We start from the raw sequence: 1,153,433 nt of genomic DNA, 5'->3' as shown, positions 1-1,153,433 counted from the left end.
ACAATTTTCACATCTATTTTGTAAAGCTAAAGTGGCTACTTGAAACCAAGATCTTTTGTAATGAATGAAAAATCAACCTAGTGAGGTTCTTCAAATCAATTAGCACAGTATGATCTATAATAGAGAACAAGTTACTGCCGATGAGAAATATAAGTGATTACTGACCACCTAGAAGAGAAATCAACACCACTCGCTCAGGTTACATCCATTTCTTTGCAGTTATCATATTATGAGGATGTCTGAAAAACTGCATATACCATTCAGCTGAAAGAATTTCAAGCTGCCTAAGCTTCTCTGATTGGAGAATCTCTCAACAGTGTTTTCCATACAGTGCCTTTCACTTGAACAACAGGAGACTTAAATTCCCCAGGGAATCATACTATGCTGATGCTTCTCCTTGAATACACATCAAATTTCCATTTCTTATTTGAAAAGCCATTTGAAGAAAAATTACATACATTTTTGAGAAAAGAAGAGCTTGATCAAATTTTTTTCAATGTGTTCTTGAATGAAAACAAAAAACTAAGAGCAATACTTATTGATAAATATATCTATGGCGGAAATAAAGAGAAACCTTCCAATGTCTTAAGAGAAACCTTGCCCTTTCAAAAAGACCCAAGTCAGGCATCAAAGAATCAGACTCAACTGGCTGAAGGGATATTTATTTGTGTTCTGAGACAGCCAGAAACTTATTCTATTCTGGAACAATTTTATAGCTAACTAAAACTTTTTCAACCTGATTCACATTATCTTTGCCCCAGTACTTTAACTTTATTTTTTCCTTGTCACTGGCCAAAGTTCAATCATTTATTGCCTTCAGAAGAACTCAGAACATGCAACTGAGGTCCATTTTGGGAAAGAAATTGCAAGGTAAAAGGGAGTCAGGAGAAAACAGAAAAAAATCTCACCATTTTGGCTTCTTCCTCCTGGAACCTTATGACTTCTAAGTTAGAAACCACAAACCTACATATGGGTATAATTGGCTCTTCTCTAAAGCATTGTTTACCTTACTAAGCATATGACCCAGAAAAATTATTGCCAAAGATTTTAACTCCAGAAAATGGAAAAACTGTTGAAAAGGGAATGAGTTTAACATAAAATATATACAACTTCTCCCCCCAGGAGATACATTTTTATGAAGAAACAGCAAACTGTGCTTATATATAGCAAATCCTTATTTACTCAGCATTAACAGGAAATCTGTCCCGTTTCTCACAACCAAAGCTTTTGGCACTTAAAAATATTACACCTTTTATTTTGAGACCCAGATTTTATTTTGTTTTGTTTTTCTCAAGATCCTTGGTATTACTTGTTCTACGGTGATATACTTACCAGTGAAGAGTGTTTATACCCACAGAATGTAACATTGTTGTTTTAATGACCTTTGTTTCTAATCTTTTTATCATCACCATAACAGCCAAGTTGTCATCTATCCCTCACTATATAGGCGAGCACCTAACAAACTCTGTAAGTATCTAAAGAGTACCACTTTCTAATTTGTTACTGTGATCTGTTGTGTTTCCAGAAACCAAATAAACAAGCTTATTAAAAGTTCCTCAAAGAGGGGATCCCTGGGTGGCGCAGCGGTTTGGCGCCTGCCTTTGGCCCAGGGCGCGATCCTGGAGACCCGGGATCGAATCCCACGTTGGGCTCCCGGTGCATGGAGCCTGCTTCTCCCTCTGCCTGTGTCTCTGCCTCTCTCTCTCTCTCTCTCTCTCTCTCTCTCTGACTATCATAAATAAATAAAAATTTAAAAAAAAAAAGTTCCTCAAAGAGGAACTCAAAGAGTTAAAAGTAGAGCTACCCTACAACCCAGCAGTTTGCACTACTGGGGATTTACCCCAAAGATACAGATACAGTGAAATGGTAGGACACCTGCACCACAATGTTTATAGCAGCAATATCCATAATAGCCAAACTGTGGAAGGAACCTTGGTGTCCACTGAAAGATGAATGGATAAAGAAGATGTGGTATATATATTCAATGGAATATTACTCAGCCATTAGAAATGACAAATACCCACCTTTTGCTTCAATGTGGATGGAACTGGAGGGTATTATGCTGAGTGACATAAGTCAATCAGAGGACAATAATCATATGGTTTCACCCATATGGGGAATATTAAAAATAGTGAAATGGATTATAGGGGAAAGGAGAGAAAATGAGTGGGAAAAATTTGAGAGGGTGACCAAACATGAGAGACTCCCAACTCTGGGAAATGAAGAAGGGGTAGTGGAAGGGGAGATGGGCAGGGGGATGGGGTGACTAGGTGACAGGCACTGAGGGGTGCACTTGCTGGGATGAGCACTGGGTATTATACTATATGTTGGCAAATTGAACTCCAATTACACACACACACACACACACAAATATATAAATTATAAATAAATTATTAAATAAGTAAATAAGTAAGTAAATAAATAAATAAATAAATACTAAGAATAAATAGATGCTAGGTGAGGAATTTTTTGGTTAGCAAAGACCATAATATCTGGCTACTCAGAAGCCTTTCCAAGTCTTACTGTTAGCATATTGACTATTTCCTGAGTGGTAGAATGTGCTGCTGACCTTTCATATAAGTGAGGTGTTGTGTGGTATACGTGTTTGTGGGTTGTGTTGTTACCCAAAACAAATTTCACCATTCTAATAATTTTTAGTCTTAAACAAATTGAGCAGTGGATCTTTCCAATCACAGACTGCACATGTATTTCAGACTTCAATGACCTTCTATCAACAAACTAAATTAACTTAAGACAGAACATATATAACGGGGATGAGGGAATGCTTTCACACATTTGGAAGAAGCCAAGGTCAATGTTTGGCTTCTGGTCATATACTAGATTGATGTGTGTAATCTTGCACAAGTTGAGAGCATAAACACACTCATGCCACATGCATGCACTCACTCATGCACACATTGACCCACAGAGGCCTGTGTGGTTTGTTATTCTAGTAACTAAATCCAGTTCCCTTTCCTAACCTGAGTACACGCAAGGCTGAGTCTCTCTACTTTCCACATTATACACACGATATGTTGTATAGAGAGTGCTTTGTTCTTGGATATTATTATGAAAAGCAAAAGTTTCCTGGGACAAAGAGATGATGCTCTCACAGCATTTGTCAAATGAAGAAAGCAAAAAGAGAGCACTGTTTTAGAAATGACAGATTCTATTTTGAAGAAAATTTGTAATCTCACTCTAACAATCTACTCTTTTTTACTCGACTCCTAGAAATGGCTCCTTTTTTCACATTTCTGCCTCTCCTTCCTCTATTTTTAATTATTATTATTATTATTTTTTATTCTTCAACCATCAGAGCATTCTGCTCTCTCCAGCCAATACTGAAAGTAATTTCAGGCAATGGCATGATTCGAGGCTGCATCATTACTTTAGAGAAAAATGAAAAGCATTACATTGGCCATTACCATCATGCCAAAAAGGGAAAAAGCACACTTAAATAACTGCTGAGTTAAGCCCTAATCTTCATTGCCTGGACAGTTGCTATCCAAGCAAAGATTCTGTCATCGACTTATCTTCAAATATATATTAAAAGCTTAGTTTCATTTTCATTTCCAAAGATTATATCTAATCAGTAACCATCCTGGAGCACAGAGTAAAAATATAAAGCCTCTTATCTTACATGCTACTCATAAGGCTGGGATAGATCTCCACCTATTCCAAACTACTGCTAAGTATCTCTGAGATGAGGAGGAGCCATTAAGTCTACAGTGAGAGTATTAATTGATGAGGAAGCTCTAAAATACTTGGGAACATTTATAACTAACTCAGAGCTGCTTATCCATTTTAATATTGTTGTAGATGTCAATTAGTCCCATGCCCTAAGAGATTTGACATTCACACAGAGACATTTCTCCCCACACTCACATTTCTATCCCTTCACTTATTAGGTAATTTGACTAAGACTTAAGAAACTAAATTTGAGGGCTTAACTTTGAAACCTGAATTTGGAGAATATCAGTTTTCCTTAATGCTTCATTCATTGCCTAAACACTGACTAGTACAAAGCACACAGACTCAAGAAATGATGTTAAAATCTTATTGATTCTGCAGTAGGATGCAGAAATAATCCAAAAATGGGGTTAGCTTTGGGAAAAGTTTTAAAATAGGTGATTTGTTTTTGTAACCTTCTCTTCTCACCTCATTTCCTCATTATGTTTCTTTACATTTACTTACTCTTTCTTCACCAAACATTCTTAGGGAAACCTTGTATTTTACCTAAAGCTTCTATTCAATATTTAATTTCTTTTTTTTTAATTTTATAAATTAATTTTTATTGGTGTTCAATTTACCAACATACAGAATAACACCCAGTGCTCATCCCGTCAAGTGTCCCCCTCAGTGCCCGTCACCCATTCACCCCCACCCCCCGCCCTCCTCCCCCTCCACCACCCCTAGTTCATTTCCCAGAGTTAGAAGTCTTTATGTTCTGTCTCCCTTTCTGATATTTCTCACACATTTCTTCTCCCTTCCCTTATATTCCCTTTCACTATTATTCATATTCCCCAAATGAATGAGAACATACACTGTTTGTCCTTCTTCGGTTACTGTGGCCAAGTTCAAAAAGGGTGTTGCCTGAGTTCTCCTCTGGGATTTTGATGGAATTTTGTCTCACATTTAGATCTTTCATCTATTTTGAGTTTATCTTTGTGTATGGTGCAAGAGAGTGGTCCAGTTTCATTCTTCTGCATGTGGATGTCCAATTTTCCCAGCACCATTTATTGAAGAGACTGTCTTTCTTCCAGTGGATCGTCTTTCCTCCTTTATCGTATATTAGTTGACCATAAAGTTCAGGGTCCACTTCTGGGTTCTCTATTCTGTTCCATTGATCTATATGTCTGTTTTTATTTCTTTAGACCCAAATGTTACATTCTTCATCAACTTAAACAGCAGAAAGAAGTTGGGGCACCCAGGTGCCTCAGTTGGTTAAGTGGCCATCTCTTGATTTCCATGGGTCATGATCTCAGGGTTCTGGGATCAAGTGCTTCACTGGGCTCTATACTCAGGAGGAAATAGGATTGAGGATTTCTTTTGCTCTCCCTCTGCCCTTCCCCACACTCATGTGCACTTGTACTCTCTCCCTCTCTCTCTAAGTAAATAATTTTCTTTAAAGGATCTGTAGAAAGAAGGAAGGAAGGGAGGGAGAGCATGAGGCAGATAATTGCCCAAACTCAATCTGATTTCCCAGCCCAGAATACTTAGAATACTTAGTTCTTCTTAGACCCTTTCTTCCAATTCAGCAGCAAGATATGTAGAGAATAAAAGGAATTGTATATTAAGAAAGTAGAAGTATAGAGAAAATATATTTTGAGATACTCTCTTTCTCTATTCCTTTTGGTTCCAAAGAAATAGAAGAGAGAGTCATGATTTCATGACTGAGTTTATTTTGTAAGCAGAAGTTTATAACTAAAAGGGACCAGCTCACATCTCCTTGGGGCTAATTAGTCCATTTGGTTTCCATTTATATGTGATCATCATTCATAATATTCTTCATTTATTTTAGTTCAGATTCCTCTACTGTGACTGTGTATTTCCTCTTTCTATTTTACAAAGAGCCTTCTTTTTCCATGAGAAAAAACCAGCCATACTCCAGGCCATGCTGAGGCCCTCTTCCAAATTCTGCTCTCTATGGCCAAGCCCCATCAATATCCCCCAGTGAAGGTCCACCTGTACTGCCTTGATCTGACAATGATTGAGTGGCCATTTAAACATCCAAGGCCTATTCATACTATTTTCCCCTTCCCCACTTTCCTTCCTTCCGAGTTGTTTTGAGCCAAGAAAGAAGCTTCTAATATAGCTTATCATCTTAACATACCTTGTGGAACTGAGGAAATCACACAGTATGCTCCAGCACCTCAGAAATAGAAATTATCAAGTTTTGAGATAATACACTTAATAATCACCATAGCTTCAATTAAGGACATCCACTAATAGAGGCATTTCTTTCTGCTTAATCATCTTTTCTTTGCATTAGTAAGTTATTTCTGGCAGGAAACTCAAGATTGTTAAGCTGCTGCATTCCCCTACTTCATTTATAAGTATTTCCACCTGGACTGGATTTGTGAAGATTCAAAAAAAAAAAAAAAAAAAAAACCACACAAAATATCTTGCCTCTCAACAAAATATTTGGACTCTGGAATGAACTGAAGCTCTGAACACAGAGAAAATGACAGCATCAGCTCAATATTTTTAGGGATGTGTTCATTTTAATCTCTAAGTCTAGTTACCAAAAACACCTTGGGAGCCAGTCCACCAGCCTCCATAATAGCAGTGCAACTTAAAACTGTCTTCACTGAATCTCATGTCACTCTGCTTCAACATAATAAGATAAAAGGTTAAACCAACTCATCTCTCAATTCCAAAGAAGAAAAATTATTTTTCAGAGCTATGTTCTTAACTTATCTAAGAAATTACTGCAGCCTTTTGTAATGTTCTCTCCCATAGCTAATAATTCTGTATATTCATTAGTGGTAGTATTGTCGATGATTGCTAATGAAGAAGAGATTTAGTTTCTTACATCTTCTACTTGTGCTGCATTATAAAATATTACTTGAGGGTTTGAAGTGTTTCTTAAATCCTAAAATTAGAAATCAATCTGATTTGAATGAAGAATGCTTCTGTTTAGTTCAACAATAATTCTTTGTATTAAAACATATTTCTATTAGTGTAGTAATAGAAACTTTGATATGAAGATTAATCCTTAATCCTTAAAATAGATTAATCCCAATCCTTAAAATAGAAAGCATATGCAAAAGAGGATGCTATTTACAACCACAATCTTCTATATCTCTGAACAATGCTGAAATAGTACAAGAGAAAAGAAACTAGATTAATATGGCTGCCACTCAAATTTGTTAGGATATATACTTAGCTAGATATTTAAGTAAGTTTATCTTAAATTATATCCATAACATCATTGCTAAACAAGAAATAAGGTCAATAGAGAATTAGAAATTTGGATGAATCTGTGAAAAACAGAAGCCAAGATAAGACTAATAAAGGAAACCACAGATCAAACACACACAGGCATGGACTGCTGCAGAGGTGAGGGTGTCTCTAAGGTTATCCAGACTTGTTTTCAGCAATTCATGAGAGGCCCCAGGGCAATTACTGGAAATGAGAAATTGCATTAGAAGCAAATATGCCCCTTGGCTCCTCTTTCCTTCAATGCTGAGCAAGTGGCTGCAGCAGAACATATCTATGAAGGAAAACAGGAAGGACAGAAGTGTTAACACCTAGTTTTAAACTACAGAAGGCAAGCTATGGGTAAAACCCACCCATTGAAACTCTAACCCTTCCACCCCCTTCCACACAAAATAGTATTCACCATGGACAACCTCTGGTTATCAGAATAGCCTCCAGCGACAGGGGAATAGAGATTCTGAGATACAAAGATGAACAGATGATTGAAAATCACATGTGGTTCAGGAAAAACACCACCATGTAAAACAGGCACAGATAACAAAAGAACACAACCCCAGAAAATCAGAGATACAATAACAAACAGAAGAAACTTTAAAATAACTACAACTGATAACTTCAAAGAAAGTTGAAAAGATAAACAATTAGAGATCATAAATGTTTAAAATATTTCAAAAGTGAAATGAGCAAAAGGACTAATAATAGAAGGTAACAAAACCATGGAACTAGAAAGTAAACTATAAAAGAAAAGCTAGGAAAGATGAGAATAAAATAAGAAATCAGAGAGGCTAGATACAAGTAAACAAGAAATTTCTAAATATATCCGAAAGACCTGGTGAAACAGGTCTTCAGTTTAACATGGACCATGAAGTACCAACCAAGATGCAAACTGCCCCACCCTCCCAAAATATCATCCAGTAATTTCAGAGCACAATAAAAACCAACAAGTCAACTTTTACTAAGGGAAGACTTTACCTTTCTTAGAAATCTATACTATTCTTAGAAATCAACAAATCATGTATATTTTTTAAAGTGAATTATAAAAGATTTAGATTAACGAACAAGCTTAATTCAGGAAAGATATATAGAACACTCTCTTGAATATACTTAAAGGAACATATACTCAAAACTTCAAAAGAAATCAACAAAATTTCACTTACTTCCTGAAATTTTCAATAATTGCTGATGGTCCAATGCTATGCCCCTCAAAACCAGAAAACCCACCTTAAAATACAGAAATAAATAAAACATAAAAAATTTAAAACATAATTAGCATAATCCTAGAGGATATGAAAACATCAACAAAAACCTCTTAAATTCAACATGTGAATAGTTTCTTTAGGGAAAACACACACTGGTTATCTTTTCCAAACATTTCTTACAGAATGCAATGCTCTCTTTGTCATGTTTCTGTTTCCTATACCAAAAGGGAATATTGGCACAAATAAAAATCCCACATAGAAACAAAATATTTTTGATAAAGCAAGCCACTTAAAGAACAACCAGGCTCTCTGGCAAGAACAGAAATACAATAAAGGGTGATGATACCACTGATGAGACAGGTACAATTTATAGCCACAAACTGCCTTGGCACCACTAATCTGCACTCTCTTCCCCTACAGCAGATTTTGAAGTGGTTAGATCTTATCAATATTCCAGTTGTGCAAATTCCTATTGAAGCCAGTTATTAAAGGAGAAATTCACAGAGGCAGTCTGGCAATCAACAAAAGAAAATGTTTTTTTAGCCTTATAGAGCTTCTGCATTGCAGGAGACAGAAACCTTAAAATTTATGCACTACTGGAATGATCTAGCAGCAAGTTCACGGATTTTAGGTCAGTACGAAGGAGAAGGACTAGGATTCACACCTGAGGCAGCCAGAAGCGGTTGTATGCTTTCCAAATGTCCAAGTTCCTTGGTTCCAGTCTACCAGCTCGCCCTGAAGAATTACAGGTGAAGCATTTCTCCCTAAATCCCAGTTTGCAAAACAGTAGCCACACCTATACAGATTGGTCAAGAGAAATGAGTGGCGTGTGGGAAAACCATACTTTGCATGTAGTGAAATCTTTTCTCACAAACACATAGGTTACTTGCTGACAAATTCTCAGGAACTTGAAAACAAGACACCCATGAAAGTGTTTTTTAAAATTCTGAGTAAGGGGCAACTGGGTGGTCAGTGATTGAGTGTTTGCCTTTGGCTCAGGTAGTGATCCCAGGGTTGTGGGATCGAATCCTGCATCAAGCTCCCCGCAGGGAGCCTGCTTCTCCCTCTATGTCTCTGCTTCTCTCTCTGTGTTTCTCATGAATAAATAAATAAAACCTTTTAAAATGAATAAATAATTCTGAATCAATTTTAGTATAGTGAATTGAAGAAGATATATATATTATAATAATAACATATGATTTTTTTAATTGTAATACAGGAATGGCAAACCAGAGCAATCTTATTCACAAAGGTGATTAAAAGTTGGGGGTGCTCATCAAGGTCTTTTGAAATGAGTAGTAAGTTTGGCCACAATAGGATGAATTCAGAAAAGCTGTCTTATTTTTGTAACTATACTAACAATTTTTTTTAAAAACTTGAGAACCTTCACTAATTATAAATATCCCTCAGTTTTTCTAACATAAACCATATAACATAATTCTCAGGATCAATCTGAAGAGAACCACAGAAAAAAAGGGAAAATGTCAGTAAATACTAATGATGACATAACATTAATTAAGCTACGATCCTTAAGTAAAATCACCAAGGTATAGATATGGAGCCCTTAGACTACTGTTTCACAGATAAGAGTGAAATCCATTCACATAATTGATATTTAATAGTGACTATATGATTATATTTGCTTAAATCATACCAGAAAATAATAATTGTTTTTAAGTTAAGGAAGGCATAAAAAGGAATACAAATATACAAATTTAGAGACTGACTAAAAGAGGAGACTAAATAAAGTATAAAAGTATGAAAAAGTATGCAGCTAAGTCCAGGTATAAATTACCAAGACTACACATTCAAGTATTCCAATAAAAGTAAAATCTGTGAAGAAAATAAGACAAATATGGAATGATACACAAAAGGAATGAGACACAAGAGGAATGACACACAAAAGGAATATAACTAGAATTGACAGAAATGACAAAATAATCAAATACAAAATGGAAGAAACAACCAAAGCCCATAATTTGGTTTATTCAAACTCAGCTATAGCCAAAGTCTAGAAAGTCAGTATAAAGAGAGCCCCTGGGTGCTCAGTCGACTTGATTTCAGTTCAGGTCATAATCTCTGGGTCATGGGATAGAACTTCACATCAGGCTCCATGCTGGGCACGGAGTCTACTTAAAACTCTCTCTCTCTCCATCTGCTCCTCCCCCTGCTCATGCACTAAATAAATAAATAATTGTCCTACAAGAAGAGTGATCTCATACTGAAAAGAAGACTCTCACAAGTAGAAATAATTTGACATTTTATGTGTAGAGCAGGGTGCTCTGGAATAAGGAAAGTGTCAAAGTAAGATTCTTTTCTTTTTTTTTTAAGATTTTATTTATTTATACATGAGACACACAAAGAGAGAGAAAGAGGCAGAGACACAGGCAGAGGGAGAAGCAAGCTCCACGCAGGGAGCCCGACATGGGAATCAACCTGGGTCTCCAGGATCCCACCCTGGGCTGAAGGCGGCGCTAAACCGCTGAGCTACCATGGCTGCCCTCAAAGTAAGATTCTAATAACATCGCTCTATTTCCATCTTCTCATAACCATTTAGATTTACTTTAATAATTCAGTGACATATAATGAACATAACAATGGGAGGCTGTTTTCCCAGCAAAAAAAAAAAAAACACCTGTTCAGTCTTGCAATTGGATTCATCACTTGAGTCCACAACAGGGATAGAACAAACAGGGTGGTGTGGCCACATCTCTTCTCCCCATTACATTTTCTTTCTCTCCCTCCTTCGAGAAAAAATTAATTTTTTACATGGAAAGTCACAGATAAGACCTTATCTTAAGCAGTTAGATGCTTCCATCTACTCACTTTCAACCTCCCTCCTCTCCCTGCTCCCAGGATGGTGTGCTCTATGCCCCTCAACATGTTTTACAAATATTCTTTATTCCTCAAACCATGTTCATCCATGTTATAAAGTACAACACTCTTTGTCAAGTCTCAGCTGAGGCTCTAAGCCCAGGGTTGGCATGATAAAATTTCCTTTTAAAAATACGGGAAGCAGGAATGGAATAGAAGGCAATTATTACAGAAAGTTGTCATCCCTGTATGCTCACAGGGACCGAGGACTCATTCCATTCTCTTTACAGAAGGAGCTATGCAGATTGTGCCCATGCATAAGGATGGGGGATTTCAGAAACCATACAACTGGCCAGCTAATTGCTAAGGGGGCTTTTGTTTATTTGGCTGAGTCAGAGGCTTTTCCTATCTTTTGAAAAGAATAAATTATAATCGTGTCTGGCATCTTACTCGACTACAGGGGTAAAGACTGGAAGTTAAGATAGGTATGAGTAAATGTTATGCCAAAGGAAAAAAAGCAGCAAGAAGATAGTGACATACTGCAATCTGTGGGCTCCGCTTACACGTTTCTTCCTGTTTTCACTTAAATCCATTACTGACAGCAATGAGCAGGAGTAACTCAGAAAGAAGAAAAGGATTATTAGTCGAGCAAACCTTATCCAAAGGTTTCCTGGTTTGCTTAGAAAGGTCTAGTTTTCAGGGTGAGCAACTGAGTGTTGAGAATTATGAGGAATATTCTTCCTGTTATCTGCTACATGTATTGCTCTAAACACAACATGGATAAATTTCAGTGTATTTTTCTCTCATTTAGAAAAGACAATCCATTTTGAGCATCTCTTTATGAAAATAACTCAGAACACTCTGTTGTGTACCTTCTTTCTTTTTAAAGGGTTTGAATAAATTTTTAGCAGCATTAAAATATTTGCAAAGCTTTTAAAACAAGCTTTCTTTCCTTTACAGGCAAAAATGCCATTTTAGTATGTGATTCTTTGATATCACTGATGTCTCTGATAAGTGACATCATGGTAGAACCTAGGAATATCATTTAAAATTCTTATTTTCCCGGTAGGATTTCATGGAGAGAGGAATGTAATTAATATTTAATCACCATGAATGTGAACATAGTTCTATAGGAATTGAAGTATTGTCTGTTTTAAATACATTTGCCCCTTATTATAACAGATCAGTGGTCAACACATTTCTATCCTGTAACAAGTGTGCAGAACAATAGAATGCCCTAAGTCAGGCACCTGCGTGTTTCAGTTGGTTAATCATTCAACTCATGGTTATGGCTTAGCTCAGAATTTCGGGTCCTGGGATCGAGTCCCATGTCAGGCTTTGTGCTCAGTGTGAGGTCTACTTGTCTGTCCCTCTCTCTGCCTCTTCCCTTGTTCTCTCTCTCTAATAAAATAAAAATAAAAAATAATAAATAAATAATAAATAAATAAATAAATAAATAAATAAATAAAATAACATCTTGGGTTGCCTGGGTAGCTCAGTGGTTAAGTATCTGCCTTCGGCTTATGGCGTGATCCCGGGATCTGGGATCGAGTCCCACATCAGGCTCCCTGCAGAGCCTGCCTCTCCCTCTGCCTATGTCTCTGCCTCTCTCTATGTGTGTCTCTCATGAATAATAAAATCTTTTTTAACAAATTCTTAAAAAAAAAAAAGAATACCCTAAGTCATGACTATATTAAGGAAAATTGAACAGGTCATAACTTTAATTTCCTCTCTGAAATTGGTTAAAGCTAGGTATTATAAGGTGAAAAGCTGTAGATTATTCTTATTTCTTCAAAAGCCATTTATTTGTAAAGCATACTAACCAACTTAGCCCAATAATTGCGATGCAGCAGGGCAATTATTGGTAGTGAAAGCTTGATCACAGCCTTGAAGCTTCCTGGCCTTTAAACCTGGATCTCTATCAGATTCTGAATGAGGTATTGTTTTAATAGTTATTGGCCCATTTAAACATTATAGGATCAGTAGTGATCATTGCCTGCCAAGATGCCCTACTCCCTCTTCTTTTTGACTTGTAGAGTTTTTTTGATCATTGCTCTGGATCTTTCCTTTTGTTGAGAAAATCACAGCTCTTGACAAGATTTGGATTTCTCTAGAGCCATTCTTTGCTATTTGGATTGCTTATCACAGGAACAAATTTATATGTCAATCTTGCTCTACCCTGGATCATAACACTACTCTGACCTGTACTTGACAAGAGACCAGCAGTTAATTACCACAATCAAGAGAGAAAATACAGAGCCTACACCATCTCTTAGGCTCTGTATTGCAGAGACTGACTAAACATTGGTCCTTGTAATAGGAACTCACTCGTCGTGTGATGAATCTTAACAAATGAGAGCTTTGTCTACTGCAGATAAAATTTCCTAATTTGAGTTACTATGAATAGAAGTATCTCAAGAGCTCTGAAGTCTGAACCTTTTTCATAATGACCCAAGGAACCAATCTTTCATGACTGCAAGTCCTGTAGCAGTCTCAATTCATAGACCATAACCATAGGCGTCACCACAATTACCCTAATGGGACGTTGAAAGTCTGACATTATTACTTTTAGTTGAAGCCACCACTTACACTGCTTTTTGAGCCAATTGTTTCCATATTTGGTAGAGCATAATCATCTAAACCAAATCTAGAGTTCTGTCTTATTAAAATGGAGCCTCAGTATAAAATAGCATGTCATTTTAGATTTTCATAGTATTATAAAATAACAGATATTCATTTTGCTTTTCCTCCCCAAAAGAACCCCCCTTAACACAGACAAACAGAGTATATAAGGCCAAAGAAAAAGGAATTTTATGGATGTAAACAGCTTTGATATTTTTTTTTAAAAACTTTTTATTACAAATTCAACTTTTCCACTACTATTTGTTTAAAATAAATCCCTTGAAATTCAGTTGTCATTGATCCTTGGTTCCTTTCTTAGGGTCAGAAATTTTTAAATTCAATTTAATATGGAAGCTTTCTTCCATTTAGGAAGGAGAAGCACCACATGAGAGCTAAATTTTCAGATGTCTCACTGAATTCACCCACAGCCATTTTAAGAATGTCTGAACACTTGCTGGTTACCTGGTTTGGACATCCTTCAAATGAAACAATGAGGAAAGTTCTCCTCACTGAAAGAGTTATTTTCTCTTCCTTTTGCTTCAAGGAAATAGTGCCTACACTCAGTCCATGGTCCCCTCTATTTTCCTATAACCTCACATCTCATTTTGTAGCTCAGCTTTTTTTAAAGAAAAATGAAATGAGTGAAGAGACTATTATTTCTCATCAATTTCTCTGGAAAAGCAGACATTTAAAACTGTTTCACTGACTGAAAACATTCCTTTATTTCTCCTGTCAGCTTTACTGTCTTTTTTTTTTTTTTTTTTACTTATTTATGATAGGCACACAGTTAGAGAGAGAGAGGCAGAGACACAGGCAGAGGGAGAAGCAGGCTTCATACACTGGGAGCCCGACGTGGGATTCGATCCAGGGTCTCCAGGATCGCGCCCTGGGCCAAAGGCAGGCGCTAAACCTCTGCGCCACCCAGGGATCCCAGCTTTACTGTCTTTATACAAGTTTCCTGAGCACGTTATGAAGCCTTGGAGGCTCGTCTCAGATGAAACCGCAGCTCCTGGCCAAAAGGAGCCTCTTATTCTCCACATTTCTACCACCGCCCCTGGGCAGAGTATCAGTGAGCACATACTTCTGCCTATCTGCAGGGTTAGGGCTTCCTATGTCCAACAGCACATCAGTCTGAAAAAATCCATTCATTCTAAAGCCAAGCACTATTTTTCAACTCCACAATCACCTTCTACCCTTTTTAAGAAAAAATGTTTATTGTACAAATGTTTGAGAAATACAATACAAAAATAAAAGTCACCAATAGCCTCAAATCCAAAGATGACCACTGTGGTTCATAACCTCAGGTTTATCTTTCAGAAATAAAATATGTGTCATCTCTTTGTTTTCAAAATTTATATCACACTATAGCACAGTTTCAGAAATTAACTTTGTCCATTTAATGCATTTTTGTATTTGCCCATGACTTTTTAGTAACCATGCCATGTTTCATTGGACAATGGCCCATAATTCCTTTGAACTGCCCCCTTTTTTTTGGACATTAAGGTTTTCTTTTATTTAAGATTTTATTTATTCATGAGAGACACACAGAGAGAGGCAGAGACATAGGCAGAGGGAGAACCAGGTTCCCTGCAGACAGCCTGATGCAGGACTCTATCCCAGGACCCTGAGATCACAACCTGAGCCAAAGGCAGACACTAAACCACTGAGCCACCCAGGCACCCCAAGGTTTTCTTAAATTGTTTGCTATTATAGAGCAGAGGTAATGTCACAGTCTGGAAGTTCACCAGCAAGGGAGGAAGGTTCCTGTCCCTTTGACAACATTAGGCTTTATGACTGGTGATTAATAGCACTTTTAGTTCTGCTTGCTTGTGCTTAATATTAGGCATGTGGATCTTCGGTGAAAGAGGAAGAGGTAGAAAGAGAAGTTACAGAAAGAAGGAAGAAGGAGAACAGAGAAGAAACAACCATAGAGTGCTTTCCTTGTGTCACATTCCGCTGAAAGCTTTCATCACTAACTCATTTAACCTTTAGAATAAGTCTTGACTTACCACCTTACGTGGTACAATTATTATCTCATCTTAAAGATGATAAATTTGAGAAAAGAGAGGTTATTGGGCCCACAGGCTATACACAGTTTGAGTACCTTTATACCAAAAAGTTGTCTAACCTAGGAAGATTTGCTTAACTTCTCAGAAACTTTATTTTCTCATTTATGAAATTAGGAAGATGTTCAGCTCTCTTAAAATTCAAAGAGTCTATGACTCTAAGTTTAATAGAAAGAAGTGCCAAAAGTACACTGCAGTCAGGCATCTCCACAATCGAATAGGAAAGTGCCAGGCCACTTACAGAGGACTCACAAAAGGGGACAAAAACTTGTTCTACAATCATTAGTCAATACCCACCCCGAGGAAGTAAAAAGATGAAGGTTGCAGAAGGAAGTGTTTCCCTGGAAAAGGTCCTCCGTGTGCTACAGCAATGTCCCTAACATACCCCTTCCGCTCCACCTACACCTTTTCCCACTTTGGAGAGGGGAGTCCTTTCTTCTGACCTTCAGTTACATGAGAGGATTTTCCTGGGGGCAACTCAGAGTTGTCTTTTGGAATTTAAGGAATTACAGTAAAATGGTGCCTCGTTTTTGGCCAACTGCTAGCTGAAACCCTTTGTGGCAATAATGAAAAGGTAGTATTCGGGGAAATGCCTGCATTACCACCCACAGAAGTTCGAGTGTGTGTTTTGTGTTGTCTGTTAAGTCCAAATGTGAAGCCCACTATAAGACATCTGCCTGGGCACTGGCCAGGGTAAGGCTATCTCAGCAGAGAGAGGCCAGAGTAGTAATGGGGGGGGGGGGGGTGTTACAAGCTATTTGCATGGGAGCTTCTTACAACTCAAAGGATTTAGGGGCAGCCCAGGTAGCTCAGTGGTTTAGCGCCGCCTGCAGCCCAGGGCCTGATCCTAGAGACCAGGAATCAAATCCCACGTCAGGCTCTCTGCATGGAGCTTACTTCTCCCTCTGCCTGTGTTTAAAAAATAATAATAATAAAATAAAGGTCTTATTTAAAAAAGCAAAGGATTTAGTCTGAGAACTCAGGAAAGATGATCACAGATGTTCCCATAAGACAATACTTCAGTTTCAAATGCCTTCCAAGGCCAACAGAAACAAATGGCAGTTTTCCTCAGTACCATCTTCACCCCTTACCTCCTCTGCCTACTAGCTTCCAACCCTGGAGGGCCAGGGCAGCCTAGCAAGTAGGGGAGGAACAGACATGAAGCAGGTAAATGAAGAAGTTGTTGGCCACACGGTCATTCTGTGTCAGCTTGCAGCCACAGCTGACACAAGCCGAAAAAACAGAACAAAGTCTAGGATTGGGATTTTACACTGCACTGAACATGTTAATTAGTGAAATGAGGTTATCCTAATATACAATAGTGACTGGCAGACATTCCATTATCTGAAAGTGACAAGAAAAGTCACCAAACCTACTCAATTTCTCATCCAAAGAGAGAAAAAAAAAAAAAAAAACTAGTGCCCCGAGCAGGTTAAAAGAGGCAGTCGGAGGAAAACAAAGTGGCTTTACAGTGGTACCCTACGGAGTTCCATTTTTTTCCACAAACAGGTTGATTTACATGTATCAAAAGAATCAAAAGACCTCCTCGGCTTGAGCATGAATATGCCTACTGCTGGTTTTAAGTGGGCTTCAGCATACTCAATGAACTGGTGGGGTAGGCCTGCTAGGCATCCCTTTGCTGGGACACTCTCAGGAAGATAAACTATCTTAGAAAAAGAGGAAAAATAGGTTGACACAGTGACAAAGCTCTGTTCCTCAGGGTGAAGAGGAGATTCCAATATGGTGTTTGTCAAACAGATTTTTCTGCTGCTCTCTCCGGACTCATGTAGTATATAAGTAGAGAATGAAGGAGAAGAAGGAAAGATTTGGGGCAGCCTGGGTGGCTCAGCGGTTTAGCGCCGCCTTCAGCCCAGGGTGTGATCCTGGAGTCCCGGGATCGAGTCCCACATCGGGCTCCCTGCATGGAGCCTGCTTCTCCCTCTGCCTCTCTCCCTCTGTGGGTGTCTCTCATGAATAAATAAAATTAAAAAAAAAAAAGTGAAAGATCTGTCTTTAAGGATTCCTCTCCTTTTTTGTCCTTGCCATGGCTCACTAGGACTGGAATGTATTAAATTATGGGCTTAATTAATTAATTAATTCTGGGCCATAAATAAGTAAATTCTGGTCAATTAATTAATTAATCCTGGGCCGTCTGACATGCTTCGGCCAATGGGATGTGGCCCGAAGTTACAGTATTTTCTGAAGTCTTAGGGGGCATCATGTCTCCACTCAGTACTCAGTCCACCGTTTCCACAAAACAACATTCCCCAGGTGACTACTACTGGACCCAAAGGAGATGATGTGACGCATGATACCTGGAGTAGCCGCACCTCAACCTGCAAACTGCGCCCAGACAACGCGGCCTGAATCCCGCAGAGCCAGAGCCAACCCACGAACTCGGGAGTAAAGGGGAAATGTTGATCGTTGAGAGCCGCACATATTTTGGCGTTGTTTGCTGGGCAGCACGGCCACAGTGAAACACAAAACTGATCAATACAAGCGATTTGTATAAAAGCGCCGCCAGGCATCGGGGCCTCTAACCGGAGGGTCTGCGTCTTGCTTCAACGCCGTCTGACGGAACAGGCCCGGCTTTCCCTTCCTCCGGCCTCCACACTCTTTTCCAGTCGCAGCCTTTGGAGCCATCTTCTCGGCCATCCTCCGCCTCCGGGACCAGCCGGACCAGCCGGACCAGCCGACGCCGCACTTTGCGCTTAGCTCGTCGCTGCCCATCAGCCTGTCCGCCGAGGCTCCCCGGGTTCCCCACAGCCTTACCGCACTGAGGCGAGGGCTGACAACCGTCTGCTCAACACGCACGTGCGGCCTCCACGCCTACGTCTCCCCGGGCCTCCGGGCCTCTGTGGAGACGTAGTAGCTGCGCTGGCCGGGCAGCGGGTGGGGTGAGGGCCGCTTCTTCACGGGGGGCCGAGCGTCGTTCCAGGACGTGGGGCCAGCGCGGGGCCGCGCCCTCTTTCAGGCGGGGAGGGCGCGGCCCCGAGGCCGCGGGAGCAGAAGCGCCTGAAGCGGGCCCTCGAGGGGCGGCGAGCCCCGGAGTCGACCCCGTAAGCGACAACTACGTCACTTCCGGGAGATGGCGGCCGCCTGAGTGGCGGGCTGCCGGGCGCGGGGGCTGCCGGGCGCGGGGGCTGCCGGGCGCGGGGGCTGCCGGGCGCGGGGGCTGCCGGGCGCGGGGGCTGCCGGGCGCGGGGGCTGCCGGGCGCGGGTCTCCGGGAAACGCCCGCCATCAGGCCCCGCTAGGAGCCGCTCCTGCAGCACGCGGCAGCTTTTATTTTATTTTTTAAGATTTAATTTATTTATCCATGAGACACAGAGGGATGCAGAGAAAGAGGCAGAGGCACAGGCAGAGGGAGAAGCAGGCCCCACGCAGGGAGCCCGACGCGGGACTCGATCCCGGGTCTCCAGGACCACCACCCGGGCCGAAGGCAGGCGCTACACCGCTGAGCCACCCGGGCTGCCCACGAGGCAGCTTTTAAACTACCCCGGGCCCTCGCCCAGGCCGTGGGCCAAATGGGAGCGATGAAGCGCCTGCCACACTGCAGTCAGGAGGTGTTCGCCCCTCGTGTGGTTGCTGAACGCTCAGAGCTGTGGCATCCTGGGTAATCCAGGGCTGTCGCAGGGGCAGGAGGGCCTGGGGGCCAACATAGTGTCCGGGAAAGCGCAAGGCCCCTGCTGCAGCAGCACCCAGTGCCTGCTGCCTGCAAACAGGTGCCAATGACCGACCACGCTTTCATGGGCCTTCAGTGACAAGTAGTGGTGGAAATGTGTGTACTGAGATGCTTAACAGACACATAGAAGGTGGGAAAGGGGGAGGACAACCCCACAGATGCCACACTGTGGCTCACCATGCTTCTGCATGACCTGATGTGGTTACACGCGCTATGATCTCCCCCATAGGCATGTGGTCCTGCAATACCGGGAAGAGCCAGAAGCAAAGAAATACAGGTTGCACGTCCGTCACTGCAATGGATTTTACCAAAAGCACCAAAGTCTCGGATAAAGGCAAAAGACAAATCCATTGCATTTATAAATGCCCATATTTATATATGTGCATTCCAAATCGTAGCCGGAAGCCTGGTATTTCCAACGATGGATTCAAGATCTCAAAAGGGTGAAAAAAAATGGGATGAAATAAACGAAATGAAATTTACGAAAACTTTGCATTTAGGTTCAGGAAATCAGGCGACCAAATTCACATGAAGGAATGTGAGATTATAAGAAAAAAGGTCAGGAGACATTATACTATAAGCCCATGCGATTTATAATAAAGCTAATGCAGTCTTATATTGTATTAATAAAAGTGTAATGTCCAGATGAAAGATGGGAATAGTTTTTTCAGGACTCGGCACTGGATATAGTATGGTTCTCAGTTAAATTAGATTGTCAGCATTTATCCATCTACTTTGTGCAAGTCATTCTGCTAGATGTGGCATTATGAGAGTGTACAGTGGCAAAATGGAATGACTCCAAAGTACTACAATCAGGAAGGTAAGGGGTCTGGAAGCTATGACATAACAGGAATTGTTGAAGGGGAAAAAAGGTGGTTAGCCTGAGAAGGGATGATTTGATGAGGAAATTAATGACAATTATTTTCAAATATATGAACCTCTATTCTTTGAAATATTGGATAAACTTAGGTTTTGAGACTCCAGAGAATAAACCCAAGGCCAATGAGTAGATGTTATAAAGTCAAATTTTCATACCATATAAAGGGAACATTTACAGTTAAGACTATTGAAAAAGTCTGGGCCGCCCAGGTGGCTCAGCGGTTTAGAGCCTGCCTTCAGCCCAGGGTGTGATCCTGGAGACGCAGGATCAAGTCCCTCATAGGGCTCCCTGCATGGAGCCTGCTTCTCCCTCTGCCTGTGTCTCTCTACCTCTCTCTCTCTCTCTCTGCGTCTCTCATGAATAAATAAATAAAATCTTAAAAAAAAAAGACTATTGAAAAAGTCAAATTGGCCCTCTCCCAAAGGAGTAAGTCTTCTATGCCTAGAGGTATGTAAGCAGATGTACAGTGGCCATATTGTAAAGGGATTTCTGTATAGAGTACCCTCTGTATGGCTCTCTCTCTCCAAACTCAAGCAAACCATGAAGATTTCTTTTCATTTACCACTTCCCTGGTGGTAAAACAATCTTCATAGAATCCCTCTGCTTTGTCATCCAGAGGGATATACATGAGAAACAATCCATATAAGAATTTTCCCACGTTTACAAGAGCATTTAACTCGCTTGTGTGATATTTTCTTATGTGCCCCTTGGAGAAGTAAGCTCAGGAACAGCCAGGGTTGTGTCTGACTGTATGTGTGTGTGAGCTTTGTAATTCTGTATACATGGATGGTGGGTTGATAGAGACAGAAGAGCTAGTGGGTGGGGTGGGGGGAAGGGGTTGAGTAAGAGACCAAGACAAAGAGGAGAGGAGAGGAGAGGGAAGGAGAGGAAAGAAGGGAAGACAGAGCATATGTAGCCAAGAGGGTAAAAATTGCCATTTAAATCTGCACAACTAGAGTCCTCATCTCCTAGGAGAATGGAATAATTTCCCCCCATGTGTGTTTAAAAAAAAAAAAAAACGACTTCCTAAATATAAAAAAGTGAAGCATTCAGGCACCATCAGCCAGAGAAGTTGAACAAATAAAACTGAATTATTTAGCAGAATATTTAAGAAGTTCAAGATTCCAGAATAGGGACATGACAAAGGGTCTAGGGAAGAAAAAGGAGAGGAATATGCTCAGTGAGGACACTGGATACCGTGGCCCCCTGTGAGCAAAGCTGGTGGGGTGAGCTGAGGATAGGGATGTCCTAGAGGTAATTATAGCAGGGATGAAATAATTATTCTTTAATTACTCCCAAAACACCAGCACAGGTCAGCTGTTCATGCAATCATGTTAGGAAAGGCCTTTTGGGGGGGGGTGAAACAATATGTTTGGTATTATAGGACAGTCCTAGGCATGATGGTTACAGAATGCCCAAGAGTTGAGAATGTGGCAGACACAGGAAAGTACAGTAAGAGAAGACAATGATAAATTTAGATCCCACAAAGATCTCTGAAGTATTGAGATGTATAGAGCTTCTCATAGGGTTTCCTGGTCTCACGATGGGAGTTAGAGTAATTTATTTAAATCCTAATGGTCAAGGCTATTCCCACAAACTAGAGGATTTGGAACATGCCAACAATGGCAATTGTTTTTAATAGTGAGAGCAAAAAAAACCAAGAGGTACCACTATCTGTAAGCAGGCCGATGCACTATCTGGTTCCCCTAAGCTGAGCAAGTAAGAAAATGAGAAAGAAATCAAATAATCAGGGTCTACTTTGAAATAGTTTGCAGGCCTACATTTATTGTTAATGGATTGTTCACAAGAACTACAAGTAAATAAAAGAAATCCAATAAACGTCATTCATATTTTTGAGAACTTTGTTTTGCTGCGTAGGAGAGTTACAAAAAATATATGAAACTTGGTGCAGACATTATGGAAAACAGCATGAAAGTATCTCAGAAAATTAAAAATGAACTACCATATGATCCAGAAATTCTACTTCTGAGTATTTATCTGGAAGAAATGAAAACACTAATTCAAAAAGATAATCTGCACTTCCATAGTCATTGCAGCATTATTTACAGTAGCCAAGACATGGAAGCAATCTAACTGTCCATTGATAGATGAATGGATAAAGAAAATGTCTGTGTGCTTATGTATATATGTATGAGTGTGTGTATATGTATGTAAATGTAATGTATATATATATATATATACACACACACAATGGAATATGGTTCAAGAATTTTTTTAAAAAAGGAACTCTTGTCATTTGTAACAACATAGAATGGAGCTTGAGGGCATTATGCTAAGTGAAATAAGTCAGAGAAAGACAAATACCTTATGATCTCACCTACATGCAGAATCACAAACAAACAAACAAGAACAACAATAAAAAAATGAGATCACAGGGGATCCCTGGTGGCTCAGTGGTTTAGTGCCTGCCTTGGGCCCAGGGGTGATCCTGGAGTCCTGGCATCGAGTCCCGTGTCGGGCTCCCTGTGAGGGGCCTGCTTTTCCTTCTGCCTGTGTCTCTACCTCTCTCTCTCTCTCTCTCTCTCTCTCTCTCTCTGTCTCTCATGAATAAATAAAATCTTTTAAAAAATGAGATCACAGATACAGAGAACACATTGGTGGTTGTCAGAGGTAGGCAGGTGGGGATGGGCAAAATGGGTGAAGGGGGTCAAAAGTTGCAAACTTCTATTTATAAAACATGTCATGGGATGCAATATACAGCATGGTGACTATAGTTAATAATATTGTTTTTGAAAGTTGCTAAGAGAGACAATATTAAAAGTTCTCATTACAAGAAAAAAATTATAACTATGTGAGATAATAGTTCATTGGACTTATTGTGGTGATAATTTCACAATATATACAAATATGGAATCATGTTGTAACAAAACTAATACAATGCTATATGTCAACAATATCTCAATAAAATAAATAAAATTCTAAAATTAAACAAGTAAATAAATAAATGGGTTATCTTAGAAATAACTCTATTTTTCCCCAGTAGCTGACAGTATGAGCAAATATTCAAAGTTAATTTGATTGCTCCTATTTCCTGGCTATATCTAGTCCCATTTCCTCCTATTGATCTGGCCTACAACATCTTATAAAACTTGATTGGTCTCATGATGCTCACTAGACTGTGGGAACAGATAACATGATGGTCTTTTTCTGTGAAAGGGAAGGGTATTCTGACAGACTTTTTAAAGCCAAAACCTCCTCTCACATTGCAACATTTGGCCATCCTCCTCTGTGTCTGGCTCTCTCTTACTCGTAACCCATACATACCATGATAAGCAATAGGTTTATTATATGGACAAAGCTTGCATACTAATATGACCTTCACCAGGAAGCTGGAGATGTTTTTGTGATCTTTTTATTGTGATAAAAAGCAGATGATTCATTCCCAAAAGTGAGTCTGCAGCTAGATGTCCAGGAATCATTTAGGGAAGTTTGTATTAAATAAATTTCTGTATAGCATCCCCTCAAAATTACAATTTGTAGATTTGAGTTAGGGTCTAACACTGTGATTTGTTTCTCTTTCTTTCATCTTTCTGGGTTATTTTGATCTGCAGACCAACTTGGAGATCATCCATTTATAGAATCCACCAAAATCCTGAAAAGGCTTCTGAGGATCTAGGCTCTCCTGATGTGTTGGAATCAATGGTATTCCTTGGAATTTCTCACAAGATTAAAATCAAAATTAAATTATCTCTATATACTCTAGGAAGAAAATTAAAGCCAAACATTTTGAGACAAAAGGGAACAGGTTATCACTTCTGACTCTGCTTAACAATTAAAAAATGTCTTGTGTTAGAGGGATCCATAAAAGTCTAATCTAGAAGGAAAAAGAAGACCTAATAGACAAGAGAAGCATAATTAGAATCCAATTTCTTAAAAAGGGAACCCGGTCCAATTCCAACCAAATATCCCATTTTAAGTCTTCCTCAACAATAAATTTGAAAATATTTTACAAAATGCAACATATTCTTCCATAAAGCCCATTTATTTCATAAAAAGAACTAAGGATGTGAGAGATGGTTTCATCCTTAAAGTCATCCAAGGAAGAAGTAGCCTGAGAAATTTTTAACTCAATATTCTACAAATGGGTGAATAGAATAACTTCTGGCAATGCAACATGGACTTTGGGTCTTCACAGTGATTACTTCTCCTTCTTTCCTTCTTTCCTTCTTTCCTTGCTTCCTTCCTTCCTTCTTTCCTTTTTTCTTTCTTTCCTTCCCCTCTCATTCTCTTCCTTCCTCTCCTTCTTCAACTACCAAAGTAATGCATACTTAATAATGATTCAAACAAGTATATATGCTGAAAAAGGGAGAATTTCTCCCATTTCCTTAACTCATCTTCCCTTGAAGGTAATCAGGTCATATTTAGAGTCTACTTAGAATCTTTCTATATTATGTTAAGCCAAGCTGCTATAACAAAATACCATAGACCAAATACCTTAAACAATAGATATTTCTCACAGTTCTGAAGTCTGGGAAGTCTGAGATCAGGGTATCACTATGGTTGGGTTCTGGTGAGAGCTCTTTCCCTGTTTTGCAGATGGTTGACTGCTCACTTGTCCTCACATGGCAGAGAGAATGAGCTCTGCTCTCTTTCTCTTCTCATAGGGACATTAATTGATCATGACCACCCTCAGAACATCATCTAAATGTAACTACCTCCCAAAAGCCCGACCTTCAGATACTATCACATTAGAGATTAAGGCTTTAACATATGAATTTTGGGAAAATACCTTCAGTCTATAACATACATCTTCTATTCATTTATACATGTAAATAAGTATAGATTGTTTTTTATTTAAAAATAGGAATATGCTGTACATACTCTTCTAAAGTAGCTTAAAAAATTTAAATATATATTATGGACACCTTTCCATGTCAGTTCTTATAGATTTATGTCACGTTGTTAAATAGCTATGTGATATTCCACAGTATGCCATTTCCAAAATGTGTTTAATCACTTGCCTATTGACTGAATTTAAATGGCTTTCTATTTCTGTCCATTACAAATAATCTTGCAATTAACATATATGACCTTATTAGTATGTGACAATATTTTATAAAATAGAATAGAGTCCTAGAATAGAGATGAAGAGGTGGTGAGCAGTCCTAGGAAGCATGCATTTAAGTTTCAGACGGACACTGCCTAATGGTCCTCAGTGCACCATCCCATTTTCATTCTCACCCACAAGCCCTTCTGTTCATATCCTTGTATCAACAATCTTTTATACTTAAAACATATATCCCATTATATGACATAATTAATGTAAATATTCAAAAATAGTATTTTTATAATAAAATTGAGATAAAGATTTAATCCATAATGCATCATGCTTGTCAATATGTTGCTTTATGATTAACCACAATGGTTTTGTGCTAAATGCCTTTCTGTGCATATGAGTTCTTACAAGACTATCACACGACACCACACAACTACTAAAAACTGTAACTCTCAAAATGCTAGGGCACATTTGGTATAATGAGAAAGTTAAGAAGAGCTGGATGTTACCAGCTGGGTCCCTGCAATTCAGGATCGGCAGCAAAGAACACAAAAACATGAGTACCTTCACCTATACCTCACATCTCGCAGCCAGGGGAGGCAATATACCAAATTTATTCTGACGGCAAAAAGATGTCACTTGGTGGATAAAATTGAGAAAAAATATTAGTCTGAAGGAACATCTGCTGCCATCACAATGAAATACTGGCGCATAGACCATTTTAAGTTGACTCAACACCTACAACAATGAATCTAATATACAGACAGAAGGCCCAGTAACTGCCTCTATGTACCTGTGCTCTTTTTTGCTCCTTGCTAAAATCCTTAGTTCAAATTATTCTTTTCCTAGGTTTTTATTTAAATTCCAGTTAGTTAACATACAACGTAATATTAGTTTCAGGTATACAATATAGTGATTCAACACTTCCTTACATACATTGTCTGGTGCTCATCACATGTGTACTCCTTAATCCCCATACCTATTAAACCAATCCCTCTCAACCACCTCCCCTTTGGTAATCATTAGTTTGTTATCTATTTAAAAAAAAAAGAAAAAAAAACATGAACTAGAGCAAGAAAAAGAAGAATTTTGGGCTTAATAAAATAAAACTAAAGAAAATCATAAAAAAAAAATCCTTAGCACAGACCTGTGAATCACTGGAATTGCTGCAAAAATTGCCAAAATAACCTCTGAGAAGCAGATGGTTACGAAGGCTTCTGTCCAGATGCCAGAACCCCATATGCTTGCCAATCTGTGTTTCCAGCATGCACCATTATACTTAAAATTATATTTTTCCTTTTCCTGCCATGTTCGCTCTACCATAATTAACAAGGTTCTAATACTTTTCCAGGAAACTAGAAACATCACAGCCTGTTCACCTTCCTTTTAGAAATAGAAAGGTGAAAAGCAAGCGTTAGATGCCCCAAGCTTTCAACATAATCTGCGGCTCAACTATTTGGGACTCGTGTTGTCTTCATGAAGACTTTTTATAGTTTTTTATTTCAGCTGTACTATTGTCTCCCCAGGGCCTTCCAAGGATCTCAGTACTGAGAGGGCCACTCTGATTCCTTTCCAAGTTGACTAGCAAGCAAACACATGAAAAACCCCAATAGTTTCTGGAAAGAAACTCTTCACAGGTCTTCTGTTGTCTTTTTTTCCAGAAATATGAGGGAGGATGGTAAGGAAGCAGTTTTTCAGGACAATAGTAGGATTTCTCAAGCCAGCAATACCAATGAATAGACTCCATATACTATGACACCAGAACCTTTGGCACCAACCCAGAAGCTAAACTTCTAGGTACCAACAACATAGCACTTTGATCAGTACCTAAAGTTACACACCACAGGGAAAATTAAAATATTTGCCAAATCCAATATTTGGCCCTTTGGAGAGTTCAGAGAAACACCATTGTTCAAAGGTCAGTCTTTCCAATGAACAGTTTCTCTATTGACTTGTTTATTTGCTCCTGGACTAGACTGCCCACCCCCTCCAGGGTCTGGCACTAATGAACATGGAAAATGTCCAAAATTCCACAAGTTGTCTATTTCTGTAATAGTCAATTTGGCATATTTACATGGTGTTCCAATGTAGGGCTTTGAAGCTACCAATCATTATACACAGCATTCTCTCACATTTTCTATTTTCCCTCTAACCTGTGTACCATAACTGTGATATTGGAAAGGAAATACCCTTAAACATTTGACCTTTTAACCAAAAAGAAACTTAAATTCCTTTTACTGAGTATTTTGGAGTTGTAGAACTGAATATTGATTTCATTAGTAAATCTAAAAAAAGTTTTTCGGTTTTTTTTGGTTTTTTGTCTCCTGTAAGGAGGCATGATGTTCCAGAAAATTTTAGATTACATTGCAATGTGTAACTCTGAATCAGCAATTTTAAAATAAGCATTATGCACTTTAATCACATTTTAATGATTAAACCTTGGAAGTGATGCTGATTTAAGTCAAAATAACTTTTGAAGGTGTTTTTCTTGCCTCCAGCTATCTGGATACCTGACAGGAAGGAAATAAAAAAAAGGGAGAGTAAAAAGAAAATGGTGTTCTAACCATGAAAAAAAGTGGGTTTAGGGGTTCTGTTTACTTATTTGAATTAGAGCTAATAACCACGATGGGAAGATCTAGTTACAAAGAGCAACATTTGGACATGTTTCAGCACGCAGGACACTATGTTTTCATTTGCTTTATGAAAAGCCAACATTAAGGATAAAAAAATTAATGACAATGACAGGAACACATAATTTCTGTACATTTACACCCTTCCTCCCACTGTCCCATGATCTTATGTTTAGTTCTGCTTGGACCACTAAAAAAAAGAAGAAAGATAAGTTTGGAAAGAGTTTCCTCATCAGAAAACTGAAACTAAAATTCAGGGGGATTACGTGCAAACACTAAAATCCTAGAACATTTTGTTCTCAGCATTTCTTCCTTAGGAGAGAGGCAGAAACTGCAGAAATATAAATGATAAAAAATGTTTACTTTTGAAAGGTAACAATATGTGTTAAAGGTAAAGCCTTCTTAAAACACTGCATTTAGGAGTGCTTGGGTGGCTCAATCAGTTAGAAGATGACTCTTGATTTCCGCCTAGATCATGATCGCAGGGTCTTTGAGATCAAGCTCCAAGACAGCCCCAAGTGTGGTTCCACGCTCAGCAGGGCATCTGTTTAAGAATCTCTCTCTCCCTCTCTCTCTGCTCCTCCCCTCACTCGCACTCACTCATTCTCTCTCTCTCAAATAAATATTTTTTTAAAATTGCATTAAACATATTGGCTTTCTATAAAAACTAACAAAGGGCTAAAATGAGTCCAAGCATGAATAATCTAAAACAAATTGGAATGGATAGATAATATGCTTCCTTTGGAGACTGGTGTTTTATTTATGAAAAATTTTTCATTCATTTTGCTATGGACTTCCTAATGATATTTGTAATTTTGGTCATAAACTTAAGGCTACAACTGCTCTAAAATTTTGCATTTTATGAAGCACACTGCCCATGCTTCTGGGCCTTTGTACATGTTAGTTCTTCTGTGGAGAATTTTACTCTTTATAATCCCTGCCAGACAGATTGACTAACAATGACATTTCTCATTCAGATGGAATGGAAGAGAACCCAAATAGTGACGTAGGTATAATTTTTTATATTATAAAGATGGTAATTCAAATCAGTAGATTGTTTAGTCCATAACTGGTATTTTTAAATGTGCTAATTACTTGGAAAATTAATAAATGTAGACCCCTGCCTTAAAACTAGATTCCAGAGGTTCAATGGTACAAATAAAAAACAAAATTATATCATAAAAATATTAGAACATTGTTTAGGGAAATGATTTTTATAATAGGCATGTACATGAGGAAATTCAAGGAAAAAAGCAAATAACTAATAAACATATGAGAAGATGATAAACTCAGTAATAATCAGTTAAATATAAATTGAAATACCTAATCTATACTAGCTTTGTTATTATAATAATCTTACTAATAAATGAGGAAATAAAAAAATCATCTTAAATATTGTGAGATTCTAAACTGGTATAAGGACTTTAAAGGGCAATTAGACAATTGTTATTAGACAATAACTTAAAATTCTGAATATGCATACACATTAACCCAAAGCTTTTAGTTTTGGAGAATCTATCTTATAAAAATACTCCTATATATGTATAAAGGCACACATGCACACACATACATTAATTATAATATCTTTTGTTATGGCAACAAAATGAAGACAATAAAAGTCCACCAACAGGAGGTTGGTTAAATCAATGAAAATTCAAATATACAACAACAACAACAACAACAACAAAAATGGGACCGCTATTAAAATGAATGAAGTACATCTGTACCTAACTAGTTGGAAAAATGTCCCAAAATACACTTTTAAGCCATAGAGAATGTTTCAGAACAATATACACTAAATCTTTATATATACAAACACAAAATGTATGGTTTGAATGTTTTATAGGGACACTTACAGCTGTTATAATTATATATGTATGCTTCAACCTGCATAAGTGCCATGTCCTTTTGTCCTTTCTTGATCCCCCTATGAATATGATCCCCACCTCTTCACTTAATTCCATACCTTATACATACACCTATAATTCCACTACAATCACACCCTATAGTTTCTGATCAAATAACAATCAATTTTTTTTTTTAAAAAAAAAGTGTTTCAGTGGGTATAGGGTGTTGAACTTTCAGAAATGTATGCTAATTTACCACACTATAATATCACAACCATGTTGGAAATTTAAAAAATCAGAGACAATATCCCAACAAATAGTTGGATTCTTGAATGTTTGCCTAAACAGTCTCTAGATGATACAAGAGGTAGGGTAATGGACCACAGCATGCCCATGGTCATGGCACTCCCCACCCCATAGAAAGCAGACAGATTCCTGGGAGGAGAATGGGGAAATCTCCCCTCTAGGAAGCCTGCCCTTTGTAATGGTCCCTGACTTTTAAATATCTAATCAAGGGTGGGAAGGTAAGAGCCAGAGAAGAAGAAAGAGTGTGAACACTTTCCTCACTCCAGCAACCTCAGCAAGGAACAGTGGGCAGTTCAAAGAGATGTTCCACAGCTATTCGCCTAACATCTGCTCCCATCAACTCAGTTGCCAGGAAAGATTTTACAGACATTAGGTTTATGCTAGTGGCTATAAATCTAAAGATCTGCTTGGTTTGAGGAGGACTGACTAGAAAGTATATAGTATGAGGGAAAGAAAAGCAAATATGTTGAGTCAATCCAGAGTAACCATTCACATATACCTTACATTTTTAAAATAGCACCAGTCTCATATATTAGAACATCTCAATGCTGAAACATCTCTGTAAAAGGAAAGAATTAGGCAAGATATATGATGTCTTTAAGATTTCCTACAAATTTTCCTTTCCTATCTCTCTGTAAAAGCCAATGATGAGTCACTCACCTCCACCTAAGAAAACTACTGTAATATTAAAGCCTCAGAGGGGCTCCTGGGTGGCTCAGTTAGGTGCCTTTGGCTTGGGTCATGGTTTCGTGGTCCTGGGATCAAGCCCCATGTGAGACTCCCTGCTAGGTGGGGAGTCTGCTTTTCCCTCTACCTCTTTCCTTCTTCCCCCCTTGTGCTCTCTACTCTTTTTTGTGCTCTCTCAATGAATAAATAAATTTTTTTTAATTAAAAAATTTTTAAAAGCCTTAGTGATTTCCCCCCAACTTCCAATCTGTTTCTAACCATCATTTCCAACTTTAAGTTTAAAATCGCTAATATATTTAGAAGTTTAACAGAATGCAAATCAATACAGCATAAAGTTATATTTTATAGATGATAGATATTATAAAAGCATGTATATTTTGGTTATAAGTGATTCATTTTTTTGTTGGTAAATGAAACCCAATGTGAAAATAATTGCAGAGAGCATCTTACAGTGATGTTACAAAATGTTAAGGTCATTTTTTTTCTGATGAATTACACAGAAAAAATAAAAATTCTAGCCAAAGTGCAAACTGGAATAAAGCAAAGAAATCTTGTCTTAAAGTCAGAGGGATCTTCTAATGTAATGGTTCTCATAACATGACCCCAGAAAGCAGTATCAGCAGTATCGACATCTCCTGGGAACTTCTTAGAAACGCTGAAGGTGGGGCCCAACAATATGGATTTAATGAGCCCTCTAGGTGATTCTGATGCTCACTCAAGTTTGAGAACCACTGTACTCATGGTTATGGTTTTTTAGGCACTGATAAGCTCAGCTTGGGGTAAAATTGACTATTTGTGTTTGGCTGAGTTGTCTAAGAGAGAATCATTGGTCATTATAAATACATATATTTTTAAATGATCAAGTATTTGAATATGAACAACCACAACTGTGGAATATGTAGTCTAACTTTTTTTCTGATTTATAAACGCTTAAATTTGAAGACATAAAACTATGACAATTGAATACATTGATTTCTAGTTAACAAATTATTTCTATTAAAAAATATGTGGTAATTGGGCTTATCCCAGTATATTTCAATAGCCATATCTAAATGAAAAACTAGACAATATCTGTTCTCATTATAAAATAAGACTATAGGTAATATGTCTCTTCCTTGAATTCAACTCTACTTCTACAGCTCTTTCTTGCTATGAGAGTAAATGGATGATTATCTTTCTTGATACCCTCAAATTATTAACAGTCCTTTGTGGAGCGTACATTAAATTTATGACACAGATTAAAACCCAGTACTTTCTTATTACAAGTATGTTGGGGGAATAGTCTTCTTCTTCCTATACAGCTTAGTGTGAGTTTTTCAAGTCTCTAAATGGTCTAAACCTCGGATGGATTTTATATAAAACCATGGTATAAAGTCAATGCTCACATTTCTTTCTCAAGTAGTTCAAAGGTTAATCAATAAGATGAAAGGCATAAAAATGTACATGTAAATTATTAGTATTTGCCATTGAGTCTAACTAAATTTGAAATCACAAATACCCCAGGCAATATTGTAATCTTGATTATGAAAGAAATAAGTTGTATTCTATTAACTCCAAATACTTTGATAGAAACACTAATTATATTGTAACTTAATTGAAATGGTCAGAAGTTCAGATGATTATATAGGGAAGCAAATAAAAGCAATAAATTAACAAATGCTTTATAGAATTACTACAGTGTTTAGGACACGATTAAAGTGATTTTATTCTTCTTTCTGAATTGTCTTACATCCTTGCATTAATATTCCTAAGATGAAGGTTAAGTAATTGGACATTCCCATAGCTCTCTCTATTTTAACTTGCTGTTCATTTTGTCTCTTCAGTTTAGTCTTTTAACATAATATATATAAAATAAGCCATAAATATTACAAGCTATGGGTTAAATTCTCCATTTGATTTCTGTACGTGTTATGTTCCTTTAGATTCAATTAATCTTAATTTTCATATTCAAAATCAAATAACTCAGTGATCCCTGGGTGGCCCAGCAGTTTAGCGCCTGCCTTTAGCCCAGGGCGTGATCCTGGAGTACCGGGATCGAGTCTGGCATTAGGCTCCCTGCTCACAGCCTGCTTCTCCCTCTGCCTGTGTCTCTGCCTCTCTCTCTCTCTGTGTCTCTCATGAATAAATAAATAAAATCTTTTTAAAAAATCAAATAACTCAGCAATTATAATTAAAAATTTCTTTCAGCTGGGGTGCCTAGGTGGCTCAGTCAGTTAAGCAACCAACTCTTGATTTTGGCTAAAGTTATGATCTCAGGATTGTGAGACAGAACCCCACATTGGGCTCTATGCTGGGCATGGAGCCAGCTTATAATTTTCTCTTTCCCTCTGCCCCACCCCCACTCTTTAAAAAGAAAAAATCTTTCACCTAATATCTCAATTTAAAATGCCAAACCCTGGGTGCGTGGGTGGCTCAATCAATTAAGCATTTGCCTTCAGCTCAGGTCATAATCCCAGAGTCCTGGGATCAAGCCTCACATTGGATTTCCTACTTAATGGGGAGTTTGCTTCTCCCTCTCCCCCAAGTGCTCATTTTCTCTCTCTCAAACAAATAAATCTAAAAAAATAAAATAAAATGTCAAACCAAAAGTAATATTTATCTTTAGGGAAACATGACATGTTAAAATGTTTTACATGATGTGGATTACATAGAGACTTGAATTCCACAAGCCCTAAGTGAAAAAAAAAATATCTGCCACCATATGAATATACATCTTAATTTTGAGGCAGGGGGTGATAAATAACTTCAAAATATTATTTAATGTCTTCTAAGCTTTAGTACACCTCTGACTCTTTCTCATTCAGCAAAGCCAGTGCTGAGAATAGGTGGCAGTAAAAAAGAAAGGCTGCCTTTGCAGTTTGTTTCTACTCTTGGCTCCTCCTTGCCCTGAGCCTGACATAAGTTGCAGTTGTCACCAGCAGCTCAGGTAACAGACAGAAACCCCAGCCTGTTCTGAGACCTTGCCAAGAGCAGCAATTGTTTAGCACCGGTGGGTGCAGGAGTACGCCTGGCACCTCCATGGGAGCATTCTGAGCTGAAAGAGAAACCTCTATTAATGGTGCATACTAATGATCTTTACATTTTAATTAGAAATGCTTGAGTTAAGATCACTCGCTGAAACCTTAATGAGCAAAGGAAGGCTTACTACCTCTTGCTCCTCTGCTTTTCAACTGCAAGAAAAAGCAATAAGCTGACCTGAATCAGGTCAGAGCAAATATCAAGAAAACTCATTAGAAATCTGTGATTTAGTCCAAGCTGGAAATACCAGATATTTCCACTTCAAAGCCAGGAAAACATAAGGTTAGCAAAGGGAATAGTCCACAGAGGTCTCTCTCTCTCTGTTTCCATTCACTTGCACACGCATACATTTTTGACTTTGCCATATCCAATCCTTTCAATATGCAGAAACCAAAGCCACATGCTTAAATCAATGTCTAGAGGCTCCATCAAGTTTGAATATTTTCCTAAGCAGTTTGAAGGTTTTTGTTTCCTTTGTCTAAAAGCACCAAGTTTATGCTAAATAAACTCAAATATATTCCTTAGCTATTGAAATAACAAAAAAGGGTAGATTTAATACTTTGGAAAATATTTTTGGAAAATTTCCTTTAAACTGAAGACTAACAGGCCCCTTTTGAAAATGGAGACAAGACATAGGCAGTTTTAAAAGATGATTCTATTGGGGAAGAAAGTTCTATGAGGTTCTGCTTTCCTAATGCCAATGACTTCTAAAGCACCATCATCACCATGGAAGCTATTGAACACTTGGTAAAAAGCTCTCAAATGTGGAGAAGAAAGTATCAGCTCTCGGCTCCATACCAGGAAATGGCTTTGAGCTTCTCCACCAATAGAAATAAATGCATGATGAGCAGCATCTCTTAACTATTCCACTTCTGTACAATTTTAACCCAGTCGTTGCCTCAACTTTATTCCTCAAATTTGTGGAGGAGAGTTTCCTGAAGTGAAGTTTCCAGACATTTAGGGGTCAATCAAGTAGTCTTCAGCTAAACATGAAAGCTTTAGAAGAAAAAGCAAAGGGACAATTATGTTAACAAGCATTTCATAAACTTGTGATGTGAAACAATTTGATTTTCACACAAATCTTATTACATGTAAAATCATCATCTTATGAAAATTTGTCATAGGCACCATAAGTGTGTTTATCAATTCTTCTTGCTTATTCTTCGGTTAACAGAATGCATTTTTGTTTCTGCTGGTGAATCATTCTACTATTTGTGGTATATTTTTTGTAATCGTGAATTTAATATTTTCTATTTTAAATATCATGCTGAGTTAATGCCCTTATTTGAAAATTTGGATCAATGACTCAAAAAGCGTTCAATGATGCATGAAAGTAATGATGACAATAATTTCTATATCTCAGAAGGTCATTCAAATAAAGAGAAAATGGAACTTCATGGCAAATAGAGATTATGAATTTGTATGTATTCGAATCTGCTTTTGTGATGATTTTCTATAAGCAGATGAAAGGAGACGTGAATATCTGAAAATGGATATTTTGGGGAAACAACAAAGGTATTGGATCCTAGTCCAATTCTATTTCCTATTTTGAAACTTTTTCCCAAATAATGACATAAACCCACAGAAGTTTCATTTCTAGAGATAGCAAAGTGATTTCTTATGAAAACAACTTGAGTTAACACAATACAAATATTTAACAATGCTTTTCAACATAAAGTTAATTTTGTCATCTGGCCAAAAGGGACCAAACTAGAGTGGTATCATTCACATGGCCTAGATCTTTTTGTTCTAACAATAGTGTAAGTCTCTTAAACTATTAATAGTCTTAAACACTTGCTCATTAAATTCTTGATTTTCTATTTTAGATTATTGCATCATTTACATATAATGACTTTTGCCTCTGCCTTTCCAATAGTTCTCATTTATACTTTTTTTTTTAAAAGATTTTATTTATTTATTCATAGAGACACACACACACACACACAGAGAGAGAGAGAGAGAGAGAGGCAGAGACACAGGCAGAGGGAGAAGCAGGCTCCACGCAGGGAGCCCGACATGGGACTCGATCCTGGGTCTCCAGGATTACACCCCAGGTTGCAGGTGGCATTAAACCACTGTGCCACTGGGGCTGCCCTACTTTTTTTTTTTTAATTCAAACTTATTGCTTGGGCTTAGTCCTTGAGTACAGTGTTGAAAAGCTGCAGTAATAAGATCTTCATCTTATTCCTCACTAAGAAAGCTTCGAAAGTTACACCATTTTCTGTGATGTTTGCTATTGTTAGCCCATGTTACCTGTTAACACATTAAGAAGCTTCCCTTCTTCAGGGGTGCCTGGGTGGCTCAGGTGCCTACCTTTTGCATGGGTTAAGATCTCAGACACACACACATATATCAATATTCAGTGAGTTTTTAAATACATAACTATATTTATTTTTAGTTATCTATCTTCTTTGATCTATACTGAGAGTCATAAATTCACACCAACAGTGAAAATCCAATCTATAGGGTCCATTCTAGTTTTCTCTCTTGCTATGTTTGTAATGCCTCTTCAACCATGGGGAACTGACTCCCATTATCTTTAATATATGTGTTTATTTAATTATTTCTTCTTTAGTATAGCCAATGTTCCATCTCTGCCACCACCCATTCCCTTTCTAGAGACTCAAACTGAGCCTGGATATTCTCTTCACCCCAACTGGGTCCTCACTTCCCATGCCAGCCACTCCACATCACACACACACACACACACACACACACACACACACACATACCCTCAGCTTGCTTGGACTCTGACACCCTACAAAAGGCTAGCCATCCACATGGATTTTTCAGGTTCTGAATAACCATGAGGGGCCACCCTTATATGTAGAATTTCTTCTTACCCTGTGAGACCCCTGACCCAGCCCACTCTGGACCACCATGGCTCCCCATTACTAATGACACCGACACCTTTATCAATCTCATCTGAATTATTAAGGAAGGAAAGGGAAACAGGAAAAAAACCTTCATTCTATCCTACATTGATCTTTCTTAAATATTATTAAAAACTCAAGAAAACTTTTTACAAGGATAACTATTTATTCATATAGCTCAATCAACAAACATTTATGGAACACCTGTTGTGTGCTCAACTCAGGTAATGAGAAAGAAATATGAAAAGGTTCTTGTCATATAGCTACTTGAAATTAGATTGGAAACTGAATAAGGAACATAATAATAAAGGTTCATTATATTTTCTATAACAACAGGAACACAAAAAGGAAAATATATAACTATTAGATTCTCAAATTGTTATAATACATAATTTGCTTTGAGGTAACCTTTTCACACCTGATGTCTACGCCTTTTCTTCCAATTGCATGGAAGCTCACTTAGCACCAAGCTTTTTATTAATGCTTCAAAATGGATGGTGGTAAGTTTCACTCTGTTAAATTACTGGATCAGACACTATTATTATTTTAGTAGTACTGTCATCAGAACTAAAGCATAATAAAGTCACAATACAATGCAAAAAATCATGACTTAAAAAATAAAAGAAGAAAAGAAATACATTGCAGAGTAATTCTTAAAATGTGCTTGCTGTAGGTTGGTCTGACTCAGAAATGCAATTTATATTTTAATCATTTCCATAAAGGTCTACATTTCATTTTAGAAGTATAAAGCCAAAAAGCATAGCTCCCTTTTCTGGCTGAGAGGATGTAGGTTGTGATTGTGGACACATGCAGTCCTCTACAGGAGGATTAAAAAACAGAACAGGTACCCGCAGGGAGAGGAAAAGATGAGGAGCCAAAGGAAACAAAGGAAAAGAACAGTCTGCTGGGCAGCCCTGAGGAGTGGATGGAAAAAGGAAGTAGCTGCTGCCAATTGCTACTGTCACCACAGCTATCATCATTTTTGATGGTTCAAAGAGAATTGCGGTCACTGTGTCTTAGTCTACATGGATTTTTTTTTTAAGAGTGATTACAGTGGCTAAGCATATAACGTCATAGCTGAAGGCCAAATACTGACTAATGTCCACAGCAAGACATGACAACTGTTATGAAAATCATTAATTGTTGTCCTCAGATACTGCTTCTGTCAAGGTAAGTGTGCAGAAATGATCATAGAAGCAATTATTCATGCTTTTCTATTTTACAAGTATGTTTGAACATTACTCCCTTGCTTTCTACAGGAGTGAGTGAGACTCAGTATTTTTTTTTTTTTTTTGAGAGGGGATAAGGGCAGAGGGAGAGGGTGAAGGCAGGTGCTAAACTGCTGAGCCACCCAGGCGTCCCAAGGGCACAGCTTTAATTAAGGTACAAAATATTTCCCCCAAAATATATCCTTCAAAGAGGAACTGAAAGCTGATTCCTGAATGCTCTGGTTGTCCTTCCTTGTAATGGACAAAAGCTCCCATCTGGCCTTCACTTACTACAAATGTGTTCAGTCTTACATTCATTATATGAGATCTTTATAAATGCTGCCTCTACTAAAAGCCTTTCTCTGAAAGCCTACCTGGTAGTCAACCTCTAGGACTCCATCTCTTTTGCCTAATTTTTTCTGTTAGGTAGATACACACCCAGGCTGGGTTTACGTGATCCTCCCTCCTGTGAGTTTACATTAGGACTCAGGGACTCTCATCACTTACCTGATGACCCTGAATTTTTAGGAATCTCTAACTGTAGGGACTGAGGCAACATGCCTCATGTTTGTATTTGTAGTTTTTACATGAAGAAGCAAAGAAAAGTGATCTAAACGTGATTTGAAGGTGAAGCAGACAGGCATGCAGAAACAGGACCTTTGTCTCTCACGTTTCCATTCTGGACCCTTCCAGGGGGTGAAATTCCACCAATTCCTTGTAAACAACCCCCACCTTCATCCTGCCTTATATTTAATCTGACTAGAACTAGACAGAGTTGAGGAACCTTTTTGTTCCATGCATTTATTTGTCAGTGGTTTACAAGTCTAACCTCTCACTCGTTGACCTATTGTTCTCACTGGTTGCAGCATGTACATGGAACACCAGTGAGATTTGTTTATAGACCTACAGGTGGCTATCAAAGGCTCCCTGAGCACCTGATCACAGCCTCATTGCTCAGGGCCTCCTTTCCACTCAAATTTAATACCATCAGTCCTGGAGGAGGTGATCCAAGTAGTAGCACCCAAGACTGGGAAGTTCTAATCAGCAGCTTAGAGTATCTCTGTTCGAGGTACTTACTGGAGATTTCAATGTTTCTTTCCTACTCAGGTCCTGAAAAGTCCATCTGATTTTATTAAGGCTATGGAACATGCTAGTTAATTATGCTAATCATCAGATTGATTATGTTAATTACCTAGTCCCTCAAAGAAAAGCCTCAACAAACAAGTTTTATTTACGTCAGAAACACTGTGCACCATGTTCCCTTAGAATGAATGTACAGGAGATTGCCTTAATGAAGCTAGCTTTTTAGCTTTCTTTTCCCCAACTCACTTTTATTATTTGGCTCTTATTGTTTCACTTTGCTTTTCATGCTTCTTTGTTGTTTTTTAGTTTGGTTTTTATTGTTTCATTACTGTTTGTTTTTGTTGTTATGTTCAGTTTTATGTTTTATGGTTTTTTTATGGTTGATGTCCTCAAATTACTCTTGAGTAAAATAATAAAAACATAATAGTGAAGTTAACTATGAGAGGAGAATACTATTTTCAGATTCATCCTCTTTGCTGATGAAATGGCCAGAGATGTTGGAGGCACCATGAGATGAAGCATCATGCAGAAAAGAAGCTACTGGATTCTCTTTCCTGCAAGAGTAATGATACCATGTGCTGCCATGTGCTTGGGCCTCTTTCAGGAAATTTTATCCATGTGAATAATTAGTGAATTAGTGAACAATTACTCTCTACACAGGAAACAGAAGTGAAGAAGAAAAATTCCTTGAACTTGAGGAATTAAATCAGTGATAAAGACATGAAGTTAGCTAATAAGAACATAAGAAAGAATGAAATGAGCTCTAGGAGCAAGGCATATTTGCATGATAAGATAGTGAATAAGTAGCTGTGTCATGGAGGGGACAAACAGGGAATGGTATTTAAATCTGGCCAGAAAGGAAGGATATGTTGAGAATTGAGAAAAAAACCCATAAGGAAATCAAGACATCCCAGAACAAAGAGATATTCTGAGCAAAAAGGTACAAATGCCTAAAGATTCATCTTCTGTTTGAGAAAGAGTGAAAAGCCAATCAGGAAAATCTAATTTTTTAGACTTTGTTAAAAGTGTAATCTGTTCAGAAAGCTATGTTAGGATATTTAGACTGAAGACATATCAGATCATGAATCCTTCACTCATAAGGCTAAGTTTTTGTCATTTCAAGGGCTTCTGAAATAAAAAATAATCTAAAGAGAAGGAATAAAATGAGGAAACTCAAGCTGCATTGGTGGGAAGACAGGTGAAGAAAATACACGATAGGCCTCAGGACTGAAACCTGCTGTTGCTGTTTTTGCTTTTGTTGGGATCCCAACATCAGTTCAATCACGACCTGAATAGCTTCATGTTCTACCAACTGGGCGAGTCAGCTGAAACCCACTTTTTAAATACATTCGTATCCATTATAAATCTTGAGATCAAATGTCTCCAAGGTAACTGATCTCCTCCCCTCATATGCCAGATGACCGATGTATAGCTATAGTGGCAACACACTGGGATTCTTAATCTTTCTGGAATCATATACCATCCGAGAGTATAACATAAATTCATAGAACAGTCATCTCCTTTGATAAAGTAAGCATCCCTATTTTCACTAATAAGACAAATTTGTACATAAATACAGGATGGACATTTAATGTAATAAAATCACTCATTTTTATGTTTAAAACACTTCATTTCTTATAAACTAGATATTAAAACTTTTTTATATCACATAGACATGGTTCTTAATTCAACACAAAACAAATTAACTCAAAAATAATTTATAGTTTGTGCCCCAAGAGCTACTTCTGTCTTTTTCCTGGAGGATATATATTTAGCACATCACATCTCTTCTTGTCAGTGTATGGGTGACAATATGCTACAAGGAGACACATAACTAAAACTGTCAAAACTAAGCTACTGACAGCACATTTGTGTGACAGGACAAATCTAGGTTGACATACTGTGATAAGAAAGGCAACCCAGTCAAAGGGCCACGGGGCAGCTATTCTAACACCCAGTGGATGGTATCTGTCCAAAGCACAAGGCAGTTCTCACATGTCGAGATAAACCCGTAATTTTTAAAGGGAATTTATGGCATGGCCTTACATTGCAATTTTTCACAAGTACTCATTTAGGGGATACCTTATAATGTTGGGTAAGGTAAGAAGTGGTGGAAAGGGGAGGAGAGAGAATTCCACTGCCAAACAACTAGGGAGGCTACATAATCAATTCGGTGCAAAGGCAATTGCTCTTCAGTCATCTCACACTGTCCGCCAAGGCCTTCTCTCTCATTGCAGTCACAGAAAGTAGACAAATCTGCAAGGAAAATCTGTACATGCACAAGCAAGCTCAAGGAGTTTCGGTTTAGTTCTTATCATTTATTTTGTTTCTGGAAACTACGGTGAAACAACACATTCGATCTATCTACTGGAAATCAGCCAGACTTTGGCCCCCCCTCTTAGCACCTTCACTTGTACAGCTGCCTTTGATCTATCTTCATACAAAAAAGAAAAAAAAAGTCAACAGGAAACTTCAGAGAAACTGATTACTAAAGGGTTTGAAGGCAGATATAAAGATTTATCAGTTCTTGCAGAGAATTTGCGTAGTGACACATTTATGATGTGTCCTTACAGAGAAGAAACTCCTATCCAGCCAAGCAGAGATTGGAATAGGATTAAAAAACAACCTCATAACAGAGTCCTTTGAGGCCCACTGTTCTCTTGCCAGCTGGGCTGCTCCCTTCTCCTGTTGAGGAAGCAAACAACTGGGTGGCAGAGGTGCTTCTGGACTGGTGTCTAGGGCTGGACTAAAACAGATCAGGGGAGAGTGCTCTGCCCATTGTCAAGTGTATCAGCATCCCCAGGCTGTATGGGAATCCCCCGCCCATCATCCTGCACCTCAGAGACTCTCCAGGCATAAATAAAAAACATTCCACCCACAATCTATTATTTACAGACCTGGGGCTTCTCCAAGTTTATCAGTAGAGGCACCAGATGCTCCATTAACCCCCTTATCTCTGAGTTCTTCCATGGACAGTAAGGGAGCATTGAGTATATGATTACCACAGCAATTATCTGACAGTCAGACTTCCAGCCACTCAACTATTAAAAACAGCTCCTCCCTGTATTAAACAAGGAGAGGTCTCTGAATGACAAGGAAAGACTTATTTCCTTTCCATATGGGAGAGACAGTGGACCTATTATAAATATTCATTTGACCAGAAACTATTGATTTAATATTGTACCTAAAATGAAGGTTATTGATTGAATAAATTAGATTATGTTCATGCTAAGCATTCCCATTCTACCCTAACAGAGGAGCACACATTAGAAATGCCAAAGGTTGATTGAAGCAGAACCAACTGACAAAGGAAGCAATGATACTTGAGAACAAGAAAGGAAAGAGGAAAAACACCCAAGCTTGGTAGATAAGAATGTAGGGCCCAGAACTAGACTTTCTGTGTTCAAATCTGACTTTACCATTGGCTGCTTTATGAATTGAACCAGGTACTAAACTTCTCTGTGCCTCAGTTTCCTCAGTTATCAAGTAGGAATAGAAGTTCACACCTCATCTGGTTGTTTTGAATGAGTTTAAATGAGTTAATTCCTGTGAAGTGCATAGAACTGCATTTGGCCCAGAGTAAGTTCTTGGTAATTATTAGCTATTAGTAAAGGCAGTATCAAGGAGACACAGGGTTAAGAGAATTTGAGTAAGAGCAAAGGATCTTACACATCACAATAAAGCCAGAGGGGATCTCTGTGTTAGAGTCTACAACAGACAGTAGTTGGTATTTATAATACAGCTCCTGAGTACTTCTGTAAAAAAAAAAAAAGGTTCAAAGTGTAATTAATATTTTATAGTCTGATTTTTTTTAATTTAAGGTTTAGAGAACATATTCCTGTGACATTAAGTATAAAATTCATCATATGGTCATGGGCATATCTTGTGCCAGTTTCCTATTATCAAGTTTTTTTCAATTTTTGATATTGATAGATGTAGTGAAAAGAAAAATATCAATTTGAAAAAAAATATATTACACAGGGCTATTTCAATATACCAGCAGAGATGGTTCTTTATTTAGGAAAATATCTGGAAAAGTTTCTTTGGACATGAAAAATAATAATCCATTAATGATCTGAAAGAAGAGGAAATTTCAAGAAGAAAGGTGACTGTCTTGCATAGTAAGGTGAAAGGAATTTTGTTTTTCCTTGGTTGCCAGGGGAGAGTAGATGGGGCTTGGGATTGAAGAGGCTCCACAGGGGAGAAGTGCTCTGGCTCCATGATTAGAATACATGAAGTGTGGTAGGGCTCTATTGAGGACCTACTGGCAAGAAATTTCCCAAGGTGTAGGATGATTTTCTAGTCATGGTAAAATTTGACATTGACATTAAAGCTGTTTCTGGTTAGCATGCTATTACTTCCCACTGTTATCCCTAGACCAGATTACCTCCAAGCAATACCTTCAAATCACTGGTAACAAAGGGAATTGAAGGAAGATCCATGTCTACTGTGGAGAAAAAAAGTTCGTCAAGAAAGGTCAACAGACAACTTTTCTAGCAGTGAGATCTTTAGGAGAGTCACTAAACTGCACTGTGCTTCAGTTTCCATCTTATAAAGTGATGATACTGACACTCATTTCATATAGTTGCAATGTAAAGTTTAAATGTCAGAAAGTGGCTGGCAATAGTTTGTGTTCAATAAACATTAACAATAAAATCTACTCCAGGGATCCCTGGGTGGCACAGCGGTTTAGCGCCTGCCTTTGGCCCAGGGCGTGATCCTGGAGACCCAGGATCGAATCCCACGTCGAGCTCCCGGTGCATGGAGCCTGTTTCTCCCTCGCCTATGTCTCTGCCTCTCTCTCTCTCTCTGTGTGTGACTATCATAAATAAATAAAAATTAAAAAAAAATAAAACTTTAAAAAAAATAAAAATAAAATCTACTCCAATGATTGTACACATCCCTAATTCAATTACTGCCTACAAAGTTCCCAAAAGAATTTCTAATAAAAATTTCAGGTTTTTCTTCTTCAGCAGATAAAAACTGAGAAGGAGTCAAGAATTCAAGCGAATACACAAATGCTAGAACAAATGTGATTAACTACATATAGTATATAATATTTCCAAATACTTTTCTGTAAGAAATATGCACATAAGATAAACATTGTGGAGATAAAGAATAGACTCCTAAAAAAAGAAAGAAAAGAATAGACTCCTATTAAGGACCCTACTTCGTATCAATAGCCTTTGTTTACACGTGATATTTTTCAACCAAGCAAAAATTATACAAAAGAAGACTCCTAAAATATCTAGAACTATGCCTAATTCTAATTATTTCTAAAATATAGTTTTTACTAATAAATATTAAGAGTAATGTTAAATTATACAGTATATATTCAATTTAATAAGGCAGAGAAGTAGAACACCTTTTAATTGTTATTTATTTTTTCTAGACTTTATATATTTTTTAAAGATTTACTTATTTATTTGAGAGAGAGAAAAAAAGAGAGAGTGGAGGAGGGACAGAAGAAGAGAATCTCAAGCAGACTCCCCGCTGAACGTGGAGCCTGACACCGGGCTCAATCTCAGGAACCTGAGATCATAACCTGATCCAAAACCGAGAGTTGGTAACTCAACTGACTGAGCCACTCAAGTGCCCCAGGCCACCTTTTTAAAGAGGGCTTATTCAAAAAGCAAATATATGCTTTGAAGAGTAAGTTTCACTTATTCAGAAAATTTAGTTATCTAGAATAAGTCATCTCCTAAAAGTGCCAACTAACTTAAGTTCTAGTTTACTACTCTTCTGAGCTTTGTGCATTTCATCCCCTTAATCATGAAAAAGCAACTTGCAGAAAGTTTTTCCAGCTATTTATTCTTTCACTGGCTGCAAGTATTCATTTACCCATTCATCATGAGGCCAACAAATACTTATTGTGTAGATACCATATGTCAGGAATTGGGCACTGTGTGGGGATATATTCTGATTTCAGAGTTTGGTTCCACTGAACATTAGTCTACATATATATGCTGTTGTCCTTTGGTTATGCAGAGTACGTACCCTTTTTGCTTGCCAACTGTCATGAAGGATAGCTTGGGAAAATTTCAACAAGGTCATTAGTGCAGACTAAAGAAAGGGCTTCACTGGAGACATGTTCAAGCCAAGCCTGCAAGGCAAAGGCCCCACCTTTTCATCATTCAGCAGACATATGTGCCTGGACACACCATGGGTGAAGTTTCCAGATTTCCTTCTTATAAAGCAAACATGAAAGCAACCTGATTGTCAGTGTGTGTGTGCACACGTGTGTGTGTTTGAAAGAAAAAAAGAGAGAATAGGGATATTGGAGTAAAGAAAAAAAGGAAAAGTGAGGATAAGGTGGCAATCAGAAAACTGGGGAGGCAGGCACACCATATTAAGTTTTAGAGGTTTCTTCAGTAATTTGTGAAAGCCAATCATCCAGCTCTTGGAGCTCACGCAAAGTTAGGTTCAAACATAACCCTCCTGCCAGCAGGAGGAAGCCCCCCATTCCGTGGGATCCTGAGCTTGAGTGCAGGTATTCCTATGGAGAGAAGGAATAATCTGTTCCCCACATTTGACTCCTCCTCCAAGTAAACAAGAAACCCCAAAATAATTTTCAGACAATTTGAGGTCTTCTTGTATGCCAGTTATTATGCTAGGTGTCAAAGACATCAGAATAAATTGAATAAAAGTTTCTGTTGTCATATAACTTGCAGTCTAATGGGAGATACAACTAGTGTAATTAAAGCTATCATATTGTTATGTGAGCACATTATCAGTGTTGTCCAAAATGTGCAAGAGATGATTTTACTTTTGTTTTGATGTATATTTTAAAAATATACAACCAGTGCTTCAAATTTTTGCAAATATTGCTTGGGATGAGGCCAAAGGAGCAATAAATTTTAAAAAGGTGTGTGTGTGGGGGGGGTAGTTGATTGTTAAAATGTGTTAAGGACATAATAAGACAAACAGGAGCCAGATATAACATTAAAATGTTGCTCATATGGTATGTGAATTACAAGTATGGGAAACACCACTCCTGGCCACTGAATCCTAGCAAAATTCTGTGAGGCAGGCATTAACATATATTACTGTCAGAAAATGGACTCGGAGAAATCTAGAACACTCTTGAGTTCCTCAGGACATGAAGGACAGATTTCCTGGCTCCACAGCCCTGCACTGACATCAGGAATGCCAATGATCATCAAATATTCTAATTCATGTAGGATTTTCCCAAATGCTAACCCTGTGTAATTAACTCTCTATCCCACAGAGCAATCTGGAGCCATCATGCTGAGGACCATGAAACGAGTAGCAACTTGCTTCTCCCTGCCAGGAATCAATTGCTCAGTGCTAGTAGCATTTACTGTGTCTGTGCCTGTGCATCCCCCAAAACCTGAGGGCAGTTACTTTAAAATTCGGGAAAACATCTACCAATAATCGGTGGTCCCATGGAGAGGTTTTCCACCATAGGAAAAATCAAGGAGAAGAGGAACTAAATATGGAGTGAGAGAAAACTGCTGAGCTGGCTTCTACCATGAAAGTCATTAACCAAGCTGGATTAGTAAACTCTTCCAAAGCCACATCTGCCCTATTAAAGCTTTAAGGGCCATATGCCAAATGAAAATTAAATAAAGCAACAAAAAGACTGTGCCCAAATGAATTTGGTTTTATTTTTACTACACAGAATGAGGCTCTGCACTATAAAGCAACCACAGAGAGACCTTGCCAAGTTGTGGCGGTTTCCCAGAATGCATTAAAAACTCAGGAGTCTCCACCACCTCCACTAATGATGCTAGCTACTGGATCACAAAATGACTTCTATTCTGGCTGTTAGGGAAAAGCCCATCTAGTGAAAATTTCATCAAGTAGTGTGAAATTTGCACATCAATTTCAGGATAGTCTGTTAGACATGGCTTAGAATCCTGCAACAATAAAGGTTTTAAAATGCCTTGTTATAATCAAAAAGTCTTATTCCTGTCCTAATCATCTCTTTTGCTTCCAAGGTTACTTAGTGGTTCATCCCATAAGAGAAAAAAAATCTTGGCTCTATATTTGATAAAGAACAAAAGATAGATAGCTCTACAGAATTAGATCCTATGCTCAAATGCTGCTATGATCGCAAAGAACCTTCCCTGTGTTGTTCATTGCTGGTGGAACGCAGCATCAGAACAACTGTAGCCCTAGAAAAGTTTTAATATTGCCAAGTATTGAAGCTTAAATTATTTTCAAATTATTTTCATAGTATAACTTTTGTGTATCTTCACCAATTTTGGCAGATGATAAATCTGAACTGTGAAATATTTGTTTTGCCTCGCTTTGCTTCTTTCATCATTTTTTTTTCTTTCAAGTATATGGAGTAACTCAAACCAGACCCCCAAATTTTCCTAACAATCTGTTTCAGTGAATAAGAATAATAAAAATGATTTCTAATTAGTACAATAAATGTTCTTGCTCTCAAGCGCCAAGAATGGTTTGTTCACCAAATTATAAAGACGTTTTTAAACCAAATTATCCTTCCCAATCTTTGTTCTATAATCAGTAGAAAAATCAAATTGGTAGACTATTACATAAAAAAATTTCTAATATAAACATTTGGAAAAGCTGGATGAAATATAACAAGTTCATTTCTCAATACACAGACTAGCTTAATAAAACATAATGGTAGAATCTTAGGTGTTAAAACTCGAGAGAGTCCTGAAAACCAATGCAGTGTGTGTGTGTGTGTGTGTGTGTGTGTGTGTGTGTGTGTGTGAAATAATACTGGAGGTATTCAGGGAGACAGCATCAGTCTTATCAATCTAGGGACTTGGCTTTTTATGTTCAGATAGGGACTAAAAAGTAGTGGCATTGGATTCCCCATGGTCTCAATACTTGAGACCCCAGCAAAAAGTCATAATATTTGAATCACTGGCCACTCCATGAATTGGTGGCTTTAGAGTATAGGGGAAAAATTATTAAATTCCTATGGAGGGACCCACTCACAACTTAAGCCACACAAAACTAGTGGAAAAGCCAACCTTGCTAAAACTTACTTTGCAGCCAAAGGTAACATAATGCATGGAAAAAAATATATCCAAGCAAGACTCAAAAGACATGACAAATAAGATTTGATTCCATAGAATTTTATGTAATAGAACAATAACCCAGTTTCTAGGTAAGCTGGAGTCACTTATGGCAGACCAATATTTTTTACAAGAATAATAGGAAAAGCTGGATAATAACAAGAATGATATGTTTGGAGATAGTATTAGAGGACTACAGATCAAGGAAACCAAGAGGGTCTAGATTTGGGGGAACAGTAGAACCATAGAAAAATGAGCTGACTTTTTGCAGTTGTCTTTTCTCTAGCCTAGTTGCTGATTTGGGGAACCAGATGAAAAGCAAACCATTCAGATTCTTCCCGGGCAGAAAAATTCTTCTAGGAATAGAAAAAACATCAGATTTTAGTGGTCTAAAAAGATGGATAAAAATGGAGACTTGCTGGTTTTCTCCTATAGACATTTGCCAAATTATGAAGCAACACATGGAAGGACAATGAAGGTGTGCCAAAGAGGGAGCTCAGAAAAGCAGAGCAGAATTGTCTGGGAAACCCATGTTTCCAAGGTAGGAAGTAAGCTAAGGTTCAAAAAGTTCCAAGGAGAGGAGTGCCAGGACCTAAAATAGGCTCCCAGATGAATGCTCTGGAGGGCTATGACCTAGAGAGATGAATGAGGGGTAGACTCCACAAAAACTGTAACCCAATTTTGAATCAACTTAACTTTTGACTGATTTAATGTGCTCAGCCCCACTCTATCAGACTTGTGAAGGAAGAAATAAATCCTGATGGAGGAATATAATAAGCTCTGGATCTCTGTAATTTAACTTACGTGGTATCAGGCATTCAGTCAAAAGTAACTAGACTTTCCCAGCTTTTAGCTACTGTCCACATTCCTTGGTTTGTGGCCTCACTGTCTTCAAGACCAGCAACCGCATGTCTCTAACATTGCTTCTATTCTCACATCTCCTTCTCTTACTCTTATGCCTTCCTCATCCATCTTTGAAGGACCTTTGTGATTTTATTGGGCCCACTCAATTAATCCACAGCAATCTCATAAATATATGAGATTATATATATCTCATAAATATATGAAATATATATCTACACACTCATATATTTACGAGATATATATATTCTCATATATATATATGAGAATTTATATATATATATAATTCTGGGATTAGGATACAAACATTGTTAGGGGACCATTTGTGTGTCTACCACAAGAATAAAATTTAAAAAAATAAAACAACAACGAAATCTGTTATACAGTAGGTTAGAAAATATATATTTGCCTATTGACAGCAAATCTTGGTAAAATGTAATGTAAAGGGAACTTTTTACACACTACTGGTGAACATGTAGAATTTCATAGTCACTTTGGAAACTATTTTGACAATATCATTTCTTGGTGTCTACCCTAGAGAAAAGAGTACATGTGCACAAGGAGACAAGCCCAAAATTACTTATTGCAGCTCTGTGAGTAACAGTGAAAAGGGAAATAATCTGTTTTTTAGTGAGAAAAAGGGAAGTAATGGTGGTTTATTTGTGCAATGGAATTCTATACTTTAGATATAATCAATAAGATGTATATTAATACAGTAACATTTTATAAACTATTCTTAATAAATGTTAACATGTATCTAAGTATCAGAAACAAAAAAATAGGGGGAAATTATTGGGTAAATTTATGGAAAATCATGGTAGTGAGGAAGATGGAGCCAGTTCCCAGTACTACATTTACACATTTTTTTTAAGACTTTATTGACTTATTCATGAGAGACAGAGAGAGAGAGGTAGAGACATAGGCAGAGGGAGAAGTAGGCTCCTTGCAGGAAGCCTGATGCAGGACTTGATCCCAGGACCCCGAGATCATGACCTGAGCAGGAAGCAGATGTTCAACCACTGGAGCCACCCAGGTTCCCTAGACTTAACACTTTTAAAAGTACATGTGCAGGGCACCTGGGTGATTCAGTCGGTTAAGTGTCTGACTCTTGGTTTTGGCTCAGGTCACAATCTCAGAGTTGTGAGATCAAGCCCCGCGTAGGCTCTGTGCTCAGTGTAGAGTCAGCTTGAGATTCTCTCTTGCTCTCCCTCTTCCTCTTTCCCATGCTCTCTCTCTAAAATAAACAATCTTTAAAAAACAAAAGTATGTGTTCATTTTCCGGTATATACAATAGTAGTATTTTGCTTATGAATACATATCTGTATAAAATAATACCCCAAAATTTCATATTATAGTTGTTTCAGAAGTGGAAAGTGGCTGAAAAATAATGTAAGAGAATTAGATTTATATATAATATTTAATTTTTTAAAACTATGTAATAGTGAGGGATGCCTCGGTGGCTGAGTGGTTGAGCATCTGCCTTCAGCTCAGGGCATGATTCCATGGTCCTGGGATCGAGTCCCACATCAGGCTCCCTGCATGGAGCCTGCTTTTCCCTCTGTCTCTGCCTTTCTCTCTGTGTCTCTCATGAATAAATAAATAAAATATTTAAAAAATAGATAAATAAAAAATAAAATTCTGTAATAGTGAAAAACTAACTTCTACTTAGTCTACCAGGAAGTGTAAGTATTTTATGTTTCCAATGATTTTTCTTCATTTTGCATTTTTAAAATAATAAGTATATACTAATGGTAACTTTCTTTTTATTCCATTTCCAAATTATACAACCTTGAAATTAAAGGAATCAGTGTAAGTAGGGATTGACATAAACCAAATCATATGCATATTCGTGAATAGGACATAAAATTAAGCATAACAATACAAGTGATTAGAAAACAGTGTTAAGAAAAGGAATTACTAAATCTTACTGTGTGTCACAAGGCTAGATGTTTTTATCCAAAGTATTACTCAAAGTTTATGGAACTTCCACAGAAAATCTATCCAAGAATAAGGGTTCAAAAACTTTAATGTCTAGCAATGTATTTTTATATCTACCATAGATTAGCATTTTCTCTAGAATATATTATATTAAATTCAGAATTTCACCCTGCTATTTCTACTCTTTCCATCATTCATAATGAGCTTTTGTTTTGAGGGGGAAACTGTTGGAGAACCTCCAGCTCTCTGTCTCATACCCTCTCATGGCCCTGCTCCTGAGACTTGATTCATACAATTTTGTTCTTTTTGTGTATGACAAAGAATGTGAAGAAAAATTTATTGACAAACCTAATTCAAGAAAATCCATGCCAAGTAAATTCCTTGTCACAGTCAAATTGGGTCTCATAATATTTGGATCACACATAGGATTATTATACCTTTTGAACCTGCCTCAATTTTCAAACTTTCCCTATTCTAAGATCTGCCTCTAAAGTTGGTTAATTTTCCTCCAAGCTCAAATTGAGAAATAAAAGTCTAGAACTGGGTGCTAGCTCCTTCTGTCTTGCTACAGGAGTTTTAATTTACCCATAGATGAACAATAATAAATGAAATAACACAATTGTAATATACGTTGCTTCCAAATTCCAAGTTACAGCAGCCTGTCCTTTATTTTTGCAGAAACTTCCCTGTAAGACCCAGACTGCTAGGCCTCAGAAATTGTAATAAGGAAGCAAGCCTGTTTTCATGGAATTGAACTCCAGTCTTCTAGCATGCATTTTGCATTTTTTAATCAAAACATCTTGATAAGAAATTTGCTCTTGGTTTTCAATGTTGGTGAAAGAAGAAACATGAGGGCCTTCTATATAGTTCCTTGTATCATAACAACTGTCACTCAAAGATTAAGGAAGCTACCAATGAGAATCTACCATTTCCCAAATATATTTTTAATAATTATTTACACAGAACTTGGAGAATAGCCAGATAAGGATTTTGAGGCACCCATGAGCTATCCATAAAGTTGAAGTGGATCAAAATTCCTTTCATTTGATCCACATAAGCCTCCATTCTGACTGGTGGATGAAAGCAATGCCTGGGACCCAAGGAGTTATATCTGTTCAAGTTCATTTCCAATGATGCCTGAAAGGTCTGATTATTTCTCTTTTCCTAGTACATAATTACTATGGTAAATGGCCACAGAACATTTTGGAAGAGACTTAGGAGGGGTCTGTACATGCTTGTGAGATTTGCACCTGCTCCTTCCTTTTGTCAGGTGTTCTAGTCTGTGAATAGACTAAGATTTGAGATTTGGGTGAAAAGCTATGTCACATAAGTCAGAATTCTGTTCACCAGACTCTTCTTTTTAGGTTATAAAAGTCAAGTAGGGTATTGGTAGACTTCTTAGTTTTGGGGGGGCAGGGATCAATAACCAATTACCCTTTAACATATTTTACTGTGAGTTAAAGCTCTCTAATGATCACATCTATCCCTCTGTCAATTATTGCAGCCATGACTGTACCTCTCACATTTAAGGGCTGCTATGAGGGATCCACCGCTCCAGGACCCCATCTCTGCATTTGAAATGAAGCATTCCATTTCAATAGCAGTGTCTCCTACTAATATCCCAGGCCAACAGGAAATAGTTTTCAGAACACTTATCAAAGATGACAGGGCAGCTCTCACTAATGCATTTTTTAAAATTCTAGAATGTTTAATATACAGCATTATATTAGTTTCAAGTATACAATATAGTGATTCAACAATTCTACACGTTACTCAGTGCTCATCATGATATGTGTACTCTTAATCCCCTTCACCTATTTCACTGGTCTCCCCACCCACCTCTCTCCGGTAACCATTAGATTGTTCTTCATAGTTAAGAATCTGGTTTTGGTTTATCTGTTTTTTTCTTTGTTTTGTTTCTTAAATTCCACATGTGAATGAAATCATATGGTATTTGTCTTTCTATCATTGACTAATTTTGCTAGGCATTATATTTCTAAATCCATCGATGCTGTTACAGATGGCAAGGCTTCATTCATTTTTATGGCTGAGTAATATTCACACATATGAATATTCATATATATAATATTCCTATATATTCATATATATATCACATCTTCTTTAACCATTCATCTATTGATGGTCATTCGGGAGGCTTCCATAACTTGGCTATTGGAAATATTGCTGCAATAAAAATAGAGTGCATCTACCTTGTCTGATCAGTGTTTTTATAGTCTTTGGGTAAATACCTAGTAGTGTGATTATTAGATCATAGGTTAGTTCTATTTTTAATTTTTTGAAGAACTCCATACTGTTTTCCACAGTGGCCATACCAGTATGCATTCTCACCAATAATGCATGAAGATTCTTTCTCTCAATAAACTTCCCAACACTTGTTTCTTATGCTCTTTGATTTTAGCCATTCTGACAGGTATCTCATTGTGGTTTTATTTGCATTTCCCTGATGATGAGTGATATTGAGCAATTTTTCATTTATCTGTTGGCCACCTGGATGTCTTCTTTGGAGAAAGAACTGTTCATGTTTTCTGCCCAGGATTTTTTGGGTTTTTTGGTGTTGAGTCATGTAAGTTCTTTATATATTTTGGATATTAACCCCTGATAAGTTCCATTCAGTAGGTTGTTTTTGGTTTTGTTGATTATTTCCTTTGATGTTTCAAAGGTGCTTATTTTGATGTAGCCCCAATTGTTTATTTTTGCTTTTGTTTCCCTTGACTTAGGAGACATATTTAGAAAAATGTTGTGACAGCCCATGTCAACAAAATTACTGCCTGTGTTCTCTTCTAGGATTTTTATGGTTTCAGGTCTCATATTTAGGTCCTTAATCCATTTTGAGTTCATTTTTGTGTATGGTATAAGAAAGTAGTCTGATTGCATTCCATCCTTTTGCAGGTAGCTATCTAGTTTTCCCAACACTATTTGTTTTTTTCTTCCAACACTATTTGTTGGAGAGACTTTTTCCAATTGCACATTCTTGCCTATTTTGTTGAAGATTGATTCACCATATGATTGTGGATTTATTTCTGGCCTCTCTATTCTGTTCCCTTGATCTATGTGTGTTTTTATGCCAGTACCCACTGTTTTGATTACTATAGCTTTGTAGTATATATTGAAATCTGAGATTGTGATACCTTCAGCTTGGTTCTTTTTCGGTCTTTTTTTTTTTTTTTCAAAGATTGTATTTATTTATTTGAGAAAATAAGGGCATGAGCAGAAGGGGAAGGCAGAGAGAAAAAAGAGGGCACAGACAGAAGGAGAAGGTAGAGAGAAAGGGAGGACAAGCTGGTTCCTCATCGAGCAGGGAGCCAGATGTGGGGCTCAATCTCAGGACCCCAAGATTGTGACATGAGCCAAAGGCAGACACTTAACTGACAGAGCCAATCAGGTGTCCTGTTTGTCTTTTTCAAGATTGCTTTGACTATTTGAAGTTTTTGTGATTCTTCATGAATTTTAGGATTGTTTGTTCCAGTACTATGAAAAATGCTCTTGATATTTTGATAGGGATTGGATTAAACCTGTAGATTTTTGGGGGTAGTATGGACATTTTAACAACATTTTTTTCCAAGCCATGAGCATAAAATATCTTTCAATTTGTTTGTGTTGTCTTCAATTTCTTTCATCAATGTTTTATAGTTTTCAGAGTACAGGTCTTTCACCTCCTTGGTTAAGTTTATTCATAGGTGTTTGGGGGCAGCTAGGTATCTCAGCGTTTGAGCATCTGCCTTCAGCTCAGAGTATGATCCTGGGGTCTGGGATCGAGTTCTACATGAGGCTCCCTGCCTGTGTCTCTGCCTCTCTCTCTGTGTCACTCATGAATAAATAAATAAAATCTTGGGGAAAAAAAGGTTAATTCCTAGATGTTTTATTATTTTTAGTACAGTTTTAAATGAGATTGTTTTCTTAGTTTCTCTTTTTATCAATGCATATGTAAAGAGAGTCTTTTCCAAAGGCCACTTGGGAAACGCAGGGGAGTAAATGAATGTGTTTTATGTGAACAATCCACTTGAAAATTCTGATTTCTCTAAGTCTTTAGATTCCTTCCCAAAGCCCTAACTTTCACACAAGAGACCTGACATGGCTGTGAATTTAGCTGCAAAATAGTGACAAGTGCAAGGTCAAAATATGGTTTTAGGTATTTCAGCCCCATGATAGAATTAATAAAATATTTTTTTACCAGGGAAATTCCATGGCTTTCTTTCTCTCTCTTGAACAATGGATTTTGGATTTTGAGTTTGTAATTCTTTTTAGGTTGTCATGTGCCATTAGAATCAAACACTCACTCTGTATTCCTTGAATTCTTTATGTTCCTGCATATGATTCTCTGGCTGTGGCTCTGGTTCCCTCAAAGACTCGCATTCTGTGACTACTTCATTGCAGGTGTCCACCGATGAAAATTAGAAGGCTGTTGCACACTGCTTGCCAAGAGCCTTTCATATTGGCTGGATTTCAGAACTTTTGGCCTGATTCAGACCAGATAACCAATTCCAGATACCTATTTGCTGAGGTTCTGTTTTCTAATATGACTTCTGGAGTCATAATCTATATAAGTCAGAGTTATTGGTTGCAAACAAAAGAAGCTAATTCTGATAGCTTAAGCAGAAAATGAGTTTATTATAAAGATTTGGACAGCTGACAAATTTTTGAGAGGGATGGAGGAACAGGCTAAAGGTTAAGATTCCAGAAATTATGCCCATAACCATATCACAGAACTGGCCCAAGGAGGGAATAGTCACTGCCACCTTCACTGAGCACTTGATACTTGAATTTATATGACTGCCAGTGATAAGACTTTATTTGCATCTGATACTAAACACACTTCTATGCCAGGAATTCATTCCTGAAGGCAATTCATCCCTAAGAGCCAAATGTTTAAGTACTGAACTAAGGAGTGTGGTAGTAAAATGGATTCTTCACGGAGCTTCCTTTTCCTATGTTGTTCACTTCTGAACCACAGTCTGGCACCAACTAGTTTAATCAGATTTACCTATATCACACTTTTGTGCCTTAAGTGCAAGAGAGGCTGACAATGATTTTTCTGGTTTCTACTTCGAGGATGCAGAACACATAAGTAGGAAATTCTGCAAACATAGGAAGTTTTTAAAAAATGCTAGATAACCAGAAAATATGATAAATATTCACTATTACTTATGTGTACTCTTTTATTTTTAATTTTCCTCTGTGAATAATTTTTGTCTCAAGTTTATTAAGAATTAATAAATTGCATAAAGTCCTGTATTTGGGTTTTATTTTTTTTGTTTCTGGTTTTTCTTGTTTTTTTTTTTTTGTTTTGTTTTGGTTTGGTTTGGTTTTTGGTATTTATTTTTTCTTTCACTCTCTCATTTTATTTTTCTTTTATAATATGTCTATGTTACTCAAGTGTTCTTAACATTTTTTTCTCATGGAGTTTAAATTTTCATTTTCAGTGTTTATCCTTTAAGTTAAATTAACTTTTAGAAGTTGAGCTATTATTTCTCTATTACAATCAAAGAAAGGAAATCTCCTATCAGCAGGATAGAAAATTTAGCCTACATTTACTTCTTTCATTCTATACTCATGGTTTTCAGTAAAATTTTATATCTAAATTATTTTCTCTTACTGTGTCCTTTCTTGATAAAATAAGATCTTGACACATTATTTCATAACTATGGTAATGATTTTTTTGAGACTCAAATTTTCTGTGTAACTTATAGATTTATTTAGCCTCATTTAAGTAGCAAGAGAATGCTTTTTGAACATTTTTTCCAGGGAGGCTATTTGGGTTGTCTACTTTCTAAATCATTGCCTAAAATTCCTTTATAAAGCCTTCACTTAAAAGTATAAATTCATAGGTTATAGAATACTTTGTTCACAATTATCCCCTTAAAACTGAAGAAACTGTGTCACTGCTTCCTTCATTTAATGTTATGGGGAATTTAATGGCAGCGTGTGTGTGTGTGTGTGTGTGTGTGTGTGTGTGTGTGTTTCCTAACTCCTTGTTAGGTAACCTGTTTTAGTTTTAAAAACCTGGGAGGGAGTTTAACTATCTGCAAAACCATGAGTGGATTTTCTTTTTGTTCTGGAAATCCAGTTTTTACCAAGATTTATTCTTAGTGTGTCATTTTTGTTAATTTTACCTGTTTTTAAAATCTGAAAGTTTGATGATATTCTCTGTCACTGAGGCTATAGGGAAACAGTCTCATATATTGCTCTGTTGAATAATAAACATAACTTCTCTGGCAGATAATTTATTAATATCTATTGAAATGATTTATATATTACCTTCTGATCAGAAATTCTAAGAATTTTCACAAAGATACCCTGGCAAAAGTATGAAGTCATTTACGCAAAGTTATTCATTGCAAGATCATTACCTTATAAAAACCTAAGTGTCCTTCAATAGAACTAATTAAATAAAGCATGGGTATATCCACAAAGAGGGCTATGCAACTCTAAAATGGAGTAAGGGATTAGATGCTAGTATGGAGTGACCTCCAAGAAATATAGTATAAAAAAAAATAAAAAAGCAAAGTGGAGAAAATCGCATACAGAATGCTTTCATTTGGGTCAGAAAGGAAGAATATGAACATTATTATGTATCTTCTTATCTTAAAAAGTAAACAATAGAAAAATTAACCATAAACAAAGGCAATGGTTTCCTTCAAAATGAGAGAAAGAGTATAAAGAGTCTACATTTCCTTGGAAGTATCTTATTTTTTAGATTTTTACATAAGTAAAACTATTTTTAAAGCAATCCTTGACAAATGAAAATAAAAGTTGGGAAATAAACAATGTGCATTTAGTTGATGCTCAGAGACTGTTCCAAGAGACTTAAAAGAACAATAATTTGTATATCCCCAGCAGGATATACTTCAGGAAGTAAAAGAAATTAAAAACACACTTTTTAGCAATCATATTGGAGGTGAAATGTTGGTATTGTTAGGTTGAATTCTGCTGTGGGTGTATTTTGGGACAAAAAAAATGTGAATGTGATATTCTTATTCTACAATTTTTCCATATTGAGAAGCAGGATTCTCAGCATGAGAAAAAGGAGGTACAGATGTAATACTGAAATGTTTAAGTAAAATCCCTTATTATTTTGAATTGCAATTAAAAGCATCCATGCAGGGACATCTGGGTGGCTCAGTGGTTGAGCATCTACCTTTGGCTCAGGTCGTGATCTTGGGGTCCTGGGATCAAGTCCCACATCAGGCTCCCCATGGAGCTTGCTTCTCCTTCTGGCTATGTCTCTGCCTCTCTCTATGTGTCTCTCATAAATAAAATAAAATTTAAAAAATACAAGTGCAAATTTGTGATGGGTTTTCCTTTGGAAAAAGCATTTCCTAACTCTGAATAGTAAAAAAGCCAAGAGAGAATGATCAATCCATTTATATAACAAATGCTCTTAGCACCTAGATTATGGTAACTACATACTACTTCCCACTAGAAGTAATCAGGGCTCCTTGGAGAAATGACTGATTCCAGGGCTGCAGCAAAATTTTACAAATTTCCCACTATACTGTGCCATACCATATAGCAAGGAGACTCTAACACTACTATGGTCATATCAGAAGACTTTGAAGTCAACCTAAAGAGACTCACAGAGGTCAAAGATGGAAATTTTAAGGAATAATAAGATAAATAAAGTAGTGTGAAACTCATCATAAATACTTAATCTATAGGTGTCTATGATACAAAAAAAATAAGTTTATAGGATGTTAGCAAAACAACTCATAATTTTAAAAACTAGTAATAAAGGGAAGGAATAACCAATCTCTTCTGCCTTTCCTTTATAACATTGCTTCTGGGTGACCAGATATTAATGAGGGAGATTTTTTTAGAGAACAATTCTAGCTAATAACTAAGGAATAAATGATAAAATTGTAACATCGCTATTTTTCAAACCATAAAGGATCCAGGCATTGATCATCACTGCTTGTAATATCACAAAAAGACAAAAACTCAAACACTATATGCTAAATGATAGAAACACAATGCTACTCATGAAATGGCCTTTTTTTTTTTTTTCAAAATGAAAAGAAATCAACCTTTTTTTTTTTTTTTTTCTGCTCAAACCTCTCCATCCATGTATTAACTTTTAGGAAATTCAGAGGTTAGAAGGTCTTTTTTTTCAACACACCAGGGAAGCAATTTGAAAAATGCAGACTAGAAAACTACAGTATAAAAAAACTTTGCTTCTTCAACAAATAATCATAAAAATAAAGAAAGATATAGACAGGAAACATATTTTTAAAAAGGCACTTAAGATACATATTGGGCAATTCCTCTGTGAGGACCTCCTTTGGAGCTTGATTTGAGGAAGTGACAAAAAATATTTTATAATATTGAGACTAATGCAAATTCAAACAATGGATTTAATATTTAATGATATTAAAGAACTATTAAAAATTAAATATTAAGAATTATAATGGTTATACTTTTAAAATTGTTTTGTTTTAGAAATAAAAACTAAAGTATTTATGGAGGAAATGATATGGTGTCTCTGAGATTTGCTTCCAAATAAACTGGGAGGATGAAATTAGTTTGAGTGTTTCACATGAAACATGATTAGCTAAGGGTTAATAATTGTAGCTGGGTGATGGATAGATGAGAATTCAATAACCTATTCTGTCTACTTTTGTATAGGTTTGTGATTCAACAATAAAAAGTTCAAAAGTACCTGCTACTTAATAAATTCTATGATTCTGAAGATGTGAACATCTGCATTTGAGGGCAACTAATTTAATATCTGTTTGATTTTGCTTTTCTATTTTGCCTTAGTTCTTGACATTTGGGATTCCTGTTGTACACGTTTTGGATCTACTGGCTCTATCTTTATGGGCTTTTGTGTTTTCTCTTATTATAGTCTTCTCTTCATAAAGGCTTTTTCTCTGATTTAGTTTTTGAACTTTTATTTAACCCTAACACAAATTAAATTAGGTTTTTCTTCAGTATCCAAACTTTTATTCACTACTCTTATTGCACCGTTTTATTTGCTATTGCATTTGCCATCTCCAAAGCAATGAATTTCTTTCTCAATCTCATTGAGAATATTATTTTTATTAAATAATGATAGTAAAAAGAGTTTCATTAAATGTGATGTTTCATATAAATTTGCATCCATTATACTTTTACATTATTTATATTTAACAGACAAGAAATCTGGGGTTTATAAAGCTTTACTAACATCATAGAGATGCAAGTTGGACTTGGCTGGGCTCACTCAACAGTTCTGGGACTGATATAGGTTGGATGATCAAGGTGAAATTACCTCGGGTAGTTCAACTTTGCTCCATGTGTGTCTCTCTTCCTCTTGCTGAGACCTATGAGCCACCCTACACACGGTCATTTCATAGTAATGGTAAAGATGCAAGGGGACAAGTAAAAACATGCAAAGTCTCTTAAGGCCTATTCTGGGAAACTGACACATCATCAATTGAAGCAAGGAAATATGTATCCTGCCCCTTAAGTGGGAGGAATCTCAAAGTCACAGAGTAAAGTTCTCTGCAGATGAAATGACAAAGCCAGAACTGTGGACAAAAACCTGTGTCCTTAACCATAATTTGCAAATGAGCTTTTTAAAGTTTTCTGCTGATTTTTGTGGTATCTTTCTTCCAAGGAGAGGCACTCTCATCGATATAAGTGGTTGTTGGGATCTGTTAAATCTATCCACACACTTGTGATCTTTTTTTCTCTTTTCTCAAATAGAAGAGTGAGGGACATTTTTTTTTTGTACAGTATTATGAACTGGGATGGTCTTTTAAGTTTGTGCATGTGTTGCTTTCAATTTTTTTTTACATCAGGTAATTAGAAACATTCCAAAAGATCTCATAGGATTATAAGAATTAAATGCAACATCTGGAAATACCTGGCACATAGTAGTAACTTGATTATCCCCATTATCTCCCAAGAGTTCCTTCTTCTCTTACATGTAAACATGAAGAATGCTTTCTCAATGTTCCTCAAACTTTCATCAACACTACCTTCTATTTATGTTCCCTGCTTTCTCATGTTTTAATTATTTTTCAGTCTAACTTTCCCCAGCCTCCATCTCTTAGCCACCTTGAAAAATTGAGCTCTCAAGTGACACCAGTAATCCAATTTTCTTCAATTCCCATGTATTCCTCAGACAGCTAACACTTCATAAATTGTTTTGGGGGTCACCAACATCCTCCATACTGCAAAGTCAATTATCACATTTCTTTCCTCATAGAATTCAAATCTTTAAAAGTATTTTACACAACTGATCACTTATTCCTTCTGGAAACACTCTCTTCTCTTGCCCCATGACTTCATACTCCTTGAGTTTTCCCCCCTATCTCTCTGGCCATTCAATCTTTCTCTCTTCTACAATTTCTTCTCCTCTACTCAATCTCTAAACACATGAGTTCCCCAAGGCTCACACCTGGAATCATTTCTAATTTTCATAATGTGTTTCATCCTTTCCAATGGCTTTAGACAACTTCCAGATGCTGAAAACTCCCAAATTTATATCTGAACCTAAATCTCTCGTTCAAATATCATGTTCTTCCCTGACATAACAAAGTACTTTAGTATGTCCATAGATAATTCTTGACTTCTACTATTGGCTCCGAACAATTCTGACAGCCATCTCTTGGAGACATTAACCTGAATTAACTATCCCAAAACCCTAATTCGTGTCACTTTTACTGTATCACCGACAAGAAAAAAAAATCTAAAATAATCCTTTTTCCCATTTATTTGCATCTTGATTGTTTCCTATCTGACCATTAGTGTAAGCTTCATGAAAGCAGAAACTTTGCCTGTTTTGCTTGCTGCATTATCTTTAGTAGTGAGAATACCGCCAGCCACATAGTAATAATGTAGTAAATATTTTTGGAATGAAAGATTGAATGTTGTCTTACTTTGGTTGATTTTCTAAAGAACAAGCTGAGATATACTAAAAAGTATATTAATTATTGATAATAATTACTCACTTACATATGCTGTGTTATGTTTTACAAATATTTTCATTTAAAATGTTTCATTTAATGATTATAGCAACCCTGAGAATAGGGATTATTGTCCTCATTATAAAAGTGAAGAATATTGTGACCAAGAGGGCTCATACAGATGTGAAGCTGAGTTTTGATTCTAGGTTTCCTGATTCCAAGCTCACTGATGTTTCTATCATACCATCACATTTGCTATTTTTTCCTATGGTGTCAATAAGCAAAGACAATTTTAAAATGCATTACTTAAAAAAAAATAAAATAAAATGCATTACGTAAAAGAAAAAAATTATAAAAGGCACATAGTAATAGCCAATATTCATTCATATAGATATAAACCATGATATCAATAGAGTTTTTCTGTTGTTGAATTTTTTAAATACCTCCATAATAAAAGATATGTTTAGACTACTATACTCAGTGACTTATAGCATCATTTCTCACCTGCAGTTTTTTTTTAATGGTTCAAAGAAAAAGTTTCATGAATCAATATGACTGGATCTAAATGACAACAACAATCACAGTCTTCATAACCATTATAATGTTAATGCCTTTGTATGATATTTCATATATTTTCACTGTGCTTTTATGATATCTGCCCTTTTGATTTTCACACAGACTATAATATAAGATATTCTGGCTAACCTAAGCAAAAGAGGAGCTATTAGAAGGTTATTGAAATCTTGCAACACAAAGAAATGGAAAAATGTTCCATGTTCATAGATTGGAAGAACAAATATCGTTAAAATGTGTATACTACCCAAAGCAATCTACAAATTCAATGCAATCAATCCCAATCAAAATAACACCAGCGTCTTTCATAGAGCTCGAACAAGCAATTCTAAAATTTGTATGGAACCAGAAAAGATCCCATATAGCTGAAGTGATGTTGAAAAAGGAAAGCAAACTGGGGAAGCATCACAATTCTGGACCTCAAGCTATATTTCAAAGCTATATTCATCAAGACAGTATAGTATTGGCATGAAAACAGACACATAGATCAATGGAAGAGAACAGAGAACCTAGAAATGGAACCACAACTATATGGTCAACTACTCTTCAACAAAGCAAGAAAGAATATTCAATGGAAAAAGTCTCTTCAAGAAATGGTGTTGGGAAAAACTGGACAGCAACATGTAGAAGAATGAAACTGGACCACTTTCTTATACTATACATTAGAAGAAATTAAAAATGGATGAAAGACCTAAATGTGAGACAGGAAACCATCAGAATCCTAGAGAAAAATACAGGCAGTAACCTCCTTGACCTTGGCTATAGCAACTTCTTAGTAGACAGGTCACCAGAAGCAAGAGAAACAAAAGCAAAAATGAACTATTAGGACTTTCTCAAGATAAAAAGCATCTGCACAGTGAAGTAAACAATCACCAAAACTAAAAAGCAACCTATAGAATGGGAAAAAAATATGTGCAAATAACATATCTGATAAAAGGTTTGTATCCAAAATCTATAAAGAACTTATTTAACTCAACATGCATAAAACAAATAATTCAGTTAAGAAATAGGCAGAAGACATGAATAGACATTTTTCCAAAGAAGCCATCCTGATGGCCAACAGATACATGAAAAGATGTCCAACATCACTCGTCATCAAGGAAATAGAAATCCAAACCATGATGAGATACCACCTCACACCTGTCAGAACAGCCAAAAAGTCAACAATCCAGGAAACCATAGATGTTGGGGAGGATTTGGAGAAAGAGGAACTTTTATGTACCAATAGTAGGAATGCAAACTGGGAAGCAGTATGGAGTTTCCTCAAAAAGTTAAAAATAGAACTACCCTACAATCCAGCAATTGCACTATTAGGTATTTACCCAAAGGATACAAAAATACAGATTCAAAGGGGTACATGCACCCTGATGATTACACCAGCATTATCAACAATTGCCAAACTATGGAAAGAGACCAAATGTCCATCAACTGATGAATGGATAAAGAAGATGTGAGACATGTATATGTATCTCACATCATATATATATATATATATATATATGATATTCCCCATACATGTATATATATATGAATGACATGGATGGAAGTAGAAAGTATTATACTAAGTGAAATAAGTCAGTCAGAGAAAGACAAATAACATATGATTTCACTCATATGTGGAATTTAAAAAACAGATGAACATAGGGTAAGGAAAGGAAAAATAAAATGAGGTAAAAACAGAAAGGCAAACCATAAGAGACTCTTAATATAAAGAACAAACAGGGTTGCTGGAGGGAAGGGGGGCGGAATGGGCTAAATGAATGATGGGTGTTAAGGAGGGCATTTATTGTGGTGAGCACTGGGTGTTATATATAAGTGATGAATTACTAAATTCTATTCCTGAAAAAAAAAAAAAACAAGAAGAAGAAAATAAGTCTTGCAATACAGTTTGAAGGTAGGAAGCCTAGTGAAGGAGTTGTGTAGGGAACAAACCAGGCTATATAATGGACAATCAAGCCAATACAACATGACTACCATGATGAAATCTATTTCTAAACATAATCTTATTAATCTAGATTGAAGAGGACATCCAAGTCACCTCTTTTGGGTCATGTGCTGCCTTTTGGCTAAGGGAGGATATTAATGTTAAAAAAGACCCACAAAAAAATAAAAATTAAAATAAAAAAAAATACAACAGACCCACAAGATCATATTTAGTGAAGAGGTAATTATTTGTGAGTGAATAGGAGGCTAGTTTAAAAAAAAATCATGTTTTAATAATGAAAAAAATCTTCTACAGCCCACCTATTTGACTACACAATATTGTATGTCTGAACTGTCACATATACAATGTCAACAATATCCTTGTATGAAAAAATAAATCTGTTCACCCAAAGAGACAATCAAAGTTCATCCAGTCCATGGTTTCTATCATTGTTCTTTTCCTCTTATAGTTCTTTTATGATCCCATCTCACTATTCTACAGTCTAGAAATTAAATGGAAAATATAATCACCACCATAACATCTTTTATAAAATAGAGGGGTAGTGAAAGAAAAAGAGATTTTGATTTAAAATACAGAGATGTGTGCATAACACCCATGGAAGAAAATAATGGTAAAGTTTAATTCCATAATTTCTGCTACTGGTCTTGAAGCTGTTTCTTATTTCTTTCCTCTACAGGTTCTCATGGCCTTAAGCCAGTATCCCAGCTGGTAGAAGTTATTTGTTTTATAATGTAATCCAAACTTCCATTCGGAGAGATCTCTGTGCTTGACAGTACTGTATATATAGGAATGTAATAGTCTTACATTAACTTATTCTTCTAGCCATACTAAAACAAGTTGATACCCTAAATAGTCTCCCAGTTTCCTACCATCCATCTTCCTGTCCTGACCATATTGCAGAAACCCTAGTTCCCCTAGATAAGCAGGGCCAATAACCCTATTAATGCCATAATTTGTTTTTCGCAATTTTCCCAGTTTCATGACAAAGACCAAATTACTACATGGTAGTCCCAATGCAATGAACACATTGCTATGTTTCCTGGTGCAAACAAAAATTGAAACAAAACTAAAACCTGCATGGAAGAGTCACGGTATCAGAAAGTGAATATCAGCCCCGTCCACTTAGTTTTCTTGATTAATAAGTCCATATTTTCTAACACTAGGGAATCACCCATTTTACAAGATAACATTTGCCAAATGGAATCATAACTGAACCTTTAATAGTTTATTAAGCTATTTTATTACACCAGTGAATTCTATGGACATGAGCCTTTGCTTTTTACTTCTTTAGCTTAAACCAAATTCCTTGGTTAAAAGTAATGAAATTAGGGACATCATTACAGGGTATTAGGAATTTCATCAATATGCGGAGTCATGATGTGGAGAGTAAACAAATGCAAATTCAGAACAGATATCTATCCCAGTGAGTATGAACTGCAAGCAGTTCCAAGCATCATTAATCGGCCACCATGGTCATAGAGGAACAAAATTATATTAAGGCCCCAGGTTGTAGCTTTCTTGCAAACTGGACTCCCAGTAATTGTAATCACCACATCACCTTGGTAAGAAGTATATACTTATGGAGTCTATCCTACCAATATGGCTACTTTCTTTATGAGCTCATGAAACATTAGAGTGGCATTAGTTAAATGGCTGACTGAAAATCAAAGTGGACATCCTATCCATCTGATTTTTATGAACTTCTTTTATAATGGAGACTCAGATGAACATTTGTGGACTTAGTCTGAGAGATTCACCTAAATTTTTTCCCAAAACTTTTTGTCACTACTTCTCCAATTATATTGTTTCCAATTTTCCAAACATGTGGCCAAACCATTAGCTATTGCCCATTAATTTATATAAGTCTCCACTTCATGCCATCATTCCTGTAGCACAGGCCACATATAGAACAATTGTACATTATTAGGCTGATTATTTCTTGGAGAAGAAGATTGTCAGGCAGCCACGGGAGTGGAGGATTGTGCTGGGCATCTGATGAGCTTCTTTCTTTTCATTATCCACATTCCTTTCTAACATCATCTCAGAAATCTTGACAAACTATTTCCAATTGAATTATTTTGAATATATTTTAAAACCAGAAAAACAAGACAGATGTGGCAGCCTTGCAACTTCCTGTCTTCTCAGCTTGTCATGGTAAAGGAGTATGTGGGAACCAGATGAAGAAGTTCAAACCAAGAATAAAGAGTACACATTTGACCCAAGCACTTCCTGTAGTTTATGGATAATCCTCAATATAGTAATTGGCAATTGGACCATATCTATTTTACAAAAGCAATCTTAAAAAACAAAAATCAGGAGAATGGAATTCTAAAATCTAAGGAATCCTGACAACCAAATTCCAAAGTAACTGCCTTTTCCACAGTATGATGTGGATTCTTAACAATCCTTGTCCACTATTTTGCATATGTACAATATTTTATTCATCATCATTTTAATTGCTTTCTCTAAGACTTGGGGATGGTTGGATACTTGGGAATATTGGTAGTTGCCTAGTTCTCATAATTTCTTATATTTCTGGAATTTTATTCTTTTTTTACATCAAAATTAATTATATTTCCAATTGTTCTAAGAGCACTACCATGTTTCCATGAATTTTAGTGATAACATCGGTGAACTTTTGAGTTCTAGTTCCAATAGTACTAGAGACAAAAATTTATTTGGGAAAGTATGTGATTGAATCTCTATAAAATATGCATTGCATTATAAATCATGACTACCAGTGGAAGTGTATTATTAAATGTGCATAAAAGATGCAGCAGTTATTAATGCTACTGTGCATTCAGTCGTCTGTTTAAGAATGTAAGCTGAAATTCCTAAATTGTAGGTCCGGTTAATCTTTCAATCTAATGAGCAGACTTTTGTATCTATGATTTTTATATTTATCTTCATCTCTTAAAATGACAAGTTATTAATTTCTCCTGGTATCAAGCCATCAGCCTTAAAGTTAGTTTTAGATTCTAAAAGTCTTTTCAATGACTGTCTTTATTATAGATTGCTGGAACTGCTAGAAAAGAATATATTTTTACCACTTTCCCCTTGAATATGTGACCTGTTCCTAGGAAGGTGAACCATTTTCAAATTCTCAATGATTCAGATCTATTTCCTCATCCTGAAATAGCTACATGCAATGAAAATGAGGAAAAATTTTTATCTACAAAATGGTGACATATCACCCTGAAAAAATTTCAGCATTCATGAACATCTGATTTGTACATGAAAGCTGATAATTGAATTTCAAATAGGTTCGAATTATTAAATGGTTAACTTCACATCTCTCTCACTTTTTTTACTAAGATTTAATTTTCATTCCTACAAAAGTAGTTGAGGTTTACAGTTTAACAAACAAAGAATAGAGGTGCCTGGGTGACTCAGTTGGTTAAGCCTCTGACTCAGTTTTAGCTCAGGTCATGATCTCAGGGTTGTGAGATCATGCCCCACACCAGGCTCTGTATTCAGTGAGGAATCTGCTTGAGATTCTCTCTTTCCCTCTCATTCTACCCCTCCCCTGCCACTCTCTCTCTCTAATAAATAAATCTGTAAAATTAAAAAAATTAAATTAAAAATTAAAAATGACTATGCTAGACAAAATGATAAATTGTCTTCTGTCTCCTCTCGCCCTACTCCTGAGTCTCCTCACCAACAATTGATTTCCACTCATAAGAAGTATCCACTTTCATCATTTTTAGTTTTTTCTTAGGGCATTTGCATTCATGTTCCAAAATAACATGATTATACTGGTATTAATTATTTAATCCTTATATGAAAGAGAAAGATTAGCTGTCTTATGTGCCATTCTCCATACATGGGTGCATGCAAGTGTGCGTGTGCATGCACATGCACACTCACACTCAAACACTCTTCACCCAATATGGTGATGGTTATATCACCTTTTTGGGTTAAATTGGTATTCAATGTTTTCATTATCATGACCAGGTAAATATTGTTTACAATTAATCTGGTAAGTGCACTATTATTTCATTTTCTTTCTTGTACAAACTCTGCTTCTCTGCAGATACATTTGCAATATATTTTGTATTTTCTTTAAAATGTATGTATATTGGGGTGCCTGGGTGGCTCAGTCAGTTGGGCATCTGCCTTCAGCTCAGGTCATGATCCCATCAGGCTCCTTGCTCAGCAGGGAGTGTGCTTCTCTCCCTGTTTATGGTCTCTATCTCTGTCAAATTAATCAAATCTTGAAAAAAATAAGTGAAAATAAACTGCATGTATATCTACAATTTATCTGAATTGCTCCAACTTCTAAATACATTTACCCAAAGTTCTAGCAATATTATCTATTCATTGGAATTTTCTTACTAAATCTTTCGTCCATCTACTTCAAACTGCATTGTTTGATCTACAGATTTTATCCTAAAATTTTGTTTAATCAATTTTCTTGCAAATCCCCTTTATCTCTTTTAGTAGCATTCTGAAAAAGAGTGTTTAGGAAGTAAAATATTCAAGATTTTACATGTCTGACAAACACCATTCTTCTACATCCATGGCTGATTTGTAGTGTGGCTGGGTTGCATTATCAGTTATAAGTCATATTTTCTCATAATTTTGAAAACATTTTAGGTTTCCAGGTGTTGGCAAATTTTCTTCTATAAAGAGCTAAATATTTTTTAGCCTTTGTAGGCTGTGTGATATTTATTGCAACTACTCATCTGTGCTGTGGCAGCTCAAAAGTATCCATAGAAGATTTGTAAACAAATGGGCATGACAATGCTCTCATAAAAATTTAATTAAAAAAACAGGCCAAAATTTGTTAGTCTTTGTTGGGATTCTAGTGTTACTTAATGCCATTGTGATTTCTGATTCATTTGCATGTGACATTTTTTTTTTCCTTTTAGAACCTTTGAGTTTTAAAGTTTATTTAGTCTGAACTTGACATTTTAACTATCCAGATGATATATTTTGTTAGGCACTTTAGATTTCTTGCTGAAAACTTAGTGGATTTTTCAAACTGGAGAGTCTAGAGAAGGTTCGTATATTTTGATAATTTCCATCCATCTCCTTTCTTTGTTCTCTCCTTTTGGAACTCATATATTAGTGGAATGTCAGGCCTCCTGGATTTATCATTTTTAACTTAACTCTATTATTTTAATTTTACTTCTTAGAAGATATTTTAAAATTTATATTCCAAACTTCAGTTTGACTTTTATGTTACCAATTTTTTTTAATTTCTAAGAACACTTTATTATATGACTTCTCTTTATTTTATGGTCCATTGTTCTTATTTCATGTGTACAATCTCTACCAGGATTTTTTTTTAAGAGTGATTTATTCATTCATGAGAGACAGAGAGAGAGAGAGAGAGAGAGAGAGAGAGAGAGAGGCAGAGACACAGGCAGAGGGAGAAGCAGGCTCCATGCAGGGAGCCCAATGCGGGACTGAATCCCAGGACCCCAGGATCACGCCCTGGGCCAAAGGCAGGTGCTAAACTGTGAGCCACCCAGGGATCCCTCTACCAGGGTTTTAATTAAGGTGGAGTTGTGTGTGTCTATGAGAGAGAGAAAAGTCTGTTTAGGCTGCCGTAAAAAAAAATGCCAAAGACTGGGTGGTTTATAAATAGCAAACATTTATTTCTCTTAGTTCTAGAGATTGGGAAGCCTGAGATCAAGGTGCCAGAAGATCCACTGTCTGGTGAGAATCCACTTCCTAGTTTGTAGATGGCTATCCTCTCACTGGGTCCTTACATAATCGAAGAACTTTTGGAGGTCTCTATTAAAAGGGCACTAATCCTATTCATGAGGGATCCACCCTCTTGAGCTAATTGCCTTCCAAAGTCCCACCTCCAAATACCATCCCATTGGAGATTAGGTTTCAACATATGAGCTTGGGAGGGACACATATATTCAGGTTATAGCAGTGTGTGTGTGTGTGTGTGTGTGTGCGCGCTGTGCGTGCGGTGTGCTCATGCATGTGCACATGTGTTGTCTGCCTGTTACCTCTATTTCTTCTGATTTTATTCTCACCTTTTCTTTCCCTTCCCTTACTCTATTTTCTTTCTCTTACAGAGGTTTCCTTGAAAGTTGAGTGAGTTCATTACTCCTCAGTTCAGAACTTGCCTCACTATCCATGGTGAGAAAATTTGACTCTAGTCTTTGTGGGTTGGAGAAAGGTAGTCATGTGTGATCAAGAAGGGAATCTAGAAGTCTGATGCTTTCGAGACTTTCATCAGATCTTTTTTTTTTTTTTTTCGGTTCAATCCTATATCTTGTCCTGAGGTACCTGATACCAGCAGTTCTTTAGTCTTTCCAAGCATCCATAGGACAAATCAGCTTAGTTCTTCTTGATTCTCCCACTAGCAGACTTCGATTTAAGATTACTGTAGTTTGATATGTCAATTACCACTCATCAGCTTCCCAGAATTTACAAATTTTGTTAATGTCTTTAGTCTATCACAGTTTTCTCTTTTATTCTTTTTTTTTCTCTGTGGTTTTTCTTAAAAATCTTTTTATTTATTTGGTGTCATTTTAGTAGGATTTCAGGGAGGACCAGACATAAATTAATATGTTTAATCTAACATGTTTCATGTAATTAATTATATTCCAAATTTTAGGAAACTCATACCTACACCAGCTATTTAAAAATTCCAAAGGGGGGCAGCCCCTGTGGCTCAGTGGTTTAGCGCCACCTTCAGCCCAGGGCTCTCTACATGGAGCCTCCTTCTCCCTCTGCCTATGTCTCTGCGTGTCTCTCACCTCTCTCTCTGTCTCTCATAAATAAATAAATAAAACCTTTAAAAAATAAAAAAATAAAAATTCCAAAGGAAGCTCTGAAGCTGGAATGGACCTGAAGAGTTGCTCTAAATTAAGAAAGGAGGACTGGGCTTTTATATATGAGCATTGCCCAGTCAATGAATGCCAGATACCGTAGGGAGGTGACACATTCTTAAGCAAGGCAACTGAGGGCAATTCCAGGACAGGGCTTGGAGTTGAGGCCTGCTAACTCAGATAATGGGGACCTGGACAGTACAGATATATCTGCTACATGTGTCTTTTAGCGAATTTAGTATATGAATTATCTGTATCAATAAGTAAAGTTGAAAAAAATTAAAAGATCAGTGATTTATTTAGCAAAGAGAACTAATGCTTCTTTTGAGACAGGCAGGGCTACAAATTCTTTAACTGTGGAGATGACATATAATACATCTCTTTGTAGCATATTGCCTTCCACTTGGTTCATAGTTAATCCACACTTAATATTTATTTAATAGTTAAGTGACATTAGTAAATAGGTTTAAGAATTAGCTTCTATTCAAAACTTATCCCTCATGTTGACATGATCTTTTATAAAAATAAAACACTTTTTCCTGAACAAAAAATTCAGTGTGTAGCAATCAATGAGAAGAAGATTGTAATAAATGGAAGAGTTTGATCCATGAGACACATCAAAATCGAAAGGCCACAAAATGTCACCATTGTCACAAGTAAGAGACAGAAGAGATATCTCTGTCTCTGATGCCTACAACCATATCAATTTATTTCTTGACAAAAATTAATTTGGCTTATTTAGGGAAGTAATCTAATGGCCAAGAATGTTGGGGATAATTTCAAGTCGATAAATGGATTATCTTCTCATTTTCAATAAAATCAAGGAATGGAAAGAGTCGGGATTAATGATGCTTAAAAAAAGTGATATTCAGAATGCAGGAATAGATTCCCAAGCCATTACTACATAGAGAAATAACACTGCAGAGGAGATTTCTCTGCTTTCAACTACCTGTCCTCTATTGGCCAGTTTATTACCTCTGGATAATTGAGCAGCACAGATCCCCCTGGGCTTGTCCAGCTCATTTACATAGGCCAGTTGTCCCAGACTCAATGGTCACATGTCAAACTGGCAAATAGCTAGAAGAAAATGAATCCCTTTCAACACATATAGTTCAGAGTCATATTTTTCTCATGTTGATGGCTTGGAGAGAGCGCTGCTTCCCAATTTTGTACTTGATGCTTAATGTTATGCTGCATCAGTCAAATCACATTATATCAGGTTACAGAGCAGGTCAGCACAAATGGTCGTGTTCAAAGAAGTCTCTGTCTTCCTGCCAAGTCGTTTGGCACTGCTCAAGTTGTCATCAATTTGAATTACTTGTAGATCATTTCAGGAGATATTAAGATAATTATTGGCTGTTCTCATAAGAGTAGGAAGCCAGCAAAGCACTCACTGAACCTCTGCATTCATCTATAAATTGAGAAACAGACACTATATCTTAAAACAATATAATTCATGTCATGTTAATGTATGCACCATTTCAGTTTATATTCTATTATCCTACTCTTAAATTATATAATATATTTGGGTAATTTATCCAGTTGATATTAGAATGCATGCAGCCTTGTATTTAAGATACTTTCTCTTAGTGCTTTGCTGAATTTTCTCACAAAATAGGTATTAGAGGGTATACGGCACCTTAGTCAAGTTACATTCAAGAAACAATCGAAAATTGGGTTTCAAAATTTCTCTTTTTAAAAGAAATATGTGCGCAACAACTACAGAAATACTCTCAATTTATAGTGAATTACATTCCAAAAGTCTGTTCAAATGTTGGTTGACTAAAATGACATTTCACACAGAAACAATACAATTATGGTTCCCATAATCTGGTTATGGTTCAATAATGTCTTAATAATGATGTCTTATTTAAAATGTTGATGCTGTGAAGAAAGCCACTCTATCCTAGAGGAAGCTTTAAGACCTCATATCCTGGCATGCAGAATGGAGACTAGCTCCTGGTAAAGGGGATTCATTTCCCTAAGTCAGTAACTTTTTCATGAAGAATGGAACTAGTTACTTCCTCTCTCAATGTCAACATTTATTCCAGTTTCCTTCTCTACTCCTTTAAAGCCTATCTTTCTGTCTCTTCTCTTTGGATTACTTATTCCAATATATCAAAGAAAAGTAGTTAAAAGTGCAAAGTCAGACTGGACTAAAATATGACTCATTGCCACAAGACAATTCTCCATGGGTCTCTCACATTTATGCACATCCCTCCAGCTAAGTAAGGTACTGACAGCCTTTACTTGGGAATTTTTTTCAAAGCTTTTTGTATGGTGAACAACCTTGGAAAACAGAAATAATCCACATGTCTCCAAGCAGAGAGCATATTAATTTGCTGTCCACTACAATAAAGATAACGTCTCCATCCAGGGCAAATGTTGGACAAGTTTGCATGCAACCCATTAAAAGCCCCTGGCTCCACGTCCACATTACTTCCCAGGGATTTGGGGGCAAGGGTAACCAACAGGAACATGATACCCATGCTGCCTGCTCTGACCTTTGTCTTTGACCCATGTGTCGCATGTTATTGCCAGCACCCATGAAAATGAGAGGCTAACATGTTACTTACAAGTAAGGTAAATCTCAGACCTGACACTCTGCTACTTACTAGGCATGTGACCTTGGAAATAAACCTCCAGTTTCACATGGAAAGAATGAAGTTAATGATAGTCTTTACCTCAACAGGATTCTTAAATAAGAAATTGTACAAGAAATATTTAGGACAGTTTCTGGTACTGTAAATGCTCAAAAGTAAGTTAACTGTTATTGATTTTGTGTGTGTGTGTTTAAAACATTTTTGGCTTAAAAAGTATTTTTGTTCCTCTTATATGTGTAATTCATCTTTTTGTGAGTACATATTTATCTTTTCCTTTGTTTTAACCATATGAATATTTGTATGGAAATGGAAGGTAAAAGCATTCAATAAAATACAATAGAACCTAAGATTTGTATACCTAAGCACCATCCAGAGATCTCCAGAGGCGAGAAAAGGAGCTTATTGCTTTTGCTCTCACAACTCACACAGCTTTGGATTTAGCTCCAGATATGAATACAGAGAAAGTGTTGTGCAATAAAGAAAAATCTCAAACAAATTAAATGAGTGCCCCCAGGCACTGACAGTCCCTCCATATTCCTCCAGGTGACCTAATGTTCAGCTGGTTGAAAACTACTGTGCTGGTTGAAAGGATTTGTCTTTCTCGTCTTCAAAGATGGTGGTTCAATCTTGACTGGACATACCTGGAGAGCTTTAAACAATACACATGGATGCCTACCACATTCCAAAAGTTCCAATTTAATTAGGTTAAGTGACTTTGGCATCAGGGTATTAGAAACGTCAGGTGATTTCAATCTATAGCCAATGTTTTAAGCAAAAGAAACGGCCAGAAGCTAGACTTCTCTTTTTGAATATTCCAAGGAGGTATGGCAAGGGATGTAATAGAAGTATGAAAAATTGAAAGGATGAACCCATACTTTCTCATACTTCAGAGTTTTTAATGTCCAAAATTAAGTTGAAGACTTTCCAAATCATCACTCCAAGTCAACTGGCTTTGCTTTCAATGTGGTCAAAGTGGTGCTGCAATTCTTTCCCAACAGAAAAACTAAATTGTGGCACATTGTAAAATAAGCATTGTGTATTTCCATGTTGATGATTCAAACAATTTCTGTAGCCAAGTGTGCTATAGGCAGGCATTAGTCAGACGAATTGTGTAGACAAGTCTGTAGTTGATCCTCATGATTTGGGAAGGTTGTGTTTGTTCTGAATGAACGAGTCTTTGTTTTTTACATCAGCATGTTTCACTCATATGTTTTTAAAATGTAATACTATCCAGGGTAAGAAACTCAAAACAAGATTGTTATTGAATTATCTGCAAAATAAACAGTTTCATCTAAAACACTCGGTTTCAGACCACCCATAGACAAGACTTTACAGGGATCCTTCAAGTTAAACACGAATGTTTAAACCATAAAAATATGGCTTAAAAACAAATGCTGTTTGAAAATGAGGAACTTGTGCAAGCAATGTAGAAAAAAGTATTATTTAAAAATTTGATTGGTGAGGGACATCTGGGTGGCTCAGTAGTTGAGTATCTCCCTGAAGGGATCCAGGGTGTGATCTCAGGATCCAGGATCAAGTCCCACATCGGGCTCCCTGCATGGAGCCTGCTTCTCCCTCTGCCTGAGTCTCTGCCTCTCTATATATATGTCTCTCATGAATAAATAAATAAATCTTAAAAATTTTTTGATTGGTGATCAACCTCATAATTCTTCTCCCCAAAATCAAATATATTGATCAAGACAAGTGAATCAATATTTCATTTTATTCCTTATTGGTAACATTAAAAGTGAATTAACATTTGAACAGTTTATGTATATGCATATATATGTACACATATGTATGTGTACATGTGTATTGTTTAAAGTTCTCCAGACACTTTACCAACATCGTTTCACTTTCATGCAGACAATAGCTCTATTTGGTGTTGTTATTACTGAGGCTCATGGAGCTTAAATTGCCTGGAGTAGTGTAGTGAAGGTAGGAGTGGGACCTCATCAGTCTCACATAAAATTCTCACTCTTTCCCATAACATCACTTGGCATTAACAGTGAACTCAACACATAAAGGTACCTAATAATGGTGTTATGAACTGAATTGTGCCCCCCCCCCCTTCACAGGTTGAAGCCCAAGTTCCAATGTGACTGTATTTGGAGAGGGACCTTAAGGGGGTAATTAAAGTTAAAGTTAGTCATAAGGGTGGAGCCCAAATCTTATAGGACTTGTGTCATTTTAAGAAGAGACACCAGAGATCTCTCTCTCTCTGTCTCTCTCTCTCTCTCTTTGCTGCTGCTGCTGCTGCTCTGTGAGTGGAAAGAGAAGAGGCTATATGAAGACACAATAAGAAGGTAGCCAACTACAAGCCAGAGGCCAATTCTACTGGCACCTTCATATTGCACTACCAGCCTCCAGAAAGTAAATTTCTGTAATTTAAGCTACCCAGTCTATGATATATTATTATGGTTATAAGAGCAGACTAATCAGAGGGAAATGGATCTCTAATTCACTTATAACCCAGCTATGTATGTCTAGAATCATGAACTGCTGAATAGTGAAGAAATCCCTGGACCAGGTGTTGGAAGATCTCATACCTTCTCCTACTAATCATATGAGCCCATATCATGTAAACTTGGACATACCAAAAACTCTTTGAGCCCCAGCCTACTTATTTGTAAATGGACATTCTGCTATCTGCTCAGCCTACCCTTCCAAATTATTGTGAAGATAGAAGTACTAATGCTTTATGAATCGTATGGAACAAAACAAGCATAAGGGCAAAGCATCAGTAAAATCTAAGTACACGTGCTATATGCCCAGAAAATACCAACTTCCTTCAAACAAGCATGGAAAATATTTATAATACCAAGGTACTGACAAGAGTTACACTCAGAATAGATTTCAAATGGCCTGTTCTAACATATAAAATCTAAATTTCTCTGTCAAGTGCTTATTCTCTTAATAGAATGCAGGAAATCGCTTAGGAGTCTCCAGTTGAGCGGCAGTAGGTGTGCAGACTTATAACCCCTCCTTATGCATCACCAGCTTCTTCTTCTTCTTTTTTTTTTTTTGCATCACCAGCTTTTACATTCTCTTATTAGTCTTCCTTTCAAGGGATTTCTCTTCTACCTGCAGCATATTATAGGGTTTATTTCCTAAGTACCCAAGAATCAAAAGAGCTGCATTCTTATCCCAGAAAAACTACATTCTAACTATGGATACTGGCATGTTTAACCTCTCTGAACATAGCTTCTTTATCTAGAAAATGAACATGTTGGGCTATGTCTTGGGTTGCCAGAGAAAATGCAAGAAGCCTAGTTAAATTTGAATTTCAGATTAACAAAAAACAGTTTTTAAGATTTATTTATTTGAGAGAGAAAGACTGGCAGGGAGAGGCTTAGAGGGAGGGAGGCATAGAGGCAGAAGGATAGAGAATCTTAAGGAGACTCCATGCTGAGCATGGAGCGCGACATGGAGCTCAATCTCATGACCCTGAGATCATGACCTGAGCCAAAACCAAGAGTCGAATGTTCAACCAACTGAGCCACTCAGGTGCACCAAAAAGATTTTTTTAGTAGAAGTATATTCTGTATTTTTATTTACTATATTTTACAACCCTGACTGAGTAAATTTTTGGGTCTTGCATTCCCAGAATGGTATTACTTCAGAAGATATAAAATAATAATAACAATAACAATAGATGCTTTATTTAAAGTTTACTCTGTACCAGGCACTATTCTCAGTGCTTTAACATATATAATCTAAGTCAACCTTCAACAAAGCTGTATATGGTGGTATGACATTAGAAACATAATCCACAAGGCTACCCTCATTGCTGACACTAATTCAAAGCTCAGAGGTCCTCAAGACAACTCTTAGTTTCAACTATTTACTAGAGGGACTCACAGAACTTACTGAAAGCTATCATATTCACAGTTTACACTTTATTATAAGCTAAAGAATGCAAATTAAAATCAGTCAAGGGAAGATACACATAGAGCAGAGTCCAGGAGGGTTGCACACATTGAACTTCTAGTTGTCTTCTCCCTATGGAGTCATGGATGATATTAATTAACTTCTCCTGGCAATAATGTCTGATGGTATCCACAGAGCTTTGTCAACCAGTAAAGCTTACCTGAGCTCTAATGCCTTTATTGGGGCTCTATCAACTGGCTGGCATTAGTCTTCAGTCCCTTTATAGATCAAGCTAGTATTGTAGGACTCAAAGTCACTACCATAAATCTCCTTTTAGACTTTTTCACATGGCTCAAAACCCCAGGTAAACAAAGACACTTTTATTAGACAGCATTCCGAGGACCTAGAGATAACTTCAACTAGTCAAGGGCAAAGGCCAGACCTCTCTTTGGACAATTCTAGCCTAGAATTAGGAATTCTTACATATTTAGCTAAAATAACATCACTACTAAAACCCAATAGTTATCACATATATCATGCTACCAAGAGTTGAGAAAACTGAGGACCACAGCAGTTATGAGGAGGCCAGAGTCATATAGCAAGTCAGTGGCTATACCATCTTTTGTATATACTGGAGGGGTAGGGGAGAAGGAAGATGGGAGAGAGGGAGACAGGGAGAGAGAGAGAGAGAGAGAGAGGGAGCAAGAGAGCCAGAGCCAGAGAAAGACTTTGCTCCAGATAACAGAAGATCAACCAAAAGATAACAACAAGAAGCAATCAGCTGACACTCAGTCAAACATGAAGTAACTAAAAGATTAATAGCTTAGGGAAGATTTTCTGAAACCAACAGATTTTTTTTTTTGCTATTGTTGTTTACACTTTACATTTTTCTTAGCAACACGTCGATAAAATGGTCTCTAAAAGGAGTATTTTGTTGTTTGGACTGGGTTTATTTTTTTCCTTTGTTTTTATTGGAAGATATAGTAAAAGGTAAGAGGAGTAGAATTTGAAGTGTTGGAAGTTAGACAATACAAAGGCTTTTTTGTCCTCCTAGTTTTGAAATAGTCTCACAACAACATACTACCACCTTTGTAGTAGTTCAGCCACCAGTATAACCATGGAAACCATCTAATTAGGTTCAGACATCACCAATCAGTCCAGATGCTGGCCATAGGTCATGGGTTTGGAAAAACAAAGATACTGAAACATTAGTGAATGTCAATATTTTACAACTTATGAGTTCTAGTATTTATTGAGCATTATTATGGACTGAATATTTGTCTCTCCCTTCTTCTAAATCCACATGTTGAAATCATAACCCCCAATGTGATGGTGTCAGGAGGTAGAGCCTTTGAGAGGCGATTATGTCATGACAGCGGAGTTTTCATTAATTGGATTTGTGTCGTCATAAAACAGACACCAGAGAATTCCCTTGCCACCTCTGCCATGTAAGGACACATCAAGAATATGGCCCACTATGAACCAGAAAATAGGCTCTTACCAAATGCCAAATTTTTGGGCACTTCGACCTTAGACTTCTTAGCCTCCAGAAATGTGAGAAATAAGTTTGTTAATTTGTTGTTCAAGCCTCCTGGTCTATGGCATTTTTCTTATAGCAGCCCAAACAGACTAATCAAGCATTTATTTTTAATGGGCCACCATTTTACAAACTCCCTATAGAACTTAATATTCCCAACATCCCATTCTATAGATGAAAAAACTGACATCTAAAAAAGTTAAATAACTGCCCTATTGGGGCAGCTAGTAATTGGCAAAGTTTGAATTTGTACCATTTCTGCAACTTCTGAACCCATAACACATAAAATTACCTCATTATATGGTGAAATAATAAGATATATTGGCTATTGATAGGACATTATTGATTGGATGGTTTGGCTTGTTTTTTTTGTTTTGTTTTGTTTTGTTTTGTTTTGTTTGTTTTTTTTTTTTGGTTTGTTTGGACTTAGTTTGGTTTTAAGCTGACAGTCCCAAAAGAAAAATACTGGAATCAATATTTTGGTTTAAACCACTTTGTCTTGCCTCAAAGCAAGACATTTCAGCATATTTAACTTGTCAACCAAAATTCCACATATAACATTTCACATGATAAAGAAGCTAGAAGATTTAAACAAATAATAATAAGCACTTGTAAAGTACTTCTCATCTTCAAAGGGTTTGCCAGTATTCAGCCTATTAATTTTCTCAGACCTCTACATTTATTCTCACAGGTGACTGAGGAGTAAACTCCAGAATGAGGAAGATGGGCATGAGAGAACTATGCTTTGTGGGAGCAACCATCCTCAGATCACAATATAGCTTTGTGCACCTGGCTATTTGCAAAGATTGTATAGCATGGAGATGCCACATTGATCTTCCTTCCTACATTAAGTCCAAGTGGACTCAGACTCATGAGGAGGGAGACAGTTGATTAATGATGCACTTTTCCCACAGATGTTGGGGAGATCCAGTGCTCAGCAAGGTAATCATTCCAACATGTGGATAAATAGGGAGGATAAACTCCACTGAAACAAAAAGTTATTACTGCAAGGCAGGAATTAACATTGAAATTAAATATGGAAACAGTTGTTTAAAGAATGGCTACATTAAAAACAATTCAAGGTTGAAGTTATTTGGTGGAAGACCAAATCAGCATTTCTCTTTTGGTTATACTGACATATACCAATGCCTGGTGTTACTTGACTATACTGCTTCAGCATATTACAGAAAAAAAAAAAAAGAAGTGCTAAGAGTCAGCAACAGATCAAAGAAAATAACATGGAGATGAGGGCACATTATTAATTTCACTGTGGTAACAATCCTGTAAACATGTTGATAAAAATCTAAGCCGAGTGTTGAATGAATCTGAAAGGCTTTCTTCTCCCTGTGTTAGCTTAGATAGTGGTTTACCTGCAATCCAAGGACAAAAAGAGTAGAATATTTCTACATCATCATCTGTGTGGGTCACATACCTGGGTCTCTAAATTGGGCAGTGGAGAATAAAATAAATAGCAACCAAAAGGAAAAGATTGGAAAAAAAAAAAAGGACATATTCAAGAGTCATCAATGACAGTTCATCTAACACCTGTGTTTGGAACTGTGGGTATTAACAAGCCAAGTTTCACTGTATATCCAAACTCCAAAATTGACAAATCATAGACATGTCGGTTCTCACAGACGCATTAAGTTCACACCTAAAATCATCTCATGAGACTGTTCATCATTCCAAAGCCTACGAACCACACCAAAGAGTGACAAGACCAAGTTGCATGATAATATCAAGGTTCATTCCAAAGAACATCTGTTAGCTACGGTATTTCTTTGGCTTCTGAAGGAATCTAGAATATTCCGTTTCAATACAAATGAAGTCAGACTAGCACGTTATGAAACAAGTGCACTACATATGGCTATTTTAAGCAAATGAGCCACTTACAATTTCTTTCCATCATTCCATATCAGCATCCACTCTAGTAATCAGCACAAAATTGGCCCAGATAATAATGATTATGGTGAGGTTTCATCAAATAAATAGCAATGGTTAAAATTCTATGCCAACTTGCTACTAATATTTGCATATGGGAAATAAGTAGATTTATTAGAGATTCAGGGTTGAGGATAAGTGAACCTCTTCATTTGAGGGGCAGAAATCATATCAACCAAATTTGCCAGAGATTGCCCCCAGCTGCGACAGCAGCCCCACACCAATCCAGAAGAAAGTTTAGCTGGGTTTAGTCCCATCTGGACTCCGAGATTGAAGCCAATTAAGAGAATTAAACATCACTGTAGAATGGAGACCCCTAGAGTCTGATTGATTTACTTTGGAAATGGCTGATGGGTTTGGAAAAGGAAACTAAATTGACCATTTGTTTACTTCGTATCAGGACGTTTTGGAGAGACATTTACTGTAAAATGTGTCAACCCCTGTGTTCCCTAAGATTGTGCATGTGTTGTTTTGCTTTGCTTTAAAATTCTGGTTTCACTACGTATGTGGCATGAATCCTACTTAATCAGGAATGGCTTATAGGCTGCAGTAGTGGCTGACATTAAAGCTGTCATTTAGTAAACTAGTACTAAACTCCTGGGAGAGAATGTGGCATTGGAGGAAGCCAGAGCCTTAGCAGTGGGCAAGGGCAGCTGCCTTATTGAGAAAGAGATAGATCAGAGGGGCAGAGGAAAGGAACAGACTACAGATGTTTCAGTGGATCCCAGAAGCCTATATTCAAAATTACCCCAATGATAACAATGTGGAAGTTCCTTAAATTGTAAGAGTTAAATATACAAAAATCAGCGATTTAACTTTAATTTCATAAGTGACATAAAATGTTTTTTTTTAAAAAAAAAAAAAACAATATTATGTCCTAAACTTTAAAGTTTAATTTACACTAAAATTCTGTCCTACATGGCTACGGGGTATATTACTTTCAGAAATTATTTCTTTTGCTAGAATATTTTTGTTTCTTTGTACTCAGGTCACCCTTCCTCATTCCCAGCCCAATCTTTAGGTAATTACTATTAGCAGCCCAGAGTTAATTGTTTCACATCCTCCATTATAAATTCTGCTTATAAATATAAAACAGCAATTTATAGTAATGTAGAGAAAAAATGATTGGAAAAAATTAACATTTAAAATAATTTAGTTTTTCTTGCCATTAAAAAAATCAACTTTTTTTTAAAGCAATTGTGAATATAAAATAGAGAAAGAAAAAGAAAACTTCCACAATGGCATATTCTAAGATGATTATACTAATATTCTTGAAAATATCTTTCTTGAATTATTTCTCTTCATAGATTTAGGTTGTTCTCTATGGCTTATCTATCTATCTATCTATCTATATATATATCTATCATCTATCTAGTTTTATTATATAGTTTTAAAGCCTTATTAAATTTACCCACAGCTTTCAATAAAATTAAGAATTGGTTTTAAAGACACTTGTAAACATCTGCATAATATTCTACTAAATAATGCATTATGCATGTGGCAGGATGAGTCCACTCAGCACCAGTATCCATGTGCTTCACTTCAATCCCAAGAGTCCTTGCAGTTAGACCCACTATATTCTAGCCAGTGGAGCATAGATGAGAGTGGTGTTGGTCACAGCTAAACCTGTCCCCAGCCTCTTCCCCATAATTCCTTGTGTGCTGTCTTCTTTATTCCCTCACCTGGATACAGAAGAGCAAGTTGAAGACTCAAGAATCATAGAAGATGAAAAGAATCTGCATTGTTGAATCACTACACAAAAGGCCATTTACCCAATACCTTATGGGACTGTAACACGAGCAAGAATTAGGACTTTATTATATTATCTCATCCGGGTGGTTGGTTGTTACATCCTCAACCCTACTCTAAGGCAGCTTACCTTAAAACTTTACCTTCTAGACATATTGGTGATATGCTGTCATGGAGGTGTACTGCTCAGATCTCCTCCTGGAGGAAGTGCAGCAGTTAGTATAGTTAACTGACACCCCCAACTGACAGTTCCTTTGGCTCTGCCATAGTGTTCACACCAAGGACAGGTTCTCCAGGGCTGTTCCCAGCCAATGACAGACCATAGAGTGGGCTCTAGAGCCAGAATATTCCATTCAAAGCAGAAATCCCACAGCTTTTGATCAAGGACCCTCATCATTATAGCCAAGACTTTCTAAGACTCTCCACTCCAGTCTGAGGCTCGTCCTATCCAATCCTTTGTTCCTCCTCTCCTTTCACAGGTGTCAGAAAACTGTATCACGGTCTGAAAGCTCTCCCACTCCTGCTTCCCATTATATTTCAAAGGAGTTTCATCCAACACATTTCTGACATGTATAGTCTCATCTACATCTTTGTCCTGTAGGATCCAAGCTAATAGAGATTATCCCAAAACTTTCACTCCTATATATAAAATTGTGATGAAAATAGTTATGCATATTTTCTTGAATTTCAGACACGATTCTCAAAAGAGATTCTTTAGTAGGTAATATGAACATTTTTTAAAACTCTTGGCACATATTGCCAAGTAGTGTCCTAAATTGTTATATTTTACTCTGATACAAATAACAGAAGTATTTGTATCATCACATCCTCAACAAAACTAAATATTACAGTTAATTTTTTTTTAATAATTGAAAGGGCAAAAATCATCATTCATAGTTTTCTTATCATGCACTTCTTCAAACCCAGCAAACTTGAACATAATTCTAGATATTTATATATTAATTGCATTAATTCTTTTGTGAGAATTCTATTTGCATCTATTGCTCATTAACTCTTACAGATCCAGTTATTTTTATAGTTTTAACATTTATTTTTACACACTAAAATCTCTAGTCTTTCTTTAATTTCCTTTAGAAAAAAAATAAAATGAATTTTAAAGATATAGTAACTAAACAGAAAATGTGTCTTTATACATACATCAATGTTACATGTGGCTAATGATAAAATATGAGCTGTTTTTAAATAACACCCTTCCAAAGTGGTATAAGCTCCTCTTTTACCAGAATGTCAACATCTATTTTTTGGCAAATTTTAAATGTTAACGATGAAATATGTTATAGAATTACCTATCATGGAAAAACAGAACCTGTGCTAAAGATACTTAAGAAAAAAAAATGTTTTAAGTAAATTTTGTTTTCCTTTTCCAAATATAGTACTGTTGATTGTTCTTTACCTATCTTCCATTTCTCTAAGGAATAAACTCAGTTGTGATTATTCTTCAACTGTATCTTTAGTTGAAGAGACCATAAAGAAAAAAATCACAAGGAAAAAGGCTTATGGTTTTATACAAAATCTTTGTTAGACCACAGAAGTAACACGTGCTTGCATGCCTATGTACACACACATACACTTTTAAGTCCTAATGTTGATATACAAACATATAGAAAATAATGTTACAAACATCTTTGTACTCACCACAAGTTTAAGAAACAGACACTGCAGGGTACCTGGGTGCCTCAGTAGTTAAGCATCTGCCTTTGGTTCAGGTCATGATCCTGGAGTCCTGGAATCGAGTTCCACATCAGGCTCCCTGTGGGGAGCCTGCTTATCCCTCTGCCTATGTCTCTGCCGCTCTCTCTGTGTCTCTCTTGAATAAATAAATAAAATCTTAAAAAAGAAAAAAAAGAAACAGACACTGTAGATCATATCAAGGCCTCAGATAATTTCTGCATCTTTCCTGTCCACTCCCCCAGATATCCACTATTTGGAATTTAATATTTATCATTATTGTGCTTGTCTTTACTCTTTCGTGCCATATGTCACACATCAGTAAAAAAAATATTTGCACTATTTAAATTTTATGTAAATTGTATCAGATCCTATATATCCTTCTGTAATTTATTTCTTTGCTCAAAGTTCTACTTTTGAAATTTATTTATCTTGGCAGGTATGGCTTTGGCTCATTTAGTTCTCAGTAGAAACTTACTACTCCAGGGGTGTCTGTGGATCATCAGCATTGTGTCACCCAGGAGTCTGTTGGAGATTCAGAATCTTAGGATCCACCCGAGATCTACAGAATCAGAATCTGTATTTTAACAAAATCTCTGTATGGTTTAGATGTACTCTAAAGTTTGAGAAATACTGGCATTCTATTCTATTATGTTAAAACTTTACAATTTATCCATTTTCTGCTAATGGATATATAGGTTTTTCCTATATTTTTAATATGCTGATTTGACATTTTGCTTGTTTTAATGTTTTTAAGAAAACTTTCCCATCCACAAAACAGTAAATGTTTCATGAATGGTCCCCATTCAGACATGTAAATCACTTACTGAAGGAGTAGTTTTTTATCCCAGAATGAAATGGATTAGTAATGTATACAATCTTGCAACTGTTGACCAACATCAACAAAATGCTCAATATCATAGTTTTTTATGGCTTACTCACCCTCACACCCATTATATTAGAACCTAAATCTGCAAAGATAAGTCTACCATGTCGATGGTAAGGATGCTCCCTGACAAGGCCTACAAAACCTGTGGCTCCACCACCCTCAGCATTAAGCACCAACAAGGATGAATTTACTGAGCCTAGTGGCCGTCCACCTATAGGCAGACATTCACATCAAGGTCCTGTCACTTGCAGGGTGCTGTGTCTCAGATCAGATCACCTGCAACCCTTTTATTTCCCTTCTCAGTGTTTGAGGCATCAAACTCTAGGGTAGGGCAATTCCCCACTGAGCAAAGTATCTCTTGCTCTTTGGGTCAACTCTTGCGTGCCTGAAACTCTGTTTTTCATGTAAGTCTGTTAATTCTCCTTTGGAGACAAAGGAGAGCTCAGATCTTGGGAAGAATCCCAAATTAAGTCATCTTGTTTCTTTAGGGAGAACATACAAGATAGAAAAATAATGCGAGGTACCAATTCATTTCTCCTGGCTTACTCTATTACAAGCTTAACATTTGCTAAAGTTAAAGGATCTAATTCAGGGAGAGCCAACCAAGTTCTCTTCAGGACCGACTGCCCTTAGCACTGAGTCACTATTATTTTGGTTTAAACCCATCTTCTCCACCTCAATACCTTCCCTTTAGTAAATTAGGAATTTGGCTGAAAAGAGTTTAAATGGATTAACCAGTGTCCCCAGCCTGCTCTGGAAAAGATGGAGTCCAGAGTGCTTCTGGAAAACATCACTTCAGAAATGGCCTCATTCTTTTCATGTAGCATAAAGTCCAAAAGGACTCCTCTTTCCTTGAACTATATGGGAGTTCACTCAAAATGCTTCTGCACCAATGAAGTTACAATCACACAACCAGCCCCTATTATCAAGGAATTACAAAGCAAATTTTTAAAAATGGAACATTTGATGCCTAAGCAAAGTAGAAATGGATCAGAGAAGTTGTTAAAATTGACAGGTTGTGTGAAGGCAAAATCCCATTAGTCAACAATAATTAAATACTTGTTAATGTGGAGAAGCTAGTTGATGGCAGAGCTAACAAAATTCTCAGCCTTGCTGCCCAGGCAACTAAGTCACTAAACATGTTCACCGCCTACGAGGTGCCAAGTACTCTATACTTTATCGCATTCACTCTATAAAGTCATCCTGTAGGACAGTATAACAATCATCATATTACATATAAGGAAGATAAAAAAGGATTTATATACTTGATAAGAAACATAATTGGGTTTGCTTTAAGGGGGATTTCTGGTTGCAGGTCCAGCTCTCTTTCCTGTATACCTCACTAAATACTCAATAAAAATACCAGGCAGTTATCAGCCCAAAGAAGTCAAATTAACAGTAATCATCCAGATCGCTTCATCTTTGACCCTTTGCTGCTCTGTTTGACTCAATCCACCTGAAAAGAAGCTAGGAGACCCGCTCTGGAAAATATCTGCTCCTACCCCGACACAAATTCTGAAGTATTTCTTCTGATCAGACAGGCACCATTTTTCTCATCAGATATTCACAGGACACTTTCATCTCTGGCCACAGCTGGGACAACAGAGAACTCAAGATTCCAGACTTGCACTTTGTTCTATTGTGTTATAACAAAGGATTTCTCTATCCCTCTCTCTTTCTTCTCAATCTCTCTCTCTTCATTCTTTTATAGAGATACCCAAATACAGCTATTACTATTCTTCACAGAGGCCTTTTTTTAAATTTTTTTAATTTTTTTTTAATTTTTTTAATTTTTTTTTTCCACACAGGCCTTGTATCGAAATTGCTAATCACTTTTACCGAGATCTTTGTCCCTGCTCCCAGTCACTATAGTACTTAGGCACAAGTCAAATTAGGGCTTTGACATATCTAAGGGACTAGCCGTCACTTAAAGTTATTTCCCCTATAGTCTCACCTATATGATAAACAGGTAGTATGTAATAGTCAGGCTTCTTGAATCTAGATTCTTCTTTTATCAAGCATCCCCATATTAAGAGGCTTCTGGACATCCCACACCACCAGTGTTTGGCAGATATGATCCAGTCCCATCTGAGGCCAGCCCCAAGAGAGCCTCACAAGGATAACAGAGACAATATTTATTGGGTTCCTGCCCTGAGTAAGCCCTGGGTCAAGCGTTGTATTTATATTAGTTATTCTTTTCATAAACTTGAAGTAAGTATTACGTACCTTCATTTTTTATAAGGAAACTGAGACTCGGAAACTTTAAACTGCCTGAGCTTGTACAGATCATAAGTAAATCATTATTATTTTACCTCAAATCTTTCTATCTCTGAAACCTAGTCTATGAGTTGTGTCTCCTCAAAATTCTTATGTTGAAGCCCCAATCCTCAATATGACTGAATCTGGAAATTGAGTCTTCAGGAGTTAAGTAAGGTTAAATGAAGTCATAAGGATGGGACCCTAATACAATAGGACTATGGCTTTTTGAGAAAAGGAAGATATTTCTCTCTTCTCTTCTTCTTTCTGTCTCTCTTTTTCTTTCTCACCTTCTCCTCCTCTTCCTCTCTTGTGTAAGGATACAGCAAGAGAAGACCAACTGCAAGCCAAGAAGAAAGGTCTCACCAGGAACCAAATCAACCCAGACTTTGATCTTGGACTTTCCAGCTTTCCGAAATGTGAAAAATAAATGTCTATTGTTAATTCACCTGGTATGTGCATTTTGTCAGAGTAGCCTCAGATGGCTAAGACACTCATTCTCTTACTTCTATGTCTATGTCTGTATAATGTGTGTATGCATGTGTCTCTGAAGTAGCTTCCAGGCCTTTCTATTCTCCCCGCACAAACACTCACTTACCCTTATGTGCCCAGTGCTGTGTGTGGGAAATATAATGATAAGGAAAAAAAGACATGGCCCCTACCATCATGGAGCATACAGTCTAGTGGAAGAAGTAAATAGGAATTAAATTACCAAACACATATATATCATAAGATTATTAATATCAAACTCTCTGGCCCCCAAGTCCATCAGGCATATCTATATGACTCTAAAGGCAATTTGTAAATCCAAGAGTTATTTTTCTAAGAGACTTCTTATTCCCTAGGTTAATTAAAAGATACATAAAAGTTTGATTAAAGAGGGATATGATTCACCCAACCCTACCACTCAGATTCATCCAAGTTCAGTTAGGGTAAATCTAGATGCTGCGACGTAGCAATTAGTCTTAAAATGAAAATTACTCTGGGAAGGTAGTACATGACTGCACTGGTACACTGAGGTATAAATCTAAAAGCAGACATTCCTGAGAAAAATTTTGCCAACAGAGTACGTGCAACTATTTCCTATAGTATCACTTTGCCTTAGGCCTGTCCTGAAGGAGAACTATGACTTCAGAAACTCAATACAAGTTTAAAGTCTTACTAAGGTAATTGTATTGCCATTTTATAAGTCTTGTGTACATTTCAGATAGTTTTAACTGCCTTGGGAAAAAATATTAGGAATGAAGGTTGGAACATTTCCTTTGAAGGAAAACACTCATACTATTAGACTGTTTGGAGAAAGGTTACTTATGGCAGAATGATTAGGAGAATTTTAAGATAATTGCTGCTCAGTGCTCCAGTTTAGAATTTGAGGTTGGAGTTTGAAAGGGCAGAGTTGGCAGAAACTTCATGACATCTTAAATAAATTAGAAGAGAGCACTTTCACCATATTGAAAAGAGCATTATTTTTCAGAACCAGAGAAAGTCTCTCTCAACGGCACATTGTGCCTTTAACTGCTATAGGGTCAGTGAGTAACCTCATCTCCAAGATGCCTGCAATGGAGGGAAATGGTTGCTGGTATAGGGCTCTAGGATCTTTAAGAAAAACAAGTAGAATTTTTTTTTAAGAAAATTTGATTGGGTAAGTCATAGAGGCCTGGCTGAGGCCAGCATCCCATATAATAAAGGGCCTACGGATTGGTCAGGGTGATCCTTCCACAAGCTATATAATTCTGTTTCCCTTGGGAGTTCGGAGATGAAATTGGAAAGGAAGTGGCTCAGAACTCTGCCCCTATCTTTTTCTGACTTGTGATAGCAAAACACCTAGAGATTTGATGGAGAAAAATCTTGTGGCTTCCTTGTACTTGGAGAGGAAATGATGTCATGCCAGAAATAATGCTTACTCTCACAGTGAGTCACCTTATGCTTGACAGTCCTTGAGGACATAGACCCATGTTTAATAGCACATCGGTTGACAGGCTTCAGTAGGGAATAAAGATGCTGCCAGTGAGCAGAGAGCTCATTAAAATAGCTCAATCTACACATCCAATCATGCCACTCTTCTGCTCAAATTTCTTCAATGGCCTCCTGATGCCCACAGAATAAAACCTAAACTCCTCAGTATGGCATATTTCTATCTAAGTGCCTTTTATCTACCTTAGCTCTTTCCCATACCTGGTGATTGAGGATGCCACCATACTCTCCACCATATTGTCCTGGCCTCTGGGTATTGTTCTCACATTTCTTCCCTCCTACCCTGCCCCCAACTTTGGAGTGCTTTTTTTATCCTTTGGGGCTTGACTCCAATATAATGTTGTCTTCTCTGAGAATATTCTTGTTCTAGCAGGCAAGAATACAAAATCACAGCACTCCCCATGCCTCCCTTATAGCTCTTCTTATCTCTTTGTATGGTCATCATTTGCTTTGTTATGAGACTATAAGGTCCCTGAAAATATGGCCCATCCTGTAGGCTTTCTAACTTACTAGTTGGGTGACTTTGGGCAAACTACTTTGTATCTCAGTTTCCTTGCTGGAAGGTGAATATTTATGCCCTATTTCCTTGCACTTTGAAAAAATGTAGAGAAGTGTACAACTTGGTGATGCTGAGTGTAAAGAAGTTGTACATAAAATTCACAACAGAAAAAATTCACAACAGAGGAGGTATAACTGAGAAGTCAGAACTCAAAAACTAATGTATATCCAGAAAACTAATTCCCTGAGATCTCTGGAGATATTGGGAAGGACCACAGGGTTGCAGTTCAAGGAAACCTGATTAAATCTTGAGGAGTAAAGTTGTCCCAAGAGACTGAAAGACTTAAGGTTATCTATCCAAAAAATAGCTATATACACCTGTATTCCCTAATACTATATTATTGGTTTTGTCCTGATAGTTTCTATCTTCAATCTTTGCCCCAGGAGTTAGTTCTAACTTCTCTAAAGCCTTCTATCAGATTATGTTACACACAAAAAAAGACATTGGTAAGGCTTTCATAAAGCTCGTCTGGGTACTGGGTAAATGCACATGACTCAGCACTAATTAATTCAGAAGGCAATCTCTTCGGAGTGCACCTCAAGACTGTAGCCTAGAAATACCCCAGACTAGGAACAGTGAATCTGTAACATCTCTAAATCTTGATCTAGTGATCTTTATACGATAAGTATAACCATTTCGAGATGGTTACACTGGTGTTTTTAAATTCATGAGGTTGATGCACTGATAGCATCCTAAGAAGGATTATCGTCACGTTCATCTATAGTGTCTGAAACATCCTTAGGTTAGTCAGCCAGCAAAATACAAACCCTTGATATATCTGGATGAGAAAGATACTGCTACTGTGACTGTTCCTCCAGCCTCATAAAAATAACATCATAATTGAGGAAGAGCTCATTGTCACCTTCATATTGGGCCTCCATGACCTAAACTATAATGGCAAAACTTCCTTAACCTCCACAAAAATGCAAACCATTTTGGGATGGAATCTAAGAAAAAAAGTTTTCCTCCTGAAACAGTCTTTTAAAATCAGTAATGATTCTTGCTTCTTTTCTTGGTCACCTTGGAAATTTGGTGTTTTCTCCAGGTTTGAATATCACTATCTTTTCCAGATCGTGAGGCATTGTTTCTTGCTAATGTTTTCAGGTAAACAATATCTGAAAATATTATGTATGTATGGTTAACATCTTCTAAAATAATATTTTGCTAGAAATAGAAATATGGTTTCAGGGATCCCTGGGTGGCACAGCAGTTTGGCGCCTGCCTTTGGCCCTGGAGACCCGGGATCGAGTCCCACGTCGGGCTCCCGGTGCATGGAGCCTGCTTCTCCCTCTGCCTGTGTCTCTGCCTCTCTCTCTTTCTCTCTCTGTGACTATCATAAATAATAATAAATAAAAATTAAAAAAAAAGAAATATGGTTTCATGTGTGGATAGTTCACATTGAATGCTTATGACAGTGTGAATCTTGAAGCATGAAGGCAGGTGAGGTCAAAATCTATCACCTGGGAAAAGTGGCAGAGAGGTGGGAGGCTTCAAAGAGGAGAGTTTACTTTCATGAGTCCAGCATGGTCTTAGATTAGTATCTTTAGCTTGCTAGGTTCAAACTTCAATTGCCAGCACACTGAAAGCACCCTCCTATCTAGAGGGGAAATCCACATGAGCTAAACACACACTATTATCAAATAAGACAGAGTATTGTTTCTTTCTTACATATAATAATTCCAGAGGTGAGAACGAGGGCTGTTGTAGTGGTTGCACTATCATCATAGACCTAAACTCCATCTCTACTCCACTATTCTTACAATTGACTTCCACCATCAAGGTTGCCTCATTATGCAAGACGGTCACCGGAGCTCCAATAATTATGTCCACATTACAGAAAAAAATAAGGAAGAACAGGTAGAGAGAGAGTGAAAAAATGACGTGGTAGTTTTTGGTCTGTTCTTTAAGGAACGTTCTGGAAGATTCACCCAACATCATTACCTACATGTCCTGAATAATTGAAAAGGTAGCCTGGATATTTAATATTTTATTAATTCCCCTTGGAATAAAATTGGGGTTCTATTAGTAAGGTAGGAGTGGAGAATGGAGATTATTTGGTAATTAGCATATCTTCCACAAATGTATGAATCAGAATATTAAGTTACTAATTTACACCAATAATTATTACTGCATTATATTTAGGAGTAGGCAAAATTGGGATGGAAAGTCAGATCAAGCCATTAAATAGGACTTGGCTGCAGGTATGTGGAAAGAAGTTGCCAAGAATTGATCCCAATCTAAGCAGGTGGCCACAAAAGAACAAGGGAGAACAGAAGTCAAATAAAAGAGGACAAATAAGGAAAGGAATGTCAGTGCAACAGAATAGCAAGGAAGCAGACACAAGAAAGGCAAACCAGATCAAAACTCAAAAAATGTGTAAAAGAAATACATTTGCAGAACTAAAAATAATTCTGCTATAATAAGGTGTCTCAATCTCAGTGTTTTTGACATTTCAGACTGAATAATTCTTCATTGTAGGGAGTTATCTTGTATTGCAACATCCTTAGCCTCTACCTACTAGATGCCAGTCATGACAATCAAAAATGTTTCCGGATATTGCCCAATGCCTTCTGACCTGGGAACCCTGTTGAATACCATTGTACTGGAAGCTTTGCAGGTTTTGTAGTTCCAACTCTGAAAATGCTTTAAAGGCATCAAGTTACTGCTATTTCATAGATCTTCTCTGAGGAGATATGACTCTCAAAAGCACTGATTGTGGCATCAGGGAGTTGGAAGTGACCTAAGAGAAGTGTCACTAGGGAAGGAGTCATAAATTGGTGTGGGTGCATGCTCTGGAATTCTAGGTAGCTGGTGGAAGCAAAGATCTAGATGGATGTACAGCCACATGGGTTTAGCTTTAAAACATGATGTTGTTTGTTTGTTTGTTTTCATAATTAATGGAGAATCTATCAAGTAAGTGTATAGAAATTTAAAATACAGATACATACAGATTTTACAAGAATATAGATTTCTGAAGTACAGGTATCAACCATATTAGAAGGGATGCCTATGTAGGGATAGGGACTGGGATTGGGAATAATAGAAAACAAAATTAAATTAAGGATGAAGCCTTGTATAGTACAGTGAGTTAGTATGCCATGAACGAAAGAGTATAACTAAATTAACTCTCAGCAGTTGCTGTCCAATAAGAAAAAAAAAAGGAAGAAAAAATGACACTATCTTAAATTCACATTTTCACTAGATGGTTGACATATTGTCATGGCAAAGGTCCTCCTGGCACCAGGCAAGCTCATTATTTGTAGATAAGTTATGCAGCATCATGCTGATACCTTCCTAATTATGATACAGCTCCCAGGCTCTCAGTCATGTGAATAATCAAGACTCATGACAGAATGTGAGCTAAACTTCTACAATATTACCTGGGCTCCATTTTGATCATTTTAATAATCAAGCTATTTTATCATCATTCTTTATGTAGACTCTGCATTCTCCTTCCCTGAACTGGACACAGAGCATTGGCATATCACTTTTTGCCCTGATGAGTAATATTTAGCATGGAACTTGTTATCAAACAATGGGAAGCATCTATGACCCAAACTGTTGACCAGCATTAGCCCCTCTAAAGTAAGTAGGTGGTCATAGAGATGATGTTTCAGCCATGGATGGCTCAGGTGGTGAAGCCATTTCTCTATTCTAGAGTGATGCTGTCCTGACCCCTTCTTGAGCTGTTCATTACAATTGGCCAAAGTGATTGAGTCAGGAGGCATTGTTCAATGGCTTTATCATAAACTCAATATGCAAGAGAAGCCAGTGAGGAAAATCCCCAAAAATGTTAGTGCTAACCTAGAGGTACAATTTTATAAGACTGACATAAACTCCCACAGCTGGCTCTTATGAACCTATGGCAGTTGTTTGTTTGTTTGTTTGTTTTTCCTATGGCAGTTTAAACCTCTGAATGGTAGCTGGCTGTGGCAAACATCAAGACGCACCACTCAAGTTTCTTTAGGAAACGACTCACTGCTTATCTGCAAGGACTATGATTAGTAGATAGCCACCAGCTTATATCTCCTTGGGATTCCCTTTAAGAATTACCCCCAAGGTCTCACTATAGCCCAGAAAAACTTCAGTGATCAATAGAGCAAGGCAGCGGTTTAAGGGCCAAGCCATTCCTGCTCAGTGTGAGACTCCTCCAATAGACAACCTGAGCTGGAAAGTCCCCCACCATTGCATTAGCAGAGTTTTCTCAGTCCTACATAGTTATCTGACTCCTCCTACCTGCCCAACCCTATTTCCTCCCCTTTTATTTCTCCAAGTATTATCCCCCCCAAAATGCTTTAAATCTTCTAACTCCATCTAAGATCTACTTCCTGTGACACTTGTGGTCCTGCTGAAAAATTATCACTGATGCATTTCATATTCCTAGAGAACTTAGTTGGACTCAAGGGGAGATGAAAGTCTTCAAAACCCTAAAATCGTATTAAAATATGTGTGTGCATATGTGAATTTTTCAAAAGGGGTCTTAGCTTTTAAAAAGATTCTTAAAGACATCTGTCCCATGGAATGATGATTGCCAACCTTCCCAATATCCATTCTTCCCTTCATTTTTAGCTGAGACCAGAAATGTCAAAATAATGACTGTATTATTCCGCTTCCCTTGCAGCAAGGCGTAAAGAGGTGGCCATGTTACCAAATAAGAAGAAGGGAGTATCTCCATCCTCCTTCTATCCAAATGATGGGCTGAAGCTTCACCAGACATCCTGGTATGTGAAGTGGAAGTCAAATGTTGAAGATAACAGGAAAATCCATTAGAAGTCTACAGCCTTGGCAATCATGAAGGTGACATTCTAGTTACAGACTGCCCAGTTTTGCAGGAAGTAGAAATAAACTACCACTTAGTTTAAACCATCGAAGTTTGGGATTTTTCTGTCACTTCCAGCTAAATCTAATCCTAGCCAACCCAAGGTCCATGCCCTCCCCCCAAAATTAGAAACTATACAACAGTTCCTCAAATCGTCTAATCTATAAACTTGAGGTCAGAACCATCTCTTATTCATACTGTACAACAGTGTACCCAGCATCTAGTTGAAATTCAGTATGTATTTTGATCTTGAAAAATGTATGGTAAACGTCTAAGCCCCACATATTGTTGGGAGCTACACGTTTCAGCTCAAGACTTTCCATTTAATTTGTTTCTAAATTCAATGAAAGCCTCTCAAGCTATAAATCCCAGGAGGTGGGCTTTTGTCATCAAACTGTTGAATATGTCCCAAGATATCTATTTTAACCTCAGAATCTGATCTGGTTCCAATATTATTTCAGGGTTGATTTAAACTGTATACAATTATCCCGCTTTTTAAAATGGAATTGCCTTTTTATAATGGAAAAGATGCTCCCTTTATTGAATCTCTGTGAAATAACTAAGCAGATGACAAGCAGTTTGTCCCAAGATAGGGCTTCGGCTGGGAAATTACCATACATTAGTGAAGGACCCCTTTCTCTACACTGGCCAAATCACAGCAGCCCAGGAACTCAAAAGAGCTAAAATAAGAATCCTGAAAGTTGATGTTTTATGACAATCACAGCCAAGAACATTTCAAAGTTGTTTTTTTTTTTTTCAACTTTCAGTATTCAGCCATAACTTACTTTCAATCTATTTCCCACTATCCCACTAACTACCAGTTCTGGGTTACATTTGAGGTATAGAATGCCCCCAGTTTTCTACTAGTAAATTCCATGTATCATTAAGATAAAACAAGCTCAGTTTGAACCAAGTGTCTCTGGCCAGTTTTGTATCTGACAGGGAAAATCTGAAATTTGAGTAAAGCAATCATTTCCCTCAAAGGCTTTGGAAATGAGTGCTTTTCCTTTTATGGCAAGTAGCTTCAGTCACTCCTCTGTTCTCTGGCAAGTCTAAACGACAACCTAACCACTTTTGTACTTTGTTCAAATCTTGGATAAGAAAAGTTATTCAAGGACACAGTGCTAACGCTTGAAGTTCCACCGCTTTCGCCAGAATGAATTACAACCTCTGCGAGATGCGGAAAGAAAGTTACAACCCCCAATGTTTTTACTTCCTTCCATGCCACCCTGGCCACCACAGAAGCCTCTAGAGGCTCAGCAGCTGTGTCAGCAAAGCCACACGAGGCCCCGTGTGCTGACTCTGCCCGGGGATTCGATCAGGGCTCCGGTCCCAGGCCCTTGGCTGGTGTGTCATGTTTGACTGCAGTGGATCCTGTGCTGACACAGACTCGAGAATGTGTCCTCTCTGCCAGTGGTGGCTTCTTGGAGCCTCACACTTGTGAGGCTTGTGACCAGGCTGCAGAAATTGCCAGAGGAAGTCTTGCACTCCAGTAACAGTTTTCCGAGAGAGAGAGAGAGAGAGAGAGAGAGAGAGAGAGAGAGAGAATCGCCCAGCACTCCAAACATGGTCCACACCCTTGGAGACACAGCGTGGAGCCAGGCTGACTGGGTTTGAACCTCAGGTCTGTCATTATTCACCATCTGATCCGCAATAAGTTACTTGCCCCTCCACGCCTCACTCTCCTTATCTGCAAATTGAGGATAATAGGACCTATCTCTTAGGCCTCTTATGAAGACCAAAGGAATTAAACTTTGGAAAGCACTTGGAACAAGGCCTGGCACATGGTAAAAATGACCTAAGTGTTGGTTAAATACATTTTTTGTTTAAGGTTCATCCAGTAGAGGATGCATCCAAGGCCTCGTTTCTCACATGGAACAGGCTACTCAAGTATGGCTTCTCACGAGATGTTAGTCTTGCTTCTATTCTCCAAGATAAAATTCATGGCGCATAGTTAAGATTCAATTTAGCTCATTTCAGCTGATTCGTACGGCACCATCAGTGCCGAGGCACTGGGCACCCCCGAGCACGCCCCAGCAGGTGCCACAACGGCGCCCCTCGGGGATGCTATCATCTACTAGGTGGAACAGGAAACTGTGTGATCTTAGGCAAGTCACGTAACCTTTCCCTCTGAGCTTGGCTGCCCAGGTGCTTGATTATAACCCATCTCAGGGGTATCTTCCAGCTTCTCAAAAATCAAATAATTCAAAATAAAAGGCTGACAGCAAAGAACTAAAGGAGAAGTGCAAAGTGCCCGGTGGGCCCAAGGGAGGGAGGATTCTGTGCTACTATTTCTCTAGGTTTAGTTGTAATACGACGCTCGCCGTCTCACCTTGAGTTGTTGCCCCCTCTCTACTAATTGAAATCATCAAAGGCGTGCACGTTAAGGTCAGGGAGCATATTCTTTAGCATCAGTCAGTACAATTTAAATTATGAGATATTTTCTAATTTTAACGACTGAGCTTTAAATGTGGAGCTCAGAGAGAAGTCCCTCCTTGGCAGTATAGGGGAATGTTTTGCCCCTAGCCTAAGTCACGCAGGTCTCTACCTGAAGGGACCTAAGTTGCCCTGAGTCTGGCTCCCATCAGCTTAAGCAAAAGCTCTGGCACACCGGATACTCCCTGTCTGAGGGTTCCCCGTGAGGGGTGTCACAAGTGCTCGCCCACCCGCCTACACACCACCGTCCAAGCTGCTCCCCCAGGCACTGCTGTTAACCTGCTCACTGTGTCTACTTAGAACTTTAGTGCCTTCTCTGGGCACAGCAATCTCTCCCTTAGCTGGGACAGGGGCCCCAAGGTGCCAGTGACAGCTGCATCAAGCACCCAAGCTGCCTTGTGTTGCTTCCCCATGGAGGGTCCTCCTCCCTGGAGGTCCCTCAGACTCCACACAGTCCCATCTAGGAGCCCTCCTCGGTCTGCGAGGTGTCGAACTGCAAGGTCATATTGTGCGACAGGAGGAAGCTGGCTCTCCTATTCATGTTGAAAGCTACTGGAATGGTTCCCCAAAGCAATGTGTCTTGGGTCAAAAATGTTACAGGTTTTGGTAAAAACAGTTCTTTGGGGTGTTACACAATGCTCCTCGTCCCAGTGACCCAAACATGCTATCAGTGGTTAGGTGACAGTCACCACTGTGCTGTAGCTGCACTACCCCCTTCCAAGGCAAAAAGGCCTCTTCTTCAGGCCCTGCTGGCCTTTGCAGCCTTCTTGCCTTTGGATGAGATCTCCCCGGGGAGGTCCTTCCCTCTGCACAGACTCCTGTTGGGACATTCACCAGTTCCCCCACGTGCCTCAAGTTTCTTAAACTTGGCAGTGAACACGAGTTACGTCCTTTCCCCGGAATCTCCTCAATTCTCAAGAAAATGGGCTTCAAATAATACTGCTCAAGCTTTGAAGGAAAAAGAAAAAAAAACTGCTTAATATAAACCAAGTCTTCAGGTGAACCTCTAGAGAGGTGGGTGGCCAAAATTAGGAGGAAAGAAAAATGTAAAGGAAGTGTGGCAGCTTGTGAGTTTTTCCTCCAAAATCCATTCTTCCCTTCTTCCAAATTATGAAAGTTTAGCTGGGCATGAGGCCGCCCAGCCAAGACGGCTTTGCCCAGGGCCCACTTCTCCCAGAAGTCACTATGTGGCTGTGTTCTCACCCACAGGACATGAGTGAAAATCATATGTGTGTTACTTGTGCCATTTGCTTAAAATGAAATCTATGCTGTCCCCCCCAACACTTCCCATTGAGAGTAACCAAGTTTCAGTCACCCAGAAGGGCAACACCCAAGAGAAAATGAAGCAAAGGTATGGAAAAGCCATATACTTGGAAGCTGCTAAGAGAATGGATCTTAAGTGTTCTCACCACACACACACACACACACACACACACACACGTACACGTGCCACACACAAGTAATTATGAGAGGTGATGGAGCTATGAACTAACCTTAGTGTGGTAACCATTTCACAATACATACGTGTATCAAGTCATCACATTGTACACACCAAAATTACCCAATATATCAATTTTATCTAAAAAAAAAAATAGGGGAAGGAAGACAACAGCAGAGTCCCTACTAGGAAGATCAACACTAGCATAAGAATGTCTCTTGGGGGAAGAAAACTTTTCTCTGGAAGTCGAATATATATGCTACTGGTTCTCAGACTTCAGTGTGTGAATGACCTGGGGAGTTTGTTAATATCAATTCAGAGCTCCTGAAAACCTCATTTCAGCCAATCTTTGGTAGAGATCTTAGGACCACATTTTTAAAACTCCACTCTCAGCAGCCACAGCTGTGCCATCAAACACCCAAATATGTCTGCAATGCCTAGAAAACCCCACAGCAAAGCATAATCAAAGAACTGAAGAGATCTTGAGGACAGGAGAAACCTGTAAGAAGCCTCAGGAAATAATAGACTCATTTATTACCTTCCAGCCAACTTTACTTGTAGGATGCTCTTCTGAGCAGGTAATATTGCTTGTATTTTCTCATACAAAATATTTTCTACAGGGTATGTATCATTATTTCGAGCTTTCTATTATTTGCTTGTTTCCAAGTTCTTCTTATGATGAAGATTACAAAGAAATCTCATTGACTCATCTCTCCAAATTATTTTTACCACCCTAATTATGGAAGCCTGAATCAATGACGTTCCCTCCAAATCTTTCTACCTCAATTTCTGTATCATTCATGGAAGATAAAACTGCTTGGTGCTAAAAACCTTTTGATCTTAGTCCATATCAGAATCAGAGATTTAGGGACGCCTGGGTGGCTCAGTGGTTGAGTGTCGTGTGAGCCCCGGATCTGGGATCCAGTCCCACATCAGGCTCCTGAAGGGAGCCTGCTTCTCCCTCTGCCTGTGTCTCTGCCTCTCTCAATTGCATTTCTCATGAATAAATAAATAAGTCTTAATAAAAATAAATCAAATTAAATTTAAAAAAAAGAATCAAAGACTTGACAAATCATGAATTTCCTACCTGATCTCTCATTTTGATACGAGCTGTTTCTAACTTGTTAATCCGATGGCTGCCAATTCAGCAACTTGCCTCGCCTTCCGAAGGAGTAGATTTAAGCCATGGCCCACCGGAGGCAGAGTGGTGCATGTCACCTAGACTGGAGGTCCTTGAAGTGTGGAACCCAGACCAGCAGCAGCAGCTGCAGCATCACCCTGGAATGTGTTAGAAATGCTACTAAGGGGGATCCCTGGGTGGCGCAGCGGTTTAGAGCCTGCCTTTGGCCCAGGGCGCGATCCTGGAGACCCGGGATCGAATCCCACGTCGGGCTGCCGGTGCATGGAGCCTGCTTCTCCCTCTGCCTCTGTCTCTGCCTCTCTCTCTGTCTCTCACTGTGTGCCTATCATAAATAAATAAAAATAAATAATAAATAATAAATAAAAAAAATAAAATTAAAAAAAAAAAAGAAAAAAAAAAGAAATGCTACTAAGCCCCAGGCCAGAACTACGGAGAACTGGGGGGAAAGGGTGCTTTTAGGTACTTCCATTGCTTACTGGAGTTTGAGAACCATCACCCTACACTTCTCTCTCCTGTGTTTTCTAAATAGTAAGTGCACATCATCACTGTATGCCCCTTACTATTTCTATCAGTGTCCTCTTTTCCTATCCCAGTCTAATCCCTTATCATATGTCATCCATGCTATGGAAGACGCCTCTAGGTGGTCTCCCTGACTTTGACCTTGCGCCTTCTGTATCCACCCTCCACAGAGACTCCAGAGTCATCTTCCTAAATGCTAAATTTGCCCGTGAATCTTCCTAACTAAAATCCTTCTGACACCTACAGGATAAAATCCAAATGCCTTACCTTGTCAAAAAAAAGCCCTTTTTAGGGATCCCTGGGTGGCGCAGCGGTTTGGTGCCTGTCTTTGGCCCAGGGCGCGATCCTGGAGACCCGGGATCGAATCCCACGTCGGGCTCCCGGTGCATGGAGCCTGCTTCTCCCTCTGCCTGTGTCTCTGCCTCTCTCTCTCTCTCTCTGTGACTATCATAAGTAAATTAAAAAAAAAAAAGCCCTTTTTAATCTGGCCCCCCTTGAAGGCTTTATGCCTTGAAAAGCAACGCTCCTTCACCCTTTTTAATGTTTCTTGCCTTGGCATATGCTGTTCCCTCTGCCTGGAATGAAATAGCTAAGCCAGAAACTTTAATTTATAAAGTTGTGCACATCTATTCCCTAAAGCAGAATTTCCTCTCCTTAGTGTTCCCTATTCTAACCGCTGCTGTCATCTCATGTACACCCTGCAGCAAAAACAAAATTCTATTTATTTGTATAAGTCAAGTCTCACTTCCTCTGGGCAGCCTCCCGTGATCACTCCCGGAAGATTCAGCTGCTCCATCCTTTGTGCTCTGAGGTACTCTAAAAAGGTCTCTTCTGAGCCTCTTGTGAACTTCTTGCATCAATCACTATGATGTTCTTTCTACTGAGGACAGGGACTGTGTTTTGTTCCACTTGGAGTCTCAATAACGCCAGAACCTAGCATTGTACACTAGGACCAAAGAAACCAAATGAGGCTGTTAATTGGTAAAACCAATGAATGAATGGAGTAAATGAATGGCAAATGAGAGGAAAGGAAATATCCTGGGCTTTGAAGTCATTTACAACCTGGACTTCTATTTCCTGCTACGTTATTTTCCAGGTTGCAAACCAGGAGCCAGCAATCCTATACTCTCCAAGGCCGTGTCTTATTTTATCAGTACCGTGTTTAAATTTTTTTCAAATGCCTTTAGGTGGACCATGTGCCCTTTTTCCAGCATCTAGTCCCCTCCATCCATTTTTGTCTTGTTTCTACCAGACCCACACATTCATGTTACCAGACCCACACATTCATGTCACCAGCTTGGCTCATGAAGGCATGTGAGTCAGCACCAGCCTCATGCATTTTCTGGACCTTTGGTCCTTTGTTCCTGTTTCTGGGCCTTAGCTATTGCACTCTAACTCAGCTTCTGCCCAAGTCCTCCCTTCTGCCACCAACTGGCATGCTTACAGACGCAAGTACACATTCCAGAATTCTCAGCATCTCTTTCTGGCACTCCTGGTGAGCCTGTCTGAGTTTGAGACCTGCTATTTCTCTGGGTTGGTGCCTTCTCGTGGTCCCAGCTCAGGCTTCTCCCATCCCCCAATACATGTGGGGTGAACTTTAAAGCACGCACACCGGCTCTAACACATTCAAATTGTGTGCCCTCGGAATTCTCTATTTCTAAGCTTCAGTTTCCTCATCTGTAAGTGAAAAAATCATATCCTCCCTGTAGATTTGTTGGAAGAATTAAGAAATTCTTATAATTAAGAAATTATAAGTCAAAACATGTTGTATAGTACTGCAAACTAGTAGAGCCTTATATAATTCTATCTGCTTCAAGTTGGCTAAGGCAACACAGCTCCAATAACATAATAAAGAGCATCTACTATGTGTTGCTCTGTTCGAATACATATTTCAATGAATTCTTCCAAAACAACCACAAATGTGAGCTGGTGCTATTATTCCCATTTTATACAACAGGAAATTGAAGCTCAGAGAAGTTAAGATATTTGCCCATCAAAATAAATGTTGTACACCAGTAAGGAATGCTACAAGTAATGAAAGTATTTTTTTCTAACCATCTTACAAGGAATTAGAAACTAATAACCTCAGGGTTGGGTCAATGAATTTAACCAGGTAGGGGCACCAGATCAGGGTCATAGGCATCTTCTAGTTCCCCCTTCTTGGTCAGAAGATAGCTACGACCATTTTATCCACTTACAGATCCAGTTCACAAAGAAGCAGGGGTGGTGACAAACAGAAAAGGACTTTCTTCTCATGTAGTTCTCTCTTGTTTTAGGAAAATATTTTCTAGAAATGCCCTAGGACCTTCCCCTTAGAGCTGAACGGGCATAAGTGGACCACACAGCCTAGTTGGAAGGCAGGCTGGGGAAGATAGAGTCTTACCTCTCAGCCTTTCTGTGGAACATTCGGGGAAGTGGAGAAGTCTGGGAATGAGTTTGGAAGGGCTGAACCAATCTGGTACTGAACCAGATTCCAGTACAATCCTGTTTGATTTCAAAGGTCTCATCTCGGGACGCCTGGGTGGCTCAGTGGTTAAGCATCTGCCTTCTGCTCAGGTCATGATCCCAGAGTCCTGGGATCGAGTCCCACATCGGGGCTCCCTAAAGGGAGCCTGCTTCTCGCTCTGCCTATGTCTCTGCCTCCCTCTCTGTGTCTCTGATGAATAAATAAATAAAATCTTCAAAGGTTTCATCCCTTTCACTATACTCTATGTTGTTATATAAATGTAAATTATTTTACAGAAATTTAATATATTGGTAAAAAATCCAGACTAAGGTTTTGTTTTTGTTTTACCATGCTGAACTCTTTCAAAGAAAGCCTGATTACTCTCTCTAGTGACCTATGATAAAAATGGCATGTTATAAATAAACCATTGTACCTTTATGGAATAGGATATAACCCTCTTGAAATTTGTTTTCCCTTTGATATCAAAAATATAAGTGATGGTATAAAGCAAGAGTCATCAAATTGGCAATAGACTTCAGATATATTTAAATTGGAGAAGGATGGATTACACGTTTTTCAAAGATCCATTTTATATTTTCTATCATAAATTCATGTAACCTAGGTAACATGTTTCCACTACATCTTTCAACCAAATATGTCTTCAACATTTTCAAATTTCAAGCCAGATTCTTTCTCCAAAGGATTTTTGTGTGTATTTGAGGACCCGAGTTGCATTTCAAATTATTTTAGCAATCTACTAATATTCATCAAGATGTGAATATATAGGAACTAGGATATTTCAATTCAATTCCTTAAAGATACATATTTACTTAACTCAATTGCAGTGCTGAAATGCAATTCAGATCCAAGTCTTATTTGAAAGTTAAAATCGCCATTCAGTTTTGCAAGAAATAATTGTATTTGCTTTATTAAAAGCAAAGAAAAGGAAATGTCTGCTTATTTAAAACTTAACAAGAGGTTAGTTAATTTAGGACAGAGGAGAACAATCCCTTCTCTCAGTCTAAAAAAATCATCATAGTTAACTAGACTAGTTGCCAATCATGGAGTAGTTTCTCTGGTTTAATATTTCACATTTTGATTCATGGAATAACCCTCTCTGTGTTTTTGGTAGAGTAGGAAGGGATGGATTATAAATACTGTGCTCAGATTTGTCATCTAAAAGCAAGACATTTATAAAAGAACACGAAAGCAATATCATCTGCAGGGGTGCTACAAACACCCCCATTAAAAGACATTTTTAAAAGACTTCATGTATCTAATGAAAACAAGGTTTATATTGAAGATGATTACAAAATATTTGATGAATGCTAACTATGGTTATTGATCTGACTACCGATGAGCAGCACTAAGTTTAATGCTGCAATCATTAGAAATGCATTCAGCTCTTTGCAACAAAAAACTAAGGGTGGCTTTGCTATATAAGAGTGTTTTGTTTGAGGATGAGGGTGCTGGAAAGAAAAAAAAAAATGCAGTTTTACACAATAAGAAAATGAGAAAAGGCAAGATGGCACCTATGTGATCTCATTAGGGGCCCAGGTCCACAAATCTTAGTGTACAGGCCTTCATCCTCATGATCAGAAAGTAGCAGCTTTCCTGCCAGGTAATGATTCTCGTTCCAGGTGAGATGAAGAGGAAAGGAAGGTGCGAGGTCTGGCCGGCAGTCCAAGAGACACCATTCTGAAATTTTATGACACAATTTTAAAACCATCGATTCTAGTCCCCTCATTTTTCAGTGAAAAAAAAAAAAAAAAACCTAAAATACTATGATATCAAAGGGCTTGCCCTAGGTGGCCCAGATGTTATATCCAGGACAAGAATAAGTCCTTTTAGTTCTTGGGCTGATGTCATCTCTCTTGCACCCACCACTCTCTGGCTGTTACATGGGCTTCCTTTGGAATGCTAGTAATGACGTCGTTGAGGACCTCTCCATATCCTAAAGGGGACAAGTTAGGAAAGGTTGGGTCTCACTGATGCTTTAGAACCTCTACAGTATGGATACCAGGCAAATGGGGCATTCTTCTCTCTCATCCTTCTCTATAATTCCCTGTTTTTCTATTGTCTACAGAGTCAACTCTTGGCTTCTTGGAACCAAAAGGCTGGAGCATAAAGAAACCTCAGTGAAGATAGCAGTGGTCACAGTTACAATGATCCTCACAGTTAAGAGGATCATGAAGGTAAAGATGGTAGGACCTGTGGAGGAAAGAGAATCCAATTTATTTCAAAATGTAGATGTACTTGGTATCCATTTTCCTCAGCTTTGGCTACCACATTGAAGCACAGGGACGAATGCAAAGGTCTTACAGGACATCCTTTTACAACACAAAGAGAGAAGAGAGCTCATAGTTACCATTACAAGTATACAGGCGGCCTAACACCTCAACCACTACCAAGCAGGTTCGGTAGTTCTGGTTTGAGAAGAGGACGGAATCCTGGTTATCAAAAGAACTGGGTCATGTAGTTCGATGGGATGACTGAGAGTGGAGCCACGTTGTTACTCAGAGCTCCATTTGGGGAAGCTGAGACACATCCTGCTCTGTGTAACAGCAGATGGCCTCAGCACGCCTTCATGCTTGGTCAGATGTTATTAATCTGTGACCAGAGAAGCAGGTGGCAACCCAACACCGCGTGATTGCCTTCCGAAGGCACCCGAGCTACAGAAAACTATGCACCGTCTCAACATGTTAAAATCTTCACAGTGCTTATTTTTAATAATTGCACTTTTTAAGCAAATGGAAATGAGGAACTGACATTTTGTCTCCGTTTTCTCGGCATCTATGAAAGACTCCATTGCATATTTAAGTGAGTAATCACTCACTTAAATACTCACTGGACAAAAGTAATTCTAAAATAGAACATTAACTCCACATTTAAAGAAAAATTCATTAAATCTGAGTAGTTCATTACCATGAAATGCATTTGATCCTATTTTATAGCATGAATAGGAGTTTCCCCAGTATAAAGCATTCAGCCAAATGTTTTACAGATTAAGGTGTATTAGGAATGTAAATCATTCTAAACCAAAGACTATTTCCTTTGTGGTTCACTTCTCTGCAGCCCTAGGATATCACCCTAGGATGGGAGAGAGCAACACCTCCAGGAGTATTCCTGGAGGAAGGGTCCTAATAGGCCTCATCAGTCCGCATGGATATATTTCCGTAAAGCAGTTAAAATACCAGCATCACAAATTAAAACCTTAAATTTATTGCCTACAGTTATTAAAATGCCATGGTCAGATGCTGTTCAGCATCCCCCAAATAGCTTTCCTTTCATATTATTATTTGTATTAGTGAAAGCCATTTAAAAAGAAAATCCCATTTCAATTTATCTTTGTGTTTAGATTGTTGTTCTGGCCTAGGAAAAAAAAAAGAAAAAACTAATCCCTTTACAAATGAAAATTGCCTTCTTGTGTTCTCAACTAATTTAATCTAAATTGTTAACTCTGCAGAAGGTGCGCTCAGAAGAGAGAAATCTCATCCCAAGGGCTAGAGAGGTAACAGGTTTATCTTACTTATGCATCTGGTGCCCTAATTCATGAGGACTGTGAAACTCTGGACTTACCACACAGCTCACAGCCAGCAGCAGCCCCCTTCTCTTCAATAAATTCTGCAGTGGCAATGCAATAAGATAATAAGCTCAACCCAGTGGAGTGTCCAAGATAAATATGGAGCTACGACATAAACCTTCAGCAATTGCAAAGGAGCAGCTGTTCAATATCACGGAAAACTGCCTGGGGTTGAAGTCTGGGAGGTAGGAGGAAGGCGACCGGGAAAGACAACAACTTCACTTTGCCCAACTTGCAAAGGGCAAATGCAGCATTCCAAAGCAAACAGCTCTGAACCATAAGTATGAAGTCTGGTTTTCCTATGTGCACGATGGCCAAAATATGTTTATTTGTAGGTCTTAGACTCACTTCTGCAAAAACAAACATATGGCTGGTCAAGTTCTATATTTGGAGCAAAATGCTGAATGCTCTCTTAGATAAATGCACCCGAGGTCTGTTTCTCCATCTTGTATCAACAGAGAGCCCCCTGAGTTGATGGCCTAGGTCGCTTCTTTTCCAACCCCCACGTAGAGCAGCATTATATCTGGGATTCGGAAACCAGACCCTGACAGGAGTTTTAAAGAGCATAAACAAGTCTTCTATCTACAAGGAATTCGTTCCTTGCCACTTTTCCTCTTTAAAGCTCAGCCCCTGACACAAACAATTAGAAAACCCCATTTTACTAGATTGTGGTAAATGATTCCATCGTAATTTGCTTTCTAATTCCAGCTGATTTGAAGGAGGAGACATGGAAGTCATGGCTAAGATTTTCCCCAAGCCGAGCCCTTGAAAGAAGCGTCCCAGGCAAGTCTGTTCCTGCCTGAATATTTGTTTCACAGAACTTGAGAAACTTCTGTCAAAGTAAAGCTGTTCGACAGGTTCATGTTGGAGAGCTCTGGTAAACTCCACTCTTAGCTGCAATTACAGCACCTACTAAAAATATTTTACAGAGACTTGCAAAGCCCGAGTGTGAAGGTGAGTATTTGGAATATTTCTGCCTCCTGTAAGCAAGATAAAACAGCTTATCATTGTGGTTGATGAAGTCCACAAAACTACTGAGTACTCACCTAACTCTGAAGCAGCTTGGATATTAAGTAAGAAGACATTTGATGTGTCAAAGGCCCCAGGTGGGTTCCACCCGCCTCTTTATTTAAGGAAGTCCACATCCATGAATGAATTCAGTATAGGCAGGAATACAGGACATTGTCTGGAGTCATGTCTTCGCTCTGGCTTACAATGAAGGTGCCTTCAGAAAACAAGGAGCATGAACACAGATGGGTCCAGTGCTTCCAGGAGAAAGATCATGTTCACCTGTTCACATCAGCTTGGGGAGATTATAAATACAATGCAATGTGGCTGCTGACAAAACCAGGACTGTTGAAGCATCTGCCACTTGCTAGCGTGGCAATCTTGGACTCGGAAAGCTCTCTTTTACAGTTTCCTCATCTGTGAAATGTGGATGATAACTTCTGAGATTATTGTCAGGAGTAAATAATAGACAAAACGCTCAGCATTGTGTTGATTCAGAGGATGCTTTACAAACCTTACTTTTCCATTCCAATCAGATAACCCTCCCTCTCTGTGGGAGGCTACAAAAGGAACTCTCCAAATGGTATCCATATCCTAATGCGTGGAACCTGTAAATGCAAATTCTTTGCAAAATGGGTCTTTGGAAAGGTTAAGGATTTTGAGAGGAGGAGATTTTCCTAGATTACCTGTATGGGTCTTAAATCCAATCCTAACCATCTTTATAAGACAGAGGCAGAAGGAGAACACGCATGGAGAAGAGGAGACAGCAATAACCACACAAGCAGAGGTGGGAGCGATGCGCCCATAAACCACGGAGAGCCAGCACCACCAGCAGCAGGGAGAGGCAAGGAACGATTCTTCCCTAGAGCCTCTGGAGGGAGCACAGTTCTGTGGACCCCTGAATTTGGGGCTGTGAAACTGATTGCAGATTTTGGCCTCCAGAACTGTGAGAGAATCAATTTCTTTTGTCTTAAATCATGACATTTGTGATTTGTTATAGAAGCTACAGGAGACTGATACTTCCCTAGCCTCATCAGTGTCACACACTGTGCTACCAGACACTGGCCAGCCTCTTTTTAAGGCCTTTTGCAATCCACAGATAAAGCCATCTTGTCTATTATATGAAATGTTGTGCACTTTGGTTGGAACATCCAAATAAAAAGTCTTCATTTTCCCTTTAGTTGCATACTTTTCACCTCAAAATAAAGAGGAAATCCTAGGAGGTTTAGGATACACTATACCATCAATTGTGTTGGTTAGAAGGCATTTTTGCAGCCTACACAATCTAATTCCAGCTGAAAGCCCACCATTTGTTTGCTCCCAAACCCTCCATTGTGAGGGCAGTTCCAGCAGGTACTCCAGAGCATCTGGCTGGCTGTGGCAGGACCAGCTTGTCCTGCACAGAAGAACGTCTATTTTTCTCTTAAATTCCATATTTCCATGGTCGTCAACAAAGTTCATCGAAATGATTGTAAGAAATATAGCAGATGGTTGTTAGTGGTACATGGACACAGAATTAAACAGCATCATTTCAATTCTCTTTCAATCCTATTTACATAAGGAGAAAAATCTAATAGCATGTATGTTGATTATGACCTCCTAATTATGGCAAAGGTTTCTTTTTTAACCATTTTTGATAATCATACAAATATCTGTTTTTAAACAAATGTATTTAGGTAAAACATGGTGAATCAGTTTAAACAAAAGTATTAAAGAAATGACACTACAGGTATCAGAGTAAAGCTAGTCCTCCAATGCTTGACATTTGGGGCACACTACCCTAAAAAGATAGGGACTTCTGTGTGAAGTCCATGAACGACTACATCCAACTCCAAACTTTCCCAGACCATATACCAACTCACAACAAAACCTTACCCCCGCCTTAAGCCCCAAACTGCTCTCAGACAGTTTCAGTAGATTTTGCCTAAGAATCCCAAAGTATACTTGAAGGGCCCTGTTTACCTGGAAAGCACCCTGGGCATTCATTTGATCCTGCTGAGTCAGGCTCTGGCACATCTGAACTGCATTGTCCACCCACTCCCTCGACTGTCTCTATGATTGTCAGGAGAGTCATATATATGACATATATATATACATTTCTTAATATAGAATAATTATAATATAATATAGAATAATATACCAATATATATATTTCTTAAATTAAGCATTTGTCCTATATGATCTTACTATCCCCTATCTTTCCAGAAATAGAAAAGTAATTGGCTTCTACATTTATCATCAGAATAAATTATGTGGCTGAAGAGACTTGTGTTCAAATAGTCATTTTAAAAAATACAGTACAGCAATCTTAAATAATTCAGGAGTCATGTAATTATAGTAATTTTTACGTAGAAAACAAAACAGAAACCACTTAGATAATCTTTGGTTGAGTTACACTTCCACTTTTTACTCTGATTAGTGGAAAAACGATAACAACATACCTAGAATTTATTTTTTCCCCCTACGGATGGTAACAAAACTATACTCCAGAACCTTCAATGCACAGAAAAAGAAAATTACTTCCAGTCTTTTGGGTACTTACATTAACCACATGTGCAGGGAAAATGCTGCTCCCTTAACTTATCTATTAAGAGTTAGCTTCCCTCCTGAGTCCTACCCACAAAGTGGCAGAGAAAATAACCAGTCCAATAATTAGTCCAATAGAGTCATCCCAGGCCAAACCCATCATTGAAACATCAATTTAGGCCACATAGTCTTGCTCCGATAAAGGCTATTCTTTATCTTTACTCCTTCCTTCCTCGAGTTGGCAGTAGGTATGTGACAGAGACTGACATGCTATTAGAGCAGCAGGTGAAGAGGGTGGCATACTTGTATTTGTGTCTCCTTATGCTGAGCCTCCTAACAACTCTTATTAATTAGTAAAGATTAGCCCATCACTTATCTACCTCTTCATCTAACTAGGGTTCCACAGGCTTCTTAAGTTGACTCTTGATGATGGTCTGGGCAACCTGAGGTCTAGCCCAGGCAGTTTGCAGTGTAGGCTTTGGTTAGAAGATCACTTCATTCTTAGCAATGATCATCCTTCAGATTCTAGTCCCAGATTGTGTTTCCAGATCACTGCTTCTTGTCTGAGACCTAGGGTAAAGCTATTGAACATGCTAGTATATGGGTGTCCAAATGTATAAAATGGGGAGGGACTAATGATAATGGCATCTACCCATCAGAGTTGCTATGAGGATGGATTAATAAAGATAAAATTTTTGACCAGTATCTGGCACATTTAAGTGTTATATAACTATGACAAGTGCTGTCATTGTTGAGCTAGGAAGGTATCTAGCCAGAGAGTCAGCTTACTTCTACATCTGCCATGGGAGCATGTGAGAACCTCTAGATTCTATTTTGATCACATACGAGCCAAAGGAAAACCCAGATCGTTGCTATGGTAGGCCATGGTGCATTCTCAGTTGTAACCAGCTCCAGGATAGTAGGAGAGCAAGCTATGAGGCAGTCTTCTCCTAGGATCCCAAAATGAATCAGGGAAAACTTTGCCCCATCATTCCCCATGGCTTGTCTGATCACCATGCCCAGGCCAAAGCCAGAGAAAGGAGCGGGGGCTCAGGCTCACTTTAGCTCTCTGGTCACTCCCCCTCTTCCTCTCCCAACAAGCCTCAAAATGCTATCAGGAACTTGTCCCTCACTTTTCCCTCCTGTCTTCCTTCCCTTGTATCCTATTTTCCTCTTCTAGACTCCAGGTTTGTCGGCTATGGCACCAGGTGAAAAGATGAAGGAGAACTTATTAACAATGAGACCTAAACTAAGAAGCTTTCTAAAATATCATGCATACTGCACTAGTTTATAAACTAAAATATAGCCAGAACCATCTTCAAACACTCAGCAATAAAAGGGGAAAAAGGCAACAACACTCTTTGAGACTGAAGCCTGGAATTCAGAGAAGTTGCAGGAATCCAGGATTTTCAGCCCATGGGAGCAATCTTCTGAAGAGACCTCTCCAGGCCTTCTTCCAGTGACTTTTGTGGAGAAGGAAGGACATTTTCTGCAAGAAATGCCAATTTCTAGAGTTCACAATCAATACTTATTTTTTTAATGATACCAAAAAAAAAAAATAGCTAAAAAAAAAAGGAGAATCACTCAGCTCCTGGTAACCTCCTCCTGTGATCAAATAAGGTAGACCACATGACAGGTTCAAGACCTTCCTGCTCACCATTCTGCAATAGCATGAAGAACCACACTGTTCTGATACAAAGTGCTTTGGGACCTCTCCAAGCTACTCTAACTAAAATATAAAAACAGAGAAGATTCCACAGAATATATAAATCTAGAAATACAGACATCTCCAAGCTTCAGAGCTGTAAATCACCACGAGGACCACCAGTCAACAAACTGCAGTGTCTCCTTATAAGCAGACGTCACTGCTGATGGTTCCAGATGCAAACTACACAGTCTCTTCTAGTAACACTGCAGCCACAAGTATGCTGTATATTTAATTTCCTGAGGCTCTATGTGTGTGTCCATGCACATGATGAAAAAGTTAAACAGGCTCAAAGTCAGAAAGAAAACTTTGGTAGCTCTAATTGTGTTGCCTATTTCTGTCTGCAAGGTCATTCATTAGCTGCAATTTTATGAAAGTGGCAGGCCTTACTCATTAAAGCTATTGGTGTTTTTTAAATGGAAATGGTTCATAACAGTTTAACAGAAGAAAAAAGCCCTGGGGTCATGCAGAAGTTTCTTCATTAAAAGAAAATTAACCCTGAATTTGTAGCACCGTGATTTAATAAGCAATGGTAATGCTTGCCCCAAATTTACAAGATCAAAAAAGTACCATATGGCTTGATTCTATGCAGTAATTAGGATGGAATTGGGAAGTAATAGAATCATAGAATTTTAGGCCCAAAAGAGTTGTAACAGATCATTTCATCCAATCTCTTTAGTTTGTTCCTCCCAACACCATCCCCATCCCTCCCTCCCTACAAACACATTTTACAGACAAAGCAACTGAGTCCCAGAAAAAAAAAACTCCTTTATCTAGGTTGCATATTTAAATATTATAACTAAAAAACAGTATACTCATCAGCACAGAAAAGGACAAAAGAAATTCTAGTGTACACAACAATCTAGAACAAAAGTTTATATTATATAGGATAAAGTGGCTAATAATTTTTAATATATAAAGAATTTTCCACTAATCAATAAAATGTTTAACAGCCCAAAGGAAAAATAGAGAAAGCACATTCATAGAGAATTGAGAAAAGCATCTATACGTATTCTCGATAAATATTCAATCTTAATAGAAAGTAAAGAAATGAAAATTGAAATAAGAAAAGTTCATGTTCACCTATCCATTGATAAAAGATTTTTAAATAGGTTAATAGTATCGCTGAGGGTTATAGAAAGGGGTTCTTGTATAAGGGGCTAGTACCGATGAAATTTGGCACAAACTTTCTGAACTTCGGTTAAGTAATATATCAAAAGACTTAAAAATATTTATGTCCCTTCACCTACTAATTCAATTTCTAAGTATTTATTCTAAGGACTAATTAGAGGTACACATTAATAATTATGTAAAATGCAATGTTATAGAGTGAAGAGATCACTGAAATGTCCAATAATAGGGATTTCATAAATACATTTTTTACATTTATTCAACTGACTACTACACAGTAATAATGTCATATGACAAAATAAATTTCATGCCACAAAAAAAAGCTTATAAAAATATCAGATTATGGAAGAAAGGTACAGTGTGATTTAATAGATTATTCTATCAATAAAATAAAATATATGGAAAATAGCTAAGAAAATGTAAGGTACTAGCATTATAAGTATTTTTCTTCTTTATTTTCCATAATTTTTCAAAATTTTACCAATAAGTATGCATTACATAAAGACTGAACCCAAATGATTTAAATGCCAACAAAGCATTTATTAAGATAAATCTGACTTATTTATCAAAGTGGAAGTAGAATATTATAATCTCTAGGGACCCTTCTAAGGATATCATTCTATAGTTGAAAACTAAGACTTTGGAAAACCACTCTCTCTGTTGATTCTGCCTTAGTGAGAATAAGACAAATGATCACACACACACACACACACACACACACAGAATTATTTTCATACTGCATTTAACCTTTTGACAGTGTTGGGGGTGAGGAGAAGGACCCAGTGTCCTTTTAAATCTTAAGCATCACTTTGTAACTTCCATCACTGAAATAAGGTCACTGGTTTAAATGCCTTTAGCACCTGATTAATTAGTAATCAGGACAGAGTAGATAGTTTTTCTGCTTCAGAGCCAGTAATTATCATTCCTGACACAGAATTCAACTTTTGGTAGGCAGCAGGCACACTGCTGTCACCATTATACTCTGCTCCACACTCCAAATTTATTTTAAGGTTCTGTTTGGAAAAAAAGAAAGAATCCTTGTGAAGATTTTACCCAAAACAGCCTCTTAGTGGAGTCATGTTTGTTTTTTTTTAAATTTCTATCAGATCAGATTATATTATATAGGTGATGTAATTGATTATCTGCCAAAAGCAAAGAAACTGTAGAACACTAGTATATAGCTCGGGGTGATACTAAACATTTTTGAAACTCATATCATGATTATTAAAACAAAAAAGGGAGGAGATGAAATGGCCACTGTATTATAAGAAAGATTCCTAAAGCAGCATGGAAAAATTAGAAAATCTGGCTTTCCCCTTTTTAATTTTGAATGTTGTACCTACAATCAAACATATGTGCAGCTAAGGCCTCTTAATTAAGGAACCTTTTGGGGAAACACCTGTACTGAACGGCTAGCATCAAAAAAACAAGAAATAAGCAGTGTTGGTGAGGATATAAAGAAAAGGGAACCCTGACACCCTGTTTGAGGATTTAAATTGGTGCAGCCACTATGGAAAACAGTATGAAGTTTCCTCAAAAAATTAAAAATAGAAACAACATACAATCCAGTAATTCTACTACCGAGTATTTACCCAAAGAAAATGAAAACACTGATTTGAAAAGATACATATACCCATATATTCATTGCAGTAGTATTTATAATACCCAAGATATGGAAGCAACCTAAGCATATATCAATAAATGGATTAATAAAGAAGATGTGATACACATATACACAAACACACACATACGCACACACACACACACGCACACAATGGGATGTTACTCAGCCATAAAAAAAAAAAGAAGAAAATCTTGCCATTCATGGTAACATGGATGGATCTAGATGGTATGATGCTAAGTGAAATAAGTAAGTCAGAGGAACACAAAAACTGTATAATTTAAATGTGGAATCTAAAAAACAAGACAAATGAACAAACAAACAAACAAAAAAAAAACAAAGGGACTCATACAGATAACAGACTGGTGGTAGCCAGAGGGGAAGAAGTTGGGTGCATAAGTGGAATAGTGAAGGGGCTTAAAAGTACAAATTTTCAGTTATAAGTAAATAAGTCACAAAGATGAAAAGTACAACATGGGAAATGTAGTCAATAATATTGTAATAACTGTATGATGACAGATGGTGACATATTCCTCATGGTGAACATATAGAATTGTCAAATCACTGTGTTGTATTCCTAAAACTAATATAAAAAGTATGTCAACTGTACTTCAAAAATAAACAAACAAGCAGATAAATAAATACACCCATAATAAGTTAACTGCCATCATATATGGAGTGCAAGTAACCAAACTACCAGCTATATGTCCATTTTTCCTCTTTCAATGTTGGGTGCTGAAAAATACAAATGAAGAAACAAAAAATAAAACTAAAATAAACACAGCAAAAAATCTTAAAATCCCTGTCCATGAAAGTGTAGTACCACTGTGCAGAGCCATACAGTCAAACAAGAAAACAGACAAATTCAGTGTACTATATGGCATGAGTGGTCCTTATCTGGAGCAAACCTTCAGAGTCCCATTCTAATTACAATGCCAGACCTTTTGTGCTCCACTGGCATCTGTTGCCTTCCAGTTGGAATCTTGGGATATGCGGAGTCAAGCTTAAGAGGCATTTTTTAAATACTGTAAGTAATGTAGGATTCCATGATCAAAATATCCTTTACAAGAGTCTAAGTTCAGGGGCGCCTGGCTGGTTCAATGTGTAGAGCATGCGACTCTTAATTGTGAGTTGTGAGTTCAAGCCCCACATTGGGTGCAGAGTTTACTCAAAAATAAATAAATAAAATCTTAAAAAAAAAAAAGAGTTCAAATACATAGACCTCAGAAATGATGATCACCCATTTCCTTAAGATGCTGATGTTCTAGAGGGAGAAAAGGAAGTGTGTGTGATGTATAAGTGGTGGCTTGATGCTCAGAAACAGAAAAGTCCTAGGTCAGAGCAGCAATGCAGTATAGCAGTGACTCTGTGGAAGCCAGACAAGGGGAGAAACATGCCAGGAGACTGCACAGTGACTCTGTGCCTTTGTGTTGAGTTTTGGACAAAGACACTGAGGATAAGATAAACAGGTTGTCTTGGAACCTGGCATGGTATTAATAAGGATCACTTAAGAAAATGCTAGGAAGTCTGTTAAAAAAGAACTATTGGAAGATGTGTTATAGTGAGAAGGAAGGTTTCAGAAGTCTGTTCAGGTAGTCCGCATAATCTTCCCCATATGTCCAGTTCTCTGACTTCCAGGAGCTTCCAGGCATCCCTATGGGTATAGTCATGTGACTATTTCTGGTTAATGAGTAATAAACTGCCTATGGGAGACATTCAAGCTCCCCCCCACACACATTTTTGTTGTTGTTGTTGTTCTTCTGGCATGGTAACTGGCCACATTCAAGATGGGCAGCTTTTCTCTCAACCTGAGTTCCTAAGGGGTTTGATGAATCTAACCTCCTGCAGATCCATAATACACATGATTGATTGGATGAGGAATAAAACTTGGTCATTTGAAGCCACAGATATTTGGAGTTGTTTATTACCTCAGCATAACCCAATATCCTAACTGGTATATACAGTTACTTTCAAATGGATATAGCTAGCCTAGATAAAGCTTTTACTAGCCACTCAAGAAATCAGATATAAAAGTTGCAAAAATGCCCAAAGGAGGATGCCTGGGTGGCTCAGTGGTTTAGCGTCTGCCTTCAGCCCAGGGCACGATCCTGGGGTCCAGGGATCGAGTTCCATATCGGGCTCCCTGCATGGAGCCTGCTTCTCCCTCTGCTTGTGTCTCCGCCTCTCTCTGTGTCTCTCATAAATAGATAAATAAAATCTGAAAAAAAAAAAGAAAATGTTTAAAAAAAAAAAAAGGCCCAAAGGCCATAAAAATCCTAGAAGATTTAGAAGTGAAGAATGTAAAAAGGATAGCAAAGCAGCCTTGAACTGATAGATTGGGGGGGGGGGGCAGGAAACTGCCAGAAGAGGAAAGGAGTGAACCAAGAGCTACAGGCATAAATCCAATACATAGAAATTCTCTTATGTTTCCTATAGTTTTTCAAGCAAAGTAAAAATAGCTCATAGAATAATTAATTTTTATAGGTGCTTAGAAATAATCTCCTTACTTTTGATACATAAATGCACCATTCCATCATTCTGACACTACTGTCACTTATTTTCTATGAACTACCAACTGAAAAGCTATAGGATCATGGTTTTATTATACACACAAACACCCTGCCAACTGGTTAATCTTTCATCCTAAACTAACTCATTTCTCAAAAAAAAAAATGTGATTAAAAAATAAAAATATGGAGGATATGGATTTCCATAAAGCATTTAATTCTGTTTTACCTTGTTAATAATGAAAAAAATCTCTATGAATTTTGAGAGATTGAATTTGTGCTACTTAAATCTGGTGGTTTCAGTATAAAAATATATTTGAATGATGATATCTATTATAGTCTCATTTCATAAGTGAAGAAAGAGATGCCCAGAAGCATCATGAAGTCAGCGAAAATGCATTTAAGGATCCATCTTTTAGTATTATTCAAAACTTCTGAAATGCTTGACATTCCTTGGTTAATGAGCCCCTACCATGTACTAGGTGAGCAAGACATACTCTAATGGGTAAGACAAGTATCAGTTAGTAAAAAGACACAATGGTAAGAAAACTGGAAGAGAGAGAGCCACAGAGAGTCATGTAACCCAAGACAAGGGGCCGAGGGAAGGATCCCCAGTAGTGATATCTAAGATGACACCGGACTAAGGGAGCGAAGAGCAAGAATTTCTAGGAAGAGCTTAAAAGGAAAAAAAAAAAAAAAGAGCCTTAAGTAAAAGAGAGTGTGGGATATTGGTCAGTAGCTTGGAGGCCCCATAGGCCAATGGAGACTGCCCAGAGATGCAGCAAAAGAGGTAAATTTGACAAGATTCAGATCTTGAAGCTCCTTTTAGACAACATAAAAGGAATTGTACTTTTGATTAAAAATCAGGAAGCCCTTGAAGGATTTTCAGCAGAGAGCCTGCTGTGCTTGTATTTGAGCTTCAACAAGGTCATGCTGTCTGTGCTCTAGAAAATGGATTGGACAGGGCAAACCTGGCAAAAGAGTGGCTGATTGGGAAGCACCTTAAATAATCCTAGTGAGCTAGAGTCTTCCAAACTAGGATGGTGGTGGTCAAGATAGAGAAAAGTGTATAGTTGGAGAGAAAAAAGAGTCAAGAGAATATCCACAGGCCAGAAGGTAGGAAGAATGGTCAAGGACATCCCCCAGGGACTCTGGGCTTACTTGCCTGGTGTGGGATTCTAGATGCACCGCTTACTATTAGGTGACCTTGAGGGCCTTTCTCAACCTCTTCTGCAAAAATTTCCTCACGTAACAAATAAAGATAACAATCATACTTACCTTATAGATTATTTTGAGTTTAGCAGTTCCATTAAGTATTAACACATAATAAGTCCTCAATAAATATCAGGCCTTAGGTTGCAAAGGAAATGAAATAGGATTAGGACCAAAAATATCCATTAATTCTGTGACTTTGGGGAAAATAACTCCAACATTGAAGGGAGAGAACTGAAGTCACGTTGCAGTGATCTGAGGATAAGAGATAAAGGAAAGATGGACAAATATGGTTAAGTCCCAGGAGAAGGAAGGATAAGAGGCAAAATAGTTCCCAGAAGGAAATATGAGACCAAAGAGGGACTTAAAAAAAAGTTAAAAGGTGATATATGTAAGGATTAAGTGCTGATAAAAAAATAGACAATTCAGAGAGGAACATAGAAGCTTCTGGAGATAAAGGGCATAAGCAATGGCACAAGCTCCTCAAAAAGGAGAGAAAAATGAAGATCCAGAGCACAGCTGGGGGAAATCAGCCACAGAGGAAAGAGAAGAACAGCTTTTTCAGATTCCAAGTCTTCCCTACACCCCTTTTCAGACAAATTGTTTATATTCCAATCAAAATATTTTTGTTCAGTTGGATCCTAAGAAGAGGACACTAAAACAAGTGACACATAGGACTTAACCCAAAAAATCACGTAACTGTGAGCAACAATGAATGAACCTGAGTTGTAGGTTGTTTGCAGCTCACAGCACCAGCTCCACCCTAGTCCTCTGGATGTCAGTGACAGAACCACGGGAAGCCACCGTCCAAAGAGTCCTTATGAGGTCAGGGAGAAGGGGCAATGATGGATTGGTGAGCAATCAGGAGGATTCAGCAGCAGCACAGTAAATTATACCAAGCCAAGAAATATATAGATAACCAGAAATTAAACTCTGAGAGCAAGGATTTATATAATATAAGGAGAACAAAGTTCATTTAGATATATTTAAAGGCTAGGGCAAGAACCAAGGTGGATTCTCGTACAAAATATTTATCTGTATAGAATATTTAGACTTCTGTATTTCCTCAGAAAATAGTCTAGTAGGCTCTGTTACAAAGCAAAGGCCTATGCTCACGATGCCTTCCAGGGTCAACATTCTATCAGGGAAGCTTATAATTGAAACTCAAGTTCACATGGTCATTTGCAAGGCTGTTAGCAATGTAGCGACCACAAATGCCACTGGTACGCAATTGATTTTCTGGACCGCAGTAGACATATGTCAAACTTCATACTCTTATTCATGATTACCTCAGGTTCCTTCAGAAAGCAGCATATTAGAAACCTACTTGAATGAGCTTGGTTTATATTTTTCAGAAATTTGTCTAATGGATCGTGCTGTGAAATATGATGGGAACATGAAACTATCCTTTCAAATTATAATAACAGCACAAAAATAATAAGAGTGCTTGAATTTTAAAAGACCAAAGAGCAACTCTTTCCAAAATGTTAGGTACTTCACTATAAATAAATTTAGAAAGCAAGTTAACGATACGCTTGCTGAACTATTTAAGGAGTGAAGCGTACCAATATCTGCAGCGTCTTTCGAAATGCATCAAAAATTAAGATGCTGTGATGAACAGAGAGAAGGATGGATACATGAGATACATAATAAAGCCAAAACAGGAAATGCAAAATGCTAGTCGTAGAATCTAGGTGATAGATACAGGGTTGCTAACTCCACAATTGTTTGACTTTTCTGCCTATTTTTAAAATCATCACACCAAGATCGCTAACTTCACAATTGTTTGGCTTTTCTGCCTATTTTAAAATCATCGCACCAAAATGTTGTAAAAAACATATTTGTGAGTAATTATTTCACTCAGGTTCTTGGTTTCATCAGCTACCATCCTCTCAAGGGCCTCGTTTCATACATTTGGTCTGTCTCACACCACTTTCTCATTTTCTCTCTACTTGTTCTCTCTACCTTTCAGCACTTTTAATGTGTGTGTGTGTGTTATAAAAATAGAAACGTATTCCAATTAGTCTCATAGAAGAAAGGCTTCCATACTAGCAGTTTTCAAGCTACAGAAACCTAACTCATTCTGACTCAGGCAAAATGGAGAATTCACTTAACTCACAAGTCCCGCTGCAAGAGGTGGGGTATCTGGAAGCTTCAGGCACAATTGGAACCAGGAGCTTAAATTAGGTTGTCAGTTATCTGGCTTTCTCTCTCCCTTCCCTTCATTTTACTATGTTGGTGTCTTTTCAGGCACTGCAAGATTTTTTGAGAAGCAACTGTATAATGGGAAGGATTGTAGGACTGTCTGACAGGTCCATTGTAACAACCTCTCCTATTCTGGAAAACTCTACCTTTGAATCTGTGTCCCCTTGTAATTATCACCTTATCCCTTGCCACATTTTTTGGAAGTTTATCTGTATTCATTTTCATTCTTCCTCAGCCCAAAACTGCTCCTTGGTTCTCTGTGATCTGGATTCTGCTGCTGCAGCTTCACGGAAACTGCTCTTACAAAAGTGACCAATGACATCCCTTTTGAGGAAGCCACAAAAAAAAGTTTGGTTCTTATCTTATTAATCCCTCTGTGCAGCATTTGACTCTACTGGCCACTTGCTTCTTCTCTTACTTTTTATTCTCCCATTTAGCATATCCTGAGACAGGATTTGGGGTCAAGCAGTTTATCTGAAAGATGATCTAAGAAGCATGAGTGAGGAAGCAGAAAGAGTGAGACACAGAAGAAAAAAAATGACACTACAAAGGCAGGCCTTCCTCAGTTTTCCTCTGGACTGCAATAATGGTGTCCTAATGGGCTACCTGGCCTGGGTTTTGCCTGCTTGAAAAAAAAACGGAGGCCTTCCTCAGTTTCCTCTGGACTGCAATAATGATGTCCTAATGGGCTACCTGGCCTGGGTTTTGCCTGCATGAATCCATCCCTCAAAATGCGGTCAGGGAACTCGATGCACCTCTGACACCCCACTCCTTCTCCAAGGCTTTTCTTATTTAAGGTCCTACCAGATAAATCCAAGCCTCTTTGGCATTCAGCACAAGGCCTCCTACCACTTAACCCGCATTTACCTTTCTCATCATCTCTTGCCCTGGTCTCCACCTGTAGTGTTGCACTCCAGTACTCCATGACCATGGGACACCCAATACTCTCACACCTTTTTATCTCTACCAAGGTTCCGTTCCTCTGCCTACAGCAGTCTCCCTACTCTCCATGCCCAAAATGTCTTACACAACCTCCCTGACTAGACCAGACAGGTTTCTTCCGTGTCTCATTGCATCTTGAGCAAACTCTGACATTGGCACCATTAATGCTATCGTATCAACACAATCTGTTCTCTTTTTCCATCTTGCATATTAGACGGTGAGGACCTCAAAGATAAAGGTCATCTATTATTCAGCAGGCACTTAATAAATAACGAGCTGAACTGTAAAAATACTAATAGTACCATTACTGACATCTCTCAGTTCGAGCGTATAAAATTGATTATAATTTCTTTTTGGACAGCTACAAGAGCTATATCCTGAGGGAGTGAGGGAGTGCGCAGCAAAGAGGTCTGTTTCACTCTGCATACTAGTGTGTTGGAACCAGCAAAATGCCTATGGCGTAAAGGCTGGAGCTGATGAAGGGGGAGGCCAATAATCCCACTTTGTGCTCCTTGGCACATGCTGGTGAATTGGCCAGGGTTTCCCGGATGTGGAATTGGCTCTAGCTCCTAGACTGAAGATTTGTTTTTATAGATAAGTAACAAGAATTTAAGCTGCTCTTCATCTTACCTATTTTTAACTGGACATAAACTTCTACCAGAAAAAGTGGGTGACTTGGGGCATCTGGGTGGCTTAGTCCGTTAAGCGTCTGCCTTTGGCTCAGGTCATGATCCCAGGTTCCAGGAATCGAGCCTCATGTCAGGCTCCCTGCTCAGCGAGGGGTCTGTTTCTCTCTCTCTCTCTCTCTCTCTCTCTCTCTCTCTCTCTCCCTCACCCTGCTAGTGCTCTCTCTTGCTTACTCGCTCTCTGTCTCTCAAATAAGTAAATAAAATATTTTTAAATGGGGGGGGGTGACTTGATTGCATTACTTGAGATTCCCAGAATGGGTTGTTAGTAGAAAATTTTTAGTCAACATTCTTCATTCATTCAACCAGTATTTTGTTTTATTTTAATTCATGTTGTGAAAAATAAACATAAATAGTAAATAGTAAAAAAATAAAATAAAAAAGGATATAAATAAAAAAAAGGATATAAATCAGTGCTATCCAAAACATCATTCTTCAATGAGGAAAATATTCTGTATCTGTGCTGTCCAATACAGTAGCCACTAGCCATATGTGGCTATCAAGAAGTGTGGCTAGTACAACTGTGAAACTGAATTTTTTTAATTTCTTAATTTTAGTTAAATTTAAATAGCCACACAGGACTAGTGGCCAATATCTTAGTGCAAGATAGATAATAAAACCTCTCTTGCCCTTTGTTTCCCCTCAACCACCAAGTCGTCCTTCTTCTCAGAGATATCCATTATTATCAGATTCTCAAACATTTTTCCCGTGATTCTCTAAACATTTATAAAACATGTGTGTGCACAAATAGCAGCATACAAGTTATACACACAACCACTTTGAATTCTGGCTTTTCCCTTAAGATATTTCATCAATATTTCTAGAATACATGATTGTCTCATACAGAAGGACTACAGAGTATCCCATTTGGTGTGTGCGCCATCACTAGTCCTCTCTATTCACAGACATTTGGCTTGCTTTACAATTTTTCTATAAAAATGATTTATAATGAGTGTTTCACAGATCCCCAAGACCACCCATATATTTCATGATTCATTAGAACTTTCAGATCTCAGGATATAGTTGTGCTCACAATAAGGTTTATTACAGCAAAGGGGTACATAACAGGGTCAGCAAGTGGAAAAGACACAAGCAGAGCCTGAAGAAATCCAAGCGTAGGCTTCCTACCATCTTTTCCTCCAGTGAGAAGGCACACACTGTACCCCATTCCTCAGCAGCAAGACACGCAATAACATGAATGCGATGTTTCTGTCTGGTGAAACCCAGTAGAGACTCACTGCTAAGGTTTTCCCTGGGTACTGGTCACATAGATACCCCCTGCCTAGCAACTGAAACTCCACATTTCCATCAAAAAAGCAGTTGTTCAGTGCTCCAAGTGGGTAAAACAGTCTTATCACCTTGGCAACATTTCATATCAGGGAACTGTTTACCAGCTAAGTTTCTGGAAGCCAACCAAGAGCCAACAGTGTAAGCAAGCCTCAGACTTGCTATGTGTGTACAAAATGGATATCTTTGCACATACCTGATTTTTCCCATGTGCAAGTATATCCGTAGAACGAACACCTAACATGAATATTTCAAATATTAGATCTTGCTGAACCACACCAATTTACACTTGCAGTTGCAATGTATTGGAGTATTCTCCTAATCACCACAAACACAGTGAAACAAAGATTTAAAAATATTTACTATGTATAAAGCAGCATTCTAGTTACTGGGAATCGAGCATTAAAGAAGGCAGAAGTTCTGGCTTACATTCCCTAGGACAAAAGGCAGAAACAAACAAAGGAGTATGTGAACAGAGTAATTTCATATAACAGTAAATCATATGAAAGGAAAAGTAGAATTAGATCACATAATGTATGGGGGCAAAAAAAAAAAAAAACTACTTTGGATTCAGTAGTAAAGGAACTTCTCTCTGATAAAGTGATCTTTGAGAGATCTCAGTTACTCAAAAAGAGACAACTATCCCAAGACTGGAGGCAGAGGCCTGCAGACAAGCCTGAGGGAATAGTCCATAGGCCACAAGGCAGGAACAGAAGAAAGGTCTCGATGACCACAACACAGTGCTGGACCAAAGGAGAGAATGGTTCAAGTTAAAGTCAGAGAGAACGATAGGGGGTCTCTATCAATGTAAGAACTTTTGGTTTAATTCTGAGTGCTGCTGGGAAAACTAACTCCATGCATGCAATCTTTTGATCCCCTTCTGGCTACATGAGAATGGGACCTGGGCTTTCCTTCCCAAAAGCTAAGTACTCACAGCCTCACAGTCTGTGCTGGGCTTATCACCTTGTGTGGATTTATCTTTCCCTGTTTCAGACTCGACGCATCCTCTCTTGGTCTGCTTAAGTGTGTGGGCCCTATGGCACCTGGTCTATCCCATTATTATACCTGTCCCACACAGTGAGGGGACAGGAAGCCCAAGAAGGGCACAGACAGGCCAACTGCCCAGCATTGGCTGTGATGGAGGGACCCACTGGCCCTCAGATGCCCACGACTGAAGCTGATCTTACTGTTTCTTCCCTTTATGAGTAAAGTGTTGTTCCACCCAGGGCTCGCCAGCATTGCGTTTTCTTGGCAACCCTGATACTAAGGTGCATGGGGCAGAAGTATTCAGACTTCTACCTCTGGTAATAGGTTAACAGAGGCCACTGGCTCATCAAGTACAATGTGACACTTGTGGAAGATTTTAAGTAGAGGACAGTTCAGTAAACAACTGTGTAGAGAATAGATTTTAGAAAAGTAAAAAGAAAAGCAGAAAGAATTTGGAATTTATTACAGCAGTCCAGGTGAGAAACGATGGTGATTAAACTGTAGGAGTAGTGGCGGGGCAGGGTTTGGAGGAAATGAAGCCAACAGGAGTGGCTGAGAGTTTGGGTGTGTGTACATTGGGGACTGAAACGAACATGATTTCTGTCCCTGCGTCAAACAATCATAGGACCAGGCATATTTTCTTTTCCCTATGTTAAACACTAATGAAGACAAGCATAAAACAACTCAGCTAATTGCTTGAGAAAACACTTGCTCCTTAAGCACAGGATTGTGGAACCAACTTGATAATTTACCAAAGGAGACTAACAGTATCAATTACTGCCTTGATGTACCTATTTATCCAAAGCTATTACGTCATAAACTCTGTCTAATCTCAACTAGTTTCTTGCTTTGTAAGATCTACCTTACAAATCACCCAACCAAGGCCCTGAGACCCTGTAAATATCCTCCCTGAAGGTCCAGAAGGGGTTGGGAAAAAAAGAAGAGAAAGAAGCAAAGAGAGTCTTCTGGAAGATTATAATCTTATTGCTATTACTGTCATTTCAGAATCTTAGTGTGAGATCCTGGTAGAGTGAGTCCTCGGTTAACATTCAAAATGCTTGGTCTCTGGCAAACCCATTGACTTAAACATCCCAAGGCCCCAAGCTCCTCTTCTTCTAAGTAATGTACAAATATAAAGTTAAACCCCAGTCCACCTTCAAATAATATGAAATAACGTATGTAAAAATGGAGTAGCTTGAGGGGGAAATTGAACTTTATGAAATCAAGAAACTGTATTATTCTCTGATTGGAGCGCAATGTTTGACTCACATTCAACCATCTATCTCTTGAAGTACAAGATGAGATTTTCTGATTCCTCAGGAAGTGCCTGGAAGCCAACGTAATTATGTTTTACATGAATTTAGATTCTATCAAAATAGGTGACAGAAGTAGCATCTGGGTGCTAATTTTCCTTCACGTACTAAGAAATAGATAATAATCTCAGATCCAGCAGAGCCTTAAAAATAGACATAATCCTAAATCACACAGAATAATGGTATATAAAACAAGGAGTACAAATATTGGCAGGTAACCATATAAGGCTTTATTCAGGTTATGCGAAGTTCAATTTTAAGATATTATGTTTCTCAAAAGAACCCATGCTTATTATCATAGGTATATTAAAGTTTGGGGCTGACTTCGAAATGCATAGAAATCTTTGTTCAAATGGAGAGAAAATAATTATACTTCTCTGTGGCTTGAATTTATTTTTCAGTGAATATTTCGCATCCTTATACATTGCCTGGACCAGATGCTACAACAAACCAGTATAAATCTTTTCAATGAAAACACAATAGTTACTCAGAAAAATGAAGGCCAACAAACAGCGTGTTGTGGTGTACCATCTTGCAAAATCTAAATATAGTGCTGGGTCAACTCCTTTAGGTCACTAAACAGAACTGCTGGCACATCCAGACAATTACTTTTTGTATTTTTTCCCCTGAACATTTTCACCACCTGTCTTCATGTCTGACCTCTCCAGTCATTTCAAGCAGTTCACAAAAGGAAGAAGGAAAAAACCTGGCAAGCCCATATGCCAAACTAAATCATATCCAGGAGACCAAATGCCTGCTGAATCCAAGAAATGGTTATTTATAGACCTGTAATTAGTGATTAAAACCCCAGGGAGTATTTTGTTTTCCTTTTAACCTTAAACTCCTCTCAGCTTCTATGTATTCCCATACTAAATGTGATGCTGTACAGCTCTACCATTTATTAGAAAACAACCTAGTAATTATTGTGGGAAATGTGCACTTCACAGTATGACTCGTTTGCCTCATGTTTTTAGTGGTCAATTATTTTCCAAAATAAGATCAGAGCCTAATTTTTCCTGATTGGCCATCAGAAAACTCAGCAATGTTTCCCCATGCAGAAATTAGGAGATAGGTTAAAAAATAAAAAGCAACTTTTAATTAGTAGTGATATTTCGATATATTTAAGCCAAAATGGTGTTATTTAAGAAATGGGTGTTCAAGCAGGAAAAACAGAACCACACGTACTGTATCATCACAGATTTAATAACTGAGAAGTGAGTAATGTTGGACTAAAAGTATGCCTATCTATTATCAATTGTTCAGAAAATTTAGCAAGTCCAGGAGTATATATTTGCTTGATTAAAATGTGCCCAATAGAAACAGGCATTTCACATTCTAGCAGTGAGAAATCAATACCAGAAACCAGAACAAGAAATGACTAAAGATCCCATGCAAAGAATTTCAAATGATTCACTTTAACCTTTTACCTTAACCTTAACTCCCTCTGCCTTCCAGGAGGGAGAACATAATGCCTCACTGCTTAAGTAAGGGCAGTGCACTGTGACTTTCTTCCAAAGAACCCAGGATGGAAAGGTGGAACAAGAGTGAAGCTTTGCAGTGGAGAAACCTGACAAACACTACCTCAGCCACATGATCAAGGTCAATACCGATAGTGATGACTCATGATGACAGTATGTACCCCTAATATGATATGATGAGAATGGCATTTCACCTCTAGATATTGCTCCCCCAAACCCATAACCCCAGTCTAAACATGAGAAAAACAGCAAATTCCAGTAGAGTTGCAGCCTATGAAATACATGACCAGTACTCCTTAAAACCTTTAAGGTCATCCAAAACATAAGAAACTGTCACAGTCAAGAGGACCCCAAGGTCACATGACAACTAAATGTCATATAGCATCCTGGATGCAATTCTGGAACAGAAAGAGGACATTATGCAAAAACTAAGAATATCTGAAGAAAGTCTGGACTTCAGTTAACGATATATCAATATTGGTTCATTAACTGTAATAAATGCACCACAGTAATACAATACAAACTCTGCAAACTACTTTTCTAATTGTATCCATAAATCTAAAACTCGTGTTGAAAATAAAATGCACTTAAAATGATAGTAATGCATATGAGCACATGAGGGCCTGGATCTTGGTTTCTAGTACTAACGAATGTCAGTTTTGTTACAGGAATGTAACTTGGGGTACCTGGGTAGTTCAGTCAGTTAGGCATCCAATTTCTGATTTTGGCCTAAGTCCCGACCTCAGGGTTGTGAGATCCAGCCCCAAGATGGGCTCTCCACTCAGTGGGGAGTCTGCTTGAGATTCTCTCTACCTCTCCTTTTGCTTCTCCCCCTCTGTGTTTTCCCTCTTTTGTTGTCTCTCAGCTCCTTAGAGAAGTGGCTGATTCTTGGACTAGAGCAAGGAATAAAACCTGGAGCATCTTGTAACATCAGAAAGTAAGAAAATGGTCACATACACAAACAGACACACAACGAATAGCGCTCCTAACAGACAAAGCTGAAAAAATTAATCATTTAGCTTTTACCGCTGATACAAGGAGGAAAGAAATGAATATTGATGGCAGGCTGTTTGTGAACCAGGCACTGTGCTGAGCATTCATGCTGCATTTAATCCAAGGACGACTCTATGAGGTAGACGTGATTACCTTAACTTTACAAATGAGGAAGCTGAAGGTCGACAAGTTTAGTTAACTTGACCAAGGTCACACAGGTCTCAAGGACACAAGCAGGTTTTAAGTTGTAGGGTTGCCTAGCTCCTACATCCAGACTTTTTTCACTACCCAGTGCTGCCTCTAATTCAAAGTCAATCTTCTTCTGGTCATGAAACTCAGTTCTAAATCACCTAAAGTTTTCCGCTAAATACCCCTTAAAGAGTCTTAGAAAATGGATGAGGGAGGGGAATCTTATTTTAGAATTATTATGATTCTGTTAGTGATCATGATGGACAAATTATAAACAAACAAGCTGCAAAGTGGAGGAAATGATAAAGCCAATCAAGGGACTCATGGCTTAACTGTTCTGGGAACTATAATTTGCATCCCAGCAGTGACATCTAACACTTAGTCTGCCCCTTAAAAAGCCGAATGTTTCTGCTTCATTTCTGTTTACATAGCCTCCAGGAGGATTGGTTTGTACTACAAACTGTTCATGAGTAAACAGCTAATAGAACCTTGGTGTGACCTCGTCAGAAGAAAGAACCCAACATACCTCATAAGGCTGCTCCCATCAAGCTGTCACTCTAGAAAAGCCAAGAGGAATCTAGTTAAATAGAGCATCACTAGAGTGTGTTTTACTGTACAAACACAACCCAGCATAGTATATACGCCCAAGTTGGGATTAATTACATACCACACATCTCCATTCCCATCTCTCCTGCCTGTCCCCACCAGCCACATCACATGTTTCTGGCTTACCTTGTCACCCAAAGGCCTCAGTACCCAGATGCTGACCCAGTGACTTGTCACTTTTGCATGTTTTTTTTTTTCACTTTTGTGTTTAATCAATATTCTTCTACATTGCTTTTGTCGAAACTATTTCTACTTTAAAGATAATTAACTCACATTGGTTGGTTTTGGACTGTAGGAGTTTTATTTAAATGTTTCTTCCTTTGACCTCTATACCTAATGGTCCATTTAATCACATTTTCAAGTTCTAACCTAAAAATTGTCTTGGGAATTGTGTAGCCTGGAAAGTTTAAGTCCTAGAGAATGGTCAGGTCTAGAATGTATCCCTTAATATAGATTCCTCACTTTGGGAGTATATCCTTTCAGATCCCCTTTCTTCCTTCCAAATCATGCTCTTCACTGTTACTCAGTTGGTTTTCTATGTAGGTCATTCTCATTATGTCTTTATTAACAAGCACTATATAGTATATGAAAGAACTTTTAAAATCTTCTTAGGGTCATGCTATTTTACAATTTTCTTTTTTTTTTAAGATTTTATTTATTTATTCATGAGAGAGAGGCAGAGACACAGGCAGAAGGAGAAGCAGGCTCCATGCAGGGAGCCTGACGCGGGACTCGATCCCAGGTCTCCAGGATCACTCCCTGGGCTGAAGGCAGGCACTAAACTGATGAGCCACCCAGAGATCCCCTATTTTGCAATTTTCTTTGCAAATAAAACCCTAATCATTGAAGAACAGAATAAGAGGTTGAAAAATACCAGGCCTTATTACACTGAGAAGGCATCTGAGGCCTTCCAAATTGGGTTTACAGACTCTGGGAAACTTTTATGAGGCCACAGACTCATGCCCAAAAGGCTTGATGTACAGTAAATCAATTCGAGTTTCTGTGTCAAAGAAAAAGTCCTGCTATTTGAGATCACTTCTTGGGGTGGGTGAGGGCATTAACCGATAAAGATAACCGATCTTTTTGCAAATAAATTATGAAACAATTTTAAACAATTCATTTTCCTTTCTTAAAAAAATGTGTGGCTAATTTCCAAATAAAATGTATATTTTGCCCACCTTACAGAGATTAGCAACAGCATAGGTGACAAAGTTTTATAATCAGAGTTTGAAAAATATTATTTCTAATATTTTCTCACAGTAACAGTCTGGGGAATATTTGTTCTTATGAGATAACCAAGAAGCTAATTCTGTATAATGTTCTGGCAATTTGCCTCTTTGGACAAGGGTGGGAAAAGCAAGTATTCAAACTCTGGGAAAAGCCATCTCCAAGGTAACCCCCGTGTTTACCCTTCTTTGGGGAAGTTGTATGCTTGCAGGACAGTTGGTGTCTAGGCAGGTGACTGGCAGAAAGAGCTTTCAGAGAAGGGTTCAACAAAGCCCCTTCCCAGCAAATGCCTCAGGCAATCATTAGCTTATTAGACTTCTTTGGTAATTAAATGTCTGTGTAACAGCCCAAGGCCACATGCTAACACGAAAAATGAAAGCTCTGGGAATTTAGCCCCTGAATCTAATGGCTGACAGAGAGAAATGGCCAGAAAGAGACGGGGTTGAGGAAAGGTTGGAACTAGTTAAAAAATAAATGGGGTCAGAGCTCAGAGGCGCTCTCTCTCTCTCTCTCTCTCTCTCACACACACACACACACACAAGCATCCGGTGTTTCTAATTAAATTTGGATTATTTGAGAGTCATTCCCTTTCCTGTCACAAACTATTTAGAAAGGATTAAGCATGATGCTAAAGAAGAGATTTGGGGTTCACAAACCACTAAACAAACAGCACCCTTTTAATATAATAGGTCAAATAAAAGCCTGCCTCCCAGTACAGAAAAACCTGGGAAATGTACATACTGGGTCTTACTATAGTTAATATTAGATTTTGTACAAAAAAGGGTGAAAGAAATAGCCAAATGTACCATAGATATAATTGTATGCTACTTGAATCCCACTCAAGAGAGCTTCTAAATTAGAAAAACAATTAAAAGGATTCTCAAAAAGACTAAGATTCTATCATTGTTCATCAAAGGAGCGTGTTGTCTGGAAGGGTGATGAAGAAAGTGTATTCTAGAGTCATAGCAGTAATGGGGCCCAGGGAATGTAGAACCCATAGGTTTAGAAGAGTAGGATCTTTATGGGCAAAGCATATTTGAAATAAGCTAAAAGGAGAAGAATATACATTGAGTCTTGCTAAGTGGAGACAGGAGAGATAGCATCCAGGGAAGAAGCAACAGTTAAAAATTAATAATAATAAATATTATTTTAGGTACACAGAATTGGTAATTTGTTTAGGGCAGTGATTATTAAAGTATGGTTCCTGGACCAGCAGTACCAGTACTTGTTAGAAATGTAAATTCCTCCAAGGAAGATATTCAAATGACCGGCAGGTACATGAGAAGGAGCCCAACATCACTAATCAGCAGGGAAATACAAAGCAAACCCACGATGAAATATCATTCCACACCTGATTAGACTGGTAATCATCAAAAAGACAAGAGATAACAAGCGTTGGCAAGGACGTAGAGAGAAGGGAACCCATGTACACTCTTAATAGAATTGTAAATTGGTACAGCCATGATGGAAAACAGTATGGAGGTTCCTCATTAATTTAAAAATAGGACTACCATATGATCTAGTAATTCCACTTCTGAGTATTTATTCAAAGAAAACAAAAACACTGTCTCAAAGAGATATCTGCACCGACATATTCATTGCAGCATTATTTAGAAGAGGCAAGACATGGGAACGACCTGTGTCCATTGACAGATGTTTGGATTAAAATGTGACAGATATAACGAAATACTATTCAGCCATAAAAGGGAAGGATATCCTGCCATTTACGACAACAAAGGTGGATCCTGTAGGCATTATGCTAAGCAAAATAAATGAGACCAAGAAAGACCAATACTACTCAATCTCACACATACGTGGAATCTAAAAAAAACCAAGTCATAGATTGGTAGTTGCCAGAGGCTCAGGACAGGAGAGGGGAAGGAGGGAATGACACATGTATTCTCCTCTTGTAATGGTTTCTATTCCTGCATTCTTTTAACTCTCTTATTTCATAAATATGCTATTTTGGGGGCTATTCCAATTCATTTTTTGAGATAGCTAGAAATTAATCATGTACATAAATATTATAAATCTTTCCAGTTCTGGGAAACAATAGATGCAATGCTGATTATTTCATTGCAGACTGTATCATAATGAAGGGATGTCAGTATTCAGACACTAATAACTTTTAGTTATTTTTGAAGTAATTTAATGTATATGCAGAAGGAACATGTAGGAATAAACATTGACATGAGCCAAAAGAATTCATACTCCGATCGATATTCAGTGCCTAAGTGTAGCAATCTACCCAGGTTTTCTGGGCTGATTCAATAAAAGTTCTCAGTGTGAGAAAGCCTCCTTAGCTAACAAGCCAATAAATAGTAGAACTTATATCATTTATGGAGAAAATTTGTTACACTTGGAAAGAAGAGGGAACTATGAAGTAGGGGGTAGGAGTTTTGGCTTAGAGCTTGAAGGGGTTCACATTGATCTCCCCAATTTGAGTCTCCAAGTAAATAATAAATATAGTGGATAATATTTCACTAAATAAAATAGGAATCCAGGAGCCTAAAACTATAATAAATGAGTGAATGAATGCATACAAGGATAAATGAGGGGTACCTGGGTGGCTCAGTCAGTCAAGTATCTGCCTTCTGCTCAGGTCATGATCCCCGGGGTCCTAAAATCAAGCCTCGCATTGTGCTCCCTGCTCAACGTCGGAGTCAGCTTCTCCCTCTCCCTCTGCCCCTACCCCTGCTTGTGCTCACTCTTAAATAAATAAATAAATAAATAAATAAATAAATAAATAAATAAATAAATAAATAAATAAAATTGTTTAAAAAAATTTTAAAGAACAAAAACTTTGATAAGAAAGTTACCTCAAACTGCCTTTGCAAAAATTACTTCTTAACTGCAAGAGGAAAAGAACAATTTTATGGTGGAGAGACCTGTCAGGCACCACCTTGATCAAATGATCAAAATGAAAATCATTAGACATAGAAAATACTGAAATTATGTCCCACCTGATGGGATGCAATGATAAGAGCACACTATCACTTCTGAGATAGGCCTGACAAAGATGCCCGAATCTAATCAGAAAAAAAAAAAATACAAACCCATATGACCATGTAAGTGGCATTTTACAAAATAATTGGCTGGTAATCTTCAAACATCAAAGCCCTGAAACGCAAGGAAAGACTAAGAAACTGTCTCAGACATAAAGATACATGACAATTAAATACAACCTATGATTCTGGACTGGATATTTTTGCTGTCAATCCATTACTGAAGGAAAACTAAAGAAACTAAAGACACTTGAATAAGATCTCAGAATTAAATGTTAACAATATGTCAATGCTAACTTCTTGATTTTTATAGTTGTATTATGACTCTGTGAGAATGTTCTTGCCCGTAAGAATTATATAATTAGATATGCAGAGGTGACAAAGCATCATGTTAGCAATTTACCCTAAAGTGGTTCTGTAAAAAAAAAAAAAAAAAAAGAAAGATAAAAAATCAAAACTATATTGCTATGTAAAGTTTGGGGAAGATTCCATGGAGTTTAAGGAAAGTCTGGCACAGCAGCAACACAGAAGCCCAGCTAGCTAACCAGATCAGATAAAGCACAGCACACAAATGTCATCTTCTGAAGAGGACTAGGAATGGTGAGCGTCTGAGGCCCAGAGCATTCCTTCAGCTCTTCCCCTCTATTCATTGCAGGATTCTTTTTAATAGCAAAAAATACTAGGGAAAAAACTTAGAGGTTCATCAATAGGTGACTGGTTAAATAAGTTGTAATACAGCCATACAACGTAACACTTCACAACTATTTAAAAGATGTGCTTTACCATCCTGTCAGTCCAGGGAGCAGGCAATTTGTCTATACCATCACGTCCTGCTCTATACCTGGTGCCTGAAAAGGGCATGGCATGTAGCACTTGTTCAATAAATACTTGTTGAATACCTTTTTATACATAAAGGAATAAATATTAATTTTTTTAAAAAGTTTGCAAAATAGTATGAGTAGTCCTATCTCATCTAAGTTTTACATGGAGTTCCCAAGTTCTCCAGTTTTTTTTTCTTTTCCTTTATTCAAATTGAACTACTCTAGCCCTAATCACTTTTAACTTTGTTTTGTTTTGTTTTGATGGGGGCACATTTCTAGGGGAGAGAGGACTTACCCTCTCTTAGAGGCTGCCTGTCACCTCTCATTCCAATTCCCTGCTCAGCCCCTTGTCAGCCCTCCCTCTGGCATGCCTGTGTCTTGTTCCCCACCATGTGGCACAAGCATGGACTGTCCCCTTCCTCATTCCCTCTATAGCTACGAAGAAAAGGATGTTTTATACCGTGTATTTTCATTGAAGATCTGTGAACAAGGGATGGTCATTGCAACTTAGTTCAGAGAACAATTTGAAAATGAACATGGGGCATCACTCACTATTCCTAAAAGCACAGAGCAGGCTTTCTGGCACTTGTCAGCTCCCCAATCCCCATAAAACCCCTTCATCAGCTCTTTACTGCTGGGTCTGCATGTCCATCTCCTATTGGCCCATATCCAGGGCTCCCTTCATCACATACACACCATGCCTGTGTTCATGTAGCTCTAAACAGTGAAAACAGCACCTACTTCATAACGCACAGCAGTTTTGGTTTCTTCTGGGTCTTAAGCGCTCTCATTCACCTAATCCTCAAGCCTTTACTTTTCACAGCCACTACACCAACCCACTATTATTTTTCTCCCACCAATATGCAGGGATCTCCCTAAAACAATTTGTGCCTTCCTAGATCAAGCTACTCAAAGCTAAGGCTGTTTTGGAAATAGCAAATGCCCTCACTTCATTATGCACAGATATAATAAAAAAGAATATATATGCCAAACTGTTAGCAGTAGTTGTGTCAGGCAGATAAAGCACCAAGTGTTGAAATCATAAATACCTACAGGACGAAGGAGGCAACAAAACCAAGCGAATCAGGCTGACCTAAGAAATTTCTTCAAGTGAAGCAACAAAGTTTGCAGGAGCACTGCTTTCCCAGATATGTGCCTAATTTACTTTAAAAAGTTACAGATATTAGTATAATGTAGTCAGGCTACCTCAATGCATGTAGGTTTCCCTAAAATTAATGTATAGATACTTGCTTCAGATTTTCATAATTAAAGAATAGTCTACCTAAATACTTAATCAGAGACCAGAAGAACCAGATCTGGAGGTTTTTATCGCAGACATCTGAGATTCAGATAAACTCTTCTGACCTTTAAGGAATATTTCATTAAAAACAAAAAAACAAAACAAAACAAAACAAAAAACCACACATACACACAAAACCAAAACCTAAAATCTGGCTCAGTCAGGGAAGTCTCTGCCTTCAGCTCAGGTCATGATTTCAGGGTCCTGGGATCAAGCACCGGGTTGGGCTCCCTGCTCAGCGGGAAGCTTAACTGTCTCTCTCCCTCTGCCCCTCCCCCTGCTCCTGTGCTTCTCTCTCTCTCTCTCTCTCTCTCTCTCTCTCTCTCTCTCTCTCTCTCTCTCGTGCAAATAAATAAAAAAATCTTTTAAACAATACTAAAATGACAAATCACCCAAATGTTAGGCCAAATTAGCTAAGCAAACATTTCTCCAAGGAGGAAATACGGATGGCTATGAACAACATGAAGAGATACCATTCACCATCAGGGAAAAATAAATTGAAACCACAAACTGAAAGAGGACGCCACTTCATACTCACTAGGATAACTAAATTCAAAAAGGCAAATAACAAGTGTTGGGGAGGATGTAGAGAAGTTGGGACCCTCATAAACTGTTGGCGGGAACGTAAAACAGTGCAGCTGCTTTGGAGAATAGTCTCGCAGTTCCTAAAATGGTTAAACAGAGTTACCCATGACCCAGCAATTCTACTCCTAGCTGTATACCCAAGAAAAAAGAAAACAAACATCCACACCAAAACCTGCACACATATTTTCATAATAGCCAAAAAGTAGAAACCTCCCAGATGTCCACCAACTGACGAATGAAGAAACAAAATGCGGCTACACCTATACACTGGATTTTTTTTAATATTTATTTATTCATAGAGACACAGAAAGAGAGAGAGAGAGGCAGAGAGACAGGCAAAGGGAGAAGCAGGCCCCATGCAGGGAGCCCGACGCAGACTCGATCCCAGGTCTCCAGGATCATACCCCAGGCTGCAGGCGGCGCTAAACCGCTGCACCACGGGGGCTGCCCACACTGGAATATTATTTGGCAATAAAACAGAATGCAGTACTGACACGTGCTACAACATGGGTAAACCTTGAAAACATTATACTAAGTGAAAGAAGTCGGTCTCAAAAGACCACATATTGTATGATTCTACTTTGATTAAATCTCCAGAGTAGACTTCTATAGAGAGAAAGTAGATTAATGGTAGCCAGGCAGTTGGGGGAGGGGGGATAAGGAAAAATGGGAGATAACTGCTCATGGGTACACAGTTTCTTTCTGAAATAATTGAAATTAGTTTTTAAGATGTTATCTATTTTTTTGAGAGTAAGAGAGAGTTTGCACACATGCTTGCATGAGCAGGGAGATGAATAGAATCCCCACTAAGCACAGAGCTCAGTACAGGGCTCTTCCCAGGACCCTGAGATCATGACCTGAGCCAAAACCAGGAGTCCGACTTCCAACCAACTGAGCCACCCAGGTGCCCCTCCTCAAATTTTTTTATTTTAATAAAAATAATGAAATCTCTAGTTCCTACAGTTTGGTTTTATCTTAAAGATTGGAATGTAAGCTTCATGAGGATGGGAATTTCATCACTGGTGAATCCTGGCTATCTGACATAGAGCTGGAACTCAGAAATATCTGAGAAGGAACAGAGAAAAGAAGAGAGGGAGGGAGGGAGGAAGGAATAAGATTCAGGGACCTAGGGCTGAACTTGCAGGTGGGGATTAAGAACACAAAGCTAGGGATCCCCGGGTGGCTCAGCGGTTGAGCACCTGCCTTCAGCCCAGGGCGTGATCCTGGAGTCCTGGAATCGAGTCCTGCATCGGGCCCCCCACAGGGAGCCTGCTTTTCCCTCTGCCTGTGTCTCTGCCTCTCTCTCTCTCTCTCTTTCTCTCTCTGTCTCTCATGAATAAATAAATAAAATCTTAAAAAAAAAAAAAAGAACACAAAGCTATAGCACCTATAGGGCTGCAGAAGCCAGGAGTCACGTACTCTGGGGCCTTCATCCCAAAATTTCACCTCCTTCATTCAGGCGTCAGTGTTTACCTAAGCCTAACCTCAATTTAAAAGACAGGCAGTGAGCTGAGGTACAAGTGATTCACCGCAAGGCAATCCCTGAGCCCTGATTTAAACAATTCCAAATGACACAGATGTAGCAAGGCCACCTACACAGCGACATGGATCAGCACATTGAATCAGAGGTCAAGTGGCAGAGAGTCAGAACAAGCCTCTGTGTGCAAGGAGGTGACAGGGTCCAGTCCTGTGTCTTGGTGGACCCTGACAGCTTGTGCAGCAGCAGACAGTGAGGTCAGGGTGGGAGGCAATACCACAAGCTTCATGGGGTTTTGTCTGCAACTGGGTAGTGCCTATAACCCGTGTCCCTCATCTGTCAAGGACGTCAAGAGTTGCACAGCATCCCTGCGACAGTTGCATTCCCGTAAGCCAAGCTGCTGACCACATCTCAGGGTGCTCCTTCCGTGACTTCACCCTCACCGCGGCTCACATCACGGTCTCACGTCCTCGCCTCCCCTCACACTCCACCTTGTTCCTTGAATGGACTTCCAGAGGCAAGGGCTGACATGTTTTACCTAAGGACAGAGTCACAGCAGCGTCTAAAGTAATATCCAACCGGATTCTGCTTTTCAAGCACACAATCAAAGAACTCAGCAATTGGAGAGAAATTTCCAAGAAGCAGCAAAGAAACCAGAACTGTGTTCAAGTGGCTCTTGGCAAGAAATACCGCATTATATTGGCGTAGTTCTTGACACATAACAAAGCACTTTCACGTATTTAGCCCATCTGATCTTTTTGAATCCTGCAGGCATTATCATCTGGAATCTGAAGCTCAGAGAAGGGAGATGATACAAAAATACTGCGGACTGAATGGAGTGTTTATGCGGTCCAGGCACTGCTCCTGGTGTTTAGATGTGTGAGCCCATTTAATGTTCAGGACAACACTGGTGGGAAGGTGGTTATTACCCAGCGAGGGAATGGGGCTCTCAGAGTGTAGTCAAGATCCCGCCAGCAGACACAAGAGCCAGCAGACAGGCAGGGAGGCAAACTCAGCCTGGCTGGCCCCCGAGGCCCTGGTCGTGGCCTCTGTGCTCAGCTGCCTCTGTCTGTGTGTAGCAGAAGCAGAAGCCAAAACACCATCCTGGCAATTCCAGAACTTTTCTCCCATCCGTTCGTCCAGGTCATTACAGCTGGAAGTGGTAGTGCTGGAGTGGTGGGAGTATTTGATTTGAGTTTTAATAAAGGTAGATGATTTATAATCCTGTCTTGCTGAACTTCCATATCCTAAAACTAAGTGCATATGCACCCGCACACATGTGTGCATGCACATGCGCGCGCGCACACACACACACACACACACACACACACTATACTTGTATGGACTCATGAGCGAGTTTTCTTCTGACTTTGGTCATTGAAATAAGAGGCATGCTAAATAGTCTTTGGAGAAAAGGGTATTATATACCTTCCCAACTCCCCTTCCCGAAGAAGAGGAAGGAGCTGGAGGCTAAACACAGTGGCTGTGCAGGTGTATAGTGAAAGAGTGGAATGGCTGGAAAAATAGGTGCAACAAGACGTGCTTATTTTGCTTCTATTATTATGTGTCGAATTCTGGCAACTATAAAGATATTCTTTTCGAGAACTGTCCCTTAAGAACTTTGCATTGTCAAGGGACAAACCTTGCAAATATAAAATAATTAGAGAACATCACTAACAAAAGTGCTAAACAGTGTGGTGTAGACAAGTGAATCTCATCCTGGGCATGAGGATCTAGGGCCACATATGGTTTACTTTTTTTTTCACATATGGTTTATTATGTAGAAGTGATACAGTTGCATATGGCAGCCCGATAAGGAGCCTTTTGTACATGTGGGGGGGTAGGGCAGAGGAAGGCGCATGATGGTATGATTATGATTATACTTTCAATCTCTACTGATTGAGCAAATACATGTAAGTGTAGATGGATTCACGAACACCTTGGAATAAGAATGCAGATCCCCCTGGAATACAGAACCCTCATGCTTTTTTTTTTTTTTTTACCCTCATGCTTTAAACTAAAAAAAAGCAAAATGAGTCAGAAAAGATAGGAGACCACGAGAATTAGGATAGACAAAGAAAAACTAGTAAAATGTGGACTGAAAAATAAGCCTGAAATCATTCAGCACAGAGTGAAGATGAAGCTAAGGCTTAGATGCAGGCATAAATTTTTGAATTTGGGGATTTTATATGGAGTAATGCCATTTTTGACTGTAACTTTTTTCATGGATTTCTCTGGTCATAATCTAATTTAGTCAAGCAAGTACCTACTTGGAATGAAATTGTCCCACATACTTTCTTGGACAAATAACCATGGAAGTTATTTGTGTAGCTGCTTTTCCCATCACAATGTTTCTACTTAGGTACCTCACAGCTGAAATGTATGGACCAAGCCAGATCATCTTTAGCACATTGTTTATATTCTCATTGGTTGGGAAATTCTAAAGTGAAAACTATAAAATGTCACATACTGATTTTGATAACTACCCAAAGACAAAATTGTGTATATAACTGAGATTCTTTTCAGCAACATCTAGTTAAATGGATCGTGCCACGTCTGGAGTAGTAAGCCCTCTGGAGGGGCACAAAGGCAGTGCTGCATTTACCACCAAGTCACCCACCTATTCATTGCACAATTGTCCTGAGAGGTACCAGTGATTATTTCTGATTTTCCAAAGCAGATGAAACAATAGGGGGATTCTTCTCAGTGCACAGGGCAACCTTTTCAGCTTCATAGATTGACATCTGAGATTACACACAGGCAACTTTCGGTTTCCTATAGCCTCAGGCTCACAATATTTTATATCCCAAAAAAGACTGTTGTTTCCCGGCTTCGAGATAGAAGCCCTAAAGAGGAAAAAAGATGTTAGACTCTTTTTTGTGTGTGTGTCCCATTAATCCAGAGAAATGGTGGCAGAGCCAGAGGTGCAGGAATTGTGCTGTTCCACAAGAGAAAGCAGAATGGAGAAAGAAGGATGATGTATCAGTCAGTTCCTGCTACAATAATGCAGCATAACAAAATATTCCAAAACTCAGGGGATTGCAACACAAGCATCATTTTTTCTTATACACAGGCATCTGGTTTGGCAAACATGACAGCTCCAGGCTGTAAATGGGCTCCAGAATGAACACTGGGACCAGATCTACCCCAGATGTCTTTCATCTTCCCTGGAAAGGTAACTACCTAAAGCAATTTCTTCTTAACACTCAGCAATTCATAATATAAAACCAAGAGTCAAATGTGAGAAAAAGCTGGTGCTTCTTAAGTATCTCTTGACACATAAGAAGAGGAAAAAACATACTATTCATGACTTGGGAATCAAAGTTCTCTCCAAACAGGGTTTCTGACCTCACATACTTGCTCCCACCTTCCACATATATTTTATGATGGGATTCTCAACTTTTTCTACTACTTAAGATCTGCTGATATATGGCAAAATTCATAACTCTAAAAACATTAATGTTAAATAAAAACAAAGAAAGAGAACAGACACCCTTCGATAACAAATAACAGACCTCTCTTTGTAAGTTACTCATTTTCTATGAGCCTCAGTCTCTACAAAATGCAATTTTTTGGTGTAGACAATATTGGCAGCCTAAAAGCAGAAAAGCAACTTAGAAGGGAATGGAATCCAAAGTCTTGAGTGCCTTGCTGAGAGAAATGCTAGAATTACACAAATTTAGCAATATCTTTTCCATAAATAAAAATCACAACTAAGAGAGTTTCTAAAGGCCTAGTCTGAACCCAAAATAAATATGTTAAGAGATACTTATGGGAAGGGGAGAGATACTTATTGGAACAACTGCCCTGAGAAAGAGATTTCACTTTGCAGCTGAATTTATGTTCTCCGAGGGTGGGTGTCAGGGTAGGGAGAGAGAGATGAGGAACAGGAATGAAGAAGGCCAGGAATGATTTATAGGACGCAGGTTTTTTTCTTGCAATAATCACAGGTGCTGCTAGAACGCTATCCCCATCCCCATCGAGCTCTGTCTCTTCCCCACACTCCATGCAAATGAGTGAAGAGGGGGATTAGAGGGGGTGAGCCAGCAGAGCCCATGCAGGGGTGCTGGGTGCACTGGTCTACCTGGGTCGTGGCAAGTGGCCAGGTGCTGCATTTAGCCCTCTACAGAACAAGTTCACAGGTCAAACAGACAAGCTGCTGTGAGTTTCTTCCTACAACCACTTACCTCAGGTGATGAAGAGCAGAGCAAGGCGGTGAAGCCACCTAGTCCTTGCCACTTCTGCTTGTGCTGTTCAGTCTGGGAGGTGTTACTGCCATGGGACTCCAGGCTCAAGACAAACACCTCAACCTGCGGGAACAGCACAGTCTTGTGTTAATCCCCAGAGTCCTGTCAGCTGCTGGAGGAAGCAGAGGCTCCTATTCCTGGGCAGTCAACTTGGTAGGAGGCACCTGGTAGGCAGCAGACCCAGTTCTCTGCTCTGGGAGCAAACGGAGTGGGGAAGGGGTAGCCTCAGGTGATGGAGAAAAGCAAGGTGCCAGCTCTCATGTTGCTGCCCTGAAGCTGGAAACTGATTCCCTGATAAGGTGAGCAAAACTTAGTCCCAGTCCTTTAGGATCACCTTGCAGCATGGGGATGGGGACCAACCCCTAGCCCAGAGAGAAAACAAGCAAGAGTAGGATCATAAGACGGCCAGCTGGATGATTTCTGCGCTCTGGGTGTTTCCTTGGTATCCTTTTCTAGTGTTCTCCCTCAGTATTGACTAAAATAATTGTGAAAAGTCATGTCAGCTTATCTCAGTGGTGAAACTTGCCAGAGGAAACAGGCCTCCCCCAACCCAGGGCTGTGCGTAGTGGCAGTGGTCACTGCATGAGAGCGCCTCGGGTACAACGGGGCTGGAGCTGCCCTGTTCAGGTGCATTCCCCCAGAGCAAAAGTGGTTAAGTTTCCATTTGAAGGGAAGGATCTCCCTCTCACAAGGGACGGTGTGTCATTTGTTGTATAGGGAAGAAGGTCTTTCGGTGGCCAAGAGTGTGGTCTCTGGAATAAGACCTATTACTGAATTTGGTCCCAGCACTTACAGCTGTGTGATCTTGCATAAGCTTCTTAATCATCTAAACCACTTTTGTCACCTATAAAATGGAGATAATTATAACTTATAAGGTTGTTGTAAGGATTAAATAAAGTAATGCATGTAAAGTTTTTGGCATGAGGCCTAGGAGAACTGAATATATATTTATCAGCATTACTATTATTACTCCTTATGCTTTCTGGAAATTTGGAGAACAGAGGTAATATTCTCACTCAAAAAGATGTGGGATGAAAGGAATTGCTAATTCTTTCACTTCCCACTCCTACTTCTTTCTCCCCATCATAGGTGAACTGCTGATTCCAAATAATTTAATAAAGGCCACATTTTCCCAGGTGGGAGAGAGAACAGTCACTTAGCATTAGTGAAGCTCTTTTGTAAGACCGGCCGGCTCCTGAGATGAGCAGGAAAGAAAACGAGTGTTCCTCATGCGTCCTGGTGCAGAACTAGGGCCTGAATGTTGATTAAATTATCAGGAAAAACAAAAATGAAAAACAAATGACCCTTTCACCAACACTAAAATTTGCTTTTGGAGGATAAGCTTCTCTTATTAGGCATACATTTTAAAAGAACTGTCCAGAGGAAAACTTAAACTGGGGAAGCCACAACCCCCACCCATGGAAATGAAACCCCCTCCTCTCCCATAATCAAAGCAGCAAGGTTCGCAAATAAAAAATAAGAGAAATGATCCAAAGGGCCAGATGTTTTACTTTGAGGATGGGTATTTTTAGATCATCTGAAAAGGACAGCAGTGTCTGGGGGATGGGAGTGGAGAATCTGTGCACTGGAGAGTCAGATCAGAAGAAAAAGGAAGTGTCACCAGAGACCTCCCTGCAACATATTTTATACAGTACCTCCGACTTCATCAGGCTTTCCCTGTGAGAACCAGTAGAAAATCTAAAACAACTGCACTAGTCTTCCAGTAGAGAGAACTACTTATATCTCCAGAGGACAGAATGCCAATGGTGGTGAGACTGAAGATACCCGGTGGAAAGACGGAGGAAGGGGTCCTGCTTGGGCCTATCTCCAAGCACACTTGAGAGGCGGCAGCCAACTGTCAGGTGAACAGCATCTTGAAATTCCAGGTGATCAGCGGGTTAACGAGGTCAGCAAACTCCAGAGAAACAGGAAAACTCAACAGGTCAGAGAAACACTGGAGGTGAGGGGCAGGGAGACGTAGACATTACAAAATGAGGAAAACTGAAATCAAACAATAGCTGTTACAGAAACAATAGCGAGCCAAAGCTTGCTCGACCAGAGGAAATCAGGCTAAGAAAATTATGTAGGCAGTTTTATCAGAACTTCAAGTAACTGATATCAATCTTACAGAAATTGTTTCAGTGATCAGAAACAGTAAGAAAGGTACTTAAGTCGTTTCAGAATGCCAGTATAGCCTAGATACCACAACTGGATAGTGACAGCACAATGAAAGAAAAATGATCTGTCTCACTTTAAGCCTAGATTCAAAAATACGAAGTAAATAATAGCACATCAAATTCAGCACATTTTCCCCCCAGCCTGTTTTAAAAAATGAGAAGGGTTACTTCAGTCTTAAAGTTTCAGGGTATTGTCAAAAGGAAACAACCCTAAGTTTTTGAAAATCAGAAAGGGGCACCTGGGTGGCTCAGCGGTTGATCATCTGCTTTCGGCTCAGGGTGTGATCCCAGGGTGCCAGATGGAGTCCCACATCGGGCTCCCCACAGGGAGCCTGCTTCTCCCTCTTCTACCTATGTCTCCGCCTCTCTCTGTGTGTGTCTCTCATGAAATAATAAATAAAATATTAAAAAAGAAAAGAAAGAAAGAAAATAAAGTCAGAGAACTTCCAGTTTTTGCCAACCTGATGAGGAACTCTATTCCATAGTACAAAGCTCCAGGGAATGCATAAAGGGCACCTAAACAGGACCTAAAACCATTTGCCTGATGCTTCAGTCACCACATTCTGACACCAACCAATAAGAAGGGCATGACCCCACCTTTAGGTGCACGTCCTCAAAGCCTCACGGAACATATTCATTTACATACCATTGGCTAGAACTTCGTGAAAGTCCACCCTCAACTTCAAACGCAGATGGGAAATGTCTTTGTTCTAGGCAACCCTATTCCCAGTTAGCTCAGCAGATCCCCTAATAACATAGATAGATGACAGATGATAGATAGATAGATAGATAGATAGATAGATAGATAGATAGATAGAGATAGGCACAAAATGGATAGAAACACAATAGTAAAAATGTGATAAGGGGTGCCTGGGTGGCTCAATCAGTTGAGCAGTCAACTCTTGATTTCACTTCAGGTCATGATCTCAGGGTCATGAGATCAAGCCCCCATGTCTCAGTGCAGAGTCTGCTCATCTCTCTCTCTTCCCATCTGCCTCTCTGCTCATGCACATGCACATATTTATGCACATAAATAAAACCTTTAAAAATTAATGTAAAAAATGTTTCCACTGATAATATGGTACGTAGGAGTAAATCTAAAAATCAGCAACAAAAAAAATATGTGGGCAGGGCCCAGCGGTTTAGCACCACCTTCAGCCCAGGGTGTAATCCTGGAGACCCGGAATTGAGTCCCACGTCGGGCTCCCTGCATGGAGACTGCTTCTCCCTCTGCCTGTGTCTCTGCCTCTCTCTCTCTCTCTCTCTCTCTCTCTCTGTCTCTAACAAATAAATAAAATCTTTAAAAAAATATGTTGGCAAAGATAGTTATTAAAGAATGAAATGGAAAATTTGAATAAGTAGAGAGATATACCATAGCCATGGAAAAAATGATTCAGTAGCACAGTTTATTCTCATAATATTAATCAATAAATTCAAAGCAATTTCAAGAAAATTTGAGCTGGATTTTTAATGAAATCATCAAGTGAGTCATATAATTCACATGGGAGGGACACTGGGTGGCTTGGTAGTTGAGCATCTGCCTTTGGCTCAGAGTGTGATCCCAGGTGTGGTGATTGAGCCCCATATCAGGCTCCCTGCATGGAGCCTGCTTCTCCCTCTGTCTGTGTCTCTGCCTCTCTCTGTGTGTCTCTCATGAATAAATAAATAAAATCTTTAAAAATAAAATTCACATGGAAGAATAAGGGGTCAAGAAAACTTTGAAGAGGCAAGAATTAAATGGCAAGAATCATCCTACCAAATAGTTGATAATAATTAAGTTGTAAAGGAGTAGAAAAAGAGAAAAATGAAACAGAACATAGAGGCAGAAAAAGATCCAAACGTATGCAAAAACTTGATATCTAGCAGAGGGGAAATAAAGAGAAAATCAGTGAGTATGTTAGGTTTCTTCTGAGAAACAGAAGCAGTAGGGTCCACGTGTGCATGTTCATCTGTATATCTATTCATCCATATGTCTGTATCTGTAATTCTATTGAGATAGCGGGAGACTGACTTCAAGGAATTAGCTCACATGGTCTTGGAGGCAGGCAAGACCAAATCTTTGTAGATAGGTAGGCCAGTGGACTGGAGGATCATGGATGAGTTGATGTTGCAGTTTGAGTATGAAGGCAGTCTGCTAAAAGAATTCCCTCTTCTTCTGCGGAGGACAGTCTTTTTCTATTAAGGCTTTCAACTGATTAGATGAGGCCCACCCACCTACATTATGGAGGCTAATCTGCTTTATTCAAATTCTACTGATTTAAATACTAATCTCAGACTAAAAAAACCCCTTCACAAAAACGTCTAGAAAACCATTTGGACAAATTTCTGGGTACTACAGCCTAGCCAAGTTGACATATAAAATTAACCGTCACAGTGAAGTAAGAGAGAGCTATTCTAAATATGATACCAAAGGGCAGCCTGGGTGGCTCAGTGGTTTAATGCCACCTTCAGCCCAGGGCATGATCGGGAGACCCAGGATCAAGTCCTACATTGGGCTCCGTGCATGGAGCCTGCTCTCCCTCTGCCTATGTCTCTGTCTCTCTCTTTCTCTGTGTCTCTCATGAATAAATAAATAAAATCTTAAACTAAATATGATGCCAGGACAAATAATTATCCATATAGGAAAAAAAATCGCCACTCCCTTGACTTGAAAAGTTAATTCTAGATGAATTAAAGACTTTAATGTAAAGCAGAATTTTCAAACATTGAAAAAATTAAAAAATATTTTTATTGCCTCAGGGTAGAAAAGAGTTCATTAAACACAACAAGAGCACTAATTTGTGACACTAGGGAAACCTCTTACCTATGAAGGGGAATGAATTCTTAACATGTGGTATAGTCCATGTTCATAATAGCATATTACATAACAGCTAAAATGAATGACCTCTGGATCATGTACTACATAACAAGTATCAAAACAGATAAATCTCAGAAACACAATGTGTGGTCTGATACTATAAACAAATTTTAAAAACATGCAACATAGTGTTATTTACTACTTATGAGTTAAATGGGTGTGCATATATATGTAAATGGAATAAAGTATCAAAATGTGAATAAGAATGATAAATATGAATCTCAGGACAGAGGTCACCCTTAAAACATGAGGGAAAAGAATGGGACCTGGGAGTGTGACAAGAAATATTTCACCAGTATTTGTAATATTTTGTTTAAGAAACAATATGAAGCAAGAAGGGTATAATCTGATAGAGCAGTGTGATGGAGACAGGTGTTCTTTATGCTATTCACTGTGTTTTACTTTTAAATTTTCAAAATTAGGGATGTCTGGGTAGCTCAGCAGTTGAGCATCTGCCTTCGGCTCAGGGTATCATCCTGGGGTCCAGAATTGAGTCCCGCATTGAGCTCCCTGCAGGGAGCCTGCTTCTCCCTCTGCCTATGTCTCTGCCTTTCTCTCTCTCTGTCTCTCATTAATAAATGAATAAAATCTTTTTAAACATTTTTTCAAAGTTAAAAAAATAAGAATTTATTAGGAATCTATAATTTTTAAACTCTCTCTGTCGCAGAAAGGTCAGTATCTGTTCCCAAAACATAATATTTTGGAAAGATTATTATAAATGTAAAGTGGTTACCTGACTTGGTGAAATTACTTCTATTTAGCTCACTCTGAACACCATAATTTGCATTAAGTACACATTCTGTTTAATACTACACACTTGTGGATTCTTAAGAAATGCTTTTGTTGATACGAATATAGAGACCTGTCATAAGCAGAAATACAGTAAATTGTTAAAGAATGAGATAGAAAAAAAGATATAAATAAATAAATAAATAAATAAATAAATAAGAGATAAATACCCATAGTGTTTAGCCAGTTGGAAAAAAAAATATATAGTTCTTTAAACAAAAATTTGTAATGTGTGTTCATTTTATTTGTGTATGCATAAACTACTATCACTGGCATTATATGTAATATCATAACCTTGCTAATAGTCTCCAGTTAAATTCTATGTGCGATGAATTGAAGAGATTGCCACTTTCAACTTTAAAATATTTGAATTAACATAGTGATATAGTCAAAGAAGACAGTAAAACTTAGCTTCCTCCTTTCCTTATCTCTTGCGTGGACCTTAAGTCTTAACCTGTGTGTATAAGTGTTTGCGTGAAAACCACCAAGCAAGGGATCCTGGCCAGTAGGAAACAAAACAGTCTGAGAAGTGAAAGATACTTGGGTTCCATTCTAAGCTCTGCCACTTTCTAAATGTGTGACCTTACTTGAGAGATTTCCTCATTTTGAGCTTAAGCTTCCTTGTCTATCAAATCCAGATAATAATACTTTCCTTACAGGGTGAAGGATCAATGTGTACGCTCATGTGTAAAGGATAAAGAGCAGTCATACCATTGATGACAGTACATGGAGTGGTTATCACCAGCTTTCACATACAGCTGTGTATTTCCACTCATATTTAAATTTGGCAATAGCTTTAATCCAAGGCAAAATAAGCACTGTCTGAGTGAAAACACATTATTATTATCATTCAGAGTCAATGATTTATAAGCAACCGTAATGCAAATGCAAAACCATAGCCTATGCTATTCTCCAATTTTGAGCAATACCTTTGACAAAACACTTGCTCATCTACAAATGGCCCATAGCATGTGCATTGTTAGAAACACTGAAGAAAACTAAACACAACTTATACAGTCATTTTCTTAAAGTTCTAATTCTCTATAAGTCTACACATTATATCATGTTCAGTGTGGCGCTAAACATTGAGGGAGTCATTGAGCTTTCCCTTCAAGAGAAAATTTGCTCCAAAAAGTTCAGGTAGCTGACAACACCCAGGTGCACCACCTTGTTCATCTACCATAGCATTCAATTCCAGCCAATGACTGAGCATGGGGATGTGAGGGCCCAACCATTTCTGCCCAGCGTGGGCCTTCTGTGTGGTCCATCTTTGCACCAAAGCTTTCTGTTGGTCTGACCAAGACTTTTGCACCCATAGTGCAAAGCTCTTCCTACCACATCCTCCCTCCTTCCTACTCTCAAGTCCCAGTATATTGCTTATACCCCAATCCAAAGGCTTTCCCTGTCTACTTCTGCTCTTTCTCACCTTTATCTTCCTCCCCAATAAATCACCTGTACTTCTTACTGTTTTAGCTTCTGCTTCCTGGAGGAACTAAATTGACGTTAAGAGAAATAAATATTTTTGCCTCAAAGGAACTTATAATCTAGACTATAATATGAATTAGAATATAATATAAAGCTATATAATATATATATATACAACCCATAATATAAATTATATTACTATGGAAACATGTAAAATTTAAAAATACATATGGTCAGTCCACTGAAAAACAATTCTAGCTTAATTCCCACTACCAAAAACTAATAAAATTCAATGACTTAATATAATATATATATATTTCTCAGTCTTTCTTTCTATGATACTCTGAGAGCAACAGGACAAGGTGAGGCAGTAATGCAGAAAAATATCCAACTTTTAATTATTGGATCCTACCATCACTAACAAGAATAGTAGCTATAGTTACTCTAACCAACGCTACCTGACAGTATTGAAATACTTTCCTGTTTGAAGAATTATAGGGTGTAACTGACTTTTACTTTTCAATTCCAAGAGACCATTCTTGAGATTTATTGATGGCTTGTTGAATTGCTACAGTACATACAATAAATAAATCTTTAAAAAATAAAGAATAAAGAATACAAAGCATTAATTTATTTAAAAGCCAAAGATAAAATATTTTGGGAATTCAGAATTGGAGTTGGAGGAAATACTTCCATCCAGGTTGAGGAGAAAAAGATTATCACAGAAAATTTCACAGGGAAGATAGAATTGAAGATGGAAGGGACAGGATTTAGACATCAAACATAGACATAGAGCCATGCCTGCATAGAGGGAAGTAAATATGTGAGGAAAACATAGCAGCAAAGACAAGAGGAGGTTATGGAGGATGGGAGGGGGAGGACATTAATTCAGGTTTTCTGACACAAAGAATAAATCAAGACATATAGTGAGAAGTTGGGTTGGTGAAGTAAACTGAGGTTGGAATTGGCAGGCCTTGATGGGTACCTAGATGGCTTTTATTTTATATCATACATCCCACTGCCAGGAATAGGAGAATGCTGAAACAAATACAAAAGTGTGATTTTTTAAAAAGATTTATTTATTTTTTTATTTTTAGAGAGAAAGAGAGAGAGCAGGTGGAGGGGCAGAGGGAGAGAGAGAATCTCAAGCAGACTCCCCACCGAGCACAGAGCCTGACACAGGGCTTGATCTAACAATCCTGAGATCATGACCTGAGCTGAAATCAAGAGTCAGACATTTAGCTGACTGAGCCACCCAGGTGGCCCTCAAGTGTGATCTTTTATGGTAAGAGAGCACCAAATTAAATACCAGAATTGTCTTGGACTTCAATGTCACAAAGAGGCAAAACTTTTCCAACTATTTGGAAAAATGATTGCAATAAAGAACAAGTGTCCTAGCCTGCCTAAAGAGAAACAATGGTTAAAAAACAAAACAACAACAACAAAAAACTATGCATTTCATTTAGTTAACTTTGTAAATATGTATTTCTATACCTGCTTTTATCCTGGGAAAAAAAGGTTTTCTAATATCTTTCTCCATAAAAATTATAAGATTTCATATCTGAGAAGGTCTGTGTGCAAGAGGACACAGCATATTCAAACCTTCACTTAGCTTTGAGTAGCAGATTTAGGTTCTGGATTGTATCAGTTAGAAAACTTTAAACTCTTAGTGAGGGGGGAAGGGAGAAGGAAGGAAGGAAGGAAGGAAGGAAGGAAGGAAGGAAGGAAGGAAGGAAGGAAGGAAGGAAGGGGCGAGCCCAACTCAAACAATAATGACTGCTTCATATAACTAGGAATTCAGGGCAGAAAGTTTCTGAAACTGGTTAATTCAGCAGCTCAACAACATCATCCAGAACCCCTCAATTTCCAACCTTCTGCTTTGCCATTCTCAGCATGCAGCTCCCTTAGGCTAATGCCCATCATGGTGACAAAATGGTTGCCTCAGTTCTCAGCACTAAATCTCATTCAGCAATGTGCAGCTGAAGAAAGGAGGGTGTGTGTGTCTGCTTTCATGAGCTAGAGAACCTATACAAGAAGCTCCTCAATAGATGTTCCTTCCCATTTCGTTGGGCACTTACCAGAGGGGGACAAGTTGACAAGCCCCCTCTTAAGGCTGAGACCCATTTGGATTAGCTCTGGGTCAGTAATACAAGGGCAGACACTTAAAAAATCAAAATCAGCCACCAAGAATGAAAGGCCTTGGGTTGACAGCCAACAACGCCTGCTGTATCATCTACCACTATGTTCTTGTATGATTGTGTATGACATTTAACATCTCTGAGCCACAATATCTTCATCTGTAAAAGAAGGAATTTCATAAATTCCACATGTTATTTTTTTTCTCTAGTTGACACAATGTTACATTAGTTTTGGGTGTACAACATAGTGATTTGACAAGTCTATACGTTATGCTGTGCTCACCGTAAGTGTAGCTAGCATCTGTCACCACACAATGCCATTATATTCCCTCTGCTGCACCTTTCATCCTCCTGACATAACTGGAAGCCTGTACCTCCTACTCCCCTTCACCTATTTGGCCCTACCCCTCACCCATCTCCTCTCTGAAAACCACCAGTGTATTCTCTGTGTTTTGGGGTCTGTTTCTGCTTTTTGTTTGTTTGTTCTGCTAAGTGAAATAAGCCACATGTTAGTTTAAAATTTACTGTTAATTATCCCACATGAAAATTTATCTTTGTCTTCAAAATTCTTCCCTAGAGTTGTATGTGTCTTGTTTTCCTTTTGACTGAAATTCAGTAATAGATGAGTTAATGTTGCAAAGGATTTTAGATAAAATTATGATGAGCAGAAAAAAAACTGGTAAAACAAAGCATTTGCCATTCACACGCAGAAAATGGGCTGATTTCACATATATGTAATAAAGATAGAAAGAAAGAGAACTTCTTCAAATTGGAAAGAAAAAAAAAAACAATTAAAAAATGGGTAAAGTTCATGAAGAGATAGATCCTGAAAGAAGAAATGCGTGAAAATGACACAAACGTGGTTGTAATGAGAGCAGTGATCATGAAGGCTACACTGTCATGCCATTTTTTAACCTATTGGATTGGCAATGGGCCAAAAGTTTGATAATGCCTTCAGTGGGCAAAACTTCAAAACAGCAAAAGCCACATGTGTTGCCTGCAGGACCGGAGACCAGAGAGACTCCCAGGAGGATAAATTGCCTGTAGCTTTCCAAATCACAAATGATCTCTCTGTCTCTCTTATGAATAAATAAATAAAATCTTGAAAAATAAATAAATAAAACCAAATCACAAATGAACTTGCCCTGACCCAGAAAAGCCAATTTTAGGAAATGATCCTGCATATGTACTTTGATAACAAGATAACTCATTGCAAATTTATTGTTTTTTAATACTGAAAAATCTAAGTGTCCATTAATAGAGGATTGGTTAAAAAATAAACTCTACAGTGTCAAAACAAATAAAAATAAAGTATACTACATACATACAGAAAAATGATATAAGCCTGAGGAAAAGCAAAGAGAAAAAGAAAGACTGAGGTGATAATGTATATACTAAAGTGAAAATATCTCAAAGAAGCACATAAAAGAATGCATGTAGTATTCCACTCACTACAGAAAAGGAGAAGTAGCTTAGAAATGAAGTACATTGATTACCAGTGTGGAAGAAAAATTGACAACTGGGGAATAGAGTTGGGAGAAAGACTTTTTTTTTTTTACTGTAAATTATTTTCTATCTTTTGAGTATATGGACGTACTGCCTATTCAAAGGTGAATAAAACACTTCTAAATTGTTATGAGAGATGCTTATATATTTAAAAAGGTTGTTCCCACCTATCTCACCGAATGTCACAGTATTCATCATAGGTTGAAAAAAAAACAATATATATTTCTATCCAGAAAAGGTCATTTCTTTTAATTTAAGAGAATATACAAATAGACCATCTGACTTAAAAACAGTCTTTTGCTCTCTAATTATAAACTGTTCCTAGGAACACCACATATGGGGTAGCTGATGTTGATTCATAAAACTGTTCATCTAGAAATCGATTATGTACAGAAATCTAAACTTCAGAATTCTGCAATCAGCTGTTGTGGCAGACATATAGTCCACACACAGGAGAACCTTCAGGTCAGGAAAGATACCAGTACCTCTCCCTGTTTCTTGGCTCTTCTGCCACAAACCAGGAGACCATGACTTGGCCATAGATAAAGATCAACCCTAAGCTTCACTTGTATCATTAAGGAGACTGGATTTTTCTTAAAGATGGGAATCAGGATGACAATTTAGGTGAGTACACATAACATTTATTTTGAATGCTGGGAAACAAGAAACTCCCCTCATTTTAGTTATAGCAAGCTATTTGGGGAAACTCTAAAATAGTGGGAGTGTTGTCCAGAACAGTCTAGTCAGCCACTGCCAGAAATGAAACTCCTATTCATACATTTCTTGTTGCATGGCAGCAGTGGAAGTTTCTTTACTTCATATCCTTCATATCCTATTCACAAATGAATTCATTTGCATATTATCTACATGTACTTCTTTAGTGATAAATTACATACATTATGAAACTTGCACAAGAAATAGCAATTTATAAAAGATCAAGAGAAAAACATATATAAAAGTTCTATTTTCTTTTCATACTCCAATATCATGTACTCCCCTTGATGTGAACACCAACATAAGATATCAAAAATTAAGTAATTTAGCTATTTTGTCAAAATTTTCATACTATTAGACATTCTTCTTTGTGAGTATAATTACAATTAATATCTGTATCTAAATAGACATGGTGACTTATTGATCCAAAGAAATCATAATCCTGAATTGCACAGAAAGCTGCATTCCACATGGTTTGAATGAAATGCTTTAAAGTTTAGAGGGCAGACAAAAGATAATTTCAATAGGAATCCACAAAAAAGACTTGACTAAAGAGGCTAGGTTATATCTTGGCTTTGAATCATAAGAAGGTTTTCAACTGATAAAGAAGGATGTAGGCAGAGCTGTCATTCCATGTGAGGAGAACGGCAGGAGCAATATGGTAGAATGATGAGAGGTCTCCAAAGGACAAGGAGAATGAAGCTGGAAATGTGAACTGGGGTTAGGTTGTAAAAGACCTCTAATTGTTGACTAAGCATTTTTTATATTCATGTGACACACACTAAGAAAATTCTAGAGAAGTTGTGAAGGAATTAAAAGAATTTTAGAGTAAGAATTAGGATACCTGATTCGAGTGCCACTTACATTTATTTGACATCAAGACCATTTCTCAATTTCTCTAAACCTCATTTCCCTTCCTAGATGAAAGTTTCCTGTATCACTAATATTCTATAATTCCTCATGGACTTCTGAGCCTGCCTTGGCTTAAGCTGGACTCTGGTTATTAGTATATCATAATAATCCAGAGAAAGGTCATGGTGGCCTACACTGGGGATGGGGCAATGGGAGAAAGTAGCAGTGTCTATAATAAGGTAACACTGCTGTACTACTGGCTTTACTTACAGAATTGTTCAAGCAGGATTGGGAAAGAAGAAAGAATATGAATAACATTGCCAAGATCATGCCACTGGATCTTACTGAGTAACTGGAACAGGGCAATGGGGGAGAGAAAAATGCAAGAGTATTAAAAAATTGTTAGCCTACATTACCAACAGAATTTTAGCAACATTCACAGAGAGATTGGGATATTAAAAAATATGTATTCTCGAAGGAGGAGTTGAAGACAGTTAGGGCTTATTGAGTTTAAGTGGGCAGAAGATTGCTGAGGTCAAAATGTCCAGCAAGAAGTTGGTAACTTGAAACTAAAATGATTGATTTAAGAGTCATTCCCTAAGAAGGGAAAATTGAAAATCAAAATATAATAAGAATAAATGTTTTCAAAGGGTTTATAAATACATAGAAAATGTTCAGAAAATGTTTTCAAGTAAAAAAAACCCCAAGATTATATATACATATATATAATACCTGTAATACATGCATGTATATTACATATTATATATATGGTGACAATGAATGCTAATATATGTTCATAGAAAAAGGTTGAAAGAAAATAATAAAAATATCAGTTATTCAATCCATATTAAGAATATATGAGCAATTTTTATTCTTTATACTATTTTTTGGTATTCTAGTTTTCTATGATGAACTTATAAGCAGAAAAGAGAAACAGTTAAAAGAAAAATGCAAAAATAAAGTGGTGATCAAAAACTGCTGTTAAATCTTGATAAGACATTTTAAACATAAATTTCTCGGAAAAACAAGTCTGTTTCATAAGTGCTCAAACTGACCAAAAAAATCACACTCACCTGAAGTCTAATGGGGCATAATGCAAAAATCAATTATTTCAGGTCTACATAGTTCCAGTTACAAGAATGAGCTGTTTACTCTCACATTCCTGATAGAAGCAAGCAATTTTACCTGTCTTCTTCCATCACAGGTTTCTGGAAACTTAAAGGAGATGGGGACATACATCTGGACACCGAGAAGATCTCTGAGGGAGAAAAGATAACACTAAGTGTCAAGGTAGAAAACATGAGGTTCAACAATATTGCCCCATTAAATTAACTCTATCAGCAAGCATTAAAACTGAAACTTCATATTTAATGTTATGGTTTAATCCGTGTTGGCAGCATGTATCTTGTTCCTTACCCCCTGACAAAAAGCTGTATCAGGTATAGGTGGAGTCTTAAGCTATAAGAGATTCTTTTACTTTATTTGTAAAATATTTTATTTATTTATTTGAGAGAGAAGGAGAGCATGGGTGCGGGGAGAGTAGAAGGGCAGAGGGAAAGGGAGAAGCAGACCCCCCATAGGGAGCCAGATGCCGGGCTCAATCTCAGGACCTTGAGGTCATGCCCTGAGCCAAAGACAGATGCTTAACCAACTGAGCCACCCAGGTGCCCCAAAGAGCCTCTTTTATTAAATCTAGAATTAAGCATCCTAATTCATCAGGTCCAATGTAACCAAAGTAAAAAATAAAATAAGTAAAACTGGTTTTGTCTATTTAGACTCACACTTATGCTGACATTAGGCTAGAGGATAATACAGTAGTCAATAAGATACAAAGTTCCAGGATTCTTCAGAACATGGTATTTTCCCTTCCCAGCTATTTGAAAGGGAGCCATTTGTGTTATACCACGTGGCCTGAGACATTCATTTCTCCTAATGAGAACTCTCCTATGGCCACTTGGATGTAGGTAAAAACATAAGTGACTCATGTGATATCATGAATAAAAAAATAGGGACAGAAACAATAGTCATTCCTTTGTATAATATTCAGGTGGGAGGTAGCTTGGGTGCTAGGTGCTCATCTAGAATTTCTTAGCCCCATGGGAGTGATCACTAGCTCAGCCTAGGCTGCTGGTCCTACATTTGGAGCACCAGAGTGATGTCCAGCTTCATACCGAACCTAGCCTAGAAAAACTCCTCAAAACAACCATTGCATCATTGTTGATTTTCTAATATCCTCTGCTTGTGATTTCTGTTGAATTTTACAACACAACCATAGCACATTAGAAAGTACACAGGTTTGGGAACTAAAGAGACACGGATTTAAATCCCAGTGCCACCATCTGTTATCACCTTACCATATGATCCTATAATAGTCATTTAATCACTGGGAACCTGAGTTTTTGCATCTGTAGAAGAGTTAGGGGGGAATCTACAACAGCAATAATCATGAGAATTAAGTGAGATAGCAACATATAAATGTTGTAAATATATCAAATGTATTGCTAATAAAGCAACTCGCCATGTAGCAAAGAACTACTAGTCGTCCACTTCTCCAGAGAAGCAGAATATACAGACACACAAATGTTGTGGGCATTTAAAAAAAAATATTTCAAGATGAATGCAAATCTGACAAAGCCACTATTACTCCTAGTGAGAGAGGTTTGTGATAAGGAATTGGCTTACACAATAATGGAAACTGAGGAGTCCCAAGATCTGAAGTGAGCAAGCTGGAGACCCAGAAGAGCTGAGAGTATAAATCCCAGTCCAAAAAACTGGCAGACTCCAGCCCCTAAAAGAGCTGACGTGTGATTGAGTTAAAGGCAAGAAGAGACCGACATTCCAGCTCAAGTAGTCCGGCAGGAAGAGATTCCTCTTTCTCACAGGAGGCTTAGCCATTTGATTCAAGCCTTCAACTGAATAAAGCCCACCCCCATTGGAGAGGGCACTCTCCTTTACTCAGATTCACATGTTTGTCTCATCCTAAACCACCCTCACAGATACACCAAAATAATGGGCATCTTGCGGTCCTGTCAGGTCAACACAAAGTTAACCATCACTACAAAAACCTTAGTGATTTACAAGGAACATTCATCCTGCTTAGACCGGTGGCTACCCCATGCATCATCTCACAGCGATAGCAGAGACACGAGAATGTCCACTGCATGCACAAACACAGTTAAGCATCTGTTCACATCATGTCTGTTAACACTTGATTAGCTAAAGCAAGCCTCATGGAAAGCTGAACATTGATGGAGCGTGGAAATATATCCACCTCTGGTAGGAGAAAACAGCAAAGCCATAGAGGAAAGGGCTTGGATACAGAGAATGGCAAAAACTGAGGAAATGATGCAATTTACCATGGTAACCCAGTGCCTGGCACCTGTCAGATATTCAACAAATTGTATGTGTATGCCTCTCCTATCCCTCTACTCCAGTTCTACTTGTTGTTTTCCTAAAAATTTTCCCTTTTCTTTTTGCAATGTTCTACATTGAATGCAAATACTGTCAACCTTGAACGATGCAGGGATTAGGGGTGCTGACCACTCTCACCTCCACATAGACAAAGATCTACATAGAACTTTTGATTCTTCCAAACTTAACTATGATTAGCCTACTATTTACTAGAAGCCTAAAATAACAGTTGATTAACACATTCTGTGTGAGGGGTGCCTGGGTGGCTCAGTGGGTCGAGCATCCAACTCTTGGTTTCGACTTAGGTCATGATCTCATGGATCGTGAGATCTAGCCCCAGGTCAGGCTCCACACTCAGCGAGGATCTGCTTGAAGATTCTCTCCCTCTGCCCCTCCTACCACCTGCATGCACACTCTCACTCTCTATCTCTTTCAAATAGATAAATACATCTTAAAATTAAACATACTTTGTGTGTTGTATATATTATATACTGTATTCTTACAATAAACTACAGAAAAGATGATGTTATTAAAATTAAAAGGAAGAGAAATTACATTTATAGCACTGTACTGTATTTATTGCAAAAAAAAAAAACCTGCATGTAAGTGGAGTCACACAGTTCAAACCCACAGTGTTCAAGGGTCAACTGCATAATATTTTTAAGAATTAAGATAAGGCTATTTTAATAAGAAAATGCTCTTTCACCCAAGGAAGGCTTCAGGTACCAGGCAAGTTGCTTCTTTAACCCACAATGTCTGTTAGTTCATTTCCCTGAGATGTTTTACAATCAATTAGGAATGTACAATGTGTGGAAGTAATTTATATCCTATTCTTCAGTGTGCCCTACTTCACATTTCCTTATGTTGAATTTCACCTGCTCTTATTTTGCTCAATTAACTATGTTTGTTCCACAATTATCTAATCTATTTAGTATGTTCTGGAAGTCTTTAAAGCTCCTTTCTCATCTTTTCCCTGACTAAATAATTTATCATCTGTTAACTGCCTTAACCATTCAGCCCTGCTTGTCAGAGAGGTCTTTGAAAATATGAACATTTCAAATCCCAGTGTAGAAGGCAAGGATGTTGTACAATTAATTTCTTTTCATGCTGTGACTTGCCTTTTTCTCTTCCTTGTTTTACTAATCTCTCAACTCGTTTTTAAATCCATAGTAGAATTTTAAGTCTCACCACAATGCTGCCAGTTTCTTTGTGGACTTCTTTATGGAACAAATATGAAGATCTTATCAAGATGTCAACAGTCACAGTTAATAACTTGAGGCAAAGTGAAAATCACTTATAAAGAACTGAAAGGTTCATATGGAATTTTAATCTTTAGAAGCCGAAGTCTAACATGAATGTGTATTTAGCCCATAAGATCTCTTATTTCAAAGGAAGAACATTAATCTTTATTGCTTCTTCTGGCATCTATCAAGCACCGTATGGGCATGGTCAGATAATTTATTTCAATTTAATTATCACCACAACCTTACCAAATTGTTATTTTTATATCTACTTTACAGATGAAGAACTGAGTTAATCTCAGTTTAAAGGATTTGGCCAGGGCTACCACCAAAGATGTGAATGTCCTAGTGATTGATTTCAAAATCCATCTTTCCTCTTCTAAACCTCACCAAATAGCTCCTTCTCATTCTATGACTCTTGGTGGTAAACAAAAGTTCTCACCACCCCACAGCTATATTGAAAATTAAATATGTCATTTGAAAAATAAATTGAAGCAATAGGACAAAACATCACTTTTTTCAAACGATGTTCTTTCTCTAAAAAAATTTATGATATGCATTACTATGGGAGTTTCTCCCTTTCAATTTGAGAATCAATCCCTTATAACATTAAAACCTATTATGGGGGGCAGAGCGGGTGACTCAGTGGTTTAGCGCTGCCTTGAGCCCATGGCCTGATCCTGGAGACCCGGGATCGAGTCCCATGTCAGGCTCCCTGCACAGAGCCTGCTTCTCCCTCTGCCTCTGTCTCTGCCTCTCTTTCTCTCTCTGTCTCTGCCTCTGTCTCTCTCTCTCTGTCTCTCATGAATGAATAAATAAAATCTTTAAAAATAAAAAAATAAAATAATAAAACCAGTTATGGGGTGCCTAGGTGGTGCAGTCCGTTCCCACATCCGACTCTTGGTTCCACCTCAGGGCTCACCTCAGGTGGAGATCTCAGGGTCTCTCAGGGACGTGAGAACCTGAGAATTCATATTCATTCATAATATGAATTTTTCCTGTGAAATGAACCTGCCTTGCCACCATTACACTCAAATCCCCACTCTGAGATGGGATGGTTCCTAGGAAAGAGCACTGAAGTGAGACTTCCAGATTTGAGTTTCAGCTCCATCACTGGATGACTTCATGACTTGGTACAGGTCCCTCCAACTCTCTGAGCCCCTTTCTTATCATGTATTAGAGAAGCTTGAAATAAATAATTACGAGCAACCCTGCAGGTGTACCAATCATAATAGGAGAATGCTTATGATTTTTCTCTAAAAGTTATACTGTATATACTTAAATATTTATATAAATATCCTGAAAAAATAATTACTTGAACCAGTCTAATAATGAGAAGAAAAGTCCAAAAGTAGTTCTTCCTTCTTGGTAATCCTTAGTAAAGGATGATGTAAGGATGATGAGTAAATCCTAAGCAAATGATGCCTAGAGGTGAGTATGGATGTGACTGGATTTGGAGTTCTGCTAGATCAAAACATATGAAGTGTTTTGATCATCCTTCAGAGACTCCCACATACACCCCGTGTCTGTAAACTCCATGCTCTGTTCCCCTATGAAGCCTACCCGTCTGGTGGACTCTAAGGAGAGATAAACACAATCCAATTAAAACTAATGAATGATGCAATGAGAACCAAGTCATAAATTTTTTTGTGCTGGTCTGTTTCTTTCTGCTCAAGGAATGAATGCAGCTTGATTAAATTACAGGATGCTATTACAGGAAAATACAAATAAAAGAGAGTGGGGGTCAGAGAAGGAGAGGCTCTTTCTTGCAATAGCTGAGAATTTCCATTTCAGAAGGAGTAACATTTATTTATATAATTAAATACATCACGTATAAATCTTTCTGCCAGATATACAATGCATCTAAAAATTGCCTCTTGGAGTTTTATCAGATGAAACATTTTTGATGTTTCAAAAACCACACTAATATGAAACTTTGAAATAAGTTATACTGTATTAATGGAAAATTCTACCATCAAATGGCAATTTTCTATAAGGGATCTCTTGTATTAGATCTAGTTGCCTTTCTGGAAATAAACATTCTTATCAGAGACTGAAGCAATCACAACACAAAGGAGAAAGTTTAAATACTCTAGAGTTTCACAAAGCAGGCCCCTGACTTCCCAGTATTTATTACTTTGACAGAGATTAAAGTCACACGCAGAATAGAGGTAAAATAGAAGATGGCAAATGTTCACGTATATTCAGAAGGGCTACAATAGAATCCTTAACTTTTTCTCCTCCACGTAATGGCTTATTTACGGAACTCTGTAATCAAATGTTCTCTGTGACAAAGGCTGCCCATTGGACAATCTCTCAGAAAACAGCAGATTGGGAAAATTCTTCCTTGTTTAAATGTTGCATTCTTTGCATAAAGGGTTCTGTTGCTTTTTTTCTATTCTACTACAGTGCTTCCTACCACGGAGGTGAAATCCAGAGCAAGGAGTGCCCAAAGCCAACATTTGGGTAACTACTAATAGCCAAGAGCTTTCAGTATGTCACCTAAGCATGGATAAGCCAGTATTTTCCCTTTTTACAGCTAAGGAGAGGCTCAGAAAAGTTCAGTGACGACCAAATCCAAACAGCTAGCAAATGGCCAAGGTCTACTTACCTCAAAGCTCACTATAGCATGCTAGTATGTGGACAAGCTGCTGACACTCTTGATGTTCCACTTTTGTTTTCACCTCAGCAATGGTGGAATAAAATATAATTTCTTCCAAGCATTCCTGTTACCTCATACAAGGTTAATCCTTCAATGTGACTTTATGTTGTGGGTATCTTTTAATATTCCAAGTTGAGCACAATTTTTTCTTCTAAAAACAAATCTAACGAAGCCACAATTCCTTAATTAATCATGTGCTACATAAAGTTTAAATCAGAAAAAGTGGGACGCCTGTGTGGCGCAGTGGCTGAGCATCTGCCTTTGGCTCAGGTCGTGATCCTTGGATCAAGTCCTGCATCAGACTCCCTTCAGGGAGCCTGCTTCTCCCCCTGCCTATGTCTCTGTCTCTCTCTGTGTGTCTCTCATGAATAAATAAATAAAATCTTTTTAAAAATCAGAAAAAGTGTGTTACACGGATGTATAAAGAAGACCACTGTAACATGTAACATTTGTACTATAGTAATAACTTTCTCCTTAAGAACTTACGGTGTATCCATATCTATCATCCCACTCCTTACAACATTTCTCTACAAAATCTAATTACCACATCTCATGATTAGTCATAGTTTCCAAAGACTGCTTTCGCTAAGCTAGCTCATTCAAAGATGTGGGAGGAAAGAAAGATTTATTTCATTGTCTTAGCCTTAGCAAAGGCTTTTCCTAAATAAAAACAGAACTCAAGGATGGAGAGTATATTTTAGTTGAATATAATTCTAACCTACCCATTCCTACAGCTCAGTAGCTTTTCACTAAGGAGTACTTCTTTGCGTTCTGATTCTGCTGCTTCTTTACCTTTTTCCTCAAAGAAAATTAGGACAGAATCTAGAATCATGATCAAGTGAATTTCTCCATCATTTTCACAGCATACACAATGCCCGTGCTCCTTATTTTATTTACTTATTATGTAGAAAAATACAGCTTAGAAAAGCGACAATAATATGCCTTTCCTTACTAAAGCCTGGTGATTACACAAGCCCAGGCAAGAAGAATTTATCATTTTCTCTGGGATTCCATACGCTTTGAATTTCTCACAATTCTCTTTCCTTAAAAACTAGTGAGTAAAGCACCACAATTATACAGATAAAGCAGGGTTGGGGGGAGCCAATATACATGACTTTAAACAAAACTAGACTAGTAATTATACTCTGAATTTGATAATGAAATCAGCCTCAGGAAGTTTCATATGTACTCATCTCATTCAACATGTCCTTAGCCTGCTCAAACATAAATTTTCATGGCATTTAGTAGATATTCACTGCAAAAAGGGCAAAGGATTAGAATATTTTCAGTCTCAAACACAAGTAAAATAACACTAAGATCTACTCAAAATGCACAATATGGCCCTACTGTATGGCTCAGAGTTCCTGGAATAAGAGGCTTCATTGCCCTCCCAAAGCGAGTTAACAGGTCACCATGTGAGTTAATGATGGGGTTTCACTACTCATTGTCTCACTATCATACTGAGTATCACTGATTCAAGTGATATTTGCTCTTACTAGGAAACATATATTTCATCCATTTGCTAAAAAGCTGTCCTTGTGCTTGAAAAAGAGTCTTATAGAAAGGAATGCAATCCAAACTGGAAATAAGAACATAACTTGATCTCCAGCTTTTCTTTTAGATGAGAAAGATATGAGCTTAGAAGTATCTTTATGACTTCACTTCCATACACCTATCAAATAGGATATCACAAAGAAGGAGGCATGCAGACCTCATAAGAGGGCTACCAAACTTCCCTGATTTGTATCTATCATTGTGATAAATACCAATGAGTTTCCTGGCAATACACAACTCTTCTCTATGTGGTACAAATGACACTGGTCAGAGCCATGCCCGTTTCCCTAAGACATGTGTTAGTTTGCTAGGACTAACAAAGTAACAAAGTACTACAAATTGGGTGGCTTAAATAACAAAAATTTATTGTGTCACATTGATAGAAGCTGTAAATCCAAAACTCAAGGTGTCAAGAGGCTTGGTTCTGTCTGAGGGCTTCAAGGAAAGATCGGTTCCAGCCCTCTCTCCTTGGTTTGTAGACAGCTGTATTCTCCGTGTCTCTTCACATCATTTTGCCTCTATGCACACTCTGTGTTTAAAATTTCCCTTTTTATTGAGACACCAGTCATATCTGATCAGGGCTCATCCTAATGACCTCATTTTAACTTGATTACTTCTGTAAAGATTCTAATTTTTTAAAGATTTTATTTGTTTGAGAGAGAGAGAGTACAAGCTGGGGCAGAGGCGGTGGGGGCGGGGGTTGCAGACAGAGAGGAAGAAGCAGACTTCCCATTGAGCAGGGAGCCTGATGACACAGAGCTCAAACCCAGGACCCCAGGATCATGACCTGAACCAAAGGCAGATGCTTAACCGACTTAGCTATCCAGGTGCCCCAAGATTCTATCTTCAAAGAAAATCACATTCTGAGATACAGGACTTAGGACTTCAACACATGAATTTGGAGTAGATGTGATTCCACCCATAACTAGAAATTACTGCTTAAATATCATGTACACTTTAAGAGAAGTGGACCACATTTTATGCAGTAAGTTATTGATATTATCACCAATTTTAAGAAGAGATTGGTGTGTGGGCACCCCGTTGGCTCACACTGGCGGTTTAGGACTGCCTTCAGCCCAGGGTGTGATCCTGGAGACCCAGGATCTAGTCTCATGTCTGGCTCCCTGCGTGGAGCCTGCTTCTCCCTCTGCCTGTGTCTCTGCCTTTCTCTCTCTCTCTCTCATGAATAAATAAATAAATAAAATCTTAAAAAAAAAAAAAAGAAGAAGAAGAGGCTGGTGTGGATACAGGAGATTCAAATAGCATAAGGCCCAAAGTCTGCCCTCAAAAACTAATTAATCTAATTTAGAAATTGGATATATATACACAAGATAAGTAATAATATGATGTGCTCCTGAAGAATAATAAAATAACATTTTATAAGCTAATGATATTTTTCTATATCCTTTTGATTTTTTTAAAGGTTTTATTTATTTATTTGAGAGAGAGTATGAGTGGTGAGGAGAGGCAGAGGGAGGAGAAGACTCCGCACTGAGCAGGGAGCCAGACTAGGGCCTTGTATTTCCTTTTGATTTTAATTATGCATTTACCAGCACAACCAAATCTGACTTGTTTAAGCAACCAGAGCAGCAGCTGCAGCCATGATTTAATCAGAGGGAGTAGAAGCCAAATAGAAATAGAAAAAGTATCTGGAAATTGCCTAAAGGTGTAGTAGGCCACTATCAGAGCTCAGTGCACCATTATACAGCCATAGAACCTTAATGTCTGGTTTACTTGCGCTCAATGCTAGCTGCCATAATTATGCTAGCAGAGAACACAAGTGCCTCCCATTACACAGGTCATTTTAGTTGGTTTCCCAACACTGAGAGATGTGTTGTAAATTTATAAATTAAGACACTGGAATGTAGGATCCTTTAGTTGATCTGGTCAAGGTTATACCAAAACCTGGCAGTAAAGACAAGTGTAGATCTTGAGTTCTTTCTGCTTCTCCACACTCATCTGCTTCTCATTCAGTGAAGGTAGAAGATGCCAATCTTACATGGGTAAGTTTGTTTTGTGCAGTTTTTCAGCTCATATATACCTGATCCAGGCAGCTGTCTCATAAATGTGTTTTGTGAGCTACAAGGCTTATCAGTGAAAGGGTGTGGGGGAGTCAATAAAAACAATTCAAAATTAATGCTCTACCAATTTTGGATCAGAAGCTACCTAGCCATTTTCTTAGATGAAAAATGTACTTATAATTATATTACAGATAACCAATTCAAAAACTGGCATTCTTTAGGGCAACTTCTGTTCCCATAGCCTTGATACAGAGTTTACAAATATGTTGCTATAAATCCATGCATTCCCACAATAAATACCTACTTTTCTGAGTCTTATTCCTCCTGGCTTTAAGGAATAAATGCAGAATCAGGACATTTGCAGAGTGGATGAAAGAGAGAAATACAATAGTCATTAGAACAGTTGAGTTTACACAGTGGTGATTCTCAAACTAAAGGAGTCATGTTCTTAGGGAAACCCCAGAATCACCTGGTATACTAGATTATGCCCCCAAATGATGGCAGTAATCCCCTCAGATCCCCCATGACCTTTCACAAATGTGATTATATCTTCCTCTCATGGAAAGGTTGTGTCTATTTCCCCTCCACTTAAAGTTTGTGCTGGCCTATGACTAAGTTTGACTTCAGTGCTCTTGGAGTTTTGGATGTAAGTCTTACCAGAATTTATAATTTCTGTTTTAACCTTCTTGGAAGTGGTGCACCATGTAATGGAGCAGGGGCTAGCCTGCTGACTGACTAATGGCCATTTTCTCAGCCTTCTAGACATCCTCTTCAATGCCCCAGACATATTAGTGTGGGCGAGGCTATCTTGAACCCTCCACTGACCTGGATGCCAGTTGAATTCAACAACCTGAGTGGCCACAGGGAAGACTAGTAGAAGAACCACTATGCCAACCCACACAATCATAACAAAATCATTGTGTTTGGATTTGTTTTTCTTTTAACTACCCAATCGTCGAGTGCCTGGGTGGCGTAGTCAAGCACCTGACTTGGTTTTGGCTCAGGTCATGATCTCAGGGTCCTGGAATTGAGCCCTGCATTGGGCTCCATGCTCAACGGGGAGTCTGCTTGAGATTTTCTTCTCCTTCTGCCCCTCCCTGCCACTTTCTCTCTCTGTCTCTTTCTATAAAATAAATAAATAAAATCTTTAAAAATAAATAAACTACTCCAGTTGTGGGGTAGTATGTTATACAGAAATAGAAACCTGAAAAATCTGAGTTTTTCAAAAATACTCACACATCCCTAACTCCTTCTTTTGGAATTGATTCACTACCCACCTTCCTAGGAACTTAGGACTTAACATGTGAGAATCAATAACATGACATTTCTTGTCCTCCAGTTGTTCATGTGAGGATAATTAGTCATAGTACAAATCAGCTTATAGTAAGTGCCACTTATAGTAAGTGCCATAATTTAAGACCATAAAAATTCTATACTTTATCAGGTGTGCACCTCACCCTGATTATCAAAATAAAAATTGAGAATGTCTGTTTTAAAGAATCATTAAAATTTATTCTTATTAAACAACAAAAAAGCAAACAACCTGATTTTTAAGATAAAAAGTTTTGGTTAGGATATGTAGAAAAAGAACCCTCATGTACCATTGGTAGGAATGCAAACTGGAAAACAGTATAAGCATTCCTCAGAAAATTAAAAATAAAACTATCATACGATCCAGTAATTCCACTACTGGGTATTTACCCAGAGAAAACAAAAACATTAACTTGAAAAGATATATGCACATCTGTATTTTATTGCACCATTATTTACAGTAGCCAAGATATGGAAGCAACCCAAGTGCTCACTGATAGATGAATGGACAAAGAAGGTGTGTTTTATTTATATATAATGAAATATTATTCTACCGTAAAAAAAAATGAGATCTTGCCATTTCCAACAATACAGATGGACCTACTGGGTATTATGCTAAATGAAATAAATCAGAGAGAAAAAGGGCAAATAACAGATGATAAACTGGTGGTTGGCAGAAGAGAGGTGTATTAGGGGGATTAGGTGAAATAGATAAAGGGTATTAAGAGGTACAAACTTCTAGTTTTAAAATAAACCACAGAGATGAAAAGTACAGCATAGGGAATATAGACAATAATATTACAATATTATTTTTGGTGATAGATGGTGACTATACTTATTAAAAAAAATGGATAGTGGACTTGAATAGACATTTCACCAAACAAGATACACAAATGTCCAACAAGCACAAGAAAAGATGCTTATCAGGGAAATACAAATCAAAACCAGAATGAAATAACACTAGTATGGTTTTCACCCATTTTTATGACTATTATCCAAAAAAACAGAAAATAACAAGTGTTTACAAAGATGTGAAAAAAATGGAGCCCTTGTGTACTGTTGGTAGGAATGTAAAATGGTATAGTCACTGTGGAAATCACTGTAATATGGAAGTTCCTCAAAAAATTAAAGGATTGGGATGCCTGAGTGCTCAGTGGTTGAGTGTCTGCTTTAGACTCAGGGTGTGATCCTGGGGTCCTGGGATCGAGTGCCACATCAGGTTCCTTGCAGGGAGCCTGCTTCTCCTCTGCCTGTGTCTCTGCCTCTGTGTGTCTCTCATAAATAAATAAATAAATAAATAAATAAATAAATACATACATACATACATACATACATACATAAATTCATAAATACATAATTTTTTTAAAAAAATTAAAGGAATACCATATGATCCAGCAATTTCACTCCTAGGTATATAGCCAAAAGAATTGAAAGCAGGAGGGACTCAAATGAAAATTTGTACACACATGTTCACAGCAGCATATTCATAATAGCCGAAAGGTGGAAACAATCCAAATGGCCATTAACAGATGAAAGGTTTTGGTATATACAAGCAATGGAACATTATTCAGCCTTAAAAAGGAAGTAAATTTTGGTAGATTATATGACATGGGTGAATCTTGAAGACACTGTGCTAAGTGAAATGTTGAGAATCACTATGTTCAATACTGGAACTATCATCAGTTAAAATACGGAGAGAATGGAGAGGATCACTGTAACTACAAAATCATATTGTTATTCTTAAAGACCTTTTCAGTTACTAATATAATATTTGATTGAAGCTATATTCAGATGATGCTGAAAACTAAAGCCTACCCATTCATTTTTTCATTCTGCAGCAACTGGAATTGGAATAATGTTAGGAATTGATATAATTTTAGGAATAATAAATACATAAATAGGTATCATCACACAGCCTTTATATTATATATAATTAATGTCATCCTCTCACTTCTTCCTCACATTGCTCCCAGTTTTTTTTATTTTTTTTAATTTTTTATTTTATTTTTTTTATGATAGTCACAGAGAGAGACAGAGACAGAGACACAGGCAGAGGGAGAAGCAGGCTCCATGCACCAGGAGCCCGATGTGGAATTCACTCCTGGGTCTCCAGGATCGCGCCCTGGGCCAAAGGCAGGCGCCAAACCGCTGTGCCACCCAGGGATCCCTGCTCCCAGTTTTTAATTGGCTTCTGCCCCACATGAGGTTTGTCCAAACTTGATCCGGCAAAACTGCCTAAATATATTAGACTCTGGGAAAAGAGGGGTTGATATCATTTTTATCCCTGAGCCATCCACTTGGCCCTTGTTTTTCCTCACCAAGATATTATCTGTATCATTCTCCAACCTGATCTATAGTTTATCACTTTGCTGATGACCTCTAGAGTGCCTGGGTACCAATCCCCCTCAAAGGCATGCACATTCTCTGTGCGGGCATCCATGGTGAGCTGAACCAGGTCCATGCCATGTTTCCCAATATTCTCATGTCCCTCATTGCTCTCCCACACATACACACATCATGTAGAGCTGAATAGGCTTATCACAAATTACTGAAAATTTGGGGAGCTAAATGAAGTAACATTGCAGCACTGAAAACAACCATAAAGAGGATAATAGACATTTCTAGTTTCAAAAAGCCTTCAATGATGTGGAGCAATTAGAAATCTAGTAGGAATGCAAAATGGTACAGCTACTTTAGAAAACAATTTGGTAGCTTCTTATAAAGTTAAACAAACGTTTACAATGAAATACCAAAATCCACACTTATATATTTATCCAAAAGGAATGAAAGTTTATCTTCAAGGAAAAACCTATTCACAACTATTCATAATCGCCAAAAACTCAACTACCCTTCACTGATAAATGGATAAACAAACTATAGTATATTCCTAGCATGGAACACTACTTAGCAATTACAAGGAGCAAACTGTTGCTACGATAACATGGATAAGTCTCAAATGCATTATGCTAGGCAAAAGAAGCCAGGCTAAAAACTCTACATATTCTAATTCCATTTACATGATATTTTGAAAGAGGCAAACTTTAGGGACAGATCGATGGTTTTCAGAGGCTGGGGAAGGAGGAAAAGTAGACTTATAGGGGGGTACTAGGAAATGTCAGGTTGGTCATAGAAGTGTTCTATATCTTGGTTGTAGTGTTGATTATATGACTGCTGCATTTACAAAATTCTGGTAACTGTACACTAAAATGGGTGAATTTTATCTTATATAAATTATACCTGAATCCTTGATTTAAAAAAAAAATTAAAACTCTCCAAACATAGCAGGGACAATGGGCTTTATAACCCCAATACTTATCACCATGACTAAAATACAGTCACGGTTCAAATAATATAAACCGCCTCCTGGTAGTACACTAATATTTCTCACCAGTCACCCATCTCAGCTGGTTCCAGCTGCCTGTCATGTCCTCTGTCTTCTTCTCTCTGCCTGCACTTCCTCTTGCACTCTTTTCTTCCTCTCTACTTCCCCAAATTCCTGTTTGTTTTATAGGCTGAACTGTTTACCTATTTCATTTTTACAATTTAATTATTAGCCCCATGATCTTGAACAGTGCCTAATATAGAAAAAGAGCTAAGGAAAGGAGGTCTTCCAACCTTTGCCCAGGGACCAAAGGTAATAAATTTTGACCTTCAAAAGTTAGAAAAATAAGATACAGGATCTTGAAAGGTAGTAGTAGAATGGCCAACAGATCATCAATATATGCACATCTAAGGGGACACTTTTGTTTTCTAGAAGTAGTAAATAACATAAATAGAATAAGATAATAATTTTATCAGAGAAATGATAGAATAAGATAATGTGGCAAAAGAATGAAGAAGTAGTTCTGGTAAACTGCCTCAATTTCCCCAATGCAAATTGGTTCATAAGAGGAGATTAGGTCTGAGAACACTCAGATAGAAACATATGAAGATCTTAATTTTGTGAGAATGGCTTTCGAACATATATCCCATCATTCATCATGACCAGGAAGCTTCCTGGTAGAACTGAAAAGGGCAGGCCTATGCCATACCAACAATGGGTAACATAAGGGAGGCACTCTATATGGTTTGATATCAGTCTATTCTTAATCACAATGAAGAAATGAGATATAGATAGAAATGAAGAATGAATAAATGACCGATCTCTGTCCTTGGAGCTCAAGTTTAGGAAGGAATTACACACCAAGAAATGCTGACCATCCAATAGTATTTGGCGTAATAGTGGTATGTATGGAGAACCATGAGAATACAAGAAAGGGAGATGATCCAGGCAATCAAAGAAGATCTAGGAGAAGAGATAGGGGTTTTTTGTTTGTTTGTTTGTTTGTTTATCTTCTGTGTGATAATAACTTTTAAAATCTATTCTCTTAGCAACTTTCACATGTGCAACATAGTATTATTAAGAGTTTTATGTTTAACAATCATGTTAAGCCATCAAGGAAATATAACTAACTGAAAGCCACAGGATACCATTTCACACCCACTAGCATGACTAGAATTAAAAAGACAGATAATAACAAGTGTTTGGGAATGTGGAAAAATTGAAACCCTCATATACTGCTGGTGGGAACTTAAAATTTTAAATGCTTTTGAAATAGTTTGGCAGTTCTTCAAAAAGTTAAACATAGAGTTACCATATAACCCAGCAATTTCACATAGGTATATACTAAAGAGAAATGAAAACATACGCCCACACAAGAACTTGTATACAAATGTTAATAAAAGCCAAAAAAGGGATCCCTGGGTGGCGCAGCAGTTTGGCGCCTGCCTTTGGCTCAGGGCGCGATCCTGGAGACCCGGGATCGAATCCCACGTCGGGCTCCCGGTGCATGGAGCCTGCTTCTCCCTCTGCCTGTGTCTCTGCCTCTCTCTCTCTCTCTCTGTGACTATCATAAATAAAAAAAAATTAAAAAAAAAAGAAAAATTATTTTTTTAAATAAATAAATAAATAAATAAATAAAAGCCAAAAAATAAAAACAACCTAAATGCCCATCAATTGAAGAATGGATAAATAAAATACGATATGTCCATGCAATGTAATATTATTTGGCAATAAAATGAAGCATTTATACAATATGGATGAACTTTGAACACATTATGCAAAATGAAAGAAGCCAGGAGCTGGAAGAAGGGAGGAATGGAGAACTTCTAATGGACATAGGATTTCTTTTGAAGTGGTAAAAATACTCTAAAATTTATTAAGAATATGAATAAAAAGCCATTGAATTAAATAGTTTAATGGGTGGATTTTGTGTTTTATGAATTATATGTTAATAAAAATATAAACAATTTCAGAAGAAAATAAGACAAAAATCATTGTTTCTAAATCCTTGGGTTGAGGGAATGGGATGAGGGGAGAGCAGGTTATTAATTTAAGTTATTCAGAGGAAAATATAGGAAGGGAACTCCAGGATAGAGAAGAGCATTATCCAAGGCATGGAGGCATCAAAGACAATGTTGTACCGAGGGATTCATGAAAATCCGTATGGTTCTAGATGAGCACGCAAAGTGTGGAGGATAAGACCCGAGGCTGGGGAGGGCTTTGTATATTTGGTAAGTGAATTTGAAATTTGTCTTGAAGGTAACTGAGAACAATAATATGTTTGTAAGCTAGAAAGTGAGTCATTTTTGAGGAATACTTTTTTGGTGCATGAGGTGAATTATTGAGACAGTGACTGGAGACAGAGAGACCAGTGGAGGATAACTACAATAACCAGCACGACAACAGTCAACGATTTGACACACTGTCATAGCAGTTGAGATGAACAAGGGGAAAAGGATGTGAGAGTTAGTTATGAAAAAGTCAAATAGACTTGAAAAGTCACTTATGATGCTGAAATTTCTAGGTTGAAAAACTAGGCCAACACTGGTATCAGCTTTAATCCCAATAGTAAAAACGAGTAAAGACCAAATTTGGGGTGTAGTGTCCATGAAAACACAGCAGTGAGAGTAATGATTGAGAATTCCAGAGGCTCTGAATCCCCCACTGTGTTAGTACCAAAGCTGTGCTTCCCCCAGGCTCAGCCAATTAATTATGATGTGGTAGGAACACTAAGGCAAATCCTTCCTGCAAATATGACTCCTCTAATGGCAAATTTGACTCAAGAACTTCTTGCTGCAGCTTTCTTAGAACTATGCAGTGATCCGTGGTTCAGCCAGTCCCATCCTTACTCCTTCTGTCTACTACACAGAGGTCAGACCCTGCATTGGTCTAACAGCTCTTTCAGCCTCTTCCAGCTCTCTCCCAGGTTCCTCTTACAAATTGTTAATGATTGAATATGTCCCCCCAAACTCACATGTTGAAATCTGAACCCCCAATGTGATGGTGTTAGGAGGTAGGGCCCTTAGAGGGTCATTAGATCAGAAGATAGAGCCCTCATGTATGAACCTCCTCCCCCTTACGCCTTTTTTCATGTGACAATACAATGAAAAGGTGGCCATCTGTAACCCAGAAGAGGCCCCTTACCAGAATCTAACCTGCTGGCAACCTGATATTGGACTTTCAGCCTTCAGAACTATAAGAAATAAATCTCTGTCATCCATAAGCCACCCCATCATGGTATTCTGTTATAGCAATCCACACTAAGAAAGAAATCAGTACTAAGAAGTGGGGATCCTGCTGTAACAAATACCTAAAAATGTGGAAGTGGCTTTGGAACCGGATAACAAGTAGAGTCTTGAAGAGCTTTGAGGTACATAATTTAAAAAGTCTTCATTGCCAGAAATAGCCTGGTAAGGGTGACAGTAGTGACAGCTCCCAAAAGAGAAGAGGAGAGCTGGGCAGAAAATCTCCATCTTCCTAGGGAGTATCTAACTAATCATGAACAGAAGGTTGGCAGAAATGTGGACAGTAAAGTCCATCCTAATGAGGTCCCGGACAAGAATGAGGAACATGTTATTGGACAATGGATAAAAGGTAATCCTTGTCATAAAGTGGTAAAGACCTTGGCTGAATCGTGTTCATGTTCTAGTGTTTGGGGGAAGGTAGAATTTGTGAGCAATGAAATTGGATATTTAGCTGAAGCAATTTCTAAGCAAAGTGTTGAAGGTGCAGCTTGGCTCCCCCTGACTGCTTATAGTAAAATGTGAGAAAGGAAGAAATGACTTAAAAATGGAATTGATAAGCAAAAAGGAACCAAAGCTTAAAGATTTGGAAAATTCTAGGCCTTTGGATACTACAAAAATAATGAGATAGCATGATAGAAGGAGAACACTAAGGGTGTGGCCAAGTGACCACTTAATAAAGAGGTTAGTCTAAGGACCTAGTCAGGTATCTCAACAGAAGCCATTCTCCAAATGGAAGAATGATCCTGAAGGCAATTCAGAGAGCACCAGAGTTACCACAGCCACCACAAGCCCAGAGTGCAGGGTAGGGGTGAGAGGTGGGAGGATAGGAGGGGCTGAGTAATTTCAAAGTCAACAGACCAGTGCCTATGGGACCTCCATGCATATGAGCTGCCCAGTGCTGCCTCACATTACAGCTTCCAGTCCCTGCATTCCAGTGGCACTCCTTAGCCACCCCAGGCATAGCTCTGGAGGCCTTGGTGCATCACAGGCTACACTGGCTGCCCCTATAAAGGGTGAGGCAGCATCACTTTGGCAGCGTCCATGTGAGCTTGGGATGCATGGCTGACTCCACCGGGATCTCAAGGGGCAAGGCTTCCCAGGAGAGCCTCTGGCTCAGGACTCCAATCCAGGAGAGCCCAGAGGCCCAAGCAGAGAGCTGCTGCAGGGCCATCCCACTGAGCCATGGGAGGTGGCATTGCCTTCTCCATGGGCCTGAAGGAGAGACCAATCCTTCAGTCAAAGAGGATTGTTTGCAAGCTTTCAGATTTCATAGAGTTTGCATGTAATTTGTACCTATTTGGGATCTCTGTTAACTCCTTTCTTCTTTCCTATTTCTCCCTTTTGGAATGGAAATGTCTATTCTGTGCCTATCCTACTGCTGTATCTTAGAAGCACATGATTTGTTTGGTTTCACGGGTTCACAGCTAGAGAAGAGTTTGCCTCGGATGAGTTGTACTTTGAGTCACTCATATCTGATTTAGATAGTATTTAGATGAGACTTTGAACTTTATAATTTTGAGTTGATGTTGCACCAAGTTAAGACTTTCGGGGCTCTTGGAATGGAATGAATATTTTGCATATAAGACGGATATGAACTAGAGGGAGGGCAGTGGTGGAATGCTATCAATTGAATGTTTGTATCTCCCCAAAATTTACATGTTGAAATCTTACCCCTCCCCAGTAGGTTGTATTTGGAAATAGATTCTTTGGACAGTGATGGTCATGAGGATGGAACCCTCATAAATGGGATTAGTGCTCTTATAAGAGAGGTTGCAGAGATCTGCCCTGCTTCTTAGCCCTCTGAGGACACAGCAAAAATATAATTATCTATGAACCATAAAGCAGGTCCCAGAAATTTGAGAATTACATTTTCGTTGTTTATAAACCACCTCATCTATGAGACTCTGTCATAGCATTCCAAATGGACTAAAACACAGGTGTTTTCTCCAAGCAATTTCTTACAATCTAAGTTTATCTGGGTATCTCCTTCTCTGAGCACCCAAAATAATACATGGGGGAAAAGAGATGAAAATAATGCTTCTTATTCCTTTAGCTAATTTTCATTGAAATTCAACATTCATTGAGCATGTATGTTCTGAGCACCTATACATAAAAAGATCCATAGAATAACTGAAAGAATAATACAAAGAATTTCTTGGTGACAGTGTTCTCCAAGGTTCTGTGGTTTTGTTATTACATATTAATGACTTGGCCTTGGTTCAGTACACCTTTTATATTGTAGAGGAATATTTGTTATTATAGAAAAAAAACACTGTATAATACTAAGAAAAAGATAACAAAGTTAAAACCTTAAGGTTGCCCCCAATTTTTTAAATGCATTTTTGTATATATAGAGAGAAGACCAAAAGAACATAACAACAAAAAAGAATGTTGATTTCTGAGTGGTAGAATTTTGGGTTATTTTCTACGTTTACTCTCTTCTTCATTATATTTTTCTAAATTATCCAAAATTTATGCAATAAACATTTTGGTAATGAGCAAGATTTCTATTTTTTGAAGTTACCTAAAGAAAGAACTAAACTTCTGGAAGCATATAAGATTATTTTCTAGTTTCAGAGACCTTGGCTAGACTCATTTAGTGTGTTGCCATGGGAATGAAAATAAAAATAAGAATTGCTATAATTTTTTAAAAAATCTAGAAAGATCCATATATAGTGTTGAATCTCCTAGATTATCTGAATCATTCCCCTGAAGTTCTGTGTAAATGTTTTCTTAGGTCTTGTTATTAAAACCAGGTTTGAGAACTTACCCCTACAAATTGTGCTATGAACTAGGAGAACTAGGAGAAACCACCCTTTTAAATACAAGAATAAATACATGCCCAATGCTCACTAATGCTGAAGGGCTATTTAGATTCAACTCAATTCAATTGAATATTTAAATTCAATTCAAAAGAGAAAGTTTTGGGGTAGTAATATCTGCACCCCACGTGCATTTCAGTTCCCTTTCCACCACACCCCCACTTTTTTTTTTCTTTTTTGATCTTTTTCCTAAGAATTCATCCCTTTGCCTTGGCTCCTTTTTTGCCCACAGCAAGAAAGTAAGATGTGGCACAAGCCTGTACCTAAAAGATAAAAAGTAAAGGACATTATACTTTTATCCTTGGGAGATTTCATTTTGCTTGCTTCATTATGTCCACAGCAAGCTAGTCTTTCAACATTTGTGCCATTCGATTTCTCAACCAGAATCCAGTCAAGAATAAAATATAAATGCTTTATAACTCTTGCCAACACCCTGAACAACCATTCAAATAGAACTCCAGTTTAAAAGATCCACTAGATACAGAAAAATGAAGGTTACCATTCAAGAACTTTAGAGCAAAAAAGCCATTAAAGTAAGAGAAATAATGGCATGATTAGAAATATAGAATCATTTTCCTCTCTTTGAGAAGGCTAATTTAACTGTGTAAAAGACTATATTCAGTTTGAAGTATAGATCTCTGGGCCAAAATCTCCTTTTGGAGATTTTACAGCTTTGACCTCTTGCTAGACTTTCAGCCAGGATCAGTGGGTGCAGGTAGCTCTAGGTGAATGGTGAGAGCGATTTGATTTTGTGATAGCGCTAAGGAGGAACATGAGTTTGGAAAATATTGAGTCTATTCTGGAGGAACCAGAGTAATCTTTTACATATTGCTACAAATTTAACTAGTGTTCTCAATCTCAAATTAGCATCATTTTAAAAAAGTAAATGTTTCCATTACACAAAACCAACAGGACTCATTTCACAGCAACTACAACAGCAAAAATAAAGCAGGTTCTTATTATAAGGTGGACCTTAATCAGTCACAAGTAATATAATAATACTGGATTGAGAATTAAAGAAAGCCAAATTCTAATCTCAGACATACCCTCTACTAGTTGTGCTAATTAAAGCAAACAGACTGAACTTTCTTACCTCTTCATTTACAGAATGGGTTTAGTAATACTTGCTCTACCAAACTCAAGGAATTATTTGAGATTTTAATAAGAAAACAGCATAGGGACACCTGGGTTGCTCAGCAGTTGAGCATCTGCCTTTGGCTAAGGGCATGATCCTGGGGTGCTGGGATCGAGTCCCACATCAGGCTCCCTGGCAGTGGCCTGCTTCTCCTTCTGCCTATGTCTCTGCCTCTCTCTCTGTGTCTCTCATGAATAAATAAGTAAAATAAAGAAAAAAAAGAAAATGGCATAAAAGTGCTGGGACATCATGAAGCATTACTCAAAATAAAGATGATTATTACTTCCAGCTGTAGTAAATTATTAACATACAGTAAATGGGAAAGGTGGCAATGTGAATCCATACTCCATAAGCAATGTCAAATAGATGGCAAGGGACTTAGGACAGAAAGAATTAGATTGAATGCTTTCTCTCTCTCTCTCTCTCTCTCTCACACACACACACACACACACACACAACACACACTCTAATCAAAGTCAGCTATGAACATTGGGTGATGAAAGAGTAGTACTTTAGAGCAAATTAAAGATATTCTTTCATTCATTGAAGAAAAAATTCTTAGTATTTAATATATCAGTTGATAAAATATTTCTTTCTTTTTATATGCATACATGAGAAAAGTAATAAAATTAGAACTCTACTTCATACCATTCACCAAAATGAAATCTACATGACAAGAAGAATGAATTTTTTTCATTTTAACCAACCAGAAAAAAAAAAAAGATGACTAATCATCTCATATGAAAATGAAAACTTTCTGAGCACAAAAGCAAAGGTAAAAATCATAAAATAAATCACTGATAGAATTTAATGAAATTAAAACTTTATGTATATCAGAACAAAATTAACAACAATTAAAAGGCAGATAGATGATGAATTGGGGAAATACTCATAACATATTTACATTGTATTAGTATTCCTTTTTTTAGGATTAGTATTCTTAACATACAAATAACTCAAAATCAATTAATATAAACATTACAATAAAAAAATCTGATGACAATATAGTCAATAAAACATATTTTTAAAAGATCAATTTCATCATAATGAAATGATAAATTAAAATAAAGCATAATCATTTTTCTCCTATCAGCTTGGTGAAGGTTTCAGGAAGCCCAGCATAACCATAAATGACTGATGGGAATTTAAGTTGTTACAGCATCTATAAAATGTCATTTGGCCATATAAAATAAATGATCTCATTTGTTTAAGATATATTTGCTGAGTGTTAATACAAGTCAGATACTCTGCTACAGACTGGGGAGACAATTCATGCAAAATCCCATCAAAAAGCTCATGATCTGGTGGGGGAAACAAGCATTAAATTGTTTTTACAAATAGCTGTAGTAATGTAGCACCAGTAAGAGATGACTGAAAGAAGGAAATGGACTTGAGATCTATTTTGAATATAGATTCCGTAGACCTTAATATGCAGTATTTGCTTCAAGAACAAGTCTCTAACTTGAGCAAGTGACCTGTGAGTCACCTGGGTAGGCAGTGGCTCACTCATTAATAGGGTCAAACCTCAGAGATGGAAAGGTGGGGGAAGAGGAGGAAGACATTGGGTCTGAAGATGTTAGGTGTGTCATGCCTGTGAGACATTGAAAGTGAAGATGTGAAAAAGACAGGTCAGGAAAAAGATATGTATGGCCAATAGAAATTTTGAATTGTCATCATACAGTATATATATATATATATATATATATATATATATATAATATATATTTAAAGGATTTTATTTATTTATTCATGAGACACACAGAGAGAGGCAGAGACATAGGCAGAGGGAGAAGCAGGCTCCATGCAGGGAGCCAGATGTGGGACTTGATCCTGGGACTCCAGGATCACACCCTGGGCTGAAGGCGGTGCTAAACCGCTGAGCCACCCAGGCTGCCCACAGTTTATATTTAAAGCCAAGGGAGTAAATAAGATAGGCTAAAAAGAGAATAGAGAGAGAAAAGGATGTTGCTGGTGAAATTGCTGAATTATGGAGGAAAAAAAGTGTGGGTGCAACATTTCTGAGAAGTCAAAAAAATACAAGAATAAAAAGTGTCCTTGGGATTCTGCAACCTGGAGGTCATTGGTGTTTTAGTGAAAGAGTTTCAATCACTCTATTTCTAGGAATTTATTCAAAGGAAATAATTAAAGGAGCACAGAAAGCATTGGGTACAAAGATGTCACAGAATCATTTCTAATAGGAAACTATTAGAAATTATCTAAATGAATGAAAAGAAGTATTTAATTAAATTATGTTTCATCTATAAATAGAATACTGTTTAGCTATTCAAAATGGTTTTGAAGACTATTAAAGTATACAGGGAAATTTTCATGACAAAATGTTTTACAAATCAGACAAAATATATAGCATGATTTCAAATTTTGTGAAAATGCAAATGCAGAATAACATAAAATATATTTGAAAGAAATATATCAGATTCATCTCTGTATCAAGTTATTGATGATTCTATTTTCTTATTTTTTTAAGGTCTTCTCAATATTTCTATGTGACTATGGGTTACTTTAATAGAGAAGAAACCATAAGTTATATACGTATTTTAATAAGATTCTAAAGATGCTACCCATGTACCTCTGAGCTCCCTAGAGTTTTTAGTGATACTAAAGTCAATTTTTACAATTCAAGCATAAGTTTCAAATGATGTGTCTGACCGGGCACCTGGATGGCTCAGTGCTTGAGCCTCTGCCTATGGTTTAGGTCATGATTCCAGGGTCCTGGGATCAAGTCCTCACTGGGCTCTCTGCAGGAAGCCTGCTTCTCCCTCTGCCTAGGTCTCTGCCTCTCTTTCTGTGTCTCTCAAGAATAAATAAATAAAATCTTTAAAAAAATGATCCATCTGAGCAATCCAAATGGTTTTTTTTATAATAACAAATGCGGCAAGTATTGGTCCAAAATTTTTTCACATGCATAAAAAATCCAAAAATAGCAAAATTAAATCCCTCAAGTCAATAAATAGTATTCAGTAAGAGTTTACTGCACATATAACAGTTCTTGAGCTGCAAGTTTTCAAATTCAAAGACTGATATGAAACTCAGGGACATGAAGTTACTAAATGCCTTACATAGTGAAAATGAGGAAGCTATTAACTCTTTACAATGATGGATTATTACAACTCAAGTTTTTAGATGGCAGGGTATTGGTTAAAAGTGATCATCTCATATAATTTTTAGGAAGATGACTTAAGTTCCTTTTATGATTGTCAGAGACATTTACAAGTTAAGTTTAGCTTATGTTCATGAAATAAGCTAGTTTGCTTAAGGAGGCTAAATGGTTTTGTCTGCTTGAGAGGATTCTCAAGTCTGGTTTCCATTTTGTTTTTATTTTAACACATAAAATAAGCCTATGTTATAGGAAAGAGATGGGAGAGAATGAATGACCCAAGGGACAGTCAAGGAGAAATTCTAATGTTACATAACAAAAATTCAATTGAGTAAATTTGGAGATCAAATTGGCTTTATTCAATAATTCATGAATCAAGCAGCATCTCATCTAGGAATAATAAAGGAACTTTACCAAGCTGTGGAAAAAGGAAGTTTTTTTAAGTTGGAAAGGGTGCAGAAAAAGGAAGTTATTGGCAAATAACAGATTGTTTCAGACCAAGTCCCCTTTCTAAAGGGGAATGGATGGGATCTATGGAATAGATTCTTACTAGTACTGACCAGGTAATTCCATGTTGACTGACTTAAGGTTATATTCCTTGGGATTTGAAACTGCAATTAGATTAGGTAAATCTTGATTTACTGACATGGGATTTAGCACAAGTAACTCTATTTTGGTCCTGCCATCTCTCCATTTAACATTCAAAAAGAAATAATCTCTTAGGTCTCTTACAAATACCAAACCCTAAACTCAGGAAGGCCAGCCCCTTGCATGCAGAAACGGACTGAATGAGCAAGCCTCACATCTCAAGTCAAGACACTTCCATTTCCATTTCTTTAGCTAATTCAGCTACTGAAACTGCTAACCGGTAGAAAAGCCAGAAACTCTCTACCAAGAGTTAAATTTCTATATCTCTCTTTCTAATGTGTTATAAATTAAACTAGCAAACATCAGAAAGAAAAGGACGATAATTGATCTAGGCTTCTGGCTTCAAAACTCAGTGTTCAAATCCACTGCCTATCAAAATGACACTTTAGGGAGGAGGCTAATACATTTAGATAATAGCTTCCAGCTAAAAAACAAAAGAGCAATAGAGTAGGTTTTGAAAGGGTCATTGAGTTTCTGGCCTGGAGCAAGTCACTTTGCTTTTCAAAAAAAAAAAAGAAAAAAAATCAGTTTTCTACAATGTCAACATGCTTTCAAAACAAGAATTGAAAAAAAAAAGAGGAAGTTTGTGATAAAAGACAGTACCTCCTTGCAAAAAAGAAAAAAAAAATGTATGGTAAAACAATTATAGAAAATAGACAAAGTTTTCATTACACAACCCCATCACACACACACACACACACACACACACACACACACACACACACCTGTCAAAGATAGATGCCTGCTTCTTCATTCTGGATTGAAAAAATATTGAAAACCTGGTGGCAAAAATTACTGCCAGTATACCAAGACAAAGTTTGAGATAAGAAAACCTAATATTTTGTTACAAACATCATACTTTGTTATTATTATTATTATTTTAGATTTTATTTATTCTTGAATAAATAAAAGACACAGAAAGAGAGGCAGAGAGACACAGGCAGAGGGAGAAGCAGGCTCCTCGTAGGAAACCCAGTGTGGGACTTGATCCCAAGACCCCAGGACCAGGCCCCAAGTGAAGGCAGACACTCAACCACTGAGCCACCCACGTACCTCCCAACACCTTTCTTTCTGAACACCTCATGTGTTCTTTTCTACCCAACCATATGCCCTCAAAAGTTCTCCAGCACTACTTATTAACATGGAAATCCTTTGGTTCTACTTCAATATAACTTAAACTAAGGTTATCCTTTATTATCTGCTTTACTTGCTTCCAAAGAAATTCTGCATTGAAGCAAAGAACTTAAAAAAAAAAATCAAGTATAAGTTCATCTGTTTTGTAATAACTTCAATCATAAAGGCTAATAAGGAAAATCACTTTTTTAATGGAAAGCATACATTAGCACATTTAAGTTTGTAATGTTAGAATACCTTTCTTGGTAATCTTACCGCCTTTCTTATTAAAAACCTATCATTTTTTAGTTACATTTAACTTTCTGCCTCAATTCTTAAGAGACATTAAATGTCTATCTTTCATTTTGACAGACTTCCAACTTTCCAAAGTTTTCATCAAAGTGGACTGTTAGTAGAAGTTTTAAGATAATTTACTCAGCATTTCCTTCTACTCTTTATCTCCTTATTACTATTGACTCAGTGTCCAGTAGGTCTCTAAAATATATCTGCAAAGTATGATAATCCTCTCAACAGATAGAATTGCTTATTTTCTAAGTAATGGTTAATTTTGACCACAGTAATACAAGGACTTACCCGTGATTTTAAAAGATTTAGCCAACTTATTAAATCTAAAAGATTTTTTTCTGATTATTTAAAAGCTGATTGATACCTGAAACTTTAGTTTGATATCAAAGCAGAATATTTAATTTATTAGTTTTACTTGCTCCCTAAATCTAAGGACAGGTGCATACACAGACCAACTAGACCAGGATTTCCAAACACAAATGCCAGCCAAAAGGTCAAGAATGTGAGAAAAGAAGAACTGCATTTCTCAGGAGGATGACAGGACCCACTAAGGAGGCCGCTACCTCTCAGCACTAGCCAACTTTTGCCAGGAGGGATCATGGACCAGATGAAACCAAGACTTTGGATTTACCAAGAAAAGCTAGGAACTCAAATTTATATATATTAGCTACTAATGATTAAGAAGAAAAATAAAAACTCTGAAGGTTAAACCAAACAAACAAACTAAAAATGTTTGTGGCCCATGTCCAGCCACCATTTTGCTTCTTGTGGTGTAGAAATCCATACTTGAAGTAACTTGGTGAAAATTTTTCTCACACTATGTCTGAAACTCCCACTGTACTTCCTCCTTTAGACTATAAATGATATAAAAGATATAAATGAGGGGAATCTGGGTGGCTCAGTCAGTTAAGCATCTGCCTTCGTCAGGCTCCCTGCTCAGTGGGGAGTCTGCTTCTCCCTCTCCCTCTACTCTTCTGCCCTGCTCTCTTTCTCTCTTGCTCTCAAATAAATAAATAAAATCTTTTTTTAAAAAAAGTCATAAATGATGGTTAAATGTAATTATGCTATCTGACAGGAAAAACATGAATAATAGCATTTATCATACTATCTTAGCTTATAAAATCAGAAAAAAATCAACCTGAAACTAATAGAAATGAAACACAGAATCAATTAATCAACTGATAAATACAGTATAGAGGGAGAGTTGCTCATTTTTATTTTCATTGATCATGTTAAAATTAAACACTATGCAAAGCATTCAAACATTTAAGAATCATATTATTAAACCAACACCAAGTCTTGGCAACCAAGACACAACAAGGAATCAAAGCAAAAGAGGAATTTTAATAGGTCAGCCCCTGGTGTTTTTTGCAAGCCAATTTGTTTATAGGTATTGGGTAGCAAACTAGAAAGTTCTTACAGGACTCAAAAAGGGGCCAAATACTGAGATAAATCTAAATTACATATCCCAAGTACCATGAGGTCAACCCCCCCAGTCTTCACTTCGATTACTTCTAATCTGCTTGCACTCCTTGTTTTTTTCTGATAAAGCACAAAATTCTCCTTTATTATGGCACTTACCATAAGCCGGCCTGTACTATGGTTAATTGTCTTCACTTGAACAACTGGAGGGCAGGAAAAGGTTATGTAATTATCACTAACATACCTAGCAGAGTCCCTGATAGAAGACACTGGCTCGGCTCCATAAACTCTGACATGAATCAGAATAATGGTGGCATTTCCTAATGTTTACTGGTAGCTCCTTCTTCTTTAGCTATTCCCCACTAAACATCTGCTCTAGCTTCTTATCTGGCTCTGCTGCCAGCCTTATCAAGAATGGTCTCACTTCTCCCATCAGAATCTGCCATGAAGAAACTGTTTACAAAGTAGGCTTTTCATAATACTCTTACACTGGCTCTAATGTTGTGCTTTGGTATTGAAAATGGTCTTTTAAAAACTAGCTTATCCTTCACATTTTAGAAGTTATTCCTGATATAAAATTTTCCCAATCTCCTATAAAGCCTAAAAACTATTAAAACCATCCAGGATAGCCAATAATCTTCCTAAGGTTTTATGATGATAAAGACTTGAGCTCTGTCACATTTCACCTCTAAATTTTCTAGTTTTGCAAATTCCTACCTCTTCATAACCATTATTTAACTCTCTCTTAGGACACGATTTGGTCCCTAACAGGTACTGACTCTTCTTTCTGGCAGCTCAAAGACACCTTCATCCATAGCAATAGACAAGTTTTAATTTCTTTTCTCTCTGCTAAAATAGCTGCTAAGAGAGATGACATTGCTGAAAAGTGAAACCAATTCTTCATTTGGCCAATAAATCCCTGTGCTTGAGAGGGCATCCTGAAAGCCTACCAGTGACCTCGGGAGAGCACAGAATCTCATTGTGCTTGAAAAGAACCTTGACAGGAGAAGCACACAAGATTGGTGCTTGTTAAACTTTAGTGTGCATATGTGTATGTGTGTACATATGACTTACTTGGGGATCTGGGTAAATGCCCATCCTGACTCAGCAGATCCAAGTCTTGCATTTCTCACTTGCAACTGGGTGCTTCTGTCTGGACCACACGTACCACATACACCACACTTTGAGTACCAAGCATCCAGACAGTGCTATGAACTCTTCTCTGATGCTTTTTCCACTTTTCTTTCCTCCAAAGCACCCACCAAACACTGCAGTAACCTGTCCAAGCTACTATTCATGAACTACCCTACTTCAGTTCCTTATTATCCTTTTTCCATCCTCTGAATGATTCCTGTAGGGGCCTGCCCTCATTAAGTCACAACATTGCAAGAGAAAGCTAGTCAACTAACTCACATGAAATATTAATAGTTGTTTTTTGACCTATCCTTTATTTTACCAATCTCTAATTGATCCAGAGGCAGTGAGAGAAAGATTCTAGAGCTAGGATAGGGCCTTTTTCTGGACTCCTTAAATAGCAATCCATTGAAGCTACCTAAATTCACCTGTGTCGGCTGATTCACTTTTGCTCTTGTACTACACTGGAAATTTCCATTATTTGGCACCTCTCAAGTTCCTCTGCCTGGAGCAACTCTGATTCTCCTTATTTTCTCCTAACCCACAGGTTGCGATGCCATGACAGCTTACTCAGGAACTGAGACTGTTAGAGAGGTTGAAGAGTTTCTGAAATCCTATCAGACTTGGCAATATTACAGGGATAAATCAGACACAGAAGAATGTTCAACTTTTGGCTGAAATGAGAATGTCTTTATCTAAATTCCATTAAACCTGGCACCTCTCAGAGAGTTCTCCGACAGGAACAAAACTCAAACACAGTGTCTGCAAGCCTGCCAAGTTCCCCTTATCGGAATAACCTTCGATTTAGGGCTGGTCTATATCACTGACTTTAGAAAATTACCTGTCATTCCATTTTTGCTTCTTGTGTAATTTAGGTTTTGTTATTGTCAGGTTCAAGTATCATTTACAGCATAACATTAAAATTCCTTTATGGTCATTATTTTAACCTCCATAAACATACATGTCCATGAATGAGAAGGAGAAGAGATTTTAAAATTGAAAAATCTAAAGACTGCATGATTAACTGTTCTTGTACCAACACAGAAGAAACCCCAATTTTGGTTATATTTGTTCTTGAGAAATGTTTTGAAGCAGAGTTGAAGGTTGGGTCCTCCATGAGGGCACTCCATCCATGGATGAAAGTGTCCTTCCTCTTTCATAGATTAACCATCAATAGACACAGGACACATCAAGTCAACAATAAATGAACCGTTTCACTAGGCAATGAAAAATAAGAGGATTACCAGAATGGGAATCAGAGAAAGTAGGATATTTGTATCAGGTTTCTTCCTTAATCCACTAGTGTGATTCTGATTAAAGCTCCTATATTTGCCTCTTTAAACAAAGATTATCTTAATTATCCTAATGATTTTTTCAACAATTATTTAGAAAAGCATTGCCTCACTTTCCCAATTAAGCAAACAAAAATAGGATGTGATTTTACAACATGGGCAGGATGAACTCAGCCCCATCCCAAGGTCAGCAGAGCAGGGCACTGACAGGCACTTCTCCTGAACTCCTAAAGGCGCACGAACTGTTTCCTACGTTTCCAATTCTGGAACTCCCCAATTCTTTCTCCTTGAGCACAGAAAAGTTGAGACTAAAAACGTCAGTCTAAAATGGCATACGCTGGGCAAGGTAGAGTGATGTGAGGAACCTCCTATACTTCTGAGTACGTCTAAAGCTGACCAGCCTTAAAAGCTGGGATGTTCAATCTCACAAAATCCTGGTTACCTATGTGACTGAATTATCAAGAAAACTCCCAGCTGGCTTCAAGACTCTGGTTGGAAGGAATAAGCAAGAAATCATTAGTTATGGAGCACACACAGCAAGCATGTGCTGGGAAGTTATATAAATCCAACTAGCTCTCTAAATCTCAGATTTAGAGTGAGAATCCTGGGATGACCTCTTAGCTTCCCACCAGCAGCCTCTGTGGGGTATGAAAAAAAGAAGCAGTGAAGCTAAGGCAAGTTAGAAATCCACTGTGATGGATTCCTCAGTGACCTTGGAGGATGAAGAGAGGGCTCTCGGGTGAAAGCCCTGGAAGCCTGCAGCTGTGGTGACTGCCTAGCAGTTGTGAAACATAATCCCAGCGTCAGGAGCAGCATCTAACAAGCACGAGCTGCTTGCAGGTTCCATATGTCATCCTTAATAAATGCATGTTAGGTGTCTATCATGTGCAGGGTTCCGGTCAGACAGAAGGAGAGATAAGTATAGCAAGGTCCTTGCCCTGTTATCCTCTTGTTTACTTTATCTATAAACACCACTCAACCCCTTGGCCCCCAAGAAACTCTTAGTGAGCATCTGTTGAAAAGGCATATAGCCCAGAACTGAGAATGGGAACATTTCAATAGATTAAAGGACAAGAGCCAACAGATCCACTTATAAATTAAAAAAAAAAATTGGAAGAAAGAATTGTAGACAGAAGTTGGCTTAGTGAGTCTGGAAATTAATCAAGTTACCATCAGTATTATCTGGATTTCAAAGACATGGCATTTTCAGAAATTGCCTTCTCTTAATTATAGAATGCCTAAGTTTTCCTTCCTGAAAATTACCAATTCATGGAATAAAATATGTTATATATACAATATATGGAGATGTATTTCTCCTCTATTCTGAACTCACATGAAATCTGGTCTGTTCTGTTTGAAAACACACTTAACAAAACGCAGTTTTACAAATATCACCAAGACTTGATTATTTTATATCACTTCTTCAGGAAGTAGGCCTAAGGTAAAATGACAGAAATACGCTTTACTCTTCACTCAGCAAAGACCATTATATGCCTAAGGCAAGCAATTATTTGCCAGACTAAACTATTAAAATATTTTATGACTCAGAACCGATTGTCAACAGTATAATGCAAATATTTTAGGAAGCTTGATTACATAAGACTAGCTCATGAATGAGAAGTTCAAAGTATATTTATTTAATAAATATAATAAATATGTAAGTTGATCAATAAAATATTAGGGTAGGTTAGGTTTTTTAAGGCATTTCCATTGCAAAACAGAAAAATAGCTATTGCCGTTATAATGCATTTTGCTGTTCAATGTCCTCTACATTAGTAAAGTAGAACATTACCCAAATATATAGAAAGCCATACCCTAGAATAGATAAAGACAAGGGTCAGCAAACATTTCCTGTTAGATGCCAAGTAGTAAATATTTTAGATTTCATAGGCCATATAGTCCCTGTGGCAACTACCCACCTCTGCAGGTGCAACACAAAAGCAGCCACACATAATATATAGAATGAATGTAGCTGTAAGCCAATTAAACTTTATTAAGTAAACAAATGACAGGCCAGATGTGATCAATAGACCATAGTTTTGCTAACTCCTGAGTAAAGCCAAACCCCAGTATAAAAATTGAATCTCATAATGTCAAGATTTACCTAATCATTTTAGCATTTGAAGTTTACTCCAACTGCATTTTCAAATTATACTAAACTTGTATTTTCACAAATAGGTAGGGAACAAAAAATTCTGATTAAGCATTAGGTCAACAGTTTTTTAATTAGTATCCATTAAACAAGAATACATCACATATTACGCTATTAGATTTTGTAGACAACTGCATGAAAAGTGAATAATATTCTGCCAAAATATCATAATCATGACACATTTCAGGATCCTAAAATAGGCTGAAATGTAACATAAACAATTTTCATTATATAATACTGCTAAAATATAATTTCAAAAAGGCAAATCGTGGCTCTCAAGCAAATATAGAATGAACACGTTAGAAGATTTTATTTAACTCATTATTTAATGAGAAAACCAGTAAGATGGCAAAACTAATCCAAAGAGCATTTGAAAAGGTGTATGTAGGTAATTTAATAAGAAAACGTTAGGATAAGATTACTGAGTTAGATTTAAAACTGGTTAATGACCAACAACAGAGGTTATCTATCCCACTGGACAGAAATTATTTGCATATCTACCTGACAAAAATCTGCAAGTTAAACTTTGTCCAACAGAGCTGTGAAAGGCTCAGTCAGTAGAAGCCCATCACTGCATGGAAAGAACACCCCATAATCTCCTTTACCTGTTTGGAAGTTTCACATAATTTTCCTGACAATATTGGAGATTAGCCTATATCTTCTCTGCATCTATGAAACATCCCGAAATGTATTAAATACATTCTAAGTCTTACTTATTGTCCTATATTTTTTCCCCATTAAGAAAACAGAGTTAGAAAATAGGTGACCTTCTCTGCATCATAGCACTATGAAGACTCAAAAAATTAATGACAACAAACAGCCTTCTCCCAAGTTGCTCTGCACACCCATGTCCTTGGGCTTTACTGTTCTGAGAGTCTATTTACACAGCCAACGGTGGACAGCTGAATGGATGATGGGATATTAGCCCCATGGAATAACCGCAGCTGTTGCCGTCATGTTGTAGAAATATTTATTGGCATGAAAATATGTTCACAATACATTCACAGGTGAAAAAAGTAAGCTATTAAATGGTGCAGATAGGCATTTCTTTCTGTATGTACATTTTCTCAGTTTTCTGCATTACTTTTAGTTTAAAAGTTTATAGTTTTTAAAGTTTAAGATTCTCTCCCCACTCCTGTCATGTAAGTTGTGCTTAATAACTTCCTTGCAAAAAGTCCTCTATGGAATGGTGGGAAAAAGGTAACTTTGCAGTGGAGAAACTTGATAAACATGACCTCAGCCAGGTGGTCAAGGTCAGTATCAACAGTGATAACCCATGTTGGTGGTATGTACCCTTGTCAAGATGTGATGAAATGGCACTTAATCTATGTGGTCTTCCCCTCCAAAACCCATAGCCCTGGTCTAATCACGAGAAAAATTTCAGACTAATCCGAATTAAGGGATATTCTAAAAAATGCCTGAATTATACTACTCAAAACTATCATGGTTATCAAAAACAGTAAAAATCTGAGAAACCGTCACATCTGAGAGGAGCCTAAAGGAGATATGATGGCTGAATTTAATATAGTATCCTGGAACAAACAAAAGGACATTAGGGGCATCTGACTGGCTCAGTCAGAGGGGCATATGACTATTGATTTTGGGGTTGTGAGTTCAAGTCCCACATGAGAGGTAGAGATTACTTAAATAAATAAAAAAAATTAAATCTAAAACTTTTAAAATTTGTTTATTTTTTTTTAGATTTAAGAATCTCTATTTTTTGCATCATTATTTTTTCACTCAAATTTCTTTAAAATTTTTCATTCTATTTCATTTCATTTTATTTCCATAAGATATTTTAAGAAAGGGAGGCATATTCTGTAAATTTATGTATTTTCAAAGCTGTCTTCTCAAGTCTCAAATTCTCTTTTCTCAGAAAAAGAATGCTTATATATGTGTCACACCACAATATTTTAAATCTTTACTTAAACATTCCCTTTAAGAGAATTTTCCATGAAAGATTATAATTTTGTTGGTTTCTTTTTTTAAGATTTTATTTATTTCTTTATTCGAGAGGGAGAGTGTGTGTCTGTGTGTGTGTGTATAAGAGAAAGCATGAGCAGGGGCAGAGGTAGATGGAGAGGGAGAAGCAGGCTCTCTACAAAGCAGGGATTACTGGTGTGGGGCTCCATCCCAGGATCCCAGGATCATGACCCGGGAAGAAGGCAGACATTTAACTGACTGAGCTACACATCCCAAGAAGTGTAACTTGGATATAATGAGATTCAAAATTCTTCATAAGGCTCACATGGTTGATTTCTTATCACATCAACTATCTTCTGTAATAATATTTTACTTTATGAATATCACTCTGATAACCTAAGTTTAATCAATGCAGCTTTATTGGTAAGGTAAGAAATGAAAATATGAAATGCAGGTTTTGCTTTATAAACATTCCAGTACAGTTTAATGTGACAGAGGAATCAAAAAGCGAGAAGTCAGATTTGATTTGTGTCTCAAACTTCACTTCCTATTTATTGAGAAGTCAAATTATTTATGTGCTAATTTATTTTAAGCATAAATAATATGATATATGTGTAACTTAATTTTAATCTATATCCCCTCAGTGGCTTATTAGTGTTTGGAAAAACCCTCCATTCAGAAATCTACATAACAGAAGAGTCCAAATGCCATATTTGAAATCAATATCAGAATATCATTAATTAAGTATATCTGGAAAACAATTTTCATGGGTGAAATAAAAGATGTTCAATGGTATTTTACCTGATTATATAAACTGCACCACCTTTGAATGAAGTTGGTATAAAGTCGGGAAGTCCAACACTCTAAGCCTACTGCTCCATTGGGTTCTGGGTCCTCCCCATTCCCCAGGTAACCTTGTCGCCTGACTGCCCCAGAACACTGGTTGGTCCACTAGACCAGAGGATCATTGTTCGTGTCCATGTCAGTAGTATTTAAAATACTATTTTAAAGTAAAAACTAACATTTGTCAATCACCTACTGTATGTCTGACACTGTTCTAAGCCTCATACATCTAGATACTCATTTGGTCTCTCTAAATCCTCTAAAATATGCAAAGCTATATATCGCGAAAAAAGAAACAGAGGCACAGAGAGTTTATTTGACTTGTTGAAGTCTCACTACCAGTAAGTGATGTGAAGGAAAGAAGCTCTCCTAACTCACTGAACTTTATTATGTCCTGTATTCTAAAAATTAGAAAGTCCAATAATAATATCTTTAAAATGTTGACTCCCTTGATTATACCACGGTGATATGAAACCTCCAAGGTCACACTCTCCTCTGTTCTTCTGAAGCAACACTTGAATCCCTTTTATTTCAAATGGTTTGTTTATGGTGATACCCCTTCGTTTTAAAATGTTTGTCTAAATCTCTTTTACAAATGTGTATTTGACCTTTTTTTATTGGATCTCCTAAATTTGCAAAAGGAATACTTTGCTTTTAAAGTGCTATGTTGAAAACGATTGTGTGATAATCCATGGACTCTGGTCAAAATGATTGAGCCATCATTTTAGCCTCTAAAGTGACAAATATCAAATAAATTTCCACATTGCACTTTGGTGTAGTCTTGGCCTGACCTGGCATAATAGATCCTGACAAAGAAGAGATTGGCTACAGGAAAAAAATCTCATGAAAAAAAATCTCACTGAAAAGATCTCGTGAAAAAAAATATCACTTCCAAAAACCTTCCTTGAGCAGTTTTCACTTCAAAAGGCTTTCATCATTTCAAGTAGGAATCATACTGAGCCCATCTTCTGTGTTTGCTTGTTCTATCTTCTATTCCTTCCCACCACTTAACATATTTTCTGTAAATATTTTACAAATCATTTTTTCTAGGTAGCCTATTTTCATAAATAGGCAAGACCTACTTAAAAAAATATTTATTTTAGAGAGAGAGAACATGAGTGGCAGAGGAGATGGGAGGAGGGAGAGGGAGAGACATAATCCCAAGCAGACTTCTTCCCAATGTGGAGTTTGATTGCATGACCTTGAGATCATCACCTGAGCCAAAACCAAGAGTCAGATACTTAACTGACTGACCACGCAATATACCCCAACAAGACCCACTTTTTATGGGCATTCTCTGTCCAACAGTCAGAAAAGTGCAGCCCCAGCCTTGCACAATTATTTTTAACAAAATGGCCAAATGGACTCCATTCTGAATAATTGGTATACTAGAGATGACCCAAAGTATTCCCTTGATGACTTCTAGGACCATCAATGACATGAATCACCTAAGAGAAAACAGTTTTTGTTTTTTTGTTTTTGTTTTTGTTTTTTTTTTGTTGTTTTCCTAATAGAAAAATTTCATCCAAAAAAAGAAAAGAAAAGAAAAGAAAAATTTCATCCTGGCCAGATAAGGTCTGGTATCTATGGGAAGAAGAAGCGTACAAAAGAAAACCAAATTTTAGTTGACTCCTCAGATGCTGGAGTCTGGAAAGCTTAATGAGTACAGAGAGACAAGAGACAGAGTGAGACACAGAGAGACAGAGATAGAGAAGTTGGGGATAACCTTGTAAATCTATTAAAAGCCCCCATTCTCCATCCTTTATGGGGAGGCTCAGGTCCCCCCACCAGACTATGGGAGGAAACACCTAACTGTGAAACACCTGGTATTGATGAAGAGTATCCAATAACCTCAATAACCTTATACTTTGTTCCTAGACTGATGAACCACCCATGCAGTGAGCCCCTACCAGCTTCCAGATTTCCTTCTTCAGAGATGCCAGAAAAGTTTCTATACAATTAGTTCAACATAAGATTAAATATTCAAAACATTATTATTGAAGTTCCTAAGCCCTGAGGAGGTCACATCTTAGAAATAATAGCCAGTAGTGGCTACTCTGCTTCAGAGTGAATGGAACAAAGATCGATCCCTAGGAAAAGTTTATCTTTCAGAAATCAATTCCTTTGCTATCCATTCCTTAACTTTATCTTTTAAATAATAGGAAGTAGATCAAAATAACCATTATCCTAAAGTAAGCCTAAATTACAAAGGACTGTGAGATAAAAAAATTATTAGTCCAGCAGGAAACAGTGAGTACATGTTGATATCCAAACAAGTTTAATTGTAAGCAACTCTGCTTCAGGTTGCAATGTAAGTTCTCTTTTATAGACAGATACAATTAGGTGTTGTCCCTAAAAATACATACATACATACATACATACATACATACATACATGCATACTTGCTTGGATAGTTACAAATATAAATTTACTGAATTACAGATGATGTTAAGAATTTTTTAAAGAATCTTAAGAACTGCCTTTTTGGGAAGCAGTACTCAAATACATTTACCTTACAAGATTTCTATTTTTAAATGTATACGGTTAAAAAGTATAAAATATGTTGAATCTATATTAGAAAATTTTGATGACTTCTGCACAGCAAAAGAAACAATCAACAAAACTAAAAGACAACCTACAGAATGGGAGAAGATATTTGCAAATGACCTATCAGATAAAGAGCTAGCATTCAAGATCTATAAAGAACTTATTAAACTCAACAGCAAAGAAACAAACAATCCAATTATGAAATGGGCAAAAGACATGAACAGAAATTTCACCAAAGACATAGACATGGCCAACATGCACATGAGAAAATGCTCCGTATCACTTGCCATCAGGGAAATACAAATCAAAACCACAATGAGATACCACCTCACACCAGTGAGAATGGGGAAAATCAACAAGGCAGGAAACAACAAATGTTGGAGAGGATGCGGAGAAAGGGGAACCCTCTAGCACTGTTGGTGGGGATGTGAACTGGGGCAGCCTCTCTGGAAAACTGTGTGGAGGTTCCTCAAAGAGTTAAAAATAGACCTGCCCTACGACCCAGCAACTGCACTGCTGGGGATTTACCCCAAAGATACAGATGCACTGAAAAACCGAGACACCTGCACCCCAATGTTTAAAGCAGCAATGTCCACAATAGCCAAACTGTGGAAGGAGCCTGGGTGTCCATCAAAAGATGAATGGATAAAGAAGATGTGGTCTATGTACACAATGGAATATTCCTCAGCCATTAGAAATGACAAATACCCACCATTTGCTTCAACATGGGTGGAACTGGAGGGTATTATGCTGAGTGAAGTAAGTCAGTTGGAGAAGGACAAACATTATATGGTCTCATTCATTTGGGGAATATAAAAAATAGAGGGAATAAAGGGAAAAGGAGAGAAAATGAATGGGAAATATCAGAGAGGGTAATGGAACATGAGAGACTCCTAACTCTGGGAAACGAACAAGGGATAGTGGAAGGGGAGGTGGGCAGGGCGATGGGGTGACTGGGTGAAGGGCACTGAGGGGGGCACTTGACGGGATGAGCACCGGGTGTTTTACTATATGTTGGCAAATCGAACTCCAATAAAAAAAAATATACAAAAAAAAAAATAATAAAGAAATTTTTGATGAAATATAACAGTTGATTTTTTTTAGCCAGAAACACAACTAGTTGATTTTTTAACCAGATGAAATATAACAATTAATTTCTTTTTAAGATTTTATTTATTTATTCATGATAGACATAGAGAGAGAGAGGCAGAGACACAGGCAGAGGGAGAAGCAGGCTCCATGCCGAGAGCCCGACATGGGACTCGATCCGGGGACTCCAGGATCACACCCTGGGCCAAAGGCAGGCGCTGAACCGCTGAGCCACCCAGGGACCCCCAACAATTAATTTTTAAACCAGATTTCATACACATAAAGTGGGTGTATGAAAACTTAAAAAATAAAATAATCTAAAGCGCAGAAAGAAAAAGTTATCTTTGGTTTGGTAAAGACAAGCAACAAGCCAGTAATTGATAACAGGCTTGTGCCTGAGGCTAGCTTCTGAAAGTAAATAAAAAGAGAGGGAGGAAGGGAGAAAAGATGCCAGTTTACAATCTTCAAACAGCAAAGGCTTCAGCCCTCCAGAACTGGAGAAGGGGCTGTGACCTAATTACCTTCCTCTTTATTCATATTTTGTCTCATTTTTATTTCTCAAACATTCATGGTAAGTTTGAGGGTGTTTTCGTTGTTGCTGTTGTTGCTACTGCTCTTTTAAACACCTCTGTTAGGAAAAATTTAGCCAATATAAGGAAAAAAGGCCAAAGGATGGCTCAGTCCTTTCATAGTTGTCCTGGAACATTGGTTAACAAGCCAGCTGCCTATGGGATTATACTTTTTGTTTGCCTTACTATTTACCATTGATTAAAGTTCAGACTCTGTGAAGTTAGGCATTAACTTGTAGAAGATTGATAAGCTGCAAATGTTTTTGATCTGACAGAGATGTAAATAATTTCTACCCCATAGAAAATACACCCCCAAAAGATTAAAGCTCTATTGTCCCATTGGGCACCTAATTAATACTCTTATTTCAGCATTCTTTTTTGAATCCTCCTCGGATCCAACTTTGCCATCCTGCTGGTTCCCTTTTTAAGGAGTTAAACATATCTTTAACTCACTTTACATCTGCATGAGAATTTTGTTTTTAACTATGTATTATATTTTGACATCTTTAAATCTAAAATTCCAATTTTAGAAAATATTGTATAATAAAAATGAAATTCTATTGGTTTACATAAGTTTTAAGAAATACAATTTTATATTGTACTCTATAGTTACAAGTGCAATTACTATAAAGTATGAAATTGGAAATCTTGGGCATGGTATATTTGTTCCATTTTAAGAATTTGAATTTCTGCACTATAACTAAAGAGCTAACATTTTATGTAAAACATGATATTTCTTTCATTTGAAATGAATTGTAACTGAAATGTGCTGCAGTTGTAAACCTGCATGTTTTTTATGAATACCATTCTAACAAGACCCAGATGATCTGAAAATTATGTGAATCCACAGAAAAGTTTCCATTTGAATTTCTTGAGAATAAAATCTGCCACGTTTTCCAATTATTTTTTAAATCGATCGCATTTTATTTTTATATACTCTTGATGTTTTTCTAACATTCTTAGTTGGATTTTAGAAGTCTGAATTCGTAAGTCCTAAGAGAATATCTCTTTGTATTTACCTAAAGGCTTCTGAAAAATAGTTGTGTTTATTAGACCTGTTATTAAACTAAGGACATCAATAATATATATGAAGTGGTTTTGACCCATTATTTTGACCCATCATGACCCATATATAGAAGCCTATATATCCATGTTTTTTGTTCTTTGATAAACATAAGAGTTGTAACATAGGAATTATTGCCTTGATATTCCTGAAGCAAAATTAAAGACTTTGATGGCTGGGGTGCCTGGATGGCTCAGTCAATTGAGGGTAGACCACCTGGCTCTCTGTTTGGGGTCAGGTCATGATCTCTGGGTGGTGGGATGGAGCTCCAAGGCAGGCCCTAAGTTCAGCAGGGAGTCTGATTGAGATAACTTCCCCATCCCCCCAACTCCCCACCCTACTTACTCTAGAGCTCTTTCTGTCTTTCAAATAAAAAAATAAAATCTTAAAAAAAAAAAAAAGACTTTGATGGCACTAGGTTAATATGATCCTAATTGGGAGATTTGGATTCATATACTTTAAACTTGTATAACAATGTAAGTCATGAGATGTTGGATTTTTAAGGGGATGCTGTAATTGTAAAATAAAAAATAACTTGTAGCTCAGAAAAAGAAGCAAAATAAATTTTAAAACTTGAAAGATCAGGAGATGATTTAGCAGAGTTTAAACTATATACAACTAAATACATAAAATATATAGATTCTGATATTTTAGAAATTCAGTAATATTTATATTTATAAATATAGTTTAATTATATGTTTTTATTAGGGATGATGATGTTATAGATGATGTACAAATTTCAAAGATTGAGCTATTTGCATTTTATTTTATCTCAAGTAGAGCAGACTTTTCTCTCTTGAGTTGACAATAGCCACCAAGAAAAAAAACTAGCAGCTAAAAGTTTCCACTGCTTTAAGAATTTGGATTATGAGCTGATAATATACCAAAGTCCTCAAAATGAAGGCTAATGAGAACAAGTGAACCAAACTATCAATTACTTGGTAATTATATAGACGCACACAGACTATACAATTCTAGAACAAAACAATTTACTGCAAATCCTTAGAGTAAATGCAGTTTAAAATTAAAAAGAAATACATAGAAAGTTTAGACTTTGTTCTAGTCATTTTCTTGTTTGTATTAATGTTGTATTTTTATGTTGGAACTATGATATTGTTAGTAAATAACTAATTATGTTGATCGGGTTAGGAATCTAGAATTCTATAAGATATACACAAAAGTATACTATATATTGTATAGTACAAAAGAAAGGAGGCAATATTTTAAAATCAATAATTAAGTTTGGAACACTGTAATGATAGAATGGGATTGGAGATTTCCCATGGGAAATACACCCATGAAGCAAAATTATCTAACGTCTTTATAAAATTTAAAAAACAATACAAAATGAAACTCCCCCAAAACTTTCTTTTCTAGCTCTGCTATGTCACTTCTAAAATGTCACTTCTAAAGCCAGGCACCAGGTTCTATGGCCTCCCATACTATTTTTGCCAGGCTTCTTAGAAAAATAGTTGATGCCTCGTCTAGGACAGGAAGGTACAAGGCAAATGAAGATCACTCTACTGGCCAATGAGCAAGAGAGCTTTCAAAGTCTATGAGATCACGTCAAAATTACACCAGAGCCAAACAAAATGAGGGTCCCCTTGGCCAAAATTATGATAATCTGAGAGTAAAAAGGAGAAAATTGTCTCAAGTTGTCATACTTTAAATCTGAAAAGCCATAAATCCATAATAATACATGAAAAAGGCTAACAAAAAATAACTCAGAGAGAAGAGCAACAAAAAAGGGGGGTTTCTACCCAGTTTTATATTCAACCAAGCAGATATTACTAAATCATTTTTTATATCCATGAAGAATATAGGAACAAATAATTATAAATACATCAGTGAAAAGGCATATTCTGACTCATGGAAAATATCAGTAAAAAGACTCCATAAGGTATGAGGTATAAGGTAATATATGAAGTATTTGGGACTGGGTGGCTCAGTGGTTGAGCCTTTGCCTTCGGCTCAGGGCGTGATCCCGGTGTCCTGGGATCAAGTCCTGCATCGGGCTTCCCCTGCTTCTCCCTCTGTCTATGTCTCTGTCTCTCTGTGTCTCTCATTAATAAAAAAGTAAAATCTTAAAAGAAAAGAATATGAAGTATTTTTAAGAACTGTATGATTTGAAGAATATAAAGGAATACATGATTATATCAGATCCCAAGACTTTGTATTTCCCAGGATACCAACATGAGAAAGAGACTTGGGTGGGAATGGAAGATTCTATGGCTAAGCAGAAGAATTTAGGCAAGAGAAATAACTGGAATTCAGGGATATGGGCTATAGGATCATCATTCTCTTGAAGTTACAAGAATTATTAAAATAACAATCATAAATGGGGCTTAGTATATCGTTGAAAAAACCATATGGTTGATGTTCCGCACATATACTTGTGACAGTTTTATATGTCAACTTGACTGAGCCACAGAGTATCTAGATATTTAGTGAAACATTATTTCTGGATGTGTGTGTGAGGGCATTTCTGAGAGAAAGTAAAGCAGATGGCCCTCCTCAATGTGGGTGAGGACCTGAATAGATCAGAAAGGTAGAGGAAGAGAGGATTCTCTCTCTGCCTGACTGCTTGAGCTGAAACCAATTTTCCCCTGCCCTCAGACTGGACTTACACTCTAGGCCCTCCTGTGCTCAGGCCTTCATACTAGAACCTACACCACCGGTCTTTCTGGTTTCAGGCCTCTGGACTCAACACACCACTGGCTTTCCTGGGTCTCCAGCTTGCAGATGGAAGATTGTGGGACTTTTCAGCTTCCATAATTCCGTCATCCAGTTCCAAATAATTGCCTACTATAACACTAATACAACATGAAAACAAGGAAGTCTGAAGTAAGTGCTCGGAGGCACAGGACAAATAACCTCAGGACCATGTTGTTATTTTAAAAGACATTCTCTAATAGTAGCTATAGGAGTCATTCTGTCTTCACTTCCACGATAGTTGTAGTTTGCTGCTGCGTGCCAAGAGGTCCCTTCTAACCCACGTCTTATCACATTCACCTTCCTCGAGTATTTCTTACCATGAACAGTGATAGTGCTTGGAAAGGTAGAGTTAAGACTAAAATATATATAGGTATAAATGTGCGGATTTTTATACCCAAAAGGGAGATACTATGATGACAAAATCAGTCCCTACATGATCAACAGAAACGTGTATGAAATGTTGTGAAATTTAAAATATCAATTTGTTTTTAAAAAATCCTTTATTTTTACATATTTTCATGGGCCCTTCAATGTCCTACTGTTTTTCGTTCTTCCAAAATAATACCATGATTCCCATTCTTTTCAATGTGCATCTGAACTTTTTTCAGGTCTGTATTTACTTTATTTACTGGGTCTCCCTTTTTTCAAATATATATTTTAATTTTCTCAATTCCCATTTAATTTAGTGTTAATAGTCCCATTTTCAAACCACATACTTGAGTCATTTTTAGTGTCCTAAGAACTGAGGTGTCTGATTTCTGGCTGAGAGATTATCCCTTGTTTTTTCCTGCATGAAAATCTTATACGGGTAATGAAAGATTGATTTTCAAAAGCCTAAGTCTATAATCTTTTTCCATATCTGTGGCAGAACCCGGGCATAAAATCTGATATCTCATTGATTAATTGATGACAGAGGGATAGGGTGTTTAAGGTTCAAGAAGGTTATATGGTACCCCTTCACCAATAAGTAATGGTTTGCTTGATAGAATTTGCCTAAGACTTATTCTCATTCTAATATACCCCTGGCACATGGTGGTGGGAAACAGACATGGCCTACAAGATCTTGAATCACCAGAAGTTCCTATTATTTATTGAAAGAACCTAATGATTGGTGAGCAGCTCTGATCATGGCACAAGACTATTTTACTACATTAAGTATTCTTACTGACTAGATCAAAATAAATCAATAATCAGAATTCACACTGTATTTTGTGCAATAATATTGGGCAAAGTGATTTTTCAGCTACTTTTATAAGCACCTAAAAAATAAACAGGCTGGGCAGCCCAGATGGCTCAGCGGTTTAGTGCCACCTTCAGCCCAGGATGTGATCCTGGGGTCCTGGGATCAAGTCCCACATCGGGCTCCCTGCATGGAGCCTGCTTCTCCCTCTGCCTGTGTCTCTGCCTCTCTCTCTCTCTCTCTATGTCTCTTATGAATAAATAAAATCTTTAATAAATAAATAAACAGGCTAAAGTTTGTCGATTAATCAATAAAATATGTTTAAATTTAACATATATTGATTTCTAGTCATGTAGTCCAATTTTTAAAAAGTCCATATGCCCCTGGAAAGCCAGGAGATCCTAGATCCAACTCTCTTCCTGTATTACTTTGAACAAGTCATTTGGAGCTTAGTACCTTTATTTATCATTCCTGTTTCTTAAACTATTGTGGTGAAAATCAAATAAGACAAGATATGGGAGAGTCCTTCAAATATTTTATTTTTTTCTTCAAATATTTTAAATCAAATAAATAAGGCTACAGCTCTCAACATCATTTTCCTACCAAAGCACACATAGCAGACAACATTAACATACACTATTAACTCCTATGAGAATATTTATGTATTTTACAAACAGTCACACAGTCCTACTATATTCTAGAGAGCATTCTCAGCAATTTGTAAATAACAACTCATTTAATCCATACCCCCAAAAAGTAGATATCCTTATAATTTCTACTTTACAGATGAGGAGGCTTAGGCATAGAGAGTCATGTAACTTGCCCAAGATCATGCAAGCTGATGAGTCACAGAATTAAAATATAAGCCTAACACTGTAACTCCTTAAGTACCATGGGAAATAATCTCTAATAAAGAAGAAGAAGAAGAAGAAGAAGAAGAAGAAGAAGAAGAAGAAGAAGAAGAAGAGGAGGAGGAGGAGAGGAGGAGGAGGAGGAAGGAGGAGGAGGAGGAGAAGAGGAAGAAGTTGTTAATCATGCCACTGTTTCTGTTTGTTGTTTGCTTTTGAGTTTTCAGCAGTTATACAAAGTCACATGAGAGATAAAGTCAACTATTTGAAGAGCCCAAATGGTAATTTTTCATGGAGAAAATAAAAGGCCTGTTTTAAAAATTAAACCTTTTTTTAAAATGTCAATTTTTAAAATAAACTCCTCTCTTCTCACTTCAAGGTAATAATGATACAATCGCTTGGGAGGTACATGGCATTGGAGTAGAGAGGGAAGTTTCCAGAGTTAGACTTCAGAATAACTTAGCATGGGAATCCCTGAAAGATTCTGTAATTGTGAGACTTGAGTATTTCAGGTCAAAGAATAATTTTTGTGATTTTCATCAATCAAGACCTGCTGTTGAATCATTTCCCACAGATTCAGGAACCCCAGGGCCTTTTATCTATTCTACATGGGAAAAAAAGAATCGGACATGATGCTTTTCAGGCTATAATATAAAATTCCTATGGTCTTTGTTGTTTTCTTTCTAATCAGACAGATAATGTTTTAATCATTTAAAAAATAAAACAAAAAGAGATCTTTCTTTTCAAGCAGAAGTTCTAGTGATAGCTGCTTGTAAGGTATTTAGTGCAGTTTAGTAACAATGGATTTCCTCTTCAGCTAGTGTTGTCACTGGTAGACACTCCATTTTATGAATATTTCAGCAAGATAATGTTTCAGAAATGATGCCTTAACAATCCTGCATCCTTAACAGAAACAAAGAGCTGTAAGCACTAGAGCAAGAATAATGTCACAGTTCTTATCATACAATAACCACTCCTGCTCATCAATGCCTATATGTGTCAGGTCCCCCACTCATCTAGGGACAACAAGATAAATCATGGAACATGTCCTAAAAGACACCCCACAGAGGTGGTGGAAACAGTCGTAGGAGTAAATAACAGGATGATATGATTCGTGTTCTGACTCTGGCATATAAAATATTGTAGAAACACTGCAGGTGAATAGCTCCATCATCCTGGGGAATCACTGATGAAATGACCTTTAGTTTTGCCTTGAAGGGCAGTAGAATTTTAATAGGTGCAGAAGGGAGGCAGAAGGTGTCGATATTTCAAGGAGGAGGAACAGCACAAGAAAGGGCACAGAGGAATAATAGGCAATAATTTGTTTGTGGGACTGATGATAATTCCTAGTGGCTGGAGAAGAGTGCCCAGGGAGGAGGCTGGTGGGAAATGAGCCTGGAGAGGGACTATGGGGGTGACTCATGAAGAACCTTGTAGGGCATTTTAAGGAGTTTATATTTTATGCCATAGACAAATAGAGGATTTTTTTTTTTTAAGTTTAAAAGCAAGCCAAATAACACTTTTAAAAAATTGTAGTTTTCAAAGATCGCTCTGGTGATAATGCAGAGGTTAGAGCAAAGGAAGAAATTAAAGATGGGAAGGCTCACTAGAGTGCTGCAGTAATCCTAATGGAAGATAATAAGGGAGTAGCCAAGGAGATTGAAAGGATGATCCAGGTGGACTTCACAAGTAGATCAGTGGTAGCTGGTGACCATTTGGTTAATTGAGATGAAAGGATGACTCACAGGTTCATGGCTTGATCATTGATACCACTAGCTAAGCTGGGAAGAGTACAAAAAGATAAATGTAACCAGAAAGTGAAAACTGAAAACATACCTGGAACTCATGCTCTGCAAGAAAATGACGATGGAGAGTCAATGAATCAGTCTCCGAAAGGAGTATTTGAATTCAAAACACAGAGAAATAGGAGGGGCTAGCAGACTTAGAGGTTGAGACGTGGATGCAGGAGAGAAAAGGATAGTGGAGAGAAGTCAACTCACAGAGGCAAGAGCAATCGAACCAGAGAGGGTGCTCCATCATTGTCAGAGCCCCTCCAGAGTAAGGTTGCTGGCTTTAAGGAGAAGAATAAGTCCCAGAGGTTCCACTGGGCATCCACGAGTGCTGCAGGTCGATTCCTGACCTGTGATTGCTGACCATATGGCTGTTCCAGGTCTTCTACTCTTCCCCCTGCATCCTGACAACAAACACCTAGCACCTGCGTCAGCCTGAGCATGTCCTTGTTTCTTGAAAACAAAGACCAGGAATACAATGTGCAGCACCTTTGAGAGTTTCAGGACAATTAAACTTTTCTTTTTTTTAATTTCCCATTTATTTATTTATTTATTTATTTATTTATTTATTTATTTAAGAGAGAGAGAGAGAGAGAGAGAGAGCAGTGGGGAGCAGGGGTAAGGGCAGAGGGAGAGGAGAGAGAATTCTAAGCAGGCTCCGTGTTCTCAGCTCAGCATGAGCCTCATGCAGAGCTCAATCTCACAACCATGACATCATGACCTGAGCCGAAACCAAGAGTCAGACGCTCAGCCAACTGAACCACCCAGGCACCTCAACAATTATACTTTTCAGATAGTAACTTACTTATTTCTTTTTGGTGTTTTTTGTTTTCATATTGCATATTGTTTTCATATTGTCTGTTCACACAGACACACACAAATACAATAAACTACACTTATTATTGACTTTAAACTCACGCCATTGGACTTTCTTAGCAAGCACCTCTAGAGATTTGATACTATACTGTATGTAATGATATTCAAGGAATAGATCCTTCTTAGAAATTAATTTCTGAAAAAGCTCATGCTTTTGAGTTTAAAATTCATGGTCATATGGATATGATTTTAATTCTGATGCAACTTCAGTACACAAAAGCTATCCTACAGACACTGTACATGGCTTGCTAATTATATCTGCCCATAAATTCTAATTCCTTTGCCTCTCATGTTAGACCAGGGTTAGCTGTAAGCTCTGAAGTTTTATTTGAATCTTAATAAAGAACTTGCTGTAGGAAAGTACAGGATAGATGATGTGGCTGCTTCAACAAATAAATCAGAGGGGAAAAAAAGAAAGAAAGGGTATGAAGCCCATAAATTGAGAGACTTAAAATCATATTTATCATAATGTGGGGGCCTGTTCTAAGTTATTTAAATACACTTAAGTAAAAATGCAAGTAAATATAGAAAAACTATGACATTTATAAGACATTTGGAAATTTGAACACTGGGTTTTGGTGGTGAGGAGGAATATTGTTAGTTATATTTATTTGTAATAGTGCTTTGTAGTTATGCTTAAAAAAACAATCCTTATCTTTCAGAAACATATACTAGTATCTGGGATTTGTTTCAAAATAATACAGGAGGAGGGAAATGAGTGAGGAAATAGATGAAATAAGATCAGTCATGAGATAATTATTGAGGCTAGGGATGGAGATTTATACTATATTTTAATTCCTTTTGTGTATATTGTAAAATTTCTCACCATAAAAACTTAAAAAATCAGTAACAACCTTTAGCATCTGCCCTTTCTGAGCCTTGATACTATATAACATAAGTGAGAGAATTTTGTCTCCCTCCAAATATGTGTTTATATGTATACATAAAAATATGATTAGAAACAAAATACCAAAATATTAATAGTGACTATATGTCAATGTTAGGTACTTTAGACTTAATGTATCCTTCCCACTACCAAAATTCTTATGTTTGAAACTACTCTCCAATGTCATGGTGTTTGGAGGTGGGCCTTTGGAAGGTGACCAAGTCAAGAGGGTCAAGCCCTCATAAATGGGACTTCCAAAGAACTCCCCTGTTTCTTCAGCCATGTGAGGACACAGTGAGAAGATGGCTGTCTATTATGAGGAAGCACATCCTCACCAGACACTGAATCTACTGGCAACTTAACCTTGATCTTTACCTACTTCCTAAATATGTAGACATTCCCAACAATGAGACTCCCAGTGGAAATATATGTATGTGGGAATTAAGACAGAAACACAAGCAACTATAAATATAAGGCAAATATAGTGGGGAAAATAAAGGAGGGACAGATTCCTTCTAGTGAGCTACTTTTGAAATTTTCTTGGAGTTAGTGGCATTTGAGCTGGGTCTTCAAATGTGGGTGGCATATAATAAGCAGAAATGCATAGAAGGATATTTCTCCCATTGTCTAGGAAAAGCACTTTTGTGTTTTCCTTTACTCATACATTTAATACCTCTGACACCAGATGTGTGGGTTTTCCACACATCAGGCAATTCTCTATAACACTAAATAGATGCTCTATAATTCAACTCAATTCTAACACTATCTATTTGAAGTTAGCATCACATCCCCTAAGTTAAATGCTCAGTCCCACAAGACTAGTTCCGTTTCAGACACCAGTCTCAAGTCTCAGATTGTCACCGTATTTCTGACTCATTGTCCATTATTTGAGGTTCCCACTACCACCTCCTTGGGCTCAACACTTTGTTAGAATGGCTCACAGAACTCAGAAAAACACATTTACTGGTTTATTATAAAGGATACTATAGAGGGTATGTATGAACAATCAGATGAAAAGACATATAGATTGAGGTCTGGAAGGGTCTCAAGTACAGGAATTTCTGTCCCTGTGAAAGTAGGATGTGTACCCTCCTGGCAGGTAGATCCAACAGCTTTTCAAACCAGTATTACTGAGATTTTTATGGAGATTTCATCATATAGGAATGACCAATCATTAACTCAATCTCCAGCCCCTCTCCCCTTTCCAGGAATGGGGGAGGTAGGGCAAGTACTGAAAGTTCCAAGCTTCTTAATCACAGCTTGGTCTTTCTGGTGACCAGCCCCCATTCAGCTCACCAAAGGTTACCTTATTAGAACAAAAGACTCTCCTATCACCCAGGAAATTCCAAGGGATTTAGGAGCCTCGAGTCAGCAACCAGGGTCAAAGACCAAATATTAGAACAAAAGATGCTCCTAGTGCTCTTATCACTTGGGAAATTACAAAGGTTTTAGGAGCTCTGTGTCAGGAACCAGTGGAAGTGACAAATATATATTTTCTATTATTTCAGACTCTCTGATCAAGGGAAAGGACTAAAGAAGCAGTTCAGCAGCACACAGCATTCAAGAGTCATGAGAGACAGGCCTGGAGAGATGAATTAGAGTCAAATCACACGCAGCCTTGGATGCCATATTGAAACCTCAATGCAATTTTTTAAAAAATGCAACTAAAAAATTAAATTTTACTCAGATGCAGTTTTTTTGGTGTTATAATGGTCTCTAAATGTAATTGTCTAGTTAATGATCATAATCAATACCATTGAAAATTTTGTTCAAGTGGGCCCCTCAGAACAATAGGACCCAATGCTTTGGCTGGATCAACTTAGTTTTCCACTGACAGGCTCATTCTTGGCAATATCTACATAGTTAAGAAATAAGTAAAATGGGAGGGAAAAGCATACTAATTGAAGGAATATCCCTCAAATTTCTTTGAGGTTTTTGCTTAAAACTCATGTGATACTTCTCCTCCCCATCACGTGTCCTCTTTCTGGTGTCTTATACATGCTTTTCCCTGACCTCCTAGTTCACATTCCTTCAACGGCACTGGGGTCTCTATGGTCACTGGGCACAGAAGACCTAGCCTGACTCTGAACAAGCCATATTCTGGCCTTTGTATCAAAGCTCATATGCAAAGAAATATTGTTCTTCTAAGGACATAGTTTTGATACTACCAGTGCCTGTGACAAATATTAAATTAGTAAAATTCCACCACCATACATCCCAGGTGGACAGAATGGAAAGCATTGTACATGATCCCTTCTTGAATAGAGCTGAAAGAACACAACTCAGGCTGGTCCATGTTCATTGAGCAGACCCAACTTGGGGCAGGACAGAAAAGCCCCAAGTGAGAATTTTATGATCAACAGGTTTCTAAAACAAGCAGTTATACAAAGCAGCCTTAGGCGGCAGTATATACAACTGTGTGTAAACACAATGGCCAGTATTAAAATAAAATCCAAATGTCAGGCATAAAAATGCATTTTCTTACCTTATTCTGAAAGAATGCACCAGGGAGAAATTCAGCAAATAAAACTTGTTGAAAAAATGAGCCTTCCTGCAGGCTTATTTCCAGTGGGACATTAACACAGGCTTGTAGTAATACCTCTATTAATGAAGAGAATGTGTTCCAATGACATACTTTTTCATCAGATATTTCATAAGCAAGACAGAAAAAAAAACTACAAAAGATCGAGATGGTAGCTTCAGAACTTCATGTAGAAGGGTAAAAATATGACATATAATATAAAAATATGACAAAATACTAAAGAAAATAGCATCAAATCTGCTGGAAAACATGAAATAGGACTCCTACAATTTAGTATAGAAGTGAATGCGGAGAAATCATGCTAACAGATTTTAGGAAATAAACCCAACAGCAGCATTGTTGTCAAGGTAGGTGGAAGGCTTGGGGGAAAGGTTGGTGAGCAAAGGTGCCCCAGGTGACCTGCTGAAAGGCAAGGCAGTGTAGGTTTCAGTAGGTCACAGTGATGAAGGACATCATTTCATCTAGATGCAGCCATCTCTGTAGCTGCCACTGGTGACCCAGGGAGTGGAAAGAAGGGAAGAGTTTGGGAGGGGTATTCTAGGGAAAAAGCCAAAGTATCCAATAGAAGTAACTGGACTTCACTTTCATGACCTAAAGACCTCATGCATGACTTGAGTCTCTAACATACTTGTTTCCCAAGATCTGATAGTCTTTTAAGAGGAAACCAAAACTTTCCCTTCACAATCTGAATGAATATGTAGAGAACTTAAGTTCATAGAACGTAAGTGCTATTTAAGATAAAATTGTCATCCAATACAGGAGTCAAAACAAATGCTCATGAGGGCCAGCAGATGAAGCAGCTGAAGAATGGGAAGGAGACCCTTAACTGCAGAGGACGTGCCCTTCAACAGTGGACAGATGTCACTCACCCAGCTTCAATTGAAAGTGGCTAAGGGAAAGTCTGGCTGGTTACAAGGTGGTTCAAGAGAGATGCTGATCTTTATTTTTATGTAAAACGTTTGTGCCTTCAAACATTGGTTCCCAGCTCACAAAAGCCAACAAAATGAAACACTTCAAGGACAAACAAAAGAGTTTTGCCGCCTAACTCAAGTCATAGATTGCCATTTTGCAACGTGCTCATCAAAAAGTATTGAGTCAACTAGTCAAGCTGGTGGAAGTGAGAGTTAAAAGCTTCCTCTTTGGGCAAAACTGAGAGTAAAGAGAACAAGAAGGCACTGGTTTAAGGGGGTAAAGCAAAAAGAAGGTGAAACATATTTTGGAAACCTCACAATTTTGCTCATTCTAGTCCTGTCTGCCTGTATTTAGATGGAACAATTGGAAGCTGTGCAGATCCATTTGTCAAGCCTTACCACATACAAAGCTTCACTTCCCACAGTTTTAATACTGCCAGTTTCATTATAAAGTAGATTAGTTCCCAGAGTTCTCACTAATCAAGGTATCACACTATATGTTTTTTGGCACAAAGCATATTCATGAATCACATTAAGTTCCATCTACAAGGATGATTTTTCCAAGATGCCACAGACTGAGTGTGGTTTTAGATTCTGCAGCCCAAACAAGGTTCTGAGATACTGGCTTTTTTTTTTTTTTTTTTTTAAGGAATTAAATTGTAATCGGCAATGCAGCAATAATTTACTACAGAGCTTTGGGCAAAAAGCCTGCTGCAAATCGTCAGTCTGAAATGTTATTAACACATCAGCTATCAAGGTCAACAAAAGACACTACAGAAGTTTCTTTTACTGTTCTTAGATAGTGAAATATATAAATCACTTAACTGGTGCACAGAAGTTGTTTTAAACAAATAAATTCAACATTTGCTATCAATCGATTTCAAGGAAAGGAGCAAGCTGACAAATAGTTCTTATGATAGTAAGAATCCTAAAGCTTAGGTTAGGTAGTAAGAATCATTCACAATGATATCTAAAGATACACATGCACCTCTGAGTAAAAGGAAAGTATATATGTTTATAGGTATATGCATGAGGTATCTGTAGTATATGTGTGAGTACTTTCCTGGAGAAACTAGAAACATTCATATGGTTTCACTATAAATTTTTTAAAGCTGGTACTGCTTGCTCGCTTCCATGCTTTTTGCACTCTGCTGTAAATTTATTTCTATACAAATAAATATTATCTCATTACCAACCATCTCCATTAGAATCTAGCAGACCATGAAATAGGCTTTGCAAGATCAAGCAATGCACTTAGGCCCAAAAAGACATTGTTTTGGCTTCTAGCTTAAGAACTCATGGAGAAATAAAATTTTACATAACAGTTTGGAGAAACATACACTATATAATCCTTCCCAGTCCAAGGCATTTCTAAAAAGGACAGCAGATTACTCATAACTGTGAAAAATAAATGTTTCTATTTCTACCTACTTCTTCTTTGTCTACCTTTCTAGCATTTCTAACTTTTACATTGTTTTCAACAATCCATATTTAAGAGTGTATTTTTGCTAATGCAAAAATAACTTAAGAACAAAATGTCCTGCGATTTAAATCTACTAAATTAAACAGTAAGTTAAGTGATCAGTTCACTCTTCCATTCATTTTAAGCACATAACTTCCACGATAATGCCACTAAGAATATTATAAAATTCAAGAGCACGTCAGAGGTCACATTGTAGATGCCATTCTGAAATGCTGCTAAAATATCAACAATGATAGAACATATTCCATTAATTAAGAAAATGATGCCTAAGGGCAACCACAGCAAATACACACAGTTGATTATGGCTACAGGCATTCATTTAAATCTTTATTCAAATTGCATAAATTTTAGTACCTTTCGTATAGTACATGTGCCGAGTTCAAGTTCAAAAGGAATATTTAAGTATCCTCCCAAAGAAACAAAGAGTTACGTTTTTGCCCAGAATTTAAAGTGAGTGGGAAATGTAGCAACATAAATTTTTGCAGCATAAGTTCTATTGCCAGGTTTAGGAACTGGCAAAAAACCAGCAACCATGAAAGTGGCTGGCAGAGAGGGAATGGTCAGTTTTGATTGGCAGAAGGCAAGCCTTGAGAGTCACAGGAAAGCACACAAAAAGCACACTTGTGTTCTGTGTCCTGAAAGCCCCAGAAAAGAGGGATTGTGAAGGCCCCTGGACATTTAAACAGCAAAAGCCATCAGTTCTGCAACATGAACAAAACATATCAATATTTCTACTTAGCATAACACACAGGAAAGTTTTAAAGGATTAAATTTATACTTGAAGAAAAATTAATCTGTTAAATCATTTGGTCTAATACCATGTTTCTATTGTTTATTATAGGAGGACATTGATTTGGGATGGCTATATTTCAAAGTCAAAGACATTTTTCACATACTCCAAGAGATTTCCAAAACTAAATGTATTTAAATATGAAGTTATATAGACAACTCTTTTTTAAAAAGTGATCAATCTAAAAGTTCAACTGCATTGTAGTGCTAAAGCATTACCATAGAGACTATAGTTTGGATGGGAGAAATGTGGCTTTGTGGGGAGGAATCCGGCTAGGGCCTCTTACTCAGGGATCAGTCTTGGCATGATGATGGAGAGGCAACCATACATCATGCGCTTTCTAATGTGATGTGTTAGGAGCTAGGTGGCTTCATTCCTAAAATATTTGTGCACAAAATGTTCAACCTGAATCTATCACTCTTAAAGATCAAATTTCTCACTTATAGTAAAACAGGAGCTGGAAGAAGGAACTAAATCAGCACCATCAGGAATCAATTAAATAAATTTAAAAAGTAGGTTGTTCTACAAGTGTCCCAGTCTCATCATAAAGTTAATATCATGGAGAGGTAAGGAAGTAAGGGAAGGAGCGAGGAAAAAGCAGGCGTGGTAGATAAAAAAGGTCAAGAGACATCACAAAAAAATGCACCATGTGTCCCTCTGTTAGGATCCTGGTTTCAACAACTGGCTATAAAAGACATGTTGGGGACAGGACAGGATATTTGAATATGGGCTTAGTACTAGATAGTGTAAAGTAATTATTATTAAATTTGTAGTTGCAATAGTAGAATTGAAGGTGTGTGGGAAACTTCCTTCATTTTCTAAGAAATGCATTCTGAAGTATTTAGGAATAAACTGTCATGATGTCTATATTTTACTTTAATAAAAGAGTTAAGAAAAAATAGACAAAACAAATATGGCAAAAGTTTTAAGAATTAAAAAAATCCAAGCAGTAGGTATATATGTATATACATATACACATATAAGTAATATATACACAGACATATATATGTATGATACATATAGTATTCTCTGTATTTTGGGGTATGTTATAAAATTACAATAAACAAACAAAACAAAATTATTTATTTTTAAGTCACTTCTGTTACAACCTTTCTTAACTTTAGATATTCAAAGCAAGATAGTCTCTGTATTGCCTTTAGCTATCTTCCTGTCCCATAAGTTCTAATAAATATTTTTTTATTTCTATTTATTCATATTCTTTAATGCTTTTCAAAAAAGCAGCAGCTTTCTATGCCTTGATTTGATAACTTGTACGAAACTTGTAGGAATATATCTTATTCCACTACTCTAAAATACAAATTAAATATATTTTTTAAAAGGTAGCAAGTCACTCAATACCATCATCCCAAAATGACTGTTAATTTTAATATTTTAATCTTTTTAAGAGTAGATATATTTCTATATACTCAAAATATTACATATACCTTTTTATTCTGCCTTTTTCATGCATTGTGTAGGACCCAGGCATTACAGTCTTTTTCTAAATATTTGAAATGGTTTTAAAGGACTCTCTAACCACAAGGTAGATTCTACAACTATAGCACACTTAAGCATACAAAATAATTTTTTTTCCTAGCCGCAGCAATCAGACAGCAAAAAGAAATGAAAAGCATCTGGATTGGTAAGGAAGAAGTGAAACTTTCACTCTTTGCAGATGACATGATACTATATAAAGAAAACCCGAAAGACTCCACCAAAAAACTGCTAGAACTGATAAACAGATTCAGTAAAGTCACAAGCTACAAACTTGCATTTCTATACACCAGTAATGAAGTAGCAGAAAGAGAAATTAAGAAAACAATCTCACATATACAATTGCACCAAAAATAATAAGATACCTAAGAATAAACCCAACCAAAGAGGTAAAAGACCTGTGCTCTGAAAACTGTAAAACATTGATGAAAGAAATTGAAGACAACATAAAGAAATGGAAAGACCTTCCATGCTTATGAATTAGAAGAACAAATATTGTTAAAATGTCTATACTCCCCAAACAATCTATACATTTAATGCAATCCTTATCAAAATACGAACAGCATTTTTCACAGAACTAGAAAAAAGAATGCTAAAATTTTTATGGAACCACAAAATACCCTGAATAGCCAAAATAATCTTGAAAAAGAAAAGCAAAGCTGGAGGCATCACAGTTCTGGACTTCAAGCTATATTACAAAGCTGTAGTAATCAAAACAGTATTGTACCATTTTATACAAAATAGACATGTGGAACAATAGGACAGGATAGAAAATCCAGAAATAAACTCACAACTTTATGGTCAATTAATCTTTGACAAAGCAGAAAAGAATATCCAATGTGAAAAAGACAGAAAGACAGTGTCCAACAAATGATGTTGGGAAAACTAGACAGCAATATGCAGAAGGATGAAACTAGACCACTCTCTTACAACACACACAAAAATAAATTCAAAATGGACTAAAGACCTAAATGTGGGATGTGAAATCATAAAAATCCTAGATAAGAGTAGAGGCAGTAATTTCTGACATAGGCTATAGCATTTTTTTTTCTAGATAGGTCCCCTGAGGCAAGGGAAACAAAAGCAAAAATAAACTCTGGGGACTACGTCAAATTAAAAAGCTTCTGCACAGAGTAGGAAGCAATCAATAAAACTAAAAGGCAAACTACAGAATGGGAAAAAATATCTTCAAATTACATCTGATAAAAGGTTAGTGTCTAGAATATATAAAGAACTTATAAAATTCAACACCCCCAAAACAAATAATCCAATTTAAAATGAGAAGACATTAATAGACATTTCTCCAAAGAAGACAGGCAGATGGCCAACAGACACATGAAAAGACGCTCATCATCACTTATCTTCAGGGAAATGCAAATCAAAACTACAATGAGATATCACCTCACACCTATCAGAATGGTTAAAATCAACAACACAAGAACCAACTGGTGTTGGTGAGGATGTGGAGAAAAAGGAACCCTCTTGCGTTATTTGTGGGAATGCAAACTGATGCAACCACTGTGAAAACAGTATGGAGAATCCTCAGAGAGTTAAAAATAGAACTACCCTACAATCTAGTAGTAATCACCCTACTTGGTGTTTACTCAAGATTATAAAAACACTATTTCAAAGGGATACATGCCTGCCTATGTTTACTGCAGCATTATTTATAATAGTCAAACTATGGAAGCAACCTAAGTGTCCACTGATAGATGAATGGATAAAGAAGATGTGGTGTGTGTACACAGTGGAATACAGTGTATTGCTATATATATATACACACACACACACAGTGGAATACACATATATACTATATTCCCCTGTGTGTGTGAGTGTGTGTGTGTGTGATATATATATATATATATATATTGTGAAATATTATTCAGCCATAAAGAAGAATGAAATCTCACCATTTGCAACAACATGGATGGAGTTAGAGTACAATATTAAGTGCTTCTCATTGTTTGCGTCCAGCCCGAGATGCCACCAAAGGTTCATTCCCTTCAAAGCTGCACAATACTGACAACCAGTTTGCTTAGGTTTACACAACTTAAAGCAATTTACCCTCGGGGGATTCTCCTTTAGAAAGGAATAGCTGTGAAGTGAGATAATGAAAATTACATACAGAGATAAGACTTAGCTGAACCCAGAAGAAAGCATGGCATGGATACTTGGATTGAGAGTCAAGGTGAAGGTAAGAAAACAAGGGAAGTGATTGAGTTGGAGAAGAATTTGAAAATGGGTATCTCTGGCAGAGACAATATAAGCAAAGGCGCGGCATTGGGAAATGCACCTAGTACAGCCAGACACCAAGCTATAGCAGAGAGTATAGTCTGAGGAGATCTAAAAGACAATTTTTGTAAGTAATATTAGACCAACGACATAAGATGACCTGGAATGGCAGTCAAGTTCAGTTGGCTTTGAAACTTCAAGCAGGATAGTTACTGAAAGTTCTCCAAGATGAAGAAAGCCCCAATGAAAGCAATGTTTTAGCGAGATAAACCTGGCAAAAATGTGGTGAACTGAGGGTAAATAAAATCTGGTAAAGGAGTGAAATTCTATAACAATAATGAGTCATTTGAGGTTTCATAGCTATGGGACTAAGAAGCAAGAGACTTTTTTTCACTGTAAAGAAAAGTAAACAGGACCCCATGGATAATTAAATAAGGGAGATAATGAAGAGGAAAAAATTGAATAATGCACCCCTTAGTGACCAGAAGAAAGGTATGCCCTAAAAGAAAAGAGAGTGGATGATGGGAGAAAATTCCAGGTGAAAGGGGGCTTGATTTGGGAAATCTGAGTTTGAGCTGGTAGTGGGACACGCATGTGAAAATACTCTGTAGGCATCTGGAAAGATGAACCTGGATCCAGAGTGTTCAGGGAAATCTGACAATAAAGTCAGGTAAAGAGTTTCATGAGTAGTTTGCAGAATCCAGCATCTTAACCGAATAGAACTCCTTATATAGGTCAATAGCTTAGGTGGTCATTAAAATGAAAGTAAGGGACAGCTGGGTGGCTCAGTGGTTGGCTGCCTGCCTTTGGCTCAGGGTGTGATCCGGGATCCAGGATGAGTCAGTCCCACATCGGGCTCCTTATGGGGAGCCTGCTTCTTGTTCTGCCCGTGTCTCTGCCTCTCTCTGTGTGTGTCTCTCATGAATAAATAAAATCTTTTAAAAAAAGAAAGTAAAAATGCATTCATTCATTCATTCATTCATTCAACAAATACACATTTACTTTCATCATCAATTGCATCCTAATCTCATTCTCATTAAGAAGATTGACAAGTAAAATTCAAAGTACCTGAGAGTCAGTTCAGGATATCTAGGGAACACGTGCTGTCCTCTTCTATGTTGTAAATTGCTTGTATGTTGAAAAATCAAGGCAAACTGTTTTCCTATCATGGAAAATATAATGTGAGCCCATCTCCACAGTTTGACAACACATTCCAACCATTTAATAATGTATTAGCAAACCCAGTCTTAAAATGCTATTGCATCTAAATTCAACATTGCATTAAACCCACTTATAAAAAATTCCCTGCAATCATCTTTGTGATAACCGTCAATATTACTCAGCCCCCGTTATCCACAATATGATTAAGTCCCATTGAATCTATTCCGACTGTCTTACATAATTATTCATGGCATTTCTGCTAAGTCTCTAACCCAGGTAAGTAGGAGATCACATAACAATTCACAAAACTGTCAAAAAAAAGTGAATCGAAAAGTCATTAATATAACACCTTAATCATTCAAAAATGAGTGGTAGTAGCTTCAGACAGGTAAGTCAACTGCCTTTTTAGTATTCTTTCCCACGGTATCAAATTATTGATTTTCTTTATCCTGTGCCATGATCTAAAGGTCTTACCATAGCTTTAACTTTTTCATGAACATGTTAATAAAAGCCAAATATCAGAAATAACCATTTTTAGTATTTCATTTATCAGCTGACAATAGCTAGAATGTTTTCAGCTGCAAATAAAAATCTAATTTAAGCTAGTTCATATAAAGATATGTATCATCTCATACACCTAGAATTCCAGGGAAGGCATAGTAGTTTTGAAACAAGTCAATAGTTCCAGTCCTATTTCTCCATAATTCTCTCCACTGAATCCTATGTGAATTAATTTCATCCTAAGATTAGCTTCTGAGTAATGGAAAAAGAGCTAAAGAGCTATGGCAGTTCTGAGCCTTTTATCTGCATCTCCCTGATGACCAGAGAAAGAGAGACTATCCCTTTTGACTGGCTCTTTTTTACCTGCAAAGAAATTTCTTTCCTTGAAACCCTCAGCAAGCCTTTCCTCACATCTTGCTGGCACAAAGGGTCACATCACATACCCATTTCTGAAGTAGTCACTGGCAAAGGAGAGGAATCATTTTGTTCATGACACTAATCCCTAGAACTGGGAAAAAGGGTCTTTTTACCTGAAGCCCATGGTCTGGAAAGGGCAAAAGGGATATGTTAACCAAAAAAAATGGGGGGAACCATGAGAAAGGAAGAAATGGATGCCAAAGCAGAGCTTGTTGGTCTGCCACTGGCCATTAACTTGTTTTTTAAGAGTGGATATTTGGTGTGTGGTAAAAGAGAAAATGAAAAAGAAGCCACTCGACAGTTCTTATGGTTATCCACTCCTTCTAATTACCTTAATTTTTCTCTTTTCACATTTCTCAAGATACTTTGCCTGCCACGGCTCTCCATGTATATGTCTAATTGCAAGTTTAATTTCTCAGTAAGATTAGTGACTAGGATCCCATATACTGGGACTACTTCTTCCAAGTAATTCTTTCATGTATGTATTTTTCTTTCTTCTATTTTTGGAAATATTAGTAAAGTTCCTAATAGTTGGAGGGAAAATTCATCAAGAAATAAAAACTTTCTGAGTGCCATTTCAAATCTTTTCCAGGGATGGCAGTATGTGTGGTATTTTAAAAACAGCATCAGTTTATCTAAGGAAATCTCACATTATCACTGCTACAATAAAAGGTAAAATTCTAAAACACAATATACTTGAGACAAGTTGGATTTAATCTTTCCTCTATCTCCTACATGCTGCTTCTGAAAAGGCTGGAGGTTCATCTATTGCCTTCTAAGGGCCTTCAGCCCTGGGAGCATGGCATCATCGCACATGCCCCATTCTGCAACTGGGATGAAGGATAAATCCCTTGGCCCCAGTAGGAAGGTACCTCAGTTACTCCTCATATCAATCCTGCAACATAAATATTACTTACTTACTTTATTCCTGAGAAAACTGAGGCCCAGAAAAGTTAAATCTCACGAAGTTATCAGACAAATGATTGGTAGAGTCAAGATTCAAATAATGTTTTTCTGATTCAAGGGCCATATCATTTCCAATGTGTCAAATAGCTTCTCAATTCCAAATGCCCTTCAACATTTTTTTAAATGAATAAATTTTATTTTCTTAGAGTAATTTTAGATTCATGGCAAAACTGAGCAGACGCGGAACAAGAAGTACAGAGGTCCCAAGGATCCTCCGCACCCCACATGCATCACCTCCCCCACTATCGGTACCCCCAACCTGAGTGGTATATTTGTTGCAGTTGATTTACTCTTGTACATTCTATGAGTTCAGACATATGTGTGACACAAGTATCCACCATGGCAGTGTCATGTAGAATTAGCTTCACTGCTCCCAAAATCCTCTGTGCTCCACCTATTTATCCCTGCCACTGCCCTACTTCTGGCAACCACTGACTGTTTTACTGTCTCCATAGCTTTGCCTTCTCCAGAATGTCAGATAGCTGCAATCATAGTATGTAACCTTTTCGAATTGTCTTCTTTCACTTCACAATATGCTTTTTAGGTCCCTCAGTGTCTTTTCATTGGTTTATAGCTCATTTCTTAGCACTAAATAATATCCCATTGCTTGAATATATCACAGTTTATTTATCCGTGCACCTATGGAAAGACACCTTGATCACTTATAAGTTTTGGCAAATATGAATAAAGGTGCTATAACATCTATGTGCAGGCTTTTGTATAGATATAAGTTTTCGATTGAAGCAACAATTTCCAATCACTTCCATCCCCAACAAATACCTTAGAAATACAATTGTCACAAAAATATACTGCAGGCTTGTGCTCTGAGTGGGGTTTCCCAGGGACATAAAGAACTCTCTAAATAAAATGAAAATGTTTTAGAAATATAGATTAGCAGTTAATATTTTATGAGATAGTTTATATATCCTGATATTATAAAAATTGAATTTGAAGAATATTAGATTTATGTAGATTAATTTTCACTATTCTTCAGTTAATAGAAATGCGAGTCACAATGCCAAATGAAAATGACAAAGAGGAATTATTTTCCAGGAATTATATATTCATATACCATCCATTCTTCGTACATACTTTAGGGTAAACATATAAGGGAAGGGAAGACATTTGTATAAACAAACACAGGAACCTTATCCTCAGAGGTCTTAGATCCTGTGCTCTCATATGGCAGGTGAAGAGTGTGATATCTGTGGAGAGCAAAATAATTCCATATCATAAATTCTGCTGAGGGCTTAATGCCCAACATGGGCCAAGACGATCATGTTAAAACAAGGACACATAGGATAAATTCCATTCTTCAGTACAATTTTAGGATTTCAAATCAATTTGAGGGAGGGAGGCAAGATGGCAGAGGAGGAGGGATCTTGATTTATCTGGTCCCCCAAACTTACCTAGATAACTTTCAAAGCATCCTGAACCCTATGAATCCAATCTGAGATGTAAAGAGAGAACAGCTGGAATGCTACAGAGAGAAAAGCAATCACTGCTGATAAGGTAGGATAGTGGAGAAGAGGAAAGGCAGGAGAGGGGAGCTGTAGAAAGCTGGGACAGGAAAGTGGAGCTAGGGACAATTGGGAACTTTAGAAATCTGTGCCTGAAAGGGTCTTCCCTGACTGAAAAGCACTCAGTGGGGAAATAGGGCAGAACCGCAGGAGGGGCAGTGAAGTCTCAATATTCCCAGGGCCCAGGAGAAAGCTCACCGCAAACCGTGGCCCGATGGCAGTAAAGGGCTAGAATACTGCAACCCTCCCAGGGCAACTGGGAGAAGCTGGCCAATCACCCTGGCCAGCACCAGAGCTCTCTTTACCCTAGAGCCCGGCAACAGACAGAGCCGGGCTGTCCTCCATTCCCTTCAGAAGTGGATCCCAGGAGCATCAGTCTAGTGGTGCAGGGCCCTCCATCCAATGGTGCCCCAGTGGACAAAGCCAGCTATCTTCCCTACCCTCCAGGACAGGCAGAACCGAGGAGGGCAAGGGACAGCAAGAATTCTCCTGTGCTGGGCGCCCTTCAATTTGTGCAAATCAGCAACCTGGTGCCTGCCCCAGGAGGATGTAGGCCAGTGTGCATGGAAGACTGCAGTTTGGTACACTTGGGGAGCTCTTTGTTCTGGGGCTGGAGATCTGGCTGCCACCATTTTTGTTCTTCTTTTTGCCTTTCACCTGGGAGAGGTGCATCCTCTAGGGAACAAAGGCTTTACAAGATAAACAGCTCACACTGAGCCAGGCCACCTGGTAAGGGGAGGAGCATCTCCACCTAGGCACAGATACCTGAGAATCAACCCAGCAGGCTCATCTCCCAGAAGAACTGCTAGAAGAACAAGGGAAGAGCAAGTTTATTGACCAAGCAGCACTGGAAAGCTCCAAGACTGAGGGAAAACAGTATATAGAACTCATAGTTTTGTTTTCCTTACAATTCGTTTATCTTTCAGGTTAAAAATTTCTAATATTTTTTTCTCTCTTCCTGCCTTAACTACAATATTTTACCAACTCTTGATTTTTAAGCTTTTTCCTTTTTGATGTTCATATTTCTATAATTACATGTCTTAGATATACTCTTCATTTTTGGATTCCTTTCAATGTATTTAATTTAGTTTTGGTAGATATATTAGTTATTGGTTTTTGTTTTTGGTGTTTTTTTTCTGTCTAGTTTTGTTTTATAATGGTGAAAGTTAGTACCTTCTAACATATGGACCAAAATACATCCAGAACCAAGTGGGAAACTGTCTTAGTTCATTCTGTAAGACTATATTCTCCCTTCCCATTCTGCCCCCCTCTTTTATCTTGTTTCTGTTTTTGTAGTAGATGTTGGGCCTCTATATAAGTTTTCCTGGTTTATCTTCTAACATACAAAACAAAATACACCCAGAGCCAAGAGTATCACCTTCTAGGTCTACTTGGTGAGACTATATTCTCTTTCCACCACCACTTCATCTCCACTTTTAAAAAAATTCTTACTATTTTTTTTTAAATTTGTGTTTCACTTTTGTGGTCCTTTTGTTGTATTTTGTTCTGTTTTTTTTTTTTCTTTTATTTTCTGGTCTCTGGCCTCTTCAGAATTGTCAAGTGTCTATTTTCCTTAAGTGGTTGATATTTTTGACTCTGCTCACTCATACAGCCATTCTGAACTGGACAAAATGACTAGAAGTAAGAATTCACCACAAAAGAAAGAACTGGAAGTAATACTCTCTGCCACAGACCTGCTAGATGTGGATTTATGTACCATGTCAGAGATACAATTCAGAAGTACAATTATAGAATTATTGGTGGTTCTGGAAAAAAGCTTAAAGGACCTAGAGATTCTTTTACTGCAGAATTAAGATCTAATCAGGCCAAAATTAAAAATACTTTAACTGAGATGCAGTCTAAACTGGATACTCTAACTGCTAGGGTTAATGAGGTGGAAGAGAGAGTGAGTGACATAAAACACAAGTTGATGGAGAGGAAGGAAGCTGAGGGAAAAAGAGAAAAACAATTAAGAATCCACAAGGAAAGGCTCTGGGAAATAAATGATAGCTTAAGAAGGAATAATATTCATCTTATTGAGATTCCAGAAGAAGTAGAGAGAGAGAGAGAAAGAGAGAGAGAGAGAGAACCACAAAGTATATTTGAATACATCATAGCTAAGAACTTCCCTAATCTGGGGAAAGAGACAGGTATTCATATCCAAGAGACAGAGAGGACCCCCCAAAATCAACAAAAACCAATCAACATCCTAACATATAATAGTGAAGCTTGCAAAATTCAAAGATAAAAAGAAATTTAGTTGTGATCTCTCCTCTTTCATTCATGATTTTTTAATTTGAGTCTTTTTTTCTTTTTAATAAGACTGGCTAGGGATTTATCTATCTTATTAATTTTTTCAAAGAACCAGCTCTTGTTTCTTGATCTGTTCTAAAGTTTTTCTGGTCTCTATTTCATTGAGTTCTGCTCTAATTTTTATTATCTCTCTTCTTCTGCTTGGTTTAGGCTTTGTTTGTTGTTCTTTCTCCAATTCCGTTAGGTGCAAGTTAAACTTGTGTATTTGAGGGATTTTTTTTCCCAATTTTTTGAGGGAGGTTTGTATTGCAATGTATTTCCCTCTTAGGACCACTTCTGCTGTATCCCAAAGATTTTGAACAGTGTACTTTCATTTTTGTTAGTTTCCATGAATCTTCTCTAATATCCTGGTTGATCCATTCATCTTTTAATAGGATTCTCTTTAACCTCCAAGTGTTTGAATTTCTTCCAAATTTCTTCTTGTGATTGAATTCTAGTTTCAAAGCATTGTGGTCTGAAAATATGCAGGGGATAATCCCAATTTTTGGTATCAGTTGAAGCCTGCTTTATGACCCAGTATGTGGTCTATTCTGGAGAAAGTTCCATGTGCACTTGAGAAGAATGTGTATTCAGTTGCATTAGGATGGAACGTTCTGTATATATCTGTGAAATCCACTGGTCTAGTGTATCATTCAAAACTCTTGTTTCTTTGGTGATATTCTGCTTAGAAGATATGTCTTTTCCTGAGAGTGCTGTGCTGAATTTTAATGTATTATTATCTACGTATCTCTTTACTTTTGTTATCATTTGAGTGAAATATTTGGCTGATCCCGTATTAGGGGCATAAATATTCATAATTGTTAGGTCTTTTTGTTGGATAGACCCTTTAAGCATGATATAGTGTCCTTCTTCATCTCTTATTACCATCTTTGGTATAAAATCAAATTTATCTGATATGAGGATTGCTGTCCCAGCTTTCTTTTGAGGACCATTTGAATGGTAACTGGTTCTCCACCCCCTCATTTTCAGTCTGGAGATGTCCTCAGGTCTAAAATGAGTCTCTTGTAGACACTATATAGATGTGTCTTGCTTTTTTATCCAGTCTGATACCCTGAGTCTTTTGACGGGATCATTTATCCCATTCACATTCAAGTAACTATTAAAAGATATGAATTTAGTGTCCCTATACTGTCCCTGTTTCTGCAGATTGTTTCTTTGGGCTCACTCTTTCTCTTACAGGGTTCCCTTTAATATTTCTTGCAAAGCCAGTTTGGTGATCACATATTCTTTCTGTCTTTTCTGGAAGTTCTTTATCTCTCCTTCTATTCTGAATGACAGCCTTACTGGATAAAGTCTTCTTGGCTGCATGTTTTTCTCATTTAATACCCTGAATATATTATGCCAGCCCTTTCTGGCCTACCAGGTTTCTGTGGATAGGTCTGGTGTACTCTGATATTTCTCCCCATATAAATTAAGAATCTCTTGTCTCGAGCTGCTTTTAGAATTTTCTTTTTATCTTTGAATTTTGCAAGCTTCACTATTATATGTTAGGATGTTGATTGGTTTTTGTTGATTTTGGGGGGTCCTCTCTGTCTCTTGGATATGAATACCTGTCTCTTTCCCCAGATTAGGGAAGTTCTTAGCTATGATGTATTCAAATATACTTTGTGGTTCTCTCTCTCTCTCTCTTTCTCTCTCTCTCTCTACTTCTTCTGGAATCTCAATAAGATGAATATTATTCCTTCTTAAGCTATCATTTATTTCCCAGAGCCTTTCCTTGTGGATTCTTAATTGTTTTTCTCTTTTTTCCTCAGCTTCCTTCCTCTCCATCAACTTGTGTTTTAATTCAGTAATACGGCAGGATACAAAAGCAATGCACAGAAATCAGTGGCATTTCTATACACTAACAATGAGACTAAAGAAAGAGAAATTAAGGAGTCAATCCCATTTACAATTGCACCCAAAACCATAAGATACCTAGGAAGAAAATTAACCAAAGAGATAAAGGATCTATACTCTAAAAACTACAGAACACTTATGAAAGAAATCAAGGAAGATGTAAAGAGATGGAAAAACATTCCATGCTCATGGATTGGAAGAATAAATGTGAAAATGATTATACTACCCAGAGCAATTTACACGTTCAATGCAATCCCTATCAAAATACCATGGGCTTTCTTCAGAGAATTGTAACAAATAATTTTAAGATTTGTATGGACCCAGACCCTGATTAGTCAGAGAAATGTTGAAAAAGAAAACCGCAGCCGGGGGTATCAAAATGCCTGACTTCAAGCTATGTTACAAAGCTGTGATCATCAAAACAATATGGTACTGGCACAAAAACAGACATATAGATTAATGGAAGGAGAATAGAGAACCCAGAAATGGACCCTCAACTCTATGGTCAACTCATCTTTTACAAAGCAGGAAAGAAGGACACTGGGAAAAGGACAGTCTCTTCAATAAATAGTGCTGGGAAAATTGGACAGCCACATGCAGAAGAATGAAACTGTACCATTCTCTTACACCATACACAAAGATAAACCCAAAATGGTTGAAAGATCCAAATGTGAGACAAGAATCCATCAAAATTCTAGAGGAGAACACAGGCAACACCCTTTTTGAACTAGGCCACAGCAACTTCCTGCAAGACACATCTATAGAAGGCAAGGGAAACAAAAGTAAATATGAACTATTGGGACTTCAAGATAAAAAAGCTTCTACACAGCGAAGGAAACAATCAACAAAACTAACAGACAACATACAGAATAGGAGAAGGCATTTGCAAATGACATATTAGATAGAGGGCTAGTATCCAAGATCTGTAAAGAACTTATCAAACTCAACACCTAAGAAAAAACAATCCAGTCAGGAGATGGGCAGAAGACATGAACAGACATTTCTCCAAAGAAGGCATAAACATGGCCCAGAAGCACATGAAAAAATGCTCCACAGCACTTGCCATCAGGGAAATACAAATCAAAACCACAATGAGATACCACTTCACACAGTGAGAATGGCTAATTTTTGTTAAATTAAAAATTAAATCTTGTTAACTTTAACAAGACAGGAAACAACAAATATTAGAGAGGATGTGGAGAAAGGGGAACCCTCTTACACTGTTGGTGGGAATGCGAACTGGTGCAGCCACTATGGAAAATAGTGTGGAAGTTCCTCAAGAAGTTAAATATAGAGTGACCCTACCACCCGGCAATTTCACTATTGGGTATTTACCCCAATGACACTGATGTCATGAAATGCTGGGACACCTGCACTCCAATGTTCACAGCAGCAATGTTCACAATAGCCAAATTATGAAAGGAGTCACTATGCCCTTCGACAGATGAATGGATAAAGAGGATGGGGTTGGGACGCGTGGATGGCTCAGTGGTTGAGTGCCTGCCTTTGGCCCAGGGTGTGATCCTGGAGACCTGGGATCGAGTCTCACATCAGGCTCCCTTCATGGAGCCTGCTTCTCTCTCTGCCTGTGTCTCTGCCTCTCTCTGTGTGTGTCTCTCATGAATAAATAAATAAAATCTTTAAAAAAATTAAAAAAACAAATATACACACACACAATGGAGTTTTACTCAGCCATCAGAAAGGGTGAATATGTACCATTTACTTTGACATGAATGGAACTGGAAGGTATTATGCTGAGTGAAATTAGTCAATCAGAGAAGGACAATTATATGGTTTTACTCATATGCAGAATATAAGAAATAGTGAAAGGGACTACAAGGGAAAAGAGGGCAACTGAGTGGTGAAAAAATTAGAGAGGAAGACAAACCATGAGAGGCTCCTAACTCTGGGAAGAAAAGTGTTGCAGAAAGGGAGGGGCATGGGGGGACGGGGAGACTGGGTGACAGGCACTGAGGAGGGCGGGCACTTGATGGGATGAGCACTGTGTGTTGTACTACATGTTGACAAATTGAATTTCAATAAAAATTTAAAAAATCAATTTGAATCTGATGAATTATGTTTAATACAAATTTTTATTTGTAGAGTTCATGTTTATTTTTTTTTATTTTTTTTGAATGTTTTATTTATTTATGATAGTCACACAGAATGAGAGAGAGAGGCAGAGACATAGGCAGAGGGAGAAGCAGGCTCCATGCACCGGGAGCCCGACGTGGGATTCGATCCCGGGTCTCCAGGATCGCGCCCTGGGCCAAAGGCAGGCGCTAAACCGCTGCGCCACCCAGGGATCCCTAGAGTTCATGTTTAAATCATTCTTTTTATTATAACTGTTAGAGTTACAGATAAAAATTGTTTATAGGAAAAGAAGTATTGAATCAAGTCCTTGCAACCAGTAATTTCAGAGTCACTGTGTAGAGATTGTGTAGCTATGCATCAACCAAGAGGGATTGACCCAGTGTGCAAGTTGGGTCTAAGGAAGGATAAGGATGGAAGGAAGAGAGCTGACTCTACTCTAAATCATGTGAAACACAAACTTGACAATGACAGAAGTAGCCTGACAAATGGAAATAACTTTATTTCTCCTTTGAACTCAGAAGAGAAATCAGTCAGGTAACTCACATTCCTGCAAGGACCAGGAAGGTACCAGGTAGGGACTGAAAAAAACTGGAAAATTCATGCCTAATCTAAGGTGGCAACTGCTATTCAGTTCCAGACAACTATCGCCATGTAGGAATGAGGATCCAGTGTGGCTGGATCTTATTACTTGGTGAATTGTCTTTTCAACTCCTTTGCCCATTTTTAAATTGAGTTACTTGTTTTCTTATGAGGTTTGGGAAAGTTTATGTATGCTGGATGTAAGTCCTTTATCAGATGTGTGCCATGCAGATATTTTCCCCAAGCCTATGGCTTGTCTTCTCTTTTTCTTGACAGTGACTTTTGAAGAGTAAAAACTTTTGCATTTGATAAAGTGCAATTTATCAGTCTGCTCTTTTATGGATTGCACTTTTGGGGTTGTACAGTAGTCCTTCCTTATCTGTAGGGGATACGTTCCAAGACCCCCAGTGGATGTGTGAAACCGGGATAGTGTCAAACCCTGTATATACTATGTTTTTTTCCTATGTGTATGTGCCTATGATAAAGAGTAATATGTAAATTAGGCACAGTAAGAGATTAACAACAATAATAAAATAGAACAATTATAACAATATATTGTGACAAAAGCTATGTGAATATAGTCTCTCTCAAAATATCTTATTGTGCTATATTTACCCTTCTTCTTCTGATGAGATGATAAAATACTCAAATTATAAGATGAAGAGAGTGAATGATGCAGATATTATGACCTAGGGTTAGGCTATTATTGACTTCCTGATGATGTATTTTCTGCTTCTGGATCACGGTTGACAGTAACTGAAACCTCAGAAAGCAAAACAACCTTAATCTAAGACCACAAAGATATTTTCCTATGCATTCTTCAAGAAGTTTTATAGTTTTAAGGTTTACACTTAAAACTCCATTTCAAGATACTTTTATTATATTGCATGGCTATAAATCAAGTCCATTTTTTTGCATGTGATTTCTAACTGTTCCACTAACATTTGTTGAAGACTTTTCTTTCTCCACTTTATCACCTTTGCAATTTGTTAACAATCAGTTGTCTAGACTTTTGCTACCAAGAAAATAGAGCTAATGCCCTTTACCCTATTTCCCTTTTGAAGTACAACTAGAGACTCTGAACATTGTATATGAAACAAGGAGAAAGAGACAGACTCTGAGGGATGGAGAGAAAAAGACGATTGACTAGTGAACTTGGGACCCAAGGAATGACAAAGCAATGGGTTCTATGGGCCCTCTTTTTGCCTCATATAGCCCAGGCTTGGAGCTGAAGAAATCAATCATCCAGAAATGGCAATGGATGCAGACAATAAAAAAAAAAAAAAACAACAACAACAAAAAAAAAAAAAAACCCAGCAAAAGCCTACTCCCTCCATCTTAAACGATCAGGAAAAGAAGAATGTAGAAAACAGAATCTTTTATACAATTATCACTACACTCTGGCCAAACACACACACACACACACACACACACACACACACACACAAGCAAGGCCTCCTTCACATCCAAGCCAGCAAAGGATGAGTGGGGAGCCTAGAGGTCTAGCCTGATGAAGATGTAATGGGGTGCTCCAACTCTCTCTGGCCCTACTGTCAAAGAAGGCAAAGTAGGAAGTAAAAATTTCCATACTAGAATAAACATCCTTGTCTTGCATAGTTTCTAACAAATCTGCAGTCAATCTTATCTTTATTCATCTCTAATGTGTTTTTTCCCCTTTTTTCCTCTAGCTGCTTTTAAGATTATCCTTTTATCATTCTTACTAGCTAATTTAATTATTATGTGCCTTTCTGTCATTTTCTTCATGTTTCCTGTGCATGGAGCTTCTTGAATCTGTGGGGTTTAAAATTTCAACAAGTCTGGAAATTTTTTAGTCATTATTTATTCAAACATTTTTCTCTACCCACCACCCCCTCATTCAGAGACTCCAATTACAAACATACTAAGATGCTTGAAGTTGTTCAAAAGCTCACTGATGTTCTCTTCTATTCCTTTCTCTCTCTTGGTGGTTCATTTTGGATAAATTTTACTGGTACATCTTCTGTTGTACTCATCTTTTTTTTTTTCCTTTCAATAGCTTATCTGCTGTTTATCCTATTCAATATATTTTAAGGTCTCAGTCATTCTGGCTCTCATCTCCAAAAGTTTAATTTGGGTCTCTAAAAGATATCCTTTTTAGCTCTTTGAACATATGGAATCAAGTTTAATAACTGTATCAATGTCCTTATTTTAACCCAGTTCTGCATCAGCTTCAATTGTTTGGCTTTTTTCATCGTATGGGTCATATATTCCTGCCTCTTTGAAAACTGGCAAACCTTTTATGCCAGACATTGTGAATTTTATATTATTGAAGGCTGCATATTTTTGTACAAATACTTTTGAGCTTTCTTTTTCAACACAGATAAGTTACCTGGGAAAAATTTAATCTTTTTGTCTCTTGTTTTTCAGATTTGTTATGTAGAACTAGAATAGCATTTAGTTTAGGGCTAAGTATTCTCCACTACTGTGACCATTTCGAGTACTCTGCTCCATGCCCTGTGAATTGTGATGTTGTTCCAGTGTGGCTGATGAAATCAGGTCCTCTTCCTAAGTGTATGAACACCAGGTTCTATGACCTCTAATCTTTTTTTAGATGGTCCTTACCTTGACCTCCGGTGGTTTCCTCACATGTATGTGTTGATTAGTACTCTACTAAACCCTAGAGGGGGACCCGCTGCAGATTTCCAAGGTGTTCTCTTGGTGTAGCTCTCTCTTTTCAACACTCAGCCCTATAAACCCACGCACTAGAATTTTTCTGGACACCCAGAAGCACCTTCTTAACTCAGGTAGTCCACTGCTCTGTGCCTTAGTTTTCCTTCCCAGCACCACAGCCTGGAGACTCTCTTGGACAATGAAACAGGTAATAATAGTAGACCTCATTTCATGTGTTTCTCATCTTCCCATCTTTGAAGTATCACTATATTTCATTGCCTGATGCCCAGAGCCTTAAAACTACTCTTTCATATATTTTTGTCTTGTTTCCTACAAGAGGGTATCTTCAATCTCTGTTATTCTCTCATGGGTGAAAGAAGTCTGGTGATACCTTGAAGAAAACTAGGTTTGGAGATTGTAAGTCAGAAGAGAAAGGGATTCTTTAGTGGAATTTAGCATTCCATTAGCCACCACTAAGCAAGTTTCCTTACCTTCCTAGTCCCTACCTTCACTGACTCCTAGAATGCCTCAGCCCAAGGGAAATGTATGATTAGGAAAAGGGGGATAATTAGATATTGGACCTGGATCATATTCCTCTGTATAGGAATAGACTTCTTCTGGAAAGTCAGTGGAGATTCACTCAGCATGCTTTCAACAGAAGCTTGGAACTAAGGATACAGACTTGAGATTAGGACCTGTGAGATTAGGACCTTCTCCGTGAAGACCTCAATTTTTTTAATGTATTTTCATCCAGATCTGAGAAGTGCACATGATCTGAAGCTACAAACTCTTCTAGGGAGAAATCAGGAGGAACATATACCAAAATCTCCCCTTCCCTAATATATCATACAATAAGCAACTCAATTATTTAATTTTTCCCAGAATAGAGTATAAATAGTAGATTCACAAATACAGGAAGAAGAAACTGTGGTGAAAGCCACAAGTTACTAAAGTTAGACTCATTTGTTTATTCTGAGAGATTGCTGAAACTCGACATTGAGAGTGCAGTGTTTCCTGGCTGTGCAGAAGCAAGTTTGTTCTTAGAAAAAAACAATTAAAGAAATGACCATTGCTGGGGTGCCTGGGTGGCTTAGTCAGTTAAGCATCCAATTCTTGGTTTTGGCTCAGGTCATGATCTCAGGATCCTGAGATGGAGCTCCGCATCAGGCTCCATGCTCAGCACATGTTCTCTCTGTCTCTCTCTGTCTCTCTCTTAAATAAATAAATAAATAAATAAATAAATAAATAAATAAATCTTTTTTTAAAAAAAATGACCATTGCAGAAAAAAATGGGGCATCATACTGCAACTTGCAACACATGTTGCAATGTTACCAAAACCTGCCATTCAAGGTGAAATTCTAGTAAAAAAGTTAATGCTTGTGACTAACCAGCACCTTCTTCCAAACACTACTCAAACTTCTTTTTCAGAGAAATTCATTCTGTTTAAGTAGACATATATCTTATATCCTCATGAAGTCCATTCCTCAGAAGACAGCCAAAAAGGAAGAGAAAAGAAAGAAAACTATACTTGTATTACTTTGTTTGACTCTCATAAAGAGCCAAAGACCTTGATCAACTTTATGAGAAAACCATGAGGTCCTAACACTAACATTCAGTCTTAACTGCAGATATCCTACCTTTTCATAAAATCTAACTCAAGTCTTTCAAATGTATAGAGATGATTTAAAATAAATTCTTGCTTCATTAACCAAATGAAAAAAAAAATCTCAACTAGAAACCCAGTTTAGTAAATAGCTATAGTCACTTCTTTGCTTCTCAAAAATTCTTTGTCTTCACTTGAATCTGGGATATTTGCAATAGCCATGAAATAATAACCTGCAAGTGATGACGAACACTTCCTCACCGAGTGTACAGGTGTCTGGTGTGCTCCAGGCCCCTTTGTAGTCTGAGTACATAATTTCTTGTCCTATACTAAGATTGGACCTCAAACCAACTGGTAAGTCTTGATTTTCCAACTTCACTGAAGCATAGGTATAATAAGTACTTTAAGGCCCCCAATGACATGGGACGGCAAATCCTGCCTCCAATAAGACTAGAAAGAACTTTTCTCTGCTCCAGAACATCGAGGTACCATATAATCTTCTAGCTCCTAGTGCTACATACTGCTCTTAGCTCCAACTCTATAGTAGCAATCTATGCTCCTAGTCATTTATACAACAGATATTTATTGTGTACATTTTATGTGCTAGGTATTGTGCTAGATGATAGGACACAAAGAGAACAAGTCAGAAAAGGCCTATTATGTCACAAAAAGCAGAAGGTGAAAACAGACCATAGATTAGTATAGAAATAAGATAATTTCAGAAAAATAAGTACTTTAAAGGATACAAAACAAGGTAATTGTAAAAGAGTACTTTGAATGCGGTGTGGAGGTTCTTTTAAATAGAGTGGTCAGGGTAGACCTCTCTGGATGGTGACATTTGGGCTAAGATGGAATGCTAGCCACACAAGGATTCCAGATAACAGCATTCTCATAATTAAAAGAGCAAGAAGGGCAAGGTAAGGCTCTATAAGACCCGGGCCAAGCTGCTAGTCCTTTTCTGGTGTTTTCATCTCCTGGACATCAGGTGTTATGAACACTGACTTTCTGATTTGTGCTACTATGACACACTTGTTCCCAAACTCCCAAACTCTCCCCATGTTAAGTGCAAGCCCTAAGGATTCCCATCTCTTTCAGAAGAGTCACGTCGCAGGTCCAGCTGTCTGTCTGATAATGACCAACACTCCATCCGCCACATTAATTTTATCTTTCAAGTCTATGTAGAAATGATCTTTGTGTGTTTTCCCAGCCAGGAGTTAGAGCTGTGCTAAAAGTACACTTACGAAAAGAAGCAGAGACAAGGGCAGCCCTGGTGGCTTAGTGGTTTAGTGCCGCCTTCAGCTCAGGGCCTGATCCTGGAGACCTGGGATCAAGTCCTACGTCAGGCTCCCTGCATGGAGCCTGCTTTTTCCCTCTGCCTGTGTCTCCGACTCTCTCTCTCTCTCTCTCATGAGTAAATAAATAAAATCTTAAAAAAAAAAAAAAAAAAAAGAGAGAAGCAGAGACAAGGAATGGGGAAACACTGATATTTTCCAGTCCCTGAATTCACTGTCTTCCTAAAGCCTGGCCACATTCATGTTTTGGAGTACTTATAATATAATATAATATAATATAATATAATATAATATAATATAATATATTTCACATATGCTAAATTGAGTTACTCTCTGTTACTTACAATCAAAGAATATTAACCATAGCACTCTCTCTACTTTTCCCTCTACCATGCAAGTATTTCTCTTTAATGTCAGTGCTGAGCTATGTACCCAGTGATTTAATATAATGATGAGTGACCACATTTGGTCAGCTTTCTCATGCACTTTCTTCCTGATGGTAGAGAAGTTCCACTACACAGTCTGCTATTTTTTAAGTGCTAGTGGCTTGTGCTCTTTTCCAAATATAATACTGGAAGTATCTAGCCTTCAAATTGCCCAGCTGCTATTTATATCATATTTTTCATCTGATGGCTGTGCCCTTTGATAACATAATGTGCTCATTTTCCTGGTCCTTTCATGTTTGCATGTTTTTCTTAATGTTCACTTTGACATTAGAGTCTTATTTTTCCCCCTATAAATATTTTAACAAGCCTTCTTATAATATTTGCCTTTATATCATTGAAAGTTTCTAGGTGAGTTCTATTGGAGCAAAATACCCATACTCTATTCTTTGATCTGTAATAATGTGTAAAAGAAATGTCACTTTTCCTTCCCACTTATTAATTTAGTTCAGTGTACTTGGTATGTAGTATAGACGATATCAATTTTAATCTCATATACAAATACACAGTGAAAGCAAAGTCAAGACTAGTTGCTAAAATTTTACAGGAAAGGGGGCACTAGAAACTATTTCACAAAAAAATAATTTAGAATCTTTTCCTGGCAAGGACAAGGTTTCCTGAGGACACAAATTCTCTTTTCATGGTAGCCATTATCATTTCTACTTGTAAGGAACAATTTTAATGGAAGAAGTTTGTTGAAAACAAACAATTGTTGCAAAGTTCAGACTTATAAGTCACTTTCCTTCTTACTATCAACGAATGATCCTTGTTACTATTTCTAAGATGATTTCAGCAATCTATCTACATTTGACTTAATTAATTATGGCAATAAATATTCTTAATTCAAAAAATAAACTTCATTTAAACAAGTGATATCTAATGGAAACTCCAATTTCAAGTGTATAAAGAAAGACTTTGAAGATGTGATGTGTTCCTATTTGGTGTTTGAAGTTCAAAATGTAATGGAATAATCTAGGAATCTACTATATGTATCTAAGTGGGATTGCTTATTTTCAAAATACTAGACCAATTCATTAGTCATTTACCCTATTCTCTTTCAAATGCCACCCCCCACCTCCGGCCTCAACACACTGAGCTGAGATCTGGCAGCCATTTCTGCAAGTGGCAATAAAAAAAATGAGCAACTGAAATACATAGTACACAGAGGACAAAAAGTGCCACGGAGAAAAATGAACCAAGGAACAAGCATAGTCATATTCAGTGAATCTTTTCTACAGGAAAACATTCATGTTCTGTTTCAAATGTGAAAATAATTTTATTTCACAAATATTTGAGAGAAATTTGATGAGAATCATGATGAGTTTAGGATCTAATAGAATGAATAACTACTTAGAAACTTAGAATAATGTGCAAAGGAGGGACGATATTATAATGCTTTAAAAATAGTTCCTATAAATACAAAGGATTTACCAAATTCTAGAGAATAACACTGACTTAGCAACATGGTCATCCTCCACATTCATCTACATCAACACCACATTCCCCTCAACAAAGAACACACCACACACATACACAAATATGCATCAAAGCAAATATATTTCGTTCAGATACTAAAAATCCCTCACAGGAAAGTATGGAAAAATAAGCCTAAGAGGAACATTATCCCTTGGTTTTACTGTCTGCATCAACATGTTTCTCATACAAAGTGTGCTATGACCCACCACAGCTTACAGAACATATCCAATCCTCCAGTAAGCTTTTAATATAAGTCATCTTGCTTCACACTATAGTTATAAATGTTCACTTCCCATCATGCTGACAGACTTTCAGTTCCTTAAAGGCTTAGATATTTATTGAAAATATATTTTTAAATATTTAACAACTCTTCAGTAACTTGCTCATTAAGACTTATCCAATGATATAGTATTTGCTATGTTAGAACATATTTATTTAGAATATAAATTTTTGAGAATTCTTAAAATATGGTTTTTTAAGTATATTCTAAAGACCACAATAATTTTACATCAACTTGAAACTATAGGAAATTGCAGCTGAAAATGTCCTCAGGAATAATTTAATCCTTCTTCCTTTAAGAAGAGAAAATTGAGAATCAAATAAACAAAGTGATTTTCCCATGATTATTCAGCTGACTAGTGGTAAAGAGAAGCCTCAATCATGAGTATCCTGGTATCCAAATCATATCTCCTTTCTCTAAAACTTAGTAAATTCTCTCGGTCTTAAAATTTAATACTCTGAATTATTTAGCAAACTGAATCTTTTTAAAGAATTAGATAAAATATCCTTAAAGTGCTTAGATATACTCTGAGAATGCATAGCTCTAAATATATTCATAGGCACCACTAGTTTTAGCATAGCAAAATAGCAGCATTTAAATCTTCTCTGGCAAATCATGTTTAACAGAAGTCAACACAGCCTTTGCCTTGAGGTAGCAGCCATCCTGAACTTGTCACGTCATTGTCTAAGATGAAGACATTTAGGTAGACATTGTAGTAGCTCTCAGCAAAGAGCATCTATTCTGAAATCCAAAGAGCTAATTCAACCTTAAGGATGAGACATTTTCTCATGTTATTCTCTAGGCTCCAACCTCAAAGACAAAGAGAGATTATTTGTGGTGACTCAGCTCTAGAGTGGCAGCAAAGGAGCTGAAAGGTGAGTGCAGATGGACTTTAAATCTGAAACATTATAAGAGAGGAGATTAAAAAGAGTTCTTTTAAGACCTTGGGGTCCATATGGAAATCACATTGAAGATTTGTGAAGGACTGCCTCCCTACATGTTGCAGAGTAAAGCACACAACTGGAATGTTATGTTTCTGAGTAGAGATCAAAGAAATGTCCAAATGCTCTCTTTCCTTCAGCCAACCCATCTACTGACCAAACAGGCACATTTATTTACAAGGCAGCTGCTCAGAGGAATAAGGGGGAAACCCACAATTTCCCCCAAACTTTTAACTTATGGTAAACTGATGGACGAATGATTAACTGTGATAAGACAGCCTAAAGTGATGTAATTTTAACTCTCTTTAAAGTGGTAAAAGTGAACTTGCTTTCCTAAAGACTTGAGATGAAAATAGAAGAAAAAAATTTAATGAATGTGTCTCACTTTTTCAAATTAGGCTTTTCCATCCTTTAAGAATGATTTTCAACAGTCTCTTATTTGGAAACAGTCTAAAAATGGTTGGAGCATTTCTTCTTGGTCTTGTTGGAGACAGGAGGTGAATAGATGAAGAATAAGTTCCTGTGGCCACAACTCTTCTTCTTTATCTAGTATCTCATTTATGTAACTCCAGGTACATTCATCCACAAATAGAAATGCCCTCCAAAGAAAGGACAACCTCTCAAAGTGTGGTAACACGTACGAGCATATATTTTGTTCAGCTCAAGGCCTGGTGCAAACTAACTTTTTAGTGTCAAAAAATAAAATGGTGCAAGGCAAGTATTGAAGATCACATCACAGACATATATTTTTTAAAGCATCAAGTTGTCAGAAACTTGCCAAAAGGAAACAGATATCACACACACTGAAAAATCTTGCCAAAAACTTGAACAAAGTTGAAAGATCTGCAGACCCATAAAATTTTTTGCCAGTAGCATTAAATATAACCTAAGGTGGCATATAAACTCAAAAGCTAATCTCATCCGATGGGTCATTTTCTAACGTGACTTTAGAGTATCTTAAAAGCAAACACAAAACAGATATGAACGTTACTTTTAGCAGTTGTCAATACTCAGATTTAGAATTTTTATTAAAACCATATATAAAGGGTAAATAAAAAGTTCAAGGCTTGAATTCTTGGTTTTAAAAAATCACTTTTTTTTATCCCTATAGAAAGCACACACAAAAAAAAAAAGCAGTAAGTGTTTCTTAGTTAAAACAATTTAATGCTAGTTAAGTAAAAACTCTTGTGAAAAAGAATTGCTGGGAATTTCAATTGGGATCCAAACTACTGACCTGTTTTTTTAAAAGGTTTCTTCATGCAAAAATATGACATAAATAAATGTTACTTCAAGGACCAAATTATCTAGTTATGTTTTTGACAGCCTGGACAGCATGTCAGAATAACAAAAACATTGCTAAAGATCTAGAGAACTTAATATTTTTTTGCCATGAGCACCAAGATTCCTCTAGATTTTAGAAATGGTAACATCATACTTATAATTCAGAATTTAGTTTTATGAGTTCAGTTAAGGGTGAGCAAATCATTTTCTCAAAATCAAAACTGAAAAGCCTCTACTTGAGAAAAGTATGCATTGCAAGAAAAAAATTAGAATCTAGCGAGAAATCCAAAGATACTTCTTATAGATTAGAAATTACCAGAGCCTGGGGGAAAGGGGAAATAGAGAGTTATTACAAAAAGGGTATAGAGTTTTGTTTGGGGTGATGAAACATTTTGGGAATGATAGTGGTTATATTTGTACAATACTATGAATTAGAGATTAACACCACTGAGTTGTACACTTAAAAATAGATGAAAAATAGTGAAATGAGGGTGCCTGGGTGGCTCAGTCGGTTAAGTGTCTGCCTTCAGCTTAGGCCATGATCCTCAGATCCTGAGTTCCAGCCTTGCATCTGGGTCCCTGCTCAGTGAGCAGTCTGCTCCCTCTGCCCTCCCACCCTCCTCGACTCATGCTCTCTCTAGCTTTCTTTCAAATAAGTAAAAATCTTTAAAAAAGGGTGAAATGACAAATTTTGTTGTATATATTTTACCACAAAACATGAAAAGGAAAAAAAAAAGACTCATGACATGCAGGGAAAACAGCACTATAAATCAATTATAACATAAATATTTCTTTGAATTAAAATTCATATCTCAAATTAACATTTGTTGTACAATCAATGGTGTCTTATACTTGCTGTTTGCCAGGCAGTAGTTTTGAAGCAGAGGCATTGCCTGCACATGTTCAAATTTTGTTGCTATTCACATTATTATTGGAAAAATAGAATCGTAACACTTCACTCAACACACTATTTAAGAACCATTTCTGAAGGAAAATGAGTCTGTTTTTTTGTTTTGTCTTGTTTTTATCTGAAACCTTATTACATCTACTGATAAGTTCATGAAAGTGCCAGCATAAAAAATTAGAGAATTGGTGACTATGGCTTGAAAAAAAAATTCTACTGACAGTAATGAAGAAATATGGCTCTGAGAAATATGACTGCACCAAAGTATTTGATGACACAGACGATATATAGTGTGGAAAACCATGTATAGCAAGGGCTCTGGACAGAAAAACTGAGTTAAGAGAGTTGCAAACTCCGAATAAAATGTTTTGTGAAGGGGCACCTGGGTGGTTCAGATGGTTAAAGTGTTTGCCTTGGGCTGGGGTTATGATCTCCAGGTCCTGGGATTGAGCTCCGGGTCTGGGATCCAGTCCCATGTCAAGATCCCAGCTTAGCAAGGAGTCTGCTTCTCTCTCTCCCTCTGCTTCTCCCTGATTGTGTTCTCTCGCTCTGTCTCAAATGAATAATAATTTAAAAATCTTTAAAAAAGTTTTGTGTATACCTTATCTGTTTTGCTTATATTTACCTTTCAGTGTTCATACCAAAAAAAAAAAAATCTGAGCAAGCTATTTCAATTAATATAAATTCTAAGTGATAAGACTCATTGTGAGATAGCTTACTTAACACGGTGTTTTTAACCTCCCCCCATTAGGAGTATATAAAATAATGGTGTCTTATAAGTAATGGCATCTTAATGGGCAAGGGAGGGACACCTGGGGGGCTCAGTGGTTAAGGACCTGCCTTAGGGGGATTGAATCCCACATCAGGCTCCCCAGGAGAGCCTACTACTTCCTCTGACTGCGTCTCTGCCTCTGTGTGTCTCTCATGAATAAATAAAATCTTTTAAGAAATGGGCGAGGGATAAGAATAAGCAGCTCACAAAAAACTAAATGGCCATCAGACTCATTGAAAAGACGGTCAGCCTCACTGAGGCTGGAGCTGGAGTGTTCCGGGAAGACATGGACTTCCTACTCATGTTGGAAGAACAGTCTAAGAGTGGCATTCCTGATGGGTCTTCCTCACTGCCCTAGTGACTCATCTAACTGGTTAAGTATGGGAAAGGGAACTGATTGGGTGTAGTTCAGCCACTTTCTCTCTTTCCTTTTGGGATATGACTGTCTTATGAATCACAAATTCTGTTTCTTCATCTATGTTTTCCAAGGAGACTGCTAATGGCAGGTCTGTTATTTTCCAATATTGTCCGTGATAAAAAGTGAGGAAGATTAATTCTAGGATATAGGATTCAGAAAACTGTTGTTATCACAGATACAGGCCAATCTGTTCAACAGCTTTATCAATAGCATAGGTGATACTCCATGTCCTGATTCCTGCATCCGCCTCTTAATTTGTTCTAAATCAGACAGGAACATAAAGGGGTGTAACAAATCAACAAATTATTAAGGAGTGCAAATAAAAACAAGGACATAATATTTAATTTTGGTAAAAATAAAAAAAATGGTGTTGGCAGGTAGTAAGAGATCCATTCACTTACAGTTTTGGGGAGTATAAACTAGTAAAGGCCTTTGGAGAATTTAGAAGCTATATTTATTTTATTTTATTTTTTTATTTAAATTTTTTTATTTATTTATGAGAGAGAGAGAGAGAGAGAGAGAGGCAGAGGGAGAAGCAGGCTCCATGCACCGGGAGCCCGATGTGGGACTCGATCCCGGGTCTCCAGGATCGCGCCCCGGGCCAAAGGCAGGCGCCAAACCGCTGCGCCACCCAGGGATCCCTAGAAGCTATATTTATAAACATACACATCTGTAAATAAATGAATAAATGAACAAACACATCTTTGACCTGTCAAGTTCACTTCTTACAGAAGTACTCATGCATGTACAGGATTATTTATATAAGGATATTCATAACAGTAATGTTTAATAGTGAAAAACTGGACATGATTACATAGAGAAATAGTTAAAACAAAATATGATGATTTTTATGCAGAAATGCTATGCAATAATTTAGAATAGTTTGGTCAACTGCAACCTATGGGCCAAACTTGGCCTGTTTTAATGGCAGAATTTAGTAATTGTAACTAAGACTACATAGCCTGCCAAGTCTAAAATATTTATTATCTGATCCTTAAAGAAAATCTTTGCTGTCCCGATTTAGTAAAATGAAATAGTCATTTAAACTAATAGGCTGTGAGGCCAATCATGAAAAACAAAACTGAAAACAGCTGAAAGCTCACATGATCCCTATTATATAGTAAGCATGATCTTCATTATATAAATAATCTTTATGTGTGTTTATATCAATCCAATCCAACACAAACAACATTAACAGCAGTTACTTAATTGAGGGAAATAAGGGCTTGGGTAGGGGAAGGGAGCTGATTTTAATGTGCATATATTCATGTATTCCTTTTGGACAGTTTTGTTTAGTGTAGACATCAAAAAGGGCAAAAAAAAAAAAGGGGGGGGGGTGGCACATAAAATGTCTGGATCTATCCAGGAATTTCTCTTTGCCTTCTGTAGGGCATCCAGTCTCTCCACTAAATCCTTGCCTAACACCATGTTTTGTCAAGCCAAGAGGAAAACTCTTTATCTGACTCTACCATTTTTACTGGGACTGTCACTTTCCAATGAGGAGGGTTGAAATGAAGTGGTTTATTATTAGTAGTAGTAAGATTGCATATTTTGCCATGTCTTTCCCCACTGTGTTTCCTCTTTTGAGAATTCTCAGTAACACTTAAGTTATACAAACTGGTTCCATTTAATTTTGATCAGATAAACTAAGAAAAATTCTAAGTGAAACCATGAGCTGAAAACAAGTAGCCATACCTAAAGTATCATGGTAACTTACCTTTTTTTCTTAGTTTTGATATTTCAAAAAAAAAAAAAAGGGTGAAAAAATAAGTTAAAGAATGAGAATTAACTTCACCAAAAGTTTGTGAAGTTTTTGCCTGCTGATTATAAATTATTATTCTATAAAGCAGGAGAAACTGGAATCCCTTAAAGTTATAATTTTGAATCACATCTTTGGCAATTTCACCTAAACTACAAAAAGTTTTCCAAAAATATCTGCTTCTCCCCTTCTGCTAAAAGGATTTAATCTGAGGGATGCCTGGGTGGCTCAGGGGTTGAGCATCTGTCTTTGGCTCAGTGCATGATCCTGGGATCCTGGGATCAAGTCCCATATCAGGGTCCCAAAAAGATCCTCCTCCCCCCTCTGCCTATATTTCTGTCTGTCTCTGTCTCTCATGAATAAATAATCTTAAAAAAAAGCAATTTAATCCGAGTTACAAAGAGATAAAAGTCATGGTGGTCATGCATGGACAGCGAGAATCCAATTTTTAATTCTTAAATGAAGCTCCTTCTCTCTCTGGGCAAACCATCAGTGTTTATTACAATACACTTGTATACTGCTTTGCAGCTACAGCCTTACCATACATTACCCTATCTGTCCAGTAAACTTACAATAGAGTCAAAGAGGAAATTCTGAGTTTCCTTGATGTGAACACTGTCTCATAGATGTTGTCTAGGGTAAAAACTGGTAACTAGTAAGAGATTGAGACTCTCCTTCTCAGAAACATCTAAGTATACATTTTTAATGGTTTCCTCACTTTTTAATTGCCTCTTCTCAAATGACTTAAGAGAAACATATTGTTAAGTGGAGGAGATTCCTATTTATTATGGTTTGAATAACAGCAAGTGACTTTTTTTTTTTTTTAAGAGAGAGAGCACAAGAGGGGCGGGGAATGGGGAAGATCAGAGGGAGAGGGAGAAGTAGACTCCCCACTGAGCATGGAGCCCAACACAGAGCTTGATCCCAGAACTCCCATATCATGATTTGAGCAGAATGCAGACACTTAACCAAATGAACCACCCAGGCGCTTCAAGATAGAATCTTAAGTAGGCTCCACAACAGCATGGAGCCCATTGTGGAGCTTGATCTCATGACCCTGAGAGCATGACCGGAGCTGAAATCAAGTCAGATGCTTAACCAACTGAGCACCCTGCAAATGACTTTTTTTTTTTTTTTAAGATTGTACTTATTTCAGAGGGGAGGAGGGGCAGGGAGGGAGGGAGAGGGACAAGCAGACTCCATGCAGAGCGTGGACCCCAGAGCAGGGCTCAATCCCAGGACTGCAAGATCATGACCTGAGCCAAAATCAAGAGTTGGCCACTCAACCACCTGAAACACCCAGGCACCCTGCAAATGACTTTTTAAAAGAATAATTGATCCTCAAAACTTCATCACATCTAAGAGTGAAACAATTATCATTAACTAGTTCCATTAAGGGCACAATCTGCTTGTAACTCAATTCTTAGCTTATCCTACTTTTCCAAACACTTGAAAATAAATGGTCTGAAAATCATTACATAAAAAGACCACAAAAAATATAGTGTCCCAGTAAAAGTGAGAAAATCAAAGAAACTCAACCCATGGTATTACTATAAAAATATAGGCATTGATTTAAAATAAACTCTAGGGATCCCTGGGTGGCGCAGCGGTTTGGCGCCTGCCTTTGGCCCAGGGCGCGATCCTGGAGACCCGGGCTCGAATCCCACGTCGGGCTCCCGGTGCATGGAGCCTGCTTCTCCCTCTGCCTGTGTCTCTGCCTCTCTCTCCTTCTCTCTCTGTGACTGTCATAAATAAAAAATAAATAAATAATAAATAAATAAATAAATAAAATAAACTCTAAAAGGTTGATTTTTAAAGTTGCTGATGACAGCTAAAAACAGCTTTTAAAGCAAATCTCAGAAAATATATAATTTGGGCTGGGTGTGTTTTTCTCACCACTCCCTCCCCACCAACTCAGTATTACTGATTATTCAAAAAATGGAAAGATAACCTCCATAAACATCCTTGGAATGCTGCAAGTATAATGAAGTAATTTAGGTAACTAAAAAAAAATGGATGAAGACATATTACAGGAAACTAAAATAAGAGTACAAAAATTAGAGACCACTTAATGACACTGGAGGGCCATTAACTTTCAGATTAAAATGAAATACTGAAAGATCATTGCTTTCACTAGTCCTATCTTCATCTAACAGCCTATATAAGACTTCTTTCAAAATTTAAACATGTGATACACATAGAAAACGAAAAGCTAAAATTAACAAAACACCATGTCTGACTAACTGTTGAGCTTAGTTTTTAATGTCCCCTTACAAGGGAGACTTTTTTACGAATATATATTCTTAGAACTTAGAGTACAGGACAAGGCCTACAGTTTCAACAATATCTGGGATTAAAAAAAAAGGTGAAAGTAAAATTTTAAAGGCTGGTAGATTCCCTAGAGAAAAGATATTTGTAAACTCATTATGGGAACACTATTGTGGGAACAGTAATCTTACTATATAGATCTAAGAGAAGCCTAAAGCTTTAAAGTCAAAGGGAAAAAGATCTTACTCCTTTATGAGATTTTGTTTTCAAGCCTTTTTCATGTCTCTTCTGAACCCTGACTTCCACTTCTTGACCTTGTCTGTATCTCACTTGGGATTGCTCTCATTGCCCTCATAAATCTCTTCCAGTAATTTATAACAATTGAGGAAATGCATATGAATGTGTTTTACAATTATATATACATATTCTTTCCTTCAACTATAACTTCTGATTCTCAAGAGCTGCAACATGGTATATAGTAGAAAGAATGTTGAAGTCAATCAGAAAATCACTGTTGAGACCCAGGTCTGCCACTATTTTTGTGATCATGGGCAAGTAACTTTTCAAAAGAAAAAGAACTAAAATAGGGATGTCTAGGTGGCTCAGTGGTTGAGGGCATGATCCCAGGTCCCGTGATTGAGTCCCCTTTTCAGGCTCCCTGTGAGGACCTTTCTTCTCCCTCTATGTCTCTGCCTCTCTATGTCTCTCATGAATAAATACAATTTTTAGAAAAAAAAAAAACTAAAATATTCTTACTCAAAATTTAGACATGTAGTTAACTTTGTATAGAATAAAGTATAACCCAGTATAGAATAGGTACTTTAGTGTGTACTTTGTTTTAATATGTGGAAAAAAACAAAAGTGGATGAAGTTATCTAAGATCTTGTTGTTTAGTTATTCAAATCTGTTTCCAGTTTTAAAGTTAATTTGTTCAAATCAGGATACAAAGGTGACATTTCCATTTATTCTGTATGTTAAGATTCCTTTAATGTGAAATTTGTTTGGAATTTGTTAAACAAAACCAAGTCACTTATCCTGCAGAATTGCCCATGTTCTAGATTTTGTTGACTGTAGGTCCATGCTATCTTTTAACTTTTCCTTGTGTTGTGTATCTCCCATTAATAGATCTAGGGGCTTGATCTGATTTTTTTTTCCTTTTCTTGCGGTGCTGGATACTTTTGAGTCACAATATAAGGCATATCATTAAGATTGACCAGTATGTTCAGGTCTTGTCATCTTCATCTATCCATACAAAGTTCCTCATTAGCTTTTCAATTAAGGGCTTCAGTAGCAACTGATGACCATTGCCTAGCTCTTCTTTTATTAGGAATTATGAAATGGTGATATTCTAACACTCCTTCTGCATTTAACTGTAATAATTCTATATATTTTATGAATTCTGCTCAATTATTTGATTACCCTGGGGTAAGGCAGGATGAATGCTTCTTTGTCTCCAAGTTACCAGTTAGTTTGCACACAAACTCCTTAATATCCTTCCAAAGGTGAATGGATTGGTTTGTCTTTGTTTGCTGTTAGTATTTTGAATGCATAATTTACATATTTACAATGTTTTGGTCCATTTTAGTTATTATCCTTATTGATCATCAAATTAAATCCCTGTATATAGCCAGCTGGATCTTGAGTTTTTGAGAAAAGACAGTGGTGTTTGAGAGCTTTTCTGCTTTGGTGATACTGAGGTATTACTGTTAATTTTTAGATGTAAAATGGTAATGTGATTTTGTTGGAAGAGAAATGTATATCTCTGAATCAAATAACATTTCAGATTTGCTCAAAATAACCTGGGGTCAAGTAAGTTGGGACATAGATGAAAGAAGTTTGGCCACATGTTTGCTAACTTTTGAAGTTAGTATAACCATAGTTAACTATTGTTCCTTACATTATTCTCTTGTATACATTTGAAAAACCCCATGTTTTATTTTATAACTCCCATTTCAGCAGTAAAAGTTATCTATTACAGAAAAGAGTTTACTACAGAAAAACAGAAGAAAACGCACAAACTTTAAGTCCAGCACACTACCAACTGGATAGTTTCTGAAAATGGTATCATAATACATGCAAAAGGAAAAAAACAACTTATCTATACAACCTCACTTTCCATTCAAAAACATTTGGATATTTGAAGTTAAGAGATAGTCTGAAAAGTGTGATTCTTAAAGTATTCTTTATTAAGATCATTAAAAGTTGTAGAAACAACTTTATATTATAAAGGCACAGGGAGACAGTTCTGATAAAATATTCAAATTAAACAGTAACTTACAGTACAAAAGACAATTTTAATGCACATACAAACCCCAAATGTCTGATTCAAAAATATTTTACTGTGTCTATTAATGGGCAATGATTAAAAATATAAATTGCTGCTGTATAATAAATATCTGATAGTGAACATCTTGATAGCAAAGTGAACAAAATATTTATTGCTTTTCATGTACATATTTTTCCCTGTAATTTAAAATTCCTAATTCTTTTACTATCTTCTCAACTTTTTCCAAAGATAAAAGAAATTCCACATAATCTCATGGGGGAAATGGTAGTTTTAAGCACTACCTCCAGTAGCAATCACTGCTGGCAGTATTTTCTCACTTCCTTTTCTGCAATCACAATCACTTTTCCAAAGTAAGATAAAGGTTTGCTAAGCCGCATAAAGACAACCCTCTGTGACTGGCATTCTAAAGTTTGTAATGAACACTTATCAAATATAAAAGGTGCTCTGTTTTGAAAATGTGTATTTTATTTGAAGTTCTGAGTAATGGTGAATGACAAATAATTTTACCTGCTCCCCTCAAAAGTTTCTGAAGTTGTAAAAAGTCAGCTTTAGTAAAATTTCTAGGACTTAAGTGTTTCTTTGAGGGCTAGTTGATACCTGTAATATATGGATGTATAAAAATTAACATAATGCAATCTATTTTATAATGGAGAGACCTTACTCTTCTCCTCCCAGTTTTTATACTGGGGTTAACTATTCATTTCATCATGCTTTTTTGTAGCAACCCAGTTATAGATGGTACAAGTAGAATTTCTATCACAACAGTAAAATAACATGAATGTACCACACTAACTCAATGCTATCTCAACTTAAATACCTACATTAAAGTATTTGATAATCATTGTAAAGTTACTTAACCATATGTCATGTTCAGACAGTGTGTAGCAGCTAGTAACGTGCCTGGCACAGAGTTGATGCTCAATAAATAGTTGCTGAATGAATGAAACAGAAAAGAAAAACTTGGCTTTGGTTGTGCATATTTTAATCACTTTCTGATTTAGAATAAAGTCAGTTAAGAACTAGATACTGCGTACTATACCAAATTTTGCCATAAGTTAAAGCAGTAACTAAAAAAAAAAAGTTATCACCTATGTTAGTGATAGTCAATTTATATACTGTAACTTTTTAAAATAGCCCACAAATTTCACATAGTTGTTAATTTTTATCCAAGTACTTAAATTTGATGTTTTGATGCTTAACAATGGGGTAATGACGACCAAGCTGGGCAGACTGGCTAAACTATGCTTTTGAATAAAAATTACTAGTCCATCAATAAATAAAAAGTTATGATGCCCAAATAAACTCAAATGATGACTATACTGTGTTAATTTCTGTTACTACCAATGAATATAAAGTAGGATATCTTGAAGTCACATATGCTTGGAAGCAGTAGCTTACCTTTGCAACATAAAATAACCAGGAAGATGTGAATGTAATAATGACAAAGTTATAGTATTGGAAGTGTGACAGTAAGAATATGTAGGTGATCAATTTTAAAGTCTAACCGTGACACTAGATCTAACATTTCTTTGGCATATGCATTGGACTATATTGGACTAGTTAGCATTTAAAAAATACTGTTGTTTTTTTCTCAATCAAAATTAACATAAAGGTGTAGATTGCTAGTATACTCTTCTTAAAGCCTTTTAAAGGACAAGATGACATTTTGTAACATATGCCAAACTTCGTGTTTAGTGTACACTTATAGGCATAGAGGGATGTAACTGTTAAATAACCTTGAATGATTTCATGCAATGGTGAAACCACAGAAAGTGGGGAGAAAAGTATTTACATAATAAAATATTCAGCTCTCTGAAAATACAGTAAACCTGGGAATCTTGCCCTACCAGGAAATGTGTACCGCATAGCACTGAACAAAAGCTAGTTCAAATTTAAATAAACACCTAGAATAACCTGAATGTGTGAAATTTAATAAAAAACATAAAAATGGGGGGAAAAATACCTACACATCAGAAGGAAAAAGTGGCCTATAAAACAGGCCAATCTAACTTGACATTCAAAGTAAATGCAAGAGATTCACAAAATCATGATAGTAATGCAAACTAAGTCAAATACCAAGTACCCTTTGATACACAAGCCAATGTAACTATCAGACTCATTTCCAATAGCTTCACAATATTTAATAATCCACTCAGGCATTCAAGGGAGCAAAGCAGTCAATGATAGCTCAAGTCTCCAAAGTGTAAGAACAAACTTATTTGCAGAAGCATCATGTGATTTTTGAAGTAATGTCTTATTTTGATGTTAACATAAGAGATCAGTGCAAGTTTATCATTCTCTGAATGTATTACTTCCAAATTTCATTTTTTTCCAGATAGTTTTTGGTGGTTTAGTTTTAGCCAGTGCTATTTAAATGGAGAAAAGAAAAGTTCACCATAGACTACCTCACATTGTTACTCAATTGTGCTAGGTATTCACGCAGTTCTTTTGCAGCCTGGAATCTGCCATAGCGCTTCTTTGGGTTGGCACACTCGTCCAGCAAGGCCTCTAGACGGCCATCTTTGGCAATTTCACTTGGTGGATCATGAAGAAGTCCTCCAGAAGTGCCACGCCAGGTGGCATGTCTGGATAAGAGGTTCTGACAAACAGCGTAGTAATTGTGGTCCACAGTTGCACGAGCACAAAGAATTTCTTTTGAAAATGATAAGCAAGCCTCCTTATCACAGTCATCAAATTTGCTTTCGTACCACACATCCCAGTTTTCAGGTTTATCTGTAAAAGGGGGAAAAGCAGAAAGAGAAAAATACATTTTAAGAGAGTTTCCATTCCTTCCCAAAATATTTTACTAATTAACAGAGTAGTATTTGTTCCTAAAATTGTATTATAATTTTAAATACTGAAATTTATTGATTTATATATAAACATGGGAATTCATCAATGCCAGAGCAAAAATCAGAAGAGGTCTCTAACTATTGAAGGGTTCAGTCTAGATGGAAACTTTCTATCACATAGAGAAAGTGCCACACAAAGAGAAGCAGGACGCAATGCTTCAAGAGTACAGAGAAGCAGTACTTCTGCCTGGCACTGAAGAAAGCTGTGTAGAAAACATGTGATTTAGGTCTTTAATAAGCAAATGTGAAAATAAATGAGGGAAAACAGTATTTTGGGCCCAGTATAGTTTGTGCAAAGGCATACACTTAAGGATTTGTTCAGCTGATTCAGGAGACAGTAATAAGTTCATGGAGGCTAACCTGTGAGACAGCTACCTGGGGAGATGGTACAGATGAGGCTACGAAGAGATGATTATAACCTGTAGTCCAGGAAAAAAAGCCAAATTGTAGAAACACAGGAGTTTAGTTTTGAGTAAAGTTTAAGGTTCTTATTGGATGGCAAGGTAGATACTATTTACATACTAGTATTAACATTTTATATATAAATAGAGAGTAAATATAAAGTAGCTATGAGGTATTCAGGTGGGTATATCACATATGCAACTAGAAATAGACTTGAAACTTAGAGGACTTAAAAAAAAAAGAAACTTAGAGGACTTTGAAGTCAGAGGTACAGTACACATATTTAGAACACATCAACATACAAGTGCTTAATGGAGCCAAGAGAAGAGCTGTATTATATTGGAAAGCATGTTCAAAGCAAAGGAAAAAAACAAAGACAGGGCAGACCCTTGGAACTTAAGGGGTTGGCAGAGGAGAGATAAGTGAAAAACACTCATTCATTCAGCAAGTAACTATTTGAATGCCTACTCTATAGCAGGCAAGGGTATATACTGGTAAAGAAAATAAATAGATGGTTTCTGCCCTCACCAGCTTACAATCAACTATGTGAAACAGACATTAAATAAATAGATAAACAAATAATGGGAAATGCTACAAAGGAAACAAACCTTTTTATAGTAGAAAGGTTTATGAAAGAAACAACCCTCTAGCATTAGATATACTGGTCAAATGTAACATTTAAGCTAAGGTTCAAAGGACAAGTAGTTAGCTGTATACAGAAGAGAGAGGAAGCATTTTTTAAAAATTTATTTTTATTTTATTTAAATTCAATTAATTAACATATAATGTAATATTGGTTTCAGAGGTAGAGGTCAGTGATTCATCAGTCTTAAGGAATACCCAGTGCTCATTTCATCATGTGCCCTCCTTAATCCCATCACCCAGTAACCCATCCCCCCTACCTCCTCCCCTCCAAGGAACTTCAGTTTGTTTCCTATGGTTAAGAGTCTCTTATAGTTTGTCTCCCTCTGATTTCGCCTTGTTTTATTCTTTCAAAACTCTTTCTCTATGATCATGTTTTATTTCTCAAATTCCACATTTGAGTGAGATCATACGATAATTGTCTTCTCTGATTGATTTATTTTGCTTAGCATAATATCCAATAGCTCCATTCACGTGGTGAGATGAGGCATTTTAGGCAGAGGAAACACTATATAGAAAAGCCCAGAAGCAAAAAGGTTCATTCAAGAAACCAAAAGGCCACTGTAGCTAAAGCATCAAGGGCAGTAGACAGTGGAATATTAAAACTGAAGCAGATTGGGCCCTGATTAAGAATTTTTTTCCTGGGGATCCCTGGGTGGCTCAGAGGTTTAGTGCCCGTCTTCGGCCCAGGGCGTGATCCTGGAGTTCCATGATCGAATCCCACATCAGGCTCCCTGCATGGAGCCTGTTTCTCCCTCTGCCTGTGTCTCTGCCTCTCTCTCTCTCTCTTTCTCTCTCTCTCTGTGTCTCTCATGAATAAATAAATAAAATCTTAAAAAAAATTTTTTTTCCTTTCTTTCTCTTTAAGGTTTCTTTTGAATATTAGAGAGTATTAGTCTACTTTTGTTTGAAACATTCACATTCAAATGTTACAAAACATAAAAAATTCGTTCACCCTAAGCATTTTGTAATTGAAGTATAATTAAGATACAATATTATGTTAGTTTCAGGTGTACAACATATTTATTTGCCAATTCTATACATTATTCAACGCTCACCATGATGCTGTCAACTGTCACCACACGTTACTACATAATTGACTATATTTCCCATGCTGCACTTTTCTTCTTTGAAATTAATTAATTAATTGATTAATTACTGGATCATATGGTATTTCTATTAAATTTTTTGAGGATCTATGTGGCAAGTCAAGAAATAATAGTTTCTTACTTACTTTGTAACTTTAAATTTGTATACCTTTATCGCCTTTATCTATTTTGCCCATCTCCCCTCTGACAACCATCAATTTGTTCTCTGTATTTAAGTGTCTGGGTTTTTTGTTTGTTTTTTCCTTTATTTTTTTATATTCCACGTAAGTGAAATCATAGTATTTGCCTTTCTCTTTGTGACTTATTTCACTTAGTGTAATAATACCTTCTAAGTCAATCCATGTCATTGCAAATGGCAAGATCTCATCCTTTTTTATGGCTAAACTTTCATTTTGTGTATGTATGTGCGTGTATATCATATGTATATCTGTGTGTGTGTGTACCATGTGTGTATACACACACATATACCCACAACTCCCTCTTTATCCATTCACCTTGAGTTCCTTCCGTATCTTGGCTATTGTAAATAATGGTATAGCAAACACAGGGGTGCTTTTATCTTCCCAAATTAATGTTTTTGTTTTCTTTGGATAAATACACAGTAGTGGAATTACTGGATCATATGGTATTTCTATTTAATTTTTTGAGGAACCTCCATACTATCTATTTTCCACAGTGGTTGCACCAATTTATATTCACATCAGCAATGCATGATGGTTCCCTTTTCTCCACATCATTGCCAACAGTTGTTGTCTTTTTGATACTAACCCTTCTGACTAGTGTGAGGTATTATCTCACTGTGGTTTTGATCAGCATTTCCCTGATGATTAGTGATGCTGAACATCTTTTCATGTGTCTGTTGGCCAGCTGTATGTCTTCTTTGGAAAAATGTTTAATTGAATTCTCTGCTCATTTTTTGATAAGATTACTTGTTTTTGTGGTGTTGATAGAATGTAAATAGGAGCTTGATTTTTACTTAAAGAACAATGGGAAGTTAACCCTACCATGAGACACTTGGAAAGAATTGGTGAGAGTTAAAGTAGCACTGGGGCAATGTTCACTGTATGAATACACTGGTGTGGCTGTGTTCATCCAAGATTAGGAATTAGTTGGTATAAAATTGTGACATATTATTCCAAGAATGTCTGCATAGAAAAAGTTACAAGAAATTATTTTTTTCAAAGATTTTTTTTTTTTTAAATTTAGTCAGGAGAGACACAGTGAAAGAGAGAGAGAGAGAGAGAGAGAGAGAGAGAGAGAGAGAGAGAAAGAGAGGCAGAGACACAGGCTGAGGGAGAAGCAGACTCCATGCAAGGAGCCCAATGTGGGACTCAATCCCAGATTCGGGGATCACACCTTGGGCCAAAGGTAGACACTTAAGTGCTGAGCCACCTAGGTATCCCAAGAAATTATTTTTACAAACACATTTCAGTGTTTGTAAATTTGTAAAGTTTTGAAAATTTTAAAAGTTTAGGCAAGTTGCACAACTTTGTAAGTACACTAAAAACCAATGAACTGTACATTTTCAAAAAGAAAAGAATGGTACAGGGCAGCCCCAGTAGCGCAGTGGTTTAGCGCCGCCTACAGCCCGGGGTGTGATCCTGGAGACCTGGGATCGAGTCCCACATCGGGTTCCCTGCATGGAGCCTGCTTCTCCCTCTGCCTGTGTCTCTGCCTCTCTCTCTGTCTCTATGAATAAATAAATAAAAATATTTATAAAAAAAAAAAAGAAAAGAAAAGGATGGTATAAGTTACTGCAACATTCACAAATGTAGGAAGAAGTGGAGAATAAAACACTCCAGCAGGGTGTTTACTCCCTGTGGGAGGATCTATGTGGCAAGTCAAGAAATAATAGTTTCGTGAATATGGAATCAGAACAAGATACTGGGAAAAATCAAGTATTTAACAGGATCAAGATAAGATCATGCCAAATCTAAGTGTCAACATAATAAAATGCTGTTGTTGCTTTCACTACATTCCCCAGGTGCCACACATTTTTGGACTGGGTTCATCAAAAGATCCTCATATGACAGGGGAGAAGATTAAAAATATAAGACCCTCACCATAAAACAACTATCTTTCAGTTTCTTTTATTAAGTAGATTAATTATAGAGTTACAGGCTTTGTCCCTGGCACTTTAAAATTCCTGTGCCATTTAATTTTCAAAAAACTACAGAGAGTCTGCCCACCTATACCTACCATACAAGCTCACAAACCAATGGAGAGCCAAGTTTGGGAAAGATGTAATATCAAAATAAAGTTAGGGGTCTGCAGTGCTAGAAATTATATAAATGGTTAAAAGAAAAAAAAAATCACCACAGGAACCCCAGAAAACAATGCACAGAACATCACTGTAGTGACCCCACAGAAAAATAAGACCTCCATGAGAGCAGAACAGTTTCTCTGGTAGTCTGTAACTAAATAAAAACCTAATTCTTCATTATACTCCTAAACTACAGAATGTAGATTAGATTGTAAGAAAAAGATGTGCACATACACACACATAGACACAACGTATATCTGTGTCTGTTTATATCCAAAGGATATTTTACGAAATATGGAGAAACTGTGATTAGGAGTACAAATATAATAAACTGGTATGCATTTACTGATACTGGTCAAGTAAAACAATGAGGCAAGGCTTCCATCTAAGAAGGAAATTAAAAGTTTGTTTCATATAAACTTTGACATAAAAAATGCATACAAGAAGCAAATATAAGTTATGTACTTACTTTGTCTAATTAACCTTTTGTCAGCAACCAAAACATTTTCAGCATCCACAATGATTACCTTCCCATCTCTAGGACCAACTGCAAAATTGTCAAAGCTGACATCCAGGAGGTAGAGTGCAAATTCAAAGTCATTGTTTGTAAGTTGCTCTGCTATTTCCATTAATTGCCAAGCGAGGTCAACTCGTTTCTCCCATGGTGCATTAAAGTAACTCCACAGTTCTTCTCCAACATAATTTACAGCCACCATTCTTCCACAAGCTCCAAGATATTTTGCAAATGGCCAACCTTCATCAGATGGAAAACTCTACAAAAGAATTACCTTAATATTATAAGCCATTCAGATGAAAATATTTTAGGTCTACCCCAGATCCTCTCAGCAGACATTGTTACTAGGTATATGCTTGGATGTTCTGTTATATTCAGGAGCTGAAAAGAGATAAACTTGATTTCTTTTCTAATTCTACCATTATTAGGAACCTGAAAAAACTTAAATAGGTAACTTTACATTATAAAGCTAAAACAGAATAAATAAATCTTGCTTATCAAAATTGCAGAACCAAACTGATCAACATATAAGGCACCTTCCTTATTACCAAATCTAGAAATATTTACATTTTCTTATATCTTTTTGACTTATTTAAGTACAGTCAACCAACCTTACTTTTGAATGAACAGCACTGCAGGCCTATTAGTCAGCAAGTATTTGCCAGGCACCATGCCCTGTGCTGGGCTGGCAATTAAGAGTGAACAAAACAGAGGGTCTCTAAAATAAAAATTTTTGAAGAGAAGACAGATACTAAGCAAATAATTTTGAGTATAAGCAGTGTTAGTTACTAAGAGTAGTATAGGTCCTAAGAGAGCATTTAATAGAGACCTTACCTAGCCCACAAGCAGGCAGGGGTACAATTTACAGAGAAATTCAAAGAAGTGTTTCTTAATGTACACCCAAAGGTTGGTTAAGAGCAATCTGATATCCTATTGATGCAACCTGCCCTCTACGTACCTTTGGTCCCAAGTCAGTCTCGTTTCCCTTTCTACTGCCACTATATTTTCTGTTCACCTTTAGTTCAATTTCAAAATTATTTATTCGCTTAATCTTAGCAAGGTTTCCTAATGGATTTTATAAACACCGGGAAAATGAATATCCTAAAACAAAAGTCTTTTGTGTTGATGAACAAGTCACTTTAAACTTAAAAGTAAGGCTTTATCTAAGATCTTTCCAGTGCTAAAATGAACACCTACAAAATAAGCACTGTGGTGCAAAAGGATGGGAAGAAATGTTTTAAACTTCTTGGAAAATAACATGACTACATCAAGTATAGAAGAAGCCTAGCACCTTTCCTTAAGTTTGGGAGAAAAAAAATTACAAGATGATATTTACACAAACACTGTAGCAGAAACAAAGCAAGACACTACAGAATATAAATATAGATTACTTCAATTGCTAAAAATTGAACAATCTACATACATTTAAAGAGCTAGCAATGAGGCTCTTTTTATGAAAATAAGTAATATTAACTTTACCTTGAACTTTCATAAAATTGAAAAAAAGTCAGTAATATCCTTAATATTTTTATCAACTGTAAAACAAAACGTTCTTAGAACTAAACTTGATCCATAATTACCTATTTTCATTTGTGCTTCCTTTCAACTATAACTATTAAGGCATAGTAACTATACTTGTTTCTTTAGATGTGTAACTTTCTAAAGATTTTATGTATTTATTCATAAGAGACACACAGAGAGAGAGAGAGAGAGAGAGAGAGAGATAGGCAGAGACACAGGCAAAGGAAGAAGCAGGCTCCCTGCAGGGAGCCCGGTGCAGGACTTGATTCCAGAACTCCAGGACCAAACCCTGAGCCAAAGGCAGACGCTCAACCACTGAGCCACCCAGGCATCCCCGTATATGCAACTTTCTTTTAAATTTTAATATCTGCAGTTTTGTGAAAAAACACTAATTATGTAAATTAAAAATTGAGATATGATAGTATGAATCTTTAAATATAGTAAGTGAATTGAGTCCATCTTAATTCAAAGGCAACATCTGATTCTTTAGCAAGAAGGAAGAGGGAAACACATTTCTCATCTTATACATGAGAATTTTTTTTTTTTTTTTTTTACTTCCTTGGGTACTGGGAAAAGTGAGATTGCTCATGTCCAATGTAAACTGCAAAAAACTGTCTGCTAACCAGGTTATTTTCAACTTTTTCTCTCAATTTTAAAATGCTTCCTTGACCTTGAAAATCTACACAAATTGCAAAAGATTTAACTCTTTCCCATTAGTATTCATGTACAAAGTCCCTGACGTTAAAAAAAGGGGGGGGAGGAAAGACTAAAAATTGGTAATATATGAAATTGTATAGTTTTGTTCCACAAAAAAGTAAAACAAAATTCCTCCATACATTATTGGTATATTATTCACATGCCATACTGTAAAACAGATACAAACATATCTTTGTGAAAATAAAATGGTCTTTGACAACAGGAGAAAAGGGAACCCTGCCAACATCTGCACATGTACAAATGCCTCCTTGTTTTTGGAGCCTTTCCAACTGGCAAATGACAGTCAAATATACACTTCATTACCCAAGTCCCTAATAGGAGAAGATAAAATATATGAACAAATGTCACATTGAGCAATTTTGTATTCATACAGTGATTTCTGACAATATTAACTGAAATCCTGTTATGCCTCATTTTAAGAGCACTACAATTCTTTCATATAGCTTGTTACCTAATCTTTTGGAAGAACTTTAATAAATGAATCCACATTACTAGCTCAGATGACAAGCATTTTTATTGTATAATCAAAATAGATTTCATTAATGATTAAGGAATTGTATTGAATACACTGTAGTACAAAGAAAATGCTCAAAGGAAGCCAAAACATAATTTTTATTTAAAACAATTCTGGCTTAGAACCAAATTATCATGGTCAAGCAGAGTTTGAGAGTTAAAATTTTAAGATGTAACAACATGGATCTGTTAAATATATCAAGCAATGAGAAACCTAAATTCTTACTTTTTGATTATCAAACTCTCAAAGGGAAAAAAAAAAAAAATCCAGTGTAGCTGGAATAAGAAATTTATTGCTGAGATCCAGTTTTTATTTTAAAACAAATCTTAAAATCAGATTTTCAAATTGCCTACTACAGGCACGTGGTCTTAAGTAATCAGACATAAAATGTGTGTATTTTAAGGAGTTATTTATGACTGAGAAAATATGTAAAATACTTTTCATTTGAAGGAAGGAGTCTTTAAACTTGGAATGGTTTAAATTCTAACTGGACTGGAGGCTCTTGAATTATCTGTCCAGGGCTTTAAATCAGGTTGAATGTACATCGAGGTGTAATATGTAAAGTTTTTAAAAGTAAATTATTAGTTTAAAATTGTACGGAGGTATAAAATAGTTATAAAACTATGTATTTCCTTCCATCACTGTATTTTTTTAATTAAATTGGTGAGCACCCAAAGACAACTTCTATGCTTATAACTACCAATGTAAAAATTAAAAATGGAAATTTAAGATTAACACTGTCAACTGGTAAGATCTTATGATCCACTAATTGTCTCTTGTTATGAAATCTAAGATAAATCAGTATGTCCCTTTATCTCTCTCTCTTTTTTTGGTAACAGAAAACTGCAAGCTACCTCTTGGATACCATAAAACTCAATACTAATAACAGTATTACAAGCAGTGACAGTAGCTTAAAGCCAAAGTTCCAGAAATAAGTAAACAAAACCACTAAGGTCATTTTCCATTTTAAAAGAAAATGAAATCAAGGTGACAAAATGCACATACTTGATATTAAAATTACGATTAGGAAATTTAGGTATTTTATATTCTTTATGGTATATAACATTTTATAAAATTTGATATTTAAAAGATAACAGAATATACAGGTAAATAATGAACTTGAAATCACAAAGGGGAGCTTGAAGGTCCACCTTCACTATGCATCTCATAAATGTGACTGTGGCAAAGCCAAACTTCTTAGAGTTTTAGTCTCTTTCTCTGTAAAACTGGAATATTTGTACCACCATATATATTCATCAAGGCAATCCAAGAGCCAAAGGAAAAAAAGAGTATGAAGTGTACTTTGCAGATTTATACTACCTTATAAAGAATTGCTTACCAAAACATATTATTATACTTCCCATTTAAATAAGAAGTCCAGGTATTCATCAGGTTATGCTTATTTTCATATTACATACTAAAAGTCATCTACAAACAATGAATAGCTTCCAAATATAGTCAAGAACCACCAAATTAGAAAAGCATCGCCACTATCCTCTAGCAGTTTCTAATTTACAATGAAATATATAAATTAGCTACCAAACTTTAAGGAGGCTTACTGCTATGAAAAATGTATAGGGCATCCACAAGCACCAAAAATACAAAAAAAAAATTAAACCTTGATACCATGTATACACATAAACTTAGCATTGTAATTTGATTTTCATTTATAATAGTTAAGCACCTCAAAATAAACTCTAAATGCTGAAGTAATCTATCATCTATTTATTGATCAAAACCATCATGTTAGGTTATGTGATTCATAACGGGGATGTGAAATCTAAGAATTCTAGAGTTGGAAGTACATGAGTTGTAAATCAAGTTCAATCTTACAAGCACAGTTTAAATGATTTGCCTAAAGTCATACAGATAAAAGAGGTAAAGTCAGGCAAGTACAACCCCTCAATCCACTATCTTCATGTTTCAGAAGTTTCCAAATTTTGGAAAAGTTAATAGTGCATATGTTGCATACTCATATTATGGAGAGTCTGGGACATATTATGTTGTGAATATAATGTAAGCTTATACATCCTAAGTGGGATAAAGTACATAAAAATCTCATGTGTTTTTATATTTTTTTAATTTGACAACCCCTATTTTTTACAGGTTTTTAAGTTTGGAATTGCAGTTAAGGGATTGTAGGTTAACCCACATTTCACTGACTGCTTACGCAGCTAGAGTAAGAGAGAGTGTCACTGTAGAATGAAGAGAATACAAGTTTTGTATTAAAAAATTCTAGATCTAGCCTAACACCATCATGAAATGCTAAGTAAACAGTTGTAAATAAACAGTCCCTACTCTCAGGAAGCTTTTTTAACTTGAGTTGGGAGAAAGGTTACTAAATACACATAAATTACAAATTACAGAATTTATTACAAATTATAAGTAGAGTATGGTGAAAAAGAAACATAGGGACCTATTTCAGATTGTGTGATAAAGGGCAGCCTAAGAAAGTCCTACTTAGGCTGAGATCAAAAGGATGAGTATAATATTAGACAGACTGGGGAGGGGGCAGTAAGAATGTCCTAGGCATAGTAGAGTCAGAAACAGTATTCTCAGTACTGAAAAAAAGGCCAAAGCAGCTTCAGAAAAATGGATGAGGAAATGGCTTGAGGTAACAGTTGATAAGGGGAGGTAGGGATCAGATCCTGTTGGGACTTAGAGAATGAAACGCAAAACTCCACAACATGGTTGATGTGCTTTGAAAAATAAAAACCCCAAAGCAACCAAAAAAAAAAAAAATCCTTAACATTCAGAAACATTGTACATACTGGAATTTAACAAATATCCTGTGATATATAATGCTGTTCTTAAAACAAGGTTTTTACAATACCACAATACCCTTTGATGAATAACCACACTGTCCTACTAGATGATTCTGTCAGAACACAGTCACTTTAAAGACATACAGCATGTGAGTAAAACCGATAGATTAAAAATAAGGTCAGCTCTAGAACTTGTGATCTATTCTTTTTCCTTCCTTACATGACCAAAAGTGGGGTTTGCATACTAAATTTAAAAGACTGGGGCACCTGGGTGGCACAGTGGGTTGTTTCCAACTCTTGGTTTCAGCTCAGGAGGGGATGGATCTCAGGGTTGGGAGAGCCAGCCCCTTGTTGAGCTTCCTGCCCAGCTTAGGAGTCTGCTTAGGACTCTCTCCCCTTCTGTCCCCCTCCCCCACACTCACTCCTGCCCTCCCAGAGTGTGCTTTCAAGTGCTCTCTCTAAACTAAATAAATCTTTTTAAAAAAAAATCATACTTTCTTTAATACAAGATATGAATATTTTATAAAAATGCCATTTACTTCCTCACAACATTCCATTAAAAGGAACATAACTTTGTAGTTTGCCTAAAGAGATATATTATAAGACATTTTTTAAAGGAGGAAATTCCTAGTAAAAAGAGTCTGACTTGAAAAAAGATCTACTAATAATCAAAACATACAATCTAAAATCTAGTTATAGGTTTTCTACAGAACTAGCATTTCTGCACACACACAGATTTAAACTTGAGAACACTTATAGAAAGCAAATGTTATCAAAAGAATAGAAAATGCTTAAAGGTTCAATTTAAGTTTCAAATTATTTTTAAAAGCCCAAATCTGAACAAAATCCCATTGTAGTAACGCATGTTATAACAGCTGTTCATAGAGATTAGTCAACCATACTGGTGACAGACTAATGTGTTCACAGTTTTGTGAACTGTCTAGAGGGGGAATATAGTAAAACTACTGGAATGATTTAATGGTTACCTAATTTTTACTAAAATTTCTCTAAGACCGTTGCTTCTTAATTTTTACTGCTAAATAGTGCCCAAAATCCATTGTAAATACTGTAGAATCTTAATAATCTCAAGATTTTTCAAGTTACAGGATATGTTCCATTTATTTCATTAAATCATTTCCTGAATGCCATTTTCCACCCACCTAGAATTCCAACAATATTAAGCAATGCCTTGAAAATAGCAAGGTTATGTTATTTCTCTGAATATCATATCCAACAGCTGTTTCTAAAATTGGAAACTAATGTCAAAACGCATCAACAAGAAATCTACGTAAGTTTAATAGAAATTAATAAACTTTAAAACTAAATAGCTTAATAAATGCACCCCCACACACACCAAAAAAATAAATAAATAAACATCTGGCCAAAGAGATACCATTCAATTAGTGACAACTTAATTAATTAATGCCATTTAAATATGCATAAATTTACTAGTCTCAACTGATGCTTTACCTACAGTCACAATCAGCAAGTGTGATCCACATTTCTAAGTTGAAATATCTATCTACAAACACTATACTCAAACATTTACTTCTAGTAAGACAAAACTTCAAAGAAAGAAAAAGTATATAATAAGCTTTTTTGGACCCAATAACCCAAGAATCCTTCCTTGCTTTCTTTAGTCAAGACCTGATTTCTTTAAAATCTGCCAAGTACTAACTTTAAAAAATAAAAAAAAAAAAAAAGATTTTATTTATTCATGAGAGACACAGAGAGATGTAGAGACATAGGCAGAGGGAGAAGTAGGCCCTCTGCAGGGAACCCCATGCGGGTACTCGATCCCCATCCTGGGATCATGCCCAGACCTGAAGGCAGATGCTCAACTGCTGAGCCACCCAGGCGTCCCAGTAAGTACTAACTTACTCCCCTGGTTCCTTTAAAACATAAACTGAATTAACTTCGCCCTTCCAGAAAAAAACAAACTACCCGCTAGTAGCACAGTATCTCTCTCTAGTAAACCTGGTGCCTAGTTTTAAGATTTGTTTTCCTGTTGTTGCCTTAATTCAATATATACAAGACAAAATTCTTGGTTCCCCTACCCCAAAGCCATTCCTTCTCTGGGCTTACACATCATAAAAGGAATTATTCCAGTAGTTGCTCAGACACAAACCTCAGGAGATATCCTTTATTTTTCCCTTTCCATCTTACCTTTCTCATCAGCAAGTCTTGTCAGCTATTTTTCCAAAATATTTTGGTTCTGACCACTTTTTATAACCTCCATCGCAACCATCTTAATCCAAAGCACTATACTTTCCCATAATCTCGCAAAAAAGTTTTTCAGATTTCTATCTTATCCTTTACAACCCATTCTGCCAAACCAAGCCCTACTAAAAACACCTCTATTGTTTCACATTACCCTGAAAATAAAACTCTAAACTCATTAAGTATGGTTACACAGCTGTATTAGGTATGATCCTTGTCTACCTCTATGACCTTATTATACATGCTTCCTACTCTTCTGGATTTGCCATATCTCTTGTCCAAAAACACTCCGCCCTCAGACCTTTGCATCACTGGCTATATCTCTCATCATCTACTACTCAGCTGAAATGTAACTCTTCCTGACCACCCAATCTAGATAGAGTATTCTATCCCCAATCCAATTCTCTATCACAGGAGTCTGTTTTGTTATTTTTATATTACGTAAAATCTGAAATTTCCTTTGTTTTTTGTTTGTTGCCCGCACATAGCATCCCAGAACACATCGGCTGCACGGATTGTACCCTGGCCTGCCATCTTCACTGTATCCTAAGGTATATAGATCAGTTCCTGGAACTGCCACACAATTCTTGCCAGATCTTTTCACTTCAGTTAAAAATCCAAATGTGTTCTAGAAAGGCAAAATATGGAGAAGACCCTGAAGCATCATATCTACTTCAGATAATCTTTTAAGATTCTGTCTCAGAGTCTAAGAAATTAGACCAGACTTAACCTTTTTTTTTAATTATCGCTTGTTACTGTACTAATTAGAATTACTAAACTATAATAACTTAGAGAAAAATTGAATTATTTGCTCTGTATTGCTGAATCTTTATCTAAACCCTATTTCCTACAATATTCTTTCTATTCAAAGTAATTCGTATGGGACAAATCCCTAACCCTCTTTTTAATTACTATTCAAAAAACCTATAGCCTGAAGCAGCAACTACATAGGTATTTATGATGTGTATATATGTAAATAAGTTAACATTTCAAAGATTGTCATAGGAAGAGTAAAACATATATTTCTAAGATAGATGTCAACATAATATACTACAGAAATTTTCAACTCTAGGTATCTAAGAATGAAGTAAGTTGATCTGCAAAGTAGTAACATATTGAAAAAACCTTTCCAATTAAAGATATTACATATATATTATCTGAATAACCCTATCTCCTTTAATCTTTAAAACAATATTCTTATAAGTAACTATTATAATTCCTGTTTTATTTATTAAAAAACTGAAGTTCTAAAACATTAACCATTCAACAACTTTGAGTTAGTATAGAATGCCATTTCAGTACTACCCCCACCACTCTGCCTGTCCCCCCACGCCCCCACCCCTGACCTCATTCATGGACAAAATCTCATTTATCCTTCAAAACTCAATATGCCTATGAAATCTTCCCTGGTATCCACACCTAGAAAGGTACACTCAGATGTCCCTCCCTAAATGAGTCATTTGACAGAATATAGATATCTTTTAATAGGACTTATTATGCTATACTTATTATAATTATTCTTTTATATACCTACCTCCTACATAGTACACTACTTGCTGCCTAGACAGATCCTTTGAATCTCAAGGCCTTCTAAAGGTCTATTTACCAAATGAACAAATAAAGTCCAGTTCTTCCGATTCTAAATCCAGGGCTACAAAGTCCAAAGAGCTTCCAGGTATTTCACAGATAACTCCTCATCAAAAATCTATTTTAGTAAAGACATACAAATTGGACAAAAGATTTGATTACATAATTTAAAACCTTTCAGGGTCTATGCCCAGGATGAATAACTATCCACATCTTACACTAGTAATTTACAATTACTTAGTAAAGTTCATTGTATATGTAGGGAAAATGCAGGGCCTATATTCTAAGGTCACATTAGTTCAATATATGCATAATGAATGAAAAGTGAAGACAGAAATAAATATCAGCCGTTCTGTGAAGTTAGCAGCGATGACTGCAATACAGGAACTAGGCCAGAGATCATAAACCAGAAAAACAGAAAATAAAAACCAGTCTGATGATCCCAAGAAATTGACTACTCATGTCTAGAAAGTAGATACCCAAAAAGTAAGCTTTCTATTCCCAACTAACATGTGTGAGGAATATGTAGTTATCCATATGGTGGAAATATGAAGGAAAACAGTTCGAAGATTAGACGAAAGTATAGAAAGGACCTCAGAATTAATAATGGTGAGAAGCGATGAATAAATCCAGAAAATAGGCCAGTGGAGCAAAATAATTTTGCTCCACTGATCTGGAAGCGGTGCTATCCTAAGGGTGAACGCCTGTTTCTTTAGGCTTTCCAAAATAAAAGTCTCCTTGGATGTGAGGTACAGAGAAATATTTTATTATTTTTGTTTTTTCATGAAGGGTGTTCAAGTGTCAATGTCACTTCTAATTCAAAAAAAAAAAAAAACAGAAAAACACTAAACCTCCAGATTTAAGGTTATGATCACATAAAAAGTGCTCTACTTAGAACTACCTATGCAGAACCACCTCTGAAAACTAAATATGGGAATGCAGTTACCACCGTAGCATCCAGTGGGAAGGTAGGTGGCTCCCTAAGCTGTTGCTTGCAAAGAAACTCCTGATACAAAGTCTGGAACATCTTTTCATAATGCTATTACCCTACATGACACTTGGCTACATTTAGCTCCATATTTTTTTTTTCCTTTAAAGGCAAACTCTGTTTTGTTTTGTTTTTGTTTTTTCGTTTTGTTTTAAAATCTGATTTCGTGTGTGTAAAAATTTGGGAGGAAAACAAGCTCGAAAACAGGGTTATCTACCTTGGCCTCCCTCCCATACCTTCTAGCAGGGACCAAGTACCAAACCCCCAATCCCCTTTTAGAAGTTTAAAGCCACTAGTCAAAATCAAACTCAGAAGAGAAGTAGAAAAACAGTAATTTCTCAAATCAAGGGTTTGAGATTCACAGGATACTGGGACTAAAAAGGAAAGGACCTAATTCATTAGTTTCATTTTATAGGTAAGACCCATAAAGAAGTTTACCAACTAGTCCAAAGTAAGGCAGCTAAATGGCCATAATCTTTTGTTTACTTCAAAACCTGTATCTTAGGCAGTGCACCTTAAAAATATTTTCCTCTTTAGGAAGTATTTTTAAGGACAAAACAACAACATTCACTCAAGGTTTTCTATAAAAACTCATTCTGTAATAAGGGATGAACTAAACCAATGTAACTAAAGGTACGGTTCATAATCTGAATCGTAACTAATTTTAAGATGATCCATATTCCAAACAAGCTTCAAAACAGCTGATTAAGCAGATGGTTAAAGTTACTTTTACCTTATTTAATGTCTAACACTTACTGAGTGCTTGATAGGCATTTAGCACTATACAATGCATTTTGCATGTACTATGTCATTTATAAGAATTGAAATAAAAGATAAAAATCTATGGCATAAGTGACAGCTACATTTGGTAAAAATTAAGGAACTTCTATTAAAACCATGATTCAGGAAATTTAAGACAAAGTCCTATAAATGGAGTGAAACATATTCCTAAATCCTCCATCCTAAACAAACAGCTTTGTTTCTTTAAGTAAGATCATTGTCACTAGGTCTGTAGGTCATCAAGTCAGAGATAGTTTGGGCTTCAGGAAATCCAGACAGTATTTTTCTGTAACAAACACACGACTTCTATAAATTCAAGAATAAGTAACTGCAAATATTGGTAGAAAAATTTACCAACAAAGTAACAGAAAACATCTTGACATCTTGCCAAAACAGTTCAACATCTTGATTTTCCAATATTCCAAGAATGCTATTAGACAATATAAAATCCACAAAGTCCCTCTCTCCATTTGCTTCATAGGATTATGGTACTTATAATCAAAACAAACTTCTTGGTGAAGTAAAACCATGAAGAAGGAAGGAAAGTATCAGTGGAGAAGATAATAGTTCTAGGGTTATCTTGTTGTTTGAGGTTTATAAATTTTTTTAGAAAATGATAATTCTATGGCCATACTACTTTCCTTTGAACTAGATAAGCTGCTGTAAACTAGTAAAACTATCCAATGATGGGAAGAGTTGTACTTTCACACCTTTTCATACTGGTTAAGTCTATATTACAAATCTACACAGCCTTAAGTAGATGAAGTATGTGCGTTAATAGGTCTTACAGACACTTAGTACCTTTCAAAGTCTTCTTTCAAGGCATAATAGAAATTGCAATTTGTTACTGTTTCTTAAAATCCGAAGAGGCAAATTTAAGTGAGCAAAATTTACCTACATTTTCAGTTCTTTCTTTAGTACCTATCAAAGGAAATCTTTAAATATTTATTTTGGAAGCATATTTACCACACTGAAACTTTTAAGAATAGTTTGCTGAAGTCAGTTCAAAAGACTTTTTTTCCCCCCTAAAGTAGTTAATTTTTGGACAATATAAGAAAAATCTGATTTGTCACCAAGTGTCCAAAAATTCAATTAGTAGCTCCCTCTCCTGGAAAAAAAGAAAAATGTGAGTTCCTCTTTAAGCTGTAAAATACATGCTTCTATCTTTAAAATATTTTTTAAGGAACATGAACCAAAATACATAAATAGTCAAATCTGAGTGAGGTTTTCTATCATTGTTAATACCGCATACTACCATAAACAGCAATTAACAGTTTTATAGAAACCTATATAAATACCAAACTTGTATGTCTCGTTAGCAGAAATAACGAACATCATGATTTGACTTAATAATGATCTTTGTACCTGATCACACAATTTTAAGATTCACTTTAGTGGTTTTACTCCATCATCAAACCTCAAGTGCATTGTTTATACTTCTTAACTCACTAATATTTCCCCCGATGAAGTAGTTCTATAAAGAAAGTAGCATCTCTGTGAACATTTATTTGAAAATAAATCCTATTCAACTTGCTTGTTCATCATATAAAAAAATAAACATAGCAATAGGACTACTGGTATTAAAGACCCCAAATTTATATTTCACAGAGCACTTAACAGTTAGTTACAGAACGGGACTGCTTAAATTTCAAATGCAACACACAGAAGTCAAAATAAGCAATGTTAACATGTATTTCCTCACATACTAAAACCAAACTCTTATTCCATAACCCATCTATCCACTCATTTAGAGCAATTGTGTCACCAAGTTTAAATTACAAGACTATAACTGATTTTTTAAAAAAATTGTTTATCACCAAAGATGAAAACAGAGAAAGATTGAGGGAAGAGTTAGTCAGAAAACACGATACAAGCACACTTGACTATCTCAACCAGAAAGTAAACTGAAAATGTCAAGACAGCTTCAAACTTCAAAAATTTATATAAAAGCTTCCCAAATAAAACAGATTTTCCTTAGTGCAAATCAAGCGCGAAGCTATCTTTACAAAGAGCTGGACCTAGAATGTCCTTAAAATATCAGTCCTAGTATTTGTTGTTGCAACACATGCAAATGTCCGCGTTGAATACATCAATATTCAGAGTTACTTGATAAAAATCTTTCGGTAGGCACCCACTATTACAAGTGCAGAAGATGTGTATGTACTACTACTCAGATAGGTCCTTTTAAATTTCTGGGTCCCAGAGAATTTGACAGATTATCTGCAAATACACTGCTAAAGCTTTCTACAGGGATCAATCTTCCTAATATAAGCATCTATTCCTCAAAGAGGAAAAAAATAGTTTAAATAAAAAAAAAAGTTGAGGCAAATGTGTATTACAAATATGATCTTAAGTTTTATAGGGTGACTAGTTGCATTGAAACTACTTAATAATTTCTGAGAGGGAAGTTTAAGCAGTTTTATACCCCATTTACTGACTGTTAAAGTGTTTAACATACAATCTGTACTTGAAATGTGACCCATTATGTACATCCTATCACAGCTTAAAATTTACTAAGATCCACACTAAAGTTTTGAAAAGTAATTATTTTGTGTTGAAATTATTCGGCTGAACTAATCAAATGAAGCTGGTTTCCCTTTCTAAGATGGGCATTAGAGAACTTGAGAAAAGAAAGCAATATAAATGAATACTGTACATTCCTATTGCACTTGACTTTAAAAAAAAAAAAAACCCACCAAGAATCCTGTTACAACCACACCCCCCCCAACAGTAACATTCTCAGCCGCACAAAGAGCATTAAGTATATCAAAGTTAGTCATTACTAATTTTAAGTCATGCCCCCCTCATATTTGATAAACAGCAAAACTGGTATGGAAAAGGGGCAAGGTAACTTTCCTGCAGTTACAGGAAGGATCACAAACCCACAACTGTAACCACTATTCAAGAACCCCCGCACGAAAGCGGGTGGGAATGTGTGGAAACTCGGTAACTACTCCAAAGGTCAACAGGTTTTTTGTTTTTTTTTTTTGAGGGGGGGGTTCTTTTTTTTTTTTTTTTCTGTCACCTGTTAAAAAGATGCCAACCTATTCCCCTAAAAGGTGTGTTTGTTTTCAAAACAAAGTCACGAGAAAGCCAAGAACTCAACTAGACCGGAGATAAGAATCTCTTTCCCCTGTTTCTCACCCTGGCCTAACATTTCGTCTCCTTGCTGCAGCCAAATCACTTAGATGAATAGGGCAGGTCACAGAATCGGGATGCAAATGTCCGTGTTGACCTCAAATCCTCGCAGCCCCAAGTCCGCCGCTGCCTCACTTTCTTCCCTTCCTCTTCCTAACCCCACGCAAAGCACCGCCCAAGGATTAACCTGGCCGCAGCCTCAATCCCCCTGCTTGTCCCCCAACGACCCGACCCGCCAGGTAAACGAGCTAAAGGATAAAACAAAGACTCTGGGGCCGAAGTCAGGCCAGGCAACAAGAGTACTACTACTGGAGGGGAGAGCAAACGCTCTCCAGGGGCTGGAAACACTGGAGAAGAAGAACGAAGGAAGCTCCAAGGGCTCGAGAACAGACTGCGCTGGGGAAGTGCAAACCCCGGCGGATAAAAGCCGGAAGGCGGAGAGAGGGGCCCCCAAGGAAAACTCACGGGAGAGACATTTCGGGAACGTACGAGACGCGCTGCTCCCTCTGGCGTTAAAGGGTCCGCAGTCAAACGCGAGGTGCGCCCGAGTGGAGGTGCCAAGAGCGGACCCTCCAGCAGCCGGGCCGGCCGCCGGCCGCCGTCCGCCTCGGCGCCCCGGGCGGGGGTCTCCCCGCGCCGCCCCCTTCCCGCGCTCGCGGGCCGGGTCCACGGCGGGCAACAACCATCGAGCGCCGGCGGAGCCGCTTCTCCGACTCCAGCCCCCCCCATCCCCCCCATCCCCCCCGCCCCCGGGCTCCGCGCCTACCTACCTGTAGCACCAGCGGCTCGGGGTTGAAGGCCAGGGTCAGCAGCAGCTGCATGCGCTCCGAGTCCTTGAGGTTGCGCAGCAGGAAGCTGCCCGAGTCCTTGGTCTCGGCGTAGCGGCGCACCAGGCGATCGAGCAGCCGCTGCGAGGGGCAGTGCACCAGGTCCGACCAGCCCTCCACCGCCTCGGGCGTGAGCAGCCGCACGTCGCCGTTGAGGCGCGCGAACTCGGTGCGGGGCATGGCCTGGAGCAGGTCGCAGCGGGGGCGGCCGGTGGCCCGCTTGCAGATGCTCTGGTCGAGCTGCGCCAGCTCGCGCTGCGAGCCGAGGCGCTTGAGCACCACTCGGCGGCGGCCGCCCTCGCGGGGCTCGCCGTACTGCGCGAAGTAGACGTTCTTCACGTTGAGGAAGTCCAGCAGGCGCAGGCGGCCCCACGCCTCGAACACCACCTGCCCGTTGAGGAAGCGGCGGCACCAGCTCGTGCCGAAGCACGCCGGGCACTTATTGAGCTGCAGGAAGCGCCGGTCGGCCAGCTCGTTGCGCTGCCAGGAGGCGAGCAGCGACGGCGAGTGCAGCACCATCAGCACCAACAGGCTGCCCAGCGCCGCCAGCTTCAGCGAGCGGGACAGGCGGCCCAGCTTCGGGGGCACCAGGCGCCACATCCCGCCCGCCGCCCGTCCGCACGCACCGGAGGGCGAGGGCACCCCGCGGGCGCCCCCGCCGCGCCGAGACCCGGGGAGCGACCGGCAGGGGCCCCCGGGCGAGAGACGGCGCGGGGGCGCGGGGGCGCGGGCCGGGGCGGCGGGCGGCGGGCGGCGGGCGGCGTGGGCGTGCGAGGCAGAAAGGCGGGGAGCGGGCAGGAGCCGACCCGAGCGGGCTGCCACTAGTCTCCACAACTCTCGAGCTCCCTCCTCCGAGCTCCCCGCCCTCCGACTCCGGCGGCGCCTCCCGCACGCCGACCAAGTTATAGAGGGCCGGGCCGGGCGGGGGAGGGAGCGCGGGGACCCGACGGCCGCGCGCGCGCGCGCACGCGCACTGCTCGCTCGGGGCGCGGGAGCGGCGGCGGCGGCGGCGGCGGCGGCCGCCTGTGGGGCGAGCGGGGTCTCCGAGGGGAGAGAAAGAGGGACTCACGGAAGGGGAAGAGAAGCTGGGATGTCTCACACCGAAAAGTAGCAACAGTGTAGGAAGGTGGGGAGGATGAGGCGCCCGCGCGTCCCTGACGCCTCACGCCCGGATTCGTACGCGCCGGCTCTCCAGAGGGAGGGAGGAGGAGGGAGGAGGGAGCGGGGCGGGGGGGGAGGGGGCGGGGGCGGGGCTCCGGGGCGGAGCCAGCGCGTCGCGCGCCGCCCGGAAAGCGTAAGCGCGAGCCCGCGGGGGTGGCTGGCGGGGCCCGCTCCGCGGGGGGCGGGGCTCGGGCTCCTGGAGGAGGGAGGAGCTGGCGAGGTCGGGCGCTGAAGCGGCTCCGGCTTCGCAGTTCATCTTTTACGAGCGCTGAGGCTTCCTGGGGTGGCCTCTCTCTGGCCGTCCCGGAAACCGTCCTGTGAGGGGGAAGGGGAGAAAGAGACGAGTCGGCGGAGGGCCGCCCGTCCGCCCCGGGACTGCGCGCGCCGGGGGAGGTGGAGGGGGCGGGGCAACGTGCGCCTCGGCCCGAGGGCCGGTGCGGCGCGCGCCGGGGGGGCGGGGCGAGGGGCGGGGCGGGGGCGCGCGCCCGGCGGGACTTGGCAGAGCCCGGGGGCCGCGCGCCTCCTGGCCGGGGGCGGGCCTGCGCTGGGAACGTGGGAAAGGCGTGAGTTGTCGGCGGACTCGTTGGGGGCCGCGTCCTTGGCGTCTGTTATTATCTGCCGAGGCCTCTTAAATTTCCTGAGCGGGTTGCGGGGGGTTGGGGGGGGCGGTTGAAAAGGAAGTTAAGTGGGAAGTGTGGTGAAGCGAGAAGCGGCGCGGCCTGCTGTGGCGGCGGTGAAGAAGCGGGGAGGAGCCACGTGGGCAGGTTCGCCTCGCGCCCCCCCCCCCCCCCCCCGGGCTGGTTGCGCAGCCCGCGCCTGGAGCCGCTTTCCCCGCTCGGAGAAGTGAGTTTCCCGGCGCCGTCCGAGCGCAGCCGGCTGGTGTTTCCAGCCCCGCCCGCGGCGCCCCCGGGGCTGGGGGCTGGGACCTGGACCTGGGACCTGGGAGCGGCCCCGCGGCCGCGGCGCGCTGCTGTGGCGGTAGCCATGGGGACCCGGCTGTCTGGGTTCGCGCCACGGCTGCAAAAATAGCTCGGAAACGCTGAACCGTAGAGCGAGCGCCTTGTTTTGGTATAAGTTTCGGGGCTCTAGCAGCAGGCCGGGAACACGTAACGCGGCTCCTCCGTGTTAGCGCCCCAGGAGTTCAGAGGAGCAGCTGGTCTGAGAAGAAGCGAGTTCCCGAGTTAACTTTAGGGACGGAGCCGTGATTTTTAGAGGACGGCGGTGCCCGGCACGTGTGCAGACCGACTGACTGCGGGGCAGCCCCGCTGGAGGAGCCGATTCGCTTCCCCGTGGTGTTCGCAGCCGCTGTTTGATCGGCCAAGTGAAAGGCGCAGCCATCCCCTCGTGGAGGACTGTGGACTCGAGGAGTCCTTCCTGATACAAGAATTCAAGCTTGAAAAAAAAAGAAAAGAAAAAAAAACCACCCTGTGGACAGTTAAGCATATTCAACACAGAAGTTTTTAGATGATGCTACATTGGATACAGGCACATTGGAAGATGTAGTCTTCAGTTTTGTGTAAAGCGGCTGAGAAGGCTGGCTGCTACAGCTAAGGACTTTTCGCCCCCCTCCGGCAGTAATTTTTACGTAACTTGCCTCCAAGCGTCCCCAAACTCCCGTGCAATGTGAAATTATGAGCGAAATATCAAATGAGGACTTCCCAAAATAAAGCGATTGTTGTGATTAGTCTGGATCTGTCCACTCTGCTGCCGCCGCTCCTACTACTGCTGAATTGTAAACTAGGCAAGTCGTTACTAAACTGCAAGTTTCCTGCCCCTAGTCTCTTTCTTACCTGTCCCGTAGGTGTGTTTGGTTAATACCAGATAATCAATGTGGAAATTCTTTTAAAAAAAATAAAAGCATTACATACATAACATTTTTGTATTTGTAGATAGAATGGATGATCCCATTAGTATTCTTGAGGGTAAACTGATTAAGCTGAGAGAATTGGAGCATAGAGACTATTTAGGTGACTGGTAACAGGATTTAAGAGGTAGTGCTCCTCTGTATGGAAAAGACCTTGAGTTCTGAAACTATTCTCAGCCTCCAAGTCCTTGGATTTTTATTAAGGCATTATCTGAAGAGTGGAAGTAAAAAAGGTTACTAGTTTATACAAGTTGAATTTTGAAAAATATTTGCTTTGTCTCTAAATATTTTGCATCTGTTTAAAAGCTCCGATACTTTCAGTTAAGGTTTCTAGACCTTTATCAGGAACGATCCAAAAATTGAATGACATTTTAAAGTATATTTTAAAAATGGCTTACACCTATAAGAGAGAAACTTAGTGTGTTCCAAGTACTGTATTAGGGTTTGGAGAAAGATCAGTAAGTGAATGTTAAAGTACATTACCCACCTATCCTATGAATTACAGGATGCTTTTGGCTAATGGATTGTAAACTAACATCCAAAGCTTTTCCCCTTAAGTTTAAATAATGGCAAATAATGTAATTTCCAGTGCACCGTAAAATGTTATTTTGCAATAACAGTCACTCTTTTAAATGTGTGCCACGGAGTGAAATACGGTATTTTGAAACCCATCATCCATTTTTAAAAAGCGAACTAACGCTTTGATTATGTAAGTATTGTCTTGCTGTTTTATTCTTTGCAGTAGTGATTTTCAGGAACTATTGCCTCCTTCCCAGGGCACGTTTGACCATATCTGGAGACATTTTTGGTGTCCTAGCCAGAGAGCAGGGGCTACTGGTTATCTAGTGGGAGGAAGCCATGGATATTGCAAAACATACTACATTGCACAAAGCAGCCTTCAACAACAAAAATTCACCAGCCGAAAATGTCAATAGTGCTATGCTACTGAGAAACCCAGACCTACAGAATTCTCTTATGTAGAATGGTTTGGGACATTAAAGTCTTAGTGGTTATCATTATCATTCTTTGTTGCAACAAAAAAAAAAAAGTTGTGTATATTGCCTGCATGTCCTGTGGTCATAATGTTCTAAATGTTAAGTTAATCCAGGGAAATTTTTTTAGCATTATGACTGTTATTAATATACAACTGATCAATATATAAATATTGCAATTTTGAATAGAATAATTATAAAAAATAATACTTTATTGAAATGTATTTCTTGGTAAGATTGGGCTCTATCATTTAGCTTAAGTTTTCATGGATGAATATTATTTATTGCTAGCATCTGACAGAGTTCAACATCAGTTCTTTTTCTCCTTTTCATTTTGTGAGGTGTAAAGGCCTAAACATCTTGTTCTTTTGAGAGGAATAAAAAGAATGGTAATATAGCACTGTTGTTCAATTCCTTTTATTCCTATTGAGTTATCTGCCAAAAATCATGGCACATCATGATTGTGATGGCCCATCATATCAATTAGATTCTTCAGTTAAGTTCGGTTTAGAACGGAAAGTATTAGGATCACAACTTGGAAAATGATACCTGACCTAGTCGTTTATTTTCTCAAAATTGACTTTAGTTGCTGCCCTGGCGGTTATGTCCTGGAACAATGCACCACAGTGAGATTCAGAATAGATAAGAGGTGTTTATTTCTTTGTAAAGGCTAAAAGGGCAATTCTCTATGTACTGAAGTATCTCAAACAGTATCTGATTTAAGTAGTTGTTTATTAGTAGTTATTGGATGGGTGGATGAATAAATAGTTGAACACTTTAGGATTAAATATTACTGTAATAGTCCAAGCTAGAAATGATGGGTGATGCAAGGAAGCTGGTAGGAACACTCTAGATATATTCCGAAGACAGACCTGACATAATTTACTCAAGGTTTGGATGTGAGGGAAGGGGAAGCATCAGCTATCACTGTGTGGTTTTTATCCTAAACTACTGGAAGATCTACTCTGCTGAGATGGGGGATGCTGAGAAGAAAAGAATGAGGCAGTTAGAAATACACTTCCCCCTGTCCATTTTCTTTAGTGCCACATTTGTGCTTCTAAGTGTAAAGTAGCTGTTGAAACTTATAGTTACCTATCAAAATATAAATAATATTATACGTTATTCTCAGTCCAATTAAGACAGCCCACAAAATGATGAGGTCTTTTCCTTTGTTTCTGATTCCATTGCCTAAAATTCAAACACTTGACAATATTAATTGTAACTCTTTGCTAAGCAATGTTAATCATCTGATTTGTATATATTAGATTACCTTGAAGAGAGCTTTTATAGTTGAAAGCTGCTCAGTGTTTTATTTATTTTTTATTTTAGACACATTGTATTTTAAAACAATAACTATACACAGGTACTTTTTTAAAGACAGGTTCAATGTCAAACAGTTGGCTTCATTGGATATAGAAAACAAACACTCATTATGATTTTAATTTGATAATTGAATCATATAGTTTTCTGACTTGTGCAAAACAATGCAACTTATCAGATGCAACTGCAACCTGTAATTTATGATTTATATTAATTCAAATTAACCTTCAATATTATTGGCTAGGCTAACCAAGAGAGGCACATATTTCTCTTAGTAAATTTTTATACTTGCTTTTTTTCCAGTTTGTTTCAGCAAAGAAAATAATTTATACAAAAACACCATTTCAATGACAGGTTACTTTCGTACTCACTTGTTAATGATCTTTTGAAAAGTTAGCCCAAAATGTGTACACTTGAGTAAATTAACATTAATATTACCTATTTTACGGGTTGGCATACATACTGAAAGTGCCCCTTAAGTTTCACCCAAATTCAAGAGTCTGAAGGTATGGGTTCTCAGTCCAGTGGATGAGACCGATACATACATACCAGCTTTATTACATATCTGTGATAAATGTTGAAGTATAAACAAATATTGGAGCATAAGCAAGTTGGAAATTCCTGTAGTTAATGGCATTATATTTGCATTGATAGCTCTCAGGAGAGGGAGTTGTGTGCACTAGGATAATATTGCTTCTTTCTCCTTTGACAGCCTGTTTTCTTCTTAAGCCTCGCATCATCCTATGTCTCTTGCCTCTCTGAATCTACTGACTTGTGTAGATGATTTTCTTGTCACCTCTAGTGGATGATGACAGCTGCAGCCCATTTCTCTAGCCAGCCAAGCATGCCAGAAAGCTTGGAGAACCTCAACTGCCCTTTACAGAGTAAAAGCATCCTCTGAGTAGCTGAAGCTCAGACTTCTAAATAAGGTAGCTTTACCAAGATCCCTTTATGGAAACCACATGTAAAAGACTTGCCCTAGTCTTCAGCCTGCTGGCTGTGCCGGTTGTAAAGATGAGCCACAGGTGAAGAAGGCTATTTATGTTTTGCACTTAGGTATCAAATGTAATATGTATTTAGTGCTCAAAATTATATGGTTCAGATGTTTTTGTTTGTTTTCCTTACAAAAGGGCGTATAAACCCTGTAGTAAATAATTAAGAATTCCCATTTTGGGGAACTTAAAGATCCTGGCCAATTCTAACATGTGGGGTGTGTGTGTGTGTGTGTGTGTGTGTGTATTTATGTATATGTATGTATGTATTTATATGTGTGGAGGGGTGGTTTCCCACGTCAGCAAGCAATTCTCCCAACCCCAGCTGGGTATCCGACAACTTAACTCAATTCTGATACTATCTACCTGGAGATAGCATCAAATTCCACAGGTTAAGGGCTTGGTCCCATAAGACTGCCCTCTATTTTAGACACCAGTTGCAAGTCCAGATAGTTACCTATGCTTCTGAATGACCAGCTAGAAGTCAGAGGTTCCCACGACTACCCCCTTTGGGTTACAGGTTAAGGGTTCAGTCCTATAAGACTTTCTGTTCCCACATCAGATGCCAGTAGCAAGTCCAGGTTATCATCTATGCTTCTCTCACATAACCCCTCCTCAGGTTTGATTAATTTGTTAGAGTGCCTCACAGAACTCAGAGGAAATGTTTTATTCACTAGATTACTTATTATAAAAAGACATAACTCAGGAATAGTCATATATATGGAAGAGATGCATGGGGCAAGGTGTGGGAAAAGGGCTAGGAACTTCCATGCCCTTCCCAAGTGTGCCACTCTCCCCTGACCATATGTTCACCAACCTGGCAATTCTCTGAACATCTTTTGGGAGTTTTATAGAAGCTTCATTACATAGGTATGATTGATTTGGTCTTTGGCCATTGGTACTGATTCAGCCTCCAGCCCCTCTCCCTTCTCTTTCTTTTCGTCAAAGAGTGGGACTAAAAGTTCTAACCCTCTATTCCTGGTTGGTTTCCTTGGCAACCAGCCCCCATCTTTCTATGCTATTCAAGTCATCCATTAACATAAACCTAGTTGTGGTGGAAAGAGTCTTGTTATGAATAAAAAGACACTCATTTACCTTTATGGCTCTGAAGTACTTTCAGGAACTGAGGACAAAAGACAAAATATTATAATAAAAGATGCTTCCATTGTTCTTATGCTCAGATATTCCAAGGTTTGGGGGATCTGTGAGCCAGAAACCATGAATGAAGACCAAATATGTATGTATTATAAATCACAGTATCATAGAAACTAATTGTAGGGATGTCCTGTCATCCAGTGTAATGTAATTACAGAATGTGGCCCATTAAACTATGGGTTTATGGCAGATTTACCATCTTTGAAATGTAACTGATTCACTGGTCTATCACTTTGACAGATCATCTACTACTTTCTATCTATCCTTGTACTACCATGTACTTACTGTAGAGAGTAGACTGATATGCAGGGCTTTTTCCTACCCCCCCCCCCAGGAAATAGTAATGCTTTAGTTATTTTTTAAGAAGCCAGAAATTAAGAATTGAAATCACAGAGTCAATACATGTCTTTATTATAAGTAAGCTTCCTTGAAGATTTGCCTTATTCTTAGAAAGTAGAACTTGAATATTTATAGAGAAAAAATACTGTGTGCTGATCTAATCACAAGATAACACCATTAGAATGTGTTGACAAACTAAAAATAACAACTTAGTAGATTAAACTGGAATTTCATAATAATTTGTATTTTTATAGATGTTATATCATTCTAAGGTAGTGTAACTAATTTAATTTCAGTTTTGAGTTTGCAGACTCAGGAGTAAATATAGTTTTGAAGTTATAGGACTTGTTTTATTTTTTTCTCTTATTTATTTTTTAAGATTTTATTTATTTACTCATGAGAGACACAGAGAGAGGCAGAGAGACACAGGCAGAGGGAGAGGCAGGCTCCATGCGGGGAGCCGGATGGGGGACTGGATCCCAGGACTCCAAGATCATGCCCTGGGCTGAAGGCAGGTGCTAAACTGCTGAGCCACCCAGTGATGCCCAGGACTTGTTTTAAAACAAGCTTTAAACTTTCTGTAAGGGTAGGTTTTAATTTTTTTATTAGGTTTTGATTCCCAAGTCTTTAAGGCACTAATACTTAATTTTGAAGAGTATGTAGTGAAAGACAATTGAAAAAAAAGTTATCTAATCTCCAGTATCAAAAAGAAAAAAATAGTTCCGTGTGTTAAAGTCTCAAATATCAAAGAAATGACCAACAATAAATAGTAAAAACTTTCCTACAAAAATTATTAAACTGTAGCATTTATTTTATTTTTTTTTTTTAGAGCATATATTCCTACCACGATGACTACCAATGAATTACATTTTTTACATTGTTCTTCTCTTGCAACTGGAAATAACTGCAAAGGAAAGTTCAGGGAAAATATTTTTTAGATTTTATTTTAAAATTATTTTCAAATTCCACAGATCTCTTTAAAAGCCATGCAGGGAGCCCAATGTGGGACTCGATCCCGGGACTCCAGGATCACGCCCTGGGCAGAAGGCAGCGCTAAACCACTGAACCACCCAGGCTGCCCTAGCCTGTCTTTTTTAGATTTATTGCTTGTATTTGGAAATAAAGTATTTTTGTTTATTGTGTTCATATTGGCAATAATGTTACATTTCTTATTCTGATTGAAGATTCTTTGGGTTTTTTTTTTACACACACCAATCATAAATTATAGTAGCATCATTTAAAAAAATAATTTTTAGGAGTAAATCTAAAGAAAGAAAAATGGACAACTCAATATTGAAAATTACAAATCATTATTGAGAGACAAGAACTAAATAAATGGAAATAGTGATATACCATGTTCGAGGAATAGTAGACTTAATATTGTAAAGATGTTAGATGTAAAGATGTTATTTTATAATTCAACATAACCCCCATGAAAATCCCAACAGGTTTTTTAGATTAAATTGACAAGCTGAAAACTCATACAGATATGCACAGAGCCAGGAATAGCCAAGTTGTTCTTGAAGAACAAAAAGCAGGAGGGCTGAGTAAATACAAACAGTAAAAAAAACACATAGGTAGTCAGCTGATTATGACAATCTTGACCTGTGTCTTCACATGCCAAATACCAAAATCCAAAATCAGTTCTAAAGGAATTAAAAACTAAATGTGGATGATAAAATACTAAAGTTTTCAAAGGAAACAACATTTGCATGACCTTTGATAGGCTATGATTCAGAAAATCCCTAAGACCACTCCCAGGCTCAGTAATTCACTGGAAGAACAGAATTCAGCAAAGCTAGTAGTATACTCATGGTTTTAGTTTACTATAGTGAAAGAATACAGATTAAAATCAGCAACAGGAAAAGGTGCATAGGGCAGGGTGCAGGACAGACCAGTCACGGAGAGCTTCCAGTTTGTTCTCTCCCAGTGGCATTATGTGAACAGTGCTTGCTTCTCCCAACGGTGATATGTGGCAATGCGCACAGAGTCTTGTCAACCACTAAGCGTTAGTGTCCAGGGTTTGTTTTGTTTTGTTTCTATTTATATTCAGTTTATCAACATATAGTATAATACCCCTTGCTCATCCCATTAAGTGCCCTCCTTAGTGTCCATCACCCAGTCACCCCACCCCCCTGCCCTCCTCAATGTGCAGGGTTTTTAATGGGCATCAGTCCTCATAATCATGGCTCTCTTCCCACATTGCTAATCTTAGTCTCCATTTCCTCCAAAGGTCAGTGTGATACCATATGGGCCAAGGCCCCCACCATAAATCACATTGTTACTATAGACTATTTGGCATAGCTTAAGGCCCCAAGTAAACAAAGACACTCTTATGAGCCAGGACATTCAAGGCTTATGGGTTACCTCCTGGGACTCAGGGATAAGGGCCATACTTTTCTTTGGACAAGATTAATCTTTTGCTACCCGTAGGTAAACAGAGTTCTTAAACAGGAAGTATCAAAAGCTCTAGACATAAATATAAAATGATAAATTGGTCTTTTATTCATTCAAAGAATGATTAACTCAGTTTAGGAGAAAGTATCTCCAATGCACACATTTAACAAAGATGTATCTAGATTATGTAAAGAGCTTGTAGAAATTAATAAGAAAAAAAACTCAATAATGGTGGGGGGGAGGGGCACAACAAGCAGAACACTTAAGAAGTTACTTTAAAAAAGATAAACTTCACCTTTATTAAATCAATAAGAAAAAAACTCAATGATGGTTGAGGGTTAGGGGGACAACAGGCAAAAGACTTAAGGCACTTTAAAAAACATAAATCTCACCTTTATTATCAGCCTAACAAATTAAAGACATAATACTACTATGTACTTAGACAAATGACTAAAAGGAAAAATATAATACTAGACTTGGCAAAAATGTGGAGCAATCCTACCTCTTATACAATGCTGGTGGGAATGTCAATTGGTACTTTGGCAGAATCTACTAAAGGTGAACATAGGTGTACCTTATGACCTGGCAGTTTTATTACTAAGTGTATACCCAAGAGAAAACTCATGCGTTCATTCATCAACAGACATATTCTAGAATGTTCATTGCAACTCTATAATACAAAAAACTGAAGAATAGTCAAATGTCCTTTAACAATAAAAAAAGTGGTTATATTCAAATGGTGGAATATGACAGAGCAATGAGAATTAGCAATCTACAACTGGGTAACACAATATGGATGAATTTCACAAAATGTTGAAGGAAAGCCAGACCGTGGATTCTGCATTATTGTACTTACATAAGTACAAAATCATAAATTAAGAATCAATTTAGCAGTTATTCTTAGGCAATACAAAGGCATATAGTGACTGGGAGGTGCACAAGAAAGGTTCCAAAATGCTTAGCTTCTCTGTCTAAGGTATGTACATTCAAGGTACCTGAAGTTTTCCTAGATGTAAGTAGGTACTTGATTTTCATTTGCTTTATAGGCCATTCTTAAAGAGACAATCTACTTTAAAGGTAATTAACTTCTTAAAAGGTAGACATAACTTATAAATGACTTTTTTATGGTTTGTATTTATGAAGGTTTCAAAAGCAGTGTGCCACCATTTTGCACAAATATGGGATGATAAAATATTTTATCTTTGTCCCTGGTTCCTGACACAAAGCTCCTAAAATTTTGGAATTTCCTCAGTGATAAGGTAGGCCCCTAGTAGTTTCAGGATAGGGGCTGGTCACTGACTGGAAAGACCAAACCATGATTAAAAGCTTGGAACTCCCAACTTCCAGAAAGGGGAGAGGGGCTAGAAACTGAGTTAATCACTAATGACAGAATAATCAGTCATATCTATGTAATTAATATCTCCATTAAAAACCCCTAATTGATGGGGTTCAGAGAGTTTCCCAATTGAACTCATTAAGGTGCTGAGCATGTAGTGCACTCAGGGAGGAGTGGAAGCTCCATACCCCTACAACCACCCCTATATCTTGCCCTATGCATCTCTTCTATTTGACCATTCCTGAGTTATGTCTTTTATATTAAACCAGTAATCACCAGTAAAATGCTTTCCTGAGTTCTGCAAGTTGTTCTAGTGAGTTATTAAACCCAGGGAGGCAGTCAGAGGAACTCATAAATAATTTAGTTTTGCTAAGAAGAAATGCAGGTACCCTTGGCATCTGTTTCCCTAGCTTCTGAAGTGGGTGCAGTCTTGAGGGACTAAGCTCTGAAACTTGAGGAGCCTGATGCAAACTCTTAAGAGTTGCTGCTAGAATTGAACTGAATTGAATTGTTAGATACCTAGTTGGTAGAAGAATTAGTTGATGTGAAATAAAAAACTCAACAAATATCTCTTCTTACAGTGACATTATTTATGATCTGAATTGTGACTCCTCTCATCCCCCAGTTCATGGTGAAATCCTTACCCCTAGCACCTCAGAACGTAACCATATTTGGAGATAAGGTCTTTAAGGAGATGATTAAGTTAAAATGAGGCCACTAAGGTGGATCCTAATCCAATCCAATGTCCTCATAAAAATAGGAAATTTGGACGTATAAGCAGAACCAGAGGTGTGTACACATGGGGAAAAAAAATGTGAAGAGGCAACAATGTACAGCCTCTACAAGCCAAGGAAAGAGGCCTCAGAGGAAACCAACACTGCTGGCACATTAATCTTAGACTTTCAGCCTCCAGAACTTTAAGAAAATTAATTTCTGCTATTTAAGTCATCCAGTTTGTGGTATTTTGTTATGGCACCCTAGCAAACTAACACAACAGTTGTTTATTCTCTGATTTTATATGCTTATTCCAGACCAGATTCATTGCCACTGACTTTATATGCATATTTCAGACCAGAGGTGTTAGCCTGGAAATTTTAGGAGAGCCATTAACTAGTATCCCTATCTCATGCTATCCCAACCTAAGGATTTGAATCATGATTTTCATACTTAAAAACAACACATGAATCATACATCAGTAGTTGTAGCATGAAAGATCAAGTGGAGGAAGAGCTCAAAGCACAGAACAAAAAACACAAACAGATGGAAAGTATGAAAGAAAAGATCAGAGAACTGAAGGACACATACAGAAGACCCAATACTAAATAACACAGGAGTTCCAAAAGGAGGAAGAATAAAGATGAGAGAACATCAATAATTAAACATTTTATGGGGAAAAAACTGCCTTGAACTGGAGAAAGCTGTTTGTCTACAGAATAAAAGAACTCAGGATTGATGAAGAAAAATGCTGTTGTGGAAAATAAGAGCATAGGCTAAAACTTAAAGTAAGACTTTGTTATTTACTAAGAATGACATGGCAGAAAAGGAGGAGAGTTCCCATCAGCTATTGCAGGGTGATCGTAACTGATTTCTTAATATATCAAAATTACTGTGGTTTGCTTCTATACAATAGTGCAATCCAACCCCAATTCCAAGATTTACATTTATAATCAACAGGGAAGACACAACTTCAGTGACAGTTAACAAGAAAGGAAATACCAACAGTCACAAATCAGCAAACAAATGATTACCTGAAAGAAGTGCCAGTATCATACAATTAGTAAGTGTCATGGAATCTATTAATATCTCAAGGACCTATCATTTTCAAAATGTTTTTAAAGATTTAATTATTTGAGAGAGAAAGCATGAACAGTGGAGAGGGGCAGAGAGAGAAGTAGACTCCTCACTGAGCTGGGAGCCCCACAGAGGGCTTGATCCCAGGACCCTGGGATCATGACCTGAGCTGAAGGCAGCTGCTTAACTGACTGAGCCACACGGGTGTCCCATCAAGGACTTATCATTTTGTTGAGATTTCAACTTTTTTCCCACATACTGGCTTAGTACAAATTTTTTTTATGGACATGTTAGAAATAATCTAGTTAAATTTCCAAGTCCAGAGAATAAAGAAAAAGAAACATTAGCTAATGGAGGAAGAATAATTATGAAAGAGAAAGAATCAGACCAGAACCAATTCTTTACTTAGAATATTAGAAGTTAGAAAGTTTAGTATAATTTATATTGAGAAAAAGGACTATATGTATGATTGTAATACAACCAAGATAATATTTAATTATCCGCGTCAAAGAAAGTTGTTTATAAAGATGTGCTAGAATATATCAGAAGCACAACTGAGGAAATAGCACAGGAAAGGAGAGTAACCAAACAGCAAAGAAAATACCTTTAGACATGGGAAGATGAGTAAATGAAAGAATGATGAGCTCTGACACATCTGTGACCTAGGAAGATATCTAAACAGATGTAGAGTGAATGAGTATGTGTAATATAAATACTAACTGGTGCCTCTTGAAATAAAAGTAGCATGCTGCATAGGAACCCTGATAATAGACTCTAACTAAAGGCAATTAAAATATATCAACAAATCCTAGTTTGCGGGTGGGGAGAGGGGAAGTAAAAGTGTTTTAAAGGGCTCATCCAGAGAAGGAAGAGAGCACACAGCAAACAGAAATAGTTGGTATCTTATTTGCTTATAACCTTTACTTTCATATGGATTTCATTTTGAATGTATAAAAATATAATCACCAGTTGCATGAAAAAAGTACAATAGAATTTCATAATTAAAAAGAGGAAAAGATAAATAATGATCAAACAGGAAAACTAAGGGAAATACTTAAAGTAAAATAGGGAAATATTTTTAAAAATGCAAACAAAGTAGGGTGAAAGGAATAAAACATGAATGATTAATCTCTCCAATGTATAAAATAGTTTCTCAGATTGGGTTGAAAAAAATAAAATCTATCAATATACTCCTTAAAAAAGAGAGTTTAAATGAAGTTGAAGAAATGTTGAAAATTTAAAAATCGCATAAAAGAGAAACAACTACATACAAAAAAATGGAGGAAAGACAACAATAATAGATAAAAAGAGTTAAGGTTAAAAGTTCTAAATAAGATAAAGACTGGGCAATGACAAGGCACAGTCTACAAAGAGCATGTGTAGTTATAGCCACTTTTTATTATCGCTCAGGTTCAAATTTACTGTTCTGTATTTTGCTTTTTTTTTTTTTTTAATATTTTATTTATTTATTCATGAGAGACACAGAGAAAGAGAGAGGCAGAGACACAGGCAGAGGGAGAAGCAGGCTCCATGCAGGGAGCCTGAAGTGGGACTTGATCCCAGGATTCCAAGATCACACCTTGGGTGGAAGACAGGTGCTAAACCGCTGAGCCACCCAGGATCCCCTGTATTTTGCTTTGTAATGCTGGAATTAGAACTCTGAAATTTGCATTTCTTATTTGTCAGTTTGCTCTCTGTTAAGCTCTGGCAATAGGGGGCATTAAGGGTTATCACAACACAGAAGATAAAAGAAAGTATTCTTTTTCTTACCATTTGTATCTTGTTCCTATTAGTATCATCCTAATAAGCTTTACTCTGCAGTGACATTTCCTCAGTAGCAGCAGTTGACTCTAGTTTGCAGTTTGCTGAACACTGTGCTTATTGTGCCACTTCAGGTAAACCAACAGCAGTGGTCTTCCAGTTTCTTCTATGGTTGGACCCCAATCCCATGAATCCACTCATCTGAACTCAAATACCAGCATCAGCCAAGCAGTACATACAGCCTTCTTTGGCATCTCAGCTCTAGATATTGTAGTTGCTTCCTACAGTTTCTAGAACTGTGATATTTGAAGGCTCTTGTTATGCCTTTTGGTTCTTTAATATTTAATTAACTTTTTAATATTGTCTCAAGTGAGATTTTGAGAAGATAGTCATGGAGATGGTAGCATAGATTTGAGATTTTTTTGAATTCCCACATAAAAGCAGACATTACAATTATATCATCATATTATAAAGCCAGCAACAAAAATATTTACAAACAAATAAGACAACAGTATATCCTCACAAGCTTCAAAATACAAGCAGGTGGGAAGAAGCCATTAATAGTCACAAGACCTGAATCTTGTGGGTATCTATGCAGGGAAAAGCAGAAAGAAGCAATGGAATATCTGATGGCCTGAGGACAGAAGAGCCCCACATAAACTAAAAAGTATTCACTGGAAGTCATGGCAATTCCATTTGAGGACAGTTAGCTAAAACTGGAAGAGGTTTAGCATATTTCAATGACCAGTAAGTCTTAAGAGCTGAGTAGTTCTCATAAGTTCTCATAACTGACCCAGAAGTTATGGGCTTCCTCCAAGTTCAGGCTTCATACTGAAGAGAAACTGCTCTTATGAAACAAAATTGTTCAGATTAGGAACAACTGAAATGAAGGAAAAAGAAGGTCTAGATAAAAGGGAAAAGGAGGCAGCTAGAAACTGCCCCAAGCAAGCCATTGTAGTTATATGCACTACAATGAAATATATGAAAGCAACATAAAAAGGATCTCATAACTAGTTAGAAAACGTATCTGAACTAAATCTTCTAAGAAGTCATCAAAATTAAATCTACATAAAAATAAGCTTTAGAAAACTAAGTAAAATACTAGACAAGTAACTATAAGAAAACATGACAAAAATAGAATAACCCTGTGGCAAAGAAAACACACTAGAAAGGCATGCTTAACATATATGCACATTGAAACATGCCATTTCAAAATGAGTTAAAAATATTAGGAAAAGATATAAGATTAAAAAACAAAAATCAGAACTAGAAAAACTCAAAATTAGCTGATAAAACTCAAAAAGAATTAAAAAATGATTTCAAAATTAGTGATTAAACTAGAGAAAGCATATACTTCAAACACAGCAAATAATATCTTATTAGGATAGTAGATTAGGGATGCCTGAGTGGCTTGGTGATTGGGCTTCTGCCTTTGGCTCAGGCTCAGGGCGTGACCCCCAGCCTGGGGATTGAGTTATGCATCAGGCTTCCTGCGGGGAACCTGCTTCTCCCTCTGCCTGTGTCTCTGCCTCTCACTATGTGTCTCTCATGAATAAATGGATAAAATCTTTAAAAAAAAAAAAAAGATTAAAAGAAGAGAGTCAAAAACAAAAATAAAATGAAAGTATAAGAGAAATTTGAGGGATCCCTGGGTGGCGCAGCGGTTTGGCGCTTGCCTTTGGCCCAGGGCGCGATCCTGGAGACCCAGGATCGAATCCCACATCGGGCTCCCGGTGCATGGAGCCTGCTTCTCCCTCTGCCTATGTCTCTGCCTCTCTCTCTCTCTCTGTGTGACTATCATAAATAAATAAAAAAAAAAATTAAAAAAAAGAAGAAATTTGAGAGAAAATGACAAATATTGAAGATATAAAAAGATTCAACATACAGAAATGGCAGTTCATAAAAAAAGGAAAGCTAGGTAATAGAACAAATATTTAAAACCTGCTGAAAGTATTATTATAAAATGCATTAAAAGATCACACTGTTACCTGATAATATCAACCCAGAATAACAAAGACCAAGACATATTCTAATAAAATGACTAGACTCAAAAGAGAGTCCAGAGGAAGAAGATGGAGATAGGGCCATGAGTAAAGGAATGTAAGAAATGCAGCTCTAATCTCTAGAAACAAAAAAGATCTCACCTAGAACCTTTGGAATGAGTATGGCCCTGCTGAAACATCTATTTTAGCCCCAAAAGATTCATTTCAGACTTACAAATATAAATTAAAGAAACAAGCATTCGTTTCATCTTTCCTAAATGAATCATACTACTTGGTGAGTAGTAAACAAGGGAGAATCTTGTTATTAACTTATTCCAGCTAATAAATAAAAACATTAGGATATCACTATTTTATAAATATTGATGAATTAGTGAATTTAGACATTGAATACACATGACTACTAACATCAAAACTGAGCAAAAACACACGAGGAAATAGAAAAAAAATAGAACATGTGGAATTATACCATGAGTATGTTATCAAAAAAATCCAGACTGTGAGAAACCAGGAAGGAGAAACATCTTACTCCCTTAACAGATAAATAATAAAAGAAAGGACATCAAGAACACCTGTATATAAAAGGAGACTTTTAAAAGACATTCCTAGTTAAAAATGGGTTAAACTAAGCTATAGTGTCTAAGGATGTCCACTTGGATGATTAAAAGTCATAACAACAAGGACATGGGTATCATAAAAGTTGGGATAGGGGATATAGGTGGAAGGAGACTGTCAGTGGGAAAGGACACACAGAGAAGTTTCTAGGATTGTTAACCTTTTTTTTTTTCTTTGGCAAGGTGGTGGTTATAAGGGTATTGTATTAGACCATTCAGGCAGCTGTAACAAAATACCACAAACTGGGTAGCTTATAAACAATAAAAACTTATTTTTCACAGTTTTGGAGGCTGGAAGTCCAAAATTGTAACATTGGCATGCTTGGGTGAGGGCTTTCTTCCCAAACACAGACTATATTATCAGTAGGCAAAAGGGGACAGGGAGCCCTTTGGAATCTCTTCTAAGAGCACTAATTCAAAGTTCCACCTATATATACCATCACCTTTGAGGGTTAGGATTTCAACATATGAATTTTAGAAGAGGGGGACACAAACATTTAGAATATAGCAGGTATTTAACCTTATAGTAATTCACTAAGCTACATTTTCTTTTGTGTGTTTTTATGTAATTTTATTTTATAATAAAAAGACAAAAATAAATAAGTAAGAAGTACTGCACTAATGCTCCCACAATAAACAACTAAAATTTTGGACAAAATGTAGGAAAGAACTGTTTTGAGACTTTGGAAAACAGTACAATAATGTGATCCTAAAGAGAAGGGAAACAAATAAAATGAGTTATTCAATCATTCTACATTCCTAACTAAAGGCAGTTTACAAACTGGAAAGCAAGAAGGGAGAACCTGAACAGGCCTAGGAAATATTTGAGCCAGAATGGAGGACATTATTGAGCAATCAAGGCATTCAGTCGAGATCCGCAAATGGTCTTACTTTAGTAACAGGGTTAAATTATGGCCATATTAAGAATTCTGTCATCACATGAACAAGCTTTTTAAAAAACTTTGCATAGATGAAATACCCAAGCCACAGGGAAAAATCAGCATTCTTTAAAGAAAGATTAAAAATTCAGAATCAGCAACATAAAAATCATATTCAGCATCGGATCCAAATTTACTACACATGCAGGGAAAAGTGTCTAATAACCAGAAGTGCAATTAGTTAATAGAAATAAACCCATAAATAAAATATATGATGAAATTAGCAGACACATTCTTTAAAATAGTAATTAGATTTTTAAAGATTTAGAGAAAAACATGAAAATGAGAGGAATGGAATTTATGAAAAAAATCAAATGAAACATTTAGATCTAAAAAATATATCCAAATAGAGAAAAACAAAACCCAAAAACTAAATGAGCTAAATAGTTGACTGTACACTAAAATAAAAGATATATGAACTAAAGATATAGCAAACAACAAACTGTTCAAATTAGAGGACAAAGAGCAAAAGTTCTGAAAATAAATGAACACATTAACTCCTGTGACTGTGGGGCAATATCAAGTGATCTAAAATAAATACAGTGTCCCAGAAGGAGGGGGAGCAGAAAATTTTTGGATGAAACAACAGTCAAATATTTTTCAAATTTGAAGAAAATTATTTATGCACAACAGACTAAGATCTAGTGAGTCCCTAGCAGAGTAAACCCCAAGAAAATCATACCAACAGACTTAAATTATTGAAAATTAATGACAAAAAGTTTAAATGAGCCATAGACAAAAAAAAAGACATCTCACTTGTATTTAATAGAATAAGAATTATTTTTTGACTTTTCATTAGAAATAATATAAGCTGGAGGGCAATGGGAAAACCTCTTCAAAGTACTGAAAGTAAGACTCAAAGATCTATAATCAGATTCTATATCTAGTTAAAAAATCCTTCAAAAATGAAGGCAAAGACATTTTCAGACAAAGCTAAGAAAATATATCACACTCCAGCACTATAAGAAATGATGAAGTTATTTTAGGCTTAATAAAAGTAATGCCAGGGATCCCTGGGTGGCGCAGCGGTTTGGCGCCTGCCTTTGGCCTAGGGCGCGATCCTGGAGACCCGGGATCGAATCCCACGTCGGGCTCCCTGTGCATGGAGCCTGCTTCTCCCTCTGCCTTGTGTCTCTGCCTCTCTCTCTCTCTCTCTCACTGTGTGCCTATCATAAATAAATAAAATTAAAAAAATATTTAAAAAAAAATAAAAAAATAAAAGTAATGCCAAATGGAAATTTGGACCTACACAAATGTTCTAACAATCCAATTAAAGGCAGAGATTTTCTGGCTAGATAAAAAAGAAAAGAAAACTTTATGGTGGGCACAATAATCACTTTGAATATAAAGACAATGGTAGGTTTAGCTGTAAAGCTAATATGGCTATATTAATATCAGAAAAATAAACTTTGGGTGAAATGATCTTACCAAAGTAAAGAAGGTCATCTCATAATAATTAAAGGATCAATTCATCAAAAGAGTATAAAAGTCCTGAACATGTATTCACCTAACAACAGAGTTTCCAAATGCATGAAACCAAAACTAAGACAATTGAAAGGAAAATCACATTAATCTATAATTATAGTTGAAGATTTCAACACAGTTCTGAAACTGATAAAAGAAATTGACAGAAAATCACTAAGTTTATAGAAGATATGAATATCATCCTGCTTAGCCTAATTGAAATATAGATAACTACATCCAACAAAAATTACATGCTCCCTTTGAGCACACAGGAAATATTCATCAAGATAGATTGTACATTGAACCACAAAAAATTCCAATAAATGTAAAGTAATCAAAATCATACAGCATTACTCTCTGACTACAATGAAATGAAATTTAAAAATAACAATAAAATTTATCTGTACATAAATACTTAAATATTTGAGAATTAAACTACACAGTTTTAAATAACCCATGATTCAATGAATAAGTAACATGGTAATTTAGAAAAAAATGTTTAATTAAACTGAAATGAAATGATATTATTTTTGAATTATAATGAGAATACACATCAAAACTTGTAGAGTGCAGCTAAAATGATTCCTGGAAAGAAATTTATAGCTTTAAGCTAATATTTAAAAAAAAAAAAGAGGAAACATTTAAAAGTCAATGATCTAAGCTTCTATTTTAAAAAGCTAAAAGAAAAAAAAAATAACTAAGCCCAACATAAGTTGAAAGAATGAAATAAGGAATAGAATTATGAATTAAAATAAACAATAAAAGAAAAAATCAATTGAACAAAGAGCTGGTTCTTTGAAAGATCAATAAAATTGATAAACCTCTTGATAGACTAATCAGAAAAAAAAATGAAGGAAATAAAAATTGCCAAAGATAGGAATGAAAAGGAGAAACCTATGGATCATACATTAAAAGAATGATAAGGACCTATTTTGTGAAAAAAATTTACTACTTAACATTGATAAAATTGAAAATAATCTGAAAGATCAAATTAATAAAACTGGCATAGGAAAAAAATATATATGTGAAAAACTCTCCCATTAAAAATGAAATTTAGTTTTTAAGTACTCCCTACCTCCAAAATAAAAACATTAGTTTTACATGATAGGACTGGTAAATTTAAGAAAATATTAAAAGAAAAGTAACACTAATCTCATATAGACTTGAGAAAATAATGGGAATGAAATACAACTCATTTTAAGAGGCCAACATTATCATAATACCCCAAAACCAGACAGGGAGATTACAAGGAAACAAAATTACAGACAAGTATCCCTTATGAACATAGGCGCAAACATTCTTATCAAAATACTATAAATCCAATCCAGTAATACATAAAAATAATGTAACATTACCAAGTAGTATTTATCCCAGGTATGCAAAATTGATTTAATTTTCAAAAAGCACAGATATTTAACTTGAAATGTATCAGAGATCTGAACATAAAAGCTAAAACATTATGGAACTTCTGGAAGAAAAACGAGGAGAAAATTATTACAGAACTGAGGTAGAATTTTTGAGATAGAACACCAAAAGCTCCTATCATCAAAGCAAAAAAATAATAAATTTACTTATCAAAATAAAAACTTTTTAAATTTTGAATGTCTTTTGTAAACTTTAATACATTATTTAATAAAACAAGGAATTACAGCGACTGTGAAACTGGTCACAAAGTTATTAAGAGAATGGGCAAGTGGGATCTGAGATGTAATTTTTGGATATGTAAATTTCAGGCATCCATGAAGAGATCATCCTGACTCTGTTGACCTCCTGAAGTAATGCTCAATGTCAGGAAATCTCCTTGACCTTTAAAAATCTGTTTGTCAAGGTAAGGCCACACTTCATCCCAAGGTAGAATGCAAAAGCAACCATATGCCTTAGGACTCATTTAAAATCTAACATTCTTTTGTAAACATCATTTATTTTTTGACTCTGACTCTCTTTTTTTCTCCTTTCCAATTCCTTAATTATAAGCTGTTGGTTTACAATGCTCATCCAATTTATCCTTACTGAATTGTTTTTCTTTGCTTGATGCTGTAGAGATGCTGGAAGATCCTGTAGTGATAACTGCCTTTCTTCTTTTCTTCTGTGGCTTCCCACTCAGGATTGTTTTATTATCCATTTCCTAGGTGTAAACTTGTATTATAGTGTATTTTGGTTTTTTTTTCCCCTTTTTAAAAAAAGATGTTATTTATTTATTCATGAGAGACACAGAGAGAGACAGAGAGAGAGAGAGAGAGAAAGAAAGAGAGAGAGAGAGGCAGAGACACAGGCAGAGGGAGAAGCAGGCTCCATGCAGGGAGCCTGGTGCGGGACTCCATCCTGGGACTCCAGGATCACGCCCTGGGCCAAAGGCAGGCACTAAACCACTGAGTCACCCAGGGATCCCCTATAGTGTATTTTGTTATGATGCCATTACACTCTTAGTTCCTTTTGGAGTGGTTTTAATAAATGTTATTATTTTAGGTTTTGCAACAGTATTTTTGTTTTATTTTTTTTCTAGGTTTTTTGAGATATAATTGACATATAGCACTATGTAAGTTTAAGGTTTTTAGCATGATTCAACTCACATATTTGTGAAAGGATTACCACAATAAATTTAGTTACCTTCCATAATCTCATATAGATATAAAAGAATGAAAAAGGAAATGCTTTTTTTCCTTGTGATTAGAACTCTCAGGATTTATTCTCCTAACAACTTTCAAACATATCATACAGCAGTGTTAATTATAGTCATCATGTACATTATATCCATAAGTATTATTTATCTTATAACTGGAACTTTGTACCTTTTGACCACCTTCATCCAATTCCACCCTCCCTGACCCACTATCTCTGGTATCTGCAAATCTGATCTCTTTCTTAATGAGTCTGGAGGGTTTTTTTGGTTTTTGTTTCTTCAGATTCTGCATATAAGTGAAATCATATGGTATTTGTTCTTTCTATTTAACTTATTTCACTTGGTATAATGGCCTCAAGGTCCATCACTATTTTCCCAAATGGCAGGACTTTGTTCCTTTTTATTATATATATATATATATATATATATATATATATATATAAATTAATTTTTATTGGTGTTCAATTTACCAACATACAGAATAACACCCAGTGCTCATCCCGTCAAGTGTCCCCCTCAGTGCCCGTCACCCATTCACCCCCACCCCCCGCCCTCCTCCCCCTCCACCACCCCTAGTTCATTTCCCAGAGTTAGAAGTCTTTATGTTTTGTCCCCCTTTCTGATATTTCTCACACATTTCTTCTCCCTTCCCTTATATTCCCTTTCACTATTATTCATATTCCCCAAATGAATGAGAACATACACTGTTTGTCCTTCTCCGGTTACTGTGGCCAAGTTCAAAAAGGGTGTTGCCTGAGTTCTCCTCTGGGATTTTGATGGAATCTTGTCTCACATTTAGATCTTTCATCTATTTTGAGTTTATCTTTGTGTATGGTGCAAGAGAGTGGTCCAGTTTCATTCTTCAGCATGTGGATGTCTAATTTTCCCAGCACCATTTATTGAGGACTTTGTTCCTTTTTATGGCTGAATATTCCTCTTAATGTATATATGTATATGTATTATACATGTATATGTATATATGTACATATTACATATGTATATGTGTGTATATATATGTATATGTATATGGACACTTAGGTTGTTTCCATGTCTTAGCTATTATAAATAAAGCTACCATGAACATAGGGGTCAAGATATCTTTTTGACATAGTGTTTTCATTTCATTCAGATATATTCCAAGATATAGAATTGCTGGAGCATATGGTAGTTCTAATTTTAGGTTTTAGTGAAACCTCCTTACTGTTTTCCATAGCTGCTGTACCAATTTACATTCCCACCAACAGTGTACGAGTGTTCCCTTTTCTCCACATCCTTATGAGCATTTGTTATCTCTTTACCTCTTTGGTTATGGCGTGAGGTGATAACAGTGATTTTTATTTGTAGTTTCCTGATGTTTAGTGAAGTTGAGTACTTTTCATGTACCCATTAGCCATTTGTATATTTTCTTTGGAAAATGGTCTATTCAGATTCTTTGCCCATTTTTTAATTAGATTATTTGTGGGTTTTTGCTGTTGAGTTGTATGAATTCTTTATATATCTTGGATATTAATGCCTTAATAGATACATAGTTTGCAAATATTTTTTCCATTTTGTAGGCATCTATTCACTTTGATAATTTTTTTTTTTTGCTTTTGGTGCAGAGCTTTTTAGTGCAATGTAGACCCACTTATTTATTTTTTACTTTGTTGCTTGAGCTTTAGGTGTCATATCCAAAAAATCATTGCCAAGACCATTTCAAGGATCTTTTTTCCTGTGTTTTCTTCTAGGAGTATATGGTTTCCAAAATTCTGAGGGGGCCACAGAAGATAACTTGAACTAATTTGCTCTTTTTTAAATATCAATATGTAGTTGCTAGATTATACTTCTCCAGAGAGTATGGCCCTCCACACCAGAAGGTGATATCTTCAGGAGCGATTTCCTCATTTGGGGGCCTATATCTACTTAGATCCCAGCTATCAGATAGCCTTAAGTTTCAGGGGAAAGGTAATGTTGAAATGTTGCTGAGAATAGCAATATAAAAACTGTTTTCATTTATCTACTTTCCATCATATAGAGGTTATGAATCATCAAAGCCTTATACAATTATTAGTAATTCCAGGTCAGTCCAACCATTTAATGAGAATGATCTCATTCCTGTCATATCCCTTTGTCTAGATAATTTCTTTTTCTCTATTGTGTACTAACTGTTGACATAGAGTCATGGTTTGGGGTTCTTCTGGTAGCAGACCTTTTAACTATAAACTAGTTGCTAATTCTTTGTTACCATTTTTATTGCTAAATATATCTTGTTAGTATCTCCTGGAACTGGTTTTCAAATCTCTCCTTTAACCCATATGCAATCCTATGATTTTCTTTCATACAAAGTGGAATTTTCTGTTTTTTTCTCTTTAAGATCTAAAGAATTTCTGGCTATGACATTTGTACATTTTTCTTGCAGATGATCTGGTAGTTGTAACTAGTGATAGAGTGTTGAATTATATCAAGTATTAAAAGGTATTTGAGCAGTAAAATAGCACCACATTTTAGATTTCAAAGTCCTATTGAACTCTAAATCTCAGCCTTAAACAATCACTGTTGACAAAATGATGGATGTTATACTCCTTTAAAAGTTTCCTTATGAGATTATTTAAAATTCCCCCTACTTACCCTCCCCCATCTGTCTGGAGTGTCTGTACTTCCTTGGCCCAAATCAAATATTGCTTTAGGATTTTGGGCAACATAATGGCCTCCTTTGTCTTTTAGACCTTTGGCTAAGGTAAAGTTTAAAAGTACATCATTGAATGTTAAATCATCCTCTGTTACACTTATAAAACTGGATCATATTCCCCAAGTCTATTTGCCAATGTTATTCCATATCTAGAATCACCCTATTGTTCTCTTAAAGTGAGAAAATAAAAGGTGCTTTATTATAAAGAGCATAAACATTTTTTTCACTTAAAGACTTAAAGATTGTACAATCTGATTCAGTTTTCCTTCTTGTTCCTCCTTAAATGCTTCTGAAAAACAAGAGACACAGCCCATTAGCTGATAGTTCCTAGGAAAGAGTAAATCCCTAAACAAGTCCTGGGCATTGTTAAACGCAAAGGACTTATTAAAATAGTAGTTGTATTTTCTAAAGTTGCCATAATAAAGTATCACAAACTAGGTGGCTTTAAAAAAGAAAATCCAGAATGTATTGTCTCACAGTTTTGGAGGCTTGAAGTCTAAAAGCAGGTGTCTAGAGGGTTATGATCCCTCAGAAGTCCATATAGGTATCTTCCCTATCACATCATTCTAACTTTTGGTAGTTTGCCAACAATTTTTGGCATTCTTTAGCTTATAGATGGATTACTCCAGTCCTCCATCTTCATGTGGTGTTCTACCTTTGTCTCCTGCTGGCAGCGCTCTTCCTTTTGAAACTCAGACCTCCGGACCAGTAGAATGTAAGGTTGTGGGTATGGGAAGCAAAAATTTTGCTAGTGGATACTAGGAGTAATAGTGAATGATGCCTCTCCCATATCCTTCAGGAGTCTACTTATGTCTAAATTAGCATCCAGTATATGATGTTGTTTTTACTTTAGCCAGGATTCACAGGTCCAGGAATCAAGGGATAGAAATGGGATTGAATCCATTTACTGTTTAATAAAACTATTTTCCATACTCCAAACGTTGACCAATAATAGTGTTTTGCCGATTACTTAAATTAACTCTTAAAAAAAACTTTCAGCAGTAAATAATTACTAAAATAAATAAATAATTATATATTTCTTATGCTGTACATTTTATAGGAGAGTTAAGTTGTTGCTTATTTGTCTTTTTCTGAATTCTTTATAGTTTTCTTTTTTCTCCATTTGTCAATTATTATTCTTTAGTCTTACCATTTCAAATATCTTATTTTTCCCTATAAAAGAGGGAAAAAGATACACCCAATCACCTTAACAGCTCACAAAAAAATATAAACTAATACCACCAGAGAAACAAGTAAAAAAAAAAAGAGAGACAAGATTTTTAATTTCATATTCTTGAGTTTGCTATATTTTTTCACTAGCTTATTATAGTGAGGTTAGCATCATTATCATTCACTTTGAGTTCTTGAGTACAAGATATTTATTTACCAATAGAAAAATATGTGGAGGGGCATCTTGGTGGCTCAGTGGTTGAGTGTCTACCTTTGGCTCAGGTTGTGATCCCCTGTGTCTAGGATTGCATCCTGCATCAGGCTCTCAATGGGGAGCTTGCTTATCCCTCAGCCTATGTCTCTCCCTTTCCCTCTATGTCTCTCATAAATAAATAAATAAAATCTTTTTTTAAAAAAGTATGTGGACACTATATTGTGGTTTAGTTACCTCTCTTTTATGTGTAATTTTATTTTTTTGAAATATTTTTTACATATATATATATTTTTTTAATATTTTATTTATTTACTCATGAGACACAGAGAGAGAGAGAAAGAGAGAGAGGCAGAGACACAGGGAGAGGGAGAAGCAGGCTCCACACAGGGAGCCTGACATGGGACTCGATTCCGGGTCCCCAGGATCATGCCCTAGGCTGAAGGCAGGTACCAAACCGCCAAGCCACCCAGGGATCCCCAACATATATTATTTAGACAAAAGACCTCTGAAGTAGATTTATTGCCTAAGAAAGCTAGATTCAAGGCAGTTAAACGATTTGTAACTAGTTTATTGGGAAATATGAAGCTCAAAATCCTCTTTTTTTCTTTTCCCTTCTACAACTCAGCTTTGAAACACTTTATAAATGGAATAGCCTAGGAAATATTGTAATAAAGATTATTTAATGTATTAAAATTCTCCTTTTAACTTTTTTAAAACTAATGCTACTTATATGACTCATTCTAAAAAATACAATAGCTTAAAATCTAATTTCCATTCATCATTTATTTCTTTTTTAAAAAGATTTTATTTATTTATTTATTTATTTATTTATTTATTTATTTATTCATTCATTTATTTGAGAGAGTATGAGTGGGGGTAGTAACAGAAGAGGAGGGAGAAGGGAAAGAATCTCAAGCACACTGGCACTGAGCACAAAGCACAAGGCAGGACTTGATCTCACGACCCTGAGGTCATGACCTGAGTCAAAACCAAGATTCAGAGGCATAACTGACTGAGCCACTCAGATATGCCTTTTCATCATTTACTTCTAATAAATACTCTTGCATTATTTGAATGAATATTAAGTATATGATAAAATAACTTTAAGAAAAACAGTTATAGCTGAGAATTATCATTTCTTAATAATGAAAAGTTTTTTTAGTTTTAGTCTAAGAAGACCTCATGTATCATCCAAAATAATTTTCACAATTACTTTCTATATCCATTCTAAGGACATTTAAAAAGTTGTAGGGGCAATATTTCCTTTTATATATGTTTTCTGTAGTAAAGGAGTATAAGTCAGCAGATGCCAGTATTTAGGTCATAGATATAAGTCCCAAAGGAAGTAATATACTGAGAAAGAAAATGACTGCCCCACTTTGTTTGAAAACAAGTCTGGTGTGTTAAGAGAGAAAAAAAGTATACCTTTATGTAGAGATGATGATCTAAATATATATCTGAAGCCTTGATTGCTTCTCTGAGCTCCAGATGTGTGTATCTGCCATAATGATCTTATCCACTGGGATGACCATTAGGCACATCAAAACTTAATCTGGTCCTACCAGAACTCTTGTGTCAGCCCTTTGTCCTTGTTTTCATAGAAGCTAAAATCCAAGAGATTCTTATTTCTTCTTTCCTTCACACTCTATCTCCAACCTATCTGCAACAATTGTTGGATTTTCAAATTATATCCCAACCACTTCTGGAAAACTCTACTGCTACTACCCGAGTTCAAGTTGCCATCATCTCTTAACCTAACTACTGCAGTAGTCTGCCTGCTTTTATGAGACCATCCCCCTACCATCCAGTCTTCTCATGGAAGCCAAGGTGATATTTTATATTTTTATAACGTAAATTAAACCACATCTGTAACTCCACAGCCCAGAATGTGGCCCAATGTCCTGATCTTGATTGAGGACCTAAATAGCCTGCTGTCCAGCCTCATCTTCTACCACTCTCCCCGTACCATTGCTGTCACCACACTATCTTTCCAGCTCTTTGTGTGAACACACCAAGCTTGTTCAGACCTCAGGGCCTTCCCATTTGGTATTCTTTTACCTTTCACTGGGGATATTTATGTAATTCAGTCCTTCACATCATTCACGTGTCTGGCCAAATGTTCCCTGAGGAACTTTTGCTGGTTGCTCTATCTAAAATGCACTCCTTGGGAGATCCCTGGGTGGCTGAGTGGTTTGACGCTTGCCTTCTCCCCAGGGCGTGGTCCGGGGGTCACAGGATCAGGTCCCACATCCGGCTCCCTGCATGGAGCCTGCTTCTCCCTCTGCCTATGTCTCTGCCTCTCTCTCTCTGTCTCTCTCTCTCTCTCTCTCTCTGTCTCTCATGAATAAATAAATAAAATCTTAAAAAATAAATAAATAAAATAAAATGCACTCCTCCACACTACTTAATTGCTTTTGACCCCTTGATTCATTTTCTTCATAGGAAGTGTTTATTTTTTTATTTTCACACTAATTGTTCCCCCGCATGAATAGGTTTGTCTTTTTCACAGCTCCATCCCCAGCGCTTGGTGCAATGCCCAGTGCTTAGACAGAAATAACTATTTCTTAATGAATGGAGGAATGCATTTATTTAAATATTTTATCTAAAATGGAGGCAAAATAATTAATTTAAAAATGTATAATGCTGGCTTAATAAAGAGTTACATTGATTTGGAAAAATCATAGTTAAAATTGTCTGCAATTTGCTTAAGAGTTGATTGGCTGAGTGACTCAGCCATTATTAGGCACACCTGGTGGCAGATGCAGGCATTGGAGAAATAAAGACAAAACAAATAGTCTGTTTTCATCTACTACAGTGGTTCTCAAACATGGTCATACATTAGAATCATCTGGGGAAGTTGTAAGAGTCTAATAACCAGGCCAAATCCCAGAACAAATAATTCAGAATCTTTGGGTTGTATTTAGGATTCTATTAATATTTAAAAAAAAAAATCTCCCATATGATTATAATGGATATCCAAAATTGAGAACTACTGATCCATGAGGCAAGGAGTTTTGCAAAACTATTCCTGTTGCCAACAACAACAGTATAGGAAGTATTCTAATACCTGTTAAATTAATTAGTGAGTTAGTTAATGAATGAATGGGTGAGTATAAAGGGTGTTGATAGCCAGTCGAACTGAATACCACTTGAAAAACATTCAGAGGGCTTGGCCTACCAATAGAGTTACTAGATTTAGTAAATAAAAATATAGGACATCTAGTTACACTTGAAATTTAGATAACATCTTTTTAAAAAGTAATGTATGTCCCAAATATTTCAAGGAACATACATATATTAAAAAGTATATTCATTGTTTGCCTGAAGTTGAAATTTAATTGGGCACCCTGTATTTTATGTGGCAACCCTACCTATTAATGAATGAACAGTTCAGGTTCTCTTGTAAAAGGTTATTAAAATATTTAAAATAATTCACTCTTGAAGTGGCAATTTAATCATCTCTCTTCAACTATACAAAACTTCCATAAAAACAGTCTATTATCTATCCTTAGGAATGAATTTAATTTTGCCTTTTTAAGCTATTAATAGAGTAATCATAAAAATGAGGTGAGTTCTTGCATATTATAGATTTTCCAAATGAACTTAGCATTAAAATCTTCAGTATCTGTTTTTTGAACTATCAAATCTAACACTCTAGAGTAAAAAAAGAAAATTCAAAGTGTTTTTAAGACCTATGCAGTATACTCTCAGCATAACTTCTGAATCAGAAACTATGTCAGGTGCTGTATTTTGAATTCTCTTTGTACCTTTATGAAGTGTGAGAAAGACAGGAATCCTTCAGGCTATAGACCTGTATTTCTACCTAGCTATTCTCAACTTATTATACTGACCAATTAAAACTAAGATTAATGTGAATAAAACTGGACTTTAATGCTGGAAAAATAAAGTGATTGAAGCAAATCAATTGAATACTGGATCATACAAGCAGAAGTCTCAAAGACACTACCTTTTTCTTAAAGGATCGATAAAATTCCCATATTTTGCAAATGGTGGATAACACCTTTCTACCAACAGGTGGCATACTCATGTATTCAGAAACTCATGGGTGGGTGACCCCCAAAAATATCAATTATGGTCCATCATGGGAGTGGAAAGAATGGAATGATGAAAATATAAAAAGGAAAAACTATTCACATTTCTAACATTTTCTTTCTCCATTTGGGTTGCACAGTATGGGGTAGATTCTATGCCCTGCAGAATTTACAGGAAATGACTTGCTGAGAGTTAGTAAAAAAAAAAAAAAAAAAAAAAAAAAAAAAAAAAAAAAAAAAAAATTATTTGCACGGTGTCTTTTATTGATTGAAGACCCCTTCTTCAAAACTTGCCCAAATGTTGTAACAAAAAATAAACTTTTGCAGCAATTTTTCAGGTTACATGCCATTTCTTTGTAGACATTTTAAGCTACCATCCCTAAATCTAATGATGGATAAAAAAACAAAACCAAAAAATCTGAAAAGGATGAAATCTATGCAGACAGAAATTCTAATTCATCCATCCCATAATTCTGAGATGATTTCAACAGGGGTAAAGTCAGGCAAGCTATATATTTTCTGCCTATGGCTCTGGCTGACCATCTGCAGTAAGGATACAAGAACATTAGAACTCAAATTGATTTTTCTGGCATGAAGTGTATCTGGCACCAGGTTCTTTCATAACATTTACTGCACCTTTCTTAGAGCTTGAGATGGGATAATTGCTGGATTTGTACATTTTCAGTAACACACACTATTTAAGATATCTGATCTAGATAGATATTATATAACTTTGAAATATAAAATTTCAAACTGTGTTTTTAGAAAGATTGTCCTGGGGAAGTGGATCCAGGTGGGAGCGCTTAGCTCTATCTTGACTTTTAGTAGTCCTCATATTTACTTTGCTATTCAGTACAAAGGTGAATGTTCTCAATTCAAGATGGGACACTCTTCCTACTCTTGCTGATACTCTACTATATAATAACTGAAAAATATATAATTTGCTCTAAGTTTTTAGGCCTTTAAAAAATCATAATGTTATCTTTTATCATTCAGACAATGGGAATATAGAGATTTCATAACCAAATGGGAATATAGAGATTGCATAACCAAATAAAAAAATAAAGAAACCAATATTCTTTAAACTATCCAAAATGTCTGATAAAATTATAGACTTAATTGTACTTTTGGTGCATTTTAAGTGAGCAAGAAAGCTAGTATTTAAAACTAGAAGTATTTTGAACAACGATATTACATGGAATTATTATTTTTACTTTTAATGTTTAATTTTTACCTCAAGTATTTACAAAATGCACCTCGCTAAATATAAATAAGTCAATCAGTTAGTGTTCCAGATGTCTTGGGAAATATCCAGATGTTTGTGATCTTAAAAAAGGATATTTTCAAAACAACCATTTTATTTTCCCACTTTTCAGCTGCATGTGTTAGCCCAGCTATTACACTGACTTAGCTATAATTTGCTTTTTAGTGTAAAATAACCTGAATCTTTTCAAAGGGAAAATCCAATTCTAAAAAATATAAACTTTAGGTCACTTTGAAAATATTTTAGAAAATCAGAATGGAAAGAAAAAGAAGGACTATCTAAACCAGGGATTGGTGAAATTTTCTGTCAAAAACCAGATAGTGAATACTTTAGTCTTTGTAAGTCACGTGATCACTCTTGAAACTACACAATTCTGTTTTTGTAGAATTGATACGCATGGCTGAGTCTCAAAATTTTACTTACATAAGCAAGCAGCAGTGGGCTACGTTTGGTTGGCCTGGGTCTAACCACACTGAAGATACCAGATATATTCTATTTTGGATAATAAGTAAACATTTGCCAACATAAGTTAGAAGAAATTTCAAAATAGTGGGATCTATCACTATCTATTTGGCCTTGAAGATGTAATAATGATACTTCATTTGCCCCCAACTACTTACTCCTCCTGCTCTGACCTCCTTTGTCCCCAGGTAGCTCACTTTAACAAACTACATCCCCCTTAGACTTTTGGGTAACATCAACCAGATGTGAGAAGTTAGAAGAGAGAAATTCTTACAACTTTGGAGTGATTTACCTAGGTATATCTATACTTAACTGCCTTCCAAATCTGGACTGCTGTGTCCTAAGGGAAATTCACACTGCGCACAAATTTTTCCCCTCTCCTCCGAACTGCTTCTCTATTCTCTGAGGGTAAGCTTCCTGCTGATTCTCACTTAGAAACACGTGATACATCTGCTGAGTGTTAACTACTCCTCAGGGAGGGACTTCTCTTTACTAGAGGATTTCAAGAAATGTCTTAAAAAGTAAATAAGGAATTTATAAAGATGGTACTGAAAGCTACTCTGTGGAATGTGGGGGCAAAAGAGCCATTCTGGCAACTCTTACCTTAGAGAAAATTCATTATCCATAAGGTCAAACCTTGATACTAGTAACACACCAAGATTTGGGGACATTGATGTTTTTGTATCATCTCACCAATTGCCAATCAGGCCTTTTTTAACAAGTGATGTAATGTTTATTCATCTTTGATACTGCCTTAACCAATATTATCTTTCTATTTTTTAATTAATCTAAATTGCCAGCTACTGTGGTACCCATGATGTAATTAAGAGATGATGACATAGGACAAAGTAATAATTTATTTCGTGTTATCTTAATAACAATTAGAAATTGCTAGTTTGACTAAGTATGTGTCTACAAAGAATCTGCTGTTGAAAAAAAATCACTTTAAAAGTCTGTTAATGAACCATTTGTACTTTTATACTTCCTGAAGTGCACTTCTTGGAACACTAATCTTATGAGTCTCTATAAAGGAGTGTGGACATATTATCTATAGCCTGCTCTTAAAGGATGGCAATGCACAAGAGCAGATTGAAGGCTCTGAGAAGTATTATAGTAACTAATGTGTTTAAGTTTCTTCACAAAATATTTCCCAAGCCTACTTAACCATGAAATCTTATTTTGAATATGATTTAGTAACACTTCACAGAACTTACTTTGGGAAATGTGGGTAAAGGGTATTAAAATATCTGATTTTGGGGCACCAAGGTGACTTATTTGGTTAAGCATCCACTCTTGGTTTCAGCTTAGGTCATGATCTCATGGGTCAGGAGATTGAGCCCCCTCCTTCTACCTCACCCCCACCCCAACCCAGCTCCTCACTCAGTAACAAGTCTGCCAATAGATTCTCTCCCTCTACCCATTCACCCATGTGTACCCAAGAGTGTGCTCCCTGTTTCAAATAAATAAATCTTTAAAAATTCTGGTTTTAAATTTTTAAATCACTAGGAAAATTGCCACTATTCCATTTGATTATTTTTGGCATCTATCAGTTGAATATTTGTTGTTTAAAATTCTTGTCTTTGAAAAGATTTAGAAAGAAAATTTTTTTTACATTTTTTTATTTTTTACATTACAAAATTTACATGTAAATTTTACATTTACATCTTTACATTTCTCTTGTTATAACATTTAATGATTGTGTTTATAGTCCATGATTTACTTATCTAATTCCATACCCACTGGATCAGAAAATCCTAAAGGGTAGAGACTACGATTAATCATCTTTGTTCCTATTATATAACACAGTATTTGATTTTAAGTAGATATTTAACAAAGTGAATTCCTATGACAGTTCTACATGATTTGAGGCTCCTATAGAAATAGTTTGCACTCTCACTAGATATTTTGGCAGTTATATGCTGGAATTGACATGTGCCAACTCATGAGAGTAGATTGTCAAGATTTGAGGAACTTTGCAAGTTGGTTAATTTCACAGTGGTACCTTGATATCTGCTAATGGTGAGAGTCTTTTCACCGCAGAAACTATAAATCAAGGCTTTTTGTTTGGTCCCAGAGAGCCAGTTGTTAAATATTTTCCTGCATACCACTATATATGATATGTTTTATTATTTTAAAATAGTAATTTAATAAAGAATAATAACATAAATTTAATGTTTTAAAAATAATTTCTAAATGAGTTTTTCTGTCTCCTCATTTGTATTGCAGATTCTCTGGGGAAAGGGCTATTGCTTTCTTTTCCTCTGATGCCCCAGTGACTAGGAAGAAACATAAGCCCTCAAAAAATAATTGTATGAGGAGGGATTAATGTCCTAAATAAGCTTTGTGTTTTGAGGAGTGGGCAAAGGTGGGGTGGGCATGGCAGCATCTGAAAGGAATGAAAAATACAAGAGAATATTTTGAGTTGATCTTAACACTGAATTTTATGTTCAGAACTTTGACTATATCATATATTTTTTCCTTCTAATTTTATATTTATTCTCAAATTTTAAACATGGTGAAAAAGTTTATTAAAACCAGTGACATAATCCTAGCCACAAATGATAATCTCAGGGATATAGAATTTTGTGGTGGTTGGACTACAGACAAAGACATAGTTTCACTGCCACAAAACTGCAGCAAAATTAGCTGGAGTTGTGGAATTGCATTAGCTTCCCGTTTAAAAAGAAAATATCTTAAAAGGCCATTAATTTCCAGGGATATTATCCAACCTCATGAACTAATTTATTATATGGAATGTGATAAGAATTTCAATACAAGTTTATGACCACACATGAGGAAAATACTGCCTGCATATGTAATATTTATGCTTATGTTATAAATGAGACAATTCCTTGACATCAAAGGCATCTAAATCTAGAATTTTACCTAAGCAAAATATGTATTTTAAAAATATTTTAAATTAAGGGATATTTTACATATAGAAAAATACACAAATGTTAAAAGTAAAGCTTAATAAATTTTTATGTACGTACAAAACTTCCAACACCACTACCAGATCAAGATGTAGACATTTCCACCTTGCTAGGGAGTTCTTTTCTACTATTTTGACAATGTATTTTTTGTTGTTGTTAGCAAATATATAAAAAAGGAAAAATTACTGTTTGGGTCCTAGTTTGGGACAAATGAATATAAAACAGATTAGTGGATATATTTAATAACAATAATAATTAGGTTGGACACTCAGGTACCTAGGAATACTTTATCAAAGTGATTTTTAAAATATCTACCAAGACTTTAGGTGTTGTTGGTAGCTACTGATTTTATTTACTCTTTGCCTATGGTTCAATTAAAGTCATGACAGTTACTGTAAGAAGAAGTTTTTTATATTCTTTGAGTCCATTGTTAGAAGACCAGAAGTAGAGATTAGACATATATACTTTTGTCAAGAATTTTATAATCTGATGTCTGTAGATCTTACATGCCTTTCATCATTCACCATTGTTTGCTTTATTAGGCTTTCTCTCCTAACTGGTATGTTTAAAGTCAGTCTAGTATTGGAATCTGGTTCTCCACAACTTTTACCCTCGGGTTACATCAGCCTAGTAAAAAGAAAACTAAAAGATCTTTCCTTTGACAGTGGGCCACAGAGATGTAGCCACAAAGCCAAATACTCTTGTTCAAGTGGAACATTGTAGGCCCTGAACAGATGGTTTCTGGGAAAAACATAAAGGGCATTATTTTCCACAATGTGTCTGCACAGACAAGATGGACTTCAGAGGCTGGAATGATAATAATTATATTTTGTATGGTCTAGAATTTCCCTGCTTCCCAAAATGTTTTGGAGAAGGGGCAGAATGTGAATGAAATAAGCTCCTCAAGACAGCATTCTTTGGGTGTTGCTTTTCTGGGCTGCTGCCCAACTCTGAACACCACAATTCTGTCTGTAATTGTCAATGGGGGTTCAGGGTAGAGATCAGCTAGACCCTCTGTAACTTTAATCTCTTCATCCAGTATTCTATACTGGCTATTACTGTTGGCAGTCAACATCACACCCCCAACTTATCCCTCTATTCTCCTAATGGAGGGTAACAAAAGCCTTATGAAAGAAAGTATAGTGATTTCTGTATCTTCCCTTTAATCTTGTTTTAATTATTATTTCCTCTAAAAAGTCCTGTTTTTTTCAAAGATATTTGATTCAACCTGGTTCCTTCAATATCTCAAACTTAAAATTCAAGTTAAAAAATGTACACCTGGAATTTTGCCTAGATAATGATTTTATTTCTCTTAGTTCTTTTTATTTCTTTTTATTTTTTTAAAGATTTTATTTATTTATTCATGAGAGACACAGAAAGAGAGAGAGAGAGAGAGAGAGAGAGAGAGAGAGGCAGAGGGAGAAGCAGGCTCCATGCAGGGAGCCTGACGTGGGACTTGATTCTGGGTCTCCAGGATCACACCCTGGGCTGAAGGCAGTGCTAAACTGCTGAGCCACCCAGGCTGCCCTTTTAGTTCTTTTTAAACTTAATTTAAATGAATTCAATTAAATAAATCTTTTTTGGTCTTTGTTATGTGCCTAACACATACCTGAAGTCCTGGGGAAACGACAAAGAAGATCATAGTCTCTAAGGCATAAGTTCTCAGAGGAGCCGAGGTCAGGGAAAAGGAGTAGATCTGGGAACATTTTTCTTTTTAAAAATATTTCCACTGTACTGGGAATTTTGGGAAACAAAATGTGGTAAATATTGTGGTGTGGCTATCTCCCCAGCATCTATTTGTTTCTTCTTAGAAACCTTCCTAAACTTTCATTTTAGTAGCCTTGACTACTTCATACACCTCTGGCTCTTGGGTAGGGCAGGAATCTCAGGTCTAAGGTAGATACCATATTTTCATGTTTTGATCTCAGTGATTGGTTAATAGTTGCACCACTATATGAAAGCCAGCCTCAGCATAGAAGACATAGAAAACAGAGACCTGGAAAGGAATGAGTCTTTAATTGAACCAATCCTAAAGCCCACTGAAGCCCTAGACTTTCCAGTTACGTTAGTCATAAATCTCTTTTGTTTTCAAATTTGTTTCATCTTATAGTAAATATTAAGGTACATTAGCTTAACAATTCTTTTTTTTTTTAAGATTTTATTTATTAATTCATGAGAGACAGAGAGAGAGAGAGAGACAGAGAGAGGCAGAGACATAGGCAGAGGGAGAAGCAGGCTCCATACAGGGAGCCCGATGTGGGACTTGATCCCAGGAATCCCGGATCATGCCCTGAGCTGAAGGCAGGCGCTTAACCTCTGAGCCACCCAGGAGTCCCTAGTTTAACAATTCTTAACAAAGAAATAAAAACCAAAACTGATTGTTAAAATAAGATAGTAGTTTATTTCTTGTGTAATAGTTTGACTTTGTTATTTAAGGATAAAATGCAGCTTTGTTAAATGAGGTCATCCAGGGACTGAGAATCCTTTACATTATTCCTCTGCTATCACTAGGATGACCTCCTTTTGGGGATGGTTGAAGCTGGGTCACTGCCACGTCTATAGCCTAGCCTATAGGAAAAGGAGAAAGAGAGATTGGGGAATATATCCCTAATGTTTTAAGGCCAAAGCCTAGAAATGGCAAACATCACTTCTACCCACATATCATTGGTCCGTTTCATTACCTGGCCATATCAAACTACAAAGCAACCTGGGGAATGTAATCTCTAGCTCCATGCCTACCTAAAATTTGATTACTAAATAAGAAGGAGAAAATGATTCTGGAGATAGCTAGCAATCTGTCACACATGTTTAAGTTTTTTTTCTGTTCGTAATAACATCATAAGTTCGAAGACATAATAGGAAACATTCATGTTAACATTTGCATGTATGAGGTAGATACTATAGAAACATACAATAAAGAGGAATTTTTCCTCCTAGGTCTAGCCTTGATAATAAATACAATTCTAAGGAACTATTTCTTCCAACATTATTAGCAGGGCTGATTTAAGCCATTAGAAATTTCTTGGTGATGTTCAGTAATTTTTCTTTGACTCATTGTCTCACAGTTCTTTCTAACCTGATCTATTATCTGTTTTTCATTCAGTCTCCTGCTTTACTTCAAAGCACAGTCTCCAGAATGGACATTTATTGAATATGTTGAGTCATTGTCTTTCTGAGCACATGCAAAACAAAACAAAAAAAAATGTTTTCCAATGAATCATTACTTTTATTTGTTTAAATGAGAGTACAGAAATAGTCAATGGCATTTATAGAAAAAGTACTTCAACTAAGCAAAACTTGGTTGATATTTATTATACTCTTTGGGCCATCTATGTGTAAACGGCTCATTTTGGTCATATAATTTCACTGTAAAATTACAATAATAGAATGTTTTAGTTAAAACCTAAGGAAAGGATATTATAATTTTATTTGAAAAAATATTTGCTTCCTATTAAAAAATAGTAGCATAGCATAGCTTATAGATTTTTTAATAGACTTTACTTTTTTTAAAGCAGTATTAGATTCATAGCAAAACTGAGAGGAAAGTTCAGAGTTCTCATACACTTCACTGCTCCCACACATGCATAGTCTCCTTCATTATCAACATGTACTGTAAGATTGATACATTTGTTACAATTGATGAACCTGCATTTATACATCATGATTACCTAAAATCCATAGTTTATATTAGGGTTCGCTCTTGGTGTACATTCTATGGGTTTTGACAAATAGATAATGACATGTATCCACCAGTATAGTATCATACAGAATAGTTTCACTGCCTTAAAAATCATCCTATCCTTGGCAACCACTGATCTTTTTACTGTCTACATAGTCTTGCCTTTTCCAGAAAGTAATATAGTTAGAATTATACAATATATAACCTTTTCAGGTAAACTTTTTTCACATAGTTATATGTATTTGTTTTCTTGATCAAGAGATCTCAGATATAGCTATCACCTTTTTATAATAGTCCAGATGATAATTTTCACTTGAATTAATTTTTTCCCATTTAAAATATTCTGATTCCACATTAGATCTAAAGTGAGGTTTTTAAATGCTTTGGGAATCATTACTGAGGTTTCCCAAGAAGCTATTTTCTTCCTTTTAACTACTAATATTTTATTTAACCCTTAATCTCAAAGAATTGCTCCTCTATGAAAGGAATTTCCATTGTAGCATTACTTCCTTCTCTTTTCAAATTCTATATGGTTTATGGATACAAACACAGACACAAATTGATTTATTTATAGATATGTGTATGTTTTTAAATTTTGAGATTTTTTAGTATCTTTAAAAATGATATTTCACTTTACTGAACATATCCTTAGCAACTAGGTCTATTTGCCTTTTTCATTCATCTTCTAAAAAGTTTTTCAAAAAATTATTAGTATAGCAATAAGATTAATTATAACAACACCACTTCCCTTCTTTTTTAAGAAAAATTGAGTAAAGAATCATAACTATTAATCAGTCAATATTTTATCAACTACATAATAGACACTATATAATGACTATTCTGTATATTGTATTGGTACACCGTTAAATTTATTTCATATTGATTAGTACAAAGGTAAAGAAATAGTAAATAGATATTTTATTTTATAGCTCTATATTCTCTGTCAGAATTCTAAGCTGGGATATTTATTTCATGCCATATATCACTTGAGTTGCCAATCTAAAATCGTAAGACAATTTGGTGTCTGGACAATTGTCTAAGTTTGAAGAGAAATATATATCTTCATAAGTTGTTTTCTTACATTGACATGTAATTCTTAAATTCACATTACATTTTAAAAAAGGTGTATTCATCTGCAAAATAGTTCAATGAATACACTTGCACTTTACAAATACACTGTTTAAATATCAACAGGACTGATGCATTAAACATTGAACAACAGGTTCAGTGGTCTTCAAAGTGAGATATGCAAACACCTTAGTTGTCATGCAAATTGATCCGGGGGTGAGGCAAGAATATATTAGAATATGTATTTCTTACTAACTTTTGGAAATCTTATTTACTTAAACTGGCTATTTTTAGGAATTTCCATAACATATAAGATATCAGTATAGGAACACATTTATGTAATTTATAAATAAATATATCTAATGGGTATAGTACCTTTTCTCCTATTAGCATTGCGCTTTAAAAAGTTTGTAGACCCTGACTCTAGATATAAATCTCATTGTTCTCTGTTGTATGGCTCATACCTAATACGGTCCTTGATACAAAGTAGAGATGTTCAGTAAATATTTGTGAATGAATAATTAATCAGAATGGGTAAAGAAGGGCTCCATGCATTATTTAAATCTTGGAATGCCATGGAAATAGGCCCAATATATAAATAGGTCAAACAAACCTTTTCTAGACCTGTTTTTGTTTTTTTTTCCAGGACACTTAGACTTTCAGTGATTGCTGTGAAGCTAGATTATCCCAGAAAGCACAGAACCCTCCAAAATGCATCCCCCCATTGTTTTCTCTTAGCTTTACTGCAGAACAACAACAACAACAAAACAAGTAGTTGATATAGTAGAATCACATTTGGACTTAACAATGAAGAGACAATTATGTAAGAATTTACTATTGAATCTAAAAATGTTGAAAAGGAGCAAAATGAGGTGTTGACAAGGATACTTACAAAGACACATCTTCTATAATATTCAAAGCCTAAACCTTTAAGAACAAATCTGATGTCATTAATTTAATTTATTAATTTTAATTTTAATGTCATTAACAAATTTCTACAAGGCTTTATACCTTTAAGTTTCTATAGTTTTTTTAGGGTCTTTAAAATTAAGTGAAAAGGAGAAATAGAAATTTAGAGAACAATTAATTTTAAAACGGAGTGAGTGACAGCATGGCTTCTTATACAGAAATTATAGCCCTGTTATTTTGGAGAAAGTGGTAGTATTTTCTCAGGAACCTATAGTGTGGGACTCAGCAAGGTGTTGGAAATAAAAGAAATAAGATTGCTTATTGACAGTTAAACTTGAAGGTCAAAGCAGAGAGGATAATTGCATAGGTATGCAAAGTCACTGGAAAGACAGTCTTAGCTGTCCCCAGACTGAATGAATTATTATGTCCAAAGAAAGACTTGCTAATAATATGGGGACTACTCAAAGAGCACAGCTTACCTAGCTGCTAGACTTGAGTGTCTGCCCTCAGATGAGTTCCAGTGTAGTTATGGATGCAGGGGGTGTTGCCAATGGACTTTCAAGGGTGTTTGGGGTTTTTTTGCTTTTTTTTTTTTTTTTTTTCTTAAACAGGATCTTCCCCATCCTGAGGTTCAAAATAGTGTTTCTGCTTGTTCTGATTTTATTCCCCCAAGGGGCCTCCTGAACAAGGGTCCTTCTTCTGATTTGGTTGCTCAGCTGTACTCACCTACAAGAAGAAAAATATACTGATTATATGAATTTGGGCCCCTTTCAATTCCTGTGGTAGTGGTTTCTTAAAGTGAACCAATTAAGTGGTTTATGATGATGTTTGGTGTAAAAGCTGAGAAGGTGACCATGCCAAAGATACAGGCACTCCCATCTATAAAACAGAGTTTTTGTTTGCATGAGCTGGTGTTTTCCTTCAGTTTGGATTCATTTTAGGAACCATGAAAATTTCTCAGGTCTTATTATTCCTGAGAGAACAGAAATAAAGTATTTGGCTTTATTTTTTGTTTAAAGATTTTATTTATTTATTCATGGAGACACAGAGAAAGGGGCAGAAACATAGAGGGAGAAGCAGGCTCCCTGTGAGGAGCCCAATGCAGTGGTGGGGGGAGAGGGGGCTCAATCCCAGGACCCTAGAATCATGAGCTGAGCCGAAGGCAGACACTCAACTGCTGAGCCACCCAGGCATCCTGTATTTGTCATTTTAAAATGTTAAAAGATTGACCTGAATCCAAGATTTGGTATCCAACGAGTTCCACCCAGCTTCTGCTTAAAGAATTTAGTTTGGCTACCTCTTCTCTGTGTTTTCTCACTTACTCCGAAAGGGAATTGTACACAAGCATAAAATACTTTCGTGTCTACCTGAAAGAACAAAAAAACTTGGCCTTTGGTTTTTTTTTTTTTTTTTTAAGGAGTGACACAGTAATTTCACATTGTGCATTTTATTTTAACTTTTTTAAGATTTTATTTATTTATTCATGAGAGAGACACAGAAAGAGAGAGGCAGAAACAGAAGCAGAGGCAGAAGCAGGCTCCATGCAGGGAGCCCGACATGGGACTCGATCCTGTGTCTCCAGGATCACGCCCTGGGCTAAAGGTGACCCTAAACCGCTAAGTGACCAGGGCTGCCCACGTTGTGCATTTTATAGTAAAGCTTCTTCCAAATCTATTAGCTCTCCTCAATGTTTTCACCCTTGGAGCAGCTCTTTAAAAATCAATCTCTCTCCCTACCCCGTTTTCTTTGCAAGTGGTGTTCTTTCTTGTACACACAGTCCTCAGCACAGACCCTACCCCTTTCAAAGTCCCATCTAACATCAGGCCTGCTCTCCCCGTGCGAAGAGCAGTCTTGTCTCTGAGTACTCTCCTACTGCTGAACAGTCCCCCTAAGATTCTGAAGAAAAAAAATTCCATTACCTCAGTACAACAGTGAGAACAAAAACTTCCTTAGAAAGACAATTTGAAATGATGTAACATTTTTGTTTTAAAAATAAGCAAGTGGGGATCCCCAGGTGGCTCAGTGGTTTAGCGCCTGCCTTCGGCGCAGGGCATGATCCTGGAGTCCTGGGATCGAGTCCTGCGTTGCGCTCCCTACATGGAGCCTGCTTCTCCCACTGCCTGTATTTCTGCCTCTCTCTCTCTCTGTGTGTGTGTCTCTCATGAATAAATAAATAAACTCTTTTTAAAAAAATAAAAATAAGCAAGTATCAATTGGGTGATTTCTTACTTTAGCATAGGCACAAATTCTTTAAAAATGTAAAAATTAAAGCAAGAGGAAATAATTATTTAAACCTTTGAATTTGGTAATGAAAGATCATATGTGGGTAAAGCAGGAAGGGCTTCGAAAAGAATTCAAGGGATAGGGATGTTTGAAATTGTTAGATAATGAAAGAATACATAAATAATTATATTTATTTTTTATATTATAAAATCAGTTAATAGAAAGACATTCCTCTTAATCTCAGGCCATTATCCAAGTTATTGCATTATTATTTTTTAAATAATTAATTTGGTGGTCTTTTGTTTTTCTATTATTACATACTATGAGGTCTTTATACATATTTCCTCCCCTAGATTTATTGATATGTAATTGACATACAACATTGTATAAGTTAAGGTGTACAACATGTTGATTTTATGCACTTATATATTGCAAAATGCAATTAGAGCTAATGTTCCAGAGCATTAGCTAAGACTGCCATCACACTCTTTTTTTTTGTGGTGATAACATTTAAGATTTACTCTCTTAACAACTTTGAAAGGTTATTATATTTTGTTTTCATTTTATTCTAAGGAAAATCACTTGTCTAGTCTTCACCCAATGTCAAGCAATATGATACTAGGCAAGTCATTACATTTCATTGAACTTTAGTTTCTTCATCTGTAACAGAGGACTAATATTTGTACTGTTACAAAGATTAGATGATATAATTAGTATATGTATAATAAGGAAAATTTTAACAACTTCCTTTTTTTTTTTTTAACAACTTTCTCCATAAACTTTTCCAAGGAGGAAGTTAAGGGACAATTGCCTGTTTATATGCTAGATTATCAGGTGAGAGTTTGGGTTTTATTCTTCCCCTCAACATCATTTATCCCTTCCAAAAAAATAGGAACCTTAAATTCAAGCTTCTTTCAATAGTTTCACATTGGACAACAAAGAACTATTTGGGGAAGATTTGTCTGAAAGAGCTTCAATCAATGTTAATTTCACTTGTTTATAAAGGCCACCTGAGAGGCTTAGTTATAAAGAAAAAAAAGGAGGCAAAGAAATTTAACTCAGCTATAATCATTATTCCCCAGGGTATGTCTGATTGTAAGTGTTGAATGTCATTGTAAATAAGGCTTAAAGGTCACCTTAAAAAGCAATAAATTAAATGATTACAATGGAGAACATAAATAACAAGTTCATTCTTATGACTTGGGATAAAATTTCAGTATTAGCAGTCTGGCAGGATTAAACATGCTGTAATTCCAACTAGTTAGAAAGAAATGAACTTGATGTGTTTCAGAGAACTATGTTAGATGACTTAACAATGGCTCTATTGATGGCAAAGACACCCATGTCAAGTGTGAAGAATTTTTGTAGACTGTGAGAACAAGGATAAAGACTCTGTATTATAAAAAGCAGTATAGTCCTATATCATCTGTGTTTTTAAGTATAATTGTGTGATTCAATTGATACACTCAATATTTTAAGAAAACATTTGACTGTGTCTCCTATATCAATCATTTACTTACATATTCAAGTTGGTCGGAAACTAAAGTTTTAAAGGGCATCTTCTCTTTTGGAAAATGCATTCTTGGATCGCATATTCAGGTACAGATGGTATCTTGATGAGCATCTTGTTAGAGAATCTGTGGCTCTAGAAGAAGAGAGGAGTTTATTTGCCCCTGAGAGTAGGGAGCAAGAAGAGAAGGAGGCTATAATCACCCCAAAGTATGGGGAGATGGAACAGTGCACATTCCCAGTGATGGAGAGACTGAACGACAGGAAGAGAATAGAGATGTGCATCTAAGATTACCTGTGTACTGCAAAACCCCTCCCAAGTCTCCCAACACCCCCTAACTCTTCAGAAATCTATACACTTTCATGTGCTTTGTGAGAGTAGAGTTTTTTGTAGAACTCAAGAAGGGGGGGATGTCTTACATCTGAGGTAACACTGGAACTGGGGCAGAAGGAGCCTGGAGGCAAAAATGATCTTAAGAATATAGACTATTCCTTGTTCTCTCTCCTTGTACTTAATGGAAAACTTGAGGAAAGCTCAGAGCTTTCACAGGAAGCCTGCCACAGGAAGAGGGCACCAATGACATGTAGGACAGAAACGTGTGTGCTGGGAGCACTAAAGCACTTAATAAAGTTATTATTATTATTATTTTCTGTCCAATAACTTGTATCAGAGTGTTAACTACTTCTGATATAAACACAATGGAGTATTTTAAGTGTCTAATTTCGACCTTAAGAAAACTTATTATGTTTGAAGGCTTTGTATATTTTTAGAACTCAGGTTAATTTTCTTTTATCTCATTTGAGACCTATTTTCAAAAAAAGAAATTTGAGTAATTGATTGTTAATTTGAAAATAAGTATTTATGAAATAATAATAGAGCATCACATTTTATTGAAACCAAACCTGTCACTAAGTGGGTTTAGATCTTCCTCAGTTAGTTTTACATGAAATTTAAGTGCTTTTGCTAGAGTTGCACACTTTCTCAATTTTTCTGTGTACCAATTTTATAACTCATTTTTTATTTTACAAAGAGTCATATGAGAAGTTCAACTTCATTATCTATGTTATCAGAGAGCTTTTCTTAGGAACATGAATACTGGGAGTAAAGAACATCTAAGTCATTGAACCCAAGTGAAGGAAGGTTCAGATAAAACATTTAGGAACATTACTTTTCAAAATTAATGATAAAAGCATTTGCTTTAAGAATCATAACCTATTCTTTAAAATCAACAAGATGGAATTCAAATATGTTCTAATTTTTTTCTAAAATGATCTTCTTTGTATATCTCTAGTTTCCACAACAATAAAAGGAGCTTTAATCAGTTTGGTAAAGAAAAGTAGCATTTTATAAGCTTTGGAAAGAAAAGCAGTTATATGAAGTTCCTTCTGTTATTAAGATTGCTAAATTAGTCTTATTTGAGCCATTTTACTTCTTAAATAATTTTAAGCATGTGTCTGTTATGAAAGCATGCACCTAGCTTATGCAAGACTGAATGATTTTGGGAAAAAATCAAGTTAACAGCTAGAAATGCTTTGCAGTTTACTGTCCTGTACAGTAAGGATTTATTTTTGAGCATATTTAAGATTGGAGGAGTGGGGAGGGGCTGAATGCCACTTTTTTAGTCTTGAAAGGGCTTTTATCATGATCCTTATGTTTCTTGTCTTGAATCTATTTCTGTAAAACTTGTAGTAGCTATTTTCTAAAAGAAGAATCTGAGGCACAACTGCTGATGTATAATTACAGCCGTATTATTGTGTCTCTTGGTATAATCCACTATAATCAAAGTTGTTTACTCCCTGATTATATATCCAATTGTTCTACCAACCATGAAACAGTTGCTGGGAATGTTCTTGAGAACCATTTTTTCCCTCCTTCTCAGTGCTTCATGAAATCTGCTTCTGTGTTTCCTATAAAATCTAGAAGAACTTGTCTCTTAGACACTCATCTTCTATACAAATTTCATATGAGGAATTTCTTTCAGAATTTAATTTTGAGGCCCCCAGTTTTCTCTACTGACAGAGAAGAGTGAGAATTCAGAGACACAACCAGGAAGAAGAAACTAAAAAAATAATTCAGAGAAAAAAATTATCCTTGGCCTACCTTGTTTATAATATTTTTGTTCTTCACACTGGAAAGCTTTTTTGTTCATTCGTGAGGACTCCATTTTGTCCTGGGGTTGGAGTAGCATTTCTAATCCCAAATTCACATGCTGCACACTCCACTTCTGTGCCTGTGACCAACGTTGCTAGATAATCTAGATTTTCTTTCATAACATGATCTCACAATCCCTGTCAATACACAGCATTGGCAGCAATTGCCAAGCAATCAATTGGCTTACAAGATGAAGCCCATCTGTTACCTTCAGGTTAGAGAGTATGAGTAACAACTCCCCTTTAAACACTTTTATTGATGTTTGTGTGCAGATACTGCAACCTTCTTATCAAATTTGCAGATGACATCATGGTGTGAAGATTGATTGTTATAAGGGCAGCTTAGTGTTAGGTAGAGAATAGTGGCCTGGGTACAAATTCTGATTTTGGCCCCCTCCCAACTGTGTGACACTGCACAAATCACCTTCCTTCTTCTGTCCTGTTTCCCCTTTTAGAATTGTAATGTACCACTTAGATCTGTAGTTAGAAAATTTTTAAATAATGGATGTGACAAGCTTTGTAGTTTGTCTAGTGATACACACATGGAAACTAGTATTATCTTTATGTTTTCCTTGGAAAACTGATTCAGGCATGTATTTTACTCTTTTGTCTTAGTTTGCTCAGGCTGCTGTAACAAAATACAACAAATTACATAGCTAAAACAACAGAAAATTATTTTCTCACAGTTCTGGAAACTGAAAAGTTCAACATTAATGTCTGGCAAGGTTTGAATTCTAGTAATGGCTTTCTTTCCTGGCTTACAGACAACCATCTTCTCACTGCACCTTCACAGCAGAGAGAGTAAAAGTTCTGATGTCTTTCTTACAAGGACACCAATCCCTAATGATCTCGCTTATTAACCTTAATTATTTCTATTAAGGCTCTATTCTCAAATACAGTCACATTAGGGGATAGGGCTTCAACATATAAATTTCGTGGGGACATGGACATTCAATTGATAACATCTGTATATCTTGAACCTTTGACCTAGGAAGGCCTGACAGTCACATAAGCCAATATGAACCTGGGCACAGGGAAGCCATATCTATTTTTACTATGCCAGAGGAAATCCAGGAGGGCTAGCTTGATAAGTGTAGTTCTTATAATAGTAGGAGAAGCCAGAGAAATTGGAGTTCTGTTAATGATTCAAAAGAAAGAAGTGAGATCCACCTTTGGAGGCTGGCTGAGGGTACCTGAGTATTGGGCCCTGGCTCACCTTTTCACAGAAACCTACTCAGGAATTATATAATGGAAGGCTACAGGCCTAAAGAGACCCATGCCAAGGATAAGGAAGCCCTAGGATATAGCAGTCATGAGATCCTATACAAGGGGTAGATATGCTGTTATCTGCCCATTATCTCGACAGAACTAAAGTTAAACAGAGCACTCACCCCTAATAGGCAACAGAAGCAGGTTAGTCCATTAGACCCGAAGAAATTTTCTCTCCCTTCCTCTTCCCAACCCTCTTCTTCTCTGTCTCCTTTTCCTCTATCTTCCCTCCTTTACATCTTTCTTCCAAAATATTTTAGGGGAATATTCAGCTAAAGGTAGAAAAGACTCCCTTTTCTCTGCCAGCCCTCAAATAAATTAATAAATGTTGATACACCAGTGAATAAAAGGTTCAAAGGCCAAGAGATAGACATTAGTCAAGTTTTTGATAAAGTTGTTTCATTGTCTACTCAAGAAAAGATGAAGTGATAATTATCAGATGTTACCTGCGCAAGTTTTTCATCCCTGATAGATGAGTCCTTGCTTCTTCAGTTATTTTAAAGATCTGACCAAAAATGCATCTTAGGAAGGAAAGACTCAGATCCATGGTCAAGATTAGTGACACCTGGTTACTATTCCCCCCTCCCTGAGATGAAGTATCTCTCTTCTTTTATACCTCAAATGGATAATTAATAGTGAAGACATCATCTACAACTTTCCTGTTCTTTCTTGGGATGACAAAGTCAGCTTCCTTTATTCTCTTTACCTTCTGACAGATTAGTTTACGATCATGCAAAACTACAGGACAAAGAGTGAGCTATAAGGAATATTATGCTTTTGTTCATTTCCCCTTGCTTTAACTAATGTAAATTACTTCATGGGAATGGACCAGGTTAAGCTTGCCAGGTAAGACTTTCGTGGAGAGCAGATACCCATTGTATGTGTTCACTGACTGCATGAGCCTGGATGCTCTTTCTGTGTGCTTTACAGGATTAGGTAGAGGACCCTTTGAGTGGAACATAAGAGCCCATTCTGAAAATGAAATCTCACACAAGATCCCAATGTGAAGAGCAGATGGAAGTGTGAAGGCTTTGCTGGGAGGGGAATGAAGGGGTGAGTTCAGTGAGAGGCACACTTTGAGAACCCTAGCTTTGGGCAAGGGCTCACCAGCAGACTCACTTAATGGATTCTATCAAGCATTATGAAGCTAAGAGGAAGAGCCTGGATGTTATAGGACAGAATTTAACTCAGTTTGAAAGAAAACAACAACAACAAAGAAACAGAAACAGAAACATCTTTGTTTACAGCCTATGTAAAAATGGAACAGGCTCTTCCACAAAGCAGTGAACTTCCCAACACTGTAAGTATTGAAGGGATGGTTGCCACATGGTAGTAGAGTTTTCCTCATCAAGTGAGAGTTTGGCTCAGAAGACATCTGACTGTTTATTGTAACTCTAATATTAATGGATTTCCTAGTTCTATAGGACATCTTAGCAGGGGACAGAGACCACAAACAACTGAAATATGGAGAAGTAGTTAAGTAAAATAATATTGAGCATATATAATACAGAATTCTATGTGTTAGAAATGTAGGTGCCAGTTCTAGCCACAGAAATTTATCAATACCAACCCACAAAAGCTGTCTGCAACTGGTGAGGGCTACCTCAGCCTTCCAGCATTTATATTAGGTCAGCATAATTTGCATATGTCTAATAATAGCAAGAGTGTAAAGAGCAGTAGTTCTGGGTGAAACAGTAATAGAAAGGAGCAGTTCCCTACAGAGAGCAGAACCCAGGCAGTTTCCTCAGAAAGAGAAGACATGCATACCTACAAGGTGACCAATGGACCAACGCAGCTACCCTACTGGAAACTCTACCCCTAAGGAATATACTGTGGGGGGGGGGAAGTAAAGTATTAATAGAAATGGTTATACATTTATAATATAACTCTATGATAACTGTAAGAGAAGGCTACTCTGGTCAATTTCCACTTATTACATCAAGGCCATGGATATTACACTATTCACTATCCATCTCAGACCCACCAGAAGCTTTCAGGGATTAATTTCAATATCTCAGTACTTTGGAGTCATTTCCAGAGAGTCCCCCACTCCAGGGTTGAACTCTTCTGTGAATCAGAGAGCACCTAGGGATTTTATTAACCAAGGTAAGTCTTACCCCCAGATCCACTCTGCTGAGACACTGAGACCATCACTGATAGATCTGCAGTCCCATTCTGGTTGACTCTGACTGTAGCAGGACCAAACAGAGGCATTAGGAGCTTTCATCTTGCCAGTGGGAGGACAGTAGGAGGTGGAGTGGGATGTAGTTTTAGCTTAATATATTTAGCAAGCCTTGGGGCTCTATGTATTAATAGCTCAGGTCTTCCACAATAGTAAGTCCCTGCATTAAGGGACTGATGAAAGTCAGTACTGTTTCTACCTCAACCTTCTGTTCACCACTCCAGTTCTCTAGAGAACTATATAGTCTTAAATAGTCCTTAAGCCTGGGTAGAAAGGGCCATTGCCTCAAGAGCTGGGTTTTGGGCAGCTTGCATATTAAATATCAAATTGTGGAGACTATGACAATTTTTTTGGAAGATTGGTAACTGATACAAAAAATGCAAATTATTATTATTTTTTTAAATGCAAATTATAAGAGAGGGATTTATGAGCTGAACTGGGTGTCCATCGAAGCCAGGGGATTCAGGGCTGAGAAAACTTCATCTGTGATAATGGTTGGAGGGTGGGGAAAGAGTGGGTAGAGAAAATCACAGATTCTGCCTGGGAAATCGAGTAGTTGTTTTTATTTGCTGCTGACCCCTATTCATTTAAAGTAGCACCAAAGCAAACTGGATTCTATAGATAATTGTCCCTTTCTCTCCTTTGGGAGGCACTACAAATTCTGAGAAGGAAAAATGCATTGTCGGGAGGAGAACTGGCTCCCTTCAGCATTCTGGGGAGCTGTCTAGGTCATCAGGCATGGGCCCAGTTTCTGCTCTGTGCTGCTATATCCCAACAGATCTGTGCAATATCAGAAGAGGGGCCTTATCCTTTTGTCATCAAGGCTCCAGGATAACATATGGAAAATTGGTGGGGGAGAGGGTGCCTTGCAGCCCCTCATTACACTTTTTCCAATTCCCTGTGCTCTGTTACATGAGAGAGACTGTTTCCTGAATCTCAGACTCTCGTCATGGTGTGGGGTCTGATTCCATAAACTGATTACCTAAAAGAAAAATGATATTGCCAACTCTTTTGGGTTTGAGTTGTTATTGCCTAGAACCTTCTGCTGCTATGTCCTTACCCCCTAACTCCTAACATCACCACATTACCACCATGACTCTTATATTGGGTCATCTTGGATAACTTGGTAAGCCTGAGCTAAACCCCAGTTTGCCTTGGCATATTGAATATCAGGTAAAATTAATTCTCTCTTAACTCCATTTTCTCCCAGACTTGATTTTCTAGTGAAAAATGAGGATTTCAGGATAGTTGCAGACTAGATGAAAATTCTGGGTTGATTACTATAATTAGTTTTCTAGAACTATCATAATCAGTAACACAAACTGGATGGGTGAACAGAAATTAATTTCTTTGCAATTCTAGAGGCTAGAAGTCCAAGATTGAGAAGTTGGCAGAGATGGTTTCTCCTGAAGCCTCTCTCCTTGACTCATAGATGATTGCCTTCACATAGTATCCTCACATGGTCTTTCCACTGAGAATGCACATCCTTAATGTCTCTCTCTTCTTATAAGGATGCCAATCATATAGAATTAGAGTCTATCCTAATGATTTGATTTTAACTTAATCACTTCTCTAAAGACCATGTCTCCAAATACAGTTACATTCTGAGGTAGTAAAGGTTAGAACTTCAACATAGGAATTTTAGAAGGGACATAATTTAGCCCATAAGTGTCACTTGTAGACTATGTGATCTTTGGAAAGTTATTTAACCCTTCTGAGCCTCAATTTTTATCATTGTAAAGTGGGGAAAGGAATATCCACCCTACAAGGTTATTATGAGAATGAAATATATACTATATGTAAGTAATCAAAATGATCCTTAGTACAGAGTAAAACCAGAGACCCTGGGATGCCAACTTGACTACTGTGGAGTGGATGAATATGTAATCAATGGCTTCGCTTACACAGATCACTCATACTCCAGTGTCTGTATGTATATATGAATGTGGGTAGAAAACACTTGACTTCTAGATAACTATTCATGCATATCTTTTTAGTGTCTGATATGAATATTTGTAATTTAGTTTGAGGAAATAGCCCTGTACATTTCAGAAATGAAAGTTGTAATCAAATTCACGTGTTAGAAAATGAAGGAAAGCCTGTTTTCATTTTGCTGCAGGTTTTTTTTTTTTTAATCTTTCAACACTCTAACTTTGGAGTGAAGCAATTCAAACTATGTTCCCTAGTAATTTTTGGTGTGCATTTTACCAAGTTAAGAAACAGAGCAAAACAGAAGAGAGAATGTACCATTGGTATAATAGAGTTCATTTTTCTTGTTTCTTTTTCAATATTGTTTTTGAAGTGGATTCCCACAAGAATAGAATTTCCTTCATGAAAGTTGAAATGAAACTGAAGAGCTTCATATACAGAACACCGTGTGATTCCAAATATGCTTCCTATTTCTTTCCATGTTGAGAATGGATTTTCTGTGACATCATTCTGAGGAATGTGTGCACTATGGCTGGGGTTATTCAATAGGGGAAGGTCCATCTCAGGGAACAGCAGCAACAAAGAGAAAACGAGCTAGAGAATTTGCTTTTCCTTAGTGCGCCTTGCCATGCACAGCTGGTAATTTCCAGAAGCTTTGGTCGAGAGCTAATCTGGAGACAGGGCTGAGCAGAGCCCACTCTAACTCAGGTCAGTAGAGCAATTAAGGAGGAGTGCTCAGGCCCAAAGCTACTCCTGCAGCCTGATTCAGGGGACAAGGCGTTTGCACCTAAGGGAGGGTGTTCTATTCCATAGGCACTAGCACATTTAGGAAGTAAGGAAAGGAGGCCCTGCATTGCTAGTTTGTCTTTTTAAAAACATTCTGGGGACATTTTTAGGATATCTTTCACTCATTTTTGGTAGACTTTTCCATTCTATCTAATAAGATAGTTCTTTTGCCCTGGCAGTTAGTCAAAGTGCAGATAGCTTTCCCTTATGCCTATAATCCACTTCTCCCATCTCTCTGAAAGCCCAAGGCCCAAGCCTCATCTCTGGGCAATGGCTATGTCTTCTCACTGGTCTCCACAGCCTTTCTCAAATCCATGCTCCATACTGGAACCAAAGTGCCCAAATCTTTTTAAGATCTCATAGTAATGCCAGATAAAATACAGGATACCCAGTAAGTTTAATTTAGATAACAATTATTTTTTTTGTATAACTATGTGCCATTCATATTTATTTTAAAAAGTTTTTTGTTGTTTATCTGAAACTGAAGTTTAATAGGGCATCCTGTATTTTCATGTGCTAAATATGGCAAATCAGGGCCCTACATACTCTGGTCCAACCTTACTTTTACTTTTTTCCTTATCACAAGTTCTCTCTGTTGGTTAGCTGCTTGGAATCCCCCAAACAGGCTGCTTAGTCTGAATTCCCCAGAGCAGACCTTATAACAAGGACTGGTGTGCAAAGCCATGTGCTTATTTGGGAAGCACAGGAAACACTGGTGCGGAGTGAGGCAGCAGTGACACAGGAAAAGGAAGTGAGTGCCCACAGTGGGGAGTGGAGCCAAATCCCTGGGGAAATTCTGGGACACATTGTGAAACACACTTAGAATTATTCTGTCTGAACGGAGAATGAAGAGGGAAATTTATATATCAATTGCACCACGCTGTCATTGGTTGAGGACAACTCTTGGAGGTGTCATTCCTCCTAGGTTTTTTATCAGCATTTCCTAGAAGAAGGGAGAATGCTTTTCTGCCTTCTGGGGGAAAACTCTCAGATGGGGATGCAGATGCAGGCAGATGAAAGTGCACTATAGAACAAGGAAATTGTCAGGCCCAATGGAAATGGGCAGGGCAGCCACCTGCTACACAGGTACTATTTGTCCTCTTTTAGGGCCTTTTCTTTGCTACTCTCTCAGACTGCTCCCACCTTCCCATTGCCCTGTGTTCTACTCATTCATAGTATTCAATTTAGATGTCACTTCTGAATGAATGCCTTCTTCTTCCACCCCCACTCACTCATACATTCAAAATTCAAGTCTTACCCACATCCTTGTGATAACTTCTCTTACAACCCTGAGTAATTTTCTATTGCAATGTTGAATAAGATTTTTCAGGCAATTTATGAGGATGTGTCAAAGGTTTATTAGAACTTTGCTATGAGGAAAAGACCTATAAGAGAGTATATTGGCCTACTTAAAGATGCTTTCTTGGTAAGAAATTTTACAGTTTGAAGAAGGATTAGATAACTCTTGTTGAATCAGATAAAAATAAAAGAAAAAAAAGGTTAAAGATCATCAGACTCTTGATAGACAGTCATCAGGGTAACTGATCACTTGATTCCCCAGAGCAAATTTTTATCTATTAAAATTTGTAGGGAAATTGCTTAAAAATTAATTAGGAGTAATACTTTATTGCAAAAGGGCATCATGAATTACATCACTCAAAACATGTTCTTTCTCAGATCAGGATTGGGATAACTTTTTCTCTTTTAAAAATGTGATTATATGTTTCCTTCTATCTTCCCTCCCCCCAACTCTTTGAGGTTGGTAATTATAACTGGCTTCTATTATATATGCCCTGTAACTAGTATAGTTGCAGAACCCTCAATACACAACTTATCCCAACTTTGTTGGGACAAAATAAATGCATGTTAAACAAATATTTAGTATTCTCGTAGTCTGTTACTAGCCTGGTAATATAGCCTTGAATCTTGCTTCTCAGCTCTTATTAAAACTATGTTTCTGAAAAATAGTTTCAGCAGGGACTTCTGGCAGATAGACCAGCATGTAAGGAGCCTAGAAGTCCACCACTCTGTCCCAATAACAAATAAAACGCTGAACAAACTGGAAAATCCACATTTCTTCTTAGATCCATCAGAGCTGTGAGTTAACAGGGTAATTCAGTGCCCTAAAAATCAATCATAGTCAGTTTGGGCTACTATAACCAAAATACCATAAACTGGGTAGTAAAAACAACAAATGTGTATTTCTTACATTTCTGGAGGATAGGAAGACCAAGGTCATGGCAGCACCAAATTTGGTGTCTGGTGAGAGCCCACTACCTAGTTTATAGACAGCTGTCTTCTCACTGTGTCCACAGAATGGGGAAGGGCAAGAGAGCTCTCTGAGATCTTTTTTATAAAGACACCAAACTAAAGACCTCAATCTCATTCATAAGAGCTCTATCCTTATGACCTAATCACATCCCCAAAGCTACATCTCCAAATACCATCACATTGGAGGTTAGGATTTCAATAGATGAATTTTGAAGGGACACAAATATTCAGTCTAGAACTTTCCATCTCTGGTCTCCCAAAATTCATATCCTTCTTGCATATAAAATACATTTATTCCATCTCAACAATCCCCAAAATCTGAACTTAATCCCGCATTAACTTTAAATTCCAAATCTAAAGTCTCATCTAAATTAGATATGGGTGAAACCCAAGATAAGATTTATCCTGAGGCAAATTCCTCTCTAGCTATGAAAGTTATGTGCCTTCAAAATACAAAAAAAAAAAAAAAAAAAAAAAACCAACAACAAAAAAACAAAAACAAAATACAATGGTGGGATAGGCATAGAATAGACATTTCCATTCCAAAGGGAAAACTAGGAAAGAAGAAGGAGCTAATGGGTTTCAAGTAAGTCCAAAACCTAACAGGCAAATAACATTAAGTCTTGAGGCTTGAGAATAATCTTCTTTGGCTCAATGTTCTAACCTCTGGACCCACTAGGGTAACAATATCACCCTCAAGACTCAGTAGGGTGTTATCCATGCCTTGTTTTCTGTGGTGACACTGCCCTTGCTGCCACTTTCTGCTGGGGCCCCACCACTGGTCAGGGGCATTTTAGTCTACCTGAACTGGAAAGTCAGCCTCACTCTTTGAAACTATTCTGTTTCCTGGGCCTTTTCAGTCTGGGATGTGGTAGAAATGGCAGCCACAATGATCTCTGCATCACCTTGAGTGGAAGGGATGTCATTTGATCCTTGTCTTGAAAAATAGCACCTGGTTTTTGTTGAGATGACTAGTTCTGTCCATGGTTTGTATCCACAGTAATCTCTTCAAATGATCTCTTGGCTGTACCCTTAGTGTCCTCTTCTGAACATGCTTCCTCAAATTTTTATAATAAGGATAGCCTGAGAATTTTCCAAATCATTAGGTTTTGGTTCCTTTTTGCTTAAAAAAAAATTTCATTTTCAAAAGATACCTCTCTTGTCAAATTTTACTGTATAAAGTCAGGAGGGACCAGCTACTCCTTCAATATTTTGCTTAGAGGTCTCCTCAGCCAAATATCCAATTTTATCGCTCACAAGTTCTACTTCTATAAAACTCTGGATCACAAATACAAATCAGTCAACTTTTTTTTTTTTTTTTGCCATTTTATAACAAGGATTTACCTTTTCTCCAGTTTCCAAAATGATATTTCTCATTTCCATCTGAGATTGCATCAGAATGGCCTGTACTGTTCACATTTCTACCAACATTCTGCTCAGGATTACTTAGGTATTTTCTAAGAAGATTAAAGCTTTCTTTACAGCTTTTTTTTTTTTTTCTGAGCTTTCACTAGATCATCTTTAATGGTCTATTCATGGCAATGTAGCTTTTAACTAGCATGTACCTCAAAACTCTTTCAGCTTCTACCCATTTCCTAGTTTCACAGTGCCTTCACCTCCTTGGATAGTTGCAACAGCAGCATTCCCATTTCTTGGTACCAATTTCTGTGTTCAGGTTCTCCAGGGAAACAAAATCAATAGGAGACTATGTAAATATGAAACATAAATATGTATAAAATGAGGAATTGACTAACAGGATTATGGAGGATGAATAGTCCCATAAACTGCTGTCTGCAAACTGGAGACCCAAGAAAGCTAGCAATATAATTAAGTCTTAATCTGAAGGCCTAAGAGACAAGGGACCTAATGGTGCAAATCTAATCTGAGGGCAGGAGAAGATGAGATGAGAAATTCCAGCTGAAACAGTGAGGCAGAAAAAAAAAAAAAAAAAAAGGAGCAAATTGCTCTTCCTCTGTTTTTTGTTCTATTCAGGCCTTTGATTGGAGGATGCCCACCCAAACTGGATCAATCTACCTTAAAATTCCACTGATTCAAATGCTAATCTCATCCAGAAACACCCTCAGAAATACTCCCAGAAGTGATATTTAATCCAGGCACCCCATGGCCAGACAAGTTGACATATAAAATTAACCATCACAATCAGAGGCAACCAGATGGATACAGAAAATCACAATTTACTGGATTAGAAACCCATGATAACTAGTGCCAGAGTAGGAAAATTTAAACTGTAAATGATGAATTTCTAGAGGCTCAGTGTGGACGAGTTTCAGAATTAAAAATTCCAGGAAGACCCAATAATAGGGAAGTCCCTATGATATTTTAAGGTTTACCTCCAGGAACTCCACCAGATCCTTATAGTGAATATTAGAGACAAATCCACTCATGCTTCCAGCAAGAATAGATGAAAAGGAACATTTTCAAATACCAGAGCATTCTGTTCTTATTAGCTAATCCTGCCCTCAGGAGAAAGTATTTTACTAGATCCTAACCTTCCGGGCAAAACCTAATCTATCTGGGGAAAGGGAAATAACCAAATCTAGCTGGCTCTAGCCTTCCATGTGGGGGGATGGTTCTAGCCTCCCACGTCAAAGTAGGAAAATACCCAATTCTTGCCCCTTCCACCATCCTATCCCATCTATGATGGGGGAACTGAGAAGCCCTGGTGAAATTCACAGTCCAGGGTCACAGGCTCATCAAAAGACTGAAACCTAATCATAAGACTGTAGAATGTTTCACACCTCCACACACCTTACCACTACATTATTAAAGGCCTGTTTACCACAGTTCCTTTTTACCCAGTGCACCATATCAACCTTTCAAAATTACAAGGCTTGCTGAAAGGCAAAAAACATGGAAGAGACTAAAAAGGTATTGGAACCATGTCAGTTATGGCAGAAATGTTGGAATTGTCAGATCAGGACATTTTTTTAAAGCTATGATTAATATGCTAAAGGTTTTGATGGAAAAATAGGTAAGATATAAGAACAGAATGATAATATAAAGACAGATGGAAACTCTCAGGGTTGGGGGGGAATTTTAAAAAGGCTAGAGATAAGAAGCACTGTAACAGAAATGAAAACTGGCTTTGATAGGGTTATTAGTAGACTTGGCACGGCTGAGAAAATAATCTCTGAGCTTGAGGATGTAACAATAGAAGTTATGTTCTATTGTTACATCCTCAAGAGATAAAAGGATATATTTTTTCTATAAAAAGATATATTTTTATCTTTTTTCTCAAAAGAAAGAGAAAAAAGGACTGAAAAGAAAAACCAGAACAGAATATCCAAACACTATGGGACAATTACAAAAAGTGTAACATATGCATAATGGTAATACCAGAAAGAAGAGAAAGATAGGAACAGAAGAAATATTTAAAGCAATAATGACTGAGAATTTCCCCCAAATTTATGTTAGATATCAAACCGCAGATTCATGAAACTCAGAGAACACTAAGCAGAATAAATGTCCAAAAAACGCTACATCTGGACATACCGTATTCAAACTTCAGAAAATTAAAGAACAACAAAAAGATCTTGAAAGAAGCCAGAAGAAAAACATACCTTACCTAAGACAGAATCAAAAATAAGAATTACATCCAACTTATCCTCAGGAAGGATGAGAGCAAGAGAATGAAGTGGAATATGTAAGTCTTGAGACAACAAACAAATAAACCCACCAACCTAGAAGGCTGTGCCTTGCAAAATTATCTTTCAAAAATGAAAGAGAATAAATACCTTCTCAGACAAACAAAAATTGAAGGAATTTGTTGTCAGTAGACCTACTTTGCATGAGATATTAGAAGGAGCTCTACAGAGAGAAGGAAAATAATATAAGATAGAAACTTGAAGCTACACAGAGAAAGAAAGAACACTGGAGAATAAATTAGTGAAGTTAATTTCTTTTCTTATTGTGATCTAACAGTTTGTTCAAAGTAATAACAACAATATTAAATTAGGAATGCTTATGTATAAATGAAATCAATTATAGTGATGATACAATGGATGAAAAGGAGGAATTAGGAATATTTTATTGTAAGGTCTTATACTAATTATGAAGTACTATAGTTTTATTTGTTTTTTTTAAAATATTTTATTTATTTAATCATGAGAGACACACAGAGAAAAAGAGAGAGGCAGAGCCACAGGCAGAGGGAGAAGCAGGCTCCACGCAAGGAGCGTGATGTGGGACTTGATCCTGGGACTTCAGGATCACACCCTGAGCTGAAGGCAGGTGCTAAACCACTGAGCTATCCAGGGATTCCCCCCCCTCCTTTTTTTTTAAGATTTTATTTGTTTTGTTTTTTTAAGATTTTGTTTATATTTATTTGACAGAGAGAACATAGGCAGGGGAAGTGGCAGGCAGAGGGAGAGGGAGAGGAGAAGAAGGCTCCACATGGAGCCCAATGTAGGACTTGATCCCAGGACCCTGGGATCATGACCTGAGCTGAAGGCAGCTACTTAACTGACTGAGCCACCCAGGTGCCCCCTATAGTTTTATTTGAATGTGGATTGGATTAGTTGTTAATATATATTGTACCATAATCATTAAATTTTTTTAAATTACAACTGAAATACTAAGAAAGGAATCATGTAAAATCCTTAATTAAAGCCACAAAAGGCAGAAAAATAGCAAGAACTAACAGGAACAAAGAAAAAGGCAGTAAATCAAAAACACTAATATGGTAGATATTAATCAAACTGTATCAAGAATCATTTTAATAATTTACAGTCTATATATACCAATAAAAGGGAGATTGCCAGAGGAAATTAAAAAACAAGACCCAACTATATGTTTTCTATAAGAAACCCACTTTAGGGATGCCTGGGTGCCTCAGCAGTTAAGCATCTGCCTTTGACCTAGGGTGTGATCCCGGAGTCCCGGGATGGAGTCCCACATCAGGCTCCCTACATGGAGCCTGCTTCTCCCTCTGCCTGTGTCTCTGCCTTTCTCTCTCTTTCTCTATCATGAATAAATAAATAAAATCTTAAAAAAAAAGAAACCCACTTTAGATATGGAGATGCATATAGATCAAAAGTAAAGGTGTAATAAGGATATACTAATCAATATACATTGCTATATTGTATAAGATGTACGATACTAATTAAAAAAAAAAAAACCTGAAACTTGCTATATTAATTCCAGACTGAATAGACTTAAAGAGTAAGGAAAGTTCTCAGGGATAAAGAGGGGCATTATATAAAGATTAAGGGAAGATATAATCATTTTGTGTGCCTGACAGTGTATCAAAATACATGAGGTAAAAACTAATAAAACTACATGGAGAAATAAAGGAATACAAAGACTTTAACACTTCTCTGTCAGAAATGTACAGATCCAGGTGGCATAAAATCAGCAAGGAGTTCAACAGCACCAGTAATCAATTAAATATAATTGACACAAATAGGCTACTTCATCCAACAACAGCAGGTTACACATTATTCTCAAGCTTAGACAGAATATTCACTAAGAAAAACCACATTCTGGGCCTTAAAAAACACTTATCAAATGAAAAACAATGGAAATTATACAATGTCTACTCTCAGATCACAATCAAATTAAATAGAATAAGAATCACAGAAAGGTAATCAGAAAACTCCCCCAACACTTAATGATTAAACAAACCACTTTTGTTTATTTTAAAAATATTTTATTTATTTGACAAAGAAAGAGAGAGTACAAGCAGGGGGATCAGAAGAGGGAGAAGTCCAATGTGGGGCTTGATCCCAGGACCCAAGGATCATTCTCTGAGCTGAAAACAGGCATTCAACCAACTGAGCCACCCAGGCACCCCAACAAACCACTTTTAAATAACACTTGGGCCAAAGGAGAAATCTCAAGAGAAATTAAGAAATTTTTTGAACTAAATAAAAATGAAGACACAACTTATAAAAATTTGTGAGATCCAGCAAAAGCAGTGCTTAGAGGGAAATTTGTAGCCTTGATTTCTATGTTAGCGAAGAAGAAAGATGTAAAATAGGGGATCCCTGGGTGGTGCAGTGGTTTGGCGCCTGCCTTTGGCCCAGGGCGTGATCCTGGAGACCCGGGATCGAATCCCACGTGGGGCTCCCGGTGCATGGAGCCTGCTTCTCCCTCTGCCTGTGTCTCTGCCTCTCTCTCTCCCTCTGTGTGACTGTCATAAATAAATAAAAATTTTTTAAAAAAAGTGTCTTAAAAAAAAAAAAAGAAAACCGTAAAATAAATCCTTTAAGCTTCTAGTTTAGGAAAGTAGAAAAGGAGGATTAAGTTATGCCCAAAGTAAGCAGAAGAAAATAAATAAAAATTGAAGCAGAAATTAATGAATTGAAAACAGAAAATCAATAGAGAAAACCAAGGGAATAAAAAAGTGATTCTTTGAAAAGTTCAACAAAATTGATAAGCCTTTAGCTACACTAAGAAAAGAGAGCATAATACTTCATATAGTACTTTGTAAGTAGTGCAAAACCTTATAAAATATTTCTAAACTTTTATTATTTTTATGTTTGAAAGTTTTATTTATTTATTTGAGAGAGAGAGAGAGAGAGAGAATGAACTGGGGGAGAGACAGACTCACCATTGAGCAGGGAGCCCAATGTGGGGCTGGATCCAGGATCCTAGGATCGTGACCTGAGCTGAATACAGATGCTTAACTGGCAGACTGAGTTTTATCTGCAGTGGCCAAATTGTAATCTCAAACAGTGGTTTTGCTCATTTGAAGAACCACACTGGTAGTGCACTTTGACGAGGGAACTCAGTGGGGTGCAGATCTGCCTGATTTGGATTTTCAAATAAGGAGTATTGCCAGCCTCAGAGCCTGGTTTGCCCATGCCCAGGCAAGGAGGTGAATCACAGCCCTGTCCAATATGGAGAGTGTCTCCTGGCCACATCTCACTAGAGGAACACCTAAAAGCCGTGTAGCACAGTGATGGTCAAGCTAAGAGGGGGGTAGATAGAGCTGTCACCTCCAGAGCAAAGCCAGTACCAAACATGGGGAGTTTCTGTGCTACACATAGACAGGAGGATTGATCCATAGCCAAAGCTGAGGGAAGTCCCAACTAGACAATCTATTTGGGAAATTGAAAGTAACCCCTCCCTTTCCTGGCCAGATAAGGGAGCAGGGACATAGCCCCACCTGCTGTGGCTCCCAGTCCCATCTGACCAGAGGGGCTGGCAAGAATGCTTAGAAGCCGTGTGCCTTAGTAGTGCTTAGGCTGAGACACAGGCAGGAAGAACCAATAGTTTGCAGAATAAAACTAGTGGTCCTTTTCAGCCAGGGAATTTGGGGCACAGTCTGGCTTGCATTTTAGACAAGAAAGAGCTTTATCAGCTTTTCAGCTGTTGCTCCCACTATGCCCAGATAGGGAAACTAAATTGTAGCCCCATTTATCACTGAATACAGCCTCCAGCCTGCATAACCAGGGAACCTAACCAAAGCACATTGGAAACTGCATAATCCATCCAGCAGCCCTACTTACAGTAATACTTGAACAGAATCATGTGTGGCTTTCCCTCTCCGCAGAGAGGAGCTGATAGCCTCATCTGAAAGTGAATTTAGTGTACACTTGTGCTTCATTCAGGTTCCCAAACAATGAGCTCAGGCCCTAGCTCCTATCCTGCTGACAAGCCAGGGCAGAAAAAATAATTCATAACCCCATCTATTAATGAATATAGTACCCAGTCCTGATCATCTAGTAAGCCTAACCAGAGAATCCAGGCAGCCATGGAGCCCATCCTACAGCCTCACTTGGGTAATGAACCAAACCAGTAGTCCTATCCAACTGTTCTTAGTCAGTGGCACCCCCATCATAGCTGGCTTCAGAATGTGGAAATTGCCTCACTTCAAAATAAATCATGATAGTGGTTCCCACCTGCCCAAAACATTATCAGCAGACATGCCCAGAAACTCAAACTGCTGACTATTTGAATCTGACTGTTGAAGACCTATCTCTGCCAAAGCAAATCTGTAGTCTGGAAGAGGAATGTGATTACTCAAATGCACAGACACCAATATAAGGAATCAAGGATCACAAAAAAGCAGGTAAATATGACACCACCAAAGGAAATTAATAAAACTCTAATAGATGATCTTAAAGAAATGATGATCTATGGACTGTCCAACAAAGAATTTGTAATAGTCCTCTCAAAGTAGTTTAGTGAACTACAAGAACACACAGAAAACTAAACAAAATTAGGAAAACAATGCATGAACAAAATGAAAGTTTAAGCAATAAAAATCATCAAAAGAAAGAAAGAAGAGAGAGAAAAGAAAAGAAGACAAGAAAAGAAGGAAGAAAAAAAATCTAGAGTTGAAAAATATAATACTAGTGAACAAAAAGGTGGCTGAGTAGGTGCCCAACTCAGTGATGTTTATGTGTCTGGATAACCTCTGTCAGTCATCCATTGCAGAAGCAGTTTTCAGAAAACTTGTAACTGATCAAAAGTTTTAAGATAATTTCAGAATAGACAGTGTAGCAATATCCAGATATGAAATAGGAAACCTTCCTGCTTATTGAGGGGAGAATTGCATAAAGAAGCATGGTATTCTCATGAATCACATTGCCTGGTAGTTTACCAAAGAAGACTGTCACATTTGATTATATACTATTTATGGATGAAAGCAATCTGGGATACTTGAATAGAAAAAGTTATACCTAAACTGAAGAATTCAATAGAGTTTCAAAAGCAGACTCAACCATGCAAAAGAATTAGCAACCTGGGGATTGGACATTAGAAATTATGAAATCGGAGAAACAAAAATAAGAAAAGAGAATGTAAAAGAATGAAGAGTTTACAAGACTTATACGACACAATGAAAGGAAATTCGCATTACAGGAATTCCAGAAGAAGAGAAAGAGAAAGAGAAAATATACTTCAAGTATTAATAGCTGAAAAATTTTCAAAGCTGGGAAAAGAAATGAACATGCAAATCCATGAGATCTGAAGGATCTCAAATAGATTGAATCAAAATAGGGCTACACAAAGACAAATTATAATTAAATTGTCAAAAGTCAAAGACAAAGAATTTTAAAAGCAGCAAGAAGACAAATACATACAAGGGAACCCCTGTAAACTATTGGTAGATTTCTCACCTGAAATATTTCAGAACAGGAGAGAATGGGATGACATATTCAAAAATATTAAAAGAAAAACCCATCAACCAAGAATACTATACCCAGTGAAGCTATTCTGCAGACATGAAGGAGGGATAAGGACTTTCCCAAAAGTTGAGGGAGTTCACTACCGCTAGACCTGCCATATAAGAAATGCTAAAGGGAATTCTTTGAATGGAAATAAAAAGGTGCTAACACCATAGAAACACAAAAAGTTAGTATAAAACTCACTGGTTATGGTATATATAACCAAAGTTAGATTATGTAATTTGTAATTGTGGTGTATAATTTATTTACAACTATGGTTTAAAGTTAAGAAAGTGAATATAATAAAAATGATCATAACCACAATAATCTGTTATTGGTTACACACTATAAAAATATGTAAATTGCAATAGCAATGGCCTAAAATATGAGAGAGTAGATAAGTAAAAGTGTAAAATTTAGGAATTCTGAAGTTAAGTTTTGTCAGAACAAAATAAGAATTTATAATTTTAAGATATTTTATGTAAGGCTTATTATGGTCACCCTAAGGGAATAACCTGTAGCAATTATAGCAAAATAATAATAATGAAATCAAAGCATACTGATACCAAAAGACATCAAAATATAATAAAGACATCAGGATAAGAAATGTGGAACAATGGTTATACAAAACAACAAGAGAACAATAAGCAAAATGGCAATAGTAAGTCTTTACCTATCAATAATTACTTTAGGGGCACCTGGGTGGCTCAGTCAGTTAAGCATCTGACTCTTGATCTCAGCTTGGTTCTTGACCTCAGAGTTGTGAGTTCAAGCCCTGTGTTGAGCTCCATATCAGGCATGAAGCCTATTTAAAAATAATAATAACAATTACTTTAATATAAATGGATTAAATTCTCCAATCAAAAGACATAGAATGGGTGAATAGATAAAAAACAAGATCCAATGAAATACTGCTTATAAGAGATTCACTTTATTTTCATTCTTATTTTTTTAATAAACCTTTTACTTTGAAGTGATTTTAGGTTTTACAGAGAAGTTGTAGAGATGATGCAGAGGGTTTCTGTACCCCTTGCTCAGTTTCCCCTGATGCCAGCTTCTCGGGTTTCCACAGTACTTTTGTCCAAACCATAGAAGCAGCTCTTGTTCATTGACTGACAGAAGGCTCTGTCCCCTAGGCATCCTTCTTACACCTGGCCAGGGCAGGCCCCAACTCATATATAGCAGTTCTTCTGAGCCTTCTTTGGGCTGTGACAGTTTCTCAGGGAGCTTTATTTAGGGTCTGCCTGATGTAAGGACAGGTTCTGGGCTTTCAGGCAGAAGACCACGGAGGTGACTGCCCTTCTCATCACATCATAGTGGGAACTTGCAACATCTTGTCACCAGGATGCTGGCCTGTGGCCCCTCTGTAGCCACAGTGGCTTTCATTCTTTCTCCAAAAAGGTGTGGGCTTGCTCAAGAGAGTGGTAGTCTTTCCTCTTCTGTCTTTTTCTCCTTAGGAGGAAACAAGGGTCCTGCAGATAGGGTGGTTGGTGTTGTTTTCAATTGAAGGGACAGCTGGCATATGCAGACTTCTCAATAGTGCCAACTGTCACTGTGCCTTGCTTTTCCCTTAGAACCCTAGGTGTTGCTTCATTCTAGCCTTAAAAACAGACATAGACTCAGAGTGAAGGAATGGAAAAAGTCATCTCAAGCAAGTGGTAGCCAAAACAAAAAGAGAGAGACACCCACACATAGATATAGAGACAAGGGTAGTTATACATATATCAGATAAAATATATATTAAACTGAAAATGATAGAAAGAGATAAGGTCATTACATGATAAGAAAATGGTTAATCCATGAAGAGGATATAAAAATTTGTAAATATATATGTGCCCAACATCTGAGGACCTAAATACATAAAGCAAAAACTATCAGAAAGGAGAAACAAACAGTAATACAATAATAGCTGAGGACTTTAATACCTCAATCTCAACAACAGAGAGACAATTCAGACAGAGAATCAATGAAGAAACAGCAGATTTGAACAAATTACGGACCAAATGGACCTAACAGACATACAGAACATTCTAACAATAGTAGAATATGCATTCTTCTCAAGTGCATGTGGAACATTTTCTAGAATAGCTATATATTAGACCACAAGTCTTAGAAAACTCAAAGAGATTGAAATCATACCAAGTATCTTCTCTGACCACAATAACATGAAATTAGAAATCAATAACAAAAGGAAAACTGGATAACTAATAAATACATGAGAATTAAATATTCTCCTTAACAACCAATGGGTCCGATTATTGATCCCATTTAAATGCAGTGTCTAGGGATCCCTGGGTGGCACAGCGGTTTGGCGCCTGCCTTTGGCCCAGGGAGCGATCCTGGAGACCCGGGATCGAATCCCACGTCGGGTTCCCAGTGCATGGAGCCTGCTTCTCCCTCTGCCTATGTCTCTGCCTCTCTCTCTCTCTCTCTCTCTCTCTCTGTGACTATCATAAATAAATTTAAAAAAATTAAAAAAAATGCAGTGTCTAGAATAGGCAAATCATTAGAGACCAGAAAATAAATTAATGGTGGCCAGAGACTGGGAGGAAGGGCCATAGATAGTGATAGCTTAGGAGTAAGGGTTTTTCTTTGGAGTATCTTAAAGTAGATTGTGATGATGGTTGTACTAGTCTGTGAATGTACTAGAAACTATAGAAGTGTGTGCTTTGAACTTTCTGGTTTATAAATATATCTTAATAAAGTTGTTTGATTAAAAAAAAAAAAGAGGATGAGGCAAACCAAGAGCTAAAATGACCATGGGGTGTAAGGAAGGGGAGATGGGAAGAGAGAAAGGAGAGGAGTTTCCTGGCTATCCTCTGAACTCCAGCCTCAGAGAAATCTCCACTTGGGGATTCTTCATATTTTAAAGATTAAGCTTCAAGTTTCTAAGGAACTATTGACAAAAAAAAGTCAAGAAGACAATCCTGAATCTCAGTCTTTCTGTGAACTATGTAGGGATTGGTATAATCAACTTGAATCAAAGGAAGAGGCAATTTTGCACATACTTCTGGATTCCCTCTGCATGCCTGTCTATCTAACAAACAGTGAGGCTGTTTGGGACCAACTTCCATTCACTCTAAAGGGAAATTCACAATAGGGAGTTACCTATTTTTGAATTCCTCTTGATGTTTTAAATTTTAACATTGGGTCAAACATGAACCTTGGAGAGCTATGTAACCAGACTATATTCTTTGGTCCTCATAAAATTGCTTTTATTTAATTGTGCTTTGTCATTTTGGCACCTTCCACTATTAAAGAGTGTATTGAAAGAAACAGCACTTGAAACTCAGCATTATCCTTATTGCAAAGGTGGATCTTTAGAGCATGTTTGTAGACTTGACTACATCAAAAGCACCTGAAGCTCTTGTCAAATGCACAGATGCAAAGCTACTCAATCATATACCTGAGACTGAGGCCCAGGGTTATGATTCTATATGTTAACATATAATTGTGTATGTTAATAAAGGACCCCTTCTGTTGCATATCCCAGCTGAAAAATACTATACTACATCATATATTCTTCTGTTATAAGAAATTATGAAAAACATCTCCCTTACTTCAGTTCAAGGAACAACTATTTTGAGCAGATTATCCCACTCCCACCTACATTCTAACTACCACCAACATAGATATTAAGAGACAGTGAATTTTATAACTGATCATATTTTTTCTCTTTAATTCACCTATCAGGATAGTCAAAAAACACATTTTCCACCTGTTTATATATGATCTGCTTGTGTCAGACTAAACTTGTTTTCCTTTTATTCCAATTACTGCATTAATTTATTTGATTCTGTTTGTTATACATCTTTGTAGGTCATCTCAAATGCTTTTTTTGTAACAAAGGGGTATAAATTTGTTAATATGCAGGATCTTAACCTAAAGCACCAGAGGCTTACTTCATCCTGTACCTTTTTTCCCTTGAATGTGTTAAGGCATCATTGTCCCCAGGGAACAATTGTACATCATTCTTGTCTGAGTAGCTGAAATGCACATATGTTATTCCTTAGTTTATTAGTCATAATATTAATTATGGAGATACCATAACACTCCTACATTTTTAGAAGAAACTGAGGCCCAGAAATAATAACTGATTGGCCAAAAGTTACTCAGGGAGTGAGAAGGCTGGGATAAAAAGGAAATTCTTAATTCTTTTCTTACTGTACTTATATCCACATCACTTACCAATCTTCTAATTTCTAGGGGTCAATCAAGGAGGACTCTTACTTCTCATTACAAGTAGACATACTCTATACACCTCTAAACACGAGAGAGATGCTCTGGATGACTCAAGAATTAAAAACTAGTAATACCTTATTCTTTGGGGTTAGCACATGAATGGAGTTCATAACTAAGGGACTCTAGAGAAATCAGATATTAAACAGACCAGAAGTCCACAGGCTTTTGCCTTATTGTCCACTAGGTTTGTTTGGTTCTCCTCCCTGCTATCCCTATAATTCCAATGTCTCTTCTCCTTTCAGTGGGAATATCTCTTAGAAATAAGAAAATCCTCATAATTTCCTTTGAGCAGCTCAGTATAATATGAACATTTTCAAAGAGAAGATAGTTCTTTGAAGAACATATTATTGATGAGATTTTTTCCCCTTAAGAAACAAGAAAGGTTTGGTCTGAGAAGTCCACGTATTAGATGGAATCATTCATACTTTGGAGTTTCCAGGGACCAAAGTGCGTACAAAATTACAACACTCAGAAGAGCAATTTATTTATATTGTATGTTCATTAGTAATATGGGGATGTCCTAAAGTTGGTTATGGTCATATATTATGATAATTTCTAATCTATTACTCGTAAGGTGACCAGTGAAACTACAAAATACAGCAACAGACTTGATTCCTCTTGAGTCAGTCCACCCCCATTCTGGCTCACATGTTCACTTTTTCTCTACACATGCACACATACACAGAGTACATAACTCAATCACTCAAAGATGGAACAATTTGGGGATAAAAGTTTCTACATTTCTAGGTTTGAAAGTCTCAGATAATTAAACACATTCTGAAACCACTTAAATTTTCATAAATCTCATTAGCTTTTTTCAAGCTCTCTTCTACCTGGTTCATCAAGGGGGGATGTCTTGAAGAAAAGCACTTGGGGTTAATGTCCAGATGGTTTAAGAAATAAACCAAGCCACATTAAAGGTGATATACATTTGTAGCAATTTCCAACTAATTTGATTCAGTTGTTATTATTCCAGAATTTATGCAACTGAATATAAGACCAGCCTTAGGGTTCCTGGTCTGTTCCTTGGACTGATCATGTTTTGGGCTGTCATGTAAGTTTTTGAGCCTTAATGGAAGTATTGGAAATGTGACCTTACTTCCCAGAACCTGTCTTCCCATGTAGTAATTTCTATACTACAAGTTTGTAGTGAGAAGTAGAGATATAGACGTAAATCACTTAGAATGTGCCTGGCACATAATAGGAAGATGTTGTTATTATTATTACTGATAGTGGCACAGAGGATCTTATTCTACCATAATAAGAAAAATCAGCTCGTTTTATAGCACAATTAGAACAATTATATAGTCTTCCTCAACTTAGGAAGTTATAGAGTTGAGTGCCAATAAAACCATCATTAGTTGAAAATATTTTAAATAAAAAATGAATTTAATACACCTCACCTGCCAGACACTATAGTTGAGTGTAAACTACCTAAAAGGTGCTTAGAACAATTACATTAACTTACAGTTGGGTAAAACCGTCACAAAGCCAATTTTATAATGAGGTATTGACTTTTTTTATGTAATTTGTTGAATATTGTGCTGAAAGTGAAAGCAGAATAGTTGTGTAGGTAGAGAATATTCTAAGTGTATAGCTTGTTTACCTTTGTGACCACATGGCCAACGGGAGCTGTGGCTTGCTGCTACTGCCCAGCCTAACTGAGAGTATGGTACTGCATATCACAAGTCCAGGAAAAGATTAAAACTCAAAATTTGAACTACAGTTTCTACTTAATGCCTATCACTTTCCCACCATTGTAAAGTTGAAAAAGTCATAAGTTGAACCATCATAAGTTGGGGACTATCTGTGTAGCTAGAAACTACTTTCCATATCATTCTACAAGCATCATCTTCATTTTCCTTAAAATTCCCTAGCACTTCTCTTTAAATGATTTTAGAGTATTTATACTTCAAAATTTTCTGTAAAATTATGCACTGGTAATATAGCATATTGACACTTTTTTTGTGATGGTGTCTCACATCTATTTAAATAAATTAATGTTATCTTGATTAACATCTTTGATAGAAATAAATGTAGGAGCCAATGAAAAAGCTGATCCAAAATGTCTTCATTAGCAAAATTCTGTTTTCACGTCCCTTACTTTAACATACTTTGAGATGCGCCAAGAGTTTCTTCTTCCTTTCTGGTTGTGCAGTCAGTTTTAACCTTCTTCTGGCATTTTGTATACTAGAACCATGTCACTAGACAGGTACTTTTTAAATAGACCTTATCTTTTAAAAGCAGTTTTAGGTCTTCTGACATCAGTCCTGAGCAAGATTTGATGCTATAGCTGCTCCCTTCCTCCATGTGATTTGGCACAAACAAGGTTGCAAAATGCCAAGATTCACATTCTAGGGAGATGACACAATTGCAATAAAATAAAAGTTTTGCCCAGCTTTTTTTTTCTTTTTTTTTTTTTTGCCCAGCTTTTGAGTGAGTTATAGTATTTATAAAAACAAAGATAATTATACATTTCTTTATATTTTCTGTTTTTTTTTTAAGATTTTATTTATTTATTCATGAGAGACACACACAGAGAGAGGCAGAGACACAGGCAGAGGGAGAATCAGGCTTCATGCTGGGAACCCGATGCGGGACTTGACCCTGGGTCTCCAGGATCAGGCCCTGGGCCTAAGGCGGGCGCTAAACTGCTGAGCCACCCAGGGATCCCCCTCTTTATATTTTCTTAAGAATAAGAAAGCTAAAAAAAATAAATAAATAAAAATAAGAAAGCTATACAACAACAAAAAGGATCACAAAAATATCAATGAATATCATCTTTTCCTATTAGTTCTTCTAGTATTCAATGATGAAATATTGATAATGAACATTGCAATATTTTATAATTTCCTTATTTGGATACATTTCCAGAAATTGATGTTTTAAAAATCAAAAACACTTAACAAGATCTATAAATGTTAATATTAAAGTATTGTATTAGCTCAAGTTTCCATAACAAATATCATAGACTGGGTGACTTAAATAACGTAAATTTATTTCCCAGAGTTCTGAAGTCTAAGATCAGGGTACAGGCAGATTCAGTTCCTGGTGAGGGCTGTCTTCCTGGGTTGTATATGGCTGTTTTCTTCCTGTGTTCTCATATGGTTGAGAGGAGAGGAGATCTATCTCTTTCCCATCCACCGCCCCCCTCCCCCCGCCCCTGCCACCAAACTAACAATCCTATCAGATTTGGAGCCCACTCTTATAACTTTACTTAAACTTAGTTATTTTTCAAAAGCCCTGTCTCCAAATACAGTTACACTGAGGGCTGGAATTCAATATATGAATTTTGGAGGGACACAATTCAGTCTACATAAGGTATGTTTTTAATATAAAAAATAGAGTAGGAAGGGAGGGCAAACAGGCAGGGAAGGGAGAATTTTTCAGGGTACAAAGAGGTAAATATTGGTGTTTTGGCTTTTTAGTTATCCAAATATGGGCTGGATAGTTTATGGACTCAAGATTTATTGGTACAAACAACTATTAACTAAGAAACATTTTCTGGCACGCTGTCTCACAAAAAGGTGTGAACCAGCATCCTTCTCACAAGTTTCCACAGAATTCTCAGCTAACTGGCATTGTTATAGCAACTGGAGTGCCAGTGGAAGCAGTCATGGTCTTTATCATCATCATGTATCACTATGGCAACAGGAGCTTCTGGAAACTAAAAGAAAAAATCTTAAACTGTCAACTGGAATCAAAGAGGTTTGTGAGGGAAAAAAGGTGGAGGCTGAAATGAACATGAAGCTGGAGCAAAGGCCAGAGCAAAGAGAAATGATTGTACAGAAACTGAACAAACAAGAGAGAAAGGAAACAATAAGCAAAACAGAGGGCAGAGACGTGGCTTGCATAGGAAAGAGGAAGGCAGGGAGAAACATGCAAACATAAAATAGTGACAAAACGTTTGCAGTGAGAAGGATTTGTAAAATTTATTGATTTGAATAGCTCAGCTATCCAGAGATACATAAACATAGGATGTTAAAGTCTATATTGTTGGAACAATCCAGTATGCTGTTATTAACATTAAGGAAATATTTAGAATGAGGCCACAGATAGTAGGAAAGGGTAAATCAATCTGTGGAATGGTCTTGGCATAGCATACTGCTGACTAGGAATTCTTATAATATTTGGTGTTCAGAGGCACCACATTTAAATGCGGATCTTCCTTTATTGGACAATATGATTGCTTTAGACAAGGGCATGTTGCCATTTGGTCCATTACAAATATATATTTCCGTCATTAAAGGATCTTAATGGATTTTTTTTCAAGAGAGAATTAAGATAATTACTCTAATACTATTAAAAAGTAAGTGGCAATGTCATTTGGAATAAAACATTTTTACTTAATATTTTCTGTTTTATTAGTGGTCAGACAGATCAAAGTTTTTATGGCCCAATATTACTTTTGTGAAGGGAAGTGTAAGTTTATTAAAAGGTGTCACTAAAATATTGATAATTTTTTTAGAATTAAGAAATGATTTTGAAAATTAGAGGTTGGAGAGGAAATGGAGACAGAAGCAGGGAAAGAAGTGATAATTGTAGTATTAAAGAAATAAAGCAAAAGAAAAATAACAAACCTTGAGATTAAACCACAGAAATAAACCCAACTGTCTGATCTGGGTGCTTTGCAGAAATTCAGTCCCAAGGATTTTAATAGGATTTAATTTTTTTTTCCTATTTTTAAAATTTTAATTGCAAGCATTTCTCTCCAGAACTGTATTTTAGGTGTCATTTGCTAACTTGGCAAGGGGTGGCTTGTGGCCATTTCTCTTCTGCTCAGGAAAAGTCAAATGGTTGACAGTAGGGATGAACAGAACTCTTTAAGAGGGCCTGAATTTTCAGTGGCCAGAATCCCCTGCTGACCTGCTTCCACCAGAAGTACAGACCAAGCCCCAGAGTACATCACAGGACAAACATCCATCTGGTCTTTGGATCCATTCCAAAAGCTTGGATACCAACAACAATGGTGCCTCTTTCTTCAAGTTCATGGTTTTCAAGCTATGTGAAGCTTTGTACTGGATAATCCTTACTTTCAAATAAATTTCATTCTTCTTTTCAATATGACAGCTATTTTTAAAATTTTTTTCCTATTTTTCTGCCAAAACACACAAAAATGCCATTATTTATAAAATATGCATAAAATTCAATAAAATATGGAAATAAAATAGCCAATTCTAAATATTCTAGTTACTTAAAACATGAAACAAAAAAGTGAAGAAACATGCAAGCAGAAGTCAAATTAGAGATTATACCTTTTAAAATGTAAACTTTTTTTTGAAGTATCTTGTATAAACAAAAGTGCATAAAAATTATATGTTGCTTGATGCATTATCTTGTAGTGAACAAACCAGTTTAATCATCCAAATCATGATATGAAGCATTATTATTATACCTTTTCCATGGCTTTCTAATAGTGTAAGAAAAGAGCTTTGACATACTTTGCAACTACATATATTTAGACTTTAAGATGGATAAGCAAAACAAAAATATTCCATTGCAACTTCTAAGAATTTTTGAACCATGTGCAAAGAGAGACCCCTGCTGGAACAACTTTTTTTTTTTTTTTTTTTTTTGAGAAAATGTCTAAACCAACCCACAGAAACTATAGAGAAAAAGAAATAGTTTTGACTCTACTGGCTTTAAAATAATATTTCTGAATAGATTTTATTACAAAAATAAAAATGTTTAATTTCTACAGAAAAAAATTTTAATATATTTATTCCACTTCTTTTTAAATTTTTTTTATTCATGAGAGAGAGAGAGAGAGAGAGGCAGAGACACAGGCAGAGGGAGAAGCAGGTTCCATTCAGGGAGCCCGACTTGGGACTCAATTCCGGGTCTCCAGGATCAGGCGCTGGGCTGAAGGCAGGCACTAAACCGCTGGGCCACCTGGGCTGCCCCGGAAAAAAATTTTTCACAAGATTCTATTTATTCATGAGAGACACACAGAGAAACAGAGACATAGGCAGAGGGAGAAGTAGGCTTCTCACAGGGAACCTGATGGGGACTGGATCCCTGATCCCTAGATCCCTGATCCCTGGATCCCAGGATTGCACCCTGAACCAGGGCAGGTGCTCAACCACTGAGCCACCCAGGTGTCCCAAACAATTTCTACAGTAAGGGAGGCTTTGGGGTTTTCCTTCATATTTACTTCTCTGATTTTCCTTTGATCTCCAAGCTTGGGTAAAAATAGGATCTAACTTTTTCTGCATGTCTTGAGATCCCTCCCTATTCCTTTGCTCCCTGCTGGGCTGATCCTACTCCTCAACTTCTCTTTGGCACTATTACCTAGTTTTCAAATGCACTGTCTATGGAGGTGGCAGTTGATTCTAGAGCATAAACCGCAGTTTCATAGTTGGATGGGATACATATCACTTAGACTTTACCAACTAATTCATTCCAAGTTAGATACTATGTGCTTGCTCTTTATCAAGGTCCTGCTGGTGGTATATCTGGAGTGTGCAATTGCAAATCATGATGACTGAATTTCCCACTCAGTCCCCTGATGAGGAGTACCAGCTGAGATAGGAAACCAAGAGAATCCAGATTTGACATGAAAAGTGCAGGAGGATGCTGCTTATCTTGAAGTAGGAAAGTGACGGCTAGAGCAATTCCCTGCCCCAACTTCCATGCAGGTGGGAAGAATTTATCAAGAGTTCCTTAGGCAGAGAATGGGGCATACCCAGAAGGAATCAGGCGTACAAAATGTGGAAATGATGAAAATAATTTTAGAACCTGCACTGCTTTAATTTTACTTAAAGTCTCCTTCCCCTAAACTCCATACTTACAGTCTTTCTGTGTTTCCTGTCTCAGCAAAATACTACAAAATAGCTTTTCTCTCACCCCAAAATGCAGGCTACCTGCACACTCATCTCTCTCCTTTACCTGAACAGCTCTCAAAAAGTTACCAAGATCTACTGAACTCCAATTCCTATCATGTTCTGTATCTATTCATTTTGGCTTCTGGAATGCTCTGGGGTTCCCAGTGAAGACATCATGATCTTTCACCTGGACCACCATGACAGTCTAAGAATTAGTGTCTCCAACTAATCAGTTCTCCGCATGACAGGACTAAAATCATAGCTCTCTTATAATGAAAACATTCATAATGTATACAAATATTGAATTATAAAAATGTATACCTGAAACTAATAGGATATTATATATCAATTATACTTCATTTAAAAAATTAAAAAGAAAAAGAAGGAACTAGCATTTGCTGAAGGCCATTCTATCTCAGTCTTCAGTGTTTTTATGGTCAAAATTTCTTGGTACAGCATAAAAGGCCCTCCATTATCTAGATGCTTTTTGGGTTTTTAGTTCCATCTCTTGGTAGGCATTTCCTCACAGCCCTACACTCTGACATTCTCAGCTGTTTGGGGTTTTCTGAAAAGCTGTTTGCATAAACTATTCTAATAGGAACATCATTTTCCTCCCTTATTTACCATGCCAACAGCTTGTGAGGATCTCCTTTTTGAAGGTTTTGTAATCCTTCCCCTCCCACTTCAATTAAAAAGAGCCATTTCCTCTTTCATGCTATTATTTGAACCTGTATATTCTTTTATGGTCCCTCCTTTGCCAATTTCTTGAATCTATTTATTTACCTGCCAATTTCTCCAAGCTGGAATAGAAGAGTGAACCACACCTGATTGATATTCTTAGTGTTTAGCCCAGGCTCTGACTTCTAAAAAGAGCTCCTTAACTATTTGTTAAATGTGTAGTAAGATGCTTTAAGGCTGAACCTTAGTTTTTCTGAAGGAGTGATTGCAGGAAATGTAGATAATTTGTCATTTTAGCCAAAGGGCAGACAAAGTTTATTTTAAGAAAATCTATTAACGGGCCTTTTGTTGTGTAAAGGTAAAGACAAATTCAATTCTAGAATGTCCAAGTCAGGACATAGAGAAGCTGAATTGAGCCACATTAGTACATGCAGATTGTCTTCATTTTGGCCAGAGTGGTACTTTGTTTTTTGTTTTCTGTTTTTTGGCTTATTTACAGAAATTATCATGGCATTCATTCAATGGACACCAGGTGGGAGATAGGTTGAAGTAAGAAAATAATATTTCTTCACCTTTGTGACATGGTCAAAGGCACTTAGAGGTCTGGGCAGTAGGCTGTCCCTAAAACATAGAATCTATCTGAGGGCTAAAGAGATAGTGGAGTAGCAGATAGGCCCAAGGTAAGATAAGAACACTGATAGAGTTTTACTCTTTCTTTTTTCTTTTTAATTTCCTCTGTAAGCTCCCAGCCTCCAGTTGTATTTAGTGGTCATTCAGTTGAGTTTTGGGGATTGAATGGTAGTGAATGGTGGTATCCACCTAGGACAAAGCAGTTTCTTAGAGCAGTGAGGGTACCTCACAATGTGCCCAGAGAAGCTCTGCGTTTAGAGCAAAATGACCTGGAGAAAGCTGCTGCTATCTCTTATGGCACCCCTGTAAAAGTTAGAAGAAGGTGCCCATTCTTCAGTACCCCTTACTTACCTCTGCCAGGAAATTGATCTAATATACTTATGTTATGATTTTTTTAAAATTTATATTTGTTAAGTGGAACACAGAGTGCCAGATGGTGATCTGCAGTTCAACAACAGACCATAAGAAAAATTCAAATAGAGAAGTTTATTATTCACAACCCTGGAGGAAGTATCTGGTACTTTCAACAGTTATAACAACTGTTCCGATGGTTAATGAAAATTGAAAATGGGTAATTATTTTTGAGCTTTCTATGGATTCTGAGTTTCTTTCCAATAAACCAGCTTTCAGTGTAAATAGAATGGAATTTTCTTGCTTGTATCTGAAACTTCTGCTCTCCATCATAGCCAATTGTCCTTTGGTTTATAAAATGCAATATTCTTTACTTGCTCTGGGTGAAGTGTGTGTGTGAGCATATACATACGTGTGGGGGCTTAGGATAGGCAAATATAATGTTTATAGCTCTAGAACAAACTACCAATTTTGAAAAATTTGAAAATTTTTCAAATATTTAAGATACTGTATTATAGGATATGAGGAAAGGAACTAGCATTTGCTGAAGGTCATTGACTATACCAAGTGTGTTGTGTATGTTATTTTATTTAAACTCCAGAACAACTTTTGTCATAGGCATCAAAAATACTACAGAAAGTTTCAACATAGCCAGAGTTGCTTAGGCATGCTTTAATTGCCCTTTCTTAGAAATTTTAATCTCTACTTTATGTAATATTCTCTCCCTTCAATATCTTTATTCCTGTTTTGTTGTTATCTTTGAATTCTTCCCTGTGTTTAATACAATACTTCCTACATAGTAGGTCCTCAAAAGTGTTTTAAAAACAGCATTGGAGTCATATGCCATATGCTACCCCAAACTGCCTTTTTCAGAGTAAGTAAAAAGCTACTTTGTATTCACTCTATTATAGGAATGGGTTTTCATTTTCTTCTGGACAATGTACAGCATAGAAATCTTGATGTCTCATCAAATTTGTTAAAAGAATTTACCTATGTATGTCTGTGTATGTATAGGTCTTTTGTTTTAGAAAACGAGAGTGACTGTGATTACTATCTGCAAATATTTTAAATGACTGTTGTATAGTTAGCCATTATTTTCTACATTGTTCACACAAAGATTCTCATTTGATTTTAACCCATTGTTGCTATTTGTGGGCTGTTAAATTTTCTCATTCTAGATTGCACCACTCTAATTTACTTTCAGGCAGATTATTTTATGAGACAATTGGGAATCTCTTGTCCCAGTAGCTCCTAATGGTGCTGCATTCATTCATTTAAAGACTGTTTATGAAGCACATATTTTGTGCCAGGTGCTAGGGGAACTTTGGCACTATTTGGACTTCAATGAATTAAGGCATTGCCTTAATCTTTTACATGGGCCCTTGGTTTTTATATTAGTAACATGAAAATCTAAGTTGCTATAACAAAGAACCTAACAAACCAGTGGATTAAGGAATTTCATTCTTATGTAGTGGTCCAGGATGGGTAGCTGGACTCTCTGTACCATATGGCCATTCACCTGCTTCCTTCTCTCTTGATTCTGCGGTAAATCAGCACCCTTAATTGAAGGGTTAAAGGTCTGTCACAAGCACTTTCCTGCTCTAGTTCACAAAAAAGAAAAGTAGGAAGGAAGCTGCATGTACATTTTTTTTTTTTAAGGCCCAGGCTTAGAGTGACACACAACACTTCTGTTCATAGTCCATTGTCCACATCGCATGCAAAGGGGCCTGGGATGTGGTAATCTCTAGCTAAATTTTCACATGCATAGGTCCAGGAACATTTGCACATAGGAAGGGAAGATGGAAATTTTTCTGTCACAGTCTCAGGACACCTAGGACTCCTTATGCTTTGCCTTTTGTCTTTTGAGCAGTGTTAAGTCATTGCCTTTTTAAAATCACCACCATTCTGAAACCTCACTTTTTTTTCTATTTTTTTAATTGAAGTATAATTGACATACAATATCCTATTAGTTTCAGGTATACAACATAGTGATTCAATATTTTGTTTAACATGAAATAACCCCCACAATAAGTCTAGTTACTGCCTGTCACAAAATTGCTACAGTAGTATTGACTATATTCCCTATGCTGTACATTACATTCACAGGGCTTATTTATTCTATAACTGGAAATTTGTACCTCTTAATTCCCTTTACCTATTTCACCTATCCCTCAATTCCTCCTCACCCTGAAAACCAGTAGTTTTCTATATCCATAGGTCTGTTTCTGTTTTTTTTTTGTTTATTTGTTCACTTGTTTTATTTTTTAGATTTCACATATAAGTGAAATCACATAGTATATGTCTTTTTCTGTTTGACTTATTTCACTTTGCATAATGCCTTCTAGGTTTACCCATCTGCCACAAATGACAATATTTTTTCTTTTTTATGGCTGAATAATATTCCATTATATATATACATATATATATATATACACCAAGTGTGTATGTATATATACATATGTGTGTGTGTGTGTATACCACATTTTTTTAATCTATTCATTCATTCATCCATAGGTTTCCATATCTTGGCTATTGTAAATAATGTTGGAAATGAACACAGAGGTACATATATCTTCTTGAATTGGTGTTTTTGCTTTGTTTTTTGGATAAATACCCAGAAGCAGAATTGTTGGCAGTTCTATTTTTAATTTTTTGAGAAACCTCAGACTATGTTTCATAATGGCTCGACCAATTTAATCCCCACCAATAATGCAGAAGAGTTCCCTTTCTCTACATCTTTACAACACTTGTTATATCTTGTCTTTCTTATTATAGTCAGTCTAACAGATGTGAGGTGATATCTCATTGTGGTTTTGATTTGCATTTCCCTGATGATAAGTGATGTTGAGCATCTTTTCATGTACTTGTTGGCCATCTGTATGTCTTCTTTGTAGAAATGTCTATTCAGATCCTTTGCTGTGTGAAATGCTTATGTTTTATATTTAGTGTTTATTTTCTGATTATATAGCTGGGCCTTTCCCTTCCCCTGCATTGAGTTAAGAAGAGGAGCTACACTGAAACCTGGAAACAGAAGTTACCTGATGTTCTTGCTTTTAAAAATATGAGTTAATTGAATGGATTGTATTAGGTCAATCTGTCTCAAAATTAGCCTACCATCAGAGTCACATGGAGGGCTTGTGCAGACACTTCCTACCGGACCCTTACCTTAGAGATTCCAATTCAGTAGGTTTGCAGAGGGCCTGATAATCTACATTTCTAGCGAGCTCCCTGGGTGCTGCTGATGCTATAGCTCTCAGGATCACACCTAGAAAATCCCTGTAAGACAGGTAAAATGGGGAGAAGAGTGTCCTAAGAGTATTTCAGAATCAGAGTAAGAAAGAAAAACAGTTTCCTTAGACTGAGAAGGAGTCAGAGGCTCCAGGGACCTGAGGCTTTCTAGACGTCCTGGGGAGATGTCAAATGTCACACAATAGCTGCCAGAGTCAACCATCTTAGCCCAAAGAGAAGCAGTGTCCCTGATCTCAAGGGAACATGTATGTTTTGCTAACTTACATCACAAAGAAGGACCCAACTCCTGGCTGCCTCCCATTCTTCCAAATGTTTTCATCTGTGTAAGATTCCCGAGACCTTCCCATAACTCTCATGAGCGGCCTAATAATCCTGAAGTTCAATTTCCCAACATCTCTGGCTGATCAAGACATAGACTTGAGACTGAATTTGATTTGAGTAAAGAAATATTACATTCTTGCACATCTGGATCTGTAGAGTAAAATTCTTATATGCTTTATTGACTAGGTTACTAACCAGGAATTGGCTTAAGGCACCAACCTTTCTCTTTATCCCTGTAAATCTTTTTAAGGCCACAGGGAGAGTACCTCAAAAGATTACATATAAGCCTTGTGATTTAGATCTGAAAGAGGACCGGAGCAAGAAGAATACATTCCTGAGCCTGTACTTATGACCCTGGCCCTGGCCCTCTGCCCATCCAGCTAGCACAGGTGTTCTGAGGGAGGTAAACTAGTCCCCTGATTCAGCAGCCGTTCATTTGCTTTAAACTTCAGGGCTACACTCTGCTGCCATACATCTAGAAACACTTTTACATTTAATCAACAGGTGGAAAACTTTTGCAAAAATTACTGCTCCCCATTTCTCCCAAACAAAAGTCCATTTTGTATATATCAAGATGTTTAAAACAAGTGTTCTAAATCAGAAATGCTTACTATCCAAACATTGTAAAGAAAGACACTTTTCCATTTGCCAGGTACTTACCCAAATAAAGTGCTTTCTGGAACAAAGTTTCTTCTTGGAAACATGTGTCAGGGAAATCTCCAAAATATCTGGAGTATGTCATATAATGCTTTTTTCTGTCCTTTCAAAATTACCCTTCATTTTGGCTTTGGCCTGTTTTTTACTGATTGAAGTTCTAAGCATAGCCAAAAATAGTGCCTGGTTTCTGAATTATTTTCTGACAGTTTCATAGAAACATGGAAGGAGAGGGTCACTATATTTAAAGGAACTGACAATAGAAAGAAAGAGTGTTATAAATAAGGCTTAAATACTCATCAGGTATTGACAGTGAAGGAAACCACTGTGAAAGAAAATAGAAATGTCTGTATTATAAAAGCATGATGTTCATACTGGATTAATTCATATTTTTTTGTGTATAGACCACACAACTATTTGACATAGAACTTGCCAAGTTTGGTCCAGGGCTAAAATTTACATTATTTGTGTAGAGGCCACAACTCCTCACTTTCTGTACCTAGATGAACTCCTCAGGTCACATACTATATGATTCTACTGGGTGTGGCAAAAATGCAATATAACATGCAGCACTCCTTCAAAAGGCAACGCTGAATTATTATTTATCTACTGTAATATATTAGGTCCAATACATTTTTGGTAGCTGTGAAAGAAAATCAAGCTGCACATCAGAGACTGATACTAGTTCACAGTTCTAAATTTGAAGTAAATCAGTAAATGTAGCAGCTTCTGCAGTAAAAGCATCACAGGATCCAAAACTTTTAGCAAGAAGAAAGAAATACAGTATATAGGGGGCACTTCTGAGTCAGCTGAACTGTCAGTTTCTGTCTACTGTGGTTTTCAGTTCTTTTTTGGTTAAAATGTAGGGAGTTCCTATATATGTCATTTGGTTACCATTTAAGGAATTTTTAGACATTGTGCTAGGAGATGCGCATATATTTGTCATTTAATCCTTCCAATAATGCTATGAAGTTAGTACTTGTTTTAGCTTAGGCTACCATAAGAAAATACCATAGTTTGGGTGGCTTAAATAACAAAAAATTATTTCTCACCGTTCTGGGGTCCGGAAGTCCAAGGTCAATGTGTCACAAGAGTTAATATCTAATGAGAGCTCTCTCCTTGTATTAGATTACCACTTTCTCACTGTGCCCTCACATGAGGTTTCCTTGATGTGTCTGGATAGAGAGAGAGTTTTCTGGATGGAAAGAGAGCAAGTTCTCTGGTATCTCTTCTTATAAGGGCACTAATCCCAACACCCTTATGACCTCATCTAAACCTAATTATCTCCCAAAGGCCTCATCTTCAAATAATATCACATGGGGCATTAGGACATCAACAGATGAATTTTGGAGGATACAGTTCAGTTCATAGCAGTACTACTAATATATCCGTTTTATAAATGGAGAAATTGGAGCCCTGAGAAGTTTAGTTAATCAGTGAAGGACCCAGGAATTGTATGCTTTCTGATGCCTTAGAGACCATACTACCCCCATGGAGCCATCACTAGGACAATTTCACTGGCTGTTGTCAATATCATTTAATTCCCAGGCCTCAGCAGCTTGTATCTACAAATGGAGTCACAGTTCCAACTCGACATCTTTTCCTGATCATTCAGGCCCTCATCCCTTATAAAGTGTAGCCCTCCAGTCCTTCTGGGAGATGACAGGCAGATATTTCCTATGGGCAACAATAATTCACCTTCAGTAGGACTATCTCTCCTCAGGCACATATTCTCTCCACCCTAGTCCCAATGCCTCACCCTGGGCTGAGATCTTGGAGACTTCAAGCTTTATGACTTCCTACTGGAAATGTTTATTGAATGTTTTCTGTGTTTGAGATAGAATGTAAACAAATGAAAAATCAAGTATATATATGACTCCAAAATATAATACATGTTTGCATGTGTATTGCAGAGGGCAAAAGACATCTTTCTTCCCCTTTTTATAAATGTATTGAGGAAAAATACCCATACTCAGCCATCAAAAAGAATGAAGTCTTGCCACTTGCAATGACGTATGGAGCTGGAGAGTATTATGCTAAGCAAAGTAAGTTGCTTAGAGAAAGGCAAATCCCATACAATTTTACTCATATGTAGAATTTAAGAACCAAATTGATGAACACAGGGGGAGAGAAAAAAAAGAGAGGGAGGCAAACCGTAAGAGACTCTTAACTAGAGAGAATAACCTGAGGGTTACTGGAGAGGAGTTGGGCACTGTGTTGGGCTAAAAGGGTATTGGATATGAAGGAGGGCGCCCTGGGTGTTGTGATGAGCCCTGGGTGTTATGTATAAGTGATGAATCACTAAATTCTACTCCTGCAACCAATATTACACCATATGTTAACTAACTAGAACTTAAATAAAATTTTGAAAGATAGAAAAAGAAAGAAAGAAAGAAAGAAAGAAAGAAAAGAAATGAAAGAAAGAGAAGAAAGAAAGAAAGAAAGAAAGAAAGAAAGAAAGAAAGAAAGGAAGGAAGGAAGGAAGGAAGGAAGGAAGGAAGGAAGGGGACAAAAACATCCAAAACTTGGAAAAAAGCAAAAAGAGACTGTGTGCTCTTTTAAAATCATATTCTAAACCAGGGGCAATTTTGTCCTCCAGGAGTCATTTGCTAATATCTGGAAACAGCTTTAATCGTTATGATTGGGAGATGTTCAGTAGATAGAGGCAGGGGTGCTGCAGAATGTCATATATGACAACCTCCAATAACGAATTATCTAAATTATCCAGCCCAAAGTGTCAATAGTACTAAGGTCAAGAAACCTATACTAGAGCATTATCTACCAAGCCTGATTAAGGGTCATCTGATGTTCTAGCAGACTGCAAGTTTGACTTTCTATTTACTATTGATTATGTCTCCACTATGTGAAGTTGGATGTTAACTTCTAGAAGATTGATAAGCTGCCAATGATTTCTGTCTAGTACAAAAGTTTTATTGTACTACTAATTATAGTCATTGGCCAGTTTTTTAAAATCTAGCTTTGCAATTTTATTCCAGTGTTCTTCTTTTCTCTGAACTTATATATAATTGGTTCTCAGTATTTATGGCAGTTACATTCTATAAAGTCACTGTGATCACTAAATTAGTGAATAATGAACAATTAAGTCTTTACTCTGTAAAGTTGGATGTTAAATTCTAGAAAATTGATAAGCTGCCAAAGATTTCTGCCTAGTACAAAACTTTTATTGCATAAATACATGGTTAGATTTCTTCAAGCTTCTTATCACATTTACATCAATTAACACATAACCTTGATTGATGTGTTTTTTAAAAAGACAATTCATTTAATATATATTGTTGATTCATTAACATTGAATTCATAGCCAACAGCACCATAACTCATGTTTGAAGGAAGCTTATCTAATACACATATTATCTCTGTAAGGCAAATCATAGTTTCCTTGAGCTAAAAACAATAGATGGCATCCCAACACTACATGTAGAAATCATTTTGAACAGTATGATCATCAGGAAAAATATACAAATTTTTAAAAGGTGGAAATAGGGGATCCCTGGGTGGCTCAGCGGTTTAGCGCCACCTTTGGGCCAGGCCATGATCCTGGAGACCCGGGATCGAGTCCCACATTGGGCTCCCTGTATGGAGCCTGCTTCTCCCTCTGCCTGTGTCTCTCTGCCTCTCTCTGTGTGTGTGTGTGTCTCTCATGAATATATAAATAAAAATCTTGAAAGAAAGAAAGAAAGAAAGAAAGAAAGAAAGAAAGAAAGAAAGAAAGAAAGAAAGAAAATAAATAGACCTCAGAAAGGACACTCATTTATAGTATGAGAGCTGAATCAAGGAGGCAGTGTCTTACTCTTTGATGGCAGCTGGGAACTTAAGTGTTGGGAAACTCAAATTTTTTGTTTCTTTGCACCACACTACTGCATGTCTATGAAAGCTACATAAATAACCACAAAAGTGCCACGAGTATTGATTTTGGGGTTACAATTAAATTTTAGTGAGTAGACAAGTTTACAAATATGAAATCTGTGAATAGTGAAGATCTACGATTTTAGTTTCTTTCTTTCTTTTTTTTTTAAATGATAGTCACACACACAGAGAGAGAGGCAGAGACAAAGACAGAGGGAGAAGCAGGCTCCATGCACCGGGAGCCCGACGTGGGATTCGATCCCGGGTCTCCAGGATCGCGCCCTGGGCCAAAGGCAGGCGCTAAACCACTGCGCCACCCAGGGATCCCCCGATTTTAGTTTCTTATATTCTTTTTTTGGACCAGATTTTCATCCTGTTAATTCCTTCATTACCGAATTAAATATTTGACACATGCTTACTACATTTATAAGAGAGTTATGTTCTTAACTTTTTGAATATTAAAATAGAAAATTTAACACTTTTGGGATATCAAAATTTATTATTAGGTAGACAAATGCATGATATCTTGGGGCATGAGCATAGTGGGAACTAGACCCAGAGACCAAAGTACATGGCAGATAATTCACTATATTCACAGCCTTCTCTCTCCTCAAGTGTTTCTGAGCTAAGTCCCCTGTGGCTGTCACTTATGTCCCTCAGGGTGAATTTTCCATTAGGAGTTTCTTAGTCCTTTGGAAAAAAGCTTCTACTGAGCCCACTGCACAATTTCCAGAAATGTCACATATGTCTGAATCCCAGGCTAAATGCAAGCCTGAGACTTCTAGAGACAGGTAGGAAGCTGCTCTTCGGAGTCACAACAAGAGTAAGGTCAAGGAGGCTGAGGTCAGAAAAAGTTCAACAAGATTAAACCAAGAAGAATTGTGAGGGGATTCACTCCTCCAGAGTGAATCTTCTGGGAACTAAGGAAATTTGCTTTCATCAAAGGACTTTCTGGAACCTAAAGAAGTAAGGCCCACAGCCTGTAGCAAAATAAATGTATAGCATCCTCAGCATACAACTGAGAATCTACCAGAAAATTAACATGTAAGAAGTCTTTGCAAGTAGTAGGTGCTACATTATATTATGCTGCTAAGAGGAAGGCTGATGTCTTGAGAACCAAAAGTAACTTTATGATCCCTATGTCCTTAGGATCCATGTGAGTTGTATATTTTGATACCATCATATACTTTTTGTTTGGGGAGTTTTTATATTACAAAGGTTATTTGTAGTATTTTCTTTCTCTTTCCCTTCCCTTCTCCTTTCTTATCTTTTAGCAACCTGGATTGTCCTTAGAGTTTTGTGAAGATTGCAGGGGTGCTGTTTTCATCATCTGCAGCAGTGGTTCTCAATCTGGATATATTTTTGTTAAGGGTGGATAGGGAGTGATCCAAAAATATCAATAGTATCAAGGTTTTGAAACTGATCTACCTAGGGGTCAGCAAACTATTTCTGCAAAGGAATGGATATTAAGCATTTTAGGCCATATTCTTTTGCAACAACTCTACTCAGGTTGTAATGTGAAATAGACAATGTGTAAACAAATGAGCATGTCTGGGTTTCAATAAAATTTTATTTATTGATAAATAAACAAGGAGGTCATTAGGTTCAGGTAGCTCTATTGCCACGGTGGCCTACATAAGCAAACTAAAGTCTAAGCCTGTAAATGACTCAAATTTATGAAATTGAAACCTCAGGACAACCAGTTACAAACAGCGAAGTATAGGCTTTTAACTAGCCAATCAATAATTTCCTTACTTTGCTTCCCTCTTTTCTCTGTAAGTCTCTCCCCGAGTCCCTTGTCAGTGGAGATCTGCTAATCATTTTAGATTTGGCAATGCCCAATTACAGTAGATTTTTGCTTAAATAAAATTTTTTAAATGTAATATGCCTGTTTATCTTTTAGCACCATTGAAATTTGAACTTCATGTAATTTTCTTATATTACAAAACATATTCATTTGATGTTTTCTCAAAAATTTAAAAATATAAAAGTAAAATCATTACTTAGCCTGCAGCCCATGACATAAGAGGTGGCAGGCATGATTTGGCTCATGGTCCCAGTGAACAGAAAGCTTTTTGCTTCCATCTATTTCAGAGGAAGCACAGTATTTTCATTCAGCAAAAGCATTTTTTTTTAAACTCACAACATTGTAAAGTATGATTTGTGTGGAGTATTAAATACCAGTGATTCAGCTAAGAAGAGCTGTGGATGAAGAATAGTCCTTTTTATGCAAGCAATCATGTTATGTTCTGGTCATTAAGAACTGAATATTTAATAGGTTCATGGACTGAGGAAAATTATTCTTTTTCTTTAGTGTTTATGATTTGCTTATTTAATCTTTGTTCCCCCTTTCATCCTTCTTGGCTTTTTTTTTTTTTTTTTTTTTTTTTTTTTTGGCTCAGTACTGGATTTTCAGAGTGAAGCAGACCCAGTTTTCTTTGGGGTTGATATTTCACCAGTGGTGAGAGTTCATTCAGATTCTGGGTCATTTACATTTCAAGCCTGCAATTTGATCTGATTATCACTGGCTGAAAAGAAACACTAAGAGCTTTATTACGTGAATTGAACTGGATAACCCATCCCAAGAGCTGGGGTAAAATTGGGAGAAATTGGGAGTCTGGAGAGTGGTTGCTTTCTTTTTATTTCTTTGCAGTGGAATATCATGGAAGAGTTTCATAAACACCATTTTCCAAAGAACAACTGAAAAAAACTTGAAGTTTTGCTGAAGAATCAAGGAGGGAAAACTACCCCTTTCCAGGGTAAAAAGAAGAAAGAATGGGAGGAGTACAAAAAGGGGTTATTATGGAATGGCTGAGACATACCTAAGAAGAGGAAGGGGGTACAGTATTGTTCTTCTAGTACTTTATCCTTTCCTAAGTGGTGTTAAAGGGTACCAGAAAAAAACTTCTAGAACTGATAAAGGAGTTTGATACAGTACTCAGATATGGTATAAAATATATAAAAATCAGTAGTTTCTCTAAGTTTACCTATTAGAAGACATGGTAAGGAAAACACAGTAACCCATTCTCGATGTCAACAAAAGACATAAAATAGCTAAGAATTAAGCTTATTAAGGAATATACAAAATGTACATGATGGAAACTACAATATTTTACTAACAAATACAAAGAAAAAATAAATAAATGAAGAGAAATTATTTTAGTCAGGATTCTATCAGTGAAGCAAAACTATTATAAGTGATGGAGAGTAAAGGATTTATTAAAGAGCAAGACTTAACTGTGGGAACCAGTTGAGAAATCAATGTAAGGCAGTTGTTTTTGCATCTGGCACTAGCCTTGTGTCAGCAGAGTTGGCAAATGGTAAAGAAACATGGTCTGAAGTGGAAAGAAGAGTAGGGAAAGACTGAGAGTTGTGTTTTTCTCTTGTCATCTCCAACCTCAATGATATGGGTGACCTGTAGGACAAGCTGACATCCTTTCCCATGGTGATCCTGGCACATGAACTTGACCCAGATTCAGTGTGGCATTAACTGGAAGAGCTGTAGGCCCAGCTGGTGCTTCATTTCTTCCCTTCAAATCTTGTCTACATTTCTTCTGTGGACAACTATAACCAGAATTTAGGGGAGGAAAGTGTGAGAAGCACAGGTCCAACTTACCTAAGTTGACCCTGTATAAAGCAACCATACATATCATGTTTTAATAATACCGTAATAGAAACACATAGCATGTGTTACATGTTAGACACTTTTCTAAATGTTTTTCATTTGTTAACTTTTTAAGCCTCACTACAACTATCTGAAGTAAGTATGATGATTAGCCTCATTTCATAAATGAGAAAACTGAGCTTTTAGAGGTATTAGCTTGCCCACAGCCACAGAGTTTACAAGTGGCAAAGCCATCATTCAAACCCAAATGGTCTGGAAAAACTGCACTTTTTAAAATGTCAAGGTTTCCCAGATTGATGGATTTTAATATAATCTCAATTAAAATTCTAATATGCTGAGTGTTGAGAATTTGTGACTTTTTTCTGAAGATGGTATCTTGAAGAGTGAACATGTGACCATATACTATAAAAATTCAAATAACTGAAATATGGAAATTATATTTCATAATATGAAATTATGGAAATACCATATTTTTAAAGAATCAACAAAGAATCAAAGATAGCCCTGAGCAGAGTTTAACATACACACCTAGGAAAAAAAAAAACATATAGGCCTAGAGAAGAAGAAGTTGAACTTGACAAACGCACCCTTGGGGATAACTGGCTTCTGGGTAAGAATCTAGTGAGACCTCATTCCCTGCATTACACTGTGATCGACATTGAAAGAGATGAGGCAACATCAGTCAGTTTCATACTTTTCTCACTGCCATCCTTGTGAACCTGCCTTGTCAGCATTTTTCTTCCCATATACCTGGGTACTGTCCTGGGCATGTAAGTCCCATCACTTATCCAACCATTTTCGGATTGATGTCATAATCAGTCACATTCAATCATAAAATGGAGCAGTGGTGAGGAACAGAAAATTCTAACTGACAGGAATTGAGGTATTTTGAGCCTGCTTGCCATTGTTGTTACAGATGTCTAAAACTGACCCTGTTGTGCAAGGGTTTTCTGTTTGCTACTCTGAGTCCCCTGCTGGGTTCCTTCGCAGAAGAGCTTCCAATGGGCTAATTTCTACCTCCCCACCTTAGTCTTTCTCCCTTTTCTCATGACTTCTTGATTAAGATGTTAGGTTACCAACCACCTTGATTTACCTGCAACTGAGGGGTTTCCCAGGATGTGAGACTTTCAGCACTAATGTTGGGATAGTCCTGGACAAATCAGGAGGGTTGGTCACTGGAGAAGGTCCCTATTAAATAATAACTCTGCACCACCATACCTGTCCACATCTGCCCCCTGAAAAATAAGCACTTTTGACTCACTATTACTTCCCAAATGCAGGCTTTGCTGCCATGGGTTACTTTGGCTAATCAGTCCCCAGAAACTACTGGCAAGTGGCTTGAGTCACTCTAGTACTCTGAGTTCCCAAATGCCAGGGAACTATATACCATGCTCCCAGGATGGCTTCCTAGAAGCCCTCAAATGGGCTTCAGATAAAGAGGAAGAGTTCCTAATTTGTGCCGTAGCAGTAGGTGTGGGACTTACACCAAGTATCTCTAAAAAGCCACCCCCCTTGACTTTTCTTTGTCAATCCTTTTAGGCCTTTTTCTATGGGTTGGTTAAGGGTCATGCTCTGGTGTTCATCGCTCTTTTGCTAGTGCTGCTAAGGTACTTGGGAATCTGGGAGCACTTGCCACCCTTTTGTTTTTGTCATAGCCTCTTTAGCCCTTAGACAAAAATGTGACAGGAAGAATTAGAGTTTTAATATCATGTTTATAAACCCATTAACCACACAAAAAGAAAATATCAGGACAAGAGAGGATGAAAATAACTGACTTGATAACCTGGAAATGCTAAATCAAAACTCATATGTCAAAAGTCATATACCAGTTATGAAGGTTAAATGACAACCAGAAATATATTTCCAACAAAATAACAAATAAGAGACTGATAAACATAATTATATATTTTTTAAAGTTTACAAATGATAACCTAGAGTTCACTTCTCATCACTTGTCACCGCTTCCCCTTCTGGCCACGCTTAAACAATTTCCTGGCCTAGAAGCATAGAAATTTAGGTTAATAGATATCTCCCGTACCGCCTTATGTTCTTTTCATAACCAACAGTAGGAATGATCCTTTAAACATGTAAACAAGATCGTGTCATTGCTCTATCTGAACTTTTTTTTATGTCTTTCCATTACATATAAAATGAAATTCAAAATCCTTACACAGAGTGGCACAGAAGGCCTCAGGCCATCTGGTTGCTGCATTTCTGACCTTATTTACAACCTACCCCTCTGTGAAAACAGGGACTTTGTTTATGGCTATCACTCAGCACTTAGAACTGTGCTTAGCATGGGGCAGGCTTTCACTAAATTTTTGTTGAATAAATGAGTTAACGGATGGATGACTGGAAGAAAAACACCAGGGAAACATAAGGGATTTATTTAAAGAAGGGATTCATCACTGACTAGTTGATAAGGGCACTCTCATATACCACTTGAAGAGATATAAATTTAGACAACATTTTTGGGAAGTAATTTAGAAATAAGTTATGTCACGTATATGAAGTTCACATAATTTTAAGATTTAGTAGTTTTAATTCTAGAAATCCAGAATAGGACCCATCAATTGATTTAGGTAAAAGGAGTTCATTATAGCATTATTTATCATAATGGAAAACTGGAAACCACCTAAATGTCCAACGATAAGGGAAAAATGTAGTAAATTTTTATTTACTCACATGATGTAATACTAAATAGATACTAAAATGATTTCCTTTATAGGCATTTTTTAAAAGATTTTATTTATTTATTCACGATAGTCACACACACACACACAGAGAGAGAGAGAGAGAGAGAGAGAGAGAGAGGCAGAGAGAGACACAGGCAGAGGGAGAAGCAGGCTCCATGCAGGGAGCCCGACGTGGGATTCAATCCCGGGTCTCCAGGATCGCACCCTGGGCCAAAGGCAGGCGCCAAACTGCTGCACCACCCAGGGATCCCTAAAATGATTTCCATCAGATTTTTACTTCTAGGTAACTCTTAGGAGAATATGCATACAATAATGCTCAGTAAAAAAAATGTAAAATTTTAGATAGCATGTAATTGTACTTTTAAAGATCTTTGCATAAATGAAAGATTGGAGGAAATCCTTACAATGTTAACTATAGTTAATTCTAGTTGGTGGGATAGATTTTCTTCTTTATACTTTGTTTAAATTTCAAATTTTGTTATTTTTAGAATCATGAAGGTATATTAATTAATTTTAAAAATTATTGCAATTGCCAGAGAAACTACTGGTCAGTGGATGCTCGTGGTCTTTAACACTTTCATAAACAGGTGTAGGCCAGTAGATTGATGAACATGAATCAAATGTGCATGAAATTAAATTCATTTCCTTAGAAAACAAGGCCAGAGAATGATATGATAGGATTTAATGTACTCCTCTGGTCAAATGTGCATAAAAAGAACTTCCTTTATTTTTTATATCTGGTCCTATATTACTCTACCTTTTTGCAAGCCTCTTGATGATAGAAAATATTTGATTTGTCAGGTTAATTGTTTCCATCTCATCCAATTTAAAATAGTATATTTTTTATAATTATTCTGTGCTATTCCATCTTTTCCTTATGTGGTTGATGTAAATCTGGGAGCATGTTTCATGAGTTATCTCTAGAAGTGTTTCATTTCATCTTTTTTGGCCCTGGTTACAGTTTCTCACTGTATCTCCCATTTGCCCTATCTGCCACAACGTCTTTTGCCTCTTAGTGACTGGGATCCTGCCCTGTCAACTATGGGAGTGAAGCTGGTCTAACCTGATATTAAGTGCAGTGTTTGCAACTGATGTTTATAACAACTAGCTTTTATTGAGCACATACCATGTGAAAGGGTATTGTTCTAAGAACTTGAGGTATACTAGCTTGTGTAATTCTCATAGCAGTTCTGTGACATAGTTACAGATAAGGAAACTGAGGCTCAAAGAGATGTAAATGCCTTGCCCAGAGCAAGTCAAGTCAGAATGTTCATGAACCTTGCCACTGCCCCTCATTGTCAGCTCTCCTCACATTGCAGCTTACTCAGTTGACCCAAGGACTCCTTGGGACCCCTTTCTCAGGTTCTAGAACACTTGGCTACTTTTCCACAGGCTAGCAGGATGGTCAGGCTCTATGAATTGTTCTGAGATGTCTGTACCTTAATTCTCCATTTAAATCTTAATGTGTGAAAACTCAAATATGGGATATTTGAGAAAAACATTGACTAGTTAGGTTTTTAGGAGAAAAAAAAAAGAGAGACTCATTAGGAAAAAAGTTCAAACAAGTTTTCGTAACTTTAGGTGTTACTTGAGTTTGTTGCTTTCTTGATTGGTCTTTATAATGAAAAACCGAAGAGGGAAAAAACAAAACAAAACACCTGCATTGCACAGAAAAGACACTGAGTGGTATTTGACAACATTACCCTGCTTCTCGTCGTCATTAACCCTAACAGATCCGTGTTAGCCTGGCTATTCTCACCTTCCTTAGTCAGTGGTCCTGCCTCTCTCCTCCTGCCAACGCACTCAAGAGCTATTAGTATCTGAATTCAGCCGTTCGCATCCACATTTGGAAAGCTCTTGGATTTCAAAATGTTCTTACATCATGGTGAAAGTAAAACCTTAAACATCAAAACTAACATCTTAGCTATAGTTAGGTTGTATGTGACAAGTAAGAGTGGGAGAAAGGACAAAAAGAGGAAGCCCATAGAGGGCCCACAACAGCATCAGCATTTTGCCCAAAATACCCTCTTCTTTCTATTATGAATGTTCTCATTGTACAAAGGGTTGTGCTACCTGTGCAGAAAATTACTTGCAGGCTAATTTATCTATGGGGCAAATCACTATCACAAAACTAGTGATAATGAGTCTTGTTGATATCTTTGATTTTGTCCATACATCTAGATGCTAGGTTATGTTTTCCTCATGCAGAGGAAATAATCAGCATTCTCTTTTTATATCAAAGCATTCAGACTCACATTATAACTCTATCCTCCTTCTAAAACTCAAGGCTGTTATTCTACTTCAAGATTAAGATATATATAATATGTTTGGTTCACACCTCTTACCACCTAGGGCAATTGGAGAGGCAGGATGAAAAGACACAATGCTAATAGACTACCAATTTGGAGGTTATCTGGGTCCCTTTACTGCCTTGCAAGACTCCTCTAGAGTATGGCAGAGCAAGGAAGGAGGGAATCCAATTGGTCATTTGGGTTACTTATAAGGTCTCTTGGAAAGGCTTGCGGTAATGGGAGAATGCTCCTTCATCCTCTTTGTATTTGCCATGGTATCTACTTCCTATTCTGTCTTACTAAGCTCAGTATCATGGAAAATCCAAAGTTGGTCATGTCCAGAGCGGTTCATCATAGCCTGATAAGGAGACTGCTTTATTAGCCCTTTGGTTTCAATGGATGGTCACCTTCCCCTTCTCCCATGTTCACTGCCACAAAGCACCCCAAAACTGGCTGAACAGGATTTTCATCCTCAGTTAGACTTTTAGCTGATGATATATAACCCAAAGAATCCTATTCTATAATTAAAAATATATATTCCAGTTTGGGAATATAACAAGATGAGTAAAAGGGATCAAAAAAGCAAACCATAGATTGTGCTTACAATAGAAGAATCACTTTTACAGGTATTTTTACCATAAAAATCTTTTTTTAAAGAATTTATCTATCTATCTATCTATCTATCTATCTATCTATCTATTTATTTATTTATTATTTCTTTAAGAGAGAGAGCTCAAGCAGGGGATAGGGGGCAGAGGGAGAGAGAGAATCTCAACCAGATTCTGAGCTGAACATCGAGCGCCATGCAGGGCTCAATCTCATGAGCCTGAGATCATGACCTGAGCCGAAATCAAGAGTCAGGTGCTTAACCAACCAAGCCACCCAGATGCTCTTACTATAATAATTTTAATCAAAACGATCTTGCCTCAAAATTGAGTCAACAATCCATTTCCCTATGAAATTCATTTCTTTCTTGTTTTAAAAGACTAGGAAGCTGTGGGTGGCTCAGTTGGTTAAGTATCTGACTCTTAGTTTCCTCTCAGGTCATGTTCTCAGGGTCCTGGGATTGAGCCCCTTGTCAGACTCTGCACTCAGCATGGGGTCTGGTAGTTCCTCTCTCTCTGCTTCCCACCCCCCTCATTCTTTTTCTCTCAAATGAATAGGTAAATAATCTTTAAAAATAGAAAAATAAAAGTCTCAACTAAGGGGTGGAACAGTCCTACCCTAGACACAAAGTTTTAGAGTTGGAAGTTCACCTAAGTTAGCCTTTTATGGTCTTCTCCCTTCTTCCTCCTTTGAGTATTGTCATGTACTTGATTCCTTAAGTTACTGAAAATAAAATTCCTCTCTTATCATTTGTTTGCTCAGAGCTATTTTAATATGTGAATCATGAAATTAAGAAAAGAAAACCCCTTTTTAAAAGATATTTCTTCTCAGGATGCCTCGGTGGCTCAGTGGTTGGGCATCTGTTTTCACCTCAAGGTGTGATCCCAGGGTCTGGGATCGAATCCCACATCAGGCTCCCTGCAAGGAAGCTGCTTCTCATTCTGCCTGTGTCTCTGCCTCTCCCTCTCTCTGTCTCTCTCTCTGTCTCTCATGAATGAATGAATGAATGAATAAATAAATAAATAAATAAATAAATAAAAATCTTTTTAAAAATAGATGATTTCTTCTCTGATGTTCATTATTTTAAGATCTTTCCCATTTTAGGTCCTGTCTCTGTCTTTGCATTGGCAATGGCGTCTAGGGTATGGTTGTGGATATCTGCCAATGGATCAGAGCTGGTTTATTGCAAGAAGCAAAATAGCAGTGGTGGTGGTGGTGGTGATGATGATGATGAAGTTTTTGCTTCATAAAATAGTCCTTGAGGATAAAAGATATGAATACACAGTTCAAAGAAAAGCAAATATAAATATCTCTTAAGTCACACATACACAGATGCACAGCACCATTTACCATGAGATAAACATATATTACTCAAGGATGTTATTTTTCACCCAGTAGACTGACAAAGATCAGATAGTCTGATAATATCCTGTGTTAGGAAACAGGTTAGAAACAGCCACTCAGAGTTGGTGCTGGGATTTAGCAAAATCTAACAAAATTGCCGATGGTTGTAATTGTTAACCCATAAGTTGCACTTCTAATAAATTTGTCCTATAAATATACTCCTATACATGCAAAGTGAGAGATAAAGAAGATTGTTTATCACAGAGTTGTTTGTAATAGCATTATTGGAAACAATCTTAAATGTTTGTTATTAGGTTACTGGTTACATAAATTATAATACATTCTTATATTTGCATACTAAGTACCCTTAAAAAGACTGAGAAAATATATATAGAGATATATGATAATCTCTAAATATAAGTGAAAAGAGTAAAATACTGAAAGGGGGATACCATTTGCATAGAATAGTTGGAAGAAAGGTCTATGTATATGTATCACATTTTCTTATTGCAGCAAAAAATAACTCTTGGAAGACTTACAGGAAACTGATAATATGTCTTGTCCCAACAGAGGGGAACTGAAGGTCTGGGGGGTAGGGAGTGACACTTTTCACTATATTTCCATCTATATACATACATGCACAAATTATTTTTTGTGTGACCCACAGATAATCTATTTAAAAATTAAATACACTTTGTAAGCAGAAACACTTTTATTTTTAAGTAACTATGAGTTGTTTTTACTCACAACACTTCTAGTATCAAATGTGTAGTATTTTCTCAGTATCGACAAATTCTCCAACTCTCCAGCCATTAACTATGTATTCTACAGTTCAATTCAGTTCTGACACTAGCTACCGAGAGTTAGTACGGACCACACAGACTAAGGGCTTATTGCCACAACAGTCCCTATTTCAGATACCATTTGCATCTCCTACCCTACTTCTGACCAACTTTTTATAAGAAAATTAATGATACATTGTTTCAGGCCACTAAGTTTTGGGATGACTTGTTGTTATACACCAATGAATGAGTAAAACTGGGGAAATTGTTGAAAGTTTTTGAAAAGACCTCTGGGGCACTTTCATGAAATAAAGGCAGCGATGCAGCTTGATGTCAGGCACAGCTAGAGTCAGATTGGTCACTTCCACAATTATCCCTCTCTCTAGTTTTTGCCCTATCTGTTGGTCCTTGCTGCTTCTCTTTTCCTGGGTATCATTTTTGCAGGTCATGTGGCTTCATTTGCATGATAAGCTTTCCCAATTCCCACTTCATAAGAAGAACTAAGGCTCTTTTCTTAGTTACAGGTTTCATATCCTGTGAAAAACCTTAGATTAATCAAATGTGCCTAAGGGAAGGGTCCTATAACATTTGGCCCCTCAGGGCTGCTCTGGAGAATTAGGCCTTTTTCTGAGAAAATTGTAAAATAAGTATTCCTCATTTTTGAATTTGGGAGGACTCAGGAAAATAATAAATGTCTTTCAATGTGAGTTTATATCTCAGAAAGAATCTCAAACAAAACTCAGATCTAATTTTATGATAGATATCAGTGGCAAATAGGATTAGCTGAACAGGAATTCTTATAATCATACCATCTTGGATTATTTCTACAAATCATCAAGATTGATTGATTAGGGAGTCAGAAGGATCCTAATGGTAAATTGAAAGGGAGATTGTGAAGGGCAAATTCCTCCAGTGTAGTTTTATACTTAAACTAATTTTACGGAGCAGCAATACATTCTAGGTTTTAGGAACCCGGACTCTGGAGTCAGACTGTTCTGTGAAATGTGGCTCTACCACTGGTATCTCTACAACATCCAGAAAGTTATCTCTCTATGCCTCAATCTCATCCTCTATTAGAACATTGGCTCTAATAACATTTCCTGCCACACAGTTACTTTGAGTTTTAACAAATTATACGTAAAACATTAATAATGGTGTCTGGCACAAAATAAGTCTCAGTAAATAATGACTCTTGCTTTTCTATACCAGACAGTGGCTCTGATAGCCTATAAAATTTATGCTAATTAAACTTCTGTTACCAGAACTTATGACCAAGTTAAATTCATACAGCATGTGCCAGTCTTGGCCAAAAGTTAGATGCTAATGGGAAACTTCTTTCTACTGCAAACCCTTTGGTTCCTGTCTTGCATCTATATTTGAAAGGGGCAGCAATATTATAGATATGGTAACACCCAGCATCAGTTCCAGCTTCCTCCATGTGTACCTAGAGTCATTGCAGAGACTCTACCTTTCCTAGAAACTCCCACGCAGGTGGTGTTGTAGATGCAAATTAGACTTCAATTGAATACACTTAAACAGAGTCTTTACAGTGAAAGGGGTGCTATTTTCTTGTTGCTTTGGATTTTTCTATTGACAAACATGGTTGTGAGGACTTTGGGTTTTTCTGGAGAAGAAGTCCAGAGTCTGATTGGCTACTTGATCAGTATGTGTTGAAAGGCAGCTGTGATGGGAAGGGAAGTGGCTTCAGCTTCCTGGTCCCTGGATCACAGAATTAGCAGTGAGTTTTGAGGTGACCCAACCCAAATGTCGTCTTCTGAAGTCCCATGTCTCTATATATGTCAGAGGTAGCAGTTCTCTTGGCAAGTGTGTTGTATGATGTTGACTGGGAGTTATTTCTGTACCTTACTCCTCTAGTCTGCCCAACACTTAGATAAGCATCCAACTTCCTGCATTATATTTTTTAAGCTCTTTTTCTTGCAGATAAACTGACTGATTTGGACAGGGAACCACAGAAGTTGTCTCCCCTGTTGCTGTCCTCTGTCAAATGATTAATTTTTCTAATTTATTCAATATGACCTTGCTGAACTTCTCTTATAATGGAGAACAAGAAAAGGAGGGCAGACTGAGTGTGGGACTACTGATAAAAAATGATTCCTTGAAAACTAACAAGTTCATCATGTGCACAGGGGGGAAAGTCATTTTTCTGCTGTAGTACCATTATGGAGGTATATGGGATCAAATAGTTAGAGTAAATAGGTAGGTTAGGCCTACCTCAGCATGATCATCTCTTGAAAAATTTCAGTTGACTATGTAAGTTATTGATAGCTATTTCCACTTAAGCAGAACGATTCAGATCTGTTTTAGTCTTCTTTGATGTGCCATCTTGAAAAAATGACTTTTTAATGCTTCTCATTCTTCATCAACATTAGCATTGGCTTCTCAAAGTTGTTCTCAGCCCTCTTATTCTTTCTACCTTTCTCTACAGAGCCTAAAAAGCCATACACCCACTGCCTTCCCTTTTCTTGCCCTAGAAAGGGTCATGTGATCTAGTTTTAGAGTAACTCTGCCTGGGATAGCTTCTTAAAAAGCTTTTGTTTTCCTTATAAAGGAAATCATGCCGTTAGTTTGTTTTCCTTATAAAGGAAATCATGTCGTTAGTGTGGTTTCCTTATACCTTGAAAATAAATATGTTATTTGGAGCCATAGCAGCCATTTTGTGAACATGAAGTGACACCAAAGATAGCAGAGGGAAAAGACAAAATTTGAAATCTTTGATGACACCACTGAGCCTCTTTATCTGCCCTAACCTATTAACCCTGGACTTTTCCTTAAGTGAGGATAATAAACCCCTATTTGTTTAAACGAGTGTTTTTAGGGTATTCTATTTCTTGTAGCCTCATTCCTACATAATATGTTATTTATACCTCCTGGAGTTTTTGTGAGGATCCAATAAGATTAACTGGTGTGAAAGTACTTTGAAAAACTATAAAAAGAGAACCAGTTTTAAAGTCTCATTTTAAAAAGAATCAGATGTTTTCTGAGTAGCTCAAGGTAGAGGAAGTTTCAGTGAAATGATAAATGATTGAAATAAATATGCCACATATTCCTTTCAACAACTCAGATGAAGGCTTGCTTCTCTCTTAAATCATTAATAACCCCATTTAATACTTTCAAAGTGCTTTGGCATCATTTGATATTTAAGCCTCAGAATTTCCCTAGCAGATTGTAAAATCTCATTTTACAAGGAAAGAAGTGAAAACAAGGTTTTTCAAAGACTTTCTCAGAAATATATGCCTGTGGCAGACTCAGAATTAAAAATCAAAGAATCTTACAGTCCAGTGTGTAATTGGCTTTCTCCTATAAGTTTGATATGTGGGGTGTGACACAGCCCTTGGAAGCCCTAAGCATTTAAAATTATATCTTATATATATATACTCAAAATAAAGTCCAACTAACCTATGATACTTCTTATACTTAGAATAAAATGCCTCTATATAAAACATTAGAAGAGGGCAAAGAAAGACTATCTTTTACCAGTAATGAACTTAAGTCTACTTGATACTACCATAAACTACATAATAATTTTGCACCCCCCCACCGCCCCACCCCAAACTACAGCCCCTGCAAATTCATTATGTTGAACCCTAATCCCCAATGTGATGGTATTAGGAGGTGGAGTCTTTGGTGATTAAGTCATTAGTGCTCCACCTAATGGGACTAGTGCCCTTACAAAAGAGACCCCAGAGAACTTCCTTGCTTCTTTCACCATGTGAGGACACAACTAGAAACTGTTTGTGAAATGGGAAGTGGATTCTCACAGGACACCAAATCTGCTGGCACGTTGATTTTTGGCTTCCTGTCCTCAAACTGTGAGAAATAAATTTCTGTTGTTTTTAGGCCACCCAATCTGTGGTAATTTGTTATAGCTGCCCAAATTGATGGTAATACACACCAAAAGCCTTATCCAATGCTGACATCAAATAAATGAGTCCAGATTACTTTATTATTTTCTTTTTTCTTTAAGATTTTATTTATTTATTCATGAGAGACACACAGAAAGAGGCAGAGACCTCAACTGCTGAGGCACCGAGGTGTCCCTACTTTATTAATTTCTTGATATACATTGTTATAAGCAGTAAAATGGCTCTTTTGATTACTACATGTTGGGAAAAAAACAGGGGCAAAATAAAGTCAGATTTCTAACTGCCTAAATAGGAAGTGGGTTCATGCTCACCCTTAGAAATGGAAACAAAGAATAGTGATAAATATTTCTTCAGAAGTGTGGTAATCAGGGGCCCTTGGTGGCTCAGTGGTTGAGCATCAGCCTTCAGCTTAGGTCATGATTCTGGGGTCCCAGGATTGAGTCCCACATAGGGCTTCCAGCAGGGTACCTGCTTCTTCTCCCTCTGCCTGTGTCTTTGCCTCTCTCTCTGTGTCTCTCATGAATAAATAAGTAAAATCTTAAAAAAAGAAAAAAGAAAAAAAAAGTGTGGTACTCAAAATGTTCTTCTGCCTTCAGCCCAAGAAAGTATTCTGGAAACTTTAATCTTATTTTTTTCTGATGAGACAGAAATTTCACTTTTAATTAAAGCTATTTTCAAGAACAAGTTTATGCATTTCATAGCCTTTTATCCAAATTCTGACTTAGTAAGATTTTTGTGATAAGAGATCAAAGAGGGAAAAAAGAAGAAAGAGCTCAAACAGAAATACAAAAAGATCTTCAATTAAGTCCATATTTTCACTATAATTATTTTCAAATCCAGAGATGGATATAAAGGGATTTTCTCTCCCTGTTCTACTATTTTCTAGTTGTAGGACTTTGGACAAATGCCTTTCCTCTGCATTTAATTTCCTCTTCTTGCAAATGAGCATAATGATAGTGCCTACTTCATTGGGAGAATGAGCTAATTGTATGAATCAGTATGGTAACAGTAATGTTAGCTATTATTACTACCTGTAAAACAAAACACAATGAAACAAAACCCATAAAGCAATGGGAAAAACTATGAAATAGTCACATAAGACAAATACTATAAAAGTTGTCTGAACTTCTAGCTTGGTTGGAGAGGCAGTGAAGGTGGAATGCATTTCCAGGACAGCACTGCTGCATCTTCTCACTTTGGGAGTTTGAATTATTATTTAGATCTGTTTCCTTGACTTGTTAACAAGCTTCTTGCAGGACCTATGTCAAATACATTTTGTAATCTACTAAGGAGCAGATTGTTGAGGAGTGACAAAGCACACATTGGTCCAGTTCTGCCATCCTTAAGGGTGACAATAGTTAATGGGCATTGAAGCAGGGGGGCACAGTTGAATCTGAGGAATGACAAAGGTGGTGTTCCACAAAAATCAGATGTGTTCCTGAATAGAAATCCACTGTTAATGGAAGAAAATTATCAAAACTACTGAGGAATTATTATCTGACACAATAGGAAGTAAATGGCTGCCCAGAAATGTGCTTTCCAGAAAGCCAGAATAGTAGAATTACAACTTGCCCTCTGGATTTCTTACTGATACTTAGGAGTTTATAGGAATAGTATACACCTTGGGAAAATGAGAATTCTGTGAGATGTTGAAATCTGTGTTACCTGGTGATTTAAGGCTGTTGCATATGTCCATTCTGTTTGTTAACCACCTCTTCTGCAATAGTTTTACAGTAATGCAGGGTTAGGGGCGCATGGGTGGCTCAGTTGGTTAAGTATCTGCCTTTGGCTCAGGTTATGATCTCAGTGTCCTGGGATCAAGTCCCGCATCAGGCTTCCTACAGGAAGAGTAGGAAGTGCCGCATCTTCTTCCTACAGAAGAGTGCTTCTCCCTCTGCCTCTCCCCCCACTCATGTGCGTTATCTCTCTCAAATGAAAAAAAAGAAGAATAGGGGTGTAAGGTTATAATCTTGCCTGTTTTATATAACAGATATTCGCAAAGTGTAGTGAAGCTGGAATTGGAGAGATAGGAAACTGAAGCCAGAGAAAGGAAGTGCTTGATACTAAAATAATTAAATGGGGTGAACTCCAGGGGGAAAAGGTATATAGAACATAAGCATCAGGCCAATCCTGGCTTGCAGATATTGTTATGGCCAGGAGCACCCAGTACAGGACTTGACCCTTCACCTCAGGACACCTAGTGTTCTCAGTGTACCCAAAGTGCCTTGCATATTTCCTGTCTGCCTCCCAGCTGGCTTAGCCTCTCCTGACTAAGTTGGTCTGCAAAGGGAAATATGCTGAAAGAAGGGTGAAGGAGAGAAGACAGGGGAAAGACAAGGATCTGATGAAGAATACAGGAGTGAAGGGAAATTTAAGAGAAAGTAAATGAAGGAATAAGATGAGATAACACATGGGGAAGAAAGAAAAGAAAACCTGAGGGTGGGACAAGCATGGAATCACAAAGATGTCACTAGACAGCTGGGACTGGAAGGTTGAAATCGAACCCAATGCCTAACAGGTGAAAGGGAACATTGTATCTGGAGGAGCTTCCTCAGAATAGAGGTGTTAGGGAGATAGGAGAGAAGAAAGGATAGAGGATAAGAAAACACTTTATCTCACACATCTGGATAATAATCATCTTTATGCTTATTGTGTCAATGTTCTTAGTGGCAGTGTGCACAGATCCACATTGAATATTATTTCAAAACAGCAATATACCTTTTCCTGAGGCAGAGTGTATGAGGGAGAGAGGGCAATCAGGTAAATGATGAAGGAAGAGAGAGGAGGCCAGTCCTATGAGACACTGCAGACAGAAGCTGGTGCTGAGCCCTTGGGGATGCAAGTGATGCAATGCCTGGGAGAATGAGCAGGATGTTTACTGTCTTCTTGCACACTTAAAAAAAAAAGAAAAAGAAAACGTTGTAGCACTGGCTACATGCAACTGCAACTGTTTCTTAAATAACAACACATTGGCATCCAATTTATCCAAGAGTGGGTTAATTAGTGTCACCTCCAGGTTTTGCATGTGTGGTATTATTTACACGCAATGTTATGCAACAATTATTTCACTATGTATTTTTAAACCAGACTAGCACTTTTTCATCTGTGTATTAGATCTTTTCACTGTTTGACATGAGTCATTTCTTGTTGTATCAGTACATCCATCTATCAAGGCATCTCTTGGACCAGCAATTCTCAAACTTTAGTGAACATCAGTATCTCCGGAGGGCTTGTTAAACACAGATTTCTGGGTTTTGCCCCACCAAAGTTTCATATACAGTGGTCTAGGGTGGAGGAATCTGCATTTCTAACAAATTTCCAGGTGATGCTAATGCTCCTGGTCCAGAGTTTACTCTGAGAATCCCAGTATTTGGCAAATAATAGTGTTCCTACAATGTGAAATTACTATGACCGCAGAGATATGAAATACGAGATTGTATTTCAAGGATGGAATATTTAGAGTTCAGAAAAATTTATGAGAGGCATTACTATATAAAGTTATCAATTATATTGTATGAAGGGTAAAATCAAAGGGTTCTGTGATATTTTGTAGGGAAAGCTTCTGAATTTGTGACTTTCTTTGATTAGATGACTCATTTGAAAGTCTGACCTTCCCAGTACAGTCTCTTCAATTTCAAAACCTCAAACTTAAGAGTTGTGGAGGAAAATTTCTCTTCACATAATTCCATCTTGGTGCAAAGGGAGAGACATATTCACCAGCACTTCTGTACTTTTGGAATAGTCCTGGCCTGGAAGCTTATGCCCCTCCCTCTACCCTCTTCAGAGCGTAATACCTATTAAGTCATATTGGAAGCTGAAGTACTATACTCATGACAGAGGAAGAGTCCACTTTTCTCTCTTTCCCTGGCCCCCTGAGCTCTCAGGTACAAAGGAACTCACCTCCACTTCTGTGGCAAGGCATAAGGCCACTTGGGTAGCATCCTTCTGCAGGCAGTACTCCTGACTGGAGACAGCACCCAATGTAGGCCTGTCCTTGCAGCTGGCTGGGTAAGTGGACACACAGTCTTATCTGCAGCCTGAACACAGTCCCATGGTAAATGTACAGATTCTAGATCTAAGAAAATTTCATATCTAAGCTGCATTCTTCAATGTGCTTTATAGCAGACGCACTGCCATTATTACAATTGGCTCTGTGTTTTTGTGTTTATTTACTTCATCAGTCAGCACCCTGGAGGAGAGCAGGAGAAAATTTTGGACCCAAAATACCTCTAAAATATGGGCTGAGAAACAAGTATATACACAAAATGGGCACTTGGGCAGTATAAGGAAACCTTGGGAGACTGAGGATATTAGTGTGGGACTTGGTGGTGAGCTTACGCTGAGGTAGCTCATAATGGCTTATAATATATCCACAGCTGGTACATCAGACACAAGGATGCTCACAGAAGCAGAGTTCCAGTTAGAGAGTTCCACCTTACAATAGGTGATATTCACTATTTGAGGTCTTTTTATTTTTTTGATAGAGAGCACACGGGGCATGTGATGGGAGGAGGGGCAGAGGAAGAGGGAGAGGGAGAGAATCTCAAGCAGGCTCTCCACTGAGCATGGAGTCTGACATGGGGCTTAATTGCACAACCCATGAGATCATGACTTGAGCTGAAATCAAGAGTCAGACGCTTAACTGACTGAGCCACCCAGGCATCCCCCCTATTTGAGGCCTTTTTAAACATTTGTGGAAAGATTATGGCTTTCGTGGCATCTTTTATCTCCATATAGTGCTTCTTCACCAGGTCTGCAAATTAAGTTTCCCATAGGGCACAAGGTACTTCTGTGTTCATTCTCTCCTCTAGTTTGTAAGGATCAGGCCTCAGTAGCAAGTCTAGATCGATTGCTTCAATTCTGTCTTCTTTACATCAAGAGCCAAATAATTTCTGGGGCTCATGAGGCTACTGCAGAGAAAACACCCCATCTCTACCTCCAGTCATAAATTGGTTCTGAATTGAGAATGTCAGGAATTCTGCTCATGAGTGTGGATTTCAGAGACTCTAACTATAGTGTTTTATTTTTAAGATTTAATTTATTTATTTGAGAGAGAAAGAGAGTGTAAAAGAGAGCGAACATGAGAAGAGTGAGGACAGGGGAGAAGCAGACTCCCTGCTAAGCAGGGAGCCTTATGTGGGGCTCGATCCCAGGACTCTGGGATCTTGATCTGAGCCAAAGGCAGACACTTAACTGACTGAGCCACCCAGGTGCCCCATAAATATACTTTAACCATATAAGGTTAGTGGAACAAAGAAAGAGGAATAACCGACCTTCTCCTTTAGTGACTATGTCACATTCTTAAGTGGAAGTAGAGGGCAAAACACAACCATCCTTATTATGAACCAAAGGCCAAGGAGGAACAATGTTAAGAATTTCACCATGGAACACTGTCATTAGGAATTTTGTTTGCTTAGTGACATATCAAGGAAAGAAAACTCTTTGGAAAGAAGTTTGATCTTGCAATCAGAGCATCATCGGGAAAGGTGAAAGCAAACGAAGGCATATATATTGAGAAAGAGGTGAAGTAAGATTGAATTCTTAAAAAAAATAGGACTAGGAGAAAGGGAAATATTTTACTTGTTAATCAAGGACTTTGGGGAGCTCAAGAGAACAACTAAAATAAGTAAGATGGAGAGAACTTAACTGTGTAACTCCCCCAGTGAGAACCTACATGGAGAAGACTGTTTGGGAGAAACTTTTGGGGCACTGGTGGGTCAGTTGGTTAAATGTCTGACTCCTAGTTTCAGCTCAAATCATGATATTAGGGCCATGATCTCAGGGTCATGATCTCAGGGTTGCAGGATGGAGCCCTGCAGCAGACTCTATTCTCAGCATGGAACCCGCTTGAGATTCTCTACCTCTCTGCTCCTCCCCGTTTGTGAACTCTTTCTCTTAAATAAATAAATAAATAATAAAAACTCTTCTCATCCTTTTCCTTTTTTCACTTCTTTATTATTATTATTATTAATTTAAACATTTTTATTATAGAAATTTTCTAACATACGCAAGAGTTCTCCCCCCAAATCCCAGTATTTGCTTGATTATTTTAGTTTCAGATATCATGTGATTTCTCCTGTATTATCTTAAAGAAATAAGGATTTTTTAAAAACCAAATTTTTAAAAATATTTTGTTTATTTATTCGTGAGAGACACAGAGAGAGAGAGGCAGAAACATAGGCAGAGGGAGAAGCAGGCTCACTGAGGGAAGCCTGATACAAAACTCGATTCCAGGACCCTGGGATCACGATCTAAGCCAAAGGCAGATGCTCAACCACTCAGCCACCCAGCTGCTCTAAAAAAAAAATTAACCACAGTATTATTTCTCTCTTTTTTTTTTAACCACAATATTATTTCACATCTAAAAGTACTGATAACAACTCTTGGACCTAATAAATGATTATAGCAAGGTAGCAGGATATAATGTTAACATATTAAAGTCTATTGTTTTTTCATATACAAACAACGAATAAGTGGAATTTGAAGTAAAAGCACAATATCATCACATTAACGTCTGAAGACATGAAATATTCAGGTATCAATTAACAAAATGTGTATTAAATCTATATGAGAAAAACTATCAAAATCCAATTAATAAAATCAAAGAACTAAATAAATGAAGACATATCTCATGTTCATGGGTAAGAATACTTAATATTGTCAATATCTTAGTTCTTTACAAGTTGGTCTATAGATTGAATATAATCCTAATAAAAATCCTAGTAAGTTATATGATGGACGCTGACAAACTAATTCTAAAATATATATGGGGAGGCAAAGACTCAGAATAACCAACACTATATTGAAAAAGAAGAACAAAGTTGGAGGACTGACACTACCCAACTTCAAGACTTATATAAAGCTACTATATTAAGATAGAGTGGTATTAGTGAAAGAATAGAAAAATAGATCAATGGTAGAGAACAGAGAGCCCAGAAATAAATGTCTATAGATATAATCAATTGATCATTGACAAAGGAGCAAAAGCAATACATAGGAGCAAAGATAGTCTCTTCAAAAATGGTGCTGGAAAAAATGGACATCTATATGAAAAAAAAAAGAAAAAGAAAGAAAAAGGATCTAAGCACAAATTTTACACCATTAACAAAAATTAGAGACCTAGATCAGAGACCTAACTGTAAAACACAATAATGTTAAACTCAGAAGATAACATAGGAGAAGACCTGGAGTCCTTGGGTATATTGATGCTTTTTTAAGATACAATACTAAGGCACAATCCACAAAAGGAATAACTGATAATCTCAATTCCATTAAAATTAGAATCTTCCCTGTGAAAGATAAGGTCAAAATAATGAGAAGACAAGTCGCAGCCTGGGAGAAACATTTGCAAATGACTCATCTTATAAAGAACTGTTTAAAATATATAAAGAAGTCTTAAATTCAACAATGAAAAAAAAAAAACAACAATCCAACTTAAAAAAATGAGCAAAAGATTTGAACAGAAACCTCACCAAAGAAGATATATGGGTGGCAAATAAGCATATGAAAAGATGCTGACATATGTCAGGGAAGTGCAAATTAAAACAACAATAAGATACCACTATACATCTATTAGAATGGCTAAAGTCTGGAACAGGGACAACATCAAATGCTAGAAAGGATGTAGAGCAACAGAAATTCTTATTCATTGCTGATGGGAGTGCAAAATGGTATTGCCACTTTGGAAGACAGGTTGGCAATTGTTTACAAACTTAAAACTACTCTTACCGTATGACCGGGGGATTGGAGTTGAAAACTTATTTCCAAGCAAAAACTTATGCAGGGATGCTAATAGCAGTTTTATTCATAATTGTCTAAATTTGGAAGACACTAAGATGTTCTTCAGTAAGTGAATGGACACATCTGGCACATCCAGACCATGGAATATATTTCAGTGCTAAAAATAAATGAGCTCGGGGATCCCTGGATGGCTCAGCGGTTAAGCATCTGCCTTCGGCCCAGGGCGTGGTCCTGGAGTCCCGAGATCGAGTCCCACATCAGGCTTCCTGCATGGAGCCTGCGTCTCTGCCTCTCTCTTTCTGTGTAAATAAATACAATCTTAAAAAAAAAAATAAAAATAGGGATCCCTGGGTGGTGCAGCGGTTTGGCGGCTGCCTTTGGCCCAGGGAGCGATCCTGGGGACCCGGGATCAAATCCCACGTCGGGCTCCCGGTGCATGGAGCCTGCTTCTCCCTCTGCCTGTGTCTCTGCCTCTCTCTCTCTCTCTCTCTCTCTCTCTCTGTATGACTATCATAAATAAATAAATAAATAAATAAATAAATAAATAAATAAATAAATAAATAAACTACCAAACCATGAAAAGACAGGGAGGAACATCACTAAGTGAAAGAAAATAATATGAAAAGGCTACATACTATATGATTCCAACTATATGACATCTGGAAAAAGAAAACAATGAAGATAAAAAGATCAGTTGTTGCCAGGGTTGGGGGTAGGGGGTGGGAAGATGAATTTGCAGAGCACAGAGGCTTTTTAGGGCACTGAAAATGTTCTGTATGATATTATAACGATGGGTATATGTTATTATACATTTTTCTAAACCCGTAGGATGTACGACACCACAAGTGAATCTTATGGACTTTGGGTGACTATTATGTGCCAATGTAGGTTTATTTTTTGGTAAAAAAAGTACCATTCTCAAGAGTGATGCCAGTAATGGGGAGACTATGCATGTGTGGGCAAGGAGTATGAGGGGAAGCTCTGTATCTTCATCTTAATTTTTTTTAAAGATTTTAATTTTATTTATTCATGAGAGACAGAGAGACAGAGAGAGAGAGAGAGAGAGAGGAAGAGACACGGGCAGAGGGAGAAGCAGACTCCATGCAGGGAGCCTGACATGGTATTGGATCCCGGGTCTCCAGGATTCCACCCTGGACTGAAGGCGGCACCAAACCGCTGAGCCACCCCGGCTGCCCTTCATCTTAATTTTTTTGTAAACATAAAACTACTCCCCCCCCCAAAAAAAAATAAAACAAAAAAAACAAAACTACTCCCCAAATTGTCTTTAAAATATTAATAATAACTCCTTCATATTATATGTATGCATATATGTATATAAATCTTGTGGAAATGCTGTATTGGTGTTTCCAGAAAAAATTGGACAACATGATAAAAGGACTGGAAGATTAGCAAAAAATGCACTAAACATTGATAAGTTTGAAGGTGATACAATCATTTTAATTGGCAAAGCTCCTATGACTATGATTTGGGGAAAGATGTCAGGAAATTCATAAGGTTAGGACTCTGAACAAGGATTTAGGAAAGATAAGATACCATAAAAGGAGCCCAGTAGTTTAAAAGATAATGCCAAACCAGGGTTAGCTGCTAGGCTGATGGAAGGTAAATTATGGCTAGAATTTTCCAACCTAGAATGAAGAGGATGACTGGATATGTTTGAACAGTGAACACATTTCATTGATCCAGAACTCATTGATCTTGTACTGGGGACCCTAGAACAATTAATTGTCTTGTCTGAAAAGAAGAAGAGGTCAGGAGCTCTAATTCAGCTATCAGTACTACCCAGGAGAAAAAAATACGAAGCTCTGTGATCTTGTAGGATTCATAGAAGAACAGAAGGGAATGGAACATGAGGGGATTATCAAACTGCTGTAAGAAAGGACGTATCTGAAGGAATAGTTCTATCACTGATTATGTGGGAAAAATGTATTCAAGGACTGGAAAGTCCAAAAGCCAAGGAAAGGCAAGGTTTCAGGGAAAAACACATGAGAAAAAAAAACATAAAGCGGCAATCAAAGAGAAATAAAAAATTCATTTGAAAAAAATTTTATGGAGGAAATTTTAAACTCTCACAAAAGTAGAGAGAATAATACAATATTCCCATCATGCAGCCCCAATAAACCATAAAATTTTTGCCATTCTTGTTTTAACTATTCCTTCACATGATTTTATGGTGGAATATGTTAAAGGTCCAGATGTTTATCATTTCATTAATAAATAATTAAGAGGTTTTCAACAAAAACAACAAAAAGAGGTTTTCAAACACGGGTGGGGGTGGGGGTGGGCAGGGAACCAATAAAGCCTTGGGTAAAACTGGAGGACTGGACTAGAGGTGTCCTCAGTGCACATTTCATAGTTTTAAAAGAAGATAGTATTTTAAATATTACTTTCTTATGGTGAGATAGTATATTCAAATGAATTTCCTCATTGGTGTAGGAAACACAATGTGACAATGAATGGACAATTTCTCCATTGTGGGTTTAAATTCACTGGTAATGGCCTTTGGACCACATGCCCAGATAGACATCTGTGTTGGTCATCCTGATATCAAAATATTTTACCTGTAACTTTGTATTTTCTTCACATGCCTGCTTTTCCCGATGATAAAACTCTCAGCAATGTTCTGTGGATCCTAATAAAAATATAGACTTGGGTTGTACTATTTACAAAAATGGGGACAGATAATTTTGAGTGAGATGATGCTCTAGTGGCACAGGAATTTCTGGCTTGTTTTTTCTTAACTTATTAGAGAAAGTCTGGTGCTGTAATTCTCAGGCATCCTGTTCTTTGGCACACCAAAATGAATTTGTGGCTGGATTAATTTAAGTTTGTACTTGCTGAAGAAGCGATGGTCATCTCAGTGCTGCAAAGATGGCCCAAAGTACCACAGCTGCTGAAGGGAATCTGGCCCCATCAGAATGAGACCAAACCAACAAAATCAGAAAGCAGGAAAAAAATGAATTTAGTTTACAAGGAGAAAGGGAATTTGATTTGGAACTTTAGTTGCTTCCTCTTACAACTTAATAAATAATTAATATTCAAATTTGGGATGTTTGTTATTTTATGGCTTTTCATAAGTGACTTTTCATCCTTTGGTGTGAAGTGGAGTTAAGGCAAATTTATAAGTTCTTATCTCTTCTCAAGGGCTTGGGGGCAACAATAAGACCACTCAACACACTGGTTCCAGGAGGATTGAAAAAGAAGCATTCTCTTGAACATGGGAGCAGGACTGCTTAGACACCATGCTGGTTTCCTCTCTGGAGACAGCCTAATAGCCTTGGCAGTTAAATCCAACAGGTTTCAGATGGGGAGTGCTCTTGCTACGTACTATCCCTGCATTTCACAGTGGTCTATGCAGGAGAGAGCTTCTATCTATACATCTGACCTTTTGGAAGTGCCATGAGGGAGCTTCCTTGGAACAGGAATGTTCAGTGGGTGATCCTGCTATCGTATCAAAAATTGATACGGGCAATCGTATCAGCTGGGCAACACCTTACTGGAGTGAGTTTCTGGCTCAGGAACAGAGAAGGCTGAAACTTTTCTCTCTTTCTTTGATCATTGCCATCTAAGTAAGACCTGAAAGTTGAAGGGTAGGTAGATCCCTAACATTCTTCTCTTCCTTTTCCTGCTGTGTCTTTGTAGAATAAAACAGCTAAGTGCATGGATGTGGAGTCTGCCCTGTAGACTTAACTCAGGACTTACCTGCAAGTCTTACCTCAGGATCTGTGTCTTTGAAAGTGCTCTCCTCACCTTCCTTGTAGATCTTGGGTGAGCTGGGAGACCTCTGGTCTAAGCCAGACTCTCAGATGTAGCTCACCCAAAGCATAAAGCTTGCTTACAATGTTCTTGCTCAGCTATTTGGGGTTTTTTTGGGTGTGTGTGTATATCATCCTTTTGTTAAGATGATGGATGGGAGGAACTGAGGTTAAACTGCTGAGTCCTAACAGAACAATTCCGTATTCACAGGGCTATAAACCTAATTGTAAGAGTAAGTTTTGTTGGAATTCAATACTACTTCAATCTTAAATTGTTGACGACCAACTGATTCTGCGTTTTTCTAAATTTAACATTTCTGAAGATTATAGTGAGTTAACAGACAAGGTTCAAAGTAGAGATAGGAAGACATTTTTGTTTTTTTAAAAAAAACATTCTTCATTTAACATTTACAAATTGTATATTGTTTATACTCCCTCAATTGTGGAGTCCAAATGTCTGGAAAAAACAATTTTTGTAGAGAGAATATGGAGTATATATTGTCAATTTTTTGAAAATTGTCAATTTTTTCGGGAATTTCGTTAAGGAATCTGAGAACCTTGAAGAGCCTTTCTGATAGCTGCTATAATACAATGTTCTCTTGTTCTCTGTTACAACTTCAGCTGAGGTTTATAGGTTCTGATATTATCTTGAGTTAACATTTTTTCCCCTACCTAGTGCCTTAGTCTGTCTGGGCTGGTTTTTCCTTTTGTTTTTGTTGTGGGCTTTTTGTTTTGTTTTGTTTTGTTGTTGTTGTTTTTTTGGTTTTTGTTTTGTTTTCATTTATTTCTCATAGTTCTGTAGGCTGGGGAGCCCAAAATCAAGGTGCTAGCAGATTTAGTGTCTCGTGAGAATCTATTTCCTGGTTCATAGTTATTTTTGAGCTTGTCCTCACATGATAGAAGGGGCAAGGGAACTTTTTGTGGCTTAAAAAAAATTTTTTTAATAAGCCCACCAGTCCCTAATCGCCTCCCAAAGGCCCAAATATTATCATGCTAAGAATTAGGTTTCAACTTATGAATTTGAGGGGACATATATATTCAACTGGAGCTTAGAAATGAGAATGGATTATTACCTACTCGTGTCTTCTAACTGAATAATGCAATTATTTGCATATCCATACTTAGTCTAAGTTAACAAAGAAACATTCTTGGATCTAATGTAATTAGAACAACAACAAAAAAAATACCATTGAAAAGCTCTCTTGTGAATTTGTTGTTTTTTTCCCACAGTCATGCAGGACATTTTTACAGAACTAAAATCACATTGTCCTAGGACATCCCTTAAAACTTGTGAGGCTGGATTAAAATGAATATGTAGCCACTTATTGTTGACTGAAACTTTATTTGGAGTGAGACGTTGGGGTTGTGTGTAATGTATGCTTGTATGCACATTCTCCAAGTTACATAGTCTTCAAAGGGTCCCAGGGTAGCTTTAAACTTTTAATTTAAAACTTTACCTTAAAAAAATAAAAATAAAACTTTAACTTTAGATATGACATAATCATCATAAAATAACATTTCAAAGCAAATTGAATTTCATCTCCACAGGTGATTAGGGACTTTAACTCTGTTGGCCATAGGGCATGATTTCCTTTCTTATCTAACAGACCCATGTTATTTGTCATGGAATTCATTGTGTAATTTAGTTGCCTTAAGCATTAATAAAATTAATCTTAGGTGCTGTTTAAGGAATGTTTTCAGCATGCCTATAAATTACTAAATTTTCAATGTACATAGACCCTATAAAGATATGGATGAAATGGGGAATGGATTAGACTACAATGAGGCTTATAATTTTATTTCTGAATAATAGCATTTCCTAGTCTTTAGGCAAACTTTCTCACTTGCGATTCCTGGGATCATCTAAATAAACAATCTGTGGCTGAGTCCTTGTCTCAGGCTGTGCTTTTGAGGTATTTCACATTGAGATATCATCCAACAAAGTCTGCCTCAAAAGATGGATTTTTAAAATAGATTTAAGAGACACTAGAGGCATTTCTGTCAAAACCTGCTTGTCATTTACATACTTCATTTCAGAAAAATATTTTCAAGATTATTCAACTTCACCTTTTTGAGAACTCTGCTTTCTCTCCTTCTATGTCCCTTTCCCTCACTAGAAAAAAAAAAGTGTAGAAATCAGGGGAAGGTAAAGGGCATGGTGACTTTCTTTGTTAGCTCATATCAAAATTTTATAACGTAACAGGGAAGTGATAGGGCAAAATGTATTTTAGCTAATGAGATCAGAATCATTAGTTTTTAAGACATAGAATAGAAATTATATCCTGAGAAGAATGTTAATTTATAATGTGGACACTTAATAGGAAATCAAAGAAATAACGTTTTTTCAGATCTTTGATTGCTGGAGATTTTTACTTAAATAGCCTGCAGCTTAGAGTGGCAGTTTTCCATCTTGTCCTACCTGTCCTTGCCTCCAGAGCTCATACTTCCCTTTATCTCTGAAGCTTCCTTTCTCGGTTGGGGGAAGCCAGTGAGGCCAGCTTGACTTACTTTACTTTGTGAAAAGTTGACAGAGATTAAACAAAACCAAAAACCAGTCGGTGAAAAAAACCAATGGGTTTCTCAAGGCTGACTCTTCCAATATGTGCAAGACAGAAGAGGGGAGCAATGGACTGATGCTTGTTAATTCTTTTTTTTAACCTTTTAAAATTAATATATAATTGACATGTAACATTATTTCTTGAAGAAGTACTCTCTATACATGAAAAGGGATGATGTGCTGCCAAGAGAAAGCTGGGGACAAAGGGAAAGAAGAGGTTGAATTAGGAATTGAGGGCTATCCACCTGGAACTCTCTTTACTCCTGAGGTTTTAGCTGTGAAGCCATTGCACTTCAATGGCATAGGGCTGACATAGCTAGTTTAGAGGCACAAGAAAGATTTGCTTTCTTCCCACTCCATAAAGCTTTGGGATTCTACAGTGAATAAATGCCTAAATAAAAAGTGGAGTTTGGTATGTGTTTGCTGGGGCAAGGCCAGCAAATGGCATGCAATGCAAGTGCAAAGGAATCTCCCTTCTCTCTGCTTGTCCCTGGATGAGGGACCTTCTTATGTACCCCTGGGCATCAAGGATCAACAATCCAGAGATAAGTGCTCACCTGGAAAAACAGTGAGCTCTGTATCCCAATTTTCCCACTTCAGAGCACTGAAGCAACACACCTTGTAGGATTGAAGAAGGCAGAGATCCTCATTCATGCCACATGTTTCTGTACATGAGTTATTTAAATAAAATTATGCAAATTCTCTCATTTCCCTAGTTTGCAATGATTTTATTTTATCTTGACACCATAATGAAGAGCAGTGGAAAGAACATGGACTTAAGGGTTATGTCTTTGGTTTATGGCCCTCTGTTCCAGAGATCTAAGACATTGCAGAGGTGGAAAAAAATACCAGGTATTGGGTAGTGCATTTTTGGAGGAGTTAATACTAAGTGTTTTTCTTGGAATTTAACTTCCCTGTGAAGGTTTTGAACTCTCATTTCTCTGTGGAATCTACCAATGGGAGGGGTACATATTGTTCAAATTATGGGCATTTTTGTGCTAATGTGACTTTTTTGGGGTAGGAGAAGCTAAGATGTGTTAAAAGATAAACTGAGGTACATTAAAATTTTCAAGAGTTTCTTTGAGTATACATCCATTCAAACTGGGCAGCACTAAACTGAAAGTGTTTAGTAGGGGTACTCCACCAACAGGAACTAAGAAGTTTTAATAGAAAAGATGTGGAAGTGAACCCAGGAAATTGTTTATTGACTATGAACTTAAGTGATTGCCTTACACGGGATAGTCTAGGTGGCTAGAGGCATTTGGCTCTAAGCAAGAGCATTGGCTCTTGCTTATATGTGGTTTCCTTGCTACCAAGCAAGCTACCAAGGTGTTAGAGTCACCCCGGCCTAATGGTCTCCTTATTTAATAACTTTAACAGATGGATTTATGATGAGCTTGACAATAGAATAGGGGGTGAATTTTTGATGCAGGACATTGTATGGCCTTTAAGTAAACTTAATTACAGCCCTGCCCTGGTCCATTTCAGAAGTGTGGGGGCAAATACACAACCCCACTCTCACTGGCCTCAGAGAGGGATAAGTATTGATGGAGAGGCCAAGTGAAAGAGACAGTGGGTTGACTTAAGAATTTCTTGTTAAGCCCAATGGTTGAGAGAGAACTTGTCAGGGTGGGACTCCAGTAAGTGAGGAAAGGGAACTCTCAGCATCTCTCCTCAACCTAGGAACATCTCCCTTCTTGATCCTCTGAGCCCACAGTCTCCATTGTCCTTCTGAACAATGAGGAACTCTCAAATGATTGGTTAGAATCTGAAACGCAGTCTAATGGGTTCTAATTGGTCACATTCACTAGTGGCTGAGATTACTATGCTATACAAGGTTACCTGGCCTGGGATGCTCTTCTCTTCAAATCTTTCCTTCCATGTGCCAGATGGGCAAGCTAAGGCAGGGCATACTCACTATAATGGGCTGAGCCATCTTGTTTTTTGCTTTACTTCCTCTTACCTGCGTGTTACATCTTGCAGGAAGAACTTTTGATTCACTGGCCAGCAGATTTTAAGACTGGGATTAAGGGACAATCAAGAATGTTTCTTTGGACCTAATGCCTTAAATTCTGGGTTCCATTCCAACTTCATTGGCGAACCTGGCACTAAGGGTTATTGTTACCAGCTAATAACAGAATGTCTCAATTCTTAACTGATATTCATTCATCTTTGTGTGAATTCTCCCTCAGGAATGTCAGAAAGAACAGTTATTATTGACAGTACAGGATTTTCACGTTTCGGAAACCCTGGCTCTTAGGATGACTGGTTTGCCTATCAGTACGGAATTTCCTGAGGAACAGGACTTTCAGTGCTAAAACCAGGAAAGTCCTTGAGAGGCCAAGATGAGTTAATCACCCTGCTGAAACAGCATCTCAAACCATTAAACCTCAGACATAAATTTAACTACTATTAGTTGTGCAACCTGGGATATGTTATCAACTCTATCTGAGCCTTCAATTTCTCGGTTGTAGAAGGGTTTTTATGAATATTAAATTAGACTAAATTAAATTTCCTAGAATATTTCCTGGTCTGTCATAGATGCCATGTTAATATGTGTTTCTATTTTTTTTAACTTTTATTAATGCAGCAGAAGATAAAATGATATTCTGAGGAAAAAAAAACACAAAACAGGAAAAATTGAAGTGCTTTTCTGATTTAAAGAATTGGAAAGGCTTTCTGAGTCTCCTTTTCTTCTCAGCTTTCCAACCTAATGGTAAGTAGCATCAGGATTGGACAATGAAACAATGAATGTATTCCATTCCTATAATAAAGTAGGGGCCACGTATTTAAATGACTGCAGAGGCTATGTGGGAAACATGAATGAATGAAATGGGATGAATGGGGCTTGTGGCGAACAGATCGTGGCCCTGTGGGAAGGAGAGCCCAAAATGTGCCAGATCTTACTAGTTTTTTCTAGAGAAGCCATGTATATAGTTTTTTAAAAAAAGATTTTATTTATTTATTCATGAGAGACACAGAGAAAGAGAGGGGCAGAGACACAGGAAGAGAGAGAAGCAGGCTCCACACAGGGAGCCCGATGTGGGACTCCATCCTGGGTCTCCAGGATCACGCCCTAGGCTGAAGATGGCGCTAAGCCGCTGAGCCACCTGGGCTGCCCTATAATTTTTAATTGTGAAATATGCTTATTTGAATATGTTGACATCCAATTTAGGACTTTTAAAACAATGTATTAGCCAATCGAAAACATTCCAAGGACCTTTAATCCTCTCATTGAATTGTCTTACTGGGGAAGAGAGTGCAATTGGATGTCACAAAAAGACAACTGAAGCAAGTCTATTCTACCCAAATGGAATAATCATTATTATTAAAAGGAAACCAAGGTAACTAAATGATGATCGAAACAGAAAAAAAAAAAAGGAAAGAAAAGAAAAGACAGGGAATTGTCAGGCTTTGAATTTGGGTTATCTTGTAAATCTAGCAACTCAAGACTAAACCTGTGGGGTTGCAAAATTATAAAGGTTGGACCTGCTAACAAAGCTTCATGATATCCTTGCAAGCATTACCTGACAGATTTCAAAACAGTTTGAATATTAGTCATCACAGATATGCCTGCCAAAAAGGGTAGTGTGTTAAAAGAACATCTGCAGCCCACATAAATACCCCCTGCTGAGTTAAACTCAGAGAGGAAATCGGCTTCAAAAGTTGCAGAAAGCAAAGAAGCTGAAACAGCAGTTTCACAGTAAGTGGTTGATAGGCTTTCCTGTGGGTGAGACTGTTATGAGGAGTTAGTTAGCTCCCAATATATTACATGTTTGACCTTTAGCTTTTGGTGACAAGATCTTTTGAGGATATATTTGGACTCCTCCTACTCAAGGAATGGTGTACACCATAAATTGAATACCAGTTCTGTCAAGTATGGGGATACTAAATGATTAATACTCCTGAGTTAAAATAATACCATGAAATGAAAAAAAAAAAAACAAAAACAAAACCTCACTTAACCCTTGAATGTACCTAATTGCCTTATAGAACCAATAAGGCAAACAAATCATAACAGTTGCTAAAAAACAGCAGAGCCCCAGTAGTAGTATTGTCTTGAATGTTTTCAAACAGCATAAAAACATAAATTCAAACAGAACCAGCCTGCCAAATGGAAGGTGATCTGAAGAATCATCGCTGGTACTGTCTGAGCCTTGTGATTTCTGATGCCTTCATAGCTGATGGCAGACTGTTCCTTAGTGGCCTAACCACATTGTTTTGCCCCAGGACAGAGGAGGTTTGTGATTTGCGGCAGATTTCTGTGGATCCTGAATGTCTGGGCTAGAAACTCTTTATAGAGAAATCCATGTATGTGGTACTACTGAGGATGGTGGTATAGTTTCTTCCATCAGAGATCAGTGTTTAGTGTCTCTTCTTTTTTGACTCAACATATCCAAACAGCACAGCCGTAGAGATGGGAACAGGATTTTCTTCCTGTCTTCTGCTTACATTTATTCTTGTTAAAAGGGAAACAACTGATTCAGAGTTTAAATGCTGTGCTTGTGACTACCAGTTCCATAAAGCCAGAGAAAGAGAGAGAGAGAGAGAGAGAGAGAGAGAGAGAGAGAGACAGAGAATCATATCCTAAACTCCTTCTTGCTTCTCAATCTAAAAGAAAATCCCTGTGAAATATCTTTAGGTCAAATCAGAGCTGTCAATCAATCCCTATCACATTGGTAGGCCTTGGCTGAAGAGGAGAAATCCGGCCTGTGAGTGAGTGAGGTTAGGACTCGGGAATTAGCCTCTTGAACTTAGAAAACGTTGCTGATGAAAGGTGATCTGTTTTATTCTTCATCTACAATTCACCAGTTATACAGCTTAAAGAGCTTTACTCATCTGAGCCAGTTAAGAATCATGATTCAAGATCTCGGGAAGATGACTTGCAGGGCTGTCCAACGCGAAAGATAATTTCGTGGAAATGAATCGTTGAAAGACAGTAAGAGTCCATGATGAAACTACACCCTGGAGTTTGAAAAGAGACAGGGCTGCTTTAAGAGAGAAACAGGAAGTTGTAACTAGAAGCCATCTGAATACTAAGCCAAGGCAGGCAGACGCTCATGAGGTAGCAACTTCTCGGTGGCAGGGCTTATTCTGAAATCTTCAGGCGGCCAGCCCATCTCAGGCAGGTCCTGATAAAACAGCCCATGTCCAGGGTTTTGGCTTCAGGAATCCCAAGAAGACCCGAGAATGGAGAGACAGCAAAGGTTTATGTCAGAGAAGGATGAGTATCAGTTTCAACATCAGGGAGCAGTGGAGCTGCTGGTCTTTAATTTTTTGCTCATCCTTACCATTTTGACAATCTGGTTATTTAAGAATCATCGATTTCGCTTCTTGCATGAAACCGGAGGAGCCATGGTGTACGGTGAGTGCAGAAATCGCAGGATTGGTGTGAAACTTGTTGCTTGGTCGTAATTAGAGACTTGTGCTCCGATGGCAAAGTATTGAAACTGGAGGAAATGTGCTGATTGAAATGTCATTAGCTTGATGAAAGGTGCCGCAGCATAGTGAATGCCCATCTCTCTCCAGATGAGCTGCCGAAATTTGCCCTGTCACAGGAGTAAATGTCACAGTCATGTTATGTTCTCACGCCGCACAGAACGCGAGCCTGTTGACAGATGCAGGTCCATTGTCATGTGGGGAGTCAAAGGGAGCAAACTGTTTGCTTTTGTAATGATACATATTGGGAAGTCATGGCTCCTCGGTCACAAAGAACAGCCCGTCTTTCACAGGAGGGGCTGAGTGAGAAGCACTATCAAGTTCTAGAAATAACATCTTTTTGAAAATGTACGGAGTAGATCCTCTTTTTGTCACCTAGTTTCGAGGAGGAGATGTGCAGAAACATACCCCACCCCTCCTATTGGGATAATTGTATCCAAATCCATTTTAATTATATGGGCAATGTTTTCTTTTCTCATATGAGAGTTTCTTTCTGCAGTACTTTTCATTTCTTAGGCTGATTTCAGACTTTCTAACTTATAATTCTTGCCATTTTAATATCATGTGCGATGCGTCTTTTTTGGGAGGAGAGGGGGCAAGACGTGGAAAAGCATTTTACAATTTAAACTCCCAAAGTGTTACCCCTTCTGTGCGATTTACCATGTCATGCCTTTCAGAAAGTTGAATAAAATGTGACAGAGATTATCTGTACTGTACTCTCATCTTTGAAAGTAAAATGCAAGGCACTAGTAGTTTTAAAACTAATTCAGCTTGATAATAGACAGGAATTTTGAGCACAACGAAAACAGTGAAGCATTGCTGTAATTCATTGCAAAAAAATGTACTTCTATGTTTTGTTTCCCTCATTTTGAAGTCTTGAAACTGTTTCGGTCCCTGAGGTTCAGGGAACAGGATCAATGAACATTTTACATGCAAACCATGTGACGTCCTGATGATAACAATGTACAGTCATGATTTGAGACCATGAGAAATTCTATGCCTTAACTGAATTCTGCTGTGAGATACAAGCTAGGAGCTACAAGTTTTAGGCTAAGCAATATAATTTCTTTCAGGAGGCTTGATGTGCCGATTCCTTCAGAGCATAGAGTTAAATTCCTTTGTATTGAGGTTCTTAAAGCACAAAACTCTCTTTTGAGGGGAGAACACAATCAGGTTGAAGAGAAAGTCAGAGAGAAAGAAGATGATTCCATCAGATGTAAAGCCCTAGGCGGCAGTCATTTGCCCTTCTCCATCAAGAATGAACCACAATATTTTTCTCGACTTGGCTAATCAATAATCAATGAGGATATGGGATGTAATCTAAGAAGCCAGAAACAATGTAATTCTTGGCATAAAGTCTATGTATGGTTTTGCAAGACAACACAGATTTTAAAATTATAGACTTTTATAAAATTACTTCTTCTAATGAGAAGAAAAGATTTCTTCACAGCACTAAGTTTGATTAAACTATGACTCCTTTTGCCAATTTCAGTTTATCTATCATGGAGATTCCATTTTGTAAAACTTTTGGTTAAATTTTGGTGATTTATTAAAATTCAACTATGCTTTGTACTCACAATAAATAAGTGCAACTTTTACTTTTGAGCCTGAAAAAATCCCACATTACCTTTAATTCTCAAAACTTCATGAAATACTTTTAAGTTATGATTAAAGTCATAAAATATTAGCATATTGCACAGTAATTCAGATAGCATTTAAGTTGCTTTCTTAAAGCTTATGGTTTGTAAGAGTGGGATTAAGTTGTCTAATTACTGTTCTTTCATGAACTTTTTATATGTCAGTTATTGAAGCAAGTTCTGAAAGCAAAGTAAAATGATTATAAGAATTGTGAGAACAGGGTCGCTTGAGTGGCTGATCCTTGATTTTGGCTCAGGTCATGATCTCAGGATCATGAGATGGCCTCAAATTGAGCTCCACACTGAGCATGGAATCTGCTTCTCTCTCTCTCTCCCTCTCCCTTTGCTCCTCCTCTCACTTGCCTACATACATGCTCTCTCTCTCTGACATAAACAAATAAAACTTAAAAAAATTATGAAACATATATATATGCATAACTATTCCTGTACTAGAATCCTGAGCATCCTTGAGTTATGTTGAACTATATAAATCAATGAAAAAACTTTTATTTTATTGTTGTTTAATTTTTTTGTTGGTATAGAATTATACTTGTTGAAATTTGAGGGGATCTTAGAGGTTATCTTCTCTAGCTCCTTTGTTATACAGAGGAAGAAACTAAATCTCAGAATAGTGAAGTAACTTCCTCAAAACTGGACACTCATTCATAACAAGGTCCATGTGCTTTTATACATCTATACACATGTCTAATAAGTTTGGTTCCTGTTCATCGTTACCAATAGTCTCTGAAAACAGTCTATATGGATGGCATTAGTGACATATCATATTTCTTCTTCAGGGATGATCTAAATGTTATATCTGAAATGTTTATCAAGACTTTCTGTCTGTGATAAAATAGTCTGAGACTACAACAAAGGAACAGGATTGGGCATTCTAATAAACATGTTTAAATGTGAAGGGAAAGGAAATGCCAAGTGAATGAAGTGACCAGTGCCTGTAAAAGAATTTGAAATCCATGAATTGGGAAGGGGGTCTTAGGGATGATAATTCCAACATCTTAATTTCACAGGCAAGGAAAGAAAAACTTATACAGGTGAAGGTCATGTAATTAGCTGCTGATAGGGAATTCAACCTTCATCTCTACTAAGACATTCTGCCTTTCTGCTGGTATTCTGTTGAAATATGTCTAAGATCGTTAATATCTAATAGATGTTAATGCATTTTATCAGCATATCAGGAATCCAATTTAAAAATTCTAAGGAGCAGGGGCTTAGGAAAGAAGTAAAGGAAAATGAGGGGAAAAGTTATCAAACAGCATTTAACTGTTATTGTTAGAAACAATTTCCAAGTTGTCAACCTTAAAATATCATCCAAAGGGTTGTAGCGGCCACGGAAAGTCATGTGTAGTGTTTGGTTTGATTTCCTGTTCATTGGAGGTAATTCTGATGTTCCAACTACAAATAATCTATTATATGAAAAATGTCTTCTTTTTTGACATAAAGGGGTCCTAAGATGCTTTTGAAGAGCAGTGGCAGCATTATAATAATATTTTTGCTTCATGAGGAACAGTAATGGGTAATTGTTTCTCATGACATTCTATGGCTCTCATTATTTCAGAATTCAAGGATTGGAATCTATAAGTGGTTTAATATCTAAGCAATGATGATATTCCTTTAAATTGGACTAAAAGCTTAAATGACTATTAATGGTCAAAATATTGATTGATAGCAGCTGGTGCACTTAAGTCTGCTCACTTAGGACCCTGTATCCCATGTTCATTGTTCGTAAAAGAAAAATTGCTCCATGTTCCCTGATAGCACTGAGAATTTCATTACCCATCACTGGGGGGTCTCATACTTTAGAGGATATTCATAATGCTATACGTTTTAGGATTGGGATCTAAGCTTTAGGATGGAACAATTTAAACCTCTTAGAATTCTATCTTCGATTTTTATGGCCTTCCGATATGAGGGACAGTCTCTGAACTCATGTGGAAATTTGCTCACTGTTTAGTGGACAGAAGGAAAATTTCAAGCCACAAACTTTAGATTTTGAATTCATTAAACTGTGTCATATTAAACTATGTAAACTATGTCTGATCTTTTAACAGTGCACTTAGCAATATTATAGGATCAAATAATTCACTCAATGGCATGTTTTTTTAAAGTTAAAGATAATATAGTTACATGATGAATCACTAAGGTTTTAAAAGCTATCTTTCTTGAAAAATCGTAGGTTCTTAATTTCATCGTAGCACTGCTTGGAGGTTCCTCAGGATAAAACTGTGCTGCTGAACACAATGTGGCTCCACCCTACTGATCCATGTTGCTGCATTTCCAGCACTGCCTTCCTGGCTGCTAGGACCATAAAAGATGTTTATTACCACTTTGCACTCCTCCCCCTGCCTGGAAGGCCCTTCTGAGGCTTCGTACTTACTCAAATGTGGTGTGCTTTATGGAGAAAGCATTGGATGCTCTTGTGGGGATTTGGGTTTTAAAATCCTGATGACTTTTTTTTTTTTTTTTCCAGTAGCTAGATGCATTACTTTGGGTGAATGACTTAATCTCTGGCCTTATTTGTTTCATCTGTAAAATGAGGAAGAAATGAAAGTATACTCCCAGCTGCAAAAGTCCTTCAAAATTTAGGCCAAGACTAACTTCAGCCATCAGGCATCTCTCAGCCACTCCAATCTAAACCAGTAACTTTCTTCTTAGAACCCTCTTGGATAGGGTTTTAGTTTGTGTTATTTCACCACTCTTCTTCTAGTTCTTCTCTGATTTTGTAATGGGTGCTTGGGAAATTTTATTGAATTCCTGTCAGAAGGGTAAGGAGAGGGGCTCCTGGGTGGTTCAGTCAGTTAAGCATCTGCCTTTGGCTCAGGTCACAGTCCCAGGGTCCTGGGATGGAGCCCCACATTGGGAGGGTCCTGGGATGGCTCCCTGCTCAGTGCGGGGAGTAAGCTTCTCCCTCTGCCCCTCCCCCTGCTTATGCTCTCTGTCTCTCAAATAAAATCCCTAGAAGAAGAAGAAAAAAAAAAAAGGTAAGGAAAGCAAGTTATATCACCAGAACAGAGAGGGTAGGTTGAGGATTCAGGGGTTTATGGATGCATGTTCTGTGAAAATCAGAGTGGTTCTGGTTTAATTTGAAGGGACCTGCAGGAAAGGTAATTAGAGTTAAGAACCCAATGAACTGAACTTGCTCTCCCTTTAGTGTAAAAAAAAGTTGATTTTAAGGAGCTTCAGAGATCAGGGCAAGGTTTTCCGTGCTGTAAAGTGAATATTCAAATAAATGTTGAAAAGTAAAAAAAAAATTCAAGGTATATTGCTTTCTGTAGGTTTTCAAAAGTTGATTTTAAGAAAATAACCTCCTATACATTCTGTTGTGCTTCTGATTCTCTAAGGAGCTGCAGAGGAAACCCAGAGTGCAAACTATTGTGCTGCCTCGGAAGATCTTCTCTCAGGGTATTAGAGGCTAAGGAGTGTACACATCAGGAAAATGAATCTATGATTCAAACTGCTTATGATGTTTACATATAATCTAGATTGGATTAAAGTTATATGGTTAGGGAAGAAGAGATATAAAGAACTAACATTTGTGAAGCATATCAAAATATAATAGTAAAAATAGCTAACATAAATAGTGTTTACGATGTGAACTGTGTTGTCATAAGGGCTTTATGTAAGTTCACTCATTTAATCTTCACAACAACCTTTTTTTAGATGGGAAAACTGAGGCATCAAAAATCAAATAACTTGTTTAAGGTCACATATCTACAAAATGCCATAGCTGGGACTCAGACCTTGGTAGTTTGACTCCATGTGACCACTGGATATCACAAACCTGGGTGTATTCATGTGTGCATGTGTGGGCTGGGGAGGAGGTATTATCATTTTCATATTACAAATGAGGAAACTGACCCTCAGAGACATGAAATAACTTGCTGGCAACAGGGCTGTGCTTCAAGCCCAGGACCATAAAACCCACATTCTTTCACACACCTAGCCATTATTTAATAAATGTCTACTCTGTGCCACGTGATAGTATCTTAGGAAGTTTACAGAAGAAAGATAGAGGCTGAGATATCTAACTGTAAATATTGCTAATCCTCACCACATCCATGCAAAATACAGTACAAAATAGAGTTTGCATATAAGGACGAAAAAGCTCAGAAAATTTACAACTTTGGCCAAGGCTTCACAGAATAATTGTCAAGAAGGCCATTTTGAAAGCTGGGACTCTCAAATTTTGTTCTCTCACCAAAGTCTGCTGCTGATATGTAGGCAGGAGTGGGGAAAGGTTGGGGAAAGGAAGCAAGTAGTTAAATTTTCCTTCTACCTTAAGGCCTCAGAAATGTTATCCTATCATAGCAAAAAACCCAGCATGGGAAATACAGTGGGAGCAATATTTTGAAAGTACATCCATGCCAAGAAGCTGGGTTAAAATATCCCAGGGAGAGTGATGAGGCTGCCCTGGAAAAATCTGCCCCAGCATCAGGGAAAGCAGTGTTGCAAGTCCACAGTTGCTCTGGTTTTAAATGTCGGGAGCTGTCAGAATGGGTTGGGGAAGTTACTGTAAATGCCTTATTCTTGTGAATCATGCAAAATAGGCTTTCATCGGTTGTTAGTTTAATTGAATTGAATTTTAGGAAAGGACTGAAGGTAGAATCTTTAATTATGCCTCTGGGATCTCCATGCTGTTTGAAACCTGTGTGTATGTGCCTGATGTGGCATGGACATTGACAGAGTTCTGTGACTGAGATGGCACTCATAATGGTAGAAACTATTTGTTGTCTTTTTTAAAAAAATGAATTTATTTATTCAGGAGAGACACACCAAGAGAGAGGCAGAGACGCAGGCAGAGGGAGAAGCAGGGAGCCTGATGTGGGACTTGATCCCAGGACCCTGGGATCAGGACCTGAGCCAAGGGCAGATGCTCAAACACTGAGCCACCCAAGTGCCCCTATTTGTTGATCTTCTATGACAGTGCTTCTCATAGCATCAGCATCACCTGCGAAACTTAGAAATGCAAGCATGTGGGCCACAACCCAGACCTACTGAGTAGGAAACTTGGGGCAGCGTCCAGCAATCTGTATTTAACAAATCTTTCAGAGATTTCTAATGCACTAAAGTTTGAGAACTACTTTTCTTGGAAAATAAAGTTGAACATGGTGGTTCCTACTTTTGTCTCCTTTACTTTCTTCTATCTCTTCTCTTTCTCCATTACCCTCCTATGATGAAAGTGGGTTTCGGAGAAAATCTTCACTTATTAGAGAGTTCCTTACTCCCCTCTGCTCTTTCACTATTTATATTACTTTGTAATGTTTCCTCCTCTGGTCTAAGGAAAAAAATAGATTATAAAGTAATGGGGATCCCTGGGTGGCTCAGTGGTTGGGTGCCTGTCTTCAGCCCAGGGCATGATCCTGGGGTCCCAAGATCGAGTCCCATATCGGGCTCCCTGCTTGGAGCCTGCTTCTCCCTCTGCCTGTGTCTCTGCCTCTCTCTGTGTGTCTCTCATGAATAAATAAATAAAGAATCTTTTTTAAAAAGCATTATAAAGTAAGAAATCATTTTATTTTAGTCAGTATGTGGCTAGTTAGATATCTCTACCTCTATATTTCTTCTGTAAACTTCCTGATTGCAAGGAAGGATGGTAGCTATGCATAAGCTGGTGGCTAAGATAATTTCTAGAGAAAAGTTATCTATAATCCTATGTTAGGAACCTCAGAGTGCTGTGAAATGTGCGGGATGTGTATGTCTGTGTGTGTGTGTATGTTGTGTGCATGTGTGTGTGCCTATGTATGCTGTTTGGTGTATACCAAGAATGGGGAAAACCGTTAGACACCCTACCATGATAGAAGATCTGATTGGTTGTGTCTTTCTGTCATTTCCCATATGACTCTAACTTATAGGAAGATAGAACTTTGAAAGAGGCACCCTAAAGTGGGACAGGTTCACGGACCCCTTTCCACCTTGGAACATCATGGGATACTCAGACTGGCAGGTGTCCCAGACCTGTTCTGAAACCCTTATAGGATTTTTTTCTTCACCAAAGCAAGATGACAGTGATCCAGCACAGAGCAATAAATTGTGTCCCTTTTAGCAACACCCACACTTTCCTTTAGTCCTTTGAATTTAGAAGATTTGTGGGAGGGCAGAGAAGGAATGGAATCCCTAAATAATCAGAGAACATTGTATATTTTTACTTTTGGTTCTATCTGTGATTAATCTCAGTGTAAAACTGAAGTACTAACAGCAAAATTTAGGCAATACATTTAACATTTGAAATTTCAAACCCATATCATCTCTAAATCACTGTTCTGGTAAAGGTTTTGATAAGATGGGGAGGTACATAACTATTGAGCAAAAAGGTAAAAATTGTGGAGATGACACTTAAAGTCTAATATTTGCGAATACTATCTTGCAGGCAGTTAAATGGTGTCCACTGATTTGGCTTCCTTACAATATTTGTCACACCGTTTCCTTCTTCATTTCCACATTTTTGAATCCCTAATTCATATTTTTTGAATCTGGGTGACTGAAATAGTACCTTAGAGTCTCTGCTTTAAAAAGTCCTAATAATGGTAAACAACCCTTGGGGTTAATTTTACTACTGTCGTCTTAAAATTCCTGTACTCAAATTCCTTTGCTAAATTCCTCCTCAGGAAAATTAGACAAATTCTGATGTTAACTTCCTCTCCATGTCCTCGCCGTATCTTAATTCTTATTTTTCTCTTCACATAATTGTCTCCCAATGGTTTCCTTAGCTAAAAATTACAGTGAATCTTTCTCCCAACAAGAAGCCCCCACCATTCTTTCTCAAGACCTTCTTGTCAACCATCTCTCCTTCTTGAATACCCTCTCTGTTTCTCAGCTGTGGGGCCCCTTGATCTCAGCTACCCTAGTCAACCATCCCAAACTGCTTGATGTGCCTGATTAGCACCATGCTCATTGATTTCTGAATGCTTCTTTCTGGAAAGTCCTTGCCCTCTACTCTACCTGGAGAATGCCTACATATCCTTAGAACCTCCTATGTGAGGCCTTCCCTAACACTTTGGGGAGTAGGGTTTTAGTCTCTCCTTTAGGGTTCCTTAGGACTTTGTACATTTACTTGTTTAAAAAATAGCTTACATATATGAAGATTCATTCAGTTGCTAATAACAGAAACCTTGACTGAAACAGACTTAAGCGATAAGGACATTTATTATCTCCCCTAACTAAAACTCTGGAGAATAGTCTTCAGGGCTGATTGATTCAGCAGCCCGTTTTGTTGTCAAAGACTCAGGTTCTTTCCTTTTCTTTGCTCTGCTATTCCTACTGCTGACTTAAAATCACATGAGGAGTAAGATGAATATGGAAGTTCCTGGTATCCTAACCAGGCCCAATAATATCCTGAGGAAGAAGAGAGCTCATCACTCTCTATCTCTCTCTTTTAGGATGTCAAAGCTTTTCTAAAAAGCTCACTAAGCAGCTTCCCTTCATTTTCTATTGACTAGAATAGAGTCCTATGCCATTCTAGTACCAATTATCAGCAAGGGGAATGGAGATACCCTTGGAGCGGAGGGAGAGGTCAACTTACCCTCAGTACATAGCTGTGTGAGGAGAGGTGGACAGCTGAAGAAATCAGGGCTTTGTTGGGAAAAGAGGGGGAGACGGATGCTGGGTTGGCAATCAACAGTGTCTGATACACTAATCAAGTTGATATATAATATACAGGATCAAGATTTATTTTCTTGTTTTAATAAGGGGCAATGCTCCGTTTATCTAGGGTTATTCTTGGTAGCCACTCAATGCATGCAGAATGAAAGAACTACAAAACTCATTTCTTCTTTAGTCTTCACATATTAATAACTACATGCATTTGCTTTAGGCTTCTAAATTCTCTCTGATATCATGCTGCACTTAAATATGTGCCCATGGACTAGTCTGATTAGATGCATATGTATAGATGGGTTTGTTGCATTGTGCTCCAGGGGAGCATCTGGAATCATACAGAAAAAGAGTCTAAAGGGAGCCTGCTGGAGTGTGCCATGCAGTATGGCAGTGTGTGTGATAGTGTATGAACACAATCATGGATCGAACAGAGCCAGAGAGATTTTAACACTTTGTGTTTTCAAAATCATTCTGTAATCTGTTTATTATATATAAATATAATAATTATATGTAAAAGTAAATCCCCATGTATATTCCTCTAAGAAAAACCCCTTTAGGAAAATACTTCAGCATCATATAGAATGACAGTCAATAAGATGCAGGGGGATTGGAGATGAAAAATAGCCTTAATAGAAGAAGACACAGGAAATACTTGCACCTTTTTCTTTCTGAGAATCATGATCACAGGATTGGGCAAGAGGAAAAGGCCTGGTAGGATTAAAATATTTTAATATTTTACGGCCAGGACCATATTTTTTTCATTTTTATAATTCTCCCAAGTCTTAGAGCAATGGCTTGTGTGTCTGTGGCATGAAAGCAGAATGAGGGAGGGAGTGGAGTTTTCTTGTATTTTCAATGTGGAGAATGAAGCGAAAACCAGTTCAGAGAGACAAGGCTCATATTTCTAAATGTTTCTCTATTGCGTCCCATTAGGCACTTTTTCCTCCCTTCATCTCTCCTTTCTTCTCCTACCAACATCATATCCATGCCTGTTGGACATCTGTTATGGGTGTTATATTGCAAGCTCTGCAAGGAAAGGAACATCACAGCACTCAGTGTGATGTCCCTTACATGTGACATTTTGAAATTTTGGTCACTGACCAACTACATAAACTTGGAGGATTCTTTTCTTCTTGACTGCAAGGGAGTTTGTGGACTTAGAGAAAGTTGGGTTACAATTCTGCCTAAAGTGTAGCTTTTCTCAAGGGAAAAGTGAGGAAGAATAGCACAGAGCCTCTGTCCTAAACAGTTTCATTGTCTCGTAGGGGAGACAAAGCCAAGGTCTGCAAAGCAATGCTGAATGAACAATGTAAGCCTTTATAAAATTGGGCCATAAAGGGTGTGGTTTAAGCTGTGAATGCTGTGAGAACTCAAAGATGAGGGAATTCATTGAGCACAGGCTGTATCGGAGCATGGGCCCCTCACAGTGGGACTTGAGATGGGATTTGTAGGACTATGAGTGCTTTAGGGATGAGGTATATTGTCCAAACTCCATCCAGGAGCTTGTATACTGATAGGGAGAGGTCAGAGTTCACTAGAGAGCGCATCTATACTATTGTCATCCCAGTTGTCCAAATATATCCAAACTTGCAGGGGCAGGGGATGCATCTGGACTAGTTTTGCTTGGAGAAGGTGATGCCACCAGCTGACTAGGGAGCAGAGCTTAGGGAAATGTCATGCTTGTGAGAATATAACCTAGAACCAGGCCTGTGCATATGTGTGCTCCATGGCGTTGCTTTGCTGGGACAAACTGCCTCTTTTTTCTCCTGGGAAGGTAAGGTCAGGGCTTGTGGCTTACCACTGGGATTGGTGGTTTGTGTCCATAAACTGTGGCAGCCAGTCTCTTTCCTTCTGTGTATAGGTGGCCAGTGCTTTCTTTATCCTACACCTTTGTGGGGATATACAAACAACCCTTTCCAACAGCATTTTCTTCCTATGAGCACTCCTACTCTGTCACCTGCTTTCAAACAATATTGTGTTGGAGTGCCTTAATTCAACTCCCCCTATTCATTTCAACATATGGCTAAAGCACTGAATGGACGTTTGGCTGTCAGAAGCATCATCAGGCTCTATGGGCAGGTGTCTGGCCTCGGACATTAAGAATTTTCCAGCTGCTGCTACTGTAGTGGGGTTGCACAAATGGGTGTTTGCATTTATTAACTGAGTACACCGTGCCACTTCAGTTTCCCCACTGGCCATCACACTGTGTCAAGATGTTGCTTCCTCTCAAGACTTGGGGTCAAGGGGAGCAGGACTAGAACCTTTTGTCAAGTGTGTTCTTTTGGATCCTCTGAGAAGCAGACACTGGGAAGAGATTAGTTGTGTGAAAGATTTCTTGGGGAAACTTTTTTGAGGGAAAATGGGGAGGGTGCTTTTGGATTCTGAGACAGCTGTCAGACTTTGGTATAGCAGCGGCCCCTGTGGAGGGAGGGAGGAGAGGAAGGCTGGGTAGGAAATGGTTTAGATTATGGCACAATTCCAAGAAAAGTTTAGCAAGGCTGATGAGATATCCTTAAGCCATGGTGACCCTTCAGAGCAGCCCCACCTCCCTGCCTTGATACCCTTACTGAACTCAGTCATTGACTGGCTTCAGTGAATTTGGTCATGGACTCCGGAGCACAGTAGCTGACACCATCGATCAACTGCAGTCCTCAGAGTGGGAGATTTATTTGAGAGATGCCATTACACCTGGTCACCCCTGTTGACAAGCATCTTACTCCATATAACTCCAGCATGCCTCTTGTTGAAAGCTGGGACCAGAGCTCTTACAAAGGTCCAAGCAGGGCCATTCAGGTTTTGAGGCCTTGTACGAATTTAACCACAAGGGCCCAGGTACTACCCACTCATTATGACAAATAATTGAGTTCCCTGCTTGGGAATAAACAGTGGACACTTCATGTTAGCTTGTTATTGCACTGAAAGCATATTGCAAAAATAAGTGGCTCACCTTCTGGGAATTTTGAATGGTATTAGTATAGGCTCTCTCTATTCGGGCCCAATGCAGATAGCGTCTTGTGCTTCCTTTATTTATATCCCACTTAAATAGAAAGCACAGGTCATAGAATACTCATGGTACCTGCTGAATAACTTAGAAAATGAATCCTTCTTAGTCAAAGAGTATTGGAAAAGTAATGTTCTTCACAGGCACCCTAAATCACTTGCAGCGTAGATAATGTGTTTTCCGTTCTCTTTCCTGATTAGTTTTATTGTAATTGTTTGACATGGCACATGAAAGTCTGCCCACTGTTTGATGATGAATTAAGCACTCATGGTGGTTAGGTACCCATCACTTATATTCTCTTGCTAACGAAGGTTAGGACACTGTATTTCTCTATTATGGAGGAGTGGGCCAAATACTGAAACTGGAATGAGGTTAAAATATTCTTGAAAGAAATCTGTTTTTATTCTCATCCATCATTCCCTTCAGTTCTCCACATTGTTGCCAAAGTGACAGCTCTTACATAAAAATTTCATTGTTTTATGCTCCTGCCTAAAATATTTCAATAGTTCTAGATTACCATCAAATTAAAAATAAACACTTTATACCATGACTGAGGAACTTCTTTATGACTTGGTCTCTGCCTATAGTCTGTGGTCTAGAGTTTTCAACCTCTCTCTTTCTTTCCATCTCTATGTCTATCTTCGTTATCTCCCTCCATTTATTCTCTTCCTGCACCACTGCTTACTCTCCAAAAACCAACGTGTTTCTTAAGTCATTCTGTATTCATAGATAATCTTCAGTACGTTATCCTGGTTATAGTTAACACATTAACCCTACAATTTCGGTACCAACACAACAGAAGTTAACTTTTCATTCACATAATAGTCCAATGTAAGGTATTCCTGGTTGGCAGATGGCTTCCCCGCATCTGGTATCTCAAGGACCCAGACTCCTTCAGTCTGGTGGCTCTGTCTCTCTATATGGCTTTGTTTCCTCCCCATCTGACACCTCCAAAGCTGTGTTCCAGAAGTGACACCTATCACTTTTGCTTATATTCCATTGGTGAGAACCCAACCAGATACAAGACAATCAGGAAACACAATTTCTGGCTGAGCATCTACGCTCCTGACAGCTTATGCTACACACTTGTGTAAACAGAAATACTGGGGATCTTTTAGCTGTCTCTGCTGTTATGTACTGCCACCCACGTGTGCAACCTGGATCCCAACTTACTCCCTGATTCAGCTTATCTGGACAAATCTTACATGACCTTTTAAGATTCATCTAAAGCTTTGTATCATTCAAAGGGCTTTGGAGTGTTTTCTCTCTATACTCATATAACACAGAGGGCTTACCAGCTGTCATAGCACATGTCACATTGCATTATAGTTGTTTGCTTAAGGGTTTTCATTTTACAAACTTTAGCTCCTATAGGACTGGGGCTATATTTTTATTTTAAGTCTGGAAATGTCTTATAAAAAATATGCACCCAACAAATTATTAAATAAATGAAAGGCTATTAGGTGACTGGATTCACAAGAGTGGTAAAACCTTCGACATTTGATGTTTTAAAGACTGAATTGTGGATTTATCCTGAAAAACACATACAGCAGTCCTAATTTTAAATGGAGGAATGTACAGGCCTCTGAGGTTTCTTTGCTATTTATTAATAAATCTATAATATTAGGAGAGTTTACGTTACCAGATTACCATGAACATCCATCCTAACAGTATATAAACCTAAAAGTCAAATTGTTACTTGGGTTTAACTCTTCACTGAAAGGAATGTTCTATCTTTAGAATTCATTTACTACAGGTAAACAGAAATTTGATTCAAAGTTGTTTGAAAAATTAAAGAATGTATTGTGTCACATAACAAGAAGTCTAGAAGTAGGGTAGCTCCAGAATAGGTTGATCCAATGGTTTGGTGAAGACATTAGGACCTAAGTTCTGTCTGTATCTTGGTCCTACCATTCTCAGCATATTGACTATGTTTTTGGACTGGGTCCCCTCATCGTCATAAGAAAGCTGCCAACAAAAAATGGGGAAACAAATTGCCTTTTTCATATCCCAAAGGAGAAAACAACACTTCTCTCCCAACCATGGCATATATAAGTGCTTCCTTTTAGTTTGATGGCACTGTCTTAGATATGTGCTGATTTGTGGACCAACAACTTTTTGGGAAATTTGATTCCTGACTGATTAGTTTACTCAGTATCTGTTACAGAACAAAGGTTTTCTTGAAGCACTTAGTTGGATAGAAGAAGTGGGTAGCTTTTCTTTCTAAAATGTGTGGCTCCATTAGGAAGGAAGAGCAAGGGAATGTATGCTGCATATTTAAGCAAGAATGTCCACACTACAAATATCTTAATACAATCTATTGAACTTAATACAATCTATGGCAGAGTTAACAATTTTCTAAGTCAGGTAATAACATAACCTTTCCTCCTGCCACTTCTACAAGTTCAAAATTATATATTTAAAAGCATCCAATAGTGAGCATTTTAGATTCAGTTCTTCCAATGCGATTATTTATTCTTTATTCTAGGCCTCATAATGGGATTAATTTTACGATATGCTACGGCACCAACTGATATTGAAAGTGGAACTGTGTATGATTGTGGAAAACTGGCCTTCAGTCCATCAACTCTGCTGATTAATATCACTGACCAAGTTTATGAATATAAATACAAGAGAGAAATAAGCCAGCATAACATCAGTCCTCACCAAGGCAATGCTATACTTGAAAAGGTAAGGATTCCATCTGGTCATATATTTTTGTTTAAAGAATTGAGCCATCGTATGCAACATATTAACACACATGTATATGTCCTTTTTAAACACCACACTATTGCACCAATTTAGTTGATTAAGGGGATATACTTAATATAATTGTTTGTCAAATCGTAGATACATTCCATAAAAGATGGTAATACTTCTGACTCTGCCTTTCATGATACTTGTTTCAAGTTTTTTGTTTTTGTTTTTGTGTTTTTTTTAGAAGGAGTAAGCAGGGGAGGGCAGAAGAGAAAGAGAATCTTAAGCGGGCTTCACACCCAGGATGGAGCCCAACTTGGGGCTCGATCCCATGATCCTGAGATCATGACTTGAGCCAAAATCAAGAGTTGGACACTTAAACCAACTAAGCCACCCAAGTGCCCCTACTTGCTTCAAGGTTTTACATGTGTTCTAAGTATCATTGTATATATTGCCAGCTGGCTACTCAGATCAAATCTCCCTTAAGTCAGAAGAAATATAGAGAGGAGTGAAAAAATCTTCACCTGTAAATAAACCTTGATTTAGGATGACTGGCTTTGGGGCACCTGGGTGGCTCAGTAGTTGAGTGTCTGCCTTTGATTCAGGTCATGATCCCAGGGTCCTGGGATCAAATCCCACATTAGGCATCCTGCAGAGAGCTGTGCCTGTCTCTTATGAATAAATAAATAAAATCTTAAAAAAAAAAAAAAAAAGGATGACTGGCTTTTGGCTGCCAACACAAAACACTGGCCACTTGGCTATTTATAAATACTTTTTTAAAACACATTTAAAATAATTTTAATATGAATTTACTCTAGTTCTGACTAAAGCCAGTGTTATCCAGAAATATGTTGGTGTGATGGTACAGAAGAAAAAGAAAACAATGAAAAATTTAAAAATGGAAATATGAAAACAAATGCTAAATATTTCTGATTTTCAGAGACACCTGGGTGGCTTAGTGGTTTAGTGCCTGCCTTCAGCTCAGGTCGTGATCCTAGAGTCCAGGGATTGAGTTCCACATCAGGTTCCCCGCAGGGACCCTGCTTCTCCTTCTGCCTGTGTCTCTGCCTCTCTGTGTGTGTCTCTCATGAATAAATAAATAAGATCTTTTTAAAAAATGGTTTTATTTTTGCAAATTTTGAACTGCTTCAGTTATTGGAAGGAAGTTTCCTTCTGCTCTCAGAACTCTGGGTCAGAAAACAGAATTATCTTTTTTTTTTTTAAGATTTATTATTTATTTATTTTAGAGAGAGAGAAAAGGCAGGGGTGGGGCCCTGGATCCCATGACTTTGAGATCTGGAGCTGAGCTGAAACCAAGAGTACAATGCTTAACTGACTAGACCACCCAGGTGACCCAAGATTACCTCTTGGAGTGTGTTATGCATTCTGGATCAGTCTTTGGAATAAGGAATAAGTGAAATTGTGTTTAATGATACAAGTACATGCTAAGAACCAGGATCTCATGTGACTCATTCCAGAACATTTTGAGTTAGACCTGAGAGTTTCCTTGATATTATGAAAGTTTGTTTTATTACTTTCACCCATACAGATTTAGTTTTCTTTTAATATATAGGCATTTGTTTCAATTTTGAGAATTTTGGGGTGGGAGGGGAAATACTTAGTCTGTAATTTTTCCTCATTCATGATAGATAATTTTTAATGGCACTATTTTCATGTTATCATCCACTAGCATATTTCTAGATTAACTTCCTTCTAGCACTTGATGAAGGCTCAGGAAAGTCAAACTAATTATAATATTAGCTTAAGTCAGACTTAGGAGAGTGAATTGAAGCATGCAAAAAGCAAATTAAATAATGTGTTTCTGAAATAAATAGGAGCAACTTTTAGATCTTTTGCTCTTTTGGATGATTTCTTCCACGTGATTCTTTCTGTTCACATGGATAATAGAAACTTGTGTATCTTGAAATAAATAATTTTTAAAAGGCTTTGTTGGCAGCATATGATTTTAATTAAAACCACACTCTTCAGTTTACCTCTCTTTAGCACTTGGACATAATTATTTTTTTAAATAATTTTTTAAATAATTTTTAAATTATTTTTTAAAAGATATATATATATCTTTATATGTATATATATATATCCTCACTCTCTTACCTATTTTTTTAAAGATTTTATTTATTTATTCATGAGAGACAGAGAGAGAGGCAGAGACACAGGCAGAGGAAGAAGCAGGCCCCATGCAGGGAGCCTGACGTAGGACTCGATCCCGGGTCTCCAGGGTCAGGCCCTGGGCTGAAGGCAGTGCTAAACCACTGAGCCACCCGGGCTGCCCTCTCTTACCTATTTTTTTTTCTCTTACCTATTTTTATCTACATTTCTAAGCAATACTATTTTACCAAACGAGTTGACACCCAACTGATAGCTGATAACTATCTCTGTTACTATAACAATTTTTTTCTAGCTGGATTGCCAATAACTGATCAGAAATTTTGTTACTGTGTTGTTGACATATTGATTCCTTTACATCAGCAGCCAAACTCCAGTGTTTGCTTTTGAAAAACTAAGGCAAGAGTTAGAGAAAATGTCCAGGTTGCTGGGGCCTTCTTTGTTCTTTCATTGGGTAGATTATGAATTCTATACATAAAAAGTTTAATTGACCTTGAATGGTTCAAGTATTTTCTAGATTAATGTCTAAATCATGTGACTCATTTGTCCCTCAAGGTAGCCAAGATTGGCAATAGGCAACTCAGTACCCAGAGTAAACCCTCCCCTCGTTACTGGTGGAGAAAGAGGCATCCACTGGTACACTTATCATATTAGATGACTTAAAGTGGAAAGAACTTTGTTATCAATGGCCAGAGTATATTTTAATGTACATTTGTTTCTTATGTGCTAGTGTTGGGGGGTGCTAGTTAGTCTACAAAAATAAAAAAACCACAGTCTGTCTTTCTTACTGGGAATTCGCCACTGCACTCAACTATTCATATCAATCAATTATTCAACCAATCTATCTCAGATGCAAAAGCATTCCAAAAAAAGGTTCATTCATTGGGTGCTTTATAAGGAAGCAACATGGTGTAAAGGGAAAAAAAGTCAGGACCAGATAGATTTTCTCAATATCCTTAGTAAGTTCCTTGAACTCCAACTTTCTTATTTGTAAAGTGGGGAGATTAGAACTATTTTGTAGGGTTGTTTTAATGTTTAAATGAGATGATATATCTGATGAGTCTGGATACCACTAGACCCTTTACATTGTACTACTATTACTGTCTCTGCTATTATTACTGCTGCCAATTCTACTACCACCACCAGTACCGTCACCACTGCACTACCTCTAATACCAATGCTATCATTGCTATTACAAGGTAATGTTTAAATGCTTAGCAAATGCCAGGGATTAAGAAAATGTGTGTGTGTTTTTTTTTCATTCCTTTAACATTTCTTGGGGAGAAAAGATCAATATATAATATATACCTGTATATAACTCAGTTCTAAATTATATCACGTAGATTGTGAGGACTGTAAAATACCATATGCCAAGCTTGTTTCTTTTTTTAAAATTTTTTTTTATTTATTTATGATAGTCACACACACAGAGAGAGAGAGGCAGAGACACAGGCAGAGGGAGAAGCAGGCTCCATGCACCAGGGGCCCGACGGGGGATTCGATCCTGGGTCTCCAGGATCGCGCCCTGGGCCAAAGGCAGGCGCTAAACCGCTGCGCCACCCAGGGATCCTGCCAAGCTTGTTTCATTCATGCTCAATACATATAGAAGTGTAGAAAAGAAAAAAAATAGTTTCACTTAGAGATTTATAAAAATGATATTTTCCTATACATTGTGAACAACTGATGATCTCAAAACAACCTTCTGGGAAAATAAAACTAAGTGGTATTTCTTTGTATTTATCTTGTTCATGTTTCCAATTATTTGGAAGCCATTAATTATTCTGTGGACCCCAGTTATCTTTAACTGGTTTTAGCTGAGTGGGGCCTATATTCTGTTATATGATGGCTTTATGTTAATTTGTTATGTAATATTTGGGAACACCAAAATGTCTACTAAGAATTTCTGAATTTCATATCAGTAGGGAGTTTAAAACTTGCTTTTGAAAAGCCGATAATAAAATAAGTTTCCATCACTCATTCATTCTTTCAACACAAATGAGTTGGGTGAGTCCCATCAGTTTCAATTCTGAAATAAGGAATCATGTCAAGGAGTTTATTAATGAATCAGGGGAAAACACAGCAAATAAATAAATGAGTTAATGCCCCACAAAGCTGGTATTAAGGGAGGGGGCCAAGTACCACAGACTACTCAGGAAGGACAATGTTATTTCTTATAAGGGTGATAGAAAAGATTTCAAAGGAAGATAGTTGACGGACTCTGGTAGTGGTGATGTACATAATGTGCGGAGGTGGAGAGTCATTATAAGCAAAGTCAGGGATCCCTGGGTGGCTCAGCGATTTAGTGCCTGCCTTCGGCCAAGGGCATGATCCTGGAGTCCTGGGATCGAGTCCCACATCGAGTTCCCTGCATGGAGCCTGCTTCTCCCTCTGCCTCTCTCTCTCTCTCTGTCTCTCAGGAATAAATAAATAAAATATTTTTTAAAAAATAAGCAAAGGCAATAACATGATACAAAAATGGAAAGAAAGGGATAGAGAATATTCCAAGAAAGAAAAAAATTCAATTTGTTGAAATATGGAAGACCAATGAAGCATAGGGCTAGAAATAAGGGCAGAGCTTGATTACAGAAACCCTTGAATGCCAGGTTGAATAATGTATACTTTATTTGAAGTCAGTGGAAGAGTGTTATGTTGACAAAAGCAAAGGGATACTTTGCCTGCTATGTAGAGGGTAGAAAGTGAAAACAAGCAGAAAATGAGGCCTAAACTTGGATGATAACCAAGGGACAGATGAAGAGAAGCAAGGAGGAAGGTGCTGTAGAATTTGGACCTAGTGGGCATGAGAAGGGAGAATGGCTTACTCTGCTACTAGGTCTTGTGGGTTCATAGAGATGGTAGGGCAGAAATAAGGAAGTTAGAAGTTAGGGGAAGATGCTGGTTAGGGGAAAATAAAAAGTATGCTTTAAAATTGATGAATGAATAAATCAATCTAATCTCATCACTAATTTATCTGTTATTGATTTAGCACATTGTTTTTACCATATTGAGTTTGGGGGAGTCAGCAGGCCGTTTGGCTGGAAAGGCTTGCAGATCTAGTCCATTTCCAAAGAGTTGTCAGCACAGTTAAATTTATACTTCCTATCATTCATAAATCAGTTGACTGTAATGTAAAAAGTCAAAGGAAACTACCCAGTGAAAATTTTGCCAAGTCTTCACTTCCTGTGTGACAAGTGACACTATCATTTGGTCAGGGAAGTTATTTTGGAGTACGTTACCCTGCTGAGTAATCAGTCCTGTCTGTTGTTTCAATGAAGAGAATTGCTAAGCTGCAAATAGGTCACACTGAGGCTATTATCAATTGTGTTGGTAATACTTTATATTTTAGAGATATTTTAAGGAAGGCTTTACAGCAACAGCTAATCATGTGACTTTTATAAATAATTTTGTATTTGCAGTATTAAAACATCAGTGTCTTAATTTATTCTCAGTGTCCAACTTTTTCTAGTGGTTAATTTAGACTTTTTGTGGTTCAGATCCTTAATTCTTAAGTATTTATTTGTGAGCTATTTTTGTTCTTTCCAGTTTTTCCCTTTGCTTGATTATTCTGGCTTCAGAGACCAGAGGGCAAAGCTCTTCTGGTAACAGGAACAGCTTGACCAGAGTCACTGGATCATGGGATAAATATGTTCAGTTAATGCTAGGACACTTTTGGGAAGAATAAGAAAAGGCAGGAAAGAAATCTCTAAAATTGTTCTCAGCACACTGAGAGAAGAAAGCAACACAATAGAATAGCACTTAGGTTTTGGAGAAACATTTGTAGAATATTATCAATTATTCCTCCATTTCTAGAGAATATAGAGACCTGGGGGAATCTCAAACCTGCCAGTGAATGGGATAAGGCTGTCTGAATAGACTTAGCTATTTTCATCCTAAACTTTGGTTAAGAGATCTATTGTTACTAAGGAAACTTAACATTTTTAAAAGTGTTTCTTTCAGCCTGAGAAATGATTTCAAAAAAATCTCAAGACTCTTAAGTATTCCATTTGGTTTTGGTTTTTCCTTTTTTTTTTTCCTGTGTAAGTATTTTTATTTTTTCTAGTCTTATTGAAATATAATCAATATATAAGACTGGATTACAACATTAATGATTCGATATATGTATGTATTGTGAAATGATCACCACAATAAGTTACTATCCATTACCTCATACAGTTATAATTTTTTCTTATGATGAAAACTTTTAAGATCTACTCTTCTAGCAACTTTCACATATACAGTACAATATTACTAACTATAGTCACTATGCCATATATTACATCCCCAGGACTTACTATCTTATAATTGCAAGTTTGTATCTTGTAACGACCTTCACTCATTTCCCTCACCTTCACCTTTCACCTCTGGCAACCACCAATCTATTCTGTTTCCGAATTCATTTTTTTAGGTTTGATTTAAGTGAGAACTCACAGTATTTGTCTTTTTTTTTTTTAACATTATTTCACTTAGCATAGTGTCCTTGAAGTCAATCCATGTTGTCGCAAATAGCAGGATTTCCTTCTTTTTTATGGCTGAATAATATGTGTGTGTGTACCACATTTCTTTATCCATTCACTCATTGATGGACACTTAGTTTGTTTTCATATCTTGGCTTTTGTAAATAATGTAAATAATTGTAAATAATAATATTGTAAATAATGCTGTAATGAACATGAGAGGGCAGATATCTTGTAAAGATGTTAATTTCAATTCCTTTGGCTATATACCCAGAAGTGGGATTATCAGATCATATGGTAATGTTAATTATAGTTTTTTGAGGGACCTCCATACTATTTTCCACAGTGGCTGCACCAGTTTACATTCCCACCAGCAGTGCACGAGGATTCCTTTTCCTTCATATCTTTGTCAACACTTATATCTTGTCTTTTTGATAACAGTCCTTCTAACAGGTAGGAAGTGATAGCTCATTGTAACTTTGAATTACATTTCCCTGATGATTAGTTCCATTTGGTTTTAATTTAGTCATTGAATTTATTTTCTTCATTCATTTAGTCATTCAACAAATATTTATGTATTGGACATTCATCACATGCCGGGTACTTGTTTTCAGTGCTGCAAGGACAGTAGCAAACAAAACAAAGTCCTTGCTCTCATGCAGTTTAGATTCCAGGGTAGACATAGACAGGGGACAGTTTAGGACAATCATTTATAATGTAATTTCAAGTAGAGTTATGTGCTGTGAAGAAAAGTTAATAAAATGAGAAGATGGGGAGCAGAGTGTATTCAGGTACATGCTGCAGGAAAGAACTCACTGAAGAGGTGAAATTGGAGCTGAGATCTGAATGAAGTTGAGAGTGAGCCATGCAGAGATCTGGAGGAAGGGAATTTTAAAGCAGGGGGCAAGATAAAATAATATTAGATGCCTTTGCTTTCTGGAAGTCATTTTTTTCCCTTGTCAGATCGTTGCTATATTTTTCATCAATATTTAAGATCATTTTGTCTATACCAAAAATCCTGGAAAAGTTCTATTTATTGTGGTAGGGAAAGGTAGAGGAGAAGAGACATGATTGACTTTGAATTGGGATTGAAAATGCACAAAATGCAGAAGTAACAAGAAGGCTGGTAGGTTCTACATGATGTTCTAGCCTGTTTTGCAGGCTTCCCTTCAGAATGCACAGCCCAAACACCAGGGAGTTGTTCTACTATACTTTGACTATAACTGGGAGCAGCCCAAACTGCAGGATTAAGAATTACCATGGACAGCATTCCTTTTGCAGATATGTTTGGGAGAGTTTGGGTTAAGGCCTTGCCCCTTGGAATGTAGCTTAGCTTTCTGATACAGGGCTATGGACATGGCACTTGGAAACTCTTCTGACCTCTAGATAGAGGACTTTTTTCTTCTTTGCAAATCATCACTCAGGATTTACCTTCTAAGGAAACTAACCATTGGAACATTTATTTGGGGGCAGCGATTGTGTTTCAACCAGCTGTTCAATTTTATCTCTTAACAAAAACCCTAGCTATTCAAAACAATGCAAAGGCTATTAATGACAAAGAGCTCTTGGAATGTCATGTGATCTGAGCACAAAGTCTCACACTCACTCTTGGTTGGGAAAAGAAAGGAATCATGTGATAGTGTGTAAGTATGTTTAATACTGGAGTTAGTATTCTTTCTAACATGACAAAATTTAGTAAGAGGTAAGTGGCTAGGAGGGAATGAATTCTCAAGTTTCTGGCTTCAAGCCCTAGGAAATATCCCAGTGGGAAGAAACAACTGGAATTCTCACTCATCTCCCAATCACCCCTGCCTTCTGAACTATTGCCTTGCCTGGGACCATGTTAGGTCACCAAGAACATGACGGTAGTTCTTGAGCCTTTGTAACCTTGGCCATGCATAGAAATCCCAGGTTTTATCCTCTGACTATCCACTTACTCCTCTCAGAAATGACTTACAGTGGTAGTACAGACACATCTAGGAACCATGGAGCCAGCATAACAGAACACACCACAGACCAGTGCTTTGTGATGCAGAGTAGCTGCCACCCATTCAGGTACCAAAGGACAAGCTTTCACAGCTGTTTTGGGAGGGGATTGGATGGCTGGGACCTTGGAAGCTGTTCTTTCTACTTCTCTATCCTACTGAGTTCAAGGTCATGATAGATTATGTTCCATGGGAAGCTGATCTTTGGAAAGTATGACTCATACTTTGTTATTTGATACTGTTTCCATACTTGTTAATAAGCTATGTATTTATTATGTGTTATTCCCAAAGTATTCCTCCTAAGTAATCTTCCCCTAAAACCTCAAAATATTATTCTTTTGAACATCAACACATACGTAGTGGCAATCTGGCATATATAAGATAGCACAAGGCCATGCTTAGAGTCCCACTTTACAGTTAGAATACCGGAGTTCAAATCCTCATGTCTACCTTTAATCTGCTTGGTCATCTTCAGCAGGTGAACTAACCCTCGGTGTCTTATTTTTGTCAAGTGAGGCAATACTAGTACCAACATCAAAATATTATTATTAGGGCCAAATAAAATTATTCATAGAAAGGGCTAATATGCTAGGCATATAGTAAGTTCTTGGTAAATTTTAATTATTATTATTATGTGGCAGCAAACTGATAACTACTTTAAGACACTGATTTCCAAACTTTTGATTATGCACCCCATCAGTAAAACACTCTTGAGTGTAGGTATCTAATATATGCCTATTTACTTACAAATAAAATGCAAGTACTATTAATATTATATATATATAGTGAACATACTACCATACTGATATATTATGTATGTTATGAACCAGTATCAAATTAGAATTTTAAAAGGATAAGATAAAAATGAGATATGAAAAGATCTTTGCAAGCGATCCCTGGGTGGCTCAGCGGTTTAGCGCCTGCCTTTGGCTCAGGGTGTGATCCTGGAGTCCCAGGATCTAGTCCTGCATCAGGCTCCCTGCATGAAGCCTGCTTCTCCCTCTGCCTGTGTCTCTGCTTCTCTCTGTGTGTTTCTCATGAATAAATAAATAAAATCTTTAAAAAAAGGGGGGGGGATCCCTGGGTGGTTCAGTGGTTTGGCACCTGTCTTCGGTTCGGGGTGTGATCCTGGAGTCCCGGGATCGAGTCCCGTGTCGGGCTCCCTGCATGGGGCCTGCTTCTTCCTCTGCCTGTGTCTCTGCCTCTCTCTCTCTGTGTGTCTCTCATGAATAAATAAATAAAATCTTAAAAAAGGAAAGGAAAGGAAAGATCTTTGCACACCCAAGTAGATCATCTTGTTCACTCCTTAGAATATGCATATGGCCTCAGTTTAGAGACTAATAGAGCAGGTAAGATTTTATTAAAATTTTATATTAACTTTTATATATATCCATATCTTTCTTTAATAATTATGCTGTTTTCTGAAATCTTAAATACTGTATTCTGAGTCTCAGCAGTGCTAGTATGTATGTGGGCTCTTGGCCTGAGGTTAGAATATTCTTAAGGGTTGATTAGCTTTGTGGAAACACTGGTCCTCACCCCAAGTGACTCCATGCTGCTATATACCAGTATCCAGTTATTTTGTTTCATAGCTCTACCTATGGTTCTCCCACTAGTATCTTAGCTGAATTATAAGTTAATATTTGTATCTGTGATGTTCACATTGATTAGACTATAGACTATAGCCACTAGACTGTAAACTCCAGGAGGGCAGGAACAAGGTCTGTCTATGGTTATACTGTATTTCCATCTCTAGGTGGGATGCCTGGCACACGGTAGATGATGCTTTGTGGATGCTGGTAAGTGAATTGATGATATAATGAAGTATCAGTCTCTTTTTGCCAGTTGCAACTTCTCATTGCTACTCTGCACTGTCTTAGTTGCTGACCATCTTACACTCAAGTACCTATTATAGGTTTCCTCTCAAAGTGAAGAACCAGGGCTCTGTGGTTGGTTGTTTGCTACTCAGATGGTTGAATTGCTACAAGTCTCATCTCCAAATAATCAAATTGGGATGGAGGGAGAGACAGCAATAGAGGCTGGGCACAGGAAAAACAAACAGGGGAGAGGGAGAAAGAGAGATTTCCCATCAGACTTTTAGTCTGAATAGATAAAATGGATCTTTCAATTCTTTCTCCCTTTGCTTTGTTCCTTTTAAAAGATTAAACTGTGACAAGAGTGCACACTTATCATTGCTGGCCTTCAGTGAGTACTTACATAAGGTTCCTTCCTACTGTATTTCCTGATTTTTCCCTAAGGTCAGTAAGTAGCTGCTCATTAGTAGCTTATACAGTCTGAAGCTAGGACCCACGTCCATCAGCACAGGAGGGGTGGAAATCATCAAGAAGGGTGGGAACCATAAGGAAACTGTGCATTTAAATGACTTGTCTCCTGTTGCTATTTAAGCCTATGTTGGGTTAGGTGTCTCCCAGCTGCTCCTTTGAGATCCATTTCCAATTGTAAGACTACCTGGACACTGTCTAATTTATAGAGTTCTGCCTCAGGTGGGGATGTGTGGAGCAGAAATTTCCTGCAAGTTTAGGTGCTCTTCATTTTATCTCTGACTGTTGCATATTGGGTTTCCAAAGAAGTAGACTCTAAGGTGGAGTTTATTTTTTTTTTAAGTTTTTTTTTTTTTTTATGATAGTCACACACAGAGAGAGAGAGAGGCAGAGACACAGACAGAGGGAGAAGCAGGCTCCATGCACCAGGAGCCTGACGTGGGATTCGATCCCGGGTCTCCAGGATCGCGCCCTGGGCCAAAGGCAGGCGCCAAACCGCTGCGCCACCCAGGGATCCCCTAAGGTGGAGTTTAGTGAGTGGAATGGTTAAGTGTCCTTGAGATCAAGACATGAATGAAAGAAAGAAGGTTGAGTGGGTCAAGGGAGAAGTTAAGCTGTGGTACAAGCCCAACAATTTTAGCTAACTCCTTGGGAAGCTCTGGAGTTAGAATGGCTCTTCAGCCTTATACCCAGTTGGACTGAGATGGCCTGTCCTCTAAAATACCAAATCAATGTGTCTTTGTATGTGGACTACTCTGAAAAAGGGCTGACCTTAAGTGAGGTGGCTATTTGCAGCACTCCTAACAGCAGGACCAGCAAGGCCTTCACTGAAGGAGAATCCCAGGAGCCAATATACTGAGGAAAAAAAAAAAAAACTTTTTTTCTACCAGTGTAGGTTCTTGACTAGGAATCTTAGTCAAAAGATGGCTTAGAATTTAGGCTTAAGTACCATTTTCAGCTAAACCAAAGAAAGAGGGGTATGGGAAAGGCAAGTTTTAGGAAGATGACCAGGAAAATTAGTGTAAACAAGAATAAGGTTGTCATGCAGATTTGTCTATGCCTTCTTCATTGATAAGTTCCTTATGATTTAGGGTTATACTTTTCTTCTTGGTACTGAGAAGAAGACAGCCTTACAAATGGAGATTTCCTTAATGTAAATTTTCCTTACAAAAGGAAAAACGCTCAGTCCTCAGAGCTTCTCCTGTTTCTCAAAATAATCAGCTCAAAATAATCCTTAAACCAAAAAAGATTTTTCTTCAGGGAAGGGGAGCATATTGTGGTATTCTATAATTTATGTAGGCTGGGAACCTTATATAGATTTTGTGCTTAACATCACTACCCAAATAATAAGTTAACATATGGTCAGAGTAAAATGACAGAGTGGAGTACTAGAGTAGGCTTGTCCTCGCTTTTGAGAGCTGATTATTTATTAAATATCCAGGTATTTTGTAAGGCAGTTGTTAAAACATTAGTAGATTGAAATGTGCCATGGTAGGAGTATTATTTACACCACAGAGATTGTCAAATCAGGGATGCCTGGGTAGCTCAGTGGTTGAGTGTCTGCCTTTGGCTCAGGACATGACACCAGGGTCCTGGGATCAGGTCCCACATCTGGCTTCCTTCAGGGAGCCTGCTTCTCCCTCTATGTCTCTGCCTCTCTCTGTGTGTCTCTTATGAATAAATAAATAAAATCTTTAAAAATTTGTCAAATCAAAGCTTGTGGGCTTTTTTCCTTCACAAGTATGGTTTACCAGCACACCACTGAATATATTCCTATATAATCCCATTTTTAGGAGAATTGGAAATATCTAAACACCTCATTTTTCACCTTACCAACAAGTCATTTCCCACAAAATGATTGTCTTAAAATTCTACTATTTGAGCTTTATATTATCAGCTTAAACTCTAACTGCCTTCAAGGTGATATAAGGACATGCATAAAATTTTTGTCTTAGTCTGTTTGAGCAGCTATAACAAAAATGCCATAGCCTGGGTGATTTAAACAACAAACATGTTTTCTCACAGTTCTAAATTCTGGGAAGTCTAAGATTAAGGCACCAGCAGATTCTGTGTCTGGTGAGGGCAAGCTTTTTGGTTTAGAGATGGCTGTCTTCCCACTGTGCCTTTATTTGGTGGAAACAGAAAACTCTCTTGTATCTCTTTTGTAGGAGCATTAATCCCATTCACAAGGGTTCTACCCTCATGACCTGATCACCTCCTAAAGGCTGCACCTCCTAATACCAACATCTTGGGGGTTGAATTGCCATATATGAATTTTGAGGAGACACAAATATTCAGTCCATTGTGGTTTTGCATTTAAGCAGGCTGAATCCTATCTCTGCTACTTCCAGCATTGAGACCTTGGACAAGTAAACTTCTCATATTTGTGTTTATCTATAATATTCACAAAACAGAGACTAGTGATACCTACTTTAGAGGGTTGCTTTCAAAATAAATGAAAAAAAAGTTATGTTTAGTATTAGGTATGCTGTAAATATTACTTTGCTTCCTAAACATCTGCCCTTGATGGGCATGGATTTCCTCTTTGGGATGAAATTTGAGGTGGGCATGATGGAGAAAGCTTAGTGTTGTTTTTTAATGCACCATTTTTAAGGTGAATGCACCATCATTTTAATTTTAAATCAAACTGTTTGGCATCTACTTTCTGCTGATTTCAGCACCTCTCTACCCCCTACACCTTTTCAAGCAAATCTGTGGTCCTTGCTGACTCAACCCTTCTCTATCCAGCTTCCCCAGGCCAGTTGCTTCCTGGTGAAAGCTTGTGATGGGGAAGCTGAGCACACACTTGAAAGCTAAGGCCTGTAAAGATTATGCAAACTGAGAAAAATTGTAAGGCGAAATGGAAAACTCTAAGGGACTGTAATGCTCCTGTATATTTTGAGGAATAAAAGGCAGTTTCTTTTGCTTACAAATAAAGATTGGCCAAGATTGGAATCAATTCCAGGGTGGGGGGGAAAGTTCATCTTGTTGCAAAAGTTTTCAGTTGTGTTGTATGTCTCTCCTTTTGCAATTCTAACCTGGGTATTAAGAAATGAATACTTGAGGTGGGATACTATGCCCTTCTCACACCCACTTGTTATGTTCCCTTCTCTTGCTGATATCAAGTTAGGCTTAGAATGGTGGTCCACTGTCATGTCAATGCTACGGCTAGTGAGAGAAATAGGTAACCCACACAATGAAGAGCAGGCCACAGGGAACCAGCAGCCAATCCAAGTTATATGTAGTTTGTTAAAAGTCCAGGAATCTAGATCTAGGATCAGGAGTAGGAAGCAATATCATTTGTGATAGTGAAGTAAAGGGGGGCCGGGCACGATGGATAATTAGGCCAGGACAACAGGCATTACCTGGAAGTGTTCTGGTGAAAGCAAGATGAATGGCTACCTTCATAAAGAATCACAAAGATAATAGAGGTAAGTTTATGTGTTAAGAATCTAATGCAGAAATGTAGGAGACCCTCTGACCATTGATGAGTAGGAGCCATGGCAACAATCTGGAAAACCTAGGTAGAGTCAATCTATTTGCAGCTAATGAAGACATACCCAGCAGTGGAGTTGGTAACCTAAACCCAGGAGAATGGCAAATGGAATATTGTAGTAAGAGGATAGCTACTGGAGCCTTGTTATTTGGTTCAAATACCACTTACCAGTGTATTTTAGTCTCCCTATTTATAAAATGAGATAATCCTAACTACTCTGTAGGGTCATTGTGAATTGCAAATGAAAAAGTACTTAGAATAGTGCCTGGCTGAAGATACTAGGAAAAAGAGAAAAAGAAAGAAAAGAAAGAAAGAAAGAAAGAAAGAAAGAAAGAAAGAAAGAAAGAAAGAAAGAAAGAAAGAAAGAAAGAAAACTATAGGCCAATATCCCTAATGAACATAGATGCAAAATCCTCAATGAAATATTAGCAAACTGCATTTAACAATACATTAAAAAGATTATTCACCATAATCAAGTGGGATTTATTCTGGAGATGCACAGATGGTTTAATATTTTAAAATCAATCAATGTGATACACCACATTAACGAAATGAAGGATAAAAATCACATGATCATTTCAATAGATACTGAAAAAGCATTTGACAAAGTACATTGATTCATGATTAAAAACTCTCAATGAAGTGGGATTAGAGGGTACATACCTCAACATAATACAGGCTGTATATGACAGAGCCACAGCTAACATCATACTTAATGATGAAAATGGGGAGCTTTTCTTCAAGATCAGGAAAAAGACAAGTTGTCTACTCTTGTCACTTATATCAAATATAGTACTGGAAGTTCTAGCCCTAACAGACAAGAAAAAAAATTTTAAAAAGGCATTCAAATAGATAAGGAAGAAATAAAAATGTCACTATTTGCAGATGGAATGATACTATACATAGAAAATCCTAAGGACTCCACCAAAAAACTATTAGAAGTCATAAATGAATTCAGTAAAGTTTCAGGTTACAAAATTAATATACAGAAATCTGTTGCATTTCTATATACTAAAAATGAAGTAGCAGAAAGAGAAGTTAAGAAAAAAAATCCCATTTACAATTGCACCAAAAAGAATAAATTACCTAGGAATAAACTTAACCAAGGAGGTGAAAGATCTGTACTCAGAAAACTATTGAATATTGATGAATGAAATTAAAGATCACACAAACAAATGGAAAGACATCCTATGCTCATGGATTGGCCCAATTAATATTGTTACAAGTGTTCATAGTACCTAAAGCCATGTATAGATTCAGTGCAATTCCTATAAAATACCAATAGCATTTTCACAGAACTAGAACAAATAATTCTAAAATCTGTATAGAACCATGAAAGGGAGAACTAAGTTGGACTTATTACATGCATCCCTCTATTTATTGCAGTATAATTTATAATAGCCAAGATACGGAAGCAACCTAAGTATTCATCTATGGAAGAATGGATGAAGAAGTTGTGGGCAAAATATAAGATATAATTTTAGTAATGATTATACTGCCAAAAATAGTGAAAGGTGACAGACCATCAACAATAGTTCAAAATAGTCTAGTTAATTTTTCCAAGTTGCTTTTTTATGCTTGTTTATATTTATAAAAATTCTTTCACTTTGACAGTGCATAGCAGAACTGACCTCCTATGGTTAGTAGGATTAAAAACTGCTGTGTCTCATATCTTATTCTGAATTTTAGATAGATAGAGCTGTTTAAGATAGTGTATTCCTTTACATGATTTTTACACTGGCCCTGTAGACAAAATGCCTGGGTGTGAGTACTGGTTCTGCTAGAGAATATGACTAAATTGCTTCTAGTATAATATTGTGGAGTAGTAGAATACAAGCAGCAAGCATGAAGCTATGAGGTCTAGATTTGCCTTTACCCTGGCTTCCTGTGTGAATTTAACGAAAAATAAGAAATGGTGGCTTAAAAGGAAGAGGAGATAAATGGTAAACTTCAATGCCAGAGAATAGACTATACAACTTAGAAGAGATCATGTCATACAAGTAAATATACTTGTAACTCTCCAATTTTTTAAAGATTTTATTTATCTATTTATTTTATTATTTTTTAAAACTTTTTAAAAAAGATTTTATTTATTCATGAGAGACAAACAGAGAAAGACAGAGACATAGGCAGGGGGAGAAGCAGGCTCCTGCAGGAAGCCTGATACAGAACTTGATCCTGGGACTCTGGGATCATGCCCTGAGCCAAAGGCAGATGCTCAACTGCTGAGCCACCAAGACATCCCTATCTATTTATTTATTTTAAAGAAAGGGAGAGCATGAGCAGGGGAGGGGGCAGAGGGAGAGGGAGATTCTTAAGCCGACTCCGTGCTGAGCACTGTGCCCTACGTGGGGATTGATCCCATGACCCTGAGATCATGACCTGATGAAAAACCAAGAGTTGGACACTTAACCAATTACCCGTGTACCCCTGTAACTGTCCATTTTAGTGACCATGGAACAAACTTTAATTAAAAATATGGGGGATCCCTGGGTGACTCAGCATTTTAGTGCCTGCCTTTGGCCCAGGGCATGATCCTGGAGTCCTGGGATCAAGTCCAGTGTCGGGCTCCCTGCATGGAGCCTGCTTCTCCCTCTGCCTGTGTCTCTGCCTCTCTCTCTCTCTCTCTTTCTCACTCTCTCTCTCTGTGTCTCTCATGAGTAAATAAATAAAATCTTTTAAAAAAATTAAAAACAAATAAAATACAGAAACTTAAAAAAATATGGAGGCCAGCTATTGATACCTATTTAATCTCTCTCTCTCTTTAGAGAGACAATGCAGTATTATTCAGCCATAAAAAAAAGAGTGAGGTCTTGCCATTCATGGCAACATGAATGGACTTAGAGGGTATTATGCTAAATGAAATAAGTCAGAGAGAAAAAGACAATTACCACATTCCACTTTTATGTGGAACCTAAAACACAAAGCAAATGAACAAACAGAAACAAATCCATAAATACGTGAGCAAACTGATGATTGCCAGAAGGGAGGTGGGTAGGAAGATGGGCAAAATGAATGAAAGACAGTAGGAGATATGTTTCCAGTTATAGAATGAATGTCATGGGAATGAAAGATACAGCATAGGGAATATAGTCGATGAAACTGTAGTGGTGGTGTATGGTGACAGGGGGTAGCTACACTTGTAAGCGTAGCATAATGTGTAGAGTTGTCCAATCATTATGTTGAAGCTAATGTGACATTATATATCGATTATACTTCAATTAGAAAAAAAAGAATAGTACCTGACTCATAGTAAATGTCCAAAGTATATTACCTATTAGTTTTGTTAGATTGTTATTAATAAAGCAATAGACTTGGAAGGTAGGGTTTGAGTCTAAGTCTTACTACTTACAACGTATGTGACTTTGGAGAAGTCACTTAACTCTCTGAACCTTGGTTTCACCTCCGTTAAAAGGTAGTGTTCAGAATACTTACTTCAGAGGGTTGTTGTGAAGAAAAAAATGAGAGACTATATATGAAGGCATCTTTTCAAACTGTAACAGCCTCATGGAAATGTCAGTTGTTATTTTTTTATTAACTATTATTATGATTAATTGACAAGTGGTAACTGTACCATTCTAAAAGTGAGGAAGACGGTCTCTGAACTTCAGCCCCACCTAAGTTAAAATGACTGTGTATTCTCTCTTCCAAGGTAGTTTGTTATTTACAAAGGCTTTTCTTATTGCAATATCCATTTCTTTAAAAAAATTGTTTATTTTATTTGAGTGTGCATGCATGGAAGTGGGGAGGAGAAAGGGAAAAGGGAGAGAGAGAATCTCAAGCAGACTCCCTGCTGAGTGTAGACCTCTCCACATATACACATGGGGCTCAATCCCATGACTCCAAGGTGACCTGACCTGAAACCGAGTCAGTCACTTAATGAGCTGAGCCACCCAGGTGTCACTGTGGTGTTCATTTCAATCTCACCATTATTCCATCAGGTGAAGAGATATTACCCCCATGCTCCAGAGTAGGCAACTGAGGTTCTGAAAGCTTATGTGACTTGGTCAAAATTGATCTGTGATAGAACTGGTTTTAGGACCAGGTTTTCTGACTCAGATTTCAATGTTCTTTTCAAAATTCCCTACACTGAGTTAAATATTTAGAATTATAAAAATGTTTTGTCCTCAATTCTTCACCTAATTTTGCCTAGAGTTGCAAACATTTACCTACCTGTGATAAAATACCAATATTTGTATCTGTCATTTTTGCATGTATGATGTTCATAACGTATTTCTAATTTCTGGAATTTTACTTACTTCAAAAGTGAACATAGTTTTGTGGTATCATATTCTCATAATTTCTCAATGACAATTTAGGATTATTAAAATTTTCTCTTCTTTAAAAGTTCTCCTTTTGCCATTCCTCTGTAATTTAGTTCTTCTACAAACTGCAATGCAAAATGCTTACATTTCAGTGGTTCACCATTTTAAACCATTAACATTCATAATACTAGGTATTCTAATTGAGGGGAAGTATTTTTAGCTTTCCAGGAATTTTTGAAAAGAATGAAAATAATTCAATAAATTGGACATGACATGGGTTAACTTTTTTTTTTAAGATTTTATTTATTTATTCATGGCAGAGAATAAGAGAGAGACAGAGGCATAGGCAGAGGGAGAAGCAGGCTCTTTGCAGGAAGCCCAACGTGGGACCCGATCCCAGGACCCTGGGATCATACCCTGAGCCGAAGGTAGACGCTCAACGACTGAGCCTCCCAGGTGTCCCATGGGCTAACTATTTAAGGAGCACTGATTGCTCACTTGCCTGATTCTGTATCAGACCTTTTAAGATATCTTATCATATTGAAAATTATAACACATCTGGGTCCTCAATTCTTAACTTTCCCTCACATATTATCTATAATGTTTTATTGTCCCTTAATCTTTATAAATGTTCCATTCTATTTTAAATGTTCATAATTCTAAATGATAACTTTACAAGATGTTCATTTGGGACGGACTGGAAAGGTGTTTTTTTTTCCTTTAAATAAGAATTCAAATAATCCTACAACATTATGCGACCACTACAAATTAAATAAATTTCTATCCAGTCTTTTTACATATATATTTTTCCATGTGGCTTAAATCTGATGGTCTCTAAAACTTTGTAACTTGCTTTATTTATTATCACAACCTAACCCTTTCCTCAGGCTTTTAAAAATTCAGGATAATGGATGTAAATGTGCTGAGTTTTGAGTTGTTTCTAACTTTTCACTAGTGTAGATAATACTTCAGTGAATACCTATGTCTATAAAGCTGCTCTTATTTTGAATTATTAAATAGGTTATTGGGTAATAGATATCAAATATTTATTAGAATGAATGTCTTATGGATCTAAGAAAAAGCACTGGACAGAAGAGTCAACTAATATCAGTGGGAAAAGGATGAACTACCAAATACTTATGCATATCTCTGAGAAAATTGGCTCTCCATATGGAAGAAAAAGAATTTGATTCCTATTTCACATCATATAACCAATAAACTTGAGATGAATTAAACAATTATAAACAGCCAATTTTTAAACTTGAGAATATATATTTATGACATTAGGACAGGGAAAGATTTTCTTTTTAATTTTTTTTATTGCAGTTCAATTTGCCAACATACAGTGTAACACTCAGTGCTCATCCTGCCAAGTGCCCCCCTCAGTGGCCATCACCCAGTCACCCCAACCCCCCTCCCACCTCCCCTTCCACTACTCCTTGTTCATTTCCCAAAGTTAGGTGTCTCTCATGTTTTGTCACCCTAACTGATATTTTCACTCATTTTCTCTCCTTTCCATTAATTCCCTTGGAAAGATTTTTTTTTAAAGAAGTTACCAAAAGTGAAAATCGCAGGTAAAAATGGAATAAACTTTACTACATTACAATTAAAAAAAAATTCTACATGAAAAAGTCCACAATGATAGAGTTAAAAGACAAAAGTGAAAAGTTTGAGGTGACATAATAGAATATATCTGAAATATAAATAACCAAAACAGAATAGTCACAAGATTGTATGATGAACTAATCAGCAAGAAAAAGTCATACTGGATAAAAGATGTGGCTCCAAAATTTACTAAAGAGATATCACAAAAGATCAGTAAACAAGGACAATGTGCTCATTTCATTAATAAAGGGAAATACAAAGAAAACAACAATAATGTGATAATAGCTCATACTTCGCCAACTAGCAAAAATTAGAAATCTGTCAATACTAAGTGTTGGATAGAATGCAGGGAAATACTTTTATACTCTCATGTAGGAATCTACATCGGTATAACCACTTTAAAATATTTGCCAGCACGTATTAAAGTTGAAGATTCATACACCTTATCATCCAGCCCACCTCTGGGTATTTTACACTTGTAGAGAATCTTTCACACTTATGCACTTAAGTACAAGAGTATCCATTGCATTATTTTTAGTAATAGCAAAAAATAAGAAACAAACTAATTATCCTAATTCCCTTGTTAGAGAAAGGAAAAAAACAATGATGATATATTTATCCAATAGAATACTAAACAGTTTGAGTGAATGGACAAAATCCACATGTATTAATATACATAAATCTTTTAAAATACTGTTGAATGTAAGAAACAGAATGTAAAAGGATATTTATGGTTAAATTTCTGTAAATTTTTAAAATACACCAAATGCAATATAGTATTTATATGTATATTAAGCTTCTGTAAAAATTTAAATATACAGATTATATATAATATTCTGTACTAAAAAGAATATCAATTATTGCCCACAAACACATATATGTGAAGTACAAGAGCATAGTCGTGGAAAGAAAAAAACACTTTCTAACTTCAGAGTATTGGAAGGGGTGGAGGGAGGGACTTTACCTTTGAGGCATCATTTAAGACATTTGAGGCAAAATTAAGAACATAAATACCATAAAAGAGAAACAGCTGTGGTTTAGGATTTTTTAAGCTCAGTGCTGCCTCTGAGTGGCCCACTGACCTTCTACATGTTCCTTGAACTTTCTTGGGGGACAGTAATAGGTCAGGGCTTCAAACATTTTTTAGTACAGGAACTCTTCATTCAAAGAAAATCTAATACTTCTTCACAATGTATAAAAACAAAGCTGCTCAGGCAGAAATGGGAGGGCAGATCCAGGGCAGGTGCCAGAGCACTTGTTTCCACTTCCCATCAGCCCACCCCTTCCACGCAGCCCAGACATGGGCAGAGATCAGTTTGCAGATGCCAAGATTGGGTGACCTATAAGGCAGCTTCTCCCTCTGACAGCCTGTGTGTCGGTGATATTAAGGACTTCTTAAACATCAGCCTACATGAGGTATTTCTTTGACGGATGCTTGTCACATACAAGGGCTCTGGAGGAAACATCCGGAGGAATGGAAAAATGCTTTTTAATGTGGATAACCATTTCCTAATGGGGCTGTGCCACAGATTTAAATGTCCAGAGTAGGATTTCTCCCCATTAAAAAAAACAAAACAAAACCATGAATTGGCTTTTGCTGCTCATATCACTTATCTCCCTAAACTTATGCCCTTACTCTTCTATGTTTTGATCCTCTCCTGCCTCTTTTCTTGTGGCTTTTGTCTCTTTGTTTCCTCCCTATTTCTCCATCTCCTCTACAAGCCATTTATCAGGTTCCCAAAGGACCCTGCCACCAAACCTCCCAAATGAGGGACCAAGACCACACTGCTTCCACTTTCTCATCACTCACTTTTTCCTCAACTCTCTGTACCCACTTCCTTGGTTGAAAATCAGTTGAAAGGGATCAGCAACCACTTCCTAATTATGAAACTTAAAGGATTTCTTCTTAGCTCTCAAACTCCTTATTGTAACCATGGACATCAGAATGGGGGAGGTGGAGTCAGCTGCTCCTCTACTGTTCCCTCAGTCAGCCATGTATAAAACACAGGTTCATTTTGGGGTCTCTCAGTAATTGATCCAGGTGGCAAAACCATGGCTTCCTTTTGGAGGTTTTTTTTTGTTTTTTGTTTTTTTTTTTGTTTTTGTTTTTGTTTTTTTTTTTTAGTTTTGCTGCTCTATTTTACCTGCAAGCCCTGCTCATTCTCCTTTCCACATGTGCGGCTTATTGTAAGTAAACACTTGTTGAATGTATGGTTATCTCTTGGGTTTGCTTCTTCCTTTCCATTCTGTCACAGCCACCTGAATTCACATGGTCATTATCTTGACTCATTTTGGTAACTGGAGCTTGACAATGGTTTCACTTCATTCAGGCCAATCTTGAGGCCCCTCCAAATTAATTTGCCCAAGACATCTTCTTAAAAAAATACATTTTATTTTTTGATTGGGTAATACATTCACATAGCTCAGTGTTCAAAAGATACAAAATGGTAAGTGAGAATCTTGGAGAGGTCATTCAAGATCCTCTCGTTTCTCTACTAGTTGTATCTCTTTCATAGCTAATTGAGACATAGGTACAAAAGTGAGAGAGACGAAGATCAAAAATTAGTTGAAACAGTGAGGACTGGTTTTGAACTGGCTTGCTCATATTTCTCTAGAACTAGAAAGACTTACATACCTAGCTACAGACTCATCTGGAGTGTATGGGCCTTCCTGCTGAGCTTTGCTCTTACAAAACTTAGGGCTGGGAGGAGCCAGGCTGAGTGACTACTCTCAGCAAGCAGGCTGATTCCAGTGTGGAAAGAGGATAGCACTGAGCTGCACACACTCAATTCCCTTTTTACAACTCAGTAACCACAGTAGTCACTCTCTGTTTCCTGGTTTCCTGGGGATGAGTGAATGAAAGATGGGACCAGGGCCAGGAGTGTTAAATCCTGCACAGCACTCCTCAGCTGGTGCATGATGGGTTATATGTGTGCCACAACATATTGATCCCCTCATCCTTGGGCTGAGGATGGTCAGAGCCCCAAGTCTGATCCTTTTAGTCCTGAGAAGTCTCATCAGAACCCTAATTTTCTCCCCACTGACCCAATATAATCATTTTCTGTGTCATGATGGGGAAATGCTGGATGCACTGCTCTAAGCAGTGGTCATCTCTTTATTTATAGATACAAAGCCAGGACACAGATAATCACCTGCTCACTAAGTATACAGAAAATCCTTCTTCCAACTTCTACCTTTCTTTTCTGCCACCAGTTTCTCTTTCCTAGCCTCACAGGAGGCAACCAATGGTTTGTGTGTGTGTGTGTGTGTGTGTGTGTGTGTGTGTGTGTGTGTAAATATTCTACATCCCCTTTCCTTGCACCAATCTTGGAATTAGCAAAATGCCTTAACAAACTACCCCTCAAATCTCAATGATTTAACATGATAATGGTTTATTTCTTGCTCATGTCCCAATCCATTGTGGATTTTGGGCCAGTGAGGGGAGTACTACAGTCTTCAGTAGCTGTTAGTCATCCCAACTGACTTTAACCTACTGGCTCTGAAGTCCCTGGGGATTTGAGCCCTCTGCCAGATGCTCTATATGAGCTCACAAAGAAAGGAACAGAGCATGAAAGATTTAGGGGATTTTTAGGGATCAGGCTTGGAAATAATTTATATTACTTTTGTCCACATTTAATTGGATAGATAGATCTCTGTCTTTGACCCCATATGACTACAAGGATATTAAGTCTAGGTGTCTGACAAGGACAAAAATGAAGTGAGGTATGGTGAGCATATAGCAATCTTTGTTATATGCACCAGACATGCTGATCTTATTATACCTTGCTCTTTTGACTTGACAACAAATTATAGAGAGCAACCATTTCAATGCATAGTTTCCTCAGCCTTTCTAAAAGTTGTATTGTATTCAATTTTATGAATTATGCCATAATTTAACCAGTTCATCCCCAAGATCTTCTTTAACCATCCCCAAGATATTTTTTTCATGCTTTTATCTGCAGCGAATGCTCTTGTTCTTATGCTACTCCATACATATACAAGCATATCTGCAGGATAAATTCTCAGATGGAATATTGTTGAATTGAATGGTATAGACATTTAACATTTGGATACCTATTGCCAAATTACCCCATTAAGAGGTTGTACAAATTTATACTCTCGCTGGCCATTTTATTGTTTAATCCTACCTCTATAAAATAGTTTTAGTTTTCTCCATGTTTGAATGAATGTAGTTTAAATCTATCTCCACAGGATCAGAGAGAGCTCATAGTCTAGGTAATATCCATCTGCATTAAACTCCTCTCCTATCTCTCAGGAGCCCTACACTGTCTATTTCTATTTCCCAAGTGTGTCTGGCACCTCCTCTCAAAAGCATAACTTAGGGCAGAGGAAAGGAAATGCATACTCTTGAGCTGTCTCTAGGTATGTCTCAAAGCTGCCTGCCCTGAGCTAGCCAAGTTTTCTTTGAAGTCTCCTATTTATAGTAAAAGCACATACAGACTTTTTGAGATTTTTTTTTACTATGTCTGCATTTATTTTAATATTTAAAATGTTTCAAATCACTTGCTATAGAGTATAACTGAAACCCCAGGAAGCTACCAGTTTCCTCTGTGGCTTGGTGAATTGGCCCATTGCACCCAGGACAGACAGGGATCCTGTTCTATATGGTGGTGCCCCATGGATAGGCTTCTATCTATCCTTCAAAACCCAGTTCATATGCTGCTTAAACATCAAACCTCCCAGGGTTGGCAAGCCCAGAATGGTGTTTCTGTCTTAAAGAACTCTGAATTACAGCCTAGCCCCATGCCTTTTACCGTGCTTGCGTATCGTCTTTCCTTTCTTGGACTATAGCCTTCATGTATTTAATAAATCTATCCTATATCTTTAAGTACTTTGTAGCTGAGAAAAGACTTTTTAAATTTTTAATGAAAAAAAGATGATTGAACACATTGTTGTGTTAACTACTTCTACTTTTCCAAAAGACTCAGGAATTACCAAAATAATAAAACCCACTTCTGAGTCCCAACTCCTCTTAAACACTCCTAGATCTTATTCTAAATAGTTAGGTTAGCCTCCCGTTTCCTCAGAAACTACACATTTAGTTTGCCTATGAATATACACTCAATTCTCAGTGATCTGCCTGTCACATTGATTAGCCCTGAGCCATTCATTTCTCCTCCTGTCTCTGGAAAATGGGATAAATGCATTTGCCAGCTACCACTCGGGAGATGTGAAAATAAAAAATTCAGTCCTTCAGTTGCACTAGCCTGCAATTCAATTACTAGCTCATGTGGCTAGTGGTTACCATATTGGATAGTACAATTAGAGTATATTTCCACCATTACAGGAAGTTTTATTGGACAGGGATGGTGTTTACACTCTGTATCTTAATGGACTGATGTCTTAGATGAAATAATTTTAGCTTTTTGCTTTCACTTGTTTTAGATTTTTCTCCCTCATACTATATTGAGAAATTTTAATTGTTTGGGCCTTAAAAACAGTTTCACCTCCAAGGCCATGATTTGAACACAAAATCTGAGGAAAATGACATGTGGAATCGCCATCTGGAGATTGGTACAGCAGCAGATCCAGCCATTTCTGAGAAATTGTCTGGGTTTGGAGTTACTCCCAGAACTCTGATTTAGCAGTTCCTAAGCTTATAGCAAGTCTGAAAGGAACACAAATCTGTTTTGTATATACAAATAAATCCTCGTATGCTGCATGCCATTCTCAGCCTGCCAGTTTCATCTGGCTGCTCCAGAAAATATAATTCAATAGCACATTAGTTAACCTGCATGCAGGGAATGGGGCATTCTGATTATTGAAATGTTCTGGTTGAGTGATTAACCTGGTTTGTGCAGAAAAACTGCTGAGGCAAGGGATTTTCTGTCCAAAATGTTGGTGCCACTGTGTTTTTTTTTCTTCCAGATGATCACAGCTGCATTGCTTCATTCCTGCAGCACTCAGAAATATATCTCTTTGCTAAAAACTTTCAAATATGCAATTGATATACTTTCAAAGAGACCTCATAAAAATAGATCAATAATGGTATATCAGGTAATCTTAGAAAAAAGAACAAACTTAGAAGGAAGCATAAATATCTTTGCCCAAATTTTACACAGCCATAGCCTTCAAGAATTCCTAACAACAAGGCAATTTCTTCAAATAGCATAACTTGCAAAATATTTTATTTTCTTTAGTAATAAATACTTAAAAGTGCTTACTAAATATTAGGCAATGCAGCAAGGGCTTTACAAATATTAATTGATTTAATTTTTATAACCACCTTAGAAATAGATATCACATTATTATATTCATTCCAAAGATGAAGAAACTAAGGCACAGAGAGCTGTGGATGGGCCATAGTTGATCCACCTGAATGCTCGTTGATACAAGCAGTGTAGCATCAATGGATGACTAAGGTTCTGAGAAGGGACCTGGCTGAGTTAGGTGACTCCTATTTCCTGCACCTACCCCTTCTCAAATATTACATGAGTAGAGTTGAGGGGCTGTTATGGAAACGGAGAAGGAAGATACAAAGTGCTGAAAGAGCACAGAAGTGACTGGGGAAATCAAAGTGGATTTCAGAAAAGAGTAGCTTCTGAAATCCAGCTTTAGAGATGAGTTAGAATTAAGGCAAAAAAGGTAGAGAAAATTAGATACTATAGTTGTGAAACCCATACATCTGAAAGATTTTATGAACACTGTAATGGTAAAAAGGCCCTAGTGGTGAATAATGAATGACATTGTGTCTGTGTTTGTGGAGTGGGGTAGAGAAAGAAGAGGATGAGTCTAAGTGAGATATAAATATTAAAAGAGTTTAGTTTTCGGACTTCCTAGCAAATAGTGGATATTGGATTCAAGAGTCTTCATATTTCATTTCATTGTATTTCACAAGTAATTATTTTTTTGCCCAAATTTAACATTTAAATAAAAGCCAATAAACAAATATCATAAAAATCCATTTTCATTTTCAAATATATTTTTCCATAAATAATAACTTAAAAAAAAGAGAGAGATGCATGGGTGGCTCAGTGGTTAAGGATCTGCCTTCAGTTCAGGGAGTGATCCCGGTGTCCTGGGATTGAATATTGCATCAGGCTCCCCACAGGGAGCTTGCTTCTCCCTCTCCCTATGTCTCTGCCATTCTTTCTATATGTCTCTCATGAATAAATAAATCAAATATATTTTTCCACAGAGTCTGGAAAATGTTTTAAACTCGGGAATTGGATAAAGTAAGGAAAACTAAGACCAAATTTTTAAAAATGTTTTATTTGGGAAAAGTTTAAATATATTCTTGTCAGAAGCTAAAATGTTTGAGCACTACCAGAAAATTCCTTGGACCAGAAAAAAAAAAAGAAAACATTTAAAATGTGAAGAATGAACAACTAACCAAAATAAATGCAAAGAGTTTTCTTTGCCCAGAGGGTTTTTATTGAGTTATTAGCCATAGAATGGACTATAGGCTTTACATTGAATGTATTACTTCACAGTTGTATTGCATTTATGAATTTCTAAGCTTGCATTTTTTCTTACTTTCACCTGTGTAATTTAACAACCTGCTAATATGCCCCATAGAAACTTAGCAGAGATGACTATAACTGTATTTTTAAATCACATTTTTTGGTGACCCAAAGGGGCATCTTCCTAACTGCTCTTTTATTTTTTCTGGCAGATGACATTTGATCCAGAAATCTTCTTCAATGTTTTACTGCCACCAATTATATTTCATGCAGGATACAGCCTGAAGAAGGTAAATATGCAGTGATTGTTTTTTTTCTTTTATCAATAAGTAGAGAATTGTACCAGTGCTAATGAAAAAACAATTATTTTATGGGTTTATTTGTTTCATAAAGATATCATTATCTTAGATTATGTGCTAAAGATTCAAATTCGACATGCTTAGAATTCTTCTAAATCTGCTCTGCCCAATATACTGGCCATTGGTCACATGCAACTATTAAGCCCTTGAAATGTGGCTAATTTGAATGAAGACATGCTGTGAGTGCAAAATATGCACTGGATTTCATAGACTTAGTATTTAAAAAGAATGTAAAATAGCTACATTATGTGTGATATTGATTTCATGTAGAAATGATAATGTTTTGGATATATTGGGTTAAAGAAGATATATATTATCAAAATTCATCTCACTTTTTAAAACTTACTTTAATGGGGCTACTAGAAAAATCTTAAACAACGTACATGGCTTACATTATATTTCTATTGGACAATATTATTCTAGATGATTGTAACAAAAGAGTTAGCTGTTAATTGAGATAGATACTGGGTTTATCAATCAGAGTGAAACCTCAAGAGGTCTTTGCTGCCACTTAGCTGTTGATGCTCATAGAGAGAAAGCAGTTTTGTGGCTTCTGTGCTCTAGCTTCCCATTACTTAGGTACCACCTGACTGTGCACATTTCAGAGATTAGTAATTCCCTGAATAGTTTTAAGTGCTAGCATCCCCTGACCACAGACTGAGGCTCTGGCCTGTATGAATTTTGAGAGGCAGAGGTAGTGCCACTGCTTTCCTGCTGCCCACACCCTGCCTCAGAGACTGGGGGACTCCCATCCCCTTGGCCTGGCGGCTCCAGCAGCCAAGCAGCTTGTTCAGCACAGACCTGATTTTCTCACGTACTCCAGGCTCCCTCTTGCTGCTTTCAGTTTCAACTGCTGGGCTCCCACTTAAAGAGCTGGAAGGGAGCATTCCAAAGCCAGCATTGCAGGAGACTTAGAAGGCTGCGTTTACTCAGGTCATCCTTCCTTATCCCTACAGCCTTAATACTGGGCATCGTTCTGTGCGACTCATTAAAATAAATTGTTGGAGGTGATAAGATTTTGTTTCATTACATTCAGCAGAAATATAAGTCAGAGATCCAGTAATTCAAGGGTAACTAAAATCTTTTAGAACCGTATTTTTAAAATGCCCAAGGGGTTCCACTGACAACAAATTTTTTTAAAAACTTTGTCTTCTGTTAATCATTCCAGAGTCCTGCATGGATGCTGCCCTGACTCTTTACCCTCTCCCTCAGGCCCAGCCAGTTTTGGCGGTCATTCTCTCATCTCTACCCTGTTGTTTTCTGGATGTATTTGTTCCCCCATTTCTTTGAGAACCCTCTGTCCTTTGCAGTATAAACCAGTTCAGCCTTATTTGTACAGTAAGACCAGGAACTAAGACTCCAAAGCCGAAGCTTGCCTAAACAGAGTGGGAAGGGAGGGTCCATGGTGTGTGCATTTTAAAAAATTTCCTGTTAAACTAAGAAAATACATGGATGTGCTATATGAAATATTCTTTTCTCTCCAGAGACACTTTTTTCAAAACTTAGGATCTATTTTAACATACGCCTTCTTGGGAACTGCCATCTCCTGCATCGTCATAGGGTAAGTGACATCCGCAACTCATGTTCCAGGTGGCTGGGGGGCCAGTGATCTGTGGGAGGAATCTCACTCTTCCTGGACTCACACTGACAGGGTGAATCGTCTACCTTTTTCTGTATATCACATCTTTACACATTTTTTTCTGACTCAATTCCAAAGCTTATGTGTCTTCTGACAAACACAAGCCTTCAAATCAAAGCAAACTGGAATTAGATTGCTGGCTTTGCTCTGTGAGTTTTGGACCTCTGACTTAGGGAATGTGGATAATTTGGCTTGAGTTATGTGAAGCACATTGCATTCCCCACCTTCTTTTTTTTTTTCTTGAATAATGCAGGTAAGCACGCTGCATTCTTTTTTCATCTTCTTTGCAGGACCCTACCTGTATTTATTTGCAGGAGTATAAAAGTAGCTATATGTCAAGGGTTTGCTTTATAAGTGGAAGTTTATAAGAGACAGCCTGAGACAGACATTTATAAATATCAGCAGAGCTGCTTAATGCTGGGATGGCTTTTCAGTTGATACACTATAGAATGCAGCCTTGTTTCTTTCTCACTATATTTTATTTGTTATGTTGCTAAGCCCCCAAGTCTAACCATACAGACTCTGGCTTGCAGCTCACCACAAAGCAAAATATGATGCAAAATCGTGACGCCAATCCAATTCTCTTATAATCCTATCTAATACATTAAATCTCCACTGCAGAATACATGTTTAGCTGCTATGATTCTGATGGTGTGGATGTCTTAAATTGTCTGATACAGCCAACTCTACCCTTGCATTTTACTGCATACAGCTGTTATAGCCCTAATGTAAGAAGCTGAAGCTAAAAACACATGTTCCTCACTTATTCAGTTCTTCCCTTATGAAGTATTCCATATATATCACTAGAAAACTAAGGAGGTATCATTACGTGGACAGGGGAGTGGGCGGGGGGTGGGTTATGTTGAATTCTCTGTTAAATTTTTATTGATTCAAGCCTAGAATGATTCAGGCTACATTACATGAAAATGTCCAGCATAGTTAGGGCAGTGAGGTAGCTAAAGATTTTAGTACCTGATGGTGGAGGCTTGCAGAGATATATACATTAAGTCTGGCCACCTAAGAGGTCTTTAAACTATGGCTGAGAGGCAAACATGGATTTTATCCTTCTCAAAGAATGTTTAGAGGAGAGCTGTTCTATTCTGTGGGTATGCCATAACTAAATATTCAAATTTCAAAAGTGGCAAGAGCCTTAGAGATTCATGTAATTAGAGCCCCTTGTTCTGAAGATAAAGAAGGTAACATCTTGAAAATATGTATATATATTTAGGGCCATGGTCAGGACAGAATTCAGACTTTGGCTCCTGATTCAGCAGGTCTTACCATCATCCCCTCTTTCTTTTGGAATTCCTGTTCATCCCTCTACATTGTTCATATACATTGACAGAAGGCTCTGAAATGTCTGGACTCTCAACAGTGTGCATCAGTTTGTAGCAAAGATTGATGATTAGCAGTTCTATAATGGGATCTGAAATGTATAATGGATCTAAATTTTCTAAACTTGTGGACAATGCTATTAAATTATGGAATAGTCAGTTTTCATTATTACCCTGTTTCCTTTGTCTAACTGATTGTAAGTATACTTAAGTGTATTATTTTATGCAATATGCTTTCACCATCATGAGAATTCTATAATCTATTTTTTAAAAAGGAGCAACAATGTAGTGTGTGTGTGTGTGTGTGTGTGTGTGTGTGTGTGTAACTGACTTCTGAAAACATTCAGTTCAGGAGATTTGGTAAAATTCATTTACTGGAGCTGATAACTTCTTCTGATTTTAAGGCTGCAATCAATTATTTTTGATGGAAAGTGATTTGAATAAAAGTATAGCCCTGGGAAAACTTTTACAACCCTCTGTTTTGTTCGAACTGGCATAATCTGAACAACAAAAACTTGTAGGACACCTTCCTAATGTGGGTCATTAAAGTGCAGAAGGGATAGGTAGTTTGAAGATTTTAAGGTCTTATTCAGCAAGGTAAAAGAAACCATTAAAGAACTTTAGTTTGAGGGTGACAAGGTCAGATTTATACTTAAGAAAAGTCATTCTGGCGGTTGTGTGAAGGAGAAATTTTAAAGTGGGGAAAAGATGGCAGCCAGGGGACAATTTAAGAGGTAATTTCCATAAGCCAGGTTGAAAACTGTAAGGGCCTGGCCTCAGACAGTGGCAGTAAAGATGGACGTGGAGTCATCAACATGTTGAAATCCTGAGAGATAATGGAGTAATCTGAGGCAAGTTTATGGAGTGAGAAGGAAGTTACCTGGGCAACAGCACTATCTGAAGAACGGGAAGAGATAACCACAAAGGACTACGAAGTAATGGGCCCAAGGTATAGGAAGAAAATAAGCAGGACATGTGTCTGGAAGTCAGTGGAAGAGAGAAAGGGAGGGTAGACAGTGTCTAACACAAAGAGGTTAAATGGGACAGGAATTGGAGTATCTGCTGGATTCAAACCCTAGGAACTGTGATTTTGGATTTCACATTCATACTATGGGCAGAAGTAAAGAAAGTATTGGCAACTCCAGTTGTTTTGGGTGCTGTGTGATGAGAAACAAGAATTTATTTTTATGTTATTGTTCTCCAGATACAATTTCAGAACTTCTGAAGAAAAGGCACAAACTTGAATTCAGGCCAAACTGACACTTTTGCAAGTTAGTGATTCTCATTGTAGGAGTTGTTCAAACACACACTCAAGCCTTAGAAAATAACTGGTTATACTTTCCTGGTAAATTAATAGTTGTAAGAACAACACAACAAACATTCATTGAGTGCTTGATACATATGTAGCATGCCCTTTTTAAAAGTACATGGATTATTTAATTTAATCCTCAAGATAACCCTATTTTTTTAAAAAAAGATTTATTTATTTATTCATGAGAGACAGGCAGAGACACAGGCAGAGGGAGAAGCAGGCTCCATGCAGGGAGCCCAATGTGGGACTTGATCCCAGGACTCCAGGATCATGCCCTGGGTGGAAGGCAGGCGCTAAACCACTGAGCCACCCAGGGATCCCCAAGATCACCCTATTAAGTAGATACTATTATTACCTTCATTTAACAGTTGAGACAGCTGAGGTTTAGAGAGAACACAGTGTAAGTAACAGAGCTGGCATTAATAACTAAATAGTTTGGCTCCAGAGTAAAATTCTTAATGCCCAAAATGTGCTTTACTTCTATTTATTATCATTACTGAAAAATAAAATGTAAAACATTAAACTAAAAAATAAAATTGAATACATCAGTCAATATTCACTAACATACCACACGTTTCTTCACTAGCCCCATAGGAGTTCTCACAGATATGAAAGATTTTTATTTGGGAATCCCATTCAAAAGGAATTCACATTTTTTTAAGAGGTAAAAGGAATGCCGGGGTTTATGCAGGTATACTCATACTTGCATGAAATGGGCAGAAGCAGAGATTCAGGGCAGCCCTAGATTGAACTGAGAAAAATGTCACAGAGGAGGTATATTCTGGGGAGTCACTGAGTGGAGAGGGATGAGGTAGTTGGATTTTCCATGCCTTCAGGTACATTAGTCCTGGTGGGTGCGGGAACATTGCATCAGATTCAAAGCTGGAAATTAGGTTTCGTAAGCAGCGTAATAGAGTGTAGAAACTAAAATGCTGGAGAATCAGCTGACAGAGAGCAATGAAGCCTGGCATCAGGAATTTATGAGAATGTGAAGGCTATGAAGAGTGATTTGGGGGCATGAATGAAAACTGAGCTAGTGGGCCGTGGTCTTTTGTAGGTAAAGACTGGATCGAATCAAACTACAGGTTGGTTTTAGATCTGGACTCAGGTGCTTTATAGGAATTGAGGTCACTGGGTCTGTTTGAATGAAGGAAATTCGTAGTTAAGTTTTATTAACCTCACATAATTTCAGAAATTAGATGTAGACCATCTTTTATATTTCATGAGAAAGTTCAACAATACGACTTCTGGCAATAAAATCAAAGAAACTTTAGAAAAAGTTTAATTTTAATTTGTTTATGTTCTTAAAGAATTTAACCACCTCCCATCTTACCATTGAAGAAAAATCTTAGATACATCTCTGTTTTTAAATAAAACCCACATATTTGAAATATTTCTCTATTCATCTCCTCCACGTTTGGAGACTATTCCTTTATCTTTGGCCCTATGTCTCTACCCTTGTGTATGACACAGATGTATCATCACAAGGACAACCTACCTAATGCTTCCTGTCAGCACATTCATTTTGTCTTTAGAACTTACTATTTTCAATGAAATGCTTCTTTAAGAGTAATTAAAATTACATTGTTTTAGTTTTTCTGTTAGTGAGGAGTTAAAACAAATTCCATAATTTCAAAAATACTTGGAGAAAGGAATATGGATCTAAATGATGAAGAATGAGGTGTTAATTTTAAGAATAGCTTACTTTTTAAATTTCATCTCATGTGCCAGACACTGACCTATGCTTTTTACAGACATTGTCTCATTTTATTATCACAATGCCTCTGTGAGATAGGTACTATCATTAACCTTACTTGACATGGAAGGATGTTGAGGCTGAGATTTGCCCAGGATTGCACGATAAGTGAATGGTAGTAAATGGCAGATCCAGTCTCACTTCAAAACACACAATCTTAGAATCTCCTTATCCTGCTTCTTTTCCTAATATGATACTTTACATTTCTATAGTGTTTTACTATTGGTAACTGTATCTGTCAGACAGACCATATCTTCAATAATTTCACATTCTTACATTTATCATGGTGGCTGACAATTCTAAAAAATCTGACTAGTTAAGAATGAGCAATAAAATTGCAAAGTAGAAATGGTACCTGTCTTTTCCTAATGGAGGTAGTTAGAGGGATGATATGAATTCATTTTACTTGGTTAGAATTGCTGGTCTCTGGGTAACCTGGATTCATAAATGTGAGGTTGTTTATATTATTTATCTTCCTCTGGAGTATTGATTTTCCCACTGGGGTATTCAAATGCACACCACAGAAACTAAGCCTCACACTGCCCATCTGTCCATCAGGCATATGAGTGAAGGGGCCTCATGGAAGCTCTTGCTTTGCCTTCTGGTATCATCATGCCTGCTGACCTGGGGACCTTTAGGCCTAAGTACCCTCGGTGCTGGTTGTGAAATTACTGCTATTCTATTCTTAACTAGGATAAAGTATGTTGAGTGTTAGTATTCTCAAAATGCTGATTCCTAAACCTGGAAGAAGGAACACATTTTCTAGTCTAGAGTCAAAACCTGAACAGGTATGGTTCCTAGATGGAGGCCAAGGCATACCTCAGTTCCTTAAATTCTAGCCCTGGAAAGAGAATGATTCAAGAGAGTTAAGAACATGGATCTGAGAAGATACAGAAGGACTTTAAGGAGTCAGTGAGCGCCTTTAAATTCCCCATGAATTTTTCATGGGAGAAGGTGTGCACAGATTTCACCGTTAATTCAGATTTTCTAGGAAATTGCTATCCACAAACACAAAGTACTAGTATGTTTTTAAGAGCCTGAGCAGAAGTAGTTGGGACAGGAAGGATTTTACATATTGCCATATTTAATTAGAACTGAAGAAGTCTCTAGGCTGCATTCAGGGTAGTCATAAAGTCTGGAAATATGCATACTATTATTTTATCATGTATTATAATATAGTAACAATAAAGCAGTTATTATGTATTTGTCTGTGTTCCCAGAATCTGTGGCCATCCCATGTATATACCTAAGGGTGGAAATGCCAGGTGGTAGGATCTACAAATGAACATTTGTTTTTACAATGTAACGCCAGATCATTTTCCAAAGCAGTTGTATCAGTTTTTCCTCTTAGTTTTTTTGGCAATCTAATAGGTGTGAAATGAAATTATTGTATTGTGGTCTTTATTTGTAGTTCCTTGATTCTTAATGAACTTGATTATATTTTCATATGATACTTGCTCAGATTCTTTTCTCCATTTTCCTGCTAAATTGTTTTATATTTTCATTAATTTGCCACTTTTTTATATGTTTCATATTTCATTGATTTGCCATATTTTTTATGTGTCAACCCATATTCAGCTATATATGTTGCAAGTATTTTCTCCTACTTTGGTCTTGTGCTTTTACTTTGTTCATGATGTCCTTTATTAAACAGAAGTTCTGAAATTTAATGTAGTGAAATTTATAAATTTTTTCTTTTATGGGTAGCATTTTTATGTTTTTGCTTAATAAATCCCTTCCCACCCTAGAGTTAGAATCATATTTTCTTCTGAAGTGTTTTTGAAGTTTTGCCTTTTACAGTAAGTTCGTTTTCTGAAACTGATGTTTTTACACATATGAAATAGAAAACCAATTTTTCTTTTCCAGATGGGTAACCAATTATTCTAACATCATTTATTGTCTAGCCCTGCCATTCCCCAGGACCTACTATGCCTCCCATACTATGTACTGTGGTTTCTTTTTCTAGACCCTTAATTTTTTCTGGTTCTGTATTTGGTCTGTAATCCATTTCTGCACTACTGTCTCACTATCTTAATTGCTATAGTTTCATTATAAGTCTTTGTATCCCATAGGATAAGGCAAAAGGGATACTCTTCTTCAGGATTACATTTTATTACTTTTTGGCTTTTATAAATATAAGTATATATCTAGGAATGTATAATTCTTAAATTTATAAATATATTCTTATATACTTTGTTCATATTGATATGCCTTATAACTCTGTTTCTTAGAATTTTCCTTAGGGAACAGTTTGCACATATGCACTAGGAAACATGCATAAAAATATTTGTAGCAGCACTGTTCACAATAGCAAAAACTTGAAAACAACTCATACTCCACTAAAAGGAGAATGAGCAACTAAACCTGTATAACATGATATTACCCAGCAGTAAAAAACCATGAAGTAATGTTGCTTATGATAGTGTGGATGAATCACAGAAACTTAATGTAAGATCAACAAATCCAGTCCCTTAAGACTACATGTAGTATGGCAAGATTTTTGTAATGTCCATAAATGATGAAGATTAAACAGTATTAAGTGTGCATGCATGTAGGTGAGAAGGCATAAATGCATTTGTGTAGTAAGGAGGGGAATTAAAAACAAAAATTCAGGGAAATGGTTATTTCTGGGGGAGAGGGAAAAGAATGGGATGAAAGAAACATGTAAAAGAAAGAAGCTGTTAGTAATATTCTGGCTCATGGATTAGAGTGTGTTTTTGGGTGTTTTATATAACTTGCATATATTTTCTATATATTTTCTTGCATGTATCAATTATGTTAAAAAGAAAATAAAAGAAAAAAACAAATAGAAGGAGCTATTTAAAACATTTATAAAACTCTGCTTGATTATGCTGCTTACTTCCATTTCTGGGAAACACTGATTCTTTTATTGTTTCTCTTTGTGTGTTTTAATAAGAACAACTCAGTTTGGCAGGCAGTAGCAGGGAGGCAAAGGCGCCAAGAGTGTATTTGCCAGTATCCCCCTGGTTCATTCTTACCAACCACAAAGCCCTATATTTTTCTTCTCTTCTCTCATATATCTCCACCTTCTCTCTTCCTTTTCCTCTCCCCCTACCCCCTCCCTCCCAACCATGTTTTTCTCCCCATCCCATGAGACAATGTCTGGGCTGCTGCTTCCTGAGACTCCATTTTCAGTAGGCTGCAAAACAGCAGAGCTCAGGGAGGCTGTGTTGAGTCAGACTGGAAGGCCCCATGTCTCCTCTGTGCATTCATTTATTCTCTAGATTCGGAGCTGGCACAGTAATAGCTGTCACTTGTGTCAAAGAGAAAAATAAATACTCTGCTGCCCTGACACAGCCAAATAAGAAAAAATAATCTCTAATCTGTCAAGTATAGCCCAAGCTGCTTAGCAGTGTGGTTTCTCATATCCATATCACAGCATGTATGGGCTGTATTTCTGGCAGTAGAGAGGAGAGTGAAGTTTTTGACGACAAGAAACAAAAGGTAGGATGGAGGGGACTGTGGAGAACATCAGAGAAGTAGCTTGGAGATAAAGGAGTTGTCAGAGCCATATGGATCTTTGCATTAGTCACCTGTCTAGTTCTACTATCACACCCGTAGATGTCAGTGATAAGAATGACAGAACAGGACAGAAAAAAATAAATTCTGAAAGAATCAAGAAGGAAAGCCTATAAAACCTAACTCCAAATTAAGAAATGTTGAACATCATGCAGAAGGAAAAAAAAAAAGTTAAACTGTTGAGGCAAAAAAAAGAAATGTACTAATGAAAGAAAAAATGTATAAGAATAATTGAAACATACTCTTTCTGAAAAAAAGAATTTACTGAGAAGTCTGATTGTTAAATAATCTCTACTAAAAGATTCTAGCTGTAGTATTCCTTTGAAATGAAATAGTCAAGTCTTGGAATTTTCCAGATCACTTTCATTCTTCAGCACTGTCAAGCACAGAATTAAAAATTTTTCTCGATGTGTCCAAAATCTGATGGAAGAGCTATAGTAAATGTGGCCCAGCTTTTACACACACACACACACACACACACACACACACACACACACAACCACCACCACCACACAACCCCTCTTGGATAAAAGATAAATCAATTATCTATTGCTTTGTAACAAAACACTCCCAAAACTTAGTAGCTTAAGACAACAACCATTTTATTCACAATTTTGTGGCTCAATAGTTTAGGTTGGACTCAGTTGAGCAGTTCTGTGGTTCTCACCTTGCGTCACTTATGTGACCACAGTCATCTGGTGCTTGACTGGGATTAGGTAGTCCAGGATGAGCTCGCTCAGATGTCTGGTGGCTGATTCTGACTGTCGGCTAGTTGATCTGGGGACTCAGCTCTGTTCTATGGAGCCTCTCATCTCCCAGGAGGCTAGCCCTGGCTTTTTCCCATGGTAGTGTTAGGGCAGCAATCCAAGGTGATAGGAACAGAAATGCAAGACTTCTTAAGGTCCAGTCCCAGAAGTCACATAATATCACTTTCACCATGTATTGGTAAGATTATCATAAGAGCAGCCAAGATTCAAGGCATGGGGAAATAGGTTTCAGCTCTTGATGGAGAGATATGATGAAGCCACATTACAAAGGAGTATGCATACAGGGATGGGAAGAATAATTGTGGTCATATTTGCAAATACTCTACCACTGGAAGGAATTATAAAATATCTTCAGAGATTTCAAGGTAAGGGCTTGCAGTAGCAAGAGAGATTCAGAACCTGGAATAAAGTCTATGGCTACAAGAGAAAACGATGGAAAATCAAGTCAACCATAGACAGCCTAACTCACTGGCTTTCTCTGTTAGGCTTCCCGATATTCTGGAAGTGGTAATAATGAATTCCTAGCCTGATGACTTAAGTGACTTACTAAGAAGTATCTTATAATGCTCTATCTAGATTTCGATATAAAACTTTTACGGAAAGATATAGATATATAAAGCTCAAAGGTGATAAGGTAGAGAGAATGAGTCACTAATATTTTATGCTACTAGGGGACATTCATGGAAAATTGGCCCTTGTTCAGATAGAGCAGGCAATTATGGAGAAGTTTTATTTAAGTTAACTCCAGTTGCTCTTTTTACCATAGTGATGCAGAGAATGTAGAGGTGGAAATGTGGCTATATTAGTTATAAATGCAACAGTATCTCTGCTGAGGGGATTTCTTCCATGGCTACACTTTCCTTGTCCAGGGCTATCACATCAAGCCTGGTTTGCGTCCACATTCATTTGGCTGGTGGTGGTGTTCTGGAAAAGAGGGTAGCTTTGGAGAGGGCAAAAGCTTGATCCTGGCAGCTTATTCACTTTGCTTGAATAGTTTAAGAAGAAATAAGGTTAAGGAACTATGCCACATGGATTTTATTCCACCCTTCCAGGGTCTTGAAGAATTTCTTAAAAATGGAAGCCAATAAGTTCTTCACCTAACCATAAACTACATTATCCAAACTCTCAAACTTACCTGTATATATTCCTCCCTATTCTCCATGATCTCCCATCCCCAGGGGTAAACCTTATCCTGAATTTTACTTATAGTTTTTCCATGTACTTTGGAGCTTTATAAAAATATTGTTGTACTCTTTGTTGTCAAGCCATTCACTTTTTTTCCACTCATGACCTTTTTTAAAAAAAATCCACCCGTATTTTGGTTTTCAGCTATAGTTCATTCATTTTTATAGATAATATGCAAATATGTGAATATTCCATATTGTACCTATTCTATGGACAGAGTTCCTTCCGTCTAAGAATATTCCTGTACAAGACCCCTGAGGCCCATGTAAAAGATCTTTTAAGTAATGAATTTGGAATGGAATGTGCAACCAAATTGTTTTCCCAAGGGATGTCCCCACCAGCAGGTATAAGCATTTCCATTGCACCAAATCCTCACTAATGCTGACTTTTGTCAGACTTCTTCATGATGAATTTCTCTAGCCCTGTGACAATACCATCCTATTTTAATTATTATTGCCTTTTAGTAATTAACTCTTAATACCTAAATCTTACCTCCTTCGCTACATTATTCTTCATAAGTATCATAACTATTTGGATGTTTTTCTTTTATTGTAAAATTTTAGACTTATCTAATTTTTTGACTCACCGTGTTGGTATTTTGATTAGAATTGCATCAAATCCATAGATGAGTTTAGTGAGAACTGACATATATATGATACTGCCTTTTTGTTCTTAAAATCTGGTGTCTCCCTTTTATGTTTCCTGTAAGTCATTTAATAAAAATTGAAAGTTTTCACTCTAAGAGTCTTGCACAACTTTTATTCAGTTTAATCCTAAGAATATTGTATAATATTATAAATGGTTTCATTTTCAACATTTTGTTTTCTGAGTATTGCAGTTGAGCAGCCATTATGAGTAAGAAAATGGCCCAGTTCCAGGTAGCCTGGAGCTTATATTCTATGAGGGGGGCAAAAGAACAACTACAGTGAGTCTGAGCAAGAAGTGAATGGTGCAAAGAAATAGAGTTGGAGCATCTGCTTGAAGGTAGGGTCTGGTGTGGTAAGAGCTACAACAAGATAGGTAGAAGGGGCTTTGGGAGCACACTCAGGGGCCAGGAGGAGGCTTCTGGGGAAATGACTGCTAACCTGAAATCTTAAATTTATTTCAAAGGAGGTAGCCAAAAATCTGGGAGATGCCCTTTCAGGCAAAGAGTATAGCATTTGGGAGGCTAGTAGCAAGACGGAACTTCAGTCCTGCCTTTTGTCAAGGGAGACCAGACCAAGGACAGGAAGCAGTGTGAGGTAAAGATGGTGGAGAGGAAAGTTAGATTATGAATGTAAACCTTCTTTGGGAGTTTGGACATGGTTCTATAGGCTTCAGGGTGCTAAATGGGGGAGATGTATTTTTTAAAATGTCACTCTGACTAGAACATAAAAATGGACGAGAGGAAGTTGAGGTAGTATGCAAGAGAACAATTAGGAGGTGATGTTTGTTTAAATCCAGAGACTACTTGGTTGGAGCTGAGAGCAGATGGGGAGATGCAACTGACAAGGCATGGCTATTGGAAAGATTTAGAGAAATAAAGGCCATTATGAGTGATTATCCACTTTTTGGCTTTAACCATAAGCTCACTCTGCATTTGACCATCAAATCTAATACAGTTTGGATCTCATGTGCTATTCTCTTCCATCCTTGTTTTATGTTCCCTAGTAGACTTAATCTCTTAGTTATGCTTTTTTAGTAGGAGTTAATAAGAGTTCGTGTATTGCCAAGTGATCAATGAATTAATGAGATTTGAGAAATACATATCCTTTCACTGGCAAAAAGGTAACAGAAATAACAAAAGTTACAACAAAAGCTAGCTTTTTTTGGTCCATTTTCTATGTTCCTGGCTTTGAACTTACCATTCTGCATTTATCATCTCACTTAATCTTCACAACACGAGTAGAAATTGATACTTCTATTATTGCCTTTTTTAAGATTAGAAGTCTGAATCTCAGATTGCTTAAATAACTTCCAAGGTGTGACTGACTCCAGAGCTTGTATGCTACACTCACCATTGCAACTTAAATTACATCCTTTGACCTGCAGGAGCAGCACCTGGAGCTTATTAGAAAGGTAATCTTAGGTCTCAACCCAGACTTCCTGAATCTTAATCCTCATATTACCAAAAGCCCTAGATGAATTTGCTATTCTATCCTCCCAAACTGATAGAGAGGTTTAATACCTTGCTTAGTATTTAGTAAGGACAGATTTATAAGAATCAATGTAATTTTAACCTACGTTTAATCTATATTATTCAGGTATCTTTGAAACTAAACCAAATCAATTATTTTTCTATTTTGCATCTACAAGATTAATATGTAAATCTGTGTCCGTGCACATGTCCGGGTCGAATATTGTATGTGCATTATGTAGAAGATAATTGGAAGAATACTGTCAGTCAGGCACAGAGAGCCATCAGTGAGAAAAGCCCAGTGTTCTGGTCTAGGGACTTTAGTACTACCAGTGGGGGAGGCGCTCAACCTGATTTAGCAATTACATTCTGATGTCATTAAAATGAAATGGCCCCAATAAAAGGAATAGAAGTCAATCTTAACTAGAGTTCTGAGATGCTTTAGTGCTCTATCTTACCCTTACTTACTAAATCCCACTGCATGAGAGGTAGCTATAAAGGTTTCCAATAGGCAAGCTACATTATCAACAGAATCATGCATATGAAAGATGACATCAGTGTTTTAGCTTCAATGAGCAAGTGTAATCTTGAAGGTCAATGCTACTGGATCATAGGTACCTACAGTCGTTATTTCCATATGATTCTTGACTCTTTTTCCTGCGGTTGCATTCTCTTCCACCAATATGTAAGTGTGATTTTAACATCGATATGAATTTGACCTGATTTTGACTGGATTATTTTTTGGAACCTCTGTTCCAGTGGTTTGTAAAATAGATTACACGGTCTTTTCCTCAGATTCCCAAGGATACTGTATGTCACCTTCCCCCTCTTTACATAAGTTCTACAAGTGTGAAAAGTGTTAACTATAATGATGAGAATTGCTTGCATTTATTGAGTTTTTACTGTGTGCCAACCACTACCATGTACTTTATATTGCATTAAGCTCCTTCATTAGCCTAATTCCCCATTAATTTTTTTCTCATCATAAGAATATATATTTATACCTATAATAAAAATTTCCCCACTTTATCAAAACAATTTTTAATTTTTTCCTTAGAATGCTAAAGAGGTTAGCAAAATATTTTCATAAATATTCTTATTTAAGGCATAGACTCCTGCTGAGTATTTTAACTTATGGTAGAAGCTTAGAGTTCTTAAGAAAAAGTGTCCACAGAAACAAAGAGTGAACCCTAATGTGAACTATGGACTTTAATAACTAATGATGTATCAATATTAGCTTATAATAGGGGATACTGAAGGTGGGAGTGAGAGATTATATGGGTACATATTTAGAAGTTGAATACTTTCCATGTAATCTTTGTGTGAATCTGAACTTACCCAAAAATAAATAAATAAATAAATAAATAAATAAATAAATAAATAAATAAATAAATTCTGTTAATTAAAAAAAGAATGTCGACATTATAAATCTTTAACGTAACCTCTTTATCTGACAGCAAATAGGATATACCAGATATTTTCCATGTCCCCCATGGTCCAATACTGGATGAAAACTGCAGACTTTTAGTTCTTTTTAAATCTAGGACTCTAATTCTTGTAGGCTCATGAACTCCCAAAGTGCACCTGGTCTGTTTTGGTGGTAGTACCTTTGTTGACCAGTTTGGCAATGGCCTTACTATACACTTCATCTCTATCAGTGTATCAGGGATCTGAAGAGTAGCACTGAAGCTGGACTCTTATGGCTAATGGAAAACTTCTCCTCTGGTTAGCCTTACCTATACAGTGGTCTCCTTCCCAATGCCTTAGAATAGATGCTGTGAGACCAAAGGTTTCTTAATTGCCCAAGTTAAACTTTACTACTTCTATTTTATGGAATGGATATTAGCCCTCCTAAGGGTCTTGCCTCTCCTCTCTAAGTGTCCAAACTACCCTATTGATAAAGTCATGAGTGGATAAGAGATTTCACGAAATGTTCATATGTTCATATGTCAATGTATTATATTAATTGACTGTGGTTCATTAATCACATTTTTCTTTTTTTAAAGATTTTATTTATTTATTCATGAGAGAGACACAGAGAGAGGCAGAGACATAGGCAAAAGGAGACGCAGGCTCCCTATGGGGAGCCTGATGCAGGACTCGATCCCAGGACCCCAGGATCATGACCTGAGCCAAAAACAGACACTCAACCACTGAACCATTCAGGTGTCCCTCAATAATCACATTTCTGAAGATCATTTTCTCCATCGCTATGATAATAATGGCTTCCAACATATACAGCTAAGTTGCTGACATGATTGTCAGGGTGTTGCTTTTAATTTGGAGGCAAAAAAAAAAAGGTATTTATTCTAGGTTACAAATTTAAGGCCTCTACAGAAATCAATAACCTGATTATTTGATAAGTTACTCACTGTGCTTCACAGAGCTAAATGCAATTACAACCTTATCCCAGCAAAGAGAAATTAAGAATGTAGGAAAAGGTAAACATTATCCTCTAAGAGTGGAAAATAAATGGAGACTCATTTGCTTTAAGAAAGAATTTCAAAATGACCTGTTTATATAGAGAGGGTACTCTAATGTTAGAAATATAGGCAAAATGTACTATTGTCATAGCTTTTATCCTCTTCATATAGTGTTTTCATTTGCATTTCATAAGCATACAGTATAGGTAAGGACAGAAATTATCCTACTTTATGGATAAGACAACTGAGTGTTAGAGAAATTATTTTCTCCAATACTGTTCATTAATATTTGTTAAAACTGAGGATGGTATTTATTTTTTCTAATTCTTAGATCTCTGCAAATGCTTTTTATAATGTATCAATGACCTGTGTCCTCCTTGAAATTCATTCTCTTGTTAATCACTCAATATACAAGTAAAGTTTGAGACTTATGGTAGATGGGGTAAATAATAACCATATATTATATATATATATGGTGTATATATATACATAATAAACCTATGCATACATATATACACCACTTTCAATTTTTAATGAACTGGTTTTTTATATCTATTATTTTACTTGTGCATCAAGTCACTTGGGATATGAGATTTCCCAAAAAGCCTCCCCGAGCTAGATCTAGAAATGAATATAAATACAGTGAAATTGTTTGGGACACAGGAAGTATAACTCATGTCACTGTAAAAGTCCCACAGTGGTAATAGTGCCATGTTCACAGAAGTTTGGAGAACTGTATTTAGGTAACCTCTAGAGTAAATTACATGCACAGAGCTTGCGAGTCAACTAGCATTAACTCACTCAATTACAGCCCAAATTATACTTTTTGGGAGTTGTGTCTCTAATCTTTTCTTAGACTCAACTGATCCATTACTTCAACTGATGTGCAGCTTAGCTTGGCTACTTCTAATGAATAACTTTTTGTAAGGAAATTGGTTTTCCTGTTGGAAAAAAAGTACAAAAGTCTCCCCAAAGATTTTTCTCTTTTTCCTTCTAAATGTAACTAATTTTCCATATATCCGATTAGGAAAATACAGCTATTTTTAAAGATATTTTCTTACATAGATTTCCAACCCTCCTTTTTCTCTTCCTCCCTGCCTCCCAAATGGATAAGTTTACCAGGGACATACTTAGGCATTGTTATATAGTTCCAAAAGCCTTTTCTTATTCCATTGCTCCCCTATTGAAGAATTTCAGCATTTAGTAATAGTTACAAGATTTTTGTTTTAAAGTTTCACAAGATGAAAGGGACTTTACTTACACCTTGAGTTATTCATAGCTATTTAGATATTTTGAAACACATTTTGGATAGAGTCAGTACTCTTTGGACAATGCAGTTAGGAGAACACATCAAGTTTTTTTACCACTTTAAGAGGAAAAGCCATCAACATAATGCTATTGGAAGTGCTATCTGCAGATCTGAGCTGGTCTGTGGCTAGACGATACTAGAATGAGAGGAATAAGTCACAAAAACTGAGAATATGCATTTTAGGAACGTCCTCAGTGATTTACCAGAATCATTTTATAACTGCTTAATCTAATAATGAAATATCTGGGCTTGTATTTGTATAATATAAAAATACCATTTATCCAGCATTTCATTTTTATTGTATTTTACACAAGTATTAGTGGCAATAGTTTTGAATAACAGTAATACCAATTGGTTAATTATTGCTACTTCACCACAGAGAGTTTAAGAAGCACTGCTCAGGGAGGTCAGTTCAAAGAGTTTTTCATGGTAGGGGCATTTCATATAGAAAAAGAAAATGGCTAGAAAATCATTTTTAGGTTATGATTTAAGAAATAGTTTGGTTAAAGTTCCCTAGATTACTGTTTTTCAGAATAAATCTTAATTTCATTAAAGCTCATCAGAAAATTACTCAAGCATTTTTAAGGGATGGCATTTTTTTTTCTAGGAGGATATTCTTGATAAAAAAATGATTCTCACTCAAGTAACTTTACTTCAGGTTTTCTTTTATTGGTGTCAGAGAGAAGAGGGAAGCAGTTCATTCAGTTGGAATACCTGGAATCTGAGTTAACTGCATTCCTTCCTCCCTTAAGTTTTCCATATTGAGTAAGTTTTTTTCAGGCAGTTGAGCTTCAAGTAACTCTGGTTGTCCAGTTTTCAATGAAATAGCTGTTTTTCAGGAAGGGCCCAGTAGAACTGAGCTTCAAGCATGAACTCTGTGATGGGTACACCAGTATCAGCCTGGTATGTCTGAGGAAAGAATGAAGCTAGGAAGAGGTGACAAAAAATGCTCTTTAGTCACACCGTTTGTACTTCCAAAGAACTAAATTGATTTCTTTTACCAGGTAGATATTCAGTTCCTTATGTTATGAGTTGTTTCTCCAAAAGATAATTTTTACATCAAAGGCAGATTTTAATGCTCCTTAAAAGTGAGTTTACCAAATTCTTATGATGCGAGGTGTTCAAAGTTTGCCATCTTTCTAAAATAACAAACATATGTAGGGATAGATATTCCTCAGTTGAAGCATTCCTACCATGGTGTGAAATTCATTCATGTTGAAAGGGAAATAAAATATCGCTTTCAATGATTACTTGTGTTGAAAAGAAGTCTGATGTAGAAAAATAGCCCCCACTTTAGATTCTCTCAGATTTTTTTAACATCTAATAATATTTATGAGGCTTTTTGTTTTATTAATTTGAATTTTAGTCTTTTTGCTCTACTTACATAGTTTATAGAAATCTACGAGTCTATAGAAGTTATAATCATGGGAAATAGTTTTTATATTATAAATAAATAATATGTACATATTATATATAATTTAAATGACATATTACCTGTTCTCTCCTTTTAAAAAGAGCAGGGGGTGGGGAGGGTAGAAAATATAACAAATTACATTTCTTAGAAATAAAGGAATTGACTGTATAATGCTTTAGAGTTTATTTTCATCACCTGCTTTGCTGTTAAGATTCCATGATTTTTCACTAGTCTACAACTGCACTATGAGTCCATTAAATCACAATGAAAAATGTCTCATACTAGGGAGAAATGCCCCTAACAAAATTTGGTATGACTAGAGACAGGGAAAATTCCTCCGACACAAAGATTGGAAAGGACTTTAATAATGATCTTTATACCTATTTCCTTCAAAGGATAGGAATAAAATATAGTTTGCAATTATATGTATTAAAATCACTTCAAACTGCCAATATTTTAAATAAACACATATTTTGAGAAAGCAGAAAGGAGCGGTAAATTAGTTTTAAAATGTGCTGTTTTGGGGATCCCTGGGTGGCGCAGCAGTTTGGCGCCTGCCTTTGGCCCAGGGCGCGACCCTGGAGACCCGGGATCAAATCCCACGTTCGGGCTCCCGGTAAATGGAGCCTGCTTCTCCCTCTGCCTATGTCTCTGCCTCTCTCTCTCTCTCTCTCTCTCTCTCTCTCTCTCTCTCTGTGACTATCATAAATAAATAAAAATAAAAAAATAAATAAATAAAATGTGCTGTTTTTGATTTAAAAAACCTACATTAAAGTTTTGAAGGTGATAGATTTTCTTTAGAACATGTAAGGACATGCACATTTCTTCAGTGTCCCAAGGATTTGCACATAAACTAGATTTAGAGCACAAAACAATTGGAAAAGCTACACCCATGCTTTTTAACCACTAACATCCACACAAAGTTGAAGTCAGATTTTAGCAGTGTTTAAAAGCACCACGGTGTGTTATCATAAGTTTACATTTCAAGAGCATTTCAAAGTTATAATATCTTGCCTATTGGAAAGAAAATTTGGAAGTTTAAAAAAGGTCTGTTTCAATAAGCAGATGTGAATAGCCTTTTTGGTAAAATTATTTGCAGGTTTCAGACTCAGGCAAATCCTAAACATGTGAAGAATGGATTGTGGATTATATTAAAATGGATGTTAAACAGAAGGGGGCAACTCTCACCACCTAGGAAGCTGAAACTCTATTCCAAAATCAACAGAATGAAATAATTATGCACAGTAAAACGCTGCTCCAGCTGTAACACAGCAGCCATTGGCTTTTATATTGTGCCCTCTGGTGGGAAAATTTGTAAATCACAATTTTACCAGTTTTGAACTGACCGAACTCAAGTGGGCTTGTGGTTTCTTATTCCTGGGCTTTATAGTCAAACTTTAGCCTGAGGGAAAATACTTGATGATTTTTGAGCAGAGTTGCTTTAGGTATCAACTAATCTAACCACCCTACTTTATCTGGAGGTGATAAATGATTTAGTCAGACTTGAAAGTAGTGAACTATTTATTATTCAGTTCTCCTGTGTCCCAAGGAAAGTATTAATTATTGAATATCTCTTAAGTGCCAGATACTGTATAAGCATCATTTCACTTGACCTCGTTAACTCTGAATTTAGTCCAGTGCTTTTCCTCTTCATTTCCCTTTTACCTTCAGGTCTTCCCAGGGCTAAAATTACATCTCCCGTCTATTCATACTTGCATATACAGGCTTTAAATGTTATTTGATTCCTATCCCCCTTCAGGCAGGGGCCTCTGAGGGTCAAGACTGGTAGGGGTGGGCCCCAAGAGGTGCTGCTATCTCTCAGGCTAATGAGATCAGAGGCCTGAGACCTGGGGTCCTTCACATAAGTTAGTAGTGGGACTGAGAAATTTAACTCCAGACTACCTTTTCTAGGCCAGGTGGGGACAAAGGTCCATGGTGAAGGGTTGCAGTGGGGTTTGTGAAGACAGGAAAGCTGAGGAGAAAAGAATGGAGAAGGTGAGTGAGAGGAGGCTAAGTGGGTCCGAGAAGGGGGTGGGAACACACTGGGGCATTTTCATTCAGCCTTCAGGTGGGCTTATCCACATGTACTAGGTCAATTTGAAAGACTCAGAATGGGCAAATGTGGGTAGAATTTTTTACAATTAGCAAATGTTGCAACAATATGTAGTTCAATTTTGGGGTTTTTTCTTCTTTATGATACACGATTCACATAAAAAATTAATAGCTAACACTTTTAGGATACCTTTTATGTATTTTGTTCTAAGCACTTCATATATCTTAACATATGCAATCCTCACACATACCCAATGAAGCAGGTAGTGTTGTCCTCAACCTGCCGATGAGGAGATTGCAGATCAGAGGAAATAAGTATCATGGCAGGTGTCACATGCACAGTAAGTATAAAGAACTGAGGTTCGAACCCAAGCCATCTGGCTTCAGTCTGTGCTCCTAACCAATACTCTATGCCTACCTGAAATTATGAAAGCATAATAAAAAACCAAACACCTATAAACCCTTAAGTTAGTTCAACTTAAGAAATAAAAGACATCACTGGTACCATGAAGGCCCCCAAACAACATGCTTTTCCCAGAAAGGCTAAATGACTGGGCCACAGGTGATTATTATATCTCACTGAGCTTAAAATCCAACTCTTAGGGGCAACTGGGTAACCCAATCAGTTAAACTTCCAACCTTTGGTTTTGGCCCAGGTCATGGTCTCAGGGTCGTGAGATTGAGCCCCACATCAGGTGCCACACTCAGTGCAGAGTCTGCTTGAGATTCTCTCCCTCCCCCATCCCCACCATTTGCATGCACTCACTCTCTCTCTCTCAGATAAATAAATAAAAATTTTAAAATATTCAGCTGTTAAGCTATATGGATATTATATAGTGGCAAAGGTAGAATTTATCAGTTGATTATTTATTGATACCAACAAAACAAAATTTTTGCCTTATATGTCTTTTTGCCTTACTTGGAAGGATTACACCTTATATATCCCTAAAGTGATTTTAAACAAACCTGAGTGTTTTATTGCATTTGCATTTGGAAAACTTTTGGGCTCCTATAGTTACTCATTAACTAATGAACTAATTCACCTACCAAACATGTAAAACACCTACCGAGTGGCAATCACCATGCTAGGGATAGGGTGATTATCAGTGGCACACTGGTGTAGCTTATATTGGCTCATGAGAACCAACAATTAATATTTCAGGATTTTTGTGAGTCCATTGTCAAATACATTATTAAATATTAAATTAATATAGAAATGTAGAAATACTTAAATTATATTTTTTAAAAAGTTAGTAAGTCTCTTGGAGACCACAGTGATGCCACGAATGTTTCTAATATAACTTGGTGAACTGGCAGTTTTTCACAAACTGATCTTTGGAGCAACCAACCGGCTTGCTTATTAGCTCTTCACAATAGTGGTCACTACACTTATTTTGAGGTGAAAAGGTCTTTTGAAGTATTTAACTAGTAGAGTTTAAAGTGCTGTGATTCCTTGCAGGATCTGCTTTTCACTTCAGATAACAACAAAGCAGAGAACATGCTCAGAAACAACCACAGAGCCTCTGGGCTTACAGAATAAACCACACATGACTTAACCTGGAATTTAAGGCCCTTTTAACTACAACCTTTCTTCTCAAATATCTATACTGAATTGTACTGACTGTTTTGTAATCCACAAGCTTTAATGTGCCAGAAATAAAATTTTCTTTACTTTTTTTCTATAACTAAAATTAGTTTCTGTTTTGAGGCTCTAGTATTCTGGGTGGCTGAAACTAAATGTGTCTCCCTAGGATTGTGTCCAATACTAGAAGATTTTGAAGCAGAGGGTATCAGGGGCAGGAGCCTCCTGGATTTTATTTGGATATGCTGACGTTCACAAAGACACCCCAGTCTGGACTTCAGGCATTGGTCCACATGTTTCACTTCTCATACCCTTACTTGTCCTGGCAGAAAAATCTCACCAGGGCTGCCAGCAGTATAAGTCATGTGTGTGCCATTCTAGGGCCTATGGGAAACATTATGCTGTCCCCCACTGCCCAACACACACACACACACACACACACACACACACACACACACACACACTCCCAGGGTCCTCTGAGGCTGCCTTGGATCCATCTGTCTAGGTCTAAAGCCCAGCTGTGGCTGAGCAGGACCATCTGGCCATCCTTGAGCATTTCTTCTTCCATTTCTGCTGCCCAGCCTGGTGGGTAGTCTGGAAAGGAAGCTGTTTTGTCCTATCAATTCAGAAATGGGATGTAGTTACTTCTCTGCCCCCTCGTAAGTGAAAAGAGGAAATGAAGTCCTTGACTGGCTACCTTCAAGTGATGCAAGAAGAGAAAAATGTCTGAGTCATTTCTTTCACAGCAAAATATATGACAAGGAAAGGCAACAAGAGTAGAAATCATAATGTCTTATTAACTGTATCCACCCCAAAGTCAATAAAATTCCTGCCTATAATTAATTCATTTCCTGGAAATTCAATTACAAGTTAGGCTTAAATGGGACAGTTCCATATAAAAAATAACTTCTGATTCAGTATCTTTAGTTGTCCTTGAACTTGAGATCTCAGCCTTTCCCCCCACAGCATCTATTCTTGTAAGCTCAGGGTATCTGTCTCCGTGTATGTTTGTGTGACTATCAAGAATATTATTAATATGGAAAGACAAGCTTCACTCCTTCTAGTCTCTCCATCATTGCCCTTGATTTGTATACACCGTGCACTAGATGCAATTGAATAAGAATCCTACTCAAAATGTCAAAAAAAAAAAAAACAAAATAAATATCACAAAGGACAGCATCTTCACATGGTTGGCATTCAGTGAATATTGGTTCTATTTAGAGAACATTCCTTTCTCTATTCCCTACAGTTGCTCTTATCAGCCACTGATAAGCCACAATTCAGACCTGTTACGAGATCCCCTTGCTTCTTTGCATTGTTGTATTGTTATGGACTGAATGTTTGTATGCCCTCCCACCCCTCAGTTAAGGATGTTGAAACCTTATAAACCTTGATAATGATGGCATTTGGAGGTGAGACCTTTGGGAAATAATTAAATTTAGATGAGGTGATGAAGGTGAGGTCCCTATGATGAGATTAATGTCTTTCTAAGAAGAGGAAGAGAGATCAGAGCTCTCTATGTTGTGAGGATATAGGTATCCCCAGGCCAGAAAGCAAGCTCTTAACCAGGAACCAAATCTGCTGACACCTTGATCTTAGACTTCCCAGTCTCCAGAATTGTGAGAAATAAACATCTGTTGTGTAAGCCCTGCAGGCTGTTGTATCTTGTTATAGCAGCCTGGAATATAATGTAATGTGTACTTGAAATCAAGAATCCAAGTACAACACTATCGGGGAGGCATTTTTTTCTTCTACAAACCTTTTGATCTGATCTTTGTCATATTGATAGATGCAGAATAATAGCTTGTAGTTTTCATTTCCATTTCTTTTATTATAAGGCTGAGCATCTTGAAATTTATGTAAGAACCATTTATATTTTCTTTAAGTGAATGACCCCTATCTTTTGTCTATTTTATTTTGTCTTTTTCTTATTGAGTTGTAGAACTCTTTAGACTTCAATGAGAAAAGTCCATTGTGACGTGAGTTGCAAATATTTTTCTCCCAGTTTGTCATTTGTTTATGATGAAGGCTTTTCCCTGCCAGGAATATCTCTTTTTAAAAAAATAAAATTGGTGTTAGTTATCAATATTGTATTTTATTAAGGTTTAGGTCATTCTTACAAAGATATTCTCCAGTCTTAAATTTTATTAAAACTTTTTTCCTTGCTTGCTTTAGGTGCTTTCATGTCTGTTGGTTTATGTTTGGATTAATTGTTTTGTCTATCTCTGATTTCTCGTAGGTACAAAAGTTGTGATATAAGGTTCTAACTTTATCTACACTCCTTCCAACCTCACACACAAGATAGTTATCCATTTATTCCTATAACATTTGGTGAACACTGCATCTTTTCCTCATCTATTTAAGATGTGATTTTTCTCATATGCCATACTCAAAAATTTATTTGGGCCTGTTCCTGAACAATGTAATTTATTAATTGTCTCTTTTTCAGTACCCTGCCTCACTATCTTAATTGTTATGGCACTGGAATAGGTTTTAATATATGATAGATCTAGTGTCTCTTCCCTTTTTTCCTAGAAATTTTCTGACTGTTCTTGCTTGTTTATTTTCAATATTAACCTATGAATCGCTTGTTTAATCTCATAGCCAAATAAATCATCTAGAACTAGATGCTTTTACTAGGATAACATTAAATTTTATAGAATAACTTGTGAAGAAATTATATCTCTATGAGGTTGAGTTCTCTTCTTCAAGACACATGACATGTTGCAAGTAATTTATTATGAGTGATAAAGCGTCAATGAGAAAAAAACAATTTATATTCTTTACATAATTAAAATGAATTCCACACTACCACAAGCACTTATACTTACTTGCATTCAGATACACCTTCCCTGACTCAAAGAAAAAAGGGACATAGTTGCAGCTAGCTTCCTATGAATTCCACACACCTTTTGGCATATCTTATCTCTGCACTCAAATGAGTGAATTCTGCATGTAAACACCATCCATCTCTATGTCATATTATGAAGGGAAAGGTTTTGAATTGCAGCCAGAGCATATGCTCTTATTTATCTAACACAGATTGCTGTGCTTTATTGACCTTTTCCTGGAGTACCCCTCACATCACTATTGGCCTAACTTGCTGCTATAGTTTTTATTTTTTATATGCTCGTATGTACTTTTTATTCATTAGCTAACATGGAATTACAAGTTAGTACAGCTTCCTGGAGATTTGGGGGCTACTCTTGGAAAATAGCAAAAGAAATCATTTATTGTATAGTGTGGAAAAGAAACAGTTCTCACATTTTCTAATGTTTTCTCCTGGTTTTGCTTTTGTTTCAGAAGAATACCTTAGGGACTGAAGAATAAAACATTAAATAGACTGGGCTGGTATCAGCAACTGAATTCAACATGGGCTTGTTTTCAATCATGTTAACATGGGTAAGGATTGTATAGATCCATGGAGGGGAATAAAGAGACATTTAGGTCTCTGAATATAGAAAAACCATGATGCTATACAGAGTCCAAAGCAAGTTGCGGCTGTGAGAGTTAAAGATACCAGTCCTATGTTTTTAAGATTATAAAATATAATTTTGCTCTCATTTACTTTGGCAACTACTGTTTCTTTTTTTTAAGATTTTATTTATTTATCCATGAGAGAGAGGCAGAGACCTAGGCAGAGAGAGAAGCAGGCTCCCGCAGGGAGCCTGATGCAGGACTAGATCCCAGTTCCCTGGGGTCACTACCTGAGCCAAAGGCAGACACTCAACCACTGAGCCACCCAGGTGCCCCTGGCAACTGCTGTTTCATCTTCAGTTGCTAGTAGTGACAGTATTTAGTGTATCCACTTATGTGCCAGTTGCTAAGTATTTTACATATATTTTCTCCTTTAATATGATAACTCTATCATGTTGTTTCTTCCCATTCTACAGATGAGGAAATCAAAGTTTAGAAAAGTTAAATAATTTGGCCAAAGTCACACAAACAGTAAATGGGGGCAAATGAGCGGATACTTGAACTCTTAACTAGTAAACCTTGCTTAACCTTTTATACCAAACTAAAAGAGCTTATTTTTTAAGCACTTCGTATTTAATCTGAAACATTTTTCTCAAAGTAATAACATATAAACATTCATATTAACTGTTGCACAGAGGTAAGAATCTAATTGTGTTTTAAATAAAATAGCATTAGTATACTGGAATTGGAAACTTGGCTAAGAAATCCCTTTTCTCTTCATTAGCTTCCATATTTTGCTGAATGAAAACATATTCATACCATTCATTCAACAATTACTTTTAAAGTATCCATCATATGCATAGCCTTGCATATCTCAGTAGCTACACTATATAGAATCTGTATTTCTTTTTATATGCATGAGTAGAAGCTCTTTTTACCTAAAGCCTTTTCGTATCTCAAACCAGTTTCCCCTATGGTTTAGATGAGGTACACACATCATCCAGTTCCAACACCTTTTATGTAATGTTCTAGAACTAGAATCACACGCTCAGGGGGATATGGCACATCTGATTCCAAGAGAACAATCTTTCATTTTCTTTAAAAAAAAAAAAAAGGAAACACAGGAATGCCTGGGTGGCTCAGGTGATTAAGTGTCTGCCTTTGGCTCAGGTTATGATCCTTAAGTCCTCGGTTGGAGCCCCACATTGGGTCCTTGCTCAACAAGGAGTCTGTTTCTCAATCTCCCTCTGCCTGATGCTCCCCCCTTATACTCACTCACTGTTTTTAATCTCTCTGTCAAATGAATAAATAAAAATTTTTTAAAAATTGAACAACCTTTTGAATATCTATAACTTGGGGATAAAATACAACACAGATTGTAGTGAAGATTAAATGATTAATATATGCAAAATTCTTAGGACAATGCTAGGAACATTGTGGTATTCTGGTTGCTTATTATCACAGTCATAACTATTATTTATGGGTAGAAATGTTTGTATGGATTTTTTTCTTCTGCCTGAGAATCATTTAGAGAAAAGCCCCTCATGTGTGTATAATTGGCAAGTGAACGTTGTATGAAAGTGATATATGACAGTTGTATGAAGAGGAGGTGGTATAAAAATAAGAAGGTAATGGAAAGAAGATGGAGAAGTTCAGCTGGAGGGACAAATGGGTTGGTTATGGAGCATATCTCTGTAGCTGTTATCTATTTATCTTTAATTGCCTGGTACACACTTTGCAACAAGTAGACAAACATTAGAATTCATACCAGCTCTTTTCAAGAGAACATACTTTGATCATTAAGACAATTCTGAGGGAGTGAAAGGCTAGAAATATGTAATTACTGCCTGTATAGTTAATTCTAAATCATTAAGTTTCCTGTTTATAATCTTTAGGTTAAAAGATAGAGAGGTGTCATAGAAATACATGAAATGATAAAGATAATTGGGAAACTAGACCGCTATCTAAATGGCCATTTCATTATGGAAATAGGTTGTTATTTTTAAATATTCATTGAATTTTTAAAAAAAATCATACTATAAAGGATGGAGGATGATTCAAACTTACTGTTGAAGACATTCTCAACCATCTCACCTCTATAATACCAAGGATGCACTAAAAGTTCTTTACCACCAAAGAGGAGAAAAAATAGAACATATTTGTTGAGGGTCTACAGTGTTCACTCCAATGGGCTTGAATGCTACAGGTATATAAAAATGAGATGGGTCCATGGTCACAGAAAGTTTTCTAGTTGAGATTAATGAGACATTTGCCCATGAAACTATCTCTCTTCTCTCAAAACACAGGCAGCTAAAGCAGCCCTTGAAATTAATTTTTTTCCACACTTGAAATTAATTTATTTTTCCACAAGTACACACACACACACACACACACACACACACACACACACATTGTTCATTTCAGTAACCAAATCACCTTAAGGGCAGTGCCATTTCATATGTGTACATAATGAAGAAGGAGTAAGTAAATTTACTCAGTATGGGAAATTGGATATAGGTGAGAGATCATCTGAATATTCAAGGTTCTTGTTACTCAGTCCCATCTGAAGATACCCTAACATGAATAACAGGCATGAAATTTCCCATGTTATTCTGGTCAAACTTCAGTTCTTTTACTCTGTCCCCTGCAGAAATATCCAGAGATCCAATCAAGGGGCTTGCCTCCTAAATGAGACATGTATTCTCAACTCCCTAACCATATTATTAGCATAATTCTCAAGAGGTATTCTTCAGCTCAGCACACCCAGATCATAGTGATCTTAATTCTATCAATCCTGCTGTCTTATTGCATATTTCAATTTGTAGGATGGCTACAATGCCTTTTAAGGTTTGTTTCACAAAACGATAAATCAGTATATGAAAATAATATAATTATGGGACATGTGGAAGAAGCTTTGGAACTCTTCTAGTATATCCCTCCATTTACAGCTAAAAATAAAACCCCAAGACCTAGTTGTAGAAATGATCTATTTGCAATTTTTAAAAGAAATTCATTATTTTAAAATCCGTAATAGGAGCAAATGTTGGTTGGGTGGTAGCCACCTTCCTCCATCAGAATCCTTTTCTTCCCTACATTTTAGCTAAGTATGGTTATATTGATTCTGACTTTATTGTTTGATATTATATCCTTTTCAACTTTCTTAAAATGTCAACTTATGAAGTTGACATGAAGAACTTTCCCCATAAAGAACTTTCATACCTTTGTCTCCTCTCGCTTTCATCTTTCATATCCCAAACTATAGTTCTTCTTTGCTCACAGATTATTGTTTTCCAATAAGAACTTCCTCTGGTTAACCCCTAAGCTATTCCAAAACTGAATGTGCATCCCCATCAGTTATTTGTTTTCTCTATAATGCTGCATACATAACAAATCACACAAAACTCACTGGCTTAAGATATTAATAGCTTAAGAGCTGATTGTCCACAATTCAGGCTTTGCTCTGCTGGCTGGCTCTTCTTGTGCCAATTTGTCTTATCTAGGCATGTTTTCATGGTGATGGCAGAAGTTTGCAAGAGGAAACAGAAATGTGCAGGTGCCTTGTTGGGCCTCTGTTTGAGACAAGTCTGTTAATATCCCATTGGCCAACAAGCCACATGGCTGAGGCCACAGGCAGAGTGAGAGTGAGGTGCAAAGAGAGCAAAAGAATGGAAGGATGAAGAAGTTTAGCCATTAGTGCAATTATCTCATCATGCATCTTAAATAAAAATTCAAATCTAAGATGAAAGTAATACTGAATTTGGCTAAATAGAGCCTAGGGTGACTATGAACCACAGATTTTTACACTGATCACAGACTTATAACTTTTATAGGTAGCAGTCTTTAGTCCCAAGTGACAATTGATACCTTTTTTTAATAAAGAAAAGTTATCATGTAAGTTAAATATTATTTATTTCAATTTAATAAGCATTTATATACCAAATATGATGTGCTAGTGATGAATAAACAGCAAGCCTATTGAGTAGTATAACTATAACTAGATGCTTATTGAACCCCAAATGCTCCTCACATCTTTCTATGCAGCATATGGATAGAATGATGACAGACTCATAAAATTAGACAACAGGGATTTCTCTTAGTTCAGTGATCTCTCAGGAATCATTGCTGATGGACTCAGGTGCCTGAAACAAAATACCAATGTAACAAAAAGAAGATGGAAGATTCAGCAAGGAAATTCTTAGCTTTTCTATAGCTTTGGGCTGGTCACATGAGGTGGTAGCTATGTACCCAGAGGTTCTCCAGAAACTACTCTGAGGGCAGCAGTTTGTACTACTTGTGGAAGTATGACTTGCACTGCATATTTTTTATTTTTCAAGGGGAAAAAGGCTCAGAAGTGGTCTGTCTGTAAAATGACATGCTGTCATTGAAATTTCTCCAGCTGGCTACACAGAAACAGTCTGTATTCACCCTAGAAGTAGATGGAAGCCCCATGATTTATTATGTCTTTTTAACCTGAGAGCACTTAAATCAATTGTTAGATACTATCAGCAACTTTCTCCATCAAACTTTTGATGACAATTACTAGGAGAAAAAATGGTCTTTTCTAAGCAGCAGTTCCTTTCCCTACCCAGTCAGAGTGGAATTTTTTAAAAGTAGTGAAATCCTTTAATTTGAATTTGGCAAAGGAAAGGAGGAAGAACCCAAGTAACCTACCTATGATGTGACAAAAAAATAGCTTTCAAGAGTCAGAGATCTTAGTGGAGAAAGAAAGTCTCTTAATAATAACCTAGTAAATGTGAACCTTTTCAGTTAAAAAGAAACATTGACTTATTATATCAAACCCTCAGTAAATACATTTGTGTAGAAAGAAAAGAAAATCACTCATCTGAGTTAATGGCTCCATCCCCACGTTTCTTGTGTTTTAGATCTTATAAATTGCCACTTGAAAGATTCCACTAGGTGGAGATCCTGAGCCATATTCCATTCGCTTCATTTAAGGAAAAAAAAAGAAAAGAAAAAGAAAGAAATGTGAAAAACATTTTATTTTGCTTTTTACTTCACTTTTAGGGCATTTTTTTTTCTATTTTGGCATTTTTTTCCTTTGAAAGATTGCAGAGTGGAATTATTTATCAGTTGGCATATTAAAGAAAATTTGGCATGTACAAACAAGCACTTCAGAGGTTTTTAGTAACACCTATCATAAGAGGCTGAATTGATGCCAGAAACCAGGAGTGTAAAATCTGTGATGGTATTTTATTATAAAAGAGACATACAGGAGTTTGTACATTTTTTTTAGAACCACAATGACCAAATCACATATCAATTATTTGAACTGATCTGTTTATAAAGGCATTTACCTTAAATCAGAGGACTGGATTCTTTGAACTCAAAATTGTTCAGAGTCTAATAAGATAAAGTCAAGATGAAAAAAAAAAAAGTAGAAGGATATAAATTTCCAAGGCTTGTGACCGACCTGGCTCTTACTTTAGTCACTAACACAGATAACTGAATGTCACTGTGAGTTAGGTTGTATCCCACATACCTTATCTGGGTTCTGAAGGAAGAGAAGTGCGGAACTCCCTTGGCTCCCAAGAATAGCATATGAATTTCTAGTTCTCCCCACTAATTAGGTAAGCCAGTAGAAGCTGTTACCACGGGTCCTATTGGAGGCTAGCCAGGTCTTCTAGAGGCATCTAAGGACTCTCCAGGAAGTCAAGAAGTCCTTGGGGCCAACACTTCCTCTTTTTTATGAATAGAACCCCAAAATATAACTCTATAAATGGCAGAGCCTGGACCAGAACCCCACCTCTCCAATGTGCAGCCATTCTGCTAGCTGTCTCTCACCTGAATTGATCCAAGTTCCTCCATTCTGAAGGTTATGAAACTTGTAAAAGTCATCCATAAAGCCTTCTCAAAGAGGTAAAATGTAAAGAGCTTTAAATATCAGCAGATTGAAGATCTAGTGCTAACCTGGCTACTAAATTGTATGACCTAGCTTTTTAGACCTTAGCATCCTTATCTGTAAAACGAGGAGGACAGAGAAGACAATCTTCTTATTCTATCTGTGTTCAACCACAGGCATATTCATTGCTCAGACAGGCTCGGGTCAACTTGAAAAAATAATCACAGGTATTATCCTTGTCTCCATTTTCCTCATAAAAATATAGATCATGTGGGAGTATTGCTTTGAGGATCATCATACTAATAAAAAAAACCCACTGCAAATTTTTATTTGAGGAATAGCAGTTGAGCTTCCATCAGGGACTATTTAATTATTTATTAAGGATTGCAATAGAATTCCATTTTAATGAAATTGGTAGACCATCAAAATTTCTCATTAACATTAAAGTACCAAAATTTCAAAATGCCATTGAAATCCACTCTAAAAAGAAAAGAAAAAGGGCACTGATGACAATAGTTATGGTGGCTATTATTATCATTATTATTAAACCATTTCCATAATGCAAATGTGTACTGTCCTCACTGCATTTACAACAGTACCAAACTCATCAGGAGATGCTGTCTAAAGAGAGCTACTTGAGGAATTTAAAATTTAAAAGAAAGGCATGTGAGAATATGGCTCTGGGTATATTCATTTGCCTGGTTGCTATGTTGTATATATTCATTTTCTCTTCTCTATTAACAACTTTATTCCAAACATCTTCAAGTCTGCATATCCCTGAGACTTTCTTACTTTCTTTAAAGATATGTGTGGGTCTATCAGAGGGAATTCCTACAGCCATTAAGTTCCCATAGGTTACAACATTCTGCACTCAGAAGAAACAAAAGAGCCCTACTTTGAGAATTGATGCCAGATTTACAAAGGATATTATAACATGCAATCATCCAAAAGTAATTTCTATTTTTGAATGCAACATTATATCTCAATAGTTATATTAACTAGATTGACTGAACAATGACTTGAGAATACATCTGTTCTACATGAGTTTCCCATTTTAAGAAGCTAATTATATCCATAACAGCAACCTTTGGTTGATGTGGCTGTTGACCATGAGTTGGCAATGGCCTCATTATGTAGAACTGGATGTTATAAATGGTAGTCATTAGACAGGATTCTACTTTTATTTAGGGGCCAAAGATACGAATGCAAAGTTTCTCAAATTGGACATTCTGGGAAAGTTCCAAGATGATGGAAAAGGATGAAAGAGAGCAGCTTTGAAAAACTGTATAGTGGTAGCAATAATAAAAATCACTAGTCCAGTCTCTACTCACATACTTTCCCTGCTGTTTCCTTTGCCTAGTGACTGCATTGACTCGTCCTTTGATCATTTCCTCCTCCTCATCTCATTATCTTCATATTTCCTGCCAACTCCTTCATCATACCCTTTCTAATTCGATGTAAGACAAAGGAAAAGTTTGCTATTATACTGTCCGTCTTTAATCTTGAAAATCATGTTATGCCTTTATCATGAAGAAAGAAAAATACAAGGTGGAATATGAAAATGTCAAGAGATAGAATAGATGCGCTACAAAACTGGACACTATGGTTCTCACCTTAGAGGGCAAGAGACACATGTTTGAAATTTGTATGGTTGGGGAAACACTTTCAGTTGTCTGAATGGTGTTATAGTTTTTGGTTCTTGGGAGACTCAGATGTCCAACGACCTGCAATGCAACAAAGCTCTGCTTAGTGAAAAATTGTTCCATTCTAAGTGCCAATGGTTCTGTTGTTGAGACACTTTATGGAGTAAAATATTTTGATTATTTAGGTTGGGGGGGGTCACAAAATGGCCATTGAGCCAACAACTATGGTCAACAGATGTGTTTTATTTTCTTTGAAGCATGTTTTTTAAAAATTTAAACTTGAATGGTGTGGAGATATATTCTCCATTTACCTATAAGGCCTACCCTTATAGGTAGGGTAGGGTTTTTCACCACTTTGTTCAATTATGCTACCTACTTGAAACTTGAAAGCATTTGAATCGGCCCATTGTTTTTTATTTAGGTGCCACAAATCTATATGATTGAAAAGAAAAACAAATATTGAATTCTCCTTGTTATTGACTTGGTCTTTCTTCCTCTGGCATTTGGAAACTGGCCCTTACATCATATGTGACATTGTTTCCAAGGGACAGTTCCTGGGATATCACAAATAAGAGCATTTATTCTCTTACTTCTCTTGTACCCTGATATGGATCTATTGGTTCCTCCTCCAATTTATCGCGGCCCCTGTGGAAAGCACTTTTATTTTCTTATTATTGTTTATACGTGATTTACAGCTTTTAAAAAAGCTTATAGTAACAGGACAATTAAAAATACAAACAGAAACATTTAAGATATCAATTAAAAGGAGTAGAACTACCAGTATTAACTTGTTACTCCAGTCAGACATTTAACTCTGTGCTTCCTTAGATAAACCAAAATATGGATTATTTAATACTTATTGCCCAATTAAGTGAAGCATACAGAGAGACAGATTTTTTTGAGCTAATATTGAAGTCTGAAACTATTTTAATGCATAAATTCTTATAATGTGACTATTCTTACTAGTGTTTTCAGCCTATCTGTATTTATTTCTACAAAAATGGGTTATCCGGGATCCCTGGGTGGCACAGCGGTTTGGCGCCTGCCTTTGGCCCAGGGCGCGATCCTGGAGACCGGGGATCGAGTCCCACGTCGGGCTCCCGGTGCATGGAGCCTGCTTCTCCCTCTGCCTGTGTCTCTGCCTCTCTCTCTGTGACTATCATAAATAAATAAAAAAAAAAATTAAAAAAAATGGGTTATCCATCCAACAAACTAACACTGTCTTGAGTGCCCTGGTTTCTAATATACAAAGATATGGAGCCCCAGTAAATGCTTGTGAAAATAATTCCTTTGAAAGGCTTTGGGTGTTTAATATACATAAAGCATATTTGCAAAGATTATAAAGCAAATGGATGTTTGGGGCATAGATATTATTTAGGAAGCACACTACAAATATGGTACTAGAATTTGATATTGTGTGGAGGCAGTTATAGGTAACTCCCTTTTCATGTTATAGCCCTTGCCTTGTAAGTCAATGTCTTTAATTGGTTTATTCCTTCCAAGGCTTTAAAAGGCCTGGATACTGCCAATGTTCTTGGAAAAGAGCTTTTCTTTCCTAAATCCTGGGGTCTAATTATGGGATTGTGGCCTTCTTGCTTTGTGACCACAGGCACAGAAAGGCCTCTAGATATTTTCTCTTTATGAGACAGTGTGATGGATGAAAAGTGATTTGTTTGATTTTGTGTGGCTGCAGAGAGGAGGAAGAAGATCTGATTGGAAAGAAATGGTGATTTATCTGCCATGGTGTTCATAGAGACTCGGTCCCTAGAGCCTTCACTGCATTACCCTAAGACATGCCACTGAGCAAGTTTCTTACCAGAACCTCAATTACCCCAACAGTTATATGGTGTCTGTCATCTTTTCTTTTGTTTTTTTCTTTCCTTCTCTTTTCTTTTCTTCTTCTAGGAATCTCGAAGAGATGTTTAGAACCAAGCAACTTTATTTTTATTTTATTTTTTTAATTTAAATTCAATTAGCCAACATATGTACATCATTAATTTCAGATGTAGAGTTTAGTAATTTATCAGATACATAGAACCAAGCAACTTTAATCGAATTCTTGATATCCAACATAATTCTCTTGTACTCTTCCCCTCATACATTTTAAAAATTACATACACACAAAGATGCATATTTGCACACACACACACACACATATATATATAATATGATATATTTGGCATAATATATATTATGAAAGTTTATTCTAAGTGACTTGAAACTCTCTTTGGAAGTCAGAGTGGTATATATTACAAATAAATTAGACAAAGAAATGAATCATGATATTTGTTTTTAGTGTTTTTTAGCAACCCTGCCATATTTCTCTTTATCTTCCACCTGACTGCTTAACAGTTCATTTCTATGTGGTCATATAGGGGCCTCACAATAAATAGATTTTTAAAAGTCTGAGTCTTATTACTCTCACAAGTTTCAAAACAGAACTTCTACATTTTAATATTAAATTACTATGACCAAGGTTGCATACTGATTGAGGCACTCCTATCCCTGTGCCCTTGGATGTAATGTGGAAAACTCTTCCTTGCTCTGAGATGCCTGTGAACATGACAAACACTTGAAGACACACCTGTTCTCATTTTGGAGATCACTATTTTAGAAGATCACTAAGTCTTGAGGTTGTGTATTCCAGTGTGGATCCAAACATGTTCTCCCTGGAGAAACTAAGACAGTGAGCCTTGGCAACCTACTGATAGGGGAAGTGTCTTCAGTGCCGTTCTGATGTGGCTTGGGGGCGGTTGAGGAGAGCACACCAGCCCTTTGTTCTCTCTGACAAGGCCTGAAGTCTCCTAATATCACCCATTGGGTAAACCCACCTATTCATTGCCAAGTTATGGTTATGAGATTATACGTCTATACCAAGGTTTGATGGTGCTGTAAACCACTTAAGCCCAGCTCTTATAATTTATTGAAACATCTGCTCCTCTCAAGGGAATTACAGGCCAATAATTACCATTTGTCCAAGTACTATGAACCAAGTTGAGCAACTTCGGGTTTCCCCATGGCAGACTGAAATGCAATGTTGTATGTAATGAGACGAGAGAGAATGTTTATTAAAACTAAACAATTTGACAGAAACCATGCCACCCAGATGGGGAACTTTTAATATACATACTCCCTCATCTATCCTCAACACCCACCCTTGTCTTAATCCCTGAATATTCCTTTTTTTGAAGGAACTTCTGTGATAACCAGCTTTCATTTTGAACATCTCAAGATTTTATTTTCATCACAGTCTTTGTTTCAGGACTTCTGGCTCAGCTTCTACCCCTCTGTTTTCCCCCTGTCACTTTCCTCTCCTGGTGTCTGCCTCTTTCTGACTTGGCCTTTTCAGCGGCTCAGCCTTTTCAGTCACCAGCTCACATGGGGAAAAGTCTGTTCTGCTCAGGGACCCACTGAGGCTTCCATGTCAATAAACCAAATTGATGGCAGGTTTAACACATTTCCCAATTATTGTCTGCAGATGCTTTTCAGAACAAACAATCCCTGAAACCCTTCACACACAAGAAAACACTCCCTTGGCAAAATGATCTTGTTGGGAGCTTGAAAAGGAAAACCCTGACAAAAGAAGAATAGAAAATATTCACTGGCAGGAGCTTCCTGGCTAAAGACTGCTCACTCCTGTTCAGAGGGATAAGAACAGGAAAAAGTCCCAGAGCATCATAGCCTGACCCTGGGGTTACCATTTTGGAACTAACTGTTGCAGGGAGAGAGGCTATAAGAACACTTTCCCTTATTTTGTCATATAGGGGGTTACGTGTTTTGTTTTAGTTTGTTTTCTATTCCTTTTGTTTCACTGTTCACTGTTGTGAATCAGGTGATTGACTCTGCCAGCTACTTGTCCCTTCTCCATATTTTTGCTTAGAGACTCTCCAGCATGATCTCTGACAGTATCCTGAACTGTGGAGGATGATTGGACTTCAAGCCCATCATAACTTCGAGAAGAAGGAGAAATCCTGAGACCTAGACATGCCCAATTTTAGGGAAAGATTCAGCAGATGTGCAGGCCTGTCCCCTGTCAGCTGGCAATCTCTGGAAAGTTGTTTATTGACTTTATTTACTTTACTTTTTTTTCTTCTTTATTAAAAAGTTTTGTTCTTCTATATCCCTTTTTCCTTCCTCTTTCCACATAAGGATTTAGAAAATTAGTTTCAAGACCTTTTCTTATATCTGTTATTATTACACACCCTCTGGGCAATGTTGGCTTGCAAGTAACCCCAGCAAGGCTGGGGTTGACTGAACTGAAGGCCCGAGAGGACTAAGTCCCCTCTGCACCCAGCCACATGTGTCTACAGTGAGGGGCAATCAGGGTCTCACAAAGCTCCAGGAACTGCTGTGGCAGAGGACAGCATCCATCCCCCGGAAACCCTCTGAGGGCCTTGCCATGGATAGTCCCTATTCTGGAACTCAATTTGTGGTAACCAGTGAGGGTCCTAAAGGGTACTAGGAAAAAAACAAAAGTCTGGCGCTGCAACAGGCCCAGGGGGACAGCCTTTGTTGGCTTCCTTTCTTTTCTTCTCTTGGAGGAAAAATGCTACCTTGTTCTCCCACCCATCTGAAGAAGGGGCTGGAACTCTGCATGGCTGCAATCAATGGGAGATAGGGAAAAGAAAGTAGAGCCTTCAATCAATGCTTGGTCCAGCTAGTCTGCTGCTCCCCAACTTGCATGCATTTGGAGTGGGCAAAGTGAAACATCTATACCTTTTTTCACATAGGCCAAATCCTAATTACAAGGAAGCTGAAAAGCTTTCCAAATGTGGCAAAACACAAGGCAGAGCTACAGTCTAGGGGAAGATATGAGCTTTCTAAGAGCAAAGAAAACTTCTTAGGAGTCATTCTGTTAAGGGGAGTGGGGTAAGAAAAGGAACAAAGGTCTGAACTTCAAAGAAATGTAAATAAAACATTCCTTCTGCTCTGATTTTAATCTTTTCACTGGACACTTTCTATGAGGGGGTACCTAAGTGAGTGGATTTGCCTACCCCTTCCATAAATCAAAGCTTTTTTAGAGCAGAATCATCGGTAGGGATGCTTTACCCCAGGAAACTGTAATTGGAGGTAAATATTAATTCCAGAGGAAGGCCTCTGAGCCCAAGAAGTGCAGCAACAATGTGCCTCCAAGGAGCCACTTCTTTTTTTTTTTTTTTTTTCCTGTAGCCTTTGGAAGCAGATTGTGGGAGCAAAGCTTATCTCCCATTTTTATCCGTTTTAACAATGCTCTGCCTACTGCTAGTTAAACTGAGCTGCCTTAAGCTCAACACAAAAAGCTCTTTTCAGAGCATCTAGCAGATAACTTTTAAAAAAAGAAAAGGAACCTTTTCACACAGCTCTCCTGGTGCCTTTTTATGAGCTGAGGCTGTGTGCAGACAGCCAGGCCTGAAATGGCTTTTGGGGACAAAGACATCACCAAGTATTAGGCCTACACTTATTCTTTCAAGTTGCCGCTATGCTTTTGCTTCTACCTCTGCCTTTCTTATAACACCTGACCCCCCACTCCCCCTAGATGGGCAGGTCTATGTTGTCAGCTGTGATGGTTTTTTTCCTTGCATATTGGTCAGTAAAGCCCAGCAAGGCTCTCCTGTATTAAATCATGGTCACCGTCATCAGGCAGTGGTTTCTAAAATTCATGGTCTCACCTGGAGACTCACCTGACCTCCTGTGGTGAAAATGATAAAAAGACAAAAAAATGGACAGGATGGTAGCGAGATTCTACTAGAACTCTGTGAGTAGTTTGTTTCCATATGAGTAGTGCTAGAGATGGGCTGCCATTCTCTCTGCTAATGAATTAGATCCCTGGAATGCCGTTTTCCTTCCACTGTAAGGGCAGGGTGGTACCTACCCTGCTGGTGCTGCTGCTGAGGAGATTTCTGACAACTCTGGAGTTTATTTTAAAATCTCTGAACATCACTTTGAAGTAAAGCTTCTTTGAAGTAACTCTGAAGCTGTTACTGAAGAGTTTGATGAGTGTCTGGGAGGTGATTAAAAAGACTCTGGATGGAGGAATAGCCCCCTCCTTCCGACCCCAGTTGTCTTTCCTTCTCAGTAGCAAGCCAAGTCGGAGAGAATAGATTTTTCAACAGTCAGACTCATTGAGGATGCCCCAGGCTCTGGTCCAGAAACTACTGGACTTAACATAGTCTGAGGAGAAAGGAAACATTGCCTACTTCATTTTAGTATTCAGTGTGGCCTATTCTCTACCTGTACCTCCAAGTACTCTCTTCCACCTCCTTTTAGCATTTACCTATTGATGCCATGCCCACCTTGTTACTCTGATCTTGATCAGTATCATACTATTTACTTCTTCTGGAATGGGACTTCCTGTCATCTCTGTCATGGGTCAGTTCCCCCAGGAAGCCTATTCCGAAGCTAGGTTAGGAATAACCGAAGAGGTTAATGTGCAGATTAGGAAGTGCTCTTGTGATGCAGGCCTGTGGAAGGAGGTAGGAAAGACAGAGTAAGAAGTAGAGCTACAATGCAGTCCCAACAAAGGCCCAGCTGACCCCAGGAGGATGGGAGACCTTGGAGCCAGGCTGGCTTTTTGGAGTTGTCCTAAATTGACATGAGGAGGCCAGGTCTTTATACGTTTTATATCATTGGAGGTAGGCTGCCCCTGAAAGGACAAGGTGAGTCTCTTCAACTAAGGCAATCCCTATAGGGAGCCAAAGGCTGAGGGTTGTCTGTTTTTGCAGCATCAGAGGAGTAAGTTTTGCATTCCTGAAGGCAGACTAAGGCTGGGCATTGTATCATCTACCATGGTCTCCACATTAGACCATTATGGGGGCCTCCTGGGAACATCCTACTATGAATCTAAGGTGATAGATGCTTAGAGAGGAAGATGCCTTCCAAGAGTGTGCCTTCTCCTTTCCATGCAGCAGGAACCTGATAGAGCAGTGGTAAGAGCCTTGCCTCACCCTGCAATGCCAAACTGGAGTCCCAGTTAGCCTGGCTTCCAACACAGAACTGCCCATTAATGATGACTTCATATCTCACTGAGGCAACATTTGATGTGAATCCTCTCCAGCAGGCCTGGAAACTGGTTCTGCCAGCTGGAGAGAAGAGAGCCAACATTTAGACTCAACAGGAAGCCCAAATTTCAACAGAGAAAAAAATATATAAATATTTATCTAATCACATAATTAAAGGAAATCCACTGTCCCTGTACAGTTGCAATCTAAATGGCCCACTTCATTAAAATGCAAAAGTTTTTGTGAAATACTTTAAACTGTTCCCTCAAAAGGTTCTTTTCTCCATGGATTATTTTTTTCAAAGAAAAAACAAATATTTGGATTTTTATATAATATATATTTAATATTTATATATTCCTTATAATATGAAGGGAATATATGTTAAATATATATATTTAATTGCATTTCACTTTTCTCCTGTACCTTCCTTCTCCTCATTTTGTCATAGGATGGTTACCAGTTACTGGTATTTAACAAAGATATTATCTAATAACATCATGAAACATTTCTTCTACATTACCCTCATAGGACAGTGGGTAGACTTGTCTACACAGGTGAAGGAAGTGAAAAGCTGAATTATTCAATGACTTTGATTAATGTTTATGTCAGAGCAGGAACTAATGTATCAGTAATAGGGAAGTTCAATTAGTGTTCTAATTAATTAGACTTCTGTTTTTAGCTCCATTGTGAACGATAATTATTTGTTGGCTTTGCTTAGGACCTGTGTGAAGGCCTTGATTACAAGTATAACAAAAAATATAATGCCATGAAGGTTGGGGTTCTTTGAAGCAATGTGAAGTTTGTGAGAATAGAAAATGTCAGTAAAAATTCAAACATGTTATAATTTACTAAAGCTCTTAAAGTTTCCATTGAAAGTTAGAATAGGAGCACCTGTGCAGCTCAGTCACATAAGTGGGGCAGCCTTCAGCTCAGGTCATGATCCCAGGGATCCAACCCCATGCTGGGCTCCCTGCTCACTGGGGAGTCGTCTTCTCCCTTTGCCTCTCCTTCCCCAAATAAATTTTAAAAAATAAAAAATCTTTAAAAAAAGAACAAAGTTCAAAATAAGTGATCGTAACTGAAGATAGGATTGTAACACCCCTTTGATGCATTAATTTTCTTTCATTTGAATTTAGGGTCACTTTTACCTTCAATAACAACACAATACAGCATGATGCATTTTACCAAGAAGCTGATATGAGAGTCTCTCTTTCTCTCTCTCTGCAAGAAACATAAATCTAACAAATATTAAGATCATAGAAGCTTAATATTACAACAAAATAGAGTAGCACCTGCAGGGGAGCCTGCATAATTTAGATTTCTACCCCTACTCACTGCTAGGGTTTAATCATATCTGGAAGGCAGAGTAATTTAGATGCCTAAGCATCTGCATATAGATGCTCCTTATTTTAGTCTGTCCAGTGGTCTTCAAATTTTAATGGTGTGCTCAAGGATTACTATACAGGGTGTGCTCTTGTAACCAGTATAATTGTACCTCACGGACCAATTAAGAGATGTTCAAGGGCAATTTTGGCTGAGAATGATAATAAGAGACAAATCAACTATTGGGCCACATGGGCCTAGAAATTAACTAAAGATCAAAAGTGTTGGGACATCTGGGTGGCTCAATGGTTGGGCATCTGCCTTCGGCTCGGGGCATGATCCCAGATTCCCAGGAGGGAGTCCCACATCAGGCTCCCCACAGGAAGTCTGCTTCTCCCTCCACCTATGTCTCTGCCTCTCTATCTGTGTCTCTCATGAATAAATAAATAAAATTAAAAAAAAATCAACAGTGTTACCCTAAGTAGCCATTCTCCTCAACTCTGCTTATAAGATCTGACACAAATAATAGGCAATTGATAATGTGTCGAACATAATGAATGATTTGCTTTTTTCCTTTTGAATGAGGTAGAGAACACTTAACATCAGTTTTATAAAGTAGCATCCTTCATCTTTGTCATCTGGGGATGGTTTCTTGAGTGGGAGAGAAGGAATTCCAGCTAACTCTCCTGACACGAAATTCTTAGCCTAGCTCTTTGATGCTATAGCATTTTGCTGTGGGTTGTGACTCTTTGAAATTACTGTAGTGTTTCTGAACTATTATATTACAGCTCTTTTTCTTCTTAACTTTAACCGTAAATACATTTTTCAAAAAAGAAGGAAACACAGAACAGAGGAAGAAAACATCGTGATTGTGTATGCTAAAGAATAACACTATAGCTATTTATTTTTAATGTCACAAGAGTGGCAGTGCCCTGTGGTGGACAAGAACCTTTCCCTTATTCTCCTCTAGGTGATTTGGCTGTTCTAGTTATCATATTGACATGGGAGATTAACAGAAGGATAAAAACAAATTTAATTTCATATATACAGAAACCCCAAAGACATGTGGCTCCCTGACAGGCAATTGAGGCTTCTGTGCCATTCTGAGCTAAGAAGAGGGTAGTGGTCTGGGACTTCAAAGGGGAGGAAGACAATGCACAGGAAGATGAGAAGAGCAGATGTTTGGTAAATTTTTTCTATGCCATGCAGAAAAGTCTTTCTGATGTAAAAAGTTATTTTTGGCGATAACTCCATTCCTGCCCTCCCCCCATCTAAATTATTTCAGGCAATTAAGGGAGAGGTAAAAGGCTCTTCTCAAGTCTTTTGGACTTTGTCTTCAGCTTAAAATAATACAAATTCTCATTCTGGGGCAGCCTGGCTCTGAACCTCATCACTCCCAAATAAGGCAAACAGGTATATGCAGCATTTATGGATATTAATTTAAAACAACAAGCAAATAAATAAAACTATGTGTTTATAATATTTAGAATAGCAGAGTACTTTAAAATTTCTTTAATAGTCTATACTTGAATTCATGAAGTGAATGTAGATCTATAAAATCAAAACTTACAATATTAGGTTCAGTTAGAAAATAGATATGCCATACTTAACTATTTTCTGTTAAAAATAACAGAACAGTAACTTTTATTACTCATATACTTATATAATGTTATCATGCTCATTTTTATTATGTTTGAGGTTTCTTGGTCTACAATTTTAATTTTTTTCCTATCTTCAATTAGTATCATCCTTATTTTTATATCTTCTTTTACCCCAATTTCAACTATTTTATATAGTTTAAAGAAATCTTTCATATTTTACATTTCCCTTGTAGGACTTCTGAAATCTTTTTTGTGAAGTGCATGTATGCATGTATGTATGCTTATATATGTTTTGGGAAAGAGGATAGTGCTAACAAACAAGCAAGTAAATAAACAAAGACATTTTTAAAACCATATAGACGTATGTGGCCTTGTACCTCTTCATGGCAATACTTGAATGGATAAATAAATACAATCAGGGAGAAAGCTCTATTTGATTTTATATGCATTAAATATATGTATTGGGGGATGCCCAGGTGGCTCAGCAGTTGAGTGTCTGCCTGCAGCTCAAGGTGTGATCCCAATCCAGGGATCAAATTGCACATCAGGCTCCCTGCAAGGAGACTGCTTCCTGCTTCTCCCTCTTTTTCTCTGCCTCTCTCTCTCTGTCTCTCATGAATAAATAAATAAACAAATAAAATCTTAAAAATAAATAAATAAATGTACATATTGGGCATACATATTCATTGGGCTTATTGGATGTACTTCTCACTTGCAGGAAAGAGACAATTGATAAGATGTGACCCCTGCTTCATATGAGGGGGAAATGAAGTATTGCAGTACCAGATAAAGCATGAACATTCCTAAAGCAAGAGCTAGTGAGCCCAGAAGGTCATGATCACACATCCTATCAGAGGGAGGGGGAAGGAGGACCAGCATTTCTTAAGGGCTTCATGTGAGTTGAGTGACCAACCTGTTTAACTTTCAGAGCAACCCTATGACCGGTATTAATTCAGGAGGTAGTTATAGAGCAAACACTGTGCTAAGCACTGAGAATGCAGGAGGGAACTAGCCAGCAAATCCCTGCCCACAAAGGGCTTCCACTCTACTAGGAGAAAAAGTCAGTAAGTGAGCAAGCAAGTGAACACAAAGGTTCTAGTAGGAAGTGATGTGATGAAGTGAGCCAGGGAATGGGCCATCAGGAAGTGATAATTGAGCTGGGAGGTATTTGGAAGAAAGTATCCAATCCTGAAGAGATGAAAGGATGGAATATACCAGTTAGATATCAAGGACCCCCCAATGGAAATGAACACTGTGTCTAGAGGAGACGTTACTAGCGGAGACATCAGGGATGAAGGAGGATTCTGCCTAAAAAATCTCAACAGATTTCTTGCTGAAGGCAAGTCTAGGTGATTAGATATTGAGTATGGAGGTTCTTAATAAAATGACTCAGGAGGATTCTTGCCCTTAAGGACAATACCTAAGGACAGACCTAGGTGAAATAGGGTAGGGCCCTGACTCAAGTTTGGTCAAGGAGAGAGACTTTGTCAGTAATGGATCTGATTGTCTTGTTAAAAAGATTACTTTAGCTGCTGGGAAATGGACTGGGTGTGGGGGTAGGCAAGAGTAGAGACTCTGAAGTCACTGCAGCCGGGCAGGTAACAGGCAACTGAGGTTCCATGAACTTAAAGAATGTGCCACCAATAGCGGCAGAATTAATGCCCAGTCTGATTCCAAAGCCTCAGTTCTTGTTTTTGGAGCCTGTCCCCTCTTGGCTATAGCAGTGTGCAAGAAACTTCTATAAGAAGTCTGATCAAGGAGTTCTAGAACAAAGAATGCTCTTTAAGCTAGCTATCAGACAGTAGGACAGAGGAAGTCACATAATGTCATCATGGTGAGTCCAGACCTATCCATGAGTCTTTAACATTTGTGGAGCTCAAGACAAGAGTGTAGATGGATACCTACATACCATGTGCCTACATATTTAAAGTTAAAAGTCAAGTCAGAAGACTACTAAGTAACTATGTTCTTAGTCTACCTTGACTAGTATACGCGAAGCTCCAATTTGGAATTTCCAAGACTCCAACTTCAGTGCCAGAACATATAGGCAATAAGATTATGGGACTCTGATCTCTGGCTACCAGCCCACTGTGGCTCCATCTCAGTCTTAGGAAAAGGGCCCATAGAGTCCCAAGAAAAGGCATTAATGGTACGAGATCACAGAATCTCAGACACTGGAGTGTGGTGTGAATAGGGCAGTTGTAGATTTATATAGGGTAGCCACATATCCTTGGCTCCATCTACTCTCCACCATGTGGGGAGGGCACTTCTGGAGCAGGTCAATAGTTGGGTCCCTAAGGCACAAGACCTTGGATAGGTGATCATTTCACCAAGTCTTAGAGCAGTGCTGCCTGTCCAGTAAGTTGAGATGTGAACTGGGAAGCTACAGAGGCAGAAAGCAGATCAAATCCCTAAGGAGAATTCTTAAAAAAATAAATCAAAGCATAGAATTGCCGTATTACTTTCCTATGGCTGCTGTAAAAACTATCACAAATGTGGAAGCATAAAACAACTGAAATGTATTCTCTCACAGTTCTCATGGCCAGAATCTGAAATTAAGATCACTGGGCCAAAATCAAGGTTCAGCAGGGCTACTTTTCCTCCCGAGGTTCTAGGGAGAATTAGTTCTTTGCTTCTGTCAGCTTCTGGTGCTGCTGGCATTCTTTGGCTGCTTGTGGCTACATCATTCAATCTTCAAGGCCAGCATCTTCAAATCTCTCTGTGATTTACTTTCATGTCTCCTCCCTGTGTGTTCAAGTTTCTCTCTTCCTCTGTGTTGTTAAGGATATATTTAATTGCATTTATGGCCCATTTGAATAATACAGCATAAATTTTCCATCTCAAGATTTTTAACTTTTTTAAAAAATATTTTATTTATTTATTCATGAGAGAGACAGAGAGAGAGGCAGAGACATAGGAGGGGAGGAGCTTGCAGGGAGCCCAATGCGGGACTCCATCCCGGGATGCCAGGATCATGACCTGAGCCAAAGGCAGCCGTTCAACCACTGAGCTACCCAGGTGCCCCCAAGATATTTAACTTAATCACACCTGCAAAGTGCCAGTTTTCATATAAGGCAATATTTACAGGTTCTAGACATTAGAATGTAGTATTTTGTAGGCCCGTTGTTCAGCCTACCACAGTATTGTCATTATCTGATGATTCGAGTTATAGTATTTGGTCAAAAAGGGATTTAAAAAATACTACTTTTGAAGGAAAAAAGCAATTGGACTTATCACATGGTTTACCATGGAGAGAGAAATATTTTTATCTTGGATGTTGTAAAGACATCCAATGAGGACAAAAATTTTCTATTTGGTCATCTTTTTCTGTGGTGAGGGAGGAAAACAGAGAGCAGATGATTGAGAAAGCAAGGATTTCTAGCCAACTGTTTTCTAATTTTGTTTATATAATTGGTGCTATTTTGGGGATGGGTAGGTGGCAAACTGCACCATGTTGGAAAGGAATTATTTGAGCTCTTTAAAAAAGGTGAATGTACACAAAAAGGCAGAACCTGATGACAAGCTTTTTTCCTGAAAATTTGAGATTGGAGTCTTGAATTCAATTCAACATTTCAATTAAACTCAAAAACATTTATTGAGAGACCGCTAGATGCCAAGCACTAGGCTTTGGAAATAGAAAGATAAATTACATCCCATACATGGCCTCCAAGAGCTCACAATTTATTATGTGAGAGTCACAAAAACAAACAATTAAGAAAATAAAAATACAGTGTGTTAATGTTGTGAGGCAGTATGATTGAAGCACTGGAGATAAAGGTCTAAAAGGAGAAAAGAGATGGAATGTATCTGACACTCAAAGGGCACTCGGTAAATATTTGAAATGAATGGACCACTTCCCCTTCCTCCCCAATACCTCCCCTACCCTACTCTGAGTTTGAGCCGGAACCACTGTAATAGTCTCTAAATTTGTCCCTGGTTACCACCCTCATTCCCCTAAATCCTTTTTCTATGTGGGAAATCCATATTTCCTCTGCCTAAAATCCTTTGTTTCCTACCATATGAGAATAAGATTCCATCTGCTTGCCATGGCCTACTAGGTGACGTGACATCTCTGCCCACCTTTTGATTGTTGCTTCTGTTCACTTTTACCCAGCCGCACTGGCCTTCCTTCTCTTCCGGGAATCTCTGACTTCATTCGTGCCTAGAGCCTTTGCTCTTGCCTTTTCCCTTGTTTTATCTTAACCTCCTCCTTTCTATCCAGTCTCTGCTCAGGTCTCCCCCTTGTTAAGAAACTCATCTGACTACTGATCTAATTTTTTTTCATAGCAACTATCAATTTCCAAAGTGATCTCTGTGTTTATTTATTTTCTTCCTTTTCAATTGAAATGCAGTTTCCTTGAGACAGGAAACTTGTTAATCCTCTACAACATTTTATCTCCACTGGTTGTCACAGAATAGATATACATTTTAGCACCTGGCATGGATATGAAAGTTCAAAATCTATACTGCCCAAAATCAGGGCCCTGATGAAAAGAATTTCCAGAAATATATACAGCAGTCCTAGTGTTCTAGGCATTGGTGACATTATTACCCCAAACCTTTAAATAGACTTAGGAGTCAATTCCATAAAGGCTGCAGTGGACTGCTATAAAATTTTTGTGAAGGATGATTTTAGTGTTCTTTCCAGACTCCTAGGCTAGTCATTGAGCTACAATCATGACATATCAGTAAAAATGAACTTTAAAAAATAAAGTATCACTTTAAAATTAGAACAATGCAAGAAATAAAATTGTGTCAGGACGTCTGGGTTGCTTAGTGGTTGAATGTTTGCCTTTGGTGCAGGGCGTGATCCCAGAGTCCTGGGATAGAGTCCGACATCAGGCTCCTTGCACTTCTCCTATCTCTGCCCTTCTCTCTGCCTCTCTCTCTCTCTGTGTCTCTCATGAATAAATAAATAAAAATCTTTTAAAAAAATAGTGATAATTTGAATTAGTTATTTGGAAATCTCTCTTCTTTCTTTCTCTGGAGTCTTTTTCTTGTACCTCAACAATAAAAATATCTGTAAGTGGTTTGCAACCAGAGAAGCTTATTTTAAAAACATCTAAAAAAAAAAAAACATATCTTGGGTGCTTAAAAATTCTCACTGGTCAGTACTTTTCATTTATCAGTCTCTGTGCTGTGTTTTGTCTGGAAGCCTCATCTATTTCTCCTTTGAGTTATTGCCTAAGCTTCAAACTAGTATATTTTGTTTGCCAGTCCTATTATTACATTAGAGGTTAAACTGAAAAAGCTCCTTTGTGTAAAGGTCAAGCTTCTTTCAAAAGCTTCTGGCACTCAAAGTTGAAGCAGTAAACAGCGAAAGAGGATGGTGAAGTCGAACAAATGGGCCTTAATTGGCCATTAGACTTGGACTGATTTAAAAACGAATGTTTAACTCTGTGTTCTGGGTATCCACCATATGTAAGGTAGTTCTCCTTTAGTGGGCTCGCTTTAGATAACTATCATTTAATTCCGTTCTCATTAAAAACTTCCTTTGGATGTTGGCATGGTAAATACCTGGTATAAAAAGCTACCCCTGGCTCACACCCCTTTCCTCTGATTCTCCACTTAATCAGGCTTAATCATTATTCATTTGCGTAATTCAGGAAATGTTTAAAGCTGTTTTTCACTTAATCATTTTGACTAAAAAAGCCTCTAGACCAGTAGAGATTTTTAAAGCCTGTTAAAACCATTAGAGCATAAAATGGTGAATTTTAATTATTATCTAAAGTTGGGGGGAGGGGAAGAATCATGAAGTACTTTTAATGGTGAAAGGAATACATGTAGGTCCTGGGCAGACTGGTGAGTGAGCAGAGATGGGGCTCTGGGGAAAGGAAGAAGATGGGGCCCTGTGGCTTAGCTCTGAAGGGGTTTTGACTTAGGGACAGCTATGTGGGAAAAGACTATGTAGGCAAGTGTCATCACCAATTAACACAGCCTACAGTCCTGTGATGGGGGAGCCACATACTGGGCCTGTTAGAGAGTCAGTCTCTCCAATCAAGAGGTGCCATGAGGGATGTCTTTGATAGGTGTGAAGCAACCTTTGCCAATATTCCTTTAAAAAAAAAAAGATTTTATTTATTTATTTGACAGAGAGCAAAAACAAGCACAAGTGGGGGAGCAGCAAAGGGAGAAAGAGAAACAGGCTCCCCACTGAGCAGGGAGCCCAATGAGGGACCTGATCCCAGGACCCTGGGATCATGATCTGAGCCAAAAACAGACTCTTAACTGGCTGAGCCACCAGGTGCCCCCTTTGCCAAAATTCCTAAAGAGGACAAGGGCATCAGTAGATGTCTGAGGACACTGAAATGAAGGGCACAACTGAGACATTGTTATGCTGTAAAGAACTGGCATTTCCCTGGGGCATTAAGGATTCTGGACTTTTCAAAATTACCTTGAATTCTATATTGCTGGTACCCGGGACATGGTTAAGTATTTAATTGATGTTAGTACTATTATTACTATTAATCATATTAACTACTCACTACCTACATCCACAGAATAATAAAACCTGGATAGTCATCTGGTCCAAACTTCTGCCTTTAGGAGCTTAAAAGTGTCAGAAGATATTTGAGGTGAATTTCTCATTTGCATTTATATCTAAAGAATTGTGTAGCAAAAAAAAAAAAAGTCTTCTCCTCACACTCATACTTTCATTATTGAAATAGTTAGGAATGCCATGAGAAATTAACACACACCAACAAGCACATACCAATACCTTTATGCAAATTATGCAAAGATGCCCCCTCTGTAGTGGTGCAGCCTATTACCTGAACCACAGGCTAAATAAGCAGAGTGGGGGTTGGGGTTTAGTTCCAGCTCACCTTACTAAACTGGAATAAATTGGCACAATCCTACACAGCAGTATATTAGAATGAGCCAAAGAGAGTCTCCTAGAAACAAGCAGCAGGTTCTCTTGGAGAGGTTGATATATTTATTTTAATTTTTAAATAATAATAAACTACATTTTAGAGCAGTTATAGATTTGCAGAAAAATTGAACAAATAGTACAGAGTTCCTATTGCAGCTCTTCCCAACACCACATATGCAGTTACCCTTATAATCAACACCTTATATTAGTTTGGTACATTTGTTACAACTAATTGAGCCAATACTGATAAGTTATTATTAACTAAAGTTCATATTTTATTTAGATTTCCTTAGTTTTTACCTAGTATCTTTTAACTTTTTAAAAAATATTTTTATTTATTTATTTGAGAGAAAGAGAGAGAGAGAGAACACTTGCACACTAATGGGGGGAGGGCAGAGGGAAAAGCCTACTCCCTGCTGAGCAGGGAGTCCCACCTGGGGCTGGATTCCAGGCCCCTTGGAATCATGACAGGAGCAGAAGCAGATGTTTAACTGCTGGAGCCACCCAGGCATGCCCTAGTGTCCCTTTTCTGTTCCAGGATCCCATCTAGAGTGTCACATTACATTTAGTTACCGTCTCCTAGGCAACTCTTGATTGTGATAGTTTCTTAGACTTTCCTTGTTTTTGATGACTGACAATTTTGACTACTGGTTAGATATATTATAGAATATCCCTGTACTGGAATATGTCTGATTTTTTTTTCATGATTAAGACTGGATTTGAGGAAAGAAAATCACAGAGGTAAAGTGCCATTTTCATCACATCATATCAAGGATACAAACTATCAACATGATTTATGACTACTGATGTTGACTTTGATCACATGCCTAACCCAGTGTTTATTTTTCAGGTTTCTGCACTATGAAGTCCCCATCCCCCTTCCATACTCTGCTCTTTAGAAAGAAGTCACTATGTGTAGCCCACACTTAAGGGATGGAGAGTTATGTTCTCTTTCAGTAGAATATATCTATAAATTTGTTTTGAAATTCATCTACATGGAGAGATTTGTCTCTTCTCCTCATTTATTAATTTATTCAATTATTTATTTATTTTAGCCCAGACACAAATATTTATTTTAAGCTTTAGTTTATAAGTCAATACTACTTTATTCTATTGCTCAAATTATTGAAATACTTTGACCATTGGCTTTGGCCATTGGGAATTCTTTTGGTGGGCTTCTGTGCCTTATTGACACATTCCCATCATTTTGAGGTTTTTAAGGAGGTGAGTCACTTCCTTATTTTCTGCCACTGTAAGATGCTCCAGACTCATGTTGTATATTTCCTGATCAGTGCTAGAATTAGCCATTTCTCCAAGGAGTACCGGTTCCTTTTATTGGTGGGTGATTAGATTATTAGAAACCAAGATCTGAGTGCTAGGTGTATTCATTGCTCCTAGTGTCATTTCTTTTAGGCACTCTCAGCTGACAGAGCAAGAAATATATACATGTTTGCTGTGTATATACATATATCTATAAGTATTTCTATATGTAACCATCTATAACTGTATTAAGTTAGACATGAGTTCTTACCAATAATGTCTCCAACTCTAATCCATTACCACATGGATCATGCTAGCCTCCTCCCCTTCTGATCTATAAATTTTCTCTCCAATAGGAAGAAACCCCTTATTTACTTATTTAATTCTAGTACACATGTATAACGGTATGAGCATTTTTAACCATGTCCCTATGGAAAACAATTTTATCCACTAGTAATTATGGGCAGTTCTTTTGCCTTTAGTTTTACTTCAGTCCTTTTCCTGTACCCCCTTTAGTGTGGCTGCTTTATACATTTGTATTATAGCTAGATTCTCTTGTCACAGTCTTCGTTCTTTCCTGGGATTTCTTAGTGTGTTTTTAATTTTAATAAATAAATTAATCTAGTGTTTACCAAACATATCATTAATGGTAAGCAAGGTGGTTTTTAAATAGATTTCTGTATTTTAATGGATATGTATATATTTTAATTTGTATTAGAAATAAAGTATATAACTAGCTTCTAAAAAACTATAATTTTATAACTATTACTGACTAGGATGGAAGTAAATATATTTAATTTTAAAACTAAGTCATATTAATGAAAATTGATAGTGACAGGGGAATGGCTGAAGTTTGAGAAAAACTAAATTAGTCTATCAACAGGACCCATCATGGTACATCATACCTGTATCTACTTTTAATGCATAGCCAGGTGAGAATCTTATTTCAGCTTCAGATCCCAAACCTATGGCATTCTTGATAGTTCAAAACAGTAATCTAGTATATAGATAATGATATCTGATGTACGTTATCCATCTCTTAATTTTTTTGTGTGTAAAGTAGCAATGCTGTTCTTTCTGTTCTAGACTCATAAAATTTTACACTACTCATTCCATAAATTTTTCCAGCTACTCACTGAGTTCATAGCTCCTTTAAATGGCATAATCTAGGGAACTCCAGAATCTCCACATGGAAGAAGATGGACTTTGTCAGAATCTTAAATAAGACAGTCCTGTTGGCAACACTAAAATTCTAACTCACTAAATAAAACCCAACTGAGAGAAATAGCATCTCAGATGATACATGGATAGGACCAAGATACTCAACATGAATGGGGATAAAGATAATATTTTAAAAATGACAAAAAAGTCTTGGGGAATTTATTTAAACAGATTACTGGGCCCCATCTTCAGAGTTTCTAATTCTGTAGGTCTCCATGGGGCCCAAGAATCTGCACCTCTACGAAATTCCTAGGAAATACTGAAGTGTTGGGAATAGGGAGGGACCATACTGTGAAAATCACTGGTCTAATTGTTCAGGCAATGGCTTAAAGAAAGCAAAAAGGCAGATTACCCCAGGATATGTTATTATAGAAAATATCATTCCTTGAAGGCAAAATCCTCAAATGAAATTTTAGTTACCTAAGTGAAATTAAACTTGAACCCTGCAGTTTCTTTAATTTTATCGTGGTTATTGATCATAAGACCAAATAAGGTTAGTAAGGAAATTTCAACTTGTTAATTTAATAAAAGTGAAAATTATCAACATCATCACCTTTGTTGTAATTCTTTCACTGTCATGGCAAAGAGCTTCAGATTTTTAATGAACATTAAATAAGAACTATTTAGTTTTGACCAAATGTGGTTTTTAAAATCAGAGATGTTGTTAGTTTAGGGGATGGTAGTTGACAGGAGTAAGTAGCTGAGGCAAGAAGGAAATTTTTTTCAATATATTTTTTTCTTTTGGTTTGAAAAAAATACGTCAAATTTGTTTCATTTTTCATATGCTCGTTTAAGGTTATCTTAAAATATAAGCATAAAAATCTTAAAGAAATTCAGAGCCTGAGATCTAGTAACCTAATTTTTAGAAATCTCTCTTTGTGGTACAATATAAAGTATAGGCAAAGTTTGAGAACAGAGATGATCACTTCAGCATTATTTAAGGGTAAATATTGGAATTCTCCCCAATGTCCAATATTAAGGGACTATTTATTTATATTATGTTAAGTAAAATGGAATGTTCTGTAGTTCTTACAAGTAAAATGTGTAACTGACAAAGCAAATCTTGACATCATGTAAAAAAATTGCAAATTGAAACATTTTATAAATGACATGGCCACAAATGAGTTAAGTGCATAAAAAATTACACTGGCATAAAACATGCCAAGGTGATACACAGTTTATCGTAAGTGTTAAAAGTGCTACCTCTGAATACAGACCTAGTGGGCATAAACCTAAGCCCTAATACTTTCTACCATGTGACTTTAATGAATTTATTAATTTCTTTCTGTTCTCCACTGTGAAATGTCAGTTGTGGGGTACAACGGGAAATATATATCTGGCCTTTGTCCTAGGTTCCTGACACAGAGCTTCTAAAACCCTTGGAGTTTATGGAGTGATAAGAGTGTCTTTCATTATTCATAACATACTTCTTCCAATCATATACCTGAATTTATTCTTATGAGGTACTCTTTTGGGTTTCTAGAGAGCTTCAGGATGGGAGCTGGTCACCAGAAAGCCCAAGACATGATTAGAGAGTTAGAATCTTCAGCCTCACTCCCCAACTTCCAAGGAGGAGAAGGGGACTAAAGATTAGCTTTAGTCACCAATGGCCAATGATTTAGTCAATCATGCTTATGTAATAGAACTTCCATAAAAACCCCTAAATGATGGGGCTTAAATACCTTTCAGGTTGGTAAACACATCAAGGTGCTGGGAGGATAATGTGCCTGGAGAGGACTTGGTAACTCTGTGCCTCCCTCTTGGCCCCATACTTTGTTCTATGCATCTCTTACATTTGGCAGTTCTCAAGTTGTATCTTTTATAACAAATTGGTATAGTAAGTAAAGAATTTTCCTGTGTTCTGTGAACCATTCTAGCAAATTATCGAACTAAGAAGAGTTTGGGGAACTCCCAATTTACAGCTGGTTGGTCAGAACTGCAGGGGCCCCAGAGCTTGCAACTGGCATTAGGGCAGTCTTGTGGGGCTGAACCCTTTACCTTATGAGATCTGATGTTAACACAGGTAGATAATATCAGAATTGAATTTAATTGGACATTTAGTTGGTGTCTGGAGAATTGGAGAATTGGTTGTTGGTGTTGTAAAGTATCTTACGAGTTATATGATTATTTAGTTTAACACTAATGGTTCAGTTGGGAAAACAGATCCAGTATAGGTATTTCAAAAAAAGGATGTAATAATATTTGAGGACTTGTAAAACTGCTGGAAGGGCTGGAGGGGAAAGTCAAGAGGGTGGTCATTAGATTTTGCAGCTGTGTCTCAGAGAGTAGGGGAATTACAGAGCCCATTCAGTGGTGAAGGACTGTGGAAAATCTTGATGTTACCTCAGTTATGTCTAAGCTCCTTGGCATGCGGCTGGAAGAGGATTCAGAGATCATTGAAAGACTAATTTCTGCTAAAGCCCACATATTTGCAATTGCAGGAGGAAATGCAGTTTCTTCTTGTCTCCCAAATCTAATGCTAGAACATTTTACGAGTTGGCAAAATGTAAATGGCATGCAGAACCTAAGTGGAAATACAGTCTAGGGCATATAGTTCTTGGCCTTTCAACCACTGTGATAAAGCGAAAAGCACAACAAAGAAAGGGGATAAAAGCTAATCTTTAAAAATAATTTTAAAAATCCAGCATACTATTTTATAGAGTTTTTGTGAGAGTTAGATAAGAAATGCATGTAAAGTATTAACAGAGCATGTGGATACATTTTAAGTATTTAGTTACTGTAAGCATTGTGATGATAATGATAATGAGGATAAGGTCTTAGCGGGTGAAGGAGACCATGTGTAGTCTGTCTTGCTGTACATTTCCCCCACACTTTCAAATTTTCTATAGTAAAACCTTTATTATATACTTAGAACAAAAGTAAGTAAATCCTAACATAAATGTAAGAAAATCATGTTTCCTATAAGTGCATATAAACCATTAGTATAAGAGCATATTAGAAGAAATTATAATATTAACTCATAAGCAAAGTATGTTTTCTACACAAGCCAAGTACATAGACCTTCGTTCTGCACGTTTGAAACTTGAGGTTGATATGTGTCATCAGCAAAGTCCTTTCTTGCTTTGCTATTCATGGCAGTTACAAAAAAAAAACTTTTTAGTAGGGTTCTTATTTTAGATATTGAGTGAATTCTGATTCAAGCCTTACTTCTGTGATTCAAACTTAATTATTCTACCTGCTGTCTTCCAAAAATAAAAATGCTTCCAATTTTATGAGAACATCTTAGTAAAAATTGGAAAAGGCAAATGACTAACAGGAAAAACATTAAATGTACCTAGAACATAAAGAGTAATAAGAAAACGAAAAGACCTAATTTTTCAGGGAACACAAGGAGACAATTCTAGTTAAAGGACTAATTAAAATACAGATAATGTTGTTTTCATTATGAAATGATGTAAAAGACCTAGAAAGCATGATCCTTCCAGAACAAATGTTAAAATGAGACATACTGCCTTGACATTTTTAATGTGGCATGAAATCTATTAACTATTACCATAAATCTTTAATAATATAAAATATTGTAACTTGGTATTTTAATCAAAGAATATTAGCAGAATGACTCAATATCTGAGCTTTACTCTACTTAGTGTATTAAAATAATTCTTTCAAATGTACCAATTATGATTGTCAGAGTAAGTGGAAAATAATTTATTTAGGAAGTAACCGCGTTCTTAATGTTCCCTACCCACTGACTCAGAGCTGATTAATACTTTACAAACCAGATGTGATTAGCCAGCAGCCTGGCTCAGAAGCGTTGTCTCATTACTGGCCCATTATTCTGTTAGCCCTTTGCTCAAGAACTGATTAGTGAGCCAATTAACTACCCTCTCCTTGTGTTCAGGAGCACAGAATTGTGTGTTTCTCTTTTACACATGGCACCTACCATAGTTATTTATTTTGAATAGCAAATAGAAGAAAGATGTCACAGTCTTCAAGCTTCTCACTCTTGGTCTGAAAAATACCCCAGAAATTTAGGTGAAAATTGAAAGAGGTAGTTACTCGTTATATACTTCCACAGATTCCCCTATTTAAGGTGAGCTCTGTGTCCATTCAACATTTATTGAACATATGCTTTCATTAGAACATATATATATATTTTTAAAGATTTTATTTTATTTACTCATGGGAGGCAGAGAGAGAGATAGAGAGAGAGAGAAGCAGAGACACAGGCAGAGGGAGAAGCAGGCTCCATGCAGGGAGTCCGACGTGGGACTCGATCCTAGGTCTCCAGGATCACAACCCGGGCCGTAGGCAGCACTAAACCTCTGGGCCAACAGGGCTGCCCTAGAATATATTTTAACAGGGCAGGATTTTGTTTTGTTTACCTTGGAATCCAAATCCTGAAAATTCTGCCTGGCATGTAGTACATATTAAATAAACATGTCTATTTGATGAACAAAGGAACACTTGACCTGATGCTAGTGTATAATGGCAAAGAGAATGTGGTTTTTGCCTAAAGGGAACTCTCAGGCTAGAAGAGAAACATGCACAAACAGATAAGAATATGGGTTAATTATAATACATATGTAATAATAATGAACGTCATAATACAGATATAAGGAAGAATGTGAGACAGGGAGAGACTAAGTTTGTGTCAGGACGAGGTGGAGGATTAGGGTAGGGGCAAAATTCTCAGGGATAGAGACACATAGATTTTAAAGAATTGAAAGGAATTCAGCAAACCAAATGGAAGGTTCCAGACAAGGAACACAACATATATAAAGGTACAGATTCTTGGAAGATCAATGACTATTAAAAATATAAGAAGGGAAGTTGTTTGCATAACCTACAAATGTTTGAGGTTTTATGGTTATGACTTTCAAAGAAAGAAATGACAACACATGATAAAGAACAGGTAAGTTGAAAGGAAAATCTGAAAGTGGCATATTAAAATCATTATTGACCCTCAGTTTGTTTCCTATGATTAAGAGTCTCTTATGATATGGGAGATGGGTGGGGGGATTGGTAACTGGGTGATGGGCACTAAGGAGGGTATGTGATGTAATGAGCACCAGGTCTTATATGCAACTGACAAATCACTGACCTCTACCTCTGAAACTAATAATATGCTATATGTTAATTAATTGAATTCAAATAAAGTTAAATTATAAAAATGAAAAGTGAAATTTTAATTAAAAAAACCTTTTGTGATGATCATGAAATCTGACAAAAAGAAGGCTTATAGTTTGAATGTTTTTGCAGAATCCTTCTTTCCCTTTAACTTTCCTTAGATTCATTGCTTCTCTGTTTCATTCAGCAGTTCCTAGCTCATGTAGCCAGGCACAGTGCTGAGCATTGATTCATAACGGTCCTTGTCCTGAGCTTTGTTGGACAGACAATAAGAAATGTCTTAATCTCCAACTTTCCTTTCCCAGACTCACTGGAGTGTTAATGCAAATCTAATTTTACAAATAGCATATCTTTTTAAATCTAGGATTCCAGGGTTGAACAAAATATTACTTGAGTAATTCCTAGAGTTTCCCAAAAGGCAAGAGTCCTTTTATTTAAGGACTTTAGGGGCTATTGCCTATTTTTCTGCTTCTCATTATTGAGGAAGCTTTAATCATTATTAAGATTTTCATTTAGGTAGTTGGTTCTCAAAAGCCATTCCACTGATTGCTTTCTATTTAGGGAATGGGGAGAAATAAGAGAGTTTACTTTCATTTTTATTTTACCAACAGAACAAGAAATGTGGCTCTCAAATGTATGAATATATATTTTGTCAAGGACTGCATTCTATGTCCTAGTGAATAGACTCTTCCTTCTACCCCAAGCAAATATTTGATTCTGAGTATGCTAATGATTGCATTTGTTAAATGGATCTGATTGGTCTGTAACCAGATTAAATAGTGCACATTGGCCAAAATCCAGGTGACAACACAGTTCACAATCTGATCATCTTTATTATGACTTAATTAGAAGCTACATCACCTGGAACTTTCTTTAGCCATCTAGAGAATGAGAGTACAGGAAAGTGCATGGACATTTTATTTGACCTTAGTTAACCCTTCAGCTCGGCCTGTCACCTCTGTGACTTTGAGCACATTACTGAACTCTGATAACAGAGTTTATTTATCCATGTGCCTCTCCAACAGGATATTTATGGGGATTAGAGATAGTACCTACATATAAAGAAGTCCTCAATAAGTGCTAAGTGCTGCTATTATTATCTAGGACCCATAGATACTTTATTCATTAGTATAGTAGCAAATATGCATAGGAGTACATGAGAACATTGGAAAAGGGAGAAGAACCACAAGATTATTTAGAAGGTTGAAGAATGAGCTCTGGGTAGAAGATTATAGAGACTGAAGTACCTGATATTAGAGATGAGAAGGAGAAGAATCATTTATTAGTGGTGTTGAGCAATATGAAGGGTTATTATCATAAAGATGGCAGTCAGCTGTTTGCTACTTAACTGAATACAAAGTAGGAAAGTTGGAGTCTACACTATAGAATGAGGAGTAGAGGTTAGGTAAGCTGTTATGATGCTTGCACACACTGGACTCTTGATCCAGTAGTTGAATGAAAGCATACATGAAATAATGAATAAATGTAGAATAGTTTCCTAGTATTTATGTTTCTAAAACATTACAAAAAGGGATTGAAGAACTCTTCTATCTGGTGAAATAGAGATTAAAGATGTGATTGAAGAGGGGTCTTCGACTGCCTTGACAGCATTTTATTTCTGAGTTGGGTAGGTATATGTATGTGTTTATCATAGTTCTGTGTTGATTTATTCCCCATTTCTCTTTGATGTTTGGCTTATTTTGCTTAACATAATGTTTTCAAGTTTCATCTTTGTTGTATGTGGCCCATGTTAGAACTTCACTCTTTTATGGCTGACTAAATTTTGTTCAGTATAAGTCCATTGAGTATCTACATTTTCACAGCCCTGGATTAGCTAAACAAACATAAATAAATAACACACGTTCTGTACTCTCAAGAAGTTCATGATGCAGAGCGAGATGAGGGAAGGACTCATGGAAGGTGGGAAACAAGCAAGTAAATCAGTCATCATTGATTGTACCATATGCTAAGCATATACACCATGTAGCAATGCTGCAAGTAAAAGACCAATGAACAAGAACAATTCAAAATGCCTTGAACAATAAGTGGATTTACTATTTCAAATAGCCAGGCATCTGGAGGTCTCACAGTTGGTTAACTGGGTGACTTAAATCCAAGCCATTTTCCTTTCATCTTTTTTTTAAGATTTATTTATTCATCATACACAGAGAGAGAGAGAGAGAGAGGCAGAGACACAGGCAGAGGGAGAAGCAGGCTCCATGCAAGGAGCCCGACGCAGGCTGGGTATGGGGCCTGCCTCACCCAGAGTGCACTGAGTGCACTGAGGCTACCTGAACAAACTCAGGGTTCTGCTGGTTAGGTAAGGGCCTAGGATGAGCAACTAAAAATTCCTGCTATATCCTGCCACAGAAATGCTCACATCAGCATGCAGAAAGGCCTAGATAGGATCTTCTCTTACTGAGGCTCTCAGACTGGTTGCTTACACTGAATTCTTCTTCCTTTTGTAATGAATAGTTTTATTTCTCATATTAAGGTCCACATGTTTCTTGTAAAATATTTAAAATTTTAAAAATATCTAAAGAAATAAAAATAAGACATAATTATGAAGTTTTTATGTATTTATTTCACATATATATAACGTTTCACCATTCCAAGTATTAGTTTTTGCTCAGCATATTAAATCTGAGACAGCCGTGTGTTCTGGCTAAACTTGTTATGGTGATAATCATGTTATACTTTACTACATTTTGTTTCTCTGATCCAAATTTCCTTTCACTGGAGTTCATAAATTGGTCACTGTTATTTTCTGTAAGTAAGGAAAGCTCCTTTAGAGAAGATAGCTCAGTGGTGCCTTGGATTCCCAGGAGGTATCACTGGGGAAGAGGTTAATGAAGTATTTAGATGGACTCTATTGAAGCATGGATTTGTCTATTGTAAAATTGGACATTAAACATTTAAGCAATGGCTTTGTTAATGAGAAGTTAAAGTCAAAGTGGTCAGAGGCTGTCCTCAAATCCTCATTCACAATTCCCATAGGTCTCTCTGAGACATTCACACATACAGCTAGAGGCAACATTTTATAAAGTTCTTTCTTTGAGGTTAACACTATAAACACACACTTTTGTTTATGAGAAAAGGGTTTTTAATGTTGTTTGAGGTATCTCTGCCACATGGGGAGAGAGCAATAAAGAGTTGCTCCTCTTTTCGCCTTAGACTCCCTACTTTGTCCATGACCAGATCTCAGATTAAACACAAACTAAGATGTTTACAGATGGAAATATAAAATAGGACTTAGTAGGCTAAATTAAGGGACTGGATATTTGACAGAAGCATAAACTGACACCAAGTTTTAGACAAAGTAAAATATTTTAAATTCATGGCACAGTGTGCTTATCTTTTGAGGTGTGAGATCTGGGCCTTCTGTTGTCATCAAGTTCATCTTCTGAATCCATGACACATGCTCCAATAAACATCAAGTGACAGCTCCTAGTCACTAACCAACACAGGGTTCTTGGAGCAGATCCAATCCTTAAGAACAGAAGCCATGTAAATAAACTCTGTTGAGCAGGTCATGCACTGAGAGCAAACCAGACAAAGACATCAAAGCAATTCCTGGACATATTGCTGTAGCTGAACAGATGGCAAGCAAGAGAAGTGCTTAAAGGAGCCACTGGAGCACAATTTCAAGTGATGTCTCACATCCTTTGACAGTAGGAGAGTGATAGAAACAAACAGATCATGTGGATATATTACCACTTGGAAAGGAATGATTTGGTTCAAAGATGATGTAGGCAAAAGACAGTGGAATCTGCTCAGAAAACGGTAGTGGATATGGAGAGGCGGCTACAACTTTGGCATCAAAGACATAACCTGGGTCAGAAATATAGCAAGCATGACTGACACATCTTAAGAATCTCATGTTTACTGTGGCATGTTGTAATCCCCATCATCTTAACAGTAAGAAAACTTGATATTAGAAGGGGACAGGTGCATTTCTGGCAAGAGCTGCAGCCATTTTACAACTACAAAGGAACCAGTCTATGTTGATCAGGTGAAAATGCAGAGGTAAAATTACCAGTGTGAGTAAAGGATTTTTTTTGTCACTTGTAGTCTTTAGATATTAACTGGCTAGATTGTTTTTAAGTCATAATGACTTCAGAAAGTTTAACAGACATGGGGAAGTGAGATGGCTTAGCCTATAAGGCCATATCTTCTGCTCTATCCATTTGTATATCTATCCATCATTTATTATGTGCTTAAAATATTCCAGTCACTTAGATGAACATTAAAGATGTGAAGATGAATTGGAAACAGCCCTGCTCTTGCAGTGCTCACAACTCTGTTAACAGATGATAATATGATATAATAGGAACATAGGAATGTACAAAATGTCTTGGTAGTCAAGAGTAGAGAGTGATACATTCTTATCTCCAGGTCAGATGTAGAGAAGTACCTACAGAGAACTTGCCCAGCAGAAAGTATGTTCTGGGGAGTGGGAACTATAGAAACAAAGAGCAGCAGTAAAGAAATCCCGATTGTTTCATCCCTAACAGTAAGTCCTTGAAGAAAGGCAGGCCATATGGAAAGGTCTTCATCATAAGGGATGCCCAAAGAATGGTGAACAATAACAGAACAGAGGTCAGTTTATTTAGATACTGAAAGAGGAAGAAGGTAGATTTGAAGAAGGAGGGAAGGTGGGTTAGAAGATGAATCCTTGCTTTTGAGTTACAGTCATGCCAAAAGTCTCCAAAACACTTCCCTTTCAAAGGGGGGTTGTATCCAGAAGTGAGCATACTCTCTGAAGTCTTCATGACCCCCTTTCTGGTTCTGATTACCAGAATCATATAAGTACTTTTTTCCACCCCACTTGACCTTAATATGTACATGTCAGTTCCACAAACATTTATGTGACAAACAACTTGCTATATGTGATACAATTTGAAGAATGAGATATGGACATAAACCAGGCATAATAACTGAAGAGGTAACAGGATAAAAGAGAAAATACGGACATAATAAATACTTATCATACAATAGGAAACATTATAATAAAAGTAAGTACACAAGTGGAATTCTCGATAGATACAATGAGGGGAGACTGGATAGATACAGAAAGTAGATTATATTTCTGTTGATTCTGAATGGTAAGTAATAGTAGGAGTTTTCAGGCTGGGGAAACTTTTCCAGATGGAAGAACCAACAAAAACAGGGAACCCCAGAACAAAAGGGCACCTAAGGTGAAAATTTTCTAGGGGCAAGAAGTCACAAGGAGCTGAGTTGAGGGGGTTGGCACAGAGGAGTGGATGGAGTGGAGTCTGAGGTGATGGATGGGAGAGGGTTTACAGATCAATAAAAATATTATATGTCATCTTGAGGAATCTGGATTTCATTTATTATGTATGTGTCAAATATCTCCCATGTGCCCAGAACTGTTTGGATTCACAGATAAAAACACAAGACACAGTCCCTGCTCTCAAGGAGGCCTAGACCAGTGGCACAGATAGATACATGGAATACAGTAAGGAGAGGTAACATTTACAGATCCTTGACTTTGTCCCAGTATTCTATCTAGAATATATCATGTATTCCTTGCAACATTCCATGAGATAGATACTACTATGCTGATTTTACAAATGAGGAACTGAGTTGTAGAGAGGTCAAGTAACTATTCCAAGACCTCACAGCTAAAATATCAGAGTTTTAATTCAAGCCCAAGTCTATTGAATTCCAAGGCCAACACAATAATTTGTAAGTTTGGAAGCTCAATGAAGTGGTACTTATCTCAGGCTGGGAGTCAAGAAAGGCTTCCTTAGGGAGATGATGCATAACCTAAGTTTTTAAAATAAGAAGGAGTTGGCCAGGTAATGAAGGGAGGGCTCTAAGCAAGGAAAACAGCATGTGCAGGAGTGTGGCAGTAGGGAACTGCCTGGTCGTAGAGGGAATTAGGTGTTAGTATAGTATATATCATGAGGCAAGAGGGCAAGAAGATGAGCCTAACTATGTCAACTAGGATGAGATTATAGGTGACCCTGATATCAGAGGATGATCAGACATTGTCAGTCCTAATTTACAAAGAGGCATTTCAACCATATCGCTGTTACTGGCTCCCTGCAAAATATCTCCACCACGTCAGTTATCAGGACCAATAGTTGTTAAAGCTAGACTTTGAGAGTCACCCTTGATTTTTCCATTCCCCAATTCCTTATTCAGTGCATCAGAAGTTATTTCAATGAGGTTATTTTCTCTTCTAAATATAACTCTAATCTGCTCCCCTCCTTATCCTCACTGCTACTCCTGAGGTCCAAGCAAATTATTCTCCACCTGGATACGAGAGCCTCCTTTGTGACCTCTGAACTTCTACTTGGCAGCCACAAATATCTTCTAAAAATTTAACTTAGAAAAATAAATAGGGCAGCCCCAGTGGCTTAGCGGTTCAGCGCCGACTTCAGCCCGGAGTGTGATCCTGGAGACCCGGGATTGAGTCCCGTGTCCCGCTCCCTGCATGGAGCCTGCTTCTCCCTCTTCCTCTCTCTCTCTCTCTCTCTCTCTCTAATAAATAAAATCTTTAAAAATAAATAAATAAATAAATAAATAAATAATATTAACTCAGGCCTTGTACCTCCCCATACCTAATTGAAATCTTCCTGTGGCTTCTCTTATATTTCAGATGAAATCCAAATACTTGGCATGACTCTGCCTTCCTCTCCAAGCTCACCTCACCCCTCTCTCCCCTTCATCAATTTTGTTTTACTTCCTTCTGGAAATCAGAGGATGCTATACTTCTTTGCTGTGAGGCCTTTGTCCATACTTCTCTCCCTGCCTTCAGTGATCCTTTTCTAGATCTTCCCTACATGACTCTCTCATTCCTATTCTGCAGATTTCAACTTAGATGATGCTTTACTTGATTCTTCCTTCTATTTATCTCCATCTCCTTCCAATTTGTTATCAATCATTGGTATTGTTATTTTCGTAGCATCCCCACCATAAGCAGTCACTGTGTGTTTGATCATTAAATGTCTATCTCTTCTGGGGTCTATAAATTCCAAAGAGGGCAGCACCATTGTGTTTTGTTCACCTTCTACCCTAAGTGCCTGGCCCAGAATGGCCACAGAATGTGATTGTCTCTTGTTAATTGTTTAGTAATAGCTCCACTTACTAACAACTGGGGCCCCCAACAACTTTAAGTAATAGTATAAGATGTAGAAGAACATGGAGAAGTGGAGAAGAAATAAAATCTGTACAAGAAACGGAGGGAAGCATGGTGATAACTCTGATTTAGCAGGCATGGCATGCGGACATGGGGACTACTCTGGACAGTGCCTGGCACAAAGTAGGCATCAATAAATATTTGACACATAAATTAATGTTAGCTAAATGATTGAATCTGTTGATAGATAAATAATCCAATAATAACAGCCTCCATAGTGGCAAGTAAAAGTAATAGCCCAAAAGGATCGTTGTCAAAAGCATTTTCTTCTTCTATGAAGGGAAAGGATTTAGTAAGTTAATATGTTTTATTTGCTCAGCTTTTTTTCTTTGCTATACAAATTTGAAGCCAAGATGCACTCTGTTGTCAAAGTTGAGCCCTGCTAGCCAATACAATTTCTGACAGGATAGAAGTAGAAGCCTTTTTCCATTAGTAGTAAATAGAATATGTTTCACTGAAGAGTAATCTAATAATTGTGAGAGAAATAAGTGTCAAACCTAAAGAGTGGCCAGGACATTTTTGGTCCTCATAAACTAATGTAGATAGGGACATACTTTAATTCTAAATGTTTGTAATTCAAAAGTTTATAATTTAAATGGCACAACACATCGGGTCATTTGAGTTGGTTTTTAAAAGGTAACAGTTGTCCCACTGATGCCCCAAGTAGCATTTTTAGAGAAAGTATCTAATAATGCAGATTTTCTTTATTGTCCACCATTTACATTTGGAAATGTAATCTTTTAAAAAAAAGATTTTATTTATTTATTCATGAGAGACAGAGACATGCAGAGGGAGAAGCAGGCTCCATGCAAGGAGCCTGATGTGGGACTGGATCCTCAAACTTCAGGATCATGCCCTGAGTGGAAGGCAGATGCTCAACCACTGAGCCCCTCAGGCATCCCATGGAAACGTAATCTTATACTTAAACTACCTTGGTTAGAAATAATGATAAGATTTAGACAGTTGTATCCTTTTCTCAAAGTACTTCAAAACTTCTTTTTATTTCTACTTATCAGTCAACAAATATTTATTGGATAGCTGCCATGTGCCAGACAGTGTTAATTAAAGTTTGTTTCTCCTTTGTTATGTTAAAACCCTAGGCCTTTATCATTTGTTTACCCTATAATTAGGAAGGCAGCTTCTTTTCTTACTATTCATTTTGTTTTTTTCCAATTACTCATGATTTTTTGTGGGGATAGAGATCTCTTATGTTCAGAATCCTTTATGATTCATCTCAATCCTCAAGTGATTATTAAGAAATCCCACCGAAGCAGTAAATCCAATCTTAGAGGCACTGGGATGAGTCCTTTAAACTTAATGCTGCGTGCTTTCGCAATGATGGATTCCTTGAGAATTAAAGAAAGATAACTACTATCCTCGTTACTATATTTCCAATCAACCATATCCTCCCAGAGTATTTCCCTCAGGCATTTTAGAAAGGAGATGGATTTTTTCCCCAGTCTATGAAGATATTATTTAATTAACTGGGTCAATACTTTTTAAAACTCTGGCCACAAAATGTACCTGTACATCTCCATGCCTCTTATCTGAATATATTTATATTATAGCTTATTCATGGGCAAATATTATCCACTAAAGAGATATGTCACAGACTGTATACAGAATGTTCAGAGGCAAGCATAAATCTAATAATGTGTTAGAAGACAAAAAATTAACAATATGTGTGATAGTTATTTTATGTACCTGTTAAAATGAATTTTATCAAGGTGTAATTCTCAAAGAATAAAAGGCATTCATTTTAAGTGTACAATTAGGTGAGTTTTAACAAATATATGCACCATTTAAACACTATTTCAATCGATGCAGAGAGCATTTCCATCGTCCCCAAAGTTTCCTTGTTGCCCCTGTGCAATCACCCTGATCCTCACTGTAGGCAACCACTGATTGTAACTGTGTTCCTAACTTTATCCTAGTCACTGGACAGTATAAAGGACAAATCACATCTGCCTTCAAAGCCTTTATACAATAGTAGGAGAGGGAAAAATGAACACCAAAGAAGTTTAACAGCGAAATAGTGATATGCTCAAGTATGAAGGTCAGAACATGGGAGTTCAGGCACCATCTCTCCAGGGTGGGAGGAGACCTGGATTCAGCAATACGAGGCCTGGGCTCTTTTTCATATGATCTGTTTCTAACTGTCTTGGTTTCCCATCTGTAAGGCAAGGAGCTTGAACCACCTGAGTTCTAAAGATCTCTTTTTCATTGTACCTTTGTATTTCACCTGTGAGGACTGAATACTCTAGTCCCTGGGAATGCCACTGGTTTGGTAGTCTTTACCCTGTGGTTGGTAAAATGTCTGACTTCAAATACATTTTCATAACTTAAAAAAGTTAATTTTTTAAATGCTTTGTATATTAGGCTCTTCTCATCAGAAGCAATCAATGGAGTTTTATTGTAGTCTATTTACATAATTTGAAATAATTTGAAGGAGCTATTTTTTGGTTCAGTTTTGAGAAATATGTTAATTGCTGTTTTCTAGCCAGGAATTAGCCACAAGAGACTGTCCTCAACTGTCCATCATCTCCCCTATTGGCCAATCTCCTTCACCCAAAGGTGGTTTTCCACAGGGTTTACAGAAATTTCCACAAATTTCCAGAAAGTTACAATTCATCAAGTCAAAGAATGAGATAGGGAGTGAACACATGGAAAAAGAGAATTCGACAATGACACGATGACTGGGTGGCTCAACGGTTGAGCTTCTGTCTTTGGCTCAGGGCATGATCCCGGGATCCAGGATCAAGTCCCACATCAGGCTCCTTGCATGGAGCCTGCTTCTCCCTCTGCCTAGGTTTCTGCCTCTTTCTCTCTCTCTCTCTAATAAATGAATGAATGAATGAATGAATGAATGAATGAATGAATAAATAAATAAATAAATAAATAAATAAATAAATAAAATCTTTAGGAAAAAAAGAGAGAGAATTCCACAATGGGCTTCAATTCCCACAATGGCAAAACTTTCATCTCCAGAAGTCAAATAACTGGGGAATTATCTGAACATTCTTCTGGTATCTCTGACCATTGGGGTCTTTTATTTTTATTCAATAGGCAGTGCTTCTTAACTTCTGAAACTCTATTCGCCTGGGAATCTTGTTAAAATGCAGATTCTGAGTAAGTCTGAGGTAGGGCCTGAGATTCTGCATTTCTAACACACTTCTAAGTGATACAGATGACCCTAGACCAGGTACACACTTGGACTGGTGATTGGAATGATGAGGTGTTTGATAGCTCGCCTTCTCTATATAATTGTTCTACTGACCACCCTCCTTCAAATTCTTTATGTTATAAAAGGTGCATAGTTAAGAAATGTCAGCTTATCCAGAAATATATTTCCTGTGTGTTGAGTTCAGTAGAGTCAATACTCTTCAATACTCTGACAGTGCTGCAAATGTCATTGAAATATACATTTCTATAGTGCAACCAACCTGTTAGCCTAGTCTCCTCATTAGAATATGTTTCATCCTTTGGATTAATATGAAAAGTATGAAAATCACTTCAAATCCCCAGATACCTGTATATCAGATGTGGAGGTCCCATCCATTACCATACTGGCCTTCTGATGGGCTTAAACTTGAGGCAATGGCAGATTTGGGTACCCTCTACCCAGAGCATCTGGTTTTGGAGTTTAGTATCCAACTCTACGTGTGTAAGAGTCGATCAAATGTTTGTCCTGACCTTGCTTTTAGGAATACAGTTTTGTTTGTTTTTTCCTGCTTATTGGTCTGTTGATTTCTAAAAACAATCTTTGTTCCATCAATCACATACCCAGGAAGATACATTATTTTTATCACCTAAAGAAGACAGATGCTGAAACTTAGAGCAGATTTATACATTGTTGGTTTGTTTATCTGTAGGGATGCCAGAGCTCAATCAGCCTGTTGGGTTGACTTAGAGAGGACTGAAGTGGAGAGAAATCATCAAACTATAGTCAGGAGACCGAGGGAAAAAATTACAACTTGGAAGTTACACAAAAGGAATAGGCAGCATTAGCACTAGCTAGAACTGATGATGTGGGCTAAGGATTATACAGGAATGCATTTTTATTTTATTCTTATTTTAATTTTCATTTTGGTGAAGGGAGGAACAAAAGGAGAAAGAGAATCTCCACTCAGGCATGGAGTCTGAGAAAGGGCTCCATCTCACAACCCTGAGATCATGGCCTGAGCCGAAATCAAGAGTTGGATGCTTAACCGACTGAGCCACCCAGGTGCCCTCAAGTTTTTATTTAAATTCTGGAAGGAAGTTAGGAGAATGCTCTTATGGGAAAGTTACCCACCTCCCCAGCCCATGTAATAGTTCCTCTCCCTGGAAGCCAGAATGGATTATTTGGCATACCTCTAGTTCTTCCCCTCCACTCCCCTTTTACTAATTACCTCTTTTCCAGAGGTTCCATCCCTGAATCTTCAAGGCATCCCCAGGTTTAGATAGTGGAAACTTATCACATCTAAGTATTTCCTTATACCACACCACAAAAAGGACTAAGAAATGGAAGTCCTCAGAATTTCTCCTCCTTCTATCTGCCCACAGAACTGATTTCTGACTTAGTGCTTTCCTAGAACTCTCTCTCGGGGTGTTGGATATGATTGCAGTAAGTTGGAGATATAAGGGGGCATTTTAAAAAGTATTGTTGTACAAAATTTGTATATGATGACTTGGACTTTGTTCTTCTTTTAAGTAAGGTAAGGCTTAAGGAATACTTAAGGACTGAACTATACATGGGTTGTAGTTGCAAAATATTAAATTCTCCTTTCCTGTACCTAGATAGCCAACATGCTCATTTACCCATTCTTTTGCCTTTCTAAACCAGACTTAGAAAAGAAATTTGAACATAAGAATCCAAGAAGGTGTTTTTCAACACTTTGCCTATTTTTCTGTTGAAGGCTACATATGTTCCTGAGGGACAGGTGGATGGAAAGTAGAAAGTAGAGGAAGCTGAGTACTGTTGGAAGCCACAGAAGGTGGAAATGGAAAGGAATGCTGGCTTGTTGCAGTTATAAAGGATGTATCAGGACACATGTAGGCCTAGGAGACATTTTGGGGAGGCTTTTACTGGCAGGAGGGCCTGCTTCCCTGATACCTCTTTACGTCTTGGTTGAATTAAAAAAAAAAAAATAGAACTCTGTACCTGCTCATTTGTTCTTTCCTCAGCAAGTGAGGTCCAACTGTGTCCTTCTCAGGTGGCTTCCCCTCACAGTAATCCTGACTTTGATTGCCAGGGAAAGAACAGTAAAGAAAAACTCTGAGCCTGGGTAGGAATCTGTCTTGTTGTTTTGTTTTGCTTTGTTTTTCAAATTATTTGTCATGTGTATAGTTATGTAGATAGAACTTTTGGAATAGTTGCCTCAAAATTCCAGTAAAGAACCCAAACATGGCATGTTTTGTGTGTATGTGTGTGTGTGTGTATCAAAATCTTTACAAATATCAATTGGGCTTAATTTAGAACATTCATTTGGAAGCTTTTTGAAAAATGCTGCCAGCTATTAGGGTTAGGAATTACAGCCAAGTATGAGAGAAAAAGTAGATTAGTTATCTAATTGAATAATTATTGGGCATGTACTTAATAGTAGGAGCAATAATAGAAGCAGTTTTTCAGGATGAATCTTAAAGGAGTGTTCATGTGGGAGGGCCTCTGATTCTCTGATTGAAAAGTTGGTCTACAAAAAATGTTACCGTGTTCAACCTACATGCATATGTGTTGATGAGTGAAAAATAGAGGGTAATATTCCAGAATAAGAAGAAGGCCTTACACAGGAATGGGATTGGGAATAATTCAACACTACTACTATATTATTGCTTTTTTTTTCATTTATCATAAATGTTTTGAACAATATTTAGCATCTCTCAAATTCCAGGCACTGTGCTAGGTATTGAAGATAAGAAGAGTAGCATATGGTACCTGCCCCGCTAGGGCACCCGCAGCTTAGCTAAAGCAAGTAAATAATGTTACAAAACAATATGACAAGCTATATCTACCATGGAATCATGGATAGGAGAAGAAAGGAGAGAATACATATTACTATCTCGGAAGATCCAAGGTAAACAGTGAGCAGGTCGAGATGGCTTCCCAAAGATAGCAGCCACTCAATTAAGACTTGAAGGATGAGTAGGACCATTTCAGATGGATATCAAAGGGTGGGAGTGGTAGAGGCAAAAATATTTCACTTGAAGACAACAGCAAGGTACCACGGTGTGATTTTATTAGCCCTACATGTTTTTCAACAAGGAATGTCACACACGTATTTGCATGTATTTTATATTCAGATAAAAATATGGATGCTGGTATTTTTCCAGACAACCATGGTTAAGATTCTTACCATCTCCCTGTTTGCAAAAAAAAGCAATACTCAAATAAAAAAAATGCCTAGATTAATTGAAGACAAGGTAATTAAAAGCTGAGGATTCAGAGCTCTATTTTTTTAAAAACTAATTCCTATTCCTGTAAAGGCTTACTTGAAAGCTAAAGAATATATTGTGATTGCATGGCTTCATCTGTATTTTTATTAAAGACACAAGAAAAGAAGGCTTTTTTTTTCTCAAGTGAAAATGATTTAAATTTACAATTTACTTTATCATTAAGCATCATGCTTGTGCATTTGGTGCCCGTGGCCTGCTGCAGTCCAGATGTCTCCCCATAGGAATGGAGAGGCCTTGAAGGAGGTACAAGTCTTGCCCCAAAGATCTTATAGAATAGAAAACAGTAAGGTACCTGTCTGCATGAGGGAAATCAGAGCTCTTTATCTGCCATGGAATACAAATTCACAGTTAGATCCCCTCAGTAATTGTGAGTTGTGTTCTATAAAGAAGCAAATGTGAACCAAAAGAACACATTAAGAAATTAATGTCCATGAACACATTAGTATGAATTTTTAAAATCTGGTTAAGATTTGATAGCCATTTTTTGAGCTACCTACTGTGTGCTACCCTAACAACTCTCCGGGTCAGTATTGTTATCCTCATCGTACGGAGCAGACTGACATTCTGAGAGGCTAAGTTATCTGATTAAACAGCCTCTAAAGAGCAGTGCTTGGAGTTAAAGCCAGAATTTCTTACTGTAAATGCTCTTTGCTCTATATTCGGTTGTCACTTTGAAACTCAGAAAAAGAGTCCTAAAGGAATGGAATTCATAATTAATAATTTTTGACAAAAGGATTGAAAAAAAGGAAATTTTCAAACCATGAGATACCATCTGGGTAGGCTGATCCAGGTGAGCTGCTATAGAATTGGGCCTGTACCAGTAAGGGTGCTCTGAAGGGATCAAGGGCAATAAACCTGCCTGTCCAGGTGGTATGTGGAAATGGTCAGGGGAGGTATTAGGATTGAGGCATTTCACTGCATAAAGGATTCAGCTCTAGATAAGAGCTGCTGGTAGAGTAGGGACATGACTGAGACTGATCCAGTGGTGCTAGCACATTGCTGCCTGCACTTTTCATTCAAACCTTGGTTCCATAGCAAGGGCAAAAATATTTACTCTGTGAGGACTTTGTTGGTGGATACTGTTTCAACAAAAATATGAAAAAAATTATGCAAGGAAAACATTTTCCCCTGAGCTTCTCAAAATCTTATGAGTGGGGGAAAGAAATGTGTAAGAATAGAAAAATGTAAGTAAACAGTGCAAATCAAGCCAGTAGGCAAGCTTGTATGTCCAACGATTGCATGAAGAAAAAGGAGTTATTTTAGCTTTATGTTGTTTTCTGAATGTTTCTTTTTTGTTCTTAATGTTTTCAAGTCAGAGGTTTATAAACTTGCCAATTCCTAAGAAATGGCTTAGGTGAGATACACTATCTTTTTTTTTTCTTCCTTAGTTTCAGTCATTTGTTTCTCTCCTGTTGAACACACCATAACCTATTTCATCTTCAATTTCTATGATTTGAAATTTCCATCACTATCTAGATCCTTTAGTCACCATTGAACATGAGTAGCTGCTTAATTCTTATCACTTGAGAATGTTACGTCCACATTGTGTAGTGTAGACTGGTTGACCCTGCCATTGTATATTCAGCTGTTTGCTTTTTCTTTCCTTACCTGCAAATATATAAGGCCAACTTGCAACATAAAATGTGCTCTTTGTGGGCTCTTTCCATTCATAATGCCAGTAACATAGCCCTTCAAAAGTTGTATTGATAACTGAAAAGACTTTACTGGGAAAAAAATGTTCTTCTAATAAATGGGGTGCATCTTGGTTCAAACTAGTATATCAGAAATCACAAACACATATGCAAAGAGGAATCATTCAGGGAATGTCAAAGACCACAGCCACATAGATATAAGAGTAGGTTAGACTGTGGCAAGATAGAAAGTGCATACCTCACACAAAACAGGAAGCCGCCAATGGATCATTCCTATGAGGGAACATTGTCTAACACCGCTAGATCTTATTTTACAGGATAGGTTCATAGTCTGAATTTTTAAAGGTGTTTTTTTTTTAATTTATTTATGATAGTCACAGAGAGAGAGAGAGAGGGGGGGGGGGCAGAGACACAGGCAGAGGGAGAAGCAGGCTCCATGCACCGGGAGCCTGATGTGGGATTCGATCCCGGGTCTCCAGGATCGCGCCCTGGGCCAAAGGCAGGCGCCAAACCGCTGCGCCACCCAGGGATCCCTATAGTCTGAATTTTTATGTGTAATCTTTTACTGTGAGCCAGTTATCCTAACAATTTTGAAAGCACTCAATTGCTGCTCAGCAGCAGATTACAGCCTCTGTAGTAGGTGAGGAATGAAAGAGAGAAGTCGTGCTCAGATAGTGCCATTCATTGGAAAATGACTACTTTGTATGTAGTTTAGGACCTTGCTACTTAGTGTGGTCCATTGACCAGCAGTATCCATATCACAGAGGGATGTATTAAAATTCAGAATATAGACTCCACCCCAGACCTACTGATTCTACATTTTAACGGGATCCGTAAGTGATTGGTCTGCACATCAGAATTTGAAAAGCACTGATATCGGTAAAAGGTTATGTGTAGTGTAAGGAAAACTCTGATCCTTGGAGAGGAGCTTCACCAGGGTGTGCCTACCCTGGGAGGCACTAAAGGAGACTAGGAGCTATAAGTTATAAAGCAGATGAAGGCTGTGATTTATTTGCATTCTTCTCTCCCTCCACTCTTGCTTTTTTCCTCTTTGTACATTCTTGGTCTCACAAGTTGTAGTCAATGAAAATATTGCTGCTGCCCAACATAGACCTCTCGGACATCCACGCTAACAGCAAAAGAACCACATAAAAGACTAGGAATTTCCTAGATTTTCACTGTAGAATTATTTCTCCTTTCTTCTCTTCTGCCTGCTGCACATTCCCTTACCATCTCTCCCTTGATCATCATCTTACTTATTTTTTTGTCTGTTTGATCTTGTTTTGCCTCAGCCTTGTCCATCACCATTCGATCTGGCAACCCCATTATGAATTGATTTCATAACTTTGACTTTATATGCCCTTAGGATACTTTTTCTGAGTGTTCTTCCTTTTATTGATTCTTACAACTTCATAACAAGAGAGACTTGCCTGAGTCTTGCATAGGCTCCCAAGCCAATGGTGGCCACTCTATTTCTACTTCTCAGGAGTCTGGGATGAGACACTTTAATCTCCTCTTTGACATGAACAGATAATTAACAGATAATAATACGAAATTAAGTATGTGTCCTTTTTTGAGGGGGAGGGAGAGAGAGAATCCTTAGTAAGCTCCATGCCCAGTGTGGAGACTGATGTGGGGCTTGATCTCACAACCCTGAGATAATGACCTGAGCCAAAATCAAGAGTCAGATGCTTAACTGACTAAACCACCCAGGAACCCCAAGTATGTGACTTTTCTAAAAATATTGACAATTGCATCTTGAAGAAAAAATACCATTCCTCTTTAGAAAATAGTTCAAGGTAACACTAATATGAAATCCAGTCAAGTTGCTATGGACTGTGATGACAGTAAGGAAGAAAATGACTTACTCTTTTGGGTATAAACCTCTCACATTTTGAAAATGAATTTAATTGAGGATACCCTCTTTGACAAATAATATCCTTATAAGATATATCCTGCCAAACAATTTTTTGATATCATGCCTTCCCCAGGTTTTCTATGATGGTGACAGGACCAGTCTATGTTCCTACACTACAAGGCCAAGTTGCAGTATGAGAGTCCTTGGTTTGTGATGATTCTGGTCACTCTGACCCGGGCTCTCTCACTCCTGCCCTGGTCTTCCTACCTCTGCTCCTCTCCACCCTCACCATCTCTTTTATTTGATAAATAGCCATTGAGTACATACATGTAAGTGCTCTAGGGACTTGGGGATAGCTAAAAGAAAAACGGACTCTGCCCTCATCCAAGCAGGAAAGACAGACAATAAACAATCAATCACACAGTTAATTAATGAATTCAATGATAATGGGGAATTATAACCATTATAAAAGCTTCTATTGAGCAGATTTTATTTTTGTAGGAGGGTGCAGGATAGTTTCCTTGAGTGAGTGATGTTTGAGGACTAATTAAAAGATGTGGACAGGGAAAAGAAAAACCATAGGGGTAGTCCATTTCCCCAAGGTTAGTAACAGCGGGGCACCATTATCTGAAGGGGAAAGGGATGAAGTGGTAGTAGAACCTGAAAAGAGATCTGTGTGACAGGACCAACTAAATGGAGCTGTGACCTTTGACTGGAGGACAATTACAGTCCATATGGGCCCTGAAGGGAGGGAACTGAAATAATAAAAAATAAATACCCTAACCCAACTCTTATAACCTACTCTGATCTCCTGCCAGTGTCATTTCACCTCCATTAGTCAAATTTACCGAAAAGCCAGAGAATAAAGGAGTCCATACAAGTCAGTCTCATGGGGCACAGAGTAGGATGAAAAGGATGGAGAATGGACCTGGAAAAGAATAACTACCCACAAGTATTTGGGCATCTAATCTAAGAGCAACGGAGAAGTCATGAAAAGGTTTTGAGCATGGAGATACATGGTCAGATTTGTATTTTTAAATGACTCTGGCTACACATTGGCAGGAAGTGAGGGAGATACAAAGACACCATTTCAATAGACAGAAATATTCAGAGGAGATATAATTAGTCTGGACTGGATAGTGGATGTATTTGAAATCAATTCAAGAGGCAGAATGGCATTTTAGTGACAGATTGCACATGGAGAAGACCACATCCAGGTAGAGATGTGTCCAAGATGATCTCGGAGTAGATCATCTGAGTAGGAGTTGGTGCCTTAGCTAAGAAAAGATACACTGAAGTAACATCTGGATTCTGGATAAGATCCTCTATTCAGGTTCAGAGCTGGTGAGTTTGAGGTGCCTATGGGTCTCCTAGATGTCAGAATAAGAACTTTGGTATGAAATATGGTAGAGAGACTGCTAGACATCATGTTTAATGTTCTCTGGGAAAGCAAAATGATTTGTTCTCCAGTCTTGAGGAATTAAGTGAGTTTTGTGAATGTTTCCTTCTATCTCCTGAGAAGGTTGAGGTGTTTGACACAGATAGGGATAACTTCATCTGTTCTAACTCTAATCCCAAACCAAACATTTGTGAAGAAGCTATTGTCAAGTTAAGAAAACAGTTCTAGCTAACAAAATCAGTTCCTGGCATCAGATTTTAGGTCCTGTCTAACTTGTCTTTATTTTTACTTTGATAACTGGCTAAACTCTAAAAATATTGTCAATTACAAAGTTTCTCATCATTTCTATTGGTCTTTGCTTTTATTTTATTTCAGATTTTTGTAAAATCGTAAGTTTCAGAGTGTGGAATCACCTTAAAATCTAGTTCCATCCTCCCGAATTCATTCCCTCAAGTATCTTTTTAATAGAATAAACCAGTATCCTTTTTGTAGAACACTTAAGGGATGTTTAAATTCCTCCATGGAGGGAAACTAACAACCTCCAAAGTGCATTTCCAGCTCATTCTTTGGACAGTTTTTCAGTAGTCTGATCTGACTCTAATGTCCTCACCTCCCCCCTCTTTTTGCCCCTGGCTTTCTGGAGGAACACAGACTAAATCCTCTTTTTCCCTTCCTATGACCACCATCCAGTTCCAAACTCTGGGTGTTATGTTGCTTGTTGGCCTTCTCTCAGATGCCAAATCCAGACCTACAGCTCTTGCCCATCTAACATGTTTCTAACCCCTTAGTTTCATAGGAGGCATTTCCAAGTGGTTGTTTTGAACAAGAAACTATTTTAGCTGAGATCTGTCCAATGTTGAATATAATGTAATTATTATGTCTCAAAGTCTGCACAAGTATACTTCCATTGGGGGTACTTGGATGGCTCAGTCAGTTGGGTGTCCAATTCTTGGACTGTTGATTTCAGCTCAAGTCATAGTCTCAGGTTTGTGGTCTAGCCCCAGGTTGGGCTCTGTCCTCAGCAGGCAGTCTGCTTACAGATTCTCTCTCTTTTCCTCTCTCTCTGCCCCTCCTCCTGCTCATAGGCATATGCACTCTCCCTGATTCTCTCTCTCTCTTTTTAAAATAAATAAATATATTGTATACACATATATACAATACAATATATAGACAAGCAGTGGACAAGAAGGCAGCTGGAGCTGGCAAAGTCACCAAGTCTGCCCAGAAAGCTCAGATGGCTAAATGAATATTATCCCCAATACCTGCCATCCCAGTCTTAATCAGTGGTAGAAGAACGGTCTCAGAATTGTTTGTGTCATTGGCCATTTAACTTTAATAGTAAAAGACTGGTTAATGATAACAATGCATCGTAAAATCTTCAGAAGGAAAGGAGAATGTTTTGTGGACCATTTGTGTTTGTTTTTTTTGTGTGTGTGTGTGTGTGTGCGTGTGTGGCAGTTTTAAGTTATTAGTTTTTAAAATCAGTACTTTTTAATGGAAACAACTTGACAAAAATCTGTCACAGAATTTTGAGACCCATTAAAACAAAAGTTTAATGGAAAAAATATATATATACACAATATATATAAGTATATAATATATATAATTATATAAATATATATATATTTAATTTTATATACTTTCATTGATACAGGTCTCTTTTACCTCCACTACTTACTGTTCCATAGATCTGTCTTTTATTATTTTATCTTGTCACTTCATTGGGTCTTAGGAATTTTGTAATATCTGTTTGAATATTTTTAGTATATGGGTGACTAAGCCAATTAAGCTATTTGTGACTTCCTGACAAATGTGTTTTCATCATCTTTGACTACTTTCTTCAGGGAGATCTGAGATTGGGATGTGGTGGTATCGAAAAAAGTGGTGTCTTTGATTCGTTTGGGTTATTTTTGCTGCCACCTTCTGTCTTTATTTAATTGAGGTATAATTAACATACAATATTATATTAGTTTCATTACATCATAATGATTTGATATTTGCCTATATTGTAAAATTATTACCACAGTAAGTCCACTTAACATTCATCACCTTACGTGGTTATCAATTTTTTTCTTGTTATGAGAATTTTAATATCTACTCTCTTGGCAATTTTCAAATATCCAGTACAGTGTCATTAGCCATAGTTGCCATGAAGGTGGTCGCTTTGATGTGTGCCATGCCAACGACACTAGATCATGTATGAAGAATCACTTAAAGTGTAATCTCTTTCTAATGATGTTGCATCAACTTTCCATAGTGAAATTAAATGAAAATATGTGTTTCTATACTGAAAACAACTTATTAAAAGCTTCTCTTGAAAGCTCTGAATCTGAGCCTTTCTCAATTCGCTGGTTCTCTGAGATATTAATGCTAAATGGCCTTTTGTGTTTCCCACCAAAAGTAATAGCTGGAAGAACTAAGGAACCCCTTGGATTGTTCAACAGGGATCGCAAAAGGATAACTATTATCATACTCACTTTATGGGCAAGGAAACTGAGGAAATGATGAGATGGCTAACTTACCTAGAGTTAAAGAGCTAGAAATTGACAGAGGTACTTGCCATGCTAGGTTTTAACAGGCTGTTTTTTCTCTACATGCCTAAAAAGGCTGCCCATTACCTTTTTTTTTTTTCCATGTCTGCTGGTATATAGTAGACATTCAATGAACAGTTTATTGTGTGGCTGACTAAGTAATCTTGATTTCCTTCTTCTTCCTCTGAACTTCATTTTTATAAAGAAGACACTTATTCCTTATGTGTTGTGTCCTTAAAGATAAAACCACACTTGATAATAGCATGTGCTTTGTTCTCCATAGGAATAGAGTTGTTAAGAAATGAAATCATTAACTATTGGCCAATTTACCTGGCCTTCATCTACTGATAGTTCACTTTACCAATTTCTGTCTTATTGTTAAATTCAAAGTCTATTCAATGCAAATCACATGGGGACATGAAGAACTGTCTGCATTTCAGTTCAATGCCCAGTAGTGTAAAGCCAATCCATATATCAAGAGAATAAAGGTTAGTAGATAGGAAGTAAGGACATAGATGAAGAGTAATTTATATTAATTGTCAGGTATAGACCAGACATTGTATAGACCAGATGACTAGTGATTTTCAGAAATGTTTCCATATATTGGTAAGGTTGGCCCCATGTACATCTAGTCCTAGAGTCCAGTCAGTTAATATGCCAAAGACACTTGGGAGTAATAAGATTTAATAAACCAAATAACCTTCTTTAGTAGATGCTTATGTTGCTGGGGTGGTGTTGTAGGAGTAGTGATCTCAAAGATCAGGATATATATAAGGGAATAATTACTTTATGGTAGTAAATATTTCATTATTTTGTTGTTGTTCTCTATGGCATTTTGCTGATTTCTTCTATATTTGACTAGTGGGTAAACTCTGTTATTAGAAGAGAAGCCCTTAAGAACAGTCTATCTGCTCTGAAAAGTGATTTGAAGTGTTACCAAAAAAGTTCACTGTACAACTACAATGGAATTTCAAGTAATAAGTTGTATTACATGCATCATAAGCAAAACAGGCCATTTGAAACTTTCCATTCTTGATCAAAAAGTTTTTGAAAATGTATTGACATGGTTGACAAAGAAGAATCGGAGCAAGGAATTAATATTTGATTTTCATTACTCATAAGATAAGTTGTTCATTATATCTTGTCACCAATAATGATAAATCCTAAAACTATCAATCAAACAGTAAATAGTATAACATCTTAATTTGAGCTAAATATGTTTTAAATATCTACATTATTTATGAGCTTTCTGCTTGCTGGACAATTTATCTGATTAGGGAAAATCCAGAGTTGCATTTTCTTGTTATTTACATTTTTTTACAACCAGCAGTTGGCTTTAGGATTCCAAATGATAGAACTATAGAATATAAATGTGTTTTAGGGTATCTGAAAAGGGATGGGAAATTTTCTGGGAATAAATTATCAAGTTATATTCAAATCACAGATTTTATTCCCTTTGCTAAAATTCCAGGCAGCAGAGAATCTGTGAAAACTGCCAATTCTGCGAAATCTCTTTAGAAGAAAACTGGCATTCCAATCCTGGCTTTCTACCAGCCAGGTTCAGTATTTTGATGAAGTCATTAACCTAGATGGACATGGTTTCTATATTTTTAAATAGATATTCTGGGCTAAATATTTTTTACGTTTTTTTTTTTCTCCCTGATGTAAACAACTGATTCCAACCAGTGTTTCAGTTTCATACTCGAGGAAAAATGGCAGAGCAGAGTCTATAAGGTGGTAGGCAGGCCTCTAAGCTCCTTGAGGTAGATCTTCATCTGTGAAAGAATAATGGACCTTGATTTTATCCAGCTTCAAGGAAGAGTGAGAGCAAATGGGGTAACAGTCATGCATGTGTCTTTACAATGAAAAGTATTGGCCAAGGACCTGTATGTAAAGGGCAACAAAGCGCCCTTCTTGCTACTTTAGTATAGATGAATTTCATACTTTGAGATATTTTGTGCAAGCTTCTTGTTTTTAATAAAAATTATTGTATGTATGTGTATACATACACATGTACATATACACAATTGTACTGCCAATCAAAGCTTCTTTTTTTTTTCCAATCAAAGCTTCTGAGTTGATATAGCTCATCCCAAAGCAAAGAAACCTGTTTGTTTGTTTTATAAAGATTTTATTTATTTATTCGAGAGAGAGAGAGATTGAGAGAGGCAGAGACACAGGCAGAAGGAGAAGCAGGCTCCATGCAGGAGCCTGACATGGGACTTGATCCCAGGACTCCAGGATCATGCCCTGTGCTGAAGATGGTGCTAAACTGCTGAGCCACCCAGGCTGCCTGAAACCTGTTGTTTTATTTAACCAGCACAAAACTGCTTTTAACAAACATGCAGTTTCTGCTAGAATTTTTAAAAATATTTAAAAAGAAAAGTTTGAAGATTCTCTCACCGGTTTTGAAAACTTGGTAGGACATTGTAGTTACCAGCCTCAGGTGAGACCAAAATAATCATCCGGTTCTTTCCCTCTGGCAGGGAAAAGGGGTTCTCTCTACCTAGGAAAAAAGTCTCGATGGAGCTGTAGATCACAGGCATAACAAAGGTCTGTTAAACTTTGTATTGTAGTGGGTAAGACATCCTTTCACTCTCTGGCCCCCATCCCATTTTCATTTTCTTCTACAGGGAGTTCCAAATTAGAGCTGAGAAGTAATAGCACCTTGAATCCTCATGCACTATGTCTGGGAGACCAAGTCACTAAGCTATAGGTATCAGGTGCTTTCTATATGTGGATCTGTAACCTAACTGCATCTCAGGCAAGCTCCATTTATGAATTCAAAGTGCTGCCACATTACGGAGTTACCATCAGAACCAGAATGCACACCTATGGCTGAGCCATTTTGCTTAGTTAACAGGGTCCTTCCTCATTTAGAGTCTCTTACTCAACGTGTGGCCTGCGACCAGCAGCACTGGTACACCTGCAAGGTTAAATATGCAGAATCTCAGGTCTTACCCCAGATCTTCTCATCCCCAGGTGATTGGTTTGAGCATTAGAGAGAAGATGTAGTGATTTAGAACACTTGTTCTAGATCCTGGCCACATTTCAGAACAATGGAAGAACTTTTAAAAAATACTGATGCATGGGTTCCATCTACAGAGACTGAAATACTTGGTCTGGGATGTAGCCTGGGCATCATGATTTTCAAAGCTCCCTGTGTGATTCTAATATGCAGCAAAATTTGAGAACCATTGAATTAGACTACATAAGAATGCATAATGGAAGAATTCATCACCCTGAGTTACCCAGCCTTCACTTTCCATAACTCCTGTGTTACCACCCACTTGTTTTATTAGCCTGTGTTACCTTCTTCTGTGGTTATTACCCCTGTTACTCCTCCTCCTACCACAACTCAGGTCTGACCCCATCTGCCTTTCAAGAAAAATTCATCTCCAATATCTTCTTCCCCCAGGCCATGTCTTCCATACCTCCTTTGAAACCCACATCACTTTGCCTTTAGCTTTTTTACTGAAACTACAGTTTTTTAAAAATATTTATTCATGAGACACACAGAGAGAAAGAGGCAAAGACACAGGCAGAGGGAGAAGCAGGCTCCATGCAGGGAGCCTGATGTGGGACTTGATCTCAGGACTCCAGTATCATGCCCTGGGCTGAAGGCAGGTGCTAAATACTCTGAGCCACCCTGGGATCCCCTGAAACTACAGTTTTTCACACAGTAGTCCAGTCATTTATACACATGACTTATCCTTTCTCCTAAGCTATGAGCTTCTGGAGGGCAGAAGCCACACCTGATTCACCTTTGTAACTCTTAGGATCTAGCAAGACTGGGTAATGTGTGCATAGAACGGAGATGGGAGGGATCCCTGGGTGGCGCAGCGGTTTGGCGCCTGCCTTTGGCCCAGAGCGCGATCCTGGAGACCCGGGATCGAATTCCATGTCGGGCTCCCAGTGCTTGGAGCCTGCTTCTCCCTCTCCCTGTGTCTCTGCCTCTCTCTCTCACTGTGTGCCTATCATAAAAAAAAAAAAAAAAAAAAAAAAAAGAACGGAGATGGGAGCAGAAGACAGAACAGCCCAGATATGCTCTCTTCAAATTAGTTGGGTAAGATGGGCCCACAAAGAATGTATGGCTAGAATCTAAGGCTTTGATGAAATAGAGGAGAGAGCTTTGTAAACCACATCAGAGGATGAACAATGGGGATACAAATTGATAGAGGGATGGAGGCAAGAAAGTAGTGATTATATCCAGTGAGCACTGAGCATCCTTTTCTGAAAGGAGGAGAAGGCAGAGAAGTAGAGAGTAGAGTAGAAATGAGGGAGTAGGAGAGAAATGAGGAATTCAAGTTACTCAGAGAATTTTAGCATCCCAGCATGCTGGTGCAGGCGGTCATTGAGTAAGTGTGGCTCAATTCTGCACTGACTTCCATTGTTCCTTTCAGTCTTCTCAGAAGTGATCCCCTTTCATGCCTGAATGAGCCAGCATGCTCAGATAGCGGATGTGAGTCGACACACAACATGGATGCTTGGTTAAGCTCTTAGCTGTGTTTAGTTCATCTTTCAGTAGATCTCTACCTCTTAGTGCATGTCAGCATTGCAATTTATGCCCATTCCATATTCATGCTTGGGATTTATATCCCATCTTCTCCAAGAAACTTGAAGTACTTTACAGAAGGGAGGATTGATTCTCCGAGGCAATTGCATAAGTTGCTGTAGAAGCAGGAATTGTCATAAAAGTGCACAGGTGAGTGAGGCCTCCAGGAAAGGACCAGTAAGGTGGCAAGTTAAGAGGCAGATGGGCAGTAGAGTATTTGAGAAATGTACTTGCTTAATTTTGTTCCAAGGGACCCATGGTTTAGACCAGAGCCTTAGGCCCCAGCCATGGTTAAAAACAGTGTATTTCATCACAACCTCCTCTCAGCAGCCTTTCTCTTATTGAAAAATGTGGTCATTTCTGGCTCACAGGAAGCCAGATATAGAACTGGCTTAAAGGACAAATCATGGAAGGCATGGTGCTTTCCATACCCTTTTACACTCTAATCAAATGCCTGAACAGAAGGTCTCCTAGGCCACTCCTAACACTTGAGGAGCTACTCCCAGTATAATATCATGTCAAAGACATTCTATCAGGGACAAAGAAATTGTAATTGGCTTCTTAAATTCGTAAAGCCAAGACAGAGATATCTTAAATTTTCTACTTGGCATCCAATAGTAAAAAGTAGAAAGTAGTAAAAAGTAAAAATAGTAAAAAGTAGAAAACATGTATTTAAATTTCATTTCTATTACTTGTTGGGTTTCCTTGTTTATAAAATAAGAATCATGGCTGCCCAACTGGTATGTGTGTGTGTATGTGTATGTAAATTGAAAAAATATATAAAATGCATTAACATGGGGTCTGGCATAGAGAAGGTGCTCAACAAATGTTCAGGTGTTTGTTCCCTCTTTCCTTCCCTCACGTTTATTCCTATGACAGTCTTCTTAAAATCTCAGGGCCACTTGGGCAGCACCAGTGGCGCAGCAGTTTAGCGCCGCCTGCAACCCAGGGTGTAAATCCTGGAGACCCTGGATCGAGTCCCATGTCAGGCTCTTTGTATGATGCCTGCTTCTGTCTCTGCCTCTCTCTGTCTCTATAAATAAATAAAATCTTAAAAAAAAAAATCTCAGGGCCACTTGACGAGATGAGCACTGGGTGTTATTCTGTATGTTGGCAAATTGAACACCAATAAAAAATAAATTTATTATTAAAAAAAAAAATCTCAGGGCCAGAGAGCCTACAAATCAATGGCAGATAGATGGCTTGAGAAAAATCAAGTTTCCATGGAGTGGTTGGCAGCTAAGAAAAGAAGACAGGCCAGAGATAGAAAACAAACAAACAAACAAATATGGGAGTGTGGTCATTCTGGTGATGGCTTTTGCAAATAAAATTTTTGAGCAGTCAAATATCCTAGCATAGAATTTCCTTCCTAACCTCAACATACACACACTTAGGCCCCTGACAATTAACCCTCCCCTTATTGCTCTCCTTCCTCCTACCCATTACCTATTCAGCTTCCTCTTTCAATTTGGGACATTAAAACTGAGGGCAACTTTCCCCTTCCTCTAAAGACTGTCTCCCTCCAACCCTTTCAAAGAAGAGAAGATGAAGGGCAGATACTTTTGACATGCCCTCAAGCCACCCAAATGACTCTTTAATCCACCCCCACCGGCACCCCTCCCATCCCCACCCCACCCCAACCTTCAATAAAACAGAAGAAACAAAGTCTTAAGATTGGTGGGAAAAGTAGAATGGGCCAAGGGGGCCATATTGTATTGTGAGATATGAGTACCTGCTTCAGTTACAACAGAGTCTCAGGATTCATGGGCTCCCAGAGGCAAAGCAGCCTGGACTGGGTGCTGAAGTGAAAAGCAGGAATGGAGTCACAGCTTAGTTAGGAAGGCCTTTTCCCCTCATCTCTACAATGAGTGGCAGATGGGAGATGGGTCCCTGGATTGCCAAAGGAAGGGTTTCATTTGTTTGTCCATTGGATTTTGTACTGATTGAAGAACAAGCCACCTTCAGTGGGAAAGGTTTTGCATTTTAGGAAAAAAAAAAATCAGTAGTTGGGACTTCCCACATATTGATGCAACACTGCTGGCAGTTTCCTTACTTGAATGTGTATTTCAGGTTCAGCGTATATGCCACCTTCCTCTCAAGCCCTGTCCTGAGTTCCCAGATAAAACAGTTTCTTCTCTTCTGTGATGTTAGTGCACTTGATCTCACTTCTTCCAGGACTGTTATAGCACTTTCTATCATGTGTTCTGCTTCTGTAGGTGACCTGTCACTTCTTCCTGAGGGTAGAAATCATGTCTGGCTTATCTTTGTATTTCTCATAAGACTAAGTAAAGTGACAAAACAATGGCAAAAGAAGAGAATCGTTTCTTTGTCACCTGTAGGAGCCCACTGTTGTATAGACTATCTAAAGCTCATATCATTCCACCCAAGTCAGATTTACCACCTAATGCCAGTAACCTTAACAAAGCAGAATTACTGTTTTGTGTCCTCTGTTTGTGAGTTCTCATGAGATGTGAGCTTCTTTACAACTTCTTCCTCACACCTTTATGATCAACTCAAGTCTCACTTCAATCTCCCTTCTCTCTCTGGAGACAGGCTTGGCTTCCCTCATAGCCAGACTTCTCAGAGGAGTTGGGTATGTTGCCTGTCTTAATTTCCTCATTTTTCATAGGCTTTTCAACACTCCCTAATCTCACTTTAGCTCCCACACTCCTAATGACATTAAATAAAATGGCCTGTTGGCAACATTCAACTCTATTTATCAATGCCCTTCTTCTTGAAACACTTGCTTCTCTTAACTTCTGTGATACTCTACTAGATTTCCATTCATGTCTATGACTGATCCTTGGTATTTTCCACTGCTTCATCATCTTTGCTTCATCTTCAAATGCTGGATCTAGGCCTCTATCTTGAGCCCTCTTCCACTTTATGTTCTCTTCTGACTTTCATGGGTATCTAAGGCTGAAATAACATACAACACACTATGTCTGCACTTAAATCTGTGTCCTGAGCCAATCCTTTATTGAGATCCAAATCTGTATACCAGTCTCACCAGCTGCTCAATCTCAACATTTCTTTTTTTTTTTTAATCTCAACATTTCTAAAGTTGAACTTGTGATCTCTTTCATAAAAGTCCCCCTTTAGTATTCCCCAACTGGAGAATTGTGGACATGTGCAGTCTATACTTCTCTCCATAGGACTTAGGCACAATATTAATAAAATAATAAATTATAAGTTAGCTATTAAATACCTGGTTCCCCCAATAAAATGTAAGCTCCCTCGGGAGGAATTATATCTTTGAGTAGTTTTTTTTTTATGAATGAGTCAATGGGCAAATTAGTGAATACATGAGTGAATGAATAAATGAATTTGGCTAGAAGACCTTCCCAACCCAATCCAGCCCAGCATTAAGAAATTATTAATTCTCTGATAGAAATAGAGAATAGATTGGTGTTTGCCAGGGGGAGGGAGGGAGGATGAGAGATGTGAATGAAGATGATCAAAAGGTACAAACTTCCAGTTAGGAGATGAGTAAGTTTGGGGGATGTAATGCACAGCCTGATGACTATAGTTGATAATACTCTATTGAATATTTGAAAGTTGCTGAAAGAGTAGATCTTAAAAGTTCTCTCCACACACAAAATATTATAACTGGGAGGTGATAGGTATGTTATCTAACTTTCTGGGTAATCATTTTGCAATATATTCATTGTATATCATGACATTGTATACCTTACATCAACTGTATTTCAATAAAGCTCAAAATAAAAAAGAATTTCTGAATTCTCCAGTGGGGTACTGCTCTTGAATGCATGCTTCAGAAAAAAAAAAAAGAAATGTGAGATATATACTATTAATAAAGTGTGAACAAATAAATAGGGAAAGATATTTATCTAAAGGAAAATGTTTGGGTACAGAAATCAGAACTCTAGATGTGGATTATAACCTTCATATTGCTTCCAGAGCCTGTTGGTTTGGGATTTTTCCCACTTCAGAGTGAACTTCACATAGTGGCCTATTTCACAGGCAGGGATGTGGCTTTTCCAACAGTTAAGGGAACTGGTCCACACAGCTGTATCTACAAAGTGACAACTCCCTTAACTTATCCCTAGCAATTAAAAAGAAACTTGCCTTTTTAGTAAATCTATTCATTACTTGATTAAAACTATTTTTTATAAGAAGATATATTTTTCTTTAAAATACTGATAGAGATTAAGAGGGCATACTTAAAAATCATCCAAGCAAATAAACCTTCTGGAATTTTTTTCCTTTTTTGTGAATTTTTATTGAAATTGTAGTTAGTTAACATACAGTGTAATATTAGCTTCAGGTGTACAATATAGTGATTCAACACTTCAATACAACATCCTTTGCTCATCACAAGTGCCCTCTTTTATACCCATCATCTATGTAACCCATGACCCCACCCAACTCTCCTCTGGTAATCGTCAGTTTGTTCTCTATAGCTGAGAGTTGGCTTCTAGGTTTGCCTCTATCTTCTCTTTTCTATGTTTCAAGTTTTTATTTAAATTCTAGTTAGTTAACATATAATGTAATATAGGTTTTGGGAGTAGAATTTAGTGATTCATAACTTAAGTATAACACCCAATGCTCATCACAAATGCCCTCTTTAATACCCATCACACATTAACCCATCTCTCACCCACCTCCCTTCCATTAACCCCCCACACACACACACACAGTGGAATATTACTCAGCCAGTAAAACAAGCGATATCTTGCCATTTGCAATGAATGATGTGGATGGAGCTAGAGTGTATTATGCTAAGTGAAGTAAGTCAGTCAGAGAAAGACAAATACCATATGATTTCACTCATATGTGGAATTTAAGAAACAAAACAGATGAACATAGGAGAAAGAAGGAAAAAAAAAGAGGGAGGCACACTACAGAAGAAGACGATTAACTATATGGAACTTTTATCACAAGTCTTTAGGTGTGGAAATTTAATAGTGTAAAATATCCTCATGAAATTTAAAAATGAGTTCTCATGTCATAAAGACTCAATAAAGTGAGTGTGTAGAGTATTGTATTGGGCATTTCCCCAAATTCTCTTTTACCCAATGCTTTCTATTAGCATCAACGACATGATTGCCATCCTGTAATACTCTAGCTTTTGAGAGCAGGTTATGGATTTCTACTTTTAGGTCCTCCATAGCACAAGCACTTTGCTTTTCAAAGAGTAGAACTAAGTGGATATTTGTTAAAATCAATGTTATCAACAAATATGGTTTTTATGAGGTAGTTCTGCTTCTGCCCATCCCTATAACTCAGGCTGTCACTAACCTCAGACTGACCCCTGGAGGACGTTTTATTCAGGTCTATCATCTTTACAGCATTGCATGCATTGGACTTCACCAGATTCTCTATCCCCATCAAGCCATATCCCTCCCTGAGCCATCTGAAACATTTCCTGTGAAGTGCTAATAGAATGTACCCTATGAGAATATGGTACTTGCTAATGGTTTTATTATATTAGCTTCCCAATTAATATAGTTATAACTAGTTTTTATTAATAATGTAGCAACAATGACAATAGTTACCATTTATAAAGGAGGGTGTGGTACATGGTATATGCACACTAATCATTGAAATATTATAATTGCCAATGATGATGACCATTGTTATTAGTATTGAGCTTGTACTGAACTGGATTTTTTTTCTCTTTTTTTGGTATTATCTCAAGTAAGCTATGGAATGATAGTTACTTACTTTATGTCCAGGAGTTGATTTGAAGAAAATAAACAAATCATGTGTGTAGGTGTGTGTGTGTGTGTGTGTGTGTACATTCATGTGTGTTTCTCCTGATTTCAAAGCAATTAAAAAGCTTTATAGAGTTGGTGGTTAATGATGTAGGCTTAGCATCCAGCTCCCTGGGTTCAAATCCAGCTAACTTCTGTGACCTTAGGCAAGTTATTTAACCTGAGTTGTAATTTTCTCATTTGAAAAAGGAATGATTATAGCCCCTAACTCAGAATTTTGAGGATTAAGTGACACAGTAAAAGTCTATTGTGTTACATAATAGCATTCACTAATGTATGTTATTTGGTTTTAGTATTATCAATTTTTTAAAAAGGACTAGAAGAATAAAGAAAAGCAAAAAAGAAAAGTTGTCACATTTAATTCCTTTAACCATTATTAACTTTCTAGACTACATACTTTTCATCTATTCCTGTTTGTATGTATGCCTAAGTATGTTCAATTTTTAAAAAATTAGAAATTATTTGTTACCACTTAATAATTTGCTTTACCAATTTACTTTTTCTGTGTCTAACATAAAGTCTTGTATATAGCAGTATCAATTTCATTTTGGCCCATTTATATGTGTTTTGTAATTTATTCACTGGATATTTAGATTTCTTTGACTTTTTTCACTCTTATAAACAACAGAAATCTGATGTAACCTGAATATACATGTTTTGGTATATGTTTGATTAATTTTTGGCATAAATTTGTAGGCAACCATTTAATAAGCTATAGAATATTTAAAAATTAATAATTTCATTAAGACTTTAATTTCATTTCCATCAATAGTATATGAGGCTTTTAGTTTCTATATAATATTGCCAAGCCTGGGTAGTATATATGCGTGTATTTTTTATTTTACCTAATCTAATGGCTTCTGTGCAATATGGGCAAAGTCATTTTAATTCTGAGCCTAGGTTCCCAACCTGTAAGATTAACTAATGGGTATAAAATTCAGAAATATAGTCACAGGTCATAAAGTTTATATTGATTCCAGAGCCTGTAAATGCTCAATATTTGAATATAGCTCGAATGGGAAAGGACTGTGGTGAAGTTGAGTTAACACCAGAAGATAATTTTTATTGCTATTTGCTAAAATATATGCTTCCTAAAAGCGGGAATCTTTGTTTTATTCACTGATGTATCTTAAGCACCTAGCATGGAGCCTGACACATTGTAGGGGGTAAATAATAAATGTCTATTAAATGAACATATAAACTGGATGAAGCTGCCCTACACCTATCAAGAGGCTGCATGACCTGGTTACTGGCTGAATACCCTTCCCAGCATGAGTGCGAGTAGGCTGCCATGATTGAGGCCTCTGGTACTTGCATGTTCCCAATAACCATTGCTGTGTCCCATGACGTAGCCTTTCTCAGATGTGTTAACACCTTCAGCCTAATTAAGATTCAGCCTCCCCAGTATAGTCCACACTCTTCACAGTAATGTTGCCCACCTACTCAAACCCACTATGTTTTAATAATTATAACTCAGAGGCTTGTATTATTTCCAGGTTCTTAAGGATATTCCATTGTTGTGCCTTTGTACAACCCAGGACAACCACCTAACAGGATAGTGGTGATTATATTATATGGGATAATATATAATGTAAAATATATAACTGTTCATCTAGGCAATATTATGTGGTGGTTAAAAGCCTGGACTCAGGAGCCAGTTCTCCACAGTTCAAATCTGGATTTTGCCACTTAATAACTGTGTAATCTTGAACAAGTTACCTGATGACATTGTGTTCAGTTTTCCAATCTGTAAAGTGCAAATAGTACCTTCCTCATAGGATTAACGTGTGGATTAAATCCATTAAAGTTTGTGAAGAAATAAAAAAGTAAGTAAATATTACCTATTTTGATAAATATTATTAGCAATAATAATGACCTCATTGAGATTGTACTCTGTGCCAGAAACCAAATGTATATTATCTCAGGCAATCCTTAAAACAATTCTATGGGTTATTATTATTATCACTATTTCATTAGTAAGGATATTGAGGCTCAGAAAATTTTAGTAACATCCTAAAACCATATAGCTGGTGAGTTGTAGAACCTAGATTAAATGCAGATGTGTCCAAAATATTTTCTCATGGAGAAAAAGTTTTTAACAGAATCTGAAACATCTGCATTCTCATTAACATTATAATTTCTAATATCTCTTTTCTACCCTTTTTAGCCATGCTCACAACCTTAGAACATTTTTTAAGAAATTAACTTTCAAAGCATGTAAATATTTAAACACCCATCAATTGATCTGAGGATCTACAATTTCTAAGAACTCTTAGAGTCAATTATAGTGATTTTACTATGGTCCTGTTCAGCAATCTCTGTATTTCCTCTACTAGGATTTTGACAAAAATCAGTCAGTTAAATAAATACAATTTAAAAGCTATAGGGTGGCAAATAATGACCAAGACAGACAAGTGGTGTTCCATGATGTGAGCTTGGTAAGCTTATAATCTCATGAAAAGAATAGCTATCCTTGCAAGATTAAAACATAAACCTTTCAGAATTCATTTTCAACAGTGTATTGAAGTTGTAGGAGCTCTAACCTGACAGTGATTCTGTACCCAATGTGGCAGCGTCTTGACACTAGCAGTAGTATATATTGTAAAGTAACTGGTTGGCTGGGTGTGCTGTGTGTGACCAATATCTTTCTCACTGGAATGACAGACTTGAAATTTGAACACTTTTCAGGCATGCAACCACACAAAACAATAAAACCTGAAAAGCAACCCATTAACAGATGCTAACCTGGCTGCTCTGTTTGTGGACATAATTTCCTATGACATATTTGACAGATTATTTTATATCCTTGAGATTTATTTATAATCATTGAAATATTCTATAAAATGTTCTGTTACTTTTTGCTAGATGATTGAGTTGGAATATTTGGTAAAAGTGTCTTTCATCGTCAAGAGTTTAGATAATGTACTGAGAGCTAGCATGGCCATGAATTGGCAGAGTGGTGGTAATTTATGCATGATGCTTATTCAGGAAGCACATTAGGATGTTAGCTATGATAGCATGGGTTTGCACAAGATTCATCTTGATGTTTGAGGATCTTATTTTTCTCTTTAACAGGTTAATTATGTATGGCTTTGTGAAAGCTATGGTATATGCTGGCCAGTTGAAAAATGGAGACTTCCATTTCACTGACTGCTTGTTTTTTGGTTCACTGATGTCTGCTACAGATCCAGGTAATTGCTCAGATAGTATTTTTTTTTCATTTAAGAATCAAACATTTAAATTAAATGTTTCTCTAAAGATTATCATCTGTGTCCACATAATAATAATTCCTTATTTCTCTTCACTTGCAGTTGACACATATGTTAGTGACTAAAAAAGGAAAGGAAAGAAATAGGTGAATATTCTAATGGCTTTCAAAAAATGGATCTGAAAGCAATTTCAGTAGTGGGAATTTCAGAATTTAAAATTCATTATAGCTTATTTTTCTAGGATGTATAGCTGTTTTGAGCTGAATGTCTTAGTTTTTTCTCCAACGTCTTCTTTCAAAAATGATCTATTGAATTAAATGGTAAAACAATACTTTCGAAAAGATTGTTTACTATGGAAATTTTCAAACACATGAAGAGTAAGGGGAATAATAAAAAGAATTGTCATATACCCTTCGGCAATTACCAAATATGGCCAATATTTTTGTCTATACCCCCCTACACTCCTTTTATCATGACTGGATTAATGTAAATCTCAAACAGTATATCATTTTATTTGTAAATATTTTGAAAAATGAGCATTTACATTACCTAAAAATACTTATAATTATTCTTTAATCTTACCAAAGAGCTATTATCTGTTCAAATATCCCCAATTGTCTTTTTTATCATTATCATTATTAGTTTGTGTAATAGTTTGTACAAATGGGGCAAATAAGGCTACATTTTACAATTGATTAATATGATTATTGAGTCTCTTTTAATTTATATGTTCCTCCTCCATCTTCTATTTTTGTTAGTTATTTGGGGAAAAATAGGCAGTTTGTTTTGTGGTTGAACTGAATATGGCTCCTTAAAATGTTCCTCTATACCATATATTTCTTGTAAAACTGATGGTTAAATCTAGAGGCTTAATGAAATTCATGATCTTTTTGGGAAAAATTACTTTATAGATGTTGCCGTGAGTTTCTATAGCAAAACATCACATAGTGATTAGTGACTTAGCTGTCAACCTGACTCATCACACTATTTTACAGTTTCTCCAACAAAAACCACCAGAACACACCTGTCGCTAAATAAGATGTGTTTATTACATGTTATGATGAGAGAAAATGAACCCCAGAGGAAACACTGGGACCCTTCAGAGGGTGTTAGAAAAGACTTATTATAGGCTTGGGCTTATGTTTGATGATTTTAGGGAAGGTTTAAGGAATTGGAGCTTTGCTCTGGAAAAGATGCTATCAGGAAGTGGCAGTGATTGGGCATTTTATTAAGTCTTATGCAGAATGAGGGAAGACTGGATTGAGCCTAAAGTCAAAACTGGTAAAGAAGTAGTGAACTCTTAAAATAGCCAGAATAGGGGGATATTTGGTCAATTTTGTGGTTTAGACAACGTTCATTATTTCTGTTGAAACATATTATGCAGTAGTCTTGTTTTTGTCTTTTTAAAAAATATATATTTTTAATTTATTTGACAGAGAGAGAGCAACAGAGACAGAGAGAGAGAGAGAGAACACAAGCAGAGGGGAGAGGCAGGCAGAGGGAGAGGGAGAAGCAGGCTCCCTGTGGAGCCTGGGATGATAACCTGAGCTGAAGGGAGACACTTAACTGACTTAGCCACCTAGGCACCCCTTTGTCTCTCTGGTGTTCTTTGTTTTTTTTTTTTTTTGTATTTTTTTTTTTTGAGATTTATTTATTTGACAGAGAAAGAGAAAGAGCTGGGGGAGAGGGCAGAAGGAGAGAAAGAGAAACTCTCAAGCAGACTCCCGACTAAGTGTGGAGCCCAATGTGGGGCTTGATCCCACGACCCTGAGATCATGACCTGAGCCAAAATCAAAAGTCAGATGCTTAACCAACTGAGCCACCCAGATACTCATTTTTGTCTTGATCTGTCATAGTCACAGAGTGACCTTGTCTGATACTGTTCTGTGAAATTATCTGTGTATGCAGAACACCAAGGTTCAAATAATAATACTAGGTCAGCCCCCAAATGTCAGGGGCTGTCTTGTCTTTCTTAGGATAGCCTCTGACCAGTGGTATTGGCACCATTGTTTGCTTGTTGTAAATGCAGAGTCCCAGGCTCAACTCCAGATTTACCGAATTGGATTCTAGAATTTAAAAGGGAAGCATTACCTTTTAGAATTCTCCATTTTAGCTAATGATTTTAGTATGTATTGATGGCTACTGCTTAGTTAGCCCAGTATTAATTAAGGGTTACAAGCTAGTAGTATGCTAATTCTAGCTGATGTTTATATTTATTGGCCAGTGCTCTCGTATAAATAACTATTTAAGTACCCCATAATGTCATTTGAACAAAAAAGCAGGATAAATGATTGATTCTTTCCCTTTATTTACCAATTTTCAAAATAATGAGTTGTTTCCTTGGCATCCTCCACATATGATCAAGGATATTTTTCTTTTTTAAAGTATTATTTCAATACATGGATTTTAACTTGGCTGACATGTTTCTATCTACTGCTGTCATTATTCTTTTTGATGTTCAGAATACTCCAACTTGATAACTGAGAACTTCTTCAAGTTTCTCCTATTTCCTTTTGTCATGACCCCATGGGTCTTTCATAGCTTTTTTGTCGTTGGGTAAGACTAGATGTTCCAACTTTAATTTGTGTGTTTCCTGCATCCTTACTTAGAACCAGTCATTTCTCCCAGAAGCCTTAGTTCTTTATAAGAAGGAAATTTATTTGGAGACCAAAATTTGGGAATTACGGGTTTTCATTGGTACTGGATTGGTCATTGTTTCTAGATATTTTTATTTGTTTTAAAGGAGAAATAATATCAAAAATGTATATTAATATTTTCAGCTCAAATTTAAGATTACAGAAATTTTACTTAACTGCCTTAAATTTTTATTTTACTTTTTCTTCTGCCTACTTTTCTTCTTCCTATTACATATATAATTTCTTATTTCCTTAAAATAAATATTTTCAAAATTATAATTTGCATATTATTATTTAAAAATATGATTATTGAAAATGCTTAAGATTTCATTGTGGTTCTTTTTAACCTTTGGATATATCTAACTGGGATGAACAGTTAAAAATTACTGTTCTAAGAGCTCTTGAAATAATTCTTCTGTGGATTATATATTGTGAATATACAATAATGTTGATTTGTTTCATTTTGTTTTTAACTTTTATTTTAGAATTAAATAGCTACAGAAGTCCAAAATGAAAATCATAGAACCAAACAAGAGACATTGAGCTTCTATCTCTATCCCCTCTACCCTAACTTTCCAACCATTTTGGTTGGTTTTTCTTAAAAAACTTCTACTTAAAACTTCTACTTTTAATCTAAGTCAATACACAAACATAAACATACTCTCCTAAATGCTACTGTACACGTTTCCTCACTTGATTCTTCTTTAACAATATTTTAGAGAATAGTCCATAGCAATATGTAAAGCTCTCTCTTTCCTTGTTTTTTATAACTCCTTTGTACTCCATGGATTATTCAACCAGTTATCTATTGACAGACATTTACTTTTTTTCTTATCCTTTGCAATTATGAATGGCATTGCAACTATTAACACTAAAATAAATACTTTCCACATTTTTACAGTGTTTTAGAACTGGGATAGATTTATAGAAACAAATTAGGAGGTAAATGCATTTGTAATTTTCCTAGATGCTGAATTCTTCTCCATAAAGTTTGTGTGATTTTGCATTTATACCAGCAACATTAGACAGTACCTATTCTTTACAGTTTTTCCAATGCAGAATTCTATCACAGTTTTGGATTTTTACTTATATAGTTGGTGAGGATTTATGTCTCCATCTGGTTTGACTTAATACTTCTCTTATTATGAGTAAGGTTAAATATGTGTTCATACGTTTAAGAGACATGTGCTTTTATTTTTTTCTGAAAATGAACCATTTATAAGATGGATTTGCTCTAGTAGGGTTGTTAATTTTTATTTTTCAAGTTTTAGAGGACTTTAACATATTAGAGATATTAACCTTCTGTCTATAATAGAAGTTATAAATATTTTTCCAAGTTTTTTATCTGTTTTTTTTTGTTTATGCTATGAAAGAGGAAAAATAATCTTTTAGTGCATGATGTTGACTCATTTCCTGGAAGAAGATGAAATAAAAGTAGGAAAAAAAAAAGAAATAAAATAGGTCTCAGATTAGGAACTCACAGTGTAGATTAGAGGATCAGAGCCCCAGAGTCATGTAGAGGTACAGACTGCTCCATCTTCAGGGTTAGAGATGACTCAACTCCCAGGTCATTGCTGGAAGATCTCATGCTACATTCTCACAGCTCCAGGGAAATTCAGAAGTTCCATGGTAGCAGTGGGAAGCATGAACTCAAAATGAGATATTTTCAACCTATTAGTGATTTCTAGTTACGTAGGGTTAGTCTTTTCTGCCCATATATTGACATTTTGCTTTTAATGGTCAGGTCCCATTTCATGTCACCTTTGCACAAATCTGCATGTTAAAAAGCATTGTATCCATAGTTTCTCCATCCTAGTGCCAAAGGCCAAGTTTGTCGCATCCTACTGAGTGATTCAGTCAGCTCCAAGCACAATTGTATTTTGTTAAAGCTTTAATTCTTCTGTGGCTGGTGATATCCCTGAGGTTATGTTTACATGACACAGGAAAATTGATTGAAATAGAAAAATAAATCCAACTTGGTAAGATGGGTATTTATCTGCATTGCGTCAAACAATTGGGCTGACTAAACTTAAAAAAAACAAAAAACAAAAAACAAACCAGAATTGACTCACAGCCATGAAGAGAATCCTGGGAACCAAATCTACTTTCTAAGTCTGGCACAGACAAGCTGTGCAACTTTGGGCACCATTTAGCCGTTCTAGATTTTATGCGTTCTTGGAAGTGGAAGATATTTGATCTCATTTCTCCCAACCCTTTCATTTTACAGATGAAGAAACTGACTTTTCATCTGTAAAATGAAAAGTTTTGACTAGAGCCCTTTCCAGCTGTAACATTCCCTGTTTCTTATTTCTATAAGATTGGTTTTCATTTTAAAACAAGCTTTTGTTTTAAAGAACGTTAAAAATCAACCCAAAGCCCCTCCACTCAGGCATTCTTGGGTTCCAATACTGATTCAGCAAATGTTAGAGAAGATCTTACATAGTAGAGACCCACATGTGAACAGGAAAAAGCTTTCTTCTTTTACTGGGAGCTAATTGTTATATTAAAACACGCTGAATCTACTCTGCAATTTAAGATCTTCAACAGCCTTAAAACACCTAGTTAATCTTACCCCACAATTATTCATTTATTGTCTAAATTATTGTGACTCACTAATTTATGAAAGAAAACCTGTGCTCCCCAGGTCTGACTTTTCTTGGCCTTCTTTAAATTAATTCTTTCTCATTTAGCCTTAGCTAAATCTTAGCCAGGTGTTATTAACTATTCATATTTTTCCTTTATAGGCACATATTTAGACTTAAACCTAATTCTTCTTGCATGTTTGACTCTCCTCAGCCAATTTTCAGTTTACCTCCAGTTAGGATGATTTGACTATTATTTAATCGATTTAATTTCCTCTTGTCCTCACTGACAAAGATCCTGCTGATGATGTAAAGGTCAGCAACAGCACTTAACAGAAAGTGGATGATTAAAGGCAGAGCCCCCAAAGAGATCATGTATGGTAAATGGCAGGATTAGGAGAGGAGAGAAGTACTTAGATGGCTTAATCAATGAGTCCGCTCATCTTCAGGTATGTTCAGATAAAGGAAAGTAGGAGGATAGGGAAGAAAAAAGAAAAGACAAACAATATGGCAACAACTAGAAATGTTGCTTTAGTTAATATTCTTCAATTTACAAATGATCAAAGCCCATAAGGGAACCCTCTGACCTTATACTATCCTCCTATCTCTTTCATCATTGACTTGGCTTCCAGTTTGGTAAATTTGACTACCCAAGATAGTGGATTTTTATTGATAAGTCTGAAATGTCCCTTTATATATGAGCTAGGTGAGATTGAGAGGTCCTTAAGGTGTACAAAGACATTTGGGAGTCCTGGTGTACCCAACACATCAATATTGTTGCTGCCTCAGCACATTTGCATTTGTTGTTTCTCCCTCCTTGCCTTCTTCAGGTATTTGCCCAAATGTTACCTCAGAGACCTTCCCTAACCATCCTATCAAAAATTGTACCCTGTCTCCTCTGCTACACAGTCATGCTAAAATCCTGATGCAGCCCATCCCTTTTCCTTGCCTTACATTCTTGTACAGCACTAATCACTATTGATCTACTATTTATTTCCTTATTTTTTGTCCCCTATGAAGAAGTTTTTTTTGTTTTCCCCACTTTGCACTCTTATATTTTTAGTATCTAGAACAACAGATTCTTAATAAATACATATTAAATTAATAAATTAATACATTTGTGAAAGAAACTGCTGGAGTAAAGTGTGAAGCTTGAAAGGGGATCTTTTCTCAAATAGAATGTGAAGCACTTAGTATTCCAGATCACTCTTAGAGATTTGGAGTCTCATGACCCCAGGAGGGACAGTGACTCAAGATGAGGGTGGAACTCATGCACATGGCTGAACTTCCAACTGAGTGGCAGTGCTGGTTTCTGTCCTCCAAAAAGAATACGTTCAACTAAAATACAAATATGTGTCTTTCTTTGTGTCTGGCCACGCAGCCAGTATTTTTTCTCCATGTTTACCAGTTGGTCAGTGGCTTAAAATTTTCTAGAGCACCAAGCCATAGATTGTAGACCTGCAAAAGCAGTTATAATAGTGTGGAAGTTTTTTTGTTGTGTTTTTTTTTTTTTGGGGGGGGGTTGTTGTTGCTGTTTTTTAGTTTGGAAGATGTTCAAAATAGGAGCTTCCTTTAGGAAGAGGAAAAACTCAGCACATTACATTAAGTATTAATCACTCGGAAGATGCCAGAAACCCATCCTGGTATTTACAGGGCTGAGATTTCTTTCAAGGTCTGCAGGAAGCCACTCATTCAAACACATTTGGGCTGTGCATTTTCTCACTTCATCAATTTCTCTGTTTCCTATTTGGATTAAACTGTCTTCATTTTATATGATGCAGCTGCATTGAGACTCAAATACAGCTGTGCTATTTTGAACTCCAGAAGTATTAGTCCAGTATTTAAAACTAGAAAATAATTCTTACTTCATAGGCTTGTCCTATTTTTTCCAAGAAAATGGTTGTCCTGATTTAGGTAACTTCAGATAGGGCTTGCTCAAAAATTGCTCTGTCCAATATGATGGCTACAAACCACATATGGCTACTTGAAATGTGGCTACTCCAAATTGAAGGGCTATAAGTGTAAAATACACCGTAGATTCAAAGACTTAATATGAAAGAAAGTACAATATCTCATTGATAATTTTTATGTTGATTACATTTTGAAATTATAAGACTCATTTCGTATTGAGTTAAAATATACTATTAAAATTCATTTTACCCATTTATTTTTACTTTTTTAATGTGGTTACTAGAAAATTTAAAATTATACATGTGATTTACATTATATTTTTGTCAGACCATCCTGCTATAGAGCAATATAGACATGAGATCTTTTTTCCACCTTTATTGAGATATTATTGATATATAACATATGTACATTTAAGGTATACAATGTGATGATTTGATACCCATATATATTGTAAAATGATTACCACAATAAAGTTAGTTAACATCTCTATCCCTTCACACAATTACCTCTGTGTGTGTGTGTGTGCACCCGTGCAGTGTGTGTGGTAGCAACATTAATGATCTGCTCTTTTAACAACTTTCAAGTATATATTATAATTTTGTTAACTGTATTAACATGCTATATCTTAGATCTCTAAAACTTATTAATCTTGTGGGTGGAAATTGATACTCTTTAACCAACATCTACCCATTTCCCCCAGCCTCTGGCCACCAACATTCTGGTCTCAATTTCAATGAGCTCAGCTTTTTAATATTACATACAAAAATATGATCCCTAATAAAAATACCACAGCAATTTTAAATTGAGTAGAAAAATTAAGCACAAATACAATGCACTGCACAAATTATGGCATTTTGGTGAAATATAGGCACTTTATTTCTATGATTTTGAGCTAATATGTCTGAAATTTTCTTCCTAATGTCTCTTTTTCCAGTCTTATTTTTCTGCTGTAGCACATAATAACCCATAAACTAGCTTCACCCATGCTTCAGAATCAAAGCAAAGAGAAACAAGATTAACTCTGTATGATTTAAATATCATATATGTGCCATTCAAAACTATAAATACTGCAACCTCTGACTTGAGAGAAACAGATTAAATAAGTTCCTGTCCGAATGTCTCAACTGTGTTTATTCCCTTAGTAGAAACATAAATCACAAGTTCCTAAAGTCTGACAATCTGAGTTGTTTTTTAATGCCCATTACTGTTTTGTTTTATAGAGCTTGTCAGAAATCCAAGAAACTTGACATTCATATTATGTTACCCCTGTTTCAAAGTATGTTGACACATTTAATGACCCTAAATTGGGTGGACTCAGTATCAGAAATAAATATTTACCTTGAAGAAGTAAATAGAGACTACCTGTGTAGCCAATTGGGAAAGTATAGTTTATAATTCTTCTCATTAAGTTTAGAATTTAAAAATCTAGTTCATGTAAATTATTAGTTCAATTCTCCAATTAAGCAAGTCAAAATATATATAGTACTTAATAGGATCCATTTCTTTCTTTTTCTAGATTTTATTTTTAAGTAATCTCTATACCCAACATGGGGCTCAAACTTACAGTCCTAAGATCAAGAGTCACACACTCTACTAACTGAGCCAGCCAGGTACCCCACATTTCTTTATCTTCATCATCATCAACATTAATTTGTACTTAATGACTGAATCTAAGAAAGCATCTACAGATCTCAAAATATAAAAATCCTGTTGAGTTTTACACAGGGCTAATAAATATTTACTGAATCAATAGAATAGTCATTGAATATTGATTAAGAGCACTGACCATAGAGTGGAATAGGTCTTTCTTTAAATCCACATTCTGTCTGGCCTATTTGAGCCTCAGTTTCTCCATCTATAAAATGAGGATAGTAGGACTTATTTTTTTTTTTTTTTTTTTACTTTTTTAAAAAAGATTTGTTTATTTATTTATTTTTTTTTTTATAAATTAATTTTTATTGGTGTTCAATTTACCAACATACAGAATAACACCCAGTGCTCATCCCGTCAAGTGTACCCCTCAGTGCCCGTCACCCATTCACCCCCACCCCCCACCCTCCTCCCCCTCCACCACCCCCAGTTCATTTCCCAGAGTTAGGAGTCTCTATGTTCTGTCTCCCTTTCTGATATTTCTCACACATTTCTTCTCCCTTCCCTTATATTCCCTTTCGCTATTATTCATATTCCCCAAATGAATGAGAACATACACTGTTTGTCCTTCTCCGGTTACTGTGGCCAAGTTAAAAAAGGGTGTTGCCTGAGTTCTTCTCTGGGATTTTGATGGAATCTTGTCTCACATTTAGATCTTTCATCTATTTTGAGTTTATCTTTGTGTATGGTGCAAGAGAGTGGTCCAGTTTCATTCTTCTGCATGTGGATGTCCAATTTTCCCAGCACCATTTATTGAAGAGACTGTCTTTCTTCTAGTGGATCGTCTTTCCTCCTTTATCGTATATTAGTTGAGCATAAAGTTCAGGGTCCGCTTCTGGGTTCTCTGTTCTGTTCCATTGATCTATATGTCTGTTTTTGTGCCAGTACCACACTGTCTTGATGAACACAGCTTTGTAGTACAACCTGAAATCTGGCATTGTGATGCCCCCAGATATGGTTTTCTTTTTTTTAAAATTCCCCTGGCTGTTTGGGGTCTTTTCTGATTCCACACAAATCTTAAAATAATTTGTTCTAAGTCTCTGAAGAAAGTCCATGGTATTTTGATAGGGATTGCATTATACGTGTAAATTGCCCTGGGTAACATTGACATTTTCACAATATTAATTCTGCCAATCCATGAGCATGGAATATTTTTCCATCTCTTTGTGTCTTCCTCAATTTCTTTCAGAAGTGTTCTGTAGTTTTTAGGGTATATTTTGAGAACCATTTGAATGGTAAATGGTTCTCCAACCTTTTATTTTCAGGTTGTAGGTGTCCTTCTGTCTAAAATGAGTCTCTTGTAGACAGCAAATAGATGGGTCCTGCTTTTTTATCCAGTCTGAAACTCTGCGCCTTTTGATGGGGTCATTAAGCCCATTCATGTTCAGAGTTACTTGAACTTCTTCTTAAAGGGGAGTTTTAAGAGTCCCCCTTAAAATTTCTTGCAGAGCTGGTTTGGAGGTCACATATTCTTTCAGTTCCTGCCTGTCTTGGAAGCTCTTTATCTCTCCTTCCATTTTGAATGAGAGCCTTGCTGGATAAAGTATTCTTGGTTGCATGTTCTTCTCATTTAGGACCCTGAATATATCCTGCCAGCCCTTTCTGGCCTGCCACGTCTCTGTGGAGAGGTCTGCTGTTACCCTAATATTCCTCCCCATGAAAGTCAGGGACTTCTTGTCTCTTGCTGCTTTAAGGATCTTCTCTTTATCTTTGGAATTTGCAAGCTTCACTATTAGATGTCGAGGTGTTGAACGGTTTTTATTGATTTTAGGGGGGGATCTCTCTATTTCCTGGATCTGAATGCCTGTTTCCCTTCCCAGATTGGGAAAGTTTTCAGCTAGGATTTGTTCAAATACATATTCTGGCCCTCTGTCCCTTTCGGCGCCCTCGGGAACCCCAATTAAACGTAGGTTTTTCTTCCTTAGAGTGTCATTTATTTGCCTTAATCTGTCTTCATGGTCCCTTAATTGATTGTCTCTTTTTTCCTCAGTTTCCCTCTTTGCCATTAACTTGTCTTCTATGTCACTCACTCGTTCTTCCACCTCGTTAACCCTCGTCGTTAGGACTTCTAGTTTGGATTGCATCTCATTCAATTGATTTTTAATTTCTGCCTGATTGGATCTAAATTCTGCAGTCATGAAGTCTCGTGAGGCCTTAATGCTTTTTTCTAGAGCCACCAGTAGCTGTAGAATAGTGCTTCTGAATTGGCTTTCTGACATTGAAGTGTAATCCAGATTTTGTAACTCTGTGGGAGCGAGGGCTGTTTCTGATTCTTTCTTTTGAGGTGAGGTTTTCCTTCTAGTCATTTTGCTCAGTGCAGAGTGGCCAGAAACAAGTTGTATTGGAACACGGGGGAGTATCACTGGTCCGTCCAGCTGGTCTTCTGGGGGAGGGGCCTGCTGTGCTGATTCTCAGGTGTTAGCACTTGGGGGAGCTGCTCTGCCCCTGCCTGCTGCCGGGCTCAGCGGGGGTTGTTTACCCCGTGGGGCCCCAGGAGGAACAGCCGCAGTTGCTATGGCAACTCTGGAAGCCTGGATTCAGCCTCCGCAGGAACTACGGGGCTCGGGGCTCTCGGTTCTCCGTCCGCAGGGCCTGGAGGCTCCGGGGCGGGGCCGCTGATCTGCTCAGCTCGGGGCAGGAGCGTCCTCGCTGTCCTGGGCCCTCCCGGCCTCTGCCTGTCCCGGGGGAGGCCGGATCCTGGGCTGTGTCCCGGCGCCCTGTGCTCCGGGGCCTGCGCTGGTGGATTCGCGCTCCCGCCCCGCAGCCCCCTCCCTGGAGCCGCTCCCGAGCCCCTCCGAGCTGCTCCGGTCGGTCCCTCCGTGCGCGCTGCAGCCCTTAGGGAGCTCGGAGCACTCTCCTGCGCTGGCAGGTGCCTGTTAGTGTCCCCGGGAGCCTGAGGGCATCCCCGCCCTCCTGGGTCCTGCTCCAACTCCCTGCGAGCCCCTTTCCGCCCGCCCGGGAAGGTTGGTGCAGCTCCTGCTCCTCCGGGACGGGGACGGGGCTCTCCTGTCCTGGGGACACTCGCCCCGGCCTCAGCCCGGCTCCTCGCGGGGCCCCTCCCCCTCGGAGTCCTTTTGTTCCTTTATTTCTTTTTCCCCGTCTTCCTACCTTGATAGAAGCGCGGACTCTTCTCACTGTAGCGTTCCAGCTGGTCTCTCTTTACATCTCAGGCCGAATTCGTAAATTTTCAGGATGGTTTGAAGGTTATCTAGGTAATTTGGTGGGGACAGGTGATTTGGGGACCCTGCTCTTCCGCCATCCAGTAGGACTTATTTTAAGTGTTCTTTATAAGGATTAAATGAGATAATAATAATTATTATTATTACTACTATTAACATATTGTTATTTTTACCATATACTAAGATGAGGCCATTTTACCCTCAGCAAGTAAGACATGCACTTTTTTGCCTGTTTTCTTAGTAGCAGTAATGGATTTCCATGAATCTACATACTTGGTTATTGGAATGCTCCCTTGACCAACTAATATTTTTTGTGATTTGCATGGCTATAGCTGGGAGCATAATATATGTAACATGGTAATTTTGCTTTTATAAAACACAAATATAGAATATTTTTAGAGGTAATAGTAATATATGAAAGGAAGTCTTAGACACTATCATTTTATCCACATGTATTTTGGTATACATTTCTATAATTATGGGCATTGTTTTTATGTAACCATTATCAAACCTACAAAATTTGCCATAATCCATTGGTATCATCTAGTACCTAGTTTACATTCAAATTTCTGATTTTCTTTTTATTATAGTTGACATACAGTTTTATATTAGTTTCAGATGTAAAATATAGTGATTCAACAATTCCATATATTATGCTATGCTCACCATAAGTGTAGATACCATCTGTCACCATTTAATGCTATGACAGTACCTCTGACTATATTCCCTATGGTGTACCTTTCATTCCCGTGACTTGTTCATTCCACATGGAAGCCGGTGCCTGCCTCTTTCCTTCACCCATTTTTTCTCTCTCACCATCTCCCCTTGGGCAACCACCAGTTTTAGTTTTTTCTCTGTATTTGTGAGTCTGTTTCTGCTTTTTTTTTTTTTTGATTGTTCTTTTGTTTTTTAGATCCCACATGTAAGTGAAATCATATGCTATTTGTGTTTCTTTGTCTGACTTACTTCATTTATCATAATACCTCTAGGTCCATCCATGTTGTCACAAATGGCAAGACCTCATTCATTTAAAAAAAAAAAAAAGATTTTATTTATTTATTCATGAGAGACACAAAGTGAGAGAGAGAGGCAGAGACACAGGCAGAGGGAGAAGCAGGCTCCATGCAGGGAGCCCGATGTGGGACTCAATCCCAGGTCTCCAGGATCAGGCCCTGGGCTGAAGGCGGCACTAAACCACTGAGCCACCTGGGCTGCCTGACCTCATTCTTTTCTATGGCTGGCTAATATCCTATTGTGTGTATGTGTGTGTGTGTCTGTGTGTGTGTGTGTGTGTGTGTGTGTGTGTATCTCACATCTTTTTTATCCATTTATTATCAACAATTAGGTTGCTTCCCTATCTTGGCTATGGTAAATTATGCTGCATAAACATAGGGGTGCATGTATCCTTTCAAATTAGTATTTTCGTTCTCTTTGGGTAAATATCCAGTAATGGAAATTACTGGGTCATACAGTGTTTCTATCTTTATTTATTTTAGGACCCTCCATACTCTTTTCCTCAATGGCTGCACCAATCTGCCTTCTCACCAACAGTGCACAAGGATTCCTTTTTCTTCATATACCCATCCACACTTGCTATTTCTTATGTTTTTTTATTCTAGCCATTCTAGAAGGTATAAGGTGAGATCTCATGGGAGTTTTGATATGCATTACCCTGATAATTAGTGATGTTAAGTATCTTTTCATGTGTATGTTGGCCATCTGTATATCTTCACTGGACAAAAGTTTATTCAGGTCCTCTGCCCATTTGTTAATCAGATTATTTGTAGGGTTTTTTGGTGTTGAAGTGCAAGTTCTTTATATATTTGAGATGCCTACCCCTTATCGGATAAATCATTTGCAAGTATCTTCTCCCAGTCAGTAATTTGCCTTTTTCTTTTGTTGATGGTTTCCTTCCCTGTTCAAAAGCTTTTTGTTTTAATATAGTCCCAATAGTTTAATTTGGCCTTTATTTCCTTTGCCAGAGGAGATATATTTAGAAAAATGTTTCTATGGATGATATCAAAGAAATTACTCCCTGTGTTTTCTTTTGAGAGTTTTATGGCTTCAGGTCTCACATTTAGGCCCTTTATCCATTTTTAGTTTATTTTTGTGTATGTTGTAAGAAAGTGACCAGTTTCATTCTTTTGTGTGTAGCTCTCCAGTTTTCCCAACACTATTTGTTGAAGAGACTTTTTCCCGTTGTATATTCTTGTCTCCTTTATCATAGATTAATTAGTCATAAAAGTATGAGTTTATTTTGGACTCTGTTCCATTGATCTATGTGTTTATTTTTGCACCAGTACCCTACTGTTTTAATTGCTACAGCTTTGTAATATACCTTGAAATCTGGGGTTGTGATACTTAAGAGCTCTGTTCTTCTTTCTCAAGATATCTTTGGCTATTTGGTCTTTCGTGGTTCCATACAAAGTAGGAGTATTTGCTCTACTTCTGTGGAAAATGTTGGTTATTTTGACAGGGATTATGTTAAATCTGAAGCTTGTTTTGGGTAGTATGGACATTTTAATAGTATTAGTTCTTCAAATCTATATATTTTTTTAATCCACTCCTTATATAATCTAAAAAGAATATGCTGGTCTTATCTGGATCCTTGGTCAAATAAAGCAGCCATAATAAATTTCATTTTAAACATGTAGTTTAAACATAACCCCAATGTCATCATCACACCTAAAATATTAACAGAAATTTTTGTGGTAGGCAAAATAATGGTCCTTGAAAGATTTCCTGGTACTAACCTCCAGAACCTGTGAATATGTTGCTTTGATGCCACAAGGCCTTTGCAGATGTGATTAAATTAAGGACCTTGCAGTGTGGATATTACCTGAATTATCTGGGTAGACCCAATCTTCTCACATAGGTCCCTAAAAGCTTGAAGGGGAAGATGTGACAATGGAAGAGAAGCACAGAAAGATATAACTTTGCTGGTTTTGAAGTTGGAGGAAAGGGGCTATGAACGAAAGAATGTGGGTGGTCCCTAGAAACTGGAAAGGAAAGGAAATGGATTCTCTCCTAGAGCCCCCAGAAAGGAATGCGGCCCTACTGACACCTTTTTTTTATCCCAATGAGACTCCTATCAGACTTCTGACCTACAGAACTGAAAAATAACACATTTATGCTGTTTTAAGCCACCACATTTGCAATAATTTGTTATAGCAATGATAGAAAACTATTGTAATTTTAAATGTTATCAAATATATAGTTAGATTTAAATTTCCCAAGTTGTCTCAAAATTTTTTATAGCCATCCTATTCAACCAAAGATCCAGACAATTGTCCACACATTGCTTTTAGATGATATAAGGAGTGATTTAAAATTAAAGAACTGTAAGATATTTTTGCAGAAAGAGACTTTAGGAATCAATCCAACACCTTTATTTTATAAAAAGAGTAAACTAAGGTTTAGTGATGAATGACCTAGCCCTAAGACAGTAATGTCAAAATAACATTATAATCCCTTTGAAAAATTCATGAAGATTGGGCAGCCCGGGTAGCTCAGTGGTTTAGCGCTGCCTCCAGCCCAGGGTGTGATCCTGGAGAACTGAGATTGAGTCCCACATCAGGCTCCCTACATGGAGCCTGCTTCTCCCTCTGCTTGTGTCTCTGCCTCTCTCCCTCTTTCTGTGTCTCTAATGAATAAATAAATAAAATCTTAAAAAAAAATTCATGAAGATTAACAGTAGATGCCAGGAAAGATGTGACCTTAACTTGACTCTTTGCCCTTTATTTACCCTCTCCATCCTACCTGATTTTGCCAAAATCATATAGAATCCAATTATCTGATTTTGCTAAAACCAGATATATGTCTACATTGTAGCTGAATGCTGGCGAAGTCTTGGGCTCTATGCGGCCCCCAAAGAAATAACAGATACTGAGCTTTCTCTGTCATGAATAAGATGAGCATCTATGCACTAGCTTCAGAGATGTTTTTTGATAGAGACTAGAAAGCTGTGAATCCTCAGCAAAGGTTGAATGATAGGAACACATGGATTTTGGTGATGGGAAAGGGGGAAGTATGGTGCCCTGTTTGACCCTGCATGAGTAAACTTGGTGTCTCGGATTACTGGGTGAGGGAACGGCCTCTTCCAGGTGCTTGAGGGGTTTCTATACCATTGGTCTACCTTATGGTACTTAAAGGACTGCTATTCTGGAGGGTAGCCCAACAAACAGTCTTGTCTTAAGACTCCATAAGCCAATAAAGAAAAATAAAAACACAACGTGACTTTTCAGCAGCTTGAGAGAAAAAGATCAGTCAGAACAAATGGAACATACATACATGGAATAAATTCCTGAAGTTGTCAGAAGACAATTTGAACAAAAACCTTATAATAAATCTTAGGAGGGTCAAGAGCAGGAAAAAAAAAAAACCAAAACGTAATTTTCCAAGTAACCAACTGAATAGATAAATTAAAGAGAATGGAGTAGTCAAGACCTGCCCTCCAAGCTGAGAAACATCTGGCCCCAAATGTTACTAGTGCCAAGACTGAGAAACCTACATTAGCCAATTTCTCAAGTTAGGGCTAATTAAGACCCTTAGGGAGAAATTCTAATAATAATCCACCAGCCCCAGGATTTGTAGAGAAAGAGAATGCTGAAGGGTTTCATCCCCTTCTCATGCTAGAAGATCTTTTGTACTGTCCTGGTATTACCCCCCATGGACACCTGTCTTAGTGCCTAGCCAATTGTGTATGCTTTCTGTGGCAAGGAGCTGAGTAATAATTACTTCATGGAAATCCAAGTGAGTCAAAAGGGTGGAGCTTAAACTTTTTAAATTATCTTTTCACAGCTGTGCATAGCAGCCCTTTGAAGGTTGTACCTTCCAGCCTCCCTCACCTTCCTTACACAAGCAGCAATCCAAAACAGCCTTCCTTCTTCCTGGAGATTTCTTGGCTTTTCTTGGTATTATTATTTTTATCTCTTAGTGCCAATTCCATTTTTCTCTGTATACTTCCTCTATCATTGAGTTTTTGGGGAGCAAGCCAGTAACCTGTCCTAGCTCACTGTCTTGGTAATGAGAAGAATGCTTTAATAAAAATGCCACCTTTTCCTAAATTAATATAAAGTTTTAATGCAATTCTCAAGAAAATCTAATACTTTAAAAATTGGAACTGGACAAAATTATATTAATGTTTATGAAGTAGAATAAAAGCATTAGGGAAGGGACACCTGGGTGGCTCGGTGGTTGGGTGTCTGTCTTTGGCTCAGGGCATGATCTCTGTCAGGGGATTGAGTCCCGCATCGGGCTCCCTGTGGGAAGCCTACTTTTGCCTCTGCCTGTGTCTCTGCCTCCTCTCTGTGTGTCTCTCTCATGAGTAAATAAATAAATCTTAAAAAAAAAAAAAAGCATTTGGGGAACTGCCTAACCAGATAAAAGAATATATTACAAAACTATTATAATCAGATAATATGGTATTGGCCTGGGATTAGACAGATCAGTAGAAAAGAATAAAGGATCCATAAACAGATGCCAGTATAAATGAGAATTTGACAAAATCAAAAATTTATAATTATACATATAATTATAAAAGTTATTCATAGATAGGTAGGGCTATATACAGCTAACAGGTATTTAAATCCAGTGGGAAATGATTATTTATTTAACAAATGGTACTTGCACAATTTAGAGGATAATAAAATTGGACTTATCTAACCATTTACAAAATATGTTAGGAGAATTAAAATATAAATGAAAAATGAAGAAAATGAAGTAAAACAACTCCTGCAAGAAAATCTGTAAATCTTTATTTACCAACTATAGATAGGAAAATTCTTGTTAAAAAAGAATGGAAACCCAGAATTTATAAATAAAGAATAGACAGATTTGACTAAATAAAAAACAAATTTAATAAAAGATACATTAAAAAATCCACAAACAGCACATTGGGGTAAAAGCATTCAAATATAGAGGACCAAGTATGACTATTTCCTCTTTTTTTTTTTAATTTACTTATTTATTTTAGAGAGAGAGAGCAAGCAAGCAGGGGAGTGTGGAGGGAGAGGGAGAGAGAGAGAGTCTTCCAGCAGACTTCTTACTGAGCACAGAACTCAATGTGGGGCTCAATCTCAGAATCCTGAGATCATGACCTGAGTGGAAATCAAGAGCCTGAGCCAACCATCCAGGTGCCCCCAAATATTATTATTTCTAATATAGAAAGAACACTTTACAATGAAAATCTGAAAATAAATAACACGAAAAAAGGACAAAGATAATGAAGAGGAAGTTTTTAGAAGAGCAAATCAATGTGGGGTTCAAATGTGCAAAGTTATTCAAACTCACCAGAAGTCATAAAAATCTAAAAAAAGTAACAGCATATCATTTTACCGCTAGCAGTTTGGCAACAATTGTAACACCAAATAACAGTCATTGCTGGCAGGGAGGCAGGGAAAAGTAGACTGTTACACATTTCTAGTGAAAATTTAAATCATTAACAGACTTTTGGAAAGTGGTGTAGCAACAGCTATTAGAATTTAAAATACATAGTTCCTTTTGACTCAGTGATCTGACTCCTGGGAATCTGTTCCACACAAGTAAAAATATTGGATTATTAAGGATATATGGTCCAGGATGTTTATTGCAACATTTTTTTAAGTGGAGGGAAAGAAAGCAAGAAGGAACAAAGTGAATCCTATCAATAAGGGAATTGTTGAAAAGGTTGTAGGACATCTACACAATATCATGTAGCCATTAAAGAGGATAAATTAGTGCTCATCCAGCTAACTTGAGAGTTTTCCAGGATGCATTGTTGACTTTGTAAAGCAAGATGTAGAAAAGTATATATAAAATGTGATTCTAATTTTTAATATATAGATAATATGTATATGTGTATATAAAGCAGAATTCATGGGATATAGCCAAAGAAACTGCTTTTTTTCTTTCTACTATTCCTTTATTATTAATTTTTAATTTTTTTTAAAAAAACATTTAAAATTTTAATTCCGGTATAATTAACATGTTATATTAGTGACAGGTGTACAATATAATGATTCAACAATTCTGTATATTATTCTATGCTCATCACAGTAAGTATATGCTTAATCTCCTTCACCTATTTCATGCATCTCCCTACCCACCTCCCCTCTGGTAACCATCAGTTTGTTCTCCATAGTTAAGAGTCTGATTTTTGGCTGGTCTCTTCTTTCTGTGTTTGTTTCTTTTGTTTCTTAAATTCCACATGTGAGTGATATCATATGGTATTTGTCTTTCTCTCACTGACTTTCTTCACTTAGCATTATACCCTCTAGATCCATCCATGTTGTTGCAAATGGCAAGATCTCATTCTTTTTGATGGCTGAGTAATATTCCACTGTATATTTACCCAGTCATCTATTAATGGACACTTGGATTCTTCATCCATTTATCTATCAAGGGACATTTGGGTTGTTTCCATAAGTTGGCTCTTATAATTAATGCTGTAACAAGCATAGGGGTGTACATATCTTTGAATTGGTGTTTTTGTCTTCTTTGGGTAAATAGCCAGTAGTGGAATTGCTAGATCATGTGGCAATTCTATTTTTAACTTTTTGGGGAAACTTCTTACTGTTTTTCTTGGTGGCTGTACCAGTTTGCCTTCCCACAAACAGCACACAAGGATTCCTTTTTCTGCACATCCTCACCAACGCTTGTGTCTTGTGTTTTTGATTCAGCCATTCTGGCAGGTGGTTTTGTTGTTTTTGCTTTTTTTTTTTTTAAGATTTTTTTTTTTTTTTTTTACAGAGAGAGAGAGAGAGAATACAAACAGGGGGAGAGGGAGAGGGAGAAGCAGGCAGGGAGCCCAATGTGGGGCTTGATTCCAGGACCCTGGGACAGTGAACTGAGCTGAAGGGAAACACTTTAACTGACTGAGTGACCCAGGCACCCCCTCTTGTGGTTTTGATTTGCATTTCCCTGATGATGGGTAATGCTGAACATCTTTTCATGTATTTATTGGTCATCTGTATTATGTCTGCTTTGGGGAAATGTCTGTTCATTTCCTCTGCCCATTTTTAATTGGATTATTTGTGCTGATGGTGTTGAGTTGTATAAGGTCTTTGTACATTTGGGATGCCAGCCCCTTATTAGATATGACATTTGCAAGTGTCTTCTCCCGTTCAATAGATTATCTTTTTGTTTTATTATTTCCTTTGCTGTACAGAGCTTTTTATTTTGATGTAGTCCCAATAGTTCAATTTTGCTTTTGTTTCCTTTGCAAGAGGAGACATATCTAGAAAAATGTGTCTATGGATGATGCCTGAGAAATTATTGCCTGTTTTCCTCTAGGAGTTTTAGGGTTTCAGGTCTCATGTTTAAGTCCTTAATCCACTTATTTTTGTGTATATTGTAAGAAGGTTGTCCCATTTCCTTCTTTTGCATGTAGATGTCCAATTTTCCCAGCACTATTTGTTGAAGAGACTGTCTTTTTCCCATTGTATATTCTTGTCTCCTTTGTCATAGATTAATTGATCATATAATTGTGGGTTTATTTCTGGGCTCTTCCGTTCCATTGTCTCCCATTCTTTAAAAGTATTCAGTGAGGTTACATTTTTTTTCCACCCGCTGGATAAAAACCTTTGGTCTTTAAGTTGCAATTGGAGTTTCAATTCAGCAGTGAACATATCCAATCCCGTGTAATACTGGAAGTTCTCAATTTAATTTAAGACCCTACCCTACCTCCCTTAGCCTTCCCTACTTCCCTTGAGGCAGGCTGCCTACCTTTGGGAGAAGAGGTATGGTTGGGTTCTTCATTCTTTCTCAGGCTTCTCATCTACCACTTGCTAGATGTAGTTTCTGAGTCCTAAAAACATAGAGGCAGAGATGAGGTAAGGGAATTTTTTTTTGACTGATAATTAGGTACCATCAGAGCAACTGGGCTCATTAGATTTCTCAGGTGAGAATCAAAGAGTATTTCACTGTGTCCCCAAACTCTAGTCACATAGTAGGCTGTCTGATAGCCTAGGCAAAGTCCCTCTTCATAGGCTTGAGATAAGGGTCAAACACTCCCATGTGGGATTCACAGTTCACAAGTAGCAAAACAACTCCCTTCATAAATCTTAACCTCTAGGTTAGAGTCTAGAGAGAAACACTTTCTCATTTTCCATGTGTGTGAGAGGTTTAAGGAAGTCATGTAACTGGTTTTTGGATATTTTAAAATTGTGTATCTCGCTGTTGAATATATTTTTTCTTCTTTAAACTTCTGATTTAATATCTATTACAAATCTGTATATTCTTATATTAGAAAGAAAATTTTGATGTAAAGAGATTTTGGTAGGACATATACTAAATTATAAATTGGGTTAGTTAAGAGGAGGGAAGATATGAGTTTAAGAAAGGAAAGATGAAGAAAAGGGAGACATGTTAAAAAAAAAAAAGAAAAAAGATAATGAAAACCAAGCAAGCAAATAAACATAATGTGCACAATGTGGATCACATTATGCATTTATATGGATGTACATAGATGTATGTAAAAAAGAACTCTTCAAAATTTCATACAAGTGAGAAAATTAACCAATCACTTTTTATATCATGTTAGTAAATCACTGTGAAATGTGACGAGAAGATCTTAAAGGAAAATCTTCCAACTCAATATATTATTGCACATGCCATGAAGTAAAAAAAAATTCAATGACTTTGTATATTACATGTAAGTCACACATCTTGACTTACTCTGGCAGCTAAAGTGTGCTAAGAATCCCAAGTGCTTGATGAAGCTCTGAGCGCTGGATGTTGGCTTTCATAAGGAGACTACTGGCTCTTGTTAATTGAATTTATAAAATTCACTCCGGCATTATCCTGTCTGGAGCCTAAATTAAATGCATGAATGATAATTCATTTATTGAATTTAGAAGCCAAGAGGAATATAGATACAAAGTCAAAGTCTCTGCTTTCCTAATGTGAGCCCAACCAGCCCCTATTTAACAAGTGTCATAGCACCGTATTATTTTTATTACTGGGACTTGGGAGATCTGAGATCCAGTTCGGTTCCTACTACTAATTCACAGGGAAAATCAGGTGGCTACATTGCCTTTCTAGGTTTAGTTTGCTCATATATTCCTAGAGGAATTAGATAATTGCTGAGGTAAATCCTGCTCTACTTAGTAGTTCTCCAACTTGAGTGTACTTAAAACTCACCTGGAGAGTTTTTTAATATGCATATTCCTGGGCTTCTCCTCCAGATATTCTGATTCAGTCGATCTGGGGTGGGTTCCAAAACTGCAATTCTAAGTGTCCAGTTGATGTTAATGATGCTAGTCCAGAGATCTAATGGATATAAGAATCGATGGTAAATATTTGCATTTCTCAGTAAACTGGTAAATTATTGAGTGAAGCAAGCTACTTACTGCTCTCTGAGACTTCCACCACTTGCAGTAGGAACCTCCCTTCTGAGATGCCACCAGTCTGGCTATCTCCTGGCAATCTCCATTATCCAGTTCCCAATATGTGCTACTTGAATCACAGATAGGTGTCGCTCTAATTTTGCGGCAAATTGGTCATGAGGGGAAATGTGAGCTAGGACACTGGGGAGTATGTCACCAGCTCCTATGTTTGTGGATTAAATATCTAAGAGAGCTCTTAGGAAATTATCTGCATAAAATGATCTCAATTAGGGATGGGTCATAAACTTTCAATCCCCAGAGGAACTGCCACTAGAAATAAAATAGGCGTGTGATGGGGTAGGAGAGTTACCTAAAAGTAAAGTCAAAATAGGGTCTTCTAGTGGCTGGATTATCCTGAATATTGAAAATATCTGCTTATTAAGGCCATATTAATGTCATGGGTGAAAGGAGCACTACATTTTAGTGCTTTAACTTCTCTGAACCTCACTTCCCTTGTCCTTAAAATAGATACTATAAAAACAAAACAAAACAAAACAGAAAGTACCTCCAATGTCTTCACAGAATTGCTGTAAGATCCCATGAAATGCTATATAGAAAATTATTTGTAAATTGCTAACTTATTAAATACACTATTACTAACAATGAGTTCTTCTAAGCCTTTTTATTTTTATTGGCTTTTTAGATAACATTGCCATTACATTCTTATTTGTTTACGATTGAACGTAAAATTGCCAGGTATCCATTCTTAAGTAGCCATGATAAAATAACTGGTTTCTCATATTTCATTACTTGTTCATCCAGTTTCATAGTTAATCTCCAATATAAAGAGATTTAAAAGAGAAATAAAATTGAATTATATTTATTTTTATGTGGATTCTCTACTTTTTTGTAATATCTGCTATACATTTAGATATTTATAATTCCACGTAGTTTCCCTGTGCTTTCAGATGTTGCTCTTATAGTCACATGAGGCATTACAAAATGCTGTATAAAGGCTTGTATATCTATTTGAATTATATAAATCATAGTTCCTCAGACAAAATAATTGAGTATGGGTATTCTAGCCTTTATTCTCTGTTCACACATTCCTCCCCATTCCATCCTACCCCAACCACAAATTATAAAGTCAAATTCAGGTCTGTGTTTGGGTTGGTACTTCACTGCTTTTTAAAACAAGTTCCACTGTTTCTCTAATGAAAAGGTCCTTTTCCTCATAATTGGACTGCCAATCCATATCCTGAATCACCATATATAGCTTATCCCATATAATGTATGTCTACAGTCACCACTAACCATAGCCATTGTCCAAACACATGGACACAAAATATGGCTTCTCATCCTGCAGGGCACCAGAGGGTGGAGTTTTCCCTGTAACAATTTCTCCAACTTGGCAAAATGATTATTATTGTTTCCTTTGCATAATCAGATGAAAGCACTGGAGAAATGTATAGCTGAATTTTCATCTTTTCTTTTAACACTTTGAGGGAATAAGAGTCTTCTAAAATGAGAGATGTTTTTATACACTGTACTTGCAAGTCACTATTTTCATTCAACATTAAGTTGTAGGGGGGAGAAAAGCCACCTTTATCCTTTAAAGTTTGCCTCAGTGTAACTATTCCAGAGGCACATGAACTATCTTACCTTTGATCGTGTTGATAATCTGAAGACCCTTTCTATTTGGGGTTACTATGGTTACGGCTGCACGGGTGATGTGTGAGCTGCACTGCTGTTTTGATAAAAATAGGTATTAACTACCAGTCATAGTGCTTCTCATTTCACAGCAGTTCTTGCAGAAGAGCAGCATATAGAAAAAAGAAAGAAAAGAAAAGAAAAAAAAAAAAAAACCTTTCCAAAGAACCATGAAGGAACATCTGCATAAATAATGGTGATTGGTCATGTGTATAAAAATATTCTTAATTAAATATTTTTTAATTAAACAGGGCATTTTGCTGAATCCTTGTCTGTTATTTGCACCGAGCTTAGCCTTGAGGAAGATGGCTGATTAACAGACCCAAGAACCTATAATTAAAAGTAGAACTGTTATTTTTGGAGAAATGCCTCTCCAGTAAGGGTGACTTAATAGGGCTGTCTCATATTTTTTCATTTGTCATCGAATTCTCTGGTTAGAATTTTGGGTGTTTTTTTTTTCTTTAACATAGGAGAAATGATTACCAACATTGTCATAATCAGAAGAGTTTTTATTTCTTACCTTAGTTTTCCTTCAGTCCCTTTGATCACACTTTCCTTTCACTATCACTTTTCAATATTTATTTGTGGTCTTCATTTATTTCTTTTGCTCAGGTTGTGTCCTCTTTTGAAAGTCGTATACATTGTGTTTTTTTTCACATCTGACCCGCTCTGCCTCTGCATTTTAGAGTTTTAGACTACAGTAAGTTTGTGGTTTCTCATCACTGGTGTTATCAATATTCAGCACAGGAATTCAAGAGAAAACTGAAGAACTTTCTATTTGCAGTCAAAAATACGATGTAATGTACAAAGTGGTTCCTTCAGTACCAGGCTGGCTTAGAGAACAGAGACAACATTCATTTAATATCTGCCAAGCAGCATAGGAGGAGACTGTGATGGTTTTATGCCCACATTCGGAAGGAAAAAAAATTGCTCACGCATAGCTCAAGGTTCATGTCCTTGAACCATTTGTGCAGTTATTTGTGGACAGACTTGGGTGACTCTACTTTTAGTACCGTATTTGGTAGAGAAGTAGTGTATTAATGTTACTGTGGGAGAAGGGAAACAGTGAAGAAATATTCAGGGTCTTTTCTTATGCTTTCATTGAATTCCAGGGGGAGAAAAATGACACCTCTGAGGAAGTCAGAGGATATTAGGCAGCATACTTCGCATTGAAAGCAACAGGCTTCTAAAGACTGCAGAGCAACTGGCCATTTTCACTATGCAGTGTGTTTCAAACCTGAATATAGTGTCACTTAACGGAATTCAGCTGCATTTTCTGTATCTATCCAATTCCATATTAAGTGCACTGGGGTAGTATCAGTTTAAAAGCCTTTACAGAAACCTAGGTCTATAACACACCATCATATAAACTCAGATACTATTCTTGAACAAATTTACTCAGAAGTAAAAATAACAGCTTAGATTTATATTGTGTATCTCTTTCAAAGAACTCAGCTTCCATACATAGCACTTCAGTTATTTTCATGTAGTGCTCTTGGGTAGAGAGGATGCATTTAAGTGAAATAATTGGGTGCAGAGAATGTTTTGAATTTTCTCAAGATTTCACAGAGAAAGATTGATACAAAAGCCAGAGCCTCTATTTCCTTAGATAACTAGATTATGTTTTTGCAATATGCTAACAGCCATGTGATCAAAATATATTATTGACTTTAGCTAATTTGCAGCTAGTTCTAAAATCAGTAAGTTCTTTATTCTACCCATCAAAATAATGGTGCACTTGAGTCAATATTTAGAAGCAAACCAAAGCCACCAATTGGCAGCAAATGAAAAGCTCCATCTGAATTTTTCTGCTTGGGAGTATGTCATCTAGTGATAACAACCATTAACTAAGTGTGTACACATATATCATCTAATTTGATCACCACCACAGTCAATTATCTCCATTCTAATAAACTGAGGTTCTAAATACTTAAATGGTTTATTTGAATCTACAAGGCTCATAAGTGCCAGAGATGGGAGACAAAGCATGTCCAATATTCTTTTTTTCTAGACCACTGCTACTTCTGAAAATAGAACAGTGATGTGCCAATTAGGCTCAGCACAAAATGAAACCCAATAGTCAAGTTTTCCTTTTATAATTTCACTTAGCAAACATTTATTCAGTACCTGCTATGTATGTCCTAAGCACTATAGGTCTGGTTGAGGGAAGGGGTAATAAACCAGACGCAGATCCTGCCTTCAAGAAGCTCCAGTCTAAAGGGGGCTGTAGGAGCTTCTGGGTGGCACAGTCAGTTAGGCATCTGACTTGGTTTGGGCTCAGGTCATGATCTCACATTTTGAGATCGAGCCCAGCTTCAGGCTCCATGCTCAGTGTGAGTCTGCTTGAAATTCTCTCTTTCTCCCCCTGCCCTTCTCCCCACTCTCTCTCAAATAAATAAATAAATCTTTAAAAAATAATCTGTAAAGGTGGCTGTAGATAAGAGAGATAAGACAATGGTAGTCTAAGCAGTTTGTAAGCACAGAGGAAAGGCCCCATGGGCCCCGGTTCCCTCTGGCGAGAGGGAATCTGGGAAGTCTTAGAGCTCTCTTCACTTTAAGCCAATATTTGCCTGATTGAATAAGATAACATGTCATTTGGAGGAAGCATGAACCATGTTTCTCTCCTGTAAGAGATGGCCCTATGAGTAGCAGTTTTTCATTCCCATATAGGACCATGGACAATATGACCTGCTCAAACTTGGCAAGATCTCCCTGGGCTCACACACTTTTGGGGGTGTCCTGAATTGATAATCCTAAGGGTCAGGGTCAAGGCAAGGAGGGCACGTGTACTTGCTATTATAACAACTTTCTCCTCACTCATGCAGACAATAATCAAACTCAACGTCATTTGTCCATGACATTATTCTCTACTTGCTGTTCTACAATTCCTGGTTTCAGTACTGCACATAGGCTCCATCAGCATAATTAGGAAAATGTATTCCCTCTACATCTACAGTCTTTAGTTTTGGAGTTTAAGTCTGAGAGCCATAGAATTTTAGCTTTGGAAGTATCTTAAAGGCAACCTCACTCGTCCTCATTTTTAGATGGGGACCCTGGGTCTCTGAAAGAGAAAGTAAATGCCTAGTAAGAATTAGGTGCTTTTTCCAAGTGCAGAAATTCAAGGAGTAATTTGTGAGAGAAGGAGTCATTTGTGAGAAGAGTTATCATCGCTTCTCTGCTTGATAATATCCATTTTTCTCTCTTGAAGTAATTTTTGAGGGTCAAAGGAGAAACATGCAGGTAGAAGGTATCATTCCATCTTATAATGGACAAACTGTCTAATGATTTTGATGACATAAATAACAGTAATCATATCCACCACTAAGTGAGATACAGCATACCAGACCCTTTACATGAATTATCCCACTTAATTGTCATCCAAAACTCTATAAAGTAGGGAATATTTTTATCTCCACTGTACTGACGAATGTTACTGAAAGCCTAGTGAGGTTAAGTAACTGGCTCAAGATCACCAAGTTTATTTGCATCACAGCTAGGATCTGAATGCAGGTTGGTTTTATATCAGAGTCAAGTTCCCAACCATCATCTCTGTATTGGGACAGACCTTGCCACAAAGGTGTGTCTTTAGATATTGGAAGCCCAGGTATGGAAAATCAGCTCCACAGAACAGAAGTGGAGAAGATAATAGATGACAACCAACTATATAAATGCTTCAGGATATTGAAAGTAGATAAAGCAAGACTCCAGGTGTTCTGAGGATGGGATTTCAAGAACACACTGAAAAAATCATTTGAAGCAATTCAACAGCTCCGTGGACAGCTGGGAAACAGCTGTGGCTGACAGACCTCTCTGGCTCACTGCTTTGGGGAACAGAATGGCTCTGTTTAAATGAAAGCAGTTCATTCTCAGCAATACTCAAAGACAGACCTGCAGGGCAGAAGTTTTGAAAGTCAGCGTCCAGCCCCCGCGTTCCATTTATGTGCTAACGAAGACATTGCACATTGTGGCAAATTGGATTTGGAAATTTCTTAGAGAGTATTTCCTTGGATGAGAGGCTGTCTGGCTCCCTCTAGGGCTCAGCTTGGCTGACTGAGGTCAAAACCCTGGAGGAGGAAGGCAACTAGGGAGTCGAGTTGAAGATGGCACTTAACTCAGGGTTGTGTAAGTGCAGAGTCAGCATCTGCACAGCTCGGAAAGTGAGTGCCTCCTTAAGAACAAGATGCCCAGAGGAGCCAGGAGCACCCACTAGTAGCAGACTGGGGTTGGGTCCTCTTGCCCTTCACAGCCTCTCAGAGGCCCCTTGCTTTAGAATTCCTTGTGAAGTGGCTTCCCTCCTAGAACACAGCCAAGAAAGGACAGAGGCTGACCTTTTACCTGGGCACTACAGATAAAAAGCATTGTATTGTTCAATTCATTATTTTGAACTGAAATGGAGACAGATTTTTATAAAAAGTGCTGCCAGGTGAGTGAGTGGGCAAGGAAGTGACTGATCACAGTGGGAGAATATAAGAGAGGCAAGAACTGGTCTGCTCCTCAAGGAGTTTGCTACATGGTGCATGACCATCAGGCGTCATTCATTCATTCACTCATTTAATCAACAGAATTAATTGTCTACTGCTTGCCAGAAACTATAAAAGGCATCAGTGAATATGTAGATGAACAACCGACAACCAGCAATGACCAACTTTTTATTCAAGAGAACTAGTTCGAGGAAAAGTTAAAATGCTTGCAAGCTCTTTCTCAGGGTTTGCTTTGTTTTGTTTTGTTTTTTAATGCTGCTTTCACATAAGAAAATGCATTTATCTACAGTCGAACTTCTACGTTCTTATATTATTTTCCAGTCCAGAAAGGATTACCATAGAAGGGCTAAAATTTCAGATATGACAAAGTGAGTTCATGCTGCAGTATCTGATGTAATATAGCACCTCTGAAACTGTTTTCTTTTTCTTTCCTTGACTGACCTTGTAAACTACTGAACTGCAAAGTGTGGTTTGCCTCTTGATATCATATCCTCTACAGTCCAGAGATCTTCCCGCTGCAAATAAGATAGATCACAACATTTTTTAACACAAGCGAAGAGCTTCTTGGTTGGTGATAATGTCATTTCTGAGTAATTCGAGACTAAGAGCAGCAGATTGACTGGGTATGACTAGTGAGTGGGGAACACCCCCACCCAGTGTCAGGCACACAGTTGGTGGTTAACCAGTATTTGTCCCAGATAGAAGAACTCCAAGTGGAATTGTCTTCTCAGTGGCTGGATATGGGAGTCTGTTGACAGAGAGAAAGGGATGGACTGGAAATTAAGATGACCAGGTGTGAATAAGATTGCCCAGGACTAATTGGTAGAGTGAGAAGGGAACCAAGGAGATATTCCTGGCCAGTATTTGTATTAAAGGGATGGGTTCACAAAGGAGAGACAGGAAAAGAGGTTGGAGGGGCTGAAGGGAAGCAAAGAGAAGTTAATTTCCTCAGTATTAAAAAAAGAGACAGAGCGAGAGCACTTGGGAGACAACAAGGGTCTACATGCCCTACTACTAAAGGACTTGGTAGTCTGGAAACTCTGGAGGAAGTTCTAAGAAGGAGTGTGGGGAGGAGGGTCCTCATGCATTGCTTCCTGAGATGAGGGAAGAGACTTCGAGCTCCACATTTTATCTCCTCATTAAATTTTACCAATTTTTAAAATGGCTTTTATCCTTTCTTATTTTACAAGGAATGCATGCTTATTATAGTAAGTTTATAAAATACCAAAAAAAAAAAAAAAAGGTTCAAAGAAGAAAAATAAAAGTGGCCATTGCTTGCTTAAAAGCTGTTTTATGACTTTTGGCTTTGCTCTCTTCAGACTTGGTTTGCCCAGTTGTGCTGACCTCCCATCCTGGTTTAGACTTTGTTATTCCTGCCTCAGCACCAGTTCTTCATGCTGATCATGCTCAACTGTGTACCCTAGATAGGGGTAAACACTGGAAACTAAAGTGATTTGATGAGCTATGAAAGAGCACATTCAGAGTGAGTGATCTGTTGTGCGTGACGACTGTACTGAGGGTAACATACAAAGATTATTAACACATAGGGCCCCATAGCCACACATTCCCAAACCACAGCCTTCTCATTGGTCTGTGTTTTTCCTTGCTAAGCATGATCTAAGACATGGATGTATCTAAGTGACTTCTTTTCTACCAGTGGTGGGGTAGGGGCAGAGAGGACTGTGGCTTATGAGAGGTCATTCTAGCCACATCCCTACTCAGGAACTCCTATTAAAAAGTCAAATGCCGGGAGGCTTAACCTGCCCATTCATTTTGTAGCTCTTCCTATGAGAGGGGAGCAGAGTGTACTGGTTTGCTAGGGTTGCCTTAACAAATGACCACAAACAGTTTAAGACAATGTAAACTTATTATTTTTATACTGCTGTGGGTCAGTAGTCCAGGTGATTCAACTGGGTTCTCTACTCTGGGTCTCACAAGGCCAAAATCAAAATGTTGATTAGCTGCCTCTTATGGGAAAACTGTATGAAGAATCCATTTCCAGGCTCATTCAGATGATTAATAGGGTCTGTTCCTTGCTGACAGAAAACTGGGGACACCCTTGCCTCCTAGAGATCTCTCTTTGGCCCTTGTAGGTGATCTCCTGCATCTCAGTCCCTCAGTCAGCAACACTGTAGGTATCCTTCTCAAACATGAAATCTTCCTGACATTTTTTTTTTTTTGAGTCTCTTTTCTGCCTTTTCTTCAGCTGCATCTCTCTGACTCCAGGCAAAGAAGTTTCTCTGCATTTAAGGTCTCATGTGACTAGGTTGGATCCAACCATATAATCCAACACAATCTACTTGTTTTAAGGCAACTTTAAGTATATTCAGACAGTCTCTTTCACCACATATAATATATGCACGGCTTCCAGACATAGATGTATGGACATCTTTGGGGGACACTATTCAGCCTACCACACAGAGTGATAAGGAGAATGAGTGGATTCATAATGTGATTTCTCTCCTTTTTTTTCCCCTTTCTTTCTCACATGCTCAGTGTTGACTCTCCTCAATATTACTTTTGTTCATTCTTACCAGCTTTGCTGATCTGCTTAGAAAACAGGAATATTTACCCTTCATTTTGAAACCTTCTTGAATTATCCCTCAGGGTTTTGATCCACAACTTGAGAAATGATAGTAGATGACACCATTTGTTTCATATATTTTTGTAGCAAGAGAAAAATTTGTTTGTGAGGCCCATTTATTTTATGTGTACTGTGATCATGACTAACACAATTATCTCTTTCCTTACAATTGTTACATTTAATGGGTCACAGTGATATCTTTACCTCCAAGTGTTGATTTCTTGGGACTCATCCAAATTTTAGCTGCTTTACGGCTCCACTGAGCTTTTCTCTGAATTTATTTATAAATAATTTATATATAAATAAATACACATTTATATATATATATATATATATAAATAATTTATTATCTTGTGATTTGTAGGCAAACCCTTGTCTACCATGTTCATTTTTAAAATGGCAAAATGCTTAAGTAATGATCCTGATTGGAGAATCCTTGTACAACAGGATGAGTCATCCTCACTCAGATATTGGGCTTACTGCAAAGATTCCCCATTAAACTGCAGCATGGCTCATTAAACACCATTGGTGAGAAAATTGGGTCTTCGTTAAATGTTTATGTTCTGTGCTAATGTTAAATTTAGAATATTCCTATTGTAGATACCTTTGGGAAAAATTTTAAAGTACTAGCTAAAGTGTGAGCAGATTTCAGGCTGTAAATTCCCAAATACGGGATCTGGAAAACATCCCCCAACCCCAGATTTATTCTCAGGTTTCTCTCTTTCCTGTATTTATATATTTTATTTATTTTTCTCTTCTCAATGCCAAACATCATGATTTTCAAATGACCTTTTTATACTCCCTATGACTTCTAAGAACCTTACTTTTGGTTTTTAAGCGCAAAAGAAGGTAGATTATTCTGGAACACCATTCAGCCATGTTTGAATCAAGGATGTGATTATCAATGTTTTTATTATGCATCTAAGTATTGAAGAAACAGTCTCTGTCCACAAAGCACTTACATTCCAAAACAAAGGACTTAAACAAATACAAGTACCAATGACAGAAATGTGATTCCAGGAGTGTGTTAGTGGAGTTAATGTGAAAAGAATAATTTCCTTCATTTAAGAGTTCATAGAAATCCTCTACATGTATGCCAAAAGAATCAACTTGTTATTATGTGACAAAAGACATTAAAATCTAGGGAGTCTTACTCAACAGGAATCCAACAAGAGAATTAAGCTTTACAGAAAATGATTTGAGGGACTGTTTTTTCACTTCTTTACAAGATGATGCTTATCTTAATGCCTAGAATGTAAGTTAATTCATTACATACAAATGCCTTAGGACAATGCTTCTCAAGTTTTTTGTTGTCACAACCCCTTTACAACTCTTCAAAATTAGGGAAAGACCCCAAGGAGTTTTTGTTTATGTATGTTATATCTATCAATATTTACCATATTAGAACTTTAAAAATTTTGAAACATATTTTGCTAATTGAAAATAGCAATCATAGAGGTGCCTAGGTGGCTCAGTTGGTTAAGCATCTGACTCTTAATTTGTCTCAAGTCATGATCTTATGGTCCTGAGATTGAACCCCGTTTTGGGCTCCATGCTGGGTGTGGATCCTGCTTGATTCTTTCTCTCTCTGTGTACTAACCCCAATCTAAAAATAAAAATAAAAACATAACAATCATAAACCATTAACATCTTAAATAACATATTTTTAGGAAAAATAAATTAATTTCAAAATCAAAAACATTTTACTAGGCAGAGTCACATTGTTTTACATTTTTTAATGTGTGTTGTAATAGAAGACAGCTGGATTCTCACATCTGTGTCTGCATTCAATTGCACTATCTCACATCACATAGCCGCTGGAAAATTCCACTGTATACAGATGAAAGATTAAGAAAGTAAAATGCAAGTAATATTTTCACATTATTCTGAAAATGGATTTGACCTTGGGGATCTTCCTGAATAGGTCCCAGAAAGCCCCAGGGGTCCCTAGATGATACTTTGAAAACATTGCCTCGGGGCATTAGAGCTTATTTCTCCCAAGGGTCCCCGGTAAAGAAGACTATAATAGTGTGATTGCATATAGTATTTTCTCCACTACTAACTCTGTACCAAAATGATTCATCATATTGATGGCCAAAATAAAATTACAACGTTTTAAGGCTAAATCATTCATGATGTTTTGTATAACTTCTCATTTAGAGTTACCTCAATGAAGTAACATCTAGTGATTAACTTTCTAGATCTAGTATTGTTTCTTTCATCTATTTTAGAAAGGTGAGGTTTTCTAGTTGTATTTCTGGGATATGATTAGCAGGGCTTGACTGGCAAAACCAATTTGTGTACTGATTCCTTTGCTGAGTCTCCACTGAGAAGGTTTAGGATAAAAAAAAAAAAAAAATCCAGTATTTCAACCTGTATCCAGGATACTTCAATTTTCTTTGGAAGCCTCTCCTTGAAATCTCACTGTGTACAATATTTCAGAAAAGTAGAGAAAGTTACAGGAGAATTTCTTCCTCTCTCAACCCTCTGAAAAAAAGAAAACACATTTGCACAATATTCACTTTTGGAAATGGAAAAATGCTACCTTGTTTATGAGAATTCCAGGGTTCTCCACCTGTCAGGCCTGACAAAATTCCACTGAACAAGCCTGAGGTATTTGATTCTCCATGTGTCGGGGACAAGTGTCCTACATACTGATTTGCCTGGAAAACCACAGAGAGTACTCTCCAGAGAAAGCCAGCATTTTGACAAGACTGAGTAATAGCTTAGAACAATAGGGGTAAGAATTATTGTGTGGGGTTGTCCATAGAACCCAGGCAGATCTTGTGCTAGGTTGTTGAAAGCTGCTGCATTAAAATACCATTTGAAATGTAAATTCCTTGTAAAACACACACACACACACACACACACACACACACACACACACACACGTCAGAAAGCTGCTAATGGAGATCCTAGGGAAGGGACTGTCATTAAATCACCCTGAAGACTTAGAAGTGACTGAAAGAGAAAGAGCATTGGGAAAATAGTTAAAATGCTAGCATTAAAAAAAGGGGGGGGGGACATCTTTTTAAGAGTTGGCACATGGATGTATTGATGAGGTCTAGCAGTCCTTATCTGTATTTTCATCTCCAGTTATGCTTACTATATTTGAGAAGAGAAAGTATTAGTTTTGATGCTAAAATAAGTTTGCAGTAGGGGACAAGACTCTTGGTATGATGAAGAAATTAATCAAAATATATTACTTCACTGTTAGGGCTTTTCTCTTGAAGAATAAGAATTATCCTATATATGACCTTAACAATTTTTCACAAAATTTGAAACATCCACCTCAGCAGATATTCTGGATATTTTCAACCCTCATTTAGCCTCTAATTCATCCATTGGTCCCCTTGCACTCAGCAAATGATCTTTACTGAGAAGACAACTTTATTTCAACTCCTCACTTGTTCTCTGCTTTCTCTTGATCTTGATCTAGCAGCTCCCTTTCTTTTTCCTCTGTCTTCAGCCTCTCTTTCCTCTGGCTTATTCTGTTCAACCTATAAATTAGAAATCTAAGAGAAAGCCCCATTTGGCTTTCTACCCCATTGGGTACTACTTTTTTCTCCTTCCTTCTTTCATCACCAGCTTCTTAGAAGTGCAGTCCACACCACTGCCTCATCATCCATGTTCCCCACTACCCCTTGCTATTTGACTACTATAGTTACTTTCTCAGAAATCTCCAATGATTCAATGACATTTCTCAATCATCCACTACTCTCTCCTGGAGTAGCTGTGTGTGCGTGTGCGTGTGTGTGTGTTTGTGTTCATCTACTTAAGCCTAAGATTATAAGTGCTTGTACCAATTTGAGAGACAATGTGGGTTTTTCTCTAGCTAAAAAGTCAGATAGGGAGGGTATATGGTGGAGGAGCAGGAGTCCCAAGAACCAGTTGGAGTGTTAGAACCTGCCACAAAAAGATAAGTAGAACTAAAATTTGACAAAAGCAAACATAACTAAATCCCTGCTAAAATCGGAGGTTTAAGAAATTGGGTTGTGTCTCCACCCCTTCCTATCTACATGATGTCCAATGTGTTCTCCTCATAGTCTCACAGGAAGGCTCATCTAAATAGGCGTTGCTTTTGGGCCAGCCTTGGGCCCAGGTTGTCCTTACAAATCCAGCCGTGTATGGGCAGAGCTGATGTTTGCGTGTCCACACCATTCCAAGGAGTTATCTCCTAGGAAGTTGCCACAGAGTCTTGGACATTCTGTGTAAGATTGAGCCCTGCCAGTGAGCTAATGAAATGAGTTTTTAAGAGCTCCAAGCTTAGCAGCAAGAGTGGGTTGCTAATTTCCTGACTCACCTATTCAATTCATTTGTGGTCCCAGCAAATATTCCATCTTCCAGGATACACTGCCTGGCTTTATTTCGAAGTTGTTCCATTTCTTCACAGGGTAGATAGGAATGTGCACAGTAATAGCTTTTCTCTTTTGTGTGGGATATTGCTTATGAAGTGGGGTTCAGTTCTTTGTGCAAAAGGAATTGTGGGAATGCCAGAACAGTTTTGAACAAAACTGGATATTCAATTAAAAGCCTTTCCCTCCAGATGCCTAAAGTTCTCACTGAAAAAATGAAGAGTTCCTCTCAGCACAGAGGGGACCCCATAACTGGGGAGGTGGGGAGAGGAACCCATGTTCTTCATCCCTATTTGTGAGCCTAGGAAACCTCTCTGGGAATGCAGATGAGCTGCAAGTTATCTCCAGAGCTTAGAAATACAAATAACTACAGAGACTAAAGTCAACAATAAAGCTGCAATGATAGAATTTTGTAGTTTAAGAATAACTGCACTTTTATTCCACAAGATCCCAGTAAAAGGAAAATGTTGTTAATTAAAACCCCCAACTGAAACCTCTTTGTTTTGATGAGGTATAGGGTCTTGACTCTATCCAAGAAGGAGAAAGAGATTACTTAGCAGAGATAATTGCTACCTTCTCCTCCTACCACACTACCTGCAAAGGCTAAGGGTTGCAGCAAATGTGAACAGCTACCCACTACTAGAGAGTACATCTCTGCCATTTTGCCCATCATAATTAAGGACCTATTCAGCTAGAATAATGAAATTGATTCTATGTCTGGCAAAATGGGATCTGGCTAATTGTCATGCCAATTCATGACATTTTATTTCTGTTGTCTCTTCTATCCCAAAGCTGGTTGTTGAGTTCAATATTCCTTCCTCTGGGATAATTTTTAGTAAATAAAAATCTGTCTACAGAAATTCATGATGGATGTAGTTTCCAGCTGACTTGTTCATGTTTAGGGTCAGGTTTGGCAAAAATACCACATGTGTTTTTCATGCTTCTTTTTCTCCATTCAGCCCTCTAAAAATCTCTTATGGACTCTCTTCTTTACTTATATACTTTGCCCAGATGCTCAGCCATTCTTGTGGCTTTGCGTTTCATCTATATGCTTATAACCCCCCAATTTTTTCTTCTGCCTTAACTCTGGACAGTTCCAACCTTTTATTTCCAGCTTTCTTATCGAAATTTCCACTTGAAATTCCACCTATTTAAGTCAACATGTCCAAAACCAAAGTTACTAGATTCCCCTGTCTACAAACTAATTTCTCATTTGCAGCAGCCCATCCACTAATTGTCTAGGATTGAAACCCAGAGTCACCCTTTGCTGCCTTTCAAATACCAAGTCTCATCAATTCTCCATCCCAAATATCTTGGACATATAGTCTCTTTTACTATGTCCTCTCTGACGTTACCTTTTATTTATTCACTCATTAAAGGCTTGCTATATTGTAGCCCTGTCCTAAGGGCTACTGACACGTGGGAAAGATAAGAATCCATGAATAAGTAAAGTACAAAGTCCTGTGGCCATTGACCTATCAGAACCCAGGATGGTGGATGTTCTGGGTGAAGCAGGATTTCCAGGAGTTGGTGAGTCTGAATCTAGGATTCTTTCTAGCTCATTCATTGGAAGAACTTTCGGGAAAGCCTCTTGCCACATGTTCATTTTGCCCTCTGCCCTGCTGCCTGTGCTTTATTTCCAAAACTAAAATCAAATTGTCACTCTTCTGATTAAAATTCTTCCATGGCTCCCCACTGCAGCAGAACAAGTGCCAAACATCTTGACTCAACTTACAAAACCTTCCAACTCAGCTTTTGTTCCCCATAGTGCTATTCTTTTATACAACATGGTTACTAACTTCACAGTCCATGAAGTAGGAAAGGAAAGAACAGAAGTGAAAATCTACCATCAGTATCATTCTCAATCATCCTCTTTTCAATGGATCATTTTCCTAATGATTGCTGTTCATACTCTGCATAACTGTTTCAAGTATCAAGACACTGAATGGTTCTGATGAACACATATAATCAGTGTGTGATTATTTACTGTCCTAATGTCTACTCAGAGGCTCCATACAATATGTATGCATATAGGAGCCATGCAGTAGGCTGCCAGAAACAAGTCCTTAGGTCCTGCTCTTAGGAACACAGGGTTCATGTTTATAGTTGAGCATAACCTCAAGAGAGAATGAGACCAGGTGCTGCGCTGCCTCTCCCGTCACAGGAGTAGGCCATGTAACAACATTCATTCATTAATGTATTCATTCACTCTGTCATTCATGCATCAATCACTTATTGAGCATTTGCCTAAGTACTTTGTGTTACAAAGATGCACCCTGTCCCTAGGGAGCTCACAGTGGCTTCTGTGATAAGTTCTGTGATTTGATTCAAATATGGGGATCAAAAAAGATTGAGCCAGATTTCTGCTGAGGAATTGGGGTCCTAGGGGACACTTGAGAGGTTTCTGACTCTTGAAGAATGGGTTTGGAGGAAGCAAGAAGGTGCCTGCGTGTGTGTGTGTGTGTGTGTGTGTGTGTGTGTGTGTGTGTGTGTGTATTTAAGGAGTGGGGAGAACGGTAGTTCATGGATGGGAAAGAAATTGCTGCTCTGGTAAAGAGAACCAAAATGCAAAGTTAATTTAGAAACTACCTGATTTGGGTGATTTGGGGAAATTATGGGAAGTTCAGTGTGACATGAGGCAGGCAGTAAAGGGCGAGCTGAGGACACAGGGGGAGATTCTGGAAGGTAAACAGGGTGCAAACTATAGAAGACTTGTACCAAGGAGCTCAAACTTTATCTGGGAAGCCTAGAGAAATCTGTAAGCAAGGGAATGGTGACTCATCATAATTTTTTAAAAATAAACATTCAGTGTGGATACAGTGGATAGATTTGAGAAGATGAGCATTTAATGAATCCTTTTTAGAGGTGGCCACAACCAAGGACAAATCCATTGCTGTGTTTCAGCTAACTGCATATTTGTGTGTTTCCTCCTAGTGACAGTACTGGCCATTTTCCATGAACTGCACGTGGACCCCGACTTATACACACTCCTGTTTGGGGAGAGTGTGTTGAATGATGCAGTGGCCATTGTCCTCACATAGTAAGTACCAGAACTTGGCCTCTGTTTTTCTGACCACGTGAATAAAATATGCGTCCTTCCAGTTGGTGATAATTCCCAGTAGCTTTAAAGTACCTTTTCTCTTATGTCATAGAGATGTGGCAATTTCTAGTTTTTAAGGAATTGCTACCATAGAAAATCTCTAATAATGAGTATAATTCATTAGGTACCTAACTTCTAACACTATTAATGAGTTTCATGTTTCCAACCTGTTATAAGATACTACCCAGAGGGTAACTTTTCTTTTCCTCAGGTGCATAGATTTAGCTGATTTACTTAGACTTCCTAAAATGCACATAAATGAGCTTCCCTCATTTCAAATCAACATCATTTCATTTTTTTCTTTCGACAAGCCATTTTCCAGATAATGGATTAATGCTAACCATTGTATTTATAGTAAGTTTGACAAATTGGAGATAGAACCTGAGAGTCAGAATGCTCTTAATTTCTCAGTCCAGTTGTAATGTGTTATAGGAACACACACATCTTTAAATCCGCATATGACATGTGAAACTAATGGAGCTTCAGCTAAGCGCTAACATAATTTTCTCTTGATCCTGGAAGAATTTTCCTTTCAAGATGAGAACTAGTGCTCTTTCCTCACCTCTCCTTTAGATACTTGCCATTTATATTTAATAAATGCTGCTTCGGTGGCTTTCATTATGTCAGAGGTCTCTTCTTCGTTTTAGATTAAGATCAACATTTTGGGCAACTGTCAAATACCCCAAAGGAAAATAGCTATCTGATAATTAAATGTGACAACAGGACTCCATTCCGGGTGTTAATTACCTCAAATGCATTTGAAAATGTATTGTGCAGTAACAAAAGATTTTTAAAAGTCAGATCTCACAGAGAGGAGTTGGAAACAGCAGTGCAGCAGTACTCTTCGTCTGCCCGATGACATTTCCTAAGGCTGCCACCCAGAGTTGCCACTGAACTCAGCAACTTTTAAGCAAGGTCTTCAAATAAACTCGTATTTCACCTGGCCTGAGAAGTGCCTTTCCAGCATTAAAGGAAAATATCAGTGACTGCAAATTGAGGGCAAAATCCATGGCAGATACACGGATACTAAAGGATGCTTTTAAAGAAACACCGAGAACAATTAATTAGGACATCAGGAATCTCTGTCCAGGAAATAGTCGTATCAAAGGAACATTTGGAGTAAAAAAAAATTTAAGTCTGCTGAGTCCCTCATTTTTGCTTCCTGGCCTGCCAAGTTGTAAAAGGCCAAGCAAAACGAAACCACGAAAGCACAAATGAGCTTGAGAAAGAGTCACACAGCTACAACCAAGCGAGAGTTTGGCCTTTTCCACTTCCAGCACCATCGTTCACAGTAGTTCCCACTAAAAATGCAGACTCCAAGGATGAATGCTGTTGCTGTTGCTGTTGTGCACCAGCCCTGGGGGCATTTGAAACAGTCTATTCTCTCCTCAAGTAAATACATGGTTATTATGGCAGGGCCTTTTCTCTCATGTACCCATGGGTTGCATGTCTTAAAAAGTGTTTCCCACCATGGCCAGATCTCTTCCTTACTGGGCAAGACCCCTGCCATTCTAGCCAAAATCTTATGGTTCCCAGATTTGGCGATTTAGGTTTCACACTGAGTGATCCCAAAGAGTTCTACCTTTAAAGTAAAAGAAAACTAAGTTAGGAATACGTGACATGGGAACTTCTACACATTCAAACCTTCAGGCTCTTTAGTCTACCTGGTGCACCTGGACCCCACTGGCTTCTTCCTGAGCTCTCCTGAGTAGTGTGTGCCTGCACCATCCTGGGTCCGGACTCTTCGTCCACCAGAGCCATTTGTTGCTGGCCACATCCTCCACCCTGTGCAATTTTCCACCATGTCATACTCTTCACTTGCTCACTTGCTTATGTGCTTTTTAAACTTTGTGTACAGCACATATGATGATCTCTTTTTATAAACCTACTCTCACACACACATTCGCTCTCCTTTTAATGCACCATCTCCAGACTCTCTCTTCCAACTACCTTCTTGCTCCGTTCGAAAAGCCCTATTTAAAAGTTGTGCATGACTTTCAGACCAGAAGTTCAAATATTTGGCTCCTCACTTTTTTCTTCCTTCACATTTAACTGTATAGCACCCTGACACAACTCTCTGCCTGGTAACTCATGCCTCATGCCCACACACACAGAGTTCCCTCTTCCCCAGCTTTTGTTTCTGTCAAATCAAGTCTTTCACCACTTAACCTCAGTCTCTTTGAGGAACCACTAGCCCACATGCTAAGCCCTTAGTTCAGCCTAGCATGAACCTGCATCAGTTCCCATCCAGCATAGCAGGGCAATCTTGGGTTCACACATATATTTGCCTTTTGTGAGATAGTAACTTTTTGAAGACAGAGTCTATATGCTTGAAATGCATATTAAAAGAACAAATGAGGGGTGCCTGGGTGGCTCAGTTGGTTAAGTGTCTGACTCTTGTTAAGTGTCTGACTCCTAGCTTAAGTTCAAGTCATGATCTCATGGATTGAGGGATGGAACCCAACGTTAGGCTCTGCGCTTAGTGGGGCATCTACTTGGATATTCTCTCAAGATTCAAATTTGATGACCACAACTATTGTACACAGCAGCTGGTGGTGGATGGTGTCCCTATGGCTTAAAATGATCCAGAAACTTTATTTAACAAAGAATGTCGAAATTAGCTTGTCTCTCTCTGACTCATACTGTCATTTTAAGTATGTAGGGAATGTCATGCCCAAACATGGAGAATGTGAATTGATTCATAAATGAATGAATTCCACATGATGGTTGTGCATTTCTAAAGATTGTTTAATAGGTTATAAAGGAAAGCAAAAGATATACTGAAGAGGTCTTAAAGGATGTGTGTTTCTGAATCCCAAACAAAGACATTACTTTCAGAGACAGCATGGTAGACTACAAAAAGCCCTAGATTGAAGTAAAAAGAGCTTGTGTCAGGATTACTACGAATTAAGGGTGCAGTTATTACAGTTGACAGAAAACCAACCCAAACTGGAGTAAGCAAAAAGGGAATTTGTGTTGGCTGATGTGACTGAATAAAGGAATAAAAATGGTAACAAAGGATCCAGCGAAGAGCAGGACTCTTATTTTGTTTTTGTTTTTTTTTTGTTTTTGTTTTTGTTTGTTTTTGTTTTTTTTCTCAGTTTCTTCAAGGTTAGTTTCTTTACCTGGTAACAGGTTGGCTGCCAGCAACTCTGAGGGCTGAAACTTTCTTCAGGAGAATAGAGCAAGAGTCCTTGTCCCATTATTCCCAATCCAAATCTTAATACACCTTATAGATTAGGATGCCTCTTCAGACCCAGTGTGGCCAGGGAAATAAATGTCCTGAATTTATTGGCTCAGCTCTAAGTAGCACACTTCATGAGTTTAAGACTATACCCATTTTCTCTTGGAAGCACATAAACTAAGACTGGGGAAAGGTAGGATTATTGCTTAGAGTAATATTGCCACCAAAAAGAAGAAGTAGATGTTGGACAGAAACAAAACCAAACCTAGAAGAACACGACAGTGACTGTATATGGCTATAAACTCTCCAGGCTTGTTTCTGTACCTATGAAATGTGAGAATAGTTGTTCTATATCCATTAAAAAATTATTCTGAGCAATAAATAAAGCAATATATTTGGAAAGACTCTAAAATATCTATAATATATGTAATCTATGCCATATAAAGATACGTATAATTTATGTAACCATTTATATCAATATCTTCCATTCTACTTACACAGATCCCTTTGCTTTCATTAAAATGACTAAGGATAGACTTGCTTCTAGTGGAGCATTCTTTCATAAATACGGCATTTTATGATCCAAGGAATATAGAGAATAACCATTTTCACATGTGATTTCCCCCATTAAGAATGAAGCACTTAGTTAAGGCATACTGTCTAAAGTTGATAAATCAAGAAATAGAGGTTGAAGTATATTACATAAAGTTATAAAGGCACTCACAATCAAAATTGATGTTACTCACGGGAGTTAGTTGGAGAAGGGGAGAGGGAAAGGAAGGGATAAGTTAACTAAAATGTCACATCTTTCATAATAGTAAATCAATATATATTGTGTGGAGTTGATAAATCAAGAAATAGAGGTTTATCCATATTATTTAGAGTTCTAGGACAGCCATCAGAAGAACTAAAAACATAAATAGTTAAAGGAAATACTTTTGCTTTATAGAACTCAGATTCATATAAAGGAGAAAATGTAATTTAACTGTTTTATAACTTTTTATACTACTTGAATGTATTTGAATTTTTTAAAAATATTTAAATTTATTTAAAATATTTTTTATTTAAAGAATAAATATTCTTAGGTGAATATTTATTTAAAATATTTTTAGGTGATCCGGATACCAAAAGCAGAAACAGAAAAGAAAAGCCAATTTATTTGAGGGCAATAGAGTCCAGCTAATCCTTGCAGGCAAGAGTCACCACAAATAAAATTAAATGTTGGAGGATAAACCAATGAAAGCACTTTCAACCACATGTTGATAGGTTGATGGTCTTTGTAATGTACAGGATGAATTGTTAATCTCCTTAATATAACAAATTTACTAGTTATGTTACCTTAGGTAAACTACTTAACTTCTCTGTGCCTAGATGCCTTGTTTATGAAACAGTGCTGGTGAAAGCACTCACCTCATTAGGCAAGATTAAACATAAAATACCCAGAACTGGCTCATAACACTTAATAAACGTTAGATATTAGCTGCTGATATTACTGCTGTTATCAAAGACCAATAAGGAAAAGGTAAACATAATAGAAAAATGAGCAAAGGATTTAAGTAGGTAATGAACAAAAGAAACATAAATGGCCAATAGCACTGCTAAATAAGATCAGTTTCACTAGTAATGAAATAAAATAAATTAAACGAATAACAGTATTATTTTTTGATTGGAGTTTGAGGAAGTGGGAACCCTTCTACATTATTGGTGGAAGAGAAAAGCAATAGGATTTGACAAAGGCAATTGCCATTATTTGTTAAGAATCATTGTTCATTCTCTGATCTACCTCTTTCGTTTCTAGAAATTTATCCTAAGAAGTAATTAAGGGCCTGTTTCTCCATATAGATGAGTGCATTGATTTGAGCAAGAAGTTGTACATAAGTTACTAGTTTGTTGAGTAAATTATATTAATAGGTAATCTTTATGCAGTCATTTGAAAAGTGATAGAGGAAAATGTATTGATGTGAAAAGATATTCACAATATATTTTTAAAGAAAGTAAGACATTTTAAAATGATATACACCATAAGTCCTAAAAATCACAGCCAAATTTGTATCTATGAGTGTATATATAACATATTATAACTATAATATATATTTAAAATCAACATGTTAGGTGGGGTTTTAGGTGATTTTCATTTTCTTCTTTTGGCTTATATGTATATTTATTGGAAATAGATTAAGCTACTTATGATCCACGCCCATCCAAAGAATCCTTCATAAACATACTTAATAATAGGCAATCTTCATTCAGATACAGACTCTAGGGATGCCTGGTCACTCAGTTGGTTAAGCATCTGACTCTTGATTTTGGCTGAGATCATAATCTCAGGGTTGTGAGATTGAGCCCTGCAGTGGGCTCTGCACTCAGGGGGAATCTGCTTGAAAATTCTCTCTCTCTCTCTCTCTCTCTCTCTCAATCTCTCCCTCTCTCCCCCCAACCTGTTAAATTAAATAAATAAATCTTTAAAAGAAATAAATACAGATTCTATAAAGGTTTAAGTCTAAAATTCTTTTCTACCCATGAAAGAGCCGAAAGAGGATGTTGAGTGTTCTTGCCCATTTATTTGCAAAACAGAAATATTGCCAGGATTGTACTGAAACACCTACTTGTGAAAGAGTTCCACAGTGTACAAATGCCTCTAGATTTTCTTAGAGATAAAATAAGAATCCCATTAAACAGCTGGCTCCTGGATGACAATAAATACACACTAGATGCCTTTGTTCCCTATTAAGAAAATGCTTCTAAGGAAATTCAATGTAGATCATCAAAAAGGAAGAGGAAAATGGAGCACTAATTTTCTTTTTTAAAATAAGAGTGTTAGGTTGCTTTAGAGGTTCTTATCAGAATATGTCATTTAAAATATACCGATGAATGCCTGGCAGTTAGAGTGAGTGACATTTTGAAAGACCACACTTTTTATATTCCATGCATCTTAAGCAAAATTTAGCATGGAAGTTAATGGGATGGCTATGAGACTCAAAGAACTATGTGACTAGGGAAACTCAAGACATCTATCATCCATTCATTCAACAAAAATGTACTGAGGATCTATATGTGCCAGACTTTGCACTGAGCATTGATGATATAGATGGATAGGTACAGTCACCCACCTCTGTCCTCACTAAAATAGGTGAACAATAGCTTCTAGCTATTTAATTTAATGTGTGCACAAACCTTGCTCTAAAAATCATCCCAGAAAGTAGCTGTGTAGGGTTGGCTATAAACAAATATCACTAAGAAAATTCATTATTTCTCTTGGTACCATCATCTCTAAATAGATTATAAGCTCCTTGAAGACAAGTTCTACCTTTCTGCATCCCCCACAACACACAGCTAATTACTTGGAAGGTTCTTCAATAATTACTGAAGGAATGAGTTAGTATACCTTTTCAGATGAAGGTAGAGACATTTTACTAATCCTCTCATTAAAATCTATTCCAGAGCATGGATGTTTCATATTCCTCTTACTGCTTCTTCCAAATATTTTTAAAAGCTTGTTAGTTATCTCATTAGCTCAACTTCCTCTCCCATTTGACCCATAGTTGTAAACACAGAGGTGATACGAAAGTGTCTCCTTTTGATGAGAATAAACCAAAACTGTTATTACAACCAGAAAACTTATTCCTCATGAATCTGCTTAACTTAAAAATAAGTTTCTTATATCTTGACACATCTTTCTGAAGGTAATTCACTTTGATATTTGCCTTGGAAACTGATCATCAGCATGAAACGCATTTATTTTGATGCCTGTCTAGATACTGCTGTGACATATAATTAAGAAAAAAAAAGTTACAGCCCTTCTTGCTTGTCTGGGCAGTCAATTCCATGCCAACTTCATTTTTTGGACACCAGGTGGCATCACCTAGCAGGAATGGGTAGGCGTCCTGGCATCTTTAAGTGGCTAGAAGGCAGAGCTCAGCTGACCTCCAGCTTTAGTCAGAATGCCCAGGGCTTGCTGCCCACACCCCTGCCTGCTACCCTGGCTGTTTGTTCTTTCTTATTCCTGATCCCTGGTTCCTGTTTCCGGGCTCTGACTCTGGCATCTCCCTATGCTAGCTCTCAATATCCCTGTTCAGATTACTGGGAAGTGACCTTGGTTTATCCTGTGACTGTTCCTTGTTTCTCAGATTAGATCTGATCTTCACTCACTGCTTCTCCAGATCTCAGCCTCATGACTTAGAACTTCCTTCGCTCCATGTCAAGCCATGCATGACAAATTGACCTACCAAAAATAAACAAACACACATATTGATACTTTCTTATCTTAATTCCATTGTACTTTATTGGCATATCAGTCAGATGTGACAAAAACCCAATTCAAATTAGCATAGGCAAAAAGAACTCATTGGCCTCTTTAGCAGGGGCTGGGCTAACTCTGGGCAAGCCAGGACTCAGGGATTCAAACGTGTCTATTTTTTCTTTTCTGTTGGCTATTCTTTCCTTTTCCTTATTTGGTTCTGATTTCCTCTTAGTGCTAGCCTCACTCTTTCCTAGTACAGATACATGACTTATTGTAACAAGCCGAAGAGGGTGGCTAATGGCATCTCCAGGCTTATCTTGTTCTAGCTCAGAATTACACTTCATATTCCCACTATTTGCATGTCAGACACAGAGAAGGACTCCGGGTCTCTGCTCTGGATTGGCTGTGCTCAGATCAGAAGATCACCCCTAGGCCAATCACATTGTATTTTAAGAGAATTAAACATGATGACTGGCCATATCTGAATCATTTCCCTATCCCTGGGGCCAATGGCATGGAATCTATAATTAGAAGAAAGTGACTGGAGGGCAAATATAATGGGCATCCCAGAACAGTAACTATGGTATTTCATGATAATAAAATATTCAGAACATGGTGGATTAAAATGAAACAGATAGGCCATATGCCATTATAAACTGAAAGAAATGCTTTGTTTAAAAAGGCAAAAATTCCTTTCTAAATGTAGAATTGAGTTTGAGGAAAAAGAAATTCCCCAGGTGTAGGAAACAAGAGAGAAATCACTTACTGTGGGAAGCTACCACTGTCAGTGGCCATAGGATTTTGTATGTTGGAGCTGCAGTTCTATTTCCATGTGAAGTTATAGAAATCAAACTTTTTTTAAAAAATTAATTAGTCAAACCTTTTTGAATAAAGCCTGGAGTCCAAAGTGCTCCCACAGTCACATAGACTCCATTCACCAGCCTTAAGGAAGAGTGAGAAAACTTGCCATCTATGTGAAATTTGAATCAAAATCCCTGGTCTGTGCACTTGTGAAAGGAATTAAAGCCAATAAATTAATATAAAAGTTTTCAGTACTATTGAAATGCCTGCCCCAGCCTCATTTCTCTTTCCTTATTTCCTAATATGCTGAACTGCTCTGAAATGAAACTTTCTTAATCCAGGCACATGGAAATCCCACAGAAAAATAACACAATTTTTCCTGAAAATGAGCTCATAGTAAAAGTTTACAGGCCACAAAGGGAAAAGAATCCACCATGAAGAAAAGCCAGGAGATAAACAAACAAGTAAATCATAACAAGGACCCCAAACCACTAAACAAAAATTACAAAAATCTGAGAACAATTATAAAATGGACATATTAAAAATGACTGAAGAGATAAATGGAAAAGCAAGGAAAATAGGAAAGAATACTAAATAAGAACTTTTCAAAAAGAAAAATGCAGATATTGGCTTTAAAAGCTGATTGAGAAAAATGTCATACTGAATCCAGCTGGTGACCCAGAAGATAAAGTTGGCCAATGACCCAGAATGTAGTACAGATTTAAAAAAATATAAAAAGTTGGCTAAGAGACATGGAGGATAGCATACATTTCAGAATATAGCAATAAGAATTTCAGAAGGAGACACTAAAAAGAATCAATTTGTGACAATATTTAATAAGGTAGTGGGTAATAATTTTTCAAAATTGAAGAAATTGAAACATCACATTATATCCAGAGTTGGATAAATTAAAACTAATTCACACAGAAACATGTTGCAGTGAAACATGAGATCATCAAAGACTAAGTGGAAATTTTAAAAGCAAACAGAGAGGAAAGATGCATTCTTACAGTGGAAAACTTAGATAACATCGATTTTTCTCACTTATGATGATAATAGCTACTAGAGGACGGTACAATAATATGTACAATTACCAAGGGAAAAAAACCAAAAACCTAAATTCTAAACTCAACTGAAATATCATTCAAGGGTAAGAATGATAAAAAGATATTTTCAGAACTTACCACTCATCAATAATCAGTAATAGAAATAGGAACTGAACTACAAAGAAGTGGGAGACAAGGAGTGGTGAGCAAAAAAGTTGAAACAATCATAAATTTAATAAGGAATGATTGTGACAATAATAATAATGATTATTAAGAGAAGGGTAAAATAAGGTGAACCAAACACTGTATTATCCTCTATAATATTCAAAGACAGTGGACACTAAATGATAGGGAGGGAGAAATGGTGTTATATAGAGAAAGTGGAGATGGCAAAAGACCTGTTTATGAATATAATCCAATTTTCACTCAAGTAGCCATGTTCTTCAAAATGTTTCTCAAAATGGTGCCGGAGATGCTGACAACAGATTTCAATTTGGATGAGAAATGTTGAAATCAATTCATATGTTGAAATCAGTTGTAGTCTTCAATAATTTCAAACTGTGCGAAGGATTCCTATATTTTAGGAAGCTGGTAAAGTATCTTCCCTGGGGTCCTTCCATTTTTCTTTGAGATTTTAGGCTCTGGCCTTTGTAGCTATAGTGTTTCCAGTTGTGGAACTCCTCATATTCTCTCTTGAGGCTAACTTTCATCTTCCCCATTGTCTTCCTAGTTTCTCTTACTCTCTATTCTGCTTACCTCATGTTCTCTCATTGTCAGATTTATAATCTATGCTAGGAAGCAAGCTGTTCAGTTCTCTCCAATTCCTTGAAAGAGGTTACCTCCATGAGCAGACAGCTGGGGACATTTTGTGCCATACCAGTTGTTGATTTGCTGTAAGATGCAGATATCTTAAAAATTGTCCTTTATGTGCTACAAGTAACTTTGAACTGATGTTCTAGGCAACAAATCAGTTTTGAGAGACAGTTGAAAAGTTATTTCTGGCTCCTGCTATATTTTGTCACTAAGCTATAGGTAGTTCCTTAATCATTTTAGCGTCGGTTTGAAATTTTAGCTTCCTACATTGAAAGGCTTAGTTATGTTCTCTAGTCTGAGTCCAGGAATGACCAGCCATGGAGTAAGAAAGTGACTTGTACTAAGCAAAGTACATCTGAGGCAGAAGTAGACACCAGGGTGCTGACATAATAAACACCAAAAAATGACTGCCCCAATGACCAGAATATAGATGCTGGCATGATCATCTCATTTTCTTTCCATAGTCAAGCTACTTAGAAAACAGAATCATAATCAGCATCTACTTTATTAATTCACCACAGGAAATTACCTTCACTAGAATCTCAAGTAACCCAAAGATCATATGATAAAAGCAGTCTTTCCTATAGGCAAATTTGCACATTAAGGCCAATAATATCCAGAGGGTTGTCTGGTGAGCATGGGGACAGGTGACTGATAGATTGATGACTCAGTTGTTTATCTGCATCCTTCCCAGAAAAGATATTTTTTTCTGATAGACCTTGAAACTTTGAAATGCTTGGCATCCACCCCCAAATCCATACCAACATTTAGGATAACTTAAAACTACCATAGTTTGTTAGAATAACTAAAATTTGTTTTCTCCTCTTTACATAGGGCTGGAATGGTCACTTTCAGTGTTTGATTCTGTGATTCTTCTAGATCTTCCATGACTAATCAATCCTTCTTCTGATTGATACATTGTACTTTTGCCACTATACATAAATGCTATTTGTCTTTATCCTAATACCCTTTACTATCTGGTGGGAGGGGGGTTAATAGTGATTCTCTCTTCTCTATGTTGTGACCAGTAGCATACATTCCCAAGACAGTGGCCTAGTGACAGGGAAAAGTTCATAACTAGATATCAGGCCCATCTATAAGAAGAACTGATTATGACTTTAGCCTCAAGTGAGAGTAGATTTAATGTTGTTAAACTGGCTTCTATTAATAAAATGATCTAAAACACTACACGTTAAACTTGTGAAGAGGAGGTCATAAATTTCCTTTAGGGTCTGAAGAAACCTATGGCTCTCACCTAAGGGACTGAAGTGAAGTGTATGTAAACAAAAAGATAAAACTTTATAGTTTTAGGAGCTCTGGGTTAAGATTTTTTTGGTCCGAAGGTATATCTTCTCTCCAATGTGTTTAAGCCTGACTTTATTCTGTACAACTAAGACCATGCCTTTTATTTCAGGTGATCAATTCTGAATTTTTTTCCTAAAAAACTTTTCCAGGGGAAAAAAGGGGGCCCAAATCAATATGCCATCATTATTTTGGTCTAAATTAAAAGTGCTGTCTTGGCCTGAAGAATATAATCTGTTTATATTACTTGGGCTCCATAATGAATTTACATAGCAGGCTTATTGCAAGTTTTATGTGAGCTCTCCCTTACTGGGGCATGTAATGCTCAGGGAATCTGATTAAAACTTTGGGAAGGAGCAGCTGTTCAGCTATAGAGGGTGAACTCAGGGCCCATTTTTCAGAGCCTGACTGCAAGGCCTGACACCCTTGCCAGCTATTGGATGATAAATGAACTGTCTTTGAATGCCCAGCTCCTGTGTTAATAGCTTTAAAATATTGGTTGCTTATGAGAAAGAAGTTGGGAGCTCTTATCAATTTTCCTGACCCAGAGGTCCTCAAATACATCACTTTTTTTTTTCATTGCCAGAATGACAGGCAGTGCTGAAGGGAAAAGGAAGAAATTTTTTTCACCATTTAGTTTTTCTTCGTGGGTTAGCAGTTAAAGTCTCTCATTGCAAAAGATAGTGGAATGAGTGCCAGTGAAATTAAACAAATAAAAGCCAGACTACATACTTTCTAACATCATTCTGTGGTGTCAGAATCATAATCTAGTTAAATCTGATTCTTCTAAAGGTGTGTAATTCAAATTAGGTATATGGAGGTCAAATTCTGAAGCCTGTGCTAAATAGCTTACTACTAGAATGGCAGTTAAATGGTCAAACTATTTAAAGTTTAACCCTAATATGTTTGGAAATTTATCTTTTTTTATCTTTAACCCCATCTTCACCTGCCTACTTTGTTTTTATGGACATCAGAATATCTTCTAAGTGAGTGAATTCTTAATTATGTAACTGTTGACCATTTAGATTTTTAAGCATTGTCTTTTTCTTATAGCAGTCTACTTTTAGCCTTTTCATTAGCATATTTATGAGAAAAGTAGAAATATATATACATATATATTCAATTTTCTTTTTATTAGTAATTCTGGTAAATGTTTTGGTGGAAAAAATTTAATCTAGAACACACCTCATGTGTGGATAGTATGTTTTATTTTTTCATGAAGAAGTTAAGGCTGGTGGTCTGGAAGTCTAGATGATGGCTCTGTCATTTACTAATTTTATATCATTGAGTAAACCAGTCACCCTCTTCAGTCTGTTTTCTAATTTCATAAAGAGAGCAGCTTTAATATATATATATATATATATATATATATATATATATATATACACTACACTAGCGTGCCTGGGTGCTCAGTCAGTGGGGTGTCTGTCTTTTGCTCAGGTCATGATCCCAGGGTCCTGGGATTGAGCCCCACATCAGGCTCCCTGACCAATGAGCAGCCTGTTTCTCCCTCTCCACCACTTGTGCTCTCTCTACATATATTTTTTAAAATTTTTAAAATAGAAAAATATATAAATCTATTAGGAATTTAGAAGTGAGATTGTGCTGAAAACATAGATTTGAAAGCAGATAAGACCAATGTTCTAAGGAAACCAAAGCCTAAAGCATGTTAATTATTTACTAAGATGGATACAAAAGACTATTTATATCCATAAAACAGGGATGAGTTAAAACTTAAAAAAGTAAAATCATGGGAATTAAAAATATAAAAATCAAACTAAAATTACAACACAAAAAATGATATATGATATGATAAGCATGATTATTTACTTAAAAATATAAGAGACTTGGAGCACCTGGGTTGCTCATAACCTGGGTTATGTGTCCTACTTTTGGTTTTGGCTCGGGGCTTGATCTTATGACTCATGGGATCGAACCCTGCATTGCAGGCTCTGTGCTCAGAAGTGGGCTTGGATATTCTCTCCCTCTGCCCCTTCCCTCCCTCTCTCTCCTTCTCTCTCTCACACAAATGAACAAATAGATCTGCACAAAAATAAGAGACTCAAGTGGGGAAATATTAGAGAGCTCAGAAATTTGGCGGCACAGAAGATCAACACAAAAATCAATAGCTTTCCTGGACTTTAATAACAACTGATGATAAAATGTAATGGGAACATTATTTTGTTCCCATTAGAATTTTAAAATCTGAAATCATTAGAATAGCCCTAAGTAGTAAATATACAAGATATCTGAGAAGATAGTAACTTTAGTAAAGGACAAAAAAAAGACCACCTCAATAAAGGGGGGACCTGCTGTGAAATAGGATGGGGAGATTCAATATTGTAAAGTAGTCAACTCTCCCGCAAAGTAATCTATGCATTCAGTATAATCTCCCTCCTAAAATCCCAACAGATATTTTTAGGATGATTCTAAAGTTCATATGGAGCTTCTGCTTAAGACATCAGGATAAATTATTTCCCTAGCCTCAAAACAAATTAAAATTATGAAAAACATTGAAAAATAGAAACTTTTAATAGTCCATGAAATGGAAATATCCACCATTCCAAACCATAAACTATGAAAGATTTAAGTATGAAGTATTACTGTCAATAATGTGAAATCTTGAACCAGAAATGGAAATATGCCAAGCCAAGTTGGTTTCTCTCAGACTTGACAGCAGATCACTTACTGAAAGGATCAGCCAATATTCCATTGTTTAGAGAACAGATAAGATCAGGTAAGCGGGCCAAGGGAGAAATGGGGGAAATAGTCTGACCTTTCAAAATGAAAGATGAGTAGAAATCGTGCTGACCAACATTCTAGTTTTCTAGCTAGGACACTGCAAAGGCTATTTACATTGGGGTGTGAGGGTAGCAATTTCCAAATCAAAACATAATTTGTCTGCAACTTATCGGTCTTTTCTCTATGCCACCTCAATTTGAATGCCATGGACTGTGAAAGGATGTATTCCCAGCAGAAAGGAAACAGATTTGGTGACAGATGCTTGAGGCATTTTAAAACATGGCCCCCAAATTCTTTGACATTCCTTTCATGGAGAGATGAAGTCTATGTTCCCTTCCCCTTGGATCCACAGAAGGCAGAGGTAGAGATGCTGTGCCAGTTTCCAAACCCAGACCGTTAAGAAACCAGCAGCTTCCATTTCCTGTCCCCAGGGACATTCCCTCTTGGAACCCAGCCTCCTTGCTATGAGATGGTCAAGCTGGTCTGTGGAGAGTACTACTACCTGGGAAGGGAATGATAGCCAGCAAGACTTCCCAGACAGGTGGGTGATCTGTCCTTGGGGCTGACTGCCCAACCCCATTCCACTTGTCCCAGCTGATAATACCAGGTGCAGCTGAAATGAGCTGAACCTACTGAGCTCTGCCCAATTTGCAGGTTGTTGCAAATAACTGATTTAAATAACTGATTGTTGATTTAAACCACTAAGTTTTAGAGTGATGTTACACAACAATAGATAATCAAAACAAAACCCAAATTAAAACTTAATCAGCCTCTTATTCAACTTTATTTCATCCCTTACCTTGTATCCCTATACAATTATCTGATAAATAGCCCGTCTCTTTTAAAGATATGTAATAATCAAAAAGGAGGGCAGGGACATGTTCATCAGAAGTGCAAAATATATTTTTTAATTTAATCCAAAGAAGAGCCCATAATCCCCAAACAAATTTACCAAAGAACTACGGAAAAGTTTAGACAAAAGAATTCTCCATTACCATGAAGGTCCATACAGATTTTCTCTATATCTATATTTATATCTATATCTATAATTCAGGATCTCAAAGAAGAGACGTAAGATAATCAAAGGAGATTAAAAGTGTACTAAGAGAGCTCAGGAGAAAGCCTGGAGAGATAAATAAAATTACTGAAGATATAAAAGACACTTTACAAGCAACAAAAATAGAATGAACTTCTCTGAAAACACTGTCAGAGACATAAAAAAGAGACTTGAAATAATCTAAAATAAAGTAGAATAGAACAAAGATGTAATAATGACTATAAAGAATATAATAGAAATGGATGGCAGACATTTGAGTATTTTTGAAGGAGAAAACACATGGAAAATATTTTAAAACATAAAACAATATTCTCTTGAAATGATATAATATGTGGATTGAAAGACTTAAGGAACTCACTGAAAGCCAGGAAATTTTCATTTGGAATCATCCACAACATGAGATAATCTGGCAGATTTACTGAATTTCAAGTTAAAAGAAAGAGTTATGGGACCATCTAGGCAGAAAATCCAAGTCACTTACAAGAGCAGAAATAATCAGGTTGGCCTTGGACTTGACCACAGTGACATTCAATTTCAGAAGATGGAAAAGCAGCACATTTTCACTTATGAGGGAAAGAATGTGAATCCTAAACCAAATTGTCCTTCCAATATAAAGGCAACAGATTGGCTGTTTTAATAAATAGTATGGGGCAATGGGCTATTCCTTTGGAAGAAAAAGTTAAATGCCTAATTCACACATCCTTAAAAAGAAACTCTACATGGGTTACAGAGCTGAATGTTAAGAAAAACTATGAAAATATTAGGAGACATTTCTATAATTTTGGAATGTTGATGGTCTTCCTAAATAAAATTTAAAAAACAATAAAGTAAAAAATTAAGTAATTTAACTATACAAAATTTTAAAAAATAAATAACAGAAGAAATAAAAAACAAATGATAGACTAGAAGAAAATAATTGTAAAATTTTTGACAAATAGCATTTTAAATACACAAAGAACTACAAATCCATGTGAAAAAGAAAACTGGATAAAAATATGTATAAATAATTTATAGATCTCTCTGTATATGTGTATATATACATATACAGAATACTTAGAGTCAAGTAAAATGATGTTTACTTACAGACAACATCAACATTTCCTTTTAGATTACAGGAAAATACAGATTAAAATGAGACATTTTTTCATCTAGCCAATTAGCAAGATTTAAAGTTTATTCATGTTTAGATCAGTATTGTCAAGAATAAAGAAAATCAAGCATTCTTACACACTTTTTGTCACTATCACCCAAAATTTTAAATGCACCAAGTAAAACTATTTCTAGTGAGATACCTCAATAAATATTTGCTTATGTAGATAAAGATAACTAAACAGTGCATCAGTAGAATGACAACAAAAATGTGAACAGCCAAAATGTCTATTGATAGGGAAGAGATTAAATATATTGTACTATATACAAAGTAGGGAAAATTTTTGAACCTTTAAAAAGTAGATGACATAGAAAAATCTGTAAGACATTTTAAGTTACAAAATAATGTTTCTGAAGAATACATATTGAACACTAACACAGGCAAAAAATAACATTTGTATATTAGTTGCATATATATATATATATATATAATGTCTTTTGCATTTTACTCTACATACTTTCGCTTTTCCTTAATCTTTAATGCAGATAGTATACTTTTGTTTTGTGTCTGTAATAAAAATGATTTAAGTAATAAATGCCTTTTAACTGAAATAAAAATATCTCCTCTGTTTACATAATAGAGGTTTTAAGTTGTGTTTACTGTTACATTCTGGCCTTCTATTGTTAGTAAGTCTCCATCTAAAGAATGAATGAATAGATAGGCAGTGAGGACCCAGTGGGAGGATGCTTGTAAAAACCCTATATAAGCATAGGTATTTGTATTACAGCAAAAGTGATTTAAAATTATGTGAATAAATCTTAGAGATGTGTGTGCCTCTGATGGCAGAGCAATTGATTGAAAATTGAAATCTTTGTCCAACCACCAGTTGCTTGACTGATAATTTAGACTTGATTGGCTATTTCAGAACAGAATAGGCCCAACCAGACCTGATAGAACCCTAATACTCCTGCAGAGTTGTGTTCAGCTTTGTAAAAAGGTTGCACCAGGTTCCCAAACTGTGGGGACAACTTATCAAACAGCTAAATATAAGATATATTACCAACTGTGTGGACTTCCAAAAATATAAATGAAATTCTCTACCTTCAAATCAAACCTCCAATTTTCCTTTTAGATTATTTTTTTCCTTTTAGATTATTTTTTATTTGAAGTTTCGAATTCCTAATCATATAATAATTTTTGAGAGGTATTAAATTTATGTAACATGTATTTGACTCAGGAAATACATTTACAAAAGTCACAAATTATTGCTGGTGGCAAGGTGAGAGGAGGGGAATTCTAACTACTTTAGGGACTGGGTAAGTAATGTAAATTTGTGATACACCAGCATAGGAGACAACAAGGGATGGTGGGACCAGTGGCTAAATGGAGAGTGCATGCCCTCCAAAAGTACTTTAGATTCAATTTTAATTTTAAACAGTGTAATGGCCAAATATAACTGAAGGCGGCTAGTTTGAGACCTCAGGTTTAGTTGCCGTAAACCGACTATTCCATTAGAATCTTCTCATTGCCATTCTCATCTGAGGCTATTCTCATTTCCACCTTTACTCTTTTGTGCTTATTGTTTTGTCAGTCAGGAATTCCTTCTCAGGCCTTCTATCTCTAAATGGTAATCATTTTGCAAAGTGGAGATCATCCTACCTCTCCAGTAAATAGTCTCAAGAACCTTCAAACCATAGATCCCCTCTCTGAATCCCAGGGAAAGCTTTATTTGGAACCATGGACTCTCAGAATGAGTCAGGACCTTAAAGATCAATCAATCCAGGTGCAGATAGAACTGCCTTCCGGGATCCCTGGGGGGCTCAGCGATTTGTGCCTGCCTTCCACCCAGGGTGTGTTGTTCCTGGAGTCCTGGGATCAAGTCCCACATTAGGCTCCCTGCATGGAGCCTGCTTCTCCCTCTGCCTGTCTCTCCACCTCTCTCTCTCAAATAAATAAATAAATAAATAAATAAATAAATAAATAAATTCTTTAAAAAAAAAAAAAAAAAAGAACTGCCTTCCAATATGAGCAGCAGGTCAGTCCACCCAGATATGGTGGTCTGTTGGGAAATCAGAACAACTTTGAGTAGCAGTGAGTTTTTTCTTCTACTTATCTCTTACCTGATTCCCTGTATCTTCAAGCCAATGATCCTGGTCCAACTTCCGGGAATCATGTAGTATAATAACTAGCAGCCTGGCTTTGATAGGCCTCGCCAGTGTTGACTGGCAAAGGGTTTTGTTTTTGTTTTTGTTTTTAGAAACATCTGAATTTATTGCCCAGATGTAAAATGCAGGAGTATTAACGTAAAAACCTAGACCTCTGGTTTCTTTTGAAAAAGCTGTAAGATATATTAATATTGTATTGAAGAAGACAACTTTCATTTCTATATTAGGAAAAAAAGCCATTTATATATTAGAAAAATAAAATTATCAGAAGGAATTAATTTTCTCCTCTGCAAATCCCTACTTCTATTCTATATAAGACATAGTTCCAATTCTATTCATCATCCTAGTTTCCCTCCTGTAAATGAGTTTGCTTCTATGTTTTTAAAAGTGAATTTGAATTTTTGACCCAAATTCAGGGATTATTTTTAATCCCTACTAAATTTTGTTAGGATTTATGCAAGGCACTTGGCCTCTCATCAGAAACTTGGGACTAACATGGAGAACTTAGATGTAAGCAAAATTAAATAATTGACTATTGATTTAAGTAGCAATAAAAGCCAACATTTCTAGCAGCTTGGCAGAGAGGTCTATTTAAAGGCTTATTCTATTTAATATTTTTATCAATGACTGAGATCTAGGGACAGATTGCAGGCTTGTCAAATTTGTAATTGATATGAATCAGAGAGGTAGAGCAAATACCCTGGATAAAATATTCAGTTTCCAAGAGACAGCAACAGGCTGGAGAAATAAATTACCACATGTAGTTAAGGTTAGCTTGACATCACTAGTCTCTGAATTATTAACTACTGTATTATAATCATCCTATCAGATTTTGTTTTAGGCTATTAACTAATTAATAATCCTAGGTAAGTGCTTTTCCAGAGAAATATACTTAAAGCAAAGTTTCTGTTCAAAAACTACATTGGAATATAAATTTATTCTTAAAATTTTTCAAATGAGCAAATAGAAATTAAGCTATAAATCAGAATTTCATTGTTTCCTCTATGATTTTTATATAAATCATGACCTGAAAGGTAATCTCAGATCATTTTTTCACCATGAGCTGCATTATAATTAATACAATGGATATTATCTGAAAATTTTCACGGTAATTGTCAAGGTAGAAAGAATTTATCTAAACTTCTATGATAAGAGGAATGGCTGACTCTGTGCCCCTACCCGTAAGAATCACTACTTTTCCTCCAAATAAACTGATGTTCAGAGCAAAAAGACAATTCACTGCAGTGTGAGCTTTAGATCAACAATGAATACTTTTAAAAAGAATATTTATATTTAATACTGGCAATTCTAAATACTGTACCCTGATCATAGCACTTATCATGATTTGCAATTACATATTCACTTGTTTACTCATTCATTGTCTATTATGTTTTACTATTTTGTAAACTCCATGGCGACTGTGACCATGTCTGTTTTCCTCATTAACATGTCACCACTCAGCGCAGTTCCTTGCACTAGAAGATGCTCAGTATATATTTATAGAATGAATAATTTATAGAGATCAGATGAGCTACCAAGATTGATTAGTGATTGTCCATTAATTGATGAGTTGAGTGGACAATTTCTCAGTGTTTTCCCCCAATGTAGTCAGTTACATGTGAAGAATATTACCTTTTCCTTTGATAACATCATCAAAAAGTGACCTCTTTACATGCAGATGACCCAGAGGAAAACAAAAGTAGTCATGAATTTACTCAAAAGAGATTTAGTTAGTAAAATATTTAGAGTGAGTCTCCTCTGCTGCTAGCATTTGTGTCTATTTAAACCTTTTTGGCAAAAGAGAAGTACTTAACTTTTTTGAGCTTTATTTATTATCAATCTATTTATTGCACAAGAAGTTTTGAATATAATAATCTCAGAGAAAATAAAATAGTTTGACAATGATATTTCAGACATATTTAAACATACTCTTTGGGCCTTACTAATGCCATCTATAATATGAGTGTTGACTAAATGCCTCTTATTTCATGTAATGTAACTGATACCACCAAGGTATGGTTCAGAAAACAATTTCACAGTTCAGAAAATGATTGGCCCAACAGAAATAATCAATTTAAGTGACTTAAATAGCTCTCTATATTCTATCTCACTAACAATGAGTATTGTTAGCAAATTATTATGACATTTTCCCTATCCTTTTATCCTTCCAACCTTCCACCCCCATCCATCTGTTTAGGGAAATATCTTCTGCTCCCTAGTTTCTCACATTCTAAACAAGAGCGTGCTACTTCTAAGAGATCATGAACAGTAAGAAGGTAGTGTTTTCCTAAGAAATTAGTGTGTTGAAATGATTAACACGTATCCCCAGGGTAGGATACAGACTACATTAAATTAAATAAATAAAATATATTAAATATAGATACATTAAATAAATAATGGCCTGTTCTCCTGGCAGCTCAGTTTAATTGGAGAAGTAAATATTCTTCACCTGAGCTTGTGTATTACCATTTTCTACTATTTTCTTTTTAAATTTGAATATCTATTGAGCATTTACTATGTTATGTACTAAGTGATTTACATACACCATCACATTCAATCCTCCCAACAACACTATATAATAGACATTTCTTATCCCTATTTAATTTAAGATGAGACAACTAAGGGTCAGGAAGGGTAAGATATTTGCCCAAGACTCCTCAGCCAGAAAATGGCAGAACTTAGTAAAAGAGCCATTGCTCAGATATTTGGTAAATTCGAAGCAAAATAATTAGAGTAAATGTCAAAAGCAAGGGGTCCTACAAGAGAAGGATCTTTGTGCAAATGAACACAAGGGATCATGTCATGATTTCCAGACATAGGAGTCACTAAGAAGAAGAAGGGTTCCCCTCAGCCTCATTGCTGTTCCATGGCCAAGGTACAGCTGTGACAAGGGGTTCAGAGGGAAGAGCAGGAGGTGCCCAAAGACTGCCTGGATTGAAGCCCTATCACTCCCACTTCCTAACAATCCTGGACAAGTTACTTGACTTATTTGACCTGCATTGCTGTCATCAACAAAATATAGAAGCAACTTTTATGAAAACTTAATGAGGGGGCTCCTTGTTAATAGTAAAGCACCATGAACATGCTATTACTTGATTTCTTCTGTTAATGGGACCAGGGATACTGTGAAAGAAAAGATTATTCTTAGAAGTGCTTCACTTCACTTCTTTCTCAAGCTTCTGGCCATGTGGGTAGCCCTCCAGAGTCAGCTGGAGGATAGCAGAGATTAAGGAGGACTAGTTTATCCTCTTACCCAGAGCTATTGTCCTGGTAAAATAAGGATTTATATGCCTTTCCTCAGGATTGACACAGCATGACACCCCAAGATGAATTTTTATCTGGGACAATGCAAAATGTTGTACACGTGCATTACACTAAATAAAAGGTTCTGCAAAGATTTTAATATTTGAATGCTGTGCATGGAAAATGTCTGTGCATTATGTATAAAATGCAAATTTTTGCTAATTTGAAAATCCCGTTTTCATCAGATAAGCGTAATGGTTCTGGTTTGCTTCGAGTAAGCTTCCTTTCTAAATATTAGTTCCTGTTTGGAAATGTGTTTTCTCTCTCTCTTTTTTCTTCATACACAAACAAAATTACTCTGCTTAGAGTGTTGATCACAAGTTCTCTCAAATACTGAGTATCCTCTGGGACTTTGCTTTAGAAACTGTAATCTTTACAGTGACAACATTTTCTACATTTCCTTTTTAACCTCCTTGCTTTTCCTCTTGTCTTCCAGTTACTCCTTGTGGACATTCTTCGACATCTCTCTATAACATTAATAAAATATAGTGCTCAGAAAACTGCCTCAGCAACTCTGATGAATGAGTTAGATAGAGGTCCATGAGTTGTTGAGGTAACATTCTTTCTTTCCTGTAGAGATTCTTTTCACTGTTATGATGGACTTGGCTGGGGGAGGCTATCACGATTTTAAAAATGCAGGATGGCATGCTATGGGTCCCTTTGATGTGATGCACCATAGAAACTGCCATTTCTCTCAGAAGAGAGAAAACCCATATGTCTTTCATTCTCCATTTAAAGAACATTGGGACAATATCTATAGAAAATTCTATTTACTTGGGTTTCTTTTCTGTCAAATAATTGTTTTGAGATTATCGCTCTGTTTATAAGTGAAAGTAGCATTTCAATTCCTTTTTTTTTTTTTTTTTTGCATTTCAATTCTTTATAACGATATTCCCCAGTATTAGATGGGAATAGATCCTCATTGCAAGGCTCTGAAGGATCCTTCCAGCAGGCAAGAAATGATCAGGGAAGCTGAGCAGATTGGTATGCCTCCTCTTACAGTGCCAGGTTGGTCCTTAGGCAGCCTCTCTCCCACCATCAGAGACATGATTCGTTTTAGACACAGAATTATGAAACAGTGAGAAGAAGCACATGGATTCAGTACTGTCTTGAGCCCCTGTGAGCTCTCTGTATCTATCTACTAACTTTCCAAATCTGGGATGCGCATTGGATCTCATGGTTCTTGACAAAGTTATTTCTCCATTTAACCACCCCGATGCTCTGCTTCTATCTGTTATGCAAGATCATGGCCTCTGCCTTCATGCTTTTTATAGTCTCTTCCAGAGCTTCTCTGCCCCACTTCAACATTTATCATTTCTGAAGTTCCTGATGCATAAGCCATCTTGATGCAGGTTGATGAGTAGGCTGCACAAAATAGGGCCTGCACCTTCTTGACTTTAGGACACTGTTGAAAAGATCCAAATGGGTTAAGGAAATGGTAGGTGTTAATGCCCTTCCCACACCATTCCAGCAAGAACAGTAGTAGTAGCTGGCTTTTGTCAATCTAATATCTCCTTCTCGTAGCTCAGTCCCAGCTATGCCCATGGCTGCCATGTAAATATTCCTAATATTCATTTCTTCTTTGCCTTCCCTCTGACACTAAGTTAAGACCTTTCTCAATCTTTTCCTGGACTTCTTCAGCAGCCTCTAAACCGACCTCATTGTCTTAGATCTTTCTCTCCATTAGTCCATTTTTCTTGCTGCTGCCAGAGTCCTGTTCTTTAAAAGGCCAATCTTTGAGGTCACTGGGATGTTGCAAACCCTTCAGCAGTTCACTGGCACCTCAGGATCAAGTCCAAACTCCACAGCATGGCATTCCTAGATATTCATTAAATCACCCCTACTTTTATCTCCAGCTTCTTCTGGAATTTGTCAACTTAGATTCCTGAAGGCTAAAGTAGACAGATGGGTGAAGTAGGCTGGGAGCAGAAGGACAATGGGAAAATGGAGAGCTCATGTCATGTGAAAGGGGCAGCTCGACTCATGCAGAGAAGTAGGTCCAGAATTGATAAAATTTCTGATTTTTTAAGGGGAGCTAGGAATCTGGATCTTTGTGTGAAATACTTTAATTTTCAAATGTTGACAGTATTTCATATTTTTTAAATAAATAAGAGGACAATGTACAGGCTAAATAAAACATGGCATTCAAATGAAGCCCATGGACCATCAGTTTATAATTTGGCCCTCGGCCTCTATCCACTCTAACCCAAAGTTCTGTAATTTTTTCCCTATAAATCATCAGATAATAAATATTTTAGATTTTACAAGCCCATACGGTCTGTGGCAACTATTTAACTCTGTCATTGTACTAAAAAAGCAGCCAAACACTCCATGCAAACAGATGAACATGGCTACATTCCAATAAAACTTTATTTATAAAAAATAGGTAGTAGGCTAGATTGGGTACATGAGCTGCCTGTAGTTTCCTGACTAAATTAAATTTGCCTAATTAAACTAAGGTATCTGATATTTCTCTACAGACTCTGTGTGATGATAAATTCTCTTTCTTTGCCTGAAATGCCATTTCCTCCTTCACCTACCCGGCTGGCTTCTAGGCATCCCATCAAAACTGAACTCAAGGGATCCCTGGGTGGCGCAGCGGTTTGGCGCCTGCCTTTGGCCCAGGGCGCGATCCTGGAGACCCGGGATCGGATCCCACGTCGGGCTCCCGGTGCATGGAGCCTGCTTCTCCCTCTGCCTGTGTCTCTGCCTCTCTCTCTCTCTCTCTCTCTGTATGACTATCGTAAATAAATAAAAAAAATTAAAAAAAAAAACTGAACTCAAGAACACCTGCCTCTATACTGGATTCTTTCTAAATTCCATCTGCATTAGAGGTCCTCTGAGCTCCCATTTTTCCTTGAACACTCTTTCTACCACACTGAACTTTCTGTGTTGTCTTATTTCTGTCTCTCTAACTAGATCATGATTAGGCAAGCATTTATCTAATACCTAATTTATTGAACAAAATGGAGTAATTGATATGATAGAAAAAGTGAAAAGTTAGATATCTAATTAAACAATGACAAATTATGAGATTTCTTTTCTTAATCCGTAGTTAGGAGAGGCTTTATTGGAGGTGTTACGAAGTGTTGTTAGGAGCAGAAGCCAGGAGGAACTGTCAGCCTCCTGAGCCTGGAGTTGGGAAAACAGAGGCAGAGGTCTGTGCTTAGCTCTGCTAGTAACCAGTAAGTGTCTGGGTCAACTCTGAAACCTCCTGGGCTTCAATTATTTATATCTGTAAAGTCAGCTCAATATATTGATCCATAAATATCCTTTCTATCTCTAAAATTTTCTGGGAAATTTTCTCAATATTTTAAATTAGGATAGAATGAATATAATTTAACCCTATTTAATGCCATAATCCAGTAATAACTTCAGAAATTATTGGGGAACACATAGAACCATTTTTGTCTTCATTCAATGTCTCCAGATTATTCATTTGGTGGGGGGCAGGTGTTTTTTTAAAATAGTTTTCTATTAAGTTTTTGCACTACTGGAAGTCTCTCAGATCTTTCAATTTCACTATTTCTAATATGTTTTACATCATAAAACCAGGTAGTCAACTTTTCTAAAAATCTTGGAATTCTGTAGAGGGTAAGGGTGAAAGGAAGCAGAACACTGTACTGAAAAGAAAACAAACTTTTGTCAAATAAACATTCAGTTTCTACCTCTGTCATTCACAATGTGCACCTTTGGGGAAGATACCTTCCCAAATGGGTTTTCCTCATCTATAAAATGGTGATAATTATACATACCTCACACAATGTATAATTATACATAACTCACACAGTTGTTTTGAAGGTCAACAATCATATATTGTTTATAGCACCTAATACATAGTAAAAACTCAGCAAATGATGCCTCCTACATTTATTTTACTATTTTTATTGGTTCTGAGGTATTCCTGTGGTCATTTTAATGCGTGGACTTAAGTTTTCACAGCTTTTTTTTTTTTTAAGATTTCAAATGTGTGGGCTCACAGCTGTCCTTGAAAAGCTCAGATTGGTATAGTCAGATACTATCTGTGAGAACACGAATACCCCAAATGACATGTAAAAGGATTTCATAAATGTGGAATCTGAATTGATAGATCTACCACTCATCACAACAGTGGAAAGTTTCCAATGTCCTAACTATGGTTTATATCTTTTTCATTCTAATAAAGAGACTCCCCCCCCAAAAAAAAAACACCTTAAATCGCCCTAGATCCCTATTGAATGCCATGTGAGCAAAGACATGATCCAATTATAGCACATTCAGAGAGCAATTTCTCCTCATTTTATTAGGCAATCAGTAAGATGTACTCTATTGTCTGTTGGAGGACTATGAATTAAAGTGCCTGGAATCAGAAGAGAGCTCTGCACAGTCTATTTTCTCCCAAGCTGGAAGTATATCTGAATGTGCTTTGTGGCTCATTAGAAGAGAGAGGCAGAAATGATTGAGAGCCAGAAAGACTGATCAAAGAACTAAATATACAGCTTACCAAATGACGCGTAGCAAGGGTGAGAGGGGAAAATGGGATCAGAAATTGATACAGGCATACCACAGATGAGTAAAGGAGCTTGTTTAGAGAGTTAACCAGAAGCAGGACCATGAAATTGAGCCCAGGAAATACTAATCTTAACCCTCAGAGATGGTGTACTCATCATATGGTTTGTTGAAGACTCGCATAGGAAACAAAGGAAGAACCCACACTCAGTCAAGCAAAGCAACTGATTGCTGCTCAGGAGCAGGTGGGCAATCAAAAAAAACACACACACACGGGTTATGCTTAGAACCTATAGGAAAAGAATTATAAAATTTTAATAGAGGAGGGATATACTATATTCTTGCTTAGGAAAAGTCAATATTAAAAATGCTATTTCTCCACAAATTAATTTTTAAAATGTAATGTGGTTCCCCAAAACAATAGGACCACTCTTTTTCTAAAATTGAATAAAATTATTGGCAGTTCATATGGAAAAATACATGAGTTAAAATAATGTCTAAAGCAATCCTGAAAAGAACAGATTAATAGAATGATACAATTACTATAATTATTGCAATGTGGTACCAGGTCAGGAACAGACAGGTCAAAGAAACAAGATAGAACACTCAGAAACAAACACATGTGTGTCTCAGACATGCATGCACATGTATTAAATGTTTAAAGTAGCATTACAGTTCAGTAAAAGGAGATAAAATTGGGCCCTGTTGCTGGCTAATTATGAAAAAAACAAAAGAGAAAGTATGTTACAACTCTACCATCATAACTTACACATGAAAACAAATTCCAGATATTTTAAAATGTAAAAAAAAAAAAATACATAAAATCACCAAAGATAGGATTACTACTACTGAATACTACTCAGTAGCACTTAATAAATATTTGTGAAGAAGTGGTCATAAAATATGATTTAAAGAAATGATTTTATCGCAAAATTTGAGATTTTCTGATTTATATTCTAAAGACTCTGGTTGCCAGGGCTTCAAACATGCTGAAATTACAGAATATTTCACAAATTTTGCAGGACTCTGTAGTTAATTTTCTTTTCAGTATTGTCTATGGCTGCCAGAAAATTAATCATTTGCTATTGGTATTTGGAATTCCTTTTCTATACTTTTCAATTCTAAGGTGGTTTTTGAAAAGAAAGAAAGAAAGAAAAAAAAAAAAAGAAAAGCATACCTCAGACCCTCCTGAGTTAAACATTAATCATGTGACTCTAACCACAGCACAGCATTTGGGAGGAAGGTAATTGATCACAGTGAAAGCAGCTTGCCATAAGAAAATGTTTTGTATCTTTTCAGTAGTTCCTGGAGTCAAGGAATCAAACTGAGAGGAGAATACAAGCAGTATATTATTGGGAGGCTATTGCAATCAGCACAGCTGTTTCCAAATTGTTTGTCACATATTTCAGCCCCCGCTGTTTTCTTGTTTTTCTTTTTTTCTACATTAGGGGGGAAAAAATCCATATTGTTCGGATTTAGCTTTCTTAAAGTGCTTCAGGTTTCTAAGGCAGTTCTTTAAGTAAGTTGCTACTGAGGTAATTCCTTTTGTTTATGTGTAATATGCAAATCGAAATAACAGTACTCCCCTCTATGTGGCAGGCTGGAACGGTTCAGGGAGGGGTGTCATAGAGTTGCCCTCAGGGAATATGAAAATATAACTTGTGCAAATCAGCTGGGAACCCCCGTGCGTGTCATTTCAAATCAGCTCACACTAGTTACAGGTATTTTGGTCTGTTTTGCTATAAACAAAAGGATACCATGAAATGGAGGTTTGACAAACACGCAGTTCTATTGGGGAATCTTGACATCACCTCAAAAAAATCAATTATTTGCCTCTACTTTCTTTTAAAAAAATTATTTATTTAGAGAGGGAGAGACAAAAAAGCACACGCAAGGAGAGAGACAGAGAGAGAAGGAGAGAGAATCCCAAGCAGACTCCACCTTGAGCTCTGTGTCCCATGGCTCTGACTGAGGTCGTGACCTGAGCTGAAACTGAGTTGGATGCTTAACTGACTGAGCCACCGAGGAACCCCTAACTTTGCTTTCAACTGGGAATCCATATTGGTGGTCTGGCATCCTAACTGCCAGGTTCCTCTTGCAAACCTGTCAGAGCACTAGGGCACCACTCTGAAGATCAATGTGACTTAATGCCAAGCCAGCTCCTTGTTAGCCATGAAAGATTATCCATGAGTAAGAGATTGTCTGAAGGCAATAGGATCGCACACGATTTGGCTCTACTTGGAGGGCAATATTCCACTTGAATGGGCTGTATTCAAACAAACCCACATGGGTTCAGAGTTTGAAACTTTGAAACAGGCTAAATGCAAATTTTAACTATTTTCTGTCATATACAGTGATATCTACTTCTCTGCAATCTTGATGCTGCCGATGGCAATCACTGTCTATGTGGAGACAAGGCCAGTGCAACTCTGAAGTGACCTAACCCATGTGGGGCAGGCTGGGATGCTGTCTTGAATAAAGGCCAGCACTCACTGTCTTTTAGATGCTTCTAACACTGATGATTAACCCAAATCAGCTTAAGAATACCCCATGCTTTAATCTCTGATTGCTTCACATTGACCTCTACGTCATTGTCCTTGACCTCTTGACTTTCCTTCCAAGATACATTCTAAGTTAAGCTGCTGTGTATTTTTTGGGTTATGCTCCCAGGCCCTAGAATACTTCCTAGTCACCTTATAGAAAAAGATATAATTTTAAGACAACTTTGTAGACTAATTGGGTGCAAAGTGATCCATCAAATATTCTTTCCATAAATGAATATTCCATTCTGAGGGTTTTTTTTTTTTTCATGTATCATTTTGATTTTTGAGGTGCCACAGATCAGGTTTATACTGCTTTGTTTTCTTCTCTGAGTATCTTTTTGGTTTTTTGCTGTTTCCTCTACCGACTCACACCTCCAGTCCCAGAATACAAGGGAAATTAAATGTTCAAAAAGTATATTCATTTGAAAAAAATCCAAATCAGCATTTAGGATTGTGCCCAATACAACTGATTGGAAAAGTTTTTAATGGATTGAAGATAAAAATTGATTAAAAATGAATGTTTCTCTCCACTATGTCATGATTTGGTAACTTTTTATATAAAGGATATGGGGTGGTATAAGAGGAGAACATAGAAAAACGTAATAGCCAGAGATTAGTTAGCTGAAGTTAACTAAGGGTTAAATTAAATTTTATAAATTAAAGAAAAAAAAGACCCAAGTCTGAAAAATTTTAGTACTTGTCCTTGTTTGTATTTTTATTGCTGTCCCACCTTTAAATTAATTGGTGCACTTTAGAAAACAATAAATTGTAGACAAGCAAAAATAAGTACACTAGAACCCCTGCCATGATCCAACCTACTGAAAGACAGCCACTATTATATATATATATATACATACACCATTTCTTTTGCTCATACATATACATAATATATATATATATATATAAACAGGCATACCTCAGAGATATTGTGTATTTGCTTCCAGACCTCTGCAATAAAGCAGATATTGCAATAGAGTGAATATTACAAGAAAGTAAGTCAAATGAATTTTTGGTTTCCCAGTGCATGTAGAAATTATGTTTATACTATATACAGTAGCCTATTAAGTATATAATAGCATTATGTCTAAAAAATGTACATACTGTAATTTTAAAAATACTTTATTGTTAAAAGATCCTAACCATCATCCGAGCTTTCAACAAGTCATAATGGGGGGTCATGTCTCGATGTTGATGGCTGCTGACCGATCAGGTTGCCTGATGACTGGGTGGCTGTGGCAATTTCTTAAGATGACAATGAAGTGTGCTGCATCAATTGACTCTTCCTTTCACAGTGATTTCTTTGTAGCATGTGATGCTGCTTTATAGCATTTTGCCCACTGTAGAACCTCTTTCAAAATTGGAGTTAATCCTCTCAAACCCTGCTGCTACTCTATCGAGCAAGTTTATGTAATATTTTACATCCTTTGTTGTCATTTCAGTAATCTTTGCAGCATCTTCCCCAGGGGTAGATTCCTTCTCAAGAAAGCTCCTTTTTTGCTCATCTGTAAGAAGCAACTCCTTATCTGTTAGTTCAATCATGAGATCGCAGCGATTCAGTCGCATCTTCAGGCTCCACTTTTAACTCTAGTTCTCTTGCTATTTCCACCACATCTGTATCTCCTCCACTGAAACAGTCTTGAACCCCTTAAAATCATCAGTGAGGCTTGGAATCCACTTCTTCCAAACTTCTGTTAATGTTCTATTTTGACCTCTTGCCATGAATCATGAATATTAGTGGCATCTAAGATGATGAGTCCTTTCCAGAAAGCATTCAACCTACTTTGCCCAGATCCATCAGAGGAATCACACTATCTGTAACAGCTATAGCCTTATGAAATGTATTTCTTAAATAAAAAGACTTGAAAGTTGAAATTACGCCTTGATTCATGGGCTGCAAAATGGATGTTGTGTTGGCAAACATGAAAACAATAGTAATTTTGTTTTATTTCTCCATCAGAGCTCTTGGGTGACCAGGACCATTGTCAATTAGCAGTAATATTTTGAAAGGAATATTTATTTCTGAGCAATAGATCTCAACAGTGGGCTTAAAATATTCAGTAAGCCATGTTATGAACAGATGTGCTATCATCTAGGCTTTGTTGTTCCATGTATAGAGCACAAGCAGAGTAGATTTAGCATAATTCTTAAGAGTCCTAGGACTTTTTTAATGGTAAGTGAGCATTAGGTTAAACTTAAAGTCATCAGCTGCATTACCCCCTGATAAGAAGTTCAGGTTCTCTTTTGAAGCTTTGAGACCAGACATTGACTTCCCCTCTCTAGCTATGAAAGTCCTAGATGGCATCTTCCAGTTGAAGCTGTTTTGTCTATGTTGCAAATCTGTTGTTTTGTGTAGCCGGCTTCATTAATTATCTTAGTTAGATCCTCTGCGTAGTTTGCTGAAGCTTCTACATCAGCACTTGTTGCTTCACATTTTACTTTTATGTGACCGAGACAGCTTCTTTCCTCAAACCTCATGAACCAACCTCTGCTGGCTTCAAACTTTTCTTTTGGAAATAGGTTCCTCACCTCTTTCAACCATCATAGAGTTGAACAGAGTTAGGGCCTTGCTCTGGAGTAGGATTTGGCATAAGAAAATGTAGTGACTGGTTTGATCTTCTATCCAGACCACTAAAACTTTCTCCATTTCAGCAATATAGTTTTCTAGATTTGTTTTCTTATCCTTCATGCGTTCACTGGAGTAGCACTTTTAATTTCCTTCAAGAAATTTTCCTTCGCATTCACAACTTGGCTGTTTGGCACAAGAGACCTAGCATTCAGCCTATCTCAGCTTTCAAAATGCCTTCCTCATTAAGATTAGTCATTTCTAGCTTTTGACTTAAAGTGAGAGACATGCAACCCTCCCCTTCACATGAACATTTAGAGACCATTGTAGGATTATTAATTATCCTAACTCTAATATTGTTGTGTCTTAGGGAATAGGGAGGCCCAAGGAGAAGGTAAGAGGCAGGGGGAAGGCTGGTTTGTGGAACATTCAGAATACAAACAACATCTATCAAGTAATTTCTCCATCTTATATGAGTATAGCTCATGCGACCCCCCAAAACAATTACAATAGTAACATCAAAGACACTGATCAGGGACGCCTGGGTGGCTCAGCAGTTAAGCATCTGCCTTTGGCCCAGAGCATGATCCTGGATCCCAGGATCGAGTCCCACATCAGGCTCCCTGCATGGAGCCTGCTTCTCCCTCTGTCTGTGTCTCTGCTCTCTCTCTATGTGTCTCTCATGAATAAATAAATAAAATCTTAAAAAAAAAAAAAACAAAAAACAAAGACACTGATCACAGACCACCATAACAAATATAATATTAATGAAAAAGTTTGAAATATTGGAAGAATTACCAAAATGTGACATGGAGACCCAGAGTAAACAAATGCTGTTGGAAAATTGGTGCCAATAAACATGTTGGACATAGGGTTGCTATAAACCTTCACTTAGTAAAAAAAAGGAGAAAAAAAAAGTACAATATCTTCAAAGTATAATAAAGTGAATCACAATAAATCAAGCATATCTCTACCTTATTTAGAGATTGTATCATACCATACAAAGTGTTTGAGAATGTTTAACCAATCATCTTTGGTGGGATATTAGTTTTATTTTACTACCTGTTGGCAAATTTTCACTACTACAAAGAGGTACAATAATAATTAGTAAAAATAGAAATCGAAAACTCAAGAGCAAGGCAAGAAAATTATTCTGGAAATTGACAAAAATATCTAAAAGCTAAACATTATAAATCAGATTCACTGAACACCCAAGCTACCTATTCATGAAAAAAAAATGTGTTGATGATAATTATATTCTTCTGACTAAATAATCTTATTTAACAAATTGCTTGTACCACCCAGTCCCTTTATTAGGTCCCAATAAAGATTTTGCTGCAAGTATGTGGTTCTTGTGAGAAAGGACCACTTTCTGAGCCCCAGGTGTTCTACCCATTTAACATACTTCAGATCTACTTCTTGCCCCTTCAACCTGCTATTCTTCTACCAACCTTTTCCTCCAGATATTCAAATCATTGCTTATAAATTAAGTTTTGCACAATCAACCAGACTTTAACATAACATTTAATTGTTCCTACCTTTATCTTCTTAATATTTTTACTAATTTCAGATAAATTATCCTTCTTTCTTCACTTGGGGCTAGATTCCAGGACCCTGAGATCATGACCTGAGCCGAAGGAAGATGCTTAACCAACTGAGCCACCCAGGAGCTCCCTCTTTCCTCCTTCTTAAGCAGTATTTTGGCTTGCCTCTACTATCTACTTTACTGTTACTATGTTTTTCTTCCATCACCAAAACTAGCAAATGAATTGTGTTACTCTGCTTTCTTATATCCCTCTTTAACCCCTATAAACTGGCTTCTTTCCCTTGACTTAACCAAACCTGCTTCTCCATTTCTTTTTTTTTTTTTTTTTGCCATTTCTTTTATTCTATTCAAACTGCCCTTTCCAAGAACTCAGCCTTTTTTCTTCTCTGAAACATCAAAAACTGTTCAACTGCCTACCTGTGAGAGCTCTCCTCTCTTCCATCCATTCCTTTCCCTGCTCTAATCTACTTTCTGTCTTTCCCTAAACCCTTGCTATGTTGTCTTACTACTTCTCTTTCTCCTGATCACCTCACGAATTTATCCCTACCTTTGTTTCTCTCTTGGCACTTATGCCCTTCAGCAAGTTGTCTGTTCTCATAGTTTCACATCCACTCCCTGTTTCATGAATATAGGTTTCTGGATGAATATAGGTTTCATGAATATATTTTCGTGAATGTAAGTTTCTGCAAAGGGAACATAAGGATCAATTATTTTGAGATACTGCATGGTGAATATAGCTTTATTCTCCTCTCATGTTTGGGATGATACTTTGGCTGGCTATAGAATTTTAGGTTAGAAATCGGGTCACTTCAAATATTTCAATACATGTTTCCTTGTCTTCCAGCTTTCAGTGCTGCTTTCAAAAATCCAATGCTGTATGACTCTGATACCTGTGTATGTGATTTATTTTTTATATTTCAAGGAATTATTTAAATTTTCCTTCATATTCCTTTTGTTTCAAAATGCCACAGTAATGTGCCCAGTATAATGTTCTTTTCCATTCACTGTGCTTTATATTTGGTGAGCCCCACAATTTAGAAATTTATACCTTGCAGTCTTGGAAATTTTCTCATGCCGTTTGTCTGATCATCTCATTTTCTCCTTTTTAATTCTTCACCTATATCTATCTAAGTATCTATCTATCATCTGTCTATTAATATAAACATTTTCTGGAAAATTTACTCAACTTTATATTCTAATTTTGAAAATTTCATTTCAACTCTTGCATTTTGTTATTTCTAAAAGCCCCTTCTTGTTTTTAGGTTGTTTCTTTTTCTGGGCTTCTATTCTTATTTCATGAATACAGTATCTTCTCTTGCCTCAGAATATTGATAATAGGTTTCAGGATATTTTTTTTAGTGCCTTAAATTTTGTCTGTTTCCTGCAAGTTCTTTTTTTCTGTCTTTTCATTCTGTTCTCTGTTTCTCCTCACCCCATTAGAAAGGCTTAACTGAATATCCATATTTAAGAGAAAGGGAAGGGGGGAGGCCTCAGAAGGCACAGGAAATGAGTTAGGGGCAGGTTCTGAGCTTGTCAACCAGTGAGCCTCATTGAAGGGTAATTGGGGAAACTGGTGTTTATTTGGTAGCACCTCCAAATTTAAGTATCTGTGAACCAGTTTCTCCAAATAATTCCTGTACTAGGAGGTATAAGCCAATTACCAATATTCTGGGAGACCTATATGGAAAAGGGCTCACAGTTTATTACATGGACTTTTGCTTAACCTACCTCTGTATGCCTCTCTTCCTCTCCTCTGTACCTATTGTCCCCGGGCCAGAACATTCCTCATTCAGTCTCCGAAGAAAGAAAATCCTCATGAGGTGGGGTATGTGATAATGGCAGGCTGCTCAGAGAAACAGATCAAATATCCTAAATTTAACAAAACAGTGTTGAAGTTTAGAAACATAAATATTCAAAAGTAATGGGTAAAATTATGAAAGTCCTGATTAATGCTGAGGAATCAGCTCTACCAGATACTAAAATGTACTTTGAAGCTCTAGCCATCAAAGTTTGGTGCTTGTGAAGGAAAAGGCTGACAGCTTCATGGAAGATTGAGTCAGAAAAAACTCCAAATGACACATGTGGGTATTTTGAATATGCTAAAAGTGTTTTTTTTTTATCTTGTAGAGAAAAGATGAATTATAACAGGATATTCATTGCAATGTTATTTATGAAAGCAAAAAATTAAAAACAATCTAAGTGTTCACCAATATGAAACTTGTTTAATACACATGATAACTTCATACAACACTTGCAGCTGTTCAAAAGAATGAAATAATTCTGTGTGAGCTGATTAGGAAGAGATCCAATACATGACTTAAGAAGCAATTTGCTGAGTAATATGTATGGTATTGTGCTCGCTTCGGCAGCACATATACTAAAATTGGAACAATACAGAGAAGATTAGAATGGCCCCTGCACAAGGATGACACGCAAATTCGTGAAGCGTTCCATATTTTTTTTGTATGTTGCAAAAAAAAATAATAATATGTATGGTATTATCTCACATTTGTTCTGAAAGAGAGCGTATCTATTTGCTAATCTATACATGAAAGGTCTAGAAGCATAAGAAATACTAATAGTACCCCCAAGGAATGGGAATCGGGGATTGGGAATAGAGGGGAAGAGTCTTTCACTTTTCACTTTATACCCTCTGAACTCTTAGATTTTTTCTTCACTTTTTTTCCCATGAGAATATATATCTGTATAGCTAAACTTTTGTTAAGCATTAATAACTACAACATTGCCAGCTTGCCTTCCAAATTCTAGATTGTGAAATAGTTTTTAAATGTAATTGAAAAAATATTGATCCTAGGCTGGCCTACCCTATAGCAAATTGGCCCATGAGCTGGGATTTATGTCTTCAGGCTTGTTATCATACTATATCTTTGCCCTCAACAACTCCAGCTGCCAATCATCATGTTTCCTTGCTTGCTTTCTTTAGAGCCAGACATCTAAAGTTCTTAGATCACTCTCTCCAGAATTTTTATTTACTTACCTTGCTGCAACATCAGAGTTACCCAGATATCTGTTCTCCTCAATCATTTGCTACAGTTGCAACAGATCTGTATATAAAACAGTCTTACAAAGAATAGACTGATCTTCACCCCTCCCTGCTTTAACTCCCGGAGTGGGGAAATAGATCACAGTACCCACAAACTACACAACAAACTAGGATCCATCTAGGAAACTAGAGAATTTACATAATTTCACATTTCTTTTCATCTAGAGAAAACTTTTTAAATGATTCAACTATATACAAATAGATGGCAAATAAAACATATTCATTACCCAGATCTTTTTAAAAGATTGATATTATTTCAGAACCGTTTTATAGGAATAAAAATACAGCTACTATTGTAGTCTTCTTATTTACTTCTTTCTCTAACTCTCTTCTCCCTGAGGGTAACCACAACCCTAAAGTCAGTATGTGTTTTTCCTGACCCTTTTTATATGCCCTACATCTGTATGGACCTATAAACAATATACAACACATTTCTGTGTTTTAAACAATTTACATAAATGGTACTATGTTGTACCTTCTTGTTTCAATTAGATTGCATTCAGCTATAAGTAACAACAACAACAACAAAAACAACAAAAAACCCTATACCAAGCATTAAATAATTGTTATTTGTCTCACATAAGAGAAATCTAGGGAAAGGTGGCTCAGTGGTGATTGAGTGGCATAGTCATGTCATCAGAAATGGTAGTGACATTATCTATAATTCTGTTGCACTATCCTAGTGTGTGGTTTTCTATCTACTGGCTACAAGTTGGCTACCAAAGCTCAGGAGCTCACATTCCAGAAAAGAAAAAGAGGGGAGTCAATGGCAGAAAGTCTTCTCCTTATTTTGCTTTTTTCTTTGAGAAGGGAAAGACACGCAAAGATTTTAGTACATCTCATTTGCTAGAACTGATGCACCATTTGCTGTAAGAGAGGACAAGATACTGAGTATTTTAGCTTTTCTGCTTCCTTAGTACAGAAAATCACTGTGAAAAGGGGGTTATTAGTGACTTTTAGGTTATGAGTCATGATGTCTTCTATTTTATTCTTTTACAACTTCCTTTTTCCATTTGCCATTATTTTTTTTTTACAACTTAGCCATATTGGTAATTCTAGATATAATCCATTCATGTTAATTGCTCTGTAATATTCTATTATATAAATATATCCATTTATTTGTGCATTGTTGTGCCCAAGATTGCGAATCCTAGAGCAAGGATCTGACACTGATGCAAACACAGGAGGGTTTATTTACAAGCTTGAGCTTGGGTCCAAGTATACCGACACAGCAGAGCAGGGACTTGGACCCTGAGGCTAAGAGGCGTAGAAGTTTTATAGGGGCCCGTGGCCAATGAGATTGTAACACACACAGAAAGTTGCACAGTCATGTGGGTCCACATGCAGGTGGCCAATTGAATTACATTTTACCCTTTAGTATCCATTTGAACTGGCCTATTACTTTGGTCAGAATTGGCGCCCAGTTTTGGCGGGCACAAAGTGGGTTATAAACTGTTTTAAACTGTTATAAACATTGTTATAAACTGATTTCCAGTAAGGGTGTGCCCAGCGGCTTGACTAGGATGGGGCAGCGCCTTAAGCAATAAGCAGGTCATATGGGGATGATACAGGAGGTGGCGGGTGCAGCACAAAATGGAGTTAGTCCTGCTCTGCTTGTCCAGGGGTAGGGGATTTTTGTTAAATTTCCTGGGTCGCACATGCATCTTCCTGTTGATGGATCTTTAACTTGTTGCCACATATTCACTGTTACAAAAATGCCATGTGAATATCCTTGTATATATCTCTTTGTGCTCGTGTGAGAATTTTATGTGTAATACATATTACATAATAGTATACTATATAATAAATGCATTACACAACTATCTTTATGTTTAGTATATTTATATTTATTTTATATTTAGTATATTGTATATTACATATATATTAAGGGGTGCCTGGGTGGCTCATTTAGTTGAGCATCTGACTCTCAGTTTCAGCTCAGGTCATGATCTCAGGGTCATGAAATCAAGCCTCATGTCCAGCTTTGAGCTCAGTGGAAAGTCTGCTTGAGATTATTTCTTCCCCTCCCCACAAGTTCTCTTCTCTCTCTCTCTCTCTCTGTCTCAAATAAATAAATAAATAGATAGATAGATAAATAAATAATATAAATCATTTATATATATAGTAGAATAGAATGATAGGTAACATTATTTTCATCTCTGATCTCACACACAAACACGCACACGTATCTTATTTTGTGCTTTCAGTGTAAATGCTTTTTCAATGCATTTTGTTTTTTCCTTTTCTGCTTTCATTTAGACTATGGAGTTCTTGCTATCCCTTTGTTGATGTTGTTCTACCACCGTGAAGTGATTCATTTAAGTTCCTTTTATTGTTTTAGTCAATATCCTTAAATTCTAAATGCATAATTCACATAACATACATAATCAACAAAGTCCAAAATAAATAAATGTCTCTGGCATCATCCTTCCTAATTCTGAGAAATTAAAATGCTTTAACTCTTCCATCATTCCTTCCATCATTCATGTCATTAATCATCTAGTATTTTAGTTCCACCTCATTTTAACCATTCAATAATCACAATTATTTTTACAATCAGTGCTTATTTTGGTTTATCTGTATGTTTAATATTTTCTTCGCTTAGCGTTGCATGTACCTACTCCTCCCTCTGTGTCCAGTTTTCTTCTTTCTGAAGCTTTTCTTTAATGATTCTTTTACTAAAGATATGTGATTAGAAAATTATCTCAATAGTAGTAATTTAGTAGTAAATTACTGTGTTGCATCTTTTCAATTTATTGTGCATGACTCTTAGCATTCTTTTATAGTTTTCTTCTCTTTATTTGCCTGTGTTCTGGATCATTTCTTCCGATCCTGTTCTCTGATCCTCTTTTGAGCTGTGCTGATTGAGTTTTTTATTTTATTGCCTATGGTTTACTTTCTAAATTTTGGTCTGGTTCTTTTTTATATTGGCTATGTTCTTTCATTATGTTTTATATTTACTTTTAAGATATTAGTAATCATTTTAAAAGTAGCTGTTTTTATGTCTTTTAGATTGTGCAGTTGTTTTTATTTCTTATAGTACTAGTTCTTTCTTTTAAATTTGTTTTTAATTTTATGCCTTCCCTTCATTGTAGTTACTATTTTTATATTATGCACATATATTTTTTATCTTTATGTTTTGTGAAACAAAGTTATAATGAAAAGAGAGGGATATTGGTTTATATTGTACTTCAGTTCAGTTAAAGAAAACATACAAACACATCTTTTTGTGAGGCTTTTTTTTTCTTTAATAGCGTCAACTGGAGCTTGTCATTCTTGCTTTGAGTTTTCACTTTGTTTCTTACTCCTAGGGATTCCTATTCCTTTATTTTGAGTTCAGCTATGTGTTTAAAAATTGTTATAATTTACATATAGATTTATATACACTAATACAGGAGGGAATTCTGCATTAGTTTAGTTCTCTTGGTTGCTAGAACAATCTATTAATGACTTTCTGAAGACACTTAATTTGCTTAACACTGCTCTGTACTCCTGTCAGCACCTAATGATGTCATGAGGTCACTGAAAACAAATAGTGGTCTTAAAAGTGGTTTCTGTAAAAATTCCTTTAAAATGTGCCAAAGATAATATCTGCTAATATGATTGTCTAAAGCGGAAGTAAACATGTAAGCCATCAGCCAGATTCCATCTGTAGACATATTTTGTTTTGTCCATCCATTGTTTAAGTATTTTATGTTAGTTTCCAATTAAAAATTGGCTAATTTCACATAATGGTTAAGAGTTTTAGTGTCTCTTAAAAACAAACAAGCAAACAAAAATAACCAGGAAAACACAGTTCCTCTTGCATCCTTGTGCCAGTATTAAGAGCCGCTGGCTGCAGTATTAGAGTTCTCACTACCCTCCTTTGTTTCTACACATAGCTTGTTCCTTTACATTGTAGGTGTGGCCTCGTAAGCACCCGAGTTTGCAATTTCTGGTCTTAAGAACTAAAAATGTTTGTGGATTATCAGCAAATAAACCAGCATTCAGATCCTAATTATGTGTAAGGGCTAATTAATCTGGTTAGCTGTTGAATGTTTTAACATGTAGACACTTCTTAACTCATTAAGGTCAGAACGCAGATCCTGCTTTTTGGTATGCTCCACTGGAAGTGTTTTTATTTTGGGGAGTAATCTAAGGTCCTGTATTACTACCTTAACTGTAGTAATATAACATATGGGTTCTGATGTGGTTTAGGCAAGCAGAAAAGAGGCTTTCATTTTTGCTTCGTATTGGTCCATCTGTATCTTTGTGAGGTCTGGTGGTTCCTTTGGAAGCAGAAGCTCCAGAACTCCCTCTAATTCTTGTTTCAACTGCTGGGCCCCTTGGTGGAAACTTGACAGAATCTGTGGGTAATTAATAAGAATTGGACATGCTTCCAACTCTAAATTATTTCTTCTTTCTAGTTTTGCAAGAATTCAGCAGTATCACAGCTGAGTGGGAGTACTGTAAACTGTTATTAAATAGCTTTATTATTCTTTGGTAGGTTAGTTATTAATTTGGTCAGTCCTAATAGGAAAAAAAATAGCCTTTATTGTCTCACAATCTCTTCCATATAAACTGTGTTCCCAGATACTCAGAAGCATGTGTTTTTGACTTGTACCCCATGCACTTCTACCTCCATGCCCCCCCCCCCTTGCTTTAGCTGCACTGAACTTTTCACCATGTCCTAGATGACTCCTATTCTCCCTGAGACCTGGTGCCAGCCTCTTTTTCATCAAGACCAGTTCTGGTTGCTGTCTTAAGACAGAAGTCATTTTCTCTCACTGACACTCTCATTTTGCTTTATTGACTCTGTGAAGAGCATGATGGCTGTCACCTAGTTTTATGGTTGACTTTCCATATTTCTGTTCATCACTAGGTTTTGAACTTCTTCTTCAACTTTATTTTTGTTTTGGTTTTGACCTTCTTAAGAGGAAGCCCTACTTCTTGTCTTATTCATCTTTGCATTGCTAGAGCCTAGCAGTCTGCTCAGCACCTAACACACACTCAACAAACTCAGAATGCTTTGAATTCAACTTAATTACTTCAACAAAGGATATGAGTTGGCTTATAGGGCTAAGGAATATTTATTTTTGAAAAGAATAAGTAAATGTAAAAGATGATAACACATCACTTAAAAGAAAGAAGAATGTGGATATCTGGCACAAATCAGGTTCTTAGTTAACATTAAATTTTGTTCAGAGCCTCCTGGCAACAAGGTGAAAAGGGAAGTACGTAAGTTTTATATAGTTCTCTAAGTCAGTTAAATAAAGCACACAAATCATTTGACAGTGTTGTTTTGTTACTAAACTCTATGAAAAATAGGGCATAGAATGGCTTAGTAGGCAATGTCCTTGATTAGCCTTAGGAAAGACACAGAAGTATTTTTCAAATTGGCCTTCTAAAATCCACCCTCAATAAAAGCTAAAAACAAAGCAACAATCCCTAACTGAATAAAGTCAATACTGTAATAGTTCCTTAAAGTTATTTACTGATGCTGTGATGTAAAACAAAACTAGAGTCTAAGTTGCTCTTAGTTGTATATTGCTGTGTAATAAATTACCTCAAAACTCTGCTGCTTAATGTGGAAAACATTTATCTCACAGTTTCTGAAGGGCTGTTTAGGCTGGGTTGTCTTGTAGGGTCTCTCATGGAGTTGTAGTCAATGTAACAGCAGCACTGTAGTCTATGAAGACTCAACTGGAATGAAGGATATAATTCCAAGTTGACTCACAGGGCTGTTGGCAGAATGCTTTACTTCCTAGCCACACAGACTATGCTATAGGCCTCGGCATAAATTGGCATACCCCAGAAAGAGGAATCCAGGAGAAAAATCGTGATATAGCACATGTGAGAAAATGAGAGGGCAACCAAAATGGAAGCTAAAGTAACTTTTAAAATCTACTCTAGAAGTGACATACTATATCACTTCGTCTCTATTCTGTTGGTCACATAGACCAACCCTGGTACAGTGTGAGAGGGACTACACATGCGTAAAGACACCAAGTGTTAGGAATTGCTGGGGGCCATTTCACAGGATGGTGACCAGAGTAAATGCTTGGTACTCATATACTTTTGGCGGTCTTTCTTAAACTTCGGACATGAGCACTTTTACATATCTCATGAAGACCATTCAGAGTTGATGTCTATGGCTAGAAGTCAATATTTATGCTGTTGATTCATGAGAGATGTGTATATCCCAGAAGACAAATGTACTTGGTGTAGTGTGAAAATGTGCAAGTCTGATGTGTGTGTTTCTTTCCCATCTCTGCAGTGAAAAGGTCAACAGCTTCCTCAAAGAAATTTGAATATGCTCAAGGGGTTTAGAAGAGCTGCACGTAGATTTCTACACATAGAATCTGAAAGAGAAACTTCTGCCTTTAAAACCTTTAAGCTCACATGCGGTCATAGGCATTCTCAGTCACAAGTCTGGGAAATGCCATTTCCACTACCTGGCTTTTGGTAGGGCTGTATCTTAAATGGTCCTCAGGGACAGAGCTGAAACTGAAACAAAGAAATGGTCTTATAATGTTAGAAGGATTCCTTTGGAGAAAGTCAGGTACTATTATTGTCTGTATTATACAGTTGGGTTAAGTAATTTATCCCGTATTATAGAGCTAAGTATCAGATATCTTATTCAACCAGGCTCTCTCATTTTAGACTACATGCAGAATTATCCTACTTGTGCCTGTATTTCCAGTAGTTTTTGAAAAGGAAATATTAAAACATTAAAAATGAATGAAATATTAATTAAAAGAACACAAAACTACTATTAAGTAATGTATTTAAGTATAAGAATTTCTAGCGGGTAAAGGAATTGCTACAATTTAACTAAGTCCCTTTAAAGGCAGTAAGTAAATGTTTGAAGCAACTGACCCGACACAACTGCCTTTCCTTACTTGGGCGGAACTTCTGAGAGAGCAGACTTTAGCTAAGATGTCAATGTTGAGATCTTGAGAGGTGTTGACCTACAGTCCCTGGATCTGAGCCAGAGCATCCAGCATGGGTCAGAAGCATGGACAGGAAGGAGGCCGGTGGCTGTGGGGCCGGCTACGTGCCGCTGGTCCCATAGTGAGCAAGCCAGAGATTTGTGAAAGCGAAACAGTTCAGCAGAGGTCCCTTCTCTCCTGACTCTTGGCTGCTTTGAAACATTATTTTGAAACATTGAGTAATACAACAGCCAAGTGAATTTTTTATATGATAGTGTTAATGATAAATAAAACCTGTAGGAGTAAGAAGTTTTTAAAAATTGAAGAAAGGGGATCCCTGGGTGGCACAGCGGTTTGGTGCCTGCCTTTGGCCCAGGGCGCGATCCTGGAGACCCGGGATCGAATCCCACGTCGGGCTCCCGGTGCATGGAGCCTGCTTCTCCCTGTGCCTGTGTCTCTGCCTCTCTCTCTCTCTCTCTCTCTCTCTCTCTCTGTGTGTGTGACTATCATAAATAAAAAAAATAAAAATAAAAAATAAAAATTGAAGAAAGGCATTGCCTAAGAATTTAAAACAAGTAGGGAAGAGGACGACAGAAGATGGTGGCACACAGACTGAAAATGCTAAATAGCAGAGCCTCCAGTCTTGGGCAGGGTGGAGCGAGGGCAGGGAGGGGTGGTGGGGGTTCTGCAGGCACTGGAGGAGGGATGGACTTGGGGTAGAGAGGCAGGCACAGGGACGGGGGAAAACATGGAAGCAGAGGAGGGAAGAGTGAGAGGGTCTTGGGCCCCACAAAGGTGTTTCCTCCAGAAGAGTCTGAAAGGGAGCCTTTCAGTATTCTTGTGCAAACACATGGACACCTTCCATCTGATATAGGCACTTACCAAAACACACAGAAGTGGTTCTTCCTTCCAGGTGGTCCTACATAATAGCTAGATAATGGGTTCAATAAATAATCCCTTAACAGTGTGCTTCATAGACCCCTGGTCATGAGTACCTAGGAATGAGACCACCTGATCTGTTAGCTAGAGGTCTGCTGACACCATGACATTGATCCAAAATTTCAGTAGAACACTTGGGTTCTCTTTGTGAATGAAATAATGAGAATCTTAGTCCAGCTCTGCGTCTTCCATCAAGCATCTGTTTTAGAGGATTCCTATGGCGATCATTTTGCTTCACCATTTATGAAGTCTTCCCATGTGTGTTCTTATGACAGCCATAAGAGGCAAAAAAGAGTAAACTAACATTTTTGTTCCTTCTTTACAGATGAGGCAACAGAGGCAGGGTAGTAACTCCTCGAGGTTGCCTTCGCAGCCGTCCTACTGTATATGCTGCGCATTGCACTGAATCCTTAGAGTGACCTTGGAAGTTACCACACTTAGAGGGGTTGAGTGACTTGTCCGGTAGACTGCTGCCTCCAAGGTAGCAGAGCTCACCCTCAAACCCAGAGGGCCTAATACCACCCCTCCTTTCTCTCCACAGTGAAATTCAAACATGGTGGTTAAATCTAAACTCTGAGGTACATAAATTAACACTAGGGGTGGGAAGGTTAAATAAACACATTTGGAGAACTATTTGATACTGGATTTGGAAACCCTACATAGATACACACTTTTAAAAACAATCCACGAAGGTGATATGGTAACAGTAAAGAACAGGGATTTTGAAGAAAGATGTCCTCAATTTAAATCCTGGCTCCCCCATTTGCTGTTGAAATGGATTTGGCCAAATCTACAGAATGGAACTCACCACAAAATTCATTTCATTGGAATGTGATGAAACTCAGATGTTGCCTATGAAGTCACTTTTTAATTTTTAAATCTAAATTATTTTTTTAAAGATTTTATTTGTTTATTCATGCGAGACAGAGAGAGGCAGAGACACAGGCAGAGGGAGAAGCAGGCTCCATGCAGGGAGCCCGATGAGGGACTTGATCCCGGGACTCGGGGATCACGCCCTGAGCCAAAGACAGACGCTCAACCGCTGAGCCACCCGGGCGTCCCAAATCTAAATTATTTTGAATCTTTATGTGGGGAAGATCGCAGCTCCTTCCCCATCTCAAAAGACGGATCGTTGGTTTACATATTTTTGTCCCTCTCTTTGCCTCCCCGCCTCCCATAGTCACCTGTGTATCCCCAGCATCCACAGCAGTGCTGGGTACTTAGTAGGTACCTGGGAAATATTCATCGAATGAACAAACATGAATCCCAATAGAAATCATCGTATTGGAATTTCATCAAAGAAAAGATGTTTTTGAAAAATAGCTCCCCTCCTGTCATAATGGAGACTGTTTCCCCCTCAGCTTCCTGCGTCTAAGGGAAATGAAATGTGTGCTCAAACACACTAGCAGCGTTTCCGCTTACATTCCCATTCACCACTTTCTTATGATCAGTTAAAATAAATCACACAGAGCTTCCTCTCTGCATTGTTTTCTGATCTGTAGCAAGCCCTGCCAAGAAGGAGGGAGGCAACCCAGTGGGTCCCTTCTCTCAGCCTCCAGCACGGTGAGAAAAGAGGATTTGAAATAGTAGAAAGTATTGGTGGAGAAAATATTTCAGCCTTATGGTCTCCTTAACTGTCTTTATCTCCTATATTTCATTATGCTAGCTCCTCTCTATGACCGTGAAACAATTTCCCAGTCCGAGCCTTAACCTGGTTGCTGACCAACAGGGGTGTTTTCATACTGATCGGTTTTTCTGATTTACTGCACATTGAATTTTAGGACGGTGATTTCAAATCCATTAGAGGAACAAAAATGTCACCAATCTCTGTACATCATTAATATTTAAAAATAGAGTTATTAGCTTTAAAGGTTGACCTAGCAGTGTTAATATTTAAATCTGATAAATTGCCGAATTCTATTGTTTATTTCTCACGTGCTTATAGTCCACCCGGGGGGGGGGGGGGGGGCTTCTCTCAGTTTTTGCTGCCTGTCGGGGCAACAGCATATCTGGAGGCAGCATTGGGCTGGTAGGTAAGAGGCCAGAAAATAATAGTTGGAATAGTTGCAACAGTTATTGATCAGCTGCATGACCTCAGACCAGTGACTTCATTCTCCATATTTCCTTTGATTTCTGAATTTAAAAAAAAGAAATGGAAAGAGCCGTTGATTGGTTTCTTACTTTGAGAGATGATGAGAAGGCAGATGAAATATTTTGGTGCACTCTGATTTCTTACGGGTTTCAAAGGATCCATAAAGTGTTTGTTTCTTTTACTTATTTCCGTGTCATTATATATTTTATTCTGTATGACCTTTTAACGCAGAACCCACCGTGGAGGAATTTGGGTTGTTTCTCCTGAAGTGCCTGTTTGTGTTGCAACTGCACAAAGGACAGAAGTGATATTTTGCTGGGTCACAGAGAGTGTCAGTGGCAAGTTAGGATCAAGCCCAGGCAATTGTTTAGCTCATAAAGCCCCACAGCTTCCTGAGGATTATTTGTAGGTCGCATCTCAATCTTAGGTTTAATAACAACAACCACCACAAAGATTGCTGATTACTCAGATGTTAAGAACAGCCGTTATTTCTTTGCAAACAAAGGCCCTCCTCCCAGAATAAAAGAACCACTTATGCTTTCCAAGTAAAGTCTTTTTATTATTAGATTCCTGGGCATTTGGCGATTTATACTGTTCATATTTCAGTGCTCTTGGTAACAACAAAATAGCTGTAACTGACTGTTTGATAAACTATAGAGAAACCCAGAAACATAATTATGTTTTTTTTAAGAGTTAAATAGTCATATGAACTGGGGGAGGAGAAACGACAGGGGATGTAATTTCTTTCCAAACCCTTTCCCCATGAGGCACATGCCAGGCTTTCTTTTCCTACTTAATCTGTTGCCACCATCCCACTGCACCTGTGTGACAGCAAGAACTATCGCTCCAGGTCAATGAGGGGGCAGCGAGTTTGAATCTTGTTCAGAGTGAGGGATGGAGGCCATCACCACACTGAAGCTGTGAGTTCTCCTCACATAATTTTCAGCATCCCGTTTGCCAAGCAAATCAAGACCCTAAAAACAAAAAAACAAAACAACAAACCAAAGATTTCTGCTCCCAAAGAGAGCAAGAAATGGCCGCTCCACAGGTATCCCTTTGTCTTTTTATTGTCAGTGCCTCCTGGACCCCACACAAAGAAAACCAAACTCCTTCCCTGCTGAAGGACAAGGACAACAGCAGGTAGCACACTCTTCCTAACTGAAAAGTAGAGAATGATTTTTAAAATGCCGTGTTGACTTTCTGGCAGCATTTTAATAACACATTGGTAGGGGTAGGAGGGCATGGAACTTCAGATAAACCAGTACTGGGCTAGTGCTGTCAACAGAGCTTGCTTCTGGAATGTTCTGGGGGTAGCATGTGGAGATTCAGGGGATGAAGGTGTCTTTTTTCAAAGGTAGCTATGGGAGTAAGTTATGTAAATAGCATAACCAGTGATGACCTGGTGCTAAGTACCTGCCTGAGAAAAATGGATGGAAGTTGAACTCTGGTCAGCTCTCGGTGACCCTCCCAGAAGACCCTATCAGAGCATAGTCTCAGCCCCACTTTTGGTTCTGCTTGGATTTACAGACATGTCCTCTTCACTCTGGCAAAAGGCAGGAGCATCATTACATCTGGGCTTGTTTTATGATGCCTCATGGAAACAGCTGCATTGCCTGTCTTTGTGTTGATACAGTTTTTAAAAAATGAAAATTGCCATGGCAACAGCTGCAGCCACTTATTACAGAGCAGTGGAAGTGACGCTGATATCTGTGGGGAAAGCTATGCTCTCAGAGTAATGTGTCCCTTACAATGAAGTGGATTTTTCCCACTAACATTTCCATTTTTAAAATATAATAAGGTATGAGAATATGTTCAAAAGAAATTTACTAGGGAACTGGAGAGCTCAGGGAATTGGTAGGCAGAAATGGAGCCTTTGATCTGTGGGCCCTGAGTTAAAATCCAACTGTTCATTACTGGCTCTCAATACTGGGATTCTAGGGAGCGCAGTGCTCGTTGCTTTCAACCTCCCCCTCCATAGACCACTCTGAACGGAATCGCTTCTCAGCAATAACGGTTATGATTAGAATTAATTGAAGCCAGTTTTTCTGCTTCTTTCAGCACCACACCTTTCTTTGAGCTCTGAGGAACCTCTAAATTTGAGACTATAGAAACCAATTTGCTCCCATCTCAGTCAGTAAGTAAACTATTACAATAGTTTAAGAATAAGCTGCAGTTTACCTTTAACTCAGTTCTGAGATAAGTAACATCTTTCATGGGCTCATGCTAAATAGGGTTCTGGCACTTTCTTTTTGCTGAGCTTTAAGAAGGAGAGTGTTGAGGAAGGCTATTGAAGAAAGGTTTTGCCATGACATGTATTCAAGACTTTATACATTGTTGGGAGAGTGTCTGTACACTGAGTTTTGAATGAGTTTTCCATATTCCCTAAGCATGATGTCATATCATTTTAACAATCTCATAGATCATATGCTTGATGGAAGCAGCCAGGTAGTTCGACAGGAAGTATCTAATAATGAGGGAACAAAAAAAGTGATGTCAATATTGGATAATTCTCTCTCACAAGGTTCAAATCCCTTAAGTAAAACTTATCCCATATATTTTTGGTTATGCGCCCTAAAACTTTAGAGTGTATATTTTTCCACCAAAATGATATTTCATCCAAACTTCACTGAACTATGTTGTGTCCTGGATTATTTTCCTCCCATCACTCAGAAGAAGCAAAGAAGCCCATGGAGAAAGTTTTTGCCCTGGGCTATAGTAAACATATTGCAAAAGGCTCCTTCTCATCCTATTCCAGAAAATGACTAAGAACCAAAAAAACCTTCCCTCTTTAAGTTCAGCCGCAGGGATTGTTTTATCTTACTAAAGGACAAGGTAGCATATTAGAATATATTGTGCAGTAAGCAGTATATCCCATCTCCCTCTTTGCTGCTGCCAAGTTTGTCTCCCATTTAAGCCAACCAAGAAATTGTTACACACAAATAAGCCAGAATTTGAGATTAGAATACCACTTGATGGAATCTTTCCAGAGAAGTCTTCATTGCTCTTTGATTGCCCACATTTATTCCACATTGTCACTTGCCCTGGCAATCAGTGTTAGTTTTTCAGTCAATAAATATGAGTTTCATAAGACCTGACCTTCTCTCTCTCTCTCTCTCTCTCTCTCTCTCTCTCTGTGTGTGTGTGTATGTCTCATTTCTACACTACCCACACTGCCCTAATCAATTTATTCATGGTATTGCATCACATCTTAGTTGAGAGAGCTAAGAGGAATGCAATTCTAAATGACTTTATTTTCCCTAAACTAGGCAAGAATGAGGGATGTGCTGATTTAAATTCCGATGCAGGAAGGGAAACATTGAAAGGAATGCAGCAATGAAGGGAGATAATCAGTCTCTTCATAAGAAGTCAGTACATCTGCCTGGATATAGTAGCCTTAGGCAGATGTTTGGTAAGAGTTGTTGGTAGAGAAGAGATCACCATCTGGCATAACATGTATGTTAATATAATTAATTTATCGTTTAATAAATATTTCCAATTTTGCTGAACCACCTCTGAAGCCAAGGGAATATGGTTCTGCTGGGGGAGGAGGGAAGCATCAGGTCCACCAGCTGTACTTAAGGCCTTTGTTAGTGTGCTTAGGTCAGGAGGAACCACTGCCCCAAACATTTTTCGAAGCACAAATCAGCTCAAAGAGAACTTACCAAGACTCCCATTTCTTGGTGACAGCCAGTCTAGATGTCCCCAAGTTCACTTTGGTGGTATAGGTTTCCATCATTTTGCTCCCAGAGGAGTCACCTTTTGGCAATACATTCCACTCTGGTAGAAAAATAATGTTTTAATTATTTGTAAAATTTGGTAGCAGCCAAGAACAGATATGCAACTTCCTGCCAGATAACAAGCAAAACACTCTACCCTTCAAACATAAACATTTTGTTAAGCCTAGAGGAAAGTCTGGAGGAAAGCAACCCTGTTCCACTTCAGTTTCAGTTGCTCTTGGGGCCACTTTTTATTTTTTATTTTTTTGCTGGTTTACTATTAAATAAATACACAAAGAAAGAACTAATGAAATATGTAGATGCGAGTTAAACCAGACAGTTTAAAGAACTCACCAGTAGAGACTGCCTAAGGAAAGCACTTACCCATTGGGACCACCACATATAACTAACCTTTTGCTGATGTACAAACTTGCCAACATACAGTTTACTGGGTGGCAGTAAGAGTGAGGGCAACATAAGGAAGTTTGGAACTGGATGGTAATGCCAGTCCTACCACCTACTCACCGCATGACTTTGGCCACGTAGCTTTACCTTCCTCAATTTCCTCAATTTCTCTTTGAAATTCATAGATAATATTATCTCTCCTTTGGGATTATTGTGAAGATTACAACTAAGGTATACAAAATGCCTATCACAGTTCTGTCTTGCAAGAGACCTTCGATAAACAGCAGCTATTAACATTGCAATATAGAAAGTACAAAGCCCAAGAGAATTTTAACACTGAACATATTGCAGAAACAGACCATACAGGCCTTCCAAATTCAGTATTTAAGACTCTAAAATTAAGCTGGCATTGCACAGACTGATCGCTCAATTTACCAACAAACTGCCTTTTTATATTCTTACTAGTTTATTCTATCATGATTTGAAAACCGAAAATTATTTTTTCTCTTTCTCATCATTTTGGTAACTTACTGCTTAAGTTCTTTTTAAAAAATCCAGAATTTTAAAGGCTGAACATTTTCAATGTAAATAATTGAGCAGAACCAATGCCCTCCTTCCTCTCACTGCCACCTACACAGACTGTTTGGTCTCAGAGCCAAGGTTTGTCAGGAAATTCCAAGGCAATAAATGGCAGAGACAATTGTCTGGTTTCCCTAGACCTTCCGTTTCATCATAGTCCCCAAATTCTGACATCAGGTTTGCGGGGATTATCATACTTTTCCTATGATGATGTTAGCATGTTATCTAGGCCTTTACCAGCACATTTCATAAGCATTTATGGTATCATAATCTCCAATTATGCACCGACATCCTCCTGATGAAGTTTCATTAGCATTAAGTGCTAAAGCAGGCTTTTCACACACAAAAACAGGGATTTCACTATTCCTCGGCGTGATTTTTTTAGAGCTTTTCTCTCTCTCTCTCTCTCTCTCTCTCTCTCTCACACACACACACACACACACAAACACACACACAGTTAATGAATATGAAAGCAGCTACAGTCCTCTATTACTTTTATTTAAATGGCATTCTCCTCTCCTATCACTGGCTCACCTCTGTTCCATTTGGCTGCTTTCTAACAATGGCCCTGAGGCATTTTTAAAAACTGGAATTTACCAAGAAGGTGGTAATATGTTTGAATAAGAATCTAATGAATATACTTAATCCAGAGGAGACAGTGAGGTATAATTATTGAATTCTCTCCTTTTTCTCAAAGACTTTGTAATTTCTATGTAACCTTAGTCCCAAGAAGTGCAGTTCAACACCAGCTGGTAGCATACCCATTAAGTGGATAGAAGAGGAATTCTCTTCTCCTTCTGACCCACCTTGGCTACATGCTTCTTCTCTTAAAAACTATAGGAAAGGGACGCCTGGATGGCTTAGTGGTTGAGCATCTGCCTTCAGCTCAGGGCGTGCTCCTGTAGTCCTGGGATCAAGTCCCACATCAGGCTCCCTGCATGGAGCCTGCTTCTCCCTCTGCCTGTGTTTCTGTCTCTCTCCCTCTCTCTGTCTCTCATGAATGAATAAAATCTTAAAAAAAAAAAAAAACTATAGGAAAAATTGACTAGTTTTAACCCATTTCTGAACAGTCATCTGTATCCCTAATGCTTTTTATTACCATTGTGTTACTAGTTATTTCATAATTTAGCCCTCAAGGGACATTCTTCCCCCAAATTTCTGAGGGAGCAACAGCTCATTTCTCCCATTTGTTCTGGTAACACATAAACAAAGACAACCATTGAAGATCTTGTCATGGGCACATTGAACCAAGCCTACTTGTCTCACATGTTCTGGTTGACCTACAGAAAACCAAGTCCTGGTAGTAGTGGTGACAGTGAGTACTGGCATGTGACTTTAGATGCATTGAATACATAAAGTTGACATAAGCTCACTCATGAATAGAAAGAAGGATTGATCCAGGCCACATGTAACTTACGCTTCATGGTGTTACCTGCTATGGTTCCTAACTCTATTATTCACTACTGTGCAAATATAACTCTTAAAACCTCAACTTTCCATCCACATATACTGAGATGTCAAGAATTGTCACTCTTTCTGACCTGTCATTGCTCACTTGTGTTCTTCTGTACATTACCTGCTAGTCCAGAGCAGCCATATACAGCCCCTGCTCCAGCAGGATGTGTGTTCAAAAAGGTCATGACTTAGATATAAGGTTTCCTCCATTACCAAGGTGCTCCTGTGCCTTGAGATGGTTATCTGATTCTCCCTCTTGTCTTACCTTCTGGAGATCACTGTTTGACTCAGATTTTAACTACCCCTCCTTGTTCCGCCATCAGAATATGTGTACCCATGCTTCAGTGGTTTTTAACCTTTCTGAGGTCATGAACTAAATGGAGAACTTGACGAAAGTTAAGGAATTCCTTTCCAGAAAAGTGCATGTGTGGATTTATGTTGGGTTCACATTCATCTCTGGACTCATGAATCATTGATTTCCCGGCCTCCTTGCTGGTTGTTTACTTACTTACTATGGCTTGCTTACTTGGTTCTAGTGTGAAGCCTTCCCCTGACTTCCCTTTGCCCCAATCTCTGAGGGTATCATCTGGCTTGCATGTTTCCCAAGCCTCTGAGCTATTCTTTGCCTAGATGTGCAAAAACCATTCTCCTGATACTTCAAGACTACTTCAGGACCCAGGGCTCTAGCTACTGGCACAGTAGCTTATACTCCTCCCCAGCTCAGCAAAGGCCTTGGTAAATGAAGTGTTCACCCTGTGTTTGGCTTCTGACTCCATATCTTGTAACTATCTTTACTGCATGGGGTAGGAGAGGCCTATTAATTGCTTGAGTTAGGAATCTCTTAATTCTTACAAGTTGTATTAATTTGAAATTCAAATATACCTCAAAGTCCACATTCTTATCCCAGATAAAGTCGTGTCCTGAGGATCTACTCTCAGAAATGACTCTTCTGTGAAACTTAAGCATTCTGTAATATCCACTTGATAACAACTGCTAGATGCATGTAATGTAATATAAAAACATTATGTAGAAGCAAAACTCTATTTGGTAGAACTTGTTGGTCTGTAGGTTTCATGCTTCAAACACAAAACTAAAATCTGTGGCAGTGAGGCAACTAACTTGGTAAAATACATTAGTTTAAGAAGATAACTATGGGCTTTGCCCCCAGAGATACCCTAAAACTCAAGCAAAATTGTATTTAGCTCTAGAGAGATGGGTGCAGATTCTTAATTAAATTGATTTGTGATTTGGGGCCCAGAGACTCACTTAATTATTAATAAATGGAAGAACAGGGAAGGGTCTGGGGGAGTGAGCCAACCTGTGCAAGTAATTTCCAGGAGTTGCCTGTCGTTAGGTAAAACTCAGTCTGTCTCAGGAAATGGTTTATAATGGGAGTGGGATCTGTGTAATGTGGGAATAAAAGACACTCAGATTAGGAAGGCAGCCCATTGTCTATGAAAAGTCCTTTGACCCAGCCAGAGGAAACTAGCATTTCATTCAGCCACGTCTCTGTCCTCCGCATGCAGCATGCCTGAAACACTGCAGGCCCCAAGGCAAGCAAGTGCCTGTTTTCAGATTCTTCTTTATCTCTATGTAGCATGCGGTGAGCTGTGTATTGGCGATCGCCATAAAAGCAAACTCCATTGGTTTCGTGATTTTTCCTCCATTGTTGCTAATCTGCAATCCGACACAACTTCATTAGACACCCTCTGTTCACGAACATTTTTTGCCTTAGGTATAGCAACAGGATTTCTGTGGTATGTCTACCTTTGTGTCCCCTTCTCTGGCTAGGGGGCTAGAAGTTCAGCTTCATTGGATTTGCAAGACAACCATGGATCTTTTGTGCTTAGCTATTGTTAACAATTTATATGCATCTCCTTGTTTGATACTATGCTAGTAGCCTTCTGCTCTACAGGCCTCATTAAGAAAAAGATGAATTCAGTATTTGATCTAACTCTAAATGTATTGCTCATTTCACCCCCAAAAGATTCTTATAATGTTCTGACACACTAATTGGAATTCCTAAATGCCTCCATCTTCCTAGAAATAGAACTTAGTTTTTATCGATTTCTTTTGAGCAAATGGTGAAAGATAAAACAATCATTCCAATAATAATACTAATACATATAACAGTAACAAAAATAATAGCAGCTAGCATTTATGGAGTGCTTTCTATGTTCCAGGTAGAAGCATTGTACACATATTGATACAGTTAATCCCCACTCTATGAAGGGGGCATAATTGTTGTCATCACCATTTTTCAGGTGAAGACCCTGAGATACAGATAAGTAATTACTATAAAGAGACAGAACTCAGCATGTGGGAGCACAGAGTTATCAACCACATAGGATGATGGAGCTGAACTGGTGTTAATGTGAATGCCAAGATATTAAAGCCATTTAATATGGAAGAGTGGCCTCCATGAAAAAATCTTGGCCCAGAAGTAGTACCAGGTTGTCAGTAAAACTCTTCATATTGAAATGGATATACAAACGAATACAATTTTTTTTCTAACAAATTATACCTAAAGGTACCAAAATCTTAAACTCTGAAGAGTGATATTTTCTTTGTTCCTGTAAAGACGAAATGTTTGCTGAGTTATTTAGCTGTGGGCACACTTGGTGATAGATCCTGATGTTCCCACTTTCTAGCATGCATTGTACATAGACTTGCAATTGATGAGATCTGAGTTGAATATCTGCTGCTCCATTGACTAATGAGTTACCTTGGACAAATGATTTACCTTCTATGAGTTTGTGTATATCCAAAATGCAAATACTTTCTTCATTAGATTGTTAGAAAGATTGAATGAGATGATACATATGAAGTTACTCAATCTAAGCCATGGTTCCCTCATCTATAAAATGGAAATCACAGTACCACCTACTTTAGGGGATCCTGTGATGATAAATCAGATGAGTTCGTAAAAATGCTTACCATAGTTCTTGACACATAGTGAATGCTCCATAGTAAGAATACAGGAAATAGTAAGTATTTTGAGGGCTGAATAAATGTTGGAGCATCTGACCCCCTTCTTCATTTCAACATGGGGGATTAATATTTGATCCTGCTTGCACCTGTTAATGATTATATTTTAATTTTAACTAGATTTCCATCTTTAGTGGCTATTAACCTACTTTTCTATATCTGTTTTTAATATCTATTATGACTAAAAGTTTCACAGATCACAGTACTCTTTGGAGCTAAGATTTCATTAGTGATGATTAAAGGAACTGAAAAGTAAGAGAAAGGGTTGAAATTCCCATTAGGTCATAAGAATTAGTCTCTCTCTCTCTCTCTCTTTTAAAAAGGCTCATAGTAGTGGGATTCAAATTTCTGTTTCTGTCTCAGGAAAGAAAGAAAGAAAACAAAATAAAAGAAGAGTATCTGCAAGTTACTTTTATCTTTAAGACTATCTCAAATTCACTTCCCTCTCAATATGAGGTGTTAGAGAAAATTTTCTCAAAGCCCACAGACTAATTCAATTCTGACAAGACTTTTCAGACTAAATTGCAAAGTAATTTAAGATGTCCTTTCAAAGAAAATGCACACATAATTCATAACAAACCTCCTTTAACTCTTCTTCCCTTTTAACCAATTTTAAACTCAGGGATATCTTTGTCACCTTAAAGTTGGAACTTAATGGAGCAGAGCCACTTAGGAATCTGTCAAAGGCTTTATTCCATGCTGAAATTTGTAACTGTTCTTGATGTCATTATCAACCCAGCTCCAGCCTAAATCATTTGTGCCTTCATTGTGTCCCCATTGCAGTAAAGTACTGCTCCTTACTCACTGAGTGTTCAGCCATTTCTAATGGCAGGATTTGGGTTAGCACAGAAAGCAAAGCACCCTACATCCCTCTCCTGATATTCCTGAAGGAAGTTGGAAAAATACATAGTGAATCAGTAACTCTTGGGGTGAGAATTTCCTAGAGGCCACATTATCTAACATATAGTGCATGGAATTTCTCCATAGCACCCTGGAAAGTAATTCTTTCATCTATGCTTAAGTATCTCCAAGGACAGAGAACTCACTACCTTTTCCTAGCACCCATTTCCTTTTGCATCGGATCTAAAAATTAGTAAATTTTGAAATAATATATGAAGTTGAAATCTTTCTCCCTATGGTGTTTTTACTTTTGGGCCATAGCTTGCCTCTGGAACCCAAAAAACAAGGCCAGTCCTCGACTACATTACAAATGCTTACTGAAGCTATTTCTATTAAATTCATCTGCCCTTTAAACTCTCCTCCTTCCTTCCATCTTCCTCTCACCACCCTACTCCTTCTCCTGTGGTTTTCTGTGGTTTGTCAGGTCTCATTTAGATGATGGCATCTAGACTGATGAAGAGAGATCTGGTCTGCCTCAGCCATTGGGGAATACATACAATGGGACCATGCTGTCTCCTGTCCAACTTCTTCTACTTTATTGACACAGACTTCATCTAAAATATTTCATACTACAGCTCTCCCCAATTGCAAGCCTTCCAGTGGCTGCCTGTTTATCCCTAGAAGAATATCTTAAGACCTAAAAATGGCCTGAAAGCTTCCATAAGACCTGGCCCAAGCCCTATCTCCAGCCCTATCTCCCACCACTCTCCCCGCAATCATTTCCCTCCAGCCAAATTGCCACCTTGCAGCAACTCAGACCCACCGTGCAAGTGCTAGCTAGAAAGCAGAGGGTCTAGAAAGCTTACTCCAGTTCTTTTGATTCAGGACTCCACTTAATAATCTTTCTCAGAGAAGACTTTCTTGACCACACTAACTAAAGCAGTTCCCCTGTCACTTTGTATCCCATCCCCTCATTCTGCTTTGTTTCTTTTCAATCTCTGTCATTAAATCATATATTTATCTGCTTAGCTATTTTTTATGTTATTTTCTCTACTGGAATGTAAGAAACGTGAAATTAGAAGGTTTGTTGTGTTGCTGCTTGATCTTTAGTGCTTAGAAAAATATCTGAACATAGTAGATGTGTAGTAAGTATTTGTTGATGGTGTGAGTCAGTACATGTAGCATGAGGCTGTGTTATTCTGGGGGCAGCTATGACACACCAATTCATACTTCCCACAGAATTCCCCTTGTCTTTTTCTCTTGTGTCAGATGTCAAAATGGCAAAATGAAATTTGTCAAGGATTTGGAAAATCACACCTTGGTATGAATTTGGAATCTCAGGGAGCAAAGTCATTAACTAAATGGTCCTCCAGAAGCTGAAAGAGTTATTAATGTGCCCTCTGCAAACATGGCTCTCCACCCTGCAGGGTTGTTGGCCCTTGGGAAGGTGAAGCCCAACGGTTCTAACTGAAGCTCAGAGGAACTTCTGGCCAGAACCTCTTATTATTAAGAGGCAGCTCTTCTAACCTCCCAGGGTGCCTGGAATGCCCCCAATTCCTGAAGTCATTATGTTTTACAGCAGGTTCTCTCAACAGAGCTTCATTGGCTTTTGGCAGAACATAAGCCAGAATAATGGGCAGGCAGATGCCAGAATGAATTCCAATGTGTACACACAATTCTTGGCCCCATAAAAATCAATTCCTTATTCATAATTAAGCAACTTCTTGAGAAAGGGCAGGTTGGTATAGTTATTAAAAGATAAATAATAGATAAGGATCCACTTGTTTCTGGGTTTTTTTTTTCAGGACAAAACATTTTTTAAACACAAAATAGCACTGTAATTAGTTTTCTTCTACTTTGTTTCTTACCTATGACACTCAGGGCCAACTAAACAGAGGAGCTTTTACCAATTTTCATTTCCCCTCTATGTTGTATTTCTTCTTAAAAATGAGGAAACAACTCTAGATAGGGAGAAGAAAACTAGAAGCAACCTGACATAAAGGTCATAAGCTGTGTCTGTGTCATCCTGTGGGCCTTTTCCTGTTTGCCAAGTTGGGTTTTGGGAGCAAAGCTGAAAACAAAAGCTCATAAATGACTCCATACTAAAAAGAGCAGCAGCTTTCTCCAGCAGTTAACGCCTCACCTCCCAACTAGCTTAATTGGCAACAGAATCAGCCTCATTTCCCTCAACCTCCCCACCATCTCTTTTGACTCAAATTGGTATATGAAAGGGGTGGGGAGGAGTGGGGTCATCCTTGGAAAGACTACAGTGTTTGAGGTGTCAAGCTGTTCCCTTTGTCCGAGGGGGTGCTTCTTCTATCCTAAGTCAAGTGGAAGGGACTGTACTGGAAGGAATCACCCAGTAGGCTGAGGTTGCCTGCAAAAGAGGCCTTGCCAGTTCATTCCCCAGTGGAGAAAAGAGGCTAAAGCCCTCTCAAAAGAAAGTAAAGGAAGGGAATTCTTAGATGTGGTTTCTTGGAGTGGGAGTACACAAGAACATGGGGACTGGCCTAGAGATTTCTAAAAGGAATCAGTTGGAGTGGTCTGTGTCAGTAGGACCTGAAGGCTCTGTGTGTTTAGGGAGTGGCCAAAGTGAACTGGCAATAGTGGTCCATGGCCCAATAAAAGGGCTGGAATTCAAAAGAAGGGTGAGAGCCACCATGCTGCCCAGACAGCCCCTGATCCAAGCCATAGGAAAGGACTGGGAATGTACATAGCTGGCAGGGCAGATGGAAGATTGAGTGGTCTCTGTGAGGTGGTTCTCAGCAAAATGGAGGTGCTACTGTGTCAGCAGAGGCCTCTAAGAGAGGGACTGAGCAGGAACAAGCTGGACACCCCGCCCCGTGTCTCCTATGCCAGGGGACATAGGTGCCCAGAAAAGACTTGGAGGAACACCGCTCCTGCCTCTCCTCCCTTCCAAGTCATCCTGCCTGCTGCTCCAGAATATTCTGTAGGGAGAAGAAGAATCAATCCTGCTTTGAAGATTTAGGTTTTAAGCTAGACTCTACCAAGTCTTAACAACCGAAAGGAATTGAATAATGGAATTTGGCTAAGACATCATTAGTGGAACTACATACCCCCATAAAGAAGGATTCAACATAGTACAGCTGGAAGCAGTAATTGGAAAAAAATGAAATAAACCACTTTATATATATATCCCAACTAATCAGGAATTCTTTAATAAACTGGTGCCAGCAGTTAGAATTTTTTTTTGTTAGGGATTAAGGATTTGGCAAAGAAAATAGTAGGTCCTTTTGTACATCTTTGGCTATAGTAGTCATTTTCTCATTTTTTTCCTTAATGATTACATTAATAAATCATCTGAAACAATTACAATGTGTTTGCTTAATACTTTCCTTTTGAAAGTTTTAGAGGGACATTGATTTCATGCTCACAAAAGAATTGAGACTAGACTGGGGACTAGGAGAAGCAGGTTGTCCCAGTCAGGCACCCGGGATGGAGAGTAGACTGTGGGAGCTGAGAGGGCCAATCAGAGGACAGCGTCATAATGAAAGAACAGCTGCCCAAAGCTGGATGTTGTTGAGTAATTTAAGTGAATAAGTATGAGGCAAAATATTTTAGCAGTAGCAGTGAAAAATAACAAAGTGGATGGTGTTAGAAATCGAATGACCTTCATAAAGATTGTAAGAACCAGGAGAGAGAAGACTTGGTAGGACCCAGAATGGGAAGGAAGCCAGAGTCATGAGTCATGGAGGGGATGGCATTGGTGGCAGTGATAGTGGTACCATTTATAGAACACTTAACCTGCATTTTATCATTTTCATTTCCAGCATAATTGCATTACCTTCTTCTCTTCTTCCTCTTTTTCTTATTTCTTTCTCTTTCCTTCTTCTTCTTCTTCTCCTTCTTCTTCTCCTTCTTCTTCTTTCTTCTTCTTCCTTCTTCTTTCTTCTTTCTTCTTTCTTCTTTCTTCTTTCTTCTTCTTCTTCATCACCAGCATTTATTGAGCATAGGCATCATACACCATTCCACAAAAAGCAAAACAAAACAAAACAACAATTTGTAAGATCAAATGGTCCCTGACACTCAGCAATCCTAGACCAGACCAGTCCAGTCAGGGTATAAGAGAGACATGTAATGACACCTCAGTTCTGTTTCAGTTGAGGTGCTGATTGGACATCATCTAGTTTGAGATGCTTGTTTTAGAAATAAACCAAACTTTCAGTTCAAAAGAGAGAAAAAGAGAAAGGAAGGAGGAAGAGCAGGAGGAGGAATGGGTTATTTGAAGAAGGATGATTTACTTAAGAAATGCTTGTTTAATTCCTACTATGTTACAGGTTCCACTTCAAGTGTTTTATAAACATTAATTCGTTGAATTCTTGTAGCAGCTTCTGTGATAGTTACTACTGTTATCATCCTCATTTTATAGGAAACCAAGTTGCATATAATTTAAGTAAACTTGCTCGAGGTCACACAGGCAGTAAGTAGCAGAATTAAAATTTGAACCCAGATCCCAGATTCAGATTATATGCTCTTAATACTACCTGAGATGCTAGGTAAGTTCCCTGAAGGAACATCATAAAGATGAAAAAAATTGGTTATTGAGAAACTGGAGTTGCAATCCTGTCTATGAATCTTAAATGATACAGTGAGCAACACAATCCTGATTCATGTTGCTTTCATCAAAGGAATTGAGGTTATTTCATCCATTTCAAAAATTTTGAATAAAAGATGCTGCACACATTTATTTCTGAGAACGGATACAATATACTATCATCAAACTCATTTTTGCTGAATAATCTATTCCTGAATAGAATGAATCAATAACCTGGACTTATTTCCAATTTATGAGATGAATATTTAAACACCGCTATGTATTTCTGCTCATATCATTTTCAAGGATATTGGTTTCATCTAACTCAAATATTCTTTCCAGAAATATAGGGATTGTAGACCCATCTTTACCAGCTTGTGTTATAAACAGTACCTCTATGAGTAGTGTCCCAAAGAACAAGCACCACACAGGTTAGCAGAAACTCTAATTCCTCTTCTCCTCCTCTCTCCCTTCCCATGTTTGCATCTACAAATGGTCCAAGCATCTCCCTCAGTGCAGGGGAGGATATGTTTTCTTTTCAAGTCCAAAAGTCTGCAACTGCTGGAAAATGCTATTTCTTCCTTTCTTGGGTTGAAGTTGGCAAACTCTGCATATACTACCCAAACCTCTGTTTGTTTCCAGAAAGCACCCTCTGCAGCTGCTGCCCTACAATCCAGAGGCTTAGTGTTGCAACTGAAAACCAGAGCCCAAAGAGATTCCTCCTTCACCAGGATTTAGAGCCCAGAGGAATAGCTTCCTAAATCCTAGCAGTCAGGAAAGATGTGACCTCCCTGACCTCTTTACCTGCTTTCTTTACCTCACTCCTCATCAAAAGCCAGAGGGCTTTGCCTACAGAACATCCAGTAGGGGTGCCACTTAACTAAGCTCAAGTTAAATAATCTCAAGTGTCACCTTCAGTTTAAGCTGATGAACCTAAAAGCACCCACAATATAAATATATAAAGTCATTGCTTACTAAAAAAAATCTTGTATATGATGATTCGTTTCAAGACTAGGATCTGCAAACCTCCTTCTTTCCTGCATTTCTTCTTTCTTTCCTTTCTACTTTCCAGTTATCCTGCCTTTATTACATTATCCTTTTTGGCCTGTCATGTGCCAGGCACCAATGTGTGTCCTGGACATGCAAAGAGGAAAAAGACACAGGCCAGGCCCAACAAAGCTTAAGTCTGAGAGCCAGACCTGAAAGCAGATTCCCCTGAGAAGCCCCGAGTCTGGTCATCTAGTGAGATGGGGGAGAGGATGATCTCACCCCATACAGTGCAATCTGCTCTATCTTTGCACAAGGGAAGGTACTGCCTGTGTTCCGTCCAGGGATGAAATTAAAGGTTCTGGTACCTGAACTTCTACTGCGTTTACAATCAGTGCAGCACTTACTCAACTCTCCTGATCTGGCTTCTTGTTTTTCCTGTTTTCCTCCCAAGAAGATCACTTTTTGAAGGAAGAAACAAATCTACATTTTTTAACTCAATAGCTCTATGATCTTAATTTCTCTCTTCATTTCTTTGTTTTATAAAAGAAAAAAGAAAGAAAAGGAAGGATGAAAATACCTGCCCTCTTTACCTGGCAGAAATGTTACAGGATGAAATGAAGTTAGAATGCAGGCATAAAGGGGACAAAATGTTATGTAAATGTGAGGATTTTTGTATATGTTTAATGTGAAATTTAAAGCTGAGCGATGTTATCTCCCCATCTCTACCTCCATAGGTGCCCACATACATGTTCCCTGTGTTCCAACCATAACCATATAATTCTGCCTGGAAGTGCCCTCAACCATCTGCCTTCTTGCCTTTGCTTACAGTCTTTCTACTGCCTGAAGTACTCTCTTCCCATCACTGTCTGTTGACTTGCTTCCTTGCTCAAATGCCATCTCCTCTCATCTAAAATAGTGACTCTTGCCTCATTTGCACCATTAGATGTTATTTATCTAATCACACTTAGCACCATGACTAGAGCTCATTGTCCTCTACATCTTAGGCCTCTGTGCCTGGATATGCCTTGTATATGTTCAATAAAATGTTTTTTGACTCAAATTCTTCTCTTCTCTATGCTCATTCCTGTCTGCCCCCCCCCCCCGACACCTTGCACCTAATGTCCCACCATGACCCTACTGGGTACCCACCCCATACATCCTGGGAGTTTTAGGGGCAGCAAATTCAACAGACACGTCTTCATAAGACAAGGGAAGTTAAGCTTTTCCCTTAAGTTAAATCAGACATCACAGGGAAGTATATGAAGTTTGTCTGTACCCTTACTGGGTGGGGATCAGAGCCCAGGAAATGAATGTCTCCCGAAATGCAGACTGAGAACCAATGTGGGTACCCAGGTGATTGTAGGTGACACACAGGTTAACTTTTTATCAAATGTAATAGTTACATAATCTCATATGTATTAAAAAGAAAGAAAATTAGCACATCAAATCTATGGCTTCATAAATATTCTTTAATAAAAGCTCTTGCATTCAAATACAAATGAACTGATTTAAAGGAAAACGTTTCATAAATAATGGAAATTACATTACATAGTGATATGGCCAAATGATGTGATGATGATGCTTCAAGGTCAGGAACATAAGACAGAGAAAATTTTTTCTGGAGTGCAGAGGTGGAGATGGGGATGAAGAGCTACCTTTCTATGGATCAGATCTATTGGTGGCCTCAGCAATTAACAGAATTATTCACAGAGCTGTGTTACTATGCAGAACTCTTTGTTTGAAAAGCAGAATGCAAATAGAATGTTTTTTCATCACTCTTGTTCCTTCTTTGGAATGAGGAAATATGCTACTGAATGTCAACTCACACATCAAGCTTTGCAGCATTGGGCACCAAGTGTCAAAATGGCCATGGGGTTATACACCCATTCTCAGGACTGTCAGATACAAAGGGTCTAAATATGGGTTTGCTCTTCCATTTTTGTCTGCAAAACACAACACTTTACAAAAAGAAAACACTTCAAAGGCAATCCTTTTCTCGCATACATTTCAAGGGCTCCATTTGAGATCCACATTCATCTTCCTTATCCAATTAATGATCAAAGTGGAAGTGTTTGGCCTACTTTAGGGGTTTAAAGACATCCAGGGAAAAACTAAGAACATTTAAAACTACCTTTTTAAAGCCACATATCTTTCTGTAAAAGAGCTGGAATCCATTCCCCCACCCCCTTAACTGGTCTCTAGATACCAAAAGTCAAATCAGGTAGTTAACATGCTCTAATCATCCAAACCATAAAAGATTCAGTTACATCTCTGTAAAATCCAATCTAATCTCAAGTCAGTGTGTCTAGTATACTTCTTGCTTTCTGTACTGCTACAAAGTTCTTCCAGAATTTATTACAAAACTCTTGATTTTCCTGATTGGTTTTAAAGACCTCATATTTAAAATAAAAACTATTAAAAAAAAAAAAAACAACTGAAAAGTTACTTCATTTATCTCCCCAAAGCTACTGGTTCCAGCACATCTGTTCATTTTAATGCTACAATACGGAGTTCGTATTTCCTAAAATAGGATGTACCTTGTCCTTCATATGAATATTCTGGGATTTGAGGGCCTGGTTAAAAAAATAGCAAATGTGGTGTCCTCAAAAATATTTAAGTGAACAGACTGCCTATTGGTGGATTGCTTTTTCTCTATGGAAATAAATCTGTTGGCAGCCACCAGAATTGGGGTATAAAAGATAACCTCGGGCAGCTGCTGCCATTTGTTTCGGTGGGAAAATAAGGGTTTTGTCTTTCCCCAGGGGTTAATACTGTGATGCTCTAAGCATCGTCTGGGCTCTGTTTCTGAAGGGTTACACTGGAGAGGAGGAATGCTTTGTGGTTTATGACAAGATCACAGCAGAATATTTTGTGCACGCTGTGATTTGTATTGCCCATTTGTGCACAGGCCATAAAAGTGCACTTTTTATCAGGAGCATTTGTGAATATATAACAGCACTGAAGACATATGGCCACTAAATAATTCACAGTTATCTATCTCCTCAGCAGATTCCTTATACACCTACCATGTTTTAATGCCTAGTTTGCTCAGAAACAATATTCTTTATGACCCTTCCAATATAAAAATGTTTACTGACTGGCAACAATATATGGATACCATGGGATTGGGCTGTAAGGAAAGGGAAAGCTCTCTACTTTCTCTATTTCTCCCTGTCCTCATCTGTTTCTCCTGAACTCTTCCAACCAGCAGATAACCTCATAGAAGGTACCCTCCTCAAATGTGGGTGCTAACTTCTGACATCTGGTATTTGGGCCGTAAGAGAGAAGTCACTAATTAATCTTCACCATCTTTTCTTTTCAGTTCTATATCCATTTACAGTCCCAAGGAGAATCCAAATGCATTTGATGCTGCAGCATTCTTCCAGTCCGTGGGGAATTTCCTGGGGATCTTCGCCGGCTCGTTTGCAATGGGGTCTGCATATGCTGTTGTCACCGCACTGATATCCTTTGTGCATGTGTGTGGAAAGCTGGGGACTATTAAGAGCTGTCAGTGTCCCTGGAATGTTTCTGAGGATGGACAACCTCCAGGCCAAGCAAGAAATGGCTAAACAGTCTGATTCAAATGTGATCCAATGCCACTGGAGCCATCTTAGTTCTGAGTCATCTTTGAGGCATAAGTTTGGTAGCAGCAGAGGGGCCCAGGATCTTTCTTGTCCAAAGCCTTTCTAGCACTACTGCTACTGTCTGACCCTAAGATAGCAATAATCTTAAAAATTGCCATGTAGGGAAATAGATGGGCATGGGGCCTCAGGATTGGATGTATTAGGGTCAAGAGGGAAACTGAAGATGATCTGAGGTCAAGAACAAGACAAGATTGACTGGGAGTGATTTACTAGGTATTCTCTTCTTCCTTTTCAAACTTCTTTCAATCACTAGCTCATAGGACTGGCTGAGCCAAAGATCACTGTGGGTTTAAGCAAACATCCTTAGTGATTTTACTGAAGGGGACCTACAAGCAGGGCAGAAATGACATGTTTGCCATATCTGGGCAATTGTGTCATCCCATTCCCTCTTTTGTAGTAGTGGGGTGGAAGAATGGTAGAGTTCCTAGAGGATTTGAGCCAGGGAATGAGGCTGGTCTAGTGAGTTGTCTAGTGAACAGTCAGATGGGGAGAAATAGGGCAGAGTTGAGGAAGCAGGCCAGAAATCCAATGTCAAGTGTGAGGGCTTAACAGAGGCCGTAAAAAGAGGCACAACAAAGGATCAAGGACAAAAGACCTTGGGGAAAAGAGAAGGTGCAAGATGTGTCAGGGCTCTACTAAAGAAAGCAAAATGTTGGATATTTTTTCATGGGGACTGACCCAGTGAACCCTACTCACTGAGCAGCTGCTAAAACACTAGGTTCTACTACGGGTTTCTTTTTAAATATATATAATATATATTGTATATAATATATAAATATAATTATAATAATATATAAATATATAAATAATATATAAATATATAAATATATTTATATTTATATATATATATATATATATATATATATAGATTGATTCATGAGTGACACAGAGAGAAAGGGAGGCAGAGACACAGGCAGAGGGAGAAGCAGGCTCCACACAGGGAGCCCATGTAGGACTCGATCCCGGGACTCCAGGATCACGCCCTGGGCTGAAGGCAGGCGCTAAATTGCTGAGCCACCCAGGCGTCCCTACTAAGCATTTCTAATATGAGTCAGAAGATAAATAAAATATGGCCTTCAATTAGTAACAACCTTGGAAAGACAAGCTCTACAATAAGAGTTGTGTAGAAGATTGGTGCTAAACCCATAGCCACCTTATTAGGACTCTAAACATTCAAATGTGGATGAGTCCACTGTTTCTGAAATAGTCCAATAGACTCTTGACTAGTCTTATTATTCTGAAAAATAATTTAAAAAGCAATATTTACATACAGAGAGAGATGTAGGCTTGGCCTGAAATATAGATAGGATATAGACAAAAGCTATGTGATAAGCAGTTCAGGAGAAAACCAGCATTCATTGAAGTGTGGGGATAGGGCTGGCATGAGAGATGGACGATGTGCCTGAGAGGACCAGAGGGCTCGGAATGGTGAGCAGTGGAAGATGGGGAGACACAGGTGGGTTGGACTCACCTTGTGGAGTCTCTTGGAGTATTATTCAAAGGAGTCTGAGTTTCCTTCTGTAGTCTACGATTAGCTACTGAAGGTTTCTGCTCAGGAGAGTGACATACTGAAAGCCCAGTTTTTAAACAATAAATGAGGAACTAGTTCATAGGATGAGTCAGAAAAGGATTAGAATCAAGAGAAACTGTGATGGTGAGCTGTGGAAGAAACATCAAAGAGACTAATGTTTAGAAGAATCTCTAGGACTCAATGATTAGAAGAAGGGAGACTCAAAGGCCACTCCAAAATTTTGGCCTAGAAACCCTAAAGAGTGTCAACTCCTTTGACAAAGAGATAATGTAACTCAGAAAAGCTAAGGCTGATCTCTAATAAAAATAACATTAATAATCTAATGATTAATATCAGTACTTACGATACCTAAGGCCTCTTACTACTTGTTTTATACGCTATACCTCACTGACCCTCACAATGACCATGTCACATAGATACTATTTTTATCGGACCCTGAAGCTTAGAAAGGATAAGGTATTACCCAGTGACATACAGCTGTAAATTAGAGCCAAAATTCAAACCCGGAGATTGAAACCAAGAAACAGACCATGCATTTGATCACTGATCCCTATTGCCTCTTGATTATTAAGTGGAATTATGATGGAGCCCACATATCGTTTTGCATAAGTAATGGTAATGATGATAGCAACATTTCATGAACGTCTAACATGTGTTAGAGGCCTTTGTATATATCTCTTCATTTGAATCAACCCTGTAACATAGGCCATTATTATTCTCATGCTACACATGAGGAAACTGAGGCTCAAGGAGGTTTAGTTGCTACTCTGGGTCACATATCAGTAAGAGTGAACACAATTATTATTACTGTAATGTTTGTAGAGAACTTTACCATTTGCCAGCCATTGTCATTAGCATTTTGCTGATGGATTTTCTCATATAGCTTTTGTAAAAACACTGAGAGGGAGATACTGTTATTATCTCAATTTTACAGCTAAAGAAACTGACACGTAAAGGTTAAACAACTTGTCTAAAGCCATACAGCTGAGACATCTCAGGGCTGGGATTTAAACCCAGGGTGGATTTAAACTCCAGAGCCTACACTGGGTGGAAAAGCTGAAATTGGAACTCTCTTATGCTCAATATGAAGGGACTGTATGGAAACAAGTAAACAAGTTGGTAAGGAAAGGGGAAAAAATTCCTGGAGATTAGAAGTCTGTCATGAGATTGGAACAAATCTGGAAAAAATGCTGCAGAAATGGAAAAGACAGGGGTTCAGTCTCAGGAGGAAGAGCTGTCATGTAGCACCTGCTGGCCTTGCCTCTCACAAACTCAGGCTGCAAAGGAGACGGGTGCACAGTCGTTCCCTCCACCACACTGAGCCTTGACACCTTGTCCATGATGAGGTGGTGCTCCTCCGGGTATAGGCCTGTGGGCTCTATGCAAGCTTGGATCTTGACCCAGAACTAACCTACTTTCTGGAAAAGGTTGAAAGAGAAGAATGTCGTATGTCCACTTGAGTGACCTCAGCCTTCTCCACAACGAAGTAGAAGAGGGAATTCAGAAGAACAAACCCCACTAAAAACAAAGCCTGCCCTCCCAGTAATAAGAAGGAATGCTGAAAAGGGGCAAAGGGCAACCTGTGTTTTCTTCCAGATAAATAATTGCTTCCAGATCCTTACTGACTCTATTTCCAGAAAAGATGGTCTATGAAACACATTCATTTAAATCACAAAAAGAGAAAAAACGTGCATATTCCTTGTTGCATGCCCAGCACTCTTGTGAGTGCTTAACATGTCATAGCTGGTTCATATAACTAGGAGGTAGGTTGTGCGATTTATCCCCATTTTCAGGCAGGGAAACCAAGGCACAAAGTGGTCGAGGGACACACTGAAGCTGATACAGTGAGGTGGAATTTGTCTTCCAGAGGCTACACTCCCAATCATGAAATCACTCTGCCTCTTCTTGACATTTTGTGCTTTCTAAAATTTTGCAAGACATTTTAAATATACCTCATCTAATTTTATTCTCCACACTTGGGTGAGTAGGTATTATGCTCATTGACAATTCACACAGGATAGAAATGAGGCTCCGAGAGGTTAATACATTGCTCAGAAATCACACAGCCAGTGACCAGCAGAGTCAAGACTCCAATCTTGGTCTTCCACCCCAGGGGTCATGCTTTTTTCCTTCCCTGCCCCTCTGCTAACCATCTCTTAATGTGGAATCTCTTTGGATGTTTGTCTTGAAGCATAAAAATGCAACACGACATCTCATTTGTCAGGGCATTTTTTTTCCCTAGCTGTGGGCACAGTTGCAATGTAACCCTTTTCTATGGATCACATATTCCTAATCATCTTGCCATAACCCATTCTCTGCATGATTTGGATCAGACCACTCTTCTCTTGCTCTATGTGCAATTTATAGGCTATTGACCAAGTGCCATCCCAGCCAAAATGAACCATTACCTCCCGAAGGGCTTCTTGCCTGACCTAGAAATAACATACCTGTCCTCTATCCTACTTATACTAAGATGGCCCCAGTAGTTTCCCTATCACTGAACATAAATGTCCCTCCTGATCCTGTTTCCATCCTCAAGAGAGGAGTCTTTTCAGGTGATCTGTCCACAGACTCTCACTCCCCAGGGAGCAGTGGCCTCCTTTGGTGCTGACGCACTTGCAGCAAGTCACTGAGCCTCTGCTCTCCGTCCATGGCTCTGTTTTCCTGATGTGCTGCAGTCCCGGAGGGGACACGCCCCAAGGGCCAGGGCCAAATTCAAGAGGCTTCGTACCCACAGTGAGCCGATGCTATCTTCTTACTTAGCAAGACACCTTTCTGTAACCTGAATACAGGTTTGCATTTTTAGTGGAGTGTTCAGCCCCCAAACGAAGCCTGGAACTCAAGCTGGCCTTCAGCGCAGTCCCAATGAGAGTTACAGTCTGAAAATCGGTTCCCTTACCCTAAAACCATCTCAACCAGATTTAGTTTTCCTCAGCCACGGAGGAGAGGTAGCTGTAAAAGCATTTGTTGTTTCCCTTAACGTGTCTTTCTTTGTCACTTGACCAAATTTACCAAACTGTGTGAGTTCCCCATGCTGGAAACAGGCCTGTTTTTCCTCCTGTCGTGGAGCGCCTTCCTGTCTGCTGAGGCCGCCGGCCTGACAGGTCAGTGCTGCCTCCTGCACAGGGGGCTGGATGTGTGAGGCGTGTGTGTGCTCCCAGAGGTACCCCTCCCTGAGCAGCAGGAGGTGAAACGGACTCTCTCTTCTACGGGGTTGTGTCTGAATTAGCCTTTCCTGGGTACCCTGAGGAGAAAAACACAGTCATTCATCCATTCTGTATGCAACAACTTAACGGGAAAGTCTCCAGAATGACATTTCCTCTTCTCTCCTGGCTGGGCGGGAGGGGATGTTAAAACCTACAAATGACTGATTTATAGAGGTGATGGATGACTTTATAAATGGAAGTCTACTCAGCTGCTTTGCAGAAAAGGGTGCTGGTTTGCTGTTGGCTGCTGACGGCGAGTACCCGTGTAAGCAGCCTCTCTGGGGTGTGCACATTTCCACACACATCAGTGTGGAGAATCCTTGTATGCAAAGAAACAAAGAGCTAATGTGGCGGGGCTACAGTGTAGTACCTCTTACCACAAGAAGTCTACATATAGAATCTCTGACGTGGATCAGTTAATAGAGAAAGGGGCAGCCCCTGAGGTCCCAAGGGATCCTGTGATCTGGATTCGGCAATTAGATTGCCTTTCTGCAACAGTGAGGATTTGCGCTTGGATAGCTGCAACGATTGGGTGCTTTTCCACCTAGAAGAATCACTGTGGCTCTGAGCAAAATGTCAAAGCTGCTTCTGTCCTTTGGCCTAGTTCCCTGCTCCTTCCAGGTTTCAATCCTGGATCCCTTGCTGCTCACTACTGTCATCTTAATTGACATTCAAGCGGTGAGACTGGCCTCCTCCGCCCCTCAATTATTAACTGGGAACAAAATATTCCTCTCTGGGTATTTACATTTTATTAGGTGGTACTTTAAGTATAATTAATAATAATAGAAGTTGACGTATATTGACGGAGTACCGTGAGCCAAGTACTAGCTTCCCGCCTTTCATGGACATTCTTATTAATTCCCAGACCTAAGACTCAAAATTAGGGCCTACACTCCTTACTGGATCAACAGTAAGTAGTGGAGCTGGGATTTCAAAGTAGGAGATCTGATTCCAGAGCTAGACTCTTGAGGAGCAAGCGTTGCTGCCTTGAATGAAACTACATTTGTGGACTATCAAGCAAGCCCTCATGAGGAGGAAGATATTTGGGGTCTCAGGAGCCTGTCTGGTCCACATGCCCATAGACTGGTTTGGCTCTCCTGTGAAAGGCATGGCAAATCTTTCTTGTAATGATAACCTGTCCTTCTGGGCAGCTGACCCAACTTACTGCAGGGTCACAGGGGCCACCCTGTTCCCACAGGCTTTGAAGGCGTCTGTTGCTGATGCAGAAAGCCATCTGCCAGTTCTTAGGAGACTTATGAAGGCTACATTGTCAGAGTCCACCCTATGGGCCCTTGTATCTAAATCAACGTCTGTTATGGTAGTGTCTTCTCTTGTTATTAGGGAGGTTGCTGAAGAGCTTATTCATTCCAGAGAAAAGGAACAACAGTGTCCCTTAAATTAAAAAATAAAGGTATAAAATTTATATCAGCCATTCAAAATAATTTTGGTTCCCTTTCCTCCATATTCCATGCCCTTTTCAGCCCTCAACGTTTTGTAAAATGATATAAGTAATGTTAACAGAACACATATTTGACCTTCTAAAAAAGTAAAAAAAAAGTATCTTAACTGACCTGATATTTTTTAGTCTATGTTGAATATTGTAATAAACACACACACACACACACACACACACACACATGCACACACACACCCCAATACCTCAAAGCTGCTTATTTTTATGTGTGAAAATTGCCTTTTTATTTCCTGGTACATTTCAGCAAGATCTTGTTTTATTAACTATTTAAAGGTTACAGTCCATGTATAAACAGCTAGTTTACCTGTACCTTGCTCTTTTGCCACCCCTTTCAACCTGATATTCCTATTGGATGGCACACAGACTACCCCTAGAGAGCCAGCATCATGGGATAAGTGAATACAGGTGTGGGCCGCAGTAACAGACCCAAAAGTCCATGGCTGCACCCAAGGGGCACACTCGCTCCAGAGCACTACTCCAGAGTAAGCAATGTGTCTAATAGGCATTTGATACGAACCAAACTCTAGGTGCAAGCATTTTCTACTGTCATATACCAAGCCTGCTTAGTCTAAATTACTTATGTATTTGTTTGTTTATTATCTAATCCTTGCTTCTTTCCAAATTGGATTTGAGACAACTCATAACATGAGGCATGCATATCATGGGACCATTTAGTTGAGAGTAAATACTCAAGTGCTTTGGGATAGAGTTTTTCTGCAAAATTAGACAGCTGTTTGTTGCTGTGGTTTGGCAATAAATATAGCTCTGAGCTTTCTGGCAGCCAAAGCCAAAAGGGAAACATGATGAGTTATATAGGAATAATAGAGCATTATAAAACGAAATCATACTTATTGACAAAAATGGGCAAACTTCTTTTCTGGCACTAAAATTTTAGGGGAATTTATCACATGTATCCTCATATAAGGGACCTTTGAATGCTGTAGTGGACAATATATTTAATAATGCTTTTAAGGGGAACACCTGGGTGGCTCACGGTGTGATCCCAGGGCTCGCAGATGGAGTCCCACATCAGGCTCCCCACAGGAGCCTGCTTCTCCCTCTGCCTATGTCTCTGCTTCTCTCTCTGTCTCTCATGAGTAAATAAAATCTTAAAAAAAAAATACCTTTAAGGAGGATGGAGATACACTCTTCACGAAGTCATTTCTCATTTCAGTCTTCAGTGAAATCTGAGGGAGTGGTATCAAATCATAATTACCTAAGGGTGTGTCTGGTAATGATATAATCTTTTTAGTTCTAACCCACCCACAACTAAACAAAGGTATTGGAAGGCTAAAATCTAGAAAACATTTTAAAAAGTCCTTAACAAATGAAATTATGGCAATGACTATAAAGAACTAAGTGTAATAAACTATTAAGCCATTTATGAGTAGTTATGGAGGGAAGCAGCATCATGGAGCCTGTCTGGGTTCATGAAGCACATCATGTAGGTCCGAGGGATGGGATGGGGCGACATGCATTGGTTTCTCAGCAGAATTCCCTGAGCCCTGACATTTCAAAATGGTGCTCAAGGATGCCCACCAAGTGAGCAGGGCTCTCAGCTTGCCACCCCTACACTATCCCTTTTATTGATTCCAAGAATTGGGTTTTCACATAAGATTTTATTTTTAAAAAAGGATTTCTATTGTTTTAAACAAAGTCCATCTGTTTTGAGAAACATATTTTTGTTTTTTCTTACGACCAAGTAATGTGTAAACATCATAGACAATTTAGGAAGTGTAAATTCACAGAAGGAAATCGAATTGGAATCACCTGTTTTCTTATTACCTATTAATTGCTATTGTTAATATTTGTCTAAATACATCTAATTATATGCATATCCGTACACTTCACTAAATATGTACATGCAGATATGAATGTAATCATACTTCTTAAATTTTAAGTAACTTGCTTCTTTTCACTCAAGGATTTATAATGACTTTTTCACATTTTTCATCTGTATTATTTAATGGCTGCCTAATATGATATCATATCAACTTGCCACAATTTACTCAATGCTCCTTTTGATTGTTTATAGTTTTTGGTATTATTAATATGATTGCAATGGTTATCCTTATAGATTGATGTATGCATTTCTATTGCCGGATTAATAGAAAGGCTAACATTTTAATGTCTTGGAAAATTCACCCAAATTATTCCCCAGAAAATTTGTGACCCTTTATACTTCCACAAATAATGAAAGAGAGCTCATTTACTCACATTTTTACTACCCTAAATCTTACCCATCCCTGCTAATTTGAAATCAATTTCTATTTCATTGTGATTTACGTTTATTTTAAAAACGATTTTATTTATTTATTCATGAGAGAGACAGAGAGAGAGCCAGAGACTTAGGCAGAGGAAGAAGCAGGCTGCCTGTAGGGAGCCCGATGCGGGACTCAATCCCAGGACCCTGGGATCATGACCTGAGCCAAAAACAGATGCTCAACCACTGAGCCACCCAGGTGCCCCTGTGATTTACATTTATTATATTTGTTCTGAGGAAAGCATTTTAGTGACATGTCATTGGCAATTTCTATTTCTCTTTTGCTGAACTCCCTGTTTCTGTCCTACTCCTTTTCCCTACTGAGATGCTTGTTTGTCATATTAATTTTAGGAGCTTTTTTATTTATTTAGAAAATTAACCTTTTGGCTGCCATGTAAGCTATAAATATTTTCCAATTTGTGGTTTTATCTCTTAAATATATTACATTTTGTTGGCTTAGTAAGGGAAAGGGATAGTATGGACATTTTCAAGTTTATGTGGTTAATTTTATCTCCTTAGAAAGCTCAAGGCTTTATTAATTTTTGCATAGAAAGCCTAAGTGTTTATTAATGATAATGCATACTTTCTTTTACTAGTCTTGTTTTATGAATCCAACTGGAATTTGTTTTGATATGTAGTACAGGAGATAGCAGGAACTTGATTATCTTCCTAGAAGATATGTTCCATTTGTCCTAACACCCTTCAACTATAACCTATGTATTTATAATATAATGTCCATGTCTATAGGTACATAAATGTATATATATGTTCTGGGTTTTCTATTGTACCACTTTGGTCTTCACTGTTTTAATCATTTCAGCTTCATTGTTCATCTTAATATCCATTGGATCAATGCCTCACCCTTCCTTGCTCATTTTCAAGAGCTTCTTTGCTGTACTCACATATTTATTATTCCAGATGGACTTGAAAATAACTTTGTTAGGTTTCAAGCAGAAAATGACTGAGATATGATTGCAGTTGCATTAAATTTTTAGATTAATTTGAGAAGTGGTGTTTTTACAATGTTGAGTCTTCCCACCCAGGAATATGTTATGTCTATCCATTTATTCAAGTCATCTTTTATGGCCCTTAGTAAATTTTTATAGTTGTCTTCACATTCAACCTACAAATTTCATGTTAAGTACTTTTTAACTATTTTATATTTGAAGATATTATGATGAATCAAAACTTCTTCCATTATAGTTTCCAACTGGTTACTGTTTATTTACGCGCACCCAGACTTCACTAGGCTTTTGGATTTATTCTCTCTGTAGTTCTGAAATCTAGAACTCGAGCTGATGTGTAGAATCAGGATTGATAGGCCAAAGTTGCATCAAACTATCAGGTCCTCCAGGGCTCTATCAGCACCAGAAGTATGGCTGAAGCATTCTGAGCTCATTATCTTTTTTTTTTAATTTTTATTTATTTATGATAGTCACACACAGATAGAGAGAGAAAGAGGCAGAGACACAGGCAGAGGGAGAAGCAGGCTCCATGCACCGGGAGCCCGATGTGGGATTCGATCCCGGGTCTCCAGGATCGCGCCCTGGGCCAAAGGCAGGCGCCAAACCGCTGCACCACCCAGGGATCCCGCCCATTATCTTTTGAGCAATAGAATGAATGATTTTAGCTTGACAAGAGGAAACATTTCCAAAATCTGAATAAAAGGCTGCTTTATAAGATAATGAGTGCCCTGTGCCTGATAATATATGAAAGATTATATATGTCCACTGGTCAGGATATTCCAGGGCAGATTCATACTTCAACTAAAAAATGTATCATAAATTACATTAATCTGCAATTTCATTTCCCTAATTATTAAGCTAAAATAGAAACATGTAGACCTGAAGAAACAAGAGCCTAGTTGAGAGGAATATAGTAGACATATGTTGATTTGGACTGCCCAGCGGTCATTCTTATTTTCACAGGTAATAGCATCCTGATGTTGCTTAGGAAACTGTCCCTCCTCCATCAGATACCATCTTGTTGATCAAGGTGTCTCATCCTCCCCTGCCAAAGAGAGCAAGACTTTAGAAGGAAGGTCAGTCAGACACTCTTTCTCTAGGATGTGATCCTTTAGGAGGGATATAGAAGGAAGTGTGACTGTTGGCACCTGTTCTTTCCAACAACAAAGCCCTATTGGACCCCCCTATTTACCCCTGACACAGATTCCTGGGGCTGCCTTTGTGCATGTTTTCTGAGAGCTATCACTCTTCTCTCCAGTAAATTCTTTTCTGATTACAGTAGCCAGAATTAGTGTTTATTGCTGGCAAACCAAGAATCCTAACTGGTACAAGGGAAGGAATAATCCATGATGTATTTCCACAAATGAAACTAAATAACTTGGTGACAGAACAGAAGGGGAAAGAAGCTCAAAGACAGTGGAGCCTCTAGGCTAGGACACTTGGGACCCTCTTATGCCAGATGCACAGGGATAGGCAAACCAAAAGGATCAAGCTTTTGAAGAGAGTTTGCACAGTGTTCATTATCATTTTTGATTCAGCTTCTTATAAGATTCATTCTGAACACTTCAGTGTGAGGGGGGGCTTGCTCATTACCACATCTTCTGCTTTCACGTTCAGTTTTACTAATTTGATGATGATCATTTGATTTATTTTGATTATCTTTCACTTCAAGGGCCACATTTGCAACCGCCTTGTCCCAGTCACTTGGAAATTGCACCTGCAAGTGTTCAATAGTCACATAGAAGAACTTAGTTTTATGGAAACAAGTGGCTTTTAGACATGCAAATGAAGGCTGGCATTTCAATTACCCAGAAGTTTGATTCTCTGGTGTTGGAAACATACAAGTGCAGTTTGAGAAAACTTTTATGTGGGAGAACTGGGCAAAATGTCAAATGCAAGTGAGGAGTCTTTCTAGACGATAAGGGTGTAGAGATAGAAATGGACTTTAGGGAGTTCTTACATGCCAGGAGAGCAGAGAAAGAGAATGTATAAGGATGGGTCTGCCCTACTTACAAAATCAGCCACTTTAGGGTTCTGGCTCTTTGGCTTGCTTGCTGAGGGATAGGAATAAGTCATCCTATCAATTGGTATCTCAATTTTCTTTACTACAAAGTAAGAGGATTTTATTACTTTGTAATAGAAGGACATTGTACATGTACAAAATGTGGCTTCTGAGTAAACACATGACCCCAAGGTATTCTCTCTACGAGGCACCTGGTACACATGCATACCTAATTTCTAATCAGATAGAATTTTTCTTGTGCAGACTTCTATTTTCTAGAAGTCATTAGGTTACTGAGCTTTTATTTTAAATTGAATATTGAAAATAGTTCAGCAGTATTATTTATAGCATAATCTGTAATGGAATTGAATCCTGTCATCGAAGCCGCTTTTCAGTTTATAAAGATAACCAAAAAGCACAGCTGCATAGGCTGTTTGAAGACTCATTTTTATAATCTGTTTCCCCACTGAGACTTTGGGGGTCAGGTTTTTGCCAGAAGCAAACTTTCAGGGACTGTCATTGAACACCCGAAGAGTAAGATTTCTAATGGCAACATTGACACCGTGTCTAATGATTTCTCTGCTTCCAGGTACTGCTGTAATAAAGACAGCTTCCATTTTTAGATTCCTGGGGCATATTTTATGTCCACTCAAGGCAAAGGCAGGAGAGGGAGGCCCTGGCATACCTCATTTTCTCATGCAAGAAGTTAAATAGAATAGCTCGCTATTTACTCATCTTAGAATGAACCCTATCTAAGAAAATAAACACATAAAAACCTGAAAGAAAAAAGTCTGATTATTAAGTAATGCTTTTGGACTTTCTGGTCTGATTCTAGACAGTAAGAAACTCTGAAAAGTTTTTTAAATGTAGTAGAGTGAGAATGTATGATGTTGTGGCCCATTTCCAGGGAACTGACCAAGATGTCTGAAAGAAGCATGCAACACACAGATATCAGGTATGACATAAGCACTTAATTCATCTCAATCCCATCACTCAGGCATGTTCTCCTATTGGTCTCAAATGACAAGGGCCTAATTACATTGTCATGAGAAGGAAAAGTTGACACTTGGAAGTTCAGGTTCTGCTTATCTGTCAGGTCAATTCTTGAAAGGCTTTTGTAGAGTACGTAGTCAGAAAAGGAAACTTGGTAAAGTCTTTCTTATTTACAATAGACAAGGAAGAAAGATTTCCAAATGAAATGACTATTACTGGATGTGTTGAGACTGCTCCATATGAGTAAGTTGGCTTATTACTTCTTATCTCCATCGTCTCTCAGCTTGGAAAAATTTTGTCTGAAACTCTCAAGAAGGCTTTAGCTTAGAGGTGAATGTGTTCCATTTGGCTTGCCAGTGATGCATTGCATGACTTGATGGAAAATATATTTCCAGATCTTCGTAAATAAAACAAATCACTGGGAGGGGACTTGGTTTGAGTTGCTTTTTAAAACAAATCTAGCCAGTTTCAGCTTCTAAGGACATGTCATTAGCTGACATCTCTTAAAACTGCTCATGCTATCCTATTGACAGAACCATGTGAATCCAACTTAATTAGCCAACAATTCATCAACAAATGAGGTGCGTTGAGTGTTTTCCAAGCCAAAAATAAAATCTGGAGGCTCAGAATATTAGGCATTCAAACTATAGTAATAGGCACCCAAAATTCTCAAGGGGATTAGTTAACCAACACACTGAACCAAGGGCAAACATGCAACGTTGCCGTCTCAGTAAACACAGGTGTAACGTACATCTCCTCGCATAATAACTCATTAACTCACACCTGCACTTTCTTGAACTGAATAGCTCATCATTTCAATATTCAAACAACCTTGCACATGTAACTTAAGTAGTGGACAAATTTACCCCAGCTTTTTTCACTGTAAATATTTTCAGTCATTGTTTAATGCCTTCCTCATGGTGCCAGGAGGCATAGGAGCCAAAGAAAAAGAAAGTCCTTTCTCAAAAACCCATTTTCTTTACAGGCAGATAGAAAATTGTTAGAAGACAGATGGCACAAATACATAACATACAGGTGAAGGATAAGGTAAGAGTCAAGGATAATTCCTAGGCCCCAGTATCAACTTGATCAATGGTTCATTCCACCAAAATGGGGAATATAAATAAATAAATACATGCACTAGAAAAAGGGACACAGAAATTATTTCATTCAAAAGTCTTCTGGATTCTATGAAAATGTAGAAACTACATGGAAGGGTATGATGGGCAATTGGACATGGACATCTTGGGTCAGGTTGTTCATTAGAGAGTTAGGTGACTTTGGTGAAAGTGTGTTAGCTGACTCCAAGGAAATGAAAACTTAAAAGATAGTAAGCTGATGAACACCAAGGCTTGAAATGGAATGTCAAGGATATAAGTGAAAATGTGTTTTTCTTCTTCTGCAGATCCCAATTTAAGTTGCATAAAGACCCTCTGCTAAATTTTGAAGGAGATTTTTGTTTTAAATGGAAATTTATAAACCTTGCAACATAGACAGGGAGTAACTCTTAAATGCATGCCTACACTGCATTGGAGAAACCAGAAACAAGAACATAGATTCATGCTGCCTTCTATATTGATGTTATATTCCACAGATTCATGATTAATCTGCCAACTGTGGTGTTGCCAAATATGGTGAACTAGACAGTAATTGTACTCTTTGGAAACTTGGAATCTTTCATATTCCCTGAAGGAGTTTTCCATTTCTTTAAAATCTTTAACTTCTCAGTTCCAGGTTCACATTCAGCAGTGGTGGTAGGAAACCTGTCAGAAATGTCTCTTTTTACTAGATCAAAGATAAATAAAAGCGTGGCATGGAAAAATAACCCATCAACTTTAAAACCCCTCAGAGTACAATCTGAGAGCAAGACACATTTTTTCTTTCTCTCTCGCTCTCTTTCTGTGTTCTGATAATATAATCAATATATCCTGTCCAAAAATGCAATATTCTTCAGTCTTAGAAACCCCTCAAGTCTCCATTTAATGTCAAAGAAAATCATGCTCCTTGTGACAGACGTTTATTTTTCAGCCTCTGTATCTGAAGGCTTCATCAACTTTTAATGAAAAAAGAACTACTGAATAATGTTATCAGTAACCGAGACTGTAGGTGACAATATTCTTGAATAAGAAAATTTAAATATTAGAAGAAAATGGACCCGGCCACTAATAAATCCAGATAAACATCTATTTGTATGTGAGGATCAAAAACTAATTTCTCTTGCATTCTCTTTTCAAATTTTTTTTAAATAGAGATTCATCCTTTTGACCAACCTGCATTTCCGCACCTGACGTCTGTGGGCACTGTTATGGGAGTGCAAAGAGGGAGGGTGTTCACCCAGGGCTTGAGATGCTCTAGGTCAAGGGACCTGGTAATCGGTAATTGAGCTGACAGGAAGTCAATGTGAGGCTGTGGGACCCCGGGTAATTCTTCAGTTCCATATATGCAGACCTTGAAGCCAATGTAAAAACTGAGCCACTCAGATCACAGACATTTAAGACTGAAAAGTGCTTAGAGATCATTTAGAGCAGCATTTGCCAGAGTTCCTTGACCCTATTGACAAAAAAAAAAAAGCTTTATCATGAACCTATCTGCACAAAAAGGTAATTTTTTGCCCACAGATTTACTTACATACTTTAGAATACACAAAAATTCTAATTAAAAACTGACATTTTTATATTTTCTTCCATCTTTCAGTGGGTTTTCTTTTATATTCCAATTTGATGAATACTAATGCAGACCATCTTTAATTCATTGAAAAGAAAACAATGGACCAGGTAATGCGTTTAAATTGCCCCAGTTATGCAACTCAGTGGATGAACTGTGATCAGATAGGTCCCGGGCCCCTTAATGTCCAATGTCGTACATTTTTCCTTATATAATTTACAGCTACACACTGAATCTTGATCACGCAAGCTTAATATACATATACAATATTTAGTAGTACTAATGCTTTCTGAAAGGGTCCAGAAGCGGGAATCAAGGATAGCAGTGTACATGGCACTCTGTTAACCATAAGGTGTTAATTGTCCTATGAAAATTGATCTCTGTGGCAAGAATGTACTTGCCAGCAGAATCATTATTTTTCCCAAAGAATTATGGAGCTCCTCATGCTGTTTCCTAAATTTCTTCGCTTGCCAATTAATTTGAATTTAGCTGTGTACCTCTTTGTGGTTCCTCAAACAGCTCTTTTAGCTAGTGTCATAAAGTATCAGTTCTAGTTCTTACTTCAAATTGCATAAATGAGTCCCTGCCACCAGCCCTTCAGCGATCTTGTACACCACTAAAGTTCCACTGAGCAGACAGCTTTGAAAGGCAATCTTGCATATACACATGAGGCAGGAAGTATTATTATTATTTGCTCTAGGCCACTTCTTGATTTCTTTCAGACCTCCTTTTTATTTTAGGTCTCCGCTATTTTCGAGCATGTTCTACTGTCCGTGGACCCAGATGTATGTTCTTGATTCCATCCGTCATTGTCACAGGACCCTGTAAATAGAACTTGAATCCAAGATCTTAGACATGCAATGCAGCCATTGCATTTAGTGACTGCTTGTTTTTGCAGTAGAGAGGGAAACAGAGTGATCAGTTTTTACTTCTGTTGGGAAGGAAGTTGTAATAATGTCTGCCTGCACAGGATAGACATACTGGATGCTTCATATTTCTAAATTTTATAAATAAAAGGACTAATAAAACATGTAAGATTCTGTACTTACAGTAATTGGTTTGACCATTTTAAGAATACAGTGTAATAGTTGTTTCCTTTATTAAGTTTTTTACATAGAAAAATGTGATTAATTCAATTTGTATTTATGTCCTAACCTATAATTGTTTAAAACCCAAAGTGTGCAGGGAGACTGCATGTTTCTCACACATGCCCCACAACCTCCTACTTCTCTCCCTTCACTCACATTGAATTCCCTACTCCTGACCTTGCATCCTCAAACTTTCTCATCTTTCAAGGCCCAAATGCCTCTGCACTTTTTTTGGAGAATTTTCTCCAGCTCTCTCCCACCTTCTATAGCCCAAAAGAAATCACACTGCCTCAGGATTTCTGTTTTCTTATCACCTACTGCATTATACCTGCTATGTCTTTGCGTACATGTTGTCTCTGTCAGGAGATATAAGGCTGCTTGAGGTCTAAGACCAGATTCATTTCTCCTTGTGTCCCCATAGCCATAACCTGTGCTTTGCTCACAGATGACCTCCACACATGAATAGAATCTGAGTAGATGATAGTAGATACCCAAGGTAACTTGCAAAAACCTGGTACCTTAACTGTAGTATTACTGAGAATTGTCTAAGTTTGGATTACTAGAAGTAAGGAGCACATTTTCATTTGTTTTTCCTTGATGCAGGAGTTACTGTGGAAGAAATGGCAAAAAAAAAAATATGATTAAAGGTATAGAATATGCAAGACATGGACTGGATGCTTTGTACCTCTTCCCCCAGCAATTTATTAAACAGGAAGTATTTAAAATTAATTAAACAGGAAGTGTTGTTGTGTCTATCCGTGGAATGAGCTTCTCTAAGTTGTTTCTTCTTTTCATGTCTTCTTTCTTCCATCTACTTCTAGTAATAGTAAAATCTTGTATGTATGTACTTATCAATGTTTAGTTTATGAAGCATGTTACTATCCATGATACTGCTTTATACACGGAACAGACCTGTAAGACAGACTGGGTGCTATCCAAATGAGGAAATTGACTCTTAAGTGAGCGAAGCCATTGGCCAGTGTCACCCCTTTTCTACCTGCAGCCACGACCAGAGAATGGGAAGGATGGAGACATAACAGACTCCAGGTCCTGAGAGACATAACCCACACGGTTACTTTACAACTCTCAATTTTACTAACCAAATCTAGTTTGTTTGTTTTTTTAAAGATTTTATTTATTTGATAGAGGGTGAGCGAGAGAGAGCACAAGCTGGGGTAGAGGCATAAGGAGAAGGAGAAACAGACTCCCCACTGAGCTGGGAGCTTGACATGGGGCTCCATCACAGGACCCTGGGATCATGACCTGAGCTGAAGGCAGACACTTAACTGACTGAGCCACCCAGGTGCCCCTCAAATGTAGTTTTTATATGCTCTCTTTGACAATTTTGTTTTCACTTTTCTTTTATTAGGTTTTTAATCCTACTTTATTTGAGTCCATTGTTGTCTTTTGTCTAGCTTCTTGAGGTAAATAGTCCAATTCTTTTATTTTATTTTCCTAATGGAATGCATGCAAGACTATAAACTTCCCTCTGAATAATCTGGTTTCATCTCATTGATTTTGATAAGAGATGTGATCTACATTTACTATTATTTATTTCTACATAAGCTAAAATTTCAAATTTGATTTAATCTTCAACTCCAACTTTATCTAGAAGCATACAGTTGAAAATCCCTAATGGATACATTTTTGTAGATATACTTTTGTTAATTTCCAATTTTATAAAATTATGATCAAAGAATGTGATTTATTTCCTTTTTTAGGAGGAAAATTATTAAACTGTTTGACAGCAAAATATATTATCAATTTTATTCCATGCAACTAATTTCTTTCACATTCTAGTATTGCTGGGATTAAAAATAAATAATTCTAAAATGAAGAAAAAAAATAAACTCCTTAGATGTCCTTGATAGATAATTGTTCCATGAAATTGAAGTTAACTTCATAGAATCATGTCAATTCTGGAAAGTACAGAAAGAAAAATAGAGACTAAAACACAGAAATATAACTTTATTTTTTTATTTTTTTAAAGATGTTTTATTTATTTATTCATGACAGACAGAGAGAGAGAGAGAGAGGCAAAGAGAGAGAGGGAGAAGCAGGCTCCACGCAGGGAGCCCAACGTGGGACTCGATCCCAGGTCTTCAGGATCACGCCCTGGGCCAAAGACAGCACTAAACCACTGAGCCACTGGGGCTGCCCAGAAATACAATTTTAAAACATTTTTTTTTTTTTTTGTAGTTAGGAAAAGACATTTTGGACCATACAAGGTCGAAGCCAAGCCATAGCAAAGGTGAATTGATACTTAATACCAAATGTTGCTCAGAGATTTGCTTCTCAAAGTGTGATGCTACAACCAGTGGCAGGGACTTTCTTGGTCGTACAAAATGCAGAATCATAGGCTCCACTGCAAGCCTCTGAAGCAGAATCTGCATTTTAACAAGATTCCCAGGTAATTCAGATGTACATTAACATTCCAGAATCTGGGTAGAGTTTTGAAATCTCTCTTGCCTAATCCAGTTTCCTGGGCCATCGCTAAGTTTTCAGGTGGGGTCAAGAAGCTTCTGATGTATGGGGAGGACAGTAGTATATGCTGTAAATTAAGCACAGCCTGGAAGGGACAAGGATGAGCAAAACAGCTGAAATACAGAAGAAAGAGAAAAGAAAGGAAGTGGGTTCTTTGGAGGTGAGCTGCTTCTGTCACTTGAACACAGACATCAAAATTCACCGTTTTCAGTGTCCTTTGACCTGAAAGTTTGTGGTCTAAAGACTTAGAAACATTTTTTTTTTCCTACACAGAGAAGACTTCCTGAGTTTATCTCTAAACCTCATAGCTCCCTTGAAAAAATTAAGTTTTTATGATTAGAAGTTATGGTAATGATGTGTTTTAAAATTTTATTTTAGAAGAGTCATCTGTGTCAAATTAAAAGGATATTAGGAAGTCTCTAAATTGATCTTGTCTTTACCTTTTGAGAAGCTTGGGCTACCTCTACTCCAAATGAGTTTCATTTGGAACCAGTATTAGTTCCTTATCCTAAACTAAAAAAAAAAAAAAAAAAAAAAAAAAAGACTAAATTGGGCTAAATTAGTCTAAAAAAAGACTAATCCTAGTGAATTAATAAAAAAGTATATAGGAAAATGACAGACCCAGGGAATTGGAAGATATCCACACCCTTACTTTATGAAGAGAAATTTTTCCCACAGCAGCTCTGGCAGACAGTCGTTCAACCCAAACATTTCAGGTGATAGGGAACTTCTCACACTCCACTGTAGGATAGTGCTCATATTTTGGAAAGGTCAGCTGATTGGGAATTAGAAGGCACATATCCAGGTGTAACCCATGTCTTTTTAATAGTTTTTGGTCTAACTTAGTCACTGCCCCCAAGCCTCTTGTTCTATCTAATCTAGTGACTCAAACTCACACCTTTTCAAAATGTCAATTCTAACCATAAGTGGGATTGAAAGGAGACTTAAGTCCAGTCCTCTGGGACTTGGCACAGCATCTCAGCTACCTTTGGCATCCGCCATTGTCCAATTGTAACAGACTACAGGGTGGATCTTATCTCCGGATGACAAACCTTCAGTGGTTTCAGAGAACCATCAATGTTTAGAATGAAAAGGGACCCACTAGTGAGTCCTGGTCAGGAATCAGTCAGGAAAAGAGAAACTAGCTGGCGGTGCCCATAGTTTAGTGCAAGAGATTGGGTATACAGGTGGCAGAGAGCTGAAAAATTTAAAAGGGGACACCGAGGCCATACAGGTAGTGACTGTAGGAAGCAAATGTAAACCCTGGGACAGGAGGAGCAAATGGAAGAGAATCTAGAATTTCCTAAGAGGGAACTGCTGGAGCTGGGACCCAGACATCTGAGGTCACCAGCTGGCTCTTGCTGCTTTCTCTGAGGGTGGCCCATGAGGCTGGAACCAGCTGTGAAAGCTATGGTGAAAACCGTTGCTGAGATGCGCTGAAAGAAGCAGCAGGCAAGCAAGATGGCAGCAAGGCCTTTTCTCTACTCCTGCATCCTAGCCTCCTTTTGGGGCTCCTATGGGTAGAGCTCAACAGGTTCTGGCAAAGGGAGATGTGGTCTGCAGAGCCCCGGCCCCAAGATCACAGGGCAAGCCCAAGAAGATAGGTTTGAGCAGAGACACTGGTTTGCTGACTCCTAGAAAGAGAACTTGGTGCCCCTCCTCCCCCTTTTACACTGGAGAACGACATCCAGAGCCTGTAAGAGGGTTGTCTAGGGCCTCACATAACAGTAGTACAACTAGTGCCAGCAGGCATAGGTATGCAAAAATACAATGACAGCTAAAATGCAATTTTGTAAGAGAGAAAACTTCCAACTCTGAATATGCTTAGATGGCAGAGAATTTATAGATAATAGGTGCCTTTAGATGAGACATTTAAGATATGTTTTGGCTTGTAAAAGTCATACTAATCACAGTAATTTGTGTGAGTTAATTAATAACTAAGGTAGAGAATTACGATTATGTAGGCTAATACTAAAGGTGAGATCAACTCAGTTGTTTTATTTTAATTATAACATCAAGCCTCTGGTCATATAGGCATACTTTTCATTGTTTGTGTGATGTATCTGTACACAGAACTAAAAAAAAAAAGAAAGTATTAGCAAAAACATTGCCTGTTAGTGTTCTAATGGAGGCAAGGAAACAAAAACCAATGGAGCTACTAGGGAATATATCCTGAAACAAGATGCTCAGCCCCTTCAGATATGTAATCTTCATCATCATATCTCATTTTCCCTGGGACATCAGAAATGATATTTTTTAAATGGTTTAAGATTACCTTCAAAAAATTCACAGATGGTCTGTTACAGGCAGAAAAACACAGGAAGTTTGTGAATTTTGAATCTCAGCTCTGCCACTTTCAAGGTGACCTTAAGTAAATTATTTTTGTTTCTTACTTGTTAAATGGGAATAGGAATATTCATTAATTTATTCAACAAATACTCCCTGAATGCCTATCATGTGCCTGGCTTTGCTCAAAGGCTTAGGGACCAATGTATCCTCCCTGCCCTCAATGAGCTTTCCTTTGCAGTGCTGGAAGGCAGAAAATAAACACATGAACTTATAAAATGTTAGATGGAAGTAAATAATATTTAAAAAAAACAAAGCAAGATTAACAAGTAGAGAATGATGGGAGGGATCAATGCATACAGAAGACCTGTCTGATATATAGCATCTTAAGGGAAAAAGAGAGCCATGTGGATATCTGAAGAACTTTCCAGGGCATCTGGGTGGCTCAGTGGGTTAAGTGTCTGCCTTGGGCTCAGGTCATGATCTCAGGGTCCTTGGATTGAGCCCCACATACAGAGCCCTGCTCAACAAGGAGCCTGCTTCTCTCTCTCCCTCTGCCTCTCCCCTGCTTGTGCTCTCTCTCTCTCTCTCTCTCTCTCATGCTCTCTCTCAAATAATAAACACAATCTTAAAAAAAAAAAAAAAAAAAAAAAAGAAAGGAAGAAGTCTGAAGAAGAGCTTTCCAAACAGTGGGAACCAGAAACTCAAGGGTCCTGCAGTGGAAAGTACTTACTTAGTAAGGATATAGTGTATAGCAAGAGGTAGGTATAGTATAGTAGGAGATGAGCTTAGAGACCTGTGGGAAGAGGAGAAGGGGGCAGGACTAGATCATACAGGGCCTTTTAGTTATGGAGATCTATTACAAAATTTAAAGAAGAGGACTGACATGATCTCAATTTTCTTAATGACTAGATGGAAGCTAGACTGCAGGAGGTTAACAGAGGACACAGGGGGACCAATCAGGAATCTGTAATCTAGGTGAAAAAAAAAAATGATGGCGGCTTGGAAAAGGTTGTTAGGGGAGGCAATGTTGAGAAGTGGCTGGGTTCAGGTAAGTTCCAAAGGACAAGCCAACAAAATCACTGAAGTATAGAGAGAGGAAAAGTAGACGGTGATCCAGAATTTTGGCCTGAGCAGCAAGAAGAATGGAGACGCTATTACTGAGAAGGGGAAGACAGTAGGAAGAGCCGATTAATAGTGCTAAGCCTATTGTGAGATAATAAATCAATGCAATAAATAAAATGACGTTTAAAAAGCCAACAGTCCATTCTTGGCCCACCGTAGGCATTCAACCAGTCTTAAATCCCCTCCCTATTCTTTAGAACACTTCTTTGTTACCACTTCTTGTTCTCAGAACATTTATGCACTACCCGCATGCTCTCCCACCCTTTTTATTCACCACTTCTCTGAAAATCAATATATAATCAAAAAGTTTCCACATCAGTGGGAGGGTCAGCTAAACCTCACCTGGAAAAATCTCTAACAGACTAAAGAATCAGCAGAGATAGATAAATTACGTTTATAAATAAGGAAAGAAAAATATTTGACAACAAAAAAACATGCATGGCAATCTTTTTAGTGCTTCAAAGTCCTTAAAGTTCTTCAGTACCCTAAAAGTTTCCCCAGGTCTTGGTTGTTTTTTAATACGATTTTTGTGAAGAGTACCTTATAATATTTTATAAGCATCCTTTTCTTAGAACTTCTGAAGAGAGGCTAAGAAACTGAAAAGTTACCCCAAAATCTATCAAATGCTTACTGCATATATATTTCTTGGCAGAATTTCCTAGTCGTTTTTATTCTTTTGCCCAAAATTTTGAAGCATATTAAGAGGAAATAAGTAATGTAAATGTCTATGCACTTGTATTAGGTAAATATGTCCTAGCAATATTTTATCCAAAGCTAATCCAAGTAATAACCAACATATAAATGGAAGCATACAGTCTAAATACAAAAAGAAAAAAAGAAAAGAAAAAAAGCTTGGTTCTTTAAAATTCTTTATTGTGGATTCATTTGCAATGTCAGTATTCAGTTCACATATGTCTATACTCTTAAGAATCATCAGCATTTAATTTATGAGTGTTTTTAGTTGGAAAGATTCTGCTGCTTAAAATTCAATTTGATCCCCTTGGTCTGACTTGAGGAATACTTACATCTTGTGTTTTTCCCAAAGCCCTCCTCTATCTCAATTTCCCATAATTAATAGAATCTTTAATCCAAAGTAGAATGGCACACCCACCACTTCCCTACCCCAGCTCAGGGGTGATAACAGAGAAGAGCAGCCCAGAGACAAATAAAATTTGTCTCATGGTTGCCACTCCTCTGTCCCCGGGGAACATCTAGTGTATGTATGGCTTCCTGTTGCATTGGAAGCTCCGTATACTGAGGGCTTACGAAAGCAATCCTAAAGCCAGCCTAGAAGCAGCTGAGGCCCCACTGTGGGTGGGAAGCACACAAGCACAAACCAGCTTACCTGCAAGGAGCGTGTGGTTTGGATGTGCTCATTAGATTCTTCAGCAGAAAATAGAACACCCAGCTTTGTCAAGGAGGCACGGGGGCAAACAGAGACCTTTCTCTCATGCTCAGCAAGTAGAGGTATTGGCAGGGGCAACAAAACCCTTACAGATTTCTTAGATTTGTGACTCTAAAATTATGTATGGCAGGAACCTCTTCAGGTGCTTCAGGGTACCCAGTGAAAAATTTTTGACAAAAGCAAATCCTGATAGTGTTGACCCTATACAGAAAGCTAATGGTTGGACTCCCATATGCCAATGTTTGAGATAAAATGCAAAGAAGCTGTTGGCACTGGCTATGAAAAGCCCCTAGTTGACTATGTGGTCTTTTGTTCTGTTTCCCCAAGTATAACTTTCCTTGTTTTTTTTTTTTTTAATTTTTATTTTTTCCCAAGTATAACTTTCCTAACTTGTGACCAGGGAATCATTTATCCTCAGGAAAAAAAATGTACTTCTTAATACTTTTCTTTAGGTTAATTCTGTAAGATCCGTGTTTAAAACAAGGAACAAGGTATACACCACTACAGGATCCCTTTAATTATGGAGACTGGTAATTATGGTAATTATTAGCAGCTTTAACTCTACTGACACCATGTCCACCTTCTTCTAGCTGATGTGGCCCTATCCTTTGGCTTAGATGGGAGAGAAAATTGGTTTTGACTGGTGTGTTTTTTAATTTCAGGCATAGTTGCTGTTCTCTTCTGTGGAGTCACACAGGCACATTATACCTACAACAATCTGTCGTTGGATTCCAAAATGAGGACTAAACAGGTAAAAGAAAAAATTCACTACAGGCTTTGTCTCTTTTCACGGTGTAATGGTTATGTTGCAATTCTGCAATGCACTCGGAAAGAATTTCATTAGTAAAGGAAGAAAGTAAGCTTAAGGCGTCATTATAGGTTGGATATTTATAGATTTTTTTTTTCCTCCAGGATAACCATTAACAATTCTCTTGGTAAGCAAAAATATAGTTATAATCGTCTCTTCCTCCTGAGAAATGTGGAACATAGACTGACAGTCTTGAAGATGAAAGGCCCACAGTTGGTAATAATTCAGTCACTTACATCTAAAAGCAAGCATGTGAGATTGGGTAGTTATAGAGAGAGAAGGAAATGAAGAAGAATAAGGAAGCGATGTTTGGTCTTTAATTGGGTGCTTTCGCTTCTAAGTAAACTCAGCTGCCAGTTGTCACACTAGCAAAATGTATCTCCCATATGCCAAAAACACATGTGTTTGGATATTTGTACGTGAACCTTCGTAGATTCCTTACACAAACATGTGCTGCACAGTCCCTCTGCGCCAGGTCATATGCTAGATACTAGGGATAAAAGGACATAAGATACGACCTTGTCTTTAAGAGGTTCGTTATCAAGTCTGCTGATGAGGATGAGGATATGGAATGAACAATTAATTATCCACAGTGTGATACAGAGTGTGATAGAAATATCTATATAGGATGTTTGGGGAGCATTCAATAGGGCATCCTCTGTAGTTAGGATTGGGAAGGTGGCAAGAAAATTTCTAGAGATGATGTCTGATCTGAAGCTTGAAATACAAATAGAAGTCAGGTAATCATTTGGGATCTAGTGGAGGGTGGGCAGGTAGCATGAAGAGCATTTAAAGCCAAAGTTGAAGATGGGCAAAAAATATCTTAAGCAGTTGATTTTGATCAACTGTAACTGTAACTGCACTGTAACTAGTTCTGTGTGGCTAGGGAATGGGGTAAGAGTTGAAACCATAGATAGAACCAGAGACCAGCTTAGGAAAAGACTTCCATACCTTGCAAAGGAGTGTTTAGACTTTGTCCTACAGGTAATGGGGAGTGGCTTAACCAACAGAAAGCCACATTGCATGAGAAATGTAGAAGTCTAAGATCAAGGTGTCAGCAGGATTAGTTCCTTCTGAAGGGCTGTGAAGGATAATCTGTTCTAATCCTCTCTCATAGCTTCCGGTGGTTTGCTGGCAATCTTTGCTATTCTTTAACTTGTAGACACATCATCCTAATCTCTACCATCCATATTCATACGGCGTTCTCCCTATGAGTGAGTCTGTCTCCAAATGTCCCTATTTTATAAGGACGTCAGTCATTCTAGATGAAAGGCTTACTCTACTCTAGTACAACTTCATTTTAACTCAACTAATTATATTTTAAATGACCCTATTTCTAAATAAAGTCACTTTCTGAGGTATCAGGGCTTAGGACTTCAACATATGAATTTGGGGGATGCCCCATTCAGCCCATGATAAGAAGTCAGTGAAGTGTCTGAAGCAAAATAATTTTAGGATAATCGGAGTTGCATTTTAGAAATAGCACTCTGGTAGACAAGAGGAGCATGAATCAAATGGCATTTGTATCAGTTACCTTTTGCTATGTAACAAACAACCATACAACCTAACCTCAGTGGCATCTGAAAATAAGCGTTTCTCACATGTCTGCACAATTTAAGCCTAGAGTGGGCTTGGCTGGGGCATGTGCCATTGCCATCTGTCTGTCATTCTCCTAGCAGAAGAGGAAGCCCTAATGTGCAAGTTCAATTCAAGCCTGTGCTTGCATCACATTATCACATTCTGTCGGCCAAAGAAATCACATGCCTGAGCCCAAGGTCAAGAGACTGGGCAGGTCACTAGCCCACAGTGGGAGAGCACTGCAAGGTTATATGGTAAGGAGTATGGATATAGAGAATAATGAAGAACTGGACCAAATGATTGCAATCTACCCAAAATACAAATGGAGGCAGAGAATCTTCTATAATAAGCCCAACAATGCTAAAGATATTTAATGTGATATCGGGACATTAGGAGTAGAGAAAGACAATGACATCTGAGCAAAACCTGTAATTGGCAAAGAATTCCCAAACAGTTTTTGAAGATTTACTGTAAAGCTCTCTAAAATGGTTATTATTTTCCTCTCTCTCTTTGTCATGTCCCAAGCTCAGCAGGACCTGACCCTACCCCCCATCCACCCAAAGATTCTGCAAGGTCACCCTTCCCCCTCTGACCATCAGAGGAATCACAAAGATGCTATTATAGATATTTTAAGGACCCACAGTTTTGAAAAATGGAAGAAAAAAGGACACCAATACATAGAAAACTCCAATGTAGGATCCTTTTCATTATGGAGACTACCGCATTCCCTGGGGCTTAAAGGGAGATGTCTTGGGATGTTTTTTTCTGACCTTGTCTGGTTCCCTGAGCATTTGTATTCTGGAGAACTGAACTCTGGTTGGGGACTTGCACTTTTAAGTCATGCTACCTAGACTGCTCAGCAGAACTTCAAAGATAACTCATCTCATGGTGAGACAGCAACCTAGCACCTAGAGGAGGCAAAGCCAAATCTGCCCTACAGCCTTTTGTTCTCCTCTGAATGACTTGACAAGCATTCCTTGATGACTGCCAGCATCTGTTTTCATAGTGTTTTCCTTTAAAGAAGGAGACTTTTTGCAAGTTCATTCTTTAACATCCAGATGATCATACCCCTCCATCTTTGTTTCCCCCTTTTACCTTCTTTCCTGGGTGCCTGATTCATAGTAAGAGCTTAATGAATGCCTTCCCTTCCTTTCTCATACCTTTCTCCATTTCTTTTCTCTCAGGATTTGCCATTTTCTACTGATTATTGTCTCATAACATATGTATATTTAGCCTTATACATATTTAAACATACATGCATACCTACACACCCATATTTTCCACCCTAGTGTACAGAGTTTGCGGTTACCACTTTGAAAGAAAAGAGACCCAGCCCTTTAATTAAGAACCAGACAAGAGGTTCATGGCCACATCTGTGCCAGTATAGCAAGCGAAGTTCAAACTCCATATGGGAAACCAATGACAAATTGCAAAGAAAGGCCGATGCAGGTGTTATAGAGGTTACCATTATTTCCTCTCTGAAACTGGAAAAGATTTGGAAAATATTAAATGATGATATGTGGTTATATAGAACAATATCTTCCTCTGTACCTCCCTATACTGTGTTCACTGTTAGTGAGAAAAGTAGAAGTTACAGTGGCTCTGGGCCTCTGTCCCCAGAACTGTTGAAGGGGAACAGAGGAAGTCAGTTAGTGAAGTCTAGAAACAATCTATGAAAATCAACTTTGTATTATAAAATGCAAAGGTGATATGGATTATTAAGGAATTTATTCGTGGACTGTGCCTATATCAGCTAATCAAATAGCTACATCTGGTAGCAAAGACTTTTGAGAATTATATATCCTTTATAGCTTCAATAATTAGAGTGCCTTTTAAAAACTGCATTTTCACTTTAAAATATGTTTTGTGAATTGATTTTCACTCCAATCTGTGAAAAAACCCGTAACATCACTATGTGTTAAGCAGCATAATAGAGACACTCTGGTGCTGTTACCCACCACAAGGCATATATATTTAAGGTTTTTTATTTATTTGAGAGACAGAAAGCAGAGCATGTGAGAACACAAGGGCGGGGGAAGGGGGTGTTGCTAGGGGCAGAGGGAGAGGGAGAAGCAGACTCCCCACCAAGCAGGGAGCCCAATGCAGGGCTCAATCCTAGGACCCTGGGATCATAACCCGAGCTAAAGGTGCCTAACTGACTGAGCCACCCTGGCTGCCCCAAATCATTCTAATAAAAAGTATACAAACATGTATGGCAATCCCTTTCCCTGCTCTTGCAGTGATTTGCTTCCCTTAGGGTATCCACACATAGCCCTAGAAAGAGACAAATAATGTAAACTCTGACTCTTGCCCAAGAAACTGAACACTGTTAGAGATACTCCAGATGGACATCAGCACATAGCAGTCTGTGGGCCTACAGGTCTAACCCTGAACCATCCAGAAGACTGCCTACGGGCCCCATGATACACTACTCACACAGATCCCAGCCTGCCTCCCAACCCTTCCTCCTTCATGCCTTCACTTGCTAAGCAGGCCTGGGAGCTGGTAATCTGGGCTAAACTCCAGGTGTTTCCATAGCTATCTTTACCTTGCCTGAGGCTAACTTGCAAAACATGCACTTCCACATCACCCCTTTTAACTAGAATTTCTCCTTCCCCGCCTGCAGTTCCCACCTAAAAATTGTTTTCAACTCATACACATGAACCTATAATATTAACTTAAATAATCAACATCTATTATGCATTAACATGTATGAAGTACTTATTTCATTCACTTTCTACTTTCTTTTCTACCTAAGAAGTAACTCTCCTCATATCACTGATTACCTTCATTCATACAACTAGTATTTTTTGAGAGCCTATTTTGTACCAGTTACTGTTCAAGGTGCTGGGGTACAAAAGTGAATAAAAAAGAATTTCTGTGAGCCCTGGGTGGCTCAGCAGTTTGGGGCCGCCTTTGGCCCAAGGGGTGATCCTGGACACCCAGGATCGAGTCCCGCGTCAGGCTTCCTGCCTGGAGCCTGCTTCTCCCTCTACCTGTGTCTCTGCCTGTCTCTCTCTGTGTGTCTCTCGTGAATAAATAAATAAAATCTTTAAAAAATAAAAAAGAATTTCTTCTGGTAGAGGATATTTTTTTGTAATCAGAATGAATACGCTAAATTATATAGTGTGTTTATGGCAAGTTATAAGCCCAATAGTAAAGCAGAGAACGGAGTTAGGAATATATATATGGGGAAGTAGTGTTGCAATTTTAGAGGCGTGGTCAGGGAAAGTCTCAATAAGAAAGTGATACTTGAAAGAAGTAAAAGAGAAAGTTACATGGACATTTGGAGCAGAGCTGTCCAGAAATTGAGAACGACAGATACAGAGGTCACCTGAGGCAAAATGACCAATGTGGCTGAGGTAAAGTGGACCAAGGGAGAATATGACCATACCAAAGCAGTGACAGAAACAGGTCATGGAGAGTCTAAACAAGGTGAAGAAACACTGGAGGCTTTTAAGTAAAGGCATAGCATAATATGATTTAAATTTTAAAAGAATGGAGGCATCATTATTAGCCAAGGAGCAATGCAAGACAGCAGGTTTGAGGGACAGTTGGGAACAGAGTGTTGACTTGTTACATTTGAGATGTGGATTAGTTAATAAAATGGAACTAATGAATAGCTTGTTGGACATCGAATTCTGGAGCTCAGGAGAGAGGTTGAGGTGAGAAGTATAATTTTGGATGTCATCAGCATAGAGATGATATTGAAAACATGAAACTAGATGAGATGTCTAAAAGAGTAATGGGGAGAGATCCAGAAACCAAGCCTTGAGGCACTCCAAAAGTAAGGCTTTGGGAACCAGCAAAGGAGACTGAGAGAGTAGCCAGTAGGGAGAGGGAAAATCAAGAAAATATGGTGTCCTGGAAATCAACTGAAGAGAGTGTCTCAAAAAGGAGCATGATGAATTGTGCCAAATTCTGCTGAATGGTCAAGTAAGATGAAGAGCATGAACATCATTGATGACATTGATAAGAGCCTTATTGGTGGAGTGTCAGGGTAAATGCCTAGTTATAACTGGGTTCAAGAGAGGATGGAAGGAAAGAAATTGGAAACTGCATTTAAAGACATGTCTTTCAAAGGAATTTTGCTATAAAAGGGAGCAGGGCAATGAGATACTAACTAGAAGAAGAAGTGAGGCCAAAAAAAAAATATTTTCAAGGTGGAAAAATAACATTACTTTTCTTGCTGATAGAAATAAACCAAAAATGAGAAGACTGTGTGTTAGAGGGTTTGCCAAAGCTTATAAGTGGCAGAGGCAAATTTTGAACTTAGATCTTTTGACTTTGTAGTTCAAACAATTTTGCTCATTAGTAAATATTCTTTTATTTCTTCTTCAAAGATTTTATTTATTTATTTAAGTTATTTAAGAGAGAGACAGAGACAGCACAAACATGAGCAGGGGGAGGGGCGGAGGGAGAGAGGGAGAAACAGGTTCTCTGCTCAGCAGGAAGCTCGACTTGAGGCTCTATCCCAGGACCCTGGGGTTCATAACCCAAGCTGAAGGCAGACACTTAAGTGACTGAGCCACCCAGGGGCCCCAGTAAATATTCTTTGATTAATAGATTCAATAGCAGCAATTGTGGAGTTGAGCATCATTTATTCAGTAAACCTTGGGTGGATGGATAGATGAATGAATGAATGAACAAATGAATATTTGGTGATCTAAAAAAAAAAGAATATTTGGTGCTGTATTATATTTCCATTAATACAGGTAATGAGTCATTTATCTTATATTTAATTCTATAACCTTTGAAAATCTAGCAATTTTAGTGCATTTTAATTTTTTTTTACTAAAGTACAGGTTGGGATTGACATGGGTATTTTCATGCATTTATTTTTGAAAAGCCAGATTCTTGGTCTAGCATTTATGAGCAAACAATGACATCTTCATTATAGCACATTCTTTCCAGATGCTTATTTTATTTCCATCCCCCCTAGATGATATTTTGAGTGTTTATCACCATTAAATGGAAAGGCAGCAATGCAAATCCAAATTTATATTTCCAATAAAAAAAAAAAACAATGGTGCCAAATTGGATGTGCTGTATGTGCATGACTTTGTAAGAAAACTCAAGAAAAAGATCTGGAATGTGAGAGAGATCAGATGATATGGTGGAAAGAAGACTGAGCATCCAGTACACTGGACTTTGCTCCTCATTTCTATGACTAATGGTGGAGGCCTTGGATAATTAATTTAACACCTGTGACTTCTGTTTTCTCATTTGTAAAATGAATGACTGAACGATATGACTGGTTTTTAAGGATCATGCTCTAAACCTAATATTCTGTGACTTGACACAGAGCATAACATATGCATCTGTTTCCTTCTCCCAGAGTCGGATTGGTCAGAGATCACTTGCTTACAGACTGCATGCACAAAGATGAGAGTGGGGATCAGAGTTTGCCATTGATCTTGAGGACAAATCATTGGGTAGACCATGTTTAAAAAAATGTCAAATCAAAACCAAAGTCCCTGGTCTATCCTGGGGTGAAAAGTTTTACTGAGGGCTGGTATTTCTTCTGGAAATCTCTCTTGTTCCTGAATGGTTGTAATGGCTTTTTCTAAGACTGTCTATATCCCTGAGGCGGAGAGTACGAGGCTTATATTGCTCCCACTGAGTTTCAAGATCTGACTGAAGGGCTTTCCAGCCTTTCAGTTCAAGTATGGATTGATGGTGGACTAAGCACCACATAATTGCATGGCAGACATCATGCTAGAAGCCAGAGAGACAGACAAATAAGACCCAACTCTCATCCTTAGGAGTTCCTGCTATAGCAGGGGACACATACTTGCATATGCACACATATGCATCCCCATGTATATACACATGCTAACCCACGCATGCACAAACAACAACCCCACATAACAAATGTTAACACACAAGGATGTGAAACATGTCATGGGAACCGGAGGACTGAATTGCTTCCTGGAGGCAAGGTGTTCATGGGAAGCTTATTGTGAATCGGATGTTTGGATAATTGGAAGATTATCATACAGTTTTCATGGGATATAAAAGCAAAGAAAAAAGAGTAAGCAAAAGTACAAAACTAAGCAAGAGCTCAACAAGTCCCAGAAACAAAGAGGTAATGCATTGTGACTGGGGGTGGGTAGCCTTGAGGAAGTAGGTTGGAGTGTGTTGAGGCCACTGGTATAGTTTAGGGAGCAGAAAGGGAAGGGTGTGGGAGAGAGCTGAGAATTAAAATGCAGAGGTGGTTTCAGGTGGACCTTTTAGTGTCCCACTGTGCTACATTTAGGACAACTGTATTCTATAAGGCTAATAACTGCTTAAGGCTTTTAGGCATAGGGATGATGATAATAATCAGATTCATGCCTTACAAAGATAATGAAGGAAATGACATCAATCCGCGACATCTATCTCACTGCTCACCACACTTCCTTTTGAAAAACTACTTATATATATATAAAACATCTAAATTTATCTTAACCTTTTGTAACTTTAGACATATTTCTGTCCTGTCTAACCTCTTCGGATGTTGTGGTCGATATGAAAAGTTATGGAAATTTACCACTTGATTTTTGCCTTAAACTTAGGAGTTCATTAAATACTTGCTGAATTAATAAATAAATGAATGAATGAATGAATGAATTATGGCCATGAACATTCCAAGACAAAAAATAGAAAAGGGAAACAATATATGCTAATTAATGGTTTTATTTAATTCTGATATGATGCATTAATTTAAATGTAATGAGTTGGAAGCATAAAGCAAATGTCTAAGGTAATCCTGAGATATTGAAAGAAAGATCAAGTACAATTCCATTACTTATGTGAGTTTCCTGCAGTGTGCCTCCACCTTATTGATTTGCATTACAGTGGTTTTGATTATGGTTTTGTGCAATTTTTCTCCGTCACTTTTAACAAAAACAGGCACGTTCCATCCCAGTTACCTGTTCCAAGGCACAGTGGAGAGAAAGAGAGAGAGAGAGACTGTCATGGGCAACAATGCCCCTGCTTCCCTGGCTTCTGAGAAGTGAGATCAAAGATATCTTCATAAAGCATAGAATTGACTTTTTTTATTTTTTTACTCTAATTACATTTCTTTTGTCAAGATTTCTACCACTTTTCTTCTTCCCTTCATTCAAAGTACTTTAAAAATACCATCCTAGAAGGGTTGAATTTATAAATGATGCCAAAGTGTTTAAATTTCTCCTTAACTAAGCTGGTGATTCTTTTCAATGAAACTCATTATATTGTATAAAGGACATTTAGTAGTTCAGCTAATAAGTGTTCTTTTTTAAATGCTAATGAAAGTGGAGCTCCCACATCATGGCAAGAGCACACTGTACTTTCAGTGCCCAAAAAGAACTATTGTCTGCAAACCCCTAGTTAAGAAGCCTTACTCTACAACCAGTGTGCATTATAGTAGGGGGTCACAAATGACCATTTGGCACCCCTGGTAGTGGGTGCCTCCTATATGCTGGGAACTGAGGCCCAGGGAGGAATGAAACTAAGACATGAACTGTGCTTTCCCTTGAAATCTTTCACATACATTTTTTTCTTTGATAAAGCTATAATTATACTGTAACTTCTCAATTAAATCTTATCTACTCTTTCAACCACATATCTGTGTTTGTTTATCATAGTATATAATTGCAGTTGAATTTTTTAAGTCATAAAATCCAAGAATTTCAGGGGCACATGGGTGGCTCAGGCAGTTAAGCATCCAACTCTTGAATTTTGCTCAGGTCATGATCTCAGGGTCATGAGTTGGGCTGAATCCTGTGTGTGGAGGCTGTTTAAGATTCTCTCTCTACACCCTCCAACGCCCACCCCCGGTGCATGTGCGCTCTCGTTCTTTAAAAAAAAAAAAAATCCAAGAAGTTCAGGGTGAGGTGAGACTATAAAGATAAGCATTTAAACTCAGAACTGTATTGGAGGAAACTGAATCCCAAGAAAGTTCAATGACTTGGAGGGGTAGAGTCAGTTCTCCAACCCAGGGGCCAAACTGGACATAAATCAGTACTCAAGGGATATATGTACTATAAGCTAAAAAAATGCCTAGTACCTACCTCTAAAAGCAACCTTTGTTGTATTAGTTATTGTTGCGTAACAAATTACTCCAATACTTAGAAGCTTAAAACTTGTATTATTTCATACAGTTTTTGAGGGCTCTGAGTCCAGGAGCATCAGTTTAGCTGTATAGTTCTAGCTCGCAGTCTCTCATGATACTGTAGACAAGCTGTTGACCAAAGCTGAAGCATCTGAAGATGGAGGCCTGGAGGCCTGAAGGACCCACTACAGGATGGTGTACTCACATGGCTGTTGGTAGAAGGTTCAGTTATTGAACACGTGTCATCCATAGAGTTGCTTGAGTGTCCTCCGTGATATGAACTTTCCCTCAGAGCAACTGAAACTAAAGAGAGAGAGAGAGAGAAAGAGAGAGGAAGAGAGTTGAAAAGTCACTCATTGTCACTACCATAATCTGTCTGTTAGAAACACTAAGTCACTAAGACCAGTCCACACTCCATGGGAGGAGAATTAAGCTCCCCCTCTTGAAGAGAGGTGTATCAAAGAATTGTGGACATATTTTAAAACTGCTATGGTGCCTGATGACATTTTTTGGAAGCAATTTCTTGGTAATGGTTTCAATTTCTTATAAGGTTGAATGTTCAGGTTTTCTACTTCTTTAGTCAACTTTACTTTCCTACTAAACTATCTATCCTCTCCAGATTTTAAAAAATGTTAATAACAATTGTTGAACTCTATATGGTGCAAGGCACTATAAATATATGTCTCATTAAATTATCCCAGTTAATATTCACTGAAAGATTCATGAAGTAAATACCACTATTAGTCACATTTCTCAAAGGATAGAGTTGTACATCATAACCCATTATTATTTTTCAATATTGTTTTAATGCATTTGATTATATACCTTTCCTAAAGAAAATGATGTGAATGTATTTTCTCCCTTTCTTCATTTATGAATCTGCATATTATATCAATCATTTTGAGAAACATCTTTTGCATCTGCTTATCCATTTCACTACTGTTCCCTCTAGTTCATTCTTCACTACTTATCACTCTTATTGTCCTTCCTCTCTTTGGGCTTCTCTTCACTTCTTCTTCACTCTTTCCTATAATAGAGGATATGAGCCCAAGTAACCTTTTCCCTGCTGACTGCCACTCCTCCCTTTGCTCTTCTTCTTTCTCAGCTTTAACACTGGCCTCAAAGGAGCTTAATAGGTAGAACCAAGAAAGTCTTTTCATTTTCCACCCAAGTATGGCTGCTATCACTTCTGTTCACCGCTTTATCTTGTGACAGATATTTTATTCCAGTTTGCTACTACTGGTTTTCTTTTTTCAAGATTCATCAGTATTCCTTGCAGCTAAGAATAATTGAGTATTATTAGTTGTTTTCTTCTGATTCTTCATCACCATCATAAAAGGCTCTGTAGTAGAGTCACCTACCAGGACTATCTTTATATCTACCCAATAGGCAATGTCTTTATGGCCCATATTATTCACCTTTAAATTTCTTTTTTTTAAGATTTTATTTATTTATTCATGAGAGACAGAGAGAGAGAGGCACAGGCACAGGCAGAGGGAGAAGCAGGCTCTATGCAGGGAGCCTGACATGGGACTCGATCCTAGATCCCAGGATCATGCCCTGAGCCAAAGGCAGACACTCAACTGTTGAGCCAACTGGGCATCCCCATTTAGCTTTCTATAAAATTTAATTTTCTTTATTACATTTTCCCCAAAATAATGGCTTTGTATTATTTTTCATTATGTAGAGCCTCAGCCCCTCAGAGAGATAATTCTCTCTCTTGCTCTCATTCTTGTTCTTTGTTTCACTCTTTTTCTCTTATTCTTTAGCCTTTAGAAAACAAAACAAAACAAAATACTATCATTAATACTTGAATATCAACATATAAGTATATATTGTCCTTCTATGTATGGGTCTGATTCAATGCATAATGGAAGAATTTATCTGAATAGGATTTAAAAGATTGGCTGGCTTGGTCCATGCTTTAATGACATTCAAGACAGATGGTTGCTCATTATTACCTTAAAATTTCTAAGGATGGCAATGGCATAACCCCCTTGAATAGCCCATTATGGTTTTATTACCCTGCTTGATAGGTGCAGGTATGAAGGGCTTCAGTCTCATAATGGCATTTTGGGATGATAAATGGAAATTACTGTAATTTTTCTACTCATTTTAATTAAATTTTATTGATGCAGCACAGAAAACATCAAAGCTGAATACGTGTGCTGGAGTGTGTGTTTGTTAAAGAATGTTGCCAAGTTTAAGGATGCCATTTCCTTGATGGTCTTGAAAGATGCAGCAAATGGATTTAATAAAATGCTAAGCCTTTGTGCAATTCCTTCAGAAGAGAAATTGAATTGCTTCTGGAGACAACAGATCAAAAATCCAAAGAATCCCATCAGTGGGGATATGATAGAGAACCCTGATTAAAGTACCTGAAAGGGAAATCTAATAAATGAGAATAAGAATTTGGTTTTAGGAAAGTCACTTAACACAATTGTTCTGGCTTGCACTGAGAAAGAGCTTGATTGGAATCAGCAGTGACTGATCTGTTCCTAAGGGAGAAGAGAATGTCCTTTATAATGGACCTGCTTTAGCAGTGAACATCCAGGTAACAAGCTATTTCTGATATATTTTTCCATTGGTTCCAAGTTGTTAAAAGATTATGCTTGAAGACTTACTTCTTTTCTTTTTTTTTTCTGTGCCTTGCCCCTTCAAATTAAAGTTTCAAAAAAAAAATTAAAGTTTCAAGGACAAATTAGAGGGGCAAAGATATCTGATCAAAAATAAAGGAATTATTCTGTTGGGAAAGAATGTCTAATCTCTTCTCAGTCACTGTAGGTAACTGGATTTGCACAACTCTTCTCTTTCCCAGACACTATGAAAATGTGGCTGTTGGGACCTCTGAACAAAGTGTTGTTTCTGGTTTCTAGGACAATGACTTCATATCTTAGCACTTGTCATCCTCCACCTTGCTCTTCCTTTCTAAAGAGGCTGTCCTAATGGTAGCATAGAAAATCTCTTGGCCAACTAGAAACAGAGAGACAGGGGGAAGCAGCAACCACATGGGATCAGAACCAGCGAGTGTCCGAATTCTGAGTTCTGACACAGCAAGTTTCTGGACAGTTAATGTAAAGTTCTGTGAGTAGCCGCTGGGATCTTCCCTAGGGCCAGAAAGCACACTTACAACTTAACTTTTTATGTCCTTATGCAGGTGTTCTTGAATGGTGGTCTGCAGGCTGGTGGTGTAATGATTCAGTTTTATGCGACCGCCTATACTCCTTTCTGGCATAAATTAATAATTTTCACTGCCCTTTTAGGGAAAACACCACCGTTCTTCCCTTTGTGCTGATTTATTGTTTGGTTTGGAGCTTGCTTTTACATACCAAGTTGGGACAGGTGGTCTACAGGAGTCTTTAGCTTCATCGAAGTGTATTAGAGACTGAAAGAATTTGGGACCCTCTAACCTTCCAGAGAAAAATAGTCTGATTTTCAAGGGAACCTTTCTTCCTCATTTGGCCCTACTGAATATTTCATGTAATAGTTATACTAATTGTCAGGACTCAGATATGCACCTGTGGATTAAGGCAACAGCATTCTTTGAGGGTGTTCCTTATGTTCTGAGAAGAAAATATTTTATTAAAAGCTCCAGAATATTTTTGGCACTAACACAGGTGTCTAGTTCTAGTTTCTGATTTGCCCAAGGCCTTCCATGCTACCTAAGGGAAGGAGCTTGAATTTTATCTGTAATTGGAATCTAGGCATATAGTGATACATGTGTGAGGAAAGGGTTAATGAAAGAAGTTGGAGAAATAAGGAAACACTTAAGAGAGAAATTTCTATAAATGGGAAGGCATCTGGTACATTCTGAGGATCAGCATCCTCCTGTGGAACCTCGTGAGAATAAACATGGCCCTCCCAACCCACTCACCTGCTGGCATGCCTGCACTCTGAGGGGGAGCACACTGATGGCAAAATGGGGGTAGCAACATTGCTTCACTGCTGAGACCCTCCTCTTTGTCCAGAATGTTGAGTGTTAAACTTGAGATAATTTAAGCAGGTGTCCAAGTAACTCTACTAGACCATCTCTAAAAGAACTAGGCACAAGAAAATGAAGTTCTCCCCTACTGATTGGAGGGAGAAGGGAGTGTCAGAGACCCAGGAGTCAGGCAGAAATAGTGTGTAAGGTGCCAGAGGCAGGTGCCCTGAGAAGTGAATTGCAGATGGCAGGTGGCTGCGGCATGGGCAGCACTAGGCAGCATGGTCAGCAGCTTGGAATAAAGCAAGAATAGGTTGGTGTAAGCAGGTCACCATGGCTTAGCAGAGCAACCATACGGGCAGCCAGAGCTGAGGTATGGTAAGCTCTAGACTCTGATCATACGTATCATCCCTGTTCCCTTCTGTTGAAAGCTTCCAGAGCACTAATTCTCAACTCTGGGTGCCTGTCAGAATAACTGAGGAAATTTCAAAAATGCCAGATGATTTCAAAAATGCCAGGGAGTCAGAATTCCCTGCCCAGGAGTTCTGACTTATTCACTCTGTGTTGGGGCCTGGGCTATAGTATTTTTTAATTTTTACCTAAGTCATTCTAATGAATGGCCAAAGTTGAGAGGCTGGAAAGACACTGGACAGTTAGGACTGAGCTCCTGTCATTTGACCAGTGGGGGTTTTTATCCAGCAGACTGGAGACACACTGTCCAAATGACTTCATGTGGGAACCACATGCTGGTGGGCTTGAGACACTGATTATCCAACCAGGCTGTACACTAGATCACCCAGGGAGTTGTCAAAATTATGATGCCTGGTGCCTCCCCCAGGGATTAGATTGAACCCATGTAGGGTATGACCTGGCCAGCAGAAATGTTCCAAACTCCTTGGCTGGTGCAGCCACACTTGAGAACCAGTGACCTAGGGGACATTGGAGTCACTCATAAGGCTCCCCTTTGGAATTCTCATAAATATTTAAGAGAAAAGGAAACTCTGGAAGGGATTTTATATTCTATGTGAGTAGGTGGAGGCTTAGAGACATTAGAATTTGGCCGTTTGTATAAATAACTCTATATTTGAAGGCAGGATGTTTTGGAGACATTATCCACTTAAGTATTCCCACAGTTCCTCGATGTGGGGAGGCAGTCACACTGCCCAAATCAAAAAGAGCATTTGAGGGCACCTGGGTGGCTCAGTGGTTGAGCATCTGCCTTTGGCTCAGGGCATGATCCTGGGATCCTGGAATCAAGTCCTGCATTGGGCTCCTCACATGAAGCCTGCTTCTCCCTCTGCCTATGTCTCTGCCTTTCTCTCTGTGTCTCTCATAAATAAATAAATAAAATCTTAAAAAAAAAAAAAGACCAATTGACAGACCCTCTTACAGGATGACTTACCCATCTGAAGCAAACAAATGGAGGTTTCATTTTAAAATTCAGATTCATTACAGTAATCACAGCATGGAAAACTGTTATACTACCTAAAAAATGGTACTTCAACTGGAATGAGTTAGGGGTATCTACTATTACCTATTTAATCTTTAACTTAGTGGAAAGCAGATTTGACTAATATTTACTGAATATCAAATAGCTGCCCATCTAAAGCAGTTTGGTGAAAATTACTATATTTAATCTTCATCATAACAACTGGTGAGTTAGGTCTAATTAGCAGCTATTTTACTAAGGAGGACACTAGGACACAGAGGGGGTAAGTAATTTACCTGGGACCACACATAGATGGGGAAAATGGGATTGGAACAAGTTCTTTTCCTGCCTCTCCGGACTGCCTTTCTTCTATCTCTAGTTCGTAACTTAAAAGTATCCCACAACTTAACTCTCATTTGCTAGTTTTAGTTTCACGTGGCAATTTTTACGTGATAAATTTCATGAAATACGATTTAGGAAGTTGCTAAGTATGGGATCTATATGAATCTAGACTACACTTCTACTATATATCTTCTACTATAGGTAATTCTAAGAAAGAGAAAGTTTTTGTATTTCTTATCCACTCAAAATTATTTGGAGCCCCAATAAATAATATCTTCTTACAATCGATACTCTTGAGGCTTAAGAGACTACAATCAAATCTCTTACTTCATCAGCCGAGGAGGTGGTGTTTCTTAAATGTCAGTGATTCTAATTAGTGTACTCTATCAAGTATAAATTGGTAGAAAGCTTGCCATGTCTGTTTCTCAGAAGCTATGGCTAAGATAAACTTTGATAATTTTTCAGACCTCTGTAAAAGAAAAATGAAATGTTTTCTACATAATAAATGTGTAAAGAAGAATCAAGTGTGTGTTTAAAGTCATAATCTATGCGCAAAGATTACACGTGTTTGTGTTAGAAATTTTAGATTCTTAACATTCTGAAGAGTTTTCAACTTAGAACGCTTTATTCTATTCACTGAATCCCTCCTTAAAGAACACATTTGTATCAAAAGTCACAAGTATGTCAGAAGCTCATATCACCACAAGGAACATATTCAACTACTTAGAAATACAGAAAACCTTGTATCCAAAAGCATATGTTAATAATTTTTAAGCAAGAAATGCAGTGTTTTTCAGAGGAAAGCAAAAAAAAAAAAAAAAAAAAAAGGTTGTAAATTCATTCACAGTGTTCAACTGGACCTGAAAATATACCACCCAAGTATCATTGGCAGAAAGTAAGAGAATTGAGCCAGACTCCCGGTTTCTGCTTTATATGAATCTTTTTGTTCAGAAACTGTATGTGCTCATGGATTTTGTGATATAGCAAGTATTTCCATGAGCACTAAAGTGTTTTAAACTGTCTTTAAGAATTGCTCCAGTCTGTGTGTTCATCAATAGCTTAACTTTACTTTGGCTTGAATATATATGCCTTCTCAGCACTGCCAGGCTTTTAAGTGTTTCTTTTCTAAATGTTTTCCTTGGGTATGATTTATCATTACAATGTAAGTGGTAACCTATAGGAGTTAGGATTCAGATCTGCTTTTATAAGAAAGATGGTTTCACTTCTATTATTCACCCAAATATTTATGATTAATGATTTATGAGATCAAAATTGCCTTTTCATCACTTTTTTAAAAGGCCTCGACCAGGGATGCTTGGATGGCTCAATCGGTTAAGCAACCAACACTTGGTTTTGGCTTAAGTCATGATCTCAGGGTCATGAGATTGAGCCCCACATAGGGCTTCACGCTGGGCATGGAGCCTGCTCAAGATTCTTTCTCTCCTTCTCCATTGGCCCTCCCCACTCTGGGCACACTTCCTCTTAAAAAAAAAAAAAAAAAAAAAGAAAGAGAAGAAGAAGACCTCAACTTAAGAATTCTATTTCAAAAGAAAATATTTGATTTTAAATTACATCAGAAGCTTTGGTTTTTGCCACAGAACACAAAAAGTGATTTTTAAGCTTTTTTTTTTTAGGTGTACTGTTAGTTTCCCAATGACTTACGGGTTGCAATTCAAAGAGAAACATAAGCCAAATTGAACATATTTATCCCAAATATGTTTTTCTGATCCCCTGTCCAGCATTGCAACTCTTCCACCAGTTTCCAAATGCCAAGCCAAGCAACTGCTAGGGTTGATAAAGAAACACTTACATGTATGGTTTGGTCAGCACACAGGACTTAGGAGAATGCCAGGCCCCCAACTCTGCACTGCCACCACTTTGTACTCATATACCCAAGTTCTATGGATCAAAAGGGTCTGGGACTTCTGAATGCTCTGAAGCTTAACATGCGCCAGTGGTCTTCCTAGGAAAACATGCCCACCACTTGCATCCAGAAAGCATCATCGCCTGACCCTGGGAAGGAGCAGACCCAGGGTTCTGCAAAAGTGCCTAATACCATTGTCTCCATTGCCACAGGAATATGAGACTTCAGGTGGTCATGCTGAGAAAACCAATTAAAAAAACTTCACATTTTTACAGTCAGTCAAGAGTTCATAAAATCACACTTTACCTTTCAAATTTTGACCTTGATGAACATAGAGATGATTTGATTGGTGGCTCGGCTGGACTAAAGTTACACACCATTTAAAAAATAATTTTAGAATTTTCAAATTTTGAAAAGCACAAATAAGTAACTTTTGTGTTCCTTTGACTGCCAGATTTACCTGATTCTCAAAACATTACCATCTTTTAATTGCTATGAGCTGGTGTTGAGTTTCAAAGTATTATCTGATAACTGAGTTAATTTTCAATGTGTAAAATACAGGCTTTCTTCCCATAAACAGAACTGATTTTTTTTTTTTAGGTGAAATCTGGGCAAGGTAATTATTACACTCACTTTTTACCATATGAAATCTTTAATAAAAAAAGCCTTTGCTATAGCCTTGTGAATTGTTCCAACTTGCAATATAAGACTCACTCTATTCACAGATGCTTATGTTAGAAATCGCATTATATTTTAGACAATAGGTTCGGTGGACTAAACCGAGACATTTATTGCATTACAGGAAAGATCTACATTATTATTTTTTGAAAAATATGCATAATAGTTCTTCATAAATGTTCACCTCATTAACAAAGAAATGCCATTTCACTTTAGCTACAAAGACCTTTCCCTGACAGAGGCGCATTCCCTACAAATGGTCTGTTTGAATTCTCTCTCTGTCTCTCTCGGATACATTTTTAAAATACCTCTACCTCAAATTGAGTCAAAGATATATGATATTTAAAGATGCAAGTTTTTTTTCCTTCTTGGTTATGCATCAGTAACACAACAAAGGTCAGCTTTGCTCTGTTTTGCATATAGTATGCTCATATATCTGACTACTTCTATCTGATTAGCCTCACTCACTGTCTTTTTCCAGATTTCAGTGTGTTTATCCTTTTCAAAACATCTTCTGCTGGGTTGGATCCCTGACTTTTTGAATTATTAACACCTGGCACAATGCCTCCCAGAAGTGAGAGAATAAAAGTACTAAATTCTCCTGTGTGTCTCGAGGTCAGTCTATATGTGACCTTGGCATCTGGGGAAGTGAGGCTGGTAGGGGGACAAGAATGGAACGTGGGCTCTCAGCCTGGGTCTGCTTGTGCATTTGCGGTTTCTGCCTACACAAAAGACTCTTCTCTTTGACTTTTTACTATTTTTTTAAGCTTTTTCAAAAATTACTATGTCATAGGTGATTTGCCAGGCCATGATATAGATATACTTCATTAAAATGAAACTCTTGGGTGTAGGCTAAACAACTACCTACATCATTTGGTTGTGTTTTTCCTACTGTTTCTCATCATTTCCACCCACGTACTGTATTTTATAGAGTTAGGCTATAAAGAGGAGAAGTGAAGGAACTCAGTAAAGAAAGGTTTGTGTAGACTGCTCCTTTCAAAAGATATTTAAGACAAGCTTCCCACATATTATGTTGTCCTTGGTTTGGTGCCACTTCTAGCCAAAGGATGGACTGTGGACCGCCCATGGTTTCAGCTCCTTTATTTCCTCATCAGAATCCCTGTCCCCAAAGAAATGAGAAGGCACTCTCAGTCCTCTTTTGAGGAGAACTCAAATAAATAAAACTCAGCAGAAATCAATGTAGGCTCTAGAGAGTTCGGAGCAGTGACCAGGAAAGAGGAAGTTTGGGGGTTGTGGTTTGCTTTCTTGTCAAGAGAGCATTCAAAATCCCAAGAGCTGGGACGCCTGGGTGGCTCAGCGGTTGAGCGTCTGCCTTTGGCCCAGAGCATGATCCTGGAATCCCAGGATCGAGTCCCATATCGGGCTCCCTGCATGGAGCCTGCTTCTCTCTCTGCCTCTCTCTCTCTCTCTCTCTCTCTCTCTCTCTCTCTCAGTCTCTGTGTGTGTCTCTCATGAATAAATAAATAAAATCTTAAAAAAAAAAAAAAGTCCCAAGAGCTGAGTGAGACCAGGGTGCCTAAGAGGAGGCATAAGGGGGTGGTGAATCAAGTTCATTGTTGAACAGAGATGGTGACAGCTTCTACTTCATAGCAGCAGAGTAATAGTACTCATCCCCTAACAGCACTCACCAAAAAGCTATTGATGAATGAATAGGACTGTTGTGGGGATCAAATTAGTTTGTACCCATTTGTTTTTCAGACTGTAGCACTATATATGCATGTTGGGTTTTGTTCAGCTTATCCTGTTGTTTTGTTTTTGAGTTCTAGAATTAGGACTTATCATTATACCTTGCAGTTCAAGCTTCCAATCTATACTGGGCTTATCTTATTCTGTGCAATCAAACTTAAAATGCAGAAAGAAGACAGGTTGACACAGACAACTCCTGAATCATGTAATGGCAATTTTTCAATGAATTTAGAGAGTAGCTACTAATCAGAAGCTGGTTAGATTGGAAAACATGCAGTGACTAACGCTTGTCTTAACAGAGCAATGAGAGGCCAGATCTGCCCTTTAGATAGCTGTCTGATCTGATTCTTGTCTCCCTTTTTTATGTGTTGCAACAACTATTTAGTGTTTTTGAGATTTCTGATGGACTTGAGAACATGCATGAGCACTTTTCCATCTGGTCATTAAGAAGACATCTTGACTAGATAATATAACTTGAATATTTTACTAATCATGATAATTCACTAACTTATTTGCCACTTCCTGTTTATTAGCCTCAACTTTCTCAATTCCTTGAATATTCATCCTCTTCCCTGCATGCAGTGCATGTTACCAACTCAATAAATGCAGGCTGCCATAAACCATAAATCTGAAGTGCAGCTGCCTTCCTGCATTCTAAGAACAGATGATGCTCGGGTTAGACTCCAGGCAAGCACAACTCCGGGCTTCTCATTTTCACTCCTCCATCCTGGAGTGGCGTGGGGCTCATCTTTTCCTCTTACTGACAATTCAAAGCGAAGACTTTGTTTCTTCGGCAGACTTTGTTTTGACAGACAAACCTTCGATGGACTTGTCTTTTGCCAAATTTAATAGACATACAGCATCAGATGCTTTACAATCTTTCTGGTCTTCTTTGAATTTTTCACTTTTTAGTGTACATATCAACAACTTCATGTAATACTTTATAAATACTATACAAATTTATACAAATATAAAATCTGTTATAAAATACTGTGGTTTTTCCATCTCTCCCTAGAAACCAGTAATCATTCATAGGTCTTGGAGTCCTGGGAATTGAAAGCTATGACTTCTATCTTCTTCTCTTTGTTAAAATTTACTTTAAGTTTTTTTTTTTAATTTATTCATGAGAGACACAGAAAGAGAGAGAGAGAGGCAGAGACACAGGCAGAAGGAGAAGCAGGCTCCATGCAGGGAGCCTGACGTGGGACTCAATCCTCGGTCTCCAGGATCACATCCCGGGCTGAAGGCAGGCACTAAACCACTGAGCCACCCGGGCCGCCCAACTTTAAGTTTTCTAAAGAGTTAAAAATCCTTGCTTATGTGTGTTCAGCTCACCTAAATATAAAACTATCCAATAAAACAGTGTTGGATCCTTCCAACAACCATTCACAGAGCCTGTCATAGGATGACACTCCCTAAATAAAACATCATAATGCCTTTGTGGTATCTAATCCCCTAAAGAGGAATATATATCAAAAACAATTAAAACTTCTTTAGTAGAAATGGGACCAGGGCAGTCCGGGTGGCTCAGTGGTTTAGCGCCACCTTCAGCCCAAGGCCTGATCCTAGAGACCTGGGATCAAGTCCCGCTTGGGGGTCCCTGCATGGAGCCTGCTTCTCCCTCTGCCTGTGTCTCTGCTGTGCTCTCTCTCTCTGTGTGTGTCTCTCATGAATAAATAAATAAATAACTCTTTTTTTAAAAAAAATGAGACCAAAATACTTCAGATGAATTAAGAAATTTAAATTATTTTCCATAAGCCAAGATGAATTTGGACCGCTTCTCCATCCTGTGTTTTTATCAAATAAAAAATTTTCGTGTGTGTATGTGTGTGTGTTTTAACTATCTCAGTGTTGTAATGCTGACTTCCTTCCAGGAAGACATTTGCCACCCTGAAATAAGATGCTGTGATTCCTGTTCAAGAGGCTGGGCTGGGTCTCTGAACCTCAGCAAGTTAGATTATTCAGGAGTCAGTATACCTCATTTACAAGCTCTGTCTCTTCCCTCCATGACCTTGGATCTCTCTTCTTCATCTTTAAGATGAATATGTTCTCCTTCAGGCTTTTTTTTTTTTCCTTTTTCCTTAGAGTTAATGCTCTTGCTGGCTTCATATTTCTATCTTTTCATGTTGTTGATTCTCCTGACTTATGAGTCATAAAGATCAACCAAAGTAAAGTTAATAAACTCCTTATTTGTGAAATTGTTGAATGCCTAGCACACAGTCTGTGCTTAAGAAATATTTGTTGCCTTTTCTTTCTTTTGATCTAGAGGGACAAAAAAACATCTAGAGGGAAGTTAAAGCATGGAAAGCTCCTTCTTCTCCTTATCCCCTTCCTCACAAGGTTAGGACTTTCTACATAGTTAGATCATGTGAAATTGCTACAATTTGATGGTTTGGGCTTCCAAAAATGGCAATTTCACATAATTCAATCACTATCATGCTGCTAAGCAGCTGGATGTTCAGTTTATAAGAGCTCACTCGCATTGGTAGGGTGACCAACCCACAGTTTGCCTAGCAATGAGGGGATCCTGGGAAATGGTACTTCCAGTGCTAAACCAGAAAAAGATCCTAGAAAAGTGATACTAGCTAGTCACTCTACTCACCATACAGTATGGAAATTCTGCTCTCTATGCTTTATTATTTCTTAAATGTACAAAGAAAAAAGTATCACAAACATGATAATATAATAATTAGCAAGATTTATAGAAGGCTCACCATGTACAGACACATGAATTAATTTGTTTAATCCTTCCAATAAGTCTATAAGTTCTAACCTGTCTCCATCTTACCAATGGAGATTGAAGGGAGCACAGAACAACAAAGTAAACTGACCAAGGTCACAGAGCTGGCACAGAGCAGGAATGTGAACATAAGGACTTTGGGTCCAAAGTTAGTGCTCAGAAAAGGAATGTGAACTGCTCCCTTCCTTGAGGGCTTGTAGTGCCTGCAATGCCTGCCCATGGAGGTGGTTCTGAGAGGAATAGAAATAGAAATGGTTTTCTCCATTTCTCTTTGCTTTTCGTCTTCTTCCTTCTCCTGCATCCATGTCCTGAGTATCTACTTTTGTTGTAGTTAGTTAGCTTTGGCCATCCACAGCCTAGCCCCAGCCTGGTGACATTTCTCTCACCTTGTCCCAGGTACACACCACCCAGCTCTTGACAGGAGGTGCCACTCTCTTTCCTGCTATGCTTGTCCCTAACTTCTGCCAGGACCACCAGTCCCCATGAAAGAGTTTCGTCTATGGCCCCTACTACCCTGCCCCCACTACTGACATCCAGAAGGGCAAAGATTTAAGCATTGGGGGGGGGGGGTCAACCTATTGTTAGATCTTAGAGGGTTTTGCATCTTGAATGTCATCCAAAACAATTTGACTTTTATTTGATAGACAGTAAGGACCCAGGTAAAGTTGGTAAGCAATGACATGACTACATCTGTATTTTAGAAAGATAAGATGAAAGATGGACTAAAGCAGGTAGTCTACAGGATTGTCTTTATTATATGAGAGCTGATATAATTCTGAGGCAGTACTGCCAAACACATACTGTGTGGCACCAAGACAACTAGTCAATTAAATGAAAAAAAAAATTAACCTAATCTAGTTACTTCAGCTTTGTGATAATGTTTTCTGTGAAGGAGAGCAACCCATAAATCACATTTTAATGACAATGTTCAACGTACAGGTGATAATGTTTTCTGACTTTTATTCTCCTGAAGCAATAGAAAATTCTAACCTTAAAACAAACACACATTGTCAAGCTTTGTTACCTGTCAATTAAACTTTCAGCCATATGTTGGAACTTATTATATACTCCAATACAGCTAATGCATTTAGATAAAATGATAGTTTATTAATCTTATGATAAAACCTAGAAAAAAGCAGCTGGAAGACATTTCACACTATCCATAAAAAATGGTTAAAAAGGCAATATTTAAATCTATGAAAGAGAATTACAGGTGCTGAATTTGTTATTAGACTATCTTATCACTGTTCTCTATATGCTTGTGGATTTGTATAAAATCACACGGCGGTAGTTTCAGAACTAGAATATAAAAACCTACTTTAAAATAAGAAAATATCACCTCAAATAATCCTGATCCTTATTACCAGGAGGATCTGCTTTTAAATGAATACGACAGTTATCTATGCACATGTCCACGGTTCTCCACGGGGGCCCAAGCTCCGCCCCAACCAGAAATTTGATATATATTTCAACACATAAAATAACATATACTTTGCCCTGTGACTTCCTTTTATGCCTTGCTAAGTTCAAGATCCTTACAATGGCTGCCAACTCCTAATATTTCAAAGACTGTCTACATTAATATCTTTCAAAGCCCCAAACCCTGGCAAGGAAGAAAAATTGTTTTTGAATCTGCTTCAAGAATTAATATTAGAGAATAAGAGGTTTTCCTCTCAGCAAATTGAAGCTGAATAAATTGTTCTCTGTCTCCTTAGAAATGGAATTGATTGCTGGAGGTGAGTGCTGCTGTGAGGAGGCAGGGTGCAATGCTAGGGAGGGAGATGTGCGGGCTGAGAGGGGCCTTTGTTCTCAAAATTATTGGCAGGTCTGTTTCTTTAAACCTGGTGTGGATGCTAAAATACAGGAAGTAAGTATATTAGCTTGGAGTTACATTAAAGACAACTGGAATTGCTGGGCAATTACTGCCTCTTTTCTTTTATTACTGCATGCCCACAGAGCAGCCTGCTCCTAAGTCTTCCTGGGCGGCCACTCGTCCTCACTGCTGTGACACAAGTGAATTGAAACAGTCTTGTGCAGAGTTGCATTTGGCTTTTTCCCTTGGAACAAGAGAACAAACCCAAGAGACTTTGCTTTGTGGTGCTCCTGGCATCTGCTTTGCCTACTCCCTACCCCAAACAAGCAGGGATTTGTGGTTTGAGGGTTTGGTATAGTTCACCCTGTGGATTTAAAACACCCATCAGAGCTACCTGCCAAAAGGTTTCGGTGATGGCCATGACTTCATTATTTTTTTTCTATTTGTAACAACAACACAATCCTTGTACAAAATTAGTAAATATAAAACAGAATAATGAGACTAAAAGAAATCCTTCTACCTAAAAGCAACTGTTGTAATTACTAATATTTTGGCATTTTTTCCTTCCATCTTTCTTAGCTATTTTAATTTAGTCAAGAATAAAACTGCATGTGTATGATTTTGTTTGTATCTTGCATGGTCTACCTGACAATTATAAGCTCAGCATTTCCCATCAGTTCTAATTCTTCTCTTTCTTTCTTTCTTTCTTTCTTTCTTTCTTTCTTTCTTTCTTTCTTTCTTTCTTTCTTTCTTTTTTTGTCATGACTGGCCAAACAGATATATCTAGATACCATCAACTTTTCTTTTCTTACAACCTGTGGATTTTATCATGTCATGCTTTCTTATTTATATATCAATTTAAATCAAATTCCACAACAACTGATCTGTACTATCTGAATGAGAAGGTATGTTTTAAAGGGGTAAACTATTTCTTGGTACTCACAGGCACAGCAAGATGTTCTAAGGCTGGGTTGAGATTTGAATGCTAATTCCTAGAGTAAATGAAGAAATGATTCCCCAGGAGACTGACAGAGCAAAGAGAAGATTGTGGGAAGATTTAGAAGATAAGATTTATATACTACTCCAGCATTCTATAGAAAATATCTATCAATAAGCTGCTAGAGTCAGAGTCCTTGCTTGTCATTTACTTGCTGTGAGATCTTGAATACATTAACCCCCCTGAGCCACAGAGGCCTCATCTGCAAAATGGGAGAAATAAAACTTATCTCACACAGGGGTACTGTGTAGCATATAATTGGTGCTTGCTGGAGCTCTGTCCTTAGCATTCAAAAGAGGTCTTTTCACAGTGAATCCATGTTAGTTTAAGCGATAGTTTATAAAAATTTTAAAAATGACATTTCCAAAAGCTTTAAAAATGCGAGCACCAGTTCCTAAATTAACTGCATCCTCTTTTGGCCAGCATTTTTAAAAGCAGATAGCCCATATCTTGCCTCGACTGACAATTTCTTTTAACATTGGTATGACATTCAGGGTATTTGTTCATCTTCAAGTAGGGAGGTAGATTCCTAAGAGATCTAATTCCATGAATTGGTCATAATGATGGGCACTCTGGAAAGACTGTGCATTTAGTATAGATACAATTCTAGGGGCTAATTTCAAAATATATGTGCATAAAATGAATTTAGCTCTGTCAAACATTTTCAAAACAGCTACTGACATGTAAAGAAACAACACACTCAACACACATTCTTCCCTGCTTATTAAAGCTGATCTACTCTCTTTCTATGCATTCTGCAACCCACCCTTCCTTGACGGAGACAACTAAGGCCATCCGTAGAATAGGGACTCTGTTAACCTTGATCTTCCATCTCATTTTAGCCTCTTTCCTTTCCCTTTCCTGTGTCAGCATAGACTTGGGTCATCCTCTCATGCCTTTGTATTCTCAACCTCTCAATCCTTTCTAGCTATTTCTCCTCAGCACAGTTGTTCATTGTAGGCAATGGATACATTCTTCAAAACTCCTCTTCACTTGGTTTCTCTGAGACAATCCTTTTCTGATCCTCCTCCTACTTTCTGGTCTTCCCTTCTCAGTCTTCCATCTGCTCTCCTATAGCATCAAAGTCTACATTCAGAAAGGACACCAAAATCATGTCTTTTCAGCATACCAAAGAAACATAGCATTACCATTAAAATTCAGTGCTTGACTTGGGTTAAAGAGACACCTATATTCAACTCTTTCTTCTTTTTATATAGCTTATGTGGTAGAACTAAAAATAAACATGTGCCATCAATATTTCATTCCATCTCATTGCCTTCTTAACTTAGGTATACACAATGTTGTCATTTGGCATATACAAATATGCTAGACATCGAGAGGATTACAGAAAAATAAAATGATAGCAGTTACCCTTCATTGAGCCCCTCAGGTTTGCCAGACTATATATGTAACAGCTCCTAAGAGGTACAAATTATGAGAAGGGGTAATTACTGGGGTTAGCTTTGAGTTTTGATAAAATTAAAAACAGTTTTTAAAGCCTGCTCATTTGTTTTTCTAAAAGCTAAGAAAAATATTAGTTCCTCAAAATTTTAGAGTTTTATAAAAGGTAAAAACAAGACACCCCTATCTATACTTTTCTATACTCTTATCTATATTTTTCATTTCAATTTACAAATCATGTTTTCCTACCTTACAAAATCATGTAACTTGAAAGCAAAGATAAGCATTATTTTCTGAAAAATATGAAAATATATTCAGAAAAGACTAGCCTTTTGCCAGCCATTCCTAAGACCTGTGGACTAGGGATTTCTACATAGTTCAGGAGGTGCTGAGCTGTGTCTCCGTGATGGCTGGTTAGTTATTGCCATTTTCTCTTTTACTCTCCTTGGAATTCTGGGACTAAGAGAGACCCTGTTATGTAGCCCCTATATGAAAATAAGCAATGATTGGAAAACAAGTGAAATCTGAGCAGGCTTAACAGACACATGAAAAAATGCTCAACATCACTCATCATCAGGGAAATACAAATCAAAACCAAAATGAGATACCACCTCACACCAATCAGAATGACTAAAATTAGCAAGACAGGAAATGACAAATGTTGGGGAGGATGCAGAGAAAGGGGAATCCTCTTACACTGTTGGTGGGAATGCAAACTGGGACAACCACTCTGGAAAACAGTGTGGGGGTTCCTCAAGAAGTTAAAAATAGAGCTACCCTATGACCCAGCAGTTGCACTACCAGGTTTCTACCCCAAAGATACAAATGTAATAATCTGAAGAGGCACATACACCCCAGTGTTTACATTGACATGGATAGAACTGAAGGGTATTATGCTGAGCTAAATAAGTAAATCAGAAAAAGACAACTATCAAACATTTTCACTCATATGTGGAATATGAGAAATAAAACAGAGGATCATAGGGGAAGGGAGGGAAAATTGAATGGAAAGAAATCAGAAAGGGAGGCAGACCATGAGAGACTCTTAACTATAGGAAACAAACTGAGGGTTGCTGGAGGGGAGGTGGGGGAGAATGGGGTAATTGAGTGATGGGCATTAAGGAAGGCATGTGATATGATGAGCACTGGGTGTTATATGTAACTGATGAATTATTGAACTCTACATCTAAAACTAATGATGTACTTATATGTCAGCTAACTAAATTTAAATAAAAAATAAAAAGAAAACGTTTCTATCTTCATGAAGAAGATGTTAGTTTAAAAAAAAAGAAAGAAAGAAATCTGAGCAGGCCTAATGAGAATCAGGAGGTATGTGTGTGATGAGAGTCAGGCTGTAGTCCTAAATGAGAAACTAAACAGACTCTGTCTCTTTTTTCTATTACCGTTTCTGTATTTTTCAGGGCAATGTTTTAGGGTGTTTTAACAAAAATTTTAAGCATGTTTCCACCTATACTTTCTTACATCATTATAGACTTCTAATATAGTGAATGTAATGGCATGAAGTGGCATTGTATAATAACATAGGAAGATACATGGGGCAGTGATAAAGTAGCATGCGGAAGTCCTTGGAAGATCTGGTTGTTTCTGTGCCACTTCAAAGGTGCTCAGTCTCTCCTGATTTTGGAAGCTTGTCATATTTGGTAGGAATAGTAGGTGCTTCGGGTCTTTCTCCTAAGTAAGAGAAGACAAGAAGGGATGATATATGATGACTCAAATGAATTGACAATACAATGTGAAGGTAAAGTTTGTGGCTATTTTCAAAATCAATGGAAAAGAAGGCTGGGGTCAATTAAATGCCTGCCATGGCTGTAGAAGGAAGAAGTTATAGTGCCCACAGTAGGTCTTGGCCATTTCTACATAACAAGACTATAAATCCCTCTATTTGACTATTAGTTCTTTGAAGATAAGAACTGTATTTTACTCTTATTGTATCCCTGAGTGGGTAAGATAGTCTTAACACAAGATAACAGTCAATCAATATTTGGAAATAAATGGGAATTGAATTAAAAGGATAGAAATAATGACCTTAAACTGTTTTTAAGTTTGATTTATGGACAAGATTTGGCTAGTAAGTAGTTCCTAAATGAGAGTCACTATCTCTACAATATCTCAGAAAACATTGATAGGTTCTGGGTGGGGAATGATTTATTTCCAGAGAAATTTAACAATTGAGCTTACCCTTTTAAGAGTTTGTGACTTACATTTATATTGCCGGTGATATTCAAAAGACCCAGACTTAAAAATTAACTTAGAACCCCATCTCAAATTGGAAATATCTTTGGAACAACTGGCAAAAACAAAAATAAAGCATCTTTAGGAGGCTACCCTCCAGGCCAAGGCCACGAAGGTGTCATCTTTGTTAAAGTTCCACCAATATTAGTTCACAGTTCAAAATTAAAAATACACAAGGAAACAAACCACTATGAAACATAGCGGAGATAGCAAACAACAGAGTTAGACACCAGGATTTTCATATAATGACCAGTTAAAGATTATAAAATATTTCTTTTAAATAATTAAAGATAAGAAAAGTGGAAATAAAAGTACAAGAAAGGAACATAGATTATTAAAATAAGGTGCAAATTAAAGGATTTAAATTCTCATAAGAAAATATTAACAGTAATTCACATTATACAAAATATATGTGTTGTATTAGAATGTATAACTTCCAACCCAGTGGAGGAATAAGGAAGAAAAAAAAATAAGTCAACCAATAAAAAAGAAAACAGGAAATGGGAGCAATAACAACAAAATCCTAAAGCATAGAAAGACAGGGTAATTTGAAAGTAGATAGGAAAATTAATTCAATTATATTAATAGTAAACAAAACTGTAAATTGACTAAACTCATGAGTTAAATAGGAGAGGCTGGGATGCCTGGGTGGCTCAGTGGTTGAGCATCTACCTTTGGCTCAGGGTATAATCCTGGGATCTGGGATTGAGTCCCACATTGGACTCCCTGTGGGGAGCCGCTTCTCCCTCTGCCTATGTCTCTGCTTTTCTCTCTTTGTCTCTCATAAATAAATAAATAAAATATTTTAAAAAATAAAAAAAATAAAAGGGAGAGGCTGCCAGATTTAACTTTTTAAATTTATCAAATATAATATACACAGAGGAAAATACATATAATTGCACAGCTTGCTGAATTTTCATAAACTGAAAGCTATGTAAACAGTACCCAGGCCAAGAAACATTATTAGCACCTTATAAGCCTCTCTCATGTCCCTTTCAGCCACCTCCCTGCTCTCCCCCAATAGAATAATCACTATCTTGACTCTAACAGCATAGATTTCAGCCTCCTTCCTATTCTTCCCAAATAGAATAACCAAGCTAAGAAAAATATTAGTTCCTCAAAATTTTAGAGTTTTGTAAAAGGTAAAAACAAGACACCCCTATCTATACTTTTCTATACTCTTATCTATATTTTTCATTTCAATTTACAAATCATGTTTTCCTACCTTACAAAATCATGTTTTTTGAAAAACATATACAAAAATAATATTTTGTGAGTATATATATTTTTTTAAGACTTTATTTATTCATGAGAGACACACAGAGAGAGAGAGGCAGAGACCCAGGCAGAGGGAGAAATAGGTTCCATGCAGGGAGCCCAACATGGGACTCGATCCCTGGTCTCCAGGATCACACCCTGGGCTGAAGGCAGCACTAAACCGCTGAGCCACCCAGGCTGCTCAGGCCCAGATTGTTTTATAGGTGAGTTCTATCTAATTTGTAAGAAATCAATCACCTGATTTTATACAAAACTTTCAAGAATAAAAGATGGAGGAATGCTCTCCCAAATTATTTCATGAAACTATTATAATACTCTTGAAATCAAAACTTGTCAGCAGCAGTAATAAAAATAAAATGTATATGCCAGTCTCACTTATGAATATAGATCCAAAGTTTATGAATAAAATATTATCAAATATTTTGATAATTTATCAGTGTAAAATAAAGTACATTATGACTGAACTGGGTTTGTCCTAGGAATGCAAGGATACTCTAATATTAGAATATTGTTAAGTATAATTTACCATGTTAACCAATGAAAAAAAATATCTCAGTAGATATAGAAAAAGCATTGATATGAAAGGTTCAACTTATAGATTATAAAAATTCTTGGCAAAGTATAGAAGAGGACATCCTTTACCTGAGAGAAAATATCCAAAGTAAAAATCCATAGACAACATCATACATGATGGTGAACATTTAGAAGAATAATCCCTTTTAAATCATTTAAGATTCTGGGATCCCTGGGTGGTGCAGCGGTTTAGCGCCTGCCTTTTGGCCCAGGGCACGATCCCGGAGACCCGGGATCGAATCCCACGTCGGGCTCCCAGTGCATGGAGCCTGCTTCTCCCTCTGCCTATATCTCTGCCTCTCTCTCTCTCTGTGTGTGTGACTATCATAAATAAATAAAAATTAAAAAAAAATAAATCATTTAAGATTCTCCTTTTGATATATTTTGATTGTTTTCCATGTTTTTTTAGGCAGTGAACATCCCTATGTGAATCTATGTATACTTGTCATGTTATTTCTTTAGGATAAATCCAAAAGGTAGAATTGGTCAGATAAAGGTTTTAGGTACTATAAATTTTATTCTATTTTCCTAAATTTCCACATTGAAAAGTTGTACAAACTTACAGTGACAGGAAGCACCAGGAATTACACTTTTATACATTTTATTAATTTAGCAGATACTTGTTGAGCATTATGATATGCTAAGGTCTCTGCTGGGAGTTGATATTCAATGACAAACACCACAAATCGTGGTCAGCTCTCTTCTGGAGCATACAGATTAGTTTTAGGGTCATTTGTATATCTCCTTTAAGAAACTGCTTGTTTATGATTTTACTTCACTTTTCTGAGTAATCAGTTTGATTGACCAGAAGACAAGAATCTAGAATATTCGGAATCTGAAAGATAAGGGGCTCAAAGAGTGATATCTTTTGCATAGTATAACTTTTTTTTCCAAACCAGAAATAGAATGGTGGAAAAGCACAATTCTACTTAGATGAACAAAAGTATCTGAAAATAGGCTAGTCCCCCCAAATCTGAAATGTATAACTTCCTCACCCATGGAAAGGGGAAGAGGGCTATATACAGAGAAGCTGAGGGCATAGGCCACAAACTATATCATTTCCCTAGTTTTATCTTGAGCAGGCCATGCAGTACTCCTGATCTGAGCTGTAATTGGACTCAAACCCAAAACCCCTGTAAAGGAGAACCCTCAATATCGTTTATCATTCTCAATCTGCAACCTTAACTTTAAAAAAAAAAAAATAATACAAAAATTGGGAGCACCTGGGTGGCTCAGTCAGTTAAGTGTCTGACTTTTCGTTTCAGCTCAGGTCCTGATCTCAGGCTGGTGAAATCGAGCCCCATATCAGGCTCCACACTCAGTGCAGAATCTGCTTGAGATTCTTTGCCCCTCTTTCTCCCTCCCTCTTTGCTCTACCTCCTGTTCCTGTTCTCTCTCTCTCTCTCTCTAAAAAAAATAAAATCTTAAAATAATAATAATACAAAAATCAGTGCTAATAAGAGCAAACTAGCTTCAGCTGCTGGCTCCTTCCTCTGGAATCAAACCTCAAGAAACTACATAATTGAGAGGAAACATAGATCCAAACAAGTTACAAAAGCTATGGGAACACCTGGAGAGGTCAGCGGTGGTCTTAAAGTGGTATGGAGAATGGTCACACCTGGATAGCAGCCTGAAGCAGGAGTGGGAAGAAAAATTCAGAGATTTTAACTTCTAAATTCACTTCTTTTTCTGATTTTTGGGATGGTCTTTGCCCCCCTCATTTCAACAGTCTAGGGCATCCACTGTAAGTGTCAGTGTTAGTAACGAAGTTGATGAAGGTGCAGGATGACCAGCTGCCCTGCCCTTGGGCATCCTCTTCTCCATCTCTTGTGCCTACACATCCCCAGGCTGATGAAAGATGACTTGAGATATTACCTCTTCCCAGTGTTCCTTTGTTCTAAATCTCTGACATAGGAATTGGCCAGAGTTATGAACCAAATCAGTTTTTTCTGGGTGATCAAAAATGTGATGATGCTAAGGGCTTTCTCAACCCTGAAGCTAATCCCCTCCCATCTCCTAAAAATCACTAAAGGTACACTCCAGTGTGCATATGGGCCTTTCCTCATAATATTGTCAAACAAGATTGACCCCAGGAAAATATGAGCTCACAGGCAAAATAACAAGATATACCATAACTAAAACTACTATAAACAGAGACCAAAATCTAAACATAGGCCACATCAAGTAAAACTATTGGGACAGACTAAGAATTTAAAATGGTCATAATTAGTATCCTTAAAGAGATAAAGGAGAATATTAGTAACATGAAGCAAGAACAGGAGTTGTAGGAAGAACCAAATGGAAATATCAAATACAAAAAAAAAAAAAAAGGTCTAAATGGAGAAGGAAGAAACACTACTTTTATCCAACACAAAATCAGAACCAGTCAATTAATGGAAAAGTCAGTTAAAGCAAGGAATCATTAAAAAAAATAATACAAATAACTCCAACACTTAATTATCACTTATATAAATGCATATTTGTCAATCTTTTGATAAAGAGTCAATGCTTTTTCTTTGACTCTTAGAGTTTTAAGCTGTCTTTCTTGTACAATGCACACTGAAAATATATCTATCAGAACTTCCAGTTTCTATTTCTGTGTCTTTAATTCAGAGCAAGAATTTAAAAACATTGGCAAAGCAATATAAGCCAAGAACCCTTCTATATTTAAATATATATATTTGCAACATTTTACAGTTGTCCTGCTCACTACTAATTTAGTAGCATTTTCAAAGGAATTAAATTTTACCAAGTCTTTTCTACACATTTAATTTAGTTTTTTTTAAATCAACTATTTCTTTCATATTCACAATTAATCAATCTATATAGTTAAATTATGCAATTACTAATACCAATTTAAAGCAGAAATAAACTGATCTTGGAGCAAGTGGGACTAAACGTTGTTAAGCCTAGAATTCATATGGTGGGAGGAGAAGGGACCTTAACACCCTGGAGAAGAACTCAGTAGCCATCAGCACTCAGCATGCAGAAGGCCAAGGTCATTGTGCTTACAGAAGGAATGTAGGGTTAAACTAGAGAGTGGCAACTGATGAAGAGCTTTTAGTGCACATCTCTAGTAGTCTTTCCCTCTATATATGTATATTATGTTTTGTGTATCATCAAATGTTTTATATATTATATTAAAATACACATATATGGCCCAAGAGAACTTTCTGAAGAATCTTTGTGGATTACTTTGAAGTACCTAAACAATTTGGAACAAGAATAAACTTAGCTCTAAACCACCAAAATAAGTCAAAGCTAAAACTCTCATTCAGATTGATTTATGCATGCATGGTTTTTACATGAAATTATAACTGCCTTCCCTGAAACAAAAAGAAATGCATTCTCAGTCTGTAATAATTTATAACTTTTTGACATGTCACCTATATTGTCAAGGATGGGCCATAGCTTCAATACAAGGAGGTTTTAAGGAGAGGGGCTTTATAAATCTTACTGAAAAAGAAAGCTCAATGAAGTTAATCAGTGTACAATAAAAGTTTTCTAGAGTTCAGTGAAAGTACTGACAATCTACATCCACTACATTTTAACTATTACAAAGAAATAAGTCAAGCAAATTTAGTTTTTGTCAACTATTGATTTATTGATATTTGCGCCTTCATAAAAAATCAGTTGATAGCTGTTCTTCAATTGAATGGCATTATTCAAATGTCATATACTTTTTGTCTTTTATTTTCATTGATTTCTCTGATTTATAAAGACTCTTTCACACTCTCCAATTTCTCATCTTGTTCAGCAGAATCAATGTTCTACTCTAAACTTCATTGAATGCCTTTCATTCAATGAAAGCCATCTATTGAATGCCTTTCCATATTCTACTCCACCATAGTTCAAAAGTTGAATTCAAAATCTTCTGCATAATGAAACTGATTTTTAACCCTTAGCTGGTTTTCTTTCCTTTACCAGTCAAATCAATTAAACCTAAAACCATATGGAGAATGATTAAGAGTTTGAAAATTAATGTTTGCATACAATATAAAGTATGTATACTTTATATATATATGTACATGAATTAGACATAAAATCATATTGAAAGACACAAGAAAAAAATCTGTACCTCTTTACCTTCTCAATTCTGAGGTATCTACCCCCGTACATTATGCAAAAAAAAAAAAAAATGACCCAAAGCAAAAAAAAAAAAAAAGTTGAGCAGAAAATTTGGTCAGCTTAAATAGCAAATCAGTTTAATTAATCTTCAAATTCTTTTCCTTCAAAAGTAGGAAATTGGGGAGGATGGTAAAAGAAAATTTTCTGAAAACTTCTAATTACTGCTGTACCATTACATACAGTAGCATATTCAAAATTAGCTAATTTAGAAAGTCTGTCAAGGGAATTTGAATGTAGTAAGTGCACTAGCATAAATGACAGTGTTTATTAGGAATAATGTAACATGAATCAAAGAAGTTCTTGAAATGTTCAAGCTAGTGATACAACTAAGTGTTATTCCAAACAAACTCTTCAACCCCTGCCTCTAAAATAGGGAAGAAAAAGCCTTTCTCAATGAATACTCATTTGATTCTAGCATTTTGCATTTGTCCTGATGTTCTAATGCATTTCACTCTGAAATAGCTGGTATAAAACAACACTGAATAATGCCCTCAATCCTAAGTATTTTAGTCTCTAACACTTTCATCAAGAAAATGGGACAGTCTGTAGAGGTCAGACACAGCTCATGGTGTTTGGAGTTTAATGTCCTTTCTGTATGTTGACAGTGGTAAATCTGCCTGTAGTAAGAGCACATTGTTGTCATTGAGAATGGGGAGATATACACACAACCGTGTCGTGGGTGGCTGTCACTCAGATCACTAGCGAGAGCTGGGATATTAGTATGCACCTCAAAGACCTAAAGAAATGACATCATTAGAAATCTTCCTTTTTTGTGTACATTCTTCATACTCTCACTCAAGAAAGAATTTAGCATTGGATAATTACAACGATAAAAAGACACACAGGATGAATAAGAAAGGAAATTCATCATAGCTAAATAAAAAAAGTTAAAGAAATGGAATATTAGCCTTTGAAATTTTTTGATAATGTGTGAATTTCATGCCAGTGCCTAATATTAATAGCAATGTTTCGGTCTTTTCATTAAGAGAAATTTTTTTTCTTAATGAATTTCTGCACAGAAAATATGTTGTCTTAACGAGGTTGCTTTAGCTAGTGTTTATTGGCAAAATCACAGAGAAACTAATTATGTTATGCCATGACTTTTTTCCCCTAAGGCCAGTAATATTAGATTTCCTGAAATGATTCTTCTAGAGAACATTGCTTTTAACATAATTCTGATTCTCTAGCCCCACCCCCACCCCCAGTCTTTGCAGTTATTCTAGACTCAAGGTTCTGTATGCCAACCACAAACTCTCAGCAAAATGTTTACTTTCAAGACTAACAAGGCTGTGGAATGAAAACTGGCAGTTGCTGCCTACACCATAGAATTGCCTACTACTGCAAGGATTCTGGTAGAAATCCCTTTTCTGCTCTTAGAGCAAAGCAGTATGCAATAAATGATACTGTATTTGACTTTTTTTATGAACCAAAGGAGTATTTGAAAGTGATAGAGAACTACATTTCAACTCAACATAAGGAAGGATTTCCTAACAGTTTTAAATGTCTAAAAATGCCATTTGCTTCCTTGGAAAGTAGTGAGGGTTCTGTTTTTGGCAGTATTCAGTTACATGCTGAGCAGCCCCTTGACAAGAGTGTTAGAGCAATCAAGCATTGGCCAGATGTCTGGACATACATTAAAAGGTGACCCTATCCTTGAAATCCTGTAATCCTATATCGTGGGGGTATGTGTGTGTGTTTGTAATTCATCAAAATAGATCTAAGTCCAATTTTATTTGGGGGCCAATATTTCTGACCAATACCACGATAATAATCACTCTGTGAGGTTACAGACTTTAGAAATTATTCTTAACTCAATAGTATATTAACTTAAATGAGACCTTACAAAACTCTGTACTTTTACTTTAATATCCCCCCCTAAAAAAAAAAAAAGAGAAAGAATCTAAAATGGGAAACCTCCAGAAATAAGAACATTATTATCAGTATTTACTGGCTATAGTAATTTAGCAAATTCATAAAAAATAACCTTCCCCTTAAGTTATAAGCTCAAGGATTTCAAGAAAATCTGGCTACAGTATTTATTCAGTTTAATGAAGCTGAATTCCTTGTAGCTGTAACTACATTTATTTCCTATATTAACTTTATTTACTTAATGATGCCTATTCATCTTCCTAAAATGTGTTTTGTTGTGTTTTTATAGGCTGTGCTTCTGAAATTCTCATGTTTTAAAAAAGTCAAATTAGGCTTAAAAGAAGACAATGAAATGTAGGAGATGGGAGGGGGTTGGGCAGCAGCCAGGAGTGCATAGGGAGCTCAAGAATTCTCAAAGAAATATAGAACAAAATAGAAGCTCTCTGAACACTTAAGTGGTATGTATACCTTCTCTACTTCAGAGACTGTATAGTCCTAAACTTAAAGAATCTGATCTTCGACTTGGAGCCTACCTCCTGCAGGTAGAGCAGAGAAAGAACATGCACATCGTGCAAAGTTTCTTTTATTTTATATATATATATATATATATATATATATATTTAGATATATATTCTTTTATTTTAGATTATATATATAATTTGTATGCATAATAATATATATATATATAACCATATATAATTATGATGGTACTATAGAGCATAATGCAAAGCATTTCTCTAGGATTGGAAAGTTTTGTCTTAACATTACTGATGCATGGCAAAAGTTCTGTTTTCACTTTTTGCTTTTGGGGGGAGATTGTTCTGGGTAATCAGGTGGTAGTAGACATTGAGAGGAGTTAAGTATCCACCACCTCAAGTTACCATCTGTTCCTTCCACTAGTTGGATACTAAGAAATTTACCTTTCAGTTTCCTTTACTTGACCAAAAAATGTGGTCAGAGTCACAGATACCTTCCATACCAACCTCAGAGTTGATCTGATGATTAAACAAAATGTATGTATTAAAAATATCCTTTGTAAACTCTAACGCCTCATAAATATTCACCAATATGATTGTTAACAAACATCTTGCTGCCCCAGAACCTGAATCCCATATAATGAAGAGACAGCCTAGTCTGGCAAAAATGATTTGGGCCTAGAACAAAACTCAAGGCAGCTCAGTTCTTCCCTTTATTGTGTTTTATATGGGCAGGTGCAGCTTGCCCAACTGTAAAATAGAAAATAAAATTATCAACTTATGAGTTTTGCTGTCATTATAACATAAATTGTTAAAAATTTAAGTAAGTAAAAGCCTTTAACACATTCCTTAGCATAATTTAAATCCTAAAAAAATAGTTCCATTAATATTATTACTATTTTAGAAGTAGTAATACTGCTATTATTACCATGTCCTAAATTTAGAAGAATCTCAAAGGATTGCATATTTAGCTAGATGTAATTATAAATCTTCAGCTTCCTAAGAGAGGCTGCACTCTAGGAACCATGACCATGACAGGCAATAAAGCCTTTACATCATTTTCATCCTAGTGATAAAGTTCACAGATCTTCAGTACAATTCATCTCTTATACTACCCCTAAAGCCTGTAGGAATTATTGGATTTACCACAAACAAATTTCCTCAGGACAAGGACTAAGCAAATATTAGAATACAGAAGCAAAAGTTATAATTCCAGTAAAATAATAAGTTGTTTAATTAACATATGAGTGGTTACCATGAACTTTCAGAGTTTTTAAACACTGATTATCCTCTTATTTAGTTAATACTTCCCTAGTCTTCTTCGCACTATTAACTTCCTTTTCACTTTCCTGAAGAAAAGCTTTGCTAAGCAAAGATTACTTAAGTTGGGTTCTCTCCAAACGCTCACAACTAAGAATTAATGGAAATAAAACAAATGTTGATTACTATACTGGATAAATAAAATGTTGAGTCAAGTTTTTTTTTTTTCATCCACTCTGAGTGAGGATGAAGTAGATATGAGGTTATTTATAGTGAATACTGATCCTGAATCTACTAGTTCCACATTTGTTGTTGTTGGTTGTTAATATTATTATTTGCTTGGAAGTGGAGTTTTGGTTTATTTATTTTTTTTCCCAAAATTGACCAATGAATCTATTGCCTCAGTAATTAACTAATCCAGGCCACACTCAGGCATTGACGTCCTAATGGTCAAATTAGTTGCTTCTGTCAGCGTGGCCTTAATGTAGATTCTCCTTTTGAAATATGTCTTCAGGAGATTTTTGCATGTGAAACAAAATTGAATTCACCCACACATTTTCATTAAGTCCCCCAAGAAGGAAATTATTATGAAGGCTGTTTATTCAGGGGAATGTTGTCACATGATATAAAGCAACAAAGGAGTGCTAATCAGTGATGCTGCCTTGCTATGAAGGGAACCTTTTTAAAAATGCTAATAATCATCTATAATTTAGAATAAGTGAGTCTATCAGATTGTCAAGGTTTTTAAAAATTGATAAAAACTACTTTTGGCAAGCATGTGGGGAAAGGACACCCTCTGTACCATTATTAGAGGTGCAAATTGGCATATCCTTTCTGAAGGGCAGACTGGTAGTATATTGAAAAAGAAAAATTAATGTATACCCTCTGACAGAAGTAGCTCATGTCTAGGAATTACCTAAAAAGTAATCGCTTGGTTGGGGAGAGGCATTTGTATAAAGGTGCTCAATGTAGCATTGTTTAAAAGGGAACAATCTAGAAACAACTGAATGTCCAATTATGGGTATGTGAATTAAAATTTGGAAGGAAGATACATAGGGATATTTTGCTGCCATTAAAAATTGTCCAGCGGATCCAAGTTTATTACCACGGAAAGAGGATTATGAAATATTATTGAGTTAATTAAGTTCCCCTCAACAATGGTCAGATTTGTAGAACATTGTGCATGTTGTCTATACATCTATGGATCTATGAAAAAGAAATTACTGAAAAAGATATTCCCAAAAAAGATAAATGTTTTTGTCATTGTTGTTTGTATTTTTCCTCACTTCAAAACAATTTTAAAGAAAATAAGAAAAATATTAGAAATGAATAAGAAGGCTTGATAACCTCTCCAAAATAAAAAGATGAAAGTTTGAGAAAGTCTCAAAGAAGAAAACATTTGGAAAATGTTTTATTCTATTTTAAAATTCTTGTTCTAATTTAATCTAGTTTTATAAATTATGAAAGTAATTCAAGTGCATGGTAACAAATAATAACAGTGTCAATATCCATACTGTAAAGTAAAAGTTATGTGTATATGTAAATGTGTATTAATATATGGATTCATACAAACACAGAAACATCTTTTATTTCTTTTAATTCATCTTTTATGATTTAACCATGGATCTTGGATATCCTTCTTTATCTTTCTATAGATCATAAAATTTATCTTATTATATGAATGTACCATAATTTATGCAAACATTTCTCATATTATAGATATTTATTTCTAGTCTTTTGCTAATATAAATACTTTATAAAATTTCTTGATTAAAAATCATATACCAAATTACTGGTCGTTTCTTGAATACATTCATAAGTAGGTTTTGTTTTTATATTTAAATTGTTCATTCTTCTGGAACTTATTTAGGTATAAGGAGTGAGTTCGAAATCCATCTTTAGTTTGGTTATTTTTTTCCAAATCAGTCAAATTTTTCTGCAATCTTTCTAAACAATCTGTATTTTCCCTCAATGATATTATTAAATTGTCATTCTCTAAATTGATATACATATTCTGTGTGTTACAAAATAAAATACCATAAAGCTCTAGGTAGAAAATTGACAAAAATGATATTATACACCTGGAAAAATAAACATGCAAGAGCTTGCTGTGAGGTTTTGCTGATGTTAGAACAGCTCTCCTTTAGAAAGCAATCAGAAAAGTTGGATAACATGCGGAAAAGCAGGTGTTCCAAAGGATTGACAAAGAACCATATCATCTAGGGCTTAAGGGTCAAGATACCAATAAAAACAAATTAAACTAAAGCATGTTGAAGATAAGAAATAATAAAAATAACAGAGAAATTAATGAGGAGAGGAAAGCAGAATACAGAAAAATCAACAAAGCCAAATTTGCTTCTTAGATGCACTCAGAAATCTAACAAGATTTATCAGGAAGAAAAGACATATTATCAGTATGAGGAGAGAAAGACATAACCACAGACTAAGATATTGAAGATATTACAAACAACCATATGCCAGTAAATATGAAAACTTAGATGTAACAGCAAACACAAAACATACAAAAATAAATAGAAAATCTAACTAATCCTATATCTATTAGAATCATTGTATCTGTAGTCAAACATCTTCCAACAAAGAAAACTCCAAGCCCAGAATTCTTTAGCTGTTTAAAGGAAGAGAACAAGAATCTGTTTTATCAAACTTTAGTAACTTTAATAATACAACCTGGTAAAGACTATGGAAGAAAGAAGCACTATAATACAGTCTTTTGTGATATAGACACAAAAATCCTAATATTAGCTAATTAATTCTAGTGATGTATAAAAAAGGATAAGCATCACAACCAAGTAGGGTTTATTGCAGGAATGCAAGAATGTTTCAGCATTTGAAAATCAATTAATATAATTAATTACATTAAAACAATGAAAGAAAAAAATACCATATGATCATCTTAATAGGTAAAGAAAAAGCATTTGATAAAAATAAACACATGCTTGGTTTTTTTGTTTTTCATGTTGTTTTCTTAAAATGTCTATTCCTAGTATACTAGGAATAGAAGGAACTCACTTAATCTGTTTAGGGAGTTTTTATGAATTTAGTAAAGAAATTTTTTCCTCTAAAACTGGAAATAAGACAAAGATGCCCCATCACCACTGTTATTCCATACTGCACTGGACGTGTGTTACCTAACAAGTATAATCAGGCAAGAATAAGAGATGCAAAATATATAATGAATAAAAAGGAAAAAAATCCTTATTTGAAAACATGATTATGAAAATCCAAAAGAATCTACCAATAAGCTACGAAAATTATTGAATAATTTTAATAAGGCCCCAAATACAAGATCAATAAAAAATTAATTGTATTGGTGTATAACAACAATCAATTAAAAAATGAACTTTGGAAAGGGTACCATTTACAATAATAACAAAAAAAACCAGCAAATATCAAGGAATCAATCTAACCAAAGTATGCACAATCTTTATATAGAAAATACTGAGAAAAATTAAAGAACACCAAAATCCTTATGAGGATATGTGATGTTCATGGATTCAAAGTTCAATATTGTAAAAATGTGCATTCTATCCAAATTTCTTTATAAATTTAATGCAATTCCAATTGCCAGTGAGTTATTTTTATGGAAAACGACAAGTTGATCCCTAATAAGTTCAAATGGCAATGTGAGGAGGCAAAGTGTTAATTAAAAAAAAAGAAAGGCAACAAAACTGGGTGTTGACAAGAATGTCAACAAGGATTGCTGATGGGAATGCAAATTGGAACCACCATCTTGGAAAACTGCTTGGCACTATGTCCTGACACTTCCACAGAAATGCAAACATGTATATATAGAAGCAAAATTCATCATAGCCACAACTGGAAACCACCCACATATCTATCAGTAGTATTATGAACAAATAAATGGTGACATTCATATAATTTTTAAAAATGAACTACTTCTGTACACAACAACATAAAGAATCTCACAAGCGTAATATTGAGTGAAAGATGGCAAACACAAAAGGGTATATATTGCCCGATTTCATTCTTATTTAACTGAAGGAAATTTTTTTTTTGTGATGTCATTTGTGATGACAGAAGTACTAGTAGTAGTGCATTGGGGTGTGGAAGTATAAGTGGGAAGGGGAACGAGAGTAATTCTGGGGTGCTGGTGGTATTTTCTTACATAATCTGAAATTGTAAACATATGATTTATATGCTTTTCTGAGCGATTAAACATTAAAAACATCGCATTTTTTTAACATGCAAAAATAATCAGGAAGATTCAGAAGAAGGTAGACTATGGGAACAGTCTAAATCTATGGAATATTACAAATGTATTATGGATCTACATCATTTACGAAAAGCGTGATATTGGTAGAGGAATGGGTAACAATAGAAACAAAGAGCCGGTCCAGAAATGGACCTAAATGGAAAATGGAACTTCTGTGCAATGTGTATATAAACAGTTACTTGTAATTTTGGTCTACTAGATTTCAATAAACTAAGTTACTACATCAGGTTAAAATCCTGAGTTTTCCAAAGGAAGCAAATCTCTAAACAAATATTTAATACCAAGGGTCTCCATGTAGACATATAAGACAAATTCCCATCACATCTCAACAACCAACAGAAAAAGAAAAAAAACTTTTTTTCCATTTAATGTAAGGAATAGATTGAAATTGGGGGTGGAAGTAGGAGCAGGGAGTGAGCAAGACTTTGCTTCTATATGAGAAAAGTCAAGAAGTTGACCACCCACTCTTTTTTTTTTTTTTTTATAACCCATTTTGAGTCAGAGAGATGTTTTGCCTTCTTTTGTTAAACTGGTACAGGACTGTGAAGGAATATATATCATTGTAAGCAATAGAAACCTCACCTTGAGCGAAAAAGTGATTTCTTTTTAATTCAATAGTCCAAGGTAGATTTTGCTTCAGGAGAAGCTGAATACAGATTAAGCAGTGTGGTCAGGACACAGCTTCGCTTTCAGACAGCTATTTCCCCTGTGATCACAAGATGGCTAGCAGCAGCTCCCTAGCCTGCATCCTACTGTCTCACACTGAAAACCTGGGGATCTTTGTCCCAGCATTTCCTGCCAGGTCTCGTTTGTATTTCTTTGGCTCTGAATGCACCACACCCATTTCTGAACCAAACATGTTGGCTAGAGAAATGCATTGATTTGAGTAGTTTAGTCCTAAATCATATATTCCATGGCTGAGCTATGGAGGTTTCAAATGTGAGCTGAGAGTGGGGAAGAAGGTGGACCCCAGAGGGAAATTAGGGTGTGACCACCAAGAAAAGGCTAAACGGAGCATAGATGGCAAAAGGTCCCCTCTATTGTACTTGGGATGGGGACAGGAGAAGAGGCTCTGTGAATTTAATCTGGCATGTGTTTATTAATGTTAAAAACTGTTTAGCTGCAATGGACTGAATGTTTGTGTCCCTCCCGTGACCAAATTCATGTTGAAGTCCTAACCAACAATGTGATGGTGTGGAGAGGTGGGGCTTTGGGGAGCTGATTAGGTCATGAGGGTGGAGCCTTTATGAATGGGCTTAGTGCCCTTAATAAGAAGAGACAGGAGAGGATATGAGGATACAGCAAGCAGGCTGCTGATTGCGAACGAGGAAGAGGGATCTTACCAAAACCTAATTGATTGATTGACACTTTGATCTTGGACTTCCCAGCTTCCAGACTGTGAGAAATAAATCTCTTTTGCTTTAGCCAGCCAGTCTATATAGTATTTTATTATGGCATGCTGAGCAGATTAAGGCAGTAGCCAAATCTCACTTTTCGAAAAAGTAAAGATTTGACGGGGTAGCAAAGTGTTCCCCATCCCCTATATTTTCTCCCATGTTTTCAAGTTTTCTGTGGTTATTTGGGTGACAGTGTTAAGATGAGCTGGTCTAGAATGTGAAACAAGTCCTCAGGATAATTGATGATTGCTGCCACTGCAGAAAGACCATCTTGTACCACAGGAGCTGTGTCTTTTTTAATCCTTTATTTCTATTACTGGCTCTAAATAATGTTTCTGACAGGATTCTGCTTTTCTTTCTGTCAACTGTCGGTAAGCAGGTATTGGGCATTATTTGTGAGGCTGTAAATACATTACATGAAAAAATAATGAGTCCTTAAAAAGTCAAGAGAAATGCCTCCAGAGACGTTTACCTAACACGGTGATTTATGTAGGTCTGAGAATGAAGTTTCAGAAACTTCCAAATGAAAATTCTGGAACATAAACTAAAGTCTCTTCCAAATGAGTGTTTGATGTAGCCCCTGGACACATTTCCCTTCTACTTCTAATCTGGAAGTTAGAGAACGTTTTTCATGTTCAACTTAAATTGTTTAGTTAATGATCTAAGAATAACTCTTGGGAGCATCCCCCTGCATAGCATGTTATTACTCCATTCCTCTGACTGAATTTGATGTATCTATTGTGTTCTCATTGCATAAACTGATCTCTGGGATTAATCATTTTCTTTTTACCAGCAAGAAATTGTAGACATTTAATGGATATACCTACATCAGTCAATTTAATGAGTCTCATTGTCTGGAGTTTGAAATATACTGATCATTCTAATGTTGAAATATAATTGACATTCATTCTTATTCCAAGTTTCCAAGTTTTCCAAGTTTGTCCCTCCTGCCTGCCTGAGAAAGGTAATTTAGCTTTTTTTTTTTTTTTTTAAGTTTTTAGGGCCTAGGAACTCAAGAGCATCTACTGAGTAATGCTAGAAGATGCTAAACAATCCTGGCATCCTCTCCTATGGTATACCTTAAGCAATCACATAGATTTGTATAACAAGGAATATTCTATCATCCAAGTAGGAATTGTTCTGTGGAGGATCATGCTGGCTAATATACCCAGGTGTATCTCTAGCAGCCTGGCAGCTGGAAAGGAAGATGGCTGCCGCATCTGTCACTGGGTGGACAGCCAGGGTTGTGTCGGAGAGCCTGACAGGGTAGTCAGCTGAGCACAAGGCCAAAGGGCGGCCTTCCCAGATAAAAGAGGACCATCCATTTACCAGAACAGTTACAAGATATTAGTTGGATTCCAACCTGAATAATCATTAATGGTTTTTGGTTTCTGTTTCGTTTTCAGTTGTTTGAATTTATGAACTTCTTGGCCGAGAATGTCATCTTCTGTTACATGGGCCTGGCACTGTTCACGTTCCAGAATCATATCTTTAATGCTCTTTTCATACTCGGAGCCTTTGTATCCTTTGAAATACAGAACATGGAGTGATGAGGGAAAAGAGTAAACTACTTACTTTTACTGATTATTCTGTTAAATTGTTAAAGTAATTTCCTCAAGTTTATTGCAAGGCTCAAATTCATGGCAGATATGTAATTTCTAGTAGGAGGGAAAAGATCCTAAGAAACTGGGACCTTTATTAAATGCTTCTGTCTCAAGATAAGAAATTTGGAACATACTGAAAGAAATAAAGGGAGAAAGCTGAAGGAGAATAGAATACTCAAAAAACGAATGTTCAAAATATATTTATTTCCTAAATATTCAAAGTATGTTTTCAAATTATGAATCATTTACATAAAAGTATCAGTCCGTTCTTTACAGAGAAATATACTTAATCTGCATTAGAGTGTATCAGAATATAGCCAGGATTATTAAGCTTTAGAAATATTTTCATCACAAGATGGTAAAATCTCTTTTCCAGTGAGGACTTTGAAAATAAAATACACAGAGTGAAGATCAGATGAAATTAGCATTATAGATGTGATTTTAATGTCTTATGTAAGTGTACATGTGAGTTTATTTTAATAAGGTCGCCCTTTCCTGCAAGTAAAATAACATAAAATCTAGACTTCCCATTTAATACAGAGGACTTTTGCAGCTCTAGGCCCCAGTAGGAATGGATGTCTATTTGAAAGGATACTGAGTTGCTAGGGATGTCCCCAAGAGCAATCAACAACTGTTGTCCTTTGGAAATGGGCAAATGCCCCTCAGATCACAGGCATGTGATCCTGACAGCCAAAACAGCTGACCCTTTTCTGTAAACCCTGCTCTAGCCAAGCACCACCATTTGCCTTCTGTCTTCTTTTCACTAAACATTCAGCTGGACACTCCAATTTCACCCAAAGACCTCTACATCTTAGAGGGAAGCTCCCTCTTCCCACATAACTCCACCCCCTTTGAGGACAACCTAGAACCTACAGACTCTCAGGGAAGGAGTCCTGGGTGACAGAAGAGGAGAGATGACTACCACCAGTATTTTTGTAGATTTTAACCCGTAAAGCTTGGACTTCAGCAAAATGCTTCCTAGAGAAACAATTGTATTATACATTTAGATAGGCAATTCCTGTCAAGATTAAATCCACTAAGAAAAAGAAAAAGTAAGTGAAGTTTGCTAGATACAGGGAGTAGAAACTGATGGAAAGTAAGATGGCAATCATGAGCAGAAGTACATTTATCCTTTCTAAAGTGCTGCTTGAGAAGATAATGCACCAACCCCTGAATGGTCTCTGCCTCAAATTTTACAGCAGAGTTGAGCAAAGAGTCAGTCATCAGTAACATAAATGTGATGAGAAAATTTACAGTGATTGAAATGGTTTGGGGTTAACAATTCTAAACCAAGTAGATATTGAAAGAAAAGCAGAGTTCTCTATTATTTTTGGAAAGGAATTGACATTTAAAGATGAATGTTGGAAGCAAGTTGGACATACACATATTGACATATTTATCCCTGTTTTCTGGGTCATAAAATAGAGAAGCTTAAGAACATAACAGTTAAAGCTCAAGGACTCACAGCCTCATTGCAACAACATTTTCCTCAATGTTTCCCTGTGCTTATCTGTAGCTCGCAATTTTTGTTGCCAGAGCCTGCAACATATATCCCCTCTCCTTCCTCCTGAATCTGGGCCGGAAACAGAAGATCCCCTGGAATTTTCAGCACATGATGATGTTTTCAGGTATGTGAACTATGTTATGTGCTAGAGTTCCTGTTGTCTCACACTTTTCCTGAGGGTGCACATGGAAAGCCCCCTCAGGAGATGTAGAGACCTCTTGGTATTACCACCCCATTGTATCTACTAGTCTTCACCCCATCATACCTAGTGCCATGCCGATACTCTATAAGTTCTAAGCAACCGTGGGATTTCTCTTTCCAAGAGGAAAATTAAACAAAAGGGAATTTTGTTGGAAAATACAGTATCTGCCAGAAACTGGCTTTGAATAGGCATTTGACTTTCCCCTGACCTATTCCAGATCAATTTTCATATCAGGGAATCTGCACAGTCATTTCACAAGTTGTGTACTTGAAGGTAAATAGTATGCAAGTGGTGCCATCTTTGCCCAATGTTAAGACTTCTCCCTAGCATCCCTGCTCCTTCCCTACGCAAAGCTCCAGGAACTTTCCATAGTTAATATAGAAGTGAGTCGTATCTAAGTGTTCTCAATTATTAGTTGAGAAAACAAGTATTAATTGCACATTCCCCTAGTGTGCCAAGCACAGTTCTAAACACTGGTGGATATAACTGACAAGGTCTCTGCTCTCAAGAAGCTTATGTTCTAATTGTTTAAATCATACCTGAAGGTTCCTTCTTCCAAAAGAAAATAAACCAAATGAATTTTCTGGCCCTGAACTACTCTGGGAATCGTGATTACTTTCTGTTCAATCAATTTTCCTACCATCAGTCTTCCTTATTCAGAGACATTTTCCCTTACATGCCTTCTATGTAGGAGTATGCTTATATTACACTCAGGGGCAGTTCATGGGAATATATGTGAGAGTACGACAAATACTCTCAGAATGGAGTAAACAAAATTTGGGGTATACAGGGAGATATGGAAAAACTGAGGAAACTATCACTTATTGAATATCTACTATTTGCCACTCACTGTAGATCAATTCTATGAAGCAGATATTAAACCATTTTTTAGATGGAGAAACTCAGGCTTAGGATCTCAAAGAGGTTATATAACTTGGCCAAGGAAAAAAGCATTCCTGAACCCAGGTTTGTTTGTAAGACTCCACTTCAAACCCACCCAAGTGTCTCAAAATTCATATTTTCAGCAGAAGTACTAGGATTACAAGGCTTGTCTCACCTTCCATTCCAGTTTAACCTGTTCTACACAGTAAAAGGTTGGTAGTTCCCAGGTTGAGAATGAACTATTTAATCAAGGATGAAAAAAATGGAGATCCAGAGTTCAAAATTGCCCTTCTGTAGTCTTCTAACAGTGCTTCCCTCCATTTCCAGATAAGCTAGAATGAGACAAAGAGTCATAAAGAGGATAAGTTGAACTGGAAGGTGATCTTTGACTTAGAACAGCAATGAACTTTGGAAATGAGTTGACTTCTATTATGGGAAAACAAAAGACAAGTTTGATCACTCATAAATAGGAAGTCAGCACTGGGTTGCACTTTAGCAACTCATTTCTAGGAGCTGGAAGCACTTTCCTTCCTTCCCATCAAAACATCAATAGTTTTACTCTGGAGAATAAATATCTGGCTTATTTTTAAAATCTTAAGTATTATATTTTAAACAGTGCTTCATTTTACAAAGATCACTTTGAGAAAGGTGTGAGGTTTTGAATAGCCATGTTGGAATGTGAAGTGTCTGCCCAAAAGGCCAGCTGGCCTGATGGTTTTTCTGGGGTCTGGCATCTTCTATGTTTGCTTAGCTGTTGAATTAGAGCTGTGCTAAAAACTGAGGCCAGCAATATGGTACGTATGGCCAAAGGATGTGAGAAGGCCCAGAATTTGATGATATCTTTATGATATTCTGAAGGAGGGACTCAGCAAACTATGGCCTTTGAACCAAATATATAGCCCACACCAACTTTGTAAATAAAGTTGAAACACAGCTACACCCTTTCATTTACATTCCTCTTATCTGTTTTTGCATTACAAAGACAGAGTTGAGTTGTTTCAGTAGAAACCACATGGCCCAAAAAAACTGAAGTATTTACTATCTGGCCTTTGTTCTAAAGCATCTTCATCCTCTAGAAGGAAAACAATAACCTCATCACATTAAGGGAGTTGAAACTATTAGTTTAATTCAGGAGAATGCCAATCAGTTAATTCCCATCATCAAAAGACCATCATGCCAAATTTTCAGGACATCTACTATTATACATGATTATAGTCCAGAGAATGCCCCCCATTGCCTTCCACATTGAGCGTCCATGTCATCTGCCCAGCATCAGTCACTTACTGTTAGCAGTTCAGCAGCTTGACCTCAAGGGCTGCAGTCATGTTGGGCCACAGTGGGCTTCTTTCCATAGTTTTGCCTAGATTTTTGTTTTGTATGCTTTTCACATTGAAGTGAATCTGAACAAGAAAGAGATTGGGTTACTTCTTCTATTTTTAATGCCATTTTAATTACAAGTTAATAATATTGTTGATATTCTGTGGTATGGTGGAAAGAACATTGGATTTCCACTAAAAAGATATCTTCTTAGCTTTCAAACGAGGACATAGCAATGTTATGTGGTTGTATAATGGAATCATAGTTGCTCAACTCAAACTCTAACTTTTCTAAGACCTTTGATGAGCAATGTTTTGAGACCCAGATCCAGAGCAAGGTAGGACAGACATTATTAGTCTCTTTCTATAGATTGAAAAGAGAGAAGGAGCCAGAATGAGGGAGATGTGGAGAGTATGGGTATCTTACTCACAATCTTACAACCAATGAGAGATGAAAATGAGACTTGAACCCTAGCCTCTTGACTTTGAATTTAGGGCATCTTACCCACATAACACTACTTTGGATTTACCCTCAAGGTCATGAGAATAAAAGTTGAATCAAACCTGGCCCTTCCTAATATAGGCCAACCCCAATATATCTAACATATCTCTCATACAAACCTGATCCTCATCCATTTCACAACAAATCAAACATGTGGATGACACCCCTCCCACGTCAGTACAAGTTCTACACTGCACCCATTGACCCCCATCAGGATGTAGGAAGCATCAGGTGAAGCATCAGGTTCACCATGGGCAGTGCAGTATTTTTCTTCAAAAGAGAATGCTCCAAACTCAGTTTTGATATCTGCATGAATTTTGTCATGTTCTACTTCACTCAGGATCTAACATTTTAAATGTATTTGCCAGGAAATAAGAATTTAAAAGGTTACCTTAAGGTAACATAAGCCAGAGAGGAGGTAAAGAAGCAGATCATATAACATACTGTCTAGCATTTTCTGGGTGTATGATAGCAATACCTGTGGAAACCAGAAGAGAAAGCCAGTCCCTTTAAAGAATATTTGCCTTTGGGCACCTGGGTGGCTCAGTCAGTTAAGCATCTTATTCTTAATCTTAACTCATGTTTTGATTCAGGGTTGTGGGTTCAAGACCCACGTTGGGATCCACACTGCACATGGAGCCTACTTAAAAAAAATTTTTTTTAAGATTTTATTTATTTTTTCATGTGAGACACAGAGAGAGAGAGAAAGATTGAGAGAGAGAGAGAGGTAGAGACACAGGCAGAGGGAGAAGCAGGCTCCATGCAGGGAGCCTGATGTGGGACTCAATCCCGGGTCTCCAGGATCAGGCCCTGGGCTGAAGGCAGGCGCCAAACAACTGAGCCACCCAGGCTGCCCCCCAAAAAATTTTTTTAAAGAATATTTGTTTTAGAATATAGCCTAGTGTTCTTCACTGTGCCTAGAGTAGTTTTGGTTATCCAATGGACTTTCTTTACATAGCTCAAAACATTTTTCAGAGTCTTTTAGAGATGGTAAACAATGACCCTTTATCTAAAATGGGAGTATGTAGCTAGTCGGAGCCAACAGTACATTAAAAGGATTATTCACCACAACTAAGTGGGATTTATTCCTGGGCTGCAGGGGTGCTTCAGCATCCACAAATCAATCAACGTGATACACCATATTAATAAAAGAAAGGATAAGAACCATATGCTCTCTCAAATGATGTGGAAATGCATTTGACAGAATGCAGCATCTTTTCTTGATAAAAACCCTCCACAATATAGGGATAAAGGGAACATACCTCAATATTATAAAAGCCATATATGAAAGACCACAGTGAATATCATCCTCAATGGGGAAAAAACTGAGAGCTTTTCCTCTAAGGTCAGGAACACAGGAGTGTTCACTCTCACCACTGTTGTTCAACATAGTACTAGAAGACCTAGCTTCAGCAATCAGACAATAAAAAGAAGTAAAAGGCATCCAAATCACCAAAGAACAAATCAAACTTTTGCTCTTCGCAGTTGACAGATACTGTATGTAGAAAACCCAAAAGACTCCACCAAAAAATTGCTAGAACTGATAGAGGAATTCAGCAAAGTCACAAGATATAAAATCATGCACAGAAGTCTGTTGCATGTCTACACACTGAAGCAACAGAAAGAGAAATCAAGGAATCCTGTTTATAATTGAACCAAAAACCATAAGATACCTAGGAATAAACCTAATGGAAGAGGTAAAAGATCTGTACTCGGAAAACTATAGAATGCTTATGAAAGAAATTGAGGAAGACACAAAGAAATAGAAAAATATTCCATGCTCATAGATTGGAAGAACAAATATTGTTAAAGTATCTATGCTATCCAAAGCAATCTACACATTCAATGCAATCCCAATCAAAATACCACCAACATTTTTCACAGAGCTGAAACAAACAATTCTAAAATTTGTATGGAACCACAAAAGCCCTCAAATACCCAAAGCAATGTTGAAAAAGAAAACCAAAGCTGGAGGCATCACAGTTTCGGACTTCAAGCTATATTACAAAGCTGTAGTCATCAAGACAGCATGGTATTGGCACAAAAGCAGACACATAGGTCAATGGAACAGAATAGAAAACCCAGCAATGGGGATCCCTGGGTGGCACAGCGGTTTGGCACCTGCCTTTGGCCCAGGGCGTGATCCTGGAGACCCGGGATCGAATCCCACGTCGGGCTCCCTGCATGGAGCCTGCTTCTCCCTCTGCCTGTGTCTCTGCCTCTCTGTCTCTCTCTGTGTGACTATCATGAATAAATAAAATCTTTAAAAAAAAATTAAAAAAAAAAAAGAAAACCCAGCAATGGACCCACAATTATATGGTCAACTAAGCTTTAACAAAGCAGGAAAGAATATCCCCTGGAAAAAAGACAGTCTCTTCAACAAATACTATTGGGAAAATTGGACAGCCACATGCAGAAGAATGAAACTGGACCACTTTCTTATACTATACCCAAAAACAAATTCAAAATGGTTGGACGACCTAAATATGAGACAGGGATCCATCAAAATCCTAGAGGAGAACACAGGCAGCAACCTCTTTGACATCAGCTATAGCAACTTCTTACTAGACATGTCTCTGGAGGCAAGGGAAACAAAAGCAAAAATGAACTATTAGGGTTTCATCAGAATAAAAAGCTTTCACACAGCAAGGAAATAATCAACAAAACTAAAAGGCAACCTATGACATGGGAGAAGATATTGGCAAATGACAGATAAGGGTTAGTATCCAAAATCTATAAAGAACTTCTCAAACCCCCGAAGAACAAATAATCCAGTCAAGAAACAGGCAGAAGACAATAAGACGACACTTCTACAAAGAAGACATACAAATGGCCAACAGACACATGAAAAAATGCTCAACATCACTTGGCATCAGGGAAATACAAATCAAAACCACAGTGAGATACCACCTCACACTGGTCAGAATGGCTAAAATGAACAACTCAGGAAACAACAGGTGTTGGCAAGGATAAAGAAAGGGGAGCCCTCTTATGCTGCTGGTAGGAATGCAAAGTGCTCAGCCACTCTGGAAAACAGTATGGAGACTCCTCAAAAAGTTAAAAATAGAGCTACCCTATGACCCAGGAATTGCACTACTGGGTATTTATCCAAAGGATACAAAAACAGTGATTCAAAGGGGCACACGCACCCCAATGTTTAGAACAGCAAAATCCACAATAGCCAAAATATGGGAAGAGCCCAGATGTCCATCAAGAGATGAATGGATAAAGAAGAAGTGGCATATATATATGTATACACACACACACACACACACACACACACACACACACCAGAATATTACTCAGCCATCAAAAGAATGAAATCTCATCATTTGCAATGACGTGGATGGAACTAGAGGGTGTTATGCTAAGTGAAATAAGTCAATCAGAGAAAGACATATGACATATGATTTCACTCATATGTGGAATTTAAGAATAGTGGATGAGCATAGGGGAAGGGAAGGAAAAATAAAATAAGGTAAAAACAGAGAGAGGCAAACCATAAGAGACTCTTAACTATAATAAACAGAGGGTTGCCAGAAGGGAGGTCGGGCAGGGTGGGGTGAAGGTGGGGGGACAGGGTAATTGGGTGATGGGCATTAAGGAGGGCACTTGAGGGATCCCTGGGTGGTGCAGCAGTTTGGCGCCTGCCTTTGGCCCAGGGCGCGATCCTGAAGACCCGGGATCGAATCCCACGTCGGGCCTGCTTCTCCCTCTGCCTGTGTCTCTGCCTCTCTCTCTCTCTGTGTGTGTGTGTGTGTGTGTGTGTGTGTGTGACTATCATAAATAAATAAAAATTTAAAAAAAAAAGGAGGGCACTTGATGTAATGAGCACGGGGTGTCATACACAACTGATGAATCACTAGATTCTACCCCTGGAACTAATAATACACTATGTGTTAACTCAGTTGAATTTAAATTAAAAATTTAAAAATAAGATAAAATAAAATAAAATGGGAGTACGAGCTTACCTACACATTTACTCACTCGCAGTCCTCCAGCTAGTCATTCAGTGGACATTCACTGACTCGCTCTTTGGGTAGGTGTTTATGTGAACAGAGACAAAGATATTGGTTCCGCCCTTAAGAAGCTCACAGCCTAGAGAGAGCTTGGTTTTGTGTGGCGTAAAGTTGGTTCCCTGAGACAGTGCACCTCAGGTGGTTCAAAGTCCAGTCAAATAAGAACTAGATCTTTCTGTCTCAGTCAATTGCATCTACCATTTAATAAATGGTAGATCTTTTTCCCATCATCTTTACCCTCACCTCCTGCATACCCTTATGGCACTGCAGGAGAACAGCTGGCGATGCTGTTCCCCAAACTGAAGTGGGTTCACTTGTGAGGCTATCAAAGCTTTAGCCTCAGTCTTCCTCATTCACACAGACCCCTTCCAAGATCCCTGGAGGGGCCCTAGATGTGTGCTCTGATGGTGTGTAAAGTTGGTAAAAGGTATTCTTTGTATTATTTTTCCTAAAGAGGGTGCCCAAGATAGAGAAATTTCACCTCAAGGTGAAAGTTTACAAAGTGATCCAGCTGTTTATCACTCATCTTCTGGCAGTGAGTGGGGCCCGCAGTGAGCATTGAAATTAGGGCTTAGAGCGGAGTAGATAATGTTTTTGAGTAAAGCTCACATTGTTTACGGATGACCCCACTACCACTGCTGCCACCCGCTTCCCCGGCCTCCACCTTTTGCCACTAGAGTCAATTAAACTGAGTGAAGCAATGTCAGAACCCAGATTGAGTTTCTCACCTAGCACAGACCTTACCCAATTTATTTTGTACAGACTAGTAATCTACACACACAAAGCCTTGGAACCTGCAAATGAGGAATGGTCTCAAGGTCAATAGTGGTCCTCTGCCTTGGAAGGCTTTCAATAATGCAAATTCTCTTTTTGGTAGCTAGGTTGCAGTTTCGAGTCAATTGGGGGAAGTTTCCCCTGAGACATTTTTAAGACCTTCTTTAAATGCAAGGCCAGGAGTTCGGAACTGCCTTGGTGTATCGTGTGACACCAGCACAAAGGGCTTAAGAGGAACACTAAGCTCCCCCTGAAACTGTTCCTGTTGCCCTCGAGCACAGCCCCAGTTAATGCCAGGAGTGAGCTGCCCCGCCCCAGCTCTCAGTTCCCCTGAAACCAAAGAGGCAGAGTTCTGTGGTTTAAATTAAAGGAGGAGATGTGCTCCGCACAAATTAGCCTTCCTCTTGATGTGGTGCATATTACAAAGATCAGGCCTCTTGTTTTAATTCAAATCCATGTGCTGCAATTTTTATTTAATTTAAAACTAAATAAGAGCCGAGAGTTGCTGGAAGGAGGGGAAATGCCAAGCCCAATTGAGCCCTGGCAGCCTTCCTGAAACCACTGTGACTTGGAGACTGTGTCCTGCTGGGCTGCAGAGCCTCCATGCAGAGCTGCTGGGCTGATCTGAACAGGAAGGAGCCCTGGTAGCGCTTGGGCAGGTTGAAGGAGCCTGACGACATGTCAGAGAGTATGCTTCTCCAACTTGTCCATTTCTGCTGTGTTTGGAGGAGACATTGAAACCCTGATGTGTACGATTGCAGAAACTAAGAAGAGTTTTTTAACCAGGAAAGTGTAGACACTGTCTACACTATCTACAGATAGACTATAAAACCTCATCCATGAGCTCATGTGGCCATGAAGACAACAGCACCAGTGTCTCCAGGCTTTGCCCCTAACGTTATTGTTGCTCATTCGGGTGTCCACCAGCACTCATTAGCATTCGAAGAGCTGCCAGCATCGAAGGATTAAGAGAAAGTCATGGAAGAAAAACTTAAATTAAGAAAAATATCCCATTAGCATTCATTTTTCCCCATCAGGGGTGAAGCGACTGCCTCTATGATTCAAGTGTTGGGGAACGCTGTGTCTAAGGCTCACAGAACAGTGGTCTTCGTTGGAAGGACTGCTTAAGAACCACTGTCGAGGAGTAGGAGACCACCTTTCTCCATGTCTTTTTGGTGAGCCACCAGTCATGCTGTGGTCAGGGCCAATTGGAAGCTGACTCAAAAATGGCCTGACCCAGCAGACTTATCAACTGCAGCCAGGAAGAAAACAAGAGGAATTCATGGAAGCGAAGAGCAAAAGTCATTGCTTCAGCAATGCTTAGGAGTCTGTGTCTATCACTCCCCAAGCTCCTGAACTCCAGCAAGCGACCAGGACTGCCCCCCAACAATTACCAGCCATCACGTGAAGGGACACTTCCCTGCTTTCTTGATCTTTAATAACTGAAAATGTGCTCCTGGAACCAGCCACTTTCACTGGTTCGCTTGAAAGCTTCTTAGAAACACCGAATCCAAACCTGCCTTTTAATAAGATCTCCAGGTAGTTCCTGTGCATGTGAAAGTCCGAGAAACATAATCACAATTCATGGTTTTTTGTTCTGAACCTCTTTCTTCAGTCTGTTCCTCCTACCTTCTTCTGTTTCGCCTTCCTGGATACCAGTCTTGCTTCTTGTTCTGCCATTTGCCAACTGATGAGCATAACAATGTTACCCAGTTATTGAATTTCTTCCATTTCTTGACTTGCTGAAGTCCTTCCCTCTATTCACTCAGGCTCCCCCTCTGCTCAAAACCCTTGCCACACCCACCCACCTTCAACTCTTTTATTCAACTAATTCCTTTTTCTCTTCACATCTCCGCTTAGACATCACTTCCTGTAGGAAGCCTTGGTAACTCATGTCTGGGTTGGTCCCTCTCATCTGTTTCCATAGCACCCAGTACTTCTCCTCTTCTAGTACCCATCACATTCTCCTGTGAATTTTGGCTTTCCTGCCTGCATTCCCTTCTAGACTAGGCCCTTTGTGAGCTCAAAGGCTGATCTGTTTGGCTTATTCTGTACCTCAGCACTCTCACTAGGCTAAAAACCCTTCCCTGAGTGTTGATAACAGTAAACATTGTTAATACCTCAGAAAAGAACCATTTGGATCTGAGAATATTTCTTAGATCTCTGCTTGCTTTGTGTTGGAGGGATGTGTTTTTTAATTAAAAACCCAATATCTTATTAAAAACCCTGGGACTTTTATGTGGGTCAGATGATTTGAATCAAGATCAGGCTAATTCTAACTTTAGCTTGGGAAAAGACTTCTTTCAATGTATATACAAAGATTATTGAGAGTCTGAGCCCCTTAAGCAACAGGCTTTTTTCTACTTTTCCTCTTCCCTTCTTTATAATTCCTGAAAGAGACAGTCTGGATGATGCCATCATACAATCAAGCATTCCTACCCCTTTGCAGCTCCCTCACCCAGAGTCCAATGTTCCCTCATGCTCCCATACTATACACCCTTCCTGCTCTGGGCACATTTTGTGAAATTAATTAGGCCACTAAATAGCTAATGCAGCAGAGCCACAGAATGTTTTCTTCATTAGAGATGAATTTCCACTGAGTCCTCATCTCTCACTGTTGTCTGGGGTAGACATTGTGAGCAAAGTGGACACCTGGAGTAGATCTTCGGAGATCTTCAAATGCAGAAGAGTTAACCGCTTCTGCAGGAAATGTATCAAGCTATCACAGAAGAAATCACCTTAAATAATGAAAAAACATGCGCACCATTGTTGTGACAAAGTAGACCGGCAGAGTAGGCCCATATGAATTGCAGATCCATTAAGTCCTCATAGTTTCAAATGCGGAGAAAAGTTTATATGGTTATGATAAATTCAGAACATCTGAGAACTAGCTTAGACTTGTGGCCAAGCCCATAGAGTTGTTTTCTCTTATCATTAGGTCAAAACATTATCATTCTTCAGTTTGCTCCAAAACAAATTTACAATAAAAATTACTAGTTCTTGCATTTTTAAGCAACAAATTAGATTCTGCTATTTGGCACACCGTAATATTTTCTAAATATAAGCTACTGTTTTGGTGAAGTGCAATGAGTTCAGGCTTTCAAGCAGGCTCGGCTACATGGAGCTATTTGATTAACTTTCCCTGAATCTCAGCTCCCTTGACTGTAAAATGGGGATAATCAGGCTTACTTTAGACAGTCAGTATTGAAAACCAAACTAGAAAATATATATAAAATGACTGCCACTGGACTACCACTTAAGAAACACTCAAAGGATGGGAATTTCTATCACTTTCTTTAACCATTACAGATGAGACAGCGCATTAGTGCTTCACAGAGACATGATTCATATAAACTCACAACTGCTCTCCAGAAAACCTCCTATCAGAGACTGAGGTTTTCATTCCAAAAAAGGTTTGACTATCAAATCACAAGGACACTGCCTGAGGCCAGTGCGAAGTGTTAGTGACATGCCCTTGAAAAACAAGACCCAAGGCCCCAATTTCCCTTCATTTGAGGACAGTCATTGACATTCTACTCTTCATTCTAGCAGTGACTCACTCCTGGCACTAAACACATAAATCAAAATGTTATAACTCAAAGTACCAGTTTTTATAAGAAGAATATATTGGAGCCCCCTCTGGAACAAATTGACCCATGCAAAATGTCACAATCAACTTAGACTTTTATTGACTACGAGAAAGTGGCAAGATCTTGTAGATAACCCAATCATCCTATCTAATGAGATAGTGAAGCCAACAAGAGCATGCCAGCCGCTGAAAGACACTGAGTAATGAAAGGAGACAATCTAGAATGCTTGTCACCTCTCCCTGTTTCAAGGATAAGGTCGTAGGATACAGGAAAAGAAATAATTTTATCATTTAATTCAGGAACTTTCTGTGTACATTTCAGTTTTTCAGTATGTCCAGAATGTCAGAGATATCACAAATATCTGATTGATAATTTTAACCAAATTAACTTGTCCATTGAGGCAAACAAATGGACTACATTAATTTTCCCCATTTTCTGCCTGAATTTTCTTACCGCTTGCTTGTTTTGGCGTTATGTAGACATAGCCTTAGAAAACTATCAACACACATAAACAGAGTTCAAAAAAATAAGTCTGTCTATGCCAGACACTAATCTCTCTAATTCTGCCCTCAGGTTCTATGGATAGAGTTCAAAAGAAGTCAATAAGATTGACTCAAGTAAGTTATATGTGCAAATGAGCAAGAAGCAGTTACTTTTTAAAATGCCTGTACTAAATTTCTATACAGCCATTAAGTGATTTAGGAATTTTCAGCATTAGTTTTATGTATTGGAGATGTTCAAATGCTGTTCAGGTCCTTCATAGATAGACCAAACTTCTAGGAATAGGGCTGGGTGTCGTCCCCACTGCCCTGCCTCCCCCTGGTTTTGCCTGGAAGCTCTTTCTTCCAAAAGCACTGGAAACTATTTTAGAGACCCATAGTTCTACATAAGAAGTAGACACCAGGTGGGCCACCAGGGTCGATGAAGGATCTCAAGATGGCTGGGCGAAAACTTGTTCTAAAAACCATTGACTGGGTAGCTTTTGGGGAGATCATACCCCAAAACCAGAAAGCCATTGCCAACTCCCTGAAATCCTGGAATGAGGTGCTTACCTCCAGGTTGGCTACTCTTCCTGAGAAACCACCTGCTATCTATCGACTGGGTTTACTACAAGGCCAATGTGGCAAAGGCTGGCTTGGTAGATGACTTTGAGAAGAAGTTTAATACCCTGAAGTTTCCTGTGCCAGAAGATAAATACACTGTCCAGGTGGATGCTGAGGAAAAAGAAGATGTGAAAAGCTGTGCTGAGTTTTTGTCCCTCTCTAAAGGCCAGGATTGAAGAATATGAAAAAGAGCTGGAGAAGATGAAGAACATAATTCTATTTGATCAGATAGATGACCATTGAGGACCTGAATGAAGTCTTCCCAGAAACCAAATTAGACAAGAAGTATCCCTATTGGCCTCACAAGCCAATCGAAAATTTATAAACTTGAGTTGAGGAGAAAGCCCTGGCCCTTATATTATAAACGTTGGGCATTAAAAATAATGATATGGTTAAAAAAAAAAGAAGAAGAAGAAGAAGTAGACACCAGGATAGGTGCCCTGCCTATGAATGACAGCCTTGCCCTCCCTTTACAAGACCCTCATCCCACTCACCACCCACTTTCCTTAGAGCCGGAAGAGTGTCACTGGACTTTCTGGAGCTGTTCTTCAAATTCTGCAAGTAAACATGGGAGCTTGCATGTTAACAGATATTTTTAAATGCATGCCCTCTAGGACGATTGTGTGCCATCCTTTCTCAACAGATTTCTTCCTTCTGATTGTTTTCAATTGTTTTTTTCCTGGCAGGAAGCTAATTTTGGCTGCATGAGGAAATGGGAATTCTGACTGGAGAGTCTAGAACAGGTCATTTTAGATTAGACTGATGCTGAGAACAGGGAGAAAGAGAGAAGGAGGGAGAGAGAGTGAGAGATAGTGCAGGAAGAGTAGGGAGCAAAAGGCAAAATATCTATTTCAAAATGTTGCCTTAGATTGATCTCTGCCTAGGAAAGGGGAAGAAGATTTTCTTCTTTGCATTTTTCCTTAAAACTCAAATTTAAGATAACCATGATGTTTTTTTTTAAAATCTTTGTTATGAGTTAAATATTCAATAGAGGGAATGAAACAGATTGAATAACCAGCCATAGAATTTACTGTGTAACCTTGGCCACTCCATCCCTTCCAGCCCCTATTTTCTCTCCTATTAGAGAAGTATTCTGTGATTCTATAGGGACTTGTAGTGTAGATGTAGTGTAGATGTAGAGAGCTTTAGGATTAAGCTAAGCTGCTGAAACACAGATGCTCCCAAAATTCAGTGGTTGAACCACAACAAGTAAATCCTGTCTGGCTCGTATTAACATGGAATCAGGGGAAAAGATGCTTTTCCTCTAGATGCGTGATTCAGATATCACCGGGGTCTTTCCATATTGTGATATCATAAGTCCCTAAGTCAAGGGTTCTAAATGTGTGGTCCCTGGACCAGCAGTATCAGCTCCACCTGGGAACCTATTTAAAAATGCAGATTCTTGAGCTCCACCACAGATCTACTGAATTAGACACTCTGGGGATGAAGCTCAGCAATCTGAGGTTGAACAAGTCCTCCAATTGATTCTGATGCAGCTAAAGTATGGGAACCACTGCTCGTTGAGATTTATAACCAGCCAGCGTAAGGGGAAGGAGAGACTGGGATAGGAACAGCTGCTTCTTAAAAGCCTTGGTCCAGGAATGACATCTATCACTTCTGCTTTCATTTCACTAGTAAGAAGTAGCCATCAGGCTATACTTAGCTGCAAGAGATCCTAAGAAATGTAGTCTCTGCAGTTACAGGAGCATACCATGGATGATAAGAATAGATGACAGATAGCCATCTTTGCCAGCATAGCCCTCCGTAAGAGGAACATTATCACCATTTATAATATCGCTTCTATGGGAAAAAGCAATCCAGCATCGACACTAGGGTTTCTCAACCCCAGAAACTATTGACATTTGGGGCGAGTTCATTCTTTTTTGGAGGGGCTGTCTTGTACATTGCAGAATGTTTAGCAGTACCCCTGATCTCTACCCACGAAATTAAGAGTAGTGTCTCCTGTCCCCTAGTTGTAGACAAACACAAATGTCTCCAGACATTGCCAAATATTCCCTGGGTGGATAAAATCACCCAACTTGAAAACCACTGGTTTATACAGAAAACCCATGAGTTGGCTTTTGGAATGCAACCTGGCCATAAGTTGGATACTATTCATCGAATATTGACTTTCTTCTGATCTCTGTTAGCCTTTCTTTTGAAACTCTCTGTTGAAGATTTCAGCTAGTGGCAAGGATTATTCCGCAGTTTACTACCACATCCAATTTACCTACATAAAAATAAACTTCCAAAGCCAGAGGCATCTATGCATGTTGACTCAGAGCTGTGACAGAGCTAATCCTATTTACAGTACCCTTCCTGGCTGCCCAAGGCATCCAAAAAACAAACTTCATTTTATGCAAAAATATACCAAAGTCATGTTGCATTCTTTCTCAGTGGCCTTAAGTTTAAATGATTCAAGTTCAGGAAGAGAGATGAAGGAAAGAAAGTTCTGCTTGTCTAATACAGACAGTTTCAAAAGAAAAAAAAAACTAAATTTATTTTTGAATGCAGAAGACATTTCCACTAAAACAATCTGTTGGCATCACTTCCATGTGATAAAATCATGTTGAACTGAAAATGGAACCATGTAGCAAGGTTGTACTATCCTGGAAAATGTAGTTTGAAACCAGACTGACATTTTTGCTGAAAGTAGTTACCCTTTGCAAGGTCATGGAACTTCAGCAAGGTTAAAAGCAATACATAATTCAATTGTAGATCCAAACTAGGTTTTGATTTATCAGATTATTGATGAGAGTGTGTTAAATCTTTGAAGTCAACTCCCTCATAGTACTTGAAATGAAAAGAAAGAAAGGATTGCAATTGATTATATCCCAAATGGAAAGAGAGTCAGCAAAATAACTTAAGAGACATTTCTTTTAAGGAATGGGTCAGTTTCTCAGGGACATTTCTGCATCCCTGTCCATCTACTGTCATTTTCTTTTGGATTCCAGTTGTGTTTCATATGCAAAATATGACCTTTCCGTCATCTGTCCGTTCATGTATTCATCGAATACTGGAGTGCCTACTCTCCAGGAGTAGCACTGGATATGCTCTCACTGACCTTGCTTTCTTGTAAAGGGACATAAATCTTAAAGATTAAAAAAAGTGATAATCTCTGATGTTGGTAAGTGCATAAAAGACATACAAAAAAGACCTGGCTGAAAGCGGAGGGCATTTAGGTAGCATGGTCAGACCAGTCTTTCTGAGGACTGAAATAAGGAGGAACAGCCAAGGGGCAGTCTAGGAGGAGATTGGAGGTGGGAGAAGCAGCAAATACAAAGGCCTTGAGGCAAGAACAGACTTGGTTTAAAATAAACTTTATCTTCCTACACTCTCAAGCTCCAAATTCCCTTCCCGTCTTCCCACTCTCTCCAGTAAAAAGACTCTAACCTCTTCACTGAACTCCAGACTCTTAGATATAACTACCCACTCAATCTTTTCATTTGGAAAACCAATAGGCATCTTGGTTTTCACATGTACACCAAACATGCTCTTTCCCCAGTTTTCCCCAGTTCTTCCAATGGCTTGGCCTTAAGCTTTTGGAGTTCTCTCTTCTCACACCCTTCATCCAACCCATCAGCAAATACTGTCAGCCTTTGAGATTATTCCAGTATCTATCATGCTACCACTCTAGTCTGATTCTCTTTTACTTCTTATCCAGACTAATGCAGCAGCCTCCTCATTGACCTCCTACCTCCAGCCTGGGAATCAGTTTTTTTTAGCAGAGCCAGTGTGATGCTTTTAAGCATAGAGTAGATCATATCACTACCCTGCCAAAAACCTTCCTTAAGTTTTCCATCTCAAAATAAAATTCAAAAGCCTTGCTGTTCAAGAGCCCAATGTAATCTGATTCTGCTACGTCTTTGGCATTATCTCTTTCCACTCCCTGCCCCCTGCCACATTCATTCCATTCCAGCCATGCCAGCCTCTTTGCAGCTATTTGAACATACCAAACATATCCTTACCTCAGGGACTTTGCATCTACTGTTCCAGAAGGCTGGAATGCTTTTCTTCCAGATATCTACATGGTGTCTCCTCATTCTATTAGAGTCTCTGCTCAAATGCCACCTGGCCAGAGTGGCTTTCCTAACCACCCTAAACACCTTATATATATATATATATAGTTTCCAAATAATGTGGAAGTTCTCTTAAGACAGAGACTCTTATTTACTACTATCCCCTGGAGCCTGAATGAATGAATGGATGAATGAATGAATGAATACATGAATAACACCACCTCATATCTAGAGAATCAGAAACCTCTGCAGTTGTTCAATTTAAAAACATTTACTAAGTTTTATGTTTCAGGTACTACAAGTGTAAGGAAGATGTAATTCCAACCTTTAAAAGATTAAGAATTGAGGGTAAATAGCAGATTAAATTAAACTACTGATTCATTTCAGAATATCATTTACTGATGAAAGCAGCATGACAATATGTTTTATGGGATTTCTAAGAATGAGAGAACAATGTGGACTGGAGTATTCTAGGAAAACTTCATGGGGGTAGAATATAGGCAGAAAGGAGTGAAAGGGGTTAACAGTGGCGTCATAGCACAGAGCTAAGGACAGCAATTGTTTATGGAAGAGAGAAGACCATCTTGTTGGTATGAAAAGTACTCAGTGGAGAAGAGGAGGTAAATGGGAAAAATGGGGTAAGGTTCTGATTGAAAGGTTTCTATGGGCTGTAGGAAACCACTTATGGTTGCTAGGTCAGATCAGAACCTGATAAAGCTAGGTTGCAAGGAAACTGTTCAGAGGAATATGGATAGTCTGGAAAGAGGAGAGGATGAAGGCTGTGAGGCCAACATACCAGAGTGTTGGCCAGCAGCATATCAGGGTGTAAGGTAATGGGCCTTGGACCAAGGCAGTATAGTGGGAAATGAGAGGAGCCTGAGCCATCATATAACCCATTCTCTGCTAAATCTAAATATCTAGAGTCAGGACACTAGCATCAATAGCTACATATATTTTAAAGTTCCAAACTGATTCTGATGTGTACTTCCAGTTAAAGACCATAAGTCTAATCTTAAAATCTCCATCCAGATATGAAACAACATAGATCCAGATGAGTCAACCTGCTTATGATCATGCAACTTTTTAGGAACAGACCTGAGAACAGATCCTGGGTCCCTTGACTCTCAATATAAGGCTTTAAGAGTTTCAGTAAATAATAAAAAGGCAGAAGCTGAACTTGGAGAAACAATTACTCAATCATGTCATTGAACTAGATGGTATTAAGGATTAACTATATGTAATCAGGAATGGAAGAATCAGAACATTTATGCATTCACTGATCAACAAATATTTATTGAGCACCTATTATGTGCTTGGCATTGCTGTAGGTGTTGTGGATAAACAACAACTAGCAACGTAATTGCAGTGTAATGTCCTAAGTCCCCTGATAAGGCAAGCACAGGTTGTACTAGGCATATAAATTAGCCCAGCCCAGGCCCAGACTTCAAAGGGGACTTCATAGAGAAATCGATGGTTCAGTTGAGCTCTGAAGATTGGTTGGAATTAGATGAAGTTTGGAGGAGAGTTATAAAAAGAAAGAACTGGAGACAGGATGGGAGAAGATGACTCAAGCCTAGGAAACCATGTATGCAAAGACTTCTTTTACCTCACCACTGATTTCAGCTCCTTAAACATTGCTTATCTGTTGACAATCGTCATAATTTGGAACCTCATGAAGGTTAACCATCTTTTCTTTTCCATCAAACTATACATGCAAAGTATACACTTCACACCTCTAATATACCTTATCCCCACTTACCTGTTAAGAAAGTCGTTTTTGTAGGACCATGAGCCCTGGAATAAAGAAGCCCAAACATCCTCATTACTGCACTTACCCACTGTGTCTTGGGTAATGTGTAGCCCACAGTGAGTGCTCAATAAATGTTTAGTTTTCAATTGTTGCTTTTCACCTTCAGTAAAAATGCCCTAAGGAGTACTTATATTCCTGTGATTTAAGTGTAGCTGTATTTGACCTTCAACCATTCAGAATACATTTGCAAATTTATAGCAGATTAAGTTTCACTTTTGCTCTTTAAAGATAAACAGGAAGCTGCACAGTTTCTGCAGCAGGGGTCCTTGCTAGAAAGCTTTCTTTGGTTGATAGTCTTCTATTGTTATGAATAGAACATCAACATAATTAACATAAGAATCCCTTAGAGGCCAATTTTAAAAGAAACCACATTTAATTGCAGGTAATTCTTTTATTCCCCAAGATGATGCTAACTCTCCAACTGAGTATGGAAAATATGTCATATCTCTGCAAAGTAAACCCATCTCAAAAGAAATGGTATAGTCTATCAACCCCCAAAAGCATAAAATCATTTCCATTAGTTGACTAAAATAAGGAGAAAAAAAAAAGGTAAATCTGAAGGCTCAACATACCCATAAAACAAAACAAAACACAAGCTTTGACAGAGTTTCCAAGCAAAATGGATGTGTTTTTGGAGATAGTGTTTGCTGAAAGAAACTTCTAAGTCATATCTAGTATTTTGCTGGTAGCTGAAGTAACTTATTTCAATCCTAAACCCCTCTGTTTTCCAAATGCATGGTAAATAGATAGGATAGGTGAGCACAGAATCTCCACAAAGCAGATGAACTGAATTGTGTCTCTTCACATTTTTATGTTGAAGTCCTAACCCCAACATGATGGTATTTGGAGATGGGGTTTTGGGGGAGATAATTAAGTTTTGATGATGTTATTGATGTGGGAAAGATGTTGGAGTTTGGGGCCAATGGCCAAGAAAAAATTCTTGAGACATCTTTGGTGGAAAAAGGTGGTTTTACTAAAACATGGAGACAGGACCTGTGGGCAGAAAGAGCTGCACTGGAGTCATGAGGAGTAGTTGGGAGGGGGTTAGGGATAGCCTCTAAAGAATTTTGGAAGCAAAGTTTCCAGAACCTTGAAGGGACTAGCTATGGTTGGGAAAAGGTTGTTTATTCCTGTCCAGTAAAATCTGAGTCATGAGAATCTTTAGATGTGTATCCCTGGGTCATGTACTTGGAGGATGACTGCCAACATATACATTGGGGAGTAAAGATAAAGGATGTTTCCAAAGGAATTTTTAGAAGTTAAAGTAGGATCCTGGGGGTCAGGCTAAGATTGTCTTTTGCCCCTAGCAAAGCATTAACATCGAAGCAGCTGAGTTCCTAGAGGAATGTCACTCTGCCTGTTTCAAAGACTTGTCGGTGGGCTATAAGTAGTAAGGAAATTTAATTTTTCTTTTGCCTTTGTTTCCCACACCGTTATGAGGGTGTGACCCCTATGATGGCATTGCTGCCCTAGTAAGAAGAAACACCATATGGAGCTTGCTTTTAGAAGGTAGGCTTCTGAAAGCCAGGAAAAGTGCTCTCATCAGAACCCAACCACACTGACACTCTGATCATGGATATGCCAGCCTCCAGAACTGTGAGAAATATATTTTTACTGTTGCAACTACCCAGTCTATGGTATTTCGCTATGGCAGCCCATATGGTATTTTGTTATGGTAGACTAAGACACGTATATGTATTGAATGAAGCAATGAATGACCACTGATTGACAATTATCTAGGCTCCAAATGTGTAATAAATAACTTTGAAATCATAAAGGATGGAATATAGGCATTAGTTCTTATCTGGGGTTCTAAAATAGCTTTACTTTGTCCACTTAGCAACCTCAACTGTCTCAGTTCCATGTTTCCCATGGTGCCAACCTATCTCACAAGTGGCATATGCCATATGTGCCACATTGACCAGGGCTACAGACAAATGATCCCTTCTCTAAAAGCATCCTGTTTCTGCGGTTTTTCAGATGATTGTTATATGGAGAATGTATCCTCTTGCCAACATTTTGGAGTTTGGCCCTTTTAGCAGACTTCCCAACCTGCTACAAGTAAAAGGTGGTGGCTGAACTTTTCCTTTTTTTTTTTTTTTTTTTCATCTTCAAAGATCTTTACATTGCATCTCCTGTAGAAAATCAAGTTTTATATATGAAATATATATTTCATAAAAGTCAAAATAACAGCTATCTTTTGAGTATAGTTTTAAACCAAGAACTGTTCTTGTATAGATAATTGAGCTTTAAGAACCTAGTTATGGTAGTTTAATATAATAACAATACATCATCAAACATATTTAGAAAAAAAATGACTGTATACTTTCTTGCCCTTGATATCTAATGTGAAAGAGTTTACAATAAGCATGATAGAACTACTTTTTCTTTTATTCTAGTCCAGTCTCTTCTTTCTCAGAAAAACTCAGAGTAAAACACACATATTCAATAAAATAAGAAATACATAGTCTCATCTCTTAATACTTCTAATACTCACCACCTAATTTGGAGTGATGCTGCTTTATGAACATTTCTAGCAATGCAAGCTTGAGGAAAAGAGAAAATGAAAAGATCACCTTCTATCTCCAATCTTGTACTGTGATACTGCTCGGAGCTTTACCTTGACCTATAAATTCTCTCCTCTGCTACCCAAAGTCTGTTGCAAGATTGTTTCTTTTAGTTTCTGTTCCCTAATGACACCATTTGTACTTCCAGGAGAGAACATTATTAAAATATTTCCCAGTATTAAGAGTTATTAATATCCCCACTCTTTTGTTCCTAGCTGGGCCTGAATGTATGAAAATCTCTGATGGGGGAGTTTTCTTGAGTACAGTCATCTCTAGTGTTCAGAATTTCTGATGTATAAGAATTTTTTTATATTAGTATCTACTTCAAATGTTACCTTCCTTATCTTAAGGCCATTTCCTTGTCTACATGGAAATTTAGAATAATTTCCTTCCTCCATTACATTTTGTTCCTTCAAGGTATTTTATAATCAGAGTGCATGTTCCTCTTTCTGAAGCTTCCTTGTTTCGTGCAAAATATATTAAGTCTCCCTAGCCTAATCCTTTCGATCTTGTGTTATGCCATTTTTCTCTTGTATATTGGTGGCATGGAGATGAGAAAGAACATTATATCTAAGTCAAGAACCCAGGTTATAGTTTTCATCCTACCTGTGTCCGATTTCTAAAATTCTTTTAATGTATGAATAAAGATTTAGAAATTTAGATATAGTAAATATTATAAAATGTGGAACACTGAAATCTTACGTACATGATTCAAACCTTCTTATAAAAATAACCAAATCCCTACTTCTTTGACTTTTTCTTACTGTCATTATAAATGGTTATTTGCCCTGTTATCTGATATGACAGGGCCCGTAAATGTCTTGTAAGTCTTGTGTTACCCAAAAGAGATCTTCCATTTTAACTTTTTTACTTTACTATTTGTGCTTTTATTTATTCTTCTTCAAAGTCTTCAACTCTGTTCTATTCATGTCATCACACTTTGATTTGAAGTTTTAATGTACCTCCTCTTGCAAATACATTTAATGTGGATTCATAAAAACTCACTTAGCATATTGTTGTTAAAGGAGAAAAAACAAGAAAAAAAGCAGGTTTAATAGATAGTTTAGATTATAGACTTTATAATAGTATGTACTCAGGCTAGAATAGTTCTTAAATGTTATTTAATTATTTATTAATTTCAATGGCCCATAAGCTTGGTTTTCCTTATTGTCTGACACATTTGATTTTTTATTTTTTTATTTTCTTTTTTTAAAGATTTTATTTATTTATTCATGATAGTCACGGGGGGGGGGGGGGCAGAGACATAGGCAGAGGGAGAAGCAGGCTCCATGCAGGGAGCTCGTCGTGGGATTCGATCCCGGTCTCCAGGATCGTGCCCTGGGCCAAAGGCAGGCGCTAAACCACTGCGCCACCCAGGGATCCCCACATTTGATTTTTTAAAAGTAATTTGCCCAGAAAGATTTTTTGTAGCTATACACAGTATTATTCTAAAATTTTGTGGAAGGTCAAAAGACCTAGAATAGTTAAAATTCTGAAAACAAAATATAAGAATCATTCTATCCAATATTAAGGGCTACTATATATCTATAGTAATCAAGACAGAGTACTTAGTTGAGGGACAGACACATAGATAAATGGAATAGAATAGAGAACCCAGGAATAGATCCATACAAATATACCCAACTGATTTCTGACAAAGTTGCAAAATCAATTCAATTAAAAAATTAAATATCCATCGGCAAAAAAAAAAAAAAAAAAAAACAAGGAATCTCAACCTAAAATTCACACTTTATACAAAAATTAATTCAAATGATCAGGGACTAAAATGTAAAATGTAAAGCTATACAACTTTTAGAAATAAAATTTAAAAACATAGGGGAAAATCTTTGGCACCTAGAGCCAAGTGAAGTATTCTTGGACTTGACTTCAAACACATGATTCATAAAAGGAAAAATCAAAAGATTAGACTTCATCAATAAAAAGCTACAAAATGGAAGGACATATTTGCAAACTATATATCCAACAAAGGATATTATCTAGAATATATAAAGAACCCTCAAAACTCAATAACCAAAAATCCAGTAATTCAATTGGAACATGAGTTTTTTTTTTTTTTAAAGAAGGTAAAGAAAAAAAAAGAAAATGAGATAAAGACATGAGGAGCCATTTCAACCAAGAAGGTATAAAGAAAATAAATAAGCCCATTAAAGAATGTTCAACACCATCAGTTATTAGAAAAATGCAAATTAAGGCCTCCACATTGGGTGTGGAGCCTACTTTAAAAAGTAAATAAATAAAATAAAAGAAAGAAACATGCAAATTAAAACCACAATGACACCTACCAGAATGTCTAAAATAAAAATAGTGACAACATTAAATGTGTGTAAGGGTGCAGAGAAATTAAATGACTTCTATATTCCTGGTAAGAATATAAATGGCATCTAGCCACTCCTGCAAACAGTTTGGTAATTTCTTTTAAAAATATGCAATCAATGATTATACTCCTGGGTATTTACCACAGAGAAGTGAAAACGTATACTTATAAACACAGCAGGCTTTTTTTAATAGCCATAAAACTGCCCAGATATCCTTCAACAGATAGATAGTTAAACAAACTGTGGAGCATCCATACAGTGGAATACTACTCAACAATAAAAAAAGATAAACTACTGATACATTCAGCAACCTGGATGAATAGCCAGGGAATTATTCTGAGTGAAAAAGGCCAATCCCAAAAAATTACATGCTGCATGATTCCATTTGATTCTTGAACTGGCAAAGTTATAGAAATGGTGAATTGATTACTGATTGCCAGAAATTAAGGAAGGGGTATGTGAGAAGGAGGTAGATATAGTCATAAAAGGGCAACATGAGGGACTTTGGTGATGATGGGAATGTATTGGATCCTGACTGTATCAATATCAGAATTCTGGCTAATACTAATTTTGAAAGATGCTATTATGGAGGGGGGGGAGTGGGGAAGGGCATGCAGTAAGTATTTTATTTCTCACAATATCATGTGAGTCTATAATTATCTCAAAAGGTCAATTTAAAAAAGTAATGTGGGGGCACCTGGGTGGCTCAGTGGTTGAGCATCTGCCTTTGGCTCAGGGCGTGATCCTGGGGTCCTGGGATTGAGTCCCACATCAGGCTCCTTGCATGGAGCCTGCTTCTCCCTCTGCCTGTGTCTCTCTCTCTCTGTGTCTCTCATGAATGAATAAATAAATAAAATATTTTTTTAAAAAAAGTAATTGTGTTTGTTAGAAAATTATAAAGATGAATATGGGAAAATGAGAATGAGATTCATGCAGATAGTCACTTTCTCTTATTCCCTCTTGATTTTTCCTGTAAGGTTTGCGAGGAGCAATAGCATTTGCCCTAGCTATTCGGGACACAGGATCTCAGCCCAAACAAATGATGTTTACCACCACACTGCTCCTCGTGTTCTTCACAGTCTGGGTGTTTGGAGGAGGAACGACCCCCATGCTGACTTGGCTTCAGATCAGGTGAGTGGCACTGTTTAACAAAGGATATCATTACAAGTCTTTGCTACACTGTTTCATTTCTGGTATTGCTGATTTGGTCAAGGGTACAATGACTGGTCTATGCATTAACTTTCCCTGGGGTGAAGTTGACTTTCATTCACACGGTGAAACAGTCTGTCCTCTCCTAGACCTATCACCAAATGAACTGACTTTTCCAAGAGTCCTAGAAATCTCGGAGTGCTGTTTACGGTCTGTCTCTAGAAATAAATTTATGTATCTATGAATTTCCCCATCCAACAATACTTATGGAATACAAGTAATATGTCCTGGAGTTTACAAAAATGAGAAACACACAGGTCTTGTCCTCAAGATACAATTCAACAGGATTTATACAAAAAAAAAAAAGATGTAATATCATGGAGAAAGTAAATTTGTTTTGTTTTTAATTCCTTATAGCATTTGGGATAGAATTAGGGACAAATGAGATCCTTAAATATATTTGATTAGTGAACCATATGTTTAGCCAGAAGGATCCTATAGACATAGGTTAAACAGTTTCTCAAGGGAAAAGGCAATGAAGCTTCAGTCAGGGGCCCTCCAAGAAATGCCTAGAAAATGATTGTCATAAATCTAAAGTATATAGATAGTGGATGGTGGTATCCATTGATTTTAAATATGTATGTATGTATGTATTTGTTTACGTAATTATATATTTAAATATGTGTTGTGTTTAGGGAAAGGGCCTGACAAGGTTCCAGTATAATAGGCAAGGTGGAAATTTGACAAAAATGGATAGCTTATGACAATTGTAAAAATCGGTAAATCTATTTTAAAATGTTCTTGCCTTTATTTAAGTATATTTTTTACCTGGGTTCTCATTTTCATATCCCTAAATGTAACAGTGCTTCAGGTAAATCACATTTTATCTCTCAATGCCGTACATCTTGATGATCATGCAGCTAGCTCCTCCCTGGTCTCCACCCAATCTCTGTAAGACAAGTCCATACCCATCATATATAACAGGAAAAGATCCATCTGACTGGAAAATGACTTCCAGAAAGATTCAGACAAGGATTCTTATTCCAGTACCAAAACAGTGCCTAGGATATAGCAGGATTAAATAAATAATTGCTATATGAAACATTAAATGAATAAACCACAAGGTAAATTGCTTTTTGTTAAGCACTTACTGATCATTTTCTATCCATCTGACAAAGAAGAAGCAGAAACAAGACTCAAAGCTTTAGTACAAGAGAGCTTATGCTTAAACTGGGCCAAGGGGCCATGCATACATTTAACCAAATTCAAGGAAATAAAGAACTTCTGGAAGTACTGTGAATATCGCTAACCACATTAAAAGACTTTGACCAAAGGTGAATGGAGAGTGTTTTTGAAATGCTGGTTGAATTGTTTTCTAGGCATATAAATGTGACCTGTAATTTCCTTCACAGTAGTAGCTACTTGTAAGTTCCAATGGATGAGCACATATATTGCATTAAACTCTACAACACCAGGTCCCCTGTGAAGTGTTAGCAAGATAGTGGTGTGTTCAAGTTTCTGGAAAATAAATTTCAGTAGGGGGATCCATGCATGGAAATATTAGGGCTTGGAAAACAAAACTTACAGGATCCTAATCTCTACAAAATAAAAGTATTAAGTACCCCATCAGGTAAATTAGAGTATTCAGAACATGAAGTAGTGACATCAACATTTTCTGAAGTAAATTCAAATGTAATTTATTTTCTACTGTTGTTTTTCTTCATCCTGAAGCGGTCACCCCCAAATCAATAATATGTTTTACCCCTAAACTGTTTACCTAACTCCCCTCTAGTGTTTTCTAACGGTACTATTGATTTCAAATAGATGTCATAGCTTATGCAGTCTCTTGATATCCAAAACAACAAGGAGAGGGGAGTATAACAATGGGGCTTTTGGCAGGTTAGAATGACTATCTAGGTTATATGACAGGGCCTAATAAGGAAGGATAGTGTCAACAATGGCATCCACAGGCAACCAGTCTGGAGGTCAGCCTAGGCCAGCATTATTATGGTCTGCTGAAGGCATGGGGGTTGTCAGGTCATGGAGATGCCCCAATGGGAATTAGTTGCAAATGGCCCAACTGACTCAAGGCCAGACTTGGCCACCAGCCAGGAGGGGAGAACATTAAGGACAGGACCATGATGTATTTAGAGAAAGGGGCTGACAGGGCTCCATTATAATAGACAAGGTGGAAATCTCAGCTGGGAACTAGTGTGTAAAATCTGGAATTGGCAGAAATCCAGTCAGAGAGGTCAGACACCCAGTCATGAAAAAATCAGAGAAGGAAAACTGAAATTCATAGATATGTGAATACCCAGGGCCTAAGAATTTGCATTTCTACCACATTCTAGGCAATACTAATACTTCTGGTTCCAAGGCCACATCTTGATAACCACCAGTTGAGACTTCCTAACCCCAAATGAAGATAGGGCTAATAATAAATATTACCAGATTTTTCTGGAGTTGCCCCAGGGCCAGGCACATCTAAGCCCTCAGTTTAAACTTCTTACACCTCTGCTGGATGAAGGCAGGGGCTAACTCGAGAAGGAAGAGTCACAATGCATTGATTAATGGGAGAGAAATAGAACATAATAGAATAAGCATAAAGAATAGGAATAGGAGTTCCTGGGTGGCTCAGTTGGTTGGGCATCTAACTCTTGATTTTGGCTCAGGTTATGATCTCAGGGTTTCGAGTTTGAGCCTCACATCAGGCTCCACTTTGGGTATGGAGCCTGCTTGGGATTTTCTCTCTCCTTCTCTATCTACCCTTCCCCCCCTAAAAAAAGAAAAATAAATTTTAAAAAAAGAATAGAGACGTAAGTTAATATGTATACAAATGTACACACAAACATGACATAAATTTGATTCAACCATGTGTGAGCAATACCATCATCATATGCTCTACTTCCCTGTCATGTTTTAGAGTGTTATCCAAAAAATCTTCAATTCAATCATAGCTTCTAAATGATAATTGTCCATTATTTTAGACTGTATTTATCAAGGCTTTTCTTGTTTATAGAGCAATGCCTCATTTACCAACTTTCATATCAGACTCCTTCTGTAAAATACTAGAATGTAAGTAAACTGGAGCTTTAATAAAATGAAACAAATGGAGAAGCCCACGAAGCCAGAATGCAAATGTGATATTGAATAAACTCAAACATTCTCACTTGATATATAATTTATTTGTACACTTTATTTTTTTATTTATTTTTTTTATTTGTATGCTTTACATTCCCTTCCTTTCTTGATTTAATTTTACTTCTCTTTTAAATTATTAGTATTTACTTGAGTTAGTTTTTACCCCAATAAAACTTGCCACTTAGCCTCAAACTAGCATAGTAGGATGCAGATGAAATGTTTTATGTAAGATAACAACCAATAGTAGTAAGATGAATTGTATTTCAATGGAAATGACTTTAAAACAGCAATGATCTGGTGCTTAGAGAAATTCAGGATGATCTTTACACAATTCAAGTAATCTACACATTTAATGCAATCCCAACCAAAATACCACCACCATTTTTCACAGAGCTAAAACAAACAATTCTAAAATTTGTATGGAACCACAAACGACAATGTTGATAAAGGAAACCAAAGCTGGAGGCATCACAGTTCTGGATTTGAAGCTGTATTACAAAGCTGTAATCATCAAGATAGCATGGTAGTGGCACAAAAACAGACACACTGATCAATAGAACAGAATGGAAAACCCAGCAAAGGACCCACAACTGTATGGTCAACTGAGCTTTGACAAAGCAGGAAAAAGTATCTCTAATGGAAAAAAAGTCTGTTCAATAAATGGTTTGAGGGAAAATTGTACAATATGCAAAGGACTGAAACTGGACCACTTTCTTACACCATACACAAAAATAAATGCAAAATGGATGAAAGACGGAAATGAAATACAGGAATCTATCAAAATCCTAGAGGAGAACACAGGCAGCAACCTCTTTGACATCAGCTGTAGCAACTTCTTACGAGACATGTCTCTGGAAGCAAAGGAAACAAAAGCAAAAATGAACTATTAGGACTTTATCAAGATGAAAAGCTTCCGCACAGCAAAAGAGACAATCAACAAAACTGAAAGGCAACCTATGAAATGAGGGAAGATATTGGCAAATGGCATATCTGATAAAGGGTTAGTATCCAAAATATATAAAGTACCCAAACTCAACACCCAAAATACAAATAATCTGGTCAAGAAATAGGTAGAAGACACGAATAGACATTTTTCCAAAGAAGACATCCAGATGTTTAACAGGCACATGAAAAGATGCTCAACATCTCTCACCATCAGGAAAATACAAATCAAAACCAGAATGGATAAAATCAAAAACACAAGGAACAACAAGTACTGGCAAAGATACAGAGAAAGAAGAATCCTCTTACACTCTTGGTGGGAATGGAGGCTGGTGAAGCCACTCTGGAAAACAGTATGGAGGTTCCTCAAAAAAAAGTTAAAAATAGAACTACCCTATGACCTAGCAATTGTACCGCTAGGTATTTACCCAAAAGATACAAGTAGTGATTTGAAGAGACACATGCATCCTCATGTTTATAGCAACACTATCAAAAATAGCCAAATTATGGAAAGATCCCAAATGTCTGTCTACTGATAAATGGATGAAGAAGAGGTGTATGTATATATGTATATATGTATACATACTGGAATATTACTCAGCCATCACAAAGAACGAAATCTTGCCATTTGCCACCATGTGGATGAGCTCAAGTATATTATGCCAAGCAAAACAAGTGAGTCAGAGAAAGACAAATACCGTATGATTTCACTCACATGTGAAATTTAAGAAACAAAACAGATGAACATAAGGGAAGGGGGGTGGGGAGAGAGAGGGAGGCAAACCATAAGAGAATCTTAACTATAGAGAACAAACTGAGGGTTGATGGAAGAGAAGTAGACAGGGGATGGGCTAAATGGATGATAGGCTTTAAGGAGAGCACTTGTAATGAGCATTGGGTGTTATATATAAGTGAAGAATGACTGAATTCTACCAGTGAAATCAATATTTCACTATATGTTAACTAATCAGAATTTAAATAAGGGGCACCCTGGGTGGCTCACTCGGTTAAATGTATGATTCTTGATTTTGGCTTAGCCATGATCTCATGGTTGGGGGACTGAGCCCCACACAGGGCTCTGCACCAGGCATGGAGCCTGCTTGGGATTCCCTCTCTCTCCCTCTGCCCCTCCTCCTGCTCTTACAATAAATAAATAAATAAATAAATAAATAAATAAATAAATAAATAAACCTGAAACAAAAATAAACAAATAAAACAAATTCTGTTAAGCTTTGTCTTAAGCACATTCAAATTTCTTGTCCTCAAGCTATTTTATTTTGTTTTTAAAAATAATAAAATATTCTTAATGCAGCATTTCAAAAAAATCACAGAACTTTGTTTCTTAAAATTCTAGAAAAAAAAGAAAGACTCCTGCAGTATTATTTTGGAGGTTTTTATGTAAAAGAAAAAAGAATGGTTTCTTGATTAGAATCCGGATCTCCTCCCTTCTGTGGAATACATTAATACTGGTGGTAGGAAAAGCCAACCTTCAGTCTCCAAGGATTAGCTTTGCTGTTAGGAAACAAGAGATCAAGGGTATCAGTCTTCTCCCTACAGAAGCCAGTAAACAGGATTACCCACCAAATGATCACACATGCTTACAAATAAACCTCAAAGACCAACAAGGCAGAGAACTCTCTAGTAGCAGTAACCAATTTGGTTGGTAGCCCCATCCTTGGTTTAGGATAGGGCACCGCATGGAGCTAACCAAGCACATGAGAACGGAGCATATAGACAGTGCAAACCTTTCCTGGGCTCCCCCACATAGGAATGCTGAACCCATCTCTTCAAAATATGTTGGTCACAGTATAAAAAGCCTTATAGACCAGAGCAATACAGAACTTATATTCCAGACAGCATTAGAAAGTGTCCTCAGCAAGATGATTTCTAGAGCTTCCAGAATTTTGGCTTCTAACATCTCAATTAGTAATAGCTTATATTAGGTACTTAATCTGTGCCAGATACTAGATAAGAAAGTACAAGGCACATAACCTCCCCATGACTTAGCCTCTAATCTATAATATAGGATAATAATAGGTACCTCCTAGGGTGTGTAAGGCCAGGCAAACTGCTCCAGGTTTGGGCTGCTGGGCTGCAGAGCCAGACTTCAGCCCAGGCAGCCTGAGTCCAGGCCTGAATGCCCAACTAGCATATTCTTCTGTGGTCCTAAATAAATGAGCTTATTGCTGATGCCTGCAATCTACCTTGATTAACAAACTCTCGAGGGTGGGGGGCAGGGGAAGAGATGTACTTTTATAACTAAGACAGGCTTGTTAAAAACAAACACAGGAAATCTTCATCCATCATGAATGATTGGGTTGACTTGCTATGCAGCACAGAAATGTTTTGGTGCAGATTTTCTCTTTGACCTAGAACAGTTAAAGGTAAACGAGGCTAACCCTGGTCCAGTGTTGCCAAGTAAGGAAGTTTGTCTTCTTCACTTACAGGAATTTGGAATTGTAGGAATTGGTCACCTGCACACCTGTCTCCCAACCCCATTCAGGATTCCATGTCAGCCTTTTGTTGGCCTCTTCCACATATCACACAAAAAATTAACTGACTGACCTGTGTCCTTTGTAGAGTGAATAATTTAGTCCAATGGCTCCATCGCTATCATTAATTTAGTTAAAAATGTAATGCCATGCTAAAATGCTTTCTTTATCATTTATACCCGCTGACTACAAAGTTTCTAATAATAGCCACCATAGGAATACACACAGATGTAATGGAAAAACTATCCTTTGTAGTGTTTGTAATTTTAAACAATAGCAAAGTTAAATATACCTGCTTACAGACTTCATTTATTACTGAGGCAAGGAAATGTCAATTTAATATAATGGAGGAATTCAAATAATTAAGTTCCCTCAATATCTAGTTGTGTTCCATTGGGTTTTCTCTCTACTATCCAAAGTCTCATGCATGTTTCACAATTTGCTTCATTGGTATATTAATATAGTAAATCAGCACACATAATCTGAAGCTGGACAGTGTGGGTACTAACCTTGCCTCCTTTTCTTATGAGCTGTGGGATCTTAAGCAATAAATTCAGCCTCTCTATTCCTCAATTTTCTTATTTATAAAGTTGGAATAATAATAATACCTACCTCTTTGTATTGTTATAAGGGTTAAATGTTGCATGTATGAAGAATTTAGGGCACACGGTAAGCGCTCAATAAATGTTTCTAGAACAATATCCAAATAACCAACTATAAACCTTTTCTTATTCACTCTTACTGCTTATGGCATATGTATATACACACATACATACATATAAATATTACTAGTTGTGTTTGTGAAAACACGGTTTACAAGGGAAACAAAAAAATAGCCTCTGGAGACCTTAGTGTATTTTTAGTAACTAGATCATCATCAATTTTACAGGCAGCTCCTATTTCTGCATTCAAAATTATAAACTTCTTAAAGAAAAATGTTCACAAAAAGCATTACCATTATCTAACAGCTAAGAAAAATTCTAAAAAAAAAAGAAAAATTCTAGAGCATGCTTCTATTTTCTTCTTAATATAAGCTTTGCTTAGAATCTTATTTGATACTTAATTTGTGCTGTTTCAATTTGTTTAAATTTTATTATTTTACATTGATTTTATACCAATTTGAATATTTTGTATTAATTTGTATCAATATACACACCTCAGAAATAACTTCTGTCATGAAACATGGGAAACCAATTTACTCATTTAAATGTAGACTTATACTTTATATTCCTTAACCTTAACCCCCATATAAAATTATGTTCTATTTTCTGTAAATTCTTCCAAAAAATGTTTCACAACTCCAGATATTTATTGCTCAAAGCAATCTAGTTTGACACATTCTATTAAAGATATTGGATAACAGTCATAACTTATTGTTGATCTAAAAGTATCCCAGATTTATTCCAAGTATATGAACTAGAAGCTCCTAAATTTGCTTCCAATGTCATCTGAGTTCTTTAATATGCTTTCTTTCTGTGTACAGAATTGTCCTAGTTCCAGAGATAACAGCCTTTATCTTCACACTACCAGCTACCCTCCACTAGGCATGTTCTTATTTATCTTCTCCAACATACTCTTGAGAACATCGATATCAATAAGCTTTACCCATTTATTAAGTTTACCAAATAATGAAACTTCTACTGTATCGAAGAGAATTTATTAGCCTATTATCATAAAGTATGATCCAATATAGTTACCTTACTTTAAGTAATAGATGTATCTTTACTTTAGGTAATAGATGAAGTCTGAGAAAAAAAGTAATTTTAAGTTCAATAGATAAAACTTATTATTCAAAAGTCTGTGGAGAGGGTTCCAGTTCTGATCAAGACTGAGTAGTACATACTCCCCCATGCCTCTTTCACTAAATTAACTAGAAGCCCTGAACAGAATACCTGTAGCAATTATCTAAAGTCTCTTAAAAGTAAATAGTAGCAGAGAGATTGGGAAAGGAAACCAGAATTCAGAGTATGTACTATCAAACCAGCAGTGAATTTCCCTTTTTTTTCCTCTCTGGAATCTCTTGACCTGACTCAAAAGGAGTTCAAAGACCAGAATTATGCAACAAGGAAGATAGAACTGCAAGAGAAATTCTCTGTTTGGGGCACAGGAACAGGAAAGGAGCCCCTGTGGGTCAGAAGAAAGGCGGAAGTCCCTTGGTTACGTTTTTGTTGTTTATTTCATTCTGTCTCATCCCAATGCCAGGCAATCCTGAGGCAGCAGCAGTGGTGATGGCAGCAACAGTTGGGCAGACCTTTAAATTCCAATCAGAGGAGCTCAGGTCCTAAGACCTTGGGAAGAATTTCCATTGATTTTTTTTTTCTCTTAATCTTCTCACTGCTTGAGCTCTGATGCAGACATAATATTATGGAAAAATTATGGAAAACACCTAACAGTGTAGGGAAATGAAAACACTGCGAGGGCTTGAAAGTGATCCAATAAAGTTGTGTATAAGAGGGCTTGAAAGTGATCCAATAAAGTTGTGTATAAATTTTGGAGCTCACCTTCAAGTTGTGTATACATGTATCTGACCTTAAACAGCACACCAAAGGCTTTGAGAAATAAGCTACAAGGTAGAGAATCACTCAAATTCCAGACAAAACACTGGATGGCACACATTCAAGACAGATCTGAATACACTATAAAAACTTTGAAACAACTGACAATGAAAACATAGGCAACAGAAGATTAGTAAGACTTGTGTCTTGGACCTAATGTGGTTGATTACCTGGGAAAAGACAGTGTCAACATTCTGCATAGGAGAATCCTATGCCACTTAACATATCTAGATCCAGAGACACTTAACATATTACTTAAAATTATCAGAATAAATCCAAAATTAGTCAGCATGTTGAAAACAGAAAAATCTCAATATTTCACAAGGGAAAACACAATCAACAGATACTAACCCCAAGATGACACAGATTTTGGAATGAGCGGATCAAGACTTTAAAGCAGCTATTATAACCATGTTCCAGAAAGAGCAAACACAATGAAAACAAATGGAAACTGGGAAGAAGCAGAGAAACAGAAGCTACAAGAAAGAAAGAAATAGAAATTTTAGAACTGAAAATGCAATAGCAAAATGAAACATTCACTGGATTGGATTAATAGCAAAATAAATGATGACAGCTGTGTCAGTGAATTTAAAGGTAGATTATTAGAAATTATCCAATTTGTACAAAAGTAAGCATACAATTTTTCACTAGCAGACTTGCTCTTAAAAATAAAAAAGCCAAAGAAATTTCTTCAAGTAGAAGGAAAATGATATTAGAAGGAAACTTTGAACAACAGAAGTGGAGGAAGAGCAACAAAAATGGTAAATATCTGTTTAATATAATAGGCTCTATTTTCCCTTGTAATATCTTTCAAACATATATGATTGTTGTAAGAAAAATTTGAACATTGTCTTATGGAGTTTTCTAAAAGGGGAATGGGTAAAGAGACCTGTAAGGTGGTAAGTTTTCTACTTTCTACCTCAAATAATAAAGTAACTAGTAGACTGTGAAAGTTGAATATTTATATTGTAATTTTTATTTATTAAAAAAGATTTTATTTATTTATGAGAGACACAGAGAGAGAGAGAGAGAGGCAGAAACACAGGCAGAGGGAGAAGCAAGCTCCAAGCAGGAAGCTCAATGTGGGACTCAATCCCGAGACCCCAGGATCATGCCCTGAGCCAAAGGCAGATGCTCAACCACTGAGCCACTCAGGCATCCCTATATTGTAATTTTTAGATCATCCACTTAAAAAGTGTAAACAAAGAGATATAGTAAAAAACCCAATGGATGATATGGAGTACACAGCAAATTCACATAACCCCAAAGAAGACAGGAGAAGAAGAAAAAATAGCAACAAACAGAAAACAAGTAATAAGATGATAATTCTAAATCTTAACAGGTCAATAATTACATTCAATTTAAGTGGTATAAAGATATAACTTTGAAAAAAGAGATCATCAAAGTGGTTAAAGTAAGACTCAGCTATATGCTGATATGCTGTCTATAAGAAATACATTTTAAGTATAAAAATATAAGTAGGTTAAATATAAAGAATGGAAAAGATGTAAAATATATGTACAATGCAAACACCAAACTAAAGCTGGTGTGGTCACATTGATAACAGACAAAATGGTCTTCAGAAAAATTCTCATGGATAAAGGGGACATTACACAATGATAGTAAAAGGGTCAACTTACCAAGAAAGATACAACTATATAAAATGTATATAAACCTAATAACATAACCTTAAAATACATGAAGCAAAAATGGGTATATCCAAAAGGAAAAATAGACAAATTCACACTTGGTTGGAAACTGCAATAGTCATTCCTAAGTAATTGGTATAACAAGTAGGCAGAGAATCAGCAAAAGAATAGAAGAACTGAACAATACCATTAACCACTGGATTTAATTGACATTTATAGAAAATTCAACCCAACAGCAGCATAATACATATTCTTTTCAAATGCATGCAGATACAGCAAAATAAACAATATGTATTAGAATTTAGAAAATATCTTGAAACAAAGGAAAATGAAAATATAGTATATCAAAACTTATGGATGCAGCTAAAGCACTATTCAAAAATAAATGTATAGCGCTAGATGCTTATATTAGAAGACAAGGCTATTCTCAAACCAACAATCTAATCGTTCAGAATTAGAAGATGAAGAGAGCAAACTAAACCCAAAGCAAGCAAAAGGAAGGATGATAAAAGGTTTGTGCAGAAACTTAAAATTGATAATAGAAGAACAATAGAAAAAAAAATCAGTAGCCAAATATGGTTATTTGGAAAGATAAATAATATTGACAAATTTCTAGTCAGACTCATAAAAAGATGAAAATCACCAATATCAAAAATGAAAGAGAAATATCATGATATACCTTAAAGATATGAATAATATGAACAACTCTATGTACACAAATTCAATAAAATGGATGAAATGTAACAATCCTTGACAACCTGCCAAAAACCATTCAGAAAGAAAAACTGAACTATTTTATATCCATTAAAGAAATAGAATTTATAGCTTAACATCTTCCAAAAAAGAAAACTCCAGGCCCAGATGGTTTCACTGGCAAAATCTTCTTTAGAAGAGGATATAACACTAATTCTAAATAACCTCTCCCAAGACAGAAAAGGAAGACATTTTTTTTTCCAATTTATTATAAGAGGCCAGAATTACTCAAATATCAAAGCCAGACAATGATATCACAAGAAAGTAAAATTATAGACCAAAATCTTTTATGACCATAGATGCAAAATAAAATATTAGCAAATAAAATCCAGCAATACATAAAAAGACTAAATACAACTGTATGAGATTGATCCTAGAAATGCAAGATTGGTCCAATATTCAAGTATCAATCAATGAAATCTACCATATTAATCATTAAAGAAAATCATGATCATATCAATTGATGCAGGCAAAGCATTTGGCAAAAAAACAATTTTCATTTATGTTAAAAAAAAAAAAACACTAGGAAACTAGGAATACAAGGAGATATCCTTAAACTTATAAAGGACATCTACAAAAACCCATAGCTAATATCATATTTAATAGTGAAAAACTGAACATTTCCTAATATGTGAAATGAGTCAAGAATATCCACTCAACACTTCTATTTAACAGAAATTAATTTTTAAAAATACTAACAATAGCTCCAAAAAATTTAAGTATTTAGGAAAATAATCTAACAAGCCACATTCAGAATCTGTATACTGAAAACTACAAAATGCCAGTGAAAGAAATCAAGAAAGACCTAAATAAATGGAGAGTTATACTATGTTCATGGATTGAAAGACTCAACATAGTTATTAATTCTCCATAAATTGGTCCATAATTTTAATTCAAATCTGATCAGTATTCCAGCTGAATATTTTGTAGATACAGAAAGTTAATTTTTGAGTTTAAAAGACTAGAATAACTAAACCAAATTTGAAAAAGAAAAATTAAGATGTAAATTCCCATTGCTTGATTTTAAGAATTATCATAAAGCTACTGTAACAAAGAAATGTGATATTGATGAAAGGGACAAGCAAATAAACTAAACAGAAGAGAGTACAAAAATAGACCCCCACAAATATGGTTCACTGATTTAACAAAAGTACAAAGGCAATTCTTAGAAATTGATTTAACAAAAGTACAAAGGCAATTCAAAGAAATAGGGATAGTATTTTCTACACATGGTATTAGAATAACTGGGTATTTGTGATACGTAGAAATCTAAAATGCCTGCCAACATTTCCTGTCCTTTCTCACTCTGATATACATGCCTTGCATACTCCTTGGACCTGCAAATATAATGGATTTTACTCCCAGGCGTAGATTCCATTATATGGCACAGTTGACTTTAAATTAGGGAGATTATCTGGGAAGTGTTTACATGAGACTTTCTACAAGTAGAGAGTTTTCTCTGGCTGGTCATAAAAGAGGAATTCAGAAACTCAGAACACAAGAAGGATTTGATGCACTGTTGCTGCTTGAGGATGGAAGTAAGGAATGCAAGGAATGTGGACAACCCCTACTTCCTAAGAGTATCCCTGACATAAAAAAGGGAGTCACAGGCATACAACCACAAGGAACTGAATTCCACCAACTGTGAGAATAAACTTGGAAGCAGATTTTCCCCTAGAACCTCCAGACAAGAATTCAGACCAGCTCATGCCTTAACTTTAGCCTTATGATACCCTGAGCAAAAGATCCAGTCACACTGTGCCAGACATCCGACCTACAGAACTGTGAACTATTTTTTTTTAATTTTTTTTATTTATTTATGATAGTCACACAGAGAGAGAGAGAGAGAGAGAGAGAGAGGCAGAGACACAGGCAGAGGGAGAAGCAGGCTCCATGCACCGGGAGCCCGATGTGGGATTCGATCCCGGGTCCCCAGGATCGTGCCCTGGGCCAAAGGCAGGCGCCAAACTGCTGCGCCACCCAGGGTTCCCTTTTTTTTTTTTTTAATTTTTTTTTTTATTTATTTATGATAGTCACACAGAGAGAGAGAGAGAGAGAGAGAGGCAGAGACACAGGCAGAGGGAGAAGCAGGCTCCATGCACCGAGAGCCCGATGTGGGATTCGATCCCGGGTCCCCAGGATCGAGAACTGTGAACTATTAAACGGGTGTTGTTTTAATCCTCTAAGGTTGTGGTAATTTGTAACACAGAAATAGAAACTTAATATAATATCCAAAGATTTTAAAAAATGAATCTTCACTTAAACCTCAGACTTTATACAAAAATTAATTCAAAATGGGCCTTAGAACAAAATGTTAAATATGAAACATCTAGAAGAAGGTGTAATAGAAAATCTTCATGACCTTGAATTAGACAAAGGATTCTTAGATGTAATACCAGCATCATCCCTAAAAGAAAAAAAGGTAAATTGTAACTTCATTGAAATGAAATATATATATTGTGAAGGACACTGTTAAGAGAATGAAAACATAAGTTACAGGCTTGAAAAGAATTGCTAGTGGGACATTGCTGGAACATTACTTGGAAAATTGCTGTTGGGAATGCAAAATGGTATGGCCAATATGTAAATCACTTTAGCAGATTCTTATAAGGTTAAATATACAATTACTATATGACTCAGGATCCCCCTCCTAGCCATTTGCCCTTAGAGAATAAAATGGGGATAATAGCATATACCTCTGAAGATTAAATATGTGAAGTTTAAATGACAAAATATATGTTAAAGTCCTTTGAGCAGTACCTAGCTCCCATTAAATAACCCTACTTTACTCAGAGCTTTTATTAAAAATGTCAGATGAATTTTAATTCATTTTCAGCATAATCACATAGTTTTTTCTTCTACTTTATTGATGTGATGAAACATATTGATGGATGTTTGATATGAATTATCCCAATATTCTCAGAATAGCTATTTTTCCTATAATTTTATATCTATAATAATTACTGAAATTAGCCTATAGTTTTCTTTTTCTCTTTTGGGGAGTGGAAGCTGTCTTTATTGGGTTAAGATATTAAGGTTGTGCTATATTCATAACATGAAGTAAAGACAATTCTATATTTTTATGATCTGAAATAGCATAGAAATGATCAAGTCTTTATTTTTTTAAGTTTTTATTTTATTTTATTTTATTTTATTTTATTTTATTTTATTTTATTTTATTTTATTTATTCATGAGAGATACGGGGCGGGGGAAGCAGGGGAGGGACAGAGACACACAGGCAGAGGGAGAAGCAGGCTCCATGCAGGGACCTGGGACTCTATCCTGGGTCTTCAGGATCACACCCTGGGACTGAAGGTGGTGCTAAACCGCTGAGCCACCCGGGCTGCCCTGATCAAGTCTTTAAAGACTAGTTAAAAGTCAGCTGTAAAACCATTTGGTTCCTGAAGTCATTTTAATGGTAGATCTTTAATCACCTTTCCAGAGTCTTCTATGGTATTTGGCGTATTCAAATGTAAAGTTGTCATCTTGTAGCTCAAAAATGGTCATGTATTGGCAATCATATGGTTCAACCAATTACTGAAATAAATATCCATAAATAAATATAAAAAAATATCCTCACCTCACTTTATCCATTGTTAATAATTTTTTCCATTTTGCTTTTTCACCCTTTTTGCATATACATGTATATCACAGATATTAAACATGTAAGTACTTTTTATTTATTCTTTTGTTTTTTACTGAATCATTTGAATGTAAGGACAAACATCATACGCTTCTGATCTAAAAGCTTAACCATATGTCTTTGAAAAATAAGGACAGTCTCTTAGATAACCAAAATACTAATATTACACTTAAAAATACTTTAAAAAAATAAATTAAAAAAAACTAAAAATATTTTTTAAAAAAACAAGGAATAGTTTTTATCATATCAGTATATGTTCAGATTTCCCCAGTTAATGCAAGAAAATATATATTGTAGAGAGGTTTTTTAAGATTTATTTATTTATTTGAGAGAGAGAGAGACTGCACAAGATTTGGAGGGGCAGAGGAAGTGGAGGAGAAAGTGAGAGAAGCTAATTCCTCACTGAGCATAGAGCCCAACGCAACTGGGCTTTCCATATCACAACCCTGAGATGATGACCTGAGCCAAAATCAAGTCACTCAACTGATTGAGCCACCTGGGTACCCTATATAGACGTTTTTAAATTCAGGATCTAATTAAGGTTATACACTGCATTTGGTAATTTTTCTTTCCTTTTTCTTTGTCTTTTTTTAAAATCTCTTTAAATCAGTTTCTTCTTTTCTTTCATGACACCAATTTTTAGAAGGAACCAGGTCATTTGTTTTGCACACTATTCCACATTCTAGATTTGTTTCCTCATAGCATCAATTAATGTATTTTTCTCTCTATTACACTTCCTATACACTGGAAACTAGGTCAGGTTGTTCCACTTGGTGAGGCCGAGTTTGTTCATATGGTTACAATAGTAACCTCCACTGTAAAGGTACAGTTTTACCTTTGTAATTAGTTTTTAACCATGGCTCAATACTTGAGTACTGTGTGAATATCCTGTTCCCAACAATCTTTTACCTACCGTTGTTAGCATCCGTTGATGATCCTTGCCTAATTCCATGAGTACATTTGAGATGATTCAGTTTTTGTTTCTCTTTGATAGACAAGTTTTTAAAAGTTTCTTAGTTTACCAAATGATTACAATTTTTGATACCCTTTTTGTTATTTCTAATTGATCAGATTATGAGGAGATAGCCTATAATGATTCTACTTTTAAAATACAAGATTTTCTTTGTGACCAAGTACATGACTGATTTGGTTGTATGTTCCCTGGGCATGCAACAAATGTATATTTGTTACTTTTGAGGGAAAAAAGTTCTATACATATATATTAAATTGAGTTTCTTGATTATGTTACTCAAATTCTCTATGTCCTTACCTATATCTTTACTAGACGTCAGTTTCTGAATAAGATGCATTAAATTTCCCACTATACTTTTTTTGTAATCAAGGTCTTCCATTCTGACTTTATGCAGCCTTTTATAAATATCTGATATGTCGTGTGTGATATATCATTTATGATAGTTAAAAAAATCTTCAAATTGTCTGCTATATCTTTTTCATCCCAGAAATAAAACTTAAAATGCTCATATCCTTTTTACATGTTCATGCTCCTATTCTATTCTCCACTCCTGGTAATGTGAAATCCTAAAATATAGAGTGAAAGCAATATAGAAAAGTCATTTTTATAAGCATGACACAGTGGGACTTCCTCTCCTTCCCTCCATTTTATTTTGGTTATATGTGAGCGGTGAGCTAGTGTTGCTTGAAATAGATTTCAGTGTTTTGATCAACATCATTTAATTTCCCAGGGTCCTTAACTTCTCTTCAGAAAATAAAGTCTTATTTTTTAATCTTTTACCTGCTAGTATGCATTTTAAACCTTAATGAAATGGTTTAGGAAAAATTACTGTATAAAATCCAAAGAGTTGCAATAAAACTCCCATTTTGCATTCACCCTAAAGATCAATTGCATAGCCAAAATATGTGGTTTTAACTGGAGTTTTTAAAAATAAGTGCTGGATTCTATCATACAGAGTCACTTTGAAGAAATTGCTTAAGACAGGGAATTGCCTGTTAGAGGCAAAATATGCTTTAATGCAGGTTTCATTGTACTCAATACAAGGAATGTTTGGAAGAACATTAGCTCTTTTTTTTTTTTTAATAGGAAGAATGTTCCACCCATCTCAGTGCTAGATTTGTAAAGTGAAATATAACTGGTCTGTAGTGAGGTAGCACCCATATTTGGAGATGATGGTACAAAAGCATCTCAGTAGTTGGCTTCTCAGTGGCACAAGCTGCTTTTTTCTTACTTTTTGTAAGCTACAATTTGGACATTAAGGGTCACCTGATGTCCCCTTGAGCCTTCTTGACTCTCTCCTCAGGCACAGCACCCACATATGAGTTCCCTCCACCAAGCGAACTATTGCCTTTGTTTGGAAAACTTGAGCTGAAATGCTGGGAATGGATTCTGGGGCCACCATCACCTGGGTTTCTTACCTGACCCTCTGGTGTGGCCCTCCCAAGGCTCTGTCCCAGAATCATGCTGTCTGCAGCCTTTATCCATGTAGGTTGCAGCTCATCTTGGTCTAGTCATCAAAATAATCCTGCCCTTTTCTTTCTTTAATATACTGTCGTCATGGATCTATTCATGCTTGTATAGCATTCTTGTCATTTCCGTGGGATTCTCAAAGAAAGAGGAGAAAATGTATGTGTTTGAAATAGTAATCTCTTGCTGTTTCATTAGCCAGTACCAGGCATTTAAACAGGTGTTTATTTTTTATGAATATAAACTAATATGTGCTTATTATATACAATTAGATAACTAAAAATTATTTATAAAGATAAAATTCACCTGAAGTCCTTTTACATAGAGATAATTACTGTTAACATTCAGTATATATTTCTATAGACATTTTTTGGCAAATAATCTTTTATACAACATTCAGATCTGTTATTTTTTTTACTTAAAAATATAGCCTGATAGGGGTGCCTGGGTGGCTCAGTGGGTTCAGCTTACAACTCCTGATTTCAGCTGAGCTCATGATCTCAGGGTGGTGGGATAGAGCTCTGCATTGGGCTCCACACTCAGCGGAGAGTCTCCTTGAGATTTTCCCACTCTCTCTGCCCCTCCCTCCATTCACATTCTCTCTCTGAAATAAATAAATCTTAAAAAAAATATATAGCATGATAAGTTTCTAATTTTATTTTTAAGGACTGAATAACAAAATCATATGAATATACCAAGATTATTTATTTAAATTGGTATTAGAATTATCTTCAACTATCATAAATGATACTATGATTACTATATGTATGCATATACCCATATAAAAATTTTTGTATTTCTGATTATTTTCTTAAAGTAGATCTTTAAACATGAGATTAAGGAGTCAAGGGATAGACTATGTTTTAAAGTTCAAAATGTATTTTGCCAAATTGCTTTCTAGTAAGGTTGAGTTAAACACTAGCAGTGTAATTTATTCTTTTCTTGGTGTCTTTCCAGCCTGTTTCTTATGGTCCAGAATTATTGCATGTTTTTGAAGATGCCTAATAGTTTTCTGAAACTGTGCCATAATTCCAGAAGCTCATTTCTTCTAGATCTTCAGGAAGATGTTTCTTTTTCTTTATTCTATAGGATATCTTGATAAGCTCTACACTACTTTTCTTGTCTTTGCTCATATTTTAATATGGAGAAATCTCTCCAGACTCCATATTTGCCAACAGACAGGTGTGTGCATTGCCCTTGGCTCCCCTCAACGTCCATCTGGTTGTTCATCACATTCTTTTCTTGGAGCCATAGCTAGCAAGTCAATTTGCAACATTTATAACCCAGGTCCTAGGATCAAGCAAATATTCATCTTTGAAGCTATGCCATATGTCTGCAGAACTTTCTGTTGTCCTCACTGTTAGTTTTCAGGCCCTTTGAGCCAATGTAGCATACTGTTCTTCTGGCATCTCCTCACCTTCATCCTTGGCTACAATTCTACATATGAGACATATACTCCACAGAATGCAGATGCCAGCTTCTGTCCCCCATCTTTTCCCTCATTCAACAAATATTTATTGAGCTACTCTGTGCCAGCAACCAGTAAAGCATAGAATAGACAAAAGTCCCTGCTTTGTATAGCTGACACAACACCCCCAAGTCCCACCTTCCGCCACTGCCCTATGACTCTTTGCCATAGGTTTTTTTTGGTTGGTACAAGTTCTCTAAATTGGGGCTGATAGTGGGGCTAAGAACAAGGTGTGTTTCTGGCAACGATGTGGTATTCCATGAGGGAGGGATAGGCCCCTGATGGCTTTTCTCAAAATAACTCTATAAGCCTTATGATTGTTGAAAACTCTTAGGAGATTCTAACACTCATTTTCCATTGTTTTGGGTTTTCAGTGTTATTGGAATTGTTTGCCTTTTCTGGGTGTTCAAAAGCATTTGAGTAGGAATTTAGCCAGGGCACCATTAGGGACTACTAACTGGAAACCATTTTAAATAGAAGTCACAGGGCATTTGTAAACTGTGGCTTTTACTGTTTCCTTTTTCAAGGTAAACTTTGAGGTGATAGTTTTTGGAGAATTTTTTTTGCTGGCAACAAAAGAAACACAAAGCTGTAGGAGGAAATGTACTTTGTAAAGCTATTGATGTATGTTGATAGCATTGTTTTTATTTTTTTGTTTTACTTAATATTTCTGCCTCCAATCCTCAACATAAACATTTGGCTAGGATTTTTTTTTTCAATCACTGAGCCAAATCGCTAGACTGTAATTCAGTAGTATACCAAGGTGATTGGAATCCCCACCTGTATTTATATCTTACGATGAACTTCTCCCTGGATTGTTCAGTGTGCCCTATAACTTATAATATATGCTCTAAAAATAAATAACAACTTTATAATTTTGGCTTCTTCTAAATGTATTTGCAATAATAGGTGGGACTTAGGGAAGAGTTTCAAGTATGTGACATACATCATATGGAAGTAGGAAGGCAAAATGCTGCTGATCATGGAAGTCAACACATGTATCTCTAAGAGTCACTTGGTCACACCTAAGACCCTCCTCTAAACATGCATGTGTGTGAGTCCATACACATCTGTGCACATGCGCATACACACGCACACATAGGTCAGCCACATTGAAATACTTCTATTTGCCCCAAACAGGCCACCCTGCCTCCTCACTTCAGGGCTTCTCTCTCTACCAGAACCCTCCTTTGCCTCCCCTCATTACCTAGATGACCCCTATTTGTCCTTCATGCTTCAGTCATCCACTCAGAGAACTTTTGCCTCATTACCAGCATCCTACTCCTCAGCTAGAATAGCTTCTTCCCTGCTTGGTACTCTCACCACAGCCCCCAGGCTTCCTTTCCTAATAGACCATACCTCACAGAAGGAATTTATAGTTCAGTGATGAATCTGAATGACAGCTCTCTACCTTGGACTGTGAAACTCCTGAGAGCAAGGTCTGGATCTCTTCCCTTTGTCTCTCAGTTCTGAGCATAATGCTTAGCATGCAGTAGGCTTTCAGGCACTTTGGGGGCTCCTCCAGCAAGGCCAGACCACTCAGGGTGCTCAACCCCCAAACACTTCATGTCCTAAAGTTCCCTCGCCCATTAACATTCCAATTCTGCCAGACAACTTCATTCATACCTTGTCTCCTTCCCACCCCTCTCTTTAAGTCCTTGTTACCTCCTCCCCAACTTTTTCTTTCCAATGATGATCTCCCCCATTCACTAAGAGATCAGAAGCAGGCAAAAGATAACTTCCGCAAATTCTCCCTATATCTACCTGCCTACCTGCCTCCTTGCATCAGTGCCCTTAAGTTCCACCTTCCATTATATCAGGAGGAACAAACTGACCTTGCTTCAATTAAGGCCCATCCTTCTATTCATCTGTTAGTCACATCCTCCCTCACTTATTGGAAGATATCACTCCAATATTGTCTCTCTTCTCTCTCATTTTGTCATTTGGTCCTCTTCACTGAATAATTTAAAGACCTAGTTTAATTACTTTCATCTTTAAAAAATAAAAACAAAAAACCTTTCTTGCTCCAGTACCCCCCTTCAGCCACCACCTCGTCCTTTGCTGTCCTTTATCTCTCAAAAGAGTTTCAACTCACACTGTCTACAAGTCCTGGCCTCTCAATCTCTCTTAAACCTACTCTGAACACAGTGACAGCCATCATTCCACCAAAACTGTTCTTATTAGTCTTGATGCCCCCCATCACGTTGCTAAATCCAATGGTCAAGCCTCATTTTTCATTTTTATCGGACAACTGTCAACAACATTTAATTCAATAGATCCTTCTTCTTATCTGAAACTTTGGTCTTCACTTAGACTCTAGGACACAGTCCCTCTAAACTTCTTAACGCCTTCCTAGCCACTACTTGGCTAGTGTATAAGTCAGTTTTTGCTGGAGAAATAATAGCCCAAATATCTAAATGATTAGCAATCACAAAGATATGTTTCTTTTTCAAATTATGTAAAGGTTAGGGGTCAGCTCCAGGGCCGCTTAACTCTACTAGGCTCTCATCTGTGGCTTAGCTTATCTAGACTCTACATGGCTACAGGTTGGTGGAGGCTCTGATATCTGTTTTCTCACTTTAAGACCCAGACTAAGGTAGCAGCCCTAACTGGAACATGCTATTCTCCCATGACCCTTTCTCTAAAGGAAAGAGCAAGGGGCTAAAACTCCCAAAGTTTCTAAAAACTTCTTACTTGCTCATGATGTATATCATATCTGCTCACGTGCCATTGGCTAAGGTAGATTTATGAGTCCCATTTCCCATGAGAAAGGAATAAGACAGAGAAGATTTGTCCTTCATCCTAACACCATGAGATGGGATTCAGCAAGACCATTGGCAAACCTGATACATGTCCCCAGAAGTTTGAGAGACCCAGTGGCAGACCTGTTACTTGACTCACCTGAGAAACCTAAGGGTCAGAAGCTGGCTAAAGAAGCCTTGAACAGACTGAGATCTACAGTTTGGGAAGTTGATGCATTCCCACCAAGAACATTCCTAAGGAATTTATTTCTTATTGATTGATTGTGTGGTGTAATAGAGAAAGCCTGTGTGGAGTTGTCTTAGATCCTGCCCTAGAATGTCACCTGGAGAGGTGAGGTGATCACAGCAGAAGAAAGCCAGATCTAAATAGTTAGATGTTCAGAGCCAAGGGAAGGGTAGATGGAACACACGATCCATGTCAGGAATCCACAGATTAGAAAGCCCATCAGTAGATGGGCCTTTGAAGAGCCCTGGCAAACAACTGCACAAATAAGCTTCCAATATCTGCCATAGCCAAAGGGAAACAAGGCCACAGTTGTGCCAGGCAGACATTATCTTTCTTCCACATTAATCACTCCTCCTCCTCCTCCTGTTCCCTGACCTTGGAGAGGCCCAAGTGGGAGTAGGGTGGAAAGGAGGAGGAGGATAGAAAGAAGGACTTGACCCTTGCAGCAGACCCAAGCTACAGACTCACTTTGAATGAACTTCACATTCTGGTATTATTACATGTAACTGGGCATAGTTATTGCTGAACTGAGACTATTTCTGTGATTACAAATGACCAGAGGACTCTTTTTTAAGCTATCTGAGATTAATAAAAAGTCACAGGAGACTGTGAAACTGGGTTCTGTGTGTGTGTGTATTTGTGTGTGTGTGTGTGTGTGTGTGTGTAGGGGTGGAGAGGAAGTATGATTAAGTTATTTTCTTTTGCACTTCCTGAGCCACATTTGCTCCAAGGGCTCTAGACCTCTGTGCTGGTCCCTGGGCTGATTGTATTCATCTGCCTGGTTTCCCCATACTAAGAATTTGCATCACAGTTTTGTGGAAACTAGACAACTTCATTGGCATCTTTGACCATGAGGATCTGGGAGGCCAGAATCTTTAGTTTACTGTTGGTTGGCCTCACATTTGACCCTGTTTATGTAAAGGAAATCTAGGCATCTGGCCAATTCAGGACCAAAGAATTCTGTGGCTGGGGTGTTGAGCTTCATTTCCTTTTTCATTTATAAACGCAGTTGGAGCTGATTCCAAAGTGTTTTCAGGAAGTCAGTAAAAACATCTAGGCGTAACTACTACTGTTTTATGAAATTTCATCTATTGTTTTGACCTTGCCTGTGCTTAAATACAGAAATAAAAAGCTCAGTGTGGCTGTGGGGGTATGGAGGGGAGTTATGTCATTACAGCACCTACTTCAAGTCAGGAAACCCCAAGCCAGCAGTCCATTTCCTACTTTATTAAGCCAAGGAATGCTATCAAGTGTGTGACTAAAGGTAACATGACTCAGATTGAGAACTGGGTCTATGATATTTGTTTCCTGGCCAAGAGAACTATCGTTCAATTGCTGCTAGAGTTAAATGGAAAATATATACTTTTGCCTTCACTAGAGCTATTGTTACTTTTAAAGACTTGTTGAGAACATAAGATCAAACTTAAACATGATAGCATGAATTCTAGTTATTGGACACTAAGAGAGCCCTTGGGAATATTGCCTTCCATTCCCAGTTTTACCCATGCTCCGTGTCTGACCTTGGACGTCACAGCTCCGTCCTTATGCTTGAAAGAGAGACTTACTGCTTACTAACACTCAACACCAGGCAAATAACAAATGCTTATTTAGGCACAGGTTTCACTAATGTGATTCTTCACCTGTGAAGTTATTTGTTTATTTAATCCTTCATTTCTGAAAATGGTACCATCCGCAGAAGCACCTCGGGGTACAAGCAGTACATTAAAACAGTAATTAAAGTAGATAAAACATTACAAAGCAGCAATTAAAAAAGTAGCAAATGAGGTTATATCTTAAAATACTATTATTATGCTTAAGATCTTAAAACAATGCTCTCACCTCATCAGTATAGCAGGTTCCTACACAAGTAGAGCAGGAGACTTTGTGGGAACTTTGAGAAATCCTAAACAGAAAGCATGATGTGACACAAATGACTCTAAACTTTGCCTCAAAATATAATTTTCCAGGCTTCCTCACTTTACCCTACTCTCTTCACATTAGGGATGGCTTGTTGTATACCATGCTTTCCTGTGTCTGTTCAGCCAGAGAGAGTTACAGGGGATTCAAAAAACCTTTTTCTTTCCCAGAGGCTGTAACTGGAATCCTTAGTCATACCTACACTGCTTAAATGGCAGTTGATCATACCTAAGTACTGGAAACAGTCAAAGGATCATAACCCCAGAGAACATTCTTCCCACCAAACTAGGAAAATCCATGTCCTGCATCCCCAGCTCCTGCCAGGTCAGGCCCTGCAGACCTACAGTTCTCCTTATACTACACCATGTACTCTCCCATCCTGTAGACACCTAAACAAGTCTCTGCCAGTCTCCACTACCTGGCCTCACCAGTCCTGTTTCACTTTACCGTGCTAATAAAAATTACTTGAAACGTGTGGCTTTTAAAGGTTAGGATTTATATGGGGAGCGAGCAACTTACAAAAGCTGATAGCACTGTGTCTGGTTTTTAAACGCAGAGATCTTGGTGAGCCTTCTGAACTGGGGAACTGAAAGTGTATTCTCTGTTTTATCAAAATACCTTTAGCAAGGTGCTGCTCTGTAGCAATACACTGAGTCCTTCCAGAAATTGTGTAAGAAGTCCATCTTGCTGTTTGTATAAAGTTGTCACTGTACACCCATTTTGGTCAATATGCGTATCTACATGTACATGTTGCCATCATACTTACAGGGTAAGTAGTCCATTGTGCCGGTGCCTGCCTCTGCAGCCCTCATTTCCCCTCCACCTTCCCACCCTCTCCCACTCCAGCTGGCAAGGCCAGGCCACTCAGGGTGCTTGACCACCAAACACTTCATGTCCCAGTGCTTTTGCAACATGTTGTTTTCCTACCTAATATGACCTCTCCCTTTTCACTAGCAAATATTTTCCATCCCAACTAGATTCATAGGGAGTTAAACATTTCCTTCTCTGTGCCTTGTCCAGGTATTCATTCCTCCTTAATGTTATCTATTTCTGTCTGGCCCCTTCTGTTGCTCTATGAACGAGCAGAGGGCAATAATTAAATTGTGTCCCATTTGTCTCTATGGGCCCAACATCTAGTCTGACAGTAGCATGCAGTTGCGTTTGGGAGGTAAAGAGAACTGGACCTGGATTTAAAACTAGGTTTGGGTCCTAGGTCCACCACTTGCTGCATGTCACTTAAGTCCCAATTACCTCATCTGTAAAAGGAGGATAACATAGTACTTACCTCAGACAATCATTCATTTGTTCAATGAATACTTACTGAGTGCCTACTACTGTTAGGTGTTTCTCTAGTCTCTGGGGATAGAGCAAAGAGGAGAAAAGACTAAGATCCTACTTCCCTGGAGCTTATATTGTAGGAACAGTGACAAGTAGAAAACAAATATGTATCTGTGATCTTACATGGTGATGATCTTAAGTAAGTGTTGGAATAAAAAGTTAAGTGAGGTAAGAGGACACTATGTGGCCAAGGGACTCTATTTTAGAAAGGAAAACCTTTTGAGAAAGGAACTTTGGATCAGAGACCTGAAGTGTCTCAGTGAAGGAGGTTCTGAGCAGAAGGATAGTGAGCAAAAAGGCCTTCAAGGAATATGAGAAAACCCAGTTATAGGAGGGATAGGCAGGGGTTTGGGTACGTGGGAGCTTGTTAACCATGGGAAGGAGTCATGGGAGTGATGGCAAACTATTCAAAACATTTGAGCAAGGGAATGACAAGTGACCTGATTCAATAAAATGATGAATGGATGATGGATGGATGGGTGGATAGATGGACGGATGGAAGGAAGGATGGAGGGATATAGGGATGCATGAATATACAACCTGCTGCCTACAGGATGTTTTAAAGAACACTTTGTATATAGCTAAACATAGTGTACAGGGCCAAGGTGAGGAATTCTGGGAAAAGGACCCACAAAGAGCCTGACATAGAAGAGACTTTCTTTCTGTACAGGCCATCTTGAACACAAAACCCACTTCAATATAACTCTGTCCATCAAAAGATGACAACCTTTTCCTCTAAAAATAAGAGGTACAGATATTAGTTCACATAAAATTAGCAATTACAACGTTGGGTGGTCCTAAATGCTTGAGAGGTATACTTATTTACCTGCGTAGATGCATTCGGCTAACTTGTGGGTTCTTTAGGAAAGTTAGAGGTGCTGATGACTAAAAGGAAGTGCCTGTGAGTATATGCTAAGGCATCTGACACAGCGGGAATGACACATAGTTTGATGCTAAGACTTTTCATCCATGGTTTTTTATGAGCATCCCAGTTTATTTACAAATACATCTTTCCATACTCCTAGCATAGCTCCACACTCTTTTTCATATGAAATACCCTTTCAAGTTCCAAAGAGAACCTATTAAACAGGTACGGTTATTCTACTGCAAACTAGAGAAAGGGTTTGGGAGAAGGGAGGGATTCTAGTTCATCCCATTTGTTCATGAATACAAGTGAGATTATCAGTTACTGTTTTCCACTTGGGCAGACAGAAAGTAGAGCCCTGAGAAAATGAGACTTAGCATATGTGAGTTTTGCTGGAAGGGAAGGGCTAGTAAAATGATAAAGATAAAAAGGAAAAACTGTGTAAAACAAGAATATCTTTATCAACCCAGTAAGATCGTGGAGAAGGGTGAGCCTGGCTGAAAGGGTACAGCGCAAGGATGGATAGACTTCTGACAGCACAGAGTAGAGGTGACTGCAATTCAGTAAAGAAAATTCCCAAGAGCAACACTTTTAAATCTGCAGTTCTAGACCAAGCTCTGTAGAGTGGCAACTCACAAAAGTTATGCCAGGCTTGTTTAAAGTCGCTTCTATATGAACATATTTAAACAGCTGCAATTTTGCCAGTAAAAATCCTCTGGGGGATGCACTGTTCAAGTGCTGTTCTACCACAAAGCCCTCAGTGATCATTCTGGAATTTCACATCAAGAAGAAAATCACGATGTTCAGTAAAGACCCTGCCTTGGGAAGCAAAGGCTTGAAGAACTCCTCTAGGTTCCTAAGGCTCATTTCATAAATATCTCCATGTACCCAATGGGGTGTGTTCCTACTCTGTCAACAATAAACAATGGGGAAACCTCCCAGAATTCAAGCAGCATTAACATAGCGGCAATTAAAGAAATCATTAGAATGCTTTAAAGGACCTTTTGATTTCCTACAGGAAACATTATGAAATTCCGTGTTTTCAGAGCTTAAAATCCTGAAGTGGGTCTCCCCTGCAGAGGAAAGTGGCAAACAAAAGTCAAATGACATTCTGGGCTATCATCAGCATGTGTTCTCTTGTTTCCTGCACCATTCACTCCATCTTAACTGTCCTCTTCCTGCTGTAAACACAGTATGAATGTGGCTTAAGTGAGCATGAACACAATGCAACTTGCATTGGTGAATTCCGCTGCCCCGGAAAGCCCACAATGTCAGGGGCAGACTGAATTTGGCACCAGGGTAACCTCTGAACTCCTGAACCCATAGAGCCATTGTGGTCTTAACTTTAAAAGCCCAGACTTGGGTGCCAGAGCTTTAGAGGAGTCACCTCTGCCCTTAGCATGACCAGCTTCTACTTTGTGATGTGCTTGTTGCCACTCACTCCCCTGAACTGCGTCCATTCCACCTGCCAGGGCTGTAACAGACCACTTAGCCTCCTCCCAGAGCCTGAGTCTGTGTTCTCTACCCTACCCTTTCTTTTCAATCACCTTGTATTTGTGGGGTGCTCTGGGGAATCAGAGGGTGGCAGACACAGTAACCAATGGCATGATCCCAAAATTTGGTCCTTGACTGGGGGACGGATTACATGTGTGAGAAAGCTGCAAGACTCCACCAAACCAGGGTGTGACAGGGAACCCACTGTGAGGTCCCTCCAGCCTTTGCCTCTGAAACCCCCGTGGCTCAGGCTGTCTTTTTTGCCCAGTTCTCCTTCCTACTCCATCTAACACCTAGTGCTGAGTTGTGGCTACTTCTTCTCCATGAAGCTTTCCTGATCCTGCAGAGAACTGACCCCTTGCTCTCTGTGCCCCCACTAGACTCTGAAGGTAGAATGAGCTTAGCAAGAAGCAGTAGGAGGTTGTGGCTAGGAAGATGGGTTCCAGAGGCCCACCTATTGGGGTGCTAGTCTGGGTCTCCTTAGCTGTGTGACTTGAGGCAAGTTATTTCACCTTTCTGCACCTCTGTTTCATCATCTGCAAAACGGAGACAACAGCACCTACCACATGGGGTTATTGTGAGGATTAACTAAGTTAATAGAAAAGGCTCTGAATGGTGCATGTGATCACTTCCTATGATTATTGCATGTTATTACTGCTGTCAGGCTCTGCAATTCCCCAAAGGATAGATACTGCTCATTTATCTTTATATCCCCATCATTGAAGCTATGAGTAACACAGAGCGAACCATCACACAACTTTAATGCTATAAGAATTGAACAGTTGCGTAAATGACTTAATCAAGAAATGCATGCACTTCACTAAGGACACAGGAAGCGGCATCTTATTGTAGCAATAGCCCTGGTCAGACCAACAGGCCTGAGTTCAGCAGCTTGGGCCACCAGACTGTACTTCCTTTGCAGAACTCCCTCCACTCATCTCCCAGCCCTTACCACGCACACACATGCGCACGGGGGGGGGGGGGATACTTAGTAGAACCAAGGAATTCTGTTCCTTCAACACAGAACCTTGGGCCCTGCCAAGTCCCTCACAAACCTCTGCTCTGTGAGGGAGCGAAGAGTTGTTGTTCAGAAGCCACCACTCTGAGGAGACCAGGCATCTCCTCCCCTCCTCCTTCCCCAGCACACATGTGACAAGCAATGGAATGAATTACCACCTGCGATTGATCCATGCTAGTTATAAACTGTTATGGACCTGGTTAATTGTTTTGCCTGTATAAGCACATTTTGCTTCATCCATTTGTCAAGCTGAAGGAAGGTTGTTTTATAAAAGGGGATTTAATTAAATGTTTTGTCCCAGCCCGGCCTTTCCTTTCCGCATCTGCATTATGCTTGTGTCATATTTTCCCTGGAGGGCAGGAAAACAATTTAGTGAAAATGAAGGATCCATTGATTTACTATTGAAAAAGGAAATGCCAAGCTAACAACTCCCCTCTATAATTTTCTAGTGACCAGAAGAGAGAACCCAGCCATTTAACTTAAAGACAGTGTGTTTTCTGGTGCACCTGGCTCTTTATATCTTCCTGTACCATTCAGGCTGTTATGTTTATAGCCTTGCCCTTGATTGCAATTATTTCATGAATACTCTTAAGAGCTATTTTTCTTCCCTGAACAAAATAGATGTTTCTGGTAAGTAAGGTCCTTTCATTGTTGCTCCCTCCAGTTGGGGGGATGAGCGTGAAGAATCTTTCTTTCCCCAAGACCCTATCAGTGGGATCATGATATGTCTCCCATCATTTAACGAGGGGTTTCCCCTGCTTATAGAATTTAATTTGACCTACTTTCCTGTCGGTTGAGTTACCTCAGGCCTCAAATGTTCTTCTAGTAGAGATCAGCTGTTTTCTGGGTTAAACTCTTAGATCTTGAACTCAATACAGTGTCCTGTGCTTCAAAGGAAGCAGGATGCATTAACAATCTATGGAAGCTGGATATGATAGGGCTCTCGCTGGGTGTCCCTTTCTTCTCACCACCCTATGTCCATTCTAGAATCTGAGCTGAGGCCAGGGACCAGGATAGCTCTGGGAGCAACTTTTTCATTCTGAGGGGAGGGGGCTCACAAGTGACTATAGAAAGGAATGGGGGACTAAGAATCAGGAAAATGTAATTTGTCACAAGAAGTAGTTGTGTTTTGGGGCAAATTATGTCATGTCTTGGGACTTCAGTGTCCCTCCTGGTGCTAACGGTCTACAATTATTTCATTCAAAGCATATTGAGCAGCCGCTAAGTGGAAGCCACTGTGGCTGGAACACTTGTGGGGAACCAAGGCAGACCTAAGTCCTGCCATCATGAAATTCAGTCTAGTGGGAGGAACAGGTTGGATCAATTGTGAGTTAATAATATTCCGGTAAGAGCTATACATGAATGGCCCATAGGTACCATGAGACATAACAGGAAAATCTAGCTCCAGCCTGGCTATGTATAACCCAGGGAGTGGGGGAAAGCCTTTAGAAGGGAGTGATATTTGAGTGTTCTCATTAAGGATGTGTTAACTAGGAGGAAGGTGGACCCAGGCAGACCCCTTCCAGATAGAGGAGCAGTGCTCAGACAGATACGGTTTGCACATCTCGACTGAAGATGCTTATTCCCCTGTGATGAGCATTTGCCATCTCTCTTGTTGATCCATTAGGAAACCCACTAGCTGACCTCCAGGTTAGAGTTGGTCAGTCAAAATGCATTTATACCTAATTAGCCACAAATTACAGTCCATGAAGAGGAAATGTTTTATTTTACTGTATTAGACCAAGAACCAGGGCAGCTATACTTTTCTTGTTTCCTCTTCTACCTGCACCATGAAGAAAGCAAGGGAGAAGACCTTGCTTCTGCTATGATTTTCACAAATCATCTGACCAAAGTGGAAGAGACTCATTGGAACAGGACAGTATCTCACCTATCATTTGCTGATGGACTGAACAAGACTAAGCTGAGGCTATTTTGCATTTATAGCACTTTCCACCTGAAGGCCTCAAAATGTTTTGTGAGCAGTGACGGGCAACAGGCCTCATGCTAATACTAAGTGCTCTCATAATAAATTTTCACAGGCCAGGATCTGGCTCATTAGCCAGCTGTAGTGAGGGAGGGGCATGCCAGGGAAGGCGGCCAGATGCTGAGCTCGCCAGCAGCAAGACGAGACCCTTTGCCTGCCACCCAGTGTTCTCACCACAGACACCGAGTAGAAGCCTCGGGCAGGCTGGAACCCACTTCTCCCCATGTCAGGGGGAATCCCCACAGCCCTGGGATTTGGAGAGGTACTGTGAGGGCTGATTGGCAGGAATTTAGAACAAGAGAAGGGCAGAGAGAGCCTGGAGGTAAACAGGAAAGTCCTGTCCTGAGGATGAGGGAAGGTTAAGTGACACGTGGATTGGGCCTTGGGGACTGGTTAGTTAGAGAAATACAAGCTGATGCAATCACCTTAAAGGATTGTTGTCAATGTCTGTGACTTTCCTTTCTATACAATTTCTCCTGGCCCTACCTCCAACCCTGGTATGTCCCTCCAAAGATGAAAGGTATAGAAAATGTCAAGCAATTCCATTTTGTGCATAATTGTGTTTGCCCTCCAGGGGTATTAGTGGTTTAAGAAGAATAGAGAGAAGTATTCTCATGTGCCATTTTGTACTGAGTGGCATTCAAACCACGAACTTTTGGAAAAATCTATATGGGGTTTCCTGTCAACCCTCAAATCCTGCCACTCCACAGGCTGCTCTGGATTCCTGCCCCAGACCTACATGCCCCTAGTCTTCTCATTCCAAAGCCCCATATCTTCTGAAAAGCTTGATTTCATAGATTCATTCCTTCAAGATAATTTAGTCAAAGTCTAATGTATCAGGTGATGTGTTAGACTGAAGATGAAGATATCCTCCCTTGCTCCAACTTCTGAATTTCCCAAATATTCTGCAATGAGTCTACAAATGTTTTTGGGCAATAGAGTTTTCTGTAAAATTATATTTGGAAGTGGAAATATACATAAGCTAAGCATTTTAATAGTATTAGAGAAACAAATTATTATGACTTTTTTTAAAAAGGTTACTTTAAAACCTTGACTTTGATATCTTCTTCACCAAGAAAACACAGGGCTATTGACCTCAGACCCTCTCGCTATCTATCTACAAATGCCTTTCCTCCAACTCAGAGTAATAAGGTGCACTGAATTTGTAATGGGAAAATAAAAAAAACTTCTTTCAAAAGGAAAGACATATCAGCCATGCATTCTCTCCTCAAAATGTTTATAAGAAAATCAAACAGGAGAGTAAAGACCAAAATAGAATTTTTTATAATACAAAATATTTTAATTAACCATAAGACAAGGTTGAGAGGAATAAATGCTTTAAAGGGGTCTTCATAAGGCCCAAGGGTCCTACACCAGTAGAAGGTGTTTACTCTTGCTGAAGGATGAGAAATCTTGATGACAGAGAGGCACAGGGGCCATCGAAAAGAAATCAAGACCCGGAGATACAGACAAGGGAGCTGTTGAGTGGCCAGGGAAGGATTAACAAGTGGTAGGAGAGAGGTCAGAAGGGGCTCTTGGGGTGGACCACATGAGCTCAGTTAGGATGAATCCCAGGGGCCATCAAAAAATGGGAGAGCTGAGTGTGGAGGGGTCATGGAAGGTGCTGGGGATAGGGCAGAGGGGTTTGATTCTCTAGGCAGAGCCACTGCGGTGATAGGAGCTCCACCTGAGTCAAATCTCCCCACAACAGAGTTTATGGATCCAGCGGGGGAGAGATGGAAATTGACAGGACTGAAGGCAGGTGAGATAAGAGGAGCACCTAACCTAGAGGAGGGGGAGCAGGACAGGCATAGAAAGCATTTCAGAGAAAGAATCAGCAGATTCTGGAAAAATAAGGACTACAGAGAATTTTTCTTTTGACCTTTTTGCTCTCAAACTGGATGGGGCCAGCAAGAAGAGGTTAAGGTAGTTAGTAGTTTCAATAAAACACTGCAAAGGAAAATGATAGCATGATGCAGAGGCTAGAAAGGAAAATTACAGGATTTTGTCTCAAGAAGACTTCTTCAGCTCAGAGGAGCTGCAGGAGATGCCTGCGTCAAGACAACTAAACGTGGGATTTCCAAATAAGCAGAAAAGATAACCCATGAGGCTCCTCTCTCTTTTTTCCTTTTTGCCTTTCTTTCTTTCTTTTTTTTCTCTTTTCTTTCTTTCTTTCTTTCTTTCTTTCTTTCTTTCTTTCTTTCTTTCTTTTTCTTTCTTTTTTAAAAGTCATTAGTCACTAATATCCACTAATATCTATGAAGCAATTACACTGTGTAAGAAACCAAAGAAACACAGTTTGACACCCAGTCCCTGTCTTCAAATGACTCTCGGTGTATTTGCAGAGATAGAACTGCATCCCCATGTCAACATAGCATCACACACCACAATTCTTGATGAAGGCCACCTTGCAAAAGGTGCTTGGACTTGAAGTGAGCTTGAAACATTGCTTCAATTAGGAGAAACAATGTGAGGGGGGCGGGGAGGAAGGTGGGTGTCATACATAGTACAACGCTACTATGTGCCATATACTTCTTGTCTTTGTTTTGGGCCCACTTTAACGATAAGAAAACAAAGCTAGGGTGTTATTCTGTATGTTGGTAAATCGAACACCAATAAAAATTAATTTATTAAAAAAAAAAAAAAGAAAACAAAGCTAAGAGAGATTGATTTGTTCAAAGCCACACTGCTGATTAGTGGTAGAGCCAGAAGAGCCTGACCCAAAGGCCATCTGTAGCACCTCACCCCCTGTGAGATAGCAGGTAGATGAAAACTTGGTATGCAAAGATATGGAAGATGTAGACTATCGAAACTCTGGTATGTACCTTCGGCTTACTCTACTTTCCTGTTGATTTTAACAAAGGCTTCTAAGAGATTCCTTCTGCTGCCAAGACTCTGCACATTTCCTCAAGGTTTGGGGCAGGGCAGGACAAGATTGAAACACATGCGTAAATAGGATATAAATTATTTCGCTGTCTAGAGTGTGTTTGAGAGTCAAACAGGTTTATTGCTTGTATTGTTCTTTATGCTTGCCTCCTGAGGTTTATAGGGTTAAGAGACTCCCAACCTTTTATAGTATCAGAAGATCTCGATTAATCTGGCAAATGCTATAAATCAAGGGACAGTGTGAAATTGGACACTAAATGTATTGGACGTTATTATAAAGAGAGAAATTGGATAATTTCTACTCATTTCTATCTGAAAATGAAAAACCGCCAGGGTAATGAATCTCCTTGATCTGCTAAAATGCCTATCGGTTATAAAGTACTTTTCCATCAAAGGGATAAGCAGAGTCGAAACACAAAATAAAAATTATTCACCGCAATATTTTTGAATAAAAGTAAATAAATCTCCATGCTGCTTGTGGAGGGCTTCTCCAGAGGACCAAGTGACCGTCTCTTTAAACAAAAAGCCAAAAAGTTAAAATTGAGAGAAATTCTTGTTGCCCTGACACCTTTGAGTAAAGGGAAGAAATCTTGGCAGCCATTACATGAACTGTCCGTTTTTACATAAAATCAAGAGCAAACTTATCAAGTTTAAATCCTACAATCAAATCTAGTGAGATTTGCAGGAATAGGAATGCTGGCCCAGGGGCAGTATTTAAATTCTTCCTTTCATTGTTAAGTTCAAAGAAAGTTACTAGAGCTGTGACTTCTATCCAAGGGAGATGGTTGACACTGTTGGTCCAGTCAGATCATATCTTGGATTCTGATTCCTCAGCCATAGTCCAAAAAGTGAGAAGTGACTTCAGTTGAGATCAAATGTGGGCAAGATCAGCCTTCAGGCCTCCCATCTTAAGGAAGAGAACCCTGGAAATGCAGACGCCTAGGCCGCCAGCTTATTATACCAACATCTTTCTTTGTAGAGTTCTCCAAAACCTGGAACCATCTGTTTCCCTTTTCTGTATGAATTATAGATGTGCTTGTAATCAAGTAGTGGAAATCAACATTTAAACTCTTATCTTTCCTTTATAAGAAAACACCCTCTGCCATTAGTGAGACTAGTTTGGGTGGGGTAACTGCAGACTCTCAGGGGCCAGGATACCATCTCATTCCCACCACAGCCCCAGGAGCTGAGAGGGTTTGGTGCATGGTACGTCCTCAGTGCCATAGTAATTTTATATGAATCGGTTTTTTCATGCACTCACAAATATTTATCTGCCAAGCACTGTTCAGGGCACTTAAAATAAATTAGCTAACAACCACAACACACACACACACACACACACAAAGGCAAAAAATTCTGCCCTTGGGGAGCTTGTATTCTGGCAAGAGGAAATAAAGCATAAGCAATTCACATAATAATAGGTAAATCACATAGTGTATTAGAAGATGATGGCTGCTATAGAAAACAATAGAGCAGAATAAGCAGGGAGTCGAGGGCTGGGAATAAGGAATGGGGTCAGGTTGCAGTCTGAATGGGGTGTCCAGACCCCTAAGTGAAGGGGTCTCTTAAAAAAAAAAGAAGAAGGGGTCTCTTAAGCAAAGACTTGAAGGAGGGGAGGAGAAAAAGCATCTTATCAGAGGCCACAACTTCTGTAAAAACCAGAAGGTGAGAGTGTGCCTGGCACACTGCAGACCCATAAAGTGGGCCAGTGTGGTTCAAGAGCCAGAAGCTAGGAGACTAGCAGGAGTGGAGGTTGGAGAAGTAATGGGGGGGGGGGGGCAGAAAGATCCTACGAGACTTAGAGGCCATTGTAAGGATTTTGCCTTTTACTTTGCAAAAAAAAATGAGGCAGTGGAGGGCTTTGCAAAGAGGAGGGATATGGTCTGACTGGTGTCTTAAAGGCGCTGTTCCATCTGCTGTTTGAGAATACACCATAGGAGACAAAGTGGAGGCTGGGAATCGGGTTTGGAGACAGTTAAAAGAATCTGAGCGAATCAACAAATAATACATGGTTTTACATGCTGTCATTAGCGGTATGAACAAGGCAAGAGCACAAGGCAGGGTGTGCAAGCAGTTCTCCCAGGGGAGACTTTTCAAGGCTGTGCCTTTTGAATTGGAAAAAAGTGGTTTGGAGAAGGGACGAAGGTGGCAGGAGGTGAGACGGAGAGGTTATGTGACACCTGACTGGGAAAGTCCTTGAATCTCAGGGCCCATTGCTTGTTACGGAACCAGGAAAATACCCAACCCAACAGCTTAAACAAACAGGGCTTTATTTGTCTTACATATTAAGATACATGGGGGAAGCAGTCCAGAATGAGTATAGAAAATTGATGATGGCAATAGTAACAGGTTCTTCCCGTCATCCTTATTGTGTTCATTTGTCATGGTCATAAGGGGCCATAGATCCCTGTTCCAGGGAGAAGGAAGAGAGCATGCATCACTCTTTTTTTTTTTTTTTTTTTTAACCTGGATAGCAAATCTCCTAGAAGCCCTACCCAACAGACTTCTCTTTATGTATCTTGGGCCTGACTGAGTCACATGATCACCCCTTCGGGAAAGGTAGCTGGACAGAAGGGCTGGTGGACCAGGTGTGTCAGTGACTAACACTACTGTCATAAGTTCTTTCTGCAGCTGATGCAAGTGAAGAGGATGCTTCCCCCAAAGGCCACGTGCAATTCCCCCCACCCCTGCCCCCTGCCTCTTGGAGCCAGGTTCCACCTTCACTGTGGTCACCCTGCTGCCTCCAGAGGGGCCCTGGATGGGCCAGCTGGGGCTTCCATGTCCTGCCTTTCTGCATGTCTGTCTATGAGCATCACTGATTCAGTAGTGGGGTCAGCCCCTGTGCCGCCTCTGGCATCTGCCTCTGTGGAGAAGAGGGATGTATGAATGTACATAACACTTGGAATTTCCCTGAGACTGCAGGACTCGCTTCTGTCTTGTCAGAAGAGGTTTCTAACCTGTTGGCGCAAATGATAAGGCATGAAGGCCCATGTGTGGGGAGACCCTTGGCTGTGCACAATTCACCCACACTGTGAGTTGGCAAAGCTTGATTCCAGTGGCCTCCACTTGTTCCCCCTCACCCTTGGTGCCTACTCCCATCTCTCTTCAGCTTCTTTCCAAATCCATTCTCTAAAAGGCTCTGATGAAGTCATTCACCCTGAAGTATAAATGACTCAAAAGACTGAAAATGCCCCGTCTCCTAGGTGTGTCCTCATTTTAATAGCTGCCAAGCCCCTGTGGCCCAGGCCTAAGTGTGGCGTGGATAGGGCATCAGAGCATCTGGTTTCTGTATCTAGCTCTGCCACTCGCTGCCCAGTGTGAATCAGTATATCTCTGGACTTTAATTTCCTCATCTGTAAAATAACAGATTTGGAAGAGATGGCCTCTAATGCCCAATATGAACACAGGACACTCCATGACTCTGACCTTGGCTAGAGCTGAGCTACCATGATGGGTGCAGTTGATACAGAGACTTTACCCTAAATACTCTCTGACGACCAGAACTCCACACACTCTGCCTCTCCATCTGCAGGGATGATGTCCATCCAGGGGTCATAATCCTTCTTTCCAGACCTCTACCTGACTCTCCCTAGAAAAGGGTATCTCGGTTTGGACAGCCATGGAGAAGATCTGCCTGTTGGTGTCATTCTCTAGGCCATGAGCTCATTGAGGGCAAGGACATGTCTGGATCACCATGGTACTTCTGGTATCCAGCACAGGGCTGGCACACAGCAGGCACTCAATCAATGTTTATAAAGGTGAAGTGCTGTAACTGTGGTTAGAAGAGTAGCACGGATAGACTTCTCTCTCCACTCCTCTCCTTGCTAATAGACTCAGTGGGGTTTTGCCTTCTGCCTTCACCTGCTTTCTTCCCTCCTGTCTCCCTAATACAAGGCAAAGCCTGCTTTACACACAGTCATAATATGAGTCCCAAGTTGGGCCCCTCACCTCGAACATCAGCCAAACGTCTTTACAGCCTATAAAACTGCTTGAGTTACCATTTGATTCAATTTCCTAGTTTAAAGGTATTACTGCTTTAAATGTCCCATTAATAATAACAACAAATACTTGTAACACCTTTTCAAGTTTTCCAAGTGCTCTCATTTATTCTACCCCAGGTCTCCTGGGAGAGGTAGTTTCTCAAGCCGGTATCAAGCTGTGGCTTCTAAGAGATGAGCTGACAGCCAGCTAAGAGACCCTGGGGGGAAGGAGCTGCAGGAGACATGCCTGAGAGAAATATCAGCATTAAGTGCCAGCAGCCAGTAGAGGAACAAGGATAAAAGATGAAATCTCAGAAGCCAAGACACATTTCACCATTGCACTGTCGCCTTGTGCTGGGCTCAGTTGTAGTAACTATGCCTAGCCCTAAGTTTTCTGAAACCAGCATTTTCTACCCACCCCTCTCCCCACCCCACTCCCTTTACATCACATAACACTTGTCCTTGTTCAATTACTTGACCTATATCGTAAGTTGCCTTTACCTCTAACTTGTAAAAGGATAGGGTACAGGTAAGAAGTGCCTTACTTAATAATTATTAGTCATCATTTACTCTCCACACAAGATGCCCTGATGCAAGAAGATCCAAAAATAGTTTTAAATACCTAAAAAGTAGCCTAAGTATCTGAATAATACCAATAGTTTTAATTATGTGGCAAAATATGGCAGTTCTTTCTCTTAGATTTAGGGTCTAAGGTCACAGAAGGAGGTACAGGCAACTTTAATGATCTCTTATGGTCATGAACGTGTTACACAAGCATAAGTTTTGCCATTATTTTCCAGGGGCACCTCCTCAGTGTTTAATACTCTTCATGCTTTTGCCTGACACAAAGTAAGCAAATGGAAGATTCCCTGGGAATCTCATCAGCATTGATTGTCAATAGGGATGTGAAGAGACTGCTTTTCAAACCTCTTTTACTTCATTTTCATGGATTTAAAACAAACAAACAAAAATTGGTTTGACCTTGCTCTAATACTCATGTTTTATGGATACTAGTAGACTATAGTGGCTGAAAGCATGGGCTCTAGGGCCAGCTGCCTGGATTTGAATTCCAGAACCACCCCTTGCAAATTCTGTAGCCATGGTCTAATTACTCAGTCTCTTGGCTGAGTTAAATGAATTAATATGTGGATAGCATATACGGTACTTAAAACAGTGCCTAGCACACAAGTACACCCTACGAGTGTTAGCTCTTATACTTATGAATAGTCATCTACTGTTACACTTAAATAATTTCCATTTCTAGTGCCTTTTTCCAACATGGCATTGCTTATTATCTAAATTATCAGCTTCCTTCAAATAGGTTGTGTCCATATAAGGGTGATCATAAAAAGTCTAATTGACCTTGAGTAAACCTCCTGAGAGAGGTAGTTTCTCATGCATACTGCATGTGTGTAAGAATATGAGCCTACATCGGGGCAGCTGGGTGTCTCCGTCAGTTGAGTGTGTGACTCTTGGTTTTGGCTCAGGTCATGATCTCAGGGTCATCAAGCCCAGCATCAGGCTCTGCATTCAGTGGGAAGTTGGCTTGGGATTCTCTCCCTCTCTCTCTCTCTCTCTCTCTCTCTGTCTCTGCCCCTGCCCCTCTCTGACTCTCCCTCTCTGAAATTAATTAATTAATTAATTATTATTTATTTATTTATTTATTAAAAAAAATATGAGCCTGCACTGAGGTAAAATAATTTATTTATAGTGAACATGAGCAAAAAAGGTAGTTGGGAATTAGGGGTATGCAAGAAAATTGCTGCCACGTTTCCCAGAAATGGAGAATCAATGAACTCTGAGCAGGGTATTTTAAGAAAGGAAACTGATAGGTTTCCACAAGATGCTTCTTATAAACCCAGATCAGCTTGGAAATTTCCAGTGGCTTAATTGTGAGGGGCCAAAATGGTTCCACACTAGTGACTGAATGTAAAAGGGTTGATTAAAATACTTTTTTAGTAGTTCATATCCTTGAAAGTAAAGTCTCTACTACGACCTGAGCCAGTAATAGTCAGTAAACAGCTAATTACATTATAACGTGTGTTTTTTAATTGTTAATTATAATAAAAGAAGCAACAACCCAACAATAATTCGCCCGTCCGTACATCTGTGAAGTTTAAATGGAAAAATTGCCTCTTGTCTCAGCAAGGATGTAATTGATTCTTGGGCACTTAACGATATAATACCAGTTGCTGCTTGTTCTTTCTTCCTTCAAAGAACTGACACCATTATGTCACTGATATAAATGGAATCTTGAAGGTGCATCAAAAATTTTCTGCCTTTTGAGAAAAAAAAAAAAAGCCCATGTGGCTCTTTAGTTAGGAACAGGGGCATATTCAAGTGGGCATCCCAGGGTCAAGGTTAGAGTTCAGCCCCACTGGAATTTTTCACTCTTTTCTGTGGGGTAGCTACAGCCCATTTTGTCATGTTAGCAGTGGTCATTGTGAACCTCTAAAGTATTTTAAAGTAACATTTTGAAAGATGATTAAATGAGAGAGCAGAGAGGCTTTGTCAGAGGCCATCTGCTCTCATGTCAACCAAAGCTAACTGGAAAAGAACTCAGGGTTCTTAAAACTGAATTTCATTAGTAGAGATGAACCAAAAAGTACACATTGTAAAATACCAGCCTTACTCTCCATCCCCAAATTCATCCCTCATAGGGCATTATTGAAGCTTGATATTAAATATCCAAAGGCAGAAAAGAGATAAATTCAAAGAATCTACATCAAAGGGCTATCTGTATTTCCTTTCCAACCAGAACATTGTTTTCATTTCAAGTTTTAAATTTGCATTTTTAATTGAATTAACCATTTTTAGTAGTGGATATACTTTAATCCTTTGTAATAGCCATGCATGTATATGTTTAAACTGCTTAAGAGACATCTTGTCAATGTGGTAATCACTTTTCTTCATACTAATGCCTAGATTATTCCTAATACAATATTTAGGGCTGATACAATGGTTATGTATAGTCAAATGAAAGAAATCTAATCCCCATTGGACTCCGCATCAAAACTAAGTGTATACCCGAGGATTATAAACATACTGGTATTATTTTAAACTTTCTCGGTCTATAAAATCTCTGGCCATCTGCCTGAATAATACAATTGACCATATAGCAAATGTTTTCTAGCTGAATTATATTTGTAGCTGAACAAGTCAGAAGGGATACACCACATCTTTCTTCCTGGCATGTGGTCCGAGGGAAAAATAGATCACAGAGAATCCTGTTGCCAGCATGTAATAAAAACAATAAACGGTATTAAGCACTGATATTTGATACTTTATGGTCTCTAGTGCATTTAAATCCCCAAGGATCTAATGTTGGTGCTTCTATCATCTCCATTTTACAGACCAAGAGAGTAAGTCACGAATAACTTAGGCCTCAACTCACATAACTAGTAAATGGCAAACCTGGAATTCAAACCTGGGGCCTATGTTTTTAACCACTTTACTACAATCCCTGCGTGCAGCACCTGTGTCCCTTTTTATTGTTGCTTTTATTTTGAGGTTTTTATTGTGGGGGGAAATAACTTTTTATTTTGAAAAATATCAAATTTTAAAATAACTGCAAGGACAGGGGTGCCTGAGTGGCCCAGTTAAGCATCCAACCCTTGGGTTTTGCTCAGGTCCTGGTCTCAGGATTGTGGGATGCAGCCCTGAAAAATGCCCACAGTCAGCACAGAGTCTTTTTAAGAGTCTCTCTCCCTTTGACTCTAACCCTTCCCCCAATCCCCCCACCCCACTCTCTCAGGCTTTACTCTCTCTCAAATAAATAAATAAATCTTTTTTTAAAAAAAAGAGTTGCATGTACAATACAAATACCCTTTTTTTCTGAACCATTTGAGAGTAAATTGTTCACGTGATCCATCATCACCTTGAAATGCATTAGCATATAATTCCAAGAAACCAAATATTCTCTTACATAACTGCTATACGAACACCAAGATTAGGAATTTAACATTCAAAACATTTCTTCCATCTAATTCTCTCACCTCTTTCAAATTTTACCAATTTGCCTGGTAATGCTCTTTAAAGCAAAAGGCTGCAGTTCAAAATCATGTTGTTGTGTTCACTTGTCACATCCCATTGGTCCCTTTTAATTGGGAACAGTTCCTCAATCTTTTAACTTTAATGACGTTGATATTTTTGAAGATTACAGATCTAATATTTTGTAGAGATCTTTCATTCAGGGGTACCTGATATTCCCTCATGATTAGATTCAAGTTTTACATCTTTAGCATGAATATCACAGAAGTGACACTGAGTTCCCATTGCATGTTTTCAAAGGGCACATGATTTAGACTTGTCACATTGTTGGTGATCTTCACTTTGATCACCTAATTAAGATGGTGTCAACCAGGTTTCTCCGTTGTGAAGTCACTATTTTTACCCTCCATAATTAATAAATATTTTGTGGGGAGGTTCTTTGAAGCTGTGTAAATATTCCAGTCCTTATCGACTTTGAAGCCATTCATTTATTTATATCAGTGTGTGGACTCATGCCTTTCTATTTTATTCAATGGATTATACTGTGTTACTACTATTATTTATTTCAGTGTTCAAGTTGTCTTCAATTTGCCTTTCGGGAGCACCTTCAACCTGTCTGCTCTTTTTTATGTTTTCCCATCATTTTTAGAGCACTTCCTTGCTAATTGGCACAGTAAGATATGTCGGGCTTATTTTGTAACCTCCCTGCTCCAACCTTCATTTCTCTAAGGATTCCTGGTTCCCTTTAGTGAAGAATGGTATTTAGAAACCAAGATCTGATGGTAGGTATGCTCATTTCTGCTTCAAAGCTGGCCCTAAAGGTGTAAAGAATTAGAAACTTATGTGTGTGAAAAAAAGAGAGATTTACATATTTGTTCTTTTCTATATATGGAGTTCACACCAATACCTTTAGCTGTAGTCCAACACCATTCTAGTTTTTCTCTTTCTATATTTCTAACAGTAAGAAACCAAACAACCTGTGTTCTCAACCATTCTACATATTGTCTGCCCCCAGGGGCTCAAGGAAGAAGAGGAAAACTGACCAAACAGCAGAAAAACTAGGACTCAGTCTGGAGTCTCCTCTTCAATAGCTGTATGACTTTGAAAATGTCACTTAACTGCCCTGGTTTGGCATCCTTCATCTATTAAACAGCTATGACCATCAATATCCGTCTCAGGAAGCCACACAGGATAGAGGTCAGAGCAAAGAGCCTGGGGCCAGACTGGCTCTGACACTCACTGGCTGTGTGACCTTGAAAACAGTGACTCAACTTCTCTGAGCCTTGGTTTTTTGTCTTTAAATGTGAATAATGCTACCACCAAGCTCCCAAGTTGTTGTGATATTTAAATGTATCCAAAACCACTTGGCACAGTGCCTAGTCAATAGAAACAGTCAGTAAATAATTCTTCCCTTTACCTTTCTCCTCACCACAATGTTGTAATAATAATAATAATAATAATAATAAAAGCATAATTTAATATATACATATATATAGCAATAGAAAGTCCAACACAAGTTAAAATGATTGTGTAATTTCTTAAGTGGAGTCTAGTGATAACCTTCTAAAATAACAACTGAGTATATAATAAGTTGCATTTTTTAAAAAAAGTTGCATTTTTATGGCCTTTTCACCTTCTCTGAGTATGTCCAAGGTGAAATAGAACTAGAAGGAGTAGGTGATTGCTCCAGCAATAAAGATTATATACACGAAAATTTTGCCATAGAGTTTTAACTTTCATGTTTAATTCTATAATAATAAATAATGATGGCTTTAGTTAATTGAATGTCTATTATGCTAGTAACTTTACAAACTCATTGCTAATCTCTACAACATCCCTGCAAGGAAGGTATTACTTTCTCCTTTTGTAAATTAGAAAACTGCAATTTAGAAAGCTTAAGTATCGGGACGCCTGGGTGGTTCAGCAGTTGAGCGACTGCCTTTGGCTCAGGGCGTGATCCTGGAGTCCTGGGATCTAGTCCCACATTGGGGCTCCCTATAGGGAGCCTGCTTCTCTCTCTATGTCTCTGCCTCTCTCTTCTTTGTGTCTCTCGTGAATGAATAAATAAATACAAATTAAAAGAAAAAAAATAAAGAAAGCTTAAATGTCTTCCCCAAAGCCATGCAGCCAGTAAACAACCAGGTCCAAAATGAATCCTATGGGTGAGAGGCTCCAGACTTGTCTTGTCTCTGCTCAGCCCACTGTCACATTACCCATCACAAGAAACACTCCCAGGACATGACCTTGTTTGACTGATATGTAGAACTCCAGCCTTGTCCCATTTGGTCAGAGACAAATTAGAATTGCTAAAACTGAGCTCAGAACATCACCTCCAGTTCCCAGCATTCCATACTCCCCATGTTCAGGAAATTCAAGAGCTCAGTGACAAGAGTTCTTGGCATCTTGTTGCCAGAGTAATTCTCCAGTACAACTGGACCAGTTGACATCTATCTACTCAGGAGCTAAAAAGGTTCCCACTGAGGCTGAAATAAATTCAGCATTATTGACTTGTTCTTTTTTCTTTACAGAGCTGGTTTATCATAGGATCTCGTGTTTATGGGGGTTTACTTGTATCCTTTGTTGTTCTGGCCCTGTTTGTTTGTTTGATCCCCAGCTAGACTGAGCTCTGGAAATGCAAGGAGAGTGTTTTGGTCAATTTTAGCTCATTTGTACTAAAATGGGGTAGGTCTTTAATAAATACGTATTGGCCAGCTGGATAGATGATACTCCATAACCTTTATCCTTAATGATGTGGGGGAGTGGGTAGATAAATACAGTGTGATAGGAAAGTAACAAAATGGCACAGTTAAACGTAGGTAGATCTACTATGAATTATCTCAGAAAGTCAATATTTTAGAGAGATACAAATGTTTACCTTAATAACTTACTTTCAAGGGTGCATTAGAGAAGCATAGAAGTACAGAGCATGGACTCTAGAGCAAGGCTGCCCAGATTAAATCCTAGCTCTGATACTGACTCACTCCGTGACTTCATGCACATTGTTTAAGCTCCCTATGCCCTACCTGTAAAATGGGGCTATTGTGAAAAATGAATGAGTTCACATACACAGAGTGCTTAGAACAGTGCCTGGTGCATAGTATGTGCTTTATAATATGAGCCTCTGTTACTGTCCTGTGCTTTTGTTGTTCTGGCAGAGATTAAGACACCGAAAGGGTAATGAAAAGAAAAATATAGTACCCAAAGCCACATAAACTAAGAAAATGGTTTCTTTGTCCAGAGCATTCCACAAATTAAATTACCATAAACTGATAATTTACACATGTAGGCTCGGGGAGAAAGGACAAGGGAATAAAAATGAAATTGCAACAAGGTGAGAAGACTCTAATATATTGCCCTTTACCATTAGCATAATGTGTCATGAAAAAAATTGGCACAATTGTTGTCTATAAAAGCAGACTTTAGTGCACAATGGACACCTACCTACTCCCCGCCTCCCCCCCCCCGCCCCCCGCCCGCAACAGCCCCACTGCCCAACAAATGAGGACAATCGATCAGAAAGCAACTCCAATGCTTTCTCCCTGCCAACACCGGAGCTGCTGGATGTTGGAAGAAATTCACACCATCAAGCCTCCGTTTTCACTTTAAATTCATAATCTCAAGACTCAAATTGGCACTCAATATTGCTTAACAAGCTAACTAGGTTTCTCTAGAAGGTTCATTTTCCCCCTCTCTTAGACATTTAATTCATTCCTTCTCCATCTCTCACAAACCTAACATGGCCCCTCCTCCCTGCTCTCATCAACTGATGACGTTGTTTCACACATCACTGAGAAAACAGAAACCAAGAGGCATGAACCCCTCCACCTTCAACTACCAAACCTGCTGCGCTGTCTCCTTCTCCTGATACAGACAGCATTTTCCTTTAGAAGCATGTGCCTAGGCCTGAGCATCTGTCCAGGAGCTGCCACAGGTCCCCTGCTGATAAACCTGAGGAAGGGGATCAGCAAAAGATAATAACAGCCAACACTGAGTGTTTACCACTTGCTAAGATTTTGTTTTCATGTATATCTTAACTTTCTTGATTCTTTACAGTAAACTTACAAAGTAGATGGATAAGAAAACAAAGGCACAGAGAAGTTAGGCAACTTGCCCTAGGTCACAATACCAGTAAGTGATGAACTGAGGTATCTGACTCCAGAGCCTAAATTCTTAACCAAGTACAAGCTCGCCACAAAGACTGGGTAGCAGATGTGGGAAGAAGAGATAATAAATCATGAATTTTTATGAGAACCTTTTGGTCGCTCAGAACAGAACCTCCTCCTGGTTCTGCATCCTGCTTGGGGGACTGAGTAGGAATCAGCCAAATAGAATGCCATGGTAGAGAAGCACAAGATATGCATGTAATAAAGCTCCTTGGACTGAGAGGGAGACTGCAGAATCCCGGCACCCCTTCTTCTGAAGGTCTCTCATTGTTCCAGCCTCTGTCACTATCACATAAAGCAAGGATGTGCCTTTCCCAAAGTTAGAGTCTCTCTGGACCTTGGACGCTACTTGTTCACAAGTCAGTGGCTGCCCGGGCAGAGATCCTGAGGGGTATCTTAGCTCCTATAACAAAATACCACATACTGGGGTTCTTAAACACCAGAAGTTTATTTCTCACAGTTCTGGAGGCTGGGGAGTCCCAGCAGATTCTACTCCTAGCAAGGACCCTTTTTCTGCCTTGCAGATGACCTTCTTCTGACTAGAGCCTCACATGGCTTTTCCTCGGTGTATGCAGGTGGAGAAAGATCACTCTTCTTTTTATAAGGCCACCAATGCTTTGGAAATAAGACCTCACCCTTTTGTCCCATTTAGTCTGAATTACCTCCTAAAAGCCTTATCTCCAAATACAATCATATTGGGACTTAGGGCTTTAACATATGAATTTTAGGGGAGCACAATCCAATCCATAGCAAGGAGTATTTCAAGTCTGCTGCTACCATTGCTTCTTCCCTGAGAGCGGTTGAAACAAGGTAATTCCACTTGGAAAGAGCCTCCTAGCCGAGTAAAAGTAAAAGACTTGCCTCTTCTTTCCATAGCAACCCTCCCCCGAGCTCTGGATTCTATCCTCTGTCATTTCTCAGATCTCGTTTCCTTCAGCTCTCTCTTCCTCCTCTGTTGTACCATCAATATCTCCTTTTAGACTGGATGGCTAATGTCAGGATCCCAAAGTCCACTAAAGTAATTATTTCTTCTTTAACCTCTTCCATCCTCCTTCACTAATGCTACAAGACTCAGGGAATGAACCTAAGCAAGATGGCATTTAGAATCTTTTCAGCTAATTTCTATGAAGATGTGGTTTGATCACTAGGCTGTGGTGGGTATCTAATATATACACATAAAATGTATTTATGCACACATATACACATATGCCTACATACATAGGGCAAATATATGGTATTATACACATTTATACAAATACACACACATACATATACATATAGGTATATAGACACACACAAACACAGCCACACATAAGCACACACAATAAAGAGATACAAACACGCAGACAGATATACCCACAAATATACTCACAAATACAGACATGTATACAGATATACAGACATACACACAAATATAAAGACAAACATACCTTTACCCCCAAAAGTACATATAAACATAAATAAACACACATACCTATATGAACACATACAAAAATACATGTATAGTTTTGAGGGGGTTACAGAGGAAGAAAAGGAGATGGAATGCAATTATAAAAGTAAATGATTTGAAGTCTGAAAAGGAAGAAAAGATCAGACTTTCTACCTTTTCACTGAATACTGACTATTCCATTTCAGCACATTTTTCAAGAGCCTGCTAAGTGTCTAGCCCTGGGTGAGGCACTGGCCCTTGCCTTTAAATGGTCCATTTAAAGCAACAGCATGCTTTAATGGGATTCTTAAAGGGGGCAATAGGCTCCTCTCCAGGAAGAGCTGCAGTGTGTTCTCACCCAGGGAAAGCTGCTTGGAGCATGCTAACATATCTTTACAATAAATGTGCACGCACGCACACACACACAGAGTTAATAATACTGGTCTCTCTATTTTAATGCCTTCAACATGGCTTCCAGAGCAACAGCAAGAAAATGGCACCAGAGACCAGCTATTTCAAAGGGCCCCCAAGCAGAGAGATGGTTAGACCAAGTCAATATTCGACTGTTGCTCACCCAACAGCCTTTTCTTTGCTCACTCTCAAGTCACACAGGGGTCTGGTGACAGGTGAAGGGTTGGTCCCTCAGTAAGTTCTTGTTCCTCTTTCCCTCCACAGCATAACCTCCTCCCACACAATGATTCTGCGCAGTAGCTCCCACTCCCCTGCCCTGTGTCCAGCTTCTGTCTATGAGGTGCGAGTTTACAACCAGGGATGAGTAGAGTGAGTCTCGCTGCATTACAGTGAATCACCTTTGAAAGTGCCTTTGAAAGAAAGAATTTTTTCTTGTGTACTTTGTAGGACTGCCCCTTATTTGCTCATCTAGTCTTTCTACTTTTTTTGCATTTTTAAAAATTGTATTTAAATTCAATTAATTAACATATATTATTGGTTTCAGAGGTAATCTTTCCACTTCTTAACACAATGTATGTTTTCAAATTTCCTGAAGTATTGGGAGCATTTCCCCTCCAAAGTTCATTTTTTTAATGGTTCATGTACAACAGGTCTTCTGAGAAGCACAAACTTCTGGGATGGATTACTTTAGCCAGCCGTCTTTGACTTTCCTAACTTTCATGCTCTCAGGCAACTGAGGAGAAGGTTCTGCATGAATTTCAGTGGCTGTGACCAACCATGATCCCTGTTACTCCACATCCTATCACTCTTTGTACAATAACACCTCTGTGGGGTAGAAGAAAATAGTTGGAAGTCCCTTCTGTGAATTCAGAGGACTTTTCTGAAGTTGAAAGCCTATAAACTGATGCTTAAGCAGCAGTTCCTCTGTTAAACTTCAGCAGATCTTCATGGCTGTATCTCTTTCCAATAGTAAGAAAAGCTCAGGATTGGTCCATCAATTTCCAGTTTAATTGCTTTCCACTGTCAGTTCAACACTACAAAGATCAGGTACCCAATTCATGTAAGACACTGCAGGAAAAGATAAAATGGAACAAACCAGCAACCTGCCTTCATGTTATTTAAGGCATGGAGGGGGAGAGAGAGAAAAGTACACAGATAATCTAAGAAAAAGCAGGTTCTGTTAAGTACTGCCACTGAGGAACAAATTGGAGCAGCAGGGGCACTGAGGAGGGAGAAATAAATTCCAAGCAAGACTTCCTGTAAAAGGTGGTATCTGAATTAGAGAATGGGAAGGAAAAAAAAGAGAGAGAGAATGAGAAGGATGCCAAAAGTCAAAGACAGGAAAAGTGGCAGTACTACCAGATGGGGAACATGTGCATCAACACAGAAGGGGGAGCACATGGCATAGGCTTGGAGAAAGTGAAGAGTCTAGTTTGATGGAAAACATAGAGCATAGGATATGTGGCCTAGTTCAATGCATTCAGCTTGAGGAGGGCTCAGTTCAAAGGACTTAGGGTCTGGATATTGTGTTCTAGGAAATGGGGAGCCACTGAATGTAATAGGAGTATGGTGCCTGCACTTTAGGAAGGTAACTTGGAATCTGAGAAGGTGACTGTCGGAGAAAAAACATGGACCTTGTCCCCTGTCCTTTTCAATCTCTTCTCTGTAGTCAAAAGTGAGGTTAGAGGCAGAGTCCAGAGAATACATGAAGGGGAGAGCATGTTGGAGTCTTCTGGTTCCATGGCGTCCAGCAAGGCCTAAGGACCAACAGCACAGAAGGAGCCTAAAAGTAAAGGCCTTAGATTTTGTGGATCCCCAAAGAAGCCCATCTGGTACATAATCTGTCTTTCTCGTAGAACGGGGCTATGTCTCTCCTGACTACAGGTATGGAATTCTAAGAGTATGATCACCAGATCATACACTCTTGGGCCTACATGAGGTTTCTCTGATGAGCTAGATTGATCTCAGTCTGTTATGTTGAGAAATAATTCAATCAGCACATCAGCCAAAGTTAAGTTTGCCTGCTTGCTGGCCACCAGCTCACAAGAATGGATACTAGCATGCCTCCTGTCCCCTGCTCTGCCATCACTGATGGAATGCCCCAACAGTCTGACCAGTACAGATGTTGAGAGAGCACACAAAATAAGTCGGTAATGAAAAATTACAACCCACTTAAGGGGACTCTGTAACTAGAGGGAAAAAGACCAAACTGAGCAAGTAGAGATGGCAGCTTCATTTATAGTAGAACTAATAGAAGAGAGAGAGAGGGGGCATTAATAAAAGTAATTAGAACACAGATATAATTAGAGCACAGAAAAGCCTTTCTGGAACTAAGAATGATATTTCTGAATTTTAAAAGTTCAGTAGACAAATTGAAAAAAATGAATCTTCACTGCTGAGAATAGAATTCATATTCTGGAAGATCAAGTTAAAAAAACATCTCAAGACACAGAGAACTAGCCCCCAAAGTAGAAATCATATGGAACAAGAAAAGGGACTCAGAAGACAAATCCAGAGGATTTACCATGTTAACAACGGGAATGCCAGAGGATATGAAATAACAAGTGCATGGGAAGTACTAAGCAAATAGTAGAAGAAAATATTCCCTAAACTGAAGAAATAGTACTTCAGATTACAATCCCTGCTGAGTCCTAGAGAGGATGAAATAAGAGGGTAAAGCAACAACAAAAACCTGAGACATACTCTGGTGCAATTCCCACATTTCAAAGATAAAAAGCAAATCTTACAGACCTTGTGACAGAAGGATCAGGTTATATATCATCTGGAGTACTAACATCTGAAGAGTACTGAAATATCACCTATAGAAAAAAGGAAGGATTATTAATAGAAACAGATTATGATCCTAAAATACTATCCAGTGAAAGTATCACTCATCCAAAAGAGAAAAGAAAGAGGAAGATTCTCTAGCTATAATCCATTGACATTATAAATCAACAATAGGTGATTACCAAAAAATTTCAATTAGTTGCAAATTAAGAAGCCTTCTTTTAAATTATCTTCTGTAAAATAGGTAAGTTCTAGCTAAAATTTATCATTGTCTAGAGACTAATAAAAAAGAAAATATTTCATACCAAAGAGGATAGGAAACAGCTAAATCTGTGTTCAAAGGAAAATGGATAGCTTTAAATCCTTTTAGCATATTAGAAAAATCAAAACAGAGAGTGAAAATAAATAAAATGTTCCTATTCAACTTTTAAAAATTAGAAAAGCAATAGCAGAGAGCAAAAGAGGACAATTCAGGCAGCAACATCCTGAGATTAAGGGTGAAAATAATTCTGTAGCAAAGTGATGAAACCCTAAAATACAGAAGAAGCAAGATAAAAAAAAAAAAAAAGAGTTAGATTGAGAAGCTCTTCTGGAAGTGGAAAGATCCTGGCATCTGGAAGTAGAGAATAGGAAGTGAAAAGACTTCAAGATGAATAAGAGTTTGAGATTGGGTGACTAGGTTAAAGGTAACACTACCAGTAAAACATAAAATGGAGAAGGAAGAATAAGGCTGAGAGGAAAGACAAACTTCAATTTCAAATATATGGAGTTTGAAGTGCCTGAAATGGGCAAGGCACTATATGAGGCAACATACTCATTATAAATATGAATATATCCCCTGCTTAACCCAGATTCCTTTGTTATCAGTCCAGGGCTGCAGTTGACACATGCAAGGTGACAAATAAGCCAAAAAGTATATGTTTAATAAAGACTGATCGTAGAAATGCCCACCTCAAGCTCTGGAGTGAAGGAAAAGGAGCCTCCACCCCATCCAACACTCTCTTCTATTGCAGTTCAGAGGGACTGCCTTGGAAATTAGAAATAGAGGGTGGAGGGCAGAGAGAAGGAAGTAAGGGCAGCAGCATGTCCTCAGTTGGACAGCTTAAACACCCTAGAAAAAAAAAAACAAGTAAGCTTCTCAAAAGACTTGTCCCTAAAGTAATTAAACACAACCTCACACTATTAAATATTTTTTTTCATCTTTCTTTTTTTATAATAAATTTATTTTTTATTGGTGTTCAATTTACCAACATACAGAATAACACCCAGTGCTCATCCCGTCAAATACGACTTTAGCACGTTAGCATAATTTATATCTTTTTGTCCTTCTCCCCCCCCCCCCGCCCCCACCCAAACCTCTTGCAGCTCACAACCCCAGTAACACATTACTGAAAGATTTAGATTTTGGGAATCAAACAAAAGAATCGCTGGTAAAGATCTCTTAATATTAAATAACTCTTTCAAACAAATCTTTTAATATTCTGGATTCCATACCAGTCTTCCTGCATAGCTTCTAGGAAAAGCAGCAGGTCAATGGTGATATTCACTTGGGAAAAAAAAAAAAAAAAGAGCCAAGCAGAGTGCATCCAAAAAAACAACAACAAAAAAAAAAACAAAACTCTAGTCTTCTATCCTGTGCCTCTACTTAGGCCAGCTTGATTTCTTCCTTTGATGCAGAAGGATAGCTTCAGGCAAAGTATATTTGCTTAATCCTTTGCCACTGATTTGTGCCATGTTAACTTACTTAGTCCTTGGTGAAAAGGTTTAAACTGTGAATGAAATGGGAACTTTGAATACTGGCAGCCGATTTAATCAAACCTTCCTGTTGCTTTGTTCAAGGCTGTGCAAAAAAAGGACTGAGAGGCCAAGTCACTATTCTAGGCTCCCAGGGATGCTTTCAATGTGGAGACGTTCTGTTGGTTCTCCTACCATGACCCAGTGTCTGAAAATGTCTGTGTTCCCAAGTTCAAGCCATGAAAGATCAGATAATTATTTTTTGCCTGCCACTTTTCAGTCAAAAGAAATAGAAGGGCATCAGATTATTTACAATTGAAGCTGCCAATGTTTTACCTTGGGTTAACACCAATGCTGTACACCAATGGGTACAGTAAGCTGATCTCACATCCAAATGAGCCCAGTGCATGCTCAAGGAAAATAAAGACACAAACATCCAGAATAGTTCTGAGAACCACTGACATATCATTAGAGAAAACTGGTATTCCTGAGCCCAGAATTAAGGAAATTGTCAAAATACATCTGGGAATGCCTTCTTTTATTTTTCTTTTCTTTTTACTTTTATGCAAATCTTTCGTAAAGTCAGTCTTCATTTCTCCTGGCTAGTGAGGTACAAATTAGCAGTCCAAATAAAATGATAGCAAAACGGCCTCATTTTTCATCTGTTTTTAAGCTGTTTCTATTTCTATAAGTGAATAGAAGTGTGAATTTGGAAACTCAAATGGGATTTTCCTTCCTCTCTATATGCTAAGATTATTTTTCTCATGTGGTACTGATGTTCTTATCTCTTCCCATTAGCTGAAAATGAACTTTTAATAATGTTTCAGAGAAGCAGTCTTTGGTAACAGATTTTCAGATTTGGAGACATGAAGCATTTGATCTGGAGAATTTCATGTCTTAGAAGAGATCCAGAGATCTGAAAGATACTGTTCAAGGTAGTTTTCATTTGGGGTTATTTTTTGAAGAATTGGCTGCCACTGGGGGAATCTCTTCATGTCTTTTTGCTTTCTTTGGTGACATCTTACATATAAGTAGAATGCAGCACTGTTCTTGTCATCTGCATCTTTCCTGAACAAGCCTTATTAACCTGATTAGCTGTATCTCATCCTGTTCACCACTGATCACCCTCACTTTTTCCTAAAGCAGGACCTGGGACTTAGACTCTAGTTCCTTAATACCCAAAATGTGGTCCAAAGGCCAGCAGCATCCACATCACCTGAGAGCTCACTAAAAATGCAAAATCTCAGGCTCCACACACACTTACTGCTAAGAACTGATTTTTGTATTCCCCCTCAAATTCATATTTGAGGCTCTAACCCCCAGTGTGACTGTATTTGGAGATAGACCCTATTAGGAGGTAATTAAAGTTGAATGAGGTCACAAGGGTAGGATCCAGTAGGATCAGTGTTCTTATAAGAAGATGCACCATAGGGGTTCCTGGGTGGCTGAGTTGGTGAAGCATCCAACTCTTGATCTCAGCTCAGGTCTTAGTCTCAGAGTCATGAGTTCAAGCTCCATGTTTGGCTCCATACCCAACATAGAATCTACTTAAAAAAAAAGGTGGGGGGGACGATGCACTAGAAAATTAATGCTCTTTCTCTAAACATCACAAAGAAGAGATTATATGAGCAAACAGTGGGAAGGCAGCCATCTGCAAGCTAGGAAGAAAACTCACTAGTATCTGAATTAGCCAGCACTTTGATCTTGGACTTCCCTGCCTCCAATACTGGAAGCAATAAATGTCTGTTGTTTGAGCCATCCAGTCTATGGCATTTTGTCATGGCAACCTAAACTGACTAAGACATCTGCTGAATCAGACTCTTCATTCTAACAAGATCCTTGGGTGATAAATATGCATATTATGAGAAACACACTGCTTTAGTTAACCTTGATCATGACATTATTTAAATTCATTCCCTGTTGTCATTTTTTCTATGGAAAGAACTTGAGCTGTGGATTTGGTTGAACTTTTAAACAAGCCTTAGGCTTGGGTAGGCCCTGACTCTCTGATTTTAAAGATCCTGGTCAGCTTCAATTTGCCAATCAGTCTCTGAAATGGAGAGAACCTATAGGTTGTGGTTAAAAGGGAAGAGGTGCTCCTCGAAAAGCCCTATACATCTGTAATCCTAGAAAGTTACACTTCTTTTGCAGGAAGAGTGTATGAGAGGGTCACTAGGGATTGTATGTTCAAAACTGAGCCAACTACACAATTCTTTGGGTTATACCAGAAGCTTCGTACCACACAAACACATTTATTTTTATCTATGGCATTGACCTGCTCTTCAATCTATTTGGGGGCAGGGGTTGGTGTCCATCAAGTTTATAAGACTATGTTGTTTGGAGCCACACTACTTTTAGAAAACCTATATATTTTTTCACTATAGAAGGTGATCAGTAAATACTTGTTTCTTCCTTCCTTTCTCCTTGGTATCAATAATGTTGGGTGAGATAGGATGCATGACCAGAACACAACAGTGACAAGTGTGTCATTATCAAACAGAACATTACAAATAGGAATTGGCATTTAAGGTAACAAACAGATAAGAAATACATGTTTGCTATGTATGGCATGATACCAGAAAAATCCAGACCTGCTTGTGGAGTTGGAAGGAAGAAAGGCTCTACCCTCTCCAAGCTTCTACCACCTTTAGGGGGAATGTCCTAAGTCAAGCTTTCCACCTGTTTGTGTATGGTACAATAGCTAACAATGACTTTTACATTTTTGATGGTTGAAGCAACATTTTTCAGAGAACTTTTTGGGGAATAATATTTCTTGACATGTGAAAATTGTAGGAAATTAAAATTTCAAGTTTCATGATAAAGTATTATTGGAATATAACCATGCTCATTTATTTACGAATTGTCTATGTATGGTTTCACCTACAACCACAGAGATGAGAAATTGTAACAGAGTATGGCCCCAAATAGTTACTACTGGCCATTTACATATAATATTTGTTGACTGCTGTGCTAGGATAACTGAGATGGAGGTGAGGAGATAAAACACTAAATTGTTTCTAGATGTCTAGGTTTTCAGACTGTTGGTGAAAATGAAGATTCTTTTAGTTTGGATTTTACTTTAAATGCCAGTTAGCTTAATTTCAGAATCAATTCCCAGAAATAGACTCTTGGTGCCAAATAGTATATGTCTTTTACATATTGTTTAATTGTTCTCCAAAAGAGTTATAGTTATTCCTTTTTTTTAAGGTTTTATTTTTATTTATTTATTTGAGAGAGGGAGAGAAAGAAAGAGATAGCAAGAGAGACAGAAAAAAAGAGAGCATGAGGAGCATGGTGAGGGAGAAATAGGCACCCCGCTGAGTTGGGAGCCCAATGTGGGGCTCAATCCCAGGATTCTGGGGTCATGACCTGAGCCGAAGGCAGACAGCTAACTGACTGAGCCACCCAGGCCCCCCATTATAGTGATTCCTAGTAACACTGACGATTTTACCATATTTTTCCTAAATATTATGAAGTATGCCTTCCTAAAATCAGAGAATATACTTGATTGAGTCTACCATTGCTGCTTCTCACATTAATAAATCCCAGAATGACATGGCAACCTCCCCATTCCTTCTATGTCATCACTGTTCTGCCTTCTTGGTCAGTAGGGAAAGCAAAATAGCAATGCCTTTTGTTGCTTGCATTTTCTTCTGAGTAATAGTAATGAAATTGCCAATAGGAAAAAACAAGAAATAATCAGATGCCCTGTGTTAAAAAAAGAGCAGGAGACTTAAATTTCACTGGATATCTGAACCACTGAAGACCTAAGAATAGGAGCTCTTGTTTTCTCTCTTGTTGGTATGTACATATTAAGAGAGTAGCACATCAATGTCTCTATCAGGCCTGGAAATTTTCATAATACTCCCATGATATAATCCTTCCACTTCTCTTTCATTCATGCATAAACAGTCTTTATCTCATTTTTCCACTAAGATTTGTTATTTTCATTTAATTGTATGCCTATAAACACATGTGCATGTGCACAGCACATGGACGTGCACGCATGTGCGCGCACACACACACGGTACCATTCCTCTATTTGTGATGTTCATTTTGAGCCAGACCTATTTTTTTTAAAGATTTATTTATTTATTTAATTTTTATTTATTTATTTATTTATTTATTTATTTATGATAGACATGAGAGAGAGAGAGAGGCAGAGACACAGGAGGAGGGAGAAGCAGGCTCCATGCCGGGAGCCTGACGTGGGACTCGATCCTGGGACTCTAGGATTGCACCCTGGGCCAAAGGCAGGCGCCAAACCGCTGAGCCACCCAGGGATCTCCCAGACCTATTTTTCTAGTAGTCATAATCTAGTCATGCATCCTCCTCAACAAAGATTATCAATATTAAGGAGAAAAAAAGGAGGAAGCAAGCATTTATTGACCACCTATTGTTTCCTAGTAAATATGCCTTGTCTTCATCACTGAATCACTGAATATGATGCTAACTCTGCAGAGCAGACTCTATTACCCTCTTTTTATAAATGAATAAATGAGGATTCATAGAAGGGAGGATTCTTGTCCATGGTCACACAGATAAAAGGAGTGGGGCCAAAATTAAAACTGAGTCATCTTGGTTCCAAAACCATCAGGCACTCTAGCACATCTCTGTGTCTAATGTGTCATTTACATGAATGCAGGAGTACTATAGGTGGTACAATGATGAACTTTTTTATGTTTTAAGACATTTTACAAATAATTTTCAGAAGAATAAAAGGATAATGAAAAGCACCTTTATTCAAAATTTTGATAAAAAAATATAAACACCAAACACAGTATTTTGTGAAAGAAAGAAAGTAAAAAATCTGAAATGAGCAACATTCTGAGTTCAACTAATTGCTCATCAACTATCATACATGCCCTTGGAAGATATTTAATTTGTAAATTAAATACTGCCATAAAACTTATTCCAGATTTAAAATTCATAACTAAGAGCTTCTATCTTATCATTACTTATGGATCGTTTTCTTGTACTTGCATTATCAAAATGAAAAGCTTAAAGATTTGGGAAGACCTTTTGATTAATCCTAATTTTGTTGAACAGAAGGCCATATTTTAAATTCCAAACTACAAAACATTTCCATTTTAGATTTACAAACAGCAATTAGAATGAGTCTTTTGAATTATTTTAATTTCCTTCCACTCATCTTTCTATACATTCCTGATTCAGCATTTGTCCACTTATAAATCATATCGAGTAATTTTGACACAAAAACATCATAAAAGTTGAAAGAATAATGGATATGTCCTTTTGAAACATGGGATAATCTAAGTTCTTGTTGCAAAATATTACATGACAAAGTTCTTTCTGTTCAATGACTAAATAAATGGGAATGCCATATTTCCTTTATTCTCTTAGAATTCTATTCATCACTTATGCATTCTTGAGTTTAAAATAATTAATCTAAAAAAAATAAAAAATAAAATAAAATAATTAATCTAGGACATTGTTATCTGGAGAGTTATGGCATAAGATTTTGCTAATACAGTCAATTTGACTATCCCTAGAGTATAGAGTTTTGATGTCTCTTTATATTTGGCTTCTCATTTGTCTAATAATTGTGAAATACCTTTCATTGTAATTTTTTTCTTTTTTGTTATTATGGGTGAAAAAATGAAAAAATTCTGCATTCTTAGTTGCATCCAGTGAAAGCTAGGAGACTACAAGGAAAGTGTCTCTGATCTTTTTTTTATTATTATTTTTTAAATTTTAGTTCCAGTATAGTTAACATACAATGTTACATTATTTTCGGGTGTACAGTATAGTGATTCAATAATTCTATACAATACTTAGGGCTCTACAGGATAAGTGTAATCTTAATCCCCTTCACCTATTTCACATATCTCCCCATCCACCTCCCCTATGGTAAATATTTTGTTCTCTACAGTTAAGAGTCTATTTCTTGGTTTATCTCATTTTTCCTTTGTTCATTTGTTTTGTTTCTTAAATTCCACATTGAGTGAAATCATATGGCATTTGTCTTTCTCTAACTTATTTCACTTAGCATTATACTCTCTAGATCCATCCATGTTGTTGCAAATGGCAAGATCTCAGTCTTTTCTATGGCTGAATAATATTCCATTTTATGTATATATGTATACAGTGGAATATTATTGATATATATATTATTGGTATATATATATATCAATAAACACTTGGGCTGCTTCCATAATTTGGCTATTGTAAATTATATTGCAAAAAACATATTGGTGTATATATCTTTGAATTAGTATTTTTGTATTCTTTGGATAAATACCCAGTAGTGGAATTATTGGATCATATGGTAATTCTATTTTTAATTTTTTTGAGGAGTCTCCATACTGTTTTCCATAGTGGCTGCACCTAGTTTATATTCCCACCAACAGTGTACTGGGGATTCCTTTTTCTTTGCATCCTTGCCAACACTTGTTGTTTCATGTGTTTTTGATTTTAGCCATTTTGACAAGTGTTAGGTGATATCTCATTGTGGTTTTCATATGCATTTCCCTGATGATTAGTGATGTTGAACATCTTTTTCTATGCCTGTGGGTCATCTGTATGTCTTCTTTGGAGAAATGTCTGTTCATATCTTCTGCCTATTTTTAATTGGATCCTTTGTTTATTTGGTATTGAACTGTATATGTTCTTTATATACTTTGGATACTAACCTTTCATCAGATATATCTTTTGCAAATATTCTCCCAAACGGTTGTACTTTAATTTTGTTGATCATTTCCTTTACTCTACAGAAGCTTTTTATTTTAGTCTCCATAGTTTATTTTTACTTTCATTTCCATTGCCTTGGGGGACATGTCTAGAAAAATATTGCTCCATCCAATGCCAGAGAAATTTACTGCCTGTGCTCTGTTCTAGGATTTTTATGGTTTCAGGTCTCATATTTAGGTCTTTAATCCATTTCAAGTTTGTTTATGTATCTGGTGTAAGAAAGTTGTCCAGTTTCAAGTTTTCCTGACACCATTTGTTGAAGAGACTGTCTTGTCCCCATTGCATATTTTCCCACTTTGTTGAAGATTAATTGGCCATATGGGCATGCATTTATTTCTGGGATTTCTATTCTATTCTGTTGATCTATGTGTCTATTTTGATGCTAATACCATACTGTTTTCATTACTACAGCTTTGTAGTATATCTTGAAACCTGGGATTGTAATGCCTTCTTCAGTTTTGTCCTTTTTCAAGATTGCTTTGGCTATTCAGGGTCTCCTGTGATTCCATACAAATGTTAGTGTTATTTTTTTCTAGTTCTCTGAAAAAAGTTGTTGGTATTTTGATAAGGATTGTAATCTGTAGATAGCTTTTGGTAGTGTGGATATTTTAACAATATTTGTTCTTCCAATCCATGAGCATGGAATCTTTCCATTTCTTTTTGTAATCTTAAATTTCTTTCAACAATAGTTTGCAATTTTCAGATTACAAGTTTTTCACCTCCTTGGTTAAGTTTATTCCCAGGTATTTGGTTATTTTTGCTACAACTGCAAATGGGATTGTTTTATTAATTTCTCTTTCTGCTGCCTCATAAGTAGTGTACAAAATGTGATGTATTTCTATATATTGATTTTGATCCTCTGGGACTTTACTGAATTCACTTATCAGTTCTAGTAGTTTTTTGGTGGAGCCTTAAGGTTTTCTATATATAATTTCATGTCATTTGCAAATAGTGATTGTTTTATTTCTTCTTCATTAATATGGATGCCTTTTATTTCTTTTTCTTGTCTCATTGCTGTGGCTAAGACTTCCAGTACCATGTTGAGTAAAAGTGGTGAGAGTGGACATCCTTATCTTGTTCCTAATCTTAGAGGAAAAGCTGTTTTTCACCATTGAGTATGTTAGTGGTGGATTTTTTTTTTTGTATGTGGCTTTATTATGTTGAGCCATGTTCCCTCTAAATCTACTTTGTTGATGGTTTTTATCATGAATTGATGTACTTTGTCAAATGCTTTTTTTGCATTTATCAAGATGATTGTATGATTTTTATCTTTCCTCTTGTTGATGTGATGTATCATGTTGATTTGCAAATACTGAACCACTCTTGCATCCCAAGAACTAATCCCACTTGATTGTGGTGCATGATTTTTTTAATGTGTTATTGTATTTGATTTGCTAATATTTGGTGAGGATTTTTGCATCTATGTTCATCAGAGGTTTGCCCTATCATTTCCCTTTTTTGTAGTGCCTTATCAGATTTTGGTATCAAGGTAATGCTGCCCTCATGGAATGAATCTGGAAACTTCTATTTTTTGGAATATTCTGAAAGAATAAGTATTAATTCTTTAAATGTTTGGTAGAAATCATATATGAAATCATCTAGCCTTGCACTTTTGTTTGTTGGGCATTCTTTGATTACCGATTCAATTTCACTGCTGGCAATCAGTCTGTTCAAATTTTCTGTTTCTACCTGACTCAGTTTTGGGAAGTTATATGTTTCTAGGAATTTACCCATTTCTTCTAGGTTGTCCAATTTGTTGACATAATTTTTCATAATATTCTCTTATAATCCTTTGTGTTTCTATGGTGTTGATTGTTACTTCTCCTCTTTCATCTGATTTTATTTGAGTCCTCTCTCTCTCTCTCTCTCTCTCTCTCTCTCATTCTCTCTCTCTCATGATGAGTCTGGCTAAAGGTTTATCAATTTTGTTGATCTTTTCAAAGAACCAGCTCCTAGTTTCATTGATCTGTTCTATTTTTTAGTTTCTGTTTTGTTTATTTCTACTCTAATCTTTATTATTTCCTTCCTTCTACTTGTTTTGGGTTTTGTTTGTTCTTCTTTTTTTAGGTCCTTTAGGGTTGAGGTTAGATTATTTTTTTGTGATTTTTCTTGCTTCTTGAGGGAGGCCTGTATTGCTATAAAATTTCCTCTTAGAACAGCTTTATTGCATCTTAAAGATGTAGATCATTGTGTTTTCATTTTCATTTGCTTTCTTTTTTTTTTTAATTTCTTGGTTGACCCATTTTTTGTTTAGTAGTGTGTTATTTAACCTCCATGTATTTGTGTTCTTTCCAGATTTTCAATTGTGGTTTATTTCTACTCTCATAGTGTTGTGGTTGGTGTGACTTCAAACTTTTTGAACTTGTTGGAAGTTGTCTTGCAGCCTAATGTGATCTATTCTGGAGAATGCTCCATGTGCCTCGAAAAGAATATGTACTCTCCTGTTTTAAGATGCAATGTTCTGAATATATCTGTTAGCTCCATCTGGTCCAGTGTGTCATTCAAAGCCATTGTTTCTTTGTTGATTTTCTGTTTGGATGATCTATCCATTGATGAAATTGGGGTGTGAAAGTCTCCCCTACTATTATTGTATTACTACCATTTACTCCCTTGATGTTTTTTATTAGCTGCTTTGTGTATTTGGGTTCTCCCATGTTGGAGGCATAAATAATTATAATTGTTATATCTTCTTGTTGGGTTGTTCCCTTAATAATTATGTAGTGTCCTTCTTTGTTTCTTGTTACAGTCTCTGTTTTAAAGTTTATTTTTTCTGATGTTTAAGTATTGCTACCTGGCTTTCTTTTCACTTCCATTTGCATAATAAATGCTTTTCATTCCTTCACTTTCAATTGGCATGTGTCTTTAGGTCTGAAATGAGGCTCTAGTAGGCAGCATATCGATGGTCTTGCTTTTTTTATCCACTCTGTCACCCAATATCTTTTGATTAGAGGATTTAGTCCATTTACATTGAAAGTAACTATTTTTATTTATTTAAATTCAACTGATTAACATATAATGTATTAATTGTTTCAGAGGTAGAGGTCAGTGATTCATCATTCTTATATAATACCCAGTACTTATTACATCACATGTCCATCATCCAGCTACTCCATTCCCCTATACCCCTCCCCTCCAGTATCAAAGTAATTATTAATAGGTATGTACTCTTTGCCATTTTGTTACTTGTTTTGTGGTTGCTTTTGTAGTTCACTGTCCCTTTCTTCTGTTGCTCTCTTTTCTCACAATTTGCTGGCTCTTTTTAGTGACATACTTGAATTTTTTTCTCTTTTTTTTCATACTTATTACTTGCTTTTGATTTGTGGTTAACACTAGGTTTGTATATAATATCTTATATATATAGCAGTCTATATTATGTTAATGGTCCCTCAAGTTTGAACCAATTCTTTACTCATCCCTCCCCCCACTTTTTAGGTATATGGTATCATACTTTACATCCTTTTATTCTGTGAATCCCTTGACTTATTTTTACACATATACTTAATTTTTCTGCTCTTGTTTTTCCTAGTTTTCTTATTCCTGCCTATGGTCTTTCCTTTCCACTCACAGAGGCCTTGTTAATATTTCTTGTAAGGCTGATTTAGTGGTAAGGAATTCCTTTAACTTTTGTTCATCTGGGAAAACTTTATCTCTCCTCCTATTCTGAATGATAGCCTTGCTGGATAGAGTATTCTTGGTTGTAGGTTTTTTTTTTCCAGCACATTGAATATATCATGTCACTCCCTTCTGGCCTGCAAACTTTCTACTGAAAAATCAACTGATAGTCTTCTGGGATTTCCCATGTATATAACTGTTGGTCTTTTTCTCTTGCTGCTTTAAAAATTCTCTCTTGATCACTACTTTTGCCATTTTAATTACTATGTGTCTCTGTGTGGACTTCCTTGGATTGATTTTGTTGGAGACTCTATGCCCTGGATCTGAATTTCTATTTCCTTCCCTAGATTCAGGAAGTTGTAAGCTATTACTTCTTTGAATAAATATTCTGCCCCCTTTGCTCTCTCTTCTACTTCTTGGATCCCTATAATGTGAATGTTATTATGCTGGATGGTGTTAATGAGTTCTCAAAGTCTATTTTCATTTTTTTCTTATTTTTTTCTCTCTCCTATTCAGCTTGGTTGCTTTCCATTACTCTTTCCTCAAGGTCACTGATCCATTCTTCTGCTTCATTTAGTCTGTTGTAGTCCCTCTAGTATATTTTTCATTTCAATTATTGGGTTCATCTCTGATTGGTTCCTTTTGTTTTCTCTGTCTTTGTTAAGGGTCTCATTGAGGTCTTCCACTCTTTTTGCAAGTCCAAAGACTTTACTATTACTATTACTTTACTATTACTTTAAATTCTCTATCAGGCATATCTCTGTTTTTGTTTAGGTCTCTTGCTGTGATTTTGTCCTGTTCTTTCATTTGAGTTATATTCCTCTATATCCCCATTTTACCTAACTCTCTGTGTCTATTTCTATGTGTTAGGAGATTCAGCTATATCTCCTGCTCTTGAAATTAGTGGCCTTAGGAAGGAAAAAAACCCATAGTGCCCTGCAGTGCAATATCTCCTGTTCACCAGAACCTGGTGCTTCAGGGCTGTCTCCTGTGTTTGTTGGATGTGCCCTGATGTTGTTGGCTGAGTCACTTTTGCCTTCAATCCAACCAACCACAATAGCTCTTTGCCTGTTGTAGGTCCCTGTGTTGTTAATGGGCCAGTCTGGGGCCACCTTGAGCTTGAGTTGAGTCAGAGCAGGCATTTGCCAGAGACGCAGTAGCATAAACTGTAGGTACTTTTTCTGTTTTGTCTCCTAAGAAACTCTTATTGGTGGGTGTGGCCTATAGTCAGACCAGATGTCTGCCCCCTACCCACTGCTGAGGATGCAGTCATATTTTTGTGTGTGGTTATCTTCCCCTCTTCCCAATGCAGGGGCACTTTGGGGTGGTGCTACCCCCCCTTACAGTTGCTTGTACATTGCTATGTTGGTGGCACTGCATTGCATGGGCTCCAGCCAAGAGCACTTTTGAGGGGGCAGGTCGGCAGGAGAATATGGGGGCAGGGCAAGTGGCATTAGCAAAGTTTGCATGAGTCTGCTGTGGGAAGGAACTGAGGCAGAGGCCTGGTTGGAGGGGGCATGTCCACAGAGAATGTGGGGGTGGGGCACACTGTTAGCAAGTTAGGTGAGCAAGGGTGGGCATTTTGCTGGTCCCACAGGTATAAGCGGGTCTAGGTTGGGGCCTAGGGGAAGGAAATGGCTCCTGCCAGCTCCTTCATTTCCTGGAGAGGTCTCCCAATAATCACTGCTCCTCCAGCATATGCTCTGAGATTAGTAATCAAATCTCCCTCCCATAATACCCCAAGCATTTATTAACCTGCTGCTTCTATGCTTTATCTCAGCAAGGCTATATGTTATGCTTTCTTCTTAAGGGGGGAAACTCAGTTTCTTCTCACCCTTCTGGCTCTCCCAAAGCTGAACCTGCTGATTTTTAAAATTCCAGGTATTAAGTCCCAATGATTATAAAAACTGGTGAAATTTGGCCTCTCTGGTTTTCAAAACCAAATGCTCTGAGGACTCCCTTTTCCCGTGTCAGTTTCCTGTGCCTGGGGGTGCCTGGGGTGAGAGTCTGTTTCTCTCCCTTCTCTGAGCTGATGGCATCCTCCCTCCTATAGACAGACTCACAAGTCATTTAGCTCCTGCCCACATCTCCACACTTCCTATTCTCTTAAATAAGAGAGACTTCTCTCTACATTTAGCTGTGGAGAGTCTTCTGCTAGTCCTCAGATTATTTTCTGAGTTATTGATGCTAATGTGGGTGTTATCTAGTTGTATCCATGGGATGAGGTGAGCTTAGGATCTTCCTACTCCACCATCTTCCCCAGAAGTTGGCTCCTGTCTTCTTTTACATCTTTTTGACAGATGTAACATAACTGAAGGATAGTAAAATAATGATGATTAATTTCACTATTATATCTAGGTCTCCCATCAGTCTTCCTGTCTTCTTATTAATTTTGTATTTTTTAACATCACTAAATAATGATGACATCGTTTTTGGATGATAAAATAGCAAAATTTTTCAAGAGATGGAAAAAATATCATTATCAGTTTATAATATATCTTAGATCTTTAACAGAATCCAATGGACCTATGTAGTAACTATAAGGAAAAAATAATATTTTATTTGCTTACATAAATAGGACCTCTCTTTGTATTTTGGAGGAAGTATAAGAAATAATTTTTACAAGACATGAAATATCAATACTTATAAATAGAACTACTCAAAAAATAAACTAAAAAACTGGGACACCTGGGTGGCTCAGCGGTTGAGTGTCTGCCTTTGGCTCAGGGCATGATCCCGGAGTCCTGGGGTCAAGTCCCACATCAGGCTTCCTGTGGGGAACCTGCTTCTTCCTCTATGTCTTTGCCTCTCTCTCTGTGTGTGTCTCTCATGAATAAATAAATAAAATTTTTTAAAAACCTCAAAAACTAAAATTAGGTCCAATGAATCCTGATGGTATACTGAGGATTAAGGGATATTAAATATGTAGCTCACATAATAAATCATGATTTCATAAATATTATTTAAGATAAACTAAACTTCTAAAACATAAGCTGACCAGAACTTCCAAAATGGAAATAAGTTTTACATAATTTGTCCAGGTAAGCCACTAAACCAATAAACTAACCAAAAAAAAAAAAAAAGGTAACATCAACTTGCAGTGGGAGTGGGAAAGGGAGCTAATTAAAATCCAGAATTGTTAAAATATATATCTATAATGTCTAGTTTTGACGAAATATTATGGAACATGGAAAGAAAGAGGATAGTGTGACCTATGTACAGAAAAACAACAATAAACACAACAAAGCAACAAAACTGCATTTAGGTAGCCCAGATGAAGGCAACAAAGACTTCAAAGAAGCTATTATAAATATGTTCAAACAACTAACTGCAATCACATTTAATAATTAAAGGAAAGTATGATGACAATCATCAAATAGGGAATGCCAATAAGGAGATAAAAATTATATTTAAAAAATGGAAATTCCAAAGTTGAAAAGTACAATAGCTGAAATGGAAAATTCACTAGAATGGCTCAACTATAATTTGAGCTAGAAGAAGAAAGAATCAGTGAACTTGATGATAGGCCATTAAAAATTATTCAATCTGAAGAACTAAAGGAAAAAAAGGAAAAATGAGCAGATCTTCTGAGACACTATTAAGCACACCAACATGCATGTAATGAGAACACCAGAAAGAGAGGAAAGAAAGGCAGGGGGAGTTTTTCAAGAAATAATGACTGAAATTTTCCCAAATGTGATGAAAAACATTAATCTATACATCCAAGTTCAATGAACTCCAAGTAGGAAAACCAAAATGGAGTTGTATATAAATATATTACAATAAAAATGTTGAAAGTCAAAGAGAAAGTCTTGAAAGTAATAGAGAAAAATGATTTATCACATAGAAGAAAATTCCAATAACATGAATAAAAGCTAACTTCTTATCAGAAACAATGGAGTCCAAATGATAGTAGATAACATATTTGAAGTGCAGGGTGCCTGGGTGGCTCAGCAGTTGAGCAGCTGCCTTAGGCTCAAGGCATGATCCTAGGTCCAGGGATAGAGCCCCACATGGCGCTCCCCGCGAGGAGCCTGCTTCTCCTCTTTCTGTGTCTCTCTCTGTGTGTGTGTCTCTCATAAATAAATAAAATTTAAAAATAAAACATATTTGAAATGCTTCAAAAAAAGCTGTTAGCCAAGAATACTATAACCAGCAAAGTTATCTTTCAAAAATGAAGAACACATAAAGATACTCTAAGATAAACAAAGACAGAGACTGTGTAGCTAGCAGACCTGCCTTAAAAAATTCTAAAGGAATTATTTTAAGTTGAAAGGAGATTACACTAGAGTGTAATTTAATATACATGAATAACTGAAAAAAATGCTAGCAAAGAAAATTATGCATCAACTATAAAAGACAGCATAATTACATACTTCCTTTCCCTTCTTTTTGTAATTAATTTAAAAACAAGAGGATTAAAACAATATTTATAAAATTCAGTTGTGAGGCCTATAGCATATAGAGCTATATATTTGACAATAATAATACAAACAGGAAAGGAGACTGCATAGAGCAAGCAAGGAAGTGACATGAGATGATATTAACTTCAGTCCACAGGGAGAAATGAAAAGTACCAAAAATGGTAAACAAGAAGAGTAATACAAAAACTTTGTTAATATTTTTCTGGGTTTTTTCTTAGTTTCTTTTTCATTATGTAATTCATTTTTATGTAAACTATGTAAATCAACAATTATAATACTATATTGTGTTTGAAATATATATAGATGTGAGACCACATTATATACTACATTACATAGTACATTACTATTGTGTACTACATTATATACTACATTAATAGTACAAAGGAAGGAGAAGAGAATAGATTTAGAAGCAAATTTTCTAAATCTCACTGAATCAATGTTGTATATATCTGAAATAGAGTCTGATAAGTTAAGATGTGTCATATAATTCCTAGAGCAATCACTAAGAAAATAACTCCAAAAATATATTTTAAAAGCCATTATAGAAATTTTTTAAAAACATAGAAAATTATCCATTTACTACCAAAGAAAGCAATAAAGGAAGAACAGAAGAATAAAAAATATATGAGACATAGAGAAAATAGTAAAATGGCAGAAGTAAACCTGATTATATTAATAATAACATTATATGTGAGTGAAGTAAATAATGTCATCAAAAGGCAGAGATTATCAGACTAAATTAAAAAAAAAAAAGGATCCAACTAGATTCAAAGATACAAATAGGCTAAAAAGCAAAAGATAGAAAAAGATATACCCTGAAAACAGTAACTGTAAGAGAACTGGAGGGGCAGCCCAGTGTCTCAGGGGTTTAGCGCCGCCTTCAGCCCAGGGCGTGATCCTGGAGACCCGGGATCGGGTCCGTCTCAGGCTCCCTGCATGGAGCCTGCTTCTCCCTCTGCCTGTGTCGCTGCCTCTCTCTCTGTGTCTCTCATGAATAAATAAATAAAATCTTAAAAAAAAAAAAAAAACTGGAATAGTATACCAATAGCCGACAAAATGGACTGTGACATACACATGTTACTAAAGACCCTTTTATAATGATAAAAAGGCTCAATGCATCAGAAATCTATAACAGTTATAAATATGTTGATAAGAAGAAAACCCCAGAATGCATGAAGCAAAACTGACAAAATGGAAGAAAGAAAAAAGTACTGAAGAAATAATGGTACAAGTGACTTTCAGTTCTGTAAAAATTCACAAAGGTGCTACGTGAATTATCAGAATTTGAGAAAGACCACATCACACCACACTATAGCCATCTTGCTTTTAAATTTCAAATTCACTCTGTACTGTTATATGCTGACAATTGGGGAATAGGCATCTTTTACTAATTTCCATGTTTTAATCTTTCCTTCTCCTGAAAGTTCATTCTCACTGAAGTGATTTTAAAAGGTTTTATCATCTCCCTATGCTTATTCATTTGTTTGCTTCAGGTAGGAAGCATACAAAGTTGAAAGGAAACAACCTGAATCTAAAAACTGGTTAAAGTTAGACACCCGGGTGGCTCAGTGAGCATCTGCCTTTGGCTCAGGTCATGATCCCAGGGCCCTGGGATCTAGTCCCACATCAGGCTCCTTGCAGGGAGCCCGCTTCTCCCTCTCCCTGTGTCTCTACCTCTCTCTGTGTGTCTCTCATGAATAAATAAATAAAATCTTTTTAAAAATTTGTTAAAGTCTTGCTTCTGTTACTTACTACTTAATACCTTCTGCCAAGTAATCCCTACCAAGTGAATCTTTATGGATCTTAGCATTTTCATTTTTAAAGTGATATGGTAGGATGACATGATCTGAGGTCCCTTACACGTGTAGTTCTGAGCCTGATGTGAATTGTTTCCACCAAGCTCACTGTTAGGAAGGTCAGCAGGATCCAGGCTGCTGAGCCTGAATTAGTGAGCTCCACCTTATTACTACTCCACTAGGGTACAATTTCAGTTTCTAGAAGACTTCTGAGAACGGTTAACATTTCTACAGAGTTCAGTAGTTTAAGTTGGAGCATTTAATAAAGCATGGTTGCCATTGGGCATAATAAGTGGGTTCTACTCTGGAACACTTTCATTCCTCCTGTTTAGGTCTTATGGTATGATCCGTACTCCTCACATCTGCAACTGGCAGACGCCACAACTTATATATAAATTCCCTGTGAAAACCTGATCCTGCCTAGGGCTTGGGACAGCGTATGTCAAATGGGCAGGAATATTCAGGCTCCCTAGAGAGATAGTAAACAACAAACAAACAACAACAACAAAAACACCATTGTAACATTAAGGCTGGAAACAAAGCTCTGTTTAAGATTTATTAAATCAGGAGTTCCTTAAGAAATTTCAAATGCTTATAAACTTAAAGTTCCCAGTTCAAGCGAGACCTTTCTATAGCTGCATGCTTATGGATGTGAAACTTTCCATATGCAGGAAGGAAACAAGGAGCACAGCCAAATTGAGTCATTTAAAGAAAATTAATAAAGGGGATATTTACAAAGATAGGGGCTGGTTTTAGAAAACCAATGAGGGATAGTGCAGCACCCCAGGGTCAGAATCCATGGGAAGTAGTTAACACTCTTTACTTAAAAGTGCAGAGAGAAGTATTGACCAGAACCCAGGGAGAGCAGCTGCTGTATAAAAAAGGCTGCCCAATTCAAAGCTAAGGCTTTGGGAGAGGGAGACAGACAACCTTGGTGACCTGGCAAGGAGGGAGCCTGAGGTATAAATATCTTGTCTTCACTCTCTCTTCCGTCCTCCCAATATCCTGCCATTGCTTCCTTTAGGCCGGAAGCAATCCAAAGTTAGAGGGCAAGAGAATGCATTCAATGTAGTCCACATCAGGGAGCATCCTGGAGCCCAGAACAGGGTGGGGGCGAGGGGGAGAGTCTAGAGTTGCAAGTGAAAACAATTGTGAGGCAACAAAAACAATTGTGAGGTTATTCCACCCAGGTCAGAGTTAGGGTTAGTGAGGCAAACCTAGCACTCAAGATGCAAAAATCTACACTCTCAGGATCAGACAAATGCTCAGCACTTGCGTAGCCCATGGAGAGAGGGTGCCTCGCTAGTCCCAGGTCTGATTTTACCTAGAGACTTAGAGTTGTTTGCCATAAAATTAAGAACAGGAATGTATTATCTTTTAATCTGCAAGCATTACAAGAACATTTTGATAAAAGATTTTAAAATATCTCTTTAGACTTTTCCCCAAGGAAGGGGCAGGTAATATACTACTCTTATGTCCAGAGGCTGGTGTGCTTAATGGTCTGGTGTTGTTACCGAGCACTGGATTTTGATTATTTTGTGTGGGTGTGTCTTTGATTCCAACTGCACATTTTTTCACATCTTACCATTTCTAAAGTCAAGATGTGTCTTATAATGAATAGTATCAGAAATATAATTAGCAGCACGTTTCTTCTTAGAAATACATAAAGTGATAGTGTGCTTCGTAATTGATGGCACCTTTGACTTAATGAAATTCAGCGTAAGTACTTGGAGGATGTATCTGGTTTAACACATTTTTATATCTATCAAAATATCTAACATGTAATAATGGTCATCGTATATCTTCAACCAGGATTTCATGAATGAATGAAAGAAGTCAGTAAAGAAGGGAATTAATGAAAGAGTCCACTTGTCCTAGCTGGTATATACTTTTAGGGCTTAGGTAGTGTGGTGTCAGGAAAAATATCAGTTCATATCAATAGTTGTTTAAGCTGTCATCATGATCTTCTGGAATGATAGACTGAAAAAGCCTGAATGTTGCATTTGCCATGAGCATTCACTTAACTCTCATTATTTCATTTTCTGCCAAATTGATGCTAATTCTGTTCCCATGCTGTGCACTTTCTGCAATCTTCATGGTAATTTGAAAACCTATTTTATAGCAGATTTTTATCCATTCCTTTCGTCTTCCCCTTTTTTATCCGCTCTAAGACAACTTCTTCCCAATGGCATTTTCACTAATTCTTGTCTCACATCCCTGATTTTAACCCTTTAACTGTGAAATCAAAGTGCAGTTTTTCAATATAATTCTAGCAGTAACCATGAATTCTTTTACTTTTTAAAGCTTAAACATTTCATTTCATTTCAACACAGCCCTAAATGCAAGCCTGTGCCTCAGCCTCATCGTAATAGCAGCTGGTTTGGTCAGAGAAAAACATTATTTTTCTAGTGATTTACTTTAATCCCTCTCAGCAAGAAACAAATTATTTTCCTCTCTTTTGATGAGTCATGCAATAGCAGCTTCCTAGCTTACCCATTATCTCTACCTGTCAATTTCCCTTTTAAAATTAAGATATTTATTCATGTTTAGCAAAAAAGCAAGATAATGCAATATTAAGACTAGTATTTCTGATTTAATTTTTCTTGTAATAAGCAAAAAGGGTTTTTATTGAAAAAGGTAGTAGGGGTGTATCACAAAGCTGGATACTAATTATTAAAAGCATCACATGGCCTTCCAAAGTGGTAAGTATCCCAAAAGAGAGTGAGATTCCAGTTGTTTGTGGAGGTTATAGACAATAATCTACTTCCAAATGTGAGCTAAAATGATTTTGGTAACCATTATTTATCCCAAAGCTATTTTAATTTCTATTTCAGTGATGTATTAGTGTTGGTGAAACAATCTTCCTTGGCTACTTTTTCATGTTTTACGTATACATAATTAGTAATTGTCTACCATCTCTAGGATGTTGGTGATAGCCAGAAGCAAACGATTCACTGATGAAAAACTATTGCAGAACCCAGTTGCAAGGGTTTTTTAATGGATAACTTATAGAAATGGATTATAAATCTTTCTTTTTTTATTTTTAATTACAAAAATGTATAGTGTTACAGTGATAACTTCAGATCTTCTTCCCAACCTCCATATGCTTTAGGTGATACACAAATATTACCTAGCGCACGTTCTAGCACTCCATAAGCACTCAATAGATGTTAGCTGCTACTGTTATACTTTTACAGCTCCAACTAGCTTTTTATCCTCTGCCTCCCTTACTTCAGTGCCCGCTCTCAAAACCTGGTGTCCTTTTGCCCTTGGGATTTGTTCTCACCTATTTCCATTTTATTCCTCAGGAGTCCATTTGATCCACTCACTTGTACCTTGGGTGCATACAAGCCCTAATATTACCTCTCCCAAGTTTTTGCCTTTAGGTCTAGTCCTCAATGAGGAATGAAGAGCTTTAGCTCATGCTAAGAAAATTTAGGATTAGAAATTATAAAAGGTCATAATTTGGGTAGGTAGCTTTCTCAAAACCTCTTGTAAATCACCTGCCCTACTAACAAGTAAAATCATTTGGGGACGAAGAGGTCAGAACCAAATATTGGAATTGACCTTTTTCATCATTTGTGCTGTAGGTAAATGTCCATCAGCTTTGCAAAGTTTTGTTGTTCTCCCCTTGATTACTTTCAGGACACCATCTCACATAAATGTCTCCTGGTCATCATTTCCTTTGACTGAGTCACCTTTTCTCCTGCATTATTGCATAAAGAATTTTATGCTTCCCTAAATGTATGTTCTATTTACTTCCCTTCATTGTTGAAGTTCATTCTTGATTTTGGTAGATGATTTCTTATAGAGAAAATATGTTCCTCGTATCCAGAGAACACATTCCCATCCAGGCTCCTTCCCACTGAAGCCCGAGCACATCAAAGAATAACAATATAAAGACTTGCCCTGAGATGACACTTCAAATCCACGTTGTACACCAAGCATGGTCTTTAAGGGAGAGCTGGGATTAGGCCACAATTACACCAGGAGTTCTTAATAGCTGGGGATGGTTTGGAGTGAGAGGAGATGCACTTTTGGTACTGCCATATGAGCCTGTTTGACTATGAAATAACCATCATGGTTTCTAGGTTTTAAGTTTTCCACTTCTCATTCAGACCTCTGACAGTTTGGGATTTATTTTCGACCACTTTTAGTTTCATACCAACATAGAAAGCAGACTCCTACAACAATCTTATATTCAGTAATAAGTTGTCTTCTTTTTTCTCATATAACATCTTCAGTTTGACATTAAGAAGATGCCCCACACAGAAACACAGTAGAATTTAAACAAGCTAATCCACTTGAAAGGATAGTTTTTCTGGGGAATATGCACTTAGCTCTGATAAATCCCTATTTGCCCAAGTAGGGCACCCTGAGTGAAGCCTTAGGGAAGAAAGTCCCAGTAACTTGATAAGCTATTGCATCTATCTTCCCACCAAAGGATGTAGCGCGCTTATGGCTTAGGTCAAAACAAATTAGTCTAAGTATTCAGTCTCAATCCAGTTTCTGATTGACTGTATTCTGCAGCCTGAAATTAGCTTACATCTTGGCAGAACTAAGTCCTCCAAATTCAGAGGAAGTCTTGCCAAACTTAAAGAACAGGATGTAGATCTGATTTTGTGTCTGTGACATGTACTTGTTTATTGGTGTTTATTTTTCAAAGAACATATTTTCCATCTACTTATATGTTCCTGGATGTATTTCTAAATTGTCAGACATTGTAAACACTAGCCCCAAGGCTCATCTACACAGCCAAAGCACACCTACTCTAATTACTCCTTACACTGTAAATAAGCCTTCAATGGAGCCAGACTCACAAGGAAAGCCTACTTTAAGATCAGTTGAGGAAAAGATCATAACTCTTTTTTTTTTTCAAGATTGTATTTATTTATTTGAGAGAGAGAGCATGCGTGTGAGCCAGGGAAGGGGCAAAGATGGGGTGAGAAAATCTCCAGCAGACTCCACACTGAGTACGGAGCCCAAAGTGTGGCTTGATCCCACAACTCTGAGATCATGACCTGAGCCAAAACCAAGAGTCAGATGCTTAACTGTCCGAGCCACCCAGGTGCCCCTAAGACATAACTCTCATGCTTGAGATATTCACAGCTAAATCTTCATTCAAAAGGCCTACGTAGCAAAGACAACATCAACAACCACCTTAGCAGGAATAGCAGCTACCACCTCTAAGCACTTTCTAGGTGAAGCCCTGTGCTGAGCCCCTTGAATGCATTATCTCACAGTCACTCCTGGAATAGTTACTATTCATATTCCATTTTATTAAAAAGGATATTGAGGCACAGCCTCTTGGCAGTAGTCACACACATAAATGATGGGACTAGCTGGTCAGGGTACCTAACTCCTGATGATTATGCTATGTAGCTCTTATTAGCTGTTAGCTGGTATGTTCAGTAAACTGTGTCAGCACAAGTTAGAGACCAGACCCTTCTTTACTCAGGTCAGCATGATGATGACCCACCCATAATCTCTAGGAGAAAAAAAAAGAAATGTGGGCAGCCATTGGACACAAGGACAGGAATATCGCATGAACCTTGATCCAGCCGGTTTCAGTCTGGTAATCAGACATGTCCCACATATGGGAAAGTGTAACCTAGGAAACCAATCAGGAAACCAACAGATGACAGTGTGTCCACGCACTTGTGGAAACCCAGAGTGGCAGCTCTGCTCTCAGCAGCATCCCCAGACTTGCGTCTTACTCTTCTATGGGAGTTCGCAGTCATCTCACATGCTTCATGTCCCAACATTGTAGAACATCCTTTTCTTTCTTCACTTCACTGGCACATATGTCACCTTATCACTTCCCAAATTTAAAATCAGTGTTGTCTCTCAGTACACAGTAACCTTTGTGCTCTAAAACCAGTCTTCTGATACAAGTATAAAATCACCTACCCAGTTGCTGACCAAGAGACTCACTATCACACCTCTGATATAATCATCTTTTGCCTGAAAGCAAGAAAGAAATGGGGGGGGGCTGTTATTTTCCCTGATACTGAGCCCACGCTGACTACCTTTGGGTATCTCCCACGTGGTTCTGTCCCATGTAGTGTATATTAGTCCAAACCAAAATTTTCTGCATCTATTGCTACTACATTCGTTCAGAAAATGTTCACCTCTTTCCAAGGTTATGAAAAATTACTCTCCTGAGCCTCTTTCCTACCAGCCTCTGTAAATAAGAAGCCCAAACTGTCTTCAAATACCAAGTATGACACACCCTTCTCTAGCTTCCATTAACATTCCCAGTCCACTGATCTTGACCTTGAAACATCCATTATACCTCCTTTATTCCTTAGACTTTACTGTTTGATCTCAACCTCCACTTCAGACAGTAAGTAGCCAAAACTCTGAATGGGGGGAGAGGCTATTTTTCTGGAGCTAATAAGAATGTGTAGAGCTAACCTTGCTTCACTCACAATAGATATGCTCAGACCCCACTGACCCTGAGCTTGTTTCATTTTTCTAACAGGATATATACCTCAGGAGAAATTCCCACACATACTTCTCCTATAATATGGTTAATGGCAGGGATGAACGGTTCTGGTATCCTGAGTGGAAACTCGGAAACATTTCAGCACTTTCCTCTCCTTCACTTCACGGTCAGTTTGGCACGTGCCACCACCACCCCTCTAAATATACATGCCTCAGATCCATCTCTTCTTTACCAACTCTATCTTCCATTAGGCTCTAATGGACTCTTGGGCAGACTATCACAATAGTCTACTACTAGATGACCTTCATGCGTCCTGTTTCTTTCTTTAAAAAATATATATATATATATATATATATTTATTTATTTATTTATTTATTTGAGAGAGAGAAAGTACACACACAAGCAGGCAGGAGGGAGAGGCAGAGGGAGAAGCAGACTCCCCGCAGCAGGGAGCTTGATTCAGGGTCCCATCCCAATAAGATCATAACCTTAGCCAAGGGCAGATGCTTAACCTACTGAGCCATGCAGGCGCCTATGCTTCCAGTTACTTAATATCACAATTTTGCCACCAGTGATTTTTCTAGAACATAAATCTAATTATTTCAACTCCTACTGCCTGCAGGAAACAGAAACAAAAGCAAAAAAAAAAAAGAGAAAAAAAAGAAAAAAGAAAGAAAGAAACTTTTCCTAAGCATAGCATTCAAGGCCCTTTATAATTTTTCCTCAAGTTACTTTCTGTTCTCACCCAAAATAACTGCCTACTTCACCATGTTTGAACCTTCACAGTCTAGCCACACAGTGCTATTTACCATGCCTTAAACCTCCTTGGTACTTTTAAACTTCTATGCTTTTGCCCATGCTGTGCCCTCAGCCAGCAGTGCCCTCTCCCACACTCCTTGTCACTCACCATTAACCTCTGCTGTGATGGCTCAAGTCTATCGATAGTGATGTTGTGGGCTAGGAATGCCTGAAGCACACACCTGGTTGTATTACTCATACAGAGATCCCACAGACATTTTCTCCACCAGGGCCAATGTTGTGCCCGAACCAGCCCTTGTGATTTTCATCATGATTTCAAGAAGCCCGCACTTCAGCAAAAAGCATCAGGAAACCGGGACGCCTGGGTGGCTCAGCAGTTTAACGTCTGCCCTTGGTCCAGGGTGTGATCCTGGAGACCTGGGATCGAGTCCCATGTCGGGCTCCCTGCATGGAGCCTGCTTCTCCCTCTGCCTATGTCTCTCCCACTCTCTTTCTCTGTCTCTCATGAGTAAATAAATAAAATCTTTAAAAAAAAAAAAAAGCATCAGGGAACTTTGAGGAATAAGATTTATTACTTACACATCCTGGAGAGCATACTCAATATGCTTGAGGCCATGCAGCAAGGTTGTGGGCAGAGAGAGAGAAGGAGCAGAACCTGGGGTTCTGCCTTTATAAGGGTCCAACGTGGAGTATCTAGGTTTTCACTTTTTCACTCTTTAATGACTAATGTAAAGCACAAGAGCAAGAACTAGGTCATGGGAAATCAGAAGTGGGATCACTCAAGTGCTCAGTCATCTAGGTTACCCAGGGCTTTCTGAAAGGGGAAACTTTATGAATGGGACAGCTTAATTCCTTGTCTGGTTGTTTAGCTCGTAGCTCTATCATACAGCTGGCAATATGTTTATTCAAGATGGATATATTTTGAAATGGATGCCTCAGCAAACAAAAGCTTAATGTCAGGCACTTGCACTACCAGTCAAAAACCTTAATGTCAGGCATTTCCACAACACTCACTCTTCAATATCCTACTCCTTTGTGAAATGTACCCAACCTCTCTACAGCCCATCTTGGGTGGGCTATTCGTTGGTGTGCTCAAATAACTCTGTGTACCAAGCTGACCTCACCATACCATAGCTCTTTGTTTCCAATGCCTGTCTCCCTATTAGACCTTGGGCCATTGAGGACAGGAATCCTGTCATTGACCTTTAGATCCTGGCATATGTCATTTATAGAAAAATCTACTCTTGGCTTTAACCTATATTGTATTTACCATCCAGTGCAGGGTATATCAAATTTTTTCCTAACAATAACAAGAACAATAAGAACATCAGCAAATGTTTCATGAGAGCTTTGGAGGTGGCAGCCAATATTTTATACACTTTATATGTATAAACTTATTTTATCCTTATATTAGCCTTATATTAATTACCCTTATATATATATCCTTATATTAGCCTTATATTAGCCTTATATTATCTAATATAATATTAGATATTATATTAATATCCTTATATTATCCTTATATATATTATATATACACACACACACACACACACACACACACACACACACTTCTTATCCCCATTCATTTCTGAGAAAACAGGTTTAAGTAATTTGTCCCAAGGTGACAAATCCAGTAACTGATAGAAATGAGATTTGAACTCACACAGCCTGGCTCCACGGTCCCAACTCTTAACTATTGTGCCACATTGAAATAATGGAATGGGGGATCCCTGGGTGGCTCAGCGATTTAGCGCTTGCCTTTGGCCCAGGGCGCGATCCTGGAGTCCCGGGATCGAGTCCCACATCGGGCTCCCAGCATGGAGCCTGCTTCTCCCTCCTCCTGTGTCTCTGCCTCTCTCTCTCTCTCTCTCTCTCTCTCTCTCTCTGTGTCTATCTCTATCATAAATAAATAAATAAATCTTAAAAAAAAAGAAATAATGGAATGAAGCGAGATGAGTTTTTTTGTGTACTTTAGTTCATGTTCTTATTTCCTCAAAACAAATTTAAAATGTTTGAATGATTAATTAAACTAATTTTGGTCATACTCAAGCTCCACTAGTTATTTACTCAAGTGAGATGGGATGGAGGTGATGAAGCGCCAGATTTTGGCCCCTGTGTGATGTTCTCATAGCTACATGCTAGTCCCCAAACCTCTCTCTAGGGGTGTCTTGCACACTCTTCCTTTGTCCTGCAATATTTATGTGCTTAATATCCAGTCACTTTTCCCTTATTGAAAATGTCATTTTTTTATACTTAGCAGTCAAACACAATTCTTAGAGAAAATGGTTTCTCCTCCCCCACCACCCAGCCCCTGTCAGCAGGGGCTCAAAGAACCAAAATTGCACCTAGGACTATTGGGATTCACACAATAAGACTAAGCCCTAGAAATATTTCATTGCTTTTCTGGAGGTGCTAAATGATAAGGATCAGAATGGATTTTGTTGACTTTAATGGGAAAAGTGAGCCTTTTGTTAGTTACTCCTCTTGCTTCCCCTCCAAGAAAAACCCAACTCTGGAGCATTCTTTTCAGCCATGACTGGATATGGGAGCATCCTGAGATTTCAATATGTCTAATAAAACTCACCAAAGAATGGAGGTGCGATAGGAGGGGAGGTGCATTATGGTAGCACAGAGATGTGTTTTGCTCTGAAAATGGAGCTGGTTGCTCATTGTAAATGAGGAACCCGGAGTGAGATGTTTGAGAGCACAGCTGGGAATATCTGCGAAGCTCACTTTCATTTTCATTTGAATACCATAGAGGCAGCACTTGACTCGCTTAAAATTAAAAGGTACATCAGGAATGCAAAACATTGTATAAAATTTTAACCAGTCTTTCTAGTTGCTTTTTAATCTCTTTCTGGTTCTTCATCTCTCTGTATTTTGATAAATGTTTTGGGGGCTGTGTGATCGTTCATCCATCCACCCCTGGCTTCCCCTTTCTAAAGCTGCAGGCACCTTTGCAATTCTTTCCCTACCACGCGCACCTCTCTCTATAACCACCCGGTGCTTCCTTTTCACCTTCCGTCTCTCTCCAGTTTTTCTGCTCAGCCTCACCCATACCCTTCTCTTGCTCTTGGTCTTCAGACACCTTCCTTTCCTTTTTCATTGCCCTCTTACTCCACCAGCCCGCCAGGAAGTTTGGAATAAATTCCAATCTGGGAAATTTGGCTCTCCTTAAATAGAAATGATGTTTTACTATGAAATCCCTGATGTGCACTGGCCACTCACTGTGCTTAACTGTAGGTATTCCTATACTTTCAAGGATTGTCCATTGCACAGCTGGGGACTAGGAGGGCTGATCTTGAAATTAGTTACCAGTGAGCATGGTAGTGAGCATTGGCCCCAACGAATCTTTTTAAGTACTGATAATAATAAAAATAATAACAGGGACAATGGCTGCTAACATTTCTTGAGAGCTTACTAGGTACCAGGTCCTAAGCTAACCACTTTTATAAGTATTTTCCCATATAACCTTTACCAGAACCCTGGGGAGCATGTTCTGTTATTATGGCCATTGTGCTAATGAGGAAAAGGGAGCACAGTGAGTGATGCAGATCACACAGCAGTGAGAGACTCTGAAGAGCTGTGTTTCACTGATACTTCAACAACGATAGGGTAGTTGTGAGTCCTGGGTTTCCAGCTAGGGCCAGTATATCATGAAGAGCACTGGCTTGGCCTGTATGGCTGCATATAACCAGACAGGTGAACACAGGTTGGGCCAGAGTTGCCATAGTCAGAGCAAGGTGATCACAGGTGCCAGAGAAAGGGTTTGGTCTGGAAACAGAAAACAGAGTTGGAGATATACAGCTACTTAGAGTCCAAGTCAGCAAAAACATTATGTGATGGGGGATCCAAACCAATGTAGGGCAATAAGATGGATGGTCCATGGTGGTGATCAGAAGGGGAGGGACAGTAGTGGAAAGTTCAGGAAAGGAGGTGGTGCACCAGAGATACCCGATGGTGGCCATGCTGCAGTTTGGAGGGAGAGGATTCAGTCAATGGGAGAGGCATTGGCAGATCTGGGTAGGGCTACAGCTCCAGGATCCTATTGAGTAATAGGGCTCGGAACTAAAGACAGGTCCAGTTAACACCCCTGGGGCGCGGTGTCCAGATCAGATGAACAGAAAGGGTAGCTTAACACCACAGGAACGGTGCAAAAGAGCCTTGGATATCACCTAAGGAGGTTGGACTTCGTCCCATACACCTGTGATCTCTTACCTGGGGAGCCGCTGCGAACACACATGGCACCACAAGCTGTGTGACATCGTGTCTTCTTTCCATTCATCTCTCAAAACCCATAGTGTGTAAATGATCTTTCATACCTAAGAGTGAGTGGATTCAAGGTTAACCCTAAGAGAATGCCACTTTCACACTCTGACTTGCTTTCTTGAACAGAAGAATAAGAGGTACAGAGGCAGCTGGCATGTTTGCTTAACCCTGGGGATGCTGTGTGAAGGTGCCATGCTGATGTCAGTTTATACGCCACAATAGAGAAAAGGTAGAAAATTGCCCTCGGAAGCAATGGGGAGTTAGTCTGGGGAAGTAGGGCAGAGAGTAGGGCAGACAACAACTGTGTTTTACTTGTAAGAACTTCTATAATGTTTCAAATTTATTGTTTTACTGTGTCTGTGTCTATGTCTGTGCATTATAAACTTGAAAAAATGTATTAAATTTGACCATCAGGTAATCAGTTCTGTGCTGAATTAAAAGGTAGGAGGGAGCACAGAGCTCATCTGCGAATGTACGGTTGCAGGCAGGAAATCAGAGCAATCTAACTGGCAGATGATAAGAATTTTAAAAAGAGAAAGAATAGTAGCCAGGGACCATTTAACTTGGGCATAAAGGGGTTCATATAGCACTTGGAAATCATTATAACACAGCGAGTGTTAGACTTTATGGGGCCAGTGGTGATGCTGAGACCTCCAGTAAAGATCTGAGTATCCCCATCACTCCCTGTTTAAGGAGGCAAGGAGCCAGGTAATATAATTTAGCAAGATTTTTATCAAAAGGAGCTAAAAATCACAAGTAAAAGAAGGCATTGTTCTTGTGACAGTAAATGTTTTAGGTTTTTCTAATTCAATCTGCCAAACTGCATGCTCTGTGAGGGCAGGAACCGCATGTGTTCTGCTCACCCCAGCTGCCCCAGGAGGGAAGTAACTTCTATGGAGTTTCTCTTTCCTCAAGCCACTCGAGATGCTTAGTCTGCTCCAAGCCAAGAAGGGCTACGGGCCCGGTCCCAGGAGCAGACCCTGACCTTCCATGAAACGGAAGCAGGGAGGAGGCGTTGTTCTTGCTCCCAGTAGAACAGCATTTCTCAGGCCTCTGCGGGCCTCTTCACTGAGTCCCCCATAAAACTGAAGAACTTAATCCACAACCATCATTCCTCAGCTCCATCTGGCTGCTGGAATAATTGAAACTAGAAATGTCTGCTTTGATTGCTGCTGGAAAGGAAAGCTCAAATTTTCGCGGAAAACCTCAGTACTGCCTCAAACCTTCAATATGGGGTTTCTTGTGAAATTCGATTTTCTGTTCTTTCCGGTTCTCTAGACAGGGAACCTGAAAGAGGCCCTAAACAGATGCAGCAGCAGGAAGGCCCCGGGGTTCCATTCACAGCTCAACAGGTGCCAGGGAGCCCTCTGGGGAGGGGCACGGGGAGACGGGGGATCTGGGCTTATGGAGAAATAAAGGCTCCTGGAGGCTCCCAGCATCAGCCATGGAGCTCAGGCCCTGCAGAGCCTTGAACATGACCCAGCCTCATGAGAGAGAGGGCCAGGGTGTCCCCACACTCGTGCCTCACTGTTCACAGTCACGGCCTGGACCTGCCTTGGGAGGCTGGGCCTGAACCCGCCCTCCACTCTCTCTCTCCCCTACCCCTCCCTCATGTCCTCCCTCTCCCTCCTCCTCTAGCCTTCCACCCTTAGCCCCTTGGCCTGCTGGGCTCCTCCTGGACTTCTCTCTCCCCCCTCCCCTGCCCTCTCCTTGCACTGCCTCCTTCCTCCCTTCTCACTTTAGGAGGCCAATGCCTTATCCATGAGGCCACAGGGTGACTCTCCCCTCTCCCTTTGTCTCTCTCCTCACCCCTCCTTCTCTCTCCCCCCTGACCCCTTTCCCTCCCACCTTCCTTCTCTCTCTCTGACTTCAAATAGATCAAATGGCTCTTTCTACTCAGAGAAAATCAAAAGTGAGTCCCCACCAGAGGCTCTTCTCAGTTCCACATACAATAAATAGCTACCCATTTCACCCCCTGGGTTAGAAAGAAGAGGCTATTCATGCCCAGAAGATACTGATTTTTGAAGTATCGGAGGTATTTTAAACAAGCTGTCTCTGCACCACTTTCCTTTCACAGGCCAGCTGTCTGCCAACTGGTGGCTTCTGACCCTGCTTTCCCCTCCCCCACCTGGAGAACAGGACTGCAAGGGGACCAAAGGAGTCTTTACGGGGGAGTTAAAGGGAAGACCCTAAAGCTCTAGGAACTGCGGTGTTCACAGGAAAGGCTCTGGAGAGCTTGAGCCAGGTGTCTGAGGTTCTGAGCTGTGCCTCCCCGCCCCGCCCCCTCCAGTCCCCCCAGCCTACCCCCACAACAGTCAGAGGCCCACTCTCTGGAGCAGAGGAAATTCAAGCTTCAGGCCCCTCAATTGCTCTGGCCCTTTCGAGGCCGTGGGAAGAGACCCAGCATCATGATCCCATGGTCCTATGTTTTTGCAAGATCTGCAGAAGGAATATATTTTAACCACAGTTGGGTTTGATGACAGTTTCTTTCCACTACTGTTTCCCCTCAGTTGTACCTCTCCCCTGGTCAAGTGGCCCTGGAGTGGGCATTTGGGGGATCTGACTACAGGGAAGCTGAGCTGGGAATGCATTTAGTTTATATTTAGTAGGATAAGTGTGTGTGGTCCGCAGTCACTTCTGTGCATGGGCAAGTCGTGGCTGGCCATCCAGTGCAGGGAGGACTCACAAAAATAGTGCCACAAGGCTGAATCAAAGGTGGATGTGTCCTATGGCACCAGGCTTCAGACGTCTGTGGGTAGTGTTAGAAAAACAAGGCTTGAAATGCAAGATTCCGAGTGGAGGATTCCATTCTCATTGGTGCCCTATCAGAGGCAGAAGTCAGGAATATATTCAGTGATGCAGTATGCACACTGCTAAGCACACTGCGCTTTGTTCATGGGACTCGCGTGACATGAAGTTTATCAGCAATCTTGTGTTTGCAGGGCATTAACCTCGAGCAGCACTGCACACAGCGAGCATGTCTGGTAAGGAGGCATGCTTTAGTGCCTCCCAATCATCAATAATTTTGATCGATCATGCTAGAGAAAAGGTTACCTTATCTTCCTATTCTCTCTTGTACAAAATCATTGCCACATAAAGGAAGCATCAAAGTATACAGGCAAAACTTACAGAGGAAAAAGTTATTTTAGAAGTATGCCAGGCAGTTAATGAATCTGAATATTATTTATTTTATGGATTTCGAGATGTCTGCTGCATTTGCCAGATTTTTTTAATTAGGAAACGTTTTGTAATTTATTTTTTCCTTTCTCAAGAGTCACTTCCAAACCTAATTTTATAGATGTATTTTTGTATTAATTCTCTTAAAGAGAGCCCCCCCCCCCAAATTGTTTAAGCCTGAGGCCCTGCAAACCTGGATCGTCTCGACTGGGCAGCCTCAGTGAGCATCTGGACAAAAAAGTGGGGTTTCTTTTGCCTCCAGGAGCCTACTCCATCTCGAGCCCCCACATTCCCAGAGCAGTCTGGTCAGCGAGTTCTACGAGGTTAGCATGATCTCTATTTTCCATGGAGGTCTGTTTTTTTGAGGGCTCCTATCCCAGGTTCTCAGGCTCCTGCTCTAATCAGGAGACAGCAGTGAGGAACAGCTGGTGGTGCTCAATCTCACTGGCAGTGCTGAGGCCCAGCTGTACAAGTTCTCATTCTGACATAAATCCATTTGAGGTTCTTTGGATTCAGGGAGAGGTAGGATGGTTTTCTGTCAAACTTTTCCTCTGATTTGTACCATATTTGGTTCAGGTGTCCGGCCACCCAAAACGGTTTCGTGTATCTACAGCAAGGCCCTTAACCAGCTTTCTGATTTCTTTAACAGAGTTGGTGTGGAGCTAGAAGAAGAGCTGAAGGAGGCGCCCACCTCACACCAGGCAAGTCAAAGAAGTCAATTCATAAGAGTATAGAGATACGAAATGCTCTGTCCCGTGGAATGGTCCATGCTTGTCCAGCATGTGGCCAAGGGGCTCAACCTGGAAGGGGTTGCATCCACTGATAAAACACATTCAAGGACTATAAAATACCTGGGAATTCAGGACATCAATAACCTTTGCATCACCTTTAGAATGCTTAGAACTAGCATGCCCTGCGCCCTCTCTGAGGCAACAGGAAGCTGGAAACTACAGTGTAGAAGCAAGAGCATGGATCTGGGAATGAGGTAGTGTGGAGTTCAAATCCCTGCCTAGAGACTTGCTAACTAGGTAATCCCAGGGAAATGTAGTCAATGCATGTCCAATGCATGTTGGGCACACAACAAATGGACCTCTTTCTCCCAAATGGCTCCTCATTAATCGCGTGTAGGTGTATAGACTATTGAAACATTGAAAATTTGCAAAAGCACAGCAAAACTGTCTAGGTGATCCATTCCTCACTGAGCTGAGCAACCATTATCTGCAGCGACCTGAAAATCCTTAGGGAAATCTGCTCAGAACAATGTGCTGTTCCCTCGAGTGCAGGAAGTGTATTGTCCTAACTCTGAACCTGAACCTGACATCCCAGTAGAATCTGCCACTGGCAATTTTGCATCAGCCATTTTTAACTCAGTACTTAAACAATTGTGTGGAAATGTTGCGCCTTTTGTTGAAGTCGTAATCCCATAGACACGATAGAATAATGTCATAAATAAGTGATGTTGCTTAATGACTCATGTTATGATCATACCTGAATTTGAAGAGGATCCGTCTCTCATTTTGTGATTTTTTTTTTTTTTTTTTTTGTCTATCATGCCATCAGCAAGGCACAGCTGGTTAGTGCTGCTGAACAAAATGCTGCTACCTTCCTGGTTTACATAGACATAAAGAAGGAATGATCCTGTGCTCTAAAAAAAAGGGCTGGAAAATTAAGTTGGTGATGATCCTGGCTTATTGTACTTTGAAATTTTTTTTGTAGCATGTGTTTCAAGGCCAGGCCGATGCTTGTTTTCACAGACTCGTATCCCAGGAAACACACCTAACTGCAGGAGTGAGCACAGCAGGGGTGCCAGCACATTGGGATTGGGGCCAGCTCTGTGTGACCTTAGGAAGGAGATCAAAGCCCATCTCCCTATACGAGTGGGCTGTAATGAGTAGTTTGTAAGGTCTGGTGGTGGCTGATTTTTGAAAAAGCATTTTCATCTCATATAGGCCAACTAATCCATTCTCCTACCTTCAAGCAAAACTTTTATCTAAATTCTATCTTTCTCTTCTTTTTCTTTAAAAGAAAAGAGATAGAATAAGAAAATTCATCAAAGAAAATTCTCTGTCTTTCTCTAGCTGCCTATATTTTGAAATCACATATAATTATTGTGAAGTCTGGGCGCCTGGGTGGCTCGGTGGTTGAGCATCTGCTTTCGGCTCAGGTCATGATCCTGGGGTCCTGGGATCGAGTTCTGCATCAGGCTCTCTGTGAGGAGCCTGCTTCTCCTTCTGCCTGTGTCTCTGCCTCTCTCTGTGTGTCTCTTGTGAGTAAATAAATAAAATCTTTAAAAAAAATAATTTTGGGGGGAGATTACCTACCAGCTTAACTCCTTCCTTTTACAATTTAAACATTTCACTTTAGCTCATTTACAGGATTGTTAGTTAATTTATTAATAACTCCTTGGTGTATTTTTCTGTTAGAGAAATGAGACAGTACAACCAGGTACAGTGAAAACTACACTGTATTTGGATCTTGGACAGATTTTTTTATGTCTTTGGGTCTCAGTTTCCCTATCTGTAAAATGTGGACAATAATAATGTATACTTCCTCAGGTTGGTATGACAATCAAGTGAAAGTATATTTATGAAAACTATGTAACTTAATTAATTTAGTCAAACCCACCTCTTTAGGGCAGTGAACACATATACTAAAATAATAGTATAATATTTTGAGAGATTTTCAAATTCAATAAATAATATTAGTTGGAGCAAAAAGTCAAAACCAGAGGAGTATAAAGAATCATGAATGAGTAGATCATAAGGTCCTATGTGCTTGCTTAGTCAAACCACAAGTAAGCTTTGGTAGCCAAAGGGGAAAGGAAGAAAAATGAATGAACAATATCTTAAATTATTATCATTAGAGGGAAAAATCATACTCTCAAGTGGTACAAAACTCCACAGTCCACTGTTTTACAAGAAATTTCTCACTTGGGGCTTCCCGTACAGGACACATAAAGAGCTACACAAATGTTAGCTAACTAATCTTATAAGTCATACCATTCCTACTGAACTGTTGCTGCTTAAAAATAATGTTGTCTTTAAGAGGTGTCCAGGCAGTGCTCTTATTCACAATAATGTTTCACTCCAAGGTGGCTATATTTCAGAAAGTGGTTGCCCCCAGACCTTGAAATAATTCTTATTTTCAGTGTCAAGTATAGGAAACAGTGAGATCGAGCTAGAAATGAGAAAAAAAAAAAAAAAAAAAACACAGTGTCCATGCAGCTGCCACCTAATCTGGACAGGTTTTTTTTCCCGTACTTTCCAAACCATGTGTCAAGAACCTTTTTGCCCTCATTTTGCCTGACAGCTCTTTGCTTATTATCAACATCTGTTGCTCTGTTGGACTGAAGAGCATAAACTCTAACTCTTAGGAGGATCGCATGTTTCCACTCGGTTTGCATTTATTAAATTGGGCTTGCTTTAACAAATAACATGATTTTCACACTGGTCAACTTCTAAAAAAAAAGAAGACTGTTTTTACCAAAAAGCTAAAAACTTTACAGTTATGCCAATTACTGATCATACACCCTCAAAATCAATAATAAATATGATATTTTTTAAGGAACCTCCTCTTACTCTGTTGTAGAGAGTGAAACAACCTTTGAGAAATACGAACTTCTAGCTGTGACTAACTCACAACGTCACGATTTTCCTCTTTGCTTGTAACAACTTTAGAGTGTGAGTGGTATTATAGTCTTGTACCAGATCCAGAAGCTTCAGAAAGCAGGTTCCACACGCAATTATTAAAGTTTAAATATATATTCTATGCAAGTGTGCTTCTTTGAGAAATGGGAGATAATACAGTTGGGAGATAATCTTATGTCTCATAAATTCAAAACAAAACAAACAACACAAAAAAACCTCTGAGACTCCCCCTCCCCCTCAACCATAGGAAGTTTTCCTTGTAATTGATTCTGTGTCCTTGAAAGCAGAGTGATGCAGAGAAGTTAAGAATCACTGGAGCACCACACTTGCCTTAATCTTTTAATAGATATTCCTGCTGCCCAAGAAGGCTTCCACTATTGCTTCTCTTTTTCCTTTTTTGCCATTTTTCTCATGATCATCCTAATATTTGTTGAGTACAGACTATTGTTAACACTTCTCACCTTATCTATATTAACTCAATTTCCAAGATAACCCTATGAGTGGGTACTATGATTATCCCCATAATACAAATAAGAAAACTATAGAATAATAAGTTAAATAGCTTGCCCAAGGATACATAGTGGAAAGAGGTGGAATGTTAAAATAGACCATCTGGTTCTAGAACTTTTACTCTTAGATGGAATGCATTCATGCATGCATTCATTCATCCATACAACCCATCGTGTCAAGCACTAGTCTAGGCATGAAGAGGATGCAGCAGTTAGCAGTTCAGAGTTTTCACCCTCACCCTTAGAGCTTGTACTCTAATGGGGGATGCTGATAAGGAAAAAGGTATGCAACTACATAAGTTCAGATAATGATATGAGTACAGCAGGTGAGAGGATGGGGAACAACCTCATCAGGGCAGGCCTCTCTGAGGAAGCGGCATTTGATCAGAGGTCTGACGATGTACAGGAGTGAGCCATGTGAGATCTGGAGGAAAAAAAACAGTCCAGAGAGAAGATACTGCAAGGATGAAGGCCATTGAGTCTCAGTGGGTTATGGCGTGCTCCATGGGTAGCAGGAAGGCCAGTGTGGCTGCGGCTTGGTGATCAAGGTGGGAGCAGATAGACATGACTGGGAAAGACACAGAGGGGTCGCCGGATCATTGGCCATGGTGATGAGTTTGACTTTATTCTACATGCAATGGAAGTAAAAACTCCTCCAGGTTTGGAGCTTGGAAATAATGGGACGAACCCTTTTTAAGAACTCCTTCCCATCTCTCTTTAGTCAAATGTTACAATGAGGTTAATTTTCATTTTTTCTTCTCACATGACTTTTATTTTTTAACACTATGCATGCTTCTCAATGTGATCTCTCTCTCTCTCTTTTTTTTTTTCAATGTGCTCTCTTAGTGCTAACTTCCAATTTTCTCTTTGCTTCCCATAGTTCCTTCATTGAAATTCTGTTTTTGGTTGTCACTTATGCTTGTGTGTAACCTGTGTGGATCAGTTCTGGTCACTGCGGCTCAAGAAAGTCAGAGCGGAGCTGAGAAAGGTCCAGAGAAGGGCAACTTCAATAACTTAGCAGGGGGAGATTAAAAGGATTACTATTTCTCCTGCAGAAAGATTAGCACTAAGAAGGAATACAATGAAGTGTCTATAAAAATATGAAGAGTGTGAGTAAGGTGAACAAAGACTCGTTGGCTAATTCCCAGAAAACCATAACCTGGAATACCCCTGAAACCTGAAAGAGCTTGTTTGGGGAAGAATAAAAGGATTTGTTCTTCTGCACAATTGATACTTATTACTCATGGTCATCTAGAGTTGCAAAGGCTGGAAATATAAGTAGATTCAGGAGGAAAAGAGATTAATTAGCAGATGGTGAGGTCATTTCATCATTAAATAATTTTTCCCCTGTGAATATTTTCAAATATCCTAATAAACTTCTAGAAAACAAAGTAAATATTCCCACATATATTCCCCCAGATTTAACAATTATCAACATTTTTCCAAACTGGCCCCTATGCTGTTGGAGTTGATCTCATAGAATATAAATTCCATACTACACTTCCACAACTATTTCAGAAATAGAATACTAAGCTCTATAAAATTGATCTGACCCAGATGACGGATTTTTATGTTGCACTGTAACTAATAATATTTTGAGAAAAATAAAAGGCATTTTTTAGAGCGAATATCTTGGGTTTTCCTTTGGTAATATTGACTTTATTTTGGTTACAATTACTTATCTTTCATACATCCAAAAGTATATTTCCTCCCACTAATTTTCTACTGCTTAGGACTAAATTCTGTATACTTATCTATACATTCTACCATTGCCTGCTCTAGAAACCAGGAATGATCATGAGAAAGAGAAAGTGGAGGAAGATGGCAGCACTTTTTACGTATTAGGTGTCATCTGTATAACCACATTTCTTTACCTTGACCCATCAAGTCACCTCTTATAACCCCCATTTTAAAAATTATGAAATTGAAATTCAAAGAATTAAAGAAACTTTCCCAAGATGACAACAACAATGACAAATTCCAGATAACTTCAGCAATACCCAAACTCCGGTCTCTAGCTCCTCAACTCGGTGCGGTGGCTGCCCTCTGCATGAACTGTTCGCTGTTTGGACTCTCCTGTCTCACACTGCAATTGGAATAGGGCCTCCAGGCAGAAAGTTTAAGGAAAGTGGAAGCTCACGTCATTCGCTTTCCTTCTCTTGAGAATCACAGCCCTTCACTGCCTGTTACCTAATACTATCTATAGATATATTCATAAATATAGATAGAATTCTATCTATATTTATGAAAACTGGTTATTCTGTAATAGTCAACCATTATGCATTTTGGAAGTAGTTTGGTAAGCAGAAACATTGTTTTGTTTTGTTTTCAGACAAATGCATAATATTATATATTCAAATCACAAGCCTCAATGTGAGACTTATCTTTGCTGTAGTGTTGTGGTTTGGGCACTGTCACTAGGGGACATCTTGAGTCAGGATCTTATTCCAAGGTGCAATTTCTATTAGGATGTATGGGTACGAGTGTAAGCGTGTGCATGTGTGTGTACCTGTATATAAAGGAGTTAACACACTATCTAAATTATGACATAAATGAGGCATTAATTAAGAATACTGTGAATTAAGTATAGTGAGATGATGTGAACTTCCTTCTGCCTCTAAATCGGTCCATCATCTTATGTCTTGCATTCAATCTAAAATCCATAACATGGTATACTGCATCTAGGATAAGTTTTGATATACTTTTAAGGGGGGAATATACCTTCTATACTTTTGTGGATATACTTTGTAAGCTACAAAAAATTGTGCCTTTTCATTTTGGTATATCTTCCCAACTCCCACTCCAATGCCTTTTACATGTGGGACTTATGATTCCAGTATATAGTCGGATTAGCTTTCTATTGATGCAGGACAAATTATCTCAAAAATTAGTGGCTTAAAATAAGAAACATTTATTATCTCACATTTCCTATGGGTCAGGGATTTGAAAGCAACTTAGCTGAATGTTTCTGACTCAAGGTTTCTCAGGAAGTTGCAATCAGAATGTCAGCTAGAACTACAGCCATCTGGAGGCTTGAATGGGGTTGGGGAATCCACTTCCATGTTGGCAAAAGGCCATCAGTTCACTGCTGACTATTGGCAGGAAGATGCAGTTCCTCACCACCTGTATCTCTCCATAGCTACTTGAGTGTCCTCACAATATGGCCACTGACTTCCCTCAATTGGTCTAAGACAGACAGGGAGAAGGAAGCCATAATGCCTTTTTTATGACCTTGTCTTGGATATGACACAACATCACTTCTGCCTCATTCTATTGATTAAAAATGAATCACTAAGTACAATCCACACTCAACAGGAAGGGAAATTAGGTCCCATTTTTAAAAGAAAATATGCCAAAAAATTTATAGATGCACCTTTTTAAACCACTGCAATATTATATTTACCTGAACCAAATAATTTATTTTCCCTTGGATTAACTTGGATCTCCTATCCAGAAAAACAATTTGAACAGGACTTTTCTCTAACTAAACCATGAGTTTAGCCCATCTTGTAGTTTGCCTATGTCTACATGTCATCTCAACAGTTTTATCTGTCCTTGACTAGTTATCTCCTTCATTTTTTTTCCTTCCTAAGCATGTATTTTCTGACTATACCTTCTTGAGAACATTTATGAATTTATCATGACACGGGGAAGGTGGAAGGTAAGAATATTTGTATAAAGTGCTTTCTATGCGGAGGCTAAAAATTAATGATTTACCTTTTAAAATGTAAATTTGAAAAGGTTTCCTATTGACCTTCAATTATATTATGCTCCTTCTTGAAAATCCAAAAATTTTTCTCTTTCTGGGCATACAATCTGATCCCCTCCTTGGAAATGAGAAAATCAAAGCAATAAACTTGAAGTTATTATATAAATACATTCCAAACTGTGGGCAAATGGCAGGGCACAAGTACTATTATCGGATTCTATTCACACGTACCACTTGAAAAAATGCTCTGGAACCCATAAGGAGCTCTACAAATTTGTTATGATAATTATTTGTCTTTATTACCATTCTGTGCAACTTCTACTGACATTAATATTGAATATGAACTCTGAAGAAATAGAAAAGAAATCTCTCTCTCTTAATCCATTGAATCCCCCTGAAATGAGGAACAATCCCACATGATTATCCCAGAGTAGAGTTCATCCAGTTCACTTAACAAAGGCCCCACATTTGAATATTGATAGAGGAGTGTATTTGCATTTGCTTAGTCCTTTTTCATTAGGGTTAGTACAACAAACAATCCCTTCTTGCTTCAGTGTCTAGTTTGCAGAGATTTCTGGCCTGAGCCTTTTGTTTTCTCCCAGGGGTCCAAATAAGCATAAAACTAAGAGTACCTTCCTAATTTTCCTGTTGCTCCTTCTCTGGGGTAGTGCTAAGGGCGAGGGGGAGGGGGTCACTTAAAAGATAAGGACTCACTCCCTACTGTGCTCAGTCACTTCCCAACCTCTGGCCTATTCCTTTGTTTAAGGAGGAAAAAGAAAGATATCAAATGTCCCAGTCACTTTTACCTTTTCCCAGAAATAGAAGCTAATAAAGGAACCAGAAATTGCACATATATCAAACACTCTGCTTCTTAGAAGTATCAAGGGCAAATAAAAGTTAAGATTCAATGAGCTTGACTCTCCAGTTCCCATTTACAGTGTGAAACATGAGGCTCAGAGTTGATAAGTGTATTGTTATTAAATGGTAAATGGTAGAGAGTCAGAACTCAAATCTTGGTTTTCAGTTTCTGAATCCTCTGTGTGTTCCAAACATGCGCACCACATCCCCGCTGGGATAAAGGAACTCAAAAGAAAAGAAATACTGTTAGTGACAAAGAAAATACCATCAAGTTCCAGATTTCGCTTCTAATGATCGCTCATATCCATTGTCCTTGGGTGTGAGTTGATCTCTGCTTCAGAATAATCTTGGTAAATTAATGCTACCTGCTGTCCTTTGCCCATCTGGACCCTCCCAGAAGCTTGCCCTCTGTGCTGCCTCATCAGATACCTTCCCTGTTCCAGGGTGAATGCAAAGCCTGGCCTTCCCTTGGCACATTTATCTTCAACCCCCAGTGAACAAGCAGAGCACACAGTAGACTAACTCATTTATTTCTACTCATTTATTGATGGCCTTTCATAACCGAGTTATTAAGTCATCAATAACTTCAGAGAAATAAATGAACAGATCCAGAACTGGGCCAACAGATATTTAAGATACCCACTGAAAATTTTGTCTAGGATCAGCAGAAAAGTCAATGCTGGGTCGTCAGTGGCATTTCCCTCACTTGGGAAAACATGGTCTGTGTTTTATTCTAATTAAAACCCAGTCCACTTCTTTATAAACTAGCAAATACCATCACCAATCTCCCAAGTAAAAGAAAGTTTGAAAAAAAGATTACATTTGTTAACATTTTTCTAGAATGCTACCTAATATGTGTTGCTCTTATCAGCTGTCAAAAAAATATCTCTGAAAGCTTTGCCAGAAATAGAGTATAAGATCTTTCATGAGTGCCTGTGAGTTCTGGTATATTCCCCTCAGGAAATAAAATAAAAAAGATCTGGAAAGGGGAAAGAAGGGCAGAGAAGTTTCCTAAGACCTTGGAAAATGCTTGAAACCAGTAGGAGTCTAGAGGAATTCCTAACACAGATGTTAAGTTTCTATAGGGACACTCTTCACAGCCATCAACACGTTACCCATGCATTTTCATTATGTTTTGGGGTGTAGGTAACTGCTCTGTCTCAACCTATATGATCACCCCAGAATCCTGACCCCATCTCCCTGTTCAGATATTCCCTTACCTTAGTTTGCTCCCCACTTATACCTTGGGGCCCCATCTAGATGAGAGGAATCTTGGCTGCTGAGGGATCACAAACATGCTTAGAAGAAGACTCTCTGTGCCTCAGTTTCCTCATCTGTCAGATAGGAATAATAATAGAACGAACATACTTCATCAAATTGTTATAATAATTAAAAGAGTTAATACATGAAAAGCCCTTAGAATAGCGTCTGATATGTGGTGAGTGTTCACAAAGTGTCAGCTGTTATTGCTGTTGTTGTCATTAATAAAAATATAATGTTTTCCATAAGATTAGAACCTTGGAGTCCAGCCAGTCGCGATTTCCTCAATTCGTTTTGCAAGCGAGGAAACTGCAGCCCAGTAACTTATCTTGCAGTGTCTGTGCTTTCCAGAGTTTAAAGACTAAACGAGATAACTTGCAGAAAAAAACATCATCTTTGGAGTCCAGCAGTCTTACATTCAAAGTCTAGCTCTGTTGCTTGCTAACCCTGGGACTTTGGGCTCCTCTCTTCCCTTCTGTGGGTCTCTCCAGCTCCTCACTTGTAAACTAGGTATACATGGCCACGTTTCTAGAGTGTTTTGAAAACTGAGAAGTAAGGACTGAAAAAGTTAATGACTGTGACTAGTGTGCTGCCAAGGAATTAAGGACCATTCGATAGCTGGAGACTATCACTATCATCAACGTCATTGAGTGGGGCAGAGAGGGTGCTTGACCTCTGAGCTGACTGCCAGGCAAGCTCACCATCAAACAGCCCACATTTACTTAAAAACAACCAACCAAACCAAAAACATGAAGTTACTTACACTAAGTTCTCTCAGTTTTCTTCAATGACTATCTATCTTGTCACCAGTAGATATTATCAAAAATCACCTGTGCCTGCTGATGGATAAGATTTTGTAAGTCCTTTATTGTTCTTAGAAAAAGAAAAGGAAAAAGAGAGAAAGAGAGAGGCAACTCCCCACTGGGTCAGAGTTTTTCTAACTAGCTTGTTTCAGGGTAAGCAGTTTTCCTCTGCCACCTGAGCCCCAACAAGCTGTGCCTGTTGGAGAGATGGTGACTCAGAAACAACTTACAGATGTTATAAAATAATAAAGGAAACACTATGTGCAGCAGTGATTTTGCAAATCTGAAACCTTTGTTGGGGTAGAAATGGCTAGAGAAAGATTCAGGGAAGGACAGAAATTGAACTGACACTCTGGTTTTCTTTTAGGAGGAATATGATGAATCAATTCTAACTCTAGATAATAAGGCATAACACTCAGGTCTATCAGAAAAAAGATTTTTAAAACTTAATGTCCATGAAAAGATCACAGATGTCCCATGCACCAGGGGGCTTGGGAATGAGGAATGGGTTCCATGGCCAAGTAAGTTTGAGAAATATTTCCCTCTTAAAGATTTTACAATGCTGATTTATAAACAAGAGTCTCTGAGAAGTCCTGTGTTAAGAAACCTTTCTGGGTGGCTCAGTGATTGAGCATCTGCCTTTGGCTCAGGGCATGATCCCGGGGTACTGGGGTTGAGTCCCGCATTAGGCTGCACAGAGGGAGCCTGTTTCTCCCTCTGCCTGTGTCTCTGCCTTTCTCTGTCTGTCATGAATAAATAAATAAAATCTTTAAAAAGAAGAAGAGAGAAGAAGAAGAAGAAGAAGAAGAAAAGAAAGAGAGAGAGAAGAAAGAAAAGAAAGAAAGAAAGAAAGAAAGAAAGAAAGAAAGAAAGAAAGAAAGAAGAAAACCCTTCTGACACTATCAAACCCGCATTTTCCAAACAATGAGCACAAAATTTCCATCAACACCGTATAGGACAGTGGTATTCTAGGGAACACTATTCAGGAAAACATACAAGATTTGAAATCAGAGATCTTAAACAACCAAAGAGAAGAGTTTCCAGTTTGGATTTTAATTTTATTGTGAGTCTCTGCTTCAACCATTTTAAACAAAGGATACAGACTAGAAATGGACCCCATTTGGCTTTCTTGTATTCCCATTTTATTTCTGGGGGCTGGAATTCCAGCATCTGCTAGTACACATGTTTTAGAGAGCAGAACAGAGCTCTTTAATGCTAACCATCAAGGGAACTGTCTGGGAATGGGGAAAAAGTAAATAAAATGAAAGCAAATCCACTTGGGTTCATCTAAGGGCTATCTCAGGAATAGTCAGGGAATTGCCATTGTCTTCCATGTCATAGTTTCTTGAGAGTGTTCACATTGTTAACGGGCTCTGAACAAGTGTTACAATTTGGGGGTGGAAACCGTGGGCCCAAATAAAGCAATGAAGTCCATGTGCACAGATCTATAAATGCTTTTAATGATGGAGAAAGTTACAATCAATTGAAGCCTTGGAGTCTCTTTTCTTGATATGCAAAATGGGATTCACAAAAGAAGTAAAAATGCCACTGATCTCCTTCCTACCACAGTGCAATCAATCTTCATTGTCATCTGTCTGTACGGTTCACAAAAATTTTTCACCTTCTTTCCTTTTTCTCACATTCATCCTCTACTCTCTCGTAAATATACATCAAATACTTTTTCTTCTTTTTTTGTTGTTGTTTAGTTTTTATTTCATAGTCATAAACTTAATTGTGCAATCCAGCTCTTGGAAGGGAATAAGGAAAATATAGACCTGCAGTGAGAGCACAAAGATTATAGGCTATTTCAAGCAGGTGGGGGTGAACGGATACCCTCCAGAACTACAGAAGGAATGGTCTCATAGTTGAGATAAAACACAAGTCAAATGTATTAGATTCATCCACAGTCAGGAATGGTGATCTTCTTGTGGGGTCTTAACCATTCCTGGACCCAAACCAATCCATGGCTTCCACAATATTCATGCCCTCTCTCACTTTGCCAAAGACCACATGCCAACCATCCAACCACTCAGTGTTGGCAGCACAGATGAAAAACTGGAACCCATTTGTGTTAGGTCCAGAATTTGCCTTAGGCAAGATGCCAGGACCTGAGTGCTTCAAGACAAAATCCTCATCAACAACTTTGTCCCCATAGATGGACTTGCCACCAGTGCCATTATGGCGTGTGAAGTCACCACCATGGCACATAAGTCCTGCAATAATCCTGTGAAAGCAGGAACCTTTATAAACAAATCCTTTCTCCCCAGTGCTCAGAGCACAAAAGTTCTCTGCTGTCTTTGGAACTTTGTCTGCAAACAGCTCGAAGGAGACAAGGCTCAAAGGCTTGTTGTCCATGGTCGTCAAAGAACACAGTGAGCTTGACCATGGTTAGCGACACAGGTGGCTCTGGGGTTAGTGACACAGGTGGCTCTGGGGCAGCGGTGTCAGCAAGGCTGAGTGCTTTCTCTTCTTAATTCCCCTCCTACTTTGGCCCTTTTGAAAAAAAAATAATAAATGGACAAGCACATTCGAATATTACAGGCTTTTATAAGGAATATCTATTTCAAAACTCTTAAAATAGAAATAGAAAGCTATCAAATATTAACCATAGCCTTTGGTAGTAATCACAAAGAAAAGGAATGAAAACTAGCTTAACAATTATTAGACTGTTATCACCCCTTTAGACTTGACCTTTTGGTAAGTCATAAATAAATACCATCCAAATCTGACAGAAGTAAACAGCAAAAATCATGCAACAGCAATCTGACAGAAATATCACTTTTATTGATGTCAAAAAAAATGGCATTTCTTAGCTGTTTAATAAAATAGGGATTATGAAGAAAAGTAAATGTTGAATTATGCCACAAGAGTCTCATCCACATGGCAAGATCTATGAACTAATTTGCTTGGCAGCTGCTTCGCCATTTAGATAAAAATGCCTACAACCTAGAAAGTTTTTTTTTTAAGTGGTTACATTTAATTTGGCTTGACATGTATTTTTATAGTGAAAATATATTAATATATTCTATATTAATGTATATTGATATTAATATATAAATATGTATTGATTATTTATCTGATACCTTTTTCTATTGTCTTTCTCCAGGAAGCAAATAGCTTGGAGAAAAACACAACCAAAACAGAGAGTGCTTGGCTCTTCAGAATGTGGTATGGCTTTGACCACAAATATCCTTTGATAATGATAACCTTCCAGATCCTGCTGCCTGGTAGAGACTAACTTCAAGCACTTAGCCATTGAGGTATCCGCTCTTGCTCTTCAAGAGACCCAGAAAGGTAAAGTGAATTCATGACCAAATTTGTCAAAAAAATAAAAAGCTATACAGTCTATACGTAAGTGTTACAAGGAACTAAGGTGAAATCTCTCAGAGTCCAATGAACTTGGTGTATTCATGGCAATCTAATATTTCCGAAATGCCAGATGATAAAATCTTTCAGTCCTGAGGACTGATCTATTTTACTAATTTCACTATTCTTCCCTTTGCAAAGATCTTACTTCTGGTCCGGTTGGCCAAGGTAACTGGACAAAAATCCCTCACCCTTCTCCCAGCCCATTTGTGTGTGCTCTTGTTTCATGCTATAAGAAAATGGAGTGGGGCTAGGGGCAAAGGGAATGAATGGTCTGAGAAGAATGAGTCTGATCACAAGATCATAAAATAACATTACTTTGTTCTCCAGAAAGATTTGAGTAAGTCTTTCCTAGTGAAGGTCAATTTTACAATTCTCCCAATCAGTATAAACATAGTGGCTCAGTTCCACCTTGCCATGTGACTGGCAGGGCTGAGAAGTCAGGCCTGAAGGGCTGTGCCATTGTGAGGTGCACTAAGCGGTCCATCTCTAATCCCAAGCAAAAGCGCCACGGAAGAAAGGAAAGAACTGCACTGAAAATTGAATGTGTTGGGTCTTTGTAGTTAGTTTTCCACAGTCGCAAATCCTCTTCCTTTCAGGGAGAAAATGTCAGTCACTGGGTGATTTTAAAGTGCCCAAGCAATGATTAAAACCACAACAGATCAGTAGGAAAGGAAGAAGAATTAAGCACAGGAAAAATAAATTCAAAGAATAAGGTGAAGAAGAGGTAAAATGGAAAGGGGAGAGGGGGCAAGAGAAGTATAGGAAATTCACAGTGGGAAGGAGAGGAAGGCAAATTGGAGGAATTGCTACATTAGAAGAAAATTAAATAAGAATGAAAAGAAGCCAACTGAAAATTGCAGAAATAAGCAAAACAGGCGAGAATTTAAAAAGCAATTCTGCAAAAGTAGAGCATTCCAAGAATTACAAAATGCACATGTGGAAGGTAGAGGGTTCTTGAGTCTTCAGTTTTCTTTTCCCACAGCTCTGCTCTCTATGGACCGATAGCATGCCTTGCTCAGTCTTGAGCCTTTATGGACAGTGTAGGTTTCCAACACCTTAAAAGCACTCCCTGTTGGCCATTAACTACCTCATGGAGGTTCTGGTATCTCATAAGCTACCCATCGCCTTGCCTTCTTGGTCTCTCTAAGGGAAGCTGTTTCGTAGCAGGTTATGCTGGTTTATGTTCCAGGTTGATTTCTCATCTGGAAACACAATTTTCCCCTGCCATTGCGTCACCTAGCTGATAACCAAATTTTAAGAACTTATAAAAATTTGACAGATGAGTACACAAAAGTCTGCTTGATTATGAAAGGTATACAGTAAGAAAATGTCTTTTTGGGTTCCTGGACCCAATTTTCAAGCTCCCAAGATTGTTACTTATGTGTCTGACCCACTCACTACAGATTGGAGGTTCCCATGACCTCCTCTTTGGGTTCAATTAATTTACTAGAGCGGCCCACAGAACTTGGAGAAATGTTTTACTTACTAGATCAATGGTTTATTATAAAAGGTTAAGAGATACACGGGGCAAGGTATGTGGGCAAGGTCACCTAGCTTTCATGCCCTCTCATAGTGCACCACTCTCCCCAAATCTCCATATTCACAAACTAGAAAGCTCTCTGAATCCTGTCGTTTTGGGTTTTTATGGAGGCTTCATTATATAGGCATGATTGATTAAATCATTGACCGCTGGTGATTGAACTCCGTCCCTAGCCCCTTTCCCTCCCAAAGGTGCATAGAGGAGGGGAAATTAAACTTCCAGCCCTCAAATCACAGGTTGGTCCAGCCCTCAAATCACAGGTTGGTCCTCCTGGCCAGAGGGGTCCAGAGCCCACCTCATTAACATAACAAAGGATGCCTTTCTTCACTTAGGAAATTCTGAGGTTCTTAGCTCTGTGAAACACCAAATCTATGTCTTATTATGAATCATAATCACACAAAATGGTAAATCAGAAATGAGATGAAAAATGTTTTTGCTCAAATCCTGACAATGCTGTGAGGAATGCTTTATAAGGAAGAAAGAGGGTAAAAGTGGAAAAAATAACTTGGAGACCAGAAAGGAAAGTGGAAACTCACCCAAATTTTTAGCTTAGAGCAGTGACACCAAATTCAGATGATGTCATAGTTTTTGTCTCACTTTTCACCAGGGGTTTATTTCCATATGATTATGGACAGACTTGCAAAAAATGAAAGTAGACTTACTCTGTCAGTAATATCTCTTCTCATGGTAATTTGTCCTCCTGTGCATTCATTCTAGAAATTGCAGTGCTACCATCACTGCACAGATATATTTTCACTTAGACAACAAAGTTTTTATATCCGAATTATGCTCTGAATTCATACCCAGAGAATAGCAAACCAACCAGTCTCTACCCTGTGACCCCTTGATATATCTGTATTTCCAGAGACAAATTATCCACTTGGCATTTATGTTCTTTCTACTGTTCACCTAGAACCCAGGTGATGTGCCCTTGGACCCTCATAGGTAGGCTATTCCAGCCACTGTCAGTGTAGGGATGATCCCTACCCCAGGGTTAGGTGGCCTGGCCAAGGCAAAAAAGAAATTGTTGCAAGGCTGAAAGAAACTGACTCTGAAGTTTGGAGCTGCTTGAGTTTCATTTCAGTAAAATTGCATCATGCAAATGAGGCATCATGAAGAATTACTGACAAAAGGAAAAGAAGAATAAATAAGCCTTCATGTGCACCTGTATCAGTCAGCATTCTCCAGGGAAACAGAAACACAACCGGTAGGAGTACACACACGTACACACACACACGGAGGCATAGATACACATACATATTCATACACATATACACATACATATACATATACACTTACATAGATTTATTTCAAGAAAATGGCTTTATGGGTGATGCAAGTGCAGAATTTGTAGGGCAAGCTCTCTGGAAACTCTCAGGCAGGAGTTGATGCTGCTACCTTGAGGCAGCTCAACTGTCTTTCTTCCTTAAGGAAACTTCAGTTTAGCTCTTAAGGTCATTCAACTGGCTGGATGAGGCCCACCCACATTCAGGATTATCTCCTTAAAGCAACTGATTGGTAACTCAGATGGGGACCACACCTACTGAATAGTTGGGTAGGCCAGTCAACTATTGGGCAGACCCATAAAACCAAGCATCACAGTACTCAGTTTGCATTCAATTTCTGCCCAAAATTGAGACCCTAGAAAGACCCTCTTAATTCACCATTGGTATCAGTAAAACAAGCCGCTGTTGCTTGAATAGTTTTGTTTTCTTTTTTACTTTTTCATAGCATAATTAATACACATATACATTTCCATAACATTTTCCCAAAAACTACAGGGGTATGAAAATAATAAAAAATTAACATTCAATGAATAATGGCCCAAGTACTATGTTGAGTGCTTTACATTGATAATTTCACGTTACCTCCACAGCTCTGCGGGAGGTTAGGAGGGGCTAGAGCATATGATGCAACCCAAATGGATTGCTGATTGTGTTGGCCATTGCTGAAACAACCTGGGCTCCTTTGTTCAAGAGCCTTGCTGGAAGCCTATGGTGCCAAAATTGAGGGTTAATTAAGATTTCATTGTGATTCAATGTGGACAGCAATTCTGAGTCATCCAGTGCAAAGGAGCAATTGAGAAGGGGAGAGGAGAAGGGAATCTATTTTACTGACCCACTGCTTTGCCAGTGGATACATTGTTTCACTTAATCCTCATAACCACCCTTTTTTGTTTTATTTCATTTTACAACCACCCACTTTGAGTGGCCTCAACGAGACACCAAATTCCTAAATCATTATCTATATCCCTGGGGAGGATTATCCTTTCCCTGCCACAAGAAGATTCAAGTCACAATCTGGCCTCTCAGGGCCCTCTATCCATCTTCTACTCTCACTCCCTGGCTCACTCTGCTCCAGCCACCCTGGCTTTCCTAGGATATATCAAGCGCATCCCTACTTCCAGGCCTTTGCACTGACTCCTCCCTGCTTGGGATGTTGTTCCCTTAGATATTCCCATGCCTACCTCCTTCACCTCCTTCACTTATTCATTCAAATTATCAGTGAGACCTTCCTGGCTCCATCTTTAAATTAACAGTCCCAAGAGCACTCCCTCACGCTTCATTTGCTTCATTTTTTACCTTAACACTTGTCACCATCTGACACAGTATATAGTTTATTTATGTGTTTTAATAGTTTCCTCCAACCAAGATATGTGCCTTCTTAGCAGGGACGTGGGACACATCTCATTCACTGATGTGTCCTCAGGACATAGAACAGTGCCTGGCACATAGTGGACATTCAGTAAATATTTATTGAATGGATGGATGAATGAATGAATGAATGAACGAAGCAAGCCAGCAAACAATATTTTCTGTTCACGGCACCTTCATTCTAGACATTGATGTAGCAGGAAAATCCAAATAATTATTTGAAGGTTGCTAAGTGAGCTGGAAAGCAGAGCAAGGCAGAGTGCATAATTTTGGTGTTTTCACCCAGACTGCCATTTGGTAACCAAGGAATATCTACCTCCCCAAGCCTCAGTGTCCCTCTCTGTAGGCAGGGACCACCATCCCAGCAGACTTGCATCTGTTTCTTCACTGACTTCCTTCCTATGGCTGGTTCATCCTTCCTTAGGTTTAATTAGTACACCTGATCTGCTATATGAAGGCCTGGATCAGGTTTAGAAACCATTCTCTGTCTGGGTGACTTTGAATACATCTTATCTCACCAATTGTGTGTTGATTTTATTAGTATACAGAGCTCAAAACTTTAGAGCCGCCTATCATCCTCACTGGCAATCTCTAATAATGATGAGGTTAGAAACAGAAATTGATATCCCTTTATTCATATTTTCTAAAACATCAGATAAAATGATTTGCTTAGATCCACATTGTTACAGCTGGCATGGGAATCTTAGGTTGCCTTATTCATAGGTGACTAATGACCCTGCTCAACTGTCTGCCTCTTACAGCCTCTTTCCATTCTATCATTTATCATCTCTCTCCTTAAGAGATGTGTATATATTAGTCCGTAAGCATGTGTATATATTAGTCTTACAAATGTGAATGACACAGGATAAGCATGACCTTTTCCAAAACAAAAAGGGCAGCCAAAATCATTTTTAGCGCTTCCTGTATACCGACATCAACTGAAAATAAGAAGTTATTATGTGGTTGCCAACATTTTACATAAGTGTAAGAAAGTGCAAAGATAACAATGGATTGGCGAGTTGACACAGTAACAGAATTACATAAAGCCACGTGGATGGAGACTTCCTTCCCATCACTGGTTTGGAATGAAGAGTGCACTGAGGTATTACCAGCAAAATGAAAGGCCCATGGCAGATGTGCAGATGCTACAGCTCTGGAGTTTTCCATTAAAGTGTCTGGCAAGGAAAGTGGCAGATACCAGACCCCCTCCTCTACTGAAGTGTGACAGGCTAGGGCTGCATTCCAGGAAAGTAAACATGAACATGAGGATCATTCAAAATGACACTTGCAACCAAGTATTCAATGGGTTTAAATGTAATGGCATTATAGTCCTGAAAAAAAAAAAAAAGAGGGGGGAAAAAACACTTCCCCTCTCAAAACTTGACAGAATTCATTATATCCCACACAGCCAAACTTATTTTAAATCGTAGGTATGAATATTGCGAGCAGCAATTTCCATTTTAAATGATAATCACTGCATTGCAGTTTTACTTATTCTGACTAGCAGAAGCATCCATGAATTATTTATTGAGGTAGGACTGTGGCCTTGTGAATGACTTGAGTTTACTTCACAAAAAAACTCTCAGAGGAAAAAGGACTGTTAGCTCTATGATCCCCGTTTTATAAATGAGGCAACAGAGCCCAAAGCGGGGGAAAAGGTACATCCAAGGTCACTGATGGACTTGGAGGCGGCATTCATAATCAACAAAAAGCAGGCTGCGTCCACCTAAAGAATCCAAGGGTCCTGGTTCTGGTGGTCCATCCACTGAGTTTTGGTCGCATGAATGTATGTGTGATGTTGTTGTAAGTGTGCCTGGCATACAATCGATAGCTTTATATGATGGCTTCTTTGGTAGCTTATCGAAAACTTCACTAGTTTGGAGGCAGGGTGTGTTTCACTTTCAGTAACAAACAGGAGGGCTAGCAGAGGATGTAAGATTTCCTTCACTCCGTTTTATTTAGTGCCTACTATGTGCCAGGCAATATCCTATCTTCTGGGGACCCAGCAAAAAACAAGGTCTGGTGGATATCGTTGACCTTCATGAAGTCTTGCTTATTTGCCTAGTTAAAAACAGTCCTGACCCCCAAACCCCTTCAAACAGCAGGTAGTTCTTAGCATGGGAAGGAGGGACACTGGCATCACTAGAATTTACCTGGGAAGAGGGGAACCTCTGGGGGCCTGAGGGGTGGAGGAGAGATTTCTAAGAAAGCCGTAAATTAAAATAATAATAATTATAAAATAATGTATAACCCTCACTTTGCAAAATGTAACCAGATACTTCCACAGGTGGTTTCAGAAAGCAGATTTCGAGATATTGAAAGTGTAACTAATCAGCTTTTTAAAGACTCTCTCTGCATGATAACTGTCCCCCTGAGAAGCTGGCCATAGGGAGGAGCTAAGCTTGCACTGGGCAGGAGGGCAGCTACCACTCGCATCCAAATGGATCATCCATTGGGTATTCAGCTTGGCTTTTGGTCATCCTTGTTCTCATAGGTGCTAGTGTAGAAAGATCTTGTAGGTAGCCCCTGACATAGCATCTAAGTGAAAAGAAATTAAAATTCACTAAAAGAAAACACTAGCTTCCTGGATCCTTGTGTTCCCACGACTCGTTGGTGAAAACCAATGAGGAGAATGTTAAGGGTACCCGGAAACATGGGCTGTTTTGTGTTCAGGTCATAACTTGGGTCTTCCATGATTTATTATTTCATGTAGTGGGAATAATAAATACTGTCCTCTGTTTTGGCTAAATCTATGAGAAAAGTTGGTGGGTTATTAAAACTGTTTTTTACTAATGGTAACTTTTTCATTTACCTCCAGGGACAAAACATGATTAAGACAGTTAAATAGTGCAGTTTTCTCAAGATTCTATAACCTAAATACACTATAGTATTCCATAACTGGACTAAAACTCTTCTGAAGGCCTGAGAAGAGACTACAAGTATGACTTTGTGAGCTGTTGCCTGAAAATGTTAGATTTCCCACTGTGAATATGAAAAGCTGTGGGTCCCAAGATTATAACTGAGTTTTCTACAATAATCTTAGGATTCTACAAGAGTTGAGATGCCCCTAATTTATTTTGTCTTTTCTTCTGTAAAAGTTTTAATGATATTCCTATTAAGTGCACGGGAATGAGAATTCCTATTAAGTGAGAATGTTTTTTCATTTCATCTTTATTTTAAGCAAATGATATGAAAATCTGGATTTATGCAAATGAGAAATCAGAAGGTGACTCTTCTTCTAGAATGGATTCATAAATTCCTTTAAAACCAATTTTTAAAGAATTTGTTGAGCACTTTCTCGTTGCAAAGTACTATACTAGATTCTCCCCACTTAGTCATCACATATTTTATTAAGAGCCTACTATGAGCCAAGTACTGTCCTGGCACTAAGGATACAGCCGTTGACAAATTCTCACAAAACTTACATTCTGGTTCTTTTTTAAAATTTCTCATTTACAGATGTCTTTTCAGGAACATGATTGTGGTATAAAGGTATACACACTTAGACATTCCACTATTGGTTTTTATCAAATTGAGCAAAGTCTGGCTCACAAGTCAGGATGTACTGATTTGTTATTGTGGCCTATCTACTTAACTAGCCGTGTAATTTGGGGAAAGTTATTGACGATCTCTGTGCCTCAGTCTCTAAGCTGCAAAATGGGAATATGGAAGTCCCTACCTCATAGGTCTGTTTTGGGAATTAAATGAGTTAGCACAAAGCACTTAGAAAAGTGCTCAAAAAATATTAGCTTCATCATATTATCATTACTACCTGTTAATGTCTACATCTCTTAAATGGAGACACCATGTAATTTGTTTAGTATCCATTGTCATTTATTATCTCTGAGTGACCAAAGTATCTATTATTTTGTATGCCTGTAATAATTTTCAGTTGCAACAGCCATATTTTAATACAATAAGAACATCTCCAGTCTCCACATAAATGAAAGTTTCCGCATAGGCTATAAATCATACATAATTCTTCTTATTTGGTCTTGAGTCAATGGATGTAGCTGGATGCTAGGCAATTTCTTTGTGTCCTCTGTTCTGCACATGTGATTGTTTCATTTATGATTTTCTAAGTTATAGTCCATCATCCCATAGTTATTTTTCTGGAAATTACACCACAGATAGCAATTTTGACTCAATAGAGAAGTGCAGGCAATTTTTCTGTTCCACAATGAAAGCAATACAAGCCTTTGATGATAATTATTCCTCTTGTCCCTTCTCGTGATAAAGGAAATCTTTCAATTGCACCTTTCAGGTGAAGCTGTGGTGTTTTGTCATTAGCAATAAGATGTTATATTTGAAGATTTCTAGGTCAGCATTGAATCGTTTTATTTGGAAAAAAAAGAAGGAAAAGATGTGAAGACTGACAAAAATATATGTATTACCTCAATGTTGCCAGTTTTGAATTTAGTTTTGATATTTCTTGCCTATGAGAAAAAGAGTATTTTGCTTAAATTTGCTTCAACGGTTACTTGGTCACTCGTTCTCAACTGTAGGAACCAAGACGTTTACAGGCTGCCAGCAAATTCATGAGCTACCAGAGACACATCATCAGCATGAGCCATTGCTACCAGCCCCACATATTATCACCTGACAAGGAGACAGAGACTGGTCTATCCTGGGGACCACACTACTCAGCCCTTGTCTGCATGTGAAGCTGTGGTAGACACAACACAAAGCATGTGGGCAGGCAAGGCTCTGCCCAATTAAATAAAGTTCACTTCACCAGGTGGATGGTGATGACAGATTCTCAATGTAAATAAAAGTGGACAGAGAAGTTTGCTGGTTGTTAATGGAGGAAGAGATTGTTGGCGAAATAAATACCGTTCTTTTAGTCATGTGGCAGAGTCCACAGAGGAATTGGGAGTTCCTAACATGAAATTAAACAACAGGAAGGGAGGAAGAATGTTCTGAGCAGAGGGAACACCATGGAGATCCCATGACAAGCGTGGTATGAATAGCTGAAAGGAGCCTGAATGAGTCTGCCTGCAAGACACAGAATTGGAAGTAAGGTGAGAAAGGAGGCCTTCTCCAGAGAACAGTGCAGTCAGCCTTTGAAGCCGAAGATGAAGCTCTTATTCCCTACCCCCAGTATTATCAGAATTCTCTCTTTTTGGTACGAATTTCATATTTTTGTTTGGTAACTCAGGTAGCTAAAGGTAGAGAAATGTATCATAGGCTAAAGGGCCTCTAAAGTTTCCTTTTTGTCACAAATCTGATTCATCTGTGTGACAGCCATTTGTCAGTACCTGCATGTTTAATGCTTCCAGAACTGGATTTAGTTTTAATATTTATTCCCCTGGGGGTGGGGGGGGGGAATGAGTATTTTGTGTAAATTTTCTTCATTTGTTTTAACTGAATTTAGTTTTAATACTTCTTCCCTAAGAAAAAATATTACTATGTCTTCAAGTTTCTTTTGAAGTCACAAAATAAGAAATGGTAAGATAAGTAAGAAATGCTGGTTGTCCTCAAGATGCCAGCATCCTAATAAGGTGGAGACAGCAGCCAGCCATGCAGTAAGCACTATATTAAAGTCATGAGCAGAGGGTTATGGAAGCCAGAGGCCGGTATAGCCAACTAACCAGCTGTGGAGAATCAGGGAAGCCACACAGAAGGAACTTTGCAGCTGGGTGGGGAAAAAAAAAAAAAAGTAAGAATCTCTAGGGAGCTGGGCTGAGGTTGTGGGGGACTTCCTGGCAATGGAAACAACTCAGGCAACAGCACAACCTGGGAGTGAGGTGTTTGAAAAATGGTGAGAGTGTCAGTGTGACTGGATCAGTGGGAAGTGAAATTGGAGAATTATCATGTGGACACACTGGGCAGGACCACATGTGTCACGGTCAAGAAAATGGATTGTGTCTTATCGACTGCAGGAAACCAATGCGGTGCCTTAAGCACAGAATCACACAGTCCAATCTGCTGTAATGAAGAGCACTCATGGCCATGTGGAAAGTGGTGTAATGGGGAGAGCGAGAGACTTAAAATGATTCTGATAGTTGCTTCCGAAGACACCCACCAGTTTCCCATATAGATAAAATTGAGGACAGCAATGTTTTCATTCTTCTTGGAAACATCCTTTGGAACACCCATTATGTGTTTCAAAATATAAATGCATTAAATGATCAAGGTATCATTTCAGTACGAGATTGGTTCTTAAATTTCACTAAAGAAAATGGCCCAGTGGTGTAATTGTTAGAGTCTACCAAAATGTTTTCTAGGGTTTTTTTAAATTATTAATATGCTATTTATTTGTACTCAAGGGAAAAAAATAGACTGATATCCTCTGATAAAGAAAAAAAAAAAAAGCCAAACAATCCAACAGGACTTAAATATGAGAAAGAGAAGTAGGATAAGCAAAAAAAAAAAAAAAAAATGTCTTTTGAAGCACAAACTTTGATTTTCATACTTGGGGTACGATGCTGATTAGCTGGCAGCCAGGAAAAAAAAAAAAAAACAGTCGGGGGATCCTGTCCTTGAGCAGCCAAGTGGCTCATCAAAAGAACCGTTTCAGTTGTTTGTTTATTCTCCAGAAGACCCAAGGGGTTTAACTTGGACACTTAGGAAGCAGGCAGTCTCTGCATTAGGTCCCGTCCGTGTATCCTTGGTCAGCACGTCCCGCCCAATTTAGGCCAAGTCTGCATTTTCCTTATTTAAACTGTTCACTGGTCATCAAAAAGCTAAATTAAAGAAGCCAAGGCAATCCAGATTTTAAATGAAATTGCAAAAAAAGAAAAAATACACTTCCCCTGTGGTAGATGCAGCAAGTCATGGTGGGGCTTGCTTTCCCGTGTGAAGTTGGCCTCCCCCCTTGCTACCTCACCTTTGCTCCCTGGCTAGCAACCTGACCACCTAGTCTTTCTTCAAGATGTGCCTGTGCTGGGTACTGTGGAGGTGCCCGACTTTTTCCTCTTTTCCTGTTTTGGCAATTACAGTCCTGCCTCCTGAGAAGCAAGCCCCTGAGAAAACCCCTCAGGCCCAGGCATGGTGGGGCAACTGGTCACCCCAGTACTCTTCCCCCTGGAATTTAAGAATCAACTCCACACCACAGTGGTGATAAGATCCAGGAGTGCTGCCCCTTGAAGAGGTTTCTGGAAGCATTTGCATTTTCTATCAAATTCTTTCAGTAATACTCTTTCATTGTGGTAAAATATACAATACATAAAATGTGCCATTTTAACCATTATTTATTTATTTCTCTCTTTTTTTAATTGAAGTAGAATTGCCATACTGTGTTAAATTAGTTTCAGGTATATAATATAATGAATCATCAATTCTTTACGTGACTCGGTGCTCATCAAGATAAGTGTATGCTTGATCCCCTTTATCTATTTCTATTTCCCGTCCCCCACCCACTCCCCCTCCGGCCTCCACCAGTTTGTTCTCTGTATTTGAGTCTGGGGTTTTGGTCTGTCTCTAAATGTTTCCCAGTTTACAGAGCCAACTCAGTCTTTCAGCTCAGCTTCTCATATTTCAGTTACCAACCCATGGTCAGAAGTGAGAGAATTTCTGACAGAGGCTTTAACTAATCTAACAGAAATATAGAATTCAAATTTACTTTCAGAGAAAAGGTGATTTTTTGTTCCTAAATTCCTGCGTTAGCATGCCACCAGCCCTCAGTCCACACTCAGCTTTTTGGGACAGCCACTTGCCAGCTGTAGCTCATGCTTGGGCTTTTAAACGTAGGGGAAGTAGCACAAGAGAGCTAACCTTTTTCCGGAGGAAACAGATATATCCTCAAACCACTGCTTTTCACATCCCTTGCAACCATTTCCTTGGAATTTCTTGAAGTCCACCAGCGTGTTGGATTTCACTGACCTATTCCCTATAAACATGACCAGAGCTGATTTCCAGCTTGTATATACAGGCTCGTAAGCAACTCTTAACTCTAATCTTTTATTATATGGTTGATAGCTGGAACAGGAAAGACCATAACTGCTTCTCCCTTTCCTCACTACTGCTTCCCAGCAATAGAAAACACCTCTTCCCACATCCCACACGAGTGCGTAGGACTTGGACTGCGGGTGCCAAACCCTTTGCCTTTCTGTCCCCTGCTTCATGTAGACACAGATCATGCTTGGAGCTCCCGAAAGCAGTGTGCCAGCGTCAGTCAGGAGAAGTGGCCCACCCCTAGGCTGGCTGCACGCACTGAGGACTCTGGGTGCTGAAGGAAGAGAGGACCACACTCAGAAGCAGGTACCCCACGTTTGCATAGCTCCAGCAGCACAAGCTCAGAAGCCTGATCTTTAGCTTGACCAATTCTTTTTCTGTTTTGTTTAGGGGTGTGATTTTTAAATTCTTAATTTGAAGTCCTCAGGCCTTTTCTGAACTAAAATGTTCAGAAGATGAACATTATGCTAATTGGTAATTGTACAAGCACTTTGCAAACATCAAGTGCTTCATAAAGTTGAAATGATACTAAATTCAGTGACAGGTTTATAAGCCTGAAGGCCCTCAGACTCACTGTGCAGATATAAACAAAGAATTTTATTAGATTTTTATTATTTTTAAATTCTAGCTGATTTTCTGCGATATTCAAGATTATGATGAGCATATAAGTCTCCTCTCAGTCTACAGATATGCCTTATTGAGAAATCTTCCTCCCTAGCTATCTGGCACCCACAAATTCCATTCCTTTGAGGATGGCTCACAATGAAATGGATGTACCCCATGCCTCCATCAATTAGTCCATGAAGAATCCCTATCCCTTAAATTCCTAGAAACACAAAACCCTCCAAACTTAATGAGGAAGAGATAGAAAAGTTTGAACAGAACAATTACTAGTAACAAAAGTGAATCAGTAATCAAAAAACTCCCAACACACAAAAGTCCAGGACCAATGACTTCACAGATGCATTCTACCAAACATTAAAGAATTAATACCCATCCTTCTCAAACTATTTCAAAAAATAGAAGACGAAGGAAAGCTTCTGAATTCATTCTATGGGGCCAGCATTACCCTGATACCAAAGCCAGGTAAAGACAAAAAAAAAAAAAAAAAAAAAAAGGAAAGAAAGAAAGAAGAAAGAGAAGAAAGAGAAGAAAGAAAGAAAGAAAGAAAGAAAGAAAGAAAGAAAGAAAGAAAGAAAGAAAGAAAGAAAGAAAGAAGAAAGAAAGAAAGAAGACCTGCAGGCCAATATCCCTGATGAAAATATCACCAAATATTAGCTAATCAAATTCAACAATACATTAAAAGAATCATTTGCCACGATCAAGTGGGATTTATTCTAGGGATATAAGGAAGGTTCAATATTTGCAAATCAATCAATGTGATACATCACATTAGCAAAAGAAAGGATAAAAACATACAATCTCAGTAGATGCAGAAAAAGCAATTGACAAAACACAACCTCTATCTGTTCGTGATAAAAACGCTCAACAAAGTGGGTTTAAAAGAAATATACCTCGACATAATAAATGCCATGTATGAAATCCCCTGTATGAAATCCCCACAGCTAACATCATACTCAATGGTAAAAAACTAAAGGCATTTCTTCTAACATCAGAAACAAAAACAAGGATGTCCACTCTAACCACTTTTATTCCATATAGTACTGCAGGCCCTGGCTGTAGCAACCACACAAGAACAGAAATAAAAGACATCCAAATTGGTCAGAAGAAGTAAAACTGTCACTATTTGCAGATGATATGAACTATATATAGAAAACTCTAAAAACTCCACTGAAATACTGTTAGACCTAACAAAGAATACAGCAAGGTTGTAGGATACAAAATGAATACATGGAAATCTGTTGTGTTTGTACACTCTAATAATGAAGTGACAGAAAGAGAAATTAAGAAAACAGTTCCATTTACAATTGCACCAAAAATAATAAAATACCTAGAAATAAATTTAATCAAGGAGGTGAAATACCTATATTCTGAAAATTTTATGACACTGATGATAAAAATTGAAGACACAAACAAATGGAAAGATACACTATGCTCATGGACCAGAGAAATTAATATTGTTAAAATGTCCATATTAAAAAAAATCCATATTACCCAAAGCAATTCACAAATTCAGTGCAATCCCTATCAAAATACTAATAGCATTTTTCACAGAACTAGAACAAATAATCCTAAAATTTGTATGGAACCATAAAAGACCTTGAATAGCCAAAACAATCTTGAAAAAGAAGAACGAAGCTGGAAGTATCATAATCCAAGATTTCAAGATATTCTACCAAGCTATAGTAATCAAAATAGTATGGCACTGGCACAAAAATAGACACATAGGTCAATGGAACAGGATAGAGAGCCCAGAAATAAATCTATGCCTATATGGTCAATGAATCTATAACAAAGAAGGTAAGAATATACAATGGGGAAAAGACCACTTCTTCAATAAATGATGTTGGGGAAGCATGACAGCTACATGCAGAAGAATAAAACTAGACATTTTTTATACCATACACAAAAATAAACTCAAAATGAATTAAAACCCTAAATGTGAAACCTGAAACCATAAAAATCCTAAAAAGAAAACACAAGCAGTACTCTCTTGGATATTGGCCTTAGCAACACATTTATGGATACGTTTCCTCAGGCAAAGGAAACAAAAGTAAAAATAAACTATTGGGACTACATCAAAATGAAAGCTTTTGCACAGCAAAGGAAACAATCAACAAAACAAAAAGGCAACCTACTGAGTAGAAGAAAATATTTGCAAATGATATATCCAATAAGGGGTTAATATTCAAAATATATAAAGAACTTACACAAATCAACACCAAACAAATCAAATTAAAAATTAAACAGAGGACTTGAATAGACATTTTTCCAAAGAAGACATACAGATGGCTGACAGACTCATGAAAAGATGCTCAACATCACTAATCATCGGGGAAATGCAAATCAAAACCACAATGAGATACCACCTCATACCTGTCAGAATGTCTAGATGAGAAGCATTGGCGAGGATATGGGGGAAAGGGGCCCCTCGTGCCCTGTTGGTGGGAATATATATTAGTACAACCACAGTGGAAAGCAATATAGAGGCTCCTCAAAAGATTAAACATAGAAAGACCATTCGATCCAGTAATTGTGGGTAATTACCTACAGAAAATGAAAACACTATTTTAAAATGATATATGCACCCTGATGTTTACTGCAGTATTATTTACAATAGCCAAGATATGGAAGGAACCAATGTCCATCAATTCATAAATGGATAAAGAAGATGTGATGTACCTACACAATGGAATATTACTCAGCCATAAAAAAAGAATGTGATTTTGCCATTTTTGACAACATGGATAGACCTAGAGTGTCTTATGTTAAGTGGAATAAGTCAGACAGAGAAAGACAAATACTATATGATTTTATTTACATGTGGAATCTAAAAAAAAAAAAAACAAAGCAAATGAACAAACAAACAAAAAAACCAGACTCTTAAATACAGAGAACAAATTAATGGCTGTCAGAAGGAAGGTAGGTGATGAGATAAATAAAATAGGTAAAGGGTATTAAGAGGTACAAACTTCTAGTTATAAAAGAAGTGTCACAGAGATGCAAAGTACCACACAGGGAATATAGTCAGTAATATGGTAATAATATTTTATGGTGACAACATTTATTGTGATGAGCACTGAGTAATAAATAGAATTGTTGAATCACTATGCCATATACCTGAAATTTACATATAATTGTATGTCAACTATACTTCAATTTCAAAAAAAAAATCCCTAATCTTGTATAACCTCCCTTATATGTGGAATCTAAAAAATTCAAGGTCATAAAAGTAGGAAGTATGACAGGTTCCCAGGGGCTGGGATTTGGGGAAAATAGGAAGACGTTGGTCAAAGGGCATAACATTTCAGTTAGGCAGGATGAGTAAGTTCTAGAGATCTAATACACAGCGTGGTGACTAAAGTTAACGATACTGCATTATAACTGGGTGTTATATGCAACTCAGGAATTACTGAACTCTACATCTGAAACTGATGATGTACTCTAGGGTGGCTAATTGAATTTAAATTAAAAAACAGTACTGTATTATATACTTAAAATGTGCGAAGATTTCTCTGTATTCTCACACATACACAAATGGTAACTGTGAGGTGATGGATTTGTTAATTAGCTTGATTGTGGTAATCATTTCACAATGCATTTGTACATCAAAACATCACATTGAACACCTTGCATTTATACAATTTTTTGTCAATTATACCTCAGTAAAGCTGGAAAAAAAAATAATAATCCCTATCCTTGACCTTCTAGCAAGTAGAAGCAGATGCTCTTCAGCTGAGGCCCTTCCTTCCTGCCCTAGCCATTGTGAGAGCTGTTTGTGTTCCTGTTAGGAATTACAGATTAAATGCCCGATGAACATAGCTCTCTCAGTCTTTTGCAAATCTTTGAAAATGTTCTCTAGGCCATTTAGAAGAGACAGATTTTGAAATAAATCAGTCGGAGAAGGACAATCATCTTAAGGTTTCACTCATACGTGGAATATAAGAAATAGTGAAAGGGATTATAAGGGAAAGGAGGGGAACTGAGTGGGAAAAATTAGAGAGGGAGACAAACCATGAGAGACTCCTAACTCTGGGAAACAAACAAAAGGTAGTGAAATGGGAGGCCGGTGGGGGGATGGGGTGACTGGGTGATGGGCACTGAGGAGGGCACTTGATGGGATGAGCACTGGGTGTTATACTATATGTTGGCAAATTGAATTTAAGTTAAAAAAAAATTTTTTAATAAAATAAATCTTTAAAAAAAAAAAAATCTAAACCAGAGTTTTCCAAACTGCTGATCAGAACTCACTAAAGGTTCTCAAAATCAATTTAGTGGTTCCTCACCAGCACTTTTTAATAGATGAAAGTAGGCTAAAGAAAATATGAGAATGCACTGCAAAATTAGAAGTAAATATTATTTCATAAATAATATGCTCAGGCAGGTTGGGGGCGGGGGGAGGTGGGCATGTGCATGCGTACTAGTTGGTGATATATAATGTGATTCTTAACTGGAGTCATGATCGAAAAGATCAAATACTTGATCTGTGCTGGCCTCGAACCCTTATCCAGGAACTCCCAGGCCTTTTCACCTAATTGCTTTGAGCTCCGGGTGAGGTGGAAGGTGCTGTGAAGAGCTCGAGGAGAGAGAGAGAGACATCAACTCTCGTGTATTACTTCAGAAGAGTTCTTGGAGTCAGCAGATGTGAGCTGGACTTTGAGGAAGAGGTAGCATTTGACAAGCAGCAGTTAGAGGGAGGCAGAGGAGAGGCCAGATGCAGGAAAGAAGAATGCGAGACAGAGCTACAGAATAAAGTGAATTTGAAGATCTGGCTCGTAGGCCTGCCTCCACCCTTAGCTACAGAACCTCAGGTTCTAGATGTGCTCAGAGCCAATGTTTTCTAAACTGTGAAGTGAGTATAATTGTATCTGCCCCTCTCTGTAACCATAATTTTTATGGAAAAAGGGTAAGCGAAACCACTTTGAAAACTATGAAGTACCAAATAATGCCTATTAAGATAATGCTTATTAAGCTTTTTAGGCAAAGCAAAGGTAAGAATGTGGGGAAGTATGTATACTCGGGATAAAATGAGGATGGTAGCTTGGCACGTTTAAGGTTGGGTATTAGGGAAGAAGGGACTAAAATGCTGAGTTTATGCAACTCTGTAAAGATTTTGAGCATCAGGTGAAGGTGTATGGATTTGAGTCCATAGATAATGGGGAATCTGATGATTTGTAGGCATGAGTGACACAGAGGCTTGTTTTGAAAGATTGATCTAACAGCATTGATTAAAGAGAACTCACAAGGACCTAAATGATGGTTGTTGCAATAGGAATAGGAAGAAAATGGGTTTATGCTAGAAAATTCTGGCCCCAAATTCATAGAATCCAATGCTGTCCTCGTAGGGGTAGCAGGGCTGCAGAGAGGAAGGGCCAGGGAGGTGCAGTTACAAGGAAGTGGAGGACTCGGAGTGGCTGGGTGGTTCCAGCCCTACTGACTGTACATCTGTTCCTGCCAGCCACAAAAACAATGGAGGCAGGGGACACCTGGGTGGCTCAGTGGGTTCAGCGTCTGCCTTTAGCTCGGGTCATGATCCCAGGGTTCTGAGATGGAGCCCCACACCATAGCATCATAGGGGGGCTCAGCTTGGTAGGGAGTCTGTTTCTCCCTCTGCCCCTCCCTCCTGCTCATGCTGTCTGTCTCTCTCTCTCTCTCTCTTTCTTTCAAATAAATAAGATCTTTGTGTTTTGTTTTTGTTTTTGTTTTTGTTTTTTTAAAAAAAGGAGGCAGGAAGACTGCTTTTGGGAAGAAGACAAGTGGTTGTTTTACCCCAGGTGGAAACTTGTTTATATGAGCCTGCTCTGTCTTCTTGCTGGGCCTATTCTTTGGGATAAACAAGCCACTCACCCACTCTTGCCTCAAAAATGGATTTCTCTAGAACTTTGAGTGAACTTTCTTCTTCTGAGCTGCTCTCTCATAAGGAGATGCTCTGCAATTAAAACCCTACTCAAAAGGAGACAGCACACTTATTTTAGTATTTTGTAAAAATTCAGTCATATCAACCTGTCTTGTTTATAGACTTCACTTAAATGAACCCTCAGGTCAACTTATGTCATGAATACGTCACTGATAGTATATCCAACCAAGTCAAGTTCAAACTCACTGGTCTGGAGCAGAATGGAGTCAAATAACTAGGTTTAAGTCTCTGCCAATTACAAGCTTTGTGATGCTGAGGAAGTTACTTGAATTCTTAGAACCTTGAGCTCTTAATTTTTAAAATGGGGTTGATGATCATGATAATACCTATCTTTCAGGATTGTTATAAGATTCATTATATTAAACTTAGTAATTATACCTAACTTAAAGCTTAGAAAAAAAATAGGTCAATAGCCCTCAATACAGGGCTGCTATTGTTATTATTATTTAAGGGCATGAAATACCATGCTCCACCGCCTTCCTAGCACACACGGAGTCCTCTCCCTCATTCCAAGGGATGAGGCCTACCCAGGTTCTGCCCAAAGAGAGGAGCTTCCAGGGCTGACCTTAAATCACCTACCTCTGTAGGAGCTAAAAGGCTATCACTGCCCCTCTGCCCTCAAGTAAACAACTCTAAGCCCACCTACAGGCTTTTTAGGTGAAATAACTTTGTTCCAGCTCAACAGTGGCCTAAAAACACCATGTGTACCTCACTGGGAATTAATACACAGAGGTGGGACCACTCGATATGTAACCACTCCAGGTCTCCCAGTAGCCAGGAGCAAGGTATTTGGAGCAGAAGGGGAAATTGAGTCCCCGTGGCTACAGTCAGCCGAGAGCTGGGGCAGCATGCAGTCGGGCCCCAGAGATCACAGAACAGCTAGATTATGAATCAGAAGTCCTGATTTTGGAGTCAGTTTCCCCATCTGTACAGTACATGGAATGTACTTCCTATGTTTTATTGATGAGAGAAACTCCCCTACTGCACAGCAGTCTGGGTACAAGTTCAGGAACCCCTGAGGCCTTGACAACTCGTGATTCCCACACAGTATCCTCCATGTTTCTTAATAGACTTTGGAAATTAGAGCTCACTTTTCAGTATTTTATGTCTATTTATGCTTTCAACCAACGCCATATTACACAATGGAAGTGCTTAAAACAAATCCTTCATTCAGAATTTGATCAAATAAAAGCCACTCTTATGAAAAGGAGTATATGTTCTTTCGTGGTTTTGTGTGAAGAAAGAAAAGAGGTGCCTGGCTCTCTGCTGCACACTTGGAATCTGTTTTCCAGAAATAGGGCACACTTGTTATGTTTTTATTCTAACAAACTTAACAGAATGTAATAGCCCATTTTGATGGCACACAGTTAAGAAAGGCACGTTCTTAGACTCCCAGGAAGTAAATAATTGACCTATTAACTTCCTATGATTCAATCACAGGAAGCATAAATGAAAAAGAAAGAAAGAAATGGAATAAAATCCAAAATGCCATGACCAGTAGCTGCTCACGTTCTCATCTAGCTTCCAGAATGGCCTGATATTACCTCATTTCTGATAGAAACAGAGAAAGCAATCTTACATTGCTCCTGACAAGCCACGAACACATCTTTTTTTTTTTTTTTAAGAGGTTCCTTAAATTGTCACCTTACAAATATTTTTTTCTAACTAGACCTTTTTCATCATCTTGGCTTTGGAATAATTCTTTTAAGACAGATTAGAAATAGCTGCTCCCTCACAGGTTATCTGTAAAATACATCTCAAGTGTTTGGAAGAAGTGTTGAAAAGATAGCTATCCTAAGTAGGATGGCTGTGGATAAGGGTGGGCAGGTGACAACTCTGGTGGCTTTTTTGCTTTAGCACAGACCGAAAGGCATTTCTCTCCTTTCAGGTGGGGACACAGAGACTCTGCAAAGCTAAGAGCGTGGGATATCCCCATCCAGCAGCCCTGTCTGTCCCTATCTTGTGCTTTATACCTCTGGACCACAGCTGGGAGTAGTTTCCACTTGGTTTCAGTTTAGCCAAAAAAAAAAAAAAAAAAAGTCTACAATTTCTTATAACAAATTCTCTTTGGAGCAATTTCATTTTTACTCCTTCTCTTATCTGAGTGATCTTCCTGAGTTCCCCTTTTCTATGTCTCACCACTCCATTTGTTAACACAGACAAACACAACTATTCCTGCTCCTTTAACACACCACCATCTGATTAAACCACACTAAAAGCCCCTTTCCCATTAAAACCCTAAATTACTGGTCGCCATGCTTGTGAAGGTGCCTAAGCTAGCACGTGGCCAAGGTCATTGACAAGGGTGTTCCTTGCTGAGAAAAATCTTACCCATCCTCTCCTAGGCTCTCACACCCTCACATTCTGGAGTTCTAGCAATTGCTTCAGCGTATGTCTCTTGCCAGATTCAAGTTCAGGTCCTTGAATTGTGAGATGTTTTTGTTTATCTGAGGTTTAGTTGGTAAGGAGAAAATTCCATTTCCTTTCATTTGCTTTTCCGGAATAACTAGTCATTTTCCTTTCTGGAAAAAAAGAAGTTAGATTTGCCCTTGGCTGTGATATCACCTATTATGTAGTGAAGGAAATTGACAACAGTCATCTGAACATTTTGCGGAGTTTGAATGCAAAGTTCTGTCTCACTGTTTTTCTCTTGAGTTTTGATGTGAGTGTTTCATTTCTTTCCCTTTCATTTTATCCAAAGGTTTTTAGTAAAAACAATATGGCTTAAAAACTCACATAGTGGGCTGCCTGGATGGCTCCATTAGTTAAGCATCTGCCTTTGGCTCAGGTCATGATCTCAAGATCCTGGGATCCAGCCCCACATCAGGCTCCCTGCTCAGCGGGGAATCTGCTTCTCCCCCTCCTTCTGCTGTACACACCAACGTCCCTCCCCCCCCCCCCCCGCCCCGCTTGTGCTTTCTGGCTCTCTCTCTCTGTGTCAAATACATAAATAAATTTTGTTTTTAAAAAGTCATAGAGTGCAGAAAAAGAAATGAGGCTTTGGGATGATTATTTTTAAGAATGTTTTTTTAGAACACCAAGTATCACTTTCCCCAGCAATTAGCCCAGCACTCATTTTAATGAAAATAATGAGAAAATTAAATGAGGTTCCCCTTTGAGTCAAGTTATGATTTTTATCTTCTCTATTTTTTTTTCTCATCTGGACTACAGTTTTTTGTACACAATGATGTTCCTTTACATTTAACAAATGAAGAGAGTATTTTTCCCACAAATTTATTATGCTGAAAGCGTTTTAACTAGCATATAGGGAGAAATCTGTATTCAGATAAGAATATATACAAGCCTGAGCTTGTCTTTGAAATTTGTTTTGTCCTCCTATAAATTTGGAGGGAGAGGAACAGTTAAAATTAGACTTCATTCTCTTTTGCCCTTTAGGATAATCAAAAAGAAATTTTTTACACTTAGTGGCTTTAAAAATTTATTTAAATAAGAAATAACTTTTTCTTCTTCTGTGGACAAGCTGTACTACAGGGGCATGTGACTAGATGATCTCCTTGTTTGACATGATAAGGACTACAGTTCACTAAGGTCTATCTTTTCTCTACATCTCCTTTTTTTAAAAAAAATATTTTATTTATTTATTCATGAAAGATGCAGAGAGAAGGGCAGAGACATAGGCAGAGGGAGAAGCAGCAGGCCCATTGCAGGGAGCCCAATGAACTCGATCTCAAAACCCTGGGATCATGACCTGAGCCAAAGGCAGAGGCTCAACCACTGAGCCACCCAGGTGCCCCTTCTCTACATTTCCTACACTGAATTCATGCTCTATCACTTCAATAACACCCTTGTAAGCACTCTAGATTCCTTTGCCCATTCTTTTCAGTATACACATCTGGCAAAACCCCAAGCAGTGATGAACCCAATTCTCTGCTTCTGGGGGGACCCCATCTGAGTAGCTGAGCCCTGTTAAATTTCCATACCTGGAAGGACTGTTTCCCTTGTAAATTATTGATCACCCACCTCAAATGGACCTGTATTGCCCAACTATTTTACCTCACATCTATCATAACTTTTATCTTTAATTACTCTTCAGAACTAATCTGCTCTCCTCAAACTTCAACTCTCCAACTGTCCAACTTGCTCTCAATAAATGAGCTCACTTCCTACTTCATAGGGAATATGGAAGCCATTAGGTGGGAACTCCTCTCATCAATCTATCAAACATTAAAACTAAACTGCTTCTATACTCTCTCTTCTTATAACATCAACCAAATCCTTTCCAACTAAATCCTTTGAAATGGCTTTTAAGCATGCCTAAGTCTTAACCATTTAACAACAACATAAATAAATAAAAGCTTCCAGGAACCTCAAACAACTACATCAATCATCTTCTATCACTTTCTTTTTCACAGTCAAACTTCTTAGAAAAGTTGACTATACTCACTGTCTACATTTGCTCTTCTCCTACCTCAGACTACTTACATCTGGCTTCCACCTCATCCACTTTACTAAAGTGGCTTGTTAGGTCAACCATGAGCACCATATCCCTAAATTAGATGGATATTTTTTAGTTTTCATTGAACATGTCTTTTTTAGCAGCATATGATGCTATTGATTGCTCCCTTATGTTGTAAGTCTTTCTTTGCCTTGTTTTCCCTGACTCAACCCTCTTTGAGTTTTTCCTACTTCTCTGGCCAGTCATTTTTAGACTCATCTTCTCTTGCCCATTAAACATACTATAGTTAATCAAGATTCTATCCAAGGCCCTCTTCTCTATCTCTAAGTGATTCCATCTATATTCTTAAATTAAAATAGTATGGAAACAGAGATGAGCCACAGATTTATAACTGTCGGACTCCAAACACATAGATGCAACTTACCTGATACTCCATTTTTCTACCTTAAAGATTCATTGCTGTTAATATATCCAAAACCAAACTCCAGAATCCCCCTCCAAACCTAATCAATGTCCCGTATCTCCTTTATTCTGTTATGCAAACAAAAAGCTCAAGTGTTTTCCTGAATACTCTCTCTTTCATCCTACTGCTATGTAAAGCATCCTTCACTAGTTTTACTACTTTCATAATTTACATTCAAGGTAAATTCTTTAGAATGTTCTGATTGTTATTGTTTGGTTGAATTTCTTTTAAACAACTACATAACACCTTTTTTTCCTCCAACACACTGAAACCAGAAAGGATTATAAATGGGAAATGATCTAAGTGTAAAATACTGCAAAGAGTCAAGTATTTTTTGAAAAAACAAAACAAAACAAAACAATGACATGCCAGGAAATACTTTGTTTTTTTAAAAGAGAAACATTAATAGTGGGCATTATCCTTGTTACTTTCTCAAGGTCAGAGTACTAAATTCAAAGAACTGAGGCACATAAAGGACTACAAGCTTCATCAAGAATTTCAAAAGGTCTAGGTAGATTAGTAACTTATCTTCTTAGATACATATATTTCTTACATTTGGTAGAGTTATAAAACAGTTTTAAAGTTAATTTTCTATCATAAAATCTTATAAATGGGCATCATCATCATATTGGATTTCTCAAGAGATCTGTAACTTGGCCTATAAAAGAGATGTCTTTTAATATATTTTAAAATTATTCTAAGCAGAAAGCACTACAGAGTTAGAATGAACATTTTATCCTATTCTAGATTGTATGCTACTAAAGAGAGAGATTCTTCTGCAAAGCTTCCTAAGAATACAAAATATATCAGCATATTGAAATATTGGGGAAAATAAGAGTTACATTTTTGCAAATAAACCCTGTACCTATATTGAAAGCTCAGTATTCACAGGAGCTTTCCCAGATAATATGCCTCCTTCTGCCAAAATACAAAGCAACCTCCATCAGTTAATAATGAGCATGACTAATTATTAACCTGAACAACAGATGACATCAGAGAAAACTGGCATAAATTATCCCAAAATGAACTGTGAGTGAATCTGTCCATTTAATGAATCTAATTTACATGATTCTTCTCCCTGCTGTTCCCTTTGTAAATACTCTTTCATTTAAATAATTTTCAGCCCAAAAGCTAGAATCATAATTATTCTGGGAATTATGTGGGTTTGATGGGTAAGCCACTCTTTTAGCCATAACTTGCAAGCTGTTCAGATCATTGATCACTACTCCTGGCTGATAGTTTAGATACTATATTGCTCAGGTATTTGGCTCAGGACTCAGTTCAGAGCTCAGATCACAGATAAACTCCTTAAATGGGAACTCATAGGACATAGAACCATGCTTCTAAGGCAGTAGTGTTGGGCAAGTAGATGAAAATACAGACAAAAGTGCTTCTTTTGTACATAACCACGAACCATCTTTGACACCATCTGAGGAATCAGTGGTAGACATGCCACCTTCGCAGTCCTCCAAGTTCCAGAAGACCCTTTCAATTCATTCTGAGGGGACACAATTGGGTCTTCTGCATTTTCTTGCCAAATCTGAGACCACATTATGAAGCCATGTCATTGATTTGATCAAGTACCCCTTGTGGCAATTCTCCCCTCACTTTTGAAACTTACTTTTTCCTCTTTAAATCTTGGTAGAACACCTCATTCTGAGAATTGGTTTACTCTTGCCCTCTATTCCCACCCTCTGCCTGGAAAAAAAAAAAAAAGAAATTTTAAAAGAATACCCTTCTGTTCCTATCACCACAAAAGGAAAAATCAAAAGGAATTAAATATTTCCTGCCACACATATACTCATGTGCACAGGTACACAATTAGTCTTCTTCATAATAAAGAGGAAAAGAACCAATGGGGGAAAAATCCATAACCTCTTTGGTATTAAGTCCATGGGATACTCTGCACAGTCAAGCCATCTATTAAGGTCAAAACCATAATCTCCTCTTCTGGATGTCTAAACTGCCCATATCAGTCATTTCAGTGAATACAGGAATAAAGACTAGGAAATAGGATAGTTGAAGATTTGAGAAATAGTAGAAATGCCAGTTCCGTGGATGGCAACAGTACCACTTCTATTATTACAGTCATTTTTATATTACTAGAATTTGAGGATTATATTATCTAGCATTTGAGGATTGTTTTGACAATTTGTCCTAAGAGAGATAAAATAGACAGAAGGAATAATCTTTTCAAGAAGAAACACATTTGTGTGTGTAGGTGTGTGTGTGCATGCATATGTACTTCAACATGCACTAGATACATCATACCCAGTCTGAGTGATTCAATAGATTACCTGGTACATAGAAAATGAAGCTAACTTTCAGTTTGCTTCATCTTTTGAAATATGGTAATATGTTATGGTGTCTACAAGCATTGTAGATTGTAACAATGCTTATCTTGCTCGAGTTAATCTTGACAAATCTAGGTCCTAGCCTAGATTTGGCCTTGGAAGGTATTTTATTTGTAGATACTGCTCTGGTTGCTACATAGTTGGTGGCATTGGGTGGAAGTATTTTAAATCTAAGATAGGGGGATCCCTGGGTGGCTCAGCGGTTTAGCGCCTGCCTTCAGCCCAGGGCATAATCCTGGAGTCTCAGAATCGAGTCCCGCATCGGGCTCCCTGCATGGAGCCTGCTTCTCCCTCTGCCTGTGTCTCTGCCTCTCTGTCTGTGTCTCTCATGAATAAATAAATAAAATCTTAAATAAATAAATAAATAAATAATCTAAGATAGTTCAATGGATAAATAAGAATCCATCAGCAATAAGCTTTGAAAATGGCCTCATGAGGAAAAAAAAAAAAAAAACAGTAAATACTGAGAGCCTGTTGGTCACAAGGAGGTAGAAGTCCTGGTGTTTGTTTCATTGAGAAGTCCCTTCCAAAAGAATCAACAGTAGCTTCTAAGATGATCAGCAAAGCACTCCAATATGCTATGTGTGAACCTTAGAAAGAGTTTTCACAGTTACCTTTGCCTGTCCCCTCCTAAGATGAGAGAAGAGTTGGGCCCTGCCCATGACGTGGGTTCTCATAATACAGCTCTAAATATCCAGAGGTAGATTCACCAAGAATCAATAACTCTCAGGGCCCTTTGCTTGAAGGACTCTCTTCATAAAAGATCTATCCTTATTTTATATTCAAATGTTTTTATTTTTTATGTTAAGAAGGGTCCCTCCAAATCGGGTATCCTTCAGGCTCTACAAAATCTGGATCCACTCCCGTCTATGTGAGTAAGCATGATAAAGAAAGCATGATGAATTTATGGCCTCAGTGTAATATTATGATATATCATTGTGAAAGATTTCAATCTCTAGCATTCATATAAGCACTATTTTCTGCATTGCTTATTGGAGTATTTTTAGTAAAAGAATATATTTTCAGTTTACTTGACCAGGGTTCAAAAATTCCTCAGATAGTATAATTTTCAATTTGGTGTCTGAAGCCATTATTCCTCTCCACCCCTCTTCCCAACCACTTTGCACCATTTCTCCTGCTCATCATATCATGGCAAACAACTTGACACCTCCTGAAAAGTGTGTCTAATTCACAGATACCCAATAATGGTTATTACAGGATCATATAATATTATACTCTAACTTTGTATTGTATAGCTATGACCAACCTAGAATGACTCTCTTACCCTCCTTTGCAACTCAATCCAGTTATGAATTGATGATTAGTTTGAAAACCTATTCTGGATCCACCAGTCCAGCCTTTAAAGTCTTTAATGTTAAGCATTGGAGGCTCCCAAACTGGTCCCATCTCAGGTATACTTTCTCATAACCAAAAGTTCATGGGAATTAAGCACCTGTGAGCCCTCTGCTCCAAAAGGCCTGCACAACAGAAGCAGAAGAACAGTGAAAAAAATCCTAATTAAAGAAAATCACCTCCCAATCATACCAAATTAATGCTGTCCTGAGAGAAACTCAGAGAAAAGAACTGATTATATTCAATGTAAGTACCAAAAGCCACTTGGACAGACTTTTCAGCCTAAACGAAGATGGTGGGAGAGTTAGTCTTAAGAATTTTGTTAAAGATTTCTTAAGAATGTTCCTAGAATTAAGTACCCCTTTCAGCTTTAATTATGATTCTGCTACTAGCAAGAATGATAACGTTCAGATAAACTTAACTGCACAAAACATGTAGAAATTAATACAAACTTTTGTGCTGATGACTGACAAATTACAATAAATTTCCCATCTCTTTTTTACATTCCTCATACTGACCTATTCATATTGTCATCTTAGAAAGAACAAATGAAAGGATGCCTGCTAACAGGTTTTTGGGCCTTATGAGAATCTTGACTGAGTGAAGGTCTGAGCAGAAGACCTTTTCTGAATATATTCTGAAATATAGACAGATGAATACAGTCAGGGCAAATAATTATTATAAATTGCATTTGAGGGAGAATTGAGGCCCCCTTTCCAGCAGAAACCTTGAAAAAGGTACAGAGAGCACTGGGAAAGCTGCCAAAGACATGAACCAAAACCCTTTTGAGAGAGTCTCTACAAAGACTCTACTAACTATAGCATGGTTGAGATGGGGACTCATCTGGTTTTCCATTGAAAAATTCCTGCCACTCACTTAATACCTGTTTCCTGACCATGATAGCCTCAAGGCTTACCACTGTGCCTGGCACATAGCAGGTGTCGTAGTACATGTCTAATAAATGTTGAATCATCAAGTCATCAAAAGTCCTTCAGTTAAATGATAGAAAAAACACTGATGTATTCCATTCAGAGTCTTGCTCTATTTCAGGTTGATGTTGGGCATCGTCTTTTGACCTCTGCCCACTCTTTTATTTATTTATTTGCTTTTCACTTAATTTTTGTTGCTTGGCGTGGTTGTGCACAGAACCTGGAACCTAAGACTATTAGGCCAGTCAAGCATGAAATTATAGTTTGTTGGCTGACAATGTGCAAGGGTGCCCAGGAGACTAAACATGATATAATAGTACTGGGGGCTTCTAACATGAATTTAATCAACCATGATTCCGGGTTACTTATTATTTTGTTTACAATGTCATAATGCAAAAGTTTTTATGTTGTGTCCTTAATGCTTTTGAGATTTCTCCTATGCATTAGTCTTCAACATGGTTGCTTTCTTTTCCATGTCAGTTAACACCTTTTTAGGATCTGTAACTGTATGTAGCACAGCCTCTAGTTTAGGTAGCACTACCCTTTTACAGAAGCAGCTGTCATTCCCAGAGTCATATTAATAATTGTAAGAAAACAGCAAATTGAGCAACAGTTGTTAATGTGAACCTAATGATCAGAACTGAATATAGCCAAGATTGGCTTTGGAACAGGAAAGGAAATCATCAGAATAGATGTGATTGTTGAGAACTCCAGAGTACACCTCAACAATCTGCACTTTTAGTAATAACTATTGTTCACCGGGCACAACAATGGTTTTCAACAATGTGGCAATATCGTGTGATGGAAAGCCCTAAGAACACCAGTAAAAAGGATCTGAAGAGTAATTTATTCATGTTAGAAACAGAGTAGTATGTCAGTGTAGGAGGGAGTGGATATAAAGAGAGGTAGGAGGAAAAAAGAATGCTGTGCGTTGAGCAAGAATTGCCACTTGGGACTCAAATAGAAGATCCTCACCTAAGGCTTGAGCCAAATAGGTGAGCAAGAGAGCTGGAAATTGCATTTCTTCCCTCCAGCCACTCTGCTCACATGCAGCTGCACAAATTGTAGTTAATTACAGAAGAAAGAGATGGCTGCCAATACATACTAACAGTGAAGGAGGCTGAGGGCACCTGTCCAAGGAGCCACGTGATGAACCTCCACACCAGGAGGGAGCACTAATGAGAAGATTGTGAGATAGAGCAAAGTGGACTTCCAAGGGACTCACAAATAATTACTGGTGATGATTAAGAGTGAAACCATCAGTGGCAGATAGTGGCATGGGGAAGCCAAAATTCTATCCCTTGGGCTGTCAGATGACAGAGTCTTGTGTAGGAGGAATCAATAAGATTTAAATTATGGAGTCTGAAGCTTTCCAGCATTCTCAACCACTCCTTGGCTATAATTCCAGCCAAGAATTGAGAAGAGAAGTGAGGAAATTCTCTGAACACCTAACATTTTGTTATGTTTTAAGTTAAAGGTGGTGTAACATTGTGGAACTTAGAAGGTCTTTGGATTCAGAACAATGGGTTCAGACCCTGTCTCTTTCACTTGGGCAAGTCACTTAACTTTTTCAAATCTCTATTTCCTAATCTTCGAAATTGGAAGAAGCTGTTATTATAATGGTGAAGTGCCAAGCATCATACCCACATTCATGAAAATTTTAATAATTTGGAAGCCTAGACATACAATCCTCAGACTGTTTTAAGTTTGGGGATTTTTTTTGTGTTTTTGTGTTTTTTAACATAAAGGTGATTGCTTTGCCCTGGGCCATTCTAATTCTTATCTTCTATCCAGTGATTGCTGTAAGCAGAAGCAAGCACCTGTATGGCCATCATCTGATTTAGGATATAGTCCAGTGTATCATTATTTTTATTTTATTTTTTTATAATTATTTTTAAAGACCTATTTAAAAATATATGTATGCAGGTGCCAAGATTTATACACCCAGTTTGGGCTGGGAATGAGTTAAACCAAAAAGAAACGATTAAACAGAGTTGACCGGCTCCTGCTTGCTTCCTTTCTCCCTCTCTCTATGGGTTTCACAAAAGTGTTTGTTAAATCTAACACTGCCCTGTCTGCCTGTCAGGATTTTCAGTTTGACACAGAAAAACACAAAGACCAAATGGGGCCAAAAATGTTTAAAATGGCCTTCTCTTTGCCACACTCCTTGTGCAAACTGAAATATTATAGAAAACAAGATTTAGTTTTATTTATAATGAAACCTCTTAAAATGTATTTAGGCACAACTGCTTTGACAACCATAGCACTTTGACATTGCAATCAAAATGAGAGCTCTTTTCTTTCTTGAAGCTCTCCAAGACCACTAAGATAACTAGCCAGTTCTCAGCCTGGTACAAGAAGTACACATTCATACCTCTTCAAATATTCATGAGCATACATTTTAATGGGACTATTCATTTAAAGGGACATCCATATCAGTCTCTTATATACAAAAGTTACTTAATTGACATTCAAGGATCCTTCCTTGCTTCTTTTATCCATTTCCTTAAGGACAGAAGAGCAAAAGGCACATTGGACTCACCTTCATGAGGACTTGACTGGTTCTACTCTAGCCCTAACAAGAAGCAGTTATGAGTTCTAACATCCAAAGTACCAAGGAAGATCCTCCTCTGCCAGCAGAGAGGATACAGAGTTTGGAAGAAAGGGACATAGGGTCAGGGTCACCACAGGCTGGGGATTCTCCTTACTAATTCTTTAGTTCCCCCAAAAATCTTTATCAGGGTTTGTCAAGCTCCCTGTAAAGTGGAGGCAGCTCAGAATCCACTGGGGCATTGTGGTTGTATGTTTAGATCACTAGCCTTTCCCTTGAAGATTCTGATTCAAGCAGCCTGGAGATAGGAGATCTATTGTTTAACCAGTATCCCAGGGATTCTGTGATAGCGGGCTGACAGGAAAGTCCAGATGTTCTGTGAAAGAGCTGCCCTGTCAGATTCAAGTAGAACTTGACTACTATGCCCATTTTACAGAAGATAACACTGAGGTTCAAAGTCACAAAACAAGTAAAGGGCCAAATTGGGTCATGAACCCAAATCTATTACAGTCCAGAGTCCATATTTCACTCTATTAGGAGTAGTCCCCCCAGTGCAGCAAGTGACTAAGTCTTAACACAGTTCCTCTGCCGTGGCATCTATTACTTTTCAACTCATCAGCTTCCAGCAGCTCTCTGCTGACATATGCTGTCAAAATCTAGTAACCAGGATTGTGAATTCATAAACCTCTCTTTAAACCCTTTTGAAGTCTATTGGCCATAGTATAAGGACCTGCAAGCAGATCCAGACCTTTCCTGAGAGTCAAGTCCATGGGGTTTGTAACAACTCTTTTCTGCTATATTCAGGCCACTTTTTCCAGACATGCATAGGATCAAAATTGGATTTCCAGATGATTAAAACTGAAAGAAGTCCAACTGATTGACATATGCAAATGTTTTACCCAGAGATTCTTTATGTCTAGAGCTCTTCACACCAATTATAGCCTTTATTCTTGAAATAAAATTAAAAGCAAAACTTCTCTGGTTGAAGATAGGATAAATATTCTAAAGCCTAAAGTTCAACTCCCTCTTCCGCCTTCTCCTCCCCATGACATCCACTGAGGTCACTCTCACCCACCAAGGAATCTTGGTGATCCACAGAACATAGCTGGAAATTCAAGGTCCTAGGGTCGCCTTCCAGTAATAAAAAAGCAAATGCTAATGAAATGTGTAAGATTTTGCCAATAGAGTAACTCAAAACAAATCAATTTTTACTTGGTTCCATCACTAGGAATTAATATGATCCGATAATTGAAGGCATTAGACTTGGACTTAGCAATTCTGCACTCTGTTGTGCATTCCATAGCTGGCATTTTTAGTATCAGGACAAGCCACGGGGCTCACCTGGATGCAATAACATGCTCCTCTTTAAGCCCAACCTTCATGGCTTATTATCCAAGCCAGGAAGCAGCCTGCTGGCTTGTAGAGGAGATACAGGTTGTTTAATTAAACACACATCATGGGTGCTGGCTCTTATGGCTGCCCTGATTTTGTACAGATTCTAGAACTGAAGTTCCAGACCAAGTAAGAACTTAGTGTTTCCCATGAATACTGCTGCTACCACTAGCTCTCTGCTTACTAGTTCTGAAATGATCCAGATTATTAGCCAGCCACAGAGCATTATTTGGTTGCTAAATAACAACTGGTGAAACAAATCCAAATTTTATAGACATTTGCAAAAAAGACATGTGAGTGTGTGAATGAATGAATGAATGAATGAATGAATGTGTCTCTTAATTTTAGAGGTTTCTTTGTACTGTTTGTTCACAAAATCACAACCAAACAAAATGCATCTAATCTAGGGCAATGATACGATATGGATATAAGGAAGACTCGAGCCAAACAGAACACAAAGTGAAAGCACAGTTCCTGATGGGTGAGAATGACCATATCCTGACCCAGAGAGAAGTACTCATGTTCCCATCAGACTTCTCCAAAAAGACTACAATAAGTATAAAATCACCCACTTCCTGGGTCAAAGGGCCTGCCTAGCCTACCCCAGAGCAAAGGTACTTAGGTTTTAATTTTTTTTTTATTTTTAAAGATTTTATTTATTTATTCATGAGAGACACACAAAGAGAGAGGGGCAGAGACACAGGCAGAGGGAGAAGCAGGCTCCATCTCCATACAGGGAGCCTGATGTGGGACTCGATTCCAGGTCTCCGGGATCACACCCTGGGCTGAAGGCGGTGCTAAACCGCTGAGCCATCCGGGCTTGCCCGGTACTTAGGTTTTTAGTTTCTGAAAATAAATTTGATCATACCCAAAAGTAGCAATACACTACCCAACTGCTGTTATTTCTCCTAACATATTTTCTATTTCTTATATGTGATTTAAATAAAAGTCCTGAAAGTAACATGGAGGCATGAAAAGAATATAGCTTCTGGCATCAGATTGCCTTAAGATCTTCAGCAAGTTACTTAAGGTCTCTAGGACTTGGTTTACCTCACTTGCAAATCGAAGATAATGAACTGAACACCTATTCAGAGGATTAATGTGGGAATTAAATGAAATGATATATCCATATATGAGTCAGTTGACAGAAACACCAAGAAAGCATGATTGTTATTAGCAGTATTATATGAGTAAAGACCAAACAATGGCAAATCCTTTCCCATCTTCCCCAAACTATCTTCTCTCCTCCCCAAGCCCATACTGAAGAAGAATAAAACTTCATTTGTTTAGTAAATATTCTCATTAACTAATAGCCAGACAAGGGATCCCAGTCCATGGTACACATGAATCACTTGGGTTCATTGGTTTGAGGTGGGACCTAAGCATAAGATATTTTGTTTAATAGTTATTTATTCATGAGAGACACAGAGAGAGAGGCAGAGACATAGGCAGAGGGAGAAGCAGGCTCTCTACGGGGATCCTGATGCAGGACTTGATCCCAGGACCCCGGGATCATGACCTGTGCTGAAGGCAGACGCTCAACCACTGAGCCACCCAGGTGCCCCTAAGCATAAGATATTTTTAACAAGTGCATGAGTATTTCAATATGCATCTGGGTTGAGAACCAATGGCTTAAACTATTAAACAGCTTACTATTAGTTTTCCTGATTCAAAAATCCCCCCACTCCAATCCATTCTCCAGTGTAGTAAAAAAAGTCTCCCCAACAACAATCAGATCTGGCCTCGTAATTCCTACATTTAAAAACCTTAGTTAGCTTCCTTTGGCTGTAGCAAAGATGACGAACATACTTCTTTTATGTACCAATTCCAGTAGGTTGGGGGTGGCTTCCTGAAGCCTTGTGTAGAGAAGGATTCCACGGATTGGCCTGGGCTCAGCTGGAAAAAAATGCCATTCACGGCAGATTGAGGACATCTGTCATGAGGATAGAAAGTGCAGAACTCTGGGATTTGCCATTCCCGATATATGAAATACAGCTAAAACTCTAACATGGCACAGAAGATCTCACACAGTTTATTTCTCTAGCTGCATTTCCTGCCTGTGCAGCCACAAGCTATATTCACAATCAATTTCTTATTTCCCCCCCCCAAGCATGAACCCTTAACTTCTTTACTTTGCTTGCACTATTCCTTTGTTAGGAATGGCCCCGTCCTTCTCCCCTCCTCACTTAATCCCCTAATCCTTCTTCAAGATTCAGGCTGAATGTCACCTTTTCTGGAAGAATTCCTATGCATATGCCAGATATAATTAGTCTATCTCTCCATCTCAATGCTTGTGAAGGAGTTTTCCCCCTATCTTTATAACTGACATTGTCATAATACCATATGGTCATTTACTCTATGTTTAGATATTCAAGTCCCCAAATATATGATGCACATCATTAATGCTCAGTAAATGTTGATGAATGAATAAATGAATGAATGAATGAATGGACTCCTTGGATGCAGATACTATCACTTACTCATCTTTGTTTCCCCATGCCCAGCCAGTAACTGACGCATAGTAGGAATTCAGGAGTCGGCTGAGTGACTGAGTCAGTGTCTACAGGCTCCGCTGCCACCCATATGGCACAGTGATCTGGGCTCATTCTGAGTCACAAATCACAATCTGCCAGAAAACTTCCATCTGGAGAGATCGCTCCCCGCAGCAGCTTTTCCTTTCAGTCTTTAGGCCTGTTTTGTTCCTTATTCAACAGGAAATAATTGAATGCTAGCACTGACTCAAAAATAACTCGGGAAGCTATAAAAATTGTAAAAGGTCTATTACTAATATTGTGCAGGATGCTTTATGGCAGCCTGCAGAGAGCCATGCGTCTAGTTCCCAGGGTTTCTTTATGCAGTTATGTTGCACACGCTCTTCTTATCCAGGTGGTCAAGGCAGCCCACCTGCCCCTCACCACTCTCCTGCACAACTCGGAACTGTGGAATGCTCAGTGCAGGAAAACCAATCGGCTGGCTATGTGTGGGATAAAGGGGAAGTGCTCAGGGCATGCTCAGGATGATCCCTGATCAGGTAACGTTGTGCGAAGGAAAGGTTACATCCATTCTTTCTCACCCCGTCCCACTTGAAGCATAAGTGTTGTACCCTCTCCACTGAGAGAGTACTGTTGTACTCTTCTCTAAGCATGATAATGCTGAGATGCACAAGGAGTTAAGCTTTCTCGATTCACTGTGGTTTACTCATTTAAATCGGCATCGCTACAGAGCAGAAACTATTTTAGCTCTATGCATAAGTGGAATATCTAATATAGAATTACATTATAATGAAATATGCATTAATGCAAGCCTCATAAAATGCTTTTCATGTTCTGCAGGCATCCAAAAGTTGGAAATGCCTATAATCTTATTTTACTTGCAGCTCAAATGATGACACATCAGGTTAATATGCTTAATTAAAAGTCACATTTGAAACATTCAAAAGGATAGTTAATTCACTATTGACATTTGCTATAACACAGTTAAGTATTGTGGAGACAAGACAATGGGACCTGTCACTCCTGCTAGGAACAGGACGACAATATTTTATGATTTTTCAGGAAACAGCATGTGCTTGACACCCAAGAAAATGCAACTAACCATGCCCTAAAATATTTGCCATTAATAATAAATTTTTCTTAAAGAGACATTGTCGAAATAATATCCAAACCACTTAGCTGTGTACTTGTAAATGAATATTAATGAGAAAAAGATCGTTCAGGTGCCATTTATTCCACATTTGGGGTTTGATTAGTCGACTGTTGGGCACATTCCTCAGAAATGGCCAAAGGCTGCCTGAAGACTGTCCCTTTCAGCTTCTGATAAGCAAGTTGTCCCCATGTTGAATATGAGACTTGAAGCCAACAAAGTCCCCTCCCTGCCACTTGACACTGAATTTTAAATGAAACAACTATGCATATTCCATTTACAAATGGTTGACTTCCCATTTTTTTTGACTTCCCATTTATAAAGCTTTATCTTTTTATTCTCCTGCCCTAAAGTCCATGTTGGTTTCAAATGCAGTTGGACAGTCCTTTGCTCATCAGAGCTCTTGTGGATGATTCTGGTCGGTCCATCAGATGGCACACCCCGTTCCTCACTTTACCATCTGTCTACTCCACCCTGGAGTCAGAGCCTGGCCACATTCTGCTTCCCAGAAATTGCACCTACAGTGGGTTTTGGTTTTTTTTTTTTTTACAAGTATTGCGAAGGCTCTTTCTTAGGATTTCCTCTTAATTACTCTCCCTCATGTATCCTGGAGAAAAAAAGAATACTACAGAGGAGTCCTGCAGGGAGCACAGGTACAGAAGAGAAGCTGGAGGAAAAGTGAGTGCCTTGGCCCAGGAGGTGCCACCCCCAGAGATCTGGACCTGGACTCCAGACTCCAAGGCCCTGCCAACAATGACCTGGCCGTCCCTGGGAGGAGGGAAGGGCTGGACACCCCGAAAGATGAATGAAAAGAAAATGGAACTCCTCCCGAGGGGTGAGAGCATTGGTCAGCTCCAAGAACTGCCAGGCGAGAGAGAGAGTGAGCTGGAGGCGCAGGTGTCAGGCATGTCTGCCCTGTTAGTGTGTCAGGTCGGGGTGAGAGCAGCTTCACCTGTATCTTACACACACACACACACACACACACACACACACACACACCAAGAACTTGTTAATGATTTTAAATTTCCTGTCAATAGAGATCTGCAGCCACCAACACAGAGGGGGGTTTCCTTTATAGGTTCTACAAGTTATTTATTGTTCATTTTGGCTATTTTGCTCTTCATGGCTCTGCTGAGTTCCCTGTTCTGCCCCTCAAATCAGGTTCTCATCTTTTTTTTTTTTTTTACTCACTCATCAAAGTGCTACCACTTCTACCCCAAACACACACATACACGCACACACACATGACCTTCAAGGGACAATAAATGATCAGATCTGTAAGGTTGCTCTAAATAGAAAACATTAGTTATACCACAGAATTTACTGTATTATGGAGCAGTGTGTTGTTTAGGTTATGGCTGCACTGAGGTTCGAACAACTCCCTGCTCTAAAGTGGCTGGATTCTTAAAAGTCAGCTGTTTGTCTTCCTGACCCTTTTACCACAAATACCACATGCAGAGGTCAACTTCAGCGGGAAGTTCAGAACCTACATCAGGCAATCAGGTTATATTTTCAAGGTTCTTTGACAAGATCTTTAAAGGGTCAAATGTGGTCCTTTAAAGGGTCAAAGTTGATGCAGTATGTGAAACGTGCATGCTTGCAGGCAGGCAAGGAACTGCCTTACCAGAGAGGGAAAACCCCATGTTCTGTTGTAGCAGTCCTTTGGGGTCCATAACAAATAGGGTGGTGTTGAGAGAATGGATCAAGATAATCAGGGAAAACAACCCAAATATCCTCCAGCAGCTACAGCTAACTTGTGGTTAAAAAAAAAAAAAAAAGAAAAGAACAGGAGAAGCCCTATGTACAACATGCAGAAGCAAATTACCTCCAGGTTCAAGAATGATAAAATTACTTCCAGGTGGAGAGTTGGAAGTTCTGATAGGGAGATCACAGGGAGCTGGGATTTGAATGCTGTGTTGGGGTTTGAATCAAGGAGATGGAGGAAGGGGAATGTGTCAAACATAACCAGGGGCATCTAGACTCCATCCAGTGTTACATCAGCCTCCCATTAAGATGGCAGGAGAATTTCTTCTGTTTCTTTATGGTTCACTGTTGTAGTGTTTTCAGGCTGTTCAGAATAGTTCAGCAGAACAATCTTCAATACCATCAAAGATCTTAAGACCTGAAGAGATTATAAACTACTCTGTATGTTTTTAATTACTAGACTTTTCAGGGAAGTTTTCGTTTTACAGAATTTTAAGCAGAAAGTACAAAGTTCCCATATACTTTATCTCTCTCTGCACAAAGTTTCCCCTATTATTAACATCTTGCATTAGTATAGTACATTTGCTATGATTGATGAGCCAATATGGGTACATTAACTAAAGACTATAGTTTACATAAGGTTTACTAAAGTCTATAATCAACATTAGGTACATGTTGTACATTCTACAAGATTAGAACAATATATAATGACATGTATCCACCAGTTACAGCACCATATGTAATAGTTTATTTTTTTTTTTTTTGATGAAAGCTTAGATTCTGGTTTCCTGATATCTATTCTTGATTAAAATCTATGGAGGCAGGGAAAACAGTACTTGTACATGCAGCAGAAATATTCAAATAGAGAAACTCACCCTATTGACATGCATTCCGACAGGAAGAGTAGAGCCTCTCAGAACCTCTCTTAGTTATCCAGGTTTGCAACTTTTAGTGGAACATTAAAGGTGGGGATTGGACTAGTTAGTGTTCAAAGAGTTTAGAACAAATTCGGCGTGATTAGCCCTGCTCCTCACAAAAGTTACTGTGTGTATTCGATTTTCCTTCAATAACCTAGAAAATCTAGTTACTTGGGATGCCTGGGTGGCTCAGGGGTTGGGTGTCTGTCTTTGGCTCAGGATGTGATCCTGGGGTTCTAGGATCAAGCCCCGCATCGGGCCTCCTGCAGGGAGCCTGCTTCTCCTTCTGCCTATGTCTCTGCCTCTCTCTGTTTCTCATGAATAAATAAATAAAATCTTTAAAAAAAATAAAAAGAAAGAAAAGAAAATCTAGTTACTACCGCATTTCAGAAAGTGTGGGAATACCAAAGGTTTGGGGTCAGAATATCCTGTTCATTTTATGTTACAACCAGAGTATATCCCCAAGCACATTGAACAGGAAAGATATTAGATGATATTTCTATATCTCAAGTAGCTGGCCATAGATGGAAGACACCTGTAGTAGAACTAAGAATAGTGAAGGGGAGATGGGGCAAAGCAGGGGCCCAGAGGAAAATACTTCTAAGTTCAAATGATAGGAAACAAGAAAAGCCTCAGGGCACAAAGAAATAGAATCAATCTGCTAGCAGTAATAAGGGGAGATGGAAAAAATAAAACAGACAAAAGCTATGTCTTCTTTTTCTCTTGAATTAAAACTCGTATTTGTTCCACATGGCACCATTATACTAAGGGACTTCTTTTTGTGCTGTCTAATCTAGTGTCTAAATTGGCTTTTCTCCCCCACATTTTAAGAGGCAAGTTCCTCACTGTTTATTCACCCCATTTAACTACCATCCTCCAAGTCTACTTTTATGGATTTCTTTTTCTTTAATTGTGGGAGGCAGTGATTTTAAGAGAGGAAGTTTAGCGCTCATTTGGACTTATTGTCTGCCATTTTTGGAGAATTTAAACTTCCTTCTTCTTTCTGCCCTGTCTGAAAGAGCCTCTGTAAGTGAGTTCTAGTTGAAATTCTAGAGGACTATGTTTCCAGCTCCCCACTGTACTCTCAGAATACTTGCAAGGACCATTTCTGAGCTTTTCCAACTGGAATTATACTAAGACTTATTTCTGAATGTGTGTCTGCTGACAGATTCAAGAAGATCATTACTGCTGAGGGAAAAAAAAATTATTTTACCACAAGATAGATGAGTGCCTCTGTCATCACTTGTACGAACTATGAGCACAAAGCAAGAGAAAATAGGCCCCCAAAGGAGAGACACGTGACCATTGATTTTAAGTGCACAAAGATATAACACCTCATTGACTAATCTCAAACTTAACATGTTTAAAACTGAATTCTTGAGTCCTCCCTGCCCCCACCCAATCCTTCCTATCTTTGTAATTGGGACCACCATCTACGTGGTTGCTCAGGTCAGAAACCTGGGAGTCGCTCTTGATTTTTCATTTCTCTCACCCTACTCCCACACCAAAGGCATGAAAGTCCTGCGAGGCTACTTGCAGACGACATCTCAAAGCATCATGATTCCTTGCATCTAGGCACCCTTCTCTCTGGCCTGCACTAATGTAACAGCCTTTTAACTGCCCTTCCGGAGATGCCATACTCACTTTCCTATAATTCACCACAGCACAACAGGAGTGATCTGTACAAAAATAAGTTAGATCACATTATTCCCCTGCTTAAAACCATTTGATGGATGCCTACTTCACTTAGAATAAAATACACACTTCTTAGCCTGCACAATCTCTCCTCCTTATCGGCTTTCTCTTGGACCTTCCTCCTCCGTCATTCTCTCCTTTGCCACACTTTTGACACACAGCTGCCTTTCTGTTTCATAGATAAATGCAGTAAGTGTTTCCCCTGCCTTCTCACATGCTGTTCCTTCCACCTGGAACCCTCTTCTTTCTACTTTTCAAGAGGCTGGCTCTTTCTCATTTTCAGTTTTGGAAAGCCCTTCCCTGACTACCTTCTCTAATGTAGCACTACTTAGACCTAGAGAGAGAGATGGGATTCTACAAAGGAAATCACAAAGGAGAGACCCATGAGTAGGGAGGGGGAAGCAGAGTCCTGAGAAGTCAGGTAGAAGAGGGTATAGAGAAGAGTGACCAGTGTGCCAGTGGGGCTGAGGCACACAGAGAGGGGTTGGCACACAGAAGTCATTGGTTGACCTTGACAAAATCATTGGAGTGGCAGGAGCAAAAGCTAGCGAGGGTAGATTGAAGAGTGAATAAAAATGAGGAAGTCAAGACAAATATAAATTAACTTTTTGAGTGAGCTCTAAAAGGAAGCAAAGAGATGGGGCAAAATGTGGAGAGAAGTTAAATATGGTAGATACTAGATCTTGTTTGCATGTAGCTGATAGAAATGATTCAGTAGGAAGGGAGACAGCAGTGACAAAGAGCTAGAATAAAAAGAATTCCCTGAAAATGTGTCAGAGGATGGAATCCAGATCCCATGAAGAGATACTGGCTTTGTGGGGGAGGGGGTGTCAAACCCATGGAAGAAAGAGAGTGTGTAGCCCAGATGGATAGGAACATGATGGTTGGAAGATGATGTGGTTCCCATCTGATGACTCCCCTTTATTTACAACAGAGGATGCAGTGAGGTCATCACCTGATTACAAGGGTAGAGCAGGACTAGAGGAAAGAAAAGCAGGCCATTTCAGGAGGGAAAACAGATCCTCTTAAAAAAAAAAAAAATCCCACAGTAGATTATCTAACAGAGCTGAGGACTCAGTTAAGGTTTGTTACCACGACTCAGTTGAACAATTTTCTCCAATGCTGCCCAGAAAAGGGATCATTCTTACTTTGCTTCCAGCATATGGCTCCATTTGTAAGACACATACACCTTGAGGTATGTGTCCAAAAAAAGTCCTTTTACTTGCCAGAAAATGTATCCCCGTTTAAGTGCTAACATTAGGTAGCTTCAGAAATGCCTAAGGACTAGAAGCTTTCCATGAAATGGAGCCCAAACATTGTACAGGTACCTGGGAATAACGGATAGCCAGCAAGGGCTGACAGATGAAATGGATGTAGGGAGGAATTTCTTCTTTTTTATCCCATTGCATCCAAAGTATTCACTTCTCTAATAATTGGGTCCAGAGATAGTCAAAATCGCCTTTCCCTGCACATCGAAGATTTATATTTTTTTCTTTCCATTATTACTAACAACTTTTTATTGAATTTTTTGTGAATTTCCACATACAAACTGCTTATATAAAGGACTCACAGAGAAGTTGCATGCATGAAGAGAAAAATCAATATCAAGTGGTATCAGGGCTTCAATCATAAGAAAACACATTCAACCTTCTTAAAGAAATGCTTTAAACCAGAATGCATTACGATGCCTAAGGACTGAAGGCATGTGTGTACATTCCAGAACATGCCTGAGTGATGGCTGTTATGACCCTCTGTTTGTTTGCCCTGAGCTGATCCCATAGACAAAGACCAGGTCAGAACAATTCACTTTAAACACCAATAGATCTTCCGTAGCTGCCCCTTTGGGCACTGCTGCTGATAGTACTAACTGGCATTTGGCTGTGGGCTTCCAAAGATTTGAAAACTCCACAGAGCCCAATGGGATGTCTTCTGGAACTGGCCAAGGCCTTCCAGGAATGTCTGTGCTACTCAGTTGCTCCTGCCCATAGGCATCTTCACCCTTAACAAGTTAAGGAAGACTTTTATACTGATTTGCACGTGTGACATGTAAAGGAGTTTCCAGCCTTGGGAGCCTGCAGTCCGAGACAGAAGGCCAGAAGGACAAACAAGCTGACTCTGCCAGAGGAAAACTCAACCAGACAATACATTCCATCTGAACTGAGGCCAAAGACAAAGTTTTGGATTATGGAGGATGAAGAAATAAGAGACATGGTTGACTAGGTTCCACAGATCTGTTAACAGATACTTATACCAATGCCAGTATTGGAGGTACTTCCTGGGGCTCAAAGCTTTCATTACGTAAGCACCCATGCTGGGTATTTTACACGTATTTTCCCATTTGAACCTTGCACAAACTGTATCTTATCAGTGAAGAGAATCTGGAGTTAAGGCAGGTTCACTGATATGGTGATATGGTGGTGAGGAAAATTCAACCAGACCCAACAGAGAGTAGGCTCAGAACTGTTCTCACCATTGTGGAAAAAGGAGTATTGGAGGCTTGCTATTTATTTATTTATTTATTTATTTATTTATTTATTTATTTATTTATTTATTTGACTGGTCAGTGAAAAGAGATAGAAAGACATTTTAAAAAAAGAAAGAAAATACCAAGTCTATTATCTGACCAGCCAGAGTAAAAGATCTGGGGAATTTTTGCTTATTTTCCAAAAGTTTCTGATGAAGGAGGTGACATTATTTTAAGATGAAGTTGACAGTCGTGTATGAGGTGGAAAAAGCAGCCTCTCAGAGGTTGCCGTGAGATCTTCACATGGACTAATGGAGATGCAGTTACATTTATTAAGCCCCAACACTGGACCAGCATAACCCTGGTCTTTATAGTGATGCTGTCCTCACTCAACCCTAGTATGCGGGTATTGCTTCCAAATGGAAGGAGGAACCCACCCAATGAAGATCACACACTAGTAAAAGGAAGGTCCATGAATGCGACTAAAGCCCAGGTTGGTGGACCTTCATGGTGCTTTCCCAATGGGCTGTATTGTTGGAGTTTCAAGCCCAAGGAGGCTGTAAGGATGGAGAGGAAGATTTAGACCAGGCTCACATGTTGCCTAGGGAGCACTGCAGTGACTCTATGATGCTCCCACACTTGTTTCTAGGTCTTGTTCCTAGGTCTTGTTCAAATAAGGCTCATGCTGTTCTCCTGCCCTCATCTCTGCCCCCTCTCAGGAGTGTAGGAGTTCTAAGCTGAGCAAAGGAGAGAGGTGAGGATAACAACAAAGAGCAGTAAAGGGAAGTAACTTCCACCTGGATTGTCACCTCCACCAGCAAGAGCAGACTGATAAATATAATGCAGAGAAAAAGGGATACACTGGGACCAAGTATATAAGACCAATTAAATAATTAGAAAATTAGGTAGCCATTTTCTTCGGCTGACAAATTGAAGACTGACATAAGCCAACTTTAAGAATCCATTTTTTAAATGTTAGTATCCTCAGGGTGTATGTGTCTTAAAAATGGAGCCACGTGCTGGAAACAAAGCAAATATAACCATCTTTTATGATCACAATTGTGTGACGAACATGCCAGAAACTCTGGTCTAGTAGACTTCTTTTTTCTTTTAATCTGTAAGTATCCTATTTTGTCCTAAGAAATGCCTTAAAAGTAGCCCTTGGAATTTCTGACTTGAAGACACAAAAAAAGAAAGGCCTAGATCCACTGAGGAAGAACTAGTTCACAGGCAAAAAGAGGTACAGGTCCTGCCTCCTCTTTCCCTGGTTGTATTAGTCAGGGATCTTCAGAGATACAGAATAAATAGGAGCTATGTATAAAAAGATTTATTTTAAGGAATTGACTCACATGGTTATGGAGGCTGAGAAGTCTCAAAATCCTCAGTCCGGCAAGCTGGAGACCCAGGAGAGCTGATGGTATAAATTCTAGTCTGAAGGCCAGTAGGATCAAGACCGAGCCAATGTTTCAGTTCAAGTCCAAAGTCACAGAAAGGCCAGCTCAAAGGCAGTCAGGTAAGAGGAATTCCGTCTTATTTCTGGGAAGTTCAGCTTTTTTTTTTTTTGTCCTATTCAGGCTTTCAGCTGATTGTGTAGAGCCCATGCACATTGGGTAGGGCATACTGTTTTACTCATTTTGCATATTCAAATGTTTACATCATCCAGAAATACACTCACAGACATATATCTAAAATAATGTTTGATGAGTTCTCTGAGCACCTTATAGCCCAGTCAAGTTGACACGTAAAATTAATCATCATAATGGTCAACTATGTAAATTAAGGAAAAACAAATGGATGAGATCAACCAAAAGGTCAGGCCTACTGTCTTCCCAAAACCTGGGCAGTCAGTAGAGAAGTCAGTGGAAGTCAATGGAAGAGTCAAGTGGCTTTTTGACAAGCTGAGATGAGGGAGATGATCTACCTACGGCAGAGCACAGGTTCCTAATGTGGAATCCAGGAACAAAAGACACCATCAAGATGTTGTATGGAGGTTCACCTGTATGGGGAGAGACTCTGTAACATCAGCAGACTCTCAAAGGATCTGTCACCTAAACAAGTCCAAGAATCACTGCTTCGAGTGAGTAGAGTCTTCTTAAGGAGCTAAAATTCAGAATCAAGAACCACTGACATTCCAAAAATATTTGAGTTGAATTTGTAAATATTCCTTAGTTACTAGAAGGAATATACTTCAGAACAATGTAGGTACTATTCTGACTGACTCTTTGGACATTAGGGATTAAAATTAATGTAAAGGGCAATGTCCTAAAACATACCTGACCTACAGACCACAGTGCCTCTGGCAGACCCCTTGGTCTCTCTGGAAGCAGAGATATGGAACACACAGAGTAAGAATTTGAAGCTCCAGAACGAAGGGCAGCCAAAGAATAAACAGCTGGACGTGCCAAGTGAAGCTAATCATGGGAGAAACACTTTCTGGAATGTGAAGGATTTGGGGGGGCCATATTCGAGGACCAGACAGACCAGCCAGGATCACAGGGCTCCTTGGCACAAAGGGAAGTCCTCCATAGGTTACACCCACTCCCCTCTCTTCCTATCCTTACCTGTTACCCCTCTGACAAATCTGCTATGATTAAAAACGTCCTGCTTTGCTCTTCAGTGGAAGCAGTAAGTAAGCTAAACTTCGAAGCAAGGATGAGGAGGCTTCTCATCTCATTTCCCAAAGGTCTGCGGTTGATCTATAATAACGTTCACATATTAGTTTCGTAGAGTTGTAACAAAGTACCACAACCTGGGTGACTTAAAACAACAGAACTTTATTCTTTCACAGCTTTGAAGGCCAGGTGTTTGAAATCACCTCGAGAGGCTCCAGGGAAGAAAGCTTCCTTGCCTCTTCTAGCTTCTGGTGGTTGCTATCAGGTAATCTTTGGCATTTTTTGGCTTGTAGATACTTCATGCCAATCTCTGCCGTTGCCTTCATATCATCTTTCTCCTGTTTGTCTGTGTCTCTGTACAAATTTCCCTCTTCTTATAGACACATCCATCATTGGACTGAAGGCCCACCCTAATCCTGTCTGACCTCATGGTAACTTGATTACATCTGCAAAGAACCTATTTCCAGATGAGGTCACATTCACAAGTACCAGGGGTTAGAACTTGAACGTATCCTTCTGGGGGACACGATTCAACAATTCCAGTACAGAAACTTCCTCTTCTAAATAGGTGTTTGTTGTCATCGGAGTGGTAGTGTAGAGAGGATGGGCAGTCATTCAAGCAATATTCATTAACTACTCAATGAATTAATAACTATTAATAACCACTACTATTCAATAGCTGCTCTGCACCAGGCCAGATAAGATGCCTGGCCTCATGGAGTGCACCGTGGAGTGAAGAGAAGCAGAGTATGAACAAGTAAACAGGAAAATAACTTCAGAGAGTGGTAAGAGGGGTCATCCCAGCCATGCCAGCGTGGCCATCCAGGTGGCAGAGAACTACGTGGATCTCCAATGGGCAAATAGCTTGTGTGTATAGGACACGCTGTGGCAAAGATCTTGAAGCAGTGGACACTGGTGACAGCACCAGCCGTACAATATGCCAGGAAAGCAAAGGGATAGCCAAGGATTAGTGACCCACTTCAGAGTCAGGAAAACAGAAACACAAAAAGGAAAGGCATTTACCCATAGTCCCTCTAGGCCTGCACTCTGCCTGCTACCTTTTTGCCCTGATAATCTTGCAGATGTTTCTCGCAAGGTTTTAAATTTCAATTTCAGCAGAAATCCTTAGTGGCTTGTCATCGTTGCCACTTAGCTTTCTCCCCAGTATGTCTATCCTTTAGGAATTTGTGACTTGCAACAGACTGCAAATGTCAGCTGGGGGGAAAGACAAATGATAATAATACACTGGGAGTTGTAGCCTCTTTGCTAATTCACAGAAGCTGCTTCCAGAAAAACATTGCCTGCTAATTAAACAAACCCCTTTCTTCTGACAGATAAAAACATGGGGAAAGATCTTATCCCATCAGATGGAGAGCAGCCACTGCCCTGTGAGATGGCCTCTCTTTCTAAGGGAATTGACTTCTCAGGAACAGCAGTATAAAGCTTTTACGGTAGGTAGAGCTGTGATCTTCAAAGTACGTGGCAAACATGGACTAATTAATCTACCCACAACCTGTGGATAGGTGTCATTCATTAGCTACTGTTTGCAGGTGGGAAACATGAGCCAACAGCCAAAGTGCTTTTGACAAGGTCAAAAAGGGAACGTACGGGCAGCCCGGGTGGCTCAGCAGTTTCACGCCACCTTCAGCCCAGGGCCTGATCCTGGGGACCCGGGATCAATCCCACATTGGGCTCCCAGCATGGAGCCTGCTTCTCCCTCTGCCTGTGTCTCTGCCTCTCTCTCTCTTTGGGTGTCTCTCATGAATAAATAAATAAAATCTTTTTTTTTTTTTAAAGGGAACTCATGGGACACCCAGGCTGCCCAGGGCCCACCCTGGGGACCATAGCCTCTTTTGCATTCATTCTCAAACTGCTTTTAAAACTACATCTCGTCTTCTCCAACACTCCACATACCCGGGACGTGGGCTCCAGTATGCCTAGCCATTGACCAGGTCTGCAGTGAGTGAGCTCCCATTTTATTAGGTACCATTTCAAGAGCACCAATTTATGGCAATTTCCATTATCTTTACATACTGGGCATTTTATTTTAGTTTGACAGTTATTATAAGAAATCAAAGTTATTTATTGTAGGAAACTGAGGTCAAGATAAGAGACCTTGCCAGAGCCCAGAACAAGTGACATACGAAGCCAGAAGACAACCAAAAACCAGCCTTACTCTACTAACTCCTTTATTCAGTGCCACCACAATCTGTACTTTCTCTGCCACCTTCCCATTTCCCTCTCCATCTCGCTGGTCTCTCTCTAGCAAGGCTAAGCTCAAGTGTCTCTCTACCAAGAAGGCTTCTGTTCATGTTAGCACCTCCCATCATCTCTAACCCCCTTTGTCCTGCCTCTATCCCATGTGACTAGTTTCAAGAATCCTGGCAACAGCTATGCTTGAGTAGGTGGGATGTCTTATACCTTATCCTCAGGCAGGCAACATAACTGGGCATTACAGGCTGAGTAAGGACAGGAATGACAACTGAGGTGCCACCCCACGTCAGGGAGAACTGGTGGGGACTCCGGCAAGTCCAGAGTTCATACCCGGTAAAGAGTGGCCGCTTGTGACAGAGGGTTGTTTTGTTTGATTTGATCCAGTGCATCCTTCTAGACAGTTGACTCTTACATTTACTGGCTAATTGTAAGGTTTGTGTCGTTACAAGTCCTGCTTGAGTGCATTGTGTATTCTGAATGAGCAAAGCACTTTTCCTCTCCATGTTTGTTTTCTCATGAGAAAAATGCACCTAATAACATTTCTCTCATATTTACTTCACAGGGTTAATTGAATGTTACTTTGAGTTCCTCAAAGAAATAACACAAAATTGCTTGCTTATCTTATTCTAAAAATTGCAGTAATGACAGCTTCTTCCTAATACAGTTTTAATTTATTTCTCATCTTCCCTTTGAAAAAAATCCAGTCTTGATTTGTTGAAAAAAAGGGTAAAATGCATTTGGGAATATTTATCAGTCAATGGTGAAACAACCTCAGGTGTAGTTTTTGAAAGTAGATTGAGAAAAAGTTAAAAAAAAAAAAAAAAAGCACAGGCAACTATATATCAACATCAGCCCTACAAATCCCTTTGGGTGGCAAAGGCCTACAAAGAGATTGGGATGGAGAGAGAAGGAAGAAAATGGAGCATAGGACATTTCAAATCTCTAGAAATAAATAATAAATTTTGTACACACTGCTTTCTTTAAGAGAAAGAAAATAGATGTCTATTTTCTCCAGTGCCCAGAGTGTTATATCTTGGGAAAAAAAAAACTGGTGGGAAGTGTGGTTCACTGAATCTCATCTATCAACCCTCCGAAAGACCTCACACCCTCCTGCTGGTGTGGGAATCAGAAGATTTTGACTAAGAGAGTCTTTTAATCTGGGTAACACGGAGATATCCAATCCGAGAGAAAAGCAAAAGGCAAATGGGGTAGGACTTCTCCCAGGCATGGACTCAGGAAGAGCCTTGCTAAGTTCTACATGGGCAGCAAGCTCCTCAGGAGGGAGCCTGGCCCTGAGAAGGCCTGGCAAGGCACACCATGTTCTCATTTCCCTGCGAGCCTGATGCCTGGCTGGCCAGAGGGAGCAGGCAAGCTCCTGCCTCATTTCTTTTCTCCTTCAGAAGCAGATAATTAGTGACTTTAATTACTGAGGGGTCTGCATTAGGTTGGTTATTTGAGGGGAGATGGTTTGTTTTTCTCTTAGAAGACATCTGCAGGAGAGATTTATCTGTGTTAATAAGAGTGGTTAACACATATTGAGTGTTGGCTCTCTTCTGGGCCCTGTTTCTAACACTTTACAATTATGAATTTATTTCGTCCTCACGACAACCCTAGGGTCAGAACTAAGATTGAATCCTGTGCCCCTCACTTAGTATTTGGGTGATACTATACCCATGCAAGCTACTGGACCTCTCTAAGCCTCAGCTTGCTCATCTTTGAAATGGGAATAAATGGGAATAAAGACAGTTCCTTCCTGGGAGGTGTGTTGTGAGAATTATGTGACGTAATACAAACCTTGCAAACGGTTTTAAGTGCTCAACACGAATTTTCTCTCAATATTGTCTATATCCTTCTTGACTGCCTCCCTGGTGTGTCCATTCTATCCTGCTGATTCTGGCAGAGCTGCTTTCCCCTTTGTTCTATTTTTAATCCTTGTCAGATAGGCTCTTATCCAATGTCCAGAATGCATTATTTCCTATTTATAAGCCTGATATAGGGTCAACCAGATATTTTCTTTCCTTCCTTCCTTCTTTCTTCTGTTTTTTTTTTTTTTTTTTTTTTTGAAAAGAAATCTGTTTTATTCCTCTTGGCACAGAGCAATATATGAAGGTGGCTATCTCTGACTCCATATATCTCTAACACAAAAATGCCCCCTCAGATAGGCCCACTTATTTGCCCTACTTCAGTCTTGGAGAACTGGCAGTTAGTCAGTGGGGCAGAAGGCTTAAGTCTCAGGAAGGTTTTTTTGAGATGTTTTGTGGGAAATTTTGGATCAAGGGGAAAGATTAGACCCAAGAGTGGGTTGCTCATTCCTCTGTCTTCTGAAGGGAAATCCAGATCCCACAGGTTTTCAGAAACAAGGCACCTCTCTAAGCGACCTAGGGAAAGAAAGAACCCAGACCTGACACCTGGGTATAAGGCTGAGGCAGAGCGAAGACAGGGTTAATCGGCAGAGATTGCAGGAGGCAGAGGAGTGAAACCAAGTACTTTCTTAGCAGCCTGCAGTACCAACGTCCGTGCAGTCCTAAAGGCACATCTCAGAGGCACTCACTGCATGGAACGTTGTCTGCTTGGCACTTTGCTGCAGACCAGCTCTTAAGAGAAGAAGATCTGCAATATAGGAGAGGTCCTTTTGCCACCGAGTTTGGTAATAACTGCTTTCCCATATACTCCCAGAGATTCCTATCTAGCCCCTCTAGGAGCACTGAACACAGGGACAAAAGGTGCCTGTTTACTTTCTGTCTCCCACACTAGAATAGGAACAAGTTTGAGGGCAAAGATTATGTCATAATTAGGTTTATATCCCCATTGGCTAATAAGCTCCTTGACATGTAGCAATTGCACATCATACAAGTTGGGTGACCAATAAAATAAAATATGTGGCCTTTGTCCACATGGCCCACTTGTGAGTGGCAAGTGGTTTTCGATGATGAAGATGAAGGGGAATGTTTACCCCGGTGTAATTTCAGCAATGCCTCATTTCTTCCTCGTAGCTTAGCTTCAAACCTTCCAACTCTCTAAACCCAACATCCCTCAATTTTGACTTCCTAAGCCAAGAATAATCCAACCTTGATTACTCAGAAACTCAGAGTCATATCCTAGAACCCTCTAGATATAGCTTTGGGCATGGGGACAACTCAGTGTCATCTTCCCTCTCTGCCTCTTGATTTCTTTTCACCAGCCAAAGACTCTTCATGGCTGCCATTTGGAGGTCTTTTCTCTCTATCTGGATTCAAGACTGTCTTTTCCAGTGCCTTCCACAGCACAGGGCCAAGGGATCATGTTCACTCTACCAGTACACAATTAATACACGTTTTAGCATTCCCCAGGGAAGCATTAAACACTCAGTTTATTTTAACTCTGCCCAAGTGGGAATTCTTCCAATTAAAGAAGATAATATAAAAACCTAAAATTGGTATAGACAACAAGTAGGTGTCATCAAGTCTCCTTGACCAAAGGCCAGGCAATCCCCTGGGTCTTTTCTATCTTATGGGTCTTGCACCATGATTCTTACACATGGTTTTAAACAAAACCAGGTAGGAAAGTGACTAACTACCGTCTTTCAAGTCTTGTCAGGGATGACATGGATGTTTGGCTAGGGCCAGCCATGTATTTACTCTGTGTGCTAAGCAGCACTGGAAAGAGAATGTACCACTAAGTTTTGTTTTGTGCCATGTAGCAATCCATCAACTCTTGAAACACAAAGATGCTTTATAAAGCTGAACAGAACAGAATCTTCCCAGATGGAGTGTGTTGCTGCTAGAAGCTCTCACCACCCATCAGCCCTGTCAGAATGAGCCAACTCTATCTTTGCAAAGATCTAATTTTAGAGAGATCAGAGCTTGGTAATATGTGCCCGGTATAATGGGAATAAAATGTGACTTCCATTAGTTAGATGACCAGAAGATGTACTATAACTCGTCTTTGCTGAGGCCTATAGCTGACGCATTTTAAATTTAATTTATTCTCAAAAATTGATTTTCTTTATTTGATTTGCCTCCTCTTCCAGACTTTCTACTAAGACTGCTCATTGTTTGGTCATTAATAACCACAGGACTCTCTGAAATTTCCTTGAGTATCATACCTTGAGGTTATTTGTTTCTGTGAATTAAATTCTTAATTCTCTAATGAGAACATTTGGGAAAACCAAACAGTATTTTATATTTAACTTTCCAGGTGCTAAAAGGCTAATGGAAATAGCATTGCCCACCAGCCTATCAGCTATTCACTTTTGAGTGTCGTGATCGACCAATTCTGAGAGTCCCAAGGGCTGCTATGAGGTTAATCTCCAAGAATGTGGCTCTTTCCCCAAACAGAGGAAAGCTAGCCTGGCCACCTCAGTCTTAGGTGACATTTTACTTCCAGCTTTGCAGACAGTGCTGGGGCATTTGCTCGAGGCCAGTTAAAATTAGTGACAAGCAGCCAGCAGGAAAGAATTGGGATGCATTTCATCTCTGTGATGTGGGGGACTGTGGCTTTCAGGAGCTCTGGCCAAAGGGGAAAAGCAGGACTAAGAGAGATCTTTTTGGTCTTCAGCTGGAGAAATTCTTCCCTTCGACCAGTTTAGAATGATTTAGAATGATTCGTTTCCATGGAGTTTTGTTTTAAATTCTGAGTTCATTTGTAGTGATACTTGCTAATCAATTTTAAGTGGAAACAGCTGCTGTGTGTCACTCACACAGTGCCCCCCTTCAAACCCCGGAAAACTATAATTTAAACCAGTCTCTCCCCACCCCCAGCCCTCCTCATAATGCTCATTCATATGGTTCTGTGTGCCAGGTTCCTTATGTCTATTCCCTGGGGTCAGCCCCAATGTGGGGACAGGTCAGAGGGAGAAGTCCAGAACAACGTGAGGAGAGGCTGGTGAGCAGTGGGAGCGTGGGATCCTGACATCTCATGCGCTAGAGCAGTTCATGATCTGAGCAAGAGTGAGAAGGGTGATCTACATGGGGTAGTCATGTTTCTCCCCCCATTGTCCAATACATACCAGTAAAAAATTACTACATGTTAGCAAACTATGCTGCCTGCTAAGGATGGAAATGAGAAGATGCAGATCCTGTTCTCAAGAAGCTCACAGTCCAGGGGTGAAACAGAGGTTTTGAAAGTCATAATTGAGGGAGTTAAGTACTATGATGGAGGTGGGCACAAGGACAAGGTCACTGAATTCCCTCTCCACCCCGCCTATGCACACCCTCATTCTCGGTCCCACAAAGAAGCAGGTCCTGGCAGCACCGTCAGCTCCACACCTGGGCCTGGCATGAACATTCCCAGGGGATGGGTTCCACCCATGTGGAATCAAGGGAGAATTCCATGCTCTTCTCTGCCTCCCTGTTCTCTGCTGCAGCACTTCCCACTTTGAAGCCCAGCATCCCAACCCGGGCCTTTTTGTAGGACGGTCTAGGAGAAGAGAGAGATGCTGCTTTGCCCCTAACCAGAAGGGAACAAGAAGGAAGATCCCCATGTTTCTAAAAGCCAAGCAGTCAAAAAATGGTGAACTCTCACAACTTCATTGTTTTTTAGAACATGGGTTTCTCTATCTGCAGCATGGGAATAACACTTGGGACATTTTGGGAGAATCCAGGGAGAAAACAGAACTGTTGACATTCTTGTGCTATAGAGCCTGAAGAAATCTTATGACAAGAAGCAGTGTTTCTGGCCACCTAGGCTCGAGCAGGGCTATAGCTTCGATTATTCTTTCAATCTCAAGCCAGCTGCTCCCTGGCTGTGTTCTGTGAATTACAGGTGCAGCTACATCCCTATGGCTCCACATAGAGGCTCCCCATGTTGTTCCAGGGGGAGCAACAACCACTAAAAAAAGAGGCAGGGGTAGAATTTAACCTTTCGGATGGAACCCTTCCCCATCACTGGGCCCCTGCCCTCCATGAGTAGCTGTGTGGCCTTAGAATCAGCAAGACACTGAACTGCATGCAGTTCCTCCATTCACAATGGACCCAAGGCTCCATTTCCCCAACTGCAAAAACAGCAACCACTAAACCAACCTTGAAGGGCCATCCTGAGGCTTAACTGTGACAGTCCATGTGGAAGACCTAGGTATGGTGCTCAGTCCATAGTAGAAGATGAATTCTAATTTTTTCATTTTTTAAACCTCCTCAACCTTGGTTCTGTTCTTGTGTAATATTACTAGCTTCATCATCAAAGAATAAGATGAATTGGTTAGCTTTCTTGCCCAGAGAATGAGCTGAAGGAGGGTATCTGAAAGGAGCACGTCCTCTGGGATGGAAGATTGTGTAATTCAGAGAATTCTGAATCAGCAACATAAAGCAGAGGTTACCACAGAGCACAGGCTGCCATCTTGGTCTGAGCAATGGTCAGTGAGTGGTGTGAGAGGAATGCTGTCGTCTCCAAATGCCTGATATTATTAGAAAATAGCAAGCAGCTACACTGAAGGAAGATGCAACATGAGGGACTCAGTTTCACGAGTGAGACGACCCGCTAGGAAACTGGAGTTGCACTTTAAGTAATGAGTAGCCTAAAGGAAGGTGAAGAATATTACTTCTCTGTCAGTTGTGTAAGGCAGGATAGGTTTTCATCTACCAGACAGAAAAGCAGGATGTGGGAAAAGATGACTTTTCTGATTTTTCTGGGTCTTTTCTAACCCTCTGGCCTGATGTTTCATTCGGAAAGACCATGCTTACTACCCTGGTGTGGCATTATCAGCCTACCTGCTTCTTGCCTTTGGGACACATTCAGAGATGGTCAGATGGAGACTGTAGCAACAACTTAAGAACAGCCTCTTTCCAGACAAATGCTCATGCTTCTGAAAACAGCAAGGCCAGACCTTTTGTAGAAGTGCTTTTTGTGACATTACAATTGAGGGTGAACTTTTGGGAAACCATTTCTGTGTTTCCTCCAAAGTTTATTCCTGCTCCTCTGACTTGCTACTGGTTGGAGCCTTCCTGCAACCCATTTTCAACCATCCACCACCCCCCTACCCACACACCCACACATCAGTTCTTGTTCAACAAATGACAGAAGTAGGTTACACCATATCCTCTGACATTGTGAGAGGGCAACTGAGTATTTTCCTGGGGTGTTTTGATTCTCTGTAACTTAAAAAAGATTTAATAGACCAAATTGTCAGCATTCAGACTCGTTTCCTCCCTGAAGATTGGGGCTTACTGCTTTGTTTTACCTTCTTATAGACAAATAGAGTATGTTTCATCCCTCAAAAGGACTAGCTCGTTTCATTTTTCTCCATTGAGTAGGGAAGTGTGATGCATTTTCAAAATATTTTCAAAAGCTGAACCTAGAAGGATCTTAAAGAAACTAAAATATGGAATGGCAATCCTCCCGCTTCAGTGTCATGTTTAAAGTTGGTATTCAGTACACAAGGGAGCTAAGTCAGCCAGAGCAATAGGCAGAGACAGAAGAACATTCAGAGCCTAGGTCCTCTCCCCACCATTGTCAACACAGTCAGAAAAGACATTTTCCCCAATATTTTTATTTTATGTAATAAGATCGGACATATCACCTGCTTCTAATACAACTTTACTTAGGCCTAATCCTCGTCATTACTGTTGTTTAGTTCTGCAAGGCAAAATGTGTTGTTGTTGATAGTAGAAGTGCTTAACCTTCCCAGGAGTAAAGTCTGCTTTTATGTGGGTCCCAAAGAATTTCTAGGAAAAAAAAAAAAAAAAAGAATTTCCCACAACCTGAAAAAATTGAATTATGATATGGTAGCAACAGAATTTTGAACTGGGATGAGAAGTCCCAGGGTCAAGCCCCATACCTGCCACTTCAATATCGCCCTTGAGCAAGTCATTCTTCCCTGTGCTTTTAACTTTTTTGTCTGTAGAAATGGGAGCACATGCCTCACCCAGCAGAATTGGGAATACATGAGATGATGTGTCCTCATTAACTAGGTGCTAGACAAATGTATGATAAAGCATGTTATTTACATGGTTTTATTCCATCGTAATTCCCAGCTAACCAAAAGAGAGGGTCATAACCAAAGACAGGGATGTAAGTTTATTCATGCAGAATGTTTATGATCCCATACCAGAACCATACGCCATGTCACTTCACCAGCCACTTAAGGTCTTCCCTAGGTAGACTCAAAATATCAAAGCCAGGACCATCAAGGCATATTCATTTTGATTTCTAGCTATTGGAAATATTTCATTGTCTTTTCTGCTCATTGAGACATCTGTCCCTTTCCTGAGAAAGTATAAACCCTCCCACACAAGAGAAAGATGCTGGGCAGCTAAGACGAGGCCTGATCGCTATAGATAAGGCAGTTATTCCAGGGCAGATTAGTGCACGGTGGACTGGCTTTTAAGAAAAGGCCACCATCTCCCACGGACAGCGTGGGGCAGGTGAGAGGCCACTTTTAGTCTTGGCTGAACTGGATGGGAAAGGTTCTCTGGAAATCAAGTTGTTTATGCAAAGAGTCTTCCCTTTTACAATCTCAAAACTCACTTAACCTTTCTGGGCACCCATTTCCTGATCTCTAAAATAAGAGGCCTAAGGACGTCCGACATCCTCCCAAATAAACAATCCAGTTTGACTTAAGGATGTTCTGAGCCCCAAAGGATTTTAGGCCCAGAATATTTTTTCTAGAACTTACATTGTCATTCTGATTTTCTATTCATGAAAATTATGACCACCGTGTTATTAGTGTTTACAAGATCTTACGAGCATGTAAGGGGTCCTATGGCACAAATTCTTCTGGATACACCATTTCTCATCACTGCCCTCTCTGCACACACAGGATTATGCCCACTAGCTTTCTTGTCCCTCTAGGGAATGCTCCATCCACCTACACAACTACAACTAGATCTCTGCAACTCTCCAATCTTTACAATCTCTAGGAAGCATCCCTGTGTCAGGTTAGTGGGCAGGAAGCAGAAAGTTTCCAATTCTGAAGTAGGTGCAAACCTAGATTCTAAATTAAGATTTTTTTTTTAAAGCGTGAGACTTTCCAGTTTTGCTTTGTAAAGGCCTCTCCAGCCCCACATTTCACTCCGAGTGTCTCCAAGCTCTCACATGACCTGATAGCAGTTGAAAATGCATGGCAGCCCCAGATTTATGTGAATTTCTTCTAGAAAAGAGATTATTCCTTCCTATTGAAAAGGAAGAAAGTGCCCACTGGAAATTGTCCTTAGTTTACTAACCTCATTCACAGGCAAACTCGAACTGGTTGGCAAATCATAGTTCCTTAGAATTTGAGACTTTGGACTTCCTTTCTAAACTGTTTAAAATGGAGAAAATGGCATCTTGCCCTAAATCTCAGTGAATGCTGAGGGTGGCACCAAAAAACTCTTTCCAGTTGACTCTGAAGCATCTGTCAGGTCAGTAATATTGCAGCCAAAGAAGGTTGGATTAAACTAAGAGAAGAACAGAAAATTACAGTCTTCTTTTCCACTAAAACAATATATGTTTTGTCTGGCCCTGAGCCAGGTCATGTGAAAAGTACAACCTTAAATTAAAAAATAAATCACTCAAAAAGTAAGCTGGATCCATTGTCCAGCCAGGGATCCCTTGGTAAAAGGACCAGCACAGACAAGGGTGAGAATGATTTTAGGAAAGAACAGGATTTCCAGAGACAGGGACTTTTTTTTTTTTTCTTTAACTCTCATCCTTGGGAAAAGCTCAAGAATTTTCAACCACCAGCCACATGATCAGATGCCCATGGAGAGGTCCAGTGGGAGTTCACATGGACCAGACCCAAGAAATGGCTGAGAACATTCCTTCCCTCCTGCCAACCTTTTCTTTTAAGGGAATAATTACATATCCCCCAAAGACCAGTTGTGATAGGAGGTAACAAAAGGTTAAGAAGATGTGCTATTAAAGGAACATCTGCTTATTCTTCCTAGAGCACAGAAACATGGCGATAGGGTCTGAGAACCTTACACTCAAATGGGAAGAGAGGAAACCCTTATCTTTACTAAATAGAGACTACTAGAGGAATCCTGAACCTGAGCCTAGGTCAGGTGTCCAGGGTTCAAGAAAAATGGGGACATACTTGGGGAAAAAAATCCAGTGAGCCCAAATGGAAAGTTACTTTTTTTTTCTTTTCTACTTCCTCTTTCTTTTTATAAGAAATTTTTTAGGAAAGAATAATTGCAAAGTACAATTATAAATGTACCCTCTGGTGTTTCCTTAGGCAGGAAAGAAACAATATAATACTGTGGAGGACTTAGGCTTGATTCTTATACTTCTCCATCTCATTATATGGCTCCAGGCGAGGTGTTCAGCTACCCCAAGCCTTAGATTGTTCAGGTGTAAAATGGGTTGACTTTTGAATTAGAAGAACTTTAGAAATAATTTAAGAATGCTTGATTTATTCAGGGTTGGAGGGAGAGACTCTTTGATTTGAATGGAACTTGAAGACCAAATAGCATCCCAGCAAACCCAGGGAGGGAGAAACTGCTTTCAAAAGAACATTAAGACCTTGCTCATATGTATAAATGTCACGGAGTTGGCCGAAACAGATTTAGAGCTGGTAAGCTCTTTAGAGATTTCCTGCAATCCCCATGTTTTATAGAGGGAAAAAATCTGAGCCTAGAGAAGCTGAAGTGACTTACAAAAGATTACTGAATTCACGTTACTGTCAAGGTAAAAATTTCAGGGGTCTGTTCTGGGAGAGGCTGAGCAGGCCAGGAGGAAGCAGGATCAGACCTCAGAAACAGTCATCACCATCTTCTGAACATCATCCCTGGGCCAGGCATCATACTCAATGCTGTTGATGCTTTGGATCACTGAATCCTCACAAATTTGAATGACAGGTGTTATCATTTATCTCCAGAGCCAGCTTCCTGGGCTTGAGAGAATTGGAGTCACAGAGAGACCCCCATTCAGAAGGGCCCCATGTCTTTGGACACCATCTTGAAGTTCTTCATAATTTTTGAACAAGGAACCCCATATTTTCATTTTATACTGAGCCCCACAAATTATGTAGCTAGTCCTCATTATCTCCATGTTATAGATATGTCAGCCAACAGAGGCTTCGAGAAATTAAATGATATGCTCTTGGTCCTAGTCACTCGACAAAGATGAGGACACAGACACATAAAATCAGCAGACAGCATGAAGGTGGACCTAAGGAAGTGGCTGTGTGGATGCTGTGCTTTGAGAGATTTTGGGATTTCCGTTTATCTACTGGCCTCAGACCTCTCTGTGCCTTGAGTAGGGTGACCAACCATACCAGGCTGCCTGGAACTGTGGGGGATTCCCAGGACATGGGACTTTTCCAATGCTAAAATGGGGAAAGTTTCAAGCAAACCAGGATGAGTTGGTTACCCTATTGCTGAGTCCCACGCATGGGGCTCCAGAGGCTTCATCCGTTGTGCCATTTTCTGTACCTACGGGGCCATATGCCAGTCCCCAAAGGCAGGGCCCATCCAGAGGACAGGCTGGAGACTTGATCCAGGCAAAGGGTGGGCAGCTCACTGGCTATGATTGTGAAACTAGGGACCAGGCAGATGAATACAGAAAGACAAATCTGCTTGGGAAAAGACAGGCTGCAGTCCCTATTTAGAGACCCAACCCAGGCTGAAGATAGCGTGAGTGCAGACAGCCAAGAGCAGAAGACAACAGGCTGGAGCAGTGCCCCAGGGTACAGGCTCAAGGGATCTTCAGCTTACTCACTCTATGACACTGGGCAAATCGCTTACTTCGCTGAGTCTAAGCATCCTCATTCAAAAAATAAGGGATGCAATACTAGCTCCATGAGATCACTGTCAAGATTAGAGATTATATATATAGTGCACAGTTCAGTATGGCCACACTGAAAGTCTCAATTTATGTTTATTGAATTCCATAAATATTTATAGAACCCTATTATGAGCCAGGCTCTGTGGGAGGAACTGGGATACCTTCAGTTCTTATGGGAATAACCAGTGGTTTGCTCATAAATGTTTAGCAACCAGCTATCTGGGGGGAAAGTTAAAAACTGCCATGTAGCATTTGCTAATTTCTGTGGTATAAGTCCTCCCACCATTCGTTGCTGTCCATCTGCTAATGTGAGGTCACTGAATACAGAGTTGGGAAAAGTTGTGCTTAATCTGCTTGCAGGAGACTATACCAGCCATTCTCAGTCCATACCCTTGAGTTACTTGCTGGTAGAAAGAACAAACTTATACCTATAAGTATTCTAGAAGAGGGAAGGGGAAAACAGGTCAACATAAGTTTTTCCCTTGAGGAAATGAGATTGCTCTGAGACCTGAAGGAAGCATAGATATAATCAGGGGAAGGACTCAGCATGTTTGCAGGTCAGGAGAAAAGAGAGGGAAGAAGAAAGAGGGAAGCATATTTGGGAAAGACCTGGAACAGGAGAAAACAAGGTGGGGAGGGGTAGAGACCAGACAGCACAGGAGCCCGGTTCACCAGGTCCCAGAGCAGAAACTGATGCTAAGGAAGCCTCAGGCATAATACTTCTATTTCAGAATCATCACTCTGATACAGGGGATGTGTCCGGGGACAGAAGGCAAGCAGGGACATCAGGCCATGCCAATACCCCAGGCAGAAGATGCTGGCGGCTTGAGGTCTTCACTGGAGGCATGTGGGTGCTGAAATGATGGCAGAAGGTGGCCAGGTCGTCCGGGGAGCCCTCAGCCTTCTGCCAACAAATCACTGCCGTCCTGCTCAGTGCTCCTGCTACCCTTCTTCATGGACCCCCACCCCCACCCCAAAGGTGCTTCTAAGGCAATTTGAATCCTTCAGGAAGAAAGTAAGGCTAGAGTGAGACAGTAAGGAAAACAATGTCCATATTTGTCACTGTCATATTTTAGAATGTTATTTTAAGGAATTCCATTTTCATGATTTTTTTAGATCATACAAAGAAAAAAAAATGTTCACAATCTAATTAAATTGCTGATTAGAATATATCACAAAAGGTTTTCTGAGACTGTTTGGTCCATTCTCAGATAAATACGAATTTGACAAATAGCAAACATTCTTCTGCACCACTCGACAACTGAGAAATTGAGACAGGCCAGGAAAGAAGCCGAGGAGATCATTGTATGGTTTGAACTATATTTCCTGCCCGCCCACTTCTGGTTAAAGATGCACATTTCATCTCAGTTATTTATTTATTTTTTTATGAGGTGATGGGCAGTTAGTTTTGATGAGGGGCTTTTAAATAGAGTTGGTCTTCATTAACCAGTTGTGTTGAAATTTGCCAAAACATTTCCCTGAGAGCATTCCACACTGTGGTATTTATATTTTCATTGGCAACCTCCTCCCTAAACTTTCTCTTCCTATTAATTGGCTCTCTCCCAGCATAGCCGCCATAAAGAGAGCGAAACCCAAGTGGTTGTGAACTGTTATCAAAGCAACAAAATTGCCTTCAGTACTTTGAGATCAGATAGCCCTGGTTCGAGTCATGGTTTCCACCACTTACGAGATACGTGACTCTGGGAAATAGACTTAGCTTCTCTAAACCTCAGTTTCTCAGCTGTAACATGGTATTGCCTAGCTTACATGGTTGTCAAGAAGAAAAAATGAGATCAAGAATATAAAGTGCTTAGCACTCAGTTCATCTACTGCTATCATCAACATCAGGCGCTGCTACACTCCAAGGAAGTAATTGTGATTCAATAAGAGGTTTCAAAAAGGTAACAGAAGTCACCCACTAGAACATGGTGAGAAGCAGCAGGAGAAATGCCTAATGGAACTTCTCAAGCAATTGTCGTCAGCTTTCCCTTCCCCAGACTATCCAGAGGGCACACAGCAGTTGGCCTTTTAGGAATCCCGAACACACAGATACTGATGCAAAAGCTGTGAGTTGGCCTGGTCACTGCCTGAGCAAAAGAAAAGGAAATCTTTTTCCTAATCCCCAAAGTATTTCTAATTTTGACACCTGGTCCAGAATCAGATATCAAAACATAAAATATTCTCTAAAGTTATTATCCAATTGACCTAAATTAATTGGTCGACCCGGAGTTACAAAGTTAAAAGCAGAGCTGAGCAGTCACCAGCAGGAGGAGCTAGAAGGCCAAAGTGTGTGTGTGTGTGTGTGTGTGTGTGTGTGTGTGTGTGTGTGTGTGTAAGGGGGAGTTTGGTGTGGAATTGTGACCTAAGGATGGGGATGCTTTTCACCGTGGCTTGCAGGTACACTGTCAACCTTTAGAAATTAAAACTAAGGTGCTTTATGCCACCAGCCTTAATTTTTAGTAGGAATACTCTAGAAAGAAAGGGAGGATATTGAACCAACCTTTGTTAAAAATTACTAATATGCAATGGATTTTGAATATCTAAGGGAACATTTTGGGAAGGGTCATGATTCACATTTTCTTCACTGAGAGAAACCTCAACGAGCCCCAGCCTTATCAGCAGTGATAATAGTAATTTATTGGCTTCTCTGAAGACAGACCTTGGGTGTCTCATTTACGAGACAGCCTTGGCTGGACTTTTATCAAGTCTGTCAACTTGAAACCAAGTTCTGGCCTGAGGCCTGAACATCACCAAGTTGAAGCCAAGCATAAACAAGGCATAAATATCCCCTTACCCCAAGGTGCCTCTCTTACAAAACTCCAGGTGATTAACAGACTTTGTGTTCCCCCTCTGTTTCGTGGCTTAGACTCCTGTGTTTCTCCCTGCTGGAGTGAAAACAGAGGCACTTCTCAGGTGTGGCCACCAAGGCTGGGCAGGGTGGGGCATTTCCTTGAATGTCTCCAACAACCAGAGATTCACAAGATCAACCCCATCAATTTGATTTTCAAGGTTCTTTCTCATCCCCTCTTCTCCCTGAGGCCAGTCTCTCTGTTTAGTAGAAATCTCACCTGTGTATAGGAAACAGGAAATAGAGAAACACACAGAAGAAATTCCATTTTATTATCATAAACAGACCTGGTCTGAAGTTCTGTTGAAGGAATAGACCAAAGCAAGTGCATACAACTTGGCTTCCAAATCCACCTTTGCAGGGGGGTCACTAAGAATGCACAGTCTTCCTGTGCTTGAGTCCTCTACCCCCCTGGCTCCTGCTTTCCCTCTTTCAGCTGACAGTAGACATGTGTTCTGGAACTCAATGCCAATAAATGCCCAATGGAACATTTTGGTTTAGCTTTGTAAATACTAACCTGGTATGAATACAGTCCTTCCATTAAGAAATGAAGGAACTCGGGGTGGGAGGGGGGTTAATGGATTTTTGGAGGCCCAAGGAGCCGTATCTGTGCTGGCCTGAATCTAGTCCTTTTTGGCTTTTGAGTGAAGTGAGATGGGCCTAGCAAGTTCTGCAAAGGAAATCTCACAGAAGTCTCTCAGGCCTGAAGAGACCCAGGCTTAGCACAAAATGGAAGCAAATTCTGGTTCTGCCATTAACTATGGGACATAGAACTGGTCATTTATAAATAGCCCTTTAAAGGTGAGTTTGCTCAGATAGAAAAAGCAATGAATAATACCGTTCCAAGGCACTTACTCTCAAATGCAAAGCTCAAGTCCCACCCCTGCCTAAAACCAGACACTCCCTATTTCCTATAAGGTGACATCTGGTTCTGAGCCTGGCATTCAAGTTCCTTCATGACAAGGAAGGAATCTTCCTTCCATCTCTAACCTTATACCTCACCCGGTCCCCTCCTAACTGCCTTTTACATGAATCGTCCAGCAATACCGAGTATCTTAACTTTTCCAACCTCTGCTCCTTTGCACCTGCTGTTCCTACCCTGCAGAAGGCCTCTATCCTCATTCCACTTTCCCCACCACAAAAACGAAACAAAACAAAACAAAAACAAAAGCAGCCTGACCACCCAGAACAGGAAAAATGTATTTTGCTTATCTTTGCTAAGTCAGTTCAAATAGCACTTTCTGTGAGAAACTTGCCCTAAACACTGCTCCACCCATGGCCCACCCCCTCACACACAGAGAGCTGCTGCTGAGAGTCTCTGACTCTGTGATTCTCGACTCCCGTCCCCTGTAGCCCCCTCTAATCCATCTGCCCGCGACCCTCACGGGCCCCTTTTCCTGAGCTACACAAAGGCTGCGGATGGGCCGCCAGCGGCCCTGAGGGAACAGGAAGGCGGCCTAGATGGTGGTGCCCGGAGGTCAGGAAGGGAAATGCCTGGAGACGCAGTTGTGGCCCCCGCGGGGGAAGGGCAGGACGGGGAGGGGGGCGGGAAGGCTGCCAAGGAGGTGCTGGTGCCGCAGGAGGGCCCTCTGCTCTCTTGTGGAGGATAATCGAGAACAAGGAGGATTATGCAATTTGAAAACCTCCATCTCCAGAAAACGTGATAATCCCTGACCGTGACCCAGTTCACTTGTACCAGTTTGGCTTTTCCCTGCAGCCCCTGGTGTCTCGAGCCAGAGCCACAGTGGGCTGTCCTCGGTGGGGAGAACGACCCACTGCCCCCCCCAGCTTCCACCCCCTGTGGCAGCTCTCCCTCGCCCCCCTGCCCCCTGCCCAGCTGCTCCTGCTTTCCCTCCACTTCTCACTTCCCTCGTCACTACCCTCTCTGCTGTCTCCTCTGTCATCTCTCGCCCTTTCTCTGGCCGTCCCAGGGGCCTCCTCCTTCTCCCCGGTCCACACAAACCTCACTCAGACCTCCTGGCCTTCCCTCCATCTCCTCCACGGGGCCTTTTCCGCCCTCTGCTTCATTCCCTCTACTGTTTTTAGTATCAGTACCTCATTTTCTCCTTTTGGCCTTGAATAGTGGTTCCTCTCTGTTTTCTGGAAGCCTTTGGCTCCTCTGTGCTGTCTTGTTTTACTTCTTTCTGCCCTTTCATTCCCTCCTTCACCAGGCGTCGTGGAAGCCCCCCTGGGCAGCGTGCTGGGTGCTAGGGAAGCAAGGCTGTCGGAGCCCCTGTCATAAAGCTGAAGTCCCAGGGGGGCACCTGATGGGATGAGCACTGGGTGTTATACTATATGTTGGCAAACTGAATTTAAATTTTTAAAAAATGTAAAAAAAAAATAATGATAATAAAAAATAAAGCTGAAGTCTCAGCAATCATCCAGAAGCAGCATGGGGGGACACGGAGTGGACCGAGTGGACAAGTGAGGGACGTTTCCGGACGGGGTGGGGGGGGGGGATCGATAAGAAGACTAACCCTGCATGGCCAGTCTTCTCTGCACAGCTTTTAAAAGCCCATTTCTGCTTTCATGCTGATTTTCATGAATTTCTAGCGTGCATTAAGCCTAACCCTTGCGTGAATAGAACAGGAAGCAATTGGTACCATTAAGAGAGGGAAAGAGATAGAAGACTATAGTGTAAATGTGACAGATTTTCGAGACTCACAAAGTATGCATTTGCATAAATGTCCAAAGTTAGTCAGCAAATCAGAACAATTTAGGAGCCGTGCAGCAGGAGTGTTTTTGAAGTCACATCTGACCATACACCAGTCCCGCGGTCATTTTGTGGGATTAGCTAGGTTTTGCAAATGAGGGAATATGGAAAATGAACATGAAAAGATTTCCCAAGGTCGCACTGAAGACAGTGGTGAAGGGGATTAGGAGCTGAATGTTCTCTCGGGCCTATTTCTGAGCTACTAGACAACACAGCTTCCTGAATGCAGATGTTAAACAGGTTTTTGCCTTTAAAATAAGGGTAAAAAATGTTCTTATTTTGACCATATTTCAATGCAAATGTCTTAGGGCAAAGGGGGTTCATCTGAAGGGAAATTAATTATTTCAAGCTTCTGGAATATGAATCAGTCCAGTTTCTCCCTGTGCCTTACTAAAGAGTGCTTTGGACTTCTGAGAGAGGTCCTCCAACTTTGCTGCTTATTAGAATCATTTGAGAGCTTTGAAAAACCCTAATGCTCAGGCCTCAGCCTGACCAAGTCAGAATCTCTGGAAGTAGGACCCAAACAGCATTTTTTTTTTTAAATTCTCCACTATGCAGCCAACTTTGAGAACCAGCTCTGTCCAAATGGTGCACAACGGGATCACCTGGGGAGCTTCAGCCATTGGACCCTACCCCCAGGTTGTGATTTAATTGGTTTGGAGTATGGCCTGGGATTGTTGAAAGATCCCAAATGATTCCAATAGGCAACCGGGCTCATGAGGGACTGCTGAAGAGTCTTGCTACTCAAAGTGTATCTCCGTGGCCGGCTGTCACCTGAGGGCTACTTAAAAATGCAGGATCTCAGGCCCCACCCCGGGCCAAAGGACCCTGCATTTTGACAAGTTCCTCAGATGGTTTGGATACGTGCTAAAGATTAAGAAGCATTCTTTTAGAGCACTCTCCCCTTCAGAAAAAAATTATTTTAATTTTTTACATTTCTAAACAGTGAAGTTTTATCCCCTTCTTCCAATAAGGTACAGGCTGTAGGCCCAAGGAGTGAACCACAGAATTGTAGAAATGGAAATAATAACAGCTAATAATACCTGCGCAAGGTACTTTGCATGCCAAGCATTCTACATGCATTACATCATTTGATATCCACCGCAAACCCATGATAGAGGTACAAACACTGTGCCCATCTCACAGCTGACCAAACTGAGGCAGACTCTTAAGTGAACAGCTGCAAGACCACAGTAGGCAAAAGGAGGACTTACCCTAAGATTTTTAGGACATAAGAGCACACATGCTCTCAACCCACTCGGTCACACTTTCTCAGCCTGCATGCCAAACACTCTGGATGGGTTGCAGATGTGCCAAGGTATTGATCCCCCTCCGCCCCCACGTCAATCTGGCAGGGCCTGGGGGTGGCCACCCACTACAGAAAAAAACCATTAGGGAACTCTGCTCTAAATGACACTTTTTCCAAATTATACTTTTTGCCTGTTGTTGGACAAAGAAGCTGTATCTCCTGGGGCTTAAGTAACTTGCCTAAGGTCAGGCTGCTACTTAGAGACGCAAATGGGCCCGGAGCCCCGGAGTCTCAACTGCCCACACACCTCCTCCCAGTAAGTAGTGTTTCTTCAAGGCTAGTCCCCAGACCAGGAGCATCACCATCATCCGGGAACTGTAAGACATACAAAGGTTCCCGTCCCACCTAACAAGCTGTTTTAACAAGCCCTGCAGGTGATTCTGATGTTGGCTTGTTGGCGATGGGGAGCCCCGATGGCCTTACCATGTGCTGGCCTACAGCTCCTGGGGCCCCTGCTTCGGGCTGCGGCTTCTCTGCAAAATAGAGACTTCTTAAGGGGCTTAGCTTTGAACTAAGCTAAAATTTACATGCTGATTTAATCCACCTAGGGCCTTCTTTACCTCTCAGAAAAGAGCTGTAATGCTTTAGAAAAGAGAAAGTAAATGATGAATAACAGATAAAATATTAAACACCCTTTCCATGCCTTCAACCCACTTTCTGCTAGGACAGCAAATACGTGGGCATCAGTAAAAGGAAAAGAGAATGGACATTCCCTGAACACATCCCGCATGCGAGGGACCAGGCACACAGTGATGCAAGCACATGCTTTGCCGGCCCATCGTCTCGTCGAATACAGTGATCTCAGCATGAAAAATAGGCAAACTGAAGCTCAGAGAGATTGTAAAGCTCATAAAGTGGCAATAGTGGCAATGGCAGCCCCACGGTTTACCCCACAGCCTGTGCTCCTATGTTCCTTGCTCTCCAGTAGGAAAGGTAAAGGGCTTAGGACCCTCAGTACGTACAATGACTGGTTTCCACACTTCTCAGAGCAAGCTCCCAAACACAGCCACCTACTCAAAGTCCCCAGGATGCCCACGTCAACAACCCCTTCCTGTTTTCTGTGTTTTCACTGCACTATGAAGCTGCTCTAAAGATATAAGAATAGATCAGCCAAGAAATAGTTCAGCTGTGCTTGAGCACCCCAAAACCCTTAGAAATGTATTCCTAACTGACAGCATCTGTCTCCCGGCAGCAGATCCTGTGTTGCCAATGCACTGCTTGCTGCCTTGAGCTTTGCTCTTCAGGAGATCGGGGAACCTCTTTGCCACATCTAGAACTTGGGAAAGGAACTCCCAAGAGAAAGAAGCATATGAAGGTAGTTCTGGGGAGCCACATCCTCTCCACCTCCCCCAGGAAGCGCTCATGTTCTGGCCATGAAATGCAACAAGGCTCTGAGCTATGATCCAACAAGTAGAACAAAAAGGACATTGGCTAAGCCAACTATAGAAAGGAACAGACGCCTGGTTAAGCATCAGTGTTGGGCCATGAACCCATGCAGACTTCCTTCCCTGACTGTTTGCCCCAGTGCCTGCCCAGCACAAGCTCTGAGCACCCACTTCCTAGTCCTCATGCTCATCCACAGTGTGGACACACAGTAGTTAACCTGAACCCTGCGATGAGGGAAGCTCTTTCAACATTCCTAGGCCAAAGGCAGGCGCTCAACCACTGAGCCACTCAGGCATCCCACTCTGAGTGATTTCGTTTGAATTTTCTGCTTTTGCCAAAACGCAGGTCAGTTACTTATATAAGGGCCTCCGTGGGCCATCTTCCGTCGTTTGAGGTGAAGTCAGTCAGGCCTGAGACTCTGAAAACCTGCATCTGGCACCCAGGTTACGATTTGCTTGTCCCTATTGGCACTCCAAGTTCGACTCCTCACTGCCCATTCCACGTGCATATACCACCACCATAGCTGACGCTCAGATTAAAATCAGGAGGAGGGACGCCTGGGTGGGCCAGTGGTTGAGCGTCTGCGTTTGGCCCAGGTTGTGATCCCGGGGTTCTGGGATTGAGTTCCATCAGGCTCCCTGCAGGGCAATGCCATATTATTAATTATTGCAGGCCCTTTGAAACAGGAGTGACAATCGAACGATCCGCAATAGTAGCCACATGCCAGAAAGCTCAGGGGCCTCCCTTCTCTGTAGCCCAAGAAGGGTGCCAAGAGCAGCTGTGTGAAGGAGTGTCAGGGGTGGAGGACTGGAGCCTCTGCACATTTTGCTCGATTGTTCCACTTTGTATTATGAAAAAATGCTGCTATGTAATTATAGTAGTGTTGGAAATGGTCTGAAGCACAATCACAAATTACTTGGCTGAAAAAGGCATGAAAGGGAGGGGGAAATGGTCTAGAAAAGGGCATAGGTAGTTAGAAAGGTTAGCTGTGAAGATAGCTATGAGAGGTTGTGGGTATACTGTCAGTTAATCCACTGTCCTCTGTGGATTGGTGCCGGGGAGGGGGGAAGGCAAAATTTCTTTAAAGAATGTTTTCCGGAATGCCTTAGGATCAGTTAACATATACTGAGCATAGTATCATGGACTATTTTACTTAATCCTTCCCAAACCATCTGCCATCCCCATGTAACAGAAGAGGAATCTGAGATTCAGAACGATTAATGGGCTAGCCTGAGATGACAGAACTGATTAGTGCCATGGTAGTTTCTTGAACGCAAGTCCCTATTCTTCTAGCTGCTGCTGTTCTCTGAATCATGAGACCCACCCAAAGGTGCCTATGCCTTTAGGGACAAGGTAGGCAGTGAAAATAAGGGGAGTTACCAGATCTGAGGGGGGAAAAAAGAAGTAAAAGCAATCAACATACAGCTTCAGTCAGTGAACATTAGGGATTGGTGGGGACTATGGCAAAATAGAGAATTGCAGACAGCATCTAAAGTGAACAGCTGGTACTCAGAAGCGACTGTCTGCTACCTTTCAGGAGTGCAGACTCAACTGCCAGATCTGATGATGGTTTAAGAAAAACTGGAAGTCAGATTTTTATATAAGCTGCTCTGTTTGTTTTAATGTTAGCTAAAAAAAAAATTAAATCTTAAACATCAGATGTTTGCCTCTTCCATCAACAGGCAAAACAAAGCCCTTCCGCAAACCAAATTCAGCTCGTGGACTGCCAGAGGTGGCCTTACCTTTTTCTAAACCAATGATCTCAAATTGTTAAATCTTATCATATATAGGACCTCAGTGATCTTCTGATCGGCAGCTTTATCTTACAGATGAAAATGTTACAAGTCATAAGCACAAGTTGAATATAAATATTAGTCCTCATGATAATGTTATTTTAGACATTCTATTTCCTGCATGGATCACGTGTAGGAAGAACGTGTTGTCCCACGAAGGCTGGAATCCCAGTCCTACTAAGTAGGAGTTGTATGACCTGAAGTAACTTAACCCCTTGGAGCACTCAGCTTCTTCATGTGCAAGATGACATATAAATTACCAAGCCGAGATAAGAATTCAATAAGGAAATTATTAGAAGTTACAGTATACAAGGTCTGCCAGAGAAGCCTGGGCAAGAAGCTTAGAGATTGCTACTGCCCACTCTCCTCCCCTCCACCCGGCCTTGTCTGTGAATTCCTTTTCTTTTAGTATCTGGACAGCCCATTTAGAATCCAGCCAATTTCCTTAAAAAGTTCATGTAAAATAGAAACTGGAATTTCTAATTTTATCTGATGCAGGCTCCTCCACTAGATTTCGCGGCTTCCTTGTCATCCCCTCACTGAGAGTACCTTGTTTGGTGATAGTCTTGCCTTGTCAAGATATGAAAATGCACTGTAAGGATTTGAGTCTTACCCTACCGGAAAGGAAAGACCTAGATTTTTTTTTTCTTTTCTGAGTGGGAAAAACCCAGTTCTTCCGTACTGTGTTTCTTCCTTGTGAGCCCCCTGTACCATTTACATGGCACACTTCACTTCTGACACTTCTGATCACCAAATGAATGGCGGCTTTCCTCACAACAACAAGCAGGTCTCAGACACCAGCTGGATACCCTACAATTAAACTCAGTTTTGACACTGTGTACCCAGAGATTAGCATCAGATCTCACAGGGAAGGGCTCAGCCCCACAAGACTGACCCCTCAGCTTCAGAAGCCAATCATAAGTCCAGGTTGTCACCTGTGCTTCTGACCTACCAGCTATAAATCAGAGGTTCCAATGACCCCTCCTCAGGTTTGATTTATTTGCTAGAGTGGCTCACAGAACTCAGGAAAACACTTACATATATTCACCAGCTTATTAAAGGATATGATAAAGGATACAGATGAACAGCCAGATGAAAGATAGATACAGAGAGTTCTAGGAGGGTCCTGGGCCCAGAAGTTTCTGTTCCTGTAGAGTTGGGGTGGGCCACCCTCTTGATATGGATGTATTCACCCACCTGGAAGCTCTCCAAACCCCCTGCTATTGGGATTTTATGGAGGCTTCCTCACATAGCCATGATGGATTATTAACTCCATTTTGAGCCCATCTTTCCTCTCTAGAGGATGGAGTGGAGCTGAAAACTCCAAGCTTCTTCTCATGCCTTGGTCTTCCTGGTGACCAGCCCCCATCCAGGAGCCCACCCAGGGTTGCCTCATTAGGACAAGAGATGTTCCTAGTGCTCTTATCACTTAGGAAGTCATAATGGTTTCAGGAGTCCTGTGTCAGGAGCCCAGTGTGAGGTGAGGAGAAGAAAGAGACTGGTATGTATTTTCTATTATCTCACACCTATTCTAGGTGTTTTTTGGTTGAAAGCAGGCAGAAAACCAAAGCCTACATCTCTCCCCCTTCCTCCATTAGCTGCATAAATTCAGCATGTCCTTTCTCACTGTAGACACCAACAATTACAAGAGAGGGTAAGCAATTTGGGTTTGGTTTTCTTTAGTTTTACATGATGTTAGGTGAATCCCACAGCAATGAAAAATCAATACTGTATTTGGTCAAATAGACATTATTAAAGCACCTAAATTAAATGAAATATAAATAATAGTTCATCGATTTTTTTATCCTACTTTGTAATTTAGTTTACAAGAAACAGAATTATTCTCAATGCACCAAGAGCTTAACTTGGCTAAGCGTATTCTACAACAGTTTATACAAATTTATGTTTTATCATCCCATCTTATTTGTCCTATTTGTTTTTACAGAGGTGTATAAGAAAATAAGTTTATAACATTTTTCTTTTTTTCTTAAACTCTCTGGTCCCAACGAATGTTTGATTTTAACAGAATACCTCCTGCAAGGGTTACAGACGAATTCAAAACATTGACTTTGGCTAAAAGATGCAATTCTTCAGTATTAGTAAATACTGTAGGAATCACATTTTAAAATCTGATCATGGAGATTAAGCCGACTTCCAATTCTGAGACTACCCAATGCTCGAGTGTCACATTATTCAGGAATTTCCATTTCCAGGCCAAATAAGACTCAGATAAGCTCCTGTGATTGACACTAACTTACTAAAATTCACAACCACCAACCTCAGTCTCAGTCACATTCAACAACAGAAAGTGAACTTGCACAATGCCCAGTCCTCAGGTGGATTCCATCTCATAAGCACTGAGGATACCAAAGCCAATTATTGGGAAAATGCCAATTACGCCAATAACAGGACGAGCCATAGAATGATAAACAGCATGAATTAGTCTCTCCTTCCCAGGTATTTCCAAAAGTATCCATTTATGACAGTTTTCCTATCTAAAGGGGTGATGGTAAAGCTAAATTTATGCACATACTATTGGTTTTTGACAGAGTGACGTCAAATAATGCTTTAAAAGTGTAAGAACAAGGGATAGGTGCAGATGCACATATCTGCCGGGCCACTTGTTAAACCCTGCCTGAACCAGTGCACACAAGTAGGTCACTGAAAGTCAATGCAAACCAGAGCAGCTCCCCTGGCAGGAGACATTAACCTGCAGGAGGAATCTTGTAGACAAGTGATACATTTTAGCCAAGCAGCTATATATTTTATTTATGAATTGATATAAGCATCAGATATATGGAGAGGGCACTGCATATAATATGTATCGTTAAACACACTCCAAAATAAAGATAGTTGGGAAGAGAAATTTAACACCCACACATTCTCCAGTTTAATAGGTCTTTTCCCCCCACTCCTAAACCCTCCGGGTGGGGGGTGAGGGGGAAGAAAGAAAGAAAGGAATCAGAGCTCTAATTACAGCTCTGGGGCCTTAATATGGTTAGTGCCTTCTATTTTGTCCCCACAGCAGGTGTAGCATTAACCAGCCCCAGTGTCAGTTAAGACCACTTTTGCTGTAGCCAGAGCAGTGCCCTCAAGCACGGAGGGATCAGGGGACTCACAGATGTCACTTGGTCCAAAAGGTGCCAGGGGCTTGCATTTTAGAAACGAGATCCTACAGGGGACAGATTTCTCTTCCTAAGTGACTGCTGAGGTGTGAACCCCATTTTAGACATTGGATCACATGCTTGCTTTTCATGGAATGCAAGGTCCAGAAGAACCTTCAAGATCATCTAATCCATAATCATTTTACAGCTCTAGGATGTCCTCCAGCCACAAGGGCTCCCCAGACACAAGAAAACACAAACAGAGGATCTCCATGTGGCCTGGAGGAGGCAGGATATAGCAGAAAGCCTGTGGGCTCTGGAACTAGGCCAAGTTGGGTTCCAGGCACAGATGTATGAATTGAGCCAAATTCCCTAACCTTTCTGATCTGGGTTACTCACTTACACATGGAAATAATAGTACAAGTCTACAAGTTGTCATCCGTAGTTCAGAAATCCAAACTGCCCTGAAAACCAAAGTGTTTCCTAACTCATGTGGTAGCCAAGTCAGCCCAGACTGAACTTCCTTAGAGGTAAAATCTGCCTGAAGTGATGAGGCTGCATATCACCATTACTTATCCCATGGCAGCCAAGCACCATGCCAGGGCCTAATGCACAGGATTCTAAGTCAAACAGAAGGCCCTCTGGTTCTGTGTCCTCCCCCCCACATGCTCAATGGAGAGGCCTCTGCTGCTTCTAAACCTCCAGCTCAAGCCTGCTGTTCCAGTTGGAGTAATAGGTTAGGCCAGGAAGGAGTCCAAAGGATGACTCTGCTTTGTAGGAGCAAAGGAACCTGTGTGAGAGTCCCTTCAAGCCCCACCCTCACTGGCTTAGGGCAGCCCTGCGGCTGACCATCCCTTCAGCCCAAATCACTGGGAGCTCCGATTGACTCACATGCAAAATTTCACTATGACATTTCTTGACATTTTCCCCATTCTAGGTAGGAAAAGGGACAGTGGAAAAAGAGACTTGTGACTTCACGGAATTCTTTTCACTTTATAATAAATTTGAAAGAAGGAATGGTATCTCAGAAGAAAAAAAAAATCAAAGTTACCCTGCAAAAACCTCTTGAAGAGAGACTTTTTAAACCTGCTCCCTGGGAGATGGATTGAACTTGTGATTGCTGTCTTTTTTTCCCTCCATTACTGGGTAGTTTTAAGTTGAGTTTGTGCTTTTCTTTCTTGATGTCTCAAAGCCAAGATCCTCATCCTTTTCCTCTCTGAATGCTGACCCATAAGGCTTCCTTTAAGTGCAGGAGAGAACATTTGGCCTTGGTACACCATCAGGGCCAGCCTTACAAGTGAGTCAGGTGAGAAATGCCACATGTAGTACAGGGGGCAAGATCCTGCTTGGCGTAAGCCCTGCCACCTGGCCCTCTGCCACTCATGCTGCATTCCTTTGAGGCCAAGAGAGCATTAGTCAGTGGGAACAATCTAAGAAAACATCACTAAGACTAAGCCCCGTCGGCTTAGCATTTTGGTGAACAGACACTGATAGTCAAATCCTGTGGGCATGCACGCTGGGAAGGTGGGATAGAAACAGGGTGTGAGGCCAAGGAGGGCACCACTTGCAGGGAGGGTAACTGGCCATGAGAGATAAGCTTCACCAGCCTCACTGTTTCCCATGTCATCCTCATGCAGTTCAACTCCTTCCCCATTGCTAAGGCCGCTGCAATGCCGGAAGGGCAGGGTTACCCGGTTTCCCCCAGCCCCACGTTCTTCTGTCCTCAGTTGGATGCATGACATCCTAGTCCACATGCAACAGACTTTTGTTGAGCATGGACTATGTGCCAGGCAGTTCCCAGCCTCGACAATGGGAAGACATAAAGTACAGTTCTGCCCTTGAGGGACTCAAAGCTTTCACCTACCTAGTGATGTCTGGCCAACATGATTTCATTAATTCTCAAAGTAGGTTCCATGGAAGTCTGGGAGACAAGAGAAGTAAGGGGGATAGGCCCTATCTAAATTTTAGAAACACTGTTTACTTTAGAATATATAGAAGGGTTTTAGCAATAAAGACATATGCTTAATTTCATGACTTATTGGGGCCCAGAGCCCATTTATCATGTAACATGTCCTAACATCATAAGATGCTTAATCTGCCATGAAACACAACTTGGGACCTGACCCATCTGCTTCATTTGAGCCAGATGTGCCTTGGAACTCAGAACTTTGAGAGAGTTAGCAAGGTAGCCTAGTACACCCCTCCTGGGTGCTATTTGTGACGGCTGGGGGCTGCTTCAGAGAGGAAACAGAGATCTAGCTCCATTAGACATCCAAGCCTGCCAGCAGGGTTTGGGGACAAATGGCTTCCCATCTTGTGGGACCACATGACCAGACTCCTATTTGTTTCAGTCATAGTCATCCCTCCCTCCACTCATTGAACAACAACAACAAAAAAATGTATTGAGCACCTATTATGGAAACAACTACATTGAAACTGGTTATTCTCTGTCATCAGAGAACTTGCAGACTGCCTCGTAGGGTGAGGGGAGGACTGACCAGTTGACACGCAATTTGAAGGTGTGATAAATGCCATGATTAGGGTAACCATACATCCCAGTTTGCTTGGGTCAGGCCTAATTCACACCTGTTGTCCTTGCGTAACATGTACAGGTGCCTCCTTTTACTCCTGTGAATGTCCCAGTTTTGACAATACATGACATCGTTACAATAGGTTCAGGCTGTGGAAGTCCACAGAGGAGGGAGAGTCATGGAGAACTTCTCCGAGGACCTGATACCTGAGCTGAGTCCTGAACAACTGAGGAAGAAGAGGTAGCCAGGGACGGTGAAGGCATCAGCACTCAGGTGGAGGAAATAGCAAATGTGAAAGATGAGAGAAGACAGGACTTAGCACGGGCAGTCCACTGAAGGAGGCAGGAGACAGGTCTCAAAGGGTCCAGTTTAGACTCCCCAGGGCCATGGGAAGCATTTGACAGGGCCATAGGCAGGGGAGACCATAATCTAGCCAACGCTACGGAAGACCCACTCTGGCTGTGAATGGGAATGGGGTGGGTGATGGGGGCAGTGATCTGGGGCTGCCCAGCAGAGCCCCTAGACCAGTGAGGAGACTGTCGCAGCCCCCAAGAGGAGAGATGCTGGCAGCCTGAGTGGTGGCAGCACCTGTGGGCTAGAGAGAAGTGGGTGGGTGGATGGATGGACAGATGGACAGGGATGTCTTTAGCAGGTGGAATGGATAGAACTTAGTAATTGATTGATTGACTGTGATGGGAGGTCAGAAAAGAGAGATAAAGGTCAGGCCCCCCGCTTGAGCATGCCAGTGCGTGGTGAAGCCTTTAAGGAAACAGGAGGGCAGGAACAGGGCTTGGGGAGAGGGAGACGAGGAAGTCAATTTTGGTCAGGACAAATGTGAGGTGTCCTTGCTGTGTCTTGGCCATTTCCAGAGCTTCGGGGCTGACAGGGTAAAGACAAAGGAACGTTTTTAAAAACTATTCAGAAACATTCTTGAAACTGAATGAAACAAAAAGCCAAGTCAAAGTGTACCAGAGCAGCCTTGTTACTGGCACGACATGTCACTGGCTGCTGTTGTTTGGGAGGCAGTAAATTGAGCCTCCGACACCAAGCTCCTCTGTTTGGCCCTACAAGAGAGCAGGTGTCGACAAGGGCCCTGTAAGCAAGTCTCCCACCCACCCTGAGCACAGAACCATCTGCCTCCAGCCTGTGCTACCACTGACAGCCCCGCTGAGCGGCCCAGCAGCTATCAAGTGGTCCCAGTCCCTCCTCAGGCTGAGGCAGGTTTACATTCCAACAATGCAATTCTCTCAAAGCCTTCCATTGGCCCCTGCACCATCCACCAGCAGTGTTGGTTCTCTTGCGACTACTTCCTCATCATCCTTGGGGCTGTCATGCAAGCTGGATGAGGGCAAAAGCATGGGTATTTGGTTTGCTTTTGGCCAGGAAGGATCAGAGCTTTCAATTGCCATGGCAGCCCTTGGGTCTTCCAAGGTCATTTGAAGTTCTCTACTTGACTGTCTGACCATTTTGGTTTTAGGCTCTTGGTTCAAAGTTTATTAATATTACTCACATGGGTTATGGTCTGAGAAGTTACAAGTGACTGGTAATGAGTCTAGTCTTTACACACAAAGAACAAGAAACATTGCTTCATGGAACATCACTGTTACCAGGCTCCGCTCTGTAGTGACGTGGTGGCAGGAGGCATCCCCTGTGCAGCAGTGATGGAATCATCTCACTTTGGACTGTCTGGTTCAGAGGCTGGAGTGAGCCTATTGTCTGGAACCCTGAGCCATCTGCGGATGTACTATTCACCCCCCAAAGGCTTCCTGTTGTAATCCAGAGAGCCAACCCCTTTGCATGCAAAGCAAGAAAATTCCAGATTCAAGTTTCATTTCATAAGTTGTTACAGTGACCCAGGGCCAGGGTATACCTTTTAAAGGAAGCCTAGATAGAGTTCTTGGCCCTGAAAATGCAAATAAGTGGAACCTGAACTGTATATTTCTATTTTATTCAGCAGTCCCAAGAAACCTACGGGAATTTGGATTTTAGAAAGTGTGATGTGTTCTTCGGGTTTTGTTATAATGGGAGCCAAGGCTTAGCTTTTTATTCCATGCTCTCTCTGTGTATAGCTGGAATTACAATCATCATAATCAAGCATTTAAGCAAACAAAAATAATCATTTGAAAGCTATTTTCCATAAGCTCTTTAGTTCTCAATTCACTACAATTCTGTTCAGAAGGAAATGTTCCCCTTTTCCCTATTGTAGTACTGTCCACAGTAGAAGCAATGACCAGTTCTGCACATATAAAATTAATTCCATTTCAGCTTTTCTGAATAAAAACAAACCTATCAAAAGCTCAAATTTGTTTTTCTTCCAGGAAGACATTTTTTTGGTCCAGGCCAAAAATCTGCTACACCCTAGTTTTACTTAAACGTAAGCACTTGGTATAATTTTGAGCCCTCTTGGAAAACCCAAACGGTTATCTCTGGGAGAGATTTTAATGTTTAAAGTTCCCTTTGGGGTCCACGTTATGCAATTCTCTTAACCTAGGCCATTTCTAATTAAAGTGCAAAGGTCCATACATGCAACAATTCTATAAGCTAACTCGCTATTATTTCATTACCGCTGGAGGACAAGGTGCTGAGCAGAAAATGAGGAAATGATTGTACTGGCCGGCAGGAATAGCAGCAACGGGAATTAGTCCAAACCCTGAGGGAATAGCTATACAGTCAGCTCCTTCACTGTGTAGGCAAAGAAGAGAGAATTTGCAAGGATAACTCAAAACAATGGGCAATCTGCTCCAGGTTCTTCTTTCAACTTCAGGAACCTGTGAATCATAGAAATGAAACACCAAATCACAAGAGAAGCTGGCAATGGTAAGCACAGGAAAAGAAACTCCCAGAGCGTAACGAAGGGGTAAGAGGAGTTTTGCTCTTAATCTATAGCGCCCTTTGATGTCTGCCCCTTAAGAGGCTAGTTTTTGAATCATCAAATAAATCAGTTTGCCTTCTTAGGAATCTTCTAAATTGGCAAAGAAAAATCATTTGCCCAACGTGTGAGCTGGCCAAGCCAAAGGTCAAGCACAGAATAAGAAATGTTGTCAGCTTTGCCACCTCCTGCAGGTCAATACCAACTCTCTATCCAGAGCTACCTTGCTGGGCGTTCTTGGGCCTTCCCTCCTTGCCAGCAATTATCCCCCATTTCATGCCAATCCAGCCACCAGGACAGAGGAAGACCCAAGAGATGGACATGTTGGCACACACTTTGTGAGGTCCAGAAATAGGGGAACCACATTTTGCTTTAAGACTTCTAATGACATGGGTTACAGTGACTCAAAAGTGACTTGCATTTTCTAAAGAGTCTGGAATTAATCTGAGCTATTGTCTTCCTTGAGGAACACCAGAAGATTCCATCCTGATGGTTATCTGCAGTCACTGAAATCTAGTGTGGTTGCTTTCCAGCTCCACTTATATCTGGAATTGCATCCCTAAACTGGGAAGTATCAATGGGAGAAAAAGAATATCACTCTATGGTGCAAAACAATGTAGGATTAGCTTATTAGCAAGAACACTCAGTGAGTCCCCAGCTGAAAGGAAGTTTGAGAGCTGGAGGGGATGTCACCAAGGGGTAAACCTCAGTGATCAGTGGGGACTCTGGGCACTGCCTCTACTGAGAAAGCCTTAGTCTCCTTTCAAATTTTCAGATTCACTCTATAGGCTCTGAACAGGAGTCCTGTGCCCCGCAGAAGCCAATAGAAAATGCCCTGGATGCTTGGCCTCCTCCAAACCTTTAAGAAGGTCACAGAGCCTCCATGTCCAGCAGCACTGTGTACACAGGCCCAGGGCCTTGCCTTAGCTCTCAGGCAGGTCCTAGGAAGGTGTACTGAGACCCTCACTCCTTCCCTACCACTACTACCTCCGGAGCACACACACACCTCTCTTTGCAAACACTCTTAAAATCAGCAACAACAACAAAAAGCCCAATTAGGAGAAAATTACAGCTATCATTCAGTCGGCAGATGGCATGTGTAATATGAAAATTCTCCAACTTCCAAAGTCACTGATTTTTGAAAAGCCCATGACCTCTCTTTTGTTAGATAAAAGAGAAAAGAATCTTTCAGTTCTGTGTACATTGCTAACCTCTATATTTCAACCTGTCCTGGGTTCTGGGTTATAAGCCACAACTCATAACCTCTCAACTGTGTATCCAATTCCTTAAATGCTTGAAACACTACTTCTTATGAATAGAACCTCAAAACTATAATAGAAAGCAGGGATTGTGAGAAACCTCTGTTCTTCCATGGCATCTCTATTTTGCTTTCCTTCTATTCTTTTTCCTCAAACCACCCATGGTGGTTTTCCTCAAACCGTCCCATGTCAGTGATACATGGGACGAAATGTTAAAACTCCAACCATTGCAACTGGAAGTCCCCAGTAAATTCTCCATGGCAAATACCAAATTGTGGGTAATTCTCCCAACCCAGGCTCACAAATCATGCCACAAAGTCATGGGCTACTGTCATCTGTTGGGTTGATGGCCTTAGGTATGAATGGTGCCAGAGTAGCCTCAGAAAATTCAAAAAAGTGAAGATCTTATCTAAGATCTTCAGATTTTATCTTATCTACCTCAGAGTCACCTCTGAAGACTCTTTTCAAGGCCACTGATATGCTCATGCTGCCCTAAGCTCCAGAGTCAAAGAGATGGAGTTGTCAGCCTGACAGTACAGCAGCCTGAGTTCACATCCAGGCTTCCCAGTTCCTAGCTATATGGCATAGTCTGGCTCCTTTGTCTCCCTGTGCCTCAGTTTCCTCACCCATAAAATGGGGATAATGATAAAGCTACCCCTCAGGATCAAATATTCATATAAAGTGCTCAACACAGTGCTTCCAATACACTTAGTGTTTAATAAATCCCAAACACCATTAACATTGCAATTTTGAGCTTGAGGGTCAGAGAGACATGAACTTACTTCTTTTTTATTCTAACCCAGGTCAGAAATTCAACAATTTTGCATAGAATTTGAAATTGGAGAGGCAACAGTAGCAGAAACTCATCTCTACTGTGGAAAGGCCCATTGGTATCAGCATATATTTACCTTTCCCATCCCGACTCGCAGTTGATCAGCAGGGATGCAAGGTTATTTGAAACTTCATGAACAGCCAAAAGGATGTGGCTGTCTGTCTCACTCGTGTTGTCAGTAGAAAGTTTTACTAGGTTTGACAGCTTACCCATAAATGATCACTTCAGTGTGAGATGGGGAAAACCCCTGAGAGCACAATGGAAAAGCAAGGACCCTCCCACCACCACACAGTGGTTCCCAGAGGCTTCAAGTTTTTCTCTAGACACCAAGGTGGGAATCTCTTAAGATCTATAGTTTCCTTGCCAGATTCTAATTCCTAAGATTCAGGTTGAGCTGGAAATGTCCTCGAAGTAATCATATTTCTGAGAAACTGCCAATACTTCCCACCCATGACCACTACTGAGTAGCAGAGGGATGTAAATGAGGGGAAGTTCTCCATACTGCTCAAATATTTAGAGAGGAATTCTGACTGAAGGTCACAATCAATTCAGCCTTCCCAGTTCCTCAGGGTGATTTCAAATTGGGTTTCAAAAAGAGGCCAAGAGCCAAATCCCACAGAAACTTCTGGAGCTGGCATTAAATGAATCTTTCACAGAACTCCTAGCAGCGGTTAGATATTAACAAGGAGAAAAGAACAATTATCGTTTGGGACTCCAAGTGCCACTTTATGTCACTTTAAAGAATGAATAGACTTCCAGCTCCACTCAGCTGTCTGCTCACAATTACAAAGCAATGGTAAATAATCATGGCAAATGGAAGGTTTGATTTAGGAGAGTGAAGTTGTATAACGACTCAGTGCTTTCTCTTCCTTTTCTGTGGCAAGTGGGACAGTTCCTGCCACTGGTTTGGCATCTGTCCAGGTCTGTGACTTACAGAAAAAGGCCCTGGAACTGTTTATTAAAGCAGGCGCACAAACCCACAGAACAAACCTACCAAAACATTTTTTATTATTTTTACGAGGAGAGAATAATCATATTATGAGGCATGGTTTAATTTGCTCTCCAGTGGGGTTTTTCTTTATTTAGCCAAAAGATTGTATTTGTCCGTGCCAATAAAATTTTTGAGTGGCTTTAATAGAAAGTACGTCTTTCCATTTTCTCAGTACATTGGTTTCTGAGTACACCATCTGAGCTCTCCTCCTGAGAAGATGTATTGATACGGTGCATATGGGCTGTACTTCTCTCCTTTTGCACCCATAATTCACTAGAAGGGGAAGGCAGGTTTTATACCTGCTCTGAAAGCGGTCTAGACCATGAGCAGTGAAGACTTTGATCTAGGGCCCAAAAGCATCTTATCCAAACATGCATTCATTTAATCTTGCAACTCAAGAGTGACGGACCCTTCCAAAGTGGTTCAGGAGGACCAAAAGGACAGGGTTGGGGCACACAGGAGGGACTGGCAGGTATGCCCAAGGAGCCAGTTATCTGTGATACCCAGTCTCAGGAGAGAAGCTTTGCCTTTCAGAGAGGCAGGAGGGGCAATGTAAAGCATTCCTAATGCAGGCAGTCTCCTTGCAGGGCTTTCCAGGGGAGTGAGGTTTTGTATACGGGAAAACATAACAGCAAAGGAGAGCCACCCCTGGGAGATCCAGACTGAAATCCATGGCTGCAGTTTTTCCCACCTTCCCTTCCAGGGGTCAGTCCGGCCCTACTCATCTCTCTCAGCCCATCCCTAAGACAGTGCCATTTCCCATGATTTTATTTCTTGCCAACTAAATCCCAAATAAAGTTCAGGTTTCAGATAACACCTTTTCCAAAATAATTTTCATATTAACAGAAAACCCAAAATGCTTTTCAAGTCTCAATTAAATTCGACAAACATCAATAGAGAACACTCATTTCTGGTTACTGGGCTTTAATCACCACAGACACAAAAAGGAATGAAAAAATGTTCCTCCCTCAAGGAGCTCACAGTCTAACAGAAGAAGAGATATATAGGCAAATAATTGTGACATATTATGATAAATGTAATCAGAAAGGTCTGAGTCTGAAGGTCCATGGAAGCCCCAGTGAAAAAAATCCTCTAGTTAGAATATAGGGATAGACACAAAGAGGTACTATTTGCATTGAGCTGTGTCCATTAGGACTGTGTTTGGCTGCATATACCAGAAAAATCTAAATAACCATGGCTTAATCAAAATAGAATTCTCATCCCATGTAAAAGAAGTCCAGCATTAGGCAATCTACAGCTGGTAACAGAGTTCCATGATGTCATCAATATTTCTCTGGTCCTTCTATCTTTCTTCTTTACATCCTTAATATACAGCTTCTACCCTCAAGTGTACCTAATGGCCCCAGTATGGTTATTGGAGCTCCAGACAGCTCGTTTAAGTTCCAGGCAGGCAGGAAGAAAGAGCAAAGCTGATGCTGTGTTGAAGGAACTTTTCTAGAAATTCTACCCCACAAAGTTTTTCCATTTCGTTGGCTGTTCAATCTGCTGAGGAAATAGAACCTCCTTCTGTTGTAAGAGACTGGAGATTGGGTAGGCAAATACTAGTGATCTATTCCACAGGCTTTAATGAGTAAACAGGTCTCCCTGAAAGATAAAGTGAGGAAAGACATTCCTGGTAATGGAAACAGAGGATACAAAGATAAAAGTCTGTAAAGTATTTGGTAGATATGGAAACTGTGAGTCGCCAAGAAAGGCCTTCCATGTCAACCTTAGTAAATTAACCATGTTTTTTTTAAGTCAATGGGTTTTCTAACTTTGATGTATGTGTTGTGGTTATTGTTCATAGGAATCCTTTTATCTGGATGAAATTTTATGAAAAAAACTAAAAGAGGGGCACCTGGGTGGCTCAGTGGTTGAGCGCCTACCTTTGGCTCAGGTAGTGATCCTGGGGTCCTGGGATCGAGTCCCACATCGGGCTCCCCACAAGGAGTCTGCTTTTCTCTCTGCCTGTGTCTCTGCCCCTCTCTCTCTCTCTCTCTCTCTCTCTCTCTCTCTCTCTGTCTCTCATGAATAAATAAATAAAATATTTAAAAATAAAAAAACTGAAAGAGAAGCAGCTCTGGCTCAAGATAAGATTGGAGGGGAATTATACTTTAATAACCATGGGGTAGAAATACAATAACTATAGGGTAGAGAGTGGTAAATCCTAAGAGAGCAGTAAATAAAATCCAATAGGATTTCAGAGGCAGTGGCAGTTGAGCTATGTCTGAATGAATGGATTTAAGATTTCCAAGTACCAGCTGAAAAGAAAAGTTGTTCAAATGGAGGGAACAGCATATGCAAAAGCCCAGAAACAAAGTGACACATAAATGGGAATCAGCTCTTAATTCTATTTCTTAGGAACTAAGGTTTGTGAAAGAGTGGAAGGAATAAGGTTGGAAACATAAGTGGGATGGGATCAACAGAGGGCAATGAAGTTCAAGTGCCAAGAATATATGAGGCCTGAATCTGTAGCCACATACATCTAAAAGGCAAAATCCCACAGAAAGAGTAAGTTCACTACTCAATCACCTTTGGAACTAGTCCCTGGCACCTACCCCACCAAAGCAATTGCAACCTAGTTCTCTAGGACCTTAGTCTCACAATGACTTAGTCCTTATTCCTGACATCAAACAACTCCAGAAAGTTAGGACCCTGATGACAGACAGTGCTGGGATACGTTCTCCCTCCACTATGGAGAGTCCTCTATCTACCTATATTCTGGGGCTATCAATGTGTCAGATGATTTGGGAAAACAATTTGCAAACTGTAGGAGGCTACCCATAATGGATCATGACCAGCATTTCTAAACAACAAATGAAACAGAAGAGAAAAGAAAAAAAAAAAAAAAAGAAAGAAACAGAAGAGAATACTGTATTAGTCAGAATAAGATAGACTATACCATGGTAACAAACCTTTCCCAAATCTCAGTGGCCCATCACACCGTTTATTTCTCTTTCACTTAAAGGCTCCAAAGGATGTGTGGGCAGTTCAGTGATCCAGGCAGCTTCGGCCTATGGCTCCACTATCTCAACCTGAGGCCTCCTTTGGTCACTGTGGCAGGGAAGAAGTCAGCTGCAAGGTTTCATGCCACCCCAAAAAAATCACGGATTAATCAAAATAGAGGTTTCCAGTCAGTGTTTCAGTGTAGAGATGACATTAGCCACTTATAACCATGCACATTGACCAAAATTAGTCATCCAGCTACCCTTCCTTCAAATAAGCTGATGCACTTACTTCAGGTATCCAAAAAAGGAGGAGACTTGGATATTAATACACCCTAGTGATATCTAGTATAAGCATAATAGAAGGCAGATGGAATGGAATCGGGTAAGACCGGATAGGATAGGGGAATACGATAGGATAGGGAATAGGAATAGGAATAGGAATAGGAATAGGAATAGGAATAGGAATAGGAATAGGAATAGGAATAGGAATAGGAATAGATCCAAGCGCATCACCGAAGTTTTTTTAGTGTTATATATGTATGACTGAGGAGATGTCAGGGCATGTACTGAGTAGCAATTGTAAAATGTATTTCCAGGCAGGGGTTGAAGGTAAAAAAAGAAAGAAAAAAAAGAAAAGAAAAGAGAAGAGAAGAGAAGAGAAGAGAAGAAAAGAGGAAAGGAAAGGAAAGGAAAAGAAAAAAAGAAAAGAAAAGAAAGAAAAGAAAAAGAAAAGAAAAGAAAAGAAGGAAAAAGGAAAGAAAGGAAAGGAAAGGAAAGGAAGAAAAGAAAGAAGAAAAGAAAGAAAGAAAGAAAGAAAGAAAGAAAGAAAGAAAGAAAGAAAGAAAGAAAGAAAGAAAGAAAGAAAGAAAGAAGAGACTGCATCTGAGAGAAAAATGTGCCTGGAGAGGATAATGAGATTATTTATGACATGTGACCCTGTGACAACAAAGAGCTCTCCTCTGGTGTCTTGTCAGTCAAAGGAAATAGAGCTTCTAATGTCTCCTGAACAGGCTTCATTTCATAGCTCAAAAATAACTTAATGTCACATACCCTGATTCCCATATCCATAACAAACTTAGTGGGTTACAGCAGTCAGCATTTCTGGGGTGGGGTGGGGGGAAGGAGGGAGGGTGAGAGAAAGTTCTGTCTTTTTCAAAGAGCCACAAGGCATGTATTCTACTGAGTTTGCTGAATGATCAGAGAAGGTGTCCTTAGAGTACAGGAAAGTTAGAGTGGCCTCAAGGACAACCAAGGCCCAGAGAAACAAAGGTGATGATAAGACAGGTCTGCTCTAAGGTGACCTTAAAAACCTGATGCCCTCTATGAAAACACCCACCTTCTGAGCAAGCACCTCATTCCTTTGGAGATGGGTCATTCCTGTGTTAGGACTCTCACAATAGAAATGCTCCACTGAAATCCTGCTGTCAGGAAACAATGAGCAGTGCCTCCCTGGGCACCCTGTGTGGGGCATTGCTCCAAGAATAGAAGGGGATCTTCTGAAAGAAGCTTTGCAATATCTGTCTCAGGGCTCCAGCACCCAGCGGAAGAAATATTATGAACTCTGTAGGGTATGTGGTGGATGTTTCACAAGTAAATTGACTTGGGGATGTTTGAAATATATTTCTAATACTTACAAAACTCCTTAAGGGAAACAGTAAAAAATAATAATAATAATGTTAACTAATATTTATTGAGCGCTTATTATATGCCCAAAACTGTTCTAAAAATTGTATCTATTTTCATCTCACTTAATTCTCTTTCCTATGAGGTCACTATTATAAGCTATTTCTGTTCTAGGGATGACAAAAATGAGGCTCAAGAAACTTAGGAAATTTGCCCACTCATAGATAATAAGTAGCAAAGCTATGATTCACACCCAGCCTTTTTAACTATTACAAAAAAATTAAAAATAGACAGAAGACTTGGGATTTTTCAGAAGAAGCAGGAAGTTACAGGCTGAATAATTTACCCCAAAAAAATATATATTGAAATCCCAACCCCCCAGTACCTGAAATGTAACCTAATTTGGAAATAGGTTCGTTGTAGATGCAATTAATTAAGGTGAAGTCATACTGGAATGGGCTGGGCCCCTAATCCAGTATCACTGGTTTGCTTATAAGAGAATTTTGGGCATAAGAAGATACAGAGAAAACAGTATTGGAAGATGAAGGTAGTGGTTGGAGTAATGCATCTCCAAGCCAAGGAAAACCAAGAATTGCTGGCTATAACCAGAAGCTAGGAGAGAGGCATGGGACGAGCCCTCAGAAGGAACCAACCCTGCCAATAACTTCAGCTCAGACTTTATAGCCTCCAGAACTGTGAAACAAAAATTTTCTGTTGTTTTCAGCCACTCAGTTTGTGGTACTTTGTTACAGCAGTCCTGGGAAACAAGTAATTGCAGTATCTGAGAAGTTACCTAACCAGATCTAACATAGCACCATGTGGCTCCTTAGGAATGAGAAAATCAAAGGCATAAAGAGTTGGAGATTTTGCTCAAATTGAGAAGCAATCACAGCAGCCAGAACCTCAGCCATCTGTGTTTGGTGTCTGCTATCTCCCACCCCATGAAAGCACTGAAGGTAGTTTTCACTTTCATGCTCTGAGTCCTGACCCATAGGCTCCACACTGCAGTTACCAATACAGAAGGGCCTGTTCCTATTTCCCCAGATGGAGAAGATGAGTACAATTATGCATCCCCCATGGAATACCTGCCCATGTGCACATGGAGGTCAGTCCCTCTCAGGCATGCACTCTTCTGAGAGTTGAGGGCCCCAAGGGCCTGGCCCCATGGGGTAGTGAATGAATGAGCCAGAGAGGGCTTGGGCAGGGCTGGCCACCTGTGTGTTAAATGTGAATTCTGGGTTAGCCAGCTGAGGCTCCAGCATTCATAAGACCACATCCAATCAGTGTTAGAGGAGGAAATCAAATGGAAATTTCCCTCCAAATCAGAGTAGAGACTTGGAATGCCAGAGCAGAGTTACTTCTCAAAGCCCAGTTCTCTGACACACTGCCAGGAAGGTAACTCATAAAGGTCTGTTATCAAATCACTGTGAGCTAACAGAGGGGGACTGGCAGTTTTTTTCATCAGAGGCCACCAAAAGCCAAGATGCATTCCATGTGAATAGCAGCAGCATTTTTTCTCCAGAACCGTTTTCTCTCAAAACACCTTGAGCCAAATGTAGCATTCCATATGGCACAAGTGGATTTCAACTGCATGTGATAGGCAGCAAAAATTCCTAGAAATCTGTTGATTTCCTGTGTCCAAAGGGAAAAGTTTTGAGGACACAATAGTGAGAGGAGAAGCAATAGTAGTAAGAGCAAAAGTGATATTATTATTATCATCCAGAGTCCTTCAATGTGCTATTATTATTACACATCCAGAGTCCTTCAATAGACCAGATGGTATTCTTCTCTGCACTATTTAGACCAGTGGTTTTCAGGGGACTGGCAAAATGCAGATTACTAGAAGATCAGGATCAAGACCCTGGGAATCTGCATTTTAACAAGCAAAACAGGAAATTCTGGTACAGATGCTCAGGTGACCACACTTGAAGAAACCCTAGGTTTAGACTTTCTACTCTATTAATATCTGAGACTTTGGATCAGATGAACTCTCAGGTTTCCTCCAGCCTCATGATTCCAACATTTCCCCTTGTTTATCTGATGTTCACTTGCCCTACTTACGTTGGTTGCTTTGGTATCCTGCCACTGTCGTCTTTCCTTTAACCTTTCCAACAAATTCCACTGTCCTTTTACTGCCTCTGGATTGTCTGTCTGGAACAAAGGGGCCCAAAAGAATTATCTTAACATTTGATAGGTAGATCTTAGAGATATCACTGATAAAAACAACTTCCAAAACAAAGAGGGTAGCAAGTACTCCACTTTATTGGCCTCTAGTCTGCCCTCATCCTTAATACTTAATTGCTCCTGACCAGAGTTTCCTAGCTCAGAACCTCTAAGGGAGCATGAATGTACTTCAACGCATCTAGGAACTCTTTAAAATGTCACGTGAAATTGTATGTAAATGATGAGCATATGGACAATTTTTCAGGCCACTCAGTCCAAGGCCAGGGGAGGTAAAGAACCCTTCTCCATTCTGGGAAGATGACAGTGGCATCAACAGCAGTCTTTCAGTCTCTCTAAACTCCTAGATAAAAGTAGGCAAAATAAGTAGATGATAAAACCAAAATCCATGGACACATTTAAAACAAAACTAAAGACAAGTTTTTTCACAAACTCCAAATTACAAGTTAGTAGAGACAGACCACCATTAATATAAGTGTCCGCGAAGTGGGAAAAAAGAAGCAATAGAGTAGTATCTGACGGACCTGAGAATTGGAGAGCTCCTAAATAGCCAATAATATTTACTAAAAAGGGTAGGTGGGCTAATTTGATAAACATCTCTGAAACTCAAATTGGGCAGGGAGTGTGGGGTAGTGCCCTCTCTACTAGGAGTAAATGAAAGGTCTCAGTAAAAAAGGATGAAGAGCTGGAACACTCAAGAGCTCTAAAAATGAATCCCTCTCAGGGTTCCCTCAGGGTCCTGCACTCAGGAGCAGCCACCTGGAGTGGAATAAAAATTGAGCTGGACAAAGATAATAGTGATGAAGGAAAGATGAGGTCCAGATCAGCTGAGGAGGAAAACTGGTCAGGAAAGTCAGTATGCAAGCCGCCATGCTTACCATTATACAAAAACCACAGAAGAAGAAACTAGGAAGTTGAAAAAGCTTTCCTGAACACTACCTCCTTCAGGGAGTTTAGGAAAACTAATTTTACATTTTAAAAAAACCTACAGGAAAAGACAGAAGTCAAATCTCATAGAGAGTTATTGAAAGAAAAAAAAAGGATAAGAAACAGAATAACATCCCTAAAGACAGTGAAAGCATGCCAGAAAGACATGCCAGAAGTAGGTCAAAATTATAATATACTATAATAAAACAAGTTAAAACATTATAAAAATGATGAAATGGAAGATCAGCATAAATCAGAAATAGAAAAAAACTCTGAAAATAATTTCAAATGAAGAAAAAACTCAGATCAGAAATGAATAGTAAATTAGAAGAAATAAAAAAGCAAATAAACACAATGGAAAATACCTTAAAAGAAATAGCAGGTAAAAAGAAAGAAAAAAATTGGGATCCCTGGGTGGCGCAGTGGTTTGGCGCCTGCCTTTGGCCCAGGGTGCGATCCTGGAGACCTGGGATCGAATCCCACGTCGGGCTCCTGGTGCATGGAGCCTGCTTCTCCCTCTGCCTGTGTCTCTGCCTCTCTCTCTCTCACTGTGTGCCTATCATAAATAAATTTTAAAAAATTTAAAAAAAAAGAAAGAAAAAAATTTTAAACCAAAAAGAAATAAATAAAAAGATAAAAAGGATTCAAGGGTAAGTGACAGGGCAGCCCAGGTGGCTCAGTGGTATACCACCACCTTCAGCCCAGGGCATGATCCTGGAGACCGGGGAGTGAGTTCTACATCAGGCTCCCTTCATGGAGCCTGCTTCTCCCTCCGCCTGTGTCTCTGTCTCTCTCTCTCATGAATAAATAAATAAAATCTTAAAAAAAAAAGTGACAAATATTGAAGATAGGTAAAGATGGAGCAAGAAAGCAAAGCAAAGAAACAATACTAATACAAGCGAACTTCGCTAAAACACAACACATTTAGCACATTTGAAACTATACATTGGAAGAGCACATCGTGTACCTGAAACGTTCAACCTGGAACAACCAACATCAGAAAAAATTTAGTGAAATTAATGAGTTTTAAAGAAAAAGTCCTTTTGGCATCTAGGGGAAAGGGCCATTTGATTTATAAAGGAAAGAAAGTGGGCAGCCTGGGTGGCTCAGCGGTTTAGTACTGCCTTCAGCCCAGGGCGTGATCCTGGAGACCCGGGATCGAGTACCACGTCGGGCTCCCTGCATGGAGCCTGCTTCTCCCTCTGTCTGTGTCTCTGCCTCTCTCTCATGAATATATAAGATCTTTAAAAATAAATAAATAAAGGAAAGAAAGTTATATTTTCATTATACTTTTAAGGAGCAACTACTTATGTCAAAATAAACTAGAAACATACATGAGATAATCAAATAAAGAAAGTTATAAGCCAATCAGTTTATTTCCAGAGAAAGACTTTCAAAATATAAAAAGCACAAACTGTTATCAATGTTCAAGAACTCAAGAATTTTTCCATGAGTCCTTCCTGAGCAATCTACTAAAGAACAAGCTTCAGGCAATCAAAATGAGCAGAAAAGCATGGATATAAGGCCAGAGGGTTAGTATTAAGTATATAGTTACCCAGGGTGCAAGCACTGAACAAGACCTAAGAGAGACAGTACAGGATGTAATGGCTATCTGATCTGACAATGTAGATGTAGCATAACTATATATAGTTGCACAATAGTGTTTTTTTAAAAGATTATATTTATTTATTCATGAGAGATACACAGAGAGAGAGGCAGAGATACAGGCAGAGGAAGAAGCAGGCTCCCCACAGGGAGCCCTAAGCAGGACGCCACTGAGCGGAAGGCAGATGCTCAATTGCTGAGCCACCAATGCATCCCATAGGGTATTTTTTTTTAAATGGGAATTTAAAATGGAGGATACACAAGTTTTATAATGTATTATGTAATTTTTGATGGTGGTACTATCAGTATTATTATTATTCTGAGACTACTATATATTTAATAAAGGATAAAACAAATGAGTAGTTACGGACTATTCTAATTCTATCATTCCTTATGTCCTTGAGAATCAGAAATTCTTAAGCTTGAATTGGAAGTATCCATAGTAACTCACGAGATACATAACTAGTGGCATGATGAAGTTGGTCTGCACTAGCTGGTGAGAACAGATTGTACACTTCTTGTCCCAACTCCACATTCAGTGACTTCATGTTGATATATAGAAATCAGCCATAATGGGAGTGTTTATACCATGGAAACTGGGAAATGCTACAAATCCAGCTTTAAAAAAGAAAGAAAAAAAAAAAGTAAGTTATTGAACATTTACCAGTATTTCACTGTGTATCATAACCCTTTGGTACCCAGAGTTTGCAGTTAAAACACCATTTCTCACTAAAAGAAATCAGAGAATTTTGGAGAAATGGTTGGTTTGAGATCTGAAAGAGGCAATGTTCAAGATGAGCCTAGAACAAGTTGTCAGGCAGATGACAAAGAAGCTATCAAAGATACAGACATCATGTCAATAGGACTCAGGAGCCAATTTGAAAAGACTCCCACTGACCAAAGATGGGTCAGTTTGAGCTTCAACAATGATCATAATTGCAATCAAATTCATTTAAATTCATTACACTTTAATGACATTTAAACAAAGAATCATTTTCAGAGGATGATAATGAATCGTCTGAAAAACTGGTAAATGGGTGGAATAAACCAAGCATTTATCTTGTCTTTCCTATATTGACTATTCCACTGAATATGCCAATAGAATAAATGAAAAATGTCTCTTTATAAAAGTATTCTATGTAATAAAATAATAAATATACATATATGTATATTGTATGTATATATAAAATTAGAACTTCACTATTTGAAATCCTCAGAGAGCAAACATATATGGTTATAGCACATAAGTGGCTGCTCAGACCACACAAAGAGACACAACCAGAGATGATGTGCCTTCCTTCATTGCCAAGGAGATGGAGAGAACCTGAATCCAATTTAATCTCTGGATCCACCTGGCAATTTACAGGAAATACCAAGGGCAGGGGACCATGCTAAGCTGCACATCAGCAAAATTCAGACCATGGAAAACTCCGCAGGTCACAGGGGCCAGGTTCTTCAGATAAATCGTAAAGAAATTAAAAGGGTAGAGGAGGAATCTACAGACTAAAAGGCATAACACATTTTTTAAAAATAGGCCAGACTGAACTGTGGTGTGTAAGAACACACACTTGAGTGCTAAAATTATACTATAAACTCAAGGAAGTGATTAGTATACAAATCAGGATAGGAGTTCCTTGTGGGGAAAGGGCGGAGTTTGCATTCGGATGAGACACCTAGAAGGGGCTCCAGGGCTGGGAGACAAAGTTCCATTTCCTGGTCTGGGTGATTTCCTTGCTTTATAGTGATCCATTAGACTATACATTGGCCTACACTGTATAATCTAATTTCCATTCTACAATATGAATATTTTGTTAAATAATAAGAAAGTTAAGGAAAAAAAATAACAAACTAAATAACTTCCTCAAGGGGCTTAGAAAGAGTTGGAGATGTAAACAATTAGCTTCCAGGCAATGTGACAAATGCTACCAGACAGACGCATACACATTGCTACAGAACAGCCACGGAGCTGAAGCAGTTCAGCACGACAGGTCTGAGAAGGCTACTGGGGGGAAGGGACACACCAGCGTGAAAGGAGAGCCCTTCACCAAATAGACATAGGAGTAGCAGAGCTCAGAGACAGGGCTGAAGGGGGTTGCGGTCACTCCATGCTGGCTCCCTCCAGGCAGGTCTGCTTACCTGTCAGGTGTTTATTCTGGCATTTGCTGCTCTCTTTCTACCCCAGCAGCTGTCTAAAGCAATTTCCTTTAAGATGGTAAAGATTAGGATTGTTAAGCAAAGAAGCATATGTTCATCAGTGTATGTGAATGGAGGGTTTCTGCTTTTTCTTTATTTTAAACCATAACTCATGGACAGCCTAGGAGGCGCCATCTTGATAGCTTGTTCTTGAAATAGAGTGGCCGCTACAAAGACAGGATCCTACTCCTATGTTCTCTGCAAGTGCAGGGTGCAAAACTGGATGTCCACCCTCGAGGTAGAACAGAGGGATAAAACAGCTCAAAGAAGGCGGCTTCTTGTTTGGACTCTTAGAGCCTTCCTCCAGCCTGAACCCTAAGCACCAGCTCTGCAGAATGGCTTCGCAGGCTCATCCAAAATGGCAAGACAGTGAGTGTTCAATTACAAAATCTGATATATCCAAAGGAAAGAGGGAAAACACATTCAATTTGTCAGGACACATTTCCTGGGAAACAAAGCAGAAGGGGTGTGATTTGTGTATTGGAATCAAAAGGTGATAGGGTGTGTAAAACGTGGGGTGTCCTCTGCGAGTTTCATTCATGGATGCTGTGTAAACAGCAATGTGGGGACTCAGCAAGTCAATAGCAAGTGGACCTGGTTTTCTGCATGAATGTATGGACTTGGAGGGCAAGGTTGATTTCCACTACAGGATATATTTATCCTTCCCCACCCACTTGTCATTGATCCCTGACTATTTGGTGACAAGCCAGCACTGGAAGCTAAATGCACTCGGGAAAAAGAGGTAAGAATAGGTTAGAAGAGGAGCTCTGGGGCGGCACAGTCAGTTAAACATCCAACTCTTGGTTTCAGCTCAGGTCATGATCTCAGGGTGGTAAGATCGAGCCCTAGGTTGGGCTCCATACTCAGCAAGGAATCTGCTTAAGATTTTTTCTCTCTCTCTCTCTCTCTCTCTCTCTCTCTATCTCTCTCTCGGTCTCCTCCCTTGCCCTTACCCCCCTCACATGCTCTCCCTGCCCCTAAATAAATAAATAAATAAATAAATAAATAAATAAATAAATATTTTTTAAAAAGAATAGATAAGAAGAGAATTGAAAAACCATCTGTTTACACATTTCTTGATCTGTAAAATGGGACTATAATTCTCACCTACAGCTGTAAGGATAAAATAAGACATATTAGAAATGCTTTATAAATGAAAAAGTGCAGGGTATACTCTTGAAAGGCCTGTACAGAGATAAATGTGCTTTGTTCTTTACACAGCTATGCAATGATGAGTATTTTATCCAAATAACAAGACTGTGTATCGAGCTCACACATACAAACACATGCAAGTGCTCCCACTAGGCACAAAGTCTTCCTATACAAGCCCAGATACGGTGCTTCATTAATTCACTCTCAGGTGTAACATCATCAAGGCTTCACATTTTTGAGCCAACTATCTGACCCCTCCCCCAGACAAGATGGAACGTTTGACAAAGGCCGTTACATTAGATGGATGTGGGTTCTGGGCCAAATGGGCTTCCCTTATACCTACCCTTACCCTAAAAATGATGGCTTTGAAGACATAAGAGACCATGTTCTTTTTCTTCCCATTTAAAATTTGAATCCCCTATGGAGGCAACACTCCAGAGAGAGAACAACATGTTGTATCCATCCTTGCCTAATCACCAGTCACCTGGGGCACCTAAAATACAGACTCTCCATAAAATAGAGTCCCAGGCCACTTCCTGGACCTGCCAAATCAGAATCTCCAGGGGAGGACTTGGAAATCTGAATTAACAAATACCTAAGCCGATCTTCATGATGAGGCAAGTTTAGGGAAGCCGAGATAGAACATAGCTCTTCAGGGCTCTCTGATTTTTCAAGAGGTCCAGAGAGGGAGTGTGTTAGTCTGCCCAGGCTTCCATAACAACATACCATAGACTGGATGGCTTATACAACAGATACTCATTTTCTCACAGTTCTAGAGGGTAGAAGTCTGAGATCAGGGTGCCAGTATGATTGGGTTCTGGTGAGAACTCTCTTTTGGGCTTGAAGATGGTCACTATCTCACTGTATGCTCACTTGACCTCTTCTTTGTAGATATGTGGAGTAAGAGCAAACAAACTCTGGTATCTCTTCTTATAAGGGCAGTAATCCCATTATGGGGGCACCCCCCTCATGACCTCATCAAACCTAAATAACTTCCCAAAGGCCCCAACTCCACAAACAAACATATTGGAGGTTAGGGCCTCAGGATATGAATTTGGGAAGGATGCAAACATTCAGCCCAGTGTAGGGGGCAATGGAGATTACTCCCCTCAAAGGGGCAGACATTCATTGGTGGAGCTGGATCATTGTTGAACATTTCTGCATCTCACCAGTCTATGTAGGATTATGTCATATGAAGCATAGGCATGAGCAAGCTGTATGCTGATTAGTTTTGGCATCTTATGATGGTAAAACATGAGATCTAAATAATTAAAACAAAAACTAACAAACAAAAAAGAGAAAGAAATCAACATTACCAGGAATTTGGGATGTGAGTTCAGTTAAGCACATAATTTAGCTCTGGACCTTCTGATTACTCAGGCCAAAGGAGAAAATGGCATCTGTTAATTGTCTTCCTTATTGCACGCATGTTAAACTCTGGGTAGAATTCTAGCTTTTACTTACATCTCCTGAACCAAGCTGCTATTCCCAAACCTATGCCCTTTGGATGGGAAAAGCCATTGTTTTTCTCCCCCCAGAGCTTCACATTTCATCTCGATACATTTCTAGCTTATTAGAGAAGCAAAACTAGCTGCATCAAAAATACCCAATGGGGAATCTCCCTCCCCAAACATATACTAGAACCTGATGGAAAAAAAATAACACATTTTGCAAAATCAGCAGTTGGGGTTTTTATTTTTTGTAGATCAAAAGAGTTTTCTTACTCTTTAATAATTTAGGTAACCCTGGAGATCCAGCCACTTTCCAGACATTGCTGAGCAATAAAGAACTCCAAAACTCACTGATTCCTCAATTCCAAATCAGTTGTCCAATCTGACAAGATCTGTTACTTGGTGTCTCCGTAGCAGAAGAAAGATGGCCTGTGTGATGGAAATGTCCTTGATCCCAGGCCCAGCTCTGCCATTAACTATCTGACTGGGCTCCACTGAGCAATTCTTTTCCTCTCTCTGAGCCTGTCATCTTCATTAATTCAACAACTATTTCTTGAATGTCTAAAATGTGCCCAGCACTGTGTCCAGGTGAACAGGACAGCCTGCCCGCCCTCAAGGAGACCACAGTCTTGAGGCAAGGGAGCTTCCCATTCTATAAGGCAATTGTCCATTTCTTTGTGTGGATGCCTCACTGGATTAGTACATAAAAACATGTGAGCATATGAAGGAACAAATGAATGAGTGAGTAAGGCATAAGATTATTTTTTAATCACTTTATTTCATGTCGTTCCCACTCTTTCCATGGTCCCCTCAGTCTAATAACTCAGACCCAAGAGGTTCATCTTCAACTTAACCTTTCTTAGCCTTTTATCCTCAGAAAACTTCATTTGATGGTTATAATCTGCCGCCGTCATCTTCTCTTGTGAAGTTACTCAAAATCTACTTCCATCACTCATACCACCCCTTTATATTTCCTATGTCAGAAATTCAACAAACATCCACTGAGCACATAATATGTGGCGAGCACTAGGCAAACCGAGAAGTTCAGCAAAGCTTCTGGGGCAGGCCACATCTGCCGTGGCTCTGCGTGGAGCTTGGCACATCCTACTCACTGCCACACTTTGACCCACAGCTACTGAGACACCAGAGCAGCCAAAATGGTATATCGTGAGTTTCCTAGAAGAGTCATACATCAACAAATTCTGCCCACTTCTCACCTACCACCTCACGCTAACTGCCTGTATGACAAATTTTAACCCAAATAGCTACTTTTGGTGTAGGAGTGCCTTAAATTTCCCACCTACGACATAGCCTGTGAGTTCCAAGGCCAAGCCAAATGCCTGGAGTGCCATTGTCTTGTCTCTCTCTCTTTTTTTTTTTTTTAAAGATTTTATTTACTTATTTCAGACAAGGGGGGGGAGAGAGAGAGAGAGAGAGAGAGAGAGAGAGATAACGAGTTGGGGTAGGGACAGAGGGAGAAGCAGATTCCCCACTGAACAGGGAGCCCCACATTGGGCTCGATCCCAGGACCATGGGATGATGACCTGAGCCAAAGGCAGATGCTTAACCAACTGAGCCACCCAGGTGCCCCCCATTGTCTCTCTACCCTCACTCTCATTCCCCATTATCCAAACAACGATTGAGACAACAATTTCTCAGAAGTATTGCTTAGAGAATAAATTTTTAAAATAAAATAAATAGCATTTGAATAGTGCATAGAGTTTAAAAACACTTTTACATTTCCCATCAGTATTCACAACCTGTCCAGAAGAGGCCAAATGGTACCCGATGTGGTCCAGGCCCCACATTCACAAAAAGCTACAAATTTCATCACTAAGTGTTAGCTCCAATAACATTATACATCAGTGTTAAAGAGATACCTCATCAGGATTAAAAGAGAAAAAAAAGTTCATTACACAATTCTAAATTTGCACTTTACCTTTGTTCCATTATTGTGGCATTTTGGCATTTAATTTTTCAATATTCTGAGAACCTCAAACAGTGGAAGCCACCCAGGCCTCTTTGAAACTTTTAGAGCCTTGACAAACCTCTTCAATTTTTTTTACATGACATCTCTAGAAATGTAGCTTACCTACTGTCACTTCTCCATCTTGAAATAAAATTGGCTGGATTTTCCTTGATTTGCACTCTAGTTGTACATATATGTTACCCACCATGCCTCCCTAGAAAAGTGTTTTTTTGTTTTGTTTTGCTGACCTACACCATAAACCCTAATAAACCACGTGTCCTCATGTGCCCCTGTGTGAGAGGGTCTGCAGCTCGCCAGCACAGATGAGGTCTGCAAGCTTTTCTCTCTAGAGAACCCTCTGGTCACATGCATGATTCTGCCCTGATAATTTATCTTTTGCTAGCGATGTTGGTGGTGGATTCAAACAGCAATGAGAGCCTTTGGATTATTTAAAATCATTATATCTCTAGGCCTCAATTCCTCCAACCATAAGATGACGGAAATAACAATTTGTAGTGAAAATTAATGGAATACCATCACAGGATTTCCAGAGTCGTAGATAGGCTCAACAGATATTACAAGGAGGGCAGCCTGGGTGGCTCTGTGGTTTAGCACCAACTTCAGCCCAGGGCGTGATCCTGGAGACCTGGGATGGAGTCCCATATTGGGCTCCCTGCGTGGAACCTGCTTCTCCCTCTGCCTGTGTCTCTGCCTCTCTCTCTCTCTCTCTCTCTCTCTCATGAATAAATAAATAAAATCTTAAAAAAACAAAATAGATATTACAAGGAATGCCAGGCTCTCAACTTTAATATCTTCCCTGGTCCTTCATTGAGCACAGCAGCTGCCCATCTGAAAGGAATTGTCATGTTTTCCATTTGCACTTGGAATTACAGACTCGCTTAAGCATCTTTGCAGTAACTCCCCTGGCATCATAACTAGGCTATATTCGCAGGCACCCCCTGCCTTATCACCACTTCGGCGGCGGAGCATTTGAAGCCAGAGACACCGAGATTCCTGGCCCCCAGAGGCTGCATCTTCCCTCTGTCCTCACATGCTCAGGGCATCACAGGAATGACAGAGCAGTGGCCAGCTCTAGATGGCCTCCAGTAGGGCCATCTCCAAGATCTCACATCCTCGGTGCCGGGGGTGATTTCGGATCTTCACAAGCCAACCAATGCTAACTGCTTTCCACTTTTTCCCTTTCCCTATTTATTATAGTTTTTCAGAAAGTTGATGAGGTGAAATATTCTCCAGCAGAGGAAATAATATAAAGCTTAAAAGTTGTGTCTGATGGAACGGTGAAATAATTCCACCACGTTCCTCTGAGCAAAGAAAAGAAATACTAAGGCAAGCCAAGGCAGCTTCTAGGGGTTTCACTATTGCTAGATTGGAGGGAAACATAACGGCTTTAGATGAACACGGTTTTCTTTGAACTTGTTAGAGCACTTTGGGATGAAGAGAGAAGAAAAACAGGGGCTAGACAATAGAAGGAACCTGGCACCAGTTTATTTACATAATTTCGTATGGGGATGCATTGATGTCTGAAGTATAAAGCGACTGTGTTGAATAGTGAAAATAAAGTATTTTGGAAAACAATCTATGTTCACTACCCAGTTCTAAAACGACTGAACATTTTATGAAATACCTCTTGCTTCTTTGTGAAAATTACTGGTGGTTTAAGCACTGTGTGCAGTTTTAAGAAAACACAATCCTTTATGCTATTGTTTAAGATAATTTTTAAGAAATGCATTCTCAGGCAGATGAGACATTGAGGGAGAGGGGGGAGGAGGAGACGAACACTTACCCCCTCGCTGATGTTGGCTGGCCCAGTCCCCATTTCTTCTTGATTAAAGGCTACCAGCAGGGATGGAAAAGTGTGTGGAGCAAAGATTATAAACAGCAATTTTTGCAGGCCAAATTGCCTCCTAAATGAGGGAGTAGGGGATTTAAAGGTGAACATAACTGTCTCTTTCGCTGCATGCGAAGGTTTGTGCTGTGTGAGAAACGAAATTCTAACTTCCTTTTCTTGCCAAGTATTCCTTAACAGGCCTTGCAGATATCTGAAACCAATTTTAACCCACTCTGGCCCTCCACTGACCACTACATTACCTGAATGGTGTGGTCCAATTTCCAGGCTGCTCACCAGTCCTCAGGCCTACGGGGTGAGTAACTACCCTGGGTGGGACAGGCTGCTGGGTGCCGAGGAGCCCAAGAACCTCAGGGCTGTCACTTCCCAGCTTGAGGAGGAAGCGTCTTAAAATTCGCTGCACCAAGAGGCATTTCCCTTTTCTTTTCAGATGTTGCTGATGTGGGCTCATTCTTCTTTTTAAAATGCAAGTTTTTTTTATTGTTACCAATATTTTTTTTAACCATAAAATGAATTGAGAAAATGTAAACGAAGTCATATGTCCTCACAAACTGCTGTGTTCTGAGGTTTTAAATATTAGGCCTGCCTGTGCTTTATAGCTCAAGGGAGTGGAATAAAAAATGCTGAGAAGCAATTAGAATCTTTACCAACAAACCAGTGTCAGGAATTGGAGAGGAGCAAAATCTTAAGGGTTTGTGGCACTCTTGGAGGTTGTCCAGCTGGCCACCCCGTTGCATAGACAGAGAATAATGCATCTCAGATGTGCTCCAGGCAGAGCAGCCTAAGGCAGCGGTTATCGAAGTGTGTCCCCAGACCAGCAGCCTCAGCATCACTTGCGAACTTGCTAGAAATGCAGATTATCTTGCTTAAATGAAGATCTCTGAAGATTTCTTGCTTAAATGAAGATTATCAGCTTCCCACCCTCAGAACTCTGAGCTTGGGGCCCAGCATCTCTGCTTCAATGGACCTTCCAAGTGATTCTATTACAGCCTAATACTGGAAACCACTGACCTCGGTCACCTAGCCCGGGCTCATTCTATGAGTAATTTTGTACGGTCTTCCCAAAGCCAATGAAAGAAGAGTTGAGATCTTAATTCTTCCCTTCAAGGAAAGCTCTGACTGAGGAAAACTAAGTTGACCAGATCTAGTTAGTTTCTGCCATTATCTACTCTCGGGACTTCCAACCATTTTGAGCTTTGTGACACTCATCCCAAGAAACATGCTGTGGGGACACACTTTTCAAATAAAATACAACAGAAACTGTATTTGGAGAATTTAGTGATAGGCAAGAGTGTTACAAAACCAACGTGGAGAATCATTCTGTACACTGAGGGGCCAGGATTCTCCTCTAACTCTTAACTCCTCTCAACCTAGTTAAGTACCAGTCCAAGAAATCCACTGAATTTTAATTCCCTTAACCCAAGGAGGCATTCAGTCAGCGCGCCCTCTCTACCAACTGTCACCTCAGGCCTGGAGCCCTCACGTGGCTGTGTTAGGGCCCCCAACGTGGCAAGGCGGTGCCCACTGCCACAGAACCTCAGCCAGGGCAAGCCAGCACCATTAAGAAAGGAAAACAAGCCCCTGTGGTCTTACACAATGGGACAGCTGTGGTTTTCTTCATCACAAAGTGACCTCTCTCTCTTCCCAAACTCTAGGAACAGCTAAAAGAGGAAGACGTGGAGTGCATTGTGAATCAGGACGAACTGGCCATGAGCTACCAGGAGCAAGCCCCCTCGCCCTGCAGGCCTCCTGCAAGCCTGAGCCTGGCCCAGAAAGCCTCACCGCAGACTCCAAGCAAGGACAACATTTATGAGGGGGACCTCGGCCTGGGAGGCTACGAACTCAAGCTTGAGCAGACCCCGGGTCAGTCCCAGCTGAACTAAGGGGAACAGCACCCATGTGACCACAAGTGATGCGAGGCTCGCAGCGGAATGCTTGCCAAGCTGGGGAGGCAGTGTAGGAGAGAGGCTGGACCATGTGGTAAGAGCATCCGTCGGAGAGAATCACAACCTTGTCACAAGTTATCCTCCGGTGCCTGAAGAAATAAGAATTTTATCATCCCTCTATATTATGCAACTGAATTGAAGTTTCTGGCAGCAGCCATTTTTATGAGTGGATCGGTTGGGGTGGGAAGGGCGGAGAAGGAGGGAGTCAGGAGTCTGGCTGCTGGAAGGATGGAACAGATGTGCTGCGTCTGCAGGTGTTTCTTTTCGGTGTGTAGCTCTCCAGGCCCTTTCGCTTCGATTTTGGATTTTACTCCCTTCGTTAGGGAGAGTTTAAAAATCAGAAGAAAAAAAAAAGTTTCTGAGCATAAACATGTGGCTTCTAAGCTGAAGGGAATGCCCAGTTATTTTGTTAAGTGGAATTTTTATATTATAAAGACCTAGACTCCTACATGCTCTTAATGACTCCAGGGCTGTTTGCAAAGCCCAGGCAAGGGATCGATACCACTGTCGGTGGCCTTCTAGAACCCACGCTGTGCGGTGACCCACTGTTCTCCTTGGCATTCTTTTCAAGCCGCTTCTCCTATTAAAGGCAGGGGTTAGTTATAGCTGGGCGTACCCTGCACTCAATGCAGTTCTGCTTTCCAACTTGGTAGGACCCCTTCCAGGGAAAGCTGTTTTCTCTTCCCCCATTCTGTGTTGTATCAGAAGAATGAGCCTTTCTGTCCTGCTTGCATTTAAGTCACTTCTTGGCCCTGTGGCAGGTCCCCTCTGTATGCTGGGTAATGAGATTCTACAGCACAGGCCGGTCTCCATGTGGCAGGAGATGGTGCAAGAGTCCCGACCCATCCTCCAGTTCCAACACTCACAGCTGATTAGCAAAAGCAGAAGCTAGAGGAACAGAGCTGATGATGCGTACACCAGACTGAAGGGTCAAGGACACGGCACCAGGACTCCCCTTATGACAGGTGGCTCACGGCCCATGACAGAGAGACCAACACAATAGCTTTTAATTCAGCTGCATGACCTGTGCCTTTCAAGCCATAAAGATACCTCAAGCCTAGCTTCTCTTGAAATACAGATGTTAATATTAGATTCCAAAAAAAAAAAAAAAAGTCGGCTCCAGTCTTAGATGCCCAGACTATGATGAGCCTGCTTCTGAAGGAGGTAAGAAATGATGTTTTCCTCATCATTCCCCAAAGCTTGGAAGTAACATACGCTTTGCTAACCAGTTGTTAGGCTATTAACCGTGGCGGTGTCAGGCACACCGCTATGTACGTCGATTTTCTTACTTTCCAAACAGTACAGGGCACAAATTGTTTTATACTCAGCTAAGTATAATCTGGTCATTCCAGGTTAATACAGCAAAAATGGCAAAGCATGAAGTTTTCTAATGTGACCTAATCCTAATAAACTTTTGTTATAAAGTATGATTGTGTTGGCCAATGCTTTATTTAGAGACATTTTCTCTGCCCGTGCTAATTGGCAGTTCTAGGCCTTTACACTTGAAATGCCGGATGAAGCAAGCACCAAAAGATAACGTAAGGGAACTGCAAGGGTCCTCTGGCCGGAGGAAAGCCATAGGGGCTGGCCCACCAAGCCACTGGAGGAATGAGAGAGAGCACATGGCAGCCAGAGAAAGGAGAGCTAAGTCAGGCCCAGTGGAACAGCCTCGGCCTTTTGCACTGCTGGAGACCAGAAATCATGTAGAGCTTCAAAAAGAGAGGGAGGGGGTCCTGGAGGAGAAGAAAAAGGAAAGTCAGAAGACAAAGACTCATCTCTTTCTGCCCTAATGTGAAAGGAAGAGATGAGAACTTGGGTGCTTTGTGTGTAGTTGGAGAAAGACACGCCAGGGAAAGAGAAGATCCTCTCAAAACAGACAAACATTAGCATGGGCAGGAGTGGAGAGAAGGGAGGGAAATATGACATATGACATGGAAATGAGAAGGGGGGGAGGCACACAAACTAAACCCAGCATGAACTCATGAAAGCCCGTGAGTGACACACAACACAGCACAGCCATCTCATGACACACAGGAAAGCCCGCTTTCTGCATAGGAAAAAAACTCTTCCCAGCTGAACATCACGAACCATCACAAACAAGGGGAATCAGGGGCTGTTTAATCTGGGTCGAGCCACGTATCCCGCTGACTCCAAGTAGGTAAAATACTGTAAATTTGAGGAAATTGTGCCCTGTCCAATCTGTAAGACGGTGCTCTAGATTCAAGATGTGATTTCCAGCCTCCTTCCCTCGGAACCAGCCCAAGACCCAAAGAGAGGCGAGTCCCAGTTAACAATTCATAAAACCAAATTCCCTTTATGCTCCTGTTGTGAGGGATAATAATTTATGATCTTAAGATCTCTGTGCTTTGATTAGCAGCATGAGGACTGTGAAATTCAAACCTATTACTTACTGCCGGTTTCTAATGAATAATAAAGGCAAAGAAGCTTTATTCAAACCACTAATGCTTGCACTCATTATTAGAGCTTTAAACAGGACTCTAATTAATTAATTGACTGATGGTTTTTCCTTGAGCTTCTTACCCTGTGTACATCACACACACACACACACACACACACAGTTCCACTCACTGTCAGGCTCCCAGCTAGATCCTCTGTAGTGTCCCCCTGGCCCTCAGTACATGTCTGAGCCAAGTTGGAAGCCTGGTGGCAAGCCTTCATTCATGAAGTTTCTAGAAACTTCTTGGAGAGCAACTTAATGATATGAGTCAAAGATGAAAATTCAAATAACCTTTGACCCCCCTATGTCATGTGCAGAACTTTTATTCTAGCTATTTGAGAATATTATACATAGAAAGAGTATTTAGTGAAACAACTTTAATTGCCATCCCGGTTAAACAGAACACAGCACAGCCATCTCAGGACACAGCATTACATGTACTGCTATGGAATGATCTCCAGGACATATTGTAAAAAAAATAGCAAGGTGCAGAACAGAATGCATGGTATGCTGGCATTCTGGAAGATTAAAGAAGAAATTGGTAGTATAATTGCTTCTTAAGAACTGAGGGAAGACTTAATTTATCACTTTTGTACCTTTGGGGTTTTGTACGTTAGAGATGAATTATTTATTCAAAAACAAATTAAATAATAATAAGAGTCCTGTGTAATAACTCACTGAAGTACTGAACTACAATAAAAAGTGGAATAAAAACCAGAAAATTTGTTATTTGCACCATGATCTTTGAGACCTTGAGAATATAAACAGTAGCATCAATAGTGCCAATGCCTTCTGGGTTTACTCATCTGCATCACCCAACACACATGGAGACAAACTATGAAAAGGTCTTTAAAATTCAAAGACAAGGGATCCCTGGGTGGCGCAGCGGTTTAGCGCCTGCCTTTGGCCCAGGGCGCGATCCTGGAGACTCAGGATTGAATCCCACGTCGGGCTCCCGGTGCATGGAGCCTGCTTCTCCTTCTACCTATGTCTCTGCCTCTTTCTCTCTCTCTGTGTGTGTGTGACGATCATAAATAAATAAAAATTTAAAAAAAAGAACTGAATTTAAAAAAAAAAAAAAAAAAAAAACAAAGACAAATAGGACTTGGTCCCATCCACCAAATATCTAGTAGGAGAAGACAGCTGCTAAAAAGCGATAGGCTCCTTATAAGATACCAGAACATACAATTAAGCTATAGTAACCAAAACTGTGTGGTATTCACTGAGAAATAAGAAAAGGTATCAAGAAAATCTATTATAAACTACAGAAGCAAGGGATCCCTGGGTGGCTCAGCAGTTTAGCACCTGCCTTGGGCCCAGGGTGTGATCCTGGAGTCCCAGGATCGAGTCTCACATCCGGCTCCCTGCATGGAGCCTGCTTCTCCCTCTACCTGTGTCTCTGCCTCTCTCGATCTCTCTCTCTCTCTCTCTCTCTCTCTGTGTGTGTCTTTCATGAATAAATAACTAAAATCTTTAAAAATAAATAAATAGGGATCCCTGGGTGGCGCAGCGGTTTGGCACCTGCCTTTGGCCCAGGGCGCGATCCTGGAGACCCCGGATCGAATCCCACGTCGGGCTCCCAGTGCATGGAGCCTGCTTCTCTCTCTGCCTGTGTCTGCCTCTCTCTCTCTCTCTGTGTTATTTATATATAATTTAAAAATATATTATAATTAATAAATAAAATTTTTTTAAAAAAAGAACATACTAAAAATAAATAAACTACAGAAGCAGACTCATGAATATAGTCAGAAAGTTAGTACATAAAAAAATGGCATTGTAATTTGGTTTGAGAATAAATAGGCTGTCATTTACTAAGTAGTGTGGATAAACTGACTCTCAGTTTGGAAAAAGAAAAAAAAATCAGGTAATGCTCTGAAAAAATACAAAACTAAATTCCAAGTAATTTAAATGGCCAAATGCAAAAAAAAAAAAAGAAAAAGAAAAAAAAAAGAAACAAAAAAAAAAACTATAGGATAGCAAAGCAGTAAAATAGAATATGTAAATAACCGTGGCATATGAACAGTTTTCCTAAGAAAGACAGAAACCAAAAGCAAAGAATGATAGATTTGGCTACATAAAAAACATAAAATTTCTTATGACAAAGACAATAAAATTTTATAAGACAAACTTGGAGAAATACAAACACACACACATATATACATTTATGTATGTTCATGTATATATCAGAATAAGGATTATTCTTCAAAATATACAAAGAACTCTTATCAATGCATGAGAAATTAAAAATATACTTTCAAATATAAAAGTATCTTTAAAAATAAGTAGAATCGAACATGTATACCTTCTATTCAGACTTCTACTTTTAGGCATCTCTGCAGAAAAGCAGCACTTGACATCTGTGCATAAGGAAGCGTACAAAATGATATTCTTTGTGGCAGTGTTACTGTAATTATTGGGGAGGAAAATATCCATCAATAAGAAGAGTTAGCCACAATACTCTCATACTAGAGAATTCTCTGCAGCAATTAACTACACTCTGTGTAGAACGGGTCCATAAGCACACACTCACATGGAAATATTTCCAAGATAAACTGTCGGTGAAAAAACAATCTGGAATGATCTACAATAGGCTGATAACCAAGAGGGAAGTGAGATTGCAAGAGCTAAATCAAGAGAGCCTTTGGTTTATCCACGTTATTTTTAATTTTTATAATGATACCATATTCATGTATGGTCAGTTTTGAGAGTGGCTCTGTCTTCAGGATGTGGGAGGGAAAAGAAGGCATGGTCAAGAAAGGCTTTAAGGAAGAAGTTACACATGAGATCTTGAAAGATGAGAGGGTTTAACCAAGCAGATATGATTGGTGCTGGTCTGTGGGGCAGGAGGTAAGACTGATCACTAGAATATGGGAAGAGCATTCCAGTTGAAGGGAACAGCGTGGGCAGAGACAAAGGGGTGTGAAACACCCCAGCACATTAGAGAAACTGTAAGTTATCCCACATGGCTACAATATAGCCTGTTTGTGTTTGGGGGCAAGAAAATGGAAGAATAAGATAATTTTGGAGCTGTAGATCAAAGGAGTCTGAGCCATGATCTTGTGAGAATGGGGGGCTATTGAAATTTTTTAAACAGGAAAGATAATTACATGGATTGTAGGGAGATAGGGTACAAGTAAGCCTGGAGGAAGTATAATAGCCCAGTTGGGGTGCTATTTCAATAGCCCAGGAGAGAGATGATGAGAACTTAAATAAGACAGAATCAGGGAGGATGGACCAGAGTATAGGTTCTAGGTAAGTTTCCAAGCTAGAATCTACAAAGTTAATAACTGATAGGCTGTGGAAAGTGAGGAAGCTGGAGGAGCCCAGGATGACCCCAAGCTTAAGGCTGAAATGATGGCATTTTGATGGTTCCATTCATTGAGGGTATTGAGAAGAGGAACAGATTTGGGGGAAAGCCAACAAATTCAGCTCTGGACATGTTGAGCCTGGGTTTCTGGTGGAGAGCTGCATGGACAGGTCCAGATGCTATTTGCATGGATCTGAAGTTTAAGGAAAAGGTCTCACCTGGAGATGTATATTTGGAGGGATGAGATGTGCCTCACAGCTTCACCAAAGAGGTTTTCAAATACCACATGAACTTCCTCACCTTTCTCTAACTCGTGCAAAGAAATCCCGATACGCCCTCCCCACAAAAGAACCATGCCAGCATCTTTGCAAGGATAAGCACATTTATCTTCAAGGCACCATGGATGATTTTCATTCAAACCCTGGGGAGAACCATTGACAAGAAAAGGAAAGAGGGAACAGAACAGAGAACCAGGGAGTGCTAAAACCAGTGCATGGACAGAGTATGCACCTGGGAAACAACCCTTGGAGAATCCCTACCAAGGAGATCTGGGCACTCCTGGGAATATGGGTTAGAGACAGAAAAATAGTGATTTCTGTTACTGTGCTTGTGGTCTTACACAAGTGCCCAACCTTTCCTCAGCTGTGATGGCCACAGATTCACTTGTCAACCAGACTAGGATAAAATCCCCAACCATTCAATCAAGCACTAATCTAGGTGTTGCTACGAAGGTATATTTTGTAGGTGTAATTAACATCGCAACCCGTTGACTTTAAGGAAAGGAGATTATGCTACGTAATCTGGGTGTGCCTGATTCAATCAGTGGAAAGGCCTTAAGAGCAGAACTGAAGCTTCTGGGAAGAAGGAGAAGTTCTGCCTTTGAACTATAGTTTCAGCTTGTACTAGAGAGTTCCAGCCTGCCCATTCTGAAGGCCTGCCCTGAGCTGAGACTTTTTTTCCCTCATCTGATCTCCCCCGCACCTCCCCATCTCCCTCTACACTGGAGCAGAAGGACAAAGGTTGTAGGAGGAATGCTCGCACGAAATTAAGGAAACAGGTAGATTATCTGCTGAATTCAAATGTTTTTGAAAGGAGCACGTCAGGGATTTGTTTCTAAAACACCCACGGCATGCTATATTCTGATTTACCCAGTGTTGATCCGGTCTCCTACCCCTTCTCCATCTGTAGCACAGTTCAAGGATGGCCCTGAAGCAAAATGTCGAAGTACTTGTGAGATTAACAAAGAAGCTTTTCAGGTATTTGTTATTCAGAGCAGGGCAGCTTTTAGGCTAGGTGTAGGGGAGGTGGCAAGGAGTGAGAAGCTTACCTATGGAAGGTTCCATATATTTCCCAAATATTGTCCATCAGCCTGTCATTCATTCAGTTTGACAAACATTTATTTTTTTTTAACTTATGATAGTCACAGAGAGAGAGAGAGAGAGAGAGAGAGAGAGAAAGAGAGGCAGAGACACAGGCAGAGGGAGAAACAGGCTCCATGCACCGGGAGCCCGACGTGGGATTCGATCCCGGGTCTCCAGGATCGCGCCCTGGGCCAAAGGCAGGCGCCAAACCGCTGCGCCACCCAGGGATCCCTGACAAACATTTATTAAACCCTTACAAAGTACTGCTGATAATCAAGGTTAGGAATTGCCAATGTCAGCATCATTAATGGGATAAATAAAGATGGAACAGATGAGCAATGATAGAGTCCAGGAAGCACATCAATTCAGAGACATCTTGGCTCACCTCGCCACACAGATCAATTAGTTTTAGCCAGGAGTCGGGAGGAGGGAGCTCCAACAAGCCAGCCTGTAGGTAAAGGAGGGGAATGAACCATCTGAACTGCAGGGGTCAGCTTCTCCCCGGAAGGCATCCTCCCCAAGGCTGCCCACCCCTACAACTGGTCTGTGGGAGGCTAGTGCCTCAGCAAGGATTTAGTTGTGAGAGATCAGATTCAAATACCCTCTGCTTCAGAACGTGGCCTAAGGCAATGCAGTCGTACTGTGAAACTCTCCAGCCCTCAGTTAAGCAAAATTACCTCCCAGAAACCCCATTGACCACTCATCATCTTGCAGATGCAGGCATTCAGGATATGCTAATTTATCAGAACTGAACTGAATTCAATCCTGCTAGGTAGAGCTCTAAAGTACCTGGGACTGTGTCTAGAAAGAAAAAGGAAAAAAATAACCCTTTGATATGAGCCTCGCTTTTCCATATGTGATATCTCATTTCATCCTCATGACAGACCCGGGAACATCACGTTTCAAGTCCTGCTTTAGGTGCACGGAGCTGGGAGACAGAGATGTTAAGCCCTTGGCCTAAGGTCACACAGCTGATTAATGGCAGAGGGGAGTCTTGAACCCAGAACTATATAGGCCCAAAGATCATGATTATATCCCCTGTCCCAGGCTGCAGGCAGAATTAGTACAAGTCTGTCAATAAGCACTAAGAACTCTTGATGCCTCAGCACCGAGGACAGAAAACTACATATATGCCCCTCAGCTTCCTAGGGTTTACATTAGAAAGACCAGAGACTGGAGAGTGACCACACACAGAGCAGTGTGAGCCAAAGCGAGCTGGGGGGCCCCAGGCTTCCAGGCCCTGGATTAGTCAGGATTGATTTGGTACAAGAGGCAAAATCTAGATCAATCTAGCTGAAGAACGAAGTCTTCACTTGGATAACAAGTCCAGGAGCTTTGGTGCAGCTGATTATAAGGGCACAAACCAGGCCATTAAAATATTTCCTCTCTCCGTTTTTCTCTCTCTCTCCTTCTCTCTCTCTCTCTCTCCCCAAACATACACACACTCTGTTCTTCTCCATTTTTGCCTTGTTCTCAGCAGGCCCACCCAACAGTTTCAAAGATGTCCACCAGCAGCCCTGGATTTCCATTATTCCCACAGCCAATAATCCCTACACCAAGAAGACATTTTCTCTTGATCGCTCTAGCAAAATCCTAGGAATGACAGTGGTTGACCTAGGTTGCGTCCATCACATGCCCATTTTTACACCAAGACTATTCACCCAAGGAACATAGTTATCCAGTTGGCCAGCCTACATCACATGCCCATCCAATAGAGGATCACCAGAATCATTTAAATGACTGTCCCTCCAGTAAAGAAAAGGCAAGTCCTTTTTGTTGTCCCCTCCCACATTGACCTGTGTAGCCAATACGATAGTGGAGATAACGGCACATTATTATAAAAGACATTTCACCTTCTGTCTTGCTGTCTTGGATCACTCTGAGGGGAAATACGCTGCCATGTTGTAGTGACACTCAAGCAGTCCCATAGAGGCCATGTGGCAAAGAATTGAGGCCTCTTGCCAAGTCAGCACCAACGTGTCGGTCATGTGTGTGAGCCACCTTGGAAGTGAATCGTTCACCTCATTCTGCCCTCCTATGACCACAGTCCTAGATGACAACTTGACTGCAACTTCATGAGAAAGCCTAAGCCAGAACCACCCAATTAAGCCACTCTCAGATTCCTGATCTACAGAAACTATGTGACTGAGTGTTTACTGTGGTTTTAAGCCACTAGATTTTGCAGTAATTTGTTATGCAGCAAAGATCATTCAAACGAACAGTTCCTAAACAGACAAAAGACACCTATAGTCCTCTATACCTCTAAGTATGCTTTTTTCCAGCAGAATACAATTCTTTCCTGAGTGGATAAAAGCCTTGGAATACCAGAAATATTGGCATATCTCAGCACATATAGACTTCTTCTACCTCTAATCCCTGAACCCAGAAATGGAAATGACGGTAGCAAAAAGAACCACAGTGATCACGCCCCCTCTGATCATGGCCACCCTAGGGCCCCACAGCAGGGTGAATGACTGGTAAGAGAACAGTGTGCAAGTTCCCTGAACTACATACTAGATGTTATTGAGGGATACAGAGATAAGAAAACTCTGCCCCTGATTTCTGGAAGCTTGTAATCCGGGCACAGAGATAAAGTGAAAGCAGTGGCCTCTTGTGTGATACATAGCAGAGTTAGGTTTAAGAGGAACTTTGAAGGGAAAAGGATTATGGGACTACTTCTCCACCCTCGCTTAGCGCTGGACTCACCTGGTGAGCTTTACAGTCTACTGATACCTGGGTCTCAACCGCCTAATTCTGATTTAGTTGGTCTGGGCTCTGGCCTGAACGACAAGAGCTCTTAAAGCTTCCAAGATGATTCTAATGTGCAACCAAGGTGGAGAACCACTAAAGTACGAGGACTTTCTAGGAAGGAGAGACATGATCCAGTTGCAAAAACTCATCCAAGTCTTCCAAGAGGAAGTGGTGATTAGGATGGGCTGTAAAAGCTAGAAATGTGGGGAGGACTACCTAAGGAAAAAGAAGAACGAACTGGAGCAAGCTGGGACAGCAGGGGGCTTAGGGCCTGTCCAGTGGTATCACAGTTGCTGGAGCAATAAGGAGCACATGGGCTAAAACTAACCAAGAAGTGCTGAGGACGCATATTCTCAACCCTCGGGCTATAACTACATGCATCGCTGAGACCACTGTCCAGCTAGAAAAGCACCAACTCACAAAACCTGTGAATCATCAAGTTCTAAATCCCTGGCATACAACACATTTGGGATATCATTTATAGGGAGCCACAGCTGCTGCCTGAACAAAAGAGGAAAAAATAACTGCTCCCTTCAAGCCCCTGTGACCACGCAACATCATCTGCCAAATCGCTTCAAATTGCTCCTTTTCATAACACTGGATCCAAAGATGAGAACTGCATCAGAATTTGGCCCAACCTTGGCTCAGTCAACCTTGGCTATGGGTCTCCAAGAGCATCCTTTTCCTGGTGAAACCTTGACCAAGAGCCACCCTATTCCCCACCCCCACCTTACAGTCTGTGCCCGCCAGAAATGAAAAGCTGATTACTGGGTCAGTGAGGGATTGCATAGGGGCGAAAAACTTTTTCATGTTTCCTTTCTAGGTTCTTCGGCCTATCTAATAATTAAATTGACATAAGACAGATTAACAAGAGAAAAACAAATTCTGTATACATACAGGAGCCCCATAAAAATATGGGGAGCCACCCCCTCACCCCCCCCCCCCAGTCAGGTAATTGAGGCTGATAGGTCATCCTGAGCTCCGAAGGCAGTAGTGGCCTGGGCCTTCAAAGAAGAGGAAGAGGGTTCACAGGAAGATGGGAAGAGCAGATGTTGGTAAACTTTTCTCTGTTACACAGATAAGCCATTGCGATGTAAGAATTTATCTCTGGTGACAGCTCTGGGGGAGGAGGGCTATAAGGGGAGGAGGACAGTTTAGGTGCAGGTAAAAAGCTCTTCCTGAGTCTGAGCTCAGAGTCTTCAGCTCAACAGGATCCACATGGCCAAAGTAGCATGTTCAGGGTCCTGTTGCTACTCCTCTCCGACTGCCAATTCAGTTGGTGTGGATTGACATCCTTAAGGGCTGCGAGGCTGCTGTTCTTTATTAAGAGAGTAAGTACACCTTCCTGATATCCATCTTTGAAAGAGAAGCCTAGAATAGCTTCTCAGACTTCAATGTGTATTTGAATGCCGTGAGGACCTTATTAAAACACAGATTCTGATTCCAAAGGTCTGGGGCAGGCCCCCTAGATTCTGCATTTCCAGCTGGCTCTCAGGTGATGCTGACCTGCTGGTCCCTGGACCACACTTTGAGTAGCTGAGGCCAGAGCAAGGTTTCTCAGGCTTGGGATTTGGTTAACAGGCGGTCTTTAATGATCTGTCGAGGGGTCTGCAGGCAGGTTGGCAATAAAAGGACAGAGCCATTTGGTTCCCAGCCAGGCGACTCATTTTAAATGGAATATTGACTGTGATTTTCACAAAAATCCTCCCACTTTTAGAGTTTGTCCATGACTGATAAGGATAGTACTGGTCAGCTTGCTCTAGCAACCCTTCAGTTAGCTACTCTTCAGTTAACAGGGTGCAGCTCATCTCGATTAACATATTTTCTCCTTATTTATGCATCACTCTTTACAGTAGTCAAATATGCGTTTTGGTTGTTAGTATCATGTCATCACAATTCGTAAAAATGGATCAGTGATTCCGAAGTTGTTCACTGGAGCGTTAAAGTGGAGACAGACATAGTAATGTAAACACTATGATTCAAAATGGTAAGTGTATACATAGGTAGCCAACAAGACTCAAGTGAGAACATGGGCTGTGGCTCCAGTGGCTGGCCTGGCAGGTGAGTCCACAAGGATGACACGGAGCAAGAACATCTGAAACTCAGCCATAATCACCTCCCTCCACCTCACAGGACATCATCTGGTACAAAACTTGTCAGAGGAGGGTATAAAGCCTTACCTTCATTGTCAGAGCTCAAAGAGCTCCTCTTTTCTCTAGTGAAGCCCTTGAATCTGTCTAGAAAAAGTACAAAATAACACATTCCAGTACAAAATTGACAGATTTGGCCCAAAGTTGAAGAAGGGTCATAAGCCACGGACACATCATTCAAAGTTGTGTGCCTAACAGTCAAATGGGCCAGGCCATACTTTTGTCAAAAGGTTTGTTAAACTAGTTTCATTATAAATATGCTCATGAGGAAAATATGAATAAACTTTAGCACCCAATTTTTTTTGTTGTTTTTTTAGCACTCAGTTTTTGAGGTGAAAAGCCTTTGTGATCACGTATGTTTGCTAGTTGGCATTTTCACTTCTCAGTTGGACAACACCACCAATGAATAGAGTATACATCAGCTCTTGGCTTATGTGAGATAAATAAATGAAGTAAAAATGCCCCGTAACATTTCATTTTCTTTGTTACTAAAACAACTTGCTACCAAAAAGACTTTCCAGTTTAACGGTGATTGTTTTACGCCTCATCAAGTAGACTAGAAAAGGTGTGTTAAGATCATACTGGCAAAATACTGTTAGGATAGCCAGGGAGCCCTTTGCTAGGCAAATAAAAATGTCCATCCACATACTACATTATTCAGAAAGAACCTCAGTGGTCACCAATGTACATCTTGACCTTTATTCATCAATATTTAATGAGTACCTACAAGAAATATATCAGTCACTGTTTCAGGTACTTAGGATACATGAGTGAACAATAACAACAAAATTGTCCTACCCTCATAAAGCTTACATTCTAGCAGAGAAAGACAGACTTTAACAATGAATGTATGTATATGGTGAAGTAATACACTATAGGAGAGGAAAATAGGGCTGGATGAGGAAGGTTGAGAATATATGGTGAGGAGTATGTGGAAGTTGGAACTTCAAATAGATTGATCAGAGTAGGCTTGTGAGAAGATGGCATTTGAGCAAAGACTTGACAAAGGTGAGGGAGCAAGCCATGGAGATATCGGTGGGAAGAAAGTTCTAGTCTTATCTGGGACGTTCAAGGACAGCAAGGAAACAAGTGAGGCTAGAATGGCTAGCATGGAGGAGAGTTGTGGAAGATGAGGTGAGAGAGGAAATGAGAAGGGTCGGAGATCATGTATGTTCTTATAAAGATTTTTGTTTTACTCTTGGTGAAATGAGAGAACCAATTGCAGGAACAACAAAGAAGTGATAAAAATCTGGCTTCTGAGAGGATCATTCCACCTTCTGTGTTGAAAGAGATTTCAGGGACATAATGCTAGAAAGAAGGTATTTCTGGCTGCTGTTGCTACATAAGGAACAACCACAAAATCTCAGCACCACAAACAGTAAGCATTTATTCAGCTCATGTGTCTGTGAGGTGTTGGGGTCTGCTAATCCCCGCTGGGTACAGCTGAGGTGGCTTCAGTGCCACTTAGGGACTGGTCCTGCTATACCTTCTATTCCTCTGAGACCAGCAGGCTAGACCTACAATTTTCTTTTTGTGAGAACCATCAGCATATAGATGGCATTTTAAGCCATGATCTTGATTTAACATTTAAAAATTGCGTATCAAATCAAATTGTTGTATAGAGTTTTTCACTGTGTCATGTAAAGAATGGACAGTGAGTCTTCTATGCTTTCACTCACCCAAATATTCTGAATGTCAAGGGGAAAGGGACTAGGATTTTTTTTTTAAATGGTGAATGTTTTTGACTTCATGACTCTGGAAGCCAGTAGAGAGCATCTCTATCTATAATTGATCATTTAACTGTTGCTCAAGTTATATATCACGGTCATTTATTCAGTGTCTTGAACAGCGTGAACCCATTACTTCGGAGCTGAAATACCATACTTTTAATATTGGAAATAAGACACGTAAAATTTTGAGAAACAACCAGTGATGCAGACAACTCCATCCCTCCATCCCATTGGCTATTTTCCAAAAAATTATTTTCTTCTCTCCTGAGAGAGAGAAATACATGGTTTCTTAATGGCCACATTTAAAGGCCATATGTAAATGCTACAAAAGAATACGAAGAAGACTTACAAATACAACCAAAAAATAAATAAGGTCTCCGCTCACTATCATCTTTCTTGTTGAAACATTACCACTTCCACAGTAGGACATGCTAATTGAAAGAGGGGCTGATGCGTATCAAGACAATCACGAGAAAGCACTCTGTAATTTTGGGTTCATGTTCTAGTCAGATACCCAGAACTATCTGACAGAGAGATACCCTACATGTCCCTGCGTTACTAAAGACATATTACGAATTCAGATTTCCAAACGTAGGAGAAATATGAACTAAAAAGCAATCGACTAGATAGGGAAATTCATCTGTGGCTCAGACTCTCCATCACTGGACAGGTATATTCTGGGGTCTGTATACATACGTGGATTCATTAGTGAAGGATGGCAAACCCTATCATGTCTCTCACGAGGATAAAACTGTTGTTTTTCATTCTGAACACAGTTTTTATTTCACTTTTTAAAATTTGTGTTGTAGGGGGTGCCCGGATGGCTCAGTGGTTGAGCGTCTGCCTTTGGCTCACATCGTGATCCTGGGGTCCTGGGATCGAGTCCCTCATCGGGCTCCCCTCAGAGATCCTGCTTCTCCCTCTGCCTATGTCTCTGCCTGTCTCTCATGAATAAATAAATAAAATCTTTAAAAAATTTTTTGTGTTGTATCTTTTTGCCTATGAAAACGGTGGTCCACGGGTGTATCAAATGCCTGCTAGTATCCTTATGTGCTAACAATGTTTTGAGAAAGACATGCCAAGAAGCTGCAAGCAAATCCAATTCAGTCATTCACCTACCATGAGTCAGGTTATACTAAGTACTTTTGACAGATAACTGAGGAAGAGGTAGAGGAGACTTTCCATTTGAAGGGGAAAAAATTCCTCCTAGTAATGTTCAGTCCACAACACCCAGCTGTGCCAATAAGCCAAGCCAGTTTTAAGAAAGATGAAACAAATACAGCCATAAAAACTGTGACCCAACCACATTAAAAAGGAAAAAATACACACAACTCCATTTAGCAGCTCAATTAAGATGACCTCCAGCCATCACACTTGTTACAGTGACAGCGCCTCCCTCCAACACCCACTAGGCTTGGCTTTCTCGGGTGGCCTGGAACCGACAGGGGAATTATTAGCTCTTTCTATCCAGGCATCAGCATTTTACAAGCATTTATGGTGGCTTTAACCTCAAAAGGGTTCCTGCTCTGAGAAGTAAACTTTCCTCCATTGTGTATAATTAGCCCAGTGATGCATCTCCCACACTGTGGATCCCCTGGAGAGCAGCATTAGTGGGTCAAGTTCAAGTGATGAAGACACATAGCACAGCTGTGTAACGTGAGAAAGCCCTCTGTGGAGACAGGGTGGGGCCTGAGGGTCTCTGAACAAATACTGATGCCCCCCAGGGGGACAGGACAATAGTTTGAACCATATGGCTGACATGTGATGGAAGTGTTGGGGTGTAAGGGGCAGGGAGCATGTGATTGGGATGTGTCGGTGTCGTCGTCCCTCCTCTTCAACCTTTCACAGAAATTCTGAGCCAGCGAAGGCAGAGCTGGCTGTGATGAGGGCAAAGCAGAGAGGGAGACCAGAAGCAATAAGGTATGTAGGGCCCCTGTAGGATGCCAGGGGGAGAAGAAAACTACTGTTTTCAAGTCGTTGTTAATTAAACACAATTACAAGAAAGAAGTCACAACCAGCTCCAGCCGAAATAGCAAGTGATTGGAAGAGAATAAAAAATATGGATCCTAAACCAAGCAAAGCTGAGTTAGCACAGTCTCACTGAAGATTGAGATGCTGGGACGGAAGTGTCATTAGCAGTTGAGTTGTCCCTGAGTGCTCAGCAGTTTTTCTGTTCTAGACTGGTGAAGACATGGGGATTTTGCATTGTTATAGAACAAAGAGAACCATGACTTGAGGTTCTTGAGTTTTGAAGCTGAGTTTAGACACTTCTGATGGTTCTAATCCTATGTCAAGCCTTACAATTCCCTCCCCATTCAGAAACTTGGAGGGAAAGAAGAAAACATGTTCTCTGCCCCCCTCACAGGCACCATGCTACTGGGTGGGCTTCCCCGTGAGGAGAGTAGGTGGCTCCATTCAAAGTGAGACCCTCACCAGGGGATAAGTCATGGGAGTGACCAGAGTACTCAGCAAATATTCAGGAATAAATTTGCCCTCTGAGGCACCACCTGTAAAACCCATACATAATGCATGAATTGAGCCATCTGTAGAAATAAGCCAAAAGATGGTAAATGTGTGACTGAAGAGATTGGGAACATTCAAAACTCCAATCAAGGGAACCAGAGTGTTATTTCAAAGAAACAAAACTGAACTGTAATTGTAATTTAGAAAAATAAATCCTAATCAATTGTATTGTACCCGGTGTTTAAGAACAGGCTCTGGAACACAAAGGGGTTTGGCTGGCCTGGAGCGCACTGTGGGGAAGCTCGGAGACCCCCTCACTGTTTGTCCAGCCCTGTCAGTCGGATGGGAGAGATACCAAGGCTGGCATCAACAAGGGGTATTCTGATATGGCACGGGGCTCACGCACCCAGCCTCTCCCTGGCGGAGCCACGGTGGCCCTCCAAGGACCACCAGGGGCCACCACAGATGAGAGGAGGAACCCCCACCCCGACGCACCCAGAACAGCCCTCCCTTGCTACTCTCACATATCGAACTTTGCCAAGCATTTTTTTTAATTTCTTCTTTTGAAAACAGCTGTCCCAAATTAAATATCCTCTAAATTTTTATATATTAATATCTTCCCTTTGTGCTGACTTCACAGATGCTAAGCGAGCTTCTGATAATAATCGTTCCCTACTAAAGGGAAGAACATTCCCAATGGAAAGTGTAAATACCAGTCACTGGCATTAAATATACTGGGTAGGGATGGATAGAAGCAAGTTTAATCGCCAGCTTCTTCTGAGTTTAACTGGCTTCAATAACACCCAGTCCTATCCTGAGTCCAGTCATCCTCCTGTCCAACCGAGACCCAGTACCGTGATGAAATCAGGGTCCTCAAGGCCCTCAGTAACCCGGGGCAAGCTGGCCTTCCACTGTGATCTCCAAATTACAACATAGAAGTGTGACTTAGCTTTGTATTGATCAACTGACCAGACCTCTGCTCTACAGTAAAACCCGGTGACAGAGCAAGTGGACAGCTTTCACTGGCAGCTGCTGTGGCAAGGGGACCGTTACTAGTGTGACAGAGGAAGGGAGCGGAGAACAAGGGCCTTGCCAGCGAGGGGAAAGGTTTTTGAGGATGTGCACAAATCAGAAGTTATTCTCTTTCCTCTTAAAGCCAGAGGAACCCGTGATGCCCACCTAGATGGAGCAGGGGAAGGTCACGCGTACACCTCCACAAGCCCCTCACTAAAATGCTGTGTGGCAGGTATTTGCAAAAGGCATTTGCTGAAGGAAAAAAATAAATCCCTCCAACATCTAAGCTTTGGTCTGGAGCATATGCTGCTGTAACAAATTACCAAAAATTTAGGTGAAGACAACATAAATTTATTATCTTACAGAGCTAGAGGTTAGAAATTCCAATCAGACCCACTGGCCTGAAGTCAAGGTGTCAGAATGGGTTCCTCCTGGAGGCTCAGGGAGAGAGGCCATTTGTCTGCCTTTTTTCCACCTCTGGAGCTGAGGCAGTGTGAGGCTCATCACCCACGTCCCTCTTGCTTCTGCTATCGTGTTTCCTTCTACTCACACTCAGCCTCCTGCACCTCCTCAGAAGAGGACCTTGTAATAATTATATTGGGTCCAGGAGAATCCGGATAATCTCCCCCACCCCTTAAAATCCTGAACTTAATCACAATGCAAAGTACCTTTCACCATGTGGGGTAACGTGTTCACAGGCTTCAGGGACTAGGACACAGACATCTGTTGGGAGTCATTTTCAGCCTACCACAAGCAGATAGCTATGGGGGCCGCTAAAAGCCAAACTGAGGCATATTAAAATTTTTCACTTGTATTTGAGCAAAAATCTATTGTAATGGGGCACCACCCAACCAGAAGTGGTTAAGAGCATTCTGTTTGCTGACAGGTGCTAAAAGAAAGACTTAGAATGAGAAAGTGTGAAAGCCAAGAAAGTATTTGATTGGCTACTGCTAAGAGCCTCGTTGGCTCCTTGGGATTGGTTGTCTTTAGCATTTTGATTTTATAACCTTGAGGCATTTGCAGGCTTAGATTTTGGTTCGCTTACATAGGCAGCCATGGCATTAGAGCCACCTCAGTCTAATGGGTTCTTTGTTTAATTAATTTAACAACTGGAACAAGAGCACATGGCATGACTGAAATGGAATTGATAAACCTTTCAGACTGAGTTCCAAGTGGTTGCATTCTAAAAGAGAACACTTTGTAACTGGGATATCGACTCTGATTCAGAAAGGAGAGTACACGTCTCAAGTGGGCTGGCATGGATCAATGTGGGACACAAATCACCACAGGACATTAGCACAGATCAACAGAACTCCTAGGACTCACACAACATAAGGAGCGAATACTAATAGGCCCTGGCAAACGCCCCCTAAGCCCAGCCAGCTCCACATTTTACCAACTAGTAATTAACACCAGATGCTCAAATATAAGAAGCATCCAGTATGTTTACAATATGTGTGGGTTTATTCTGCAATATATAGGCTGGATGAGAGCTGTGTTCTGCACTGTGTCCTTAAGGATTCCTTCCTGTCTTTTGAAAGTTCTGGGTTGAAAACCCCTTTAGACCTTGTTAAGCAAATAACCTGACCAGAGGCCCCAACTGCAGCTGATGGTCACTATGCCTGGGCCCAAGGTGGGCAGCACCACATCTCATTTATTCCCAGTGAACTCATCCTTCCCTTTCAATATCAGGCAGGCTGAAAGGGCCTCCTTAGCCCAAAATATCTAGCTGATCAGACCCACCACAAGCCTATTAATGAAGATCTGTTTCATAATCAAGGGGCTTTCAAACTGGGTCTGTCTGAATGCAGATTTATTCTCTGTCTTAGCTGTGCGATGGTGAACTTAACCTTTCTGAAACTTGGTTTCATCGTCCATAAAATATAGACTGAAATCTCTACCTTGCAGGTTATTATGATTATAAGGGATAAAGTAGAATTAGAGTCAACATTAGAGCGTAGCACTCAATAAATAGTAGCTATTACTACCGTTGATAGTATTTTCTGATCTGTAAAACAGGGATGCTAATATACATTAGATCTGTGTAAGGACTGAGGTAACGTGTGTGAAGCATCTGACACAGTACCTAGCGCAGAGAAGTTACTCAGTTATGATTCATCCCCAACTCCTCCTTCCTTGCAACCCTCACAACCATTCTGTTGGGTTAACCAAAAAAGAAAGAAGTGTTGGCTCCAGAAAACTGGTATTGGAATGTAGACCCTTTTCCAGAGATAATCCTCTCAACATCTCTCTCCCAATGGCTCATGAGCATGGACTCATTTCTTAGGCGAGCTCACCACACACCACTGGCCCCAAGAGCCTGTCCCCAAGGAGATAGGACAGGTCAGTTTTAATTGGATGGTACATGAGTGTGCACAGGAAAGTATTCACCAGGAACCTCTTAGAAAGGATCCTATGAGTTACAGAGACACAGCTTTAACCAGCTGGAGGAAAGACATGTGGGAGGGGGGTATTTGTTGACTAATGTAACAGAAAAGTCTGATGGGCATATCTGATGAATATGACTGAATCCACATACTCAAAAGACATCAGGAAGTAAGTATGTCATGCTCAACCTCTTGACACCACTTCCTTCTGTTTCCCTTTCTCAAGAAGCTACCCTCCTCATGGTGACCCCTGGGCACCAGCTCGGCAAATGCAACAGACAGAAGGAACTTCTTTCTCAGTAGTTCCAACAAAATCCCTGAGCCAGAATTCTTAAGATGAACTTGAATAAGCCGACCAACAACCCCACGCAAGTCACTGAGGCCAAAGAGATGGAACATGTTAATTGGATAGGCCCAGGGGACACGTCTGTCTTGGAGCTGAGATATATAGATGTTGAGGGAGCAGGTTAGTAATGGCTCCCACCTGAATTCCATGGATTGAGTGGGTGATGAGTCGTTCGTCAAAGAAAAAACACAGTGCTAAGATTAAAAGAAGCAGGAGCGGATGACAGAGAAGCAAAATCCTCCAGAGGATCCAAGAGAGGGGGGTCTGGGTTACCTGGGCAACAGGAGGTCTCCAGGCCAATGCAGCAGGCCCTAAAAATGGGAGGAAAGATATGTAATGTCTAAGCAGCTCATCCTCTTAGAGTTCTAGCCCTATCTGCTTATTATCAAGTGATCATCACATCCCATCAGCCTTTCAAAACAGTCTCTAGAATAGCTATGATTCATTTTCTTTATAACACTTAGAAGATTCTACATTTTCAGAATGTGAACCAAGAACTGAGGTTAAAGCCAAACAGCCACCCAACCTCACTGCCGCTCTGTCCTGGACAAGCTGCCTGGGACAAGGACGAGGGTAGAGAGCCGGTTTATTAACCCCATCTGCTTAAGGAGCCTTGTTTCTCAGAGGGTGCTATGAGGTTGGGTAATTAAAATGAAGAGGAACCTTAAAACTCACGACATTTGTTCATCAGATCACTGTGTGGGTCCCCAGCAAAGTTGGTTACCCTGAAAAATGCCCATATGTTCCTAACTCGAGCTGTTCTCATCCCGTGATCAGTCCTCAATCCCTGGCAGTTTTTCACTTCCCTCCCCAGTTACAAGTTCCCTTATGAAAAACTTATCAAAGGCTTCTGAAAAAAAAAAAAAAAAACCAAATAAATTACAGCCACTGGTCCCTTTTATCCACTGCTTTATTTCAAGAACTTCTGACAGGTTAAAGAGACACAATTTTCCTCACTCCAAAGGCATGCCAGCCTGTTCCATTCAAGCCCTACCTTTTCCAGCTGCTTTAGAAGATGAGAGCTTCAGTTTGCTTCATTTGTCTGGGCCTCCTTACAGAGAAGTTAGATCATTAGTCTGTGACTCCCGAGGATAGGCCAGCATTCTTCAGCATCTGCAGAGTACAATCAATGTGGCTTAAATTAAAAATAGAGCAAAGTTCTGACCTGTTTGGCCACAATTCTACAAAGCCTGCTTTTAAGGATGAAGTGGTTCTGAACCAAATCGGCAAGAGAGCCAAGAATATTGGTTCTTAACCCTGGTCATACATTAAAATCATTCAAAGAGATGTTTTTAAAATAACCATGCCTAAGCCTCGCCTCAAGCCAATTAAATACAAATCTCTGAGGTTGGGGCCTAAGTTCTGGAATCTTCTTTTAAACATGCAGCCAAGAACTACAGCATGGAAGATGCTGGAATTCTCAGGGCATCAGTCCAGGACATCATTTCTGATTTGTCCGCAGGCTGGTGTCACCTGGGAAAAGACATCTTCAAGCAGCCTAGGAGCTGTGTGTCCCATTCATCGTGTCTTGAGTACCTGAGGATGACAAGCTTATGAATTAAAGGATCCTGAGGTCAGCTTTAAAGGAGGCCAAATCCCCTGTACTTATAGAAGAAAACTTCACCTAGTCACAAAGGAAGACAGTGGCTGATAAAGGAAGTGTGTCACCTAAGCTATAAAATATCAGGCCATTAGGGTACAGTTGACAAAATTTTGCAGTGACAGCATGTCAGGGCCTGGGTGTTTATTCTTCCCAGACTCTGACACTTAACTTGCTATGCGACCTTGGATCAATCTATTAACCTCCCTTGTCAAGTTTACCCACTTGAGGAATGGGCATGGCCTTCTTGGCACTTAAAAGATCCTCTCCATAGAAATAAAAGGCATTAGCCCTCATCTAAAAGTAGCTTTTGACCTATAATAACTGAATGAAAGAAAAACAGGAAGTTTTTCATCGACGTTGTTCATAGTCAAGAAAGGGGCAAGTCCTCCTAATAAATTCTAACTGTATCCTCTCCCCATTGCTTTAATTCACTATTCACAGAAATAAGGGACAGAAGTACTAAAAATGCACCAAATGAGGCAAAGGACCCGTTCAAACTCCCTCAGTATGCTGAAGATAAATGCTTTGAAAATTAAGTTGATCAGAGCTACTCAGAACTGAAATACATTTAGGGTAAATTAGAGATTCAGAAGTTTCAACAATCTGATGAAAAGCATAAAAACCCACAAGCTTTAAAAGAGCACCCCAGATCTACAGAGATATCCACATGTTGTCAAAATTTCTTTTTTGTTACCGAGAAACAGGAAATAATGAAAGAAAGGGAGGTGGAAGGACTGTTATTAATCATTATAAGGCCACTCGAAAATAAAAATTGATACAGAAAAACTGAACAACATCCAGAGACAAAGGCTGATATCGGGGCCCATAGAGCAACCCATCCTGGCATTCGTTCTCTCAAAGTCTTCAGTATTTCTAGGTCAAGTGGCTGAGAAGATGGACTTAGACTCTTTATATGATCTCCACTGTCAGAAGGACAGAACCTGGGAAGCAGACTGATTTACCCTTCCCAGGCCTGGCACCTGGCTCTAGAAGGCAATGGTAGTTGATTCTGAAGAACACAGTGGGTTCTGTCCATGTGTAGACAGCCGAGAGGGCACACAGGCGATTTATCTCCCAATGTAAATTCCGTGTGGCAAGGTACCGAGATGTCGACATCAAGTCTCAGAGGACCATCTACCTTCTAGACTTATTCCCATCAAGATGATCCATTCCTTCCTTCCTTCATCTGTTCGCTCTTTCAGAAAATATACTCTATTTCTATTGTGCGCCGGACTTAATGCTAGGTACGGTAGATGCAGAGCTTCAAAATAAATTCCCTTCCTTTAAGGAGTGTGTAAGCATTACGGAGAAGGAATGCCTAGGGCACACCATGCAATGGGAGGGAGAACTTAACCCAGATTTGAGAATAGAGTCAGGAAGGACTCTATGGGAGAGTCAACTAAGCAGAAATGAATTACCCAATTCATTAATTAATAACACAAGGTAAAAATTAGGGAGATTGCATTCCAGACAGATGGAAGAATTTACGCAAAGTTCAGGAGGTGACCATTGTTCAGGAAGAGTGTTCCAAGCATTCCCATATGGCTGGAATGGGAAGAATTCGAAGGCAAAAGGAAAAGCCCCTTTGTAGAAGCAAGAGAGGTAGACCAGATCAGGAAGGGTTTTGCACGTCCTGTTAAGGAGTTTGGATTCTACACTGAAGTTAATGTGGAGCCACAAAAGGTTTTTAAATAAATAAGAATGGGCAGCCCGGGTGGCTCAGCGGTTTAGCGCCACCTTCAGCCCAGGGCGTGATCCTGGAGTCCTGGGATCGAGTCCCACGTCGGGCTCCTGCATCAGCCTGCTTCTCCCTCTGCCTGTGTCTCTGCCTCTCTCTCTCTCTCTCTCTCTCTCTCTGACTCTCTCATGGATAAATAAATAAAATCTTAAAAATAAATAAATAAGAACAACAGAGGGAAGGATGGACTGGTAGGTGGAAAAAAAATGGAAACGAGGCCAGTTAGGAATGCTCATTACAGTAAAGCAGAAATCCAGGGGCACCGGGACAGGAGTGAGGGGACAGGTAGAGAGGGCAGAGGACCAAGAGCGTCAGTGAATCCCTGGGGGTGAAGAGCCAGAGAGCAAGCAGGGCTGGGATGAGCCAGGTTCTGCGTGGGGTGACTAGGGGCCCCTGTGAGAGAGAAACCATGGAGGTAAAGCGCATTTGGGGAGGGGAGAGTGAGTTCAGTTTCGGTATTACTTGCAAGCTGGGTCCGTCAGCAGGTGACTGCGTAAATTCTGGGCTGGGAAGAGAGATTTCGCTAGAAGTAGAAACACAGAAGTAGAGCTACAGGATGGAGGAAGATGCAGTCGCCTCAGAAAGCCTGTTTTTTGAGACAAGAACGGGGTCAAGGCCAGATCCTCCCTTGGGGAACGTATGGGTTGACAGTGATGAAATCGGTAGGGACAAAGAAGGAACTTAAAACCCATAAAATGCATAAATAGGATGAAGCAGTGTCGGCTACCAGTTATTGAACATTTAGCAGGTGCCGGTCAGTGCATGACTGTGCACAAGTGATCTCATTTCATCCTCAAGCACCCGGGGAGGTGTTTCCTGTGATTACCCTAATTTTTCAGAGAAGCCAACCTAGATTTATAGAGGTAAACAAACTTGTCCCAGGTAATACATTAGTAAGGGAAGGAGCCAGGTTTGGAATCTAGTCTGTCAGATCACGGGGCATGAACCTTGAACTAATGTATGTGTGTATTAAACCACCATACACTATTTGAAAAAAAGAAAAGAGAAGAAGAAGAAGAAGAAGAAGAAGAAGAAGAAGAAGAAGAAGAAGAAGAAGAAGAAGAAGAAAGAAAGAAAGAAAGAAAGAAAGAAAGAAAGAAAGAAAGAAAGAAAGAAAGAAAGAACAACTTTCCTTTTCTTCTACTCTTTATGAAGGTGAAATTTAAAACACAGATATTAGAAGAAGAAACGATGATTCCAGGGCTAGGAGAAGCATGCAGAAAGATGCGGTTTACTAAAGTCATGTCACAAAGTGTCTCAGCTTCCCACTGGCTGTGCTGGGGCCAAAAAGGAATCGTGGGGACCAGCTAGATGTCCCTTAGTCCAGCCCTCCCTTCCTGCAGCCAACAAGCACATGCTGCCATCGTAATATGGTTCATGCAGCACAGCAAAGATCTCTGCAGGGTGGGTGGGCCAGGGACCGAGATGCTAAAGAAAACAAACTTTCAAGGCAGAATGGAACTTTGCCAAAAAAGTGTTATTTTCTTCAGCAAACCATCAAAAAAGGAAAGTGCTGTTCACTTGTTTGATATCAGATAAGATGATTCTCACACTTTTTTTCTTTTTTCTTTTCTTTCTTTTTTTTTTTTTTTTTTAATTTTTATTTTCCTCTGGAAATCTGTATCTGCACAGGGCAGACTGGCCTAGAGCCTGGTTTTGTTTTCCAGGACTCGCAGTGTTGGGACCGCAGGCTCAGCTGGAGCCCGACCTCATCTCAGAGATGGGGTCCTTGAGGGGGACTGTCCCCGTGAGCCCCTTCCACAGAGTCCCACCAAGGCCCGTGTTGCCTCTCTGATTTCACACCGCTGACCAGAGCACAGCATTTCAGAAACCAACTGTTTTAAGGTGAGTGATTCTCTTCGCTAAACTCAAGACTGGCAAGCCTGGCACGCACGCGTGCGCGCACACACACACACACACACACACACACCCCTCTTCATTTCTAGCAGTATCTTATCACCTTGGCGAAGAGTGCAGTGAAGCAGAAAACAAATTCAGGAAGTGACAGATGACACAAGCATTTGTCCAATTAGCAATAAGAAAATCACAAGCGCCAGTGGTGAGCACTCATGTTGAACAGCCAGCTCAGCAAAGAGCCTTGCTCCGTGTCTCTCTGATCTAATTAGAACCATTCAAGCCACGACTGACCAGCTTTTCCCTGCATTTTTAGTATCCTGCAGACCCTGTGCTCTCTTGGGCGTTAATGAGGAACATGAAGCCATCAATAGTTTTGATTAAGCCAAAGACCATTGCGCTATTTAGATGCACCATATTTCATCCATTCAAAACATGCCTTTTTCCTCCCACATTTTAACATCTTTAAGATCAAAACGTGCCTTAGAATCAAGGCAATCATGGTACAGTTGTCATTGCCTCTGCATGGCAAACTTGGTCCCAGCTGTTTATATTGTCATCTGAATTTCAGCTGAGTTCAATATGTGGTTGCAACAACGGGTATCGAGGTTCAATGCCATTTAAAAGGCTCCCGAAAGATTATCCTGCATTTTGGCTCTCAAATAATGAGCTATTGTGTATGCATAAAGAAACAGAGGAGTGGGGTGTAAATTGACATTTGTGAAGCAAATATTTGTTGTTATAGGAACAACTGCAATTCTATACTTTCTCACAAAGCTACAAGCGACTGCTTTCAAGGCCTTAAAAAAAAGAAGAAATCCACAAGAAATGAAGCAGTCATATTTGCCCCACACCATGCGATGCAATGGAAAGCAGGAGTAATTACAGAAAACCCCTCGGAAGGGATGAAAGAAATTTCACAGCAGTAAGGGGCTAGTATTACAGACTCAAGGGCCACATACGACCACTGTTAGGACACTGTGTTAGAGTTTAAAATAACTTCTTTATCTTACAGGTTCATAAAATGATGGTGAATCTTATACTCCATGGCTTCTTAGGTTTGGTGAAACCTAGCATGTCCAGAATCACTTGCACCCAAGAACCCTCAGCCACCCTTTAAAGTACTTGAGAATTTGCCAAGAGCAAGCCCACATTTCATGAGAAGGTAGCCACTTGCAGACTTGACTTGAAACAGAGCTGGGTCAGCGTACCCAAAAGCATCACCTACTCTGTGGCAGATGTCATTGTTTGACATCTCGTCCCCTCTTTTCCCTGTGGACACAACTCTGACTTGATTTAAGCCATAGGGGGCCCTGTACTTCAGAGGAGCCTTATTTCCTCTCTACTCTAGGGAATCTCCAGTGTTCAATCCCAACATGATGATCTCTTCTCTTTCTCATTGGTTATTTTAGGGGTAGCAGGTAACCCAGTTTTGAGCAATGAGATACGAAGGAAGGGAAGAGGGAGGGTGGGATCTTAAAAACAAATATGCATGAGAAGGAAAAAAAAAATGGTGTCTCTTCTACCTCTGGGCTTGCTGATGCCTGGAGCTACTGCGGCCACCTTACAATCATGAGGAGGGAACTGAAAGACAAAGACACACACTGAAGATGGAGAGGACCTAAATCCTTGATGACATCACCGAGCTTCTTTCTTAAGCAAGCCTAAAGCCTGGTTTCCATCTAGTTTTGCTGGTTATGTGAGATATTGCAAATCTTTATCATTCAATCACTGTCAGTAGTTGGATTTTCTATGACTTGCACCCAAACTCATGTAACTAATCCACCCCCCACGCCACCCCCACGCTGCCACGATACCACCTTCCCTTCTATACTCCTTGAAGTATAGCAGCTTAAAGCAGCTTAAATAGCAGCTTAAAGCAACACACCTGTATTTTTGCACAGCTTCTGAGGGTCAGGAGGCCAAGAATGGCTTATCTGGGTCCTCTGAAAGCTGAAATCAACGTTCAGTCAGAGGCGGGTTCTCATCTGGAGGCTCAACTGGAGAAGGTTCCCCTTCCAAGTTTCCATGTAGCCACAAAACGCACAACAGCTTGCTTCTTCAAAGCCAGCGTTGGAGATAACAAGACAGTCTGCTAGGGACAGGGAGTCTTATATAATTTAATTATGGGAGTGACATCCCCTTTGCCACATAGTATAATATAATCAGAGGAGTGACAACCCATTAGCCTTGGCATATTCCATAGGTTAGAAGTGGCTCAGTGGTTGAGTGGCTGCCTTTGGCTTAAGGCGTGATCCCAGAATCCTGGGATAGAGTCCCGCATCGGGCTCCCTGCAAGGAGTCTGCTTCTGACTCTGCCTGTGTCTCTACCTCTCTCTGTGTGTCTCTCGTGAATAAATAAATAAAATATTAAAGAAAAAAAAAAAGAAGTAAGTCTCAGAACTCACCCACATCAAGGGAAGGGAATTACACAAGGGCATGAACACCAGAAGGCAGGGGTCATGAGGTCATCTTAGAGTCTGTCCAATTCACACAGTCAGTGGCTCTTGTGGATCTGGAGACCAGTCCTGCTCCAATGCCCATTCTCTTTTAGTTTAACTACGAAGCCTGAAAAATAGAAGAATATGTTTCTAAAAATGTAGAGTCTTCTGAAAATAGAATATACTAACTGTAGAGGTCCTGAACTTTCTGTCACTGGAGATGGCTGTGCTTAAGTTGGGCAGTCATTTGAGGTGGATGTGGCTAAGAGACTTGCCTTTAGCAAGAGTATCCTGGGGCAGGAGCCAGGGAGGAGGTTGAGTTAGGTGACTTCCAAGGTGCTTCCGCCTTGCACTTCTGATTCGTTCAGGCACATCATAGAATCACAGAATGTTAAGACTGGGGGGACTCTTTGAGATGAAACCCCTGCACTTTACAGATGAGGAAACAGGTTTAGAGAAGTCAGCACCTGCCTTGGGCTCATCGAAATTTGTTGGTGACAACTGTTGCTGACAGGTTTCAATGCAGAGGGTGAAAACCAGGACTTAATACCTGTCTTCAAGAAGCTTATAATCTAACAGGGAGAATGCAGTAAAAATAAAACATACTAGACAATGAACAGGTTGTATGATGACAGTTTGAGGCACCCCAGAAAGCCAGAGGAAGAGAGAAACCTCAGGAGCAGGATGAGTTGTGAGGACAGATGGTCAGGTTAGATTCAGACCAGCAGACATCGAGTACTTCGGGGGTGTCCAGGTGATGAAGTCTGGTACAGGGCTTCTCAAACCTCGGTGTTCACACAAACATACCTAGGGACTGCGTTAAAATGCAGCTTCTGATTCAGCAGGTGGAGACTGGGGTTCTGCATTTCAAACGAGTCCCCAGGTGATACAGATGCTACTCATCCTCAGACCAACACAGTCTCAGTAGCAAATCTAATAAAGCAGCTGCATAATCAGATCTCAGATACTGGATCTTCAGCCCTTTCCCCCTCATTCCATTGTCCACTCTGAATAGGGTCAAAACTGAAGGAGAGACACCAAGGGGACTCTCCCCTTGGAGCACCAGATAGGAGCACCTTTACCAGAAGGCCACCATGGCTAGCCACATCACCTGGGAAGGGAAGATGCCTTTTAGGTGGTTCGAAGAATTCATCCACCATTTCTAACCTTCAACTCACATTTATGAAGCCTCGTTTTTGAGACAAAAATCAATGACTCAGCCTAGCACTGCAAGTATTTAATAATGTGGATCAGGAGCCACTGGGTGGTTCAGTTGGTTAAGTATCTGACTCTTGGTTTCGGCTCAGGTCATGATCTCAGGGTCATGAAATTGAACCTTGCATTGGGCTCCACACTGAGCACAGAGCCTATGTTTAATATTCTTTCTCTCCCTCTCCCTTTGCCCCTCCCCTGCTTTCTTTCTATCTTTCTCTCTCATAATAAGTAAACAAATCTTTAAGAAAAATGATGCAGGGATGCATGGGTGGATCAGCGGTTGAGTGTTTGCCTTTGGCTCAGCGTGTGATCCCAGGGTACTGGGAGCGAGTCCCACATTGGACTACCTGCATGGAGCCTGCTTCTCACTCTGTCTGCCTCTCCCTCTCTGTCTCTTTCTTTCTCTCATGAATAAATAAATAAAATCATAAAAAAAAAAGAAGAAGAAGAAGGAAAAGAAAAATGATGCAGATCAGTGTCCCTGATTGGCCAAGAATTGTGGCTGTGAGGGCAGGTGATATAACTGGCCAGTTTCAATGCAGAGGGTGAAAACCAAAAGAGGATGGAGCAGGGGTGGGGACAGAACACTAAAAGGAGAATCAGGGCTGAATTGAGAGGAAGCCAGAGCGAGAAAACAGTCTCCTAAGATGACCTTTCCCTTTTTCAGACAGTACCTAGGCCCACTCCTGCTATGTCAGAAATGCGCTAAGTCCACAATCCTATGAGACTATTTTCTCCATCTCACTCTAGGCCCAGTGCCCGTGTCGCATAAGTTCTTCAGAGACCTACAAAACTGTTGGAGGCCAGAATATAAAATCATTGGCTCTGAAATGTGAAAAGAAACCAGCAAAATATAAATTAATACATGTTTATTGCCAAAGTATAATATTATTTTAACCTCATTAATAATTGTTGGGTTTAGTATTCATACAAATTTCATTCCATTTAAAATCACTTGTAAGTTACTTCTGCGCACTTTGCAAAAAGTCCTGAGTAGGTATAGTGATTGCCAAGAAATCCTAGTAAATTGTCAATTAAGTAAGTTTCCAGCAGCCAGTAATTTCTAAAGCATCATGCAGAAATCTTTTCATCAGGGATCCCTGGGTGGCGCAGCGGTTTGGCGCCTGCCTTTGGCCCGGGGCGCGATCCTGGAGACCCGGGATCGAATCCCACGTCGGGCTCCCGGTGCATGGAGCCTACTTCTCTCTCTGCCTGTGTCTCTGCCTCTCTCTCTCTCTCTCTCGCTCTGTGACTATCATAAATAAATAAATAAATAAATAAATAATTAAATAAAAAAAAAAAAAGAAATCTTTTCATCAATTTACAGCAAAATATTTTTTAATGCGGGCTTTGGTTTGGGTGTATATGTAATGCTATATGAGGTCTGAGACCTGGTACTGACCATAGGAAGTGTCAGCAATTTGTGAAAAACCATTAAACTGAAAAAGGAAGCGAGATCTCCGGGTGACAATAATTGTCCAGGTGCAGACTATGGAATTTCTAGGGTTTCACTCCAAGTAGCCTAATGATAAAAAAGATGAATTCATTGACTCATTGAACACTTTTATACAAAGTGATACAATAGCAAAGAAGTTAGAAAAAGCAGCAGATTGCAATGTACCTTGAGACAGAGCTCACTAAGCCACGCTCACCCCACCCGCACCCCCACTCCATGCTGAGGCAGGCTCATGTGACCTGACTAATGGAAGACAGACCTCCAGGATTCCATGGGAGGTCATCCCTGCTTCCTCAGAGAGAATGAAGAAAATCTTATTAAGTGCCAACCTTGTGCCAGACTAAGCAAAGTACTAATTCCTTTCCATTAACCCCCTGACAGTTCCATGGGTTCCCTTAGTTCTCATATTAATAGCAAGGAAACTGAAGCTCAGAGGGTCTAGCCACCTGCCCATGACCAGATAGCTCATTAATGAGCAGGTCATTTGGGATTCAAGCCCAGGTATGTCTGATCCCAAAACCACACTCCTTCCCCATGACACCATTCCTGAGCGTTGGCTAGCCCTGACCACCTCACATTTGGGAAGTTCTCCAAGCTGACCTGACTGGTGAGACGCAGAAACATGGGGCTGTGCCTCTGTCACTCTCAGTAGACATGTCCCACCCAGGCCCTGGCTGTGTCAGAGAACCCCTGGCAGCCCTAGATGTGCTTTGTCTCTGGGATCATTACCAGCCCCTAGACAAACACCTCTCTGGCCTAGGGCAGGGTTGTCTGGCATCTGGGGAGCCCTCCCATCCCTGCCCTCTCCAGCCCCTCCAAGTCCTTCAGTGGTTGTCTGCAGCTACAACAATGCTTCGCCTTAGGCTCCAAGCTCAACTGTCCTTTGTGTCTCTGAGCAGCGCAGAGAACTCCTTTCCTCCCTCTGGGTCTTTGGGTTCGAGGCCGGCCTATCCCTGGTGGTGCTGCTCAGCCAGCCTCTCGTCCTCTCTCCTCCCCAAGCCCCCTGCTTTTCTCAGGGTACACCTGTGCCTGGCTGTCTCTCAGCCCAGGACGCCAGGAGCACTGGGCACAAGATTTCCCTCAAGAGCAATTATCCAATGGGCCTTAACTTCTCACTTCCAAGAACCCCCCAAAGAGCGGTCCCATTCTGCAGGCTGCTGGGGAAATGATGAAGGACCCTCACGCCCCTCTCTGGTGTCCCTTTAAGGTGAGGACAGAAAGCAATCAGCCTTCTGCTTCCTTTTCTGGCTTTCATCCCCTATTTTTTCCAAAGTAGTTAAGATGAGGAAAGAGGCAGTAATTCTTTTCCTTCCTGTGAAAGAGCTATTCTAGAAAGTTTGGGGGGTTGCACACACCAACATAAACTAATTCTCTGTCATTCCCCCCACTCTCTTATTTCCTCTCCTTCTCTCTCTCTCTCTCTCTCTCTCATTCTCTCCCCCACCCCCACCCCCTCTCTCTAGCTGGCTCAATGTCCACACTCCTGGTCTTTCCACATTGTGTCCAAAGCCTCACCTCCACGCTCCCTTGCAGCAAGGCCGAGGCAGGCTCCTGTCTGTCCTGCCAGCTTCCCTTCAGCCGGTGAGGATTTTGGACAGGGTGACAGAGATTTGGTAGCCAAAGCAGAATTTCAAACAATGAGATCTATCAGTTTAAAGAGGCCCTACGTGCCTCATTCCTTTCATCTGTTTGGGATTTATTTTTATAAATGATACTGGATGAGAGTCCTCTTTAATTTTCTTCCAGACAGATAGCCTGTTGTGCTCACATTATTTATTAAGTAAATCATTCTTCTTCCACTGGGTCAAAATATCACATTTTCATATATAAATTCTCATATAAAATGGGATCTATTTCTGAATTGTCCATCTGTGCTGTGATCTATATAGCTGTCCCCATGCCCGTATGATATTGATTTATTATGGTGGCTTTTTAGTGTTCTAATACCTAGTAAAGTAGACGCCGCCTTGCTACGCTTCTTTTTACACATTCACTGGCTATCCATAGGCATTTTTTCCCTCCATATGAAATTTAAGATCATCATAATCAATTATCCCCCCAAAAGCCTTCATTGGAATTCTAATTGGAATTGCACTGATATATTAATAGTGACATATTTGATTTTATATCATACTAACTCTTCCATCCAAGAACATGATACATTTTTCCATTTATTCAGTAAATTTATATCCTTCTATCTCACATTATCATTTGTTCCATGTATGTAGGTTCTGTATTTTTCTTATTCATATATTAAAATTTTTGTTGCTGTTGTAAATGGAATGTTTTCCCATTTCCATTTCTAGATTCTTATTTCTAGAACATAAAAAGCGTGTGTCCAACATTACCAAATGCTCTTATTTGTTCTAGAAATTTTCAAAACTAGAATTTCTTGGGTTTTTAAGGTTTGGAATCATATGGCAAGTTTAGCTCTTTTTTCTCCTAGTACTTATGCATATTATTTCACTATTATTTTGTCTCACTACATTCAATAGAATTTCCAAAGTTATATTAAGTAATAAAAGTAGTAGTTGGCATCTTGTTTCTGAATTTTATTGACTTGCCTTTATCATTTCAGGACTTAGAGTGATGTTTCCTGTTTTGTTTTTTAAAATAATCACATCTAAATAACCTCTTTTTATTGCCATTTATTTAGAAGTGTTTTGTAAGAATAACTGCTGGGTTGGTGTTTTGTTTTGTTTTTAAACCAAATGCCCTTTTAGCATTTATTGCTCTGATCATATGGTTTCTCTTTTAATTTGTTGACTTGATAAATTATATTGATAAATTTCCTGACATCCAACTACTCTTGCCTTTCCATTCAGTTGCTATTTTGCTATATTCTTTTGCTAATATATCATTTTTTTATTTTTGCAGCTATATCCATAAGTACCAACGATGTATACGTTTTGCATACTAGTTGGGCGACAACCGAGTTTGCTATTAACATTATGCTGGCTTCACTAAATGAATTCGGGAGATTTCCATCTCTTTTCTGTGGTCTGTAAGAGTTTTCAATGGTCAGAAATGTTGGCATTATTTGTTCTTTAAACGTTAAATATTATTCAACTGTTGAAAGCAGCTGGCCCTGGTCTCTTTTATATTAGTAGTTCTTTAAGTATTGTTCTAGTTTCTTCCACAGTGATTGTTCTGTTCAAATTCCCAGCTCTAGGGACACCTGGCTGGCTCAGTGGTTGACTGTCTGCCTTTGGCTAAGGTCGTGATCCCAGGGTCCTGAGATCGAGTCCCACTTGGGCTCCCCATAGGGAGCCTGCTTCTCCCTCTGCCTGTGTCTCTGTCTCTGATGAATAAATAAATATAATATTTAAAAAAAATTACCCACCCTTCTTGGGTCATGTTTAGAAATTGTATTTGTCTGGGAAAATCATCATTTTCTTCTAAATCAAGTCAGCAAACAATGCTCATGGGCCAAGTGTGGCCCACCTTCTAGTTTTCTACAGCTATTGAGCTAAGAATGCTTTACACATTTTTAAATGGTTATTTAAATACCTACATAATATCTTCGATTTATCTCTTGAATTGAAAAGCCTAAAATACTATCTAGCCTTCTACAGAGAAAGTTTGCCAACCCCTGCGCTTGATTTTCAAGTAGTTTGCTGATGAGTTGCATAACATTCCCTTATTGTTTTAATCTGCATTCTCTGTAGCTCTTTTCTTACTCCTAATCTTATATATTTTTGCTCTCATATTTTTTTTCTTAATCAGGCTCATGAAGAGTTTATGCAAACATTATTAATCTTTTTGAAAATCTAGTTTTTATAGTTATTTATACATTCTACTCTTTTGGTTTTCTATTTCATTAACATTAACTTTTGGCTCTGTTACCACATTTCATCATTATTTCAGATACCACTAAGAAAAATACAACACTTTCACATAATTTAGGACATAAGGCCTCCTTATCGCTTAGAATGTTATTTTGTATTTATTGGAAGAGTTGTTGTTTTTTTTTAATTCACAAGGCATAAATTTTAATCATATTTCTCCTATGTATCCCTAAAAGGAAAATACAAAATTGCTTGAAATTTCTAAGTTGTTTTCTCATTGAGAACTCAGTTCTTTCAAACCACTGTCCACTCATTAATGTTACCTTTTTTCCATATAAGGCTGTCCTCTGTGCTGATGACTCAGCACTGTTTAAAAGGATGATCTCCCAAATTGCCAATACTCCTTCTGCAAGTTTTACTGCTAGTTCTCTTCCTGGAAGTGTCATTCAAAACATTTCAGACATCCAACAGCATTCACATCCCTTCCTCAAATAGACCTCAAATGGTTTTTTGACTGATGTGCCAAAGCATTTCAGTAGTGCCACCAGGAAGAACAGCCAAGTTCTTATATGCACAAGAAAAAAAACACACCATCACACTGCGGCATGGTCAAGAGAAACTGAGGACACGTTCTGATTTCAGAGGTGTCACAATAAAAAATAAAATAGATCTGAGAATCAATGAAATATGAAATGCATTTTGTTTATTGGGGATTTTTCCTCTTTTTAAAGATAGGTAATATGTTTATTTTTAGTCCTTCTGTATTAATGAGGATATTTAAGGTTGTGAATTTTTCTATGAGAACAGCTTTTGAAATGAGGTTTAACTATAAAGCTTTATTTTTATTGCTTTTACATAGTCATAAACCATCATTTTTACTTTTGATTACATCAAGTGTTTCCTATGTAGCAATATTTTGGTTATCCTCCAGTATTTTTGTTTTGTTTTGCTTTGCTTTCTCCAGCATTTGTTCTTTACTGTACTGGATCATGACCATACAACTTGCCTTGTAAGATCTCTTTTAAAATGTAATAGGATGGGGACACCTGAGTGGCTCAGCAGTTGAGCATCTGCCTTTGGCTCAGGGCCGAAGCCATGGGATCCGGGATCAAGTCCCCATTGGGGTTCCTTTCAGGGAGCCTGCTTCTCCCTATGCCTCTGCCTCTCTCTCTCTGTGTGTGTGTATCTCTTATGAATAAATAAATAATTTTTTTAAAAAAATGTAATAGGATGTCCTTTTCGTAACATGTATAACTAATTTTTAAAGTTTTTATGGACATACAAGAATGCATATTTATTCAAAAAAATAAATTAAATTTAAATCCACTAAGAATTTAAGTCAGTTTGATAATACTTTCGTTCAATTCCTCATTGTCTTATTTTTTTTCTACTACTTGTGAAAACTAGAAAATTAAGAAATTTCAAGGAGCCTAGAGTTTCTGGGTAATACGGAAACTTAAGTGGGCCAGAGGAGGGAGATTCTTTTTGAACCACATGGTCAAGTAGAGGTCAAGGTGCAACCACAGCATTAAAAGTCAGGCAGGCAGGTACTCCCGCTGGCTTGTGAATAAAAAGGTCCACGAGGAGAGCTTCTGGGATCCTGCTAACACTCTGAGTGTTTGAGGCTTCTATATTCACATGCCGGGCATGTTCAGTTTCTGAAAACTTTGTGATTTTCATACACTTCTGTCTATATTTTTTTTCAAGTTTTTTTTAAATGCAACCATAGGATAGAGTTATTTCATGTCATTTCTTCTTTCCCTCGTCCCCATTCTCTTCAACAAATATCGATCTAAAAGAAATATTGATTCCACCTTTAGACCTCCAACTGCGAAAACTGCTTCATGCTCCTGTTCCTTCCTTTCTTCATAGTTCTTTTCCCATATATTAGTCAGGATAATTTAACCTATGGGTTAACCCAGCATTTCTATGGCTGAACTTACTCCCGCAAAGCCCTGTACGGGTCAGGAGAAACTTCCTCTTCTTTGTCTCCATCTAGAAAGTATGACCTTTAAACATCATGGCAGGAGAAAAAGAGAAGCCTAGAGCATCCATCTGGCTTTTAAGAGCAGGTGTGCAAGTGATTTACCCCACTTCTGCCCTCATCAGATGGCCAGAACCCAGCCATAGACCCAAACTAACCACAAGGGTGGCTGAGAAAAGGGGGCTGTAATTTTGCTTCTGGTCACACGCCTTGATGGCCTAGAAGAGCAGTTCCACACATCAACCCCACAATCTTCTCAGCTGTTCCAGATATCTCTTAATCCTGCAGACCAGCTCTTTAATTCAAAACTGGTATCTTAATCCCTTTGTCTTCATCATAAAACTAAATGATGTATGTAAACATTTTGCTTCATAAGGAAAGCAAAAAAGCAAAAAAAAAAAAAAAAAAAAAAAAGATTCCAGTGCTTGTCTCTAGTTGGGTTTGGGGTGCTAAAGGGAGTTTTACTTATCTATTTGATTATTTAACCTCTCTAATTTTTCTTGCACATTCCTTGCCACTTGTCCAATTTTACCTTTGCTATTCCCATATAACCAATATGTTCAAAGAATCAAACCCATATGATATAATAAAAAATGGCTTGATCATTTTCTCCTCCTACCTATTCAAATTCATTCTGGGGGGTTAATTTTTCCCCTGCCCACTGGATGAAGTGTAAGGCAAGTCTCATGGATTTATGGTCAATTGTCACCAATTTTAAAAAAAAGTTTGTTTGCTACCTGTAGTCATGAAAATGGTCTCAATTCAATAATTAAAATATCTAGCCCTGTGTCATAGTCACAAGATTCAACTCTGTTCAAAATTTAATCTTTTACCTGTGCCCCCAGACAGACATGCTTTGAGAAGGAAACAGGTGTGGTGAACTCTTTCTATTTCTTCATCTTGGGCTTCTATTCTCCTCCTCCATTCTCCAGGCTGCTCCCACATCCTCTAGGCTGAGAGTGCAAGGAGAGGTGAGGGTGGAAACACTTACTAGACAGATACTGTTGCAAGTTGGTAACTATGAAGGTGAATTCCAGCAAGCCTGGAATACACCTGAGCTTTTCTACTCAGATAAGAAATATATACCAGCATGGCACTGAATCCTGGTCAAGGCACAGTTAATAGTCACTTTATGGCCATTTGTCCAAGTTTGGGGCTGCTTTGTACTGGCTTATCAGCACCGTTTCATGGTAACAGTGAGGTTGATGATTTGTGCCTGCTCTTACCAAGATCCCCAAAAGTCTGGCCATTGGAGCTGGTCCCGGAGCAGAAATACACCTATAAGACCAGCAGAGTATAAGAAACCCTGGTCAGGACTACTTTGGGTTCCCTGTGCACATAGCAGTGGTTCCTGCTCTGAGAGAGCTAGGGCATCTTGCTGTGGCCCTTATAGAAAGAAGATAATTAGAGCTTGTCCCAGTCTTTCCTGGCCCCTTGCTGTGACACAGCCTGTGGTTGAGATATATATCTTTCCTTTAATGCTGCTGCTATGTTTTATCCTTTTCCTGTAACAAACTACAATGTAAACACTGACATTTGGTGACCTTGAGTCTTCTTCAGCAATTTGTACCCCACCTGTCACCATCAGTGCGGTTGACACCAGTGCTTCCCAAAACCTGCAGCTGTATGCGACCGACTCTTTGTTTTGATGAGACCTTTTGCTCTTCAAAGAACCCCCTCCAATCCTGGCTTCTCCCATACAACTGGGTCCAACAGTTCCAAACTCTCTGCTGGGTTCACCTTGTCCTTTAGGCAGTCTTCTTGATTGGTATTTAAGACAACCCTTCCCAGTCTTCTAGGACCCCCAAGCAACCACTGTCAAAAGGAAACATATATTCTTCACCCCAGTCAACTTGGGAGTGAAAGTCCCCTTCTTTGCTGCAAAATCTTTTCACTTCTCTCTAGGCGAAGCAAAGCAACAACAGTCTCCCCTTCTGCTTTCTCAGGCACAACTCAGATTTCAGTCCATTGGGACACACAGCAAACTCAGTGGTAGTTCCATTGAAGATCTTCTCCTTAGGCTTGAGGTGAAAGAAAAATGCTCCACTTTTCCAAACAAAAAGCTTTCTTAAATCTCTATTCAACCCTTTTAAATCTTTGGTAGCTGAGGGGATAAGAGACCCAAAACTGGTTTTGGACACTTTCTTGAAAGTCCCCTTGAGAGTTTAATACATCACTTTGTAATGCAAGTTAATAGCATAGTCACCTTGAAACCCTTGCCAAAAGTGATACCATGAACGATTTATCTAAACATCCTATTATGCTGATATAAGTGGAAAATCAAGGATTTGAACCCACACCTACCTGATTCCAAAATTCATATTCTTTCTACTATGCCACCAACCTTCACCCATGTCAAATTAAGGATTTAATGCCATTTAAGTTTATACCATTTAGAATTTATTTAGTACTTTTTTGATAGTCTTCATTTTAATCCTGGAAAAGCTTTTCCAAATGTGTGTGCGCACCACACCCTTCTGTTTTCTTTCTTCTTCTTTCTCTCTCTCTCTCTCTCTCTTTTTTTTTTTTTTTACTTCACCAAGGGATGAAAAACCAAAGAAAGCTCTTGGTTTCCCTTTTCTTGGTCATGTGGAAAAATTTAATTAGCTCCTATACTCAATAAATGGTGCAGTTTTAACTTTAGTCTTGTGGCATTTATTCTTAGAGAAATAAAGAGGTTGGTGGAGTACAAAAATATTTTTTTTCCTAAACAATTGCTTGAAAAGGTGTTTGAAAGCTTTTGCTGCAGGTTACTGGCTCTGAAGCCTGTGGTTTCCAAATTTTCATTTCCAGCTAAGCCCATATCAACAAATGTGCAAATTTCTCTACATGCTGTGGGTGCATTGTGAGCAGTAAATTCAAGGCTGACTCCCCTTCTCACCCTGAGCTTTAACCATGCGGTCAGCTAGTACGAATCACTAGGGACATGTCTTCACACAGCTTAATTATTTCCCTCATTCATTCTGTCCATCTCTTCCTACAACTGCTCCACAGTGGAAGCAAATCAAGAGATAATTTTGTACAAAACACAACTGTTCCTCTTTTCTAAATACAGAATAATCCGTCTTCCCCAATTGCTCTTACCTAACTACATAAAAAGAGCCAGCAGCCACCTCTATCTAGAAACAACTTTGTAAGAATGACCCACAAATATAAATCTCTCAAGCAGAGACTTTGACAGAACAACATGGGTTTCTGATCCTGAACCTTGACTTCCAAAGCTTTCACCTGTATGGTTTTGTTTTTTGTTTTTTTAGAGAGTGTGGAGGTGGGATAGGGGGCAGAGGGAGAGGGAGAAGCAGGCTCCCTGCTCACCAAACACAAGGCTCCAACCCAGGACTCCAGGATCACGACCTGAGCTGAAAGCAGATATTTAACCAACTGAGCCACCCAGACATCCCTCAACCCTGTGGTTTAAATAAGCACTTTCACATTAGCTACATCAATTTCAGAAAGACTTGAGATAAAATTTAAAAAGTTAAAAAAAAAAGTTTTTCTATTATAAGTCCCCCAAAAAGATGTTAAATAAAAATTAGAGAGGGAGACAAACCATGAGAGACTCCTAACTCTGAGAAACAAAGAAAGGGTTGCAGAAGGGTGAGACCGGGGGGTGGGGGGGTTGGGGTAACTGGGTGACAGGCACTGAGGAGGGCAATTAATGGGATGAGTGCTGGGTGTTATACTATATGTTGGCGAATGAACTTCAATAAAAACAAAAAACAAAACAAAGTGTGAACTCCTTCTCCCTCCCCACCTCTTAGGAAATCAAAGTTAGAAGCTTGACCATTTACTTTCCCACCTTTCTCACAATCATTTACACATTTACAAGCATATATGCATCTGTACAGGGTAGATTCTTTCACAGATATTTTTAAATTGCATCATGTTGTGCACATTACAACTGAATTTCTTTTCCTGCTTAGATAAGGTATTAATTGGGTGATAAGTCTGGCTGCAGGTAACAGAGATCCAAATTAAGAAGACAGAAGTTTCTTCCTGACTTCAGCATCCCTAGGCAGACAGTCCAGGGGCCTTCTGGAACTCTGCTGCACACAGTGAGTCAGGCATTCAAGCCTCTTCTATCTTGTTGCCCATCCTCCCCAAGCAGTACCCTTCATCCACATGGCCTGTTAGTTTGCCACATTCCAGGAAATAGGGTGGAGGAAAGGGGGTGGGGGGGAATGGACATTCCCCACCTCCTTCCTCCTTTTCAAAACACAACACAGAAGTTGGCCATCTCCCAACCCCTCACTTCTCATTAACCAGGACCTGGTCCCTGGGCTATACCTTGCTGCAAGGGAAGCTGGGAAATGTAGTCTTTCCCCCCTGACAGCTAAGTGCCCAGCTAAAAATCATGGAAAAGGGTAGACTTATTTGGAGGATGTAGGTAATAGCTAGCAGCCTTTGCCCCAGCAGAGCTTTTACTAAACACCCGTTGCTCTGAATCATTTTTTAAAATAACTACTCAATTTTCTTAAGTGTGGGTATACCATTGTTTATCCAACCACTCCCCTCTATTTCTGAAAATTTGTGTTATTTCTAGATTTTTGTTGTTTTCCCTTTGCCACACAAGCAAGAGTACTGGAATTTTAGAGGAGATTTACCAACTTTATTTAAAGAAATGAGTCACATTTTGATTCTCTTTGACTGACAGGTGGAGAGACTGTCAAGTCTCTCTTCTTTTATATTAAATAACTGTGAGAAAAGACGAAAAATCTCATGTAAAAGGCCACAGCACCCTCTTGTCTTCCCTTGTCTGCTGGGTGCTCATTATTCCTTCTCATTGAAAGGCGCTGTTGGCGATCATGCAAACAGAACCAGACATATGTACTTAACTAGGAGGAGACTGCCTTTAGGGAAGACAATGACCTTGCTTATTTTCTTCAGATAAGAAGAGATTCTGAGAGGTAGACCCTCTCAGTTTAATTTATCCTTCAGAGCTGAGGGTTTGTCGCTATGGGATTCTTGGCAAGAGAATGACTTTGGGTTAGAACAGGGATTCTCTGTAACCTGAATTTATCATAATACAGTCTGGCCGGAGCGGGGGAGGGGAGAGAATTAAAAGAAAAAAGTTAAAGAGAGTGGAGGAGAGATGGAGAGTGAGGGGAGGGGGAACAGGAGAGCTGTGCGGCCAGGTGCAGGCACCAGAAGCACATTCACGCCGAAGGACCTCTGTCTGGTTAAGTCTCTTTGGTTGTAAGTAACAGAAAATTCCTCAAGTTAGCCCACAGGGAGGAGGAAGGCTTTATAAAGATATAGGAGTATCTCAGAAGGCAAAAGGGAGGTGGCATCAGGAAAGGGGGGAAGCCCAAAAGAAGAAAGCTCTCTGGAAATCTCATTTCCTTCTGAAGACCTGCCTTTGATGCTTCTCTGCACATGTGTGAGCAGAAGGTGAGCATGTCCCAGGTCCCAAGATTCTGACCTCTCTCAGCAAAAGACCTGCCCAAACTGACTGGGTCATAGTCTCAATTCCAAGTCCCCAAGAGAAAAAAATCTGGTTGGTTCAACTTGGGTCAGGTGACCACCCTTGTTCCCAACAGCTGTGTCCAGAGAGGCAGAGTCCGGGGGTAGAAAGCTGGCTGCCAGAACTGTGATCCCCGGGAATAAAGGCATAGTGCTCTAGAAGGCCCGTGATTGTGAACTGGGAAGACCAAACCAAGTACCTACTTGAGTCTCTTACTAAAGGGATAAGATATTCCACCTCAAATAAAATAAACTACAATGGCCATCTCTGGATAAAAGTTTCCTGGATTAAAGATTCAGATTACCCAGTTAAGGCTTAATTATACTGGATGCAGCAGTCCTTGCCAACAATATGTGCAAATCTTAGCATCCAAGCCAATAAATCAGAAAGGGATCATCAGTTCTTGTGCAGCCATCTGAACACTACCCTAGCCCACAGGAAGGGACGTCTGGGGTCTTCTCGCCACACTCGGACCAAAGTCATTTCAATCTTAGACATAAAAGGCCTACCTGCTCCTAAGAAGGTATAAGCCAGGATAGAAACAAGCTCCAGAAATGAGAGAGAAGTTAAATCTAAGAATGGTACTCCCTACACACAGCCTGGAGGTGAACTGATTGGAGCACTGAAATAAAATGTTCTCCAGTATTCACAGGATACACTGTGTGGCCACTCCCACAGATCCATCCATCCATCCACATGCCTCTCTCCCAGCCCTTCCAGTCCCCAGCATTCTGATCTCTCTCCTGCCAGGCCTCTGACCAACCAGTCAACCCATTCACCACTGCCTAGAGTCCAATCATATTCTTTCCTTGAGTTTCTTCTCCTCCCATAAAAGTACACAACTATATGCACCCCTCAAAATTCTTCCCTTTGAAAGGGTTTAGGTCTTTATCAGTTATACTAATCTCTGCCATTGCCCACCAGGTTGCCATACTGTTTCTTCATTCACAGTTGTTTATTTGTTGCTGAATAACAAAATACCACAAAACGTGGTGGCTTAATACATCAACTCTTGTAATTATTTAGCATGATTCTGTGGGTTAATAGGAGCTTACGTGGATTGTCCTTTTGTTGGTCTTGCTTGGTGTCTCTCATGCAGATGCAGTCCAATGACAGCTGGGACTGGAGTGTCCAACATAGCTACACTCCCATGGCTGGTACCTTGGGAGAGAAGGCTGGTAGACTGAGGTCTCTCCTTCCACGTAGTCTCATCATGTAGTTACCTAGAGCTTCTCCATATGGCAGCTGGATCCCAAGAGCAAGCATTCCAAGACAAGTCCCTCCGTGCAATTTTTTTTCTTTTTTTGGTTTCCAACACAAAGCTAGATTCAAGGTCATTTAAAAAGGAGTCCATTCTGGGGTGCCTGGGTGCTCAGTTGGTTAAGTGTCCGACTCATGATTTCGGCTCAGGACATGATCTCAGGATCATGAGATCGAGGCCGGAGTCAGGCTCTGTGCCCAGCACAGAGTCTGCTTGACTGTCTCTCTCCCTCTGCCCCTCCCCCAGCTCACATTCTAAATAAAAAAATAAATAAATAGGAGTAGATTCTGCAAGAAACCAGTGAAGGACAAAGCAGCAAAAAAATTGGGAAGCAGAGTCCCCTAACAGGACCTGAGAAGACCCACTTTTTATAGGCAAGCCAAGCAAGGTAAACCTATGGGGCTGACCCATTTCCCTAACTCCCAGTATCCACTTGTGCAAACTCTTATCAAGCCTTTCCTTGTATCGTGCCTCCTTATATCCATTTTCTCAAGTTTAGAGTCAATGTTGGAGGGGTAGGTACAGAGGTATAAATATTGGATGGCATAGTTCATTGAGGGTCACCAAAGAAACTGCCTATTTTGTCATTAGGAGGAGAGCCGCTCCAAAGGCTTCCACTTGGCTTTTTCCACTGCAATATCCCTCAGCTTAGAGGCCATGGAACAAGTACTTTGTCTCTAGCACACTCACTTCTCTGATCCTTTGATCCCTCCTACCATCTGCTACACAGTGGTGGCATCTCTCCTTCACTTAGCATAGACCATCACTTTCTCCAAGCTTCTAAGAACAATGTGCTAGCAGCATATTAGCATCATTTTCCAAGGTTCTTTCCAGAGTGTCAAGCCACGGGTCCTGTGAGAGTGTTCCCATATCAATAAACTCTCCTTTAGCCAACTTTGTATTTCCCCTTCCCCCTCACTCCCCTCCCTTGATCCCCTCAGCTCTTCTAGTTCAGGATACCACAGATCCCCAAGTTTTTGCTGCTCCCTTTCCTCCTGCAGCAGACCCAGTACTTCTCCGGCCAGGTTACACTATGACTCAACTCCAGTTATCGATCTAGAGAAGAGCCAGAGATAGATCCTAGAAGTGGTCAGGATGAGTACCTCTGCCTTGTGTCAAGAAAAGTGTGAACTAACATTTAATAGTGAGGACTATGACCATTTATATGGCCTAGAGAGGTCAGGGACTCTAGGAATTAAAATTTTCATTTACATTAACCCAGGTTACCCCATCCCAAGTCTCAGAGATCCACACCTTTCTCATCAGGACCCTGTCCTTAGGATAGTAGACTTGCCAGGTTTGAGAATCCAAACTCTTCTGAAGTTCTGTCACCCTTAAATTAAGTCCTAGACCTGATGCTGAGCATTTTCTGCCTTTTGGCTGTAGGTAATGGGAGTCTCTCTATATGCTGCCAAGGAGGCCCTCTGAGTTTTACATTTCACCTTAAATGGGTAATTAATCACCCTCAGCTTTTCATTTTCTCAATGCCTTGATATCCCCAAATAACCACCAGCCAATTTCATCATTCCAATTCTTTTTACTTTCCCTGACCTTTCAAATACTCCAATATTGGGGATCCCTTGGCAGCTCAGTGGTTTAGTGCCTGCCTTCAGCCCAGGGCATTATCCTGAAATCCCGGGATCAAGTCCTCAGGAGGGAACCGGAAGGCACATCTCTGCATTCACCCTATAGCCCAAAGAGGAGAATATACAGCACAAACCTAATCCTCTCCATGCACTTCTTAATTGATAATAGTGAGATATTAGGAAATTATAACGATGTTTCCAATATTACTTACCTAAAGGCCTGTCCAATACACAATCAAGGCAAAACAGAGAGAACTCCAAATCTAGAAAGAAGCAGCTGGCCCGTGGCTTCCTTCGAGTTGCCAAGCTGCTCTAAAGCAGAAGCACAAGTTCTCTCTCCAGACTGAGTTGGCCTACGTGGCCATTCAGCTGGTTTTCTCCATTACCTCTCGAAGGTTTTCCTGATGGACTTTCTCCAAGGCTTGTATTGAAAACGTCCTTGGTGGTCACTCCCCTTCACCCAGTGGAGAAGTTGCAGATGAGTGTGCAACCCGGGAGCCACACCCCGACAAAGACGTGTCTCTCCAGGGTCCAAGCTCCATGCCCAAAGATGATGCAGAGCCTTGGGGCCACCATCGCATACTGCTGAGACCCCCCTCAATGTGCTGACACACCTGGCAGAGAACAACTAGAGCACCCCTCCGAGACCCAGGAGCCTGCATTCCTGTTCCAGAGCTCATGAACACCCCTATGGGCCACCACCTGCTGCTACGGAAGAGTCCCTTTCAGCAGCAGAAGTAAATAGCTCTGAGGGCCTGGGAGGCTGGAGGCTTAAAGAACAGGATTCTATGAATGTGTCCCAGGAATTCTCTGGCAGCCCTCCTGCACCAATGATGGGGGGGCAGGGGGCAGCAGTGGGGGCACCAAGAGACGTGGCAATAATGCAAGGTCATACATAGCTTTGCCATGAGGTCAGGGGTTCTTTCCACCCAGGGGTCCACAAGTAAGAGCCCCCCCCCCACATATCCCCACAATTAGATCAGGAAATACAAGAAAGGCCAGCAAGGAAGGGCTGGCTCATGGTTCTTTCCCACAGGGAAGCCAGTGGCATCCCACAGAGAATTGGTCAGGGTCTCTCCCCTTGTCTTCCAGTACTCACCCTACTGCTCATTGCTTTATACCTCCTTGACCTCCGAGTTTCAGTCCATTTCTTGCTATGCCTATTGCTTTTGCTCCACCCCCGATATTGGGTCCTCTGCTGCCTTCTTATTTTGCCAATTTTCCTCCCTGGGGCACGTGCACCCTCAGAGAGAACCAACGACAATAAATGGAGGGGAAAAAGGGTTGGGGGAAGAGGTGAAAATTACTCATTTATGTTTTTATAGTTGAAACCCCCTATCCTCTTACACTTTGCTTAGCACTAATGTGCCTTACATGCTTGAAGATTCAATTAAAATTCTAAAGTTTGAAAAAAAATAATAATGGCAGAACAGTGAAAAATAACAGACCTTCAAAAGCCTGAAAACCTCAAAATCCTACAATACATGATCAGTGAGAGAAACAAATTAAAAAATGGATCCCACCAGAGCCATTGACTAGGCTTAAGTTTAAATCACCTTGAACTTGAAAACCAGGTCCCATGCCCAGGGCAAAACTCTACTGTTTATCCTGCCATCTAAGCTGCTCTAGTAAAATTACTGCTACCCTAGGAAGGTATAAGAAATAAGAATGAGAATGAGGGTGTGGATATGGATAAACAATAAAACGTTGAAATCAGTAATGTCATTGTGAGAATAAGGCCCGCAATCTTTGCAATATTCCACAAGTTTATCTCCTTCTTAGGGTGTTTAGAACATTTAAGAGAATCTAATATACTGGAGGCACGAAAATTAACTGTTTAAAATAGCTTCATCAAATAAGTTTCTAAGTCTAGGAGGGAAAATATCCTGTCAAACCCCTAAATTTTGACTGCTTAGTCATGTTAAGTAGCGTGAAAATATTTTGAGAATTATTATTTAATGTTTAAAGAAATATCTATTGTTTTGTAAAGTCCAAAAAGTTAATAAACTGAGAATCAGTAAAAAGGTAGCAGCAAGTGTTCCTCTCTAAGCAAAAAAGGCCTTCAGACAGTAAATCCTAGAATCAATAGAGAGGTTATCCCCAATATGAAATTGCTTTACCCCAGGCTTGGCACAGAATACATAGTTGGTATAGGTGAGTATTGTTTTAACCATAAAATCCCTCATATTTGGGAGATCCCTGGGTGACTCAGCGGTTTTGCGCCTGCCCTTGGCCCAGGGCACGATCCTGGAGTCCCAGGATCGAGTCCCGCGTCAGGCTCCCGGCATGGAGCCTGCTTCTCCCTCCTCCTGTGTCTCTGCCTCTCTCTCTCCCTCTTTCTCTCTCTGTCTATCATAAATAAATAAAAATAAATCTTTTTTAAAAAAAATCCCTCATATTCAAAATACAATACCAAACAAAAGACATTTCAAAGCCAGGTATCAGTACTTGGGTATTGACCACAGCTTTTACCTGTTTATATCCATCATGTCCCATTCACCAGGCAACTGTGGGCTGACTCTACAGGCAAACATTTATGAAATGCTCTTGATTGGCCACAATCCAGGGGGAGCTCTTGATCTGGCTCTCAAGCAATTCCTTCCATTCTACATTCTTCCGGGAAGGCAGCAGATAGAGCACGTTCCAGGGTTGCAGTAAGTGTCAGCTGGGATTGGTAATTATTTAAGACTTTATCCAAAGTCATTTGCACAGAAAAGGCTGCTCTACTTCCAGGGTAGAAGGAAATCAGAAAAAATCAAAACAAATTCAGATTTATTTGTGATGGATGCAATAAACACAAAACATTAAACGACCAACACTTCAGAGAAGCCAAGAACCAGGCAAAGATTCAGATTTTAAAATCAATCCCTTCCCAAGTGTGTTTTTAAGTACCCAGGCTTCCAAAATTCATGCTGTACGTTCAAAGCAACTCTCCTCGAAATATTAGAACAAACCCCAATGAGTTTATTTCCTTTTCTTTGTAAAACATTTAAGCTCTGCACCTGCAAAGGGAGACCTCTGTCCCTGGACAATAACCTCTCTTGGAAGTTTTCAAGCCTCAACTAAAATGGAGATGTGAGGGCTTCTTGGTCTGATTCAAAGCCACTTTAATGCTGAAAAGAAGCATAAGCACAATGTCCACTTCGTTCTCATGGATTTGTTTGTGTTTGGGGTTTTTTTGTCTTTTTGCAGATTCTTGATTTCATTTTCTGTGGAATATTTACTTTTCAAATCACTTTCTTGATCCAGCTTGTCAGCAAACATGAGCCAAATTGGCCTAGGGCTGCCCTGGCGAGAGAGTCGCTGGTGGCATTGCCAAGCTTGACTGCCATCCTTGAGCACGTCCTCCTTTCCTACAGAGCCACAAATCATGGAGACCATCCCCTGGACAAAGGATTTTTTTGTCCTCCAAGGTAGCTTTCCATGAGATGCTGTGAAACAGAAGGAAAAACATCTCTGGTCTCTCCAGCGCCAACACCACCACTAGTTGGCTGTGTGACCTTGGGCAAGTCACCTCCCCTTTCTATGTCTGAATCCTCCTTGGTAAAATGAGGGCGCAGAACTGGATAATGTAGTAAGTCTGACTCGTCTATTATCAGCCCTTGGAACTGACACTTTTCACCTCACCTTCCACCTCCCCCTTCTGTCCCAAAATCTGGGAAAGCAAAAAAAAAAAAAAAAAAAAAAAAACCCAGCCCAGGTATTCCCCTGGGCAGTTTTAAGTCTCACAAGCCTCTGTCGGCAGGAACCCTCACCACAGTCCTGTACCCTAAACCACCCGAGAAACCCCAAGATAATCTCCTTTCCCTCCTCTCTCAAGCCATTTTTGGACCTGCCCAGGATCTACTCTACCCTCCCCAGAAGGAGGATATGATATGCAGCATAATCAGTCTTGACACCTGAACCAAATCTGGAGCTAAAGTCCATCCGGTTTCTAACGGGTGGCCACCACAATCTCTGAGATCTTCTTCCAAAGCAGTGCTGTCCAGGAGAAATGCAATGCGAGCCGCACACAGAAATTTAGAGTTGCTAGTAGCCACTTTAAAAAAGTAAAAAGATGAAATCAATTTTAATAATGTAGTTTATTTAACCCAATATATCCAAAATATGATCACTTCAACATGCTATCAATTAAAAAAAGTGTTAAGGAGACATTGTAGCATTATTTTTTTCCATACTAAGTCTTCAGAATCCGGTGAGCATTTTGCACTACAGCAGGTCATAGGGGGACTCGCCACATTTCAAGTTCCCAAAACCCACATGGGGCTAGTGGCTACTATGTTGGAAGACATGGTTCTAAGATAGCCCAACGCAGGCCCTAGATTCCTGCCACTGTTGTTGTTTATAGAAAGTATTACCATATTCATCAAAACTAAGATGCCATCAATTATGAGATATAACATATATCATTTTAAAAGTCATAATTATAAGTGCCATAAATTGTCAAATGAATTCAAAGCTCGGATGTTAAACTGTGAAAAAAGTGTGTACCTTAGAAATGATCTTTTAAAAAAATCTATACATACGTATAAGTCATTTCCCTAAAAGGCCCAAATCCAGGAAAAGCTGCAAGGTGAGAAAATCCATGTCTTTGGTGCTATCACCCATTTCCTACAAGATTCTGACTCTCTCCTTTGACCCTCTCTACTTAATTCCTGTCAATCCTTGCTTTAATTATCATTAAGTGATGAAGGAGTCCTCATAGATAAGCACGTATTATATGATAGGAATCCTTGATATGCACTTGAATTTTCAAAGAGGGTATCTAAAATGAGACATTTATGAGCACTACACTAGGCAGTGAGCTCATCTAATCCTTCCAACAACCCTATGAGTTAAGCATTATCTTCATTAAAAAAAAAAAAAAGCAGCAGACTCAGAGAGGTTAAGTAACTTACGCAAGGTCAAACAGTGTCTGAACAGCAACTTCAGCGTTCCAATCTAGATCTCAGTTAAGGGGCCAGCTGTTTTCTCTATAACCAAAAAAAGGGAGGTAGAAAAGGCAGGACAGGTAGGGCCCCAGAAGGTGAATGCTTACCTCCCCTTTTCCTGATGAGACCACCCCACCCCTTCACAAATCCCTAGGGGTTCATAAAGTTCAGAGTCCACTTCTGGATTCTCTATTCTGTTCCATTGATCTATGTGTCTGTTTTTGTGCCAGTACCACACTGTCTTGATGACCACAGCTTTGCAGTACAACCTGAAATCTGGCATTGGGATGCCCCTAGCTAGCTGGGGATTTACCCCAAAGATACAGATGCAGTGAATGCCGGGACACCTGCACCCTGATGTTTCTAGCAGCAATGTCCACAATAGCCAAACTGTGGAAGGAGCCTCGGTGTCCATCAAAAAGACGAATGGATAAAGAAGATGTGGTCTCTGTATACAATGGAATATTCCTCAGCCATTAGAAACGACAAATACCCACCATTTGCTTCAATGTGGATGGAACTGGAGGGTATTATGCTGAGTGAAATAAGTCAATCGGAGAAAGACAAACATTATATGGTCTCATTCATTTGGGGAATATAAAAAATAGTGAAAGGGAATAAAGGGGAAAGGAGAGAAAATGAGTGGGAAATATCAGAGAGGGAGACAGATCTAGAACAGGAGAGACTCCTAACTCTGGGAAATGAACAAGGGGTGGTAGAAAGGGAGGTGGGCGGGGGGTGGGGGTGACTGGGTGACGGGCACTGAAGGAGGCACTTGATGGGATGAGCACTGGGTGTTATGCTATGTGTGGCAAATTGAACTCCAATAAAAATAAAAAAAACAAATCCCTAAGGGTTCCAGTGTCAGTGGCCTCCTCCTCAGAAACACACTATCAAATGCCAGCTCTGGCCACCCGTGGTGATTCAGCAGGTTTTCTCTGCAAGACTGCAAGAAGCCCTCGGAACGACAAACCCCTGGAAACACGCACCATCCCGAACTCCAGGGAAATGCCTCAGTGAGCAGATACAAGTGCACAGAAAAAGAAAGGGCCGCGTGTGCATTTTTGGAGGTGAGGCTGTGCACAGCTGAGTGCTCATGGCCCATCACTCATGACACGATGGCTACACAGCTGCAGCTCTCCGGAGCCCGGCAGCCCAGAGCCTGGTGGGCAGACTTGACTTGTTTTTCCTCCTCGGGGCTCTGACAGAGGCAGCCCAAGGACTGGGCCAGACAGCCTGGGTCCCCAGCAGGCTCAGAGCTGGATGTGAGGAGCGGGGACTCTTCGGGATAACCAGGGTCGAGGCAGCACACCCCCTAAGTGATGCTTCCAGACACACAGGAAAGCGCCCCTCAGCTAAGCCCCTCAGCTAGAGGTGTGGGTGGGTGTCCAGTCTGCTCTTAAGCACTAGCCTGTGACAGGCCGTGACTATCCGGGAGGAAGTAAAGAAGAAAAGGGCAGTTGGACGTGTTCATGGAGAAATAAGATAGTGCGAACAAAGCAGACTGGGTCCTAGGAGGGGGATTAGAAGCAGGCCATCTGCCGAAAGTGTTTCTCTGCCCCTTTGAGCTGGGAGGCAGGCACTCAGTAACTACTTCTCGAGGGATCATTTTATCTTCACAAAAATGCAATGATGAAAACCTTTTTTTTTTTTAAAGATTCTGTTTGTTTATTCATGAGAGACACAGAGAGAGAGGCAGAGACACAGGCAGAGGGAGAAGCAGGCTCCATGCAGGGAGCCCGAAGTGGGACTCGATCCCGGGACTGGGGATCATGCCCTGAGCCTAAGGCAGATGCTCCACCGATTAGCCATCCAGGCGTCCCTGATGAAAACCTTTTTATCCTAATTGTACAGATAAAGAAACAGAGTCAGAACGACTGAAATTCGATTTTACAGCAAATAGGTGACAGAGCCAAGATCTGAACCTGGATCTTTAGGACCAAAACTTAGGCTCTGAAATATCAAAGGGCAGTTAGGAAGCTTTGATTGAAGGTCCCAGAAGGTCCAATGCAAACACTGAGGAAATTCCCAGGACATAAGAAGAAGTGTGCAAAGGTGGTGGCAGCTCGGGGACTGGGCATCACCAAGCTGTGCATCACCAAGGACATAGCTTCCCCAACCTTCTCTCTTTGACCGGCCACCTTCAGTGTGTGGCTTGTCCTCTCGGGCTGTTGGCTCTCCTGAGAGTCCTAGGATGGGTATCGCAGATGGAGGCACCACGTGCAGACAACAGCATCCCAAAGCGGCCCTGAGAACCACCCCATCCTGTAAATCTTATTAAGGATAAGGGGACATGTCCTGAAAGCGGCCCCAGCAAACTTCACTCCTCTTACAGGCCAGGACTGAATCTCCCGGCCACACCTAATGTCAATATGTAGTAAGAGAAAGGACATGACCATAATTAGCTTGGACAAATCAAAAGTCACCTTCAGGGGTTGAGAAAGGGCCACAGCCCCTCCTCCCGGACCTAACTGTGCAGAGGAGGGCAAACAATTGGGGCTTCATCAGTGCCCGAGTTATTACTGCCAGTTAAGAAACGTCCTTAAACTGAAACCAACGCAGTAACAGATGCTTTACCCTTCCACCCTCAGGAAACGTCTGCTGACCTGCCTGATTTATGAGCTTGCTTTGCAGAAGTTGACCGACCACCAATAAGACTAGTTAAGACTGGGTCAAATTGCGAAGAATTCTTGCATTGGCACAGGAAGGATGAAGAGCAAACGAAAGTACACGGTGGGCCTCCGCACATGCGCACACCCATGGCAGGATTATGCTGCTGTTTAATTACTGAGCAGGTGTCCCAGGAAGAGACAAGGTTCCAGACTGTGCATGCTCAGAAAGGAGGCTGCCCCCCACGCTTTGTCCCTATATCCAATCAGCATGCTGCATGCAGCCTACATTGCCTGCCCCCGCATGACATCCCGACCCCCTTGACCTTAGATAGACACAACCCCCAACCCTTGGTGAGGTGGGTTTGAGGCCTGCCTTCAGCTGTACCCATTTGGCTGTCTCTCCAATAAACCCTTTCTTGCTGCGTACTCAGTGTCTCCGTGATTGGCTTTGCTGCACCCTAGGCATACAAACTTGGGTTTGGCCATAAAACTTAGTGCCATAAAACAACAAAGGCATAATTATTCTTACAGATAATTCGGAAAGGGCACAGTAAGGACAGTATCTGTCTCACCATGTCAGAGGCATCCGATGGAACCACTAGAATGGCTGGGACGGCCAGAATAATTACCCAGAGGCTTCTTTACTCACATGTCTGGTGCCTGGGTGGCAATGACTCAAAGGCTGAGCTCAACTGGGATGGCTAACCAGAGTCCCTACACACAGGCTTACCGTATGGCTTGGGTTCCCACACAGCATGGCAGCCCTAGTCCAGCTTCCTACATGGCTTCCCTGGGCTCCCGGTGTCCGTGAACAGGGAAGACACTGTATCACCTTCCTTGATTCAGCCCAGGAAGTCATATAGCATAACTTCTACAATACTCTGTTCGTTGAATCCGGCAGAAACCCACCCAGACTCAGGTGCAAAGACCCAGATTGCAAAGACCCTATCTCTCAAGGGAAGGAATATCAAAAAATGTGCAGCAATTTTTTTTCAATCCACCACTGTTAACAAAAAAAAGGCAGAGACAAACAACAGGATCTGCGTTCAGATCAGAAATGAACTACATTTTCTGAAAACAATCACAGGATAATCACACTTTTAGAGAGCTGTCAGCGTCATGCAAAGTTTTCCCATAGCTGATTCTCTGTTCAGCAGTGTGGCTGTGCAAGAGACCACCTACCCATTGATTTCATCTATAATTTAGCAATCAGCAAAGCTGGTACTTTTCAAAATATATAACCAATACATTTTCTGCTCCCTAGGAGTTATAACGTTTAATGAGAAAAAAATGGGCTGGTTTACATCTCCCTTTCTTTGTTGTTGTTGTTTTTTTTTTTTTTTTTTTTTTTTTTTTCTATTGGTTGGAAGTTCTCTCTGAATGCTGCCTGGCTAGCTCTATCACCTGCCTCAAATGGCCCCCTGTGCTCTCTTAGCTCTGCTTTAGCCATCTGTAAAATGGAGCTAGCCATCCTGGGAGGACCAAGTTCTTGTGACTGTTCACAACAGTCTTGAAGGGCCTTGGAGACTGTGCTGTTTAAATGCAAAATGTTGTGACTATCATTTCATTATCTGAAAAGCTAAACAACATGAGGATGCTTTTGTAGCCACGTTGCTAGGTTACCGACAGACCTCCCTGCCTGCGTGAGATGTTGAGCCTTGCTGCAGCTTTGCACCAGGGCAGCCTTTCTCCGGCTGAGATGAAGGTGGCAGAGAGAGGTGGCTGACCTGGAGTCGAATTGCTGTGGACACCACTGCGAAGGGAGGGTATTTAGCTTTCAGGTACCGTGGCTGGGTTTGCTTGCTCTTTGAATCCAGCAACCCCAGCTCGTTGTATCAATGCTAGAAATGGCTCAAGACCCAACGGATGGGCTTAATCCTTACCAAGTTCAGATTGCTTCTCTAAAGAGCCAAGTTCAGACCTACTTTATTTTCCAGAGACTGAGGGGTGAGATAATCAAATACGGCAAGCAGGCAACCCTACCTGGAACACCTGTCATATTCTCAAGGCATGATATCGCCCTTCTGACACATTTGCCCACAATTTTTTTAAAGGGGGAGGGGGAGTGGGAAATTTCATGCCATTAATATTGGACCATTAAAAAGATTCTTTCCAAGGCTGAGTCCTCTCCATGGTGGCAGTCCCAAGGTGGATGCTATTGTAAATGTCTAAAGGAAGATAAGCTCCCCCAGATATGACATTTAGATATGGTGACAAATAATTGCACACACGCACACACCCAAGAAGGAGCTCTTGCCCAACATACTTCCAGGTGAGTACTATTTAGTGAATATATTCTACTGCTAAGGAAAACTTCCCAGCAGCTTTATCCTGGTGAGCCTTTGTCTCTTTAATAATGATTTAAACCTGGCAGCAGCAGCAGCGTCCCGACTCTCAAAAACCCAGGGATATTTTCTCCCTGGCCATGTAACCGTGAAGAATAATTTTAGAAAATTCTGAAATGATCTCATCAATGGGAATGTGATATTCAGTATTCATCTGAAGTCCTCTACCCATCTGTTTCCTTCTGGAGAAACATGGGAGAGGAAAAAAAAAAAAAAAAAAACAAGGAAACCAATAAAGTTGTTACAAATGAACAGGGGGAAGGGAGGAAGGACAGAGAAAAGGAAAGAGAAAGTAAAAAGGAGACAGATGGAAATCAAGCTGTTGGGGAATTTTGCCTGGACAAGGCAGGAGAATGGACACCAGTCGCCCTGGGAAAACCGCAAAGTTCCCCTGTTTGTCACCAAGGTTTCCCGGGTGCCTCTTCTATGGCCTGCCTGTTACAGGTGCAGGGAGCGGCAGAGAGCCCTGACCACAGCCTGGTGGGAGAAGCCAGTAAGCACACAAGTAAATGCACATCCAGAGACGGCGGTGGGAGGCATGAAGGAAACCTGCAGGATGCCTTGAGCATATCTAACTGTGAGATATAACTTAGCCGGGCAGGTCTTGGAAGACCAACCTACAAGTTAACGACATTTGCTCTTGAGGAAATGTGGGAGCCTGTGGTGTGTGGCTGAGAAAGAGATGAGTCCGCAGTGAGCCCTGGAATCTGACCCCTGAAGGTGACCAGAAAAGAAAGCAAAGCCTATCCACTTGCACAATTGCATCTGGGCTGAGAAATCCGTGATGAGCTACAACTGTGGCACTTGTTGTGCCCCTCCTTCCCTTTGCCAGAGCCCCCGAGGGAACAGTGGTTGGCAGGGTGATTGGTCTACAAGACAGCTTTCTTACATCTGGAATGGAGTCCAAGAAAATTGTCTGTTGGGTTTTCCAATTTGGTGGATGATCCTCTCTCTCTCAATGGTGTCACTTTTCATAGCATTTCCATCATCTTTTTTATCCACACGAAGTGCCCCTCCCTCGGTATGTAATTAAATGCTTCCCAGAACCTGGCTATAAAGGAGGCTTTGCAAGTAAGCTGTCTTCCACAATGAAATGCAAAAGGATGTCGAGGAGTATAAACAAGGTGAATTTATGTTATGCCATCTTTAAAAGGGAAAAGAAATGAATGGTTTCTGGGACTGGGAGAAAACCATTTATTTCTCCTGATGCTGAAAGTGTTGCTTAAGTTGCTCACCTTACAGAAACCTCTAATGGTACTATGTCAATTAGCAAATTAAATTAAAATCATATAAACTTTATGGAGAAGGCCTAATATTGTCTCTCGATCCCTGGAGTCATTTTTCTTAATGCAGCATGGTCACAGTTTCCAGATGCTGGGAGCCTGGACAGAGATGGGAGGCAACATCCACAAGAACCGGCTCCATTTATTCAGAGTCACATCTGCCATCCTGCAATAAACATTCTATATGCAAATTGCCTCAAGTGACTCTCCAGAAATTGACTAGTTTCTTATGCTGTATCTTAACACCAAAAGAAATTGAAAACATTTTTATGGCTTATGTCCATAATACATCCCTCCAGTGTGTGCTGTGTTTTTATCTGCCAATATATTAAGCTCTTCTTTAGCACTTGCTTAGGTATCACCAGTTCATTTTTTGTGACAATGAAAAAAAAATTTCAAAAATATCTGTCCAAATGACAGCTGCCAATGGCCACCCCCAAAGGGGGTGCTAGCTTCCATTGTTCTTGAAACTGAATTGCTTCGAAAGCAGTAGGAAAGTTGTGCAGATTAAAACCACTTATGATGTAGAAATTAAGCCCCATTTTTCTAGGGATGAAAGGTTCTGAAGCCCTGCTCTGAGTTATCCCCTCTTGACCATAAAGCTTTGGCCACTTTGTCTCAAAAACAATTGCCATCTGAGGTTTATAATCCAGTTAAGGAGAGCAGCAAAGCCACTGTCCTTCTGTTTTCTTTTTAATGAGATGAAGATGATTGTGTTTTTTGTTTTGTGGGTTCCGAGGGGGTATTAAATGTTTAGTCATGCTCTTAGAAGCTTCATTTTCTTCCTAATCCTGTTGCTCTTGAGAGATTGTCAGGGATATTCCTTTGTTTGGCTTTCCTGGAGCTTTGCAAAGTGGTAAAGGTAGTCAAGAGCTAGGGTTAGAGTCCATGTCTCCAACAGGAGGCCAGCTTCTTCCCACTGGGGACTCACATCCTGCCCCTGCTTGGGAAATGCAACAATGGCAAGATTTCGATAAAAAAATATTTAAATAAATTGTTTGGTTACATAGAGAGATAGATAGATCCATATAAATATAAGGAGGAGAAAAATTCTTAACCTATGGAAGTCTTACAAATACATTATTAAGAGAGAGGCATACTAACAGAATAATAGGCAAAAGATGGGAAAGGAAAAAATGACAAAAGAGGAAATGCAAATGGGCTAGGTAGATAGGTATTTAATCTTGCTAAGAATTAAAAATGCATGAGATAGAAATGCTGAAAAATATTTTCTCCTATCATGCTGATAGCAAATCTTTTCTTCCCAATCTCTCTTTCTCTCTTTTTTAAGATGATATGCTAGATCGGTCAAAAGGGAATTTTGCACTACACACTAACAAAAAGTACATCCATTGAGACAGCATCAAAGGAGGGACAGTTGGCCTGCATGTATCAAAAGCTTCAGAATGTGTTGAGACACTTAGGCCTATTACCTGCCATTCTAAGAATTAATTCAAAGAATTAGGAGATGTGCAAAAACAAAACAAAGTGAAGATTTATGAATGAGTTTATTTCTCATAGTACTATTCATAATAGAAAAACTTTAGAAATATTCCAAACATCAAAAGTGGAGAAAAATATTGCACCGTAGCGTACCCATGCAACCATCAAGGATCCTGTTTTAGAGAATATTTAAAAACACAAGGTATAAATTTTTTTAAGTCAAATAAAAACTGTACACATTGTATGTTACCTAATTTTAACCTTTTATCTCAGTGGTAGAATATTGAGTGATATTTTATATTCTAACTCTTCTGAATCTTTCAAATTTCTACCATGATCTTATATTCACAAGAGGAAAGATATATGTTACTGCTAAAATAGGCATAAAATGAGAAGTTAGGAAGAAGCCAGATCTGGTCCAAGGGTAGCATGCCCAGCCCCTTCTCTAAATAATCGAGATGTAAACAGTTGCTCTCTATTCCAAGTCCTGGAGGTCTGCTGTGCTGCTAATGGTGATGGTCGGACCATAACTTTTTAAGATAACCAGGGGCTTGAGGAGACAGTTCTGGCAAAGGAGTTAAAAACAGTCTAGTCTGGAAGTGACCAAGACATCCTTCACTAGGTAAACAGATAAATAAACTGTGGTACATCCAGACAATGGAATACTATTCAGCAATAAAAAAGAAGTGAGTCATCAAGACTCAGAGAAACTTTAAATGCATATTACTAAGTGAAAGAAGCCAATCTGAAGAGGCTGCTTAATGTGTGATTCCAATAATGTGACATTCCAGAAAAGGCAAAAACTATGGAGACAGTAAAAAGATCAGTGGTTGCCAGGGATTGACGGGGGAAGGAAGAGAAGCACAGAGGGCTTTTTGAGCAGTGAAAATACTCTATGTCCTAGAGTAACAGGTACACGTTATCTTACATTTGTACACCAGGATTGAATGTAGACTCTAGACTGGATAATTATGATGTGTCAGTGTAGACTCATCAGTTGTAACAAACGTACCCCTCTGGTGGGGAATATTGATAGTGGGAAGAAGGGAGTGTATGGGAAACCTCTGTGCCTTCCCCTCAATTTCACTGTGGACTTTAAACTGCTCTCAACACATAAAGCCTTCACTTGAAACAAAAACAAAAACCCTCTAGGGTTCCAATGTACACAATCAGCAGCTTTAAATATACATGGCAGAAGTATCACCTGTCAGACACTATCCCTCAAGCCACACTTGGACTTATTACCATGCCTTTGTCCCTAAAGTCTTCCCATGATACTCACTTTATTCTGGTTTCAGCTGGATAAAAATACACAAGGTTATATATGGGGAGCAAGCAGTGTGAACTGCCCCCAGAGTATGAATAGCTTGGAGACATCTTTTTGGAAAGGAAAGATGGTAGGTTCTGCTGTAGAAACAGATCTACTCAGCTGCAAAGGAATTTACCTTAGTGGCCCATATTTTTAAAATCTGATCCTTTTTTTACAAATAGAAAGAAGCCACCAAGTCTCAGCAAACATTTAAGGAAATTGGCAGCATGAAAAAATCCCTAAGGTAAACAGAGCAAATGACTACAAAAGTGTATGGAGATTCAAAAAGAGACAGTGTCCATCAAAACTGAACAGGATATTTGAACATAGTGCAGAGAACAACCACAATTCTTTGGCAATTAAATATATAATTGTCAAAATAAAGATCCATAGGGGGGCCAGAAGACAAAAATCACAGAAAGGCTGAGGTTTAAAATATGGAATACAAAGAAAAGGGAAAGAGAAATGTGTTTTAAAGGAAAGGAGGAGAAAAAGTTAAGCAGAATGGTAGGTCTAACTTCCATCTGAGAACTCTAACACCAACTCCACAGGAGTTCCAGAAGGAGAGGGGGGGAAAAAAAGAAAAAAAGAACTAAAAGGAAGAAAATAAAAAAAATCATGGAAGAAAGTTTCCTAGAGCAGATGTAAACACAAGTCTTGGATGCCCCCATTACTGAACTAAAAGGCCCCTACCCCTAAACATAATCTTATGAAATTTAGAAATATCAAAGATGAGGAGAAGAACATAGAGCTTCCGGGAGAGGCGGGTTTTGAAATATCTCCAAAATAACTGGCATCGAACCTCTCATCAACTATTCTGGAAGATAGTGGAGCAACCCAAGCAAGGTTCTGATACATTATTTTCAACCTAAATTCTAGAGCCACGCAAACCGTCAACCAAGTGTGGGGGCAATATGATGCAAGGACTTTTTAAACATGCCAGGATTCAGAAATTTTACCTTCCAGTTGCCCTTTCTAAAAAACTTGTCATTGTATGCCAGCAAAAACTCATATGAAACAAAAGGAACAGAAGACACGTGGACCAAACCAGGAGTACAATAAAATAAAATGTCAAGATGACAGCTCTGCAGCAGCACTAAACTCGAAATTCACATTGAAACAGGAAGTCAGAAGTCCCCTCCAGCCGTTCCCTCCCCCACTTCCTAAAGGCCATGAATTTAAAAAATAGATTTATTTCAACGGCAATGTAATTAAGAAGGTTGATATGCTAATTGGATAAATACATCACATAATTAAAATCTCCATCTCCAAAATCAGACAGCTTTTGTTCAAATTACCAAAATTACAAGCTAAGTATGTGACCTTGAACAGTTACTTACATTCTCTTTGGCTTAATTTTCTTGCTTACAGAATGGGTATAAAAATAATCTCTACTTTATAGGGTCATTGTGGGTATTGAATGAAATAATGCGCAAAATATTTAGTGCCTGGCCCTCGGTAACTTCTATAAGAAAATTTATTTTATTATTATTATATTCCTATCAACAAGAAAAAGGAGGCCACTAGAGATTTTGGAAAAGGTAAAGAAAGCTGTCAAGAAATGTCAAATGTCAAATCAAAGCAAATTAAACCGCAGTTATGATTTTAGCAAGTAAAGTAATATCAAGTGGAAAACAGAAAACTCATTTGACCTTGAAGATTGAATCTTTTCTCCTGTGAGTGCCATGAGTTTGGTAATTTAGGATTATTTTTCTTTCTTTACAAGTCTAATCAAACTACTTGGTTCTCCACTGAATAATATTTACATAATTATAATTTCCAATTGCCATTTAATGGTTTTCGATTTTAAGAAACTAACCTATCGTCAAAGCATAGAAAACTTAATTATAGTTACAGATCAGAATATAAATGTGATAAACCCTAATCATGTAAAAGTAATGACCCAAGTTGAGGGGGGAGGGGCCAGAGACTAGGGGAAGGAAGTGTCTAAGGTCCACATTTTCTCTTCTTAGGTAAAGGGGACCCAAGAAACAGTTATAAAGGTAACCAAAAGAAGGCATTCTAAACAATAATATAAGTTTTAATAATAGAAGAGGAGAAGAATGATATTCATAGACTAAGTTTTATGTTCTAAATTCTACAGCTTCCCAAACCAACTCACTTCTTGGGAGTAGGATCTGGAGAAGGCAGGAGGATAACTTACTATTTATTTTATGCCTTGATGTTATTTGAAAATTTTCTCATGTGCTTGAAGTACTTCTATTATTCAGTAAATCAAAAAACACTTTCAGTGAGTCAATAAATATCTAGAGTACATACTCTATGCGAGGCCTTGTCGAGACCCTGGGAATCACAAGATAAAGTCTTGCCTTCAAAAAGCTAACATTCTGGTGAGGAAATTAACAGTAAACATAGGAACAATTTGATGAATAAGCAAATTTTAGAGGCTGATTGCAATGAAGAAAAAGAAGTAAGGGGATACAGGGTATCTACAACGGGGCAGGTGACATCTCCTTCACTAGGGTATTCAGAGAAGGCCTCTGGGAGGAGGTGATTTGAACTGAGATGTGAATGATGACAGCAGCCATGCAAATGTTTGAGGGAGTGTCACATTCAAAAGCCTGAGACTGGAAGGAGCACCGCATGCAGACTTGAAAGAAGGCCTGCTGGTTGGAACAAAAGTTAGAAAGTCTCTATTAGAAAGTCAGAAAGTTGCATGATTTTTCTCCAGAATCACTCGGGTCCTCAAATGCGGGCATGGAGTGCATTGATGGTTGGGTTTGACCAGGTCAGGAATATTGTCAGGAGGAAGGACGGGATGGGGGGGGCGGGGAGGTCATGGGGGAGTTGGCAGGTAAGAGAGCTACAAGGACTTGCAAGGGAGAAATTGTGCTATGTTCACGATTAAATTAGGTTTCCAAAGATGGCTGACCCAATACCCCCGCATGCACATGCTCCTTTGTGGCTGTGATCCACCAGGGGGTAGAGTCCACTCACCCTCCCTTCAGTTCTGGGCTCACTGTGTATTTTGCTTTGACCGAAAGAATGCAGCAGAAGTGCTGCTGTGTACCTTCTGAAGCTTCTAGTTTTGCCAAGTACAATACTCCCTCTTGACATCCAGCTGCCATGTAAAGAAGCCCAAGACAGACCCTGGAGGCAACCCTGCATGAACTGCGAGTGAGTGAGAGAGAGCAAGAGAGAGATCCCAGCCATCACCACCAAGGTGCCAGACCTGTGAGCGAAGCTGTCTTGCAAGTTCCAAGCCCAGCCACCATCTGACTACAACCTCCTGAGGGATGCTGGCTGATGCCACATGGAGTAGAAAACCCATCCAGCCAAGCCTTGCTCGAATTTCTGGCCCACAGCATTGTGAGCAAGTAAAATGTTTGCTGTTTTGAACCACTAAGCTCTGTAGTGATTTGTTATACAGCATTAGATAAATCGGGAAGCAGGAAGCAGTCCCTCAGCTCATTGCCATCATCCACCGAAACGAAATGAAGATTTGTTTTTTTGGAGAGAGGAGGTGTTGATACTAGTGAAATAACACAGGGCCAACAGCATTTGTTAGAGTTGAGGCTTTCCTGAGGTGGAGGAATTTCTGAAGTGGAAGTACTACTGTGGAGGGTTAGAAAGACAGGAGGTGACGCCACAGAGCGGAAAACTCGAAATCTATCGGGTAATGCTGTTATAACTGATGACAAGGCCATGGGTGTGACCGTAGAAGTAGGTAGGTGCGGTCGAGCAGAGGAGCCAGGGAGACCAAGGTGTCAAACAGCCCTCTGCTTAGATGTTAAGGTTGCCAAGAACATCGACAAGGAAACAGCATCGTGTAGGGTTTAAGTGCGCGTGCTCTGGAGCCAGGCTGCATTTCCAGCCCCGACTCCCCATCACTAACTGTGTGATGCTAGACAAAGTATATGAGTCTCTGTGCCTCAGTTTACTCACCTATAAATGGGGTGGTAGTTGTACCTATCTCATAGCATTATAGAAATTAAATAAAATAAAGCTTTTGGAGAGTTTAGAAGAGTTCCAGGAGAAGAGAGAAAACTCGGTGGGGGCTGTCATTGTCATTTTCACTGGCAGTAGAGATGAAGACAGCAAAGCAGGTGCTGGAGGCCCCAAGGAGTAAGGTCAGTGAATGACAACAAGGTGGGGTAGCAGGTGGTAACATCTGATGATGTGCTTCAAAGGGGCTGAGGGCTTTGAAATTGGAAGCAAGAGCAATGATTAATTAGAAGTCGCAAAGGCAAGTAGGAAGAGACTTGCCCTTTCTCCAGGCTTTAAGGTCCATGGGGTATGAAATCAAAAGTCTCTCCTTGAGAGGACGGCAGAGGAAAGTGTCCTCAGGGAGAGCCAGGTTCTGGGCAGAGTTGAGAGAGTAAAGGGAACGTCCAGGGGAGGGGATGAGACCGTGTGTGTGCTGATGACAGAATGACAGCCCAGGAGCTCCAAAGGGCAGAGAGGAAGGGTTTCTGCACAGATGAAGAAGAGCGGAAGAAGGGTCATGTTTCAGGACGTACAGAGTAGTGCAGGGATAAGGGAACATGCCTCGAGGGCTTATCTGATGGGGAATAAGGATTAAGGCACAAAATATTCATGACCCACGTGAGGCTGGTCCAGGAAGCCTCTCTGGAGTCAGTCAGGAAGTGTCTCACATTTGTGGGAAGACCCAGAGCCGGTCTGTGGGTCTAGGGAGTAGCAGAGGCCTCCTCAGAGTTGAGTGGCTGGGCAACTCACTTCCTTATGCAAGTTTTTAAAAGTACAGGGGATGGTGAAGGTGAAGGGGCTATTGTTCCCCTCCAACTCTAGCTGGAAGGGTGAAGAATTAGAGCAGCCATCTGTGATCCATTCGTGGAAGCCTTAAGGGTGATTATTTCTCTTTCCAGGGCATAGAGGCTGAGCCACCCAACTCTAGGCGATGAAAGGGTACCAGGGGCTCGACATCACGCATAGCAAAAGGAAGGACCATCACTGGCCTTATAGTGTGCCTTACCCCATGTGAACTCCTCTAACAAAAATACCATAAGCTGAGTGGCTTACAGACATTTATTTCTCACCGTTCTGGAGGCGGGGAATCCCAGAACCCGGCACCAACAGACATAGTGTCTGATGATCACTTCCTGGTTTGTAGACAGCCACCGTCCTCACTACATCCTCATGTAGCGGAAGAGGTAAAGCTCTTGGAGGTCTCATTGATGAGGGCATTTGTCCTCATTTCTCACCCCTTCCCCTCACCCTTCCTGCTCCAGTCACACTGGTCTCCTTCTGTCCTTGCCCACATCAAGCAAATTCCCACCACAGGGCCCTTGCTCCTACTGTTTTCTCGCCTCTGAAGTATGTACCTGGTTCGTTTCTGCATTTCCTTCAACTCCGCTTAAACATCCCCTTGTTGGAGATGACTTCCCTGACCCCTTCGCACATAAAATAGAACTGTCATCCACACAAAGGTTTTCCATCTCCTTATCCTGCTTTCTTTTTCTCCATTACGCTTTTCATCATCTAATATACTATATTCACTTGGGGGGGGGGGTTGTTCCCTGCTGTATCGCTGGCACCTACCACTGTTTCTATAACAAAAATATTTGTTGAATAAATAAATGAATTCGTACTCTCATTTCAATGCATTCTATGTGCCTCACCTTACATATGAGGCTTACATTCTCTAAAGGCTCATTTCCATGAAATGGTGATATCAAAACACCTATCTCCTACTGTTTTTGCTCAATTAAGTGATACAATATGTGCAAAGTCTCTCCCATGGTGCCAGAATCTGATAGAAGTTAAATAAACACTTGTTGCCATCGTTGGGAGTTATCATTAGTTAACATTACTGTGGCAAACTGTGGCCAAGAATTTAGTTTTTGTGTCTGCAGAAAACCCTCCTGACCCACTTCTAGAAGCTTTAGGGACCAAACACTATCCCTATGCTTGCCCCATTCTGGCAGACACCCTTCCGACACCAACCCCCTCCACCAGACTCAGGCTCTCACACCTGCCAGAGCCCTTTGTGGAAGTACTACTTTTTCTCAGGGAGAAAATAGCTCACCCATGTGACACCAATTCCATCTTCCAGGACACCAGGGTGGTATTCTGTGCAATGAAAGTAATTTACTAAATGGTCCTCTGGTGCCATCGAAAAGTGAATTCATTTTGCACAGGTCACAAGTTTACTTCCAGAGAGCAGTTTCCTCCCTGCTGGAGCAGGCCCAAACCTAATGGAAAATTGAAGCACAGCATGGAGGGTCCATGCAACAGTGGTGCGGGAGCCAGTTGAGGGAGAGAAACAGGAGGAGCAGTGATGACTGTAAGGAGGCCACGCTGATCTCTGTCTTCCTCTTGGGCCTGTTAACTTCTTATCCAGAGGGGCCAAAAGTTAGGGGGAGTGGTCACTACCATGGGGAAGGTATGGGAGGAGAGGACAAAGCCAGAGAGCCCACAGACACCACAATCAGAACCAGTTGTCCAGAAACACAATAAACCCAAGCCTGACTGGTGTTGAGAGAGAAGGAGTTCTGGTAGAGAGAATACAATGTTCTTAACCATATTCTTGGAATGTGGTTGGGAATCCCAGCCCAGACATAGATAAATTATAGCATGGAGTGATTACCAGGACTGCAGAGCCATCAACAATAACAAATGCTTACATCAAGTTCTCTCTCTCTCTCTTTTCTCTCATTTCTGTTTTAGAAAGATCTCCTTTTCACATCTGTGTGTGCACTCCATGGCTGTTCTTCTCAGATAAGTAACAGCGTTTCTCACCAGATCTGGATTTAGAATCTGCCCTTTTTGAACATTGAGAAATCACTCTAAAATGTCAAACAAAGCAAGGCTATTTGAGGAGCTCTTTACAGCACACACAGGGAAGGCAAGTGAGATTCACCACTACTCTTCCCAGATTTGCATCGAGAGCTGCCTCAAATCAGAAAGAAATCCAACAGATGACGGTATTTGGCGACATGCCATGCTGGGAAATGCCCGTTTTGCAGGTTATTGTAGACCTTAGAAGGTGAATTTGGACAGTATAGGCAAGAAGATGACAGACTGTATCTACATTTCACTTGTTAGTCATTTTCTTCAGCTCCTCCCCACTTTTCACTTGTCTTCTAGAAATCTCAGAGACAACACTTTCATTTTAAGGAACCAGCTCAAAATTGTACAACACTGGCTCTATAAGCTGTTAATAAGTGTTATATGGAAAAAAATACTAATTTCTTGGTCAACTTAACTTGGTAAATTTTAGGTTGAAAAAAGTTGACCAGGTGTCTCTACCGAGGACTTTTTGGTACCTTTAAGATGTGAGCTGTGAATCTCAAATATATGGATATAGCATGTGATGTTCTCCAAACTTATCTGATGATAGAAACGTTTTTCAGGGAGCACCCTATAGGGGTATTCCTGCAGAGAACACATTTTAAGAAATGCTGATTAAATCTTTTCCTTTTATTGGCCCAAAGAAACATTAATGGATTCTGCTATAGTAATATTCTAATCAGCAGAATTTTTAAGGTCAGGACTTACATCCTAGGCATTTTGAAAATGTTGGTTTAAATGTTTGGTACATACTTCAATTCATAATATGGAAATCTCAACCTCACAACAGTGGAAATATCATAAACTCGAGCCTTCACTGAATGCAGACAGCCTGGTACACTGGTGCAGGCCACAGACTCTGGAGCCAGATTCTCTGGGTTTGAATCTGTTTTAACCCCATTTATGACCTGTGCAGCCTTGTGTTAGGTACTTAACCCCTCTGTATCAGTTATGCATCCCCATATGTATAATGAGGTGACAATAATAATAGTACCTACTTCATAGATTTGCTTGAAACTTAAGGCGTTAACTATTTATAAATTAGAATGGTAAATACTAAGCATTTGAAAAGGGATATGTAATACAAATCATTTTAAGCTCTCAAGGACAAAATGGTACACATGTCATTAGAGCCAGTAAGATATACCTCGTGCCCTTCCCCATCTAAGAACTTTCCTATTTTCAATGCAAAAGAGAAACAATAGAAATTTAAGTTCAACATTAATAAAAACATATTGACTGAAAAATTATACAAAATTCCAATGTAGAATGGAAGGTTATTCAGTTTGGGAAATTTTAGACAAAATATCAGACATGGACTAAATACAACTTAGCCCAAATCCACAAAGTCTCAGGGCCTAGGGATAATGACATTCAATGCCTGCAGACAAGTATGTACGAGTGTTTCTGTAGAAATGCTGAGCATTTATTTGAAGATTTTGCTATTTTTAATTGCTAAATTGAAAAGATACCTCTTTGGGTGTCATAAAACCACACTCATATCAGTGTCACGAATCTTTCTTTAGCAAACACATATTTCAACATAAAAGACATGACTAAAAATCCTTCAGGTTCTCTAACCTCGGTTGAGGAAAGACACTTTATATCACACAGGTCCTAGTTGAGGCAGGGGCTCCAAAAGAAGCCTACAAACTCACTTCAGACCTATTATTGCTTGTTATTTCAAAAGTGGACATGTGTGCATTGTGGCTCATTTGTTTCCTCCCCCCACCGGCGTCTATCCTTGGCCCTTGTCCGTGCCAGCTTGGAACCCTACAAACCAATCCCTGTGGTCTGCATTTACCAGGCTCCACTGCCAGCTGACTCTTGGGTGGGTTTGGCCAAGGGAGGCACCTCAAGATGAGGCAGGAGAAAAGGGAAGACAGGACATTTCTTTCCTGCCCCCTTCCTGCTCCAGGCCATATTTTCTGGCAGTGGCTATACCCCTCCCTGACTTCAATTTGCACTGGACTAAAGTAATGGACTTTGGGACAGTAATGGCTCCCACCACTGCGAATCCCCGGGTACCTCACCATCCTTTATTGTTCCTTTAGCCCTGCCCACACCCCTGTAAGCAGCCTCTTATGTACAGTCTCTTGAACCATGTGAATTGGGTTTTGCTTTTTGCTACAGATACAGAGTGATACAGAGATGTAGTAAAACTATAATAATTTTATATAAATAATGATCAATGTGATTGTTAAGCAAAGAGTAGCATATTTGCAAGTTCAGATAACCTCAAAGGTAAGGAAAAATCAGTACTGTTTCTACTCAACTCTGCCACCCAGATGGACAAGGGACCCTCCCGCAGCGAGTTATGCCTATTGCAGATATCTTAGTTCTTTCAGGAGCCTTAAGTAATATTCATGATTCCTAAATGACTGAAGTACTTCAGACATGGCACGCACTTACCACTTATAATTAGAAGCCATTTCAAAACATATAAAGTAATGTTATCTTAAAAAAAAAAGTTTATGTTGACATTTTTAATCTAAAATCTCACAAAATTAATCCACTTCAGCAAACATCTTGGGTCCCTTGCCGCTGGTCCTCCCTCTCCCTAGATTTACCTCAGGTCTCCTCTTGCCTGACTTTTTTTTGTCGTTTAGACCTCAACTTAATGATGACCCACTTAGAGAGGGCTTGCAGTAGCCATCTGCCTTTCATTTCAGCATCCTAATTTAACACTATTTATAACAACTTTTACTACTTGGTATTTTTGTTGCTATTTCTTGTGCACCTTCTCCCCCATTAGAATATAAGTTCCACTACAGCTGAGACCTTGTCTATTTTATTCACTGATATATCTTCAGAACTTAGCCCATAGTGGGTACTCAAAAAATACTACAACGTAATGAATGAATTGGCATTTTGCAGAGATAAATGGAATAAAATACTGTTCCTGCTTTCAAGTAACATAAATGAGAGAACGAAACACACCTAGAAATTTATAGTAGAAGAAAATGCTGTGATACAAGAGCCCCGCTTTCAGCTATAGCAGACTATGGTATAACAGAGCAATCATCCCTCTGAATAAATTACAAAAGTGTGATAAAATGAAAACTTTTCTGTTTAAAGACATTAGGAACTCTCAGGGAAGCCAGGATTTGCATGGCCAGGAGCCCAGAGAAAAGAGAAAGTCGTGGAGGTGAGCCCAGCATTTGGTACTTCATATCTCCTTGGGGCATTTGCTGATCCATACATGGCATGACTGGAAAAGCTGAGAAGCCAAGCAGAAAGAAACTACTCAGAGGCAAAAATGCTAAGCAGAGATTTCATCATCTCAGAGAGATATGGAGACAAAACTTGGAGTTCAAGGCCAGACAGTTAGGACTTACAGGGCCAAGATCCAGGAGAGGAGGAGAGCCAAGAGCAGGGAGCCCAACAATCAGAGCAGCATTTCCTTGTGTGGCACTTGCTGCTTCTTAAGGAGCAGCTCTGAAGAGGCAGACAGTGGCCTCTAAGTCTCTGGGAAGCTGAGCAGAACTGCCAGCAGTGTCACAGTGCTGGAAGATTTTTTTATATTCTCTCTGGAGGAAGAAAGTTCCATATATAACCTCTGCAGGTTTTTATATACATGGCTGGGATTTCATAAAATGTTACCAGATATCCAAAAGGGACGACCAAGAAGGGGGGAGAAAAGACCATAGGAACGGACTCTCAAGAGAGTCAAGGAGTTATTGAAATACTTCAAAACCCCAATGATTTCTAGATTAATGAAAATAAATGGTAAGATAATTGTAATCTATAAAAAAGAGTCAAATGTAAGTTCTAAAACCCATATCAGAAATTGAAAACTCAATAAATAGATTTAATAGATTAGACACCACTGAAGAAGGGACTAGTGATCTGGAAGATAGAAGAGTGGGAATTATCCAGAGTGAAGCACAGAGAAGGAGGATGTAAAATACAGAAAGAGGCACAGAGAACCCAGTAGATTTATATGGAATTAGAGTCCCAAGGAGGGGAGTAGGGGGGAGTGGGATAGGGAGGCAAAATAATATTTGAAGAAATAATGACCAAGAATTTTCCAAAGCCAACAGAATACATTAAGCCACAGATTCAAGAAGTCCCTCAACCCCAAGCAGGATAAATACAAAGAAAAAGCACCCCAACCCACAACATTGAAAATCAAATGCAAAGAGAAAAACTTTGGAGATAAATACAAATTGGTATAGCTACGTAAAGGAGAGAATAATTTTGCTTCCAGGGATCAGATAAAGATTCACAAAGAAGGCAATAATTCAAGGGGCATGTGGCTGGCTCAGTCAGTGGAGCCTGTGACTCTTAATCTGAGAGCTGTGAATGAGCCTAAAAATAAAATCCCTTAAAAAAAAAAAAAAAGAAAGAAAGGTATTACCTAAAAGTAAAATCCTTTTTTAAAAAAAGAGATTACCTAAAAATAAAATCCCTGTTTTAAAAAGAAAGGCAACAATTCCTTTAATCATTCACTCAACAAGAGGAATTCATTGAGCATATATATATATATATATATATATATATATATATATATATATATATATCACTAAGTTGAATCTTAAAAAAAAAATAAAAATGACATACTCCCTGCTCTCTAGGAGCTCTAGTTGATGTGCAAGAGAGACAGAAATGCAAACAAGGTCCCCATAAAACCTGCCACAAGGGAATGTTTTTTTTAACCTAAAAGAAAGAATGGTGCTTGGGGCAAATGGGGGTGAGGTAGTAGGGGAAGTTACAGGACAATGTATGATGTCTTGCTGAAGGCTCTAGGGGAGAAAACAACCCAAGCAAAGGACAAGGAGTGAAAGTGAGTATCTCATTGAACAGTAATGAGCTGTTCTCTTGGGGTTCAGTATGGGAGATGGGAGGGTGTTGCAGAAAATACAGCTAGAGAGTTTAGATTAGAAGCAGATTCTGTAGGCAGTGGGGAGCCACCACAAGTCTTTTAGCATCACCTAAGTCACTTTTTAGGAAGAGCACCATTGAGGGGAGGGGGGTGGCTACATGAAGGACATTTTTGAGAGAGAATCTTGGTAGCTCATGAGACCAATTAGACAATCATTAGTTGCTATGACCCAGGCAGGCACAAAAGGGTGTGACCTAGTTCAGCAGAAATAGAAATGGGAACCTGAGAGAGTATTCTCTAAACATTTCAAAAGTCTGAATCAACAGGACTTGGCCACCATTGATTATAGGAAACAAAAAAATAAGTCAAAGTTGATTCAGGCATGTCAAGAGCTGTCAATGGCATTAATGCAAATATTGCTAGGGGATATACCATGAGGTCACTTTTAGCTTGTTGATTTAGAAATATCAATCAGACTTTCTAAAATGTTTATCAGGGAGCTAGAAAGTCCAGACTGGAGTCCAGAAGCAAGATCAGGAGCTGACACCAAGCTGCATGGACCCAGAAAGGAAAGCCTAGCCGAGCAATCCAGTCTGAGTAAAGACCAGTGACTCCAAAATGTACACATCTTGGTAAATACAGATCATTCTAACAAAATATCCTTGGATTTTTCATCCTGAGATAAATGAAAATATATTAATTGAAAAAAATCATTAGGATGCTCATTACACAGGAAAGCTATTTGAGAAACAGATCTATCACCCTTCATATTTTATGTTTTCCTCAGCCTTTGCTAAGCTGCATCCCAATTTTTTTCTGCTTAGACAGCAGAAACACTAATGATGTGAGCTGTAGTTAAAAGTGCTTTCCAAGTTGGCTGGTTGAAAGCTCCAGTATGAATAATGTCAGAGGCATGGGGTGGGGGGGGTTGTTTAAAGACTATGTCTGTATCATATTTTTAAAATAATACACATCACACTGAGAAAAACACCACTTAAAACTGGAATAATTTTTCCATAATATTAACCAATTACTTTGATTTAAGTATACACACACACACATTGTCTACTGTCTCTGGGGAAATTTTTCTCTGCTATCAGCTTCCCTAATTCCAGATATGATTTATGGATAAAAATGTAACTTTGTCAGTGAGATTAGAAGCATTTTTGCAGCCCCCATATTATCACAGAACACTAAAGTTCAGGTCAAGAACAACAAACTTCCTTCTGCTGCAAAAATTCTCTCACAGGCTTACACCGGATGCAGTTTGAACTTTGCTGTTTTTCAGCTACTTGTGGTTTATTTCTTAAAAAGTCTGTTGATCTGCCTCAAGTCCCTGGAGGACTAGAGAGAGGCGACCTCAGTTAATATTTACACTTTTGGTCTTTGGAGATGACGGCCCCAAATTACTTTCCTACATCCCTAAATCTAGTGCCTTGTAGTATCTACTCCATAATGAGTCTAATTAGAGAGTAAAAAATTAATAATCACTGACTTCCTCCTAAGTGCTCAACCACTTCATATGACAAGAAGCAAAGAAGCAATGGTAGAGATGAGCTCCGAAACAAATAAAGACAGATGTTATTAAAGAAACTAACTAAAAATAGCAAGACACTATAATCAAGGACTTGAGCAGCGCCAAGTAATAAATGCTGTAGGATCTTTTGTAAAGGAGTAATGTGTGTGGACTACACAATCTGAAAGATTCCATGGAGGAACGAGAATTTAACCCTGGAAACTCTAATTCTCTTTGGTCTGGGTGTATCATCTGTGTTTTTCTTTTTCTTTTTCTTTTTTTTAAGATTGTATTTATTTGGGAGAGAGAGAGAGAGCAGGGTGCAAGCAGGGGACGGGAAAGGGACAAGCAGACTCTGTGTTCATCACAGAACCCAACTTGATCTCATGACCCTGAGATCCTGACCTGAGCCAAAATCAAGAGTCTGACGCTTAACCAACTGAACCACCCAGGCAGGCCCCTGTCTGTGTTTAATTTGCCAACCAGTCAAAGATTGTATTTATCGTGGACCTGGTATTTAGACCTTATGAATTTATGAAAATTCAAAACTTCTGCACACACTGGAGTAAGTGGTCAAAGCCACAACTTCCCTTGCTCCCGAGCCCACATTTTACCTGCCTGCCCCTGTCGTACACGCACACCTGAGCATGCAAGAGGTCAAGCAAGGAGGGGATCCCTGGGTGGCTCAGCAGTTTAGCGCCTGCCTTTGGCTAGGGCCCAATCCTGAAGTCCCGGGATCGAGTCCCACGTCGAGCTCCCTGCATGGAGCCTGCTTCTCCCTCTGCCTGTGTCTCTGCCTCTCTCTTTCTCTCTATGACTCTCATGAATAAATAAATAAAATCTTTAAAAAAAAAAAAAAGAAGTCAAACAAGGAGATGGGGGGTGATGTTCCCTCTAGGCTGCACGCCTACAACCTGATTACATGCCAATCCCAGGTCAAATGACAGCATGATGGAGATTGGTCCCAAGAGCCCCTAGTTCTACACCCCTTCCACTAGCCCTCCTTTACTGTCCTTTGGCTTCTCTCCAGAGTTTTTCCCCCTGTAGATTTAGGTCTCATAGGTTATCATTCACTGAATATTTATTAAGCACCTACAAAGTACACCACATGGAGTAGGTAGAAGTGTGTACCCAATAAAGGGATTGCCTAGAAGTACACAATCTATCAGGGGAACAGACAGAAAATTCTAAGGCTAGGGGCACCTGGGTGGCTCAGTGGTTGAGCATCTGCCTTCAGCTCAGATCATGATCCTGGGGTACTGGGATCAAGTCCCGCATCGGGCTCCCCACAGGGAGCCTGCTTCTCCTTCTGACTGTGTCTCTGCCTCTCTGTGTGTGTCTCTCATGAATAAATAAATTTTTAAAAAAAGAAAACTCTAAGGCTAGTAGGCAGTATAGTGTGCCAGAACTGTGTACAGACTGTGTACTATAGGATGATGTAAACATTAAGTCTACAGCTACAGAAATTTTTAAAAGACTTGTCCTCCACTAAGAGCTTAAGGGTAGGTAGGAGGGGAAAGTTCATCAACCAGTTCCGTAACATATAAAATTTACAAAAGAACCACTCCAAGAATTACCTTGGGTCAACAGGGGATCATTCGATTCAATATGAGAGACAAGGGTAAACCTTAAAGCTGTAAATGATTAAAAAATAAATCCAAAAGGCAGGAGGGGTACTGATGACATATGCTTGAAGGAATTCCCAGTGTTTTCCCAATAAAACTACCATGAGTTATCATATCGCTGAAGCTGTACCACTCTTTCTCTAACTCTTGATGTGTAATGTCCTCTTAATAAAGCAGGAGCTGGTTTCTGCACGAAGGATCACTAAGGGAGAGAGAAATCAATTGGGAAGTAAGAGGAAGACGTTCTGGAGAAGGTGGCATCTTAACCCAGCCCAGCGGGCAGACTTGTTAAAGATGATGATGGAGAGAAGAGCACGATGGGAATGAGGGAGAAAAGTGAGTAACGTGTTCAAGAGGAGTCAAGGACTCCAGAAGAGCTATATGGACTTGTGGTGTAAGATGGGAGAAGTTAGGAGCCCAACCCAGAAGAATAGCCTGAGACTGGTTCCTGGAGAGCCTGCGTGCCAACTAGATTGTTTAGACTTAATTATGTAGACCCTGTGGAGCCACTGAAGCTTTCTGAGCAGGGATGGGGACTTGATCCCATCAGACAATCTACTGAAGTCATTGATGCCAATTCAGGTGCTGACTTCCTAGAAATATTTATATCTCAATTAAAGACTTCTTAAAGGCAAAAAAAAAAAAAAGTGTTTGCTAATCCAAAGAAATAGAAGCCAAATGGCCAAATGAGACAGTATCTACAGAGGATGTAGCTTGGAACAGGGGCCTCCACTTACTTCCCAGTCCACTCCTTGAGCACCAAGACAGCATTTCTTAAGGCTGAGATATAAAAAAGGTCTAGCCCAAAAGTTCCTTAACCCTTTCTTCCCTGAAACACCCAGTACAGACAATGATCACCTCCCATGGGTGCACCCAGGCTTACATGGGAAACCAGCTCCGAATGGCCTGAATCAAGCGGGGTTCAAATGGAAAATAGCCTTGTGTTCCTCAGCCACTGCTCTCACCCTGCCCCATAAGATATCCCTTATCTATCCCTAGACCACACCTGACAGATCTCATAACTTGAGCCATCGCCAGTTCTAAGAACAAAAACATTTTGATCATCAAGGCTCTCTCTGGCCTAGTCCAGTCTTAATCAAACTATTAATCCCATGGGGCGCCAGGGTGGCTCAGTCTTCTACGTGTCTGTCTTTGGCTCAAGTCATGATCTCAGGGTCCTGGGATTAGGCCTTGTGTGAGGCTCTGTGCTTAACTGGGAGCCTGCTTGAGGATTCTTTCCCTCCCCCTCCCAATTCATGTTCTCTCTCACACTCTCTCTCTCTCTCTCTCTCTCTCTCTCTCTCATTATCTCTCACTCTCAAATAAAAAAATAAAATCTTCTAAAAAATAATTAATCCCTCACAATTCGGCACTCAGCCACATCTCCCTAAACAACCTGATCACCCCCTCTTCCACCTTAGGCCTGACCTGCATGGGGGTGGAGAGTGATCTGCACTTCCACTGCCCTTGCATACCCTCTCCATCTCCACCTATGTATCTTCCAGGGTAAGAGCACGGAAAAGGAGGATGGTGCAAAGTAGACTTACATTCTATCTCATTGGTGCTTTTGTAATGCAGTGTTGGTTTCCGGAGGAGCCCCCTACCCTGGGCTTGGAAGGAAAAGCCCAGGGGATGTGATTCATTTCCTTGATGATCCCCCTTGAATTTCAAGTCTTCTCCTCACATAAGTTGGAGGTGGTTGTTGGGCTGATGATCACTGGGCTGTCTGGCCACATCATTAAGTGTGCTATAGGGGCATCACTAGCAGCAACTCCCTAGGAACAGAAGTGCCCTTCGACATCTGATGTATATGCAGTTTACCACTTACTCATTGCAACAAAACCTTCCTCTCCCACTCATTCGTGAAATCATATCAAATGCAAGTCAGTGAGGACAAAATTATTAAACAGTAACTCTTGAATATATTCTGATTTATATTCTGTATATTTTATGAGCAAACTTGAATGCTTTAATCATGACCAATAACCCATTTGTTCTGCACACCTCATAATTGATGTTTTGCAACAGAAGTGGAACTTTTCCTGTACTGGGGCAACTATAATCTTATTCCAAGGTGAAGAAGGCAGCAGAGAGAGGTCCACTGATGTAGATATAGGAGTTCTGTGATGTCACTTTGCATCTCTGATTCACCCCTCTGACTGAAGCAAAGAGGAAAGTGATGGAATCACGACTGGACAAGGACCATGGCAGACAGCACGCGGCAGAGAGGCAGTACCGAGGGCTCACACGTGCAGCCTCCACAGCATGCTTTGTAGTGTTTTCTAGCCACTGGGTTGTGAATACTTTTGGTCTCTGTGGCCTAATGTGAAGTGTCCCAGCATTACAGGGATTGCCTGAACACCTGGTCAAATGCACCAGTGCTTAGACACCAATACCCATCCTCGTCCCTCAGCTTCTTGCTGAGGGCCCTCATCTCCACAGTAATTTCTGACACCACTGCAGTGTGCATTAGCCTCCACTTCTGCTGGGCAGAAAGAAGTTAATAAGAGAAAGCCAATTTTTGTCAATTATTTTCATTTCCTCTCAGTTGTCAAAAATATTTAGAATCACAGGCCAGTCAATCAATCAACAAACATCTAAGAAGGACCCATTAGGCACAAGGCCCTATGGGACCCCCAGTTCCATGGAAAAGTACAAGCCAATCTACCCCTAAGACTAGAGACCCTTAACCAATGACTCTACAGCTCATAGTATATTTTCTTTAGGTATGAACTTCAGAGTGTGCAGTGGGTCAGGAGGTGAGGGAAGAAAGGAGAAACTCATTCAAGAGCTGGAAGAAATAATTAATTCCTAACAGAAGATGCTCAACTAGTAGCTAGAAACTAGGAACTATGAAGATTTAGGATTCTTAAAAGAAGACAGGTCTAGCAATATGGTCAATCCCGATAGTAGGAAGTATGATTCGTAAACGAGTCAGATGTGTCCATTCAACAGATCAAGTTTAAATGACTTGTATGTCCTCGCCACTCAAAGCACATTCCACAGACTAACAGAATCCGTACCACCTGAGAACTTGTGAAAAATGCAGAGTCTCATGACCCATCCAACAAATTATGACTCAGAATCTACATTTTAACAAGATCCCCAGAGGATTCACAAGTATGTTAAAGTATGAGACATACTGGCCTAAGTGTCGAGCACTAACTGTACATACACATACAAATGGAAACCAGGAGATCTGCTTGAGCAGACCCTTCTGAGCTGCTGAGAAAGAACTGGCCTGAAGCTTGTTCTGCTCCACCACCAATCAAGAGAATTCTCAAGTCACCAGGCCTCCCACCTGGCACCTGTTTGCTTCAGTGTTGTCACAGCTGCTTCCCAACTCAAAACAGCCTGCTTTTCAGTTACTAAGACAGGAGGAGAGATGCAGAATTAGAAGTCAGTATGCATTTTTCTTATAGAACAGTGTTTGCTGGGGTGCCTGGGTGGCTCAGTCAGTTAAGCATCTGGCTCAGGTCATGATCCCAAGGTCCTGGGATTGAGCCCCACATGGGGATCCCTGCTCAATGGGGAGCCTGCTTCTCCCTCCCTACCCCCAACTGCTCATGTTCTCTCTGGTTCTCTCTCTTGTTCTCTCTCAAACAAAATCTTTAAATTAAAAAAAAAAAAAGAAAGAAAGAATAGTGTTGTGTGTTGTTATGTGTTGGCATTATTTATACTTCCAAATTAATTTATATAAATTATTTATAATTCCAAAAAAGATCTGCAATGACTTGCACCAACAGAGATACATTGAATAAGACCATTCAAATGCAAAAGAAAAACCAGACATCAGGTAGGGGGGAAAAAAGAAGCAAAAGGAAATGCCTCAAGCATGTGGTTATTTAGACTAAGCAATAGTGGTAACCTTGAGGTTCCTGGTAGCCAAAGCAATAAAAGAAACATGATGAGTTATGAGATTCTCGTTTTCTGAAACATACCTCTCAGGGGAAGTAAGAGGTATTCTTGTAGTACCTAAATATCAATGTCAAGAGGAAGAAGTTAAGTTATTTAGAGAAAAAAAAGATTAAGGAAACAAGTCTGGCCCAAAATCTGCAGACAAAACAAAAGACTTCAGGCGGGGTTTCAAGAGTAAATGGTTTGCATTTTACATACATCCTCTAAACTCTGTCTAAAACTCTTCAGGACAGGAAATATGTTTCCTAATTCTCTTGTCCTCTTGCCAAGGCACCAAATACAACCTGCAAATTCAATCTGGTAAAATTATATTTCCTTCCTTTCCTCTCCCTTACAGACTAAGAATTTAAAACACTCAGATTTTCAAAGCATTTTCAAGTGTGGTATCTTACCGACTTCACAACATCCTTCTGAGACTGTTTCATCCACCGCACTATGAGGAAGGCAGGTCCAGGGAGGTTATGTCTCTTGCCTAATATCAGCCCCAGAAGTTAACCTGGAATCTATATCCCCAACACCCAGTCTGGGGTGCTGGCTCTACAACAAGTTGCCCATTCCTGGAAGTCAAGACTTAATTCCAGGGACCCGTCCGAAAATCTCCTTTCCAGCTACCAAATGGCAGATTCGGAGGGGCAGTGACTCTTTAAGGCAAGAGGAAGATGGATCTGATTGCTTGCACTTGGGGAGCTCGTTCTTAAAAGGTTCGGTGGGAGGAGGGCTCTCTATCGAAACATCCAGGCACTTGATAGCTCCAGCTGAAAGGCTAAGAGGTTTTAAAGTCTAAAATGACTCTGAGAAGGGGAAGGAAAAATATAAGTCTACCATAATCAAAGAGAAACAGCCAAGATGAATGAAAAGAGACCTCCGCTGGGATGGGCCTTTCAGCAACAAGCTTGTCTGGCCAGAATTTAACTCGAGAAAAGGTGTCAACATCAAAACTGAAATCACAGAAAAACAGCAGGAAGATGAACCGTGTAGCGAGAACAGGCTGAGCACGCAGAGGATGACCACAGAGACCCGGAATACAAATAATGCTGTCTCCACGGCAGGGAGTGCCCCAGCGCCTCTCCCTTCCAAAAGGAAACTCTCAGTGTCTCCCTGCCAGGAAAACCAGCCAAGGGTGAGAAAATCTCTGGTTCCTTTTCTCCTCACCACTAATCCGTCACTCGGGCAAACAAATTGGAAACCTGGGCCTCTGAACAACAGATAGCAGCCCCAGACACTGCTTTGTGATAAAGTTAATCTGCTCTGTGGGCTCTCTAGTAACAAATCACATTTCTCTTTTCCTTGCTGTGACCAGGGAGCTCAGAGCACAATCTGTAGCCTGCCTCCAGCCACGCTTCAGGACCAAATGGTGTCTATCTCGTCGTGGCTTTGTTTCTACATTTCTTTCCACACCATTTTATCCAGTGGTTGACATGTATTTTTATAAGCCACATTAAATTGGCTTTGGGAAGAGGTGGGATAAAGATGATAAATGATAAGAGAAGAAGGAAGGAAGGAAGGAAGGAAGGAAGGAAGGAAGGAAGGAAGGAAGGAAGAAAGAAAGAAAGAAAGAAAGAAAGAAAGAAAGAAAGAAAGAAAGAAAGAAAGAAAGAAAGAAAGCAGACCCATGATTGTGCACATGAGAGACAGAGAACGAGAGCAAGAAAGAGCAGTGAGGGGAGAGAAAGAGCATATGTGTGTGTGCAGAATCCAAGTGCATCACTGTGGGTGACAATAAGAACATCCAGCACCTGCCAAGGGTCTCACATGAGTCCCAAGGGACCCTACTGTCAAAGGAGATGGCTAAGCCACTGGCTTACTGGGCAAGAGATCAAAACTAAAACCCCCAATATCATCGTCCGTGCCCGAGCCATAGCCACCATTCCTGAGAAGTTACCACATCCTGTGTACTTTACCATGATGTTCTGTTGTATTTAGAAATAATTTACATACAGCAAAATGCACAGACCTTTAATATTCAGCTCCATGAAGGTGGTGTTTTTATGTTTATTTTTTCGTTGAAGTATAATTAACATGCAGTGTTATATTAGTTTCAGGTGTACAATATAATGAGCCAACAATTCTATCCATTAGGGTTTTGACAATTATACAGTGAGTTTTGACAATTGTACACATTTCCATAACCATCAGTCCAGTGGAGACAGAGATCATGTCTGTCATCCTACAATGTTCCTTTGTCCCACTTTCCACTCAGTTCCCTCCCACAAAGACAATTGATTTCTACCACTACGGGTTCATCTTGTCTGTCCTAGAATTTAGCATAAATGGAATCATGCTGTAAATTCTCTTTTGTGTCTGATTTCACTCAGCATAATGAGGTTCACCCATTGAACCTTGTTGTTGTTATGTGTCAGTCATTTGTCCTCCCTATTGCTAAGTAGTGTTCAATTATAATGGATATCCCCATAATTTGCTCATTTTTTCATGTTGATGAACATCAAACTAGGTTCCTAGTTTCTGGCTATTATGAGTGAGATTGCTCTGAACAATCTTGCAGAAGTCTTTCTGTGGACCTAAGTTTCCACATCTCTTGGATAAATATCTATAAATTTAAGTGCAGAGTCATAGGATAGATGTATGCTTAACTTTGTAAGAAATTGGCAAACAGTTCTCCACGGTGGTATGCCACGTAAATTTCTACCAGCAGAGGGTGAATGTTCCAGATCTTCTACAGCTTGGTATTATCAGTTGTTTTAATTTTAGCCATTTTAATGGCTATCTAGCGGTATCTTATTCTGGTTTTAAATTGCTTTTTCCAGATGAATAAATGTATTGATTCTCTTTCCATGTATTTATTATCCATCCATATATCTTCTTTTTTTTAAGCTTTCTGTTCAAATTTTTTGCCCATGTTTTATTGGGTTGTCTTCTTATTGTGGAGTTTTAAGAGTTCTTGGTATTTTCTGGATAGAAGTCTTTTGTCAGATATATGCATTACAAATATTTTCTCCCAGTCCTGCCTTTTTATTTTAACAGTATCTTTCAATGAGCAGAAATTCTTAATTTTGAAATAGTCTAACTTAACAATTTTTTCTTTCATGATTAGTGCTCTCCACGTCCTGACACTTGCCTGCCCCAAGGTGACTCAGATATTCTCTTATGCTTTCTTTTACATTTATGATTCTGGTTTTATATGTTACATTTATAAACTATCTCAAATGAGCTTTTGTATGTGGAGTGATGTAGGGGTGAGGCTCATTTTCTCCCCATACGGATATCCAGTTGTTTCAACACCATTTGTGGAAAAGTCTTTCTTTTCTCCCATTGAAACAATTTGGCACCTCAGTCATTTGCCATGTATAATCTTCATAACCCTATGATGGGTTTTCTGTATTTTGCAGATTAGGAAATTAAAACTCAGAAAGATGAGATAACTTACCCCAAAATCATACAACCCATACAAATGAGCATGTGATTCACACCCAGGCCTGCCTATCTATAAAGGCAACACATTTAGATACCAACAGATGCAGCCTCCTTCCTTCAAGGATTCCCTCAAAGCCACTTCCCCCAGGAAGACCTCCCAGCAATTTTAATCTTCTCTCTCTCTCATTTTTCTAAACTCCAATTGCACTTAGCACATAAATTTAGTTACAGCCGCGTCAAGGTTGTACTGATGTGCACCATTTTCTAACTGATACCTACATTAATTCCCAAAACCTGCTTCTCTCTTTCCAACAATATTGTTTTGAAATTAGCAGAAGCCAGGTCTTAAGTTTGATCATGCCTTCTATATCACCAAGCACCATGTTGGGAGATATTGGAAAAATGCATTCATTTCAAGGGTGGAGCCCTGTGCCTGTCCTAACTTGTCCAAGGCACATCGGCTTTCACATGATGTCACCAGATCCTACCTCAGTTCACCCAGACACGAATAGTGTCATTGCCCTCACATGCAGAGGTTCAGAAGGAAGCAGGGCAGACTATTCACTGGCCCACTCCCCAAGTCTCCACATTGACAAATGCCTCCAGTAGTTTACGTAAGCAGGTGATGATGCTAACAGATTAGCAAAAGAGTGGCGGGCTTTGGAATTTAAAGGGAATTAATTTCAAGAAGCTTTCTAAATGCCCCCAAAATTCATAAGCAAAACTCAAGTTATGAGCATTCTGATTAATACAATGACTTTTCCCCACAACACATTACCTTCCTCAAGCCCATCCATAGTTTACAATTTGGAGAGATTCAGAAGAGAAGGCTAACGCTGAGCTTATTTTGCAAATTTTGCAAATTTTGCTCTTTTAGCGGAGAATTCACCTATGCAAAACTTGGAAATTAAGGAAATGGACAATTAGCAATTAAAGAAAAGGAGAGTTTGAAAGTAATAGTGTAACCCCCTTCAGAAATAGTTAAATGCCCAGAAAGCTGCAGCTTTGTCATAAATGTGAAGCATGCCAACGCTACTAGACACACAGGAATCTCAAAGGGGATTGAAGACTGAATCACGGGCATTGTTGGACAGGGAGGCTTCTGAGCCATCCTGAGGAAGTCTTTTTGAAGAATTAAAAAGGCCCATCTCAACAGAAGATGTCAGGTTCTTGAGCTGAGCTGCAGGCCCCAGAGGCCCACTCTGGAAACTCAAAGGGCACCAAGAAAAACAACTAAGAATTAGCACCCTCCAAGGGCAGGGGTGTCTGAGAGTCAGAGAGACCCCACATCCGGAGGCCCACCAGAGGTGGTTAGTTAGAGATTAAATTAATTTTTCAAAAAAGCCTGTCCCTTTGGAGGAATTGCGGGTTTCTATCCCAATAACATTATCCGCTTGAAATCACGAGATGGCTGGGACAGACCCTGAGGTCACCAGGAAAGAAATCAGGCAACCTCTAGAGAAGCATGGAGGTGATAAATCATGAGTACAGAAGGGCAGTGTCCAAGAATTCAAAAGGGATGAAAAAGCAGAATGGGAAAACTCATGATGAAGATAAGAAATCTAGGTCATAGAAAGAGAAACTCTCCTGATGCCGAAGCCCGGAAAGAACTTAGCTTTAAAGTCACTTTGGTGGAAAAAAAAAAAAAAAAAAAAAGTCACTTTGGTGGGATCTGTGGGCCTCCCCGAATACTGGGCCACCGTGGAACATTTCCGTCTCCACCAAGTTAAGTGGAGAATTCAGCAAATCTCTGGGAAACTGGGGACAAAAAAGGACTGCCTGTTGTTTTCTTCATCTAAATTAGACTCCATTTAGAATATATTTTCAGCTCTACCTTTAGAGCTCTCCAAATAGAAACTTGCAGATAAGGGTGAGTCTCACCACTTCAGTAACTCAAGAGGAAGTTAGACTGTTGAGTCAAATCGGCTTATTAAACAGTTTCCCAAAAGCCTCCTCAGGTCTTTGCAATCTTTTAGAATTCTCTGAAGATAAAAAAAAAAAATAAGCAGCAGCAAGTCTCTCACCAGGTACAAGGCAATGTACTAAAAATGTACGTATGTACACAAAAACTCAATCATGCTCACAAATAAAAGGAAATGTACTTAATTCACAAATGGCCATTAAGCCATGCGGTATCAATGGTCACCATGATTAAAGGTTGGCCATAGTAGGGAAGGCCCTATGCCATGCACCTCATGTACAGGAATTCAATCCTTAAAGAAAATTTTGTGCTAATAATAATGTTGGTGACCTATGTTAAATGATCTCATTCAGTTCTCAGATTAAACCTTGGAGGAACGCGCTACCATTAATCCATTTTACGGATAAGGAAAGATTTGAAAGACACTAAATACTTTCCCATGGTCATATAACTATTGAGGGTGGACCAGGGAATCAATCCAAGTGTCTCATCCCATTGCTTGTGCCTTTACCAACTAGACCCTTCCTACACTTTACAGACGTGGAAACTGAGCCCTAACGAAGTTAAATAACACCAAAGAACATACAAAGGGTGAGTGGCCACATCAGAATTTGAATTCTAGTCTTTCTCATTCCAAACTTCCATGCTTTTAAACTCCATGTTGTATTAAATTGACCTGCACACCCCACTAACTTCTACTCGGATCTTATTTGAGGATTTCATAAAATGTGAAATCAGGGAAATTCCAAGGGCTTCAACTCAATATCCAAACTCCACAGTAAAGGGCTGTCCCAAAAGAAGGTCCAGGTGATCTGCCCTGACCATGGACTTTACACTGCCCTGAAGGATGGCCTCGAAGTATCTCTTGGACAACAACAGAGCCAATCACATATCACAGTCTAGTCACACCTGCCCTGGCAGGGAGGACATAACTATTTAGGATTTAAAGTGAATATCTGTAGGGAATATGGGGAAAGTTTGTCTATTGCTTTTCATTGTTTTTTTCATTGATAAATTAACTTAGATTATTAGAAATTATTAGAGCTCATAATAGATGGATGGAAGATGCATACATCATAGAAAGTAATGAACATCTGCAAGCTATTATCCTCTCCCCTTTGGTGGGGCTCTATTCAAGATTCTCTGACTTCCCTCAAACCAGGAGTGGGAATGTGACCCAGGCTAGATCAGTGGAACCCTCCCAGAAGTCGAGTCTTAAGTGGCAAGACGCAGAGAGGTTTCTGCAAGTGATTCATTCTGGTACTCGTGGCCTGGACCCAGTGACAAATGGTTCCTGCTACCAAGCTCCCTAGAGCTTCTAAGTCCCTGTTGTTCAGAAACAGAGTCCAGCAGCTTTCTCTTTAATTCTGTCATCTGTCACATATCCTCCCACACATTCCTGTTCTACTCAAGTTGGGTAGGGTTGATTTCTGTTGCCTGCAACCGTAAAATCCTAACTGAATCTCCGGTTGACCAAGGTGAGGCATCTTGACACTGGAATCTCAGCATCAGAATCCACTGTAGATGATGAAATGAGCACTGGGTATTATACTATATCTTGGAAAATTGAATTTAAATAATTTTTTTAACAATCCACTGTAGAGATCAAGATGTAAGTGGCTAATGTGGAAAAATGGATGAGAGGAGAAATGAGGGCTGTTTTGAGACATTTTGTGGGTTTCTGTATAGTTTTACACACCTGAAATCTTCTCTATCCCTTGCGTGATTCACACCTTTCACTGTTACTCATCATTTAAGCCTACAGATTTATTGTCCTGGGAGAAGCTTCTCAGCTGTCTAAAGCACGATGTTAATGAGGAAAGCTCTTCGGACTTGATTTTTGTGGGCTGGTTACCCGAGTTCTGAGTCACAGACAAGAATGGTACTTGAAACCTGATCAAAGCTCTTTTGACATTTCATAGGGCTGGAATAATGAAGCTGATGGACAACACTAATCACCGCCACAAAATCAAGTTCAGCTCATATTTCTTAAGATCCTGTTTCATGCCAGGTAGTGCATTAGGCATCTCACATGCATTATCTCATTGGCCATCAAGCAGGCACTTGTGAAAAATAGATCCAAGTATATTACAAATGAGTGACATAACCACATCGAAAAGGGTGAGAAGGGAGGAGCTGAGCTAAGTAACCTTGGAAAATAGTATCTTGACTCAGTACTCTAAGGCTAAAGATGAAAAAAGGAAGTCATAAACACTGTACTCTAGTTGGTAAATTTGTCTCGTACAGGAGTATTGGGTTAATAATTCTGAACTCACTTTATATGTATGCCAGTATGGAACATATAAGAAAATATATTGCAGATAATGGGAACCAAGTTTCTTACTGCTAGAGAAAGAAGTTGTATAGAAGGCAAGGGGGAAGCTAGAATAAACCCTGCAGTGTTTGATGGGAGTGGGAGGGAGCAGTGTGAACTTATTGCTATTTTTTTTATTATGGTCAAATATACATAACATAAATGTTCACTATTTCAACTCTTTTTAGGTGTATAAGTCAGTGTCATTAAGAACATTCACATTGTGGTGCGACCATCACCACTGTTCACCTCTACAACTTTTCCATTTTCCCAAACTAAAACTCTGTACCCATTAAACAGTAACTCCTCATTGTCCCACTGCTCTGCTATTGTAGTGTCTTTGACCTTGGTATCAAGTCTAATAGTTATTTTAGGCAATAGAAAGATGATGATAGATGTTAAATGATAGTAGGTAAACAGATGAGATGATAGATAGATGATAGATAGATAGATAGATAGATAGATAGATAGATAGATGATAGATAGATAAGATAGATAATATACATGTTTGCGTAGCTTAGGATACACACATGTATGTTCTAATTCAGTCTGTCTCCTGAGAGAGCCTAGAAGTGGTAATAGCCCAGTAGCAATGAGTACACCTAGCGTCCTGATCTTGGTTTCTAATACCATGCTCCAGTGAAAAAAAGAAGTGCTCCTTGGAGAGATGGTTGATTCCAGGGCTGGAGCAGGAAAAATCCAAGATGAACTGGGAGCATCTCATGGTGGAAAAAAGTAAAAAAGTAATTAGAAAAAAGAAGAAGAGAAGGCATGTTAAAAGGCACAGGATTCAACTTGAAAGACCTTGCAATGACTGGAGCTGGAGCAATCTGGGCAATAAAATAAATAACAATACTATTGGATTATAACCCCCCAAAATAAATATCCCTGAGTCCATAGTAAGTAAATGATTGAATGAATGAATGAATGAATGAATGCATACATACATTCATAGATGGGAGAGAAAGTACAACCCTTGCTTACAGAAGAATTCCAATTAATAAATGTAAACAGGATGAGAAAGATAGAAAATCTCTATTAGAACACCACAGGAGTACCTGCTGAAGGCATAATCCACTGAGAGACCCTGGAAATAGTGAATGAATATTTAAGAAGAAACAAGATATTTCCATAATCTCAAACTATTCCCCCCCCATAAATATTTATTAATTTCAAAGGTTAAAAAATGGTTATTTTACAGAAGGGATATCACTTTAGCCAAATGATCAAGGCTAATATCACCAGTGACGTTATCATGATGGGATGTGCCACCTGACATGATCTACTGTGAGCGGCAGGCACATCACCTCTGTAGTATTCCTTCCCCAAATCCATAACCCGTATCATCCTGAGAAAATGGCAGACAAATCCGAATTGAAGGACATTCTACAAAACACCTGATCAGTATTCTTCACCACTCTCAAAGCCATGAAAAGCAAGGAAAGATTGAGGAACTGTCCTTGATAAGGTAGCGGTGGGTAGGCCGAGGAGACATAATGCTCAAATGCAAGGTAGTGTTCCAGATTGGATTCTGGAACATAAGACTTCAGTAGGAAAACTGGGAAAATTCTTCCATCATCTGCAGTTTAGTTACTAGCATTGTGCCAATGTTAATATCCTAGTTTTCATAATTATACTATATTTATGTAAGATTTTAACATTAGGGAGAGCTTGGTAAAGAGCCTAACTGGGGAACTCCCTGTACTGTTTTGGCAACTTCCCTATAAGTCTAAAATTATTTCAAAATAAGAAGTTTGTAAGGAATAAACAATAAAAGTTTCTTAAGTATCTGAAAGAAGATGAAAGCACACACAGAGTAAATACACCATCTTTCTAGACAAAGAAGGCACATTTTCATTTTTCATGAATTAGTCACTCATAGTAGGAGTTCACCATCCCTCCCTCCCAGGAGTGTAGAAGTCTAAAGGGCAATTGGTCAGGCAATGTATTTAGGAAGCACTATGGCATATGGTGAGGCAGATCTAAATTTGAATTTGGGGAATTGGCCTCGGGAAAGTTGTTTCATACCTCCAAAAGGTAAAAATATCCTTCCAGGGTTATTGTGGAAATTAATTGAGGTCATGCTAAGAAAGCATTTTATCCATAATTGGCACCCAATAAGAATCCTTTCTTTTCTTTTGCTTTAAACATTTTTGAATACAAAAGAAAAACAACATGTGGTAGCTTTTACATCAAGCCCTTATAATCTAGACTGAGACAAAATATATGCATGTGTGAAACAATTACCAAAGAACAGCTTTACAGTCTGATGAAATCAAATGCTGAGTTCAACCGGTTGGGGGGTGAGGGGGGTGGCCGCAGTGCATGCTCGAGTGCAACCCACACTAAGGCAGAGATGGGAGCAATGGGAGCTAGCAGCCAGCCCCCTGGCAGTCTTCAAGAGGATGGTGTGCACGGACAAAAGATGCGACTGGGAGGGACGTTTGAGCCCAGAGGGAAGAAAGCAAAAGCCTGAAGACTGGAGTACCTCTGGGGGGTAGGGGGGTGCCAAGTATTTCCACCTTGCAGATTAAAGCAGACCAGTGGAAGATACGCTCATTTGGAGCACAGGGCTAATTAAGGTAGGAAAACCCCAAAACCATCCTGACTAACAAAGGAATGGAGCCAGATTCTGGGGGGCCTGAAAGGCAGGCTGAGTCATTCTTGATGCCAGAGGCAAAAGTGGCTGTGACTAGCCCGTGAGTAAAAGTGGGGCTCAAGGGAAGCAGATAATGTTTTCGTTTGAACTGGATTCGGTAGCCACAGAAGTGTTTTAGGCAGAGGAGATGTGTGATCATAGCATGGTATCTCAGGCAGGGCTCTGGCAGGAAATCGGAACCGCTGTGGAAGGAATTCGGTGCTTATAAAATCACTGAAAGGCCTAGAGGATTGAGCCCTGGGCTGTTCTATTAGAGGCACTGCAGACTGGTGAAGCCTTTTTGAAAAGCTGTTGGTTGGCACCTATCGAAATGAGATGTGTATAATGTTTGACCCAGGAATTCCATTTTAGAAAAAAACTCAATTCCAGAAACATCTGTCCAGGAAAAGATATTCATGCATCAACACAAAGCTAAATACACAAGACTGTTGGTGGGAGCATTTATTTTTTCAACTTGTGAAAAATTAGAAACTCTTAAATGGGAAAGGTTAAATAAAGTAGGACACATAAGGGTTAGTTATTTAGGAGGTTAAATAAAGAGGATATGTGCTCGTTAAGAGAATATATGGAGCCTTTACGGAAGGATATCCCGGATAAATTGTTACTTGAAAAAATAAGTCACAACTAAAAGTCATAGTATGTCCCAATGATGTGTTTTCAAGTGTACAGATTGAACAAATGCAAAGCAGTGTTCACCGTGCCTGCCACGTGGGGCAGGAGGCAAGAATGATGAGGAGACAGGCCTAGAAGGCTACGGTGGTTTCCTCTGAATATTCCTGTGTTGTTTAAACCTTCTATGGGGAGGACGCACTTGTGCATGACCTGTGTGCTAAAAATATCACTCAGCGGTCACTTTCTCAGAATGTGTCCGACCAATGCAATAAAGTAAACAAGCTTGGCCTTAATTCAGATCACGATGGGTGGGGGGTAGGGGTGGTGGTGAGCACTGACATTCCTCTTGGATAAAAAATGAACTATTGTCCATCTCAGGTAAAAACGATGATGGAAATGGAGTGCCAAGCCAATGTCTCCTGATTTTTCCCTAGTGGCTTGTGCATAGGGCAGAGGGGTGGGAGAGTTCATGTTTCCCTCGTGTGCCAGTTAGGTTGTACCAAAAGCAACATATTGAAAAGATAGGGGCACTCGGGATTGTTGGGAAAACTGAGGAGCTAAGCTTGGAAAGCAGACAAAAAGGGGGAAGCCAGAGACCCCAGGAACACAGAAAAGCTCCAATCCAGGCGGAGTGTTGTCAGGCCATCCCCACTGGGGCCAATGCCACCCAGCTCTGCCTGCCACGACTTCTCTCCAACAGACTGTGCATCCTGCATCACTCCCTAAAAATCCCAAGCTTTGGTGGAAGTTCTTACTTGCCAAGCAAACAAGGAACAAGGAATGAAGGGTATTTGTCACCCTCTTGGTTTTAGGGTGGGCATCTGGGTCCTGCCCCTCTCCAGGATCCCACTAGGAGAGATGTGTCTCCAATAAGGAGGATGGATGCTCTGATGCTGAGGGAGCCAACAGTGACAAATGTCAACCACACTTGGGTTGACTGAAGATTTCGCCTGCTTATTAATCTGATGCCCCACCTGCCTGTTTGTTTGCCTAGGTCTAGCAAATTCATTTGCTTCTGATTTCTGAGGACTTCAAGTTCACTTGACACTATACCAACTGCATGAAGAAAGAAGGCTCCGTGGAGAAAAGGGAGGCTCACTTCTGCAGAGGGCATCAGTAGCGGCACCCATGAGACATGTATTTATTGAGCTCGGGAGCAGAGGAGGTGACTGATGCCCTATCCCCACAGGTCTCAGATGAAGCTATGTGCCCCATTTCAAGTGCCCCATCGTATCAGGAAATGAAGCAAATGATTGGAAAGAGTCTAGGCTGGCTGGCTGTGAGGGCTGGGGGGGGTCGTATTCATTGCCTTCAGCAGGCTGATAGGTTATATTCCAGAAAGGAGTTATTCAGCCTAGACAGGGAGACAAAAAAGCAAATTCAATTGAGGTTCATAAAACTTATGAAGCATATGCTGAAAAGTGTCTCGGCAACTCACTCCTCAGCCTTGTCCCATAAATAACACAAGGACAAAGGGATAAGGGAAATGAAATTGGAGACTAGGGGAAAAAAAAATCTCTTCTGCACAACAAGGAGTTTAGATGAGGAGCAGTAGTCGCCAGAGCCCGCGAGATAGCAGAGTGTCTTTGGAGAGACCCATTTCATTTTGATTTTTTTTTTTTTACCACTTTTGGCATTTGCAGGTATGTGGTATTGGCACTTCTTGATTTAGGATGCAATTATATGTTTATTGGAAAAGGAAGGACTCAGGGGGTGATTATTTCCCACATGTAAGAGCAGGTCATAAATGCCATACTCGCTTCTGCTTTTCACCCCAGGCTCTCCATATGACCCTCGGCACTTTGAGAAAGGAACTGCGAGAATTTTTTCTCCCAGGGAAATCCCTGGGCGGATGCGGCCCCGAGCAAAGAGGGGTCTGGAGATCTAGCCACACCTTGGCACGCATCGGAGTCCCTGCGTGCGGATGGCTGAAGCAACTTGCCAAGGCCGCGTCCAGCATTCTCTTGCTTTTATTTTACCAAGCCACCCGGAGGAGTGAGGAGGGGAATACCAGACTCCAAACTGCAGCCGTACCCTAAAAGCCCCTTGCCTAAAACTACATCCCTCTTTCTCCTCCAGTAGACCAGCAGCCAAAATAAAGGGGCGAGAAGATGCAATTAATTAGGAATGTTGTTGAATCTTTTCCTACGGGGCCCGGGAAAGCAAATAGGACTATGGCTGTTCTCTCTCTGGCCATTCTCTTGGTTTTAGGTCGAGTCACTCCCGGGCAAAGTGAAGAGGCAAGCACTGCCTCTGAAATCATAAGAGAGCAGTATCAGTGTGGTAAGCGCAGCCAAGAAGCTGGGGCTTGTGACCAAGAAGAAAAGAGGCAGGACAAGAAATCAGGCTAAAACAGGAACAGAACGAAAGCCCAGCCAGATCTGGAAACCCCGTGGCCTGTCAGTCAGTGTCCTCGCAAAGGACTGCTTCCATTTAATTTTTTTTTAAGGAACAAAAGACATAGGAGGCCAGATGCCATAATTTAAGACAAAGCAAGAGCTAGGAAGGCCAATTCTCCTGCAGAGAACTACATTATCTATCGTTTCCATTATCCACTCATACACCCTCTGTTTTCACATAAAATCTAGTGCCTATTTCAAAAAGAGGAAATTTATGTCAGCTAGCCCATTGTTACGGAAGTTCTTGGTATCAGTTAGAAATGTGCACAGCCGCAAAGAACAGAAAACCTGAGCACCAAAGACTTCAATAGATAAGGATTTATTGGTCTTCTGTGAGAAGCAGGCTGGCGATCACAAGTCGAGCAATAGTTCAGAAACTCCACATCGGCATCAGGATCCCAGGCTCCACTCTACCTTCTGCCCCACAAGCCTTCTGCTTTAGGCTTCCAGCCTCATGCTTTGTTGCCTCGTGGTTCCAAAACAGCTGCAGCACCTCAGTCTTCCCATCTACGTTCAAGCGGGAAGAAGAGAACGGAACAGAAAGGGGAAGAGTTTGTATTGGGAAAGCAAATGCTTTCCTCTAAATCGCTTAGCAGCATTTTGCTTACAGCCCGGTGACCAGCATGGCATCCCCTAGCCACTCTCGGCTGCAAGGGAGTCCGAGAGGTGCGCATTTGTAGCTGGACATATCGCCCACCCCTAACAAACTGACCATCCTGTTAAAAGTGAAAATGCGGGCAGCCCCCGTGGCGCAGCGGTTTAGCACCTCCTGCAGCCCGGGGTGTGATCCTGGAGACCCGGGATCGAGTCCCACATCAGGCTTGTTGCATGGAGCCTGCTTCTCCCTCTGCCTGTGTCTCTGCCTCTCTCTCTCTCTCTGTCTCTATAAATAAATAAAATCTTTAAAAAATAAAAAAATAAAAATAAATAAAAAAGTGAAAATGCATGTCGGACAGACCACCAGCAGGGTCACCAGAACAGTCGGCCTGTGCATCGTGCACAACCACAAGCAGAAGCCCAGACAAGCAGCGAGTCTGCCATTCAGTGCGAGTGTTGTCATCTGCTGAGCTCCGAGGGTTGTGTGAAGAGCAGCGGCATTGTATCCTAATGTGCAAATGTATAACGCTGATGAGTTTGCATATGGATTGGTCTTAATGGCTCAGGCTGTCACATCTATAAAGTGGGTCTAAGCAGAGCTGGAATTATCTAGTGTGAAACATGCGTTTCATTTCGTTTTCTCCTCAGTTGCACAGAATCTTCCATTTTTGTGATTGTTTTGATAATTACCCAGTTTCCAATTCCTATTTTAAAAAGCCCCTAATGAAAGTCTGCCTTTAGGATTGTTGCTGTTAAGTGAGGGGGCATGGATCACACGGATCTTCGAGTCATATTGTCAGAGCTCCTGCATCCCAACCCCCCCCCCCCCACACACACACACACACACTCTGCTGCTGCTGCCAGCCCCTGGGCCCTTCCAGGCCGAGGCAGAGGGAAGAGAGGAAAGTGAGAGAAGGGGGTGAGTGGTGGGGAGCTGACACAGAAGCTGCTCTGGCACCTGGTCCGGCAGCCCAAGCAGTTCCTAGATGCAGGTCCCGAGGCCAGGGCTCTCCAGAGAGGCTCTTGGGCCCTTGGAGATGACGCTGGGCTGGAGGGCTGCTCAGATTGGAACCGGCGGCAGCTACAGAGGGCCCAGGAGAATCAAAGTCCCTCAGCGTGGTCCCTCTCTGGGCCTCACTTCCTCGATCCACGCCTCCAGAAAACAATGAACCATCGGACACGGAGGGCACGGGCTGCCACTGTGCACTGTAGTTTCTTCCAGAGGATTCCTCCTAGAATGCACCCCACTCTGTGTGGGATGACCTTGCTGACAGGCCACTGCCAGTGCTCCTGCGGCTGTGAAACAACCTAGTAGCTCAGGGAGTTCCTGACCACAGGACTATGTCACAGGTCTGAAACCCTCTTGAAGGTCTCTCTTTACCTTCGACTCTTGCTACAGGCTCTGAGCTCCCTAGGCACCGTACTAAATGTGATTTTCTCCGAGAGGCCTTCCCTGGCCACCCTCCCTCACACGTTAGCTGTTTCCTGGCTCTCCTTCGTTTTCCTTCAGAGCACTCCTAGGACACCTACGTTGCCTACGTGTCCGGGAGCACCGTGAGGGCGAGCACGGAGCCAGCACTCTCCCCTGGGCCTAGTGCAGGGCCTGGCATGCTCGGTAAATGCCAGCCCCATGATGTGGGAGCAAATCCTTACGGAGACACCTAGTCATGACCTTAAATGCTTTGCAAACATTAATTCATTTAATTCATTTAAACTTTATAGCAACACTTTGAGGTCAATGTTGCCATCTCATTTTTTCTAGTGAGAAGAGTGAAGCTCAGAGAGGTTAAGGTCGCAGAGAAACTGGCAGAGCTGAGATCCAATGCCAGACAGCTGCTTCCACATTGTAGAAGTTTCCATAACACGGTGGGCTGGGCCGTTAGCAGGGCACGGGGATCTCACTCAGCTCCACAGTTACCTTTTTCTCTCTTCTCAGACGTCGCTTCCCTGCAGCTTAAAGTGACCCTAGATCTCCATTAATACTTCATTAATTGGGCACAAAAAGAGTCACTGGTAAATGTATTTAAAACAGTCTCAAGGTCCTTAAATGCTCGGGAGAGTCCTAGGTTTATTGGAAATAACATTCATTTTAAAGCCAGCTGTGAACAGGGTCATCTCTTTCTGCTCAAGGAATTTCAGGGACAGCAGAGAGAACTTATTGAGTGCCTACTGCATGCGGACAGTAGCAGGGCTAAGGCTTTTCAGATCCTTTCAACGATCCTGTAACGAAGGCAACATCATCCCATTTTCAAGTTGAGAAACAGAGGTGTCATGAGTTTCAATTAATTGTCTAAATTGTGTCATAAGGAATAAGTAAGTGGAGGACTGGTATTCCCATTCCCCAGGTTTCACCATTTTGTGAAAGAATTAAGCACCTACCCGGGCCTGAGGTCCTCACAAAGAAAAAATCTATGAGGCAGGAAACAAACATTCAACCATGGTCTCAAAGGAAAAAAAAAAATCCATAAGGCATCATACAATCCGTGAGAGGGTTTAACAACCTGAACTTCTCCATCCCAATGAGAGAAGGTGCTACATTTCTTCCAACGATTGTGCCATTTCTGAAATGACCACAGAGCCACTTCACAAATCGCATAGGGAAAGGAGCATCGTGACTGGGCTGACATATCCCTGCCCAACTTCTCCCAGAGAGACAGAGACAGCCCACCTTCCTCACTGCTCCTTTCTGCAAAGATTTGGTGTGGGGTTTTGGGCTTTGGTTTTGTGTGTGTGTGTGTGTGTGTGTGTGTGTGTGTGTGTGTGTTTTGTTGTTGTTGTTGTTGTTTAATTTTATTCCAAAGACCAAACCCATCCTCAAAGGATGAAGACTGGCCCATCACTAGAGATGGTGATGAGGTTATAATTATCTCCATTTTACAATGGAGGAAGTTAAAGATTTAAGAGCTTGAGTAAATTGCCTGAGGTCATTTTTTTGTGGTCAGTGCAGCCTCCACAACCTCCATGGGATAACACTCCATGGATAACCTCCATGGGATAACACTAAACCCTGGCTTTTCCTCCATTTCGAAGAGGAGCTTCATTGTCCAGCATAGGATGGAGAGGCCAAGGAGAAGGAGGAAGACAGACCATGTTGTGGGCATTGGCAGCATCACTGGAATAAGCTCAGATTTTGACCTTGGAGGCTGCCACATCTACATGTGTTAAAAAGCCACTGGATTCCTTCATTGTCCCAACTCAAGAGGTTTCGTTAGTGAAGCATGGGTGGTTCTTGCCTCCATAGAGAAAACGTCATCAGGTGCTCTCTGTAAAATGCATTCCCCTAGACATTGGGGCTTAGAGATTTCTAGAATTACTGTTCATTTCCTCAGTCAAGCAAATGGTATGTTTGAAGGACCTCTGGGCCCTTTAGATGACAGACCACATATCATGTGGTCATGATGGCTTGGAGACTTCCATGGGCTCTGGAGTCTGACTTCTGGGTCCAGCCCCCAATCTCTGCCACCTATCAGGTCAATCACCTTGGTATCTCCCACCAATAAAATGGGAGTGAGCTGAAACATTCTTCTGAGGGGCCGAGGGGGGCCTGGGCCGCCCGGCCACCTGACCGTGTGCTGAGGAGTGGATAAGTTCATGGAAGCCAAGCCCTGAGCACAATGCTGGCACTCAACAAGCTCTGCTATTATTTCTGCCCCTTCCAGCTGGAAGTCAGGGGTCCCACAGGAGCCACTTCTGTCCACCTGGAGGCAGTTAACAGGGCAGAGGGGGCCTAAACTGCTCTTCCCTCAACCATCAGCAAGACATTGCCTTAGGGTGCTCTGACTCCAGACTGAACCACACCGGCTCCCCACATGAATCACTCGGAGTGTATGAGCCAGGAAGCGTCCCTGCCTCCTGCCACCACGGCCCGTGGGCAATGTTTGCCGAGGAACACCATCGCTCATGGAGAAAAGCGACGCGAAGGGAAATACCCAGGAGCAGCTTGTTTGCAAAGCAACCATCCAGAATCTAAGTACACTTTTTCAATAAAAATGCACGAAAATACTGTTTTCCTTTGTTTATACAATTTCTAGCAACGAAACGTTGTCTAAGAGACACATTACCATAACTGCGGTCACCCTCTGTGCACATAACCTGCTTCTTTCACAAAATATAATTATTCCCACTCTCCATGCTTTTAGCCAAAGATTAACTTGTAGCAATTTAAAAGGTCAAAGCTGGGATCACACTGCGTGCGTTTTAATCTCCAAAAAAATGTAAATTGGGCAAAAATTTCAAAAATAACAAGCCCTGTGGGTAGACTATATATTCATGAAAAGTTTCCCATGACATATGAACTGGTCTTTGGATAACCAGCTTTGCATCTGAGCAGCAGATGTAACCTCTGATGAGGTATTAGCCCTGGTACAGAAAATGCTGATGCTTTATTGAAAAGGAGCAAGCAAACAGAATAGAAGTATCATGGCCTCCGGAACATTCCATGGTTGAAATGAAGGTTGTCTCCAGTACGGTGGCCACAATGATTTATTCAGCCAAATGTTTAAAATAAATGCCTCGGTATGTTTGTATTGACTGTACTTATTTTCGCTGACAGAAATCATATCTGCCAACCCCACGTCTGGGTAGAGGGGTTGGATCTGGAGATATAAATTCCACCAATGGGCGCCATAAACCGTCCTGAAAAAATGAGCTCCACTTTGCACAGAAACAAAATGCATTCCTTTCCACATGGTTGTTCTTCAACAAGAAATAATGAAGGAAAACAGTGCTGAAATGTGCTGTGAGGTTCTTAATGGCATTTTAATAGTCTAAATTAGGAGCAAAAGGCCTCTCGGCATGCGGTTTCGCATAAACATTGCCCTTTCGTGATATTAATTGGGATGGGGAGAGACGTCAGGCGGCAGGCCTCAGCCCTGCACACGGTCAGGTGGCCGGGCGGCCCAGGCCCCCCTCGGCCCCTCAGAAGCAGCAGCCAGACCTGGAACGTCACGGTAAAGCAAATCCTATCCGCACCCACCCCTCCTTATGAGATGACTTACAGTGTGAAGTACACTCCACACACAGTTGACAGCTTGCTGGCTTGGATGCTGCAACCGCTTAATTTATGTAACGCTCAGCTAGGGAAGAAGGCTTGAAAGTAAGTAAGAGGCAAATGACTCTTCACTTGCCACCAAAATTCATCTTTTCTAATCTCTACAAAGACAGCGAGCAGAATAATGAAACTCCAAGAGACAGACTGCTATGGGAGCATGTGGGTTTATAATTTGGTGATGTGCCTGAGGCCACAGCATACCAATGAAGGAGGGCCAGAGACTTGTTGCTTCTGGGTAAAGTTGACAGCTCTACATACGAACCCAACACAGACCTGTTGTAAGACAGGTCCCACCAATTCCGGTTCTAAACCTTGGGTAATGCTCTCACAACCAAAATAGACGAGGTCACTGCTTTCAAGGGGTTCCCAGGTATCAAGTAAGCAAATCGACAAAATAATGTCAGATAATAAGTGCTATGAAGGAAACGAAACTGGAAGACAAGGAAGAGAGCGCCTGTGCGGTCAGAGAAGGCTCGCGGAGAAAAGTGTATTTAAGCTGAGACCTGGACGGCAAGAGAGGAACAGGCATGGGAAGATCTCAGGAGATAAATAAACATTTCATGCAGAAGGTACTGCAAGTGCAAAGGCCCTGGGGTGAGTCTGTGCTATGTTCGCTTCCTTTCACCATTCAGGCAGGTCATGTTATGTCAGATCTTCTCATTGCAACATTTCTCGAACGGACGACCTATCTCTCCAGGGTAGAACATGGGCATGTTTCTCATACAAAAAAAGACCACCTTACTGAAGAAGTGAATGTGGTGGTAGGGGATCGTAACGGCACAGAATCCCAAGAGAGTAGGAAAATATAATTGCTGTTTTCTGGGTGCAAGAACTAGTTTATAGAACTCCTTCTGAACTCTCTAGGGCAATTACCAACAGCGACAACACATGGAACTGAAAGTCCTGGCAAAGGGAGAGGGAGGACAAGAGAGAATCCTGAAAAGGAGTTTGACAAACACCAGACTGTTTGTTAGGTTTTTTAATAAATACTGACAGATAACATACTCTGCTGCCAAGGCAGCTGATCTGGGTCAGTCATGAGTTTCCCTCTGTCCCACAATTCTCACGATGGCAACAATACCTGCTGTTGGGGGGTCACCTGTGAAGGGGAGTTGAAATTAAGGATTATCAGCTGGAGGAGCAGAAGCCACCAGGACGATGAGTCTCTGTGTACTGAACAGAGAGAAGTTGGCTGTCTCCACAACAGGAACTCTGGATGAAGAAATGATGCTCCCAAGTGGCTTCAAAATGGTATTAGATTGTGTCTCGAGAGGCTAGGCTAGAAGTTGAACGGACCCTGGTTTTTTCAGAATACAATTTTAGGGGAAGCACTGCTCCTATGAAGCACCCCTCTGTTGAAATAGCCCCTCGAGGCACAGAGGAAGTAGTAGAGGCATCTGGATGGCCTTTCCAAGCCTGATGCTCTTCTCTTTGGAAGGGCAATGCCATTGTCAAGTCTGGTACACATCCTATTCAGGTGTATCTCTTGAACAGGGACTACTTTTTATAATGACAACCCAGGTTTGATCATATCGGGAACCGCTCATCTTTTAGGGGAACCGGCTCAGGCAATAGCAACAACAAAAATGTATTAAAAAAAAAAAGGATATAGAATTCCTCCTACCTTCTCTCTAGAAGTCTTGCATTTTCCTTCTTAACCTATCACTTGGCACCAGATACATCAAATACAATGTAGAAAAGTTTCTGACTTTCTAGAGAAGAATTAGGTGTTTTGATTTATATGATTGCTCTAACTGTATTACCCATGTGGGAAATCGTTGGCTAAATCAACATGATTGAATCATGTTGCAAGAGTTTCCTCACTGCACTCTTGTTTGAGCTATAGAGTGAATTTGATGAGGAATCCATAGCAGATGAAATAGAGACATTCCTCACCAAAAGCTCACCACAATAGATGGGTTTTTGCACTGGGACGTTTGGCCTTGGAGTTCATAAATTACCTGATGACTATGCATATAACTCTATGATATCCTTCAGGGGAATAGGTGTTCCAGCATATCAGCTATGCTGAGACTTGATATGACTCAACCATCTTGACAAATGCATTACAAACTGGGAAACTGAATTTCTAACTAAAGTCGGATCTACGCAACAGCACAATTGTTTAAAAAATGAAAAATGCAGTTAGTTAATTAGGATCTAACCATGCCAAACAGCTATCCAAACTGATTTTTGCTCCCCTGAATTGAACGGTAGCCTGAGCAAATGGTTTGAGTTAACCAGTTGATAAAGAAGTAAAAAAAAAAAAAGAAGAAGAAGAAGAAGTAAATAGATACAGTCTACTTGCAGCAACAGCAACATGTAAGTATATAATCGGACTTAGATAATCTATAACTCATCCCTTTTTGGCTATAGTAGCAATAAATTTTGGTGTTCATAGGTAAAAAGATGAATTGTTTTTATTTTTTGAATTGTTAGAATAATAAGTGTTGCATAAATATTTGCTGAAACATAGTAAATAAAATTAAACACTAGTATTTCTGTGACCAATAAAACGTTAGCTTATATTCTGATACCTCAGGTATCAAAAATAAGTGGATGATCAAGAAGTGACTGAGCAGAAAAGAATGAAAAACAGCAACACACAACCAAGCCCCCCTGTATTGAGGTTTTGATTATTCTGGCTTATAACCAGATCTAACACCCAGATCTTAATTTCTAAATACCACTCTCCAATAAAAGGAATCTTGGAGAAATGGCTGATTCCAGGACAGGGAAGGAAAAGTAAAAGACAAGCCCAGCTCATCTTATGATACCAAAAAAGTAAGACATGCTCAGGTGTGCCTGGCTGGCTCAGTCAGTAAAACGGGTGACTCTTGATCTTGGGGTTGTGAGTTCAAGCCCCATTTGAGTATAGAGATTACTTTAAAAAGAAAAAAAAAGCAAGACATGCCCCAAAAATGATGGATATGTCAAAATGACACAGTTGAAACCAACTGACCAAAAGTGGGATAAGCATAACAATAAGATTAACAGTGATAGTAATAGATAATTGCCCATAGAATAAAATAAAATTCATTAACCCATACCAATATGCATAATTGAATCAACAAATAGATGAGAGAGAAAAGAAAGCTCTTTTTTGCTATTGCAAAAATTAATGGAAACAGAGAATTGCCATTTGACAAATGCTATAAGAAACAAGAGATTTACATGGGTCTCAGAGTATCTCCCCATAAAGTACTTACTAATTGCAAAGGAGAAAATAGTAACCCTTCACTGGAAAAATCTGTCAGGCATCACTTTAGCCAAGTTACCAAAGTTAGTATCACCAGCTATGGAACAGGTCAATCTCACGCGCCTCTTGATATGTTGCACAAGAAGGACATGATACCCCTTCTGCAGTGTTCTTGTCAAAAAAGCATAACATGAATTTAATCATCAGGAAAACTGGGCAAATGCTAAGTGAGGGAAAATACTGAGTACTGGCCACAGAATAACTGGCCAGTACTCTTCAAAAATATCAAGGTCATAAATGATGAAGACGGAGGAGCAAGCTGTCACAAATTAAAGGAAACTAAAGAGACATTGCAACTGAATGTAACCTATTAACCCTGACTGGATCCTGGACCAGAGAAAGGACATTTAGATGGACAACTGGAGAAATGTGAATAAGGTCTCTAGGTTATACAACAGTATTGCATCATGTTACGTTTCTGATTTCTATCATTTTACTGCAGCTATGTGAGATGGGTTAACATTTGGGGAATCTGGGTGAAGGGGCTCCGAACTTCCTTTGTACTATTTCTGTGACACTATGCAAGTCTGAAATCATTTCAGAAATCAAGTATTAAAAAAATAAAACGTTTCTAGTGGTCTCGGTTGGGGTTTGGCTAGAGTTGGCAAGCAGGAGGCAGGATGTTACGAGAACCAGCTTTGTAAAGACCAGACTGTGTGGTCTGTCAGAGAGCTGAGGAGTGAGCCACCAACAGAAGGCAGTAGTGACCTGAAAGTGCAGAAGTTTAAGTAAAACCCTATACCAAAAAAGAAAGAAAGAAAGAAAGAAAGAAAGAAAGAAAGAAAGAAAGAAAGAAAGAAAGAAAAAAGAAAAAGAAAAAAACCCTATACCAACCTCATCCCATTCCTTTGGCCACACTTACCTATTTATACCCACCCGTGTTTCACACTGCACCCCGCTGCTCTCATAATAGAGAACAAACTTCTTCATGGGCCTTGAGATGAGTTACTGAGTCTCTCTTCCCTCCTCGTCTGTCAAATGGGGACACAAAAGCAGGTCAGCACACAGTCGGGCTGTGGTGAGGACTGGCTGAGGCCATGTGACATGTACTCAGCACAGTGTCCCACATACAGAAAGCTCTTGATAATTGTTGGCTCTGCTTAATCATCATCATCATTATGCTCTTCCTTACAAAGCCCTACGCCCTGCCACGCAGGACTCTAGTTCCATGGGAGTGGACACTAGGCCCAGCCCGGTCACCGCTGCAACCCCAGCATGTCACGCAGCCCCTCCACAGAGCAGACACTCAGCGTGCTATTCAGATGGAGGAAAGAAACATCTGGCCCCAGCTTCCCTCCTGAATTACGGTGAACGTAAACATAGCCACTCTCCCTGAAAGCCCAATTACCAGGAACTGAAATAAGACAGAAGTGTATTTGTCTTTCACAAAACCATCTGGAGCCATGAGCTGTCTGTGACTGTAAGGTGCTTCCAGTTTCCCAGGCCCTTTCTCAGGGCAGGGCCATCCCCAGAACGTGTATGTCGTCATCCCCATTCCAGCCGGCAGGAAGCAGGAAAGGCAAGGAGGAAGGACACCCTCTCTAAGGGCACAGCCAAGAGGATATGTGCATCACTCTATTTCCTTCTCACAGGCCTGAACTTGGGACCACACCCAGTCGCGAGGAAGGCAGGGAAATGTAGTCTTTAAACTGGGTGGCCACGTGTCTCAATAACATTTGGTAGTTCTGTGACTGTCGATGAAGAAGATTATGCTGTGGGGAAGTCACGGGCAGGCCTGCCAGGCTCTCCAGCTTCGTCAGGCACGTCTACAATGCCAACCCTACTCCCCTGCCCCCTTGGCGTTTGCACACACTGCTCCCTCTGTTAGACACCCTTAATGTGGTCTCAACTCCGTCCCTCTAGAGAATTCTCCTTCCACCTTTCAGACCCCTGGAGAGGCATCACTTCCTCCTCGAAGCCTTGAACAACTCCCCAACCACCACTACCCAGTAGGAATTAGCTCCTCCTTCCATGTAAGTTTTCCTTCTTCCCTGAACTCGTCCCACAGTGGCACTTGTCACGCTGTGTCTGAACTGTTTATTAGTCCATCTCTCCTACTCCAGGGTACACTCCAAGAGGACCGAGAATATGATTGTCTGTGTCTCTTGCACATCTCAACTCTGTAGTTTCTGCAGAATTACGAACTATATACTGCTGAGAACCTATATTTCACCTTCCAAGCTACTGTTGCTTGGCCCAGCGGAAAAATATTCGTGGCATAAATATGACCACCCCACCCCAGACACAGGCAGGTTGTAGATAAGGTACCAGTGAAATGAGATCCACTGCTTAACAAAGAAAGGAATCCAGATGCTGTGGGCTCCACAGGACCCTGAGAATGCTTGTCCAACTCCTTACTTATGTTTATGTCCAACTGAGCTGGAGGATGGAGGATGGAGGATGGAGGATGGAGGATGGAGGATGGAGGATGGAGCTGTCCATGGCCAACGCCTCCCTCAGTGAAATCAGCTGGGCTGGGGGCTCAAGACAGCACATGCTCACTTCCTGGGCAAGGAGACTTAGTGTGGCAGCATCAGGACTCTGCTGGTTGAAGTCACAGAGCAGATGGCTTATGAACATGAAAAGACTGTTTAATGTTAAAAGCCTTTGATTTTTTTTTTCCAGATGAATTCCTTCAGAGCCCTGCAAGCTGTAGGCAAAATTATATGAGCCAAGGAGAAAGGGCATTTCAACCAAAACACTAAATTTCCTTGCTTAATACCATTTCTGAGAGTTCCAAGTCAGAGTCTTAAATATATGTTTGTGGATTCCAGGTTAGTTTTGTTTGTTTGAGGAAGGGGAGCGAAGGAATGGTTTTAGGCTGTTTAGTTGCCTGAGTTTTCAACAAAGGGGAAGAGAGAAAAATACCAAGCTCCGATGGAAGAACAAAGAGAAGTAACTGTTTGCTAAAGATGTCCTAGCAATGAAACCTAATCTTAAACCTAATCCTAACTCACTATTACCGGGCTTGGAATTCCTGCCTCGCCCCCTCCGTTCCTCATCTAACACTGTTTCCCTCACTTCCAAGTCAGAATTTTAAATATGGTTCAGGAGTGAGGGTTTGCTTTTGTTTGTTTAAGGAAGAGTTCCTTCAATCTTAGACCATCCAGCACTCTAAGTGTTGGCTCTACTGGGAGTTTCACCTCATCTAATTTTCTTCCCAGCTATATAAATTCAGTAACAAAACAGGGTTCAAAATGGTCCCCACACAGTTAAAAGACAGTGTCTTCTCATCGGAGACCACCACCTGGAAAAAGAAACTAAAGATACAATGTTTTCTCTGAATAGTCAGGGAAAGTTAAGGGGAATCCAAGAACTCTTTCACAAGGAAGTAAATAAGCCATAGATCATTCTGGGTCCTTTGCCCAAACTAGTCTGTGATGTTGCCAGTTGATAACATCTCTTTTAGTCAACAGCAACCTGACTTCTTGACTCTTACTGGCTGCTCAGTGGGCCAGAGGGATTTGTATTTTCTGGATAACCAAATCTATGCTCCATAGCCACATCCTTTGTCAGTGAACGCAGAGCTATGACATGAAATAGTAGTAGCTGTCACACACACACACACACACACACACACACACACACACATTGTATCTTTATTCTTAAGTACGTAATACTGTAGATTTTGTTTTCAACCTACTGTAGACATCATACCATATCTTCATAATGCCTTGAGGACCCAATCTCTAAAACACCAATATCCACATGTGACTATGTTTTAAATGTGGTTTTTATTTATTTATTTATTTATGATAGTCACACACAGAGAGAGAGAGAGAGAGAGGCAGAGACACAGGCAGAGGGAGAAGCAGGCTCCATGCACTGGGAGCCCGACGTGGGATTCGATCCCGGGTCTCCAGGATCGCGCCCTGGGCCAAAGGCAGGCGCCGAACCACTGCGCCACCCAGGGATCCCCCCTAAATGTGGGTTTTTATTAACAGTGGGGTCCTTGAGGTCCCCTGCTTAGACTTCTGATTAAGAAAACACGTAAATAAGTCCTCCTAAATCATTCCAGGTCAGCTGATTCTAAATGGCCCCCAAACAGAAATAATTTCTTTCCTCATGCACCCAGGTTGGGCATTTGCATTAAAACCATTCATTTGATTCAAAATATGGACAATACATGATGATGATTCAAATAGGAAATTGGGGGACGCCTGGGTGGCTCAGTGGTTGAGCGTCTGCCTTTGGCCCAGGGAGTGGTCCCGGAGTCCCAGGATCGAGTCCTGCATCAGGCTTCCTGCATGGAGCCTGCTTCTCCCTCTGCCTGTGTCTCTGCCTCTTTCTTTCTTTGTGTCTCTCATGAATAAATAAATCTTTTAAAAAAATCAGAAACTATAGGGGCACCTGAGGGGTTCAGTCCATTGGGCATCTGACTCTTGATTTCAGCTCAGGTTGTAATGTTGGGATGGTGAGATCAAGATCCACATGGGGCTCCACGATCAGCACCAGGTCTGCTTGAGATTTGAGATTCTCCCTCTCCCCCTCTCCCTACTTGTGCTCTCTCTCTCTGTCTCTCTAAAAAATAAAAAATAATCTAAAATATATATATATATATATATATATATATATATCTGAAATTAGGTCCTAATTAGGATTAGATAACTTGAAGTTTTTTCTTAAAGATTTATTAATTTATTTGAGAGAGAAAGAGAGAGCACAAGAGGGAGGGGCAGTGGAAGAGAGAAACTCAAGCAGACTCCCTGCTGAGCACAGAGCCGGACTTGGGGCTCTATCCCATGACCCAGAGCTCACGACCTGAGCTGAAATCAGGAGTCAGATGCTTGACAAACTGCACCACCCAGGTGCACCCTGAATTTCTCTTTAAACAACAGCAACCTGAAAAAGTGAAAAAACAAAGATTCCTCAGTCAGTACCCTGGGTGGGGAAGGAGTTATGTGATGTTTTCCTCTTCTCGGCAAACAATCAGGCCTAGTCTATGTTTTTAACTTGACAGAAGGTAGCCATGTCTGTCTGAGATGAGAATAATCTCTAATTGGGAAAGAAAGTTAGATGGTAAGACCTTGGGCTCCGGGCTGAGATGGCTGGCTCTACAGCCACTAGTGTGCAACACTGGGCAGGTTCCTCTACCTCCTTGAGCCGCCATCTGTAAATGGACATGTGTAGTGGCTGCGTCAGGGGATAACCGTGAGGACTGAATATATGCACAGCACCGATGCTACCACAGTACATTCAGTCAAGGTAGGCAAATTATTATCATCCTCTGGCAGTCAACACAGAATCTTTTGTACCCATTCTTTGCAAATACAAAGTTGCTTTTGTAAAGTGAACCAACCACCACCTTGGCAAATCTAAAAGGGCTGGTACCTCTCCTGGAGGAAGAAGGCATTATCTGCACTATTGGCTATTAGATTAAGTACCATTGGCTATTAGATTAAGTACCTATTAGATGAGATACCAGCCATTAGGTGTGCTTAAGCCCAAAGTGGAGTGTTTAGCTCCCCTTTGTTCAGCTCTGATATGTTGAAATGCTATTTGCCAATGAGATAGTTTCCTTAAAAATCCATATGTGTATTTATTTAGATAGACGGATATAGCATGTAAATAACCATCTCTCGCCGTGCTCTTGATTTTTCCCCACACTCAGGGCTGTCTTCAGCCTTCACTGGTAAGAGCCGGTGTAGCCAACTGTACCTAATTCTTCCAAGGAGCGCCTCTCCAGGCTACCTCAAGTTGAATGTGTGTTCCACTGTGCGTCTTGTCTAGTTAATAGTGGCTTTGCTTTCTACCATTTATTGAGCTGTAAACCATGTTGGTTGTCAAAAATCGTGTAAACGAAGGCCCTTAGAAATGAAGGGTGCCCCAAAGAAACAAAGGATGAGTTACATGTTAGATATTAAAATGCAACTTACCACACTGGGATATTTTTATCAGAGTGGTAAGGTCACAATCTATAAACAAGTAAGAGCTCATGGAAGTCCCCTGATAGTATCACCAGAAAGTTACTGCAATCCAGAGAACTGACACACAACCGACTGACAATTGTAGACCAGAGCCTGGAAGAAATGGTGGCCAAAATTCTGAATTATTTCAGGTCTTTTGAAAAGCCTAGAAGAGCAAGTGCCAATGGCAATGCCAGAACCATGTCCCCATAGGGACAATGCTGAGTCAGTCATCGCTCCCACTTCCAGGACAGCAAACTGCAGTTAGAGGGATATGAGTGTGTTCTTTCTCCCCCAGCTGAAAGTCTCCTAGCAGCCATTTTTAAACAAATTCTCAAGTTGCAGAAAAGAAATGACTCATTCCTTCTGCCTCGTGTTATTCAAACATTGTACAGATCATTGATGTCACGTGTACACACGTATAGAAGACACACAATACGATCCTTACATGAGATCGTATTTGGTTTCCTAAATTCATTCAGACTTCATGTGCTATGGCTGGGTGTAAACCTCATGGTAAAATACATTTGCACTAATTGGAGTGAGCAGAAATGGGGGGGAGGTAGATCTACATTGCCCTTTAATAGCTAACATACAATTTTTAGGGGGTCTGACAAGCCACACTATCTCCTCACCTGAAAATAAGCTACAAAATGAGAGTGTTCCTCATCTTTTCTATTTACACTATAATTGTCTGCCTTTACTTCTCCTAATAATGCATGCTCAAAAAGACTCCTAAAAAACAAATTCTTGAGTCAGCTACATGGCTAAAACACTGCAGGATGGAAGCCCAGAATTCATTTTAACGTGTAGTATTCCCTAGACTGTGACAGTTCAGGTTTCAATTAGCCGCCTCCAGGCTCCCAAAACCAGAAAGAATCTAGTGGGTTGTTAACATATTCATAAATAAACAAATGCTCAGTGTCTTGGCAGGCTGCCAGGACGTGGTGCCGGCGAGGGATCCAGGCATCTATGGTGAAGCCATGGGGGTCTTTCACTTCCCTCCCTCAGTGGGACTGGACCAGCTGCGGATGCCACTCCTGGCTTTCTGAGCATCTTTATCTATACATTTATGGAAAGTCGTGGGCAAGATGCCCATGGAAGAGGCCTGACATGCAGCCAGAATTTACTGAACCAAGGTGCTGCAGCATGTGCTCCATCACTCCAGGCTAGATGTTTGCAAAAGGAAGTCGTCTATAGGTCTGCAGAGCAGTCCTTCCCAAACTTTAACATGCATAGAGATCATCTGGGGATCCTGCTAAAATGCAGATTCCAATCTGGCAGGATAATGGAGCACTGATGCTGCTGATCTGAGGACCCCACTTTGAGTAGCAATGCTGTAAAGTGAGGTCAAGACCATTCGGTTCACCATTAAATAAATATGGTTTGGAGAAGTCCCAGGTGCCGAGGCAGTGTGCCTTCTACTGAAAACACAAACATGATAAGATGAGGGCCCTGCTTAGAGGAGCCTGCCATGTAATAGGAGAGACAGTTTATAACACAGTATTCATTGAGATTCTTGGCATTTACAAGGAAGAGAAAGCTCATCCAAAATGGATCAAGCAGGAAAAAAGGGACTGTAACTGGCTCCTGAATTTGCAGAGTCCAGGTGAGAGCAACTTCAGGTCCAGTTTGAAGCAGAGCTAAAATGACATCACCAATACCTAGTTTCTCTCTCTCCATCATTTTGTTCTTCTTCCTGGGATTCAACTCCTTTCTCCTCAAGGCAACTTGGATGCCAGTCCATATACCCTGTCCTAATAAGAGCGCCTATCAATTCCAGATGTCTCTGAAAAAATTCAAGTTATCTCATGGGAGCTAATTGGGGCATGAGCTCAGCCCCAATCACACCAATCACTGTGTCCTGAAAGGTCAGACTTTCAGGCTGGCAAACTGTAGAGTTTGGGGTGGAGGTGGCTCCAGCAGAACCACATGTACCAAGAGAGCAGGAGGCATGGATTCCCAAAAGAAAATCAAGGGTTGGGTGCAGCCAAAGCCCACAGTCACCACTACAAAGGCATGATAGAATCATGTGCAGGGAGGCAAAGAGAGCACAGAGAAAAGCACTGATGCATGATAAATACTATCAATGATGTGGAGGGAGGGGGACAGACCTGCCGCAGGGCAAAGCATGCGAGGTCCGGAAAGGACTGGGCACGCACTGGTTTGCTGGAGGCCTTCAACTCAACACTGCCCCCACCTCCACCTCAACCGCGGTATGATTCAGTCCCTCCAGAAATATTTCATTACACTACTTTCTGTGAAGGAGATAAGAAATGAAAAGTGTGGTTAAATTGCTCCTGAGATTAGAGGTAAATTGGAACGCAGACTAGACTGACACACATCAAAGATTTTAAAGCCAGTATAAATACGATGCAGCTGAGTGCTAATTTGCACTCAAAGGAAAAAAGCATTGGTGTGAACTTCTTTTCCATTGGTGGAGTAGAAGCTTCCACGAAGCACGAGCACACCAATGAGGATCTATGCATTGGGATGTCATGAGACCAAACAAGTAGTGGGCAAGGACAGTGTCATCTTCAGAAACCAGGGACACCTGCAAGATCTGAGCACTCTGATCAATGACCTCCTCTCCACCATGACCTCTGCCACCATAATCTGTGACTTCAGGATTCATGTTGGAAAAACCCACCTGACATCTTAGCCCTTCAGCTTCTTAACATTTCCACCTTTGATCCAACACAGCCGCCAACTGTCTTAGCCCTTGACCAGTAACAACCGCAGGACTGGAGGTTTCAAGAATTCCTGATCAACATTCTACATCTTATCCTGTCCAGATTACTTGAATTTTTTATTTTATTTTTATTTATATAAAATTTCAAATCTTTGATCTCATTGACAGTCTGAATTTAGTATCCCTCCTATGTTTTCCCCTATCCATTAGCCATTTATCCGGTGAGCCATCTTCTCCACACCTAACCTAAAACAGTAAAACATAGCTAGAGAAACATGCAACTGGTAAATTCATCATCACCACAAATGCCCAAAATAGCAGTGATAATGATGCTGCTGCTGATGGTGGTATCATTATCATTTCACATTTATTGAGTATCATTATGAGCCAGCCTTTTCCCTGACTTTGAGTCAGTAAGTCCATAATTCTCTTTGGCTTAATTTAGTTCTGTGTTTCTCAATAGAACCACTATTGGCATTTCTAGTGGGACAATTCTTCATTACGTGGAACTCTTCTGTGTATAGCAGAACATTCAACATTACTCCCCAGTCATGGCAAAACACAACACACACACACACACACACACACACCACGGCCCCCAACCCACCCTCCCGGTAAGATTGTAGAAACAGTCCCACACCCAGTTGAGAACTGCTGGCTGAATGAAAAGAGCACTAACTTGAGCATCAAAAGTGACATCGACTACACTGTGAGACCATGAGCAAACAACTTAGCCTCTCCGACCACCGGGTCCTGTAAAAGGTGGATCAGGATCTTACTTCTGCCTAGACGTGGCAAGTTTCAAGTGATCCAATAAAACATCGGAGAGAATATTTAGTATATTCATTAAGATTATGTTTGGCTGTGACAAAAACATTGGCAGCAAGAGCGGAAACAATTAGATGTTGATTTGTCCCACATCACAGGTATTCTGAAGACTGGCAGTCCAAAGCCGGCTCCCCTGTATCACCAGTGTTCCCCTCTTCTGTCTTTCTGCAAGCTCCCCTTACCTTCATGACTGCGTCTCACTCACAAAATAGAGGCCCCACTTCAGATTCAATCTGCAGGAAAGATGAGCAAGAAAGGGAGGGAGGGAGAAAGGAAGAAGACAAGCCAGGCAAGAAAAAGCTCTGTGTCAGAAACATAACACTGGCCCCCAAATCCCCAGCAGACTTCCATTCACCTACAACTCACTGGCTGTCACATGATCATACCTATCTCCAAAGGAGACTGGGAAATATTTTCAGCTGAGTATATTGTCTCCTTGAACAAAATGAAGGTTCTGTGAGTAAGAAAGAAGGGGAGAATGGATAGTGGGTGGGAAACCAGCTTTATCTGCCATCCTGGGCAAGTTACAAAGCCTTATGGAACTATAGGGTGGCATTATTATTAAAACCTGAAGGAAAGCACATAACAAAATACAGTATCTACATGAATTTTGCTACATAAATTCCATCTGGAGCCTCATTTATCCACATTACTTAAGACAAAATTAGTAAATGTTCTTATTTATGTCCAACAGGCATGGTGGCCCAATTAACTAATGAGGCACAGCTCTGCCTCATTTTAACACAACAATGCAGAGTGAGCCACCTTGTGTGTAGTGGACTCTAAAGAAAATAGCCCCCAATTATTCAAGATAACAGGAGAATAATAAGTGTGTAAATGGATATAAAAGACATTTATTGGTTTAAAGCCACCTGGCATCCATGCCCCTACTTTTGATAATTGCATTCTGATTTTCTTGTGGGAAACTACTTCCCCGCATTGTGTGCAGGTGTCCTGCTCAGATGCCAAGGAACAGGCACCTGACCCAACCTCAGCCAATGCAGCTCTCTCAGCCAGCATTTTAAAAACTGAATGTGTGAGGCAAGGCAAAGAAGGGAGAAAGGGAGAGAGGCAGGGACAAAGGGAAAGGGAGAGGGAGACAGACAAAAAGGAAAGTAAAAAGAAAGGAAGGAGAGAGGGAGGAAAGGAAGAAAGAAGGAAAGATGGAAGGAAAGAAGGGAGGGAGGGAAGGAGGGAAAAGAGAAAGAAAAGGAGAGAGAAAGGAGAGGAGCGGAAAGGAGGACAGGGGAGAGAAGAAGAGAGGAAACCAAAGTGTCCAGCCTTGCTCCTTAGCTGTTCTTCAATTTTGTAGGCTCCACACATCTTTTCCAGTTAATCTGCTATTTTTTCAATGTAGATGAGTCAGTTTTGCAACCAAAGGACCTTGACTGATGCCCAAAAGAATGACATTTTCAGACCACCCAGAAACTCAGTCTTCTGCTTTGCTTTCAACCTCATCTCCTATTATATCTTGACCAGAATCCCAAAGGGCACTCCTTCTCTGACCCTAGACATTCTATAAAGACATTGAGAAATACTGCAGTGGTCAAAAGACTGGTAGGAACCAAGAAAACAAAAAGTCCTAGGACGAGAATATGTCAGAGCCCCTCCACCCCCCTCCCCCGCCCCCTGATTGGGAATCAGGAGCTGTGATTTCTAGTTTGTGCTCCTCTTCCAACCGGGGACACAGAGCACATCTCACGGCCTTTCTGCACCTCAGCTTTCACACTTGTAAATGACTGAGGTGACTCTGTCACACCAATTTTTATAACACGCCAATACTTCCTGACTTCGCTAGGTCTCCACTCGCCCACCTCGTTCCTACCCTCGAACAGTTAACAAGCCATGTGTATCAGCCTCCTGACATTCCCCTTCCTTGAGCTGTGCTCAGGCTACCTTGTCCTGTATAATTTAGATGAAGATTGCCTAGAAGCCTCATCTCACTCTGGGAGAGAAAATCCCCTCCGTCCCAAATTCCCCCAGGGACTCCTGGGATAAGCCAACACTTCCCAAGTCAACTACAGAATTTGCAATTGCTTCTCTGCATTTCGCCTCCTGTGGTCTCTTGCCCCATGCCAGCCCGGCTAGCACTACTCTGATCCCTTCCGCCTGCAAAGCAGCAACCACCCAAGGTGAGGCATGTAGCAGCCTTTACTGGAGGTTTGGGCCACAAAGGCAGCTACAGTGCTGCTCAGTATGGCAAATAATGCCAAGCTAAACATCAATCTTCCTGCCCCTGGCCATTCTCTTCTGGGGAGCATCCTTGGGCCCCAACATCCTGAGACCCCTGTCACATTGTTTGTCCCCTGTCATTTCCTCCTTTAGCTCTCCCATCTCCGTTCACTCTCTTTCTCCCAACTCCCAAATGTCCTGTCCGGGTGTCACACAGATCTTCCTCCCACCCCCCAAATGGCCTGTTACTTGTTTGGCCAACGAAGGCCATTCTAAGAGGAATTTTGTCCAACAGCACTGAAACCAACAGTTCCCTTTCTCTTTCTGCTGCATAAAAATGCATCTCTAAAGATACAGATCCATACCTGTTTTTTGGCTGAAGGCATAATGCCTCCAGCATTCAGGAGGTACTTCTCAGAAAGCATTTTGGTGGGGACAAAGAGACTTGCCGTTTTGTTGATACCCCTTAACGAAACAGTGTGATCTCTGATCCACCAAGCAAAAGGAAAGAGGCTTTGTCACTCACTAGCTATGTGACCTTAGGAAAATGACCCATCTGAATCTATATTGTTCTTCTGGAAAATAGGGACAATAATAATACTTGTTCCATAGGATTGTTGTGAGAATAAAATAGAATCACACAGAAAAAGTGCTGTGCACAGTGACTGGCACATAACAAATGATCTACAAAGGGTAAACAAACGATGGTATTATGATTATTACCACCACTACTGCCACTGACGGCACTTAAAAGTGAAATTAAAATGGGGATCGCAAGTTATAAAGAGCACAGCACATCAAGAAGTCACTTGGGAAATGGGGAAAAAATAAATGAAAAACTATGCGCAACAAAGACTTAACCTAAAGAAAGCGCACTTGGAATTCACGTCCTGGGAAGGATACTGGTCTCACCAGCAAGTAGGGCTGGTTAAATAACAGGGCTAAAACCTATAAATGCGAATGCCATTGTTTCAGAAAGAAAATGTGTTTCATTTATATTTTTCCTTTTAAAAAGGAATAACAGATAATACCCTCCTTCATCTAAAGGTACTGAGCACCAATATGAGAACATCAAATATTTCAATTCCTCCCAGGAGCTCGGTCATCCCTCGAGAGGATAAGAGTTTGCCAGGGCAACTGGGACATCTGAAAATGGAAATGGCATATTTAGACTTCCATGTTGTTTCTTGAAAATTTCCAGTCCCTGGAAAGGTTAAAAGAGAATCGCAGTGGAGGTGAGCTCCACGTGTCAAAAACAAATACACAGCCTCGGCCTCCTTTACAGTAATACATTATCCTACTGGGCTCTTTAAAAATTGCCTCATTTCTCTTTGACCGGGGTCCAGTTGTTATTTTTCTTTTTGTGGGCCTCCATTATGGTGCCTCTGTTTCAAACACTAACATGTTAGGATCGCATTTGAGGCCTTTCACAGACATTATTTGGTATATTATTTTTGTCTATATTAATGTGCCTTCTTTTTCAGCCTCTGTCTGCCACTCATATGTAGTTCAAGACATCATGGTACTACTGGGAAATGGGTGCAAAGGTAGGAGTTACTATGTGCAACTATAATTAAGGCAAAGGCATCCTAGCGAGACAAATGCACTTTGCATGAAGGAATTCTAAGGAGGTGAATGCACACATGACAAGTAATCCTTAGTAATTGTGGCAGGTGATTGTACTATTCCAAAACCCCTTGGACACAGCGTCTGCCCCCCAATCCCTTTTGCTCCGTCTTCTTGGGCTACATCTTCTATTTTGTGCTCACTTACTAAAGACCTGTGTTGGGGAGACACACACGCAAATGGGCTCTGGTCCCTTCCCTCCTGGAGAACCTAGGAGAGGAAAAAGGCAATGACCAGAGTCTCAATCTACAGTGGTCCACACCGATAGATCGATCTGTGCCCGAGGCAGTAAGGGGAAGTAGGGAACAGAAAGTTCTGCATCTTCGAGCAGGACCCATAAATAACACCTTTGTAAAGATCCAGGACCTTCAATAATGAGTAGGAGTTCACAAAGCAGAAAAGAAATGAGAGGCAGGAGAGAGGTGGTGAGGGTGGAGAACTGCTACCCGGAGGGCAAAGGGACGTATCACACCTATAATGAAAATAAACTTAGCAACTATACTTAGCACGAGGGGGCACCAGGTGCCTTAGTGCATCTTGCACCTTTACTCCTTGAGTTTACCGTGACCGGACCTTTTGCTCTTCCCTACGGTAGACTTTCCCTCTCTATCATACACAAAGCAAACAGAGTCCCGTGGTAGTTCCAGAAGGAAAGAAACATTATCATTAGTGGAACTTGCCAGTATCCACATGCTGAGGACGAGGAGGGCGTGCGCTTTCCATCTTCATGGAAGATGTCTAACCTGTTCTTATGGCCGTTCGCACAAATACACAAGCTGTCTAGGGCCGGACCAGTCCTGAGAACACTCAGCCTCAAGTGTTCTCAAGCCCAACTGATGACTCACAGGGGCTTGTCAATCACCTGCCACAATTACTAAGGATTACTTGTCATGTGTGCATTCCCCTCCTTAGAATTCCTTCATGCAAAGAGCATCTGTCTCGCTAGGATGTCTTTGCCTTAATTATAGTTGCACACAGTAACTCCTACCTTTGCGCCCATTTCCCAGGGACTTGCAGGCCACCATTACTTGCTCTCTCCTGCTATTAGGCATTTCTGTCTCCACACCTGGCTGCAGGACTGCCTCCACGGCACACAAGCTGTGCAGATATGCAGGCCCCACGCACAGAAGGACCCCCGGCTTGGTTTAATTCGTTGCTGTTGCTGAGCTGAAATGCTTCAGAGTTTTTTAAAAGAGGCTCCCCACTTTCATTCTGCACTGAGCTCCATAAATTACGCATCTGGTCCTGTCTAGAGGGCTAAGTGCTTCACGGCGTGTTTCTGTCAAGCCCTGCCTACACATCCCCAAGATGGGAGCCATTCTGATCATCATGATCATCTTCCCCAGTCATTCACTCGGCAGGGTGATGATCACAAACTGCAAGCTTGAGCAGCCCCAAAACACTTTGACATCTGATTACAAATAACTGGTTTGACCAAAAGTCAAGCTTTGGCCTCAGCCATATAGGTTCTCGTTGTCTGTCATCCTGCCAAGTACGCAGATAGGCCCTCACTCCTTCCAGGCTCCTTCGGATTTACAAACAATACCACCTCCAAACACCGGTTCATAAAGTTTCCCATTCTATAAGCTTAATGTGTTATTCAGAATTTAACAGTTTCCTTAGCATAATTTGATTAAGGGTGTGCAGAATTGCATCAGCTGTAATAAAAGTCAAGCCCTGTAATTTCAATTATTAAACACTTGTACGGGAGCCTGTACCCGAGCAGCTCAGTGGCTGTGAGCTGGAACTGCACACGTAGCAGCTGGGATGTCCAGAAAGGAGGGAAAGGATCCCGTGACAGATCTGAAAGGGCCTCCTCAAGGTGAGTGACAGAGGGGTCTGTCAGCTGCACATTTGCCTCAAGCCATCCCGTGACGCAGCTCAGGTCGATCCTCGCACTGCGATTGTCATTCACTAGCTGTCCACACCGGACCCTGACACAGATCTGTCAGAGGTTCTGATAGAATCATTGGCCACTCACTCTCCCGAGGCCCAGGATCAAAAGCATCCCTCCCCACATACCTCTCCGCTGGCACTTAGTCTCTTTTCCAGAACTGAAGACAGTGCAGGAACTCAGTTACCCCTGTGGGTGCGCGTGGGTGTTGTGTGTGTGTGGTGGGGGGGGGGGTAGGAAAGTGACACCTCGGCCTCATTCACGACTACAGATAAGACGAGCCTTTTTATTTCCCTCTCGGTCTTTCTCAAGTCATCTCTAGAGACGGGGTTTCAAACATGATCTTTATTTCATTGCTCAGACCCAGGGAATATTAATTAACAGCCTCACTCAGATTCACATTAATGTCACACCGACAGCGTAATCCAGCCGCAGCTATACCGTTTGCAACGTGAAATCCTGGACAGACCTGGCCACAGGCAGCCAGGGATGCCCGGGAACAGGCCGCCTGGGTCTCATTCAGCGTCCACAATGGGCCAAACTCCCTGAAAGTAACTCTTCCTATGCCTGGCTGAAATCCACCTCCCGGTCCTTTAAACTGTACATTCGAAGCACGCAAAATAATAAATAAATATTACGACCTTATCGCCCTCCCTTGAGTACCAAGGCAGCATTTGTTCTGCAGGGATGTTTCGATCCCTGCCTTTATCTTGTTAAAGCAAGTGGGGAAACAAATAATAAACGCCAAACCAAATAATAAACGCCAAACCCCTCGTTTGGAAATGTTTACTTCTTCTCCACGCTCAGAAATTCTGCATTTTTGTTCCTAATTCATCTGCGGGAAATCCTAGCCTCTACCGGGCCACCGTGGAAAAAATCGAAGATGTTCCCGTTGCCCACTCCCCACATCTTAGTAGAGCCCAGGGCCCCCTTTCTCCGGCCAACTTGGGGGGAACGGCCTGAAGGTTTTTCCAAACAGGTAACACATTCTTTCCACTCTTTCCCTTCCGAGCGCTTTGCAATTTTGATAGTTCTGTGTTTCATTCACTTACTCGTTGAGTGTTTATCAAGGACTCCCTAGGCGGTGGACACCAGAGGGCAGAGGATTTGCCCCAGCCCCTGCCTGCAAGACATCCACGAGTCAGCCTGAATGAGGCCATTGAGGGCCTCTGAGCTCCCTGAAATTCAAGCCCCAGCCGGTGCCACTGCCTTGTTCCAAACTCATATTTGTTGACTAAATGCACCCGGTAGACTTCGTTATTTATAAATAGAGCTTTCTAATTAACAAAGGCATTCCAAAGGCAAAGGGGTAGCTCAGGCGTGCTATCAGCTGAGCAGAATTTGAAAATAAAAATCACTCCGATAACCTGCTCTGAAGATTTCCTCCCGCCGATGGCCAGAGCGCCAAGTTGGGAAATCTGAAAGGATCTCCTTTCCATGTGCTGCCTCAGAAACACGCACGGGCTCTGTTGCAATTTGTTGTGGCACAGGTCTGCTTGCACCAGGGGCTGACAGGAGCTTATTAACACCAAAGGGAGAAAAAAAAAAAATGCTGCTCTCCTTCTCAAACCCGTGGAAGCTGAATGTCACTGATACGGCTAGCTCGGCTGTTAGGGGCAACTACACCTGTCTTGCTTTCCTAGAATGCAGTTAGGTACGAATCTCCAGGAGCAACAATTCACCTTTGCAGATCACAGAGCAGCAGAGTGGAGAGAACGCATCTGCCACAAACAAGGGCATCGGGCAGAAACCCCGTTCAAACACAGCAAGGAGACAAATATTGGTGTTTATGCTTAAAATTTCATCTGAGCAGAAGCCACAAATGCTCTGCAGGCTGCAAAGGCTCCACGCAGCATCCAATATTTTCTTAAATACAAGATCCCAAAACATCGCAATTCTACTTTAACCCCAGGGACCTAGATATACTGAGGGAAGAATGAATTCAACTGTTTGGAAATCCTTCACTCCAAAACGAAGCATGAATTTCACCGTGATTAAGGGCTGAGAGCTGATTTCTAACGCCACATGAAATTTGTTTTCAGATGGTTATTTTATTCGGAATGGTTGCTTTTTAATGATGCTGCCTTGATTTCCTGTTAAACCTGTTTCGTCTGTAGTCATCCAACATTAATATTTATTTTGTTCACTTACTTTTAAAGTATTCTTAAATTAAAGCTATCGCAAATATTCTACTGCGGCCGATGATAATTCAGCAGAGGTGCTAACCATGAAAATATCATAGAAAACATGATCAGTGTGTTATAGCCGTAATCCGGTTTAATAAACACAGCACTATAAACTACTTTAGGACATTAGGAACTAACCATTCTAGCGTGTGTTATAAAACCCACTGCTAAACACAACTGCTTTTTTTTTAAACTTCTGTGCTTTTTTTTTTTCATCTTGAATTCTTAACAGTGTAGTTAGATTTCACATTGTAATAAATATTATACTTGAGAATCATCTTGTGTTAAAGTCTTTCCCATGTACATATTATTCTCCATCACATTTCCCTTAAAATCCCCAGCATTGAATCAACACAGGTTGGCCTACAAGAGGTTTCACAATAAATTATAGTAAAATAAAGCCATGATGTTATTGAACTTGTACCGTATATAATGAGATAAATAACTACACTGCCTCCTGTTCCTGTTCGGGCTTTGTGACTTCATATTGTAATGTGACATTCCACAGAATGCTTCCATAGAAATAGGCTCAGGACAGCAGCACACCATTGCCACTACAGGAAAACTGGCATGGTTTTCTCCCTGGAAAATACCAAATCTCCAAATCCAACACACTTACTCATAATTCATTTTCATTTCCTCTTTCCCAGAATTCATTTTCATATCTAAAAGAGGCTCTTGGCTGAAGCCTTATACTGTCTGCAACATGTTATAGCTTCTTGCAATTTTACTTTTAGGAAACACAGTGAGGAAGGAAAAGTAACGCACCCCCATGGGCATCCCAAGTTAAGCCATTATAAATTCACATTCTGTTTTGCACTCCTGTGAATGGGAAGCGAGGAAGAAAAGGAAACGCCTGCGAGTGCCCTTATGGTTCTCAGGTAAAACTTCCTTTTCAAATGCCTCCATGTACTACTGTGTCACAGGCAGAAAAACACTCCAGACATAGATACTTGTCATTTTTCTAACCAAAGAAGTTGCTACAGTCGTCAACAATACGTTCACGCAGATTCTTTGAGCTCTGTGTTTTAATCAGTAGAATTTTTTGTTCTTATAGACTTTTCTTCAAAAAAAAAAAAATCCTTTTTCTGAACTAACCTCAGAACCAAAACAGGTCTCTGCTTCAAGGTTCCCCAGTCTTAACTGAACAGTAATCAAAACCGACTGCCTGCAAATCCCCAAGGGGGGTCGCTTCTTCCTTTCTGAGCTCAAAGTGCAACAGGAAAGTAGTGGGAGCTTTTCCCTCCACTGCCTTGCTTGGGGTTTTTTTGCCTTTAGAATTTGAAGGTTTGTTCCCATTCCTGCGCACCTGACAGGCTGTGATTTACATGCGAGAAAACAACTCCAAGGTTCTCATGGAGGAGTCAGAAGCTGCTCCCACCCATCTCAGCGGTTTTCTAGGAAACAGACTGGGAAAAGGGGGTCGGGGGGAGGGGAAGCAAATTCCGTCTGAAGCTGCACAGGTAAACCCAAAGTAATGGAGGCAGATAGTAAAAAGAATATTATTTATTATCTTTTTTTTTATTAATACTCACGAATAACCTTTGTTTTTTTTTTTTTTTTTAACACAATCTACTTTTAGAAGAATGCCTCCTTGGTTTATCATGCCCAATCCGGAGCTCTGAGCTCCTGGACGACTTCTCCTTTCTCCACCCCACCCCTCACATCCAAATTACTCTTTTACATGTTCACAGATACCACGAACGTTTTGTAAACAAGATTTAGGGGACTGGGCCTTGATGGAATCAACATCCCACTTCAAAGCGGAAGGCGGGTAGGAGAGAGGGGAGGAGAAGGGAGGAGAGGGGAGGAGAGGGGAGGAAAGGCAGGGGAGTGGAGAGGAGGGGAGCGGGTCAGAACTTTCAAGTCTTGCCTTTTCTGAGATGGGTGTGTATTGTGGCTGTTCCTTGAAATTCAATGACTCAAAACATTGACAGCAAGTGCCTGTGTGGTTATTTATATTATATATCTATAATAGAATATGTGGGCTTCCTCAGTTTTGGGTCTCGGCTGTTTTGTTTAAATACACCACAGTCCTCCCGTGGGTGTTGTCTCCACAGGGAGTCGGGTCTCCCAGGAAACCCTCTCAGAGCCGGGGCTTGCGGAGCAGGGTCTTACTGAGGTCTTTGACCTCCTCGGGGCTATTGACCCGCTCGTAGCCCAGCACCGCCATGGGCTGGTAGCAAAACTCCTCCACCTGCTTGATCTGCTGGAAGGTGAGGGCCGTCCGCCAGGCGTTGGCGGCCTGCGTGGCATTGCGCGCCGACACCACGAAAGGCTTGGAGGAGGAGCCCGAGCCGCTGGTCATGTTGAGGGCAAACTGCTCCATTTCGGGGCTCACCAGCAGCCCCACAAAGTCGTACACCCGCCGCAGGGTCTTGACGGGGTCTCCCACCAGGTCCTCGTACCGCACTACCAGGTAGTGGCCCTGCAGCCAGTCGGGGGGCTGCAGCGCCGTCTGCAGCGTCTTGGCCATGCTGTTGCAGATCACCTCCATGGCGCCAAGCGCGTGGTAGTCCGCCGGGCCGCCCACGCCCTCCTTCTTGACGCCCAGCTTGTGGCCGGCGGCCTCCAGGAAGGGCATGCGGTGGGCTCGCGGGTCCCGGCTGCGCACCACCTGGAGGCTCTCGCGGATGAGCCCGTGGCGCGAGCGGATGCGCGAGCTGGCCACGGCGCGCGGATCGCGCACCAGGTGGATGACCTTGAGGTCCAAGGCAGGGTCGCGCAGCAGCGGCGCCAGCACGGCCACGTCGAAGACACGCACGCCCTTGATGACCAGCGTGCGGTACTTGCGGCACTCCTCCTCGAAGCGCGCCAGGCGCTGCGGCGGGCACTTCTTGCACACGCGGTCGTCCACCAGCCCCACGACCTCCTTGCGGTAGGCGGGGCAGAGCGGCGACGAGCACACCACCTTGTTGGTGGCCGCGCCGAAGATGCCCAGCGTGGTGAGGTTGCGCCCCCCGCTGCCCGCGGGGCTGTACAGCTGGAAGACCGAGAGGTCGCAGCGGTAGAGCGCGCTCAGCATGTCCCGCGCGGCCCCTTGCAGGGAAACCGCGTCCCCCGGGTACAGTTTTTGCCACACGTGCCACACCGGCTCGTAGAGGAAGAACACCTCGGGGTTCTGGTTGAAGAGCTCACCGAAGAACGATGAGCCCGAGCGCCACGTGGTGAACACGTACACCAACTGCCTCTTGTCTCCGCCGGCCCCGGGGCCCCGAGTGCCATTGCGGGGAGGGGCCCCGGCCCCCGCGGCCCCCGCGGCCCCCGCGGCCCCGGCTGCTGCGCCTGCGGCTGCGGCGGCGGCTGCGGCGGCTGCGGCGGCGGCGGCGGCTGCAGCGGCGGGGGCCGCCCCGACGGCGGCAGGAGGGCGGAACGGAGTACGGGGGTCCAGGCGGGTGTGTGCGCGGGGCGGCGCCGCCGGGGGGGGGCCCGGGCGCCCCCAGCCGCCCCCAGCCGCCCCCGCCGCGGCGCCCAGCGGCCCGTCGGGGCTGCACTGCTGCAGCGGCTCCTTGTGCCACTTGTAGTCCAGGAGGTTGAGCATGGTGAGCACCAGCAGCAGCGCGTAGCCCGCGCACAGCACCAGCGCCTTCCTGCGGAACACCTTCATTCCGAGCGGGGACGCGGGCCAGCGACGGCCCGGGCGCCGGGGCCACGGCGAGAGCAGGGCGCGCGGCGCGGCTGCAGGCGCGGCCGGGAGCAGCCGGGGGGGCGCGCCCGGGGGCAGGGCTCGCGGCGGGCTGCGGCTCATCACAGGCACAGCCGGGGCCCGCGGCGCGGCGGAGGCGGCCCTGCAGCCCAGGACCGGGACGCGGCGGGCCGGCTTCGGGCGCGGGGACTGGGGCCGCGGCTCCGAGGCGGGCGCGGCGGCAGCGGCAGCGGCGGCTGGTCCCCGACGCCCAGGGCGGGCTCTCCCATGGCAGCGGCTCCGGGAAAGACCTGCGAGGGCAAGCGGAGGGAGCCCGTGAGCCCCAGTCCTCCTCCCCGTGCGCCGCCTCCACCTGCGTAACGCCCACCCTCGGGTCCGCCGGGCTCCCCCGCTCACCTGGAGCCGCGGGCGCGCCCCGGAGCCGCCCGGGATCACGGCCGGCTGGTCGGTGCTGCTGCCGCCCGTTCCCCGACTTCTCGCGCACGGCCTGTCCCGGGAGTCCCCGGCTCACGGGGGGCCGCGGGGCCGTGCAGCCCACGCCCCGGGCAGTTTCCGGCCGGCGGGCGCCCCGCGGCTCGGGCAGGGAAACTTTCACGGGGCCTGGAAGCCCGCTCCGCGCTCCGCCGAGCCCCGCGCGCCCGGCTCCAGGCGCCTCCGCCGCCCTCTCGAGACCGCAGCTTCCTTCCTCGCCCCGGGGGGCGAAGCCGGCGGGGGGAGGGGGCTCAGGCGGGACCCAGCTCCCGGCAGGGCGGCTCCGCCTTCCTCGCTCTCGGCCTCCGCGCCCGGAATCTTCCCATCCCTCCGGCGGCGGTGGATGGGGCGCAGCGCGACCCCGCAGCGGTGGCGGCGGCGGCGGCGGCGGCTTCTCCCATCACTCGGAGGATGCCCGGGCCGGCATCGCCGGCGGCGCCCGCCGCTCCGCAGCCTCCGACTGGCCCGGGAGGGCTCGCCACGCACAGCAGTCGGCCGGGGAGCCCGAGTCCGCAGCGCTCCCTTGCCGGCCCGCCCCCCGGCACCAGCCGCTCCGGGCCAACGAGGTCTCGGGGCAGAGGAAGCCCCCGCCGCCGCCGCCGCCGCCGCCGCCGCGCGAAAGCGGCGCCCGGGAGGATGCTGCTACCCGACTCCCCCTACGCCGAGCGGCTGCAGCGCGCCCGGGCCAGCCTCTGCGCGCTCCTGCCAGCCTGCGCCGGGTTGGTGCGCGCCGCCGTCCGTCGCCGCGGCTCCTCCCCCTCGCCGCGCCGCCCTCCTCCTCCGCCCGTCCCGCGCCCGCCCCCTCGCCGAGTCGGGCTCCCGCCGCCGCCGCCGCCGCCGCAGCAGCCGCCGTGGGGGCTGGAGGTCGGGGCTCGAGTCCCCGGACGCCGCTCGGGCCGCCGCCCCCACGACCCGGGCCGTAGCTCCTCCTGGGCGCGGGCGCGGGCGCGGGGCTCGGAGAAACTTGGGAGACGCCTTGCGGCTGCCGGGCTCAGCCGCACGTTTCTGCGGTCGGAAAGAGCCGGCGATAAAGTTTGGGCAGGAGCCCGCACCCCCGCCCCCCGCGCCCCCCAGCGGCCGCCCCCTCGGCTCCCCCTCGGCGTCGGCACCGCCCGCCCCTCGCGGGGCCCAGGACGCCCCCGGGCCCGGTGCGCGCTCCGAGGACGCCGAGCGCCGCTTGCAGGCTTCCCGCTCCCGGCTCGCGCGCCCCGGCCGGCCTGCGGCTTCTAGAACCTCGCCGAGGAAGTAATAAATCTCCCTGGCCCCGGGGTCAGAGAAGACGCCTCAGTCTCGGGGAGGAGTGCGCAGGCGGGGCGCCGCTTGGGTCCCGCCGCCCCCCGCACCTGCTCCCCGGGCCGCGGCGCGTAACGACGCGTCCGCCGAGAGCGAGCGCTCGGGACCTGGGGTGGTGGCGGTCGGGGGGACTCTGTGTCCCAGTTCACAGGAGGAGTCCTGCCTTGCTTCTTGCCTTCACAGATGAGCGCAAATGATTCGGCCAAAAGGAAAGCCGGTCTTTGGAAGTAAAACGTGATTTTGAGTTGGTTTGAGTTTAGTTTAAGTTCTTTTTTTAAAAAAAAAAAAAAAGTGAAAAATCTCTCGCCGGCTCGCGCTCTCTCTCTCTCTCTCTCTCTCTCTCTCTCTCTCTCTCTCTCCTCTCTCTGTCGAGAGAACCGGAGACGACTAAGCCATACCCTCACGTGCATCCGTAAAATAGGGACGCGAATCCGAGCATCCAGGAATTCGACGGTGATTGGGTGATTTACGATGATCAAACCCCCTGGGGGCCTTGCGTAAGTTGCCGCAAAACCCTGGGAGTCCTGAAGCTCTCGAGCTGCCCGTAAACAGAGCCCTGATCTCCTGGAGGATGTTCTGTTGCCTCCTGCCCCACGAAGTTTTTGGAAGTTTGACAAAGTCGCTGCAAAATTGTATTTGTACTATTTTGGGTAGCTTCTCTCAGCCAGAGGATCCTTCTAAATTTAAGATGTTGCTGTTTGCGCTATTATTCCTCCCTGAGTTTTATAGACTCTTAGGAGTGCAAGGACTCTTGGAAAGTGACTTCACTCACGTGGGTTTTCAGAATAGAAAGATGTTCAAAGAGCTTGACCTAACCGCATTTTCTAGTAAAAAGCCACAAGGCCCGAGTAAGTTGATTTTTACTTTTTCCCCCTGTGGTTCTGATACAGGGTGAGGATGAGGTGTTCCTAGGACAGGTTTTATGCCATTAGGTGAGGCTTTCTCAACTGGCAAGCGCATCACCTCTAGGAGCAGGTCAGACGCGTCTTTAATCCCTGTTCACAGGAAAGTGGTAGAGTCTAACTGAGTGACTTCCCATCACTCCATCGCTGGCCCACCCACCTCCCTTCCCCTGCTGTCTCAAAAGTCCCTGTACCGTTTCCCCACACTCACAAAAAGAATAAGTGATACTGGCTCATTAAAAGAGAGAGGGGGGATCCCTGGGTGGCGCAGCGGTTTGGCGCCTGCCTTTGGCCCAGGGCACGATCCTGGAGACCCGGGATCGAATCCCACGTCGGGCTCCTGGTGCATGGAGCCTGCTTCTCCCTCTGCCTGTGTCTCTGCCTCTCTCTCTCTCTCTCTCTCTCTCTCTCTGTATGACTATCATAAATAAATAAAAATTTAAAAAAATTATTAAAAAAAAAAGAGGGAGTAGTGGAGGAAAGAAAATCTCGATCTTACTATTCGGCATGATTCCAAGGAAAGTCATTTCTAGTATTTTTAATTTAGTCTCCGGCTTTGTGGTTACTCAGAAAGCACCATGAGTTGCAGTTATTTGATGTAAGACCCTTTTCTAAACAATCGTTTGCATAGAGACAATTTTGTTGCAATTTTCTAACATTTTACTAGAGTTGGCAAACTAGTCAGCTTGCCGTTCGCCCCCACAGTGAGTGCTCAGATGTGAGTGCTCAGCTGGCATAAATTTACAGGTTCCGACATCTCCACCCTCTCCTTGCTTGCAAATATTTTGCCATTCTGCATGGTGTCATGATTAATTCCAAACTTTGTGGCAACTAATGACATCCGAAGACATGATAACGCCCTCCTTCCCGTATTTGTTCAGAAATTCTTTTTTATTTTAACCCATTTGTCTTTTTAGCATAGTAATGACCCAGACATACAATAAGTCACATAATCATTTCATTGGCAGAGGAGCCAGTCATGCCGCAAGGCTGTCCTTGATTCAGCTTGTTGTTTAGTTTAGCAATTCAGAGTATTTTGCAGGATGCTCCTTTAGTCTCTCTTCTTTGGTGCCTATGATGTGGAAAGCAACCGCTATTGGAAAGTTGCCATGACTTTTGCCCAATCCTGGACAAATAGGGGCCTAACATCCCTGGGGTGCTGTAGGCTTAGTACCCGGCCTGTCGAATAGGGCAGAAAAATCTTCCAAGACCTTCCTCCATCATCAGGATTGGAGAAGAAAAAAATGTAAGGGTGGGTCGTCTGGACAGCTTCTGGCCAAGCCTGTCAGTGTCACCGGGGCCTGCAAGATTCAACTTTGGGAAATATCTGCTCCTGGACACCAATATAGATTGACTCACTCAGATTTTCAACAAGTGTGCATTTTCAGTGGACTTAGCGCACAGAATTGGATTAATCACAATCCTTGATTTAAAACAACCATCATTAGTCCAAGGATGGCCCTTTCCTATTTTATATGATTTTAAATAATATAATGAGTACTCGTGAGCCCTTTATAGAACCCAGAAACCTCCAGAGATAGCCACTCTACTTACTTGAGTTTAAAAAATTTTAATGAAATGGTTAAGTTCCGAGAAAAAAAAAAAAAAAAGCTTGCCTTAATTGTCAAAAAAGAAATAGCCTAAATAGTCATGACTATTAAGGAAATGAAGCAGCCATTTAAAATCTTTCCATAAGAAAAACAACAGGTCCAGAGGGCTTTATCAGATTTTCTACCAGACTTCCAAGAGCTAGATCATTTCTCTCCTACACAAATTCTTCCAGAGAAGGAAAAAGAGGGAATACATCCCCCTAACTCATTCTAAGGGCCTGATAACTAGAGATTTCAAAGGAGGAAATAGGTCCTTTTCATTGACTAATGTAGATATCAAACTCCTAAATAAAATACTAGCAAAACAAATCTAAGACAGTGTGGGAATAAACAGAGAAGATTGACAAAAAAGCCTTGGAGTTTCTTCCTGCAGATTTTCCTTCCTGACATCAGGGACAAGCTAACTGGACAAGGACATGTTCCCCTGCCACAGCCAGAGACACCACCTCCTCGAGTCCACCAGCCACTTCTCTGCTGCCTGTATGGGCATCCTCCTGGGTACTGCTGACCCCCATCCATTCTCGCTTCCTTTGGGAACAGTGTCTGAACCACCACACCCAATTGAGTGTGGCTTTTCTTTTTTTAAGCTTTTTTATTTACTTATTCATGAAAGACACAGAGAGAAGCAGAGACTTAGGCAGAGGGAGAAGCAGGCTCCCCAGTGGGACTCAATGGATCACAGGATCCCCGGATCACGACCGGAGCCAAAGGCAGATGCTCAACCACTGAGCCACCATGGAGTCCCTGATTGTGGCTTTGATGGGAGCTTAAGCCAAAGTATTCCTCTTCTCCTCCAGAGGGATGTGAGACCCAAACTCAGCAAGTTAAACGTTCTGTCCATGAAAGCTCCATTCATTCATTCATTCATTCATTTGATCTACATGTATTGAACTCCTACTATGTGCCAATCTGAGCCTCCATCAGAGAGACTGGAAAACAGAAAACAGTTGCAGCCCCCTCATCCCAACAGTGAAGTCCTAGAGAGATGCCCTGTTACCCTTTTAGGGGGGGGGGGCTGTCTTTAAACCTATTAACTTGGAGGGTTTTTTAGATCCTGTAAGCTACTCCAAATGCATCCACAAATCCTCCCTCCCCCCCCCATTAAGTTTGTCAGAATCTGTTTTTGTTTCGTACAACCAAGAATTCCTAATTGACATGGTGTCTTACTGCCTAATTACAGATTTAATTTCATTCAGGCTTTGTCTTTATGCCTTATTCTCCACCTGCCCTCAAAGCCGTGCTTTCACTTTGGAGCTTCCACCTTTAAATTCTAGTATCTAGCCAGGCCCTCACATAAGCATCAGGGACCTCACCACTCACACCTTTCCTCAACCTTATTTATCACTGGCCAGCCTGCTTACTTGTCCCTAGCACCCCCAGCCACACAGCCAGGACTGCTCTCACATTAATTAGCATACCTTTAGTCAGATTTACTCCCAGTAACCACATCTAATCATCAGTACTTCCTGACCTCTGGTCCCAAGGATCTGCTAGGCTCCTTTATTATTATTTAATTATAGACCCCTTTAAAAAAAAAAAGATAGTAGAGATGTGAGATGGCCCACAAAGGTAAATACAAGAAAATTCATTAAAGGGAAAAGTAACATGAAGCCAAGGGTGTGGTTCTCTATAGCAATTCATTCCCTGAGATCCTATTCATTTTTTTAAATTTTGTATATTGACTTTTTTTTTCATTTGTTTTTATTGAAGTTCGTTTTGCCAACATATAGTCTAACACCCAGTGCTTATCCCACCAAGTGCCCTCCTCAGTGCCGGTCACCCAGTTACCCCAACCCCCGCCTACCTCCCCTTCTGCAACCATTTGTTCGTTTCCCAGAGTTGGGAGTCTCTCGTGGTTTGTCTCCCTCTCTTATTTTTCCCTGAGATCCTATTCATTTGCTAGATGTGAGCCAGAAAAAAATGGCTCTGAGCTTCCTAGTAGCCAGTAAGGAAGGAGAGTCGCTCAGGAGAGAGATAGCTTTACCTGACACAGCAAACCAGGAAAAAAAAAAATTCATCTTCCTTCTTTTATAGGCTTCATTCATGTGATGTCTTGGTTCACTACTCTTTTCCCAATACTAGCATAGTGTCTGTCATGTAAGTGCTCAGTATATATTTATTGGCTGACTTACTGTGGGGTCCTCATAAAAGAATTAAGCAGTATAGAAAGCGGACTAAGTCCTTAAGTGTGTCTCTATTATCTACAATAAAAACAACTACAGAGGGGCACCTGGGTGGCTCAGTGATTGAGCATCTACCTTTGGCTCAGATCATGATCCCGGGGTCCTGGGATCGAGTCCTGCATCAGGCTCCCCGCAGGCAGCCTGCTTCTCCCTCTGCCCAGGTCTCTGCCTCTCTCTCTCTGTCATCAATCAATAAATAAAATCTTAAAAAAACAAAACAAACAAACAAAAAAAAAACTACAGAGTTGGGGCAGAACGTGCTGGTTCCTATAAGACCAATCAATGCAATCCCAAGGCATAATGTCAATGCTCATTTCACTAAAGGCAATGTAGCGTGGGCTGCATCCCCCCCTGATGGTTTCGCCAGCTGGCTCATCTCAGCATGCTGAGTGAAGCTGTTTGTCATGCTGAAGTGCATAAGGATGAATAACCTCTAGGATGAGGCTTTCTTGGAGAAACTAATACCTGGAAACCAGAGACCCAGCTTCTGTTATTTCTTGCCACTTCTCCATGCCAGGCATCACCCAGGGGCAGTTAGAGCTGGGCCTTGCACCATCCTGAGCTAGAAAGTGGTCTTGAAGCGTTTGCAAATCATTTAGTTGCCCTGGCTTTCCCCCTCAGTTTGTCAGGACTCGTGACTTATGAGCACACTAACTAGGGTAGAAGCTGGGAGCGTGCAGGGCACTTTGCCCTAACCACGGCCCCTCATCCCCATTGGGGAGCTCCAGGTCACAGGAATTCCTCCTTGGGGTAAGCCTGTCCTCTCCTCAGAGGGTCTGTCCCCTGACAGGTACCCAGAGGCCAGGCCTCCCTGTATCTGCTGAGAGGTGGCCACCCCACTTCCCGCAGACTGCCTGGACCCATCTCCATGCCTCTGCCCATCCTTATCAGTCAACACAGATGACTCTCAGAGTATTTTGAGATCAACATTCGAAAGAGAAGCTTTGACACTGAAGTTTTAGCCCTTGATCAGAAATGCTTTAAAAACCATCAACCAGTCACCCAAATCAACGGTCATGAGGACGCAGAGATAACATCGCATTATCAGAAACTCCATGGGACACCCACACGGCTCTGCACTAATAGGATTCTGTTTAAAACAAATAAAGAGATGTCTACTGTAACACCCTCGTGCCTTCAATGTGACTTCTGCCTCAGATGCCACAGTATCTGATTAAAGGCTGTCAACTGGAAACCCCTCTATTTATTAACAGAAAGAATGAAGTTCTTTGAGATTTAAAAACAGATAGTGGCTCATGTACAGAATTTGGAATCAGCCCAGGATTTAATTCCCTACAGGTCCACTTGCAAGTTTGATGTCCTTGGACAAGATACATAATCTCTTTGAGCCTCAGTTTCTCATCGGCAATAGAGGGTAATAATATAGGGATAATAATATCTGTCTCGTGGAACGGACAGGAGAAGCCAGGGAGAGCGCAGAGGTCAAGCACCCAGCACAGCATTGAGCAGCATGGAGCCGTTAGGAGATAGGCATTCCTTCCCTTGCGCGGGGCAAAAGGCCTTTTCTCTTTGGGGAGGAATGGCACAAGGTGAAAGAACTTGGGATCTCCATGAAAGAAGAATGTCCTACCACCTTTTCTCCCCCTCTTTTGTTCAGGATATTTGGGGGTTTGGTTTGGTGAGGGTGGGGAGAGTTCTGGCTGAGGTTTGGAGGGGCAGCAAGATGGGGAGAAGTGTTCAAGTGGTTAGCAGAGCGGATGGAGCCCATCACGCTGGAGTTGACCTGTGTGTTTCACTGGCCTTGAAGTCTAATGTGGATCAGCTGAACCGAGGTCCCCTGAGAGCTCGTTAGAACATAAAATCTCAGGCCCCAGACGTCTTGCATCGGTATCTGCATTTTAGCAATAGTCTTGAGTGACTGATCCACACATTAAAGTTTAGGAAGCAAAGTAGCAGCCACTTTGATGTTTAATGGTGGGTGAACACCTACAATTATTTACTCAGGGTCACGCAGGTGGGCGGACTGGTTCCCCCCACCCCATTCTCACCTGTGGGCTACGTAAGATTATCAGATGGCTGGTAGAGGAAGCTTCTGGAGCAGTGCCAATTGAAAAGAGATGCCTTCCTACCCCCGTCACTGCCCCAGGTACAGGCCCATGTCCTGGTACACAGCTAATGAGCAGGTGCCGGAGCCTTTGTGCTGGATACAACCTGCGCCATCACCTGAGAGCCTGCTCTTAGCACAAAAGATAAGTAAAATAATGCTTACAAATTCCCAGAACTAGTCTGTCACTCTCAACTTCTGTGTTTACCTAAAGCAAGAGAAATCGCTGTTTTGCTTGCATTAAACGGAAAGAAAAAGAAATTATGGCAGCACTTAATTACAAGAGCAACATATTGTGACATTGGTTCTTCCTGCAGAAAAATGAGTGTTTGGGGCATGCCACGAGTCTCACAGTACACGTTGCCACACACAAAAGCCAATTCCATTCTAGGTGGTGTGATCTGTGTTCTTGTAACTTATAGACAAACTATTATACAGAAACATCGCGATTTTCCTTAGGTGACCTCGGTGCTTATGTATGTAATTTCTAAGATGTGTTGGGGAATGAAGTGGAATGTACGATTTCATACCTGCATCGTTTTGGCAGTCACAAGGTAGCCAAGCCTACAGGGGAAGAAATTGGAGATAGAAAGTAGTCCTCAGCCTGGATCATTTCATTCTGCAGCTCCTCAGCTCTATAGTTCATCTTTTGCCCCCTCTCGTTTTCTGTCCAAGTCCTAATTCCTGAAGTTTTATGTCAACTCTTTATCCCTGGCTCAGCTCCTGCCTAGTTACATGTTAGAAAGTTGGATGTGGGGCACTGGGCTGGCTCAGTGGTTGAGCGTCTGCCTTCAGTTCAGGTTGTGACCCCAGGGTCCTGGGATCCAGCCCCACATCGGGCTCCCCACGTGGAGCCTGCTTCTCCCTCTGCCTATGTCTCTGCCTCTCTCTCTGTGTCTCTGACAAATAAAGAAGTAAAATCTTTTTTAAAAAAAGAAAAGTTGGATGCAACTTTGGTTCAAAAATGCAACATCTCATTAGTTTTCAGATGTTATACCCTTGTCCTTTTACAGATCCCTCTTTTCTCAGTCACGACACAACATGTGGTTTTACTCACTTCAAAGAAGCAACCTTTCGGCTCCACTGCAGTTTCTGTCACATTCGTTTCTAGAGCACAAAATGTTTTGTTGATTTGTTGAACTGTTTCTTTTCCTTCGCCTTGTTAGCTGTCTATTTTTATGCACGATTTCATTGTTAGGGCACAACTTATTATGCAGAAAAGTCTCTTCTGCAGGTCTGTGTCCCACTTACAGTTTTTTTTTTTGGGGGGGGGAGACAATCTGCATTTTAATGCCACAGGTCAAATTCCAGACCAATAAGTATCTAAACTCCTCGCCTTCATATGAAAATATGTTGCTTTCTTCATCTCCAGCCAGTGCCCCATTTGTCATTTATTTCAGGATCTAATCGACCTGATGAAATTTCAGTAGAACATAAGAAATTAGGGCCTGATTGTCCTAAGATAGCTCTTCTGGTTTTTATGACAAACACCTGGGTTCATTCAGACTTATTTTTCCTCTGTTATTTTAATGATGGATGTGTCATTTCTTTTCCCCCAAAATCTCCTCTGCACAGAACGTCAGAGAACGCGGGGCTTTAAACATCCTGGTTCAGTTCCTCCCTGTACACTCATTATGGAAAACCAAAGCTCAGCCATCACCATGGCCTGGACATTCTCTGTGCCCAGAGAATAAAGATTTGATGTGCAGCATCATAACACATAATACTGTGCTTGACACAATAGCGGTGCCGACAAAGTGGGAATAACAGTCGCTGATGAGAGAAAGAAGCCCTCTCCCTCTGGTGAAAATTGATTGTTCTCAATTAATATGCATGGCACTGCTCTGGAAGCTTTTGGATGCCTGGTTTATTTAATTCTGTCCAAAATGATGTGGAGGCCACAACATCTTCACATATTTACCGCATTTCTGCTATGTCACCAGGTCAGGACACTCGGGTGTCCGTCTCTCAAATTTTATCCTTCTCCCTGACATGGCATATTGGAAAAGAACCCAAGAAAGATGGTGCCATTTGGTGTGTTTTGGCTGGATGGCTTTGTTTCTGTAAACAGCTGGATTTGTCCAACCATGTTGGCCATCAGCTTGGGTGTTTATGGTCCTTATGAAACTCCCATATCACTCAGGCAGGCAATTGTTTACTTATGTTTTGCTGGAAACCCTTAGAAATATGTGCTCAATAGCTGCAGATGTGCCCACAGCTTGCATACAGTCCCAGCCTGGGTCAGCAATCTTTTATATCCTTTTAAATAACCCACGCAGAATATCCCCTAACAGATTATTATCCATCTGGTAGTTGAAGGCAAAGTGCTGAATATGCACTGTGTGCATTCGGGGCTCACATTTAGTTTAATCCCATGATTCCTCCCGATTCGAAAAGTCTTTATTTACCTACAAGACTCCCCACATTTCCTGATTCTTGCTGTCAGGAAAAGGTAGATAATGTCATCGGCTTACACAATCATGGTTCATTTTCAAAGCAATTTACAGATGCTCATCCTTATAATCACTCACCAGAGAAGGATAGATGTTTCAAGAAGACTGGAAATGAGGCACTAATTTTGCCCATGAATTGCTAGGTCCAGTAGAACTTTAGCATCCTGACCTCATGGTGTTCCCCAAGGACCACTGAGAGCCTAACCCTGTACTTGTCTTAGATAGAAAACATGAACAGAGAATTCAGATGAGAAGATCTCTCTCCAACCTCCCACATCCAAGCATTCTCCTCCCAATCTCTCCCACAAAAATGGTACCCAACTGGTAGCTGCTATGCATGGAAGCCTCATGGACAATGGGAGAGACACGTAAATGTGCTGAAACGGAGCTTAGTCATCAAAGGCAGTGAAAAGCTGAGGAAAATGGAAGCACCTAGTTGAACTGCAAGTCCGTGACCACAAGAAGATGAACACTCCAAGCTCAGGGCTTTCTGAGCTTCTGACCTCCAGCTCTGTGTTTATTCTCTAGATTCACAGGCCTTCTCAAATTGCCATCCAATGACCTTCTCAAAATGAGGTTTAAACGCTCCCTTCCTCACCCTCACTGAACATTACCTCTGAGGGTGAGTCCTGGGAAAGCCCCTCTGCCAATTCTTAACTCAGGGTGCCATGGGCACCTGCAGCAGACCCCCCTTGACCCTCAGGTTTCACAGTCATTTCCGCCATCTGGAAGGCCCTTGCTCCACTGCCAGTCTCCATCCACAGAAAGACCGACTGAAGAGCCTCCCCAGGGGCCTTCACAATTACCAAGGAAAGGAGAGGCGGCCAATACCCCCGGCTTTCTGTGGTTCATGCTCCAACCACAGAGTTAGCTGAGCAAAGAGCGTGTGCGTGCCTGCCTTCCTGCTCCTTGTGGTTTCCCAAACTTCATGCATTCTACTGCCACCTCCCCTCTTTCTTGCCACGCGCACATCCTGCTTATTCCATTGGGTATTTACTCTTCTCTTTCATCTGACTCCTTGTTCAAGACCTAACCTAGGTTTAAATAAAGACTGTATGGGACGCCTGGGTGGCTCAGCAGTTAAGCGTCTGCCTTTGGCTCAGGTCGTGATCCTGGACTCCCTGGATCGAGTCCCGCATTGGGTTCCCTGCATGGAGCCTGCTTCTCCCTCTGCCTGTGTCTCTGCCTCTCTCTTTGTGTCTCTCATGAATAAATAAATAAAATCTTTAAAAATAAATACATACATACTGTATATCATATGGAAAACCATTATGTTCCAGAAATGAAAGGTAACCAAAGACAAAAGAAAGTCATGAAATTCTAGTTAGATTACTGTCCATAAAAGAGTTAGACATGATCTCTAGGTTGTTGTTTTTTCTTTTAAAGAAGGGGAAGATTAGCAAGTATTAAAAAACGTTAAAGACACACCAACCTCAGACTAAAAATCATCCTTCATTCTTCAGAAAACTATCTGACATGCCATGAGTGGTAAGGTTCAAGTCTTTCAGAAACACTGCCCCAGAAATGAAGTTCCTTAAGACAAAGACCATATTTTATGGGAAATGTAACAATTCAAAGGCAGGCATGTTGCCACTTACATAATCAACGTAAACGTTTATAGTACTGCCCATGCGCATCTTTAAAACTACTTTAGGACTTAGCACGAGTGTTTTGCATGTGGAGTACACTGAGCAAATATTTGTTGAGTGAATGAATGAAGGAATGCGCAAACATCCTGCCTGTAAAATTGATTTTGCAACTTTCCTCAGCTTAACTGCTCCATTAACCTTTAGTGGTTCAGTTCAGCGTCTCCCTCGTCCAATCCAAGTTCTACCCTATGAATTTCTTTCCCGTGTGATGAGTTCCAATTACACAATTCAAGTAGACAGCACCTGATTTGCATGTGATTTGAGTGCGGTCAGCATGCTCATTAAGGGAGGCTTTTTTTGTCTGTGTGTTTGTTTGTTTATTACACTTTCCATCTTGCGCGCCAAATCACCCCTTTCATTTATGTTCGGTCATGAACCACACAGTTTATTGGAGCCTCTGGATGGTTTTTATGTTTGGATTTGGGTTCGGGATGGTGTGTCTAATATTAATCCCTTAGTAGCCAGCTTCCCTGTTGCTAAGGGTTTGTGTTTATGCCTGTGCACCTAAAGTGCTTTCACTCAACCTGCAGCTCCAGCTCCAGCTCACTGAACAACTTCTTCATGCTATTTTCTTATTAACTTAATGGTAAATATTTTCATTTCTGACTCCAGAGCATTTGCAAGGGTGCTTGCAAACTCCATGCATCCAAAGTCCAATAAATCCTTTGAATGCTTCTGTAAACTATATACATACATACAGTTTGCTCTTGCTGTTAAGGCTTATAGTTAATAGTTTCCTAAAAAAACTCACTTTGCCTTTAAGTGTGCCTGGACCTTCTTTTCAGAATAGCATATAATCAATTATTTTCAAATATCAGATCTATATGGGTACCACACATACAGTTACAATGATAAGGGGAAATACATTCCGCTTATTATTACACTTGGCATTTTTATCATCCAAAAGATTCATATATTCAGCACGTACTTTAGGAGCAGCTACAAGAGGCACAAGGTCAACATTCCATTCCCACCCAAGTTAAATCGCAAAACATATATAGAGCATTTTTCCATTCCAAATCTTGTTATGACCCACTTGTGGGATACTACTTGGTAGCTCACTTTTTGCAGAGTTCCATTTGCTGTGATATAGCTAAATTCAAATTTTAAATGTTATACCCAGAGAGTACTGCTTCCACTAATAACAACTGTGGTTATTCAGATCAGCAGCCCCACAAACTACAAAAGTTGGTGGATATGTAATGTAGAGGGCCAAGAAGAAGCCAACAAAAGCTCAAAGGAGAACAAATAGGAAGACTTGCTCTTGCAGATATAAAAACTTGGTAGAAAGCTCTCATTATTCAGACAGTATGATATTGGTACAGGGACAGAAAAATAGACCATAGACTAGAATAAACCATCACAGACTCCATCACAGACTCATGCATATATGGACGCCGAGTGGTGACAAGTTGCCACTGCAAAAGGAGAGGACAGAGACAGTCTTTCAATAAATGATGCTTGGACAATTGAACGTTCATACGGCAAAATGACAATGAACACCTACCTCATATTATACACAAAACTCAATTCTAGCTAACTTATAAATCCGAATGTTAAAGGTAAACAAAATAATGCTTTTAGAAGATGATGTAGGAGAACAGCTTGATGATCTCGATAGGGGAAAATATGTAACACAAAAGCCATAACCACAAAAGAAAAAAATATATGTATTTAACTACATTTAAAATAAAGGTTGGGGTGCCTGGGTGGCCCAGTCTGTTAAGCATCAGACTCTTGATTTTGGCTCAGGCCATTATCTTACGGTCATTGGATTGAGCCCTTGCCTCAGGCTCTGCGCTGAGCATGGAGCTCACTTGCGATTCTCTCTTTCCTTTCCTCTACCCCTTCCCAGCTTATGTACACACACACACACACACACACACACACACACACACACGTAAATAAGGGCTTCTGTTCATCAAAAAAGAACATAAAGAAAATAGAAAACAAATGGGGTGGGAGAAGATACTGCAACACATATAAATGACAGAAGATTTCTAACCATATGACAGACTTCCCACAGATCAGTAGGGAAAAGACAGGTAACCTAACAGGAAAAAAAAAAAAAATGCTGATCTGAATGGGCTCTTCACAAAGGAATAAATTGAAATTACCAATATACATGAAAAGGTGCTCAATTTCATTAGCAATCAAGGAGATGCAATTAAAAACCACAATGAAATATTGCTACACACACCAAATTGCTGAAGACGTCAAAAAATCTGGCAATGTCAACTGTTGGTAAGGATGGGAACTCCCATTCGCTGCTAGTGAAAATCATCAATTATGGATATTATGGGGAAAAGGTTTTGGCATTATCTAGTAAACCTGAAAATGCTTATACCCTATGACCCAGCAATTCTACTCAGAGGGCATATTCGCTAAAGCATCTGTGGACTTGGCGCACCAGGAAACAGACCAGAGTCTTCAAGACAACAACACTGTTTATAAACTCCAAAACATCAAAGAGATAAATAAATTGTCTAGTCAAACAACAGAATATGAAATGAAAAAAAGATGAACTAGAGTACAAACAAAACATGATGAATCTTACATACCCTGCTGACTAAAAGGAACGAGACCTATCGTATTATTTATACAAATTCCAAGAACCGGTAAAATTGTACTATATTCTTTTGGGATATATACATAGGTGACAAAATTATATTTTTTAAAAATCAAGGAACTACTTTCCATAAAAGTCAGATGGGAACTACTTTCCTTCTTTTCTGTGGAGGAGAAGGCATTTGGAAATGCTTGAAGGAGACTCGTGACATTACATTTCTTGACTTAGATGGTGGTATGGTGCTCATCTTATCAGTATTAATTATAACATATATTTTACATTCTTTTCTTATGTGTGGTGTATTTTACAAGACAGAAGGAAATAGGTTGCCTAAAACTAAAGTTTTGTCTTTTAGTCTTTTAGTTTTGTTGACTGCTTCTTTTGCTGTGCAGAAGCTTTTTATCTTGATTAAGTCCCAATAATTCATTTTTGCTTTTGTTTCCCTTGCCTTCATAGATGCATCTTGCAAGAAGTTACTGTGGCCAAGTTCATAAAGGGTGTTGCTTGTGTTCTCTAGAATTTTGATGGATTCTTGTCTCACATGTAGATCTTTTATCCATTTTGAGTTTATCTTGTGTATGGTGTAAGAGAGTGGTCTAGTTTCAATCTTCTGCACGTAGCTGTCCAATTTTCCCAGCACCATTTATTGAAGAGACTGTGGGTAGTCTTTCCTGCTTTGTCGAATATTAGTTGACCATAGAGTTGACGGCCCATTTCTGGGTTCTCTATTCTGTTCCATTGATCTATGTGTCTGTTTTTGTGCCAGTACCACACTGTCTTGATGATCACAGCTTTGCAGTACAACCTGAAATACAGCATTATAATGCCCCCGGCTCTGGTTTTCTTTTTCAATATTCCCCTGGCTATCGGGGCCTTTTCTGATTCCACACAAATCTCAAGATGATTTGTTCCAACTCTCTGAAGAAAGTCCATGGTATTTTTTATAGGGATTGCATTAAATGTGTAAATTGCCCTGGGTAGCATTGACATTTTCACAATATTAATCCTTCCAATCCATTTGCATGGAATATTTTTCCATCTCTCTGTTTTCCTCAATTTCTTTCAGGAGTATTCTGTAGTTTTTAGGGTATAGATCCTTTACCTCTTTGGTTAGGTTTATTCCTAAGTATCTTATGCTTTTGGGTTCAATTGCAAATGGGATTGACTCCCTTAATTTCTCTTTCTACAGTCTCATTGTTAGTGTATAGAAATGCCACTGATTTGGGGCATTGATTTTGTATCCTGCTACACTGACGAATTGCTGTATGAGTTCTAGCAATCGTGGGGTGGAGTCTTTTGGGTTTTCTATGTACAGTATCATGTCATCTGCAAAGAGGGAGAGTTTGACTTTTTCTTTGCCAATTTGAATGCCTTTTATTTCTTTCTGTTGCCTGATTGCTGAGGCTAGGACTTCCAGTACTATGTTGAATAGCAGTGGTGAGAGTGGACATCCCTGTCGTGTTCCTGATCTTAACAAGAAAGGCTCCCAGTGTTTCCCCATTGAGAATCGGAAAAGATATTTGCAAATGACATATCAGATAAAGAGCTAGTATCCAAGATCTATAAAGAACTTTTAAACTCAACAGCAAAGAAATAAACAATCCAATCATGAAATGGGCAAAAGACATGACCAGAAATTTCACCAAAGAAGACACAGACATGGCCAACAAGCACATGAGAAAATGCTCCACATCACTTGCCATCAGGGAAATACAAATCAAAACCACAATGAGATACCACCTCACACCAGTGAGAATGGGGAAAATTAACAAGGCAGGAAATCACAAAGAGGATGCGGAGAAAAGGGAACCCTCTTGCACTGTTGGTGGGAATGTGAACTGGTGCAGCCACTCTGGAAAACTGTGTGGAGGTTCCTCAAAGAGTTAAAAATAGACCTGCCCTACGACCCAGAAATTGCAGTACTGGGGATTTACCCCAAAGATACAGATACAATGAAACGCCGGGACACCTGCCCCCCGATGTTTCTAGCAGCAATGTCCACAATAGCCAAACTGTGGAAGGAGCCTCGGTGCCCATCGAAAGATGAATGGATAAAGAAGACGTGGTCTATGTATACAATAGAATATTCCTCAGCCATTAGAAATGACAAATACCCACCATTTGCTTCAACGTGGATGGAACTGGAGGGTATTATGCTGAGTGAAGTAAGTCAGTCGGAGAAGGACAAACATTATATGGTCTCATTCATTTGGGGAATATAAAAAATAGTGAAAGGGAATAAAGGGGAAAGGAGAGAAAATGAGTGGGAAATATCAGAGAGGGTGATGGAACATGAGAGACTCCTAACTCTGGGAAACGAACAAGGGGTAGTGGAAGGGGAGGTGGGCAGGGGGATGGGGTGACTGGGTGACAGGCACCGAGGGGGGCACTTGACAGGATGAGCACTGGGTGTTAGACTATATGTTGGCAAATCGAACTCCAATAAAAATATATATACAAAAAAAGGAAGTAAAAGGTGAAGCAGGATCGCCACTGAGCAGGGAACCCCAATGTGAGGCTCAATCCTGGGACCCTGGGATCATGGTCTGAACCAAATGTAGGCACTTAGCCAACTGAGCTGCTCAGGCTCCCCCTGCCCTTGATCTTCTTAAAGTTACTGTATTTTGAAGTGTATTCACTACAGCAGGATTCTCTTTTGGTTGTCTACATTGCAATTAGGAGATTTCACACAAAAATTCAGATTTCTGCTGAAAATGTGCATTTCAGCAACACTGGACCTGTATTCTTATACGATGATCTTTCAGAGCTCAGTGTTAGCTGCCCCCTCAGAGGGGCCACGTGATGGATAGCTCACCAGCGTCCCCACCTGGTCCACTTCATTCTCTGGCTCCGGAGGAATTTACAACTCCAGGACTAAATGCACTTTTATCAATCCATTCCCCTGACCCAAAGATTTCATTCACTCCCCACTGCCAACAAGATCTTGCCCAGCCTCCTGAGCCCGACGTGGGCATAAGAAGTGCTGCAATCCCACCACTCCGTGCTCGTACTCCTAGAATCCACGTCCGTACCTTTGCTCCTGCTGGATCCCCCAACCAGAAAGACCAGTCTCCTCTCTTCTCAGGGCACAGCACCCCTGTAAAGCTCCTCAGTGCCCAGCAACCTTGTCATTCTCTAAACTGCTAGGACACAAATTGTCTGTGCTTCTCAAAGGATCACAGAACCTCAGAGTTGGAAAGAACTGTAAGGAAAGGAGATAGGGGTGTAAGGAGAGTGTTTGAAACGACAAAACCAGGTAACGGTTGATTTCTGGAGGGGAAACCTTGGACTCCCCAATGCCTCGCAGTTTTCACCCCATCTCATTCATGAACTCTCCCAAGCCAGAGTTTCATAACTATTTTTTTTATCACAACACACAACCAATTTTACATTATAACCATACCCAGACACACAATTCACGAAACATGAGCTGTAGTCTGACGTTCTCCAGTCTATTCTATTAATGTTGTTCTGGTTTCACAATGATTTCCATAGCCCACTGATGGCTTATAATCCACAGTCTGAAAAGCAGTCAGCTCTGTGCTTCCTCCCTGTCTGGCCAGGAGCTCTGCTTATCTTCAATCCTAGATCTGCCACATAAGGAGCTGGGAGGCCTTGGGCAAGTTACTTAACCACTTTGGGTCTCAGGGTTCTCATCTGTAATATGGGATAATAATGTTTTCTGTACTAGATTGCTGTAAGGATTCAAGATCATTATTATTAGGGGGATTTAGCACACAATGCCTTATGCATAACGAGTAGTCAATAAACTGTGATCTTGTTGTGTATCAGGGACAGTGTGTCCTGTCACCTTCTGGTCTCCTGCCTTGAGGTCTCAACCTCAAGGGTCAGCTGATAGAGTCCAAATGGAACCAGGGATGATGAAGTGTGGAAGGAAGAAAGGAAAGAAAGGGCAGAGTTTTCCTTCCTCGGAAGCCTGCGAGCACTGACCATTCCATCCTCCTGGGCACAGATCCAGAGGCTGTCAGAACTACAAAGGGTCTTCAAGATGATCAGAACAAAATTCTTAATGTGGGGTCCAAAGGGAACACTACCTGGCAGCAGCAGGAAGCTCAGATTAGCACAGTGGTACTCAGCTTGGGGAGGGGCAATTTTTTGGGAGGGCAGCTTTTAAAGATTACAACACCCAGGCTCACACAGCCACACACATGCACACATACGCACATGCTGAACCGGCTGGTGAGAGCAACAGCATAACATCGTGTGACAGCCTCATTTCATAGATGAGGAAACGGAGGCCCATGGAGTGACTGGCTGAAGGTCACAAGTTAACCCAGATCTGGGCCAGGAACAGAGTTCTTTTCTCAGTCAATGCCTTTCTCTCTGTGCACCTGCCAGCTGCATGCTTCCAAACCCTGCCCCCTGATGCCCACTCCGCTTCCCTCCCCGCATCCAGTCAGCTTAAACATACCGCTTGTGGAAAGCCATGGGCACTTAACCTTCTGTTCCTATTTCTGTAAGAACCAAGGTTGGTTTTGTTTTGTTAATTGTTGTTTTTTAAATCTCTGAGGACAGTAACAGTGATGACACGTGACGCTGGAAGCACATAACCATTCTACAGGCCTTGGCCTCTGCGTTAGCAGCTGTGAAGCATCCACAGTGAAAACGTCTCCGTGGGTGGTCCTTTCTGAGGGTGCTGCTGTGGCCACGTAGCAAGTGTGTCTCTTCCCAGCGTCACGTTTGCCTCATTTGATTCTGGAAATCAGAAAATAACGGCTGAACCGCTAACACACTGTTGAATCGCTGAGTGATGAGAAACCGAGCAATCTCATTGGCAGCCGGCACTGCCGGCTCCCCAGCCAGGCTGGGGGGTGCAGAAGGTTTGGGCTCTAACACAGGGCCTGGGGCCAGTCCACTGGGTGCATCACGCAGGACTTTCCCAGATACAGGAGGCCGAACAACAGCTCAGGCTCTAAGTTTCTAAGCCTTTGTCAGTGTAAGTTAGGACTTTAATGCAATTTTAATAGGTAGTGATTTTATTTTGTATCTAATGAAATCAACGGAGCGTGAAAATAGACATCAGAATTTGGAAGATAATGAGTCTGTTAGCTCTGCTGCCAGCGTAGCTGAGCGAGGTGGAGTACTTAAGGTACGAAGAATAGACGGCTTCAGAAGAGGCTTTTATTAGCTTCATTAGGGTGGTCATCAAATGAATGATTTCAGAGCAGATCTAATTAACCAAAGAATGTGCAGGAGCTGCATCTTCTTCCTGCTAATTGGGCATATAGGCGCAAGGCATATTAGCTACCTCAGAAATTTAGCATACAGATAAACTTGATAGATTCTTTGTGGGGAAGCATTTCACGTGGGAGCATTTTAGAGCAGAATTTTGAACAACTTGGAATAAAAACTTCCCACCCTCTGGCTCCTGACGCTGGGGCTGAGGACCCAGGGCCGCCTCATCTCCTGCCCCGGCCACCAGGAAAGGCAGCACCAGCAGACAGAAGTTTTGACGAGTCCCTGACGAATGGCCTGCCTGGGGGACAGAGAAAGGCAGTGCCAGATGGTAGACATGAAGGGGTGCAGGTCGGCCTGAGGGAGGTCTGGAGAAGTGGCAAGTCCTGCCAGACACAGAAGGCTGTGTCCTGGAGCAAACCATGGGATTGCAGGGAAGGAAGGCACAGAGGCCAGGCAGGCCTCCCCGCAGGGCCTACTCACACAGGCCGTGGTGAGGGGGTACAGAAGCCCTCCACCCCAGAACGAGACCTCCTAACTCGGGCAAGTGTGGGAGTCCCACACTTGGCCACCGGACAGTGTGACTTGTCAATGCACCCACACGGTTGGCCTTTCCATGTGCCCCATCCACTTATATGAAGGCACCAGGCTCCTGCTTCAGGAAATCTCAGACCCACACATCTCCAAAGGAAGTTCACGTCAGCTACTGGGGGCTCCGGAAAATGGTCAATCCGGGAGGAAAAAAAAAAAAAGATTTTGATTATATAAAAAACATGATCATCAGTATAAAAAAATAGAAGGAATAGTGAGAAAGATTGAAGAATGAGCTATTGGTCTCAAAGGCAGAGTCAAAATCTCCCAGAATATAGAGAGTGGAAAGACTAGGAAATATGACAGAAAGGTAGAGAAGGGGAATGTATTCAGACAGTTTGACTTATATCTAAAAGTAATTCCAGTAGGAGTATATGGTCACACCTCAAGAGAAGAAGTAATCGAAATTATAATAAAAGAAGATGGTCCTGAACTGAAGAAAGATGTGTCTTTTCAGACCAGAAGAGCTCACCAAGTTCCAAACAAGATTAAAGAAAAAGATCCTCATCGTGACACATTCTGCTAACATTTCTTGACTCCAAGGATAAAGAGAAAAATCCTAAAAGCTTCTAAGGGGGGAAAAAAAGAGATATTACCAAAAAAAGAACAAACATTGGGCTTTTCTCAAACAGCACTGGATTCTGGAAGATAATCTTGCAATGTATTTAAGCCTAGTGAAAAATTATTTTCTACCAAGAATTTTATGCCCTGGCAAATTGAATCAAATCCTAGAGTAAAATAAAAATATCTCCAGTCAAATAAATACCAAACAAGCACCAAAAGATTTATCATAGACATACCCTGTACGGAAGAACTAAACAAGCAAGATTCGGTGAAACAAAATAAATCTGTGTGAAGCAGTAGAAGAGTGGTCACTGAACATGAGCCCATAGAAGTGAAAGGAGCTAGGAGAATTTAAGGGAAAATCCATTGAGATGAGATGCTTGGAAAAGTGTTCAATGAGCAGGTTTTTTAAGACAAAGATTATGCGGGGCATCTGGGTGGCTCAGTGTTTAAGTGTCTTCCTTCGACTCAGGTCATGATCCGAGGGTCCTGCATGTGACTCCCCACAGGGAGCCTGCTTCTCCCTCTACCTGTGTCTCTGACTCTTTCTCTGTATCTCTCATGAATAAATAAATAAAATCTTTATTAAAAAAAAGATTATGCGTTCAGCTATATGGCTCAAGTCATAGTTGGCTCTACAATGACCAACACCTACCTAATAACATTATTGTAAATGCCATTGATAGGTTTTCAGTTTTTAGAATTAAACTAAAGACAGGAGGGGAGCCTTAGACAGATGGTCCCAACTTACAATGGTGCGACTCAGTATATTTTTTGACTTTATACTTGATCTTAGCCATAAGGCCGAGAAGCGATTTCTTTTTTTTTTTTTTTACTTTATGATGTTGTTAAAATGATACACTGTTCAGTAGAAATCATACTTCAGATTTTTGAATTTGGATCTTCACTGGCACTAGTGATACGCAGTACAGTCCTCCCTTGTGATGCTGAGCAGCAGCCACAACTCCCAGGCCACCATCACGAGGGTGAGCAATTGATACACTAACAACCACTGTGTTCCCTTACAAGCATTCAGTTTCTCACTTTCACCACAGCTTTCGATAAATTAATGAGACATTCAACACTTTATTATTAAATAGGCTTTGTGTCAGATGAATTTGCCCGACTGTAGGCTGATACAAGTGTTCTGAGTACGTGTAAGGTCAGCTAGGCTAAGCTATGATGTTTGGTAGATTAGGAGCATTAAATGCATTTTCTACTTAATGATATTTTCAATTTGCTGTGGGTTTATCAGGATGTAACCCCAGCTTAAGTGGAGGAAGGCTGGACTGACGTGAACAGAATGCAATTGTGTCAGATGGTGACCCTGTACCTATAACAAGCATATACTGGGAGGTAAAGAAAGAGGTCATGGAGATATAAGGGAAGATGGAAGGAAGAGTAAGTGGGTCATCTGTGGGGATTCCCTCGGCTGATGTAGGCAATGACTAGAAGAATTAGGTAAATCACAGGCAGCAGGTAGCCAGTGCAGAGCTTGGGAAGTGGATAGAAGCATGAGTGAACTGAAGTCATCTTTCCGGATGGCAGGAGGTTAAAAGTTTCCATTTAAAGATGATAAATCAAGAACTAGAGGTACAAGCATATTACATAAAGTGATGGTGGTAAGTGCCAGAAGAATTTATGATAGAAACTATTGACAATGGTTACCTCTGGGGATGGGCCCTGGTAGTTGAAGAAGATTTTTAATCTCCTTTTCTCTCTCTCTCCATGAGGTTAATAAGAACATACTGAACTGAATAGTTTCATGGCTTTCACCAGATTTCAAAATCCACTTATCTTCAAAGAATTTTATTTAGTGAGATGTTAAAGATGAAAATGAAGCCTTAGAAATTTTTCTTTTTTCTTCCTGAGAGAAAAAATGAGTAGCTGTCTGTAGGAGAACTCTAAGTACACACACACTTATGTACACACACACACACTCATTTTCTCCCCAAAAGTCACACACAAATAAGCACTTTTAGGCTAATAGAAGCCTAAGCCTCCAAAACTATTACTTTTGCCCTGAAATATTTCATGCCAATATTAAGAAAAAATGTGCAATGTTTTTTCCTTTCTCTCTCTTTCTAAACAATAAGCTCTTCGGAAGCTTGATGATAGTGATGATGGTGGTGGTGATGCTGATGATGGTAATGATAATGGTGAAGACCATGATGAGGATGGTGATGACGACGTGTATATGTCTCCTTAATAGGGTTGGAGGAGACAGCTGGAGGCCAAGGAGAAGCCCTAAGGAAATCCCAAACCTCTTTGACTTCTAGGATCTTAGCAAACAATATCAGAAGTCCCCTTTCCACAATTCCTCTGATGAAATCAGAGAGAAAATGTTTCTCTCTTCATATCCATTAAAGATGCCATTAAAGCCCTGGCATCTTTGTAGAAAAGCAATAAAAATGTATCGTCTTATATTGCATTATAAGCAAGGCTCTTTCCCTCTCTGGTGTCAAACAGTTTCAAGGCCTTAAAATCTCAGCTCTGGAATGTACGTCCTGGTGCAAAATCTGAAGGCGCACCCATTGTTCCCCACCCTAGACGTATGGCATCAGAAGGCAGCTGTAACCCAGGGCTGGGGAGAAAGTCATGTGGTTCAGATCATCTATCTGAGATTTATTTTTTTTAAAATCTCAATAACAACCTTGACGGTTGTGTATACATGTGGTGAGAGAACAAAGTTGATGTTAGAATTGCTATTAGAAACATACAGACTTGTCTTTTAGTCGGGAGTAGGGGAAAACATCCATCCTCTGTACTTAATGCCAGACCAAATGTGTTCCCAATGGTGGTTCCAGAGTCCCAGGCCCCACTGTCTAGATGCACACCAGAAATCTTCATGGGAATACCTAACACTTACAGCACACTTACACTGCAACAGTTCTAAGTGTTCTCAATGAATCTGTGTTACTCAATAGCCACATGACCCTAGGAAGTAGGTGTTATTATTAGTGTCCTCACCTTCTAGATGAGATAACTGAGAGGCAGAGAGATAGAGGAGCTTACCTGAGGTTACACAGCTACAAAGAAATGGAGTTGAGATCTGAACTACTAGGCAATTGCCATCCCCCTTAAGCTATGCTGCCTCCAAAAGCAACACTTTCACATCCACAACATTTTAAGTGCAAGTGATTTCTTAAGAATCACAGTTTGTGCCAGAAGAGATTTTAGAGTTTAGGCAGGTTGTTACAATGATGCCTGGCTCTCTCTCCATGATTCACACCCCCTATGTCCAATGTCCTTTTGTTGCTCCCTTCTAGAAAAGGAGTCCATCTCCCTACTCTTTATACCTGAGCTGACCTTCTCGATGCTTTGACCAAGAGAATGCAGTGGAAGCAAATACCTAACACTTGTGACTTCACTGTGTGACTTCATTAGGCCTTAAGGGGTCTTCCAGATTCCAGCCTTGTCCTCACCAGAGACCCTGTGACCAACCTGGCAAGAAGCACCCCAGGATAAAAGATCTCACGTGGAAAGGGGGTCCCAGATGTCCCTGGCCAAGCACCTGATGAGGGCTGATCCTGAGTACACAGGGGGAGAACGGCAAACAAAAACCCAATTAACAAATTTTGCAAAATTGCTGTTGTAGGCCACTAAGGTGTGGGGCGGTCTGTTCGCAGCCATAAATAACTGATACAGAGATCAGATAGCACAGCCCACCAATTTTACAGCTAAGGAACCAGAGGAAAGGCAATTTACCAAGTCCTTAGTGGTGGAATCTGATAGAGGCCCCGTGACTTTCTGGCTGACACAGTGTCTTGCTATGAACAGAATAACGCCCGTGTTGAGGAAGCCACTAGGTCTTGTGGGGTTTGCATCCACCACACCCTGGACGGATGAGTGAGCAACCAGCTGGGGGAGCAGAGCCACAGGTGGAGGAAATCCCAAGGGTTAGACCCTCTCCTTCTCTGACTTGGCAAAGTACCAGGAAACTGGGGGATTAGGGTGTGGGGTGGGCGGTGAGGGGTGGTAGGGAAAGGCGCCCACCTGCCTCTGGATGCTGCTGGGTTCCCCACCTTAATCACAGAGCCTGAGCTTAGAGGTTGGCAAATGAGAAAAATAACAGAAAGCTTAAAAAAAATAATAAAAAAATAATAAAATAAAAATAAAAATTAAAAAAAAACAACAGAAAGCTTCTAGGGGCCCCTCCTGATGACCTGAACCTCAGCTGAGAGGTGCGGAATTGGAGTTTCACTCCACATTCATCCCTCTGTTAGGGACAAGTAGCTTTGGGAGCCAGACAGGCCTGAGTGGAAGTGAGGGAGGGGTCAGGGCACACTGAAATGCTAAGAGCCGGGAAGAGGGTGCAAGGAGAGAAAGAGAAGAAGCCCGGGGGGCGGGGGGGGCTCCCCGAAGTGCCCTGTCTCCCACCCCTTCTCAGCTGACCTCTCTACACCTGGTGGTGTCAGGAGTGGTCCAGGTCCTCCTCTCCAGCCTCACCTGCCACCCTGGGGCCCTCTCCCTAGGCCGTGGCAGGAGGCCTCTCCTGTCCCCAACCTGCCCTGCAATGGCACAGGCGGATCTTCCCAAAACTTCCTTCCTTTTGGGAAAGGGGTCCTTCCCAAAAGAGGACCTGGTGTCCTTTTTCCTGCAAAAGCATGGCAGGCCCCATGGTCCCCACCAGCTAGTCACACACCTTTGAGAATTCTGTTCACGGACACCCATACTACGACGTAGCACTTTTCTTTAAAATGACTCACTTTCTGACTTAAATAATCATATCCTGGGGCACCTGGGTGGCTCCGCGGTTGAACATCTGCCATCCGCTCAGGTCGTGATCCCAGGTTGGTGGATCAAGTCCCGCATTGGGCTCCCTGCACTGAGCCTGTTTCTCCCTCTGCCTGTGTCTCTGCCTCTCTCTCTTTCTCTCTCTCTGTGTCTCTCATGAATAAATAAAGTCTTAAAAAAAAATCATATCCTCATTCTAAGCCCATAACATAATAGGAATCCCCATAACACGGTAGGTTTGATGTGCTGTCCACCACTTGCCCTGATACGCAGTAAAATAATTACGTAGCTGCCCAATTCCGACATTCCTTGCATACCACCCCAAATGATCCCACTGACTGTATTTCACTCCCGATCCATCCTGAGAGTACGTTAGAATCCCTGTGTTGCAAGAAACAGGAACAGAGCCTGACCACTATAAATAAAAAGAAGATTTTATCGGAAAGCCACGGGGGCATAGGCCTCCATGAACAGTCATGAAGGACTGGGCCGCAGGTCTGGTCACGGGGTGGCATGCCCAGGAAACTGAGCTCAAGCCCCATCTGGGCCCCGACCCTGGAGTGAAGGACAGCCGAGCATTTTCTGTCCCTAAGTCACACTGTGATTCAAATCCCAGGAAGGGATTCCCATGGGCCGGCTTGGGTCCCTCGTTCACCTCCTCACTATTGGCTCAGGTGCAACTATACGATGGATGCTGCACCATCTGAAAAGCACTGTCTGCTCTTGTTTCCTTCTTAACTGAAAACTGATCCTGCCACAATAATCACGGGTACAGTATTCCACCAACTTCTCACTGAAGGTGAAAATAATTTTGTGTCTTTTAAGCAGATTTGGTTCCTTTTGGGGATTTTTATCATGTTACCTTGTTTGACGTTGGAGCTTTTTAGGAAGAAGGGCAACAGAGAATATTAATAGCACTAAAATTGTCTGGTTTTTAAAAGTAAATCTGATTTGGGGCGCCTACGTGGCTCAGTTGGTTAAGCATCTGCCTTTGGCCCAGAGCATGATCCCAGGGTCCTGGGATCGAGTCCCTCCTGGGGCTCCCTGCTTAGCAGGGAGTCTGCTTCTCCCTCTCCTTCTGACCCTCCCCTCCACTCGTGCTCTCTCTTGAGCTCTCAAATAAATAAAATACTTTTTAAGTAAATCTGATTTAAATAGATTAAAAGTACTTTTATCATTGTAATCTACTGATTATCTTGGCCCTCCCCCAAAATTCCTCTGGCTCATGATCTAAGACCAGTTGGGCTCCTCTTAGTTTAACTGGAAAGCTCCGAGCCAAACGTTGGTTACTGATAGTAACTGTGTGGTTTTTAGCCACACTCCACGTTTATAGATCTATACTTATTTTTCTTTTTTCTGTCACTCCTTCTCAGCTCTACCCACTTACTTTTACAGGTATTGTTTGGGGGGTTTTTTGTGTGAAAAAAAAAAAGGTAGCTTGAAAGCTACCTTAAATTTGATACATAACATTTGGGAGATGTAGATGATGATGATGATGAAGATTCGCATACACACACACAACACGGTAAGATGGGCTTCTTTCAGTCTCTGCTTTGGTCAAAGCTCCATGTGGCCAAGAACAAATCAATAGGTGTCAAGTACTCCCACATTTCACACATTAGTACTAGACTGTGCATGCAAGACTTGCAAAAGAGGGACTCCGAAGTTGCAGTCCTTGGGCCAATACCATCTTGAGGGTATTAAAGGGTTGAGATAAAGAGGTTATGGAGAAAGCCATCAGCAGAATGAGAACATTTCCTCTCCCCGCTTCTATGGGGAGAAATGAAGGGAGAGAGAGCTCGTAGGAGACCAAGGGCAGGAGGAGAGAGTAAGTGTTTTTGTGAGTCCTCAGGACTCCCAGTCTTCCAACACATCAGTCTTAACACTCAGAGTTGAGATCATACGGATCAATTCTTCACACCACGTTGGTCCCAGGATCCCTGCGTGCCAGTCTGCATGACTTCCATGAGAAACACTATCACTAAAATAATTGAAAGCTCTTACTTGCTCTTGTACCATAGAATTGTTCTAAATCCAGCAGAATGCCACTCCACCCAGATGCCCGGACTCTCCCTAGGGGGTCTTTGGATTTTGTTTTCATAATCCGGGAACTCTCCAAGATTTCTCTTGTTTTGCATTTGGTCTTTGGAGGTAAGGTCTGGAGAGCTCCTTCTCCCTTCTCATAAAATCTGCTGACAGAGGTCACTGCCCAGTGGCTGGCAGTATGTGACACAAGTATGTGCCCCTCTGGAGAGGGAATGGGTAGAGGAGAGAATGGAGCCCCAGAAAGGTATGGGCTCAGCCAACAGGGAAATCCCAAGAGGTAAATCTTAGCAAAGCCTGTGAAATATCTTGACCAGACCATCAAGCCAGAAATCAGGTGGTGAGGTGTCCTTGCCTGACTTCTCCAAAGGCTGGGAGGTTAAACGGCTCTGCTCCTTGATGAGACGTAGTAGCTAAATGCAGTGCTCTCGCAGGAGCGAACCCACTTCACCTAATTGGTAAATGCTTCGAGATTAGGTCTTTCTACATCTCCTTAATGATAGGTTGTTCGGAATGTTCGATACATGTTAATAGATGTGGTAGGAAGAATGGATTGTGCAGTTTAAAGCAAGTGGTATGAAATTCCAGCAGATCGATGCACTCTGGGTTAAACGTTTTATTACAATTACAGAAAAAACTAAGACACTCACATAATGGGCTCAAACTAAACTGTTCCTAGGTTTTCTGAGGTTATGGCTTTAGAACATTATCTTTTCTGATCATCAAAAACACAACAAAAAAGGGTTTTTTCCCCCTCAATTGTTTAGTTATTTTCCATTCACCTCGGGGAATAATCCTGATAGCTAGAAAAAGGAGAGATCAAAGCCTCCCAGGGCTCCTTATTAATTCCGCACACCACACATTACCAAATAACCCTATGTAGTGCACTGCTGACAATAAATATTTTAGTCCGAGAAATAAATATATTTAATTTTAAATTTATGGTTTGGGGATAAGCTGACTCTCGGCTTCTTAAGCTTTGTATTGTTTCCCAGAAATTTCCCAAATACAGATGTTAAGGAAGGACTCGTCAGAAATAATTTTTAATGGATTATCAACTCGATAAAGAAATGAGCAAACGATATGAACAGACACTTTGCCAGCAATCAAATCCCTTTCCCCTATTTGGAAACATTTCAGCATGAGTCCATCCTCGTAGAGAAGCCAAAAGGGATGACACACGCATTCCCAGACTCTACACGGAGCAGCCAGGCCTGTGACCTCATGCAGCTAAGAACTGTGACTCTTTCAGTATCAAACCAGGACTGTGGGGACATTGTGCTCGGTCAGGCAGGGCATTGGGCCTTAAACGTGCCTCAGTTTCCCACCTACAATATGGACTAACACCGGCTTCTATTTCACTGAATTCTTGCAAAGCTTGTAAAAATGCAGAATTTCTTAGGGAATATTAAGTGACATGGACAAAACAAGTATGCGTACATGTTTTTGAAGCAGCATATTTTACTAAAAGGAATGAGAATTTAAAGCCAGAAGAGAAGACTTTGTGCAGAAATGCCATTCATGATCTGAATTCCAGTCCCTTCAGGCAGCGGGTGGAAAGCCAGCCCACGCCGCAGCCAGGGTGGATTTCAGAATCGATGGAGCCACCCGGGGGGAAGAGTTCCTTCAGGGACCCAACAATGCCATCCACGGCTTTGAAAAGCATTCCACGTGGCCATAATTCTACCCGTGTCGCAGCTTCTGTGCGTTCCCTTGCCCTGTACCTTTTTCAAGCAACGGAGATACGTACAGGATCGTGGTCTCCTAAGAATTCATCAGTTTGAGCCTTTTTCTTCTCACCAGCTGTAACCTGCAATCGTAGCACCCAAGGTAGAGGCTCAGGACATGGTCATCGTGTCACAAAGAATGAGGCCAGAAGGAGAAAAAGCAGCAAATGCAAGGAAACCCTGCACGTCTGAGGCCTACTCTTAAAGAAAAGGTCATTTACAGCGGAAAAGAGAAAAGAACATTGAATGCAGAGCACCTGGGGAATATTCCATTATTAAGAGTTCCTTTTTAGGGGGAGCACCTGGATGGCTCAGTAGTTGAGCGTCTGTCTTTGGCTCAGATCTTGATCCCGGGGTCCCAGGATCGAGTCCCGCATCGGGCTCCCTGCATGGGGCCTGCTTCTCCCTCTGCCTGTGTCTCTGCCTCTCTCTCTCTCCCTGTGTCTCTCATGAATAAATAAATAAAGTCTTTAAAAAAAAAAAAGAAAAAAAGACTTCCTTTTTAATCCTATGAGGAAGGGGTACCCACAGCCTTTAGAGAATATCACACACTCGGGGGGCCATGAAAGGCCTCCCCTCAGTCAGGGATGGGCATTTCCTTTGCATGCTTCCAAAGCGTATGAAGCCCCCTGAGCTTCAGCCGCTGCACGTTCCAGCAGCTTCGGCCCTTCGTTAGCCCTAGCCCGCAGAGAAGAGGAGGACGGTGGCACCGACCTGGCCTCCGCGACGGTGCCCAGCATGTCCCCGTAACATCCCTCCCCCACGGTGTACCCACAGCCCATTCTAGCAGCCCCAGCCCAGAGAACCCTCTTCAGGGTGTTTCAACAATTTGTGTTAGCATTTTTCAATATTATGCCTGGATGAGACACAACTTTATTACCATCTCTAGCTGCCCTTTCCAATTCTAATATTCTCATAGTCTGCGCATCCCATGAGGCCCCTTTCCTGACAAAGATATTTACCTTAGATATGTGTAACTTCCAGGAGTCTAAAATATAATCATAAAGCATTTGCTAACACGGTGGCTTTTAGCTTCTTCAAAGCAGAACTCAACATCCTTAATAAGTCTTTTAGGATATTTATCTTTGCCAGGCTTTCCTTTATCCCCCAGTGTGGGGAGGACTTATTACAGACTATATGCTGGCTCCACCGGGGGGACACAGAAATGAGGCCTGCATGGCATTTTATTAGCCCAGTAGATTATGTTCATGATGGAGAGGAAGGAATAGCAAGTTAATACCCCCAAGAGACTTGTAATGGTCCAAAGCCTTTCCTTCGGGCTGAAACAGGGGGGAGAAGCCCCAGCCTGGGCAAAGAAAATGTCAGGGCTCACTTCCACCCTTGGAAGGCCAGACGGTGTGCAGCTTTCTGGAAACCAACTCGGAAAAGTCCCCTGTGGATTCAAAGTTGGTTTAGACAGCAGTTCTCAGTCTTGAGCACCTGTCAGAATCACCTGGAAGGCTGCTTGAAACATAAATTCCTACCAGAATTTCTGGCCCTGCTGATGTACCATGGGCTCAAGAATCTGCATTTCTAACCAGTTTCCAGGGCTCCTGCTGCTGCTGCTGCTGCTGCTGCTGTCGGTCTGGGGACCACTCTCTAGGATCCCTGGACTTCTAACATGTGTCACTGTGTTCGGACACCCTAAGGAACCAGCGAACACAGGCTCTCGTGGGTGCCCCAACCCCGCTGCAACTCAGGCCCCTGGTTCTCACTGTGATCCCTGTCTTCAGAAGTCCAGACTTCCCTGGACCGGCCCCAGGCCTGTTCCCTTTGATCTCAGGGCCAAGTGCTACCCATGCAGCAAATCCCTCACCGCAAGGCCAAGTGCTGCTGCCTCTGCCCATTCCCCACCCCACCCCACTCTCCACAGGAGCCAGCTACATAATTTGTGTGGCCAAATGGAAGATGAAAATTTGGGACCCCTTGTTGAAAAATTATTAAGAATTTCCATATACTGGGGCGCCTGGGTGGCTCAGTCAGTTAAGCATCCAACTCTTGATTTTGGCTCAGGCCATGATCTCAGGGTTGGGGGTTTGAGCCCTAGTCTGGCTCCCCATGAGCGTGGAACCTGCGTGGGATTCTCTCTCTCTCCCTCCCCCTCCCCTACTCATACACTCTGTCAATCAATCAACTGACAAAATCTTAAAAAAAAAAAAAAAAAAAGAATCTCAGTATACTGACAAGAGAGCGTTAAGTTCAGCATGCGCCTTTTTTCCCAGGATGTGGTCTCTGGGCCTCCACAATTCTGACCCGAGAATTATGATGACCCTTTCTCACCCTGTCCTCCTGTCCCCCTCATACAAAAATCTTCATACAAAAATCCATCCTCACTCTGCACCACACCCCGCCTCCTTGACTCCACAGCTCCTGTCTCTCGAAAAGAAGGCATTGGTACCTATTTGGAGGGAAATTTGAATATCTATCAAAATTATAAAACATTCCTACTCATTAATACAGCAATTCCACTCCAGGGACCTTATTTGTCCTCCCGTGGGTAGGTCCTCTGAGATCTATGCTCTCGCGGTGCTCAAAGGATGCTCGACGATACAGTATTTGTACTAAGAAAAAAAAATGGAAACAACTTGAACATCTATCAAAAACAGTTAACGAAAAGGAATAGCTACAGGTAATGACGAGGAAGTATATTCGAGATATAGCCAAGTACAAAAAGCAAATTGAAAGCATCTGTGTGTGTCTGTGTGTGCACGCAAGTGTGTTAGCGTGAGTAGGAAAACCCTCGGGTAATCCCAACGACAAACTGTCAGCCGTTACCACAGGGAAGGGTCACTGTAGAGCGTATACACTTTCAATTTTTTAATATTTCATTATTTCTTGTATTATTTCTGAGTACATGTAGAACTACAGAAATGTGTAAGGCTTCCACCGCGGCTCTTCTCCGCCAGAAACCTCGAGCCCCAGGCAGGGCAGCTCCCGGTACCCAGCCCCTGGCCGTCCAGCCCCGTCCCTCCTGCGCTGCCACACGTCCCATCCCTGGAACTTCCCACCTCTGTCGCCGTGAAGCCTCTCAGGTACCCCGTCAAAGTGAGACCACGGCCAGTTCGGGCAGCCCCGGTGGCCCCGCGGTTTAGCACCTGCCTTAGGCCCAGGGTGTGATCCTGGGGGTGTGATCCGGGGGTCCAGGATCGAGTCCCGCATCCGGCTCCCTGCACGGGGCCTGCTTCTCCCTCTGCCTGGGTCTCTGCCTCTGTGTGTGTGTGTGTGTGTTTCTCATGAATGATAAATAGATTTAAAAAATAAACAAATTTAAAAATAAATAAATACATACATTCAGTTCCCAGAAGGGAAGAGTAAAAATCACACTCCTCTGGTCACATCCTACTGGCCAGATTTTGGCTTTGTAGGCCTCTAACTCTGTGGGAGACGAGCATGAAGAGTGCGGCAGACAGGAGAATGGCCCCCAGAGATGCCCCTAGAACCTGGGTTACCTGTTCCATGCCAAAAAGGACTTTGCAGATGTGAATGAGAATCTTGAGACGAGGAGATTGCCTGGGCCTACATGGGTGGGACCAGTGTAATCACGGTGTCCTCGGCAGAGGGTGAAAGGTGGAAAAAGGAGATGTGAGGGTGTGAGCGGGGCTTGGAGGGACGTCCCTGAAGACTGAGGGAGGAGCCCAAGCCAAGGAACACAGGTGGCCGCTAGAAGCCAAGGAGGCAAGGCTCTCCCCCGAAGCCCCCAGATGGAACAAAGCCCTGCCAATACCTTGATTTTAGGTTTCTGACCTCCTGAAATATAAGTTTGTATTGTTTTAAGCCACTAAGTTTGTGGCAATTCGTTACAGCAGCAATGGGGCCGATACAGGTGGTCAGGTTGTGTGCTAAGGAGGACAAGATGACAGGCCGTGGTGAGTAATAGCGGCCTTTCCATGGGTGGGTAAATCCATCCTGCTCTTGCTGCTGCCGCCACCTCTGTTCAGCTCCTGTGGCCTTTCTTCACCTGACCTGTGCTTTTGGCTGCCCTCTCACTGATTTTACCTCATGCCAACCTCTTTCCTACACAGCTGCCAGAGCGGTTCTCCTGAATTACAGGTCAGATTGCAGCGCTCTCTTGCTCAAAACCCGGGTAGTTCCTACAGAAGAAAATCCAGAGTTCTCAGGCCAGCATTCCTAGGCGTCTGTGATATGGCTCCTACTTGCCTTCCCATCTTACCCCTCACAGGGTCCTCTCTCCCATGAGAGGGAAATACTGGCAAGTGTCCAGGAATAGATGTCAAGAGATGTGGGTGAAAGAGGCCTGGGTAGGTGGGGCTTATCCCTTTCCTCATCTTCAGCTTCACATCAGGCACCACCTCCTGTCAAGAGAGAGAAAGCCAGGGCAGGGCCTTCAGGTCCTGGGGGCGACGGAGGTTGAGAAAATATGCCTCACGTACCAATAAACACAACCCAAAGTAGCTTGCTTTTTTTTTTTTTTTTAAGATTCTATTTCTTTATTCATGAGAGACACACGGAGAGAGGCAGAGACACAGGCAGAAGGAGAAGCAGGCTCCCTGCAGGGAGCCCAGTGTGGGACCCTATCCCAGGACCCCAGCATCACAACCTGAGCCACCCAGGTGCCCCCAAAGTAGCTTGTCCTATGGTCAAATCACGAAAAGGGCAAGCCCCAAACACATTTTCATTGGCATGCCCTTGGTTACTTGAATACATTGAAGCCAAATTCCTCAGCATGCCAGCCTGGACCACCATCCTTGCCGTCGAGCCACATTCTTTGAAATCCTTGGTGTGAAAACTCTCCACAACACTCCCAATGAGGAAACGCCATGCTTCCTCATGCTTATAGGTGAACTGTCTGTGAGCCTCACAAAGACAAAGCTCAGGTAAGACTGAAGGGGAAGCACAGTCATGTCCACTGTCACCACTCCTTCCCCCTTCTCAGCCTGCTGCTCATACCTCCTGTTACTCCCCCAGATAATACCCAAACTCTGTTTTCTGCCTTATGCTCTCTCGCCTCTCCTCCCTAAACCCGGTTGTTTCTAAACAACAAGGGATTGCATGGCAGTTAATCATGTAACAGCACAGACTTGCAGAGTTTTCAGACGCATGTGTAACTAATTTGGGGACAAAAAATTGGAAAATGGGGCGGGTGGAGAGAAATCACCCATTAGGCTACTAACCAACTGCTATCATTTTGGTATACTCCACTTTAAACATTTTCGTGTGCATATTTTAACATAATGTCCTAAGTAAAATTTTGCATCTGGCTGCATGGTCCTCCCAGGCATCGTTTAATGGCCTCATGATATCCCTTCTAGTAAATTCTTTGCAATCTACCTAACTACTGTCCTATTTTTAGATGCTTGAGCCATGTCTAACAATTTGCAAATAAATCTTTGATGCATGCATTTTTCCACTTTTAAAATTATTTCCTTAGACCAGATTTCTAACAGTAGGATTTCTGGGTCAAAGTGTGTGAAAATATTTAGAGAGTGATAGATTGGATCAAACCGCATTTTAAAGTTGGACCAATTTCCAGTGAGCTAGGAAAAGAATATCGGTCACCGAAATATATCTTTATTTCATATAAATATTTTAAAATAATTTCAAATATATTTCTGCTACTTTAATTGGCAAAAGGAAAACAAAATAGAATTTTGGAATTGGAAGGAAAGTCAGATTTAACCCAGTGACTCCCAAACTTGGCTGCAAATCAGAATTAACTGAGGAGTCTTTTAACAGTATGTCTTCCACTAAAGCTTGAGAAATGTTTTAAGTGGGGAGTAAATCATGTACAAGATGAGCCTGGAGAGCTTGACATTTCAGAAAACAAGGAAGCTATAAAAGACCTTTGTCATGTGTCAAAAGAACTCAAGAGACAACCTGAAGAAACTCCCACTGGCCAAAGACAGGAATTCTAAGAATAAGAATTGCAATGGACCAAAGCACATCAAATATGTTAAAATCCATGAGGTTAGAATGATACTAAAAACAATAAAACCTAAGTGCTCATTTAGGAGGATGGTAGTGATAATCTCAGCATCAGAATGACTTTGAAAATTAGAAATAATGGGAAAGAATTTAGGCTATATTTCCTAATGAACTGAACTGTGGAATAAGCAAATAGTAGGGGAAGGGAAGTTTCTCTGTGTTATTTCAGCTAATAAATGACAAAGAAATGATAAATTTAGGATATCATTATTTGCAACCATAATGAATTAGTGGACACAGGCAATGACCACCAATAGCTGCTTAATGTTACAGAAAGAGACACAACCAGTCATTATGTGGCCCTAACAAAAATGCACACCACCCCTTACAAAGTATCCTCTCCCCAGTTTTTGAATCCACAATCAGAACTCTAGGTCAAATTACTGCTTTATAGAAAATAAACATAAGGGGTGGGGGTGCAACCAGCAAAATCCAGACTACGGGAAAGTCTTCAGGACAAATAATCCAGTTTCTTCAACAAAAGACTTAAAGGGAAAAAAAATTAAATTAAGGAACACCAGTGGATTAAAAGTTACTTAAGAGATATATTAACCAACCATAATCCATGATCCCTATTTGGATTTCAAGTCCAACAAAATGAAAAAAAAAAACTTTTTATCAGATAATTGTAAATTTGTAAACATTGATGGAAGTTTTTACGATATTAAGGGGTACTGTTAATTTTTTTCTGTTATACAATGGTATTGTGAATATTTTAAAGTCTGTATCTTGTAGAGAAACATACTAAAATACAAGTAATTAAAGAATAATTGTTGAAGCTGGGGACATTAGAACAATATCTATATCTCTTAAATAGAGGGTTCATTATACTACTTTCTCTACTTTTGCATATGTTTGAATCTTCCATAATTAAAAGTAAACACATATATATATTAGGTGCTAGACCCTATCCCAGGCCCGCTGAACCAGGATCTCAGATACCGGAACCAGGAATCTGAGCTCTGAGAGCCCCCATCTGACGCTCATGTAGCTAACCTGTGGACTAGTGTCTAGGAAACTGTGATTTGACCCACAAAGAAATTGAGGCCCAAGGACAGACAGTACATTTCCTACCCAAGGTCACACAGCTAGTTCTGGGAGAACCTTAGCCCATGGTCCTTTTCAAGGTATATGCAGCCTCTTGAATACAAATACTCTAGATCCAGAGATCTAGATCCACATTTGTAAGTGTGTTCCCCTCTTAGGCAACATGATGCTCTGGCCCAGTTTGAGTGCCCATGTGTCCAGAAGATGCCCTGAGAGTTGTCTAGGATCTTTTATCTCTTTACAATCATAGTCCCATGGGGCTACCCATGAGATCTCACTATCTATTATCAAAAAAGAAGGGGGACTTCTGAGATGTACCTGCACTTAGGAACACAAACTTAAGAATTCTGGGTTATTTCCAAAAGAGATTATACAGGGAGATCACAAATCTTCCCCAGCTGCCTTCCAGGATTCACAGTCCAATAGTGGCAAAGCCCTTATAGCTTCAATGTCTTTTCTAAAGGGAAACCAGAAGACAATAGGAACATCCAGGAAGGAGGCTGAGGACATAGGGAATTTTGCTTCTGTTCGACTGTGAACCCTGGACAGAATGGGGAATGTTCAGCCTGACATGTATTAAGTGTTGGAGGTGGTGTGGGAGTCTAGGGCTTCTCGTGACAGCTGGTAGGACCTGGGATAAAGAATTGGATAAATACAGTCTTTGTGGACTAAAGCAAAACAGTGGTAGGAGTGGTTGTGAGAAGTTGTGAGGAGGGAAATGAGAGGTGTCTGTGGTTTTCTCCCGACTACCATGTAATATGGCTTCTTCTTGAGCTTTGAGGATGGGGACGGAAGCTTAAGGGAGGTTCACTGCTAATCTGACCTCTGTTGTTAAAGGGGCAAACCCACACCAAAAGTGCTGGGTCCTCCCTGGCCCAGAAGCTGGGGGTGTCTCACCACCCATGAGGAAGGGAGCAGGAAGGTTAGGGGAGATATGTCCCACTCTCCAACCTCACTACCACATTTGATGTTCAATATTGCTACTATCTTAATTAAACACAAGATTTGTAGGATAAGAACCTCCTTTTCCAATTTTTTAACTCTTAGTGCAGGAAGAGCTACAGCATTCCATCTCAGGAGTCATTTGGGGGTGCCTGGGTGGCTCAGTCAGTTAAGCATCTGACTCTTGATTTCAGCTCAGGTCATGATCTCAGGAGAGATCAAGCCCTCTGTCGGGCTCTGCACTGGGCACGGAGCCTGCTTAAGATACTTTCTCCTCTTCTCTCTGCTCCTCCCCACCTGGGTGCTCTTTCTTGCTCTCTCTCACATTCTCTCTCTCTCTCTCTCTCTCTCTCTCTCTCCTAAAAAGAAAAAAAAAAAAGACACCACATTGCTTGGCTTGACTTTTTATTTTTTAATGTACCAGAAATATATTCCTATCACTCCCAAACCTCATCCTGCAACACACAACCACACTCCTACACTTTATACACATGAAAAACTAACCTGGAAAATCACACATAAAATTTCAAAAACAGCTAAGGTCATCCAAAAACTTACATTTAAGTTATTATATGATCTCTCTTCTAAAAATAGTATAAAATAGTGATTTAAAAAAAACTGAGTTATCATAGATTTATATTGAGAGTCTTTTTGGCCTTTCAGCTCAGCTGTCAGAGGCCGTTAGTGTGGATCTAAGGACATGGCTATCACTCAGTATGGTTGGTGCAAGTGGGATTGCTTCAGACCCACACATTTCTTCAGATGACTAGACTAGTTACCTCACTCATCCATATAGCCTGCCAAAATCACCCTCTGTTTTATAGATTCCAGAAATCTCCCCAGCTGGGAGCAAGTAATTTCATCCAATTTGAATTTCTTTTGAAGTATGTGTCACAAATTCCCAATGCTGGCAAAGGTTTGGTGAAATACCCACCCCCCCCACCATCACAGAAAGTCTAAAATGGTATAATTTTGGAAGGAAAGTTGGCAATACGTAACACATGAGCTTTAAAATGTTTATGTTCTTTGACCCAATAATTCCATATCTTAGAATCATCCAAAAATGATTTAAAATAGTGAAAACAAAAATATCATGCATAGTGATATTTATCACAGCATGATCAAGAATAGAGAAAGGTAGAAACAACCCAAGTTTCTAACAACAGGGTGTCGGAAAACTACACTAAATGATTGTAGCCATTAAAGTTTAATTTTCTAAAAGTTGATAACTGGGGATCCCGGGGTGGCTCAGCGGTTTAGCGCCTGCCTTCGGTCCAGGGCGTGATCCTGCAGTCCCGGATCGAGTCCCGCATCGGGCTTCTGCATGGAGCCTGCTTCTCCCTCTGCCTGGGTCTCTGCCTCGCTCTCTCTCTCTCTGTGTGTCTCTCATGAATAAATAAATAAAATCTTTTAAAAAAATAAAAATAAATAAAAGTTGATAATTTGGAAAGCTAGGTCCATCTGGGGCCACCTTCCTGGAACCTGAACCTTCAGCAGAAGGAGCAAGTGGCTACCGAAGGCTGGAGCTGTGATCTGGGTGGGCAGCCTGGCTGGATTCTGGCTCCCTCGGCCCACTGCTTTCTCCTGTTCTGCTGATTCCCACATCTGGCTTGCCAGCTACACTTCAATCCTCTGAGATTCCATAGGCTTCCACTGAATTCCTTTTTGCTTAACTTAGCTAGAGATGTTCTCTGTTGTTTGTGCCAAAGGACATAGACACATCAAACTAACCCATTAATCAGATCATCAGACTCTGAAAAACAGTTGCCCAATTGCAGCTTAAAAGTGTTTTCCAGTCTAGTCAGTGGGACTTTAGCCTTCTGACATCAGAACAGTTGGGAGAAATATGACATAATGTCTCCTGCCTGGGGATACAGAGCATATAGTACTGCTGAAAACGCCTATTAGCCCAGGGCTTCCCAATGTACTTGACCACGCACAACTCTTTTCTAAGTAACACCTAGTAACACCCTGCAGTGAGTACAGGAGGTAGGAGCAGCAGTGGGTGGTGGCGCACCGAATACATGAGAGAATGCTTCTGTAGTCTTCACAACTTACAACTTCCTCATCCACCAGCCCCAGAGCAACAGGGGAGCTGCGTATGTCCTGATCTGGCTGGGTTGGTTTAAGAGAGGCCAAGTGATGTTAATCACAGGGTGAGTACTTAGCCTCTGTTGGGGGAAAAGAAATCACAATATCTAAGAAAATGATGAGAGGAGGGGTTGAATTATTTATCAGGGAGCTGCTGTTTGCTTGGGGCAATGCTGGATACGTTAAAGACTGTTTAATCTTCACAGCCAAGAACCTCCTAACTGGTTTCCCTGCTTGTCCCCTTCCCCCTCCCATTCTCTATGCACAGCCGCCAGAGTGATCTTCTGAAACGACATTGACGATGGGTCACTCCCTTGCTTAAACTGTCAAGTTCTACGGAAACTCATTTCATACCACACCTTCCTTTCCCCACTGTCCTCAAGCCACACGGCCTGCTTTCAGCTGCTTTTCCATTCCTCAACACACCAACACTGTTCCGCCCTTCAGAGTTCATACTTGCAGCTCCCTTGTCCCAGAGGATTCAGTGCCCTGTCTTCACGTAGTTAGCTCCACCTTATTACTCAGACCTCACCTTATTACTCAGACCTCAAATTAGCACCATTGGGAGGGCCTCTTTGACTACCCTACCTACAAAAATACCTCTCAGCCACTTTGTCTCACCATGGTGTTATTTTGCAGTACATTTTACCATCTGAAATTATTTTGTCTGATGCCTCCCACTAGTATGTAAATTCCAAAAGACCTTGTCTGTCCTAGGCCCTTGGTGCCTAGAATAGTGCCTGGTGCACAGTAAATGCTCAGCTTGTTGATGAACTCTGCTGCAGATGAGGAAATGGGCCCAAAATGCCTTGGTTAAGCATCTTGATCAAGGCCACACAGCTGGAAAGTGCTCAAAACCCATGCTTTGCGATGGCAGAAGACCGATGAGCGTCTTTGGGTCTTTGGAGTCCAGTTACTATGTTGTATGGTTGGCCAAGTCCTGCTGGGTTTCAAGATACAAAGAGCTGGGTTCTCCAGGAAGTGCTCAGCTTCTGTAACTTTCTGCTCGTCAAGCCTTGTAGAAACTTAGAAACTAATGTAGATTTATTAAAGATGATCAAAGTCAGAAATTCATCTTTAGAAATCATGTTCCAGCCAAAATATCCAGAGCTCTGGTCTTGAGGTTTGAAACTGGACTCATTCATACAGGAGATTGTGGAAGTGATTACATCTAATGTTTTATAACCTCATCCTTGTCTTTTTTCTTGCATTGGGCAGTATTTTGGTCAAAGGTAAAGATCTGTACAAATTATCCAGTGAGAAATATCACTTTAGCCAAAATCAGATATTTTATCATATTTACTTTGCTGTCTGCAACACATTCTGCAAGGAAAGAACTAAAAACTTCAGAGCAAGTGGGGAAGAAACAAAAAGCACGAGTCAATCAGAGGCAGTAAGGAGAACAGGACAAGTCCTCTATTTCTGCCAAGAGCACATTATAGCCTCCTCCATTTTCATCAAAAGTGTGTGTTTCAACAGAGGTAAACCATCTTCCACACAGACACAAGAAGCTTTTGCAAGGTCCTCAAGGGCCTTTGGACCCCCCCAGTGATTGGTGCACGTAAGGACACACGACAGACTGACAAAAGGTCAAAGTCAAGGATAAAGAGGTGTAGGCATGAGTGTACTCAGGCACTAAAAATAACTTGAAGGCTTTTTTCCTATAACCCAAGTTATATAAGGACAGAGGAGGTACAAAGAAAGCTATGAGGAGGTGGTGATCTGTGTAGCTAAGTACTTTGAATTCCACTGTGATAGGCTATGGCACTTGAAGAGAATCATTTAAACTCTTCACTGGATAGGATAATTATCAGTATATGTACCATTATTAATCATGAAGAATATAAGATAAGCTGTTCTAGAATACTAAACAAATCTAGATAGTTGAACTCTGCACCTTATCACAAACAGTATTATAAGCTCTGAAATACACAGTAGGCAGAATAATTCTTTCTCAGCACCAAACCTCTCTCATTCTTCATACATTTAGTCATAGTTTTATTATGTAATAGGCAAAGAATATACTAGGTTTAACTACAAAATACATGCAAATAAAGAATATTCTGAGGGGGTTTGACAATTTCCATGTGAGTCAGGAAAACAGATAAACAGATCATTCCTTGCTTAAAGACTTAACACCTGCTATTTAAGTAAACTAAAGCATGCTTTTAGGGCAATCAATCCAGAATTAAACCAGTATTTTTAGAGGTTGATGCCTCTTAAGTACTTGATGAGTGATATTTCTGCCGGGTGGCACCTACACATATATAGTATTTGGCACAGAGTTGGACATGCTACAGATTTTTCTGGGGAGGACATATTTTTAAAATAAGATGGGATATATCAGAAGTTGTAGATAAGCACCCTATAAAATAGCACCCAACGGTACACATAGTATGTGATTTGAGAGTTGAAATTCACATTAGCCAAATGTGATGGGAGAATATAAAGATTAAAAATCGACTTAGAACACCATTTGAGTTTTGATACCTCACAACACTCTGTGAGGGAGGCCTATATATTAGAACCAAAGTTTACTTTTCCAGAAGTAAATGGACAGTTTGGCAGATGCTTTAATAAAATGTTAGCATGGCCAAAAACCATCCAATACACATTTTCCTGAATGCTCTTAACCAACTGCTCACACCTAATAGCTATTGCAATGCAATAAAACAAAATACACTGTAACATAGAAAAATCATCTAATAGCACTTCATGTAATAGGGCTATTTAGCTGCAAAGGTAGCCAATGTATAGTGAGGTGCTTATTCTTTTCAATTTCAATGTTTCAGCTTTATGGAAGACCAAATAGTGTTTTGAATCAGTTTTGCTCTTCCAGATTCATGTTTGTGCAGTTGCAAGAACTCCAAATTTACAAACGTCCCGAGGCCATTACTACAAGCCATTATTTCTGAGCAGAATTTAAAATGTAATTTCCTTTTCAAATTCCATAGTTTCAGCTCTCCAGTCTTTTTTAGGTACATTACCCTAAATGTATTATCCCTGCATAATCTGAAAATACCAACTGTAACACGCAAATATACACAAAACACAAGAGTTCAAGTCCACTCACATCACTAACCCTCTCCTTCATCTTCTCTCAGGATACTGTTCTCTATCCACTCACCTTGTGAAAATTTCCACATGGCTGCTCACTTCAGGTAATTTGTGATTTCTTATAGATTTTTTTCTCTGAACTAGGGCAAAAAATCCAGTACTTCATCACATTTTATACTATCTTCCATGCTCCTTCCCCCATATACCATATTTAAAATTGTTCACACTTAGATTTTCCTAAATTATGGGCTTCCTTTCAGAAACTTTGATCACAGAGCTCTACAATAAGTGACAACTAAGAAGTATTTTTTATTTATTTTTTTAAGAAGTATTTTTTAAAACTTAGTTAATAAATTTTTTTCTTAAAGGGGATTAACAATTAAATGTCATATCGTACAACTGGGACAGCAGTATATGTACTGATATTCAATATGCAATAAACCAACATATCCCCAATGTAAGTTTATATATTCTATTACAGTGCTATGGAATTGTAGAGTTACCGTTTTATTTTAGTTACAAGATGTTTCCATCATTAGCTTTCAGAAATACTGTTAATTTTAAATACCACTGTGTGACAACCATGTGTCATGACTTACATGTGATTTCACTCTTAGGATAAACACCCAAGGTTATTCCCCATTTTATATGTGAGAAAATTAGATTCTGAAACATGACACAACTAGTGGCAGGGAAGAGCTGGTATTCCAGTCCAAAGAGGACTCCACAGCCCCAAGCTCTTCCTCCTTTTCCTCCACTCTAGTCATGCCGTATCTCGTTTAAAAATCAAAACGCAAGTTCCTTGAACAGTTTGAAGCTCTGTGTTTTCTTGATAAAATAACTTAAATGAGAATAGGTTTTTTCTTCTTTGTGGCAAATGAGTATCTAATCCAAACACTGTGTTTATTAAATGCCAAAGTTTTATTTTCAGCAGGCAATAAATAAAACTAAAAAAAAAAAAAAAGAAAGAAAAAAAAAGCATGAGTATGGTCATTAATACAATTTCAAAGTCACACAGCTTGCTTTGAAAGTATACTTTGTACCCCATGCTATGAAATGTAAATATGAAATTATACTAACCATTAAAAAGAACAGCACAAAAAGTGATAAAAATGGTAAAGAATGTGGTGTGGAGTGGTTGGCATATATACTTGGTATTACTTTGTTTTCTTTTGAAGTTTTTACTCAAAATAGAAAATGCTAATGTGCCATTTGGGAAAATCCTTTTCAAATTCTGTAAGGAAATAGGAGAAACTTTAAAGAAAAAGTAAGTTTTAAAAAAAGAACTAATGCACATGCTACCACATGGATGAATCTTGAGGACATTATTATGCTAAGTGAATTATGCCAGTCACAAAAAGACAAATACTGTATGATTCCACGTATTTATCTGGAGTAGTCACTCCCAGAAATAAAAAGTAAAATAGTTGCAGGGTGGAAGGGAGATGAAGAGTTGCTTATTGTTATAATTTCAATTTTGTAAAATGAAAAATTCTGGAGACTGGTTGCACAATGTGAACACACACTTAACACTACTGGATTATACACCCCCAAATGGTTAAGATGGTAAATTCTGTATGACAATTCTACCACAATTAAAAACTTTAAAACTTTAAAAGAAACAAAAGGATTACTTTTAAGGTAATGATATTGTGGTTATGTTCAATTTTAAAAAGAAAACATTCGGAGATACATATATGCAGGTTGATAGATATTTGGAATGTTCATTCTATGTTTTTTATGAAATCTTCCCCAACGAAATAAGGTGGAACAAAATAACTCTTCAAAAAAGGGGAAACCAATAATAAAATTTCCTGATCAAGAGAATCATCTATCATGAAAATATTTTATTAGAGTTTAAACATAGAAAATGTAACATTTTAGCTACAACTGATAAATGTGACACATCACTTATTCCACTTGAGAGAAAGCTGCTGATAACCAGACATGGTTTACTGGACTTGTATTAGAAAAACTACATGAAGAAAAATTACATGAACAGGCTAAAGTTTGCTATGAAAACAACATATTTTTATTAAAGTAATTAAAAGTCAAAAAACAACAACAAAAGGGAAATTCCACAACCTTTGCAACTATATAATCTTTATGTAGAAAAACTATAAAGTGACAGTCTGGAAAGCAGCTCCACAATAAACTTAATCCTTACATCAAGAGTAACTAAATTATGGAATCAGTTCACCCAAAAGAAATTGTCTTGCTGCAAAAGATTTCAGCTGAGCTGAGTTCAACTATATTATTCTCATTCCTGAAAAACTGTCTTTCCTGATATTTCAAATCACCAGAGATATAACGTACAGGAGCCTGCTGAAGTAAAAAGGATAAAACAAATACTCCAAGCACAATTACATGAAAATGATTGAGGGCATTTTATCTATAGATCTACAAAACTATATAAATAACCAATTATACACATAATCCATTTACACTGAAGCTCCATGAGGTGGTACTGAATAAACACTGAGGCATTGAATTTTCAACAATGGAACATGGCTCACTCTGAACAGCAGCACATTCCCACCTTTCAGTCTATCATCACAACACTTCCCCTGGGATCTGCATTTGTGGATATCTAAGTCCTGGGAAGTTGATGACAAAAATGGAGGAAAGAAAGCCAAAAGGGTAACAAATTAAATACCCCTACAATCTGCCTAAAACCTGCATGTGAAATACAAAGAAACCAAGCACTTTGTGAGTTTTTACAGTCACATGTTCTTTTATACTAGTGTCTTCAATACTATCTGAACTGTATTTTCTGTAACTAGCTTTTCCATTAAAGTATAAAAGGAAACAGAAAAAAGCTATTTCATAAATGCACAGTCTTAGAAAAGCGGTACTATTTATTTTTAAAAACAACATTCTCTGTTGAGGAAATCACACTGTTGTGGTCATTAGAATAGCTTACATCACTTTGGCAATACAGGGATTTATTTTTTCTCAGTTTTAATAATCATAATGATAGGCTATTATCATGGCCATATAACGTCAGAATTTATGTGATCACAAAGGCAAATGTGTGAGAAAATGTCTAATAAATTTAAATCATGATTAGAACTACTTAAAAATATTTTCAAGAATATTAAAATTGGGGGAAAATACAGAAGTCATAAGCAAGTATTTCTTCTAAGATTCTTTAATTGGGATAAAAGTCTCAGGGTTAGCTCACAGGAATGGTCTGCAATAAAGAAAAATTAGGTCAGTGTATAGTAATTTCTGCAAACTTTAGCAGAAAAGCCAACAACAATCTGAGCATCATAAAAGCATTCTTTTGGGTCAGGACTTTTTGTTGTTTGAGTTCTTTAATCTCTAACTTCTCAACATGTTACAGTTTAGAAATGTCCATATGCTTACTAATGGTAATAATGAAATACAATGTCAAAGAAAAGATAAACAAACATGATCCTTTTCAATCATAGGTCTCTCTTTGGTAAGAAACAGACCACCATTTATTTACTTTCTCTCAGTGTAGGAGAAGGAGACTAAATGGTATTAACCTGGTAAGAAATCCCTGTTTCTTATGTTAGGATAGAGGGTAGAGTTTAAGCCACGCCCTTTGTAAGAAGAGTAGGTTAACAGAGGATTTCTTCTTACTTGGTAGAGCATAATAACCATCTATTACAGAGCTGGAGCATGGTATTTCCCCTAACTAGGAAGTTACCCTACAAAAATCTTAGTCAACTTGTAGAAATTCTGCTATCTAATGAAGTGTTCTTTAGATGTAAAACAAATGAATAATATGCTATTTTTAAAAAATGGTAAAGTATCTCCCACCTTAGAATTCACCAATTTCTCATCCTGTTAAACTTTCATAGAATCCATGAAGAATTAAACAGACCTACTCTACATATTTTCTCACTAAGACTGGAAATAACCTATGCAACAATACCATTTGCAATTCCAGAAAAAAATCCAATATAATCTAATACACACATTAGCAAACTTTAGAGACTACATACTCTATCAAGCCTAAGCAATCCCCACCCACCTCCCCAAAAGGAAGCCAGTCTTTTCCTCTGTAAGATATTTGTTGTATCTGGATCCAAATTAAAAGAACTGCTAAATTCCATTACAGTAGCAAAAATACTACAAATAAGCACTCAAAACTGACCTAACAATTTCTACTCTCACCCCTCCTTCTCCAGGATATATATTTTTTTAATTTAAAAGGAGAGAAATAAGCATTCCTTGTAACTTGACTGGAAAAAAAACATTACCTGATCAATTATTTCTAAGCTATACTAGATACCAACTAATGATGGAATGCCCAAATCACTAGCAACTCAACATTATTTTTGCACAGAAAGGTAATATATAAAATTCCCCTCCCTCCAGGCAATGAACAGAGGGAAAAAAAGCATGTTACTTTAAAAATGGCTGTATCTGTAGGTTTTTAAAAACCAGCACCAAGTGTTCATGTTTAATTATTCTGAGCAACATTTAGGAATTAACATTCCCTAACATTATGGTCAAACAAGAGTGAACAATAAGGGAATAACTTTCAAACATTATTGCATGTTGATAAGAACTATTAAGTCAAATAATCTGATTGGCTCATTTGTAAAGCTGCTGTAGGTTTTCCCCAATTTGGAAATAGCACGCCTCACTGCTCAGGTAATAAACCTCCTCCCCAAATCATTGGTACAGCGTAATTTTGTAACTAGGCAACATCAAGTAAAATTACATGAAAATATAGTTTTAAAAGGTTGCTCAAAACAACCACTTATTATAATGGTTTTCTACTTTCTCTATTAAGGGGGTGGGGATGAAAGGGGGACATCAAACCACAGCATAAAGTGTCTAGAAAAACTGAAAGATTCACAAATAGTAGTATTATCAGTTCAAGTCTACATAACCCTTTATGACATTATATTGATAGCAATATTATGATCAACATTATACAAGTTTTCTTATTTCTTCCTCACACTGTAGCAATTTTATTCCCATTATAAACCAGATTTTAACTCTGCAAATTGTTTAAATCAACTTTTTGCACCTTGAATTTACAAACCATTAGATGTTAAGTTTCCTGAAAGCTATTTATACTTTTAAGCTTTACTTAAACTAAACCTAAAACTCAATTCTTGAAAAAACAAAAAACTAGGTGCTTTAAACAGAACTTTGTAGAAATATACTGATACCAGTGTTTGAAAGATAACCTACCAAGAGCTATAAAAGGGCAATTATCATATAAAAAACTTCTATGGCCAACTCTTGTTAGAAAATTTATTTTATAAATAAACTTCTTTCATGATACAAGATGAAATCAAAAGATGGAGATTAAATTTTTCCCTAAAAATAAGTAGTTGCTCAGGACATAGGCTGAGTATACTGAAATCATATTGCTTCTTTGATGAAAGAAAAAATGTTTTAGCCAGGCATTCCATTAACAAAAAAGACCATGACACCTTTCCCTAGTCTTTTGATCTCTGGGTACTACTATTACCCAAGATAACCTCATTGAAAAAGTTGGTTGGCAACCCTACCTAATAGGAGTCTCAGGTCCCTTAATTTTGATAGTCATCTTGGTAAATATAAAACTTTAGCTACTTGAACAATGGAGCTTATAAAGTGCATTAAGTATAAGAAACACAACAGAAGTGCTAAACTCACTTAGTAGGACTTTAAGGGACTTGATGTCACCAATAGGGCAAAAAAACAACATTATAGTTTTCTGTTCAGATTTTATTTGAAATCTAATTCAAATTGTCAAAGCTACAAAAGGGGGGAAGACATCTGTATTATTTTTGCTAAGTCACAACATCCTAAAACAAAATACTACTACTGCCAGCAGATCCATTATACACATTTCTGATGAAATTCATTAGCACAATAAAAATTTCATCTTGAGAAACAGCCACAACGAAAGTAATTTATACAATATAAAACAATGACAGGTCTACAGATGCAGTTACTCATGAGTTTACACATGCATTCACAAACAAATAAACAAAAAATCCAGGAATGCTCTTTGATTTTTTGTTTTTTTTAAAAAAAAAAACAAAAACAGACCATTCAGGCACAAAACAAAACTGCATTTCCAATAAGTGACAGCATCTTAAAAATTTATGTCAGTGTTTGTTTTTCTTTGACTTTTTATGAGACCTGTGTGGAGATCGGGACTGGGATCTGGACTTTTTCCCTGACTTTTTAGGGGATCTAGACCGTGATCGCCTAGACCTTTTAGGTGTCCTCGAGCCAGATGGTGATCTGAGGAAACAAAAACAGTTTATCAAAGTCATATAATCAAAATGGACTATCCTTTAATTATCTAAAATGATCTTTAAGAGAGCGCAATGAAAGTCAGAAATAAAAAAGGTTGTAAACTTTCTGAATTTATACTTTGCCTACTTTACACACACACAATTTTGTACCACCTATGCACAATCAATGATTATTAGTGTGCTTGCTTAAAAAGACAGATTCCTGAGACCTACCACTGCTCTATTTAATCAAAATCCCAAGAGGTAAGGACTCGGAATTTGCATTTTTAATAAGCTCCCCAGGTTACCAATATGCCCCAAAGTCTGAACCTCTAAATCTACAAGATAAAGTTCAAAATGGCATCTAAGATCATTCACAAAATTTTTAAAACACAGCAGCATTGCAGCCTATCTTGAAGGAAAAAACACCGACTATTGCGTATCATTCAAGGCAATCATTTAAGATACCATAATTCTGTAAGTATAGTTCATGAACATTACCAAAACAAGTGCCATAAGAAAAGGAAAAATTTATTTTATAAAAATTTTATTAGAAATGCTCACAAAAATAAATTTTTAGGATACAAAGCAGTTTTAGTTCTCAGGAAAATTCCACTATATAACACCAAATGAATAAAACATTTCTTAACCATTTTTCTGGAACTATAAGGAAAAAAGTATATAACACTAAATTACCCACTGAAGAATCGTATTTATTTCCACAAGTCTCTACCCAAGAACCTGCTAATAAGATGCAGGGGCAGGAGGAAGAGAGTAATGTTATCTTTCTCTCAGCCTTGACAAAAATCAAAGAATATTCTATAGGAACTGAAGAACAGAATGAAAAGTAAAAGCAGCTATATCTAGTCCACATAAAACACTGGATATAATGTTTAAAATTCTTGGCTGGTCTTTACTTGTTGGAAGCCTTCTTGTGCTTTAGTCATGAGAAGACTAGGGTAGGGAGGTGGGAAGGAATAATCTAAAATGAAAGTATACTTCTCTGGTTTTCTAAAGCCCTTAAAAAATGGCTGCCAGCCAAATTATTTTCAAAAACTGGTAGAATGACAAGGAAACTGGCATTTGAAATATTACAAAAAAATAACTTGCATTTACCTTTTGGCCTTTTTGCTAACATCTCTAGGAGAATCTTTGTGAGATGACCTGGACCGTGAGCTCTCTTTATGAGATCTTTCTGAACGCTCTGATCGTTCCGATTTGGGTGAAGGGGATTTCACTCGTCTACCACTGCTACTGCGAGATGGGCTAGGGGATGTGCTGTGTCGCCTCTTCCTATGGAACAAAGCCCCCAAAATATTCCGTAAGTGAGCAGAGGATCAGGTATTCATTTTCCTTCTACTAAATTAGCTATTAATTCCTATCAGTTTACACTAACTTTATTTTCATTAACCTTGTTAATGTTATATCCAACAACATTCATTAGCCTTGTTAATGTTATATACAACAACATTCAAAGCCCTTTATAAAGAACAAGAAAGTCTTAAAGATAGGTTGACCAAAACAAAAACTGGATTCAACTAATTGGATATTCTTTAGCTATAAGATTGGGACAATGGATAAAATTTCATTAAGGTCTCTGGTTAGATAACAGTGTTTTCTTAAGGTTAACCCTCCAATCTGTAACTTTTATTGTGGTTATATAAGAAAACAGCACATCATTTGGCAAGTTACTCTTAAATGGTTGGGAGGAGGGAAAAAGAAGGGGGTAAAATTAAGCAGAAGTAGAAATATTTCAACATTTGGAGAATATGGGTGAAGGATATCTGGGAATTATTTATACTATCCTTGCAACTTTTCTATGAATCTCACAGTATAACAAAATAATAAATATAAAAAACAAACAAGTGGTAACTTCAGCATTTAACCAATTAGTATACCTATGTTATTTGTAATTACCTGTAGAGTAACTAAGCCAGAATTTATTTATTTGCATTCACTTGGTTATTAGGAAAATCTCAGTTAACTAAAGCAATTCTATTAAATGAGATATTTAGGAAATGTGAAAATAAAAACTAAAAGAGAAACGATTTTGATTAGAATGAAGACTTAAAGTGAGGAGCGAGTCCCTATGGCTTATGTACACAAACTGCTTTTAGACAGGATTGGGAGACTCAAGGTTACAAAGGCAGCAGCCTCAGCACAGAAGAAAAGCTTATACTGGAGCAACAAGGAGGATGTAGCAAGCCTGTTTAGTTATTTAAACCTTAGGTTTGATATCTAATATGGTAACTGAATTCTTGCACTTAACTAAGGCTAAGGTACCATATGAACCATGTAATGGGATGATGTCCCAATTAACAAAGTGCCAACTAACTGTCCCATTTCTCAGTTAATTCCGCCTCTTACAGGCAGGAGCCCAACATGTTTATCATGAAAAAAAAAATGCTTTTCCAGTTTGTTGGCCTCAGGGATGAAAAGATTACAAAATTAAACATTATTCCAAAACTTGAAAGCAGTGTAAGTATTAAATGAGAAATGTATACCTTTCTTTCCTTGTTGGAGTACATTCATCTTTTTCTTTCTTGTCTTTGGATCGAGATTCCAATTTTTCTTTATCCTTTTTATCCCTTTCTCGTTCTCTTTCTAATTCTTTCTCTTTCTCCTGTTTTTTAAAGAAAGAATATTTAGTCATTAAAAAAATACCAATCTGGGCTAATCTCATTTATGCAATAATATTTTAACTACTTTTTAAATCACTACTAAAGGTATAATAACATTGTTTTAAAAATACCTACTCTTCCAGGAAAACTAGTTATTTCTTCTACTTATACTGAGTGATAATACCAGTGACAGCAGCTAAACAGTTGTTGAATCCCTATCATAGACCAAATAATTACTAAACAATTTTCTATATACCATTTCATGTAATACTTCAAAACATCTTTAGAAATATTACTATTATCCTCATTCAAGAGATGAAAAATGAGACTCAGGAAGATTAAGTACCATGTTCATAGTCACACTGGACGGTGTAGTCAGGATTTGAGTCCAAGCTGTAGGGCCAGGGCTCTTAACTACTAACTCTGTCCTTCCACTAAAATAACAAAAGAAAAAACGAAAAAGCCAACAATACATTGGCCTTTCTATCATAGACTACAACAGAACAGTCAGTAAGGAGCGATTCTATAGCACACTGATTTAATCAAGAGAGTTCTCTCCAAAGCAATAGACTGAATAGGAAAAATAGTCACATTAATCATCCATCAGAAGATCTTATTAGTAACAACTACCATTTTTATTGGAAATTTTAAATCCTAATTTATAAAAGTACTGACCACATGATTATACAATTATATAAACCAGAAAGATGACCTACCTGCCTACTCCCACTGCTACAATTGCCATTCCTCACTTGAAATTATTTGTTAATAATATAAGTAAAGGAGTAGCTACAGCAAATGAACTCACAAAGCCAACTTAGTTCTTCATTAACAGGACTTTAATTTCTCTAAGATTTGTATGCATGAAGAAAGCTATCTGGTAGCTGATAAAAAGCCTATCCCAGAAGCTGCAAATATTTTTTGTTAAGAACTATACAGTAAATATTTTCTGCTCTGTGGACCACATTCAGTCTGTTCCAAGATTCACCTCTGTCACAATAGGCCAAAAGCCACTATCGATAATACGTAAGTGAAGGGGCATGGCTGTGTTCCATTAAGCTCATTTAAAATGAGGTGATGGCCTGTGTGGTGATGAGTCTGCTGACCTCTGGTATATACCTTCAAGAAACACATCCTCCTCTCCAGTTACAATTGTGGAATGCAAAGAGATTAAAATGATAATACATGCATTACCACCATCAGGATCAGTAAGTATCTCAAGGTGTAGTCTTCCATGCAGATCAAATACCTGCCATCAATTCCAAAGGGACTCATGGAGTACAGATCTTTTTAAAAATCTCATTTTCTTTTTTTGAAATAAAACACAGAGTACAGAATTAAAGAGTAATATAGAGGACACTGTCTTCCTCTAGTAATCTGGATATATTTTCCTGTTTAATAAATTTATAGGAATTAAACTAGTTAAAATACGTGAAATATTTTAAACAATTTAATCCAATAAAAGAGTAATAGTAGCTATTATCTCACACTCCTGCAAAATTGAGACTATCAACTTAGTTTCACAGTGAAATACAGGCTCAGTGCCTTGTCTAGGAGTACACAACAAAGGGCTGCACCAGGAATGGCGCTGTGCAGCGCTAAAGGTCTTTTACCATACTGCTCCCATCACCAGTTCGCTGTTAATAGCTTTATTGATTCTAAGTTCTGTTCTAGCTTGTTGTTCTCTTTTTCTCTATGTAGTTTTCTTTGTAATGACAGTCAAGATACAGATAAAAATTAAGAGCAGTCCCAATAAAATTCCTGGATTCTTCCAACAATTAATATGTGGGCTTCCTTGTTTTAAAATTCTCTGTATATCGCTACATGTTTTTTATGCATAAAGAATACGAGGCTTAAAATTCACTGATGAGGTATTTCTACCACTTGGTGTCCTTCTTCAGAAACAATGGAAAAGGAGTCCTAATAGAGCTTCCTAAATTAACTCCATCTTTGTCTTTGTGCCACTTCTGAAGGCTGCTGGTGTTTTACCGTCACAACAAATGCTGATGCTTCATATCAGGCCTTTTAATTCTGAAAGCATACTTTTAGCAGATTTTCTAGTCCTGAGGTAGTATATCCAGAATAAAACTGCATCTGTTGCTCTAAGACCCTTTTCCAAGTTGGAATAATAGTAAAATATCAAATTTCAAATGTTCCTAATTGTCTACCAGTATTCAGCATTTTACACATCAAAGGATGTAATGAGATATACTTTTCCTTAAGTATACCAATATATCAATATTGTAGGTAGTCAAACAAATATCTTTGGAAAATGCATTATTATTCCTTACTCGTTGAAGAAGTTTATCTCTGTAGTGTTCTACTTGCTCCTGAAAGCTCTGGCCTGGTTTTTTGGGTCTTTTTCCAGATTCCAATTCATCCTGAAACTTCATGACTTTAAGCTGTGAAATAAGACATTTTAAAAATAAATATTTTCATCACTGTAGCTTTTCAAGCAGTGCTTTGCTCCTTTAAAAAATTTTTTTTTCTTTGAAATAAATGTTTTAAAAAAGAAAATTATAAACACAGCAAAGCAGTAACTGATTAGGACTCAGTCAACATAAAGCTCCTTCATGGGAGGACCACTTGCTAGATGAGCCCAACTATGCAGAATCCAAGTGATCAGACATGGGCCCATATGCTATCTGCACAGTCACATGAGATGACTCAAAAACCCACAAACTGCAGCTCATGCCCTTAAGAACCTACTTATTATCTCAACACAATGATAATGAATTTGCTATATGGCTCCCCAAATGTGAAAGGCAAGGTTGCTAAATGCAAGCACACCTCCAACAAAACAGGACAGCAGGCAGAACACAAGAAGATAAATAATTTTTTTAAAGCAGCATTCTTTACAGTTCACGTAGGACCAAATACAGAGCTGCAGAGTTTAAAGGTTTCACTGTTTATAATACAGGGCAATCAATGTTCAACTATAGACATCTTTATTACAATATATTTATAGAAGAGCTTTCAAAAGAAAAACTACAGTATACAATATGCTGTAATAATATACAGTAATATGACAACACATTATAACAATGACTTTATATATATGTGTATACACACACACACACACACACACACACACACACATATATATTCCTTATTGAACTAAGGAAGGACATAGAAGGACTAAGAACAAGAACTTAGAGGATGCTGGAGGCAGAGGTAGAGAGAACATGGATCCTGGATCAAATACAGGGGCAGAAAGAGCACAGGAATGAATCTCATGAGCCCTGAGTTCTAGTTCAAATTTGCCACCAGTAGTGAATCTTTATTCCACACAACTAAATCTCAGAGTAAACAATGGAGAAGAATTAGGTAACTCTAAAATGAAGCCAAGGGGTGCCTGGGTAGCTCAGCTGGTTAAGTGTCTACCTAAGCTCAGGTCATGATCCCAGGACCCTGCTCAGCTGGGAGCCTGCTTTACCCTCTCTCTCTGCTGCTCTCCCTGCTCATTCTCTCTTTCAAAAAAATACACAAAATCTTAAAAAAAAAAAAAAAATTCAAAATGAAACCAAGACCTAGGTTTGAAAATTAGGGATTTGGTTCACCATCTAAATCTCAAAAGGGTAGTAAGTTGTGAGAGGTAGGCACTAAAAGAACAGGAGAAACAAGCACTGAGTAACAATGGAGAGGCCAGATTATTAAGGAGCACAGGAAGTATGGAAATGTGTGTATGTAGATGTGTATCTCTCTCTCTCACACACATATATAGATACAGTGTGGAAATAATAATGTTCACAAAAACCATGCAAGTTACCAAAAAGCCAAATTATGTGGTTTTCTTCTCGTTAAGCCAATAAGGAAACATAACATTTAAAAACTATCCAACAGTCTGTTTTGGCATTTAAAAGGGGTAACTTCATTATCAAGAAAATATTTTTAGAAACGCCTGGGTGGCTCAGCAGTTGAGCATCTGCCTTTGGCTCAGGGTGTGATCCCGGGGGTCCTGGGATTGAGTCCTGCATTGGGCTCCCTGAAGGAAGCCTGCTTCTCCCTCTGCCTATGTCTCTGCCGCTATCTCTCTCTCTCTCTCTCTCCATGTCTCTCATGAATAAATAAAATCTTAAAAGAAAAAAAATACTTTCCCTGTTAACATTCTGGCTTGGTGATATCCAAGAAAGAGTTGGGCAAAAACCTGTAACAGCCCAACAGTGATTAGAGAACTGGAAATATGGTAACTACTATGGTAGATATTATAAAGTAGTAAGAGGAAGAATCCTGACACATAGTAGGCATGCAAAATACTGTTAATTAAATTAACAGATAAAGACCTAAAATACACTCTGATATACACTTTTGAGACTGGCTGACTGCTAGCTATACCAACATTTATCAGGAATGTTTCTCCTTGGGGCAAGGAATGAGGAAGGTTTCCATTACAACAGACTTTCCTGATATGTCTGACTATTTTTGGTAATAAAAAAAAAAAGGCACTGAAAACGAAGAGGGGATTGAGGGAGGGAAAAATCTGCTTGAGATAGTTTGGACTCATTCCCATAAGTTTTTCCTCTTCTTACTGTTAAGTCCCACTTAATGCTCACTCTCCCCATCACAAAAGGATGCAGGCACTTAAAATGGACCCACTGTCATAAAATGTACACATAACCTGAATGCCAGAAAATATCTTACTTTTCCTTGTTACATACTATGCACACTCAAATGTAATGGGACTTCATAATGCCAAATGTAATCTATTCATTAGAAGAATTAGTATCTTCAGAGGATCTCCTATGTGCCAGATACTGTATTAATGATGATGAACAGACAACAGACATGGCCCTTTCCTCCTGTAAATCACAGCCTAGTAGGGAAGAAGACATTAAACAAGCAAGCTAAGAACAGAGAAATAAAACACAAGCCACAATACATGTAAAATCACAAGAGAAAGTAAAAAGAGGTAAGCAAATGCAGAAGTGTAAAAGAAGGATAGCAGGAGAGAATGGATGCTTAAACTAAAAGGCCTATTAGAAGTCAGCTGGTATAAAGATTTCTCGGCAGAGAGAACAGCATGCAAAGGAATGATGCCAAGAGGGGAACTTAGGTCAGTGGAAAAGTGATAGAGGACCAGTGAAGTATAGTTTCAACTTCACTGCAATACTAACCTCAATTTCACGAAGTTTAGCTCGTTTTTCCTCGCTCATTTCAGAGTACTTAGAAAACTTGGACTCAGTCATTTCTTCTTTGATTGGGTTAGAGTACAAATGATGTTCTTCTGATTTGGAACTTTGAGTATCTTCTTCATCTTCACTTTCTTCTTCTTGACTTTGGAAATAAGCAGAATATATCGTATGTCAAGGCAGAAAAAAATGTTACATTTTACAGTCTGGCTTTTTTATATTTTACTACCTTAGACCATAAATAATATTGACAAAACAGATGAGTCCAATTCATCACTAAAACATTTCCATAAAGTATTTTACCAAATAACAAGCAATTTTCCTAAGACTCTCATGTTTCTTCCACTAAAAAGTCTAAACTTCAACATAATCACTTAAAAGAATTCTGTGTATGTTGATGTTATCTGTGTGCCTTTCATTCAGCAACAAACTTTCCTTACAGTGTTAAGTGAAACGAATATTAGACAATGATTCCCCATACTTTTCCAGTTCAATTTCAGGAAGTTTATCCTTAAAAAAGCCAAACATTTATTACTCCTTCTTCAGCAGAGCCACACACTAGAAAATACATGAGTTTGTGTCATACAGTTAACTATGAAACGAGGTAGCATGTAAAGACCTTATCTAATTAGCACATAACCCCAGGAATAAAGCAATGTACAAATTTTAAATATTATCATACATTAGTACTCATAACAGAGTTGATTCTGAAAATTGTACTGGTTGTACATCAGATAAGAAGAATATGAAAAACTAAGTGATTACCATGAGTAAGGATACAAAGAAGAAAAAATCTGCTATCCCTCCAGAAGCAGTATAGTGGAAACGGGCAAGCAACTGTGTGCAAAGTTGGTGGTCTTCATTGCTAGACTAGGATTGAAAAAATGTTCCTGAAACATAAATGAAGACACTAAAAAAAAAAAAAAAAAAAAAGTTGTGGGATCCCTGGGTGGCTCAACGGTTTAGTGCCTGCCTTCAGCCCAGGGCGTGATCCTAGAGTCCCAGGATTGAGTCCCACGTCGGGCCCCCTCCATGGAGCCTGCTTCTCCCTCTGCCTGTCTCTGCCTCTCTCTCTCTCTCTCTCTCTCTCTCTCTCTCATGAATAAATAAATAAAAATCTTTAAAAAAAAATAAAAAAAAATAATAAAATAATAAAAAAATAAAAAAATTTAAAAAAAAGTTGTATGCTCTGGTACAGGGCTTTGGTGTGTACATATGTCAAATCTGTGCAAAACAAGTCATTCACACATAAACTCAGAATATTCACGTATATGCAAACAAAATTCCTTTTTCAAATAATACTGTGACATTAACATTACTGGCACAGCCTAGAAAACATGCCATTTTCCCTTTAATATATGAACCTTATTTGTTGGTATTTGGGTACTAAACACATTCTGCCGAAGTAGGAATCCTTTCAGTACATATTTAAAATTATTCATAATAATGTAAAAGTAATTATAAAGAAATTCTTTCCAAAAAATTATTTGAGAGACTGATAAAAGAACTCACACTCTGATGAGAAAATTTTAAGCAAGGCAGATAAAAAGTGTTGGCAATTCAGAATCAGAAACATGGTACTAAGAGAAGACTATGCTACTAGCTTTGTAATTTCTTACCCAAAGGTAACATTTCTAAAAGGCTTTCCAGAACATTTCTAAAATGCTTTACAAACTTTATACTCTCAGAGCCCCACAAATCATTAGTACCACATAAAGGTACAACCTACTACAATGCTTAAAGAAGAAAATAGTAAAAGCAAATCACTTAAAAACTATATTCTTTTTAGAAATAAATATTTTATAACACTTCTCATTAATTTATCAGAAACTTCCTAAATGCAGTTTTTAGTTAATTTTTTTAATCACAATTGTCTTTTATGGTGCATAAATTTTTTGCAAGTGTTCCAGATGCTTTTAAATGGTTAAACTATATGCATGTGTATGTATAAATACAGAGGTTTGCTGGAGGATTATTCTGGAGAGAGTCACTCAAAAAGGATAAAACATAATTAATTAAATTGTGGTATCTATGCAATGGAAATGAATTAACCAATTCCAGCTTGTTATTTACAATTTTTCAAAAATTTTTTTCAAATTCAAATATTCCTTAATTAACATCTTTGTACACTTCCCTGAATGCTTTCAACTACAGATAAATATAGAAGAGATTAACTACAGATTGACACAGAATAATGCCCATGACATTTAAGTGAAAAATGGAGTCTTGGAATAGTATGTGCAGTATTATACAATTTATGTTTAAAATAGAGAATACATGTTTTCCATATACAGAGAAAAAATCTAGATGGCAAGACACGAATCATTAACCATATTTACTTTTAAAGTGAGCTACATTTGATAATCTAAAATACATATTCATTTTACAATTGCTATTTTAATTTTTCAGGGCCCAAGCAGTCTGTTCTAATTGGTTTTGACTTTAGCTCTTAGTTACCAGTTCTAGGTTCAGATCTCATCACAGCTTCATCTTACTCTTTTAAGGAAATGGAAATTCAAGACTATAAAACCATACAATATTCACTATAAATGAAATTAAATTAGTATCTGGAAGTTTTCTACAAAATAATACTAGGGCTATATTTTTTAAATTCCCTTTCTGCCATAAAAAAAGAATTACTAGTTTCAAAATGGCATTTTGGATTCAGCCACTAGAGGACAGTAGTAGGGCATAGAAAATTTTCAAGGACCAGAAAGTTCTACATGAGAAAATATACCTTTTCTTTCCTTTTGTACTTTTATAAAGTTATTTTTATGTTATCATGATTTATTTGGAACTCTTAAGAAAAATCAAAAATAAAAATTATATTTCCAGTAATCCAGGCCTCACTGTATAAACATGATTATTCTGTCAACACTAAAATACAGTCACATTCCAAACATTAACATAAATACCAACTTTATACAAAAAAAGTTAATACCTTTAGAAACAAAACCAACTGAAGAAATATCTAAGTTCTGCAATGGCCTTCTCTACCTTCTTTCCCCTTAAATTAAATAATTATCTCATAAATGCACATAATTATTTTAAGCCAGTGATGCTACAATGGTGAGAGATGTTAATAATGATATTGTAGAGATTAAAAAAGGTTAAAGCACTGTTTTAAAGCAAACTCGATTGTCTCAATTCCTGTACTCCTAAACACCCATAGAGAAGTATTTTCACCAGCAAACCACATCTACATTTTGCAAGTATTTTGTCATAATCATTGCTGCTGACCATCCCAATGTTTCTAGAAAACATCACTGCTGCCAAGTTTCCTCCGCATATCAAATTGTGCTCCCACATACGCTGATCAATCACATTCCCTTAGCTATCTAAATGCTACTAATACCCATTTTCTGAATCCGTAAGTCCCATACAAATGGGACTTAAAAGAAACTTTCCTTTGTTCACTTTCCCATTTGATAACCATAAAAAAAAAAAAGATTTTTTTTTTTTTAAAAGCAGAAACCTCTGCTTTGTGTTCCTGAACTCATCTGTTCTCCCATTTAATAAAATTAAGTTCCCTGCAATGATTTAAAGCAGTATCAAGTTCTACCTAAAATCTACCAATACAAACTTGCCAGGAGAAACCAGGAGCAGTATTCCTATAATCACATTCAATGTTAATGCAAAAACAATCTTGGGGTAGGGTAGGGGGCACCTGGGTGGTTCACTCGATTAAGCAGGTAAGCATCTGCCTTCGGCTCAGGTCATGATCCCAAGGTCCTAGGATCAAGCCCCACATTGGGCTCCCTCTTCAGTGGGAAGCCTGCTTCTCCCTCTCCTTCTACTCAGGCTCTCTCTCACTCTCTCAAATAAATAAATAAAATCTTAAAAAAGAAACAATAATCTTGGGGTGATTATCAAAGAGCAAAATTCAAAATTATAATTTCTCTGTATGTTAAAGCTTTTTTTCCTTTTATTTATTCTTTAGTTATATTATTTAGTTCTTCTGAGATGTTTATATTTAAATGACAGAATGGCCATAATGCAATGTTTTTCTTAGCAAAGTACAATCCAAATAAAAAGTGCATAACTTTCCCATTCACATTTAAAAAATCACTTTTTGCAGAGCCAAACAATACTTGTTAACAAAGATCTGAAATAAATGCAGCTGACCATTTAGTAACTACCCTGTGAGACTATATACTCCTAGCATAGAAAAATCAACTCAGAAGCAAAGAGAAACCAGATCCATCAAGACCAGAAACCAAAAGCTCTTTATTCATTGGATAAACAATGACGAATTAAAAATGATCCTCTCAAGTTTTTTTAAGAGTGAAATTTTCCTCTTCACTATTATTTCAAGTATACCTAATGAAAAAGGGAGCATATATGGAATAAGAAACTAAGTATATTCGAAACTTAGATTCTTACTTTTGATTTTCTTCTTCTTCTGATTCTTCATGCTGGTCAAATAACTCCCATTTAGAAGTTGTTACAGCTGAACGAAAGAAAAAAAAAAAAGGATGTAATTCCATAAGGTAAATTAGCATTTTTGCAGTAGCATAGAAGCCCAGCTTTAGAATTTAAAGTCTATATTACAGAAGTTATCTACAATTATCTATTCTTTGAATAGCCATTTCTCCATACTAAATTTATTTCTTTCCTTACTCCTATAATTTTATTCAAATTCATGAAGTGAAAGTAATGTTATCATTCTTATTTCTGTAGTGGATGGTAAGACTTATTTAATTAGAATCTACAAATATTAACAACGACAGATTATAAACACTAAGGACACATGTCCAAAAGTAGGAAAGGCAGGTCTAAACTGCATCTAGCAAGTCAAGCATCACAGGAGGATCAAAGTCTGGTTTCTCCAAAACTGACCTCTAAGCAGATTTCCAAATAGGTATACCTTCCCCATCTACATTTTCTATTAAATTGCCTTAATCCAAAAGGTTTTAGTGATTTATCTGATTACTCTCAAAGCATCCAAACTGAAAGATCTATGAAAACTATAAGAGCAACTATAATGAATACTGAGCCACTAGACAAAATATAGTAACTCTGGGTCCTAAGATTAAAATGTGCTAAAATACAAAAAGAAAACACACACTGATTAATTTTAAATATTCAATTTTTAAAATCTTAATATTTATTTTACTTTTACTCACCCTGTGCTTCCAATTCAGATTCATCTACAGCTTCCCATTTTGATGGGGCAACTTTAAATATAGGCTCATTCTTCTTTGAGTCCTCAGCTGCATCCACTATTAAGGAAAGATAAGCCATTAGCCCTAACTACTAGGGGATGACTTTAGTAGTCCATGTGTATTTCACTATATTATAAAAAGTAAAATAAAATAAGGCCACACATGGACTAATAATGCTAGTGTTAAGAACAAGAATTAGGACTAATCCAATTCTCTGCACCTAAGGTCCAATTTTTAAAACATATATGTCAATTCAGAATATACAAGGTATGATTTCAAGCAAATGGAAAAGTCAGGGCAGTAAAAAAAAAAAATTATCTCTACCTAATTATTAAACTCTACAATTCTTACACTGTTCAATCTTCTCATGTAATTCAAATGTGCTAAAGACTGTGTACACTTCCTATTTCCAAAAATGATTCTAGGCATCTAGGAAAACTGAACCCACAAACTATGAATAAAAAGAGAACTGATGAAACAAAGCATCTGGGATTATAAATAAAACTGAGCACAAGATTTTTCCTGACAATTAACACAAAACAGAAACTTACTAATACTATATGAGGTTGACTATCCCCAAAAAGAAATGTAACCAGAAAGCTTTTTCTTGGCAGAGTCAAACATGTAACAGGGTATTTGAATTTTGAAAAGTCAGAAAAGAAAAAAATTAAAGACTGACACCTTAAGTTTTTCCATTATCAGCATGCATAGATATAAAAGTGTTTTGGAATCCAACTTATTAGCTCATCAGTTTGAAATGTGAACTTACAAGGCACTCCATCAAGATCATCATCAAGACTCTTTATAGGGACCCCATCAAGATCATCAATGGGAGTAGCATCAATAGGAATTCCATCCACATCTTCTAGAGGTGCACCATCAAGCTCTTCCTCAATGGGGGCACCATCAAGGTCATCTGGTACATCCTAGAGACACATACAAACTGCTGTAATATTCCCCTTTGCTTACTAGTCATATTGCTACAAGATTAATTTGCAATCCAGCACAAACCAACCAGCTGGATATCCATATTCCCAGGTAAAATGTGAGGACATAATTAGGATATAATTTATCCTCTTGTATAACAAAGAAGCAGTCATTCTTTCATTATTTATGAAGTATCTACCAAGTGTCTGCTAAAGCCAGGTACCATATAAGACACCAAGCATACAATGATGAGCATAAATAAGTTTGTTTCTTTAGGTCCCTCCTGTAATAGGGTTTAAAGAGAACATATCTTAATCAAGGCCATATATGAAAACCCACAGCTAACATCATATTCAATGATAAAATACTGAAGTTTTTCCTCTAAGATCAGGAATAGGACAAGAATGTCCACTCTCAACACTTTTATTCAACACAGCACTGGAAGTCCTAGCCACAGCAATGAGATTAAAAAAATAAATAAATAAAAGGCATCTGAACTGGTACGGAAAAATAAAACTGTCATTATTTGCAGATGACACTGTTCTATATATAGCTTAAGGATTCCACCAAAAAAAAAAACTATCAGAACAAATGAATGCAGCAAAGTTGCAGGACATAAAATTAACATACAGTAATCTGTTGTATTTCTATACAAATTAATAAAGTGATAGAGAAATTAAGAAAACAAGACCATTTACAATTGCACCAAAGAAAACAAAACACCTAGTAATAAATTTAACCAAGGAGGTGAAAGATATATTCTGAAATCTATAAAACACTGATGAAAAAACTGAAGACTAAAAAAACCAATTAAAAGATATTCCAGACTCATGGACCGGAAGAATGAATATTATTAAAATGTCCATACTATCAAAATAATCTACAGATTAAATGCAATCTCTATCAAAATGCCAAGAGCATTTTTCACAGAAATATGTAACCACAAAAGACCTCAAATAGCCAAAGCAACGTAAGAACAAGGTGGAGGTATCACAATCCCAGATTTCAAGATACACAAAGCTATAAAAATCAAAACAAGGCAGTAATGAAGCACCTGGTGGCTCAGCCAGTTAGGAGTCCAACTCTTGAGTTTTGGCTCAGATCGTGATCTCAGGGTCATAGGATTGAAGCTAGCAGCAGGCTCCATGCTTGGCAGGGAGTCTGCTTATCCTCTCCTCAGCTTCTCTCCCCCCCCCCCCCCCCGCCCCGCTCATGCTCTTGCTCTTAAAATAAATAAATAAAATCTTAAAAAAAAAAAAAAAACCAACAAGACAGCACAAAAATAGATACATAGATCAACAGAACAGTACGAGATAAATACCCAGAAATAAGCCCACACTTATATGGTCAATTAATCCACAACAAAGGAGGCAAGAACATACAATGTGGAAAAAGATAGTCTCTTCAATAAATGCTTGGGAAACTAAATAGCCACATGCAAAACAAAAAAGAAACCACTTTCTTACACCATACACCAAAGTTAACTCAAAATGGATTAAAGACCTAAATACAAGACCTAAAACCATAAAACTGCATAAAACACAGGCAGTAATCTCTTGGGCATTGGCCTTAGCAACATATTTATAGCTATGTCTTCTCAGGAAAGGAAACAAAAGCAAAAATCAACTACTGGGACTATACCAAAATAAAGCGTCAATAATCAAAATAAAGAACTTAAGACAACTCAACACCAAAATAAAGCAAATAATCTGATAAACAAATGGGCAAAGAACCTGAACATATATTTTTTCAAAAGACAACATAGATTATCAACAGACACATGAAAGGAGGCTCAAAATTATTAATTAGGGAAATGCAAATCAAAACCATAAGGAGATGTACCATCTCATACCAGTTAGAATGGCTAGTATCAAAGACAAAAAATAACAAGTGTCAGCAAGGATGTGGAAAAAAGGGAACCACTGTGTACCATTTGTTGGTGAGAATGTAAATTGATACAATTGTGGGAAACACGGATATTTTTCAAAAAATTAAAAATAGAAATACTATATGACCCAATAATTCCACTGTTGGGTATCTACCCAAAGAAAAAACACTAATTCAAAAAAAAATACACTCCTACTTTTTTTCTTAGCATTATTCACAATGGCCAAAATATAGAAATAATCCAACTGTATACTGACAGATGAATGGATAAGATGTGATGTACATGCACATACATAAATATTAGTCATCAAAAAGAATGGATTCTTGCCAGCTATGACAACAGAGATGTACCAAGAGAGTATTATGCCAAGTGAAATATATGAGAGAAAGACAATACAATTTCATTCATATATGGAATCTAGAAAATCGAAACAGACAAAAAAACACAGGGACTCGTAAACACAGAGAATTGGCGGTTGCCAAAAGGAAGCGAAATAGGTGAAGGAGATTAAGATGTACAAACTTCCAGTTATATAAAATAAATGTCACAGAGATGAAAAGTACAGCATGAGGAACACAGTTGATAATACTGTAATAATAACACTGTACGGTAACTACACTTATCAGAGTGAGCATTAAGTAATGTACAGAATTGCTGAATCACTATGCTGTATACCTGAAACTAACATAACACTGCATGTCAATTGTACTTCAATAGTTAAAAAAAAAAAAAAAAAGATTGGAGGAAAGAAAAAAAACCAAAAACACAAAGATTGAAGGAAAGAAACCCAGTCACCCAGTTTTCACATAAGATCACAAAACAGGTAATCCCTGTTATACATCATTTCATCTCCTGAGCTCCAGCAATTCCAGCAACAAAAATCCACAAGTTAGTGGTAAATAGATATTTTTCACAAAGAAATGCTACTCACATCTGTAACATACCACACACCCACTGCATTCCCAGAAAACATTTCTAAAATAATCACATAAAGACATTGAGTGCCCACCTCTGTTTCCTTTTCTTCAATAATATTTACAAGTCCTAAGAAAATATTTTGTAGTTTGATCAAAAATGGTTCTGGATAAATTGCCCAATCCTCCCATGCTCTGAAGCAGGTCATTACCCGTTGCTAAATAAATAGGAAAAAGACAATGAATTATTATTTAGGGCAATATATCTCAAACTTTATCTCAGGATAATGGCCATCACAATTTGCTGAATTTTGCTTTAAACCAACATCCTTAATAGAAAACAAATATCATTATATTTTTAAAAAATCAATGTCACCTCCTAACTAAAAGGGAATAAAATTAGAAATAAGTATAATGAAAAAGAAACAGTAACTGTTTGGCTCTTGACCACCTAAGATTAATGTCCCATATCACTAGTGGTACACATGACACCACACTCTGGGAATAAAACCTTAGACATTTGTGAAAATTAGATATCAAGGTAGTTTTGACCTGAATTCCTTTATGGTCCAATGAAATACTTCCTGATTCTGGCTAATACTTCTTCCTCTGTCCCATCTCTAAACTTTTCTATAAGCTCTGATTTACAGTCAAAATTTAAAGTAAAAGAATTTTTAAATGGAGTTGTTTAAATTCCCTAAATGATGGGGTCATTGGGCATCTTCCCAGGCTGAAAAATGTCCTTAATAAAAGTCTTCCTCCCATGAAAATAGCATCTATTTATTCCATTACATGCAAGGTATTTTGTTTGGCTTTTCTTAACATTGGTCCACAGCTAAAAGATTATAAAAAATAACTAAATATATTTTCTAAACATGAATAGCTAAAAGCATGTTCCTACTCCAGCCAAATTATACATACCATTCAAAACAAGTGATATTCTGAATGGTTTTTTGTGAAAAGACTAATATTTAAAACATTTAAACAAAACACTTCAAACTAAAACAAACACCCAATCAAGTAACACTACATAATATATTTCAAACTTTCAGACATTTTTGATACTAAAGATAAAATGGCCGTAAATTTTAAAACAATAATTTCTGAAAAATACACAATGTGTCTTAGACTTGTCCTATGTACTTTTCTAACCCTCCAATGTGCTTGCCAGCCCCTACCCCGTTTAACACTAGGGAAAAAATAAAACAATAAACATACCTTGAAGTTTTCAGACTGTAAATGGCCTTGAATTGTACGATAGGTAGCATTGAGGTCTGAAAATATCTGACATAACTTTGTTTCAAAACTGAAATTCAAATAATATATATTTACAATAGAATTTATTTAAAAATCCGTATCTACTTCAGCATGCTAGCCAATGAAAACCTCTCTAGAACTTAAAAACAAAACCTTAAAAATAAATTAATCAAGTAATTCTTTAAAAATCAAGAACGAGGTATCTTAAACTTAAAACTGTAATTAAATGCCTTATCCTAAATTACTCTCCTGCAAAAAATTAGTTCCTTTGATTAACAAGGAACTTTACGTTTAGGATACTTTCTGCTACCTAAACTGACCTCTTTGTTTTATAATAGGAAAAGTAACTTGTCCAAGGGAAAAAGAAAAAAAAAAAAAAACACCCTAATAACAGAGCTAAGATTAGGACTCATATCTCCAAATGTCATTTCAGCATCAACTCCTGGAGAAAAGTCTCCCTGATTCATAAACATCAAAAAGGAACTCTGAGGAGGAAGTATATATTAATTACAAGAGAGCAACATAATTTCCTACTGCCTCGGAAAACAATCACAGTGAACTACACCAATACAATGATGATCAAAAGAGAACATAGCTTTACAAACAGTTCATGTTCTGTCTTTGGTCTCTTCCTTTATGCCTGCCACTATTTCTATTGTTTCCGTTTATTTACTACACAAGTGGCTAAATGTTCAATAAAAATAGTTATTTTTTTAACTCTTATTTGTTCTAGTATAATTTATCAAGAAACTGATATGAAAACTTTCTATACATTAAAGAGGTCTAATGAAAGCAGCAAATTTTTTAGAAAAGTCTATAAACTATGAAAAAATTCAAATTATTTATTACTGAGACTATTAACTAACAAAACAGTCCTCTTTTTTTAATTCCTTACCCTTAATGTTTTATTTCAGGAATATCAGCTTACACCATTATACTTACAATTTTCTATAATATGAAGCATTGGCAACTTTGGCTGAAGAGTTATACAAAACATCAGAAACCAAATATAATCTGGCAATCTAGAATACCAAAAGATAACATAAAAGAGATTAAAAATAAAAACCAGCAGCAAATAATGTATCTAGAAAAAATTCAATACTGAAATTTTTTTGCAATCAGTGGCATAAGGCTAATGTTTAGCTACAGTAAAAACAGCTAATTAGAAAAGTTATAAGAAACTCAACATTACCAAAGCCACTACTTTGGCAGGGATAAAATATGTAACTTCTTTACATTTCAACCTGTTGATAACCTGTATATAGATTAACATAACAAGTTTCCCCAGACAGGAGGAAAATACGACTACATGGGAAAGATCTCTTCAGTCAAGTTCTTCATGCAAAAACAAAACAAACAAACAGAAAAAAACCCACCAATTTCAATCCAAAAAGAAATCAACTATTATCTCTCTTACTTAATTAAATGTTCCATAAAGAGAAATCATTTCCATACCTTTTTGGGGAGGGGTGTCTTTAAGATGGACAATGATTCAGTAATGCAATCCACTATTTCTTCAGCAGCTTCAGCATTATTAAGACAGAAAACCATTGCATCTCCAATATCATTTTTCCTTGGAGTTAACCCCCGTAGAATTTCTTCTAATTTGTCCCTCTGTCTGAATACAAATGTTTTTAGCTTATAAATATTTACAGATATAAATTTCAAATTCCATTATAGTTTCTGCTCACAAACTAATTTCTTTAAAGCCCAGTTGGATAAAATTCTGAAGACTAAATTGTGTTAAATCTGATTTAAATCCCCCAAATAGAATACATTTCTTTGAAGAGCTCATATTTCCTTTGTGAATAAAGAATTCCAGTGATTTTTAGTTTACAAATAAAGTAAATTTTAAATTATGGGCATTTGTTTCAAGAATGTTTGAGAGTGTCCCAGTCCTATTACCCCATTACAGTGGGGGGGAAAAAAAAGGCCTCCATGTTCTTCACTCTCTTTTGAAGTCAGTTATTTTAGCACTTCTGAAATAGAACAGGCTAAAGTAGGTGCTGGCAAACTTTGTAAAGGATCATACAGTATATATTTTAGGCTTTACAGGTCATATAGTCTCTCTTGTAATTACCTGATTCCACTGCTATTAACATGAAAAAAGCCATAGACAACATATAAAGGGGGTTGGGGGGGGGGATCATGATTGTGCTCCAATTAAGTCTGTTTACAAAAACATGAGACAGCCAGATTTAACATACAGGATGAGTTTCCAGATCCCTGGGCAAAAGTAATGATGAAAATACCTCTTCAGAAGCAAATATGCTTCAAATACATATAGCTCTGCATTAGCAAATGCTTTTACAAACAATGCATCAATGCAGCTAGTATTCAGAGCATACGCCACAATCTTTTAGCCGATTTTTTCCCATGAAACATACAGAACTTCCTCTTAATACTTAATAGTACTTGTTTCTAGTTCTTAAACCAGACTAACTTCACTGTACCCATGCTGACTGAACTGAAGACTAATAAATATGTTTTCATGGTGGCCACACACTGCAAACTCTTGTGGAAAGACTGCATAATCAACCATCAGACTTCATAAAACTCTACAGTAATTTTTTCTTCTTTAATGTTGCATTCAGAGAGCCAAGAATTCTAAAGGTCCCAAGATAATTTCTGTAAGAATCACAAATACTTCACTGCTAGAGAATCATTGCTAAGAGATCACCACCAACCGATGAGAGGTTTAGAAGGCTTTTTATCAAAAGGAGAGAAAAAGGTCAAAAGGACACACACTTATACTTGCCAAGACATTTCAAATTACATAGCACATGATGAGAAATGTTAATATTTTAAACATTCACACAAGTAAAAGAAAAAACATTTTATCTTAGGGCTAACATCTCAGTAAGAGCATTAATTAAAGCGATTATTAAAGCAACTTTTCTGAATATGTAACAGGAAAAGAAAAAATTCTTACTCTTCCTTAAGTGCTCCCTTTTTACTGGGCTCCTCTACAAAAGCTTCTGTTTCTTGCTCTTCTGACATCCCATGCAGGTATGGATTTAATGGTGGTGGCCTCCAGAAAGACCCATTTTTGAACATACGAAAATCTTCTGTCCGCCACTTAGTTGGAGAATCTCCCTAATAAATGTCCAGAATGTTATCAGAAAGGCAAAATATCTCAGAGCTAAAGTTAACAAAGTTTTGATTCCACTTACCTGCAGAATAGAATAAAGCTTCCACCTATAGTAAACATGGGCTGGTGTCTGGTTTTCAAATAAGAATCTAAAACAAAACAAACAAAAATTAAACATCATACTCTTTAACAAAGAAATGTCTTCAATTAAATGTAAACAAATGAGAAATATTATTTGCCTATTTCATTTTAAATAAAACCAAAAGCAAAGATCCCTAAAAGAAATCCTCACCCACTGCCTTCTGCCATCTATTCCCTTCCTCACCCTAGCCCCCAGACTGCCTTTGCGATGAACATTAGTTCTCAGAAGGTATGTATGCATCTTACTGAGTCTTACAACCAATTTTATTGAACACTTATGTCAGGTATTATATATGGCAATGGATTTTCCCAAAACAGAAATTTCAAAAGGAGCGGTTTTTAGAAGACTTAGGAGTGTTAAATAAGTGTCTTAGATACCATACCTATCAGAAGATAAGCAATTTTCTATAAAGCTCTATTGGTCTACTATGAAGAACTCTTTCACTGGAAAACATAAAGAGTAGTATCTTCCTCCCAGAGACTGCTAAAACCAATGTTATTTAATTAACCTAAATTAAAATCAGATGGAAAACTGACCCAAGTACATCCAGTCTAATTACTAAAACTACCTTCTCAACCCATTGCAAAAATCATCACACACTCTTAGAACTTTATTCTTGGAAATATTTTTAATTCCAAAAAATAAGTTAAAAGTATTTTTTAAATGCACACCTGAGGATAAAAAACGTGGTAAATACATGCAATGGACTAGATTCAGCTTTAAAAGGTAAAGAAATTCTGATACATGATTCGACATGGACAAATCTTGAAGATCTGCTAAATGAAGTGACTCTCAAAGTACAAGGACTGAATGATTCCATTTATATGAGGTAACTAGAGTAAATAAATTCAAAGAGACAAAGTAGAATGGTGGCTACCAGAGGTTGGAAGACCCAGGATATAGAGTTGCTGTACAAGGGGTACAATGTCAGTCATGGGAGATGAGAAAATTTCTAGAGAGATAGTGGTGACGGTTTGCACGAAAATGTGAATGCACTTGATGTCACTCAACTGTACATGTTAAAAACGGCAAAAATGGTACATTTTCTATTATTTGTATATTTTACCACAATAAAAAAATGCACACCTGAACATAGGATTGTTGATTTCTCTGTTCATAATCATAGCTTCAAACATTGGCCCTTCACGTACAACAAACTCTATCATTCGATGTATCAGGGCGAGCAAATTCCTACAACAACAACACAGTTAAAGAAAATGGATTCAGACCTACCACTATATAAAACTATACTTGACCTAAGTTACTATAAATGTGCAGAAAAAGATTATTCTGCTGACTAATATAAAATTTTATGCCAAAAAATAACCTGGAGCATATGTTAATGCCTTGTGCATTAAGAGGGAGTGGGACAATGGGGATAAGGGAGTGGGAGGGGAAGGAAAGGTGAAGGGAAGGTGGGAAACCACAACACAGCTTCATAGCAATAAATATATTTTCTAAATGCCACTTAATTTTATTTTCCAAATGCAAAACATTAAATTATGAATCACAACTAATTGGAAAGCTGCAAATATATAAAATCAGTAAACTTACAGCTTACATGTTATCATAGCCATCTAAAAACTTACACACTATCTCAGTTTTAAAAGAAAATATTTCTAAACCAAGCACTTTTGTGGTGGTATTGAAATGTTATATACATGACTATAATTTGTAAAAAAATGCAAAACTAATTAACAAGTTTAAGGCCTGATTTAATAAAAAATCCATCCAACTCTAGTGCTTTTCTGGTACACATACAGCAGACAGAGTTTTTATTGAATCTGACCTTTAATGAGGCAACATCCCTTTGGATCACACTTCAAATGGTTCATACGACTCATGACATGTATAATTCTGCCTGAATATTATGACTCAATGAAGCAATTATATTGCCAAAGCCTTAAATGGAGTCCTCTTTCCAAAATATTCCAAAATAAGGGACATGGTGAGATGCCTTTCCCATTTTTTCAGAACAATTACTTTCCAATATTTAAGCCAAAAAGAAACTTCAACTTTTTAGTAGTCATTTTATTGGCTGGGTTCATAAGAAAATCTTTATTTTGAAAATCTAGGTTCTAAAAATCATGTGACATAAAACACTATTTTAGACATTGATTACAGCATCTAGCAAAAATGACTCAGCTTATTATAAGCTGCTTTTGACTTCTCACTTCACCAGTCCCCAGCATACAGAGTAAGCAAATGGTAATTGGGAAAAGCAAAAGGATATTGGCTCTTGGTACAAGGCACACACTAAATTACACCTTTAGCATTCCCAGCTCAAATTAAGTTCATGTAATTGCTAGAATATAAATAGATATGTAGTTATAGAATAAGACAGATTTTTTTGGCTCTATAATGCCCTGCTTCAGAGTACATAAACAATAAAATAATTTATCTCATGGTCACTGTAATTATTTTCTCACAATTCAAACCAACCTACTTAAATGGACACTAAAATCTCTATATGGTGAAAAAATTTAATTTTTTTGACCTCCACTAGGTCAAAAAAATTATACGGAAGTTTAAATCTTTAATAAAGGGGAAACTAATATTTAAAACTATTAATTCAACCTCAAATTGTTAAAACAAACAAAAAAGCATTACTGAATTTTATATCTAAAAATTACTTTTCTTTCACAGAAGTATTAATTATTCTGCAAATATGCAGCTCCTGATATCCAAATGAGAATGTATTCTCAGCACCCATATAGGTATATTATTTTGAGGGAAGGGAGATAATGTAAAGTTATGATTCAGTTCCAAAACTCCTGCTGGTATATGTCAAATTCAAGTGAAGGGATATTTTATGCGAATATCGTAATATATAAAATCAATTACTGGGGGACAAATACTATACATCCAGAAACTTGTATGAATTAAGTCAAATGCAACTTGACTTGAATATTATAAACGAAAAATGGTTTAGCAAGTTTAAACAAAGGATTCACTGTAATGGTGAGTTAAGAAGCTTCAACAAAATGTATACTCAAATTTTAGTTTAGAAATAAGCTGAACCACTGTAAAGCTACTACTGGAATATGCTTTTTGAATGCTACAAAAATACTTTCCTCTGAATGCTTTATCAGTGGAAAAATAACCCACTATAGTTTTAAACAGGCTTGTAAACTGGTAAAATGTATTTTTAGAAAATTTAAAGTTTTAAAGTTTTAAAATGTTTCATGTGATTATTTAAAATCAAAATCTGACAATTAGTTGTTACTAGCTTGAATTCAAGATTATTAAAGAATTGTAATCACATTTTTATTTAGAGATTGTGTATTTAACATCATTTTTAAAAGGGTGACTTTTCTATCAGAATGAAACAGTGTAGTACAAAAAGATGATATATTTTAAAGTGCATTATTTTATTTTAAAATGGCAATTATCTTACTCTGGGCAACAATAACAAAAAAAAAAACCAAAAAATTGTCTCTAGTTATAATAAAACCACATTTATTGGATTCGATCGTACCAATGTCTGGTCAAAAACTGTATACTTTCCCAATCCATCCCATGATGTTTTCCTGGTCCCCCGCTGCCGCAGACAGTTCAGCTGGTGTTGCTCACCAAGGCCAATGTCAAAGAGAATTTGGTATTCTTTTGTGTTCATTTATTATTCAACCAGTGTTGTGTTCCTGTGTTTGGGAAAAGGCTTAGCTTGACTGAGCAAGAGCATACCTAGAGCATGAATTCTTCTGCTTTATCATTATGTTGAAAAAGAAAAAAAGGAAGAAAGGAAAATAAAAGAATTCCAAACACCTTTGTTACCACGAAAAAAAATTTCTAGTATGTTCAGTGTTCATGAAAATAATAGGAATTCCTAATCAATTAGAAAAAACCAAAGCTATGCCCTTCCATAAGGAGAACTCAAACTAAGGTTGCATTTAAACACAATAATTCAGGAACCAAGAGAAAAAAAACAGATTGGGTCAAATTGTAACATTATATACAATTTAAGATACATTAAAACACCTATTTTCCCATCACAATAGTCTAATATTATCAGGCTAACAACTCCAGATTAAATCAAACACATTCTAACTACTAAAGCTATAAAATTCCCTACTTTGACCACAATAAAAACAAAAAGATAATGACATAAAATTGCAAAGTATACTAGAGTTAGTCACATATCCCCCCAAAAAAGTACTGGGAAGGAACCATTGCTCAGTCAAGATACTACCTTTTCCTCAACACCATTTTTTTTTTTAATTCAGAAGGGGATATTGTCTATATTTAGATCAGTAATAATAAAGAAAAACATGTACCTTTCTGTTGGGATAACCACTTTGACTATGGCTTGCGACAGAGTCTGTATATGAAGTCACATCAGATAATAAACATAGAATATGTGAGTATTGTTAACAAGTAACAAGCAAAAATATACATAATGCATTGAAAACACTACACATCTAATCACAAAGTTTTGCAGGCAATCACTGCATTTGAAGTAATTATACACTAAGCAATTACATAAATGCAAATGGATGTGTTCAGTGAACAATAAATGTTCACCAAATGCAAAGAATCAGAACATTCCTGCCAGAATGCACATCAATGCACTGAAATAGGTACTACACTGAGAATTATCAGATAAAGATTTTAATTTGTGAAATAATTAACTGTTTGCCTCTGACCATACAGTTTGCTACTTTGTTCCCAAGCCTTTAAAACCAGCCCTGTCATTTTAAGTGTAATTATTTCATAATAGAACCAACAAATTCTTATAAACTTGAAATTAAGTTGGTTTTATGTTTAATAAAAAGAAAATACTCACCCTTTGCTTTTAACTAGAGCAGTTAACTGTTTTTAAAAACCACATACGCTCTCAAATACTCTAACATCTCAGATCCTGAGAACTAAGTTAGCTAGCAGCCATCCAAACAGTTTAACTATTTAGGTTTGTCTAATTGAAAAGTCACTTAACCAAATACAAAATATCACTTTCTCAGAACAAAGTAAATTTAGATACTGCACTTAAGCAAACCTGGATACAACAGTGAACAAAGGGGAAAAAAACTTAAGTGGTCAAAAAAGGAATGGTAGCCACAAATAAAAATATGACCTAGTATTTCAATATAGGGTTTCCATGGGCTAAGGCAGGGAACACATCTACTTATTTCTTTCAGAGTTGTCAAACAGAATTATACACACACTTTCTATAAAATTATTGAAAAGAAAGACTACCACAGATTTAGTATTTACAAATTAAGATGCGGCCCTATGTACATTTTTTAAATTACCTTCTCAAAATCCTCCTTGTTTTTAGGTGGCGGTAACATTGGAGCATTGGGGTTTTTTAACCTCTCTCTAGGCTGCGCATTAAAAGGCAGTCCTGATGGAGGTGGGGGAAGTGTATGTTCCATCATAGAAGGCGGAATGTATATTGGATGTGGAGGAATAGGCACAGCTTTACCCCAACCTAACTTCATTTCAAAAGACATAATCATCTTTCCTACAAAAAAAAGAAAAGAAAGGTCACCCTGGTTAACTCTCAAAAGAAAAAATTTCTGTTAATTTGAATTATTTTTCATGTTTAACCTTTCCAGTTCTGGTCCATTTTCCCCCTAGAGGTGTTTTGTTTGTTTTAAAGATTTTATTTATTCATTCATGAGAGACAGAAAGAGAGAGAGAGAGAGAGAGAGAGAGAGGCAGAGGGAGAAGTAGGCTCCATGCAGGGAGCCCGACATGGGACTCGATCCTGCATCTCCAGAATCACATCCTGGGCTGAAGGTGGCGCTAAACTGCTGAGCCACCAAGGCTGCCCCCACCGCCCGCCCTCCCCCCCCCCCCCCCGGAGTTTTTATAAATACTTTTCAGAGCCAGGAAAAAAAGTGAATTCTATAGTAGACAATAAAAACTTTCTTACCATTTAAATTTTTTAAAGCTCTTTCAGCATCTCTTCTATTCATAAAGGCCACAAAGCCACAATTTCTCTCTCTTGCTCTTTCTTCATCAGTTCTAGGCCACATAATTTTCACACTGGCTAAGGGTCCAAATCTTCCAAATTCTTGACAAAGCATTTCTTCATTCATCTATTAAAAAGCATATGAGGGTTTTTTTGGTATGCAAATAAAAGGGGGAAATTCTATCCAAAAGCAAGCAAATTTTTACAAAATGAACAGTGAGACATATCAATGCTACAATTTTCCACTGAAGCACCAGGACCTCTATACAGTAAAATCTTGCCCTCAGGTGACATTCACAAATCTTTTCATACCAGAAATACAAGTGTTCAGGGTGAGGAGGCTTGGTGGCTAAATAAATCAAAAGTACACCTCTATCTAGCTCTCCTCCTGTTCCTTTTGAGATCCTGCATATTTAAAATAAGCTGTTCTTCAGCACTGGTTTGTTTATGCATTTAGCAACGTTTATTAGGCAACAGTGATTATCACATTTAAGACAAGTAAAAAATATATGTTGGTAATGAAAGCAAAAAAAAAAGATCTGATCACTTTCTCTTTTTCCAATACCCAACATTATCAAGAAGAGAGAAAAGAGAAAATAGTAAATACACAATGAGGTCCAAAACATACATAATTTTTTAAAAGAGCATATTATGTATAACTGCCACTACATTCCTCATAATACAAGTAACGCTGAAGTGAGGAAAAGAATTAAGAAGAAGCACAAATTACTAGTTTGTTATCGTGAAAAGAAAAAGGAAAAAGGATATCATTAAGGAAGCAAGCTATGCATAAGAAGGTAGTCTCAAAAGAGCACTGTCCACCACAGATCATGATTTGATAAATAAAAAAAATCAGTACACAGTAAGACATTTCAAATTCAGATAGTCTAGTCAGAGAAAGACAAGATAAGCTCTTAAAAACTGTGGCAAGACAGTTCAGCCATATCAATAAGCCTCAATTTTATAAGATAATTTTAGAGACTTCTATAGTTTCTGAAGTTCCATCAAGTCTGCTTACTTCAGGTGCTTGATTTTATTTTTTGATTGACAAGGCAGTTTTCTTCCATAATTATAAAAAAATATGAGCCAACGTTCATCTAACTTTTCTAATATTACCTGTGGATTAATGTTTCCAAGATATAAATTAGTAGTGCTTGGATCTCCTACATCATGTGAGCCAGGTGCATAATCATCAAGAACTAGGACAAAGAGGGGAAAAAAAAATTATAACCTGCAAAATACAAAATTTGGACAATTTCTATTAATTAAAAAAGCAAAAAACTGTATTACCACCAGATGATCTATTTCTTCTGGAAGGCGCATCCACTTTAAAGGAAGGAAAAGAAAACAGTTCTTAGTTTTTTAGAATAGTTAATCACAAATATAAACATTAAAATAAATGCCACTTACTGGAACGACGCTGACCATCAGAATCTGACTGAGGAGGCTCAAATCGGCTTAACCTGCCTTTTGTCTTATGTCTCTCATCACGCTCTTCCTGAATTCTGTTGAAAACATTTGTTATCACTAATAATGAGCCAAAAGTTGTTCATTCACAGTTATTAAGAATATAAGTTATCCAGGTACCATGTTCATATAACTTGAAATATTTGTAAGTAATTAAATGCCAGCACTAACAACCGATATTAGAAAGAAAGTCCCTCAGCTATTAGTCATGAGCAAATTTCTGATATGTCATGCAAGCATTAGAATACAAACCCCACTTTTAAGGTGAGGAGCAAATTAAAAATTAAAACCACTGAATCTGTCCTTTCTTGGTTAAGTTTGCTCACTCCTCACCCCTACCTCAGTGACTACATTGTTTCCACTGCAAACAGGACTCCGGACATTAGATAAATCAATTGAATCGCATCCATATTTTGCTACCAATCTAGATGCTGGATGACATGCTAATACATTTTCAAATACACCCTAAAAAAGTCACTAATATCTAAAGCAACTTCACCATAGGTAAGGGAGTTAGTGATAGCTAACTGGTACACTATATTCTCCATACCTGCTTCTCTAAGTATCGGCTCAATATACCTATGATAACCATTCTCCATACTATAAAACTTACTGTTTCAATTCTTCTTTGAAGAGTTCCAAATTGCTTTTTTTCTTTTCTTTCTCCCCTTTCTTCAGTGGCTATGAAGGATATGACAAGTTATACTTCAAACAAAAATGGTTAAACAAAACTAATGGTTCAATAATCAGATCATTTTAAATAATTTTTATTTTAGTGCCAATTATGTTCAAATTAAAGTGAATGCTTCTGTTCTCACTGCATTTCCTTCCTGTTCTCTCAAACTAAGAATTTAACAATTTGATTATTAAAGCAATTAAAGAAAATGACATGCAGCAGTACTAAAGTAAAGCCGCCACAAACTTTATCTCCCAAAAGCCTGTGATACTTAGGCCTGAATATTGTTAGAGGGAATCAGGGGGCAAAACTAATGAACATAAAGGAATTGAACTGCCAAGTAACCGCTATGAGCAACTACCAAAAATACGCTCTTCAAAACAGTCACCTTAAGAGGACTATGAATTATTGAAATAATCAGTAACATCTTTGGAATTCCTCTTTAAAAACTACTTTTGAGGGGCACCTGGGTAGCTCAGTGGTGGAGCATCTGCCTTCAGCTCAGGTCCTGATCCCAGAGTCCTGGGATTGAGTCCCATATCAGGCTTCCCACAGGGAGCCTGCTTCTCTCTCTGCCTATATCTTTGCCTCTTTCTTTGTCTTTTGTGAATAAATAAAATCTTCTTTAAAAATCTAAAAATAAATAAATAAAACTGCTTTTGAAATCGCTCTCTTAAAAGTGCCAAAATAATTTAAGGGGGAAGAAACAGCCTATTTTCACAAATAGTGTGAGAACCATCGAATATCCACATGCAAGAAGAAACTGGGGTTGGAACTCTTCTTCTCACCACACACAAAGATTAACTCAAATGACTCAAATACCTAAATTTAAGCACTAAAACTATAAAACTCAAAGAGAAAAACACAGAAATCTTCAGGATTTTGAGGCAATAGTTTCTTAGATATGACATTAAAAGCACAAGTGACATAAAAAAAAACGATAAACTCACTTTCATCACAATTAAAAACTTTTGTGCTTCAGGGTGGCTGGGTGGCCACCCTGGGTGGCCCTGGGTGGGCCTGCCTTTGGCCCACAGCGTGATCCTGGAGTCCCAGGATTGAATCCTGCGTCAGGCTTCCTGCATGGAGCCTGCTTATCTCTCTGCCTGTGTCTCTGCCCACCACCCTCCCTCTGTGTCTATCATGAATAAATAAATAAAATCTTTAAAAAAAAAAAAAAAAACAACTTTTGTGCTTCAAATGACACTATCAATAAAGGACAAAGACAAATCACAGAATGGGAGAAAACGTGTACAAATCAAATAGCTGATAAAAGACTTGACTTCAGGAAGCATATAATACTTTTACAGCTTAATAATAAAAAGACAACAAATCGCCCAATTAAAAAATGGGTCAAGGATCTGAAAGACAGGGGATCCCTGGGTGGCGCAGCGGTTTAGCGCCTGCCTTTGGCCCAGGGCGCGATCCTGGAGACCCGGGATCGAATCCCACATCGGGCTCCCTGCATGGAGCCTGCTTCTCCCTCTGCCTGTGTCTCTGCCTCTCTCTATCTGTGTGACTGTCATAAATAAATAAAAATTTAAAAAAAAAAAAAAAAAAAAAAAAAAAAAAAAAGGATCTGAAAGACATTTCTCCACAGAAGACTACAAATGGATGATAAACATATAAAAAGATGCTCAACATCATTAGGGAAGTGCAAAACAAAGCCACAATTAGGTACAACTTCACACTCACTGAGATGACTAAAATTTTAAAAATAGAGAATTTTAACAAGTGTTGGTGAAGATGTATAAAAATTAGAACACTCATGATGCTGATGAGACTGTAAAATGGTATAGCTAATTTGAAAAAGTTTTAGCAGTTTCTTAAAAGGTTAATAAACAAATTAATTACCATATGACCTAGCAATTCCACTCCTAGGTATATATAAGAGAACTGAATACATAGGTCCACAAAAAAAAGCCTACGTACATTTATAGCAACATTACCCATAATGGCAAAAAAGTGGAGACAACCCAAATGTCAAGTGATACACAGATAAACAGTATGTGCTATATCCATAAAACAGAATATTATTCAACTATAAAAAAGAATGAAGTACTAATGTGCCAGAATACAGATGGACCTTGAAATATTATGCTAAGTAAAGAAGCCAGAAACAAAAAGCCACATGTTCTATGATTCCATCTGCATGAAATGTCTCAAACAGGCAAATTTCATACAGACAAAAAGTAGATTAGTGTCTGCCAGGGGCAAGGGATGACTAAAAATAGGTATAAGGTTTCTTTCTGGGGAAATAAAAATGTACTGAAATTAGAGATTAGTGATTGTTGCACAACTGTGAATACACTTTAAAAAATAACTGTATACTTTAAATGGTAATGTGAATTACAGCTCAAAAAAACTGTTTTTCTTTTCCATTGCTTTCAGAGCTATTTTCCAAGTCACACAAGAGAAGTGAATCTCATCATTAAATGTAATCATATTCCTTCACCAGTGAGGCTCCAAATGACATGACCCACATCTATCTTCTGACCCCCCATGAAAAATCCCACCATCAAAAAATAAAAAATCTCGGGATCCCTGGGTGGCGCAGCGGTTTGGCGCCTGCCTTTGGCCCAGGGCGCGATCCTGGCGACCCGGGATCGAATCCCACGTTGGGCTCCCGATGCATGGAGCCTGCTTCTCCCTCTGCCTGTGTCTCTGCCTCTCTCTCTCTTGCTGTGACTATCATAAATAATAAAATAAAATTTAAAAAAAGAAAAAATAATAAAAATAAAAAAATAAAAATAAAAAATCTTCTAACACTGAGAATATTTAAAAGAAAGTGCCACTAGCTCATAGTAATTCCAAATAAATTTCAAAAATGTGCCTAGGCTGATACATTATTGGAATACGTCTAAGTCTTCCAAGGTAACTGCCACTACACGTTCAGTTCAGAATTACTTAAAAAGGACAATCCCATTATTTTATATTTATACCTATAGTCAACATTTTACTTGTTTACTTGTTGTTGTTTACTTGTTGTTTACTTGTTATACTAAGAGTATAACACCAAAGGTTCACTGCTCAAAGAACATAATTAGAATATTGCCTACATTCCCTACTCTAATTTATGAACTCTTCTCTAGGAAGATTAAACACCAAAACTCAACATCTACTCCCAAAATAATTAAAAACAAGAAACCAAAGTCCTGCTTACAGTGGAAGTACTGAAATATCATTGGCAGTATGATCTCTGAACATAAATAGTCACTTATTTAATTATGACTTACAGGTTTTTTGGTTTCTATCACAAGAAGAGATGGTGGTCTTTCATTGGATGACTGATTTGGAGGATTTTTTTGATCTGCAAATCTTGAAGATGGTTTATAAATTTTACCTCTTTTTTCATCTGTTTCGTGTTCTTCTGAAATTTAAAACACTAAGTTTCAAAACTAATTTTCAAAAATAATTTATTATTTGGAGTTCATTTTTTATTTGAAAATGAACAGAAATTAGTAAAATGCTTTTAGCACTAAGATATAATATGAAATTAAAAAAAAAATTCACCGTACCAACCACCTTGCTCTCAAAAATACTAATTTAATCATTTTATAGTAAAACTATGAAATATATTAAAATTTTTGCAAAGTGCTCTGCTATATTCAACACTGAAAGGTACTAAATATTTTTAAAACTTATCTGGCTCCAATTTCTCACTAATCCACATCTGGCCATTTATTCTGCTAATTAATGAGTAATATCAACACTAGAGGGTGCTGATAAAAAAGAAATGTGAAATTCAAAAGACACCAAACATCTTTCATAATTGCCTACAGTCATTCTACCAAGAATTTTTGTTTTGTTCAAGGATTATAATATTGACACTAACCTTTAGCTGCATTAACCACACCTCCACGCACAAATGTCTTCACTTTATTACCATCACTTCCTTCAAAAGCAGCAAGAAATTCCTCATAAATCTCAGCAGCTGCCTTTTCATCTTCCTAAATACACATGAAGATATTAATATCACTTAAGATGAAAATTACTATTGTACACGGGGTGAAACTCATTAGGGAATAATGTAATTAAAACCTTTCCCTTCACTAGGAAAACCTAATAGGTAATAATATCTAATGTTTAGTAGATATTAGATACAAATTAACATTGAAACTAAGGGAGACTTTGATCTTCTACTGGCAATTTATGAAACCAGTAAAGGACCCAGTAAGTAAATTTGTTTAGAGATATCAAAAGTCAAACTGTATGACAACTAACCATATAAAACATATAACTCCATGTTTTTGACATTTCCAAAGCATGACAATTTAGTTATTATAAAGATTTCCCTCAGAAACCATGAAAGACGTATTAGAAGTTGAAGCAGCAATAACCCCACAGTTGGCATTAGGAAAAAAGCTCAAAAAGAACCTGGACAATTTCAATTCTAATTCTTCACAATGTACCCAAAACATGTATGCATAAAAGGCCAATAGAACAGAACAGAAAATAGAGAAGTCAGTCCAAGAACACTAGGAAATTTAGTATTCAATAAAAGGAACATCTCAAATCAACGGAGAATAGATCAACTTTTCAATGATGTTGGGATAACTTGATAACTATTTAAAAAAATAAAAATAAAAATGAACCAGTTCTCCACATCATATACCAAGGAAAAACTGCAAATGAACCAGATTTAACTTTTTTTTAAGTGAAACTATTAAAGTATTACAAAAAACATGAGGAAATTTCTTTACAAGCTCCAAGAAAGAAAAACACTGAAAACTAGAAATCTTAAGGAAAGATATATAACAATAAACAATTTCTGCATGGAAAAAAACACAAGAAGCAAAATAAAAAGACAATCGACAGACTGGGAAAAAAACACTGCACCTTGTGTCATAGACCAAGTGTTAATATATTTAATATACAAAGTTTCTAAAAACAGAGATAACCCAATAATTTCTAGAAAGACTGGGTTAGATATGCAGACAGCTAGCTCACAGAAACACAAAAGCTGTTCAACCTTACTTACAAGAGAAATGTAAATTTAAAACTACATTGAGATACTATTTTTTACTGAGCCAACTGGCAAAACTTTAAAAACATCCTCTGTTGGTAAGGCTATAGGGAAACAACCTCTCATACATTACTGAGAGTAGATGGAAAATGGCCCTGGCTTTATAGAGAGCAGTTTGTCAATATTCAACAGAGCTACATTTATGCATTTACCATTCAACCCAGTAATCTCACTTACAGGTATATATCCCAAAGATAAACTAACAAAGAAACTATATGCATAACACTATCCATTAATAGCATTATTTGTAATGGCAAAAGACCAAAACAAAAATGCCCAACAGAGTATTAGTAAATAAGTACTGTATGTCTCTACACAGCTATTTAAAAAGACAAAGGAACATTTCAATTACACCTGCAGTAATCTCTGAGATACAATGTTAAGTGAAAAAAGCAAGATGGAGAAAAGTACACTGTATATAGCATATTACTGATCATCTGAGAAAAAGGAATACAATATATTTTTACACACACTTGCTTATCAAAAAGAATAGACCAGAAAATAACCAAGTCTTACACAGAAGAAGCCGTGGAGGGGACAGGGATACAAACAGGACTCTTCTAAACGTACCTTGTGTTACAGAGTTGACTTGGTGGTGGGAGCTGAGAATACCCCAGTCAAGAATCTTTGAAAAGTATTTCTCTACACCCCCTGCCTTACTTTGACACCATTTCCAAGGATAACTCAAAATATATACATTACCTTTTTCTTTAACTCTTCTTGTTCCTTCTTACTTAAGGTTCGCTTAGCTGTACTCATTTTTCCAATACTGAATGCTTTAAGTTTGTTTTCAAGAAGAGGCTATAAAAAGAAGTAAAAAGCATACCTTTACACACACATTCTTTCTTTTTTTTAAATTTATTTATTTATGATAGTCACAGGAGAGAGAGAGAGAGAGGCAGAGACATAGGCAGAGGGAGAAGCAGGCTCTATGCACCGGGAGCCTGATATGGGATTCGATCCCGGGTCTCCAGGATCGCGCCCTGAGCCAAAGGCAGGCGCCAAACCGCTGCGCCACCCAGGGATCCCCTACACACACATTCTTAATGCTATCTATAACTCAACTGGTAACCAACTCTTCAGATTAGAGGACTTTTAAAAAGAAATTTCACAGTAAAGCAGAAAAGCTGAGGCTATTCTTAAGCATTCTTAAGCTATTCTGAAGTGCCTACCTTGGGCTTGATTCTCATGTAAGTATTTCTTAAAGAATGTCTTCATTTGCTAGCTAAAGATTAATACATACAAAAGCCATTTTCTTTAAAAAAGGTAAAAAAAAAAGGGGGGGGGGAGGGGGCGGGGAATCCCTGGGTGGCTCAGCGGTTTAGCGCCTGCCTTTGGCCCAGGGCGCGATCCTGGAGTCCTGGGATCGAGTCCCACGTCGGGCTCCTGGCATGGAGCCTGCTTCTCCCTCCCCCTGTGTCTCTGCCTCTCTCTTTCTCTATCATAAATAAATAAATAAATTTTTTAAAAAGAGAGAGAGAGATGCTAAAGGCTTAGAACTCATTCAACCTACTTGCCCACAGCAAGAATAAAAGCACTTGAGAAAAAGTACAGATGGTTCCAGGCAAAAAAAGCAGTGATGGAAAACAGACATTGAAATAGGGAAGAGGCAGCATATATTTCCAAAGTTCAGTAGCAGGAATCTAAATACCATCTATAACCTTCACTTCAGGTCCTCCAAATCACATCACTTCCTTTTATAATTCAGCAGATTAACTCATTTTTCACCAGTAATACTGATGTTTATGAACATTATAACTGTATTTCAGGTTTCAGCAGAAGTAAAATCATCTATAGATCTTTAATTGTTCAGTTATTCATTTAAATGTTAGATTTTGATTCATAACCTTAAAGAAAGTAATGTCTGTTAAATACAACCTAAAAATGTTAATCTGTAATTGAGGTCGGCAAGTTTCACTCTTGCCCACCAAAATTTAACTAATTAAAATTTAGACTTTATCAATCCCCTGGTTATTAAACAGGCTTGCCCTTCAGAGAAACAGAAGAGTAATATTGCTATCAATTGTTTTAAAGTTACATTAAAATCACTTTGAAAAAATAAAAATTTATAACCCAAAAGTTGAAATGAGGTTTCAGGAACAGATTCAAAGTACATTTTTTCCGAAAGTAGAAAGAAAAATGTTTGGCCATCATTCAGCCTCTGTGGTTTTAACTTTAAAACTTTAAAGAGGGCAGCTCAGGTGACTCAGCGGTTTACCGCCACCTTCAGCCCAGGGCATGATCCTGGAGACCCAGGAGCGAGTCCCACATCAGGCTCCCTGCATGGAGACTGCTTCTCCCTCTGCCTGTGTCTCTGCCTCTCTCTGCCCCCTCTCTCTCTCTCTCTCTTTCTCTCTCTCTCTGTGTCTCTCATGAATAAAATAAAATCTTTAAAGAAATGGCAAAATTACATATAAATTCAATGAAAAACATAATTTTACAAAACAAAATTGGAGGAGTTCAAATTCTACTTATATCCTAAGAGCTAAACTTAAACAACCAAGAGAAAAATGATTATGGAAATTATGGAATGTTTACACCAAGAAATATAACCATACATCAGGAAGTTTCACAGAAGTTTTGCTAAAATTAAAAAAAAAAATTAGAACTGAAAATAGAATATTTTAAAATATATTCCCATAAAATAGATCTTAGCAAAGTAAAAATGTAATTTTATGCTAAGAAATATTAAACAATAAAAATTAAGTGTTATCAATGTTAATACTGGCTGGTGAGGACTACTTCCATTTTATTTCCAAATTTAATTTCTGGGACACCTGGGTGGCTCAGTGGTTGAGCGGCTGCCTTTGGCTCAGGGAGTGATCCCGATCCTGGGATCAGGATCGAGTCCCACATCAGACTCCCTGCGAAAAGCCTGCCTCTCCCTCTATGTCTCTGCCTCTCCCTCTGGGTCTCTCATGAATAAATAAATAAAATCTTTAAACAAAAAAATTTTAATTTTTATTCATTCCCCAAATTTAATCACATGAAAAATTATATGAAACAAAAAAGACTAAAAGAGCATGAGAACGCTTTGCAGATACACGTAGTAAAGAAGCTCTTTCTTTAGGATCTCATACTGCCGTGGGCACTACACTAACCAGAGTAAATAGTACCTGCTCCTATTTACTTCCCATGGTGAGACTATAAGCTCTTTAAAAGCAAAAACTACATTTTAATCATCTATTTATTTCCAGTGACTGGCATTTGGTACTTGGTTCAATGTATGGTATAAGGGAGGAATAATGAACGTAACAATTAACCATTTTATATCCAAAAACACTTCTTGGTTTCTTAAATAACTTTTTAAATTTTAAATGAAATCTCACATATAAGCTAAAAAAATTTTTTTCCTTCCATGACCTTATCATTAACTCAAATACAACAAAGAATGTTTTCAAATAGTACATGATAAAAGAACCAGTACAAAACCAAAATATTCAACCATTAAATTTGATCAAGGACAAATTAAACTCATTAATCCTTTCTTATCTTTATCAACACTTACTCTTGAAAGATTTTGATGAGGAGAATCACAAAGGCTTTCACGGGCACTCTCATTCCTATAATTATGCTTTCTTGGGCTCTTAGGTCGTGTCCGACTTGGCATGTCACTATCTGAGGGTCCAGATGCATCCATCTTCAGGAAAAGTAAAACAAGTTTTTCAAATCACATATGTAGACAACTACAAACCACCCAAATGTACAAATAGTGACAAATTTCACTATAGACTATCAAAACTCTCATCCCTTAAAATCACTGATTTCATCAGAAAAGTCCTTCAATACAGGGAAAGTTTTCTGTAATTCTAACTTGTACCTGAAAGCTCAAATTTGATATAACAATTTTCTTTGAAGTAACAGGTCTGTTTCCTTCATTTTCAAGAGGAAACACCCACGTCTGATTAACCACAGTTTAGTTGTTCCGTCAAGTAAAAATGATGTTCCATTAAAAAAGGAGCCAGTTTTCAATTTTCAACTTAAGTAATCCAACAAGTACCTTTCCTCAAGGCAAACATCATGAGAAGAGGTAGTGCCTTATACTTTCCACTTAATCACATAAAACATAAAAAAGACCCACACACAAGGAAAAAATTTAGTATTAATAATTTTTACTGCTTCATCAAGAACATTCTTAAGTGAAACTAGCATACTTTTATTGTGCCACATTGGGAAGAATACAAGGACTGCTACTACATTTTGACAACACTGGCTTAATTCATGTTAGATGCCAACAGTTTACCCATCAATTACTTTTGCATTTTGTCATTAATGCAAATGTCAACATGATAAAAAAAAAAGGCAAATATTTTTGTATTATTATAAAACAGTTGAACTCACAAAGCCCATGAAAAGATTCTCAGTAACCGCGAAGGGTCTCAAAACCATACTTTGCGCACTGTTGTAATAACATGTAAAGGAAATGTCTACTGAAGAATTATTCAAATTGTCAAAGAGCTTTAAACAACAAACATATGCCCATCAATAGAGAAACAGCTTAAAAAATCATTTGTACCTCCCCCTATGGAATATCATGATGCCAGCAGAAAGACTACAGTAGAGCTTTAACTGTTGACTTACAGGGACTTCCAACAGGTACACCGTGCAGTGAAAAAAGAACGAGTGTGGAAAATGCAAACCACAGCCAATGTACAAGTATACACAGTTGTAAATGTGCAGAACTTTATAAGCACAATAAAAATATAAAGATACATACATACTTGGTTTCTAACATGGTCTGAGGGGGCCAACTTATGCAAAAAGAACACGTAAAAAAAGAGAGCACCTAGCTAAAAAACATGACAGAAAATAGACACATACAATATAATAATATTTATCAAGTAAAATCATAAATATAGGAATAGACAGAGAAATTAAATATTAAAGAAAAAAAGACGAGGGCTACCTGGCTGTCTCAGTCCATGAAGCATGAATGAACCTCTTGATCTGAGGGACATGAGTTTGAGAACCACACTGGGTGTAGAGATTACTTAAATAAATGCTAGAAAGAAAAGAAAAAAAAGAAAAGAAAAGAAAAGAAAAGAAAGAAAAAAGACAAAGATTGCCTTTTATACTCACATGTGCATCTGAAGATCCAGATGAATGAACATCTGATGATCTGGTCTGCAATTATTAAGAAGTCAGTATTTAAATGATCTGAAAATGTATTATGTTAACAAAGCAAGTATGTCTCAAGTTATACAGACTTAATCTTCCCAAACTTGTAGCAATTTCTGCTCACCTAATAAAACCAAACAAAGGAAATCTAAGACTTACAAAAAGGTTGAGATCCATAATACATGTGCAAGTCAATTCTGTAAAATTCAGAATGCATATTGCCAAAATACGGTAAAAATGAGAGCAGAATATATTTCAGGCATAAAACTTTTAAACCGTAGACTGGAAACCTAACCATTACTTTTACAACAGAATTTTTGTGCAAAAGCTCTTCCCGAGTCATAAGATACACTGTTTACTGCCACAACACTGACAGAGAGCAGCAACTTCTTGCTATGCAGCAAAGAAACTTCCCCTCCTTCCTCCACCTACCCAATCATATAAAAGATGATTTTAGTAACAAGAAAATTCACATATAAACCCTTAATGTAAAAGGTATAAATGTCACTGCAGAAATAGTTCAATAAAAAGAAAACCCTAGGGGTGCCTGGGTGGTTCAGTCAGTTGAGCATCTGCCTTCAGCTCAGATCATAATCCCAGGGTCCTAGGATCCAGCTCTGCATCAGGTGCTCTGCCACTCTGCCTACTTGTGCTCTGTCAAGTTAATTAATTAAATATTAAAAAAAAAAAAAAGAAAGAAAGAAAACCCTGTTATCAAATCCACAGCTGGCCACAATTTACAACTTGTTTTAGGGGGCTGCTTCTAATTCAGCATGCCACTACTGCTGACTGTTGCACTGAAAGAGATTAGTCTTCAAATAATGGCACATTGCAGCAATGTCAACTGTTAAAATTGCATCTTATTTTTTCTTAATTGATCTACAGATCAAATTACATATGACATCCAGTTTTTTTTTCACTATACAAAGAAGCCAAGTTGTAAGACCATTAACTAAATAACATGTGGTATCTGTCTGACATTTTTACTTGGAATCCCAGAATTTAACTCAGTCACAGTTTTTATTTTGCAAGGTACTGGGTAGTGAGATTTTACTTATTTTTATGTATAGCCAAATGTTAAAAGTGAAACCAAGAATCTTGACACCACAAATATCAGACCCTAGTACCGAGTTTTAGATTTCAAAAAAATGCACAAGGCATTATATTAATTTTTAAGAGAAAATTGAAGATTTGTATGACATATGAAAGTGCAAATACAGTAAAACCCATGTAAGTCTACATGGTATTGCTTTACTTACCTTCTCTAAACTTAAGGTAATAACATCTGGTCAGATTTTCACAACTGAATCGATTTGTTCCTCTGAACTCTACTGTGCTGGGCCCTAAGCAAAATAAGCCCAAGACAACCAAGCACTGAGATATCTTCCATCACTGTCTTTTCTATCCATTTATCTCCGACTTTAATTGTGTCCTTCCTTACTTTCTTCTCCCATCTAATGTTTCTTAAAAGGCAAGACGGTATAGAAGAAATTTTTAATAAATTTAATTCTCTGAAACACACTTTGAAATGCAGTTTGCAATGTGTCCATTTGCAAAATCCAAGAGTAACTATTCTCAGAAAAGAAAAAAAAAAATCAGTCAAGATGCTAACAGATGAGAAAAAAATCAACTGCTTGCCAATATACTAGTATCAACCTGCTAGGCAACAAAAATAATATCCTAATTACAAGAGTCCCCAAAAGTGTAAAACACCTAGAAACCAGCAAAAGAAATGTATACAACCTGAGTGAAGAAAAGACCAACTATATAGAAGGATTCAGTTATTCAAGTCACCTTGAAAAGATTCATCATATTCCTGGATGGGAAAACCCATTATTAAGACAATGTCAATTATACCCAAACTTATTTACACACTTAATGCAATTTCATTCAACAACTTGATACCGAAAGGAAAATCTTTGCAAGGGGCATAAGGGTTGCCAAAAATAATTCTAAAGTTCTCCCAGAAGAATAAGCATGCAAGAGCAGCTAAGTAGTGCTAGCCTTTCTTTCTTTAATCTTCTATGCTACCACATCCAAAGCACCATTTCTAAGATTTAAAAATAACAACATGGCTTAGGAAGAGGCATCAGCTGATTTCAATTAACCTAAGATGGCATGGTCACATTTACCGCAAACCAGACATTTCCACTCATATGCAGCTATAACTGCACAGCATTCAGAATGGAACTTCTTTAGGTTTAAGAGTTAGATGCAAATAGTTAATAAAATTTTCAAAATAATCAACTTTTAAAGCTAGCGGTCCAAATAAACAGTAAATGTAGTGCTACTTCAGAAGCTGAGTCTCTCCCTCTCCCGAACCTAGAACTGACTATATTATTTACCTTGGTTTGGTTTATATATGTTTTAATTGAAGAACAACATATTAATGATGCTTACAGATCTTCTGAAGTCTAGCGCACAATTTTTCATCCACATAAAAAGACCCAAAAGCAAGAAATGAATGAGCAGAATAAGGAAAACTGAAAGCAATAAGGCAGCAGACATATGAGAAAGCTACCTCAGGACAGAGAAAGCAGATAATGCAGATGTGGTGAAGCATGGCAAAAGAATCCAAAAGAAAAATGGATCATTCTCGTGATTGCTAAGGAAAGGTAAAGCCAACTACACTATTAACGGCCCTGTATGTTGGTGGCTGATAGTAAAATTTTTTTTCTAATTAGCAACCTAGCCATAAGTACATTCCTCCAAAACCGCCATTCTCCATCATCAGCTTTCCATTCCCATTACTGACTCCTAAAATGTCTTTTTTTCCTCTTATACTCTAAAGCATCACTTATATCTCCACAAGTTTAACACTTTCCTATAGGAAGCATATCAAATCTTTATTGTACTGAGATGACGTCTAATTCTTTATTTTCAACCTTAGTCCCTCTCCTGGGTTCCAATCTGTTGTCAAACTACCTCCTGGACATCTAACTCCTGGACATCTTCACCCAAATGTCTCCTAGCTCCTCAAACTCAATATATTTAAAATTCCTTCCAAACTAGCTTCTCCTATTGATCTTATTTCTGATACTGGATTATATCTCTCAGTCACTCATAATATGGAAGGGGTAAAATGTTTTTAAGAGGACAGATTCTGGAATTAGACTTCCTGGTTTTTAGCACTTACCAGTTTTGTAACCTTGGTTCCATTTATAAAGCTGAATAGCACCCTGCCTCATAGGATTGTTGTGAAGGACAAAAACTAAAGCACTTAAAACAGTGTCTAGCACACAGTAACTACTCAGTGTTAGCCAGCAACAATTATAACAGAGGATCATCCTGGACTCCCTTTATCCCCTCACAATCACGTGAGTCAAATTCTGTTCATCAGGCCCCTAATACAGCTCTTCTAAAGGCACAATTGTGGTCCAGATCTTCCCTTAATTCAACCACTTACTGGTACTATGCCTTATATTAGTAAAATAAGACATACCCCCTGCCTTTAGAAGCTAATAAAAGAAAGAGTCGTTAAGAACCGGGGAACCTAGGTGAAGGATATACAAGGTATTCATTATACTCTGCTTTCATGTGATTTTTCTGTGGAACTGAATTTTTTCCAAATAAAAAGCTGGGTAAGATACAGTAGGCAGGAAGTAGGGAGGAAGGAGAAAGAAAAAAGAGAAAGAAAGAAGGAGAGAGAGGAGAAAGGGAGAGGAAGGAAAGATGGGAGGAAGGGAGGAAGGGAGGGAAGGAGGTACAGCAGGAAACATCTAATGATGAAAGACCCTTAATCCTCATTGCTAACACCAGATTTCCCTGATATAAAAGCTTAAATATAATGTTCCCATAATCACAAATGGACACAAAACAAGATACTAAGAGATAAAAGAAAATTCATCAGTGCTTTTTATAAAATTTGGGATTAATCTTAATAATTATAAATTCAATTTTAATATATTTATATAATGAAACAATAAGTAGCCATCAAAACATTATTTCAAAAAGTACTGGAGGACACAAGAAAACACTCACAATGTAATATTGAGTCAAAAAAGCAATAAATAAAATCCTGTGATCTTCATTTTCATTTTTTATTATAGCATTATTAACATACAATACAATGCACAGATCTTGGCGTTCAGTTTCAGGAGTTTTGGAAGTTGTGTACACTAGTGTAACTACCATCCAAAACAAGAAATAGAACATTTTCATTACCCCCAGAAAGTCCCCTCCTGCCTCTTTCCAATTGATTCTCTTCTTCCATTCTCTCTAGGCAACCATTTTCTTACTTCTCTCTCTATACATTAGTTTTGCTGGTTCTCGGACTTTGTATGAATGGAACTATACATTATTTACTCTTTTGAGTCTGGCTTCTATTGCTCAATCATTAAATCACTATGCTTCAAGTTTCATTCTTGTTGAGTTTTACGAGTTCACTATTTTGTACTGCTCAGTAATTTTCACTGCACACCATTTTCTAAGTATTCCATTGTTTGTTTTTCTTTCTCCCTGTCAATAAACATTAGACTGTTTCTAGCTATAACTGTTTATAAATAAAGTCAATATAAGTATTTTTTAAACAAGTAAAGTAAAACAATGGCCACTAAGAGCAGAGGTAGCAGGCAAAACTTAATGGGGGTAGGGAAGATGTTAGGAAAAGCTTCTCAGAGAAGATCTGAGGTGAGATTTCTGAAACAATCCTCAATATTTATCAGGAGCACTGCAACAAACTTCAAACTGATCCTCCTCACTCCCAAATCCTTTTAAAGTATGTTCCAAGAATTCTTTCCTAAAGGACTTTGCTGGGCAGCCCAGGTGGCTCAGCGGTTTAGCGCCACCTTCAGTCCAGGGCCTGATTCTGCAGATCCAGGATCGAGTCCCACATCAGGCTCCCTGCATGGAGCCTGCTTCTCCCTCTGCCTGTGTCTCTGCCTCTCTCATGAATAAATAAATAAAATCATTTAAAAAAAAAAAAAAAAAGGACTTTGCTGCCTCAAATTTTCCATGGCTCTCTAATTTTACTCTGTAGCATTCAAAATCTCCACAATTTATCCCAAACTTACCTTTCCATTTCAGCAACTTTTATTCCCTATGCAAGCGCCCTATGCACTGGCTAATACACGAGATCATTTACCAACCCATTTCCCAGATTTATTTTTCTTTACCTCACCCATTTCTTTTTATATCCCTCTCTCCTCCCTTCAAACCTCTGCTCATTGTTTAGAAGAACTCAATCAAATTTCTCTATTCTTGAAGCCTTCTCCTTCCCATCCTCTATTAAACAGCTGTCACTTCTCTCTAAACTTTTAGATACCTCTACTCTGTACTATTACGTGTGGATTTTCTTCCACTAGACAGCATACTCCCCAGTTTGTATAGTCTTATTCAATGTTTTCTTCCTCAAAGTCAAGCACAAGACCTGCCAAGTAACAAAGACCCAATATACCTGTTGGCTTAACCTACTGGAGTAAGTACCTACCCAACAAAACTAAGTTACGCTCCACTGTCTAGATACTTTGCTGTCCACTCACTAACAAGTAGCAGCTACCTACCTTAATACTACTCTCCAAGGCAAACCAAGAGCCACCTCTCAAAACAACTTTATAAATCACTAAGATGTGTACAATGTTAAGATAAAGTGAAATTAAAAACCTGAAATGATCTTTAAAATTACATTTAAAACACTACCAATACACAAAAAGTTCTAAGTACATTTTGAATGGCCTGTAGTCAATCTAAACTGAGGAAAGTTAAAAAATTTAACCCCTGAAAGGAAGGCACAGCTAACAGTACTGTATAGCTTCGAGTGCTACTGGCAAATGCATCTTGCTTTTTGAAGTTATTTCAGCAAAATAACACATGGCTGGTCTGCAATAAAATATTAAAACTACTTAATAGTAAAAGAGGCAAGTTATTTCTTTCTTTTTTTTTTGAGGCAAGTTATTTCTAATAGTAATATTTTCAAGTTTAATATCCTGTAGCCAAGTTTTTATTTTTATTTAAAAAAAAGAAAAATGAGGGCAGCCCGGGGGGCTCAGCGGTTTAGTGCCGCCTTCAGCCCAGGGCGAGATCCTGGATACCGGGGATCAAGTCCCATGTCGGGCTCCCTGCATGCAGCCTGCTTCTCCCTCTGCCTGTGTGTCTCTGCCTCTCTCTATGTCTCTCATGAATAAATAAATAAAATCTTTTTTAAAAATTAAGTTAAAAATGATGCTCTTTATAAAAAAGTGGTAGAGAAGCAGGAGTCTTCAACTTGCACACCAAATGAACCCCCTCTTTCATATGCCACAAAGGCAAATGAGAATCTTCCATAGGTTTACCTTCCAGAAAGAATAAACCTTCAGGAATAAAAATTAAAAAAAAAAAAAAAAATGAAAACTGCGCTTTCAGAAAACCAATCCAACAAGATAGGAAATTTTTAAAAACATCAAGTCATATTCAAGGAACAGGGCTACAAATACTCAAATTTCTAAGAGTATCAATCAACAGAAGTTGTAATTCCACTCTCCATCCAAAAAGACAACTTTTCACCCATAAAACTATCCACCTTATATTTTAAGATAAGGTTACAGTCACACCATAACAAATTTTCACTCAAAACTGGAAACCATGAAGAACCTAATTTTCAAGATTTGTGTTTATTTAAATGTTACATATTTTCAGGTACCAACAAAAGAGTGTACACAAGCAGTAATAAATACCTAAGGATCACAAGCCTTGAATGTATCTTCATTTTACTTATTTCTTAAAAGTGAAATGTTTTTGTTAATCAGGAATTAAAACGGTTCCCTAACCAATTTAGCACTAACTGTCCAAAGAAGCCAGCACTCTCTTCTACCTGCTTGTAAATTTACCTAACCCAGTTTTTGACAATATGGCAAAAAAGAAACGCTGTCAAAGACGGAAATAACAGGGCACGTATTGGGGCGCCCAGGGGGCTCAGCGGCTGAGCATCTGCCTTGGCTCAGGGCCTGATCCTGAGGCCCCAAATCGAGTCCTGCATCGGGTTCCCTGCATGGAGCCTGCTTTTCCTCTGCCTCTCATGAATGAATAAATAAAAATCTAAAAAAAAAACAAAAAACAAAAAAAAAAAAACAAACAAACCAGGGCACATAATTCCATTATATTAGCAGTATAACCCACACAGGACATGCAGAAGTAAAGAAAATATCACATTCTCTTCATATCTTCATTTTGCTGTGCAAGCAAATAAAATTCTTAAAATCAAAATATTAATCTTTATAAATTAAATTCTAAGCAATTATGTTTAACAACTTTCTAAGGGAACAGTTATTATCTCTTTTCCCAAAATCAAAGCTACAACATGATACTAACAACCCTTTCCTCTAAAGCAGTATTTCTGTCTGGTGATAAACAGAAATAAATGCATAGAAAATAATTATTATTAAAGCACATCAAATAATTTTGCCATCGTCAATTTAAAAAACTCTGCATATTGGGATCCCTGGGTGGCGCAGCGGTTTAGCGCCTGCCTTTGGCCCAGGGCGCGATCCTGGAGACCCAGGATCGAATCCCACGTCGGGCTCCCGGTGCATGGAGCCTGCTTCTCCATCTGCCTGTGTCTCTGCCTCTCTCTCTGTCTCTCTGTGAGTATCGTAAATAAAAAAACTCTGCATATTGAACATTTTGTTTTTTAATTTATTTTTAGTGAAGTACAATTGACATACAAAAAAATTGTTTCAGGTATACAACATAATGACTTAGTATCTGTACATATTACAAAATAATCACAATAAGCCTAATTAACATGTCACCATGCAGAAGTTTTTTTCTTGTGATGAGAACTTTCAAAATCTCTTAGCAACTTTCAAATATGCAATACGGTATTATGAACTATAGTTACCATGCTGTACATTACATTCCCTGGTACGTTTTTAAAGTAATATTTTCCTCAATGTGCAGAACTATGATTAACAAACATCCCAACCTATATTAATGGGAATTCAACTACCAAAAAAGAGCATGAAACAGAAGAATCTGTTCATTCCATCTGTATTGTAGAATGTCACTTATCTGCTCTCCAAGAAGAAGGAAAATCAAACCAGAGATCAAAGGCTAGAAATTCCAAATATTTGCCAAAATGATCTAATACTCCAATAAATTCTAGACTTTTATATGAGAAACAGAAAGCAGCAATCTGGGCAGTCATTATATGATAGTTAGTGACTTTGATTCTAACTAAACCTTAGATTAGAATTTAACCAACATTTTGAAAAGTAAGCACTTTTTATTTCCTCTAAGGACAAAAAAAGGAGAGAGGAAAAAGGAACTAAGATTTATTATGTACTTTATAGACATTAATTCGCTTAATCCTTACATCAACTCTATAAAACAGAGATTACATCCATATTACAAACGAGAAAAGTGAAGCTCAAGAGTTTAAGCAACTTGCCTTAATATCGCAAATACGCTTATCAAGATTTAAATCCAAATGTCTTTTGCTTGTTATCAAAATCCATAATCTTTAACTGCGTCATGCAGTCCTCCACATTAATGGAGAGTATCACATTGGTATCATCTGAGTCCTGAGATACTCTGATTCCTTTTACGACATGAACTGTAAATAATACAGTTCTTAATAGCATGAACTGATGATAATCTAAAGCAATACACAAATCGAAAAGATTTATTACTGGAAGACCCAACAATTTACCTATAGGAACAGCCACACATTCAGGACCACCAGAGGTACTACTTTAGAAGGATGAACATATACATTAAAATGTTTTCAAGGTATCCAAGGCATCGAGTAGGAGATACTTAAAATATTACCTTGAGAAGAAACTAAAATTGCGCGGCTTATGCTCGAACTATTACGCGTGCAGTAGCTTTAGCAACGGTTCCCTAATAGCAGCAAGCAGGGCTGTTTTTGTATATCTTTGAGAAAGTGGCCTGAGCGATGTACCCAACTATGCCCCTCCAAGCCGGCGGAAGCAGTGCTGCAAAGGGAAGAAACTGACAAGGAGTAAAAAGCAGGGACGTAGAACAGCCGAAACTGACCCTCTACCATAGTTTCCACAAAATTAAAGGATGAGTGTGGTAAAGACATTACTGATCACAAACTAATTCCGAACCACCATTCACAAAATGGCATAAAGGGTGTGATCAGAAACTGACAAAGCTCTTATAAAATGGGTTGTTTCTCACAGCAAACTAGAGGTAGGGCTCGCCCGGTCCACCGTAAACCTAACTTCCTAATAACCGATTTAGGATCATACATGCTCTGCAAGATGGTAACAGCCCCTGGAGCCTTGAGCGGTTATGCAACTTCCTGCACTAGTACCGAAAAAGCTTAAGAACTACCCCGGGGCAGGATCTATTTATTACCTGTCATATCGTCTTGGAGATGAGAAACTCAAAGGAAAAAAAAAAAAAGAACTTAAGGACCGGCCCAAGATGGCAACGAAGAAGACCTGATGCTGGCCACCCACCTAACCTACCGCTAAACTACTTCTACAGCCCAATGGTTTTCTCAGTACTTGCACATGGTTCCCTGTGGCCTCAAAAATGAATTTAACAGTCGGTCTTAAGCGGCTTCTAAGGGCTTGGGTGGAACACACAACCTGGTGGTGCAGGGGACCCCGAGTCCTTGAAAACCTACCCTCAAAAGAAGGGCTCGTTTGATACTTCCTCGTAAGTGAGATAAGACCACGTGTGGGGCGCAGCTTTAACCTTGGCGACGCAGCGCTGGCAGGCGAGAGCCGCTCCCGCCTCTGCACTTCCCACACCTCGCGCGCCCCTCCACCCTCGGCCCTCCCCTCACAACGTGCAGCCCGAGCTGTTGTTACTTATTCCCCGGAGGGCAAGAGGGAACCTGAGGGAGACCGGAAGCGTGGCGAGATCCAAAAAGCCGTAGAACTGAGGGAAGGGAGGCAAACGCTCAAGCACCGGGAGGCGATTCCCGCCTCTCCCCAGGCGCTGTCCGGCGGCCTCAGGGCTCAACAAACAGGAACACACGGGCGCGTTTTCCCGGCTTCGAACCTCAATCTAAATCCCTGATTTCGCTCCAATGCCAAACGCAGGCCGAGCTACTCACGCCACCCAGCCCGGGCCCGCGGGTCTCGAGCCGAATCCAGCCTGGGACTGAGGGGAGATACCAGGCCTCTCAACCTGCGCACCACAGTGCGTCGGCGGCGGGGCCTACAGCCGCGGCCAGAGCGCCGACCCCCATTCCAGGCTCCTCCGGCTGGCCAGAAGCGTCCGTAGGCTCCAGATGACGGCTATACACTCACTGACTTACGAAGTCCTCTAGGAAATTACCTTCGAACTGGCCTTCTGAGATCCGCCTGGCGTTTTGTCCGCCATCTTGAGCTTCGCCCCTCCTTCGGCGGCCGCAGCAGCACGGGCGAGTCGAGCGCCGAGAGAGCGGATCTCGGCGGAGCCCGCCAGAGGCGCCTGCAGGACTGAGGAGTCGACTGCCGAGATAGGGAAGGCGGGCGGAGCTGTGCCACGTGACTTCCGGTGTCAGCAATTTCCCCGGCCCAGACCGCTTTGCGCGATTTCCGGGGTGTTCCCGGGGCTCCGCCTTTCACGTGGTTCCGGGATTTTTGGAGCGTCTCCTCGTGCTGACCTTCAGGACCGGCTGAGGTTTCACTTGTTTCCCGGCGCCAGCCCCTGATAGGCGCGAGCCAGTTGAATTTCCTGGGTGAGGAGGGAAAGGATCCTTAGAGAAGATACGCGCTGGGGTCCGGGGGGCGGGGGGGGGGGGTCCCGCGCTCAGCGGCCCAAGACGGGTTTTGCGACAGCCCCGGAGCTTACCCCATAGCGCGCGAAAGGCGAACTCGCCATTTGCTCTACGTTACTTTTCGCATGGAACGGTGCCTGGAAAGTGGAGAAAAAGGAGCGTTTGACCCAACCTGAGAATCCAGCAGTGGAGTTTCCGATGGACTGTTCGGGGATCTGCAAAATGGGTACCTGCAGGGACGGAGAATGAGAGAAAATCATAAGTAGACGGTATTGTAAATCCAGCGCACTTGTAAGCTCTGTGTCATTCAAAATTGCATTTCATGGTTTAGTATTGTTTTCTTTTTTTTTTTTTTTAGGATTTTATTTACTTATTCGTGAGAGGCAGAAACACAGGCAGAGGGGGAAGCAGGCTCCACGCAGGGAGCCCGATGCGGGACTCGATCCTGGGTCTCCAGGATCACGCCCTGGGCTGAAGCTGGCGCTAAAGCTCTGAGCCATCCGAGCTGCCCTGTTTGCATTTTTTTTAATCACACAAATGGAGGGGATCACCGTAAGCTTTTCTGTACCTACTACCTTTTTAAAGTTCTTAACAGGATCTGTATTCAAAGAAGGAACACTTGGGGTGCCTGGGTGACTCTGGGTTAAGCCGCTTCCGACTCTTGATTTCAGCATAGGTCTTGATATTATAGTTGTGAGTTCAGGCCCCGGAGATGGGCTCCACACTGGGCATGAAGACTACTTTAAAAAGGGGGGGGGGGGGGACTTGCTTAAGAAGATCTTGCCTCAACTGAGCCAGGTAAGGAAAATGAAAAGGGCATTCCAGGTAAAGGGAGTAGTTGAACTAAAAGCCTGGTGACGGGAATCATAACAGCCGGTAATGGTGCAGTCACCATAAGCAGTCAAGTTTTACAAGAAGGTATAGAGAGGGTCATGGCTAGAGAGATGGGTGGGAGTGCGTTCACATAGGGCCCTGAATGAGCAGGGTGCTGAGGAGTTAGAATTCTAGTCTGAGATAAAAGTGGCCTTCAACAAGGTTAAGTAGGGCTGTCATGTCAGACTTCATGTTTTAAAAGATTGCTCTCAGGACTGCTGGAAGGGAAGAAGGATTCATCGCTTTCTCTCCCAAATTCATTTATCCAAAATATTTTTGAGCCCCGTTTTGTGTATAAAATCCTGTCCAAAGTGTTAAGAGGTTTACAGAGACAAAGCTAAAAGAGTGGAGGAAAGGAGCAGCAGGATTAGATTGATGCCCCAAGGAGAAATCAAAGCGTGGGAACTCTAAAAGTAATTCTGAGAGTAAGGATTGGGTAAAGAGATGGGGAGGTTTCACAGAGAAGGGAGCATTTGAGCCAACTCTGAAGAAGTAAAATTTTGTCTGCTGGTTGGTGTTGGGGAGGGGAAGAGGGAAAACCATGAGGGAAGCACTTATCACAGGATCTGACCTATGGCAGGCCTTCAGTAAAAGTTAGCAGTCTTGTGGATCTGGCACTGAGGAGTCCGCAGATGGGGCTCCTGCTCTGCGTGAGCAGATGGGGAGGGAAGAACAAGACAACAAACAAGTAAGCAAACAGGACAGAATCAAAAAGTGACAAGTGCTAGGCTTTGAAATTAAAGTGGAATGATGCTCTGCAGTCTCCAGTCCAATTGAATTTATTTCCAAGTCTCAGATTTTATCACACCTTTTCAATTCCAGGCTTCTTCTCCCACCCTCATCCTGGTCTCTAATTGAAAGATAATCAATTGCATGCTCTTCCTGAAGATGTCCCTTCCTCCAGAAAGCCTTACAGACCTCCCTCCCTGCCACCAAGCCTAAGATCGAGACTCTGCTTCTGTTTCCATAGGAACCTAATAGGTTCCCACTCAAAATGCTCATCAAACTAGACCTTAATTGTTTACAATCTAGGGTTAGAAAGTGAAATCATCAGCTGAGATGAAGGAAAGAGTGGGACTGGCTGTGCCTAGCCATGTTCCAGCAGTGCTGCAGGCTGATTGTGTCTATAAAGTGAATAAATGCATGCTATTCATTCAAATCCCCAAAGTTCTACTTCTCAGAGAGAGAATTTTTGCCAAATGATTTCCCCTAAAGAGTTAGAAATAAAGGAACACAGACTTCTTCCTTCTCTTCTTTTTCATACAGTGAAGTCCCAAAGGAAGCCAGACAAATGTGACTTGACAAGAAGGAATTCATAGGTCTTTATTAAGGCCTAACTAAATACACTTTTAAAAACTCACAATCATGATTATGAGCAAAGTTTTCCTCAACACATATGTGTCACAAAATCTTGGCCCTATTACTCAAACCACAAATTAAGGAGGATGACATGGCATGAATCTTACAGATGGAATATTACAGAATCTGAAACGTTTAGATTCAAAATTACTATTGACAAGGGACTACACCTAAATAGTAAGAAAATCGTACAATTTACTACAGTTAGTATTACTTTTTTACAATCCCACTAAAACCAGGCTCTTTTGTCTCCTCCTAATAATGTTGGTTCTCTAGTTCCTGTCATCTGTTTAAAAGGGCTTTCCCTGCAGCTATGTTCAACAGAGATTGCAAGTCGTGACAGATGCAGTCCACAGAGGTGTTTTGTTTGCTTCACCCAAGGAGGTTTTTGTTCTTTGAAATTTCAGCTGGCACTTTAAAACTGGTAGATTTTATGGTTTTATACTTAGGGTTTCCAGTGTTCCTTGAAAACATAGGAAAGCACTAAGGAGGGCACGTGATGGGATGAACTGGGTGTTATACTGTATGTTGGCAAATTGGATTTAAATTTTAAAAATAAAACCATGAAAAAATAATTTTTTTTAAAAAAAGGGAAAGTCTAACAACAATCAGTGGAGGTGAGCCATAGCAACCTCTTGGTTCACCAGAGGACAAATGCCCCACACCTGGCCTGCTTGCAGGCATTTGAGTTTTCTACCTCTCCTGTACAATTTAAGTCTTACTAGTGATGATGAACATAATATTCAATAATCAGTCCCCCAGCACCAATGAGAACCACTTATCCATTAGGCACAAAGAAAGGCTCAGGACCCACAAAGCTTTTAGGGACCTCCCAAATGTTAAATTTCTTTTGAAATGGGATAAAAGGTGGATTGGAGAGGCTGAAACAAAAGTGTCATTTAACAATACACACAATGAAAGAGACCTTACAAAGGATTGCCCCAAAGCCAAAGTCTCCTGTGGTGCGCCAATGGACTGTTTCTACTTGGTGGTGCTTTCATTCTACAGAATTTCTTAAGCAGCCTCTCCCTGCTCTCTAGACTTCAGGATAGAGGCTGGTGAAAGCATAATCTCATCCATTTGTTTATTTGGCAGTTACTGAATTTCTAGCATATGCCAGTGATGAAGGATAGTTGGAAGGCAGGCAGACAGGGAGGAAACCACCCTCCAGGATTTTACACCTGGAAGGAGCCCTCCATCCTTTCCCATGTGATAGATGGCAAAAACCTTATTGGATGACAGACACAGGGAGGGTTAATCCCATTAAAACAGTCCACCAAGAAGCCCACAGAAACCCCTAGACTTAGGAACTCCAGTGGCAACCCTCGCAGGTCCCCTCCTCCGGAACTTTGTACTATCACTTTGCTGTCACTCAATAAACCTTGCTTTTCTGGCCACCACTCTTGTCCACCTCTTCATTCTTCGAAGTGGTATGACCAAGAACTGTGGGCACTGACAGAGAAAAAAATCCTATGACACTTATGGGGGCTCATCCCAGGATCTCCACCATTAAGGACAACAAACCGTGAGTAGTGGGCAACAGGTATCTCAGTCTCTCAGTCTCTCTGTCTGCCCCCCCCCACCTCCATTTTGTTTGTTGAAACAGTGGGCACCCATCAGCCATGTAAGAGCATTTAGCGCAACTGCCATTCTGAAGTCTCCGGTGACAGGCTCTCTGGGCTCCTTTCGGACTGATCCCCAACAGAATTTGGGAATGTTGATTTGGTAAGGATTCAGAACTCCTTTCAGGGTACACCAGATGTAAGGGATATAGAAAAAAACAAGCAGCAATTGAGGGACCTGACAAAGGCTACCCTTTGGATACCCAAAGGCTCTCAGAGGGACCTCCTTCCTTACTTGACCATCCAGGCATCCAAAGAGAAGCCCCTCTACTATTTTCTCATCTGATTCTTCCCCTATGAGAACAAGTAGGAAAAACCAGGACAATCCCCCAGACATTCTCTTGTGAGTGGTTAGAGTGGCCTCCAAGGGATCTTAATCACATGAGATGTGACATGAGAAACTGTCTCCTGTTTGTGACCCCTCCTATCTTGGGCAGTACTAGGACACCCCTCAGACTGGCTACACCACCTATATGAAGGAATGGCCAGGTAGGGCAAAAGAACTAAGATCTAAGGGATCTCCCAACTTTGTGGTTCCATCAGGGCTTATCCCAGCTGGATTTCCCCTCCCTGGGTGTCCCATCTTGTCACTCCATGTGGCTATACAAGACAACAATTCTACTAAAATCTGATTAGGTGGCTATGCCCAACAGAACAACTCTACTAAAAAAAGTCTAGTTTGTCCATTGACTTCTAAGGGAGTCTTATGAGTGGGGGACACCAGAGTCATTCTCTGGAGGTAAGGCCAAGCCTGGGTAAACAAGACTACTCCCAGCACCCCCCAGAAGAGGACAGGGACTCTGGCTGTCAGTTGTGTGAGTAGCTAGGGCCACACATCAGGTAAAGATGAGGAGCTGAGGTGGAAGTTCTATTCTTGTAGATGGGTAATTCCTTGGCAAGAACCTTACTCCTTTAGAGTCCCTTTCCTGACATAGGCTATAGGAAGTGAGATCCATATAATGAGATCCATAACTCACTCAATTATCATTTACTTGGATGACTTACTGGTTTGAACTGGGCAAAAGCAACTCATTTTCCTTTGTTCTGGCACATGGTCACAATACAAGTTGGAGGATGAGACACAGCTACCTGAGAGACTTTGCCTTCTTGGTTTTAACTGGGGAAAAGGTGGTTCATTTTCTTCTGATCTCAGCAATGTAGGATTGATCCCAGCCTCTCCTGGCTGCTCTCTTCTGCCCCTACCCCCCACCTACCCCCCCTCACCCGGTGGGGAGGAACAAAGGAACACTACATCCAAAGTCCATAGGCAAATGGAGTCCACAGGGGTGTCTCCACACTTGGCTTCATCCTTCCTAGGGTAAGATCAGTTCCCCTTAGCTGTCCTGCCCTATCCTGGAATTCTTGCCAGTGCAAGACAAACAGGGACCTCAAAGTTTTCTAAATTGGGTGTAATGCTTCTGTTAAATCAGACCCTCTCTGAAGCAGAAAAACATGGGGTTCTGGCCTCTGCTGAAAGATAAGGGGATCAAAGGCTGGGTGAGGCCAGGGGTGGCTTCAGTTTCAAACTGGAGCCCAGGCTATACCTCCTCAAGACCCCAGCTGGGATCCTCTCAAGACCTCAGATAGCTGGTAACCATCTATTAATGTGGGATCCAGAGTCAGAGAAAGCTTTTTAAAAAATCTCAAGAGGGCCTTGCCAATACCCCAGCTTTATAACTGGTATGTGACAGAAAGGGAATGGCTTTGGGTGTCCTAACCCAGGCCCTGAAGCCAGATCAACAGCCAGTAGGATATTTAAGCAAAGAGCTGGATATGGTGACTTGTGGCTGGCTGCCATACCCAGCTTTTTTTTTTTTTTATAAGATTTTATTTATTCATGAAAGAGAGGCAGAGGGAGAAGCAGGCTCCCTGCAGAGAGCCTGATGCAGGACTCAATCCCAGGAGCCCACCTGAGCCAAAGGCAGACACTCAACCCCTGAGCCACCCAGGAGCCCCCAGCCCGATCTCCTGATTTCCAAAGCTACAACACGAACTGTGGAGTGGGAAGAAAGGAACTCTGGGATAGGAAAGAATAACCCATTCTCCCATCCCCAAGTCCCCAGAGGCATACAGCCAGGAAGAGGTTACCCTGGGGAAGATTGGCAAATGGACTTCACACATGCCTAAAATACATTGGTACAGCTACCTCCTGGTTTGGGTAGATGCCTTCACACACTGGGTTGAGTCCTTCCCCCATAAAACCAAAAAAGCCTCAGAAGTGATAAAGGCTCTAGTAAATTCCTCAGTTTGAACTCCCCCAGTCCCTTCAGAGTCATAACAATATCCAAGGTTTGGGGCATTATCTATCACATTGTATCTGAAGACTTCAATTCTTGGAAAAATTAAGTAGCACAGGAAAAAGCCAAAGGGACACCTAGGTGGCTCAGTCGTTGACTGCCTTCAGCTCAGGTTATGATCCCAGGGTCCTGGGATCCAGTCTTACATCAGGCTCCCTACAGGGAGCCTGCTTCTCCCTCTGCCTATGTCTCTGCCTCTCTCTGTCTCTCATGAGTAAATAAAATCTTTTAAAAAGGAAGAAAGAGAGAAAAAGAAGCCAAAATCGGGTGTCGACTCCCTATTGCCTTACTCCAAATTAGGAACATTCTCATGAAAAAAGAGGTTAAGCCCATTTGAGATATTATGACCTGCTGATAGACAAGAAAGTCTTGGATAAATCATTTTATCCCTCTTGCAAGGAGCTTCCCAACTTTCAGCCCCAATATAACCAACCTGTCTCATTTCACCCCAGGGACCCAAGGGCTTGTTAGAGCCAGTGTGGGAAGGCCTGTATACAATTTTAGCCATTCCAACAGAAGTCAAAGTGCCTTAATTTGAAGCCTGGATCCACCATTCCAGAGTCAAACATTGGTCCCCAATGGGGACTAATAACAAGGAACCAAAATCCCATCTGTGAACCAAGAGAGGACCTCAAATTCGTCTTGAAGTGACAAGACACAGATAAGTCTTCTTCTCCATATCCCATCAATTCTTATTACATTCCTTTCACCCAACCTCTCCTCACAGTATGTGGGGAATTTACCAAAACGCCCTCTATCTCTTGCAGGACCCCTAGCTATGCTTGGTCTTGCATTGTGCTTTGGGTAATTGCCTCCTTAATGGCCTAACCCACTTTATATCTTCCAGATAAAGGTCATCAAACTCCAAATGGTAGTTCAGATGGAGCCTCACATGGTGGTCAAACCAGACTTCTACAGGGGACCCCTTGATAGGCAGAACTACAGGAACCTTGACTGCCACTCCATCCAACCCAACCCTAATCACCCCCCCTCCACCCCCACCACCACCACCAGGAAGTAGGTAGATCAGTGGTCACCCTATTTCCCTACTAGCAGTTAGGGTTACTTCTTCAGAGTGGGGAATGATGAAGGATAGTTGGGAGGCAGGCAAGGACAAGGGGCCTCCCAACCTAAGAGGAAACCAAAAGGATTTTACACCTCCCTGGAAGGATCCCTGCATTCTTTCCCATGTGATAGATGACAAAAACCTCATTGGATGACAGGCACAGGAAGGGTTAATCCCATTAAAACAGCCCACCAACAAGCCCATAGAAACCCCTAGACTTAGAAACTCCAGTGGCAACCCTCACAGGCCCCCTCCTCCAGAACTTTGTACTATTACTTTGCTATCGCTCAATAAACCTTACTTTGCTGTCCACCACTCTGGTCTACCTCTTCATTCTTTGAGGTAGCATGACCAAGAACTGCAGGCACTGACAGAAAAAAATCAGGCTCTAAAAAAAGGAAGATACGAGGGAGAAGGAAACAGCTAAAATTCAGACTTAACTCTTGTGCTTAGAGAAATCCCAGCTGCTTCTAGGAATAGTCAGGGAACAGCCTTCAAGGAGGATGTGTTCTGTGTGAGATTAAAGATTCTGATAAACTTGATCACCGGCCCCACCCCACAATGCTATCCTGACAAGATTTCAATGATAATAGCAGTTTTCTCTCCTTTCACCCTCCCTCACCAAAAAAAAGTACCCGACTTACTTATTGATATCTAGAATTCCTTTGACAATAGTAATTAGCAGAGGCTTTTTTAAAAAACTAAAAGTGCCTGAGAAATAAAAGATATGTAAAAGTGGTGTCAAGAAGCATAGAGCCCAGAAATGCGCTGCTGGTGACATGTTGAAGGCAACAAAAATTGCTATTTTAGCTATGATCCTGGTGAGAAGACTACCATGTAGCAGTTATTTTATCAACAAGATAAAACTTGAGATGGTCTAGATGGCATATGCTAGAAATGGTGTTCCTAAGTGAGTGAGTGTGTGTGTGTGCATGTGGCAAAGGTGTACGTAACTGAAGGTACGTACCTTGTGGCACTTGATGGCAAATCAAGACAACTAGCAAAGGGCAACATCTCCTAGGAAGTCTCATTGGCCATGAGCTGGCAGTCCAAATGGAGGCTTGGCTTAGATCACCAAGAGATCACACCTCAACTTGTGACCTACCTTGTGCCATTCGGACCCTGGATATCCCCATGAAGATAAATTTTTTTTTTCTTTTTAAGATTTTTGTTTTTTTATTTGAGACAGAGCACAAGCGGGGGGAAAGGGGGCAGAGGGAGAAGGAAAAGCAGACTCCCCGCTGAGCTAGGAGCCCAACACAGGGCTTGTACCAGGACCCTGAGATCATGACCTTAGCCAAACACAGACGCTTAACTGACTGAGCCAAACAGGTGCCCCAAGTCTGAAATTCTTAAGACAAGACCAAGTAATATAAAGGCTAGGTGAAGAATGAACTTATGAAGAGAAAATAAATTATTTCCCTTATCAGTTTCACTTGGTTGCCAAAAACAAAAGTCCAACTGTAGTGATCTTAAACACAAGGCTTTATTTTGACATTGTTATGGTAAGTCTCAAAAAATCTAGCATACCTTACTTCTTTTTCAAGTTTTGTTCTGTTTCCTTCACATTGACTTTGCCTACGTCTTGTTATTTATTCTTATTTATTTTATCTTTTCCATGGGTACCTAGATTGTTTTCCCATTATTTATATACATCTTGAATATTTGTTGTTTATATATCGATTACTGTACATTAATGTTGTGTCAGCCACTTTGCTGAATTCCTTTATTATTTGTATAGTTTTTCCATTTTTTCCCTCTTAGCCTTCCAGGTATACAGTCATATCGTTTGCAAAGGATTGCAAATTTACCTCCTCTTGTCCCTCCCCACCCCCCATCTTTTGTTTTTCTCTTGTGTAATAACAGCTAGACCTCCGGAATGACATTAGGTAAGAGTGGTACTGATGGGTATCCTTGTCTCATTCCTGACTTTAATAAGAATGCTTTTAGTGTTCTTATCAGGATAAGGCTGACTTTGGGATTGTGAGTTGAATTATATACTTAATTTTTAGCTAATCATGGAATTGAAAATACAGAATTTTAAATTCTCATAGGAAAGTTGGGGACTCTGAAGATATGCCGAAGAATGCTGATGGTCGAACAAGATGGCTAGAGAAACACTTCCAGGCTTGTGTGGAGAAAAACCAGGACATCTCGATGATTTGGGAAAATAAAGGAACAAAACAGAAATGCCCTGCTCCGCATCAGGGAGAATGGGGAGTCGGGAGGGCAAATGAGAGGGAGGATGTGTAGAAATCTATGTTAGCTTCCTGTTGTTGACATTACAAATTACCCCAAAGTTAGTGGCTTATAGCAACACAGATGTATTATAGTTCTGGAGGTCAGAGTCTCAGATGTGCCAGCAGGCCTGTGTTCATCTGGAGGCCCTAGAGGAGACTCCCTTTCCTTGCTATTTCCAACTTCTAGAGTTCACCTATGTTCCCTGGTTCATGGTCCCCTTCTCCGTCTTCAAAGTCAGCAGCACAGCGTCTTCTCTCTCACCTCTCCTTCCGTCTTTATATCCTCTTTCCAACTCTACTATCTCCTTCTCATAAGGCCCCTTGTGATTACTCTAGGCCCACCATGACAATCCAGGATAATCTCCCTGCCTCAAGAGCCTTTCCTGTCTACAAGTCCATTTGCCATCTAAGTTAACATATTTGTGGATTTTGGTGATTAGGATGTGGACATCTTTGGAGGGCTATTATTCAGTCCACCAAAGGATCTAAAACTTTCTGCTGCTGTATTTTGTCACTAGCTGGCAGGCACAGCTTTGATTCCATCAGAAAATTGACACAGGAATGGCCCTAATCAATATGGTCATGCTGAACAAATTGAGTTCTGAAATTATTACTGGGGAATTCAGGGGTATGTGGTTCCAGTGAAAAAAGGATAAGACGGGTCCCTATTGTCAAAGACTTATAGGGCATAAAGGAAACAAATGTATCACAATAAGAGTGTCATAAATGGAGACTGAAATGTTAGTCTGATTTATTTACTGCTGTATCTGCAGTGCCTAGAACAAAGTAAGCACCAAGCAAGTACTCAGTATTTGTTAATGAATGAAATCTGTATCAGAGGCAGTTTAGGGTAGCTCAGAAAATTGGCACTGCAGAAGAAGAAAGGGGAGACCTCATGAAGGATGCTAGAAAACTTTGGGGCATGTTTTTCTCAATCTCAAGCTTCACCTCTGGGGCAAATTCCCAGGAGTTAACTAGAAGCTGCACAGAGATCAGAATGAGGACCTTACAAAATGTCTCATTTTAAGAAAATGCAAATTTTTCTATTTGGGAGGACTTAAACATCTCCCTTCGTGTACAAATTTTTAAGTAATGCAGCTCTCATCTCCAATTTAAGAACAATTTTCAAGAATTGTGTCACTTCCACATAAGCAGGCTCAAGTGACAGCAAACATCTTCTACTGTTTTGCCACCTGGCGGCGCTGCTGCAGCCGGTAAACAAAAACACCCACATCATCCTTTGTAGGTATCCCATGAACACATACAGAACCTCTGTGACGATGTTGGTGCACTTTGTTGCTACGATGAAAAATTGTTCCAATATCCTGTTGTCCACCAAGCTTTCATTGAGCAATTGTGCCAGTGCTGTTGCTTTAAAAAAAAAAGTGCTAAGAAATAATTTAGAAAGGGAAGTTAAATGTGATAAAATCATGGAATACTGTGTTGTTTATCTAGGGGAGAACAGTCCACTAAATATTAGAGATAGTATCTTCACAGTCAGGCCTGCTCTATTTTTCTAGGAAAGGCAGGGTCAGGGCTGAATCCCAGCACATATTTCCATACCTGGCACACAGTAGACAAACAATATATATTTGTTGAATAAATAATAAATAAACATGGAAGAAAACCAATAAATCACCTTATGGCTCCCAACCACATATCTCTCAGTTTTGTCTCTGTATAGAGACCCGCAAAAGTTCCTGAAACCAAATTCCAAAATCACAGGAATAAGTTTCTAACTAGTTCAGCTCGGGTCAACTGCTCATTTGTGATCTACTCAACTGTGCTAAGGAAAATAGTGCCACATAGTACAAATGGCTCCCAGAGGCTTACCTTGGGATGAATGAAGATTGCGGGGAGGGGGAATGTGTGAGCCAAGGCTAACTGTAAAGCATGTGAATAATAGGTGTCAGATACATATACAATTATTTTTCAAATGTTTGGAGATGCTGCTGTAATTGATAAGACACAATTTATTTTACTATGGTCAAATACACATAAGATTTGCCATTTTAACCATTTTTAAGTGTACAGTTTGGTGGCATTAAGTACATTCATGTTGGGCAAAGTGTCACCACCATCCTTCTTCAGAACTTTTTCATCTTCCCAAACTGAAACTCTATACCCATTAAACAATAACTCCACAATATCCCCTCCCCCACCCCAGGAAACCACCATTGTATTTCTGTCTTTATAAATTTGACTATTCTGGGTACCTCACATGAGTGAAGTCATACACCATTGGTCCTTTTGTGACAGGCTTATTTCACTTAACAGTGTCTTCAAGGTTCATCTGTGATGTAGCATGTATCAGAACTTCCTTCTCAAGGCTGAATAATATTCCATTCTATGTCTAGACTACAATTTGTTCATTCGTTCACCTACTGAGGGATATTTGGATTCCTTCCAGCTTTGGGGGATGGTGCATAATGCTGCTACACACATTATCAAAGCATTCTTGAACTCAAAACAGCTCTTTATCATCATGCATACTCTCAATTGATGGGCCTAAAAGTATACCTACTATCATGCGAGGATCAGCAGAAAAATTGGCTCTCTTGAGTATCCTCATGCTTGCTGTCTTTGGAATCTTAGAGACAGAGAAAGTTGGGGTCGAAGAAGTCTTAGAGCCCAGATATAATTCTCCTCCTTTCTACAGTCAGTTCTCATTTATGTATTTTTACAGAGAAATGCTTCTTTTATTAAGTTAGATTGTTCCATTGTTAAACAGTTCTAGAGGTTAAATCATTATTCAGTGTATACTTGGTTTGATAGTTATTAATGTCATGTCCTCCAGGTGAAGTTTGAATCTGATAAGCTATCTGTTGAGTGGCTTTAGAAATCCACAAACCTTAGAGGAGGACATTACCTAAGGTTATAGTGACAGGAGCCAGAACAGATTATCAAGGACACTGACACCTAAACCAGGGGCCCCTGCCCTTTTATGCATAATGTACTAAGAGAATACCCTGGTAAACCCAGAAATTTATAGCAGAGCCTTGTTCCATTTTCATTTAATAAAAACCAGTGACTCCAATTTGTCCTGTTCATTAGCTTTTCTTTTTTAGCTTTTCTTCTAGGATTTCTTTTTCCCTCTTTCATTAAAATGTGGGGGGGGGGGTGCCTCAAGAAGTGGAGAAGTAGACAATTCTCATCGTTTGGAATTAGAAAATAAATAAGTGCAACCTCCCTTGAATGGCAATTTGGCCACAGTTATCAAAATGTGTGCGTGTATACCCTTTGACCCAGCAATTCCATTTATAGGAATTTACCTTCCAGATGCATTCTTAAACTGGTAAAGATGTGTAGCAAAAGATCAAAGACACCCTAACTGCCCATCAATAAAGGACTGTTTAATAAAGGCATGGCACATCTAAAAAGATCTCAGTATGGAGTCAGGCCTGAAATCCTATGCCTTTGCTAGAAAAATAAGCAATCTTTATGAACTGACTTGGAAATTGTTCCAAGATACAAGATACACTGTTGTATGACAAAAACAAGGCGGGAAACATTTTTGTGCTTTAAAAAAAAAAAAGAGGCATCTATAGATAGAAATATAGTATACATATGTGTGCTAAGTATCTTCTAAGTTGACCCCAATGATTTCCAACCCCCAGTAACCATGCCCTAAGTAGTTTCCTTCCCTTGAGACTGGGTTCAACCTAGTGACATACTTCTAATGGACAGCAAAAGTGAAATATTTTTTTTAATTTTTATTTATTTATGATAGTCACACAGAGAGAGAGAGAGAGGCAGAGACACAGGCAGAGGGAGAAGCAGGCTCCATGCACCGGGAGCCCGACGTGGGATTCGATCCCGGGTCTCCAGGATCGCGCCCTGGGCCAAAGGCAGGTGCCAAACCACTGCGCCACCCAGGGATCCCTGGACAGCAAAAGTGAGAGGATGTCACTTCTGAGGCTTGGTTATAAAAAATTTGGGGGTGCCTGGGTGGCTCAGTAAGTTGAGTGTCCAACTCATGATTTCAGCTTAGGTCTTAATCTCAGGGTCATGAGATGGAGCTCTGCATGGAGCTCCATGCTCAATGGGGTCTACTTGAGATTCTCTCCCTTTCCCTCTTCCTCTGCCCTTTCCTCACTCATGTTCTCTCTCTCTCTCTATCCCTTTCAAATAAATAATAAATCTTAAAAAAACAAAACAAAACAAAAAAAACAGTTTCTGCTTCTTGTCTTCCTTGACTTTTCTGGCTTTTCTGGTCTATTTGCTCTGATGAAGCCAGCCATCAGGCTGCGAGGTGCCCAATGCTACTCACATAACAAGAAACTGAGGAGGGCCTCAGGCCAAAAACTAGTGAAGGCATGAGGCCATCAGCCCAACAGCCTGTGAGAAACTAAATCCTGCTGACTACCCCTTGAGTGAGCTTAAAAGCAGATCCTCCCTAAGCAGAGCTATGAGATGACTACAGCCCCAGCAGGCAGCTCAACCACAACCTTGCAGGAGACACTGAGCCAGAGGCCCAGCTAAGCCACTGGATGCCTGACCAAAGAACATGTGAGATAATAAATGTTTACTGTTCTAAGCCACTAAGTCTTGGGGTTGTTACACAGCAGTAGACAACTAATACAAGATGTAATGTGTGTTTATGCATATATACAATATATTTCTTTAAAAACTGGCCACTGTAATTGCCTCTGAGGAAGGAAATTTAAAATTCTGGAGATCAGGGGTGGGAGGAAACTTTTTACTATATACTCTTTGGTCTATTTGAATATATTGTTTATTCAACAAGTGAATAGAGATAAATAACATTTTTTAAAAAAGATTATTTTATTATTCATGAGAGACACAGAGAGAGAGAGAGGCAGAGACACAGGCAGAGGGAGAAGCAGGCTCCATGCAGGGAGCCCGATGCAGGACTTGATCCTGGGTCTCCAGGATCAGGCCCTGGGCTGAAGGCAGTGCTAAACTGCTCAGGTTGGTCCCAAATAATAACATTTTTAATACTTTCCAATAAAACAGTAATTCCAAAGACCCATTTCTAAAATTCTCATATGAATTTTTTTCTGTATCTGCATACATTAGCTACTCACGAAGAAATTTTTTCATACTTCTCTAATTTGGGCACATATATCATTACACATTTAAAAAAGAGAGAGACTCCTTTTATACTTTTTAAGGGAATGGGGAAAAGGCCTTCTTTTCAGTCTCCTTGTCTGCCTCTCCTGGTCTGATTCCCCTGTGCTCCAGCCACACCAAGGTTCCAGTTCCCCCATTAGGCTGTTGTTTCTTGTCTCTCCCCCTTAACTCACACCTTCTCTCAATTTGGAATACTTTTCCTCCCAGCCCCCTCCCCTAATTCTTATGCAAAATACAAGACCCAACTCCAGGCTCCTCCTTTGACACCCTCAGCCCACTCCTGCCACAACCTGCTTCTTGCTCAACCGCCCCCCCACCCCCATCCTGCAATCCTCTTTCTGGCTATGCATCCCAAGTAAGTTGGTCCCTCACTCCTTTGGGCTGTTCATTATATTACACAGTCCAGGATAGGTCCTCACCTACTCTGCTGCCATTTTTCTGTCTTGTCTACTAATCAGTAAGCTCCAGGGAGATGAGAAGGGAAGGGATAGAAGGGCAGGGATGTGGGAACTGTGGTACAACATAACTTTTCACTTCCCTATTCCCAGTGCAAAATCCTAACCAGAGCAGTGGGAGTGGATATCTTTAGCTCACATATAGGTCACTCACATTCTTGACACAAATTCACAAAGGATATTTCAAGATTCATACATGCACCCCCTTAGGGTGTGTGGATAAAATACCTTTAGTTGCAATTGACAGAAGCCTCCTCACTTGTATAGCTTAAACTGAAAGGAAATTTTATTTCACCATTAAGAAGCTCAGAGGGA

At 38.9% G+C, this 1,153,433-nt stretch overlaps 6 protein-coding genes, 1 long non-coding RNA gene, 1 other non-coding gene and 2 pseudogenes across 10 annotated transcripts; 5 read left to right on the top strand and 5 right to left on the bottom strand.

Annotated features, from left to right (window-relative positions):
• Positions 1-104,633: 104,633 nt before the first annotated feature.
• Positions 104,634-107,657, bottom strand: LOC129507382 (uncharacterized). Its single transcript, XR_008663976.1, has 3 exons — positions 107,412-107,657; positions 106,362-106,715; positions 104,634-104,993 (listed from the first exon to the last, which is right to left on the bottom strand). It is a non-coding gene; the product is annotated as an uncharacterized LOC129507382 (long non-coding RNA).
• Positions 107,658-243,210: 135,553 nt separating this feature from the next.
• DIPK2A (divergent protein kinase domain 2A) lies at positions 243,211-266,878 on the bottom strand. The gene is made up of 3 exons (XM_055321452.1): positions 266,115-266,878; positions 251,070-251,373; positions 243,211-246,065 (listed from the first exon to the last, which is right to left on the bottom strand). Exons 1-3 carry the CDS (start codon positions 266,769-266,771, stop codon positions 245,734-245,736), a joined length of 1,293 nt encoding a protein of 430 aa, XP_055177427.1. The 5' UTR covers positions 266,772-266,878; the 3' UTR covers positions 243,211-245,733.
• A 118,899-nt stretch (positions 266,879-385,777) lies between these two features.
• SLC9A9 (solute carrier family 9 member A9) lies at positions 385,778-920,131 on the top strand. The gene is made up of 16 exons (XM_055321514.1): positions 385,778-386,267; positions 401,076-401,278; positions 429,132-429,209; positions 430,763-430,839; positions 521,380-521,495; positions 559,840-559,945; positions 624,745-624,883; positions 629,596-629,701; positions 649,215-649,303; positions 694,804-694,917; positions 696,518-696,629; positions 720,603-720,756; positions 804,691-804,742; positions 817,934-818,018; positions 916,953-917,053; positions 918,414-920,131. The coding sequence occupies exons 1-16, from the start codon at positions 386,093-386,095 to the stop codon at positions 918,639-918,641; spliced, it is 1,935 nt and encodes a 644-aa protein (XP_055177489.1). The 5' UTR covers positions 385,778-386,092; the 3' UTR covers positions 918,642-920,131.
• Positions 595,242-595,348, top strand: LOC129507417 (U6 spliceosomal RNA). Its single transcript, XR_008663988.1, has one exon. It is a non-coding gene; the product is annotated as a U6 spliceosomal RNA (small nuclear RNA).
• Positions 708,727-709,218, top strand: LOC129507203 (ATP synthase subunit d, mitochondrial-like; annotated as a pseudogene).
• Positions 816,763-817,182, bottom strand: LOC129507204 (peptidyl-prolyl cis-trans isomerase A-like). The gene has a single exon (XM_055321515.1). The coding sequence runs from the start codon at positions 817,180-817,182 to the stop codon at positions 816,763-816,765; it is 420 nt and encodes a 139-aa protein (XP_055177490.1).
• Positions 920,132-960,126: 39,995 nt separating the features above from the next.
• On the top strand, positions 960,127-964,328 carry LOC129506964 (proline-rich protein 32-like; annotated as a pseudogene).
• A 72,288-nt stretch (positions 964,329-1,036,616) lies between these two features.
• CHST2 (carbohydrate sulfotransferase 2) lies at positions 1,036,617-1,039,300 on the bottom strand. Its single transcript, XM_055321594.1, has 2 exons — positions 1,039,169-1,039,300; positions 1,036,617-1,039,062 (listed from the first exon to the last, which is right to left on the bottom strand). The coding sequence occupies exon 2, from the start codon at positions 1,038,872-1,038,874 to the stop codon at positions 1,037,213-1,037,215; it is 1,662 nt and encodes a 553-aa protein (XP_055177569.1). The 5' UTR covers positions 1,038,875-1,039,062; positions 1,039,169-1,039,300; the 3' UTR covers positions 1,036,617-1,037,212.
• On the top strand, positions 1,039,040-1,040,473 carry LOC129506963 (WAS/WASL-interacting protein family member 3-like). Its single transcript, XM_055321046.1, has 2 exons — positions 1,039,040-1,039,128; positions 1,039,306-1,040,473. Exons 1-2 carry the CDS (start codon positions 1,039,040-1,039,042, stop codon positions 1,040,471-1,040,473), a joined length of 1,257 nt encoding a protein of 418 aa, XP_055177021.1.
• A 43,264-nt stretch (positions 1,040,474-1,083,737) lies between these two features.
• On the bottom strand, positions 1,083,738-1,137,884 carry U2SURP (U2 snRNP associated SURP domain containing). Of its 3 annotated transcripts, none has more exons than XM_055321745.1 (28): positions 1,137,689-1,137,884; positions 1,127,420-1,127,464; positions 1,125,849-1,125,980; positions 1,123,043-1,123,141; positions 1,121,150-1,121,264; positions 1,120,551-1,120,684; positions 1,117,252-1,117,319; positions 1,116,582-1,116,676; positions 1,116,462-1,116,497; positions 1,116,288-1,116,370; positions 1,115,133-1,115,298; positions 1,114,507-1,114,718; positions 1,113,532-1,113,575; positions 1,110,344-1,110,448; positions 1,109,198-1,109,264; positions 1,108,957-1,109,120; positions 1,107,480-1,107,642; positions 1,106,967-1,107,046; positions 1,105,986-1,106,073; positions 1,104,863-1,104,985; positions 1,101,808-1,101,964; positions 1,101,000-1,101,095; positions 1,100,257-1,100,323; positions 1,095,859-1,096,018; positions 1,093,036-1,093,146; positions 1,090,628-1,090,746; positions 1,089,240-1,089,416; positions 1,083,738-1,088,130 (listed from the first exon to the last, which is right to left on the bottom strand). In XM_055321745.1, the coding sequence occupies exons 1-28, from the start codon at positions 1,137,731-1,137,733 to the stop codon at positions 1,087,992-1,087,994; spliced, it is 3,090 nt and encodes a 1,029-aa protein (XP_055177720.1). In that variant the 5' UTR covers positions 1,137,734-1,137,884; the 3' UTR covers positions 1,083,738-1,087,991. The 3 variants fall into 3 exon arrangements, with proteins under 3 accessions (XP_055177720.1, XP_055177721.1, XP_055177722.1); XM_055321746.1 differs by having other exon boundaries at positions 1,116,465-1,116,497; XM_055321747.1 differs by lacking the exons at positions 1,113,532-1,113,575; positions 1,115,133-1,115,298; positions 1,116,288-1,116,370; ... (7 more) ...; positions 1,127,420-1,127,464; positions 1,137,689-1,137,884 and having other exon boundaries at positions 1,114,507-1,114,701.
• Positions 1,137,885-1,153,433: the final 15,549 nt, after the last annotated feature.

Source organism: Nyctereutes procyonoides, unplaced genomic scaffold (genome assembly GCF_905146905.1).
Source record: "Nyctereutes procyonoides isolate TBG_1078 unplaced genomic scaffold, NYPRO_anot_genome, whole genome shotgun sequence".
Classification (NCBI taxonomy): domain Eukaryota; kingdom Metazoa; phylum Chordata; class Mammalia; order Carnivora; family Canidae; genus Nyctereutes; species Nyctereutes procyonoides.
The sequence above is the reverse complement of the archived record's forward strand: the minus strand, read 5'-3'. Positions and strand labels throughout refer to the sequence as shown.

What these genes read in the sequence shown, in the direction of transcription:
- U2SURP (XM_055321745.1), bottom strand. Translation starts at nt 1,137,733, where the DNA reads ATGGCGGACAAAACGCCAGGCGGATCTCAGAAGGCCAGTTCGAAG. An exon ending in TGTGGTTAATGCAGCTAAAG is followed by an intron (nt 1,120,685 to 1,121,149) that starts GTTAGTGTCAAT and finishes TTTAAATTTCAG; the next exon opens with AAGAACACGAAACAGATGAA. An exon ending in GAAGAAGAAGAAAATCAAAA is followed by an intron (nt 1,096,019 to 1,100,256) that starts GTAAGAATCTAA and finishes TTATTTCCAAAG; the next exon opens with TCAAGAAGAAGAAAGTGAAG.
- SLC9A9 (XM_055321514.1), top strand. Translation starts at nt 386,093, where the DNA reads ATGGAGAGACAGCAAAGGTTTATGTCAGAGAAGGATGAGTATCAGTTT. An exon ending in GATGTCTGCTACAGATCCAG is followed by an intron (nt 521,496 to 559,839) that starts GTAATTGCTCAG and finishes GTTTCCTCCTAG; the next exon opens with TGACAGTACTGGCCATTTTC. An exon ending in CTGACTTGGCTTCAGATCAG is followed by an intron (nt 720,757 to 804,690) that starts GTGAGTGGCACT and finishes TTTCTTTAACAG; the next exon opens with AGTTGGTGTGGAGCTAGAAG.
- DIPK2A (XM_055321452.1), bottom strand. Translation starts at nt 266,771, where the DNA reads ATGTGGCGCCTGGTGCCCCCGAAGCTGGGCCGCCTGTCCCGCTCGCTG. An exon ending in CCGAGCCGCTGGTGCTACAG is followed by an intron (nt 251,374 to 266,114) that starts GTAGGTAGGCGC and finishes ATTCTTTTGTAG; the next exon opens with AGTTTTCCATCTGATGAAGG. An exon ending in CAAAAGGTTAATTAGACAAA is followed by an intron (nt 246,066 to 251,069) that starts GTAAGTACATAA and finishes CCCCTTTTACAG; the next exon opens with ATAAACCTGAAAACTGGGAT.
- CHST2 (XM_055321594.1), bottom strand. Translation starts at nt 1,038,874, where the DNA reads ATGAGCCGCAGCCCGCCGCGAGCCCTGCCCCCGGGCGCGCCCCCCCGG.
- LOC129507204 (XM_055321515.1), bottom strand. Translation starts at nt 817,182, where the DNA reads ATGGACAACAAGCCTTTGAGCCTTGTCTCCTTCGAGCTGTTTGCAGAC.
- LOC129506963 (XM_055321046.1), top strand. Translation starts at nt 1,039,040, where the DNA reads ATGGCAGCGGCTCCGGGAAAGACCTGCGAGGGCAAGCGGAGGGAGCCC. An exon ending in CGTGCGCCGCCTCCACCTGC is followed by an intron (nt 1,039,129 to 1,039,305) that starts GTAACGCCCACC and finishes GGGGCCGTGCAG; the next exon opens with CCCACGCCCCGGGCAGTTTC.